The sequence below is a fragment of the Narcine bancroftii genome, chromosome 6, assembly GCF_036971445.1.
Source record: "Narcine bancroftii isolate sNarBan1 chromosome 6, sNarBan1.hap1, whole genome shotgun sequence".
Taxonomy (NCBI): Eukaryota; Metazoa; Chordata; class Chondrichthyes; order Torpediniformes; family Narcinidae; genus Narcine; species Narcine bancroftii.
Window position 1 is genome coordinate 243,026,938 of NC_091474.1, and position 1,138,556 is coordinate 244,165,493.

Consider the following 1,138,556-nt stretch of genomic DNA (forward strand, 5'->3'; position numbering starts at 1 on the left):
TCAGGTTTAAAAGATATTTAGACAGTCATGGTTTTGACCAGGTATTCTCAACGGGACCCTACGCTCACCCTCTTCCCCTCCAGGTTGGGGGGCCAAGGTACTTTGAAGTAAAAGCCTTGTTTTCACCTCATGCAATGTAAATATTTTTTAATGTTTCTTTTTCGTGTAGTTAGTAGAATTACGGAAGAAACCAAAACTTGACTGCTTCACACGAAAGGGGGCTGTAATAAGCTTCAAGCAGAGTTCTGGGGTGGGGGAAGCACAGCCAAGAAAGAGATGTGGGCCAAATGTAGTTCGGCAACTTGGGTCAGCCCAAAGGAATTGGGCCAAAGGGCCTCTCTCCGTGCTTTAAAACTCCACGCCTCCAGTCACTGGCTGCTCGTGAGCCTGCCCTGTTCAAGGACACCCCCCCCCCCCCAACCCCTTCACACTTCCATTCTGTTCAAAAGGGTGGTTTTCCCAGGAGGATTCCATCTGCCACGTTCCTGTCCCTTGCCCCCAACCCCCCCCCATTACCCCCCCATCCGCCCTTTGGACGTCTGGTGCGTGACGGCTGGCGCGGACTCAGGGGAGGACATGGCAGGTTTATACCAGTACGTTTGAATGTGTAGTCATCTAGACGCCGCTGACTTGCCTGATACTCTTAGCAGCAGAACGGTGAGAGACCCAGTGGCTTTGGGACCCTCACACATTGTGGCAAACATACAGGCTGCTGGAGATAAGCTCATGGGAACCAGGTATCGGAACCGGAATCCGACAGGGCACTGAGGGCAAGAAGGGGCTCCCGAAGGTGGCTCGGGCACTGAAGGGTTCCTGGTCATGTCGGAGGTTTGGATCTGGAGCCCGGGTGTCCGATGGATGCAGAGTCTGCGGTGGCGCTGGAGACGAATCCGCGGACACTCCGTCTCTGAAGGGACCCTCTTTTGCTTCTCTTTCTCCTATTGTTAGGGGCGCTGGGCAATGCTCCTGGCAACTTGTTAGCCTTACGGCAGACAAAATATATCATGTATATTACATTTTTAATGAATTATTATGTAACAATAAAAGGATCCTTGAACCTGTTGGGAGAGAGTGATTGGCCTGTGACTGTATCTATCCCCTTAGTAAAAACTCCCAGCAAACAGATATCGAAGGCATCCCCACATCAACATCCAGACCCGACTCCTCCCTGAATTGTATGTGGAAACCTCCTGCCCCCTGACACCACCGGTTAGGCCAGAGGTAAGCGCCCCTTACTCAAGTAACATCTGAGCTGGGTTGTCCCCTGAGACAGCCACAGGAGTGGGCTTGGGGGAGTCAACATACAAGGCCAGACCCATGACAAGTGTTTCGTGCGCTGGATGGATTTGAAGATAAATCTGCTCATTTTCCTCTTCCACGTCACCCGATGGGAGCTTCCTGTTTCCAGATTCACTTAATTTACTCGGGTTTAAATCCTCCCAGACACTGGTGAGATTTGGTCTCGTGGCTCTGGAGGGAATGGTCCCAATTCGGCCGCGTGAGATGCCAGGCAAAGTTGGAGGCCCCTGTTAATCCCCACTCCCGGGGTAAGAAGGATTTTGGGAATGAAAGGGTTTCACGTGAGCAACGTTTGATGACTTTTGGCCTGTACTCATTGGAATTTAGAATGGGGGGGCAGAGGTCTTGTTGAAACATTTTGAATGTTGAAAAGCGTGGACAGAGTAGATGGAGGAAGGTTGTTTCCTGTGGTGGGAGAGTCCAGGACATGAGAGCACAACTTCAGGATTGAAGGGTGACTACTTAGAACAGAGATGCGGAGGAATTTATTCATCCAGAGGGTGGTAATCTGTGGAATTTCTTGTCACAGGTTGTCGTGGAGGCCGGGTCATTGGGGGGGGAATTTAAGGCAGAGATTGAGAGGTTCTGGATTAGCCAGGGCATCAAAGGTTATGGGGAGAGGGCCGGGCAATGGGGCTGAGTGGGAAAATGGATCAGCTCATGATTGAATGGCAGGGTAGATTCGATGGGCTGAATGGCCTGTTTCTTCTCCTGTTTTATGGTCTTGTGGATATGCCCCTAGATGGGTCACTTCAGTTGCTCGACGCTAATATACCTGGGGTCTGGGACGGGACGGGGGGGAAGGGAGGCTGTGCGGACCTAGCGACTGGTTCCAGTTGAAGACCTGGTGTCACAGGGACCAGATTAAGGCAAGGATTCAAGGAATAGTGCAGCAGGAAGAGTCGCAGTGTTATGGTGCCAGAGACCAAGGTTTGATCCCCACCTCAGCCACTGACTGTGCGGAGTCTGCACATCCACCCCATGACAGAGTATGATCCCCACCTCCCCACCCCCTGCTGAATCCCCCCACCTTCTGAAATGTGCAAGTTGTGTGTCAACTGTCCCCCTGTCCCAGTGTGGGTGATGTGGGGGTGATTAGTGCAGATGGGTGGGTGATGGTCAGCACAGACTGCAAGGGCCACAGGGCCCTCCCTGCTTGCATTTGGGGCCTGGGAGTGGCAATGGACAGAGGTTGTACAGGAGAGGTTGAGAACCCCAACCCAACTGAGAGTTTCCCTTTTTACTGCAGAAAGAATGTTTTTTTGAAAAGTGGGCTTCAATATCCACTTGGTTAGGTATTTCTCCCTCTGCCCCTGCTCTTTCCCCTGTCATGGTGTGGGATTAGAGCCTAGCCTGTGGGATTAGGTCCTGGCCTGTGGAATTAGGGCCTGGTCTGTGGGAAAAGGACCTGGCCTGTGGGAATAGGGCCTGGCTTGTGGGAATAGGACCTGGCCTGTGGGAATAGGGCCTGGCCTGTGGGAATAGGGCATGGCCTGTGGGAATAGGGCATGGCCTGTGGGAATAGGGCCTGGCTTATAGGATTAGGCCCTGGCCTGTTGCATTAGGGCCTGGCTTGTTGGAATAGGGCCTGGACTGTGGAATTAGGGAACAGTCTGTGGGAGTAGGGTCCAGCCTGTGGAAATGGGGTCTGTGCGGTGAACCCTTGGGAATAGTGAGGGACCAAACCTCCAGAACATTCTCCAGCTCATGGTGGACAGATGTAACTTTGAGTCAAGACCCACTGCTGCTGGCAACCTGAGGTGCCACGGTGTGTGGCTGTCGTGGCCTCTCATTCATCCTTCCCTCCATCCTCCCACACCCGATACCAACACCCCCCCGGCCATCAACCGTCGTGGGATCTTCCTGTGCAGGCCCGCTCCCAGCGTCCTCGTGCAGTGTGGATGAGACAGATGGGATAACCGTTCCCACTCATCCCGGTGCTCTCGGTAATGGCGTTGAGGCACTGAACATCTGGAATGTTCTGTAGTGCGGGAAGAGCAGCTGGGTCAGTTCCCCAGTTGCAACATCTCGGACAGGATGGAAATGAGGTTGTCCAGGCCCCAGAGATAGCCGTCTTCCCTGTTGCCCTCCACCCAGGGCTGGCGATGGGTCAACACCTGGCCCCCGGGCAGGGGCATCGTCTTTCCAAAGTCAATCATCCACACCTTGGCCTGCTCCTGGTGGTCGTGAACAAAGAGCAGGGAGCTCCCAATCACCTGGAGTGGGGGGGGCGAGGAAGGGAAAAGGGAGGAGGGGAGAGAAGAGGGGAGAGAGGGAGGGAGAGGGTGATAAGATGGTGAAAGGGAGGGTGGGTGGGGAGAGGGAGGGGTAAAGGGTCAAGGGGGAAAGAGTGTAGAGAGGGTGAGAGGGGGCGTGAGAGGGGAGAGGGAGTGAGGGAGAGGGTGATGAGGGGGGAGGGGAGAGAGAGGAGGAGGAGAGGAGATGGAGGGGATAAGGGAGGGGGAGAGGGGGAGAGGAAGTGAAGGAGAGGGGATGAGATGGGGAGAGCGCGGAGAGGAGAAAGAATGGGAGAGAGAGAAGAAGGGGAGGAGAGGGAGGGAGAGAAGGGGATAAGGGAGGGGGAGAGGGTGGGAAAGGTGGAAAGGGGTACGAGAGGGTGTGAGAGGGAAGGAGAATTAGTGGAGAGGTGGATGACATGAGGGAGGGAGGGAGAGGGGGGAGAGGGTGGGAGAGGGGGCATGAGAGGGAAGGAGAGGTAGTGAGGGAAAGGGTGATGAGATGGGGAGGAAGGGGGAGATGAGGAGGGGAAGTAGGGGAGGAGAGAGATGGGGAGGAGAGGGGGAGAGAGCGAGGGGGAAAGAAAGAGGCGGGGGAGAGATGGGAACGGAATTGGAGGATGAGAAGGAGAGAACAGGGAGAGGGGAGGGGGCCAGAGGAGGAGAGGGGGAAGACAGGAACAGAGGAGAGAGATGCGGGGGAGGGGAGGGGAGAGGGGAGGAGAGCGAGAGGGTGAGGAAGAGGTGGGAGAAGAAGAGGGAGATGGGAATAGGGGGGAGACGGACAGAGGGGAAGGGAGGGGAGGTGAAGGGGAAGGGAGGGACAGAAGAGGCATGGAGAAGGGTTAAGAAGGGGAGATGGGGAGAAGAGACAAGGGAATAGAGGGGGAGCAGGAGGTGGATGATAGGGGATAGAAAAAGAGGGGAGCGAGGTCAGATACGTATGTGCAGAAAATTACGTGTGTCTGTGTGTGCAGAACTCCATGTGGGATACCGTATGTGTAACTGCATGTGTACACGTGTGGCTTTTAAAAATTAAATTTCAACATACAGTACAGTAACAGGCCCTGCCAGACCACACGGCACATGTTAACATCCGTGTTTACCCACACATGACTCCTTGGATAATATTCTGTGTGCATCCAGAGCTGTGACTGTGTGTTCACACCTGAGTCGCTGTGGGGAACTGTGCGTGTAGCATGGCGTTTGTCCGTGAGGGAGACTTTCTGCGTGTACGTGCATATCACGAGCATGGACGTATGTGAGACCCAATCAGACTGGCCGGGGGTTGGGGTGTGGGATTGGGGGAGAAGAGCTGGTGGGCTGGCCAAGACAGCGACACCCTGACTCACCTCATGGCTCTGGAAGAAGGGAGAGACCTCCAGCGTGTCCCGGATCAGCTTCAGGCGGTCGAGGTATTTCATCTGGAACAGAGCAAAGCAGGCCATCACCGGGGCTACAGGGAGAGAGTCCAGGCATGGGAGGAGGGGGTCTGGGCAGATAGGTAGGGCAAGGGGCTGGTTGGGCACGGACTGTTTGGTTGGTGAGGAAGGCTATGGAACGAGCGCAGGTAAACCAACAGCCACTCGAGTGTCAGCAGGGCAGAGAGGGCCGAAGGGTCTGTTTCTGCTGGATGACTCCCTGGATTATTGGGTGGGGTGTGTGCAGCACAGGATAGGTGGAGGCACGGGGTCAGAGTGTGGGCATGGGTACAGGGTATGGGCACGGAGTCAGGGTGAGGGCACGGGGTCAGTATGTGGGTACGGGGTCAGGGTGTGGGCATGGGGTAAGTGTGTGAGCACAGAGTTAGTGTTTGGGCATGGGGTCAGGGTGTGGGCACAGGGTCAATGTGTGGGCACAGGGTCAGTGTATGGTATGGGCACAGGATCAGTTTTTGGGCACAGGGTCAGTTTTTGGGCACAGGGTCAGTGTGTGTGGGCATGGGGGTCAGGGTGTGGGCATGGGGTCAGGGTGTGGGCATGGGGTCAGGGTGTGGGCATTGGGGTCAGGGGGTGGACATGGGGTAAGTGTGTGAGCACAGGGTTAGGGTGTGGGCATGGGGTCAGTGTGTGGGCACAGGGTCAGTGTGTGGGCATGGGGTCAGTGTGTGGGCACGGGGTCAATGTGTGTGGGCTCGGGGTCAGTGTGTGTGAGCACGGGGTCAATGTGTGTGGGCACGGGGTCAGTGTGTGTGAGCACGGGGTCAGTTTGTAAGCACTGGGTCAGGGTGTGGGCACTGGGCCAGGGTGTGGGCACTGGGCCAGGGTGTGGGCACAGGGTCAGTGTGTGGGTACAGGGTGATTGTTGTGGGTACTGGAAGCCTGGCACATCCTTGTCTGGGTACAGCAGTCTTGTAGAGGAGCAGTACCTGTCTGTAGCTGCCCAGTGAAATGGCCCCCACACCCCTGGGGAATGCCTACTCACCAGCACGGCTCGGTTCCCCTTGGTGAACTCGCAGAATGACACAGTCACCTGCTCTTTAGTTCTGGTTTTCTTAAAGTCCTGGTTCACTCTTCCGTCCTCCTTCTGTCAGGGATAAACCGTCAGGGATAAACCGCTCAGGAGATGCTGTGTCCCAGCCAGACTTAGCCCCACACACACATTCCGCTTTCCCCCCCACCCCACACACACACACACACACCCTGCATCCCTCTCACACACGCACACACACTGCATTCCTCTCCCCCCCCTCCCCACACATACACATACACCCTGCATCCCTCTCTCTCTCTCTCACACACACACTCACACACACACACACACACACACACACACACACAAAGCGACAGTCGACATTTCGGCCAAAAATCCATTTGCCAGGAACAGCAAGAACTGAGCTAAAGGCCCAATAAAAGAGTGAAAGGTGGGGTGGGGGGAGAGGGGGAGGGGCAGAGGCTTACAGGTGAATACAGGGGCCAGGGGAAGAAATGGGAATCATAGCAGGTGATGGGGGGCAGAGGGTTGAGGAAAATACTCTCTGATAGGAGGATGGAGGGGAAGGGGTTGGGGATTCTGGAGGAAGGAGGGTTGGGGTACGGGGCAGGGGAAGGAAGGAAGGGTGCCAGAGAGATAAAGAGATTGCAGTTCCTTGGTGACAATACGGGAGGGACTCTCTTTTGCTTCTCTTTCTCTTGTACTGTAAGGGTGGGCAGGGGCCGGGCAACACGAAAGGCCCTGCAGCAAGCAGAAGGCAATTTTGTGTAGTAACACAAGTTCTGTCCTATTGCACGAATCCAGCATACTCCAACACAAGGTGGCGCAGGATGTTAACCACTGGATTGGGATCTCAGAGTTTAGACACAGACGTGTCAAAGGAACTCAGCAGGTCTCACAGTGTCTATTGGAAGTAAAGATGTACGTACGGCTGACGTTTCAGGCCTGAGGCCTTCTTCAAAGTTGAAGGTTTACCTCCTGTGAGGTTGGCTGAGTTCCTCCAGCATTTCTGTGAGTTTTCACTACAATCACGGAGCCTGCAGATTTCTCCGTTTCACTCAGTAACCCTGGATTTAATGATCCACAAACAGTACAAACCTTGGCAAAGCTGGATCTTCATTTAACTTCACCTTAGTAATTACAAAGTAACCTCCCCTTCCCCCATTTATGTCCCAGTTCCTACCCTGCCCTGTCCCGTTCTCATCCTTTTGCCACCCCTTAGATATCCCCCCTCCCATCCCCTCATTCGTGTTCCATCTTTGCTTCTCATTTCCCCACCCCTTCCTTGTCGATCGGTTTACCAGCATCACGTGGAGGCTGTCAGTTTTATTTACAGCTCGGTAGAACCCATGCTGCCCAATGACACCCAGATTACATCCCGTACAATTTTGGAGGGTGGCATGAAATTGGGGCACCTGGAGGAAACCAATGCAGACACGGGAAGACCATACAACGTCCTTACAGACAGCGTGGGATACGAACCCCAGTCACTGGGACTGCACTTACTGGAATTCAGAATCTGATAGAAACATATAAAATTATGAAAGGCATAGACAAGATAGAGGAAGGTAACCAGATGATGGTGAATCTGTGGAATTCGCTGCTTGTTGAAGCAGTGGAGATGACCTCAGTAAAATATAGGGGAATGGCGAAAAGGCAGGCCGGTGGAGATGAGCCCAATGTCCAATCATTGAATGGTGGAGCAGGCTCGACGGGCTGGATGGCCTCCTCCTGCTCCTATTTCGTGCTCTCAACACACGTCCCCTCCCCACCACCCTGGATGACCCACCTTCCTCCATCTGACCCCCATGCATCTTTCACTCCCTTTATCTGGCACCACCCCTTCCCTGGCCCACATCACTGTGGATTCTGTCCAACCTGCCCACCCTATCTGTCACCCTTCACCCTTCCCTGGCCCACCAATCACTCTGGACCCAATCCAATCCCACCCACCCTGTCCGTCAACCTTCACCCTTCCCTGGCTCACCAATCACTGTGGACCCTGTCAACCCCACACACCTTGTCCTCATTACACTGAACATCCCCCGCCACCCCCGCACTCTCAGAGTGAAGGAAACACCTTCCGTTCTTTCCCTCCCACAGATGCTGCTCGACCTGCTGAGTTCCTCCAGCAGGTTGTGCTCTAACCTCAGTAACGATGGATATGGGGACAAGGTGCATAGAAGAGAAGGCTTTTTAAATGAGGGAAAGGTTAAAGAGGCAAGAGTTCAGGAAGGTTTATATTGTTAAAAACATAGAACATTTTATCGAGTATAAACCCTTTAGCCCACAATGTTGTGCTGGCCTATATAAACCTACTCAACAATCCAACCCCCCCCCCCCCCCCCCCACCAACTCACACCCATGGCCCTCTATTTTTCTTGCATTCATGCACTGGTCTAACAGTCTTTTAAATGTCCCCATTGTTCCAGACCCCACCACTACCCCTGGCAATGCATTCGAGGTACCCACTACTCTCAATGTAAAAAAAAACTACCCCTGACGTCTCCCTGAAACTTACCTCGCCTCACCTTGTACAGATATCCAATGGTATTTGCTGCCTGTCCACCTTATCGATGCCTCTCATAATCTTGTAGACCTCTATCAAGTCTCCTCTCATCCTTCGTTGCTCCAAAAAGACCCACCTCTGCTAACCTTGCCTCATTCTCCAATCCAGGCAACATCCTGGTATATCTATGCACCCTCTCCATAGCTTCCACATCCTTCCTGTAGTAGGTGACCAGAAATGAACACAATACTCCAAGTGTGGACTCACCAGAGATTTGTAGAGTTACATCATGACCTCTTGAGTCTTGAACTCAATCCCCCAACTAATGAAGGCCGGCATCCCATACACCTTCTTAACTAACCTATCAATCTGCACAGCAACTTTGAGGGATGTATGGATTTGAACCTCAAGGTTCCTCTATTCAGCCACACCATTAAGAATCCTACCTTTAACCCTGTCCTCAGCCTTCAAGTTTGACCTTCCAAAGTGCATCACCTCACACTTATCCGGTTGAACTCCATCTGCCATTTTACCGCCGAACTCTGCATCCTGTCCACATCCTGTTACCTACAACGACCTTCTACACAGTCTACTCCTCCTATCTTCATGTCATCCGCAAACCTATTGGCCCATCCCTCCACTTCTTCATCCAGGTCATTCACAAAAATAACAAAGAGCATGGATCCCAGAACAGATCCCTGCAGAGCGCCACCAGTCACTGACCTCCGTCCACTATGACCCTCTGTTTTCTGCAGTGAGCCAATTTTGAATCTACACAGCCGTGGATCCCATCCCTCATGACCTTCTGAATGAGACTACCATGGTGGGCCTCGTCAAATGCCTTAATGAAATCCATATCCACCACATCTACTACCAACTTACCTTCATCAATTTCTTTTGTCACTTCCACAAAAACACTCATTAGGATCCTGAGGCATGGCTATCCCCTCATAATCCACGCTGACTATCCCTGAGAAGTCTATATTTCCCTAAATTCTCTTAAATCCTGTCCTGGAGAATCCTCTCCAACAGTTTGCACACTGCTGCCATAACAGCCACTGGCCTAAAATTCTCATGATTTTCCCTGTTACATTTTTTAAACAATTGGACGACATTTGCCACTCTCCAATCCTCCGGTACCTGCCCTGTGGCCAGGGAGGGTGCAAAGATCATCACCAACCCCCCAGCAATCTCTTCTTTCACTTCCTGTAGTAACCCGGGGGTTACATCTGATCCCAGGGACTTATCAACCTGAATGTTTTTTTTATGAAGATCTCGCACTTCCTCTTTCTTAGTTCTGCACATTAGCCTGTTCAATCCTAACCTCACATTGACCAAGGTCCCTCTCTCTGGTGAACACTGAAACAAAGGAGTTCCCCAACCTCCTCCTCCTCCCCCTCTTCCTTTATCCTTAAACGGCCCCACCTTCACTCTCATCATCCTTCTGTTCCTCATGTATGCACGGAATGCCTGAGGGCTTTCCTTAATCCTACTTGCCAAGCCCCTCTCATGTCCCCTTCTAGCTCGCCTAAATTCCTTCCTACCGTACAATTCTCATGAGCCCTTCATGACCTTTGCTTTCCTGAATCCTCTGCATGCATAAGGTTGTGGAGTAGGCTTACATAGGTCAGCACCACCTTGTGGGCCGTAGGGCCTGCATTGGGCTGCAATGCTCTATGCTCTAAGATCTGCAGATGCTGGAGCATCGAGTGATCGCAGAGGAGCTGGAGGGACTCAGCAGGCCAGGCAGCATCCATGGGGAGAGACAGTCAGCCAACGTTTCAGCTCAAGATCCCTTTTTGCACATTAATTGAGTCTCAATGAAGATCCCGACCTGAAATTGTTGACTGACCATCTCTCTCCGTGGACGCTGCCTGACACGCTGAGTCCGTCCAGCTCCTCTGCGTTCATTCAGAAATTGGATGGGGCTTGGGTAACAATATACACCAGAGGTGAGTGGCCAGCAGAACTGGGTAGCCAAGATATGTAAGGGTGAAAGGTCAGCAGGGCTGTGAGCCATCAGTCCACAGAGTGATGGGGGTGGGGTGGGATGTGAACAGGGAAGCAAATGATTGGCAAGGGTGAGAACTCAGCAGATCTAGGGAGCCAATGACTGGACAAGGGTGGATGACTATAATCAGGGCATCACAACACACACACACACACACACACACACGATCGCGCACACACATACACACAGACACACAGACACACACACACACACACATGATCGCGCACGCACGTGTACACACACACACGATCGCGCACGCACGTACACTCACGATTGCGCACGCAGGTACACACACACACACACACACACGATCGCGCACGCACGTACACACACACACACAATGATCGCACACGCACGTACACACACCCCCTCCCCTCCATCGACCCCATCACACATCCCCTCCCCTCCATCGACTCCATCAAACCCCCTCTCCTCCATCACACATCCCCTCTCCTCCATCGACTCCATCAAACCCCCTCTCCTCCATCGACTCCATCACACACCCCCTCCCCTCCATCGACTCCATCACATCCCCTCTCCTCCACTGACCCCATCATACACCCCCTCCCCTCCATCAACCCCATTACACACACCCTCCTCCATCAACCCCATCACACACACCCCCTCCCCTCCATCGACTCCATCACGTCCCCACTCCTCCATCAACCCCATCACACACCCCCTCCCCTCCATCGACCCCATCATACACCCTCTCCCCTCCATCGATCCCATCACACACACATCCCTCCCTTCCCCTCATCGACAATGCCTTGGAAAAGCAGCCAACCACACTCTCTTCAACCCCTCCCTCATGTTGCAAGGATGAGATGACACACACCCCGGATTCAGGGACAGTTTCTTTCCTGTTGTTATCAGACTCCTGAACGAACCCCACACCAGTAAAACGACGTTGTCCCTTGCTCCCTATAAACTGCTGTGTCTGTATTCTATACTGTGTCTTACGTACGAGATGACTAAGTGATCTGCTCTGCCACCGATTAGAAGAGCTGACCATGAACTTGAGCAGTTTGGGAGAGAGCTGAGCTGAGTCTCTCCAATGGATTGTGGTTTAATCTAAGTAGTGACCGTGGAGATCTGCGCTGTGGCTCTGAGCCAGCAAGTTACACCTTCTCCAGCATCTCTTATCTCAGGGAGGGTCTACAAGCAAAGATCCACCTTCATTAAATACCACCAGGGCCAGACTGTGATAAGAACCTGACTTTTATTGATTGAGCAGATGTAAACTCTCCTCTCCTATCTCGGAACAAGGGCCAACTATCAGAAAGTTTACATTTAAGGAGTCTGCTCAGCTCCTGCTATCCTGGAGGTACCAACATCCTTATCTCACCCCAGAGCTGAATCACATGCCGTTTAACCCTTAGAGCACCTCTTTCTGAGGGGAAGGGATAGATAGGTTCTGATAACCTCTTGGGAGAGAGGGAGGGAGAGAAGAGAGAGAGTGTGTGTGTGAGAGAGGGGTGGGTGAAAAAAGAGAGAGGGGAGAGTAAAGGAGAGGGAAAAAGGGAAGAGAAAGATGGAGAGGGTGGGGAGTGAGAGAGGGGAGAGAAAGGGGGGAGAGGTCATGAGAAGGGGAAAGACAGCAGGGAAAAGTGGGGGAGCTAGGGGAGAGAGAAATGTAGATGAGAGTGGGAGGAAGAGAGGAAAGAGGATGGAGTGAAAGAGAAAAGGGGAAAGGGAGAGAGGAGAGAGAAAGAGGGTGGAGGAGAGAAGGGAGATAAAGCCAAGGGATGAGAGGATAAGAACAAGGTTGCACGAGAGAAGGGTTTGGGAGAGAAAACAGATGGGGAAGTGGTGGAAGGAGAGAGGCAGGAACGAGTGGGAAGGCAAGAGAGGGAGCGAGAGTGCAGAGGGATAGAGGGAAAGGCTGCAGAGAGAGTGGGTGGGGCCAGAGAGGGAGAGAGAAGCAGATAGGGTAGGTGGGTCAGAGAAAGGGACAGAGTGGGTGGGTCAGAGGGGAGAGAGGGGCAGAGATAGGGCAGGGGGTCAGAGAGGGACAGAGATAGAGTGGGTGGGGTCAGAGAGGGGGAGAAGGGGTCAGAGGGACGGTGGGTGGGTCAGGGGGGGCAGAGGAAGGGTGGGTGGGGTCAGAAAGGGGGAGAGGGGCAGAGGTAGGTGGGTAGGTCAGAGAGGGGAGAAGGGCAGAGGTAGCTGGGTAGGTCAGAGAGGGGGTAGATGGGGCAGAGGTAAGGGTGGGTGGGGACAGAGAGGGAGAGGGGAGCATATAGGGTGGGAGGTCAGAGAGGGAGAGGAACAGAGGTAGGTGGGTGGGTCAGAGAGGGGGAGAGAGGGGCAGAGATAGAGGGGTGAGGTCAGAGAAAGGGAAGGAGAGCACACACACCTCTCATTCTCCTTTCCTTGAGAGGACACGGAATCGCTGGCCTTGTCCCCGACCCCAGGAGAGGTTGAGCTCCCTCTCCCACCCTCATCTTGACACCTTCGACTGCTGGAGAGGCTTGGGCTCCCCCTCCCACCCTCACCTTGACACCTTCGATGCGGAACCCCAGCGTGGCGGTGGAGCTGATGGTCTCCCTCCACTGCATGTAGCGAGGTTTGATGACAGCCCTCTGGGCGTGTTCCTCCTGTGTCGGGGCCTCGGGATCCACCTCCACCATCTTTAGGTACATGTCCCTCCTGGGATTTCTCCGAGCATTGCTCAGCTCCTCCTCCAGGTAGGTTCTGTGAAGACCATCAGCCCCTGGCTGTGAGTTGTCGACTGGCGGGAAAGGCCCTTCCTCCCATCATCGGGCAAACCCACCCGACCATCCTGGGGTAGGGAGGGGAAAGGGCACTGGTGTGGGGGGCAGGGGCTGTGTGAGGAGGATATGGGGGTGGGGTGGGAGTGTAAGGTTGAGAGAAAGGAGGGGGGGAGAACTGCGGGAGGGGCTGATGGAATCAGGAGGGTCAGTGGTGAGCATTTGGAATGGGCAGGGGTCATTGGGGCAAGGGGGTGGGAGACAGTGGGCCTGAGAGCAGAGGCAGAGGGGCAGGAGTCAGGGCTCAGTGGGGCGAAGGCAGAGTCAGGGGTTAGTGGGACGGGGTGGGAGAGCAGGGGAAGGAGTCAATAAGGCAGGTCATCAATGGGTTTTGAGTCTGGGCTGGGGTCAGAGTTGTTGGGCCTAGTGTGAGGGGCAGAGTCAATGGGGCAGAGTGGGGGAGCAGGGTTAGAAGCCAGTGGAGCAGGGTGGTGGGGAAGCAGGGTAGATGTCAGTGAGGTGGGGTGCTCAGGGACCAGGGTCAGGGGCAATGGGGCTTGGGCATGAGGACAAGGGTCAGTGGGGCAGAGGAGCAGGGTTGGGGTCAGTAGGGCAGGGGACAGTGGGTCTTGGGGATGGGATCAGGGATCCATGGGCCTTGGAACGAGGTCAGTCAGTTTGGGAGGGGGGTAGGGTAGCTGGGTCAGCCAGTAGGGCATGAGTCAGTAGGTCAGGGATCTGTGGGCTTTGGGGACATCAGGGGTCTTTGGGGCGAGGGGGGTGGAGAGAACGGTCAGAGATTCATGGGCCTTGGAGACAAGGTCAGGGGTCAGTGGTGCACAGGGAGTGGGGGAGCTGGATCAGGGGTCAGTAGAACAGGGGTCTGTGGGCCTTGAGGCTGAGGTCAAGGGTCAATGGGCCTTGGGGCCGAGGTCAGGAGTCAGTGGGCCTTGGGGCTGATGTAGGGAACATGAGTCAATGAGCCTTGGGGCTGAGGTCAGGAGTCAGTGGGCCTTGGGGCTGATGTAGGGAACATGAGTCAATGGGCCTTGGGGCCGATGTCAGGGGCCAGTGGGGTGGGAACTTAGCAGGGGTCACCTCACCTGACTCCCATCTTGCAATCCATCACGCAGGGCAGGTCGAAGTCGGCCAGAAGGTCGTCCATCTGGTTGTACCTCTCACCGTCCTGCTCCAACGTGCCATGGTAGGTGGGCACAAAGGGGCGCAGCACATCCTGCATCAGCCAGCTCAGGCAGCGCTGTTCACACTCACAGTACTTTTTCAGGATCATCCCGTTAGTGCCCGGCTTGAAACTGCCTGTGGGGAGGGTAGACGAGGGCAGCTTCAGCAGGGAGCTGGGACCCAGTCTCACCCACCCCCCACCCTTCCCGATAGCGCGACCGGAATTGGACACAACACTCCAACTGTAGTGCAACCAGAGGTTTATATCACTGCAACATTACCTTCTCAGTCTCACTCAATGAAGCCAAGCATTCTCTCTGCCTTCTTCACTGAATGGCCTGATGCCGTGCTGTCTGACTAACGCAGTCCCCACCAACACTACCCTCACCTCCAACCCAATTTCGCCTGGGCAAACCCAGCCAACCAGCAACCTTTCGACAAGGACTTCATCACCAGCTCGGGAACCTGTGCCCCGTCTCTCCCGCAATGGTTAGCCAGGGGAATCTCACCAGACGGAACCTAACACACAGACGTACAGCACGGATACAGGCTCCTCGAGTCCCTGCTAAGCATCAACCACCAAAGAACAAGAGAACACTGTCGAGGAAGTTGGTGAGGTCGCTGGAGCAACAGAACAAAGTGCTCCTGGCCGAACTGGAGCAAGTGAAGGGTAAGCGCCCGTCCAGAATAGGGGACATGTACGAAGAGGAGCACAAGCAGGAGAACAAAGGAAACTGGAAAATAAAGACACTGAGAAGTTTACCTGATAAAACTTGCGTTCGATGTTTTATTAACCACATTTCGGGCCACAAATGTGACAAACACCACAGGACCTTCGGCCCTTCAAGTCTGTGCCGAACTATTTTCCTACCTAGTCCCACTGACCTGCACCCGGCCCCTACTCCTCCCACCCAACGTACCTGTCCAAATTTTTCTTAAATGTTAAAATTGAGGCCTCATTCACCATTTCAGTGGGCAGCTCGTTCCACACTCCCACCGCTCTCTGTGTGTGAAGATGTTCCCCCCTCAACTTTTCCCCTTTCCCCCCTTAACCTCCCTACCCTCTGGTTTGTATCTCTTCTAACCAATTTACACTAATCCCACACGAACACACTTTATTCTTCCCCACACACCCTTCAGCTCTGTCACCCACCCTCCCACGCAGTAGGCCCAATGCATATCTGTGTCACCACCATCCGGCCCACGTGGGAGGAAGGGGGTGGTGGGGAGAGGGGGGGTGAAGGCTGGAACAACATGGGCATTTAAATGGAGGAGCAATAGGAGGGTCATGGATGTGAGGGAAGGGAGTAGGTTTATATAGGTCAGCACAATATTGTGGGCTGAAGGGCGGTGAAAGAATAATGCTTAACAAAGGGTGACTGGGTTAAGTCTGAAAGTACAGTTGCTACCTACAAGATTGTGGGAACTTAATTGCTGTGCCAAAGTGAGATAGATAGTATCGTATCCACCAGAACATCAATATGCCTTGGGATAGAGACACAGTGACTTTCCCAAACAGTTATAGACATTACAGGGTAACATGAAATGTCTAACACCGAATGAAGCTGCGCGTGTAGCTCGTGAGAAGCCTGTGAGGGTCTCATGCAGACCCCTGCCCAAAAAGTGTGTAAATGGACAGTGGACACTCCGTGTAGAGTGTAGAGAATGAGTCACTGAGCTCTTTCTTCAACCCCCTCACTCCCACTAGCATTCCAAAGAGTTATTGAAGAAGCTGTTGTACGTCTATTTGGTTCTGCTGCGGTTTCTGCTGCCTGTTTTTTCCTACAGCGCTGGCTGATTTCGGCAGGGCCTGTAAATGTTTAACACACAGATGTTGAAATCTGGACTGAGGTGCTGGCAAAAGCAGGAACAATGTCTAGGAGGGATCTGAACAGGTAAACATAATAGAGCATCATAACAGGCCCTTCCGGCCCAATACCTCAGTTAACCTACATCCCCTGTACGTTTTGAAACCAGAGTTCCCAGGGGAAACCCATGCAGAAATCGTATAATGGCGACGATTCGAACATTGGCCACTGGTGGTGTAATAGCCGGCCTACTTGAATGAACAGGGCATGGAGGCATGTGGAATGAATGCAGGCAAATGAGATTGGCATAGGTGGTCAACAAGAAGACAGTGGGCCGAGAGGCCTGCTTCTACGTAGCACAGCTCTGTGAGACAAACCCCTCCATGATCCCACAGCAGGACATGGGGTCGTTGAAGAGACGGATGGTTGGAGGTTGCCCCCTGGGTAACATACAGGGGATAGCACTAACTCAGGTGGGTGTGTTGCAGCGTAAGATTGTGGGATGCTGTGCATTCAACACACCCGTAGCCCCTTGCTCACCCATGATCTGATGGGTTCTCTCTGCAGCAGATGGTGAATGATATTTGCATTGTTATCCTGTGTGTGAGGGTGTGATCATTACACTAGCAGAAATTGTTGGGCCAAGGAGGGATACGAAGGTGATGAGACATTATTTACTCAAAGCACGCACAGCCCTCTGTGTGCAGACATTACACTCTGGAGTCTTTCTTCATCAGCCTGGGTTGTATTTGGGCCAGTGCCCTGGAGATTTTACAGGCTGGCACTGTACAGGGGTCCAGCTCCTGACATAGGGTTCTGGATTGGCCTTGCAGGTGTCCAGCTCCTGATTTGGGCTGCCGGATTGGTCGTGCAGTGATCTAGCTCCTGACACCGAACAGTGGATAGACCATACAGAGGTCCAGTTCATTAGTCCATAAGACATAGGAGCAGAAATAGGACATTCAGCTCATCGAGTCTGCCCTGCCATTCAATCATGAGCTGATCCATTTTGCCTCTCTGCCGCCCCTGCCCGGCCTTCTCCCCATAACCTGTGATGTCTTGGCTAATCAAGAACCTCTCAATCTCTTCCTTAAATACACCCAATGACCTGCCCACAACTTAGCAACAAATTCCACAGATTCACCTCCCTCTGGCTGAAGAAATTCTTCCGAATCTCTGTTCTAAGCGGATACCCTTCAATCCTGAAGTTGTGCCCTCTTGTCCTAGACTCTCCCACCATGGGAAACAACCTTTCTACATCTACTCTATCCATGCCTTTCAACGTTCAATGAGATTTCTTCCCCCCCCCCCCACCCCCACCATTCTCCTAAATTCAACGAGTACAGGCCAAGAGCCGTCAAACGCTCCTCTTATAATAACCCTTTCATTCCCAGGATCATCCTTGTGAACCTTCTTTGAACCCTCTCTAACATCAGCACATCCTTTCTTAAATGAGGTGCCCAAAGCTGTTCACAATACTCCGAGAGATCTCACCAGAATTTCCACTGCCTACAACATGATCCCACTCCTAGACACACCTTCCCCTCTCCTCCCACCTCTGCCTTCCTTTGGGACACCTCTGTGACTCCCGCAAGCACTCATCCCTTCCCCTGGCATCTTCCCCTGTGGCCACAGGAAGAATCACTGTTGTGCCCACACCTCCTCCCTCACTACCATTCAGGACTTCAAACAGGCTTTTCAAGTGAAGTAATGTATCCATGGGAGTTATCTACTGCTCCCTTTGTGGCCTTCTCTACATTGGAATGCGACAGAGTATATAGAGGTGCTTGTGAGATAAATTGGAAAAGATTTGTTAGAGCAGGTCACACACAAACATTTTAAAACACAGAATTTTTGCAGGAGCTTTTGCAAGATGCTCAGAGTCTCATGATGGACTGTCATTTGGAAAAGGCAACAACTCTAACAACAGCCAGTAGCAGCTTTGTCAGGAAAACAGCGTCTGGAAGGTCATGTGATCTTTGCACAAAAAACAGGCTTTGCTCTAAGAGAGGAGGGAGTGAGAGTGAGAGTGAGAGTGAGAGAGAGAGAGACATACATCGGTTCCAGAGGGACAAGTTGGCAAGCTTTGGAAGACGGCCTGGTCAAAGGAGAGGACTGGTTGTCCTGTATTTCCCTTGGAATAGGAGAAACAGAAAGGAACCCTGTGATGACCTAAAAGAAAGAGGTTGTCATCTGGAGAACCCTGAGGGGAGCAAGTTTCATCAGTAAGATGCTGGAGAGGCTGATTAAAAAAGGAATCAGGTGTGGATGTCCTGGAACAAGAAAAACTCTCTCTGAAAACCAACAAGAACCCTTCTGAGTGGCAACCATTTATCTGTTAAGCACCAAAGCCTAGTGAATGTTATTAATGTTAACTTCTGTGCACAGTACAAGAATTGCCTGCAACCAGTAAGATTGGAGTGTGAACCAAAGAACTTTGCTGAACTTTCACACACATTATACACATGTGCGTTTAGAATTAGAAGAGGGTTAAGTAGGTTGAGTGAGTCAATAGAGATAAGTTAAAGTTTGATTCTATTTCTATGTTCAAAGATAATTAAGAGCAACTTTTGTTTAAGTAACCCTTTGTCATGGTGTATATCTATTGCTGCTGGGTTTTGGGGTCCTCTGGTTCATAACAGGAGAGACTGAGCACAGACTGGGAGATCACTTCACTGAGCACCTTTGCTCTGTCCACATCAGTGGCCAACCATTTCAATTCCGCGGCCCACTCCCATACTTACATGTCTGTCCATGGCTTCGTGTACTATCCCACCAAGACCACCTGTATATTGGAGGCACAACACTTGATTTTCCATCTGGGCCCTCTCCAATCAGACAACATTAACGTCGAATTCTCCGGTTTTAAATTTAAAATTTATACACACACAGGCCATTTTGACCCACAAGTCTATGTCACCCAATTTACACCGCATTAACCTACACCTCAGGCACGCTTCGAAAGGTGAGAGGAAACCAGAGCCCCCGGAGAAAACCCATGCAGACACAGGGAGAGCGTACAAACCCCTTATAGACAGCGCAGGATTCGAACCCCAGTCCCGATTGCTGGCGCTGTAAAGACATGGCGCTGACCGCTACGCCAAACCGTGCTCACCTACTCTCCATTCTCCTTCCCTTCCCTTTCCCCTTGTCTTCTTTCCTCTAGCCTTCCACCCCTTTCCCTCTCCATTCACAGAGACCCCCCCCCTCCCCTGTTTGCTGGGTGTACTCCCTCCCTTATCCACCTGTCTTGGGGACTGTGCTACTCCCTCTGTTCCTTCCCCCACCATTTTGTTTGGGCCCCTTCTGACATTTTTCCATGCCTTGATGAAGGGCTCAAGCCTAAAACGTCGGTAATGTCTCTTTATCTTTGCTAAATAAAGGACACTCTTTGACCTGCTGAGTTTCTCCAGCATCATATTTTTACTTCAACTGTGGTGTCTGCAGACTCTCATGTTTTACTTGAGGTCTCCCCATCAACGTCACATTCCCTGCTCTTATATTCTATTCCTCTTGAAATGAAGGCCAGCATTGCATTTGCCTTCTTTACCCCCAACTCAACCTGCAAGTTTCCCTTCAGTCTCTCCTGTACGAGGACGCCCAGGACCCTTTGCATCTGGGAATTTTCAATTTTCTCTCCATTCAGAAAATAGTTTATTTCTTCTACCAAAGATGATGTGCATTCCGACAATATATTACATTTGCCACTTCCCTGCCCATTCTCCTGATCAGCGCATTCTGCAACCTCCCTATTTCCTCCACCTACCTTCCTACCATCTGGAAACTTGGCCACAAGGCCATTCTGGCACAAAGCCATCATGAGATTGGCCATACAGGAGCCTAGTCCTGACACAGGGCATGGGATTGGCCATACAGGGGCCCAGGCCTGATATGCGCCACGGGATTGGCCATACGGGGGCCCAGACCTGATAGGGGCCATGGGATTGGCCATATGGGGGCCCAGTCCTGATACGGGCCACGGGATTGGCCATACGGTGGCCCAGTCCTGCTACGGGCCTTGGGATTTGCCATACGGGTGCCCAGTCCTGATACGGGCCATGGGATTGGCCATACGGGGGCCCAGACCAAGTACGATCCATGGAATTGGCCATACAGGGGCCCAGTCTGATACGGGCCATGGGAATGGCCATCAATCACCTTCTTCCTCTCCTCAGGAAGCATTGCAGGGACCATGCGGTGCAGGCTGCATGGGGACAGAACATTCCCAGCACGCCCCACCCACCCCCCCACCCCCCACAGCACCAAGAGAGATATTCACCGGTCCTCCACCGGGTCCTAGTGTCCCCCACATTTCCACTGCAAGAAATGATACCCACCTACGTGTCCTGCCAACTGTATCCATGGATACCGTTTCTTGAAGGGCATTATAAACGGAGACCAGTGCACCATGTTTTTGATCTTTCTCCAGGATTTACTCTGGATCAGGGAGAGAGAGAGAGAGAGGGAGGTAAATCAGACATTCATACAATCAGAAAATAGAAGTAGGGTAAGGCCATTCAGCCCTTTGATCCTGCACCACCATTCAATACCATTGTGGCTGATCATACAACCTCAGTACCCTATTCCTGCTCTCTTTCCAAGCCCCTTAGATCCTTTAGCCCAGTGGTTTTCAACCTTTTCTTTCCACTTACATCCCACTTTAAGCAATCCCTCTGCCATTGGGGCTCTGTGATGAAGGGATTGCTTAAGGTGGCGCAGCAAGATCACCACAGAAGCCTGTGCAGCTGAAGTCAGGTGCATCATTGAGGCACAACGAAAGCGTGCTGTGCGCAAGGACCAAGCAGCATCAACTACCATAACAGCACCCACCCACTTGTGTCCCACATGTGGGCGAGCCTTCAGGGCCCGGATTGGCTTCACCAGTCACCTCTGGACCCACAGCCACCAATCTCCCATTTGACTTTGAAGCCATGGTCATCTTTGAAAGACGAACAACGAAGAGGTGGGATGTGGGTGGGAAGGTTGAGAATCACTGCTCAAGACCCAAAGGTGACTGAAATATTTTGCTTGAGAAAAATTGTCATTGGCCCATTTCCTTTGGAGTTCTGAAACCGTGCACATAACGAGTCAATTAGGTACGATTAAAACAGTGTTTTTCAAACTTTTTCTTCCTACCCACAACCCACCTTAAGCAATCCCTGACTAATCACAGAGCACCAATGGCAGAGGGATTACTTAAAGTGGGATGTGAATGGGAAGAAAAAGGTAGAGAACCCCTACGAATAGGGTCACTTCAAACTCCCTGTTGAATAGGAAAATAATGAGTTTATTGTTATATACATTGTACCGGGGAACCAGTTGCATCACTGCCTGGTCCGGAGGTGCCAACGCACAGGACAGGAAAAGGCTACAGAGGGTTGTGAACCCGGCCAGTGACATCATGGGCTCCATTAAGGAATTCTTTCAGAGGTGGTGTCTCAAGAAAGCAGCCTCTTTCATCCAGGACCTTCACTGCCCAGGCCAGACCCTCTTCACTTTGCTACCATCGGGAAGGAAGTTTAGGAGCCTGAACACAAGGACTCAGCGGAACAAGGATAGCTTCTTACCCTCCGCCATCGGATTCCTGAACAGACAACAAAGCTATGGGCTCAACCTCACATTTTCTCCTTTTTGCACAATTTTATAAAAAAAATCTGGTTGTAATTTAAATTTTGCACCCTGTTCTGCACCATACCGCTGCTGCAAAGCAACGAATTTCATGACACATTTAATGTATATATGCACTTAAATTCCAACTGCAACATAGTAGGTACTTTGTAAATAAATCCTAGTGCAAAAAAAGTGGCTGCATTAGTGCACAGAGGCCTTTATAGTTCTGTTTAGTTTATTTATGGAGCACATTTAAAACAACTCACGTTGACCAAAGTGCTGTACAGATCAAAATTACTTACAACATTGTAACAATCAACAATCCCCTCAAAACGCTTGTGAGTGAAAATCAGCCTGGATTTGAAAGCATTAAAGGAAGGAGCTGATTTGATGGAGGGAGGAATGTGTTTCCAGAGTTTGGGGGTTGCTATCGCAAAGGCACCATCTCCCCCGAGTTTGCGATTTAAGCGTGGAACACTCAAGCCCCTAAATTGGCTGATCTGAGGGGTCCTGAATGGAATCGGGCATTAGGAGATCGGTGATATAGGAAGGGGCTCGTCCATTAATGGCTTTGTAGACAAACGGGAGAGCTTTAAGATCTATCCTGAGTCGTACTGCAGCCAGTGGAGGGAGGCGAGAATAGGGGTCACATGGTCCCTCTTCTTGCTTCCTGTCAGAGCCTTGATGCCACATTCTGCACCAGTTGCAGGTGGGATAATGATGACTGACTAATTCCTGAATATAGAGAGTTAGAGTTGTCTAAACGGGAGAAAATGAGGGCGTGTACAACTTTCTCAAGGACTTTCAGTGACAGGAATGATTTGATTTTGGCAATAGTGCGGAGCTGAAAAGAGCATCGACTTGTTTGTCAAACTTGAAGGTGGAATCGAATATCACACCAAGAGATTTGACGTGTGGTTTAATGAGGGTGGAGAAGTTACCAAGGGTACAGGAGATAATTTTGGTGGAGTTGGGGGGGCCAAATTGGATTTGCCTTCATTTGGCTGCAGGAAGTTTTGAGCCATCCAGCACTTTATGTCCTCAAGACAGTTGTTGAGGCTGGTTCTCTTTGCTTGGTCTTTGGGCTTCAGGGGGAGATAGAGCTGGGTCTCAGCAGCGTAGCAGTGAGAGGAGATGCCGTGTTTTTGAATGATATGGCCGAGGGGAAGCATGAGGAGAAGAGAATGGAGGCCAGAATGGCATCCTGTGCTAGGGAGTTCCACAACTCTGAGTGAAGAGGTCTCCTCATCTCAATCCCAAACAGCCTTTCCCCTACTTTGTCCCCTTGTACTGATTATGGATAACTGGCCAGATCCTGTGATGACCTGACTGGGATGAAGCACTCCAGGGCAGAAACACACTGGGTGGTAAGAAGCAGGTCGACTCGTAATAGGGACATGAGAAGCTGCACACCTGAACCTCAACACACTCAGCTGGTCGAGCAGTGTTTGTGGGAGAGAAGGGATGTTCAACACTTTGGGTCAGGACTGCTGGAGGAACTCATCGGGTCGAGCGGGAGGGAAGAGGGATCATTGAGGCTTCAGGCTGATACACCCTACCTGGGACACATGGCCCACACCTCCAGCATTGTGGCTGATTCCCTGGCCCCCACACTGCCTGTACCAGGAATGGCCATCCACCTCCAACCCCCAGCAGGAAGGGGCCTTAAACAGAGCTCACCCTGAACAACTCTTTTGTCTCTTCTCATGCCCTGTGAATCAAAGGTTAAGGGAAACATCCTTGTTCCAATTCTTCTCCACCTTCCAACTCCTGCTCTATGGATGGTGAAGGGTTTCAATGCCAACGATCCCTTCACCCCATTTGTTATGGTCAACAGAACACTGTGGGCTGAGGGCCTGAACTGTGCTCTAGATTTCTCTATCCTATGTAAATGGATGGCTGATTGTCAGCATAGACTCCATGGGCTGAACAGCCTGTTGCTGTGCTACACCTCTCGAAGGTACACACTCACACACATACATACATACAGATACACACTCTTAAACGCAAAAACAAACGCGCACACTCAAATGCACACACTCAGACACAAACACACTTTCTCTCTCTCCCCCTCTCTCTCTCAAACACACACCCACACACACACACACACACACACACACACACATTTACGAGAGACCAACATCCTTGGATGGAGAGTAATGGTTGCGAGGCATACCTGTTCAGTGGGAGGAGTGTGGAAAGCATCAATTGTACGGTGTTGGGTACCTGTGACACGGTCCCTGCCTACTCTGCCTTCATAAACAAAGAGGGAGTTGGAGGGAGGGAAGGTGAGAAGGGTCCAGGGTGGATGGGAGATGGAATATATGGCACTAACATTGAGGAGCTGTGATACTGGTTCACCTGGTTGAAGTTGTCACCCAGTAGGCAAAGACTGAACATCATCATCAGGTTAGTGGGCACAGCTTGAAAGTCTGGTGGAGATGTTTCCATGAGAAGTTCCAACATGGAGTTGGTATTGAAGGGTCTGAAGGGCAGTGCTTATATTCAGGGGCTTTGTCAAAGGGACAGCAAAGAGAAAGATGGGCCAAATGGTCCAGAGGTTACATGTGCTTGAGGTATCAGTCTACAGTCCAGTGATCAGGTATAGGCGTGCTGGGACAGGAGATCCTGAGAGCAGGCCGTCCAGCTTCACACTATCCACTCTGAGGGGGTCAGTGAGAGTTGGGTCTGGGGTCAGTGAGGGTCAGGTCTGGGGTCAGTGAGAGTGGGGACTGGGGTCAGTGGGGGTGGGAACTGGGGTCAGTGAGGGTGGGAAATGGGGTTAATGAGGGTGGGTCTTGGGTCAGTGAGGGTGGAGTCTGGAGTCAGTGAGGGTGGAGCCTGGGGTCAGTGAGGGTGGGAACTGAGGTCAGTGAGGGTGGGGTCTGGGGTCAGTGAGGGTGGGGTCTAGGGTCAGTGAGGGTAGGAACAGGTCAGTGAGGGTGGGGGATGGGGTCAGTGAGGGTGGGGAATGGGGTCAGTGAGGGTGAGGGTGGGGTCTGGGGTCAGTGAGGGTGGGGACTGGGGTCAGTGAGGGTCAGGAATATGATGTGAGGGTGGGGTCTGGGGTCAGTGAGGGTGGAAACTGAGGTCAGTGAGGGTGGAGTCTGGGGTCAGTGAGGATGGGGTCTGGGGTCAGTGAGGGTGGGAACAGGTCAGTGAGGGTGGAGTCTGGGGTCAGTGAGGGTGGGGTCTGGGGTCAGTGAAGGTGGGAACGGGTCAATGAGAGTGGAGGGTGGGGTCAGTGAGGGTCAGGAATATGGTCAGTGAGGGTGGAGTCTGGGGTCAGTGAGGGTGGGAACAGGTCAGTGAGGGTGGAGAGTGGGGTCAGTGAGGGTCAGGAATATGGTCAGTGAGGGTGGAGTCTGGGGTCAGTGAGGGTGGGAACAGGTCAGTGAGGGTGGAGAGTGGGGTCAGTGAGGGTCAGGAATATGGTCAGTGAGGGTGGAGTCTGGGGTCAGTGAGGGTGGGAACGGGTCAGTGAGGGTCAGGAATATGATCAGTGAGGGTGGGGTCTTGGGTTAGTGAGGGTGGGGAACTGGGGTCAGTGTGGGTGGAGAATGGGGTCAGTGAGGGTGGGGTCTGGGGTCAGTGAGGGTGGAGTCTAGAGTCAGTGAGGGTGGAGTCTGGGGTCAGTGAGGCTGGGGAATGGGGTCAGTGAGGGTGGGGCCTCGGGTCAGTGAGGGTGGAGTCTGGGGTCAGTGAGAGTGGGGACTGGGGTCTGAGTGCGCTTTGTATTCCAACCCAGCCTTTCTTGCCTGAATTCCTGACATTCCTTTGAATGTCCCCCCCACCCCCGAATCCAGAGCTAACTGCAGATAGTGATCGCCTGCACTTGCAGCTGAGTGATCCAGCCCAGGCCCCTGGAGGAGATGGGGCAGGTGGCGATGGGAGCAAAGACCCCATGCCACCAGCATCAGCAGGGCTGGGGGCTCAGTCACTCCTAGGTGCCTGATGTCTGGGGCATTCTGTGTGAGAGGAGCAACCCCCACCCCACCTCACCCCGCCCTTCTTCGCTCTCCCTCTGACCCCGGTTGACTGACGTCACTTTTTCCACTGCCTTGCCTGCTGTGGTTTGTGAGCCTCACTGAACTGATCACACTGAACCTCGACACAACGCATTAACCCCGTTCTCATTAGAGAGGTGTAATTAGATCTGCCTTCATTGTCCAAAGCAGAGCATTGCTTCTTGTATGAGTGTGTGTGTGTGTGTGTGTGTGTGTGTGTGTGTGTGTGTGTGTGTGTGTGTGTGTGTGTGTGTGCCCGCGTGCTTGTGCGAGTGTGAAAAAAACACACAAATGCTGGAGAAACTCAGCAGGCCGAACAGTGCCTTCATGCAGCAAACAAAGGTGAAGATACATCACCCACGCGTCACACCTTGATGAAGGGCTCAAGCCCGAAACGTGGGTGATGTATCTTCACCTTTGTTACATGAAGGCACTGTTCGGCCTGCTGAGTTTCTCCAGCATTTGTGTGTTTTTTCACTTCACCACGGTGCCAACAGAATCCTGTGTTTTACCTATGTGAGAGTGTGTGGGTGTGTATATATGTGTGCACGTACATGTGTGCAAGTGTATGTATGTCAGAGGTGTGTGCGTTTGTCTGCGTGTGTGTATGTATGTGAGAGTCTGTCTGTCTGTGTGTGTGTTTTTGTGTGTTTGTGTGTGCGTGCACGTGTGCGTGGACACAGGAGAGAAGGCTGCAGTCAATGGGGCCTCTGCTTCCAGTCCAGCTGTCCAGGACAGCCTCACTGTGCCAGGGCAGGTCTCTACAGCCTCTCTGAAACTGGGGCTGGGAGATCGAATCTTCCAAAACAAGCTGCAGGAAAGCAGCTCGTTAAAGATCGGGCAAGACCCAACAGGTTCCAGAACTTGACATCACAGGGACAGAATCTCAAACAGACCATGCAAGAAATCAAAACAAACACTGAGCAGACCAGAAGGCACCTGCAGAGGCAGAGCTAGCATGTGGAGGGGTAAGGAGAAGTAATACTGTGAGGCCACGGATGGACCCCTTCCTTACGTCAGGATGTTCATGCATTAAGAGCAATTCTCAACAGGTTTATTATCTGGAATCACCTGAGGAGAGACCATAAGACCACATGATATGAGCAGAAGTGGGCCATTGAGTCCACTCTGCCATTCCATCATGAGCTGATCCACTCTCCCACTCAGCCTCATTCCCTGCCCTCTCCTCATAACCTTTGATACCTGACTATTCAGAAACGCATCAATCCCTGCTTTAAATACACCCAACAATTTGGCCTCCACAGCTGCCCTTTGCAGCAAAGGTTAATCACTCTCTGGCTAAAGAATTCCTCCATATCTCAACCCTGAGGTTGTCCCTTCTTGTCCTCGAATCCCCTACCATGGGAAACAACTTTGCCACATCTACTCTGTCCAGGCCTTTCAATATTCAAAATGCTTCTATGAGTTCCCCCTTCATTCTTCTGAGTACAGTCCAAGAGGTGTCAAAAGTTCCTGATATCCAGGGCATGGGGCGCAAGCGACGGTACCACAGAAGCAGCCACGATCTCCTGATGGGACCCTATATATGGTCAAACAGGAGCCAGCACAATGAAGGACCCAATGCACCCCGGATACAATCTCCCGTCAGAGAGAAAACTCAAGGGTGTGCCATCACCCACCAACAGGCTTGAAGACAGTTTCTTCCCCACAGCCATCGGGGTCGTGAATGAACCCCACAACAGTGTTATCACACTGCCCTTGCTTTGTACCGACTGATCTTATTTTGACATTGTATCTATAATTGTGCTCTTGCCCTTTGACTTTATCTGGTTCGAGTTGACCTGTAAGGCTGCTTGCAGAAGAACCCTGCTTCTGCACCAGGTAAAAGGAGTCAGGCAAGCTTATACAAAGCCATGGTGATGCACCGTCAGCCCGTGACCCTGCCAGAGGCAACTCGACAAGGCCAGAAATGGGTGGGAGCTGCTGAGCATGCAGGACACTGGCAATTATTCCATTGCCCAGCAATCTCAGGGCCACCAAACCTTCTCCACAGTAGTCCCTGTTGTGTTGGGGAATGTTTTATCTGGTATCATAACTGAGGCCTCCAGTGGTTCAGGTTCAAGTTGGGCTACATCTCTGTGCTGGACGGTAGCTGCAAAGCATTGGACCGGAAGTCAATGCAGAAGATCATCTAAACAGCCGAGAAGATCACTGGGGTCTCCCTTTCCTCTACTGAAGACAAACACTGTGGGACTGTCGCTTATTTAGGCTCAAAGAATCATTAAGAACCCTTTCCATCCATCACACAGTATCTTTGGCTTATCAGGAAGGAGGGACCAAATCAGGACTGCCAGGTTGGGAAATAGCTTCCCACAGACTGTGAGATGGTCAGTAGCTCAGTAAATCCTCCCAAAATATTTATGCATATTTATTTTAAATGATATCAGTATGTATATATGCGCTGTGTATGTGTGTGCCCTGTGGTCCAGAGAAATGCTGCTTCACCTGGTTGGAGGTGCAGTCAGATGATTATAAACTTAAAATATGTAGCAGAGAGAAAGTTTGCTTTTGCGAGCAGTCCATCTAGTTAAGCCGTACACAGTTCAGTAGTGAAAGCGCCGAACAGGGAGGGGAGTTACAGCGAGAGATCGGTTATTTGACTGATGTGGAGTTCATTCAGGGGGCTGATAACAGGGTGTTCCAAAGACCATAAACTCAACAAGATCATCCACATAACGACTGAGGCTGTGGGGGGAAGTGGCACACCTCCTGATACCCTGCAGCCCCCACGGTCATGAGCGTGGAGGAATCCTCTCCACCTGCCTGAATGAGTCCAACAGGGCAGCACAGTTAGTGCAATGCTACTACAGCACCGGCGACTGGGTTCGAATCCCGTGCTGTCTGTAAGGTGTTTGTATGTTCTCCCCTGTGTCTGCGTGGGGTTACTCCACGTGCTCTGGTTTCCTCCCACCCTTCAAAATCGTTGATGGTTAATTGGTATTTTGTGCGACACGGGTTTGAAATAGATACTGGTGCATGTGATTCATTCTGGTTTTTGAGTGAAAGGATAACCAGTAAAATGATGAGAAGGGCCTGTGACCGTGCTGTTTGGCTAAATTAAATTAAATTATACATAGACCTCAAGGGAAAACAGGAACTTGATCAACACCCACTCCCCCATCCCCCCCATCTCCTTGAACACTCCCCCTCCCCCACCGGCAGCCCACAGTGCACCATTTACAGAATTCACTGCAGTTCCTCATCCGGGCTACTCCCACAGCACCTCCCAAACCGTGACCTTCCACCAATGACAGGGTGCAGGAGAACAGGGTGCGGAGGAGATTTACAAGGATGATGCTGCTTGGATTAGGCAGCATGCCTTACGAAGACAGTTGAGTGAACTCGGCCTTTTCTCCTTGGAACGACGGAGGGTGAGAGGTGACCTGATAGAGGTGTATAAGATGATGAGAGGCATTGATCGTGTGGATAGTCAGAGGCTTTTTCCCAGGGCTGAAATGGTTGCCACAAGAGGACGCGGGTTTAAGGTGTTGGGGAGATGTCAGGGGTAAGTTTTTTACGCAGAGAGTGGTGGGTACGTGGAACGGATACAATAGGGTCCTTTAGAGACTTTTGTTTAGGTACGTGGAGCTGAGAAAGATAGAGTACTATGGGAAAGCCTAGTGCTGTCTAAAGTAGGGGCATGTTCGACACAACTTTGTTTCTATTTTCTAACACTACTGTCCACAGGTTCCCCTCTGAGTTCCACCACCCTGACAGATAGCACAATGCAGTTCAATGCCAGTGGCCCAGGTCTGAATCCACATGCTATCTATAAGGAGCTTGTACATCTTTCCAGTGACCTGCATGAGTTTCCTCCGGATGCTCTGGTTTCCTACCATCCTCCAAAAACATACCGGGGTTGGTAGGTTAATTGGATTTAATTGAGTGGCATGGGTTCAATGGTCAGAATTGGCTTCTACCATGTGGTAAATAAATTTTAAATTTAAATGTAAACCTATCAACATCACTGGGTGTGAGTCCTGGAACATCACCACTTTCACTAGAAGGATTGCAGCAGCTCAAGGAGATGCTTCATTTTACCCCCCACCCCCTCCAACTTTGCGGGGCAATTAGGGATGGGGAATAAATTCTGGCTTTAATATCTCATGGAGGTAGAAAACATAGTTAGTCCATCACAGGCTCCGACTTCCCATGGCGCTGCCTCAAGAAGGCAGCCAGGATCATAAAGGACCCGCAGCACCGTGATCACAAACTCTTCTCACTGCTCCCTTTGGGCAGAAGATGCAGAAAGCTGAATTCCAACACCTTTCCAACAGCTATCAGGGTCTTGAACGTCCCCCATTACACTAATCGGGGACTGCTCCAACACCATAATGTAAAACCTTTAAGACTATAAGACATAGATTATTCAGCCTATCGGGTCTGCCCTGTCATTTAATAATTTCCCCAAAACCCGGCCATCTCCCCATCACCTTTGATGCCCTCGCTAATGAAGAACCTATCAGTCTCTGCCTTAAATACACCCAATGACCCGGCCTCCACAACTGCCTGTGGTAACGAATCCCACAGATTCACCACCCTCTGGCTGAAAAATTTCCTCCGCATCTCTATACCAAGTGGATGCCCTTCAATCCTGAAGTTGTGCCCTCTTGTCCTTGACTCTCCCACCCTGGAAAACAACCTTTCTACTCTGCCCACGTCTTTCAACATCCAAAATGTTTCAGTGAGTTCTCAACCTCATTCTCCTAAATTCCAAAGAGTACAGGCCAGAAAGGACATTTAAAAGACTCTTGGTCAGGCACATGGGTGCAAGAAAAATAGAGGGTTATGGGAGTGAGTAGGGAAGGGTTAGTTTGTCGAGTAGTTTATATGGATTGGCACGAACATCATGGGCCAAAGGGGCTGTACTGTGCTGTAAAGGTCCATCTGCACTCTATTGCAATCAGTTATTTTCCCAAAAGGATAACTGAATATTTATTATTGATTTTCTGTAATTATTGTCTCTTTTTAATTCAATTAAGTGCACCATGGTATTTGAGTTTTTTTGTACTGAAATAGATACTGGTGCATGTGATTCATTCTGGTTTTTGAGTGAAAGGATAACCAGTAAAATAATGAGAGCTGAACTGAAAGCAATTCTCACCATTCAGAAATGTGACCAAGCTCCATGTTAAATATCACGCTAAATTCCAACTCAGTGTTAAAGGCGGGCTCAGTTTTAACACTTAAGAGGGATTGGGTCAGGTACCTGAATGGGGGAGGTACGGAGGACTTTGGACTGGGTCCAGGTAAGTGGGACTAGGCAGAAAAAAAATTGGTTCGGCACAGACTAGAAGGGGGCTGTTTCTGTACTGCAATGTTCTCTCCCTGGAATTCCAAGTAAGAATTCTGTGCATTTGCACCTGGCCATAAACTGCATCTTGACCGTGAACATCAGCTGAGGATTATACGCATGATTCTCTGCCCAAGGAAGCAGTGGAGGCTGCCATTAAGTATTCTTGGGACACAGCTCAATAGATTTTTGCATTGTATAGGGAGTTAAGGGTTGTGGGGTAAAGGAGTGTAAGTGGAATTGAGTCCATGGTTGGATCAGCCAGGATCTCATTGAAGGGGGGAGCAGGCTTGATGGCCCAAATGGTAGGTGGTCGCTCCTATCTCTTACCTTCATATTCTAGGTTCCTTTTATTGTCATGTAAATAAGACATACTTCCAACATTTGCCTAGCATGAGACAAACAATGAGTCACCAGGAGCACTGCCCCTAACAATAGGAAAAAGAAAGAGGGTCCCTTCAGACACACTTGAGTGTCCGTGGATTCGCCTCCAGTGCCCCCGCAGCCTCTGCAGCCACATTCGGTGCCCATGGTTCCTGAGCTTCCGTGTGTAACCTATCCAGCAGAACCCGTCCCTCATCTCGTGGGACCTCCCCAACACCACACTGGCGCACCAGCCAATAATGCGTGGCACGGTAGCAAAGCGAGTAGAGTCACAGTGCCAGGAGCCCAGGTTCAGTCTTGACCTCGGATATTGTCCATGTGGGGTTGGAACATCCTCCATGAGGGTGTTCTACCCCTCCCTGTGACAGAGTATATAGATATATTATTGGGAGATAAATTGGGAAAGGTTTGTTAGAGAAGATCACATAAAAACAGGACAAGCTGGAAAGCTTGTGGAAAACCCAATTTTGGAAGATGGGTTGAGTGCTCAGTTCAACCTGGTCAAAGCCCTTGTGATTCATGCAAGAGGAGAGGATTGGTTGTCTAATGTTTCACTTGGAAGAAGAGAAACAAAAAGGAACTCTGTGGTGACCTGAAAGAAAGAGGTTATCATCTGGAGAACCCTGAAGGGGCAAGTTCCGTCAGCAAGACACTGGAGTGGCTGATGGAAGTACATCAGTTGTGGCTGTCCTGGAACAACAAATCTCTCTCTGAAAACTGACAAGAACCCTCCTAAGTGGTAACCATTTACCTTTCAAGCACCAAAGCCTGGTGAACTTTATAAATGTTAAAATTCTGTGCACAATATAAGAATTGGCTGCAACCAGTGAACTTGGAGGAATGAGAAGTGAGATTGGACTGTGACCCAAAAAACTTTTCTGAATTTACTCACACATTACATACACGTGCGCTTAGAATTAGAAGGGGGTTAAGTAAATCAATAGAGATAAGTTAAAGTTTGATTCTATTTTCATGTTTAAAGATAATTAAAAGAAACCTTTGTTTAAGTAACCATTTGTCTTGGTGAATATCTATTGCTGTTGGGTTTTGGGGTCCTCTGGGGTCATAACACTCCCTCTCTCCCTGGTTGCTTTGGTTTCCTCCCACATCCCGAAGGTGAGCGGGTCGGTGAGTCAATTGGCCATTGTTAATTACCCCCTCACCCACCCAACCCAGCATTTGGGTGAGTGGTCGTGACCAGGGGGAGCCAAGTGGAATGAAGGTTGAATAAACATGGGTTAGTGTCAATGGTTAGCATGGATCAGTGGGCCAAAAGGTCTGCCTCTGTGCTCCAAGCTTCTGGAGTGGGCTCAGAAACCCAAAACCCTCCAGGCAAGAGGCAGGGCTACTCACACAATCCTTAAACGGGTAGACAGGGAGGAACAGGAGGCTTGAAAATACTCAGGGAAATGTCTTCCTCTGGGTCTGCACGTGGTAACAGCCTCTCAAGGCAACACCGTCCTGCCCCAGCACAACCTCCCCAGTATTAGTACACTACGCAAGCTGCACTCAGTCAGTACTGGGGGACCAGCCCGACTCTATTCCAGAAGCTGCAGTCTGAAGGAACCCCCTCCTCGCCCCAAATCTCTGGCAGGATTTCTGTCTGAAACCTTCCCTCATTCTCCAGGGTTTCTGTTTCCCTTCTGGTCTTTGATAAATTGCCCGCCAAGACTGTTGTCCACAGATATGTATCCCTGGCCTCTCCCCACCCCTGCTTGAGAGTTACCTTCCTCTCAACATCTCGAGGTAAAATGTAAGGGGGGGGCAGATATAGTGAAGGGACAGAGGGATCTGGGGCCCATACCTACAGCCCATTAATGTATAGAGGGATCTGGGGATCATCACACAGTTTGTGAAGAGTTTGTGTCTGCGTGGACTTCCTCCAGGTGCTCCAGTTTCCTCCCACCCTCCAAAGTATATAGGGGCTGAAGGTTAATTGGGGTATCTGGGCGGTGTGAACTCAGGCCAGGAGACCTGTTACCGTGCTGAATGTCAAACGTTTAAATTATTCATCCATGAATCGGAAGCATGCACGCAGGCACTGCAGAGCGGTGGAAAGGGGTAAGGGGGTCACCACCGCCCCCCCCCCCCCCAAGTCCACCCATCCCGTTAGCCACCTCTTGTCCCATCTGTGGATTCACCCCCCCACCTCCCCCCATCTGCCCACCTCAGACCCCGCAGAACTGGAGAGGAACCAAGACATGTTCCATCTCCCGGGTTGGCCAGAGGGCAAGAGACGAAGACTTTCCCGCTCCCAGGCCCTCAAGAGGGCTGCCCACAGATGACTCCCACGCCAACTGTGCTGACAACAGGGAGCGGTTCCTTAAATTGGGAGGCTTGCTGTGACTCTGAGCTGACATTGAGTGACAAACAGGAGGCTTGAGAAGATTCAAGCGCGGGACTTCCTCTGTGTTAGTGAGTGTAAATAGTGATCACGTGGCAGCAACATTGCACTGAGTTACATGCTTGGGTGAACAGGAAGCTCCCTTGCAAGGTCCGGAAATGCTGGTGATTCTCTGTGCTGGCGTTTATTTTGAGTCACAGAGTGTGTCCCCTCCTACTCACAGAGGATCCTGGTGCCTTGCATTCGACCAAGGCTGGGCAAGCAGAGAGAGAGAGAGAGAGAGAGAGAGAGAGAGAGAGAGAGAGAGAGAGAGAGAGAGAGAGAGAGAGAGAGAGAAAGAGAGAAAGAGAGAGAGAGATTGAACCCTTCCAGCTCCCAAGTGGAGAGGGGGTCTCTAGTCCTCTGGGTGCAGAAGTATGGGTGAACACCTTCCCCTCCCTCTCTCCTCACCCACCCAATGTCTAGTCTCCCTGCCTGTCACAATGTTTAATTTTTAATATGGAGATAAGAGGCCCTTCCGGCTCACGAGCCCAAACGCACCCATGTGACCAATTAATTCCGTAACCCTGCATGTTGTTGGAATGCAGCTCAGAATATCATGCAAACTTCCCTCCCCGCAATGGACTCCGTCTACATCTCCCACTGCCTTCGAAAGGTAGCCAATTCACCGACCCGTCACACCCCGGACACCTCCCTCCTCCTGAGAGCGCAGAAGCACGCAATGACAGACTATTTCTTCCCTGCAGCCTTCAGGCTTCTGTTACGACCCCAAAGGATCCCAAAACCCAGCAGCAATAGATATTCACCAAGCCAAATGTTTACTTAAACAAAACTTGCTTTCAATTATCTTTAAACATGAAAACAAAATTACACTTTAACTTATCACTACTGACTTACTAACCTAACTTAACCCCCTTCTAATTCCAAGCGCACATGTATGTAATGTGTGTGTAAGTTCAGAAAAGTTCTTTGATTCACAGTCCAATCTCACTTCTCATTCCTCCAAGTTCACTGGTTGCAGGCAATTCTTATACTGTGCACAGAATTGAACATTTATAAAGTTCACCAGGCTTTGGTGCTTGAAAGATAAATGGTTACCGCTCAGGAAGGTTCTTGTCGGTTTTCAGAGAGAGAATTGTTGTTCGCTGGACACCCACAACCGATTCCTTGTAACCAGCCACTTCAGTGTCTTGCTGAAGAAACTTGCCTCCTCAGGGTTCTCCAGATGATAACCTCTTTCTTTCAGGTCACCACAGAGTTCCTTTTTGTTTCTCTTATTCCAAGTGAAACATTAGACAACCAGTTCTCTCCTCTTGCATGAACCACAAGGGCTTTGACCAGGCTGAACTGAGCACTCAACCCATCTTCCAAAATGGGGTTTCCACAAGCTTTCCAGCTTGTCCTGTTCCAGTCCCAGCTGTTGTTGCTGACTGTCAAACTGCAGAACTGAATTCCCTCTCTCTCCCTCAGAGAGAAAACTTGTTTGACTCTCTCTGCTTGCAAAACCACATGACCCTCTTAGAACAGCAAGTTCCATTCCAGACAGTCTACGGCTCTGACAAGTTCTTTCATCTTGTGCCTTTTTGTAAACAACAATCCGTTAGTGATGTCTCTTGGGCACTCTCCAAAGCTTTTGCGAAGGCCTCCAGGAGCCGTCCTGTCTGGCTTGAGCAGAGCTCCAGTATTTTAAATAAGATGTGTTTTAAAGTGTTTGTATCTGACCTACACTAAAAAAAATTCCCCAATTTATATCCCAGAAACATACAATACAAACACAACATAATCTATCACACTCGTGAATGAACCCCACAGCAGTGCCCTCATGCTGCCCTTGCTTCATGCTCATGGATGTTAAACAAGAAAGCAGATGGTGGGATCCAATGCAATAACAAAAGCGCTAGATAAACTCAGCCGGTCACACAGCATCCACTGGAAATAAAGGGCAACAACGAATGACCCAGGACCGAATCATTGGTTTACCCTTTTACTTCCTATGGATACTTCGAGACCTGCTAACTTTCTCCAACACATTTGTACAGTGCTCACTGTACTTCCTCTTCATTGCAATCCTATGCTCTGTAAATTGTGCTCTTTACACAGTTCTGTGAATATTAGAGAGAGCCTGCTGGACTGCTTGCAGAACAACCCTTCACGCTGCACTTATATTTTGTGAGAAACAAATTTAAACTTGTTACGATGGAGAATGGATGTTCCAAAAGGTTGTCAGAAACCATAAACTTCAAAGTCGGATTACAAAGGAAGGATTTACAGCCCAACAGATTTAGAGCAGAGGCCATGGAGCTACTTGGGATGGCTTTCAAAGGGCTGGCACCTGCACTGTGGGCTGAATGGGTTCCCTCTATGTTATGTCAGCTGGTAGACTCAGAAAAATGCTCAATCTGCAAACTGGTGGGAGAGGAGGTGGTGCGGAGGATGGAGCCTCTGCCTTGGTACAATCCTGACCTCAGGCGTTGTCTGTGCAGAGTTTGCATGTTCTCCCTGTGACTGCATGGATTTCCTGCTTGGATCCTCCAGTTTCTTCCCACATCCCAAAGACACCCATGTGTTGGGTGGATTAACTGGCCTCCGTGAATTTCTTCCAGTGCTTGGGTGAGCGGGAGAACCCAGTGGGGAGTTGACAGGAAGGTGTAGTGTGGATTGTGGAGGATCACGTGATCTATGACTGGAACCTAGTTGGAAGTCAACTCACCTACCAATCAATATGCCCACCTGTGAGGCTGATGTGTGATTGGCCCTGGCAGCTGATGTGTGATTGGTCACCCAGGTACCCATCAATGGTTAGATCTCCCCACAGGTGAGGCTGACACACGACTGGTCCTCAATGGTTAGATCTCCCCACAGGTGAGGCTGACACACGACTGGTCCTCACAGGTCACATGTCACCTGACTTGAACAAGGCCAGCATGTGGAGTCTTGCTCTTTCTTATCTTGCTGCTGCATGCAGACCATCACTGAATTTCAGGCTGCAGCAGGCTACAGGCAACTCCGGAGGGCTGAATGCAACGGGTCTGTGCCGGGTCCCGAGCTGTGGGTGATGCTGGAGACCAGGTTCATTTGATTAACTTGTTAGTTGCAATTAATTTACTGTTTGTTAGTGAGCTGTGCCTGCTAGAGATAGAGAGGGGTGGTGGGAATTGTGTGTTTAACCTTTGTATTCCCAATGGGGAATGTGAAATCATGTCAATAGGGAGATGAGAATGTTTGGCAGTGATTTATTTACACCCAATGTGTAGTTATTTGTGTACAATTCCAAGTTAGTCTGTGAGTGTGTTCCCTCTTGTAAGTTCCCCTGTGTGTACATAAAGATCGTGTTATATGGCGAGCTCTCCACTGGCCACCGTGACAGAGGTGCACCAAAGAAAAGGTACAAGGACTGCCTAAAGAAATCTCTTGGTGCCTGCCACATTGACCACCGCCAGTGGGCTGATATCACCTCCAACCGTGCATCTTGGCATCTCACAGTTTGGCGGGCAGCAACCTCCTTTGAAGAAGACCGCAGAGCCCACCTCACTGACAAAAGACAAAAAAGGAAAAACCCAACACCCAACCCCCAACCAACCAATTTTCCCCTGCAACCGCTGCAACCGTGTCTGCCTGTCCCGCATCGGACTTGTCAGTCACCAACGAGCCTGCAACAGACGTGGACATACCCCTCCATAAATCTTCATCTGCGAAGCCAAGCCAAAGAAAGAAACATAAAGACCACTGTTTGTTTATAACGTGTCCAGTCTTGATCATGTATAAACCCATTGAACCTATCCTGAACACCAGAGGAGGAGGTGAGAATAAAATTGGATTGGAGCAATGGGCAATTGAACCAAGCAAACCCAACCCCAAACATCATGACCTTGGACTGAGCACCACTCTCCAATCCCACAGGCCAGAATCAGTGATGTATGGAGACAACACCTCCTCCACATGGGCTCCAAAAGGCTGCGTACACCCTATACCTTTATACACCCAAGAATGCATGGCTTGACCCCACTCCAACTCCATCTATACATTCACAGAAGGCACCACTGGTTTAGGAAGGATCTCCACAACAATGAGTCAGATACCAAAGAGAGATAGATGATGGATATAGATAGAGGGGTAGAGATAAAGTGTCCTGTCAGGGTGTATCACTGTGTCGGCCAGGAACTGCTCCACCCAAGACTGCAGAGGGTTGTGAACATGGCTCAGACCCTCAATCCTCTTCCTTCTATCACACAGCCCCTCCTCACCATCATACATAGCCCCTTCACTCCATTGACTCCATCACACACACCCTCCCTTCCATTGACTCCATCACACACCCCCTCCCCTCCATCGACATCATCACACACTCCCTCCCCTGCATCGACAACATCACACACTCCCTCCCCTCCATCGACTCCATCACACACCCCCTCCCCTCCATCGACCCCATCACACATCCCCTCCCCACCATCACACACCCACCTCCCCTCCATCAACCCTGTCTATATCTCCCGTTGCCTCCGAAATAAGTAACCCATCCCACCCCGGCCACACAGTCTTCATGCTCCTCCCGCCATGAAGAAATTCGTGAGTGTGAGATCATGCAATGCCAGATTCAAGAACAGTTTCTCTCCTACTGTTATCGGTCTCCTGAATGAACCCCACCCAGCAAAAGTTTGCTGCCTTTGTTCCGTAACAAACTCTGCAATGTTTTTGTGTGTCTTTCGAGTTGCACTACATATGAAATGTTTACTGGACTGCTCGCAAAACAACCTCTATCACTGCATCTTGATACAGCTGAATATAAACTTAAATGATGGTGGGCGCACACTCTGTGAGCTGAAGGGCCATATTTCTCAATACCTTTGACATAGCCATAGACTCATAATGCACAGAAATAGGCCCTTTGCCCACAAAGTCTATGCCTGCTGCCTCATTACCCCCCCCCCCACAATTCTGATCTCATTTACCCTTACTAATGAAGGGGATAGACAGAGTAAATACAACTTGGCTTTTTCCACTGAGGGTAGGTGAGATACAAACCAGGGGACATAGGTTAAGAGTGAAAGGGGAGAAGTTGAGGGGGGACTTCACCGCAGAGAGCGGTGGGAGTGTGGAACGAGCCGCCAGCTGAGGTGGTGAACACGGACTTATTTGAACATTTAAGAACAATTTGGACAGGTGCATGGATGGGAGGGGAACAGACTTAGCACAGGTCAGTGGGACTAGGCAGAATAACTTGGTGCACAGGGCTGTTTTCTGTGCTGTAACGTGCTCTGGTCTGAGGGCCTTCTGGATCTTGTCCAGATACCGGGTTGGGGAACTGCATCAAAAACCTAGCAGCTCGATTGGCTGCAGATCTGGTCTCTGGCAGTGGCGGCTCGAACCCTGCCAAAGGGCCCTGGAGCGCAACCTCCCGCCGTTACTTGTTCACTGGGAATGGGTGTCAGCGAAACCTCTGCGAACTGCCTCCAGCACAATTGTGAAAGGCAGCCAGTGTTGCAATGTGGTTATTCCACAGAACATTTGTTTTCAAGACAGACGACCGTGGCTTTTTAAAAAAAATCAGAGACACTTATGTCTTTTCACTTTGTCCTCGGCCAGGGCGTTTTTGTTGTCTGTGGCCGGGAAATGTAAGTGGACTTCTTTTTGCCCACTTTGCAGTCATGCAAATAGAGGGCCTGGCCTTTTCCACTGTTAGCTGCCACTTCATCTGTCCACAGAGCAGAGACTGGGTCTCAGTTTAGGCCAGGGAGGATATGTTGAGCTGCTTGATAAGACAGAGCACATTACAGTTCCTCAGTCTGTGCTATCGCAAGATTCTACTGCTCCAACTTGTATTTCTCCTCTCCTGGGCTTGTAGAGTTAGAGCCATAAAGTTTTACAGAAGCAGGCCCTTCAGCCCAACGTCCACACTGACCTACTTACTGAAGTTTATATCCCTCTAAACCATTTTTAAAACATCTTGAAACCACAGAGGTGTGATAGTACCGATTCTATCACCATTGTGTATATGTACAGATTGTAGTGTAGGATGACTGTGATTGGCTGAGAGTGTAGCCACATCTACTGGCAGGTCTTAAAGGATTGCTCCTAGCCAGACCAGGTCATTCTGGACTGGTCGACCTACTTGTGATATGCTCCAGTCTTTTAGTTAATAAAATTGTAGAGCGCGTCGAAAGAACCAAAGACTTGTTGATATCGCCTTGACATCGACCCACAGTCAGCTACAGCCTTGGTTTGGATCAACAAGTCTTTGGTTCTTTCAATGTGCTCTACAAGAGGTTTGTGCCCAAAATCACGGGCGTCCATGTTTGGCAGATGACCACGAGTGGTTGCGGGCTCCGGGGGGAGCAGTGGACCAGTGCAGGGGACCAAAATGGGAAGGAGAACACCATTCCCCCCACCACCCCAAGAGAGTTGCAGGACCAGTGCAGGGGACCAGAATTGGAGGGAGAACACCGTTCGACCCACCCCCAAGCCCTCCCCACCACCCTGAGAGGATTGTAGGACCAGTGCAGGGGACCAGAATGGGAGGGAGATCACCATTCGCCCCACCTCCAAACCCTTCCCACGACCACGAGAGGGTTGCAGGTTCTGGGGGAAGCAGTGGACCAGTGCAGGGCCCCAACTCCAACCCCCCCACCACTGAGAGGGAGAAGCCCTTGGAGAAGAGCCTACAGGGAAGGTGACCACAGCAGTAGACCAGCGAGGGATCACACAAGCTGCTGGAGACCGGTGGATGACGGTCTCCTACTGGGCCATGGGCTGCTAGACCAGGTCATGGGGGACCGGGGATCAAGACCAAGATTTCCGGACCAGGATTCCAAGAGGGACCTTGGGGGCTGATGGCTTCCCTGATCATATCGGCAGTCAGGAACCGGGAGTTCTGGGTCACCGCCGGAATGGACAGGGAGCCGTGCGTCTGCAGAGTGTGTGGGAGCAGAGCGCAGGAGGCGAATCCATGGACACTCGGTGTCTCTGGAGGGACTCTCTGTTACTCCTCTTTCTCCTATTGTGTGAAGTGTTGCATTTTGGAGGGACAAACCAGGATAGGATGGACATAGTAAATGTTAGGGCTCTGAGGAGTGCAGAGGAACAAAGGAATCTGGGAATACAGATACATTGTTCCCTGAAGGTAGTGTCACAGATGGACAGAGTTGGAAAGAAAGCTTTTGGCAGCTTGGACTGCATAAATCAAAGTATTGAGTACAGGAGTTGGGATGTTATGGTGAGGTTGTATAAGTCATTGGTGAGGCCAAATCTGGAGTATCGTGCACAGTTCTGGTTGCCAAACTACAGGAAGGATATCAGTAGATTGAAAGAATGCGGAGAATATTTACTAGGATGTTGCTGGGTCTTCAGGAGTTGAGTTACAGGGAAAGATTTAACAGGTTAGGACTTTATTCCTTGGAGTGAAGAAGAACAAGAGGTGATTTGATAGAGGTTTACAAAACTATGAGAGGGGTAGACAGAGTAAATGCAAGCAGGGTCTTTCCACTTAGATGGGGAGAGATAAATACAAGAGGACATGGCTTTAGGGTGAAAGCGGAAAGGTTTAGGGGAACATTAGGGGAAAGTTCTTCACCCAGAGAGTGGTGGGAGCGTGGAATGAGCTTCCATCTGACATGGTAAATGCGGGCTCACTTTTAAGTTTAAGAATAAATTGGATAGATATATGGATGGGAGAGATCTGAGGGTTATGGACTGGGTGCAGGTTGATGGGACTAGCAGAATGTTATTTTGGCACAGATTAGAAGGGTCAAATGGCCTGTTTTCTGTGCTATAGTGTTCTAGGGTTCCATGTTCTACTGGTGGGCTGGCCCGAGTGGGGTCACTTTGTGTCTTTAGGCAAGTACAATTTTGCACAGTTTACGTATTATTACATGTGTGTTAGTCTGTGAAAATAACAGAATCTTGAATCCATGTATCTGCCTGGCTGTCTTTTAAACGTTACATTGCCCCGCCTCCATTACTTCCTCTAGCAGCTCGTTCCACACACCCACCACGCTCTGTGAAGAAAGTGCCTTTCAACTCCCTTTTAAATCTTCCCCCCTTACTGTTAATTTACACCCTCTTGTCTTAGACTTCCCTACCCTGGGGAAAAGACTGTGACTGTCCCTAACCTCTGTTAGTTACACCTCAGCCTACTACACTCCATGGAGAGGTGTGTGTGTGTGAATTGAAGCAGGAGTGTGTGTCTGAATTAGAGTGCATATGGATTGGTGTGTGTGAGCGTACAGGCTGTATCACTGTGTCAGTGTGTGTTTGAATAGCTGAGCATAGATGGATGAGTGAGTGAGAGTGTGTGTATCAGTGTGTGAGTGAGTGTACATGCTGTACCACACTGCATCTGGACCACCGTACTTGTGAGGACTCGGTGACAGGTGCTGTGTGTGGTGTAGATGTGGGCTATAGTTTCCATCACCCTTTCACACGGGGTGACTTTCCATCAGTCACTCAATCCGTTTCCTCCCAGACCTTCGCTCCATCGTGGCTGACCTTGGGCCCTGTCAGTCCCACCCCTCCCCCAGTTCCTGCCCAATCAGCTATGATCTGTCACACGCCAACCGCTTGTTCACAGAGGGGTTCAACAAGACAATCTACAGACGCTGGGGTCAAGGGCAACACACAAAGGTGCTGGAGAAATTCAGCAGGCCATGCAGCGTCCATGGGATGTAAAAGGGTACCTTTTTGGGCCTGGGCCCTTCGTCAGGAATCAGGAAAACAGGAAAATACCTGCATAAAAAGGTGGGGGGGGGGGGGAAGGAAGGGGCAGGGAGAGCACAAGCCAACAGGTAAGAAAGAGGTAAATGGTGGATACAGGTGGGAGGGTAGAAGCTGAGGTGATGGGGGAAGAGGGTAGCTCTGATAGGAGAAGGAAGGGAAGGGAGTGAGTGGGGAGCTGGAGGGAGGGAAACAGAGGGATTTGGAAAGAGAGAGACTCAGGGAGGGTGCTAATGGAACTGTAAATATATATCAAAAATATGGCATTTCTACTCAGAACAATGTGTGGAACATACCATCACTTGCGTGTAGGGCAGAAGGGTGGACACCTGCCCGTCAGCTGATACCAGTTGTTCTAATCACATATCATGTTAAGTAATCTCTTACTAACCACAGATGCCAGAAGTGCTCCAGACTAACGACTGGATATCTCACATGTACATGATAGATGTACTCCCCAAAATGGGTTTAGGCCAGGGCATCTGAAATCGGATTAAACTGCTCTACACAGATATATGCAGTGCAGTCCTAATCAATGGGTGGGAAACTGATAGCTTCCCCATCAAGTCTGGAGTCAGGCAGGGATGCCTGCTCTCTCCTGTCTTGTTTGTGTCCTGAATGGAGCCCTTTGCTGAATCCATCAGGAAGGACGAGGGCAGAAGAGGGGTGATGCTACCAGGTCAAGGCCCCCTTGTGCATGGACAATGTTGCTGTCCTCTGTTTGGACACTTGGTCAGTCCACAGACTGATCAGCATCTGCAGCCATTTTGAGTCTGCATTGGGCATAAACTGGAAGGAGAGCGAGGCAATGTTTTTGGGTAACTGGTCAGACCTGTCCACCATCCCCCTTCACAGTTAGACCTGACTAGCTGAAGGATTTGGGGATCTGGATTGGGAGGGGGGGGGGGCGTCGAGGCATGCAATAAGAGTTAGTCGGAGTAGATAGCAAAGGTCCACCAGAAATTGGGTCTGTGGGCACTGCGCTATTACAGGAAAGACCTGGTCATCGGGTATGAGGAGCTCTCAGTACTTCAGATATGGCCCAACCCCCACTCCTCCGCCCTGATGGTCACCAAAGCAGTCTTCCACTTCATATGGGAATCCGAGATGGGAAGGGTCCAAAGGGTTGCTGTTTGGAAGTCGCCAGACAACAGGAGCAAGAGCATCCCCAACGTGGCCCTCATTCTGATGACCTCCTTCATGTGTGGCTGCATCATGCTGTGCGTGGTACAAAAGTACAAGGGCACCAAGTGGTGCTATGTGCTGAAGTTCCACCTGTCCCAGGTGTTCAAAGGATGGGCTTGACCCGTTGCCGCACAGTGTCCCAATCAGCCACACCACCTTTGTGGAAAAGTTTTTCCAGACAAACAGCTTTGACCACAAGGCCATCAGGCAGTGGTCAGCACGGGACATCCTGCAGACACTGAGAGACAGGACTTGATGAACATGGTGGGGTTGTTCCCGGAGCTGACTGTACAGATCTGGTGGAACGGCTCATCACCAATGCTCACCAACAAGCACCAGGACTTGGTCTGGCCGGCGGTGAGAGAATCTCTCCCAGTCAAATCCTTCCTGAACAACAGAAATATCACCCACAACGCACGTTGTACCCAAGATGACTGTGGTGGAGTGGAGACAGTCTTTGCCAAATGCGTGGAGAAAGATGCAAAGACCCTTGTCATAGTTCACCCACACCCTGCAGTAGCGTGATGGATGACTCTCTGATGTACGGGCTGTACCTGGGGACACACACACTGAGTCTGACATCCAGAACTGCTGGAAGACCATCAACTCAGTGAAAAACGCTTCCTTGGTTTGTCTGAACGCTGTTGGTCTTTCAACGCAGGGAGATCTCAATAAGGGAATGATGCTGACAGGCACACTCCGGGCTACGAGTGCATGCTGAGGGACACACTGAGGCTTGGCGCAGCCAACTCAAGCATGCCATGGGGATGGACCACTGCCCAGAGTCCTTCTGCTACTGAGCATTGAGGGGCTGAGACCGACGGGAAATCCCTCAAACAACAGACAGAAGAGTGATAACAAGTTGCCACAGTGGTGGTAATGGTGTAAATAGAGAACGTTTGGAACACCGATGGAAATGAACGGATATGACACTAAGGAAGTGAAAAGACTTTGAACTGTTTTCTTTTTCGTAATTAATTTATAATCTATAAAGTCTATTTTTAAACCAACACTTCACAAGTCAAGTCACCTTTATTTATCGTTCATACCATTGCTCGCACAGTAAAGACGAGATAGCATATGTTAGAATAGAAGTTAAAATATTAAAATGTATACAGTAAAAGTCCACACTATTCACATCTGTCCTGGGAATTCAGGAGCCTGTTGGATTGGAGGTAAAAAAGCTGTTGCCCAATCTGGACGTCAGGGCCCAAGTGCTACGGTACCTCCGACCGATGGCAGAAGGGAGAACAGTTTACATGAGGGGGGTGTGGAGTCCTTCACAATGTTTATTGCCTTTCGCCTGCATCGAGTGCTGTAGATGTCCTTCACGGTAGGAAAAGAGCCCCCCGGTGATCTTTTCTGCTGACTTCACTATCCTCTGCAGGGTCTTGCAGTCCAAGGTGGTGCAGCTTCCAAACCCAGTGGTGATGCAGTTGCACAGGATGCTCTTGATACATCCTCTGTAGAACGTAGTGAGGATGGAGGGTAGGAGATGGACTTTCCTCAGCCTTCGCAGGGAGTAGAGGTACCACTGGGCTTTTCTTGACTATGGAGCTGGTGTTAAGGGACCAGGTGAGATTCCCTGTCAAAGGAACCACTTCAACAATCTAACACTTTCCTTCCTCACACAACCCTCCAAAGGTTCCATTATCGTCCTGCAATACATTTCACAATTTTACCTTGCCTACCATAAGGAAGACGGAGAGTCACTACTTTGTCCAGCACCCCTCACAAAAATGAGCCCCCATTCAGGAACGAACTTGCGACTCCTGGTTTTACAAGACCAGGGCTCTAACCACTGAAATATCAGAGCCTAAGACCCTATCGGACCAGCCTTCTCCACAACCCCCCTCACCCCCCAGCAATGCATTCCAGGCACCCACCATCACTCTCTGTGTGGAAAAACGTACCTCTCCACGAAACTGTCCTCCTCTCACCTTGTACAGATGTCCCCTGGTGTTTGCTACTCTCACCCTGGGGAAAAGGTGCTGGCTGTCCACCCGTCCCAAGCCCCTCATTCTCTTTTTGTATTGGGGTAATTTAATATATACTGTTGTTGTCGGGGTATCTTACGTGGTTGGTGACACACAAAAGAGACTGCAGACACCGGAATCTGGAGCCAAACACTATCTGCTGGAGGTCAAACAGCTTCCGTGGTCGGAGCCCTTCGTCAAGTCTTGATGAAGGGTTTCTGCCTGAAACGCTGACTGTTCTCTTTCTCCCCTGGATGCTGCTTGATCCACCGAGCTCCTCCAGCAGATTGCGTCTGGCTGACGTACCTACGTGGATGCTGCAGGTAAGAATTTCCATGCAGCTGTGCATTGTACTGGTAGGTATGAGAATAAACTCACGATTACGATTAGCCTCTCACTTCATGTGGATGGGGACCCCTCTACTCTCTGTCACTTCCCCCTTCCACCCTGCCAGGAGAGCTACAATTCCACTCACTAGACTAGCCGCCCGTTTCTGCCCCACCTCCTCCCCCAGCTCTTTGCCCTGCCATGGGCATGAGAGCTATTCAGCTGTGGAGGCATCGGGCCTCACACGGCTGGAGGGTGACAGAGAGCTGCCAGTGGAAAATATTGAGCCCTCGAGAAAGGGGGCCGGAAATCTGGAGGAAGGGTTACAGCTGCACATTGAGCAGCAGTTCAGGGAGAGGTTACTTGAAGTGCTTTCAAATTGGGTTTGACAAGCAAACAAAAAAAAATAATGTGCATAACCAAGGGAAACAAGTTGCTGTCAAGAGGTCCAAAGACAGCACCTTTTATTGCAATCGTTAACTTCTGGGGTGGGATAGTTCCACCAGCCAGCTCCACTGTCTAAACCCCGGGGGGATGGGGGGGTGGGAGGGCGGCACACATTGCTTAGAAAGTAAGAGACAAGTAGGATAGAAATGTAGGAGGTAGGAACAGGCACAAGGGTCAAATAGCCTAATTCTACTTCTATTTTATAGAGCAGGAGGCCATTTGGCCCTTTGCCTGCTACCCCATTCAATATTGACCCTTGATGCTATCTCTCCATATATACTGAGATGTCTAAAATAATCTATCAACCTTTTTCTTAAATGTAGAGTCATAGAGCATGGAATACAGGCCCTTTGGCCCATTGAAATTGTGCTGACCATTTACGCAGATCCCACTGTATTCTGCCCACATTCCTATCAGCGCTCTATTTAAGTATATAGCCCGGTAACCGACCCTTCCGGCCCATTAGCCCATCCCACCCAAGTACACCGATTGACCTTCAACCCTCATATGTTTTTTTTAAGGAAACCGGAGCAAAGCCAGGCAGACAGAGGAAATACGAACAACCCCTTATAGACAGTGCCGAATTCAATCCTGGGTCGCAGACCACCACACAATGACAGTGTCACCCTTATTTAAACGATACAACACGGCAGAAGGCCCTTCTGTCACGTGAAACCTGTGGACAACATTCACCCTATTAATGAAATAGGGTTCAAAGAATTATTGAGAATCTTTTCCATCCGGCACCCCATATCATTGAGACCCACTGCCATCAGGAAGGAGGTGCAGGGCTGCCAGGCTGGGAAATAGCTTCTTCCCACCAGCTGTGAGACTGACGAACAGTATCCTGTAACCAAGTAAATCATCCCAAAATAGTTTTATATTTATTTTAAATCATATCTTTAGGTACATGTGATTACTATGTGCTGTTTATCGCGTGTGTAGTGTGTGCACTGGGGTCCGGAGAAACACTGGGGTTGTACATGTACAGTCCGATGATATTTAAGAAAGGATGTGCTGACGTTAGAGAGGGGTCAGAGGAGGTTCACAGGATCATTTCAGGAATGAGGAATGTTTGACAGCTCTTGATCTGTACTCATTGGAATTTAGGAGAATTAATGGAAATCTCATTGAAACATTTCGAAAGTTGAAAGCTGTAGACGCAGTAGATGTAGGAAGGTTGTTTCCCAGGGTGGGAGAGTCTAGGACAAGAGGGCACAACTTCAGGATTGAAAGGCGTCTACTTAGAACTGAGATACGGATGAATTTCTTTCAACAGAGGGTAGTAAATCTGTGGAATTTGCGGATGTGGAGGTCGGGTCATTGGGTGTATTTAAGGCAGAAATTGACAGGTTCTTGATTAGCCAGGGCAGGTTATGGGGAGACGGCCAGGCAATGGGGCTGAGTGGGGAAATGGACCAGCTCATGATTAAATAGCGGGGCAGATTCAATGGGCTGAATAGCCTATTTCTGCTCTTATGTCTGGATAATAAACTTGAATTCTCCCCAGACTCAACCCCCTCACCCACTTATTTAAGGGGGCAATTTACAGCAGATGATTAACCAACCCACCAATTTGAATAAGGAGCACTCAGGAGATGTGGGGGGGGGGGGGGGGGGGGGGGAATGGGGGCACGGGGAAACCAATACAGTCACAGGAGAACAGGCAAACTCCATGTAGGCAGTGCCGGATCAAACTCAGGTCTCTGGGGGAGTGAGACAACAGCTCCACTCGCTAGTCCACCATGTTGCCAGGATATACTGTTCCCTCTGCTCTCTGTGGCAGAGAATTCTGGGAGGAGGGATCTGCTCCAGGCTTACAGGGTCTGGGGGATCTACTCCAGGGAGACTGGGGTGGAGTGATTTTCTCCTGGGTTACTAGGGATGAGGGAACTAATCCTGGTGACTGGCAATGAGGGATCTGCTCCAGGGTGACTGGCAATGAGGGATCTGCCCCATGCTCAGAACACTGCCTGCTTTTTACACCATGTGGATGCTGTGTGACCTGCTAAGTTCCTCACCACCATCCCCAGCCTCTCCCAACCTTGAGCAGAGCAGCTCCCACTCCTCGCTGCAGTGAGCCTGCATCTTACTTGTATGCTCTACAGACAGGATGGCTGACCAGACTACTCATAAAACAAACTTTCCCACAGCACCTTCATGCCGACAAAAAAGCTTGAACTTGAAGTACTTCTGGACCGACACGGAGATGATATCATTCGGGTTCACCGCTGGGGTACGGGCCACAGCTGTGTTTATAGATGCAAATGAATGACAAGCTCCTCAGCCAAATGAGCTGACAACACAGATGTTTGGCTCACCATGGAGGAAGCCACTTTGCATTTGACACAGTTACAAATGTTCGGAATATCCTCGGGATGTATAAACACCTTCCATAAAAGTGCTCTGTGCCCTGGAGCGCCCTTGAGGTAGATGGCTGGGCAAGGGCCTGTCCCTTCAAGCAACCATTCTCTAGCAAGCCCCTACAACTCCCATGCAGGCTACAGCACATTGAATTAAAGTAAAAACACAACGCTGGAGAAATTCAGCAGATCACACAGTGTCTTTATATAGCAAAGGTAAAAATACTTAACTGATGTTTTGGGCTTGAGCCCTTCGTCAAGGTGACACTTACCTTGATAGCTTCATAGCTGAATAGATGGTCGAGAATGGCTGCCTTAAAGGCCTTTCTAACCCTTCTGTTGCAGGGTAATCATGGAGCAGGGGGTAGAAGGAGGTAAAGATGGAAGGCTTGATTTTTCCATTGTACCTTGTGCAGAGGGGACGGGGGGGGGCGGGGGGACACGGAAGTGTAACACCCCCAACCTCTGACAACGCGGACGTTGGCTTGTTATCCCCACCTGGTCGAATGTCTCACCATCCATAACCTGGAGTGGGGCAGTCGCTGAGGGCCGGGGCTGAAGGGGGGCCTCCGGCAAATGATCACACGACCCAGGATTTGTCACATAACCATGGTCTGGCCCCAGGCCTCAATCACATGACCCAGGGTCAGCTCCAGGATTCGATCACATGACCCAGGGGCTTGGCACATGACCCAAGCCCAGCACCAGGCCTCGATCACATGAACCTGGCCCGGCCCCAGGTCTCAATCGCACGACCCAGTCCTGCTCCAAGCCTTGATCAATAACCCTAACAAAGGCCCAACACTTGTTGTGGGTGCGGGAGACCTGTAGATTCCAGTGACTGGAATTATAGCACAACTACACATCAAACCAACTGATGTATACAACAAGAATCTCCAAGACTTTTACTATGAACACAGGTTTGGCTTGGAGCCAAGAACCAGCTTCAAAAATAGAAAATTTCTTCAATCAAAGGCAGCTTTTAATAGCCCTCTGGCCGAGGTTTGTGTTGGGAAGAACACAGCTGCCTGTGCATCTGGGTTGTATCTCCTTGGAGTTCCCTCACATTCCAGGCTGAGAGTAGCCCAGCACCAGCTCTTCCTGCATTCCAGGCAGCAGCTGCAAACCCAAAACTGGGAGAACCGGCATTCTCCAACTCTGCCCCAGTGGCGCAACTGGGGGAGGCACTGCCTCATGGTACCAGAGACCTGGGTTTGATCCCTGCCTCAGGTGTGGAGTGAGCAGTTTTTAAATTGCATGAATTACTATTTGGTAGAAACTGATTTGGGCCATTTAAACCTGTGCTATCCATTACACCTGAATCAATCACCGTCTCTGGAGCACACAGAGGAAACTCATTCAAACACGGTAAGAACAGTGCCAGATTTGAACCAGGGTCAATGGCACTGTAACAGCATTGCTCTCACCGCTTCCCCATGCTGAAGGAAATTAACAGGAATGGGGAGGGGGAAAGGGGAAGAAGATATTACGGGGAAAACTAGTGGAGGAACGGGTTTGCTCTGGCATAGTCCTGATGGGCAGAATGGCCTCCCAGTTTGTAATGAGAAGTGGCCGTGTGAAGACAAGTCTCAGGGAGAAGCTGTGGTCAGAGAGGCGATCAAATCAGGTATGGAACACAACCATGCAAAGTGAGAGATGGCGATAGACAGAGAAAGCCAGAGAATACCCTTGGGCAACACACACTTTCCCTGGTTAATACACAGGGACGCTGGAGGAACTCAGCAAGTGTTGCAGTGTCCACAGGAGGTAAAGATATATTACCGACATTTCGGGCCAGAGCCCTTCTTCAAGGTACGAGTAAACAAAATAAATCCTCATTCACAAATCTCCTTTCACCTGCTTGAGAAAAAATGCATCACGTTCCTCCTGGACCCAACAGAATGTTCACTAATTAGGTCAACCCCACTCCCATCTGGTTCCACCTCTTCTTTACCAACTGTGCTTATTTTTCTTGACCTTCTCCTCCATCACACCCCCCCCCCCACCCCGCCCACCACACCTCCACCCAGGGGTCTCTCCACCTCTCCCACCTCCTGTCCATCACCTCTTAACCGCTCCCCTTCTCGCTCCTCTCTCCTTTCTTCCCCAGGGTAGATGGTTCTAGAACAAGAGGGCGGAGGTTTAAAAGAGGGGGAGAGGTTTAAGAGGGATCTGAAGAGCAACATTTTTACCCAGAGGACAGTCTGTAACTGGGACGTGCTGCCAGAAGAAACTGCAGAAGTGAGTACAACTGCAGTGAGTGTCAAAATACATTTAGACAGATAGATTTACAGGAAGGGTTAAGTAGGATATGGATTTACAAATGCAGGTGCCTTGGACGTCCAGAATGCCAACTTTGCCAGAAAGAACAAGTTAGGCTGAAGGGCCTATTCTGTGCTGTATGACTCCAGGACCAGAGGTCGGTAGGGGATAGGAGGGAAGATGACAAGGGGAGGGAAGAAAGGGAGGAGAGAGAGAAAGAGGAGGTGGATATGAGGAGGGGTAAGATGCGGAGGGAAGGAAGGATGGGAGATGGAGAGGAGGGCAACATCGCCAGGGGGAGCAGAAATAGGAAGGGGAGGAGTGAACGGGAGGGTGGGTAGATGGAGAGGGGAGAAATGAGAAGGAAGGGGTAGATGGGGAGGGAGGGGAGATATAGGACGAGGAAGGGAACAATAGAGAAACAAGACAGAACCAGAGGAAAGTAAATAGATGGAAAAGGCCTCTCCCCTGTCCCGGGGAACACAGTGACTGAAGGACTCTCCCCTGTCCTGGGGAACACTGTGACTGAAGGACTATCAGTGAGTGAACATCTCTTCCATCCCCCAGGGAACATAGTGAGTGAAGGTCCCTCCCCTGTCCCGAGGTACAGAGTAAGACTCCAGACTCTTCTGAAAAGAGCTCCGATGGCTCTAACTTCAAGGCCATCTCCCTGTCCTCCTCTCTCTCTTTCTCTCTCTCTCTCTACACACACTCTCTCTGTCTCAGACACACACCCCTCCCCAGATGATGAGATGATTTCCATCTCTGAAGGGAAACAGAGTTATCTGGGTCATGGGACTGTGTAAGTGAGCAGAATTTCCAAATTGAGCTGACAGAATGTCTCACCATGTCTTTCCTGCCAAAACCACATTATTAGAGTTGTCTTTTCAAAAGGAAACAATCTTGTCAGCTGTTGTTGCCTGACAACGCAGCTCCCATCAGCAAGCCCCGCCTAATAGAGGCCTAGAGCTAGAGAGCACAGGAATAGGCCCTTCGGCCCATCTCACCTATGCTGACCAAGACCCTTCCTGAGCACACCCCTTTGCCTGCATTTGATCCATATCTCCCCAAACCTGCCCTATCCATCCACCTACCTACCTCTTTTATCCTCTGGCAGCTCATTCCATGTCGCCAACACTCTCAGGAGACCCATATGTACCTTTGAACCTCTGGCCTCGAGATTTAAACCACCACCTCCCCCCCACAAAATTTGGGAAGTGGACTGTGACCTTATCTAAGCTCCTCGTGGTTTTATAAACCTCTTAAAGATCCCCCCTCACCCTCCTACATTCCAGGGGGACAAATCCCACCCTCTCCAGTCCGTCCAACTGAGGTTAGATGTGATAAAAACTAGAGGACATGGGTTTTGGGTGAAAGGTGAGATCATTAGGGGAATTTTCTTCACACAGAGAGTGGTGAGGGTGTGGAACGAGCTGCCAGCTGAAGTGGTGTGCAGACTCAATTTTAACATTTAAGAAAAATTTGGACAGGTACACGTAAGGAGGTATATGATCAGTGAGACGAGGCAGAATATAATAGTATTGGCACAGACTAGAAAGACCAAAGGGCCTGTTTCTGTGCTGTAGTGGTCTATGGTTCCAACTCCTTGTGAATCTATTTTGCACCATCTCTAGTTTAATCGCATCCTGCCTATGGACCAGAACTGTACACAACAATTCCAGGTATAGTGTCCCCTATGCCCCTGTGCAGCGGTAACCTGAGGGAACAGTCTGCCCCTCAAATGGTTTCCTGGGGCATAGTGGTGAGCACATTCTGGGTCAAGTCTGGCTCCAAGGGTGGCACGATTAGCGCACACTATTACGGCGCCAGTGACCCGGTGAATGTAACGAGTTTGCACATTCTCCCCGTGCCTGCGGGGGTTTCTTTCGGGTGTTCCAGTGTCAAAACATAATGGGGTTGTAAGTTAATTGGGGTATTTGGGGTTCACGGACTTGAAAGCCAGAAGGGCCTGTTACCACCCTTGCACGTTTAAATTAAAAATTTACATCCATGGGGAGACTTTTGCCAGGCTCTCTCCAATCAACCCACAGGCCCCAGGATCTATCCAGGGCTTGTTGTCTGGAAAGAGTGGGAGAAGGAAGAGGAGGAATCTCAAAAGGTCCACAGACTCCACTCTCCCTAAGACCATGACATAGGAGCAGAAAATAGGCTATTCAGCCCATCAAGTCTATCCCGCCATTCAATCATGAGCTGCATAGCCCCATTCCCCGGCCTTCTCTCCATTACCCTTTGAAGCCCTGGCTGGTCAAGAGCCTATCAATCTCTGCCTTAAATACACCCAATGACCCGGCCTTCACAATGGCCTTTGGCAACAAATTCCACAGATTCACCACCCTCTGGCTGAAGAAATTCCTCTACATCTCCATTCTAAGCAGATGTCCTTCAATCCTGAAGTTGTGCTAGACTTTCCCACTATGGGAAACAACCTTTCAACATCTGCATCTACAGCTTTCAACTTTCAAAATGTTTCAATGAGATTTCCATTCATTCTCCTAAATTCCAATGAATACAGGCCAAGAGTCATCAAACGTTCCTTGTAATAACACTATTGTTCCCAGAATCAGCCTTGGGAGCCTCCTCTGAACCCTCTCCAAGAACAGTACAACCTTTCTTAAACAAGGAGCCCAGAACTGCTCACAATACTCCATGTGAGGTCTCGCCAGTGCCTTAATCAGCCTCAACATCACTTCCCTGCTCTTATATTCTATTCCTCTTGAAATGAACGCCAGCATTGCACTTGCCTTCTTCACCCCCAACTCAACCTGTAAGTTTCCCTTCAGGCTCTCCTGTGCGAGAACGCCCAGGTGGGAGGAAACTGGAGCACCCGGAGGAAACCCCCGCAGACACGGGGAGAACATGCAAGCTCCTTACAGACAGCGTGGGATTCGAACCTGGGTCGCTTGCGCCGTAATAGTGTGCGCTAATCGTGCCGACCCTTGGAGCCAGACTTGACCCAGAATGTGCTCACCACTATGCCCCAGGAAATCATTTGAGAGGCAGACTGCTTCCTCAGGTTACCGCGCACAGGTCGTTGGGGACACAACACCTGGAATTGTTGTGTACAGTTCTGGTTCGTAGCCAGGACGCGATTAAACTAGAGACGGTACAAAATAGATTCACAAGGAGATGGAACCATGGGTATTTTATATTGTCTCCCCTTTTAAAAAATAATCTGCCCATTTATTTTTTTCTGCTCAAGTGCACGACCGAGCACTTTCCGACATGGGACGTCACTGGCCACTTCTTGACCCATTCACCTGATCTGCCCATTGTCCTGCTGTAGCTTCCCTACCTGGGAAAGCCATGGTTTCTCATTGATCAGCTCCCTGCTGCATCTCCATCCCTGATCATGGTAGAACTCCAGGCCTCCCCACCCCCAGCTCTAGTCCTGATCTCAGTCCCCAATCATCCTGACCTTTGGCCTTGGCTCCAGCCCAGACCATCAACCCTAAGCCCGGTCCGCAGCCCAGTGATTGAGGGAAGGCAGAGCAGGACTCGGCTTGCTGGGAGAATGTGGTCAGTCGAGAGCACTTCCTGAAGAAAAACAAAAGCCTCATGAACAGACAAAAAAACTGCTGGAGGTACTTGGCGCTATTACAATACCAGTGGCCTGGGTTTGAATCTGACGCTGTCTGTAAGGAGATTGTATGTTCCCGCCATATCTGCGTGAGTTTTCCCTCGGTGCTCTGGTTCCCACCCACCCTTCAAAATGTACGGGGTTGTAGGTTAATTTAAGTGTTATTGGGTTTAAATGGGCTGGAATCGGCTTCTACCTTAAAGTAAATAAATTTAAATTTTATAAAAAATTGAAATTCAGTGAGTGAAATAGCATCCATGGCTAGAAATGGTCAGTCAATGTTTCAGGTCGGAACCCTTTGTCAAAACCAAGATGAAAAGGTGAAGTTACATATATTTATTGGGCGGCAAAGTTGGCAACACACCTTCACAGTACCAGCGATCGGGACTTGGGTTCGAATCCCGCACTGTCTGCAAGATGTTCATATGTTCTCTCCGTGTCTGCGTGGGTTTTCCCGGAGGCTCCAGTTTCCTCCCTCCGTTCATGCCGGGGGTGTAATTGGGTGGCGTATGTGTACATTTTTTTTAAAATTAAATATAAAGTGGGATTGAAGCTGGGGGTGGGGCCCAGAGGTGATGGACAGAAGATGTGAGAAGCAGAGGGAGGAAGCATTACATAGAGGGGGAAGAAAAGTTAAAGAATTAAGTTCAGGAGTAGATAAAGAAATGGAAACAGTGGAGTCAGATGGGGGGGGGAGTGGGGGTATTATCTAAAATTAGAACAATCGATGTTCATACCGTTGGATTTAAGGCTGTTCTAGGAGGAATATAAAGTGCGGGTCCTCAACTCTATGTTCATCCTCAGCCTGACAATGGCTGAGGTGGAGGACAAACGTGCTCCGGCAGGAATGTTGGAGGAGTTGAAGGGGTCAGCTACAGGGAGCTCAGGTTGTGGCGGTGTTCAACCGGAAACATTAATTTTGTTTCTCTCCTCACCATTCTGCCTAGCAGACAGAATGTTTCTATTAATGTCTGTTTTTATTTCAGCTTTCCGGCACCAGCGTACTTTTGATTTTCTTTTGACAAAGAAAGAATGGGTGGAACATTTGGTGCCATGGTTTGCACACAGTTGTTACAGCGATCGAGACCGGGATTCAAAACCCGCGCTGCCGGTAAGGAGTTTGTATGTTCTCCCCGTGTCTGCGTGGGTTTTCCCAGGGGTCTCTGGTTTCCTCCAATACTTCAAAATATACGGGGGGGTGTAGGTTAATTTGGGATATTTAGACAGCACGGGCTCGTCCACCGGAAGGGCCTGTTACCGTGCTGTATTGTCTAAATTTAAAATGTAAATATATACAGGTTGCACAGTCAGGACCCAAACAGGACATTGATGAGAAATTACTTAATGAATGATTCCAATCCAAAATCTGATGCAGCTTTCAGAAGTTTCCCCAACACATTTTAATCCCAGCATTAGATGCACCTGACTTTGGTCAACAATAGTCTAATACACAGTATGCAGCTCAAGTGAAATTTTCACTCAGTTATGTTTTTACACAGCCGCTGTGAAACACATGCTGTGTGAAAAGGTCGGAATGGGAATGACGGGGCCATTCGCATTCTGACATTTTACCTTCTAGATGCCTTGTCAATTTCCCAGAACACCTGCAGTCTAAAGTGAACTGCAGGCATCCCGTTAACAACAGGTGAATGAAAAGGACAGCGGGCGCAGTGGCGTTGCAAGCCCTGCATCTTTAATTACTGCACTCCCGGTACACTGTCTAAACTCACATAAAGAAACAGAGATTTGGTTGTTCCTGTGTGAACAACCAATGCTGAGATGTCAGACATTCTTCAGACCGGTAACATCACACAAAGTCTATCTAAAAAACATAATTCGTTGGAAGTCACTGGTTTTAGTTTCTCTCACAGAACCTGTTTTACTCATCCTGGTTCCACTGAAACTGGGCTGTTTAAAGGGACGACACTCCTTGTCCTCACTAGTAATCCTATTAAATCTCACTTTTGCTTCTGCTCTCACATTCACAGATTTCCCACTGAATGAGGAGACCATTCCACCCATCAAATCTGTGTCTGCTCAGTGTAATTCCACGCATCCGCTCATTTCCCTTGTCACCCGTTCCTTCTTGGATCATACGACCACAAGATAGAGGAGCAGAAGTGGGCCATTTGGCCTATCATGTTTGTTCTGACATTCCAACATGAGGTGATCCATTCTCCCACTCAGCCCCACTTCCCTTCCTTCTTCCCATAACTCTCGATACCCTGACTATTCAGATACCTATCAATCTCTGCCTTAAAAACACACACTTAAATTTCTTTAGCCACCTGTCGTAGCGAATTCCAGAGGTTCACCACTCATTGGCTAAAGAAATTCCTCCACACCTCTGTTTGAAATGTGTGCCCTCCAACATGGATGCCTGCCAATATCCACCCCTCTCTCCCGGTTCTCCTGCTGTCCACCTGTACTCGGGTAATTTACACCAGCCAGTTGACCGACCAACCAACCAACCAGTCAGCAGTTTTTGGGAGATGCCAATACTGGAATCTTAAGCAGACAAAAAGAAGATGGAGGGATTCAGTGGGTCAGTCGGCATCCACAGTGAGAAATGGACTGTCAACATTTAGGGTTGAGACTCTTTGTGGAGACTCCTCTGCCTTTGAGATGCAGGAGGAAACTGAAGCTCCTGTGGAGGGAAACATGCAAATTCCATGCAATGAGAGGCAAGAGGTCAGTGTTGAATGGGGGTTTTCTGGAGCATTGAGGCAGATCTACCAGCTCTTGCAGCTTCTGGATCACTGGATCCATGCAGCTGATCTCCCCCATGTTTGCTGCTCAACGTAGCTGAGGGAGGCCAATCAAGCTTCCTCCTCAAGGACTTCATTGACAGTTCCTGCGGCCCATCCCACAGGAACACAGAGAACAGGGTTGAGAACTGGGCTCTGAGGCAGCCCACAATGTCCTGCATTCGGCCCTGACCATTTCTTGTGGCCCCAAGGGTTTCTGTATTCCCCCTGGACCCGTAGGCACTGTTCTTTACCAGCCTGACCCCATTGTTTCTCCCCACTGCTCTCCCACACCGTGGATCTCATCATTCTGGCATCCGATCATTCGGAAGCACACTCCCCAGGAGCTGGAAGAGTGCAAATTTGTTCTGTGGCTCATTCCTTTAAGAGCTAGTTACAAGGAAGGCCCCAGCTAGATTAATTGCTGACAGCTTCAAGAACTTGAAGCACGTCCGTAGGGTTGGCATGGGCGAGAATCAACACTGTCACTTGAGGGTGTGATGCCACAGGAGAAGCCGGCCACATTGCTTGGTTCACTCACATGAAGCCCACTCTCCTTATCTATTCACAGTATTGACAGATCCCTTTGATTTATCTCTCACTGACCACCTTCACCAATAGTTTCACCAACAATTTACATCTGGTTTTCTCCATCCCTAGGATGATGGTTCCCTTCAGTTAGTTTGGGGGGGGGCTTTGATATGTGCATCCTGGAGTGGCTGTACAGGATGATCCTTGACGTGTACTGCTTGCCACATATTTGGCAGGTGGGGCCTGGAGGGGCAGCAGGGGCAGAGGCTCTGTTGCCTCTTTGAGCTTGTTCTCAGCAGTGTCCACACCTTCTCTGATGGCGTCCCCCCACTGCGAGCGATCTTGAGCCAGATCCTCCCATGTTGACGGGGTGATGTCAGCTTTATTGAGGCTCCTGTGCAGAACATCCTTGAACCGCAGTCGTTGGCCTCCTCGTTTTCAGTGCCACTGGACAGTTATGTGCTTGGGCAGTCTTCCGTCAGGCATTCTGACAACATGTCCTGCCCAGTGCATTTGGGCTGACATCACCAAGGTTGAAACTGCTGGTGTTCTGGTTCAAGAAAGGACCTCGATATTGGAGACCTTGTTTTGCCAGGCGATCTTCATCAGAGAACGTAGGTGACGCTGCTGTTGTTGGTCAAGCTACGTGACTCTGATGTGGACACCCGGTCTCACATCCATATAGCAAGGCTGATATGACAATGGCCCTGTCCACCTTGCACTTGGTAGCCATCCTGATGTTCTGTGACCCAACCCGATCTTTCAGCCGACCAAAGCCAAAGCAGGATTTTCTGGTTCTTGACTCAATCTCTCCATCTCTAGAAGCTGAGGATGTTATTGTGCTGTCCAGGGAGCAAAACATTGGCAGCTTTGGAGAACAATTTAATGCCCATTGCAATCTTAAGACCATCGGGATGGTCTTAACAATGTCTCCTCCTCACTGACAATCAACACATGCACACCTCAAGGATATGTGTTTAGCCCACTGCTCTACTCGCTCTACACCCATGATCATGTGCCCAGGCAATATTCAGTTGTCGGCAGAATCGCAGATGGCATCGAGGAAATGATCAGGAGGAGAATGGATCAGCTGGTTGAATGGCATCACAACAACCTCCTTGCACTCAACGTTAGCAAACTAAGGAACAGATTGTGGACTTCAGGAAGGGGAAACCAGGAGAACACAAACAAGTCCTCACCGAGCGGTAGTGAGGGTAAAAGACTTCAAAGAACTTCAAAGTTCTGAACGTCAACATCTCCAAAGTCTATCCTGGGTCTATCATGAAGAACGCCTATATTTCGTTAGATCTTTGAGAAGATCTAATAATGTCACCACAGACTTCTACAGGTGTACTGGTTGCATCAATGTCTGGTGTGGAGATGCCAATGCATAGGACAGGAAAAGGCTACAGAGGGTTGTAAACTCTGCCAGCGCCATAATGGGCATCAATCTTCACCCTATTATGGACATCTTTAAGATGCGGTGTCTCAAGGAAGCAGCCTCTATCATCGATGACCCTCACCACCCAAGCCATGTCCTCTTCTCACTGCTACCCTGAAGGAGAAGGTACAGGAGCCTGAAGACAAACTCCCAATGGTACAGAAACAGCTTCTTCCCCTCCACCATCAGATTTCAACAAATGGACAAGGAACCGCAGACTTTGCCTCGCATTTTTCTCTTCTTTTGGATTAATTATTTATTTTTAAATAGTGTATATAAAAAAATATATAATTTATAGAAACCTTTCCAGCTGTAATGTACAATCCTGCTGCTGCAAAACAACCAATTTCATGACACATGTTCATGACAGCAAAGCTGAGACTGAGACTCTTAGTCCTACCCATCCCTGCCTTACCCTCTCTGCACTTACCATTAACTTTCCTGTTTCCCAGGTCCAATGAAGTGTCTTTGACTTGAACAACAACTTGTTCCTCTTTCCATGGACGCTGCCCAACCTGCTGAGCATTTCCTGAATGTTCTCTCTTTCCTCCTCACTTTGGGAGGTACGGGGTAATCTGGCATTGACAGTAGTTTGGTGAAAGATGACTGCATTGATTCCCGAGTTAAAGGAATAGAGATTCGAGGAACGCAAGAACTACAGAGACTGGAATCTCGAGTAAGCAAAGAGAAGCTGGAGTGACTCAGTGGGTCAGCAGTGTCAGTGGAGAGAAGTGACCAGTCAGTGATTCAGGCACGTCAAGCTACTGAAGTGGGAAGGGAAGAAACTGGGTATAAAGGGAGGGGGAATATGATAGGATGCTAAATAAATGAAGATTGACAGAGCTTTTCACTTTGCAGTGATGATGGATGAGAGGTGAACCAATAGAGGTCTACAAGATTACGAAGTGCTTAGATTGGGTGAACAGCCAGGACCTTTTTCACATGGTGACAGTAGCAAACACCAGAGGACATCTTTTTAAGGTGAGTGGCCTGGTGGCAGACTAAAGGCAATTTCATGTAATGTGACATTCCTGTTCTATCACAAGACAATAAATAGTATCTGATCTGATTGTTATTAATATTGCACCTCCTACATTATTCTGCAAGTGTACCTTTGACTTGCTGGATGCATCTCTGTTGCAAACCTGAGGAAGCTGCAGGAAATAGTGTTGCAGCTCCCAACAGCGGGCAACCTTCTGTCCCCCTCCACGAACTCCATCTCCTGCTGCCTGGGAGAGGCAGCCAACACACTGCAGGACCCATCCCTCCACGATCAACCTCTATTCTCCCTCCTCCTCTCAGGAAAAGGTTAGAGTGTGATTTTGCAGGTTTGAGGAAACCTTAGTCTCCGCAGCCATCAGACTCCTGAATGAGCCTCACGTCGTGATCTCAAGCTGCCCTTGCTATGCACTAATTGACCTTTCTCCGCAACTCAATACTCTTATGTACTGCGGTATGAATATTAGAGTTGACTCGCTAGACTGCTCTCAGAAGAACCCTCCATAAAACCATAGAACAGACACCACAAAACAAGAGCAGGCCCTTCACTTCACACTGGATTCTAGTCCAGTGGTTTTCAAACCTTTTCTTTCCACTCACATACCATCTTAAGTAATCCCTGTGCCACTGATGCTCTGTGATTAGTACAGAATTAGGTTAGATTTGATTCAACTTCATTTTCGTTGTGCCAGTAAAACACAAAGCCAGTGAAATACAATTAGCATCCGACCAGAAGTTAAAACACAGCACTCTACACACATAACTACGTGGAAATTAAAACAAGCGCATTCAGCAAGCAAACAATTCTAAAAGTACTGACAATGTGGGAGAGTCCAGGGCAAGAGGGCACAACCTCAGGGTTGAAGGGTATCCTCTTGGAACAGAGTTGTGGAGGAATTTCTTTTGCCGAAGAGTATTGAATTTGTTGCCACAGGCGGCTGTGGAGGCCAGGTCATTGGATGTATTTAAGGCAGAGATTGATAGGTTCTTGATTAGCCTGGTTATGGGGAGAAGGCCAGGGAGTGGGGCTGAGTGGGAGAATGGATCAGCTCATTATTGAATGGGGGGACAGACTCGATGGGCTGAATAGCCTATTTCTGCCTCTATGCCTCCTGGAGGTTTGAAGGCTATGGAATCTGCTGCTTTGGAAAGATGCTTCACTTGGTCAATTTTCATGAGGTCTTCCTTTAAGGAAGGATAGAAAGGTCTCAAGCTCTGGTCCCACCATCCTCCCAATTCATTCTCGCTACGTGGATAGCGTTTTCCGCCAAATTCCCAGCACAGTCTGATGCGCAGCTTTTGCTGTGAGACAGCTGGCTGCAGAGAAGGGTAAGATCCCATAGCACCAGTTTTCCCTGGCATCCTGGACAGCACTCATCATCTCTCTCTCTCTCCACAGATGCTGCCTGATCTGCTGACTGCAACATTTACCAGTTTTTACCTTGTGTTTGCAGCATCTGCTTTAAGTTGGATTTTCAATGAAAGCACCTTGCCCAACATCATGAGAGATCACTATCCAAGAGTTGCACGCCAAAATTACTTCACTGTTGACATCTATGTGAGGCGCTGCGTCAAGAAGGCAGTCAACATTATAAAGGACCCTCATCAGCCTGGTCACACTCTCTTCTCACTGCTCCCTTCGGGCAGTAGGTACAGTAGCCTGAAGACCAGCTCCTCCAGGTTCAAGAGCAAAGAGCTGACAGGCTCCAAAACCTCCCCTTGCTGCACTAACCATGGACTATTCCAACACCACAAAAAGGACAGTCAGCACCAGCACCCTGGAACACTGAAGCACAGAAATAGGCCCTTCAGCCCATCCAGTCTGTGCTGATCCACTGGCCTGCACCCAGACCTTGGCTCTCCATACCCCACCCATCCACGTACCTGCCCAAATTTTTTTGAATGCCAAAACCATGCCCACATTCACCACTAAGTTCCCCTTAATGTTCCTTCAAACATTTCACCTTTCTGCCTGATATTTTAAAAACCTTTTTCCCCCTTGTACTTTAATAACTGTATATTAATTCCCTATCTTTTGGATTTATGATCTCTTCTTGATTTAGTTTAATGTGTAGCATACAATTTTTTTTTTTTTTTTTTTTTTACAATGTACCTGTTCATCTCCAGAATTTAAGAGCATGTGCATTCTGTATATGGCAATAACCTAATTATTATTAGCCAAGACAATCTGTTGAAGGAATTCAGCAGGCTGACCAGGATATTATAGCAGTTCAGAACATCCTGAGGTTGTGATTTACAGCAACATCTCAGTATCTGCTCTTGATCCTGAGATACGTTCATGGGTTATTTCAAGTTCAGGTTCAAATTCATTGTCAGAGTACATCCATGACATTGCATACAACCCTGAGGTTCTCTTTCCTGTGGGCCAGGCAGAATTTCTACTTATCGGTGGTGTGCAATGTACTCCAGAAAAGGATACAAAAGAGAGAAATGTTAACAAAGAACAAAGTGCAAACAAACGGACTGTACAAATACAGTTTAAAAAAATTCAGTCATAAATAATGTGCAAAGCAAGAATCCTTAAACGAATCTGATTAAATCCATAGTTTTGGTGTTGATAGGGAGGGGTATAGGGAGGGGTATAGGGAGGGGTATAGACACCATGTTGCTAAAAGTGAGTGACCATATCAATTAATTTGCTGGCTGCATTACTTCATTCAGTCCTGACTTTCTACGATCTGATATGGCTTTGCCGTAGTCACTGGGCTTTGTCACAATACCTATGATTCATTACCTGAGAGTACGCTTTTTCTGCTCGGAGAACCTGACCCACAATTTTTTTGTTTACCAAACAGTAAAAGCTGTCTCTGGCCATCTAAACCCGTGCCGCCCAATTGCACCCAAGTGAACCTATAACCCCGTACGTTGTGGATGGAGGGAGGAAGTCAGAGCACCGGGGGAAAACCCACACAGACTCGGGGAGAAGGTACAAACTCCTTACAGACAGCACCGGGTTCGAACCCGGGTTGCTGCCGTTATAATAGCATCGCGTTAACCACTACGCTAACTGTACTGTCCTAGTTGAGACCTTGTCGAAATCCACATGGCTGTCCTCCCATTTCACGCTCTGTAAGACAAGCCCATCAATTATTCGGCAGGACTTTGGTCTCTTAACCCATTCTTTCCAAACGCATGGCATCCCGTCCGATCATGTCATTGACAAACGTTTTATCGGCAAAGTGGTGAGCAACAAAGTGAAAAGGCCTACATTCCTGTGGAGCCCTTCCTAACCTCAAGCTGCCCTAGGACTCCTTACAGGCAGTGAAATACAGATGAAGTGCAAATCCTGCCATGATGTGGGACGCTAGGCACCCAACCTGCACTGTGAAGGCTTCCGCTGACAGGAAGGTGGATTGTGGGCAAATGGAACCTCATGGGACCTCTTGCATGCAGTCTAGTGGTGGAGTTGTGTAAAGGTGGCCCGTTGAACAGAAGGTCAACTGGACCAACCATTGACAAACACCAGAACTGTACAGCAGGTCAGAGGTTGTCCATCCAGTGACTCACTTGATACTCCAAATCCTCTGCAAGTCAGGGGTATGCGTGACAGAGGACTTGCTGCGTTAGGGGCTGCTCACCCAGAGGCACACAGAGCCAGACATCGAGAACTGCTGAAAGACCACCAACTCGGTAAAAGATACTTTTTGTTCCGCCTGAAACCTGTTGGTCTTACAGCAGGGAGGGAATGATGGTGACTGGCACATTCTGGGCTGCAGGAGTATGTGGGCTGAGGGACACCCTGAGGCTTGGCACAGCCAACACGAGGGCACTGCGGGGAAAGACTGCAGTCTCGAGCCCTCCTGCTACCAGGTATTGAGAGGGTGAGATCGACGACAGAGGGGGAGTAACAACAAGGTGCCACGGCGAGGACAATGGTGTAAAGAGAAATTAATGTTAAAATGTACAGTTTTGGAAGTGTATGGATAGAACACTAAGGGTGGGAAGGGTCTTTGAACAGTGTAAATAATTTATTGTTATTAAAGTCCATTTTTGGATTTAAAAAACCCACTGTACACTTGCCAGGATAAAGGTGCAGCACCAACAGGCTCATAGGAATTGTTACAACATCCAGGTGAAAGCCTAAACACTACTGTTTTATCACACTGAAACCCACTCCCCCCCACCAAGCAGCCCACATTGACTGTACTGTGCATCATCTACACCAGTGGTTTTCAAACTGCCCCCCTAAACTATGTCTTCTTCTCTTTCTTCTTTGGCTTGGCTTCGCGGACGAAGATTTATGGAGGGGGTAAAAAGTCCACGTCAGCTGCAGGCTCGTTTGTGGCTGACCAGTCCGATGCGGGACAGGCAGACACGATTGCAGCGGTTGCAAGGGAAAATTGGTTGGTTGGGGTTGGGTGTTGGGTTTTTCCTCCTTTGCCTTTTGTCAGTGAGGTGGGCTCTGCGGTCTTCTTCAAAGGAGGCTGCTGCCCGCCAAACTGTGAGGCGCCAAGATGCACGGTTTGAGGCGTTATCAGCCCACTGGCGGTGGTCAATGTGGCAGGCACCAAGAGATTTCTTTAGGCAGTCCTTGTACCTTTTCTTTGGTGCACCTCTGTCACGGTGGCCAGTGGAGAGCTCGCCATATAATACGATCTTGGGAAGGCGATGGTCCTCCATTCTGGAGACGTGACCCATCCAGCGCAGCTGGATCTTCAGCAGCGTGGACTCGATGCTGTCGACCTCTGCCATCTCGAGTACCTCGACGTTAGGGGTGTGAGCGCTCCAATGGATGTTGAGGATGGAGCGGAGACAACGCTGGTGGAAGCGTTCTAGGAGCCGTAGGTGGTGCCGGTAGAGGACCCATGATTCGGAGCCGAACAGGAGTGTGGGTATGACAACGGCTCTGTATACGCTTATCTTTGTGAGGTTTTTCAGTTGGTTGTTTTTCCAGACTCTTTTGTGTAGTCTTCCAAAGGCGCTATTTGCCTTGGCGAGTCTGTTGTCTATCTCATTGTCGATCCTTGCATCTGATGAAATGGTGCAGCCGAGATAGGTAAACTGGTTGACCGTTTTGAGTTTTGTGTGCCCGATGGAGATGTGGGGGGGCTGGTAGTCATGGTGGGGAGCTGGCTGATGGAGGACCTCAGTTTTCTTCAGGCTGACTTCCAGGCCAAACATTTTGGCAGTTTCCGCAAAGCAGGACGTCAAGCGCTGAAGAGCTGGCTCTGAATGGGCAACTAAAGCGGCATCATCTGCAAAGAGTAGTTCACGGACAAGTTTCTCTTGTGTCTTGGTGTGAGCTTGCAGGCGCCTCAGATTGAAGAGACTGCCATCCGTGCGGTACCGGATGTAAACAGCGTCTTCATTGTTGGGGTCTTTCATGGCTTGGTTCAGCATCATGCTGAAGAAGATTGAACTATGTACCACTTTAAGTAATCCCTATGCCATAAGTGCCATGAGTGGGAAGGGAAGGTTGAGAACCACTGCTCCAGACCCAATTGTGATTGAAATATTTTGCTTGAGAAAATTTGTCAATGGCCCATTTCCTTTGGAGTTCTGAAACCGTGCACATGACGAGTCAACGAGGTACAATTCAAACAGTGGTTTTCAAACCTTTTCTTGCACCCACATCCCACCTTAAGCAATCCCAGAGCATTTATGGCACAGGGAATACTTAAGGTGGAATGTGAGCTTAGGGGGGGCAGTTTAAAAACCACTAATCTGCAGAATGCAGTGTGGTTCCTCCTCCTGGCTACCCCCACAACATCTCCCAAATCCTTGCCCTCAAGGGCAGTTGATGCAGGAGGACATCACCTCTCCAAACCTGAAATAAATCACCCTCCTCTGTCCCATCTAATGCCCCCTCTCCAACTCTCAGTCCTGATGCAGGGTTTCAACCAGAAACATTTTCCTCTTTCGCTCCAGACCCCAGCCCCCTCTGGGAAACTGATCGCCATTCCTTTGCTGCAGCCAGATCCAAATTCTGGGGTGTCACTGTGGGAGCCCCTTTGCCAGAAGGACTGTGATGGTTCAAGAGTGGGGCCTCACCTCCACTGGCATGGTTAGTACAACGTTATTACAGAGCTAGCGACCCGAGTTTGAATCTGGCGCCATCTGTAAGGAGTTTATACGTGCTTCCTGTGGCCTGTGTTGGGTTTTTTCTGGATGCTCCGGTTTCCTCCCACCCTTTAAAGGGTTGTAGGTTAATTTGGGTGTAATTGGGCGGCACGGAATTAAATGGCCGGAATTGGCTTTAACCGTGCTGTAAATAAAATTTTAAATTTCAGCTTAAAGTAAGAGACGGGTGGATTCTGAAGTCTGGTTCAGCTGCACTTGGAATACAGTGCGCACTTCCATTGCAGGGAGTATGAGGAGGCTTTGGGAAGGGTACAGAAGGGGGTCACCAGGATTAGAGAGGATGGGGTAGAAGGAGAGGTTGGACCAACTGTGGTTGCTTTCTCTGGAGTGTCAGAGGCTGAAAGAAGGCTTGATGGAAAACTCTGAGAGGCATGGAGAAGATAGGCAGTCAGAATCATTCTCCTGGAGTTGGGGGGCGGGGGGAGGGGGAATGTCAAACACTAGGGTGCTGTGAAACAAGGAAGTCTACAGACGCTCTGATTGTAGTAAATGCTCTAAAGCGCTGAAGGAACTCAGGAGGGCAAAGATCTATCTAACACCTCGACCTTGATAAAGGGTTCAGCCTGAAATGTTGGTTATATATTGTCTAAATTTAAAGAAAACAATACCTTTTCCTCCTATGAATGCTGTGAGACCTGCTGAATTTCACCAGCATTTTTGTGTATCAAACACTAGTGGACAAGTGAGGGGAAGGGGGAGAGGTTAAAGGAGATGTGTGGGGCAAGTTTCTTTTTATACAGAGTGTGGTGGGTGGTGCCTGGAATGGACTGCCAGGTGGAAGCAGATATGATGGAAGGAGGCTTCTTGGTAGACTTATGAATATGAAGGGAAGGGACGGAGGGATATGGAACACGTGAAGGCAGCAGTTTCAGTTTTGGGCAACAGTTGGGCACAGATATTGTGGGATGAAAGGCCTGTTCCTGGGGCTGCACCATTCTATGTTCCAAGTACCCTCTCCGTCGGTCTGGAGGCAGAGATTAGGAGTAGACGGTTTATCAGCTGCGGAAACCCAAGCCATGGGAGGTAAGTTCCCACTTCTTCAAGTTCATTTCATGGTACCTCCTGAGGGGGAGGGGAGGGTAAATGTTCACCAGGCACTGCTAATGCACGATAATGTAATCTGCTATCGATTGGAAAGTCACTTAAAGAAACAAGTAATTTTCCATTCAGTGCAAACAGTTTGAATCAAAGATACGCAGAGGGAGGCAACAGAGGAGGAAAGGACATGATGTGATCAAGTCCATATCATGTCGTCTCACCCTAACCTGGGCAAAAATTCCCTTCTCTTTCCATCCTGGATCTCTGACCAGCTTCCACTGTACATGAAATAGAGAGAGAGAGAGAAAAGGAGTGAGGGGGAGAGAGAGAGAGAGAGAGAGAGAGAGAGAGAGAGAGAGAGAGAGAGAGAGAGAGAGAGAGAGAAAGGAGAGAGAGATACATAATGGAGAAAGGGGGAGAGATGAAGATGGGGAAAGAAAGGGGATGAAAAGAAAGAGAGATGCCACACACACAGATACACGAGTGCGTGCACGCACATACATACATGCAGTTCCGAATGCCAGACAACATACAGGCATTTATGCACACAGAACACACATGCATAATACATACACACCTTGAAGAATGTCTCAGCCCCCGAAACGTCGGTAATATATCTTTAATATATCTATGGACACTCTGAGACCTGCTGAGTTTCTCAAGCATTTTCTATGCTTTTACAAAGAAACACACACACCAAATGTCCACCCACACATGCGCACAGAGTTGGGTGCGCTATGAGCTCTCCCAGGCTGAGATAGGACTCCCCTGATCTGAACCATCACAGTGGGAAAGACAGCTCAACCCCCAGCCCCATTACCCTGTGGCTGCCTGCTGGGATTGACCAGCCACAGTCACAGAGTTGGACAGCTCGGCATGTCCACTTCCACCGACACCTCTGGAACTGGGGAGAGTCCCCCTGGCTCAACCTCCTCCGACCCCTGACCCACCCTCCTTGTCCCCTGTTCACTCCTGCCCTCTGGTGCTCAGCCCACCTTCTCCCACCTGCCCGCAGTTCATTCCCAATGTCCAGCTCTCCCACACCAGTGACAACATTGCCCTCAGCTCAGACCGCTCCCACCTTTACCCTGCCCCTCCATGCTCCCCACCTTTACCCTTCCCCCTCCAAGCTGTTGAGAGGCTGCCCCCACCCTCTGTCTTAGGTTACTCCAGTGCGAGACCCAGGAGCTCCCAGCAGCTCCCTGACTCACCTACAGTGACTTCCTGTTTCACCTCCCACATTATTGACCTCTCCAACCAAAATCACAACTTCCCCAAAACTGCCCTGTGTTCAGACCCTTCCTTGTAGAGACCTGGCTCAGAACCTGCAGGGAGGCTTGGGTGTCAGTGAGGGACTGACCTCAGAGTAATATCATCCTTCCTGAAACACTCACTTTAATCGCCAGTCCTTTCCCACTCCCCAGATCCCACTCTCTCAGATCCACTCTCCCCTCTTCCCAGGCCCCCCCCTCTTCCCAGGCCCCCCCCTCTTCCCAGGCCCCCCCCTCTTCCCAGGCCCCCCCCTCTTCCCAGGCCCCCCCCTCTTCCCAGGCCCCCCCCTCTTCCCAGGCCCCCCCCTCTTCCCAGGCCCCCCCCTCTTCCCAGGCCCCCCCCTCTTCCCAGGCCCCCCCCTCTTCCCAGGCCCCCCCCCTCTTCCCAGGCCCCCCCCCTCTTCCCAGGCCCCCCCTCTTCCCAGGCCCCCCCCTCTTCCCAGGCCCCCCCCTCTTCCCAGGCCCCCCCCTCTTCCCAGGCCCCCCCCTCTTCCCAGGCCCCCCCCTCTTCCCAGGCCCCCCCCTCTTCCCAGGCCCCCCCTCTTCCCAGGCCCCCCCCTCTTCCCAGGCCCCCCCCTCTTCCCAGGCCCCCCCCTCTTCCCAGGCCCCCCCCTCTTCCCAGGCCCCCCCCTCTTCCCAGGCCCCCCCTCTTCCCAGGCCCCCCCTCTTCCCAGGCCCCCCCCTCTTCCCAGGCCCCCCCTCTTCCCAGGCCCCCCCTCTTCCCAGGCCCCCCCCTCTTCCCAGGCCCCCCCCTCTTCCCAGGCCCCCCCCTCTTCCCAGGCCCCCCCCTCTTCCCAGGCCCCCCCCTCTTCCCAGGCCCCCCCTCTTCCCAGGCCCCCCCTCTTCCCAGGCCCCCCCCTCTTCCCAGGCCCCCCCTCTTCCCAGGCCCCCCGCTCTTCCCAGGCCCCCCCCTCTTCCCAGGCCCCCCCCTCTTCCCAGGCCCCCCCCTCTTCCCAGGCTATTAAGTTGAGTACACAAAATCTACATTCTTCCACAGATCTCATCCAAACTTACAACATTCTTACAGAGCTGCATCTGACAGAGCGGAAAATAAATGTCTTCACCCGGTTGGAATCTATGGAATTCTCTCCCCATCTGGGCCGTTCCGACTCAGCATCTTAAGGACAGAGAGAGAAGAGGAGGGTGCAGGCACTGGAATTTGAAGAAACAAAAAGCTGGAAGAACAAAGTAGCAACCGTGGAGGGAAAGGCAGGGTCCATCAGCACCTCTGCCTCCAGAGAAACTGCCTGGCCTGTGGAGTTCCTCAACAGCTTGTTTTGTTTTACGTACGCAAGACTAGATGGACGGAATTTGGGAAGAAGGGAATTAAGGGACATGTGGTTAATCCAGGAATGTGATGTAATGGAGGATAGGCCTGATCTTATTGAACAGAGGAGCATAGAACATTACAGCACCGTTCAGGCCCTTCAGCCAGGACATTGAGCTGACCTATATTTCAACCTCAACTTTTCTTACATCATGTGCCTGTCTTTTGAATGTCCCTATTGTTCCAGCCTTCACCACCACCCCTGGCAATGTATCCCAGGCACCCACCACGATGTGTAAAAAAAAGGTTACTCCTGACATCTCCCCTAAGCTTTCCTCTCCTCACCTTGCACAGGCTTCCTCTGGTGTTTGCTACTGTCAGCCCAGGAAAAGAGTGCTGGCTTCCACCCATCCTATATCCACCTCTCATCATCGTGTAGAGTTCTATTAAGTCACCTCTCATCCTTCTTCGCTCCTTAGAGAAAAGCCCCAGCTCTGTTCACCTTGCCTCATAAGACCTGTTCTCCAATCTGGTAAACCTCTCCAAAGCTTCCACAATCTTCCGGTAATGAGATGACCAGAAGTGAGCACAATATTCCAAGTGTCGTCTCACCAGAGTTTTACTTCACAGCTCTTGAACTCAATCCTCCGACTAATGAAGGCCAGCTTCCTTAACTATCCTATTAACCTGTGTGGCAACCTTGAGAGATCTATGGATTTGGACCTGAAGCTTCCTTTGTTCTGCCATTAACCATGTACTCCACCTTTAAGTTCAACCTTCTAAAATGCATCATTTCGTACGTATCCGGATTGAACTCCATCTGCCACTTCTCCACCCAATTTTGCACCCTGGCTCTATCCTGTTGTAACAGGATATAGGTTCAAGGGGCTTGAACATCCTCATTCTCCTCTTGCATTGTAAACAGCATGACATCCTGGCTTGGTGGCTGACTGACATCTGATCACAGTCACCACCTCTCACCCAACCCTGGCAGGTCTGCACACCCTCCCTTGTGTCCTGCCTCCGCGCAAACCCACCCCCCTCACCATGCCGTTCCAACAACAACTTGTTTTTACGGAATGCCCTCCATGTAACAAGACCTCCCATGTTACCAAAGCAAGCCAGAGGCACTCATGACGTGAGGGAGAGGGAGCAGGGAGTAGGGGGCAGTCCAGAGGGAGAGGGATAATTCCAGTGTCAGTGCAGTGATTCCAAACCGGTTCATCTCAAGGGGGTGGGAAATACCTGCCACATCCCCTGGATCTCACAAAGCACCCGCAGACCATCCAAAATTTATCCTGCATTGTACTAAGCAAAACACATTCCAGGGTAGGGGTGGAAGGAGTACATTTGTCACAAGGTGTCCCAGGGAATCTCAGGGGTGGGAGGGGGATGAGTGCGGTCTTCTTGGGTTTCAGGGAGGGGGAGGGGTATGATTGTCTTAGGGATGGGAGAGATGGGGAGGGGTACAAACCTCACTGGTGTCAAGGAGGGGGAGAGGTATGATGGTCTTGGGGGTGGGAGAGAGGTACAGTCATCATGGGGTCACAGGGAGGGGGAGGGTACAATTGTTGCAGGCTGTCAGGGAGGGGTATAGTCATCGCGGGATGTTCTGAGTGTTCTGTGGCACAGTTACTATGGGGTGTCACTGGAGGAACATAGAGCCAGATGTATAGTCAGACTCACCACTCGTGGCATGGATTGCTGGTCTGCTGCCTGTAGGAACTCCGTGCCAACCTCGGTCATCCTGTCAGGGTCGCTGGATATGTCGTCCTCCGATTCATCCCAGGACGAGAAGCCCGCTGATGATGCGGAAGATGAGGAGAGTTTGCGGGGTGGGGGCCAGTTACCGGACGGCTTGCAGTCCTCCGCCGTCTCCTGGCAACCATCGCCGCTGCAGTGCTCAGTGACGATAACATGGGGGATCTCCACCGTTCCGGTTGAGAGGGTCGGGCCTGCCTGTGGGGGAGTGGGAAGTGCAGGGGAGGGGGTCCAGTCCTTGGGTCTGCTCCCATCTCCAGTGGTGCAGTGCTGGATGAATCCTTGGCACATTGCCCCTTCCGGCTGGCAGCTTGAACAGTTCACTGGCAGCTTCCAGCCTCTTCCACCTTGCTCTGCCTCCTCCAGGCTTGCCCAGTTGGAGCCTGCATCCCGACTTCCCAGTTCCTGCACGGATTGGGATAGTTGTATTCTCCTCCTATCCGCTGCCCTGCTCTCCCCCTCCTGCCCGGCTAGCTCCCCGCCCTGCTGGCTTCTCCGGCACTGTCTCCCTGAAGCTCCAACCTCTGGCTCAGATCCGGCTGGGGTCTGGCAGGGACCCTCGGAGGGGACTCCCAGGCGCACATGACAGCGGGAGACGTGCCTCTCGGACACTTTCAGCACAGATCTCCCGTCGCTCTTGCTGTCGTTGCTCATCACTCCCAGAGTGCTCAAGGTGCAAGTTGCCATAGCACCGGGAGCCGGTGCAGAGGGCAAAGGAGGGGGCGGGGCAAGGACGAAGCTCGCCGTACCCTTCCCCCCCTCTATCCTAACACACCCTCCCGTTCATTGCAGGAAGCCACCTGTCAAAGGTAACTTGGAGTGGCGGAGGAGATGCACCAATCCGTCCCCGTCTGCTGTGCCTTCCCTACAAGGTGGCGCGGAGACTTTGGAAGTGTGAGCGGCAGCTGGGAAATTGAGGGACGGAGGCTGCTCGGCGTGTCATCGTCCTCCCCACTCCTCCCGCGCTCCGGTGTCCAGCAGATGATCCCAGTCCGTGGCTCCTACTGGGTCTGTTGCAGCTCCTTCACTCTGGGGACACGCGTGGCCAGAGGGTAGAGTCTCCAACGTCAAATGCAACCGCACCCACACGTTCATACACTTGCTGCTTTCTCCACCGTGTGCTGGAGTCCAGTGGAAACAGTGTTAGCAGTTGCAATGCAATCCCAATGCCACAGAAGTTGGTGTGTGTGTGTGTGTGTGGGCGTGTGTGTTTATTTTTGAATGTGTGCTTGTCTGTCTTTATGTCTGTTGGTGTGTATCTGTCTGTCTTGTGTCAGTATCTGCCTGTGTGTTTCTCTATTTGCCTAGTGTGTTGAAGTGTGCCTGTCTGTGTTTGCCTTGTGTGAGAGGGTCTGCAGCAGTCACTTGTGTGTGTGTGCGCGCGTGTGTGTGTGCGTGTGGTGAGGAGGGGGGAGGTGTAGGGGGTGTGTGTGTGTGTGTGGTGAGGAGGGGGAGGTGTAGGGTGGGTGTGTGTGTGTGGTGAGGAGGGGGAGGTGTAGGGTGTGTGTGTGGTGAGGAGGGGGAGGTGTAGGGTGTGTGTGTGGTGAGGAGGGGGAGGGGGGAGGTGTAGGGTGTGTGTGTGTGTGTGGTGAGGAGGGGGAGGTGTAGGGTGTGTGTGTGTGGTGAGGAGGGGGAGGTGTAGGGTGTGTGTGTGTGGTGAGGAGGGGGGAGGTGTAGGGTGTGTGTGTGTGTGTGTGTGGTGAGGAGGGGGAGGTGTAGGGTGTGTGTGTGTGTGTGTGTGTGGTGAGGAGGGGGAGGTGTAGGGTGGGTGTGTGTGGTGAGGAGGGGGGAGGTGTAGGGTGGGTGTGTGTGTGTGTGTGTGGTGAGGAGGGGGAGGTGTAGGGTGTGTGTGTGTGTGTGGGGGTAGGTGCGGTGTGGAACCCCCGAAGCTCCAGGTGTTTGTCACAAGGAGCAAATCTGAAACGTAGCTTCTGATATCTCAGTCGAAAAGCGCATCAAGTCCTCACTGCACAGCCCGGCGAACACCCCATCGAGCTCCCTGCCTTCGGTCTCTCCAGCGATCGGAAGACCCGTTGATTCTCGCTGCCTCGGCTGCGACGGGACGGGGATGCCTCTGGTCCACGGCTCCGGCTCCCTCGGGTCTGCGGGCTCTGCCGGCCGTCTCCCTCCTTCTCTCCTCACCCACACTCCCTCTGGTTATCAGCTGAAAGTGTGTCTCTGAGCAGGAAGGAAGTGAGTTTGTCTCTGCAGAGAATGAGCCCGGCTCCCAAGACTCCCACAACTCGCGAAACTCTCGGGCTGTTTAGCCACCCCGTCCCCGCACTAATGGCTCGACGCTGATGTTTGGCAGCGGCCGCTCCGTCTCCGAATGGCTTTTGTTTTCAAGGGGAAGCGGTTCCGGGGTGTATCTTAACAGAAAGAGCCAGGCTGTCCTGGGCGGGCGGGGTCGGTCCCCATTGGGTGGAGGTGGGGGGGGGGATCCGATCCCCTTGGGGTGGGGCGGGAGAGGGTTGGTGGTCGGTCCCCATGGGGTGGGTCAGTCACCTGTGGGAAGGGGTCAGTCTCCATTGGGGGCAATTTGTTCCCGTGAGGGAGGGGCAGCAGTTTTTTTTGCCCAGAGGGAGGGGCAGTCCCCTTTGGGGGGGGGGGGGATAGGATTACACACACACACACACACACACACACACAGCCAGAGATCAGGATGGAACCTGGCTCTCTGGCTCAATGTGCCACACTGTATAGGTCAGATGGGCCGATCGTCCCCTCTTGCTTTTTTCAGATTTTATAGAATCACAGTGTGTCACTGGCCCTTCAGCCCAACTCCTGCATGCTGACCAAGCTGTCTACCCAAACTTGTCCCGTTATAAAGTTCAAAGATCATTTGGCCCCACAGCTTCCTCCCCATTCTGTCCGTCCTGCTCTGAAACCAGTCACTCACAAATTGTTACATCCATACAAGACACCAAGTCCCGAGGCTTTCACAGTTTTTTCCGTCAGGTTGGATTAACTTGTTTTAAAAAGGCTTTTATTTATTTTAAGTATGTCTAATCTCGGCTTCTGATATTACGTCCTCCCCACTAAACATCGAAGTAAAATAATTATTCCAGGCCTTTGGCGGACTCCTTGAGATTTCAACATCGTGTGCTGCTATTCCCCACCGGTATTTCTTTTTACACGTGTGGCCAGCGGATATTTTCCTCTTGTGTTCCCTGATCATTTAATTTGATTGGTCCTCACAGCTTAACAAAAGTTTGGTCCGGCTCCTCTTGGAGTATTCAGATGATGGAAATCACAGAAGTAAACAAGAAAATGCTGGGGACTCCAATATTTATGAGAAGAGAAGGTGGGCGTGGGGTGGCAGGACAAAGGGAATATCTGTGAGGCCAGGGAAATGGGTTAATAGCACCAGAAAGTGGATAATACCACAGATAATGTAAGGTGGTGCAAAGTGTCTGGCAGGTTTAACAACAATTTACTGGCTATGTAAGACACACCACAAATAATGCAAGACAGAAAGAGATAATAAATTCCAAATGATAGATAAATATTGACAAATTAATATTTTTTTAAAGTTTGTGTGTGTATATATATAGATATATATATCTATATATATAGATATATATAAAAATATATACACGTGTAGGGGGGGTCTTTGGTAATGTGTTAGAATATTTGTAGATGTATTTGAGAGATATATTGGTAAAATTAGAGTAGGTTACATTTTAAAACACATCTTATTTGAAATACTGAAGAACTCATATTCAGTGACAACTGAAACTATGGAGAATGCTATGCACATTTCACAAGTAGGTGCTAATTGAAATGATGTCATGAAATGAATGGACTGGAGACACTAGCTGTTGAAAGATCGTTGCAAGGGATTTGACAGAGTGCACAGAAAGGTCACTCTGTGTTCTTGTTTACCTAAAACAATAGATGGGAGCAGAAGACTAACTCCTATTGTTTGCTGGAGAAGGAAGGGGGTTTTGCAAGTGAGAAGTCTTTCTAGCTGTTGGTATCTCAGGAGAGAGAGAGAGAGAGAGAGAGAGAGAGTCACAGCTGAAACAAGCTGTTGGTTGGAACTGAAACAAACTCCAAAGCAGTGGATGGCTGGAAGTGCTATCTGTCCGATGTTTCTCTTGGAATAAGTGGAATAGAAAGGTACTCTGTGGTAGCCTGAAAGAAAGAGGTGATCATCTGGAGAACCCTGATGGGGCAAGTTTCATCAGCAAGACATTGAGGTGACTAAGGGTGGTACCTCAGTTCTGGAAATCTTGGAACAACAATCTTTCTCTGCAAACCCTACGAGAACCTTCCTGAGCAGTAAACATTTACCTTTCGAGCACCAAAGCCTGGTGAACTTTATACATGTTAAATTCTTTGCACAGTATAAGAATTGCCTGCAATCAGGGAACTTGGAAGAATGAGAAGTGAGATTGAACTGTGAACCAAAGAACTTTTCTTAAATTTACACACACATTATATACACGTGTGCTTAGAATTAGAAGGGGGTTAAGTTGGGTTAGTTAAGTTAATAGAGATAAATTAAAGTTTGATTCTGTTTTCATGTTTAAAGATAATTAAAAACAACTTTTGTTTAAATAACTACTTTATTGGTGAATTTCTATTGCTGCTGGGTTTTGGGGTCCTTTGGGCTCGTAACAGTAGTTTATGGTTAAAGTGAGAGACGCACAGGAAGATTGAAGAGCTGTGTGCCTAATTTTCCCCTTTAACATTTCACCTTAACACATGTTCTCCAGTTCTTCTCTCACCCAAGTTCAGTGGATAAAAAAAAGTTACAGCACAATGCTACAGAAACTCAGCAGGTCAAACAGAGTACTTCTTCAAGGAAGAAGGGCTCAGGCCCGAAACATCAGTTATATACTCGCTGAGTTCCTCCAGTGTTTCTTGATTTATTAAGGTCAATGTGCCATTAGCTTTCTTTACAACCCTATCTACCTCTGTATTCCTAGAACCCTCTGTTTTGCCGCACTCTGTAGTTTCCTACCATTCACCTTTGAAGCCCACCCCTAATTCATTCTTCAAAAGTACACCTCACATGTATGTCTGCATTAAATTTCATCTGCTATTTTACAGCCCATTTCTCCAACTGGTCCAGATACTGCTGCAACCATGGAGAACCTTACTTGCTGTCCACTACACCCCCAATCTTTGTGTCATCTGCAAATTTACTGATCCAATTTACCATATTATCATCCTGAAAGTTGATATATAAACAAACAACAATGGTCCTAGCACTGATTCCTGAGGAACACCACTAGTCAGAGGCCTCTAGTCTGATAAACAATCATCCACCATCACTCTCTGGTTTCTCCCACAAAGCCAGTGTCCAATCCATTTACTACCTCATCCTGGATATCGAGCCTCTGAACCTTCCTGACTAACCTCCCACATGGGACCTTGTTAAGGTCTATGTAGACAACATCCACTGCCTTCATCAACTTTCCTGGTAACTTCCTCGATAAACTATTGCTTTCAGAATTGACAATAAAATTGTTATATTGTCACTGAGGTACAGTTGAAAAGCTTTGTTTTGGATGCTATCTCAGAAAGTCAACTCATACAAATAAGTAAGACAACAGATCAGGGAATAGGAAATAGGCGATGCATCACCTGCGGTCATGTAAGATGGGGGGACAGTAGGGATGGAAGACCAGGGAGTTGGAAAGGGAATGATCCCTTCAGATCCCTGAAGGTGGTGGAATTATCTTTTAAAGCACAGGAACAGGCCCTTCCGGCCCATGAGCCCGTGCTGCCCAAATTAACCTACAAATCCAGTGCATTTTTGGAACGTGGGAGGAAACCAGAGCACTTGGATGAATCCTCCCCCCCCCCATTGACCGCAGGTCACTGGGAGAGCTCCTTACAGACAGCGCTGGATTCGAACCCGATCGCTGGAGCAGCATTGCGCTCATCACTACAGTAACCATGTCGCCGCAGAGGAATTGTGAAAGAATAACGTGTCGACTGCTGAGGATGGTGGAGTGTAAGGTGAGGTCCAGGGCATCTGTCCTGTAGCAAGAGATGAAATAGGCATCATGGTAAAGGGGAAGTCACAGTTCAATAAACCATAGAAAAGTACAGCACAGGAACAGACCTTTTTGCCTACTATGTCTGCGTTGAACACAAATGTCCAAATCAAGTTAAATCTCTTCTGTCTGAATGTGATCCAGATTCTTCTATTCCCCATATATTCATCAGTCTATCTCAAAATCTCTTAATCGTCACTATCATATCTGGTTCCACCACATTTTTAACCAAAAATAGACTTTATTCACAATAAATTATTTACAAAAGGAAAACTGTTCCAAGTCTCTTCCCACCCTTAATGTCGTATCCATACATTTACATCACTGTACATTGCTACATTCATTTCTCTTTATACCATTACCCGCGCTGAGGCACCTTGTCGTTACACCCCCCCCCCCACCGTTGTTTGAGGGGCTTCCCCTCGATCGCTGCCCCTCAATGCCCGGTAATGGGAGAGCTCTAGACTGTGGTCCTTCCCCACAGCACCCTCTCGTTGGCTGATCCAAGTCTCAGTGTGTCCCTTAGCATGTACTCCTGCAACCTGGAATGTGTCAGTCGGAAGCACCAACATCTTCGTGTGCTGAAAGATCAAATCTAAATCTACTTCCACCGCTATCCTTGACAGCCCATTCCAGACTCCCACCACATTCTATGTCAAACATTTGCTTCAGATTTCAGATTTATTGTCGGAGTACATTCATGGCATCACATAGAACCCTGAGATTCCTTTTTCCTGCGGGCGCAGCAGAATTACCTCTAATTGGTCATGCAAAAAATAAACTGTACACAGTGTAAACATGTAAACAAAGAACTGTAAACAGATAATGAATGTAGACAAACTGCAATACAGAGAGAGAAAAGAAAATCGATAAATGCACAAGTAAGTGTCCCTTTAATGAGGCCTGATTGAGTTTGTCGTTGAGGAGTCTGATGGTGGAGGGCGAGCAGCTGTTCCTGAACCTAGTGGTACAGGTCATGTTTGTTGGGCGCTATCAGTTGGTCCAATAATCACGGTGACAAAGACTGAGGGGAACGATAGGCTTTATTATACAAGAGGCTGCTGGCCCGTGTCCAGGCTAGGGAAAATAAGGAGAGGGAGAGGGGGACTCGACCTTTATGGCCTGGGTCACATGGGAGGAGATCAGGGAGGAGTCAAGGAGAGGATGTCATCAGGAGGGCGGGCCAGCCTGTACACACAACCCTATCACTACAAGGTGACTCCTAGATCTTTCTTGATGGCAGCAGCGAGAACTGGGGGTTTGCTGAGTGGTGAAGGTTTTTGATGATTCACACATCTCTTTTTAGCCCCCACCTTAAACACATGGGGGAAAAGATACTGACTGTCTACCCTATCAATGCCTCTCATAAAAGTATAAACCATTCAGGTCTCCCCTCAGCCTCTCAGCAGCCATTATCAACAGGGGCTCTATTGCCACCTAACCCCTCTCTCTCACCCCCCCCCCCAGGGGGGGGGGGGGCACAGCACATTGAAGTAAAAGCCTTGTTTTCACCTTCCATGACAGAAATATTAGTCAGTAGGAGAAAAGAACAGAAGAAGCCAACTGAACTTGACTGTTTCATTGGGAAGGAGGCCCATAAACTCTGAGCAGCATTCTAAAGGGGGTCCATAGCCAAAAAAGGGGCTGAGAGTGGCTGCTGCAGAGAAAACAACTCAAGTTTGTCCAATTTATAGCTCAGGAAGAAGGAAGCTATTTCAGAAGCACCCATAACTCAATGTAAAAAGTGCGTATGATGTTCTCCAGACTGACATCCCTCACTATAACAGCACCGAATTAGGAGTCAACATTTCCCAAAATAAGTTGAGAGGAGCAACTTAGCCGTGCTGTGCTTTGCACAACTCAGGTCCAGAGGGACATGGGCCAATGTGATCGTCTAATAAAACATTTTATGGCAATGAAATCTCCAACCAGTATGGAAAAAGTTCATAACTGCCAGCTTTTGCAAAACATCTTTAAATCTTCGGTGAAACAGTTGGGACATAGGCACTTTCTCCAGGAGTGTCCCGGTCCACCGTGCCTGTCAGGTCTCCCTGCTTCTCAGGAATCTGCACCTTTGACCTACCCTGGAAGATGTTTTTGATCTCTCTACCCTGACCGACACCCTCTGCACAGCAAGCACAGGGTCACAAGAAAACCAACGCCAACCTGATGTTTGTAAGTCGGGGGCCAGGTGAAATTCCCCACACAACAGCATCCATGTCCTTCTGACCATTTCTGTCCTCCCATCCATCACCTCATGCCTGTTGGCCTGTGCTCCTCCCCCCTGCCCTTTCTTTCGTTCTCCCACAGCCTTTTGATTTAGGTGCCTGTCTGCTTTTTACTCAAACAAATTCATCAGCTATATACATCTTTACCTCCAGTGAACACTAAGTTCTGCCAGTATTTTTATGTTTTTACCGCAAACTGAACAACAGTTTTCTGATTACCTGTAAATATTCGTGTATAATGCAACCCCCCTCCCTCATTTTTCAGGGGAAAAAGGGAGAAAAATTTTACCCCGTATATAATACAACCCCCCCTCCCCATGCCCGCCCAATTTCCGCTGGCGTCTGTCCTCCCACCCCCCCCCCCCCAGTTGCGCTGGCGCCAATGTAGGCAGATGCTAATAATCTTACATCATTAAACCTGGCAGAAAAAATTGTTAAAATAATAGCCTCGTGTATTATGCGACCCCCCCCCCCCCCATATTGAGTTTGAATTTCGGTACAAAATTTTTCGCATTATACATACATATTTACGGTATATGCAGTACAAGGACTGTGTCGGAGTCTGGAACACACACTCTGACATATTGCTTCTGTGGAGTCACATCCTGGCATCACACTAATCTTGTCCTGTTTAAATGCAGTTACTATTACAGGAAAAAGGCTGGAGGGTATTTTATTGATGTGTTGAAACTTCCCATCAAATACTTCTTTACCCTTTGGATTCCAGTGGATGTAGGTAGTGTGGGCAACATTCTGGTAAAGCTGCCCACTGTACCCTCCTTCCAAAGGTCCAGTAGCCATAATTACACCAGGCTCGTGCCCACTGGGGACAAACCTTCCACCACGTGTCTGGTATCCCCCTGTTTTGGATCCAATGGAGCTCAGTATACTGAGGTAAACCCTCCCCAGTCTGGTAGCCATGGTGCTCCCCCATTGTGTCTCTCTTACTGCCGCTGTCTCTCCTACCAGCATTGGGAGAGACCTCCTGCCCCCTATAGGTACTATACCCATAGTACCCCTCCCCGTCGTGCACCCAGCAGGGCTATGTGGAACAGGGGTGAGCCCCCTCCCCGTCCTGTACCCACCTCAGTGTCTGACTGAGGTGAACCCCCTCCCCCCTGGGTCTGGTCCCCACACCCCCTCCCAATCCTGTACCCACCAGGGTTGTGTGTAACTGGGGGATGAACTCCCTCCCCTAGGTCTGGTACCCACCCCCCTCCCTGTCCTGCATTCACAGGGCTGTGTGTAACTGGGGTGAACCCCCCACTCCCCTGGGTCTTGTTCCCATCCCCCTCCCTCTTCTGCATCCACCAGGGCTATGTGTAACTGGGGGTGAATCCCCTCCCTGACCTGTACCAACCAGGGCTGAGTCTAACTGGGGTGAACCCCCCCTCCCCTGGGTTTTGTTCCCATCCCCCTCCCTTTTCTGCATCCACCAGGGCTGTGTGTAACTGGGGGTGAACCCCCTCCCTGTCCTGTACCCACCAGGGCTGTGTGTAACTGGGGCAACCTCCTGCCCTCAGGGAGCGCAGTGCTAAGAACAGCTTCTTATAAACTACATTTGGTGTCGTTGTCACCAGGGTCCTGGGAACCACATTACAAAGGGTCTCAACATGACTTCAAACTAAACAGTAACAGGTTGGCTTCAACAGATTGCAGAAGCATGAATCAAGGTCAAGGGAAGGAGAGTGCAGGAGAGGTTATTGACGTCTCAAGAATAAAAGATACGACAGAGCATTTTGAAAAGGATAAAAATTTAAATTCAGACAACAGGGTGACAAATGTGAGAAGGGTGGAGATGGGGCTGAAGGTGTTGTAAATATGTAAACGCACATAGGGTAGAAAGCAAGGTAGCTGAGCTAAAAGTGCAATTGGAAATTTGGCTGAATGAAGATCATGACTGGCATCTGACCATCCAAGGAGGGTAGAAAAACTAGAGATCTTGGGGTTCATGTCCACAGGACACTTAAAGCTGCTGCACAAGTTGATTGTTGTCATGGCTACCCCTCGTAGTTGAGGATGGTGGCCTTTGTTCTGTTGATCCACCGAGCGAAGACGCCTGCGTGTGGATTTGTTTAATGTGTACTCCAAGAAGCTCATGGTACTTCACAAATCAACCAACTCATTCCAGTGGGGTGAAAACCATAATGACGGGAGCTCATGGACTTGTTGCAGCCTTCGTTCGTCTTCACAGCCGTTGAGTTCAGAGTAATTTCTTCCGCCTGTTCCACTGTTGAGGACTTGATTGGATTGGACCTCCCCCTCGACCCGACCGCCAGATGGCATCATTCTCGGGATCACATGACCACACAAGGCTCCCCACCACGACAAGGTGACAATCCACAGAGAAGTTGATAGTGTTGTTAAGAAGGCGATTGGTGCATTGACCTTCGTTAACTGAGGGATCATTCAAGAACCGTGAGGTAATGTTGCAGCTTTACAAGACATTAGTTAGACCTCACTTGGTATACTACATTCAGTTCTGGCCACCTCATTACAGGAAGGATGCGGGTGCTATAGAGAGGGTGCAGAGGAGATTTACAAGGACACTGCCTGGATTGAAAAGGCAGCCTTTTGAGGATAAGCTAAGTGAACCTCGTCTTTTCTCCAAAGAGTGACAGAGGGTGAGGGGTGATCTGATAGAGATGTGTAAGATGATGAGAGGCATTAGCCTCTTTCAAACTACAGCACCTGGGTAGCCCTCCTGGGACCCGGGTGCGATTTCTGGGGCAAAGGAACTGGAAGCACCTTTTAAATTTCAGGGGGATTGAACCATAAAATCACCAACCCGGTGATTTAAGGGGGATCCCGCCCCCACAATAAAGTGTCACATACTCACCGCAAGTACTGCCGGATGTTTGGATGCTGACTGCCTGGTGGCGCACGCACACAAGCACTGACATCACCGGAATAAGCAGGTCAGCCATTTTAATTTTCAAATCTCTTGTGGTTGCGACCTACGTAAGTTTGACTGGGTTCCCTGACTACCTCTGAGATAGGTCAGGGACCCGGTTGGATTCCGACGGGGTTGACCAGGTCAGACCCTTTCAAACTGCTGCGTAACTGGGACGCAAAACCGGGCAAATTGCCTGGTTAACCCCATTTCACATGGCAGTTTGAAAAGGCCTACTGATTACATGGATGGCCAGAGGCATTTTCCCAGGGCTGTAATGACTAACATGAGGGAGCATAGTTTTAAGGTTTCTGGGAGGAAGTACAGGGGGGATGGAACAGTTAAGTTTTTCACACAGAGTGCTAGGGGCATGGAATGTCCTCCCGGTAACGGTGGTGGACACAGATACAACAGGATCTTTTAAGAGTCTCTTAGAGAAATGCAGGGAACTATGAAAATTGGAGGGTTATGCAGTGGGGAAATTCTAGACGGCTGTTAGAGAAGGTTATTAGGTCAGCACAACACTGTGGGCCGAAGGGCCTGTCCTGTGCTGTCGACTTCTATGATACACATCCTATCGAAAAACAGGCAGGTGAGCAGATGGGATGGGATGGGTCTGTTGGTAAAAATCAAACCCTCTGAAAGGACATAGGATGTAGAATTCTTGTGGATAGTTGACAAACTGCAAAGTTAATGGGGGTAACAAAAGACATCCAGGACGTGGGGTGCAAATTACAACAGGAATTAGAGAAGGCATGTAAAAAAAATACAATGTTATGGAGGTTATGGGTGACTTGGATATGAGGATAGACTGGGAAATCAGGTTGGGGCTGGATCGTAAGAGAAGGAATTTATGGAATGCCGAGGCAATGGCTTTTTAGAGCAGGTTGTGGTGGAGGCCACTGGGGTAAAGGTAATTCTGGATTTGGTGCTGTGCAATGAACCAGAGTTGATTATGGAGATTAATGTAAAGGAACTCTCAGGAGTCCGTTCCCACACTAAGACAGAATTCACTGCAGTTTTAGAGGGAGAAGTAAAATTATAAGTGTCAGGGTAACGGCTGAGTAAAGGTAACAACAGAGGCAGACAGAGGAGCTGCCCAAAGTTGATGGGAAGGGGGCCCTCGCAGGGAAGGCAGGAGAGCAGCAATCGCAGGAGATTCTGGGAATAATTGGAAAGATGCAGCATCGTTTCATCCTCAAGAAAAAACAATCTAAAGGGGGAATGAGGCAACCGTGGCTGATGTGGGAAGTCAAAGACAGCATAACAGAGGGCATACAGTCCAGGTGCTTGTCCTTTTATCCGAGATCCTTGGGACCGGACACTTCTTGGTATTTGGATTATTCTGGATTATGGAATTAAAATGGTGGCGGTACACATACGTGCAAAACATTGACACTGCATTGAAGCCAGGTCACCAAGCAATGGCCATCTTCGTTTCCCAGAGTGGTTCCAGCTGCGTGGGGAATTATGGGTAACAAAGACGGCCATTGATCCCACATTAAAACAAAAAGAGGCTCATCCCGCCAGGCTCCACCATGCTCTTGTCTGTCAACTTCTGGCCCGGCTCATTTGCCATTGGGCTGCTTACCGTCATCTGGCCCCTCTGCACTGAGTCAGCTGCCGGGGTGGGGGGTGGGGGGGTGTGAGAGATGAGTAAAACTAATATGAAAATATGAAAGATGAAGAAAACTAGTATGGATATATGTGTAATGAAAAAAGCCAGTATGAATAGGATAAGGATAGATAATAGAATGTAGGAAGTAAATAGAATAAGATAAGGGTCTTCTCACCTTTTCAGAATCAGCAAGTTCCGCAGATGTAATTAGTAAGCCTGAGACAGAATTAGCAATGAGTAAGTCCTGAGGGTCGGGAAGGTGTGAATAAGGACAATAAGGACAATGACATGATGGGACACCGACAGGATACCCCCTGGTCCTCCTTCTATACTGAAATCAACTGTATAAAAGTTGGGTGAGCCCCAGTGCGTGTGTGTGTGTGTGTGTGTGTGTGTGTGTGTGTGTGTGTGTGTGTGTGTGTGTGTGTATTCCCAGGTAAGGGGAAGCTCCCAACTTTGCATTGTTGTATAATAAATGTTCTTTGTTCTCAATTTTTGTCTGGAGCAAATTCTGTGAAGGTACTTCTGTTTCTCACAGGGGTGAGGGGGGTGGAGGGGGGGAGGAGGAGGGGGAGGGAAGGGGGAGGGGGGGCTTCCTATCACCTGCTCCTCCCTCAGGCTCAGCTCTTTCTGCTGCTCAGGCTCGGCTGCTCCCTGACGTCCCCTCGGCTTCTCTCCCTCTTTTCCTTAGCGCCGGCTCGCTTCTCTCCTCCTTCCTCCCGGGCCGTGCAACTCAGCACCCGAATCCCTTCGCCCTCTGGCCCCGGCGACTTGGCATGCTCTGACTCTCCTTTCCCCCGATGCACCTCCAAGTGTTGGAATCTAGGGGTTAAAACAGTATGAAATAAATGATTAATTAATAAGTGTATATTTACTGCATGGTTCAGGGAAAAAGGAATGTGATTAAGTGGCAATCACAGCATGGAGCAAAGTTAGCTGAGCAAAATTGTCTGCTCCAAAATACAGGGAGAGGAAATGCATAAAACGATTTAGGAGGAATGCTCAAACTAAAGGAGGTGGTGAGTAGCACAGGAGACACAGGCCAGATCAGAACAAAGAATGGCCTGCAAGAAACAAAGGGAATGGAAAACCAGTCTAGGAGGAAGATTAAGGCAGGAGGAGGTGTTAAAGAGAACAGCAGAAATTGGCCAGACAAGAACAGAATGGTGATTAGAAATATCTGGGGATGAATTAATTTCTGATCAACACAACAGGATAGTCTGGCCTGGAGGATTAAGATGGGAGTGCTACACCCCAGATATCTGCAAAACAGGAGATGACTTGTGATAACCCTTATGCAAAAAGATCTAGCAAAGGAAGACAACTTTTGTTCTGTATGATAATGAAATCTAGCAAAGGAAGCCAACTTTTGTTCTGTATGATAAGGTTGACCTATATAAACTGAACCAACTGGACAATAGGGGTCAGTCTTGGGGAGTAGCTCACTGTGCAGGTGACCTATGAACTAATGAGTGACCCAGAGCTCTGTTAAGTTTTATTCTTGTGCTGTGTAATAAATTGACTGTTGAACCGAATACCTTCTCCTATCACTTCATTCAAAGAACACGCTGGACTCAGACTACACATAGACTAAATTAAGAGTAAGGTAAAGCCAGAGTCCGACAATTTGGTGACCCCGACGTGATGAAGATGGAGAAGTGACGGAAGAAAAAGATACGAAACACCGGTCGATTGTGGTGTGGTGATAACAACAAGTGACCATCCTACAAAGGGAGGTAAGCAGACGCCTGTTTTAACGAAGTTCTGCTATTGGCAAAGATAAATTGTGTGTTGTCACTACTCTGCAAAAGCCCTCGTTAAAGCCAAAGAATAAAACAAAAGGGTGTTGGAGTCCCCCTAGTAGAACAGGGTTGGAGTCCCCTGTAGTAGAAGGGGGTTGGAGTCCTCCTAGTAGAACGGGGTTGGAGTCCCCTGTAGTAAAAAGGGGGTTGGAGTCCTCCTAGTAGAAAGGGGGTTGGAGTCCCCTGTAGTAGAAGGGGGTTGGAGTCCTCCTAGTAGAACAGGGTTGGAGTCCCCTGTAGTAGAAGGGGGTTGGAGTCCTCCTAGTAGAACGGGGTTGGAGTCCCCTGTAGTAAAAAGGGGGTTGGAGTCCCCCTAGTAGAACGGGGTTGGAGTCCCCTGTAGTAGAAGGGGGTTGGAGTCCTCCTAGTAGAACAGGGTTGGAGTCCCCTGTAGTAGAAGGGGGTTGGAGTCCTCCTAGTAGAACGGGGTTGGAGTCCCCTGTAGTAGAAGGGGGTTGGAGTCCTCCTAGTAGAACAGGGTTGGAGTCCCCTGTAGTAGAAGGGGGTTGGAGTCCTCCTAGTAGAACAGGGTTGGAGTCCCCTGTAGTAAAAAGGGGGTTGGAGTCCTCCTAGTAGAAAGGGGGTTGGAGTCCTCCTAGTAGAACGGGGTTGGAGTCCCCTCGTAGCGATCTCGAGAGATAGCTTTAGACACTTGGCCAATTAGAATAAGGTGTATGGTGATGGTTATTTGCTTCTATAGTGTGTAATAAGTATTTGATTAAGGATCGTATACCATAGTAGTGTATAATCAGTATCTGTATAAGGTGTATTGTTTTATAGTTATTTGCTTCTATAGTGGATAAGTATCTGTTTAGGAATCGTCTAGTGTATCATAATAGTTTATAATAAGTATTTGTTTAAGGATCATAATAACGTGGGAAGGGACGAAGTAGATTGCAGGGTGTCAAAATCCTACCAGGAGAGAGACCTAGTGAATCACGAAGTCTAAAGGGTTAAAGATCAGAACGGAGATGGAAGGAGTAAATAGGGATGTAGGGCAAGAGCTCGGGGGAGACAGAGGGGTTCCCCCATCTGTAATCCGACAGTGGGAGAAAACAAGGAATCAATTATTGGGAGGATTACCGAAGGGAGAGGAGGTACAAGCTATGAAACGGTATGAACAGATATGGAAAGAGCTGCAGAGTCAGGGGAAGGTACCGCTAGGGTTTGAAAAGATCCGGCTTGTAATGTACTTGGGAGAAGCCGAGAGGGAAGCGGCAAAGGAGGTACAGGAACAAGAGGCAAAGGGACAAGGATCTATCTGGAATAGAAGAAGGCTTAAACAGCAGAAGGAAGCGAAGGAACAGAGAAGGGCAGATTTACATAATATGACATTGGCTTGCATGGCTGTGGAAGCGAACCTTCAGCATGCTACTAAAAAGGCATCCCCTATCACAAAGGAGAAAACAGGGGAGAAGATGACGGGGGAGGTTAAGCCGTCAGCCCCGCTATATCCAAAGTTACCAGAGACATTGCCACCATCTTATCCGATTCCCCAGATGCCAACGATGCAGATAAGTGAGAGAATAGCAAGTCCAGAACTCCAGGAGGCGAAGGAGAGACTTAAGAGCGTTGTGCAGGAGAGAGAGGAGGAAACAAAGGAATTGATGAATGAAATACAGAACGATATATGTGCAGTTAGGGAAACTAGTAGGTGCCTGGGAAAAACAGATGAGAGAGAACAGGGACAAGAAGAGGAGAATAGGAGGGGAAGTGACCCAGTGAGTGTCAGATGGGAGCGGGAAAGAGGGCAGGACGAGGAAAATGAGATAGCTAGTGTGAGTGTGGAGAGTGAGGATGAGGAACAGCCAGTCACGATCAGGGGAAGAATGGTCACACACAGAAGACAGGGTCAGGAAAACCCTCGCTCCCCTTTGGGATACGCGTTGCGAGACAGGGAGGAAGTACGGCTTCCAGAAAGGCCGTTAATTTATAAGGGTCCGCAAATTGGGGAAAGGGATTCACCCTTCTCATTCACTGACATGAATTGTATTTTGGACAAAATGCCACCTCCGACTGAGGGAGGTGGAGCGTGGATGGGAAAGTTCTGCCAATATACGATGGGACATAAAATAGCCATAGGGGATTGGAGAGCATTATTAGGGAAACAGCTTGGGCTATGGGAGATACAGCAGGTGGAAATGGTCGCAGGAATCACTAGGTGCCCCGATGCCGAGCCATTTGCCAAACATGCTACGGCAATAGGAGGGGCAATGCGGGATAAGTTTCCCGTTCCCCCCGGGGTCATGCAGTCCCTAACCTTTTCCATAAAGGAGGATGAGGAGATCTCGACTTTTTTGAGTCAGTGTAAGGAGAGTTGGACAGATATAGCAGGAGTACACCCAGCCACAGATCCCTTGCAGACTACACTCTTTAGGTCTGCAGTAATGAGCGGGCTGCCAGCTGTAGTTAGGGAGGCATTAGAGAATAACCCTGACATTCCTGGTTGCTCGAATGAGCAATGGGAAAAACATTTGACCCATCACATGAAGCGTTACAGGGCTAAGCAAAAGGAGGACAAACAAAGTACGGAGTCGGCACAAGTGCAACTCCTTAAGCTTCAATTGGAAGAAGCTAGGAAAAAGGTAAACGAGGCAAAAAAGAATTCCTCAAAGGGTGCGAACCAGATGATTCAGCAGCCACCGCAGCCACCACAAGGGAATAATATGAATTGGCCCCCGGCCCCAAATTGGGCACCGGGTCCCACCTATGGGGGCAGAATTGGAGGTCCAATGGGGGGATTCCGAGAAAGAGGGAGAGGTCGGGGTGTTCCACGAATGCCGCCAGCCGTATGTTTCAGATGTGGTCAACCAGGACACTGGAAGAGAGATTGCCCCCTAGTATGGGGTCCTCAGGACACTGGGAGAAGGGGATATGGACCACCACAATATGAGCCTTGGGTCCAGCCCCAGAGATCGTCAGTGCCACCCCCGAGACATCAGGCACCCCATGCGGCTCTCGCTCCAAAGGGACAATTCCCATCGCTGACGGAGGAGGAGCCATATTACCAGCAGTGACGGGGCCGAGCACCCAAGAGCAGGTTAGGTTGGCAGACCCCTTCCTGCAGATTAACGTAATGGACATGGAAGTATCCTTTTTAGTGGATACTGGAGCCAGATTTTCAACACTCATTGGCGCTGAGTTTCAAGCTAAAACATCATCCTCTAGCGTCCAGCTGATAGGGTTCTCGGGTACACCAGAAAATCTGCCGTTTTCTACACCGCTAGTCACTTCGCTGGCGGGACAGACTTTCACACATCAATACATTTTGTCAGCCAGGTGCCCTACTAATCTTTTGGGCAGAGACCTGCTGGTCAGGTGCAGAGCATCGATCCTTTGCGGACCCAGCGGAACAGAGATCACCTTTCCAAATGGATATTCTATGAACTGTTCATTAACTACACTTCATTCCGGTTCTCAGATGTTGTTGGCAGCCGCTGGAGGATCCGCGTCTGAGGGACTATGGGCTGACATTTACTGGGGGCTGCTGGAACCAGAGGACCCACAGAAGGGAGGGCTGCTAAAGCTTTATAATCAATGGAAGCCGTGGATCCAGACGTCACACCCGTATACCCCTCCCTCAGACCCCCTCCATGTTACCCTCTTTTACGATAGAGATGGGGATGAAATTTATCAGCATGCCTTTTATGAAGAGGTAGAGGGCATACAATGGGAGATTAATTCGGACTACATAGAGGTAGGAAAGGAGGGAGTGGCCGCTACGGTAGCACTGACATCTGAACAGCTGGAGTGGTATGTGATGGCAGGTGAGGCCGTTCCGCATGTCACCCTTGCAATTGGCACTACTCACCAGGCAAAAGATGTGGGACCGATGTGTCGGAACTTGATGGCCTTAAGGGATTGGTCCGATACCCAAATGCCGACAGTGCAGTTCTCCTCATCTGGTCAGGCGTACAGGATTTTGTACCCGACAAATGATCGAGTCCTCCTTGAGCATAGACAGATTGAACGCTTTCATGGTAGAGAGAAGATTGTCACCCCGACTCGGCCCCTATGCTAGATTCTCTCCCTGAGAACCTGTGGTCAGTGGGATTAGCAGATGTGGGTTTTTGTCAGCAGGCTGATCCCATAACCTTCGAACTGTCAGATTATATTCCAATTTGGCAGACACAGTATCCCCACAAACCTGAAGCTGAGGTGGGTCTGGCAAAGGCCATTGAGGGCTTAATGGATTCAGGGGTGTTGGAGCATTCGTGCTCAAATTGGAATACACCCATCTTACCTGTTCCGAAACAGGAGATGGGCAAATATCAGATGGCCCATGATTTAAGACGCATCAATGGTATTGTGCGAACACCCACAGTTCCAGTACCGAACCCATATACTGCCATGACTGCTTTAACCCCTGACCACAAGTGGTTCTCTTGCATAGATTTAGCAAATGCTTTCTTTTGTTTGCCGCTGGCAGAACAATTAAGAGATGTGTTTTCTTTCACGTATAGAGGTAGAAAGCTACGTTATACTAGACTTCCGCAGGGCTTTATCTTATCCCCAGGGATTTTCAATCAGGTTTTGAAAGAACAGCTGGGGTGGCTAGTACTGCCATGTGGGGTAGTTCTGATCCAGTACGTAGATGATATCTTATTGGCAGCACCTGAGCCTGTCTCCTGTTTGGAGGCCACAAAACTCCTGCTAGTGCAGCTGTTCAAGGCAGGTTTTAAAGTCTCTCGTTTAAAGTTGCAATGTTGTAGACAAGTGGTCTCCTTTTTAGGTAGAATGGTCTCAGCGATTTCCCCTGCACATCGAACAGCGATACTACATCATCCAAAACCAAAGACAGTTAAGGAAATGCTTTCGTTTTTGGGTTTGACAGGTTATAGTAGGCAGTTTATCCCATCGTATGGTGAGTTGACACATCCACTGCGAACTTTAGTGAATGAGCAGGGGATGAGGAATCTGGGAGCTACACTTGATTGGACTGCACAGGCTGAGATGAGTTTTATTCTACTGAAGCAAGCTCTTACAACAGCTATAGATTTGGCGATTCCAAATTATAAACAACCTTTCTTTTTGGATGATTCTGAAAAAGCACACACAATTAATGGTGTTCTTTTTCAGAAAAAAGGGGGTGGAAGATGTGTGCTCATGTATGTGAGTATCACACTAGACCCAACGGAAGACAGACACCCACCATGTACGAGACATGCAGCGGGAGTAGCAAAGATTTTACAAAAGGTGGCACACATAGTAATGGGACATGGCCTGACGGTATTAACAACACATAGCATTGTAGCATTTGTGAGCTCGACAGCATTTACAATGACTTCACTAAGGCAGACGAGACTAGAAAAGATCCTGAATGCTCCAAATGTTACATTTACCCATGAAGGCATTAACATGGCAGACAATATGGGAGAGGGAGAACCACACTGTTGTGAGAAGAGGGTAGTGAAGGATATTAAAATAAGACCTGACTTACAGGCTACACCCTTAAGAGAACCAGATGAAACCTTGTTTACAGATGGGTGTTGTTACAGACACCCCACAGATGGATTGAAAGCTGCCTATGCGGTGGTACGAAAAACTACAGGAGGATTTGAAGAAATCATTACAGGGACAGTGAGAGGAAAGGAGTCAGCACAACTGGCAGATCTACAGAGAATGATAGCAGCATTAGAATGGGCAGAAGGGAAGGAGGTCAATATATATACAGACTCGGCATATGTGGTAGGGACAATACAGGTCGAACTTAGTCAATGGATTAGAAGTGGGTTTTTAACAGCAGCAAGGACCCCAATTAAACACGAGAAGGATGTTAGGAAACTGGCTGAGGCCCTCCTGATACCAAGGGCATTAGCAGTTCTTAAATGTAAAGGACATGATAGAACAGATACGATGGTGGCTCGGGGAAATCAGGAAGCAGACATGGCCGCTAAAAGGGCAGCAGGATACGGCCCTCAGTTTATTATGATACAGGCAGACAGAACAGCACATGACTTATTACCACCGTGTAGGGTAGAAGTAATAGTACAGGAACAAGCAAAGGCATCACCTCAGGAAAGGATGGTATGGGAGGAAAGGGGGGCAACCAAGGATCAAGGATTATGGAGATCGATAGACGGGAGGCCAGTCTTACCATCTGGACTCATGAAACCCCTCCTCGAGGAGGCGCATGGGCTAACACACTGTGGAAAGAAGCAGATGATAAGGTACTTGATACATTGGTGGCACCCCTTCCTGCCGGCGATGGTGGAGAACCATATTAGAGAGTGTGAGGTATGTATAGCTTTCAATGTAAAGGCGACTGTAAAGCCACATGAAGGCCAGTTCCCGCTACCTAAGTTACCAGGGCAGGAAATCGTACTTGATTATACGGACATGATTGAGAGGGTAAGTGGCTATCGATACCTCTTAGTAGCAGTAGATGTGTTCACAGGGTGGCCGGAGGCAATCCCTGCCAAAAGAGAAGATGCAAGGACGGTATGTAAATTCCTGATCAACCAGTATATTCCAAGACACGGATTTCCTAGAAAAATTAGGTCTGATAATGGAAGTCATTTTAAGAATAATGATCTACAGGAGGTAGAAGCAATGTTGGGATTGAAACATGCCTTTGGAACGGTGTACCATCCGCAATCCCAAGGGAAAGTGGAGAGGATGAACCAAACAATAAAAGGTAAGATCGGGAAAGTACAGGCACAGACCAAACTAAATTGGGTGGATGCATTGCCCCTGGAATTAATGTCAATAAGGAGTTCGGTAAGTTCTGTGACAGGATTTACTCCATATGAACTACAAACAGGGCACCAGTTTCCAGGACCGGGAGCCGGAATTCAGACTACGAAGAATGAGGTAAGCTCAATGGGAAGCAAGCTTTATTATGAAAAACTAACGGCTCTGGTGTCAGATTTTTCACAACAGGTCACAAGTCCCAACAGAGAAGGGGAAACACCGATACCTTCAGTCGCGGAGTGGGTTCTGCTAAAGGTCATCAAAAGAAAGTGGTCGGAGCCCAGGTGGACAGGACCCTACAGAGTGGTGGAGAGGACGTCCCACGCGGTTCAACTACAAGGAAAAGACGAGATGTGGTATCATTGGAGTCAGTGTGCAGCAACGGATCCACCGACACGGACACTGGAACAGATTCGAACGGAGGTGACTGAGAACCTGTGAAGCAACCACGGACTAAGAACACTTAACGTCCCTTTTTTAAAGAGACTATTGGACTACGGTGACTGTGTATCAGTGGTTGACGGCATAATCAATTTATTGGCATCAAAACAATGAAAGGAGCTGGGATGAATACTATGTGGGGACTATGGGTACAGGTATTCCGAGCCCTTGAAGGGGCTGGAGTAGAAAACCACTGTACAAAGTGTGTGCACTCAGCCTGGGGGTCGCACAACGAAAAAGAACAGTACTTTGCTGATTGGACTAACTTTCCTGAACACTGTGTGGGGACTCACACGGGACATAAGTGTGTGCATAATGGACAAGTGTATGATGTTAAATTCAATAAGGGCTCTTTACAGTTCACGCCAAATCGAGACCGCTGTCCCCAAGGAGTAACATGGTTTTGTGCCCCGGAGGGAGACCAAGATAAGGAGAAAGGGGGCTCAATTCCTATTCAGAGGATACAGTGGGACCCCATGTGGCAAAAGGGAAAACAACCATACGTATGGGACAGAGATAAGGGGGATATCTATGCCAACGCTAAACGCCAGGCTGCCACTCACAGAGTAGGGGACAATAGATGGGTAGACCTTTGCCAAACTACGGCAGAACTCTTGGGGGTTAAAAACTGTTGGGTATGTGGGGGACCCACAAGAGATGGATCATGGCCATGGAGCGGGGAGCCCCTGGAAGTGTGGGAGTTGATGAGTTTTCACGGATCGGCAGATGAAACGCGCCCCCGCCAGACATGGCATCTAACTAATCACCCATTAGGAGAGGAATGTATCAGGAAGGAGCAAGGCAAACATTATAAAGGAGATTCGAGGTGCACAAGGGTTAAGATCTTGGGGAAGTTCCCTCGATGGCATCCTCAGCGACCCCAGTGGTTCCTATCCCCACAGAAGGTAACACATTGCAGACCTATAACAGATAACTCCCGTGGGAAAGGGGTATGGAATTGCACGGGCGTTAATGCATATGAAGGGGTTCCCTCACTCAGACAATTTTGGGCTCATCCCTATCCACACGGATTTGCCCCAGAGGGTTTATATTGGATTTGTGGGAATACGGCTTACACTTTTTTGGAGCCAGACTGGAGGGGAATGTGCTGTATAGGTATCATTCAACCACAATTTGTGCTGTTACCACAGAACGACTCCCATCAGTTAGCAGCGCGTGTATATCAGGGGCTCCGCCAGAAGAGGGATTTAAAGATCGGTGAGTGGGGAGAGGACTGGCCTCCAGAGCGCATTATTTCTTATTATGGACCTGCCACTTGGGCCCAGGATGGGTCCTGGGGATATCGAACCCCAATTTACATGTTAAACCGTCTGATTCGTTTACAAGCTATTTTGGAAATTATCACCAATGACACCGCCGCAGCCCTTGATCTGTTGGCAGAAGAGCAGCAACAGATTAGGGCCACGGTGTTTCAGAACCGCTTAGCTTTAGACTACTTGTTAGCCACTGAAGGGGGAGTGTGTGGGAAATTGAATCTCACTAATTGTTGTTTAAAAATCGATGACAATGGGCAAGCAGTAAAAGAGATTTCATCTGGCATTCGCAAATTAGCTCATGTCCCGGTTCAGACCTGGCGACCCTGGGGCAGCTCATGGCTGGGAAACTTGTTCTCTGGAGCCTGGGGATGGATACAGACTGCAGTGCTAGTTACTGGAGTTGTGGTGTTGGCATTGGTCCTGATCCCATGCATCCTTCCCTGCCTCCAGTGCCTGATTCAACGAGCGTTGTCACAGAGAGACATCCCCAGACCCCAAGGCATGTATTTGTCACTACTGCCCTCCCAAGAGTATAGTGACTACAAGAAGTCAGAGATGCCGGCCCTTGCAATAACTCCTGAGGTCTCGGTCTAATAAGGTAATAGGTGGTTGGTCTCATTTTCATGAGACCAAAAGGGGGACTGTTGGAATCTAGGGGTTAAAACAGTATGAAATAAATGATTAATTAATAAGTGTATATTTACTGCATGGTTCAGGGAAAAAGGAATGTGATTAAGTGGCAATCACAGCATGGAGCAAAGTTGGCTGAGCAAAATTGTCTGCTCCAAAATACAGGGAGAGGAAATGCATAAAACGATTTAGGAGGAATGCTCAAACTAAAGGAGGTGGTGAGTAGCACAGGAGACACAGGCCAGATCAGAACAAAGAATGGCCTGCAAGAAACAAAGGGAATGGAAAACCAGTCTAGGAGGAAGATTAAGGCAGGAGGAGGTGTTAAAGAGAACAGCAGAAATTGGCCAGACAAGAACAGAATGGTGATTAGAAATATCTGGGGATGAATTAATTTCTGATCAACACAACAGGATAGTCTGGCCTGGAGGATTAAGATGGGAGTGCTACACCCCGGATATCTGCAAAACAGGAGATGACTTGTGATAACCCTTATGCAAAAAGATCTAGCAAAGGAAGACAACTTTTGTTCTGTATGATAATGAAATCTAGCAAAGGAAGCCAACTTTTGTTCTGTATGATAAGGTTGACCTATATAAACTGAACCAACTGGACAATAGGGGTCAGTCTTGGGGAGTAGCTCACTGTGCAGGTGACCTATGAACTAATGAGTGACCCAGAGCTCTGTTAAGTTTTATTCTTGTGCTGTGTAATAAATTGACTGTTGAACCGAATACCTTCTCCTATCACTTCATTCAAAGAACACGCTGGACTCAGACTACACATAGACTAAATTAAGAGTAAGGTAAAGCCAGAGTCCGACACAAGCCACATTCTCTCTTCGCTCTCTCCTCACTCGCCCGAGTTGCGCAGCTGCTCTCTCTCTGTTCACCCACCCAACTTGTGCTTTCTCCTTGCTCTCTCCCCGTTTGCTGCATTCTCCCCTCGTTCACCCCCCAAGCCACGATCTTGCGCCGCGTTCTCGCTCTCTCTAGAACACCCGAAAATATACTGTACAAGCAGTTTTAAAAAATGTTCGGTTTTCAGAGGTTTTTGGTTTTCAGAATCACAGATAAAGGGAAAAGGACCTGTTTTGCAAAAATTAACAGGAGGAAGGAAGATTGGGTAACTTTTAAAAACTAGCAAAAAGCAACAAAAGAAGAAATAAAGGGAGAAAATATGAAATGTGAATTAAACTAGCCAATGACATAAAGGACAGCAATTTTTTTTTTGAGATGTTTAAAAAGAGAGACAAGTGTGGACGTCGGAGCGCTGGGAAATGGCGCTGGAGAAGTGGTAATGGGAAACAGAGAAGGCAGATGAACTGAATAGGTATTATGTATAATTTTCACAGTGACGTGTTTGAAATTCGAGAGGGTTGAGGGTAGAAGTGAGCATAGTCTCTATAACTAAGGAGAGGGTGCTTGGCAAGCACCTGGACCAGACAGACCAGGGTTCCGAAAAGGCTAGAATCGAGAATGGTTTCAGACAACTGGAGAATTGTAACGGCCACTCCACTCTTTGAGAGTAGAAATAAGGCAGGAAATGGTAGGCTGGTTAGCCTAATTTCAGTAGTGGGCAAGATTTGAGAGTCGATTCTTAAGGATGAGGTTTCAGGCTAGTTGAAAGCATGAGATAAAATCAGCCGCAGTCAGCATGGTTTCCTTGAGGGGAGATCTTGCCTGAAAAATATGTTGGCGTTCTTTGAGTAAGTCAAGAGCAGGACAGATAAAGGAGAGTCACTGGATGCCTGTGCCTCCTGTGAATGACACCAACCTGTGTGGCAGCCATAGGTGGACACTGAGTTCCCTGCAACAGGGAGCTAGTATAAGCAGCTTCCTCTGTGCACCCTATTACAGCAACCCAAGTTTGAACCATACACTGTCAGTAATGAGCTTGTACGTTCTCCCTATGTCTGCATGGGTTTCTTCTGGGTGCTTCAGTTTCCTCCTCAGCCTCCAAAGCATACAGGGTTGCAAATTAATTGGGGTATTTGGTCAACATGGGCTCATGGGCCGGAAGGGGCTGTATGTCTACATTTTAAAAAAAAATCCTCTCAGGAAACCAATCTGGGAGATATACTCCAGGTCAGGGTTTGTAGCCAACCGGCAGTGGACTTGGAAGGTTTTGCATACTATTTTATGTTTGTAAGATTCTCCAAACAGTAATTTGCACAGACACAATAAATAAATCTAATTCAAATTGTTTTTTGTCGCTGCTAATGTTTCCATCCACAATAAAATAAACATCCGACTTCACGTTACCTCCCTCAACATTTGCATCACCTCTGCTTGTTTCACAGCCTAGATTGGGACCTCAAGTTCCCCTTATCCTCACCTACCACCCCACCAGCCTCCACATCAAACAAAATAATCCTCTGTAATTTTTGCCATCTACAACATGACCCCACTACCAGACACATCTTCCCCTCTCCTCCCATCTCTGCTTTCTGTAGGGACTGCTCCCCCTGTGATTCTCACCCCACCAATCCCCCCCCCCCCATCCTAGCACCTTCCTCTGTGGCTGCAGGAGGTGCCACATTTGCACCCTCACCAACTCCTCCCTCACCACCATTCGGAGCCCCAAACAGTCATTTCAAGTGAAGCAACACTTCACTTGTGTATCCACAGGAGTGATCTGCATCTGGGGCTCCCTTTGTGGCCTTTTCTACATCGGAGAGACTGGGCACAAACTGGAAGATCGCTTCACTGAGCACCTTCGCTCTACATCAATGACAGGGAATCACCCAGTGGCTGACCACTTCAATCTGCACCCCATTTCCATGCTCACGTGTCCGTCCATGGCCTCATGTACTGTCCCACCAAGACCACCTGTAAATAGGAAGAACAACACTTGATTTTGATCTGGGCCCTCTCCAACAGGATGGCATTAACATCGACTTCCCCGGTTTCTGCTAACCTAGTCTCCATTCTCCCTCCCTTCTTTGTCTTCTGTCCTCCAGCTCCCCCTTCTCTCTCTATTCATCCCCCCTCCCCCTGTTTGCTGCTGTGCTCTCCTTCTGTTCTCCACCTATTATCTCCTGCCTTTGGGATCATGCTCCTCCCCCCAACCATTTTGTTCGGATGCCTGCTGACATGTTTCCATGCCTTGATGAAGGGCTCAGGCCCGAAACGTTGGTTCTGTATCTTTATCTTTGCTATATAAAATGCACTGTTTGACTGCTGAGTTTCTCCAGCATCATGTTTGTACTTGATGTGAAGCCCCAGTTCAACACTTGAACCTCTGGAATTCTCTGCCTCTGGCTGTGGAGGCCAGGTCGTTGGGTGTCTTTAAGGCAGAGATTGCTAGGTATCTGAATAGTCAGAATATCAAAGGTTGTGGGGAAAAGGCAGGGGAGAATGGATCAGCTCGTGATGGATTGGTGGAGTGGACTCGATGGGCTGAATGGCCTACCTCTGCTCCTCCATCATGGTTTAAACATCACAAAAGATCCCCATCCATCTGATCATAAACAAATTGTTCACACTACTACCTTCGGGCAGCACAGAAACAGGTTTTTGGTCCGATTCATAGCTGACTCAAGCTAGTGCCATTTACCTGAGTTTGGCCCATATCACTCTTAACCTCTCCTATCCATGAACCTGTTCAAATGTCTGAAAAATTGTACCTGCCTCTAGTTTATTCCACCTACCCACCACCCTCTGTGTTAAAAAAGTTGTCCTTCAGATCTCCCTTAAATCTTTCTCCTCTCATGCCCTCTACACTTCCCTATCCTGAGAAAAAGAATCCCACCATCCATTTTATCTGTGCCCCTCATGATTTTTTAAAACTGCTATAAGGTCATCACTCATCCTCCTACACTCCAGGGAAGAGAGTTCTCTCCTTATTACTCAAGCCCTCCAGCCCCAGCAGCATCCTATGTGTCCTTTCTGTACCCTCTCAAGCTTAATCACATCACGAACGGTGACCCAGAATTGCACACAATATTCCCAGTGCTGCTGTAACACAATTCTTGCATGAAATGCCTCATACAATGAAGGCAAATGCTTGTGTGGCTATCTTCATGGAATTTTCCTGAGCCTCTCTGCTCTACAATACTTCCTTAGGGCCTGTTATTCACTGAGCAAGTCCTGCCCTGGCTCAACATCACAAGCAGTTGTTTAAGTTAACGTCCATTTGCCATACCTTGCCCGATTTTCCCAGTTGACCTAGAATCTGTTACGATCTTCGTCGACAAACCTCTTCACTGGTCTCTGGGGCACAGGCCTGCAATTTGACATGATTCCTACCACCAAGTCATGTTTAATTCTAATTGACGAGTTCATCGTGGATCCCATGTGATCTAATCTTTCAGATCAGTCTATCATGTGGGCCTTGCTAAAGTCCACATAGTCAATGTCTACCACCATGAATCCTCTTGGTCCTTCACCAAATTAAAAATAAATGAACTTTGTGATTCACAATTGCTTACACACTGACTGTCCCTAAGCAGTCCTTGCCTAACCCTGTCTCCCAGAATTCCCTCCAGGGGCCACCACCTGACGGACCTTGTATATATAAGCCAATCAGAATCCTAGATTCTGACCTAGGCTTGCACAGTGGCAAGACCTAGCTGAATATATTAGTCTATTAAAACTAGTGTTTAACTTGCACTCTGTCTCGTGTGATTGATGCTAGTCGCCATCAACTATCCCATCACTGTTACAAGGCTCACTGGCCTGTTGTACCTGGCTTGTTCATGCAGCCCTTAGCAACCCTCCAGTCTTCTGGTTCCTTACTCATGGTTATGGAAGATATAAAAATCAGTGCCGGGGCCCCAGTAATTTCTTTTCTTGCTTGCTACTTCGTGAGATCCTGGGGATTTATTCAGCTGTATGGACCTTATACGAGTCAATATGTGAGAGTTAGAGTGTGTGTGTGTGTGTGTGTGTGTGTGTGTGTGTGTGTGTGTGTGTGTGTGTGTGTGTGTGTGTGTGTGTGTGTGTGTGTGTGTGTGTGTGTGTGTGTGTGTGTGTGTGTGTGTGTGTGTGTGTGTGAGAGAGAGAGAGGAAGTGGGGAGAGAGGGAGAGAAAATGAACACAGGGGACCAAGAGTTTATTATGCTTAGGTCTGTGGAATTGAAGTTGACAAACATGGCCCAGTCCACCACAGGCTTTGACCTCCCTTCAAGAAGGCAGCCAACATTATAAAGGATCCCCATTTCCCCAGTCACGACCTCTCCTCATTGCTACCTTCAAAGTCTGAATACCAGTACCTCTAGGTTCAAGAACAGTTTTTTCCAACAGCTTGACTCTTGAACCTTCCCTTGCTTCACCTATGAGAGACTGCCCTGACACCACAAAAGGACTGGCTGTACTATTGCAAAGTCCTTTTTTTTTGTACGAGGAGAACTGTGAATATTTATTATCCATCTTATCAATTCATTTTCTCTTTTAATATAAGTTTACTGTTAGAGCTTTTCTTTACAAGTATCTGTTTGCCTGCAAAAGAAAGAATTTTGGCGCATATGTACATTTTACACTGTATATGACAATAAAGTTAGATTTCCATGTTAATAGTGCAGGACTTGGAGGGGAACCTGTGGGTGGTTGTGTTCTCCTGCACTTTCTGCTCTTATATTTCTTGATGTAGAGAGGACAGATTTGGGAGGGGCTGTGGGAATAGACTGGGTGAGTAACTGCAAATAAAACATAAGACCATAAGATAGAGGAGGATTGAAATATGGACAAAACTGGGAAAAAACTGGGAAAGAACAAAGTAACCGTAACCAAATTTATAATTAAATCGATGGAAGAAATGCAACTTTTGGATATATGGAGGAAACAACACCCAAAGGAAAAGGAATATTCATATTATTCGGGTAGACATAAAACATACTCAAGAATAGACCTATTTTTGTTATCAGCTCGTATGCAAGATAGAGTAAGAAAAACAGAATATAAAGCTAGAATATTATCGGACCATTCACCCTTGATATTGACAATAGAGTTAGAGGACATCCCTCCAAGAATGTATAGATGGAGATTAAACTCCATGCTACTTAAAAGGCAGGATTTTAGAGAATTAATTGAAAGACAAATTAAAATGTATTTTGAAATAAATACGGAATCAGTGAAAGATAAGTTTATACTATGGGATGCAATGAAAGCGTTCATTAGAGGGCAAATAATAAGTTATGTAACTAAGATGAAGAAGGACTACAATCGGGAAACAGAACAGTTGGAAAGGGAAATATAGAAAAAGAATTAGCAATGAAGGAAGATACAACTAAAAGAAGAGAATTGGCAGATAAAAAAATAAAATATGAAACACTACAAACATATAAGGTGGAGAAGAATATAATGAAGACAAAACAGAAATATTATGAACTAGGGGAAAAACGCACAAAATTCTAGCATGGCAGCTTAAGACAGAACAAGCTAAGAAAATGGTATTGGCATCAAGGAAAAAAGACAAACTAATCACATATAATCCAACAGAGATCAAGGAAAACTTTGGAGAATTCTATGAACAATTATACCAAACTGAAAACGAAGGGAAAGAAGGCAAAATAGATGAATTTTTAACTAAAATTGAACTACCAAAATTACAAATAGAGGAACAAAATAAATTAATAGAACCATTTGAAATAGTAGAAATACAAGAGATAATAAAAAAATTACCAAATAATAAAACACCAGGAGAGGATGGATTCCCAATAGAATTCTATAAAACATTTAAAGATTTATTAATTCCTCCCCTCCTGGAAGTAATCAACCAGACTGATAAAACACAAAGCTTACCAGATTCATGTAAAACAGCAATAATTACAGTAATACTAAAGCAAGGGAAAGATCCACTCGCACCAGCATCTTATAGACAAATATCATTACTTAACACAGATTATAAGATAATAGCTAAGCTATTAGCAAACAGATTAGCAGAGTATGTACCTAAAATGGTAAATCTAGACCAAACTGGATTTATTAAAAAAAGACGCACAACAGACAATATTTGTAAATTTATTAACTTAATTCATGCAGTAGAAGGGAGTAAAGCGCCAACAGTAGCAGTTACTTTAGACGCAGAGAAGGCCTTTGACAGAGTAGAATGGAATTATTTATTCAAAGTATTGCAAAAATTCAGTTTACCAGAGAAGTATATTAATTGGATTAAAGCATTATATAAGGGGCCATTGGCGAAAGTGACAGTAAATGGATATATATCAAAGCAATTTAACTTAAGCAGGTCAACACGGCAGGGATGCCCACTATCACCCTTATTGTTCGTGTTAGCTATAGAACCACTAGCAGAATTGATAAGAACAGAAAATAATATAAAAGGGACAAAAATAAAAGACAAGGAATATAAAATCAGTTTATTTGCAGATGATGTTATAGGATGTCCCCAAAGTTCCTCAACATGATTATCCAACTGCACGAAAACCAACAAGGTCAGGTCAGATACAGCAATGAGCTCTCTGAACCCTTCTCCATTAACAATGGCGTGAAGCAAGGCTGTGTTCTCGCACCAACCCTCTTTTCAATCTTCTTCAGCATGATGCTGAACCAAGCCATGAAAGACCCCAACAATGAAGACGCTGTTACGCTGTTTACATCCGGTACCGCACGGATGGCAGTCTCTTCAATCTGAGGCGCCTGCAAGCTCACACCAAGACACAAGAGAAACTTGTCCGTGAACTACTCTTTGCAGATGATGCCGCTTTAGTTGCCCATTCAGAGCCAGCTCTTCAGCGCTTGACGTCCTGCTTTGCGGAAACTGCCAAAATGTTTGGCCTGGAAGTCAGCCTGAAGAAAACTGAGGTCCTCCATCAGCCAGCTCCCCACCATGACTACCAGCCCCCCCACATCTCCATCGGGCACACAAAACTCAAAACGGTCAACCAGTTTACCTATCTCGGCTGCACCATTTCATCAGATGCAAGGATCGACAATGAGATAGACAACAGACTCGCCAAGGCAAATAGCGCCTTTGGAAGACTACACAAAAGAGTCTGGAAAAACAACCAACTGAAAAACCTCACAAAGATAAGCGTATACAGAGCCGTTGTCATACCCACACTCCTGTTCGGCTCCGAATCATGGGTCCTCTACCGGCACCACCTACGGCTCCTAGAACGCTTCCACCAGCGTTGTCTCCGCTCCATCCTCAACATCCATTGGAGTGCTCACACCGCTAACGTCGAGGTACTCGAGATGGCAGAGGTCGACAGCATCGAGTCCACGCTGCTGAAGATCCAGCTGCGCTGGATGGGTCACGTCTCCAGAATGGAGGACCATTGCCTTCCCAAGATCGTATTATATGGCGAGCTCTCCACTGGCCACCGTGACAGAGGTGCACCAAAGAAAAGGTACAAGGACTGCCTAAAGAAATCTCTTGGTGCCTGCCACATTGACCACCGCCAGTGGGCTGATAACGCCTCAAACCGTGCATCTTGGCGCCTCACAGTTTGGCGGGCAGCAGCCTCCTTTGAAGAAGACCGCAGAGCCCACCTCACTGACAAAAGGCAAAGGAGGAAAAACCCAACACCCAACCCCAACCAACCAATTTTCCCTTGCAACCGCTGCAATCGTGTCTGCCTGTCCCGCATCGGACTGGTCAGCCACAAACGAGCCTGCAGCTGACGTGGACTTTTTACCCCCTCCATAAATCTTCGTCCGCGAAGCCAAGCCAAAGAAAAAAGAAAGATGTTATAGTATACTTAACAGAACCAGAACTATCAATAAAAGAATTTTTTTAGAAATTGAAGGAATATGGAGAAGTGTCAGGTTACAAGATTAACGTAAATAAAAGTGAAGCAATGCCAATGAATAATGCAGATTTCTCAAAATTTAAGAAGGAATCACCATTCAGATGGCAAATGCAAGCAATAAGATACCTAGGTATACAAATAAGTAAAAATCTCGGCCATCTATATAAACTCAATTATTATCCACTAATGAAAAAATTACAGGGCGATTTAGAGCATTGGAAAGATTTACCATTAACACTAATAGGAAGGATAAACTGTATTAAAATGAACCTTTTCCCAAGGATATTATACCTATTTCAGGCATTGCCAATACACTTGACAGAGAAATTCTTCAAGGAGTTAAAGAAAATAATAAGGAAATTTTTATGGAAAGGGGGGAAACCAAGGATAGCACTAGATAAATTAACAGAATGGTATAAACAAGGAGGCTTACAACTGCCAAACTTTAAAAATTATTATAGAGCCGCACAATTAAGATACCTATCAGATTTTTACCAAACAAGGGAAAAGCCAGATTGGACTAGATTAGAACTAGATAAAATAGGGGAAAAGATACCTGAACACATATTATATAAATGGGATGAAAAATTGGTACAACGTAGGAGTTCTCCAGTATTATATCATCTACTCAATATTTGGAAGAAGATTCATGTAGAAAGGAATAAAACAAATTACCAATTACCAAAACTAATGTTGACGCAAAATCAGTTACTCCCTTTTACAATAGATAACCTTTCCTTTAGAGAATGGGAGAAAAAAGGGATCAAAAGAATAGAAAATTGTTTTTCAGGAAATAGATTATTATCCTTTGAACAAATGAAAGATAAATACAATATAACTTAAGATACAGTGCTGGCATATTACCAATTGAGATCCTACTTGAAGGACAAATTAGGAAGCAGTCTGAGGTTACCAGAGGGAAGTAACTTTGAATATGTGATTACAGATACAATGATAATCAAAAGATTTATAACAAATATGTATATTAAACTGCAAGAAAAGGAGAATGAGGAAACAAATGGTAAAACTAAACAAAATGGGAACAAGATTTAAATATAAAAAAGGAAACATGGGAGAAGTTATGTTCTGGAACGATGAGAAATACAATAAATATGAGGTTACGTATGATACAATATAACTGGATACACAGGCTATACATTACACCTCAAAAGTTAAATAAATGGTACCCAACAGTATCTGACAGATGTTTTCGATGTAAAAAAGAAATGGGAACAACAATTCATGCAATCTGGGCATGTGAGAAAGTAGAAAAATTTTGGGAAGATCTAAACCAGATATTAAATAAAATTACAGAAAACAATATACCAAAAAATCCAGAGATCTTCCTCCTAAGTAACATAAAAAGCAAAGAATTTGGAATTGATTTGGATGGTGCACAAAAAAGATTTGTTAAGATAGCTCTAGCCGTAGCAAAAAAATGTATGATGTCAACCTGGAAATTGGAAGATAATTTGAAAATACAACAATGGTATATAGAAATGAATAAATGTATTCCATTAGAAAAAATAACATATAGTTTAAGAAATAATATTGAAATATTTGAACAAATATGGGAGCCTTACATGAAACACAATAGAGAAAACCTACCGGGGACATTCACTACCTAAATTAACGAAAGGAGAAGGAAATGAAAAGAATTGACTCAGTGGAATTTCTTGTTTATTTTTATTGAATGACAACATTGTTTGACTGGTTTAATGTATCTTAGATTTTGTACTTTAAATGGATGGGGGGGAGGTAGGGAGGGTGGGATGGGAGGAGGGAGGAGGGTGGAGAAAATGACACTGTATATATTTGAAAAGGAAAATGTATGTATCATGGTCAATGTGGTTTATGGTGTGAAAAATAAAAAAAATTAAAAAAAGATAGAGGAGAAGTAGATCATTCAGCCCATTAGTCTGCTCCGCTTTTCCATCATGAGCTGATCCATTCTACCACTCAGCCCCACTCCCCATGCCTTCTCCTCATAACCTTTGATACCCTGACTATTCAGATATTGTGGTGGTACACCACCGGCCTACTGCAAGGGGCAACCTCTGTACCTGCAGGAGTGTAAGGGGACAGGACAACACCTGGCCGGCTGTCACTCACCTTCCGGGATATAAGCCTGTGCCGGCCTCCTGAGGCCTCACTCAGAGTTGCTGCAGCCACAGCCAACCTGGCTCTGTGGAAGTCTTTGTGGATTAAAGGCTGTTGTACAGTCTTTATCTCTGTGTGTGTCAGATTCTGGCTAACAGTGCACCACAGATATCTTCCAATTTTTGCCATAAATACGCCCAACGACCTGGCCTCCTCAGCCGCCCAAGGTAGCAAATTCCAGAGGTTAACCACTCTCTGGTTAAAGAAATTCCTCTATGTCTCTGTTTTAAATGGGTGCCCTTCAATCTTGAAGTTGTGCTGTCTCGTCGTAATCTACCTGACCTTGGAGAACACTTTGTTACATCTATTCTGTCTAGCCCTTTCAACATTCAAAATGCTTCTATGAGGTTTTCCCCCTCATTTAAATTTTTTAAAAATTTGGTAACAGGTAACAGGCCATTTCGGCCCTTGTCTCCATGCCGCCCAATTTACACCCCATTAACCTTTACCCCCAGTACATTTTTGAACAGTAGGAGGACATCGGAGCCCCTGGAGAAAACCCATACAGACACGGAGAACATACAAAATCCTTACAGAGAGCGGGGGACTCAAAGCCCGATCCAGTTCCGATCACTGACGCTGTGAAGGTGTTGCACTAACCGCTACGCCAACCGTGCCTCACTGTTCTTCTGAACGCCAAGGAGTACAGTCCAAAAGCGATCTATTCGTGCACAGATCACACTGAACCGGAGCAGGGGATGCCATTCGGCCCCTCCATCTTGCTCTGTTCATGCCCTCAGTACCACATTCCGGCTGAACCCATCGACCAGCATACCCCTCATTCTCCTCCCACTCCAAGGTGGAGAGTTTAAACATTGCATGACCCTACTTTTTTTGTCACAAGCACTGAAGTACAGTGAGAAGTTTTGTTTGGCATGCTAACAATTTCGAGTTTATTTGTCATCCATTATACAAGTACAACCTGACAAAACAGCATTCTCCGATCCTCGGTGAAACACTCTGCAAATCGCATGTACTGATATAACACACATACAGACCACCAATACATATGCACATTATGTATGTTCAATATCGTTAAGTAAATAGTAGGGAAATGGAGGGATACCATGCAGGTCAGTGGGAAAAGGCAGAATAATACTGTGACACAGACTAGACCAGTGGGTTTCAAACTTTTTCTTTCCACTCACATACCATCTTAAGTAATTCCCGTGCCACAGGTGCGTTCCAGCAGGTGGTAAAAACTGCCCGGCGGGTTATCAGCATCCAATTGCCCACCATTGAGAACATCGATCAGGAGTACTGGCTGGGCAGGGCGAGGGACATCATCAAGGATGCAGCACACCCGAACTCTGGGCTTTTTACTCTCCTCCCATCTGGTAGGTGGTACAGGAGCCTTCACTCCCGAACCAGCAGGCTCAGGAAGAACTTTAACCCCCCGAGGCTGTAACCCTGCTGAACCTTAAATCCCAGCGCTGAGTGGTCCTGGACTGTCAGTACTTTTAGAATTGTTTGCTTGCTGAATGCGCTTGTTTTAATTTCCACGTAGTTATGTGTGTAGAGCGTTGTGTTTTAACTTCTGGTCGGATGCTAATTGTATTTCACTGGCTTTGTGTGTTTTACTGAAACAATGACAATGAAGTTGAATCGAATCTAACCTAATTCTGTACTAATCACAGAGCATCAATGGCACAGGGATTACTTAAGATGGTATGTGAGTGGAAAGAAAAGGTTTGAAAACCACTGGACTAGAATCCAGTGTGAAGCGAAGGGCCTGCTCTTGTTTTATGGTGTCTGTTCTACGGTTTTATGGAGGGTTCTTCTGAGAGCAGTCTAGCGAGTCAACTCTAATATTCATACCGCAGTACATAAGAGTATTGTGTTGCAGAGAAAAGTCAATTAGTGCATAGCAAGGGCAGCTTGAGATCACGACGTGAGGCTCATTCAGGAGTCTGATGGCTGTGGAGACTAAGGTTTCCTCAAACCTGCAAAATCACACTCTAACCTTTTCCTGAGAGGAGGAGGGAGAATAGAGGTTGATCGTGGAGGGATGGGTCCTGCAGTGTGTTGGCTGCCTCTCCCAGGCAGCAGGAGATGGAGTTCGTGGAGGGGGATGGATGGTTGCCCGCTGTTGGGAGCTGCTACACTATTTCCTGCAGCTTCCTCAGGTTTGCAACAGAGATGCATCCAGCAAGTCAAAGGTACACTTGCAGAATAATGTAGGAGGTGCAATATTAATAACAATCAGATCAGATACTATTTATTGTCTTGTGATAGAACAGGAATGTCACATTACATGAAATTGCCTTTAGTCTGCCACCAGGCCACTCACCTTAAAAAGATGTCCTCTGGTGTTTGCTACTGTCACCATGTGAAAAAGGTCCTGGCTGTTCACCCAATCTAAGCACTTCGTAATCTTGTAGACCTCTATTGGTTCACCTCTCATCCATCATCACTGCAAAGTGAAAAGCTCTGTCAATCTTCATTTATTTAGCATCCTATCATATTCCCCCTCCCTTTATACCCAGTTTCTTCCCTTCCCACTTCAGAGGCTTGACGTGCCTGAATCACTGACTGGTCACTTCTCTCCACTGACACTGCTGACCCACTGAGTCACTCCAGCTTCTCATTGCTTGCTCGAGATTCCAGTCTCTGCAGTTCTTGCGTTCCTCGAATCTCTATTCCTTTAACTCGGGAATCAATGCAGTCATATTTCACCAAACTACTGGCAATGCCAGATTACCCCGTACCTCCCAAAGTGAGGAGGAAAGAGAGAACATTCAGGAAATGCTCAGCAGGTTGGGCAATGTCCATGGAAAGAGGAACAAGTTGTTGTTCAAGTCAAAGACACTTCATCGGACCTGGGAAACAGGAAAGTTAATGGTAAGAGCAGAGAGGGTAAGGCAGGGATGGGTAGGACTAAGAGTCTCAGTCTCAGCTTTGCTGTCATGAACATGTGTCATGAAATTGGTTGTTTTGCAGCAGCAGGATTGTACATTGCAGCTGGAAAAGTTTCTATAAATTATATTTCCTTAAATACACTATTTAAAAATAAATAATTAATCCAAAAGAAGAGAAAAATGCGAGGCAGTGTCTGCGTTTCCTTGTCCATTTGTTGAAATCTGATGGTGGACGGGAAGAAGCTGTTTCTGTACCATTGGGTGTTTGTCTTCAGGCTCCTGTACCTTCTCCTTCAGGGTAGCAGTGAGAAGAGGACATGGTCTGGGTGGTGAGGATCCTCGATGATAGAGGCTGCTTCCTTGAGAAACCTCCTCTTAAAGATGTCCATAATGGAGTGAAGATTGATGCCCATGATGGCGCTGGCAGATTTTACAACCCTCTGTAGCCTTTTCCTGTTCCTTGCATTGGCATCTCCACATCAGACATTGATGCAACCAGTACACCTGTAGAAGTCAGCAAGAGTCTGACAGTACCAGATCTTCTCAAAGATCTAACAAAATATAAGCGTTCTTTATGATAGACCCAGGATAGACTTTGGAGATGTTGACTTTCAGGACTTTGAAGTTCTTTACCCCTTTTTTGAAAACTTTATTTATAGTCAATAATAGATAATACATACACCTCCCTCCCCCATCCCTATCCCTCCCACCCCACCCCACCCCCTTACTAGTCTACCTTGCAAAAAAAAGAAAGGAAAGATGGAGGAGAATAATTAAAACAATACATTTAGATATGTGTCGTGGTTTGGGACTACACCACCCATGTACGGGCTCCAAACTTTAACAAAAAAGGATAATTATTTCAAAAATTATATGTTACTTTCTCTAAAGCAATGCATGACCTTATCTCCGCATGCCATCGTTGAATATTCAATTGAATCTCATTCTTCCATGCAAGACATTTCCTAGCTACTGCTAAAGCCAACCTCAAAAAAGCAATTTGGGATTTATCTAATATCAGCTCTTAACACAATGATTTCATGTTACCCAATAAAAATATCATAGGATCTAATGTAATTTAAAATTTAAACATAACTTCCAAAAATTCTTTAATTTTATTATAAAAGGGTTTAACTGTCTCACATAGCTAAACCGAATGTTGCTACTTCCTTATGACATTTAAAACATGAATCTGAAGTGATATATTTTAATATCTTTAATTTCTCAGGAGTTAAATATAAATGATGAATAAAATTATAATGAACCAATTTATACCTCACATTCACAATCTTAGTCATACTATCTTCACATATCGGCATCCACTCTTCCAGGGGGATAGGTATCCCAAAGCCTTTCTCCCATTTCACTCTAGTCTTATCTACATCTGGTTTGGGAGTTTTAGCCTGCAATAAGTTATACATCTTTGATATAAAACCCTTCCTAGTAGCATCAGTAATTAAACTCTCAAATTTAGATCTTCTCAGAAGACACAAGGTACGTCCAAAGTTTTCTAACTATAAAGCTTCAACTTGATAATAAGTTTTAAAAAAAGTACTCCCAGAAACATAATATTTCTCTCTCATTCTTTGAAAAGAAATAAATACTCCTGCCTCATAACAATCTTCTACCAATTTCACTCCTTTTTGTTCCTATAACTTCAATAATTGATTTTAACCGTAAATGGTAAAAGTTTATTTTGAAATAAAGGCGGCTTAGCTGAGACTTTACTTTCTGTGCCTAACTGTTCCATTTTTATTTATCCATAACCCAAGCAAATGGTTCAATACTAGTAAGTTATAACTATGTGATAACTGAGAATTCCATCAATAAATAAATAGACCCATCCTCTTTTCACCAATCTGAGATAATTCAATAGTGGCCCAAACCAAAGGAAACATTCTATTTATAAATTTTAATTGAGCCAATTCATAGTGGTGCTGAAGGTTAGGTAGTTGTAGACTATTTCCATATTTCCATGTTAATTTTTGTAATGAAACTCTCGCCATTTTGTCTTTCCACAAAACTTTCTTATCAAGGAGTTAATATCCTTAAAAAATGTATAAGTTATCTTATATGGAATTGAAACAAATATTGAATTTGAGGAAAAAAGATTAATCTTGATACAATTAACGTTATTGGTGAGTCCTTCCACCTATTTAAATCATCCTTAATTCTAGTCAATAATGGTAAATAATTCAATGTAAATAAATAATTATCATTATTATCGAAAATAATACCCAAATATTTAATACAATCAAACCATCTAAACTTCACAATCTGTCAACATGATGAATAATCCATCTCCGCCAAAGGCATAATTTCACTCTTCTCCCAATTTACCTTGTGATCAGATAACACTCCTTACTGTTGCAAACATTCATGTAAGGTCTCCAAAGACCGAAAAGGATGAGTTAAATATATCAACACATCATCTGCAAACAAATTTATCTTATATTCATTAGAATTCACCTTAATACCTGTTATCGCATTATCTTGCCTAATTATCTGTGCCAAAGGTTCAATAACCAATGCAAACAGAGCTGCTGACAAAGGACAACCCTGTCTAGTTGATCTAGTTAATATAAAATGTGAAGATATCTGTCACCATTCTCGCAGAAGGACTTTTATATAAAGCCTTAACCCAACCAATAAAAAGAGGCCCAAATTTAAGCTTTTCCAGAACCTTAAACAAAAATCCCCATTCAACTCTATCAAAGGCCTTTTCAGCATCCAAAAAAAATTACCATCGGTAGGTCGGGTTGCTGCTGTGAAGTATTAATCAAAGAAATCAATTTTACCACATTATCCGCTGAATTACAGTCCTTAATAAAACTTGCCTGATCCACATGAACTAAATCGGGTATGCATTTTGCTAGTCTATTAGCCAGAACCTTGGCTACTATCTTATAATCCACATTTAACAAAGAAATAGGTCTATATGATCCCACATTCAAGGGATCCCTATCTTTCTTAGGAATCACAGTAATAACAAAGGAACTAAAAAAAATTCTAAAGTAAATCCATTGTCACCAGGGGATTTCCCACTTGGAATATTTCGAAGTGCCCCCATTAATTCATTAACAGTAATACCAGTATCTATATCCTTTACATCCCTATCATTTAAAGTAGGCAAAGTTAAACAAGATAAAAAATCATCAAAAGCTACCTCATCCTGCCCTAATTCAGATGTAAATGACTTCTCATAAAACCTGCGAAACTCATCATTAATTTTCTGAGATTTATTTAATTTTTGACTGATATTGAATAGCTTTTATTGTCCTAGATGCCTGTTTTGTTTTCAACTGTCATGCTAAGACCTTATGTGCTCTCTCCCCTAACTCATAATACCATTGCTTAGCCCTCTGTAATAGCCTTTCAAATGTATGTTTGTAACAAATTATACTGCAATTTTAAATTTACCAATTGTATATTTTTATCCATTGTAAATCTTTCTCCAGAACTTCAATCTCCTTCTCCAACTTGTCAACTTCAGCCATTTGCTGCTTCTTAACTTTAGCCATATAACTAATAATTTGTCCCTGTAAGTAAGCTTTCAAAGTGTCCCACAAGACAAATTTAGAATCAACTGAGCCCACATTTATCTTCAAAAAATGTTGAATATGATCCCATATGAATTTACAAAATCCCAGATCTTTAAGTAAGAAGGAATTAAAATGCCACTGATTATCACATTCTCCATCCTGTTTGAAGCACCAGAAGTAATTAATAACAAAGAATGATCAGACAAAATCTTCAGTTTGTACATAGCTTCCATAATTTGACCTTGCAAGTGCATTGATACTAAAATCAAATCTATTCTTGAAAAAGAATCATATCAAAATGACTAAAATGAAAAATCTTTTTCTTTAGGATTTAATTTCCTCCTAATATCTACTAATTTCAACTCCTTCATTAAAACCATCTTAATTCTAGTTATAGTTTTAGGAGATTTAACCAGTAAAGATTCTTAACAACAATTAAAATCACCTCCTATCATAATTTTATCATAAGCCTGATTCAAATTAAGAAAATAATCCACCATAAATTTTTCATCATCATTATTTGGAGCATAAACATTCATTAAAGTCCAGATTCTGAAAAAATTGTACAATTAACAAATCAAAAGACTACCAGCCACTTCAAAAACTGATTCCAATTTAATTCTATCATTTTAGGGGGTGGAGGTCCGCAGTAGGCCCTCTCTGTTACATTCCATGTACGGTTCCCAAATTTGTTCAAATAATGTGACTTTATTTTTTTAATTATATGCTATTTTTTCCAATGGAATACATTTATTCATTTCTATATACCATTGCTGTATTCTCAGGCTCTCTTCTGATTTCCAAGTTGACATTATACATTTTTTTGCTACTGCTAAGGCTATCATAATAAATCTTTTTTTGTGCTTCATCCAGTTTGAGGCCTAATTCTTTACTACTTGTATTACTTAGAAGAAAGATCTCTGGATTTTCTGGTATGTTGCTTTTTGTGATTTTATTTAATATCTGATTTAGATCTTCCCAAAACTTTTCCACTTTCTCACATGCCCAAATTGTATGTACTGTTGTTCCCGTTTCCTTCTTACAGCGAAAACATCTGTCTGATACTGTTGGGTCCCATTTATTTAACTTTTGGGGCATGATATATAGCCTGTGTAACCAGTTATATTGTACCATGTGTAACCTTGTGTTTATTATATTCTTCATTATTCCAGAGCATAACTTTTTCCCATGTTTCATTTTTTATCTTTATGTTTAAATTCTTTTCCCGCTTTTGTTTGGGTTTATAGCTTATTTCATCATTTTTCTTCTCTTGCAGCTTGATGTACATGTTTGTTATAAATCTTTTAATTATCATTGTGTCTGTAATCACATATTCAAAGCTGCTTCCTTCTGGTAATCTCAGTCTGCTTCCCAATTTGTCCTTTAAATAGGCTTTCAGTTGATGGTATGCAAACATTGTACCGTGAGTTATTCCATATTTGTACTTCATTTGTTCAAATGTTAATAATTTATTTCCCAAAAAACAATTTTCTATTCTTTTAATTCCTTTTCTCTCCCATTCTCTAAAGGAAAGGTTATCTATTGTAAAAGGGATTAGCTGATTTTGCGTCAAAATTAAATACCTACCGGGGACAAACATTACCTAAGTTGATGGAAGGAGAAGGAAAGAAAAGAATGGACTCTGTAGAATTTCTGGTGTATTTTTGTTGAATGACAACATTGTCTGACTGGTTTAATGCAACCTAGATTGTATACCTTAAATGGATGAGAGGGGGGTGGGGGGGGGGGGTAGCTTGGGAGGAGGGGGGGGGGGGAGAAAAAGTCACTGTAAATGTGTGAAAAAGAAAAAGTGTATATCATGGCTAATGTGATTTATGGTGTGAAAAATAAAAAATTTAATAAAAATAATTTTGGTAGTTGGTAATTTGTTTTTTTCCTTTCTAAGTTAATGAATCTTCTTCCATCTATTGAGTAAATGATGGAGTACTGGTGAGCTTTTATATCATACCAGCTTTTCAACCCACTTATAAAGTATATGTTCCGGTACCTTCTCCCCTATTTTATCTAGTTCTATCTTAGTCCAATCTGGTTTTTCCCTTGTCTGATAAAAATCTGATAAATACCTTAATTGAGCATCTCTATAATAATTTTAAAAGTTTGGTAACTGCAAACCATCTTGGTTGTACCTCTCTGTTAATTTAACTAACGGTATCCTCGGTTTCCCCCCCTTTCCATAAAAATTTCTTTATTATTCTCTTTAGTTCATTTAAGAATTTCTCTGTTAAGGGAATTGTTAACAATTGAAATAAATATTGTATCCTTGGGAACACATTCATTTTAATGCAATTTATCCTCCCTATCAACATTAGCGGTAATTCTTTCCAATGTTCTAAGTCATCCTGTAATTTCTTCATTAATGGCTGATAATTTAATTTGTACAAGTGGCTTAAATTTTTATCTGACCTAATACCTAGGTATCAGATTGCTTGTGTTTGCCATTTAAATGGTGATTCTTTCTTAGACTCTGTGTAATCCGCGTTACTCATTGGCATCACTTCACTTTTATTTGCGTTGATCTTGTACCCTGATATTTCTCCATATTCCTTCAATTTCCTATGTAGTTCTTTTATTGATATTTCTGGTTCTGTTAAGTATACAATGATGTCACCTGCAAATAAACTGATTTTTACTCCTCCTTTATTTTTATCGCTTTTATTTTATTTTCTGTTCTTATCAGTTCTGCCAATGGTTCTATTGCTAAAGCGAACAGTGAGGGAGATAATGGACATTCCTGCATAGTTGACCTACTTAATTTAAATTGGTTTGATACATATCCATTTACTGTTACCTTCGCCAATGGTCCATTATATAATGCTTTAATCCAATTAGTATATTTTTCTGGTAGATTGAACCTCCGTAATACTTTGAATAAATAATTCCATTCTACCCTGTCAATTAGCCATTTAAAAATTCTTCACTCCCCCCACCGTAAATGGTGGAAGTGCCTCCCCACGACAACAATACACAAAAAATTAAACTGCTCCTTGAAAAGAAACAGAAAGAAAAGAATAAACTCATAATAATTTAAAAAAGTATATTAAAAAAATACCCAATGATATTAACTTCCTCAATCAGTGGTAGTGACAAATGCAACAAAGTGGACGACAGTTGGACCACCTCCACGAGCAGAGCAACCAAAAATAATACATATATTCATCTCAAGTATGAAACTCTTCTTCCAAATCACGATTCACTTGACCATCATCAATACCAACATCAATCAACTGGTGAGATTCTATCTCATTTAGCATTTCTCCACTTGGGAGTAACAACATTGCTGGGAATATTTATTTAAATTCTGACCCTGCCTCCAAAGAACAGCTTTAGCCTAATTCAATTCTTTACGACGTTTAATCACCTTTTGACTCAAATCAGCATAAAAAAAAGTCCCTGTTATTCTTAACAAGCAAAGGTCCCTGATTATTTCTCGCATTTTGTACTGCAAGTCTCAAAATCAATTCTCTGTCCTGATAACACAAACAACGTATCAAAATAAACCGCAGTGGTTGTCCAGGAAATGGCTTCCTCCATATCACTCTCTGAGCTCTATCCAGTTCCAGTCCATTTGGGAAATATGTTGATCCCAAGACCTCCAGAATCCATTTTTGAAAAAAACTTAACTCGGTCCGGTCCCTCAAAGTACTCTGGAAGACCAACTATCTTAACATTATTTCTCCGACTCTGGTTCTCCAAAGCATCAATCTTCTTCAACAAATCAAGTCTTTTGTATCGCCCAACTAGTAAACGAATCTTCCATCTGTTCCACCTTCTCTTTACAGAAATCAACATCATCTTTACAGTTAATAAACTCTTCTTCAATCTTTTAAAATTTATCTTTATCTACAGCTTTCAAACATTTAGCTACATCCATTTTAATAGTGGATATCTCCCCTTTCATCTCCACAAGTTGCTCCTTCACAATAGAAAAACCTTGGCTTATTTGTAAAGCCAGATCAGCATTGGATGGTGAATATAATTGGGGGGAGCCAGACTCTAACTTAGCAGTCTGGCTCACCCTAGGCCCATCCCGAAATCCTGCAGTCTCTTCCTCCGTTAAAAACTGCTTCTCGTCCTCCAATTCAACGATGTCCTCTTCTTCCTCCATTGGGAAATTGGCTTATGGGCCACGACCACACACGGACACTCCCCCCAGGTTCATTTGTCCGGTGGAGGTCAGGTCCCCCCGTGGCCTGGGCCTTCTCAAATGTTGCGTGCATGCACAAAGGTTTGTGCACACGTAATTGATCATCTTGACCCGAGATTGATCGGCACCAATCACCGACGCCATCTTGCACATCGGGACGCGGAGTCGGTGCTGGCTTTGAAAAGGTTTACCCAAGGACTGCCGCTGAGGTCAGGACTTTGAATAAATTGAGTCCCCAGGCTTTGATGTTAAGGTAGGCCAAGTTTCTTATGACATTCCTAATGATTTAGTAGTCGTTTTTTTAGTTGATTGAGTTTTCATTTTTCTCATTGTTGATAGTCTACTACTTCAACTATATTACCTATAATTTTTAGAGTAATTTAATCACTTTAATATGGGTTTTTAAAAGTTCTGCAGGAGGGGGTGTTTTCCACGTCTTCTTCTTACACCATCACGCCACGCCCCCCCAAGTTCTTTACCCTTGCCTCCGCTTGGTGAAGACTGGTTCATGTCTCCTCTTCCTGAAGTCCATAATCAGTTCCTCAGTTTGCTAACGTTGAGTGCAAGGTGGTTGTTGTGACACCACTCAACCAGCTGATCTATTGCCCTCCTGATAATTTCCTTGATGCCATCTGCGATTCTGCCGACAATTGTACTTGAATATTGCCTGGCCACACAGTCATGGGTGTAGAGCGAGTAGAGCAGTGGGCTAAGCACATATCCTTGAGGTGTGCATGTTGATTGTCAGTGAGGAGGAGACATTGTTAAGACCATCCGATGGTCTTAAGGTTACCATGGGCATTAAATTGTTCTCCAAAGCTGCCAACGTTTTGCTCCCTGGACAGTACAATAACCTTCTCAGCTTCTCTAGATGAGGAGATTGAGTCAAGAACCAGAAAGGCCTGCATTGGCTTTGGTCGGCTGAAAGATCGGGTTGGGTCACAGAACATCAGGTTGGCTACCAAGTGCAAGGTGGACAGGGCCATTGTCATATCAGCCTTGCTATATGGATGTGAGACCGGGTGTCCACATCAGAGTCACGTAGCTTGACCAACAACAGCAGCGTCACCTACATTCTCTGATGAAGATCACCTGGCGAGACAAGGTCTCCAATATCGAAGTCCTTTCTTGAACCAGAACACCAGCAGTTTCAACCTTGGTGATGTCAGCCCAAATGCACTGGGCAGGACATGTTGTCAGAATGCCTGATGGAAGACTGCCCAAGCACATAGCTATCCAGTGGCACCGAAAACAAGGAGGCCAACGACTGTGGTTCAAGGATGTTCTGCACAGGAGCCTCAATAAAGCTGACATCGCCCCGTCAACATGGGAGGACCTGGCTCAAGATCGCTCGCAGTGGGGGGATGCCATCAGAGAAGGTGTGGACACTGCTGAGAACAAGCTCAAAGAGGCAACAGAGTCTCTGGCCCTGTTGCCCCTCTAGGCCCCACCTGCCAAGTATGTGGCAAGCAGTGCCCGTCAAGGATTATCCTGTACAGCCACTCCAGGATGCACATATCAAACTGACTGAAGGGAATCATCATCCTAAGGATGGAGAAAACCAGATGTAAGTTGTTGGTGAAACTATTGGTGAAGGTGGTTAGTGAGAGATAAATCAAAGGGATCTGTCAATACTGTGAATAGATAAGGAGAGTGGGCTTCATGTGAGTGAACCAAGCAATGTGGCCAGCTTCTCCTGTGGCATCACACCCTCAAGTGACAGTGTTGATTCTCGCCCATGCCAACCCTACGGATGTGTTTCAAGTTCTTGAAGCTGTCAGCAATTAATCTAGCTGGGGCCTTCCTTGTAACTAGCTCTTAAAGGAATGAGCCACAGAACAAATCTGCACTCTTCCAGCTCCTGGGGAGTGTGCTTCCGAATGATCGGATGCCAGAATGATGAGATCCACGGTGTGGGAAAGCAGTGGGGAGAAACAATGGGGTCAGGCTGGTAAAGAACAGTGCCTACGGGTCCAGGGGGAATACAGAAACCCTTGGGGCCACAAGAAATGGTCAGGGCTGAATGCAGGACATTGTGGGCTGCCTCAGAGCCCAGTTCTCAACCCTGTTCTCTGTGTTCCTGTGGGATGGGCCGCAGGAACTGTCAATGAAGTCCTTGAGGAGGAAGCTTGATTGGCCTCCTCAGCTACGTTGAGCAGCAAACATGGGGGAGATCAGCTGCATGGATCCAGTGATCCAGAAGCCGCAAGAGCTGGTAGACCTGCCTCAATGCTCCAGAAAACCCCCATTCAACACTGACCTCTTGCCTCTCATTGCATGCAGTTTGCACGTTTCCCTCCACAGGAGCTTCAGTTTCCTCCTGCACCTCAAAGACAGAGGAGTCTCCACAAAGAGTCTCAACGCTAGACGTTGACAGTCCATTTCTCACCGTGGATGCCGACTGACCCACTGAATCCCTCCATCTTCTTTTTGTCTGCTCAAGATTCCAGTATCGGCATCTCCCAGAAATTGCTGACTGGTTGGTTGGTCAACTGGCTGGTGTAAATTATCCCAGTACAGGTGGATGGCAGGAGAACCGGGAGAGAGGGGTGGATATTGGCAGGCATTCATGTTGGAGGGCACCCATTTCAAACAGAGCTGTAGAGGAATTTCTTTAGCCAATGAGTGGTGAACCTCTGGAATTTGCTACGACAGGTGGCTGTGGAGGCCAAGTATTTGTGTGTTCTTAAGGCAGAGATTGATAAGTATCTGAATAGTCAGGGTATCGAGAGTTATGGGAAGAAGGAAGGGAAGTGGGACTGAGTGGGAGAATTGATCACCTCATGTAAGAATGTCAGAACAAACATGATAGGCCAAATGGCCCACTTCTTCTCCTCTATCTTGTGGCCGTATGATCCAAGAAGGAACGGGTGACAAGGGAAATGAGCGGATGCGTGGAATTACACTGAGCAGACACAGATTTGATGGGTGGAATGGTCTCCTCATTCAGTGGGAAATCTGTGAATGTGAGAGCAGAAGCAGAAGTGAGATTTAATAGGATTTCTGGCAAGGACAAGGAGTGTCGTCACTTTAAATAGCCCAGTTTCAGTGGAACCAGGATGAGTAAAACAGGTTCTGTGAGAAACTAAAACCAGTGACTTCCAACCAATTATGTTTTTTAGATAGACTTTGTGTGATGTTACCAGTCTGAAGAATGTCTGACATCTCAGCATTGGTCGTTCACACAGGAACGACCAAAGCTCCAAATCTCTGTTTCTTTATGCGAGTTTAGACAGTGTACCGGGAGTGCAGTAATTAAAGATGCAGGGCTTGCAACGCCACTGCGCCCACTGTCCTTTTCATTCACCTGTTGTTCACGGGATGCCTGCAGTTCACTTTAGACAGCAGGAGTTCTGGGAAATTGACAAGGCGCCTAGAAGGTAAAATGTCAGAACGCGAATGGCCCCTGTCATTCCCATTCCGACCTTTTTACACAGCATGTGTTCAGGGAAAATGGGTATAATTTCCTGGAGCACAGCGGCTGTGTAAAAACATAATTGAGTGAAAATTTCACTTGAGCTGCATACTGTGTATTAGTCTATTGTTGACCAAAGTCAGGTGCATCTAATGCTGGGATTAAAATGTGTTGGGGAAACTTCTGAAAGCTGCATCAGATTTTGGATTGGAATCATTCATTAAGTAATTTCTCATCAATGTCCTGACTGTTTGGGTCCCGACTGTGCAACCTGTATATATTTACATTTTAAATTTAGACAATACAGCACGGTAACAGGCCCTTCTGGTGGTCGAGCCCGTGCTGTCTAAATATCCCAAATTAACCTACACCCCCCATATATTTTGAAGTATTGGAGGAAACCGGAGACCCCGAGGAAATCCCATGCAGACACGGGGAGATCATACAAACTCCTTACGGACAGCACGGGTTTCGAATCCCGGTCTTGATCGCTGTGACAACGGTGTACTAACTATGGCGCCGAACGTTCCGCCCATTCTTTCTTTGTCAAAAGAAAATCAAAAGTCTGCAGGTGCCGGAAATCTGAAATAAAAACAGACATTAATAGAAACATTCTGTCTGCTAGGCAGAATGGTGGGGAGAGAAACAAAATTAATGTTTCCAGTTAAACACCGCCACAAGCTGAGCTCCCTGTAGCTGACCCCTTCAACTCCCCCACCATTCCTGCTGGAGCACATCTGTCCTCCACCTCAGCCATTGTCAGGCTGAGGACAAACGCAAAGTTGAGACCCCTACTTTATATTCCTACTGGAACTGTATGAACATAGAGTGATCTAATTTTAGGTAACACCCCCCCACCCCCTCACCCACCCCCCCCCCCCCACCACCAGCCCTCCATCTGACTCCACCGTTTCCATTTCCTGAATTGAACTCTTTAATTTTTCTTCCCCCTCTACGTAATAGTTTCTCCCTCTACCTCTCACACCTTCTGTCCATCACCTCTGGGCCCCTCCCCCAGCTTCTATCCCACTTTATATTTAATTTTAATTTAACAAAATAATTTACACATACAGCATAGTAGCAGGCCATTTCAACCCACAAGACACTTTGGTAGAAAATAAATAAACAGGCAGGCCAATTTTTAAATGGGGGTAGAATTGAAAATGCCCAGATGCAAAGGGACCTGGGAGTCCTTGTATAGGACATCCTGAAGGAAAATTTGCAGGTTGAGTTGGGGTGAAAAAGATAAATGTAATGCTGGTGTTCATTTCAAGAGGAATGGAATAGAAGAGCAGGGATGTGATGTTGAGGCTTTATCAGGCACTGGTGATACCTCACGTGGAGTATTGTGAGCAATTCTGGGCTCCTCATTTAAGAAAGGATGTGCTGATGTTGGAGAGGGTTCAGAGGAGGATCGCCAGGATGATTCTGGGAATGAAAGGGTTATCATATGAGGAGTGATTGACAGCTCTTGGCCTGCATTCGTTGGAACCTAGGAGAATGAGGGATGATCTTATAAAAACTTTTTGAATGTTGAAAGGTGTGACAGAGTAGATGTAGAAAGGTTGTTTCCCAACAGTGGGAGAGTCTAGGACAAGAGGGCACAACTTCAGGATTGAAGGCATCGACTTAGAACAGAGATGCACAGGAATTTCTTCAGCCAGTGGGTGATAAATCTGTGGAATTTATTGCCATAAGTGGTTGTGGAGACCACGTCATTGGGGGAATTTAATGCAGAGATTGAAAGGTTCTTGATTTGCCAGGGCTTGGAAGATTGCGGGGAGAAGGCCAAGCAATGGGGGTGAGTGGGGAAAATGGATCAGCTCATGATTGAATGGCAGAGCAGACTCGAAGGGCTGAATAACCTATTTCTGCTCCTATTGGCCTATGATAGAGGTGAGGGGGAGAGGGAACAGGCAGGGGCAGTTAATGACTGGTAGATTAAGGAGAGGCAACGTATGATGGGCCGATGGAGCTGGAGGAGGGAGGAAAGGGTGAAGGGGAAGACAGAAGATGAGGTGACCAGGAGGAGAAGGGGTCAAAAATGGGTGATGGGGATTTGGAAATGAAAATTGGAGGTCTGGAGGTGAATGAGGAGAGAGATAGATGGGAACAGATAGGGGAGATAAAGGTTACCTGAAAGATTCAATCGAACTTAAATTAGGGAAGGATATTTGTGATTTATACCTGGTCTCTAAGGTGAAGGTAACTGATCCTGAGGCAGTGCAGTGAACTGGGATTCACTGGGAGAGTGCCCCGCCTCCTGGCTCCACCACTGTTTATCCACATATAACCCTGATTTCCCACCTAAACCCAGAACCCCTCTGAAGCCTACTAGTGAACCCTGCCCATTGCTGAAAGCTAATAAAAGTATTTGTTCTCCTTCCAGTCGAGTGTGAGCTTTTATCTACACTACAATTTTATTTTTAGCTTTCAAATCAAGGATGGAGGTGTTACTCAAGCCCAGTAGGCTGCTAATAGACCTCCAGTCCCCTGACACAGCATATTGGCTAGACTGCTTCCAGGCCTACTTGAACACATCCAGGGACGTCTTCCACATAGATGAACTTTGGAGATTGGCACTCATCTCCAGGGTAGGAATGAAGGGGTATGCAGTCGTCAGAGACTGCCAGACATACGAAGCTGCCATTGAGGCGCTGAAGACTCACTACATGAAGGCCCCGAACGAGGTCCTAGAGAGGCACCGGCTCACTCTACATCACCAACGTCCCAAAGAGTCGATTGACGATTACGTGCTGGATCTGTGGACCCTTGCTAAGAAGTGCAGGTATGAAGCAGCATCGGGCCGTGTCCGAGAAGATGAGCAGATCCGGGACACTCTGGTCGCAGGAGTCTGCTCAAGGTATGTGAGGACTTCACGAGTCATGTCGAGCTGGCCAAATCACTGGAACAGGCCAGGCTCAAAAATGACGACCTCGAAGCCAACGAACTCATGCTCTCAGGGGAGCACCTCCAAGGACTGGCTGCTCCTGCCACGGCGGCCCCTGCTCTAATGGCTGCCACTTCCCATACTAGGGAGTGCTTTTTCTGCGGAAAAGGTCAGCACCCCTGAGCCCGTGGCCCCGCTAAAGACTCAGCATGAGGGCCTGCTGTGCAAAGGGTGGTCTGGGGAAGTCCATGGCCTGCACCGCTCCTGGTTCCAATTCCACCCTCAAGCCACCTGCTTCAAACTGGCCCGAGATCGTCTGCTGTGTAACCCACCGCCTTCAGGAACAGGTTGAAAAGGCTCAGCACCAATCTTGCTGTTGCCCAAATTCAAATTCTGCGCCATCATCATCAGAGGAGGGAGTCCATCTTGCCGTGCCACGAGATCGACGCCATCTTATCTGCACAGGTCGACTCAGGATGGAGGGGGCCACTCGAGCAAGGAACAAGGCATCTCCGGCAAACTGGCATCACTGGTCCTCGACTAGAACAGACCTCAGTAACTCTATGGTAATGGTGAAGATAAATGGATGTTCTACCAAGTGTCTAATCGACACGGGCTCCACGGAATGTTTTATAGACTCACGGACTGTACGAAAGTATAACTTAAAAATGTATCCTTTGTGACAGAATATAATATGTTTTTGGGAGATAAATTGGGGCAGGTATTTTAATGTAGGTCACACACAAACACTTTAAATAAGATTTAATTTAAAATACTGGAGTTCTGCTCATGCTAGACAGGCCGGGGCCAAAAGCCTTTGCAAAAGCTTTAGAGAGTGCCCAAGAGACTTCACTAATGGATTGTTGTTTACAAAAAGGCAATAGATGAAAGAGCTTGTTGGAGCTGCAGATTGTCTGGAGTGGAATTTGCTGTTCTAAGAGGGTCATGTGGTTTTGCAAGCAGAGAGAGTCAAACAGGCTTTCTTTCAGTGAGGACCATGAATCTTCTACCAGCCAGGTAGTGCCTTCAGTACCTTATGGCTTCTCCAATGGCTTGAGCCTCCTTTTCCATTGACAGGTTCTGGAGCTCGTGGCCTTGAAGCATCCGTGAGAAAAAGGCAACCTGCCTACCCGCTTGATTGAAGATAGCGGCCAGGGCCAAGCCTGAAGTGTCACTTTTCATTTGGAAAAGTATATTCTCGTCCACCATGTGCATGGCGGCTTTCACAATGTGGCTTCGGAGGTAATTGGAAGCCGTCTAGGCTTCTCCCCCCAGTAATGGTTCAGAATGTAGGGCCCTCAAAATCAGGATCCACTTGCAGCCTCTCCACACTCCCACTTCTATTCCCAAACCTGTCTGCCAACTGTAAGTCCATTGCCACCAAGATCAGGGGGTACAGTGCAGCATAAAGATGGAGACTCAGCGCCTGCTGGAGCAGGGGATCATAGAACCCAGCACCAGTCCTTGGAGAGTGCAAGTACTGGTTGTAAAGGGGGAAAACAAGTTCAGGCTAGTAATTGACTATAGCACTACTGGATGCATAGCCCCTCCCTTGCATTTCAGATATGGTGAATGTTATCGCGCAGTATCAGGTCTATTAGATCATCGACTTGAAAGCTGCCTATCACCAGCTGCCAATCCATTCTGAGGACCGCCCATACATGACACTTGAGGCTAACGGTCAATTCTATCAGTTCTCTTTCGGCATTACCAATGAGTTGTCTATCTTCCAGCGGCAGATGGACAGAATGGTGGATGAGAATGGGTTGAAGTCTACCTTCCCCTTACCTCGATAATGTCACCATCTGTGGCCACCCCGCGGAAGACCATGTCGCCAATCTCCAGAGCTTTCTCGATGCGACAAGAAGCCTGAATCTCACATAATTCTGACAAGTGTGTGTTCACTACTAAGTGGCTGGCTATTCTTGGCTACATGGTGGAGAATGGCGTCATTGGCCCTGATCCCAATAGGATGTGCCCCCTGTTAGAGCTCCCCATCCCCAGGACCACAAAGGCTTTGAGGAGATGCCTGGGGTTTTTCTCATATTACACCCATTGGGTCCTTCAATACGCCGACAAGGTTCACCCACTCTTAAAGGCCACTACTCTCCCCATCTCGGCTGAAGCCTAGACGGCTTCCAATTACCTCCGAAGCCACATTGTGAAAGCCGCCATGCACATGGTGGACAAGAATATACTTTTCCAAATGAAAAGTGACACATCAGGCTTAGCCCTGGCCGCTATCTTCAATCAAGCGGGTAGGCAGGTTGCCTTTTTCTCACGGATGCTTCAAGGCCATGAGCTCCAGAACCCGTCAGTGGAAAAGGAGGCTCAAGCCATTGGAGAAGCCATAAGGTACTGAAGGCACTACCTGGCTGGTAGAAGATTCACGGTCCTCACTGACCAGCGCTCGGTCGCATTCGTGTTCAGCAACGTCAAGAGGGGAAAAATCAAGAATGACAAAATTGCCCGATAGAGGATCAAACTCTCCACCTACAATTATGACATTGCCTATCGGCCAGGAGTCCTTAATGACCCTCCAGGTGCCTTGTCCAGGGGATGCTGTGCCAATCGCAGACCATACATAATGAGCTCTGCCATCCAGGAGTCACCAGCATGGCTCATTTTGTCAAATCCCACAATTTTCCCTACTCAATAGAAGACATCAGGGAGATGACCAAGTCATGCCAGGTCGGCGCTGAGTGCAAGCTGCACTTTTATTACCCTGCAAAGGCACACCTCATCAAGTCATCCAGGCCCTTTGAACGGCTCAGCGTTGATTTTAAGGGATCTCGCCCCTCCCCGAATGGGAACATCTTCTTTTTCTCAGTCATTGTTGAGTACACCCGCTTCCCATTCGCCATCCTATGCCCAGATACGTCTGCCTCATTGGTTATGAAGGCCCTAGACTCCATTTTCACCCTGTTTGGATATCCCAGCTATATTCATAGCGACCGGAGCTCAGCCTTCATGAGCGACGAGCTGCATCAGTACCTGCTGGTGAGGGGCATCATGTCCTGCAGGACTACCAGCTACAACCCCAGGGGAATGGGCAGATTGAAAAAGAGAATGCCACGATCTGGAAGGCTGTCAAACTTGCCCTGAAACAAAAAGGTCTTCCAGACTCGCACTGGCAGGATGTCCTTCCCATCGCGCTCCACTCAATTCGGTCGCTAATCTGCACTACTCCTCATGAGCTTGTGTTCATATTCGACAGAAGGTCAGCATCGGGGACTACACTCCCAACCTGGTTCACTACTCTTGGTCTGATCCTTCTTAAGAAGTACGAGAGGAGAAGCAAGACCAACCCAAGAGGGTGAAACTGCTTCATGCCAATCTCATGTATGCCTACGTGGAGTACCTGGATGGCATCAGGGACCTGGCACCCGCTGGAAGAGAGGGTCCATTGCCTCAGGTGCCCCAAGAGCTACTGACCTCTTTCTCTCCATCCCCACTCAGGGCCTCAGGGGATCCAGTTCAGGAGGAGAGTGAACCCCCCTCCATCATCAAGCCAGACCCCCAGCCTACTACTCCTCTATCACAGGGGGTTCAGGAGACCCAAGGAGCCCAAGGACCCCCGGTGCTAAGGCGCTCCACCAGGATCTCCAGACCCCCAGACTGCCTAAATCTGTGAATAGTGTATGTACTGCATATTCTCTTTTTTTTCCTGTCTTCTGCCAGCTTCTGATCCCATGTTCTCTGCATCCACAGACCGTTAATTCTGCAAGGGGTGAATGCAGTGAACTGGGATTCACTGGGAGAGTGCTGTATTGATGACAGGCACCACCCCCGTTTACCCATATATAATTCTGGTTTTCCCCATAAACCCAGAACCCTACCCATTGTTGAAAGCGAATAAAAGTGTTTGTTCTCCCTCCAGTGGTGTGAGAGCTTTTATCTATGCTACAGGCAGCAGCGCCCTTAACTGGTAGAGGGTGGTATTTCAGCAGAGGCCTTGGGGAGACGAATAGGATTGTCTACCTTCACACCTGAATGAAGGCACTGTGGGTCCGGGGAAGTGCACACGCCAGATTTCTGCTAGCCCTGCTGATGACGGAGTTAGGTGATTGGATGATGGGGTGGGTACTGGACGAGCTCAGTCTGGGATAAAAGCTCTGCACTCCTCCTGCCTATTGATCATCGCTGAGGTAAGAATTTAAGAAATAGGAACAGGAGCAGGCCATTCAGCCCATTGTCTGATATAGCATTCAGCAAGATCATAATCATAAACTTTCACAGCATGCAAACAGACCCTTCAGCCCAACTTGTCCATGCTGACCAACCTGAGCTAGTCCCATCTGCCCATGTTTAAGAACATAAAGAATAGGAGCAGGAGTCGGGAATCCGGCCCATCGATCATGGCTGATCTATTGATGGGCTCATTGCCACCTACCTGCCTTTTCCCCACACCTACTATGGAAAAAATCCATTCAACTTTGTCTTAAATATACTTACTGAGTCGCCTCTCCGCTGCTTTAATGGGCAACTGGCCCAGACTCCTCTAAACCGTTCCTATCCAAGTACTTGTCCAAATGTTTTTAAACTGCTGTATTGGACTTACCTCTACCACTTCTTCTGGCACCACTCTACAGAAAGAAATTGCCCCTCTGGTCCCCTTTTAAGTTTTTCCCCTCAAACCTATGCCCTCTTAGTTCCTGCTATCCCGGGAAAAAGGCTGTCACTATTCACCTTATCTACATCCTTCATGATTTTACAAACCTCTATAAGGTCCCTCAGCCTCCAACACCCCAGGGAGAGGTTTAGATCATGGGTGAACTTCCACCACTTTCCTCCCATATCCTTTGACAGCCGTAACATTCTGAGATCCTTTGGTATCTGGTTTTGAATGAATTCTGCGACTGGGTCTCCACAACCACTGGGGTCTGAGTTCCAAACACCTACCACCCTCAGGGGAAAGACATTGCTCCTCATCTCAGTCCTAAACAGCTACGCCCTTGTCCTGAGATTGCGGGCCTTGGTTCTAGTCTGCTCAGCCGGAGGAAACATCCTCCCTGCATGTTCTCCAATCCAGGCCACATTCTGGTAAATCTCCTCTGCACTATTTCCAGAGCTTCCACATCCTTCCTGAAATGAGGTGACCAGAACTTCATGGTCTCAGCTTTCGAATCATACCAGAAGTTTAGAGCCAGGTGCATGGGGCCACCGCTGGAATGATAGGAAGCCGTGTGGCTACAGAGGTTGCAGGCAGTGCAGGCGGCGAAATCACAGATGCTCACTGTCTCTGAAGGGACTCTCTTTTGTTTCTCTTTCTCCTATTGGTGGGTCGCTGGGGTACTGGTGCCTTTACAGCAAACAAATTTTGACAAGTTTTGTGTATTATCTGCATGACAATAAAGAAATCTTGAATCAGTTTTTCCCAAATCTCTCACAATTTAACACATACTTCGCCCTTCAAAATCAAAGTTCAACTCTGAGATTCCTTTTCCTGCGGGTTATGAAATGAGTCCCTGATGGAGTTTGTCACTGAGGAGTCTGATGGTGGAGGGGTAGCAGCTGTTCCTGAACCTGGTAGTGTGAGTCTTGTGGCACCTAGACCTGTTTTCTGATGACAGCAGTGGGAACAGAGTGTGTGCTAGGTGGTGCGGATCCTGGATGATTACTGCTGCTCAGTGACGGGCAGCATTCCCCTGTAGATGTTCTCGAGAATGGGGTGAGTTTTCCCTGTGATGTCCTGGGCTGTGACCACTGCCTTTTGCAGGGCTTTTTGCTCAAATAAAGAATACACTCACTCGTTTCTTCCAGCACACCATGGAACCGACTTCCTTTTAATTTTTGTAGACACAACATTGCATTCTTCAACTCCCCAAAGCACTACCCAGCTAAACTCCTCTGACATTCTCACTGGCCCACTGCCACACGGGAGATCCTGATGCTCAACCTCTCCTCCTCCTGCGTTCAACATCCATTGCCCATATACTGATGTCTAACACACCCGCGCATCACATCGCTTACATCATCAGCGGTGGCCAGTACTGCTCCCGACGCACGACCGTGACTGTGCCCCCAGACCAGCCTGTGACTTCACACTGAACTGAATCCTTCACTGGCCATCTCTGTAGGCCCAACTCTGGAAATTCCCTCCCTCAACCTCAGAAGCTTCCTCTTCTTTGAGACATTTCTTTGGACCATGCCATTCGATCGGCCCCCAAGATCATGCACCTACAGCACAGAAATGGCCCTTCATCCCACCAGGTCCATGCTGACCCTCAACCACTTGTCGGTACCAAAGCAACCAAAATAAAAGAAACCACCAGAAGAACCCAGCAGGTCAGGCAGCATCTGTAGAGGCAAAGGAATGGTTGACATCTCAGGTAGAGATCCTACATCAGGTAGAGACCCTACGTTCTCCTTCAGTTCCTCTTTAAATCTTTCCCTTTTCATCTTAAACACATACCCTCCAGCTTTAACTCTCCTACCCTGGGAAAATGTGTGACCATGTGCCTTACCCACGTCCCTCATGATTTTATAAACCTCCATGAGGTTCGCAGGAGCACTGGAGGCAAATCCACAGAGACTTGGTGTCTCTGAAGGGGCTCTCTTTTGCTTCCTTTTCTCCTATTGTTTGGTGGGGGGGGGGGGGGGGCCAATGCTCATGGCCACTCTTTCTTTGACTTTTAGCAGGCAGAAGTTGAAGTATATCATCTACAGTGTATTGCAGTTTTTAGAATCAGAATCAGGATTTATTGCCATGAACAAGTTTTGAAATACGGTGTTGTCTCCTTAATTCTACATGCCAAGGCTTTCTCATTCCCCCTTTGAGCTCTCTAAGTGCTTTCTTAAGCTCCTTCCTGGCACGAGCCCTTCCTGTTTCCTATATCGAATGTATGCTTCCTTCTTCCTCTTGGCACCCTCCGGATCCGATGGAGGCGGGGAAACTGGTGCTGTAGTGCCACCTGTTTTCCCAGAACAGTTCCAGCTGCGTGGGAGATTATGGGAAGGGAAGACGGCCATTGCTCTGCCACGTTTTGAGCCGCAGAGAGTGGCCCAGTGAGGTGCTGTCGCAGCCCCCTGAGGGCTCCCGCTGCCCTGTCGGCTCCCACCGAGTCCCACTGCCTGACGGCTCCTGTCTGCCCTGACAGCTCTCACCAGCCCCCGCTGCCTGACAGCTCCCACCTGCCTTGAGGGGGTCATGAAGGGAGAGGGGTGAGTGGAGAGATGGGTTGCAGATTGTTGGTGTCATCAGCCGGCCCCTAACTAGCCGCTTGCAGCAGCTGTGTATTCAAACCAGGCAACAGAACACAGCGCTCCGCCGATGATCCTTCTTGAGAAGGGTTGGATTCGGCACCTCGGAGCCAGCCACGGAGCATTCAGAAAGGTATGTCTCTAGGCACAAGGCTGGAGAACCTTTGCCTTTACAGTCAGGCATTTTCCTTGGTTGAAAGACAATGTGCAGGGTCCAGAGTAAAGTACGGTTAGAATAGAGCAAAGGCATAATCTTTTGTCAGTGTAAGATCCATTTAAGGGTCTGATATCAACTGTTCTTGAAGCTTCATGTTTTCAAGCTTATGCATCTTCTGCCTGATGGAAGTGGGGTGGGAGGGGTGGAAGGGTCTGTGACAGGGATGGGATGGGTCCTTTAATATGTTGGCCATTCTCCTGAATCATCAGGAGATTGCCTGAATGGCATTCACAACTCATGATTAAAATCTCAAACCTCAAATAAAAATACAAACTGCAGGAAATACCCATCGGTTCAAGCAGCATCTGTGGAGAGAGGTTGGCAAGGGGTGGGGTTTCTTGCGTAGAAAAAAAATGTTTCCAAATATTGGTTACCTCTCACAATACTCCAACAATGGCTGTGGGATGAGAGTATTTGCCAGGGAGTCTCTGGTGGGGCAGCACCCGAAGGTGTATCAAAAGTTATGGGGACAAGGCAGTGGGGTGGGGCTGAGTGGGAGAATGAATCAGCTCATGATGGAATGGTGGAGCAGACTCTTATGGTCTAATGGAGGCACCTGGCCCATTTAACCCGTGGAGAACCTGTCTGCAGAGTGATCCAATGAAATAATTGCACACACCATGGGGGTAATTTCAGTATCTGTACAGCAAGTGGCAGCACCTCCCTTACTGTGGATGAGAGTGAAATGCTCTAATAATGTTCCTCTCACATTCTCCAATGAAGAGGACATGAGGGATGTTCTAGGGCAGATTCATATTAGAATTAAAATCAGAATTTATTGTCATGAACATGTGTCATGAAATTGTGTTTTGATCAGCATTACAGGTGTACAATTGCTATAAATTATATTAAAAAAATGAAGAAATTTGTGCAAAAGAAGAGAAAACTGAGGTAGTATCTGTGGTTCATTGTATTCAATACTCTGATTTATGAAAGTCAAAATCCCAAAAGCTCTCTTTACAACCCCATCCACTTTCAGGGAATTACGTATCTGTATTCCCAGATCCCCCTGTCCTACTGCACTCCTCAGTGCCGACTGTTTACCGTGTTTGTCCTTTCTTGGTTTGTCCTTCCAAAATGCAAAACCTCACACTTGTCTACATTAAATTCCATCTGCCATTTCTCAGCCCATTTTTCCAACTGCCAGATCCCTCTGTAAATTTTGAAAACCTTCCGAACCACAACGTCTCCAAAATCTTAGTGTCATCTGCAAACTTGATGATCCAATTTACCACAGTATCAACCAGATTATTGATATAGATGACAAACAACAATGGTCCCAGCACACCACTAGTCACAGCCCTCCAGTCTGAGAAGCAATCATCTGGGCTTCTCCTGTCCAGCCACTGTCGAATCCAGTTTACTACTTCACTATGAATCTACAAATTTGCTGACGATACCACGGTAATGGGTTGGATTAAGGATGGGGGTGAGTCAGCGAACAGGATGAAGACTGAAAACTTGGCTGAATGATGCACCAACAACAACCTTGCACTCAATATCACCATAACTAAGAAGTTGATTGTGACTTCAGGAAGGAAAACCAGAGGTATACAATTCAGTGATCACTGAGGGATCAGAGGTTTAAGTTCTTGGGAGTCACGAGCTCAGAGGATCTTTCCTGGACCCTACACACCAATGGCATCATGAACAAAGCACGTCAACGCCTCTACTTCCTCAGGAGTATATGGAGGTTTGCTATGACACCAGAAACCCTGGCAAATTTCTAGACAGATGTGGCGGAAAGTGCGCTGACCGGCTGGATCACGGTCTGGTATGGAAACACTAATGCCCCTGAGCATAAAGCCCTCCAAAAAGTAGTGGATGTAGCCCAGGGCATCACAGGCAAAACCGTCCCCACTATCGAGAACATCTACAGGGAACGCTGCCATTAGAGAGCAGCAGCAATCATCAAGGTTCCACACCATCCAGTACTCCCTCTTTTCTCACTGCTGCCATCAGGAAAGAGGTGTAGGTGTCACAAGACTCGCACCATCAGGTTCAGGAACAGCTGCTACCCCTCCACCATCAGACTCCTCAACCACAAACTCAATTAGGGACTCATTTAAGGTCTCTTACTTTGCACTTTATTGATTTTTTATATTCTCTCTGTATTGCACAGTTTATTTATATTTGTTATCTGTTTACAGTTACTGCTTTTATTTGTTTGCATGTATAGGCTGTGTACAGTTCATTTTTTTTCACTACCAATTAGTGGTAATTCTGCCTCACCAGTAGGAAAAGGAATCTCAGGGTTGTATGTGATGTCACATAAGTACTCTGACAATAAATCTGAAATCTGAATCTTCCTGACTAACTTCCCATGTGGGACCTTGTCAAAGGTCTTACTAAAGTCCATGTAGACAACATCCACAGCCTTTCCTTCGTCAACTCGCCTGGTAACCTCCTCAAAAAATCCTAAAAGATTAGTTAAACACAACCTACCATACACAAAGCTATGTTGATGATTCCCTAATCAGTCCCTGGCTGTCTAAATAATTGTATATCTGATCTCATAGAACACCTCCCAATAATTTAGCTCACTGGCCTATCATTTCCAGGGTTACTTTTGGAGCCTTCTTTAAACAACAGAACAACATGACCTATCCTCCAATCCTGCAATACCCCACCAGTGGCTAAGGACATTTTAAATATTTCTGCCAGAGCCCCTGCAATTTCTACACTTGCCTCCCTCAAGGTCTGAGGGAATATTTTGTCAGGACAAAATATCCATCATTTTTTGCTTTAAGACAGCAACCACTTTATAGGTTCCATTACCTCAATAATGGGCTTTCTTTGCTTCCCTCGACTCTGTGCCTGTTTCCTGGGTGAATACTGCTGAAAAAAATTTTAAGATCTTCCCCATCACTTTTGGCCCCATACAAAGACAACCACTCTGATCTTCTTTTTTTTTTTTTTTTTACACCATAAATCACAATAGCCATGATATACACTTTTTCTTTTCCACACATTTACAGTGACTTTTTCTCCCTCCCCCCTCCCTCCTCCCAAGCCACCCCCCCATCCCCCCCCCCCCTCTCATCCATTTTAGTTATACAATCTAGGTTGCATTAATTCAGTTAGACAATGTTGTCATTCAACAAAAATACACCAGAAATTCTACTGAGTCCATTCTTTTCTTCTCTTCTCCTTCCATCAACTTAGGTAATGTTTGTTCCCGGTAGGTTTTCGCTATTGTATTTAATGTAAGGCTCCCATACTTGTTCGAATATTTCAATATTATTTCTTAAACTATATGTTATTTTTTCTAATGGAATACATTTATTCATTTCTATATACCATTGTTGTATTTTCAAATTATCTTCCAATTTCCAGGTTGACATAATACATTTTTTTGCTACAGCTAGGGCTATCTTAACAAATCTTTTTTGTGCATCCTCCAAGTCAATTCCAAATTCTTTATTTTTTATGTTACTTAGGAGAAAGATCTCTGGATTCTTTGGTATATTGTTTTCTGTTATTTTATTTAATATCTGATTGAGATCATCCCAAAATTTTTCTACTCTCTCACATGTCCAGATTGCATGAATTGTTGTTCCCCTTTCTTTTTTACATCGAAAACATCTATCAGATACTGTTGGGTCCCATTTATTTAACTTTTGCGGTGTAATGTATAGTCTGTGTAACCAATTATATTGTATCATACGCAGCCTCGTATTTATTGTATTTCTCATCGTTCCAGAGCATAACTTCTCCCATGTTTCCTTTTTTATCTTTATATTTAAATCTTGTTCCCATTTTTGTTTAGTTTTACCATTTGTTTCCTCATTTTCCTTTTCTTGCAGTTTAATATACATATTTTTTATAAATCTTTTGATTAACATTGTATCTGTAATCACATATTCAAGGTTACTTCCCTCTGGTAAACTCAAGTTGCTTCCTAATTTATCTTTCAAGTAGGATCTCAGTTGGTAATATGCCAGCGCTGTATCTCCCGTTATATTGTACTTATCTCTCATTTGTTCAAAGGATAAGAATCTACTTCCTGAAAAACAATTTTCTATTCTTTTAATCCCTTTTTTTTCCCATTTTCTAAAGGCAAGGTTGTCTATTGTAAAAGGGAGTAGCTTATTTTGCGTCAATATTAGTTTTGGTATTTGGTAATTTATTTTATTTCTTTCTACATGAATCTTCTTCCATATATTGAGGAGATGGTGTAATACTGGAGAAGTTCTATGTTGTACCAATTTTTCGTCCCATTTATATAATATGTGTTCAGGTATCTTTTCCCCTATTTTATCTAATTCTAGTCTCGTCCAGTCTGGTTTTTCCCTTGTTTGATAAAAATCTGATAGGTACCTTAATTGTGCGGCTCGATAATAATTTTTGAAGTTTGGCAATTGTAAGCCTCCTTGTTTATACCATTCTGTTAATTTGTCTAGTGCTATCCTCGGTTTCCCCCCTCTCCATAAAAATCTCCTTATTATTTTCTTTAACTCTTTGAAGAATTTTTCTGTCAGTTGTATTGGCAATGCCTGAAATAAGTATAGTATCCTTGGAAAAATGTTCATTTTAATACAGTTTATCCTTCCTATCAGTGTTAGTGGTAGCTCTTTCCAATGCTCTAAATCGTCCTGTAATTTTTTCATTAGTGGATTGTAATTGAGTTTATATAATTGGCCTAGATTTTTGTTTATTTGCACACCTAGGTATCTTATTGCCTGCGTTTGCCATCTGAATGGGGATTCCTGCTTAAATTTTGAGAAATCCGCGTTATTCATAGGCATTGCTTCACTTTTATTTACGTTTATCTTGTATCCCGACACTTCTCCATATTCCTTCAATTTCTTATATAGTTCTTTTATTGCTAGTTCTGGTTCTGTTAAGTACACTATCACATCATCTGCAAACAGACTGATTTTATATTCCCTGTCTTTTATTTTTATTCCTTTTATATTATTATCTCTTCTTATCGATTCTGCTAGTGGTTCTATAGCTAGCGCAAACAATAATGGTGATAGTGGGCATCCCTGCCGCGTTGACCTGCTTAAGTTAAATTGCTTTGATACATGTCCATTTACTGTCACTTTCGCTAACGGTCCCTTATATAATGCTTTAATCCAATTAATATACTTCTCTGGTAAACTGAATTTTTGCAATACTTTGAACAAGTAATTCCATTCTACTCTGTCGAAGGCCTTCTCTGCGTCTAGAGCAACTGCTACTGCCGGTGCTTTATTTCCTTCTACTGCATGAATTAAGTTAATAAATTTACAAATATTGTCTGTTGTGCGTCTTTTTTTGATAAATCCAGTTTGGTCTAAATTTACCATTTTCGGTACCTGTTCTGCTAATCTGTTCGCTAATAGTTTAGCTATTATCTTATAATCTGTGTTTAGCAAAGATATTGGTCTATATGACGCTGGTGAGAGTGGATCTTTCCCTTGTTTTAGTATCACTGTAATTATTGCTGTTTTACATGAATCTGGTAAGTTTTGTGTCTCATCAATCTGGTTGATTACATCCAGGAGGGGCGGTATTATTAGGTCTTTAAATGTTTTGTAGAATTCTATTGGGAGTCCATCCTCTCCTGGTGTCTTATTATTTGGTAAATTTTTTATTATCTCTTGTATTTCTACTGTTCCAAATGGTTCTGTTAATTTATTTTGTTCCTCTATTTGTAGTTTTGGTAGTTCAATTTTAGTCAAAAATTCATCTATTTTCCCTTCTTTCCCTTCGTTTTCGGTTCGGTATAATTGTTCATAGAATTCTCTGAAGTTTTCCTTAATTTCTTTTGGATTATATGTAATTTGTTTGTCTTTTTTCCTTGTTGCCAATACCATTTTCTTAGTTTGCTCTGTCTTAAGCTGCCATGCTAGGATTTTGTGTGTTTTTTCCCCTAGTTCATAATATTTCTGTTTTGTCTTCATTATATTCTTCTCCACCTTATATGTTTGTAATGTTTCATATTTTATTTTTTTATCCGCCAATTCTCTTCTTTTGGTTGTATCTTCCTTTATTGCTAATTTTTTTTCTATGTTTATTATTTCCCTTTCCAACTGCTCTGTTTCCTGATTATAGTCCTTCTTCATCTTGGTTGCATAACTTATTATTTGCCCTCTAATGAATGCTTTCATTGCGTCCCATAGTATAAACTTATCTTCCACTGATTCCGTATTTACTTCAAAGTACATTTTTAATTGTTTTTCAATAAATTCTCTAAAATCCTGTCTTTTAAGTAGCATGGGGTTTAATCTCCATCTATACATTCTTGGAGGGATGTCTTCTAGCTCTATTGCCAATAACAGGGGTGAGTGGTCCGATAATAGTCTAGCTTTATATTCCGTTTTCCTAACTCTCCCTTGTATGTGGGCTGATAACAGGAATAGGTCTATCCTTGAGTATGTTTTATGTCTAGTCGAGTAGTATGAGTATTCCTTTTCTTTTGGGTTTTGTTTCCTCCATATGTCCACAAGTTTCATTTCTTGCATTGATTTATTTATAAATTTGGTTACTTTGTTCTTCCTGTTAATTTTTTTCCCCGTTTTATCCATATTTGGATCCAAATTCAGGTTGAAATCCCCTCCTATTAGTATGTTCCCTTGCGTATTAGCTACCTTCAAAAAGATATCTTGCATAAACTTTTGATCTTCTTCGTTAGGTGAATATATATTAAGTAGATTCCAAAGCTCTGAATATATCTGACATTTTATCATAACATATCTCCCTGCTGGATCTATTATTTCCTCTTCTATTTTAAATGGCACATTTTTGCTAATTAATATAGCCACTCCTCTTGCTTTTGAATTATACGATGCTGCTGTTACATGTCCTACCCAATCTCTCTTTAATTTCTTGTGCTCCAATTCAGTTAAATGTGTTTCTTGGACAAATGCTATATCTATTTTTTCCTTTTTCAGTAAATTTAGTAGTTTCTTCCTTTTAATTTGGTTATGTATTCCATTAATATTTAGAGTCATATAGTTCAGCGTAGCCATTTTATATTTTGTTTATCTTCTCTTTCCGTTTTTCCATCATTACCTTTCCTCCTTTTCCATTTCTGTTTTCTTATTTTCAACTCTTTACCAGACAACATTCCTACAACATCCAACATTTTCCTTATTCTCCTATTTCTATCTTCTTTATCCCCAATCTCCCCTTCCCCTCCTGAGTTGCCCTTTATCCCTTGTCGGACAACCACATCTCCCCTCTCCATTTGGATTTGCGAATCCACTCGCAAGCGTCAACTGATTTTGCAGTGACCGCTCTTTTCCCCCCACCCAGCCCCCCCCAGAAAAGATTTCGTTTTTTATATGTCACAAAGGTCACTCTTTTAGTTCCCTCCTTATTCTCTCTATTCCATTACCTTCCCTTGTTAATTCTTGTCTATACTTTCTATGTTTTCCTCTAATTACAGATACTTTCACATATGCCCATTGTCTCTATTCACTCTTATACCTCTTTACCCGCATACATATCAATCGTGGTCATTTTTACCCTCCTTACCCGTCTTCATCCCTCAGTCTATTTTTGTCTTTACCCACATACATATCAATCGTGATAATTTTTGCTCTCATTACCCGTCTTCATCCCTCAGTCTATTTTTGTAATTGTTCTGCAAATTTTCGTGCTTCTTCTGGATCCGAGAATAGTCTGTTTTGTTGTCCTGGGATAAATATTTTCAATACCGCAGGATGCTTCAGTGTAAATTTATATCCTTTCTTCCATAAAATCGCTTTTGCTGCATTGAACTCTTTTCTCTTCTTTAGGAGTTCAAAGCTTATATCTGGATAAATGAAGATTTTTTGCCCTTTATACTCCAGTGGTTTGTTGCCCTCTCTTACTTTTTCCATTGTCTTCTCCAGTACCTTTTCTCTTGTAGTATATCTTAGGAATTTTACTACAATAGATCTTGGTTTTTGTTGTGGTTGTGGTTTAGGGGCCAATGCTCTATGTGCCCTTTCTATTTCCATTTCTTGCTGTAGTTCTGGACATCCTAGGGCCTTAGGGATCCATTCTTTTATAAACTCCCTCATATTCTTGCCTTCTACATCTTCCTTGAGGCCCACTATCTTTATGTTATTTCTTCTGTTATAATTTTCCATTATATCTATTTTTTGGGCTAGTAATTCTTGTGTCTCTTTAGTTTTTTTATTAGATTCCTCCAATTTCTTTTTTAAGTCTTCTACCTCCATTTCTGCTGCTATTGCCCGTTCTTCCATCTTGTCCATTTTTTTCCCCATTTCTGTTAAGGTCATATCCATTTTATTTATTTTCTTTTCTGTGTTGTTTATTCTTCTTCTTAAATCATTGAATTCCTGTGTTTGCCATTCTTTAAATGACTCCATGTATCCTCTAACAAGAGCAAGTACCTCCTTTACCTTGCCTATCTTTTCTTCTTCTATTTCCCTGTACTCTTCCTCTTCCTCTTCTTCTTCCTCTAGGTTGACCATCTGTTGTTTCTTTGCTGCCCTTTCCTCCTCTTCTTTCTTGTTTCTATTGTCTTCTGTGGTCTCTTCTTGCTGCAGGTGTTCTGCAGCTGTCGTTGCCGGCTGTGGAGATCGACTCCCCAGCTGGTCCCCCCTCCCGTCGGTGTGTTTTTTTGTATGCGCATCGCGCATGCGCGAGGAGTCGCGCATGCGCGGTTGCGCATTTTTACTCGGCTCTGTGAGCCATTGTTGTAGTTCTCTTTCTACCGACCTGAGGTAGTGGGGTCTTCTCTCCACAGCGGGCTTCTTCGGACAGGTAAGGCCTTCACCTTTTTCCTCCGTTGTCTTCTCTTCCTCTCTTCTTTCCGTTGATTTTGATTTTTCTCCTTTTGTCTCCATCTTCTTTCCACCTTTATACTCACTTTTCTTTAACTTGTATTTCTGTGCCTTTGTATTTTCTCTTGTTTTTCCCGACTTTTCTGGAGAGGGCTGGAGTTCACCGTCCGGCCACTACTCCATCACGTGACTCCTCCAACCACTCTGATCTTTGAGGGGACCAAATTTGTCCCGTACTATCCTTTTGCTCTTAATACACCTGTAGAAACATTTATGATTTTCCTTCACATTGTCGGCCAAAGCAACCTCATATCTTCTTTTAGCCTTCCTGATTTCTTTCTTGAGATTTTTCTTCATTTTTTGTACTCCTCTCTCTACACCTTCTAAACCAGATCCCCAATATCCCTCAAAAACCAAGTTCCCTATGGCTGTTAATTTTGCCTTTAATCTTGGCAGCAACATACAAACTCTGTACTCTCAAAAGTTCAACTTTGAAGGTTCTCCAGTTCCCTCACAAGGTGTTGTTTCTCCAATTTGCATGTGCCTTCAATTTGGCAGCACTTGATGCCATGGATAGACACGTCGGTGTGGGAATGGGCATGGAACTGAAGTGGTTGGTGATTGGGAGGTCCTTGCTGTGTTAGCAAGAGAGTAGATGGGGTCTTTTTTTAGCCCAGGGTAGAAATATCAAATGTTATCAGGGCATAGCTTGAAGATGAGGGGAGGAAGGTTTAAAATGTTTACACAGCAAGTGGTAACTGCCTGGAACACACTGCTGGGGAGGTGGTGGAAGCAAATACAATATCTCTTGGCAGGTATATGAACAGGGATGTAATGTTGAGACTCTATGAAACACTTGAAGTACTGTGGGCAGTTTTATTTGAGAAAAGACTTGCAGGCATTGGAGCGGGTTCAGAGAAGATTCACTAGAATGGTATCAGGAATGAAAGGGTTAGTACATGAGGAATGATTCTCAGCTCTTGGACTGTACTCATGCTGAAAGGCTTGGGCAGAGTAAATGTGGCAAGGATGTTTCCATGGTAGGGGATTCTCATACAAGAGAGCATAATTGAGATAAAAGGGTTTAAAATATTTAAAATAGAGATGCAGAAAAAATTTCTTTAGTCAGAGGGTCTGTGGAACTTGTTGCCATGGGCAGCTATGAAAGGGAGGTCACTGGGTATACTTAAGGCAGAGATAGACAGATATTTGGTTAGTCAGAAAATCAAGGCTTACAGGGAGAAGGCCAGGGAGTGGGTGGATGAATCAGCTCATGATTAGGGAGGAGTCACGTGATGGAGTAGTGGCCGGTCAGGGAATTCCAGCCCTCTTCGGAAAAGTTTTAAAAAACCGCACAAAACACAAAGGTACAAGATTAAAATTTAAAACAAAGTAAAAATAAAGGTGAGAAGAAAATGGCAGCGAAGAGAGAAAACTTGAAAACAACGGGAAGAAGAGAAGATGAAAGAACGTCGGAAGAAGAAGGTGAAGGCCTTACCTGTCCGAGGAGGCCCGCCGTGGGGAGAGAAGCCCGCTCCCTCAGGTCAGTGGAAGTCCCAGGCTCGGGACTACAAAAATGGCTCACAGAGCCGAGTAAAAGTGCGCAACTGCGCATGCGCGAGGAGTCGCGCATGCAGGATACGCATGAAAAAAAACCACACTGACGGGAGGGGGGAACAGCTGCGGAGTCGATCTCCACAGCTGAGAGAGACACCTGCAGAACAGCAGCAGGTGCAGAACACAGACAATAACGACAACAAGAAAGAAGAGGGTAAAAAGAAAACAAGGAAACAACAGATGGTCAATCCAGAGGAAAAAGAAGAAGAAGAACAGAAAGAAGTGGAAGAAGAAGAGAAAAGCAAGACAATGGATGTATCTTTTTTAAAGAATATATGGAATCAGTGAAAGAATGGCAATTACAAGAATTTAATGAGATAAAAAGAAGAATTAAGAATGCAGAAGGAAGAATGAATAAAATGGAAATGGCCATATCAGAATTGGCAAAAAGAGTGGAAAATATGGAAAAACGAGAAACATTTGTAGATATGGAAGTAGAAGACTTAAAAGAGAAATTAGAAGAATTTAATAAAAAAGTTAAAGAGGCACATGAGCTGTTAGCTCAGAAGATAGATATAATAGAAAACTATAATAGAAGAAATAATATAAAGACAGTGGGCCTTAAGGAAGATGAAGAAGGCAAGAATATGAGAGAATTTATAAAAGATTGGATTCCCAGGGTCCTAGGAAGACCAGAATTACAGGAAGAAATGGAAATAGAGAGGGCACATAGAACTTTAGCCCCGAAACCACAACCGCAGCAAAAACCAAGATCCGTTTTAGTAACATTTTTAAGATATACAACAAGAGAAAATATATTGGAGAAAGCAATGAAGAAAATAAGAGAAGACAAAAAGCCACTGGAATACAAAGGTCAAAAAAATTTTTTCTATCCAGACATAAGCTTTGAACTCCTGAAGAAGAGGAAGGAGTTCAATACAGCAAAAACGATCTTATGGAAAAAAGGATATAAATTTATGTTAAAGTATCCAGCGGTACTTAAAATAGTTATTCCAGGGCAACAAAACAGACTATTCTCGCATCCAGAGGAAGCACGAAAATTTGCAGAACAACTACAAAACAAGCAGAGAGATGAAGACATGTAATGAGAGTAAAAATGACCACGAACTATATGTATGTGTGTGTGTGGGTATATATATATATATATATATATATATGTGGATGTGTATGTATGTGTGTGTATACATGAATGTATCCATATTTAAAGGAAAATATATAGAGTATTTCTTTTTCTTTGGCTTGGCTTCGCGGACGAAGATTTATGGAGGGGGTAAAAAGTCCACGTCAGCTGCAGGCTCGTTTGTGGCTGACAAGTCCGATGCGGGACAGGCAGACACGGTTGCAGCGGTTGCAGGGGAAAATTGGTTGGTTGGGGTTGGGTGTTGGGTTTTTCCTCCTTTGCCTTTTGTCAGTGAGGTGGGCTCTGCGGTCTTCTTCAAAGGAGGTTGCTGCCCGCCAAACTGTGAGGCGCCAAGATGCACGGTTTGAGGCGTTATCAGCCCACTGGCGGTGGTCAATGTGGCAGGCACCAAGAGATTTCTTTAGGCAGTCCTTGTACCTTTTCTTTGGTGCACCTCTGTCACGGTGGCCAGTGGAGAGCTCGCCATATAACACGATCTTGGGAAGGCGATGGTCTTCCATTCTGGAGACGTGACCCATCCAGCGCAGCTGGATCTTCAGCAGCGTGGACTCGATGCTGTCGACCTCTGCCATCTCGAGTACTTCGACGTTAGGGATGAAAGCGCTCCAATGGATGTTGAGGATGGAGCGGAGACAACGCTGGTGGAAGCGTTCTAGGAGCCGTAGGTGGTGCCGGTAGAGGACCCATGATTCGGAGCCGAAGAGGAGTGTGGGTATGACAACGGCTCTGTATACGCTTATCTTTGTGAGGTTTTTCAGTTGGTTGTTTTTCCAGACTCTTTTGTGTAGTCTTCCAAAGGCGCTATTTGCCTTGGCGAATAGAGTATAGATAAGAATTAATAAGGGAATGAAAGGGAATAGAGGGAATAAGGAGGGAATTAAAAGAGTGACCTTTGTTACATATGAAAATTGAAATCTTTTCCGGGGGGGGGGGGCGGGGTGGGGAGGAGTTACAGTCACTGCAAAATCAGTTGACGTTTGCGAGTGAATTCGCAAATCCAAATGGAGAGGGGAGATGTGGTTGCCCGACAAGGGATAAAGGGCAACTCAGGAGGGGGAGGGGAGAATGGGGGTTAAAGAAGTTTTAAATAGGAGAATAAGGAAAATGTTTGATGTTTTAGAAATGTTGTCTTATAAAGTGTTCAAAACAAGAAAGCAGAAATGGATAAGAAGGAAAGGTGATGATGGAGAAACGGAAAGGGAAGATAAACAAAGTATGAAATGGCTACATTGAACTATATGACTTTAAATATTAATGGAATACATAACCAAATCAAAATGAAGAAACCGCTAAATTTACTGAAAAAAAAGAAAAAATTGATATAGCATTTGTGCAAGAAACATATTTAACTGAATTGGAGCACAAGAAATTAAAGAGAGATTGGGTAGGACATGTAACAGCAGCGTCGTATAATTATCCAGCAGGGAGATATGTAATGATAAAATGTCAGATATATTCGGAGTTTTGGAATCTACTCAATGTATATTCACCTAACGAAGAAGATCAAAAGTTTATGCAAGATATTTTTTTGAAGATAGCAGATACGCAAGGGAACATATAAATAGGAGGGGATTTCAACCTGAATTTGGATTCAAATATGGATAAAACTGGGAAAAAAATTAACAGAAAAAATAAAGTAACCAAATTTATAATTCAATCGATGCAAGAAATGCAACTTTTGGATATATGGAGGAAACAACACCCAAAGGAAAAGGAATATTCATATTATTCGGGTAGACATAAAACATACTCAAGAATAGACCTATTTCTGTTATCAGCTCGTATGCAAGATAGAGTAAGAAAAACAGAATATAAAGCTAGAATATTATCGGACCATTCACCCTTGATATTGACAGTAAAGTTAGAGGACATCCCTTCAAGAATGTATAGATGGAGATTAAACTCCATGCTACTTAAAAGACAGGATTTTAGAGAATTTATTGAACGACAAATTAAAATGTACTTTGAAATAAATACGGAATAGTGAAAGATAAGTTTATACTATAGGATGAAAGCGTTCATTAGAGGGTAAATAATAAGTTATGTAACCAAGATGAAGAAGGACTATAATCAGGGAATTGGCGTTTTTTTAAAACTTTTCCGAAGAGGGCTGGAATTCCCTGACTATAATCAGGAAACAGAGCAGGGACTATAATCAGGAAACAGAGCAGTTGGAAAGGGAAATAATAAATATAAAAAAGAATTAGCAATGAAGGAAGAAGAGAATTGGCAGATAAAAGAAGAGAATTGGCAGATAAAAAAATAAAATATGAAACACTACAAACATATAAGGTGGAGAAGAATATAATGAAGACAAAACAGAAATATTATGAACTAGGTGAAAAAACGCACAAAATTCTAGCATGGCAACTTAAGACAAAGCAAGCTAAGAAAATGGTATTGGCATCAAGGAAAAAAGACAAACAAATCACATATAATCCAACGGAGATCAATGAAAACTTTAGAGAATTCTATGAACAATTATACCAAACTGAAAACGAAGGGAAAGAGGGCAAAATAGATGAATTTTTAACTAAAATTGAACTACCAAAATTACAAATAGAGGAACAAAATAAATTAACAGAACCATTTGAAATAGTAGAAATACAAGAGATAATTAAAAAAACTACCAAAAAATAAAACACCAGGAGAGGATGGATTCCCAATAGAATTCTATAAAACATTTAAAGATTTATTAATTCCTCCCCTCCTGGAAGTAATCAACCAGATTGACAAAACACAAAGCTTACCAGATTCATGTAAAACAGCAATAATTACAGTAATACCAAAGCAAGAGAAAGATCCACTCGCACCAGCGTCTTATAGACCAATATCATTACTTAACACAGATTATAAGATAATAGCTAAACTATTACCAAACAGATTAGCAGATTATGTACCTAAAATGGTAAATCTAGACCAAACTGGATTTATTTAAAAAAGACGCACAACAGACAATATTTGTAAATTTATTAACTTAATTCATGCAGTAGAAGGTAATAAAGCACCTACAGTAGCAGTTGCTTTAGACGCAGAGAAGGCCTTTGACAGAGAAGAATGGAATTATTTATTCAAAGTATTGCAAAAATTCAGTTTACCAGAGAAGTATATTAATTGGATTAAAGCATTATATAAGGGGCCATTGGCGAAAGTGACAGTAAATGGATATATATCAAAGCAATTTAACTTAAGCAGATCAACAAGGCAGGGATGCCCACTATCACCCTTACTGTTCGCGTTAGCTATAGAACCACTAGCAGAATTGATAAGAACAGAAAATAATATAAAAGAGATAAAAATAAAAGACAAGGAATATCTTTGGCTTGGCTTCGCGGACGAAGATTTATGGAGGGGGTAAAAAGTCCACGTCAGCTGCAGGCTCGTTTGTGGCTGACAAGTCCGATGCGGGACAGGCAGACACGGTTGCAGCGGTTGCAGGGGAAAATTGGTTGGTTGGGGTTGGGTGTTGGGTTTTTCCTCCTTTGCCTTTTGTCAGTGAGGTGGGCTCTGCGGTCTTCTTCAAAGGAGGTTGCTGCCCGCCAAACTGTGAGGCGCCAAGATGCACGGTTTGAGGCGTTATCAGCCCACTGGCGGTGGTCAATGTGGCAGGCACCAAGAGATTTCTTTAGGCAGTCCTTGTACCTTTTCTTTGGTGCACCTCTGTCACGGTGGCCAGTGGAGAGCTCGCCATAAAACACGATCTTGGGAAGGCGATGGTCCTCCATTCTGGAGACGTGACCCATCCAGCGCAGCTGGATCTTCAGCAGCGTGGATTCGATGCTGTCGACCTCTGCCATCTCGAGTACTTCGACGTTAGGGATGTAAGCGCTCCAATGGATGTTGAGGATGGAGCGGAGACAACGCTGGTGGAAGCGTTCTAGGAGCCGTAGGTGGTGCCGGTAGAGGACCCATGATTCGGAGCCGAAGAGGAGTGTGGGTATGACAACGGCTCTGTATACGCTTATCTTTGTGAGGTTTTTCAGTTGGTTGTTTTTCCAGACTCTTTTGTGTAGTCTTCCAAAGGCGCTATTTGCCTTGGCGAGTCTGTTGTCTATCTCATTGTCGATCCTTGCATCTGATGAAATGGTGCAGCCGAGATAGGTAAACTGGTTGACCGTTTTGAGTTTTGTGTGCCCGATGGAGATGTGGGGGGGCTGGTAGTCATGGTGGGGAGCTGGCTGATGGAGGACCTCAGTTTTCTTCAGGCTGACTTCCAGGCCAAACATTTTGGCAGTTTCCGCAAAGCAGGACGTCAAGCGCTGAAGAGCTGGCTCTGAATGGACAACTAAAGCAGCATCGTCTGCAAAGAGTAGTTCACGGACAAGTTTCTCTTGTGTCTTGGTGTGAGCTTGCAGGCGCCTCAGATTGAAGAGACTGCCATCCGTGCGGTACCGGATGTAAACAGCGTCTTCATTGTTGGGGTCTTTCATGGCTTGGTTCAGCATCATGCTGAAGAAGATTGAAAAGAGGGTTGGTGCGAGAACACAGCCTTGCTTCACGCCATTGTTAATGGAGAAGGGTTCAGAGAGCTCATTGCTGTATCTGACCCGACCTTGTTGGTTTTCGTGCAGTTAGATAATCATGTTGAGGAACTTTGGGGGACATCCGATGCGCTCTAGTATTTGCCAAAGCCCTTTCCTGCTCACGGTGTCGAAGGCTTTGGTGAGGTCAACAAAGGTGATGTAGAGTCCTTTGTTTTGTCTCTGCACTTTTCTTGGAGCTATCTGAGGGCAAAGACCATGTCAGTGGTTCCTCTGTTTGCGCGAAAGCCGCACTGTGATTCTGGGAGAATATTCTCGGCGACACTAGGTATTATTCTATTTAGGAGAATCCTAGCGAAGATTTTGCCTGCAATGGAGAGCAGCGTGATTCCCCTGTAGTTTGAGCAGTCTGATTTCTCGCCTTTGTTTTTGTACAGGGTGATGATGGTGGCATCACGAAGATCCTGAGGCAGTTTTCCTTGGTCCCAACAAAGCTTGAAAAACTCATGCAGTTTGGCATGCAGAGTTTTGCCGCCAGCCTTCCAGACCTCTGGGGGGATTCCATCCATACCTGCTGCTTTACCACTTTTCAGTTGTTCGATTGCCTTATATGTCTCATCCAGGGTGAGAACCTCATCCAGCTCTAGCCTTAGGGGCTGTTGAGGGAGCTGGAGCAGGGCGGAATCTTGGACTGAGCGGTTGGCACTGAAAAGAGATTGGAAGTGTTCTGACCATCGGTTGAGGATGGAGATCTTGTCGCTGAGGAGGACTTTGCCGTCTGAGCTGCGCAGCGGGCTTTGGACTTGGGGTGAGGGGCCGTACACAGCCTTTAGAGCGTCGTAGAAACCCCTGAAGTCGCCAATGTCCGCGCTGAGCTGGGTTCGTTTGGCGAGGCTAGTCCACCACTCATTTTGGATCTCCCGGAGTTTGCGCTGAAGATGGCTGCATGCGCAACGGAAGGCTTGTTTCTTCTCTGGACAGGACGGCTTTGTAAGGTGAGCCTGGTGGGCAGCTCGCTTCTTTGCCAGCAGCTCCTGGATTTCCTGGCTGTTTTCGTCAAAAAATACCTTTTCATTTGGCTTTTAAGCTGCCCTCCATGCGGAGGCTGATTATGAAAAAGCCTTCTGTCTCTTTCCCTCACTGTCTCCCTGATGAACCAGCTCTCATAAAACAACTCCTTCCTCACTCTCTCTCTAGCCTTTCAAATTGCAGCAGCTGGGTAGCCCTCCTGGGACCCAGGTGCAATTTCTGGGGCAAAGGTGCTGGAGGCACCTTTTAAATTGTAGGGGAGATCTACCCATTAATTCACCAACCCAGTGATTTAAGGGGGATCCCGCCCCTGCAGTGACATGTCACATACTCACCACCGGATGTTCAGATGCTGGCTGGCCGGTGGCGCACACATGCAAGCGCTGACATCATGGGTCGGCCATTTTCATTTTCAAATCAGCCATGGACGAGATCTAGGTAAGTTCAACTGGGTTCCCTGACCACTGAGTGGGCAAATGCATCAGCTCATGATTGAATGGTGGGGCGGACTCGATGGGCTGAATGGTCTGTTTCTGCTCCTATTTCTTTTGGTCTTAAACTTGAGGAAATTTGGCATGTCCCTGAGGTGCGCCGTAGAAAGTTTTCCAGGGACACAAAAAACTGCAGATGCTAGCATCTTGAATGAGCAAAGAGAAGCTAGACCACCTCATTAAATGACATAGAAGGACAGAGGTACTTCCTTGAGTTCCTGACTAAGGAGTTCCAATATATGCTCCCATGTAATATTTTAGTTAGGCCATACTTGATGTATTCTCTGAAATTTTGGTTGCCCTATTACAGGACAGATGTTCAGGCTTTGGAAAAGTATACTCTTCAGGTGCATTTCAGCTTGGAACAGGAATGGCGCTGCCCAAGACCACAAGAAGCTATAGGGAGCTGTGAACTCAGCTCAGGTCACCGCACAAACCAATTTCTCCTCCATTGACTCTGTCTATGCCTCCCACCATTTCAGGGCTCATCCTTACCTCTCTTATCTCCCATTCCATTGGGCAGGTTATCCATGGGTTTGAAATCATGAACCTCCAGATTCAGCAGTTCAACGGGTAGTGCTACAGCACCAATCCATCGGCTCCGGAGGGCGCTATGAGGCACCTCTTGACATGAATAGGATGCTGGAGCAGCCTTTTAGGGCTGCTGTCTGAAAGGTGAGTCTTAAGTTTCAAATCTGCTTTTGTAGCCGGCCTCCAGGCAGAGGCCTGACCTGAAATGGCCTAGAGTAATCTGGTGTCTGAAATATTTTGTCAGAATGAAAATGCACAAGATCGACTTAAAGATACGATTCACTGGGATATCCGATGCATGAAGAAAACACCGGAAATGGTAAAAGAAATTATATTGGTAGACAAAACAAAAGACTGAGTGAATATATAATTGGACAAGCGGTCATGGCTTTTTTGTTAAAGCCAAGATTGTTAAACATTTGGCCAGGACTGATTCGGGAGATCTATTTCAACTTGTAACTGATACTTGTTGCTAGGTTCTCTGGGTTAATCATTTCCCCACTTGTTTACGCACTGTGTGGAGAGTTCACTGAGTGGCAGCAGCCGACGTACTGAGGACATTCTCAAGAGTCGATGCCTCAAGGAAGCAGCCTCTATCATCAAGGACATCACCACCCAGGTCCTACCATCAGAGAGGAGGTACAGGAGTAAAACACGAAAATCTGCAGACACCGTGGTTGAAGTAAAACAATGCTGGAGAAACGGTGTACTTTATATAGGAAAGATAAAGATACATAAAAAAATTTCTGCCTTGAGCCCCACATCAAGGTACGACAAGATGTAAACAGATGTCCGAACAAAATAGTGGGGGTGAGAGGGGCAGCGAGAGGAGCACACAGTCCCACAGGCAGGAGGTAATGGGTGGATAAGGGTGGGAGGGGGCACCAGCAAACAAGAGGAGGAGGGGATGGCTCTGTGAATGGAGAAGGAAAGGGGTGGAGAGCTGGAGGAAAGGAGACAGAGGGAATGGAAAGGGAGGGAGAACAGAGAGAAGGCAGGCAGAAACCGGAGAAGTCAATGTTAATGCCATCCAGTTGGAGAATGGCCTGATGGAAATGTAGGTGTTGCCCTTCCAATTTAAGGGTGGTCTTGGGTTTGACAGAACATGAGGCCACAGCAGACGTGTCAGTATGGGAGTAGGCCACAGAATTGAAATGGTTGGCCACACTCAACATTATAAAAACAGCTTTATCATCTTCTGCCATCAGATTTTTGAACAGATAATGAGGCTCTGAACACTCTCATTTTTTTTCTTTTTTTTGCATTAATTTAAAAAAGAATCATATTTAGGAATTGTATTTTATAGCAATTTCCCCTATAATGCGTAAACTACTGCCCCAAAACAACAAATGTTGTGACACATTCATGGCAATAAATCTGATTCTGATGTGGTAGTTGCTTTCAAGATATACCAACATGACCCGTTGTCATGACCAGTAGGTAGCAAATACCTCCTCCTAACACTCTCTTTCAATGCTCCGTATCCTGCCCTTCCCGTCGCTTCCTCAACTCCTCCATCATCCACTCCCCCCACCTCATCCACTCCCCCCACCTCATCCACTCCCCCCACCTCATCCACTCCCCCCACCTCATTCTCCAAACTTGGAGGGGATTAGCCCAGCAGAACTTAACCCCCCTCTCAGATAATGCATCCCTCTGCCACACAAAGGTGATATCCACTGATAGAGAGTGTGTTGGTTTGTTGGAAACTTAGAATACAGGTTTAATTCAAGTAACCAAATAAAAGCCCTTTGAGGGGGAGGGAGATGGAGAGAGAGGAGAGTGCAGTGAACTGGAATTCACTGTCTATGTAGTGTTCAGAAGGCTGGCTCCTCCCCTGGCTCCACCCTCACCTACCCCAATATAAACCCTGATTTTCCTGCCTTACCTCAGATTCACCTGAGGACTATTGTGTCTACTGGCCATTGATTATAAGTTATTAAAAGCATGTTTGTACCTCTCATTTGTCTCTGAGTGCAATCAGTCATGTTACAATTTTAACAGCTTAACTTTGAAATGGGATGGAAGCCCTGTGAAGCCAGGCATGCTCCAGATCAACCCTCTGTCCCCTGAGGCCCCAGAGGAATTCATTTGCTGACTGGGGTGCTTCCAGTCCTACCTGACGGCCACACAGACGTCCCAACTCAGATGGTCTCTGGAGATCTGCACTTCTCTCTCAAGTCAGCACCAAGGGGTTCGTTGACATCAGAGACTGTGCTACGTACGAGTCGGCCATAGAAGGCTTGAAGACCCGCTATATGAGGCCCCAGAACGATGTGCTGGAGAAGCACCAACTCTCTCAAGGTCAGCAGCATCCAGGTGAGTTGCTGGACGACTATGTTCTTGAACTGTGGGCTCTGACCTGAAAATGCCACTATGAAGCGGCCTCGGCCCAGGTGAGAGAGGGGGAACAAATCTGGGACACCCTCACGGCAAGAGTGAGGTCGAGATACGTGAGGAAGAAAGTTTTGTCTAGCACCCTGGAGCTGGCAAAAGCACTTGAGCAAGTCCAACTGGGAGCTGATGACCTCACAGGCGAAAACCGTAGCTTTTCAGAGGACCAGGTCATCAGTGGCACCTGCAGCCCCAGCACCAACCACAGCGGCCATAAGCGAACAAGGTTGCTACTGCTGTGGACAGGCACAGCATCCCCATGCCCAATGCCCCACAAAGGACTGTGTGCACAGGATGCGGTAAGTGAGGGCACTGGGTGAAGGTCTGCTGGGCTAAAGGAAGCCCAAAGAGTGTGAACACGTGTACAACCCCTGAATCATCACTTGACCCATGCCTGAGTCCCGGTGCTGGCCTCCGCCGCTCCGTGCTGTTCGCCGCCAGCGTCTTGCTGTGCCTCATGCTGGGACCTGCCACCAGAAGTAAAGCATTGTGGGAAGCCATGGTGGCCATCTTGCTGTGCCTCGAGGTTGGTGCCACCGAGTCCTTCATCGGACCAAGGTGGAGGGCGGCCATCTTGCCGCGCCTCATGGTCGACACCATCTTGTCTGGCTGCGGGCCAAGAGGAGAGTCGACATCAGCATGGGGAGTAACGGGGTTTCTGGAGCATTGGCGTTGGTCGTCCTGGATCAGGCAATACCTCACCAATTGAATAATTCAATGATGGAGGTGAGGGTAAATAGACACTAAACTCTGCGACTGCTCTGCAGTCCAACTTAAGAGTGTACCTGATGGACTATCTTATTTTCCTAGCTTCACACTCGCACTCTGCGATGATCCAGGGATATTGTATAGTACATCTAACTGTAAAAGGGGGGGGGGGGGTAATTCTGTAAGTTCTGATTGTATGTATTGAAGGATTTGTGTGCTCCTGCGTTGTTGGGGCTGGACTTCCTGTGTCACTTTAAAAGCGTGACCATGAAGTACTCTGGTCCACTTCCTCCAATCACAGTGCGGAACGGAAGTTCCCAAAAGCCAGATGCCACTTGCGGTCTCTCAACCCTAAATTTTGATATCCCCCCCCACCACTGTTTCCGAACCTGACTCCTGATTGCAAACCAATAGCTACAAAGAGCAGGTGATTCAATGAGTGGGATCGGGAATTTATTAGAGCTGAGACATAGCGGCTGCTCAAGGAAAACATCATTGAGCCTGGCAACAACCCATGGAGAGCCCAGGTGGTAGTCAAGAAAGGGGAAGAAAAGTCCAGGCTAGTGATTGACTATAGCCAAACAATTAATTGTTTCACACTCCTGGACACTTACCCCCTCCCTCGAATTTCAGACATGGTAAACGAAATTGCGCAGTACCGGGACTTTTCAACCATCGACCTGAAAGCTGCTTACCATCAGTAACTGATCTGTTCTGAGAACTGCCCCTACACTGCATTTGAGGCAGATGGACGGCTCTATCAGTTCCGGAGGGTCCTTTTTGATATCACCAATGGGCCTCGGTCTTCCCGAGACAGATGGACAAAATGATCAATGAGCACGGGTTAAAGGTCACCTTCTCTTACCTCGACAACATCACCATTTGTGGACACTCTCTGGAAGACCATGATGCCAACCTCCTTAGGTTTCTCCACATGGTCAAGGCCCTGAACCTCACGTACAACTCCAGTAAGTGTGTGGTGTTCCAGATGAAACGTCTGGCGATCCTGGGCTATGTGGTGGAGAATGGCGTCATTGGCCCTGACCCCGATCAAATATGCCCTGTGTTAGACCTCCCAATCCTGAGGAACATGAAAGCCTTAAGTTGGTGCCTGGGCTTCTTCTCCTACTATGCCCATTCGATCCCTCATTACATGGATAAGGTCCGCCCCCTCTCAAAGTCCACCCCTTTCCCATTATCGGCTTTCAACTACATCGCAAAAGCCACCATGTATGCAGTAGACAAGAACGCATCCTTTCAGGCGGAAAGCGATGCCTCTGACATAGTTCTGGCCACTACCCTTAACCAGGTGGGCAGGCCAGTTGCCTTTTTCTCCCGCACTCTACAAGGCCACGAACTTCGGAACCAATCTGTGGAGAAAGAGGCTCAAGCCATTGTAGAAGCCATCAGGCACTGAAGACATTACATGGCTGGCAGAAACTTTACACTGCTCAACAACCAGCGATCAATGGCATTTATGTTTAATAATGAAAAAAGGGGAAAAATAAAGAATGTTAAGATCGCTAGGTGGAGGATTGAACTCTCTACCTATAATTTCGACATAGCATACAGGCCAGGTACTCTCAATGAGTCTCCAGATGCCTTTTCAAGAGAAAGCTGTGCCTCTGCACACACCGGCCAGTTGTGGTCACTGCACAATGAGCTTTGCCATCCAGGCATCACCAGCATGGCTCATTTCACCAAGTAAGCAACCTGCCCTACTCCATTGAGGACATTAGGGAAATGATCAGGTCCTACCAGGTCTGCGCGGAGTGTAAGCCACACTTCTACCACTCCGACAAAGCGTGCCTGATGAAGGCATCCTGCCCCTTCAAATGACTCTGTCAATTTCAAGGGTCTCCTCCCTTCCACCAATGATTACGTGTACTTTCTCTATGTCATCGACCAGCATTCATGTTTTCCGTTCGCCATCCCTTGCCCAGACATGACCACCACCACGGTCATCAGGGCCTTACACTCTATTTTCACCCTGTTCGAGTAACCCAGCTATATGCATAGCGACCGGGGCTCATCATTTATGTGCGAAGAGCTACAACAGTACCTGCTCGTAAGGGGCATTGCCTCAAGCAGGACAACTAACTACAATCCCTGGGGGAATGGACAAGTTGAAAAAGAGAACGCAACTATATGAAAGGCCGTGAAATTGGCTCTCCCTTCCAAAGGCTTTCCAGACTCAAGCTGACAAGAATTCCTACCCATAGTGTTCCACTCCATAAAGTCACTCCTCTGCACGGCGACCATGCAACTCCTCACGAGCTTATGTTTACATTCCAGAGAAAATCCAAGCCTGGGACTACTCTCCTGGCTTGGTTAATGGCACCACGGCCAGTCCTGTGGAGAAAGCACGTGAGGAGGAACAAGTCAGAACCCCTGATCAAGAGGGTTCACCTGCTGCCTGCCAACCCAATGTATGCCTATGAGGCATACCCTGATGGCAGAGAGGACCTGGACACCCACTGGAATTGAGGATCCGATGCCTCAAGTGTGCCAGAAACTACCTAGTACCCCACTCAGGGTCCTGGAGGACACTGCTCGGGAAGTAGACCAATCCACCCCACAACCTGAGCTGGAGCCCTCGAGACCCACTGACCCCGTACTACAGGGGGTCCAGGAGGCCCAAAGTCCTCCAGTACTGCGGTGTTCGACCAGAATTACCAAACCTCCTGACAGACTTAATGTAAATATTTGTAAAGTATTTGTTTTTTTTGAATGAATGTTTTTCACCCACAGGCTCAATTCTGAAGGAAGGGTTGAATGCAGTGATCTGGAATTCACGGTCTATGTGGTGTTCAGATGACTGGGTCCACCCCCAACTTCCCCAATATAAACCCTGGTTTTCCCTCCTTACCTCAGATTCATCTGAGGATTATTGTGTCAACCGGCCGTTGATTGTAAACTATTAAAAGCCTGTTTGTACTCTTCACTTGTGTCTAAGGAGTGGATTCAGTCATGTTACAGAGAGGAGGAGGAGAAGGGGAAGGGGAGGGAGAGGTAGATGTGGAGGGGGAGGGAGAAAGGGAGTAAGGAGGAGAGAGGGGTAGGAGACGAGGAGGGGAGAGGGACAATGTGATAGATTGTCAGACAGAAGCAAGTCGGGGAGAGTATTTGTTTGGGAGGAGGTTTTATCAGAGAAGGAAGGTTCAGTTTATTAAGGAATGTGAGTGGACTGATCAACAAAAAGAGAATGTGGCAGAGGGTGTCATTAATCAAGGAGAGAGAGGGGCAGACTGTTTATTACAAGTGTGGAGATGGGGAAATGAATATCAGAGCAAGAATGTGAAGGGCAAGGACAGTTTTTCTCGGGGGGGGAGGCTGTTCATTTGATGGACATTGCAACAGAAAGAGGGAGAGCGCAAAGGGAATCTTTGTTTATCGGAAAGAGTGAGTGTGGAGGAAACGATTTAGGAGTGAGAGTACGGGAAGAGTACTTCTCGAGAGAACACACAAAAATGTGAGAAACAAAAGCTGCAAAAGCTATTTGTCTCTCATAACTGTTCCTCCAAACAATAAGATTATGGCTGATCTTTTCTGCAACTAACACCAGAACCCTGGATTCCCTTAATAGCTAAACATCTGTTGATCTGCCTTGAACACACTCAGTGGCTGAGCATTCACAGGTGGAGAATTTCAGTTGACAGTAGTGACCTTGAACTTACAGTCCACTGCCACTTTAAATATCCATCCCGGTATCACTCAGATTGCGATCTCCAACACTAATACCGAGGCCCAATGTGAGCTGGAGGAACAACACATCTTTCCTCTAAGCACATGGCAGCTCATGCCACTCAACATTAAATGTAACCATTTCAGATCATTTGCTTTTCCTGCATGTGTCAGAACTGTCCAGTGTTGTTGCAAGTTCCAGTTTATTGTGATACGTATTGAGGAGCAGTGAGAACGCTTGATTTATATGTAGTCCAGGTGTACAGCAATAAGAACACAGTGCAGAGTTACAGAGATCAGAGCAAAGGCAACATCATTTTACTAATGTGAGGCTCTTTCAGGAGTCTGATAGTGTCAGGAAATAAACTGTCCTTGAATCTGGTGGTGTGTGAACTTGTCTTCATGAATCCTCTTCACAAGGAGCTGATAGTGATTTTAGAAGAAGAAGCCAAGAAACAACGCACCTGATACACAATTCTGCAAGTTTGGGCTCACCAATGTCTTATACAACTTTAACATAACATCTCAACACCTGTGCTAAATACTTCAATTTATGAAGGCCAATGTTCCAAAAGCTCTGTTTATAACCCTACCTCCCTATGAAACCATTTTCAAGGGATTATGCCTCTATCTTCACACATCTCTCTGTTCTGCTGCACCCCACAGTTCCCTACCATTTACTGTGCATGTCCTATTCTGCTTCACCAACTCCTCACAGATGTCCCCATTAAGTTCCATCTGTCATTTTACAGACCATTTTTCCAGCTGGTCCAGATATTATTGAGAGCCTTCCTGGCTGTTCACTACATCCCCCAATCTTAGTGTCATCTGCAAATTTGCTGATCCAATTTACCGCACTTTCATTACCATTATCAGATTGCTGTTATTACAGAGCCAGCGACCCAGGTTTGAATATGGCGATGTCTGTATGGAGTTTGTATGATCTCCCCATGTCCGCGTGGGTTTCCTCTGGGTGCTCTAGTTTCCTCCCAAATTCCAAAGACGTATGGTGTTAATGGATCACCTGGGTGTATTTGGGTGGCATGGAAGGGTCTCTTACATATATCTCCAAATTAAAAATTAAATATAGATGAAAAACAACGGGAAGCATGTTTGGTGTAGCGGTTAGCACCATCTTTATAGCGCCAGGGTTTGAATCCCAGGCGGTCTGTCAGGAGTTTGTACGTTCTCACCATGTAATGGACCCAACACTGATCCCTGAGGCCCACCACTAGTCACAGGCCTCCAGTTAGAGAGGCAGTCCTCTACCACCATTTCTGGCTTCTCCCACAAAACCAGTGTTTAATCCAATTTACTACCTCATCCTGGATGCCAAGTGATCTTGACCAACCTCCCATGTGGGACCTTGTCGAATATATTTTAAGAGATATAAATGCAAAACATTTCAAGTCAATATTTTCATAGTGAGTAATATTATTCCAGCTCTTAACATGAACTCATCTTCAGTTATCATCCATCTGTAAATAGCTCATGCGGTTTCAACACAAATAGAGGAATGAAGTCATGATTCTGGAGAGGAGGCAAAAAAGATTTAGGAGGGTGCTTCTATGTTGGTGTATTTGAGTTATTAAAAGAAAATGGATAGGCTGGGACTTTTCTCCCTGGAGTGTAGAAGGCTGAGTGGTGACCTTATATAAATCACGAGGGGTATTGCTTAGGTCAATGGTTTTAAAACTGCCCCCCTAAACTCACATTCCACGCCTTCGGTGCTCTGTTATTAGTAAGGGATTGCTTAAGGTAGATTGTGAGTGGGAAAGTAAGGTTGAGAATCACTGCTCTAGACCCAGTTGTTACTGAAATATTTTGCTTGAGAAAATTGGTCCATTTCCTTTGGAGTTATGAAACTGTGGACATAAGTCAATGAGGTACGATTAAAACAGTGGTTTTCAAACTTTTTTTCTTTCCACTCACATCCCAAGTCTTTGGCTTGGCTTCGCAGACGAAGATTTATGGAGGGGGTAAAAGTCCACGTCAGCTGCAGGCTCGTTTGTGGCTGACCAGTCCGATGCGGGACAGGCAGACACGGTTGCAGCGGCTGCAGGGGAAAATTGGTTGGTTGGGGTTGGGTGTTGGGTTTTTCCTCCTTTGCCTTTTGTCAGTGAGGTGGGCTCTGCGGTCTTCTTCAAAGGAGGTTGCTGCCCGCCAAATTGTGAGGCGCCAAGATGCATGGTTTGAGGCGATATCAGCCCATTGGCGGTGGTCAATGTGGCAGGCACCAAGAGATTTCTTTAGGCAGTCCTTGTACCTTTTCTTTGGTGCACCTCTGTCACGGTGGCCAGTGGAGAGCTCGCCATATAACACGATCTTGGGAAGGCGATGGTCCTCCATTCTGGAGACGTGACCCACCCAGCTCAGCTGGATCTTCAGCAGCGTGGACTCGATGCTGTTGACCTCTGCCATCTCGAGTACTTCGACGTTAGGGATGAAAGCGCTCCAATGGATGTTGAGGATGGAGCGGAGACAACGCTGGTGGAAGCGTTCTAGGAGCCGTAGGTGATGCCGGTAGAGGACCCATGATTCGGAGCCGAACAGGAGTGTGGGTATGACAACGGCTCTGTATATGCTTATCTTTGTGAGGTTTTTCAGTTGGTTGTTTTTCCAGACTCTTTTGTGTAGTCTTCCAAAGGTGCTATTTGCCTTGGCGAGTCTGTTGTCTATCTCATTGTCGATCCTTGCATCTGATGAAATGGTGCAGCCGAGATAGGTAAACTGGTTGACCGTTTTGAGTTTTGTGTGCCCGATGGAGATGTGGGGGGGCTGGTAGTCATGGTGGGGAGCTGGCTGATGGAGGACCTCAGTTTTCTTCAGGCTGACTTCCAGGCCAAACATTTTGGCAGTTTCCGCAAAGCAGGACGTCAAGCGCTGAAGAGCTGGCTCTGAATGGGCAACTAAAGCGGCATCGTCTGCAAAGAGTAGTTCATCCCAAGTAATCCCTCACTAATCACAGAGCATGTATGGCATAGGGAATACTTAAGGTGGAATATGAGTTTAGGGGGGAAGTTTGAAAACCATTGGCTAGGTGGATGGTCAGACTTTTGCCACCCCCTCCCCTGAGGGTACAGGATTCTACATCTCGAGGACATTGGTTTAAGGTGACGAGGGAAAGATTTAGAAGGGATCTGTGGGGCACCTCTTTCCTCATACACAGGTTGGTGGGTATGTGGTATCAGCTGCCAGAGGAAGCAATAAAGACAAGTACTATTAAGGTATTTGTGGTAAACCACTGTTATTCTGTGATTGGCTACTGCTGGCTGGACTCACCTCCTGAGACCGATCCTACCTATTACCCCTTTACACGCTCCTCAGTCTTCCTGCCATGACCAGTCAATAAGGTTGGTTGGTGATCCAGTCTATCAGTTTTACAACCTCAGTCTTTTATGGTAATTGATGGTGCATCAATTTTATTGACTATATTTTTCAACATAGATTCTTGTTCCTTTGAGCCCCAAATGCATTCAAACTCTGGCTAAGTTGCTAAGTTGCTTTGAGGACTTCCTGATGGTGACCATGAATGTCGTTAACACGGACAAGGTCAGACTGAAGCTCCTCTTCTCATAAATTGGACCCCTGGTCTTCCCAATGATCAATGATGCCAAACCATATGCGGAGGCCATGGGTACACTGAAGGTCCAGTATCGCAGAAGGCTGAACAAGGTCTATGGTAGGCACCTTCTAGCCACCAAGAAGCAGCAACCTGGTGAGTTGACTGCCGAGTACCTACAGGCCCTCAAGGACGTGCAACTGTAAGGCCGTGATGGCTGCGTAGAATGCAGAGGAACTCATCCAGGACGTATATGTGGCCGGCACCTGCACTGCATACATAAGACAGTGATTCCTGGAGCAGAAGGTACTTGACTTGCAAGAGGTGGTTGAATTAACAGAGATGCTGGAGGTGGCCCTCCAAAGCTTGGATGACTATTCAGCTGCCTCTTGGCTGCCGCAGGTGCCGATATCGTGGGACAGGGGACTGTCTCGAACTGTGAACGAATGGTTGCAGGCATCATCGCAATCCTCTAGCAACCTGACCATGGCTGCTGTGACAGGCGATCACCCCAAATGCTACTTCTGCGGGCAGGGTAAGCACCCATGAAAACACTGCCCTGTCATGGACATCCATGGACCTGAAAGGTTTTAACTAATTTGCTCTGGCTACACTACTTGGTGCTTCCCTTCTGTTTTTTTTGATAAAGGCAAATAAATTAACAGGCAATTCGGTTGTCAAAAAATTGTTACCAATTTGGTTTCAATTCAGGCACTGTTTTGAACTGATAAATTCTTCTTTATCTGTTCTGATGATGAATAATTTCTTTTGCCTTGATTGTGTTTTTCATAAATGGACAAAAAAGGCCATCACTTCATTTTTTTGATTTATTTGTAGTCAGCTGTTTTATGACTTTTGAGCATTTGTCACATAATCTCCCTAAATTCCATTTAAAAAAAAATATTTACAGGTTAGAGATTTTCTGAGAAACCAAGTGACTACTTTTCCGATCTCCCATAAATGTAATTGTATTGACTTATTTTTTTCGGTTAAATAGGATTAATTTTTAAAATGCATTGCTTTTCTATGAATAAAATTAAGAGTGCTTGGGAGAGCGACTCACCAACTATTCTTTCCAAGAATATATGGACCAAGCATTCAAAATGGGTTCCTTCCTCTTCCATTTGTGCACGCCATTCACTTGCTCAATTCAAGGTAGTATAGAGAGCACATCTATCCAAAGATCAATTAGCTACGATTTTTCCTACCATCAACCCTGTATGTGACAGATGTCAAAATAGGGTTCCTTATTTCATGAGTTTTGGTCCTGTTCATTATTACATCACTATTGGAAGGAAATTTTAATGCATTTTCCGGTATTTTCTCGGTTACTATTCAACTCCATCCCATTACACCTTTATTTGGTGCGATGATAGAGAACAGTCGATGATCGGGAGCGGATTGCCATGTGATAGCTTTTGCCATTTTAATGGCTAGAAGATGTATTTGCTAAGGTGGAAGGACTCGATCCTTCACAGTTACGCTCAATGGATGACACAAACCTTATCGTACTTGAACTGCAAGATGATTAGATGTAATGTTTTGAAAACTTAAGTTAAGTTTAATAAAATGTGGCACAGTTTTCTGGAATAGTTTAATGTTTAATGAATAGTGGTTGACTGTTTTGTATGTTACATACAAAACGTTTGTAGTCTCTTCCTGACTTTACTTATTTACATATAAGGCAATTTACTATCTTTTATGGTTTAAGGCTTTGTCTTTTTTCAAGTTTAGGATTAGTTAGTTACAGTCTTTTTTCCTTGTTTTTTCCTGCAGGAACAAGAGATAGAATATTGAATTCCTCATGAACGTATGTTTGCCTTCCCTATGAATTCTACACTAGGGACTACGCTGCCTGCCTGGCTGACCTCCCCAGGAGTGGTCCTGCTTCGGAAGCATGCCAGGTAATCTAAGACTGACCCAGTGGTTGAGAGGGTCCACCTCCTCCACACAAACCCCAATCCGTCTACATGGGTGTGAGGACATGGTCTCCATTTGGAATTTGGCACAATTAGACACCCCTTCGACCTGCAGTTGACCACCCACAGACACTCTCCCCCACTGCCACCTTGGGGGTCCCTGAACCTTCTGCTGACCACACTCCACCCCCAGCAACTGTTGTCACCTATGATGCATCAGCATCCCACTCCCTCCGATGAACTGTAACTGGTGATGAAAGACCAGCCACGCAAGGTGCCCAGGGAACCAAGGTGGTGCCCCAACCATTACCACATCATTGACTGTGGTAGAGGAGACCTCTGAACAGAATTGACCTATAAAATATGTATATGTGTATATATTTGCTCTGTTATTTTCTCTAACCCCACAGGACTCTTTTTAAAAAGGAGAGGTGAATGTGGCAAACCACTGTTATACTGTGATTGGCTACTGCTAATTGGACACATCACCAAAGACCAATCCTACCCACAATTCCTTGCAAGTTCCCCAGTCTTCCTCCCATGATCAGTCGATGAGGTTGGTTGTTGCTCCAGTCAATAGTCAATAAAAGCCTATTGGTTTCATAACCTTAGTCTTTTTTGGTAATTGATGGAGCATCAGCATTTAAAAGACATTAGTACAGATACATGGATAGGGAAGGTTCAGATGGGCATGGGCCAAACATAAGCAAATGGGATAGCTCCAGGAGTCGGGCTGAAAGATTTATGTCTGTCTAAAAAGGTCAGTGGTTCCTGAACTGTGGCCCACCCCCAGAACTTTTTAACCTATTAATTTAAAATGCTTGCCTCATTTTCAGATTAAAATGAAGTCTTTGCTGTGAGAAGGTACTGAAAGGACTGTAGAGAGCCAGGCAGCACTCCACGGAAACCCAGAGATTGCATATCCTCGGAAGATGGGTGAGCAGCCAGCTGTGATGGGCCCTTTGCTTACTTCCAACAGACTGAGGTTGAGCATACACTTCCAGCTGAACAGTACAACTACGTGGCAAGAACAAATAATACAGTACTCGGTTCTACGCTGCATGGGTTGTGGGAATCAGCAAGAAGATGGAACTGAGGCCAAAATAAGATCTGCCACAACCTTATGGTGGCTGATAGGTCAATACCATCTTTTTAAGTTCTGACTTGGATCTTTCTTGATGAATCAAGGTGAGGAATATTAGCTAACATACACCAAAAGTATCATACAGGACCATGTGCTCCCTAGGGGATTGTCATTGCAGTTTGAAAGCTCTGGTTTGCTGTTGCTAGGGCTGAGTGCTGGGTGGTGTGATCAGTGCCAGTAATCAGGGATTAGGTGATCATCCATGTCATCAGCTGTTGGATACTAGTGTAATTCAGGATCAGCAAAGATTTGGGACGCTAAATTTGTCACAAGATGTCTGAAGGCTTTTAGATGAAGATTCCCTGACTGGGGAGGGCCCCACAGCAGTCATGTCCTTAACCCTCAGAGATGTGGAACTTTAGAGGAAGTCACAGGTCGATGTTGGTGAAGAAGGTATTAGGCACACTTGTCTTCATCGGTAAAGGCATTGAGGGTAGGTGCTGGGATTTCATGTTACAACTGTACAATATGTTGGTGAGACTACACTTGGAGTACTGTGTGCAGTTCAAGTCATCCAGCTTTCAGAAAGATTTGCAAGAGTGTTACTGGGTCTGGCGGGCTTGTGTTATTGTGGTGAACCCACTATTGTACATATTCATTATATGTAAATTCCATGACCTTTCCTGGTTGACCCTGCTCTCACTGGCCAGCTCATGGCTCCTCCCCTTCCCCCCCCCCCCCCCCCCACTATAAAGGCTGTCATGCCACAAGCCTGCCCCCAGTTCGAGTCCGGGTCAATGCGAGTGACCAACACAGGGCTGCTGCCCATCTCTTGCAAATAAAAGCCTCCAGTTTCAGTAACTTCAGTCTTTGTGCAATTGATCATGCCGTGCATCAATTATGGGAAGCTTCTCTCTGGGGTATGGGAGGCTGAGGGTTATAAAATCATAAGGGGCATAGATAAGGTCACGAGAGATGGTATTTCTTCCGAGGACAGGGGAGTCTAAAACTAGAGGGCAGAGTTTTAAGGTCAGAAAGGCAAGGCTTAAAGCAGCTGAAGGGCAACCTTTTTCACACAGTGAAAATAAGCTGCCAGAGCAAGTGGTAGAGAAGGGACTATGAATGAACAAAGAGAAGGTGAAATGACTCAACAATTAAGGCAGCATGCATGGAGACAGGGCCGGAACAACGTAGTGGCGAAAGTAGCGTATGCTACGGGCCCCACATTTTAAAGGGGCTATGAATTATGATCTTAAACATTTTCGTTCTCATCTTTGGGCAGCAGCTACGAGCTATCACACTGATAGTCTGTGTTAATAACTCTGATTAAAGGTGATAATTGGCTATGAAGGAAGGATTGAATCAGAACGCAACAGATTGGAAAATGAAGAAATCATTGAATAACTTCAATATAGTGCCAGACTGAAAACCCAATGGAGATATTTGAATTTGTGATGATTACAATGTCACCATTAATAAAGCTCTGCAAATTACAGAACACCCCATGCCCAGAGTGGAGGGGTTAAATGGCAGGAAAAAGTTCACAAAACTGGATTTATCACAGTGTATCAGCAAATCAAATTGGATAAGGCATCAAAAAAGAATGTAGCAATCAATACTCATTTGGGGTTATTCACGTATACTCGAATGCCATACAGCAGCTCCTGCAACATTTCAAGCAGTCATGGACAAATTGCTGCGCAGAATAAATGTGGGTTTCTACCTGGAGGACATCGTTATTACAGGACGGGACGATGCAGAGTATCCATCGAACCTAGAAAAAGTCCTAACCCGATTACATCAAGCAGACATCCAGCTACACCAAGACAAAAGTGTTTATATTTATGGTATCCTCAGTAACAAATTTAGGGTTTATAATTAAAAATCCGAATAGATATGGCAGAGTACCCTGCCCATGGTTTAGTCAGCCATTATCGGAAGCACATCCCAAACATGCCCACGCTGTGGAACCCACTGAACCAGTTATTAAAAAAAAAAGAGGTTCTGGAACACAAAAACTAATGACACGTTCAATCGTTTAAAAGAGCTGTGGACCACAAGCAGTAAGGCGCTCATTCCCTACGACCCAGACAAAGAAGTGACTCTAGCGGCTGATGCTTCGCCAATAGTTTGGGAGCAGTATTATCACAGGTCACAGATAAAAAGAAAGCAACCAATGGCTTATGCATCCTGCTCATTGATGGCTTGTGAATGTAGTTATGGACAACTGGAGAAAGAAGGACTGGCCATAATATTTGGAATCAAAAGATTTCACTAAGATTTGTATGGTAGGAAATTCACCTTAGTAACTGACAGCAAATCACTGAGTTTGATCTTGGGTCCTAAAAAAGGGCATTCCAGTGCTAGCGGCGACAAGAATTCAAAGATGGGCCATGATGCTCACCACTTATGATTATGACTTGTAACATAAACAGGAAAAACAAAATGGTCATGTTGATATTTATCTCGCTTGTCCCTCCCAGAAACTGAACAGACAGAAGAGATAATTAACTGGACAGCAGTAGCAATAACTATTAACCAAGGTGTAGAGCTCGTCGAAAGAACCAAAGACTTGTTGATCCAAACCAAGGCTTTTATTAGCAAAAGACAGGAGCTCTTCACAGGTGGCCGACCAGTCCGGAATGACCCGACCTGGCTAGGGACACAACCCTTTAAGGCCCAGACAATAGGCGTGGCTTAGCTCTCAGCCAATCGCTGTAAGCACAGTCTAGATAAAGTAACTATATACACTATGTACACTGGTGATAGATCTGTACTATCACACAAGGGCAACTTCATCACCTACTGATTGCAGCAAAAAACTTCAGCAAAGAAGAAAGAAATGAACCAACACTATCAAAAGTCCTATATAAGGTCCTAATAGAGATTTCTTTAGCCAGATACAGCTGTGGAGACTCCGATCATTGGGGAGTTTAAGGAGGAGATTGATAGATATCTGAATAGTCAGGGTATCAAGGGTGGAATTTGGAACTAAATGTGAGAACAGTTTAGCTCAGGGTGGAGCAGAGTCGATGGGCCGAATGACCCAGAATAGCAGAGTTTTTTTCTACCCTGATTTGAGTCAAGAGGTCATTCAACGTCGACGTCAATTTAATCCAGTTAAAGAAGTTTTGTGGCGTAAAGGTTATAAGTCTACTTTTCGCTATCCGGCAGTGCTGAAGGTGTTTCATGGAGACTATCAATTTCGGATTTTTGAGAATGATCGTGAAGCAATGATTTTTGCTGATTCATTGCCAGATATAAGAGGACAAAGACGCAGTCCACCATTGTCTCTTAAAGAAAAATCTGGTATTTCTTGAAACGGAAGAAATGTCAGAAATGGGAAAAACGGGAATGGAAAGAGTCCAACTTCTTTTGAAATGGGATCTCTGAGTTTGGAACTTCTTGGATGAATAGAAGAATCTTCTTATTCTTATTTTACTTTTTGATATTTTGAGATTATTTTTTGTTCAGCTGGGGAGGGAGAGATTTGTTCTAGGTTCAATTAGTCATCAGCCACTGGTGGGTGATCCACACACAAATTTTGTTTAGGGATTACTACCTTTTGGCAGTTTTTTTTTGGGGGGGTTGTTAATTTTTTTTTAATTTTTATTTTATCTAGCTTTTAATTTGTGATTTTTTTTCTCCTATTGGAGGGCCTATATATGTTGATTTGAGTTTTCATATAAAGATATTATTGTTCTTTAGTAATATTAGTAGATGTCAAAGTTGAGGTTTGCTACTTTTAATGTTCGAGGTTTAAACAGTCTGATTAAGCGTAAAGATGAGGGACAGCTATGGTATTGATAAGAACTCTTTGTTTCTTTATTATTAAATTCGAACTTTGGTAAAACATGTGTTTGGTAGAGATATGATTTTTCCTGAAATGACTAAATTTGAGACTTTTCTTATGAAGGTACCAGAGAAGGGTTATATTTCATTTATGTACTAAATATTACAGGATGGTACGGATAAAAAGGGTTGGGATAAATCCAAAGGTAAATGGGAAGTGGATATTGGTTTTATTTTTTCCACAGATGATTGGTTAGATATTTGTTATGATAGTGTAATTAGACTGATCAATGCACGCTACGCAATGATTAATTATAATTTTTTATATTAACTATACTTAACACCTGAGAAACTAAAAAAGTATGGTTTTCGTGATTCAGATTTGTGTTTCAGATGTGGTAATTCTGATGGAACTTTTTTCATGCTGTTTGGTCATGTATACATATACAATCTTTTTGGAAGAAAATTCAATTGTTTTTAGGATACCTGTATAAGATTAAAATACCTTTAGATCTGATAGTATCTTTATTGGGCAGTTTGCAACCTCTGAAAGGTTTGGGATTAGATAAATTTCAATTTGCTTTTGTATATTTAGCATTATTTGTAGCAAAAAATGTATTGCTAGTACGTGGAAAGATACAAATATGATTGATATTAATAGATGGCATAATGAGATGAAATATTGTTTAATAATGGAAAAAATTACATATGTTTCTCGTGATAATGATAGTTTTTTTATTAAGTGGTTGTTATATTCAGAATATTTACATCTTGGTTTATGTTGATTAGCTCTTAATATGTATGTTTAATTTTTCCTTAATATTTTTTTTCCTTTCTTTATGGCTCTCCTTAGGAGAACTGGCTGAAGGGGGGCGGGGGTTCTTTTCTTTTCTTTTCTTTTTTTTCTATAAAATATAACATTCATGTTTCTGGTTCATTGTTGTATATGTTATTTACTATCTGTATTTTGAACGAATAAATAAAGTTTAAAAAAAACATAACTTGGAATCACAAAATCACAGATCTTTTCATACCATACAGAAATACACCTCACTCAACAACAAAAAGAACACCTGCAGAATTGATGTTTGGGTGCAATTTAAGGACTTGACTCTCTGCAGTACACCTGGACATCGGCTTTCGTATCGAACAATCCACTTCTCCAAGGAAACCAACTAGATCTCTGGAGGTGGGAGAGTAAGTGCTTGCGAGAGATTACAGAGACAATAAAGAGACTTGGATAAAAGGCATCATCCTTAAGAAATTAAGTCGCTGTTCGTATTGTATACAAGTGAGAACTAACATATGGAAGTGGCACATCGACCAATTGAGAGCAGTAGATGATCCAATCATGAATACAGACGATTCCCAAAAAAAAAATACAGACGATTCCCGAATCTTTCCATCTGGGCTAATGACAACATTCCTGAGATACCATCAAGGGATGAGACACCATCAACATCAGCTGCTCAGGAGAGCCGTGGAAGCAGTACAGCCCAAATTCCGAATAGTACTCACCAAAAACCAAGCTCCCAGTCCGTACAACCCAAGGAGGAGAAGGAGAAGGAGGTCTTTCCTGACAAGGCAAAGAGTCCTGAGAAGCTGCCAAGTATCCTGACAGACTACTAGGGATTTTGTCCTTTTCCACATTTATCACTTTGGACAGCTGTTTGTTGTATCTTGGTTTCTGATTTTTTCTCTCCCTTTTGACTTATTTTCTTTTCTCCTTGACATCTGGACTTGATGTGTCCTTCTTTGTCACATAGATGGCATTTGGTCTTTCTGAAGTAACAGTTATCAGGAAGCAATCTTGTCGGTTTAATTTTGCCACTGACCCCACTGCAGATGGCTCTCCTTGTGTGATATCCACATTTTCGCTGGCCATTTCGAAACTCAACGCTGTAGCATACGCAGACTTAATGTCTAAATCTTTCTTACTTAGCAATTGTTGTTGGGCATTACAGTCAGCCAAACTCATGACCAATCTGTCCCTTAATGCTTCATTCAAGAACTCTCCAAACTCACAACTTTCTGACAGTCTATGTAATTCAGTCAAATATGCACTTACGGATTCATCTACCTTTTGCTTTCTGGAATAAAATTTGTGTCGTTCTGCAATTATTATTGGTTTGGGGAATAGGCGTTCCCCTATTACCATACAACTCCTCATAAGACCTAGCACTTGGTTTTGCAGGTGCCAAAAGGGACTTCATCAGTTTAAATATCTTGCTCCCCACTTCACAAAAACAGTGCTTGTTTCTTTTTTAAATGCAGTGTATTGTGGGCAAGACAGTACATATTGAATCTTTCAATGTAGTCATCCCAGTTTTCTGAGTCTTTGTAACTCCCCAAAACATCCTTCTGCCATTTTGAGTCTTTTTCCCGGTGTCTTTTCCTTTCCCTTTGTTCTGTGTTTGAGCCTGTGGGGCTCACTGCCATGGTAGCCTTTTTTTTGAATAATTTATTTATTTTCCATAAATACATTCACACAATCTTTAAACTTTTATACACCAAATATATTAAATGTCTACAAAATTCAAAATGTCTCCCCTTCCCACAAAATCAAAAATATATCTTCTCGAACTATCAGAGCTCTCACTTTTCATAATTCTTTTTCAGGGATATCAGATCGTTACATATGGTTGCCATAATGAATGTGTCATATTTATTCTTTAAGTTATGTAATCTTCTCCATGGGTATACAACTACGTGACTCCGAGGCCCATCGAAGGGGAGAGTACTTTTCGTGGCCACAGCCAGAGCTACTTTAACAAAGCAAATTTGAAATGTAGTCAGTTTATAGCTCACGTCCATAAGGTTGCACAGAAGGTACAGCTCTTGGTCACATAGGAAAGTCACTTCTGTTACTCTTGTTAGTGTTTCAGCGATATCATACCAGAATGGTCTTACACGACCAGGTAGAATGTAAAAAGGACCTCTCTGGTGCTCTTGCGTTTCCTCTTTAAATCTTCTCTCCGATGTTCATAGCATAGCGGAAATTTGTTTAGATCCTCGTTGCCAATCTGTTGCATATTCTAGGTATAGAAATTCATTGGCACACAGAGACATGGGGCTTCATTCATTCATTATTACAAATCTAAAATGGTTTCCCACACCACACAATATATATGTGTTATCGTGCCTTCATGTATCCACAACAATCTATGCTTCTTATAATCTTGTGGACTTCTATTAGTAGCCTCTCAGGCTTCTTTGCTCCAAGAAGAAAAGCCTTAGCTCTGCTAACCTTGCCTCATAAGACATATTTTCCAATCCAGGCAACATCTGGTCAATCTCCTTTGCACCCTCTCCTTAGCCTCCACATCCTTCCTGCAATGAGGAGACCAGAACTTTGGGGTCTAACCAAAGTGTCATGAGAACTTTTAAAGGTCTTACTGGGCTGAATAGGCTCAATGCAAAGAGAATGTATCCCCTAGCTCAGGACTGGAGTCTAGGGTCAAGGTCACAATTTCAGAATAAGAGGAGTTTTTAAAACCGAGGTGAGGAAAATAAGACATAGGTGCAGAAATAGGCTATTCAGCCATCAAGTCCACCCCACCATTCAATTATGTGCTGATCCATTTTTCCACTCAGCCCCCACCCCCAGGTCTCCCCATAACTTTTGATGCCCTGGCTAATCAAGAACCTATCAGTCTCAACACCCAACGACCCGGCCTCCACAACGGCCTTTAGCAACAAATTCCACAGATTCACTACCCTCTGGCTGATGAAATTCCTCTGCATCTCTGTTCTAAATGGACATCCTTCAATCCTGAAATTATGCCCTCTCGTCCTAGACTCTCCCACCATGGGAAACAACCATGTGCTCTGTCCATGGAGCGAAGGAGGATGATTTTTAATTAAATTTAGACCTACAGTATGGCAACAAGCCATTTCGGACCACAAGCCCATTTTGCCCAATTATACCCAATTAAACAACAACCTCCGGTACATTTTGGACGGTGGGAGGAAACCAGAGCCCCCCCCCTGGGGAAAACCCATGCAGACATGGGGAAAACATACCAATTCCTTACAGAGAGCGCAGGACTGAATCCCGGTCCCGATCAGTGGCGGATTAACTACCACCCGGGCCCCAGTCTGAGCTTTAGTAAGGCTCCTCCTGACCTTTCTCCCCTGCCCCATGGCCCCCACCTTTCATCTGACACTGTGACTATGGTAAAACACAGAAACTGGAGGAACTCAGCCGGTCTCGTAGCGTCCACTGTAGGTAAAGATACCTTGAAGAAGGGCTCAGGCCTGAAACGTCGATAATACATCTTTACCTCCTACGGACATTGCAAGATCGGCTGAGTTCCTCAAGCATTGAAATTTTACAACTCAATTTACAAACGCAAGTTTGGCTTCTCCTCTGGCATGTTTGTGTATTGCACTTGATCCTTACTGCAGACTTTCTTGTTTAACACTTTTAACATTCAGAATGGGTTGCACTATTTGTACGTCATGGTGTTAGAATGACTGGCCTGGATTAATATGGATAATATGGATTACAAGCTGTGATTTAACTAGCTGTCATTTCACTGGCAAGAGGAATTTGCTATAAAGAATGTAGTAAATAGCTATCTCAGTTCATTGTTATTTCCAAGGTCTTGGTCTACAACTACGTAAAGTTCAGTGCTTATTCCAGTCCCAACTCAGCGCCCTCAAAGAATGGAAACATAATCTCTATTCTCTATGTGACTGCAAGATTGTGCCCCGGAGTTGTAACCTATTCTGTCCTTCTCCTGCCTGGGCCTCTCAACATTCTGTACAAACATTGAATTAAAAAGAAAATGTTGGAAACACCCAGCACGCTTGAAAACACCTGTAAAGAGAGGGTGGGGGGGTGGAAGAGGGGGAGAAAGTTGACATTTGCTTGGAACTCACCTTCTGCACTTCGATCACACTCCTGCTTTGATACTTCTCTTTATCAACAGACACTGCAATACCACAAATTCCAAGGTTCGGGTGTCTCTTCAACTTCTGCACAAAGATTGCTTCTCCTCCTCTCGCCCTTGACCCGGTGGACAGAGAGGTTGCATCCCCTGTCCTGCTGGGCAGGGAGAAATTGTTGACCCTACCCCATTGAGCAGGGAGAAGTCACCATCCCCATCCTGCTGGGCAGAGAGAGGTCGAGTCCCCCACCCCCGTCCCACTGGGCAGGGAGAGGTCATGCCCCCATCCCTGTCCCACTGGGCAGAGAGATCCCCGTCCTGCTGTGCAGGGAAAGGTTGCTGATCCCACCCCCAATCATCCCCCACCTTCCCACCAAACCATTCGATTTTTAACGTTTCCGATGGAACTGGACGTTAAAAAAATCGAATAGTTTGGTGGGAAGGTGGAGGATCGCACTCGCCACTATCCAAATTCACCGCCGTACCCATCACCCCAGAAACAGCTCGACGGCCACTCACCGCCGGCTTCGCCCGCACAGGCACAGTAAGTAGAGACCTTGCGCCTACCCTTTACGGAGTAGGTGCTGAAGCCTAGCGGCTCTGATCCCCTTGCCCTCCAGGCCCCCAAGCCTAATGGTTAATCCGCCACTGGTCCCAATCGCTGGCGCTGCAATAGCGTTGCTCTAACTGTGACCAAATCTAACCGCATCTACTATATTCTGAGAGGCATAGGTAGGGTGGACAGCCTTTTTTCCAGGGCAGGAATAGAGTGAATGGAGGGTAATTTAGGGGGGAACTTCAGGGGTAAGTTTTTTTTTACACAGCTGTGGGTGCCTGCAATGGTGGTGGGGGCTGGTCCATTAGGGGCACATGGATAGAGGGTAACAGGGTTAAGGAGGGCCGAAGGGCCTGTGCTGTAGTGTTCCATAATGCAGGGTGGCTAAGGTTGGTTGATCCAGGATTTTGATGAAGGTCCAGCCTCCAACTGTTCCCGCTCACACGTCAACACGCTCCCCGCCACCCGATTGGCTGCTGCCGCATTGTTCCCCCGCCCCCTGTTTCCAGCCTCGTCGTTCCCCGCCGCTGATTGGCCACGTTGGAGGGAGCACGCGGGCTGACACGCGTCTCTCCCGATTGCCGCCAACAGATCAGCGAACGACCCCCCCCCCCCCCGCCGCCCCCTCCAACCCAATCACCGTCGCGAGTTCAAGCTTACGCGAGCCTCGCGCCTGACTGACGGCTCTGTTAGGCAATCGACTGAGGGCAGCGGGGTGGGGCACAGAGCCTCGGCGATCGTCGTTGGTTGGGGGGCGGGGAGGGGAGGGAGCGGCCAATGACGGTCTGTCCAGGGAGGAAGGCGGGCGGGCCGCCGAGCACGGCTGCTCTGTGCTGGCGCTCCGAGTGGGAGTTACCGTACGGGGGTGGGGACGGGGGCGGGGGAGTCAGGCCGCGGAGACGCCGAGCTTCAGCTCTCTCTCTCTGTGAGTGGGGCTTCTTTTCCCCTGTGACGGGCCCCGGGTTGGGGAGAGAGGAGGAGGCGGTTGGGCTGGGCTGGGCTGGGGGGTCGCGCCTCTGGCCCAGGGAGCGAGTCCGAGTGGGCAGCTGCGGGTATTTGCGGGTCTTCTTTCTCCAGAGAATTGTGCAAAAGTTCCTGACCGCTGGTTTTAGTTGGGAGATCGAGGAACTTGCTGGAAAAACCCGAACCGGGGCACGTTACTCACGCTGTGGGCTGTCCCTGCAGTTGGTGGTAAACATAACCAGCGTCATGTCCAGCGTCATGACAGGGAGGTGGGGGAGATGAGATGCAGATGTGCAATGGGGGGGGGGGAGAGATGAGATGCAGATGTGCAATGGGGGGGTAAAGATGAGATGCAGATGTGCAATGGGGGTAAAGATGAGATGCAGATGTGCAATGGGGGTAAAGATGAGATGCAGATGTGCAATGGGGGTAAAGATGAGATGCAGATGTGCAATGGGGGTACAGATGAGGTGCAGATGTGCAATGGGGGTAAAGATGAGATGCAGATGTGCAATGGGGGTAAAGATGAGATGCAGATGTGCAATGGGGGTAAAGATGAGATGCAGATGTGCAATGGGGGGTAAAGATGAGGTGCAGATGTGCAATGGGGGGTAAAGATGAGATGCAGATGTGCAATGGGGGGTAAAGATGAGATGCAGATGTGCAATGGGGGTAAAGATGAGATGCAGATGTGCAATGGGGGTAAAGATGAGATGCAGATGTGCAATGGGGGGTAAAGATGAGATGCAGATGTGCAATGGGGGTAAAGATGAGATGCAGATGTGCAATGGGGGTAAAGATGAGATGCAGATGTGCAATGGGGGTAAAGATGAGATGCAGATGTGCAATGGGGGTAAAGATGAGGTGCAGATGTGCAATGGGGGTAAAGATGAGATGCAGATGTGCAATGGGGGTAAAGATGAGGTGCAGATGTGCAATGGGGGGGTAAAGATGAGATGCAGATGTGCAATGGGGAGATGAGATGCAGATGTGCAATGGGGAGATGAGATGCAGATGTGCAATGGGGGAGATGAGATGCAGATGTGCAATGGGGAGATGAGATGCTGATGTGCAATGGGGGAGATGAGATGCAGATGTGCAATGGGGGAGATGAGATGCAGACGTGCAATGGGGGAGATGAGATGCAGACGTGCAATGGGGGAGATGAGATGCAGACGTGCAATGGGGGAGATGAGATGCAGACGTGCAATGGGGGGAGATGAGATGCAGACGTGCAACAAGGGATGGGGAGATGAGATGCAGATGTGCAATGGGGAGAGATGAGATGCAGATGTGCAACAAGGGATAGGGGGAAGATTAGTTGCAGATGTGCAACAAGGGATGGGGAGATGAGATGCAGATGTGCAACACGGGATGGAGGAAGATGAGATGCAGATATGCAACAAGGGATGGGGAGATGAGATGCAGATGTGCAACAGGGGATGGGGAGATGAGATGCAGATGTGCAACAAGAGATGGGGAAGATGAGTTGCAGATGTGCAACAAGGGGTTGCTCTCTTCCCAAGATATCAGGCGTTTGCAAAAGCGATGTGCTAAAAACGCAAAGCAGATCGATCTGCTGCTGCAGTTCGTGGTAAATAATGCTGGAGAAGCAGAAGTTTTGTGGAAGAGAACGTTTCGGGTCCAGTGACCCATTGCAGATTAATCGAGGCAAAGGATAGGGTCTGGTCCTCGAGTGGTTGAGGGGGAGGGAGGGAGGGAAGGCCAATTTTGTGGAAATGAGAAAAAGAGATCTGGGAAGAGCGGATGGGGATATGTTGTTTTCTGGTAAGGCGTCCAAAGGTGCAGAGTTTGCATGTTCCTGTCAGGACTAAAGGAACAGGGAACCCTGGCTTTTCAAGGGATATTGGCAATAAGAGGAGAGTGGTGTTTAGCAGGTATAGGCAACAAGGAGCAAATGAGGCACTAGAAGTGTGAATTACTTCATTTTGGAAGGATTAATTAAAATGACGTGCGTAGTAAATGGTAGAGCATTGAGGAATGCAGTAGAGCAGAATGATCTAGGAATAACGGTGCATTGTTCCCTGAAGGTAGAATCTCATGTAGATAGGATGGTGAAGAAGGCTTTTAGTATGCTGGCCTTTATAAATCAAAGCATAGAGTACAGGAATTGGGAGGTGATGTTAAGACTGTTCAAGGCATTGATGAGGCAAAATTTAGAACACTGTGTGCAGTTCTGGTCCCCAAATTTTAGGAAGGATATCAATAAGGTAAGAGAGAGTGCAGAGAAGATTTACGAAAATGTTACCTGGGTTTCACCATCTAGATTACAAAGAAAGATTGCGCAAATAAGGTCTTCATTCTTTGGAGCGCAGAAGGTTGAGGGGGGATTTGATAGAGGCATTTAAGATTATGAATAGATAGAGTTGATGTGGATAGGGTTTTTCCATAGGATAGTAGGAGAGATTGAAACAAGAGGTTAAGAGTTAAGGGGCAAAAGTTTGGAAGTCACATGAGGGAGAACTTCTTTACTCAGAGAATGGTGGCTATGTGGAATGAGCTTCCGGGAGGAGTAGTGGTGACAGGGTCAATTTTGTCATTTAAGGAAATATTGGATAGGTATAGAGATGGGAGGAGAATGGAGGGTTATGGGCAGAGTGCAAGAAGGTGGGACTAGAGGAGAGTACTTAGTTTGGTGTGGACGAGAAGGGCCAAAATGGCCTGTTTCCATGATATAATTGTTATATGGTTATAGAAAATGTAAGAAAATATTCAAGAAGGAATCAGGAAGGCAAAAAGAATACACGAGGTTGCTTTGGCAGATCATGTGAAGGTAAATCCAAAGGGTTTCTACAAGTATGTTAAGAGTAAAAGGATAGTAAGGGGCAAAATTGGTCCTCTAGAAGACCAGAGTGGTTGTCTATGTGTGGAGCTTCACAAGATTGGGGAGATCTTACAGTTTTTTTTTCTTGCATCAGTATTTGCACGGGAAACTGCCATAGTGTATAAGGAAGGAAGGGAAACAAGTAGTAATGGGATGGAGCATATAGAAATTAATGAGGAGGAGGTATTTGTTGTCTTGCAGTGAATAAAGGTAGATAATTCCCTAGACCTGACATGATATACTCTTGGAACTTGAGGGAGATGACTGTAGAAATTGCAGGGGCCCCTGGCAGAAATATTTAAAGCACCCTTAACCATGGGTGAGATGCTGGAGGGTTGGAGAGTATTCATGTCGTTCCGTTGTTTTAAGAAAAGCTCCAAAAGTAAACCAGGAAATTATAGCTGTGAGCCTGACGTCAATAGTAGGTAAATTATTGGAGGGTATTTGGACAGCCAAGGGCTGATAAGGACAGTCAGCAAGGCTTTGCGCGTGGTAGGTCACGTTTAATGAATCTTGTAGAGTTTTTCCGTGGAGGTTACCAAGTAGATGAAGTAAAGGCTATGGATGTTGTCTACGTGGACTTTGACAAGGTTCCAAATGGGAGGCTAGTTCAGAAGGTTCAGACACGAGGTATCCATGGAGAGATTGTAAAATAGATTTGAAATTGGCTGAATGGGAGAAGTCAGACAGTGGTAGTGGATAATTGCTCCTTAGATTGGAGGCCTGTGATTAGTGATGTGCCTCAGGGATCAGTGCTGGGACCATTGTTGGTTGTGGTCTATTTCAATGACCTGGATGATAATGTAGAAAATTGGATCAGTAAGTTTGCTGATATCATTACGATTGGAGGCATTGTGGACAGTGAGGAAGACTTTTAAAACTTACAAAGGGATCTGGACCAACTGGAAAAATGGACCAGGAAGTAGCAGATGAATTTAATGCAGAAAAGTGTGAGGTGTTGCATTTTAGGAGGACAAACCAAGTTAGGGCACTGAGGAGTGTGAGAAACAACTCTTTGTTCTGGGAATACAGAGATTTAATTCCCTGAAAATGGTGTCACAGGTAGACAGGGTTGTGAAGAAAGCTTTTGGCATCTCAACCTTCATAAATCAAAATATTGAGTGCAGGAGTTGGGATGTTATGATGAGGTTGTATGACATTGGTGAGACTAAATTTGGAGTATTGTGTGGAATTCTGGTTCCTGAACTACAGGAAAGATATCAGGAAGATTGAAAGAGTGCAGAGAAGATTTACTAGGATGTTGCCGGGTCTTCAGGAGTTGAGTTACAGGGAAGATTAAACAGGTTATATTTTGATGTACAAGTTGACCCCTATTTTTCAGCCTTTAAGGGTTTTATGGTATATCTGGTGTACAAGTCCTCCCCCATTTACTTGCTGCCTGAGTTGGCCCGTTGACTGGTGTATACGTCGACCCCCAAAATCGCACTGATTGATTTGCTGGGTGTTGGCTGGAGGTGATTGCAATCATGGAGGGTCCATTGACACAATGCAGCATGTGACGAAAATATGAAGTGAGTTTTAAGTTGAAAATGATATAAATGGCCAAGAAAACAAATAACTGGACTGCTGCAACAAAATTTGATGTGCATGCCAAGTTGGTAAGAGATTGCAGGAAGAAAGAAGAGACCTTAAGAAAAATACCAAAAAGCCAATGTTTGTTGAGAAAAGGAATCACTCATTGGCCAGAATTGGAAAATCATGTTGCAGAATGGATATGTGAACAGGGGCAAGATTGCTACCTAGTCATCTGAAAGTGGGTAAAGTTGCACACAGACCTCAGTAAAGATTTTGAAGCTACAGTAGCCTGGTGCAACCATTTCATTTGGTATTACACCAAAAAATAAAAATTTCTCAAACTACCAGAAGTTCCTTGATCTTAAAGTTGTAAGTTTTCACCCTTGTATTATACATAACTGGCAGAAACACCAGTTTGGAAACATGGACAAAACCCCCATGAATTTTGACATGATAGACAATAGAACAGTGGAATGGAAAGGTGTTAAAACTGTGCACACAAGTACAGGCCATGAAAGAACCAGATTTACCATGGTGTTATCGTGCATGGCCGATGAGACAAAGTTAAGACCCATGGTAATCTTCATACGCAAAAGTAAACCGAAAATAAAATTCCCTGCAGGTATTTTTGTACATTTTCATGAAAATGGTATAAAACTATGGATATACAATATGTGGAACAGGCGGCCAGGCGATTTACACAAAGAATGGAGTTTGCTGGTCAGGGTTATATTTCGTAGCCACTGAACTGAAGACTAAGAGTAGATTAACACTACATAATACCTATCCTGGGTGGTTTGACATCTTTATTGCAACCTTTTGATGCCTGCCTGAATAAGCCATTCAAAGACCATGTGCGTGAGGAATGGAATACATGGATTTCAAGTGCAGAAAATTGTTTACAGAAGGCGGGGCAATGTGTGCTGCATCACTTGACTGTGTGACTTCGTGCTCAAGGCATCGGACAAAGTTTAAAAAGTGTGGTATCTCTTGTGCAATTGATGGCATGGAAGATGATTTATTGAGGGACACTGACGACAAAGCTGAAACAGCCTTATTAGATACAGACTGGGACCCATATGATGACTGTTTAAACAGTGAGAATATGGATGTACAGGTATACGATCCTTTATCCGGACATCTAAAATCTGGAAAGCTCCAAAATCTGGCAAGTGGGGACCAGCAGTTGGGAAGTAGGGGGAGACTGCCGGGCGGCCGAGGGACGGCAGTCGGGGGAGACTGCCGGGGGAAGGCAGGCCGGGCGACTGGAAGGGGGAGGGGGTGGATACTGCAGCACAATTTGGGTGGGCATTCCGAAATTCGGAACACACTGTCCCCCAAGGATTCCGGATAAAAAAGGGTTGTGTACCTGTTCTTACCACCATCTTTGCTTCAGACATTGATAACGAGTGATTTTGAGGGGTTCTAATTGTGTTGTTTTCAATGAAAATCTGTTACAGTTGAGTTTCTTTTGATTTTTCAAGGGTTGACTTGTATGGTAGATTGGCAGGGATTGGATTTTGAGCTAAATTTAAGGTCTTGTATCTAGCATACAAGTCAACCCAATTTTTGAGAGATTTTTTTGGGTTTTACAACTCTTTGTATGGCGAAATATACAGTAATTCCTTGGATGAAGGGAAATTTGATAGAGGTTTACAAAATTATGAGAGGTATAGACAGCGTAAATGCGAGCAGGCTCTTTCCACTGAGATTAGGAGAGATACATACGAGAGGACATGAATTTAGGATGAAAGGGGAAAGGTTTAAGGGGAATATTAGGGGGAAATTTTTCACTCAGAGTGGTGGGAGTGTGGAATGAGTTGCCATCTGATGTGGTAAATGTGGGCTCACTCTTCAGTTTTAAAAATAAACTGGATAGATACATAGATGGGAGAGGTCAGGAGGGTTATGGAATGTGTACAGGTCAGTGGGACTAGTGGTATGATGTTTTCAGCACAGACTAGTGGGGCTGAATGGCCAGTTTTCTGTGCTGTAGCTTTCTATGTTTTTATGTGAAGCTCAGTAGGTCAGTGTATTTCATGTACAGAGATAAAGATTACATACCCAACATTTCAGGCTTGAGCCCTTTATCAAGACATGAGGTAGATGCCACACACCTGCCTGTTTTGCTCATAATTTGATGAAGGGCTTCAGCCTGAAATGTTGGTTATGTACTTTATCTTTGCTATACACTCTTTGACCTCCTGAGTTTCTCCGGAATTATTTTTTAAGCCATCACTAAGGGTCATTGCATTTGAAGGAGGTTTAAAAGACAGAGCAAAGGAAGAAATCAGAGAAACTTGAAGTGTTTTATGGGTGCTTCATATTAAGTGATGCTTGCTTTGTGTGTTAGTGAAAGTTATTGCAAGTTTTGTGGCACCTCAACTTCACAGGGGACAGAAAGAGGAACACCAGCCAGGAGTGTATTGAATTGCCAATTCAGAGAGTATTTGAATCTAAGTCAAGAATAACACTCAGGATGTAAAAATACTTTGAACTGTTTTCTTTTTTGTAAATAATTTATTCTGATTAAAGTTTATTTTTGAGTGCAAAAAATATTATTTAGAATATGAATTATGGATATGATTTACAATTTATGTACGTTAGTGTTATACGGAATGTCTTATTTAGTTTGTAACTGTCCATTATCATATTGAATTGTACCTTTTGTTTGTACATTCTTCATTAAAATCAATAAAAATATATAAAGTGAGGGCTTTGGGTCATAGTCCTTCTGTTGCTGGGCATTGAGAGGAAGCCCCTCAAACAACAGAGGGGGGGGGGGGTGCCACAATGGTGCTAAATAGAGAATGAAGGTAACAATGTACCGTGATGGAAATGTGTTGATATGACACAAAGCACGTGAAAAGACTTTGAATGGTTTACGTGGACGCAGAGGTGAGGGGGAGGGTGCCAAAGGTTCAGATGAGGCACTAGGCCCTGAGGCTTCCACTCCATACCATCCTCCTGGCCAATGTACAATCCTTGGAGAACAAAGTTGATGAACTCAAAGCCAGACTTCAACATCAGGGAGTGTTGTGTGATATTTTACAGAAACATGGATAAATGTGGACATTCTGGGCATGGCAACTATAGCCTGTGGACTACACCCTCCACTGTGCTGACTGAATGGTGGCGTCTGGAAAAACCTGGGGAGGTGGCATTGGTCATTATCAATTCATCGTGGTGCACAGACATGACAGCCATGTAACAGTCCTGGTCCCTCAACATGGAATATCTGGCGATTAAAGTGCCGCCCTTTCTACCTGCCAAGGTAGAAAGTCACCATCAATCTGGTTGCAGCATATATTCCACCCCAGGCTAACGTCAGGCTGGCACTGAAGGAACTGAGCACTGTGATTAACAGACATGAGACAGCACATCCTGATGTCTTCGTGATCATTGAAGGGGACTTCAATCACGTCAACATGAAGAAGTCTCTGACAAACTACCACCAACACGTCACATGTGAGTCCAAGGGAGCCAACGCACTCGATCTCTGCTACACCACCATGATAAACACATATTGAGCCATACCACGACCACACTTAGGCAAGTCTGATCACCTGGCTGTACTTCTACTCTCAGTGTTCAAGCAGAGACTGAAGCCCACAGGACTAATACTGAAGTATGGATGAAGGTGGTGGAGGAGCGTCTGCAGGATTGCTTGGAATTGGTGGACTGGAATATGCAGTTGTACACCTCTTAACATCCGTTCAGGCAATGTCTGACCGCATATATGTCTGTGATCCCATAATTATTCAGTTACCGCAAGAAAGTCCACAGCAATTTTGAAAAAGTGATCGCTAGCTATAGGAAATTGTAAACTGTATACCCAAACTGATCTGACTGCCCCGCTCTCACCCCACACCCCACGTCAATCCCCATACTGATCCCACTGCCCCGCTCTCTGTCCACAGTCCCGTATCAATCCCCATACTGGTCCCACTGCCCCGCGCTCTGTCCACAGTCCCGTGTCAGTCCCCACACTGATTCCCTACTTAAAAATAAAAGTTTACAGGTACACTGCAGTATCCCATATAGCTTTGCTAAGTATAAATTATGGTGTTCACATAACGTCCAATTTCATAAAACATATCATGGACGTTAAATGACGCGTGACTGTATTCAAGAACTTATCGGTAAACTTGAATGAATATGCAACAGATGTCATTGACTTCATCAAGACCTATGTGGGCGAGCGGGTGCCCAAGTGCACATACTGGGTGTTTTCCAACCAGAATAGATGGATGATTCAGAGGATTTGCAACCTGCTGAAGGTGAGATCAAGGATCTAGATATCTACAAGATGTGATGGTACAACCTGTGGAAGTCCATCTCTGAAGCAAAGTGGCAATTCTGGAGGAAGCTAGAGACAGATACACGCCAACTATGGCAGATGGTGCAGGCCTACCAAGCGAGGGTGAACACCATAGATGGCTGTGATGCTTCATTACCTGATGAGCTGAACCCCTTCTAATCCCCCTTTGAGAAGGAGAGCCAAACAGTGCCTACTAGAATCCCTGCAAAGGCTGAGGACCCTGTGATATCTGTCTCTGAGGACGACGTCAGAACATCATTCAAGAGGGTGAACCCTTCTAAGGCGTCAGGCCGGTGTACCTGGTAGGGTACTGAAAATCAGTGCCAATCAACTAGCTGGAGTATTCATGGACATTTTCATCCTCTTGTTGCTGCAGTCAGAGCTTCCCACCTGCTTCAAAAGGGCATCAGTCATCCTGGTGCCCAACTGCCTCAGTGGCTATCACCTAACTCCTACTGTGACGAAATGCTTTGAAAGGATGGTCATGGCCAGAATTAACATGTATCTAAGCAAAGATCTGGAGCCACTGCAATACGCCCATCGTCACAATCGCTCCACAGCTGAGGCAATATTGTCAGCTCTGGATCAGCTCAAAAGCAGCAACTCGTATATTTGGCTGCTCTTCATCGAGTACAGCTCAGCCTTCAACACCATCATTCCCTCAGTGCTGGTCAAGAAGCTACAAACCCTGGGCCTCTGCACCCCCCCCCCCCCCCCCACCACTTTGTGAGTAATTTATTGTGAATAAGGTTTAGTTTTGGGGGAAAAAACTGGGAGCTTGTGATGATTGCAAATGATTTGCAATTTTTGGAAGGTCTGAAGTCAGGATGGGCATTTGAAATCGCAGTGACAGTGAAGTGGATGAGACTCAGGGTGGGAATGATAGTACGGAGCTGGATGATCCTTTGTGGTATACACTGCTCTATGTGTGTAGAATGACTGTGATGAGTTTTGGGTGTTTTTAAGTTCTAAACTTGAGTATAGTTATACTCTGGGTCTAATTTTTCCTGTCTGTACCTGTGAAAGATCAGTGACTAACCCAAAGCTGATGACTTCACTGCAAGTTTGTTTTGTTGCCAGCTGGTGTACTTAACTTTTTTTCCCCTCAGTATATAATTCTGCCAATAATATACTGTCCCATTGTGTAAATAGCCCTGGAGGTGGAGCCCCTGAAACTTCATGTTGTATTTGTTAGGACCTTTTCTACTGTAAATTGCACAATAGAATGAGCCCTCAATATTTTGGGGTTATATTTGTCCAGTGAGATCCACTTATGCTTTGAGTTGAATGCCTGTCTGTGAATGAAAAGAAAATATATTCTTTATGCAAGGTTATGGGCTGTGAGGGAGGGAAGGGTGAGATTGATGAGGAGTACGTTTGTTTGGGTTGAAACAACCTTGTGCATTGCTCAGTCATTGCCACAAGTGGGCCATGGCAAGTCGGGTGGCCCTTAGGCTGAAAAAGGTTGAGAACCACTGCATGAGCAATAGGCTGTCTGACCCCTGCACTGTATCAAGTTGAGTGTTGTTGCATTACACAGGTAGCATAGTATTAGGCCACTCTGTCCAACTAGTCCTTGTTGGTTTTGATGTTCCATGTAAGCACCTTCCACCCTTCCCTCCCTCTACCCCATACTTGATCTAATTTTCCTCTTTAAATCTTTCATTTCTGCTTAAGCCAAGTAGACACCTTGTGCAAGTGAGTTCCACATTCTCACCACTGGGGAGGTTTCTCCCAAATTTCGTCAGATTTATTAGCGACTGTTTAAAAACCTTTTTCTGATCTCTGCACAAGAAGTCTACCTCCATGACCTGCAGAACTCCGGTATGAGTTTAAAGACTTCACTCTGCTCCAGAGAAGACCGCCAACCATTTAACTTGCTGGGTGCATGTTGATCCTGATCCTAATCTCCCTGGTTTTTCTGCTCTATTTTGAATTGTAAACTTTGAATTCAGGCCAAAGTTGTCCCAGTACTTGATGCTAGGATCCCTGTTTGCTGTGTAAATAACAGACTTTACAAACTTCTAGCCTGCTCTGGCAATCTCTGGTAATACCATCTTGTTTTGAGTCAGTGGCAAAATTCCTGAGCTGGTGAAGAATTCTCAGAGTTTGTGTGAGAGCATTGGTGCTCATCAAATCTAAGTGGTGCACTCGCCATGTATTTTGGGCACTGTGGATTTGTAAAATGTTCCAAATTAATCTGTGGCAGTTGTTGTCAAGAAGTAGCAGGTAAGAGGAAGGTGATCCAGAGGTTAGGAAAAGGTGTGGACATTTAAACAGAGGTTCAGAGGGTGCATTAAAAAAAAGAGTTGTCCACCAGATTCCTTGTACTTGCACCACCATTCAACATGATCAGGGCTAATCCGAGCAGGCCTCCACTCCCCTTCTGTGCCAGTTCCCCATCATCCTTGATCATACTAGTCGAATTAGCCCTCATCTGTTTTGTTTACTCAGCTCGTCATCCTGGTTTATAGATTTCCCTACTGTCTTGCTCAGGATCACCCTAATACTCCCTGAAAGGGAACTCGAGCAAGACAGACTGAGATATTGTACAACTCTCTCTGTGTCGTTTCCAAGTTCTGTTTAAATCTCCCCTCCCCATGCCTCTCTCTCTCTCTCCATTCCTCCAACCCCTTCCCTCCCTTCAGAGAGCTTCCCTCCTCCCCTTCACTTCTCAGCTTCTTTCCCTTCATTCCTCCCACCTGTATCCATCCATTGTTTGTGCTCTCCCCCCCCCCCCCCCCCGCCTTTTTATTCGAAGGTCCCAGGCCAATTGGTTACCCTTTGCTTCCTCAGAATGCTGCATAACCTGCTGAGTTTCTCCAGCATGTTTTTGTCTTGTAGTTGATCCCAGTGTCTGCAGACTAGTTTACTTGTTTCACTTTTCTCTAACCCATTTCCTTGGCCTTCCCTGCCACCACCCCCCCACCCCCCACCATCCCCTTTCCTTGCCTGTTCTTGTTCCTCATTTCTCTCTGTGCTCTTATCTTTCAACGTCAGACCTTTCTGTGCATGAGTCTCTGTTGCTTCATTTTCTAATTGGGCCCCTGTGGTTCAAGCCTGTATGCTGCAGAGACCCTGCTCTGGTGCAAGTATTTATTCCTGCTGTTGCCTGTGAGCCAAGCCTAATCGGCTAGTCATTCTCTGACCCCTCCCCCTTCTCTCGTCATTGTCTCCTCTCACTCTCTTCTCCTCTTGCACTATCTTTATCCCAACTTTTCCTTTTTGCCTCCCCTCCCCCTCCACTCCTATTCCCTACCTCTCTTGCATTCCAACAGTGAACAGGATTTAAAACATTCCCATTGGCTGGGAGACGAGCAGGGAGGTCGCATTCAGAGTTCTATAAATACAAGTGTTTGTCTTTGCTGCCCAGCTCCTAGAGCTGCTGTACGTTGGCCAGCTGGAGAACTGAGCATTTCTCCTTTAAGGAGTCCTGACATTGGCTCACAGTCAGTGAGTTGCTCAAAGCTTGTCACTCAACCGCTTTCTTGAAGGAAGGAAGTGATTCCAGAGGGACCGTTCTCACTCTACGGGTAAGGCTTAACATGAATTTGTTGCAATTGGGGTCCTTTAGTCTCTTTACTACCCACACCCCCATCCTAAAATAGGAGCAGGCAGGAATAATTAAAAAAAATGGTTTTCCTATTGTGCTTTTCCATAAGTGTCTTGCAAATCTTCCAGCTGAGTCAAACCTTTTGGAGGTTAGGCATTTGTAAAATTCCTGGAAACGGATATGAGGGAAATCTGTGTTGGCTGAGATATAATCTGAAGCTTGCATCCAGGAGGGTGGTGGAAACTAGACCAGTCAGAACTTTGGAAAGGGACTTGGGTAGGAACTTGAGGGCAACAGGGAACAGAGTGGGGAGGGGAGAAATCAAATGGGTGCGGGAGCTGGCAGAATAGTAGTCTCCTGTGGTACTGGTTCTTTGATGATACTAGTGGCAACCAATTTGTGCATTAGAAGCTCCCACAAACAATAACATGATCACGAACAGCGGGGCCACAAGCTCTTTGGCTCAAATGCCCATTTACGCTAATCTTGCTTTTCTCTGCCTCCAGATTCTGCCACTTACCCCTACAGTGGGGGAGCAACTTACAGCAACCAATTGAATGGAGAGAGGAACCAGATTGTTAACATTAATGAAGGAGAGGGGGTAGAAAAAGTGGATGGTAATCAAAGGAGTGAATGTGGTGGATATTTTCTAAAGTGTATATATTTCAATGCAAGGAGCATGTTAAGGTGGATGAGCTAAGAGCATGCATTGAAATGGAAATTTGATACTGTAGCCATCAGTGAAACTTGGTTGCAGGAGGGGCATGATTGGCAGCTAAATATTCCATAATTCCGTTGTTTTAGGTATGATAGAACAGGGGGAATAAAAGGTGGAGGAGTTGCATTGCTTGTTGAAGAAAACATTACGGCGATGGATTGGAGGGCTCATCCAGTGAGGCTATTTGGGTGGAGTTGAGGAATGGGAAGGGCATGAAAACACTGGGATTGATATAGGCCCTCTAATGGGCAGAGGGAATTAGAGGAGCATATTTGTAAGGAGATAACGTGCATGTGTGGTAAACGTAAGGTGGTGATTGTTGGAGATTTTAACTTTCCACACATTGACTGGGACGCCCATACTGTAAAAGGGCTGGATGGGTTGGAGTTTGTCAAATGTGTTCAGAAAAGGTTTCTAAATCAATACACAGAACTGACTAAAGAGGGGCAGTATTGGATCTCCTGTTTTGGAACAAGATAGATCAGGTGACAGAGTTTACCTACCCCAGCTGCACCATTTCATCTGATGCAAGGATCGACAAAGAGATAGACAACAGACTCGCCAAGGCAAATAGCGACTTTGGAAGACTACACAAAAGAGTCTGGAAAAACAACCATCTGAAGAAACACACAAAGATCAGCGTGTACAGAGCCGTTGTCATACCCACGCTCCTGTTCGGCTCCAAATCATGGGTCCTCTACCGGCATCACCTACGGCTACTGGAACGCTTCCATCAGCGCTGTCTCCGCTCCATCCTCAACATTCATTGGAATGACTTCATCACCAACATCGAAGTACCCGAGCTGGCAGAGTCCGGAAGCATCGAATCCACGCTGCTGAAGACCCAACTGCGCTGGGTGGGTCACGTCTCCAGAATGGAGGACCATCGCCCTCCCAAGATCGTGTTCTATGGCGAGCTCTCCACTGGCCACTGAGTCAGAGGTGCACCAAAGAAGAGGTACAAGGACTGCTTAAAGAAATCTCTTGGTTTCTGCCACATTGACCACCGCCAGTGAGCTGATCTCGCCTCCAACCGTGCATCTTGGCGCCTCACAGTTCGGCGGGAGGCAACCTCCTTTGAAGAAGACCGCAGAGCCCACCTCACTGACAAAAGACAAAGGAGGAAAAACCCAACACCCAACCCCAACCCACCAATTTTCCCTTGCAACCACTGCAACCGTGCCTGCCTGTCCCGCATCGGACTTGTCAGTCACCAACGAGCCTGCAGCAGACGTGGACATACCCCTCCATAAATCTTCGTCCGCGAAGCCAAGCCAAAGAAGAAAGATTTGTATTGGGGGACACTTTGGGTCCAGTGATCATCATACTATTAGTTTAATGGAGAAGGATAGGGCTGGGCCTAAGGTTGAGATTCTTGATTGGAACAAGACTAATTTCAAGGAGATGTGAAAGGATTTAGAAGGTGTGGATTGGGATCATTTATTTTCTGGGAAGGATGTAAGAGATGAATGGAGGATATTCAAAGGGGAAATTTTGAGAGTACAGAATCAGTATGTCCCTGTGAAGATTAAAGGATTAAAATAGAGGGAACCTTAGCTTTCAAGGGATATTGGGAATTTGTTTCAGAGGATGTGCACGATAGTTGTAGACAGTAGGGAATAAATGAGGTGCTTGAGGAGTAGGAGGAGTGCAAAAAAAATCTTCAGAAAGGCTCAAATAGATATGAGGCTGCTTTGGCAGGCAAGGTAAAAATAGATCCATAGGGTTTCTGGAGGTACAAAGGATAGTGGGGGATAAAATTTGGCCCCTTAAGGATCAGAGGGGTAGGTAATGTGAGGAGTCAGTAGAGAGGAGGGAAATTTTAAATGATTTTTATTTCTTCAGTATTCACTAAGGAAAGGAATATTGAGTCGGGTGAAGTCAGGAAAACTGGTAGTGAGGTCATGGAAAATGCACAAATTAATGAGGAGGTAGTGCTGGCTATTTTAAAGAGAATAAAGGTGGATACATCTCTAAGTCCTAACAAGATATTCCCATGGACCTTGAGGGAGGTTAGTGTACAAATGGTGGGGACTCTGACAGAAATATTTAAAATATCATTAGCTATGAGGGAGGTGCCGGAGGACTGGAGGGTGGCTTATGTTGTTCCACTCTTTTTTTAAAAAAAAAGCTCCAAAAGTAAACTTGTGAGTCTGACTTCGATGGTAGTGTTCTTAGAGATGGTATGTACAATTATTTGGATAGACAGGGATTGATTAGGTGTAGTCAACATGGTTTTGTTTGTGGTAGGTCATGTTTAACAAATCATAGAGTTTTTCAAGGAGGCTACTAAGGTTGACGAGGGGAAGGCTCTGGATATTGTCTATATGGACTTTAGTAAGGTCTTTGATGAGGTTCTGCGTAAGAGGTTAGTTAGGAGGGTTCAAGCATTAGGTGTTAATGTTGAAGTAGTGAAATGGATTCAACAATGAATGGTTGGATGGGAGATGCCAAATTTGTTTGTCAAATTGGTGACTAGTGAAGTGGCTCAGGGATCACTACTGGGTCTATTGTTTGTCATATATATTAATGATCTGCATGATAGCATGGTAAATTGGATAAGTAAGTATTGGTGGTGTTGAGGATAGAGTTGAATGTTTTCAAAGCTAGTAGTGGGATATGAGCCAGTTAGAAGAGTGGGCTAAAAGATGGCAGGTGGAGTTTAATACTGATAAGTGTGAGGAGCTACATTTTGGTAGGACAAAACAGGAAAGGTCATACACTTTGGTAGACAATTGAGGAGTGTAGTAGAACTCAAGGATTTAGGAATTCTGGTACATAATTCCCTGAAAGTGGAGTCACATGTAGATAGGTGAAAAAAACTTTTGGTATGTTAGCCTTCATAATAAATCAGAAATCAGAGTATTGAGTACAGGAGTTTGGATGTCATGTTGAAGTTGTATAAGGCTTTGGTAAGGTCAAATTTGTAATATTGTGTGCTGTTTTGGTCGCCGAATTATAGGAAGGATGTCAAACCAAATAGAGTGCAGAAAAGGTTTACAAGAATGTTGCCTGGATTTCAGGGTTTGAGTTACAGGGAAAGTTTAAACAGGCTGGGACTTTGTTCCCTGGAGCTTAGAAAATTGAAGAGTGATTTGATAGAGGTACTTAAAATTATGAGGGGGACAGATAGAGTCAATGTGGATAGGCTTTTTCCACTGAGAGTGGGGGAGATTCAAACAAGAGAACATGGATTGAGATTGCAGGGGGGAAAGTTTAGGGTAAACATGAGGGGGAATTTCTTCAATCAAGAGGGTGGAATGAGCTTCTGGCCAAAGTGGTAGATGCAGGCTCGATTTTAATGTTTAAGGAAAAGTTGGATAGGTGTATGGATGAGAGAAGTATGGAAGGTTATGGGCTGGGTGCGGGTCCAGGGGACCATGTGGGAGAAGGTGTTCGGCATGGACTAGAAGGACCAAACTGGGCTGCTCTGTGTTGTAATTGTTGTATGGACTGATAGGACGCAAGTGGAAGAGTTGTTCATCTCATCGGCAGTGATCTGAGATTAGTGGGAAGTGATTCCTTTCTGATCATCAGGAAAAGCTAATAATTGAACCTGGTGAGGCAGTTGTAGTGTCCACAGACAGTCTGCCCATGCCTCACTGGCTGCAGAAGTTGGAGGAAGAGGTTGCCTCTGTGCATTTTGGGATGGAGTGTACTTGAGGGTGTGTGACAACAGAGGGGAAGCTATGGGTGGTGTGATGCCAGTAGAACCAGGGAGGTTGAAGTTGATAACCCTGATTGTGGGGTGAGCTCCTCCTTGGAGAGTCCCAGACTGTAAGGGTCTGGAGGAAGGGGTCATAACATTGGTGCTAAAGACAGTGTTGCTCCAGCAGGGGAGGTGACAAGATGGTAAGTGGAAGTGATGGGGTCCCAACCCTGGTCTGGAGTGAGATGTGCTGAGGGATAGTGTGAGCGAAGAATGCGGTGGGGTTTTGCTAATGGGTTGGTGAGGAAGAGCGGTGTTGGATGAGAGGGATTGTACAAGACCCCTGACAAGACGAGGGAGTGCCCTAAGGATTTGGACATTTCTCCCACTGCACTCCCCTCAGCCCCTATCAGTTCAGGGACTCCAGGCTTGGAGATCTTGACCCCAGCTTGCATGTAACCAACAGCTGCTAAGAAAAGATGTTGATTCTGGAATGTCAGAGGCAGAAGGGAGAGGAGGGTCTCTGTTTGGACATTGAGTGGGTTGGTGAGAGTGACCTGAAATACTGTGATTAAACTGGAGAGCGTGCAGGGACTCTTTGGAAGAAAGGAGACTGTGGGATGATCTGGGAGAGGTTTACAAGACCATGAGGAGCGCAGGTCACGTGAATGCTCAGTCTTTTCCCGGGTTAGGGCAGTCTTTGAATAAAGGCCAATAGTTTAAGGAGAGAGAGAGAAACAAAAGTGGTAGAGACGGGTACAATTATAATGTTTCACAGATATTTTTATAGGTACTGTACATGGATCTTAACTAAAGGCAGGCAAACAGATCTAGCTCAGGTCGGTTATCATGTTTATTACATTTTTAATGTGCTATTGTATGACAATAAAAAGAACCTTAACCTTGTGGAAGGAAAGTATTCTTCCTGGAGCTTTGTGATTTTTATAAATGACCTTGTTGAAGAGGTGGAAGGATGGGTCATTAAGTTTGTGGATGACAGGAAGGAGTTGTGGATTGAGCTGAAGGTTATTGAAGGTTACAGAGGATATAAACACGATGCAAAGTTGGGCAGAAAAGTGGCAGATGGGGTTCAATCTGGATGTGTGAGGTGATGCATTTTGGACGGACAAACCAGAAGGCTGAGTACAGGGATAATGGTCAGTTACTTAAGAGTGTGGATGAACAGAGTGGTGTTCAAATCCATACATCCCTCAAGGTCGCCGCATAGGTTGATAGGATAGTTAAGAAGGCCTATGGGATGCTGGGATTCATTAATAGGGGGATTGAATTCAGGAGTCGAGAGTAGATTTGCAACTCTATAAATCTCTGTTAAGATCATACTTGAGGTATTATGTTCAGTTCTGGTCACCTCATTATAGGAAGGAGATGGAAAGGGTGCAGAGATTTACCAGGATGTTGCCTGGATTAGAAAATAAGTCTTAGGAGGTAAGGTTAGCAGAGCTGGGACTTTTATCTTTGCAGCATAGAAGGATGAGGGGAGAATTGATAGAAGTGTACAAGATTATGAAAGGCATAGGGTGGACAGCCAGTGCCTGTTTCCCAGGGCAGGATCAGCAAACCCCAGAGGACGTAAGTACAAAGTTAAGGGAGGGAAGTTTAGGGGAGACATCAGGGTAAGTTTTTTTTTACATAGAGTTGTGGGTGCCTGGAATGCCTGGCCAAGGATGGTAATGGAGGTTGAAACGGGGATTTAAGAGACGCCTAGATGAAAGAAAAATGGAGAGTTATGGGCTATGGAGGGTCTGGTACTTTTTTTTTGTGGAAGGATTATGTAGGGTTGGCTCAACATGCTCTGTAATCTTGGTCAGCATGAGTGAGTTGAGCAGAAGACCCTGTTTTTGTGCTGGATGTCTATGATTGAGTAAGTGAGAATGGGGAATAAGCTGAAGGGGTTGAGTGAGTGAGGGCAGTATTGTGCCTGCTGCCCTCCCTTCATTGTGGATAAAGGGCTTGCTGTCCCTGGCTGGGTGAGGTGTGATGCTGGGGTGGCCTCTGCTTTGACTGCTTTCTTTGGGTCTTTTGCGCAGCTGAAGGTTGAAGAGAAGGCCGAAGATGGCAGGTGACGTTGCCATGTTGGTCAGGGGCCTGGCCAAGCTGAGCCAGGCCATTGTGGAGACCCGTACCACGCAGATGCGCGCCACAGTGTCAAGCAGCGAGGCAATGGCGGTGGCCAGAGATTTGCAGGCATCTGCTGAGGATTTCGTCAACGCAGCAGTGGGCAAGGCAGAGGTATGAACACTTGTGGCCTACAGGGATCACTGGTGCATTTGGCATTTGTTGCCCGTACCTTGCTGCCCTCGACAAGGTGTGGCTGAGTTTCCTCCTTGGACCTAGTGCTTCTGGCAAATGTGCTGTCACAGTGCCATCTGGGAGACTGTTCCAGGATATGGGCTGTAAAGGAACTGGGTAGATTGGTGTGGGACGCAGGTGACTCTGCATTGCAGGCAAGGATATTCCCAATGAGACACGCGAGCAAAATTAGGCCATTCAGCCTGTTAAATCTGCCCCGCCATTCTATCACGACTATTCTTTTCAACCCCATTCTCCTGCCTTCTCACCGTAACCCTTGATTCCCTTCATAATCAAGCACACCTATCTTAACTATACCCAATGACTTGGTCTCAACTGCTGTCCATGGCAACAAATTCTACAGATTCACCATCTTCTGGGTAAAAAAATTCCTCATCTCTGTTCGAAAGGGAGATTTTTGTATTCTGAGGCTTGTTTTCAGTCTCCCCTGGCATAGGAAACATCCTCTCCACGTCTACTTCATCCAGTTGTCTCACATTTCAATGGATTTCAATGAGATCCTCCACCCTCATTCTTCTAAACTCCAGCGTATACAGTTCCAGAGTTATCAAACGCCCCTCGTATAACTTTTTCATTCCAGGACTTATTCTTGTGAATGTTTGCTGGATCCTTCTCTAATGCCAACACATCCTTCCTTAGATAAGGACCAAAAACTGCTCCCAATCCTCCGAATGGCCTGACCAATGCCTTGCAAATCCTCAGTGTTACATCTCAGCTTTGTATTCCCTCCCGCTCAAAATGAATGCCTGGCATTGCATTTGTCTTCCTTACCATTGACTCCACTTGCAGGTTGACCTTTAGGGAACCTGGTGTGAGGACTCCCAAGTCCCTCTCCACCTTTCATTGGCCTCTTAGAAAATAGTCTCCACCTTGTACCTACTGCCCTTGTCTCTTGGTGGTGGAGGTCATTGGTTTTGGTGGATAACTGCAGCTGGGATGCATTGTCTGCCAGTGGTGGATGGAAGGAATGCTTGGGATGGTTGGTAAGGTGCCAGTTATCTGGGCAACTTTGTCCTGGGTGGTATTGGAGCTACACTCATCTGAGTGGCAGACATTTTGTTGTGGATGATCCCCAGATTACTGCTGACTGTGAGGGATACCCTTTGCACCTCAGATGTGCGTGTTAAATAAATAAATGTATGTCTGCCTGCTTGCAGTTGCTTGCTAATCTGTTGATGTGACTTCTGTCCCAGGAATTTAGGTTGCACCAGGAAGGCATCATTGAAACTGAGGAGGATTCCTCTTTGAAGTCCGATTCCTCTGGCCAGCCCTTGGACTCGAAGACGGCAGAGGTGGCTTCCAGTGACCCTGCAACCTTTGACATCCTGTCCCCCAGGAAGGAGGGTGTGCACTTTGGGCAGCCGAGCCCACCCTTCCCATCTGTGGCTCAGAGGCGGTTCTTTCATCAAGACCACCGCTCCGTCAGTGGGCTGACGGCGGAGGACATTGATAAGGCTCGAGAGGCCAAAGTGAGCCCAGCGGACAAGCCCTACAGGCAGATGGTGAGTTAAATTTCTCCCATCCTTTCTCATGCCCTCCTCCCCCCAAACTGTTAGCTGATCTGGTGCCATTACTGCAGGCTTCTGGGCGTTCCTTGCCAGCATTGGGGTTGCTGTTTAAAGAAACGTGATGTTTGTGTTCCATGGCTGTCTTTGGGATGACGTGGAGGGTGTAATTCTAGAGCTGGACGCTGCTATGACTCTGCACGGTGTGACCAATGCAGCAGCTGCTGTGATGTGAAGAAAACAACCTGCTGGAGGAACTCGGCGAGTTGAGCAGTATCAGTGGGAGAAAAAGGATGGTTGATATTTTGGGCTGGAGCCTTCTGTAAGGAGGGGTCCCACTTTCTTCCCCCCACTGACCCACTGAGTTCCTTTAGCAGGTTGTTCTTTGCTTTGGATTCCAGCATCTCCTTCTTTCAGTGGCCATCTATTTTAATTCCACAAACCATTGCCACACCGATATGTCTGTCCACGGCCTCATGCACTGCCAAACTGAGGCCACCTGCAAATTGGAGAAACAACACCATCTGGGCACTCTCCAACCAGATAGCATTAACATTGACCTCCAATTTCCATTAACCCCCTCTCTCAAGTCTCTCTATTTCCCCTACCTTTTTATTCAGGTGCTGGCTGATTTTTGCTTCTACCTTATGAAGGGCTCAGGTCTGAAACATTGGTTACCTTTTACTTTGTGTGAATGCTGCGTGACCTGTTGAATTTCTCCACCACACTTGAATGTGTAGTCTCTTGTGTGCCCCAGTTGTTATTCATGTACCTCCTTTGCTGTAGTGATGTGTTATGGCCTTTATCAATGGTGAGAGATTCCAAGTAGTGTGCCATCCATGTCAAGTGTGTGTAATGTGCATGCGGCATGGAAACATCCTTTGTGCAGACATCAAACCGAAGCACGTGTTCTTCTTCCTGTGTTCCTGTCAACTCCCTCCAGCGTCTGCCATTTGCCCACACACTGGGAACAATTTACAGCATCCAATTAATCCACCACCAACCCACACACCTTTGGATTGTGGGAGAGGGTACAGAGATTTACCAGTATGTTGCTTTGATTGGAGAAGGTATTTTATGAAGCAAGGTTGACAGAGCTAGGGCTTTTCTCTTTGGAGAACATTAGATGAGAGGTAACTTGATAAGATTATGAGAGGCTGAGATCTGGTGGGCAACTAGCACTTTATTCGTGGGATGGTTTGAGTCTGTGAGGAGTTTGTACATTTTTCCCATGACTGTGTGGGTTTCCTCCAGGTGTTTTGGTTTCTCCACATCCTTCAAAACATACAGGTTTGTAATTGGGTGGCAGGGGTTCATGGGCAGAAAGGGCCTGTAACTGTGCTTTGTTTAAATTTAAAATTTAAATATCAGAGGATATCTGTTTAAGATGAGGGGAGAAAAGTTTAGAGGAGTCATCAAGGGTGATTTTTTATGAAAAGTGTGGTAGGTGCCTGGAATGCATTGCAGAGGATAGTGGTGGAGATTGGTACAATAGGGACATTCAAAAGACTGAGGCGGCAGGCACATGGATGCAAGAAAAAATAAGGGTTAATGGTGTGAGGTAGAGAAATGTTAGATTGATGGTGGAATAGGTTTATATAGGTTGGCACAACGTAATGGGCTGAAGGACCTGGATTATGCTGTGATGTTCTGTGTTCAACTGGGGGTGGGGTCGGAACCCATCTAATCACAGGGATAATGTGACAAACAGCACCGGAGGTCGGGATCGAACCTACATCTCTGGGGCTGTAATCATTGGACCACTGTGCTGGGCATGTACAGGGTATTGCCTAGGTGTGTGTGAGGAGCTGTAGGGAAGGCTCAATGCGTTTGGTGGCAATGGTGTGAATTTGCAGATGTTTAATGACCGAAGCCAGCTAGTATCCTTCCTTCTGCCCTGTAGGTTTCTTGCTTAACTAGTTCTTTCTGGTGCTGAATGGATTTGGTGACCTGGATTTGGCAGTGAGTGTAGACATTCACTGGATCCCTGCCTCTCTTGACCTGTATCTGGTGTGTAGTTGACAAACCATTGCATGGTGGTGTCTGCCCCATCGCCTGGTCACTTTAGCTCAGGATCAACTTAAATACTTGAGGCTGCCTTAAATTGGGTGAGCTGATAGTTGTTGACGCATCACGGCCTTGGCACATAACTCCAATTTGGGAGAAATTATTTTTTGGTGACTGCCAACAACTGAGTCAAATCCCATTTTGACTTATGGAATTAATTTTAATTTTGCCAGTAGCTTTTGTGAAAGCTGTGGAGAAGGTAGTGATGGAAGAAGGTTCAGAAAGAGTAATGAAAATTAATGCTGTAAGTAAGGTGACAAAGACTCTGATTTTGTGACGTGAGATGTGACGTAAAAGTTTATTGTCATTACATAAGTACTCTGCACAGACACATCAAAATTCATGGCTGCAGCTGTACAGGAACGTAATATAGTGTGAAGGTTTGATGAGGGAGAGAGTTGATTTGATCTGGAATGCCATCTATATGGACAGTGGAATCTTTTAAAAATCTGCTTGGTTAATGGTTTATAAGAGAACATTTTTTTTACAAGGTTCTGGAACACAGCCAAGGAACGAGGTGGCAACACCTAGTACAGACATCCAGGGTCGAACAACCTCTCTTTGTGCTATAATGTTGGTATGCTACTCCCAAATGTACACCCTACTGTCTGAGATGGACCGGGTTGCGATAGAGATTGTGGTCTGGGGTCCTTCTCAGTCCAGTCTGGCGTGCATGGACCCTCCCCCGGATACAATAGCTGGGAAGGAGGAAGTCCATTGGTCTCAGCAGCAAGGATCCAGCCAGTGCCAGGCTGATAATTCTGAGGGCTGGGATGATTGAGTTCAGAGTTAAAAACTCTGCGTCAACAACTATCAGCTCACCCAGACTCTTGTTGCAACAAGGTTGAGAGAACATTTGCAACTGGGGAACAGGAGGTAGAGTAGGTGGAATTTGTTCTGATCTCCTCTCACAAACCAAAGATGTGTGGGTTGGCAGGTTAATTGGACACTTCAAATAGTGCCTAGTGTGGCTGAGTGGCAGATTATGGAAAGGGTAGAAGGAAATGCCAGAGGGAATAAATTGAAGGGGCACTGGGACTAAAGGGATTACACTCTTCTGGGAGTGGAGTGGATGCAGTAGATTTGTATTGTGATCAGTAGTCCCAATTAGTCATCAGTATAAATAGGCAAATTGTGATGAGAAGTCTGAGGTCATCTCCTGTACTGTTTGTGGAACTGAAGCAGTCCATGATTGGAGAGACAACTGTTCATGGAGAAGTGTGTCTCTGCTTGTGTCAGCTGTGTTCGGGAGTTGGGGGGGGGGGGGGGAAGCACTGGGGCCTTTCTAGAGAAGACATTGCATAAAGGACAAACGAACACTTTGTCAGCAGGCGGGATTCTGGAATGCCTTGAATTTACTTGGGCACTGTCCTCCTCACGGCATGGGGATTGCTGGACAATGAAGTGTGCAAGAATGGAAGAGGATGAGAAAATAGGAGCAGGCGTAGGCTACCCAGCCCCCCCAAGCATTGAATGGGAGAGCAAGCGTTTCACAGAACATGGAACATTACAGCACAGTTCAAGACCTTTGGTCCACAAGGTTGTGCTGACCTAAAAATACCTGCTTCCCAACAATCTAATCCTTCCCAATCTCAGACCTCTATTTTTCTTGCATCCATGTGCCCATCTCAGTCTTTTAAATGTCCCTATTGTACCAGCCTCCACCACCAACCCCCAGTAATGTATTCCAGGCACCCACCACTCTGTAGAAAACCTACCTCTGATGTCTCCTCAGAATGTTCCTGCTCTTCAACTGATGTCCTCTGGATGTTGGTGGTCACTCTACCCCAATCTTCTTTGATCCAGATTCCCATAGACCTCGATTTCATCATCTCAAAAACTGATCTACCTCCACTTTAAATAGTTTTAATGATCTGGCCTCCATGACTGCCAAAGAGTTCCTGAGATTTAACCTTGGTTTTAAGTGATCAGCCCTTGTCTTAAATCTGTATCCTCATTCAAGAACTCTCCCATCAGGGAAGGCATTCCAGTCTTTCCTAATGGTGGACCTTTGGATCTTTTTCAGTGAGATCACCCCTCATCTAAAGTCCAAAGAATATAAATGTTACCTTTAAGCCTACCTTGAGAGGGCAATCCCCTAGTGTCTGGAACTTGCAACTCTACAAATCTGTAGTGAGACCACACTTAAAATATTATGTTCAATACTTGTCCCTCATTATGGCAAGGATGTAGAAGCCATGGAAAAGGTGCAAAGGAGATTTACCAGGATGTTGACTGGATTGGAAAATGTCTTGTGAAGCAAAGTTAGCAGAGCTGGGACTTTTCTCTCCGGAGCGCAGAAGGATGAGATGAGACTTAATAGAGGTCTACAAGATTCTGATGCATAGATAAGGTGGACAGCCAGTGCCTGTTTCCCAGAGCAGGAATAGCAAACATTGGGGAACTTCTCGACAAAGTGAAAGGAGGAGAGATATCAGGTGTAAGTTTTTTTCAAGAGTTATGGGTACCTGGAATGCCTTGCTGGGGGTGGTTCTTAGACAGGTACAGGGATGAAAGAAAAACTGTTATGAGGTAGGAAGAGTTTAGTACTTTTTGGTGGGAATATATAGGTTGGCACAACATCGAAGGCTGAAAGACCAATATTGTGCTGTAATGTTCTTTGTTCTGCTTCCAATGCTGACATGTCCTCCCTAGGGTGTAGTCAGGTGTAGTGTTGGAGCCCAGGCAATCTGGTTGTGCACTGCAAACACCAGATTGAAAATGACCCAGATTAATGGTTTAGTAGGAGGAAATTGGAGGAAATCTGTGAGCCGAGCAGCATTCATGGAAGAAAATGCCCAAGACTAGTTGAAGAGCTCTGGCCTGAAACGATGACTATTTTTTTTTCTCTCAGTGATGCTGCTTCTCCAGCAGGTTGTGTTTTGCCAGGATTTGAATCCTGCACAGTCAGCAAGGAGTTTGTACATTCTCCCTGTGTCTGTGTGGGTTTCTTTGGGTGCTCCAGTTGGAAAAAAATAATTTCAGTTTTATTTTCAACCACACCAAAGTTCTGTGTGAAAGTTTTGTTTTGCCTGCAGTCCAGCTAAACATTCCATACATAGCACAGCAGGTGAGACACAGTGCAGAAGCAGAGTTACTGAGAGAAATCGGTTGATACAGGGCAAAGGCAACCTCATTTTACTGGTGTGAAGTTCATTCAGGAGTCTGATAATGGCTTTTAATTTGCTGAATGACTGCGCTCATGTGAATCTTGATTTTTTTGGGGGGGGGTTGGATGAGTCTTTTAATCTGCTGAATGACTGCGCTCATGTGAATCCTGATTTTTTTTTTGGGGGGGTGGGGGTTGGATGAGTCTTTTAATCTGCTGGCTGCTTTTCTGATATAAGTGGAAGGGGAAGGAGGTTTTGCATGATGGTCTAAGCCATGTTTGCAACTTTCCCCTGCTCCCTTCGAGCAAAAGCAAGGGTGTTCTTCCCCTTAATTTACATCTAGTAAATTAGATGTAGGAGTAGAATTAGGCCATTTGGCCCATTGACTCTGCTCTGCCATTCAAATCACACTGACACATTTTTCCTCTCAACTCCATTCTCCTTCCTTCTCCCCATAACTTTTGACATCATTAATCAAAAACCTGTTGACCTCCGCTTAAATTTACCCAATAACTTGGCCTCCACAGCTGTCTGTGGCAACAGATTCCTTAGATTCACCACCCTCTGGTTAAAGAAACCTTTTCATCTCTATTCTAAAGAGTCATCCCCTTTATTCTGAGGCTGTGCCCTCTGGTCCATACTCTCCCACTGATGAAAACATCACTCCACATCCACTCTGTCCAGCCCTTTCAATATTCAGTATGTTCTGCTGAGATCGTCTTCATCCTTCTCAACTCCAGTGAGTACAGGCACAGATTTATTGCCCTCTGGCAGAAGAAATTCCTCCATCTCTGTTCTGAAGGGATGTCCTTTTAATTTGAGGCTGTGTTCTCTGGCCTTCAATTCTTCCACATCTACTCGATCCAAAACTCTCCACCAATGCCTCAGAACCAGTCAGTAGCGAATGGGAGCTCGCTGCACGCACGTCGGCTGCTGCCTTTCCCAGGTTGCAGCGGGGACTGATCTTTACTGCCTGATGTGCCGAGGTTGTGGTGGAGTCCTGTGCAAGGGGAGACTCCAGACCCCCAGCTCTACTCACCATCTGTTTTGTTTCCCCAGCTGAGTGAGCGGGCACGGGAGCGAAAGGTTCCATCCACCAGGATTGGTCGGCTGGCCACATTTGGAGGTAAAGCTTTTCATTCCTTTCTTCATCTGGCATGCTGTTTTGCTGTTTTATTCTCTGCCCACTGCCAATCAATCAACCCTGCAGTCAGTCAGAATTTAGTTGTAGTTGGGCCAAAGGGGAATGGTAGGTGTTTGTAAAATCCTCGATCCGATCTGGGGCCAGAATTAAAATAGAATGAAATGGCCATCCTTTGAGTTTTTTTAATCTTCGACACCTGTGGTGTCATTGAGTCACCCAGCCCAGGAGCACACCCTTCTGCCCATCATATCCTCTGTCTCTGCTAAAGCAGGAAATGACCTGCTGGAGCAGCTCAATGGCTCAAGCAGGAGGAGGAAATGGTCAACATTTTGGGGAATTCCTCTCCCATTCACTGATGCTGTTTGACCTGCTGAGTTCATCCAGCGGGTTGTTGTTCCTCACTGCGATATCTGTCGACTCCTGTTTCCACTGTATCCATCCACACCCTCCTTCAGTGCCTCTTCTATCTCCTCATGCCTCAGTAACTGCTGCTTCGTCTGAATCCTTCTCCAATGTTGTGGGAGTATCCTCCTGCAGCCCTCCCCAGGCAGTGCATTCCAGATTCCATCACCCTCGTATCCCTTCCGAATCCTTTACTCTGGCTCTAGATGCTTATGCTGAGTGTCTTGTTACTGTCTCTTGTACCTCGTATTCCTCTGCTCCAACGAAACAGACCCACCTCGCTCCATCCAAGGCAAGATGCTAGTCCATCTTCTCCAGTGTAACCATTCCCTCCTTATTCTAGATTCATTTTATTCCCATGTAATAATATAGACAAGGATGTAGTATTATGCACTTTGCCTGCTTTTAGGCAGATAAAGTTGCTGTGAGCATTGTCTTGCAGTGAGAGAAGGAGAAGCAAAGAGAATCCCTTCAGAGACTGAGTGTCAGTGGACTTGCCTCCAGCATTCCTGGAGCCCCTGCAGCTGAATAGACCCATTTGATCCATTGGCAACCCAAGCTCCAGATCCAAATTTTGAGCAGACAGCCTTCAACACCTGAGGCTCTTCTTCCCCTCAGCACCCACTCGAATGCTGGTCCTGATATCTGGTTTCCAGAGCCAGTCTCCAGCAGCCTGTGTATGTGTCCTACAGCCATAAGTGACCAGCAGCCTGACTAGGCCCTTCTGCCAATGAGCCCCTCCAATTCGTGGGAGTTGGTCGCGAGCATCCCTGGGTGACAGACCTGCCCCACTCCCTCCCCGTCAGTAGAGTCCAGGTTGACACACGCTAGTGACTCTCCTCCAGCCTCAGCTGCGTCATTAGCTTACGTCAAGCGTCAGCGATGCTTGATGCAATAAAAAGAGTGCCCTCGTGTCCCATGTCGGAGGGGTGGACAATGTTAATGACAGCAGCCCCCCCCCCCCTGGCTGAACGAGCCCCCTGTAACTCATTAATATCCCCCTCTAACATGCGTTCTGACCCTGAGCTCCTCGTTGGTCTACTGCCGTGGTTGTCGCCCTATATGGTTGTCTCCTATGCTCCTCCTTCTCAACAGGGGGGTGTTCTGGTTTCTGGTGCTCTGTGCTGGTCTGCAGCCCCTCATAGCATTGCTTCCTTCAATGGGCCATTTAAAGCCTGTCGGGAGCTATTGACAGTAGGACTGGGTGGTTGCTCCCTGCAGTGCAGCACTGTGCCACCACTCCCAACACTTCCGGGTCTGCGGCAGAGCTGCTGTTACAGCATCTCCAGTAGAGCCTTTTTTGATTGGAGTTATAAACTAGAACTATACACAGTGCTCCAGCTATGGCCTAGCTAGTGTTGTAAGGCAATGCTATCACCTCTATTATTTTATGCACTGATTAATGAAGGCATATATCCTGTATGTACGTAATTGGCTTGTTCCCAGTTCAAGACCCTACTTTCCAGCTTGTCATTCTCCTACTGATATTCCAACTATTTTCCTGGCAACACTCCTTGAGGTCCTGTGTAGCCTATTTGCTAACAGGACTATCTACATATTGGCTCAACAGCTCTTTTGGCTACATGTTTAAAAGTTCCACCCCGATTAGTCCTTTCATACTGCGGTGATTTCAGTTAATATGGGGCATATTTAAATCTTGGGCTCCTAGGACTGTTTCTTGTACCTTTCCTGAATGAACTCCTCAGAGTGAAAACTATGCTGTCTTTGCTCTGTCCTAATTGATCTCTAACTCTGCACTGCCTTAGTACTATGTATGAGGTGTCTTCTGGTCTGCTTGCAAAACAACCTCTATAAACATGACAAAAAACTGAACCTAACTGCTTCTCTATCTCCCAATGACTTTTAGAAGGCCTGTAGTATATCCGCAGCGAAGTGTTCTCCCCCCTCCCCACTGTATGTTTAAGCTCCAGGCACACGGGCTCCACACGGGAGTGACTGTGTGACATGGGGAGGTGTGGAAGTAAACGTGTCTCAGCTGATGCTAACAGGGAGAGTGGGAGCATTCTTGAGAGGGGTGTGACTTAGTCAACTGAGCAAGTTCAGGCCTGGTGTCTTCAAACCTGGTCTAAATCTGGTGCCACCCACTATGGGCAGTTCTATGGTAACCATGGTTAAGCATCCAATGTTGGAACAGTGTGGCACAGGAACAGGCCCTTCAGCCTGTGTCTGTGCTGAGCATGAGGTCCAAATCAAACTGAAACCTCTGCTGCTTGCCAACCTTCCATCCCTTTCATGTTTTTATCTGGAAGCCACTCAAATGCCATTAATACACAGAAGTGCTGGAAAACTCAGCAGGTTTCACAGCATTCACAGGAAGAAAAGATGTTTAACCATCATTTCAGGCCTGATCCCTAGCAAGGGTACCTTGATGAAGGGCTCAGGCCAAATCATTGGTTAGACATCTTTGGCTCCATGGATACTGCAAAACCTGCTGAGTTTCTTCAGCACTTCTGTGTATTTTCTTTTACTATCACAACATCTGGAAACTTTCTTGTTTCACTCCACTTAAATGCCACTTTTGCTTGAACCACTACTCCTGACAGTCTGATCCAGTCACCCACCACTCTGTAAATGTTAAGGAAAATTGTTCCCTAAAAGCTTCCTCCCCTCTTCCTTAAATGCATATCCTCTAGTGTGTGACTATTTTACCATGGGGAAAATTATTCTGTCTGTCCACCCTATTCAAAGTCTCATGGTTTTATAAACTTCTATCAAGTCTCCCTCAGCCTCCTACATTCTAGAGAAAGAAACCTGAGTTTGTTAAATCTTATAACTCCCCCCCCCCCCCCCCCCCCCATAGCTTAGAGTCTCGTGTGTCTGTGGCCCCTGACCTTGGTGTTCAAGGTCCTGGCTTGGAGGTTCTTTGGGAGAGACCTGGATGAAGAGCTGCAGTACATTCTGAAGGTGGTGCATTTGACAGTCACTGTGGGCTGGTGGTGGAGAGAGGGAGTGTTAAAATGATGGAGGCTGCTTTGCACAGGATGTTGCCGAGTTTTTGGAGAGCAGGTAGAGATACACTCAGCCTGGCACGTGAAGAGTGTTCCACTGCCCTTCTGATTAATGGTGTTGCCACATCTTCCCCCCACCTCCCCCCCCCCCCCCCCCCCCCCCCAACTCCACCCCACTGGATGTTAGTTGTGAGGGACGGTGCTACTGAATGCGAGCTGAGGCTTTCTCTCTTCTGGCGAATGTGAGCATTGGTCGGGCACTTGTGTGAAGCAAGTGTTCCTTGCCCAGTAAAGGAATCTGAGAAATCATGGATGCATCTGAGGGAACCATTCATTTAACACTTGTACTAGAGCATATTAAAAGGGAAAAAAAAGTTTGAGAGATGAAAACTGTTGAACAAGGAAGTCTACAGACGCTAGGGTCTAGTGTAGTACGCAAAATTGCAGGAGAAACTAAAAAAGGCATACAGCATCCACAGCAAGTTGACATTTCACAAGATATGAGTAAAGTAGGCCGATCAGCCTGTCAGATCTGCTCTACCATTTAATCCTTAATCACTCTGCCCCACTCCCCAGCCTTCTCTCCATAGCCCATGATGCCCTGACTAATCAAATACCTGTCAATTTCTGTCTTAAATACACCCAGTGACCTTGCATCCACTGCTGTCCGTGGCAACAAGTTCCACAGACTCGCGATCCTCTGGCTAAAGACACTTCTCTGCATTTGTTTTAAATTGAGGCTCTTTCATCCTGAAATTGTGGCCTCTGGTCATCAACTCTCCTACCATTGGCCCGAGCCCTTCGTCAGTAAGAAGTGAACTGTTGGATCAGTTTTATTCACATAGTAAAACAGAATACCAGGAAAGAACAGCTAGACACTAATACAGACTGTTTGTTCAGGGAATTGCCACTGGATGGAGAACCACTGGCAGGTGTGAGGAAGGAGATCAGGATGGGTGAGAATGGGTTTGAACCTTTCTTGCAGTTTCAATAATTGGGAGTATGCTCTGAGTAAAAGAGGGGAGTGTCCTGTCAAGGGCATACTCCTCTGCAGTAGGGGAGAGGCAGTAGCCAGACTGCCTGTGCTGCATTGGTTAATGTCAGATATAATTTAATTGGGCTGGACCTGCTGGAGGTTGCTGTGAGCTGTTGGTTCCCCCTGCAGTACCTCATTGAGATACAAGGGAGAGCTGCTGCTGGAGATTTGAGGGTGGGATGGGTTGATGAGGGTGGGCTACCTTGCTGTGTTCTCAATTCTCTCTTCCTCTTCCCCACCCCCCAAAAAATCCCCGAACAGGTCTGGCTGTTGGACTTGGGATTGGTGCTCTGGCGGAGGTTGCCAAGAAGAGCTGGAAGCATGAAATGAGAGAGGGTAAGTGATGGGGAGAGGTGATGAAGGCATGCTGCCCTAATTGTGGCTGCTTCGATGGGCTGGTCCTAAAACAGCTTGGCGCAGTGAATGACCACTTGTGAGGTCACAGGCCATGGAAGTCTGTGTTGTCCATGAAGCACACTTGCACCCTTCCTGCACTGATCCCATTTTATGCCTCCCACACTTCTACCTACTTCCCAAGACTATTCCCTCAGAGTGTAAGTGAGTGGTGACTAATGTACCAATCCCTGAGAAGTGAGAGGAAATGCACGCAGTCTCTGAGAGCATGCAGACTCCACACAGAGTGCTGTGGCTGAGATTGACCCCAGCTCTGTAATTATTGAGGTAGAGGCTGTACCTGCTGTTCCCTAAGTGATCAGTTGATACACAGCCAGATCCTCCCCCCACACATGACGAGTTATAATGTACAAGAGGAATAGATTGAGTGAGTGCAGGCAGTCTTTTGCCCAGAGTAGGGGAATTGGTAACTAGAGGACAGATTTTAAAAATGGGATGGGGGGGGATGGGGGGGGGGGGAGGTGAAATCAACAAGTTTTCTTTTACACTTCGGGTGGTGGGTGTATGGGACAGAATGCCATGGAAAATGGTTGAGGCTGGTAATATTGCACTATTAAAGAAAATATTGAACAGATGCGTAGATCAGATGCATATAGAGAGATATGAGCCAAATGCAGGAAGATGGGACTGAGACATTTTGGTTGGCATGGGCAAATGGGGCTGAAGGTCTTGTTTCCATGCCTTCTGACTATACAATATTAAGTTTGTTGGTCACATTACAATGAGAAGGGTTCTTCTGTGAGCAGTTTAAAGTTTAGATTTCGTCATACAGTACAGTAGCAGGCCATTTTGGCCCAGGAGTCCATGCCGCCCAATTTACACCCCATTAACCTATACTCCTAGTATGTTTTGAACAGTGGGAAAAAACGAGCCCCTGGAGAAACCTCACGCAGACATGGGGAGAACATATAAACTCCTTACAGAAAGCGGTGGATTCAAACCCCGATCCTGATGCTGGCCCTGAAACAGCATTGTGCTTTACCGCTACGCCATCCGTGCTGCCACAGCTTTTAATGTTGTCTCTAACAGCCGTGGGATGAGCACAAGTTATTATAAAAAAGGTCAGGGGCAGCATGAGAGCCTCTTGTGAGATGCATTCGTTCTCCTGTTGGCTGCGAGGGGGGGGGAAATGAACTGTCTTTAAGCCTGTTGGTGTGTGCTCTCTCACTCTTGAATCTTTACCCCAATGGGAGGAGGGACAAGTGAGTATGTCTGGGGTGTCCGTCAGTATGCAAGTTGGCTCTCATTAGCATTGGGAGATGGAAGCTGGAGATAGTTTTGGAGTGGCGGTTTCTCCCTGATTCTTCTGAAAAATATATCTGTTCATCCCTGCACTGGGGAATAAGGTTGGATATCTGTGCTCGATCTTCTGGAATTGCCCTTGAACTCTGAGCCCTAGTTGACTGTATTATCTGATGCCTCTCCCGTCTGTCCTCCCCTTTGTAAGTCTCATTGCGTACATTGAGGGACCTGATTCTCTCCCATCTCGCCCACTGGAATTGACAAGTTCCGGCATGTCTAGCTCGAACCAACCGTCCCCCCCCCACCTTCCCACAACCAAACAGGTCCCTGTAGTTTCTTGCCTTGCTCCCGAGAGTGTCTGTGAGCCGTCAGCATGCCTTGTGTATAGAACAAAGCCTAAGAAAAGGATGTGTCTACCTTTAAATTGTGGCAGGTGCAAGGAGTGGTTTATCATGACAGACCTGTAGAAGCATGTAGGCCAGTGCCACTGAACACAATGCAGGAGAGCTCAATTTAGACCCTGAGCCACCTACTTTAAACAGCAGTAATGGACGTTGTGAGAGCGACCCAGAAAATAGGTTGTTTGCATGCAGGGAGCAGAGTGCCAAGTTACCTCTGAGGTTATGGTATGATCTATGTTAACCCTCTCTCTTCCCCCACCATCTCCTAAGCTCCCCTGCCACCTGTTGTTTCTTCCTTGAGATGGTTCATCAAATACAGGATTGTAGAAGTGCCATACTGTCCTGCAGGCTCATGAAGTGAGGTTGATAGAGCTAAGGCTTTTGTCTTTGGAGCGATGAAGGATGAGAGGTGACTTAATCAAGGTAACCCTTGTCCTGGGGCAACAATAGCAAATGCACCTGTTTGAGGTGAGTGGAGGAAAGTTTAGGAGAGACATTGAAGGTAAGTTTTTGCACAGAAAGTAGTGGGTGTCTGGAATGTATTGCTTGGGGTGGTGGTGGAGGCTGGTACAATCAAGACATTTAAAAGACTCAGGTGTAGGCACATGGATGGAAAAATAAGGGGAAGTTATGGGTGTGAGATAGGGAGGGTTAGATTGTTGAGTAGGTTGGTACCGCATCATGGGCCGAATGGATTATACTGTAATGCTCTATAAATGAGGTGTCTTTCTGTTCCCTTGAATTGAAAAATGGAATGCTCCTGTGCCAATATTTTGAAGAGAGCGGGGAGTGATTCCCAGGATCTTGGCTAATAGTTATCCCTCAGTGAGCATTTCCTAAAGAAAGTTAGTAGCCAATCCCACTGGCTCCTGCTCCAACCCAGCGGTATCTGTTATCTAGTGCAGTGAGCAGGTTCTGTGAGCAGACTACAGGTTGCATCTATACAGCTGTATAAAGAGCACAATTTGCAGAATACAGGATTGCAATGCAAAGATCAATTTAGCACCAAGCAAGGGCAGCATGAGATCACTCTTGTGGGGTTTATCTTCCAACGCTGCCTTCTGTTCTTCTAGTTCTTCAGCCTCTGTCAGAGGACACGTCCCACAGCCTTCCAGTTCCCTTGTCCCAGAGTTAAGACTGTCAAATCCAATTTCACTTGCCTTTCCTCTCACTGGTTCTCCTGCGAGCAGGAAGCTTTCTCACAGATGATGAACACGGAACTGTGCAGCATGGGATCAGGCCCTTCAGCCCAGATATCTGTGCCGAACATGATACCCAAATTAAACAGGACACACAGGAGACTGCAGGCACTGGAATCTAAAGCCAAGCACAATCTGCTGGAGAACTTAGTGGGTCGAGCAGAGTTGGGGGGAGAAAAAGAATGGGTCAGAAATGTTCATCGACCAGAAACTTCAACCATTCTTTCTCTCCAACTGATGCTGCATGACCTGTTGCTTTCCTCCAGCAGATTGATTTTTTAAAATAATTTTTTATTTTTCACACTGTGAACCACATCAACCAAAATACATACAAACATTTCCCTCTTAAATATACACAGTGGCATTTTCTTCCCTTTTTTCCCCCCTACCTTCTCTCCCCCCTTCCCACCCCCCTCCAAACCCATTAAACGTTCAACATGTACAATACAATAAACCCATTAAACAATGTCATCACACAATGAAAATAAACAAGAAAAATGTGTCATCTACTTTTACACACTGGATCAAGTCATTTTGTCTTCTTATCATTTTAGGGGGTGGAGGTCCGAGGCAAGTCCTCTCTGTTATGTTCCATGTACGGTTCCCAAATTTTTTCAAATAATGTGACTTTATTTTTTAAATTATGTTATTTTTTTCCAATGGAATACATTTATTCATTTCCATGTACCATTGATGTATTCTCAGGCTCTCTTCTGATTTCCAAGTTGACATTATACATTTTTTTACTACAGCTAAGGCTATCATAATAAATCTTTTTTGCGCTTCATCCAGTTTGAGGCCTAATTCCTTACTACTTGTATTACTTAGAAGAAAGATCTCTGTACTTTTTGGTATGTTGTTTTTTTGTGATTTTATTTAATATCTGATTTAGATCTTCCCAAAACTTTTCCACTTTCTCACATGTCCAAATTGTATGTACTCTTGTTCCCGTTTCCTTCTTACAGCAAAAACATCTATCTGATAATGTTGGGTCCCATTTATTTAACTTTTGGGGTGTGATATATAACCTGTGTAACCAATTATACTGCATCATGCGTAACATAAATTTTCCCATGTTTCATTTTTTATCTTTATGTTTAAATCCTTTCCCCACTTTTGTTTGGGTTTATAGCTTATTTCATCATTTTTCTTCTCTTGCAACTTGATGTACATGTTTGTTATAAATCTTTTAATTATCATTGTGTCTGTAATCACAAATTCAAAGCTGCTTCCTTCTGGTAATCTCAATCTGCTTCCCAATTTGTCCTTTAAGTAGGCTTTCAGTTGATGGTATGCAAACATTTTACCATGAGTTATTCCATATTTGTACTTCATTTGTTCAAATGTTAATAATTTATTTCCCAAAAAACAATTTTCTATTCTTTTAATTCCTTTTCTCTCCCATTCTCTAAAGGAAAGAATATCTATTGTAAAAGGGATTAGCTGATTTTGCATCAATAATAATTTTGGTAGTTGGTAATTTGTTTTTTTCCTTTCTAAGTTAATGAATCTTCTTCCATCTATTGAGTAAATGATGGAGTACTGGTGAGCTTTTATATCATACCAGTTTTTCATCCCACTTATAAAGTATATGTTCCGGTACCTTCTCCCCTATTTTACCTAGCTCTATCTTAGTCTAATCTGGTTTTTCCCTTGTCTGCTAAAAATCTGATAAATACCTTAATTGTGCTGCTCTATAATAATTTTTAAAGTTTGATAACTGCAAACCACCTTGGTTGTACCTCTCTGTTAATTTATCTAACACTATCCTCGGTTTCCCCACCTTTCCATAAAAAATTCCTTATTATTCTCTTTAGTTCATTAAAGAATTTCTCTGTTAAGGGAATTGGTAACGATTGAAATAAGTATTGTATCCTTGGGAACACATTCATTTTAATGCAATTTACCCTCCCTATCAACATTAGCGGTAATTCTTTCCAATTTTCTAAGTCTTCCTACAATTTCTTTATTAGTGGCTGATAATTTAATTTGTACAAGTGGCTTAAATTATTATCTAACATAATACCTAGGTATCAGATTGCTTGTGTTTGCCATTTAAATGATGATTCATTTTTAAATTCTGTATAATCCGCATTATTCATTGGCATCACTTCACTTTTATTTGCGTTAATCTTGTACCCCGATATTTCTCCGTACTCCTTCAATTTCTTATGTAGTTCTTTTATTGATATTTCTGGTTCTGTTATGTATACCATGATATCATCTGCAAATAGACTGATTTTATACTCTTACTTCTTTATTTTTATCCCTTTTATTTTATTTTCTGTTCTTATCAATTCTGCCAATGGTTCTATTGCTAAAGCGGACAGTGAGGGAGATAATGGACATCCCTGCCTAGTTGACCGACTTAATTTAAATTTGTTCAAAACATATCCATTTACTGTTACCTTCGCCAATGGTCCATTATATAATGCTTTAATCCAATTAATATATTTTTCTGGTAGATTGAACCTCTGTAATACTTCGAATGAATAATTCCATTCTACCCTGTCAAAGGCTTTTTCTGCGTCTAAAGCAACCGCCACTGTTGGTATCTTATTTCTTTGAACTGCATGAATTAAATTAATAAATTTACAGACATTATCCGCTGTTCGTTTTTTCTTAATAAATCCTGTTTGATCTTGTTTTACTATTTTTGGTACACAGTCGGCCAATCTGTTTGCTAATAGTTTTGCTATTATTTTATAATCTGAATTAAGTAGAGATATTGGTCTATATGATGCTGGTGTTAGTGGATCCTTCCCCGTCTTTGGTATTACTGTAATTATTGCTGTCTTACATGAGTCTGGCAAGTTTTGTGTTTCTTCTAACTAGTTCATTACTTCCAGGAGAGGAGGAATTAATAACTCTTTAAATGTTTTATAGAATTCTATTGGGAATCCATTCTCTTCAGGCGTTTTATTGTTGGTCATCTTTTTTACTATATCCTGTACTTCCTCTATTTCAAATGGTTTTATCAGATTGCTTTGTTCCTCTTCTTGCAATTTTGGCAGTTCAATTTTAGCTAAAAACTCTTCTATTTTATGATCTTTCCCCTCATTCTCAGTTTGGTATAATTGTTCAAAAAATTCCTTAAATTTCTCATTAATCTCCATTGGATTATATGTAATTTGTTTGTCCTTTTTCCTTGATGCCAATACAGTTCTTTTAGCTTGTTCTGTTTTAAGTTGCCAGGCTAATATTCGGTGTGTTTTTTCTCCTAGCTCATAATACTTTTGCTTTAATTTCATTATGTTCTTCTCCACCTTATACGTTTGTAATATTTTGTGTTTTTTTTTGTCCGCCAATTCTCTTTTTGTTGTATCATCCCTTGTTGCTTGTTCCTTTTCTGTACTTACTAACTCCCTTTCCAACTGTTCTATTTCCTGATTGTAGTCCTTTTTCATCTTAGTTACAGAACTTATTATCTGCCCTCTAATGAAGGCTTTCATTGCATCCCATAATATAAATTTATCTTTCACTGATTCTGTATTTATTTCAAAGTTCGTTTTAATTTGGCATTCAATAAACTCTCTAAATTCCTGCCTTTTAAGTAGCATGGAGTTTAACCTCCATCTATATGTTCTCAGTGGGATGTCCTCCAGTTCTATTGCTAAATACAGGGGTGAATGATCTGATAGTAGCCTAGCTTTATACTCAGTTTTCCTAACTCTCCCTTGAATATGGGCCGACAACAAAAACATATCAATCCTTGAGTATGTTTTATGCCTACTTGAATAATATGAGTATTCCTTCTCTCTTGGGTGCTGCCTCCTCCATATATCCATAAATTTCATTTCCTTTATTGATTTAACCATAAATTTGGCCACTTTATTCTTTTTGCTTGTCTTTTGTCCAGTTTTATCCAACATTGGATCCAAATTAAGGTTAAAATCCCCTATCAATATAATCCCTTGCGTATCTACAATCTTCAAAAAAATATCTTGCATAAACTTTTGATCCTCTTCATTAGGTGCATATATATTGAGCAAATTCCAAAATTCTGAATATATCTGGCACTTTATCATTACATACCTCCCTGCTGGATCTATTATTTCCTCCTCAATTTTGATTGGTACCTTTTTATTGATTAATATAGCTACACCTCTAGCTTTTGAATTATATGACGCTGCCGTTACGTGCCCTACCCAGTCCCTCTTTAATTTGTTATGTTCCACTTCAGTTGAGATGCATTTCCTGCACAAATGCTATATCTATTTTTTTTCAGTAAATTTAATGGCTTCTTCCATTTAATTTGGTTATGTATTCCGTTAATATTTATAGTCATATAGTTCAACGTGGCCATCTCATTCCCTGTTTACACCTCATTTCCGCTTCCTCACCACCACCATCCCTCTTTTCCCCATTTTCATTTCTCAGTTTTCCCTTGTTGAACTCAATGTAGAACAACACATTTAAATCATAAAATACTTCAACAACTCCCACATCCAATATTCCCTTATCCTCAAATGTCTTCCCCCCCCCCCCCCACCCTCTGAGTTGCCCCTTATCCCTTATGCCGAGCAACCACAACTCCCCTCTCCATTTGGATTGCGAACCTGCTCGCAAGCGTCAACTGATTTCGCAGTGACGGTTATTCTCTCCCTCTCAACCCCCCCCCAGAAAAGACTTTTACACATATAACAAAGTTCACCCTCTTTTTATTCCCCCTTCCTTTCTTCCCTTCTCTTTCCCTTCTTTAGTTATTACATATACATTATTTTTACATCTTTATATATATTTTATTACCATTCTTCATTCTTGTTATAACTCTTCATTTCTCCTTCTGACCTGCAGGCGTTCTGCAAATTTTCGTGCTTCCTCCGGATCCGAGAACAGTCTATTTTGCTGCCCCGGGATAACTATTTTAAGCACCGCTGGATATCTTAACAAAAATTTATAACCTTTTTTTCCATAGGAACGATTTTGCTGCATTAAACTCCTTCCTCTTCTTTAAGAGTTCAAAACTTGTGTCTGGGTAAAAAAATGGTTTTTTTGTCTTCTCTAATTTTTTTCCTTGCCCTCTCCAATATATTTTCTCTTGTTGTACATTTCAGAAATTTTACTAAGATGGATCTTGGTTTTTGATGTGTCTGTGGTTTCGGAGCTAGTGTTCTGTGTGCCCTTTCTATTTCCATTCCTTCCTGTATTTCTGTCATTCCCAGGCCCTTCGGGATCTATCCTTTTATAAATTCTTTCATATCTGTGCCTTCTTCATCTTCCTTCAGGCTCACTATTTTTATGTTGTTTCGCCTACTATAATTTTCCAAAATATCAATTTTCTGAGCTAACAACTCCTGTGACTCTTTAACTTTTTAATCACTTTCTTCCAATTTTCTTCTTGTCATTCACTTCCATTTCTATAGCCGTTTCTCGTTCTTCCACATTTTCTACTCTTTTCCCTATTTCTGTTATGATCATCTCTATTCTACTCACTTTTTCTTCTGTACTTTTCATTTTTCTTTTCATTTCACTAAATTCTAATGTCAACCATTCTTTTAATGCTCTCATTTGTTCTTGGAAAAAAAACTTTATCTATATTCTGTCCATCTGTTTTACCTTCTATTTCTCTGTGCAGATCTTGGTCGTCTTCCTCTTCTTCTGTGTCTGTACCTGTGTTTGTGTCTTCTTCTTCTCTTCCTTGTACCTGTGTCTCTTCTGACTTTCCTGATGAGTTGCTTGTCTCACTTTGCTGGTCTTCTTGCTGCTGGTCTTCTTCTTGCTGCTGGGCTTCATCTTGCTGCTGGGCTTCATCTTGCTGCTGGGCTTCATCTTGCTGCTGGGCTTCATCTTGCTGCTGGGCTTCATCTTGCTGCTGGGCTTCATCTTGCTGCTGGGCTTCATCTTGCTGCTGGGCTTCATCTTGCTGCTGGGCTTCATCTTGCTGCTGGGCTTCTTCTTGCTGCTGGGCTTCTTCTTGCTGCTGGGCTTCTTCTTGCTGCTGGGCTTCTTCTTGCTGCTGGGCTTCTTCTTGCTGCTGGGCTTCTTCTTGCTGCCGGGCTTCTTCTTGCTGCCGGGCTTGAGCCCTTCATCAAGATATAAATAAAAAGCAGGCAGGTGCCTGAATGAAAGAAATGGTGGGGGAGGAGTACAGAGCAACAGATAAACGGTTAATTGGACATGAGGAAGAGGCCAGGAGAGAGGAAGGTGAGTGTCGGCTTCGTGAATGCAGAGCTGGGGTAAAGGAGACAGGGAAAATGGAAGAGAGAGAGAGAGAGAGAGAGACACATTTACAGGAAAGGAGACAAAGGTAAAGGGCAAAGGTTCTGTTATTGTCACATAATGTGACATTTGGAATGTAACACGCATGAAATTCGCCACTTTGTCAAGAGCCCATCACAGAAATGACGCCCCATTGAGGAATGAACTTGTGATCCCTGGTTTACAAGACCAGTGCTCTAACCATTGAGATATTGGAGCCATAGGGAAAGATGGGGGGAGGGGGTGGAAGCTAATGGGAACAGGAGGAGCCAATGTTAATGCCATCTGGTTAGAGGGTGCTCAGACAGAATATGAGGTGTGTTCCTCCAATTTGCAGGTGATCTCAGTCTGGCAGTGCATGAGACCTCTTAAGGATACTACGAGACCTACTGAGTTCCTCCAGCATTTCTGTTTTACTACAATCACATTGTCTGCAGGACTTGTAAACATTTTTACCCTCCGAAAAAGACCATCTTCACCAGCCATTTTCATCTTAATTTGGCTATGGTCCCCTAAGGATTCTGCTCAAAGTTTATGAGCCCCTTATCCTTGAAACAGTTAAGTTTTGGTTTCTTGTGTAAAACACAAAAATCGCAGACACTGTGGTTGAAGTAAAAACACAAAAAGCTGGAGAAACTCAGCAGGTCAAACAGGGTAAAAATACGTAACTGACATTTTTTCCATACCTTGATGAATGGCTCAAGCCCGAAACGTCGGTTATATATTTTTGCCTTTGCTATATAAAGAACTGTGGCAGGTGATGAAGCAACAAAGAACACAAGAGACTCTATGAGCTAATGAGCTGACTAGTTTAATGGCGTTCTTACAGTCGTTTAAAATATCTTTGATTCGCGTGGTCCCCAAATCGTGTGACTCACGGAAATGATGTGGCTTCCAGAAGCCTTAGCGTCATTAGTCTCCGGGGAACTCTTGGGAGGTTCCACGGAGATCTGCAACTCCGAAACTCTGGTGAGGTAAGTAGTGGCACGGTCTGCCACATGACACCCCCCCCCCCCATCCCAAAGAACCTGAGTGAGGAGTTGATGGCCCAATCCTGTTATGAGTAGCGCTGTACGGTGGGTGCCCCCTGCGCCGGGGGCATTGCCATCTGTACCGGGTTGATCTGGATCCACATGTGCTGGCTTTAGGTGATCTACCAAAACCGTTTCTTGCCTGCCACTAATGTCTATAACAAACATGGAGCCGTCATTCCATAGCACCTTGAAAGGATCTTGATATGGCCATTGGAATAGCGCCCTGTGCAGGAACACACAAACGGAGCCCTTGAAGCGGAATGTATGAAGTCATAGACCCAAGCCGGGTGGCTGGGATAGGTGCCAGTGTTCCCACCTTCTCTCTCAAGAATTGAAGTTCAGGATTCCTTCGTGTTGCTGAAATCTCCCGGGACCATTGGGAGAGGCTCCATACACCATTTCTGCAGAGGACATAGCCAGATCCTCCTTCAGTATGGTATGGATACCTAAAAGTACCCAAGGCAGTTCATCTATCCAATCTGGTCGCTTAAGACATGCTATGAGAGCTGTTATATGATGGTAAAAACTTTCTACTAAGCCATTGGACTGGGAATGATAGGCTGATGACCAATGCAGTTGCATGCCTAGCAACTCTATGATTGTGGACCTAAACCTGGACGTAAACTGAGCTCCTCTGTCAGAGGAGATACTCATGGGTAGTCCGAAACTCACTATCCATGTGCATTGGGGATGCCCAAGGGCTGTTGGAGTGCCAAACAATCCCAATTTCCTCCATGTGTTGGAATTCGACTTTAGCGAACTGCAGTTCATCCGGAGGCAGCCTGCACGCTCGTGCATGAAGGGGATGTTCCATCAGTCGTATGGTGGTGCTGTACTCCATGTTTTGATTGGGCTGTTGTGAACTGTGGAGTAATAATGCTGGGGAATTCGGCTAGGATTCTGGTGTATTCATTGACCAAGAGCGTCACCGAGTTGGGGTGAGGTGCGGGCAATGCTGCAGGGCGGAGGGCGAGGGAACCGAAGGTTCGAATTAACTAGGTGGCGACCTTTGAAATCTACTAGAAGACAATGTGCTCGCTAAAAATCAGCTCTCAGAAGCCACTGTGATACATCAGCAACAATGAAAGACCACCTGAACTGTGACGAGCTAAAATTGAGTTGAATTGTCCGTGACCTGTACACTCGGATGCTGTTGTCAGCCATGAGGAGAGGGCCCCTCTTTCCTGAACATGTAACTGGGGAGCACTCTAACCTCAGCCCCAGTGTCGACCATGCACCCAACCAAAAGTCCTCCATGCTGATTAGCGTGCCACAACACATCAGCATGGGCTGCTAGAGGATGGGGGTTGCTAAAGTCGTCATCTGCAAGCAGAAAATGGATGTATTCTGGCATTTGCTCAAGAAAAAGCTGCTTGAAATGCGCAGACAGGTCCAGCATCTTGTTCATTCATTTGGCGTCCATGTGGCGAAGTTATGCTGCCCTGTTGCATTGGGAAAGGCAGAAAGTACGTGTGAGCATGTCTTTGACTTCATATCTGTCATTGGCTGGAGGCTGGTGTAAGAAATCGACAATACACCCTGAGGTGTCTTGGTCCACCGATGCAACAATATAGTACTTGGTTGTGTTAGCAGTAATCTGGCACAGATGGAACTGGGCCTCAGCCTGCTCGAACCAGACCTGTGGCTGTGAGGTTCAAAATACTGGAGGTTTGAGCCCAACAGCGTTCTGCACATCCATAATGAGGCCCAAAATGTTGTTTGAACCATTGGGGTCACCACTGTTGTGGGAGGAGAAGCCACAAAGGACATGATACGACTAGTTTAATGGCGTTCTTATAGTCATTTAAAATATCCAAGATTCGTGCGTACCCACATCACGTGACTCCTGGAAAGGATGCGGCTCCCAGAAGCCTTAGCATCATTAGTTCCCGGGAACTCCCGGGTCCGCAGAGACCTGCCACTCCAAAGCTCTGATGAAGCAAGAAGTGGCGCAGTCTGCTGAAAGTTTATGGGCCCCTTCCCTGTGAAACAGTCAAGTTTTGGTTTCTTGCAAAAATCTGTCGACACTATGGTTGAAGTAAAAACATCCAAAGCTGGAGAAACTCAGCAGGTCAAACAGTGTCATTTATATAGCAAAGGGAAAGATACATAACCAATGTTTTTCCACACCTTGATGAAGGGCTCAAACCCAAAACGTCGGTTATGTATTTTTACCCTTGCTATATAAAGACACTTTTCCATGCTGAGTTTCTCCAGCTTTGTGTATTTTCACTTTGATTCCTTGTGTACTTGTCTCCTCAAGTCAAGTCACCTTGATTTACCATTGCTCGCATGGTAAAGAGGAGATGGAGTTTCTCCAGGACCACAGAGCAGATTTACATAAACAAGTTAGAATAGAAGTTAAACACACAGAAATATTAAGACATATATTAAGACGTATCCTACTGACTGCATAAAAAAAATTGCTACGTGAGGTGAAAACAAGGTCTTTTGCTTAAAGATTCTGTGGTCCCCGTTTTTGGGGAGAGGGGTGGGAGGAGGTGGGTGGGTATTGGGTGTAGGGCCCTGTTCAGAATGGTATCATAATTTTATAAGCTTCTATCAGGTCTACCCTCAGCTTCTGACGCTCCAGAGAAATATTGTTTGACCAATCTCCCTTCAGTGGTCATACCCTCTAATCTGGAGGCTCTTCCAAAAGCCTCTACATCCTTGCTGTAATGGGGTGACCAGAATTGCATGTAATGTTTCAAATGCAGCCCAAGCACAGTTTTATAAACCTGACCTTGAATTCTTCTCAGTGAAATAATGATAGCAGTATTTCTGGTGATGTTGGATAAGAGGGTAACACTATTGTAATGTAACGGAGGATCCGTCAGGAGAAACCGGCAACATGTCTGGTGCCACCTTGAAAGGATAGTGATCTCATTGACCTTGTTCCAGCCCCTGGCTCTCGTGTGTCTGTATACCCTTTCCAGCATTCTCCATCCTGTAAATATTGTTGACTGGCCATCCCTGGGAGATTCCTGGTGCTGGGCTGCTTGCAACCTTCAGTAACCTTGCAGCTTTGGCAGGCATTCCCCTTCTGAAGGTCTTGGAGTTTGTTGATTGCAGTTTATGCTGCATTCTCAGTTACTTCATGGTAGATTCTATTATGGCTTTCTCTCTCTCTAGGCCATTTCATGCCAAGCCTCCACCTGGAGGCTGGCTACAAGTGTGGAGGGAAAACTTAAAACTTAACTTTCATAGAGCAGCCCCAAAAGGCTGCTCCTCCATTGCATTCATGTTGAGCGGCGCCTCGTAGCACCCTCCGGATCTGATGGAAATGGGGCGACTGGTGCCGTAGAGCCAGCCGTCATAAATATGTGGCAGAGCAATGGCCGTCTTCCCTACCCATAATCCCCCATGCAGCTGTTTCCAGCTGCATGGGGGATTATGGGTAGGAAAGACGGCCATTGCCCTGGCGCGTTTTGAGCCGCAGAGAGCAGCCCCGAAGGCCGAAGTGGCCCGGTAAGGCTGTTATAGCCCGCCAGCTCCTGCTGCCCTGATGGCCCCTGCCATGAGGGAGTCATGGAGGGAGAGGGGTGAGCCCCTAACCAGCCGCTTGCAGCAGCTGTGTATTCAAACCAGGTGGCGGAGCGCAGCACTCCACCAATTATCCTTCCCCAAGAAGGGTTGGATTTGGTGCCTTGGAGCCCGACATGGCTCATTCAGAAAGGTACGTCTCTAGGCGTAAGGGATGAGAACCTCTGCCTTTACAGTCGGGCATTTTCCTTGCTTGGAAGGGCCTCCTTTTTCCTCTCTCTCCCCTTTTTCTCGCTCCTCTTTTTCTCGCTCGCTCCTCTTTCTCTTGCTGGCTCCTCTTTCTCTCGCTCGCTCCTCTCGCGCGCGCTGCTCTCTCGCGCGCGCTGCTCTCTCGCGCGCGCTGCTCTCTCGCGCGCGCTGCTCTCTCGCGCGTGCTGCTCTCTCGCGCGCGCTGCTCTCTCGCGCGCGCTGCTCTCTCGCTCGCTCGCTCGCCTGGTCCCACTGACCTGCACCCAGTCCATAACCCTGACCAAATTTTTCTTAAATGTTAAAATTGAGCCCACATTCACCACTTCAGCTGGCAGCTCATTCCATATTCCCACTATTCTCTGTGTGAAGAAGATCCCCTTGTGTTTCTCCTAAACTTTCTCCCTTTCACCCTTAACCCACGTCCTCTGGTTTGTGTCTCACATACCCTCAGAGGGGGGGAAAAAGCCCACCTACATTTACTCTCTGTCCCCCTCATAATTTTAAATACCTCCATCAGATTTCCCTTAATTCTTCTACACTCCAGGGAATAAAGTCCTAACCTGTTTAAACTTACCCTATAACTCAGTACCTGAAGTCTGGGCAACATTCTGGTATATCTTCTCTGCACTCTTTCTATATTATTGATATCTTTCCTGTAGTTAAGTGGCCAAAAAATACACACAATACTCCAAATTTGGCCTCACCAATACTTTATACAAATTTACCATAACGTCCCAACTCCTATACTCATTACTTTGATTTATGAAGGCCAATATGTCAACCCCATCTTTCCAACCCTATCTACCTGTGATGCCACATTAAGGGAATTGTGTATCTGTATTCCCAGATCCCTCTGTTCTACCACACTCCTCAATGCCCGACCATTTACAGTGTACGTCCTTTCTTGGTCTGTCCTTCCAAAATGCAATCCTTGTCTGCACTGAATTCCATCTGCCATTTTGCCCCATTTTTCCAGCTGGTCCAGATCCCTCTACAACCTTTGAAAATCATCTTCACTGTCCACAACGCCTCCAATCTTAGTGTCGTCTGCAAACTTGCTGATCCAATTTGCCATATTGTCATCCAGATCATTGATATAGATGACAAACAACAATGGTCCCAGCACTGATTCCTGAGGCAAACCACTAGTTACAGGTCTCCAATCTGAGAAGCAAAAGTCCACCACTGCTCTCTGGCTTTTCCCGTCTGGCCATTGTCGAATCCAGTTCACTACCTCACCATGAATACCCAGCGTCTGAATCTTCCTGACTAACCTTCCATGTGGGACCTTGTCAAAGTTGTTACTAAAGTCCACAGCCTTTCCCTTGTCAACTTTCCTGGTAACTTCGAAAATCTCAAACGCGATCAACACAGACAAAGCCATTTTGACAATCCCTAATCAGTTTCTGGCTATCTAAATAATTGTATATCTGATCTCAGAACACCTTCCAATAATTTACTTACTACTGATGCCAAGTTCACTGGTCTATAATTTCCAGGGTTATTTTTGGAGCCCTTTTTAAACAACAGAACCGTGGCTAAGGACATTTTAAATGTCCCTGCAATTTCTACACTCTCCTCCCTGAAGGTCTGAGGGAATATCTTGTCAGGCCCTGGGGTTTTATCCACCCTTATTTGCTTTAAGACAGCAAACACTTCCTCCTCTTTAATCTCTATAGGTTCCATGACCTCACTGGTTGTTTTCCTTGCTTCCCACAACTCCGTGCCCGTTTCCTGAGTGAATACGGAGGGAGGAAAAGAACATTTAAGATTTTCCCCATCTCCTTTGGCTCGAAACAAAGCTGCCACTCTGATCTTCGAAGGGACCAATTTTGTCCCTTGCTATCATTTTACTCTTGATATACCTGTAGAAACCCTTAGGATTTCCCTTCCCATTGTCTGCCAAAGCAACCTTGTCTTCTGTTAGCCTTCCTGATACCTTTCCTGAGTTTTTCTTGAATTTTTCATACTCCTCAAGTATCTCGTTTGCTCCATGTTGCCTATATTTCTCTCTTCTTCCGAACCAAATCCCCAATACCCCTTGAAAACCAAGGTTCCCTAAGCCTGCTGACCTTGCCTTTAATCCTGATAGGAATATACAAACTCCATATTCTCAAAAGATCACTTAAAAAAAAAATTGTTTGCATCATTACAGGGGGGAAAATGAATAAAATATTCATCAAATATCCATAGCCAAATGATTACAAAAGTAAGAAAGGAAACACCTACCATTTAATATACAATAATATTAGCATAGACTAGGTGGCTGCTACAAGCTACGGCTCTGCAGAGCCTAAAGCACAGGAGAAGTTATAGCTGTATGCAGGTTAGCTCAGAAAGAACACGCTGTTCCCAGAAAGAATGACACAAACCCAGTTGAGTATTGTTAACACTAACATTTATTAGGCTCACAGCCCTGCTTTTATTCTCAAGCTGAGGGGGGCATGGTCAAAACCCTCTCAGCGCTGATTGGTGTGTTTGTGATCTGTTTTCCCTGATAGGCCAGTTAAGCTCTTTTGGTTGTGGCCAATTGGAGGGCAGCGCTGTGGGCCTCGTGCAGCCTGCTGGATCATCTCGTTTGACTTTCATTTTGTGAGGCCCCTTGGGGGAGCTGCGAAGGGCCGCCACACGACCCCCCCCCCCCCCCCCGAACCCAGAACCGGCGATCAGAATGTTGTTATTCTTGGAAGGCTGGCCTCTTTTGCAGGGGGGTGGGGGAGGGTCGTCAGTCGGCTGTGTAATGTCCAAATGGGCTTGTTTTAACGTTCCCCAGGAATGTGCAGGGGGAGAGACTTCGACGGGCCTCTGCACTCCCCTGCTGATGATAATGACAGGATTGCTCACTGGGGGGTGTCTGTTATCCTCTGGGCTGGTTGGTCGGTGCTTGGGGCTTTGTTGCTGTTGCCTGCCCATGTGCTGAAGTGCTGGCATAGGATCGTGCGTGGACGTCTCATGGAGTGCAAAGGCTGTTTCCCTCTCGGCCGGCAGGGAGTGCACTTTCTCTGGGCGATTTTCTGGAACCACACTTTGTGCTGCCTTCTCCTGATTATTTTCTTTCTTACTGGAACTATCTATTTTGAGTACAGGTACTCCCCAACATAGGTCCATGTTCCGTTCTGGATAACAGGTTATATCTCAGAATGGACTTGTGTCAGAATTGCCCTACCTGTGATACTGAAGAGTAAAACGTTCAATTTCCTTCCATTCTCTGTCTCTGAATTCTTCTCATTCTCTCTGTTGCTGTGCCCTGCGGAGTGTACTGGCTTTTTAAACTGTCTGACCGTCAGAATATTGAGCAACAGAATCAGAAAAAAACGGGACGCAATGAGTTCAAATGTGATGAAATATCTTAACATGGTGGATACCAAGGCCAGCTCTCGCAAGAAGTTGGCCACCACCCAACAAAAGCCTGATTTATTTTTCACAGTAATTGTGCAAGTTTTCGTATTTAAAAAAATTTTTTGGTTGTATGTGCGGATGGATGCAAGTCGGGGAGTACCTGTATTCTAAAAGAGAGTTGAATGTCACCAGCTCTACCTCAGTTGACTAATCCTTGCACCTAATTTGCTTGCTCACTTCAGCGAACACTGTATTCCCATGTTTCTACTTGTTTTGCGTCTTGGGCCCATTTCTCTAGCCTTCAAACAGGATGTAAAATTCAATATTATGATCGATACTACCTTGGGGCTCCCTTGTGAGATTGGTAATTAATCTTTCAATGTTTTAATTTAGTTTAATTTACATTTTAATTTTTTTAAAATTGTATAACATTGTAGAAGCCAATTCCAGCCATTTAAACCTGAGCCGCCCCATTAACAGCCTCTGTACACTTTGAAGTGAAAGAGGAAGCCACAGCACATTTTGAAGGGTGGGAGCATCTGGGGAAAACCCACGCAGATGTGGGGAGAATGTACAAACTCATTACAGACAGCACTGGATTCTAACCCGGGTCGCTGGTGCTGTAATACCATCGCGCTAACTGTGCTACCTAATCTTGGGTCTGTATCACCTGCCCATTTGGTTCTACCAAGAAACTAGACCAAAACCCCTCTGAACTTATCACCTTGCCATTGCTTCTTTTCTCCTCGTCTAAATAGGGATTAAAATCTCTTGACTATTTTCAGTACCTTTCTGACAAAAGTCCCATTGTTTCTTGAGGCGCTACCTATTCCTTTGAAGCATATTGTAAATGCATTGTGTGTGTATATGGTTATTATTTTAATCTATTAAAGTTTCTGAATGGTGATAAGATACTGGCATGGAGAGAACCTGGTTGTAGTCGTGATGTGTGGGAGTTTGGGAAGGGGTGGGAGATGTGGTCATTGGTTTCCTGCACTTGGGAGGGAGAGTAGGCAGGGGGATGGGAGTGGGAGGTATTGTTGGTGCATGCTGCCTTGCCCTTGGAAGGGGAAGCGTGGTTGATGTACTGCCAAGGTCACTTTGTTGTAATCTCCTGGGCAAGCTGCCAACAGGATGCCCTTTCAGGCATGGAGGTCTAGGAATGAGAACAACCTTCATTGCCAAGTTCATTATCACCTGTCATAAACAACCAGATTAAACAGTGTTTCTCCAGACCATGGTGTACACCCGTATTGTAGACACAATACAAAGTACATAATGATACAAATTAAAATAAATATTTTGGAATGATTTACTCTCTTATAGGATACCTTCAACAATCTCACAGCCTGCAGGAAGAAGCTATTTCCTAGCCTGGCATCCTGATTTTGATACTCCTGTACCTCCTCCCTGATGGTAGTGGGTCAGTGATACTGTTTGCTGGATGGAAAGAGGAGTCCTCAATAATTCTTTGCGTTCTATTTAAATGGTGCTCCCAGTGAACATTTTCAATAGAGGAAAGGAAGAACCCAGTGATCTTGGCAGTTTTAATGATCCTCTGTATTGACTAGGACCGATCGTTGCAGCCTGTGCTGTTTCTGTTCGATTTAGACATACAGGCACAGTAACAGGCACTTCCACCCTACAAACCAAATACCCCAATTAACCTACAACCTCTGAACAGTTTGAAGGGATGGAGGAAACCCATGTAGACATTGGGAGAACATACAAACTTCAAATTGACAGCGTTGGATTAAAAACCCAGGTCACTGGCCCTGTAATAATATTGTGCTAGCTGAGTCATCCAATGGTACCTCTTCAGAAACACAGCAAAGTCTGTTTCTTCAAATGTTTTATTAACTGGAGATAGTAAATATTTTAAATCACTGGAGACCAGGATCCTCACCATCAATAATGACCTATAGTCACCGTGGCATAGATTGCCTGGGGGAATGGCGGCACAATCCACCCTCCACATCTCAGAGTCCTTTCTCAGTTCCCGTCTCAAGCTTTTCTAATCTTTTAATGTATTCAGTGGTTTTATTGCTCACCCTGTTTGCCCTTGACCTTGTGCTGAGAGGTTTGCAAGGTTAGTTGGAATCAGTGACTGGAAATGCAACCACCAGAGTTTGGTGGGGGAGGCGGAGAATGCGAGCCAGGGAGGGGTTGAAGGCAAGGCAGGAGAGGAGTGATGCAAGTACAGGACAGGAAAGTGGTGATTAAAGTGCATTTACTGTTTTGCTGTAAGCTAATCTCAGCAGTTGTAAGGATATGGGGTTGATGAGGAAAGAGGCACCTGAGGTGAAAGATCAATCAAGATCTTGTTGAATGGCAACAGGCAGGGATGGGCTGAAAGGCCTTCTGCTCTACTATCTTCATGACTTGCTGTTGCCTGAAATAACAATCCAAGGATTCATGGTCAAGGTCTAGAGAGAGAGAAGGATTAGAAAGCATCCCAGGTTGGCAGGGAGTCAAGGGAGTGGAACAGTGGGAGTGGACAGCATTTAGTAGGTGAGGGGGGTGATGCATCAAAGCTGTTGGGATTCAGGGAAAATGTGTGGGTGTTCTTGGAGTATGAGGAGAGAAGGGCAGAGAGAGAGAAGACAAAGTTGATTGGAGACTTGGGGAGGATAAAGGTCAACTACTATACATTACACATCAATGGCTCCATCAGAAAAAGCACCAAGTTCCAGGTATGCATAAAATGGATGACTTATCCTAGACCCACAGTCAGGAAGGTGCGGCAGCATCTACACTTCCTTGGGAGGGCAAAGCGACCGGCTCCCATGTTGACAACTTTTTAAGAGGAGCACAGTTGTCAGGCTGCATCATTCTGTGGGATGGTAGCTGCAAAATATTGGACTGGAAGCCAATACAGAGGGTCATCAAAATGGCCAATAAGATCACTGGGGTCTCCCTTTCCTCTATTGACAACATTCGAGAGGAGTATTGCTTAAATAGAGTTCAAAGAATTATTCAGGATCCTTTCTATCCAACACACAGAATCTTTGACCTACTGCCATCAAGAAGGTACATTGAACATTACAGCACAATCCAGTCCTTTGGCCCATGATGTGTTGACCTATATATACTGGAACCCGCCCCCCCCTCAAAAAAAAACCAAAACCCTCCCTACCTCATAACCCTTTTTTTCCTTCTTCCCTGTGTCTCTTAAATGCCCCTATTGTTCCAGCCTCCACTACCATCCCTGGAAATGATTCCAGCACCCACAATTCTCAATTCTGTATTTAAAACAAAACACATGCCTACCCCTGATGTCTTCTTAAAACTTTCCTCCCTTCACTTTGTACAGATTTCCTCTGGTGTTTGTTGATCCTGCCCTGGGAAACAGGTGCTGGATGACCACCCTATCTATACCTCTCATAATCGTGTAGACCTCGATCAAGTCTCCTCTTATCCTTCGACACTCCAAAGAGAAAAGTCCCAACTCGGCTAACCTTACCTCAAGACTTGTTGCCCAATCCAGGCAGCATCCTGGTAAATCTCCTCTGCGCTCTCTCTGTAGCTTCCACATCCTTCCTCTAATGAAGTGAGCAGAATTGGACGCAATAAATCTAAATGTGGTCTCACTAGAGATTTACAGAGCTGCAAAACATGACCTCATGAACTCAATCCCCTGACTAATGAAGTTCAACCTCTCATGGAGCTTTATTTTTTGAAAAATGTATTTTTATTTAAAAAAAAATATACATAATAAAATCTTGATTATCATAATATATTAAACTTTTTGTTCCAAACAACAAGTCATTCCCTCCATTACTTTCACCCCCCTCCCCCTTTTATCACCCTGGGGTTTGTATAATAGTAACACATAGTCTTTTTATTACTGTATCTGGGCCCTTATGTTGTTCATATACGGCTGCCAGACCTTTACAAAAGTGTCACATTTATTCTTTGTTATATGGGTTTTTTCCATAGGTATACAGCTGTTCATTTCTGCAGTCCATCGTGCTATAAGTAGAGGGGAGTCGGTCTTCCAAGTGATCGTGATACATTTTTTTGTTACAGCCGGTGTTATTTTTATAAATGAGATTTTATATTTAGTCAATTTGTTGCTTATTTCCATGAAATGACCTTGTAGATACAGCTCTGGGCCATTAGTGAAGGCCACTTCTGTTATCCTGGTTAATTTTTCTGTGATGTCTTTCCAAAATGGCCTCAATTCACGCCCGACCACATGGCATGCAGAAAAGTTCCTGTCTCAACCCCACATCTGAAAGTAGTCTCTGAAATTTCTGCTTTTGATCTATGTAAATTCTGTAGGGCAAGATGTAATTAGTGTAAAAAAAAATATCTTGCATTTATATTTGATGTCACCGATCTGACCAGCTTCTTTCTGGAATCACCACATCCAAGTCCGACTCCCATCTTTCCTTTGACCTCTGCAACCCTGTTTTTGCACTTTCGCTCTGGATGGGGAATACATCCAAATTTATAACAATTTGGATGTATTCCCTATCCAGACTATTCATTCAGTTTCACTAATTTCAGGTGGGGTCAACGTTGGTCCCCATATTTCTCTTAAGAATAATCTAAGCTGGAGAAACAGAAGGAGGCCTCATTGTTCATTGTCCAAGTTGTTCGAGGGACATAAGAGTTCCTTCCATCTAGCAGTCTTTAATATGTCTTAGGTCTTTGTCATACCCCAAATTTATTATTGCCTATTGCAATAGCACATTTTTACTTAATGGTGCTTTTATTGATATCCCTACTTTTTTTTCCTACCATGTCTGTCATTTGTATTAGTATGTGATTGTGTCTTTCTTCATCTAGAGATTTGACACTACATTTATAGATAAAATCCTTTTCTTCCCCCTTCCCCCATTGAGAACGTTCCCATTTGAATCTAAGGGTAGAGGGCTGTCTTTCACAAAGAAGGCTGCGAGAAATCTAGCCGTGCAGCTAGCTAATATTTTTTGAAATCTGGAAGTCTTAAGTCTTCCCAGCCTGTAGTCCCACGTCAGTTTTTCCAGTGCGATTCTCCCCATTCTGCTTTCAACATGCATGCCAATTTTGAGAGATCTATGGATTTGGACCCCAAGCTCCCTCTGTTCATCCACACTGTTAACTATCATTAATCATGAACTCTGCCTTTAATTTTGACCATCCTAAATGCATCACCTCACATTTAATCCATATTGAACTCTATCTGCCATTTTTATGCCCAATTCTATATCTTGTTCAAGTCAAGTTTATTGTCATCTGATTGCACAAGTACAACTTGACGAAATAGCATCCTCCAGTCCTTGGTGCAAAACACGCAGACACACAACCAGACATAACCCACATACAAATAATACTTATGCAGGACAAATATTCATATGTACAAATAAATATTGTTTTGAAATTATGAGTCTTGGGTGGTCAGTGTGAGCAGTTCCTTTAGTTGTTCAGCGTTCTCCCTGCCTGTGGGAAGAAGTTGTTCCTCAGCCTGTTGGTGCTGGCTCTGATCCTCTTGGATCTCTTCCCCGATGGGAACAGCTGAAAGATATTGCAGGGTGGGAGGATCCTCAATGATTTTGCGCGCCCTCTTCAGATAACGATCCCGGTAGATCACGCCAGTGGAGGAAGGGAGACTCAGTGATCCTCTCTGCCACTCTTCTGGCCCTGTGGATTGACCGCTGATCCATTTCTCTGCAGCAGCCGTACTACACTGTGATGCAGCCGGAAAAGATGCTCTTGATAGAGCTCCTGTAGAAGGTTGGCCTTGCCTGCTTTAATGTTCTCAGGAAGTACAGTTACTGTGTGCCTTCCTGACACGTGACGAGATGTTGAGTGTCCATGATAGGTCACTAGTTAAATGAATGCCAAGGAACTTGGTGCTCTCTACTCTCTCTATTACAGATGTTGATGTGTAGTGGAAGATGGTCGTTCTTGGTCCTTCTGAAGTTCACGATCATTTCCTTTATTTTGTCCACATTGAGACTGAGGTTGTTATTCTCAAACCATTTCACGAGATTTTCCACCACCTCTTTTTGTAGTGCAACTCATTGTTGTTGCTGACGAGGCCAATGACTGTTGTGTCATCTGCATACTTGATAACACGTTGGATCTGGTGATGCAGTCGTAGGTCAGTAATGTGAACAAATGCGAACAGAGCACACAGCCCTGAGGCGTGCCAGTGCTCAATGTTCTGATACTGACCTGGAAAGACTATGGTCTTTCCGTTAGGAAGTCAAGAATCTAGTTACAGTGAAGAATGTTGAGTCCTGCTAAGACGGCTTCTCCATCAGCCTCTGGGAAATGATCATATTAAGTGGTAAGCTAAAGTCGATAAACAGCAGCCTGGTGTTCTCTAGTTGGATCAGGACAGAGTGAAGGGATGAGGCTATAGCATCGTCAAATGTAACCTTCAACACTACCCACTACCTTCGTATCATCTGCAAACTTAATGACCTATCCATCTTTTTTGTCCAGGTCATTTATAAAAATCAAAAAGATCAGGTATTGATGGCACTTTCCAAGTTCTAATATTTCCCAATTTAAAAACGTGTCATCTTCAAGGAAACGTGAGCAACGATATTCCGATTTGCCATCTTATTAATACAATAAATCAAACTTCAGAGTTGCAGCTGGAAGTAGCTTTAATTCATTGATAAAATGGATAAACATTTTGCATAACTTCTTACTGAGATTTTCATAACGGTGAGTAAATAAAGCATATACTGTTTAATATGACACCATTTAACTTTAAACAGATATAAGAAGAAATAGACCAAATAAGACAAATTCAAAGAGAAGTATCTCGAGCTTGTGACATCATAGTCACTATGGTAACACTACAAACAACAATTTCTTAAAAGGATAGACACAGAATTAACTAAGAAATAAGGTTTTATTTAACCTTTACGTTCCTTTGTTATAATAGACATTAATGACTAATATAATAATTACTGTTTCAGATATAAAAGTATAAGATTAGAAATCAAAACTTTCTGCTTGTAAAAGACCGATTTTCGTAATAGGTTGATTTAGTAACTAGTCTTGGTTTTAATCCGCACTTACCGAATGAAACCTTTTTTTTGCCTTGAACTGTTTCCACGATTTTCCTCAGTAACCACGAATTTCTTGGTGCAGAATTGTCCAGGATAATTACATTGTCTTCACATACAAAATTGCGTTTAGCTTTAGACCATTTTTGTATTTCTTGTAATAAATGAAAGATATTCCTTAATCCATCTTTTCCAAAATAAATCTGCAATAAACTGCTCTTGTCTCCATCTGTATCTCACATAAATATCTTCTTTCTGAAAATGTTACCTGGGTTTCAGAATGTAGGTTACAAAGAAAGATTGAGCAAACTAAGTCTTTATTCTTTGGAGTGTATAAGGTTGAGAGGGGATTCGATAGAGGTATTTAAGATTATGAGAGGGCTAGATAGAGTTTATATGGATGGGCTTTTTCCATTGAGAGTAGGAGAGATTGAAACAAGAGGTCATGAGTTAAGAGTTAAAAGGGCAAAAGTTTAGAAGTAACATGAGGGGGAACTTCTTCACTCAGAGAGTGATGGCTTTGTGGAATGAGCTTCTGGGAAAAATAGTGGCGGCAGGGTCAATTTTGTCATTTAAGGAAAATTGGATAGGTATATGGATGGGAGGGGAATGGAAGGTTACTGGCAAAATGCAGGTAGGTGGAGCTAGAGGAGGGGACGTAATTCGGTGCAGACTAGAAGGGTCAAAATGCCTGTGTCGATGCTGTAATTGTTATATGAATTTGACTCCAATTTCGAATTGCTTTTCTTAACTCTAGCTGAGCTCTTTTAAAGTTAGATCCATTATCAGAATGTAATTCTTTCATTTGACCACGGCTGGCAATAAACGTCGAAGAACGATAAAAGAGTCGTATCAAGCAGTGATGCTACTTCGATATGAATTACTCTCATTGTCAAACAAATAAAAATAGCTCTATCGTTTTTCAACACTTCTTCCTCGTTTTACATGCAAAGGACCAAAATAATCAACTCCCACGTATGTAAATGGGGGTTCATCAGGTAAAACTCTGTCTTGTGGCAAATCTGCCATCTGTTGTTGTCCAGGTTTAGCATTTGCTCATCGACAATGAACTCATTTAATATAATTTTGATTAATGTCGAAGCATCAAGTATCAAATATTTCTGGCGTAATCCTGATAACTCGTGATTACAACCACCAGAACTCATGTATATGTCGAACATTCAATTCAGAAATAGGAAATTCATCAGCTAAGATAATTGGATGTTTCACTTCTTCTGGTGTTATTGCTTTTTCCAATCTTCGTCCTACTCTCAATACATCATTTACAAGAATAGGATTTTGCTTGTAAACACAACTTGCTTTTGTAACATTCAGATTCTTCTTCAATTTTGATATCTCATTATCCAACACCTTTTTCTGACAAAAACAAATTATCTCCAATTCCGCATTCGCCAATTCATCAACTGTTAGGAAACAGCTCTTTTTGAGACTTCAGATTCTCTTTTTTTAATACCATGTAAAAACATAGTTTTCAATCTAAGAATGATTGCTCCTGCCCTTTTCAATCAAAACCATGAAGAATGATAGGAAATTAATTCAATAATCAGATCATTCTCTTCAGATATTTGAATAGTATTCACATTCAGTGTTTTGGATTTCTGGATCCTCCATTGAAAATTCTTTTAACTCTTCTGGATTTTGAGTCTTCTTGAGATTGCGAAAGAAATTGAAGCCCAAACACCCAAGTTTTGGCTCTTTTCAGAAACTATTGAACCTTTGATCCTTGTAAAGCTATATCAAAAGGATTATCCACTTTTTAAACATATCTCCATTGATTAACATTTGAAATCTTCTCGATCTCATTTATTTTATCAGGCACAAAGGTATGAAACCTCATGGTTTTGTTATTAATGCATTTAAGTACTGATGTACTATCAGTCCAAAACATAGAGTCTGCTAACTCCATCTGTAATTCTCTTCTTAATAAATTATCCATTTTGTTCACCCTAGTAGCGGCAGTCAATTCCATTTGAGGTATGGTGACTGCTTTAATGGACCCACTCTGGCTTTTCCTATTACAAATCCACAATCTATTCGCTCTTGATTATTTCGCAGTACTAAATAACTGACAGGACCAAAACCACCTTCGCTTGCATCAGCAAAGTGGTGCAACTGAGCAAATGTGGCAATTCCAAAGTCTGTAGGTTTAAAACATCTGTTGACTTCAAAACTTTCTAACATTTCATGACTCAATCTAATTCATCCAATCTTGTTTGATGGAATCTGCTCTAGTTTCATCCCATCCAAATGTTCTTCTGCACAATTCTTGCAGAATTTTCTTGGTTATTAACACTACCGGTGCCAATATTCCCAAAGGATCATATATTGAGTTTACGGTCGAAAGAATACCTCTTCTTGTCAAAGGTCATTCTTTCAAAACAATTTTGAATTTGTATATGTCAGATTGAACACACCATTGCACCCCTAGAATTCTTTCAACAGGTACAAGGTCACAATCGAAATCAAGGTGTTTTGTCTCCTTTGCTCTTTCTGCCTCAGGAATAACAGCCAACACATCGCGACTGTGCTAATCCATTTCGTAAGGAAGAAACCTCCTTTATTACAGATCTCCATTAACTGGTGATAAAGATCTATTGATTCTTTTTCTGAAACTATTGAAGTGAGACAATCATCAATATAGAAATTATTTCTGATGATGTTTATAGCTGAGAACAAAATTGTTCTCCATTATCTTCAGCACATTTCCTGAGAGGTAATGTTATATAGTAATGACCATCAACGTGTTTAACAGAAGTTGAAACTAAATCCAGAAACTGCTTGTCCTCCTTAGACAGTTCTTGAATATCTGTGAGACATTCAGGGAAATTGATTTTAAACTGTTGTTCCCACAGATCATTAAATGCTGTTAACAATTACATTCGACGACTCTGATCATTATTCATTCTTCCTCCATTAATTGTCCATCCAAGCAGCGTTCTCACAGCATAAGGTCTGTCATTTTGACTTCTTATTAATTCTAGAGGTTTGAGAGCTTTTGGTACATCTAATCCGATTAACATCTCTATTTTAGGATCAATCTTAGGTAAGCAAATGTTTTTTAGATGATCCCACTGTTTGATATCATCCTGATAAGGAATATTCTCTTTATTCACAGGCATAGTCTTCTGAGTATGTACATTTGGAAGATTTCAAAATTCATTGCTATTCAATCCAGCAATCTGTAAACTGGAAACTATATTAGTTTCAATGTTCTTTTTATCATTCATTGTCTTCAAGCTTTGTGATCTTTTACCATGAAGATTAAGTTTATTCATTAATTCAACAGTACAAAATGATGCGGTACTTCCTGCATCAAGAAATGTGTAAGTCTTCAGTATGAAGCTCTTTTTTTTTTAGCTTTAACCTGCACAGGAACTATTGAGAGGGCTTTGTCACCGCCCCCAGTAAGAGTTTGTCTGAACTGAAGCTGAATTATTCTCTTTGACTGTGTCTTTCGTCTTGGATTCAGATTGTTTGACTTCCTTCTCAACTTTACTTCGTTGAATATGCAGTAACTGGGATGCTTTAAACTGCATACATCACAACTGAGTCGCTTATTACAAGTTTTAATGATGTGTCCTTTACACAAACAGCCAAAACATAATTCATTCTTCTTTAATAAGGTTAATATCTTGTCATATAACTTTTTCTCCAATGGTGAACATTTTTCTAAAGCATGCTCATCTTTGCAATAGAAACAGTTTTCCTGATCAGTCTGATCTTCCTTTTCCTTTGTTTCCTTGTTCTTTCTTGTGCTTGTATTTGACACAGCAAGAACAAAGGTTCTTCCCTTTGATTTCTGTTGAGATGATTATTTAGACTTCTTTACATCTGTAGGAACTATTGAAGTATCCTTAATATTTCCAAATCCAGCTATGGTGTTAACATGCTCATGCCATTCCTAGAATTGTACAACATCCCCAAAAGTGACATCCTTTCCAGGAATCATTTTAAGCTCTGTAACTTTGGTTTCCAGAATTCCCTCAGCTTATAAGGCAATCTGTTTATAATAATCGACAAATTAGCAAGCAAATTAAGCTCTTGCAAATGTGCGCTACTTCCCATTACATTTCTACATCCTCTCAGAAAGTGTGCATATGCTAGTAAAGCCTTTTGTCTTCTCATTTTATTGCTGGCCAAGAAAGAATCTTGTCCATGTGGGGCCCTTGCGATTTTATGTTCATTCCCATAATGATGATGCAATAATTCCTCTGCCCTTTTTAAATTTTTTTAAAACTTTATTTAAGATTTTATAACATGAATAACATATAGGATTACATTAAAAAAAATTAAGAATAAAATAATAAAATTACAATACAATATCAGTAATCTAAATAAACTATACCCTCCCCAATAATTATTACACATTAATAACCCAACTCAAATTAGTCCAACCCCCCTTTCCCCCAAAATAAAGAGTGAAGAATTAATAAAGTTAATAATATATGTGAGAAAAAAACCCACTTACAAAAAAAACCAAAAACATAACCGATTAAAATACTAACAAAAAGAAAAGTAATTAATACTAAGATATCAGACTTAAAAAACTTATTTAAATTAAACTTAAATGCATATATTTAACAAACGGAGTTAAGATGAAACATATATTTAACTCAAACTTAATATAAAAAATAAGTAAAGTTAGTAACATTATCTATCAAAAATTCTTAAACAATAATCAATTCTTAAAAAAAATTGTAGCATGAAAAAAAAACTTTCTCTATAGAGATAAACCTTCACCAAATATCAACTAACTTCACATCTATCATCATATTAGTCACATAAACCACCATCTTAAAACAAAATTCCAACTTCATTAAGCATTGTACAATTCAATTTTAGTACTCTTCCACCATTTTTCCCTTTTACTCTTGAATAGTTATCCAATAAAAGCTCCAATACCACATTTAAATATCCCCAATCATTACGTTAAAATTCAGATATCCAAATAATAAAAACACATCTACAACGATATCTATATTTTCAACAAATGGAGCATAAACCACAAACAAAATTCAAGCCTCATTAAGAATTGTACAATTCAATTTATAACTTTCACCATTATTCCCTTCGTTCTATAACTAAAATAGCAAAATAATATACACCAGAATTACCACTCCTTTCACCTTAAAGTTAAAGAAAAAATATTAAAAAAACTTATCCATCCCATTCACATTTAAATTTCAGATATTCCTTATCTACTGAATCCACATCAATTTTTAGTTTTTTAAACAATCAAATACTTTCTTATGCTTTTTTTTATTAAACAAAAAAAAAACCCCTTCACTCTTTAATCTAATAATACAAAAAAAAGGAAAAAAAACGGGTAGGAGGTTAAAAATACCCCCTCCCGTCTTAACCACGCAATGCGGTAACTCCCAAAAAAAATGGGTGTGAGATAACTCACACGTAGCAGATGACTTTCAGGAAATAGTGCCTATCCAGTTCTCTCCCCCAACTCTCACTTCATCTTAAACTAACATCCTCATTATTTAATATCCCTTTTTTTTAAAAAAAAACATTAAAAAAAAGGACAACTCTTCTTTTAATCAGCTCCAACTGCCGAGTCACCATTACAACCATTCCTTCTTGGAGCACGGCTCTTTTCTTCCATCTCTTGTCTCCTTAGAGATCGCGGCGGACTATGTCTCTGTTGAAACTGTTGTAGAATCAAAGAACTTTGGTTGGCAACCATCTTGAAAAACCTTCAAAACAGCTGGATATCTAAAGGTTGCCTTGTAACCTTTCTTCCACAACAACTCTTTAGCAGGATTGAATTCCCGTCGTTGGAACATAACTTCTTGACTCAAATCCATATAGAAGAAAACTCGATTATTTTGAATCATCAAGGGTGATTTTCTCTGTTGTGCATTTCTAATAGCCACTCGTAAAATTATTTCTCTGTCGTAATAATTCAAGCAACGAACCAAAACAGGTCTTGGACTTTGACCTGAAATAGGTCTTCTACCCAAGGCTCTGTGAGCACGTTTCAGTATTATACCTTCCGGAAAATGTTCTTGACCCAACACCTGCGGAATCCATTCAGTAAAAAATTTTCTTGGGTCTGGTCCCTCCATATCTTCCGGCAAACCAATAATCTTTATATTGTTCCGTCTGGATTGGTTTTCCAAATAATCAATCTTTTTCACCAAATTTTTATTTTGAGTTTGTAAGTCTTCGACCATTTTGGTCACATCAAAAACTTGATCCCGTATTTCGTCTATATCTTCTTCACACAAATTAAATTTATCTCTCACTTCAAGCTTAAAAGCTCCAAACTCAGCCATCTGTTGAGAATGTATTTTCACCAAAGTATTAAACCTAGTACCAAGTTCAGTCATAATCTTGGATAATCCCTGCATTGTATAAGATAATTTAGATTCAAGATTCACAAAAATCTTTTCAATTGGAAGAGATTTTGGCTCAACAGATTCCTGCTTCTTCTCCAAAGGATCTTCTATTCCTTCCTTCATTCTGGTTGCCTTCCTTGTAGTATGACTGCGTGTGGAAACCCCAGCCACAGTCTCTCCAGCAATGACTGGAGGACGCTGGCCGGGGTTTTCCCCAGTCCATAATGTATTAAATTCTCCCAGTACATCAAGTTGTATAGGTTCTTGTATCTCAAGAGATGCAGTTTGCAGCGCCACCTCTACAGTTGACAAATGCCTTTGAGTAACTCTTTGTTCTAAAGGCTGTTTGGTGCCCTCTTTAGGGTTTTATTATTTTATTCTTAATTTTTTTTAATGTAATCCTATATGTTATTCATGTTATAAAATCTTAAATAAAGTTTTAAAAAAATTTAAAAAGGGCAGAGGAATTATTGCGTCATCATTATGGGAATGTTACCGATGTAACATGTAACAGCTCTACATCTGAACACGGTACCTCTCTCCTGGGATCCATTTCACGCTGAGTCCCGGTGTCTTTCCTGTAGGTAGGCTTCAAAACTTGAACTTTTGGAAAATGTAGTTTTTTGATGATCTGTTGTCGTTTTTTTTTGCTCTTTTCCACCAATTGTACCATCATAAGTTAAATTAACAGCACTGAAATTATCTAAACTTTTAAAGAATTTTAACGGGCATTTCTAGACAAAACAATAAGAAGACTGGAAGGCACGTCTGATCCTTACGCCATCTTGCCACGCTCCCTCCTCTGCCCTTTTAAACCTTGTCCTGGATTCATACATTGGCAACTTTTGACTAACTCCTTCCCCTGTCCTCCAGTAAACTGTTCCAGGTAATACAGTCGATCTTTGGTGTTTTTAGGATTACTTTCAATGTGATGTTCAAAGGAATTCATGAGCGTCAGATATTGGAATGGATCTCCATTAAAAACTGGAATTTCCTTCTTGGTTAAACCATATGAACCTTGTTGCTGTGCTAACATAGTAGAAATTTCATTTTGTTTTGCGATGAGTGGTATATTGTCTTCTTGTTAATGGAGCATATGGAACTTGAATTGGTGCCAAAGGTGTTGGACCTTGAGTTGTAAGTGATGGGAATCCTTGGTATGTAAGTGATGGCATTGGTGGGGATCCTTGACTTGTCACTGGTTCTCCAGCAACATAAAGAGACATCAATGGTTGAGTATGATCAATTTGCATGGTTAACTTTTTTGAAATACCCTCCTTTTGGGAAGATTCATATATTGTGCACTCTGAAGAGATTGAATGTCACTAGCTCTTTCCACAGGATTGGTCATTGTCATTTGAGCATTAGCAGCGACACCCGTGGCTCCTTGATCGAGTTTCTTGTGGCTGTGGTACCCATTGATCTGCTGGAATGTTAAGTGCTAGTCCTTTGGGTATTTCACTTTGAGTGATAGATCTTGCAGATGCCTGAGCTAATGCTTTTACTTTGGCCAAATTCAAAGCAAGTTGTTCCTCAAGATCTAGTATTTTTCTTTTCTCTCTTCCATAATCTTTTTCATTCTTCTTACTGAATCTTCATTTCATCTTCCATATCTTCTAGAGCACGTCTTTTCTCCAACCACTCACATTATGTATAGACAGTAGCCAAGTCTGCATGTGCCTTAGCATGTATAGCTGATAGGCTTGAATTGTGCAAGGCTGTACTTGCTCTGGATGCCTTTGAAGACTTTGAAGATCTTCCTGTGCTCATAACCTTGGAAATACTATCAACAGGATTTACATCTGAACTTTCAGATTCTGCTGACTGAATCTCTGTCTTCTGCATTTCACCCGGTAAAATTTGTCTGGGGATTTGCACCAGTGGGGATTTGCAACATATATTCATCTGTTTCAGTTCCACTAACCTTAAGTCAGTTAACAAGCCCTGCAGTGCTTTATCTGAGCCCTTGGTAGTTGAACCTGCTTCTTCAATGGTTGCTGGCTTCAATTTCCCGCCAAGCGTTGTCGGTCCACCTTGCTGGCTTAACTCACAACCAAACAGTTCTTTGAGAGGAGCTGTTTGCTTGAGTTCTTTAGCCCGATGAGACTTCTTCTCCATCTTGGATTCTTCACACTGCAGCCTGTCTTCTCCTCTTGGTTCCTGGGAACTGTAAACAAATTGGTATCTTGCTTGGTTCCTTTAAGAGGACTTCTCCAGCTCTACTGTATTGGATCTATGGTACTTCACACAATCTGGCATATCAGATGTTTTTAGAACACATACCTCTGGGCTCCCTGCCAGATTCTGCAAACCAGAGTGGTATTTAAAATAACATTTCTGGCCTTCCTGCCAGGTTCTGACTGGTAGCAGTAGCTTATCTCTCCAAGGTCACAGGTGTCCTTTCAGTTTTAAACTGCGCATTTGGAAGACCTCATAGACATATTCTAACAGAAAACTGAACTTCCCGTTAAAGCTTCAATGCTTCAAACAAGTTGAGTTCTTTCAGACAAATTTTACAAGCCTTTCCTCCAAAGTTCACAATTAATACTTTTCTTTGAATCTAATTGTCGATGGCACTTTCCAAGTTCTAATATTTCCCAATTTCAAAATGTGTCATCTTCAATGAAACATAAATGACAATATTCTGATTTACTATCTTATTAATACAATAAATAAAAGTAGCTTTAATTCATTGATAAAACAGATAAACATTTTGCATAACTTCTTACTGAGATTTTCATAACAGTGAGTAAATAAAGCATATACTGTTTAATATGACAACATTTAACTGTAAACAGATATAAGAAATAGTCAAAATAAGACAAATTAAGATAAATTCAAAGAGAAGTATCTTGAGCTTGTCTCCTTCATAATTCTTCAAAGAATGAGATGCAAACCCTCTGCCTGCCTGGATATTACAACATAAGGCATCATAGTAACTATGGTAACACTACAAACAACAATTTCTTAAAGGGATAGGCATATAACTAAGAAGTAAAAAAAAAACAAGGTTTTAACCTTTGCACAGCAGTCCCAGAAAAGGAGTATTAAGATTGCCAAGCTGGAAAATAGCTTCCCACAGGCTGTGAGATGGAACAGTCTACTTAACAGTGTGGAGGAACATAGGCATCAAATCCATAAATCTCTTAAGGTTGCTGCACAGGTTACTAGGATAGTTAAGAAGGTCTATCGGATGCTGGGCTTCATTAGTCAGGAGATTGAGTTCAAGTTCGAGAGGACATGTTGCAACTCTACAATTCTCTGGTAAAACCACACTTAGAGTATTGTGTCCAGTTCTGGTCACTTCATTATAGGAAGGATGTGGAAACTACGGAGAGGGTGCAGAGGAGATTTACCAGGGGAGGAAAAACCCAACACCCAACCCCAACCAACCAATTTTCCCTTGCAACCGCTGCAACCGTCTCTGCCTGTCCCGCATCGGACTTGTCAGCCACAAACGAGCCTGCAGCTGACGTGGACATTTACCCCCTCCATAAATCTTCGTCCGCGAAGCCAAGCCAAAGAAAGAAACCTGGATTTGAAAATAAGTCTAATGAGGGAATGTTAGCAGAGCTGGGACTTTTCTCTTTGGAGCGTAGAAGGAGGAGAGGGGATTTATAGAGGGCTACAAAATTCTGAGAGGCATAGATAAGGTGAACAGCCAGCGCCTTTTTCTCATGGTGGGAGTACAGAGGACGTCTGTAAAAAGTGAAGGGAGGAAAGTTTGGGGGATACATCAGGGGTAAGTTTTTTTTTCACACTGAGTGTTGTGGGTGCCTGAAATGCCTTGCCAGGGGTGTGGTGGAGGCTGAAACATTGGGGGCATTTAAGACTTAGTCAGGCACGTGGATGAATGAAAACTAGGAGGTTATGGGGTAGGAATGGTTTAGTATTTTTTGGTAGGAATACATACTGGAGGTCAGCAATACCTCAAGGGCCTGTACTGTGCGGTAATGTTCTGTGTTCCAATATCAGAGTAGATAATTCCAATATATTTATTTATTTTGTATCTATATGATGATTATGTACTGTGTATGTGTATGCACTATGGACTGGAGAAACACTGTTGTCTGGTTGTACATGTACAGGCAGATGAGAGGGAGAAATGGAGAGGAGGAGGAATGGAGTGGGAGAGACAGAAGGAGCGAGGGTGAAGAAGATTTCAGTCCTAATGAAGGGGTGGAACTTGATGGCATTCTGACCCCTCCCCGGCCGGTCACACTAAAGGGGGAGTGAGCAGCTCCAGTCCTCTTGCCTGTAACTGTTGGCAGTGTGTCCTATGCCGTGAACTTGGCTGCCTTCTCTTGGACTTGCCTGGTTTGATATCTTGCACCTTTTGTGCCCAAAGGTGGGAGAGCCATGATGGACAGAAGCCCCTTCCTCTCGGAGGCGAATGCTGAAAGGATCGTCAACACCCTCTGCAAGGTGCGAGGTGCCGCTCTCAAACTGGGCCAGATGCTCAGCATTCAAGGTAAGAGGCACTAGCTCGGCTCCCAACCTCTCAGCCCACCACCAACCTCCCCACCCCCCATGTTGCAAACAGGGAGCCCGCACTAAACGCAAGGTTGTTGTCTCGGCACATCACTCCCAGCCATGGACTGAAAGTCTCCAGCACTGATGGAGTCCTGTTGGTCAGATGGTAAACACAGGTGCTTAACCCCAGTGAAGTGTTTCAAGGATGATCATAAGACATAGGTAGGAGACCATTCAGCCCATCGAGTTCAGTCTCCCATTCCATCATGTGCTGATCCATTCTCTCTCTCAGCCCCACTTCCTGCCTCCTCCCTGTAACCTTTGATACCCTGAGTATTCAGATACCTTTCAATCTCTTCCTTAAATACACCCAATGACCTGGCCTCCACAGCCGCCTGAGGTAACAAATTTTAGAGGTTCACCACTCTCTGGTTAAAGCAATTCCTCTGCATCCCGGTTTTAAATGTGCGCCTTTCAATCCTGAAGTTGTGCCCTCTTGACCTCGACTCCCCCATCATGGGAATCAACTTTGCTACATCTACTCTGTCTTGGCCTTTCAAACTGCTTCTCTGAGGTCCCTCCCTCATTCTTCTCAACTCCAAGGAGTATAGTCCAAGTGATGGGGGTCCTTTGATGTTGGCTGCCTCCCTGACTTTCTTGGTTTGGTGAAGTTTGAACTCCATCATGAAGCGTGGGAATTGGTGGGGGAGGGGAGGTAGTTGGGGGAAGGATAACTGAGGATCTCAAATCCTTGCTGGTGTTGGGGGGGGGGCGGGGTTGTTCCTAAGGCAGTGAGGGTATTTAAGCGAAGTGGGAAACAGTCTCGGCAAGATGCTCAGCCGTTCGAAGTGGGAGGTGCTGGCTCAGGCCCTTCCACCCCCCCCCCCCACCCCTTAATCAAGCACCTAAACCAACCTCCCAGGCAGGAGGAGCAATAGTGCAACAAGGCTCAGTCCTGACATAGCTGGTTGTGTCAGCTCTGTATTCTCCCCCTGCCCCTCAGCCACTCTTGCTGGACAAGAGCCAGACCTGAGGGGTCCACACTCTCTGGTGAGCATTAAACCCAGCCCTGCGTCGTGATCCGAGTTCCTCAGCACAGAAACGAGCCCTTTGGCCCAACTTATCCATGCTGTCCAAGCTCATCACGGTTCCCTGCATTCACCGCATATCCTTCAACCCTTCTCCATGGACCCAGCTTTTAAATGTTGGTTCTGATGGATGTATACCTGCTGAGTTTCTCCAGTATGTTTGCATATTGATTTTAAATGTTACAACTGTTCCTCTCTCCACCTCTGGCAGCTCGTTCCACACACCCACCATCCTTTGTGGACAGAAGGTGCCCCTTGGGTCTATTTTAAATCTTTTCCCCACCCAGGGAAAAAGGGCCCCTCATGATTTTGTCCTGCCCTTGGCCTCCTATGCTCCAGGGAGTAAAGTTCCAACCTTTCATGGATCTCAAGCCCTCCAGTCAAGCTGATGTCCTGGTGAATCTTTCCTGCCAGGTTTCCATCTTAGTGCCATCTCTCCGAGTCCAAAAGTGGCGTTCACCTGAGGCACTGCTCTTTCGGAGGCTGGAACGGTGCCAGGGTCCCGGCTTTTTGGCGAGACCGGGTATCTGGACCTCTGAGTCGAGCAAGTGGGACTAGCCCAGCTTGCCGATAAGGGGGATTGATAGAGTAGAGGTGAATAGGCTCTTCCCCTCGCCAGTAGGTGAGATTAGATCGAGGGGTCATGAGTTTAAAGCTTAGGGGGGAAAAGTTTAGAAGTAACATGAGAGGGAGCTTCTTCACTCAGAGAGTGTTGGCTGAGTGGAATGACCTTCTGGAAGAGGTGTTGCAGCAGGGTTAATTTTGTCATTTAAGAGGAGGTTGGATGAGTACAAGGATGTGAGGGACTGGAGGGTTATAGACAGGGAGCCGTCAAATGAGACTAGAGGAGATCACCTAAATAGGTGCAGACAAGAGGGGCCAAGATGGCCTGCTTCCATACTGGAAGCATGGATGAGTTGGACTAAAGGGCCTGTACCATACTGTATGGGGAAGGTGTTCAGAATCAGGGCAAGAGGTGGAATCTTAGTAACTGTGGGACACAGCTTTAATGCAGAGGATGTAATGAGGGGATTTTCTTCGTGCTCAATACTGAGACGATTAAAAAAATATATTTGTAGCACAGTAGAAGCCAATTCCAGCCATTTAAACCCATGCTGCCAGATTACACCCAAATGATCGTACAATACCTGTATGTTCAACGTTGGAGGGGAAGGAAAGTGGAAAACCCAGGGAAAACCCACACAGACACGGAGAGAACATACAAAATCCTTACAGACAGCGCCGGATTCAAACCCCACCACTGGACTGTAAAAAAAACGTTGCCCTAACCGCTACACTTACCGTGTCACCCTGCAGTGGGACTCCGTGTTCCTGTTCTGTCATCTCGGAGATGTACCCGGAGAAAGGTCAGGAAGCTGTACCTGTGATCTCACTCCACAGGCGATAAGGGGGAAGGAGGTGAATTTCCCAGGGCTGCAGGGGGGGAATCAGAGGGAGTGGGGCTAAGCCATCGAGCCATTCCTCTGAGCGTCGGTGGTGTTGGATTGGAGCGATGGCTGTAACCAGCTCTCTGCACCTACTCTCTGGTGGAGTGTGGTTGACCTCTGGTATTAGGAGAGGGTTAGTGACAGGCTGTTGAGTGTTTTGGGGGGTGGGGGGTGGAGGTTTCTGCATCTTCACCCCCTAATCCCACCTACACATAAGATCTTGGTGAAATCAAGCTAATGAGCTTGCCACTAGTGAGGGATGTCTGTGTCTGAGAGTTATTCACACCTGTGCGATAGATGCTCTGTGGTTAGTCAGGGCTTACTCAAGATGGTACGTAAGTGAGGAAAAAATGGTTGAGAACTGCTGCCTTAAATTAACACCCTCTAGTTTTGTACACCCCACAATGAAAGGGTTTGCTAGCAAAATACTGTTGACCCTGGCTGTGTCGCTCATTATTTAACATCAGTATTTTAGGGTGGTACAGTTAGCACGACGCTGTTACAGCGTCAGGCTCAAATCTCGCACTCTTTGTAAAGAGTTTGTATGTTCTCCCTGTGTCTGCATGGGTTTTATCAGGGGTCTCTGGTTTTCTCCCACCCTTCAAACAAACCAGGGGTTGTAGGTCAATTGGGGTATTTAGGTAGCATGGTCTTGTGGGCCAGAAGGGCCTGTTACCATGCTGTAAAATTTTAAAAATTAATCTTTTAATATTTAAACTTTGATAAGGTCACCCTCAGTCTCCAACATTTCTGTGTGAATAATCTAATCTCCGCTCACATATCACCTTGAGTAATCCCTGACTAACCAGAGCACCTACAGCATCCTGTGCCACAGGTGCTCTAGTTAGTCAGGGATTACTCAAGGTGGTATGTGAGTGGACCAAAGTTGTTGAAAACCGCTCATCTAATGTCTTTGTAAGTAGAGTCCTCACTTACGGTCAACACCCAGATGAACCTCTTGTTAGCTGTTTCTAAAGCTACCACATCCTTTGCATAGTGCCCAGTATTCCCAAGGGCGGCAATCCAAGAGGTTTTGTACAGCTGTAACATTCTCAGCTCTTGTTGTGAAGGCCATCACGCTGAATATTTTCACTCTCAGAATCAAACTGTCCCACCTGCCTGCATCCCTCTAAACACATCCTATCCATGTCTCCCTCCAGTTTTTTCTTAAACATTGCAACAGGACCTGCTTTAGCTGCCACCTCCCATTTTATGCACTTACCACCCTCTGTGTAAACAAAGAAAAGTTACCCCTCCAGTTCCTGTTAAATCTCTCTCCTTCACCTAGAACCTTCTCTGGTTACTGATTCTCTGCGTTCACCTGATTTTGCACACCTCTATGAGATCGCCCCTCATCCTCCTGTGCTCCATGGAATAAAGCCCCGGGCCTGCTCGAGTCGAGTGCAGCAGGAAACTCTGAAGATGCTGGGGTCGAGTGCAGAACACAAACGTGTTGGGGAAACTCAGCAGGTCACATAGCGTCTGTGGGAAGGAAGGGGTAACCAGCGTTTCAGACCTCCCAGCCTGCTCAACATCTCCCTGTAGCTCAGGCCCCCGATTCCTGGCAACACCCTCATAAATCCTCCCTGCACCCCTCATGCTTGACAACATCTTTCCTGCAACATAGTGACCAACAGTGAACACAATACTCTAGATGGGGTCTCCCCAATGCCTAGTACAACTTCTACACTCAGTCCTCTGATGAAGGCCAATGTGCCGAAGCCCTTTTTTAACCACCCAATCTACCTGTCACACCACTTTTAAGGTACTATGTACCTGTACTCCCACAACACTCCCCAGATGTTCCAGGAATGGGAAGGACCATCAGGGGTGTTCCTCAGGACACAACTTGCACTGTGTGCCAAGCTCCTCTTGGGAGATGGATCTCTCCACCTATCTCCCCCAGGATAGGTGGCCGTGGGCACCCAGAAACACATGGCAAGATCCTGTGTACATGGCAAATGCTGGTTGGAAGGTGGGTGACATTGTGGAGGTCTGATTGGGTGACTATTCTCCCCCAATTCCCCACAGACGACAGCTTCATCAACCCCCAGCTGCAGAAGATCTTTGAGCGAGTGCGACAGAGTGCTGATTTCATGCCCAGCAAGCAGATGATGGTGAGAGGGCCGGACACTGACCCTGTCCCTCTACCCCACCACATGGGATCCGTCACATTCCCCCCCACCGCCTCGCCGGACCCGTCCCCCTCCCCCCCCCACACCGCCTCGCGCGACCCATCCCCCTCCCCCCACACCGCCTCGCGCGACCCATCCCCCTCCCCCCACACCGCCTCGCGCGACCCATCCCCCTCCCCCCACACCGCCTCGCGCGACCCATCCCCCTCCCCCCACACCGCCTCGCGCGACCCATCCCCCTCCCCCCACACCGCCTCGCGCGACCCATCCCCCTCCCCCCACACCGCCTCGCGCGACCCATCCCCCTCCCCCCACACCGCCTCGCGCGACCCATCCCCACAGCCTCGCAGGACTTGACCCCATCCACTTTTCCTCCCCCTCTACCTCATGGGAGTCATCCCTCTCCGCCTCCTCAACCCCTTCCCCCATTGCCTCATGGGACTTCTCCCCCTCCCTCATCACCTTGCAGGTTCCCTCCCCTGGGCTATCATTGTACCTGTCACCATTTCTATCACCCTCCCCTTCCCTCCCACCAAGGCCCCAGACTAACCCTGTCTCCTGGCCCCCGGGTCTCCCCGCCCCCACCCCCTGGGCAACTCTTTGCTCCCAGTCATCTCCAGGGCAACTCTTTGCTCCCAGTCATCCCCAGGGCAACTCTTGGCCCTGCCCCTCTGTTCCCCCCGTCCACAGACAGTGACCCCCTCCCCCCAACCAACAGAAGGTGCTGCAGAGCGACCTGGGCCCAGACTGGAGGGAGCGACTGAAGAGTTTCGAGGACCGTCCATTTGCTGCGGCCTCCATCGGACAGGTGCACCTGGCTTCGCTGATGGATGGGCGTCAGGTGGCCATGAAGATCCAGGTACTTCGTCTCCCTCTCCCTTCCCCCCTCCTCCCTCTCCCCACCCTTCACCGTGCTCCTCCCCAGGACCAGCCCCTCCCCTTCATTGAACTGGCCTCTACTTTTACCTTACCCCCTCCCTCCCCTCGGTGTAGGTGTCATGGGGGGGGGGGGGTGGGCTGTTTTCCCCTTGGTCAGTGGATGGTGAGGTGAGGGATTTGCCAACGATGAGTGTGGTGTTAACTGGGTCAAGGCTCGCGTTGCTGGGTGTGGGTGCACGCTCCAGTCCCGTGTGGCTGAGTGTGTGGGTGTGTGCTCTGGTCCCGCGTTGCTGAATGTGTAGGTGCGCGCTCCAGTCTCGCGTTGCTGGGTGTGTGGGTGCGCGCTCCCATCCCACGTTGCGAGTGTATGGGTGCAACCTCTGGCCCCACGTTGCTGGGAGTGTGGGTGCACGCTCCGGTCCCGTGTTGCTGAGTAAGTGGGTGCGTGCGCGCTCCGGTCCCGCGTTGCTAATGCTGTTCCTCTCCTCAGTATCCTGGTGTGGCTCAGAGCATCTCCAGCGACGTGGACAACCTGATTTCTGTGCTCAACATGAGTAACACACTCCCCGAGGGTGAGTGGAGACCCCATCCCCCGGCCTGCTGCACCTGGTCAGCAGGGATCTCCCTGGGGGTGAGGGGGTGGAGGGGGGTTTGTGGGGAGGGGTTGTGTAGGAACCTGCCTGCTGACTTGTCTGATGCTCAGGTGGATAATTGGGGAGGGGCAGCGGCAGGAGGAGGAGTGGGGCTGCTGAGGGGGTGAAGATGCCAGTGGGGGTGGGGAGGGGCCAGCAGGGTAAGGGAGGGGACGTGTGCCGTTGTCTCCAGCTCTGTCACAGTGGGAGTGGGATCCCTCCTCACAGTGGTCTATGTAGCCGGACCCTTGGAACCTATCCTGCACTCTGGTTGACAGGTCTCTTCCCCGAACACATGATCGAGGTGATGAGGAGGGAGCTGTCACTGGAGTGCGACTATGAGAGGGAGGCAGCCTGCTACAAGCGTTTCAGGTGAGGGGGAGGTGATGGGGACAGGAGGGGAGGGAATGGGGGGGGGTGGGAGGTGAATGGAAAGGGAGGTGGGGCGCAGCCATTCTCTACTGGAGGGTCCGATTTCCTCCAGGGGTGCTGGGGCTTCACTATTTGAGGTGGTGGGGGAGGAGGCGCATAAGGAGAGGTAGTGTGTGGGGAAATGGGATGCAACCACTCCCCTCTGGAGGGTCCAATTATCCCCATGTCCCGGGGGGGGCTTTACTGTGTTTCAGTGACTGTGGGGTCTCTTGTAATCCCCTCCCACGCCCAGTGGAGCTCTCCACTTTCCTACCCCCCCCTTCCCACCTATTGTTCTTGGAATGTTCCTGGGAGCATCGCCCGATATTTCTGGGGATGGGGTGAAGGAACGAAGTGGGTCATCAGGTTGAGGGTCCCTTCACACTGGCCTCCCCCTTGGGGTCCATGTCCCGCCTTCTAACACCTCCCATTCCCCTCCTCCCACAGGGAGCTGGTGAAGGATGACCCCTTCTTCTACGTGCCCCCCGTGATTGACGACCTCAGCAGCAAGCACGTCCTCACCACCGAGCTGGTGCTGGGGTACCCGCTCGACAAGGCCGAGGAGCTGAGCCAAGACATCCGCAACCAGGTGACGTGGAGCTTGCTTGGTCTATGTGGCTGAGTGGGGTCCACGGCCCGGTTAGCCCCAGGGACAGGGCGCAGAGTTTTACTGTCTGCCCGTTACAGCATGGGGTATCTTCTGTGAGACAGTAAACGCTCGGATCGAGAGCTTACATTGAGACTGATGGAAAGGGGAGAGGTCCAGCAGGAAGTTTTAAACCGGAAAATCTGCAGAAGTTGGGTCCAGTGCGCTACACAAAGGTGCTGGGGAAATTCAGCAGGTCACGCAGCGTCCAGGTGAAGTCAAGGGGCCACCAACGTTCTGGGACTGGGCCCTTCGTCAAGAATAAAAACAAAAGGAAACTAAATCAGGCAGATGGTTAAATAATAGATGGGGAAGGGGTTGGGGGACGGGAGAGGAGCCACGTGGGAGGGTAGGATAAAGAAGCTGAAATGTAACCCCGTCCCTTCCTTCTCCGATCAGAACTCCAACTCCCCATCGCTTCTTAGCCTCTCTCTCTTCCACCCTCCCCTGTGCCCATCACCCTGTGTTCCTCCTCTACTCCATGTCCCCATAGGGCCCGAAATGTTGGCGACCCTTCCAGCAGATGTGTAATCTGCTGAATTTCTCCACAGTTGTTGAAATAGGTGGGGGGTGATGTGATGGGTGGATCCAGAAGGGGAGAGATAGCCGGGGGAGAGAGAGACAGAGGCTGGGAACAGACGAGTGGAGACTTCAATGGGCTGCAGATAATGGAGTCTGATAGAAAGGGAGGTGATGAGAGTCTGCAGATCAGGGAGGGGTGGAGAGTAGGGGTCCCAGTGGGATGTGGGCAATGGAGAGATGGAATGGGGGGGGGGGGAGTGTGTGGGACAACTTCTGGATAAGAGTGGAAGGGAGGAGAGGGCAAGGTTCTCCAAAATCTGGCTGATGGTGGGCAGAGCATGGACATCGGACAGGGAGGGCGCTGGGTGGGGGGAGGGTGCCAGGTGGAGCAGGTGCTGGGTGGGAGGGCGTTGGTGGAGTGGACGTTGGGTGGGTAGGGGTGCTGGTGGAGTGGGCGCTTGGTGAATGGTTGCTGGATGGGGGGGCATTGGTGGAGCGGGCACTAGGTGGGGGCGTTGGAGTGGACACTGGGTCGACAGGTGCTTGATGGGGATCATTGGTGGAACGGACGCTGGGTGTATGTGCACTGGATGGGGGGGGAGAGTTGCTGGTGCAGCAAGTGCTGGGTGAAGCAGTCTCTCAGTCACTGCTTGGTCCTGCACTGTGGGCCGTTGGATTCTTTGCATGTGGTCTGGGAGACCTTGGTGAGTGAAGGTTGGAGGGGGTAAATGTGTCAGTGGGCGGAGCTGTTGGTGCAGACTGGGTGGGGGGGAGCAGTCTAATTCGCAAGTTGGGGTCTGACGGTTCCCTTCCTGCTCCCCCACAGATCAGTGAGAACATCCTGCGGCTGTGCCTGAGGGAGCTTTTCGAGTTCCGATTCATGCAGACTGACCCCAACTGGTCCAACTTCTTCTACAACCCGGACACGGGCAAGGTGGGGGCAGTGGAGCAAAATTGAGGGGGGGCTTAGAGAGGATGGGAACCGGGGGTGGGGTGGTTGGAGGAGGGGGGTTTGATAGAGCCATGCTGTGGGGTCGGCTGGACTGAGATGTAAAGGGGATGGTGTTGTCTGAGCTTCCTGAGGGGCTTCTCACCGTCATTCTCTCCCACCACACACCCAACCCCTTCCTCTTTATCCCCCTTCCTCCTCCCCCTCCATCCCTCCTCCCCCTACTCTTTCATCCCATTCTTCCACCTCCCCTCCAGGTGGCCCTGTTGGATTTTGGAGCCACACGATCATTTGAGGAGGACTTTACCGACACCTACATTGAGGTGAGGCCCTGACTGGAGGCTGATGGGAGAGCAGTTCGTGAGTTTCCCCCCTTCCCTTCCTCTTTCCATCCCCCACTCCCTCCCCAATTCCAGCTCAGCTCCTGGTGCTGCACTTGGTCTATATGGTAAACATGGGGAATCCTGGGGGGGTGGGTGGGGGCCCCCATCCTGTGTGTGGAGGGGGGGGCAGGGTTCCTTTGCCCTGTGTGTGAGGAGGGGGGGTAGAGGGTACCTCTGCCCTATGTGAGGGGGGTGTGGGCTGGGTTCCTTTGCCCTCTGTGAAGGGGGGAGTGGGCTGGGGTTCCCCTGCCCCATGTGAGGGGGGGGGGCCTGGGTTCTTCCTGTTCCTCCCCACTGAGCCCACTTATTGTTTGGACAGATTGTGCGTGCTGCGGCAGTTGCTGACAGGGAGGTGGTGTTGAACAAGTCCATCGACCTGAAGTTCCTCACAGGGTACGAGACCAAGGTGGGTGAAGTGTTCATAATGTCCGGCAGGGAGCTGGACCAGGTCCTCACGTCATCTCTGACGATGCACGAGGTGTCCAGGTCTCACCTTTAATTTGCATTAAGTGCTCACTTTTCTGGAGGCAGCTCAGGGTGTTCAGAAACAAGGGTGGGAGGGAGGATTGGTTTCTGGTCACCTTGTACCTGGTGACTTGAGGGGGACACACAGGAGACTGCAAAGCATGGTCTTCTAGAGGAATTCAGCAGGCCGTGCAGTGTGTGGTTGATGTTTTGGGCCACATCCTTTCATCGAGACTTGGTAGCGAGCATCTGACATAGAGCCAAGCAAGATAAAACAGGATGTTTTTAAAGGGATCTGAGGGTTATGTATTTGGAATGAGTGGTTGTCATCTGGAACTCGCTGCCAGTAGAGGTCTGCAGTCAGGTCCAGTCACTGTTCTGGAGACATTCGAATAGGTAAGAGAGAGGATATGCCTCTAGTGGGGAGGTTAGTAGGGCCAATGTGGATGGACAAACTGGTAGGCCCAAGCCCTGTGTCTGTGCTGCATCTCTGACATTTGTTCGACTGGAGGCTACAGACTGTTCAACAAAAGGTGAGGGGAGTTTAGGGATTTTTTTTTAACACAGAGTGCGGGGTGCCTGGAATGCATTGCCAGGGGTGATGGAGGCTGGTACAATAGACATTCAAGACTTAGACAGACACATGGGGGCAAAAGGGCCTGTACTGTGCTATAAGTTGACAAAGGAAGGGCCGTAGATGTTGTTTACATGGACTTTAGTAAGGCCTTTGACAAGGTCCCACATGGGAGGTTAGTCAGGAAGGTTCAGTCACTGGGTGAGGTTGTGAACTGGATTCGACAATAGCTGGACGGGAGAAGCCAGAGTAGTGGTGGATGATGCTTCTCAGACTGGAGGCCTGTGACTAGTGATGTGCCTCAGGGATTGGTGCTGGGACCATTATTGTTTGTCATCTATATCAATGATCTGGATGATAATGTGGTCAATTGGATCAGCAGGTGTGAGATGTTGCATTTTGGAAGGACAAACCAAGGTAGGACAGAGGAATCTGGGAATCTAGATACATAATTCCCTGAAAGTGGCATCACAGGTAAATAGGGTTGTGCAGAGAGCTTTTGGCAAATTGACCTGCATAAATCAAAAGTATTGAGTACAGGAGTTGGGATGTTATGGTAATTTGTACAAGACTGGTGAGACCAAATTTGGAGCATTGTGTGCAGTTTTGGTCACTTTAACTGCAGGAGAGATATCAATTAGACAGAGTGCAGAGATTTACTAGGATGTTGCTTTTTCCACTGAGGAAAGGTGAGATACAAACCAGATGGGTTAAGGGGAAAAGTTTTGGGGGAACATTTGGGGAATTTCTTCACACAGAGAGCGGTGGGAGTGTGGAATGAGCTGCCAGCTGAATTGGTGAATGCAGGATTAATTTTGACACAAGAAAAATTTGGACAGGCACGTGGATAGGAGGGGTATGTACTGGGTGCAGGTCAGAATAAAAGTTCGGCACAGAGTAGAAAGGTCAAGGGCCTGGTTCCGTGTTGTAATGTTCTCTGTAACCTTCTCATTGTCAGGAGATGCAAAATGCTCATGTTGATGCAGTGATGATCCTGGGTGAAGCCTTCTCTTCAACGGAATCCTTCAACTTTGGCAGTCAGGAGACTACCAAGAGAATCCACAGCCTGATCCCCATTATGTTACGACACAGACTGATCCCCCCTCCAGAGGAGACTTACTCCCTTCACCGCAAGATGGCTGGCTCCTTCCTCATCTGTAGCAAGCTCAATGCACAGATTCCCTGCAAACACTTGTTTGAAGAAGCTTACCAGAGGTACTGGGGCAGGAAGTTCAAGCTGGGAGATCCCAGCCCCTAACAGGGAAGGTCCGTCTGGGTGTGTGGTTGGTGAAGAGGGAGGCACAGGAGTCGGAGGTAATGCTGATGAACTAACTGGAACTGTGTGATCTGTTTTTATACAAAAATAATTCCTCATTTCCTGTTGAAAGGAATACTGGTTTTGAAGAGAGACCGAGGATTACACTGTAGTGTAGTCTTTGACAGAAAACACGAATTAGGGGAAGGATTATATTTCCCCCTAAGGAGGGGCATTTGAGAGATTTTTACATTTGATTTAATTGCAATAATTTGTACCATTGGAAATAATGAACTTTTGAATGTGTAGATGTGATCAATGGGCAGTTTTGTACACCTGACACAGTTGATTCAATTAAAGAAATCGTGCTTGAAGTCCCTGTCTTGTTCTTGAGCAGGGGAGATGTGGTCAGTTCAGCCCAAGCTCACATATTCTAACCTTACCTCACTTATTTTCCAATCCAGGCAACATCCTGGTAAATCTCCACAACCTTCCTATATGAGGTGACCAGAACTGAACACAATACTCTTTAAGTGTTTGTCTCACCATATTACTTCACAACTCCTGAACTCAATCCCCCGACTAATGAAACCCAGCATCCCACAGCCCTTCTTAACTGTCCTAGCAACCTACAAATCAAGTGCAAATGGGTTTAGAGGGAATAACAGTTCAGCACAGACTGGCTGGGCTGAGAAGCCTGGTTCCACACTGCATGACCCAATCTACATCCAGCATTTAATTGACCAGCCATTTGTGAAGTTGAGGCCCCTGAACACAAAACTGAGGATGTGCTCCAGCCCTGCAGGCATGGCCCCTCCCTGAGGGAGACTAAATGTCCTCTGTGAAGGTGGTTAACTTGATACAAAGCTTGCTAGCCTGGAGGGATCTATAGAAGGAAGAGGCAACATTTCCTCACAGATGTGGGGTGTACTTATTTTGAGAACAGAGGGACCATAGAACACTACAGCACAGAAACAGACCCTTCAGCCCATCTAGTCTGTGCCAAACTATTACAGTATTCTGCCTAGTCCCATTGACCTGCACCTGAACCATAATCCCTCCGTACTCTTCCTTTATATATCCAAATTGATCCCGCGTTCACCACTTCAGCTGGCAGATCGTTCCACCTGTGCACACTCTTGGTGAGAAGTTCTCCCTAACATTCCCTTTAAAGGTGAATATAAATTTTAAATTTAAATGTTACATTTAGACAAGCAGCTCTGTTACAGGCCCTATCAGCTGATGAACCCAATTATATCCATTTGGCCTGGTAAATGGGGTCGGTATCCACAGAGAGAATGGTTGGCAATGGGCGAATGGCCTTCAGTGATGTATGAATGGCACCATTATGATTAGAGCAGGGGAATTAGACAGAGAGATAACATTAACTAGCTGAACTTGCTAGTTAATATACCCCTCCAACAAAAGCACCAGGAGCTCAGAGGTCTGCCTCTGTCCACACTCCAGTGTCACTTGACTCAAAGGGAAGAAAGATACAAAACCAATTACATTTGTAACAGTTCCCCGTTTTATTGAAATACATCAAAGTCTTGGTTAATATTTACTGTGTGTCACCAACATAAAATAATGGGGTCTGGTCTTCAACAGTCCGACTGCCACCTTATATATTCTTGTGTCAAAGAACCTGCGGTCAGCAGAATCTCTCTGACTAATTAAGGGGCAAAGAAAGGAGTGATAAAAGCCAAGCAATTAATTTACTGAAGTCAGCCTTTAATCGGCACCAAAGAAAATTTTAAAAAACTGATTACATCTATGACATGCAAAACTGTACAATAATCTTACAAAAGGGGAACCCTAAAATTCGAAAATAAATGATATGAAACTGCTGTGGATAATGGCAGCTCAGTGCCCACTGAACCCTGGGATAAATGTACCGCCCCCCCTCACAGAGAGACCCCCACTGAATCCTGGGATAATTGTACCCCTACTCAGAGTGCACACAATGAACCCCAGGATAAATGTACCCCCCCCCCCACCCTCAAAAACGGAGCTCCAGGCTCACCCCTTCCCCCAGAACTGGGATGAAACTCAGGTTTTCCACACTGAACCCTGGGATAAATTCCACTGGCCCACAGAGAGCCCCCAGCCCCTCCCAGAATCCTGAGATGAATGTACTCCCCTCACAGAGAGCCCTCCCTCTGAATCCTGGGATAAATTTCTTCTGTCCCAAAGAGAGCCCCCTAAAGACCCCTGGGATAAATGTATACCTCCCTCCCACACTGGGGGCTCCCAGTCTCCAATGCCAACAACATTCTGGTACCCCCTCCTCTACCAACTCGACCGATGCAGGGACATATCTGCTGGAAGCAAAGGTCCAGGACAGTGGAAACGGCCGGGAGTGGGAGGGAGGGGAAAGGGGGAAACCTGACACTTGGAAATCAGATGATGTGGATTGGAAATGACTTCACTAAAACCAAGTGTTTAGTGAGTTGGAGTTTGAGTGAGTCAGAGGGGCTCATAAATGGCTGTTGAATGGTTATCAGAGAGATGGGAGGGGAGTCAGGTGTTTGGGGGGGTGGTTCAGAGGACAGTCATGGGTGGGATGGGGTCAGAGGTCAGCCAGGCTTGGCTGGTGGGTCAGAGGATGGTCGACGGTGGGATGGGGTCAGAGGGCAAATTTGGTTAACTTCCTTTGATGTTCTGTCTGGAGAGGGCTGGTCCCAGCCACCAACAGAACTTGGCCCCTGGAGTAAACTTCTGCTCCCGAGCACAGAACGCAATAGAAACATAGAAACATAGAAGATAGGAGCAGGAGTAGGTCCTTCGAGCCTGCTCCGCCATTCAACGAGATCATGGCTGATCTTAAAGTTCAGTACCCCGAAAGTACTGGAAAGTAGTGAGGGTGACTGGAGAGGGGGCTTGAAGGGACTGGAGGAATTGTTAATGTGTGATATTGGGCAGGGGTTGGCATGGTGGAAAGGACCCCTGTGGCCTGTTCATTAGCAAGATCTGGGTATGTTCAGTGCAGCTGCAGTGACCAGACACCTGGTCAAATACCGGAATGATGACAAATGGGGCCTTTATTTTCACCAATCCGGATCAATGGAACTGACTCTCAAACCAGTGCAGCAGACATCAGTCATTTTCTTTCTATATTGGATTTTATTTTCTAACATACAGATGCCCTCAGGACTTCCCATCACAGCTTCCAATCTGCAGTCCCCACTCACTCTTCAGCTTCGCCTTGGATCACGACGCTGAGGAACTTTGTATCAGAATCTACCAGCAGTCTGTGACAGCACACGCACAGTAACCTTCCTCCTGCCAAGGGTTCCACAAGTAAAACTATACACAACTTTATATATATATACTTTATATATATTCTATATCACAAAAGAATTTTTTGTGTGTTTTTTCTTTTAGTAAAATAAGGTTTGGTGATTTGTTTGCAGATGTACACACATCATTATTGCAAAATAACATAATAATCAAAAGAATGATCACATTACTACAAGGAAAAGGCCGCGGACACTGTACCTGGAACAGACTGAAGTGGTGAATGAAATCCGAGCCTGCATCCCCACCACCCCCCAACCCTATTATTCTCTGAGGACCTATGTGGTTAGTGAGGCTGTAATGAGAAACAACATCTTAAACATCAGTTACACCACTTAACCAGAGTCCATTCTTATTAAGAAATATGGGACATTTCATCCCCAAAGACGTGAGAATGTCACTGTGTGAAAGGGAACCAAATTGAGGAGGTGGTGGGGAGAAAAGGGAGACAATGAGAGAAAGAGGGAGTTGGAGGGAGAGGAGAGAGCAAAGAGACGGAGGGCAAGAGGGAGGAGAGGAGAGAGAAAGGGAGAGACAAAGAGAATATGTGTGTGTGAGAGAGAGGTAAGTGGTCAGCAGTTTAAAAGCTCCCAGTGTATGTGAGAGATTCATGTATATGGCCCCTGCCCAGCTCTAATTATGTTTCTTCAGCAGATCTGCAGTATCAACCCAGCGGCAACCAGGGGAAGGAGTTGGGATGGGTGCAGCGAGGGCCAGTACGTTGGGATTTCTCTCTGCCGCCACTGGTCTCATGTTTCCCAGCTCACGTGCTCTGTGTTTTCCAGCAAAATAGCCTGTGGTTTGTGGGGAGAGATCGGGCTGGGTGGGCTACTCAGGTTGGAGCTGTTCGAGGCTGTGGAGTGTCTTGGGGAATCAGAATCCTGAAAGAGAAAACATAGGCCATAGCTGCATTTCACCGAAAACATTCTTTAACCGAAATGTGAACTCAGACTCTAGTCACATGCTGCCCAACCTCCTGAGCTTTATCTTGGGAGCTTTATCTCTGTTCATTTCAGTTCCAGCACCTGTAGTTTATTGGGTTGAATCTAACTTTAATTTTCCTCTTGGTCCCCTCCCCACTGAGCAGACCCACCTTTCTGTGGGATGGCAGGCAAGCAACCAGGGGTAGTGCCAAGGCAGGGGGACATGGCAGTGCCAAGCTCGGCTGCTCTGTGCCATGCTTGCTGTATGGGCTTCGGGCATGTGAATAGCATTGTGCTCTATGACTTCAGGAGGACCAGGAATGACCACCCTCCATTACACATTAATAACTTGGTGGTAGAGAGAGTGGAGAGGACCAAGTTCCTTGGAGTTCACTTAACTAATGACCTGTTGTGGACACTCAGCATCTCCTCATTTGTCAGGAAGGCGCAACAGTGAGTGGACTTGCTGAGAAGACTGAAGCTGGCAAAGGCCACCGGCCATTGAGAGCACCCTGGCCAGCTGCATCGCGATGTGGTACAGTTACTGCAGAGAAATGGATGGAGGTCAATCCACAGACCATAAGAATGGCAGAGAAGATCACTTGAGTTTCTTCCCCCCCCCACCCCCCCACACCTCTGACTTGATCTAGTGGGATTGTTGGCATGTAAAATGTGTAAGACCCTTACTATCACATATGTAGTAACTTCCAGCTACTCTGCCGGCAAAGAGATAGCGAAGTATCAGAGCCATCACCAGGCTGTGGAACAGCTTCCATCCATGAACGGCTGTTAAACTGCTAAAACAATCTGACAGTGTGGTCCTCATGGTGAGCCTATATGATGCAACTCTGGGTCTACCTCACCTCAAGGACCATGAGCCTGTGAAACTCCCTACAACAGGCATCGGATCTATTTAAAAGGGAGCTGCATGTGGCCCAAGGGGACTGGAGAAAGAAGGAACAGGGCCCTGAGGCTGTATGATCGGCCATGATCGTGTTGGATGGGGGAGCAGGGTGGAGGTATGAATGGCTTGCTGCTCCTATTTGCTATGATTCTGTGTCCACCGAGGACAGGGAGAGGGACCGGGGTGAAGCCAGGAGCAGGCGGATCAATCAGATGACATCGGTGGGGGAGCTCACCATTCCACAATCCTGTGTTCCTGCATTAATGGGCTCACATTAGAAACTGGGACATGGGGTAAAGTTTAAAACAGAAATTACGTCTCGCTCGAACTCTCTTGTTGGCACATCGCTTCCAGGATCCATCCCGCCGGAGGACAGGGAGCCATCGGATGGAGATGTCATTGGTTGACGCTTGCTGATGTAATTACCCCCCGAGAATTCCCGGCGAAGGGCACTGCCGTTCTGTGCCGATGACCCTGTGTGAAGACCAACACGTGAAGCACACGCTAACGAGTATATTTCCAGAGCAAGGGCATTGGTCTCAGGTTCCCCATTGCACCAGAGAGATTGACGTTGGCAAAACCCGAAGAGAGAACTGCAGCATGAAGTGCCCATGATGTTGTTAACAATATACAAAGCACATTACAACAAACTCTGCCCAAACTTCACCGAAGAAATTCACCACAAAGACATACTCATTGTGTAGACATACAGTGCCAGCGATTGGGGTTCAAATCTGGCACAGTCTGTAAAGAGTTTGCACGTTCTCCCTGTGACTGTGTGGGTTGTGGGTTAATTGGGCAACACAGGTTTAAATGGCTGGAAATGACTTCTACAATGTTGGAAATAAAATTTTTAAAATTAAAAAAAGATTTTTTTTCAACCCTGACACATAATCAGTTAGGTGATAGGGTGAGAGATCTATTTAAGACAGGTTGAGGAGAGACCACTGGGAGGGGCGTAAAGGACTGAGAACAGTCCTTAGGAGATAGAGATGGAAACTGGAACCAGGTGGAGGTGGGTGTTTTAAGAAAAAAAATGAGAGAAATAAATCGGGAGAAGGTAGAGTATTTTGCTCAGAGTAGGGGAATCAGTAACCAGAGGACATGGGTTTAAGGTGAAGGGGGAGAGATTTAACAGGGACCTGAGAAACTGGATCAGCAAGTTTGCAGACGACACAAAGATTGGAGGTGTGGTAGACAGCAAGGAAAGCTTGCAGAGGAATCTGGACCAGTGCAAAATGGCAGATGGCATTTAATTCAGACAAGTGTGAGGTGTTGCATTTTGGAAGGACAAACCAAGAAAAGACATACACAGTATATGGTCGGGCACTGAGGAGTGTGGGATGACAGAGGGATCTGGGAATACAGATGCATAATTCCCTAAAAGTGGTTGCAAAGAGAACTTTTGGCACAGGAGTTGGGATGTTATGGAAAAGTTGCATAAGGCATTGGTGAGGCCGAATTTGGAATATTGTGTGCAGTTTTGGTGACCTAACTACAGGAAATAAATAAATAAAACCAAAAGAGCGCAGAGAAGATTTACTAGGATGTTGCTGGGACTTTGCAGAACTGGATTACAGGGAAAGGTTAAACAGGTTAGGATTTTGTTCCCTGAAGCGTAGAAGAATGAAGGGAGATTTGATAGTGGTTTGGAAAATTAGTCTAGATATAGACAGTTAATGCAAGTTGGCTTTTTTCCACTGAGGGTGGGTTAAGAGTGAAAGGGGAAAAATTTAACGTGGGGGGGGGGGGGGGAGACAGGGGACGGGGACGACGGACTTCACGCAGAGAGTAGTGAAAGTGTTGAATGAGCTGCCAGCTGAAGTGGTGAATGTGGGCTCAATTTTAACATTTAAGAAGAATATGGACAGGTACATGGATGGGAGAGGTTTAGAGGGGTATGGACTAGCTGCAGTTCAGTGGGACCAGGCAGAATAATAGTCTGGCACAGACTAGAAGGGTCAAAAGGCCTGTTTCTGTTCTGTAGTTCTATGAAAGGAAAATTAAATAAATATTCTCACTTGGCCGGTATTGCAAGAAAAGGTATGTGCTGTATCAAGGATGCAGTCTGATCTTTGGTGGTTGTGTGTATTTCAGTTTGTGTCCATGTACCTTTTGTGTGGATACATATGTGTTTTGTGCATATGTCTGTGTGCATGTGTATTCTATGTATCTGTGTGCGTATCCATGGATGTGTTTGTGTGTATTCTATGTATCTCTGTGTGTGAGTGCACACATTTATTTCCAGGAAGCCCTTTAGCCAACAGATAGAAGGGAGGTGGAGAGAGGAGGGAGAGGGTACTCTGGTTGATCGCAAGGGTTGTGTGGCTCGGGGTGAATTGGTCTGACTGACCGTCCTTACTCGATCCATCTTGTGACGTTGGTTGAGACCTTTCACTTAACAACACAGCATGAGCCTATTCACTGTTAGAACAATGAGCTCCCTGATCCCACCTCCAGTTCCTACAAGGATGTGAAGTAGGCGTAGCACCATCAGCTGCAGGAAGCAGCTTGTAAACAGGTCCATCACCCACAGCCTCCCCAGTTCCTTCAGCAAGTCAACCCAGTGCAAGAGCCTTACTTGACGAGAGGCCACTGCTAGCACTCATGGAGCGGCCTGGCTCTGTGCATGGTCGTGCAATGGCAGGGATGCTGACCGAAGCGCTGAACATGGTCCGACTCTTCTCATCCTGTGACCGCAGATTCTACACACCGCCGAGGGAGAGAAAGAGAGACTCAGAATCAGGTTCATCCCTGGTCAGCCTCATTCACAGCAGAGAGCTCAGCCCCCTCCTCCACCATTGCAGCAATCTCTGCTCAGACAGCTGCCTCCTCTGGCCACCAAGCCCCAGCAGGTGGCTTTCCAAGTGTGGCCGTCGCAGCATAGTTGCCCCTCCCTTCCTCGCTCGCAGGCAGGACATCCGCTGCTCCCTCTGGTGCTTCTAAATCTGTCTCTGCAGCTGGGGACTTGTACAGCACGACAAAGACCTCTGTTTGTTTCAGTGACCAAGAAACAGGGTCCAGCCTGCAGGTAATAGCACCGCCATTTCTAATGAACATTTTCAGCAAATTCTCCGAAGTCCAACAAATGCAGGTAGCTCTCTGCCTGCAGGGTAATGGACTGTGACCACGTACAGTGACAGGACAGCCTGTACACTCTGCAAGGTATCAGACATGATCAGTGCACAAATGCTTAATCAGAATTACCCCCACTGCAAGGATGTTATTCCAACTGATTTCTTTTATGAGTCAATTTAAAGATTCGTCTGGGGAGCTGGCTTCCAAGGAGAGGATTAACATTTCAGAGCAGTTGAAAGAATTGTTCATCCCTCCTCTGATGCTGCCTGGCTTGCTGCACTGCCGGCATCTCCTGTTTTTATTTTGCATTTCGTCATTTAATGTTGGATGGTTTAAGCAGCATTTTCTTATGTTGATCCTGAATCAGGATCATGTTAAAACAGCAAGCAAAACAGGTTAAATTGAGCAGCAGAAAAAGCTTTACAAAATGTTAAAGAAGTTTCATCTCGGGGTCATGTGTCAGGGGTAAAAACACAAAGCTGGAGAAACTCAGCAGGTCAAAGAGTGTCCTTTATATAGCAAAGGTATGAGTTTCAAGCCCGAAATGTTGGTTATGTATCTTGTCCTTTGACAACACTATTTGACCTGCTGAGTTTCTCCAGCTTTGTGTTTTTAACTTCAACCATGGAGTGAAGGTGGGGACGGGGTACTGAACTTTAAGATCAGCCATGATCTCGTTGAATGGCGGAGCAGGCTCGAAAGGTCGAATGACCTACTCCTGCTCCTATCTTCTATGTTTCTATGAGTGTTTTACTTTTCACCTGTCAAGGTGTTTGTCTTCCTTGGAGACCTGACCACGTTATCCAGGGCAGTCAGGAGGCCATGCAGTCTCAGGGCAGTTTGACCTCATGCTTCTTTTAAGAACTCCCTGACTTACCAAAGGTCTGCCCGATATACGTCCCTCTCCCCACATCGACGGAGCACCCTTAAAATGGTGCTGGGTGAGGGAGATTGCTGTGCACAAATCACCTGTTGGGAATGCAGTTCCTTGGATTTGCTTCATCATTCAATGCACCCCCTGTCAAGTCCCCTCAACCTTAACTCTTCTGTCCATTCCCTATAATTCTCAACTCCCCCAAAATCACCCCATCCCCAGTAATATTTAATGGCCCCATAGCTTTCTTGGGTACAGAATTTGAAAGACTCACAACCCTCGCAGAAGAATTTAATCGGGCACCCCTTATTCTGAAAATGCAGTTTCAGATCATCCCAGCTTGTTCTGCATTCTCTAAGAAGCCCTTTGACATCTTGTGTTTCAGTGAAATCATGGCCCCCTTCGACTTTCTCAACTTTAGAGAGCTTCATTCATTGGGCAGTGCAGATAGCATGGGGGTTAGCTCAGCAAACCGGCTTCGAATCCTGCGCTGTCTGTAAGGACTTTGTACGTTGTCCCGTGGCTGCTTGGGTTTCTTTTGGGTGCTCTTGTTTTCTCTCACCCTTCAAAATGTACGGGGTTGTAGATTAATTGGGCTCGTGGGCCGGAAAGGTGTGCTGTATCTCTAAATTTTAAAAAAATTAAATTTTCTTTGAAGCACTTTGGTGTGTCCAAGGGTCAGAATTGGTTCAATAGATGCATTGTCTGTCTCGAGATAATTTACTCTGATTAGGAACTGTTTGTACACGAATGTTTCTGCTATCTGCTGTCAGACCATTCTCCCTCTCCCTCAATGATTGCGGTCAGAAACCCACCCAAATTTGGGGGACTTTGAACCAAGTACCCAGAAGTTTAGAGCGCCCAGAAAGAAGCTTCTATCTGGAGCTTGTTAAGGACTGGAGCAAGGTTAGTGCACACACACACTCACAGGCACCGTATGATGTGGTTAATGAGATGCTCACCACACACCCACACAGCATACCCTCGGTGTCATGGAATGTGGCAAGCTGGAGGCAGAACTCAGTGCAGGGGAGCAGCTGGGCACTGTGGAATCGTGGTTCAGGAAAGTCTCAGCAGAGTGTGCAGTCATGTGGTAGACATGCTCGAAGTTGGTTGGAGTGGAGATCAGGTTGAAGTGATGAGTGGGGGATGGATGGGAGGTGCCTGGCTATTGAAGGAGAACAGGAGAGCAGCAAAATAAGAGAGGAGAGAAAAGCAAAATCAATTGGAGGATCTCAGTTCCAGGTACGAAGAAGGTGGGCACAGATTAAAGCCAAGACAAAGTCATTTGGACATTTAAATTATTAATAAAGGGGAAGCTTACAAACAATAAATGAACTCTGCAGTTTGTAATTCAATGTCAATGCTGAGTTTAGGAGTGAAGCCTCATGACAAAGGGACTTGAATAAGTGGAAGGACATTGCACAAGGTCATTAAAGACATGGCCTGAACAGGTATCCTTAGCTAACTTACCATTGGAAGGTCCTTCAAAATCTGTATGCCATCACCTGGCCCCATGTGTACAATATGGTTGAAGTTAGTTGGGTTTGAGATTAATTTGGACCTCATTTCTGGATCGCGAAGCATCTCCCTGAAATAGAACATCAAACCAAGGTTTTCTCACATCCAAATTAATTTTGAAAAGAAATCATTTTGCTCCTCCTTTTCCACAGAACACTACAGCATAGAGAACAGGCCATTTGGCCCTTCTAGTCTCATTGACCTGCACCTAGTCTATAACCCTCCAGACCTCTCCCATCCGTGTATCTATCCAATTTATTCTTAAAACATAAGAGTGAGCCCACATTTACCACGAGATGGCAGCTTGTTCCACACTTCCACCACTCTCTGGGTGAAGAAGTTTCCCCCTAAACCTTTCCCCTAAAGCCATGTCCTCTCATATTTTTCTCTCCTAATCTAAGTGGAAAGAGCCTTCTCACATTTACCTTGGCTCTTTATTCTTGTTTTGACTTCCTCTTGTTCTGGTGCACTGGCACCAGCTGTCTCTGTCTCTCATGGTTAGCATAGCGGTTAGCGCAACGCTATGACAGCGCCAGTGGCCCAGATTAGAACCCCCGCTGTCTAAGAAGTTTGTACATTCTCCCATTCACCTGTGGGGGTTTCCTCTGGGTGCTCCGCTTTCCTTCCATCCTTCAAAGCTGAGGAGTTAACTAACACAGCGCGACCAGCTGAGGGATGCCCGACACCAGGGCTCTCAGCTGGAAGAAGAGGAAAGGGAGTGATAGGAAAGAAGAGCAGCAGCAGGAGGCCCAACAGATGAGTAGCCCAGAAGAAGAGGACCAACAGCAAGAAGCCAAGCAAGAAGAAGCCCAGCAAAGTGAGACAAGCAACTCATCAGGAAAGTCAGAAGAGACACAGATACAAGGAAGAGAAGAAGAAGACACAAACACAGGTACAGACACAGAAGAAGAGGAAGAAGAAGACCAAGATCTTCACAGAGAAATAGAAGGTAAAACAGATGGACAGAATATAGATAAAGTTTTTTTTCCAAGAACAAATGAGAGCAGTAAAAGAATGGTTGACATTAGAATTTAGTGAAATTAAAAGAAAAATGAAAAATACAGAAGAAAAAGTGAGTAGAATAGAGCAGGTCATGACAGAAATAGGGAAAAGAGTAGAAAATGTGGAAGAACGAGAAACAGCTGTAGAAATGGAAGTGAATGACAAGAAGAAAATTGGAAGAAAGTGATTAAAAAGTTAAAGAATCACAGGAGTTGTTAGCTCAGAAAATTGATATTTTGGAAAATTATAGTAGGCGAAACAACATAAAAATAGTGAGCCTGAAGGAAGATGAAGAAGGCACAGATATGAAAGAATTTATAAAAGAATGGATCCCAAAGGTCCTGGGAATGAGAGAAATACAGGAAGGAATGGAAATAGAAAGGGCACAAAGAACACAGCAAAAACCAAGATCCGTTTTAGTAGAATTTCTGAGATACACGACAAGAGAAAATATACTGGAGCGGGCAAGGAATAAAATTAGAGAAGACAAAAAAAAACCATTGGAATACAAGGGTCAAAAGATATTTTTTTACCCAGACATTTTTGAACTCTTAAAGACGAGGAAGGAGTTTAATACAGCAAAATTGATCCTATGGAAAAAAGGCTATAAATTTATGTTAAGATATCCAGCGGTGCTTAAAATATTTATCCCGGAGGAGCAAAACAGACTGTTCTCGGATCCGGAGGAAGCATGGGAATTTGCAGAACGCCTGCAGGACTGAAGAAGAGATGAAGAGATGTAACAAGAATGAAGAACGATGACAAACTACATATAAAGATGTAAATATAATGTATAAGTAAGAACTAAAGAAGGGAAAGAAAAGGGAAGAAAGGAAGTAAGGGGGGGGGGGAAAGAGGGTGAGCTTTGTTATATGTAAAGATTAAAAATCCTTTCTGGAGGGGATTGGGTGGGAGATCACTGTGAAATCAGTTGACACTTGCGAGCGGGTTCGCAATCCAAATGGAGAGGGGAGTTGTGGTTGCCCGGCAAGGGACAAGGGGAAACTCAGAGAGGGGGGGGGACATTTGAGGTTAAGGGAATTTTAGATGTGGAAGTTTTTTATGTTTTAAAAGTGTTGTCTTACATTCAGTTCAAAAAGGGAAAACTGAGAGATGAAAATGGGGAAAAGGGGGATGGTGGTAGTAAGGAAGTGGAAATGAGGTGTAAACAGAATATGAGATGGCCACATTGAACTATATGACTATAAATATTAATGGAATACATAACCAAATTAAACAAAAAAGGCTATTAAATTTCCTGAAAAAAGAAAAAAATAGACAGCATTTGTGCAGGAAACGCATCTAACTGAAGTGGAACATAGTAAATTAAAGAGAGACTGGGTAGGACACATAACTGCAGCATCATATAACTCAAAAGCCAGAGGAGTAGCTATATTAATCAATAAAAATGTACCAATCAAAATAGAGGAGGAAATAATAGATCCAGCAGGGAGGTATGTAATGATAAAGTGCCAGATATATTCAGAATTCTGGAATTTACTCAATATATATGCACCTATTGAAGAGGATCAAAAGTTTATGTAAGATATTTTTTTGAAGATTGTAGATACGCAGGGGAATATACTGATAGGAGGGGATTTTAACCTTTATTTGGACCCAAAGTTGGATAAAACTGGACAAAAGACGAGCAAGAATAAAGTGGCCAAATATATGGTTAAATCAATGCAGGAAATGAAACTTATGGATATATGGAGGAGGCAGCACCCAAGGGAGAAGGAATACTCATATTATTCGAGTAGACATAAAACATTCTCAAGGGAGAGTTAGAAAAACTGAATATAAAGCTAGATTGTTATCGGATCACTCACCCCTGTTATTAGCAATAGAACTGGAGGACATCCCACTGAGAACATATAGATGGAGGTTAAACTCCATGCTACTTAAAAGGCAGGAATTTAGAGAGTTTATTGAATGCCAAATTAAAATGTACTTTGAAATAAATACGGAATCAGTGAAAGACAAATTTATATTATGGGATGCAATGAAAGCCTTCATTAGAGGGCAGATAATAAGTTCTGTAACTAAGATGAAAAAGGATTACAATCAGGAAATAGAACAGTTGGAAAGGGAGATAGTAAGTACAGAAAAGGAACTAGCAACAAGGGATGATACAACAAAAAGAGAATTGGTGGACAAAAAAAATGAAACATTACAAACGTACAAGGTGGAGAAGATCATAATGAAAATAAAGCAAAAGTATTATGAGCTAGGAGAAAAAACACAGAATATTAGCCTGGCAACTTAAAACAGAACAAGCTAAAAGAACTGTATTGGCATCAAGGACAAAGGACAAACAAATTACAATGGAGATTAATGAGAACTTGAAGGAATTCTATGAACAATTATACCAAACTGAGAATGAGGGGAAAGAAGACAAAATAGAAGAATTTTTAGGTAAAATTGAACTGCCAAAATTGCAAGAGGATAAATCTGATAAAACCATTTGAAATAGAGGAAATACAGGATATATTAAAAAAGCTGCCGAACAATAAAACGCCTGGAGAGGATGGACTCCCAATAGAATTCTATAAAATATTTAAAGAGTTATTAATTCCTCCTCTCCTGGAAGTAATGAACCAGATAGAAGAAACACAAAACTTGCCAGATTTATATAAGACAGCAATAATTACAGTAATACCAAAGACTGGGAAGGATCCACTTACACCAGCATCATATAGACCAATATCTCTACTTAATTTAGATTATAAGATAATAGCAAAATTATTAGCAAAGAGATTGGCCGACTGTGTACCAAAAATAGTAAAACAAGATCAAACTGGATTTATTAAGAAAAGAGGAACAGCGGATAATGTCTGAAAATTTATTAATTTAATTCATGCAGTTTAAGGAAATAAGATACCAACAGTGGCTGTTGCTTCAGACGGAGAAAAAACCTCTGACAGGGTAGAATGGAATTATTTATTCAAAGTATTACAGAGGTTCAACCTACCAGAAAAATATATTAATTGGATTAAAGCATTATATAATGGACCATTGGCGAAGGTAACAGTAAATGGATATGTACTGAACAAATTTAAATTGTCTGTCAACTAGGCAGCGATGTCCATTATCTCCCTCACTGTTCGCTTTAGCAATAGAACCCTTGGCAGAACTGATACGAACAGAAAATAAAATAAAAGGGATAAAAATAAAGGAGAAGGAGTACAAAATCAGTTTATTTGCAGATGACATCATGGTATACATAACAGAACCAGAAATATCAATAAAAGAACTACATAAGAAATTGAAGGAGTACGGAGAAATATCGGGGTACAAGATTAACGCAAATAAAAGTGAAGCGATGCCAATGAATAATGCGGATTACACAGAGTTTAAAAAAGAATCACCATTTAAATGGCAAACACAAGCAATCTGATACCTAGGATTTAGATTAGATAATAATTTAAGATACCTGTACAAATTAAATTATCAGCCATTAATGAAGAAATTATAGGAAGACTTAGAACATTGGAAAGAATTGCCGCTAACACTGATAGAAAGGGTAAATTGCATTAAAATGAACGTGTTCCCAAGAATACAATACCTATTTCAATCGTTACCAATTCCCTTAACAGAGAAATTCTTCAATGAACTAAAGACAATAATAAGGAAATTCTTATGGAAAGGGGGGAAACCGAGGATAGTGTTAGATAAATGAACAGAGTAGAACAAACAAGATGGTTTGCAGCTACTAAACTTTAAAAATTATAGAGCAGCACAATTAAGATATTTATCGGATTTTTATCAGACAAGGGAAAAACCAGATTGGACTAAGATAGATAAACTAGAACTAGATAAAATAGGGGAGAAGGTACCGGAACATATACTTTATAAGTGGGATGAAAAGCTGGTATGATATAAAAGCTCAATAGATGGAAGAAGATTCACTTAGAAAGGAAAAAAACAAATCACCAACTACCAAAATTATTATTATTGACACAAAATCAACTAATCCCTTTCACAATAGATAACCTTTCCTTTAGAGAATGGGAAAGAAAAGGAATTAAAAGAATAGAAAATTGTTTTTTTGGGAAATAATTTATTAACATTTGAACAAATGAAGTACAAATATGGAATAACTCACGGTACAATGTCTGCATACCATCAACTGAAAACCTACTTAAAGGACAAATTGGGAAGCAGACTGAGGTTACCAGAAGGAAGCAGCTTTGAATATGAGATTACAGACACAATGATAATTAAAAGATTTATAACAAACATGTACATCAAGCTGCAAGAAAAGAAAAATGATGAAATAAGCTGTAAACCCAAACAAAAGTGGGAAAAAGATTTAAACATAAAGATAAAAAATGAAACATGGGAAAAGTTATGCTCTGGAACTATGAAGAATATAATAAATACAAGGTTACATATGATACATTGGTTACACAGGCTATATATTACGCCCCAAAAGTTAAATAAATGGGACCCAACAGTATCAGACAGATGTTTTCGATGTAAGAAGGAAACGGGAACAACAGTACATGCAATTTGGGCATGTGAGAAAGTGGAAAAGTTTTAGGAAGATCTAAATCAGGTATTAAATAAAATCACAAAAAGCAACAAACCAAAAAAATCCAGAGATCTTTCTTCTAAGTAATATAAGAAATAAAGAATTAGGCCTCAATCTGGATGAAGCGCATAAAGGATTTATTATGATAGCCTTAGCTGTAGCAAAAAAATGTATAATGTCCACCTGGAAATCAGAAGAGAGCCTGAGAGTACAGCAATTTTACATGGAAATAAATAAATGTATCCCACTGGAAAAAATAACATATAATTAAAAATAAAGTCACATTATTTGAACAAATTTGGGAACCGTACATGGAACATAACAGAGAGGACTTGCCTCGGACCTCCACCCCCTAAAGAAGACAAAATGACTTGATCCAGTGTGTAAAAGTAGATGACACATTTTTCTTGTTTATTTTTCATTGTGTGGTGACATTGTTTAATGGGTTTATTGTATTGTATATGTTGAACGTTTAATGGGTTTGGAGGGGGGTGGGAAGGGAGGGGGGGAAAGGGGAGAATATAACACTGTGTATATCTAAGAGGGAAATGTTTGTGGTATTTTGATTGATATGGTTCACAGTGTGAAAAATAAAAATTTTTTTGAAAAAGTATATGGGGAGTGTAGGTTAATCGGGGAATTTGGGCAGTACAGGTTCAGGGGAGGAAGGGCCTGTTTCCAAGTTCTATGTCTATATTAAAAAAAATTAAAATGTAAAGTTTATCTGCAGTCCCCTTCAGACATGGCGTCAGCAGTGAGTGATGGGCTTTGTTCTTCGTCGATTGCGCCTAGTTTGTCACACAATGTTTTCTTTTATTAACCACACTGAAAGAATCCAGCATCTGCTGGTGGTTCTAACAGTAGATCCAAACCTTCACCGTCACTGCTTTAATCTTTACATTCCTTATCACTTCTGGTTTCTGTTTCGAGGAGGGGGCAGATTTAGACGACTGGGACGTACTATATATATATATGTGTGTGTGTGTGTGTGTGTGTGAGAGTAATAGCCAATCCCATGTCACCCTCACCCCACTTTTTGGTCCAAAACTAATGGACTTTCCATATATTCCATGTAAAAGGCAACCCTCCTATTTTTGGCCCCGACCCACCCCTCCGAACACCTAACGCTCCAACTGCAAACTCTCACTTCGATCACCTGCCCATTCAAGCTCCCGGCCACCCATCCACCAGAAGTCCCTCTGCCCTGAACATAGTCTTACCACCTGGCCCCAGCCATCCGAGCTCCTGACACCTTGAACGATCCAGGTACTTAGGTGAAAAGTAGTATCTGCGTAAAAGTCAACCTCCCCCAAACTTTGACCCAAAAAATTGGTCTCCAAAACTCAACTATTACATTCGGTAATGTTGACAGAGGGGTTCTGAGGTGTTGGCAAGATCTGGAGGAGAGAGGGACAGGATCCAGAGGAGTGGGGTTGAAGGGGATGGGTGTCAGAGCAGGAGGGGCACAGGGTTTGTGGATGCTGGAATGGAGAATCTGCTCACCTCCTCTGTTGAAGCCGCTCCTCTTCAGGGACTCGGAAGGAATATCTCCTCTTGCTTCGGGTCCGCACCATCTGTTTGCGACTGTTGTCAGATGTTTCAGGAACAACAAGCTCATCTCCTTCTGTGGGAGTGAAGGAAACAGATCAAGGGAATTAGTTCTGAGAAAATCAGTACAATGGTTCCCCCTCCTCATCTGCGGTTTCACTTTCCTGCAGTCCCATGGTCCAAAAATATTAAATGGTGAGAGAAGGAGGGAGAGCACATTCACATAACTTTTATTGTTATAATTGTTCTATTTTATTATTAATTATTGTTGTTAATCTCTTATTGTCCCTAATTTATAAATTAAAATTTATCACAGGTGTGTAAGTATAGGAAAACAAACATAGGGTTCAGTGCTATCCATGGCTTCAGGCATCTGGTGGGGGACATTAGTGTACACAAAAATTATTGGAAGGACATCAACAAAATAGAGAGGGCAGAGAAGATTTACAAGAACGTTGCCTGGTTTCAGGGTTTGAGTTACAAGGAAAGGTGAAGACTTTATTTCCTGGAGCATAGAAAATTGAGGGGTGATTTGATAGAAGTATTTAAAATTATGAGGGGGACAGATAGAGTCAATGTGGATAGGCTTTTTCCACTAAGAGTGGGGGAGATTCAAACAAGAGAACATGGATTGAGATTGAAGGGGAAAATGTTTAGGGGAAACATGAGGGAGAATTTCTTCACTCACAGGGTGGTGGGAGTGTGGAATGAGCTTCCGCCCAAAGTGGTAGATGAGGACTCGATTTTAATATTTAAGGAAAAGTTGGATAGGTATATGGACGAGAGGGATATGGAAGGTTAGGGGCTGGGTGCGGGTCCATGGGACAAGGTGGGAGAAGGTGTTCAGCATGGCCTGTTTCTGTGCTGTAATTGTTATATGATTATAAGTGCTGGAGAAACTCAGAAAAACATGCAGCGTTCCATGTATAGCAAAGATGTTACCAGTTTCGAGCCTGAGCCCTTCTTCAAGGTACCTTGTTACATAAGGAACGCTTTGCGGGACCTGCTGAACTTCTCCAGCACTCTTATGTCTTGAACTACAATCACAGTGTCTGCAGATTTTCTTGTTGAACTCTAGTTCTGAGAGATGAAGGTTGAATATCAGCCACTAATCTGGCCAGTTCACCATAAACTTGTTCACATGCTGAGATCAACACCAGCTGATGAGGGTATCTGCTGCCTGAGTGGCAGCTCTCTCCATGGGAAAAAGCTGGTGTTAGTGAAAGGTCAAGAAAAAACAGCTGGATATTTGTACATCTGAACAAGTCAATTTTTGGTAATGTTTTACATGAAGAACAGAGCAAGCAGATAGAGCAACAATTCTAAGGGAAAGCAGTCACATAAAGGGCTGTGGGTCAGAATGGGCACAGGACGTCAGAGGTCACATGTTGGACATGCTCATCTGAGCCTGAAAATTCTGGCCAACACCTCTTCAGCCTAATTTTTTTCAAGCTCAGAAACACTTGCTGCATTCAGCCATCCCTGAATGACGGTAATGACATTTTACATCAACACAAAATCCACTCACTGGACATACCTGCCATCTTATTTTTGAAATAGATTAACCTGATGGTCTCAAGGCCAAGCAGGTTGAGTGATCCCTCTGTATTAAGTGGCCGAACCTGTAACGAGAGGAGCTCATTGAAACAAGCCTCACGAGGCATTGCTGAAGCAGAATGCTATTCAAGTTCTTCTTAAATCTGGCGAACATGACTCCCAAAAAGCACTTTTCCTATTTGTGTCCTGATGTTCCCACTCAAAGCTCAGCTGTAACTGAGTGGGTTGCCCTATTGTCAAATATGGTATCCAATGTGATTAAAACAATTCAGCCAGAAAGATAAAGCCAGAACGACAAAAAAATGATATGCAATGAGATCCTATTTAGTAAAACTCTGGCAGGTGGATAAATAAACTTCTAATCACATACAAATTGCCACATTCAACTTACAAAGGCGAAATATGTTATACAGAGCTAATGTGATGTGGAAATTACACAAAAGAAGGGTAAGAATCTCATTCAGATTATTAATTTAGAAACCGAGTGCTGTGCGCAGGTTTGGTCTTCCACTTTACAAAGGTAAAAACACAGAAGTGCTGGAGAAACAGAGCAGGCCTGGCGGTGTCTGTATGAGGTAAAGATATATCACCAATGTTTTGGGCCTGAGGCTTTCTTCAAGGTTGAGTAAAATGCAGACAGGCTCCTGAATATTACTCATAGCTTGAAGAAGGACTCAGGCCTGAAATGCCGGTTATATACCATTACCTCCTTTTGGCGCTGCCGGACCTGCTGTGTTGCTCCAGCACCTCTGTGTTTTGACTGCAATCACAGCATCTGCAGACTTCACTCACTTTACAAAGATGCACAGATTTTGGAGCTAAGCAGGAGGATACTGGGGATGGCCTGGGTTGTGGTAACGCACTGGAAGAAAGCAAGATATAAAGGAATGGAAAAAAAAAGCCCTTAAAAGTGAAACAGTTGAAGAAATAACTCACCTTCTTTAGTGCAACTGTCTGAATCCATTCCATTGTGTTCACATCAAATACATCTACAGCATTCTCACTATACACAGACAGATATGGAGCATTGTAACCTGCAGAAATATAATGCAAACCGTCAATGTCAGAGCCAGGTCTGTTGTCGGTGTTCTTCACAATCTTTCACATGGCTTGCAACAGCAATTAACTGCATGGTTTCATCTGATCACTGCTCCTAGTCTTGAACTTCCAAGGTGGTTACCTCATGATTACTCTCCCTGCTACATGCTAGTATGGCAAGAAATAGGAAGGTAGTGCAGTCAAATCAGAAGCTGGAGGGAGAGAGCAGGTGGTTCCTGTATAAGGATGGCTGCTTCTAAACTGGGGTGGGGTGGGTGGGGGGGGGGGGGGGTGCCAATATCCTTGCAGTGATGTTTGCTAATGCTGCTTGGTAGGTTTGAACTAGTGTGGCAGGGCTGGGAACCAGAACAGTGGGTCAGCAAGTGTAGGGATCAAGGAGAAGGTGAAGGTTAGACCTTTGATAGGAAGGACAGGCAGGGCCAGGTTAATGAACAAGGTGAGACTGATGAGCTGTGTTTACTTCGATGCAAGGAGTATTATGGGTAAGGCAGATGAAGGTTCTGAATTAGTGCGTGGAGCTAATTTTATCTGCGATGACCATAAAATGTAGGAACAGAATTAGGCCATTCAGCCTATTGACTCTGCTCCACCATTCAATTCATAGCTCATATTTTTCCTCTCAATCCATCTTCCTGCAACCTTTGATGCCCTTACTAATTGAGAACCTATCAACCTCCAATTTACCCATGATGGCCTCCTCAGCCATCTGTGGCAATGGATTCCACAGAGTCACCACTCGAGCTGAAGAAATTTCTCATTACTAAAGGATCATCCTTTTAACCCAAGGCTGTGCCCTCTGGTCCTAGACACTCCCAGTAGTGGAAACGTCTCCACATCCAGTCCATCCAGCCCTTTCACCATTTGGTTGATTTCAACGAGAACCCACATCCCTTATCCTTCTAAACTCCAGTGAGTACAGGCCCAGAGCCATTAAATGGTCCTCATACTTCAATAGTCTCATCTCCAGGATTTTTCTCTGAACCTCCTCTGGACCCTCTCTACAGAGATTTGGTTGAGAGAACGGCAGGACTGGCAGCTCAACATTCTCGGGTTTTGATGGTTTAGACATGATAGAGAGGGATGTGAAAGGTGGGGGAGTTGCATTCCAGATCATGGAGAATGCCACAGTTGTACTGAGATTAAAGGATTATATTATTGGCCTCCTAACAGGCAGCAGGACAAAGAGAAAGAGATGGGTAGGTAGATGTCAAAGCAACAGGATTGCTGTAGTGGGTGACTGCAAACCTCACCATTAGCTGGGGCTACCTTCGAGCAAAATGGGGCCGAATTTGTTTGATGCATCCAAGAGGGTTTCTTGAAACAGTATGTTGGGTCCATACTAGACCTTGTATTGAGAAATGAGCATGGCCAGGTGATTGGGCTATCAATGGGAGAACATTCTGGGAACGGTGATCAAAACTGCTTAAGTTATGAGATAATTACAGATAAGGCCCATGTTATGTAAACCTACTCCACAACAATCTAACCTTTCCCTATTTCACAAACATAATCCTCTATTTATCTTGCATCTGTGTGCCAATCTAAGTCTCCACCACCATTCCAGGTACCCACCACTCTCTGTGTAAAAAACTTGCTTCTGACATCTCCCCTAAACTTTCCTCACCTTAACCAGATGACCTCTGGTGTTTGCTATTGTCACCCCAGGAAAAATGTGCTTGCTGACTGTCCACCCTATCTGTGCCCCCATAATCTTGTAGACCTCTAAGAAGTCACCTCTCATCCTTTGATGCTCCAAAGAGTAAAGGCCTAGCTTGGTCATCCTTCCTTCATATGTCATGTTCTCCAATCCAGGCAACATCCTGTAAATCTCCTCTCTAAAACTTCACATCCTTCCTGTAATAAGGTGACCAGAACTGAACGCAATATTTAAAGTGTGGTCTTACAAGAGTTTTATAGAGCTGCAGCTTTACTTCATAGCTCTTGAACTTAATTATCCAACTAATGAGGTCAGCACAGCATATTCCTTCACCACTCTATCAACTTGTGCAGCAACCTTGAAGGATTATGGACCTTGACCTTAAGATCCCTCTGTTCCTCCACACCGTTAAGAGTCCTGCCATTAACCACGTATTTCATCTTCAAGTTTGATTTTCCAAAATGCATCACTTCACACTTATCTGGATTGAACTCCATCTGCCACTTCTCTGCCCAACTCTGTATCTTGTCTATATCCTGTTGTAATCAATGATACTACGACAATCTTCCACAATTATTCCCAATAAACTCACATGATCCTAACTTTGCTAATATGCCATTTAAAATTGTTAGAGTTAAAAATCACTAGGAATTTAAAAGATTCTTTTATAACCATATAACAATTACAGTACGGAAACAGGCCATCTCGGCCCCTCTAGTCTGCACCGATTTAAGTGATCTCCTCTAGTCCAACCTACCTGCTCCCTGTCCATAACCCTCCATTCCCCTCACATCCAACCTTCTGTTGCAGCCACCTCTTCCAGAAGGTCATTCCACTCAGTCACCACTCTCTGAGTGAAGAAGTTCCCTCACATGTTACTTCTAAATTTTTGCCCTCTAACCCTTAACTTATGACTCCTCGTTCCAGTCTCACCTACCCTCAAAGGGGAAGAATCTATTCACATCTACTCCATCTAACCCCCTCATAATTTTATATACCTCTATCAAATCCCCCCTCAACCTTCTACGTTCCAATGAATAAAGACCCAGTCTAATCAATCTTTATTTGTATTCTTGACACTGCAATCCAGGCAACATTTTAGTAAATCTTCTCTGCAGCCCCTCCACCTTATTGATATCCTTCCTATAATTTAGGGACTAGAATTCCAAATTTGGCTTCACCAATGCCTTGAACAGTCTCACCATCACCTCCCAGCTCCTATAATCTATGCTTTGATTTATAAAGGCCAGCATACCAAAAGCCTTCTTCACAACCCTATCTACATGAGAATCCACTTTCAAAGAACGATGAACCATTATTCCAAGATCTCTCTGTTCCTCTGCATTCCTCAACGCCCTCCCCTTCACCGTATACATCCTGTTTTGATTATTCTTCCCAAAATGAACTTCACATTTATCTACAATAAAATCCATCTGCCACCTTTCAGCCCACTCTTCTAAACAGTCCAAATCCTTATGCAGTCCCTGAAAACCATCCTCACTATCCACAGCTCCCCTTATTTTTGTATCGTCTGCATATTTACTAACCCAATTTACCACTCTGTCATCCAAAGCAAATTAATTTTCCTTTATTAGAATATGTGAAACAATCTTTTACTAGATGGTCCCCAATGACTTTGTCTTTGGTTGGTTGTATTAATGCTGTTCAGATGACAACACTCTGCCCTCAGCTCTGAAAAAACATTTGCTGTCACATAAACCTGGGCCAAGTGTGAGGGACTCATCAAGCCAAAATTCACCAGAAAAGGCAAAAAAAAAGGGCAAATGTTGAAAATATGAAATAAAAACAGAACACTGGAAATATTGAGGTCGGGGAGCCTCTGAGGAGAAACAGAGATGACATTTCAGATTGGTGGATTAGGAAATCTAATGGAGCCAATCTCAGCAGGGCCATATAATAGCTGTGGGGGCTGCAGTACATGTAAGGGGAGACTGAAATCATAGAATGTTTTTTAAGTAGTCAGTCGGAGAGAAGAGCAGAAGAAACCAACTATACTTGACTGCTCCACAGGGAAGGGGCCCCATAAACTTTGAGCAGAGTCCTGTGGGGGCCACAGCCAAAAAAAGATTGAGAATGTCTGCTTTAACAGACAATTGCTGTCTGTCCTAATACTGGCACATTCTCAATTTATCTGAGCTCTTATACTCTAGATTACTTTTATTAATTGAAAGACAAGCAACAAAACTGCTACAAAAGAGGCCATCCCTTCTGTTTCCATAGCATAATCCTTAAATTATTAGCTCATTGATTTCCAAATATTTTAAAGATAGATTATTTTAATATTTTGCTGTTATATCAGATAAGAACATTTTTAATGAACATTTTACATATTTCACCTCACTAAATAATGAATGAAATCACCTGAACATTAAACTATTTAATCTAGCCACTGACTCAGTGTCTGGTAGGGATCCATTGCATGGAACAGGGGCGCCACCTACAGACTAGTCCATCATTCACCTATAATACCTTGTCATTTTCTGGTTGGTGGAAAGCCCTAATTTATTTTTTAAAATTTAGACATGTAGCACTGTTACAGGCCCTCTTGACCCACAATCTCGTGCCGTCCAATTACATCCAACTGAGCTACAGTGCCCTTAATGGAACGAATCTTAGACCATAAGACCCAGGAGTAGCAGAAGGCCCATCGAGTCCCTTCAGCACTGATCCATTCTCCCACTCAGTACAAATCGTATCTCACCCTTAACATTGAAATTAGAAATTGTTGGATTTAATCAGTAAATATCACAGAAAGATCATGATTATGTATTTATACTCCTCCTGATAGTTTCAATTATGACCTGAGTATTGTTCACACAGAATTCAATATTCCTCACAAAAGATACTAATGTTATTTATTTTTCTTTGGCTTGGCTTCGCGGACGAAGATTTATGGAGGGGGTAAAAAGTCCACGTCAGCTGCAGGCTTGTTTGTGGCTGACAAGTCCGATGCGGGACAGGCAGACACGATTGCAGCGGTTGCAGGGGAAAATTGGTTGGTTGGGGTTGGGTGTTGGGTTTTTCCTCCTTTGCCTTTTGTCAGTGAGGTGGGCTCTGCGGTCTTCTTCAAAGGAGGTTGCTGCCCGCCAAACTGTGAGGCGCCAAGATGCACGGTTTGAGGCGTTATCAGCCCACTGGCGGTGGTCAATGTGGCAGGCACCAAGAGATTTCTTTAGGCAGTCCTTGTACCTTTTCTTTGGTGCACCTCTGTCACGGTGGCCAGTGGAGAGCTCGCCATATAACACGATCTTGGGAAGGCGATGGTCCTCCATTCTGGAGACGTGACCCATCCAGCGCAGCTGGATCTTCAGCAGCGTGGACTCGATGCTGTCGACCTCTGCCATCTCGAGTACTTCGACGTTAGGGATGTAAGCGCTCCAATGGATGTTGAGGATGGAGCGGAGACAACGCTGGTGGAAGCGTTCTAGGAGCCGTAGGTGGTGCCGGTAGAGGACCCATGATTCGGAGCCGAACAGGAGTGTAGGTATGACAACGGCTCTGTATACGCTTATCTTTGTGAGGTTTTTCAGTTGGTTGTTTTTCCAGACTCTTTTGTGTAGTCTTCCAAAGGCGCTATTTGCCTTGGCGAGTCTGTTGTCTATCTCATTGTCGATCCTTGCATCTGATGAAATGGTGCAGCCGAGATAGGTAAACTGGTTGACCGTTTTGAGTTTTGTGTGCCCGATGGAGATGTGGGGGGGCTGGTAGTCATGGTGGGGAGCTGGCTGATGGAGGACCTCAGTTTTCTTCAGGCTGACTTCCAGGCCAAACATTTTGGCAGTTTCCGCAAAGCAGGACGTCAAGCGCTGAAGAGCTGGGTCTGAATGGGCAACTAAAGCGGCATCGTCTGCAAAGAGTAGTTCACGGACAAGTTTCTCTTGTGTCTTGGTGTGAGCTTGCAGGCGCCTCAGATTGAAGAGACTGCCATCCGTGCGGCACCGGATGTAAACAGCGTCTTCATTGTTGGGGTCTTTCATGGCTTGGTTCAGCATCATGCTGAAGAAGATTGAAAAGAGGGTTGGTGCGAGAATGCAGCCTTGCTTCACGCCATTGTTAATGGAGAAGGGTTCAGAGAGCTCATTGCTGTATCTGACCCGACCTTGTTGGTTTTCGTGCAGTTGGATAATCATGTTGAGGAACTTTGGGGGACATCCGATCCGATGTTATTTATATTTCCTAATTAAATACCGAACCTGAATACCAACTTTTACAAGTATGTGGACACCCTGATCCCTCTGCATCTTAAATCTCTCACCATTGAAGTAATGCTTTATTTTTCCTGTCAAAAATGGACTATTACATGTATGGATCTCTGGCCGCATGCAGCATCTGTCTACATCCTTATACCTCCTTATGACCTCTCCATAATTTATTTTCCAAATTATCTTTGTGTCATCGGGAAATTTGGTAAATATACCTTCCATTCCTTCATCTAAATCACTTACCTAAATTATTAATTGTTGAGATCCCAGCACCGAATCCTGTGATATTATAGCTTGGTGATGAAGAAGAGATCCATTAATGATCATTTTGTGCTTCCTGTTAGCCAGCTGTTCTATCCACTGACTAATGCCATAAGATGGGCTCAGATAAATTTTGTCCATCCGTGCATCAAATTCCGACTAACAAACAGGATACACAGCACATAGGAACACCACCACCCTGCATGTTCACGGCAAATCCACATCATGACTGCTTGGAAATATATTATTGCTCTTTGGTCACTGATGGGTCTAGATGCTGAACAGCCCTGTGACAGTATGTTCATAAGCTAGGCATGGGGTAGAAACCAGAGTATTTGGTCAGATAATGGAGCAGTTGGTGAAAGGATAGATGCTATGTGCAGTGAGACTATGAGGAAGGACTGGCAATGGATGGAACACTAATACAGTCAGTAGGATGGGTTGAAAAGTATGTACTTTAATGCAGGAGTATTAGGAATAGAGGAGATGAAGTCATTGCGTGGGTCAATATGTCGAACTATGACAATGTGGCCAATACAGAGACTGGGCTGTTTCAGGCGAAGGAATGGCTGCTAAATATGCCGACAGGAAGAGGTGGGAATTGCTAATCAGGGATACTATCACGGCTGCAGAAAAGAGGGAAGTAGTGGAGGGATTGTCGACTGAATCAGTGGAGGTGGATGTCAGGAACAGCAAGGGGAAATAACCCTACTGGGTGTATATCATAGTCCCTACCAATAGCAATATAAAGTCTTCAAAGAGCAGAAAGGGAGGCAGATTCTTGAAATGTACTAAAATAATAGTTGTAGCGACAGATGATTTTATCTTTCCTAATACTGATTGGCACCTTGTTAGAGTGAAAGGTTTGGATGGAGTGGAATTTGTGCAGTGTGTTCAGGAAGGTTTCATGATACAATATGCAGATAGGCCAATGAGAGGAGAGACTAAACTTGACCTGGTAATGGGAAATGGACCAGGTCAGGTATTAGATCACTCAGTCGGTGAACATTTTGGAGAAAGTGATCACAACTCCCTCTTCCTTTTCCATAGCACTGGAGAAGGACAGGAATAGATAATTTGGGGAAATATTTAATCGGGATAAGGGAAAATATAATGCTATTAGGCAGGAGCTTGGGAGCATAAATTGGGAGCAGATGTACTCAGGGAAAAGTGCGGCAGAAATATGGCAAATGTTCAGAGAACATTGCATGGTGCTCTGCACAAGTATATTCCACGGAGGCAGGGAGGGATGGGAAGGAGAAAGAACCATGGTGTAGAAATCTAATTAAGAAGAACCCCCTGTACCGCCACTCTGCTAAGAATCCTGTCATTAACCTTGACCCATCTTCAAGTTCAATCTTAAAAAGTGCATCACTTCACACTTTGAAATCCACCTGCCGCTTCTCTGCCCAACTCTGTATCCTGCCTATATCCTGTTGTAAGCTACAACCAGCTACTAACCACAATTCCTCCAACCTTCGCGTCATCTGCAAATTTACTAATCCACCCCACCACCTCTTCATCCAAATCATTTATAAAAGTCACAAAGGGCAAAGGGTCCTAGAACAGATCCGCGTGGAACACCACTAATCACTGTCTTCCAGGGAGAACTCTCCATCTATCTCCCTCTGCTTTCTGTGGGCACGAACATTCATGCATCCAGGTTTCCTTAGATCCCATGCCTCATGACTTTGTGGATGAGCCTCCCTTGGGGAACTTTGTCAAATGCCTTACTAAAATCTATATATACCACATCCACTGTTCTACCTTCATCAATCTGCTTTGTCACCTCCTCAAAAAACTTGCTTGTGAGGCATGACCTGCATCTCACGAATCTATGCTGACTATCCTTGAGAAGACTATGCCTCCCCAAATCCTCGTACGTCCTGTCCCTAGATATCTTCTCCAATAGTTTGCCCACCAATGATGTAAGATTCATTGGCCTGTAATTCCCAGGATTTTCTCTATTTCCTTTATTGAAAGAGAACTTTTGCCAACCTCAAATCCTCTAGTACCACTTCTGTGACAAGAAGGATACTTCTTTCTCGCAGTACCCTGGGGTATATTCCATCTGGCCCTGTGGACCTATCTATCCTATTATTTTTCAGAAGCTCCAACACTACCTTTTTCTTTATCTCGACATGTGATGTTGCATTAACTTGACCTATGCAAACATCATATTCGTCAAGGTCCCTCCTACAGTGAACAGCAAAGTAAAATATTCATTAAGGTCATCACCTATCTCCTCCACCTCGAGGCATACCTTATCACTTTTATCATCTGAAACCCAATGAGTCTGGCTCTTTTATTCACTGGCCCTTTGGATTTAGTATGCTCTTGTTATCCTCTCTCAACGTACTGCTGCCTTTCCCTTTCCTAGATCTCATGTACAGAACAGCGTAAGGGAGAAAATGGACACATTGCCTCACTGGTTACAATTTAAACCTGGCTTTCAGTGTTTAAAGAGATGGCCAGCAGAGGTGAAAACTTCCTGTTACAAAATAACTTGTAATAGAAGTTGGATCAAAGCTAATACTTTCATTATTAAAAATTAAACTGCAAAATAATCATCTTGGCATAAAGCACTTCCATTTCTGGTTTTCCTTGGAGTTGGGGGAAGGGCAGAGAAAATCTAAGTACATATTGATGAATACTTAATTTTTTTATATTAACAGCATAGTGGAAGCCGATTCCAGTCATTTAAACCCGAGCAGCCCAATTACACCCAATTAACCTACAACCCCATACGTTCTTGAGGATGGGAGGAAACTGGAGCAACCTGGGAAAACCCACACAGACAAAGTAAAAAATTCCTAACAAACAGCGCTGGATACGAACTTGGTTTTATGGCGCTGTAATAATGTCGCACTAACCACTACATTAACAGTTAACATTTTAAATTCTCTGTCCAGCTCAGTAACAAGCCCTTCCGGCCCATGAACCTATTCCACCCAAATACACCAATCAACCTTCAGCCCCTGTACGTTTTGAAGGGTAGGAGGAAACCAAAGGACACGGAGGAAACTCTCAGACACAACAACGCTAGATTTGTACCTGGGTCACTGGCACTGTAAAAGGGTCAAGTTTACCACTATGCCAACCAGACTTAAATCTAAACTTAAAAGATCATTTGGGCAGGATACGTACTTCCTTTGTGCTGAAGGGTTGCCTGCATCAAATCTTATATTCACCATGTTCAATATGCATCATAATTTTAAGGCTAAAAATTAACTGGTTGTTGTTCTGGTTTTGCCCACCTGTTCGCCTCTGCACAGATGCCACTCCATTCGCACATTAGAACTCCTCAAGCATTGATCTTGTAATAATCACTAATTCAACAATGAAGTTGGTTGGACTTTTTGAAGCTTTGCTGGGTATTAGATACATCTGCCAATTAGTTACCTGAACTATTCCCCAGGCTACAGGTAGAAGAATCAAAGCAACTCACAGCATGTCGTGGGAATAGCTGGCCACATCAGCTCCTGCTGCCTCGACCTTCGCCCCTGGCAGTCAACATAAATGCCCACAGTACTGAAACACAATAAATACTCCTTGCTTGAAATTTCCACGGCGCAAATGGCATCGTTGGGCTGCTGAGCGATGAAGGAGAGTGTGTGGTCATCAGGATGCAGTAGGCTGACAGGCCCCCCATCTCCCTGTAGCAGGTACTTGGCAAAGCCTGACTGATAGCCAACAAGCAAACGTTCGCTGAAGATGGCCATCCACTGCACGGTCCCTGGCACTTGGATCTCCTTGAACTTCTTATGTCGGGTTTTGCTCTGGTTAAGTTCGTAGCACTGCACTTGGCGCTTCATGGCCACACACAGGCACGTGGCAGAACCATGGCGCATCAGTCCTGACACCAGTGTTTGGCAGCCCTTCGTCTCCACCAGTTTGAAGAAGTCACCTTCGCGCCCATCAAGAGCTGTTGTGGGGAAGAGGCGGACGTGGCGGTTTCTCCCTGATATAACGGCGATCAGCTGCTCTCCTGGGATGAGCTCAATCTGGTGGACCTTCTTGTTATCACCAACACGAATGATCTCTGTCAAAGAGGAAAAAAAGAAGCTTTCATTCTGCTGACATGTGATTACATAGTGCCTACCATAATCTTAGAGCCTCTCAAAGCAGTTCACAGGAACGAGGTACCGACTCAGCAGCAATGTGGGAACCTGACTGCCAACCAGCACACAACCAGCAATGCAGGCAATTCCCAGCTCATTTCAAAGCCAATTTCTTAAATCCACGAGAACTTCCAACAGATGGTACAATGAATACAGCCCAGGAATGAGGGGGAAGCTTATGAGGAATTATTGAGTAGTCTGAATAGCCTGATAACTCATTGGGTTTAAGAACAGTGAAGAAGGATTTTAGAGAGACATATAAAATATGAAAGGAACAGATAAGACAGAAGCAGGGAAGTTGTTTCCACTGGTAGGTGAGACTAGAACTATGGGGACATTGATTCAAGATATGGGAGAGTAGATTTTAACAGAAATGAGGAGGAAATGCTTCTCCCAGAGAGAAGTGACTGTGGAATTCTCTGCCTAAGGAAGCAGTAGAGGCAGCCTCACTGAATGTATTTAAGATACAGATGGATAGTTTCGAAGGGTAGGGGAATGAAAGGTTATGGGGGACAGGTGGATAAAACGCATGATTGTATTGAATGGTGAAGAGGACACAAAGGGCCAGATGGCTGACTCCTGCTCCTAATTGTAATGCTCTTACCTTATGTGATTCAGCTACTTCTGCCATTTGCCTCCTTCCCCACCCCAAAGTTTCCTTCAAGATTTTTGCTGCCCTTTATCTCCCCTAGACATCCTCTGAGGTCTCCTTCTCTTTACATCTTCCACACAACTCATCCCCTTGTTTCTTGACTATTGGTCACTAAATTGTTCATTAGCCAACTTCCCTTCCAGGATACCAACGGACTTAACAGTTTTAGCCCCCTGATCCTGTCCCCATGAAATTTGTTGCCATATCCCTCCTCAAAATTAGACCCTGTCCTCCTTCCATGCGAACCACAGCTCTATTTGTCCTATCTCCTTCCTCTCCAAGTTAATTCCCATCTTTGGCCTGAATCCCTCCACACCCCCTCATTAGTTTCAACCCTGTCACTGCACTGAACATCTCTGATCAAAGTCACTGATGACATATGGATAATTGTGAAAAGGATAGTGACAGAACTGTCCCCACCAGTACTGTACCCCAGGTTACTCAGTGACAGACCCGTCTCCACAAATAGCCAATTAACTACATTAATTACTAAAATCCTGCTTCCTTTTTTTTTTACCATTCCAGTTCCAGTCTGAGAATCATGAAGTGGGTTCTCTTCCCAGGAAGGACTGCTCCCTTTCACCTACTTGCTCAGTGCAGTTTCAGTGACATCAATAACAATGTCCATAAACCCAGTTTATTCAATGAAAATGCCCAGTTCTAATTCACTGCCAGCGCTCTCGACTCCCCTCCGTCAAAACCGTCATACTGCTTATCCATTCTGCAATAGTTTTCTTCCAACTGAAAGATGACAAGACTGGTCACAAACAAGAATGACTGCAGTCTGAAATCAAACTAGACTGTTTGAAACTTTAGTCTTGTGCCAAAGTTGACCCAACCATATCAAAACGACCCACTTCACTTCCTCGGCATCAACTAACCCTCTCTCAACTCATCCTGTGGTAATACCATCAACCGTACATAAACTTACTATCTATTGAAACTCAGTTGGTACAATTGCATTAATTTGAGAGGCTTGATGTTTTCTGATTGGCGACTGTGTAGGGTAACATATATGGAAGGACCCATATCTTTATGCAGGAATCTGTATTTCTATTCAACCACTAGAAGCCACGCTGGACAGTCCCACTGCCTATTCCAGCCTTAAGTCGTGTATCTCTTTTTAAATTAAAAAAAATGTAGACATACTGTAACAGGCCATTTTGGCCCATGAGCCCGTGCCACCCTATTACACCCAAATGACCTACAATCCCTGGTACGTTTTGAAGGGTGAGAGGAAACTGGAGCCCCCAGGGAAAACCCACGCAGACAAGGGGAGAACGTACAGACGGTGTAGGATTCGAACCCTGGTCCCAATCGCTAGTGCTGTAGCAGCATTGCACTAACTGCTACGCTAGCCATTTCCCGCAGTAAGATTTCACAGAAAGGAAGGGAAGATTTACAATTAAAGAACAAGGTTAGCACACAAACCTATGGGCACCAAACATTAAATTCATTTTCTGATGATGTTCATAAGGAGAATGAGTTACAAATCTGAAAATCTACCACATGCTGTTCAGTAAAGGTATGTGATTAGCAAGACTCACCGTCTCTGGTAACGTGCACTACAAACAAACCCTCTTCATTTCCCAGAGCTATTCTTTCATGATCTGTAAAGTAAAATCAGTTTGTTTTAAGTCATGGAGTCAGACAGCACAGAATCAGGCCTTTTGACCAATCAAAGCAATAAAATGACGACACTAATTTCGTTTTATTTTCCCCACACTCCCACCAACTTTCCATGGATTCTACAACTCACAGACCCACTAGGGGCAATATCTGATGGCTAAATTAACTGTCATTCTGCATGTTTCTGAGGTGTGGGAGCATCCAGAGGCTATCCACCTGGTCCAAGAGAGAATGTGCAATCTCCAAGCAGACAACACTAAACGTCAGGATTGAACCTTTGTCAGGGGAGCTGTGAGGGAGCGGGTCCATAGTCTGTGCCTTTCTGTAAGGGCTGAGGTATCAGTCAAGCAGACTCAGTGGAAGTCAGCCCAGTGATTTCCCACGCATAAATGGATTCAACAGTACATTTCTGCTCCAACCACAGTGACTATTACACATCAGTGCAAATTAATTCCAGAGTTTCCCTGATTTTAGCTGACAAATGAATGGAAAATGAATGACCAGAACGTGCAGCTTCTGGAAACTGGGACGGCAACAATTGCTTACAATTAACAATGAACATTTCTACCTGGAGACATGCTGGATTCCAGACTTCAGGAGATTAATGTGTTCCCTGAACAGTCAGATTCTGTCAAATCTCCTTAGGCATCATGCATTTCACTCTTTAGCTACTTGCCTTGCAGGTGGGGCTTGAAGCTACAGCTTTTCATTCTTTAAGATCACAATTAGGCCCAATTATTTTGTCCATGTTTTGTTCTGAAGAAGAGCAATAAAGATAATCCAGCAAATTATTGGGCGTTAGTGGGAGGGAAGCTTTTGGAGACAATGTTTCTGGATGGGATTTACTCGTATTTGGAAAAACATGAGCTTGTTAAAGGTGGTGAACACAAAGTGCTGGAGAAAATCAGCAGGTCATGCAGCATCGATAGGACATTTTGGGTCTAAGTCCCTCCTCATTAATGCTGAAAATCAGGAAGGTGCCTGAATATAAAGATGCTGTGGGGGGAGGAAGGGAAAGGGGAGGAGCACAGGTCATAGATGAATACAGGTGGCAGGGTAGAAGAGAAAGAAGCTGGAAAGTGTTAGGGATAGAGGGCCGAGGGCTAAGGATAGCTGTCTGATAGGAGAGGAAGGGAAGGGGGTGGGAAGCTAGTGGAAGGGGAAGAGAGATGAGAGAAACGGAGAGACTGGGGGACGAGTTCAATGGAAAATGGAGGTCAATATTGATGCCGTCTGGTTGGAGAATGCCCAGCTGTTGTTCCTCCAATTTGTGGGTGGCCTTGATTTGGCAGTGCATAAGACCATGGAGAGATAGGCCAGTGTGACAATAATGTGTGGAATTGAAATGGTTGGCCACTGGGAGGTCCTTGCTGTGGCAGTAGACAGAGCAAGGGTGTTTAATGAAGTGATCTCCCAGTCTGTGTCCAGTTTCCCAGATGCAGAGGAGGCCAGATAGTTGCTTCACTCGAAAGGACTGTTCAGGGTCCCAAATGATAGTGAGGGAGGAGGTGTAAGTGCAAGTACAGCACTTTTTGCAGACAAAGGGATAAGTACCAAGGGGGTGATTGGTGGGAAGGGATGAGTGGAAGAGGAAGGGACAGAGGGAGTGATCCCAATGGAAAGTAGAATCGGGAGGGGATAGGAAAATGTTAAAAAAAAAGGATGAGCAGATGTATCCGGTAGTGCAATCCTGTTTGTAGGTGAATGTGGTGGCTGGAGAAGTGTTGAAGGAAACCCTGTATTTGTTGCACCTGTGAGGGGAAGGGACCAGGGCAAATGTGCAGGAAAGGGAGGAGATGTGGGTGACGGCTGAATTAATGGCAGTACAGAGGAAGCTTCGTTTTCAGAAGGAGAAATCTCAGATGCACTGAGGATGGGAAAATGCTGTTTCCTCAGGTTGTACTTGTGCATTCTGATGATCGATAAACTTGAACTTCAATTTGGAAGTCCTCATTGTGGGATCTGATACGAAGGAGATGGGGAACTGAAAGAAAGGAATAGAATACTTACGGAAGACAGGGTGGGAGATGGTGCAGTCAAGGTAACTGTGATAGTTATGAGTTTATAAAATGAAGTCTGTAGGTGGCTGACTCCCAAAATGGAAGCAGAGAGACTGAGAAAGGGGAGAGTGATACTAGAGATGGACCAAATGAATTTGAGGACAGGGTGGAAGTTGGCAGCAAAGTGGATAAAGTTGATGAGTTCTTCATGGGTTCAGGAGGCAGTGCCAGTGTAATCATCAATGTATTGGAGAAAAAGTTGAGGAGCCTTGCCAGTGTAGGCTTGCAGCATGGATTGCTCCAAATATCCAGCGATAAGACAGGCAGAGCTGGGGCCCATTTGAGTACCCATGACTAAACCCTTGAATTGAAGAAAGTGGGAATGAGTGAATTGAAAAGTTATTGAGGGTGAGTACAAGTTCTGCCAGGCAGAGGAGAGGGACTGGTTGGGTCTGTTATTAAGGAAGAACCAGAACCTTCAGATCTTTTTGAAGGGTAGAGGTGTGCAGGGACTGGACATCCATGGTGAAAATAAGGTGGCCAAAAAACTAAAAGAAGTTGAAAGCATGTGAGGGGTCCTGGATATAGTTGGGAAATTAACCAAGGAGAAAAAAATGGAGTCAAGGTATGATGATACCAGTTCAGTGGGGCAGAAGCACACATAGACAATGGATCTACTGGGGCAATTGGATCTTGGGTAGGAGATAGAACCAAGCAGTGTGGGTTTGGGAAACAACAAGTATTTATTGTAAACAAGGTCATGGTAGGGAATTTAGGGAAGAGAATAGTGATGAGTTGAAACATCTACACATTACAATGCTAGCAAGTCAAACAAGAATTAGAGAACATGGGTTAAGAGTGAAAGATGAAATGTTTAAAGGGAACAACTTCATGTAGAGAGTGTGGAACAAGATTCCAGCTGAAGTGGTGATTGCAGGCTTGATTTGACATTAAGAAAAATTTGGATAGGCACATGGATAGGAGGGGTATGGAGAGATATGGTCTAGGTGCAGGTCAGTGAGTCTAAGCAAAATAATAGTTTGGCACAAACTAGATGGGCTGAAGGTCCTGTTCGGTGTGGTAGTGTTCTATAGTTCCTAAAGCTCAAGGAGGTAGATAAATTGTTCTAAGGCCTGACCAAGAACATACTAGAACTTGTGGGGATCAGAGAAGAAATTCCAGGGACTCAGGCAAAGTCAGTTGTACCATCACTAGTCACAGGTGAAGTACTGGAAGACAGGATGGTGGCCAGTTTTGCATCTTTACTTAAGAAGGGCTGCAATAAATGCCAGGATGTACAGACCCTAAATGGTGGGAGAGTTATTGTCATGGATTCTGGGAGACAGGACTATCTGCATTTGGAAAGATAAGGACTGATTAGGGATAGTTAGTACTTTTTTTGTTTGAGAAATCACATCTCACAAATTTAAATGAGTTTTTGGAAGAGGTGGCCAAGAGGATTGATGAGGCAGGGTGGTCGACATTGTCCACGTGGACTTTAGCAAGACCTTTCCATGTGGAAAGCTGGACTGGAATGTTAGATCACATGAGGTCCAGTGTGAGACAGCCAACTGGATTAAAATTGGCATGGGGATTATTCACATTGGAGGCCTATGATAAGTGTCAAATTCTGGTTCCACTGCTGTACGTCATCAAAATAACAATTTGGATGAGAATGCAATTGGTCAGTTGGTCAGTTTACAGATGACACTGGTGCAGAAGGTTATCTGAGATTACAATAGAGATGTAGTCTGAGAAAGTGGGTCAAACAATGGCAGGTAGAACAACATGAACAAGTGGAAGGTGTTGCATTTTGGTCCATTAAACTCAGGACAGGCCTTTCATAGTAAACGGCAGGGCCCTGAGAGTGTTGTAGAACAGAGACCTGTGGGCAGAAGCACATTGTTCCCTGAAAGTAGCAACACAGAGAAAATGGCTCCAGCACATTGAGGATATCATATTACAACAGTACAAGATTAATCCAAGGATTAATTACAGTGTCCTGATAAATGCTGGCCTAACCTCTTTAATTTCCCTGTAACTCAACTCCTGAAGACCAGCAACATCCTAGTAAATCTCTGCACTCTTTCTATCTTATTGATGTCCTTCCTGTAGTTTGGCGACCACAACTGCACACAATTTTCCAAATTTGGGCCTCGCCAATGTCTTAAATAACTTCAACGTAACATCCTGTACTTAATACTTTGATTTATAAAGGCTAAGATGCTAAAAGCTTTCTTTACAAACCTGTCCACCTGCGACGCTACCTTCAAGGAACAATTTATATGTATCCCAGGTCTCTTTGCTTCTCCACACTCCTCAGTGCCCTACCATTTACAGTGTACATCCTTCCTTGATTTGCTCTTCCAAAATGGAATATCTCACACTTGTCTGCATTAAACTCCACCATCCATTTACTGGCCTATTCTCCCAGTTGGTCCAGATCCCTCTGCAAGCTTTGAAAATCTTCCTCACTGTCCACTACACTTCCTGTCTTTGTGTTATCAGCAAACTTGCTGATCCAATTTACCACATTATCATCCAGATCATTGATGTAGACAATAAACAACAATGGTCCCAGCACCGATCCCTGAGGAATACCTCTCGTCACAGGCCTCCAGTCTGAGAAGCAACCATCCACTACCACTCTCTGTTTTCTCCCACATAGCCAAGTTCGAATCCAGTTTACAACCCCTCTATGTATACCTAGTGCCTTAACCTTCTAAACTAACCTCCCATGTGGGACCTATGTAGACAACATTCACAGCCTTTCCTTCATCTACCTTCTTGGTAAATTACTCGAAAAATTCTACAAGATTTGTTAAACACGACCTACCATGCACAAAGCCATACTGACTGTCCTTAATCAGCCCATGGCTGTCCAAATACTTATATATCCTACCTCTTAGAACTCCTTCCAATAATTTACCAACTACTGACGTCAGACTCACTGGCCTATAGTTACCTGGTTCACTTCTGGAGATTTGATAGAGGTTTACAAAATTATGAGGGGTATAGAGTAAATGCGAGCAGGCACTTTCCACTTAGATGAGGAGAGATAAATACAAGAAAACATGGCTTTAGGATGAAAGGGGAAAGGTTTAGGTGGAACATTAGGGGGAACTTATTCACTCACAGAGTGGTAGGAGTATGGAAATGCGCTGCCATCTGATGTGGTGGGTGTAGACTTGATCTTGAGTTTTAAGAATAAATTGGATAGATGGGAGATGACTGGAGGGTTATGGAATGGGAGCAGGTTATTGGGACTAGCTGAACATTGGCCAGCAGACCAGAAGGGCTGAATGGCCTGTTTTCTGTGTGCTGTAGCATTCTATGGTTCTAATTCTGCACTTCTAGTCTACTCTCGTGGAGATTTGGTTAAATGCCTGTACAAAACGTAGGTCATTTCTTCATTACAAGTGTCATCCTAGAAGTGGGCCAGAATTATTGACAACAACACTTCAAAATCTGCTGACTGAATGATTTTTACAAGTTGTACTAAAGTGTTGGCAAGAATACGGTTGTGAACTTTAGAATAATTGGGCACACTATTTTTTTAAATAGGGAGAAAATAGAAAATACCCAGATGCAAATGGACCTCGTGCAAGATAGCCTGAAGGTAAACGTGCAGGTTGTGTCGGGGCTGAAGAAGGCAAGTGCAGTGCTGGCGTTCATTTCACAAGGAATAGAAGAGCAGAGATGTGATGTTGAGGCTTTATAAGGCCTTTATAAGTATCCAGTGATACTTTGGAGTTGTGAGCAGTTTTAGGCTCCTCATTTAAGAAAATATGGGCTGAAGTTGGACAGGGTTCAAAGGAAGTTCACAAGGATGATTCCAGGAATGAAAGAGTTATCATATGAGGAGCGTTTGACAGCTCTTGGCCTGTATTTGTTGGAATTTAGGAGAATGAGGGGGGATCTCATCGAAACATTTTGAATGCTGAAGGGCATGGACAGAGTAGATGTAGAAAGGTTGTTTCCTATGTTGGGAGTCTAGGACAAGGGGGCACAAATTTAGGATTGAAGGGTGGCAAGGTTAGCGTACTGGATAGTATGAAGCCAGTTATGCAGGTTCAAATCCAGTGCTGTTTGTAAGGTGTTTGTATGTTCTCCCCTTGACCTGCTAAGTTTTCCTAGTTGGTCCAGTTTCCTCCCACCCACCAAAAATGAACAAGGTTGTAGGGTAATTGGTTGGCACGGGACTGAATGGCCCCAAATGGCTCTACCGTGTTGTAAATTAAATTTTACGGTGGCACAGTTAGCGCAATGCTGTTACAGCACCAGCGATTGGGACCTGGGTGCAAATACTGCGCTCTCTGTAAGGAGATTGTACATTCTCCCCATGTCTACGTTGGTTTACCCTAGGGGCTCTGGTTTCCTCCCACCCTTCAAAATGTTTTGGGGGTTGTAGGTCAATTGGGTGTAATTAGCCAGCATGGGCTTGTGGGCTGAAAAGGGCCTGTTATTGTGCTGTATGTCTAAATTAAATAAATAAATAGATAGATAAAGATTTTTAGGTGATCACTTAGAAGATTGATGCAGAGAATTTCTTCAGCCAATGGGTGGTAAATCTGTGGAATTTGTTGCCACAGGTGATTGTGGAGGCCAGGTCATTGAGTGTATTGAAGACAGAGATTGATAGTTCCTTGATTAGCCAGGGCATCAAAGATTATGGGGAGAACATTGGACAGTAGGGCTGAGTAGGAAAATAGATCAGCTCATGATTAAATGGTTGTGCAGACTTAATGGGCTGTATAGCTTATTTCTGCTCCTATGTCTTATGGTCATATAAGAGTTTATTTATGAAGTCATCTCAAAATGTCCCATAGCACCATACAAACAATGAACTACTGTGGTGGGTAGACAGGACAGTGATTGGTCTCTAAGTATGGTGACAAAAGACAGCAGTTTCAGTGACAAAGCTCCCACCTACCTATGATAGCGGCTGACTGTGTTGTCTTGATCAGTGGCAAGGCACTGTCATATGCTTCTTTAGGAACAAAAACTGAACGGTCCTTCAGTTTGTTCTTCTTCAGGATCCGATGCAGTTCATTCAGCAGCCCCACCCACTTATTCTTCTCATTCTCACTGTCAGCCAGTATCAGGATTGAACATTTGTTGTTGGATGTTGACATCTGGGAGGCTGTAACCTACAAAGAACAGACACGTTTAGAATTAAAGTCACTGTTTGCAGCTTAAAACAGTTTACCTCAGCTGATGCTTGATTTGAATAGTTAAAACCACCAATGAAATTCACTGACTGGATGGAGATGGTTAAATAAAAAACCTTTTTTTTCTGCTCAATTCTTGGATTGCCCAGTTGATGACTTACTTGTACTGATGCAGTTTATATCCTGTCTTTTGCCATGTGATTTTGCAGACCAGAACTGACCAATATAGGCATAAAACATGGAAAACCTGTAAAATTTTGACAATGCACGGCCAACGGCAATGCAATGCTGACAAATGATGCTCACATTTACTATGGGCACCCAGTATTATGAACAACTTCCACTACCAAGAGAACTAATTACAAAGAGCAACTACAACCAGCAAAGATCTCCATTTCTAACCTTGCTTTCAGGAAAGGTCAACAGAAGATGGATGAGACGAGAACTCCGTCCTGATGAACAGGTGCAGTCATGCCCTGGGACTGAGATGATTAACCTCAAATCAATCTTTGTACAAGGTACAATGAAGAGATTTTTCTTATGGATTTCAATTTTAAATCATGGATTTCAATTTTATCTTATGAATTTCAATTCTGTTATTGTCTAATCTCTGAATTTCAGCTCTTTTGTCCATTTCTGTATGAACAATTATGATGTAGCAGAAGGTACTGGTCAACTAATGGCATTGTTGTCAAAACCATTCATGTTTTTTTTTGATCATTGCATAGAGGACAATGAAGTGGTAATTGGCCAAACAGATTAGTCCTCCTATGAGGGAGGAATATCTGGGTAAATGCCACTGTTAATCTTGGCTAGTTCTGTCTAGAGCACAGGAGACTGCAGATGCTGCAATCTGAAACTAAGTACGATCTGCTGGAGGACAGTCTCTCAAGTGCATGTATTTTAATGCAAGGAGCATAGTAAATAAGGAGGATGAGCTTAAAGCATGGATGGTCGCATGGGAATACGATATTGCGGCCATCAGTGAAACTTGGTTGCAGGAAGGGCATGATTGGCAGCTAAATATTCCAGGATTCCGATGTTTCAGGCATGATAGAATTGGGGGGGGCGGGGGGGAATAAAAGATGGAGGAGTTGCATTGCTTATTAGAGAGAGCATTACAGCAGTGCTGTGGCAGGATGGTTTGGTGGGATCATCCAGCAAGGCTATTTAGGTGGAATTGAGGAATGGCAGAGGCATGAATACATTAATGGAAGTGTATTATAGACCACCAAATGGGCTGAGGGAATTAGAGGAGCAAATTTGTAAGGAGACTGCATATATATGTAATAAACGTAAGGTATTAATTGTCGGAGATTTCAACTTTCTGAACATTAACTGGGACACCCATACAGTAAGGGGCTGGATGGGCTAGAATTTGTTAAGTGTGTACAGGAAAGTTTTATGAATCAATACGTAGAAGAAACGACTCGAGAAGGGGTAGTATTGGATCTCTTATTAGGGAACGAGATAGGTCAGGTGACAGAGGTTTGTTTTGGGGGAACACTTTGGGTCTAGTGATCACAATACTATTAGTTTTAGGCTAGCAATGGAAAAGAATAGAGATGGGCTAAAGGTTGAGATTCTTGATTGGAAGAAAGCAAAGTGGATGGTGTGGATTGGTTAAGTTATTTTCAGGGAAGAATGTAGCTGATAAATGGAGGATATTCAAAGGAGAAGTTATGAAAACAGAGTTGGTCTGTCCCCGTGAGGATTAAAGGAAAGGTTAGAAACTGTAGGGAGCCTGGTTTCCAAAAGATATTGGGAACTTGGTTTGGAGGAAGAGGGATGTTTACAACAGGTATAAACAATAAGGAAGGGATGAACTGCTTGAGGAATATAAGGAGTGTAAAAAAAAATCTTAAGAAGGAAATTAGACCGGCTAAAAGGAGAAATGAAGCTGCTTTGGCAGGAAAAGTAAAAATAAATCCAAAAGATTTCTATGGGTTCATTAAAGGTAAAAGAATAGTGAGGGATAAAATTGGACCCCTTGGAGATGGGGGGGGGGGGGGGGGGGTGGTGGTGGTGGGGTGAATCTGTGAAGAGATGGGTGAAATTTTAAATGAAAAGCATATTGAGCCAGATGAAGTGAAGAAGGTCATGGATAATATAAGAATTAATGAGGAAGCTATATTGAAAAAAGATCAAGGTGGATAAATCTTCAGGCCCTGACAAAATATTCCCTCGGACCCTGAGGGAGGTTAGTGAACAAATAGTGGGGGCGTTAACAGAAATATTTAAAATGTCACTGGCCACGGGGGAAGTGCCAGAGAACTGGAGGGTGGTTCAGGTTATTCAGCTGTTCAAAAAAGGATCCAAAAGTAGACCTGGTAATTATAGGCCTGTAAGTCTGACGTCGATGGTGGGTAAATTAATGGAAAGTGTTCTTAGAGATGGGATATACAATTATTTGGAAAGGCAGGGATTGATTTGGAGCAGTCAGCATGGTTTTGTATGTGGTAGATCATATCTAACAAATCTTGTAGAGTTTTTAGAGGAGGTTACTAAAAAGTTTGATGAGGGGAAGGTGGTGGATGTTGTTTATTAGGATTTTAGTAAGGCTTTTAATAAGGTTCCCCATAAGAGGTTAGTAAGGAAGGTGGAAGCATTAGGGATTAATGATGAAGTAGTGAAATGGATTCAACAATGGTTGGATGGGAGATGCCAGAGAGTAATGGTGGAAAATTGTTTATCGAATTGGAGGCCGGTGTTGAGTGGAGTGTCTCATGGATCGGTACTGGGTCCACTGCTGTTTGTCATGTATATTAACGGTTTAGATGATAGGGTAGCAAATTGGATTAGTAAATTTGCAGATGATACAAAAGTTGGCGGTGTTGTGAACAATGAGGAAGATTATCAAAACTTACAGGGTGATATAGGACAGTTAGAAGAGTGGGCTGAAAGATGGCAGATGGAGTTTAATACTGATAAATGTGATGTGCTACATTTTGGTAGGTGTAATCAAAATAGAGCATACACGTTAAATGGTAGACAATTATGGAGTGCAGTGGAACAAAGGGTTTTAGAAGTCATGGTATATAATATTCTGAAAGGTGAATCACATGTCGATAGGGTGGTGAAGAAGGCATTTAGTATGTCGGCTTTCATAAATCAGAGTAAAGAACACAGGAGTTGGGATGTTATGTTGAAATTGTATAAGGTATTGGTGAGGCCAAATTTGGAATATTGTGTGCAGTTTTGGTCACCGAATTACAGGAAGGATATAAACAGTATAGAGAGAGGGCAGAGGAGGTTTACAAGAATGTTGCTGGGGGTTTCAGGGTTTGAGTTATAGGGTGAAACTTTACTCTCTGGAGCGTAGAAGGTTGAGGGGTGATTTGATAGAGGTATTCAAAATTATAAGGGGGACGGATAGAGTCAATGTGGATAGGCTTTTTCCACTGAGAGTGAGGGAGATTCAAACAAGAAGGCATGGATTGAGAGTATAAGGGGAAAGGTTTAAGGGAAGCATAAGTGGGAATTTCTTCACAGAGGGTGGTGTGGGTATTGGATGAATTTCCAGCAGTGGTGGCAGAAGCAAGATCACTGTTAATATTCAAGGTACGGTTGGATAGGTATATGGACGGGAGAGGTGTGGAGGGTTATGGGCCAAATGTGGGTCAGTGGGACTAGGTGGGAGATGAAGTTCGGCACAGACTAGTAGGGCCAAACTGGCCTGCTTCTGTGCTGTAAATGTTTATATGGTTAACTCGGCGGGTTGTAAAGCATCAGGGGGAGAAAAAGAATGGTTGACATTTCGAGCCCTTGATAAAGGATTTCAGTCAGAAACATTGACCATTATTTTTCTCCCACTGATGCCATACGACTTGCTGAGTTCCTCCAGCAGATCGTGTTTAGTCATAGAGCACATTCCTTCAAGACTACTGATAGGATAGGGTCAGGTCTATTCACTCTGTGGCAACCCTTGACTTCAGCCATTCCTCAATTGTATGGAATGAATGAAGTTAGGAGGAACGGTGGCTTCTATGATGGAAGTGCAATGCCCCCAGGACACTTGACAGCTACAGTGGATAGAGCAAAATATAGCATAACATAACATAACAATTACAGCACGGAAACAGGCCATTAGGCCCTTCTAGTCCGCACCGAACCAAACACCCCTCTCTAGTCCCACCTCCCTGCAAAATGCCCATAACCCTCCATCTTCTTCTCATCCATAGACCTGTCCAACCTTTTCTTAAATAATACAATTGACTCCGCCGCCACTATTTCTCCCGGAAGATCATTCCACACGGCTACCACTCTCTGAGTAAAGAAGTTCCCCCTCATGTTACCTCTAAACCTCTGCCCCTTAATTCTTAATTTCTGATAAAATTATAAAAATTGGTCATTTCTAGACTATTACACTTGGTAACTGCTAGGCTACCATGGAAAGATTAACTATTTCATCTCCAAGCATGACCTTTAGCTTCCAAGAAAAAAAATAAAAGCAATACACAAAAGTGGTGGAGTAGTTCTGCAGGTCACGCAGCATCTATAGGAAGTCAACGGATATAACCAATGTTTCGGGCCTGAGCCCTTCATCAAAGAAACAAACCATTCTTTTGATGTTCAAATCATGAAGTGCTATTGCAGCTCAATGATGTTATCTGTTTTCAGCTTGGGCCACAGAAAAACTGCTGGCTGGGACACCACAGAAAAATCCTTGACTCATCTCCAAAATGATGCCAATGGATCCACCAGTCACAACAGAAAGGATTGCCCCTTCAGTCATGGAAGAATGCAATCAAATGGGCATATTACTTTATGCATTACTTATCCCACAGAATGCTTTATTTAATTTTCTCCAGGGTGCATCTTCTATTTTTAATCATCCTCAGTAATGATTATGACCCAGTGGGTTCGTCTTACAAAGGAGTCATGAGCATTTTGACTCTGGCTAGGCTAATATTCACCTTCTTCTACAAACTGTAGAAAATCAAGGCATATCTCAACCAGCAGATGTCTGGCAAACGTCAGGTATCAGGCCTTACAAGTAACTTTGCACCCACATCACTCCACCTGACCATAAATGGTCATAAGATGTTACATGAGCATTTAAAGCTTATGAAACTAAAATCACATTTTCACACTTATACCACTGCTACACAACAACAATCACATGGTTTAGCAATTAGTACATGGAACATACAATGCAAGCACTGCACTTTATTTAGCACATAAAAGATGGATGGAACAGTTTATTTCTGTGCTATAATTACTACATTTCTATCATACTTCATGGAGGTTGCAATTGCAGTGAAATAAATTGATCAAATCTTTTTAAAGAGGGTCAGTCAAGACCACTGTGTCCTGCCAGGATCGCTGAAATTTCTCTTGCAGAACAGTTTGACAAGGCTCATTGGTATATATTTCATGCTATGACTTGACACAAAGCTTTCAGATCAGTAATGCCCTGTACTGGCTAAAGATTATTCTTTATTTCCGACAGGACACTGAGGGGGTGAAAAAAAACACAAAAGTTAGAATGGTCACGGTGAGGTAAACAAGAAAGTCTGTAGATGATGGGGTCAAGTGCAGTGTATAAAAGTGCTGGAGAAACTCAGTAGGTCATGCAGCATCCAGAGAAAGGAAAAGGCAGTTGAGGAAGGGTGAAAGGTGATTTATATAAGATTATGAGGGACAGCCAGCACCTTTTCCCCAGGGTGACAATAGCAAATATAGAGGACATCTGTTTAAGATAAGTGGAGAAAAATAGTGGAGATGTCAAAGGAATTTTTTTTTTTTTACAGAGGTAGTTTGTTACACAGAGAGGGGTGGGTGCCTGAAATGTATTGCCGGGGTGATGGTGGACGCTGGTACAATAGGGACATATAGAAGATTGTTAGAAAGGAACATGGATGTAAGAAAAATGGAAGGTTATGAACTATGTTGGAGAGGCAAGTTAGAATGATCATGAAGTATGTTTACATGGGTCAGCACAACATTGTGGGCTAAGGGTTACACTCTTCTATGTTCTACGACATTTTGGGCTTGAGCCCTTTTTCAGGGAGTCAGTCAATATCACCGTCAATTGAAGGAGCAAACCTTCAAAAAAAATTTAACTTAATAAACAACGAATTTGTCATCCGTACACAATTTGGAAATCGTGGTTAGGAAATTGGTTGCTAAGAAATCGAGAGTGAGTCTCTGATAGATGTGGGCTTCAATGGCCTGACCTCTTGCAATGTCCCCACCAGGTGGCCTCAGAAGTGACTTGGGCCTTCTCCTCCAACAACGTAGCTCAATGTGTAATGGTGACTCCACCTTGGACATGGTGTTGGAAAATCCTTAATTCTTTATTGAAGAAACTGTCTATGCCAAGTAGTTTTAACTGCTCACTGACGGGAATTGTTGATCACTGATCTTTCCTCTGCTTGTGATGGCACTTTGCAATGGCTGTGGCTCCATTCAAATGAGAATTTTAGTCACTGATAACTTCCCAGATCCTTGGATAGATAAACACTTAAAAGCTTTGCTGCTCATGCATTTGGCAGTCACAGTGGGCCCACAGAGAGAGAGGATGTTAAAAAGGAAGAAAATCAGACGTCCATGAAGTATTTCAGGAAGAACATAGATATTTAAGTGCATGCTGGGTAAAAACAGGAGATGCATTATATTTAGGCAAGATCACTGGTTAAGTAGTCCTTGGAGGGTCTACAGCATCAAGGAGCACCTACCAAGAGATTCTGAAGAAATGGAAGCATAATCTCCATGAGGAAGGACCGGTATCAATTGTACAAAGAGTTAAAAAAATACCTTAATATGAGTTGCAGTTTTACGATCGCGCGTGGAATGGAGTTTCGGGGTCTGTTTAATGGGCCCAACCCACCTACCCGGTTCTGCTGTTAGCGGAACCTAAGGCAGAGAAGAGAAAATCTATATCAGAGGTCAGGTGGGGCTTAAAGGTATAAAGTGAAAGAATAATGAATTCAGAAATGGCTCTAAAACAGTGAAAATCAACTTTCATGCAGGTTATTTAATTCCTCGTACAAGTGAGGCGGGTAATATGACAAAGAAAGGTTGCGTTTTAACAGATGAGTACCTCAGGTACTCCCTCAAACTGATGTCTGATCACTTAACTGACGATCTCTAAAGAAGGTCAAGCACACAGTGTTGGAACAGGCAAATATTTCACATGTGCAACTCTGGAGTAGGAGGCAAAAACCAAGTGACAGAAGCACTTCATCTAGGAATAGAATCAAGGCTGTTTACCAAAAGACTCATGCTCTCATACTTTGCTCCACTGTATATGGACTTTCAGAATACAGACCACAAGATATAGGAGCAGATGTAGGCCACTCGGCCCATCGAGTCCTCTCCGCCATTCCATCATGAGATGATCCATTCTTTCACTCACCTTCATTACCCTATCCTCTTCGCATAAACTCCGATCATTATGCCAATTTATTAGCTTTGCTAGTTTTTAACACCATCCCTGTGCGATATGCCCCAAATTTCTTGCCTCTTCGCACTGAACTCAGATCAGATCCATTGACTCAACCTTTTTGATAATTATTTTATGCTGCATTAAGATATTTACTCCCCTCAGGCCAGTAATGTTGTAGAAACTTTACTCATCAAAAACACTGCCAATCCATGACATTTTGATGACCTAGAACAATATAATCTGTTTCTTTAGAAATTTGTATTAGGGTAAAACTCCATTAATCTGGCATGCTCAAGACTTTGGTAATGCTGGACGAGCAATCTCCTGTTCTATAGGATGCTATATTATTAATGGTCAAAACACTTTTAATTCACATTTTTAAAAAAAGATGTTTTACAGTAGAATCATTTTCCAATGCACTTAAAGGGAACATAGGAAACAAAACCAGGTAAGTATCAAAGGAAGACGGAAACTGGGACCCTGATGACATAAAAAGGCATAGGAACTGGGGTTGGTGAATGGGGAAGGGAACATTGGATCTAGGACAGCAGTGGGTGGATGAGGAGTGAGAGAATCACAGCCCCAATGAGTTGGGAGGGGGGGGGAAGAGGGTGTGTGGGAACACTGAGCATCACTATGTCAGCCAGATGCTAAAGCATTGGGATTTCTGAACAGCCGAATTGTTGAATATTGGATGGGCTAGGTTAGCTGTCATTTGCTGTTTGCTACAAAGTTACCTTCCCTGAAGGTGACAGTGCAGGTAGATAGGTTGGTGAAGGATGTGCAGGTAGATAGGATGGTGAAGAATGTGCAGGTAGACAGGTTGGTGAAGAATGTGCAGGTAGACAGGTTGGTGAAGGATGTGCAGGAAGACAGGTTGGTGAAGTATGTGCAAGTAAACAGGTTGGTGAAGAATGTGCAGGTAGACAGGTTAGTGAAGAATGTGCAGGTAAACAGGTTGGTGAAGAATGTGCAGGTAGACGGATTAGTGAAGAATGTGCAGGTAGACAGGTTGGTGAAGAATGGACAGGTAGACAGGTTGGTGAAGAATGTGCAGGTACACAGGTTGGTGAAGAATGTACAGGTAGACAGGTTGATGAAGAATGTGCAGGTACACAGGTTGGTGAAGAATGTACAGGTAGACAGGTTGATGAAGGATGTGCAGGTAGACAGGGTTGGTGAAAAATGTGCAGGTAGACAGGTTGGTGAAGAATGTGCAGGTAGACAGGTTGGTGAAGAATGTACAGGTAGACAGGTTGGTGAAAAATGTGCAGCTAGACAGGTTGGTGAAGAATGTGCAGGTGGACAGGTTGGTGAAGAATGTGCAGGTAGACAGGTTGGTGAAGAATGTGCAGGTAGACAGGTTGGTGAAGAATGTGCAGATAGACAGGTTGGTGAAAAATGTACAGGTAGACAGGTTGGTGAAGAATGTACAGGTAGACAGGTTGGTGAAAAATGTGCAGCTAGACAGGTTGGTGAAGAATGTGCAGGTGGACAGGTTGGTGAAGAATGTGCAGGTGGACAGGTTGGTGAAGAATGTACAGATAGACAGGTTGGTGAAAAATGTACAGGTAGACAGGTTGGTGAAGAATGTGCAGGTAGACAGGTTGGTGAAAAATGTGCAGCTTGACAGGTTGGTGAAGAATGTACAGGTGGACAGTTGGTGAAGAATGTGCAGATAGGAAGGTTGGTGAAGAATGTGCAGGTAGACAGGTTGGTGAAGAATGTACAGGTAGACAGGTTGGTGAAAAATGTGCAGGTAGACAGGTTGGTGAAGAATGTGCAGGTGGACAGGTTGGTGAAGAATGTGCAGCTTGACAGGTTGGTGAAGAATGTACAGGTAGACAGGTTGGTGAAAAATGTGCAGGTAGACAGGTTGGTGAAGAATGTGCAGATAGACAGGGTTGGTGAAAAATGTGCAGGTAGACAGGTTGGTGAAGAATGTGCAGGTAGACAGATTGGTGAAGGATGTGCAGGTAGACGGATTAGTGAAGAATGTGCAGGTAGACAGGTTGGTGAAGAATGTACAGGTAGACAGGTTGGTGAAAAATGTGCAGGTAGACAGGTTGGTGAAGAATGTGCAGGTGGACAGGTTGGTGAAGAATGTGCAGCTTAACAGGTTGGTGAAGAATGTACAGGTAGACAGGTTGGTGAAAAATGTGCAGGTAGACAGGTTGGTGAAGAATGTGCAGATAGACAGGGTTGGTGAAAAATGTGCAGGTAGACAGGTTGGTGAAGAATGTGCAGGTGGACAGGTTGGTGAAGAATGGTTGCCTTCTTTGGGTGGGTACTGAGCACAAAAATTGGGAATTTATGATACATCTGTAGAAGGTATTGATGAGAACATATTTGGTGTACCAGATGCAGTTCTTGTCGCCCAGGTCTCGGAAGGGGATTAAGATGAAAGGGATGCAGAGGAAATTCACCTGGAAGTTTCTAGGACCAGACAGCTTGAATTCCAGGGAGAGGTTGGAAAGGCTGGGTCTTTATTCCCTTGGGAGACTGAGGGGTGACCTTACAGAGTTTTATATAAAATCATGATTAAAGTGAATCTTCGCAGTCCTTTTCCCAGGGTAGAGCATTCTAGAAGTAGAGAGCATAGGTTTAAGGTAGAGATAGGTGAAAAATGAAGTGTCCTGAGGGGCAACTGTTTTGTTTAAACTGTAGAAGTAGGTGCCATGATGTTTTAAAGACATGGATGGATGATTATGGTCCAACGCAGGCAAATGGAATGCCCTGAATGCCATCTTAGAGGCATGGAAGTGGCTGTTGCACTTTGTATCTCTCTATGTCAACCTTCCCAACTCATACTGAATGGTTGACCCTCTTCTCTTTGGGAATGAGAAGCAGCGTAAAGGATTTTATGTAATTATTAAAGGAATGGAGGGGTATATAACATTGGCTCTATAATGAGGTAATAACTGATTGTCACAGATCAGTGTTGTAGTAGAGGGATGAACAGGTAGAAAGGATGCTGGAGGAATTATACGGAATCATTTCTGGAGAATAGCAAAACATTCATCAACGAACTCAAAATCAAGAAACGCACCAATGCCTCTACTTTCTTAGAAGACAAAGGAAGTTGATGATGTCCCCCCTTTGTCCCTCAACAACTTCTACAGGTGTACCATGAAAGGCAGATTTGCTGATGCATCACAGCATGGGATGGGAGCTGGTCTGTTCAACATAAAAACAAACTACAGTGAATGTAGCTCAGAACATCATATGCAAAATTCCCTTCCTTCCGTTCACCATCTACATATCTCACTGCCTAGGAGAAGCAGCCAACACATTGAAGGACCTGTCACACCCCATCAGCGAGAAGGGTCAAGAGTGTGAAAGTGCACACCAACTGGCAAAAAGACAGTTCCTTCCCTGCAGTCATCAGGCTCCTGAATGAATCCTACAACAGTGCTCTCATGTAGCCCTTGGTTGGCTCTAACATTCTCAGTGAATTCTCCTCATGAGGTATTTTGTGACAAACTTAAACTGAAAAAAGTGGATATCATGGTCCCAAATCCAGCATCCAAGCAGAATGAAGCAACCAAATAATTTGGGCACTATTTTATAGAAATACCCGTATCTGGAGGACAGCCAACATAATACCTCAAACGGATAAAACCATTCAGTTTGTCACTCTTCACATTTTCTTTTGACAGAAGAGACATTTGCCCATCAGCAACCCTGGCCATCGGATCAAGGTCTTCCCTTTGTCCTATCCATTTCCCTCGACCTTCTCTGCAACATAACATTTCCTCTTTATTTTAATCTGATAGAACATTAACTCTGTTTTCCTCTCCACAATTATTGTCTGACTTACTGAGTGTTTCCAGCATAAAGCAGAACCTTTTGCCTCCAAAATGCCTCCTAGAGCCATCAAGAGTTAACACCATCCTGATAAGAACTACACTGAAATAAGTACATAAAGCAAGTAAATGGAGTACAGGCATGTGTGCTTTTAAGCTGTGACCTAATGTGAAGGATTGGCCCATTCTTGATCCCACAAATGGGGTGGCAGGGTGTTTAGCGTGACCCCATTACAGTGCCAGAGACCCAGGTTTGAATCCAGTGCTGTCTGTAAGGAGTTTGTATGTTCTCCCTGTGTCTGCATGGGTTTCTTCTGGGTGCCTCAGTTTCCTCTAACCCTCTCAAAAATGTACAGAGTTTGTAGTTTGGGGTATTTAGGCAGCACAGATTGCTGGGCCGGAAGGGCTTTTTACCGTGCTCTATAGAAGAAAAGTTATTTCAGTTTGCTTTTCTTTTAATTTATCCGCTGTAATAATTCTGGAAAAAAAAGTGGAAAATATCATTCAGAGACATGCTCTGCATCCTTTGGCCGGATGTCTGTTTTACTGCACAACTGCCCACTGACAGGTGAAAAGCTTCCCTTTCCTCTACTGGCCCCAGTTTTGAAGGTTCTACCTCATGTAACGTTTCTCAGGATTGGGGCAAAGCCCAATGAAAAACTGGAAGACAACTAGCAGCTGTTCTTGGATGGAAACTCAGGTTCCCTCCTCTTGAGCAGATAGTTTTGTTAAGTAATGAGAAACTATAAACTGGGGCAGAAATTCCTCGGGCAGCAATGACAAAAACCTGGAAGAAGTTTACCTACCCCTCCCTTCCTCATGGTGAGAAACACGCAGAGCATCAAAAGGGCACACAATATCACACTGCTGACATGTTGGAAGGCTTGATTTGTCAAATATTAACACGACATATGTTAAGCAGACAAGACAAGAACTTTACAAATCATAGTGCTTCAGTTAACAGGCACTTGTACTCAGGCTGAAGACAGAAAGTGCTCCTCAGTGATTCTTTGCTGAAACATTGTGCAAAATACAGAGATGTTGAACACAACACAAACTGCAGAAGAAAAAGTTATTTTCAACTAGCTTCAATCATTTAATAAGGATCAACTTGCATTCTTTAAGTAGTCTTTTGTACCATGACAGAATAAAGCTCTATTGTATAGCACACGATTCCAATAAGATGCACCTAATATCTGTCTCTCAGGAGGTCTTGCTCACCAGCAGGTCCAATTGGTAACGTGAAGCTGAGGTGGTATTACCTGCATTTGAGGCTGGATGTGAACATCAAGTTGGCCTTTCCCTCCTGAGTTTTATTTTGTGATTAATGCAGATTATCAAGACGAAAGCAGAGGGAATGCCTGTAGTAAGGGGGTTGGGTGTGGTGGAGGTGAGGGAAAGGAAAAAGACCACAAGAACAAACAAGGCATCATGGCAGACTGGATGTGGCTTGTGTCATGTGTGAGGGGCAGGGGGTAATGGTCCACTGCAATATTTTTTCTCCCAATTTTGTGGATGATTAATTAATTAATTTGTGATAACATTAATGGCAATTATTTGACAGCCCAAAAACTATATTCCATTGTCCGGAAGGAAAATTAGTTGAGTTAACTACTCTCTGAGATTCCTACAATCTGATGGGGAAAAAGAGTGGCAGCAGATTGGGGCAGAGAACAGTGTGAGGGAGTGTGAGGCAAAAGATGAAGAGAGTGAATTTGGAAAACTTGAGGTCTAAGTAGAGAGAGGGAAGAAAAAGAAAAAAAGATTGAGAGGGAAAACAAGCTGGAAAAACAGACAATAGGATGCAATCACATCTGAAAAGTGATCACAGGCAGAGATAGAGGTGGGAGGAGAGAGAGAGAGGGGGGGAGAGAGACAGACAGCAAAGGGGAGGGAGATACATATACAACATGATGGACACATAAAAGCAACAAAAAATGAGATGATAGAGGCAAATAAATGACAGAGAAAATGATAGAAGGAAAACAAATAGGGAAAGTTAGAGTGGTGAATAATGGCAGTAGGGCAATAATTGCATAGAAATAGGTCTCTGAGGCATTCTTGTTGTGTGAAAAGCAGAATAGGAAAGTATCCATTGAAAAAGAGGAAAATAAACATTTTTAACTGAAACAGAACCTGACCTGTGCTCTCAAAGAAAGCTGCACCTTTATTTAGCATAACACATATACAAGGTTTTGAATATATCACAGTCTAAATATGCCAATGTGAGAATAGAGCCAAAGTTTATGGCATTTTAATGACAGGGTTTCAACATAATCTCACTGGTTACTGTTGCTCCCCAATTCCCTCAGGTGAGAACATCTTCACCACTTACCCTGAAGATGCAAGGAACATCCTTTCTGTTGGCATGGATAACATCAGAGGCTAGCACAGAACTTACTGAAAACTCTTCATCCCTGGAGGAAATTAAAATAAGAACACATTTTCAATTGGAAACTGCATGACATTGTGTTCAGAGTAAATTCCCACTGCTCTGTTGACAAAGTGTGTCTGTTTTGGGTATTCAAAAGTAAAATGAGCAAATGCTAATACTTGGTTTTACCTCTCAGTGCACATTGCTCTGCTTCTTTCATTTCAGAAGTTTGGTAAAATATCATATCGGGTTCAAAATGTATTAATTGTAATATGACCCATCATGTCATCTTACTTCATCATGAACTTTTTCTTTGCTATTTTAAATGATACTTCCTTGTGGTGGAATCCAAAACCAAAGGTCATAAATAACTGACGCAGGAATAAGGGGAAAAACTCTTTCCCCTGAGTATGGTTAGAATATGGAATTTACCACAGCCACAGCCATGATACACTTATGAGAAAGTTAAGTCATAGAAAAGTCAAGCAAAGAAACAGGCCCTTTGGCCTATCGCGGCTATGCTGATCATTAAACTTACGTCGACGCCAATCCCATTTTCTATTTGTTTCACTTGCATTTTGCCAGCCACTTCCCTTGTCACTGATATTCCTGCACCACTTGCAGGAGGGTTAAGAAGAGGAGACAATTAACAAACCAGCACATCCTTGGCTTGAAAAAGTCAAGGGAAATCCATGCAGTAATAGGGAGGGTGCAAATTCCACACAGACGAGAAACACTATGTCATACAAAGCTAAAGGACAAATAGGCAATTTATGAACTCCTTTCTTTACTATGTCCTGAAAAGTGTCAAAAAGGTTGGATACAACTTTCAAGAAAAGAATATTCTTCCAGTATTTTTACTGTCAGTTGCCAGTCTGCATGCATGGACATGATGCATTGGTTTACAGTTTGACCAGGGGATATGGTCATCAAAACTGATTACAGTTACACCCTTCCCATATGTTACTCCAAGAGAATGGTGTCAGATTTTCTAGACTATTACACTTGGTAACTGCTAGGCTACCATGGAAAGATTAACTATTTCATCTCCAAGCATGACCTTTAGCTTCCAAGAAAAAAAATAAAAGCAATACACAAAAGTGGTGGAGTAGTTCTGCAGGTCACGCAGCATCTATAGGAAGTCAACGGATATAACCAATGTTTCGGGCCTGAGCCCTTCGTTAAAGAAACAAACCATTCTTTTGATGTTCAAATCATGAAGTGCTATTGCAGCTAGATTTTGAGGGTTTTCACAAATGCAAACATTTTCACAGTTCAGAAGTAAAACATGAAAGTCTGCAGACACAGTGGTTGAAGTTAAAAACACAATGCTGGAGAAACTCAGCAGGTCAAACAATGTCCTTTATGTAGCAAAGATGAAGATACATAACCAACGTTTTAGGCTTTAGCCCTTGATAAGGGTATTAACAAATGTTGAGCCGTTTCTGCATTATTGGCTAGAAGAGCTATTTTATTTAAATGGAAAGATTCTAATCCACCTACAGTACTTTGACTCAGTGGCTCTCTCAAATTATGTCATGTTTAAGATAAGAGAAAGTTAGGAGTTGTACATTTAAAACTTCTGTTAAATTTGAAGAGATTTGGCAACCTTTTATAAATTAATTCTACACGACTTAGTTAGAAATAATTATTTTCCCTTCAGACTATATTTATTTTCTCTTTGTTGGTTAAAACCAGATGATTAATTTTTATTAATGAATTCTCAGGATAGGTTTTATTTTCTTTCTTAGATTAGATGGGGGTTAAAGAATTAAAAAAAAAGATTGGGAAGTGCCAGACCTTGGCTGTGTGGATAAAAAAATTGGCTTGCATGTAGAAATCAGAGAGTAGTAGTGGAAGGAAAGTTTTCTGCCTGGAGGTCAGTGACTAGTGGAGTACTGCAAAGATCTGTTCTAGAATCCCTGCTCTTTGTGATTTTTATAAGAGACGGAAGGGTGGGTTAGTAAGTTTACAGATGACATGGAGGTTGGAGGAGTTGTGGATGGAGCTAAAGGTTGTTATAAGTTACAATAGGATATAGACAGGATGCAGAGTTGGGCAGAGAAGTGGCAGATGGAGTTCAATTTGGATAAGTGTGAGGTGATGCATTTTGAAAGGACAAACCATAAGGCTGAGTACAGGGTTAATGGTTGGATATGGATGACGAGAGGGATCTGGGGCTCAAATCCATATATCCCTTAAGGTCACTGAACAGGTTGATAGGATAGAGAAGAAGGCCTATGGAATGTTGGGCTTCATTAATAGGTGGATTGAATTCAGGAATTTCTGGTAAGATCATGCTTAGAGTATTGTGTTCAGTTCTGGTCATCTCAATATAGGAAGGATGTGGAAACTCTAGAGAGGGTGCAGAGGATGTTGCCTGGATTGAAAAATAAGTCTTATGAGGCAAGGTTAGCAGAGCTGGGAGTTTTCTCTTTGGAGCCAAGAAGTATGAAAGGAGACTTAATAGTGGACTACAAGTTTTGGAGAGGGAGGGGAACCAGAGTGATAAAGCAGATAGTGAGGTGGAGGTCAGTAAGAGTCATGCCAAGACTGCATGTACATGATAGAGTAGCTGTGGTCAAATACACTTGCATACACAGAAAGGACAGTTGGGAAATCCAGAATTTGACTGATAGGTAAAGATGGCAGGTTGGGGGGGGGGGGGGGTAGAAGAATATAATTGCCTGGAGTCCCTTTGCCCACACAACATGCAGGATACCACACAAAAGAGGAAACACTTCCACAAACCTCATATCAATAACTTGGCTAACCACCACACTCGGCTGAGATGTCTTGCCTTCTGCTATGTCGTACAAGAAGAGTTTGAAATCACAAACCACAGCCAGTGCCCTCTGCCAACCTTTCTTCACCCCAGCTGGTTTGGGTACCTAGGAATGAAGCAGTCATGTCATTTTGGCAGATGGGAATGAGGATGCATGTATAAGGGCTTCACACACCCAGAAAGATGCCCCACCATGATGAGTGAAGCATCTAGGCTAAATATTTCCATCCACCCTTCAGCCTGCTCTTCTATCCCTAGTTTCGACTTCAGCAACAATGCAATCTCCTTGGTGAAACAAATTACTAAGAAGTTTTAATACATTGTCTTCGATCAAAGTAGGTGCCATTTATTCTGGGCTTAGGCACTTACAACTGAGTCATCAGATGAGCCCTGGCAAGATCCCCAAAGTGCACTCAGAAATGAACTAACACAAGAGTTAAAAAGTAGAGAGTAAAGCTATGGATCCAAGCTGTTGAAGCCTGAAGGCCAAATAATTGGTTAATTCATTTAAACATAACTACTTCAACTTTTTATTTATCTTTTTAATTTAATTTTTAAAAATTTTAATTTGGAGATACATCATGGTAACAGGCCCTATCAATCCATAAGCCCATGCCATACAAAATATATCTTGAGGTTTCAGGACTGATTTAAATATATCTTGATTGCTTTACATTTTAGCAATCTCTTGCTTGCCAAGTTGATTGCTTAGGAGAGGATTTAACTTTGTTTCTAAGTAGCAGAGAGAAAAACAGAGTTGTAGCATTTTCAATGTCCGTCCAAATAGTCAGAAAGGACCTTTGTAATGGACTTTCTTTGAATGATGAGCCCTCAAATAAAAGACCAATATGGTCCACCAGAACTGCATTAATGTTGTACCTTCACTTCTTAATGTCTGTCAGTGGCTAAAACCTGAACTTGAACACAATAGATTATAGCACACATCAATAGATGATAGTGAATAAATCTTTTGGCCAACTTTTTCCCCTCCTGAAATTTTAAGCGACTCTGTTTATGACAATACAAAAGCACACCCTTGTACTGATTCTTTCTTACCCGAACATGGCCCTCGTAGGCAGTTCCAATTCCTCTTTGTGGGTCTATCCCCAGTGGACCCTTTGTTTGATCGGGTGGGATGGGGCACACAGCTGGTGCTTTGTCTGCGCAGGTCACGTGGCATGAGAAACCACACACTAAAAATAAAATGATACTAAAAATAAAATGATAATTAACCTCACAATCCCATGACCAAGTAAAGTGCTCATGCATAGCTCCACAATGGTTCATAGAAATGATTAACAGAAACTCTTAAGAAAATATTGGCCGAAGAGGTTTAAGAAAACCCTTAAAACCTAAATGTTTGGACATACTGAGTTGGGGAGTGCAGAGAACATATTACCGTAAGACTTAGGAGCAGAAGTAGGCCATTCGGCCCATTGAGTCAGCTCCACCATTCCATAATGAGCTGATCCATTCTCCCATAGCCCCACTTCCCTGTCTTCTCCCCATAACCTTTGATAACCTGCGGCAATCATGTCAAAGTTAGTTATTCCGGGAAATAACTTTGCCACAGCAACTTAGGCCATGTCTTTCAACATTCATTCTTCTGAGCTCTAAGGAGGGCAGTCTAAGAACTGTCAAATGTACCTCATACGCTAATTCCTTCATTCTTATGAATCTTTTCTGAACCCTCTCCAATGCCAGGACATTCTTTCTTAAATAAGGAGCCAAAACTATACCCCGTACTCCAAAGGAGGCCTCAACAACACATCCCTGCTCTTATATCCTATTCCTCTAGATATGAAAGCCACCACCTTCTCCACCACCGACTCAACCTGGAGCACCTAAGATTGTCTGATCTTGGAAGCCAAGGAGGCTCAGGACAGGTCAGTACTTGAAGGGGAGACCGCCTAGGAATACCAGGTGCTGTAGGTTTCTGTGACAGGTGTTAGAAAGTGGTGACTCTGTCTGCCTTATGGTAGACAAAAGTTAAAAAATTTCATGTATGCTACATTCTAAATGTAGTATTACGTGACAATAATGGAACCTTTACCTTTAACTTTTAGAGTATCCTGCACAAGGGCTCCAAGTCCTTTGCACCTCTGAATTTTGAATTTTCTCCCCATCCAAATAATAGTCTGCCCTTTTATTCCTTCGCCCAATGTGCATGGACTCTCATCTTGCTAAGCAGCCGCATGTTTAGCACCTTGTGAAAAGTCTTTTGAAAATCCAAATGTACAACATCCATTGCATGTCCTTTATCTAGCCTACCCGTGGTTTACTCAAAAAATCTTAATAGGTTTGCGAGGCAAGATTTTCCCTTCAGGAAATCATGTTGACTTTGGTCGACCTTGTTAGGCACCTCCAGGTACAATCAACTCCAACATCTTCCCAACCACTGATGTCAGGCTAACTGGTCTATAATTTATTTTCTGGTTCCTCCCTCCCTTTTTAAATAGCAGAGTGATCTTTTACTTTTTAAAATATTTTATCCAGTTTATATATACACTTCTCACTTCTGGAAAAAGGCACTGGCTGTCCACCCTATCTATGTTTCTTCTAATCTTGTAGACCTCTCATCCTTCTATGCTATAAAGAGAAAAGCCCTAGCTCTGTTAACTTTGCTTCATATGACACATTCTCCAATCCACGCAACATCCTGTTAAATCTCCCCTGCACCCTCTCCTATCTGCAATAAGGTAACCAGAACTGAACCCAATATTCCAAGTGTAGTCTATCCAGAGTTTTAGAGAGCTGAAACATTACTGCACACCTCGAACTCAATCCCAGAGTAATGAAGGGATACATAAGACAACAGGAACAGCGACACTGAGTGTAGTGTAAAGGATGCAGATTCTAGTGTATATTTTCATGGTTGGGCGGCATGGTTGGTGTAGGGGGTAGCACAATGAATTTACACATCAGCGATCGGATCCAGACCAGACTGGGGTTCGAGGCCTGCGTTGTCTGTAAGGAGCTTGTACGTTCTCCTTGTCTCTGTGTGGGTTTTCTGCGGGGGCTATGATTTCCTCCCACCATTCAAAAACATACTGTGGATGTAGATTAATGAGGTGTAAATTGAGCAGCATGGACTTGTGGGCCAAAATGGTCTGTTACTGTGCTGTATATTTAATTTTTTTTAAATTTAAAAATGTCCTATTCTGTCCTAATTTCTCTCTGAGCAGTAACTGCCATTTAAGTTGATTGGAGTGAACCAACTAACAATCCATCAATAAACAAAGATAGATGGCAGAGACGACAAAACTTTTCTCCACTGGCATATTTGAATCACCTGGTCTTTGCAAAGTGTTTTGTGGTCAATCAATTATTTCTGAAGTGTAAACGAAGAGAAGCTGGAGGGACTCAGCGGGCCAGACAACATCCTTGAAGAGAAATGGGCAGTCATCGTTCTGTGTTGGGAATTTTTGTTGAGTGAATTCATTTTTTTGTTGATAGGTCTTAAAATGAGTATCCTCACCTTCACATGTGCAACCCTGGCGTACGAGGCCGACCATCAGAGATGTACACTGATTGCATTTTGTTGGTGTATTAAAAGACTTCACAACAAACTGATGAGCTTTGGGCTAAAAAAATGGAAAAAATTAAAGAAGAAACATTCATAAGGTACCAAGTGGTGGTCACACTCTGAACAGCATTTAATGTTCAATGAAGACTGGTGTATAACAGAGAAAGATGGTTAACAAATAATTTCATCCTGCAATAATCTGTTTGGTTTTACGAAACCTCTCTGATTCCTAATACAGGACCATTGAAGGAATAACAACTGGGGTGTAGTTGGGGGGAGGAGGGGGAGGGGTTCATTACCAATAGCTTCTAAATTTCAGAATGAGGTCAGTTTGAAGAATATCAAGGCCAGGAAATATTAGTGACTGAACAAAATCAGATGCAATTCCTTTGATCTACAGCAGCATTTTAGACTTGAAAATGCTGTTCAGATTGCTGTTAAGGTCAGCATGACATCAATTATAAATGCAAGATATGGACTTGTTCAGTATAATTTTTTTACACCAATTATATTTTACCCCACAAAAGTTACACAGATCAAAAGCCAAAATTTCAGATGTTTTAGATGTGGGACTGAGACAGCAACTTTTTTTTACATGCCACATGGTTGTGTGTGAAAGTGAGACAATTTTGGCAAGAAATTGCAGAAAAATTAACCAGGATAAGAGGAGTGGCCTTCACGGGGGACCTGGAGCTATATCTATTAGATAATTTAATGGAAATAAATGACAAATGGACCAAATATCAAATCTCATTTATCAAAATAGCCCTGGTGGTAGCAAAAAAAAAATCATGATCATTTGGGCCAGAAAATGTTTTGCAAACGAGACTCTTGGAGTTTGCCAAGGTGGAATAACGAAAGAATTCAGCCACTGAAGTTGGAATTCGAGGGCCAAACCCATCGGGACCATTGCCTGAAGAGGGCGCACAAAATCAGTGACCCGGTGCAGACTCGAAAGGCCAACATGGCCCGTTTCCGCTCCGTAAATGGTTATATGGTTATAAGGTTTGGATTAAAATCTATTCAATTTTCATTGCATAGTCTTTGCTTGGTAGAATTTCTAAGAATAATAAAACCCTTATTATCTGGAATTCAAGCAAGCGACAGCCTCAAGCAACAGGCAAAAAAGTTGCAGAAAATAAATAGGTAAAAAATATGGAAGTTTAAAATTGGTTCGCCCATCACCCAACGACATGCAATCTCAAGCAACCAGGAAATTCACTTATCCAGCATCTTACCAATCCCCATAGGTGTCCGATACCAGGGTTTTACTGTACAAAGGTTGCACTTGAATTAAACTTTGAGAGCAAATGAGTCGAAACCATAATATAACTGCCATGAGAATTTTAGCATGTCCCAAATGACCTAGTCAAGATCAGTCTTGAGGGAAATGGAACCTAATGCACAGAAAGCCTACAGTGCAGTTGTCAGCTCTGGAGTCTGAATTGTTGAGGTAGATGAATAAAGCTGCAATGGACATTACCTTTGGGTTTGAGACAGTAGAACCACTGAACGAAGTCCTGGTAGTTGGTGTCAATACTGGACGAGGAGGATGATCTATTCCCTAATAAAATACAAACACAGGGATCAGCAACAGTGATTAGAACATGGGTGAAACATTCTCCTTCAATTGCTTGTACTTTCCAATTGGTGAAATCAATTGTTAATAACCATCAATCAAAACCATTCATCCATCTGTAGTAAACTTGGCTTCTAAAAGTGGACAAAATACTCCCACTGAATCTTCAGATTTAGACGTACAGCGTTTTTTCAGGTTAAAAATGACCTGAAAAGGAAATTTGACTTCACATAAATTTTCCCATACATTTTAAAGCAGGAGTCCCCAAACTTTTTAGACCGTTGACCCCTTCATCAGGGACTACATGGTCCCTCATCGACCTTCAGGCATGGAATCCCAGTGCTGGATGGGGTGTGGTGGTGAATGCTGAAGGGTGGCGCTGTTGTATGGTTGTATGGGGGTGGTGGCGGCACCGGATAAGGGTGGTGGCGGTGTTGGGACGGGGAGTGCTGGCAATGCTCGGCGTAACTCACACCTCTTTCTGTCCTCCCATTCCCTCTCAACTACAGTGTACATCGAAGACAAATACACATGACAGCCACCAAGCTCCTCTGTCGTGAGAGCTTGGCTGACACTGTCGAACCTCCCCCACATCATGCGTTATTTCAACCCACTGACTCTTTGGATAGTCCCATCAACCACTTTGGAGAACACTATTTTAAAGCTTATTTCACGTTATTAATAGCAATAATAAATTGTTTCATGGTAGTTAGCACTGAATACAGAATAGGTGACCTCCATGTTATGGAGGGCTTGCCTTCCAGGTAAGTAGTCTGAATCATTCAATTTCCTTTCAATCCCATATTATAAGTGGAGATGTGTTCCTACGGGATAATTTTCTCTCAATAGTCATAGTTACTGCAGCCGCTCATTCATGGAAGGGAACCACTGAAGACGTTGCCGAGTCAATTTCCAAAGCAATATATCTTAAATGTCCAGCAGCTACACATGGAGTCTCAAGTAACTGCAGATGCTGCATTAGCCGTTGTGTAAAGATTTTCTCCAGCATCATTCCTTTGTAATATATTGTTTTATATCCAGTGATATTCCATTTTGTGGCTATTTTGGTTTGTAACTTGTATTAGGGCGGCACAAATAGCCTAGAGGTTAGCACAATGTTGTTATAGCACCAGGCCATCGGGGCCGGGGTTTGATGAGTTTGTATGTTCTCCCTGTGTCTGTGTAGTTTTTCTCCAGGGGCCCCAGTTTCATCCCACCGTTCAAAAACATACAGTGGGTTGTAGGTTAATTGGGTGTAATTGGGCAGCATGGCTCGTAAGTTGTGCAGTAGGTCTAAAATTTAAAATTTAAACTTGCTGGCCCTGTTTCAGGCATCAAGAGGGCAAATAATCATATAATACAAAATTGCTATACAGCAAAATGAATCCAAAATAGTAATAAAAAGCCACATCCTGTGAAGTTGCCTCAAGAAATGAACATTGAGAAAAATTCACACAATTTGTTGTTTATTTTGCATTTGTAATTTACTATTCACCCACATGGATTCTGTAAGGGGTGAGAAGTTGATTTGTGAATTCTGTAACGATAAATTTGCTGTTTAATTTTGGGTGTTAGATGAATGAAATAAAATAAAATATATGGAATTAAATGATATAGGCAGCTGTGATATACAGAAAAAATAGTTAATAAAGTTCTCAGGAGCAGAACACAGGGATCAATTAGATCCTAGTAAATGGTTAGTGTAAAAAAAATTGCAAATTCAAATCTTTACATTTAGATATAGAGCTCAGTAACAGGCTCTTCTGGCCCATGAGCCTGTGCCGCCCAATGCCCCAATTAACCTACAACCCCCGTACATTTTCAAGGGTGAGAGGAAACCCACGCAGATACAGCAAGAACATTCAAACTCCTTACAGACAGCATTGGATTCGAACCCGGGTCGCTGGCGCTGTACAAGCATTGTGCTAAGGTAACAAAACATTCTATAAACTTACTATTGCAGCAAATTATATTTCAATTACAAAGGAATTTAAAAAGATTATACCTGCAACTTGAAATTTGTTTTTCCAATTGATCTTAGTAGTCCCCTAGATTTTTAATTGCCAGAAAAGGACTGAACATCAGAAGTTCGCACCTTCTGAAAATTGAAGAAGGTCTTCCAGACTTTAACAAAGATTAACCTGTGAGGTGACTAAGAACCATAGCTACAGGCTGGAATGTAGGTGGGAAAGTGTAGCAGAGCCGACAGCATAGACCTGGAAACTGGGATTTAAAAGTTCATCAACAATATAAGATTGAAAATCTGATGGAGGCATGGTAGTCCCAATGCAAAAGTTTGCATCAGGACACAATGGTGCTGACATAGTTTTCAAAACTGTGTGCTTTCTAATACAACTCACCGAGGGAGAATAAAAAAAAAAGTCAAAATTCCCTCAATTAGATGGTAGACGGAAAAGAGAAAAGGTAATGAGTTTTTTTTTTTCTCTATCCCAGAGGCTCTAGTTGCCTTCTACCTGTGAAGAACAGTGGCTGAGGGCTGGAAATCAAGTTGCATGCCTTCCCATTCTCAGCTAAAATAGCTGGTCATCCCCAATTAAAACTAATGCAGCAGAAAATAGGTAAGTGACCCTTTTTAAAAAAAACAGGCAACATTCCATACACTGACCTCCAACGGTTCAACATCACTGGCCGTCGAAGGTGATCGAGAGTGAGAATGTACCTGTGATTTCACCTCTTCGCCAGAAGGAGAATTGGAAAGGTTGAAATTCTCAATGGAATCAATCTATGAAAAGAAATCCTATTAATCCAGATATATGCTGATGACCCCCTAGCATTCATTTCTCAAGCTTATTGCTGCATGCAGAGATATGAAATGATTTCCTTTCTCCTCATTATTTGTTATTCAGTGTCCTTGCTCAGAGGCCTCCTGCCCTGTCCTCAATGACATTCCTGACTCCATCCCTCTCAATTGAGTCTGAGAGGCTACCATGCCCTTGTCTTTCACTTTTAGGCCACACAGGCTCATTCAGAACAGGGTGAAAACATTCAGAGTAAGTCACTTGGTCCTGAATCTTTTAGTTATTAGAATGACCTCTCTCACAAGTGGGCATCTTCAATAAAGCAATGAGTCTTCAACCAGCCACAAGTCTGTTTCTCCATCCAGAGGTGCTCTCTGATCTGTTAACAATTTTCACCATTTTCTATTTTTATTTCAGTATTTTTTTATTTGCAATGTGTTATAAAATCTTGCTTTGCACCTTTCTACATTGCTATATTACACAATTGGCTGCAATCAGAGCCTCGTGTAGCACAGTTTACCTCAACTTAATGCAATGAACTTGAATGACCAGTTAACATCAATTTTAAAAAAGGCCAAGCCATCTCTTCATTTGCAAATTCTTTTTGCTGCTATGAAGGTGGTGGGGAGATGCCTCTTGAATCATTCCTGGTCTAGTAGAGTATGGGGAGTAGGTACTAGGAAATAATGAATTACAACCATGATGAAGTGTGATGAATTAACATCAGTAAAGTACAAATATTAAATCTGAGATTTCAGAAATGATGGAACACATCATCTCAGGACATCACATACGAATAACTTTTGCTATAACACAAAAGTATTGTTAATCTGAAGATTCTGCCACTATTTGTGTAATTATTTAGACATACAGAAGGGTAACGAACCCTTTCAGCCCACAAGCCCATGCTGCCCAATTACACCCATTTGACCTACAACCCCCTGTACATTTTAAAGGGTGGGAGGAAATCGGAGCAGGCACAGGGAGAATGTATAAACTCCTTAGAGACAGTGCAGGATTTGAATCTGTAACAGCATGGCGTTAACCGCTATGCTAACCGTACCATCAGTTGCATCTTGTGGAATCATCGAATCGTTCAGCCCTTTAGATCTGTGCCAGCCATGAAGGACCATTTTCAGTAATTCCATTTTCCCTCCACCATCAGACTCCTCAATAACAAATTCAATCAGGGGCTCATTTGAGTATTCTTACTTTTGCACTTTATTGTCTTTTTTCCATCTGTGTATTGCAGAGTCAGTTTGTTTACAATTTTTATTGTTTATGGATTGAGTACAGTTGAGTACAGATTGAGAATGTCAGATTTATATGTGTTGCCATGTATGCACTTTGACAATAAATCTGAATCTTATTCTCCCTGAATTCCTGTCAATTACCCTCAGGTTCTGCCCCTCACCTCCAACTTCAAGAGCAAGTCAAAGTAGCCAACTAACCTCCCTAACTTGCCCATCTTTACAATGTTGTTGGAAACCAGGAGGAAGCTATGTAGGAAAAACATGCAAACTTCACACAGACAGCACTGGAGACCAGGACTGAACTGGGATCATTGGAGCTGTGACACAGCAGCTCCATTGTACTGCCTTATCTCTCCCAAAAACGGTACTAATTGTTGCTGGGCTGATGTTTCTCTGGCACCAATGAATCCAGTGGCCATTCAGTATGTTTAAGTTTATTCAGCCAGAGGCTCTGAAAAACGTGAATATTGATCCAATAGCTCTTATATTTTAAAGGCCACACTGCATCTATAGGAAGTAAAGGGTAACTAATGTTTTGTGCCTGAGCACCTCAAGGTATGAAGAAGTGGTCTGAATATGTCATGCTGAGTTTCTCAGACACATTTTTTACTGCATTCAACCTCAGCGACTGCAGACTTTCTTGTTTAGTGACAATTTTAATTATTATGGAAATTTACCTCTGCACTAAAATATTTATCAAGAACCTGGATTTTTAAAGTGCAGAGATGAAAAGTGACCCGCTGCAGTTTTTTGTCAAGCAAGGTAGCACTGGATGGGTGCAGTTCTCCCCTCTTCCCCAGCTCTCCACCCACTGGCCCCACATGCCATCCCTCTGCCCGAGCTCGTCACCACTTTCCCCACATGCCACCCCTCTGCCCCAGCTTCCATTCAAGTGCCACATGCAGAGGTTCGACTTCAGCTTTACCAGGCCCAGCTCCTCCGAATTACATAGCACCCCAAAGACCACTGTTACATTCTCAAACAGCGGCCCGACATTCTGTAAAGAGAAGCCATAGTTGACAGCGGGAGTGAAACAGCAAGGGAGAATGGCCATCAACAGCCGAAAATAAATGATGAAAAGTTTAACTGATCCCAAAACCTCAAGGTTAGTACTTCTAATGTGCAGTTGAATGACAGGTGACAAGAACTTTATAGTGGGCAATGAATGAGTCAAAATTCTGCTGTATGTCAGGGTGAGGCCAAGTAAGTGGCAAAATAGCAGATGTCAACAGATGCTCAGAGATCCTGTAAGAACACAAACCAGACATTTAGATAAGCTGCATCACAGGAACACTGAGACACTCCCTCACAGGAATTCTGATATCCTTGGACACTCCCTTACAGGAACTCTGATATCCTGGGAAACAACATCACAGGAACTCTGGTATCATGGGACACAGTGTCACAGAAAAACTCTGATATCCTGGGACACTCCCTCACAGGAACAATGATATCCTGGGACACAGCACCACAGGAACTTGGATATCCTGGAACACTCCTTCACAGGAACAATGATATCCTGGGACACAGCACCATAGGAACTCTGATATCCTGGGACATTCCCTCACAGAAACTCTGATATCCTGGGACACAATGTCACAGAAACTCTGGTATCATGGGACACTCCCTCACAGGAACTCTGACATCCTGGGACACAGCATCACAGGAACTCGGATATCCTGGGACACAGCATCACAGGAACTTGGATATCCTGGAACACTCCTTCACAGGAACAATGATATCCTGGGACACAGCATCACAGGAACTCTGATATCCTGGGACACAGTGTCACAGGAACTCTGATATCCTGGGACACAGCATTACAGAAACTCTGATATCCTGGGACACTCCCTCACAGGAACTCTGATATCCTGGGACATTCCCTCACAGAAACTCTGATATCCTGGGACACAATGTCACAGAAACTCTGGTATCATGGGACACTCCCTCACAGGAACTTGGAATCCTGGGATACTCACTCACAGAAACTCTGATATCCTGGGACTCAGCGTAACAGGAACTTGGATATCCTGGGACATTCGCTCACAGAAACTCTGATATCCTGGGACACAGCACCATAGGAACTCTGATATCCTGGGACATTCCCTCACAGAAACTCTGATATCCTGGGACACAATGTCACAGAAACTCTGGTATCATGGGACACTCCCTCACAGGAACTCTGACATCCTGGGACACAGCATCACAGGAACTCGGATATCCTGGGACACAGCATCACAGGAACTTGGATATCCTGGAACACTCCTTCACAGGAACAATGATATCCTGGGACACAGCATCACAGGAACTCTGATATCCTGGGACACTCCCTCACAGGAACTCTGATATCCTGGGACATTCCCTCACAGAAACTCTGATATCCTGGGACACAATGTCACAGAAACTCTGGTATCATGGGACACTCCCTCACAGGAACTTGGAATCCTGGGATACTCACTCACAGAAACTCTGATATCCTGGGACTCAGCGTAACAGGAACTTGGATATCCTGGGACATTCGCTCACAGAAACTCTGATATCCTGGGACACAGCATCACAAATGTTGTTTAAGAAAAGCAGAACTTTGACTTCAAATCTATTATGTGCTTCTTTTGAGTTTCTCTGATACCTAATCCATCCATGTTCATTTGAACACTCTATCTACTCAAACTGAATCTAGACCTCAAAGAAGGATCAATTGCATGTTAACTCCTTTCAGATGGTGTCTTGAATACTGAATAATCTTAGCAACATCTGCTTTTACTTTATGTATAAAAATAAAAATTGTGAAATAAATATTTTCCTTTCTCAGGATGGGTGAGTCACAAATACAATCTCTTCACGAACAATATGACAGTCCAAATGTATTGCATGAAAATGAACAACAAATGCTTTGGTTTCGAGATGAAGTAGAACACAATACGAAGAGTAATTGGGCAATGACAGCATTGCCCTAATTTTGCAAAAAGTAAATGATTTTTACTCGAGGTTAAGAGCGTTTAACAACATGGCCACTATAGCTTCCTGATTGGAGCAACAGAGCACAAGCAATTCGGAATAAAAAGATGGAACATGCAAACTGCAGAAGCACAAAGAGAGAGAGGGTGGGGGGGGGGGGGTGGGAAAGAGGGAGAGAGAGGAAAGGGTGAGGGGGAGAGAAAAAGAGAGAGAAACATTGAGGGAAGAGAGGACAGTGGAGAAATAGCTGTCGCAACTCCAAAAACAAGCATCAGGGACCGTAGCAGTGCGCACACATAAAAATGCCTATTACATGGACACGCAGCAAAATGAACTAAGTCAGCATCTTACACGTCTGCCTTTGCTAGCTGGAACACAGGTACGAGAATGCTTCAATAGAGAAAGGAAACACAAGTTAACTATGAATGGAAGATGGAACCATCCCCTTAGATCTTGCATCTTTTTTCTGCCCTCTCCCCCTTTCTTACACTGTAAATTTAAAGATGTCACATTTGGACAAAAACTTTTCCGTCAAACACTTGATGACTTATTACTTCTCCTCAGCCTCCAATGTCCACATTATTTATACATTTTAGAAAATCTATTCACTGTTCCTTTTTATTTCACTATGTCTCTCCAACTCCTGTCTTCCCTTCTATAGCCCACAAACAACCCATCCACACCCTCCAGATAGTTCAAAAGTCTAGTCTGTCAAATATCTTTTAAATATCATAAATGTACCTGCCTCTACCACTTCTTCTGGCAGCTCATTCCATACCATCCTCTGAGTGAAAAGTTGACTCTCAAATCCCTTTCAAATCTTTCCCCCTCAGCTTAAACGTCTGGTCTTTAGTTTAAGACACTCCTTCCCTGGGAAAATTAATTAATTTGTCAATTAAAACCATGGTACACTACAGCACTGAAAATAGCCCCTTCATGCTGCCTAGTCTCATCGACCTGCACTCAGACCACACCTCCATAACCCTCCCAGCCAGCTACCTGACTTAAATGTTGAAGTCGAGCTTGTATTTAATATGCCCTCTGGCAGCTTGTTCCACTCTCACCACCCTCTAAATGAAGAAGTTCTCCTGAAACATTTCATCTTTCACCCTCCTGTGTCCTTATCCATGCCGTTTATGGAACACAGAACATAGTACACTGAAGCACAGCATAGGCCCTTCAGCCCTCGACATTGTGCTAACCCATAAATTCCTTTAAAAAAGAACAAAAACCTTTCATCCATGTGCTTGTCTAAGAATCTCTTAAATGCCCCCATGTTTCAACCTCCATTACCATCCCCAGCAAGGCATTTGAGGCACCCACAACCCTCTGTGTAAAAAACTTCCCCCTGATGTCTTCCTTAAACTTCCCTCCCTTCACTTTCTACATATGTCCTCTGGTGTTTGCTGATCCTGCCCTGGGAGACAGGTGATGGCTGTCCACCCTATCTATGCTTCTCTTACTCTGTACATCTCTATCAAGACTCCTTTTATCCTTCTATGCACCAAAGAAAAAAGTCCCAGCTCTACTAACCTTGCCACATAAGACTTGTTTTTCAATCCAGGCAACATCCTGGTAAATCTCCTCTCCCCGCTCTTCATAGCTTCCACATCTTTCCTATAATGAGGCGACCAGACCTGGACACAAGTGTGGTCTTACCAGAGATTTGTACAGCTGCAACATAACCTCTTGACTCTTGAACTCAATCCCCCTATTAATGAAGCCCAGCATCCCACAGGCCTTCTTAACTATCCTATCAACCTGTGTGGCGATCTTGAGGGATGTATGGATTTGGACCCCAAAGGTCCCTCTGTTAACCCTGTACTCAGCCTTCTGGTTTGTCCTTCCAAAATGCATCACCTCACACTTATCTGGATTGAAATCCATCTGCCACTTTTCTGCCCAGCTCTGCATCCTGTCTGCATCCTCTTGTAACCTTCAACAACCTTCAGCTCCATCCATAACTCCTCCAACCTTTGTGTCATCCACAAACTTACTAACTCATCCTTCCGCCTCTTCATCCAGGTCATTTATAAAAATCACAAAGAGCAGGGGTCCAAGAACAGATCCTTGAGGTACTCTTCTAGTCACCAACCTCCAGGCAGAATACCTTCCTTCCACTACCACTCTCTGCTTTCTTCCTACAAGCCAATTTTTTAATCCACACGCCCAATGATTTTATGAATCTCTTTAGGGTCAACTTCTTACATCCCAGAGTAAAAAGCATCCAGCCTTGCAATGATAGTGATGTCATTAAACCTGAAAAGGTGTAAAAAAGATTCAGGTTTAGTGACATCTCTCTCATAGCAAGGCAACCAGAGCTGATCTCACCAACGTCTTGTCCATCTGCAACCCTCTGCCCCAACTCCTGTATTGAACCCTCTGTCTGATGATTGAAAGTGTGCCAAACACCTTTGTCACTACCCTGTCAACCTGCGGCATCCCTTTCAGTGAACCAGGTTCCGGCACATCAGTGTGCAACCTGCCATTTCTGTAACCACAGGTACTTAATTTCTTTATCCAGGATTCCAAACACTGGCAACCTCCAAAAATTGGTGCACATAAGTAATGTTAATTTCCCGTAATAAATTCTCCGTTTTCAGAGGGAGACCCACCCAGTCCCCATCGTCCCTAGTCCAGCTCCTGTGGGCACCCTATCTTACCTTCAGTGGAAAGTTGACTCTCAGCCCCAACATCTGGTCGAGGAGAGAAGCAAATGGCGGCTGGCTCAATGTGGGAGCAAAGGTCATCTTCCTTACCCATAATCACCCACACAGCTGGAACTGCTCTGGCATTGGAAGAATGGTTCCAGCTGCGTGGGGATTATGGGTAAGGAAGATGGCCATTGCTCCCGCATTGAGCCATCGCCACAGTCTGGTGTGGCATTCTTTAAACTCTGGGCTTGGCAGGATGGTGCTGCGCTGCCAGGGTGTGTCTGAGGGATGCTCTGATGAGCGCCTGAAAGCCGCTGGTGCTCGGCTCCACCACCCAGATGGTCCAGTCCTCCTGTGCAGCTCTGTACTCATGCACTGGCCGCCTTTTTGGCCAATATCCCGGGCCACCCCGTCGCCTCCGACAACCTGGAGGGTCGGACAGCGGGGGCTAGGAGTGAGGGATTTGCTTAAAGGGACCAAAATCAAAATGATTCCGAAATTCGGAAGATTCCGATGATCCTTGATAAAAGGTTAGACACATGTATTTCAGATGTCAATATTCAGAGAACTCTGCATTTATCACTTCAGTTTTCTGATCCACTCGCATAATCTATCTGTCCTTTATTTTATTGTGTTACAATAATGGTGGGCATACTCTGCACACAACATTTTCAGAAAATGATGCAGTCACATCTGTAGGGCGGTCTTTAGCTTCTTATTTGCCACATGAACTTCCTCCCCCCTGCACCATCATCCCTTTGTCAGCTAATCTCTTGCATCCCACCTTTCCACGGTTCTTTGAAACCAGTTTTCCCTTCCCTCCTTCTTGATAATTTAAAATACTCTCTCATTTTTCCATATGATGAAAAGATTTGACCAAAGAGTAACTGCTTTTCCTTCCAATTTGTCTGCCTGATTTGATAATAACCAGCACTGTGTTGGTTCTAACACAAACTTGAAGCTTAAGCCAGCGGTGAATGTCTTGGGAGAGTGAGAGTTGCATAATTCAGGAGGGGCAAGAGTACAGAAGGCAATTAAATGCATTTCTGATGAGAGAAAGATATTCTCATGAAATGGGAGGTTTGTAGCTGACCTATATATTAAAAAAGTTCCTCAACATGATTATCCAACTGCACGAAAACCAACAAGGTGGGGTCAGATACAGCAATGAGCTCTCTGAACCCTTCTCCATTAACAATGGCGTGAAGCAAGGCTGTGTTCTTGCACCAACCCTCTTTTCAATATTCTTCAGCATGATGCTGAACCAAGCCATGAAAGACCCCAACAATGAAGACGCTGTTTACATCCGGAACCGCACGGATGGCAGTCTCTTCAATCTGAGGCACCTGCAAGCTCACACCAAGACACAAGAGAAACTTGTCCGTGAACTACTCTTTGCAGACGATGCCGCTTTAGTTGCCCATTCAGAGCCAGCTCTTCAGCGCTTGACGTCCTGCTTTGCGGAAACTGCCAAAATGTTTGGCCTGGAAGTCAGCCTGAAGAAAACTGAGGTCCTCCATCAGCCAGCTCCCCACCATGACTACCAGCCCCCCCACATCTCCATCGGGCACACAAAACTCAAAACGGTCAACCAGTTTACCTATCTCGGCTGCACCATTTCATCAGATGCAAGGATCGACAATGAGATAGACAACAGACTCGCCAAGGCAAATAGCGCCTTTGGAAGACTACACAAAAGAGTCTGGAAAAACAACCAACTGAAAAACCTCACAAAGATAAGTGTATACAGAGCCGTTGTCATACCCACACTCCTGTTCGGCTCCGAATCATGGGTCCTCTACCGGCATCACCTACGGCTCCTAGAACGCTTCCACCAGCGTTGTCTCCGCTCCATCCTCAACATCCATTGGAGCGCTTTCATCCCTAACGTCGAAGTACTCGAGATGGTAGAGGTCGACAGCATCGAGTCCACGCTGCTGAAGATCCAGCTGCGCTGGGTGGGTCACGTCTCCAGAATGGAGGACCATCGCCTTCCCAAGATCGTGTTATATGGCGAGCTCTCCACTGGCCACCGTGACAGAGGTGAACCAAAGAAAAGGTACAAGGACTGCCTAAAGAAATCTCTTGGTGCCTGCCACATTGACCACCGCCAGTGGGCTGATATCGCCTCAAACCGTGCATCTTGGCGCCTCACAGTTTGGCGGGCAGCAACCTCCTTTGAAGAAGACCGCAGAGCCCATCTCACTGACAAAAGGCAAAGGAGGAAAAACCCAACACCCAACCCCAACCAACCAATTTTCCCCTGCAACCACTGCAACCATGTCTGCCTGTCCCGCATCGGACTTGTCAGCCACAAACCTGCCTGCAGCTGACGTGGACATTTACCCCCTCCATAAATCTTCGTCCGCGAAGCCAAGCCAAAGAAAGAAGAATATATTAAAAAAATGTATTTGTTGGACTCAAAATACCCAGTATTCTTATTAAGATAAAATTTTTTAGTTTATTTGCCAGAACAAAGTGAAGGGAGGAAAGATTGGGGGAGACATCACGGGTGCCTGGAATGCATTGCCTGGGGTGATGGTGGATGCTTGTACAATAGGGGGATTTAAGAATCTCTTAGACAGCACAAGGATTAAAGAAAAATAGAGGGCTATGAGGTAGGGTTTAATTTTTTTTCTTTTTTTGGTTAAGTATATGTGGGTCAGAACAACATTGTGGGCTGAAGGGCTCTGCTGTAATGTTCTATGTTAATGTTAACACTTTAATTGATACCCTTTGATTGACAAATCTGTGAATATCTTTGGGGCAGAATTTGCTACAGGCAGTCTGCAAAAGCCACAGTGCATTTCTGCATCCTCCCCACATCCTCTGTACAATTTGCATTTCAGTCCATTCCCTCTGGAACATCAAAAGAGCTGATATAAAGGCATGTTTATGTCTCAAAGATCAGTGCATTCTCCTCTTCACCAGCACTTCTCATGTGAACATAAGGACATAAGGAATAGGAGCACGAGTTGCCAGCCTGCTCTGCCATTCAATAAGATCATGGCTGATCTGATCAGTGACTAAACTCCACCTACCTGCCTTTTCAACATATCCCTTAATTCCTTTTCTATGTAAAAATCTATCTAATTGAACCTTAAATATGTTTAATGAAGTCACCTCAACTGCTTCCCTAGGCAGAGAATTCCACAGATTCATGACTTTCTGGGAAAAACAGTTTTTCCTCATCTCCATCTTAAACCTACTCCCCTGAATCTTGAGGCTGAGTCCCTAGTTCTGGTCTCTCCCACCAGTGAAAACAATTTTCCTGCCTCTATCTTATTGATCCCTTTCAGAATTTTAAATGTTTCTATATTTTCTGAATTCAAGTACAATCCCAGGCGATTTAGTCTTTCCTCATAGGTCAACCTGGTGAACATCTTCTGGACGGCCTCCAAGTCTAGTATATCCTTCCTCAAGTATGGAGACCAGAATTTGCCTTACCAGTACATTGTATATTTGCAGCATGACCTCCCTGCTCTTGATTTCAATTCCATGAGCAATGAAGGCCAACATTCCATTTGCCTTAATAACCTGTTGTACCTGCAACCCAACTTTTTGCGATTTATGCACAAGCCCTCCCAAGTCCTTCTGCACTACAGGATGCTGCAGTTTTTCACCATTTAAATGATAATCTGCTCTTCTATTTTTCCTGCCAAAGTGGATGACCTTGTATTTACTAACATTGTACTCCATCTGCCAGACCTTTGCCACTCACCTAACTTAACTAGATCCTTCTGCAGCCTCCCCACATCGTCTGTACAATTTGCTTTTCCACTCAATTTAGTATCATCCTCAAACTTGTCTACGTGACACTCTGACCCCTCTTCCAAATCATCTCTCTAAATGGTAAATAGCTGCGGGCCCAGGACCGACCCCTGGGGCCCCCTCTTACCACTGTCTGCCAATCAAAAAAACACCCATTTATCCCAACTCTGGCTTCTGTTCATTAACCAATCCTCAATCCATGCCAATATACTTCTGACTCCATTCCTCTGTATCTTATTGGTAAGTCTCCTGTGCGGCACCTTATCAAACGCCTTCTGGAAATCAAAATATACAACATCAACCTGTTTTCCTCTATCTACCGCACCCATTATATCCTCAAAGAACTCCAGCAAGTTTGTCAAACAAGACCTGCTCTTTCGGAATCCATGCTGCGTCTGCCTGAGGAACCCCTTTGTTCTAAATGTCTCACTATTTCATCCTTAATGAATACAGACGTTAAGCTAACTGGTTGATAGTTACCCGTCTTCTGCCTCCATCCTTTTTAAAAAGTGACGTGACATTTGCTGTAATCCAATCTGCCGGGTCCTGCCCAGAATTTAGAGAATTTTGGTAAATGACTACCACTCCTGCCATTTCCTTCAGTACCCTGGGATGCATCCCATCAGGACCAGGGGATTTGTCTGCTTTCAGTCCCATTAGTTTGCTCATCACTCTCTCTTTTGTGACAATTATTTTATCGAGGCCCTCACCTCCCTTCGCATCCCTATCACCACTCTCTGGCATGCTTGACATGTCTTCCACCATGAAGACTGACACAAAAGGCCTCAGCCATTTCCTCATTAATCGATATCAATGATCCTTTCTCATCTTCCAAGGAACCTATGTTGACTCCCCCTTTTCTGTTCTATATATTTATAAATTTTTTTGCTATCTGTTTTTATATTTTGTGCTAATTTATCCTCATAATCCTTCTTCCCTTTCCCTTATTTCCCGTTTAATTGTCCTTTGTTGCCCTTTTAAAGTTTTCCCAATCCTTCAGTTCCCAACTACTCTTGGCTACTTTGTGCACGAGCTTTTAACATAACATAACAATTACAGCACGGAAACAGGCCATTAGGCCCTTCTAGTCTGCACCGAACCAAACACCCCTTTCTAGTCCCACCTCCCTGCACAATGCCCATCACCCTCCATCTTCTTCTCATCCATAGACCTGTCCAACCTTTTCTTAAATAATACAATTGACTCCACCGCCACTATTTCTCAAGTATTTTATACTTTCCTTTATTTCCTTAGTTAACCAAGGCTGGCTCTTCCCTCTCTCACTGCCCTTATTTTTAATGGGAATATACTGTTGTTGAGCACTGTGAAAAATCTCTCTGAAAGTCTTCCACTGCTCCTCAACTGTGCTTGTGTGTTGAGACACAAGATGGGAAACACTGGCATTGCTCTACAGTGAAATCTACAGTTTGCTTGAAGTTACTGTTCATTGTTGAAACAAGATTTCATTCAAGGCTGGGACCAGCTTTTCAATCATCAGTATCTGCCATTGTGATGCCATGGATGCTCACAGTACAGGGGCCCCTTTATAGTGCTGCAGGGCACCTCACTGATGTTATCCACTGGCAGGGAGACCAGATGCAGACAAGAACACAGAAAGGTACTGTACAGGAACAACCCTATCGGCTCACGATGTCTGCGCTGATAATGAAGCCAAATTAAACTAAATCTCTTCTGACTGCCATATCCCTCCATTCCCTGCTTATTCGCAAGTCAATCTAAACATTTTAAATCCTACTATCATATCTGCTTCTACCACCACACCTGCCAGCCCGTCCCAGGCACCTATCACTCAGCGTAAAATATCAGCTTCACACATTTCCCTTAAATTTTCCTCCTTTCATCTTAAATGCATGTCATCTAGAAAAGAAAGATTCTGACCATTATCTTATGCCTCTCAAAACTTTTTAAACCTCTATCTGGTCTCCCATCAGTCTTCATGGCTTTTCATCCATCACAATGTTCCTATAGGGTAAACTCATTTCTCATATTAGTTAAAAAAAAGCCCAAATTTGTTCAACCTCCTCATTCTTCTGATCCAGGCAACATTCTGGTACTATCACGGTTTCCAACATTCTAGAGCCCCAACATCTTTCTGGGATGACTAGAGTTTCACACAAAACCCCAAGTGCAGTCTAACCAAAGCTTTATATAGCTACAACATGACCTCCTTTCTCTTATACGAATTGCTCCAACCAATGAGTCCACATACCATGGATCTTCTTAATCACCCCATCGACTGGTGTGGAGTTATGGACCTGGACCCCTTGGTCCCTCTGTACATCAATGCTTTTCACAGTCCTTCCATTAACTGCATCAGTTCCCCTTATAGTTGATCTCCCTTATATTTGATTTGCCTCAACTCACCCTTTGTCCAGGTTAAGCTCCATCTTCCATTTCTCCACTCATACCTCTAACCAATTAATTTCCAGTTCTATTCTGTGATAATGCTCTATACTGTCCACAACTCCACCAATCTTTGGGTCATCTGCAAACTTACTTATCTACCTACCCATCTTTTCATCTAAATAATTTATATATCAAAAACAACAGGGGTCCCAACACCAATACCTATGGAACACCACTGGTCACAAACCTCAAGCCAGAATAACCCCTGATCAGAACTACTCTCTGCCTTTTATGGACTAATTCCGAATCCAAACTATCAATTCACCATGAATCCCATGCATCTATATCGTTTGGAACAGCCTACCACGAAGGACCTTGTCAATTCCTTGAACGAGTCCATGTAGACCAGTCATGCTCAACTTTTTTTCAGCTATTGCCCCGCCCCCCTAGGATTCTGCTCAAAGTTTATGGTCCCCCTTCCCTGTGAAGGAGTCAAGTTTTGGTTTCTTCCATACATCTCTCCTGCTGACTACATAAAAAAATATTTGTTATGTGAAGTGAAAAGAAAACAAGGCTTTTACTTAAATGTGCCCTGCCACCCACCCCCCCAGGCCCCCATTGAAAATGGCTGGTGTAGACAACATCAACTGCCCTACCTCAACAACCACCTTTGTTTTCCTCCTCAAAAACAATTAAATTTCAAATTGCTTGTGCTCTTTCCTGCAAACTTTATATTCCTTGAGAGCACTGCCTAATTTTAGCTTCCTAAACCTTACATATGTTTCCTTTTCCTTTATGTCTAAAATCACGACCTCTCTCATCAACCTTACTGGCACATACCAGTCCTGGGCCTTTGATGGTCCTTAAACAATTCGAACACGTCAGGTGTGGAATTGTCCAGTAACAACTACTCCTAATTCACTCCCTCCAGGTCTTTCCCTGATTTTGTACTTACAGTCTTAACCTTATTCATAACTATTTTTAAAATAAGGAATTATAATCACTGTTCCCAAAGTACTTCCCCACTCACTGTCAACTGGCCAGGTTCATTTCCCAGTATAAGGACTAATATAGCCCCTTTTCCTTGTCGGACTATCCACATATTGCTTCAAGAAACCCTTCTGGATGCACTTAACAAATTCTGCCCCATCTGATCATCCGGCACTAAGGAAGTCCTAGTCAATAATGGGGAAATTAAAGGAGTGAATGCAACTCAAAACATAATACAAACTTTCCTCCCTATATCTCCTGCTGCTTAGGAAGTACCCATCTGAGGTATACTCTCTTCTCCCTCCTCCCAACAAGGCTTAAGAGTGTGAAAGCATGTATCCACATACTTAAAGATAGTTTCACCACTGCAGCCATCAGGTTCCTGAATGAACCCCATAACAGTGCTACAATGCTGCTCATTCTTGGTGTTAATTCTATACTCTATAATTTTGTTCCTTACATCGTTATATGAATATTGCAGAAAATCCATCTCACTGTAGCAGATATTCTGCAACAAATAAACTGAAACTCAAGTTTTCTGACGATGACAAATTTGTTGCTTTACATTCTCCAAAATCCTTCGACATACGTGTTGCTCTATCTCTCGATGGCTCTTGGGAGGCCTCTTGAATAACCCTATCAGAGTGGTTGCAGCTTTCTTATTTTTGATCTCTATTTCTATTCCAGACTGAATGAGCCCACCATTACATCTTCTCTGAGTGCAGCTGTGACACTCTTCCTAATCATTTTTTTATCATCCTATTGCTCAAGTACAACCCAACAAAATACAAATCCTCCACCTCTTTCACTTTCTATCCCTTCTAAAACGTCAAATCCCAAGAACACTGAGCTGCCAGTTCCGTTACTCTTACAGCCTAGTCTCTGTCATGGCCACATCATGATCTGATCCATGCTCTAAGTTCGCCTTCCTGACCTTGCATTAAAGTAAAACATTTCAGCCCATCAGACTCTTTGTGTTCCTTTCCCCATCCCGCTCTGTCCTTCCTTTCAGACTTGCTTGCATAACATCAACTGTGCTTTAAACTCCTTCATTTGCTGCCCTGCCACTCAGATTCCCACCACCCCCCACCCATCCTGCCACTCATTTTAAACCCTTCCCATTAACATCAATGAACCTTCCAATTGAGGTGGAGGGAAACTAATATCCCTCTCATACCTTGCCCAGGTCCCAATGATCCGACTATCTGAATCCCTGCCTCCTCCATCAGCTTCTTAGCCATGTATTAAACTGCACCATCTTCCTATATCTTGCCTCACAAGAATATGGCACGGGTAGAGTAATCCTGTGATAACAAACTGGAAGTCCTGATTTATAATTTTCTACCTAGTTCCTTAAAATCATTTTGCAGGACCCCATCTTCATGCCTATGTCATTAGCAGGACAATATTCCAGATATTGATTTGCCAATGCCCATATAATTAGAGCAAGATATTCTTCTTGCATACAAATCTACATCACAATACAGGCCCTTCAGCCCACAGTGATATGCCATCCTAATGATAGTTTACACATAATTGCTGGAGAAACTCAGCAAGTCACAGTGTTCTTTATGTGCCAAAGATAAAGATACTGTGACAGTATATAGATATGTTTTTGGGAGATAAATCGGGGCAGGATTTTTAGTGTACGTCACATACAAACACTTTAAAACAGATCTTATTTAAAATACTGGAGCTCTGTTAATGCTACTAGACATGTTGGCCCCAGAGCCTTTGCAAGTTTTGGAGAATGCCCAAGAGACTTCACTAATGGATTGTTGTTTACAAAAGGCAACAGATGAAAGAAATTGTCAGAGCCACAGATTGTCTGAGGTGGAACTTGCTGTTCTAGGAGGGTCATGTAGTTTTGCAAGCAGAGAGAGTCAAACAGGATTTTTTTAAATCTCAGAGATAGAGAGAGAGAGAGAGAGAGACAGACAGACAGACAGACAGAGACAGACAGAGATCAGTTCTACAGTTTTACAGTGAGCAGCAGCAGCTGGGACTGGAACAGGACAAGCTGGCAAGCTTGTGGAAAACCCTATTTGGAAGACTGGTTGTGAGTGCTTAGTTCAGCCTGGTCAAATCCCTTGTGGTTCATGCAAGAGGAAAGGACTGGCTGTATAATGTTTCACTTGTGATGACCTGAAAGAAAAAGGATATCATCTGGAGAACCCTGAGGGGGCAAGTTTCATCAACAAGACACTCAAGTGGCTGATTAAAAAGGAATCAGTTGTGGGTGTCCAGTGTACAACAAATCTCTCTCTGAAAACAGACAAGAACCTTCTTGAGCAGTAACGATTTACTTTTCAAGCACCAAAGCCTGGTGAACTTTATAAATGTTAAATTCTGTGCACAGTATAAGAATGGCCTGCAACCAGTGAACTTGGAGGAATGAGAAGTGAGATTGGACTGTGAACCAAAGAACTTTTCTGAACTTACACACATACACGTGCGCTTAGAATTAGAAGGGGGTTAAGTTAGGATAGTTAAGTCAATGTGATAAGTTAAAGTGTGATTCTGTTTTCATGTTTAAAGATAATTAAAAGCAACTTTTGATTAAGTAACCATTTGTCTTGACAAATACCTATTGCTACTGGGTCTTGGGGTTCTCTGGGCTCGTAACAATACATAATCAATGTTTCAGGCCTGAGCCTATAATCAAGGTATGAGCAAATGTAAGCAGGTGTCTGAATAAAATGGTGGACGGAGGGGCATGGGGAGCAGCACAGGGTCAAAGGCAAGAGGTAATAGGTAGCTATGGGAGGGCACAGAAAAAGATGAGAAGTGATGGGGAGGAGATAACTCTCTGAATGGAGAAGGAAGGGGGTGAAGAGCTGAAGGAAAGGAGTCAGAAGGATAGCGAAGAGAGGAAGAACAGGGAGTGGTTTAGCAAAACATGGAGAAGTCAATGTTAATGCCATCCGGTTGGTAAGTGCCCAGATGGAATATTAGGTGTTGCTTCTCCACTTTACAGGTGACCTTGGTTTGAACATTGAACACTACAGCACAGTAGAGAACCATCAGCCATCAATGTTAGGCCGAGCTATATATTCCTTAAAATAATACTAAGCCCTCCCTTCCATGTAACCCTTTATTTTCCTTCCATCCATGTGCATGTCTAAGAGTCTCCTAACTGCCCCTAATGTTTCACCCTCCACCATCATTCAGGCACCCACAACTCTCTGTGTAAAAAACTTACTGCCGATGTCTCCCTTCACTTTGTACACGTGTCCTCTGGTGTTTGCTATTCCTGCCCTGGGAAAAAGGCGCTGGCCTCTCATGAGAGGCCATGTTGGTGCGGGAGTAGGACACAGAATTGAAATGAATTGTAATGAAGGGCTCAGGCCCCCAACATTGGTTATCTATCTTTATCTTTGCTACAAAAAGAACACTGTGAGACCTGCTGAGTTTCTCCAGCAATTTTATGTAAATTACAATCACAGTGTCCACAGACTTTGTTGTTCAACTCCAACCTACTGTAACATCTGTCTAAAATTTCTCTACTACATAACCCTTCATTTTTCTCAGTTCCATCTCTTAAAAGATCCTGTTGTACCTGCCTTCCATCACCATTGCCTGCAGCACATTCCATGCACCTCTATGTGAAAAACTTACCTCTGTACTTACTCCCAAGCCCCCTCACGTTAGCTATTTCAGCCCTGGGGAAAAGCCATCCACACGATCAATGTCTCTCATCATCTTGTACAATATTATCAGGTCAACCCTCCTCCTCTTCCGCTCCAAAGTTCACTCAACCTATCCTCACAAGGTATGCTCTCCAATCCAGGCAACATCCTTGTAAATCTCCTCTGCACCCTCTCTTGCATCCACATCTTTCCTGTAATGAAGTGACCAGAACTGAACACAATATTCTAAGTGGGGTTGAACCAAGGTCTTGTATAGCTGCAACATTACCTCACAACTCTTGAACTCGATCCCAAATTAATGAAGGCCAACGCACCATACACCTTCTTAACAACACTATCAAATCATCTTTTAGTAAAGGCTAACATAACTTGTTGTACCTACGTGTCAAGTACATTTATGAACAAAGGCACCCAAGTCCCTTTAAACACTAAAATCTTTCAATCTTTCAACATTTAAAAAATACTCCATCTACTACTCCCATCTGCCATTCCCCATTCACGTAGTTTTTTTTTAACCCCCAAAGGTCCTTTGCATTGCCCGCGAGCACTGTATCAGCAGCGGTCTTGAATTCCCTCTTTCAAATAATTGTCCAAGATTGTGAACAGCGAATCCTGACAATCCCTGTTCACCATGTTAATTACATCCTCCCAACCAGAAAAGAACTTCCATCCCTTTAATTCTACTTTTTCTTTGCATAACTGCACGTTAATTGTTTCATTAGTACATTATGAAAAAAATAATTATTCCTACCCTGCGGGAGTCTATTAAGAGCTACCAAACACTGAACAGCAAAAGACACAATTAAAACACCACAGAAAGGGTACTTTCAAAGTACTTAATAATACAATACAGTCAATTTCACTTAGCATGCAAATTTATATTTGAAATTGTATTGAATTGCTGTGAGTTTCTTTTTTGCTATAATATTTTTTTCTGTTACGTTAATTCAGGATAATCTGCAGTCTGGCACATATCAAGGGTGATATTCTAGTTGGCCTCTTTATGCTTGCACAACAGTACTTCTCAAGTAGATCCATTTAAGTGCCTGTGTTACATTGGGAAGGAAGATTTGATGATTAAGAAATAAGTTATTGTCTTGAAAAAGAATACGTGAAAAGGTAAGCAGCAAATGAAGACTAAGTAGAATTCGGAAACCAAGATAGAGGGATAATGTGTGGATGATTTTAACCTTCATTTAGACTGGGTGCCTTTGTTCATAAATGTACTTGACACGTAGGTACAACAAGTTATGTTAGCCTTTACTAAAAGATGATTTGATAGTGTTGTTAAGAAGGTGTATGTTGCGTTGGCCTTCATTAATTTGGGATCGAGTTCAAGAGTTGTGAGGTAATGTTGCAGCTATACAAGACCTTGGTTCAACCCCACTTAGAATATTGTGTTCAGTTCTGGTCACTTCATTACAAATTATCCCATATTCAGGGTATTTCTCTTGAACAGTTTGTCCTACATTGACAAAGGGCACATCATATTAGACTGAGCAATGAGCCAGATTTAGTTAACATCTTAACACTGTCCTGGAACAAATGTAATATTCTCGAGTTCACTGTACTGCTCGAAACAAAAAAGCACAAAATAGTTGCTAAGATTTGTGATTTGGATAAGATTGCTTTCCAAGTGATGCCAGTGGCAGTCCCACAGAAAACTGGGCAAATCTGCAGCAATGGAGGGAGGATGCTCGCCAAAAACAATTATATTTTTCAATAGTAAAATTAGTTTATACCCCTAAGAGGCTTGAATTTCATTCCCCCCCATCCCCCACCTTCTCATAAACCTCCCTTTAAAAACTAAGACGTACTGAAAAACAAATATTAGCACAGATCTTTGTAAATGGGCATGAGAAAATAAAACCTTGACAAATAAGGAATAGAGGATGAGTCAGAAAGAACTTCCATCCAGGTTGGAAGGTTTCTTGAAACACAGAGTAGTTATTGAATATATAAATTGAATGTGGATTGGAATTTTTAAATGCAACTGAGATTTTTTGCTAACTAGAAATATTTGAGACATGGAACCTAACTCCATATAGCTGCTTTGGCCCAGGAAATTATGATTGCCACAAATTAAGGAATAGTTTCAATGAGTTGTAAAATGCAAAAGGAGATTTGTGTTTCCTGGAGTTCAAAAGAATGAAATGTGATATCATTCAAATTAGAGAAACACAAAAGCTGCAGACGTTGGAATCTTGAGCAGATGAAAAACTGCTGGAGAAACGCAGCAGGTCAGACAGCTTCCATGAGTATAAATGGCCAATCAATGTTTTGAGTTGAAACCCTTTATCACAACTAAAATAAAGAGGTTGAATTATATATACTGCATACACTTGTGTAATAGTCAATTCCATGTAAGCCCCCTTTTTTGGGCCAAAAATCATGCGTTTTCCATATGACCCATGGCCCCGACTGCCCGCCCATCTGATCTCCTAACACTCCAACCGCAGATCCTTGCCCCATCTGAGCTCCTGATGCCCTGCCCACCAGAGCTCCCGATGCCTCAGCCATAAATTCTCTCCTAGGCCCTGGCCGCCTGCCCATCTGAGCTCCGCTCCCGATGCCCTGGCAGCAAATCTTCGTCTTAGCTGCCCAGCCAACTGAGCTCCTGACGCCTCGAACACGGACTTACCACCTGGTCCTGACCATCCGGGCTGCTTGATGCCTTGAATGACGCAGGTTAACGCAGAAAAAAAATATAACTTGTCTAAAAATCGACCCGAAAAATTGGTCCAAAAACTTGACTATTACACGAGTATATACAGTGTGTAAAGGGGAAAGAAGCTGGGGTAGGGGCCCAGAGGTGATAGGGCAGAAGGTGTAAGAGGTGAAAGGAGGGGAGGGAGGAAAAGTTGGAGAAAAAGAAATTGAGTATAGGAGTCAGTGCATAGATGTAAACCGTGGAATCAGCAGGGATGGAGGTTACCTAAAGTTAGAAAAGTCATTGTTCATGCTGTTAGGTTTAAGGCTGTCCAGGAGAAATATGATATGGTCTTCTTCAAATTTACCTTTAGCCTCACCTGACAACAGATGATGTCAAGGGCAGACAGGTCATTGTAGGAAAGGGTGGGGGAGACCAAATGCAGATTGGGTGACCTCTTTGCCAAACACCTACAGTCCATGAATCTAAACAGGCTTCCTGCAGCCAACAAATTTAACTCCTCCAAATATTCTTACAGTCTGTACTCAGCCTCATCCATTGTCAGGGTGAGGCTAAATATAAACATGAGGAACAACAGATCATATTCCTCTTGGCAGCTTTACACCTATTGGCATGAACAGTGAGGTAAACAAGAAAGTCTGCAGAAACTCAGCAAGTCACAAAGCATCTATAGGAAGTAAAGGGAAACAAACATTTCAGGTCTGAGCCCTTCGTCAAGGTATGAGCAAAAAGCAGCCTGAATAAGAAGTTTGGGGAGGGAAGGGGCAGGAGGAGGAGCACAGGCTAACAGGAAAAAAGTCATAGGTGGATACAGGTGGGATGGTAGAAGGGAAAAAAGCTGAGGTGATACTGGAAGGGGTAGCTCTGGAGAAAAAAAGGGACGGGAAGCTGGAGGAAAGAAAATCAAGAGATAGAGAAAGAAAAAGACTCAATGGAGCAATTTAACAGAAATTGGAGGTGGATGTTAATGCCATCTGATTGAGAGTGCCATGTCAGTATATTAGGTGTTGTTCCTTAGTTTGGCATGCATGAGGCCATCCACAGACACGTTGGTGCGGGAATGCGTGTGGAATTAAAATGGTTGATCATTGAGAGGTCCTCATTATTGTAGCAGACAGAGCGAAGGTGCTCATCGAAATGATCTTCCAGTCTGCGTCCAGTCTCTCCGATGTAGAGGAGGTTGCATCAAGAGCACCAGATGCAGTGAGCATTGAATTTTCTAATTTTATGTAACCCCCAATCCCATCTGACTCTTCTGTTTCCATCTCCTCTTACCTACACCTGAACTCATTTTTTTCTCTCTCCAACTTTTCTTCCCCTTCCCTTCTTCATGGTTTCTCCATCTAACTACCTGTCTCCACCTCTCACATCTTCTATCCTATCATCTCTGAGCCCCTTCCCCATTTTTATGTGTGTAATTCTACCTACTTATCTCAGTCTCGATAAAGGATTTCAACTCAAAACACTGATTGCTCTCTGAACTTGCTGAGTTCCTCCAGCGATTCATTATCTGACTCATTGGCTTGACAGCTGTGAGTCTATTTCCCCTGAGCAGTTAATGTAAAACTTCAGGTAAAATTCCAGGATGAGGGGATAGTCATTTATGGGGAGAAACTTCTTTGTTTAAAGAATTGTAAATGTTTCAAAAGTTCTAACCCAGATGATTGAGGAGAGTACGTTGAAATGTATGGACAGCTATTCTTGCTGCTATTTCCCCTGTTCTTACACCCAGATTTCTCTCCAGTTGTCAAGTTTATAGCTGATCGATCTGAGTAGCTTCAACATTGACAATCGTGTGACTCTGAAGCTAATCTCTGTATCATTCACAGGTCCCAATACAACCAGAAAAACCTGCTGTTCCCAGATAGGTAATGAAATACTGTCTAGAAACGTCAATGTTCCGACATCAAACATTCATCTTGCACTGGGAGTAGGGGTATGCAGATGAACATTAACAAATTTCTGTGAATGACTGTATTTTTTTGGTTGCTGTTCCAACCAATGAAACAGACCCCTCTGAGGGGTACAATTCATTGGTTGGAATCTTCTGAACTTACATCATTCCATAAGTTTATCAATGAAGATGAAGAAGAGGACGACAAAGTATCCTATCCCAATAGTCAAAGAGTACCACACATGGAGTGTGAGAGGGAGAGGGGAGGGAAGGAAGAAATTCAATTAAAAACCATGTAAAAACATTTCAGAACAAACCTATCAACAAAAGTCACTAACTCACATCCAGGAACACAGCTAGAATAAGTAATCTAGAAAGTATCCTAAGGATCACTAAATCGTCATAGAATTGTGACCTGCATATTTTGAGATACTTACTTCAAATTGATCCAAAGGAGAGGCAGGTGTATTCAAAAATGCCAAGAAAGAATTCTGTGAATCTTGGTGCTTTACACCTAGAAAAATAGCAGCAATTTGTTTTTAAACTCTAAGTAATATTGAGCTTGTGCTTTCTCTGGGAGATCATTTCCAGCTGGCACAAGGATGGCCAGAGGTGCTGATGTACCTTGGTGTTTTGGAGAATTTCTTTTAATTAAAGGAAATTGCTTTAAACTTAAACAGCGGTTGTCCTTCCATAACAAAACTCCATTTGAAAATACAAACAAAACAATGAAGCTAAAAACAAACAGCATCATTTGTGAGAAGACATTAATTACATGCACTATTCTTTTATGGATTATTAACTTATCAAAACACTGAGCTAGAACTTGTACAACCGACCCTAACCAACCAATTTATTTATTTTTATTTTTTACACTATGAACCAAATTAATCAAAGTACACACAAACATTTCCTTCTTGAATATACACAGTGTCATTTTCTCCCCTTTTCCCCCCTCCCTCCCCTCCCTCCTTCCCACCCCCCTCCCCACCCACTCAACGTTCAACCTACACAATACACCAATTTATTAATGCAAAGAATGAGAAGCCATGTAGCTCAAGGAGAAAGCTATAGGATTCAAGGATACATTACTGAGTAAACTACAAACTATAATCCTATAAATAAATCAACTTCGATGAAACACAGCAGGGGACGGAGGAAAACTAATACGAAGGTATACATTTCAGAGCCTACACTTATCAGAGCGAGATTATGTTCATGCTCAGACTGTCAAAGAAGCTTTGATGCCAAATAACAATATTAGAATTTATTTGCATGTCAACCAGAAGCATTAGAATTTCTGAACCTGGGGATCATTTTATTTGTGAATTTTATTAAAAACACAGAAAATTACTGCCACATATTCAAGTCAGCAACTATTAGGCAACTCAACCAAACAGTCAGCATCAATTCAACCAGCTTTATCAACCTGTTATCATCAATCCAGGTCACCAATCTTAAAACTATGTCAATTTTCATTGTATGATCAATGATTTTTAGCTTCTAGCCTACTCCTTTAGCTCTACTGACTGATTTGTTTAATATTAATGATGCAAAAGGAATACCGGTTTCCGTTATTCTCAAGAGAAGCAAACTGAAGTACAGGTTAAGGTCTATGTAGCAACTGCGCCGTGCGCCCATACCCTTTTCTGCTTTTATTTCCTCCATTTCCTTCTTGAGTTTCTCAATTTCAGTTAGCAGCTCCAGGTTTCTCTTCTCACCATCTTGCAATTTGCTGGAACAAAATTAAAAAAAAAAGTTTAGATTTAGGGAATCGAAAATAGAATGCAATGCACAAAAGCAGTCGAGAAACTCAACAGGTCAATTAGCATCTGTAGGAAGTAAAGGGTAACCAACATTTCGGGTCTGAGCCCTTTGTCAAGGTATGAGCAAGCCGGACAGAGTCCTGAAGAAAAAGGTGGGTGTGAAGAGAAGAGGAGAGGGGGGAAGGAAGGGGCAGGGATGGAGCACAGGCAAACAGTTAGTGTAGGACCAGTGAATGTGGTGGTGTCTGTAATGAGTTTCTATGTTCTTCCTCTATCTGCGTGTGTTTCTTCTGGGCACTCCGGTGTCCTCCCGGGAGTTGTAGGTTAATTGGAGGTTTTGGGCGGCACAGGCTCATGGGCCAGAAAGGCCTGCTACCGTGCTGTAAGACTAAATTTAAATTTAAAAGTAAGGGGTCACAGGGAGATACAGGTGGGAGGGTAGAAGAGAAAAAAAAGATCTGCTGAGGTGATGGGGGTGGGTGGGGGCAGGGGCAGGAGAACTGGAGCTGGAGGAAAGGATAGGGAGAGGGAGAGAGACTCGGGGAGGGGTTTAACAGAAATTGGAGAAGTTGATGCTAATATCACTGATGCGCCCAGACGGAATACAAAGTGTTGTTCTCAAGGCCGACCAAGCCAGACCAGCCATTAGGATTAACACTAGGAGAGTTAAGTACAAGAAAAGGTCATTCAACCCAGGTACAACCCGATTCCCCTCCAACTCCACATCAATCTGTCCCATGGCTGAACTCAATGTTCTTACCTCTTTTTTTCCACTTGATGAATTAGGCTGAGCATTTATTTTTCTGTTTTGCCCATTTTTTATAATAAGCTGAGCTTGGTTATCCACCCCAATTGAGGGAGGGAGGGAGGGTGGGTGTATGTCGTAGATGGTAGGATGTACGATTGATTGGCCTCGTGTTGTGCAGGGTAATGGATAAAGATATGTGTGTGTGCACATATTCACTCAATACTCAAGCAGCATTCCCCTTTAAATACTGGGACATGAGAAATCCAGCTCAGTCTATGAGTGCCACTAGTTTTTCTGAATTACATTAATGGTTTGAATTTGAAATCACTGATCCAAAGAATATCTTTGGCATGGAGCAGAATTTTAAAACACAGAGGAGTACAAAACAGGAACAGGCCCTTTGGCTGTGCTGACCATAATGCTAGCCAAACTAATCCCAACAGCCTGCATGTTGTGTATGCCCCTCCCCAATTTCCTTGCCTCTTTATCTATTCCCATCGTATCTGCTACATCTACTGCATCACTGACAGTGCATCCCACTTAATAAACTTCAGCAATGATCTTTTCTCTGTGATGGAAGTGAGGTTGTTTTCTGGCGATTACACAGTCCTGTTCTAATAACAAATTTTCAGCTAATGAAGTAATGTGCAAATCCTTGCAGCAAGCCCTGGACAACATTTATGCACTGGCCAATTAAATCCAGTCAACAGCCATCCCCAACCGAGACACACAGAAACTGCAAATGATGGAATCCTGGTGAACGAGCTGGAGGAACTCAGCAGGTCAGGCAGTGTTGCACCATCTTGATGAAGGGTCCCAACCCAAAACCTTTCTCTCCATGGATGCTTCCTGACCTGCTGAGTCTCTTCAGCTTCTCTCTGTTCACTCAGCAATTTTCAAAATTCAAATCACCTATCAGTGACAGAAAATGGCACAACCATCTTTGACTGCCCACAGAACCACCTACTGCACTAGATGTGCCCAAGCTAATCCACAGCACCTCATCAACTACAATGTCTACAACATAACGCACAGAATCATACACCATTCTTTCACCCACCAGATGGCATTAACATCAACTTCTCTGGTTTCCTTTAGGCCAATCCCCCGACTCCTGCTCTTCCCCTTTCCTCCAGCATTCCACTGCCTTCCCTCTCTATACCCACCCGTGGGGTCTGTTCTCCCCCTCAATTTTATTCAGACGCCTGCCTGCTTTTTGCTCATATCACGATGAAGGGCTCAGGCTTAAAACTTTGGCTAGATAGCTTTGCTATGTAAAGAACGGTGTGTGCCTTGTTAAGTTTCTCCAGCTTTTTTGTGTAACCTTCACTATTCTTCCTATGGGTTCTGAGCACATTATTCACAGTGCTGTGCCTAGCCTGCTTGATAAAGGCTGTCTTACTGTTAATTTTATAAACCTGGGAATATTTCTTTAAAAAGATTTCTTGGTTTTAGTAAATCTGGAGCAAAAACATTGATCTCCAGTGAATAGTAATTTCAGAGAATAAAATCTATGAAAAGGTCATTTTACTTTTGATCATAAATGTCATTCACCACAGACATTTCTTGAAGCACATCAAAGTTTTCAGAGTTTTCAACCATCATTACATCTGTCCACGCATCTCCAGTCCATGACGACATAAGACTCTAAGATATAGGAGCAGAAGTAGGCTATTTGGCCCATCCAGTTTCCTCCACAATTCTATCATTAGCTGATCCATTCTCCTACTCAGCCCCACTCACCTGCCTTCTCTCCATAATCTATGCCTATCAATCTCTGCCTTAAATGCACCCAATAACTTGGCCTCCACAGCCGCCAGTGGTAGCAAATTCCAGAGATTCACCATTCTCTGGCTAAAGAAATTCCTCCACATCTGTTTTAAACGGGCACCCTTCAATCCTAAAGCTGTGCCCTCTTTGGGAAACAATGGGATACAACTTTGCCACATTTATTCTATCCAAGCTTTTCAACATATGAAAAACTTTTATGAGGTCCCCCCTCATTCTTCTGAACTCCCAGGAGAGCAGTCAAATGCTCCTCATTTGCTAATCTCTTCTTCCCAGGAATCATTCTTGTGATTCTTCTCTGAACCCTCTCCAATGCCAGCACATCTTTTATTAAATAAGAAGTCCACAACTGCATCCTGTATGTGAACTGATCACAGCAAAGGCTCCACCTGATTGATAGTGAATCACTTTGGGACTTCTTGAAGGGCGTGAAATGTTTCTATGAAATGGAAGATTTTTTTCTAGTAGATCCATGTTGTGATTATTCTCAGCTGCCTTCGCCCCAGTCCAAGCAGTGATGAGAAAATGGTTAGCATCGAATCCAAGCTGTTGAAGATCCAACTGCGCTGGGTAGGTCACGTCTCCAGAATGGAGGACCATCGCCTTCCCAAGACCGTGTTCTATGGCGAGCTCTCCACTGGCCACCGAGACAGAGGTGCACCAAAGAAGAGGTACAAGGACTGCCTAAAGAAATCTCTTGGTGCCTGCCACATTGACCACCGCCAGTGGGCTGATATTGCCTCAAACCGTGCATCTTGGCGCCTCACAGTTCGGCGGGTAGCAACCTCCTTTGAAGAAGACCGCAGAGCCCACCTCACTGACAAAAGACAAAGGAGGAAAAACCCAACACCCAACCCCAACCAACAGATTTTCCCCTGCAACCACTGCAACCGTGTCTGCCTGTCCCGCATCGGACTTGTCAGCCACAAACGAGCCTGCAGCTGACGTGGACATTTACCCCTCCATAAATCTTCGTCCGTGAAGCCAAGCCAAAGAAGAAGAAGACAGTGTGATCAGCAATAATCAACAATTGAGATCCAGAACATGAGACTGAAGATCAGGGCTCTAGATGTGTGACCTAATTAATTAATTAGGTTAAATCCAGCTCCATACATGACAACATCACGAGTGTGATGGATTGGGTTTTACCTCTTTTTTGATCATCCTGGGAAAATTTTGTAAATCCCTCAATGGAAATTGATTGAAAAAGAAAGGAATCCAAATAATTTTAAACTGGTTCTTCCAAGTTATAGTTGTGGTTTATTTATCTTACGGATTTCTTCCTTGCAGGCAAGCTGCCACATTTTTATGATGGTGAGCTGGATCTGGTTCAGGCCTCACTGACGGCTTGTAATAAAACTGGAGCAGGACTGGTCACAGACTGTAAAAGGCAGTTTCCTTCAGGGTGGAAAACATCTCAGAATGTAAATATTCCTCTGCCTTACCAATACACAAGATTTCTCTACTCCTCCAACTATGGTCTCTTGAGCGTTCCTGAATTTAATTGCTCGATCTTACTTCATCTGCCAAGGCTGAGGCTCCAGAATGTTCCCCATAAACTTCTCATTCTTAAAAAAAACACGTCTAAATCTACCTCTTCCACCAAGTTTTTGAATATCTGCCTAATGTCTCCTTAAGTGGGTCAGCATCAAATTTTATTTGATAAACTATTTTTATTTCAAAAGCAATTTCATCTGATTTCTTCAACAACAATTCTCAAAGCACTGCAGCTCGGCTAACATCTGAATCAAAATCTTGGAAATAAAGGTGCATTTGATAGGATAGTTACAAAAGTCTATGGGATGCTGGCCTTCATTAGTCGGGGGATTGAGTTCAGGAGTTGTGAGGTGATGTTGCAGCTCTTTAAATCACAAGTGAGACCACACTTCAAATATTGTGTTCAGTCTGGTCACCTTATAACAGGAAGGATGTGGAAGCTATGGAGAGGGTGTAGAGATTTATCAGGATGTTGCCCAGATTGGAAAATATGTCTTATGAAGTAAGATTAGCAGACCTGAGGATTTTCTCTTTTGAGTGAAGAAGGGTGAGAGGTGACTTAATAGAGGTCTACAAGATTCTGAGAGCCATAGATAAGTTACACAGCCAGCGCCTTTTTCTCAGGGTGAGAGTCGTAGATACTAGAGGACATCCGTACAAAGTTAAGGGAGGAAAGTTTAGGGGAGGCATCAGGAGTAACTTTTTTTCCACACAGAGTGTTGTGGGTGCCAGGAATGCATTGCCTTGGCTGGTGGTGGAAGCTGGAACATTTACGAGATTCCTAAGACAGGCATAAAGAAAAATAGAGGGTTATGAAGTAGGGAAGGTTTAGGTTTTTTTTGGGTAGTATATATAGGTTGGCACAACATTGTGGGCTGAAGGGCCTGTACTGTGCTGTAATATTCTATGTCCTAAATGCATATTTGTGTGATGTATGAGCCTTGGTTCTATTTCCAGACCCAGAGTTGTTTCACCACTTCAGAAGGGAAGCATTAGCTAACTGAGATACTTACTAAGGCAATCCTTAGAGGTGAAGAGGAAATAAGCAATGATTTTCCCCTCATTTGGTTACATAACAAACTGTAATTATCTTGTGGATGAGAGCCTCCCTGTATAATGGAAGGATGGGATTAATTGGATGTGGAGAGGATGTTTCCTATGGTGGGAGAGCCTGGAACCAGATGGCATAGCCTCAGAAGGCATAAACATCCCTTTAGAACAGAAATGAGAAGGAATTTCTTTATCCAGAGGGTGGTTAATCTGTGGAATTTGTTACCACAGATGGCTGTGGAGGCCAAGTCATTTGGTATGCTTAAGATAGGGATAGATAAATTCTTGTTTAGGAAGAGAATCAAGGGTTACATAGAAAAGGCAAGAGAATGGAGTAGAAAATCAACTGAATAGTGGGGTGATCAAAGGGCCAATTGGTCTAATTCTTCTCCCACATGGTCAATGGACAAAAATGACTGCAATACATGTGGTGCTTGGATCCAATCCAATTTATCACAGGATCCTGAAAAAGACTCCATTCCCTCCTCTCTCACCTAATTCCACCTCTTTGGTAATGAAGCCAATCCCCTGTTTTAGGGATTGATAATGACAAGGTGCCCTCACACTGCCATTGGAGATTTGAAACACATTTCCACAACACTTATCCTCATCCCATCAAAATAAACTAACTGCAACTGAAGTTTTAACCTGATATTAATAAGAACCCAAGAAGATGATTTATTTTCAATTAAAAGTACCTGTAGTCCTCGCCTAACAATTTAACTTGAATTTAAGAAAAACATTCACAGTGATAGGAGCCCTGCTTGAACGTCCACAGCTACCAAGGCCATCGCTAGGAAAATGAGCTGAGGTCAGGATAACTTTCCATTTAACATACTATGTTGGATTATTTGTGATGTACTGATAAATTGTCTACTGGTGAATGTAGATCCAATGTAACCTTATTGAGGCATAAAATCCTCTTCAATGAAGATAAAATTGTGCCATTTATTTCATTCCTTGAGACAAACATAGAATATTACAGCACAGAACAGGGTCTTCAGCTCACGATGTTGTGCCAACCTATTTCACAATGAATTTCACCCTTCTCTCTAGCACACACATCACCCTTTATTTTTCTTATATTCATGTGCTGGTTTTAAAGTTTTTTATATGTCTCTATTGTATCAGCCTCCAACATTTCTTGTATTCTGGGCACTAGTCTCTGTAGAAACCCTACTTCTGACATCTCCCCTCAACTTTCCTCCACTCGCCTTAAACAGAGACCTGGTAGTGACCATGATCATCCTGGGAAAAAGGTGGTGGCTGCCCACCCTATTTAAGAACCTCATAATCTTATCCACTTCAATTACATCACTGCTCATCCTTTACCACTCCAAAGAGAAAAGCCCTAGCTTGCTCAACCTTTCCTCATAAGACATGTTTTCCAATCCAGGTAACATCCTGGTCAATCTACTCTGCACGTTCTCCAAATCCTTCCAATAAGGAGGTGACCAGAACTGCACACAATAATTTAAGTGTGGTCACCTCCTTATAGCGTTGTAATATTACCTTGTGGCTCTTGAACTCAATTCCTGCTTAAAGAAGATAGCATACCATATGCTTTCTTCACCACCCTAACAACTGTGCAGCAACTTTGACGAATCTATGGACTTGGACCCCAAGATCCCTTTGACCCTTCACACCACTAAGAATTCTACCATTAACCTTGCACTCTGCCTTCAGGTTTGATCTTCCAAAGTGATTCTCTGGATCAAACTTCATCTGCTACTTCTCCACCCAACTCTGCATCCTGTTGTAACTTGTGACAACCTTCTACACTATCCATAACACCTCCAACCTCTGTATCATCTACTAACTTTCTGACCCATCCCTTCACTTTCTTATCCAAGTCATTTATAAAGATCTCAAAGAGCAGAGGTCTCAGAACAGATGTGTAACATCTCAAGTCAGTCACAAATGTTTCATGGCTCTGATCACAGTGACAATGTTTAAAAGTGTGTGCATCTCGGGGGGGGGGGGGGGGGGGCAGAGACATACAGGGTGTCAAAATGGTTCTACAAGTCCACCATCTGACTGTCTCTTAAGATCCTTATGTCTCTGTGCAAGACGAGACCATGAGCCAAGATCTCAGAGAAGGACGGAACACAATCTATGCTGGACTCGTTCGGAAGAGGAGCAGATGGACAACGATTTCCTATAAAAACCCTACATCCTTCCTATTAAAGATTTATAATCATCAATCCAAAGAGTTCTTTTCACTTAATGTAAACCACTAGAAACAGACATGTGAAATATGGTCTCAAGTTGGTAATATACTCGTGTATTTATTTCTGTATATATACATCACATGAATATTTATTTTCTTCCTCTTCCTTTTATATCTAATACTGTATATGCAGTCAAATAGGATGATCTCGAAATTTAAAAATTTCACGTTAAATTCAGGTGCAGTCCAATATGCCAGGTCTAAAACCTGTACCTTGATGGTGAAGTCTCAGCACCACTGCCATCTTTCCGCTGGCTCTGATACAATCTCAAGTGTTTCTGTTAGCTGTCTGCCAAGTCTCAGCACTCCTCTGCGGAGCCCATCTGCCCAGTCTGACTGCCGTCGGCTCAGTACAGGTTTTAAATGACCTGTTACTGGAGCCGACAGTGGTTTATTTTGAAATATCCAAATAAAATTGAAACATTTACATGGTAATTTGTTATTAAAATATTGTGATTTGCATGTTATAGCAATACATTTCTTTGAAACAGCTAAAGGAATTCATAAAAATTCTATTTGATACATAGTTAATCCCTATGTAGATTTAGTGTTAGAGGGATGGCGTACGGAATTACGTTCTCATGTATTCCACTTGAAAAAATTATAATTTATGCAATAAGTTTCATTTCTTTTTGAAAATAAGGAGCCCATATACAAAAAGTGTTGGTTTAAAAATTTAAAGATCTCTCTATATCTGGTCCAATGGGTGAACCTGTGCTCCACAATTGAGAACAATTTATATTTAGATTTATATTTTTAGATTGACATTCTATATATATATGGAGAGAGAGAGAGAGAGAGAGAGAGAGAGAGAGAGATAGATTATATAACATATAGATTATTTATATCTTTCTTATTTATTCTTTGATTTTATTATTATTAGATTAGAAGATTAGAAAGGGGAGGGTTAGGGAGGGAAGTTGGGAGGATTGAAAATATTCACATGTAATTTGATATCAATACACATGTAATTTGATATCAATACATCTCTATATATGTATTTTTCAAGGTGATTAAAATTTTTAAATAAAATATTTTAAAAATTGTGATTTGCTTTTAACAGCATTCACTGGTCAGTGTGACAGTATATAGATATGTTTTGGGGAGATAAATTGGGGCAGGTTTGTTAGTGTAGGTCACATACAAACACCTTACTTAAAATACTGGAGCTCTGCTAATGCTAGACATATCAGCCCCAGAGCTTTTGCAGAAGCTTTTAAGACTTCACTAATGGATTATTGTTTACAAAAAGGGAACAGATGAAATAACTTGTCAGAGCCGCAGACTGTCTGAAATGGAACTTGCTGTTCTAAGAGGGTCATGTGGTTTTGCAAGCAGAGAGAGTCAAACAGGATTTTTTTAATCTCAGAGAGAGAGAGAGAGAGAGAGAGAGAGACAGACAGACAGACAGACAGACAGAGACAGAGACAGAGACAGACAGAGATCAGTTCTACAGTTTTACAGTCAGCAGCAGCAACTGGGACTGGAACAGGACAAGCTGGCAAGCTTGTGGAAAACCCCATTTGGAAGATGGGTTGTGAGTGCTTAGTTCAGTTTGGTCAAAGCCCTTGTGGTTCATCCAAGAGGAAAGGACTGGCTGTCTAATGTTTCATTTGAAATAAGGGAAACAAAAAGGAACTCTGTGGTGACCTGAAAGAAAGAGGTTATCATCTGGAGAACCCTGAGGGGGAAAGTTTCATCAACAAGACACTGAAGTGGCTGATTAGAAAAGGGATCAGTTGTGGGTGTCAGTGTACAATGAATCTCTCTTTGAAAACCGACAAGAACCTTCCTGAGCGGTAACCATTTACCTTTCAAGCACCAAAGTCTGATGAACTTTATAAATGTTAAATTCTGTGCACAGTATAAGAATTGTCTGCAACCAATGAACTTGGAGGAATGAGAAGTGATATTGGACTGTTAATCAAAGAACTTTTCTGAACTTACACACACATTACATACATGTGTGCTTAGAATTAGAAGGGAGTTAGGTTAGTTAAGTCAATAGTGATAAGTTAAAGTGTGATTCTGTTTGCATGTTTAAAGATAATTAAAAGCAACTTTTGATTAAGTAACCATTTCTCTTGCTGAATATCTATTGCTGTTGGGTTTTGGGGTCCTCTGGGCTCATAACAATAGCCAGACATGTAATTTTGATTAAATGGAAAGACAATACTCCACCTACACATACACAATGGTCAAATGATATTAGGTCTTGTTTAAGTTTAGAAAAAATTAGTTATGCCATTCAAGATTCAGATACTAATTTCCTAAAGACATGGATCCTTTTATGGACCATTACCACAATCTAAAGTTTAAGGGTTGTTTTAAACTTCAATGCTGATCATAATGCCAATTTAGTGAATCAATTCAATCATAGAACCATAGAACATTACAGCACAGAAGCAGGGCCTTCGGCCCTTCTAGCCTGTGCCAAACTATTATTCTACCTAATCCCACTGACTTGCACCTAGATAATAGAATCATACACTCTTTCCATGAAGGAATATCCAACTTTAACACATATTACAGTATTTGCAAGTTCTATTTTAACTCAATAAAGCTGAATATAAAAGTACAGCTCAGATTAGTATGGAGAACTCAACTCCTTAGATTGAGCATCTACATAATGACAGGCAAATTAATGATGGATATAGCACAGTGTGCGACAGGAGATTGGAAGCTGCAGAAAGTAGTAAATGCAACTCAGAACATCACACAAATGTTCCATCCTTCCATGGACTCCATCCACATATCCCACTTGCAGGGAAAGGCAGCCAACATACTGAAGGACTGATCACACACCAAACACACTCTTATCTCCCTCCTCCCTTCTCCCGTTGGGTGAAGGTTCAAAAGTATGAAAGCGTGCATCAACAGCCAGTTTTCCCCCCACAGCCATCTGGTTCTTGAATGAGCCCCACAATGGCTGCCTTTGCTTGGTACAAATTGAACTTTTTTCCTCTCTTTGTAGCTCTACACTCTGTAATTTAGCTCTTTTATATGGCTTTATGTATGTTAAGTTAACTTGTTGGACTGCTCACTGAAGACCCATCCTCTCTGTACTAGGTATAATGTGGCAAATTAACTTAAACTTCATTTGTAAGTTTTTGAGAAACTTTTTCTTCTGTAAGTCTAATACTTCCTCCAGAGGCATGTGATATGAAGCAAGCTTAACAGAGCTAGGGGCTTTCATTTTGGAGCAAATAAGGATGAGAGGTGATTTAATAGAGGTCTACAGATTGTAAGGAGCATAGATAGGGAGGAAAACCAACACTGCTTTCCTAGGGGGACAATAACAAATACCAGACGACCTTTGTTTAAGGTGAGTGGAGGAAAGTTTAGGGGAGATTTCAGAGCTTTTTTTTTACTCAGAGAGTGGTGGGTTCCTGAAATTCAATGACCTATGTAAAACTACTCCACAACAATCTAACCGAATGTTTCTCAACCTTTTTCTTTCCACTGACATCCCACTTTAAGTATTCCCTATGTCATAGGTGCTCTATGATTATGTAAGGGATTGTTTAAGGTGGAATGTGGATGGAAAGAAAACATATGAAAACCATTGTTTGAATTGTACCTCATTGACATGCTATGTGCACGGTTTCAAAACTCCAAAGGAAATGGGCCAATGACAATTTTTCTCGAGCAAAATATTTCAATAACAATTGGGACTAGAGCAGTGATTCTCAACCTTCCCTTCCCACTCACGAACCACTTTAAGGACCTTATTAATCACAGAGCACCGATGTGGTATGTAAGTGGAAAGAAAAAGGTTGGTACCACTGATCTAACCGTTCCCTATGCCTCCACCACAATACAGTAGGGGCATTCAGAAGGCTCTTAGATAGGCACATGGATATAAGGAAAATAATGGGTTATGTGTGTGAGGTAGGGAAAGGTTAGATTGTGGTGGAGTAGTTTTACATAGGTGGGCACATTGTGCTGTAATGGTTCATTTAATACATTTAAGAAAAAGTACCTGAAAGTTAATTCTGTGATTAAAGTTTTTAAAATAACCCTTCAATAATTTCTGCATCTTAATGCTATGGTTCATTATTTAGTATTTAGTTAAGCTTTTGTCTGGTATTTCCTGTCAAAAGTTAGAACCTAACATAATTTATAGTCCATAAGTGGAAAAATATGGTGATTTTTCATTTTGTTTATTGCTGTATCATGGTACAAATCTCTTCAGTTGGGACATTAACTCTGGAAACCACCCTCTAGTTCTAAATACAGGGTATAAAAAACTCAGAAAGTTTAAACACAACTAAGGCAAGCAGGTCGCTCTTCAAATTAATTTTTAAGCATTTCTCTTTACTCACCATTCAGTGGATATGCTGGCAGCTTTGACCTTATTGAGTTCATCCTGGATTGCCTGTTTTGCTCGGATTTCTGCATCTAGTGCTGACTGTAGCTCCAAACGAGCTGACATGTCCACTTTCTGCGACCGCCGCATCTTCCAAGGCATATCCTGAGAGAAGTGACAGAGAGTGAGAGGGAAGCATAAACAAGAGGTGGAGAGAGAGGAGGGGGGGGTGATGGCAGACAGAGGTGGAGGGGATAGAAAGTGGGAGGGCAAGATAGGGGCAGAAAGAGTGGGAAGGAGGCATAAAAAGAGGGATAAAGTGGCAAAGAGAGGGAGGAGGTACAGAGAATGACAGAGTGAGAAGGGGAGGCAGGGAGGGTCAGAGACAAAGGGGCAGAAGGGCAGAGAGAGGAAGAAGCAGAGTAACAGAGGGGTTGGCAGCGAAAGAGAGTGTGGGGGTCCCAGAAAGACAGAGGGAGCAGAGAGAGGGAGAGGAATGACAGAGAGGGAAGGGGAGACAGGGAGGGTCAGAGAAAGAGGCAGCAGAGAAAGAGGGTGAGGTTACAAAGAGGGGTTGACAGAGAGATGGAAGGATAGAGAGAGGGAGAGGAAGTGAGGGGCAGCAAAGAGGGAGTAAATTAAATTAATTGTAGTTTAATTTATACCATTCTTTTTGGTGCTTCTTATGAATAGAAGCCTCCGTAATGTTTAGGACAGATACTTTTTTCCTTTATTTGCCCCTATGCTTCACAATTTTAAATTTGTAATAAACAATTCACATGTAATTAAAGTGCACATTCCAGATAGGTCAACAAGAGCTATAGTAAGAACAAAATCAGCCAAAGCTAAATTGTCATTGATGAAAGATTTAAATTTGGTAGATGCTTGGAGAAGACTTCATCCAAGAGAAAGAGACTGTTCTTTTTATTCCAGTAGACATGATTCTTATTCTAGAATTGATTTATTTTTAATATCTGCACAACTTCAAGGTAGAATACAGCAAGCAGAGTATAAGGCAAGAATTTTATCCCACCATTCTCCTTTGTGGTTCGCAATAACAATGATAGACAGAAAAGAATATTAATAGAAGGAGGTTTAACTCTATGTTATTAAAAAGGAAAGACTTTTGTGAATTTATCAGAGACAGAGAAGAATATTTTTTGAAATTAATTCAGTTTCAAATAAATTTATCTTATGGGATGCAATGAAGGCATATATGGGTGGTCAAATAATGTTATACCTCTAAAATTAAGAAGGCTTTTATGAAAGAATTAGAACAATTGGAGATAGAGATAACAAATTTAGAAAAAGAGGCAAGTAAATGAGGATAAATGAAAATCTCATAAATAAAAAGCTTCAATACTTTACAAACATACAGAACAGAGAAAGATATAATGAGAACTAAACAGAGGTATTATAAATTAAGTGAAGTAGCGTATAAGGTTCTTGCACAGTAATTAAAGACAGAACAAGCATTGAGAACGATTATTGCAACTAAGAATGACTCGAATTTAATTTCTTATAAACCTCAAGAAATTAATGATAATTTAAAACAAAGTTGTATCAATCAGATTCTTTAAAAGATGACAATAAAATAGATAATTTTTTAATCTCAAAATTAATTTACCTAAATTAAATTTGGATAACCAAAGAGAGTTGGATGCTACTTTCACATTAATAGAGGTTAGAGAGGCACTGAGTTCTTCACAAAGTTATAAGTTTCTGGGAGAGGATAGTTTCCCTCCTGAATTTTATAATGAATTGCATTTATGGAATTCCTCCATTTATGGAAGCATTAAACCAGGTGGATGAAACATATATATCCTTTAAGACAGCAATAATAACAGTGATTCCAAAAAATAGATAGAGATCCTTTGAAGCTATCTTCATATACACCTATATCTTTGTTTAATGCAGATTATAAAATAGTAGCAAAAATGTTAGCAAATAGGTTGGCAAAATAAATATGGATCAAACTGGATTTGTTAAATAAAAGTAAGTTAGCAGATAATGTATCCAGATTGATGAGTATAATATATTTGGCACATAAAAGAGGAGATACAAGTGTATCAGTGGCTTTAGATGCAGAAAAAGCATTTGATAAATTAGAATGGGACTTTTTATTTAAAGTACTTGAAAAGTTTAGACTGGGACAAACATTTATTAATTGGATTAAAGCCCTGTATAATGGACCAAACAGACAAGTCTTTGACTTTTTTTAATTAACTAGATCCAGTAGACAAGGATATTCATTGCCACCAGCTTTATTTATTTTAGGAATAGAACCAATGGCAGAATTGATTAGGTCTGATTCTGATATAACCATATAACAATTACAGCACGGAAACAAGCCATCTCGGCCCTTCTAGTCTGCACCAAACTAAGTCCTCTTCTCTAGTCCCACCTACATGCATCTTGCCCATAACCCTCCATTCCCATCCCATCCAGATACCTTAAATTTTTCCTTAAATGACAAAATTGACCCTGTCACCACTACTTTTCCCAGAAGCTCATTCCATACGGCTACCATTCACTGAGTGAAGAGGTTCCCCCTCATGTTACCTCTAAACTTTTGCCCCTTATCTCTTAACTCATGACCTCTTGTTTCAATCTTTCCTATCCTCAACGGAAAAAGCCTATCCACATCAACTCTATCCCTCCCTATCATAATCTTAAATATCAAATCCCCTCTCAACCTTCTACATTCCAAGGAATAAAGACCTAAGATCATTCTCAATATTTCTTTGTAATTAGATGCTGAAACCGAGGTGACATTTTTGTAAATCTTCTCTGCACTCTCTCTCTACCTTGTTGATATCCTTCCTATAACTCGGTGACCAGAACTGCACACAGTATTCCAAATTTGGCCTCAACAATGCCTTGAACAGTCTCAACATCACCTCACAACTCCTGAATTCTATGCTTTGATTTATAAAGGCCAGCATACTAAAAGCCTTCTTCACCACCCTATCCACATGAGATTCTACCTTTAGGGAACGATGAACCATTATTCCTAGATCTTTCTGCTCCACTACATCCTGCAATGCTCTCCCATTTACTACACATGTCCTGTTTCGATTATTCCTTCGAAGATGAAGTACTTTACCCTTCACAGCATTAAACTCCATCTGCCATCTTTCAGTCCAATCTTCTAAGCAGTCCAAATCCTCCTGCAATCTTTGAAAACCTTCTTCATTATCCATAATTTCACCTATTTACTAAACCAATTTACCACCCCATCATCAAGATCTATATTGTAACAAAAATAGACTGAGGGATGAAGAAGGGTAAGGAGGGTAAAAATGACCACGATTGATATGTATGCGGGTAAAGAGGTATAAGAGTGAATAGAGACAATGGGCATATGTGAAAGTATCTGTAATTAGAGGAAAACATAGAGAGTATAGACAAGAATTAATAAGAGAAGGTAATGGAATAGAGAGAATAAGGAGGGAATTAAAAGAGTGACCTTTGTGACATATAAAAAGCGAAATCTTTTCTGGGGGGGGGCTGGGTGGGGGAAAAGAGCGGTCACTGCAAAATCAGTTGACGCTTGCGAGTGGATTCGCAAATCCAAATGGAGAGGGGAGATGTGGTTGTCCGACAAGGGATAAAGGGCAACTCAGGAGGGGAAGGGGAGACTGGGGATAAAGAAGATAGAAATAGGAGAATAAGGAAAATGTTGGATGTTGTAGGAATGTTGTCTGGTAAAGAGTTGAAAATAAGAAAACAGAAATGGAAAAGGAGGAAAGGTAATGATGGAAAAACGGAAAGAGAAGATAAACAAAATATAAAATGGCTACGCTGAACTATATGACTCTAAATATTAATGGAATACATAACCAAATTAAAAGGAAGAAACTACTAAATTTACTGAAAAAGGAAAAAATAGATATAGCATTTGTCCAAGAAACACACTTAACTGAATTGGAGCACAAGAAATTAAAGAGAGATTGGGTAGGACATGTAACAGCAGCATCGTATAATTCAAAAGCAAGAGGAGTGGCTATATTAATTAGCAAAAATGTGCCATTTAAAATAGAAGAGGAAATAATAGATCCAGCAGGGAGATATGTTATGATAAAATGTCAGATATATTCAGAGCTTTGGAATCTACTTAATATATATTCACCTAACGAAGAAGATCAAAAGTTTATGCAAGATATCTTTTTGAAGGTAGCTAATACGCAAGGGAACATACTAATAGGAGGGGATTTCAATCTGAATTTGGATCCAAATATGGATAAAACGGGGAAAAAAATTAACAGGAAGAACAAAGTAACCAAATTTATAATTAAATCAATGCAAGAAATGAAACTTGTGGACATATGGAGGAAACAAAACCCAAAAGAAAAGGAATACTCATACTACTCGACTAGACATAAAACATACTCAAGGATAGACCTATTCCTGTTATCAGCCCACATTCAAGGGAGAGTTAGGAAAACGGAATATAAAGCTAGACTATTATCGGACCACTCACCCCTGTTATTGGCAATAGAGCTAGAGGACATCCCTCCAAGAATGTATAGATGGAGATTAAACCCCATGCTACTTAAAAGACAGGATTTTAGAGAATTTATTGAAAAACAATTAAAAATGTACTTTGAAGTAAATACGGAATCAGTGGAAGATAAGTTTATACTATGGGACGCAATGAAAGCATTCATTAGAGGGCAAATAATAAGTTATGCAACCAAGATGAAGAAGGACTATAACCAGGAAACAGAGCAGTTGGAAAGGGAAATAATAAACATAGAAAAAAAATTAGCAATAAAGGAAGATACAACCAAAAGAAGAGAATTGGCGGATAAAAAAATAAAATATGAAACATTACAAACATATAAGGTGGAGAAGAATATAATGAAGACAAAACAGAAATATTATGAACTAGGTGAAAAAACACACAAAATCTTAGCATGGCAGCTTAAGACAGAGCAAACTAAGAAAATGGTATTGGCAACAAGGAAAAAAGACAAACAAATTACATATAATCCAAAAGAAATTAAGGAAAACTTCAGAGAATTCTATGAACAATTATACCGAACCGAAAACGAAGGGAAAGAAGGGAAAATAGATGAATTTTTGACTAAAATTGAACTACCAAAACTACAAATAGAGGAACAAAATAAATTAACAGAACCATTTGGAACAGTAGAAATACAAGAGATAATAAAAAATTTACCAAATAATAAGACACCAGGAGAGGATGGACTCCCAATAGAATTCTACAAAACATTTAAAGACCTAATAATACCGCCCCTCCTGGATGTAATCAACCAGATTGATGAGACACAAAACTTACCAGATTCATGTAAAACAGCAATAATTACAGTGATACTAAAACAAGGGAAAGATCCACTCTCACCAGCGTCATATAGACCAATATCTCTGCTAAACACAGATTATAAGATAATAGCTAAACTATTAGCGAACAGATTAGCAGAACAGGTACCGAAAATGGTAAATTTAGACCAAACTGGATTTATCAAAAAAAGACGCACAACAGACAATATTTGTAAATTTATTAACTTAATTCATGCAGTAGAAGGAAATAAAGCACCGGCAGTAGCAGTTGCTTTAGACGCAGAGAAGGCCTTCGACAGAGTAGAATGGAATTACTTGTTCAAAGTATTGCAAAAATTCAGTTTACCGGAGAAGTATATTAATTGGATTAAAGCATTATATAAGGGACCGTTAGCGAAAGTGACAGTAAATGGACATGTATCAAAGCAATTTAACTTAAGCAGGTCAACGCGGCAGGGATGCCCACTATCACCATTATTGTTTGCGCTAGCTATAGAACCACTAGCAGAATCGATAAGAAGAGATAATAATATAAAAGGAATAAAAATAAAAGACAGGGAATATAAAATCAGTCTGTTTGCGGATGATGTGATAGTGTACTTAACAGAACCAGAACTATCAATAAAAGAACTATATAAGAAATTGAAGGAATATGGAGAAGTGTCGGGATACAAGATAAACATAAATAAAAGTGAAGCAATGCCTATGAATAACGCGGATTTCTCAAAATTTAAGGAGGAATCCCCATTCAGATGGCAAACGCAGGCAATAAGATACCTAGGTGTGCAAATAAACAAAAATCTAGGCCAATTATATAAACTCAATTACAATCCACTAATGAAAAAATTACAGGACGATTTAGAGCATTGGAAAGAGCTACCACTAACACTGATAGGAAGGATAAACTGTATTAAAATGAACATTTTTCCAAGGATACTATACTTATTTCAGGCATTGCCAATACAACTGACAGAAAAATTCTTCAAAGAGTTAAAGAAAATAATAAGGAGATTTTTATGGAGAGGGGGGAAACCGAGGATAGCACTAGATAAATTAACAGAATGGTATAAACAAGGAGGCTTACAATTGCCAAACTTCAAAAATTATTATAGAGCCGCACAATTAAGGTACCTATCAGATTTTTATCAAACAAGGGAAAAACCAGACTGGACGAGACTAGAATTAGATAAAATAGGGGAAAAGATACCTGAACACATATTATATAAATGGGACGAAAAATTGGTACAACATAGAACTTCTCCAGTATTACACCATCTCCTCAATATATGGAAGAAGATTCATGTAGAAAGAAATAAAATAAATTACCAAATACCAAAACTAATATTGACGCAAAATAAGCTACTCCCTTTTACAATAGACAACCTTGCCTTTAGAAAATGGGAAAAAAAAGGGATTAAAAGAATAGAAAATTGTTTTTCAGGAAGTAGATTCTTATCCTTTGAACAAATGAGAGATAAGTACAATATAACTGGAGATACAGCGCTGGCATATTACCAACTGAGATCCTACTTGAAAGATAAATTAGGAAGCAACTTGAGTTTACCAGAGGGAAGTAACCTTGAATATGTGATTACAGATACAATGTTAATCAAAAGATTTATAAAAAATATGTATATTAAACTGCAAGAAAAGGAGAATGAGGAAACAAATGGTAAAACTAAACAAAAATGGGAACAAGATTTAAATATAAAGATAAAAAAGGAAACATGGGAGAAGTTATGCTCTGGAACGATGAGAAATACAATAAATACGAGGCTGCGTATGATACAATATAATTGGTTACACAGACTATACATTACACCGCAAAAGTTAAATAAATGGGACCCAACAGTATCTGATAGATGTTTTCGATGTAAAAAAGAAAGGGGAACAACAATTCATGCAATCTGGACATGTGAGAGAGTAGAAAAATTTTGGGATGATCTCAATCAGATATTAAATAAAATAACAGAAAACAATATACCAAAGAATCCAGAGATCTTTCTCCTAAGTAACATAAAAAATAAAGAATTTGGAATTGACTTGGAAGATGCACAAAAAAGATTTGTCAAGATAGCCCTAGCCGTAGCAAAAAAATGTATTATGTCAACCTGGAAAATGGAAGATAATTTGAAAATACAACAATGGTATATAGAAATGAATAAATGTATTCCATTAGAAAAAATAACATATAGTTTAAGAAATAATATTGAAATATTCGAACAAGTATGGGAGCCTTACATTAAATACAATAGCGAAAACCTACCGGGAACAAACATTACCTAAGTTGATGGAAGGAGAAGAAAAGAAAAGAATGGACTCAGTAGAATTTCTGGTGTATTTTTGTTGAATGACAACATTGTCTAACTGAATTAATGCAACCTAGATTGTATACCTAAAATGGATGAGAGGGGGGGGGTGGGGGGGTGGCTTGGGAGGAGGGAGGGGGGAGGGAGAAAAAGTCACTGTAAATGTGTGGAAAAGAAAAAGTGTATATCATGGCTATTGTGATTTATGGTGTGAAAAATAAAAAAATTAAAAAAAAAAAAAAAAAAGATCTATATTGTAAATGACAAACAGTAAGGGACCCAATACAGAACCCTCAGGCACACCGCTTGTTACCTGCCTCCAGCCTGACAAACAGTTGGTAGAGAGGAACATAAGGTTAGTTTATTTGCAGATGATGTAATAATTTATTTGATAGAACAGGGAACCTCATGACGTAAATTATATTCAAGATTAAAAGACTAGGGAAGAGTATCTAGTTACAAAGTATATTGGAACAAAAGTGAGGTGATGTCTCTTACAAAGGGTGATTATACACAGTGTAAAAGAGATACCCAATTTAAATGGCCAGTGAATGGAATAAAATACTTCGGGATACAAATAGATAATAATGAAAAAAAACATTTAAATTGAATTATAACCCCTTACATAAGATTTAAAAAATGGATGGAACAACCTATAATTTTATTGAGAAGATTTAATTGCATAAAAAATAAATATTTTTCCTGGGTTACAATATCTTTTTCAAACATTTATTCCACAGAGATTTTTTTCAGGAATTGAATAAATATGTAAGAAAGTTTATTTGGAAGGGCAAAATGTCGAGTCTTGTTAGAAAAATTAACTTGGAAATTTGAAATGGGAGGTTTACAACATCAAGATTTGAAATATTATTATAAAGCAGCACAAATGAGATTCCTATCTTCCCTCTTTGAAGAGGGAGAGAAACCAGCGTGGAATAAGATAAAGAAGGATAAAATAGGGGAGATGATACCTGAAGATTTTATATATAAATGGGATACGAGATTAATAATTGGAGGTAGTGATACTCCATTGTTGAAACATTTGATTAATATTTGGTTCAAGGTAAATATTGAAATGGGAATGAGGAATTATGAGATAGCTAAAATGCCATTGACTCAAAATAGACATTCCCTTTACAATGAACCGACTTTTTATTACTTGGTCTAGCAAAGGAATTGGAAGAATAGTGGTTTGTTTTGAAGGGAGAAGTTTAATGTAATTTGATCAATTGAAAAGTAAATATGGTATACAAAATAAGACAATATTTTGTTATTATCAAATAAAGGCGCATTTGTGGGATAAATTGGGCCCAACAATGTTATTGCCTGAAAGGAGTGAAATAGAAAGTTGATTTGTAATAAACCTATTAAGAAGTTTATTTCAGTTATGTATACACTATTGCAAAATGGAATGCAAAAACAAAGAATCCATAGATCTAGGCAAAAATGGGAAACTGATTTAACTATTAGTATTGGGGAGAAAAATTGGTTGGAATTGTGTATTGATAGTGTGACGGCCCGCTACCTGAGAGGTGACCCAATACACAAAATAATGGGTGAACACGCTGTGTGGGCTAATAGCCTTTCTTCCTCACCAACAGCCCGCATGGTGGGGAACAGCGAACATTAGCGGGAACGCCGACTGATCAGCAGCCAGTGCACCGATGATGTGACTTTCACTGACAACAGCGGGAAAACCGGGACCGGTGGTGGGAAGCTGGGACTATATAAGCAAGGGCAGGGAGAACAATAAAAGCAGTCTTGACTACAGTTACATTGAGTGAGTGTTGTTTTTCCGCTCTCTGCTGTAGCACTTGCTACATTGGTGATCCCAACTGGTCCAAACAGCATTGGGGCCCAAAGATGACAAAAACTCCATGCAGTTTCCTTGAAGCTGCCAATGTTCTGGACATTGCAGCCACTGATGTGGTTTGAACAGGCTGAAGCCCAGTTCCAGCTCCAATAGATCTCCACCAATGCCATGAAGTATTACTATGCGGTGATCTCACTCGACCAGGATACAGCAGCAAGGGACGTTGATTTTCTGCGGCAGCCTCCAGAACAGGGCAAATACGATGCTCTCAAAGTGCTTTTAACCCACACTTTCAGGCTTTTATGGTGCAAGTGTGCTGCCTGACTACTGCACATGGACAACCTGGGACACTAGGACCCATCCATCCTCATGAGCAACATGCTGGCTTTGGCTGAGGGGCACAAACCGTGCCTGCTCTTCGAGCATGTTTTTCTGGAACAGCTGACCGAGGATATCAGACTGCTGCTTGCCGACAAGGATTTCAGTGGCCCCAGGAGAGTCGCAGCCTGGGTGGACGTGCTCTGGAAAGCGAAAAGGACAGCAAAGCCATGGTGGAACAAGTCGCTAGGCCCTGCATGCAGCAAACGACAAGGCTGCAACAATCGACAGAAAGGCAAGTGCTCTCTCCCATCAACTAGTATTGTTTTTATCATCAGCGATAGGGTACAGAGGCCCACCAACACTGCCCCCACTGCACATTTCAGGGGAAACATCGTTGCCAGCCATGGCTAATGGCTATGGCAGTTGGCCAATGAGACAGCCTCCTCCACGTCTGGGATTTCCTCTCAGGACAATGCTTTCTTGTCAACACGGGTGCTGAGGTTAGTATCCTTCCCACCCCCCTCCCCCTCTCAGCTTACAATACCCGGAATGGTAAGCCGGGCACGGCCCCGAGGGCAGCGAACAGTAGCAGTATAAGGATATTCGGCACCAGCACCATCCTACTTCACTTTGGCAACAGCTGCTTCATGTGGACCTCCACACTGGTGGTAGTGGCACAGCCACTCAGGGAGCAGACTTCCTCCGAACCCACTGTCTGCTAGTGGACCTCAAAGTGCGGCGGTTGGTGCACGTCAGGACCTTCCAGACCTTTTCCCTGGGTGAAGCTAAGTTACTGGGCCCCCACCTCAACTCCATCATGGTATCTAATAATGAATTCACATGCATCCTGGTGGAGTTTCCTTCCATCACGGTGCCACAGTTTACCTCGGCCAAGCCTAAGCATGGAGGTACGGCACCACATCCTGACAGAGGGTGCCCCACTCCATGCCAGGGCATGCTGCCTTCTTCCTGAGAAACTTAACCTCACGAAGGAGGAGTTTAAAAAGATGGAGGAACTATCAGGATGTCGTCCAGGTAAATGAACGTGTTCGGACAGTCCCTGGACCTCCCCTCTGCACATGGTACCGGGGGCAACAGGAGGGTGGAGGCCATGTGGAGACTACCACCGCTTCAGTGAGGCCACCACACCAGAAAGGTATCCTGTGCCACATATACAGGATTTCACCGCGAACCTACAGGGGGCCCAGACCTTATCTGGGACTATTATCAGATCCCAGTCCACCCCTGATGCCATCCCGAAAACTGCTATCGTCACCCCCTTTGGGGTGTTCGAGTTCCTAAGAATGCCTTTGAGTCCCAAAAATGAAACTCAGACCTTCCAGAGGGTGAGGGACATGGTGCTGGGACCTCAGGTTTGCATTCATTTACCTGGACCACATCCTGATAGCCAGCCGCAATCGCAAGGAACATGCGACTCATCTAAGACAATTGTGCACTTGCCTGAGTGACTTTGGCCTAACAATCAATTTGGCCAAATGTCAGTTCGAGCTAGAGACAACAGACTTCCTGGGCCAAAGAATTAACAAACACAGGGTGACACCACTGCCCAAAAAGATAGAGGCTGTCAGGCACTTCACCAAACCCCACACTATGAAGGGCCTCCAGGGATTCGTCGGTATGATCAATTTCTACCACCACTTTAGCCCGCATCATGCACTAATGGTGGGGAAGATAAAAGAGGTCACTTGGGACAAGGAAGCATTGGAGACGTTTCAGAAGGCAAAGGGCGCACTAGCCAACGCCACGCTTCTGGTACACCCCAGTACAGATGCCCCAACCGTCCTCACAGTAGACATTTCCAACACAGCGGACGGGGGCGTACTCAAACAGTTGATCAAGGGCTAGTGGCAGCCCCTAGCTTTCTTTAGCAGTCACCTCCGGCCACCTCAACTTCAATACAGCACCTTTGACCGCAAACTCTTGGCACTGTACCTTGCGGTCTGACACTTCAGGGACTTTTTGGAGGGGAGGCAATTTAAGGTTTTCACAGACCACAAGCAATTAACTTTGCCTTCAATAAAGTGTCGGATCCATGGTCGACCAGGCAGTAGAGGCATCTGTCCTGTGTCTAGGTTTACCACACACACTGAACATATCACCAGGAGAGCCAACTTAATGGCCAATGCGCTGTCACAGCCAGCGATCCAATCCATCCAGACCTTGTCCCAGAGGATAGATTACACAGCCTGGCCAAGGCACAGCAGGCAGACCCCGAGATTCCTGCGTACAGGACGGCAGTTTCAGAGCTTAGGCTAGAGGTCATCACCATCGGCCCAGGTACCCAGATGCTATTTTGTAATGTATTCACCTGCAAACCCTGCCCCATCATACCTGCAGCCTGGAGACAGCAGGTTTTTGATGCGTAGCACCTGGCCATTAGGACCACCACCAAGATGGTAGCCAGCAGGTTCATCTAGCATGGCCTCCAAAAGCAGGTCAGTCAATGGGCTAAGACTTGCACACTCTGCCAGGTGTCGAAGGTACAGACGTACATCAAGACACCCCCCTTAAACCTTTGAGCCAGCACAACAAAGGATCAGCCACATCCACATGGACATTGTAGGTCCTCTGCTGGTCTCCTGGGGAGCAAGCTATCTTTTGAGAATTGTCAATCGCTTCACGAGATGGCCAGAAGTGGTCCCACTGGCAGAGACAATGAATGAGGCCTGCACCACAGCCTTGATCAACCCCTAGGTGGCAAAGTTTGGAGTCCCAGAACACATGACCAGATAGAGGTGTGCAATTCACTTCAGGGCTCTGGATAGTACTGGCTAATTTTCTGGGAACCCAACTCCACCACACCATAGCTTATCACCCCCAGGCCAATGGGCTGGTGGAGCAGTTCCACATACATCTGAAGGCGGCTCTGATGGCTCGGATCAAGGGACCGCATTGGACGGATGAACTACAATGGGTCCTCCTGAGGATCCACATGGCACTAAAAGTGGACTTTACTGCTTCAGTGGCAGAAATGGTATATGGCACGTCCTTATTTATCCCAGGGGAGTTCTTAGCCGCTGCCAAGACACATAAGAACCAACAGCAGCCACATTGGAAAAACTGAGGGAACGACTAGGCCCTGACACTCTTCACCACACAGCCAACCCAAAGATCTAAAGACATGCAAATACCTCTTTGTGAGACGGGGAGCACTCCGCACATCTCTGCAACGACCGTACTGGGGGGGAGGTCGTGTAGTGGCCCGCTACCCAAGAGGCGACCAATACACAAAATGGCAGATTAACACGGAGATCTCACAAAGCCCATGCAGGCTAATGACCTTTCTCCTCAGCCAACAGTCCGTGTGGCGGGAAACAGTGAACATTAACGGAAACAACAACCAATCAGCAGCTGGCACACCATTGACATCACTTCTGCTGACAATAGCGGGAAAACTGGGACTATATAAGCAAGGGCAGGGAGAGCAATATAAGCAGTCTTGACTAGTCACATCGAGCGTGTGACGTTCTTCCGCTCTCTGCTGTACCACTCGCTACAGTATGACAAATACAATAAACATTAGATATAGATTGGTTCAATATAACTTTTTACATCAATTGTATCTTGCCCCACAGAAATTAAATAGACTGCAATCAGATTTATCAGATAAATGTTTTAAGTGTAATCGAGAGATAGGTACTTTTTTAACACTCCACTTAGTCATGTCCAAATCGGAGACCTTTTTGGACAGAATTAGGAGCATTTTTAGAATGGATCACTAAAGTTAAATATCCTCAAGATCCAATACTTCTCATATTTGATAATATATCTGGGACAAGGCCAAAACTGAAACTTAATATGTTTCAAAAGGAATGTGTGAAAATTGCATTAGCATTTGCAAGAAAATATATAGCAGTAACTTGGAAATCAAATTCGTATTTAGGAATGGATAGACAGGATGCTAAAATACATAGTTGTATACCTCTTGAGAAAATTAAATATAATTGAAGAAATAAATATAATTTAAAAAAAATATTGGTGCCCATATTGACATATTGTAGGCATTATATTATGAACACTATCCCCTAAACCTCAAGAACCTTATCAACTTCTTAGAATTTGTCTATGTTTAATAATTAAAGGCAAAATTTTATTGAATGTATTAGAATTTTAGCAACCAGATGTGTTTCTTTCCTTTACTTTTCTTGTATATTTTGCTCTCTTTTTATTATTTTTTTCTTTTTATGTTCTTTGGGGCTATTATTATTTGAGGGAAAGAGATGGGTGGAGTTGGGGGGGGTTTAATAATACTATGTATTACTGATTTTAGATGAATGAGGGATTTTTCCTGTATCTAGATATTAATGCATGTTTGGAAATTTAAATAAAATTAAAAAAAAAATACTTCTGCAAGGATTGAAGAAAATACACAGACCCAGATTTGTGAACTCACTATGAAGGTAGTAGCTATACGAACAATGGCTCTGCAGAATCAGATGTCCCTTGATCTGGTGTTGGCAGAAAAAAGGTGGCACATGTGCAGTAGTGGGGCAGGAATGCTGCACCTACATACCTGATGCCTTTGAAAATATGACCCATTTGGTGAACCACATAAGAGAACGAATATGCAATTTCAACCCACCAGTACCATCTTGGTAGCCTTTCAAAGGATGGTGGAAGACATTCATTCAAGATCTGTGTATTCTGGCTATTATTTTGTTAGATGTGTTGATCGTGCAACTCTTGAATGACCCAGTTATGTTTAAAGACCAAACTACTCTGAAGACCAAATAAGCTATCATGACTGACAAAAGGAGGGAATGATCGATTGCAGCATAGATTGTATGGATTTGCTTTATTTGCTTCTTTTCTTTCTATAACTTTCAGCAGTAAGAAAAGGCTTCAAAAGAATATTTTATGGGAAAATACTACAGTCTGTTAAAGAAATTGTTTTCTTTTATTAGCGCAGCTGCAAGTCATGAGGACCAGGGCCGTGCTGATCTCGAAACTCATGCTACTTGTTTTGCTGAAGTTTGCATATTGAAGGTCATGTGAATAGTCGCGAACAGGCTGTAAAATGGGAAGTCAGACCATATAAAAAGGCTTGTGCCCATCTTTGAAGCTTTTGATCACCTTTTCTACTTAAAGGAACAAAGTTGTGCCAATGTACGACAAAAAAGCCAAGGCTGACAAACTCTGGCCCTCAAGTAGAAAAATGGCAACTATACACTCCAAAGGTGATCAAAAGCTTTGAGGCACAGCTAGCATTCTTATACCTACACCAATGAAGCAATTAAACATATCTGAGCACTCACAAGCACCCGTTACGTGAAATATCCTGAACATTATGGTGCTGTGAAATGAGGGGTCTATGTATAAAAAGTGCTTTAATTTCTACATGGTCAAACCAAAACGTATACAAATTACCTTGAATAAAATCTGGAATGTTCACTTTAATTACGTGTGAATTGTCTGATTACAAATTTAAAACTGTGGAGCAGAGGGGCAAATAAAGGAAAAAGGTGCCTTTGTCCCAAACATTATGGAGGGCAATGCACCTGTGTGGCTGCAGCAAGGGAGATTTGTATACATCTGTACACTGTATTATGTAACTCTAATAAACTTGTTTACATAAGCTGGTAAAGCAGTCTGGAATAAAATGACCAATAGGTCCTTAACAGCAGAGATTTGAAGAATAAAGATCCTTACCATTGCTCGTGCTCCCAAGCTGGAATTTCTCAAGGACTCTAATTCCTCAGTCATCTTGGTTGCCAGTGCTTGAAGGTAGCCTCGGGCATCTTTCTCATCACTCACCCTGAAAACAGTTAAGTACATGTGTGTCACAGCAATGCACTGAAGGATCTCCACTCAGAGGGAGGCTGAATACCTCCTGATAATGGCACTTGTGACTGAGGTACGAAATAAAGTGGGTACATTGTTTAATAATATATTTAACCAAGTGCCACTGAAAAAATGAATAAAATTGATGAGGTAAAATTTATTATAAATTCTAGATATGTTTAGACATTACAAGATCGTACTTCGGCAGCTGTGTACCCCAACTCTGTGCTTCCAGTTTAGGGGAGAGAGACAGGGAAGATTTTTCTTTTGTTCATTCCAAAAGATGTGGGATTTACAGGCTGCCAGTATTTAATTGCCTGTCCCCAACCGTGTTTGAGAAGGTGGTGGTGAGCTGCCTATCAGGATATCAGAGCCAGCACCACCAGGCTGAGGAACAGTTTCTTCCCACGGGCAGAGAAAATGCTGAATGACCAAAGGAACTGCTCATATCCACCATCAGAGACTCTCATATTCACCAAACAACATTATATTTGTATATATGAATACATGTCCTGGATATGTATTGTTTATCTGTATGTGCGTTAACTCGGCCAATGACATCATGGGCACCAGACTTCACTCCATCGAGGACATCTACATGAGGCGGCGTCTTAAGAAAGCAGACTATCCTCAAAGACCCCAACCACCCAGGCCAGACCCTCTTCACTCTGATATCATCAGGAAAAAGCAACAGGAGCCTTAAGACAAGCACTGAGTGGCACAAGGACAGCTTCTTCCCCTCTGCCATCAGATTCCTGAATGATCAATGAACCAAAGACACTGTCTTATTTGACTTTTCATGCACTATTTTTATTTATTGTTGTAAGGTGGTTTATAAGAATATTTCCCCTGTGATGCTGCAGCAAAATAAACAATTTCGTGACTTGTTCATGAAAATAAATTCTGATTATGTCTGGTTGTGTGGCTGCGTGTTTTGCACCGAGGACCAGAGAACATATTCCATATTGTACTTGTACAATCATATAACAATAAACTTGATTTGACTTGAACTGCTGCAGAGCTTGAGGTGAAGGTCAACCCACAATGGTGTTAAAGAGGGAGCTCCAGGATTCTGACCCAGAGACAGTGAAGAAAAGGTGATATATTTCTCACTCAGGATAGTGTGTGGTTCAGATGACAACTTCCAGAAGGTGGCTTTCCTCATGTGGCTCTTGTCCTTGTCATGCTAGCAGGTAGAGGTGGTGTGCTAGACTTTGGTTATGGAGTGAGTGACTAGTTGTGGATGAATGCCCAGCAAACAGATTGTGATGTCCTGTAATGCTCATCGAGTCATACACCACAGAGCAAGCCCACAATGGTGTTGGCATTCTGTACTAGTCCCATTTCCCTGCATTTAGTCCACATCTTTTCAAATCCTTCTTCTATCCATACATTGATCCAAATGAATTTTGGAAGTCAAAATTGTGCCCGCTACACATTTCCTCTGGCAGCTTGTTCCATATACCACCCCTTCTGAGTGAAATAGTTGCCCCTCTAAAATCTCACCTCCCTCACCTAAACCTATGGCCTCTAGTTCTAGAGTCATCTTACCTGGGAAAATGACTGTGGCATTCACTTCATCCAGGCTTTTCATGATTTTATAAACCACTGCAAGTCATCTCTCAACCTCCTCGTGTTAAGGAATAACGATCCAGCCTACCTAATCAACCTGTTAGAGGAGATGACTGTGATTTTATAAACCGCTGCAAGTCATCTCTCAACCTCCTCGTGTTAAGGAATAACGATCCAGCCTACCTAATCAACCTGTTAGAGGAGATGACTGTGATTTTATAAACCGCTGCAAGTCATCTCTCAACCTCCTCGTGTTAAGGAATAACGATCCAGCCTACCTAATCAACCTGTTAGAGGAGATGACTGTGATTTTATAAACCGCTGCAAGTCATCTCTCAACCTCCTCGTGTTAAGGAATAACGATCCAGCCTACCTAATCAACCTGTTAGAGGAGATGACTGTGATTTTATAAACCGCTGCAAGTCATCTCTCAACCTCCTCGTGTTAAGGAATAACGATCCAGCCTACCTAATCAACCTGTTAGAGGAGATGACTGTGATTTTATAAACCACTGCAAATTATATCTCAACCTCCTTGTGTTAAGGAATAACGATCAGCCTACCTAATCAACCTGTTAGAGGAGATGACTGTGATTTTATAAACCACTGCATGTCATCTCTCAACCTCCTCGTGTTAAGGAATAACGATCCAGCCTACCTAATCAACCTGTTAGAGGAGATGACTGTGATTTTATAAACCGCTGCAAGTCATCTCTCAACCTCCTCGTGTTAAGGAATAACGATCCAGCCTACCTAATCAACCTGTTAGAGGAGATGACTGTGATTTTATAAACCACTGCAAATTATATCTCAACCTCCTTGTGTTAAGGAATAACGATCAGCCTACCTAATCAACCTGTTAGAGGAGATGACTGTGATTTTATAAACCACTGCATGTCATCTCTCAACCTCCTTGTGTTAAGGAATAACGATCCAGCCTACCTAATCAACCTGTTAGAGGAGATGACTGTGTTTTTTTTAAAAACATCCTGTGCTCAAGATGGCAGTACCTATGCTGGGCAACGTACCACAAGGGGTTGCAGGAACACCGCAGGTCACCAGAAACAGGGGAACATTGTTGAGGAGAAGCCTGGGAGACGACTTAGCAAGACATTGACCAGAGTAACAGACCAGCGAAGGGCTCAGCAGCTGTAGGACCCACGATTCAAGAAAGTGTTGAGAGCAAGAAGGGCTCCCAAAGAGCCTTGGGCACTGAAAGCTTCCTGATTGTATTGGAGGTTTTGATCTAGAGCTTGAGTTGCCAATGGTCTGTGAGGTTGCTGAGTCTGCAGGAGCACTGGAGATAAATCCACAGACACTCAGTGTTTCTGAGGGGACTCTCTTTTGCTTTTATTTCTCTTTGATTGGGGATATTGGGTAATGTTCCTGGCGACTCTGTTTACTTTTATGGTGGGCAAAAGTTGAAATATATCATGTATATTACCTCTTTTGTATTATTTATGACAATAAACGGAACCTTTGAACCTGTATCTTGTACCCATGTTGTCAAACCTGCACCAACTGTTGCTAGCCCCATCACTCAAGCCACGGTGCAGTATTCTGCCATGGAAATGGAAGCTGCTGTATCTGCCAGTTACCTCTCCCAGTTACTAGGCTATTCAGCAAAATTTTTGACTGCAGTTTTGAGTGTTGTACCTTTATTCTTCTCCTAAAGTGTATGATGCCAGCAAGGCTGTGTTTGTTTACTCTGACCCCCATTCGGTCCTGTTGAGTACTCTGTCCAGAAAGTAGTTCACCACACGTCTCACAGCATCTACATGGTCCTTGCTCTTCCTCATTCCCCATCCCACACCCAGTATTCTTGCAACAAATTAATTCTTGCTACATTCAATCCCTCTCCAATGAGGAAATTCTGCTTGAGATCATTCTCCAGAAGTTCCTTTTACCTTGTCCCTATTTCTATTGACCTTGAAGGGCTCAGACCCAAAACATTAGTTATACAGTATATCTTTACCTCCTATGGACACTACATACCCTGTTGAATTACTCCAGCACTTTTGTGTTTTTACTCATTTTTACTGCCTATGTTCAGTACATGATAGGCTTCTCCAGCTCTGTTTAGTCTTACATCTGCAGCTGTTTCCCTCGACAGCTACATTCCTTCAAGACTGCAAGGCCCAAAACCACAGGCATTTGCTTTGATTACTGCTGAACAACAAATTAAAAGTGAATGTTTTTGAACTTTTGTTTAACATTCTATATTTCCCAACCGTTTTCAGTCAACTTTCAGTCAACATAGGATTTGTAGCTGAGCCCCGTGACCACAAGATGGCATGAGGTGCCGAAGTTTCAAAGCTGTTCGTATCAGTGAACAGATTAGACACTAAATCAGCCTCAAACTGTCCAACACAGTTTATACATCTATAAAAGAGAAGATATGAAGAGTTTATTACAACTTTTATTGGATTAAATTTCCTGGGCTTTTGTATTGCAAATGGGGATAAAATCAGCTTAAAATATCAATCATTCTAAGCTATTGCAAATATGTACATGTAGAATTTATGCTGCCATTCATCATCTGTCCCAATTAAACACACACCAGTTGCTCTTTATTTCGGAGTGAGGGGATTTGATTGAATGTGAGAAGTGATTCAGCAGGACCGGCAAAATCAGTGCCTCACGGTATTCCTTTCTTTCTCAATTGCAGAGTTCTTATTAAAGTATTTGGTGCTTGCTTACTCAGACCACCTTGGTCATTGGAATGATATAAATAATATCATTCCTGGCGAAGTTTGGCCACACTTCATCATGCTAAATAAAACCCTGAGAACGTGGTATTAATACAGGAATTCTGAGTGTTACAGTTTTAGCTAACAGTGCATGCTCTGTTTATTTGGGCCAGCCTTCTGTTCCAATATTTAGGACTTACAAAGAAGCCTTTCCATTTATATAATACTTTAGCACATTGAAAGATGTTTTATGCACAATAAATTACTATAAAGTGCAGTCAGTATTGTTGATGTTGGATCAGGTGCATTAATCTCACATCACACAGCAAGATCCTTCAAAGGCAATAAAATGATAAAGCAGTTAACTTAAAAACACAATGCTGGAGAAACTCAGCAGGTCAAACTGTGTATATAGTAACGGTAATGATGCAGAACCAAGCCCAAAATGTTGGTTACATAGATATGTTTGACCTGCTGAGTCTCTCCAGCATTACTTCAACCATGCTATTTGTGTTTTATCAGTTAACATGCTTCTTCTATTGGGGAGAATGGTTGCTCAGTGGCTAGGACGGGTGGAAGAGCCCCTTTTGCTGCTTCTTTCTGAAACATGCCAGGAGCAGTTTCAACATCCAACTACACCAATGTGAAGCCTGGGCTCCTCTCCTTCTTTAAACCCTAAACATGGCACCACAGTATCAGTCTAAACTAGAGGATCAATCCATGGACCAAATCGCTAGTTCCAGGGTAATTATTGTCATATGTACCAAGATACAGTGGAAAACTGGAAAAGATATACAAGGTTAAATATAAAATATAATTATTTCCAGAATTAAAGAAACAACAGAACATTGCAGCATAGAAAAGATCATCAGCCCATCTAATCCATGCTGAACTATTATTCTACCACGTCCCACTGACCTGTACCAGGAGCATCCCTCACATCCATGTCTATCCAAATACTTGTGTATCTGATCTTAGAATACCTTCCCGTAACTTACCCACCACTAACATACTTCTGTAATTCTGGAAATAACTGCATTTAACAAATTTGATTATTAAATATAAAGGAACTTTTCAAGGGTTTAATTAATTTAAAAAAAGCATCCAATCAGAAAAGAACCAGGGAAACTCAACTCAGTGTGGCCCTGACAGAGATCAATATCGTACTGGGAATTTTTCAACAAGTGAGGAGCTCAATGAAATGGTTTTCACTGAGGCAATCTGAATTAATTTGAAAATCCACAAGAGGATTGAGATCATACTTGCAAGAATTACAGGTTGACAGAGGTGAACTCATCTGTTTACTTTTCATGGTAAAACCTTAAAAACAGTGCGTATCAGAATGAAGCCTGCATCGCCAAACCTGCAGCTGGGCTAACATCTGTTCCCATTTTTCTCCTGAATCAGATCCAGTTATGCCACATTAGGATAATTCCCCTTTGCAAAGGTGCACATCATATGTGGTAAGAAACAGAACAAACACACATTGCTAAAAAGCTAAGCTCATTTCCTCAACCACTGTCAATGAATTACTTACCAAGCCAGCTTGAACAGTGTTAAAATATAACGTAGGCCTTGATATTTCTTTGCATATTAAACTAAAATTCAACCTGAGTTAATAAAAATGAGGAGTGCAACATAATGAAAATTTTTTTTTAAAATTCTGCAACTTTTAAATTTTTTTTTCATTTTTAACTTTCACAGATTCTCAGATTTGCTGATATATTTCAGTTGTGTTGGTATATTTAAGTTTTATAGATCACCAGATTGTTCTAGTTACTGAACAAGGGACAGGAATGTGGATACAGGGAGGAGGGTTATAGCCTAGCCTTGTATTTCTTCTATTTCCCATTAGCTCATTTGTTCATCTACCTTGGACCAGTTCCACTTGTCATATGCTACCTGGCAAATTTATTCTGCTAAACTATTAATGGTAATTACAGATGCTAATCATGAAGGGGAATTGAAGTGAATGAAGACCTTACATTCACACCCAATTAATCTTCTTAGCATTTAGTGCAATTCCTTTAACCAGTTTATTTGCACTTCATGCTTAAATAATGTGTCCTTCCACCTACCAATCTGAATTTTACAGAAAAAAAGATAAGGCCAAAAGAGAAAGGAGCAGATGTAGATTATTCGGCTCATTGAGTTCACTCATGAGCATATCAGTGATGCAATCAAAATTGTGGAGGCATTTCAGAATTTAGCAATGGATCCCAGTCACAAGGATGTGGGTTCAAATCTTACCCATGGTTAATATATCTAATGCGAATTATTGTCATGTGTACCAAAATGGAAAGAAAAGCTTTGTTTTGTGTGCTATTCAGGCAGTCAACTTGTACACTGAACAACAGGAGGTGCAAGATGTCAAGCGTTATTTGTATAATAGCTTGTGACATCAGATGTCATGTATAAAACGTATCCCTAACAACATTACTTGGGTGTAGTCCTCCTCCCCCATCTCCACACTGTTATGTAACTGAACCAAAGCTCAATATACCATCAATATGGCAAATAGCGCCTTTGGAAGACTACACAAAAGAGTCTGGAAAAACAACCACCTGAAGAAACACACAAAGATTAGCGTATACAGAGCCGTTGTCATACCTACGCTCCTGTTCGGCTCCGAATCATGGGTCCTCTACCGGCATCACCTACGGCTCCTAGAACGCTTCCATCAGCGCTGTCTCCGCTCCATCCTCAACATTCATTGAAATGACTTCATCACCAACATCGAAGTACTCGAGCTGGCAGGGTCCGCAAGCATCGAATCCATGCTGCTGAAGACCCAACTGCGCTGGGTGGGTCACGTCTCCAGAATGGAGGACCATCACCTTCCCAAGATCGTGTTCTATGGCGAGCTCTCCACTGGCCACCGAGACAGAGGTGCTCCAAAGAAGAGGTACAAGGACTGCTTAAAGAAATCTCTTGGTGCCTGCCCCATTGACCACCTCCAGTGGGCTGATCTCGCTTCCAACCGTGCATCTTGGCGCCTCACAGTTCGGCGGGCAGCAACCTCCTTTGAAGAAGACCGCAGAGCCCACCTCACTGACAAAAGGCAAAGGAGGAAAAACCCAACACCCAACCCCAACCAACTAATTTTCCCTTGCAACCGCTGCAACCGTGCCTGCCTGTCCCGCATTGGACTTGTCAGTCACCAACGAGCCTGCAGCAGACGTGGACATACCCCTCCATAAATCTTCGTCCGCGAAGCCAAGCCAAAGAAATTGACTGCAATGTTTCCTCCAATGGAGCAGGGCCAATACTTCAACAACTTCACTGCTGTGATGAGGTTTGGGATGTCCAATTGTTATGAAATATTTTGTCTAAACTTTCTCTCCAAATTTAGTTTTCCTCCCTCGACTCCTGAACATGATCTTGAATGTGACACAGTCACATCAAGAAGCGGTTATGTTTGTGAAGAATACACCTAACATGTCACAGCAAACCTTAATTTGTTTACAATCCACTAAATAATTTCATGAAGTGGCTGAAGAGGTAGCATAACAGTTAGCGCGACGCTGCTACAGTGCCAGTGCAGTGCCTGGATTCAAGTCCAGTGCTGTCTGTAAGGAGTTTGTACGTTCTCCCCGTGTCTGTGTGGGATTCCTCCAGATGCTCTGGTTTCCTCCCAAAATGTACAGGTGTTGTAGATTGATTAGGGTCCTGGGCTCATGGGCCAGAAGAGCCTGATACTGTGCTGTATATCTAAAAAAAATTATAATTAAACTATTCGCAAAGAATTCACTTATAAGCTAGAGTGAAACATGTGGGAGGAAAAAGATTATCACTGTCTGATAATGGGAAGCAATTCTGCACTGTGTAGTGTAGAAAACTACTTCAGTGTAAAATGGTGTAGCTAGGCAAAGATACACTGGCATGGTGGAGACTGGAAAATTTAGAATCAGCAAGTTTCACTTGGTGTTAAGGACAAATTCAAGTGAGCTGAGTTGGATAACAGATTCACTTAACAGTCAGGAATCAGTTAACAGCTGGCTGGAATGAAAGATATCAAGAAACAGCTGAAATATTGGTAAGGATTTGTACTCCAGAACTAACTGCAACTCTACTTCCAAAAGTTCAAGTGGAACTCAGAAAGATCCAATAAAGAATCTTCTGCATTTTATTTCAGATTATAGCAGGTTTATAATTTTCCCGAGTGCCTACAGTTGTTCAATCAATGACCTTGCTCCCACTGCAAACTAACATTTCAGGCCTGGGTCCTTCATCAGGTATGGAAAAATATTGGCAGGCATCTGAACAAAAGAGTAGGGAGAAGGTGTGGTCGCAAAGGCAGGAGGTGATCGGTGGAGAAGGGAGGGAGGGGACAGCAGCGATCAAGGGGAGGAGGTATAGCTAAGTGAAGGAAGGGGGAAGGGAGAAGACAGGGGAATGGAAGGGGGAGGGGAAGAAGAGACAACGTTAGCAGAAACTGGAAAAGTCTATGTTAATGCCATTCCACCTGGAGTGCCCAGATGGACAATCAAATTATGTTCCTCCAATTTGCGGGTGGTCTTGGTGAGATAGTACATAAGGCCATGGACGGACATGTGAGTGTGGGAGTGGTACACAGAACTAAAATGGTTGGATACTGGGAGGTCTCTATCACTGGTGCGGATGGAACGAAGATGCTCAGCAAAGCGATCTCCCAATCTGTGCCCAGTCTTTCTGATGTAGAGAAGGTCACAAAGGGAGCACTAGATGCAGTAAATCAGTTCTGTGGATACACAAGTGAAGTGTTGCTTCACTTGAAAGGCCTCTTTGGGATCCCGGACCATGGTGAGGGAGCATGTGTGGGTGCAGGTGTGCACCTCTTGTGGCCACAGGGGAAGGTCGGGGGGTGGGGGGGGAAATTGGTGGGGAGGGATAAGTGAATGCGGGAGTCACAGAGGGAGAGATCCCCACAGAAGGCAGAGAGGGGAAGATGTGTCTGGTAGTGGGATTCCATTGTAAGTGCCAGAAATTCCGGAGGATGATATGTTGGATGTGGAGGCTGGTGGGGTGGTAGGTGAGGATAAAGGGGATGTTTGCTGCATCTGGGGGCAGGGGGAGGAGGAAATGGAGGAGATGTGGGTGAGCACTGAGTTGATGGTGATGAAGGGGAAACCATGTTGTGGAAGAAGGCAGACATTTTGGAAGATCTGGACTGAAAGATCTCATCTTGGGAACAGATGCGGTGGAGACGGAGAAATTGAGAATATTTTGCGAACAGAAGTGGAGATGTCTGCTGATAATGTACAGTGTCTAGCCCATGCACGCTGGAGGAACATTCACACTGGGCTTCTATGTGGCAAATCAACATCTACAACTCAAGATTTAGCCAACTTCACGTTCAAACGCATTATCATCTTTGAGTCCCTCTGCATCAACATCTTGGAGGCAACCAATGACCTGAAATGTAACCAGACCAATCAATAAAAAATGTTTCTGTGAGAGTAGACTGACGGCTGGGAATTTTGGAATGAATTCTTCATTTCACGATTCCCTAGAACATTGCCACTACTTACAAGCACAACTCAGGAGTGTGATGAGATCCTCTTCACTTGCCTAGATAATTACAGCTTCAACTGTATTCAGGAACTCAACACCACATATGGCAAAACAGCCCACGATTGGCACTCCATTCACACTCATCATTCCTTCCACCATCTGTGTATTGTGGCAACACTGTATACTTTTACAAACACATTGCAGTTACTAATCAAGAGTAGTTCAACAGGATCTTCTAGAGCCATGAACTCTATGATGGAGAATGAGAAAGGCAGCAGATATTTAGAGACACTGTCACCTGCAGATACCCTCCCAATCTTCCCTCCAATATGCTTGTCACAATTCCTTCATTGTTGTTAAACAGGAAAGACTGCAGATGCTGTGACTGTTGTCCAATGCACAAAAGTGCTGAAGAAACTCAGCAGGTCAGGCAGCATCCATAGAAGTAAAGGGTAACTAATGCTTCAAGCCTTTGTCAAGGCGTGAGCAAAAAGCAGGCAAGCTCTTTAGAGCTGGAAAAAAGGAGATAGAGACACAAAAAGAGAGATAGGGGAGGGATCTTTTGGACGCTGGAAGTCATTATCAATGCTGTTTGGTTGGGGAGTGTCCAGGTGGAGTCTAAATGCTGGAATTCTCTGCTCACCACTATGAGAGCATCTTCACAAGGAGGACTTCACTGATTCAAACTGGCTGATACCACTACCTTTCCAAAGGGAATTAGGGACAGCTGTGGATGAGTGTCTCCCCACCAAATCACTCAGAGTTTTCCCCAACCAGAATCGCTGGATGAACAATGAAATCTGGAACCTGCTGAGAACATGATTGCAGGCATTTAAGTCTGGAGATCCAGATCAGTATAGCAGGAGCAGGTATGACATGTGGAAGGCAAGGTCCCAGGCAAAGTGGAGATTCTAGATAAAAATGGAAACAACAAGGGTCACCCGACAGCTGTGGCAGGGCCTGAATGCCATATCCTGTTACAAACCCAAATCCGGTAAAGCTTCTCTCCCAGAGGAACTCAACACCTTCTACACCCAATTTGATGACATTAACAGCGAAGAACCACCCCTCCACACTCCCACGCCCCACACAATCCTACCCTGTCTGTATCTGAGGATAACGTGCGTGCTGCCTTGAGGAGAGTGAATCCGAGGAAAGCATCCAGCCTGAATGGAGTTCCTGGCCAAGTACTGTGCTGATCAAATGACAAAGTTATTCAAGGATATGCTAAAAATCTCACTACAGTAGAGCATGGTAGCCACCTGTTTCAACAGGTGTCAATCATACTGATAACCTGCCTTAATTACTATCAACCAGTAGCATTAACATCAACAGTGATTAAGTGTTTTGAAAGACTGGTGATGAAGCAGATCAGCTCCTGTCTGAGTGTTGACATGGATCTATTCCAGTTTGCCTCTCGGGGCAACAGGTCTATGGTAGATGCCATCTCACTGGCCCTACACAAAACCCTGGAACATCTGGATACCAAAGATGCCTACGTCAGGATGCTCTTTATCGACTACAGTTTGGCATTTAACAGCATCATCCCCTCAAAACTGATCAGCAATCTCCAAGACTTGGGAGTTAACATGCCACTGCATAATTGGATCATGGATTTCCTTGCCTCCAGACCACAGTGAAGATTGGTAAGAACCTCAATAATCTCCATCAGGACTGTGATCTTAGCCCCCTGCTCTACTCACTCAGAGGATCTTTCCTGGACCCAACAGACCAATGGCATTGTGAAGAAAGCACATCAGCGCCTCTATTTCCTCAGGAGTTTATGGAGGTTTGGTATGACATCAGAAACCCTGACAAATTTCTACAGATGTGTGGTGGAAAGTGTGATAGCTGGCTGAATCACGGTCTGGTATGGGAACAATGGCGTGAAGCAAGGCTGTGTTCTCGCACCAACCCTCTTTGCAATCTTCTTCAGCATGATGCTGAACCAAGCCATGAAAGACCTCAACAGTGAAGACGCTGTTTACATCCGGTACCGCACGGATGGCAGTCTCTTCAATCTGAGGCGCCTGCAAGCTCACACCAAGACACAAGAGAAACTTGTCCGTGAACTACTCTTTGCAGACGATGCCGCTTTAGTTGCCCATTCAGAGCCAGCCCTTCAGCGCTTGACGTCCTGCTTTGCGGAAACTGCCAAAATGTTTGGCCTGGAAGTCAGCCTGAAGAAAACTGAGGTCCTCCATCAGCCAGCTCCCCACCATGACTACCAGCCCCCCCACATCTCCATCGGGCACACAAAACTCAAAACGGTCAACCAGTTTACCTATCTCGGCTGCACCATTTCATCAGATGCAAGGATCGACAATGAGATAGACAACAGACTCGCCAAGGCAAATAGCGCCTTTGGAAGACTACACAAAAGAGTCTGGAAAAACAACCAACTGAAAAACCTCACAAAGATAAGCGTATACAGAGCCGTTGTCATACCCACACTCCTGTTCGGCTCCGAATCATGGGTCCTCTACCGGCATCACCTACGGCTCCTAGAACGCTTCCACCAGCGTTGTCTCCGCTCCATCCTCAACATCCATTGGAGCGCTTTCATCCCTAACGTCGAAGTACTCGAGATGGCAGAGGTCGACAGCATCGAGTCCACGCTGCTGAAGATCCAGCTGAGCTGGGTGGGTCACGTCTCCAGAATGGAGGACCATCGCCTTCCCAAGATCGTGTTATATGGCGAGCTCTCCACTGGCCACCGTGACAGAGGTGCACCAAAGAAAAGGTACAAGGACTGCCTAAAGAAATCTCTTGGTGCCTGCCACATTGACCACCGCCAGTGGGCTGATATCGCCTCAAACCGTGCATCTTGGCGCCTCACAGTTTGGCGGGCAGCAACCTCCTTTGAAGAAGACCGCAGAGCCCACCTCACTGACGAAAGGCAAAGGAGGAAAAACCCAACACCCAACCAATTTTCCCTGCAGCCGCTGCAACCGTGTCTGCCTGTCCCGCATCGGACTTGTCAGCCACAAACGAGCCTGCAGCTGACGTGGACTTTTACCCCCTCCATAAATCTTCGTCCGCGAAGCCAAGCCAAAGATGGGAACACCAATATCTCTGAGCATAAAGCCTTCCAAAAGATAGTGGAGACAGCCCAGGATATTACAGGCAAAACCCTCCCCACTATGGAGTACATCTACAGGGAGTGCTGCTGTTGGGAGGGCAGCAGCAATTATTAAAGACCTACACCACACAGCACATGTTCTGTTCTCACTGCTGCCATCAGGAAAGAGGTCTAGGTGTCACAAGACTTGCACCATCAGGTTCAGGAACAGCTGCTACCTCTCCACCTTCAGACTCCTCAACAACAAACTCAATCAGGGACTGATTTAAGGACTCTTACTTGTGCACTTTGTTGATTTTCTTTGCTCTTCCTGTATTACACAGTCAGTTTCTTTACACTCATTATCTGTTTACAATTCTTTTGATTGTTTACATGTTCACACTGTGTACAGTTTATTTTTACACTACCAATTAGTAGTAATTCTGCTGTGCCCACAGGGAAAAGGAATCTCAGGGTTGTATGTGATGCCATATATGTACTCTGACAATAAATCTGAAATCTGAAGGGATTTAGCCACATAGAACCATAGAACAATACAGCAAAGAAACAGGCCCTTTAGTCCTTCTAGTCTGTGCCAAACTATTATTCTGCCTGGTCCCACTAACTTGCTCTCATTCCATATCCTTCCATACCCCTCCCATCCATGGACCTGTCCAAATTCTTCTAAAAATTAAAATTGAGCCCAGATTCACCACTTCAGCTGGCAGCTCATTCCTCACTCCCACCACTCTCTGTGTGAAGAAGTTCCCCCTAATATTCCCTTTAAACCTTTCCCCTTTCACCCTAAACCCATGTCCTCTGGTTTGTATCTCACACCCTCAGTGGAAAAAGCCTACCTATATTTACTCTGTCAATCTCCCTCATAATTTTAAATACCTCTACTAAATCTCCTCCCATACTTCTACGCTCCAGGGGATAAAGTTCTAACATGTTTAACCTTTCCCTGTAACTCAGTCTGGGTAACATCCTAGTTAATCTTCTCTGCATGCTCTCAATATTTTTGATATCTTTCCTGCAGTTAGGTATCCCAAACTGCACACAATACTTCAAAATTTGGCCTCACCAATGTCTTATACAATTTTACCATAACATCCCAACTCCTATCTTCAATACTTTGATATACAACTCGACCTGTGACATCACTTTCCGAGAATTACGTATCTGCTCTCCCAGATCTCTCTGTTCTACCACACTCCTTCATGCCCTAACATTTACCATGTACGTCCTTTCTTGGTTTGTCCTTCCAAAATCCAACATCTCACTCTTATCTGAATTAAATTCCATCTACCATTTCTCAGCCCATTTTTCCAGCTGGTCCAGATCCCTCTGCAAGCTTTGAAAACCTTCCTCGCTGTCCGTAACACCTTCAATCTTTGTGTCATCTGCAAATTCGCTGATCCAATTGACCACATTATCATCCAGATCATTGATATAGATGACAAACAACAATGGTCCCAGCACCGAACCCTGAGGCACACCACGAGTCGCAGGTCTTCAGTCTGAGAAGCAATTATCTACACCCCTTAAAAATAACATGATAAAGTTGTGGGATTCGGCCATTGGCTGCTTTGTACTGACTGTACTGCAGATTAAAATCTCTCAGAAAGAACAGAGCCAAAAAAAATCAGCCTCCCAGTGTGCGACTGATCCTTTCTTATCAGAGCTTCACTAACTAACAAGTTACTGACCATTGGATGATCTCTGTGATCTGGGCCTCCCAGTGTGCGACTGATTCTTTCTTATCAGCTAGATCCCGTAACTCTTCCTCCATTTGTTTGTTGCTTGCAGTCAGCTTCTCAAACATCCCTGTGAGCTGCTCAGAGGTAAGAGCAGAGATTACATTATTTATACATAACTCACCCAGGTAAAATTTCCAGTTCTTATTTTCAGCAGTTTTGAAAAGTCTTTCAATAACAATATTTGAATTTATGGAGAGATGAACCATTAGCCAGAGCAAAACACAAGAACATGAATGTTAGAAGATGGAAAGACTCACCTGAGTGGATGCCCAGCCTGAGGATCAAAGTTCAAAACAAAGGCAACCCAGTTTTACCTGGCCTTACATTTCGTGAGCACTATTTGAAGAGCATAGTGTTTTGCTGCGTAACACAGCATCAAGAGCAGTTAGTATCAGAATGTAAGAAACAGCAAATCAACAGGACGTGCATATCATTTTTATTCGTCACTCCACTGTGAAGGTACTTCACATATCCTCTATCCAGTAATTCATTCCAAGAATTCCTGCAGCACCGATCATTGTAATTAAGCTTTGTTTCAGGATAACCCGAAATGGAGAACCTAGAGGAAGTTCATAGTGAGAAGTAACAAAAGAGCTCACAAGTATCAGCCTGAAACCCATGTGGTTGGATAGCTCAAGGGGTTGTCATAATACCACCAGTCAGCAGAGACCTGAACCACAACCTCAAGGGAATTCCAATGAGAAAGAGTGACATACAAAGCTACATTTTGAAAAAAAGATATGTGCATATGTGACTTTTGAACTATATGTATAGATAAACAGATTTATTTGTATTTTGTGGTTACTTGGCAAGTGCTGAGGCACATTCAGAAGTTTAAGGACGTAAACAAGAATATCTGCAGATGCTGGGGCCTGGTGCAGTACCCAAAAGTACTGCAGAAACTCGTCAGGGCACGCAGCATCCATAGGAAGTAAAAAGCAGCCAATGTTTCAAGCCCGAACCGTTCTTCAGGAGTGCTGAAAATCCTATCATTTCTCAGCTTCCTTTCCTTTTACTCTCCCACCTGTATTCACCTATTACCTCTTATGAGTTGGCCTGTGATCCCCTTCCCACTTCTCTTAGTTTTTTATTCAGGCATCTGCGTGACCTGCTGAGTTTCTCCAGCTGAAGAGTACATTTTGGTATTCAGGTGATAATGTACAGGTAAATCTCATCCCACACTATTTGGTACACTCTAAATTGTCTTCAGGCATCAAAGGATAGATAATTATGCCTTTCTAGTGTAGCACACATCATTGGTTACATATAATTAAAGGACGATATGGATTAAGTTAATGGCTAATCCAAAAAATTCTTATGGCATTAGAGAAATGTTAAGCAGGATCTAGAGAATCATTCTGTTCTTTTTTAAATGATGTCACCAGATACTTGGAACAAATTATTTTTTCCTCGGTAGCACATCCCTAAAACTAAACACATTAATTGTAATTTTTCCGGACTCTCAATACGTATTGGCAGTAGACTTTGTAATTTGTTAAACAATGTTTATCACCAAAAGTTATCCTTTAATAACTCAACAACTCAAGTTTGAAATTCTGATTGCAAAATCCATTTAAATGAGTTTTTTTTATATTTTAATGCAAAAATAATGAAGCTACATATATTTAGTATAATCTTAATTGGATGTAAATTTGAATTTCCTTGGCTTTCATAAAGAGGAAATGCAAATGTTTCATTAGGGCCTTTGAGAAATAAGCAAGAATTTTACAACTGGTTCATTGTTTTAAAATTGATTTGATAGAGGTGTTTAAGATAATGAGAGGGATAGATAGAGTTGATATGGAAAAGCTTTTCCCATTGAGAGTAGGAGAGATGGATCCAAGGGGTCATGGGTTGAGAGTTGACAGGCAAAGGTTTAGGAGTAACATGAGGGGGATCTTCTTTACTCAGAGAGTGGTTACTGTGTGCAATGGGCTTCCGGGAAAGGTGGTGGAGGCAGGGTCAATTTTGTCATTTAAGAAAGAGATGGATAAGTATATGGCTGGGAGGGGGATGGAGGGATATGGGCAGAGTGCTGGTAAGTGGGATTAGAGGAGGGTACTTGGATCTAGAAGGGCCAAATTGGCCTGTTTCCGTGCTGTAATTGTTATATGGCTTTATGACCACAATTCAAATGCAGGAATATAAAAGGCAGCTATATATATGCCATGTTTCAATCAGTCTCTCCAGAATGATATCTTGAAGTGTGTTCTGGTGAACAATCTTCTCAACTGAAAAGCATCACATAATGTAAATCAGCCACTAAGGACCAATTATTTCACATTTAAAACAGCATGAAAAGCAAGAGGGTGCAGAAAAGTGCAGCTAGATATTCAAAACGTCCATATGTTCACAGCTGCAGGCCCAGATCAGTTCTAACAAACCTTCAAACTGGGGAAACACAAAGCCTTCCCATCCAAAGATGAACTAGTCCATGGAATCTGCTCAACACACACATACAACATGGCATGCAGAACAGAAAGGGAGCCTCCCTCACCTTATCAAGTTCATTTGACAGCTTCTTGTTGTCTTCACTCAGCATAATCCTCTCCCGCTCATATTTCAGCTTAAATTCGCCTTCAAACTCTTCCCTTTCATTTTGACTGTAATTAACAAATATATTTAGATATAAATGCACAATTCAAATCCACAAAACTGGCCGTAAATTGAGTTACATTTAACCAAGTAGCATCATTTTGTTTACGTGGAAGATGTATTATCATCAAGAATGCATGTATTCCATTGGAAAAAAATAACATATAATTTAAAAAATAATGCCAAAGTATTCGAACAAATTTGGGAACCGTACACCTCCACCGCCTAAAATGGCAGAAGGAGAAGAAGACAAAATGAATTGGCCCAGTATGTAAAAGTAGAAGACACAAATTTCTTGTTTATTTTCATTGTGTGATGACATTGTTTAATGGGTTTAATGTATCGTATAGGTTGAACGTTGAGTGGGTGGGGAGGGGGGAGTGAAGGAGGGAGGGAAGGGAGGGGGGGAAAAGGGGAGAAAATGACACTGTGTATATTCAAGAGGGAAATGTTTATGTGTATTTTGATCAATATGGTTCATAGTGTGAAAAATAAAAAAAAATTTTTAAAATGCATTCTTGGCATGTAAATGCCAGAATGTGGCTGCAATGCAATATGTCCAGCTTGTATAAGTTTAAAGGAACATGTCGTCTAAATACTTCAATATTTATACAAATCTAATTTCCTTGTTTTCAAGCTTCAGCTGTAACACTGAATGTTTGTTGCAGTCATTGGAAAATCTGAAATGTTCTCCTGCTCCTCTCCAGAATCCATTAGCACAAGATTTTGCATAGTCCTACTGATTACCATATAAATTGGCATATAAGAAGACCCTATATAATCAACCCTAGAATTTCCACTTAAAATGTAGGATATTGGCTATACCTACTGTATAAGACAACCCTAAGATTTACTACCCCAATAGTCCTTTACCAACCATCCCACTGACCAGTGGAGTGATGCTGTCATAATATTTTAAAAGTAAATTACCCAGTAAAGGTTTACATTTTATTAGGATATTTTAAAACAGTGGTTCTCGACCTTTTTCTTTCCTCTCACAAACCACTTTAAGTAATCCCTATGCCATTAGTGCTCTGTGATTAGTAAGGGATTGCTTCATGTGGTGAGGGGGAAGGGAAGGTTGAGAATTACTGCTCTAGACCCAGTTGTTACTGAAATATTTTGCTTGAGAAAAATTGTCATTGGTCCATTTACTTTGGAGTGCTGAAACCGTGCACATAATGAGTCAATGAGGTACGAATAAAACAGTGGTTTCAACCTTTTTCTATCCACCCACATACCACCTTAGGCAATACCTTATTAACCAGAGAGCATCGATGGCATAGGGAATACTTAAAGTGGAATGTAAAAGGAAAGAAAAAGGTTGAGAACCACTGTTTTAAAATAAACCACCGTAAGCTCCTTTCTTTCTTTTCTTTCTTTGGCTTGGCTTCGCGGACGAAGATTTATGGAGGGGGTAAATGTCCACGTCTGCTGCAGACTCGTTGGTGACTGACAAGTCCGATGTGGGACAGGCAGACACGGTTGCAGCGGTTGCAAGGGAAAATTGGTGGGTTGGGGTTGGGTGTTGGGTTTTTCCTCCTTTGACTTTTGTCAGTGAGGTGGGCTCTGCGGTCTTCTTCAAAGGAGGTTGCTGCCCGCCGAACTGTGAGGCGCCAAGATGCACGGTTTGAGGCGAGATCAGCCCACTGGTGGGGGTCAATGTGGCAGGCACCAAGAGATTTCTTTAGGCAGTCCTTGTACCTCTTCTTTGGTGCACCTCTGTCACGGTGGCCAGTGGAGAGCTCGCCATATAACACGATCTTGGGAAGGCGATGGTCCTCCATTCTGGAGATGTGACCCACCCAGCGCAGTTGGGTCTTCAGCAGCATGGATTCGATGCTTGCAGACTCTGCCAGCTCGAGTACTTCGATGTTGGTGATGATGTCATTCCAATGAATGTTGAGGATGGAGCGGAGACAGCGCTGATGGAAGCGTTCTAGGATCCGTAGGTGATGCCGGTAGAGGACCCATGATTTGGAGCCGAACAGGAGCGTGGGTATGACAATGGCTCTGTACACGCTGATCTTTGTGTGTTTCTTCAGCTGGATGCATCCCCGATCCAAACACTGGCACCTCCTGGACTACGTTCTGGTGCGAGGAAGAGACAAATGAGATGTGCTCCATACCAGGGTCATGCCCAGCACGGAATGCCACACTGACCACCGGCTTGTTCACTGCAAGCTCAACCTTCACTTCAAGCCAAAGTTCAAGAACAGTGGAGCCCCCAGAAAGAGGTTCAATGTTGGAAACTTGCAGTCAGACGTAGTGAGAGGAAACTTCCAGGCAAACCTCCAAGCAAAGCTCGAGGATGCAAACTGCCTCACGGACACGTCTCCTGAAACCCTCTGGGATCAGCTGAAAACGGCCATACTGCAATCCACTGAAGAGGTACTGGGTTTCTTCTCCAGGAAAAACAAGGACTGGTTTGACGAAAACAACCAGGAAATCCAGGAGCTGCTGGCAAAGAAGCGATCTGCTCACCAGGCTCACCTTGCAAAGCCTTCCTGGCCAGAGAAAAAACGAGCCTTCCGTCTCGCATGCAGCCATCTTCAGCGCAAACTCTAGGAGATCAAAAATGAGTGGTGGACTAGCCTCACCAAACGAACCCAGCTTAGCGCCGACATTGGTGACTTCAGGGGTTTTTTTGAGACACTAAAGGCGGTGTACGGCCCCTCACCCTAAGTCCAAAGCCCTCTGAGCAGCTCAGATGGCGAAGTCCTCCTCAGCGACAAGCTCCTTTAACAGGCTGTTTAAAGCCCGAACAGAGTCGATGGCAGTCGGACTAGGCAGATGGAATCCACGGGGGAGTGCAAAGACTTTATTGTTAGGGATCAGATTTTCTACTTGTCACGGGAAAGTACTGAGACTTCCCTGTTAAGGTTCGGATTTTCTACTTGTCGCAGGGGAGCACTGAGACTTTCCTGTAAAGGTTCATATTATATATTTGGCGTGAGGGAGCGCTGAGACTTGCCCGTTAACGTTCGGATTTTATACTTGGCATGGGGGAGCACTGAGACTTCACTGTCAAGGTTCGTACTTTATACTTGTCGCTGGGGAGCACTGAGACTTCACTGTTAAGGTTCGGATTTTATACTTGGCGCGGTAGAGCGCTGAGACTTGCCTGCTATTGTTCGGATTTTATACTTGGCGCGGGGAGCACTGAGACTTCGTTATTAAGGTTCGGATTTTATACATGGTGCGGGGGAGCAATGAGACTTCACTGTCAAGGTTTGGATTTTATACTTGGCGCGGGGGAGCACTGAGACTTCGCTGTTAAGGTTCGTATTTTATACATGGCGCAGAGGAACGCTGAGGCTTCACTGTCAAGGTTCGTACTTTATACTTGTTGTTGGGGAGCACTGATACTTCACTGTCAAGGTTCAGATTTTATACTTAGTGCAGGGGAGTGCTGAGACTTTGCTGTTAAGATTCATATTTTATACTTGTCGCGGGGGAGTGCTGAGACTTGCCTGTTATAGTTCGGATTTTATACTTGGTGCAGGGGAGCACCTAGACTTCGCTATCGAGGTTAGTATTTTATATCTGGCGCGGGGAACACTGAGACTTCGTTATTAAGGTTCGGATTTTATACATGGTGCGGGGGAGCACTGAGACTTCGCTGTTAAGGTTTGGATTTTATACTTGGCTCGGGGGAGCACTGAGACTTCGCTATTAAGGTTCGTATTTTATACTTGGCACGGAGGAGCGCTGAGACTTCGCTGTTAAGGTTCATATTTTATACATGGCATGGAGGAGCACTGAGACTTCGCTGTTAAGGTTCGTATTTTATACCTGGTGCAGGAGAGCGCTGAAACTTCGCTGTTAAGGTTCAGATTTTATACTTGGTGTGGGGGAGCGCTGAGACTTGCCTGTTAAGGTTCGGATTTTATACTTGGCTATAAGATGATTCCTGGTTTTGGGATGACATTTTTAAGATTCAACTATCAACTTATAAGCCGACATATATAGTGGATACTCCATGACAAATATGAAATCCAAAAATTCATCATGTTTTTCATTCCCAGTTGTATATAATTTCTGCTTTTGGTAGTGGAATCCATTTATAAACATTGTACAGGTTGAACCTCTTTCATCCAGCAATGTTGGGATCTGGCCATTGCCAGACCAAAGAAAATGCTGGAAAACAAATATTGACCCCTAAGGGAACCATGATGACATCCTAAAGGGCTAAAATACAGTGGAATATAAGAAATTAACAGGACTGTATCACCAAAACACTCGGCTGAAGCGTAAGCAGATTTTGGCACATTCGTGCTACTAAAAGCGCCAGCTTGGTGGCAGATTCAAAACATGCTGGATCATAGGAGTTGCCAGACCATAGTATGCTGGATTAGAGAGGTACAACTTGTACCTGTACAACCTGTACTGTGCAAAGTTAAAATGCAAGGATTCCTTTTTACACCCTAATGGAATGTGGATGTTTAAAACATCAAAACCATCATTTGACAATAGTTGCCTGATGAAAGCATAGTAAACATAAATCTAAATTAGTGCACAAGTAGGTTCCTGATTAGCCAGGGTATCAAAGGTTATGGGGAGAAGACCAGGCAGTGCAGCTAAGTAGGAAAATGGATCAGCTCATGATTGAATGGTGGGGAAGACTCGATGGGCTGAACAGCCTATTTCTGCTCTATGTCTTATGAAGGGTCTCATTCCTCTGTCAACAACAACAACCTTTTTAAATAAATTGCTAAGTTGAGTAACATTTAAATATCCAACTGCATTTAATCATATGATAACCTTACTAGATGTCTATCCTTGGAGTGACCTAACATGGTAGATCCTCCTCGGCCCAAGAAGGGAATGCAAAACAGGATGGACTTTGATAGTTTATAAATATCGGTGTTTTCAATGAAACTGTCCGCGAGTTAACTGTGAGAACACTTGTAAAGCACAGTCTGTTTCAGGTCGACTGTGAAGATAGATGTTTTGGAAGATTCCATCTATATATGAAGACTAAACATCCCATGATCTACCAGCCCCCCAGCACTCATTCAAAATCTGATTTTAATATTACATTTCACCCTTTTAGTACTGCTAACTTCTCATCTGGAACAAAACTGTTCCAGTGCAACAAGTTCATTCTGAAATCATTAGGTGTTACTGTCTTTTTCCAAAAGCCCTGATCGAACCAGGGATCCAATATACCAATGTGGTTCAACAGAAGGGAGAAAAATTGAAGATAATTTTAAATTAGACATACAACACCTTTTGGTCCACGAGCTGTACCGGCCAATTACATCCAATTGACCTACAAGCTCTGGTTTGTTTTTGAAGGGTGGGAACCAGAGTTCCCGGAGGAGAAAGTCCAAAAACCTTACAGGATTCGAACCCTGGTCATTGGTGCTGTAACACCATTGCCCTATGCACTTCATTAACTGTCAGTTAGGGATATTGGCTGAAAAGTGCTGTGCTGTCTTCAAGTAGCAGAAATAGTCATGGTCACATCATAATGCAGTGCTAGGACCAGATGTAGGATAACATCACAGCAAGTGGCTGACTTCTCCAAACTGGAGAGATCCAAAATAAATGGAAACAGATATGCCAGACATTTAATCTGCCCAAAGCTTTAAAATTAGTATTACTGAAAAGAGGTGACATTTCAAGACAACGACCTCAGGTTATCCCAAATCAAATTATGGTTGCTATTTTTAAATAGATAAGCAGACTAATCTATTTAAAGCACTGCAAGAATTCATACACTGTGTGACATAGATGACGAATAAAGTTTTTTTGTTCAGTATATCAGGTACCTTAGAGAACTCAATTCTGCTAAAAGGGCCCCAAAACAGGAACTCAGTTCTCTCTCTACTCACACACTCTCTCTAATTTTTGCATTTCCGATTTTCCAGAAGTGCACTACTTTGCATTTTGTTGTTTCCTAAGGTCAGGACACCAGTGGAACTCCCAGCTTCTTCCAAAACTCCATTCATTCCTTTACATCTGCCGAGCAATGGTAGAACCAGGCATCAATATCTAAGGTAAAACTTGTTTCGTAATAGATCAAGAAATCAGAATCAGAATTTATTGTCATGAAATTCGGTGTTCTGTGGCAGCGTCACGGTGCAAACGTTCTTATTATAACCATTTCACAACCTCACTACAAAACAATAAGAAGAATAGCAATAATCGTGCACAGAAAGTCAGGCCGTGTCTTTGGTTCATTGATTATTCAGGAATCTGATGGCGGAGGGGAAGAAGCTGTCCTTGTGCCGCTGAGGGCTCGTCTTTAGGCTCCCTGATGGTGGTAGAGTGAAGAGGGCCTGGCTTTTTTAGGACATCACCTCATGCAGATGTCCTTGATGGAGTGGAGTCTGGTGCCTGTGGTGTCACAGGCTGAGTCAACAACCCTCTGGAGTTTATTCTTGTCCTGAGAGTTGATGCCTCCATCCCAGGCAGTGATGGAACGAGCCAGGATGCTCTCCACAGTCCACCTGTAGTAGAAGTTTACAAGAGTCTTCAGTGACATACCAAATCTCCTCAGGCACCTCACAAAGTATGGCTGCTGGCGAGCCTTCTTCATGATTGCATCAACAGAGACTCCAGGACAAATCTTTGCAGATGTTGACACCCAGGAATTTGAAATTCTTGACCCTCTTCACTCCTGAGACCTTGATGAGCAATATTGACTAAATGATGTGATTCTAACAGGTATATAGGGACAGTGAATAAAACATAAAAGTCTGTAGATGCTCTGATTGTAGTAAAAACACAAAAATATTGGAGAACTCAGCAGGTTTCTCAGCATTCATAGGAGGTAAAGGTAGAGAAACCGACATTTTGGGTCTGAGCCTTCTTCAAGGTATTCCTTGGCAATGACCTTGATGAAGGCCTTAGGCCCGAAATGTCAGTTATATTTCTTTACCTCCTATGGACGCTGCAAGACCTGCTGAGTTCCTCTGTCATTTCTGCATTTTTATAAGGACTGAGAGCCCTGAGGGTAAGTATATAAATCTTTAGAAATGGTTGGTCAAGCTGATAGAATGGTTACTCAATGGTCCTGGGAGGGACATGGAGCTAAAAAATAGGGCAGTTATGTTGAAAATGTCTAAAACCCTTCTTCTTACATTGCCCCTACACCCAATTCTGGTCACTTCATTTCCGGAAGATGTCAAGGTTTGAGAGTATTCGCAGAAAAGATTTATATGTTCCAGAGTTGAGGGATCTCACTCGAAAAACAAGGGCATACTGACTAGAACACAGGTACTTGAGAGGAGATTTGATCCAGATGTACAACTTCATGATTGGTTTAGGTAGGATGAATGCCGGGAAATTGTTAACATTAATGAGTGGTTTAAGGATCAGGAAGCATAATGATAGAGTTATGGGCTAAGACAGATAGCAAAGGTTTTACGTAGATCATCTGGAACTTACAACCTCTTAGGTTGGCGGAAATACACAACTAAGGCTTTCAAATGAGCAATGGATAAGCAGTTGAGAGAAAATAATTTGTAGACATATTAAATTTAGACATACACCATGGTAGCAGGTATTTTGGCCCACAAGTCAGCGCCTCCCAATTTACCTACACCCCCCCCCCCCCCACCCCCTGTACACTTTGAATGTTGAGAGGAAACTGGAGCCCCTGGGGAAAATCCAGACATGGGGAGAACATTCAAACTCCTTACAGACAGCACAGGATTCAAACCCACGTCCCAATCACTGATGCTGTAAAGGCATTGCGCTGACCATTATACCAATCATGCCTCTGGGGAAAGTGCATGGAAATGAGACTAATGGCATTATTCTAACAGTAGCAAGATACCTTTCTGAATTATAATGATTCTGATTCTGTTTCCATGTGATTTTAAAATCACTTCCTAGTCAAAAGAGTATCTGGCTCATTGCCCCTGTGTCCTTCCTTTGGCTTGGCTTCGCGGGCGAACATTTATGGAGGGGTAATATCCACGTCAGCTGCAGGCTCGTTTGTGGCTGACAAGTCCGATGCGGGACAGGCAGACACGGTTGCAGTGGTTGCAAGGGAAAATTGGTTGGTTGGGGTTGGGTGTTGGGTTTTTCCTCCTTTGTCTTTTGTCAGTGAGGTGGGCTCTGCGGTCTTCTTCAAAAGAGGTTGCTGCCCGCTGAACTGTGAGGCGCCAAGATGCACGGTTTAAGGCGATATCAGCCCACTGGCGGTGGTCAATGTGGCAGGCACCAAGAGATTTCTTTAGGCAGTCCTTGTACCTCTTCTTTGGTGTACCTCTGTCTTGGTGGCCAGTGGAGAACTCACCATATAACACGATCTTGGGAAGGCGATGGTCCTCCATTCTGGAGACGTGACCTACCCAGTGCAGTAGGTCACGCCCCTGTGTAATGATTCAAAAGATGCTCACCAAATTTGAAGAATATTCCACTGACCTGTGAGGTAGGTAATTGTTAGCATGAGCGCATCTCCAGTCTCCATATACTGTCTAGCAATCTTGTATTTCCTCAGACAACACACACTAAGATTTCAAACAAGCCTTATTTAAAACTAGTTCACATAAAAATGCTGGAGAAACTCAGCAATTCATGCAGCATCTTTATGTAGCAAAGATAAGGATATATTAGTAATGTTTTGGGCCTGAGACCTTCATCAAGATATGAACTAAAAGCAGGCAGCTGTCTGTATAAAATGGTGGGGAGTGGGAGGGGCAGGGAGAAGAACACAGGGCCACAGGCAAAAGGTCCATGGTGGTGGAGTGCACAAGAGAAAAAAAGCTGAGGTCAAAGAGGGTGGAGGTAACTGCAGTAGAAGAGGTTAGCGAGGGATGTGGAGGGTAGGGGGGTCAGAAGGGAGCAGGGAGAGATGAGAAGGTCTGAGGTTAAGGGGGATGGGAAGAAAGGGGAAACTCTGGGAGACTTGGGGTGAGATGAAGGTGTCTGAGGGCTAGGGGGAGTGTGAAGAAAAGAGAAGATGGGGGTTAAGTAGAAAGAAGTGTGAGGGGATGAGGCAGTGGGATCCAGCAGTGGAGGAATCCAAGGTGTCAGCCTTACGGAGGTTGAGGTTGATGTAGGAACTGGCGATGGAGTCCACATGGACACCAGAACAAAGGTGGTCAGGACCAGAGTAAGTATCCCCGTCAGCAGAGATCCAAGGGGCTACAGCATGCCAGCAGTTAGGGCCACCAGTGGAGGCGACGGTGGCTCCAGAACTTGGGTGGCCAGGACAAGGGTCAGCAGTGGAGCCATGTATAATTGCTTAATTAAGTTAAGCTGTTGGTTCTTTAACAATGAGCTTTGATTGATTAAATGAGTTGGGTAGTTATGACAACAGTGCAACTGTACATGAATCAGTTGAAAGAACGGTTCCCACTACTTTTTTTCCATTTGGTTTCCTATTCAACTGCACTGATACACATGGAATTTATCGGTATGAAAAGGTTAAGAATTAGATGAAAGACAGGTGCTCCAACTCTGATGGATTGCCAGGGGAAAGATCACATTGAATTAACCTCTTTCTGCTCTCTCCACCTCAGTCCTTTAAAATAATAACTTGCACAATTTATAACTGGGTCTTTCAAAGAAAAATTGGTCAGATCTCCCATCAAGAACTGCCACCAGATAAGCTCGCCACTGAGCTATTCCTTAACATAGGCAGAGGTACAGCCTTCCATTCTTCAGGCTTTGCGACCTCCTCACCAAATTGGTAACCCATCTCACATTTTATTCCCAGCAAACAGTTAAGTGCCACAGAATGACTTGGAGAAAGGTACCAACTCTCCGTGTTATCATTATTCTGCTTTCCCTTAGCCACTACATTGTCTATGCAAATTATCCTGAGAATGCAAAAGGTGCCTCGTTATTGTATGTAATAAATATTCTTCCTGCCTTTATTCTCAGGTCCCCAGCCATTTCAGTCAGCACCAAGTAAAGTTCTGCAGTTGATTCAGGAGTAAAGCTCTTGTGCCTGAGAACTTGTCATCGTTATTGTATGTAATAAATATTCTTCCTGCCTTTATTCTCAGGTCCCCAGCCATTTCAGTCAGCACCAAGTAAAGTTCTGCAGTTGATTCAGGAGTAAAGCTCTTGTGCCTGAGAACTTGTCATTGTGGGTGTTGGTTAAGCCAACCTGGCACAACCTATTTGTGTATTTTGGCATAATGTGATAATTTACACTGTGGGATCTGGTGGATCTTATGTACTGTGTGGCTGCAGTAAGAATCTGTGCATTGTACACATTGCCATCTCACACTTACCTTTCTCTCCTGGTTTTTTCTAACTTGTCTTTCAAAACCATTATTTCCTTCTTGAGGGTGAGATGTTGTCCTTCTGCATCTCGAATCTCCTTCTTTAAGTTCCGGATCTCGGTAGCATGCAGGGTTTCCCGCTTTGCCAGCTCCTCCTCGTAGAAGACGGTCTTCTTCTCCAAATCGGCTTTAAGCTTTGCCACTTCCTGCTGATGTTCTGTACTGCTCACACCAGGGGATCGTCCAACATGCTTCTGCTGTTAACAGAAAATACTTGTAATAATATAACCATAAAAATGCCACCAGCTCAGCCCAATTAAGCCATTGAATCAGGTCATGGTCATTGAACTGATTATATGACTGAATTGGCCTTGACCCCGTTTTTCTACTTTTTCACTTTGTAGGTTATGTGTTATGAAAGAATTTACATTCCTTCCAACATTCACCAAACAATGAAAGTTTATTCAGCAATTTAATGGAACATAGAACATTACAACAGTACAGGCCCTTCAGCCCACAATGTTGTGCCAACCTATGTACATCTACTCAGCTCCAATCTAACCCCACCATACCCAATACCCATAATCTTACATCCATGTGCCTGTCTAAGAGTGTTTTGAACCAGCCTCCACCACCATGCCCAGCAATGCATTCCTTTTTTTGAATATTTTGTTTATGATTTTCCAAACTTAAACTCAACATTAACAACATGATTAGTGTCAATGTTAACTGTATCAGCATTGACTACAATTTACAATTGTCAATTCTATACAAAGTTCTCTGCAGAGTTCAAGCTCTTTCTGCCCCCTCCCTTTCCCCCCCCCCTCAACACCCTCAACATTTAAAACTTAACAAACCACAGTGACACACATTGATGACACTCCCAACAAAGGTGTGAAACATATATCAGAGGTTTGTGGGTTTGTCATGGCATGGTGACCAGAGCTCAGGCTGCTTTCTTTTCTTGACTTTACCTGGTTAGAATGGGATGCCCCTCCCCCTCCCATGACTGAGGAGTAGAAGGGGAAGGTAGGGCAGTGAGGCATGATGGTCCACACTATAGTGTGCTCCTATGGAATTGAAGTATGGTTGCCAAATTTTTTTATAAATGTCATATTTTTTTCTTAAGTTGTAAATAATTTTCTCCAGGGGAACACAGCTTTGCATTTCTGTGTTCCAGCACACAATGCTCAGGCAGGAGTCAGATTTCCAGGTAACCGTTATACACTTCCTGGCCACTGCCAATGTGATCATTACGAATTGGATTTGGAATTTGGACAGAATTATTGTAATTTTTATGTCCATTATGTTTCCCAACAGGAACAACTCGGGATCCTGCGGGAATTCTTTGCCTATAATTTTTCCTAGGACTTGACTGAGTTCCTCACCGTGGTACATGTCCAGGTTGCATGCACAAAGGTTCCTGTCTCAATGCCCCATCTGAAGCATTGGTCTGATAATTCTGGTTTGTATCTGTTCAATTTTTGTGGCATCAGGTACTGCTGGTGCAGAAAGTTGTTTTGTACCAACCTGTACCGCACTTTAATGATTGCAGTCATGCTGGTCTGACACAGGTCGGACCAGCACCGCTCATCAATCGTAATTCCTAAGTCCAACTCCCACCTCTGCCTTGATTTGTGAAGGCCTGGTTTAGGTCCTTCCACTTGGAGCAAGATGAGCCGAGATGAACTTCTGTGTATTCCTCATTTGAATAATGACCTCTATGTCACTACACGTTGGTAGGGCCATAGTTGGATCTAATTTGTCCTTCAGAAAAGATCTTATCTGGAGGTAGCAGTGGAATGTCTTATTTGATAAATCATATTTATGTCTGAGTTGTTCAAACGACATTAGCTGTCCCTGCTTGTCACAGTCCTCTACGCACCTGACGTCGTTATGATGCCGGGTGCCCAGGATCTTGTTACCTACCACCAATGGTTTTAATCTCTTTGGAGTCAGGGGCGTTTTTGGGGACAGCCCCACTTTGATTCCCAGATATTGGTTAATTTTATTCCAAATTAAGACAATTTGTTTTAGAATAGGCCTTCCTGTTTTCCCAGATAACAATTTAGCATTCCATTAATAAATAAAGTCCTCTGCTACCTTCTCACCTACCCCGTGCAGATCAATTTGTGCCCAGGATGGTACATCTTCCCCTTCAAAGAGTGAGGTGATGTATCTTGACTGGGCTGCCCAATAGTATTTCTTGAAGTCTGGCATTTGTAATCTGCCCAGACTGTAATCCCAGGTCAATTTTTCCATAGAGACCTTGGCTACCTTTCCATTCCATAGAAATGTTCTTACTTGTGAGAGCAAATTTTGGAAGAATTCCAGGGCAATACCACAGGCAGAGTCTGGAAGAGGTACTGGAGCCTTGGCAACACATTCATTTTAATAGAGTTGATCCTTCCCAATAAGGTTATGGGCAGGGTCATCCACCTATTTAAGTCCTCCTCAATTCTCTCAAGCAAGGCAGCATAATTTAGTTTATATAACTTATTCAAGTTATTGTCTATTCCGACACCTAGATATTTGATCCCATTTTGTGACCACTTTAAATAACTGTTTTCTTGACATTGACTGTAATCCCCCTTAGTAAGTGCATGATTTTGCTCTTGTTCCAATTAACCTTGTAGCTGAAGATCTCCCCATAGTCCCAGCAATGAATTCCTGGCACCTACCTCTCTGTGATACCTTTGACATCTTCCCTGCACTTTCCTCCACTCACCTTAAACAGATGGTGTACAGGTACACAATCCTTTATCTGGAACCCTTGGGGTTCCGAATTTCGGATTTTTCCAGATTTCGGAAAGCCCACCCAAATTGTGCTGCCGTATCCACTCCCATCCCCTTCCAGTCGCCCTGCCGTCTCCCCCAACCCCCCCTCTTGCGCCTGACTCGCGCTGCCGCCTCTCCCCACTTGCAGATTTTGGAGCTTTCTGGATTTTAGGTGTCCAGATAAAGGATCGTGTACCTGTATTACATCTGATATTTGTGTTGGCACCCATGGGAAAAGATGCTGGCTGTTCACCCTATCTAAGCCTATCATGAATGTATTCATTTCTCACCCTTCGTCGGTCTGAACACCTAGTCTTCCTTTATGAGACATATTCTTTAATTCAGGCAATGTCCTGGTAAATCTCCTCTGCACCTTCACTAAAGCATCTACATCCTTCCTGGTGACCAGAACTAAATGCAGTACTCCTGGTGTGGTTTTATAGAGCTGCAACATTACCTCACTGCTCTTGAACTCACTGCCCAACTAATGAAGGCCAGCCATATTATACACCTGTTTAATCACCCCATCAACGTATGAGGGACATATGGACCTGGTTCGCAAGATCTATCTGTTCCTCCACACTTTCAGTCCTGGACTGTCAGAACCTTAACCATCAGACTCCTGAACAAAAGACTCATTCAGAGCCATGTAAGGGCTGAAGAATATTTATACTTCTGTAATTGCACAGTTTGTTTGCAGTTCTTACTTTCTTTCTTTGAGTACATCTTACAGTTACTGGTAATTAGAATTCTGCCTGACCCACAGGATAAATAATCTGAAGGTGGGTTGTATGTGATGTTATGAACTTTGTAAAGAAATCTGCCATTAACCACATACTCTGCTTTCAAGTATCACTTCACACTTATCTGGATTAAAATCCATATTCGGATTGAACTCCAAAAGGTGACTCTTGTAGATGTCTCCATAAGTTTCATCAGTATTATACTTTTAGTGTTCACATGGTGAATGCAGTAGCATTCAATGGACAATGGGGTGATTTATTTGGTGATGACAACCTGCTCACCAGTCATATCACAGAATCTTTTACATCATAACATTTGGTTGAACAGTACAGCAGTACAGAGCTAAATACAAATGCCACAGATGCTGGAACTTTGAGCAAACAAAGAACTGATGGAAGAACTCAGCCGGTCAGAAATGACAGCAATACATGATAAAGGGCCTTGACCCAAAACATTTCTCTCTGCGGATTCTATCTGAGCTGCTGAGATCCTTTGGCAATTCTTTGTTTGCAACAGTATAGAGTTAGCCTAGTTTATACAGTGCCCCTCCATAATGTTTGGGACAAATACATTTTTTTCTTTATTTGCCCCTGTGCTTCAGTTTTAAATTGGTAATCAAACAATTCACATATGATTAAAATACACATTTATTCCAGATTTTATTTAAGGTTATTTGTATACATTTTGTTTTGGCCATGGAAAAATTACTGCACTTTTTATACATAGTCCCATCATTTCAGGGGACCATAATATTTGGGACCTAGCAATTAAAGTAGCCATGTTTAGTACTTTGTTGCATATCAGAATCAGGATTTATTGTCATGAACAAGTCATGAAAAAATTTGGTGTTTTGCGGCAGCGTCACAGAGCAAACGTTCACATTATAACCATCTTACAACATTCCTATAAAAAATAAAGTAACAATAACAAGGCCCGAAAAGTCAGGCAGTGCCTTTGTTCATTGATCATTCAGGAATCTGATGGCAGTGGGGAAGAAGCTGTCCTTGTGCCGCTGAGGGCTCATCTTTAGGCTCCTGTACCTTTTCCCTGATGGTAGCAGAGTGAAGGGGGCATGGCCTGGGTGGTGGAGGTCTTTGAGGATAAGACACCGCCTCGTAGATGTCCTCGATGGAATTACATCTGTTGCTTGTGATGTTGATGGCTGAGTAAACAACCCTCTGTAGTTTATTCTTAACCTAAGAGTTGGTGCCTCCATACCAGGCAGTGATGCAACCAGCCAGAATGCTCTCCACGGTACAGCTGAGGAAGTTTACCAGAGTCTTCGGTGCCGTACTGAATCTCCTTAAACACCTCACAAAGTATAGACGCCGGCAAGCCTTCTTCATGATTGCATCAACACAGAGACTTCAAGACAGATCGATGGAGATGTTCACACCCAGAAATTTGAAGTTCTTGATCCTTTCCACTACCGAGCCCTTGATGAGCACTGGGTTTGTGTTCCCCTAACTTCCTTCTGATGTCCACAATCATCTCCTTATTTTTGCTGATATTGAGCACAAGATTGCTGTTGATACATCATTCAACGAGCTGGTCCATCTCCCTCCTGTACGCTTCCTCATTGCCATCTGTGATTCTGCTGACGACTGTGGTGTCATCGGCAAACTTGCAGATGGCATTGAAATTGTGCCTGGACACAGTCATGGGTGTATAATGAGTAGAGCAGTGGGCTAAGCATGCATTCTTGGAGTGTGCTTGTGTTATGGGTTACATTATATTTTATATTATATATAAATATGTTTTTAAAGAGGTAGATTATGGGGGGGCGGTTTAGTGTACGTCACTTCACAAACAGACATTAAAATTTCACAAAAGATATCTCATTTGAAATGCAAGAGCTATGCATAAGCAGAGACTCCACGTCCACAGTAACTTTACAGAAATTTTGAAGAAGGCCTATGGAGACTTCACAAGTAGGTGTTAATTGGACTGAAGTTGTGGAATAAATGAACTATTGTCTTTAAAGCAACAGATGACCAGCAATCTGTCTGGTGCAGTTTGCTGTTCTAAGAGGGGCCATGTGGTTTTGCAAACAGAGAGAGAGAAAAAAGATGTGATTCTTTGGAGAGAGGAGGTAGAAGGCAGCATGGCAACATGACAAACTGGCAGGCTTGTTGAAAACCCCATTTTGAAGACGGGTTGTGAGTTCTGAGTTCAGCCTGTTCAAAACTCTTGTAGTCCTTACAAGAGGAAATGGCTGGCTAGAATGTTTCTCCTGAAATAAGTTCCAGAGGAACTCTGTGGAGACCTGGAAGAAGATGTTGTCATTTGGAAAACCCATGATGGCGCAAGTTTCCTCAGCAAGACACTGAAGTTCTGATTGGAGGAAATCAGTTTGTGTGTGTCCAATGAGCAACGAATCTCTCTCTGAAACCAACTAGAACCTTCCTGAGCGGTAACCATTTAGCTTCAAGCACCAGAGCCTGGTGAAAATTCATAACTGTTAAATTCTGTGCACGGTATAAGAATTGCCTGATACCGGTGAACTTGGAGAAGTGACAAGCGAATGATTGGAATATTAAAGCAAAGAACTTTCCTGAATATATACATATTAAATACACGTGAACTTAGAATTAGAAGGGGGTTAAGTTAGGTTAAGTTAATAGTAATAAGTTAAAGTTTGATCTTGTTTTTATGTTTAAAGAAAATTAAAAGCAAGTTTTGTTTAAGTAACCATTTGTCTTGGTGAGTTTCTAATGCGACTGGGTTTTGGGGTCCTCTGGACTCGTATCAGCCTGGTGTTGATGATCAGTATGGAGGAGATGTTGTTTCCAATTGTACTGACTGTGGTCTTCCACTGAGAAAACCAAGAATCCAGTTGCAGAGTGGAGTACAGAAACCTAAAGTTTGTAGCTTCTTGACCAGCACTGAGGGAATAGTGGTATTGAAGGCTGAGCTGTAGTCAGTGAAGAGCAGCCATATACTCTTTTCGAGGTGATCCAGAGATGAGTGGAGAGCCAGCGATATTGCATCTACTGTGGAGCAATTGTAACGATAGGCGTATTGCAGTGGGTCCAGAATCACATCTTTAGGTATGTGTTAATTTTGGCCATGACCAATTTCTCAAAGCATTTCATCACAGTAGAAGTTAGTGCTACTGTGCAGTAGTCATTGAGGCAGCCCACACTACTCTTCTTTGGTACCCGGATAATTGAGGCCTTTTTGAAGATGATGAGAACTTCTGGCTGCCATAATGAGAGGATGAAAACCGGCTGGTTGGTTGGTATAGATTTACAGTACCCTGTCAGATACATTGTCAGGGCCTGATGCCTTGTGAGGGTTCACCCTCTTAAATGATGTTCTGATATCACCCTTAGAGACAGATATTACAGGGTCCTCAGCCTTTTCAGAGATTCTAATAGGCATTGTTCCTTGCATACAAATGATTGCTTGAAGTTTCATAGACATCACCAGATGCTGAGTATCTTCTCTGGTGATGCTCCACCAGGCCTCTACTGCAGCCATCTTCAGGTCTTGCTTGTTTCGGGGCTTGTCCCATTATATTTTCTCTTCAGCATATGGAAGGCATACTCAATTGAATTTAGATTGGGTGACTGACTTGGATATTCAAGAATTTTCTAGTGTTTAGCTTTGAAAAACTCCTTTGTTGCTTAGCAGTATGGTTGGGATCATTGTCTTGCTATAGGATGAAGTGCCATCCAATGAGTTTGGAAGCATATGCTCAAACTTGAGCATGTAGCAGGGTCGCTACGCTTATAGCTCAAGGTTGAAAGAATACTCCAAGGGAGTATAATCCCTGCAGCTTTGCCTTTTATCGGCAACTTGCCGTGTCACCAGCGGGGCATGGTTTGAGCGAGGCTGGCTGCTGATTGATTGTCCTGGATGCACAGGCCCAGATTGGACCCTCTGCGATCCACTGGTGTGATTGGCCGATTCAACCGCTATTCCTGCGGCCTATGTGAGCAGGCATCTCATTCTGCGTGCTGTCTACCTGATCGTCGTGTTCAACGACTGTTTTCTCTGTCGGCCCATAGAGTGGGTCATGGGCTGCAACACAACCCTCTCCCCAAGAACCGGTGATCGAGACACTGACTTTTGTTGGCTGACCCCTGCACCATGGAGTCAGGTGAGTAACTAGCTGGTTAACATCCAAATGGGCTGTTTTCAGCTGGTCAAGCATGAAGGTCTCCTCCTTGCTGCCAATGTCCAACATGCAGGTAAAGCCATTGTGTCTGACGATGCAATATGGCCCTCATAGGGGCGTTGAAGTGGTGGCTGGTGGACCCCGCATCAGATGAAAACGTAGTGACAGTCTGCAAAGATTTTTGGGGTAAACGTGCTGGCTTGCCCGTAAGCTCTAGGCTTAATTGGGGCTAGTGAGTCCAGGCACTTGCCCAGTCGAGACAATCTAGCCACCGGTAGCTCCCCCATGTCCTCAGAAGCCGCCAAGAATCCGGGATAACCAGGGACACGCCATAGACCATCTTGGCAGAGAATGCATTGAGATCCCCTTTCGGGGTGGTGCGGATGGTTAGCAGGACCCAAGGGAGTATGTTGGCCCAGTTCGGTCCGGTGAGTTGAGCCATCAGAGCTGTCTTCAGATGCCTGTGGAACCTCTTCACCAGCCCATTGACCTGCGGGTGGTATGCTGTGGTGTGGTAGAGTTGAGTCCCCAGGGCACTTGCTAAGGTGGTCCACAGGCTGGAAGTGAATTGGGCCCCCCGTCAGATGTAAAGTGTTTGGGGACCCTGAAACATGCCACCCAGGTGTTCAGTAATGCCCGTAAATTTCTCTCTGGAAATTTCAGGTAGCAGCACCACTTCTGGCCACCTAGTCATCGGTCGACCTTGGTCAATAAAAAACGTGCACATCTGGATACAGGTAGGGGCCCCACAATGTCTATGTGCATGTGGCTGAAATAGCAGCGTACTGTTTCAAAAGGATGTGGATGGGTTTAATGTGGACCTTGGATGCCTGGCACTGAGTGCATATTTTGGCCCACTGAGTGACCTCTTTATAGAGGCCGTGCTAGACATTCCTGTTGGCTACCATTCTAATAACAGGGTGAGCCAAATTGTGGACCAAATCGAAAACTCGCCTCCTCCATGTGGCCGAAATGACGGGCCACAGTTGCCAGTCGAGGTGTTGCAGAGCAGTGTGCGGTTACCTGGGGCGATCTGGATGTCCTCCAGTAGCAGGCCGTTAAGTGCTGTCCGGTATGCTGGTACATCAGGGTCAGCTTGCTGCGCATCTGCCAGGGCCGCATAGTCAATACCTGGGATGGGGTCATGCACTGCTAGGATATCCGGATGGCATAGGGCATCGGCTACCACATTGGACTTGCCAGCGATATAGTCAATGTCCGTCGAAAATTCAGATATGTAGGACAGGTGCTGCTATTGCATGGCTGACCACGGGTCTGACACCATGTTGAAAACAGAGATAAGTGGTTTGTGGTCTGTGTAAATTTTGAACTTCCTGCCCTCCAGGAAGTAACGGAAATGCTGAATTGCCACGTATAATGCTAACAGCTCCCTATCAAAAGCACTGTACTTGAGCTCTGATGGCCTGCCGCTGTCCGTTAACCAGTTGTTCAAGTACACCTCTGTGCTGGAGGCATCTACCATGAGGGCGGTCAGGGCATCTGTTCTGGGATGCACGAGGTTGGCTTTGGCCAGGGCATCTTTGGTTGCTTGGAAAGTCTCAGTTGCCTGCAGTGTCCATTGAATGTCTTTCCTGGGCCCTACCACGAGGGGGAATAAAGGGCTCATGATGTGGGCTGCTGTAGGTATAAAGCGATGATAAAAATTTACCATACCTGCAAACTCTTGCAGGTCCTTCATGGTCATTGCTCTGGGGAAAGAATGAATAGCATTTGGTGGGTAACAGCCTGGCCCAATGTTGGTTAATGCAATAGCCCAGGAAATCAATGGTCTCTCGACCAAACTGGCACTTGGCTGGATTGATGGTTAAACCAAACTCACTTAGCATCGAGAACAATGGTCTTAGTGAGTGGCTTACTTTGTGCGGGTGTGGCTGGCTATTAAAATGTCATTGAGATAGATGAAGGCAAACTGCGTCCATCAACCTTTGGAAAGTCTGAGCCACATTTTTCAGTCTGAATGGCATGCGGAGGAATTCAAATCCAAAGGGGGTTATGATGGCAGGTTTGGGAATGTCATTGGGATGGACTGGGATCTGATGATAACCCCTGATGTGGTCTACCTTAGAGAATATCCGTGCCCCTTGCAGATTAGCGGTGAAGTCCTCGATATGGGGCACGGGATATCTGTCGGGCGTGGTGGCCTCGTTAAGACAGTGATAGTCCCCGCATGGCCACCAACCTCCAGCTGCTTTAGGTACCAGATGGAGGGGGGAGGCCCATGGGCTATTGGAGTGCTGTACAATGCCGAGTTCTCTAGCCAGATTGAGTTTCTCGTGGGGGGGGGTGGGGGGGAGAAGATGTTTGGGTTCTGCCGAGTTGAAATGGAGCGTAGTGATAGAGGGGAATTCTGCTAAGACTTGAGCGAATTCTTTCTTGGTAGTACTCACCGAGTGTAGATGGGGTTAGTAAGTTCAGTGCCATCAAGTGTGAGTGTCTGAAATGTCCAGGTGCATACTAGCCGACGCCTCTTAATGTCCACCAGTAGCGAGTTGGCTCTCAGGAAATCAGCATCAGTAATGGTTGTTGTACGGCCGCCACTGTAAGCTTCCAGGCGAACTGTCTGCCCCCAAAGCAGAGGGGAATTGTACGGGTGCCAAATGTCCAAATATTGGAGCCATTTGCTACTCAAAGCTGCAGCTTCTAGGTTGGATGGGGGAAGAACGCTGTACTGTGCCTCGGTGTCCATCAAGAAACGTCGGCCCGACAGGGAGTCTTGGATGTGGAGGAAGCTATGCAGTTGGCCTGTTGCTGCGGCCATCAATGAGGGCCAGCCTCGGCATTTCCCTGGAATGTGCAGGGGGAGTGGCATCGACGGGCCTTGGTACCCCACCGTTGATGACAGAAACAGTACCTCCGCTATGGGATGTGTCATTTGGTCAGATGGTTGGTCAACGAGCTTCCTGCCTGTGCGGTGCTGACGAGGTGCCATCACCTGTTCAAGTGAAATGTAGGTGTCCTTCTTCACCGCCCCCAGCACGTCTACTCGGGCAGCCACCCTCCTGGGGTCATTGAAGTCTTCCTCTACGATGAGCAGCCAGATGTCTTCAGGCAGGTGCTCCAGAAAGATCTGTTAGAACAGCGGGAAAGAGGTGTGGCCATTGTTAAGAGTGAGCATGTCGCTCATGAGGGTGAAATGGGGCCCTGACCCCAAACTGTTGATGTTCAAAGGTCGGCCGTGTGCTTGCACTTTGAGAGCCCGAAAGTGCGATTTAATAGCTCCTTGATGGCCACAGACTTCCCTTGCACTGTAGGCTGCTGGAGGAAGTCGATGATGCAGGCTGCAATATTTTGATTGTTGGCACTGACCACATGATAGTAGCATATGTCATCTGCGAGGATCTGACAAATGGCGAACTGTGTCTTGGCCTAATGGAACCACACCCATGGTCGTGACATCCAGAAGCCCAGCAGCTTCAACGCTATGACATTGATTGTAGGCTGTTCTTCCATCATTGGGTCCAAAGCGCCGTTTGGACCAGTCAGGGTCACCACTGTAGAGGGGTCGCTTTGGTTATAGCTTGGGTTGAAAGAAGACTCATACACTAAGGGAGAGTAATCGACACTGACTTTATTGGGCTGCAGCTCTGCCTTTTATAGGCAGCCGGCTATGTAACCACCGGGGCGTGGCTTGAGTGAGGCCGGCTGTTGATTGGTTGTCCTGGATGCTCGGACCCAGATTGGACCCCCATGATCTGCTGCCTGTGATTGGCCGATTTGACCACTATTCCTGCGGCCTTTGGGAGCATGCTTCTCATCCTGCCCGATCGTCGTGTTCGACGACTGTTTGCTGTGACAGCCCGTGGAGTGGGCCGTGGGCTGCTCCAAGCAGATAAAATGTTTCTATACACCTCAGAATAAATTTTGCTACAGCCTTCAGCAGTTACTTCATCAATGAAGACAAGTGCACCAGTACTTGTGGCAGCCATACATGCCTAGGCACCCCTACCACCATGTTTCACAGATAAGGTTGTATGGTTTGGATCTTGGGCAGTTCCTTTAAGCCTCCAGACCTTGCTCTTTCCATCACTCTGTTACAGGTTAATGTTGATCTCATCTAACCACAAGACCTTTTTCCAGAATTCTGCAGGCCACCCTGTTTCAGTGGCCAACCAGTGATCTACATCTTGCAGTGCAGCCTCTGTATTTCTGTTCATGAAGTCTTCTGCAGACAAAAGTCATCGACACATCCACACCTCCCTCCTCAAGAGTGTTTCTGATCTGTCGGACAGGCATTTGGGGATTTTCTTTAATATGATGAGAATTCTTCTGTCATCAGGCAGTGGAGATCATCCTTGGAAAATACCAGTCCATTTGCGATTACTGAGCTCACCAGGACGCTCTTTCTTCTCAATGATGTTCCAAACAGTTGATTTTGATAATCCCAAGGGTTGGGCAATGTCTCTTGCTGGTTTATTCTTGTTTTTCAGCCTTGGCTTCTTTCACTTTCATTGGTACAACTCTGGTCCTCGTGTAGAAAAATGCAACCACAGACTCCAAAGATAATCAAAAGATTAGAAGCAAGCCTAGCTCTCTTCTACCTGCACCAATGAAGCAATTAAACATACCGGAGTAATCACAAACACCCGTGAAGCCCAATGTCCCAAACATTATGGTGCCCTGAAATGAGGGGACCATGTATCTGTACATGGTCAAACCAAATTGTATACAAATACCATGAATAAAATCTGGAATGTGAATTGTTTGATTACAAATTTAAAACTGTGAAGCACAGGGGCAAATAAAGAAGAATAAAAAAAGTATTTTTTCCCAAACATTATGGAGCGCCCTGTACTTTCAAAACAGGAGTTTCAGTGTACCTACAGGTTTTATCAAATAAATCATAATATTGCTGAGGGATAACACTGAATTTGAATTCTATACTGTATATCTGGAAACTAATGAGAAATAAAAAGAACTCTAAATAATAACAATAACAATCATCAGGTCAGGCAGTATCCACAGAAAGAAATAGAGTCACCCTTTCAAATCTTCACAAAAACAGATGAAAGTTCATTGACCTGTTTCTCTTTTTACAAATGCTGCCTGACCTTGTAAATATATTAATTTTTATTTCACATTTATAGCATCTGCAATCTTTTTTTGGTTATGATAGGATAGTTTTCAAACAAGAGGCTGGTCAAACATTATCTTGCATGAATATAGAACATTACAGCACAATACAGGCCCTTCAGCCCACAATGTTGTGCCGACCTATATAAACTTACTCCACATAAATCTAATCTTTCCCTCCCTCACAGCCCATAACTGACTGACCAAGACTAAACTGCCCTATTTCATTGCCCAGGTCTCTGGGGAGCACAGAGTTGATGCTGTGCCTTACCTTTCATCTCATTAGAAGCAGGAGGAAATCAAACATGTCTCCTAATTTCTCTGTCAGCCAGTCTCACCTTGAGCCCCTCAAGTTCATCCTCCAGTTGCTTTGTGTACTTTTCGCTCCGCTCTCGCAGCTTCCGCTCCTTTGTCGCCTCTGCAGCAGATTGTTCCGTTAGCACATCCAGCTGGTTGGAGGAAAATAGCGATACTGAGTAATTAAGGTACACAAAAACCACTGTTATAAGCAGGTTAAATCAAGAAGTGTGCAGATGACAAAGAACTGGTAAAACTCAGCAGGAAAAGCCTCTGTTTTAATTATCCCTCATTGACCATACCCGCGAACTCCTGTAGCCCCTTGAGGTTATCTGGGCATAGGAACTCCTTGATTGCAGCGACCTTTGTAGTGGCAGGTGTGGCTCCTTCGGCCGTGATGGTTTGGCCCAGGGACTGCATGGACTCTTTCCTGAACTGACACTTGGCCGGATTGATCGTTAGGCCAAAGTCGGCCAGTCGGGAGAAGAGGGTGTGCAGGTGAGACTTGTGTTGTGCCCAGTCTCTGCTGGCAACAAGGATGCCGTCCAGGTAAATGAATACAAAATTAAAATCCCTGCCCACTGTGTCCATAAGGCGCTAGAAGGTCTGGGCGGCGTTCTTGACTCCGAACGGCATACGTAGGAACTCGAACAAGCCAAAGGGGGTGATGATGGCCGTTTTGGGTATGTCCTCGGGGTGCACCGGGATTTGGTGATACCCACACACCAGGTTGACCTTGGAGAATTCCCTTGTGCCATGCATGTTGGCTGTAAAGTCCTGAACGTGAGGGATCGGGTAACTGTCAGGTACTGTCGCGTCGTTAAGCCGTCGATAATCTCTGTAGGGGCGCTAGCCGCCAGAGGCTTTTAGGACCAGGTGGAGTGGTGAGGCCCAAGGACTGTTGGAGCATTGAATGATCCCCAGCTCCTGCAGATGCGAGAACTCTTCCTTTGCTATCTGGAGCTTATTCGGCGGGAGCCGGCGTGCCTTGGCATGGACCAGCAGGCCTTGGGTGGAGATGTAATGAAACATCCCGTGGCGTGGTGAGGCGGCGGAGAACTGCGGCTTGAGGAGGGACGGGAACTCGTCCAGGATACGCTGAAACTCGTCCTTGGGCATGCTGACCATGGCCATCTGCAGCTACTCTGTGCGGGAAGCATTGAGGCGAATGGATTGCAAGGTGCGGGCATCTACCAGTTATCTACCTCGAATGTCGACCAGGAGTCTGTGGGCGAGGAGCAAGTCGACACCCAGGATGGCGGTTTGAAGAGACAAAACAGTGAACCTCCATGAGAACATCCACTGGCTGATCTGGAAGTGGACGGTCTTGTCTCCATACGTTCAGATCTCTGTTGAATTGGCTGCACGGAGGGGAGATTTGGAGGCCAGTTCCGGGACTTGATGGCTGTGGCCGGGATGACGACACTTCCGAGCCATGGCTCCCCAGCACTGGTGGAAGAAGCAGAGGCCTGAAGTGGATGACTTGCTTCTGGCTATGCTCTTTGAGGTCCCTGCAGAGGCCGGGTGTTCCACCGCAGCGCTCGAGGAAGGCTTGGCGTGGTCATGCCCGTGACTCGTAACCTGCTGGACTGCTGAGCCCTCCAAAAATCGTTCAAGCCATAGCTCCTGAGCCTTTTGTGTGACCTTCCTAGGGTCGACGAAGCTCTCCTGGGACAGTAACGGCAGGATGTCTTCAGGCAGATGGTCAAGGAAGATGCGCTCGAAGAGTGGGCAGTTGGTGTGATCGCCCTTGAGCGCGAGCATCTCATCCATCAACTTGTTTGGAGTTCTGTCCCCCAAGGCGTGGAGGCGCAGCATTCAAGCAGCATCCGAGGGAGCCGGTGAGCACCCGCTTGATGATCCCGTACTTACCTTCCGCGGGAGGGTGCTGAACTAGGTGCAGCACTCGTTTGGCGGTGGCCTGGTCCAGGGCAGTGACCACATGGTAAAATTTGGTCAAATCCGACGAAATCTGGCGGAGATGAAACTGAGCCTCTGCGTGGCTGAACCAGATCTCCAGCTCCTGAACCCAGAAGTCAGGAAGCTTGATGGCTATAGCATTGATTGAAGAGTCGTTCATGTTGGGTTCAAAGATGTTTGAACCTGTGGGAGTCATCAGTTGTAGCGGCGGCTACACTGCTAACTAAAGGATCGCACAATCAGATGGGTTGGGTTCAATGAGCAAAAACTGATTTATTGCAGGCTGCCTGGCTGGTCTTATACTCCCAGCCCAGACCTGGCTGAGAACCGTGCTGGGGGGGCCCCAACGTAACTGGGGCATCATGTGGGTCCTCAAGCGCAGGCTTCTGAGCCCGGTTCCGAGCTCAGGAGGAAACCCCCAAAGGTGCCATTTTGGCCGGCTGCCCCGCCGTGTGCGTGACAAGCGGGGCCGGTTCGCCTGCCTAATGGCATACTGCTACAAACAAATGATTATTTCCACTGAGTTGACTGACAGTAGATATCCTGAATGAAATTATGAAATCATAGTATGTCAAAATTGAGACAGACCAATTAGAATAAATGCAGCACTTGCACAAGACAGCAAGCCTCCTTCAAATCTAAGCCATTTAAAATTATAATTGATTACCATTATCAGCGGAGATACCTTCACTAAATGGATGGCACCAGTGTAGATGGTGGACCATCATCATTTTCTGCGGAGCAACTGGAGATGGGTTATAAATGCAAGTGTTATCAGTGTTAAAAATGAACAGATTGTAGTAAAAGGTTAAATCATTGAAATAGGGTGAATAGACTCAAAATGGATTCCAATCAATAAAAATCTATAAATCCAGAAGATATAAAACAAATCAGAAATATTGCAATCTGGCAGCTTGATTGATGTAAAGGCATCCATTTCTGGATCCATTCTGTAACTGCATTCACCATGTCTAGCATGCATTCAAACTGCAATGTTCGTGCATCATAACCAGGTTCTACATGGAGCATTTGGCCTTCTTTTCATTCCCTTTAGTCAAGTGCAGTGACGGAAACATGCTGGAGAGGTGTGGGAGGAAACGTCAAGCAAGAATTAAAAAATAGTGCAGAACAGAATAAAGTTTAGAAATTTATTTAAAATAAAGTTCAGCGTGTAACATCGGCAATATAACCTCAAGATCATAAGATATAAGAGCAGAAGTAGGCCATTCAGCCCATTGAGACCAATCTGCCATGCCATCAGGAGCTGATCCATTCTCCCATTCAGCCCCACTCTCTTGCCTTCTCCCCATAACCTATAATACCCTGTCTAATCAGATACTCTTTGCACATTTAAAAAAAATAAACTTTTTAGCATTTGGCCAGTTTCAACCTATGAAAGAGCACATGTTTTCATCACTGATGCAGTTCCTAATGTAAACATAATTGCACAATGGAGCATCCAGATAAGTAAAGACTCATTCCTATCTTGCTTGGCTTTGAACTTCCAACAATACTGAGCAAAGGTGGGCTGTGCATTAGGCAGCCGACACCTTCATGATCGATCAAAGTCAAGCTGTTTACCTTTACAACATCGGACAGAAAACAGGGCCACAACAAAACAACATATTAATACTTAGACTTTAGAAGTGTTCTTGGTTTTCTACATAATATGTTTTATGAGCTGTCTGCATTTTCCTTACATATTATTTTCTGAAGATGGACGAATACAGAGAAGCAATAAAAGATTAAGTGAACAAGATTCCAGTTTGGAACATGCAATGGAATGGTATGCTGTGATATCTGACAGTGGTATGCGTAGGAGTGTTTATATTACATTAGTGGTTTAAGTTGCTGAAGCTCTGTGTGAACAAGATATCAATGGACCTCAGCTCTGGACAGCTTCATCAACCACAGCATGTAATTGTATTTGTTTTTCCTCTTTGACTCTTGATCACAGGACTTTCATTCAAGTAAGGGCCTAATTTAAAATACATAAGTTTTTCTTATTAATATAGATATTGCCAGGAAGAAGAGCACTCATTCCTCACTGTCTTACATGATGCATTGGACCATTTTTGCGAATTGGAAAAAAATCAACTTCATTGCTGATGTTTTGGTGTCACATTTAGGCTAGACTGGTTAAGAATGGCAGACTTAGCCCCTGAAGGATATGAGTGAACTGAATAGGTTTTAAATCATGCCTATCAACCTCATAATCAGATGGAATTTTCTTAATAGTGCATTTCCAATTACTTGAATATCACAGCTGCATTCTGGATAATCATCTATTAACTTAACCTTTGTGTTGCTGTAAGCAAGAAATAACATATCATGACTTCCACAATATTGTGTCCAACTGAAAATATAATGAAGAAATTGACCGTGTTATTGATTCCTTCACCATATAACACAAAATATATTCTTCAATTGAAGACGTGAAAGAAAATTCAAGGTCCCTGCGGTATGAGAGAAAAATGAATGCAAGAGTGGAAAAGGATTCCCCATTGAAAAAGTGCATCTGTGAAGTCCACTCCTCCACCTTGTTACTCTGCCGACATCTCTGCTAACCTGATATTGGAGTAAATAACCACCATGTCTTCCACTGCAGGAAGGGGAATGGTAAACTGGGACTGGAGAGGAGAGGAAAGGGAAGGGGACAAAAGAGACAGGGAGGAGACGGACCCCTGATATTAATTTGTCTGAAATCCCAACGCAAAGAGAAAAATCAAACCCACCTCTTTCTTGGCCCGTTCCACTCTCCGCAGATCTTGTCGTAAACTCTCAGTTTTCTGCATCATGGCTTCCATTTCTTCCTCTTTGTCCCTGAGTTGACGAGAAAGCTTCTGCTTTTGGGAGCGTAGATCTGTAACTCTTTCATTCATCTCTGAGAACTCTTGCATCGCCAGTTTACGCTGACTGTGGGCATCTTTCAGCTCTTTGGTTTGCACTTTCAGCCTTTCACTGGATTCAATTATTTCCTGGGAGGGTACAATTAAAAAAATTATAGGCCATTTTAGATTCATTATGAACAAATTACTCAAACTGGAAAGCAGAACAATAAGTGGAGTGGAGGTGATGAGAATTAACAGTTTCGCTGTGCAGAGACCATCTGCAACTTGCTGGAGTTAAAATAAAAATTCATTCCTAATTGGGTAAATATGGGGAATATAGAGATTACAAAAGGTGTAGTTTTAAGGCTTTTGAAGAATATAAAGGTGGATGAGTCTCCGGGACCAGACAGGATCTTCCCCAGGACATTGAGAGAAGTGAGGGAGGAAATAGCAGAGGCTCTGGCGGTAATTTTCCAAATATCATTAGATATGGGGATAGTGCCGGAGGATTGGCGCATTGCGCATGTGGTTCCGTTATTTAAAAAGGGTTCAAGGAGAAAGCCTGGCAACTATCGGCCTGTAAGTTTGACGTCTGTGGTAGGTAAATTAATGGAGAAAATTCTTAGAGATAGTACTTATAAACATCTGGATAGACAGGGTCTGATCAGGAGCACTCAACATGGATTTGTGGGAGGAAGGTCATGTTTGACCAATCTGATTGAATTTTTTGAAGAGGTGACTAGGAATGTGGATGAGGGTAGCGTAGTGGATGTTGTCTATATGGACTTCAGTAAGGCCTTCGATAAGGTACCACATGGAAGGTTAGTTAGGAAGGTGCAGTCTTTAGGTATAAATTTTGAGATAGTCAAATGGATTGAACATTGGCTGAAAGGGAGAGGCCAGAGTGTGGTAGTGGATAATTGTCTGTCAGGTTGGAGGCCGGTGACCAGTGGTGTGCCTCAAGGATCTTTATTGGGCCCATTGTTGTTCGTTATATACATTAATGATCTAGATGATGGGGTGGTGAATTGGATTAGTAAATATGCAGACGATACTAAGATAGGTGGAATAGTGGATAATGAAGAAGGTTTTCAAGGATTGCAGAGGGATTTGGGCTGCTTAGAAAAGTGGGCTGAAAAATGGCAGATGGAATTTAATGCTGATAAGTGTGAGGTGCTTCATTTTGGTAAGAAGAATCAGAATAGGACATACGTGGTAAATGGGAGAGCATTGAGGAATACAGAAGAGCAGAAAGATTTAGGAGTAACGGTACATCGTTCCCTGAAGGTAGAAACTCACGTGAATAGGGTGGTGAAGAAGGCTTTTAGTATGCTGGCCTTTATCAATCATTGCATGGAATATAGGAGTTGGGAGGTGATGTTGAGATTGTATAAGACGTTGGTGCGGCCTCATTTGGAGTTCTGTGTGCAGTTCTGGTCGTCTAATTATAGGAAGGATATAAACAGAGTGGAGAGAGTGCAGAGAAGGTTGACCAGAATGTTACCTGGGTTTAAGCATCTAGAGTATAGGGAGAGATTGGACAGATTAGGTCTTTATTCTTTGGAGCGTAGAAGGTTGAGAGGGGATTTGATAGAAGTATTTAAGATTATGAAAGGGATAGACAGAGTGGATGTGGATAGACTATTTCCGTTAAGAGGAGGAAAGATTAAAACAAGAGGACATGAGTTAAGAATTAAGGGGCAGAGGTTTAGAGGTAACATGAGGGGGAACTTCTTTACTCAGAGAGTGGTAGACGTGTGGAATGAGCTTCCGGGAGAAATAGTGGCGGCGGAGTCAATTGTATTATTTAAGAAAAGGTTGGACAGGTCTATGGATGAGAAGAAGATGGAGGGTGATGGGCATTGTGCAGGGAGGTAGGACTAGAGAGGGGTGTTTGGTTCGGGGCGGACTAGAAGGGCCTAATGGCCTGTTTCCGTGCTGTAATTGTTATGTTATGTTATGTTATTGTTTCTAATTTCACTACAGTTAAACTTCCCCGTGCTTGACTCATATTTACAGTTAAATCTCATAGAACAATATTGTATTAAATACATTATACTTTAACAACAAAAAGGAGTTGTTTGATAAGTGCTATAAAGCAGAAACAGATACCTGTACACATATTTATCAGAGATACGGATGATAGAGAGCATGAAACATTTCCCCATGGCAGAGGTATTTTCAATATAATGTTAAGTATTAAGCTCAGAGAGGATCTGAGAATGAAATGTACCAACCAGAGTATGACTGGAATCAGAAACTGCCCAAAGGGGTCGTGGAGCAGCAGCAATCATCAAGGACCACCCAGCACATGCTCTGTTCTCGCTGCTTCCATCAGAAAAGAGGTATTGGTGCCACAAGACTCTCACCACCAAGTTCAGGAATAGCTGCCACCCTCCACCATCAGACTCTTCAACAACAAACTCAATCAGGGACTCATTTAAGGCTCTTACCTTTGTACTTTATTTTTTTAAATTCTCTCTGTATTGCAGTCAATTTGCTTACATTCGTTATCTGTTTACAGTTCATTTGTTTATATGTGTACATTGTGTCGTTTTTCTTTGCACTACCAATAAGTGTTAATTCTGCCTTGCCAGCAGGAAAAAGAATCTCAGGGTTGTAGTTGTATCATGTATGTACTCTAACAATAAATCTGAATCTAAATCTGATCTGAAGGTCCTCTCACAATATGGGCGAGCAACTGAATTGCTAAGGCATTACCAGATGAAATGCTGGTAATAAATAATTGGCATGGACATGGTGGGATTAAAGGCAGTGCTGTATGACTTTATAAATTGATAAACTTGAAACATACATTGTTCCTCTAACCACAACTGCTAGTGAGTAATTCCAATGTTTTTTCAAACGCTTATTGTACGTTCCATGATGACGCTTTTACAAATAAAACCTAAAAGTTATTATTTTTTAATTCCAGCTTATATTGAGCTATGAAAGGCAAAACATGAAGAAGAAGGGAGCTTATGGCTGTCACATTAAACACGTGAATTCATATGACAAACAGAAACTCTGCAGTTGGTTGTATCTTGAGCAAACGAAGAACTGCTGAAGGAACTCAGCAGGTCAGACAGCATCCATGGGTAAAATGGTCAGCGGGTCAGCGTTTTCCGTTAGGATAAAATTACTTCATACACAAACATAAAGGGGGAAAAAAGAAGCTGTGGGAGGGATCTAGAGTATAGGACAAATGGCTTGAGAGGTAGAGGAAAAAGCCATTACAGAAGGGAGAGTGGAAGTGGTAAATTAGAGAGAGAAAATAAATAAGTGCAGGAGAAGATAAAAGAGATGGAAATCATATTAGGGGGTGGGTTGACCTAAAATTAGAAAAATCAATGTTCACGCTGTGAAGTTTAAGGCTGTCCAGGAAGAATACAAGGCATTGCTCCTCAAGTTTATGTGTTGCCTCACCCCGATCATGGTTAAAGCCGTGGACAACATGCCACTGTAGGAATGTTTGGGGGAGTTGAAATGGATACAGAAGTCTAGGTTTAGACCCAGACACAGAGCAGAGGTGTTCAATGATGTGGTCATCTGTTTGGTGCAAATTGTTTGAATTTTTAAAAAGTTTGATTTGATAAAGAGTATTTGTTCAGACTGTGAGGCACAGTGCTCGTTAGAAACACTGTGAACAGGATGATTTCTTCTCCAGTTGATAAGACAGGGATGATATTGTTACAGGTTATATTATACATAAATATGTCTTTAAAGGAGATAGATTGTGGAGGTTTAGTGTCAGTCAATAGCAGAAGGTAGGCGGCGGTGGCCCCGATCTGGGCAAAAGCGAGGGGGAGGCGGCGGCCCCGGCCTCGGTAGAGATGCAGAGATAGCAATAATTACTATTACACCTTATTTCATTTATGCCACAATAATGTTCTTCTGGGAAAGATTAATAAATTATAACGAATTACAATTTTCTCATTAATACCTCATGCAGCTCCACCTGGCCTTCAGTGGTCATCAGACTGAGAAAAAGCATTGGGCTGCACGGTTTGAGGCAATATCGGCCCACTGGCGGTGGTCAATGTGGCAGGCACCAAGAGATTTCTTTAGGCAGTCCTTGTACCTCTTCTTTGGTGCACCTCTGTCGCGGTGGCCAGTGGAGAGCTCGCCATATATCATGATCTTGGGAAGGCGATGGTCCTCCATTCTGGAGACGTGACCTTCCAGCGCAGTTTGATCTTCAGCAGCGTGGATTCGATGCTGTCGGCCTCTGCCATCTCGAGTACTTCGATGTTGGAGATGAAGTCGACAGTTCGGCGGGCAGCAACCTCCTTTGAAGAAGACCGCAGAGCCCACCTCACTGACAAAAGACAAAGGAGGGAAAACCCAACACGCAACCCCAACCAACCAATTTTCCCTTGCAACCGCTGCAACCGTGTCTGCCTGTCCCATATCGGACTTGTCAGCCACTAACGAGCCTTCCAATGAATGTTGAGGATGGAGCGGAGACAACGCAGGTGGAAGTGTTCTAGGAGCCGTAGGTGATGCCGGTAGAGGACCCATGATTCGGAGCCGAACAGGAGTGTGGGTATGACAACGGCTCTGTATACGCTAATCTTTGTGAGGTTTTTCAGTTGGTTGTTTTTCCAGACTCTTTTGTGTAGTCTTCCAAAGGCGCTATTTGCCTTGGCAAGTCTGTTGTCTATCTTGTTGAAATGATGCAGCCGAGATAGGTAAACTGGTTGACCGTTTTGAGTTTTGTGTGCCCGATGGAGATGTGGGAGGGCTGGTAGTCATGGTGGGGAGCTGGCTGATGGAGGACCTCAGTTTTCTTCAGGCTGACTTCCAGGCCAAACATTTTGGTAGTTTCCGCAAAACAGGACGTCAAGCGCTGGAGAGCTGGCTCTGAATGGGCAACTAAAGCGGCATCGTCTGCAAAAAGTAGTTCACGGACAAGTTGCTCTTGTGTCTACAAGTTGCTCTTGTGTCTTGGTGTGAGCTTGCAGGCGCCTCAGATTGAAGAGACTGCCATCCGTGCGGTACCAGATGTAAACAGCATCTTCATTGTTGAGGTCTTTCATGGCTTGTTTCAGCATCATGCTGAAGAAGATTGAAAAGAGGGTTGGTGCGAGAACGCAGCTTGCTTCACGCCATTGTTAATGGAGAAGGGTTCAGAGAGCTCATTGCTGTATCTGACCCGACCTTGTTGGTTTTCGTGCAGTTGGATAACCATGTTGAGGAACTTTGGGGGGCATCCGAGGCGCTCTAGTATTTGCCAAAGCCCTTTCCTACTCACGGTGTCAAAGGCTTTGGTGAGGTCAACAAAGATGATGTAGAGTCCTTTGTTTTGTTCTCTGCACTTTTCTTGAAGCTGTCTGAGGGCAAAGACCATGTCAGTAGTCCCTCTGTTTGCGTGAAAGCTGCACTGTGATTCTGGGAGAACATAATCTTCGTCCGCGAAGCCAAGCCAAAGAGTGTAGGTCACTTCACAAACCGATACTTACACTTCACATCTCATTTGAAGTGCAAGAGTTTTGCACTTGCACTTGAATGTCTGAAGCCAGACATTCAAGCAACAGTGATTTTGCAGAGACAATGGAACTGCTTTGGAAAGAACTTCAAAAGAAGGTGCAAATGGATAATGTCACGCTCAGAGGCGGATAAGATTTTTCAAGGATTGGAATTGGAGCCTTGGGAGGGGTTCTAGTTTTTATAATCAAGAGAGAGAGGAAAGAAAACAGGATTCTTCTGTTAGAGAGAGCAGTCAGTTCTGCAGTAGCTTTTTGAGGCTGCAACATGGCAAGCTGGCAGGCTTGTTGAAAACCCCATTTTGAAGATGGGTTGTGAGTTCTGAGTTCAGCCTGTTCAAAGCCCCTGTAGTCCTTACAGGCTGGCTAGAGTGTTCTCCTGAAATAAGGGAAACAAGAGGAACTCTGTGGTGACCTGGAAGAAGATATTATCATTTAGAAAACCCATGGTGGGGCAAGTTTCTTCGGCAAGACATTGAAGTGACTGATTGGAGGAAATCTGTTTGTATGTGTCCAACGAGCAACAAATATCTCTCTGAAACCAACAAGAATCTTCCTGAGCAGTAACCATTTAACTTTAAAGAAAATTAAAGCAAGTTTTGTTTAAGTAACCATTTGTCCGCTTCCCATTTATTTCTAGATCTATCCCAACCCTTTTTATCCATATCATCCTGTAATATTTGATACATAAATGAAATATAACCCTTCTCTGGTACCTTCATAAGAAAAGTCTCAAATTTAGTCATTTTAGGTAAAATCATCTCTCTACCAAACATACATTTTACCAAAGATCGAATTTGATAATAAAGAAATAAAGAATTCTTATCAATACCAAAATCTTCCCTCATCTGATTAAAAGATAAAAACTTACCCTCTTTAAAACAATCTCCCAAATTTTTCACACCTTTAAATCTCCAATGCAATAAACTCTGATTATGTATTGAAAAACAAATAAGTTGATTATTATACAACGGAATCAAAGCCAATAATTTACCCCTAGAACCTATCATTTTATTTTTCTTTATCCATAACTTCATTAAATGTTTTAGTATAGGCACATTATATTGTTGCAACAAATCTATATTCCACCTAAACAAAAATTGATGTATTTCAAATTCAGAAATTCTTGCCATCTCAAATATGATTGATATTAATAGATGGCATAATGAGATGAAATATTATTTAATAATGAAAAAAATTACATGTGTTGCGCAAGATAATTAGAATTTTTTTATCAATAAATGGCTGTTATACTCAGAATATTTACATTTCAATTTATATTGATTAGATTTTAATATGTACAACTTTTTAAAAAATATTCTTTCTTTTTTTGTTTTTTATGGCTCTCCTGAGGAGAGTTGGCTGAAGGGGGGGGGTTAGGGTATAGAAAAAAAATGTTCATGTTCATGTTTAATTGCTGTATATGTCGTATATTATTTGTTTTTTGAACGAATAAATAAAGTTTTTTTTTAAAAAGTAACCATTTGTCTTGGTGAATTTCTATTGCTGCTGGGTTTTGGGTTCCTCTGGGCTCGTAACAATATGTTTCAATAAAATAAGCTACAATTATAAGACCATTAGGATCCTTTACACAATGTATATTGAATGTAGCTAAAAAAATGAAGACGAAGACAAATCTAATGAGATTTGAGAAATTACTCCTGTGGAACAGTAAGAAAACATGAATTCCACAAATAAAAGATTTAATACCAAGCAGCCATTATTCAACAAGTTGTAACAAATCCGACATATGCATTTCTGTGCATAAACACCAGAATTCCCTGCTACAAAACTGCTGGAGAATATTGTGCAGGTACAATAAAAGCAAGTTAATTACATCTTCAAATATTCCAACAACACATAGAAGTGGCAGCGTATTAAATAACAATGAGACAAAATACAGGGAGACATTGAAAGTCTCTCCCTGTGAGATGTGGGATGGTTCCAAGATAACAACCTCTTTCTCAATATCAGTAAGACGAAGAAGATCATCACTGAGTTCAGGAGAGGGAGCAGAGTTCACACCCCTGCTAGATAGCTTCAACTTCTCAGGAATAAATATCCAAATAACCTAATTTGGGACAAGCATAGATATATAATAATCAAGAAAGTATCTCTACTTTATGAGAATACTAATGAAGTTCTGCATGTTCCCTTTATCTGTCAACAACATCTACAGCTGCACCAATGGCAGCATATTTCTTGGTTGCATCATAGCGTGGGACAGGAGCTATTCTGCTCAAGGTTGGAAGAGCAGCTGAAAGAAATGAATGCAGCTCAGACCATCACGAAAACTTCCCTTCCCTCCATGAGATCCATCTACTCCTGCTGTCACTGAGAGGCAGCTGTGGTTCAGTAAGACTGAAAGATCCATCACAACCTGGATGCATTCTCTTCTCCCTCCTCCTATCGGGCAGAAGGCTTAAGAGTGCTAAAACACAATGGGCTTATGGATAGTTGCTTCCCTGCTGCCATCAGGCTCCTGAATGAACCCCACAACAGTGGTCTCATGCTGCCCTTGCTCAATGCTAATTGACCTTCCTTTTCACTGTAATCTATATTCTGTAACTTGTGTTCTATACAAGGCTGTATGTAATGTTAGATATTATCTGATAGCCTGTTCGTAGAAGAACCCTTTTCACTGTATGAAGCATTTTGGGACAAATAAAAAAGCTGAAAGATGCAGTTTTGCAGCTGGTATTTGGACTAACTCTTTCCTGGACTGTTGCAGGATTTTGTTTTTATCCTCTTTTACTGCACATCACTGATATGAGATGGAAATTGTGCTGACTGGCTTCATCACGGTTTGGTTGGGGACATTAATGCTCCTGAACGAAAAGCCCTGCAAAAGGTAGTGGACACAGCCCAGGACATCAAGGGTAAAACCCTCCCTATCATCGAGAACATCTACAGGGATTGCTGATGTTGGAGAGCAGTAGCAATCATCAAGGATCCACACCATCCAGCACATGCACCGTTCTCACTGCTATCACCAGGAAAGAGGTATAGGTGCCACAAGACTCACACCATCAGGTTCAATAACAGCTGCTACCCCTCCACCGTCAGACTCCTTAACAATCTCAATCAGGACTTATTTAAGGACCCTTACTTTTGCACTTTATTGATTTTTTTTCTCTGTATTGCACAGTCAGTTTGTTTGCAGTTGCATGTTGAGTCAGCTTTTTTTTTGCGCTGCCAATAAGTGGAAATTCTGCCTTGCCCACAGGTAAAAGAATCTCAGGGTTGTGTGATGTTATGTATTTACTCTGACAATAAATATGAATCTGAAGATTACAAATCATCTTGACAACAAATCTCCTCAGCTTTCAGCCATCAAGAAGCTTGCATGAACCATTTTTATATATTCATGTCCTATGGGCATGTTTGGAGTGGCCAACATTAATCCCTAAATGTCTTCAAGAAATATGTGGTGGTGGTGAACTTTGTGAACTTCTCACGGAGCTGTTTGGTTGAGAATATCAGGGCTTAAAAATCCAAATTTTTCACAAGTAAGTACCATGGTCTTTGTTTGATCTAATTGCTACAAATTTCATTAACCACTCACCTCAGACTCTCAATGACAATTTTGAATTGATGACCAAGGATAATTGATTTTCTTGGCCAAATCACTGGGTGTATTTAAGGCAGAGATTGAGAGGTTCTTGATTAGCCAGGGCATCAATGGCTATGAGGAGAAGGCCATTCAGTGAGGCTGAGTGGGAGAATGGATCAGACTTGATGGGCTGAATAGTCTATTTCTGCTCATCTTTTCATAATCATCATCCACAAATATAAGCTTGTGAGTCACTTAGCTTTCTCCAGTGGGAATGGTTCTTGTGTTTGGGCTCATCTCATTAAACTATTTTTTGTATTGTTTGGTCTCTGTGTCTGTATAATGCACACTGTAACCTGACCACTGCCTTGTATTATTTTATTACTATCTCTTTATTCTTATATTCTTGTCTCCTTCAGACAACTGAGCTATCGTTTGTATTTCATTAATTTATTTGGACTTTTTGCAATTATTTCTTGAGATGGTTCTTTTGTTATAAGCAGAGATGGAAGGTCACATATCCATCAGGTTTCCTGTCATTGTCAAGTTATAGCTGCCCTTGTGCATATTTTCTAAGATACAGGAGATGACTGAGAACTTTGGGAGGATGAAGTTCGGACCACTCTCCATTACACAATAACGGTTCCACCACGGAGAGAGTGGAGAGCAAAGAGTTCCTTGGTGTGCATATAAAGAAAGACCTATCTTGGACCCACAACACTTCCTCAATAGTCAGGAAGGCGCAGCAGTGCCTACACTTCCTAAAGAGGTTGAGGATAGAAAGGCTAGTCACTCATCTTGACAATATTTTACAGAGCATAATTAAGTATCCTGTCTGGCTGTGCCCTTGTGTGGGATGGTAGCTGCAAAGTATCAGACTGGAAGTCAATATAGAGGATCATCCAAACAGCCGAGAAAATTTCTGGGGGTTCCCTTTCCTCTATAGATGAATTGTTCAGATGCCTTTCCATCCACCACATAGTATCTTTGATCTACTACCATCAGGAAGGAGTGTAGGAACATCAAAATCAGGACTGAGAAATAGCTTTCTCATGAAGGCTATGATTGACAGTAACTTACAACTGAGTAAATTGTTCCAAAGTATTTATATTTATTTTAAATTATATCTGTATGTGATTATTATGTGTTGTGTATAGTGTTGGTGGTCTGGTTGTATGTGCCCAGTCAGATGATAATAAACTTGAACATGATAATTGCAATAAATTCAGTTTAACCATGGGTGAATATTTCAAAAAGCTGTTGGCACCACTCTAACCTTCTCATCCTTTCTATGGCTCAGAGAGAGCCAGAGCCCTTGAATGTGCAATTACCTTCTGAAGATCCTCTTTTTCTTGCTTTGAACTTTTAATTTGTTTCTCAAGTATTTTAATTTGCCTGCAACCCTCTTCAAAATCTCGCCTGATGAGGCTTGCTTCTTCGAGTTGCTGCTCCAGGTGACCAGAATCTGGAAGTAAGTGCAAGGGAGAATTGATTATTCACATTGTATGGAGCCAGAGAGGTTTACAACTAACTTTTCCATGCCAACCAAGACACGAACCTGAGCTCATCCCATTTCCTTGCATTTCGCCCATATTCCTCTAAATCTTTTCTATCCACGTACCTGTCCAAATGACTTTTAAATGTATTTGCCTCTATCACTTCCTCTGGCACCCTCTGTGTGAAAACATTGCCCCTCAAGTTCCTTTAATAGATTGGTTGGGTTGAGCGAGAGAAGAATTGGAGGGCATGGGTTAAGTGTGCAAAGTGACATGGTTTTCAAACTGCCTCCCTAAACTCAATTTCCACTTTAATTAATCCCTATGCTGTAATGGGATGGCTTAAGGTGGGATGTGGCTGGGAAGGTGAAGAATCACTGCTCCAGACCCAATTGTTACTGAAATATTTTGGTTGAGAAAAATTGTCATTGGCCCATTTCCTTTGGAGTTCTGAAATTGTGCACATAACGAGTCAATGAGGGACGATTAAAACGGTGGTTTTCAAACTTTTTTCTTTCCACTCACATCCCATCTCAGGCAATCCCTTACTAATCACAGAGCACTTATGGCATAGGGATTGCTTAAGGTAGAATGTGAGTTTAGAGGGGCAGTTTGAAAACCACTGGTTTAAGGGAACATTAGGAGGAACCTATTCAAGCAGAGAATGATGAACACGTGGAATAAGCGAGCAGCAGAAGTGGTGAATGCCAGCTGAATTTCGATATTTAAGAAAATTTGGACAGATACATAGATGGGAGGGATATGGAATAGGTGCAAGTCAGTGGGACTAGGAAGAATTATAGTTTGGCATGGACTAGATGGACTGAAGGGCCTGTTTTCTATGGTAAAACTATCCCCTTTCACCTTAGGTTTATGCACTCTTCTACCCTGAAAAAAGACTATCAACCTTATCCATGTCTAGCTTGCTTGTATTTTAAACTTCCTCTTTAGTAAAACATTATTAAAAGGAGAACCTAATGTGACATAAAAAATATTAAGGAGCCTTTATGTTGCTTTAAGAGTAAACAAGGCTGCTGAGTCCTGAATCAGGGATACGGTGGAAACCTGAACCTAATTATACTAGGTTTTTTGAGGTTCACAACGACTTCATTAAAACAAGATGGATTTTCCCAACATGCAGGCAAATGGTCGCCACCACCTGCCCCAATAACTTCAGAGCCAATGTAAAATACGTATCTGCACCAGCACTCGCCCAACCCAATATAAATCAGTATCTCTGGTAACTCACTAACAGATAAAAACTTTAATCACCTAAAGCACTGACCATACAATGTCACAAATAGTTAACTGCATGATACTGTTCTGAATGTAACCACCACCTCAAAGTAAAGCCCACATCAAGTTTCTCAGGATATCCAATGTAAAAAAATCCAACATCCTACAACCGAATCCAAAATAATCCTCTGTCAGAAGAAACATAGAATTTTTGATAATAATTACAAATGTCATTGATTGCCTTGCAAAATAGGCCTTATGGATCTGGGTTCAGGAGGCTGTGATGAGTGGAGGCAAAGGTAAGGTCTCTTCCTTACTTATTGCACAGATAGAGCAGAGAGATTGGGAGTCAGGGCACTGGTATTCTCTTCTTGCAGAATGTGGGAAGTCAGGGAGACCACCAATGTCCCAGCTGGCTTCATCTGAAGTACATCCAAATGCAACTCCTTACAGACCATATTAACGAAATGGAACTGGAGCTGGATGAACTCTGAATCATTTCAGAAACAGTGGGATTGATAGACAAGGTTTATAGGGAGGCATTCAGATCCAGGATATAGGTGGCTGGGATCAGAAGCAGGAAAGGGGATAGGCATTCAATGCAGAGTTCCCCTATGGCCATGGGAGTCACGCAGATAAGCTGAAAAGCTCTCGGAGAGTTCCAGTAAAGTCAGTTGGTTGGTTCAACTCACTCACAGCTTCTGTGTGGTTTTTCTTTCATTTGCTGCACAACTATTGACCACAGTGTTAGGAAATTTTTATGGAAAGGGAAAATAGCAAGAAAAAATTAATGTGGAAATATGATTTAGGAGATTTGAGCTCCCCAATTATATGAACTCTTATAAAGCAGCCCTGTTGCATTTTATTCATTTAATGTATTACTTAGATAAAATACCAGCTTGGGTAAATATAGAATTTAGTAAAATAGGGGAAACAAACCCACAAGATTTATTTATAAATGGAATTCAAGATTGTTAACAGCAAATAGAGAAACTTTTATATTGAAACATTTAATTGAGCTTTAGAATAAGGTTGATAAAGTTATTGGAGGAGGAAGGTTGATGTCAAGAAGAACACCCTTATTTCAAAATATACTTATTCCATTTTCTATGGGAAATCAATTTCTAAAGATTTGGAAAGGTCATGGTATTAAGAAGATTGTGGATTATTTTGAAACAGGGAAATATACTACTTTTAGTAAAATGAAGGAGAAGTTTAAGGTATCTGAAAGTACCAGATTTTGTTATTATCAGGTTATGAGATTCTTAAATGAAAATTTTAGACAAGTTCCATTATTGCCGGCAGGGAAAGAAGTGGAGTCATTGTTGTGTAACAGTGATATAAAGAATTATATTTCAGTAATGCATAGGTTGTTTCAAAAAAACTCAAAAAGTAGAGGTTCATAATTCAAGACAAAGATGGGAAGTAGATTTGAATAAACAAATAGATGGGAAGTGAGAGAAGAGATAGCTGGGGCAGTAGCTATGATCCTTGAATCCTCTTTGGCCACAGGAGAGGTGCCGGAGGATTGGAGAATGGCAAATATAGTCCCTTTGTTTAAATAAAGTAACAGGGTGAACCCTGTGAATTATAGACAGGTGAATTTTATGTCAGTGGTATATAAAGTAATGGAGAGGATTCTTAAGGATAGGAGCTATGAGCATTTGGAGAAGTCCAGTCTACTCAAGGATAGTCAGCATGGCTTTGTGAAGGGAAAGCCGGGTGTCACAAGTCTAAAATTGAGTTTTTTGAGGAGGTAACAAAAGAAATCGATGAGGGTAGGGCAGTAGATGTGGACTACATGGATTTTAGCAAGACATCCGACAAGGTCCCCCGTGAGAGACTCATCCAGAAATTCATGAGTCAAGGGATCATTCAAAAATTAGCTCTATGGATAAAAATTGGCTTGTAGGAAGAAAGCAGAGTGTAGTAGTCGAAGTAAAGTATTCTGCTTGGAGATCGGTGACTAGTTAGGTGCTGCAGGGATCTATTCTGGGACCTGTTCTTTATGATTTTTATAAATGACCTGGATGAAGAGGCAGATGGATGAGTTAGTAAGTTTGCGGATGACACAAAGGTTTGAGGAGTCGTGGTTGGAACTGAAGGTTGTTGAAGGTTACAAGATGATATAGACAGGATGCAGAATTGGGCAGAAAAGTGGGAGATGGATTTCAATCTGGATAAGTGTGAGGTGATGCTGAGGACAGGGTTAATGGTCAGTTACTTAAGAGTGTGGATGAACAAAGGGACCTTGGGGTTCAAATCCATACATCCCTCAAGGTCGCCACACAGGTTGATTGGATAGTTAAGAAGGCCTATGGGAAGCTGGAATTCATTAATGGGGGATTGAATTTGGGAGTTGATAGGTCACGTTATAACTCTATAAATCTTTGGTAAAACCACACTGAGAGTATTGTGTTCAGTCTGGTCACCTCATTATAGGAAAGATGTGGAAGCTATGGAGAGCGTGCAGAGGAGATTCACCAGGATGTTGCCTGGATTGCGAAACAAGTCTTATGAGGCAAGGTTAGCAGAGCTGGGACTTTTCTCTTTCAAGTGTAAAAGGATGAGAGGAGACTTGATAGAGGTCTACAAGATTATGAGAGGCACAGACACCTGTTTCCCAAGGCAGGATCATCAAACACTTGAGGACATATGTACAAAGTTAAGGGAGAGAAGTTTAGGGGAGACATCAGGGGTAAGTTTTTTTACACAGACAGTTGCGGGTGCCTGGAATGCCTTTCCTGGAATGGTGGTGGAAGCTAAAACGTTGGGGGCATTTAAGAGACTCTTAGAGAGACACATGGATAAAAGAAAAATAGTACTTTTTTTTAGGAAGGGATATAATGGTCAGCATAACATTGAGGGCTGAAGGGCCAGTACTGTGTTCTATTGTTTCTATGTTCTATGCCATTCAGAAATTTACTGGGGTTGCTGGTCAATTGAGTGTAATTGGGTGGTACAGGCTTGTGGGTCAAAAGGGCCTGTTATTGTGCTGTATGTCTAAATTTTAAAAAAAAATTTAAAAACTGGAGCAGCTGGAGGAAACACACACAGACAAGGTGAGAACATACGAACTCCTTACAGACAGCACTGGATTCAAACCCAGGGCTCTGGCACTGTAATAGGGTTGAGTTAAACACCAAATTTTCCACAGTTAATTGATCTAAAATTTGCCAAAAAAAAAAGACAATGCTCCACACCTGCATCCAGCACTTTTAAAAAATCTCTCAAATTTTTCTCATATGTATTTTTTTAAACATATATAGTATATATACAGAGAGAGAGAGAGAGAGAGAGAGAGAGAGAGAGAGAAGGAGTTAGAGGGAGAAGGAGAGAGAGGGAGAGAAAGAAAGAAAACAAGAATGATATCAGGCTTTTCCAGCCCATGAACCCATGCTGCCCAAATCCACCAATTAACTAACAAACCCGTAGGTTTTTAGGATCTGTTCTTTAACTTCTCTCAGTTCTGATGGAAGGTTACACTGGACAACAAAGATTTTGCTTCTTGAACACTTTGGGGTCCATTTTATTTTTTATTTTTAATTTTTATTTTTTTTAAATTGGGGTCCATTTTATTGATGTCGGGCTGCTGATTACAAAAATCATCTTAACATTTTCCTATCGCATAACGTTTTCAGATATAACCTAATTTTGTGATTTCCTGTCATGAGTATATTGTCCACAAAGCAAGCTGTTTTGGTCAGTCCAAGCACACCTGGGCATGCAGTCAATGTAGGTGCTGTGCAAATGTTGTCTAGGCATACTTAGCCAGGATAGATGCAGACAGGCTATATAAGCAGCTTACATATACAGAAGCTGTGCATGCATTACATTGAGATAGATTGAATGCATGTTGATGCACATGTTCTTCAGGCCATACCATTGTGAGTGTACTTAACAATAGCATTTATTGTCTTCAGGAAGATTCAATACTGCAAAAATGTCTCGTCTATGTCACAATAGCTGAATGCATTCGGTTACATTTATATGGGAAGTATACACTTAAGGCTCAAAGACACAGCATGATGGGGGCATGGTGTGACAGTGTGAGTAAAGGATGTGGGAATACACCTCTCCGGGAAAGTTAATAACTGAACAAAAAGGTTAAAAATGAAATTTTCAGTAGCCAAAATTTAGTGTGGAACCTGCCTACAGTTTTAACTATGGCTGCAAGAAAAGAAAAGCCTCCAACAACTAGAAAGTAGGTGTTAAAAGAAATCACAACGTTTGAAAGAATTGGGCCTACCTCAACATTAGAGCCTCGGGCAGCAGCTGCACGAGTACAAATAACCCTGGCACCATTTCTCCAAGGAGCTAGAGAAGATGGCGCCTGTGTCCAGAACAAGATTGTTGAACTACAAAATTTTCAAGAGTAAGTGCACATGCACAAACCTTGTGCATGCGCAAAACGGATCAAGGAGAACTACAGTGGGAAACTGATAAATCAGCTCTCACCAGCACTGAGGTACAAGATCTGCCTCCTTTGTATTTGGAGGCAGAGCAAGAGGCAATTTTTTCATCTATGAGCGATGTGGAGATGGAAGAAGGCGACCAAGGAAAGCAAGTGAAGGAGGAAATAGAAGAACAATATCAACAGGCTCATTTGCAGGATGAAACTGTGAAAATAAAGGCACCTGAATTTGAGGGGCAAGGTTTAGGCAATTGATAACCAGTTGTAAGTAATGAATCAGAAAATGAACTTACAATATGGGTCTATTAGATGTGATGTTAATGCTCAATTTCAATATGTTAAAGGAGAAATGAAGATAATTAAGGAAGAAATGAAGAGATATGTTAAAGTGATTGATAAAGTTAAAACAAGTTCCAAAGGTTGAAGACAATTTTCAAGAATATCATTATGAAGTGGATCAGTGTAAAGATGTGGTCAATAAGTTGGAAGATTCAGTTATGAGAAAAAATAACTTTTACAAAAAATTGATACATTGAAGAATCATAGTCGAAGAAATAACGTGAAGATTGTTGGATTGCCAGAAGGTTTTGAAGGTCCCAATTCAGTGCAATTTTTTCAAAAATGGATTCCAGAGATTTTGGGGCCTGAAAATTTTCCAAATGGACTTGAATTGGATAGGGGTATTTAGAAAGAAACCCTTACTGTGCTCAGTTTTGATTAGATATCTTTGTTACCATGACAAGGAGACTATTTTGAGAGTAATTGCAAGGAAAGTGGATTATAAGTCTAGAATTTTAACTGATTAATTCGCCACTCTTAATGACATTTGTTTTTGGAAAAGGAAAAAATGGTTTATAAATGGCAATTAAATTCTACATTATTAAAAAGTACAGATTTCTGTGAGTTTATAAGAAAGCATATTCAGGAGTTTTTAGAATCAAATTCTAATTCAGTTGTTAATAAATTTATTGTGTGGGATGCATTAAAGGCATATTTGAGAGGACAAATTATGTTTTATTAGATAAGATCCTTAGATTAAAGGAATTTAGTTGAACCAGGAAAAATATAAAATTAATTTGTTGATGATATTTTGGTTTATTTAAATTATCCTATAAATTCTTGGTCCCAATTACTGGTTATGTTGGAAGAATATGGGGAAGTTTCTGGATATAAAGTCAATTGGGAAAAAAGTGAGATTATGCCTTTAGCTATGGGTGATTGCACAGATTGTAAAATAGTTACTAAATTCAGATGGCCAGATATTAAATATTTAGGTATTCGAATTGATAATGATTTTAAAAATTTATATAAATTAAATTATTTACACTTGTTTAATAGAATTGTTGGAGATTTAGAGAAGTGGAATACTCTACCTATTACTTAGTTGGTAGAATAAATTGTGTTAAAATAAATGTTTTTCCTAGAATTCAATATCGTTTTCAGTCGATCCCTATCCCAATTCCTTCAAACTTTTAAAAGGATTTAAATACGGCGGTTAGGAAATTTTTATGGAAAGATAAAATGTCACGGGTTACTTTGTAAAAATTGTCCAGAAAGTATGAATTACGGAGCTTAAGACTTCCTCATTTTAAGAATTATTATAAAGCAGTTCAATTGAAATTTATAAATCTATTATTTAGATAATATTCTAGCTTGGGTTTTTATAGAGTTTAAGGCAATAAGGGATATGAATCCCCAGGATTTTATTTATAAATGGAATTCTAAAGTGTTAGTCGAAAATAGGAAACACTTAATTTGAAACTTTTGATTGAGTTGTGGAAATAATATTGGTATGACAGGTTTAAAATCTTGAAAAATGCCTCTATGTCAAAATAAGCATTCCATTTTCAATGGATAACCAATATTTGAGGATTTGAAGACAGATAGGTGTTAAGAAGATTGAGGACTGCTTTGAGAATGGAAAATTTATAAAATTTGAATGAATGAAGGAAAAATGTAATGTACCTAATAATAATTTATTTTGTTATTATCAGGTCAAAGCTTTTTTATCTGTAAAATAGGTCCCTGTTTGATGTTATCTAATCAAAGTGAATTGGAATTACTGATTTGTAATAATAGTGTAAATAAATTTATTTTTGTAATATATAATTTACTTCAAATGAAAGCTCCCAAAATTGGGGCTGCATAAATCAAGACTAAGATGGGAAGTGGATTTACAGACACAAATAAATGAAAAGGATTGAATGGAGTTATGTAAGAGTAATGTGACTAAAATTATAAATGTAAGATATAAGTTGGTCCAACACAATTTTTTACAGCAATTATATTTGACTCCACAAAAATTCAATAGATTAAATTCAGCCATAGCAGATTTATGTTTTAGGTGTAGATCTGAGATTAGAACTTTTTTTTGCATTCAACTTGGCAATGTCCTACAGTTAGACATTTTTGGTTAGCGGTAGGTAATTTTTTGGAATGAATTATGGGGGTCAAATTCCCGCAGGATGTTATGTTATTTTTATTGAATAATATTAAGGTTATAAGTCCAAAATTAAAATTAAATATCTACCGAATTGGATTTGTGCAGATTATAACCATATATAACCATATAACAGTTTACAGCGCGGAAGCAGGCCACGTCGGCCCTTCTAGTCCGCGCCGGTTCACTTGAACAACTCCACTAGCTCCCCCCTCCCGCTCTCCACCCATAACCCTCCAACCCCTTCACATCCATGTACAGATCCAACCTTCTCTTAAATGACAGAAGGGACCCTGCTGCAACTGTCTCATTTGGAAGATCATTCCACTCTGCCACACTTTTAGCAGTTTCTCTTAAATGTATAGCAATATCATGGAAGTCAGATATAGATTTATATATGGAAAGGTGGCATGCAGAACTTTGTAGTTGCGAGATTAATATCATGCGTTATGGAAAATATGGCTTGGTAACCTCCAATATAGACTTTATGGTCTAAATGTTTTATTCCCTTGGGATTCTCCAGTTTTTCTTTTTTTTTTGTTTTTTTTCTTCTTTAGGGGTTTGGGGGGGTGGGTGGGGAGGTGGGATTATATACCCCATGTATAACTTGGTATAATAATTTTTGAATTGAAGTTATGTAATTATTACTGCGGTTTAAAATTTGAAAATAAAATAATAAAAAAGACCCAGCACGACTGCACTTACTAAGAAAGCCTATGGGCTCTACTCCATTTTGTAAAATTGGTGCCCAAGATAAACCCTCACATTTGTTGTGCAATATGTGGAGTCAGCCTGAGAGCTTGGCTTAGATGTACTCAGAAGTCAATGCCATTTGCAGTCTCAATGATATGGCGAGAACAGAGGGATTACGTGGCGGACTGTTACTTGTGTGTGACTGTAATATCTGGTTTTACTGCTGAAAGTATGAAATCTATTGAATACCCCAATTTGCCTTCAGCCATGAGACCAGTGTTGCCAGTTCTAGAGCCACCAAAGACACGGAGGCTAGACGATGCAGATGAAGATGCATGAACCTGATGTGGAAAATTACACTGATCCAGATGTTGAATTGTTTGTGTGTAGTTATCCTCATCTGATAAACCAGCCAAAATTAAATGGCATGTTAGGGACATTTGAAAAGTAAAAGCTACGTGGTTCAAGACCAAGGGTGGTGTTTGCTGTCACCAAGTGCGAAAATTTCTGTCTTCAAAATTTTTTTAAAGCAACGAACAAGAAAAGTAATGGATTTTGCAGTTTGAGACAGATGTTCCAATTTCTTTATTTGCATTCTGCATTTCTCAAATTCATCTTCTGCATTTGCACTTCCCTGCTGATCTTGGTCCAGTCAGTGACAAACATGGTGAAAGGTTTCACCAGGACATTGCGACCATGGAAAAGCGTTATCAGGGCAATTAGGACGCTGGCCAACTATTGTTGGACACTGACACGGAGGCATCAGATGCCGAGTACAAACGAAAATAAGCAGCAAAACATTTTTAGGTCGGTCGAACTAACGCAACGTGTCAGTATCGTTACATCATTAAAAATGCTACATTCAATAAAAGTTAATTTACTGTTTCTCCAACTTTCTACGTGATACAGCAATTCTGAAATTCTCTGTGTTCAGCTTGAAGTTGTCTATCATAATCCCCAATTATTTTCAGGAAGCAAACCTTTTGAAAAAAATTGTTGTCCAGTGTATCTACCTGAAAGGTTTCTCTTTCCACAAGAGGTGCAACAATTTTTTCCTGCTTTCACTCCTTTCATAACATCTCATGCAGTTCAGTGTACACGAAATACTTACAGGATCACATTCCCTCTGCAAACACAGTCAGAAAGCACTCAACTAACTTCAACCATAACCTGAAGCATGAACACCTAACTGCAAAGTTTTTTAAATTTATTACTAGATCCAATAAGGCAGTTCCAAGTAGCTTTCCTAAATTGAGCAATTATCTACAGTAAATCATTAATTTCAAGAGAACAAAATATAAGAGCAGGAATGTAATGTTGAGACTTTATTAGGCACTGGTGTGACCTCACATGCGAGGTATTTTAGGCTCCTCATTTGACAGCTCTTGGCCTGTACTTGTTGGAATTTCGGAGAATGAGGGGGAATCACACTGAAGCATTTCGAATGTTGAAAGGTGTGGACAGAGTAGATGTAGAAAGGTTGTTTCCCATGGTGGGAGAGTCTGAGACAAGAGGGCACAACTTCAGGATTTAAGGTCATCTGCTAAGAACAGAGATGCAGAGGAATTTCTTCAGCCAGAGGGTGGATTTGTTGCCATAGGCTGTTGAGGAGGCCAGGTCTTTGGGTGTATTTAAGGCAGAGATTGATTAGCCAGGGCATCAAAGGTTATGGGGAGAAGGCTGGGCAATGGGGAAAATGAATCAGCTCATAATTAATTGGCAGGCAGACTCGATGGGCTCAGTAGCTTATTTCTGCTCCTATGTTTTATGGTCTTGTCAGATGGATGATGGCCAAACTATAACAATCTTTATTAACTATAGCAACCTTAGCAACAAACAGAGACAAGAAACTTGCCTAAATATGGGATCTTTTGTCTTTTTAGAATTTATAGATGCATCCTTCCAAACACAGAAGGCTGAAACATTACTTTGGTTTGATTTGCCACATAAAATCCTTTAAAGATCTGTAAAACCATTGAAGATCATCAACAGAAAAGCAAATGAAACTGGCAAACTTCCTTTACCCTTTCTCACTTCCTGAGAGGAATTTCTCAGTGCAAAAGATTGAACTTTTATGTGCAGAAACTTGGCTTGGGTAAATCGGATTCAAAGATTGGCAAGCAAAGGTATAATTGAACCATGCATAGCTCTTAACAAAAAGTTAGCTATGATATAGGTTAGTACATTCCCCCAGGGGAGGAAAATGGAGCAATGAAAGCCAGAAGTTCTTGGAAGACCAAAAAGACAGATAGCAAAGTAAAGCAGAAAAGAGCACATGAGGTGTCCAGGTTGCTCACTCTAGAGAGAACCAGGCTGATTGTAGAAGAAAAAAATGAAGTAAATGATGTGGTGGGCAAGGATGGATTGACAACAAACATATAAGTGACCAAAAATCTTTATCTTTATACTATATTCAGTACATGCAAACAGTAAACAGCTGGTAAGGTGAGTGAGAGAGAGAAAGAGAGATAGAGATGCAGCTGATCAGGGCCCAGAAGGATCAACTCATGGAGGCTGAGGGTATGGCTAAAGATAAAAATAGATGTGCCCACACGTCCTCCCTCACCACCATTCGGAGCCTCAAACTGTCCTTTCAAGTGAAGCAATATTTTACTTGTGAATCTGCAGGGGTCATCTACTGCATTCAGTGCTCCCGTTATGGTCTCCTCTATATTGGAGAGACTGGACACAGACTGAGAGATCACTTTGTTGAGCACCTCAGCTCTGACAACTGCAACAGAGGGTATCTCCCACTGACTACCCATTTCAATTCCCCATGCCATTCCCTTTCTGACATGTCTGTCCATGGTCTCATGCACTGCCAGACTGAGACTACCCACAAATTGGAGGAACAACACCGTATCTTCCATTTGGGCACCCTCCAAAAGGATGGCATTAACATTGACCTCTTGCTTCTGTTAAACCACCCCCAACACCCCCTGCTTCTTCTTCCCCCTACTGCCTTTCTCCTAGCTGTCTCCCTTTTCCTTTTGTCTCCTTTCATGCAGCCAAAATCAATTCTCACTTCTTCTCTTATCATATCCAATTAACACCTTTTGTTGGTCTGGACTCTTCCCTGGATCAGCCTTTATTCTCATACCTTCCTGTTTTTTGCTTATTCCTTGAAGAAGGGCTCAGGCCCAAACCATCGGTAATATATCTTTATCTCCTATGGATGCCATTCCTCCAGAATTTATGTGTGATTTTACACTGGCCTAAATTATAAATAGACTCATAGGGCATAGAACAGGCCCTTCAGCCTAACTAGTCCATGTCAACCAATATGGTATATTGGGCTAATCCCATTTGCCTGCACTTGGTCCAAATCCCTCCAAGTCCCTCATGTCCATAAATTTGTCTTTTGAATCTTGGTATTGTGCTGTCTTCCACTATTTCCTCTGGAAGTATAATAAAAGTATTTTATATCAGTCTTTACCAAGATGAAAGGTACCCCTGGAGTCTCAGCAAGGGAGATAGCAGATGATCTAAAAATTGACAAAGTAACCACAAATTCTGGCTGTAATTCAAGTGGATAAATCACCTAGTTCAGAATGGAAGCAAATCAGGCTGCGATGGAAAACTCTCAATGATACTGGGCACAACTTACCCAAACATCTGCAGGTAGAGAGGGCAGGTGAGGGTGTGAGATGTGCAGATGTTTCACCTTTGTTCAGTGACCACAGATTTGCCAGTTTAACATCAATGGTGAGGCATCTTTCAAGAACGATAATCAGGGATTAAATTAGCAATAATTTGGATGTGTGGATTAATTAGGAAAAGCCAGCATGGAAGTAATAAAAGCAAATTATGTGTATGTAATTGGATGAAATCTTTTTTACAAAGCAACAATCCCTTGACAAAAAGTAAAAACACAATACCAGAGAAACTCAGCAGGTCAATAGCAAAGATAAAGATACAGAACCAATGTTTCGGGCTTATGCCTTGATGAAGCCTGAAATGTTGGTTCTGTATCTTTATCCTTACTATATAAAGGACACTGTTTGACCTGTTGAGTTTCTCTAGCATCGTGTTTTTACTTCAACCATGATGCCTGCAGACTTTTCTGTTTTAATCCCTTTATAAACTAATAAAGGTCACTGAAGGAAATGCAGTTGACACCTTCCAAAACACATTTAAGGTATTGCATGATAAGTTTGCTATCAAGATTAAATCTCACTGATTAAAAGCCATTGGAGCAGCATGGATACGAATGTGACAGAGACAGGAAACAGAAGAATGTTATATTTTGGGTTGGAGTGAAGAGTTTGCTGGTGTTCAGAGACTGGTAGGAGGACAGCTACTTATATTATCTATGGTAATCACTTGGATGTACAGAGCATAATTCCAAATCTGCACATGAAACAAAAATTGGAGGTGAAGCATGGTCAACTGCAAGGAGAACACTGGTAGACTTTGAGAGGAGATAGATACAGTGAAATAAGTGGACATGTGGTAAGTAGAATCTAATGCAAAAACACAGAAAGAAAGATATTTAAGGAAGGATCTAGGTATGTTGGAAACAGTTCACAGATGTCCAAGAATGAGCAGGTTGTCTTATGAGATCAGATTGGATGCCAAGGCTTGCTGCAGAGTTTAGATGAAATTCACATCAGCCATGGCCTTATTATTAAATAAATAGTGGAGTAGGCTCGGTAGGCAGAATGGCCTATAGTATTCCTGCACCCAAATTGCACGTTCGTTCAATTAACAGCACTAAGGATAGCCATTTCAATTTAAATGTAAACTTCAACATTTTTCTGATTAAATTTCTAGCCTGACACTCTGGCAGAGAAATGAATCCTTAACTGAAGACCAAATTTTCTTGATCCTAACAGATGTGAAAAACCAAATGAAAAATCTGCTCCTTTATTCATTCCTTATACATTTATTACTGTCTTGAATATGAAGAGTTTATTTCTCTCTTCGTGTTTCTTGTGTGTCTACATAAATTGCTGTTAGTGTGTTTTATACACATGGAAGAGGCAATGAAGAACTTTCATTGTACTTGTGTAAGAACTTTCTTTGTACTTGTGTAAGAACTTTTATTCAATGTAAGAAGAACTTTCATTGTGCCTTGTGCGCTGTATTTAATGATATGACGATAAAGTCTTCATCATTCATGCAAAGTTTATTTCATTGTAGGAATCTCCTGTCCGAGAGCAGCAATCCGAGAAATTGAACTCTTATCAAATTCTCCAACTTCAGCGAGCTCATTCATCTGCATCAGAACTCAGTTGGTGCTTCTCATATAATCTGGCATGTTCCACAGTCTTACTATTCGCATCACAATACACAGGCAAAGAAGCATAACTTATGATAGATATTCATTTTGTTCCATTAGTCTTTCCTTTATCTTCTTAAAAACTAACGTATTTCTTTCCGAGATCTGGGGAAGGGTCCTGGATGTGCAATGTTAAATGTTTCATTTTTCTGCAGGTGGTACCTGACCTGCACTTATGTTTGTCTTTCTATCACTCCAGAGTAGGGAGTGCTTTTGTCAACCCTCAATCTCTTTTGACAATTACTCATTGGTTTTTGAAGAGTTTATGAAGAACTAGTGCAGCAAGAATTGTTAAGGCAGCGAAGGTTACGGACCAAGTGCTGGCAATTGGGTTTTTAGTGGGCATGGTCAGCTGAAGGACCGGTTTTTGTGCTGTACTACTCTCGAACATTATTCAAAGAGAAATGATGTAGGTAACGCAGTGGATATGGTGTACATGGATTTTTGTAAAGCGTTTGACTAGGTCCCCCATGGTAGGCTCATTCAGAAAATCATGAAGCAAGGGATCCAAGAAACCTGGACTACATAAATTTGCAATGAGATTGCCTGCACAAAACAGAGGGTATTAGTAGATGGAATGCATTTTGCCTGGAGGTCAGTGACTACAGGAGTTCTGCAGGGATCTTTTCTGGGACCCTGCTCATTGTAATTTTTAGAAATAACTTAGATGAAGAAGTAGAGGAGTGGGTCAGTACATTTGCAGATGACATGAAGGTTGAGGTGCTGTGGATAGTGTAGAAGGTTGAAGGTTACAACAGGTTCTCACTGCTGCCATCGGAAAAAAGGTATAGGTGCCACAAGATGCACACCACCAGGAACAACTGCTACCCCTCTACCATCAGAATCCTCAATGACAAACTTAATCAAGGACTCATTTAAGGACTCTTTATTGATTTTTCTTTTCTCTCTCTGTATTGCACAGCTAGTTGTGTACATTCATTATCTGTTTACAGTTCTTTTGATTGTTTACATATTTATGCTATGTACAGTTTACTTTTTGCATTGCCAATTAGTGGAGATTCTGCTGCACCCACAGGAAAAAGGAATCTCAGGGTTGTATGTGATGCCATTTATGTACTTTGACAATAAATCTGAAATCTGATTTAAAAAAGATGAAGAGTTAGGCGGGGAAGTGGTAGATGGAACTCAATCTGGATAACTGTGAAGAGATGTACTTTGAAAGGTCGAACTTGAAGGCAGAGTACATGGTTAATGGTAGGATTCTTAACAGCGTGCAAGTTGATAGGGTGTTAAGAAGATGCTGGCCTTCATTAGCCAGAGGTTTGAATTTAAGAGCCATGAGATAATGTTGCAACTCTATAAAACTGTGGTTAAACCATACTTGGAGTACTGCATGCAGGTTTGGTTGCCTCATTACAGGAAGGATATATGAGCTTTTGGAGAGGGTACAGAGGAAATTCACCACGATGTTGCCTGGATTGGAAAACACATCATATGAAGCAAGATTAGCAGACCTAGGACTTGTCTCTTTAAAGTCACAAGGGATGAGAGATGACTTAAGATGAGGAGCTTAGATAGGGTGGTCAGCCAGCTCCTTTCTCCCAGGGCAAACATAGCAAATCCCAGATGACATCTGTTTAAGGCGAGTGGAGGAAAGTTTAGGGGAGTTGTCAGAGGTAAGTTTTTATTTACACAGAAATAGATGGGTGCCTGGAATGCATTGCCAGGGATGGTGGAGGAGGCTGGCACAATGGGGACATTCAAAAGACTCTTCGGCACCTTGATGCAAGAAAAAGAGAGTTATGGGTGTGAGGTAGGGAAGGTTTAGATTGTTGTGGAGTGACTTACATAGGTCAGCACCATATCCTGGGCCGAAAGGCCTGTACCGTACTCAAAGAATATGTACACTGCAGTGAAAGAGGGTCAATCTGGCCAAACTTCGATGTTCTGGATCTTTTTGAGACAGCAACTCAGTTGGTACAACTCTGATCTATTCCACATTTTAGTGCCCAGTTCAGTTATTTATCCAATTCCCATTTAACCTATTGCCCTTCTGGGCAGTGCAAAAACCACAATTCTGCCACAAATTTCTATATTTGTTGCAGCATCTTCAGAATATTCACTGCTTTTATAAACACATATTGACTAAAACAACAAATAGCTGTACATTTGAAATTTGGAACTGAATACATACCTAATACTTGCTGTTTCAATTTTTCTACTTCTTCTTTCAAATTTTTAATTTCCAATTCTCTACTCGCTGTTAGTGGACCATCCACAGTTGAATACTGAAGAGCCTGGACAGTCTGTGTAGATTCTATCAAATAAAATCAAATGAAACTTTGTGAATTCTCTAAAAATTCTGTGAATGTACAAAGGACAATGCAGAGAGATTAACAATTATTTAAAAATATCAAACCCAGTCTCTATTCTGGAAAGACTATAGTTGAGGACCAATGCTGTTAAACATATAAGTATGCAAGTAACTTGGTCAACATGGACTAGATGGGCAGAAGGGCCAGTTTCCACATTATATAATTATAACTCTGACTACTGCATTAAGCCAGGCTTTTAGACAGATATAACCATATAACCATATAACAGTTTACGGCGCGGAAAACAGGCCATGCTGGCCCTTTGAATCCGCACCTGTTCACTTGAACAACTCCACCATCTCCCCCCTCCCGCTCTCCGCCCATAACCCTCCAACCCTCTCAACTCCATGTACACATCCAACCTTCTCTTAAACGATAGAAGGGACCCTGCCACAACTATCTCTGCTGGAAGATTCTTTTTTTAAACTTTATTTATTCGTTCAAAAAACAAATAATATATGACATATACAGCAATTAAACATTAACTTTTTTTTACATATGAATAAGAAAAGAAAAAAAAATTCCCCCCCTCTTCAGCCAACTCTAAGGAGAGCCATAAAAAAGAAAAAAGGATATTAAAAAAAAGTTAAATATACATATTAAAATCTAAACAATATAAATTGAAATGTAAATATTCTGAGTATAACAGCCACTTATTAATAAAAAAATTATAATTATCATGTGAAACATATGTAATTTTTTCCATTATTAAACAATATTTCATCTCATTATGGCATCTATTAATATCAATCATATTTGTATCTTTCCACATACTAGCAATACATTTTTTCACTACAGATAAAGCTAAATATACAAAAGCAAGCTAAAACTTATCTAATCCCAAGCCTTTCAGAGGTTGCAAACTACCCAATAAAAATACTGTTGGATCTAAAACTATTTTAATCTTATACAGATATTCTAAAAACGATTGAATTTTCTTCCAAAAAAGATTGTATATGTATACATGACCAAACAGCATGAAAAAAAGTTCCAACCGTATCACCACATCAAAAACACAAATCTGATTCATTAAAACCATATTTTTAAAAAATTTCAGGTGTCAAATATAATTGACGTAAAAAATTGTAATTAATCATTGCAAAACGTGCACTTATCAATCTCGTTACACTATCATAACAGATATCTAACCAATACTCTTCAGAAAAAATAAAACCAATATCCGCTTCCCATTTAATTTTAGATCTATCCCAACCCTTTTTATCCATACCATCCTGTAATATTTGATACATAAATGAAATATAACCCTTCTCTGGTATCTTCATAAGAAAAGTCTCAAATTTAGTCATTTTAGGTAAAATTTTTGGTAGAGAGATCTCTACCAAACATACATTTTACCAAAGATCGAATTTGATAATAAAGAAATAAAGAATTCTTATCAATACCAAAATCTTCCCTCATTTGATTAAAAGATAAAAACTTACCCTCTTTAAAACAATCTCCCAAATTTTTCACACCTTTAAATCTCCAATGCAATAAACTTTGATTATGTATTGAAAAAGAAATAAATTTGATTATTATACAATGGAGTCAAAGCCAATAATTTACCCCTAGAACCTATCATTTTGTTTTTCTTTATCCATAATGTTTTAGTTATAGGCACATTATATTGTTGTAACAAATTCATATTCCACCTAAACAAAAATTGATGTATTGCAAATTCAGAAATACTTGACATCTCAATTTTAGCCCAACTAGGAGGCTGTACCAAATCCATCAATAAACTAATAAATTTAAGTTGGGCTGCCTCATAATAATTTTGAAAATGTGGTAAACGTAATCCCCCTAATTCATATTTCCAAGGTAACTTATTCAAAGCTACTCTCAAAAATTTACCCCTCCATAAAAACTCCCTAACCATTTTATTTAAATCTCGAAAAAAAAATTAATCAAGTAAATACGGAATAGATTGAAACAAATATTGTATACGCAGAAAGATATTCATCTTAATTGTATTTATCCTTCCCATTAAATTAATAGGTGAATCTTTCCATTTAATCAAATCAGTTTTAATTTTTTTCATTAACGGAGCATAATTTAATTTATATAAAGATTGATAATTAACATTCAAAATTATACCCAGATATTTAATTCGATCAGTCCACTTCAAATTAATAATATTCTTATAAACTGAATAATCTCCTTCACTTACCGGTAATATTTCACTTTTTTCCCAATTAACTTTATAACATAACAATTACAGCACGGAAACAGGCCATTAGGCCCTTCTAGTCCGCACCGAACCAAACACCCCTTTCTAGTCCTACCTCCCTGCACAATGCCCATAACCCTCCATCTTCTTCTCATCCATATACCTGTCCAACCTTTTCTTAATTTATATATCTACTAAATTAAGATCTTTCATCAACACTTGGACCTGGATTGCCATCTTGGATTTTTTAACTTTCTTTGGAGATTTATCTAATAAAGGTTCCAAAACACAATTAAAATCACCACCAACTAAAATATTACCATTAGCTTGACCCAAACATAAAAATGCATCCAAAATAAATACTTCATCATCTGCATTTGGAGCATAAATATTAAGTAAAGTCCAAAATTCACTAAAACTCTTACAATTCAATTTAAGAATACATCCTGCCTTTTCCTCCATTGATTGTAATTCAAAAGATACATTTTTATGTATCAAAATTCCTACACCTTTAGCTCTAGAATTAAATGAAGAAGAATATACATGCCCAACCCAATCCCTTTTTAATTTCACGCTTTCTTTCACATTCAAATGTGTTTCTTGTAAAAAGGCAACATCAATTTTCATTTTCTTAACATACGCCAAGACTCGCTTACGTTTAATCGTACTATTTAATCCTCGAACATTAAAAGTAGCAAACCTCAACTTTGACATATCTACTTATTACTAAATACCAATAATATATTGATATAAAAACTCAAATCAACGTATACAGGCCCTCCAATAAAAAAAATCACAAATTAAAAACTAAGAAAAAAAGTAAAAATGTTAAAATTAAAAAAAATAAAGAACCCCCCCCCCCAAAAAAAAAACTACCGGAAGATAGTAATCCCCGAAACAAAAATTGGGTGTGGATCACCCACCAGTGGCTGATGACTAATAAAGGACAGTGCAAATTTCTCCCTCCCCAGTCAAACAATCAGTAACATCAAAATATCATAATAACAAGAGACAAAATAAAATAAGAAACCATATAACCACTTACAGCACAGAACAGGCCAGTTCGGCCCTACTAGTCCATGCTGTTACAAATCCCCACCCTCCTAGTCCCACTGACCAGCACCCGGTCCATACCCCTCTAGTCCCCTCCTATCCATGTAACTATCCAGTCTTTCCTTAAATGTAACCAATGATCCCGCCTCGACCATGTCTGTCGGAAGCTCATTCCACATCCCCACCACCCTTTGCGTAAAGAAATTTCCCCTCATGTTCCCCTTATAATTTTCCCCCTTCAATCTTAAACCATGCCCTCTAGTTTGAATCTCCCCCATTCTTAATTGAAAAAGCCTATCCACATTTACTCTGTCTGTCCCTTTTAAAATCTTAAACACCTCTATCAAGTCCCCTCTCAATCTTCGACGCTCCAGAGAAAAATGCCCCAGTCTGCACGACCTTTCCCTGTAACTCAAACCTTGAAATCCTGTCAACATTCTCGTGAACCTTTAAAAGTCTGGCCAGAGAGGTCGACATTGCATGTCTAGACTCTACGCCATCTTGCCACGCCTCCCCTCTGCTGGAAGATTCTGATGAAAAGCCAAACTAATAGCTCAAGTTAGAATCTTTATTCTTGACAATCTATGATTTCCTTGAACTTAAATATCTAGATTTAGGATAGAATTGCCTTCCACTTAAAACATTTGGTGGCTGAGACCAACATTTTTTTTTACAGAAACATAGCAGCCAATAGAATGTAAATAACAAATGGAAGGAAATGAGCTAATTCCATACAAGCAACTGCTAAAAAGTGAAGAGACCTCAGATGCTGGAATCAAAAGCAAAACAATGATTCCATCAACTTCCAGAGGAACTCAGTGGGGTTCAGGCAAGATTAATGTCAATGATCCTGACACGTGACGCTGACCATCCATTTCTACTCATGGATACTCTCTGACTCATTGAGTTCCCCCAGCTTGTAGTTGTTTACTCAAGATTCCAACATCTTCAGTTCTTGTGGTCTTTCCTTCACTAGTTCACTGTTTGTTTGCTGCTCTAACATTTACCAGTGCAAGACCACGTGAGGTAACTCAGATCTGTTGTGAAGTTATGCAATGATTCTGTTCTATAATAGAACCATAGAACAGTACAGCACAGAAACACGCCCTTCTAGTCCATGCCAAAAAAATCATACCGCTAGACCCACTGACCTGCACCCATTCCATTCCATAACTCTCCAGACCACTCCTATCCATGAATTCATCCTTTATTTTTAAACTTTAAAACTTAAGAGTGAGTCTGCATTTATCACATCAGATTTCAACTCATTCCAAACTCCCACCACTCTGAGTGGAAGAAGAATTCACTAATGTTCCCCCTAAACCTTTCCCCTTTCACCCTAAAGCACTGTCCTCTTGTATTTATCTCTTCTATTCTGTCTATACCCCTCATAATTTTGTAAACCTCTATCAAATCTCTCCTCATTCTTCTCCACTCCAAGGGATAAACTCCTAACCTGTATAATCTTTCCCTGTAACTCAACTCCCAAAGACCTGGCAATATCCTAGTAAATCTTCTCTGCACTCTATCAATCTTACTGATATCCTTCCTGTAGTTTGGCGACGAGAACTGCACATAATTCTCCAAATACGGCCTCACCAATGTCTTATACAACCTCATCATAACATCCCAACTCCTGGACTCAATACTTTGATTTATGGAGACCAAGATGACAAAAGCTTTTTTCACAACCTTGTCAACCTGTGACAACACTTTCCGGGAATTATGTATCTGAATTCCAAGATCCCTTTGTTCATCTGGACTCCTCAGTGCCCGACCATTTACTGTGTATGTCCTACCTTGGTTTGTCCTTCCAAAAGGCAACACCTCACACTTTTCTGCATTAAATTCCATCTGCCACTTTCTGTCCCATTTTTCCAGTTGGTCCAGATCCCTCTGCAAGCTTTGAAAGCCTTTCTCACTGTCCACACGCCTCCAATCTTAATGTCATCAGCAAACCTGCTGATCCAATTTACTACATTATCATCCAGATCATTGATATAGACAACAAACAACAATGGTCCCAGCACCAATTCCTGAGGCACACCACTAATCACAGCCTGCAGTCTGAGGAGCAATCATCCACTACCACTCTGCCTTCTCCCACTCGGCCAATTTCATATCCAATTTACAATATCCCCATGGATACCTAGTGTCTGAACCTTCTGAACTTGCCTCCCATTTGGAACCTTGTCAAAGGCCTTATTAAAATCCACATGGACAACATCCACAGCCTTTCCTTCATCTAGTTTCTTGGTAATCTCTTCTAAAAATTATAGAGCATTCGTTAGACATGACCTACCACGCATAAAGCCTTGTCAACTATCCTTAATCAGCCCTTGGCTCTCCAAATACGTGTATACCCAATCTCTCAGAATACCCTCTAATAATACTACTGACTTCAGGCTTACTGGCCTGTAATTTCCAGGGTTACTTTTGGAACCTTTTTAAATAATGGAACAACATGAGGTACCCTCCAATCCTCCAGCACCTCACCTGTGGATAAGGATGTTTTAAATATTTCTGCCAGGGGCCCAAGCAATTTCTACACATCTCCCTCATGAATATCATGTCACACATGAGGGATTTATCTACCTTTATTCGCTGTAAGACAGTGAGCACATCCTCGTCTTTAATCTCTATATGTTCCATGCCACTACTGATTGTTTCCCTTCCTTCCTTATAAACGATGCCAGTTTCCACCAGCGTTGTCTCCGCTCCATCCTCAACATTCATTGGAGCGACTTCATCCCTAACATCGAAGTACTCGAGATGGCAGAGGCTGACAGCATCGAATCCACGCTGCTGAAGATTCAACTGCGCTGGGTAGGTCACGTCTCCAGAATGGAGGACCATCGCCTTCCCAAGATCGTGTTATATGGCGAGCTCTCCACTGGCCACCGAGACAGAGGTGCACCAAATAAGAGGTACAAGGACTGCCTAAAGAAATCTCTTGGTGCCTTCCACATTGACCACCGCCAGTGGGCCGATATCGCCTCAAACCGTGCATCTTGGCGCCTCTCAGTTTGGCAGGGAGCAACCTCCTTTGAAGAAGACCGCAGAGCCCACCTCACTGACAAAAGACAAAGAAGGAAAAACCCAACACCCAACCCCAACCAACCAATTTTCCCCTGCAACCGTGTCTGCCTGTCCCGCATCAGACTTGTCAGCCACAAACGAGCCTGCAGCTGACGTGGTCATTTACCCCCTCCATAAATCTTCGTCCGCGAAGCCAAGCCAAAGAAGAAGAAGACTGATGCAAAAAAAACTGTTTGAGATCTCATGAGGCTCCACACATAGACAACCACTCTGATCTACTAGGGGACCAATTTTGTCCCTTACTATCCTTTTACTCTTAACATACTGTAGAAACCCTTCTGGTTTACCCTCACATGATCTGCCAAAGCACTTTTATGTCTTCTTTATGCCTTCCTGATTTCCTTCTTGAGTATTTTCTTACATTTTCTATACTCTTCTAATGCCTCATTTTCTCCTTGTTGCCTCTACCTGCTGTACACCTCCCTCTTCTTCTTAACAAAATGTCCAATATCCCTTGAAAACCAAGGTTCCCTCTGCCTGTTAACTTTGCCTTTAATCCTGACAGGAACTCTCAAAATTTCACCTTTGAAAACCTTCCACTTACTGAACAGATCCTTGCCAGAAAACAACTTATCCCAATCCACTCTTCTTAGATCTTTTCTCATTTCCACAAAATTGGTCTTTCTCCAATTTAGAATCTCAACTTGAGGACCAGAGCTATTAACTTGAAACCAATGACATTATGGTCAGTGGACTTCTGCCATCTGACCTGTCTTGGTCCCCTAGTAGGAGATCAAGCATTGCATTCTCTCATTGGTATCTCTATATATTAATTTAGAAAACTTTCCTGAACACGTGACAAACTCCAAGCCATCCAACCCTTTAACAGTATGGGAGTCCCAATCATTCCATTTCTTACATGGGTCTGCTATCTCTCTAAAGATTTGCTCCTCCAATTCTCTTTGACTATTGGGCGATTTATAATACAACCAGTGTGGTCACACCGTTCTTGTTCTTCAGCTCCATCCACACGGCTGCTGTTGACAAGCCCTCTGGGCTGCCCTGTCGAAGGACAACTCTGATATTTTCTCTGACGAGCAATGTCACTCCTTCTCCTTTTCATCCTTCCCCCTCTATCATGTCTGAAACAACGGAACCCAGGAACACTGAGCTGTCAGTCCTGCACCTCCTGCAACCAAGGCTCACTAATAACAATAATGTCATAATCCCATGCACCAATCCATGCTCTAAGCTTGTTTGCCTTTCCGACAATACTCCTTGCATTGTTCTTTGAGCTAATGTAAGGAATGCCACTTTGCTCAGGCACCTTTTAGTAAAATGTTTAATGTACTCACCTATAAAAGAAATTTTAATTCTTAATAAAATTAAATTCCTGTCTCTTACTTTTTCATGACTGTCCTTTACCAAAATAAAAAAAATATTCAATTCAAAATGTAATTTTTTTTTAACAAATATAGTATGGTATAAGGCCCCTCCAGCCCTACTGCCCAATTACATTCAATTAAACTGCATTTTGGAGGGTGGGAGGAAACTGAGCACCTGGAAAAAACCCACGCAGGTCAATGGGAGAACATACAAACTCTTTACAGACAGCGGAGGATTCGAACCTGGGTCGCTGGAACTGTAGCAGCAGTGCTCGGACTGCTCTGCTAACCATGGTGCCTATTTTAAGTCACCAACAGTAAGTATCTTTACTTTTGCTAAATAAAGTACATTGTTTGACCTGCTGAGTTTCTCCTGCATGCATTTTTACTTAAATCACCCAGCAATGGGTGCAGCATAAAGCATATAAAATATTTGTCCAGATGGAGACAACTACATTATGAGAAGTAGCTGGAGATGGAAGGATGAGATCAAATGACACAAGCTCATAAATTCAACAATATCATTTCATTTCCCATACAGCGGGAATATTACTTCAAATTTGAACCAAATTGGTGAGGTACCTTGTCAGTTGAACTCTCACCTTGAAGTTTTCTACTTAGTTCAAGCTTCTCTTGTTCTAAACGTCGTATCCTTCTCTCATAAGCCTCTGTGGCCAAGCTGTCCTCTAAAGTCCTCTGAACGTTGATATCAATGACTGTCGAGGATGATCCAGCAGCATCTCTCAGACTACTTCTGTCAGATAGTATACTGAAAGAAAGCCAATACATTAAAAAATAAGCTCTGCATAATGCTGGTGTGAAGCAATACAGGATATCTGAAACTGAATATTAGAATTCGAAACTCCACAGAGGTAACATCTATGAAAAATAAGGATAAATCCTGAAAACTAAATGGATGGTATCTATAATTAGCATTGATGTCTGAAAGGTAACCAACACAAATAACTAGATATCTGAAACGCTGTCTACTTTCTCACTGCAACTGTTAACAAACAGTTGATCATGGACCAAACACTTTTGAGTGGGTTAGTTTTCAAAATATCTCAAAGAATATGTAGACGTGCACAAAGTGAGGGAAGTTTAGGGGATACATCAGAAGTAAGTTTTTTACACAGAGAGTTATGGATGCCTGGAATGTTTTGCCAGGGATGGTGATGGAGGCTGAAACATTAGTGGCATTTAAGAGACTCTTAGACAGGCACATGGATGAAAGAAAAATATGGAGAATTATGAGGCGGGAAGGGTTTAGTTTTTTTTTTGGTAGGAATATATAGGTCAGCACAACATTAAGGGCTGAAGCGCCTGTATTGTGCAGTAGTATTCTAATACAAGAGACCAGCCACCTGATGCCACCATGCTCAGAATGGTTCCAATTGCATTGTTTTAAAGTTTTAGTTTTAAAGCTGCATTCTCAACTACTGTAAAGTCATGAATACTGATGAACCCTAAATGGTACTTTCTAAATCTGGAGAATGGGTTGGCTTATTTTGGACACAAACATTTGCAATTTCAGTATGCTGGGATTTACAGTAAAGGAGACATGGGTAGCTTTTGAGGAAGCTCAGCTCCCACCTTACAACCATTTGGGTAATGGAAATTCACCCTGACAGAAGTAAATAAATAAATGACATTTTTTCAACTCGCATTCCTCAATGAAAATTATGACATTTTTAATTAAATATCATTATTAAATTTTGATACAACTATTTCCTAAGATCGCAAATCCTTCCCCATATCACAGGGTTGACTGCTTTGCAAGTAGTTCTTCAGATATTTATTTTATTGTTCTAATTATGCAGGTCAAATGCAAGAGTTAATTTTACTTCCTAGAATAAATACAGCTTTATAAATGGCAGGACCATTATCAACACTGATGTATAGCAGGATCTTGGGGTGCAAAATCGTAGCTTGTCTAAAGTGGCAACGTAAGTAGATAGGTAGTTTAAAAAAGTGTGCAGCATGCTTGCCTTCACCAGTCTGGCCACTGAGTATTTAAATTGGGAAGTCCTATTGCAGCTGTATAAAACTTTGGTTAAATCACATTTGGAGTGTTGTTTCAGTTCTGGTCACCACACAATAGCACGGATAAGGAGGTTATGGAAAGGGTGCTGGGGAAGTTCAGCAAAACGTTTTCTAGATGGGAGTGTACAAACTATAAGAAGAAATTGGGTAAACTTGTTTTGTCTGGAGTGTTGGAGGTTGAGGAGCATATAAAATTCTGAGAGGCATAAATAGGATAGAGTCTTCTATCTAACACGAGAGGGCATAGCTTTAAGGTGAGAGTGAGCAAGTTTAAAGGAGATTTGTGAAGCAGGCTTTTTTTAAACAAAGAGGGTAGTAGGTGCCAGGGATAGGTGGTAGAAGCAGATACAATAGCAACATTTAAGAAGTATTTAGATAAACTCATGAACAGGCAAGGAACAGATGGATGTGGACCATGGAATTAACATTGTGGTTAGTGCAAAGCTGGTAAACTAAAGGGCCTGTCTTGTGCTGCACATGCTCTAGCTACATGCCCAAATGCTTTGAAGGGCCATGAAATCAAACAAAAAAGAAACAAAAATAAGTGCCACTTTCATGAATAGATAAAATAAACAGTCATTGTCTTTTTCCTGGGGTAGGGCAATTTAAAACTTAGAAGGCAGAGATTGGTGAGGGGGCAAAGATTTAAAAGGGACATGAAGGGCACCTTTTTCACACAGAAGGTGGTTGATGCATGGAAAGTGCTGCCATAGGAAGTGATAGAGGTGGGGACAATTGAAATGTTTAAAAGACATTTGGACAGGTACATGGATAGGAAAGGATCAGAGAGATCAAGCAAATGGGCAAATTGGGCCGAAGGGCCTGTTTCCATGCTGTAGAAATTTATGACTCCACGGCATATAAAATAGTTGAGATTGTGCAAAAATCTGTGGAATTTCTTTGGCTCTCACACCCTTGGAAAAAAATCTGAAAGGCTTGGGTGGTGAATCTTTGACTGTTCCAAGACATGCACTCTAAGTTTGAGTTAGAGTAGGTCTGAGACACAGGAAGACCATTGGACGAGGAGTGAGGACACTATGCACCGTTGCGTGCCTTATTTCAATATTGGCAAACTATTGCAGATGTTCACAATCTGAACCAAAAGTCAACAAAAATTTCCTCAGAGCTGCTGCCCAGATAATCTTCCCATATCTGGGGCAGTTCTCTTCCCAGCACACTAAACTGGAGCATTGGCTAAGTTTTTGCTCCCATTCTACAGCTATCGGATGCAGTCTGATTGCCATGTCTAAATTCAAATTACACAGAATAAAGCTGCTTCTATCCTAGTCCCAAGATTTCCTGCATTAGTGTGAACTTTTGCACATCTCCCACTGTTCATCACCTTGACTGAAATTGCCAATTAAATGCCAGAAGCATCTGAGTGTGTGCAGTGGGTCACCAGTGAGTGCGAATTTGCTCTGCAGGATCCAGGAGATGCTGCAACTTTCAGGGCATCTGCTCAGAGCAGATTTGTTATTAAATTGCACAAGCGAGCAACAACAAGTTTTTCCCAGCAGAAAACATTTAATCATGGTGAGTAATGAAGGTGTAATAGAAATACATCAAATCAGCTTGGAGCATAAGAAACTGATTAACAGATTTTCATTATCCAGATGGAAACAATGGCCTAAAACCGCATGATGTGATCTTTCCTACAGAAGGAAATTGAGTTTTTAATCTGCACTTTTATGTAAAAAACAGTCCAGCATCACAGTATTAGATTAGATGTTGAAAGGTGATAATCAGCATTGCTAATTTCACAGTCCATTCTATGCACTTACCAGTTAGTGGTGTATGTGAATCCTACAAAGGGAAGATGGTGCCCAGAGAAAGCAGTGTGTGTAGGTGGAGGCATCGTCTCCTAAAACAGAAGAAAAGCCAAGTTTAAACTGTCTGACATTTTATGCTCTTGTGAAAAATGGTAAACTGATAATGACTTCAAGCTCTTTTTCTTACTGATAATGTAGGTTGTTATTTGTTATCAGCCTCTACTCATATGATAATTTTGTTCCCAATGGAAAAATTTGAATCCAATACCTTTGCTTGCAATATTAGGATTGTTAAAAAACTCTTTGTATTATTTTCTTAAAATTTAGACAAACAGTACAGTAACAAGCCCTTTCAGCTCACGAGCGTGTGCCACCCAAATAACCTGCAACCCTCATATGTTTTGAAGGGTGGGAAGAAACTGAAGCCCCCCCCAGGTAAAACCCATGCAGACAAGGAGAGAATGTATAAACTTTTTACAGATGGTGCCAGATTCGAACCTGGGTTGCTGGCATTGTAACAGCGGAGTGGTAACTGCTACGCTAACTGTGTTGCTCTTTTCCTACCTTTTTGCCTGAATTGACTGACTCTTTATTGATAAAATATTTCATCATAAAATATTTTATGGAAAAGTCATAATTTGCAAGAGCAGTTAAATATATGACATGCTAAATGTATAAACCTGCGCCTCTGGTCTGCCTTTACCCTATTTAAATGGAACAGGGAGATTCAAGGAAAGCCTTGAGGAACCAGATATGGCAGATCTGAATATCAGATCTGAATTTTGCTGAGTTGACATGAGATATTGAGGAAAGTGGAAAGATAGGACAAAAATTAACAAATTTTGTCCAAACTGCTACAATAATTGTACTTTAACAACGAACTTCACAGTTGATTTTAAAACAAATGAGTACAGCATATGCACAGGGTGTTTTTTGTTCAAGAAAGTAGTGTTTGTGAGTTTTTAGGACAATTATTTGGTAATTTGCAAAAGAACAAAAGAAATAGGAGGAGGAGGATGTCAACTGGCCCTTTAAATCTGCATCACCATTTTAACGAGATCATGGCTTTTTCTCTATCCTTTGATCTTTGGTTTGATTGCAATAACTGAGCTACAAAAGGAGTCTGCAATAGAAAATGATTCACAATGGGTGAAGAAATCTCCCTTCACCTCAGTTGTAAATAGCCTAACACTTACTTTGAGACATCAATTTCTGTCTAAAGAATTAGCCGCTCATTCTTGTGAACCCTAGAGAATTCAAGCTTTCACCGATTTGTATGATGATCTGCCATCACTGGAACAACTTAGACAAATCTTACCTGTGCTCCCTCTGTTGTAACCATATCCTTCCTTACGAAAGGAGACCAAATGCTCCAAGTGCTGTCTCAGCTAGGCTCTTACATAAAGAGTATAAGAACTAGAAGGAGGAGTTGGTCATTTGGCTTGTCGAGGCTGCTCTGCCATTTAATAGATCATGGCTGATCTGGCCGTAGAGTCAGCTTCACCTACCTGCCTGTTCCTCATAACCCTTTGTTCCCCATGTCTTCAAAAATCCATTCATCTATGTCTTTAATACATTTAATAAAGCAGCTTCTATTGAGCATAAATTACCTACTCTCTGAAAAAAGCAGTTCCTCCTTATCTGTCCTAAATCTACTCCCCTGAACTTTGAAACTGTGTCCCCTAGCTCAAGTCTCATCTACCGGTGGAAACAATGTTCCTGCTTCTATCTTAACTATTCCTTCCATAATTTTCTATGCTTCTATACGATCCTTTGCCCCTCATCCTTCTAAATTCCAATGAGTATTGTACCAGGCTCTTCAAACTCCCTTCATTTCTGGAACTAACCTGGTAAACCTCCTCTGCACCCCTTCAAAGCCAGTGTATCCTTTCTCAGGTAAGGAGTCCAGAACTGTACACAGTACTTCTGGTATAGCCTCACCAGTACCCTGTACAGTTGCAGCAGAACCTCCTTGCTCTTTTATTTCAATCCCTCCAGCCATGAAACCAATGTTCCATCCGCCTTCTTGATTATCTACTACACTTGTAATCTCAAGCCCAGAACATTGGTTATGTATCTTTACTTTTGCTATATAAAGGACACTGTTTGAGCTTCTCCAGCTTTTTGTGTTTGTACTGCTACATTTGTAAACTATCCTTTTGGGATTCATGTACAAGCAGTCCCAGACCAACCTACACAACAGTGTACTCCAATCTTTCACCATTTAAATAATAATCAAATTTACTATTTTTCCTTCCAAAGTAGATGACCTCACATTTACCAACATTGTACTCCCTCTGACAGACTCTTGCCCACTCATTTTATCGACCTCTATCTTTGCAGACTATCTGTGGCCTCAATACAATTGATTTTTTTACTCAATTTAGCATCATTAGTAAACTTGGTCCTCTCCTCCAACACATTTATGTATATTTGTGACTCTTGTACTCAAAACCTCATGCAGTCCCTCCCTGCTGCACTTGTACATTGCAATGACCTGTCTGAAGGGTACATCGGTACCTCTGAATATAAACTTTCCCAATATCTCATCAAGAGTACATAATATTCATATTTTTCTTGTTTGAGGTGCATACCCTCACATTTCTCCCACATTGTATTCCATCCGATAAGTTGTTATTCCCTCATTTTCCCTTGAAGCCTCTTTGTCCCCTCACATTCTCACTTAGGTTCAACAAAACTTTCCCAATATCTCATCAAGAGTACATAATATTCATATTTTTCTTGTTTGAGGTGCATACCCTCACATTTCTCCCACAATGTATTCCATCCGATAAGTTGTTATTCCCTCATTTTCCCTTGAAGCCTCTTTGTCCCCTCACATTCTCACTTAGGTTCAACAAAACTTTCCCAATATCTCATCAAGAGTACATAATATTCATATTTTTCTTGTTTGAGGTGCATACCCTCACATTTCTCCCACAATGTATTCCATCCGATAAGTTGTTATTCCCTCATTTTCCCTTGAAGCCTCTTTGTCCCCTCACATTCTCACTTAGGTTCAACAAAACTTTCCCAATATCTCATCAAGAGTACATAATATTCATATTTTTCTTGTTTGAGGTGCATACCCTCACATTTCTCCCACAATGTATTCCATCCGATAAGTTGTTATTCCCTCATTTTCCCTTGAAGCCTCTTTGTCCCCTCACATTCTCACTTAGGTTCAACAAAACTTTCCCAATATCTCATCAAGAGTACATAATATTCATATTTTTCTTGTTTGAGGTGCATACCCTCACATTTCTCCCACAATGTATTCCATCCGATAAGTTGTTATTCCCTCATTTTCCCTTGAAGCCTCTTTGTCCCCTCACATTCTCACTTAGGTTCAACAAAACTTTCCCAATATCTCATCAAGAGTACATAATATTCATATTTTTCTTGTTTGAGGTGCATACCCTCACATTTCTCCCACAATGTATTCCATCCGATAAGTTGTTATTCCCTCATTTTCCCTTGAAGCCTCTTTGTCCCCTCACATTCTCACTTAGGTTCAACAAAACTTTCCCAATATCTCATCAAGAGTACATAATATTCATATTTTTCTTGTTTGAGGTGCATACCCTCACATTTCTCCCACAATGTATTCCATCCGATAAGTTGTTATTCCCTCATTTTCCCTTGAAGCCTCTTTGTCCCCTCACATTCTCACTTAGGTTCAACAAAACTTTCCCAATATCTCATCAAGAGTACATAATATTCATATTTTTCTTGTTTGAGGTGCATACCCTCACATTTCTCCCACAATGTATTCCATCCGATAAGTTGTTATTCCCTCATTTTCCCTTGAAGCCTCTTTGTCCCCTCACATTCTCACTTAGGTTCAACAAAACTTTCCCAATATCTCATCAAGAGTACATAATATTCATATTTTTCTTGTTTGAGGTGCATACCCTCACATTTCTCCCACAATGTATTCCATCCGATAAGTTGTTATTCCCTCATTTTCCCTTGAAGCCTCTTTGTCCCCTCACATTCTCACTTAGGTTCAACAAAACTTTCCCAATATCTCATCAAGAGTACATAATATTCATATTTTTCTTGTTTGAGGTGCATACCCTCACATTTCTCCCACAATGTATTCCATCCGATAAGTTGTTATTCCCTCATTTTCCCTTGAAGCCTCTTTGTCCCCTCACATTCTCACTTAGGTTCAACAAAACTTTCCCAATATCTCATCAAGAGTACATAATATTCATATTTTTCTTGTTTGAGGTGCATACCCTCACATTTCTCCCACAATGTATTCCATCCGATAAGTTGTTATTCCCTCATTTTCCCTTGAAGCCTCTTTGTCCCCTCACATTCTCACTTAGGTTCAACAAAACTCACAGAATTCTTTAAGCAGTCATCATCCACATCAAAATTCGATGTGTCGGTGGGACTGCTGACTTCAGGAATGTACGGTGCTTCACAGTTTCTGATGTTGTCCCAGTCAATGCAAGCAAAGAATGAGTGTTTCTTGAAGTCTTCAATCCCATTTTGGCCCAGCCGATGCTCCCTGCTGCAGATAAGCCTCCGGATGAGGTCCTTGGCGTTTTCAGAGACATCAGTGATTTGGACCGGAAACTGGAATCGCTCCTGGTTATGCAAGTGTTAAATCCAAAAGTTAGTAACATAATCTACAGCAGGATTTGCTCAATGTCAATAAATAAAAAATCAGGTTTTCAAGCCCATTCCTGATATTAACATGATACCTGTCAGTTCTAATCATGGATGCTGTCTGACCTGCTGAGTTCCTCTAGCAGGGTTTGTAAATACCTGTTGTGAATGAAGGTAAAAGTTCAAATCCAAACTAAAAGGACCATTAGTCGGACCATTCATCCTCCCTTTACAAAGATCTCCAAGACATAAGCAGCTCCAAGTACAGCAAGCTTTTGATAATCTGCTATTCCATTATTTGGAATCTCAATAATTCAGTGTCTAACTCAACAGGTAATGTTTGTCATGCTTTCTTTACACTCACCAGGTCCTAATTCCTAGTCTTCCTTTCCCTCTCTGAGGTCCAAGTTCCTGCATTCCATATTCCAGGCACAGGGGTCGAATTCCAGAATTCTGTTCCACTCACTGAGTCCCCCTGTTTCTGCACTCCCTTTCAACTTTCACTTAAAATTTATCATACCATTTTAACATCTAAAGATCTTTAATTAAAAAGTACTGAGGCATTAATAAGGGCCAATCGGGTACTAAGACACGAGTATGCTGGATTCATCGTCATTCAGGTGCCTTGCCGTTTGGTGGGGACGATCATGTCTCTCCATCCGTTACGATCTCTGACCCTCCGAATTGTAGATGTTGCCTCCCTGTTTTTCTTCAGCGAAGGCTCCATCTTTGAGCTGAGACTGTAGTCGACATTGAGTTCATGATTATACAAGGGAAAAATATTGAAGTGGTTTCCCACTGCCTTCTTCAGTGTCCAAAATGGACGAGTCACCCTGTCCATTGATCCACAGATTCATCTGTCCAGAGTTTTTAGTTTTACAACCATAAATTCCAATTTGTAGAAACTGTTTGTAAAAAACCATCTACCGTCTGCAATCCATGGCTTCATGTAACCTTGATTGGGATGCTGGATTACTAGAATTTTATTGTAATGATTTCTGAAAACATCTGAGCAAGAAGATCATTTTGATGCAAATAAATCAATATATTCTCTCTCATAACACCTACCATCATATCTCACACACGTGACAGAGATGTACAAAGTTGAACATACCGAGGAACATTACAGCACAATAAACAGGTCCTTCGGCCCTTCTAGTCTATGCTGAACTATTATTCTTTCTGATCCCACTGACCTCCACCAAATCCATATCCCTCCATACCTCTCCTATCCATGTACCTGTACAATTTTTTTCTTAAATGTTAAAATTGAGCCCACATTCAGCACTTCAACTGACAGCTCGTTTCACACTCACCACTCTGTGTGTAGAAGTTCCCCTAATGTTTCCCCTAAATGTCTCCCCTTTCACCCTGAACCCATGTTCTCTGGCTTGTATCTCACCCAACCTCAACTGTAAAAGCCCACTGCATTTACATTGCATTTAGTTACACCCCTCATAATTTTATCTACCTCTATCAAATCTCCCCTCATTCTCCAATACTCCAAGGAATAAAGTACCAACCAATTTAACCTTTCTCTGTAACTCAGTTCCTGAAGTCCTGGCAACATCCTCATAAATAATTTTTCTATCTTATTGATACCTTTCCTGTAATTAGGTGACCAAAACAGCACACAATACTCCAAATTTGGCCTCGCCAACGTCTTATACATCTTCACCATAACATCCCAACTCTTATATAATACTTTGATTTATGAAGGGAATATGTATCTGTATTTAAGTTTCTTTCGGTTTTTTCTTAAGTTCCCTTAAGGGTTTGTGACTTCACTGATATTTGGTTTTTTGTATTTGTTTAATTTAAATAATCTTTCCTTTGTTGTATTAGGGTATGGGAGGGAGGAGAGAGGAGTAGGGGAAAAAAAGACTCTTTATGTTAAACCTATTGTTGAAAGAGATTGTGTTGTTTGTTTGGATTTATATGTCTTTGAAAATAAAAAATAAAATATTATCTGTATTCCCAGATCTCTTGTTCTACCTCAGTGCCCTACCTTGGTTTGTCCTTCCAAAATACAACACCTCACACTTGTCAGCATTACATTTCATCTGCCATTTTCTAGCCCATTTTTGTCCAGAGCTTTTAAAGCGTTCCTTGCTGTCCACTACACCTCCAATCTTAGGATCATCTGTAAACTTTGCTAATCCAATACAGACTCACAGTCATATGTACAGCTTCAATTTGACAATGTATCTATCAGAATCATTCAAAGACTTTGTTGAAGCCTAAATAAGAGGGAATGGTGAGACTTGAGGAAGTGGATGCAATAAAAAACAGAGGATGGCAAACCAAGAACTGGGCATGAGGACAGTGAGGTGATCAGAAGGGAATGTTTGAGCAAGGTGATAGCAGCAATGTTTTTCATTTTATTGTTTTGGGATATAGTTGTCACTGTAAGGTCCATATATTTTGCCCATTTAATTGATAAAGTGGTGAAGAGTAGGGTTTTGAATGGCTGAAGACCTCCTGTGAAGGTACTCCCACAGTGCTATTGGGTATGAAATTCCAACCTTGATCAATGACGAAGAAGAAATGGTGATATATTTCCATGGTAGGATTGAGAGAATTACTGAAAGTGATCCTGCTTCCATGCATCTCTATTCTCAGTCTTCCTCGGTGTTAAGAGGGTATAGGTTTGGGAGATGCTGTCAGAATAGCCAAGGCAAGTAGCAGGGCTTCTTGATCACAAAGACTGCAGAGCTGGAAAGTCTTGATAAAGGGTTTTAACCTAAGGCATCAACCATTCTTTTCCACCTACTGATGTTGCTCGACTTGCTGAGTTCAGTCAGCTGATTGTTTTTTTAGTTCTTCAGTTGCTTTGATAACGGTGATCACTCTCACATCACTTCTGAAATTCAGCTCTTTAGTTCCAAGTTTGAACCAAGTTTTAAAAAGGCTGGAATGAGTCGCCCTGTTGAAACCCATCCTTGGCATCATTGAGCATAGTTTTTTTAAAATTTTAATTAATTTTTTGCATCATTACAGGGAAAAAATGAATAAAATATTATTCAAATATCCACAACCAATGATACAAAGAAAACTTTTATATATTTTCTCCCCATCCCCCCTCCCCCCCAAATGTAAGAAAAGGAAAGTAAAGAAAGGAAACACCTTCTATTTAATGTGCAATAATATTAGCAGAGACAATCATTAATTGTTATTAAAAATTACTAATTAAGAGGAGTGGATAAGATAGAAGAGGCGTACAAAAAATCATCCATAAAATCCATATATGGTTTTCAAACGCTATAAAAATTTTCAACTTGATTCCTTAAACTATACGTAATTTTTTCCAAAGGTATACAATTTTGCATCTCATTATACCATCCACTTATTAACTCTTCTCCATCATCTTTCCATGATATCACTAGACATTTCTTTGCATTTGCTAATGCAATACTTAAAAAAAAATTCTTGGTATTTGTCCAATTTCAATTTTATATCCTTTTCATAAATATCTCCAAGTAAAAATATTCTTGGATCCTTTGGTATCTTTATCTTCAGAATTTGCCCTAATAATAAACTCAGTTCATTCCAAAATCTTTCCACTTTTTCGCAAGACCACAATGAATGCAAAAAAAGTCCCTATTTCTTTCACACATCAAAAACACTTAATTGAATAATTAGGATTAAATCCTTTTAACTTATGTGGAGTATAATACAATTGATAAAGAAAATTATATTGAACAATTTGATATCTAACATTTACTGTATTTGTAACACTTTCACAACATAATTTTGACCAAATCTCCTTCTGAATTTGTATATTTAAATCTTTCTCCCATCAGATTTTTGATTTATATAAATCTTTTTTCTTTACAGTCTCTCATAATTTTATATACATATTAGTAATAAACTTCTAAACAACAAATATATCTGCTATTATATCTTCGAATTGACTTTGTTTAGGGAGTCTCAAATCTGCTCCCAGACTATTTTTCAATTACATTTTTAATTGATAATATGCAAAAATTGTAGTATTATGTATATTGTATTTATATTTTAATTGATCAAAAGTTAAGAAAAAAGATCCTAAGAAACAATCTTTTATTCTCTGTATAGCTTTACTAGACCAATTATCAAATAAATAATTATTCAAAGTTAAAGGAAGAAGTTGATTTTGTCTTAACAACATTTTAAGTAATTGATCATTTTTAATTGCTCTCTCAATATGAATTCTATTCCATATGCTTAAAATATGTTTCAATACAGAAAAATCTTTGGTTCCTTTAAACGACTCACTATTCCATTTATACAAAATTAACTCTGGAATAATTTCACCAATTTTATTCATTTCTATTTGAATCCAAGCTGGTTTTGACCCCTTTGATAACAGGAGGACAAAAACCTCAATTGAGCTGGTTAAAATAATTCTTAAAATTTGGTAGTCTAAGTACACCCTGATCAAATTTCCACATAAATTTTTCTAAACCAATTCTTGACATCTTGCCTTTCCAAACAAATTCACATATTATTTTATTCAAATTTTGCAAGAAACATTCTGGTACTTGAAAGGACAATGATTGAAACAAATATTGTATTCTTGGAAAAATATTCATTTTAATATAATTCACTCATCCTATTAACATTATTGGTAAATCTTCCCATCTTTTCAAATCCTCTTCCAATTTTTTTAACAATGGCAAATAATTTAGTTTAAACAAATTCCTTATATTTCCACTAATTTTAATTCCGAAGTATTTAATTGCTTCACTTTTCCATTTAAATGTTGTCAATCTTTTACATTGAGAGTAATCCTTGCTTCATTTTTATCAACATTCACTTTATATCCCGATACTAACCCATACTCTTTTAATCTCTCATTCAACTTATTTAAAGATATTTCTGTTCTCATTAAATTTACTATAACATCAACAGCAAATAAACTAATTTTATGTTCTTTATCACCTACTTCAAATCCTTTAATTTCATTATCAGTTCTAATTCTGCCAATGGATCAATCGCTAATGCAAACAAAAAGGGTGATAATGGACAACCCTGTCTAGAGGACCTTTCAAGCAAAAAGGGTTGTGAGATTTGCTTATTCGTAATCACTTTTGCTTTTGGTTGATCATACTATGCCTTTATCCAGTTCACAAAAGTATTTGGAATGCCAAAAGCATTAAGTGTCTCAAATAAAAAATCCCATTCCAATTGATAAAATGCTTTCTCTGCATCTAATCCTACTACTACTGCAGGAATCTTCCTATTTTGTGCTATATTTAACTATATCTGCTGCTTTTCTACTTTTAATCAAACCAGTTTGATCTAAATTTATTAATTTTGACAAAAATTCAACTAGCCTATTAGCTAACAATTTTGATACAATTTTATAGTCTGTAATCAATAATGATATTGATCTATATGAACAAGCCTGTAAACAATCTTACCCTTTTTTTGAAATTACAGTTATTAATGCTGTTTTAAAAGATTCAGGTAGATAATAACTTATTTCACTTGATCTAATACCTCCATCAATACAGGTATTAATAGCTCCTTAAACTTTATAAAATTCTGGTGGGAAACCATCTTCACCTGGCGCCAGGAACATTATTTACATTTAAGGAAAGACTGGATAATTACATGGAGGGGAGAGGATTGGAGGGGTATGGACCAAGTGCTGGTCAGTGGGACTAGGAGGGTGGGGATTTGTTCCGGCATGGACTAGTAGGGCCAAACTGGACTGTTCTGTGCTGTATGGTTAAAATCTCAAAAACTTATTTTTCTGAAAAATTCTCAGACTTATCTTTTTGTCCTCCTTTAACACCAGTAATTTAATTTGTCTCAAATAATCTCTTATTTTAGTTTACCATAAAAGTCTTTAATATTATTAATATTTATTTCCTGCATTTTTTGTTATCTTTCCTGATAATTTTTTAGTTGCAATTATTGTTCTAGAAATCTGTTCTGTTTTTAATTGCCATGCTAAAACTTTATGGTCCCTTTCACCCAGCTCATTATATTTTTGTCGTGTTCTCATTATATCTCTCTCCACTCTATAAGTCTGCAGAGCATTAAATCTTAATTTTCTCAACTTTAACTATTTTCTATTCTCCTCATCTTTATGTTCTAGAATTTCCTTCTCCAATTTCATTATTTCTTTATCTAATTGAGTTATTTCTTTCATATATTCTTTCTTTATGTTTGAAGTATAACTTATTATTTGACCTCTCAAATATGCCTTCATTGAATCCCATAATACAAATTTACTCGCCACGGAATCCTTTTTAGTATTTAGAAAAATTTTTATCTGTTGCCTCATCAAATCACAAAATTCCCTTTTCTTCAACAAAATAGCATTTAACTTCCATCTATAACCTATCTTTTGTTCTTCTTCCAATGAAATAGACAAAATTAAAGGTGAATGATCTGATAAAACCCGCACTTGATATTCCATTCTTTGCACTCTATATTGAAGTTGTGCAGAAATTAAAAACATATCTCTCCGTGAATATATTTTAAATCAAAAAGAATAATCTCTTTCATTTTGGTGGGTTTTTCTCCATATATCCACTAAATTCTCAAATCTGTTATAATTTTTGCTACCTTATTTTTCATCACTCTATCTCCCGATCTATCTAATGTAGGGTCTAAAGCAAAATTAAATCCCCTCCCAATATAACTTTTCCCTTGGCATTTGATAAATTCATAAAGACATCTTGTATAAATTTGCCATCATCTACATTTGTTGCATATACATTCATTAAGGTCCACTGTTCCGAATAAATCTGACAATTCACCGTAACATATCTCCCCACTACATCTAAATTAATATCCAATATTTTAACTGGTAAATTTTTATGAATTAATATTGTTGTACCTCTAGCCTTAGAATTAAAAGATGATGCCATTACTGTTCCTACCCAATCTCTTTTTAATTTTTGATGTTCTTTTTCCATCAAATATGTTTCCTGTAAACAATCTATGTCTGTTTTTATATAAATTAATATTTTTTCTGCTTTATATGATTCTGAATGCCTTTAATATTAATACTAATAAAATTCAATTTATCAGCCATCTAAACTCATAAAATCCAATAACCGTCCAACTTTCCATCTCCACTCCTTCCTACATCCAAAATACTAAATATTTTATAATACAATTATTAAATTTAGGTATATTAAGAGAAAAAAGAAAGAAAACAAAGAAAAGAACAGAAACCCTCACCCCGCCCCCAAAGGCGCACATTATTAACAGTGCGTCTTTATACCCCTGATCTAGAGGAGTTGTGATCGAAAACCACACCCGTCCACTAGATTTCAAGGAGGCCAGGCTCATACACTCAGCCGACTCCCCCGAAATTACACTATCTCTTATGCATCATATCTACTCAAATCAATTATTTTTTAAATACAGATCTATTGGGTAAAAAGTGTCCTCTCTCCTCCTAAAACTTGTATCATTTCATTATACATCCCCAACTGTAATCTTTCCACTTCCTCTCTCTCTTCAAATATTTCCCAGTTCTCGTCTCATTTTCTCAGGCAACAAATCTGCAAACACTTTTGCTTCATTGGGTTCCATAAAATAGCTATTTTTACCCTCAGGAACAAAAACTTTTAACACTGCTGAGTACCCTAAAACAAAAACAAAAATGTAACGTTTTTCTCATAGCACAGTTTTAAAAGCATTAAATTCTTTTCTTGTTTTCAACAAATCAAAAACATATCAGGGTAAAAGAAAATTTTATTATCAGCTCCAAGACCTTCTCCCTCACTTCATATCGAAGCAACTTGACCAGAATTGAACGTGGCTTCTGATCTGGCTGTGATGAGCTCGATGAGCTCTTTCAATCTCAATGATCTCCTTGAAATTCAGTTACCTCCAAAGTTTGTGGAATCCAACGTTGTAAAAATCTCTTCATACCTTGCCCTTCATTGCCTTCCTTAAGTCCAACAATTTTTATATTATTTTGTTACAAGCCCAGAGGACCCCAAGACCCAGCAGCAATAGATATTCACCAAGACAAGTGGTTACTTAAACAAAAGTTGCTTTTAATTATCTTTAAACATGAAACTAGAATCACACTTTAACTTATCACTATTGACTTACTTAACCTAACTTAACCCCCTTCTAATTCTAAGTGCATGTGTATGAAAACCATCTCTTTATGGAGAAGATATCCGACCTACTGAATATTTCCAGCAGCTGCTGTTTTTTATGTTTTGATTGATGTGGTTACATTATTGATCCTTTTCCCTTACTGAAGTACCACAAGCAGAAGAAAAGATAAGGAATAAAATCATGAATGGACAAAACATTACACAATACTCACTTTGTGATTCATGATTTTCCCATAGGTCTCCACTAAAGATTCTGCATAGAAAGGAGTTTCCCCGAAAAGCATTTCATACATGCAAACACCGAGGGACCACCAGTCACATTCTGGCCCGTACTTTCCTTTGCCATCTTCCATGGCCTGAAGAATTTCTGGAGAAATGTAGTCAGGGGTCCCCACTGCCACAGAAGACTGGACCTGCATTAGAAGCATAAGATATTTGATCCCATGCATTTATACTAAAACTGGATCACAAACAGATATTTTTTAAACCTTCAACAAAGCCAAACCTTGATGTTCTAAAGCATCCGTTCAATTTGTTCAAGGGTTCTTTGAGAAGCATTTTTCATGTATAAATTTAAATTTAAAATTTTTAAATTAAATTTAGACATACAGCGTAACAGACCTTTCCTACCCATGAGCCCATGCCACCTAAATACCCCAATTAATCCCCGTATGTTTTGAAGGATGGGGGAAACAGGAGCACCCAGAGGAATCCCAAACAGATACAGGGAGAACGTACAAACTCCTTACAGACATTGCCGGATTTGAATCCAGGTACCTTGCACTGTAATAGCACTATACTAACCATCCCACCCCTACACCTAGATGTGAGAAACGTGGAACACAAGCTTTGTCAAATCCAGAGTCTATACTCTTAATGCAGGACTAACTGACCAAATTGAAACATTAGCTTTCTCTTCCACTGGATGCCTTAGCTACTTAATATCCACAACATTTTCAGTTGTTATTACATCAGTAGCATCTCAGAAATAAATCCCACAGCATTTACACTCTTTCCATCTCCCATCCTCATCCACACCAACCAGCTGACTGGATAGCTACATCCAAGATCAACAGTTGACCCAATGAAGAGTCTGGCTTTACTTAATGCTCGCTCAACAATTTCATTTGACCATAACACATAGGAGCAGAATTATGCCTTTCAGCCATTGAATCTGTTCTGCCACTTGGATGAGGGCTAGTATATTTTCCCTCTCCACTGTATTCTCCTGCTTTTCCCCATGGTACCCTTATTCTCTATCTTCCAATTTTCAACTTAATCCAATGTGATAATCAAATTTGGCATTTCAGAACCAATGTCAGGAATGAAAACTAGAAGAAAAATATATATGATGAACATGTTAATGGTGTGCATGCATTGCAGGATGAAAAACAAGACCTGTCAGAGGATAGACAAGCACTCTTGATGGCTCTTGATGGTCAATGGCCATCTAGCAAACATGGGCCACGAAGCACAGAAAGGGCATCCCTAGCATCGTAGCTTGGTCTGGCCATTCACTGCAACAGAACTTCCCCCAGCCATCTTGGATCTCACCATGCCGCTGGATCCAAGAGGGGATGTCGAGAGGGTGGGTCTGGACCCGTGCAACCCCCTACTCACCTAAAATCCATTCACATACATGCTGTTCCTTTCTCATATCAAACCCCACAAACTGACTGAAAGGAATAATCATCATCCTATGGGATGGATAGCCAACAGAATCAAAGTCATTCAGAGTGAATGGGCCCTTCAGCCTACTTATTTCTCATCCACAATAACCGAATTTGCCAGCATTAGGTCCATATCTTTCTTTGCCTTGCCTATTTAAGCACCGGTCTAAATGTTTCTTAATGATTACATTGGACTTCACCACCTCCTCTGGCAGTGAGTTTCACATATCAATTTAACTACATAAATTTGATTGTTACTATTTAATACCAAGGATTCGTGCAGTTACACATTTCTTAGTAGGCCTTATACCATTTCTTTTGGAGAGACTGGGGAAATATGCACAGACAACATGGTTCAGGTCTGTCATACCATCACATAAATGGTGTGCGGGGCACATCACCTTCAATGAATGAAAGTCACACCTCTCTAAGTCATTTCAACGCTATAGCTTGAACTTTTCAGCAAATAAGAGTGTCCCAGCCATGGACCAAATGTGATTCAATTCATTGAAACTTTCCCCAACCACAAGACATTTCAGCGATCAGAAATGCCATGCCATGGTATCATCTATTGCCAGAAACACATGGTGCAGACTAACCCAAAAGGTTTAGATAGCAAAAGATAGGAAAAGTTTATGAGGATTATATGGTAGCCAGGAAGGAACTTAAAGGACTTAAGGCCTTGGCAAGTAGGATTAAGGAAAACCCTAAGGTGTTCCATACATACTGTATGTGAAGAATAGAAGGATGACTAGAACGAAGACAGGGCTGCTTAAGGAGGCAATGTGCTTAAGGAGGCAGGTAGGGGAGGTCCTAAATGGATACTTTGCTTCAGTGTTCACCAGAGAGAGAGGGACCTTGGTCAACATGAGGTCAGAATAGAACAAGCATGTTGGGGTTAAGAGAAAGAAAATGCTGGATCTTTTTAAAAACATTAGGATTGATCAATTCCTGGAATCAGACAAGATATACCCCAGGTTACACTAGGAAGCAAGGGAAGAGATTGCCAGGGTGTTGGCAATGATCCTTGAAGCCTCCATGGAGAGGTACTGGAGGATTGGAGAATGGTAAATGTGGTCCCCTTCTTTAAAAAAGGTAAAAGGAAGAATCCTGGGAATTATAGACCAGTGAGTTGTATGTCAGTGAGTCTAACTATTGGAGAGGATACTTCAGGGGAGGGTTTACAAGGACTTAGAGAAGTATTGCCTTCTCAGGTAGTCAGCATGGGTTGTGAGGAGTAGGTCATGCCTCAAGAGCCTAATTTAGTTTTCTGAGCAAGTAACAAAAGAGATTGATGAACGTAGGGTGGTAGATGCAATGTTCATGGATTTTAGAAGGTATTTTACAATGAAAGTCTTGAGGCCTAGAACCTTGTGCTTTCAGAATTGGTTTTCCTGCAGAAAGCAGAGGGCAGTAATAGATGGAACACATTCTTTCTGGAGGTCAGTGACTCGTGGAATTTCGTGGGGATCTGTTCTGGTACCCCTACTGTTGGCGATTTTTATAAATTACCTGGACGAGAAAGAAGAGGGATGGGTCAGTAATTTTGCAGCTGACATGAAGATTAACTAGAACACTATTAGCTAGAAGAACCATTTTACTTAAATGAAAACATTCTGATCTCCTACATTATTTCAATGGCTTTCTCATGTTATGTATTTCTTAAATCTAGAAGAAATCAGAAGGCGTACTTTAGATTCAACTACTAAATTTGAAGAAAGATGGAAACCATTTATTGATTACTTTCATGGGATATAACTGGTGTTATTCTATGAATTAACTCTTCCTTTCCAGAAATAATATAATTTTTGCTGTTTTTGTCATCTGTAGGTATGGACCGGAGCGATGTTTTAAACTATTCCACTGATCCTCGGGATAGGCCGCTCATTTTTTTAGTAGATTAGTTGGCTTTTTATAATACACATTAAAATTAATTATTAATCTCTGTTTTCTTTGTTAGGATAATTATCTCTGATATGTCACATTTTCACTCTGAATTTATATATAATAATTATACTACGTAGACTTGGGCAGACCATTTTAATTGTGTTGTAGAGGGTGCATAGGAAGTTTGCCAGGACACTGTCTGGATTAGAGAACATCTCATCAGGGAAGATTAACAGAGCTAGGGCTTTTCTCTTTGGAGCGAAGAAGGATGAGAGATGACTTAATAGAGGTTTATAAGATCATGGGAGGCATAGATAAGGTGAGAGGAGGAAAGTTTAGGGGTGGCATTAGGGTAACTTTTTTTTTTTTTACACAGAGAGTGGTGGGTGTCTGGAATGCATTACCGAAGGTGGAGGTGGAAGCAGGTACAATAGGGGCATTTAAAAGACTTAGACAGGCACATGGGTGCAAGAAAAATAGAGGGTTATGGGTGTCAAGCAGGGAAGGTTTCGTTTATATAGGTTGGCACAACATTGAGGGTGGAGGGCCTGAACTGTGCTAGAATATTCTGTTTTATGGATTCACTAACATAATCAAACTTCAGAGTTTGTTCCACATGATTACATCATGATGAAAAACATTGCATTTGTACTGATTTATTAAATACACCTAACATGAAAAGATGGCTTCACTGTTGGGATGCAGAGTAATAAACTTAATCAGTCAGGTATTCAATGCATGACAACCAATAAAATGATTCTCAACAGGTAAGTTTATCATGCAGGCATCACAGCAAAGCTCAGCCCTAATCCTCAACAGGAATAGTCTCATTGGAGCAAGTGACAAATTGAACATGATATTTTTTTGCTCAAAAAACAACTATGCAAATATGCTTGGCCAATAAAAGAAGTTTTGTAAATTTTAAATAGAAGAAATGGAGAGGTAAGAGGTAAAGGCATTTCGGAAGGGAATTTCGCTGAAGCTTTGTGGATCGTCAAGTAAACTGGCAGCTAATTTCATACTTGGAGAGTATCGTTGCAGGAGGAAGTGGAAGGATGAGTACAAAGGTGATGGGGGCTAGAGAGCAGTGACAGAGAAAGTGTAGGTTTGACGGACAGATTTTTGCAAGGGGCTAAGTTTCAAGGTTATTATGCAGAATGCAAATGGTGTGATGTGGAAGAGGTTCCAATCCATTGTGAACAGACTGGCATTTCCACATCAACTTCAGAACCTCGTCATTCCATAGGACTCTACAGCTAATGATGTCTGAAGTACACATGATATTGTAAACAATAGCTAATTTTTACACAGCAAATTCATACATACAGAAATTAGATATTAATGGATGATCTGCCAGTTAGATGACTGAAGAATAAATATTGGTTAAGACATTACAAAGATGTCCCCAGTTCTTTGCTGAAATATAGAGATAGGATTAATTTTGAATGCTTAAGAAAGTATTAGTATAACATATCTATTCATTCCTTGTACAAATCTTGACCTTTAAGGCAGAACATTATTGATTGAAATCTCACTCTGGAACTTGAGTTCATAATCCAGGCACACTTCAAGACAGCCCTTCTGGAATGGTGCACTATTAAATTTTATCCACAGGTGAAACATGACTCCCAAGTGCATCTGTCTGTTAAAGTGAAAGTCAAGTGAAAAAAAACCTTGGCATTATGAGGAACACAAAGCAAGTCTTCTCAGTGTATGGTGGAACAATCTTCCCTCAAAATGCACTAGCTAAGGACTGATACTAAATTTAAACTGGCCGTCTAACTTAGCTACCATACTATGTCTGTAACTTGGACTTTAACATCCCTTACAGTAGCTGCCTCCGAACAACTGGCCGTCTAACTTAGCTACCATACTATGTCTGCAACTTGGACTTTAACATCCCTTACAGTAGCTGCCTCTGGACAACTGGCCGTCTAACTTAGCTACCATACTATGTCTGCAACTTGGACTTTAACACCCCTGACAGTAGCTGCCTCTGGACAACTGGCAGTCTAACTTAGCTACCATACTATGTCTGCAACTTGGACTTTAACACCCCTGACAGTAGCTGCCTCTGGACAACTGGCTGTCTAACTTAGCTACCATACTATGTCTGCAACTTGGACTTTAACATCCCTGACAGTAGCTGCCTCTGGACAACTGGCCGTCTAACTTAGCTACCATACTATGTCTGTAACTTGGACTTTAACATCCCTGACAGTAGCTGCCTCTGGACATCTGGCCGTCTAACTTAGCTACCATACTATGTCTGTAACTTGGACTTTAACATCCCTTACAGTAGCTGCCTCTGGACAAGTGGCCGTCTAACTTAGCTACCATACTATATCTGCAACTTGGACTTTAACACCCCTTACAGTAGCTGCCTCTGGACAACTGGCCGTCTAACTTAGCTACCATACTATGTCTACAACTTGGACTTTAACATCCCTTACAGTAGCTGTCTCTGGACAACTGGCCGTCTAACTTAGCTACCATACTATGTCTGCAACTTGGACTTTAACATCCCTTACAGTAGCTGCCTCTGGACAACTGGCCGTCTAACTTAGCTACCATACTATATCTGCAACTTGGACTTTAACACCCCTTACAGTAGCTGCCTCTGGACAACTGGCCGTCTAACTTAGCTACCATACTATGTCTGCAACTTGGACTTTAACATCCCTTACAGTAGCTGCCTCTGGACAACTGGCCGTCTAACCTAGCTACCATACTATGTCTGCAACTTGGACTTTAACATCCCTTACAGTAGCTGCCTCTGGACAACTGGCCGTCTAACTTAGCTACCATACTAGGTCTGTAACTTGGACTTTAACATCCCTGACAGTAGCTGCCTCTGGACAATGGCCGTCTAACTTAGCTACCATACTATGTCTGTAACTTGGACTTTAACATCCCTGACAGTAGCTGCCTCTGGACAACTGGCCGTCTAACTTAGCTACCATACTATGTCTGTAACTTGGACTTTAACATCCCTGACAGTAGCTGCCTCTGGACAACTGGCCGTCTAACTTAGCTACCATACTAGGTCTGTAACTTGGACTTTAACATCCCTGACAGTAGCTGCCTCTGGACAATGGCCGTCTAACTTAGCTACCATACTATGTCTGTAACTTGGACTTTAACATCCCTGACAGTAGCTGCCTCTGGACAACTGGCCGTCTAACTTAGCTACCATACGATGTCTGTAACTTGGACTTTAACATCCCTTACAGTAGCTGCCTCTGGACAAGTGGCCGTCTAACTTAGCTACCATACTATGTCTGCAACTTGGACTTTAACATCCCTGACAGTAGCTGCCTCTGGACAACTGGCCGTCTAACTTAGCTACCATACTATGTCTGTAACTTGGACTTTAACATCCCTGACAGTAGCTGCCTCTGGACAACTGGCCGTCTAACTTAGCTACCATACTAGGTCTGTAACTTGGACTTTAACATCCCTGACAGTAGCTGCCTCTGGACAAGTGGCCGTCTAACTTAGCTACCATATTATGTCTGCAACTTGGACTTTAACATCCCTGACAGTAGCTGCCTCTGGACAACTGGCAGTCTAACTTAGCTATCATACTATGTCTGTAACTTGGACTTTAACATCCCTGACAGTAGCTGCCTCTGGACAAGTGGCCGTCTAAATTAGCTACCATATTATGTCTGCAACTTGGACTTTTACATCCCTGACAGTAGCTGCCTCTGGACAACTGGCAGTCTAACTTAGCTATCATACTATGTCTGTAACTTGGACTTTAACATCCCTGACAGTAGCTGCCTCTGGACAACTGGCCATTTAACTTAGCTACCATACTATGTCTGTAATTTGGACTTTAACATCCCTGACAGTAGCTGCCTCTGGACAACTGGCCGTCTAACTTAGCTGCCATACTAGGTCTGTAACTTGGACTTTAACATCCCTGACAGTAGCTGCCTCTGGACAACTGGCCGTCTAACTTAGCTACCATACTAGGTCTGTAACTTGGACTTTAACATCCCTGACAGTAGCTGCCTCTGGACAATGGCCGTCTAACTTAGCTACCATACTATGTCTGTAACTTGGACTTTAACATCCCTGACAGTAGCTGCCTCTGGACAACTGGCCGTCTAACTTAGCTACCATACTATGTCTGTAACTTGGACTTTAACATCCCTGACAGTAGCTGCCTCTGGACAACTGGCCGTCTAACTTAGCTACCATACTAGGTCTGTAACTTGGACTTTAACATCCCTGACAGTAGCTGCCTCTGGACAATGGCCGTCTAACTTAGCTACCATACTATGTCTGTAACTTGGACTTTAACATCCCTGACAGTAGCTGCCTCTGGACAACTGGCCGTCTAACTTAGCTACCATACGATGTCTGTAACTTGGACTTTAACATCCTTTACAGTAGCTGCCTCTGGACAAGTTGCCGTCTAACTTAGCTACCATACTATGTCTGTGTAATGGAGGATTAAAACCATGTACTCAGATGCTTTTTGCTTATGTGGAACTGACGACACTGGGTCCACACGCAGGTCACCTTACTTTCAGAACTAGCAGATGTAATTAAACTCAGCCATGGGGACTTATCTGAAGATACACTTTGAAATGGAATTCCACCGTGAGGCCCAGGGAAAGCAGTTGTCAAATACGACACTCTGAAATTGACGTATTGGTCACAACCTGTCTTGCTCAAGAAGTTTTAATGAGTCCTTGTATCTACGAGATAAACCAGGATATCATAGCATCCTGCTCCATAATAATTAATCTTCTAAATTGTAGAATAGTATGCTCAGCTTTGATTTTGACTGACAAATGTTAGAGGGAGTGGGTGCATGATTAATTGTTTTTGGGGTATAAAAGTCTGTGGTCCTGCTGCTGAAGTTTAGACTCTCCGAGGGGTGGGAACACCCCTTGTCAAGAAGGAAGAACAGCCAGAGTCCAAGCAACGTCCCGGTCGGGGGAGGTGGAGAAGCTGCTACCAGCGCCCTGACAACCTACTACAAGTGTGCAGTTGTTGCCTCGCTTCGGCAGTTGGGACCAGTCCAAGCGTTGATAAGTATAGTTGGGAAGGGCTTGCATATTGTAGTGTGAAATCAGCTTTTGAATTAGTAATAAACATTTGTATAAACTGAACTGCTCTCGGTGTGTGTGTCTATTTTCTTTCGGTAGCTAAAACACTGTGACCAATCTAAAATGAACAAAATGAGAGGTATAAGTTTACCCAAGACAATTGGCGCTGCGAGCAGGGTTGGTCTCAAGATGTTTCGCCGAAAGAAAGAGGTGAGCCCTGAGCAGTTCTTGATTCCTGGATGGACTTCCAAAGACGATGGGTTTGGCATGTTGGCCAATACCCTGTCTTTGTTGGGACCACCCATTAGTTGGGATGAGAAGTTAGACTCATCAAGTGCACCTCTGGGAGAGCGGGTTGCCACTCTCCTTCGAGAAAGTAAATTTCCTGATAAAAAGGGAATGCTGACGAATGGTTTTTGGTTGCTGGCCACAGCATTACGCCACTCCGTTCAGCGTGAAGCAGAATTAATTCAAAGAGAAGTAGAATCTCAGTGCAAAAGAAAGCAATTAGAGGAGGAGCTAGAAGTCCTGCGACAATGCTGTTCCATGATGAGCGAGATTGTTCGTACCAGTCAGGACAGAGTCAAAGAATGGGAAGATAAGCATGTCCAAATGATTTGCCGTAATATTAAACTCCGGCAGCAGCTCTGTGCAGATAAGGAAAGGCATGGAGTAGAACCCGATCCATATCGTATTCATGCCATGATAAGGAATGGTGACGATCCTGATGTAATTGAGGATTGGGATGGGAATATCTGGAATGACAATGGTAATAATGCAGATACTCCTCAGCATGTGTCTAACATACTACCCTCTCCATCTGCTGTTCATGCCCGCCCTATAAGGCAGCAGATTTCCCAAACAGACAGAAGGGGGGATGATGTAAGGGTAGAGATGGAAGGGATAGATACCCCGGTTTCCCATGTGGACCCAGGGGAAAATACCCAAACCCCTGCTTATGCTCTATGGCCTACTCCCTCTGTTGGATGGCCTCCACCTCCTCCCCTAGACTGGGTGGAGGACCCTGTGAGCCAAAGTGGGAACAGGGGTCGGAAGGAGTCAATGATCCGTGATTTCTCTGTAAAAGAGCTGGCTGCCATTGGAGATCGATTTAGGCAAAAAGCAGGGGAACATCATCCCCAGCTGCTGAGTCCTCCTGGCCCAGCTGTGCTTTCTGCTCCCACTGCTGCTTCTATCGAGCTGGCTTCTCCTGCTCCAGTTACTCATGATGAGGTAAAACAATGGGTTAAACAGGCTCTTAAAGATAACAATAGCATGTGGTCCTGGAAGCCCCCGAACCCTTCTGAAGCCTGAAGGTGTGGGCAGGATTCCCGTGTCTACTCCATCGAGACACGGCGCACACACGGGGATCCGCGGCCCTACATACCGTTAACAATCCACTGGGGTGGGGGTAATGATCGCCAATACTTGGCTTTGGTCGACACCGGTGCAGAGCACTCGGTGATTCCTGGTAATCCAGACCTCTGGACTGGACCGGCCTTTCGAATAGAGGGGTTGGGAGGAGCGGTCATCCTGGCAAAGGAAATAAAAGTCTGTGCCATGGTGGGTGATAGCCCTTCCCCTGTCTGGTTACATGCCCTGGTGGCTGCTACTGACGAGTGTATCCTGGGTATTAATATGTTGGCCGGTATGGCCCTTAATACTAGCCAAGGGGGATTTGAATTTGGAATTCGAACTATTACAAAAAAACTAGTAGTGGGTCAGGCTAAGTGGGATCCTGTGATGGTGCCAGCCCCCATGAAACCAGTGTGCATTCCACAATATCATCTCCCTGGGGGGCAGGAAGAGATTACTGCCACCATCGATGCTCTGCAAGAAGAAGGGGTAGTGAGGCCCGCAACGTCGCCCTTTAATAGCCCTGTTTGGCCGGTCCAGAAGCCGGACGGCTCCTGGAGAATGACAGTTGATTATCGTTTTTTGAACAAACATACCCCACCACTTGCTTCAGCAGTTCCGGACATTGTCACTCTTATTGAAAACATTGCTACTGGGAACTCAGGAACATGGTATGCTGTCATTGATCTTGCTAACGCCTTCTTCAGTATTCTTATAGCTGAGGACTCACAGGATCAGTTCGCCTTTACCTGGAAGGGGCACCAGTATACCTTCACCCACCTTCCAGTATCGCCTTCCCTCTCAATTCACCATTATATTGATGATGTGGCCTCCTGGAGCCTCTGGCAGAAACAAGAGGGTCGCCGAGTCCCACTGGGATTCTGGTCACGTACCATGCCTGAGGCTGCCACTCGTTATTCTGTTTTTGAACAACAGTTACTAGCCTGTTACTGGGCCCTGCTAGAGACTGAAAGAATGACAGGTGATGCAGATGTTCAATTGCGACCTGCACTTCCTATAATGAATTGGGTCCTGGCTAATGATGCTAATCTAAAGATCCGGCGGGCTCAGCAGTCTTCTATTGTTAAATGGAAGTGGTATATTCAGAGTCGTGCGACCAGAGGGCCTGAAGGGGTGGGCCGCATACACGAACAGGTGGCTTACCATCCCAGGTCAGGAACTCAGTTATCGGAGGAGGGGGATGGTGGCTCCAGTCAGTATGCTGAGTTGAAGGCAGTCACTTTACCACTAGATCCCCATGATCACCCTCTTCGCCTGTTTACTGATTCCTGGGCTTTGGCTAATGGACTTGTGGTATGGATGCCTGATTTGCAAAAGAACAACTGGATGATACATGACCGCCCAGTATGGGGCAAAGAGTTGTGGCAGCTGTTGTGGGATGCTTCCCACCATCGTGAGATAACCGTTTATCACGTTGATGCCCATACCAATATGGCGACTAACATGGCTCAACATAATGCAGTAGCAGATCAGCTTGCCACTATCAGCTGTGCTGATACCGTCCCCCTGGCTCGATGGGCACATGAACAGAGTGGTCATTTGGGGGAGAAGGGATCAGCTATGTGGTCCCGTACACATGCTTTATCCATCCATAAGGATGATGTCCGCATGGTCATATGTACATGCCCAGAATGTCAGCTTGTGAAGTTCCATACCGTTCCACCTGGTCCGCATGGCCGAATAAAACGGGGTGCTCACTCAGCTGCGGTCTGGCAAATTGATTACATAGGCCCCATGCTAGACTGCATGGGTAAATATTACGTCCTAGTAATGGTTGACACCTTTTCGGGCCTGGTTTTTACTTTTCCCACCAAGACGGCTGACCAAGCTAGCACTATCCAAGGACAAAACCATTTGATTTATCGTTATGATGTTCCAGAGGAGATTCACTCTGATAATGGCTCGCACTTCTCCGGGAAAGCAATCTGTGATTGGGCAAATGACAACGGTATTTTATGGGTCCACCATATTCCTTATTACCCGCAGGCTGCCGGGTTAGTTGAACAAATGAACAGCTTACTGAAGGAACAAATTCATTTGTTAACATCACTGGGGACCCAGAAGGGATGGTGCCATGTGCTGCAGCAGGCAGTCGACAATTTGAATCATCGCCCTTTAAAAGGAGGTACTCCTTTCCACCGACTTCTTCATGCTCCTGAATTACAGCCTATTCCAGAGGAAAAACAGTCATTGCCCCCCATTCCCGAACTAGAGAATGTTGGACAAAAGGTATGGGTGGCACCACCAGGTAGTGGCCCTCCTGTAAAAGGGGAAATAGTGACACCTGCCCAGGGTAACACTCGGTGGGTAGCTAATGAGGGACAGGATGATTTAGTCTGTTTAAACACTGAACGCTTATGGTATCGTGAGTGACATGTGTCAGGCTTCTTTGTTCCAGGTTCTCCATTTTACACTCCTGGTGATCTGGCTTAACAGCTGCTTTGATGCCAGCAATTGGATTTGTAATGTCGAGGACGTTCCAAGGGAGTTCCCCGTGGGAAACACGGTCCGATGCATTACACCAAGGAAGTCCTCAGTCACCAGCCTCAAGTGCAGCTTATATAAATATGTTATTGTTCAGCATGTTTCAAAATCTGTTCGTGAGCTCCAGTACCTGGGTATTGTGGCCAACAAGGATAATTTGAGCCTTGGTTGGAATCCTTTCTCATGGCTAACTGCTACATTTGGGGGAGTGGGCCACACTATCCTCCGTTGGTTGCTCGCGTCATTGCTTATCTTTGTAATTGTTGTTTTGATTTCTCTTTTTTCGCTCCCTCTGTACTCAAATACTGGTTAGGCCTCGCAAATGACAGATTGTGACCAAGGGGTGGAATGTAATGGAGGATTAAAACCATGTACTCAGATGCTTTTTGCTTATGTGGAACTGACGACACTGGGTCCACACGCAGGTCACCTTACTTTCAGAACTAGCAGATGTAATTAAACTCAGCCATGGGGACTTATCTGAAGATACACTTTGAAATGGAATTCCACCGTGAGGCCCAGGGAAAGCAGTTGTCAAATACGACACTCTGAAATTGACGTATTGGTCACAACCTGTCTTGCTCAAGAAGTTTTAATGAGTCCTTGTATCTACGAGATAAACCAGGATATCATAGCATCCTGCTCCATAATAATTAATCTTCTAAATTGTAGAATAGTATGCTCAGCTTTGATTTTGACTGACAAATGTTAGAGGGAGTGGGTGCATGATTAATTGTTTTTGGGGTATAAAAGTCTGTGGTCCTGCTGCTGAAGTTTAGACTCTCCGAGGGGTGGGAACACCCCTTGTCAAGAAGGAAGAACAGCCAGAGTCCAAGCAACGTCCCGGTCGGGGGAGGTGGAGAAGCTGCTACCAGCGCCCTGACAACCTACTACAAGTGTGCAGTTGTTGCCTCGCTTCGGCAGTTGGGACCAGTCCAAGCGTTGATAAGTATAGTTGGGAAGGGCTTGCATATTGTAGTGTGAAATCAGCTTTTGAATTAGTAATAAACATTTGTATAAACTGAACTGCTCTCGGTGTGTGTGTCTATTTTCTTTCGGTAGCTAAAACACTGTGACCAATCTAAAATGAACAAAATGAGAGGTATAAGTTTACCCAAGACAGTCTGCAACTTGGACTTTAACATCCCTGACAGTAGCTGCCTCTGGACAAGTGGCCGTCTAACTTAGCTACCATATTATGTCTGCAACTTGGACTTTAACATCCCTGACAGTAGCTGCCTCTGGACAACTGGCAGTCTAACTTAGCTATCATACTATGTCTGTAATTTGGACTTTAACATCCCTGACAGTAGCTGCCTCTGGACAACTGGCAGTCTAACTTAGCTATCATACTATGTCTGTAACTTGGACTTTAACATCCCTGACAGTAGCTGCCTCTGGACAACTGGCCGTCTAACTTAGCTACCATACTATGTCTGTAATTTGGACTTTAACATCCCTGACAGTAGCTGCCTCTGGACAACTGGCCGTCTAACTTAGCTACCATACTAGGTCTGTAACTTGGACTTTAACATCCCTGACAGTAGCTGCCTCTGGACAATGGCCGTCTAACTTAGCTACCATACTATGTCTGTAACTTGGACTTTAACATCCCTGACAGTAGCTGCCTCTGGACAACTGGCCGTCTAACTTAGCTACCATACTATGTCTGAAACTTGGACTTTAACATCCCTGACAGTAGCTGCCTCTGGACAACTGGCCGTCTAACTTAGCTACCATACTAGGTCTGTAACTTGGACTTTAACATCCCTGACAGTAGCTGCCTCTGGACAATGGCCGTCTAACTTAGCTACCATACTAGGTCTGTAACTTGGACTTTAACATCCCTGACAGTAGCTGCCTCTGGACAATGGCCGTCTAACTTAGCTACCATACTATGTCTGCAACTTGGACTTTAACATCCCTGACAGTAGCTGCCTCCGGACAAGTGGCCGTCTAACTTAGCTACCATATTATGTCTGCAACTTGGACTTTAACATCCCTGACAGTAGCTGCCTCTGGACAACTGGCAGTCTAACTTAGCTATCATACTATGTCTGTAACTTGGACTTTAACATCCATGACAGTAGCTGCCTCTGGACAAGTGGCCGTCTAACTTAGCTACCATATTATGTCTGCAACTTGGACATTTACATCCCTGACAGTAGCTGCCTCTGGACAACTGGCAGTCTAACTTAGCTATCATACTATGTCTGTAACTTGGACTTTAACATCCCTGACAGTAGCTGCCTCTGGACAACTGGCCATTTAACTTAGCTACCATACTATGTCTGTAATTTGGACTTTAACATCCCTGACAGTAGCTGCCTCTGGACAACTGGCCGTCTAACTTAGCTACCATACTAGGTCTGTAACTTGGACTTTAACATCCCTGACAGTAGCTGCCTCTGGACAATGGCCGTCTAACTTAGCTACCATACTATGTCTGTAACTTGGACTTTAACATCCCTGACAGTAGCTGCCTCTGGACAACTGGCCGTCTAACTTAGCTACCATACGATGTCTGTAACTTGGACTTTAACATCCCTTACAGTAGCTGCCTCTGGACAACTGGCCGTCTAACTTAGCTACCATACTATGTCTGCAACTTGGACTTTAACATCCCTTACAGTAGCTGCCTCTGGACAAGTGGCCGTCTAACTTAGCTACCATACTATATCTGCAACTTGGACTTTAACACCCCTTACAGTAGCTGCCTCTGGACAACTGGCCGTCTAACTTAGCTACCATACGATGTCTGTAACTTGGACTTTAACATCCCTTACAGTAGCTGCCTCTGGACAAGTTGCCGTCTAACTTAGCTACTATACTATGTCTGCAACTTGGACTTTAACATCCCTGACAGTAGCTGCCTCTGGACAAGTGGCCGTCTAACTTAGCTACCATATTATGTCTGCAACTTGGACTTTAACATCCCTGACAGTAGCTGCCTCTGGACAACTGGCAGTCTAACTTAGCTATCATACTATGTCTGTAATTTGGACTTTAACATCCCTGACAGTAGCTGCCTCTGGACAACTGGCAGTCTAACTTAGCTATCATACTATGTCTGTAACTTGGACTTTAACATCCCTGACAGTAGCTGCCTCTGGACAACTGGCCATTTAACTTAGCTACCATACTATGTCTGTAATTTGGACTTTAACATCCCTGACAGTAGCTGCCTCTGGACAACTGGCCGTCTAACTTAGCTACCATACTAGGTCTGTAACTTGGACTTTAACATCCCTGACAGTAGCTGCCTCTGGACAATGGCCGTCTAACTTAGCTACCATACTATGTCTGTAACTTGGACTTTAACATCCCTGACAGTAGCTGCCTCTGGACAACTGGCCGTCTAACTTAGCTACCATACTATGTCTGTAACTTGGACTTTAACATCCCTGACAGTAGCTGCCTCTGGACAACTGGCCGTCTAACTTAGCTACCATACTAGGTCTGTAACTTGGACTTTAACATCCCTGACAGTAGCTGCCTCTGGACAATGGCCGTCTAACTTAGCTACCATACTAGGTCTGTAACTTGGACTTTAACATCCCTGACAGTAGCTGCCTCTGGACAATGGCCGTCTAACTTAGCTACCATATTATGTCTGCAACTTGGACTTTAACATCCCTGACAGTAGCTGCCTCTGGACAACTGGCAGTCTAACTTAGCTATCATACTATGTCTGTAACTTGGACTTTAACATCCATGACAGTAGCTGCCTCTGGACAAGTGGCCGTCTAACTTAGCTACCATATTATGTCTGCAACTTGGACTTTTACATCCCTGACAGTAGCTGCCTCTGGACAACTGGCAGTCTAACTTAGCTATCATACTATGTCTGTAACTTGGACTTTAACATCCCTGACAGTAGCTGCCTCTGGACAACTGGCCATTTAACTTAGCTACCATACTATGTCTGTAATTTGGACTTTAACATCCCTGACAGTAGCTGCCTCTGGACAACTGGCCGTCTAACTTAGCTACCATACTAGGTCTGTAACTTGGACTTTAACATCCCTGACAGTAGCTGCCTCTGGACAATGGCCGTCTAACTTAGCTACCATACTATGTCTGTAATTTGGACTTTAACATCCCTGACAGTAGCTGCCTCTGGACAACTGGCCGTCTAACTTAGCTACCATACGATGTCTGTAACTTGGACTTTAACATCCCTTACAGTAGCTGCCTCTGGACAACTGGCCGTCTAACTTAGCTACCATACTATGTCTGCAACTTGGACTTTAACATCCCTTACAGTAGCTGCCTCTGGACAAGTGGCCGTCTAACTTAGCTACCATACTATATCTGCAACTTGGACTTTAACACCCCTTACAGTAGCTGCCTCTGGACAAGTGGCCGTCTAACTTAGCTACCATATTATGTCTGCAACTTGGACTTTAACATCCCTGACAGTAGCTGCCTCTGGACAACTGGCAGTCTAACTTAGCTATCATACTATGTCTGTAACTTGGACTTTAACATCCATGACAGTAGCTGCCTCTGGACAAGTGGCCGTCTAACTTAGCTACCATATTATGTCTGCAACTTGGACTTTTACATCCCTGACAGTAGCTGCCTCTGGACAACTGGCAGTCTAACTTAGCTATCATACTATGTCTGTAACTTGGACTTTAACATCCCTGACAGTAGCTGCCTCTGGACAACTGGCCATTTAACTTAGCTACCATACTATGTCTGTAATTTGGACTTTAACATCCCTGACAGTAGCTGCCTCTGGACAACTGGCCGTCTAACTTAGCTACCATACTAGGTCTGTAACTTGGACTTTAACATCCCTGACAGTAGCTGCCTCTGGACAATGGCCGTCTAACTTAGCTACCATACTATGTCTGTAACTTGGACTTTAACATCCCTGACAGTAGCTGCCTCTGGACAACTGGCCGCCTAACTTAGCTACCATACGATGTCTGTAACTTGGACTTTAACATCCCTTACAGTAGCTGCCTCTGGACAACTGGCCGTCTAACTTAGCTACCATACTATGTCTGCAACTTGGACTTTAACATCCCTTACAGTAGCTGCCTCTGGACAAGTGGCCGTCTAACTTAGCTACCATACTATATCTGCAACTTGGACTTTAACACCCCTTACAGTAGCTGCCTCTGGACAACTGGCCGTCTAACTTAGCTACCATACGATGTCTGTAACTTGGACTTTAACATCCCTTACAGTAGCTGCCTCTGGACAAGTTGCCGTCTAACTTAGCTACTATACTATGTCTGCAACTTGGACTTTAACATCCCTGACAGTAGCTGCCTCTGGACAAGTGGCCGTCTAACTTAGCTACCATATTATGTCTGCAACTTGGACTTTAACATCCCTGACAGTAGCTGCCTCTGGACAACTGGCAGTCTAACTTAGCTATCATACTATGTCTGTAATTTGGACTTTAACATCCCTGACAGTAGCTGCCTCTGGACAACTGGCAGTCTAACTTAGCTATCATACTATGTCTGTAACTTGGACTTTAACATCCCTGACAGTAGCTGCCTCTGGACAACTGGCCATTTAACTTAGCTACCATACTATGTCTGTAATTTGGACTTTAACATCCCTGACAGTAGCTGCCTCTGGACAACTGGCCGTCTAACTTAGCTACCATACTAGGTCTGTAACTTGGACTTTAACATCCCTGACAGTAGCTGCCTCTGGACAATGGCCGTCTAACTTAGCTACCATACTATGTCTGTAACTTGGACTTTAACATCCCTGACAGTAGCTGCCTCTGGACAACTGGCCGTCTAACTTAGCTACCATACTATGTCTGTAACTTGGACTTTAACATCCCTGACAGTAGCTGCCTCTGGACAACTGGCCGTCTAACTTAGCTACCATACTAGGTCTGTAACTTGGACTTTAACATCCCTGACAGTAGCTGCCTCTGGACAATGGCCGTCTAACTTAGCTACCATACTAGGTCTGTAACTTGGACTTTAACATCCCTGACAGTAGCTGCCTCTGGACAATGGCCGTCTAACTTAGCTACCATATTATGTCTGCAACTTGGACTTTAACATCCCTGACAGTAGCTGCCTCTGGACAACTGGCAGTCTAACTTAGCTATCATACTATGTCTGTAACTTGGACTTTAACATCCATGACAGTAGCTGCCTCTGGACAAGTGGCCGTCTAACTTAGCTACCATATTATGTCTGCAACTTGGACTTTTACATCCCTGACAGTAGCTGCCTCTGGACAACTGGCAGTCTAACTTAGCTATCATACTATGTCTGTAACTTGGACTTTAACATCCCTGACAGTAGCTGCCTCTGGACAACTGGCCATTTAACTTAGCTACCATACTATGTCTGTAATTTGGACTTTAACATCCCTGACAGTAGCTGCCTCTGGACAACTGGCCGTCTAACTTAGCTACCATACTAGGTCTGTAACTTGGACTTTAACATCCCTGACAGTAGCTGCCTCTGGACAATGGCCGTCTAACTTAGCTACCATACTATGTCTGTAATTTGGACTTTAACATCCCTGACAGTAGCTGCCTCTGGACAACTGGCCGTCTAACTTAGCTACCATACGATGTCTGTAACTTGGACTTTAACATCCCTTACAGTAGCTGCCTCTGGACAACTGGCCGTCTAACTTAGCTACCATACTATGTCTGCAACTTGGACTTTAACATCCCTTACAGTAGCTGCCTCTGGACAAGTGGCCGTCTAACTTAGCTACCATACTATATCTGCAACTTGGACTTTAACACCCCTTACAGTAGCTGCCTCTGGACAACTGGCCGTCTAACTTAGCTACCATACTATGTCTGCAACTTGGACTTTAACATCCCTTACAGTAGCTGCCTCTGGACAACTGGCCGTCTAACCTAGCTACCATACTATGTCTGCAACTTGGACTTTAACATCCCTTACAGTAGCTGCCTCTGGACAACTGGCCGTCTAACTTAGCTACCATACGATGTCTGTAACTTGGACTTTAACATTCCTTACAGTAGCTGCCTGTGGACAAGTGGCCGTCTAACTTAGCTACCATACTATGTCTGCAACTTGGACTTTAACATCCCTGACAGTAGCTGCCTCTGGACAAGTGGCCGTCTAACTTAGCTACCATATTATGTCTGCAACTTGGACTTTAACATCCCTGACAGTAGCTGCCTCTGGACAACTGGCAGTCTAACTTAGCTATCATACTATGTCTGTAACTTGGACTTTAACATCCCTGACAGTAGCTGCCTCTGGACAACTGGCCATTTAACTTAGCTACCATACTATGTCTGTAACTTGGACTTTAACATCCCTGACAGTAGCTGCCTCTGGACAACTGGCCGTCTAACTTAGCTACCAAACTAGGTCTGTAACTTGGACTTTAACATCCCTGACAGTAGCTGCCTCTGGACAATGGCCGTCTAACTTAGCTACCATACTATGTCTGTAACTTGGACTTTAACATCCCTGACAGTAGCTGCCTCTGGACAACTGGCCGTCTAACTTAGCTACCATACGATGTCTGTAACTTGGACTTTAACATCCCTTACAGTAGCTGTCTCTGGACAACTGGCCGTCTAACTTAGCTACCATACTATGTCTGCAACTTGGACTTTAACATCCCTTACAGTAGCTGCCTCTGGACAAGTGGCCGTCTAACTTAGCTACCATACTATATCTGCAACTTGGACTTTAACACCCCTTACAGTAGCTGCCTCTGGACAACTGGCCGTCTAACTTAGCTACCATACGATGTCTGTAACTTGGACTTTAACATCCCTTACAGTAGCTGCCTCTGGACAAGTTGCCGTCTAACTTAGCTACTATACTATGTCTGCAACTTGGACTTTAACATCCCTGACAGTAGCTGCCTCTGGACAAGTGGCCGTCTAACTTAGCTACCATATTATATCTGCAACTTGGACTTTAACATCCCTGACAGTAGCTGCCTCTGGACAACTGGCAGTCTAACTTAGCTATCATACTATGTCTGTAATTTGGACTTTAACATCCCTGACAGTAGCTGCCTCTGGACAACTGGCAGTCTAACTTAGCTATCATACTATGTCTGTAACTTGGACTTTAACATCCCTGACAGTAGCTGCCTCTGGACAACTGGCCATTTAACTTAGCTACCATACTATGTCTGTAATTTGGACTTTAACATCCCTGACAGTAGCTGCCTCTGGACAACTGGCCGTCTAACTTAGCTACCATACTAGGTCTGTAACTTGGACTTTAACATCCCTGACAGTAGCTGCCTCTGGACAATGGCCGTCTAACTTAGCTACCATACTATGTCTGTAACTTGGACTTTAACATCCCTGACAGTAGCTGCCTCTGGACAACTGGCCGTCTAACTTAGCTACCATACTATGTCTGTAACTTGGACTTTAACATCCCTGACAGTAGCTGCCTCTGGACAACTGGCCGTCTAACTTAGCTACCATACTAGGTCTGTAACTTGGACTTTAACATCCCTGACAGTAGCTGCCTCTGGACAATGGCCGTCTAACTTAGCTACCATACTAGGTCTGTAACTTGGACTTTAACATCCCTGACAGTAGCTGCCTCTGGACAATGGCCGTCTAACTTAGCTACCATATTATGTCTGCAACTTGGACTTTAACATCCCTGACAGTAGCTGCCTCTGGACAACTGGCAGTCTAACTTAGCTATCATACTATGTCTGTAACTTGGACTTTAACATCCATGACAGTAGCTGCCTCTGGACAAGTGGCCGTCTAACTTAGCTACCATATTATGTCTGCAACTTGGACTTTTACATCCCTGACAGTAGCTGCCTCTGGACAACTGGCAGTCTAACTTAGCTATCATACTATGTCTGTAACTTGGACTTTAACATCCCTGACAGTAGCTGCCTCTGGACAACTGGCCATTTAACTTAGCTACCATACTATGTCTGTAATTTGGACTTTAACATCCCTGACAGTAGCTGCCTCTGGACAACTGGCCGTCTAACTTAGCTACCATACTAGGTCTGTAACTTGGACTTTAACATCCCTGACAGTAGCTGCCTCTGGACAATGGCCGTCTAACTTAGCTACCATACTATGTCTGTAATTTGGACTTTAACATCCCTGACAGTAGCTGCCTCTGGACAACTGGCCGTCTAACTTAGCTACCATACGATGTCTGTAACTTGGACTTTAACATCCCTTACAGTAGCTGCCTCTGGACAACTGGCCGTCTAACTTAGCTACCATACTATGTCTGCAACTTGGACTTTAACATCCCTTACAGTAGCTGCCTCTGGACAAGTGGCCGTCTAACTTAGCTACCATACTATATCTGCAACTTGGACTTTAACACCCCTTACAGTAGCTGCCTCTGGACAACTGGCCGTCTAACTTAGCTACCATACTATGTCTGCAACTTGGACTTTAACATCCCTTACAGTAGCTGCCTCTGGACAACTGGCCGTCTAACCTAGCTACCATACTATGTCTGCAACTTGGACTTTAACATCCCTTACAGTAGCTACCTCTGGACAACTGGCCGTCTAACTTAGCTACCATACGATGTCTGTAACTTGGACTTTAACATCCCTTACAGTAGCTGCCTCTGGACAAGTGGCCGTCTAACTTAGCTACCATACTATGTCTGCAACTTGGACTTTAACATCCCTGACAGTAGCTGCCTCTGGACAAGTGGCCGTCTAACTTAGCTACCATATTATGTCTGCAACTTGGACTTTAACATCCCTGACAGTAGCTGCCTCTGGACAACTGGCAGTCTAACTTAGCTATCATACTATGTCTGTAACTTGGACTTTAACATCCCTGACAGTAGCTGCCTCTGGACAACTGGCCATTTAACTTAGCTACCATACTATGTCTGTAACTTGGACTTTAACATCCCTGACAGTAGCTGCCTCTGGACAACTGGCCGTCTAACTTAGCTACCATACTAGGTCTGTAACTTGGACTTTAACATCCCTGACAGTAGCTGCCTCTGGACAATGGCCGTCTAACTTAGCTACCATACTATGTCTGTAACTTGGACTTTAACATCCCTGACAGTAGCTGCCTCTGGACAACTGGCCGTCTAACTTAGCTACCATACTATGTCTGTAACTTGGACTTTAACATCCCTGACAGTAGCTGCCTCTGGACAACTGGCCGTCTAACTTAGCTACCATACTAGGTCTGTAACTTGGACTTTAACATCCCTGACAGTAGCTGCCTCTGGACAATGGCCGTCTAACTTAGCTACCATACTATGTCTGTAACTTGGACTTTAACATCCCTGACAGTAGCTGCCTCTGGACAACTGGCCGTCTAACTTAGCTACCATACGATGTCTGTAACTTGGACTTTAACATCCCTTACAGTAGCTGCCTCTGGACAAGTGGCCGTTTAACTTAGCTACCATACTATGTCTGCAACTTGGACTTTAACATCCCTGACAGCAGCTGCCTTTGGACAAGTGGCCGTCTAACTTAGCTACCATATTATGTCTGCAACTTGGACTTTAACATCCCTGACAGTAGCTGCCTCTGGACAACTGGCAGTCTAACTTAGCTATCATACTATGTCTGTAACTTGGACTTTAACATCCCTGACAGTAGCTGCCTCTGGACAAGTGGCCGTCTAAATTAGCTACCATATTATGTCTGCAACTTGGACTTTTACATCCCTGACAGTAGCTGCCTCTGGACAATGGCCGTCTAACTTAGCTACCATATTATGTCTGCAACTTGGACTTTAACATCCCTGACAGTAGCTGCCTCTGGACAACTGGCAGTCTAACTTAGCTATCATACTATGTCTGTAACTTGGACTTTAACATCCATGACAGTAGCTGCCTCTGGACAAGTGGCCGTCTAACTTAGCTACCATATTATGTCTGCAACTTGGACTTTTACATCCCTGACAGTAGCTGCCTCTGGACAACTGGCAGTCTAACTTAGCTATCATACTATGTCTGTAACTTGGACTTTAACATCCCTGACAGTAGCTGCCTCTGGACAACTGGCCATTTAACTTAGCTACCATACTATGTCTGTAATTTGGACTTTAACATCCCTGACAGTAGCTGCCTCTGGACAACTGGCCGTCTAACTTAGCTACCATACTAGGTCTGTAACTTGGACTTTAACATCCCTGACAGTAGCTGCCTCTGGACAATGGCCGTCTAACTTAGCTACCATACTATGTCTGTAATTTGGACTTTAACATCCCTGACAGTAGCTGCCTCTGGACAACTGGCCGTCTAACTTAGCTACCATACGATGTCTGTAACTTGGACTTTAACATCCCTTACAGTAGCTGCCTCTGGACAACTGGCCGTCTAACTTAGCTACCATACTATGTCTGCAACTTGGACTTTAACATCCCTTACAGTAGCTGCCTCTGGACAAGTGGCCGTCTAACTTAGCTACCATACTATATCTGCAACTTGGACTTTAACACCCCTTACAGTAGCTGCCTCTGGACAACTGGCCGTCTAACTTAGCTACCATACTATGTCTGCAACTTGGACTTTAACATCCCTTACAGTAGCTGCCTCTGGACAACTGGCCGTCTAACCTAGCTACCATACTATGTCTGCAACTTGGACTTTAACATCCCTTACAGTAGCTGCCTCTGGACAACTGGCCGTCTAACTTAGCTACCATACGATGTCTGTAACTTGGACTTTAACATCCCTTACAGTAGCTGCCTCTGGACAAGTGGCCGTCTAACTTAGCTACCATACTATGTCTGCAACTTGGACTTTAACATCCCTGACAGTAGCTGCCTCTGGACAAGTGGCCGTCTAACTTAGCTACCATATTATGTCTGCAACTTGGACTTTAACATCCCTGACAGTAGCTGCCTCTGGACAACTGGCAGTCTAACTTAGCTATCATACTATGTCTGTAACTTGGACTTTAACATCCCTGACAGTAGCTGCCTCTGGACAACTGGCCATTTAACTTAGCTACCATACTATGTCTGTAACTTGGACTTTAACATCCCTGACAGTAGCTGCCTCTGGACAACTGGCCGTCTAACTTAGCTACCATACTAGGTCTGTAACTTGGACTTTAACATCCCTGACAGTAGCTGCCTCTGGACAATGGCCGTCTAACTTAGCTACCATACTATGTCTGTAACTTGGACTTTAACATCCCTGACAGTAGCTGCCTCTGGACAACTGGCCGTCTAACTTAGCTACCATACGATGTCTGTAACTTGGACTTTAACATCCCTTACAGTAGCTGCCTCTGGACAACTGGCCGTCTAACTTAGCTACCATACTATGTCTGCAACTTGGACTTTAACATCCCTTACAGTAGCTGCCTCTGGACAAGTGGCCGTCTAACTTAGCTACCATACTATATCTGCAACTTGGACTTTAACACCCCTTACAGTAGCTGCCTCTGGACAACTGGCCGTCTAACTTAGCTACCATACGATGTCTGTAACTTGGACTTTAACATCCCTTACAGTAGCTGCCTCTGGACAAGTTGCCGTCTAACTTAGCTACTATACTATGTCTGCAACTTGGACTTTAACATCCCTGACAGTAGCTGCCTCTGGACAAGTGGCCGTCTAACTTAGCTACCATATTATGTCTGCAACTTGGACTTTAACATCCCTGACAGTAGCTGCCTCTGGACAACTGGCAGTCTAACTTAGCTATCATACTATGTCTGTAATTTGGACTTTAACATCCCTGACAGTAGCTGCCTCTGGACAACTGGCAGTCTAACTTAGCTATCATACTATGTCTGTAACTTGGACTTTAACATCCCTGACAGTAGCTGCCTCTGGACAACTGGCCATTTAACTTAGCTACCATACTATGTCTGTAATTTGGACTTTAACATCCCTGACAGTAGCTGCCTCTGGACAACTGGCCGTCTAACTTAGCTACCATACTAGGTCTGTAACTTGGACTTTAACATCCCTGACAGTAGCTGCCTCTGGACAATGGCCGTCTAACTTAGCTACCATACTATGTCTGTAACTTGGACTTTAACATCCCTGACAGTAGCTGCCTCTGGACAACTGGCCGTCTAACTTAGCTACCATACTATGTCTGTAACTTGGACTTTAACATCCCTGACAGTAGCTGCCTCTGGACAACTGGCCATTTAACTTAGCTACCATACTATGTCTGTAACTTGGACTTTAACATCCCTGACAGTAGCTGCCTCTGGACAACTGGCCGTCTAACTTAGCTACCATACTAGGTCTGTAACTTGGACTTTAACATCCCTGACAGTAGCTGCCTCTGGACAATGGCCGTCTAACTTAGCTACCATACTATGTCTGTAACTTGGACTTTAACATCCCTGACAGTAGCTGCCTCTGGACAACTGGCCGTCTAACTTAGCTACCATACTATGTCTGTAACTTGGACTTTAACATCCCTGACAGTAGCTGCCTCTGGACAACTGGCCGTCTAACTTAGCTACCATACTAGGTCTGTAACTTGGACTTTAACATCCCTGACAGTAGCTGCCTCTGGACAATGGCCGTCTAACTTAGCTACCATACTATGTCTGTAACTTGGACTTTAACATCCCTGACAGTAGCTGCCTCTGGACAACTGGCCGTCTAACTTAGCTACCATACGATGTCTGTAACTTGGACTTTAACATCCCTTACAGTAGCTGCCTCTGGACAAGTGGCCGTTTAACTTAGCTACCATACTATGTCTGCAACTTGGACTTTAACATCCCTGACAGTAGCTGCCTTTGGACAAGTGGCCGTCTAACTTAGCTACCATATTATGTCTGCAACTTGGACTTTAACATCCCTGACAGTAGCTGCCTCTGGACAACTGGCAGTCTAACTTAGCTATCATACTATGTCTGTAACTTGGACTTTAACATCCCTGACAGTAGCTGCCTCTGGACAAGTGGCCGTCTAAATTAGCTACCATATTATGTCTGCAACTTGGACTTTTACATCCCTGACAGTAGCTGCCTCTGGACAATGGCCGTCTAACTTAGCTACCATATTATGTCTGCAACTTGGACTTTAACATCCCTGACAGTAGCTGCCTCTGGACAACTGGCAGTCTAACTTAGCTATCATACTATGTCTGTAACTTGGACTTTAACATCCATGACAGTAGCTGCCTCTGGACAAGTGGCCGTCTAACTTAGCTACCATATTATGTCTGCAACTTGGACTTTTACATCCCTGACAGTAGCTGCCTCTGGACAACTGGCAGTCTAACTTAGCTATCATACTATGTCTGTAACTTGGACTTTAACATCCCTGACAGTAGCTGCCTCTGGACAACTGGCCATTTAACTTAGCTACCATACTATGTCTGTAATTTGGACTTTAACATCCCTGACAGTAGCTGCCTCTGGACAACTGGCCGTCTAACTTAGCTACCATACTAGGTCTGTAACTTGGACTTTAACATCCCTGACAGTAGCTGCCTCTGGACAATGGCCGTCTAACTTAGCTACCATACTATGTCTGTAATTTGGACTTTAACATCCCTGACAGTAGCTGCCTCTGGACAACTGGCCGTCTAACTTAGCTACCATACGATGTCTGTAACTTGGACTTTAACATCCCTTACAGTAGCTGCCTCTGGACAACTGGCCGTCTAACTTAGCTACCATACTATGTCTGCAACTTGGACTTTAACATCCCTTACAGTAGCTGCCTCTGGACAAGTGGCCGTCTAACTTAGCTACCATACTATATCTGCAACTTGGACTTTAACACCCCTTACAGTAGCTGCCTCTGGACAACTGGCCGTCTAACTTAGCTACCATACTATGTCTGCAACTTGGACTTTAACATCCCTTACAGTAGCTGCCTCTGGACAACTGGCCGTCTAACCTAGCTACCATACTATGTCTGCAACTTGGACTTTAACATCCCTTACAGTAGCTGCCTCTGGACAACTGGCCGTCTAACTTAGCTACCATACGATGTCTGTAACTTGGACTTTAACATCCCTTACAGTAGCTGCCTCTGGACAAGTGGCCGTCTAACTTAGCTACCATACTATGTCTGCAACTTGGACTTTAACATCCCTGACAGTAGCTGCCTCTGGACAAGTGGCCGTCTAACTTAGCTACCATATTATGTCTGCAACTTGGACTTTAACATCCCTGACAGTAGCTGCCTCTGGACAACTGGCAGTCTAACTTAGCTATCATACTATGTCTGTAACTTGGACTTTAACATCCCTGACAGTAGCTGCCTCTGGACAACTGGCCATTTAACTTAGCTACCATACTATGTCTGTAACTTGGACTTTAACATCCCTGACAGTAGCTGCCTCTGGACAACTGGCCGTCTAACTTAGCTACCATACTAGGTCTGTAACTTGGACTTTAACATCCCTGACAGTAGCTGCCTCTGGACAATGGCCGTCTAACTTAGCTACCATACTATGTCTGTAACTTGGACTTTAACATCCCTGACAGTAGCTGCCTCTGGACAACTGGCCGTCTAACTTAGCTACCATACGATGTCTGTAACTTGGACTTTAACATCCCTTACAGTAGCTGCCTCTGGACAACTGGCCGTCTAACTTAGCTACCATACTATGTCTGCAACTTGGACTTTAACATCCCTTACAGTAGCTGCCTCTGGACAAGTGGCCGTCTAACTTAGCTACCATACTATATCTGCAACTTGGACTTTAACACCCCTTACAGTAGCTGCCTCTGGACAACTGGCCGTCTAACTTAGCTACCATACGATGTCTGTAACTTGGACTTTAACATCCCTTACAGTAGCTGCCTCTGGACAAGTTGCCGTCTAACTTAGCTACTATACTATGTCTGCAACTTGGACTTTAACATCCCTGACAGTAGCTGCCTCTGGACAAGTGGCCGTCTAACTTAGCTACCATATTATGTCTGCAACTTGGACTTTAACATCCCTGACAGTAGCTGCCTCTGGACAACTGGCAGTCTAACTTAGCTATCATACTATGTCTGTAATTTGGACTTTAACATCCCTGACAGTAGCTGCCTCTGGACAACTGGCAGTCTAACTTAGCTATCATACTATGTCTGTAACTTGGACTTTAACATCCCTGACAGTAGCTGCCTCTGGACAACTGGCCATTTAACTTAGCTACCATACTATGTCTGTAATTTGGACTTTAACATCCCTGACAGTAGCTGCCTCTGGACAACTGGCCGTCTAACTTAGCTACCATACTAGGTCTGTAACTTGGACTTTAACATCCCTGACAGTAGCTGCCTCTGGACAATGGCCGTCTAACTTAGCTACCATACTATGTCTGTAACTTGGACTTTAACATCCCTGACAGTAGCTGCCTCTGGACAACTGGCCGTCTAACTTAGCTACCATACTATGTCTGTAACTTGGACTTTAACATCCCTGACAGTAGCTGCCTCTGGACAACTGGCCATTTAACTTAGCTACCATACTATGTCTGTAATTTGGACTTTAACATCCCTGACAGTAGCTGCCTCTGGACAACTGGCTGTCTAACTTAGCTACCATACTAGGTCTGTAACTTGGACTTTAACATCCCTGACAGTAGCTGCCTCTGGACAATGGCCGTCTAACTTAGCTACCATACTATGTCTGTAATTTGGACTTTAACATCCCTGACAGTAGCTGCCTCTGGACAACTGGCCGTCTAACTTAGCTACCATACGATGTCTGTAACTTGGACTTTAACATCCCTTACAGTAGCTGCCTCTGGACAACTGGCCGTCTAACTTAGCTACCATACTATGTCTGCAACTTGGACTTTAACATCCCTTACAGTAGCTGCCTCTGGACAAGTGGCCGTCTAACTTAGCTACCATACTATATCTGCAACTTGGACTTTAACACCCCTTACAGTAGCTGCCTCTGGACAACTGGCCGTCTAACTTAGCTACCATACTATGTCTGCAACTTGGACTTTAACATCCCTTACAGTAGCTGCCTCTGGACAACTGGCCGTCTAACCTAGCTACCATACTATGTCTGCAACTTGGACTTTAACATCCCTTACAGTAGCTGCCTCTGGACAATGGCCGTCTAACTTAGCTACCATACTAGGTCTGTAACTTGGACTTTAACATCCCTGACAGTAGCTGCCTCTGGACAATGGCCGTCTAACTTAGCTACCATATTATGTCTGCAACTTGGACTTTAACATCCCTGACAGTAGCTGCCTCTGGACAACTGGCAGTCTAACTTAGCTATCATACTATGTCTGTAACTTGGACTTTAACATCCATGACAGTAGCTGCCTCTGGACAAGTGGCCGTCTAACTTAGCTACCATATTATGTCTGCAACTTGGACTTTTACATCCCTGACAGTAGCTGCCTCTGGACAACTGGCAGTCTAACTTAGCTATCATACTATGTCTGTAACTTGGACTTTAAAATCCCTGACAGTAGCTGCCTCTGGACAACTGGCCATTTAACTTAGCTACCATACTATGTCTGTAATTTGGACTTTAACATCCCTGACAGTAGCTGCCTCTGGACAACTGGCCGTCTAACTTAGCTACCATACTAGGTCTGTAACTTGGACTTTAACATCCCTGACAGTAGCTGCCTCTGGACAATGGCCGTCTAACTTAGCTACCATACTATGTCTGTAATTTGGACTTTAACATCCCTGACAGTAGCTGCCTCTGGACAACTGGCCGTCTAACTTAGCTACCATACGATGTCTGTAACTTGGACTTTAACATCCCTTACAGTAGCTGCCTCTGGACAACTGGCCGTCTAACTTAGCTACCATACTATGTCTGCAACTTGGACTTTAACATCCCTTACAGTAGCTGCCTCTGGACAAGTGGCCGTCTAACTTAGCTACCATACTATATCTGCAACTTGGACTTTAACACCCCTTACAGTAGCTGCCTCTGGACAACTGGCCGTCTAACTTAGCTACCATACTATGTCTGCAACTTGGACTTTAACATCCCTTACAGTAGCTGCCTCTGGACAACTGGCCGTCTAACCTAGCTACCATACTATGTCTGCAACTTGGACTTTAACATCCCTTACAGTAGCTGCCTCTGGACAACTGGCCGTCTAACTTAGCTACCATACGATGTCTGTAACTTGGACTTTAACATCCCTTACAGTAGCTGCCTCTGGACAAGTGGCCGTCTAACTTAGCTACCATACTATGTCTGCAACTTGGACTTTAACATCCCTGACAGTAGCTGCCTCTGGACAACTGGCCATTTAACTTAGCTACCATACTATGTCTGTAACTTGGACTTTAACATCCCTGACAGTAGCTGCCTCTGGACAACTGGCCGTCTAACTTAGCTACCATACTAGGTCTGTAACTTGGACTTTAACATCCCTGACAGTAGCTGCCTCTGGACAATGGCCGTCTAACTTAGCTACCATACTATGTCTGTAACTTGGACTTTAACATCCCTGACAGTAGCTGCCTCTGGACAACTGGCCGTCTAACTTAGCTACCATACTATGTCTGTAACTTGGACTTTAACATCCCTGACAGTAGCTGCCTCTGGACAACTGGCCGTCTAACTTAGCTACCATACTAGGTCTGTAACTTGGACTTTAACATCCCTGACAGTAGCTGCCTCTGGACAACTGGCAGTCTAACTTAGCTATCATACTATGTCTGTAACTTGGACTTTAACATCCATGACAGTAGCTGCCTCTGGACAAGTGGCCGTCTAACTTAGCTACCATATTATGTCTGCAACTTGGACTTTTACATCCCTGACAGTAGCTGCCTCTGGACAACTGGCAGTCTAACTTAGCTATCATACTATGTCTGTAACTTGGACTTTAACATCCCTGACAGTAGCTGCCTCTGGACAACTGGCCATTTAACTTAGCTACCATACTATGTCTGTAATTTGGACTTTAACATCCCTGACAGTAGCTGCCTCTGGACAACTGGCCGTCTAACTTAGCTACCATACTAGGTCTGTAACTTGGACTTTAACATCCCTGACAGTAGCTGCCTCTGGACAACTGGCCGTCTAACTTAGCTACCATACGATGTCTGTAACTTGGACTTTAACATCCCTTACAGTAGCTGCCTCTGGACAAGTGGCCGTCTAACTTCGCTACCATACTATGTCTGCAACTTGGACTTTAACATCCCTGACAGTAGCTGCCTTTGGACAAGTGGCCGTCTAACTTAGCTACCATATTATGTCTGCAACTTGGACTTTAACATCCCTGACAGTAGCTGCCTCTGGACAACTGGCAGTCTAACTTAGCTATCATACTATGTCTGTAACTTGGACTTTAACATCCCTGACAGTAGCTGCCTCTGGACAAGTGGCCGTCTAAATTAGCTACCATATTATGTCTGCAACTTGGACTTTTACATCCCTGACAGTAGCTGCCTCTGGACAATGGCCGTCTAACTTAGCTACCATATTATGTCTGCAACTTGGACTTTAACATCCCTGACAGTAGCTGCCTCTGGACAACTGGCAGTCTAACTTAGCTATCATACTATGTCTGTAACTTGGACTTTAACATCCATGACAGTAGCTGCCTCTGGACAAGTGGCCGTCTAACTTAGCTACCATATTATGTCTGCAACTTGGACTTTTACATCCCTGACAGTAGCTGCCTCTGGACAACTGGCAGTCTAACTTAGCTATCATACTATGTCTGTAACTTGGACTTTAACATCCCTGACAGTAGCTGCCTCTGGACAACTGGCCATTTAACTTAGCTACCATACTATGTCTGTAATTTGGACTTTAACATCCCTGACAGTAGCTGCCTCTGGACAACTGGCCGTCTAACTTAGCTACCATACTAGGTCTGTAACTTGGACTTTAACATCCCTGACAGTAGCTGCCTCTGGACAATGGCCGTCTAACTTAGCTACCATACTATGTCTGTAATTTGGACTTTAACATCCCTGACAGTAGCTGCCTCTGGACAACTGGCCGTCTAACTTAGCTACCATACGATGTCTGTAACTTGGACTTTAACATCCCTTACAGTAGCTGCCTCTGGACAACTGGCCGTCTAACTTAGCTACCATACTATGTCTGCAACTTGGACTTTAACATCCCTTACAGTAGCTGCCTCTGGACAAGTGGCCGTCTAACTTAGCTACCATACTATATCTGCAACTTGGACTTTAACACCCCTTACAGTAGCTGCCTCTGGACAACTGGCCGTCTAACTTAGCTACCATACTATGTCTGCAACTTGGACTTTAACATCCCTTACAGTAGCTGCCTCTGGACAACTGGCCGTCTAACCTAGCTACCATACTATGTCTGCAACTTGGACTTTAACATCCCTTACAGTAGCTGCCTCTGGACAACTGGCCGTCTAACTTAGCTACCATACGATGTCTGTAACTTGGACTTTAACATCCCTTACAGTAGCTGCCTCTGGACAAGTGGCCGTCTAACTTAGCTACCATACTATGTCTGCAACTTGGACTTTAACATCCCTGACAGTAGCTGCCTCTGGACAAGTGGCCGTCTAACTTAGCTACCATATTATGTCTGCAACTTGGACTTTAACATCCCTGACAGTAGCTGCCTCTGGACAACTGGCAGTCTAACTTAGCTATCATACTATGTCTGTAACTTGGACTTTAACATCCCTGACAGTAGCTGCCTCTGGACAACTGGCCATTTAACTTAGCTACCATACTATGTCTGTAACTTGGACTTTAACATCCCTGACAGTAGCTGCCTCTGGACAACTGGCCGTCTAACTTAGCTACCATACTAGGTCTGTAACTTGGACTTTAACATCCCTGACAGTAGCTGCCTCTGGACAATGGCCGTCTAACTTAGCTACCATACTATGTCTGTAACTTGGACTTTAACATCCCTTACAGTAGCTGCCTCTGGACAAGTGGCCGTCTAACTTAGCTACCATACTATATCTGCAACTTGGACTTTAACACCCCTTACAGTAGCTGCCTCTGGACAACTGGCCGTCTAACTTAGCTACCATACGATGTCTGTAACTTGGACTTTAACATCCCTTACAGTAGCTGCCTCTGGACAAGTTGCCGTCTAACTTAGCTACTATACTATGTCTGCAACTTGGACTTTAACATCCCTGACAGTAGCTGCCTCTGGACAAGTGGCCGTCTAACTTAGCTACCATATTATGTCTGCAACTTGGACTTTAACATCCCTGACAGTAGCTGCCTCTGGACAACTGGCAGTCTAACTTAGCTATCATACTATGTCTGTAATTTGGACTTTAACATCCCTGACAGTAGCTGCCTCTGGACAACTGGCAGTCTAACTTAGCTATCATACTATGTCTGTAACTTGGACTTTAACATCCCTGACAGTAGCTGCCTCTGGACAACTGGCCATTTAACTTAGCTACCATACTATGTCTGTAATTTGGACTTTAACATCCCTGACAGTAGCTGCCTCTGGACAACTGGCCGTCTAACTTAGCTACCATACTAGGTCTGTAACTTGGACTTTAACATCCCTGACAGTAGCTGCCTCTGGACAATGGCCGTCTAACTTAGCTACCATACTATGTCTGTAACTTGGACTTTAACATCCCTGACAGTAGCTGCCTCTGGACAACTGGCAGTCTAACTTAGCTACCATACTATGTCTGTAACTTGGACTTTAACATCCCTGACAGTAGCTGCCTCTGGACAACTGGCCGTCTAACTTAGCTACCATACTAGGTCTGTAACTTGGACTTTAACATCCCTGACAGTAGCTGCCTCTGGACAATGGCCGTCTAACTTAGCTACCATACTAGGTCTGTAACTTGGACTTTAACATCCCTGACAGTAGCTGCCTCTGGACAATGGCCGTCTAACTTAGCTACCATATTATGTCTGCAACTTGGACTTTAACATCCCTGACAGTAGCTGCCTCTGGACAACTGGCAGTCTAACTTAGCTATCATACTATGTCTGTAACTTGGACTTTAACATCCATGACAGTAGCTGCCTCTGGACAAGTGGCCGTCTAACTTAGCTACCATATTATGTCTGCAACTTGGACTTTTACATCCCTGACAGTAGCTGCCTCTGGACAACTGGCAGTCTAACTTAGCTATCATACTATGTCTGTAACTTGGACTTTAACATCCCTGACAGTAGCTGCCTCTGGACAACTGGCCATTTAACTTAGCTACCATACTATGTCTGTAATTTGGACTTTAACATCCCTGACAGTAGCTGCCTCTGGACAACTGGCCGTCTAACTTAGCTACCATACTAGGTCTGTAACTTGGACTTTAACATCCCTGACAGTAGCTGCCTCTGGACAATGGCCGTCTAACTTAGCTACCATACTATGTCTGTAATTTGGACTTTAACATCCCTGACAGTAGCTGCCTCTGGACAACTGGCCGTCTAACTTAGCTACCATACGATGTCTGTAACTTGGACTTTAACATCCCTTACAGTAGCTGCCTCTGGACAACTGGCCGTCTAACTTAGCTACCATACTATGTCTGCAACTTGGACTTTAACATCCCTTACAGTAGCTGCCTCTGGACAAGTGGCCGTCTAACTTAGCTACCATACTATATCTGCAACTTGGACTTTAACACCCCTTACAGTAGCTGCCTCTGGACAACTGGCCGTCTAACTTAGCTACCATACTATGTCTGCAACTTGGACTTTAACATCCCTTACAGTAGCTGCCTCTGGACAACTGGCCGTCTAACCTAGCTACCATACTATGTCTGCAACTTGGACTTTAACATCCCTTACAGTAGCTGCCTCTGGACAACTGGCCGTCTAACTTAGCTACCATACGATGTCTGTAACTTGGACTTTAACATCCCTTACAGTAGCTGCCTCTGGACAAGTGGCCGTCTAACTTAGCTACCATACTATGTCTGCAACTTGGACTTTAACATCCCTGACAGTAGCTGCCTCTGGACAAGTGGCCGTCTAACTTAGCTACCATATTATGTCTGCAACTTGGACTTTAACATCCCTGACAGTAGCTGCCTCTGGACAACTGGCAGTCTAACTTAGCTATCATACTATGTCTGTAACTTGGACTTTAACATCCCTGACAGTAGCTGCCTCTGGACAACTGGCCATTTAACTTAGCTACCATACTATGTCTGTAACTTGGACTTTAACATCCCTGACAGTAGCTGCCTCTGGACAACTGGCCGTCTAACTTAGCTACCATACTAGGTCTGTAACTTGGACTTTAACATCCCTGACAGTAGCTGCCTCTGGACAATGGCCGTCTAACTTAGCTACCATACTATGTCTGTAACTTGGACTTTAACATCCCTGACAGTAGCTGCCTCTGGACAACTGGCCGTCTAACTTAGCTACCATACTATGTCTGTAACTTGGACTTTAACATCCCTGACAGTAGCTGCCTCTGGACAACTGGCCGTCTAACTTAGCTACCATACTAGGTCTGTAACTTGGACTTTAACATCCCTGACAGTAGCTGCCTCTGGACAATGGCCGTCTAACTTAGCTACCATACTATGTCTGTAACTTGGACTTTAACATCCCTGACAGTAGCTGCCTCTGGACAACTGGCCGTCTAACTTAGCTACCATACGATGTCTGTAACTTGGACTTTAACATCCCTTACAGTAGCTGCCTCTGGACAAGTGGCCGTCTAACCTAGCTACCATACTATGTCTGCAACTTGGACTTTAACATCCCTGACAGTAGCTGCCTTTGGACAAGTGGCCGTCTAACTTAGCTACCATATTATGTCTGCAACTTGGACTTTAACATCCCTGACAGTAGCTGCCTCTGGACAACTGGCAGTCTAACTTAGCTATCATACTATGTCTGTAACTTGGACTTTAACATCCCTGACAGTAGCTGCCTCTGGACAAGTGGCCGTCTAAATTAGCTACCATATTATGTCTGCAACTTGGACTTTTACATCCCTGACAGTAGCTGCCTCTGGACAACTGGCAGTCTAACTTAGCTATCATACTATGTCTGTAACTTGGACTTTTACATCCCTGACAGTAGCTGCCTCTGGACAACTGGCAGTCTAACTTAGCTACCATACTATGTCTGTAATTTGGACTTTAACATCCCTGACAGTAGCTGCCTCTGGACAACTGGCCGTCTAACTTAGCTGCCATACTAGGTCTGTAACTTGGACTTTAACATCCCTGACAGTAGCTGCCTCTGGACAATGGCCGTCTAACTTAGCTACCATACTAGGTCTGTAACTTGGACTTTAACATCCCTGACAGTAGCTGCCTCTGGACAATGGCCGTCTAACTTAGCTACCATACTATGTCTGTAACTTGGACTTTAACATCCCTGACAGTAGCTGCCTCTGGACAACTGGCCGTCTAACTTAGCTACCATACTATGTCTGTAACTTGGACTTTAACATCCCTGACAGTAGCTGCCTCTGGACAACTGGCCGTCTAACTTAGCTACCATACTAGGTCTGTAACTTGGACTTTAACATCCCTGACAGTAGCTGCCTCTGGTCAATGGCCGTCTAACTTAGCTACCATACTATGTCTGTAACTTGGACTTTAACATCCCTGACAGTAGCTGCCTCTGGACAACTGGCCGTCTAACTTAGCTACCATACGATGTCTGTAACTTGGACTTTAACATCCCTTACAGTAGCTGCCTCTGGACAAGTGGCCGTCTAACTTAGCTACCATACTATGTCTGCAACTTGGACTTTAACATCCCTGACAGTAGCTGCCTCTGGACAAGTGGCCGTCTAACTTAGCTACCATATTATGTCTGCAACTTGGACTTTAACATCCCTGACAGTAGCTGCCTCTGGACAACTGGCAGTCTAACTTAGCTATCATACTATGTCTGTAATTTGGACTTTAACATCCCTGACAGTAGCTGCCTCTGGACAACTGGCAGTCTAACTTAGCTATCATACTATGTCTGTAACTTGGACTTTAACATCCCTGACAGTAGCTGCCTCTGGACAACTGGCCATTTAACTTAGCTACCATACTATGTCTGTAATTTGGACTTTAACATCCCTGACAGTAGCTGCCTCTGGACAACTGGCCGTCTAACTTAGCTACCATACTAGGTCTGTAACTTGGACTTTAACATCCCTGACAGTAGCTGCCTCTGGACAATGGCCGTCTAACTTAGCTACCATACTATGTCTGTAACTTGGACTTTAACATCCCTGACAGTAGCTGCCTCTGGACAACTGGCCGTCTAACTTAGCTACCATACTATGTCTGTAACTTGGACTTTAACATCCCTGACAGTAGCTGCCTCTGGACAACTGGCCGTCTAACTTAGCTACCATACTAGGTCTGTAACTTGGACTTTAACATCCCTGACAGTAGCTGCCTCTGGACAATGGCCGTCTAACTTAGCTACCATACTAGGTCTGTAACTTGGACTTTAACATCCCTGACAGTAGCTGCCTCTGGACAATGGCCGTCTAACTTAGCTACCATACTATGTCTGCAACTTGGACTTTAACATCCCTGACAGTAGCTGCCTCTGGACAACTGGCAGTCTAACTTAGCTATCATACTATGTCTGTAACTTGGACTTTAACATCCCTGACAGTAGCTGCCTCTGGACAAGTGGCCGTCTAACTTAGCTACCATATTATGTCTGCAACTTGGACTTTTACATCCCTGACAGTAGCTGCCTCTGGACAACTGGCAGTCTAACTTAGCTATCATACTATGTCTGTAACTTGGACTTTAACATCCCTGACAGTAGCTGCCTCTGGACAACTGCCCATTTAACTTAGCTACCATACTATGTCTGTAATTTGGACTTTAACATCCCTGACAGTAGCTGCCTCTGGACAACTGGCCGTCTAACTTAGCTACCATACTAGGTCTGTAACTTGGACTTTAACATCCCTGACAGTAGCTGCCTCTGGACAATGGCCGTCTAACTTAGCTACCATACTATGTCTGTAACTTGGACTTTAACATCCCTGACAGTAGCTGCCTCTGGACAACTGGCCGTCTAACTTAGCTACCATACTATGTCTGTAACTTGGACTTTAACATCCCTGACAGTAGCTGCCTCTGGACAACTGGCCGTCTAACTTAGCTACCATACTATGTCTGTAACTTGGACTTTAACATCCCTGACAGTAGCTGCCTCTGGACAACTGGCCGTCTAACTTAGCTACCATACTATGTCTGTAACTTGGACTTTAACATCCCTGACAGTAGCTGCCTCTGGACAACTGGCAGTCTAACTTAGCTATCATACTATGTCTGTAACTTGGACTTTAACATCCCTGACAGTAGCTGCCTCTGGACAACTGGCAGTCTAACTTAGCTATCATACTATGTCTGTAATTTGGACTTTAACATCCCTGACAGTAGCTGCCTCTGGACAACTGGCCGTCTAACTTAGCTACCATACTAGGTCTGTAACTTGGACTTTAACATCCCTTACAGTAGCTGCCTCTGGACAACTGGCAGTCTAACTTAGCTATCATACTATGTCTGTAATTTGGACTTTAACATCCTTGACAGTAGCTGCCTCTGGACAACTGGCCGTCTAACTTAGCTACCATACTAGGTCTGTAACTTGGACTTTAACATCCCTGACAGTAGCTGCCTCTGGACAACTGGCCGTCTAACTTAGCTACCATACTAGGTCTATAACTTGGACTTTAACATCCCTTACAGTAGCTGCCTCTGGACAACTGCTGAAAGTCGGTTTAGGCCTGTCGTGCCATTTAGTAGCAATTATTGCTAGATTATTTATTTCTCACAGCTTCAGATCAGACCATCTTAAAAATAACAGATTTTCCTTTTGTGACAAACAACACTATAATGTAGAATGAAAGTTTCCATGTTATAATGAAGTAATAAACATTATTGTATAAATATACAGTATTAATAATTTTTCGGAATATAGAACATGTAATGGATCAGTAACATCATTCTTCACAGCACATGGGTAACATTAACATTTATTGACCCTCTCAATTTGAGACGGTGGTGGTGACTGGTGGTGCCTTGGACCTCTTTGTGACCTCTTGGTGAGGATAGTCTTGTTTTCAGAAAATTCCAGATCTTGGTGCCAGCGATGAAGAAAAGACAAATATAAATTTCCAGGTCAGGAAGGTTTGTGCCTGGGAGGAAATCTTAAAAATCTATGGTACTCTCAAAGAAGCCTTGGTCATTAAAATGACTACATTCAAAATTTTACCCCAAAGAAAATAATCAGCTTCACCATTCGCCACATAAAATGCATAGAAAATATCAACTACTGTCTCTTCTGTTTGTGAGAAAAGTATCCAGTAGTCATTGTGAAACTTGGTAGAATATCTTTCCCTACTTCCCCTCAACTGACAGAGAGGATCATCTCATTGCAACAAGCACTCGAAGCAAAAATAACTCAGCAAAGCCACCTTGAAACAAGCAAAAACATGCAACTTTATGCCATGGAAAATTCCCCTCATCATTTTGTAAACCTCTATTAAATCTCCCCTCATTCTTCTACGCTCCAGGGAATAAAGGCCCAACCTGCATAACCTTTCCTTGTCATTCACTTTCTCAAGACCCAACCTAATAAACCTTCTCTGTACTCTTACCAATTTTATTGGTAACATTCCTGCAGTTAAGAGACCAAAACTGCACACAATACTCCAAATTTGGCCTCTCCAATGTCTTGTACATTTATTTTCCTTCAAAATTCAATGAAGGAAACCTGAACAGCATAGGTCAGCTGCAAGAGTTGATCACTATGAAATAAATACTTGCATGTACAAGTATATGGGAACTGTGACATTGTATCCATTAATAATATAATTCATAATACGAATGGATACAATGTCACAATTCCCATATACTTGTACATGCAAGTGTGTGTATATATTACACACACACACGCATATTTATATACAGAACCTGTTTTCAATGATATATTAGAAAAATACACAGAAGATTTAATTGAGAATTTAGTAAGTGAATAATTATACAAATGGTGAGTAGCAATTATATACTGTGTTGGCAAAATATAGCTTGTGGATCCAACAGTGGCAGCGCAGTGTAACTGTCTATGCTTATGCACGCACGTGAGTAAATGAACACCTATAGCTAAAGGTATATATAATTAAGCATTCATGCAGGGTGTGCCTCAGGAGGGCTGTACCAACAAACCATAATATGTCTTGTAGGATCATGGAGATTTAAAATGGTGACATGCAAAATTTACCTGTGTGTCTGAATAGGCTGTAGAATATCAAGTCTGACTTTCTGTATGTGTATATTTAATCTTGTTAAAAGAATAGATGAGTAGTGAGGTATCAATGGTAAAGGGATGGTCAACAAGGAGTTTATTCAAGGTAGAGGCTAGGTGAGTGAGGTTTTATGATGGTATAGGGCTGGATTTAGGAAGTATCTACTCCTAGTAAAGGAATGGGTGAATGAGGTATTTATGTGAGACCATGGCTGAATAGCATTTAAAGTGTGAAAATATGGGCAAAGGTCTATGTATGTTATGTTCCGTCCTTAGTAAAAAGGGGGCTATGTTGACTGTGGTGGTTGTGCATTCTTGCCCTATGTTTGGTTTGTGGTGTAGGTAAGGTGCAGCATGGTCCCCAGTGCTCAAACCGGTGGACAGAGCGTGAGACACACAATCGTGCTGCCTGCCTGGGTTACCTGATCCTTGCTGAGTAGAGTAATCGTTCGCTGAAATAAAAAGGAACGTGACATGAGCACATCATAGAAATAAGAACAGATGTGGGACGTCATTTGGCTCATCTTACTAAATGTAGCCTTCTCGTTGCCATAAACATTAATTTAAATTCCACAACAAATTTAAATCTATAACTCAGATACAAATAATTGTTGGATTGTAGACCATTTACAAGTCCAAATTTAACAATAACGGAGTGCACTGTTACATACAAGATTAGTTTAAAGCAATTACCAGTCAGGTATTTGGAATAAGAGGCACTTTACTGCGACAATATCCAGCTGGCTGACTTTTTGACCTGGTGCTTCATAGAACATTTTACTCCCTGGATGTTTTAGTGAAGTATGTTAGGGACTCATTTTAATTGGGTGGAATTTTTATTTGCTCACTTAATCAATAAGGCTCAAATTATAATGGACCCATAGTTTTTGGAGCTGCTTTGAGACCTGGGTCTTCAAAGAACAAATCAAAGTGACAGGGACACTTGATTTAAGAAACAGCAAATGCGGCATTGAGGGAGAATGCATAAGGGAGATTAGCATGAATACATGTCATGAGTAGAGCATCAGTCTGCATTCTGAACACACAATTTAGAAATAACAACAATGTAACATGTCTCATTCAAAGTTTGACTAAGTATAAATGCAGTGCCATTTTTTTTTCCTCTTAACTTACTGTCCCATCTTCCATGAGCTTGAGACAGGAGCCAAAGTCTGCCAGTCGGATGTGCCCATTTACATCTAGAAGAATGTTGTCCGGTTTGATGTCCCTGTACAAACAGAAGAACAGATTTTGAAAGTTCCACTACTGCTATTAAAACAAGCTTATTTTTTTAAATTTCAGATTTTCAGTGCAGAGTTGTGGGTGCCTGGAATACCTTGCTAGGGATGATAGTGGAGGTTGAAACATTAGGGGTATTTAAGAGACTCTTAGACAGGAACATGGATGGAAGAAAAATAGAGGGTTAAGGGGTAGGAAGGGTTTAGTAATTTTTAAAGGAATATTTGGGTTGGCATAACATCAAGGGCCAAATGGCCTGTAATGTTCTATGTCTCTGGATTCGGACTTTGGTAATCCAAAACTGATGAAAAGTTAATGTTTTGTAACATTAACTCTATTTCTCTCGCACAGATGCTGCCTGACCTGCTGTGAATTTCGGCAATTTGTTTTTATTTACTCAGTACTACTGATCCAGTAACTTAACAATTGCACCATGAAGCTCCTTGGGACATTTTCCCATATTGACGTTATCTTTACAAGGCATTATTGCATTGTTACCCCTTCATAAGGAAAAAAGGAAGATTATTTGTTACTATCAACCATAAAAGTTAAACATTTATTCTGAAACAAAGGCGTATATCTAGATAATTCACCTTGAATCCCAATATTTTACTTACCTCTTCCCAAATCCTCTTCAAATGAGATAAAATAGGAGAATTATAACCACTAATTAATTTACTGTTCCATTTATAAGTAAAATAATCTTTTCTATCCTCTCCAATTTTATATCTAGCCAGGTTACAGGACTATCTAAATCAAACATTCTAATTTTAATTTTCAGTTGAGCAGCACTGTAATCATTTTTTTTAAATTTGGAAGTTGCTTTGAATTGAGCTGTTTTTTTAATCATTTGAAGGGTTGAAGGAAAAATATCAAATCCCTAATTATACACTTTTTTGTTATTATCAACTTAAATCAATGTTTATTGATTATTTTGAGAGATGTTTACCTAAAGAATCAAAACTTGAAATGTTGGTCCGTGATGGAGGGAAGAAGGGTTTTATTTCAGAAATGTATAAATTCTTCTTTTTTTCTTTGGCTTGGCTTCGCAGACGAAGATTTATGGAGGGGGTAAATGTCCACGTCAGCTGCAGGCTCGTTTGTGGCTGACAAGTCCGATGCGGGACAGGCAGACACGGTTGCAGCGGTTGCAAGGGAAAATTGGTTGGTTGGGGTTGGGTGTTGGGTTTTTCCTCCTTTGCCTTTTGTCAGTGAGGTGGGCTCTGCGGTCTTCTTCAAAGGAGGTTGCTGCCCGCCAAACTGTGAGGCGCCAAGATGCACGGTTTGAGGCGATATCAGCCCACTGGCGGTGGTCAATGTGGCAGGCACCAAGAGATTTCTTTAGGCAGTCCTTGTACCTTTTCTTTGGTGCACCTCTGTCATGGTGGCCAGTGGAGAGCTCGCCATATCTTGGGAAAGCGATGGTCCTCCATTCTGGAGACGTGACCCACCCAGCGCAGCTGGATCTTCAGCAGCGTGGACTCGATGCTGTCGACCTCTGCCATCTCGAGTACTTCGACGTTAGGGATGAAAGCGCTCCAATGAATGTTGAGGATGGAGTGGAGACAACGCTGGTGGAAGCGTTCTAGGAGCCGTAGGTGATGCCGGTAGAGGACCCATGATTCGGAGCCGAACAGGAGTGTGGGTATGACAACGGCTCTGTATACACTTATCTTTGTGAGGTTTTTCAGTTGGTTGTTTTTCCAGACTCTTTTGTGTAGTCTTCCAAAGGCGCTATTTGCCTTGGCGAGTCTGTTGTCTTTCTCGTTGTCGATGCTTGCATCAGATGAAATGGTGCAGCCGAGGTAGGTAAACTGGTTGACCGCTTTGAGTTCAATGTGCCCGATGGAGATGTGGGGGTGCTGGTGATCATGGTGGGGAGCTGGCTGATGGAGGACCTCAGTTTTCTTCAGGCTGACTTCCAGGCCAAACATTTTGGCAGTTTCCGCAAAACAGGGCGTCATGCGCTGGAGAGCTGGCTTTGAATGGGCAACTAAAGCGGCATCATCTGCAAAGAGTAGTTCACGGACAAGTTGCTCTTGTGTCTTGGTGTGAGCTTGCACGTGTCTCAGATTGAAGGGACTGCCATCCGTGCGGTACCGGATGTAAACACCGTCTTCATTGTTGAGGTCTTTATTGGCTTGATTCAGCATCATGCTGAAGAAGATTGAAAACAGGGTTGGTGCGAGAACGCAGCCTTGCTTCATGCCATTGTTAATGGAGAAGGGTTCAGAGAGCTCATTGCTGTATCTGACCCGACCTTGTTGGTTTTTGTGCAGTTGGATAACCATGTTGAGGAACTTGGGGGGGCATCCGAGGTGCTCTAGTATTTGCCAAAGCCCTTTCCTGCTCATGGTGTTGAAGGCTTTGGTGAGGTCAACAAAGGTGATGTAGAGTCCTTTGTTTTGTTCTCTGCACTTTTCTTGGAGCTGTCTGAGGGCAAAGACCATGTCAGTAGTTCCTCTGTTTGCGCGAAAGCCACATTGTGATTCTGGGAGGACATTTTCTGCGACTCTAGGTATTAGTCTAGACTGTGTGAAAAAAAGTTGCCCCTCACGTCCCCTCTAAATCTTTCCCTCTTCATCTTAAATCTATGCCCTCTACTTTTAAACTCCCCTAGCCTGGGAAAAAAATCTGACCATTTACATGATGAAGTGCAGCTGAAACCACCAGATAAATGAGAGGTCACAACCGTTTCTCCAACTTCCTCCCACTGGTAAGTTAATCACCGTATCTCTGGCAATATTAATCAACTTCTCTCCCACTCCTGGACTGAGTTATAATTCCCCAAAGCCAGTTTTTCCCTTGAGGTCATTATAAAAAAAATGCTCATGTACCAAAAATCCAAAGATCACATCTTAAATCATTTTATTCCTTTTAGAAAGGCAATTAAAGTTGGTAATATTAAAGACAAATTATATTTGGTTTGCTTTCCTTCCGGAGTATATAACAAGGAAAAATAGCAAATAGAGTATCAAATTTCAATCCCGTGAACATAGAGAAGCTGATGTGTATTGGGGTGTATGGAATTACCTCAAAAAATAGCTCCTTGTATACACAATGCAAGTTCAAGAAGGCAAGGCCACTGGTGTCTAACAAAAGCTAAAGTTAGTTTTAATCAAAGTAAGAGGGCTCTTAATGACTGAATCATCGCACAGAAACAGGCCCTTCGGCCTATCTAGTCATGCCAAGCTACTTATTCTGCCTAAATTCATGGACGTGCACCCAGACCAAAGCCCTCCATTTCCCTCCTATGTCTCTTAAATGTTGAAACTGAACCCACATTGAACACTTCTGCTGGTAGTTTATTCCATACTCTCATCACACTGAGTGAAGTTCCCCCTAATGTTCCCCTTAACATTTCTCCTTTCACCTTAACCCATGTGCTCTAGTTCTTGTCTCACCCAACCTCAGGAAAAACAGCTTGCTTGTATTTACCCTATCTACACCCCTCATAATTTTGTATATATACATATATACATATATTAAATTGTACAAGGCATTGGTGAGGCCAAATTTGGAGTACTGTATATATACCTCTATCAAATCTCCCCTGCTTCTCTGCTGCTCCAGGGAATAAAGTCCTAACCTAGTCAACCTTTTCCTATAACTCAAGTTCTGGCAACATCCTTCTACATTTTTTCAACATTTTTTCAGCCTTATTGATAACTTTTCTGTGGGAAAGTCACCAAAACTGCACACAATACTCAAAATTTGGCTTCACCAACAGTTTTTTGGCCTCACAAATGTCTTATACAAACAACTTCAACATACCTGTTAGGCTTACCTTTAATTCTGTCAGGAACATGCAAACTCTGTACTTTCAAAATGTCTCTTTTGAAGACTCCAACTTATTAATCACACCTTTACGAGAAAACAAGCTGACCTAATTCACACTTATTCAATCCTTTCTGATACCATCAAAACTGACCTTTCTCCAAATTTTGGAATTTTAACCCAAAGACCAGAACTATCTTTTTTCTATAATTATCTGGAAACTAATGGCATTATGATCATTAGATCCAAACTGTTCCTTTACAAGCATTTCAAACTTTTTTTCCCCTAATAGTAGATCCAGTATTTTACTCTCTCTAGTTAGGGTCCTCAATATATTGATTTAGGAAACCTTTCTGAACGCATGTGACAAACTCTGACACAAACATTATTAGGATTTATGGCAAATCTATTAGAAAAAGCAACTGGGAAGACACACACTATAGTTTTTATTGTATGAGGACACTACTATAAAAGTGAAGATGTCTTACTTTTAATTATATAGGACCCTGAAGAGATCATATAGAGAATGTAAATATGTCAGGTCCTTCTAAGACTACACCTGGAATAAAGTAATGTAAGCCTGGGGCAGGTGGAAGGGGGTGAGGGTTGCCCTATGAAAAGAGATTAAGTAGTATATGCTCATACTCTCTCAAGCTTAGAAGGATCTCAGTGAAATATACAAAATCTTTACTGGGTTTGAGAAGGTATTCAGGGATGATATTTCCCTTGGCTGGGATGTCTAGAACCAGATGCTGGAGACTCAAAATATGGAGATCATTTGTGAGAGAAGGTATTTCCTCACCCAGAGAGCAGTATAGCCTTTACCTGACCAAAAACTGAACTGGACCAGCCATGTAAATGCCATAGTTGTAAGAGCAAGTCAGAGTCTGGGTATCTTCTCTGCGAGGGATTCAGCCCCCTGCCACTTCAAAACTTTTCCATCCACCTTCTACAAGGCACATCAGGAGTAATCTCCACTTCAGGGAAACATAGGAAAATCCAGGAAAGTGGTGTTAAGTGATGAGATGGCTCATGATGACATCAATCATCAAGCAAGCTTGAAAACAAAAATAAAATAGTAGGCCACTCAGCTCCTCAAGCCTGCCATGCCATTCAATATCATCACAGCTGATCTCTGCTAGCCTCAATCCTTCTGTGCCAGTCCCCATAAATCTTTTAAACATTTCTGTCTCCACCTTACATATCTAAAGATCTGGCATCCATTGCCCTCATGAGGCAAAGGATTCAGAAAATTCCCTAACCTCTGTGAAAAGAAATTTCTATACCATTTAGTTCTAATGACAGACCCTTTATTTTGTCACTACGTTCCCTTGTTCGATATTCTCCCACTAATGAAAATCTACCCAATAAGCTCCCTTACAATATTTGAATAAGGTTATCCTCGTTCTTCTAAACTCCAAGGAACAGAAATCCAAATTGCTTTGCCCTTCGAAAAATGTCTTTCCCATTTCTAGTCCTTCTGTTCTATACCAAAGCGAACAACGTTCGATTATAGTTAAATCAGGTCAGATGGGTGATTGACTGTGTGGATCAATACTGCAAGAAGACGAGTTGAACAAAGTAATTACTCTTTATTCATATTAAGTTAAAAAGGTGTAACACAAAGAAATGTTTTAAAAGAATGCTTGGTGTTTACAAATGTTTGCCGATGAATGAAAATGCTCTGATGGCCGAGGAGAAAATGCTCATGAGGGTTCACTGGCTTTTCAAGCCCTCAGTCCATGCCACATATCTGATAGGTAATCTTTAAAGAAAATTTCAGCTTTACATTTTCCAATTTGGCTTTTATACCAACATTTGGTTAAGACTTAAAACATGGAGGAACATAATAAAGTCTAAACACACAAGTTCTAATTATTTTCATGGGATAGGCAGGAGCTATTTTGCTTCAAGAACCAACAAATGAGAAACTCCTTAAATAGTAGCATACTAAATGCGAACAGCTCAAGCAATTCAATAAATAGAAATGAGTCCCTACAGACCACATAATTATGCTGACTTACATTTGTCATCAATAGAGCAGAATGTTATGCATTAACTGATGGCAATGAGAATTCTCAGCATTCTGATTGCATTTCCCATGGTTTGTTAGTACATGTACCCTGTACCAGAAAGTTTCTTGAAATTGTATAAAGGAGTATTTTCCCCTTCACATACATTCTTAAAGGATTCTTTACTAAGGTTACTTCGAATATTGAATATTGACAGAGGTGTCTATTGACAGGTGCCTGCTGACCCACTTGAGTTGTTCCCCTAGCTTATTGTTTTTTACTGACCCAGATGGCTGAAGCCAGGGTCCAATCAGTTGAGCCTAATGACTGCATGACTGTATGTGGCCTGCAGCAGAGACTGCTCATAAAATAGGGTCAAACTAAATGCTGGACTGCAATCTAGTAAATTTAACAGCAGTGAACAAAATGAGCAACAGAGAACTATTGAGCATGGCACATTTGATAATCGACACTGCCCACTTGCTATGAAGTTGAGTTGAAATTCTCTCCAGGTGGAAAGCTTGGGAACCAGACGCACAGAGATCTTGAGTGACAGAAAGGGATTAAACGGAGAAGCATCAGGAAAAGAAAGAAAATAATCATTGGTTCTTTTTGATCAATTATATTTAGGGATTCTTTGGAGAATAACAATGGCGAAGCTTGCTTCTGAATGAGACAACAGGTACAATCAACATACCATAAAGCTCACAATATGAGGGAAATTATAGAAAGAGGTATGGTCAAATTCAGTGAACAGCAAAACGTTAGGGAGAATATCAAAAACTGCTGCAGGAGCAATGCTGGAATTATCAAAGGAGCAATGCATCAACTGAATGTAAACCAAAACCAATCTCTGATGCCATCCCACATGGACTGTGGAACTGACTTATAAAGGGTGTCTGCTGAACATTCTGAGAAAACAACAAACAGCAAAGAGAAGATTGAAGGTTGGAAAATTTGATGATTTAAATATTTGAATCAGTCAGAAGAAAATGACAGAGGCTGGGAGAGTGAAAAGTAAAGACGAGAAGAACTCTATTTGGAGGCTCCAAGAAAAGGAGGAAATGTGAGAGATGGTTGTATTGATCACAGTGGAGGGAAGGCAACGATCTCTAAAAAGGGACATTTCAGATGTCTTGAGAGCAGATGAGGCAAAGGCGAAGAAACTGTAAGAAAGGGGTGGCAACCTTGCGTGAGACAGGGTGGGAGGAGGTGTTGTCCAGCTCGCCCTGTGAGTCAGAGGGTTTCTCAGAAATTTCAGAATATAGCTTGTCTCCCGAAATGGAGACAGAGAAATCTTCAAAGGGGAGAGAAGTGTCAAAAATTGTCGAAGTAAATTTGAGGGGTGAAGGTTTATAATATTGACTAGTTCTGCTTGGGAGGTTTCATTGCCAACATGGAACAATCCATATTGCAAGCAATGCTTCCCACCTCTTTTTTTGTTACATTGGTGATTACATTGGTGGTGCATCCTGTACGCAAGATGAGCTCATACATTTTATCAATTTCACCGCCAACTTCCACTTTTCCCTCAAATTTACCTGGTTCACCTCTGGTTCCCCTCTCCCCTTTGTCTGCATTTCATGAGACTCTCTACTGACATCTTTTACAAACCCGCCGACTCCCACAGTTACCTTGACTACACCTCTTCCCACTCAGTCTCCTGTAAGAATGCTATTCCTTTCTCTCAGTTCATCCATCTCTATCACATCTACTCCTAGGACATCCAAGATGTCCTTCTTCAGTAAACTTCACATACCCAATGCAGCCCTCACCCACATCGCCTCCACTTCCCACACATCTGCCCTCGGCCCACTCCCCCACCAATATCACAGGGATGTGGTCCCCTTTGTCTTCACCTACCACCCCACTAGCAACATATTATTCTCAGTGATTTTTGTAATCTATTATGGGATCTCATCACCAGACATCTTCTGTTCCCCTCCCTTTGCTACTTTCCATATAACCATATAACCAGTTCTCTCTGCAACTCCCTTGTGCACTCATCCCTTCCTACTAATCAAAAAATTCTAAACTTGCACTTCTAAACCTCTGCCTTCGCCACCATTCAAGGCCAAAAACAGTCCTTACAAGTGAAGCAATGCTTCACCTTGAATTTGTTGGGGTTATTTGCTGCATCCACAGCTCCTGATTGGGCCTCCACTGCATCGGGGAAACTGGACGCAGACTGGGGGATTGTTTTGTTGAGCATCTTCACCATCTCTAACACCAAGGATCTCCCAGTGGCCAGCCACTTCAATTCCACTAAGCATTCCCACACTAATATGTCTGTTCATAACCTCAAGTACTGCTAGGTGAGGCCACGCAATTAGTTCAGAAATCGAATATGCAGAGGAACTTGGGAGTCCTCATACAAATTATCTGAAGGTTAACTTGCATGTAGAAGTAGGTGGTAAGGAAGGCAAATGGAATGCTAGTTTTAATTTCAAGAGGAATAGAATATAAAAGCAAGGATGTAATGTTGAGGCTTTATCAGAATCAGGTTTATCGTCATGAACATGTCTCATGATAAACCCCCCCCCCCCACCCCCCACTATTTTGTTTGGATGCTTGCCCACATTTTGATCATACCTTAATGAAGGGCTCAAGCCAGAAACATTGGTTTTGTATAAAGTGTGGCGGCTCACCACTAGGCAGGCGAACGGGCCCTGCTTGTAAGCCACGCAGCGGGGCAGGCGGCCAAAATGGAGCCGTTGGGGGTGTATCCTTCCTCCCAGCACGGGGCTCAGAAGCCCACGCTGGGGGACCATGTGATGCCCAGGTCACATCAGCGCCCTCCAGCAGGGTTCTCAGCCAGGTCCGGGCTGGGAGTATAAGTACAGCCCAGCAGCCTGCAATAAACCAGTCTGCTCACTGAGCTCAACCCGTCTGGTTGTTTGTATGTGTTATTGCAGGAGCACTGTAGCTTCTGTAAGTACACTTTCTGACCTGCTAAGTTTCTCCAGAATTGTGTTTTTACCTGTCTAAACATCTTTTAAATTTTCTAATCATCCCCACCTCAACCATTTCCATCTAGCAGCTCGTCTCATACACCCCCACCCTACGTCAGAAAAATGTGCCCATCTCTTTTAGAGCTTTCCCTTCTGCACTTAAATCTATGCTCTCTAGTTTTAGATTCTCCTACCCCAGATTAGAGTTGATATTCACCTTGGTGCCACACCTGTGCCCACAGCTCCTCCCTCACCACCATTCTGGGCCCAAAACAGTTCTTTCAAGTGAGGCAACACTTCACTTGTGTATTCACAGGAGTGATCTACTACATCCAGTATCCTGTTCCATGTCAGAGAGACTGGACGCAGACTGGGAGTACTTTCACTCTGTCCGCATCAGTGAAGGGATCTCCCAGTGACCAACCATTTCATTTCTGCTGCCTACTCCCACGCTGACATGTATGTTAATGGCCTTGTGTACTGTCAAACCCAAACCACCTATAAATTGGAGATGCAACATCTAATTTTCTGTCTGGGCACTCTCCAGCCAATGGCATTAACATCGACTTCTCCGGTTTCTGCTAACCTACTCTCCATTCTGCTTCCCCTTCCTCAAGCTCTCTACCCCCTTCCCTCTCTATTCACAGAGCCATCCCTCCTGTTTGTCGGTGTGCCCTCCTTCCCTTATCCACCTGTTATCTCCTGCCTGTGGGACTGTGCTCCTCTCCCTGGCCCTCTATGCCTACCATTTTGTTTGGGCATCTGCCTAGATTTTTCTCAAACCTTGATGAAGGGCTCAAGCCCAAAAAGTTGGTTATGCAGCTTTATCTTTGTAACATAAAATACACTGTTTGACCAGCTGAGTTTCCCCAGCATTGTGTTCTTACTTCAATCACGGTGTCTGCATTGAGTTTTACTCGCAATATTTATTGTTTTGCAGCAGAAGTATTATTAATTACAGGTCCGTAAAAATAATTATTAATTATTAATTACAGATGCAAAATCGCTATAAATTACAGTTCCGTAAATAGAATATTTAAAAATAATTAATGCAAAAGGGAGGAAAAAAAGTGAGGTAGTGTCTATATGTTCATTGTCCATTCATAAATCTGACAGTGGAGGGGAAGAAATTGCTTTTGTTACGATGGGTGTGTGCTATCAGGTTCCTGCTCCTCCTTTCTGATAGTAGGCAGTGAGAAAAAGGGCATGGCCTTGGTGTGAGGGTCCTTGATGATAGAGGCTGCTCTCTTGAGACACCGCCTCTTAAAGATGTCCTTAATGGAGTGAAGACTAATGCCCATGACATTAATGGCATTGGTCAGAATGAGCTGTGCGGGCATTGGAGATGGTCCAGAGCAAGTTCACAAGAATGATGTCTGGAATGAAAGAGCTATCACATGAGGAGTGTTTGATAGCCGTGGGACGGCACCCCCTGGAGTTTAAAAGAATGAGGGTGGACCTCTGAAATCTATTGAATACTGAAAGGCCTAGACAGTGAGGACGTGGAATGTATGCTTCCAATGGAGAGAACAGAGGGCACAGCCTTAGAATACGAAAATGCCTCTTTAGAGAAGAGATGGAGGAATTTCTTTCCCAGAGGATGGTGAATCAGAGAAATTCATTAGCTGTGGAGGACGTCATTGGGCATATTTAAGATGGAGGTAGATGGGTTCTTGATTAGGAAGGAAATCAAGGGTTTTAGAGAAAAGGCAGAAGAATGAGGTTGAAAAGAATAGTAAGTGTGTCCAGATGGAATGCGGGGTGGAATTGATAGGCCAAATTGCAAAATATCTTTTGGTAAATTGGAGGAACAACATCTTGGCAGTCTTCAATGAGACAGCATCAATTTCAATCTCCAATTTCCAGTAACCCCCTTTAAACTAGCACACCCCCCTCCCCCCACCCATTCCCTTCTGTCTCTGGACCCATTCCTCTCCTCCTTCTCTTTTCCTAAATTAAAAAAAAATTCCTTTCTTTTTTCCCCTCCCCCACCTTCCCTACCTCTCTGATATCTACACCTTCCTTCTTCTAGTTCCCCCACTCTCTTCCCTTCCTCCTACCAGAGTGCATCTTTTGCTGCTCTCTGCACCATCCATATCACCTCTTAGCTCTTTTCTTCCTCTTCCCATTTGTATTCACATCTGCACTCCCATACCCCACCTATTTATCTGGGTGTCTAACAGGGTTCTAATTAAGGTTTTTGGCCCAAAATGTCAACTGTTTATTTCCATGGATGATGAGTTCCTCCAGCACTTTCTTTGTGTGTTTCTTTAGCACTGCACAGGTTCAGCAAGCAGTCCCAATGCAATCACTGAAAGAGGTGTCAGGGCAGGGGGAGAAGAGATCAATGTCATGGTGGGCCTGGAATTAATTGAAGTACATACGCGGAGACACAAAGGTGAGGCCTCTGCTGAGGACAGAATTCCATTATTTCCACTGTACTTAAGTACAAAGAGCAATAATTGTCTTGGGATTCTGCCTCAAAGACTGAACACCTCATTTCTACACTGAAAAGCACAGAGAAGTACAGGCTGTCCCTGGTTACAATTGCCCAACTTATGGACATCTTCACGTATGAACGGATGCCCTATGATATTATTAAATTCAAAATTCTCTCCTATCTGCACACATTTGTTCCTGATTTTCTTTCTCTCTCGCTCGCTCTCTCTCTCTCCCCCACACACATGCACACAAACTCCCCCCTCTCTATTTTTAGTAACTTCTTTATGATCAGTCTTATGTGCTTTTGATATCATTCATTGTAATAACTATGAAGGAAAATTTACCATATTGAGAGATTTTTGTGCATTTGACAGGGAACAAAATCGACTTGTAGCATCTGTAAAAACAGAATGAGTTTGTTACCCAGGGACAACATTTCAGCAAAGAAAAAGGTCCTTCAGCCAATGATTTCTGCGCAAAATACAATGACTTACCCCATGTGGTCCTCATTCCTCTAATGCCCACCTGTTTAGGTGTCTATGCAAATGCCTCTTAAAACATATCTCTTCTACCACCTCTCCTGGCAGCTTATTCTTGGCACTTACCACTCTCGGTGGAAACAAATGGCCTTGCAAATCTCCATTCAACCCTCCCCCTCACCTGGAACCAATGTCCTATAGTATTTGACATTTTAACCATGGGACAAAGACTGACATAAATATCAAGTTTAGCCACAGCCTCTGCCACTCCGGAGAACACAGTTCAAGTTTGTCCAATCTTTCCTTCTGGAAAAATCCTGACAAACTTTTTTTGCATTCTCTCCAAAGCCTTCCTATACTGGGTGAACGTCATATAAACCAATAGAAATGAAATCCTGTAAGTGATATTTAATATTGAAAAGGTCATGTTATCAGCAATGGGTTTTTAGTTCTTTTTTTACCGTTCAAAATTGTTCAAAACCACCTCCTCTTCCTTTCTAAAAAGAGTGTACAACATTCAACAAAACTCCCTGTCACCATCACCAACATGCTGATGAACTACACATAAAACAGAACTTAGCTAGGCCGTGAAGTGGATGACCTGCCTGTACACCATAACTCTTAATTACCCCACTATTCAAAATTAAGACTGCATGAAATTTACAGAGTGCATCTGACCATCACGAAAACCAACCTCTCCTCCACTGTCTTTTGGGGAGTGGATGAGGAAAAAATGTAGCCACTGTTCACAGCCACAGGATTGAGGAGATGCAAGTCAAGCACCCCTTACCTGAAGATCCAAAAACAGAAAAAACATTAGTGCCAACATGACATCATGTGGTAAAAAAAATTCAACACCTGACTTGCCCGTGTGGGGCTCTGATGCTCTGTTGACATCAGTTTGATTACAGTAACAGTAAAAAAAAGGAAATCTTTGGTGCCGACCAGGAAGATGCCAAATGGAGCTGGGACCAAGTCTTCAGCAACAGCTTGAGCCGGAGTTGGCGACTTCATTCTCAACATAGGGTGCGGTGCCGCCGCATCGAAGAAGACGCCTTGGGCTCCCGGGCAGGAGCGGGGATCGTAGTTAGAGACTGGTTGCGGCAGCAGTGGGGAGGTGTCATGAATGGTGGGGAGGTGTCAGGTGGTGGTCTACTTTTGTAAGCAGAGATCAAATATTTTCTTGGTTAGCAATAAACATTATTTCATGCTAATTTTCCACTTGTGGCGTCATATCGGTGCTCAAAAAGCCTCCCGTTGTTTGTTGTTACGTTTAACCGCTGATACAACTTTTTAACCACTGATACAAGTATTTAACCACTGACACAGGTATTTAACCGCTGATACCAATATTTAACCGCTGACACCGGTATTTAACCGCTGACACCGGTATTTAACCGCTGACGCTGGTACTTAACCGCTGATGCAGGTACTATACCGCTGACGCAGGTACTTAACCGCTGACGCAGGTATTTAACAGCTGACACATGTATCTAACCGCTGATACAGGTATTTAACTGCTGATACAGGTATTTAACCGCTGATACAGGTATTTAACCGCTCACACAGGTATTTAACCGCTGATACAGGTATTTAACCGCTGATACAGGTATTTAACCGCTGATACAGGTATTTAACTGCTGATACAGGTATTTAACCGCTGATACAGGTATTTAACCGCTGATACAGGTATTTAACTGCTGATACAGGTATTTAACCGCTGATACAGGTATTTAACCGCTGATACAGGTATTTAACCGCTGACACAGGTATTTAACAGCTGATACAGGTATTTAACCGCTGATACAGGTATTTAACCGCTGATACAGGTATTTAACCGCTGATACAGGTATTTAACCGCTGACACAGGTATTTAACCGCTGACGCTGGTACTTAACCGCTGATGCAGGTACTATACCGCTGACGCAGGTACTTAACCGCTGACGCAGGTATTTAACAGCTGACACATGTATCTAACCGCTGATACAGGTATTTAACTGCTGATACAGGTATTTAACCGCTGATACAGGTATTTAACCGCTCACACAGGTATTTAACCGCTGATACAGGTATTTAACCGCTGATACAGGTATTTAACCGCTGATACAGGTATTTAACTGCTGATACAGGTATTTAACCGCTGATACAGGTATTTAACCGCTGATACAGGTATTTAACCGCTGATACAGGTATTTAACCGCTGATACAGGTATTTAACCGCTGATACAGGTATTTAACCGCTGACACAGGTATTTAACAGCTGATACAGGTATTTAACCGCTGATACAGGTATTTAACCGCTGATACAGGTATTTAACCGCTGATACAGGTATTTAACCGCTGATACATGTATTTAACTGCTGATACAGGTATTTAACCGCTGATACAGGTATTTAACCTCTGATACAGGTATTTAACCGCTGATACAAGTATTTATCTGCTGATACAGATATTTAACCGCTGACACAGGTATTTAACCGCTGATACAGGTATTTAACCGCTGACACAGGTATTTAACCGCTGATACAGGTATTTAACTGCTGACACAGGTATTTAACCTCTGATACAGGTATTTAACCGCTGATACAAGTATTTATCTGCTGATACAGATATTTAACTGCTGACACAGGTATTTAACCACTGATACAGGTATTTAACCGCTGTCACAGGTATTTAACCGCTGATACAGGTATTTAACTGCTGACACAGGTATTTAACCTCTGATACAGGTATTTAACCGCTGATACAAGTATTTATCTGCTGATACAGATATTTAACTGCTGACACAGGTATTTAACCGCTGATACAGGTATTTAACCGCTGACACAGGTATTTAACCGCTGATACAGGTATTTAACCGCTGACACAGGTATTTAACCGCTGATACAGGTATTTAATTGCTGATACAGGTATTTAATCGCTGATACAGGTATTTAACTTTTGATACAGGTATTTAACTGCTGATACAGGTATTTAACTGTTGATACTGTTGATACAGGTATTTAACTACTGATACAGGTATTTAACTGTTGATACTGTTGATACAGGTATTTAACCGCTGATACAGGTATTTAACTGTTGATACTGTTGATACAGGTATTTAACCGCTGATACAGGAATTTAACTGCTAATACAGGTATTTAACCGCTGATACAGGTATTTAACTGCTGATACAGGTATTTAACTGTTGATACAGGTATTTAACCGCTGATACAGGTATTTAACCGCTGATACAGGTATTTAATCGCTGATACAGGTATTTAATCGCTGATACAGGTATTTAACTTTTGATACAGGTATTTAACTGCTGATACAGGTATTTAACTGTTGATACTGTTGATACAGGTATTTAACTACTGATACAGGTATTTAACTGTTGATACTGTTGATACAGGTATTTAACTGCTGATACATGCATTTAACTGTTGATACTGTTGATACAGGTATTTAACCGCTGATACAGTTATTTAACCGCTGACACAGGTATTTAACCGTTGATACAGGTATTTAACTGTTGTTACTGTTGATACAGGTATTTAACCGCTGATACAGGTATTTAACTGCTGACACAGGTATTTAACTGTTGTTACTGTTGATACAGGTATTTAACCGCTGATACAGGTATTTAACTGCTGACACAGGTATTTAACTGTTGTTACTGTTGATACAGGTATTTAACCGCTGATACAGGTATTTAACTGCTGACACAGGTATTTAACTGCTGATACAGGTATTTAACTGCTGACACAGGTATTTAACTGCTGATACAGGTATTTAACTGTTGATACAGGTATTTAACCGCTGATACAGGTATTTAATCGCTGATACAGGTATTTAATCGCTGATACAGGTATTTAACTTTTGATACAGGTATTTAACTGCTGATACAGGTATTTAACTGTTGATACTGTTGATACAGGTATTTAACTACTGATACAGGTATTTAACTGTTGATACTGTTGATACAGGTATTTAACCGCTGATACAGGTATTTAACTGTTGATACTGTTGATACAGGTATTTAACCGCTGATACAGGAATTTAACTGCTAATACAGGTATTTAACCGCTGATACAGGTATTTAACTGCTGATACAGGTATTTAACTGTTGATACAGGTATTTAACCGCTGATACAGGTATTTAATCGCTGATACAGGTATTTAATCGCTGATACAGGTATTTAACTTTTGATACAGGTATTTAACTGCTGATACAGGTATTTAACTGTTGATACTGTTGATACAGGTATTTAACTACTGATACAGGTATTTAACTGTTGATACTGTTGATACAGGTATTTAACCACTGATACAGGTATTTAACTGTTGATACTGTTGATACAGGTATTTAACCGCTGATACAGGAATTTAACTGCTAATACAGGTATTTAACCGCTGATACAGGTATTTAACTGCTGATACAGGTATTTAACTGTTGATACAGGTATTTAACCGCTGATACAGGTATTTAACTTTTGATACAGGTATTTAACTGCTGATACAGGTATTTAACTGTTGATACTGTTGATACAGGTATTTAACCGCTGATACAGTTATTTAACCGCTGACACAGGTATTTAACCGTTGATACAGGTATTTAACTGTTGTTACTGTTGATACAGGTATTTAACCGCTGATACAGGTATTTAACTGCTGACACAGGTATTTAACTGTTGTTACTGTTGATACAGGTATTTAACCGCTGATACAGGTATTTAACTGCTGACACAGGTATTTAACTGTTGTTACTGTTGATACAGGTATTTAATCGCTGATACAGGTATTTAACTGCTGATACATATATTTAACTTTTATTTAACTGCTGATACAGGTATTTAACTGTTGATACTTTTGATACAGGTATTTATCCGCTGACACAGGTATTTAACCGCTGACACAGGTATTTAACCGCTGACAGGTATTTAACTGCTGATACAGGTATTTAACCGCTGACGCAGGTATTTAACCGCTGACGCAGGTATTTAACCACTGATACAGGTATTTAACCGCTGATACAGGTATTTAACCGCTGACACAGGTATTTAACCGCTGATACAGGTATTTAACTCCTGACACAGGTATTTAACCGCTGATACAGATATTTAACCGCTGATGCTACTGTGCTGCTTTCTTCCATTTTTCCAAAATTTGGAAAAAACCTAAAAACCAAAAAAACATCTGGTCCAAAGGATTTTGGATAAGGAGTACTCAATCTGTAGCTATAAACAATTGTAGAGAATAAAATCCACTACAGTATCCACCAATTGTGGCAAGGTAATCTTGCCATCTTGGGTGACCAATGATAAGCTTGATACATTCTCTACTCACTTTAAACAGAAGGTCTTGATGTCACCTTCAGCAGCCTCGTGTCATAGGAGGCAATGTCAGATCGGCCTTCATGAGGTTAAATTGTGAACATTGACCAATCTGCTTGGAATTCCTTACCCATCCTGATAACCTGCGCAAACTAACTGATGGGACTACTTAATGACATCTGTAACTCTTCCTCGCTACATATGAAGTTTCTCGTGCTTTAAAAAATCCACTACTGTCCTGGCTCTAAAGGTTGTCACAGCCGAAGGGTAGGAGTTCATGGCGTATGTATCAAACAGCCTCTGACAACCAAACCCAACTCTTGGCCTTAACATGTGGTATAGTTCTTATGACTGGCAAAGTTGTTCTCACTGACAAGAGAAAGGGAAAAAGGGGGGCCACTGGCGCCTTGAAACCAGATGCTTCGGGCAGATGGGGCCCGTTAACCATGGATGGTAACTCATCTAGGAGAGGGAAAACTCTGATATCAAACCTCCACTGCCTTGTGGCTATACCTGGTCATGGGAAAGGCTTTGGGAGTAAACCCCAAGGCAAAATCCTGAATCAGAGTCGCAAAGACGCTACCCAGTACCAGCACGCAACTCCTGCAATGCTGCTGGCACTAAACTTTATCAACTTTTGTCATTCCTTTGGACCTGTCATCGGCATGGAGAGGGATTTCCTTCTGTATGGGCAATAGATGGATCACCATATCAACTCTGCCCTGCCTTGCGCCCCGGAGAGGCCTCTAGTTTCGCTTTAGATACAGTACCCATGGTTGACTACAACTGGTGGAGGCCACACACTGTCCTGAGAAAAGCAAGTCAATGGCCTCAATGATTACTACCCTGTGGCTCAGACATCCACCATTACAAAGTGTTTTGAAGGTTGATCATGGCCTATATTAACTCCAGCTAGCCTGCTAAACTTTGATCCACTATAATTTAGATATCATATTAGGTCCATGGAAGATGTCATCTCCCTGGCCCTTCACTCCCTTCCCCGAAACAGCTGGACCACATAGGCACCCATATCTGACTCATTTATTAACTACAGCTCTGCCTTCAAAACCATAGAACCAAACTACTGTGTGCCCAAAGTCTTTTAACAATTTTTATTTATGCACCATGGTAAATATCCTACTAGTCTGTGCCGCCCAACTTACACCCAATTAACCTACACCCCCCAGTACATTTCAAACAGTGGGAGGGAACCAAATTGTTATGGGCCCAGAGGACCCCAAAACACAGCAACAATAGAAATTCACCAAGACAAATGGTTACTTAAACAAAAGTTACTTTTAATTTTCTTTAAACATAAAAACAGGATCAAACTTTATTACTAATAACTTAACAAACCCTTCTAATTTTAAGCACACGTGTATGTAATGTGTATAAGTTCACAAAAGATTTATTGATTCACAGTCCAATCTCACTTCTCACTCCAAGTTCACCTGTAGCAGGAAATTCTTATACGGTGCACAGAATTTAACATTTATGAATTTTCACCAAGCTCTGGTGCTTAAATGGTTACCACTCAGTAAGGTTCTTGTCAGTTTCAGAGAGAGATACGTTGCTCGTTGGAGACACACAAACTGATTTCCTCCGATCAGTCATTTTGGTGTCTTGTCAAAGAAACTTGCCCCAACAGGATTTTCCAAATGATGACCTCTTCTTCCAGGCCACAACAGAGTTCCACTTGTTTCCCTTATTTCAGGTGAAACACTCTAGCCACCCATTTCCTCTTGTATGGACCACAAGGGTTTTCAACAGGCTGAAGTCAGAACTCACAATCTGTATTCAAAATGGGGTTTCAACAAGCTGCATGTTTGCCATGACTGCAGAAACCAGTTCTCCTTCTCTCTTTGTGAAAGCCTGTTTAGTCTCCTCTCTCTCTGTCTCTCTCTCTCTCTCTCTCTGCTTGCAAAACCACATGGCCTTCTCAGGACAGCAAACTGCAACCAGACAAGATTGCGGAACTGGACCCCAAACTTCTGAGCCTGTTCATCTGTTGCTTTTAAAACAATAATCCATTAGCATATCCAATTAACACCTACTTGTGAAGTCTCTTGAACTCTTCTATTTGCGTCTCCTTATGAAAACCTCTAGCAAAGCAATTTTTATTGTCTTTACAAAGGCACTGGGCACGGAGTGTCTCGTTTGAGCAAAGCTCTTGCATTTTAAATAAGATGTGTTTTGAGAAGTGTTTGTGACCTATACTACCCCCACAATCTATCTACTTCAAAAACATATCTATATATAATATACAATATGATATAATCTGTCACAGTATTTTTCTGCTTTGGGAAGACTGCCAATATATGAATGGACTCCTCCCAGTCACACTCTCTTCTCCCTCCTTCTGTCAGGCTTGAACACACATACCTCCATATTTATGGATAGTGTATTTTTCAGTATCAAAAAAAATTTGAATGATCTCACATTGGTAAAAGATGCTGCCCTTACACTATACTTATTCCCTGAACAATTTGGCTGCTGTTAACACTGCTCTTCTGCACTTGTATATATGTTATTATTGCATCACCTGCAATAATAAAAAAATGAGTTGGATTGCCTGGAGTGCAGACAAAACAAAGCTTTTCACTGCATTCTTGGTACACGTGACAAATAATAAAAATCAATACTTATTTTGTAGTAAAAATGAATGCTCATAAATTCCCAAATCTCATAGGAGATTTATATTTTTTATTAATGATATTGAATTCCTCCCCTACCCAACTTTGGGTCTTTCTGTTTATTATGCAAATTCCTGCAGGTTAGATTTGCTGGGACAATCAACCCACCAGAGACTTCAGATTCTGGAATAAGGAGCAAAAAATAAACATGGATCACACAGCATCTTTAGGAAGTAAAGGGTAACCAATGTTTTGGACCCTCCATCAAGGTATGAGAAAACAGCAGGCAGGCACCTGAGTAAAAAGGTTGGGGGAGTAGAAGCTACAAGTAAAAGGTCATAGTTGGATACAGCTCAAAGAGTAAGGAAAAAAGCAGAGAAATAATGGGAAGGAGGTAGCCCTCTGAATGAAAAGGGAAGGGAAAGGGGTGGGAGCTGGTGGAAAGGAGACAGATGGATGAGGGAAAGAGAGAGACTTAGGGGAGGGGTCTTCGGTGGCTCAAGCAGCATCAGGTGGAGAAAAAGGAACATTGGCCATTCTTTTTCTCCCATTGATGCTGCTCAACCACTGAGTTCTTCCCACAGATTCAGTTTTACACCAGAGGGCGTTCCCTACTAACTGACAAGACAATGCCACAGACAGCTCTGATTTGCTCCTCATGTGAGAAGTCACGACACCCTAAATGGCCTCGTTTCGCTTGTATTCTAACATTCCAGACATTCCAAAAATGAATTAAGTGTATGAATAATAATGATTGTGCAATGTTAGAATATATATCCCCTTAATGCATTTTAAGAAAACTCAGCAGATGGGGTGAGCAGATTTGAGGAAATCAAATATACGTGCTTTTTTAAATTACTAAGGTGAGAAATGGCGTTTTGGAGTTCTCTAGGCAACTGCAAGCCTGGCTCACTTAATCCCAATCCACAATATACCATATGGAGGCTTCAACGAGCTTTAGAACTGTTATGATGTCTCTCTGTCCATCACTGCAGCAATCAACCTAAAGCTTGGATGATAAAAATGTCATAGCTAATTTTAGCCATAATGCTGGCACAGTTACCATGGAATGCTGCAGACATTTATGTGTCAGCTGTTGGCATGCTTGTTTCAAGCCATTCTCTGGGAGCTTGAGAAAATAAATCTGGACTGAAATTTCAGTGTTATTGGTAGGTAATCTGCTTTGGGGGTGAAATGCTAACCAAGACTGTCTTTTCTCCCAAAGGAACACAAAAAATCCATCTCTTCTACCAAAAACCCACATGCTTTTCTTTCTTTCCTAGTACTGATGAAGCTCTGTGGACCTGAAAGATTAACCATTTCTCTTGCCACAGATGCAGCCTCAACCTCCTGATTGAAGCTTAGAACCGAAATGAGTAGAAATTTCTTCAGCCCGGGATGTTAAATCTGTTGACTTTGTTGTCACAGGTAATTGTGGAGGTTAGATCATTGGGGAAGGGTGGGAAAATGGATCAGCTCATGAGTGAATGGCAGGGCAGATTTGATGTGCCAAATAGCCTATTTTTGCTCCTATGTCATTGTCTTGTAAAAGATCCCTTCCTGCTATTAAAATTAATAAGCTGTTCTCACTTTCCCAGTTCTGATGAAGATCCTTGGACCTGAAAGATTAACCATTTTTTTTGCCAAAGATGTAGCCTCACCTCTTGATTGTTTCTAGAATTTTCTGCTTTTATTATAGAAGATTCTTTGGCAGTAATTGAAAAAAGAGCAGAGGATGAATCCCAATGTCATTAACAATATTCATCCCTCAAATCAAAAGCTTTCAAGTTCAATGTCTCATTGTACCTGGTATAAAAAGAGTTCTTTGAACATGCCAACTTTAAGATGCAGTCAAAGAATGGTAACTCAACACATTACACAGTCTGAAAATCAATTAGTACATAGCAAGGGTTATGTGGTGAGATTTATTCAGGAGCCTGATGGCTACAGGCAAAGAACTGTCTTTCAACCTGTTGCTGTGCGATTTCACACTCTTGAACATTCTCCTCGAAGGGAGGAGGGAGAAGAGAGTGTGTCCAGGTGGGATGACACCAATGAAGGTTTAATAAAATACCCAATTATTCAATAAACTCTGCATTTATTATTGTAGGTGGCATAAAATTCTGAAATTTATAGACTGGGTTCTTTGAGACAAACTGTTCCAACTGTCAGAGTGCACAAGAACTCAAGGACATTGAATGAAGGTCTTTGGCCAAAGAAAATGGGTAGAAAAACAATACTCAGCAAGTAATTAGTGTCTCGAATGTATTTTTAGGAATAATAGTGAAGGCAGATTCAATTACAATGCTGAACTGGAAGCGAATTAAGTACCTGAAAGAAAAGAATTTTCAGGGTTTTGAGAGGGTTGAGGAGTGTAATTGGCAGGATTGCTCCGATATAGATCTGACAGGCCGAATGGCCTTCTTCCATTCTATAATTCTGCTGTTGCAAGAGCCTCTAGTCACAAGCAGGCTGCCACCCGGATTTTATTTGGGACATTCTTTTCTTTACAATGTTCTTTTTGTCTTACTTCACACTGTACCTATCAAAGGTAAAGGTTCCATTATTGTCACATAATACTACATATAGAACATAACAGACATGAAATTCTTTAACTTTTGTCTACCATAAGGCAGACGGAGAATCACTACTTTGTTCAGTGCCCCTCACAGAAACCTCCAGCACGTGGTGTTCCTACGCAGCCTCCCCTCCAAGTACTGACCAAGCCTGTGCCTGCTTAGCTTCTGAGATAACCTCATGCGTATTCTGGCTATTAGACTAAGAGAATATTTGATTTCTTGGAGAATTGAATGAAGTCAACCTTCTTCCTTTTTCCATGGCAAATGTCATTTGTTCCTTCATATAGACATACAAGATCCCAAAAGACTATTTCAAAGAATAGGGAAATTCTGCATGTCCCTTTCAAAATGATCTCTTACCCAGTACTCAAAGATAACTGACCAAACTGGATGCATAGCATGAAAGCTAAATTTCTGGAGCAGTGAGTCCTGGACAATTGATCTGGAGACATGCATCTGAATTCTTCCGCAATTTAAATTGCGGTCATGAAATGAATTGTGGAATAAAAGATCAGTATCCAAGACTCTGATATGTCCCAGATAATCTTCAATATCTCATCTCTGTTTTTTTTTAATCAGTAGCTCTCAGTTTATACCATACATTAACTTTTCACATATGTCCATATATGTGATACTTCAGCTACATTTTCCAAGAACCCAAATATATTACACACAATGTTTATTATTCAAATTTTATTTCCTTTGTTTGCATCTCGATAATTTCTAAAAGAAACAGATTAAATTAGTCAAATATGGACTTCCTTTGGCAAATCCAGGTTTAATCTCTCTGATTAGAACTATCTATAAAAAGAAAGCTTATTTCTTCATAATATCACAAAGCCCTTTACAACCATGGCAAACTACATTCAGGAAAGAAACAGGGCAGATGAAAATTAAAATAAAATATTAAAAAAAGAAACAGGGCAGACAATTCACATGCACAAGTTCTAAAAAAAAAGTGAAAGCTATAACTAAACAAACTATTCTGGCAGTACTGGGCAAAAGATAAAAATTTTCCATGATAAAGACAAACATTTCACAGTTCGTTCCTGAATAACACAAAATGAAAATTCATCACAAAATGAGAAGGCAGGCAGAAGCCTCCATTTTAACAACTCATTCAATGGGCAATGCTTCTATAATGCAGTCTGTCAATCGTTCAATGCCAACATAAGCTGAGATTGCATGCTCCATTCTTCAGACACAACCTTCTAACTAAGAGAGACTGTTACCTCCTGAGGTATGACTAGCACTTGTTTCCCATAGTAGTTTTCTTAGTCCCAACAGGGGGATGAGGTCTATACCTAAATAAAAACAGAAATGCTGAGGACAGTCAGCCACCATTATGTTGACACAACAGTCAAGTGAGTATAAAAACGCCTCTATGTACTACACCCCCCCCACCCCGCCCCATAAGCATGTTTGCTGAATGCATCACAGCATGGTATAGGAGCTGCTCTGCTCAAGATCAGAAGAAACTACAGAAGGTAATGAATGCAGTTCAGAAGCTCCCCAGCCCCTTTATGAAATCCATTACATCTTCTGGTGCCTGGGAAAGGCTATCAGCATACTGAAGGGCCCATCACACCCTTGTCACACTCGCTTCTTTCCCCTCCCATCGGGGAGAAGGCTTAATAATTTGAAGGCACACGCCAACAGTTTTAAGACAGTTTCTTTCCTACAGTCATCAGGCTCCTGAATGAACCACATAACAATGCTGCCCTTTCTTGGTGCTAATTGAACTTTCACTTCATTATAATCCTCTGCTCTGTAGATTGTGCTCTTTCCTCGGCTGTATGAATGTTAGAGATAACCTGTTAGTTTTCCCTTCTTACTGTGCTAGGCACTTTGTGACAAATAATCTTAAACCATGTGCCACAGGCATCCAATCACAAAAAGAATCTTTACCATCAGCCTGCCTCCTGTAACCAATCCAATTTTCGACGTAATTTACCAACCTATCCAGGATCTAGTAGGTATTGAACTAATAACATGCTAATTTTAAAAATAATCCTCAGTACTTTCTGATTAATTGTTCTTTATTTTGATCTCACTCAGTCAGCCTCCATCAAGATAATAACAGTGTTAATATTCTCAATATTCTCATTACTTCCATTATCATTTTACACTTCCTACATTTGCTAAACTTTTACAGCAATTCAAAGAGGCTATTTTCACAAATGTGATAAATTCTGGCCTTATGCCCCAATCCCCTGAATCCCAAAATATTATAAATAGATGCTCAGGCTTTAACATACAATAAACATTTTCAAACATTGATTTTTCTGTTGTTGGACCACTCTGAGCTTCTTCTGCAACTACATCTCAATAAGAAATAACGGTATACATTGTTTTTAAGAACATAAAGAGAAAGGAGCAGGAATGATCATCCATTTCTTGGAGATTGTTCCACTATTAAGATCATAGCTGATCTTTGATTGAAACAGCATTTTCCTACACTATCCCTGGTTCTCTTAAATAGAGAAATTTATTGATCACTGCTCTGGGATAGAACATTCCAAAGATTTACCACTCATGTCCTTTCATTCTTATTCTCCTTCTATTTTGGTCAGTCTACTTACTGACAATGAGAAAGGCAAAGGACTGACCCAAGTTCTTCCAGGTGCCCATTCTAGACATTTACAGCAAGTCTATCTGCTACAACACCCCATGGGATTGAAGAGCACACAAAGGCATCTCATAAGACAGCTGCAGAGCCTAATGGGACACATGACTACTTCAGATAGGAAACCAAAACCATTTCATTAAGGTTGGAGGCCTCAGTTGCTTGCTCACTGCCACACCCCACCCCTCATTCAATTTGCTCGGGGCGGCTGAGTGCGTTGAACCGGATCACCGAGGCCCAGCACTCCCCTCAAAGCAAGTGATCGACCGTCTGCTCCCTGGGCTGGTGGGCCCTGCCTGTTGCCCTGGTGACCAGCTTCTCTCCCTCCCGCCCTCATAATCCCGCAAGTCCCAATGCCTATCCATCAATTGGCATTTGCACAGCGGAAGGGAAGCAGCCTGAGCCTCAGTGGGGCAGGACATGTTGTGCCTGTTGCTCATGTACAAGGAGGCTTCAGCATCTCAGCTATGCAAGGCTGGAGAGGTGAGTGAAGGCACACACACACGGGCGTTATCTACAAGGGGCCTTGCAGGAGGAACCCGTTCGCCAACTTTCTGGGTATCCATAAATAAAATAAAACAAAATTTCACAGTAAAAATGATGTGGGGAGGGGGCGGGTGCTTGTTATGCCAGTGGGCCCTATATGCCATCAAATACGGTAATAGCAAGACGCTTTTAAAGTACTTGGCTCAAATAGAAAAGAAAGCTGAAAAATTTTCCTTTGCGATAATAGAAAGATTTCAGTAATCAGTTAACAAGTGCTAGGAAAAAAACATTTTAAATTGGGTTAAGACTTTAGTTGCTCTGGGCAGTCTCTCCTAGTGAACATTTCACAATGACCCAGTTTATTCAGTAAGGATCCTTCACTAAAGTATAAAAATGATACATTCATTAAACTGAGGTGGCACCACAACTTAATTTTAATAGTCCTGAAAATTAAACATCTTAATACATACAGTATATACTTCGACAATAAGTCTGAACTTTGAAATCATAATACTGAGATTGGGTTAATGAACATCAGTTAATGAACAGTACAGCACAGAAACAGGTCCTTTGGGCCACGTGGCTGTGTTGAACACGATGCGAATATGAAACTTAAGGGTTTCCTGCACATGATCCATATCCCTTTCTTCACTGCAAATATATCTTTCTATCTCGAAGCCTCTTAAATGCTTTTATTATATCTTCTGTCAGCCTGTTCCAGGCCCCACCACTCTCTATGTAAAAAACTTGTCTGCATCGCCTTTAAACATTTCCCCTCTCATCTTACATGGGTGTCCTCTAATGGGTGACATTTTTGCACTGGGAAAAAGATTCTGACTGCCACCCTCATATAATTCTATAAACTTCTCTTGGGTCTCTCAATTGTCTCTGATGGTCCAAAGAAAATAATCCAAACTCTCCTCATAGCTCTAATCTAGGCAACATCCTGGAAAATTTCTTCTGCATCTTTTCCAAAGACTCCACATCCTTCCTCTAACGGAGTGACCAGAATTGCAATATATTCATGGACTGACAGTGAATGTTGATGGACAGAGTCAGCGTAGGAGAGTGAGCACAAAGTGAAAATTAACAGGTGGGTGCAGATCTATGTGAATTGGAATTCAGGCAAGTTCTGAATCAGCTTAGAGTCAGAAAGAGTCCTTTTGGCCCACTAATGAGTACCCATTTATATTAATCCTTTTTTATTCTCCCCACATTCCCATCAACTCTCTCCACATTCTATCATTTAACTTCACACCAAGCACAATATACCGTGCATACCCAATATCAACTGCATGTCTTTGGGGTTGATAATGCCATAGACATGGACCACTGTATTATACCAATACAGGGCTTTTATTAACAGACTAGAACCACCTCTAAACTGGCCAAAGGGAAAGCATCTCCATCTGTTATACCAGTAGGGTGGAGTATCTCTACAGCCATAGCCAATAGCAAGCAGTCAGTATAATACACCTCCCCGCCCCCCCCCCCCGCCCCCCACCCTGGGGTATTGCTCCTCAAGCATTTCTCATGATGGGGAGGTTAAAGAAGGAGTCAGGTCAGTGGAAGGGCTAGCAGGCTGCAGACCAGGTGGGAAACAATGTCCTTTCTTCCATCAAGAAAAATAACACGAGCATACTGCGGATTAGCATGAAGCAGTTGCAGACGCTCCACGAGCGGGTCAGCCTTGATGGGTCTAATATGTTTTCTTAACAAAACTTCTCCAGATTTACATAGCCAAGTCGGCAAGGTTGACCCAGTTTTCGCTTTTCTAGGGAAAAGAAAAAGACTTTGGTGGGGAGTTTCATTGGTAGCTATACAAAGCAAAGTATGGATAGAATACAAAGCTTCCAGCAGCACCTCTTGGCACCGGTTGGTGGGGAAACATTTAGATTTTAGTGCGAGAGTGATAGCTTTCCAGATTGTACCATTACTGCTCTCCACTTGACCATTACCCTATGGGTTATAGCTTGTTAGCTATCCCCCTACCACGAAGGTATTGCTAACTTCAGAACTCATGAAAGCTGACCCTCGGTCAATATGAATGGTTAGGATGACCGAAAATACTGAAAATCATATTAAGACATTTAATAACAGAATTAGCAGAAACATCAGCACATGGTTTAGCAAAGGGGAAGTGAGAGAATTCATCAATGATGCTAAGGAAATAGGTATACTTATTATTTGAGGGTAGTGGTCCTTTAAAATCTACACTGAGGTGTTCAAATGATCTAGATGCCTTAATCAATGTGGATATGGAAGGTTTATAATAGTGTGGTTTACACTCTGCACAAACAGGACACTCGTTCGCTAGTTTCCTGATGTCTTCTAGTGAGTTCGGCAAATTGAAGGACTTCACATAATGATAAAATCTAGTGACCCCGGGTGACATAATTCATCATGAAGAAATTTTAAACGGTCTAGCTGCAGACTTGCACCAGTCATGCGAGAAAGTGCGCCTGGAAGGTCATTGAATTTTCCTGGATGATAGAATATGTCGTAATCATAAGTAGAAAACTCAATTCGCCAACGCAAGATCTTTTCGTTTTTGATCTTGCTCCTCAATTTAATGTTGAACATGTAGGCGACAGATTTTTGATCAGTGAGCAATGTGAATTTCCTTCCAGCTAAAAGTGTCTCCAATAGCGAATGGATTCTACAATAGCTTGCGCTTCCTTTTCTTAACTCTGGCCCGTGTAATGTCCAAGAGAAAAAGGCCACAGGTTTGCCAGCTTGATTTAGTGTAGCTGCTAAGGCCCAATCTGACGCATCAGATTCTACTTGGAATGGTAAATCCTCATCAATAGCTGACACTGTTGCTTAGGCTATATCCTGTTTGATGTTTTCAAAAGCACGGAGGACTTCTTCAGACAGGGGAAAACTAGTAGTTTTAAACAGTGGCTGTGATTTATCTGCATAGTTGGGCACCCAGTGAGCATAATAGGAGAAAAACCCCAGGCAATGCTTGAGGGACTTTTGTGTCGCAAGTGGAGGTAGATCCATGAGTGGTCTCATCCTCTTTGGGTCAGGGCTGATCTCCCCTTTACTCACGACGTAGCCTAGTATAGCCAGACGTTTAGTGCAGTATACACACTTGTCGTTGTTAAGGGTTAAGTGCAGATACTTGGCCACCTGGAGAAATTTTTGTAAGTTCCAATCATGATCATTTTAGTCTTCGCCACATATAGTGATGTTGTCCAGGTAAGGGTAGGTGGCTTGCAAGTTATGAGCATCTACTAGTTTATCCATCTCCCTTTGGAAGACGGATACACCGTTGGTATCTCCAAAAGGGATTCTTTTAAACCGGAAAAGTTTGCCATCTGCCTCAAAAATGGTAAACTGCCTTTCATTCTTGTGAATAGGCACCTGATGATCAGCTGATTTCAGATCAATTGTGGAATATATTTTGTACTGAGCAACCTGGTTTACCATGTCTGAGATACGAGGCAGGGGATAAGCATCTTGTTGCGTAACACTGTTTATAGTTTGACTGTAGTCCACGACCATTCTAGGTTTTGCGCCACTTTTGACCACGACAAATTGTGCACACCAAGGACTTGTACTGGGTTTGATGATTTTCTCTTTCAATAAATGCCTAACCTCATCCTTAATAAAGAGTCTGTCCTCTTTGCTATAAAGCCTACTCTTAGTAGTTATAGGCTTACAATCTGGGGTTAGATTGGTAAAAAGACGTGGAGGTTTAATCTTTAGAGTTGATAACCCGCAAACAGCCTCTTGAGGTACCATGATCGATGGCAATGGGCCGTTAAACACCAATATGATACTTTTCATTTGGCACTGGAAATCTAATCCTAAAAGTCTGTATATTCATTTCCTTGTACCTTCAGGGTTATTTTACAACAACTTGTAGCATCTTGTTTTAGTCCAGAACTAGCCATTGAAATTCTGCACTTAGACAGATGTAAGGTAAGATTCAGGGCGCGAGTGGTCGTAGGGTGAATATAGCTATCAGTACTGCCCGAATCAAACAAACAGTCAATAGGCTCCCCATTTACCTCCACCTTCATCGTGGAATGCTTCATCCTGATTAATCATCATTGACGCTAGAATAGGGTCTCCCCGTAGTGGCGATTTGTCGGAATTTGCCCCGTCACTGGCAGTTCCACTTCAGATTTCAGATGAAGTAGAAGGAGAAGAGGGAGAAGAGCTAGATGATCGTTGGCTCTCCAGGTCAACACAGCGGTGTTGTGGCGGCGCCCCGGCTTAGTAGTAGTAGTCGAGCACTTCTTCTTCTTACTCTTCAGCTCATGGCATGAGCTAAGCGAAGCCTCTCGTGCACGGCAGGCTCTGGCCCAGTGCCCTTGCTTCTCGCAGTTGGCACAATTGGCTTGTCACATGGGGCACTGAGAGCGAACATGTAGCACCAAACCGGAGAAGTAGCATCTTCTGCAGCGGCTTTTATGCTGCGGTTTAGTGGCCCTCAACAGTGGATCATCACTGCCGCCGGGCCTTGGGGGGGCCACTTCAGCACCTCTCTCTTTCTCTTTTTTTAAAATTTTTTTATTTTTCACACCATAAACCACATTGACCATGATACATACATTTTCCTTTTCAAATATATACAGTGCCATTTTCTCCCCCCCTCCCTCCTCCCATCCCACCCTCCCTACCTCCCCCCCATCCATTTAAAGTACAAAATCTAAGATACATTAAACCAGTCAAACAATGTTGTCATTCAATAAAAATTAACAAGAAATTCCACTGAGTCAATTCTTTTCATTTCCTTCTCCTTTCGTTAATTTAGGTAGTGAATGTCCCCGGTAGGTTTTCTCTATTGTCTTTCATGTAAGGCTCCCATATTTGTTCAAATATTTCAATATTATTTCTTAACCTATATTTTATTTTTTCTAATGGAATATATTTATTCATTTCTATATACCATTGTTGTATTTTCAAATTATCTTCCAATTTCCAGGTTGACATAATACATTTTTTTGCTACGGCTAGAGCTATCCTAACAAATCTTTTTTGTGCACCATCCAAATCAATTACAAATTCTTTGTTATTTATGTTACTGAGGAAGAAGATCTCTGGATTTTTTGGTATATTGTTTTCTGTAATTTTATTTAATATTTGGTTTAGATCTTCCCAAAATTTTTCTACTTTCTCACATGTCCAGATTGCATGAATTGTTGTTCCCATTTCTTTTTTACATCGAAAACATCTGTCAGATACTGTTGGGTCCCATTTATTTAACTTTTGAGGTGTAATGTATAGCCTGTGTATCCAGTTATATTGTATCATACGTAACCTCGTATTTATTGTATTTCCCATCGTTCCAGAACATAACTTCTCCCATGTTTCCTTTTTTATCTTTATATTTAAATCTTTTTCCCATTTTTGTTTAGTTTTCCATTTGTTTCCTCATTCTCCTTTTCTTGCAGTTTAATATACATATTTGTTATAAATCTTTTGATTATCATTGTATCTGTAATCACATATTCAAAGTTACTTCCCTCTGGTAACCTCAGACTGCTTCCTAATTTGTCCTTCAAGTAGGATCTCAATTGGTAATATGCCAGCACTGTATCTTGAGTTATATTGTATTTATCTTTCATTTGTTCAAAGGATAATAATCTATTTCCTGAAAAACAATTTTCTATTCTTTTGATCCTTTTTTCTCCCATTCTCTAAAGGAAAGGTTATCTATTGTAAAAGGGAGTAACTTATTTTGCGTCAATATTAGTTTTGGTAATTGGTAATTTGTTTTATTCCTTTCTACATGAATCTTTTTCCAAATATTGAGTAGATGATGTAATACTGGAGAACTCCTACGTTGTACCAATTTTTCATCCCATTTATATAATATGTGTTCAGGTATCTTTTCCCCTATTTTATCTAATTCTAATCTAGTCCAATCCGGCTTTTCCCTTGTTTGATAAAAATCTGATAGGTATCTTAATTGTGCGGCTCTATAATAATTTTTAAAGTTTGGCAGTTGTAAGCCTCCTTGTTTATACCATTCTGTTAATTTATCTAGTGCTATCCTCGGTTTCCCCCCTTTCCATAAAAATTTCCTTATTATTTTCTTTAACTCCTTGAAGAATTTCTCTGTCAAGTGTATTGGCAATGCCTGAAATAGGTATAATATCCTTGGGAAAATGTTCATTTTAATACAGTTTATCCTTCCTATTAGTGTTAATGGTAAATCTTTCCAATGCTCTAAATCATCCTGTAATTTTTTCATTAGTGGATAATAATTGAGTTTATATAGATGGCCGAGATTTTTATTTATTTGAAAACCTAGGTATCTTATTGCTTGCATTTGCCATCTGAATGGTGATTCCTTCTTAAATTTTGAGAAATCCGCATTATTCATTGGCATTGCTTCACTTTTATTTGCGTTAATCTTGTAACCCGACACTTCTCCATATTCCTTCAATTTCTTATATAATTCTTTTATTGATAGTTCTGGTTCTGTTAAGTATACTATAACATCATCCGCAAATAAACTGATTTTATATTCCTTGTCTTTTACTTTTATCCCTTTTATATTATTTTCTGTTCTTATCAATTCTGCCAGTGGTTCTATAGCTAACGCGAACAATAAGGGTGATAGTGGGCATCCCTGCCTTGTTGATCTGCTTAAATTAAATTGCTTTGATATATATCCATTTACTGTCACTTTCGCCAATGGCCCCTTATATAATGCTTTAATCCAATTAATATACTTCTCTGGTAAACTGAATTTTTGCAATACTTTGAATAAATAATTCCATTCTACTCTGTCAAAGGCCTTCTCTGCGTCTAAAGCAACTGCTACTGTTGGCGCTTTACTCTCTTCTATTGCATGAATTAAGTTAATAAATTTACAAATATTGTCTGTTGTGCGTCTTTTTTTAATAAATCCAGTTTGGTCCAGATTAACCATTTTAGGTACATACTCTGCTAATCTGTTTGCTAATAGTTTAGCTATTATCTTATAATCTGTGTTAAGTAATGATATTGGTCTATATGACGCTGGTGCGAGTGGATCTTTCCCTTGCTTTAGTATTACTGTAATTATTGCTGTTTTACATGAATTTGGTAAGCTTTGTGTTTTATCAATCTGGTTGATTACTTCCAGGAGGGGAGGAATTAATAAATCTTTAAATGTTTTATAGAATTCTATTGGGAATCCATCCTCTCCTGGTGTTTTATTATTTGGTAATTTTTTTATTATCTCTTGTATTTCTACTATTTCAAATGGTTCTGTTAATTTATTTTGTTCCTCCATTTGTAATTTTGGTAATTCTATTTTAGTTAAAAATTCATCTATTTTCCCTTCTTTCCCTTTGTTTTCAGTTTGGTATAATTGTTCATAGAATTCTCTAAAGTTTTCCTTGATCTCCGTTGGATTATATGTGATTTGTTTGTCTTTTTTCCTTGATGCCAATACCATTTTCTTAGCTTGTTCTGTCTTAAGCTGCCATGCTAGAATTTTGTGCGTTTTTTTTCCCCTAGTTCATAATATTTCTGTTTTGTCTTCATTATGTTCTTCTCCACCTTATATGTTTGTAGTGTTTCATATTTTATTTTTTTATCTGCCAATTCTCTTCTTTTAGTTGTATCTTCCTTCATTGCTAATTCTTTTTCTATATTTACTATTTCCCTTTCCAACTGCTCTGTTTCCTGATTATAGTCCTTCTTCATCTTGGTTACATAACTTATTATTTGCCCTCTAATGAACGCTTTCATTGCATCCCATAGTATAAACTTATCTTTCATTGATTCCGTATTTATTTCAAAATACATTTTAATTTATCTTTCAATGAATTCTCTAAAATCCTGCCTTTTAAGTAGCATGGAGTTTAATCTCCATCTATACATTCTTGGAGGGATGTCCTCTAACTCTATTGTCAATATCAAGGGTGAATGGTCCGATAATATTCTAGCTTTATATTCTGTTTTTCTTACTCTATCTTGCATACGAGCTGATAACAAAAATAGGTCTATTCTTGAGTATGTTTTATGTCTACCCGAGTAATATGAATATTCCTTTTCATTTGGGTGTTGTTTCCTCCATATATCCAAAAGTTGCATTTCTTCCATCGATTTAATTATAAATTTGTTACTTTGTTCTTTCTGTTAATTTTTTTCCCAGTTTTGTCCATATTTGAATCCAAATTCAAGTTGAAATCCCCTCCTATTAATATGTTCCCTTGCGTATCTGCTATCTTCAAAAAAATATCTTGCATAAACTTTTGATCTTCTTCGTTAGGTGAATATACATGGAGTAGATTCCAAAACTCCGAATATATCTGACATTTTATCATTACATATCTCCCTGCTGGATCTATTATTTCCTCTTCTATTTTAATTGGCACATTTTTACTAATTAATATAGCTACTCCTCTTGCTTTTGAATTATACAACGCTGCTGTTACATGTCCTACCCAATCTCTCTTTAATTTCTTGTGCTCCAATTCAGTTAAATGTGTTTCTTGCACAAATGCTATATCAATTTTTTCTTTTTTCAGTAAATTTAGCAGTTTCTTCCTTTTAATTTGGTTATGTATTCCGTTAATATTAAAGTCATATAGTTCAGCGTAGCCATTTCATACTTTGTTTATCTTCCCTTTCCGTTTCTCAATCATCACCTTTCCGTCTTATCCATTTCTGCTTTCTTGTTTTGAACACTCTATAAGACAACATTTCTAAAACATCAAACATTTTCCTTATTCTCCTATTTAAAACTTCTTTAACCCCATTCTCCCCTCCCCCTCCTGAGTTGCCCTTTATCCCTTGTCGGGCAACCACATCTCCCCTCTCCATTTGGATTTCCGAATTCACTCGCAAACGTCAACTGATTTTATAGTGTCCATAACTCCTCCCCACCTAGCCCCCCCCAGAAAAGATTTCAATTTTCACATGTAACAAAGGTCACTCTTTTAATTCCCTCCTTATTCCTTCTATTCCCTTTCCCTTCCTTATTAATTCTTGTCTATACTCTATATATTTTCCTCTAAATACAGATACATTCATGTATACACACTATATATATACACACATATACCCCTTTACACACATACATATAGATCGTGGTCATTTTTACTCTTATTACATGTCTTCATCTCTCTGCTTGTTTTGTAGTTGTTCTGCAAATTTCCTTGCTTCCTCTGGATCCGAGAATAGTTTTTTTCCATAAGATCGTTTTCGCTGTATTGAACACCTTCCTCTTCTTCAGGAGTTCAAAACTTATGTCTGGATAGAAAAAAATTTTTGACCTTTATATTCCAGTGGCTTTTTGTCTTCTCTTACTTTCTTCATTGCTTTCTCCAATATATTTTCTCTTGTTGTATATCTTAAGAATTTTACTAAAATGGATCTTGGTTTTTGCTGCGGTTGTGGTTTCGGGGCTAAAGTTCTATGTGCCCTCTCTATTTCCATTTCTTCCTGTAATTCTGGTCTTCCTCGGACCCTGGGGATCCAATCTTTTATAAATTCTCTCATATTCTTGACTTCTTCATCTTCCTTAAGGCCCACTATCTTTATATTATTTCTTCTATTATAGTTTTCTATTATATCTATCTTCTGAGATAACAGCTCATGTGCCTCTTTAACTTTTTTATTAGATTCTTCTAATTTCTCTTTTAAGTCTTCTACTTCCATTTCTACAATTGTTTCTCGTTCTTCCATATTTTCCACTCTTTTTCCTATCTCTGATATGGCCATTTCCATTTTATTCATTCTTTCTTCTGCATTCTTAATTCTTCTTTTTATCTCATCAAATTCTTGTAATTGCCATTCTTTCACTGATTCCATATATTCTTTAAAAAAAGATACATCCATTGTCTTGCTTTTCTCTTCATCTTCCACTTCTTTCTGTTCTTCTTCTTCTTCTTCCTCTGGGTTGACCATCTGTTGTTTCCTTGTTTTCTTTTTACCCTCTTCTTTCTTGTTGTCGTTATTGTCTGTGTTCTGCACCTGCTGCTGTTCTGCAGGTGTCTCTCTCAGCTGTGGAGATCGACTCCGCAGCTGTTCCCCCCTCCCGTCAGTGTGTTTTTTTTCACGCGCGGTTGCGCACTTTTACTCGGCTCTGCGAGCCATTTTTGTAGTCCCGAGCCCGGGACTTCCACTGACCTGAAGGAGCGGGCTTCTCTCTCCGCGGCGGGCCTCTTTGGACAGATAAGGCCTTCACCTTCTTCTTCCTCCGACATTCTTTCTTCCTCTTTTCTTCCCGTTGTTTTCGACTTTTCTCTCTTTGCTGCCATTTTCTTCTCACCTTTATTTTTACTTTATTATAAATTTTAATCTTGTACCTTTGTGCTTTGTGTGTTTTTTTTTTAACTTTTCGGGAGAGGGCTGGAATTCCCTGATCGGCCACTACTCTATCACGTGACTCCTCGCCACCTCTCTCTTTCTCAAGGGCTTTAGCACTTTGTAGTGCAGACTTAAGGATCTTCGCTTGTTGTAGAGCAGCATTAAAGGACAGGTGCGGGGTCTCCAGTAAACGTTGCCTGATGTACCCCGACTCCAATCCACTTATGAATGCATTCAGCATCAAGGATTCTCGATGGGCTTCAGCCGTGACAGCAGCGCAAGCACAGGCTCTGGATAGCCCTTTTAGTGCAAACACAAAAGCACCTTCGCTCTCTCCAGCTTGTTGTTTTCAAGTGTGAAGCTGATGTCTTGTGAACAAAGTGTTTTGTGGCAGATCATAATCGGTTCGGAGGAGATTCAGTGCATTCTGGAAGACAGCTGTTTCCCTAACCACGGAGTACGGGACTTCTCCGAGGAAGCCACAAGATGGTCACTGCATCTTGCACAACATAGTTCTCTCGCAGGTTTGCTTCAGAACACTGGAGCCAGTGGTGAAAAATTTCTCCAACTCAGTTGGCATCTTGATCTATTTCGAGTCTTCAGGGTTTCAGGGAAGTATCGGTGATTCAGAGTCTGTTAATAAAATTGATATGCCGTAGACATGGACCAGACAAGTATTATACTTGTTTATTATATTAACAGACTAGAACCACCTCTAAACTGGCCAGTGTGAAAGTATTTTCATCTGTTATACCAGTAGGGTGGAGTATCTCTACAGCCATAACCAATAGCAAGCAGTCAGTATAATACACTCCCCCCCCCCCCATTACATCATCACAGGTGGGAAGCCTGAGCATCAAGAGGAAGCCCAATCACAAGAAGTGATGCTGAGCTTGGGAAGATTTTTCTCAGGAGACAGTAGACGTTGGAATCTAGGCCAAAAAAAAATCTGCTGGAACAACTCAGCATGTAGACCAGCATCAGTGGTCCTATTACCTGTTCCAAATGTGAACGGCTCTGTACAGATTTTAAACAGCTTATTAAAGAGCTGACAGTGTTTTCTTTAAAATCCTGAAACCTCAAGGTCTGTGGCTAAGATGGCAATGTCTGTACTGGGCAGCTTACCATGAGGTATTGATCCAAGGGAGCAGCGGACTGGTACAGGGCACCAGAAATGGGGAGAACACCTCCTGTTGAGAAGGAAAAGCATAGGAGATGACCCAACAGGAAGGGTGACCATGGCAACAGACCAGCGAGGGGCTCAGTGGCTGAAGGACCCTGACAGGCTGCGGGCTGTTGGCAACTTGTGGTTGAAGGACCTACACAGGCTGCGAACTGCTGGAGACTGGCTCATGGGAACCAGGTATAGGAACCAGCCTTCGTGAGGGTGCTGAGGCCAAGAAGTGCTCCTGTAAGGCCTCAGGTGCTGAAGGCTTCCTGGTGGTATCGGAGATATGGATTTTGAGCTCAGGTTTAAAATAGATTCTGTGCGAGTGCAGAAGCTGCACGAGTGCTAGAGGTGAATCCATGAAGACTCAGTTAGGGGGTGCCATGCAATGCTCATGGCATCTCTTTGTTTGCCTTACAGCAGACAAAAGTTGAGGTATATCATATATATTTTTAATGTATTATGTGACAATAAAAGGAGACTTTGAACCTTCGTCTGTTTTTTTCTCAGGACAGAAGTGGAGAGAGAAATGATGAAAGTAATTACAGATATCCTAATGATGATGAGAATGGAAAAGCAACATCAGGTGCAAAGTTGAATACACTTCAAAAGGACATTTTACAGCTAGAACAACCATTATGACAATGTAGATCAGTGCAGTGTAAGAGAATTCTTCATGATATCATTACTGCTGTGAGGCGCAGTGGTTTTTAAATCAAAATCTACCACGTGGAACAAAGCAATTTCCTGATGTAAATTGAATGCGACTCCTTGCCGTTGACTCATTAGAGAGAGATAATTAATGATTAGCAGTTTTCTGTTTGTAGATTAACTATAATCTTAACAAGCATACACCATCCCAGTGACTTGCATTGCCCGCCCTCTACGGCACTTTATCCCATGGAATTCTGTGAAAACCTTTCTGGCATTTGAACGGAATCTCTTTGTTTTATGATGGCAACAATTCCAAATTTGGCTGTGTATAAAGATCATGTGTGAACTTATATTGCAGCAATGCACAGAAAGCAACACAGAAAGTAATGGGAACAATTAAATATTTCTATTTTCTCCTCTTGCGCAGATACTTACTTAGGCTGCCATTAATTGATTTCCAACCACCTTATCTAGGCAAGTTCCAAATATGTGTCAGAAGACTGCTTAATTGTAAGAAAGGGGCAGTTAATGGCATCCTGGCCTTACATGATCTTGGCACAGCTACATTTACTAGGAAGAGGATGGGGCTTCTGGTCAGTGACAGAAGAACCATTTGCACACTGCAGTCACGTAATAGGCAAAAGATTAATTTAATCCCAATGCTATGCAATATTTTTCACAAAAAAGGAAGCGATTCCCTCACCTCTAATTAGTGGCCTTATTTTCCAGTCCCCCCTTCTGAGTCTGGTTCCAAAACCACTGGCATCTGAGCTATTGCTAATCTTGCTTCACACAATTTACAGTATGCATACAAGCTTTTCAGTCCAATACCAATGTTTTCTACTGGAGCTCTATATAACCAATGAACAAATTCTTCCACATGCCAAAAGGTGTTTCTAAACCACCCCCCCTATGCTAATTTTTGACTCATTTCCAAAGGTTTTCAGGCGGCATGGTGAGCATGAGGTGTTAGTGCAACCCCTATTACAGTGCCTGCGACCCAGTAAGAAGTTGGTACATTCTCCCTGTGTCTGTGTGGGTTTCCTCCAGTGGCTCCTGCTTCAAAATATTCGGAGGTTGTAAGATAACTGGGGCGTTTGGACGCCACAGGCTCGTGGGTCTTAAGGGCCTGTTACTGTGCTGTGCCTACAAATTTAAAATATTATTTTTAGAATGCATTTCTCACTCACTCCTCCAATAATATTTCCACTCTCTCTCTCTCTCTCACACACACACACACTCTCTTTCTCTCTCTCTCTCTCAATGTCAGTGTTTCATTTTCTTTCTTCTACATTTTCTGAACCCAAATGAGCTTTAGTCAATACCTACCACAAATATTTCACTGTTTTCTCTACTCTTGATCTCAAACGTTAAATGTTCCTCTCCACTCTTAGTCTGCTTGACCTGCTGAATGCTTCCATTATTCTCAGTGTGTAAGGAAAAGGGAGATAATGGGAAAAGTGGAGTTGAAATGAAAGATTAGTCATGGTTTTATTGAATGGAGGAACAAACTCAAAGGTCAAAATAGTTTTCATTTACTCCTACTTTGCCATAAGTAAGCCAAGCTGTACCTCAAGCCGATCTGACTGACCCAAGACAATGAGTTCAAACTACACTTCAGAAATTTCAGGACATCTTCAAGACCAGCCATTCCCAAAGTGGACAGTGCCCCACCCAGGAGGTGGTGGATCCAAGGGGGAAGTGAGGAAAAAGGGGTGGTCAAGGGCAGTGAGGAAAAAAGGATAGTCCAAACATTTGTTTGTATCTTGGTGACATGGCCTGGACAGGAGACATGCCACACGCCAGTCAGATCAGATAGCAGATTCTGCGGTGACTGGTCATTGCATTGTCACGTCTGCAAGGGCCAAGGCTCTAGGTTTGTAAGCATTGCAAGTTATCTTCAGCCGGGGATGGTGACTGGCCGGGTCAGGACCGCTCGGGACAGGACCACATGGGACAGCAACCACTTGAGATGGCAATCAACCGCCCAGTACAGTGACTGCTCGGGACGGTGACCGACCTTCCAGGATGGTGGCCGACCATGTTATATCGAAACCCACCCTGTTCCAAACTGTGTTATACAAGGTATACCCATATTTACGTCTAACTGTAACTTCTAATGTGAAGTAGTTACTAAGTATTTGATTTTTTAGTGTCACATCCGTACTTGTATTATTGTGTCATGTAACTTTTCCTCGTCATCACGTTGCTGTTATATTTATTGTTTCTTCTGCTGCGTTTTGTTGTGATGACATGATTTTTACAAAGATCTTCTATTTTTGATGCAGAATAAAATATGGCCACAGCACAGCAAACAAAGAAGTAATGTAGGCAACCAAGTGTGGAAACGGTGAAGACAATGAATACAGGTGGGATGTAAATTTACCCTTTCATATTGCTAAATAAATTGGTTTATTTGTGAAATACATACGCTTGTTATTTTAAATTTGCAGTAGATCCAATACCAAGAAAGAGATGTGTGCAAGTGTGTGCATAGATGCGCACGTGGGGAGGGGGGGGTGAGGGAGGGCGCGCTTGGAATATGGAGCCAAGGGGGCGGCAGTCCGAAAAGGTTTGAGAACCACCGATCTAGACCACCACCCTGTTAATCCTCTTGCATTGAGATGAAGATTTCCAGAGAACTATTCTGAAACACAGTAGAAATATTTTCCCCATATTTACACACACAAACAAAAAGAGAGTATATAATATTATACTATTTTTGGACCTTTCTGTGAATAAATGACCAGACTTCAAAAATATTTCAATGACGACAAATCAATTTAGATAAACCACTTTGAAAAACAGCATCTCGAAAAATGCTGAATTCTTCTGATAACGTATTAGTGCCAGAGCCAACATTTTGGAATAGAACATGATGGATAATACAGCAAATTGCTGCTTCTCTTTTCCCCACAGTTCTCTGGTTTCAATTATGGATTTAATTTTTTTTCTTCTCATGTTTGAAGTTTTACATCCTTGTAAACTTCCACATTCTTCTAAGTTTTAGCTTGATAAGTAATAAGTAGAAACCATACAGTTGAGATCAACATTTTTTGTCTCCTGATTGTGACTGGTGTGTGCTGGACAGAGAAAAATGCTTTAAAAGGTTTGTAATAAAACAGTGGGAGGTCATAAAGGCAGTAGGAAAAAAGCAACCTCACCTTTACTGAACTAATTAAAATGCACAGCTGCATGAAACCATTACCTTCGCAAGTTACAATGGCTCCAGCTAAATTGGGCTTGAAATTTCAGGTTGGAAACTGTGAAATCTGCCACTTGTGGGAAAGAAAATATTAAAAATCCAAGCGAGACTTCACTAGAAAGCAGAATGGATACTTGTGACCTGTCCAATTACCAATAGGGAATCAACAAGCAGCTGATGGTAAGGATAAGATTGTCTCTTTTAAGAATTTTATGATTCTAATTATTATAATGAAGACAAAAGATCTTGATACACTGGATTGTGTTTTACATTTCCCAGACTAAATTCAGTGCAGGCAGATGCAAATGTGTCGCACAATGCTTGCCGCTCTGGCAGCATCATCTGCATAGAGCAGTTCTCGAATCATAACTCTTCTGATTTTGGTCTTGTCCTGGAGCCAAAACAGATTAAAAAGTTTTCCGGAGCTCCTTGTGTGTAGGGCTATGCCTGAAGCCTCTGGAAAGGCACGGTGCAGAAGAGCAGAGAAGAAAATGCCAAACAGAACTGGAGTGAGGACACAGCCCTGTTTTACGTTGCAGCGGATTGGGAACTCTTCTGATGTCAAACCGTCGAATTGGACAATGGCCTGCATATTGTTGTGGAACTGGACGATGATGGACAGTAGTGTATCAGGGCAGCCATGACATTTTAAGACATGGCTTGAGCGACTAACATAGTCATAGGCCTTGGTGAGGTCGATGAAGTACATATAAAAAGGTTTGCATTGTTCGATGCATCTCTCTTGCAGTTGGCAGAAGGTGAAGACCATATCAAAAGTTGATCGAGATGGTTGAAAGCCACAGTGGCTTTCAGGCAGTTTTCTGTTGGCAATGGTTTGCAGGCGGGGGAGGATTGCACGACAGAGTATCTTGTCTACAAGGCTGAGCAGTGAGATGTTGTTGCAGTCTTGGCGGTCACCTTTGTTCTTGTAGAGGGTCACAATGTTTGCATCCTGCAGATCTTTGGGGATGCAGCGGTGAAGCCAGCAGATTTTGAATAGTGTGAGCTCGGAGATGAGCGCTTCACTGCCGAGCTTCAAGATCTCAGAGGGGCTACCATCGATTCCAGGTGATTTGTTATTTTTCATACAGTGGACTGTTTTTCTGATGTCGGTGATGGTAAATTCAGCATCTAGCTCTGCTATCTGTGGCAGGGTGTTGTTGATGATGTCAGGGTCCACATCGACTGGTGTTGCGTAGAGAGAGCTGTAATGTTCAACCTAGCGGTGTAGTTGCGAGTCAAAGTCTGTGAGGAGATACACATCGAGAGTGCGGAGTGGAGCAGTTTTCTTAGGTACTGGACCTAGAGCTTCTTTGATTCCGCTCTTCATCCCTCTGATGTTGCCGCGATTCACGCTGTTCTCGATGCGCACGCTGAGATCTCTCCAGTATTCCTGCATCGCAGTCCTGGTGGCTCTTTGAACTTTCTGTTTAGCAGACTGGTAAGCTGCCAGCGTTGAGGCAGATTTGTCCTGCTGTAGTGCTTAGCGGGCTGCTCTTTTCTCGGACAGTATTGAAACAAACTTGTCCGCACTTGCACAAAACCAGTCAGGCTGGTTTTGTTTCTGGATTCCGAAAGCGGTTTTTGCACGAGCAGAAACAGAGCTTTTCAGTCTCGTCCAGTTGTTGTCGGGGGGTTCATCAACTGTGAACAGTGCAGGATGGCTGTGGAGGAGCTCCCTGAACTTCTCCGAGCCAGTAGAGTCTTTAAAGGCAGTGGGGTTGAGTCGGGGCTGTGGTTTTGAGGTGCCCCTGTGGAATTTTTTGGGTTGCAGCTAATTCTGCATTGTACAAGGGCGTGGTCAGTGTTGCAGTCAGCTGAGTGCATGCTGCGACAGTGGGTGACAGCACCTAGTTGCCTCCTTCTGACAATGATGTGGTCAAGCTGGTGCCAGTGGTGTGAACATGGATGCATCCACATGGCCTTGGAGATGGGGGGTCCAGCAAAGAATGTGGAGCGGAAGCATAGATCGAAGCTGGCAAAGAGCTGAAGAAGGAAGCACATATTAGATATAGAAGCAGAAACTGGAAGGGCTCATGAGAAATATATGGTAGCCAGGAAGGACTTAGGAGAGCTCCAATGGGGGCACGAGAAGGCCTTGGCATGTAGGATTAAGAAGAATCCCAAGGCATTCTATGAGTATGTGAAGAACAGAAGGATGACGAGAATGAAAGTGGAGCCACTAAAGGATAAAGGACGCAACATGTGCCTGGAAGCGGAGGTTGTTGGTGAGGTCCTAACTGAACACTATGTTTCAGTATTCACAAGAGAAAAGGACCTTGCTCAGAGTGAGGTAGGAATAGAACAGGCCTGTGTGCTGAATAATGTTGAGATTAAGGAAGAGGAAGTGTTGGATCTTCTTAAAAACATCAAGATTGCTGTCCCCAAGGCAGGATGCTATATACTCCAGGTTGCTGGAGGAAGAGATAGCTGAGGCAATGGCTATGATCTTTAAGTCCTTTTTGACCACAGGGAAGGTGCTGGAGGATTGGAGAATGGAAAATCTGGTACCTTTGTTTAAAAAAAAGGTAATAGGGAGAGTCCTGGGAATTATAGACCAGTGAGTCTTTCGTCAATGGTTTGCAAACTATTGGAGAGGATTCTTAAGGAAGGATTTATGAGGATTTGGAGAAGTCCATCTACTCAAGAATAGTCAGTGTGGCTTTGTGAAGGGAAGGCCATGCCTCACGAGTCTAATTGAGTTTTTTGAGGAGGTAACAAAAGTAATTGATGAGGGTAGTGCAGTAGATGTGGTTTATACGGATTTTAATAAGACATTTGACAAGGTCTCCATTGAGAGACTCATTCAGAAAATCATGCATCATGGTACCTCGGCTTGTGTGGATAAAATTTTCACTTGCATGTGGAAAGTAGTAGTGGAAGGAAAGTATTCTGCTTGGAGGTTCATGATAAGTGGAGTTCCACAGGGTTCTGTTCTGGGACCCCTGCTCTCTATGATTTTTAGAAATAATCTAGATGAAGAGGCAGAAGGATTGGTCAGTACGTTTGAGGATAATATGAAGGTTGTCATAGGTTACAAAAGGATATAGACAGAATACAGAGTTGGGCAGAAAAGTGGCAAATAGAGTTCAATCTGGATAATTGTGAGGCGATGCATTTTGGAAGGACAAACCAGAAGGTTAATGGTCAGTTACTTAAGAGTGTGGATGAACAGAAGGGCCTTGGGGTCCAAATCCATACATCTCTTGAGGTTGCTGGGCAGGTTGTTAGAATAGTTAATAGGGAAATGGAGTTCAAGAGTCAAGAGATCATGTTGTAGCTGTTCAAATCTCTAGTAAGACCACAGTTAGATTATAGTTTTCAGTTCTGGGCACCTCATTATAGGAAGGATGTGGAAGCTATGGAGAAGTGCAGAGGAGATTTACCAGGATGTTGCCTGGTGTGACGGGTTATATTATATTTTATATTGTATATAAAGGGATAGATTGTGGGGGGTTTAGTATAGGTCACCACAAACACAGTAACAATTAAAATGCAAGAGTTTTGCTGAAAGTGAGACAATAAGGCCTTTGCAAAGACAATAAAAACTATTTTGGAAATGCTTTGCTAAGGAATTTCAAAAGCAGGTGCAAATGAAACTGTCCATGCTCAGAGACTGATAAGATCTTTCAGAGATTGGGTCTGGAGCCCTGCAATGTGGTTTTGCAAGCAGAGAGAGAGAAAATTGACCAAACAGGCTTTCTCGAAGAGAGAGGGAGAATTCAGTTCTGCAGTGGCTTTTGAGTCTGTAACAAGACATGCTTTGGAAGCTTGTTTGAAACCCCATTTTGAAGATGGGTTGTGAGTTCTGAGTTCAGCCTGTTGAAAAACCCTTGTGGTCCTTACAAGAGGAAATGGCTTGTTAGAGTGTTCCGCCTGAAATAAGAGAAACAAGAGGAACTCGGTGGTGACCTGGAAAAATAGGTTATCATTTGGAAAACCCTGATGGAGCAAGTTTTTGGCAAGGCACTGATGGAAGTAAATCAGTTTGTATGTGTCGAAAAAGCATCAAATCTCTCTCTGAAACCAACATGAACCTTCCTGACTGGTAACTGTTTTATTTTAAGCACCAGAGCCTGGTGAAAATTCATACATGTTGAATTCTGTGCACGGTTTAAGAGTTGCCTTTTACCAGTGAATTTAGAGAAGTGAGAAATGAGATTGGACTGTAAATCAAAGAACTTTCCTGAACATATACACATTACATACAAGTGCACTTAGAATTAGAAGGGGTTAAGTTAGGTTAAGCTAAATTAATAGTAATAAGTTAAACTTTGATCCTGTTTTTATGTTTAAAGAAAATTAAAAGGAAGTTTTGTTTCAGTAACCATTTGTCTTGGTGAATTTCTATTGCTGCTGGGTTTTGGGGTCCTAAGGGCCCGTAACACCTGGATTGGAACACAAGTCTTGAGACAAGGTTAGCATAGTTAGGACTTTTCTCTTTGGAGCACAGAAGGATGAGAGGAGACTTAATAGAGGTCTACAAGATTATGAGAGGCATAGATAGGGTGGACGGCCAACACCATTCCCCAGGGCAGGATCAGCAAACACCCGAAGACTGCACAAAATGAAGGGAAGGAAGTTCAGGGGAGACATTAGAGGTTTTTTTACGCAGAGATTTGTGAGCACCTGGAATGCCAAGGATGGTGGTGGAGGCTGTAAAATTTAAGAGACTCCTAGACAGGCACATGGATGGAAGAAAAATAGAAAGTTATGAGGTAGGGAGGTTTTAATATTCTTTTTAAAGGAATATATAGGTCAGCAGAACATCAAGGGCCGAAGAGCCTGTACTGTAGAACCATAGAACGTTACAGCACAAAAAAAACAGGCTATTCAATCCTTCTGGTATGTGCCAACCAATAAAATTAGCTAGTTCTACTGATCTTCTCTCATTCCATAACTCTCCAGTCCTCTTCTATCCATATAATCATCCATGGTGAAGACTATATCCACTTTACAAAAGAACAAAATTAACATTATGACCGTCGAAGAAGCTGTTCGGCCACTGGAAGCAAGCAATTAGAGGATCATTTTATAACTTTCCATTTAACTTTCCTGATGATTGTAGGACAGCACAGTGGGCAGATTTGATGGGATGAATGACCCCTCCTACATTGTCAGGAAATTTGAATTAAAATATTAATTTACGATCTTGCTGATGGCTAAGATTAAGGCATCTCTGAGATCCTCTCTTTCCAGATGAGTGAGATATGATGATGAGCTTCCATAATACTTCACCATATTTGAGTATTTCAGCAGGTATTTGTTTGTTCCTAGTGAATCGAGGCGAGAACATGTCAAAGACAAAATCTCCACTGAGGGGATTTTCTATGTGCTTGATAAGCTCTTTGCCATTTGGATCCTTGGGCATTTGGGTCATAGATAGTCTTGACAGTGTTGAAGAAATCAATGCATGTTGCAATTATCCATTAGTTACTAGATTTCCTGTGCCCTCTCCATCAACTATCTGCCCCTTATTTTGCAAGGACCTCAACCAACAGGTATTTCCAATGAACTTATCACTTGCATTTATGATTACAAGTTCCTGGATCTCAAGATCATTCTCATCAAGTCAATCTTATGTTTTCTGGTAGGCCAGAAAGACGGCCTGTGGTTCATGCAAGAGGAGAGGACCGGCTGTTTAATGTTTCACTTGGAATAAGGGAAACAAAAAGGAACTCTGTGGTGACCTGAAAGAAAATGGTTATCATCTGGAGAACCCTGAAGGGACATGTTTCGTCAGCAAGATACTGGAGTGACTGATGGAAGTACATCAGTTGTGGATGTCCTGGAATAACAAATCTCTCTCTGAAAACTGAGAAGAACCCTCCTGAGCGGTAACCATTTAACTTTCAAGCACCAAAGCCTGGTGAACTTTATACATGTTCAATTCTGTGCAATGTATACGAATGGCCTGCAATCAGTGAACTTGGAGGATTGAGAAGTGAGATTGGACTGTGAACCAAAGAACTTTTCTGAACTTACACACACATTACAGACACGTGCGCTTAGAATTAGAAGAGGGGTAAGTTAGATTAGTTAAGTCAATAGCAATAAGATAAAGTGTGATTCTGTTTTCATGTTTAAAACTAATTAAAAGCAACTTTTGTTTACGTAATCATTTGTCTTGGTGAATATCTATTGCTGCTGGGTTTATGGGTCCTCTGGGCTCGTAACCGTCAAAGCATTTGGATTCCTGAGTTACAATTAGTAAAATAACTTTTGCTGGTAGAATGATGCATGAGTGGCCTGATATTCTAGGCATAAGCCTTTAATCTGAGTCGAAAACACTTCTGCATTATTTTATCAACATAGATTGGTTCTCGTACACCAGTAACCACTTGGGTTTGGCAATTTCAAAGCAGTATCACATCAACTTACAAGAACTCTCTTCACACCCTCCCTATCCCTTTGACACACACTTTCCTCCTCACTTTCTCTCACCATCACAAGCAGCACTTTATCTCTCTCTTCCTCACACACTCATTCTACTCTTCCTTCTCACAAGACAAAGAATGGCATTTAGGTGCACAGGAATTTTTTTCTAGACGGGGTGAATTTTTTTACCCTGACGGTTGTGGAAATTAGATCATTGGGGTATTTAGAGAGAAAGTAGATGGCACTGAGGCAGCGATATTAGACAGCTTTAAATTCCGAGTAAATATCTCCAACCACAAATGGCAACTTTATCAAGGGAGAAACTGATGAAAGGCTCACAGTTGGTAAATACTGGTAAGTACCCTGGGACAGAAAGTTGTACTGGTAGTTAACATAATTATACTTCCAAATACCTGTATTGTCAATCATAGTTTTCTGAAGATATCAAGAAGACTTGTTTCCAGAACAATGTTTCTCAGCTTGGTGAGAAACTAGGACATCCTCTTTCAAAGATCTTTATCTTGTCTTCTATCACTCTGTCTCCATTTTCTTATCCGAATTTTTAATTATGGGTGTCGCGTTTTGTTCCAAAGGTTTTATAAACTGTAAGTTTTATAAAATGTTTCTCTGATGCAATTTTAATTTAGACACTGTTAAGTGTATAAAGAAACTGTAAATATAAATTGGCGGTGCTGTCGGAGCTGTTGTAACAGTTGCACAGCTTCTAGTGCTGACCTGAGAGAGTAGGGAGCAGAGACATAGTGTTGCTCAGCAGGGTTCTACAGCCTGGTTGTGATGCCATTGGCTCCATACTGCCTTTAAACAGCCTGTTAGAGAAACCAAAGTTGTTTTCTTTAACAACCTGCAACCACAGATGTCTGTGCCCAAGATGGCATCACCTGTTCTGGGCAGGGTTACAATGAGGGATTTCAGACTCTGGGGGAGCAGCAGACAAAGATGGGGGGGAGCAAACTCCATTGAGAAGGAGAAGCCTGGGAAATAACCCTACAGGGAAGGTGACCACAGCAGCAGACCTGTGAGGTGCTCAGTAGCAGTTCAGACGCAGTCGAAGGATTCACACAGGTTGCGAGCTGCTGGCAACTTGGAGTCGATGGACATGCACTAGGCTGTGGGCTGCTGGAGACTGGTTCATGGGAACCAGGAATCTAAAGGGTGCCGAGGGCAAGAAGGGCTTCAAGCGCTGAATGCTTCCTGATCGTATCAGAGGTTTGGATCTGGAGCTCAGGTTGATCAGGAGTCTGTGAGACTGCAGAGGCTGCAAGAGTACTGGAGGAGAATCCATTCTGTGTCTCTGTAAGGAGTCTCTTTTGCTTCTCTTTCTCTTATTATTGGGGGCACTGGGCAACATTAATGGTGACTCTTTGCCTTTACAGGAAGCAAAAGTTGAAGCATATCATGTATATTTATTACATTTTTGTATTATAACATGGCAATAAAAAGGAACGTTGAACCTCAAAGTACTGAAATGTACTTTCAATTCTATTACATATGCTATAGTGGATCTCATAACAAGAGAGACCCTGGCAGTTAATGGAAAGGGAAAGTACCATTGAAAGTGGACACTGCAGATTTACTGAAATATTCAGTTTCAATCCATGAGTCAGGATATTTTACAAGTAACTTGGCCCCATGCAGATGTGTGTGCATCCTCCCAGACTTAACGCAGTAGCAATAATTATTTTATCACCAAAAACCATACATCAGTTACAGGAAAGTGACAGAAATCATAAAAATATTTTCAACTCTCACAAAATTGGTGAAAAGCAAAATTCTCATGCTTTTTGACAAGCACTCTCTCAAACAAAACAATGCACACAAGAAAATAAATGACCAAGAATGACAAAAATACATTTTGTTGGAAGAAAGGGCTACTGCAAAGACATCAAAACTTCTTTTGATTCACAAGAGGGATAAAAGGATTCTAGAATCCATCCATTTCCAAAGGAATCCAGTCTCATTAGTTCCTTAGCCAATTTGAAGTTACATATTTCAGCCATTCTACAACCTCCAAAAATAAGCTTAGAATCTCATACTGTCTACACAGGTTTCATCTCATTGTCCATTAATACTGTCCATTAGCTAAACATTGTGAACTACAGTTAACAACATTCTGCAATACAAAGCAAAAAATCTCTAAGTGAGGACTTTTTAAAAACTTGTATCACTAGTACCAATGATAAGACTAAAATTAATTATAAGCCCATGGACTCCAGCTTTCTTGAGTACATCTAATACAATACTACTGTGATTAAAAACTCCATTCTTTTCTTCCAGTCTTTGTATGCCAGCCGACATAGGCATGGCTCCTTAACTCTTCCATAAGAATTGGAGCAGGAGTAGGCCATCCAACCCATCAAGCCTACTCTGGCATTCAATTAGATTATGGCTGATCTGATGATCGGATCATCTCCATCTACCTGTCTTTCCCCCAAATCCCTTAATTCCCCTATAATGTAAAAATCTTTCCAACCTTGTCTTAAATATCTTTACTGAGGTAGCTACCACTACTTCCATAGGCAGCTAAGTCCATAGATTCATCACCCTCTGGGAAAACCAGTATCACTTCATCTCCATCCTAAATCTACTACCCTGATTCTTAAGGCTATGTCCCCTAGTTCTGGTGCATTCTTCCACTACAGTGACAACTACATTAGTGTTGCCTCATGCACCCATGATAAGTTTGTCAACTTTATCCTCTTTGCTGCCAACTTCCACCCAGTCCTCAAAATAAATTGGTACATCTCTAGCAAAACCCTCTCCTTTCTAGATCTCTCATCTTGGGAGACAAACTCTCGAGAGACTTTATTACAAATCCACCATCTCCCAGTTACCTCAACTACATCACTTCACACCCTGTCCCCTGGAACAATTCTATTCCTTTCTCATAATTCCTCCATTTCTGTCGCATCTGCTCCCAAGACAAGGTCTTTCATGTGAGATTATCCTCTATTTCCTCTTTCTTTTAAAAACATGACTTTCTCTCTACTACAATCAACTCAGCCCTCACCTGCATGTCCTCTATTTCCCGACCATCTGCTGTGGCCCCATCCACTCCCAGGCGCAACAAGGAGAGGATTCCCATTGTCCTCACAAAAATATATTTTGCTCTCCAGAGTGAAAATGCAAAACCAGGTTCACAGAGGTTAAGGGAGAGATGGGAGTCAGATTTAGGTGTTATAATATCAGAAAGGTGTTGGTCAGATTGGTGTTTTGATAGTGTAGCATCAATTATAAATGCAAGATATGGATAATTCAGTATTACTTCTTATACCAATTATATCTTGTGTCACAAAAGCTACAAAGGTCAAAATCTGAAAATCAGAGATGTATAGATGTGGGATTGAAACAGGAACATTTTTATATGCTATGTGGTCGTGTGTGAAGGTGAGGCCTTTTTGGCAGGATATTGCAGAAATATTAACACAAGGGTGGCCTCTGCAGATGATCCAGAGCTTTATCTTTTGGGTAATTTTATTTCAAATAAGTAATAAATTAACTAAATTTCAAATTTCTTTTGTCAAAGCAGCTTTAGCAGTGGCTAAGAAGTGTTTTTCTATTACTTGGAAGTCCGACACTCCCTTACTCATGGTACAATGGACTGCAGAGATGAATAGTTGTATCTCTATGGAGAAAATTACATGCAATCTGAAAAACAAGAATGACACATTTGTCAAGATACGGCAGGCAGATTTGGACCATATAGGGGCCTAATTATGTTTGTTGTTCATCCTCCATAGTTGAAGATGACCATGACTTCCAATTATAATAAAGATGATAATAAAAGATGCTGTTACAATATACAGTTCCCCATATAGACTTTTTTTATGGATAATATAAGTGTGAGCTCTGACAGAGTGTGCTTCTATATTTTGTAGGAATGGGGGAAGGGTTTTTTCTTTTTTGTATGAAAAAGTTTAATAAATTGTGATACTGACGGTTTTACTATGTATATTTATTTAAAAAAAAATAAAAAATAAAATATTGAAAAAAGGCTGAAATAAAACAGATTTTGTACTGTGGGAAGTCATGTACTAAGAAGATTGGACAGTAAATAGTAAGGTATTTTAAAATCAGATCAGACTTTATGACAGAATCAGAGAATGCATGGTTTTGAAATTACTAACCATCTTCCCACTGAATGCTACATTTGTTTTCTTTCTAATTTATTTGACTTTCTTTAGCCTAAGTCAGAAGTGTATCTTTTATTCTGTACTGTTGCAAAAAGTAGCTCCCCATTCTTGTGATGGCAGATCATTTGCTTTGTGCTCAATGTGTTTTCAGGCTTATACTGTTGTGTCCAATTAGTTTTCCATTGAAATTTCAGTCAGTCAAGATTTCTAGCAAACTAGTTAAAATAGGTCATGTGAATAACATCTGTTGAGGGAAGGGGTGAATTAAAAACAGTTTTGAGTGTAGGAATGGACAGCAAAAATGACACCTCAAGGCAATTATAGCTTCAAATTTCCACCAACTTATAATTTCATTAATTACGTTTACTCCTTTTGACTTTCTATTCATCACAAAATAGACAATAGACAATAGGAGCTGGAGTAGGCCCTTCGGCCCATCGAGCCAGCACCGCCATTTTACAGATCATGGCTGATCACTACCATCAGTACCCCTTTCCAGCCTTATCCCCATAACCCTTAACTCCTTTGCGCACTAGAGTCTTATCTAACTCTCTTTTGAACATAATCAGCGAATCTGCCTCTACCACCCTCTGTGGCAGAGCATTCCACAGATTCACACTTCTCTGGGTAAAAAAATGTTTTCTCATCTCCGTCCTAAAGGGCCTACCCTGTATTCTTAAACTATGCCCTCTAGTCCTCGTCTCCCCTATCATTGGGAACAAGTAATCCGACTTCACCTTGTCTATCCCCCTGATGATTTTATATACCTCAATCATGTCCCCCCTCATCCTTCTAAACTCCATCGGATACAAGTCCAGTTTTTCTAGCCTTTCAGCATATGTCAACCCCGCCATCCCTGGAACTAACCTTGTAAATCTGCGCTGCACACCCTCTATAGCTAGTATGTCCTTCCTCAAAATTGGAGACCAGAACTGGACGCAATATTCCAGGTGGGGTCTCACCAGGGCCCTGTACAACTGCAGAAGGGCGTCTCTGTTCCTATACTCCAATCCCCTCTTTATGAAAGCCAACATGCTATTAGCCTCTTCACAGCTTTCTGAACCTGCATGCTAGTCTTCAGTGACCGGTGAACAAGTACACCCAGATCCATTTGCTCCTCCCCACTCCCTAGCTTGTCTCCATTTAAATAATACTCAGCTTTCCTATTATTGCCCCCAAAATGGATAACCTCACACTTGCTTACATTGAACGTCATCTTCCATTCAGCACCCCACTCCCCCAACCTGTCCAAGTCCCTCTGCATTTTCCTGACATCCTCCTCACACCCCACACCGCCACCCAGTTTCGTGTCATCTGCAAATTTGCTCAAATTATTAATAATCCCCTCATCCAAATCATTTACATAAAATACAAACAACTGAGGACCCAATACCGATCCCTGCGGCACTCCACTCGTCACATCCTGCCATCCTGAAAAAGACCCGCTTACCCCAACCCTTTGTTTCCTATTTCTTAACCAATTTCCTATCCATGTCAGCACCTTACCTCCAATACCATGCTCCCTGATCTTGCCCACTAGACTCCCGTGCGGTACCTTATCAAAGGCCTTCCGGAAGTCCAAATACACCACATCCACTGGCTCTCCCAAGTCCACCCTCTTTGTCACATCCTCAAAAAATTCCAGGTTAGTCAAGCATGACTTACCCTTAAGGAATCCATGCTGACTAGCCCTTATACTATTATTTCTGACCAAGTGTTCTGCTATTACTCCTTTTATGATAGACTCCAATATCTTCCCCACCACTGACGTCAGGCTGACCGGTCTATAATTTCCCGTTTTCTCCCTCCCTCCCTTCTTAAAAATCGGCACCACATCAGCCACTCTCCAACCCTCAGGGACCTCCCCCGAATCTATGGAACTTTGGAAAATGTCGACCAGTGCCTCCACAATTTCCATCGCAACTTCTTTAAGCACCCTGAGATGCAGCCCATCAGGCCCTGGGGATTTATTAGCCCTCAGTCCCAACAATTTACTCATGTCATGTTAATTCTTATACCACATACTTAGTTTGTGATTCAATGTCTCTAGGTAACATCAACGATCCCTGTCTCTGCCCCACTGTAAATTGATGTAACCTTAAAATATAATAATATAATTAAGTGCAGAAATCATGTTGAACTAAGCCCTATAATACACTTTATATGTGAAATATTGAGTTGATGTACTTACTATTCCAAATAAAAAGCATCTGACCCTATGTCAAATTTTTATCTGCTTTTTGGATTATGTGTTGAATTGTCTAGTTTTTCAATACCTGTACATCATACAGTGATGTCACTAATAGTACAGTCATGAGATGAAGTTGGACATTGTTCCAGAGATGCTTATCTTTTCACTTCATGTATAAAATGGCACTTGAAGCAGGTGAGACAGGCTCCTTCACTAATGGTTACCCAGTCATCTCCAGCTCCACTGTCCTCTGTTTAACCACTCCAGAGAAAACAATGAGATTTCCCTCATTGGACACCCTTTAATCAAACTAAATCACAGCTGTGGAATCAGAATTAGAATTATTGTCATGAGCATGTGTCACAAAATTTGTTGTTGTGCATTTCAGGTTCAAAAATTTCTATATGTTACATTTAAAAAAAAAGTAAATTAGTGCAAAAGAAGAGAAAATGTGAAATGGTGTCTGTGGTTCATTGCCTATTCAGGAATCTGATGGCAAAGGGGAAGAGGCTGTCTTTGTGCTGCTGTACCTTTCTCCTGATGGTAGCAGTGAGAGGAGGGCATGGTGTGGGTCCTTGAGGATAGAGGCTGCTTTCTTGAGACACCAAGTCTTGTAGATGTCCTTAATGGAGTGAAGACTAATGCTCATTTTGGTGCTGGCTGAGTTCACAATTCTCTGTAGTCTTTTCCTGTCCTGCGCACAGCACCGCCATAACATACAGTGAGGCAACCAGTCAGAATGCTCTCCACGATACACCTGTAGGAATTTGCAAGAGTTTTTGATGACATACCAAATCTCCTCAGACTCCTAATTAAGAATAGCCACTGGTGAGCCTTTGTCATGATGACATCACATGGAGGTCATAGGGTAGATCTTCAGAGATTTTGACACCCAGGAATACCCTTTCCACTGCTGACACTTCTCAATAAGAACTGATCAACATTTTCTTTTCCTCACCCTGCACAATTATTTCTCATTTTACATACACACTGACTCAAAGCGACATCGACTGCAGATACTAAAGCCCCTTTCATACTGGCACTTTGTCCCAGTAATTGACGGCCAATTTACCAGTTAAGGGCCCAGTGTGAAAGCTCAGGGATGATATGTAGGTAGCATAATCCCCAGTGTCTGATGACACCTGCATGCTGATTAGCCCAGTGTGAAAGTGACATAGGCTATCCTGGGATAACGTAGTAACATGTTGATTAGGTTTTTTGCAGGAGTGCAGGAATGTGAAGGAAACAAAGGATTAAAAAGGAAGGACTTTGCTGTCCTATATAAACCTTTATAAATGTCTAAAGGACCATGGGAAAGTTGCAGCAGGAGAGAGAGGTGGTGGATCTGCCATCCCAGAATTCCATGTGGCAGAGAAACCCCTCCGTGAGTGCTCCGCAAGTGCTCCGTGCAGACAGCCCTTTCTCTACTGCATGGAATTCTGGGAGGGCAGGTCTGCCATCGTTCTTTCCTACGGTCTTTATAATTTGTGCACTATTTCCGCTATTGCTGCTAGGATTTTCCAAATGTGCAGCTATGTGTTTTCTACAACTTTCCCATGATCTTTTATACATTTATAAAGGTTTATAGAGGTCGGCACAACAACAGGGGCTCATACTGAGCTGTACATAATGCTTAATTATGTTATAATTAGGCATGATTAATTTTGTTTAAATACAAGATCACAATATATTTATTGGGATTTAGGACAGGCCCACCATCGCTCAATGCATCACTCAGATGTCACTGGTGGAGGATAGAATCCCCTATCCCCAAGGATGCCTTGTAATGAGTGTGAAAGAATACAGAGAACCGGTAAACAGTGATCCAGTGTGAAAGGCAAAAGCAGCTTCTTTAACCAATTCACTGAACGGCCAATTTACTGGTTAGCCAGTGTGAAATGGGCTTATATCAGATGACACCAAGCACCTATCAAACCTCTGAGCAATAATAGCAGCAGCAATAAATTCCAAAAATATCACAAGGATACTATCAATTATTGCTCTTCAAAAAATACCATGGGAATAATTAAATGCTTCATCAAAAAGCAGGATCTTGAGGAGAGTCTTCAAGGAAAAGAGAGGCAGTAGGAATTGGAGAACCTTTGGAGGAAAATTAGAGCTCAATCAGGAATCAATCCCCAAGATGCAGTTAAACAGGAAGGCAAGCTTCAAACATTAAATACATTAGTGTATCCAATCTGTCTAATAACCTCAATGTAGCTTCTGAATCAAATTAATCCCAACACAGCCTTGAACTGAGACATGGCAGCGCTGTTGCTTTACGCAAATGCTGCAGTTGGCTCTCTTTCTGATGATAAGATTTGTAAACGTAGCATCTCCAGTGTCCCATCTAACACAAAAAACATGAACTCTTTATTTATTACTGTTTGTGGTTTTCAAGATGGCTACTAAATCTACCGAAATAACTTAATGCACTTCAAAACTGATTTAATCAATGTTTTAAACGTGGAATATGAGTTACAGATCTTGTAAATTGAGCCCCACAATTCAGTTTGCCATTCAAGTCGATCAGAATCAGAATTTATTATCATGAAACATGTCACGAAATTCTTCGTTTGCAGCAGGATCTCAGGTACAAAAATTGCTAGAAATCATATTTTATAAATTTAAAAAATGGTGCTAAAAAGGAGAATGTGAGGTTGTGTCTGTGGTTCACTGTCCATTCAGGAATCTGATGGCAGAGGGGAAGAAGCTGTTTCTGTGCTACCGTATGGTGTTCCTCTTCAGGATTGATGGTAAAAACACTGCTCAGGAAATGATGCTAGAGGAACTCAGCTGGTCTTACTGTGCCTGTAGGAGGTAATTTAGCAGCTGTGTTCCTCAAGGATCTCTGTTTTTACGACAAACATAGCATCTGCTTCACTCCTTCCTGATGGTAAAAGGGAGAAAAGGGCATGACCTGGGTGGTGCAGATCATATCTGATCTGCATTTCAATATTTTATCCATGTACCTATTGCACAAGAATGTGCAAAAATGAACAAAACAAAGAAGCAAAACAGAAAACATTGGAATTGCAAATGCAAATTCTTTGAAGTACAAATGTGAGTCTTTTCTAAACTTCTGGGCTTCAGATCAATAGATCGAAAGTAGCCACACAAGCAAATAGATGGGGAGAGGGGGGGGGGATGTTGGGTAGGGAGGTGGGGGATAAAAAAGGCATATGGTATGCTCGACTTCATTGGGTAGAGACACTGAGTATAAGAGAATGGATATCACTTTGCAGCTATATAAAACAATGGATAGGGTGTATTAGAATATTGTGTGCAATTCTTGTTGACCCATTACAGAAAAGATGTGGAAGCTCTGGAAAAAACGAGATTTATCTGGATGTTGCCTGTGTTAAGAGAGAATGAGCAATAATGAGAGTTATTTTCTCTAGAGTGTCAGAGGCTGAGGGGTGAATTGAAAAAAGTAATAAAATATGAGAGAAATGAGTGGACAGTCCGTCTCTTTCCTTCCCCCACCCCCCCACCCCCATCCCAGGTAAAAGAGTCACATACTAGAAGACACAAGATGAGGTCTTCCAGCCCTTCCAAAAACATTGCTTCCCCTTCGCCTCCATCAACGCAGTCCTTACCCACATCTCCTCTATTTCCCACTCATCTGCCCTGGCTCTCGCTGTCCTCATACACAACAAGAACAGGATTCCCTTTGTCCTCACCTACCACCCCATCAGCCTTCGCATCCCACACATTATCCTGTGTAATTTCCGTTACCCACAACATGATCCCAGCACCAGACACATCTTCCCTCTCCGCCTTCAGTAGGTTCCATTCCCTCCATTACTCCCTCGTCCATTCATCCCTTCCCATTAATCGCCCCCTTGGTACCTTTCTCTGCGTCTGCAAGAAATTCCACATCTCCTTCCTCACCACCATTCAGGGCCCTAAACAGTCCTTCCAAGTGAAGCAAAACTTCACTTGTAAATCTGTGGGAGTCATCTATTGCATCCAGTGCTCCCATTATGGCCTTCAGAGTGACTCAGAGTGGGAGATCGCTTTGCTGAGCACCTTTGCTCTGTCCGCATCAATGACAGGAATCTCCCAGCCAATCATTTCAATTCTGCACCCAACTCCTGCGCTGACATGTCTGTCCATGACCTTGTACCGTCAAACCAAGGCCAGCTGTAAATTGGAGGACCAACACTTAATATTCCATCTGGGCACTCTCCAACCTGCTAGCGTACTCCCCATTCTCCCCCATTCCTCTGTCTTCTTTCCTCCAGCTCACCACCGCTTTCCCTCTGCATTCACTGATCCATCTCCTTTCCTGCTTGCTGTTGTGCCCTCCCTCCCTCATTCACCAATTGCCTCCTGCCTGTGGGCCTGTGCTCCTCCCTTGTCACCATTTTGTTCAGGCACCTGCCTACATTTTGCTCATACCTTGATAAAGGGCTCAAGCCCAAACAATGGTTATGCAACTTTATCTTTGGTATATAAGGTGCACTGTTTGACCTGCTGAGTTTCTCTAGAAATGTGTTTTTACTTCAATCACAGTATCTGCAGACTTTCAGATTTACTCACCTACTGGAAGATGTGTTTAAACTGGGGGAGGAGGGAATTTGAGGGAGATTTGTGGGTCAAGTTTGATTTTACACACATTGTGGTAGGTACCTGGAAAGGTTTGCAGGAGTAGTGGTGGAAGATTCAACTGTTGCATTTAAGAGACTTATAGATAGATAGGTGAAGGCAATATAGGGATACATATCACTTATAAACAATAAAGTTTTAGTTTAAATTAGAGAAATTGTTGAGGCTGAAAGAAATAAATACTAAGAATTGATGGCATACATCCCAGAATTTTGGAAGAATTGGTAATTGAGATAGAGCCATTGTTATACAGCATGGTGTAACAGGCTATATTATTTATATTTTATATAGATTTTTTTTCCCAAGAGATAGATTATGGGGGTTTAGTGTAGGTCATTTCACAAACACAGTAACACTTCACATCTCATTTAAAATGCAAGAGCTTTGCTGAAAGTGAGACATTGAGGCTCCAGTTGGCTTTGAAGAAGACAATGGAATTGCTTTGAAAAGAATTTCAAAAGCAGGTGCAAATGGAGAAGACCAGGCTCAAGTGCTGATAAGATCTTTCAAGGATTGGATTTGGGACCCTTGGAAGCCTGGCAGGCTTATTGAAAAACCCCATTTTGAAAACTGTTGTGAGTTCTGAGTTCAGCCTGTTCAAAACCCTTGTAGTCCTTACAAGAGGAAATGGCTGGCTGGAGTGTTTCTCCTGAAATAAGGGAAACAAGAGGAGCTCTGTGATGACCTAAAAGAAAGAGGTTATCATTTGGAAAACCTATGATGGGGCAGGTTTATTCATCAAGACACTGAAATCAGTTTGTGTGCGTCCAACAAGTAACAAATATCTCTCTGAAACCAACAAGAAGCTTCCTGAGCAGTAGCCATTTAACTTTCAGCACCAGAACTTGGTCAAGAATCATATATGTTAAATTCTGTGCATGGTATTTGAACTGCCTGATACGGGTGAACTTGGAGAAGGGAAAAGTGAATGATTGGACTGTGAAACAAAGAACTTTCCTGAACATATACACATTACATACACGTACGCTGACCTCCCTTAAGGACTTGAGAAAAATCCCATCAGGACCAGGAGACTTATCTACCTTTATACACCCCAGAAGTTCTAAACTCTCCTCTTTACTAATCCCTATCTTTTCCATAACTAACCCTTCTGCCTCACTTATCCTACACAATTCAAGATTTCTTTCCTTCGTGAACACCAACGAGAAGAAGGTATTCAATATCTTCCCCCATTTCATATGGTTCCTCATATATACCTTTGCCCTGATTTTCCAGTGGGCCTATTCTATCCTTAACTTTCCTTTTACTCTTCACATATTTGTAAAAACCCTTCGGATTTGCTTTCACCTTATTTGCTATAGCCCCCTCATACCTTCTATTTTCCTTTCTAATTTCCCTCTTAAGGTTCTTTCTACAATCTATTTATCGTCCATACATCTCATCAATCCTTTGCTTCTTGTATTTAAAATAGGCCTCACTTTTATCCCGAACCAACTTCTTAATCTCTCTAAAAACCATGGCTCCCTTGAACATTTGGCCTTGCCTTTTGTCCTGACAGGAACATAAAGATTCTGCACTCTCAAAATCTCACCTTTAAAAGCTCCCCAATTCTCCTCAATGTTCTTTCCAGAAAAAAAATCATCCCAAACTACTCCCTGAAAATCCCTTCTTATCTCTTCAAATCTGGCTTTCTCCCACTCAAAGCCCTTCATCTTAAGACCAGATCTATCCCTTTCCATAATTAAGCTGAAACTAATGCTGAAACTAATCGGATCACTGGATCCGAAGTGCTCCTCAACACACACCTCCATCGCTTGCCCTATTTCATTCCCCAACAATAGATCTAACACTGCCCCCTCTCTAGTGGATACCTCAACATATCGATGCAAAAAGCAATCCTGCGCACATTTTGCAAGCTTTAAGCCACCCAGCCCACTCACTGACTGCATCTCCTAATCTATGTTAGGAAAATTGAAATCCCAACTAACACCACCCTGTGCTTGCAGCACATCTGAGCTATTTCCCTACATATTTGCTCTTCTAGTTCCCTCTGCCCATTTGGTGATCTATAATACACCTCTATAAGCATAACCTCACCTCTTTTATTTTTTAATTCCATCCACACCGCCTCCCTTGACAAGCCCTCCAATCTATCACGCCTCAGTACCGCTGTAATATCTTCCTTGACAAGTAATGCCATCCCCCTCCCCTTACCCCGCCAATTCTATCATACCTAAAGCAGCAAAATCCTGGAATATTTAACTGCCAGTCACAACCCTTCTTCAACCACGTCTCACTAATCGCCACCACACCATACTGCCAAGTGTCTATCCACACCTTCAGCTCGTCCACCTTCCTTACAACACTCCTTACACAGAGGGTGGTTAATCTTTTGAAGTTTCCTCTCCAGAGGGTCATGGAAACTCAGATATTGTTATTTCACTACAGAGATCAATAAATTTCTGAATATTAAATGAATCAAGGAATATGGCGACGGTGCAGGAAAATGGCAGGTCATGATTTTGATGAATAACAGGGCAGGTTAACCACCTTCCATTCCTAAATCTAATGGCAGAAAACAAGAAAGTAAAAATAAATGAGTAATTTTTAGGTTTGGAGGCCATGACCTTGATAACATTACAGAAAGTAAAAATACGCAGTTTTGCAAATGAAGGGGAAGAAGCAGCATATCCATAATAACGCAGTTAGCAAAGCTAGTCATTTTGCAGATGACACCAAAATTGGTGGGAGGTTGCACAGTGAAGAAGGTGACCTAGGATTGCAATCGGATCTAGATCAGCCATCCTCAAGGGGGGGTAATAAAGCCCCACTAGGGACCACAGCGCATTTAAGAGGGGCCAAGGACTGAATTTTTTTTTGTAGTGGGTTTGAGAGAATTATGGATGACTGCTTCATGTGGAAGGCAGTCCATAAACTTTGAGCAGAGTCCTAAACATTCAAAAAAAGGTTGAGATTGAATGACTAGATCATCTGGGAAAATGGGACGAAGAATGGAATTTAACTCAGGCAAGTGTGGTGTGTGGCACTTTGGTAGGTCAAACTAGGGCAGGACTTATACAGTGAATGGTAGGGCCTTATAGAGAGTTGTAGAACTAAAGGTCTTGGAGATACAGGTACACCCAGCTATGGGAAAGATATCATTAAGCTGGAAAAGGGACAGAAAAAATTCACAAGAATGTTACTGGCACCTGTGGGTTTGAATAAGCAGATAAGCAGAGCTTTTCTCCCTGAAGCATTGGAAGCTGAGCTTGGGGTCTTATAGAGGTTTATAAAATAATATGGTAAATAGCCATTGTCTTTTTCCTTGGGTAGCAAAATCTAAGCCTGAAGGGTATAAATGTAAGGTGAGAGGGGAAAGTTTTAAATTTTAAATTTAGACATACAGCATGGTTACAGGCCCTTCCAGCCCACGTGTCCATGACTCCTAAATACACTCGCCATGTGTCTTTGAAGGTTAGAAGGAAACCCACACAGACATGGAGTGAACAGACAAATTCCTTGACAGTGCCAGATTCCATTGCAAGTTGCTGGCGTTGTAATAGCATTGAAGGTGCCACCCTCAGTTAAAGGGACTAGCGTACATACAGAGGGTGGTAGGTACATGGAAAGAGCTGCCAGAGAACGTGGTAGAGGAAGGGAAAACTATAACATTTAAAAGACATTTGGTCAGGGAGATGGAGAGGAAACGTTGAGAGGGACATGGGGCAAATGCAGGAAAATGGGACTGGCTTGGCTGGCATTGACATGTTGTACTGAAGAGCCTCTTTCTAAGCTGTAGAACCCTGTGACTATCCTTTAAAAGAACAAAATTTATGGAAATATCTGGGAAGGATGTACAGAACTGGCTAAAATTTGAAATAATTCAAGAAACCTAATTCACGATTATGGAATTCAAAGGTTTCTCTTCTTCTCAATGGATATAGTACAATGAGACATATAATAATAAATTACACATGTATCACACTTCAATGAATCCCTAGTCACAAATGTCACATGGATAAACTAATATATGATTATGAAACTTGATTATCCATTTCAAACAGGGCATTTACAAATTAACACAGAATTATGCTTCTGCACTTGACCACAGCATCTGCAAACTTTCTTATTTAACTCCATTCAGCTGTTCCACAGCAAAGTCTACGTAAAAACACCTTCAAAGCATCCCATACAGTAAAATTACTCTGAACTGTATTCCTATTCAAATCTAAAAAGGAAACAATTTGATCCTTAGTGAATTTTACAAATTCTGTTTTTTTTGAATAACATAGCATTAAACCTCCACCGAAAGATTGATTGAATAACTTCCGGTCCAACACAAGAAATGAATAGCAATGAATGATCAGAAATTATTCTACTCTTATATTCAGCTTGAATAAAACGTGATTGCAAATGCGCTGATACCAAAAAAAGTCAATCCTTGAAAATGAGTCATGGCGCGAGGAATAAAATGAAAAATCTTTCTCAGTAGGATTTAACCTTCTCCAAACCTCTATCAAGTTTAAGTCTTTCATCAAAGAAACCAATGGGACCGCTGCTTTTGATTTTTTCATGATTTTCGGAGATTTATCTAATAGTGGATCTAATACACAATTAAAATCACCCCCAATCAAAATGTTTTCTTTAGCTTGACTTAGGGTTAAAAAAGCTTCAGACATAAATTGTTCACCATTGACGTTAAGTGCATACACATTCAACAAAGACCATGACTCAACAAAGAGTTTATAATTAATCATTAAAGTTCGGCCAGCTGATTCCACCAAAGATTCAAGTTCAAATGGTATTTTCTCCACTCCTCTTGCTTTCAAATTAAAAGATGAAAATACATAACTGACCCAATCCCTCTTCAATTTCAAATGTTCTCTTTCAATTAAATGAGTTTCCTACAAAAAAGCAATATCAACTTTCATCTTTTTTTATATAAGCTAAAACACATTTTTGTTTAATTGGGTTATTTAAACCCTGAACATTAAATGTTGCAAAGTTCAAACTAGACATTGTTATCAGAATAAAATAAAAACAAAATTTAAAAAACCCTCTTTCTATTCCTTCTATCCATACCATAAAACCCTTCTCCAGTAAAAAATTTGAAGCTCCCCTTGCTGTAATTTAAATTAAACAAACACTAAACCCCTCTCTAAACAAAGTAAAACTTACACAAATAAAAAGGTTTTTTTTAGAAAAGGAAACTACGAAGGTAGTAACTCAACTGGGTGTGGAAAGAAATAAAATCCCTCCCACAGGTGGCGGACGACTTCCGAAAGCTTCAGCGACCTCCATCCCCCCAACCAGACATAAAATTGTCTAAATCAGCTCACAGCCCCAATGAATTCAATCCCAAAGCTTGTTCCGGATCATCAATATCAATCATAAATCCATGGTCAATCTGAGTAGACATTTGTGTTGACATATTACCCATTTGATGAGCTATAGATTCCAAAATTGTAAAAACAGCATCAAAAGTAGTATCACTAGTCTCTCCACGAGGCCTACCTTCTTTCCCTTCAGAAACGTTTTTCCTTGTTGTTCGTTTTATTCTGCCATTTTTATCACCTTGCTTCTGGTCTGCAGACCCAGACCCGACATCTTCAGATTGTTGTCGGCTGACTTCGCTGACAGCCCAGACCCTGTCCGAAAGATCAAGTACTCAAGACGCACCGCGTATTCCCGGTATCGTGCGTCGGGCCCGACACTATTGACTCCGGAAATTCGACATTGTGCCCGACATTATGGGCGCGCTGATCAAGATAAGAGGAAAAATTGGAACCCTGGCGCCATCTTGTGAGGGAAATACTTAAACGAGCTGCAGTGCGTTGCTGATCAGGTGGCTGTCCAATCGATTCTGTGGATTCCATTTGGTAAGTAGGCCTCATTTCTTCTGTACTTTTAAAAGGAAGTTTCTTCTGAATCTGTGCTTTCAATTTCTTTGTATTAGCAGCCATTATAGTCTTTTAGCATTCAGATAACTTAAGAGTAAACTTTCAAGACTTTTAAGTATTTTAATTCGGATATTTATTAGTCCAACTGGGGAAGACGGAATTACACTTCTTCTTCCTTCGCCATCAGGCCACAACCCCCCCCCCCCACCCCCTCCACAGCAAAGTCGCTTCGAAGCACGCTTACTCTGAAGCAATTATCTGAAGGGAGTTCTCTGACAGTCTCTCACACTGCTCCCCCTCTGTAATTCCTGCTGCTCACTAGCTCAACGAAGGGCCCAGGCCCAAAACAATGGTTACCCTTTACCTCCTATAGATATTGTGTGACCTGCTGAATTTGTCCAGCATGTTTGTGTATTGCAGTGTGTTTTTGCGTGTTACCCAAATACCTCTGGCAGCTGAGGAGTTAACAAGCAGCAATGGCAATGTCTTCAACAATATAGCCTTATTACATGTTACGGTCACTGACCCAAGTGAATGAATAAGACTCTCATATCTGTTGCAGAATATCAGAATTTAAAATCAGAATCTATTGTCATGAACAAGTCAAAAAATTCAGTGTTTTGTGGCAGATCTGACTGAAAAGAACTTTAAAAAAGCAAATGCATCTATGAGGGGGGAAGATATGTCAACCATTTGAAAAATACATAAAATATAAAAATTATCCCTCAAATAGCTCAACTTAATTATCTGGTTTTGAATACACAAATGCTTGCTTCATATGTTTGAATAGCCCTTATAGTTATGATGGGAAAATGAATTAATAAGACTTTCTTCACTAGGTTTCAGATGTTTTTAAAATTATAGATAATAGAATAGATTGCCAGTGAAGGCAATGAGAGGATGCAAGCAATAATGTGGGAAATTATTAAAAGCCCAAAATTAGTAGATAGAATCAGATAGATGTTGAATGAAAAAGACCTAGGATTAGCAGCTATGTGCTTTTCTCATTCTTGAATGAATAGTCTTCCAACACATCATGCCTGAAGACAGTCAACTGGACAAACACTTGAGCCCACAATACAAATACCAGCACTTCCATTTTATCAGATCAGAAATGGGAATTTTAAAACATCACAGCACTATGTTCATACTGAACTTATGAGCGGTGGCTCAGTTGCAGCACTTCTATCTCTCAGTCAGTTGCCTTAGTCCAAACATCTGTGCAAGGTCAAAACTGAAGGAATGTTGCGCAGTCAAGTGATAGCAGTTTTTCTGATGAGTTGTTAAACCATGGCTCTATTAAGTGGATATATTATGGATCCCACTGCACTAGTTCAATAGAATTCCTACTGATGACCTGCTGACTACTTACAATAGTAAATCGATTTTATAATCATACCCGCAGTCCTGTTGTTTGAGCTTGTGTACAAATTGGCTGTCATACCTCAACATTCCAAGAGTAATTGTTATGGGGTACGGAGGATCCCAAAAAACCAGCAGGAACAGATATGCATCACAACAAAGGGCTACTAAAACAAAAGTAGTTTTTAATTATATTTGAACAAGAAAACAGAATTAAACTTTAACTTATTACTTAACCTTTTCTTTTCTTTTTCTTTTTTTCTTTGGCTTGGATTCGCGGACGAAGATTTATGGAGGGGTATGTCCACGTCTGCTGCAGGCTCGTTGGTGACTGACAAGTCCGATGCGGGACAGGCAGGCATGGTTGCAGCGGCTGCAGGGGAAAATTGGTGGGTTGGGGTTGGGTGTTGGGTTTTTTCTCCTTTGTCTTTTTTCAGTGAGGTGGGCTCTGCGGTCTTCTTCAAAGGAGGTTGCTGCCCGCCGAACTGTGAGGCGCCAAGATGCACGGTTGGAGGCGAGATAAGCCCACTGGCGGTGGTCAATGTGGCAGGCACCAAGAGATTTCTTCAAGCAGTCCTTGTACCTCTTCTTTGGTGCACCTCTGTCACGGTGGCCAGTGGAGAGCTTGCCATAGAACACGATCTTGGGAAGGCGATGGTCCTCCATTCTGGAGATGTGACCCACCCAGCGCAGTTGGGTCTTCAGCAGCATGGATTCGATGCTTGCGGACTCTGTCAGCTCGAGTACTTCGATGTTGGTGATGATGTCATTCCAATGAATGTTGAGGATGGAGCGGAGACAGCGCTGATGGAAGCATTCTAAGAGCCGTAAGTGATGCCGGTAGAGGAACCATGATTCGGAGCTGAACAGGAGTATGGGTATGACAACAGCCCTGTACACGCTGATCTTTGTGTGTTTCTTCAGGTGGTTGTTTTTCCAGACTCTTTTGTGTAATCTTCCAAAGGCGCTATTTGCCTTGGGGAGTCTGTTGTCTATCTCTTTGTTGATCCTTGCATCCGATGAAATGGTGCAGCCGAGATAGGTAAACTGGTTGACCGTTTTGAGTTCTGTGTGCCCGATGGAGATGTGGGGGGGCTGGTGGTCATGGTGGGGAGCTGGCTGATGGAGGACCTCAGTTTTCTTCAGGCTGACTTCCAGACCAAACATTTTGGCAGTTTCCGCAAAACAGGAAGTCATGCGCTGGAGAGCTGGCTCTGAATGGGCAACTAAAGCGGCATCATCTGCAAAGAGTAGTTCACGGACAAGTTGCTCTTGTGTCTTGGTGTGAGCTTGCAGGTGCCTCAGATTGAAGAGATTGCCATCCGTGCGGTACCGGATGTAAACAGCGTCTTCATTGTTGAGGTCTTTCATGGCTTGGTTCAGCATCATGCTGAAGAAGATTGAAAAGAGGGTTGGTGCGAGAACGCAGCCTTGCTTCATGCCATTGTTAATGGAGAAGGGTTCAGAGAGCTCATTGCTGTATCTGACCCGACCTTGTTGGTTTTCGTGCAGTTGGATAACCATGTTGAGGAACTTGGGGGGGCATCCGAGGTGCTCTAGTATTTGCCAAAGCCCTTTCCTGCTCACAGTGTCGAAGGCTTTGGTGAGGTCAACAAAGGTGATGTAGAGTCCTTTGTTTTGTTCTCTGCACTTTTCTTGGAGCTGTCTGAGGGCAAAGACCATGTCAGTAGATCCTCTGTTTGCGCGAAAGCCACACTGTGATTCTGGGAAGACATTTTCGGCGACACTAGGTATTAGTCTATTAAGGAGAATCCTAGATTTTGCCTGCAATGGAGTGCAGCGTGAATCCCCTGTAGTTTGAGCAGTCTGATTTCTCGCCTTTGTTTTGGTACAGGGTGATGATGATGGCATCACGAAGGTCCTGAGGCAGCTTTCCTTGGTCCCAGCAGAGCATGAAAAACTCATGCAGTTTGGTATGCAGAGCTTTGCCGCCAGCTTCCAGACCTCTGGGGGGGGATTCCATCCATACCTGCTGCTTTTCCACTTTTCAGTTATTCAATTGCCTTATATGTCTCTTCCCGGGTCAGGAGCTCATCCAGGTCTAGCCTCAAGGGTTGGAGGGAGCTGGAGCAGGGCGGATTCTTGGACTGAGCGGTTGGCACTGAAAAGGGATTGGAAGTGTTCTGACCATCGATTGAGTGGTGCCCCCAGAAAGAGGTTCAATGTTGGAAACTTACAGTCAGACGTAGTGAGAGGAAACTTCCAGGCAAACCTCCAAGCAAGGATCGAGGATGCAAACTGCCTCACAGACACGTCTCCTGTAACCCTCTGGGATCAGCTGAAAATGGCCATACTGCCATCCACTGAAGAGGTACTGGGCTTCTATTCCAGGAAAAACAAGGACTGATTTGACGAAAAAAACCAGGAAATCCAGGAGCTGCTGGCAAAGAAGCGATCTGCCCAACAGGCTCACCTTGCAAAGCCTTCCTGGCCAGAGAAAAAAATGAGCCTTCCGTCTCGCATGCAGCCACCTTCAGCGCAAACTCCGGGAGATCCAAAATGAGTGGTGGACTAGCCTCGCCAAACGAACCCAGCTTAGCGCCGACATTGGCGACTTCAGGGGTTTTTATGCGGTGTACGGCCCCTCACCCCCAAGTCCAAAGCCCTCTGCACAGCTCAGATGTCGAAGTCCTCCTAGGCGACAAGATCTCCATCCTCAATCAATTACTTAACCTACCTAACTACTTAATCCCCCCCTCTAATACTAAGCGCAGGTGTGCGTAATGTATATTTAAGAGAGGAAAAGTTATTTGGATCACAGTCCAATCTCACTGGTTGCAGGCAATTCTTGTACTGTGCACAGAAGTTAGCATTAACAAAGTTCACCAGTCTTTGGTACTTAACAGGCAAATGGTTACCACTCAGTAGGGTTCTTGCTGGTTTTCAGAGAGAGATTCCTTTTCCAGGACATCCGCAACTGACTCCTTCTCAATCAGTCTTGCTGACGAAACTTGCCCCCTTCAGGGTTCTCCAGATGATCCTCTTTCTTTCAGGTCATCTTTCACACCGCCAGTCTTCTCCTTTGACCAGGCAGCCTTCCTAAGTTTGCCGGCTTGTCCCTCTGGAATGGATTTCTGTCTCTCTCCTCTCTGTTTCACACCCTCCCTCTCTGAGAACAAAACTCTTCCCCTCTGCCTGCAAAGATCACATGCTCTCCCAGGCAAGCTGCTGTCAATACTTTGTTGCCGCCTGCAAAAAGCATTCTGCAAAAGTCCTGTAAATATTCTGTGTTTTAAAATGTGTGTGTGCAAGTTGCTCTAACAATTCCTCCCAAACCACCTCTGTCACACAATCACATTTTAAAGGTAATTTATTGGATGGAAAGTGCTCTAAAAAAGTTAATTTCTATATCCAGGTCTTCCTTTTCATTTTTTGGTCTGTTTGGATATGAATGTATTAAGTGCGAAAATGGAGCATCCTCACAGCATCTTTTATAAAAAGGAAGCGAGAAGATTTGACCAAAAGAATGAAATCTAATGCACAAGTTATGCTTGTGCAAAGTGCCATAAAAACCTCCTGCAAACTCCTTGGCTTACATTTTATCTCATAACTATGCTTTTGAAATTGTAAAACTAATAATGAACCTTTTTATTCAGAAATGATATTACAGCCCAAATAAATCCCATAGAGCTCAATGCAGTCATCTTCCTTAATGAACAAACATCTCAACACAAGCCAGAACAGGTCAATTTCTGCATCTGTCATCAAACATTAAAAGTACTCTATGATTTAGTTGCCTTGGCATCATGCTAATCTAAATAATACCAAACAACCCGAATGCATTTAAAGCAGTCTTGGCTTTCACCTCTCTTCTCAAAGATCTACAAGAATTCCTCACTAAAGGGATGTGTAATGCATACCTCGTGTGGGTGCAGCCTCACTGGAAAAGCAATATCACTTCACCAGCTGTCCTTGTTATATTATCACTTTCCAGTAAATTGAAGAAAGATGCCAAGGAGCCTTAACAGGAAACTTGACACGGCTGGGATGCAAAATTGCCTTTCCCATCTGAATCCTGCACACAATCCATCAGTCTTAACAACGAATAGAGAGCTAAACAGTTCCCATATTTAAAGTAATCTTTATAAAATTAAACCATGCAGTCACAATATGGCTAGTGAGGAAGGAAACCAATACTTTCAGAGAGGCAAAAATCATTGCCAACTGCCTCATCACTGAAGTAAGAGAAAGAAAACGCACACTCGCCTCTGCGTCTTCTTAGTGCAAATAGACAAAACTGATCCTAATCCTGCCAAAATCTGTAACTTGGCAATTACGAGGGAAAATTGCAAACATGAAAGAAAAGTCAGGAAGAATTTTGTGAAATTCTTCTTAAGTTACCATGAAGGGTCATTGGAGCAATCTATTTATGAGGACAAAAGCTGTTAAATTATTTCAGAAAGATTGGACTGAGTGAGAGTGGGAAGAGGTCATATATGACGTCAAAAAATGTCTCATTGTGTTTCTGAAAAAAAAATGATCATATACTTTTTTGCTGTTTAGTTCACTCATTTGAATGAGCTGTACCTCCATAAATCTGAGCTATTTATTCACTGTATTCATGAATACCTCCAGCAACACCTATCAGAAACAAAAGGATTTGTCTTTCTCTGCTCTAGCATTTCAGAAGAATACATTTAATGATTCAATGAACTATAGCTCCCACCCCCCCCCCCCCACCACCGCCACAACTTCTTTATTCGTTTCAAAAGCCAGCCGTCACTGGCAAGACCAGCAAGGCGGTGATGAGCCATCTTTTTGAACCGCCGCAATGCCTCTGGTGGAAGAAACCGCAAAGTGTTGTTAGGGAAGGAGTTCTAAGATTTACACCAGAAATGATGAAAGACTGGCATATACTTCCAAGTCAAGGCAGTGTACAGTGTAAACTACAATAATTCAGTATACTTTGTGGTGTCGGATTGGCAGGCTTTCCCGAACATGAGGTGGATTTCAGATGATCAACTTTTTAATGTTACAGAGTATTATAATAATAATCAACAAGGAAGTTGAAAGGTACAATGGGAACCAGGGCCCCAGTGAGAAAACAAGGCATGGTGTGTCAAATGGAGCACGTGAACTGGGGCAAGGTATGTAACAGGGAGCATGTGAACCAGGGTGCGGTGTGTAACAGAGAACATGTGAACCAGGGCGAAGCGTGTAACAGGGAGCATGGGAACCAGGATGCAGTGTGTAACAGGAAGCACGTGAACCAGAGTGCAGTGTGTAACAGGAAGTGTGGGACCAGGGTGTGGTTTGTAATAGGGAATACAGGAGCCAGGGTGTGGTGTGTAACAGGGAGTGGGGGAACCATGGTGCAGTGTGTAACAGGGAGCATGGGAATCAGGGTGTGGGGTGTAATAGGGATTAGGAGAACCAGGGTGAGGTGTGTAACAAAGAGCATTGGAACTAGGGCAAGGTGAGTGGAAAGGACACACGGCAAACATTACCTGGTAAGTCACATGCCAGACCATCAGGATTTGTGAACAGCTAGAGAGAAGATTAATGGAATTCACTTATCATACTTGGACTTTCAGAAAACTTTTATTAAGAGTCCATACTAAAGATTAAGCAAAATTAGAGTAACGTGAATTGAGGCTGTGTTAATGCGTGCAAAAATGTAATCAAGAATCAGGGATGTTACTGGTGGGATGCCACAGGAATTGGTGATGGTCTCGTTGGGGGAATTGTGCAGTAAACTGTATGTGAGGTGATATTAATACTAAGCTGATTGGCAATTTTGTTTATAAGAAGAATTCAAAGAGGCTTCACCAGATGAAAGATTGGCTACATAAATGGTTAAAGGCAATATAATGTGCAAAATACAGAAAAGTGGAATACATTTTGAATGGAAAAGGGGTGAAAGATCTTGATGTTGTCAGGGACCTAAGTGCTCTTTAACACAGATCACAGGAAGTAACAGCTACAGCAAACTATTAGAAGGACAAATAGTAATGTTTGCCTTTATAGCAAGGATACAAATAAATGAATAAATATGTTTGTAAGAAAAATGGTGACCAAAGCTCGCTAAGTGTATACTACTAATCTATATTTGAAAAGTTAGTATTCTTTTAAAGGCACAGAATACAATCAATAATTCTGAAATTGCCAGAATTCAAAATAAATCCATTAAAGTTAGGTTTACACAATAATGAGACCATTGTTTGCAAAATAGGAAAATTACGATTGGTCCTTGAAATTGTGACAAAGATTCAGTCTCAATATAACAAATCCCACGAACAATCAAGCCACTATCTTACCTGTGCACATAATGTAACTGGTGAACTGAATCGATGGCAAGCACCATTTCTGCCAAGTAGAACTTTGCCATATCTTCTGGTAATCGGTCTTCAAATTTACTGAGTAATGTTAAGAGGTCTCCGCCCACATAGTAGTCCATCACAAGATACTGGAATTAAGAAGGAGAACAACAGTGAGAGAGAAGGTTTCTTTCTTATTGTTGAGTTGCCCTTTATGGGACTGCACATTCCAATCTAGCTGCAGCTTCTTTTACTTGTCAATGATGTCTGATAAATATAAAGCTCAAATCCCACCTGACTAGAACAATCAAAGCTAAACTTGATTGTGAACTCATAAAAACTCAAAGGTGGAGAAACTCAACAGGTCAAACAGTGCACTTTATGTATCAAATATAAAGATACATAACTGGGAGCCCGAACCTCTGCCTACATTTTGCTCATACCTTGATGTAGGGCTCAAGTCCAAAATGATGGCTACGTATCTTTATCTTTGCTACATAATGTACACTGTTTCACCTGCTGAGTTTCTCCAGCATTGAGTTTTTACACTGTTTGACCTGCTGAGTTTCTCCAGCATTGAGTTTTTACACTGTTTGACCTGCTGAGGTCCACAGCATTGAATTTTTACACTGTTCACTTTATTTTCCACATCATTTAGTTTTTACACTTTTTTACCGACTGAGTTTCTCCAGCATTGAGTTTTTAAACTGTTCGACCTGATGAGTTTCCTCATGTTTGAGATTTTACACTGTTCACTTCCTGTTTCCCCAGCATTGGGTCTTTGCACTGTTTTACCTGCTGAGTTTCTCCGGCATTGAGTTTTTACACTGTTTGACCTGCTGAGTTTCTCCAGCATTGAGTTTTTACGCTGTTTGACCTGCTGAGTTTTTCCAGCATTGTTTTTAGTTCAACCACAGTGTCTGGACTTCTGTATTTTACCTCTTGATTGTAAGCTCATGCTGCTTCACTCGAGAATCAGAACAAGAGCCAGATGGGTTAGGGTGCTGGGTTTTATATCATAAGGGATTAACTTTTATTTTAACATAATTATGTAAATATGCTCCGTGGTCCTGGAGAAAGGCTATCTTGTCTTTATTGTGCGAGCATGGTATGAACACTAAATAAAGATGACTTGGCTTGACTTGATATCTGACTGCTAGACAACCAGATCAACATGAAATAGTGATGGAACAGTTTGTTTCTTCCCAACAAGAAAATATCAATGTGAATACATTAAACTATTTGAAAGAGAGTGATTGCTGAAGTACTGTACCAAGTTTAACATAATGTGCACCTACCAAGACTGGCTGAATTGCTCATGTGTAAATTATGATAGAAAGCCCTATGAATTTCCATGTTGGTGAAAACAGTCAACTTCTTGGACATAAAATGGTCCTGAACTTGTGAACAATTAGTCTGTCAAGTGCATCCCAGGCATGCACCTGCTACTCGTATTATAAATGTGCTACAGAGCAGTAGAGTTTTAAAAGGAACATTTGTAAAACCTTAATTTTCCACGATCTTATTAAATACTTTAGAATAAAATAAACTGGTGCAGCGGCCATGTAATCATTGGTGCGGTTCTTCGGCAGGCGTGTGGAGCCACAGGACAGACAGCTGGGTCACCCATTTAATGGATCGCACGCGCATTGGTTTGCTGAGTCTCCTGTCAGAAGGCGCGGGACTCTCACTGTGCTTAATTTAAACCCGCCAGTCCCATGGATCGGCGGCAAACTCATAATGATGTCCCACCCCGTCCTGTGGAGCCCACAACATGAGGTATATAAAACAAGCCTGTAAATAAATAAAACAGTCGTGTTGACTAACCTGGTGTATGTGTATTGCTTCAGTAGCTCTACCGAAGTAGCCACTACACTACTTATAATTTTTTGTTTTATTTCCTATCTAGATTTGAAACTTGGCCAAAGCAACTATTTAACACTTTAGTTTTCAGTCACTCATCTTGTCATTCTCCAATAAACTTAAATTTAATATAGAACAGAAATACTTGTACAAAATACATTTCCTGGCTTGTCTCTGATCCAAAATCATTGCCTCTATCTGTATAACATCAGGTTATATTTACAGAAGATTTTTAGTACAAGTAGATAAAAGTAAAAAAAGTTCATCTGTATGCAGCCAAAAAAGCGACCCACAGGTAAAAAGCGGCAATCGCACAAGGCTCATGCAGGCTAATGGCCTTTCTCTTTGGCTGATTGCCTGTGCAGCAGGAACATCGACCAATCAGCGGCCGGAATGCTGTTGATGTCACTTCTGCTGACAACAGCGGCGGGTAACGGCCTATATGAGCAGGGGCAGAGAGAGCAATATATCAGTCTTGTCTATAACCATATCGAGTGTGTGACGTTCTTTCATTTTCTGCTGTAGCAACCGGTCCAAACAGTACCTGAACACAAAAATAACCAACCAGTCAACTCTACACACAATTTCCTTGAAACTGCGAACATTCTGGACAGCGCAGTCACTGGTGAGGTTCGAGCAGGCCAAAGGCCGTTTCCAGCTCCGACAGATCTCTGCCAACACCACTAAGTACTACTACACGGTGATCTCGCTCGATCAGGATACAGCAGCACAAGTTGTCAATTTCCTGCGGCAGCCTCCAGAACAAGGCTAATATGAGGCCCTTAATGAGCCTTTAACCCAAACTTTTGGGTTCTCGTGGCGTGAGTGCTGCCCAACTGTTGCACATGGATGGCCTGGGAACAGTGCCCAATCTGTCCTCATGAGTGACATGCTGGCCTTGGCCTAGCGGCACAAGCCTTGCCTGCTTTTTGAGCAGGTTTTTCTGAACAGCTGCCCGAGGATATCCGACTGCTGCTCATCATCAACAACTTCAGTGACCCCAGGAAAGTCACCACTCAAACAGACGTGCTCTGGAGAGCAAAAAGGGATGACAGCTCTGTGGTGGAACAGGTCGCTAGGCCACATACACATACAACTATCAGAAAGGCAAGTGGACTCCCCCATCAATTAGAGATAGAGTATGGAGGCCCGTCGATGCCACTCCCCCATGCTTCAGGGAAATGCCGTGGTCAACCATCGCTAATGGCTACAGCAGTTGGCCAACAAGTCAGTCTCTTCCACATCTGGGACTTCCTCTCGGGATGGCGTTTCCTGGTCAACACGCGTGCCGAGATTAGCATCCTTCCACCCTCAGCCTATGACACCCGGAAAAGGAAACCAGTACAGACGACACTTTCCAGGTTCTAGTATTTTCTAATTTCAAACTGTTTCATTTTCAAGGAGACATGAGGACGATAGAGATTCTGAATGACTATCTTATTAATCCAATAAACCAAACGTTGTAGATGAAGCTTTATGAAGCTTTAATTCGTTGATAAACAGATAAACATTTTGAATAACTTTGCTTTAAGATTTTCCTAATGATGAATAAACAAAGCATATACTGTATTTAAAGATATAACGACATTCAACTTTAAAGAGATATACAAGAAGAAATAAGACAAATTCAAAGAAAATTATCTCGAGCTCACGCTCTCTTCATAGTTCATCCAAGAATGAGATGCAAGCTTTTAGTCTGCACAGATATTACAACATATTACATCATAGTCGCTATGGTAACATTACAAACAATAGTCTTTCCGAAAGAGACAAGCACAAAATTAACTAAGAATCAAAAACACACGGTTTTAACCTTTACATTCCGGCCCCTAATAGGCATTAATAGGCATTAATGACTAATATATAATAATTATTTTTACAGAGGGAGGTTGGAATAAGAGGCCATGAGTTAAGGGTAAGGGGGCAACACTTTAGGAGAAAGGTTAGAGGTAGTTTTTTCACTCAGTGAGTGGTGGCAGAACGGAATGAACTTCCAAATGAGATAGTTGTGGCAGGGTCCCTTCTGTCATTTAAGAGAAGGTTGGATGTGTACATGGAGGTGAGGGAGTTGGAGGGTAATTGGCGGTGAGCGGGAGGTTTGAGCTAGTCGAGTTGTTCTAGTGAACCGGTACGGACTCGAAAAGCCGACATGGCCTGTTTCCGCACCAAAAATGGTTATATGGTTATATAAAAGTAAATATAAGTATAAGATTAGAAATCAAAAATTTCTGCTTCTTGTAAAAGACAAGATTTTAGTAATAGATCTATTTAAGTAACCAGTCTTGGTTTTAATCTGCACTTGCCAAATGAAACCTTTCTTATCCGAAATTGTATCCACAATTTCACCCAGCAACCAAGAATCTCTTGGTGCAGAATCGTCCATAATAATTACAATGTCTCCGCATACAAAATTGCATTTAGCTTTAGATCATTTTTGTCTTTCTTGTAAAAATGAAAGATATTCTTTAATCCATCTTTTCCAAAATAAATCCACAATAAATTGCACTTGTTTCCATCTGCATCTTCTTCCTAAAATTGACCCGGAGTCATTAAATGTTTAGATTTAAGAAATAAGAGATGATTTGGCTTAAGTGCCTCGATGTCATTTAAATCGACATAAATTTTAGTTATTGGACGACTATAGCTTCCATTTTGCACAATACTGTTTCAAGATTGTCATAATTGAGTATTTGACTATTCAAAATGGAACTAAGAATTTTCTTGATTGATCTAAACATTCTTTCCCACACTTTCATGATCTGATCGGGGGAGGGGGGAGTGGGCAGAACTAGCACTAACAGCTTTAAACATGATAGCTACACACAACAGCCTCCTATCCACTGGCAACTAGCCACTACAACCACGAGGCATAGTGACTCAGCAGCACCCGTAGGTCTACGGAGAAGCCCTGGCCTACTCAACATGAATGTCATGAAGTAATACATACTCCAGATGTCATGATGCCAGGTCACATGTTGTTTGTCTATATCAAGCCTGATAACATGACAATAAATGCTTTTGCTCTTCTCTAGCTGAAACCTGAGTGTGGTCTCGTTACTCATCCTATTTCAATATGATAGCATATTTCCATAACTTACATCTGCCACATTGGAGACCCCGACATTGCCAGTAGATAGAAACCTGTTGTGTCTAGCCATCATGAGTTTAGAGCTATTAGTGCTAGTTCTGCCCACTCCCCCCTAGCATACCACTACAGTATCATGAATTTCATGTTGATTCCAATTTGCTTTTCATAACTCTAGTTGAGCTCCTGTAAAGTTAGATCCATTATCAGAACATATTTCCTTTACTTGATCATGTCTGGTGATAAAAAGTCGAAGAACATTGAAAAAAGAGTCTGTATCAAGCGATGACACTACATCAATATGAATTGCTCTCATAGTCAAACAGGTAAAAATAGCTCCCTATCATTTTTCAACACTTCTTCCTCGTTTTACTTGCAAAGGACCAAAATTATCAACTCCCACATATGTAAATGGGGGTTCATCAGGTGAAAATCTGTCTTGTGGCAAATCCGCCATATGTAGTCCAGGTTTAGCAATGGCACATTGACAATTAACACATTTTGATATAATACTTTTGATCAATGTTGAAGCACCTATCCAATAATTCTAGCATAATTCTGTTAATCACAAAGGTATGAAACCTCATGATTTTGTTATTAATGAGATAGGCAACAGACTCGCCAAGGCAAATAGCGCCTTTGGAAGACTACACAAAAGAGTCTGGAAAAACAACCAACTGAAAAACCTCACAAAGATAAGCGTATACAGAGCCGTTGTCATACCCACACTCCTGTTCGGCTCCGAATCATGGGTCCTCTACCGGCATCACCTACGGCTCCTAGAACGCTTCCACCAGCGTTGTCTCCGCTCCATCCTCAACATTCATTGGCGTGCTTTCATCCCTAACGTCGAAGTACTCGAGATGGCAGAGGTCGACAGCATCGAGTCCACGCTGCTGAAGATCCAGCTGCGCTGGGTGGGTCACGTCTCCAGAATGGAGGACCATCGCCTTCCCAAGATCGTGTTATATGGCGAGCTCTCCACTGGCCACCGTGACAGAGGTGCACCAAAGAAGAGGTACAAGGACTGCCTAAAGAAATCTCTTGGTGCCTGCCACATTGACCACCGCCAGTGGGCTGATATTGCCTCAAACCGTGCATCTTGGCGCCTCACAGTTTGGCGGGCAGCAACCTCCTTTGAAGAAGACCGCAGAGCCCACCTCACTGACAAAGGAGGAAAAACCCAACACCCAACCCCAACCAACCAATTTTCCCCTGCAACCGCTGCAACCGTGTCTGCCTGTCCCGCAACGGACTTGTCAGCCACAAATGAGCCTGCAGCTGACGTGGACATTTACCCCCTCCATAAATCTTCGTCCGCGAAGCCAAGCCAAAGAAAAAAAAACTAACAGTCCAAAATATAATGCCTGCTAACTTCATCTGTAATTCTCTTCTTAGTGTCCATTTTGCTCGACATAGTAGCAGCAGTCACTTTGGAGCCACTTTGGCTTTTCCCATTACAAATCCACAATCTATTCATTCTTGGTTATTTTGCAGTACTAAATAAATGACAGTACCAAAATCACTTTTGCTTGAATCAGCAAATGTGGCAATTCCAAAGTCTGTTGGTTTAAAACATCTGTTGATTTCAAAACTTTCTAACATTTTAAGACTCCTAATCCAATTCATCCAATCTTGTGCGAAGGAATCTGGTTTCATCCCATCCAAATTTTCTTCTGCAAAATTCTTGCAGAGTTTTCTTGGCTATTAAATACTACTGGTGCCAATTTTCCCAAAGGATCATATATTGAGCTTACGATCTGAATTTGTGAAGGGAAAGTTATGTTTGATGAACCTTGTTGAGTTTTTTGAGGAGGTGACAAAAAAAGCAGTTGATGTGATCTATTTGGATTTTAGTAAGGCTTTGGATAAGGTTCCACATGTAAGGATAATAAGGAAGGTTCAGTCACTTGGGATTAATAGAGAGATAGTGACATGGGTTCAGAGATGGCTGGAAGATAGACAGCAGAGAGTCATGGTGGACAACTGTCTGTCAGGTTGGAAGCCTGTGACAAGCGGGGTGCCTCAGGGATCGGTGCTGGGTCCCTTGTTGTTTATCATTTATATTAATGATTTGGAGGAGGGTGTGGTTAACTAGGTAAGCAAATATGCAAATGATATGAAAATAGGGGGAGTAGTGAATAGTGGGAAGGTTTTCTTGGATTCCAGAAGGATTTGGTTTGTTTGGAAGAGTGGGCTGAAAGATGGCAGATGGAATTTAATGTAGACAAATGCAAGGTGCTGCATTACGGAAAAATTAACCAATAGGACATATGCAGTTAAGGGGAGGGCATTAAAGTACGCAGAGGAACAGAGGGACCTGGAGGTTATGGTACAGAGTTCATTGAAGGTGGATTCCCATGTAGACAGGGTGTAAGAAGGCATATAGTATGTTGGCCTTCATAAATCATAGTATAGAGAATAGGAGCTGGAAAATGATGCTGCAGCTGTTTAAGCCACTGGTGAGGCCAGGTTTGGAGTACTGTGTTCAGGTCTGGTCTCCAAATTATAGAAAGGATATAGATAAGGTGGTGGAAAGGGTGCAGAAAAGATTTACAAGGATGTTGCCTGGCTTACAGCATGTAGAGTACGGAGAAACATTAAGGAGACTGGGACTTTATTCAATGGTATGTAGACGGCTGAGAGGGGATTTGATAGAGGTATTTAAAATTATGAAGGGAATAGATTGACTAGACATAAATAGTCTTTCCCCTGAGTGCAGGGGAGGTTGGAACAAGAGGGCATAAGTTAAGGGTAAGGGGGCAAAACTTGAAATGTTAGAGGATGCTTTTTCACTCAGAGAGTGGTGGCAGAATGGAATGATCTTCCAGCAGAGATAGTTGCGGCAGGGTCCCTTCTGTCATTTAAGAGAAGGTTGGATGATGTAAATGGATGTGAGGGGGCTGGAGGGTTATGGGCGGAGAGCGGGAGGTGGGAGTTAGTGAAGTTGTTCAAGTGAACCGGTGCGGACTCGAAGGGCCGACATGGCCTGTTTCCACGATGTAAACGGTTATATATGGTTAAAACAATTTTGAATTTGAAAATATCATATTGAACACACCATTGCACCCCTAGAATTCTTTCAATAGGTAGAATGTCACAATCTAAATCAAGATGTTTTAATCTCCAAAAGAGATGTTAGAGCAGGTCACACACAAACACTTTAAAACATAGAATTTTTGCAGGAGCTTTTGCAAGTGCTCAGACTCATGATGGACTGTCATTTGCAAATGGCAACAAATGTAACAACAGACAGTAGCAGCTTTGTCAGGAAAAGAGCATTTACTGTCTGGAAGGTCATGAGATCTTTGCAGGCAGAGAGCAAAGAAAAAAAACAGGCTTTGCTCTCAGGGAGAGGAGAGAGTGAGAAAGAGAGAGAGGAGAGACACAGACATTGGTTTCAAAGGGATAAGATGCCAAACTTTGGAAGACAGCCTGGTCAAAGGAGAGGACTGGCTGTCTGGTGTTTCCCTTGGAATAGAAGAAACAGAAAGGAACTCTGTGGTGACCTGAAACAAGAAAAATTCTCTCTCTGAAAACCAACAAGAACCCTTCTGAGTGGTAACCATTTATTTATCTGTTAAGCACCAAAGCCTGATGAACTTTATTAATGTTAACTTCTGTGCACAGTACAAGAATTGCCTGTAACCAGTGAGATTGGACTGTGAATCAAAGAACTTTGCTGAACTTACACACACATTACACACATGACCTCAACACCAATGGGAGTTCCACAAGCAGGCGGTGTCCAAAGTGGAGGAACAGTCCCGAGTGACAATGAAGGCGGTAAAAGCCTTGGAATAGGTGAATGGGAGTGAGGGAGGACAGCTGCCTCTCCCTCGCAGCTCACAAGTTCATGCGCCAAGCAGCAGTCTCCCCAACGGCCGGGCTCCGCTAGCGGTGCGTCAAGTCGGGGGACGGCAGGCTTGAGTGGAGGCAGTGTGAGGTCAGGACTAATGAGCTCTAACGAAGATGAGGTCAACTGGGAGAGCGATCGCAGCAATCGCAAGGGCTGTCGAGTCGGAGAAGAGAGTCAGCTGGGTGACAGTTATAATGGCGACGGTTGAGGGTACGAAAGACTCAGCCATGAAGCCAGGAGAAGCTGGAAGGCCGGGCTGCTACAGAAAAGGGAGGAGGAGGGTCTGGAGCCCTCCTTAAGAGACATTTTACAGACTCTGGCCCAAATGGAAAATAGGTTGGAGAAGGAAGTGGACAAAAGGGCCAGAGATATGTCAGAAAAATTAGATAGAATGGAGGGAGCCCTGGTGAATATAATAGGTGGGGTGGCAGAGGTAGAAGAGAGATTGCAGGCAAGGGAGGATAGATTTGCCACAATGGAAAAAGAAATTAAAGGTCTCCTCAAAGAAAGAGATGAGGTATGAGGGAAGTTGGACTTCCTGGGGGAGTAGCAATGCTTGTGGGCAAGAGTGTTCCAGTGCAGATGCAGAGGGTGATTACAGACAAAATGGGAAGATTCATTATGGCGCATTGTCAGATATATTCAGAATCCTGGACCCTAGTGAATGTCTCCACCCCCAATTATGATGAGGAAAAATTTATACGGGACATTTCCCTACGATTGGCAAAGGCAAATGAAAATATTCAAAATTGGGGGGGGGGGGGGTGACTTTAATCTATGTCTGTATCTGGTGCTGGATAAATCCACAAAACAAATAACTAGGATTAGAGCGGCGAAAGCCACCATTGACTGAAAGAGAACTGAATTTAATAGATGCGTGGTGGAAAAAGTATCCAAGAGAGAGGGATTACTTGTTTTACTCAAAGCAACATGAAACATGACTCCTACTCTAGAATAGAGTTTTTTCTGTCTTCAGCCCATATAGTGGGTAGGATAACGGAAGCTTAGTAGGGACAAGGCTTCTCTCGGACCATTCCACCCTGGTTTTGCCTATAGAAATGCCAGATAAGCAGGACACAGCATACAAGTGGCGTCTTAACACTTGTTGAAAAAGCCGGAGTTTTGTAGTTTCATAAATAGCCCTGTTTTGTGAGGCCAACTGCCTTTCTACTCCAGATAAATTCCTTCTGTGGGACATGCTTAAGGCATACTTGAGGGGTCAGATAATTGGGTATATAAAGACGGTCCAGAAAAATTATATGAGGAAAGTGGAGGAATTGGAAAAGTTCATTACCCAATTAGAGAAAGATTTTCAGAAATCAAGCTCAAAGGACCATTACAGAGCTCTAACAAACAAGCAATTGAAATATAATACACTTCAGACGTATAATATGGAGAAGACCCTTACAAGGTCAAAGCAAAAGTATTATGAGTTAATACACAGATTGCCTGGAGCTGTTCTAAGAGGGAAAGATCTCACAAGGTCCTCGCTTGGCAGCTAAGGCCAGAACAAGTCTCTAAAACAATCAATGCAATACAAACAGGAATGGCCAGATCTTGTATATTCCAAAGGAAATTAATGAGACCTTCAGAGAATTTTATGAAGGACTGTATAAATCTGAATTGACTGGGGACTCTAATCAAACAGACAAGTTTCTGGCTAGATTAGATCTCCTAAATATAAGCCCGGAGGAGCAGGAGGGATAGACCTTCCTTTTACAGAGGAAGAGCTGGGGAAAGCATTGAGAGTGTTACAAGCTGGCAAGTCTCCGGGGGAAGGAAAGATTCCCACCTGAGTTCTATTGAGAATATAAGGATTTACTAATGCCTCTGTATATGGAGGTGATAGACCAGGCAAGGGAGACATGGACTCTCCCGGAATCTTTCACAATGGCAATTGTTATGGCGATCTTAAAGAAGGATGAAGATCCTTTTTTGCCTTCTTCTTATAGACCAATATCCATGCTGAATACTGATAATGTCCTTGCTAAGGCCATGGCAAACAGATTGGCATTGCATTTACGAAATTAATAAATAAATAAAGACCATGCAGGCTTTGAGCAGGAGAGACAAGCAGTGGATAACATTGGCAGACCGTTGAGTGTAATGCATCTGGCACAAATCAGAAATGAGAGAGGATTGGCTGTTTTCCTGGATGCAGAGAAGGCTTTTGATAGCCTGGAGTGGGAATTTTTATTTAAAGTGCTGAAGAAGGTGGGGTTAAGGCCAACTTTTTGAAATTGGATTATGGGTCTATACCATGCCCCTATGGCAAAGGTTGAGACCAATGGACAAATCTCTTCAGCTTTCCAACTTACCAGATCTAATAGACAAGGATGCCTGCTATGCTATCATTAGTTATCTGTGCTAGCAATAGAACTACTGGCTGAGGCTATTCGCCATGTTATAGAGTGGGCCAAGAGGAGCACAAAATCAATGTATTTGCTGATGACTGCTAATATATCTAACAGACCCTGCAACTTCTTTGCTCCAAGTGCACATGGTATTGGAGGTCTATGGGAAAATCTCCGCGTATATGATCAATTGGGGAAAAAGTGAGGTGATGCCACTCACTAAAGGGAATTATAGCCAATTTAAAGAAAATAGCTATTTAAAATGGCCACAGGAGGGGATCAAATACATAGGAGTTAATATTGATGGCAACTTGAATAATTTATTCAAGTTCAATTACGCTCCCTTGCTGGAGAGAGTCAAGGAGGATTTAAATAGATGGATATGCCTGCCCATAACTTTAGTGGGCAGGGTTAACAGCATAAAAATGAATGTGTTCCCAAGATTCCTGTATCTTTTTCAGACATTGCCTGTGCCGTTGCCCTGGGGCTTCTTCAAACAGCTGCTACACAAGGATAAATTAACATGTGACTACAGTCTAGGCAGATTGAGGATGCCAGACTTTAAAAAATATTTTTGGGCAGCTCAGTCAAGATACATTGCCTCTCTCTTCCAGGTAGGAGGTGTACCATCCTGGGCACAAATTGATCTGCACCTCGTGGACGAGAGGATAGCTGAGGACTTTATTTATAAATGGGACGCTAAATTGTTGTCAGGAAAGAAAGGCAGCCCCATATTAAAACAAGTGATTAATATCTGGAACAAAATTAACCAATATTTGAACATCAAAGTGTGGCTGTCCCCAAAAACGCCCTGACTCCTAATAAATTAATACCATTAATGGTAGGTAACAAGATCCTGGACACCTGACGCCATAATGGCATCAGGTGCCTCGAGGACTATTATGAGCAAGGTCAATTAATATTGTCTGAGCAACTAAAAAATAAATATGATTTGCCAAATAAGACATTCCACTGCTCTCTTCAAATAAGATCTTTTTTATGGGATGTATTGGGTCCAAGTATGGCCCTATCTCAGTGCAGTGCCACAGTGACCATGATTTGAAGAGGGATGGAAAGAAATTCATTTCTTCAATGTATTTCCTGCTCCAGTCAGATGGACCCAAGCTGGGAGTCCATAGATCGAAAGAAAGATGGGAGTCAGACTCGGATATTGTAATTGATGAGGGATGCTGGTCCAACTTATGCCAGGACAGCATGACCACGGTCATCAATGCAAGGTACAGGTTGGTGCAATATGATTTCTTGCACCAACTTTATCTAATGCCGCAGGAAATAAAGAGGTCAAAACCAGAACACTTGGACCAATACTTCAGATATGGCATGGCAACTGGAACATTCGTGGACGCAACCTGGTCATGTGCCAAGGCGCGGCCCTTTAGGGTAAAACTAGGCCAAGTCCTAGAGAAAATCATAGGTAAACGATTCACGCACGACTCAGAGTTGTTCCTGTTGGGAAACATAATGGACATAAGGCTTACAATGAAGCTGTCCAAATTTCAAATCCAATTTGTGTTAATCTCATTGGCAGTGATCAGGAAGTGCATTGCGAGTACCTGGAAGTCCGACTCCAGTCTTAGAATCGAACGATGGAATATGGAAATGCAGAGCTGTGATAACCTGGAGAAAATAACTATAATTTGAGAAACAAATATGACACTTTTCGAAGGATTTGGCAGCCGTACATGCGCCAAAAAGGCATATGGCGGTGACTGATTTCCCCATTCCCTGCTGTGGCGTCGTCTCTCCTGCACTAATCCCAATCGAGGAAAGTCAGGAATATATATCGACCTGTTGATCTCCCATTAGGCAGCGACAATCCCTGTTCCCTAATTATTATTTATTATCCTGATGTAAAGATTTTTTGTTGTTGGTCAAAGTGTGAAAGAGCTGTCCTGTGTTAGATGTGGAGGGGACTGGAAAGACATGAGCTTGTGTATGCAATCAATAATGAGAATGGAGTGTATATAAATTTGAATACAAGCTGCTAGGATGGCACTAACAATGTATATGGCTGTACAAACTTGTGAGAAAATATAAATAAAATATTTTTTAAAAAACAAATACTACACGTACTTTCTCCTTTTATGGATGAGGTTAATACCATTTTCTACCATCTTTACGATCCAAGATAACTTCTGTTAACTTTTCTATATAACCCTCGGTTATCATGTCCAATATTACATTGGTATATTCCAAATGAAAGGAAGAATTTCTTTTGAATTTTCTCATCAAATTCTGCAAAAGCTGTTCTGCAATTATTATCTGGCAAACAAATTTCTCTTCTCTTCAAAGGTAATGCTATACTCAAAGTTCAGTTTCTCTATCTTCTAACACCCTACGTTTCTCTCCTTCCTCTTCCATCCTCAGTTTCTTCAACTCCAACTGCAATTCAACAGATCTATCCTCTGGAAAATTTTCTGTATTTCTCAACAAATTTTCTTTCCCTATATAATATTTCACAATAATCCTCTGTATTTGAATTTTCCTCATCTAATGCTTGACTTCAATCCATTTTAATGCCTTAGAAATAACCATCACTTGCTCTGCAGTTCTGCAGGTGATGGTTGTGACAAAAAAATGTATCATCATCCATCGCTGCTGTTTTTCCACACACAAGCTTTAAATTAGCTTGTTAAAAAAAAACCAATTAGGAAATAAATCACAAAAACAATTTTCAATCCGAACAGACAAGCTCCCATAAAACCTAGAAAACCCCAAAACCCAGCAGCAATAGATATTCACCAAGACAAATGGTTACTTAAACAAAAGTTACTTTTAATTATCCTTAAACATGAAAACAGAATCACACTTTAACTTATCACTATTGATTTAACTAACCTAACTTAATCCCCTTCTAATTCTACACGCATGTGTATGTAATGTGTGTGTAAGTTCAGAAAAGTTCTTTAATTCACAGTCCAATCTCACTCTCCAAGTTCACTGGTTGCAGTCAATTCTTATACTGTGCACAGAATTTAACATTTATAAAGTTCAATAGGCTTTGATGCTTGAAAAGTAAATGGTTACCACTTAGGAAGGTTCTGGTCAGTTTTCAGAGAGAGAGATTTGTTAAGCATTTACTTCCATCAGCCACTTCAGTGTCTTGCCAAAGAAACCTGCCCCCTCAGGGTTCTCCAGATGATAACCTCTTTCTTTCAGGTCATCACAGAGTGCCTTTTCTGTTTCTCTTATTCCAAGTGAAACATTAGACAGCCAGTCCTCTCCTCTTGCATGAACCACAAGGGCTTTGACCTGGCTGAACTAAGCACTCACAATCTGTCTTCCAAATGGAGTTTTCCACAAGCTTGCCCCTTTGTCCTGTTCCAGTCCCAGCTGCTGTTGCTGGGTGTAACACTGTAGAACTGATCTCTGTCTCTCTCTCTCTGAGAGAAAAAGCCTGTTTGACTCTCTCATCTTGCAAAACCACATGACCCTCTTAGAACAGCTCCAGGCAATCTGTGGCTATGATGAGATCATTCATTTGTTGCCTTTTTGTAAATAACTATCCATTTGTGGTCTCTTCAGCACTCTCCAAAGCTCTTGCAAAGACTGTGGGGCCAATATATCTAGCATTAGCAGAGCTCCAGTATTTCAAAAAGATCTGTTTTAAAGTGTTTGTTTGTAACCTACTCTAACAAACCTTTCCCAATTTATCTCCCAAAAACATATCTATATACTCTGTCACAATACTATGAGGTTGCCTAGTCAAATTTTGAAATTTTAATTACAGACAGACAGTAGGAAAAATAGATTTATATCAGAAATGCATTATAACAGAATAAAATCTTTAAGCATGGTTTACAAAAATCTAGGTTAAAATGGGAAAAATATTTAGGAATACAAATTACTCAGGAGGATTAGAGAAATTTGTGTAAAGATGGTATGACAAAAATAGTGAATGTAAGATATAGATTAATTCATTATAATTTTATACACCAATTATATTTAACTCCTGAGAAATTAATGAGATATAATTTACTTTCAATGGATTTATGTTTTAGATGCCAGAAAGAAAAAGGAACGTTTTTACTTCAACATGGTTTTGTGAAAAGGTTTCAGTTTTTTGGATGCGGTTTAAGGAACTTTTACTAAATATTTTTAAAGTTAAATTCCCAATGGGCGCATCAATATTTTTGTTAAGTCATATTTAAAAAATTGTTTGGAATTAAGATTAAATACATTTAAAATAGTATTTTTGAGATTAGCATTAGCAGTTGCAAGAAAAAGTATTGCGATTACTTGGAAAAATTATATAGAGTTGAATTTACTTTGATGGCATACAGAATTAAGATCTTGTATACCATTAGAAAAAAATAACCTATAATTTACAAGATAATTAATTTTTCTATCCGAAAGTTTGGAGCCCTTATTTAGACGAGATGGGTTTAAAAATTTGAATACTTCTGCCTTGGTGTGATGAAATGCCTCAATCCACGATATTTATCTATGTAATTATAGTTTAAATCTTTTTTTTTCTTTTTAGAAGGGGCAGTTAGGGGTGGTTTTAGGTAAAGGGTATACAAAAGGGGAGGGTTTTTTGAGTAAGGGGGGGGTTAAAAGGGTTTTTCTATTATATGCCATGAATACATTAATATTTTATATTTTGTTTATTACTTTATTAACTTTATATTTTGATTATTAACTTTATGTATCATAGTTTTAAATAAAGTATCCAAAAAAATTTACTTCATTGAGTACACAGTAACTTGGAATGTTTTAAACTGCATATATCACAACTGAGTCACCTATTACAAGTGTTGCTGATGTATCCTTTACACAACCAACCAAAACATATTCCATTCTTTTTTAAAAAGGTTAATTTCTCGTCATACAACTTTTTCTCCAATCATGGACATTTTTCTAAAGCATGTTTATCTTTGCAATACAAACGGGTTTCCTGAACAGTCTCATCTTCTTTTTCCTTTGTTTCCTTGTCCCTTCTTGTGCTTGTATCTGACACAGCAGTAACAAAGATACTTTCCTTTGGTTTCTGTTGAGACGATGATTTCCAAGTGCTGGTAATGGTATAAACATATACATGCCATTCTAAGAATTATACAACATCCTCAAAAGTGCTTCTGGGAAGCATCTTAAGTTCGGCAACTTTGGTTCTCCATAAGTCCTTCAGCTTATAAGGCAATTTGTTTACAAAAACCGACAAATTACCAAGCAAATTCAGCTATTGCAAATGTATACTATTTCCCATTGTGTTACTACATCCTTTCAGAAAGAGTGTATATGCTTGAAAAGCTTTGTGTCCTCTGATTTTATTGCTAACTAAGAAAGAATCTTGTCTATGTGGGCCCTTGCAACTTTATGCTCATTGCCATTGTTACGAACCCAGCAGCAATAGATATTCACCACAACAAATGGTTTCTTAAACAAAAGTTGTTTTTAATTATCTTTAAACATGAAAACAGAATCAAACTTTAACTTATCTCTATTAACTTAACCCCCTTCTAATTCTAAGCACACGTTTATGTAATGTGTGTGTGTAAATTTAAGAAAAGTTATTTGGTTCACAGTTCAATCTCACTTCTCATTCTTCCAAGTTCTCTGGTTGCAGGCAATTTGTATACTGTGCACAGAATTTAACATGTATAAAGTTCACCAGGCTTTGGTGCTCGAAAGGTAAACGTTTACTGCTCAGGAAGGTTCTTTATAGGTTTCCAGAGAGAGATGTGTTATTCCAGGATTTCCACAACTGAGGTACCACCATTAGTCACCTCAATGTCTTGCTGATGAAACTTGCCCCATCAGGGTTCTCCAGATGATCACATCTTTCTTTCAGGCTATCACAGAGTTCCTTTCTGTTCCTCTTATTCCAAGAGAAATGTCAGACAGAGAGCACTTCCAGCCATCCGCCACTCTGGAGTTTGTTTCAGTTCCAACAAGCTTCTCCTGCTTGTTTCAGCTGTGACTGTTCACACTCTCTCTTTCTCTCTCTCTCTCTCTCTCTCTCTCTCCATCTCAGATTCCAACTGCCAGCCACACCCTTCTCTCTCTCTCACTTGCCAAAACCACTTCCTTCTCCACCAAACAATAGGAGTTAGTCTTCTGCTCCCATTTGTTGTTTTTAGGTAAATAAACCTCTCAATGACCTTCAAGGAAGCACTTTGCAGAAAGGTCAGAAGTCATGTAAAAATATTCAGCACAGTCAACCTGTCTCCAGTCCATTCATTTCATGACATCATTTCAATTAGCACCTTCTTGTGAAATGTGCATAGCATTTTCCATCGTTTCTGTAAAGTCAGTGAATATGAATTCTTCAGTATTTCAAATAAGATCTGTTTTAAAATATGTGTGTATAGATGTAACCAATTTATCTCCAAAATATATCTACAAATATTACATCACACCATAATGGTGATGTAATAATTCTTTTGCCCTTTTAAAATTTTGGTCTGGATTCATATATTGGTAATGTTTGACTAACTCCTTCACCTGTCCTCCAGTATACCGTTCCAGGTAATCTTTGGTGTTTTTAGTATTAGTTTCAATGAGATGTTCAAAGGATTCCATGAACGTCAGATATTATAATGGATCTCCATTATAAAACTGGAATTTTCTTCTTAGGTAAACCATATGAATCTTGTTGCTGTGCTAACATCGTAGAAATTTCATTTTGTTTTGCTGTGAGTGATATATCATATTGTCTTGTCCACCATGGATTGCGACTGGTTGTCTTGATGTAGTTAAAGAAAACAGATCTTGAGCTGGTGCCATAAATGTAGGACCTTGAGATGTAAGTGATGCCATTGGTGGAGATCCTTGGTATGTAAGTGATGGCAATGGTGGAGATCCTTGACTTGTCACTGGTTCTTCAGCAACACAAAGAGACATCAATGGTTGAGTATGATCAACTCGCATGGTTAACTTTTTTGAAATACCCCACCTTTTGGGAAGATTCATATATTGTGCACTCTGAAGAGATTGAATGTCACTAGCTCTTTCCACAGGATTGGTCATTGTCATTTGAGCATTAGCAGCGACACCCGTGGCTCCTTGATCGAGTTTCTTGTGGCTGTGGTACCCATTGATCTGCTGAAATATTAGGTGCTAGCTCTTGGGTATTTCACTTTGAGTGATAAATTTTGGAGAAGCCTGAGCTAATGCTTTTACTTTGGCCAAATTCATAGCAAGTTGTTCCTCAAGCTCTAGTCTTTTCTTTTCTCTATTCAATAATCTATTTTGTTCTTCTTGCTGAATCTTCGTTTCAGCTTCCATATCTTCTAAAGCATATCTTTTCTTTGACAACTGTTGTTCTGCATAGATTTAGAAGCCAAGTCTGCTTGCGCCTTAGCATACATAGCTGATATGCTTGATGCACGCAAAGCTGTATTTGCTCTAGATGCCTTTGAAGACTTTGAAGATCTTCCTATCCTCATAACCTTGGAAATACTATCAACAGGATTTACATCTGAACTTTCAGATACCGCTGCTTGAGTGTCTGTCTTCTGCATTTCACCCGGTACTTTGCAACGTACATTCATCTGTTCTAGTTCCACTAACTTTTAAGTTAGCTAATGAGGCCTGCAGTGCCTTGTGTGAAGTCTTTGTCTTGTTTGGTAGTTGAAGCTGCATCTTCTTTGGTGGCTGGTTTCAACCTCCTGCCAAGCATTGTCGTTCCACCTTGCTGGCTGAACTCACAATCAAACAGTTCTTTGAGAGGAGCTGTTTGCTCGAAGTCTTTAGCCCAACGAGACTTTTCCTTCTCCATCATGGGCTCTTCACACTGCAACCTGGTTTCTCCTGGTTCCTGTAAACAAATTTGTAGCTTGCGTGATCCCTTTAAGAGAATTTCTCTGAATTGTCTTGAATTTGTAGATATGCACACAAGCTTTGTTATCTTATGTTTATAACTTTTAAAAACACATTTTTTGGGGTTTCCTGCCAGATTCTGGAAACCAGAGCTATATCTTATCTTTCCAAGGTCACAGGTGTCTTCCAAGACTTTAGCTCAATTTTAAACTGCGCAATTCACAAACATGGTCTCATAGAGGCTTCTGGAATATTCTATTATTACAGCATAGATGATTGGCTTTAAATTAAGTTGTAATTCTTTTAGACAAATTTTACGAGCCTTTCTTCCAAAAAAAGTTCACAATTAAAATTTTCTTTGAATTAAAATATAGACAATACTTTCCAGGTTCTAATATTTCCTAATTTCAAACTGTTTCATCTTCAAGAAAACATGGGCTATGATATTCTGAATTACTATCTTGCTAATCCAATAAACCAAACTTTGTAGATGCAGCTTTATGAAGCTTTAATTCATTGATAAAACAGATAAACATTTTGCATAACTTCGCATTAAGAGTTTCATAACGATGAATAAACAAAGCATATACTGTATTTAAAGATATAACTTTTGTGTATGCACTCACACAATTAAGATTCGGAGACATGATGCTTTCTCATCCTCTACTTCGATCAGACTAACATGGCTAATGACACCCAGGGTTATAAAAATGGAAGGGTGACATTCAACTTTAAAGAGATATACAAGAAGAAATAAGACTAATTCATAGAAAATTATCTTGAGCTCATGTTCTCTTCATAGTTCTTCGAAGAATGAGATGTAAGCTCTTAGTCTGCGCAGATATTATTACATATTACGTCATAGTCATGGTAACACTTTAAACAATAGTCTTTCTTAAAGAGACAAGCACAAAACACAAGAATTTATAACCAGGCTAAGCCCTAACGGCAGAAAACAGTAGCAGCCTAAGGACCTTTGGCACCTGCACCATCCCACTCCATATTGGCAATAGCCGATTCATGTGGACGTACACTGGTGGCGGTGGCACAACCACTCCTGAGAGCAGATTTCCTCGGAGCCCATTGTCTGCTAGTGGATCACAAAGGGCAGCGTTTGGTGCATGCCAGGACTTTTCAAACTTTCTCCCTGCGTGAGGCCAGACTACCGGCCCCCATCTCGACTCTGTTACAGTGTCCAAATACGAGTTCACATGCATCCTGGGCGAATTCTCCTCCATCGTAACACCCCAGTTTACCTTGGCCAAACTCAAGCACAGAATATGACACCACATCCTGACAGTGAGACCTCCACTCCACTCCAGGGCGCACACCCTTCCTCCCAAGAAACTCAACCTCGCAAAAGAGGATATCCCTAAAACTGCAATCATCACTCCCTTTGGACTGTTCGAGTTCCTAAGGTTGCTCTTAGAGCTCAAGAATGCAACTTAGGACTTCCAGAGACTCATGGACATGGTAGGCCGGGGCCTCAGGTTTGTGTCCACTTACTGGACAATATCCTGATAGCCAGCCACAATCGCAAAGAGCATGTGGCCCACCTAAGGCAACAGTGCATTTGCCTGAGCGACTTCAGCCTTTCAATCAACCCAGCCAAATGTCAGTTCGGGCTAGAGACAATGGACTTCCTGGGCTACAGAATCAAGTCACGGGGTGACACCTCTGCCCAAAAAAGTAGAGGCCATCAGACATTTCACCAAACCCCACACAGTGAAGGGCCTCCAGGAATTTGCCAGTATGATCAATTTTTACCACCATTTCATACCGGCACCAGCCCACATCATGCACCCTCTATTCACACTCATGGCAGAGAAACAAAAAGAGGTAACCTGGGTGAAGGAAGCAACAGAGGGATTCCAAAAAGCAAAAGGCACCCTTGCCAATGCTATGCTTCTAGTACACCCAAGGACAGATGCCTCACAGTAGATGCCTCCAACACAGCAGTCAGCGGCGGGCTTGAATAGTTGATTAAAGGACATTGGTTACCCCTGGCATTTTTTGCAGTGACCTCCGGCCAATTGAATTCAAATTCCACGCCTTCAATCACAAACTCTTGGCACTATGGCTGGCGGTCTGACACATCAGATACATTTTGGAGGGGAGGCAATTCAAGGTCTTCACAGACCACAAACTGCTAATCTTCACTTCAACAAAGTATCAGACCCATGGTCAGCCATACATAACCGAGTTTACCACAGACATAGAACACATCGGCAGTAAAACCAATGTAGTGGCCAACGCACTGTCACGACCGGAGATCCCGGCCATCCAGATCATGTCCCAGGAATGCACTACGCAGTCCTGGCCAAACCACAACAGACAGACCCCAAGATTCCCACTTACAAGACAGTGATTTCATGGCTCAGGCAAAAGGACATCACCTATCGGCCCAGGCAACCAGACATTCCTTTGCGACGTGTCCACTGGCAAGCTCTTCCCCATCATACCAGCATCCTGGAGACAGCAGGTTTTCGAAGCAGTGCACAACCTGGTGCACCCGATCATCCGAACTACCAACAAGATGGTAGCCAGCAGGTTCATCAGGCACGGCCTCCATAAGCAGGTCAGTCAATGGGCCAAGACCTGCACAATCGGTCAGGCATCAAAGGTGAAAGCGCACACCAAAGCACCTCCCCAAACCAGCACAACGAAGGTTCAGTCATGTCCACATTGACATTGTAGGACTGCTGTCGGTCTCCCGGGGGACAAAGTACCTTTTTACAATGGTCGACTGCTCCATAAGGTGGCCAGAAGCAATTTCACTGGTGGAAACAACTACCAAATCCTGCGCCAGAGCTTTCATTGATCAATACCTGAGTGGCAAGGTTTTGAGTAACAGAGCATATGATTGATTGACAAGGCCCAACAGGGTCCACATGCATGCTGGACATCAGCAGTAAGGAAGAGACTTTCATTATAGACAGTCTCATGCCAGCACACACAGACACCAGCCAGCTGGTCACTACGCAGGCCCCGCGACGCAGGGGCAGACTGCGAAGGTCAGAGAATACTCAGATCGCCAGTTCTTGGGGGGGGGAGGGGGGGGGCTGGAGGGTGGTCGTGCAGTGGCCCACTACCTGGGAGGCAGCCTGACACACAAAATGGCAGTCGAACGCAGTGATCGCAACAATGACCTTTCTCCTCACCTGACTGCCCGCATGGCAGGAACATTAACCAAACAACGACCAGAATGTTGCCAACAACAGTGAGAAAACCAGGCCCAGTGGAGGAAACTGGGCCTATATAAGCAGGGGGAGAGAGTGCAATAAATCAGTCTTATCTATCACTCCATCGAGTGTGTGTCGTTCTTCTACTGTCTGCAGTAGCAACTCGCTTCAGAACAATAATTTCAATTTTTAGCACCAAAAGCTGAGGTTGCCCTCTACCCTCTTTCACAAGGAGAAGAGCACTGCTTTTGCTTTACTGTTTAAGGGATGTAATGCAAATCTAATCACATCATCATTAAAAATTCTGAGATTTGCGTTAAAACTACTTTAGGAAGATGATAAAATAGTTGGAAAATTCTGGACTCCAAATTATATGGCTTTGCAGGAATTTCATGGAATCATGGGAAAATTTGTAACACTTCAGGAGATGTGGAAGAAATAAATTATCTATAGAGTAATTTCATCAACAGGAGCCATTTAGTCTATCATGTATGTGTTGGCCAAAAAGAGCCTATTACCATCTTTACAGCAATACACAAACTCAGCAGGTCACTTAGCATCTATAGGAAGTAAAAGGCAATGAACAGTTTGGGCCTGAGCCTTTTGTCAAAAATCTGCATTTTTTTTTGTTCAGCACCATCTTTACAACACTGGGCACACGGGCTTGCAACACAAGTTCATGTAAGTTCGAAACATATGGGAGTTGTAAGCTAATTGGGGTATTTGAGTGGCATGGGCTCACTCATGGGCTGGAAGGGTTTGTTACCATGCTGTATGTTTACATTTTAAAATTCCAAATTTCTGCCCACACTTGATGACAATATTTGTTCAGGATCCCTACTAATCCTTCAACAAAATTATTTAAATCTATGCTTGCAAGTTTTTGACTTCTCTGCTAAAAGAAAAAGGTTCCTCATAATTTGATACACAATTAAGCCCACACTCAGCCTCCTGAGTTCCAAAGAAAACAACCTCAGCATAGTCAACCATATCTATGTTTCTCCAGTCCGAGCATTATCTTGGAGAAGTCATTACTGTAAATGTGGTGACCAAAATTGTATGTAGCACTCAAGCTGTAGCCTACCTAATATGGTATCAAGCTCTAGCATAACCGTTCTGCTCTTAAAATCTCTGTTTCAGCTCAGCTTTTTAAATAGTTCACTGACCTGGCCCATTGCCTTTAAGAATCTGTGAACATTCACTCCAAGATCTGTTTTTTTCACAGCATGGTATGTCCTCTCATTTATTACTCATTCGCTTACCTTGTTCCAAATAATTACCTCAAACTGATTAAATTCTAATTTTTAATTTAAAAACAATTGGCAACACTATATCTTCTTGTAGTCTAAAGTGTTCTTCTGCATCTCCGATTTTAGCGTCACCTGCAAACCTCTTGATAAAGAGATGATCTAAATCATCTCTTTATATTACAAAAAACAAGAAACCAAATAATAAATCATAAGGAAATCTGCTGGTAACAATCCTCAATAACAAAATACTTAACATTCATCTTACTTCAATATTTTTAAAGCATATAAGTATACAAATTAGGAAAAAGTATAGGCCACTTATTAGCTCAGGCCTGCTCACCTTTTAATAGGATCATGGCTAATCTGACTGCAACCTCAAATCCATATTCCCGTCTACCTGTGGTAACCTTTCACTTATCAACATGGACACACATAAACAGAACAATACAGCACAGGTACAGGCAAGTCTCTGTGTAAAAATATGCCCCACACATCATGCTAAAATTTCATCCCCGTAACCCCCATCTTAAATCCATGTCCTCTTCTCTGTGAATGTGATGCTTTGCCCTGGTAAAAAAGATTGTTAATGTCTACCCTATTAATGCCTTTATAAACTTCCATTAGGTCATCCAAGATTTGCAGGGGAGTGTGAACCAAAATGAAGAGGTCGAGGAAGGAGCAGTTGTCGCACAGGTAGCTGGAAGAGAGTTTAGGTTAAATGCACGCAGCCTCAGGAATAAAGTGGATGACCTTGCAGTACAGCTTTACATTGGCAGATCTGGTGTTGTGGTCATCATGGTCGTAGCTAAAGGATGGACGTCATTGGGAGCTAAATATCCAAGAATACACAGGGTATCAAAAGGATAGGCAGGTAAGCAGAGAGGGTGGCATGGCTCTGTTAGGAAGGAATAACATTGTACAAGGCATTGGTGAGGTCAAATTTGGAGTACTGTATACAGTTTTGGTCACCAAATTATAGGAAAGAAATAAACAAAATAGAGAGAGTGCAGAGAAGGTTCACGAGAATGTTGACAGGATTTCAGGGTCTGAGTTACAGGGAAAGGTTGTGCAGACTGGGGCTTTTTTCTCTGGAGCGTAGAAGATTGAGAGGGGACTTGATAGAGGTGTTTAAGATTTTAAAAGGGACAGATAGAGTAAATGTGGATAGGCTTTTTCAATTAAGAAAGGGGGAGATTCAAACTAGAGGACATGGTTTAAGATTGAAGGGGGAAAATTATAAGGGGAACATGAGGGGAAATTTCTTTACGCAGAGGGTGGTGGGGATGTGGAATGAGCTTCCGGCAGACGTGGTCGAGGTGGGATCATTGGTTACATTTAAGGAAAGACTGGATCGTTACATGGATAGGAGGGGACTAGAGGGGTATGGACCGGGTGCTGGTCAGTGGGACTAGGAGGGTGGGGATTTGCTACGGCATGGACTAGTAGGGCCGAACTGGCCTGTTCTGTGCTGTAAGTGGTTATATGGTTAAAATCATTAGAAAGAGATATAGGATCAGAAGATATAGAATAATTATGGGTTGAACTAAGAAATGCTAAGGGTAAAAGGACACTGTTAGCTGTTATATACAAATCACCAAACAGTAGCCAAGATATGGACAACAGATTACAATAGCAAATTGAAAAGGCGGGTGAGAGGGAAGGCCAATGTGATGGTAGTCATGGGGGATTTTAACATGCAAGTACATTGGGAAAGGCAGGTTGGGACTGGATTTCAAGAGAGAACATTTGTAAGATGGCTTTTTAGAACATCTTGTTGTTGAGCCCACCAGGGGTTTGTTTGGCTGTACTTGTTTGGGTGTTGATGATCAGTACTGGTCAAAGGTGATTAGAGAGCTGAAGGTAAAGGAACCATTAGGGGACAGTGATCACAATATGATTGAGTGCAATTTGAGATTTTATAAAGAGAAACTAAAGTCAGACGTGTCGATATTTCAGTGATGTGAAGAGAATCTCAGAGCCATAAGAGAGGAACTGGCCAAAATGGATTGGAAGGAGCACTAGTCAGGAGGACGGCAGAGCAACAATGGATGAAGTTTCTGTGATAAATGAGGAAGGTGCAGGATAAATACATATTATGGTGCGGCACAGTTAGCACAATGCCTTTACAGTGCCAGCAATTGGGACCTTGGTTCGAATCCCATGCTGTCTGTAAGGAATTTGTACGTTCTCCCCGTGTCTGCATGGGTTTTCCCCAGGAGCTCCGGTTTCCTCCCACCATTCGAAACACATTGGGGCTGTAGGTTAATTGGGTGGCACAAACTCGTGGGCCAAAATGGCATGTTACCGTGCTGAATGTTTAAATTAAGTTTTAAAAGTGTCACAACTGTGGCTGATAAGTGAAGTCAAAGCCAACATAAAAGCATACAAGGAAGGAAAAATTAGAGGGAAGATAGAGGATTGGTAAGCTTTTAAAAACTTGCAGAAGGCAACTAAAACATTTATAAAAAGGGAAAGAATGAAGTAAGAAAGCAGGCTAGCAAATAATATTAAAGAGTATACAAAATAATTCTTCAAGTATATAAAAAGTAACAGAGAGGTTAGTCGATATAGGACCACTAGGAAATGACGCTGGAGAAATAATAATGGGAGAGAAGGAGATGGCAGAGGAGCTCAATGAGTATTTTCCATCAGTTCATTGTGGAAGGCATGAGCATTGTGCAGGATGTCCAAGGGTATCAGGGAAGGGAAGTGAGTGCAATTACTATTACAAGGGAGAAGGTACTCAGAAAGCTAAATGGTCTAAAGAAGGGGAGGCTAAACTTGCTTCAGGCAAGAGGCATATATGATAAACGTCAGATGTTTGAGAGGCGCAAACACGTGATGGTAAGCCACACCCACTAACTCTACCAATGATAGCACTGGTTCATATGATTCCTGTCTGTGGAAGGAGACACACTGATGTGCTTTCTTGGCCATTGCATTGATGTGGGTGGACCAACAGGACACTAGAGATAATTATCCCTTGGAACTTAAGTGTCTACCATCTCCACCTCAGTACCATTGATGTTGACTTGGACAATGAATCCTCCACTCCTCTGGAAGTTATAACCAGATCTTTGGTCTTGCTAATGTTGAAGAGAGAGATTGTGGTCCTGTCAGAAGTAAATCACAAAATTCTGTAGACACTGTGGTTGAAGTGAAAAAAACACACAATGCTGGATAAGCTCAGCAGGTCAAAGAGTGTCTTTCATGTAGCGAAAGTAAAGATACATAACAGACATTTTGGGCTTGAGCCTTTTGAGGGGATGGCAAATGCAGCAGATGATAGGTGGAGAGAGGAAGGAGAGGACAGCAGCAATGACGGGGAGGAGGGATGGCTGAGTAGGTGGAAGACAGGAAAGGGGGAGGGGAAAGAAAAGGCGAGCAGGTTTAATGGAAAGCAGTAAAGTCAATGTTCATGCCATCTGGCTGGAGGGAGCCCAGACAGAAAATCTGCAGGTGGTCAGGTGGGATAGTACACAAGGCCATGGACAGACATGTGAGCACAGAATTGTGACTTGGAATTGAAATGATTGGCCATTGGGAGGTCACTGTGGTTGCAAACGAAACAGAGGTGCTGAGCGTAGCGATCTCCCAGTCTGCGACCAGTCTCTCCGATGTAGAGAATGCCACAAAGGAAGCACTGGATGCAATAAATAAGTCCTCTAGATGTACAAGTGAAGTGTTGCTTCACTTCACTTGAAAGGCCTGTTTGGGGCCCTTGACAGCGGTGAGGAAGGAGGTGTGGGCTCAAATGTTGCACCTCCTGCAGGCACAGATGAAGGTGCTGGAGGTACAATAGGTGGGGAGGGATGAGTGCATAAAGGAATCATGGAGAAGGCAGTTCCTGTGGAAGGTCAAGAGGGAAGAAAAAGGAAAAATATGATTGGTGGTGGGATCCTTTATTAAGTGCTTCAAATTCTGGCAGATAATGTGCTGCAGGCAGAAGCTGGTGAGGATGAGGGGGATTCAATGCTTGTTGTGTCTGGGGCAGAGGGGGCCAAGGCGGATGAGCGGGAGATGTCAGTAGGGGCTGAGAATGATGGTGCTGAGAGGAAGCCACATTTGTGGAAGAAGGCAGACATTTTGGAAGACCTCATCTTGGGAATAGATGTGGTGGAGATGGAGAAATTGAGAGACGGGGATTGAATCCTTGGAGGGGACAGGGTGTGAGGAAGTGTAGTTCAGATAGTTGTGGGAGTGGAAGGTTTGTAGTACATGTCAGTGGCCAGCTTGTCTCCCAAGATGGAGACAGAGATCCAGGAAGGGGAGAGCGTTGACAGAGATGGACTGGGTGAGTTTGAGATCAGGGTGGAAGTTATCCGTGAAGTGGAAGAAGTTGATAAGTTCGTCATGGGTGCATAAGGCAGCCCCGATGTAGTCGTCGATATAGCGGAGGAAGAGTTGAGGGGTCTTGCTTGTGTAGGCTTGCAGCATGGATTGCTCCACAAAGCACACAACCAGGCAGGCATAGCTGGGTCCCATGCGGGTACATCAGCCATGATAAAAATGTCAGTCTTATAACCATATAACAGTTTATGGCTTGGAAACAGGCCATCTTGTCCCTACAAGTCCACACCGGTTTACTCAAACAACTCCACTAGCTCCCCCCGCCTATTCTCCACCCATAATCCTCCAACCCCCTCTTATCCATTTATATATCCAGCCTCCTCTTAAATGAAAGAATTGACTCTGCCTCAACTATTTCCTCCGGAAGATTATTCCATTCGGCCACCACTCTCTGAATGAAGAAACATCCTCTAATGTTTCTCCTAAAATTTTGCCCCCTTACCCTCAACTTGTGTCCTCTTGTTTCCACCTCCCCTGCTCTCAGGGGGAAGAGTCTACTTGCATCTAATCTATCTATTCCCTTCATAATTTTAAACACCTCTATCAAATCCCCTCTCAACTGTCTACGTTCCAATGAATAATGTCCTAACCTCTTCAATCTTTCTCTGTTCTCTAGGTATTTTAAGCCAGGCAACATCCTAGTAAATCTTCTCTGTACCCTCTCCACCTTATCTATATCCTTCCTATAATTTGGAAGGGGGGGGGGGTACTGCACTCTCAGGAAAAGCCACCTTTTAGGCAAATTATCAAGTGCGTATTACGCATTCTGCTTGCTGGAAAAAAAATAACGGTGTCTTGGCGAACATTATCCCCTCAACCAGCATCTTCATTGGCCATTTTTCTCATTTATTATTTTATTGGACCTGTTAAGAGTATATTTGCTGTATCATTTCCTTCATTATAACAGTGAACATCTTTCACTGGTTGTACAGTATTCTGTGACATCCTGTGGTTATGAAAGGCACTTATAAATACAAATATCCCCCTTCATTTTCCATGTCTGTTGCAGTTTGATTTAAATTCAGACACCATATTTGTTCTAGAATAATGACTTAACTGTAGAATCCCATTATTTCCTTCAGTTTTCACTTTATAAACTTTTTAAACTGGAACTTTAATGTATAAGCCATTTTGACCCATGGCTGGCAGCTCCTAATCACCAACTAATTCTATTTTATTTGGGTGTAAAATAAATCAACATGCCGGCATGTTCTGAACTAACCTGGTAGTGTACCCATTCTCTAATGCAATTCTTTAATTTAGAAACGCATTCTTTCCCTTATCTATAAATAAAACATTCCAGTTCCTTCAGCCTACTATCAGAGAATGTCACAACATGTTGTGGAACTATGGTATAAAATGCTAAAGCTCCAACTTAGCAAGAACATGCCTTGGAAGACTGGTCAACACACACAAATAAATATATACATTAGATATATAAACACAGAAAGTTATGATCATTCTAAATTTTAAACCACTTTTAAAGAAGTTTACACAGAATCACCCCTTTATAGGCAAATTTATACATAAAAACATAACATTAAGACCTGACTTTAATATATTAATTTAGACATACAGCACGGTAACAGGCACTTCCAGCCCATGAGCCCGTGCTCCCCAAATACACCAATTAACCGGAGGAAACTGGTGCACCCAGAGGAAACCCATACAGACATGGGGAGAGCATACAAACTCCTTACAGACAGCATCAGATTTGAACTCAGGTCGCTAGTGCTGCACTAACCGCTATGCTAACCATGGCACCCTATTCAGTTGTTGGAATCTCAACCAAAATAAACAGCTGGTGGGATTGAGTGTTTGAGCAGGGAGAAGGAATGAAATCAATGAGGAAAAAAATAAAATAAAATCCTTGACGAAAAAGGACACAGGATCAGAGGATATAGAATCCTTGTGGGTAGAGTTGAGAAATTGCAAAAGTAAAAAGACCGATGTGAGTTACATGGTTTAGATACAAATTACTATAGGAGTTAGAGAGGGCTTATAAAAAAGGCATGGGAGACTTCAATATGCAGATAGGATCCTTTTGATTCCATCATCTTGTATCGCAAGCCTATCCAGTCACTCCTTATAACTCAAAACCTCTTGTCCCTACAACATTCTTGTGAACTTTTTCTATTCCTCTTTAGCTTAATTACATTCTTCTTACAGCATGGTAACCGTAACTACAGACTACACTCTATCTTGGATAGACCCATGAACATGGCTCCTATTTACAGTTAGAAATGTTCCAAAGGAAACAAGCATGCATGACATTCTACATGTTGTAAGTTCATACTAACACAACCTCTTCTTCTCCCATTGGATTCTGAGCTACTGATAATTTGGTATAGATACCATCTTAACGACATCCTTTCTATAGTTATGGTGACCAATTGCACACAATACTCCAAGTGGAGTCTCACATGTATCTTGAACAGTTGGGACATGACATCCCAAATCTTGTACTCAATCCACCGACTGACAAAGGAAACATACCAAATAGCTCCTTCACCACCATGCCTACCTATGTTGCCAGTTTCAGGGAACAATGGACTTATACTCTTAAGTCTCTCTGATCTACAACACTTTCCAGGGCCATGTCATATGCATTTCGCACTGGCCGCATTAAATTCCCATCTGCCAATCCTCGCCCCACTTCCCGGTAGATCTGGATTTAAATCCTGTTCTCATCTCAGGTCATCTTTATTTTCTTCTTTATCACCAATTTTGGTGCCATTTGTAAAATTGACCAACGATGCCAACTTTAATCTTATCCCAATCATCGAAATAGTGACAAACAACAATGGACCCTGCAGCACACCACTGGCCGTAGGTCTCCAATATGAATAGAAACTCTCCATTTATCACACTGACTTCCACCACCAAACCAGTTAGGAATCCAATTGCATAGCTCACCCTGGATCCTTCATGATCTAACCTTCTGGACCAGCCTACCTCATCAAAGCCTCTGCTAAAGTCCATGTTGACACTGCCTACTGTCTTGGCTCATCAATCCTCTTGATTTTCTCTTCAAAAAAACAATTGAATTTGTGAGACATCATTTCCCTTGACTTATCCTTAATCAGTCCTTGCCTTTCCATATGCAGATAGATCCTGTCCCTTAGAATCCCTTCCATTAACAGTTCCACTTCTGATGTTCAACTCATATCCTGTGGTTCCCTGGCTTATCCTTGTCCTTAAATAAAAGGACAACATTAGCTACCCTTCAAACTTCTGGTAGTTCACCCAAGGCTAATAACGAAGCAACTATTTCTGCAAGCACCCAGCGTTTTCTCCCCTAGCTTCACACTAAGGCCCTAGGACACACTTGATCGGCACCCAGGGATTTATCCACCTTGGAGTGGTTTACGATCACTAGCTCCTTCTCTTTTGTAATGTTTCAAAACATTTTCCTTCTCTTCCCTTGCCTTCCACAACTTTCTCCACTGATGATAGTAGAAGCCAAATGCTATTCTCAGCGTCAGGAATCAGAGCGTGTACAGTATAGCTAAACAGGGATGACAATTAACATTATAGTACAAATTTAAACCAAATAAAAATCTTAGACACTCCAGATTTTAACTTACCAAATAATTTTCATCCTGAAAAGCATAGTGCAATGTGGTAATCCACTGGTTATCTCCATTAACCAGCACATCTCGCTCTTCTCGAAAGCAGGCGGTCTGGTTTTTAAAAAAATCCAGAATCAGATTACACCACGAACAGCAATAGGTCATGTACAATCAAAGAAATTGCAATAATATTTAATAGAGCACAGAAACAGGTCCTGCCCGACCCCTCTCTTGTCCATGCTGAACATCAAGTATCTATCAATACCAATCCAATTTACCAACCCTTGGCCCACAGGCTTGCATGCATTGGCAATTCAAGTACTTGCCTAATACTGCCTGCAGTGTATTCCAGATTCCAACCTTCTTGGGTGAAAAAGCTCTTCCTTCACCGCTTACATATAGTCCACACCCTCTAATTTTAGATATCTGTGGTACTAACTACTCTGTGTTCTTCAGAATTTTGTTTTAAGATTTAAGACGCTGCTTTCAAGTGAAGGTGCAGTATTAAATATTTAGTAAGCCCCTTGATACAAAAAAAAGGGGGCATTTCAAAAATTAGGCTAAATCATGATGGGGTGTTTTTTATATAAAAAAATGAAGCTCAAACATAGCTCATAGCTAAGCTTAGTCTCAAGATTGAAGGCACTTAAGTTGTTGCCTCACAACAATCTACCAATTCCTCTCAGATTCTTAGTTCGACACAAACAGAAGCAGAAGAAAACTATTCAACCCCTCATGACCACTTGCCATTCAATGAAATGTGGGCACTTCCTCACATTCATCCAAGATTTTTTGATTGCTTTAATATCAAAAAAATCTATCTCAGAATATAACAGCAGGACATCCTTAGGTTGTTAACAAAAATTCACATGCTTACTTCAGGGCCATGATGTAAGAAACAAATGGCTGTGGGGCGAAGAATGTTCTACAAGATACAGTATTAAATACTATATAACATTCGTCTAATTAAGTATGATAACATGACAGAGGTCCTCATGACACATGAAAGTCAAAAGCATCGAACAACTAGTAAGTCTGTAGATTTGGATTATGTTGATTTGAAGGCAAGGGGGGAAAAAAAACATTAAAAACAGGCAAATCTGTCAGAAGGGGTTGCATCAAAAGGGAATTTAATGAGAGCCGGTTTAGGTTTAAAAAGGAGACAAATGATGTGGACAACAAGGTAGGTGAGGTTAGAACTAAAAGAAGCAGCAAATAAAAATGTAAAAAAATTTAAAAATCTTGGTGACTGGGATTGATTTACGATAATAACATTCAACAACAATGGAGCTTAGAAGATCTACAAAATTAGTGAATATAAAGAAACAAGCAGAGGATGACAAAAACAACACAAAAGCCATAAATACAAAAAAAAGGTTGTCAAAAATAATGGAAGAAAAGAAAAATGAAAGGCATGTCAGATGACACCACGGTGGTGGGGTTGATCACAGGGGGAGATGAGTCTGCCTACAGGAATGAAATCCTGAATCTGACCGAGTGGTGCCGGGCTCGTAACCTGATCCTAAACACCACAAAAACAAAGGAAATCATTCTGGAAGCACAGGTCTGACCCGCTCCCCCTCTACATAGATGGTGACTGTGTGACGAGGGTCCACAGCCTCACCCTCCTGGGCATCAATATCTCAGACGACCTCTCCTGGACAGTAAACACTTCAGCAGTCATCAAAAAGGCCCAGAGGCGCCTGTACTTCCTGAGAATGCTCAAAAAGAGCAAGGTGGGTCAGAAGCTGCTGGATACCTTCTACAGTTCCACCAGACAGAGCATCCTGCTGTACTGCAGCACAGTATGGTTCTCCCATTGCACTGAAGAAGAGCGGCAAAGACTTCAACGGGTGGTGAGGGCAGCAGAAAAGATCATTGGATGTCCCCTACCCTCCCTGAAGGATCTCAACACCTCTCGTTGCCTCAGTAGAGCACAAGCAATAATAAAGGATCCCACCCACCCTGCCCTGCATCTGTTTGACCTACTACCCTCTGGCAGACGCTACAGGTCAATCAAGACAAGAACAAACAGACTCAGAAACAGCTTTTTCCCCCAGGCTGTCACTACACTGAACACACATATCCACAAATTCCCCTCTCTGTCCTCCACATCTATTATACATACAGCCGACACCCCCCCCCCCCTCCATTCACATAAAGGACATATATGGCACTGTAAATTAAATTTTTTATTTAACTTCTGTGGTGCTGCCTGTGGTTGCGTCGCTGCATTGGTAACCTTGTACTGCTGTCATAAATCTCGTTGTATAACTTGTACAATGACAATAAAAAGCTATTTGATTTTGATTTGATTTGATCTGTGTTATAGGAGACCACTGAATGCCATTTCCAATCTTTCCATCCAACCCTAGCCATTCAATAGTATAGGAATCACCAGGTGTTTACCAATATAAATATCCTGAAAATCACGGGGGCACACCACATAAACCCTGTGGCATTGTGAGCAGGTTGGAGGCTTGTTTATTGCACTTTCTGAATCCTCAAACCTTTTCCACAGTCTGCAGGGCACATCAGAAGTATAATGGAATGTTTTACAATAGTTTACACTTGCTTGAATGAGTGCAGATTTCACAGCACCATGCTGGACTGAGTAAACCATTTAAAATGCATCTAATTAATATAATATTGGCATTCATATCTAGAGGAATAGAATACAAGCGCAGGGATGTGATGCTGAGGCTTTATAAGGCACTGGTAAGGCCTCACTTGGAGCACAGGAACGACACGCCTCATATTGCGAATGTTGAAAGAGTGACGGAATTATGATTAATCTTTAGATATTATATATGTTGTCTTAGTAAAGTTAGTGTGGGTTGGATTCAGGGGCACACTTACACAGAAGGCAAGCCATTTGCAGAGACAAAACCTGCTAATTCTGCAGCTGAAGCAAAAAGATGAAAAGCTTTATGATGGTTCTTGAGCTACTGATAACAATAAAGTGTTTGCTTCATTAAAAACTGAAGTATTTGCGTGCTCAAGAAGAACTACTGGTCGAAAGGCAGGCCAACTGTTGATTACACACAAGTTCAGAAATTAAATTTCAAACGGAGCAGCCATTTTGATTCTGGGTCTAAAGGACGAGGTCATTTGCTTTTTGCATATAGAAGTGAATTAACTTTGAAAGACAAGCTCAGAATCTGTTGGCTTTATGATTCATACTTTTGAAGAAGCCATTACAAACTTCAAAGACAGAAATGATGTCTCATGTCGTGTGATGAGACATTTAGGAGAAACATATTACTAAACGAAAGGCATTTTGAAACCAGAAGATGCCTGGCCATCCTGTTGGTAACACAAGATTGAAGGGGCTTGACCATTCTGTAAGTAAGACAGGATCAAAATACAGTAACCATAAAAGGTACTGTTACATGTTTCTCCTGGTCAAAGAAGAACACAGGATAAATGGCTTTTCAAGGAGGAAGACACCTTCTGACTGTCTCTTTCAGATAAAGAGGGCAGTTGGGAAAAATTAGGATCGTCTATGACCCTGCCTAGATCTAGTAATGTAAAGATTCTAATTCGACAAGGGAATATGTATAAATTTATTTCTCAAATGTATTACATATTCCAAAGTGAGGATCCAAAGCTGGGCTTATACAGGTCAAGGGAGAGATGGGAGTCAGACTTGGGCACAACGATCAATGAAGAGTGGTGGTAAGACCTGTGTCTGGACAGTGTGACTGGGGTCATTAATACCAGATGCCAGGTTTTTTGTGCAATCCAACTTCTTGCATCAGCTGAACCTCACACCGCAATACTTCCATCAATCAAAGCCGTAAATTTCAGAAATGTGCATTAAGTGTAGTGTAGCGATTGGAATTTTTGTCCATTTGACCTGGCTATGTACAAAGGTGACAGAAAGATGGTTTCTGTCATCAAGCATCTGGTAGCATTACCATCACTGCCAGGGAGGTGCCAAATCTCAGGACAAGAAAAAAACTCCAGAGGATTGTTAACTCGCCCTGCGACATCACAGGCACCAGACTTCACTCCATCGAAGACACAAAGGGCCCAACACCAAGGCTTCACTCTGCTACCGTCGGGGAAAAGGTACAGGAGCCTAAAGATGAGCACTCAACAGGACAAGGACAGCTTCCTCCCCGCTGCCATCAGATTCCTGAATAATCAATGAATAAAGACACTGGCAGTTTTCATGCACTATTTAATTTTTTTATATTTTTTGTTGTAAGATGGTTCATAATATGAACGTTTGCACCGTGATGCTGCCACAAAACACCAAAATTTCATGACTTGTTCATTCCAATAAATTCTGATTCTATTTCACATTAGGTTGCATACTATGAAAATACCATGCTCCCAAAACAAATACAGTACTTCATGGATTAGTGAAATAACATTATATACATAAAATGAAGTAATCAAAAGTATCTAAGAAGTCTTTTAAGATGGACAGTGAAAGGGAAAACAACAGCCCTTGGAAGAAAAGAAATGCTTGCTATCCTGTAACAATTAAAATCAGAGTAAAATTGTATTTTTTTAAAAATTTTGATATACAGCATGGTAACAGGTACACATTCAACTCACAAGTCTGAACAGATGGGAAGAGGCAGGAAAGATGAGGGCAGAGGGGAGTGAGGGGCAAGCCAAGGCAAGTGAGGCAGACTACAACGTGAGTGGAAACCAGGTTGAAGGTTGAATCTAAGCCATTCACCAGGATCCTAGCATCAAGGGTTTTACAGCAGGCCAGGAAGAACATGAAATCAATTTATTTGCCGATGAAGTATTAATATATCTGATAAATCCAGCAAAGGTTGTCCAAACTGCGCTCTACTCTGGAGGACTATGGGGATATTTCCGGCTACAAGGCTAATTGGGACAAGAGCGAAACCATGCTACTAAAACTAAGGGGAACTACAGTCAACATGAAGAAAATAGTTTTTTTAAAGTTGTCACAAAACAGGATCAAATATCTAGGAGTCAAAATAGACAATAACTTGAATAATTTATATAAATTAAATTATACCCTCTTGCTTGAAAGAATTGAGGAGGACTTAAATAGGTGGATGTCACTGCCCATAACCTTAGTGGGCAGGGTCAACTGTGTTAAAATGAATGTGCTGCCGAGACTGCAGAACATCTTCAAGACACTGCCCTAGGGATTATTACAAAATTTGCTCTCACGAATTAGAATATTTCTATGGAATGGAAAGGTAGCCAGGATCTCTATGGAAAAATTGACCTGGGCAGATTATGAATGCTAGACTTCAAGAAGTACTACTGGGCAGCCCAGTCGAGATACATTGCCTCACTCTTTCGGGGAGGGGGGAGTGTATCATCCTGAGCACAAATTGATCTACATAGGGTAGGTGAGAAGGCAGCAGAGGACTTTATTTATAAATGGAATGCTAAATTGTTATCTGGGAAAACAGACAGCCCTATACTAAAACAAATTATCCACATTTGGAATAACAGGTGGAACTAGCTCAAGTCCTAGGAAAAATTATAGGCAAAGAATTCCCACAGGATCCCGAGTTGTTCCTGTTGGGAAACATAATGGACATAAAAATTACAATGAAACTGTCCAAATTCCAAATCCAATTCGTAATGATCACATCGGCAGTGGTCAGGAAGTGTATAACGGTTACCTGGAAATCTGACTCCTGCCTGAGCATTGTGTGCTGGAACACAGAAATGCAAAGCTGTGTTCCCCTGGAGAAAATTACTTACAACTTAAGAAAAAAATATGACATTTATAAAAAAATTTGGCAACCATTCTTCAATTCCATAGGAGCACACTATAGTGTGGACCATCATGCCTCACTGCCCTACCTTCCCCTTCTACTCCTCAGTCGGTTGAGGGGATATATGGGAAAAGGTTGTCACTGTCATGTGACAGCACTGCCCCCTATCTAGTTGGAGGACACACCAGCTGCCAATCAAGGTTTGGTTCCGCCCAACCCATTAATGAACATCTTGCTGTTGGTCACGTATAAATTATCTGGACTGCACTGCCCAGCCTGCCTGTACTTGGCCTTGGGCCAATGGCTGTTGCATTTAGATTAACCCTCCTGCCACTAAGCTATTGGCCCCCTAGTAAATGATGTGGGCTTGTCCCTCCAGCATTATAAAGGTGCCATGTGCTCTTTGTTCTCCCTCTTTGCCAGCTTGGGACCACCCTGCTTTACTCCAGGCCTAGAAATGTGGAAGGGTGCTGGAGAAACTGTTGGTAAGATGTGAACCGTTAAAAGGGCTGGGAGCATTTAATTAGTGTCCCTTGTAGCATAGAGCTGAGCCTGCACTGAGTCAAGCCTGCACTGAGTTGAGGGGGAGGGGGAGGGGGAGGGGGGGGTGGGGCATCGTAGTGATTTTTCCCTGATCATTGTATGGACCAGTTCATTGTGTGTGTGTGTGTGTGTGTGTGTGTGTGTGTGTGTGTGTGTGTGTGTGTGTGTGTGTGTGTGTGTGTGTGTGTGTGTGTGTGTGTGTGTGTGTGTGTGTGTTTGCGCCGCTTGTGCTCTGCATCAGTTGCCATTTTCCCACACTTGCCTTCTGTAAATAAAATCCTTCCCTACATCAAAACTAAGTTCAGAGTCCTTGCCTTTGAGACCTACCAAACCTGTTTCCTCACTCACAACAGGGGGGGGGGATCCCATCCCATCCCATCCCATCCCAACCAAGTAAAGTCAATAAAAGAAAGCAGATTGTACTTTGGCCGCCACGCCAACCCACAAAACTCTGTTGTGAGGGATGGGGACAGAAAGAGCTTGAACTCTGCAGAAAACTTTGTATAGAATTGATTATTGTAAATTTCAAGTGTTAACTTTGACACTGACAATGTTGATAATTGAGTTTAAGTTTGGAAAATTATTAATAAAATATTTAAAAAGGTTGAATCTAAGACTGAGGACAGCTGAAGACCAAGGATTGAGTGGAGGCCAAGGGAGTAGGCAAGATGGAAGTTGAGGAGAGGTGGAGGTGGCGAATGATGGCAAATGAGACCCAGGGAGAGTGGAGGTGGTTGGAGACCAATAGATAAGGACACAGAAGGCCAATGCATTAGCACATAGGGAAGTTTATGAAAGAGGATGAAAGGAGGCAAAAAGGGGGAATATATGGGAGCACATTGCAAGAGTGGGCAGGGGAGGAAATTAGATGAGCAAGCACTTAGGGTTGGGGAGGAAAGGAGGGAAAGAAGGAAAAGGGTGGAAGACAACAGTATGGGAAGAAGACAAATCACCTTTTAGTTATATCTGATTTTTTTTCTGTTTTATGGAAAATAACTTAATGACTCGTAGCATGTCACATCAGAACAAATTGGTTAGAGCATGTCTGGAGTGTGTTTATTTCCTTTTTCATACTTTTTGATGAAGTGACTGCAATTTTTAATTGATGATAAATTGATGCCCGGGTAATGTGAAAGATTCCCCCAAATTTTAAATAATTACAGAGTAATGTAATGAAGTTTCAAGATAGCACGATTAACTGATAAGTAAATCCATTTCTGTTGGTTGGTAAATCCCAGAGTAGGAGATGTGGTACACAAGCCAGAAGTGAATAATGTACACAAAAGTTAGAGAAATTTTTCTCAAGTGGCAAATAACCATGAAGTCAACTGTGCTATTTATGTCTGAGATGGATTTTCCATTCATTAATGACATCCAAAGTTATGGAGAGACTTTTAGATACCACTTTACCTAGAGTGTACCAGAAATTTGGAATTCACTTTCTGAGGGGATGATGGAGGGAGGTCCTCTCGCAACATGGCATAAACGTGTACACCATATGGAAATAAATAGGATTAGTAAAGAGCAAACAAAAATGATGGACAAATTCAGAAGACCAGACAGAATCCATGAAGGAAAATAGACTGTTGATATTTTAGATCAAAACTCTGGTTCTGAATAGTATTTTATGTTTAGAAACTTACATTTTTGAAAAAAAAATACTACTTTATAGCCATTGCATCACTACACTGGGCTGGTGAAGACATTGAAGATTTATGGAGTATAATGTTGCTTGTTTTTATCTTGTCAATGAAAAGTAAAACTGCCTCAGAAGTACATTCATCCTTTCTATCGAATAACTGAATGGAAATTGAACTTTAAACTGCAACATCTTCTGCCAGCACCCAGTGTAATTATATATTTTATTTCAGCTTGGAAAGTATGTTTAAAATTGGGGCACAAATGGCAATGAAATTGGATTCCAAAACCTTTTCTTTGAATGTACCTCTGCTCGTTTCAGCATCTCCCATTTGTTGAGTATCTTCATGGCAAAAACCTTTTCAGCATTTTTTAACTTCACCACAGCAACCTGAAATACATATTAAAAAATAAGATGGTTACAAATTGCCAATATAATTGGAAATAGATTACCTAATTAAACAAATTTATAAATAGCATCTTTCAGGCTATATTCAGATCCAATCTAGTTAGCATAAAATTATTATCGACTTCTAATAAATGCTTACAACTCATTTCCTTTTGATGGAAGAAAGACAGATCAATTTATGTAGCATTTAGGGCCTTATAATGTCTGCAGGATATTTTTAAAAAACTACACAAGCCACAAATTATTTTAAAAGTTAATTTACTATTATGAACATAAGAAAGAAGAGCAGGAGTGCCATGTGGCTATTTGAGCCAACTCCACTGTTCATCATGACCATGGCTGATGTTCTACAATCATGATTCCTTGCTGTAGACATTTTCATTTCTGTAATAACTTGAAATCCACTTATCTCCACTATGAATGAGTTCAATGACAGCCTCTAGAACTCATTCCTCTTCCTCCACCTGAGGAAATTTCTTCTCATTTCAATTTTCAATGATCTACCACTTATTCTGAGGCAGTAGCCCTTATTCTATCTAGGCCCTAAAGACAGGGGAAATATCCTCTTTGCATTCAGAAGGACGAGACCTGTAAGATATTTCCAAGTTTCAACGAGCTCTTATTTTTCTAAAGTCCAATAAATATTGCCAGTCTACACAATCTTTCCTCACATAGCAAATCCAATATCCCAGGAAACCGTCTGATGAATCTGGTGTGCCATCATTATGGTAAATATATCCTTTTCCAACTAAGGAGAAATGAACAATACACAATCGTCCATAATACAATATCATCAAGACCTTGTTGTGTGTAGGAGTCACATGATGAAGTAGTGGTCGGTCGGAAAGAGTCAGCCCTCTCCAGAGAAAAGAATAAAAGTTGGGAAAAACCAAAGTTCAGCAAATAAAAAGTACAAGCAGGATAAAACAACCAAGAAGGACCAGGAGATGGCGCCGAAAAAAGAAAAAGCCAGAACGACCGATGAAGAAGAAGAGCAAAAAATACCAGAGAAGGAAGAAGACAGCCTTGCCTGTACACGGGAGCAGGGAGCCCCCGTGAAGAAGATCGTCCGGCCCCTGAAGCTGGTAAGTGCCCAGCAGGGCACCAACCTCCCTAGAGGCAGACTACAGAAATGGCTCTCGGAGCCTAATAAAGATGTGCAGTGCGCACATAAGAGAAGATGCCAACAGAAGGGGGGCCCCAGTGTCGGGACATCCATTAACGAGGCGCCCAGCGACAGGATGAACAAAAACGGGCGACAAGCAGCAGGACAACCGGCAACGGGACAGAATTGGCTTATCTGAAAGAGCTGAAGAGGAAACAGTGAGGAAAGAAGAGACACAGAGAAGAGGGAGAGAAGAGACACAGAAAAGGAAGAAGACCAAGATCTACATGGGAAGGAAGAAGGTAAAAGAGATAAACAGACTATAGACAGATACTTTTTTGAGGACCATATAAGGTCATTAAATGGAAAAAGCAGAAGACAAAATGTAGAGGGTTGTTAACTCGTCCTGCGACATCGCAGAGATAGGAAAAAGTAGAAGATCTGGAGGAACGAGAAACTGCTGTAGAAATGGAAATAAATAAACTAAGAGGAAAATTGAAAGAAAGAGACAGAGAAATCAAGGAGACACAAGATTTGTTATCACAGAAAATCGATATGCTGGAAAACTACAGTAGACGCAATAATATAAAAATAGTGGGCGTGAAAGAAGGCAAAGAAGGGACAAACATAAAGGAAATTATAAAAGATGGATTCTGAAGGTTTTAAGAGCGCCAGAATTACAAGAAGGAATAGAAATAGAAAGAGCACACAGAGCACTGGTACCAAAGCCACAACCGCACCAAAAGCCGAGATCCATTTTAATAAAACTATAAAGATACACAAGAGAAGAAATATTGGAGTGGGCAAAGAACAAAGTAAAAGAAAATAAACAGCCATTGGAATATAAGGAATAAAAAATATTTTTTTACCCAGACTTTTAAAGAAGCGGAAGGAGTTTAATACGGCAAAAACAACATAGTGGAAGAAAGGCTACAATTTTGTGCTGCAACATCCAGCAGAACTTAAGATTTTCATCCCTGGGGAACAGAATAGATTGTTCTCAGGCCCAAAGGTGGCCCAAGGTGCCGGTCAGGAAACGAGATGCAGAGGAGTATTAAAAAAGACTGATAAGCATATGTATAAAAATAAGTAGTAAAAAAAAAAAGACAATGTAAATACAGAGGTTTAAAGTGGAAAAAGAGAAGGGAAAGGGAGGAAAAAAAAGGAAGAGCTTTGTTATATGTATAGAAAATGAATAGTGTTTCTCTGGGAGGGGGGCTGGGGAGGGGGGAAAACTGTCACTGTGAAATCTGTTGATACTTGCGATTATTATCGCAAACCAAATGGAAATGGGAGTTGTGGTTGTCCAGCAAGGCATTAAGGACAATCCAAAACAGGGGGGCTTAATGTTATTTTGGTTAAAAGTATATTTTGTGTCATTTGTTGGGGGATTTTAGGGTTATTTTATGTTCTAATCAAGTTGTCGTGCACTGAAAAAAGCAAGGAAAATTTAAAGAATAATAATGGAAGAAAGGAGATGGAGGGGCCGAGGAGGCAAGAGAGAAAACAAAGGTATAAGATGTTATTAACATTAACATTATAAACATTAATGGAATGCACGACCAAATTAAAAGAAAAAGGCGACTAACATTACTCAAAAAGAACAGAATAGATATAGCATTTGTGCAAGAAACGCATCTAACCGAGGCAGAGCGTCGCACAAAGGAATAAAAGGCCAATCAATGGTGGCGGTTATGCTAGATGCAGAAAAAGCCTTTGACAGGGTAGAGTGGAACTACTTATTCAATGTATCACAGAAATTTAAACTCCGGGAAAATATATTAATTGGATCATGGCATTATATAACAGGCAGTTGGCAAATGTAGTGGTAAATGGATATGTATCAAATCATTTTAAATTGAGCAGATCAACTAGGCAGGGATGCCCACTGTCCCCCTCATTGTTCGCTTTGGGAATAGAACCATTGGCAGAGCTGAAAAGAAAGGAAAATAAAATAAAAGGGATAAAAATAAAGGAGGAAGAATACAAAATTAGCCTATTTGCGGACGACATCATAGTTTATTTAACAGAGATCAATAAAAGAGCTAGACATGAAACTGAAGGAGTATGGAGAAATATCTGGGTATAAGGTTAACACAAAAAAAAGCGAAGTGATGCCAATGAGTAATATGGATTATAGAGAACTCAAAAAAGAATCTCCATTTAAATGGCAATCACAAGCGATATGCTACCTTGGTATCAGGATAAACAATAACCTAAATCATTTGTACATATTATATTATCAGCCATTAGTAAGGAAAATACAAGAAGATTTGGAAAATTGTAAAGAGTTGCCATTAACGTTGATAGGGAGGGTGAACTGCATTAAAATGAACATATTTCCACGGATACAACACTTACTTCAAAGATTACCAATTCCCTTCACAGAGAAATTCTTTGTAGGACTAAGGAGAATAATAAGGAAGTTCTTATGGAAGGAGAAAAAAATCAAGAGTAGCGCTAGATAAACTAACAGAGAGATATAAGCAGGCAGGGTTACAGTTACCAAACTTTAAAAACTATTACAGAGCAGCACAGTTAAGGTATTTATCAGATTTTTATCAGATGGGAGGAAAACGGGATTAGACTAGGATACAACTAGATTAATTAGGAGAAAAGGTACTGGAGATTATAATTTACAAATGGGATGAAAAGCTGGTGCAATACAATAATTCACCAGTACTGCATCACATACTTAAAATATGAAAAAAATTATCAAATACCAAAAATGCTATTGACACAAAACCCACTAATCCCTTTTACAATATATAACTTATTTTTTAGAGAATAGGAGAGAAAAGGAATCAAGATAATAGAAAATTGCTTTTTGGGAAATAATTTATTAACATTTGAACAATTGAACAATTGAAAGACAAATACGGAATAACACACGGTACAATGTTCGCATATTATCAGTTGAAAGCTTATTTAAAGCACAAATTGGGAAACAGCTTGACAATACCAGAAGGAAGCACTATGAATATATAATTACAGATACAATGATAATAAAAAAATTTATAACAAACATATACATTAAATTGCAATGCAAAGAAGTGGACGAAACAAGGTATAAACCTAAGCAAAGCTTGGAAAAAGATTTAAACATAAAGATAGAAAATGAAACAAGGGAAGAGCTATGTACAGGAACTATGAGGAATACAATAAATACAAGATTACGCATGATACAATATAATTGGTTACACAGACTATATATCACCCCTCAGAAATGGAAAGAGTGGAACCCAACAATATCAGATAGATGCTTTTGCTGTAAACAAGAAATTGGAACAACAATACATGCAATTTGGGCATATATTGAAGTGAAAACTTTCTGGGAAGAACTAACTCAGATCTTAAGCAAAATTACAAAGAATAACATATCCAAAAAAACCAGAAATTATTCTGTTAAATAATATAAGAGACAAAGAATTAGGTCTCAAATTAGATCAAGCCCAAAATAGATTTATTATGATAGCCCTAGCAGTAGCAAAAAAGTGCATAATGACAACCTGGAAAATGGAAGAGAACCTCAAAATACAACAATGGTATATAGAAATGAATAAGTGTATTCCTGATGGAATAAATGCTTAAAGAAATCTCTTGGTGCCTGCCACATTGACCACCGCCAGTGGGCTGATATCGCCTCCAACCGTGCATCTTGCCACCTCACAGTTCGGCGGGCAGCAACCTCCTTTGAAGGAGACCGCAGAGCCCACCTCACTGACAAAAGACAAAGGAGGAAAAATCCAACACCCAACCCCAACCAACCAATTTTCCCTTGCAACCGTGTCTGCCTATCCCGCATCGGACTTGTCAGTCACCAATGAGCCTGCAGCTGACGTGGACATTACCCGTCCATAAATCTTCGTCCACGAAGCAAAGCCAAAGAAAGAAGTGTATTCCATTATTTTAAAAATTATGTATAACCTAAAAGACATTGTTTTTTTTAAAGCTTCACACTGTTTATTTTTTATTTTTATTTTTCACACTATAAACCACATTGATCAAGATACATACATTTTTCTTTTCAAATATATACAATGTCGTTTTCTCCCCCCCCTCCTTCTTCCCATCCCACCCTCCCTACCTCCCCTCTCATTCATTTAAAGTTCAGAATCTAAGATACATTAAACCCGTCAAACAATCTTGTCACTCAATAAAAATAAACAAGAAATTCCACTGAGTCAATTCTATTCGTTTCCTTCTCCTTCTGTCCTTTTAGGTGGTAGATGTCCCCGGTAGGTTTTCTCTATTGTGTTTCATGTATGGCTCCCATATTTGTTCAAATATTCTAAGATTATTTCTTAAATTATGTTATTTTTTCTAATGGAATACATTTATTCATTTCTATATACCATTGTTGTATTCTCAAGTTATCTTCTAATTTCCAGGCTGACATAATACATTTTTTTGATACAGCTATGGCTATCTTAACAAATCTTTTTTGTGCACAATCCAAATCAAGTCCAAATTCTTTGTTTTTTATATTACTTAGGAGGAAGATCTTTGGGTTTTTTGGTATATTGCTTTTTGTGATTTTATTTAGTATCTGGTTTAGATCTTCCCAAAAATTTTTCACTTTCTCACATGTCCAGATTGCATGAATTGTTGTTCCCATTTCCTTTTTACAGCGAAAACATCTGTCATATACTGTTGGGTACCATTTATTTAACTTTTGAGGTGTAATGTATAGCCTGCGTATCCAGTTATATTGTATCATACGTAACCTCGTGTTTATTGTATTTCTCATAGTTCCAGAACATAACTTCTCCCATGTTTCCTTCTTTATCTTTATGTTTAAATCTTGTTCCCATTTTTGTTTAGTTTTACCATTTGTTTCCTCAATCTCCTTTTCTTGCAGTTTAATATACATATTTGTTATAAATTTTTTGATTATCATTGTGTCTGTAATTACATAATCAAAATTACTTCCCTCTGGTAACCTCAGACTGCTTCCCAATTTGTCCTTCAAGTAGGATTTCAGTTGATAGTATGCCAACACTGTATCGTGAGTTATATTATATTTATCCTTCATTTGTTCAAAGGATAATAATTTATTTCCTGAAAAGCAATTTTCTATTCTTTTGATCCCTTTTCTCTCCCATTCTCTAAAGGAAGGGTTATCTATTGTAAAAGGGATTAACTGATTTTGCGTCAGTATTAGTTTTGGTAATTTGTTTTATTCCTTTCTACATGAATCTTCTTCCAAATATTGAGCAGATGATGTAATACTGGAGAATTCCTATGTTGTACCAATTTTTCATCCCACTTGTATAATATATGTTCAGGTATCTTCTCCCCTATTTTATCTAGTACTAATCTAGTCCAATCTGGCTTTTCCCTTGTTTGATAAAAATCTGATAGGTATCTTAATTGTGCGGCTCTATAATAATTTTTAAAGTTTGGCAGTTGTAAGCCTTCTTGTTTATACCATTCTGTTAATTTATCTAGTGCTATCCTCGGTTTCCTCCCCTTTCCATAAAAATTTCCTTATTATTTTCTTTAACTCCTTGAAGAATTTCTCCGTCAAGTGTATTGGCAATGCCTGAAATAGGTATTGTATCCTTGGGAAAATATTCATTTTAATACAGTTTATCCTTCCTATTAGTGTTAGTGGTAAGTCTTTCCAATGCTCTAAGTTGTCCTGTAATTTTTTCATTAGTGGATAATAATTGAGTTTATATAGATGGCTGAGGTTTTTATTTATTTGTATACCTAGGTATCGTATTGCTTGCATTTGCCATCTGAATGGTGATTCTTCCTTAAATTTTGAGAAATCCGCATTATTCATTGGCATTGCTTCACTTTTATTTACGTTAATCTTGTATCCCGACACTTCTCCATATTCCTTCAATTTCTTATGTAATTCTTTTATTGATATTTCTGGTTCTGTTAAGTATATTATAACGTCATCTGCAAATAAACTGATTTTATATTCCTTGTCTTTTATTTTTATCCCTTTTATTTTATTTTCTGTTCTTATCAATTCTGCTAACGCGAACAATAAAGGCGATAGTGGGCATCCCTGCCTTGTTGATCTGCTTAAGTTAAATTGCTTTGATATATATCCATGTACTGTCACTTTCGCCAATGGCCCCTTATATAATGCTTTAATCCAATTAATATATTTCTCTGGTAAACTGATTTTTTGTAGTACTTTGAATAGTTGCTTAAATGAAATAATAATCGAGTACCGTTTAATGTTTCCCCTGTTTGTTTTCCATGTGTTAATAAAAGTTACTTGTGATAGTAATACTTGTGTCCAGAATCATCTCTCTGTGAACCTGACACTCTTCTCAACACAACAGGGCCAATATGAAGAATTAAGATAATTTTTCTGCTATAGTCTAATCCTTTCATATGAAAGACCATTTGCCTCCCAACTGATTTCCATGCTACCACATTGGCTTCAGTTTATGTACAGAAGGATACCCACTATCTCACCACTTAAAAGATACTCCGCAGTTTTATTTACATACATCAAAGTGAATAGCCACATTTTTCCACATTACATTCCACCTGTCATGTTCTTGTCCAATCACTCAGGCAGAACGTAGCAAACATAGCCATAATAGGCTCTGAACTCCCATTTATTGCAGACATTTACATCATCAAGGACCCCCATCACCCTGGTCACACCCACTTCTCACTGCTGCCTTCAGGTAGAAGGTACAGAAGCCTGAAGACTAGCACCTCTAGGTTTAAAAACAGTTTCTTTCTATGGCATGAAGGGTCTTGAACCTTCCTAATCATGGACTGCTCCAACATTACAAGGACTGCCCAACTGTATTGCCCCATTTTTCTTGAACTTTGTAACTGTGGATAATTATTATTATCTATCGGTCCTTGTATTTATTATCTCTTAACTTATCGTGCTTGTTTTTTTCCCCTTTATGAAGTACCTGTTTGGCTGCAGTAGGTAAGAATTTTAGAACACACGTGCAATGTACAATGTTTACGAAAAGAAGCTCATTATTATTGTCATTACCATCCAATTCACAGCAACAACTCAAAATCTAAAGAATTTGGAAGGAGATCATCAAAGCACTTTTTTCAAAGCTTTAGGATTTTCACCAAAATAATATCTCATTAACTTCTCCAAGCACAATAGAACATAGATCAGAAGAGGACAGGAACAGTCCATTTGGTACACATGTCTGTGCCAAACATGATGTCCAAATCAAACTAAAATTCTGATGCTTCCATTTGATAGATATACATCCATCGCCTTTATAATTGTGTCCAATTGGATGGATTTTAAATACTACTATTATATCTTCTTCCACCACTACTCCTGGCACCCCACTCCAGGTATACACTACTCTCCCTTAAACTTCCACTTCTCTCCCACCTTCAATGAATGTCCTCTAGCATTTGTATGGAGACAAGATTCTGTCTACCCTATCAATGCCTCTTATTTTATAAATCCCTCAACCTCCAAAATGCTTATCCAACTATTCCTCTTAGTTTACACCTTCTAAATTTGGCAACGTCCCAGTAAACCTCTTGGGTATTCTTTCCAAAGCCTTCATATCCTTCCAACCAGAATTCCACATGGTGTTCCAAGTGCAGCCTCATCCAAAGTTTGATTCGGTTGCAAAGTGATTTACTTGCTTTTGTACTTTGTCCCCTCCAATGAAGGCAAGCAGACTATATGCCTTCTTTACCTCCTTATCTACTTGTGATGCCACATTCAATGAGCCCCAGGTCCCTCTGCAAGTCAATGCTTTTAAGATACCTGCCATTGACTACATATCTTCCCCTTGCATTTGACTTCCCAAATTACAAAACCTCGCCTTGTCTAGATTAAAGTCTATCTGTCATTTCTCTGGCCATATCAGTAACTCATCTACATCCTGTTGTATTCTTTGATAAACCTCTACACCACTAGTCATGGACCTCCGGCCAAAATAACACATTTCAAACACTACCTTCCATCTTCTATGGACCAGCTAATTCTATATCCAAACTATCAATTCACTGTGGAATCCAAGCATCTATTCATTCTGAATCAGCCTACCATGAGGAACCTTATTGCTTCATAGAAGATGGAAATGCGTTATTTTGGCTGGAAGTCCATCTAAAACTCAATCAAATTGCTATGACATGACCTCCTGCTCACAAAGCCATGGTGCCTGTCCCTAATCTGACCATTACTTTCCAAATCTGTGTCAATCCTATGATAATACGAGCCCAGAGGACCCCAAAACCGAATGGCAATAGATATTCACCAAGACAAATGGTTACTTAAACAAAGTTTGTTTTTAATTATATTTAAACATGAAAATAGAATCACACTTTAACTTATCACTATTGATTCAACTAACCTAACTTAACTCCCTTCTAATTCTAAGTGCACGTGTATGCAATGTGTGTGTAAGTTCAGAAAAGTTCTTTGGTTCACAGTCCAATCTCATTCCTCCAAGTTCACTGGTTGCAGGAAATTCTTATACTGTGCACATAATTTAACATTTATAAGCTTTGGTGCTTGAACGGTAAATGGTTACTGCTCAGGAAAGCTCTTGTCAGTTTTCAGAGAGAGATTTGTTATACATTTACTTCCATCAGCCACTTCAGTGTATTGCCGAAGAAACTTACCCCATCAGGGTTCTCCAGATGATAACCTCTTTCTTTCAGGTCACCACAGAGTTCCTTCTTGTTTCTCTTATTTCAATGAAACATTAGACAGCCAGTCCTTTCCTCCTGCATGAACCACAAGGGCTTTGAACAGGCTGCACTAACTCACAACCCATCTTCTAAATGGGGTTTTCCACAAGCTTGCCAGCTTGTTCCAGTTCCAGCTGCTGTTGCTGACTGTAAGAACTGATCTGTGTGTGTGTGTGTGTGTGTGTGTGTGTGTGTGTGTGTGTGTGTGTCTCTCTCTCTCTCTCTCTCTCTCTCACACACACACACACACACAGAAACCTTGTTTTACTCTCTGTTTGCAAAACCAGATGACCCTCTTAAAACAGCAAGCTCCCTTCCAGACTGTCTGCGACTCCAACAAGCTCTTTCATCTGCTGCCTTTTTGTAAACAACAATCCATTAGTGAAGTCTCTTAGGCACTCTCCAAAGCTCTTGCTTCCAGAGAAATGTCCTTTCATACGAATAGTTGTCATAACTCCCCCCTTCTTTGCGAAGGGAAAACGGAACTTGCGATTTCCATTATGCTTCCAAAATTCAGGCATGTTTCAGTCGAAATGACCATCACAATGGTCACAATTCAATAAAATAATTCACCTGCTTCCTTTACCCAGATATAGGTCAATCAAAATGACCATTACAATGGTTAAAGTGGTTCAATAACTCCCCTGACAAGGAGAATCAGCAGAAATGTCCATTTCCTCACAGTCATTCCACCTCTGTATTTTCCGATGATTGGCTGATCAATACTGAAATACTGTTTCTTCAATTGTCCCAATCACATGAATCATAATCACATGACTCTTTGTAAGTGTCCCATTCGTTTTCCCAGATAAACAACCATTGTTCTTTTGTTCTTAGTTGAGACCATCATTGTTGTTTATAGTTTGGACTGGATGGTGCCATGCTGTCTGTGAAATGTTGTGAAAATATTTGCAGCCTGCACCCACCCCACCCCCCTCCCCCCCCACCAAAGTGACACTCACTTCATAAAACAAGAACTTAATCCACCAAAAAAAACTAAATCCTTCCTACCTCATAACCTTCTATTTTTCTTTCATACATATGTCTGTCTCAAATGCCCTTATTGTTCCAGTTTCCACCATCTCTCTTGGCAATGTATTCCAGGCACCCACAACTCTCCATATAAATAAAACTTACCCCTGATGTCACCCCTAAATTTTCCTCCCTTCACTTTATACAGATGTCCTCTGGTGTTGGCTACTCTCACCCTGGGAAAAAAATGTTGACTGTCTACCTTATCTATGCCTCTCATAATCCTGGAGACCACTAATAAGACCCCTCCAAAGAGAAAAGCCTTGGCTCATAAGACATATTTTCCAATATCCCTGAACAAATCTTGCGTGACTTGAAATCAGGGCACTGAATTCTGCAACTTTTGCATCCATGCAATGAGCAACTATCCAAACCATACCTCTGTTTTAATCAGACGGAAAGAAGAGCAAAGAAAATGGCAAAATACCTCTTTAGGAAACTAGAGGTTAGCTGAATTTGCTGATCTATCGAAGAGCCAAGAGAGGTAAACACTGACCATTTTGGCATTGGCAATTTGGACAAATACAGTTTATGAAAGGAAAATCATTCAATGAGAGGAGAGAGAGAATGGGGGTTAAGTTGATCTTTCAGAGATTAGTGTATAATTTTCAAGCAGAAGACTATTAATTTTCAGGTAGAAGACTATTAATCAAACAACGGTAACAGATTTAGAATGACATGCAATTATATGAAATCTATAATCCTATTCTAGATCCAAGACATAACTATGCAAACAAAAAGTACGCACATCATGAGAAGGCAAATGATAAACTTGTTCACTAAATATTTCTCTAAAATTTTCCAATTGTGAAAAAAGCTCCAATCCATTAAAGGCTATCCATTTTGTTACTAAAAAGGTGCAGTATTTTCCAGTGAAATTTAAATGGCAGCAGTCTGGCACTTTGTTTGGAATTTATATGATTGCCAAATTCGGTGAGAAAATAAATGTGCTCACTGAGCAGCAATGCTCTAACGACTCCATTAGACTGGACATATGAGTCTGGATTTCAAGATCAGATCTGGAAATAATGACTAATAATTTAAAAAATCATCCAACAACACAGTGGAGTTTCCCCAAAATCTATTACTGATGGACAAAGGAATAAATGAACTCTTCCAAAGGCTTTCCTTGCTTAAATTCACGTTCATGTTTCAAACAGAATTGAACTGTTTTTTTTTTGTCATGTCTACTGAGAAGCAGTAAAAATTATTTTGGCATGCTATCTGGGCAAGTCAACTCACAACTCTCTCCAAAGGGAATTCTGTGCGAATCTTGCTCACTGCACCCCATCAATATATGTTTTTACTACAATCAATGTGTTCTACAGACTTTCATGTTTCATCTCAAGTCAACTCACACAGCAGTAGCAAACGAACGAACGAATGAATAAATAAAGAATTACACGGGGCAATATAAGGAGCAGTGTAGTATTGGGTATTGAGAAAAGTACAATTAAGCCAGTAAAAATGATAAGATTGAAGAAACCTTCAGGAATACACACAAATATGCAGGGTGCGAGGAAGAAATTCTGCATAGACAGAAGAGATTTTCTTTAATTTGGCATTGTGTTCACCAAAGATATCTGCACCGTACTATTCAAGAAGGACCCCAGACTCAGTGAATCTCACTTCAGTCTGTTCCACACCATCATCTATCACAAGAAGCTTGTTATCATTCCCTCCTCCAAACCAGGCAGCAAGTGGGAAAAGTAATAATGCAGGAATGACATCACTTCCACATTCCCCATCATCATGTGATCTCAGTGATTGCCAACCAACTGAGCTTTGTATCTTTTGCTCACAAGCAAACCAACTCCCTCACCACGCCTTTTCTTCTTCAAGATTCCTTTATTGTTATGTACATTAATTCACAAAACTTGTCAACTTTTGCTTGCAGTAAAGGGACACAATGAGGGGCCACTAGTGAGAGAAAAGGAGCTCCACCAATAAGAGAAAAGGACAGTACCTTCAGAGTCACTGACTGCCGTGGATTCACATCCTATATTTGTGCAGCGTCTGAAGCCGCACCACCGCTTGTCCAATCCAGTGATCCAGCTCCTGGTCCAAAATCTTCGATACGATTGGGAAACTGCTAACACCCAATGCTTTTCAAGAGCCCTTCTTGCCATCTGCACCCTCATGAATCCTGGTTCCCACAAGCCAGTCTACAGCAGCCCATGTGTGATTCTTTCTGCCGCTGAGCCCCATGCTATGTCTGTAGCTGTGGTCACCTTCCCTTTAGGGTCTACTCCCAGGGTTATGTTTCTCAGTGTAAGGGGAGGGGAGGGGGATTTTTCCTGAGCCAGTCCTCTAATTCCCCAGAGTTCACAACCCTTGTGGTCTGCTGCCAATCTTGGGTGTCACCATCTTGAACACGGGCCTCCATTATTTTGTCAATGTTTGTTCTTCTACAGGCCGTTTAAATTTCAGAGCATCTATACATTGTATTTATATATATGAGAATAAACTTTGTTATTCATACCATCCAACATCTGTGAACCTTCAATTCTGATTTCCTGAACAGGCTCAAGTTTAATCTCTCTGCAACTGGCAGCCCTTTCTTGATTTGTTTACATGTATATGCTGTGTAGATTTTTTACACGACCAATAAGTGGTAATTCATGAATCTCAATATTGTACATGATGTCAGATATGTACTCTGACAATAAATCTGAATCTACTAAGCATCCAATACAGAATTCCCACACAAATCATCTTCACTTTTCTGTCTTTCTGTAATATGACTTTGAACCTCACCTTTCACCAAACATCTTGCCATCCACTGAATATCTGCTATTGCAGGTCAATTTCAAAATTTGATTGTTACATTTTCTTTAAAGCACCGAGGTACTTTGTTGCTTATTGGTGGGGATTGGTGGAGGCTTGGTGGCTTCTCACACCTTTTTGCAGGAGCTTCGAAGAGTGCTCAGAGAGGTCACTGATGGGTTCTTGTTTATCTAAAAGCAACAGATAAACAAGAAGGCTGGCTCCCTTTGTTTGCGGGAGAAAGTCATGGGGTTTTACAAGCAGAGAGAGTAAAACAGGCTGTCTCAGTCTCAGAGTGTGTGTGAGAGAGAGAGAGACAGAAGTGTCAAGCAGCAGAAGTTGCTGGAACTGAAACAGAAGTTCCAATGTGGAAGATGGCCTAGTCATAGCCCTTATGGTTCATGCAAGAGGAGAGGACTGGCTGTCTAATGTTTCACTTGGATTAAGGGAAACAGAAAGGAACTCTGTGGTGACCTGAAGAACCCTGATGGGGCAAGTTTTGTCAGCAAGACACTGGGGAGACTGATGGAAGTACCTCAGATGTGAATATCCTGAAACAACACATATCACTCTCTGAAAAGTAACAAGAATTGCCTGCAACCAGTAAACTTGGAGGAATGAGAAGTGAGAGTGGTCTGTGAACCAAAGAATTTTTCTGAACTTACACACTTAGAATTAGAAGGAGGTTAAGTTAGGTTAGTTAAGTTATTTCATGTTTAAAGATAATTAAAAGCAACTTTTACTTAAGTAACCATTTGTCTTGGTGAATATCTATTGCTGCTGGGTTTTGGGGTCCTTTGGGCTCATAACACTGTACACCTATGTTTGTGTTGCTCAGTACGACAACACCATCTACAAATTCGCTGATGACTTGAAAGTATTGGGTTATATAAAAAGGTACTAAGAGTCATCATACAGGAGGAAGATTGAAAATTTGGTTGAATGGTGCACCATCAATAATGTCACCAAAACCAAGCAGTGGGAGGTCAAATGATGAAGAGCGAGTAGCAGGACGTTGACCCTTAGAGCTCCCAAACTAGGAGATTCAAAAACAGTTTAAAAAGAAAAAAATAAACATCAAAAATAATAAAAACGAGCAAATAAAGATTCCTACCTGGAAATTATCGGAAAGAAAAGCATTTTTGTTCATTTTTCTTTCTCCTTTTTTAATTGCGGATCTGGCCTTTCTCCAAGAAACACATTTAATGGAGCGGGAAAACTAAAAACTATGGGCTATGTAATATTCTACTTGTTCAGCTCAAATGCAAGGGGTGGGCAATTTTGATAGGGAAGAGTGTTCCAGTGAAAGCGCAATATGTGACCACATGAGGAACAGGAAGATTTGTAATGGTACATTGTTAGATATATTCAAAGTCCTGGATCTTAGTAAATGTGTACACCCCCAACTTTGATGACCAAGTTCGGACAGGACATTTTCCTAAGATTGGCAGAGGGAAAAGAGAACATTCTGATTGGGGGAAGATTTTAATTTTTGTCTGGATCCTGTCTTAAATAAGTCAACAAATAAAATAAATAAAACAAAGGCTGCGAGGGCTACCATTCACTGTATGAAGGAGCTATATTTGATAGACATGAGGAGCCGAAAACATCCGAGGGAGAGGAATTATTCCTTCTACTCAAAATAACATGACTCCTACTCTAGAATAGACTTTTTCTTGGCTTCAGCACATGTAGAGGGTAGGATCATGGAGAATGAATGCAGAATGAGACGTCTCTCAGTTCATTCACCCCTGACATTAACAGTAGAAATGCCAATTGCTGCTAAAGAAGCCAGAGTTTTGTAGTTTTATAAGAATGCTGTCAGACATGTTCTGTGAGGCCAACTGTACCTCTACTCCAGATTAATTCCTCCTATGGGACACCCTCAAAGTGTATTTGAGAGGTCAAATAATTGGATATACCAAAACAGTTAAAAACTAATTTGAGGTTGGTGGATGAATTGGAACAGGAAATTACTCATCTAGAAAAGGATTTCCAAAAATCAGGTTCAAAGGGCCATTGTAGGGATCTAACAAATTAAAAAACTGAAATACAATACACTCCAAACGTATAGAATGGAAAAGGCCATAATGCGGTCTGAACAAAAATACTATGAACTGGGAGAGAGAGCCCATAATGTCTTCTCTTGGCAGTTGGAGACAAGAGGGGGCCTCAAGAACAATCAATGCAATACAGACTGGGAATGGCAGGATCATGCATAAACCAAGAGAGATCAATGAGACCTTCAGGGAAATCTATGAGGGTTTATATAAATCAGAGTTAACAGGGAGATCCAATAAAGCCAGTGGGTTCTTGTCTAAATTAGAGTTACCAAATTTAGACCCAGAAGAACAGGAAGGACTAGATCTTCCCTTCACAGAGGAAGAGATAGTGAAAGCATTGAACTCGCTGCAGACTAGGGGAGGATGGGTTTCCACTGAGTTTTATAATAAATAAAAAATTTTACTGATGCCTCTCTATATGGAGGTGGAAGACCAGGCAATGGAGACCCATACCCTCCCAGAATCTTTTTCGACAGCAATCATTATGACAATACTTAAAAAAAGACAAAGATCCACTAATGTCATTTTATAATCCTATTTCATTGCTAAACAATGATTATAAGATAATTGCCAAACCCCTGGTGAAACATTTGCCAAAACTAATTAAAAAAAGACAGGCAGCGGATAACATTGGTAGACTGTTGAGTATAGTACTTCTAACACAAACCAGAAACAAAAGGGTTCTGGCTGTGGCCCTGGATGCAGAAAAGGCATTTGACAGATTGGAGTGAGATTTTCTATTTAAAAATGCTGAAAAAATTGGGGTTAGGGATAACTTTTATAAACCGGATAAGGGCACAGAACCAAGGCTAAAGTTGTGACCAACAGACAAATTTCTCCAGCTTTCCCACTGACAAAATCAAGCAGATACAGGTGCTTGTTATCTCCAGCCCTGTTCATAGCCAAAGCCATTCGCCGGGATCCAGACATCAAGGGTTTTAGAGCAGGCCAGGAAGACCAACCTATTTGCTGATGACGTACTTATATATCTGACAGGCCCAGCAAATCCATTGTCCAAACTGCATTCTACTCTGGAGGACTATGTAGAGATATCCAGCTACAAGGTTAATTGTCACAAGACCAAAATCATGCCACTCATCAAGGGGGATTACAGTCAAAGATTATTTAAAGTGGCCACAAAACAGGATTAAATATCTGGGAGTCAGAATAGACAATAACTTGAATCATTTATCTAAACTAAATTATGTCCCATTGCTTGAGAGAATTGAGGAGGACTTAAATAGGTGGTTGTTCCTCCCCATAACCTTAGTGGGCAGGGCCAAATGTATTAACATGAACGTGCTGCCGAGGCTCCAGTACCTCTTCCAGACACTGCCCGTGACGTCGACCCAGGTATTCTTCCAAAATTTGCTCTCATGATAAGAACATTTCCATGGAATGGCAAGGTAGCCAGGATCTCTATGGAAAAATTGATCTGGGATTACAGTTTGGTCAGATTACGAATGCTAGACTTTAAGAAATACTATTGGGCAGCCCAGCCGAGATACATTGCCTCACTCTTTGAAGGGGGAGGTGTATCATCCTGGGCACAAATTGACCTGCATGATGTGGGGAAGAAGATAGCAGAGGACTTTATTTATAAATAAGATGCCAAATTGTTATCTGGGAAAACAGATAACTAAAACAAACGATTATCTGGAATAAAATCAACCAATATTTAGGTATCAAAGTGGGCTGTCCCCAGAACACCCCTGAGTCCAAATAGGCTGATACTATTAACAGTAGTTAACAAGATTCTAGAGGCCTTGTGTCGTAATGGCATCAGTCACATAGAGGACTGTTATGAGCAGAGGCAACTAAATTCATTTGAACAACTCAGACATAAGTATGATTTATCAAATAAGAAGTTCCACTCCTACCTCCAGATAAGATCTTTTCTGCAGGACAAATTAGGTCCAACTATGTGCCTACCAGAGTGCAGTGACATAGAGGCCATGATACGAAGGGGGACACACGGAAGTTCATCTCGGCAATTTATTTCATGCTCCAAGCAAAAGGACCCAAACCAGGCCTTCACAAATCAAGGGAGAGGAGAGAGTCAGACTTAAGAATAGCGATGGATGAGCGGTGCTGGTCTGACCTGTGCCAAACCAGCATGACTGCAATCATTAATGCGCGGTACATGCTGGCGTCATATAATTTTCTGCACCAGCTGTACTTGACGCCACAAAAATTGAAGAGATCCAAACCAGAACGATCAAACTAATGGTTTAGATGCGGCATTGAGACAAGAACCTTTGTGCATGCAACCTGGCCATGTACCAAGGTGAGGCCCTTTTGGGTGGAATTAGGTCAAGTCCTAGTAAAAATTATAGGGAAAGAATTCCCGCAGGATCCAGAGATGTTCTTGTTGAGAAACATAATGGACATAAGAATTACAATGAAACTGTCCAAATTCCAACTTCAATTCGTAATGATCGCATTGGCAGTGGCCAGGAAGTGCATAGCAATTACCTGGAAATCTGACACCTGCCTGAGTATTGTGCACTGGAACACGGAAATGCAAAGCTGTGTTCCCCTGGAGAAAATTACTTACAACTTAAGAAAAAAGTATGATACTTTTTTAAAAATTTGGCAACCGTACTTCAATTCCATAGGAGCACGACTATTGTGTGGTCCCATGCCTCACCGCCATACCTTCCCCATTACTCCTCAATTGGTGGGGGTGGGGGGGAGAAGGTGGGGAAGGCGTGGGTCCATCCAATGCCAACCAGGTAAAGTCAAGAAAACAAAGCAGCCTGAGCTCTGGCCGCCATGCTGTGACAAACCCACAGAACCCTGATATATGTTTCACACCTTTGTTGTGAGTGTTTTCAATATTGTGTGTAACTGTGGTTACTTAAGTGTTCAGTGTTAAATGTTGAGGGAGGGGTCAGTGGGTGGGCCGGGGGGTGGGGGGGGGGGGGGAAGGGATGGGACGGAAAGAGCTTGAATGCTGCAGAGAACTTTGTATAGAATTGATAACTGTGAACTATAGTCAATGCTGATATTGTTAACATTGGCATTGATAATGAGTTCAAGTTTTGAAAATCATAAATAAAATATTCAACAAAAAACAAAATGCTGACTGCAGACTTCAGGAAGGGAAAACCAGATGTGTATGATCCAGTGATCATTGGGGGATCTAAAGCAGCGAGGGTTCTTGTGAGTCACTATCTTGGAGGACCTTTCTTGGACCCAGTACATAGTTTCTTTCTTTGGCTTGGCTTCGCGGATGAAGATTTATGGAGGGTTATGTCCACGTCAGCTGCAGGCTCGTTTGTGGCTGACAAGTCCAATGCGGGACAGGCAGACATGGTTGCAGCGGTTGCAAGGGAAAATTGGTTGGTTGGGGTTGGGTGTTGGGTTTTTCCTTTTTGTCAGTGAGGTGGGCTCTGCGGTCTTCTTCAAAGGAGGTTGCTGCCCGCCGAACTGTGAGGCGCCAAGATGCATGGCTTGAGGCGATATCACCCCACTGGCGGTAGTCAATGTGGTAGGCGTCAAGAGATTTCTTTAGGCAGTCCTTGTCCCTCTTCTTTGGTGCACCTCTGTCTCGGTGGCCAGTGGAGAGCTCGCCATATAACACGATCTTGGGAAGGCGATGGTCCTCCATTCTGGAGTCGTGACCTAACCAGCACAGTTGGATCTTCAGCAGCGTGGATTCGATGCTGTCGACCTCTGCCATCTCGAGTTCTTCGACGTTGGAGATGAAGTCGCTGCAATGAATGTTGGGGATGGTGCGGAGACAACGCTGGTGGAAGCGTTCTAGGAGCCGTAGGTGATGCCGGTAGAGGACCCATGATTTGGAGCCGAACAGGAGTGTGGGTATGACAACGGCTCTGTATATGCTCATCTTTGTGAGGTTTTTCAGTTGGTTGTTTTTCCAGACTCTTTTGTGTAGTCTTCCAAAGGCGCTATTTGCCTTGGCGAGTCTATTGTCTCTCGTTGTTTAACCTTTATACATTCCCATACTGAATGTAAGAAAAAAAATCTCTCTACAGATTTGCTCCTCCAATCCTCGTTGACTATTGGACAGTCTATAATAGAACCCCATGAGTGTGGTCATACCTTTCCTGTTCCTCAGCTCCACCCATATACAGGTGCTCCCCTACTTACAATGGTCTCACTTAAGATTTTTCAAACTTACAATGGTACGATAGCGTGACTTTTGTTATTTATTTTCATGCAATACATTATAACCATGTAACAATTACAGCACAGAAACAGGCCAGTTCAGCCCTTCTAGTCCATGCCGAACACCTTCTCCCATCTAGTCCCATTGACCTGCACCTGGTTCATAACCCTCCACACCTCTCATCCATATACCTATCCAAATGTTCCTTAAATGTTAAAATCCAACCCACATATACTACTTCGGTCGGAAGCTCATGCCACACTCCCATCACTATCTGAATGAAGACATTTCCCCCTCATGTTTCCCCCAAATATTTCCCCCTTCAATCTCAATCCAATTATTAATCGCAAGCAATGTTAATTTTTCCAATAAACATTGATATTTCCTCTAAGGTGAATTCTTAGGAGCCTCCTTGGTCAATCACTTTTTTTTAGTTCAGACCGAAAGCTTACTGGGGCTGATACAGCGCTGTCAGGAGAGAGTGGTGCAGCAGGATCAATGTGAGGACCGATACAGCGCTGTTGGAAGAGAGCGGGGCAGCAGGATCAGTGTGGGGACTGATACAGCACTGTTGGGGGAGAGCGGAGCAGTGGGATCAGTGTGGGGACTGATACAACACTGTTGGGGGAGAGCAGGGCAGCAGGATCAGTGTGGGGACTGATATAGCACTGTTGGGGGATAGCGGGGCAGTAGGATCTGTGTTGGGATTGAAACAGCACTGTGGGGAGTGAGAGGAGCAGTAGGATCATTGTGGGGACTGATACAACGCTGTCGGTGTTGTACAGGTTTATCTGTATTCTTTTCGACTTACGATTTTTTTGACTTACATTGGATTTGCTGGAAATGCAACCCCATTGTAAGCTGAGGAGCACCTGTAGCGTCAGTAGACGAGTCCTCTTCTCTGTCCTGCCTGAGCACAGCTGTGATATTTTCCCCTACGAGCAATGCCACTCCTCCACCTTTCATCCCCCCCACCCCCCCCCCCCACACCCAACCCCTGTTTTATCACATCTAAAGCAACAGAAGCCTGGATCATTGAGCTGCTAGTCCTGCCCCTTCTGCAACCAAGTTTCACTAATGGCCACAATGTCATAATTCCATGTGTAAATCCAAGCTCGAAGCTGCCTTTCCTACAATACTTATTGCATTGAAATAGATGTACCTGAGAAACATTTCCACCATGTTCAATCTGTTGACTTCTAATGGTGCATGCAATTTTAACATCAATATTTCTCTCATCCATTCCTCTATCTGCTCTGGCACTCTAGTTCCCATTTACCTGCAAATCTAGTTTAAACCCACCAGAGCAGCACTAGCAAACCTTCCTGCAAAAATATTAGTCCCCCTTCCAGTTCAGATGCAAACTGTCCCTTTGAAACAGGTCCCACCTTCCCTGGAAGAGAGCCCAATGATCCAGAAACCTGAAGCCCTCCCTCCTGCTCCACGTCTTTAGCCACATGTTAAGCTGCTTTATCCTCCTATTTCTAACCTCACTAGCACATGGCACGGGTAGCAATCCTGAGATCATTACCCTACAGGTCCTGTCCTTCAACCTATCGCCTAGCTCCCTGGACTCTCTTTACAGGACCTTCTTACCCACATCATTGGTCACGATATGGACCACAACATCTGACTGCTCACCCTCCCTCCTGAGAATGCCATGAACTCAATCTGAGATATCTCGGATCCTGGTACCAGGGAGGCAACATACCATCCGGGGTACTGGATCTCTTCCACAGAACCTCTTATCTATCCTCAACTATGGAATCCCCTGGCACTACAGCCATCCTCTTCTCCTCCCTTCCCTTCTTCGCTACAGGACCAGACTCTGTGGCTTTTCTCTGGTAGGTTGTTCCTCCAAAAGTATCCAAAATGGTTTATTTCTTATTGAGGGGCAGGCCTGTCTGTTTCTTTACCCTCTCCTGACTGTTACACATCTACCCTCCTCCTGCCTCCTAGGTGTTATAGTGTCCCTGTAACTCCAGTCTATCACCCCCTCTGCTTCCCAAATGATTGGGAGTTTACCGACTCCAGCTCCAATTCCTTAACTTGGCTTGTCAGGAGCTGAAGCTGGATGCACTTCTTGCACATGACATTGTCAGGGATACTAATGGCTTCTCTGACAACCCCATATATGGCAAAAGGAGCATTCCCCTGCCTTGGCTGCCATTCCCACCATCTATGATTAGATGAACAAAATGTACTATCTAAAAAAACCTGACCTTACCCGTGCTTACCTGCTGAATCCTTTTTTTTCCCTCGAATAGGGTGGCCGTTTCTGACTTTGTCCGACTATTCCTTGCCTCTTATCTGTTCTTGCCGAAGCCCGTTGAGCCAAAGCCTTATCACACTGAGTCAGTCTACTCCAACGATGAATGCTCCGCTACATAGTCCCTCATATTTATAGGGATACTCAGCTTCTTCCTTCAATCTGTTTCTTGCAGCTGCCTCAACACTTTTAAAAATTCTAACTACTGCTGCTCCTTAAGTCACCTGACCTCTCTTGCTCCAATCAGCTTCCTGCTCCAATCAGCTTCCTGCTCCAATCAGCTTCCTGCTCCAATCAGCTTCCTGCTCCAATCAGCTTCCTGCTCCAATCAGCTTCCTGCTCCAATCAGCTTCCTGCTCCAACCAGCTTCCTGCTCCAATCAGCTTCCTGCTCCAACCAGCTTCCTGCTCCAACCAGCTTCCTGCTCCAATCAGCTTCCTGCTCCAACCAGCTTCCTGCTCCAACCAGCTTCCTGCTCCAATCAGCTTCCTGCTCCAACCAGCTTCCTGCTCCAACCAGCTTCCTGCTCCAACCAGCTTCCTGCTCCAATCAGCTTCCTGCTCCAACCAGCTTCCTGCTCCAACCAGCTTCCTGCTCCAACCAGCTTCCTGCTCCAACCAGCTTCCAGCTCCAACCAGCTTCCTGCTCCAATCAGCTTCCTGCTCCAATCAGCTTCCTGCTCCAATCAGCTTCCTGCTCCAATCAGCTTCCTGCTCCAACCAGCTTCCTGCTCCAACCAGCTTCCTGCTCCAATCAGCTTCCTGCTCCAATCAGCTTCCTGCTCCAACCAGCTTCTTCCTCCAATCTTTATTGTTTACATTTGTACGTTGAGTCAGTATCTTTTAACACTGCCAATAAGTGGTAATTCTGTCTCGCCTGCAGGAAAAAGAATCTTAGGGCTGTATGTGATATCATGGATGTACTCCCACAACTTTTACGGGTGTACCATCGAAAGCAGACTTGGAGGATGCATTGCCGTGTGGCACAGAAGCAGCTCTGCTTGAGATCAGAAGCCACAGAAGGTGGTGAATATAGCTTGGAACATCAAACTTCCCTCCTCTCCGTGGACTCCATCTAGACCTCCAATTACATAGGAAAGGCTGCCAACATATTAAGGATGACATTCTGTTATTTTTTTGTACACAGAAATTTCACGATATTTCCATAATGAAGACTCGCCATTAAGCCAGCTTTGGTTATTTACAATGAAACGAGCATAGCCTACAATTTTCTGGGACAGTGTAGCTTTTTACACAGCAAGCCAATATTAGAGGAACAAGAGAGGTGGGACGTGTAACTCCACTGCGTCAACACCTACTGTGATGTATAACATACTCATCTGATATATTCTTCAAAACAAAAATGGCAGTAGATCTTGATGTGCCTATAATTTCCTGTGCATAATACAGGACTTCATGATGCTCCGATGGATGCAGAATCTGTGCGAGTGACACATTCAGAAATACATTGGAGGGTTTGAAGAGTAGCAGGGAGCAGTTTGAGGAAGAAACGTGCACGGACCTTAGACACCATCGATGGAGACGTTTCCTTCTTGTGAGTCAAATTGCGCTGCTGTCAGACAAAAAATTATGGAGGAGAGAGACCCCACACGGGCCTGTGTTCTGGTCTAATGTCCTAAACAATTTTGATGAAGATGAGTGGTGGGTCATATCTGTATGTCTCAGGACACTTTTGACTTTGTATTGGAACTCGTTGAGCCACATCTGAGAAGCAAGACAACAAACTGTCGACAGCCTCTGGAACCTTGGCTTAGACTTGCCGTTCCTTTGTGATGATCTGCTACCCCACGTGATTATTCACCAGTAAATGGTATTTTTGGTGTTGGTGTGGCCACTGTATGATGTTGGTATGCCAAGTTACTACAGCATTGGAGAGGGCGCTATTTAAACGTTTTGTTGACCTGTTGAGTGGTGCACTTCAGGAGACAATGGATGAATTTGCAGAACAGGGGGATCCAATATGTGGCATGCCATTGATGGCACACATTTTCCCATCAGAGCCTCTCATGAGGACCCACTAGCCTACTACAATCAGAAAGGCTGGCACTCCATTGTTCTTCAGACTGTTGTAGACCACACCTACTGGTATGGATCATGCCCTGAGTTACAATTATTGTTATTTATCAATTAATGAGTTTCATATGTCTATCTAAACACAGACTCTTTGTTGTTCCAGCATCATAGATGCGTACGTGGGTTGGCCTCGTCACTTTAACCAACTAGCCATCTACAAAAAGGCTGAGAATCAAGGTGGGTGGGTACCTCTTACCACATGAAGTAAGTTAATATACCTCCCATACAGTAATTGATGTGCCATTCAATCAGTCTAATGTGTGTTTGTCACACAACCATATAGGATACAATGACAGTGAAACGTTTATGTGTCTAAACTCAATGAATGGACGACTGAATCTACTTCAAATGAGACTCACGACAAGTTGAAGGGTCAGCTTTAATCCTGTTAATGCCAAATGGCCACTAGAAAACATTAGTGAACTGGTTGTGCTCTCAGGGGTTGCATAAGGCACTTATGCATCTACATTGTTCTGCCCTCAAAAATCCAGAACTAAATTCCCTCAGGAAGTGGTTCACCATGAACTCGATCAACGGCAGCAAAGCTTTAACTTCCATTTAAGCTTGGCAAGGATGGTGGTGGAAAATGTTTTTTTGTCATCTCAAAAGTCGCTGGAGGTGCTTGGCCAAGCAACTTGATATTTGTACCAGACATTGTTGTTGCCTGTTGTGTTCTACACAATGTATGTGAGATCATCAAGGAATAGTGGAACACTGATCTACCCAAGTTCCCTAATTGGGTTACTTATCAGGGTGAACAAGCACACAGTCACCAGGCAGTCCATGAGCCAATTATGTCCCTTCTGTAAGCAATTCAAGCTAGTAAATGACAGCTTTTAGTAAATGTCAGGGCATTGTAATGAACAGGAGACATGTAAATGAAAAACTTCTAATTCAACTGTGTTTAATTATTTACAATTGTGCAAATAAAGATTTCATTCAACTGCATTCAATTATTTACAAGTGTGCAAAAAAAACCAAACATCAATAACCATTTGCAAAAGTCACAACACTCCAGCAACCGGAGGAAGGAGGTCAAAGGTGGTTGAAATGACTCCAATGCCTCGTCTGAGTGTTGCATTAAGTCATTCTGCTGTGGTGCCTGAGAAAACTACTGGCTGTGGGGTTGATGAGTGTGGTACTGTTGTAAGGGAGTTTGATGCAGTGCAGCAAGAACTTAATGATGTTGAGGAGAGGATGATGTTAGAGTAATCGTCTCCATCATGAGTGAGGCCTGGCTCTGCATTTCCTGTTGGAAGTCTTCAACTAATAGCTGATTACCATAAACTTTCTGTAATCCAACATTGATTCTAGAAAGCTATGACAAGAAAATGCACCCACAATGGTAAAAAGTAGTTTAGTCTCGTGTGTCCAAGTCACGCTCAAGTTTTTCGAGAATAGTTTTATCATAACTGGAATAAAGGCTTTCCTATTGATCTGAATGGGTAAAACTTGGTGATAATGGGGTTTCTTGCAAAGATTAGGGACCCTTCTTAGCAAATTTGGTACACAACTGCTGTTCGGAACCCCACTCACATGCTGTTAGGTGGCCTTAAATTAGTAGTTGGATTCTCATAATCAAATCAGTCCAGCATCGGATGTCTCCATTCAAGTTCTTCTTTAGCACTCCATGTAACAGAAACTACTCAGTGAAACATTCCGTTTTTCCTAGTTTTTAAATTTGAATTGAAGCCTCTTTAGGGAGGTTAGGGGAGGGGGGCAGGGTGGAAGTTGTTAAGTTTTTGGAGTCAATCAACCAATCAGCCGGCACCTCTACAAAAATGAAAAGATATCCGAGGCAGGGTTCTTCAAGCAACTTCCAACAATTACAGTGTTTACTGTTTGTCCAACATTATTGCGAGAATTCCAAAAATTTAGCTCCTCTTATCTTCATGCTGAACTTCATAATACAGGTGCTCCTCAACTTACAATGAGGTCATATTCCGGCAAACCCATCGTAAGTCGAAAAAGAGTGCCACACCTACCATTTTTTCTAATTAAGTTTTGAATACATTTATTCCACACTGAAAAAAGAAGCATTACTACAGAGGCTGCAAGCATGGGTGAATCACCCTCACAAGAGAGTGAGCTGTATGATACTCTCGTGCAACGCTGCCATTGCCCAGCAGCGTGAAAGAGTAGCATATCTCATATCGCAGGAGTGGGAACAGATCGGAATTCAACATTGAAAGTACAGATTCAAAGCATCGTAACTTCAAAAAATTGTAAGTCAGGCCATCGTAAGTTAGGAGCGTCTATATTTAGAACCTTCACCGGCCAAAATGGAAGAAGAGGAGGAGGAGGAAAGTAGCCCTGCTAATAAAGGTTAAGTTAAAAACAGCAGAGAGGAAGAATCTCAGCTCAGAAAAAGAGTATTTATTTGAATGGAGCTAAGAAACAACAAGATACAGAAGGCATTAGTGGGAAATGTCCTAAACACTAGATAACGTTTGGGTATAGTGTAAGTCAAGAAATGAGAGATGCAAGTCAAAACACCAAATTTCAAGGCAATAAATTCTGATTCTCGAGTACTCGGAGACCTCAACGTACAAATAAACTGGGCAAGCCCAGTTAGCAACAATAGTGAGATGCATAAAAAGTAATTTTCAAGATCACATTGAAATGGCAAACATTTTAAATCTAGTACTGTGCAGAGAAAATAGGTTAATTAATAATATGTTAAACAGGAAAGTCTTCAGATCTTATGATTGTAATGCAATACACAAAAGTGCTGTAACAGGAGAAAACCAGCAGGTCATCCAACATCTATTGGAAGGATGGAGATATAACAACATTTCGGGCCTGAGTCCTTAGGCAAGGAATGAGCCTAAAAGCAGGAAGGCACCTGAATAAAAAAAGTGAGGGGAGAAAAAGGAGGGAAGAAGAGGCAAGGAGAAGAGCACAGGCCAACTGGCAAGAGGTCATAGGTAGATATATGTGGGGTGGCATAAAAGCTAAGTAATGACATGGTAGCTCTCTGAATGAAGAGGGAAGGGGATGAGGAGCTAGAAGAAATGAAGCAGATAGAGAGAGATAGAGACACACAGGGGAAAATTCGAACAGAATTTGAAGATGCTAATGCCATCTGGTTGGAAGTGTAAAGTGGATAAAGTTGATGGACAGCTGAAGGCAGCACCAATATAATCGCTAATATAGTGGGGGAAGAATTGAGAAGCCTTGCCTGTGCAGGCTTGTCACATGGATTGCTCAACATACCCAACAAAAAGCCAGGCATAGCTAGGACCTATGCAGGTATCCATAGGCACTTTTAAGCTGCAGCACCTGGGTAGCCCTCCTGGGACCCAGGTGCGATTACTGGGGCAAAGGTGTTTCCAGTACCTTTTAAGCTGCAGAGGAATTGACCCATTAAGAGGGATCCTACCCCCGCAATGAATGAAATGGTAAGTGACGTGCCAAGCACTCACGGGAACTATCGTTAAGTGCCCCCTCCCCCCCCGTTAGCCACTCTCTCCCCCCATCAATCGCAACCTCCACCATCAATCAATGCCCACCCCATTAATGGTGTCCTCCCAGCAACGTCCCACTACCATGAACGTTGAGCTGTCACAACCAGAGTGGCATTCGTAGCAATGGAAGTTCATGACCACCTACTCAAATTTATGAGGCCAGATGAGGGCTTACGCCTTCAAAAGGACCCCACCATTAAAAAAAGATCAAGCCACTGTCTCACGCACCATCTCTGACCACAGCCTCTAATCTTATTGTTTCCCAACCCAACCAGTTCCGCTCCACCACCACCCACCTCCATTTTCTACCTCACCCCTCTCCCCCCTCCCTGCTCCCCCCCCCCCCCCCCCCCCCCCCGTGGCAGTGACTGTGGGGAATCTCTGCTAAGCTGCCTGTCTCCCCTCTGGCAAGCCTTGCTGAACTAACATTGGCTGTGCATTATCTCTACCGTTAAAGACACTCCCCTTGGGTATAACTCTGTATGCAGCCATTGTCTCTCATTATTGTACCATAAGTTTCTGCTAATAAAAGCCATGAATATTGTCTGACCTCATCGTCTTTGTCAACTTCATCAACTGGCACTTCAATTTTATATAGTGAAGTACACTTTGTATTGCACTATCTGATTAATCATTTCATTGATGCGTGGCGGGGGGAGACAGGCAGCTTAGCAGAGATTCACCAAAGTGACCCCATCCCTCTTCCCCCGCAGCAGCGACTTCTTTCCCCTCCCTGTGGCACCGACCCCACCCCTCTTCCCCTGTGGCAGCGACCTCTCTCCACTCTCCTCGGCAGTGACCTCTCTCCCCTCCTCCCCCGCAGCAGCGACCTCACTTCCCCCCCCCACCTAACGCGGCAGTGACATCTTCCCCCCTCCTCCCCCCATGGCAGCAGCCTCACTTCCCCCCGATTGTGGCCACCCCTCTACCCTGGCCCCATGGCAGCCACCTCTTCCCCCTCCTCCCCCCCATGGCAGCAGCCTCACTTCACCCCGATTGTGCCCCCTCCTCCACCCCAGCCCCTTGGCAGTGACATCTCACTTTCCCCCGATTGTGCACCCCCTACACCCGGTCCTGTGGCAGCGACCACTCTCTCCCCCCCAATCGTGGCAGGCACTTCAGCCATGGGTTTCTCTAACATCACAGGAGTAACCAGGTCAGTCATTTTCCTGTTTAAGCCACCAGTAGACATGACCTAGTTAAGTTTAACTCCATTCCCTGACTACCTCTGAAGTAGGTCAGGAACCTGGTTGGATTTGGACTACGCTGACCGGGTCTGACCGTTTCAGACTGCCCCCAGAGTGGGGTGCTAATGGGGCAAATTACACAGTTAAACCTATTTTACATGCCAGCCTAAAATGGCCTCGTGTCTACCTGTTATGGGTTCAGAGGACCCCAAAATCCAGCAGCAATAGAAATTCACCAAGACAAATGGTTACTTTAACAAAAGTTATTTTTAATTTTCTTTAAATGCAAAAACAGGATCAAACTTTAACTTATTACTATTAACAACTCTCTTTTAATTCTAAGCGCATGTGTATGTAATGAGGGTATAAGTTCAGAAAAGTTCTTTAATTCACAGTCCAATCTCACTTCTCACTCCTCCAAGTTCACTGGTTGCAGGCAATTCTTATATGGTGCACAGAATTTAACATTTATAAAGTTCACCAAGCTTTGGTGCTTGAAAGGTAAATGGTTAACACTCAGGAAGGTTCTTGTCGGTTTTCTGAGAGAAATTTGTTGCTCGTTGGACACAAACTGATTCCATCAGTGTATTGCCGAAGAAACTTGCCTCATCAGGATTTTCCAGGGTTTTCAGCTCACCTCAGAGTTCTTTTTCTGTTTCCCTTATTTCAAATGAAATATTATACAGTCGGCCATCTCCTCTTGTATGGAGCACAAGGGCTTTGAACAAGCACAACTAAGAACTCATAACCTGTCTTAAAAATGGTATTTTTCCACAAGTTTGCCAGCTTGTCCTGTTCCAGTCCCAGATGCTGCTGCTGAACTGTAGAAATGAATTTTTTCTCACTCTCTCTCAGAGAAAACCACATGATCTTAGAACAGCAAACTGCACTCAGACTGCAGCACCGGACCCAATCTTCTGAGTTCGTTCATCTGCTGCTTTCCAAAACAAAATCCATTACTCCACAGCATGTCCAATTAACATCTACTTGCGAATTCCTTTTAGGCATTCTTCAAAGTTTTTGCAAAGGCACTCGGAGCCTGGACTGTCTGGCTTGAGCAGAGCTCTGGCAATTTAAATGAGATCTGTTTTGAAGTGTTTGTATCTGTATGTGACCTTTCTAAAAACCAGATAATTTATCTTCCAAAATCATATCTATATAAAATATAACATAAACTGTCACACTACCTTTGACTTGGAGAAAGTGGGATGTCAAAGTTGAAGTTACTGAAGGTGAGAACAAGTTCTGCCAAGTGGAGGGGGTGGTGGTGAAGGAGAGCTGTTGGGTCTCTTGTTCGGAAAGAAGCAGAGGCTTCTTTGAGGTCTTCAGTGTAGAAAATGGAGGTGGGTGGTGGTGGAGCGGAACTGGTTGGGTTGGGAAACAATAAGATTAGAGGCTGTGGTCAGAGATGGTGCGTGAGACAGTGGCTTGATCTTTTTTTAATGGTGGGGTCCTTTTGAAGGCGTAAGCCCTCATCTGGCCTCATAAATTTGAGAATATTGAGTAAAATTTATTATTATAATTAAAGTTATTGTAACCAAAGTCTTAAATCTAATAAAGAAAAGCAGAAAGGTCAGAGGCCTGAATTGGTCATGTAAGATTTTGAATCTACATTAAAAGCTACAATGGTAAATATTCGCTGACCTTTAATTAATTAATATGAAATTAAGGACATATGTTCACTTGAGAGAATATATACGCAAGAAGAAAAGTGACCCAGCTATGACTAACACAAACTAAAGAAAGTAGATCCAGGAAAAAGATTATAATGTATCAAAAAGAGCAATTTTGATGAAAGGTCAGCAACTTAAAATGATAATACCACTTATCTCTCGACAGACATTGCATGACCCACTGAACATTTCTGGCCCTTTGACTATATTTGAAATTTATTGCATCATAATTTTCTGCTTTTGGTGAAGCATGGTAAAATCTTGTGAACTGCTCGTAGATCCTTACTTTGTGTAAAATACAACTGTTCTACGCTACCCCATATTCTGTAAATTGTGCTCTTCTATTTTATGAAACTTTATAAACGTAAGAGATTATCTGTGAGGCTGCTTGCAGCAGAATTCAACGTATAATATGACAAATAAACCCAAGATCTTGGAAAATTTCAGATCAGCAAAAGAGAACTAAGAAATTGCTCAGCAAAAATTGCTCATAAAAATAGAATGTAAAAGAAACTATAGAAATGTAAAAAGGAAGCAATTAGCTAAAAATGTGGGGCCCATACAGATTGAAGCAGATAAATTATATTGAGAAATAAGGAGTTGGTAAAGAAATTAAATATTTTATTGCTGTCTTCATGGAAGGCAATAAACTTAGAGCCAAACGCTGACCGGTAAAAAGACAAAAGCTGAAATTAGGAAGGCCTGTAAATTGATAGTTGTCTAATTGCAGTCAACTGCCCATTGGAGGCTGAAAATGAACTAGATCTGCCAAGCTGCTAAAACTCCACTGCACTGATTTCACTTTGCACCTCTTTCAAAGTTAAACAGGGTCAATACTCACAAATTCTTTTTGAAGTTACCACAGAGAGTGCTGCCCTACAACTCACAAGTCATATATTTTAGTCATTACAAAACCTGAAGAGAACTGGTGATTATTAGTTGCACCTACAATTGTGGGGAATGGAACCACAAGATCAATTTGATTCTGGGGCAAAACTTCCAAGCAAAGGGTCACCAGCATTGTAACAACAGACTAGGTGGGAAAGAAGCACAATTATGGATCAGATCCTATAGTCGTTATCAAAATCTACTCACTGTCAGTAAGCAAACATATTTGTGTCCAAAGCTACAATTTGCCACACCCTCATATCCATTATTTGTGACTCATGATTTTTAGTTTCTAATTTTCACTCTTTAGTTTATCTTCTAAAATTAAAATACTCTCTTGAAGAAAATGCTGGATATACACAGTAGGTACAGACAAGAATAATCATTGTTTCAAATGGTAAGAAGAAGGTTGAAAGTCACAGGGCCAAGCAATCTGTCGGCACTTCATAGTTTAAGAAATGTATACAACAGCGTGATCCTAAAATCTATTTTGATACCACAGCATTCTCAGTACTGCATTGCTGACATTCTTTCCTCTGAACTGCATCCAGTCAGTGTATGATCTGTAACTACACAGGATACGTGTGTTATAATCTACTTCCAAGGATAAGCAATGGCTCTCTTTGTTCGAAAGGAGTGTGTGAAATTAATATTGGGCCATTTCCTGCTAGAAAAATAACATATTTATGACATACCTCCTTGCTAGTCAACAAATTAGCCATAAATTGAGGGATTAGATAATCAATTTCCCAGTTGATTTACACCATTTATTTGCTTAGTACAAATAACATCTCTATCATTAACATCACTGTTACTGTTGAGAAAGTTGTCTTTATAACACCATGATAAATGTTACTAATGCCAATTCATCTAATGGCCCAGAAATTTAAAACAATAAACTATGGTGATTTATTCTTGCATGTTTTATCCAAGTATATATTAAATATTTAGATTTTAATTCCTTTCTCTTCTTCTAATCTAAATTTATACTCCCTCCCTTTATTCATCTTTCCATTCTTAATCTGATTTTAACTTGCACTTTTTCTCTATTGTTCATTTCCCTGTTTCCAATCTCAAATCATAAATCTCAACTATTTAGGGAATAAAGTGCTGAGCAAAGATCCCTGATGTACATCTCTCTACCCTATGCCAACATCAGCTCACGCTTCCAGCGAGTTACAGGACAAAACATTTTGAGACTGTAGAATAAGAATTAATGAAAAAAGCATGCAACCAGATAACCAATGCACAGGGCCCGAACCAGAAATGGGCAAATCAACTTGTTGGAACCCCTAGAGCACTGCTGTTCTTTTATACCGTATACTTAATGAGCTGCAAGGCCAGCTTCATGGAGCAATGGAGAGTAATTATACTGCCTTACCAAGGAAGGACTCCATCATACTGGAGGTAGGAGACAGGGTTAGGGGAAGAAAAGGATAAGATTTCTTTCTAAAGCATCCTTATGAATGTTAAATGGCCCACTGCCTAATGACTGAATAAATAGCATTAATTCCCATATATCAAGTGTAAACTAGGCAACAGTTTTGCAGAACAACTGTCCTTTGTCCGAAAAGATCATCTTGAGCTTCCCACTGAATGTCACTTAAAATCCCACACTGACCGAGAACATATCTGCACCTCGCATAATTTTATAAATTTCTATCAGGTCCTCCCTCGGCCCATGACGCTTTAGAGAAAACAATGCCAGTTACAGCCTAACAGGTAAAGCAGATGAACACGGCATAGATTGGCTGGAGACTGGGATATATTAGCCATAACAGAAGCAGGGCTGACAGAAGGGCAAGACTGGCACATCATTGCCCTGGGATGCAAATTTCACTGGTGTGATAGAACAGCAAATAAGGGGGGAGGGGTTGTCTTTTTGATAAGAGAAGACATACCCACAGAGTTTAGTGAGGACATTCTTGGAAGAGTAAGAGGGAAATCATTAGGGCAAAGAGAGGACATGAGTTGAGGCTGGCAATAGGCAGGATAAAAGAAAATCCCAATATTCAATTATTATATTAAGAGAAAGATGGTAGCTGGGAGAGAATTGGTCCCATTAAAGATTAACAGGTCTGTTTTTATGGAGGTAATAGGAAATGGGTGGGTTTTTAAATAAATATTTCTTATCAGCCTTTACTGTGGAGAGACCGTGGAAACCAATTAACTGAAGGAAATGAGGGGCTAGTCCATTATAGAAGTACCAGGGAGGAAGTTTTGGCAGCCTTGGAGCTTATTAAAGCGGAAAAACCCCACTCCTCCTCGCATCTTGTGAGAAATTAAAGAAGAAATTAAGGAGGCCCTTGCTGAGATATTTTCATCATCGTTGGCCTCAAGTGAAGTGCGAGAAGACTGGAGGGTGGTTAATGTAATGCTGTTAATGAGCTTCCAGCCGAAGTGGTGAATTTGGGCTCAATTTTTAACATTTAAGAGGAATTTGGATAGGTGCAAGAATGGGAGAGGTATGGAGGGCTATGGTCTGGGTGCAGGTCAGTGGGACTAGGCATAAAGAAATGGTTGGGCACTGACTAGAAGGGCTGAAGAGGCCTATTTCTGTACCCTAATGTTCTAAGAAACTCATTTAATTGAAGCAATATCCTGATGAACTTCCCTCTCCAAGTCTCCACATCCTTCCTATAATGATGAGAACTATAATCAATACTCCAAACATGGCCTAATCTACATTTTCTATATAGCCACCACATCACTTTCTGACTTTTATCCACTCCAGCCAAACAACTGAAGGGAAAGCTGTATGCTTTCTCTACCGCCCTATTCATTTGCATTGCCACTTTCAAGGTGATATGAACTTCCATTCCCCAAAATCAATCATCCAGAAGGTCCTACCATTTACTATATACTTCAGCATTTTCTTCTTTAAATGTAGCATCTCACACTTTTTAAATTCCATCCGTCACTGCTCTGCCCATATTTCTACATGATGTATATCCTACTGAATCATTTGGCAACCTTCTTCACTACCCACAAGGCTGCCAATCTTTGTCATTTGCAAGATTACTAATGAACTCATCTACATTTTTGTCTAAATCATTCACATAAAGAAATAGTGCTTCACCCGCTATTTCTGACTCCCTCTGTTGCACATGAGTGGTCCTGTCCTCTCCCTAGTCATTCTCTTGCTTTTGGTGTAAGTATAAAACACTTTGGAAGTTTGATTAATCCTACTCGCCAGGGATTATACTTATTTCACCAAATTTCTCATGGGCTTGGAAGGAGGCCATTCATCATCCCTCCCATAAGTCTCATTCTTTCCCTGTAACCTATTTCTAAGGCCCCTAACCTGAGCCCTGCTCGAGTTTTTTAATATTCCTCCAAGCTCCTGCCTAATTGTAGCTTCTCAACCTTACACGTCTCCTTTTCCTTCTTGACTAAGTTCTTGACCTCTCTCCTTAACATACCTTTGCACTGGAACATGCCAGTCTTGGACTTTAATTCCTTTTCTTTCTTTTTCTTTCTTCATTCTTCTTAACTCCCATATCTTAGTTGCCGGCCTGCCCATAACAGTAGCTCAGTTTACTCCCCCAGCTCCTGTCTAATCCAAATTTAGTACTTTCCTTTATTGTCTAAGAAACTCCACAACTATCTTGAAACAAGAAAGAGCTTAATGCCCAAAAGGTTCGCACCCTTAAACTCCAATTACTTGGCTGGCTCATTGGCCAGTTCAAGGTCTAATATGTTCCCTTCATTTTGGGCTATCCACATTCTACTTCAAAAAATCCTCCTGGGTGCATTTAACAAATTCTGCCCTTCTGAGTCTCTGGGACTAAGGACATCCCAGTCAATAATTGGGAAATTAAATTCTTCCACAAAGACAACTCTGCTCCTTTTGCAACTTTCCATAATTTGTCGCCATATCTGTTTCTCCACCTCTTGGGAGACTTATAGAAGAGACCTATCAGAGAGATTGCACTTTTCCTATTTCTGATCTCTGCCCACTCTGCCTCAATAGTTGACCCCACCATTATGTCCTCTTTGAGGTAATTCAACAGTAAATTGCCTCCAGTGCAGGTGGGAGGTAAGGGAATCGATAGGGATTTGAGAGTGAATAGGTTACAGAGAAGAATTAAATTTATGGGAGATGCCATTCGCTAAATGGCCTTCTTCCATGTCCATGAGAAATTATGAGAAATAAATAATGTATATCAATAATTTTTTTTTTCTCCCCCAATCCCAAATGTTCATTGCCTTTTACTTCCTATGGCTGTTCTGTGAGTTCCTCCAGTACTTAGACCCCAGCATCTGCAGATTTTCATTCATCTTTATCACGACCAATCCTATTTTATATGGGACTTTTTCTGAGGCCCCAAGGCAAATCCAAAGATATCAATTACCCTGGTCTCTATCAAAAGCTTTTTCAGCATCTAATGCAACTACCATTGGTAGGTTGGGTTGGGTTGCTGATGTGAAACGTTGATCAATGAAGAAATCGCTCTAAGAATATTATCAGAAGCAAACCTATTTTTAATAAAACCAGCCTGATCAGCATGTACCAATAGTGGTAAATAATTAGCAAGTCTATTTGCCAATAATTTCGCTATTATTTTATAATCTACATTTAATAAAGAAATTGGTCGATACGAAGCTACTTTCAAAGGGTCTCTGTCTTTTTTTGGCATAACTTCTTATTGCACTTAAACACAAATCTGGTAAAGCTTGTTCCTGGGTTACCTGATGAAGAACGTCCATAAATAAAGAGGACAGATCATCTTAAAAAACTTTATAAAATTCAACAGTAAACCCACCTTCATCTCCTGGAGACTTCCCATTAGGCATTTGTTGAATAACATCTTTTATTTATAAATCTGTAAAATCCAGTTTCCTCGCATCATCTTCCCCTAATATTTGCAAGTTTAATTCTGACAAAAAAGATTCAATGTAACCATCTTCTCGAACTCCCTCAGAAGCATATATAACATAACAATTTACAGCACGGAAACAGGCCATTAGGCCCTTCTAGTCCGCACCGAACCAAACACCCCTCTCTAGTCCCACCTCCCTGCACAATGCCCATAACCCTCCATCTTCTTCTCATCCATATACCTGTCCAACCTTTTCTTAAATAATACAATTGACTCCGCCGCCACTATTTCTCCCGGAAGCTCATTCCACACGTCTACTACTCTCTGAGTAAAGAAGTTCCCCCTCATGTTACCTCTAAACCTCTGCCCTTTAATTCTTAATTTCTGATAAAATTATAAAAATTGGTCATTGATTTCCTGAGGTTTAAAAGTAACTGAGTTATCTTTCCTCACAGTATTAATAGTTCTTGATGCTTGTTCTGTTTTCAATTGCCAGGCCAAAACTTTATGGGCTCTGTCCCCTAACTCATAATAACCTTGTTTAGATCTTTGAATCAAACATTCAAATTGATATGTTTGTAATGTATTATATCGTAACTTCAATTTAGTCAAAACTGCCTTATTATCCTCCGTTCAATTGCACTGAAATTCTTTTTCCAAATCAGCTATCTGTTTTTCCAATGGCCGAGTCTCTGCCAAAAATTTCTTTTCTTTTGATGCATAACTAATAATTTGACCACGTAAAAATGCCTTCAAAGCATCCCAAACAGTAAAATCACTCTGAACTGTATTCCTATTCAAATCTAAAAAGGAAACAATTTGATCCTTAATGAATTTTACAAATTCCATTTTTTTCAGTAACATTACATTAAACCTCCACCAAAAGGTTAACTGAATAACTTCCGGCCCAACACAAGAAATGAATAACAATGAATGATCAGAAATTATTCTACTCTTATATTCAGCTAATAATACAGAATAAAACATGATTGCACATATGCTGATACCAAAAAAAAAGTAAATCCTTGAAAATGAATCATGGCGCGAGGAATAAAATGAAAAATCTTTCTCAGTAGGGTTTAACCTTCTCCAAACCTCTATCAAATTTAAATCTTTCATCAAAGAAACCAATTGGACCACTGCTTTTGATTTTTTCACAATTTTCAGAGATTTATCCAATAATGGATCTAATACACAATTAAAATCTCCCCCAATCGAATGGAATTTTTTATTTAAAGTCTTGGAGAAATACAATTTTTGACCCTTTTTTATTGGTTGGGTGAAGGCATTATATAATAATCTTGTAGCTAGGGTGGTGACAAATGGTCAAACCTCTTCTTTCTTTAAATTATTGCGTTCAACTCGTCAAGGTTGTTCTCTGTCGCCAGCTCTATTTGTGTTGGTCATCAAACCATTAGCTCAAGCTATTAGGCAGAATGAGAATATTAGAGGTATAAGGATAGTAGATGATGAATATATAAGATTAATCTATTTGCTGAAGATATTTTGATATATTTAACTAATCCGGAACGATCTTTAGTTTACTTGCAAGAATGTTTAGAACAATATGGAAAATTATCAGGATATAAAGTGAACTGGGATAAAAGTGAAATATTACCAATTTCTGAAGGAAACTATGACCAGTGTAGACAAATTACTAAATTCCGTTGGACTGATATTTAGGGATAATGATTAATGTAAATATTCAATCATTGTATAATTTAAATTATTTTACTATTAATGAAAAAGAAAGATTAAAGCTGATTTGATTAAATGGAAGGATTTACCTTTGTCATTAATAGGTCGAGTAAACTGTATTAATATGAATATTTTTCCACAAATTCAGTATCTTTTTCAATCGATTCCTTGTTCTCTTTCGAAATCTTTTTTTCAAGACTTAAATAAAGTAGTTCGAGAATTTCTATGGAAGGGAAAATCAGCTAGAGTAGCGATGCATAAATTGACTTGGAAATATGCTTTGGGAGGTTTGCAATTATGCAATTTTCAAAATTATTATGAAGCAGCTCAATTAATTGTATGTTAGATATTTCGTGCCCCCCTAGTTGGGCTAGGACAGAATTGGCTGGTATATTGGAACCTTGTCCACATCAATTTGTATTTAAATGGAATTCTGTTTTATTACAGATTTTGAAACATTTGTTAGGGATTTGGACCAAAAGGTATTTATTAATAGGCTCAAATGGTAAAATATCGGTTCAGTCCCCAATATATCAAAATAAATTGATTCCTTTTTCATTGAATAACAGATTTTTAGGAAATTGGCAGATTAAAGGAATAAACTTATTGCAAGATTGTTTTGAAGAGGGTAAATGTTTATCATTTAATCAACTTAGAGAAAAAATTGGGATTTCAGTGAATTCTTTGTTTATTTATTATCAAATTAGAGCGTGAGTGAAAGATAATTTCAGAAGAGAAATGAAAATTCCTAAGTTAACAAAATTTGAGTTTATGATTTCTCATTTTTCAGATAAGGGTTTTATTTCAGAGATGTATGGATTGTTACAAGATACTGTGGATAAAATACATTTAGATAAATCCAGGATTAAATGGGAAAATTATTTAATTTGTGATATTAATCAGGCCGACTGGGAGATTATGTGTTTTGATGGTGTGAATAAATTGTTTAATGTAAGATATAGTATGATTAATTATAATTTTTTGCATCAGTTATATTTAACCCCTGATAAATTGAGAAAATATGGATTTAGTAATTCAGAATCGTGTTTTAGATGTGGATCATGTGTTGGAACATTTTTACATTCTGTTTGGCTTTGTAATAAAGTTCAATCATTTTGGTTTAAAATTAGGGATTTTCTCCAAAATTTGTTTAAAATTCAATTTTTATTAGAACCTAAAAAATTTTGTTGGGATATATTGTTCCATTTATGGACTTGGGGTAAGATAAGTTTCAGACAGCATTTTTACATTTAGCATTGGGGGTAGCGCGTAAATGTTTTGAGACTTCTTGGAAAGATAAAGTTGAGAAATATAAATCGTTGACATAATGAGTTGAGGTCCTGTATTTATATGGAGAAAATAACATATAATTTGCATGATAATTATGATTTTTTTTTGGTTAAGATGTTGTCGCCTTATTTGAAATGTATGAATTTAGTAAAATCTTAAATTATTGTATGTATTTTTTTCTATTTTTTTAATGCTTCCCTTGTGGGGTCTGTTGAGGATGGGGGAAAGGGTGGGATAGTTGTAGTTCTCATTTTTATATTATGGATTTTGGAAAAAGTTTTTGTTTTGAAGATATTAAAAAGAGGAAAAAGTTACCCTGGTCTCACTTTATACTACATCCTAAACACCTGCAGGAGGTTTATCAAACATTATGTCCTGTTGATAAATTCAGGTTGATAGTTTCTTGGTAGCTTGTATCTGATCTTTCATAATTAGCTCTAAAAATGTGCGTACTATTGTTTGGCTAACCATTCTGCAGTTTCTTCAATAGTGGGATTATATTTGCCACCATTCTGCAGAAACCATTCCAAGATCTGTACAATTCTGGAAAACAGTAATCAATGTTTCCATGGCTATCTCCTTTAGTACTCTGAGATGTGGATCATAGGTTCCCAGAGATTTATCATTGTTCAATCACATTCATCTCTCAAACACTGTTTTCCCTAATAATAATTTCCTTTAATTTCTCCTAAACCTCTAAACTAAAGAAATTGCTGTGTAATTTATGGGCTAATTTTTTTCATGCTCACGAAAATTTGCATCATGCAAAATTCACATTTTCTCTGCTTCAAACATGTGCATCACTTAAACTAATTAATAAGAGCTACAAAGTTTACTGCTGATGCTCCTGTCCTGTGACATGCATGTTAAAACATTCAGAGTACTAGGATTCATCCACAGTCAATCATTACCAGTGTAGATTTCCATTTATTTTCCACCAGGTTTCTATATTTTTGTGTTCTTTCTAAAAACCTATACTTTCAATCACATTCATCAAACAATGCAGTTTTAAAACTTATAGAGTTAAACACACTGTCAAAGCGGCGAGTTAGCGGAGTTGCCCATTCAGAGCCAGCTCTTCAGCGCTTGACGTCCTGCTTTGCGGAAACTGCCAAAATGTTTGGCCTGGAAGTCAGCCTGAAGAAAACTGAGGTCCTCCATCAGCCAGCTCCCCACCATGACTACCAGCCCCCCCACATCTCCATCGGGCACACAAAACTCAAAACGGTCAACCAGTTTACCTATCTCGGCTGCACCATTTCATCAGATGCAAGGATCGACAATGAGATAGACAACAGACTCGCCAAGGCAAATAGCGCCTTTGGAAGACTACACAAAAGAGTCTGGAAAAACAACCAACTGAAAAACCTCACAAAGATAAGCGTATACAGAGCCGTTGTCATACCCACACTCCTGTTCGGCTCCGAATCATGGGTCCTCTACCGGCACCACCTACGGCTCCTAGAACGCTTCCACCAGCGTTGTCTCCGCTCCATCCTCAACATTCATTGGAGTGACTTCATCTCCAACATCGAAGAACTCAAGATGGCAGAGGCCGACAGCATCGAATCCACGCTGCTGAAGATCAAACTGCGCTGGTTAGGTCACATCTCCAGAATGGAGGACCATCGCCTTCCTAAGATCGTATTATATGGCGAGCTCTCCACTGGCCACCGTGACAGAGGTGCACCAAAGAAGAGGTACAAGGACTGCCTAAAGAAAGCTTTTGGTGCCTGCCACATTGACCACCGCCAGTGGGCTGATACCGCCTCAAACCGTGCATCTTGGCGCCTCACAGTTTGGCGGGCAGCAACCTCCTTTGAAGAAGACCGCAGAGCCCACCTCACTGACAAAAGACAAAGGCGGAAAAACCCAACACCCAACCCCAACCAACCAATTTTCCTTTGCAACCGCTGCAACCGTGTCTGCCTGTCCCACATCGGACTCGTTAGCACAAACGAGCCTGCAGCTGACGTGGACATTACCCCTCCATAAATCTTCATCCGCGAAGCCAAGCCAAAGATCCCTCATAATTCTGTATACCTTGATAAAATTTCCCTTTATTCTCTGATGCTTTATCTGTGGGTCTGCCATTTCCAGAAGAAAGGCCTACGTATTCAACCTTTCCCTACAAATCAGCTACTCAAGTCTCAGCAACATCCTTGAAAATTGAAAGTCTACACTCTTTCAATCTTATTGATGTCTTTCCTGTAGCTAGGTGACCGAAACTGCACACAGTACTCCAAATTAGGCTTCACCAATGTCTCGTACAATTTCAACATAACATTCCATCTCCTGTACTCAATATCTCAATGTCAATGTGGCAAAAGGTCTCTTTACAACCCTATCTATCTGATTCTACCTTCAAGGAATTATGTATCTGTATTCTTAATCCTTCTATTCTGCCTCACTCCGCAGAGCCCTACCATTTACCACGCAATTCTTTCCCGAGTTGGTCCTCCTAAAGTACATCACCTTACACTTGTCCACGTGGTTGCAAATCTACATTTTTATGACAAAATATGATCCCCAAATCATTGACTTAACCAAATCTGATTGTTCAAATGCAATAACCTATGGCAAATTTGTATGGATTCCAGGAATCTTCAGCTGATCCCTGACGTACACATGCATGCAGTAATCTCCTTTAACTATCCGTCAACACACTCACAGCCACAAGTAGCGAGCTTTCAGGGGAACTAGTATCACAATGTACTTGATGACCAAAGCAGAAGTAAATATGCCAGATTCCAGATACAACACAGCAGGTTCTGCTGCTGGATGATTAAGTGATGAAGTGAATGTCAGAATCCAAGCCCCTGTTAATTATAGCCATTATCAGTAATATTATCGAAGTATAATTGAAGGCAAATTCAAATTTACATTTACTTTTCCAACATGAATCGTGGAGGGAAATGATCACTAAGGCCACTAACCCATCACCCAGCACAGCATGGAAAAGAAATGTCTAAATATTACAGAAGTTGAAAGGTATGAGTGCCTGGTTTTGCTTTACATGAGGCAAATCTTTAATCAAAACTTTTATGAAATATCATTATTATTATTTCAGTATGAATCCCCAGCAGTCTGCTTTGGACAACTAGTAGGACATTTAAAATGAACAAAAATATATTATTCCATGCCATTGTACTTTTTGCAAGGAGTTTGATGGGATGGGATGCATTAGCCACTGGGGAATAAAAACAGACAGGTGGGCATCCTACTTATTCAGATGAATAATTAACAACACGATGGAAAACATCTTGTAAATAGTACAGCACGTTTCCCCTTATCCGAAAAGCTTGGGAGTGGGTGTTTTTCCATAAACTGGATTTTTTGGATAACCAAATAATGGCTTTAAGCAGCCCAGGATACTTGATTCAGGGGTTAAACGACAACAAAAAACAGAAGGCTTTTCAAGCATGAAATAATGTTTAATTCTTACCCAAAAACAAAGTGATCCCTGCTTATTGAATAAGATAAATACAGCACATCTTTAACATTTCTCCTTCCTTTTCTTTTCACTGACACTGAAAGCCCTATCTGCAGATCTTGTTGCCATTGTATAATACACGAGAGCTCCGTTGGATTCAAAATGGTGCTAATGGTGCATTAGATCCCACCTGAACACATTGGCTAAAAAAAATTTCAACTTGTGACGTCATGTCGCCACCGAAATTAAGTTCAGATGCTTCAGTTAACTGAATTTCGGATATGGGGAAAACGTACTGTACAAACAAAAGACAGTGCTATAGTTAGCACTGTGAAGGTTTTCTCTCATACTGTTCTCATTCATTGGGCTTTATTAAAATGGACTGAATGAAGAGAAGTACTTGTTTAAAGCAATAGTTAGAATGTTTCTGATGTTGTGGTCCTATGACATACACATTGAAAAACCCAAGTGAAAGCATGTTCAGAGACCCACAGTTGAGCATTCCCGGTTTTTTCTTGCATTTATTTTCCAACAACTCCACATATTTTTGTGCAGAACAAGTAAGAAACCAAGTAAATATTTTACGTCATGGATTTATATGTGGATCTGATATTTCAAAGGTAACAGCTCACCTCAACGTGAAACATAGCATTCAAAAACACCTAATCAATCAAGCTTTTATGTCAAGGGACAAAGAAGTGCATTCTCAATATTAGTTAGTGCTCAGGAGCAGGCTCGTAGTATTCTAACTATTGCTTTAAACAAGTACCTCTCCCTTCAGTCCATTTTAATAAAGCCCAATGAAAGAGGATTTTGTGTATTCTTAGCAAGATACAAAACCTTCACAGTGCTAAGGACTGCTCTGGCTTTTGGTTATATTATTAATAGTTCACATGTTTTCATATGACCCAGGTAAAAGTCAACCCCCACTCATTTTTGGCTCCAGCTGCCCACTTATCCAAGCTCCTGATGCCCCAATCGCAGATCCTTGCTCAGGCCACCTGCCCACCGGAGCTCCTGACGTCCCAACAGCAGATCCTCGCCTCATCTGCCCGCCCATCTGAGTGCCCAAATAACCCACCCCAGTCCTGGCCATTCCAGCTGCTGACGCCTTGAACAACACAGGTACATACCGCGGTCAAAAGTATGATCCATTTAAAAGTCGACCTCACATATTTGACCCGAAAAATTGGTCAAAAAATTTAATAATTACATGGGTATAGATGGTATTCATCTGAATAAGTAGGATGTCCAAATTTATTTCAACAGTTAATGTACCCCAAAAAACTTCTTACAAAGTACAATGGCATAGAATAGTACATAACTGGATAGTTCTGCTATTGTACAAAAAAATCTGGTGTGAATTTATCTCATTATTTCAAAACTGCAAGATATCTAAATAGGAATAGGAGAATTGAATTTAACTTATTTACGCCATGGATTTAACTGCAGAATAATTCATCAATAGAATGAGTGGGCAGTCACCGACTCGCACAGGATGCATTCGAAAGCAATACACAAATCTCAACAGGTCACACAGCGTCTATCGAAAGTAAAAGGGAATCAACATTTTGGAGTGAAGCAAAGAAATGCACATATGCTGTCATTGCACTTACTGCACGAAAGTGCTGGAGAGAGAGGAAAAATATAGAAACAGAAAACCTACAGGCCCTTCAGCCCACAAAGTTGAGCCCAACATGTTCCTACCTTAGTAATTACTAGCCTTACCCATAGCACTCTATTTTTCTAAGCTCCATGTACCTAGCCAAAAGTCTCTTAAAAGGCCCTATTGTATCTGACTCCACCACCATTGCCAGCAGCAAATTCCACACAGCCACCAATCTTTGCATTAAAAAATTTACCTCTGTACCTACTCCCCAGCACCTTAAACCCGTGTCCTCTTGTGACAACTATTTTAGCCCCGGGATAAAGCCTCTATCTACACAATCAATGCCTCTCATCATCTTAAACACCTCTATCAGGTCACTTCTCATCTTCCATCGCTCCAACCTGTTTTCATAAGGCATGCCCCCTAATCTAGGCAACATCCTTGTAAATCTCCTCTGCACTCTTTCTATGGCTTCCACATCCTCGTGGTAGTGAGGCAACCAGAACTGAGCACAGTATTCCAGGTGGGGTCTGACCAGGTTCCTATATAGGTGCAACATTACCTCTCAGCTCCTAAATTCAATTTCATGATTAATGAAGGCCAATGCACAATCTGCCTTCTTAACCACAGAATCAACCTGCACAGCTACTTTGAGTGTCCTATGGACTCTGACCCCAAGATTCCTCTGATCCTCCAGACAGCCAATAGTCTTACCATTAATACTATATTCTGTCATCATATTTGACTTAACAAAATGAACCCACCACTCTTATCTGGGTTGAATTCCATCTGTCTCTTCTCATCCCAGTTTTGCGTCCTATCCATTTGACAGCTCTCCACACTCTCCACAACATCCCCAGCCTTTGTGTCATCAGCAAACTTACTAACCCATCCCTCCACTTCCTCATCAAGGTCATTTATATTAAAAAAAATCACAAAATGTAAGGATCCCAGAACAGATCCCTGATGAACACCACTGGTCACCAACCTCCATGCAGAATATGTCCCATCTATAACCACTCTTTGCCTTCTGTAGGCAAGCCAGTTTTTGATCCACAAAGCAATAAGCCTTGCATGGAGTACCTTACCAAATGTCTTGCTGAAATTCAAAGATATTTCATCTATTGCTCTTCCTTCATCCATGCGTTCAGTGACATCCTCAAAACATTCAATCAGGCTCGTAATGCACGACCTGCCCTTGACAAAGCCATGCTGACTATTCCTAATCATATTGCACCTCTCCAAATATTCATCAATCCTGCCTCTCAGGATCTTCTCCATCAACTGACCAAGCACTGAAGTAAGACTCACTGGTCTATAATTTCTTGGGCCATCTCTTCTCCCTTTCTCGAATAAAGGAACAACATCTGCAACCCTCCAATCCTCAGGAACCTCCCCATCGTCATTGATGATTCAAAGATCATCTCCAGAGACTCAACAATCTCCTCCCTTGCCTCCCACAGCAGCCTGGGGTACGTCTCATCCAATCCTGGTGACTTATCCAATTAATACTTTCCAAAAGCTCCAGCACATCCTCTCTCTTAAGATTTACGTTCAAGCTTTTCAATCGTGATTACTGATGTAAAGTATTCACTAAGTATCTCTGCTATTTCCTCTGGTTCCATACACACTTTCCCACAATAACATTTGACAGGTTCTATTCTTTCATCTCTTATCCTCTTGCTCTTCGCATACTTGTAGAATGCCTTGGGGTTTTCCTTAATTCTGCCCTCCAAGGCCTTCTCATGGCCCCTTCTGGCTCTCCTAATTTCCTTTTTTAAGCTCTTTCCTATTGGCCTTATAATCTTCTAGATCATTAACATTACCTGGCTCTCTGAAACTTTTGTAAGCTTTTCTTCTTGACTAGATTTCATACAGCCTTTGTACACCATGGTTCCTGTACCCTACCATAACTTCCCTGTCTCATTGCAGAACCTATGCAGAACTCTACACAAATATTCCCTGAACATTTACCATATTTCTTCCATATTTTTCCCTGAGAATATCACTTCCCAATTTAAGCTTCCAGTTTCTTGCCTGATAGCCTCATAATTCCCCTTACTCAAATTAAATGCTTTTCTAACTTGTCTGTTCCTATCTCTCTCCAATGCTATTGTAAAGTAGAATTATGATAATTATTTCCAAAATGCTCTCCCACTGAGAGATCAGACACTTGACCAGGTTAATTTCCCAACACCAAATCAAATACAGACTCTCCTCTTGTAGGCGTATCTACATATTGTGCCAAGAAACTTTCCTGAATGCACTCAACGAACTCCACCCTATCTAAACCCCTTGCTCTAGGGAGATGCCAATTGATATTTGGGAAACCAAAATTTGTCCTGACCAACTTACCATTTAACTTTGTAACAATGTCACCTACGGCTCCGAGAACGCTTCCACCAGCATTGTCTCCGCTCCATCCTCAACATTCATTGGAGCGACTTCATCCCTAACATCGAAGTACTCGAGATGGCAGAGGCCGACAGCATCGAATCCACACTGTTGAAGATCCAACTGCGCTGGTTAGGTCACTTCTCCAAAATGGAGGACCATCGCCTTCCCAAGATCGTGTTATACGGCGAGCTCTCCACTGGCCATCGTGTCAGAGGTGCACCAAAGAAGAGGTACAAGGACTGCCTAAAGAAATCTCTTGGTGCCTGCCACATTGACCACCAGCAGTGGGCTGATATCGCCTCAAACCGTGCATCTTGGCGCCTCACAGTTCGGCGGGCAGCAACCTCCTTTGAAGAAGACCGCAGAGCCCACCTCACTGACAAAAGGCAAAGGAGGTAAAACCCAACACCCAACCCCAACCAACCAATTTTCCCCTGGAACCGCTGCAACCGTGTCTGCCTGTCCCGCATCGGACTTGTCAGCCACAAACGAGCCTGCAGCTGACGTGGACATTTACCCCTCCATAAATCTTCGTCCGCGAAGCCAAGCCAAAGAAAGAAAAGAAGAAAGAATGTCACTTAACAATGTATTCATGGACATCTTCAATAGCTCTCTCCAGCAGGGCGTGGTACCCACCTGTTTCAAACAGACGTCAATCATACTAGTGCCCAAGAAGAGTGGCATCTTGTCTCAATAACTATCGACCAGTAGCACTATCATCAACAGTGATGAAGTGTTTTAAAAGACTGGTGATGAAGCCGACCAGCTCCTGTCTGAGCGGTGACATGGATACATTCCAGTTCACATATCGTAGTAACAGGTCTACAGAGGATGCCATCTCACTGCCTCTGCCTCTACACAAAGCCCTGGAACACCTGGACACCAAAGATGCACACATCAAGATGGTCTTTATCGACTAAGTTTGGCATTTAATACCATCATCCCCTCAAAACTGATCAGCAAACTCCAAGACCTGGGACTGAACATCCCCCTGTATAATTGGATCATGGATTTCCTCACCTCCAGTCCACAATAATCAGTGAAGATTATTAAGAACTTCTCCACAATTTCCATCAGTACCAGAGCTGTGTTCTACTCATTTTACACCTACAACTGGTTTGGTACAACAATAACATCATCTATAAATTTACTGACGATCCCACAGTAGTGGGTTGTATAAAGAAAGGGGATAAGTCAGCGTACAGGATGGAGATTGAAAACTTGGCTGAATTGTGCTAGTACTCAATGTCTAAACTAAGCAGCTGATTGTTAACTTTAGAAATGGAAAACCAGAAGTATACAAACCACTGATCATTGGTGGATCAGAGGTGGAGAGGGTGAGCAAATTTAAGCTCTGGGGAGTCACTATCTCACACACCAATGGCATCATAAAGAAAGCACGTCAGCGCCTCCACTTCGTCAGGAGTTTGCAGAGGTTTGGTATGACATCAGAAATCCTGGCAAATTTCTACAGAAGTGTGGTGGAAAGTGTACTGACTCGCTGCATCGCAGCCTGGTATGGTGACACCAATACCCATGAGCGTGAAGCCCTCCAAAAGGTAGTGGACACAGCCCAGAACATCATAGGCAAAATCCACCCCACTATTGAGTACACCTACAGGGAACGTTTGCAACCTCGAGACCAACGTGGCAAGAGGAGGAGTGAAGAGCTCAGGAGCATGGTGATTACAGGGAACCAGCTGAGGTGAGTGTGTTTTAAAAAGAGCATGAGTTGTGACTGAGGGGTGGGTGGGTGGGTGGGGGGGAGCACAACACCCACGAGGCCAGAGGTGGACATGGTTATGGCCTCAGCCCTGCTTGGGAAAGTGTGAATTCGGAAGATCAGGTTTTTGGCCTACATTACCGTCTGTAATTTTGTGGAGCATCTTGACATGTTATCCTTGGTTTAAGTCTATTGTCCAACTGTTGGATAGAAGTAGGCCTCCTATTCCTGATGCTAGATCAAAAGCAGTAAATTGAATTTATATAATAAATTGAATTCAAGAGTAGGGAGGTTATGATGAAATTGTACAAGGCATTGGTGAGGCCAAATTTGGAGTACTATATACAGTTTTGGTCACCAAATTATAGGAAAGATATAAACAAAATAGAGAGAGTGCAGAGAAGGTTCATGAGAATGTTGACAGGATTTCAAGGTCTGAGTTACAGGGAAAGGTTGTGCAGACTAGGGCTTTTTTCTCTGGAGCATAGAAGATTGAGAGGGGACTTGATAGAGGTGTTTAAGATTTTAAAAAGGACAGAGAGTAAACGTGGATAGGCTTTTTCAATTAAGAGTGGGGGAGATTCAAACTAGAGGACATGGTTTAAGATTGAAGGGAGAAAATTATAAGGCGAACATGAGGGGAAATTTCTTTACGCAGAGGGTGGTGGGGATGTGGAATGAGCTTCCGGCAGACGTGGTCGAGGCGGGATCATTGGTTACATTTAAGGAAAGACTGGATCGTTACATGGATAGGAGGGGACTAGAGGGGTATGGACCGGGTGCTGGTCAGTGGGACTAGGAGGGTGGGGATTTGCTACGGCATGGACTAGTAGGGCCGAATTGGCCTGTTCTGTGCTGTAAGTGGTTATATGGTTAAATCAACTGAGCACAAGGAAATATTTAGAAATCGTTGGCTCACGTGCCTAGTATATGAAAGGTCCAATGATAACTTGGAGCTCACTCAGAATGGACACACTTGCAAACTGAGGAGATCTTAGTTCCACAGTGAAGGATGAACAATTTCCCATTTGTTTTGTTGATTAATGGAATGGTTCTGAGGATACTCAGAGGAATCATTAACTGCCTATTTCATGGCAGATATCAATAACAAAGTTCACAATTGAAGTTTTCCCATATGTCTCAGAGAAACTCAACCATCTTCACCCCACTGAAAAGCGTTCAATGGTCAACAATCCAAAACAAGTCCCAGCTCATGGTTTACAAGACGCATCCTGGAGTAAGCATTTCAAAATATTTCTACCATTAACACCACAAAATCTTCTAAATTCTTTGGCAAGATAGACAAAGCAACATCAGCATCTTCTCCCATCAATATTCTAATGAAGTTTAAGGAGCTCGTGGTTAGGCCTAGAGGTCCACAAGTCTGTCACCAGACTGTTCTCTTTGAGGAACACTATGTAGATTTGCCATTGTGAACGAACAAGCATGCCGCCTATAACAAAATAACACAAAGTACAGCCTGGTTTCTAATCTATGCCTAAAGGCTACCAAAAATATTCACCCAAAGCCGGTCACAATCTCAACGTGATGCAACCAGGGACTCATTGCTAATTTTCCTTCCAGACTTCCTGTCACTTATCAATATGGTGGTTTCTGAGGGACAACAATAAGGCTTCTTTACAGCTGCTTCATATAACCATATAACCATCTACGGAGCGGAAACAGGCCATGTTGGCCTTTACAGTAATTCCCTGGAGCCCAATGAGATGGATGTTCCACTGATATTGTGTAAAGCTGAAATAACACAATGTGTCTCAGTGGAGCCCCACAGTGAATGAAGACTGAGTTTACATTTGTCACTTCCATTCTGAACCCCATTGAAATGTCCATAAAACTTTAGTTAAATGCTAGGCGACAATACAAACAAATGTTAAAGGAAAAAAGTCTTTTCTGGCAAAGCTTTCCAATTAATTGAACCCAACACTAATTCTCCATCCCAACTGATTGCCAATTCAGGATCTGAACAAAGCTCCCACAGAAAGACAAACCATGGAAAAGATTGACCTCAACATCAACAACATAAGTTGCGATTAAAATAAAATGCTGGAAATATTCAGTCAACCAGTATCTGTAGGAGGTTAAACAAGAGCTAATATTTCAGGTTGATCACTTTCCATTCATGACGGGGTTGACATTTAGCTTTAGCCCATGCTCAGTGTCTACTGATGCAGTCATGGCAGAAACTGCCACTTTTAAGCCCCTCATAAATAAGAAGATTCAAGGATGCTCCACCTCAGAACAAATCTTCCTCCTTAAGCTCAGATCGCCATCTTACCAATGGTGCATTGGCAGTCTGAATATATTCGGAACTCCTGAATGCTATGGAGAGCAACATCCTTCCCTTCTCCTGCAAATCTGCATGTGACCTGAGTCTTTTCAATCTTGTCATCAGACTAGAATCTGAACATCATTATTCTGAGCAGGGTATTCATTAGTTCCCAGGCTTGGCTTCCAGTCTCAGGTTCAGTATGCATGGAGTATGCAGACCTAGGTTTTATTTCACCTGTGCGATGACAGTAAGGAATTTGAAGAATGGGTATAAGGGTATTTGCAAGCCCAAAGGGAGAAAACCGGTCACTTGGGAAAAAATAAGTGTACAAAGATAAAATAAGATCTTGGACCCAATAGTGATTGTTAAAGATGTTGTATGTATACAAAGCCAGGAACATCTGCCAATTAGAGGCAACTGGAATTCATTGAGAAGATTAAGTGAGTGGGCTGAAAGGTGACAGGTGAAATGGGATAATGCAAGATTATTCATGTTGGAAGGAAGAATTAAAAAGCAAATTATTATTTAAATGCTGTGAGATTGTTAAGGTATAAAAGGATCTGGCATTTCTCGACAACGAAATAATAAACTTTATACATGTACATGTTCATATTTAGCTTGACTTTTGAAGTGTGAGCTTCTTTTGAAGAGGGCAAGGAAAATAAAAATGTGGGAGTGTTTGGTACATCATGACAATACTTGGAATGCTGCATATAGTTTTCGTCATTTTGTTGATACTAATTACTTAGATGATGACACCAAAGGTATGGATCCTCAGCTCGGTGATAACACAAAGATAAATATTAAAATAGGAAGGATGGCCTGATGCACTGGAGGCCATCTCTGTGAGCTGCGTCCGGGGATATGGAAAGAAGTTCGTTTTCCAAGGTCTTCTTGTAGATCTTTATTGATGGGTGTCATATTGTGCCGTGCAGCCGTATTGGTAGAGGATATTTGGAGATGTTTACTGCTGGTTCATTCTCTTGTGTGTTTCAGTTTAAGATAGTCTATAGCTTGACTTCAAAACACAAGCATCATCTATGAAATGCAGCTTCATAAATAAAACTGGAATGGTTCTGGAATGGGACAACATAGGTTAGAGTTTTTCAATTGGGAAATTTATTAGAAGGAAGGTTCAAAATTACCATGGAGTTGTACAAATCACTGCCCTTCAATCTAAAAAATAACCTTCCACAGTGAGTGCTGAGAAAGATTGAGAATAAATATCATATCCTTACCTTATACCCAAAGTGCTCCAGCATGGATCTGTAGAGGACTAATTGGTTTGAATCACAAGACACATGGCATCATACAGCATGTGAGGAATGAAAATGAAAAGATACTCCATAGCTTCTTGACTCACTGTCAAATGCTTTTCAAGATCAAAAAAGGGCAACATCAAGGTCTTAATGCTGCTCCATGCCCAAAGAAATAACATACAACATCAAAGTTATGCTAAACTACATTATATTTTAATTTATTCACTTTTCAAGATCTGGAACTCATTAGCAAGGCCAGTATTTAGTGCCCATACCCAAGTGCCCTTGAAGTGACAGTGGTAAACTACCTTCTTGGTGAAAGTGCTTCGACAGGTTCTGCTGGCCAGGGAGCTGCAGAATTTCAACTCAATTATAATAAAGAACCAGCATCTTCTGCTAAAAGTCAGGATGATGTGCAACTTGTAGGGATATCCTGCAGGGGTGATGGTATTTGTAATATCTGCATGCTAGTAGAGGCCATGAACTTGGGAGATATTTTCATAATATCCTAAGCATGTAAATATAGTGGGTTTTTTTGTTGAAGGCAGCACACACTGCTGCCACTATATTGGCAGTGGACAGAATGGTTGATGCAGTGCACATCAAGCAGGCTATTTTTATTGTTGATAGTATAGAGTCTCTTAAGATGTGTCTGGAGAGTGCCCTTGGTTCTCCCAAATTATACTTTGAAGAAAATTGAATGCAAGAAAGGCTTTGGGAGGCTCAGAGGTGAGTCACTCACAGGAGATAACCAGTCTCCAAACTGCTCTTGCAACCAAAGTATGTTTATGGCCAGTCCATTTGAACGTCTTGTTATGGAGTCCGGAGGACCCCAAAAACCAGCAGAAATAGATATGCACCACAACACAGGGCTACTTAAACAAAAGATGTTTTTAATTATATTTGAAAAAGAAAACATAATTGAACTTTAACTTATTACTTAACCTACCTAACTACTTAATCTCCCCACCCCCCCTCTAATTCTAATTCTAAGCGCAGGTGTGTGTAGTGTATACTTAAGATTAGAAAAGTTCTTTGGATCACAGTCCAATCTCATGGGTTGCAGGCAATTCTTGTACTGTGCACAGAAGTTAGCATTAACAAAGTTCACCAGTCTTTGGTGCTTAAAAGGCAAATGGTTACCACTCAGGAGGGTTCTTGCTGGTTTTCAGAGAGAGATTCCTTTTCCAGGACATCCGCAACTGACTCCTTCTCAATCAGTCTTGCTGACGAAACTTGCCCCCTTCAGGGTTCTCCAGATGATCCTCTTTCTTTCAGGTCACCTTTCACACCGCCAGTCTTGTCCTTTGACCAGGCAGCCTTCCAAAGTTTGTCAGCTTGTCCCTCTGGAACAGATTTCTGTCTCTCTCCTCTCTGTTTCACACCCTCCCTCTGAGAGCAAAACTCTTCCCCTCTGCCTACAAAGATCACATGCTCTCCCAGTCAAGCTGCTGTCGATACTTTGCTGCCTCCTGCAAAAAGCATTCTGCAAAAGTCCTGCAAATATTCTCTATTTTAAAATGTGTGTGTGCAAGCTGCTCTAACAATTCCTCCCAAACCACCTCTAAATACTCTGTCACAGTCTGGTTAATAGTAACTTCCCAGTATGTTGATGATGGTAGACTCAGAAGTGGTAACATTATTTAATGTCAAAAATAGGTGGTTAAACTATTTCTTGTCAATAATCTGGGACTTTTGTGGCACAAATGTAATTTGCCAGTTGTCAGCGCATACTGTTTCATTTGTTCAGGAGTTGCCAATACAACTGAACAATGTGCAATCATCAACACATATTGCCACTTCTGACATGATGAAGGGAACAAATTGGCTATATTGTTGACGAGAGGGAAACCTCAACATTGCAGAAAGATATAGATGGGCTGGTCAGTTGGGTTGAAGAATGCTAAATAGAGTTTAATCCAGAGAAATGTGAGTTAATGAGCTGGGCAAGGCAAAGGAAGGCAAAATAAATGTATGACGGTTTTCTTTGGAACAGAGGAGGTTGAGTAGAGATCAGTGAAATATATAAAATTCTGAGGGGCCTTGGCAATGGGAAGAACCTCAGCAGATCAGGGGATGGGGCAATGATTAGATGCAATTGGTCAACGGATTTTAAGCCCCTTTTCCACTGGCATCCCAGTTAATTAGCCGTGCAGTTTCCCAGGATAGTGAGGCAGGCGGAGGCCCCGGTCCGGACAGGGAGTGGGAGGCGGCGGCCCCAGTCCAGGCACAGGGAGAGCAGCAGCGGCCCCGGCCCCGGTCCGGGCGAAGGGTAGACGGCGGCGGCCCCGATACGGGCAGGAGCAAGGGGGAGACGGCGGCCCCAGTCCGGGCACAGGGAGAGCAGCAGCGGCCCCGGCCCCGGTCCGGGCGAAGGGTAGACGGCGGCGGCCCCGATACGGGCAGGAGCAAGGGGGAGACGGCGGCCCCGGCCTCGGTCGAGTGAGGCAGGCGGAGGCCCCGGTCCGGACAGGGAGTGGGAGGCGGCGGCCCCAGTCCAGGCACAGGGAGAACAGCAGCGGCCCCGGCCCCGGTCCGGGCGAAGGGTAGACGGCGGCGGCCCCGATACGGGCAGGAGCAAGGGGGAGACGGCGGCCCCGGCCTCGGTCGAGTGAGGCAGGCGGAGGCCCCGGTCCGGACAGGGAGTGGGAGGCGGCGGCCCCAGTCCAGGCACAGGGAGAGCAGCAGCGGCCCCGGCCCCGGTCCGGGCGAAGGGTAGACGGCGGCGGCCTCGATCCGGGCAGGAGCAAGGGGGAGACGGCGGCCCCGGCCTCGGTCGAGTGGGGCAGGGGGAGGCCCCGATCCGGGCAGAGAGTGGGAGGCGGCGGCCCCAGTCCAGGCACAGGGTGAGCTGCGGCGGCCTCGGCCCCGGTCCGGGCAGTATGGATCGACCTAGGAGGGGAGGCAGGCCCCTCCAGCCCGGGTAAGAAACCTGCATAGGAGAAGGCCACTCCGAAATAAAACCTACGACCCAAGGACCTCGCTGCCACGTCCCAGCTTGCTTGGCCACGGCACACGAACCATGGGTGTAAAGGGTGGGGCCAGTACTGCGCGCACTGCACTCCACCTAAAAGCTCCTTTGCGCAGGCCCGAGGACAGGTCCACGTCCTCCCCCTCCACGTCCTCCCCCTCCACGTCCTCCCCCTCCACGTCCTCTCCCTCCACGCCTTCCCCCTCAAAAGATGCTCACAAACTCAAGCTAGCATGCTGGAACATCAGAACCATGCTAGACAAGGCTGACAGCCACCGACCTGAACGTCGGTCTGCCCTCATTGCACATGAACTCCTCAGACTTGACATCGACATAGCCGCTCTCAGTGAAGTCCGCCTGGCAGATGTAGGCAGCCTCCAAGAACGCGGCGCGGGCTACACATTCTACTGGTCTGGCAAGCCTTCGGATGAACGACGCCTATCTGGTGTAGGCTTCATGGTCAAGAGCTTCATTGCCTCCAAACTCGAAAACCTTCCGACAGGCCTCTCGGACCGAATCATGTCCATGCGACTCCCCCTTCAGAACAAGCGTCACATCACCCTCATCAGTGTCTATGCTCCAACCCTCCAGGCGGAACCAGCAGAAAAGGACAAGTTCTACACCGACCTGCGCAACCTCATCCAACGCACCCCTACAGCCGACAAGGTTGTCATCCTGGGCGACTTCAACGCTCGTGTCGGCAAAGACTCAGAAACCTGGCCAGGAATCCTGGGCAAGCATGGCGTCGGCAAGTGCAACGACAATGGGCGCCTCCTGTTGGAGCTCTGCGCAGAACAGCGGCTTGTCATTACAAACACCCTTTTTCAGCAGAGGGACAGCCTTAAGACCACCTGGATGCATCCCCGATCCAAACACTGGCACCTCCTGGACTACATCCTGGTGCGAGAAAGTGACAAACGAGATGTGCTCCACACCAGGGTCATGCCTAGCGCGGAATGCCACACTGACCACCGGCTGGTTCGCTGCAAGCTCAACCTTCACTTCAAACCAAAGCCCAGGAACAATAAAGCCCCCAGAAAGAGGTTCAATGTTGGAAACCTGCAGTCAGACGAAGCGAGAAGAAACTTCCAGGCAAACCTCAAAGCAAAGCTCGACGATGCAATCCGCCTCACGGACCCGTCCCCTGAAACCCTCTGGGATCAGTTGAAGACTACCATACTGCAATCCACTGAAAAGGTACTGGGCTTCTCCTCCAGGAAAAACAAGGACTGGTTTGACGAAAACAGCCAGGAAATCCAGGAGCTGCTGGCAAAGAAGCGAGCTGCCCACCAGGCTCACCTTACAAAGCCGTCCTGTCCAGAGAAGAAACAAGCCTTCCGTCGCGCATGCAGCCATCTTCAGCGCAAACTCCGGGAGATCCAAAATGAGTGGTGGACTAGCCTCGCCAAACGAACCCAGCTCAGCGCGGACATTGGCGACTTCAGGGGTTTCTACAAGGCTCTAAAGGCTGTGTACGGCCCCTCACCCCAAGCCCAAAGCCCGCTGCGCAGCTCAGACGGCAAAGTCCTCCTCAGCGACAAGATCTCCATCCTCAACCGATGGTCAGAACACTTCCAATCTCTTTTCAGTGCCAACCGCTCAGTCCAAGATTCCGCCCTGCTCCAGCTCCCTCAACAGCCCCTAAGGCTAGAGCTGGATGAGGTTCCCACCCTGGATGAGACATATAAGGCAATCGAACAACTGAAAAGTGGCAAAGCAGCAGGTATGGATGGAATCCCCCCAGAAGTCTGGAAGGCTGGCGGCAAAACTCTGCATGCCAAACTGCATGAGTTTTTCAAGCTTTGTTGGGACCAAGGTAAACTGCCTCAGGATCTTCGTGATGCCACCATCATCACCCTGTACAAAAACAAAGGCGAGAAATCAGACTGCTCAAACTACAGGGGAATCACGTTGCTCTCCATTGCAGGCAAAATCTTCGCTAGGATTCTACTAAATAGAATAATACCTAGTGTCGCCGAGAATATTCTCCCAGAATCACAGTGCGGCTTTCGCGCAAACAGAGGAACTACTGACATGGTCTTTGCCCTCAGACAGCTCCAAGAAAAATGCAGAGAACAAAACAAAGGACTCTACATCACCTTTGTTGACCTCACCAAAGCCTTCGACACCGTGAGCAGGAAAGGGCTTTGGCAAATACTAGAGCGCATCGGATGTCCCCCAAAGTTCCTCAACATGATTATCCAACTGCACGAAAACCAACAAGGTCGGGTCAGATACAGCAATGAGCTCTCTGAACCCTTCTCCATTAACAATGGCGTGAAGCAAGGCTGTGTTCTGGCACCAACCCTCTTTTCAATCTTCTTCAGCATGATGCTGAACCAAGCCATGATAGACCCCAACAATGAAGACGCTGTTTACATCCGGTACCGCACGGATGGCAGTCTCTTCAATCTGAGGCGCCTGCAAGCTCACACCAAGACACAAGAGAAACTTGTCCGTGAACTACTCTTTGCAGACGATGCCGCTTTAGTTGCCCATTCAGAGCCAGCTCTTCAGCGCTTGACGTCCTGCTTTGCGGAAACTGCCAAAATGTTTGGCCTGGAAGTCAGCCTGAAGAAAACTGAGGTCCTCCATCAGCCAGCTCCCCACCATGATTACCAGCCCCCCCACATCTCCATCGGGCACACAAAACTCAAAACGGTCAACCAGTTTACCTATCTCGGCTGCACCATTTCATCAGATGCAAGGATCGACAATGAGATAGACAACAGACTCGCCAAGGCAAATAGCGCCTTTGGAAGACTACACAAAAGAGTCTGGAAAAACAACCAACTGAAAAACCTCACAAAGATAAGCGTATACAGAGCCGTTGTCATACCCACACTCCTGTTCGGCTCCGAATCATGGGTCCTCTACCGGCACCACCTACGGCTCCTAGAACGCTTCCACCAGCGTTGTCTCCGCTCCATCCTCAACATCCATTGGAGCGCTTACATCCCTAACGTCGAAGTACTCGAGATGGCAGAGGTCGACAGCATCGAGTCCACGCTGCTGAAGATCCAGCTGCGCTGGATGGGTCACGTCTCCAGAATGGAGGACCATCGCCTTCCCAAGATCGTGTTATATGGCAAGCTCTCCACTGGCCACCGTGACAGAGGTGCACCAAAGAAAAGGTACAAGGACTGCCTAAAGAAATCTCTTGGTGCCTGCCACATTGACCACCACCAGTGGGCTGATATCGCCTCAAACCGTGCATCTTGGCGCCTCACAGTTTGGCGGGCAGCAACCTCCTTTGAAGAAGACCGCAGAGCCTACCTCACTGACAAAAGGCAAAGGAGGAAAAACCCAACACCCAACCCCAACCCACCAATTTTCCCCTGCAACCGCTGCAATCGTGTCTGCCTGTCCCGCATCGGACTTGTCAGCCACAAACGAGCCTGCAGCTGACGTGGACTTTTTACCCCCTCCATAAATCTTCGTCCGCGAAGCCAAGCCAAAGATCCCAGGATAGGAAGCCCTTTGTTCCTTTCCACTGGGGCACTAATTGCTTTTCCACTGGTTTTATCAGCACGCCGGCATCAGCAAAAGCCGAGAATATGAGTAGGGGTAGAGGTGGTTAATCCCCGGCGTGAAATGACATCATTTGATGCCAGCGTTCGGACAATGTTCCTTTTCCACTGGGCCCCAGTAAACTCCCAGTTAATTCCTGGGACAGGGTGCCAGTGGAAAAGGGGGTAGAGTGAGATAGGTTTATTTTACTCACAGGGGTGATGGGCATCTGGAGCTCACCAACCCTCATAACATTCACAGAATTAATAATGTACATTTGAATTATGATTGGTGGTCTACAAAATCAAGTACTGGAAACTGGAATTAGACTGGGTAGCTCTTTTCAAAAACAAAGCCCCTTTAAGTTCAAAGTTATTGTCAGAGTACATAAATGTCATCACAAACAACCCTGAGATTCCTTTTCCTGTGGGCCAGGAGGAATTACTAATTGTAAATTAGAAATTTCTAACTGTAAACTCAGGAAGAAAGAAATGTAAACAACCTGACTGAGCAAACACAGAAAAATAAATAGTAAGGAATAAATAATATGCAGAGTCCTTAAATGAGTCTCTGAATGAGTTTATTGTTTAGTACTCTGATGGTGAAGGGGTAGTAACCATTCCTTAAGTTGTAGCACCTGTAACTTTTTGCCTGATAGCAACAAGTGAGAACAGAGCATGTTCTGGGTGGTGTGGATCCTTGACGATTACTGTTGCTCAGCAATGGCAGTATTCCATGTAGATCAGTGGTTCTCAACCTTTTTCTTTCCACTCACATTCCACTATAAGTATTCCCTATGCCAGAGGTGCTCTGTGATTAGTAAGGGATTGCTTAAGGTGGTACTGAGTGGAAAGAAGAAGGTTGAAAACTCTGTTTTAATCGTCCCTAATTGACTCTTTATGTCCACGGTTTCAGAACTCCAAAGAAAATGGGCCAATGACAATTTTTCTCAAGCAAAATATTTCAGTAACAATTGGGTCTAGAGCAGTGGTTTTCAACCTTCCCTTCCCACTCACATCCCACCTTAAGCAATCCCTTACTAATCACAGAGCACCAATGGCAGAGGGATTACTTAAAGTGGGATGTGAGTGGAAAGAAAAAGGTTGAGAACCCCGGATGTAGATGTTCTCAATTGCCTGTGAGATACTGGACCATGTCCACTACCTTTTGCAAGGTTTTATGCTCAGTGGTATTGGTGTCCACATACCAGATTGTGATGTAGCAGTCAGCACACTTTTCACAACACATCTGTAGAAGTTTGCCAAGGTTTTCGATGAGAGAAAGTAGAGGCGCTGACGTGCTTTCTTCACATGACATTCGTGTGTTGGGTACAGGAAAGATCCTCCAAGATAGTGATTCCCAGGAATTCAAATTTGCTCACCCTCTCCACCTCTGATCCCTCCTTGGTCTTGGTGACATTGAGTGAGAGGTTGTTGTTAATACACCATTCAGCCAAGTTTTCAATCTCCCTCCTGTACGCTGATTAATCACACCTTTATATACCACCCACTGCAGTGGTATTGTTCGCAAACAGGTAGATGGTGTTGTTTTCGTACCATGTCACACAGTCATTGGAGAATAGAGCAGGTGGTATGCAACCCTGTGGTGCTCCAGAGCTGATGAAGATTGTGGAGATATTCTTACTAATCCTCGCTGATTTTGCTCTGGAGGAAAGGAAATCCAGGATCCCATCACACAGTCAAATATTGAGGACCAGATCTTGGAGTTTTCTAATTAGCTTTGAGGTGATGATGGTCAGAATCAGAATTTAATGTCATTGTTTTGCTGCAGCATCATAGAGCAAACATTCATTTAAACCATCTTTCAACAATTAAAAATTAGTGCACGAAAAGTCAAAGTACATCAGGGTCTTTGGTTCAATGATCATTCAGGAATCTGATGGCAGCAGGGAAGAAGCTGTCCTTGTGCCACTGAGTGCTCATCTTCAGGGTCTTATACTTTTTCCCCCCCACTGGTAGCAGAGGGAAGAGGCTGGATCCTGTGATGTCACAGACTGAACTGTGGTCAATAAAGAGCATTTTGGTATTTGCATCTTTGGCCACCAGGTATTCTAGGGTTTTGTGTCGAGCCAGTGAGATGGCATCTGGCATAGACCTGTTCCTGCGGTAGGTGAACTGGAATGTATCCATGTCACCGTTCAAAGCGCTTCAACACCAGCCTTTCAAAACACTTCATCTCTGTTGATGTGAGTGCCAGTAGTCACTTAGGCAGGTTCTTGGATACCGGTACGATTGAAGTCTGTTTCAAACAGAGAGATGCCACGCTCCATCGGAGTGATGTTGAAAATATCTGTGAATTCACTAGCCAGCTGGTCAGCAGTTTTCATGGGAAAATTCCTGGGAATCAGCCGGTATTCTGTTCAGACCTGATGCTTTCCTTAGATTCGCATTCTTGAAAGCAGTCCTCATGTCATCTTCGGATATTGACAATGGAGAATGATCAGAGGATTTGGGGGGCGTGCGTGGTGGTTCTTCCTTGTTCTGGTGGTCAACTCAGGCATAGAAAGCATTGAACTCATCTGAGAGAGAAGCTTTCCTGACTCTTCTTTTTATGGTAGCACATTTGTGTATGCTTTGCTGTTTCCACTCTCATCCGGAATCTCCACTATGCCCGGGAGATGGCTTCCTGGTCGATATATCTGTGTCCTTTGTAGTGTTCTGAATCTCTGGACTTAAATCTCTATGATCTGGCTCCAGATTTCATTATTCATCCAGGGCTTCTGGTTGTGGAAAACCCCAAACGATTTGGTGGGGACAAACTCATCCACACCTGTTTTCATAAAGTCCATATCGGCCCTGGTGTAATCATTCAGATCTTCAGCTGAGTTCTTAACACTGCCCAATTCACTGACTCAAGGCAATCCTATAACCGTTCTTCAGCTCCCATGACCACCTTTTGAATGTCCTGATTTCTGAAGCCTCTCTTTTTAGGCTCTGTCTGTATAAAGATAGAAGGATGACCACCAAGTGGTCCAACTTGCCAAAATGCATTCTTGGGAAAAAAAACTTTAAGTCTTCCTCATCTTAGTACAGCAGTGATCAAATGTGCTGGGTCCTCTAATTAGGCAGGGTTTAAGACGGCCTGATTAAAGTCATTGACTATAATTTGTACTGCGTTGGGATGGACATATCTTGTTTACTGACTACATTATGCAGCTCCATAAATGCCTGTTTATAATGGCATCAGAGGGGATATAAACACCATCTGTGCTACCCTTCAGTATTTCAACCAATGGACCAAATGGCCTCCTGTGCGGTTGTAAATTTTCCTTTTCTTTAATGATTTCAAAAATACTGCTTGGATTCTGATGCAATATGCAAGGTTTGATGACCCATTTTCCAAAATTGCTTAATGCAGCGTATAAATTTTTTTAAATGGGACGCAGTGAAGAGCAAGAAATTAAGGGTTCAATCACTGCAGTAAAACTACATCAATGCTATTTGGCGAGAATAATTTCTATGCTATAAAAATTGGGCCAGTTAAAAATGGAACATTATAAAATGACAATTCATACATAGTGCAAGATTCCTCTAATCGCAACTGCAGGAGGTAACTATGGGATAGTCTTCAAACAAGAGGGTCAATTAACAGCTCTTCATACTGCATCAATGTTGCAGATTATCCATGGTTTTTCCCAACTCACCTGCTCTCCAATAGAAATAATCCCTACTCTGCCAGCATTTGCTCAGAGGATCTCAAACTCCAACATTACAACATCCTCTGAAGGGAAATTATATGAATCCAACACATACTTACAAATCTTCGGAGCACACAGCAAGGGTTTAGCTCCAGCAGGCTGAGAAAATTTGACAGTCACAAAGACACTGCACTTATATTTTCTCAAGCACCACTGAACAATATGGTAATAATAGTAAACGGCATTAAAAATGGCAGGTTTTCAACAATTGGGCAAAGACTGAGATGCAAAGTTAAATGCTAGAAAATTATAAGAAGGGGAAAGATTACTTCAGAAACATTGGTACTCCTTGCTTTACTACAGTGAAAATAGTGCACAGAATCCTAGTATCTCTACGAGAGGGGTATGGGCCAAGTGCAAACAAATGTAGGTAGGTCAGGTAGGCAACTTGATGGGCAGGGACACGTTACTCTGCTCCTAGCATGTTGTGTTTTTATTTTGTGTGCACATCTTTTCACATTAAGGTCAATGATATGGATGTCAGAGTTAATGGCTTCGTGGCTAAGTTGGCGGATGATCTAAAGATAGGAAGAGTGGCAGGTAGTGTTGAGGAAGCACTGAGTCTACAGAAGGTCTTAGATGGGCAAGGAATTAGCAGATGGAATACAGGGTAGAGAAGTGTATGTTTGTGCACTTCGATGAAAAAAATAAAAGGTGCAGGCTATTTTATAAATGGGCAATGAGTTCAGAAATCAGAGGAGCAGAGGGACAAGGGAGTCCTCGTACAAGAGTCACTAATGGTTAACTTGCAGGTATAGTCAGTGGTAAGGAAGTCAAATACAATGCTATCATTCATTTTGAGATGGATAGAATATAAAAGCAGAGATGTAACAACATTGGTGTTACATTGGCATTGGTCAGATTGAAATGGAATACGGTCAGCTGTTTTGGCCTCCTTATCTAAGGACGCGTCACCATTAAGAGAGGGTCCAAAGGAAGTTCACAAGGATAACCCCTGGAATGAAATGGCTATAATATGAGGAGTGTTTGATGGTTCTGGGACTATACTTGTTGGAATTTAGCGGAATGAGGGGGGGAGGGAGGATCTCAATGAAACATCGAATACTGAAAGGACTGGATAGAGTGGGCGTGGAACGGATGTTTCCTCTAGGGCTGTCAGAATACAAAAACATCCATTCAGAACAGAGATGAGGAGAAATATCTTTACATAGAGGATGGTAATCTATGTAATTCATTGGCTGTGGAGACCAAGTCTAGGTATATTTAAGACAGAGATAGATAAGTTCTTGATTAGCAAGGGAATCAAGGGTTATGGAGAGAAGGCAGGAGAATGGGGTTGAAATGGAGAGTAAATCAGCCATGATGGAATGGTGGGGAGAACTCAATGAGCTGATTGGCCTAATTGCACTCCATGTGTTAATGTCTAACCAAGTTTTTTTTTTCAAACTTTATTTAAAGATAGAAAAAAATATAACATACAGTCCAATAATCATCAAAAATTAATTTTACAAGGATATATATATATATATATATATATATATATATATAAAAACCAAAAACAAAACAAAAAGACAGAAAAATAAAATAAAAATTTTTAAAAACCCAAACCCATCCTCCCACGCCTTCAGCCAGCTCCCTTAAGGTGAGCCAAAAATATAAATTATATATAAAAAAAATTATAAATGTTAATAACAATTCAAAGTATATCTAAATTCATATATTCCAAATACAGAGACCATTTGCTAACAAAAAAAGAATAATTATCATGTAAATTATAAGTAATTTTTTCCATAACAATACGTTTTCAATTCATTTTGCCAACGTAGTATATTAATCTCTGTCTTGTCTTTCCAAGTACTCGTAACACATTTACACGCTACTGATAACACCAAACGTACAAAAGCAATTTGAATTTTATCCAAACCTAATCCCCTCGACGAAATCAAATTACCCAACAAAAAAAATCGTTGGTCTAATGGTAATGTAAGGTTATACAATTTTTCCAAAACTACTTTTAATTCCTTGCCAGAATGGTTGAACTTTAACACAAGTCCAAACAGTATATAAAAAAAGTTCCAATACATGATTCATATCTAAAATACAAGACTGAATTACTAAATCCATATTTTTTCAGTTTCTCCAGAGTCAAATATAATTGATGTAAAAAATTATAATTAACCATTTCACATCTTATATTAGTCAATTTGATTATATTGCCCTGACACATATCCACCCAATCATCTTCAAGAAAAATAAACACTAAATCACTCTCCCATTTAAGTTTAGATTTATCCCAATCCAGTTTATCCATATTATCTTGTAACTAATTGTACATAACTGAAATATAACCCTTCTCTGGTACAGAGGAAATCAAAGACTCAAATCTCGGCAAAGTAGGTAAATTCATCTCTCTACCAGAAACTTACCAAGGCTCTAAGTTGGTAATACACAAACAAAGAATTTACAGATATATCAAATCTCTCTCTCAATTGATTATGAGAAAGAAATTGTCCCTCTTCTAAACAATCCCGTATTGTCTTTATACCCTTAAAATCCCAACTCTTTAAATAATTACTAAACATTGAAAAAGAAATAAGCTGGAGTTAAAATTGATAATTAATCTTTTGATCCCAAAACCCTATTTTTAAAAAATCCAAATCTTTAACAAATGTTTCAATACTGGCATATTATATTCCTGTAACAAATTCAAGTTCCAACGAAATATAAATTCATGTACCTCAACCTCAGAAATACACGTCATTTCCACCTTAGCCCAGCTAGGAGGTTGATCTAGATCCATCAACCTGCTAATAAACTTCGACTGGGCTGCTTCATAATAATTTTGAAAATGTGGTAACTGAAGTCCACCTAACGTGTACTTCCATGTAAGTTTATACAATGCCACTCAAGCTAATTTACCTTTCCATAAAAACTGCTGCACTACCTTATTTAAATCCGGAAAAAAAATTCTTTTGAAAGTAAACAAGGTAGTGACTGAAATAAATATTGAATTCGGGGGGGGGGGGGGGGGGTGGGGTTGTGAATATTCATTTTAATACAATTGACCCTACCAATCATAAGTCAATGAAAGATCTTTCCACTTAATCAAATCTACTTTAATCCGTTTTAACATAGGCACATAATTTAACTGATACGATGACTGATAATTAACATCTACAAACACACCTAAATATTTAATTTTATTTGTCCATCTTAATTTTGTATTAATTTCAAATTCTGAATAATCTCCTATTCCAACGGGTAAAATTTCACTTTTAATCCAACTAACTTTATATCCTTACAGTTCTCCAAATTTCGAAAAACACTCTTGTAACTGCTTCAATGACCATTCCGGTTCCGTCAAATATATCAATACATCATCTGCAAATAAATTAATCTTATATTCTTCATTCATAGCCTTCATCCCTCTAATTTCATCATTTTGCCTAATAGTCTGAGCTAATGGTTCAATAGCCAATGCAAATAAGGCTGGTGACAATGGACAGCCCTGCCGAGTTAAACGAGTCAACCTAAATGGTAAAGAGATCTGACCATCTGTCACCACCCTAGCATTCAGGTTTAACCCAACCAATAAAAAAAGGGCCGAATTTAAACTTTTCTAATAACTTAAATAAAAAATCCCACTCAACCCTATCAAAAGCTTTTTTCTACATCTAGTGCAAGCACCATAGGATGGTTCAGCTGCTTTCGATATGCAATGACCAAAGTAATTAATCGAAGAATATTATCTTATGTATTTTTGTTCTTAATAAAACCTGTTTGATCAGTATGTATTAACTTAGGTAAGTATGTAGCAAGTCTATTAGTTAATACCTTGGGTATAATTTTATAATCTACATTTAATAAAGAAATGGGTCTATATGAAGACATTTTTAATGGTTCTCTATCTTTTTTTTGGAATAACAGTTATTGAAGCACTTGAACAAGATTCCAGCAGCTTCTGTTCTTCAGTAACTTCTTTTAACATATCTCCAAATACATTAGATAAATCATCATTAAAAAATTTATAAAATTCCACAGGAAATCCATCATCCCCTGGGGACTTTCCATTTGGCATATCCTGTATAGCTTCCTTAATTTCAAAATCTGCAAATGGAGATTCCAATTCCTGAATATCTTTCTCATCTAGTACCGGTAACCTTAATTTAGATAAATAAAATCCAATAGGACCATTATCCTGCATCCCCTCAGAAGTATATAATTTTTGATAGAATTAATAAAACTGGTCATTAATTTCCTGAGGCTTATAGGTAATTATTGAATTCTTTTTAATGGCATTAATAGTCCGAGATGCCTGTTCAGCTTTCAATTGCCAAGCAAGTATCTTATGTGCTCTTTATCCCAACTCATAATAACGTTGTTTAATTCAATTAATTAAACGCTCAAACTGGTAAGTTTGTAAAGTATTATAGCGTAATTTCAATTTCGCTAATGCAGCTTTTTTATCTTCGGTCACATCTTTCTGAAAATCTTTCTCTAATTCAGCAATCTGATTTTCCAACATTAAACTTTCTGCCCTATGTTGTTTCTTAACTTTCGTAGAATAACTAATAACCTGTCCCCTCAAATAAGCTTTTAACACATCGCATACTACAAAATGACTATCCACAGAATTAATATTCTCAGTCAAAAATAAAGAGATATGCTCTTTAACAAAAGTAACAAACTCTGGTTCTTTTCAGTAACATTGCATTAAACCTCCATCTATATGTCTAACATACCACTTCTGAACTTTCACAGGAAAAAAGTAATAATGAATGGTCTGACAGAACTCTCCTTTTATATTCAGCTTGCAGTGCTCTACCCTGTAGGTGTGCTGATACCAAAAGAAAATCAATCCTAGAAAACGAATCATGTCGTGATGAATAAAAAGAAAAATCTTTTCTCTGTAGGATTAACCTTCCTCCAAATCTACCAAATTTAAACCTTTCATCAACACTATAATCTCTATTGCCGTCTTTGATTTCTTTATACTCTTCATGTTTCTGTCCAATAAAGGTTCCAAAACACAATTAAAATCTCCCCAACTAAAATATTTTCATTAGCTTGAGTTAACAATAAAAAAAGCTTCTGAAATAAACAGCTCATCATCTATATTAGGTGCATAAAGATTAAGTAAAGTCCAAGATTCAGCAAAAATTTTACAATTCAACCATAAAACTCTACCTACATTTCCCTCTAAAGATTCCAATTCAAGTGATAAATTTTTATGAATCAAAATCACCACCCCTCTTGCCTTAGAATTAAAAGAAGAAAAAAACATATGTCCAACCCAATCTCTTTTCAATTTCAAATGTTCCTTTTCGGTCAAATGTGTTTCTTGTGAAAAGGCAATATCAATTTTCACTTTTTTTATATAAGCCATTACTCTCTTTCGCTTAATTGAATTATTTAATCCCTGAACATTAAAAGTTGCAAAATTAAAAGTAGAAATTTTTACTAACTACTAATATATTTACACTCTATAAAATAACGCTCCCCTTTATAATTCTTCAAAAACACAAAAAACCCACCCCTCATAAAACAAATTTTTTTAAACCCCCCAAAAAAATATTAAAAAACCACTCAAAGGTAGTAACTCCTTAAAAATCAATTTCGGTGACCATAGGTAAATGAAGATACATTTCTCTTGATTTAATAGACTGGAAGGAAGGATCACATGTAAAAAGACTGAATAATATTAGTCTGAACTCATTTAAGCTAAAAACAATGAATGGGAATCTCATTGACATGTACAAAAAGCTAATTAACAGGGTAGATGTTGAGAGGCTGCTTTGAATAACTGGATTTTGGATCGAAAAAGCAGAATCTCAGGATATGGAACTTGCTCCTTAGGAGTGAAATGAGGAAAAATGTCTTTGGACAGAGGGTTTTTTAAATGCTTGGAATCCTCTAATTCAAGATGGTTGTAAATACATGGCCATTTAGCATATTCAAGGCTCAGATTAGTTGATTTTTGGATGAAAATATAAGAGTAGGAGATCAAAGTGGATTGTACTGAGGCATACAATAATTCATTTCTTTTGGAACATTAGGGCCAGGCCTAAAGGACTATAGCTGACAGCTGCTACTAATGAGGCAGAACGGATCCATGTTCAAAACCAACATTACTAAAATAGTTCCCATCATTTACTGTTTTCTACAGTATTCAAGCTGGCTAGGACGTTTGTCAACTTTGTAATGGTGATTTTTGCAACTTCTCTACAGAGCCAAAATTAGGTATTCACTTTGTTTGGGTAATATGATACCATTTCCGTTAAATTGATAATCACATCATGGCTTTTCAAAAGATGGAGGAGTGTTTTCATGTCTTAAATATGCTGAATAGAAATGTACTAAATGCTGTTACTAAATGCATCACAAAACCACAATATTCAGCAAATCTTGACTTTGGGATACATAAGGCTAATTTTTCAAAAGTGTACATTTTAATATTTCTGTTGTGAACACCATATAACAACCATATAACAGTTTATGGCATAGAAACAGGCCATCTCGGCCGCTAGCTACCCCCGCCTATTCTCTGCCCAAAACCCTCCAACCCCCTCTTATCCATGTATATATCCTGGCTCCTCTTAAATGAAAGAATTGACTCTGCCTCAACTATTTCCTCTGGAAGATTATTCCATTCAGCCCCCTCTCTCTGAGTGAAGAAATATCCTCTAATGTTTCTCCTAAAATTTTGTCCCCTTACCCTCAACTTGTGTCCTCTTGTTTCAACCTCCCCTGCTCTCAGGGGGAAGAGTCTACTTGCATCTAGTCTATCTATTCCCTTCATAATTTTAAACACCTCTATCAAATCCCCTCTCAACCATCTACGTTCCAATGAATAAAGTCCTAACCTCTTCAATCTTTCTCTGTACTCTAGGTATTTTAAGCCAGCCTTGTAAATCTTCTCTGCACCCTCTCCACCTTATCTATATCCTTCCTATAATTTGGAGACCAGAACTGAACACAATAATCCAAACCTGGCCTCACCAACACTTTAAACAGTCACAGCATCACTTCCCAGCTCCTATACTCTATGCTATGATTTATGAAGGCTAACATACCAAATGCCTTCTTAACCACCCTGTCACATGGGAATCCACATTCAAGGAACAATGCACCATAACTCCAAGATCTCTTTGTCTTGTCCTTTCCCCAATGTCCTCCCCTTTACTACACATGTCCTATTTTGATTATTTTTACCGAAATGAAGCACCTCACACTTCTCTACATTAAATTCCATCTGCCATCTTTCAGCTCAACTCTCCAAACAAACCAAGTCCCTCTGTAATCCCTGGAAACCTTCCTCACTATCCACCACTCCCTCTATTTTCATATCGTCCGCATATTTACTTACCCAGTTAACCACCCTATCATCCAAATCATTAATATAAATTATGAACAACAGGGGACCTAGCACCGATCCTTGAGCGACTCCGCTTGTCACAGGCTTCCATCCTAACAGACAGTTGTCCACCATGACCCTCTGCTGTCTCTCCTCCAGCCACCTCTGATCCCATCTTACTGCGACTGAACCTTCCTTACTAACCTTTCATGTGGAACCTTTCAAAAGCTTTGCTAAAATCCAGATAGACTACATCAACTGCCCTACCTTCTTCCACCTTTCTTGTCACTTCTTCGAAAAACTCAACAAGGTTTGTCAAACATGACCACCCCTTCATAAACCCATGCTGGGTGCTCCTGATCAATCCCTGCTTATCTAGATAAGAATACCCTCCATAACTTTCCCTACGACTGAAGTCAAGCTTACAGGCCTCTAATTACTTGGCCGACGCCTCGTGCCCTTTTTAAACAATGGAACTACATTAGCAACCCTCGAATCCCGCGGCACCACATCCTCCTCCAGTGATTGTTCAAAAATCACTGACAGTGCCTCCGCTATTTGCTCCCTGACCTCCCTTAACATCCTGGGTAAAATCCCATCAAGACCAGGAGGCTTATCCACTTTTACTGACCCTAGAAGCTCCAAAACCCTCTCTTTACTAATCCCTATCTTTTCCATAACTAAGCCATTTCCCTCACTTATCTCACATAGTCCAATGTCCTTTTCCTTCGTGAACACAGATGAGAAAAAAATTGTTTATATCTCTCCCATCTGATACCGTTCCTCGCACAGTTCACCGCTCTCATTTTCCAGCGGTCCTATTCTATGCTTAACCCTCCTTTTACTATTCACCTATCTGTAAAAACGCTTAGGATTCACTTTTACCTTATCAGCTATTGACACCTCATACCTTCTTTTTGCCTCTCTAATTTCCTTCTTCAGGTTTTTTCTGCAATCTATATAATAATCACACTTCTTATCCATTTTTTGCTTCTTAAATTTAGTAAATGCTCCCCTCTTAGCCCAAACCAACTTTATTTTTCCAGAAAACCATGGTTCCCTTAGGCTTCTGGCCTTGCCTTTTGTTCTGACTGGCACGTAAAAATCCTGTACTCTCAATATCTCCTCTTTAAATACCCTCTACATAATCAGAGTTATACAAACTGGTCCTGCAATATATAATCCATGATATTTTTGATATCGAGCCTTGATAACTGGATACAGTTTCTTTCAATTAGCAATTAAATTATCAAACACCCTCACAGCCAATATTCCAGCACCAAACTGTAATACAGAAAGAACCACACCATTGCTCCAAATCATTCATGAATGACATGACTGACCAAAGTGAAGCCAGATGCAAGTTGAACAGCACAGCCCTTCTCTGTTGATGACACCAAGCTGGAGAATGCTTACCTCGCCAAATGCACCTCTGCCAATAACTTTCAGGATTTCAAAGTCTTCCTTGTGGAGCCGCATCTGCTTCACTTTAACAGTGAACGGTTTGGCTGAAACAGAGAAAAGCACAAGTATTACTTCACCTTAAAGGAATGCCAAGAAAGGTATTGGGACAGGTTTCTGACAAAAATGATCAGAGTTAACGTTTCACTCCAATGCTTGTACCAATTCACATTAAATCTTGGCAAGAATGTGATCTGAGTTAAATCACTAAGGAACTTCATTTTGTTTCATATTTTCTCATACTTTCTTGATACAGGAGAGAGAAAATTGCCTACTGAGTCAATGCCAGTCCTAAGAGCAATCCCATCAAACCCATTCCACCCATCATGTGAGTGAACTCGTTTCCCACCACTACCAAATGGCAACCCACTAATGCCTGCTTAAACCACAAAAGAGTGTAAATTAACTTTAATGCAATTTAAGTTACTTTTATCCTAAAATAAAACAACTTGAGCTTAAGTATCTGAGTGTATAATGGTGCCCCAACAAGCAACATTTGAACATTTTGCTGGCCAGGTGATATTCAAAGGTAAGCGATGCTGAATTGGTCCACGTCTGAGTAACGATGGTACAAATTGTTACTTGCAATGTACTTGAATAAAACAAAGTTAAAAACATGTATTCAGGTGCCAATTTGTAGGAATATTTTGGGGATTGGAGAAGATAGAGCAGAGAAAGGGGATGCTCACTACAATAGTATTGCACGGTATTTTTCACTAGTGGGAGAGCCATGAACAAGGGGACTGCTGCAAAGTAAGGGGCAGTCATTAAAAGTGAGATTTGTCCATATTTCTTCTCTCAGAGAGAAAAGAATTTTGGGAATTCTCTGATGGTGGTGGAAATCAAATTGCTATGTAATATTTAAGGTGGGGAGAGATAAATTTTTGAAATATCATGGAAGTCAGGTTGATGAGAGACTAGTAGCCATAGAAGAAAGATCAGTCTCGATCATATTGAATAGCGGGGCAATTTTGATGGACCTAGTGATCTACACTTGCTCCTATTTTCTAGCTGGGATAAAGAGGTTCTATAGTTGGGAGATGAAGATGGAGAATGCTACAGTATCTACAGATAGATTAATGCTACAGTATCTACAGATAGATTAATGCTACAGTATCTACAGTTAGATTAATGCTACAGTATCTACAGATAGATTAATGCTACAGTATCTACAGATAGATTAATGCTACAGTATCTACAGATAGATTAATGCTACAGTATCTACAGATAGATTAATGCTACAGTGTCTACAGATAGATTAATGCTACAGTGTCTACAGATAGATTAATGCTACAGTGTCTACAGATAGATTAATGCTACAGTATCTACAGATAGATTAATCCTACAGTATCTACAGACAGATTAATGCTACAGTATCTACAGATAGATTAATGCTACAGTATCTACAGATAGATTAATGCTACAGTATCTACAGATAGATTAATGCTACAGTATCTACAGATAGATTAATGCTACAGTATCTACAGTTAGATTAATGCTACAGTATCTACAGATAGATTAATGCTACAGTATCTACAGATAGATTAATGCTACAGTATCTACAGATAGATTAATGCTACAGTATCTACAGATAGATTAATGCTACAGTATCTACAGATAGATTAATGCTACAGTATCTACAGATAGATTAATGCTACAGTATCTACAGATAGATTAATGCTACAGTGTCTACAGATAGATTAATGCTAGTGTCTACAGATAGATTAATGCTACAGTGTCTACAGATAGATTAATGCTACAGTATCTACAGATAGATTAATCCTACAGTATCTACAGACAGATTAATGCTACAGTATCTACAGATAGATTAATGCTACAGTATCTACAGCATGATGCTGAACCAAGCCATGAAAGACCCCAACAATGAAGACGCTGTTTACATCCGGTACCGCACGGATGGCAGTCTCTTCAATCTGAGGCGCCTGCAAGCTCACACCAAGACACAAGAGAAACTTGTCCGTGAACTACTCTTTGCAGATGATGCCGCTTTAGTTGCCCATTCAGAGCCAGCTCTTCAGCGCTTGACGTCCTGCTTTGCGGAAACTGCCAAAATGTTTGGCCTGGAAGTCAGCCTGAAGAAAACTGAGGTCCTCCATCAGCCAGCTCCCCACCATGACTACCAGCCCCCCCACATCTCCATCGGGCACACAAAACTCAAAACGGTCAACCAGTTTACCTATCTCGGCTGCACCATTTCATCAGATGCAAGGATCGACAATGAGATAGACAACAGACTCGCCAAGGCAAATAGCGCCTTTGGAAGACTACACAAAAGAGTCTGGAAAAACAACCAACTGAAAAACCTCACAAAGATAAGCGTATACAGAGCCGTTGTCATACCCACACTCCTGTTCGGCTCCGAATCATGGGTCCTCTACCGGCACCACCTACGGCTCCTAGAACGCTTCCACCAGCGTTGTCTCCGCTCCATCCTCAACATCCATTGGAGCGCTCACACCCCTAACGTCGAGGTACTCGAGATGGCAGAGGTCGACAGCATCGAGTCCACGCTGCTGAAGATTCAGCTGCGCTGGATGGGTCACGTCTCCAGAATGGAGGACCATCGCCTTCCCAAGATCGTATTATATGGCGAGCTCTCCACTGGCCACCGTGACAGAGGTGCACCAAAGAAAAGGTACAAGGACTGCCTAAAGAAATCTCTTGGTGCCTGCCACATTGACCACCGCCAGTGGGCTGATAACGCCTCAAACCGTGCATCTTGGCGCCTCACAGTTTGGCGGGCAGCAGCCTCCTTTGAAGAAGACCGCAGAGCCTACCTCACTGACAAAAGGCAAAGGAGGAAAAACCCAACACCCAACCCCAACCAACCAATTTTCCCTTGCAACCGCTGCAATCGTGTCTGCCTGTCCCGCATCGGACTGGTCAGCCACAAACGAGCCTGCAGCTGACGTGGACTTTTTACCCCCTCCATAAATCTTCGTCCGCGAAGCCAAGCCAAAGAGATCTACAGATAGATTAATGCTACAGTGTCTACAGATAGATTAATGCTACAGTGTCTACAGATAGATTAATGCTACAGTGTCTACAAATAGATTAATGCTACAGTATCTACAGATAGATTAATCCTACAGTATCTACAGACAGATTAATGCTACAGTATCTACAGATAGATTAATGCTACAGTATCTACAGATAGATTAATGTACACGTCACATTGATATTTAATTTTTAATTGAACAAACTTTAATTGCCATTTCAAAGTAGTTCTACCCAGTAAAATGAATCTTTTTTAACGTGACTATCTAAATATTAAAAACAGAAATGCCAGATTGTCAAGGAATGTACTACCAGTGGAACCATTTTCTAAAGGTACAATAATATCCTTACATCACAAAATATATTTCTATATGGGCAAATAAACATTCCCATAGACAATTTAAAATCTTGACAAATGCTTTTATTTAATTGGATATGGCCAGGGAATTTGATGGATTTGCTGGGGAGGGAGCAGTGGAAAGATTTGCACCTTTAATTTTCCAGCAATAATGTTTAGAAAATCATCACATAGTTTTCTTTTCAGTTACATCAATACAATGAATGGAATCCTTTTTGCTCACATTAAATACTTATCCTGAATAACATGGGAGCATAACTCCTAACCAAGGTTCCACCCCATCTACGGAGTGGAACCACACAAGTCACTCGACACATCTTTAGTAAACTCTGGGAGGTGCTCTAAAAATAGACAAATATTGATTGCCAAGGAGTTAAAATGCACTGCTATCTATGAAACCCTTTACAACCTTGTTTTCATTGTTTATGAGTTCAAGCTTACATTGCTAATCAAAAAGTTGCTGGTTTAAGTCACATTCCAAATAATTCATAAAATTTTAGGCATTCTTTTACAATAGTAAGGAAATATTGCACCTTTCAGATAAGGTGCTAAACTGAGATTTTTTTATAAAACAGAAAATGCTGGAAATACTCAGATCAGACCACATCTGTTTAGTTTATTTGGAGTATTTTTTTTAAATTTTTTATTTTTCACACTATGAATCATACTGACCAAAATACATAGACATTTTTCTCTTGAATATATAGTGTCATTTTCTCCCCTTTCCCCCCTCCCTCTCTCTCCTCCCCTTCCCATTTATTCAAAGTTCAATCTATGATACATTAAACCCATTAAACAATGTCGTCACTTAATAAAATAAACTAGAAATTTTTATCTTTTACTTTTATATACTGAGTCAGTTCATTTTGTTGTCTTCTTCTTCTGTCATTTTAGGTGGTGGAGGTCCGCGGTAGGATTTCTCTATTGTATTTATTATGATAGCCCTAGCTGTAGCAAAAAATTTTATTACGTCAACCTGGAAATTAGAAGATAGCCTGAGAATACATCAATGGTACATAGAAATGAATAAATGTATTCCATTGGAAAAAATAACATATAATTTAAGAAATAACATCACAATATTCGAACAAATTTGGGAACCGTACATGGAACACAACAGAGAAGTCCTACCGCGGAACTCCACCGCCTAAAATGACAGAAGGAGAAGAAGACGAAATGAACTGACCCAATATGTAAAAGTAGAAGACACAAATTTCTTGTTTATTTTCATTGTGTGAGGACATTGTTTAATGGGTTTAATGTATCATGTAGTTTGAACGTTGAGTGGGTGGGGAGGAGGGGGGTGAAGGAGGGAGGGAAGGGAGGGGGAAAAAGGGGAGAAAATGTCACTGTGTATATTCAAGAGATAAATGTTTGTGTGTATTTTGGTCAATATGGTTCATAGTGTGAAAAAAAAATTAAAAAAAAGGTTATGGAGAGAAGACAAGAAAATGGAGTTGATTCAAATGGTGGAGCAGAATGGCCTGATTCTGGTTAAAGGTTCAAAGTTTCTTTTATTATCACATAATAATACATTAAAAATGTTATAAACATTATGCCATAAGGCAGAGTCAGCAAGAGCATTGCACATCGCCCCTAACAATAGCAGAAAAAGAAGAAAAATGAATCCATTCAGAGACAATAGCCCCTTTCACACAGGCACTTGAACCCAGTAATTAACCATCAATTTATGGGTTCACCTGCCAGTGTGAATGCTCCCGAACCAGTAGGAGGGCCAAATCAATCTGCAAATTAACCATCTAGGGAGGTAGTATCATTGCCTATCCTTTTTAAATCAGCATTCTGGACACCCATTGTGAATGGGTCACCCAGAATGCCAGGTCCAAATAGTGACGCGTTGATGACGTTCCTGCATGTATGCAGGAGTGTGAAAAGAAACAAAAGATATTCTTCCAAATAACAACACTGATTTAAAAAGGTATAAACTTTGTATTCAATTTACTAAATTCATAATCCTGATCAATGTATTAAGTACAGTGCAGTACGAGTCCTCAGCTCTGCTGTTGTGCCGACCTATAGAAGCCTACTCCAGTAAAGAAAATCGTTGAAGAAATAGTTATTCTTTCATTCCTTGGAACATAACGGAACCCAGGTTCACACCTAGATTCAGATTTGTCAGCGTACATGCACGATTTCACATACAGCCAAGATTCCTTTTTCTTGTGGGTGCGGCAGAATTACCACTAATCGGTAGTAAAAAAAACTATACACATCGTAACCATGTAAACAAATAAAAGAACTGTAAACATAACAAATATAAACAAACTGCAGTACAGAGAGAACAAAAGAAAATCAATAAACTGCACAAGAGTCCTTAAATGAGTCTCTGATTGAGTTGGTTGTTGAGGAGTCTGATGGTGATGGGGGGAAACAGCTGTTCCTGAATCTGGTGGTGTGAGCCTTGTGCCTAATGCATAATTTAATTAAATTATTACTTACCATGTTTTATATACACACATACAAATTGCTGTCATCTCATTTAATTACTTTTAAATTCCTAACTTAAAATGAATGTGGCTTCCAATAAGGTTATTCATCTTCTCAAATAAACACAGAAACACAGGTGCAGGAGTCGGCCATTTAGCCCGTCAAGCCTACACCACCTTCACTATCATCATGGCTGATCAGTACCCAGTTCCTGCCTTCTCCCCATACCCCCTAATCCCCTTAGCCACATGGGCCACATCTAACCCACTCTTAAATATTGACAAGGAACCGGCCTCAACTACTTCCTGTGGCAAAGAATTCCACAGATCTACCACCCTCTGAGAGAAGAATCTTTCCTCATCTCAGTCCTAAAAAACTTCTCCCTTACCCTTAAACTGCGCCCCCTGGTTCTAGTTTTTCCCAGCATTGGAAACAACCTTCCTGCATCTAATCTGTCTAAACCCTTAAGAATTTTATATGTTTCTATAAGATCTCCCCTAAAATCTTACTTGTCCAACTGAATCTGTATTTCATAAAATAATTTATATTTCACTTCTTGGTTTGCAGACTGAGAATGCTTCAATGCAACTGGGTGTTCGAAATGTTTGAAAACACCATTGTATCCATAGAAGTTATCTAAAAAACAAAGGGGCTGCATGGGCCATTCAGCTCTGCTCCAGCATTCAGTATGATCATGGCTGATTAACTGTCTCACACACCATTTCTGGATGACAAAAATTAGAACAACTGACAATGGAAAACTCATATTTTGATAAAGTCATACAACACAGGAACATAAACTTCAATCCACCGAGATCACACTAATCATTAAACGTCCATTTATACGATCGCCATTATTCACTACCATTCCTCTCAATTCACCTACAATTTAGAGTGACCAATCAGCTTACATGCCAGGTCAGCTTTAATGATCTATTCCAATTACTTCTTGGTCAGTTAGGACTTCTGCAGTCTTTCTTCTAACCTCAAAATTTGAAAATTCTATTGGATAGGGACCCCCCTCTACCTTCATCATCATTTGGGACCCCAAACAATCCTTCCAAGTGAAACAACACTTCATTAGTGAATCTGCAGGGATCATCTACTGCATCCAAAGCTCCCGTTGTGGTCTCCCCTCCATCAGAGAGACCGGACGCAGAGATTGCTTTGTTGGACATCTCAGCTCCGTCCGCTGCTGCAATAGTGGGATCTCACAGAAGCCACCAATTTTCCCATGCCATTCCCTTGCAAACACGTCTGACCATGAATTAATGCACTACTGGACTGAGACCACCCGCAAATTGGAGGAATAACTCCTCATATTCCGTCCAGGCACCTTCCATGAATAGCGACTTCTCCAAGAACCCAATGTCTTTCCCCATGCCTCCTTTCCTATAGCTCTGTCTTGCTCTCTTCACTTTTCCCACTGTCTCTTTTACCCCAGCTCTTTATTCACAGAGCCCAAGCCCCTCCTCGCCCACTCAATTCTCAGCTTTCCTCTCTCCTGGCCTCTTCTCTGTATCCAATTAACACTTTTTGTCTGTTGGTCTGTTCCCTTCTCCTGCCATTTCTTTTATTCAGGCATCTGCCTGCTTTTTGCTCACACCTGAAAGAAGGCTCAAGCCCAAGATGTCAGTAATATATCTTTACCTCCTATGGATGCTGCAAGACCTACTGAGTTCCTCAAGCATCTCTGTGTTCTTACTACAAATCAGTGTCTGCAGACTTTAGTGTTTCACTCAGTTCCATGATTCATATCCAACCAATAAACTTGGGGATTCCCAGCTAGAGTAAAATGAAAGCAATTAATTGCCTCAATTTTATAATGAATAATTATTTTCTAGGAATTTGAACCAGCAATAGACTGAAAACAATTTAATATTTATGCTTTCTTGATATATCAAAATTGCTACATATTTATTTTCTCCATCATTACCCAGTAGTTTCTTCCCTCTACCAAAACCTTGTTCCACAGCATTATATTTAGCATTATCAGTGACTTTTCACTTTCCTTCTTGAACTACAATTAATCTGAAACACTTTAAATGATATTTCATTTTGCAAGTGACAGGCACAAACTCTGTTTTACATATGACAGGCACAAACTCTGTTTTACATATGACAGGCACAAATTCTGTAGACATCTGTTCCAACATAATGAACATGGTGCTGAGGGAATGCAGGTGTTAATAAAAAATAAAATACCATTAGTTTTGTCAAAGTAGATCTAGGATCAAGTTTGAGTTTATGGTCATCTGATTGTACACATGCAACCCAACAAAAACAGCGCATCTCCAGACGATAAAGAACATACACAGTGCACCCTACGCACAAACGACATAAAGATACGTAACGATCTAAAATAAATACGTAACGACAATTTGCGGGTGTATAGGGTTGTTCAACAGTCTAACCATTTGCAGGAAGAAGTTGTTTCCCAGCCTGGCAGCCCTGGTTTTTATGCTATTGTACCTCTTCCTTGAAGGTAGTTTCTCAAAAATACAACAAGCTGGATGGTAAGTGCCTTTAATTATTCTCTGAGCCCTCCTTTAAGGAAAAGGAGATCTTCAGTGATCTTCTCAGCAGTTTTAATCACCCTCCGTGCTGATCTCCAACCTGATGCTTTGCAGGTACCATATGATGCTGCCAGCCACAGAACTCTCTATTGTGTTCCTGTAAAACATTGTTAGGATGATGCCCAGTAGCCTTGTCCTCCTCAACCTCCTTGGGAAGTGTAGGCGCTGCTGCACCTTCCTGACTAATGAGATTGTGTTGTGGATCCAGGAAAGGCCACCGTTTAAATGGACACCAAGAAACTTTTTGCTCCCCACTCTCTCTCTCTCTCTCTACGATGGAGCCATTGATATGTATTGAAGACTGGTCCTTCATCTTCCTGAAGTCCACAATCATCTCCTTTGTCTTGTCCACATTGAGACTTGGGTTGTTGTTCTTGCACCGCTGTACAAGTCTTTCAACCTCTCTGTAAGCCGATAAGACCAATCTCTGTTGTGTCATCCACAAATTTGATGTTTCTTTTGGAGGTTAACCTGGCAGTACAGTCATAAGTTAGCAGCGTGAACAGTAAAAGGCTGAGCATGTAGCCCTAAGGTGTGCCAGTGTTCAGTGTGATGAGCCTTGAGGTTTTGCTGCCAACCCGGACAGACTGTGCTCTTTCTGTTGAGAAGTGGAGGATTCAGTTGTAGAAGTATGTGCTAAGTCCCAACAAGGACATTTTACCCACCAGCTTCTGAGGTATGATGGTGTTGAACACTGACCTGAAGTCAATGAACAGCAGCCTGATATATCGTACTCTAGCTGAGTCAGGATGGAATGGAGGGTCAAGGCTATGGCATCTTCTGTGGATCGGTTTGGCCAATAGGCAAACTGGAATGGATACATTCGCTTTGATGAATCCCATCAGCAGTTGTTCAAAGCACTTTATGATGGTGGAGGTCAGTGCCACTGGACATTAGTCATTTAGTCCAGCTCCCATCACACTCTTGGGACTGGGATGATGGTGGCTACCTTGAATCCTGTGGGGACAATGAACTACTAGAGTGAGAAACTGAAGACGTCCGTTAGGACCTCAGTCAGTTGGTCCACACAATTCCTCAGCACACAACCAGGTATGAATAAATTCAAAATCACCAAATTATATCAGACAGTAAATGGCAACTGTGAAAAAAATGAACATGTTCATAAAACAAGAACAGAAGGTGACATAACTGGAGGTGTAAGAGTAGGGAATGAAACAATTTGAGGAGGATAGAGTTCTGCTGTTGGGACAGAAAAGGTGAACTAATGGACAGAGGGAGAAATAGTAGTTAAGAATCATGCAAAATTTAAAAAGTGTGCATGTTGTAATTTGAAATAGGGATTCATAGAGTGGTATAGCACAGAATAAGCCCTTCAGGCTGATTTGTCCATGCCAATCCCATCCATTTGCCTTAATTTGGTCCCTATCCTTCTAAATCCTCCTATCTATATATCTGTCCAAATGTCTTTTAATTTTTGTCATCGTACCTGCTTCTAGTTTCCTCTCATAGTTCTTTTCAGATATAACCATCCTCTGAATATATTATCCCTCCTTCAATTCTCCCCTTTTCTCCTTAAACCTATGCCTTCTAGTTCTAAAATAGTCTCCCCTGGTAGAACAACAGAAAATGCTGGAAACAGATCATGATAACCAAGTTGTTGATAGAGGGCAACAATCCACAATCAATGAAATTATGAGGCTCAAAAGATGGAAGTCAGACCACAGAGATTCAGGCATGTTCAAGGGACCATTGTCATAGAATGGCATACAGAACATTAAGTGGTAATTAGAAAGAATAGCTTCAGGTACATTAAAATTAAAGAAAGATGACAATTTTGAAAGAAGCGTGCTTCTGGGTGTATAGACAGTGATAATGGAGACAAACACAAAGGGAAAAATCAGGTCACCAAGGAAATTAAAGATTCAGAAACTCTCGGATAACTTTGTCAAGCATAGAACTCAAACTACTTAATAGAATTCAGTAATTTTGTATTCATTCGATGTAGGCCTAGAATAGAGTCTCAAGGAGCCCAAGTAAAACTTGGGCCTGCTGTTCTTTTTTCAAATAGGCACCAAAAAAATTTAACAATTTCACTGTAAACATTTTGTCTGTTAATTCATCGTGTCACATCTCATGTCATCACTCCTGCCTATCTTCCCAGCATACACCATATATTAATTCCTCATTCGCCCTGTTATCTGCACTTGTTTTGGTAAAAATACCCAACAAAAGGACTATTTAGACACTTTCAGGTGGCCAAAATCCCCGATTGTAAAGCCACACATTATGCTATCGGGAGCCCACTTGAAAGTGCAGGAGGCGCCTGCGAGGTGAACTTTGTAACCCTCCTGCGGGAGGGATAATCGCCAGAGCAATGAGGTCCCCCCAGCACATGAATGCAGCCATCTGAAAGTAGCTGCTATGGGGATGAGAGTTAGCTGGCAAGTGCCTGACAGCTTCCCTCCCAGTTGCCCCTGCCTCCTGGCGCTGGACGTCAGGGCAGGGGCAGCCGGCTTGGGCTGTCGGCGCGGGGACGCCTCCACACTGATACCACTGCCCCACTCTCCCAACAGCTCGATACGAGTTCCCACACTGTGAGGCAGCCAGTGTGGACTGTCAGTGTGGGGACAGCCCGTGCCAGCTGTCCCACTGTCCAACTCTCACAGCCAGCCATCCTAAAGGGACAGGAGCCAGAGTGCATTCAGAGGCGCATCTGGTGCAGCTGTCCCTTCAGGTGGCCAGCGCTGTGCTTTTAGAGCTGCCACCTGAACGGCAATTCAAAAAGCCGTTTCCACTTCTGCAGGAGGAGCATTCTTGACAGAGAATGCACCTGAAGAAGCCTTTTCTCTGTTCCAATAACAGTTCCTCAGTAATTTGCAAAATTTTCTCTTTATACTTGTTTCTACTAGATTTGCAGGAGGATGGGAACCAGGGTGCAAGAGCAGACAGAGAAGTGGAGGAGGAAAAAGATTATGTGAAAATTGCATGTAACTTTAGAAGTCAACGGATTGTACATGGTGGAAATGTTCTCAGATGCATCTATTTCAATGCAAGGAATAAAGACCGCATAATAGTCAACTAGAATTAGCGGACCAAATCTGTTGGGAGATAGCAGACAACTGCAGGAAACATTAGGTTGTGATAGGAGATTTTAACTTTCCACATATTGACTGGGACTTCCATACTGTAAAAGGGCTGGATGGCTTGGAGTTTGTCAAATGTGCGCAGAAAAGTGTTTCTAAATCAATATATAAAAGGTACCAACTAGAGAGAGTGCATTACTAGATTTCCTATTAGGGAATGACCACAAGTCAGGTGAAAGTATGTGTAGGGAAACATTTTGGGTCCAGTGATAATAATGCCATCAGTTTCAAGTTAATTATGGAGAAGGATAGCTCTGGGTCTCAGGTTGATACTCTAAATTGGAGAAAGGCCAATTTTTAGGAAATGAAAAAGGATCTAGAATGTGTGGATTGGAATAAGTTGTTGACTGGCAAGGATATACAAGGTAAGTGGGAGACCTTCAAGGGTGAAATTTTGAGAGTAGAGAGTTTGTATGTTCCTGTCAGAATGAAAGGCAAGTTAGCAGGCACGGAGAACCTTGGTTTTCAAAGGATACTGGTGATTTGGTTGGGAAAAAGAGGGGTGTATAACAGGTGTAGGCAACATGGAGTAAATGAGGTACTTGAGGAGTATAAAAAAATGGAAGAAAAACCTCAAGAAAGAAATCAGGAGGCTAAAATAAGACATGAGATTGCTACAGGTATATTAAGAGCAGAAGGATAGTAAGAGACAAAATTGATCCTCTCGAAGATCAGAGTGGTCGGATGTGCATGGAGCCATATTAATCATATTATAGGTAAATAACACGAGGAAAATAGGAGTACATAATCAAAAAGGGGAAAAAAATCATTATACGACATCACATGAAATATTGCATCACACCATAATTAATATGTCCTCGTCTGCTCAAACTGAAATCTTCAAAGAAGAAAAAATATATCTATAAAACCCCACCTAATCTAAAAAATAGACTGGGCAGACTATCCTGAGAATTTATTAAGAAAAATTAATTGCCTGGTCTTCACCAACAAAGAGAAAATAAAATATAGACCGGAAAGGAAAATAATTAAACGAAGTCATGTAGAAATAATTTACAAAAGGACACCAAGTGTCTTCAAATTTAACAGAGGTATCAAATATACTACTCCTAACATTCTCTAAACTTAAACATGAATAATTTGAGAGAGCCACTGAGTCAAAGCAGGTGGATTAGAATCTTGGAAACAAGATAGCTCTTCTATGTATAAAAGGCTATAACACTTCTGGAAATGTAATCCCAAAAAGAGCAGTCGCTGGATTACGTTGCAAACTGATATCCAGTATAGCTGACAAAGTCTTTAAAAAATCTATCCAATACCTCTCCAACATAGGGCATGGCCAAAACATAAGAGTTAGAGAAGCCACTTCTGATTTACGTCTATCACAAATAGGACTAACATTAGAAAAAAATATGGCTAATTTGTCTTTCAACATATGAGCACAATGTACTACTTTAAACTGAATCAAAGAATGACGACCACATATTGAAGCAGTATTAACCAATCCAAAAATTGCCTCTCATAATTCCTCTGGAAGATGTAACTGAAGTTCCTTTTCCCAGACCCTTTTAGTTTTGTCATTAGAATTTGATTGCAATCTTGATAACATTATAAATGTCACCTATTAAACCCTTATAGGAATGGTTCAAATGAAAAAAAATCAAATAAATTCGGTTGGTTCAATGTTGGAAAGTTAGGCAGTAAAGTATTCAGAAAATTTCTAATTTGAAAATATCTTTAAAAATGTGACTTAGATATATTATATTTATTAGATAAATTGTTCAAAACCACCATCTATAAATAAATTTGAAAAAGAAACCATTCATTTAACTTTCCAAAAAAAAAGGCTTGATCATTTATAGTCAGTTGAAAAAAATAATTAAGAAAATGGTGCTAAATAAAATAAAATTTTTCAAGTCAAAGAACTTCCGAAATTGAAACCAAATCCAAATCCATATGTTTAAGTATTAGTTTGAAGTTATGTCTATTAATCTTAGATGGTGTAAAAAGGGAGCTGCCCCTAATAAAGAGGCTACTGAATACCTCTGCACGGAATTGAGTTCCAAATCAGAATTTACTGTCACAAACAAGTCATGAAATTCAGTATTTCGCGGCAGCATTATACTGTAAATGTTCATATTAGAACCATCTTACAACATTACTTTCAAAAAAAATAATAGTGCACAAAAAGTAAGGCAGTGTCTACAGTTCAGGAATCTGATGGCAATGGGGAAGAAGCTGTCCTTGTGTTAGTGAGTGCTCGTCTTTGGGCTCCTGTACCTTTTTCCTGATGGTAGCAAGTGAAGAGGGCATGGCCTGGGTAGTGGGGTGTCTTTGAGGATAGAGGCTGCTTTTTTAAGACATCACCTCATGTAGATGTCCTCAAGTCTGGTGCCTGTGATGTCATATGCCAAATTAACAACCCTCTGGAGTTTATTCTTGTCCTGAGAGTTCATGCCTACATACAAGGCAGTGATGCTGCCAGCCAGGATGCTCTCCACAGTACACCTATAGAAGTTTACGAGAGTCTACAGTGACATACCGACACTCCTCAGTCACCTCACAAAGTATAGCTGCTGGTGAGCCTTCTTTGTGACTGCATCAACGTGGAGGCTCCAGGACAATAGGTACTGGTGTAGGCCATTCATTTAGATCAAGACTGATCTTCCACAGATCCTCAAATATGTTCACACCCAGGAATTTGAAGTTCTTGACTCTCTCCACTCTAGAGCCCTGATGAGGACTGGGTTGTGTTTTCTTGACTTTCTCCTGAAGTTCGCAAACATTTTCTTGGTTTTGCTGACGTTGAGTGCAAAGTTGTTGTCGTTACACCATTCAACGAGCTGCTCTATCTCCCTCCTGTAGGCTTCCTCATTGCCATTTATGATTCTGTCGACAACTGTGGTGCCATCAGCAAACTTGTAGATGGCATTGGAATTCTGCCTGGGTAAATAATGAGTAGAGCAGTGGGCTAAGCATGCATCCTTGGGATGCGTCTGTGTTGATAATCAGTGAGGAGGAGACGTTATTTTCCAATTCGTACTGTGGTCTTCTGATGAGAAAGTCAAGGATCCAGTTGCAAAGGTGGGGTACAGAGGCCTATCAACCAAGTAAAGGCATTCAAATTTATCAGAAGAGTAGATCTAGCAAATAATATAATGAATGCTAACTCTCCAATAATAGAATCAAAGATTAGGTAAAGATATACCACCATCTTTGATTTCTGCAAATGGAATTTACTAGATCTGGGATTCTTTTTATGCCAAATACAAGATATTTTAGAGTCAATATTATCAAAAAAGGATTGTGGAATAAAAAACTGGGACTGCTTGAAATAAATACCAAAATTTATGTAAGATTATAATTTTTTTCATCAGTATTCACTCATGAAACTAGCACAGAGTCATAGAAAACAAGAAAAACAAGCTGTGACATCATGGAACATAAACAGATTAAAGACGCCCTCCCACCACACTTCCTCCACCACACTCCTTCTCCACACTCCTCCCCACAATACCTTTCCCCAGAAGCCCTCCCACCACACTCCTTCTCCCACACGGCTTCCCACTACATTCCTTTGCACCACACGCCCTCCCACGACATGCCTTCCCACCACAAACCCTTCACCAAACTCCTTCTCACTCACAACCTCGTACCAGACGCCCTCCCACCACACACCCTCCCACCATACACCCTCCCACCACACGCCCTAAAACCAAACTCCCTTCACCACATTCCTACTCCCAAACTCCCTAGCACCACATTGTCTTAAAGCAAATAAGGATAAATAAATCCCAGGCACCTGGCAAAATATTCCTTCGGACCTAGTGGGAGGTTGATGTAGAAATTGCAGGGGCTCTGGCAGAAATATTTAAAATGTCCTTAGCAATGGATGTGGTGCCAGAGGATTGGGAGGGTAGCTCACATTGTTCTGTAGTTTAAAAAAGAGGTCAAGGACATTTTGGTGCCAGGCATTTTGGCCCTCACAGTTTGGCACCCACAATTTAGCGCTGGTCATTTTGAGGTTGGACATTTTGGCCTGTGGCCCCATTCACTGTCTACTGCCTTGTGATAGCCCCACCGGCCGCCCTGTGCCGCTTTTACTGGGGGAAGCAGTTTCCTGGGGGGGGGGGGGGGAAGGGGAGAGGGTGGAGGTAGTTTCTGCAAAGCAGGGGGTTCAGGCAGTAGTTTTTGAAACACCGGAGGTTCAGACAGCGGTTTCAGGCAGTGCTACAACACTGCGGGGAGCTGGTCCAGCACCAAACATGAACCTAAATATAACAATAAATCCCGAAATGTTTCTGAAACACCGCAACACCGGGGGTTGCTAGGCCAGCGCCAAACTGTGGGCACCAAAATATCCTAAGGGCTACCTACAAAAGTCTTTTTTTTTGGCCAAAATATCCAGTGCTAAAATGTCCAGCACCAAAATGTGGGCACTAAGATATCTGATTCCACCAAAAGTAACCTGGAAATTATATGCCAGTGTGGTAAATTATGGAAGGTGTTGTAAGAGATTGGATATACAATTATTTAGATAGCCAGGGACTGATTAGGGATAATCAATATGGCTTTGTGCATGTTAGGTCATGTTTAACCAATCTTATAGAGTTTTTCGAGAAGGTTACCAGCAAGATTGATGAAGGAAAGGCTGTGAATTTTGTCTCATGAACTTTAGTAAGGCTTCTAAGATCCCCCTGTGGGAGATTAGTTAGTCAGAAAGGTTCAGACGCTGGGTGTTCATGGTGAAGTTGTGCACTGGATTTGACAATGGCTGGACAGGAGAAGCTAGAGAGTCGTGGTGGATGATTGCTTCTTAGATTGGAGACCTGTGACTCGTGGTGTGCCTCAGGGATCGGTGCTGAGTCCATTGTTGTTTGTCATCTATAATCAATGATCTGGATAATAATGTATGAAATTGGATCAGAAAATTTGCAGTTAACATTAAGATTGGAGGGATTGTGGACAGCGAATAAAGTCTTCAGAGCTTGCAGAGGGTTATGGACCAGATGGAATTTAATGCAGACAAGTGTGATTTTGGAAGGACAAGCCAAGAAAGGACATACAAGGTAAGGCCCTGAAATGTACGGTAGAACAGAGGGCTCTGGGAACACAGATACATAATTCCCTAAGAGTAGAATCACAGGTGGATAGGTGGTGAACAGAGTTTTTGGCATATTGACCTTCAGAGTATTGAGTATATGATTTGGGATGTTATGGCAAAGTTGTATAAGACATTGGTGGGGCCAAATTTGGAGTATTGTGCGCAGTTTTGGTCAACTAAAGCTGTATACATCTTTACAGGAAAGATGTACAAAAAATTGAAAGTGCAGAGAAGATTTACTAGGATGTTGCCCAGACTTCAGGAACTGAGATACAGGGCAAAGTTAAACAGGTGAAGACTTTATTCCCTTGAGTGTAGAAGAAATAGGGGAGATTTGATTTAAAATTATGAGGGGGACAGACAAAGTAAATATAGATAAGTTTTTTTTTCCACAGAAGATAGGTGAGATATAAACCAGAAGACATGGGTTAGGGGTGAAAGTGGAAAAGTTTAGGGTGAACATGAGGGGGAACTTCTTCACACAGAGAGTAGTGGGATTGTGGAACGAGCTGTCAGCTGAAGTGGTGAATGTGTGGGCTCAATTTTAACATTTATGAGGAATTTGGACAGGTTCATAGATGGGAGACATATGGAGAGCTAATGGACTGGGTTCAGATCAGTGCGGGCCCATCACAGTCAGCCCTCCAAAGCTGCCCATTGCTTGCAGCCTGGAGCTCAGCTGCGGTCACACCTAACAAATACATGCATATGGACTTGAGTCCAGTGTCACTGCTGCTCAGGATCTGGGACAGGCTCATCACAATTGGCCCTCTAGAGCTGCCCATGGCTTGCAGCCTGGAGTTCAGCAAGGTTCTTCAGGGAACAGCAAAAAAAAAGCCCCATATCTGTGCTTTTTCAAAGCAGGGCCTTTCCATGTGACCTGCAAGTACCAATCATATGTCAGTCTCACCTGTGGGCAGATCTAACAATTGACTGGCAATTGGAGAACAAATCGTGCCTCAGCTGAAGGCAGATCTAACCATTGATTGACAGATGAAGTCACTTCTGATTTCTTCCTCACTGGCATGTCACGTGACCCTCCCACTACATCTATATCCTGTTGTATTCTACAGTGTCCTCTACACTGTCCACGATCAATCTTAGCATCGTGTGCGTGCATCTCTCTCTCTCTGTCTTCTATAGGCCAGTTCTGAATCCAGGCTATTCTTTCACTGTGCATCTCATGCGTTAGTGTACCCTGAGGGACCATGTCAAATGCAAGCATAGCTTTGTTTCAATTGTGAACACTGAGGTAAATATTGGTCCTAATATTCCTGACCCAATAAATGTTTGAAGGAAGAAGGAGAAAGAACATAAAGTGGCATCAGATATACCTTCTGAATCATGTTTCAACTCAAGGAAAAATGTCACCCATTAATCTATAAAATATAAAATGTGTGCAGAAGGGCCATTATGATTGGATTCTGTTTCATGAAGAGCAGTTTATATGCTCACCCAACCTACTGTAAATAATTCAAGAAATTCACAGAGCAAGCCAGCTATCTAACCAAATACAAATCATAAAATATGCGAGAGTGATAGAAGACCAAATGTGGGCAAGCTGAAATCCTCAATAAATGGATTCTGTAATACAGGCCAAACACATTCTTTCTCTCCATGCAACAATGTACAAATAAGGAGAGGAGAGTTATATTCACTGCCAAAAAGTTTAAAATCATTGTATTTCTCCACAAGCAAATTTTGGTTGAATACTAAAAAAATTCACTGCATCTTTCTCGATAAAAATCATATTCCTTTAAATGTTGAAGACTATTAAGCCTTATTATTCTTACCATTAAGATCACTGAGCAATTTAATACAAAATTTTAGGTTGCAGCTGGGACTGCAGGTGCCATTAACTGTCTATTTAATGTGAAACAAAATCTTATTTTCGCACCTCCTCTTGTAAAGATGCGTCATTAACATGCACCAATTAACACCAACTAAATGGGGATTCTTAATCAGAATTAATCTGTTGCTTTGCAGAAGCATCACAGTACAAACATTTATATAAACCATCTGACCAAATAAATAAAAATAAATGAAAGAAAAAGAAAAAAAGTACGGTAGTGTCTATGGTTCATTGTTCATTCAGGAATCTGATGTCAGAGGGGAAGAAGCTGTCCTTGTGCCATTGAATGCTCGTCTTCAGGCTCCTGTATCTTTTTCCCCCGATAGTAGCAAGGTGAAGAGGGCCTGGCCTGGGTGGTGGGGGTCCTCGAGGATAGAGGTTGCTTTGATCTGAGATCATATTGCTAATTAGTAACTTAAACTTGGGTGTAAACTGGAGCCATACACAAAGTGCTGGCAGATCTCAGTGGGTCAGGCAGCATACATGGAAAACAATAGACAGTTGATATTTCAGGCCAAAAGCCCTTCCGGAATGGCAAGATACCTAAATAAAAGGGTGGGGATGAGCCTAGGCTGGCAGGTGATAAGTGAATACAGGTGGGGGGCCAAAGAAAAGTAAGAAGCTGAGAATTTTAAAGGAAATGGGGAGCGGGTTGAGAGACACTTTGATCAGAGGAAGGAAAGTAAGAGGTGGGTGACTGGAGAAAGGACAGTCTCTTCTTTCCCCTCTTAGCTGTATTCACCTATCACCTGTCAGCCTCGTCCTTTTAAACAGGTGTCCACCTGGTTCTTGTTATTCCTGGTGAAGGGTTTTCAGCCCAAAACGTCAATTGCCTATTGTTTTCCATAGATGCTACCTGACCTGCTGAGTTTCTCCAGCACTTTGGGGGTTCCTCCACTTGAACTTGAACTTACACTCTGAGGTACAACAAATTCAGATGCTGGAATCTGGAGGAAAAGAAAACAACCTGCTGGAGAAAGTAACCAGGTAAGCAGCATGTGTGAAGAGAACAAGACAGTGAACGTTTCAGGTTGAGACTTTTTTTTCTAATTTGGTTTAGCGAAACTCTCAGATTAAATAAAGTAATGGCAGAGGTGCTAAAATGTTAGCATTTAAATGCTGTAAAATTACAGTTACATCTATTGTCTTCCACTGAGGTGCAGAGGGAAGTAATGTCTACAAAAACAGAACAAAAGTACAACGTAGGCACAGACCTTTTGACTCACAGTGTCTGAACCGAACACTAAATTCTTTCTGCTGCTCAAAAATGTTACCGAGTCCAGAGGACCCCAAAAACCAGCAGAAATAGATATGCACTACAACACAGGATTATTTAAACAAAAGTAGTTTTTATTTATATTTGAACAAGATAACAGAATTAAACTTTAACTTATTACTTAACATACCTAGCCCACCTAATTCCCCCCCCCCCATACTATGCGCAGGTGCGTGTAATGTATATTTAAGAGAGGAAAAGTTCTTTGGATCACAGTCCAATCTCACGGGTTGCAGGCAATTCTTGTACTGTGCACAGAAGTTAGCATTAACAAAGTTCACCAGTCTTTGGTGTTTAACAGGCAAATGGTTACCACTCAGGAGGGTTCTTGCTGGTTTTCAGAGAGAGATTCCTTTTCCAGGACATCCGCAACTAATTCCTTCTCAATCAGTCTTGCTGACGAAACTTGCCTCCTTCAGGGTTCTCCAGATGATCCTCTTTCTTTCAGGTCACCTTTCAGACCACCAGTCTTCTCCTTTGACCAGGCAGCCTTCCAAACTTTGCCAGCTTGTCCCTCTGGAACTGATTTCTGTGACTCTTTCTCTCTCTGTTTCACACCCTCCCTCTCTGAGAGCAAAACTGTTCTCTCTCTGCCTGCAAAAATCACATGCTCTCCCAGGCAAACTGTATTCTGCAACTGTGTTGCTCTCTTTGCAAAAAGCACTCTGCAAAAGTCCTGCAAATATTCTGTGCTTTAAAATGTTTGTGTGCAACCTGCTCTAACAATTCCTCCCAAACCACCTCTAAATACTCTGTTGCACAATCCATTCCCTGCATACTCACTTATCTATCAAGAAGTCTCTTGAACACTTTATCATTTGTGCTTATCCCGGCTGCCCATTCCAGGCACCAAGCACTCTCCATGTAAAAAACATGCCCCGCACATCTCCTTTAAACTTTACTCCTCACCTTAAATGCATGCCCTCTTGCATTTGACATTTTTACCCTGTGAAATAGATTTTTACTGTGAATATCAAGGAAGGGCATTAGGAAAACCAACGAAGATTGCCGATATAAGTCTTGTAGGTTTTTATATGTTACACAAAAAAAAGCAGAAGCAACAACAAAAAGTAGTAACTTTATTTTCATTCCTAAATTTAGTTTACCATCCAGGAAACAAAGAGCCTCATATTTAATATACAAAAAAGTCTGCAGAATCTGGGATTGATTGTAATGCACAAACATGCTGGAGAAACTCAGCAGATCATACAGCTGCCATAGAAAGTAAAAGGTGACCAACTTTTCAAGCCTGGTATAAGCAACAAGAAATAAAAAGGTTGGGGAGAGGGTGGAGGAGGAAAGGAGGGAGGAAAAGACACAGCACATACTGAAAGATCAGAGATGGATACAGATGAAAGGGTAGAAGAGAAAAAAAGCTGAGGTAATGGGGAGAGGATAACTCTGTTAGGAGAAGGAAGGAGTAGAGAACTGGAGGAAAGGAAACAAGAGGGATAGATAGAGAGAGAGAGAGAGAGACTCAGGGAGGGAGTTAACTGAAATTGGAGGCTGATGTTAATACCTCCTGGTTGGAGAGTGTCCAGATGGAATACAAGGTATTGTTCTTCTAATTTGCACACACCCTCGGTTTGGCAGTGCATGAGGCCTTGGACAGACAGCCTCATATTTAGGAATAACGTGGAACACAGGGACTTGCAAATTTAAAGCCAGTAGCACAGAGTTCCAAGTTTAGGGACTGGACAGAAGTCAGAGGTATGACTTTAAGGAGGCCCTTGAGTTTATTAAATATAAGACAGAGGTCCCTGAGTTTAGGATGTATACTGAGAATCTAGTATACGGAGCATGAAGGAGGCAGATGCTCAAGTACAGTGCTTGAGGCAACACAGAAGAGAGATTAGACCTCCTTGCAATTGGACCACAATCGCACTTTGTCAAACATTGGGGTAGCTGGTATAGAACAGCTGTTCCACATTATAGAGGAATAAAAAGTCAGTCTTAAAGAGAGTCTAAAACTAGAGGGCAAAGATTTAAGATGAGAAGAAAAAGATTCAAAAGGGACCCAAGGGGCACATGTTTCACACAGAGAGTGGTAGATATGCCAGAGGAAGTGGTAGAGTTAGGTGCAATTGCAACATTCAAACAACATGGATGGGAAAGGTTCAGAGGGATGTGGCTCAAACTCATACATATGGAACTAGTTTATGTTGACAACTTGGTCATAATGGACAAGATGAGCCAGAACATCTATTTCCATGTCGTAAAACTCTATGCCTCTGTTAAAAATAATTCATGCACAGCACAGACAAAATTTAAATATTGCATATATGGAAATCTAAACATAAAAAAACACCTGAAATACTCATCAGTCAAACAATGCCTGATGAAAAAGTCTTGAACTCACCCTTTTTTATTTTTCACACTATAAACCATATTGACCAAGATACATACAGGCATTTTTTCTCTTGAATATATACAGTGTTGTTTTCTCCCCCTTTCCCCCCCTCCCTTCCCTCCCTCCCTCACTCCCTTCTCCATTTATTTAAAGTTCAATCTATAAGATACATTAAACCCGTTAAACAATGTTGTCACTTAATAAAAATAAACAAGAAATTTTACTGAGTCGGTTCATTTCGTTATCTTCTCCTTCTGTCATTTTAGGTGGTGGAAGTCCATGGTAGGGTTTCTCTATTGTGTTTCATGTATGGCTTTTAAGGGCTATTAACCTCAAACTTTCAGATGCCTTCTCCATAGCTGGACTCTGACCTGTTATCTCACATTTTCCTTCAGATCACCCAGTTTGTTCGTGACTCAGGGCAACAAGTTGGGAAAGGATATTATTTTACATCTTAAAGAACATGTTTTATGTTTCATTATATCAATGTGACCTTCAGCTTTCTTTTTCAACACAAACATTTTGACATAGCTATGAAACTTAATTTAGCAGACACCAAATCTGATAACAGGTATTTAATTTTTAAGAGTGTCAAAAGTTGGATTAAAATTCTACATGTCCTACTCCAAAAATAGTTTTAGTATCCACCTCCCCACAGCAACCTCCTCACAAAAAACACTTCAGGACCCTTAACCAATCCTAAATGTGCCATGTCAATCCAAGTCACTATTGTTAAGAAAATAGTGTGGGGGTTGGAAAAAAGGATAAATGAGACAACCTATTTAAAAGAAAGAGCCAACAGCAAAGAGGAGATGGGGAATTCCAGTGGATATAAACATATAATTCTGAAGATTCAACAATCACTTGCTTTTACTCATGCAAGAGTTTAAGCAGAGAATAAAGAGACAACGCATAAAGGGATACATGATTTATTCACTTCACAAATACTAAGTGACTTGCAGAGTGCTTTGAAAATTTCCTATTTCAAAGTTCCTGTATTTCCATCTTATTTGCATTTTATTTAACCAGGGAAATAGTTGTATGTAATGATATAGTACAAGTTGATTCATGACTGATTTAAACAAGTCATTCTTTACTAACCCCTTCTACTATCAGACCATTTTCTTTCTGTACTTCTGCTGATGTTTTATTTTCATGGGCTTCAGCTTTACCAACCTCTCTGTGAGGCCACATAAAACATTTTCTGAAAATCCACTTTAGCAATATTTACTCCTTTTTTCAAATTTCTCCTCTACCTAATCAAAAGATTCATGCCTGTTTCTCAAAACTCATTTGTCATTCACAAATCCTTGTTGGTTTTCGTTTATTAATCTTACCAAAGTGTTTTCCCAGCTAAAAATAAAACATCTACCATAGGGTTAGGGTATTAGCGAGGCTCTCAGAATGCACCCAGATGGTGGTTAAAATCTGAATCACACTGCCAGTGTGTGTAATGGAGGCAAGTATTTTCATTACATTTAAGAAGCATCAAAACAAGCATTTGAATTTTAATGGCATTGAATGTTATGGACGAATGCCAGATGAATGGAATTACTAGACCAGGACTTGATAGTCAGCATGAACAAAGGGCCCATTTCAGTGATAAATGATTCTATGACATCAAGATTAAGCTTCCATGGCTCTGTGGCATGGCCTTGCAGCTGTGGATATATTTAAGACTGGGGTAAGGAAGGAAATCAAGGGTTATGGGGAGAAGGCAGGAACATGGGGTTGAAAAGGATAGAATGGCAGGCAGTCTCAATGGGCCAAATGGCCTATGTCTTATGATCTTATGGATTGTAGGGAAAGAATGTCAAATAAAGTGAGTTCCAAAATTACACACTTAAATTACAGAAGGCCACTTCTGAAGCTCTTCAATAAAGATCTACATTATCTAAAATAGAAAACATAGGACACCACTCGTATCAAAAGCATTTTATTAATGTCATTCCATCAGTGCACTGTGCCAGATCTAATTTTCTGTACAAACAGTTCCTGATCCCAGCAATGCAGGAGCACTCAGATGCAGATAGCAGTTGGAGAGGACTTTAAATCAAGAACGTAGAGCGTTCTTCATGTCAAAAGCTTGCAATTATGCAAGACATTTCAAAAAGTGTCCATTCTCACAAAGCTGTAATTGTCTGTATCAAAGCAGTCTATGTGCTCAAGATTTCAACACTTTCTGTGAAAGGTTAACCTCAGGCATGCTGGTTAGGACATTTACTGTCTTGCAGATCATTTTAGTCAACTTTGTGAGGGGAAGGTCTTAAAAAAAAGTGGGAAAGGAATGTCTTGGTGATTTAGGTCCCATGCTGCTCTGGTTGAAGTTACTCTTTGTTAAAACAAAGGTTGAATCTTACACTGGCCATCAAAGATTTAGAACAAACAATTCAAAGTTGCTAAGTTTACTGCTTGCATCTATTACATGTTACTGGGTAGTCAGTACAGGTTTGTTATGGAGCCTGCTAAAGAGTTTCTAAATTATTTACTGCAAATGGTAAAGGAGTTGCTACATTTGCTGAATACAATATCTAATCGTCACAATCTCTACATCTGATTGCTTGATCTACGAGTCTACTTTTATGGTCATTCTATCTTCTCCCCCAATTCTCAGTGCACTGTGAACTTCAATCATTCTATTTCCTGTTCTAAATTTGTTTAAATTAAAAGCCAAAGATAAGAAGCTGATCTAGATCACAAAACTCAATACTGATCTAATTCTAACTCAATGAACTTCCATCACCATTCTCCATTCAGGAAACAAGATCTTGGAAAATCAGTTCTCTTAATTTTCATTAAGAACATCAAAATAAGAAGGAAATACAAATACAAACAGAAAATGCAAAAAACATGATCATCCATTACAATGTCTTGTCATTCTTTGCAGCTACCGTTTGACCCATTTATTCCTCACTGCTATTTTAAAACCTTGGTTCAATCAGAAAACAACCAACTTGAATGTTAGGTACCTGTTTAGATTGATATTTACAAATGCAACAAAACAAACCCTGAATGACGCAACCAACAACTTTTCCTTTCTCAAACTGTCTTCATCCTCTTGTTCCAGAAATACCAAATAAAATTCTCATAGCTACCTCACAGGGAGACTTAAATTGAGGATTCTTGCTTGCCCTAGTAACGCCTAACCCAAGAGAAGGCCTGAAACATTGGTTATCTTTAATTTGTGAATTGCACTCACTCCAGTATCTGCAGAACAATAACTGCTCAGCTGTTCAAATGCTGAAGTAAAAATTTTGTGGTGGTATACTAAAATCTCTGTAATCCTTTTTTTAAATCTTTTAATCATAACTAAATATTGAAAACTTAACTTTAAATTCTATTCAGCATTAAAAGGAACTATACGTTGTGATTGCAAAAAGTAGTCACCTCACTCCTACAAACATTATGTTATTTGGCAAACTGTTAAAGTACAATTTACTTGCAACAAACACATAGGTAGGTGATACATCACAACAATAAAGTGCCACAGTATGCCGTGACACAGAAAAAGGGATAATAGATATAAAATAATAAAGAGGCATACGAGATTGCAATCAAGATCAAAAAGATCTGCTGGAGGAAGTCAGCTGCTCAGACAGCAGCTGTGCAGGTAAAGACAGAGCCTAAAGGTGATAAGTGGAAGCACAAGAGCCTGCAGATTCTGTAATCTGATTAGCAAGGACATTGATGTTGATTCAGATAAGTGAAGAGTGGTGGAAACCATTTAATGGAAATGACATGAGCCAAAAGGTTTTGTGTGAGTGTGATAAGAGATTGATGGATCCGTAGAGGTGGGGAATACAGCTAGATGACATCTGCTGAGGAGGAGATTTTAAAAAAAGCAGTGAAGGAACCTGGGTGGATCAGAATGAGAGAAAGGAACATTTCCTACCACTCTCTAGCTCTGATCAACCCAGGTTTTTCACACTGACACCCATCTCAACTGCTACCTTTTATTAAAAAAACTGCTACCTTAAGAAAAAAGGCAGAGTTGCCCAAACTGCTGGGGTGGGTATGGACCTGTAGAGAGCGATGAGAGGAGACAGCATTTCTCCTCAGGGTTCTACCACCCAGTCCTACTATCGATGTCTCTGTACAGGCTTTAAACAGCCTGTTAAAGGAAATGGCAATGGTTTATTTTAAAATCCTGTGACTGCAGGGCCTGGGCCCAAGATGGCAATGCCTACTATCTGCAGTACCCTCAAGGAGTTGCAGACTCAAGGCGAGGAATACAGGCAAGCTGCGGGCTGCTGGTGACTGCTGTCAAAGGACTCACACCAGGCTGGAGTGTGGCTCTAGATTAGCTGAAGGAGTACCACGTATCAGAAGCAGGATGCAAGAGAGTGCAGAGGGCACTGAAGGGTTCCTAATGGTATCAGAGGTTCAGATCTGGAGCTTGGGTGGCTGATAGTTTGGACTGGACTTTGTGTGGCTGCGGAAGCTGCAGAAGTGCTGGAGGAGAATCCATAGACACATGGTGACTCTGGAGGGACTCTCTTTTGCTTCTCTTTCTATAACAGAGTATTTAAAGGTGTTTGGGAGATAAATTGGGAAAGGCTTGTTAGAGCAGGTTACACACAAACATTTTAAAACACAATTTTTGCAGGAGCTTTTGGAAGAGTGCTCAGAGACTTATGGTGGACTGTTGTTTGCATAAGGCAACAAATGTAACAGGCAGTAGCAGCTTTGTCTGGAAAAGAGCATTTACTGTCTGGAAAGTCATGTGATCTATGCAGGCAGAGAGCAGAAAAAAAAGAGGCTTTGCTCAGAGTTGGTGGGAGAGAGAGAGAGAGAGAGAGAGAGACATCATTTCCAGAGGGACAAGCTGGCAAGCTTTGGAGGACGGCCTGGTGTTTCCTTTGGAATAGGGGAAACTCTGTGGGGACCTGAAAGAAAGAGCTCATCATCCGGAGAACTCTGAAGCAGGCAAGTTTCGTCAGCAAGACACTGGAGTGGCTGATGGAAGTACATCAGTTGTGGCTGTCTTGGAACAACAAATCTCTCTCTGAAAACTGACAAGAACCTTCCCGAGTGGTTATCATTTACCTTTCAAGCACCAAAGCCTGGTGAACTTTACAAATGTTAAATTCTGTGCCCAGTATAAGAATTGTTTGTAACCAGTGAGACTGGACTGTGAACCAAAGAACTTTGCTGAACTTACACACACACATTACATAAACCTGCACTTAGAATTAGAGGGGTGCTAAGTAGGTGAAGTGGGTCAGTAGAAACAAGTTTAATTTGATTCTATTTTCATGTTCAAAGATAATTAAAAGCAACTTTTGTTTAAGTAACCCTTTGTCGTGGTGCATATCTATTGCTGCTGGGTTTTGGGGTCCTCTGGGCTCTTAACACTTTCTCTGACTATAAGAGTCACCCAGCAATTTCTGCTGATGGCAAACTCTGCTTTAAGGGAGAGTAGAACAAATTTTGTGTAATATTACTCCTGTTTTATTAAGTCACAATAATATTGAATCTTGACTATTTCTCTTACTTGACTCTATCATTAGTTGCTTTCTCCAATATCTGCCTTCCCCCCAATCCCGACTTTGATAAGGTCCGTCATAGATTAGTGGGAAAAATTAGAGCACTTGGTATTGGGGGTAGGGTACTGACATCAATAAAAAATTGGTTGGCAGACAGGAAACAAAGAGTAGGAATTAGCGGGTCCCTTTCAGAATGGCAGGCAGTGACTAGTGGGGTATGTTGGAATCTAGGGGTTAAAACAGTATGAAATAAATGATTAATCAATAAGTTTATTTGGACTGCATGAGTCAGGGAAAGAGGAATGTGGCTAAGTGGCTGTCACAGCATGGAGCAAAGTTGGCTGAACAAAATTGGCTGCTCCCAAGATACAGGGAGAGGATATGCATAAAACGATTTAGGAGGAATGCTTAACTGAAGGAGGTGGGAAGTAGCACAGGAGACACAGGCCAGATCAGAACAAAGAATGGCCCGCAAGAATCAAAGGGAATGGAAAACCAGTCTAGGAGGAAGATTAAGGCACGAGGAGGTGTTAAAGAGAACAGCAGAAATTGGCCAGACAGGGACCGAATGGTGATTAGAAATATCTGGGGATGAATTAATTTCAGATCTAAACAACAGGATAGTCTGGCCTGGAGGATTAACATGGGAATGCTACACCCCAGAAATCTGCAAAACAGGAGATGACTTGTGATAACCCTTTTGCAAAAAGATCTAGCAGGGAAAACAACTTTTGTTCTGTGTGATAAGATTGACCTATATAAACTGTGCCAACTGGACAATAGGGGTCAGTCTCGGGGAGTAGCTCACTGGCAGGTGACCTATGAACTAACAGACTGACCCAGAGCTCTGTTAAGTTTTATTCTTGTGCTGTGTAATAAATTGACTGTTGAACCGAATACCTTCTCCTATCACTTCATTCAAAGAACGCGCTGGACTCAGACTACACATAGACTAAATTAAGAGTAAGTTAAAGCCAGAGTCCAACAGGTACCACAAGGCTTGGTGCTGGGACCGCAGCTATTTACGATAAACATTAATGATTTAGAGGAAGGGATTCAAAGTAACATTCGCGAATTTGTAGATGACACAAAGCTGGGTGGCAGTGTGAAATGTGAGGAGGATGTTATGAGAATGTAGGGTGACTTGGGCAGGTTCTGCAAGTGGGCAGATGCATGGGAGATCCAGATTAATGTGGATAAATGTGAGGTTATCTATTTTGGTAGCAAGAACAGGAAGGCAGATTACTATCTGAATGGTGTCAGGTTAGGTAAAGGGGAAGTACAACGAGATCTAGGTGCCCTTGTTCATCAGTCACCGAAAATAAGAGTGCAGGTACAGCAAGCAGTGAAGAAAGCTAATAGCATGTTGGCCTTCATGGCAAGGAGAGTTGAGTTTAGGAGCAAAGAGGTCCTTCAGCAGTTGTACAGGGCCCTGGTGAGACCACACCTAGAGTATTGTGTGCAGTTTTGGCTCCAAGTTTGAGGAAGGTGTAATGATTATAATATTTTGGGGAATTTGTAAGATTTAGAGTAGGTTACATACATACACACATTTTAAAACAGATCTTATTTGAAAGACTGAAGAATTCACATTGCAGGATCTCTGGAAAATGTTATGCACATTTCACAAGTAGGTGTTAATGGAAATGTCTCTTCAAATGCTTGACCATTGTCTTGCTGGAGTCAGGCTGTCTATAAGTATCCTTTCTGCAAAGTGCTCACAGAAAGGTCACTCCTGGGTTTTGTTTATACTTAAGATAACAACTTGAGCAGAAGAACTCTGTTGTTTGCTGGAGAAGGTGGGGATTTTGCAAGTCACATGAGTCACATGCTTTTCACTGGAGTTTCAGTTGGAGACAGAGAGAAAGAAAGAGAGAGGTCACAAGCTCTCTCAGTCAGTGTGTGTGGGACATTGAACAGTGCATTCCAGGAAGAACTGATGAGAAGTTCCGAAGCAGTGGATGGCTGGAAGTGCTATCTGACTGATGTTTCTCTTGGAATAAGTGGAACAAAGTGGAGCTCTGTGGTGGCCTAGAGGAAGAGGTTACCATCTGGAAAACCCTGATGGGGAAAGTTTCATCAGCAAGATCTTGAGGTGACTAATGGTGGTACCTCAGTTCTGGAAATCCTGGAACAACAAATATTTCTCTCTGCAAACCCTACAAGAACCTTCCTGGGCGGTAAACTTTTTGGGCACCAAAGCCTGATGAACTTCATGCATGTTAAATTCTGTGCAAAGTATAAGAATTCATCCAGAGAACTGGGAAGAAGAAGTGAGATTGAAATGTGAACCAAAGAACTTTTCTTAAATTTACACACACATTACATACACGTGCGCTTTGAATTAGAAGGGGGTTAATTTGGGTTAGTATAAGTATAGAGATAAGTTAAAGTTTGATTCTATTTTCATGTTTGAAGTTGATTAAAAATAACTTTTGTTTTAAAAACCACGTCTTGGTGAATGTCTACTGCTGCTGGGCTTTGGGGTCCTTTGGGCTCATCACAAAGGACATTCTTGCTATTGAAAAAGTGCAGCATTGGTTCATGAGGTTAATTCCCAAGATGATGGGACTATCACATGTTGAAAGACTGGAGCAACTGGGCTTGTAATAAACTGGAATTTAGAAGGAGGAGAGGGGATCTGATTGAAACATAAGATTATTAAAGGATTAGACACACAAGAGGCAGAAAACATGTTCCCAATTTTGGAAGAGTCCAGAACCAGAGACTACTTTTAATAAGGAGTAGGCCATTTAGAACGGAATTAAGGAAATATTTTTCACCCAGAGACTTGTGCATCTCTTGAATGCTCTGCCTCAGAAGGCAGTGGAGACCAATTCTCCGGATGCTTTCAAGACAGAGTTAGATAGAGTATAGAGTTCTTAAAGATATCAGACAAGATATATGGGGAGAAGGCAGGAACGGGGTCCTGATTATGGATGATCTGCCATGATCACAGAGAATGGCAGTGCTGGCTTGAAGGGCCAAATGGCCTACTCCTGCACCTATTGTCTACTGACTCCAAGGACCTATCATCCCTTCCTCATATTACTGTACCACTCCCCCATTACATCTTATTGGTGATCTTTAAGCCCCTGGATAAGTATATCTAAGACTTTGTGGGAAAACCATGGGAGAAATTGCTGAGGCCCTGCCAAAGATATGCTTGACTGTCATAATCTTAGTCTAATATTTTTCAATATGAAAACAAATATGCACTTATTCAAATGCATTCAGAAAGAAAGTATCACCAAAATCAATTATGGTAATTGAGTTGGCACGGTTAGCACAGCGATTAGTGCATAACTATTACAGCACCAGCGACCCAGGTTCGAATCCGATGCTGACTGTAAGAAGTTTCTACGTTCTCCTATATCTGCATTGGTTTCCTTCGGGTGCTCTGGTTTCTTCCCATTCTCCTAAAAGTTTCAGGAATTGTATATTAATTGAGGTATTTTGGTGCCAATGGCCCATGGGCAGGAAAGGCCTGTTTCTCATTGTAAGCCTAAATTTATATATTGGTGCCATTACTCTAATCACATAAATATCATCCTTAATCTCAAGAGCTGACTCCCTTGATTTTCTGTAACTTATTGGAATGCAAGTCATTAACCTCTTCAAACACGGAACACTGTAAGAAAGTGGATGGGTATTTTAGTAGTTTCCTATACAGTTGCAAATAATGTGGACATTTCAGAAACGACATCAGTGAACAGCAGAGGAACAAAAACTGTTAAAGAATGGAGCAAGGTCACAAAGGGTAAATGAAAAACACAAAATGCTGGAGGAACTCGGCAGGTCTCGCAACATCCAAAAGTGGTAAAGATGTACAGGTGCCTCAGCTTTTATCCAGGATTCTGAACCCTGGCAACCTCCAAAAACTGGCACTTTTTTGGGTTATGAAAACGCTCGACCACCTAGCTCCTCACGCTCCATCTCCCCACCCCAATCTAACTCCAGATGAGGCAGCAGGGGTACGGTGCTGCCAAGCCCAGAGCTTAATTGCAGCAGCTCAATATGGGAGCGATTGCCTTCTTCCTTACTCATAATCCCCCACGCAGCTGGAACCACCACTTGGGGCCGAGTCACCTTTCCAGGTAAGAGAGGACGGGGGCGGTGGCGGGGATGAGGGTCTTAACCAGTTATATCACACCACACCCTCTATTTTGTGTGATTTTTAAACATCACATTTCCTTAAAGGGACCACCATTTTAAAATGATTCTGAAATCCGGAAGATTCCAAATAACAGCAGGTATCCGGTCCCAACGATCCCAGATAAAAGGTTAGGCGCCTGTATTACCAGAGTAGAGAGCCTAAGCCCTTCCTCTATATATGAGTAAAAAAATAGATGAATGTCTGTAAAAAGGTGAAAAGGGAAGAATGGCAGGGGCTGCAGAACAGACCAACACACAATTGGATATGATAAAAGAAGAAAGTTGAGAATTGAGTGTGGGAGAGGGGTTGTTTTGACTGTGAAAAAATATGGGGAGAGAGAGAGATAGGAGTGGGGCTAACAAAAACCTGACAAATCAATGAGGGTGCCCAGTCAGAATATGAGGAATTTGCACATGGTCTGAGCAGTGACATGGATTCATTCCAGGTCGTCTTTCATAGTGATAGGTCTATGGCAGATGCCATCACACTGACTCAACACAAAGCTCTGGAACACCTGGTCAGCAGAGATGCCTACATCAAGATGCTCTTTATCGACAACAATTCAGCATTTAACACCATCACCCTCACAAAATCAGCCATCTCCAAGACCTGGGAATTAACAGCCCACTGTGTAATTAGATCCTGGATTTCCTCACCTCCAAACCACAATCTGTGGTTAGTAAGAATTTCTCCTCCACAATCTCCATTCGTACTGGAGCACCACAGGGCTGCGTTCTTAGTCCCCTGTTCTACTCACTTTATACCTACAACTGTGTAGCTCAGTACAATAACATCTACAAATTGGCCAACGACAACATGGTAATGAGTTGTATAAAGGAAAACAATAAGTCAGCGTACAGGACGAAGATTGAAAAACTGGCTGAATCATGCACCAACAACAACCTTGCATTCAATGTCACCAAAATGAAGCAGCTAATTGTGGACTTCGGGAAAGGAAAGCCAGAGGTATACAATCCAGTGCCATTGGGAGATCAGAGGTGGAGAGGGGGAACAAATTTAAGCTCCTGCAAGTCTTTATCTCAGAGGATCTTTCTTGGACCCAAATCACAAATGGCATTGTGAAGAAAGCACATCAGCGCCTTTACTTCCTCAGGAGTTTGCGGAGGTTTGGTAAGACCCTTGAAACCCTCATAATTTCTACAGAGGTGTAATGGAAAGTTTGACCAGCTGAATCACGGTCTGGTACAGAACACCAATACTCCTGAGCATAAAGCCCTCCAAAAGGTAGTTGGCACAGCCCAAAACCCTCCCCAATATTGAGTACATCTACAGGGAATGCTGCCTTCGGAGGTCAGCAACAATCATCAGACTTACACCACTCAGCACACACTCTGTTCTCACTGCTGACATCAGGAAAGAGGTGTAGGTGCCACAAGAATCACACCACCAGGTTCAGGAACAGCTGCTACCCCTCTACCATCAGACTCAATCAGAGAGTCATTAAGGACTCCTACTTGTGCACTTTATTGATTTTCTTTTTGTTCTCTCTGTATTGCAGTCACTTTGTTTACATTCGTTTTCGGATTACAGTTCTTTATTTGTTTACATGTTTATGTTGTGTACAGTTTATGTACTACCAATTAGTAGTAATTCTGCCTCACCTGTAGGATAAACCAATAAATTAAATCTAAATCTAAAATCTTAATCTGGCAGTGCATGAGACCATGGCAGACCTGTTGGCAAGGGAACTGGGTGGGTAACTGAAATGGGTGGTCACTGGGAGATCCACGCTATTACGGCAGAGAACACCAAAGTACTCAGGAAACGATCTCCAAGTCTGTGTCCAATCTCTATGATGCAGAGGAGACCACAAATGGAGCACCAGATGATCCCTGCAGATTCACAAGTGTTGCTTCAGTTGGAAGGACTGTTTGGGGCTCCAAATGGTGGTGAGGGAGGGGTGGGCACATGAAGCACCTCCTGCAGTTACAGGACTAGGTGCCAAGGGGAAAGGAGGAATAGACGAGAGACTCATGGAAGGCACAGACCTGTGGAAGGCAGAGTAGGGAATAGATGTCTGGTGGTAGGATCATGCTGTAGGTGGTGGAAACAGCAGAGGAGGATTTTCGCTGCAGAGGATGGTGGGGTGGTAAGTGAGGAGAAGGAGAATTCCGTCCCTTTTTTCGCTTGGGGCAGAGTCGGTTAGGGCATTCGCACAGGTAATGAAGGACAGACAGGCAAGGGCCGAGTTGATGTATAGCTCCAATCTGACATGCATTTATTTTTTTTAATTTTTTATTTTTCACACCATAAATCACATTAACCATGGTACACACTTTTTCCTTTTCATACATATACAGTGCCATTTTCTCCACCCCCCCCTTCGCTCCTCCCATCCCACCCTCCCTACCTCCCCCCTCCCGTCCATTTAAGGTATAAAATCTAGGTTACATTAAACCAGTCAGACAATGTTGTCATTCAATAAAAATACACCAGAAATTCTACTGAGTCCATTCTTTTCATTTCCTTTTCCTTCCGTTAACTTAGGTAATGATTGTCCCCGGTAGGTTTTCGCTATTGTATTTAATGTAAGGCTCCCATATTTGTTTGAATATTTCAACATTATTTCTTAAACTATATGTTATTTTTTCTAATGGAACACATTTATTCATTTCTATATACCATTGTTGTATTTTCAAATTATCTTCCAATTTCCAGGTTGACATAATACATTTTTTTGCTACGGCTAGAGCTATCTTAACAAATCTTTTTTGTGCATCCTCCAAATCAATTCCAAATTCTTTGTTTTTTATGTTACTTAGGAGAAAGATCTCTGGATTCTTTGGTATATTGTTTTCTGTTATTTTATTTAATATCTGATTGAGATCTTCCCAAAATTTTTCTACTTTCTCACATGTCCAGATTGCATGAATTGTTGTTCCCATTTCTTTTTTACATCGAAAACATCTATCAGATACTGTTGGGTCCCATTTATTTAACTTTTGAGGTGTAATGTATAGCCTGTGTATCCAGTTATATTGTATCATACGTAACCTCGTATTTATTGTATTTCTCATCGTTCCGGAGCATAACTTCTCCCACGTTTCCTTTTTTATCTTTATATTTAAATCTTGTTCCCATTTTTGTTTAGTTTTACCATTTGTTTCCTCATTCTCCTTTTCTTGCAGTTTAATATACATATTTGTTATAAATCTTTTGATTATCATTGTATCTGTAATCACATATTCAAGGTTACTTGCCTCTGGCAAACTCAAACTGCTTCCTAATTTATCCTTCAAGTAGGATCTCAATAGGTAATATGCCAGCGCTGTATCTTGAGTTATATTGTACTTATCTTTCATTTGTTCAAAGGATAAGAATCTATTTCCTGAAAAACAATTTTCTATTCTTTTAATCCCTTTTTTTTCCCATTCTCTAAAGGAAAGGTTATCTATTGTAAAAGGGAGTAACTTGTTTTGCGTCAATATTAGTTTTGGTAATTGATAATTTGTTTTATTTCTTTCTACATGAATCTTCTTCCAAATATTGAGGAGATGATGTAATACTGGAGAACTTCTATGTTGTACCAATTTTTTATCCCATTTATATAATATGTGTTCAGGTATCTTTTCCCCTATTTTATCTAATTCTAATCTCGTCCAATCTGGCTTTTCCCTTGTTTGATAAAAATCTGATAGGTATCTTAATTGTGCGGCTCTATAATAATTTTTAAAGTTTGGCAGTTGTAAGCCTCCTTGTTTATACCATTCTGTTAATTTATCTAGTGCTATCCTCGGTTTCCCCCCTCTCCATAAAAATTTCCTTATTATTGTATTGGCAATGCCTGAAATAAGTATAATATCCTTGGAAAAATGTTCATTTTAATACAGTTTATCCTTCCTATTAGTGTTAGTGGTAAATCTTTCCAATGCTCTAAATCGTCCTGTAATTTTTTCATTAGTGGATAATAATTGAGTTTATATAGTTGGCCGAGATTTTTGTTTATTTGTACACCTAGGTATCTTATTGCTTGCATTTGCCATCTAAATGGTGATTCCTTCTTAAATTTTGAGAAATCCGCATTATTCATAGGCATTGCTTCACTTTTATTTACGTTTATCTTGTAACCCAACACTTCTCCATATTCCTTCAATTTCTTATATAATTCTTTTATTGATAGTTCTGTTTCTGTTAAGTACACTATAACATAATCCGCAAATAAACTGATTTTATATTCCTTGTCTTTTATTTTTATTTCTTTTATATTATTTTCTGTTCTTATCAATTCTGCTAGTGGTTCTATAGCTAACGCAAACAATAAAGGTGATAGTGGGCATCCCTGCCGTGTTGACCTGCTTAAGTTAAATTGCTTTGATACATGTCCATTCACTTTCGCTAACGGTCCCTTATATAATGCTTTAATCCAATTAATATACTTCTCCGGTAAACTGAATTTTTGCAATACTTTGAAGAAATAATTCCATTCTACTCTGTCAAAGGCCTTCTCTGCGTCTAAAGCAACTGCTACTGTAGGTGCTTTATTCCCTTCTACTGCATGAATTAAGTTAATAAATTTACAAATATTGTCTGTTGTGCGTCTTTTTTTGATAAATCCAGTTTGGTCTAAATTTACCATTTTCGGTACATACTCTGCTAATCTGTTTGCTAATAGTTTAGCTATTATCTTATAATCTGTGTTAAGTAAAGATATTGGTCTATATGACGCTGGTGTGAGTGTATCTTTCCCTTGCTTTAGTATTACTGTAATTATTGCTGTTTTACATGAATCTGGTAAGCTTTGTGTTTTATAAATCTGGTTGATTACTTCCAGGAGGGGCGGAATTAATAAGTCTTTAAATGTTTTGTAAAATTCTATTGGGAATCCATCCTCTCCTGGTGTCTTATTATTTGGTAATTTTTTTATTATCTCTTGTATTTCTACTATTCCAAATGGCTCTGTTAATTTATTTTGTTCCTCTATTTGTAGTTTTGGTAGTTCAATTTTAGTCAGAAATTCATCTATTTTCCCTTCTTTCCCTTTGTTTTCAGTTCGGTATAATTGTTCATAGAATTCTCTAAAGTTTTCCTTAATTTCTTTGTCTTTTTTCCTTGATGCCAATACCATTTTCTTAGCTTGTTCTGTCTTAAGCTGCCATGCTCGGATTTTGTGCGTTTTTTCACCTAGTTCATAATATTTCTGTTTTGTCTTCATTATATTCTTCTCCACCTTATATGTTTGTAGTGTTTCATATTTTATTTTTTTATCCGCCAGTTCTCTTCTTTTAGTTGTATCTTCCTTCATTGCTAATTCTTTTTCTATATTTACTATTTTCCTTTCCAACTGCTCTTTCCTGATTATAGTCCTTCTTCATCTTCGTTACATAACTTATTATTTGCCCTCTAATGAATGCTTTCATTGCATCCCATAGTATAAACTTATCTTCCACTGATTCCGTATTTATTTCAAAATACATTTTTATTTGTTTTTCAATAAATTCTCTAAAATCCTGCCTTTTAAGTAACATGGGGTTTAATCTCCATCTATACATTCTTGGAGGGATGTCCTCTAACTTTACTGTCAATATTAAGGGTGAATGGTCCAATAGTATTCTAGCTTTATATTCTGTTTATCTTGCATACGAGCTGATAACAAAAATAGGTCTATTCTTAATATAGCTACTCCTCTTGCTTTTGAATTATACGATGCTGCTGTTACGTGTCCTACCCAATCTCTCTTTAATTTCTTGTGCTCCAATTCAGTTAAATGTGTTTCTTGCACAAATGCTATATCAATTTTTTCTTTTTTCAGTAAATTTAGCAGTTTCTTCCTTTTAATTTGGTTATGTATTCCATTAATATTTAAAGTCATATAGTTCAACGTAGCCATTTTATACTTTGTTTATCTTCCCTTTCCGTTTCGCTATCATTACCTTTCCTTCTTATCCATTTCTGTTTTCTTGTTTTGAACCCTTTATAAGACAACATTCCTAAAACATCAAACATTTTCCTTATTCTCCTATTTAAAACTTCTTTAGCCCCAATCTCCCCTTCCCCTCCTGAGTTGTCCTTTATCCCTTGTCGGACAACCACATCTCCCCTCTCCATTTGGATTTGCGAATTCACTCGCAAGCGTCAGCTGATTTTGCAGTGACCGCAACTCCTCCCCACCCAGCCCCCCCCAGAAAAGATTCCACTTTTCATATGTAACAAAGGTCACTCTTTTAGTTCCCTCCTTATTCCCTCTATTCCATTTCCTTCCCTTATTAATTCTTGTCTATACTATCTATATTTTCCTCTAAATACGGATACATTCATGTATGCACATTATATATATACACACATATACCTCTTTACCCACATACATATAAATCGTGGTCATTTTTACTCTTATTACATATCTTCATCTCTCTGGTTGTTTTGTAGTTGTTCTGCAAATTTCCTTGCTTCCTCTGGATCCGAGAATAGTTTTTTTTCCATAAGATCGTTTTCGATGTATTGAACTCCTTTCTATTCTTCAGAAGTTCAAAACTTATGTGTCTTTTTAGTTCTCAGTCTTTTGTACTCTCGTTACACGTCTTCATCCCTCAGTCTATTTTGTAATTGTTCTGCAAATTTTCGTGCTTCCTCTGGATCCGAGAATAGTCTGTTTTGTTGTCCTGGAATAAATATTTTCAATACCGCTGGATGCTTTAGTATAAATTTATACCCTTTCTTCCATAAAATCGCCTTTGCTGTATTGAACTCCTTTCTCTTCTTCAGGAGTTCAAAACTTATATCTGGATAAATTAAGATTTTTTGCCCTTTGTACTCCAGTGGCTTGTTGCCCTCTCTTACTTTTTCCATTGTCTTCTCCAGTACCTTTTCTCTTGTAGTATATCTTAGGAATTTTACTAAAATAGATCTTGGCTTTTGCTGTGGTTGTGGTTTAAAGGCCACTGCTCTATGTGCCCTTTCTATTTCCATTTCTTGCTGTAGTTCTGGACATCCTAGGATCCTGGGGATCCAATCTTTTATAAACTCTCTCATATTCTTGCCTTCTTCATCTTCCTTAAGGCCCACTATCTTTATGTTATTTCTTCTGTTATAATTTTCCATTATATCTATTTTCTGAGCTAACAGTTCTTGTGTCTCTATAACTTTTTTATTAGATTCCTCTAATTTCTTTTTTAAGTCCTCTACCTCCATTTCTACTGCTGCTTCCCGCTCTTCCATCTTGTCCATTCTCTTTCCCATTTCTGTTAAGGTCATATCTATTTTATTCATTTTCTCTTCTGTATTGTTTATTCTTCTTCTTAAATCATCAAATTCTTGCGCTTGCCATTCTTTAAATGACTCCATGTATTCTTTAAAAAGAGAAAGTATATCCTTTATCTTGCCTTTCCCTTCTTCTTCTATTTCACTGTACTCTTCCTCTTCTTCTTCCTCTGGGTTGGCCATCTGTTGTTTCTTTGTTGCCCTTTTCTTCTCTTCTTTCTTGTTTTCGTTGTCTTCTATGTTCTCCTCTTGCTGCAGGTGTTCTGCAGCTGTCATTGCCGGCTGTGGAGATCGACTCCCCAGCTGGTCACCCCTCCCGTCGGTGTGTTTTTGCGCATGTGCGGTTGCGCACTTTTACTCGGCTCAGCGAGCCATTTTTGTAGTCCACTTTCTACCGACCTGAGGGAGCGGGTTTCTCTCTCTACCGCGGGCCTCTTCGAACAGGTAAGGCCTTCTCCTTCTTCTTCCATTGTCTTCTCTTCCTCTCTTCTTACCGTTGATTTCGATTTTTCTTTTTTCGTCGCCATCTTCTTTCCACCTTTATACTCACTTTTCTTTAATTTTTATTTTTGTGCCTTTGTGTTTTCCTTTGTTTTTTCCGACTTTTCTGGAGAGGGCTGGAGTTCACCGTCCGGCCACTACTCCATCACGTGACTCCCCCCCAATCTGACATGCTTGTGGAAAACTATTTGTCATCTTATTTTGTGGAATTAGAAGGACTTCCTGTTAAAAGGTCCCAGAGGACAAATATCTTCTATGTAAAGAGACTACTTAATAATTTACAGAGTAATCTGGTTCAGTGAATAACTCACTACTATCAATTTATTAGCCAGATGCAAATACAGTTAAGTGATCCATACCACGAGTAACTGCTTAAAAATCTAATTTTGTGACTCGTTCTGAAAGAACCAATGATTTGTTACATTATCAAATTAATTTCCTGTTCTGTTATTTTCTATTACAGATCACAAAATTATTAAAGCAGGATAATAAGCATATATGAAAATGTACATTATAGTTTGCTGGCCTTCATTAGTTGAGGATTGAGTTCAAGAGTCGAGAGGTAATGTTGCAGCTCTATTTCTTTCTTCTTTGGTTTGGCTTCGCGGACGAAGATTTATGGAGGGGTAAATGTCCACGTCAGCTGCAGGCTGGTTTGTGGCTGACAAGTCCGATGCGGGACAGGCAGGCACGGTTGCAGCGGTTGCAAGGGAAAATTGGTTGGTTGGGTTTTTCCTCCTTTGTCTTTTGTCAGTGAGGTGGGATCTGCGGTCTTCTTCAAAGGAGGTTGCTGCCTGCCGAACTGTGAGGCGCCAAGATGCACAGTTTGAGGCGATATCAGTCCACTGGCGATGGTCAATGTGGCAGGCACCAAGAGCTTTCTTTAGGCAGTCCTTGTACCTCTTCTTTGGTTCACCTCTGTCTCGGTGGCCAGTGAAGAGCTCCCCATATAACACGATCTTGGGGAGGCAATGGTCCTCCATTCTGGAGACGTGACCTAACCAGAGCAGTTGGATCTTCAACAGCGTGGATTCGATGCTGTCGGCCTCTGCCATCTCGAGTACTTCGATGTTAGGGATGAAGTCGCTCCAATGAATGTTGAGGATGGAGCGGAGACAACGCTGGTTGAAGCGTTCTAGGAGCCGTAGGTGATGCCGGTAAAGGACTCATGATTCAGAGCCGAACAGGAGTGTGGGTATGACAACGGCTCAGTATACGCTAATTTTTATGAGGTTTTTCAGTTAGTTGTTTTTCCACTCTTTTGTGTAGTCTTCCAAAGGCGCTATTTGCCTTGGTGAGTCTGTTGTCTATCTCGTTATCGATCCTTGCATCCAATGAAATGGTGCAGACAATGCCGCTTTAGTTGCCCATTCAGAGCCTGCTCTTCAGCGCTTGACATCCTGTTTTGCGGAAACTGCCAAAATGTTTGGCCTGGAAGTCAGCCTGAAGAAAACTGAGGTCCTCCATCAGCTCTATAAAACTCTGGTTAAACCACGCTTGGAATATTGTGTTCAATTCTGGTCAACTCAATACAGGAAGGATAGGGAAGCTATGGAGAGGATGCAGAGGAGATTTACAAAGATGTTTCCTGGATTGGAGAATATATCTAATGAGGCAAGGTTAACAGAGCTAGGGCTTTTCTCTTTGGAGGGAAGGATGAGAAGTCTATAAGATCATGAGAAGTCTATAAGATCATGAGAGGAATAGATAGGATGGACAGCCAGCACCTTTTTTCCTCAGGGCAACAGTAGCAAATACCAGAGGTCATCTGTATAAAGAAAGGGGACGTCAGTGCTAGTGATTTTTTTTATACACAAACAGTAGTGGGTACCTGGAATACATTGCCAGGTATGGTGGAGGAGCCACATGGATACAAGAAAAATAAGAGGGTTATGAGTGTGAGGAAGGGAAGGGCTAAACTGTTGAGTAGGTTTATATAGGTCAGCACAACATGGAGGGCCGAAGAGCCTATACTGTGGTGTAATGTTCTAAAAAAAAAATACAATTCATGTTTCAAGTGCAGAATCCTTCATCCGAACTGGAAAAGAGAAAATAAGAGATTGTAGATGCTGGAATCTGGAATAATTAAAACAAACTGCTGAGGGAACTCACCATATCGAGTTGCATCCTGAAAAAGAAATTGGTGACATTTCTGGTCAAACCGTTCATCAAGACTTTTCAGGTCAAAACCCTTCATAAAATGCTGAGTACATACAGGTTTTGCACAAGAAGCATAAGGGAGCAGAACACCTCACAAATCACCCACCTTCTGTTTATCTGTGGCAGAGTCTGTGATTCCCACACTTGCATCCAGCCACCTCAGAAACCACTCTGAAATGGAAGCAAGTCATCTTTGATTTCAGAGAACTGCCTATGAAGATGTTAAACTTAACTTCTCTCACATCCTTTGATTTAAATTCCTTGATATTCTTACCCAACAAGAACCAATCAATCATGGATTTGAAAAATTCCATTAATCAAAGCACCTCCAGCTTTCAAAAGAAGTGTCAAAGTTTTGAAAAATAGCAATCTTTTGAGACTTTGACAATAGAGGTGCAACTAATAGATCAATTCACTAATGTAAAAACATGAACAAAAATCTCTGAAATCAGAAAAGTGCTGCACATATTTTTTCATTTGATGCATGATCCAAATTAACTGTCATTTATATATTAACACATTAATAATTTTACCAGAGAGAGGAACAATATCGCACTGCTTTTATCATTTATCTATCCAAATGATGTGGATTAATTATTCAGTTATTTCTTCATTATTTAATGTTAACATTTTATCATAAACCTTTTTTTCCCCACACCACTTTCCCCATTCATGATTAGCATAGTAATTAGCGCAATAATATTACGGCGCCAGTTATCCAGGTTCAAAACTGGAGTTGTATGCTCTCTCCTTTTCTACGTGGGCTTCCTTTCCTCCAGTTTCCTCCCACCCTTCAAAACGTAGAGGGGTTGTAGACTAATTGGTGTATTTTGGCAACATGGGCTTGTGGGCTGGAAGGGTCTGTTACTGTGTGATACAGCATGTCTAAATTTTTTTTTAATTTAAAACACAGAAACTCCTCCCCCATGCAATGGGACAATCTAAGGACACTCTGGAACTGATTTGCTGCAGAGGTTGACTTTAATTCAAATAAATAGGTATAAATTACATGTCTTAACAATGAAAATCTACCATTAGTTACATGATCAAAAAATACACTTTAAAGTAGACCACAATTGCATAGACATCAATTCTCCAATGCCAGGTGATCTCATTCAATTTAAAGGCTGATGAAGTTTCATCAGGGTAGCAGGCCAAAATGTGCAAAAGAAAACTGAAAACTAGTGGTGAAACATTAATCAAATTTTAGTGATGCAGTAATTTTAGTACTTTCAGTTTGTTTCCCCATACTGTTACTATAATGTTTATCCAACAGAATTTTAATGAAATAATGTAAAACTTCATTTAGTTTTGAACATTTATATTATTTAGACAAGACATACAACAACCTAACAGACCCTTCCAGCCCACAAACCCATGCCACCCAATTAACCTACAAGCCTGTATATTGTGGGAGACTGGAGCCAGAGAGAAAACCCACACAGACACGGAGAGAAAGTACAAACTCCTTACTGACACCACCGGGTTCAAACCCGGATCACTGATTGCAAAAGCATTGCGCTAACCGCGTTGCCAGATTTTAGGGTACTTGAAAGCACAAGATAAAATAGGCTGAAGTTAGCATGGTTTCCTTCAGGGGAGATCTTGCCTGGAATTCTTTGAGAAAGTAATGAACAGGACAGATAAAGAGTCAATAGATGTTGTTTATTTGGATTTTCAGAAGTCCTTTAACAAGTTGCCGCGCATGGGGCTGCTAAATAAGATGGGAGCCATTGGTATTGAAGGAAAATGATTAGTGTAGATGGAAGCTTGGCTGAACAAAGAGTGGGGATATAGGGGGCATTTTATGGTTGGATGCCAGTGACTAGTGGTGTTCCGCAGGGGCTGGTGTCATTTCTGCTGAACAAAGAGTGGGGATAGAGGGGGCATTTTATGGCTGGATGCCAGTGACTAGTGGTGTTCCGCAGGGGCTGGTGTCACGTCTGCTGACCAGAGTGGGGATAGAGGGGGCATTTTATGGCTGGATGCCAGTGACTAGCGGTGTTCCGCAGGGGCTGGTGTCACGTCTGCTGACCAGAGTGGGGATAGAGGGGGCATTTTATGGCTGGATGCCAGTGACTAGTGGTGTTCCGCAGGGGCTGGTGTCACGTCTGCTGACCAGAGTGGGGATAGAGGGGGCATTTTATGGCTGGATGCCAGTGACTAGTGGTGTTCCGCAGGGGCTGGTGTCATTTCTGCTGACCAGAGTGGGGATAGAGGGGGCATTTTATGGTTGGATGCCAGTGACTAGCGGTGTTCCGCAGGGGCTGGTGTCACGTCTGCTGACCAGAGTGGGGATAGAGGGGGCATTTTATGGCTGGATGCCAGTGACTAGCGGTGTTCCGCAGGGGCTGGTGTCACGTCTGCTGACCAGAGTGGGGATAGAGGGGGCATTTTATGGCTGGATGCCAGTGACTAGTGGTGTTCCGCAGGGGCTGGTGTCATTTCTGCTGACCAGAGTGGGGATAGAGGGGGCATTTTATGGCTGGATGCCAGTGACTAGTGGTGTTCCGCAGGGGCTGGTGTCATTTCTACTGAAGATAGAGTGGGGATAGAGGGGGCATTTTATGGCTGATGCTTAAAACACAAATAATTTCTTAGATTGTCAACTGAATTTCTATAATCATTATATTTATAATACGTATTATAATTATAAGTATTATATCTGAATATTTGTTAATTAATTTTCTTGGGAAGTTGTCTCATGTTTAAGATTTTGATCTGCTGTTTGAAGGATTATCATTGGGAAATAATCCATTTATAATCTTTGGCTTGGCGGACGAAGATTTATGGAGGGGTAAATGTCCACGTCAGCATTGGAGGGGGAGGACGTGGACTGTCCTCGGGCCTGCACAAAGGAGCTTTTAGGTGGAGTGCAGTGCGCGCAGTACTGGCCCCACCCTTTACACCCATGGTTCGTGTGCCGTGGCCAAGCAAGCTGGGACGTGGCAGCGAGGTCCTTGGGTTGTAGGTTTTATATCGGAGTGGCCTTCTCCTATGCAGGTTTCTTACCCGGGCTTAGAACAGGAAAATGTTACTTCAATCAATTTTTTCTGTCACATGCAATATATAATTTGCTAGGTTCGCCAATTTTTTCCACCAATCGCCTTTGATCCAAGCATTAGAACAGCTCAAATTCCTTAAATCAAGTTTATGAAGACAAAATCTATGTTTTTATTCATTCTTTCTGAGTGAAAGTGAAAGTTAGGCAAGGTTGGTCAAGAAAGCTGCCAAAGTAGCAAGCTGATAATTCATTGCATAATTGATTATCCCACAAACATCCAATCACTTCATTTAAAAGTTATGAAATTTCTGATAATGATGCACTGAAACATGAATGAGTTCAAGCACAAATTATAGGAATATTGTTCCAGACATCATCAAAATTAACTTGACTAAATTGGAAGTAATTGGCATTTCTGCTTCCCATCTAAAGGTGAAAGGAAGAAATAGAACGGTCAGCCAAATACCTGATGTTTGCAGAACCTGTTACTGTTTAAATGTACCAAAACACAACAACTGAGATAACCTCATGGTAAGTGTAGAGCTCTGAAGGCAAACTATAGGCCCTTTCAGGTGAACCCTCACCTTGAGGCCGGCAACAGGAGCAGATTTAAAACAGCTAACTCATCTTTCAGATGGCTGCTACAGCGTTGTCTGGTCCACCTGAAAGGGCCTATTCATATCCAGAGGTGCCTCATAGCGCCCTCTGGATCTGATGGAGTCAGGGCGACTGGTGCCGCAGCACCACCCATCATAAATATGTGGCATAGCAATGGCCGTCTTCCGTACCCATAATCCCGCATGGAAGTGGAACCGCTCTGTGTTTCCCACAACAGTTCCAACTGCGATTTGAGGCACAGAGAGCTGCCCCGAACACTGAAGTGCCCAGTGTATAGAGGAGTGGCCAGCCGGGCTGTCACAGCCCACACCGGCCGCTCCCTGACATCCCCCGCCAGCCACCCCTGCCCCAACAGGCCTCCCCTGCATATGAATAAAGAGAAACAGTTCCCACTCGAATAAGGCCTTCAAGAACCAGAAGGTATAAATTTTATTCAAAAGCAAAACAAATCAGATGCTGAAAAATTAAACTAGAAAAGAAGATACTGGAAATAATTAGCATGTCAGCCAGTATCCGAAGGGAAATAAACAGCCCACGTTTCAGGCTGGTGACCTTTCAAAAGAATAGGGGAAAAGGGGCAAATAAAAGATGAAGCATAAAAAAAGGAGCAGGAGTCAGCCATGCAGCCTGTCAAGAGTGCTCTGCCATTGACTAAGATAATGGTCGATCTGGCCATGGACTCAGGTCCACCTACCTGCCTTTTCCCCATAACTCTAAATTCCCCTGCTCTGCAAAAATTTTTACCTAACTGAATTTAATAAGGGAACTTCTGCTGTTTCCTTTGGCATAAAATTCCACTGGGAGAAGCAATTCCTCCTTATCTTTGCCCAAATCCTACTCCCCCAAATCTTGAGACTATTTCCCCTAGTTCTAGCAGAGTAGGGGGAAGGGGGCAGAGAAGGGGAAAATCTGTGATTGGGTGAAAAATAGGAGAGATTGAGAGATAAAAATTGTGACAAGGTAACTGAAAGAGGATGCCAAAGACATAAATAATTATTGATTAATCTAGTTGACAGCATGTCATGCAGGTGTAATTGAAGGTCAAAGCCAATGAGGTCTAAAATTAATCAGAGAGGGAAAAAAATATTGGAAATGTGAGATTCAAGACTGGAATTGTAAAATGTCAATTATTCAATTAGGAAGACTATAATGTTCCTAGTTGATAGATGAGATGCAGTTCCTTGAGCTTATGTTGGGCTTCATTTCCTGTTATTTCCTTGATCATTTCCCTTACTTGAATAAACTTTTGGAACTTATCAAGTTTATATAATGACCCACGAGTGCGTTGCCAGATCCAACTCCAACAGTGTCATCAAGTTTGCAGATGACATAATAGTCGTCGGCCTCATCAGCATCAACGATGAGTTACATCACAGAGGTGAAAAATCTTGTGACATGGTGCAAGAGTAACAACCTGAGCCTCAATGTGGACAAGACAAAGGAGATGATCATGGATTTCAGGAGGACCAGGAATAACCACCTTCCACTACAACTCTGTAGCAGAGAGAGTGGAGCGGTCCATGTTCCTTGAAGTTCACTTAATAGTGACCTATCGTGGACACTCAACATCTCACTTGTCAGGAAGGTAAAGGTTCCATTATCGTCATGCAAAACCACATTTAGAATGGCACAAACATGAAATTCTTTCTATCGTAAGGCAGTCAGAGAGCCGTCACTTTGTCCCACACCCCTCACAGAAACCTACAGCACCTGGTGTTCCTAGACAGTCTCCCCTCCAAGTACCAACCAGACCTGCTTAGCTTCTGAATCTTATGGATATTCAGGCTATTAGGCTTCAAGGAAGGCGCAACAGCAACTTCACTTCCTGAGAAGACTGAAGCAGGCAAGGCCATTGTCAACCTTCTACCGGAGCTCTATTGAGAGCTTCCTGGCCAGCTGCATCACAGTGTGATACAGTGGCTGCAGTGAAATGGATTGGAGGTCAATCCATAGGACCATAAGAGTGGCAGAGAAGATCTCTGTAGACTCCCTCCCCCCATCGATGTGATCTACCAGGATCATTTGGTGTGTAAAATCATTGAGGACCCCTTCCAACCTGTACAAAGAATATTTCAGCTGCTTCCATCAAAGAGATGCAGGAGGATCAGAGCCAGCATCACCAGGCTGAGGAACAGCTTCTTCCCACGGGCAGTGAGAACACTCAACAACCAAAGGAACTGCTCCCACTAACAATCAAGACTCTCGTTTGTACAAACAAGATTTATTTATTTATTTTTATGGATAAAATATTTGACCGACATGTGTATTATTTGTATGTGTGAGAGTTATGTCTGGTTGTGTGTCTGCACATTTTGCACCAAGGACCAGAGAACACTTTCATGAGGCTGTACTTGTACAATCGGATGACAATAAACCTGAACACATGAAAACAGTAAGGATGAATCAACTCTAACCATATAACAGTTACAGCACAGAAACAGGCCAGTTCAACCCTTCTAGTCCATGCCAAACACCTACTCTCACCTAGTTCCATAACCTTTCACTCCTCTCTCATCCATAACCATATAACCATTTACGGAGTGGAAACAGGCCATGTTGGCCTTTCGAGTCCGCACCGGTTCACTGATTTTGTGCGCCCTCTTCAGGCATTGGTGATCCATATGCCTATCCAACTTTTCCTTAAATATTTACTACTTTGGTCAGAAGCTCATTCCACACTCCCACCCTCCTCTGTGAAGAAATTCCCCCTCATGTTTCCCCTTTCAATCTCAATCCATGTCCTCTTGTTTGAATCTCCCCCCCACTCTCAAATGGAAAAAGCCTGTCCACCTTGACTCTATCTGTCCACATCATAATTTTAAATACCTGAAATCATCTTTCAATTTTATATGCTCCAGGAAATAAAGTCCCAACCTACTCAATCTTTCCCTGTAACTCAAACCCTGAAACCCAGGCAGTATTCTTGTAAATCTCTTCTGCACTTTCTTTACTCTGTTTATATACTTTGGCAACCAAAACTGCACACAATATTCCAAATTTGGCCTCACCAATGCCTTATACAATTTCAACATGCTGTGATGAATTTGGATTTTCAGTTTTCAATAATATAATTGGAGGTCAAGTTATTTGGATGCATACAGGTAACTTTTGAATTGGGAAGCTATGCTTAGCAGGGTACAGTACAGCAGGATCAGTGTCAGGATCTCAACTGTGCACAACCAATGTTAACAATTTGTAGATGGGATTTAAGTTTAACGTATCCAAATGAGTTGGCAATATGAGCTGTGAAGAGGATACAGAAAAGCTAGAGGCTGTTTGAATGAGCAAACACATGGAGATGGAAATAATGTGGAAAAATACGCAGATATTCACTGTGGTGGAAAAAAAAGCTAATAGTGAGTGATTGATTGACAGGCATTGGTATTCACAGGAAAGTGGATATCCATGTGAACCAATGACTGAAAGTTATTGTCCAGAATGCCAAGTAATTAGAAAGGCAAAGTGTGTTGGTCTTTATTTATTGCAAGAAGATTTGGATTGAATAGCAATGCATGGTCCAAGAACAGAGACTTTTGATTAAATCACACCTGGAATAATGTGGCCAAGTCAGGATTCGTAACCCAAGGAATGAATCACCCAATTGATTCCTGGTTTAGTGAGTTTATTATAGAATGAGAGATTAAACAGAAAAGTGTGAGATGATCTCATTAAAATAAACACACTTCCTAAGGAACTTAAAAGGGCAGATTTAGTTAATATTTCCCTGAACCAGGGTGTACGGAAGCAATTTATTATCACAAAATAAGTGGTCAGTCTTTAGAACTGAAATGAGAGGAAATTCTATTATCATGCAGTATAGGAAATTTTTGCAACTCTCTAACCAGGAGGGCTGTGGAGGCCAGTATATTCAAGAAAGGGGTTGACAGAGTTTTGGATATTAAAGGATTTTAGTGACATGGGTCGGTTTAGGAAAAAGTTGTTGCAATTTGTAGATGGAATAAAGACCTGCCAATGCAAATTTGCCACTTCCTGATACGACACAGAAAACTGCTCAGCGTCAACAATCAGAGTTCCACATGTTGCCAGATAGGAAGCTCTCCCAATATCTATGGTGCAGATTCATAAATAAATCAACTTCATTTTTTACTGTAGCAGAAATAGTCAATAGAATAGTGACACTAGCCATGAGACATTTTGAAACACAATGAGGATGTACAAAATAATATATAAATGTAAATTATTTGTCTATTTAGAGATAAAACATGGTAATAGGCCCTACGGCCCACAAGCCGATGCCACCCAAATACATCCATGTGACCAATTTATCAACTAGCACCATATGTCTTTTGGAAAGTAGGAAGAAACTAGAGCTCTCAGTGGAAATCATACGGACACAGAGAGAATGTACTAACTCATTGAAGACAGTGCTGGATTCAAACCCCGTTGCTGGCAACACTAACCTGTTGATTCCAACAGAATTGTTCTTTGACAAGCTTTCCTCTTAATGTGGTAAAAGAAAGCAACGTAACCACTCAGGATGATACCACACCAAACATTGCTAAATATCAAAGATATCATGAAGCAGATCTTGAGTTTTAAGGAAATTTATTTTACAAGTTGAAATCCAAAACAAATTGACTTGATCCAAGTAGAAGTTCAGCAATGTTATTTTGCATTTTTTAATTTCCCCAGGCTTGCAAGTGATGTGCAAATCTTCCCAAAAACCTGATGCAGCTGTTCTAAATTAACGGTAAGCATTAACCCCCCCACCAAAATCATACCAGATGCCAACATTCTGGAGCATTCATGTTTATTGTCATAACAGTGAACAATTTTCCATTTTTAGTTATTCAGAACAAATCTAGTGGACAAGATGCAAGGATTATGGCAATGGGAACTGGCACTTCCATCAAAGATTCCTGATAATGTGAAAACACAATGCTGAAGAAACTCACCAGGTCAAACAATATACTTTATAAAGAAAAAAAATACATAACCAACATTTCGGGCTTGAGCCCTTCATCAAGGTATGAGCAAATTAAACACAGGTGGTTGAATGAAATGATGTGGGGGGGGGGGGGAAGAGGAAGAGCAGAGGCCCATAAGCAGGAGATAAAAGGTTGTTAAGAGAGGGAGGGCCTAAGTGAAAATAGAGTGAAGGGGGTATAGCTCTGTGAATGGAGAAGGGGGTGGAGATCAGAAGGAACAGAGACAGGGAGATAGGGAAGGGAAGGAAAAAGGGGAGTAGTCTGGCAGAAACCAGATAAGTTGATGTTGATGCCATCTGGTTGGTGTGTGCCCTGAAGGAATATTAGGTTTTGCTCCTCCAGTTAACAAGTGGCCCTGGTTTGGCAGTGCATGAGGCTGTGGATACACATGTTGGCGGGGGAGTGGGGCAGAGAATTTAAATGGTTGGCCACTGAGAGATCCTTATCACTGATGCGGAGCGCAAAGCTGCTCAGTGAAGTGGCCTCGCAGTCTACATCCAGTCTAACCGACGTACAGGCCACAAAAGGAGCACTGGATGCAGTAGAGGACTCCCACAGATTCACAAGTGAAGCGTTGCTTTACTTGGAAGGACTGTTTGGGTCTCCAAATGGTGGTAAGGGAGGGGGAGTGGGCACAAGTGTGGCACTTCCTGCAGTCACAGGGGAAGGCGTCAAGGGGACAATTCGTGGGAAAAGAATGTGTGGACAAAGCAATCATGGGGGCAGAGAGGGGAAGATGTGTATGGTAGTGGGATCATGTTGTAAGTGATGGAAATTGCAGAGAAAAGTATGTTGGATGCAAAGGCTGATGGGGCAGGAGGTGACAACAAGGGGAATCCTGTCCTTGTTGCATCTATGGGTAGATAAGGCCAGGGCAAATGTGCAGGAAATGGAGAAGATGCTGGTAAGGGCTGAGTGGAAGGCACGCTTTTTTGAAGGAGTATACCTCAGATGATCTGGAACAGAAGACCTCATCTTGGGAGCAGATGCCATGGAGACAGGAATTGAGAGAAAGGAATAGAATCCTTACAGGGGACTGGGTGTGAAGAAGTGTAGTCAAGATCATTGTTGGAGATAGGAGGTTTTAGAAAATGTCTGAAGAAAAATTGTCAACTGAGATGGAGAGTGAGAAATCAAGAAAGGACCCTAATAATGTGAAACTGCTCTGATCAAACAAAATTACAGTATCAATCTGTCATCAGTACTTTCAACTTTACTCAATGAACAATACACAGAAGTCTTTGATCTATGCACTCCAAAACCATACATTTCAGATCCTATACTCCTGCACAGTCCTTCATATTATCATTTATATTTATACACACCTTCTTCAGGAGCTACTGGACACAGAGACTGGCCCAAAGCCCAACAAATGGGTGAAAAGGATATTTTGAGGTAAATACTAAATTAAATTTGTACAAAATAAATATACAGCATTCCTTTGACTACCCACCCTATTGTGTGGCTTCTCCTCTTCAAATAATACATCAGAGTATTTGCAAATATTACCAGGCATTTTAAGAAAGTAAGCAGGTTTGATTACTTTACCCAACCAGTACTTTAGCTTGCACCACAGCCAGGAATGTATCCCAATTTTTAAAAAAATCATATATTCAGCTATTTTCAATAAAAGGAATATTAAGAAAGTAAATAAATATAATGAGAAGTGGCAATAATTATGGGTATAGAAACTATTCAAAATTCATAAATACAAGCCAGTGTACTTCTATAAAATTTTGTCAGTGTTACTTGGAATAACATTTTAAAACTATAAGTTCCATTGCTAAATAGCTGTTAACAAGAAACTGAACAGGTCACTCTGCATCCATAGAAGAAAAAGGCAGTTGACTTTTTGGGCCTGAGCTCCGCTTCAGGGGTGCTGAAAATCAGGCCACCATCTGAATAAAAAGGTGGAATAGGGAAGGGGAAGGAATTTGATGTAGAGGGGGACCTTGGCGAGCAGATCCCTGAAAATAGCAGGAGAGGCATTTAGCTTGGCTTACAATGGTAATTCTGTAATAGAGTTAAGACATCTTGTTGTAACTGTATAAACAGGATCTTGCAACCTTGCGTCTCCTAAATATTCTGAAATATTCCAAAATATTTAGACATTTATTTTGTATTATCTTCTTTGGCTTGGCTTCGCGGATGAAGATTTATGGAGGGGGTAAATGTCCACGTCAGCTGCAGGCTCGTTTGTGGCTGACAAGTCCGATGCGGGACAGGCAGACACGGTTGCAGCGGTTGCAGGGGAAAATTGGTGGGTTGGGGTTGGGTGTTGGGTTTTTCCTCCTTTGCCTTTTGTCAGTGAGGTGGGCTCTGCGGTCTTCTTCAAAGGAGGTTGCTGCCCGCCAAACTGTGAGGCGCCAAGATGCACGGTTTGAGGCGATATCAGCCCACTGGCGGTGGTCAATGTGGCAGGCACCAAGAGATTTCTTTAGGCAGTCCTTGTACCTTTTCTTTGGTGCACCTCTGTCACGGTGGCCAGTGGAGAGCTCGCCATAGAACACGATCTTGGGAAGGCGATGGTCCTCCATTCTGGAGACGTGACCCACCCAGCGCTGCTGGATCTTTAGCAGCGTGGACTTGATGTTTATATTTTGTGTATATATGTCATTATTATGCACTGTGTATTGTGTGTGGTCCAGAGAACCGCTGTTTCATATGTAGAGTCAGATGTTAATAAACTTAAACTGTAGAAGATATCGGATAGACCACAAATTAGAATATTTATGAGCAGAAAGGATGTGGTGGCACAAGCAAGAGTACAGAAGCGATTCATCAGGAAGGCCGCATCAGAGAAACTGAATCATTGGATCTCAGGATCAAAAAAGATCAGCAGCGCACAGTCTTTGCAGAGGTAAAGTAGCACCTTCACACTGATGACACCCATCAATATAAAAGGGCTACGCTGAACTATATGACTTTAAATATTAATGGAATACATAACCAAATTAAAAGGAAGAAACTACTAAATTTAAATGAATAAATGGATTCCATTAGAAAAAATAACATATAGGTTAAGAAATAATACTGAAATATTCGAACAAGTATTGGAGCCTTACATTAAATACAATAGCGAAAACCTACCGGGGACAAACATTACCTAAGTTGATGGAAGGACAAGGAAAGAAAAGAATGGACTCAGTAGAATTTCTGGTGTATTTTTGTTGAATGACAACATTGTCTGACTGGCTTAATGCAACCTAGATTGTATACCTAAAATGGATGAGAGGGGGGGTTGGGGGGGTGGCTTGGGAGGAGGGAGGGGGGGGGGGAGAAAAAGTCACTGTATATGTGTGAAAAAGAAATAGTGTATATCATGGCTAATGTGATTTATGGTGTGAAAAATAAAAAATTTAAAAAAAAAATGTTGTGAGCAATGCAATTATACTAAATGGGATAGACACAAGACAGATGTTGCCGTTTAAAACCGAGATTGTGGATTGTCGCACACCACAGCCACCTGTAACCTCATACCCTATCATATCCTTCACTCGATCATATCCAGTGTGAGGGATACTGGAATGTTAGGAGTCCAGAGATACTGGAAGCAAGTGCCAATTAAGAATAAAGTATTATGGGTTAACTTAAGGTGAAGGGATACTGGAATGTTAGGAGTCAAGCAAGTGCCAATTAAGAATAAAGTATTATGGGTTAACTTAAGGTGAAGGGATACTGGAATGTGAGGAGTCAAGCAAGTGCTCATTAGAGATTAAGTATTATGGGTTAAATCAGGGTGAAGGGATCCTGGAATGAGAGGAAGGGTTGTAAAAGTGTAATAAACTAAGGATCTTCAAAACAGGATAACAAGTAGATAGCTTTAGCAAGTCTTAGGGATTGATTAATGAGTGAAGAACAAAGACATGATACTTCTCTGGCTAACAAGTTTGCAGGAAGACACATAAACTGATAAGAAGTTAGAATCCACGTGGGCAGAATTACCTAATGCTAAACCAATCCAGGAGGCAGAAGAACGTTGGGGGGAAGGTATCTCCGTACTGAAATGTATAAAAGTTGGGTCAGCCCCAGTATCTGTGTGTATTCCCAGGGTAAGGGGAAGCACCCAACTTTGCATTGTTGTAATAGTATAATAAAAGTTCTTTGTTCTCAATTTTTGTCTCGAGCAAATTCTGTGAAGGTACTTCTGTTTCTCACATCCAGCCAGTGCAGAAAGATATCCTGGGGGTAGCACCTGCCACCCTGTACAATGGGGGAATCTGGTGAAACTGCAACCCTGAACGTTATGAGGCCTAAATGGCATTCTAAAGCAACTTTACAAGAAGGGATTAGATTGTTTGCTGCAATGCACAAAAGAGCTGGAGAAACTCTGTAGGACACACAGCCTAACTCCCATCAGATTGTAGCTGTAAATCTGGTTTGAACAAATTAGGTAAACAGCAATGGCGGAGATGGCGCAATGAACATTCCCATCCACAAGAATGACAGCGGGGGGGGGGGGGGGGGGGGGGGGGGGGGGGTGAACAGGAGAGGGGAGAAATTTCTGCCCTTGTCTTCAAAGCAATAAATGTAGCATATAAAGGGCATCAAGGAAAAAGACTCTAATAAAAGGAGTCATACCTCGCACAAAAGAAGATGATGGTCCTTCATTTGGTGAGGATAGGGAATGATTGAAATGTGGGTCTTTGCATTAGTTGGAACAAATATAATGGTGTTCTGAATAACATTGTTTAAGATGATAACCAAGGTCAAGAAAAATGCATATTTGTGGAATGATAAAATATAAATTAGGTTTCAATGTCAGGAGGGGGCAGGGACAAAAATGAAATCAAAATTAAAAAAATCTTGGTGATAGAATAAAATGGAGAAGGAAATTGTTTTTAAGATGGCAAATTAGCGATGTGCTGCCTGGGTCTTTAAATTCTTTTCACCCAGATCAGATTAGCAAACTGTTATTTTGCTTCAGATACAAGTATACAGTTGACCATCACTGCAAAATACTTTTTAATCAAGTAAAATTCTGGAGGAAACAAATACTCCTTAATTGGGCCACAAGTTGTGTGGCAAAGCTGATCCACTACTTGCAAACAATGCTGGAAGCTCAAATAGTTTAATTTGGACAAAAATAAAACCCAAAAGCATTTAGGAGTACTGTGTTCTTGCAATAAAATTAAGTGATTCACAAGTTCAGAGATGCAGGATGTGTGCTTTAAACTATAAATGAACTGTAGCTGAGAGGAAATATATTTTTTGTCTGCAGGAACTGATTTGTATTGTTACAGGCCAGCTCATTTTGTCCTCGGAACTGAATCGCTGGGTCACAGTTGAGTGGCATCCCAGTTAGCTAAAATAATTAAGATACAGTCAGGCGAATGCAACCATTAGGTGGAGAGAACAATGTTACTCCACCTTGCATCGACTACAATCCTCAATTTGATCACAACAGAAAGACATGAGTGCAGCATACTATGAAAAAAGTCTCAAAACAAAACCTGGAATCATTAATATATTGATTCAGGGAGCAATATAAAAAGATTGAAAATGTTTGGCAAATATTACACATTGCTGCTTGACATCTTATAGCTTCACAAAAGTTGATCCCACTGAATCAGCAATATGTAAATCATTCCAGAGGAAGCTGGTAAAGGTTGGCAGGAACCGGGAAGATGAGAGATGTGATACAGGTCAAGACATGGACTGCACATGAGAAAACCCTAAAACATTACAGCACAGAAACAGGTCTCTTTGGCCTTTCTATTCTGTTTCAAACCATTATTTTGCCAAGTCCCACTGGCCTGCACCCATCCATAGCCCTCCATATCTCTCCCATCCATGTACCTGTCCAAATTCTTATTAAATGTTAAAATTGAGCCTGCATTCACCCCTACTGAAATCTTGAAATTGTACATTAAACAGGGTCAGTTTGCAACATGATTGAGGTCAGCACTTCAAGAATAATACAGGTACACTGTACCCATCTTACAAATACTCGCATTAGGACAATTCGCTTTTATGAAGAAACCTGTGTTTACTATCCAAAAGAATTTTGAATGGGTTTTCACATTTTATGTAAATAATCTTCAATAATAGTAAATGGATCTTCGCTTTATGCCATTTCAGCTTACGAAAGGTTTCATAGGAACGCTCTAGTTTCAGACCTGTATCAGAAACTAACTGCATAACCGACCTGCTCTTTCAGCCATATCAACTGACAGAGAAGTCCTTGAACACTGATCAATGGGCATCAACATCACAATATGAAATTTTCAATTGTTACACATGAAACATCTCTTGAATTTGACCTGCAAACACTGTTGAGCGTAGTAGTTAGCACAATGTTGTTACAGCACCAGCGATCTGGACCGGGGTTCGAATCCTGCACTATCTGTGAGGAGTTTGTATGTTCTCCCTGTGTCTGTGTGGGTTTTCCCCAGGGGCTCTAGTTTCCTCCTGCTGTTCAAAACATACTGGGGGTTGTCAGTTAATTGGGTGGTATGGGCTCATGGGTTGAAAAGGCCTGTTACCGAGATCTGTCTAACTTATTTTTTTTAAACTGCAAGTTTCTGGAATTCCATTTCTTGCTTGTCACAATGCAATAAAACACTTTTCTGAATTTGGATTTCCCAGACATCTGCTTACAATGGTCATCTCAAATGGTTTCTGCATCAACTTCAGTTTACCACCCACTGGTTGGAAGCATGCATTCCGAAACAAGTTGGTGTAACCAGTGAACTTCTAATGTTCCTGAGCATTTCTCAGGCCAGCTAAATCTGCAAGTTCTTAGCTATCACAATTCCTTGTTGTCCTCTTGTCAGGACTTCACAAAGAAGTAAAGGGGGAATGGTGGGGGTGGAGAAGAAGACAAGAATCAAGAGAAAGTGAGTCTGGATTTTTGTAAGGGAAATCATGATTGATTATTCCACCGGAGATTTTTTTGAGGATGTGGTAAATAAAGATTTTTAAAAGGCTTTCAATTCAGTGCCACTCAAGAGGTGGATAAGGTTACAGCAGATGGAAACGATGGTAATATATTGGCATTGGTTAAGAGTCAGAAAGCAAAAAGTGAAAAGCACTACCCCCTCAGATTGACAGGCTATACTACAGAGTTCAGTGCTTATGCCCCACTATTCACAAATTATACAGGTTGTACCTCTCTTATCTGGAACTCTGTGGTCCGGCACATTTGAATCTGCCACTATTAGTACAAACTCCTTATAGACAGTATGGAATTCGAACCACGGTCCCGATCACTGGTGTTGCAAGAGTTGAATCTGCTGTGATCGGCACTGGCGTTGGAGTCCTGCGCTGTCTGTAAGGAGTTTGTACTAACATCCCAATCACTGGCGCTGTAAAGGCGCTACACTAACCACTAAGCTAACTGTGCCGCCCCACAGTATTAAGCTTTGTTCTACCATGAGGGGGTCAATTTCTGTTTTCCGACATTTTCCGTGGTACAACAATGGCCAGGGTCCAATGTCGTCAGATTAAAGAGTACAACCTGCATTGAAGATTTGGCTGAGATTATCGAATATCACATTTCCGAGAATGCTGATGACGCTGAGCTGGGTGGAATTTGAATATTATGTAAAAAAAAAGCTTCAAAAGAATAGACAAGTTGAATGAGCAACAGTGGAGGAAATGGAATATATTGTGGATAAATAAGTCATCCACATTACTACATGAAAAAGAAAAAGAGAATATTTTAATACAGTGATTGGGAAATGTTAGAAATGATGCAGCAAGGAATTAGGAAGGAAAATCATACTCCTTTTCATTTCAAGAAAATTTGACTGCAGGAGTTAAGACTTCTTACAGCAATTATATCTTCTGAGGCAGTCCCTCAGGATCGATTCCACTATGGTTCTGTGGGTTTTGTAGTGAGTGCTGAGGCCAGTGTGGAAACCACACACACTTCTACAGATAGGACAGGAAGTATTTGACAGGGCAGGCAGGTTGGTAGTTTACACTGCACTTCTAATGTGCACTCAATTTGTAGTCTAGTGGTTTGCAACATCAACTGAAGTACTCCTGCTCCTTTTTGAAGAGTCATGGCCCATGGATTCCCAGGAGTCAGTGGATTTATTCATGGTGGCTCTGAGCACATTCTCAATCTTCTAAATTTTAAATTTATACATATGAACCGGTGCGGACTCGAAAGGCCAACATGGCCTGTTTCCGCTCCGTAAATGGTTATATGGTTACAGCACACAGCCTGTCATTCTGGTAATCTCTTCCTATGACAGAGTTCAGAATAAGTTGCCTATTTCAAATGTCTGAACTCAACAAGGCAAAAGTCAAGAATTGCTCAACAGAGTCAACCGAGTGTAATAAGGGCCTTAATGTGCTGGGTTATGAACCTGGAAGATGTAATCCAATTCCCAGAAACAAGGAGGTGATACATTTTTGTATCATCTTTGAGGTGTTGAGCTTTAAACACTTTTCAAATATGGAAAATATGAGAAACTGCTTCCAATGGCAAAAGGATTAGTCCATACATTGCAGATTTAAGGTGACTGGTGAAGACAAAATGTGGAACTTTCTTACACTACAAGTTGTGATTTAGATTGAATGTCTAAAAACATGATGGAATCAAGTTCAACTGTCATGGTTTGGGGTGAAATTAAATGAATGAAAGAACATGAAAAAATGGGGAAAGAGCTAGGGAGTGAGGCTACTTCAATAGTTTCATGAAACAGCCAGCAGATTCTGTTTCTTTCTATAATTCTGAAACCAGTATTTTATCACTATTAAAATGTTTTAGAATACCTCTGATAGAATAAACATCAGCAAGCATGAATTAACTGGACAGAATGGCCTGTTTCCACGCTTCATTTTCATACATTTCAAAGTGAAAATGATAAATACTGTTCTTAAAGTAAATTCTGCAGTTATCACCAAGGTGAATCATTTAATTTAATCAAAAAACTTTCGACTTTGAGTGAAGGAATGGGTTCATTAACCTTTCAAAATTCTTTGGTTTAAAGTAATTGAGTAATGTTTAGATGAAAAGCTTCAATTATCTTTTATTTGCACAGTTGATTTACATCATTCCTAATCATCACATTTAATTTTACATAACCATAAATCTTTGACTTTTCAAAGTGGACTATCATTTTCTGATTATTCTTGCTATAATTAGTATCTTTCTTTGGCTTGGCTTCGCGGACGAAGATTTATGGAGGGGGTAAAAAAGTCCACGTCAGCTGCAGGCTCGTTTGTGGCTGACAAGTCCGATGCGGGACAGGCAGACACGATTGCAGCGGTTGCAAGGGAAAATTGGTTGGTTGGGGTTGGGTGTTGGGTTTTTCCTCCTTTGCCTTTTGTCAGTGAGGTGGTATAATCCATTCCTATCAATAGATGTGGCCAGAATTTAGGTAACTTAAGACAGGTTTCCAGCAAACAACAAATAAATGCTAATTAACATTCACATTAATCAACTGCAGGGCAACAACTTTCTCCAACAGAAAATCTGTCCAACTCCTCCTGATGACAGTCACAGACATTATCAACCAATTTCCTTATTATAAAGTGGTGAAGGGGGCCTGGCAGCGGGCTTGAAGACATCAATAGGTCCTCTTATAGAGTTTTTAAAAATGCAACTGTAAAGGTGGAGATTCTCCACCCTCATGTCGCTGACACTCCCTTTATAAAAGCTCTGGAAGTGGCTCCAGGACACCAACTCCGTATCTTCCAGGGGGTAGTCCCAGCGGTGGAGTGGAGCACTCCACCATGCTTCATAAATGTACAGCCACTGTTGATGACATTGCGATGACACCATCAGCCTGTGACCCAGGACCTAACAAAGCTGTTTTGTGAATCTGCGCTAAACAGTTTGTGTCAGGTAGAACCCTGGTTAATTCCTGCAGACATTTGTCCAATAAGCCTCCCTTGAGGTTGCTGCTCCTACCTGTGCTAGTTCTCCCCCCTTGAACCACCCCTCCCCCCATCCGTACGCACGAGGGAGATCACCTCCTCTCGGAGATGCATGGCTGGATACCAGTTTTGAGCTGACTTCATACCACAATCCTGGTCTCTAAAAATCTCCTTCCTCCCCACCCCCAACCCCCATTCTCTCCCTCACCCACCAGTCACTCCAAGAGCGAACTCTCCAGTCAAGGGTCGGAGGAAGAAATGGAAAGCATGACTGAGGAGGAGCACCCTGTCAGCTTCACACACTGGAGAGGTGGTGCTGAGAGGGTGCACCAGACACAGGCAGGTGCTCTGCTCTCCTGCTCTGGCTGGTGGTGGATGAACTATGAATCTGCTTCCCCCTCCCTCCAACTTAAATCATAGGATCAGGATTTATCACCTCCATCAGCAAAATTTCACTTGTCATGGGAGGTGGGGTGAGGTAAACAGCCTTCCTTCGTGCCATGGGTGAATCTGCTCTCCTCCCACTCCAACCAACCTAAATCTTGTTGTGGGTGCCTCCCTCCATCCCCCACCAATCACCCCATCCCCAAGAGAGCTCTGCAGTTAGGGATCGATGAGAGGTGCGCTAGTTCGCCGATCCTGCGGTCCTGATCTCTAATGACCCCTTCCTCCTATTCCCTGCCAGAGATTTGGTTGGGCAGAAAAATAATCAATGGCCAACTTCATCCATAATCCCACATGCAGCTGGAACCGCTTTGCGTTTCACAGAGCTGTTCCAGCTGCATAGGTGGATTATGGGTAACAAACACAGGCAATGCCCGTCGCATATTTATACCGTGTTGATGGGTGATGCCACAGCAACAGTTGCCCAGCCTACAACGGCTCTGGAGGATGCACCAAGGCGCCACTCCGCATAAAAGCGCCACTGGAGCAACCTTTTAGGGCTGCTCTATAAAAGGGTTATTTCAGAATTTTCTCCATGAATGGAGCTGGCCTCAAGGTGGAGGCCCTCCACAAAAACACTTAATAACAGGAATTCGAGGGGGGTGTTGGGGGCTAGGAGGGCTCCCGAAGGCCCCCGAGCACTGAAGGCTTCCTCATCATGTTGGAGGTTTGCCAATGGTTTGAACTGAACTGGAGTCTTGTGTAGCTGCAAAGGCACTCAGATAAATCCACAGACCCTTAGGTGACTCTGATGGTAGTGGTAGGGAGGGAGTGGGGGGGGGGGGCTCTTTGTGCTTCTCTTTCTTTGACAGTGGGCAATGCTAATAGCGAATTTTTGTCTTCCTCATGGCAGACTAAAGGAAATTTGATGTCATATTACATTTCTGTGTTATTACATGACAATAAATAGTATCTGATCTTTTGTCCTTGTGATGCTTGATCCAAAAGAAAGCATCATAATAAAGCACATACATGCACAATATGAAAGAGCATGGGAAAAACGTGCACAATTTAATAAGACACACGTACACAATGTATAAAGGAGCATGGGAATAATGCTTTGTGATTGCCATCACAATCTGGCAGACCTAGTGTCAAATCTAGGGTTAAGGTTAGTTAGTCAATATGCAGACAGCCTCCTGTATTTACTGGTCTGGTCTCTCTATAGTGACACAGAACCTCTAAGACTGCCACTTTTGGTTGGCCCATGCTTTCATTACCCCGTGTCTGTTTTCATTTGTTCATTTTGATATGCCCTGGGGTAAGTTTATTGTCTGCATAGTGGGTGATCTTATATTCACACCTTAGGGTTAGGGTTAGGTGTGGGATTTGGGATAGGGTTAGCTCTATGGTTGGGGTTCTGGTTAGGGTTAGGCTTAGTGGCCCACAGCAACAGAAAGCAGGCAGCGGACTGCTGGGACAGAGCACGACAGCAGGCCACGGGAGAGAGCGGGCAGCAGACCTGGACAGAATGGGAGAGCAGGCCACAGAAGAGAACAGGCAGCAGAATGCCAGGCTATGAGCTGAGGACCGCTAGGACAGCGGGCTGTGGGAGAGTAAAGGCAGCAGACAGCCAGGACAGAACAGGACAGTGGGCAGCAGGAGAGAGCAGGCAGCAGTAAAAGAAAATTATGAATATACTAAGAATATGAAGGTACACAATACATTTTGACCAGAGTTGGTTCCAGAATGCCTAACGTTCACATTAGACTGCAGATATTCTGAGAAATTGACAAGGGATCTAGGAGGTAAAATGTCAGAAAGGAAATGGCATCTTCATTCCCATTCCAAGCTTTTTACACAGCACGTGTTCCAGGAAAATGGGAATAATTTTCTGGAATGCAGTGGCTGTGTAAAAACATAAATGACAACTCATAAATCTCAGCCTGGTCTCCTGCAATTTCTTGCATGTTCATGACAATAAACCAGATTCTAGTTTCCCATAGTGTGCTTGGACACATCTCATTAAATCCAGGAACTTAATATGCATCAGGACCATCAGTAATTACTCAACATTATAGTCTTTGAATGCCCCACATTTTCCGGTCTTCATGTCCTTCTCCACGGTAAAAAGTGGTACTCTCATTGTATGCATGCCAAACATTTTAGATCGTGATTTGTGCAGCCTTTAGTGATAAAAAAAGTTCCACATTTTGCCTTCACCAGTCACCTTAAATCTGCAATATATGGACTAATATTTTGCCATTGGAAGCAGTTTCTCTTAATCTACCATATCAAAGGTCTTCGTGATTTAAAAAGTGTTTAAAGCTCATCATCTCAAAAATAATACAAGATGTATCATCTCTTTGTTTCTGGGAAATGGATTACATCTTCCAGGTTCATAACTCAGCACATTAAGGCCCTAATTACACTCGGTTGACTCTGTTGAGCAATTCTCGACTTTTGCCTTCTTGACTTCAGACATCTAAAATAGGCAACTTATTCTGAACTCTGTCACAGGAAGAGATTACCAGGATGACAGGATACATGCTCAGAGCCACCATGAATAAATCCACTTACTTAAGAGGACTCCTTCCACCCTGCACACAGCATCTTTCCACTGGTCCTGACAGGAAAGAAATAGAGGAGCATCACAGCCAGCACCACACAGGCTAGGTTTTGACATTTAAGAAAAATTTGGATGGGTAAATGGATGGGATGGGTATGGAGGAATATGATCCAAGTAAGTACAGGTTAGTGGGACTAGACAGAATAATAGTTTGGCGCACTGTAAAAGAGCCATAGAGCCTGTTTTTGTGCTGTAGCATTCTATGGTTTATCATCTATTTCAAGTTGTCTTTATTCCAGAGATGGAGTTACTGTTTATGACAACTAATGCAGTTATTGAAGAAATTTACATACTAATAATTTTCACAATTTTAATGCATGAAACACCAGCATTCTTCAAAAGGGTGGGAATGAAAATAAATCATGGAAGGGAGAGCAACGGAGATGAAAAATGATTATGAGCAAAAATTCAGATCTTCGAAATGAGACAGAGTTCTCTCCCAAAGGAGTTAATTTTTTCCAAAATTAAAAAGCTCCTGGACCTGATCAGATATATCCAAAGACACTGTGGAAAGCTAGAGAAGAAATTAGGTTCCCTGGCTGAGATTAATGAGTCATCATTAAGTAAAGGTGAGGTACCAGAAGTCTGGATGCACTTAGATGGACAATGGTCAAATTTGGGATAGTCAGCGAGATTTTCTAAAAAGGCCATGTCTCACAAATCTGAATTCTTTGAGGATGTTACCAAAACGGTTAATGATAGCATCTGGAAGATTGAAAATGGGTTGGACTAGCACAGTGAATGGTCGGGATCTGGGTAGTGTTGTAGAGCAGAGGGATCTGGAAGTACAGGTACCTGGAAAGTGGCATTACAGATATATAGGGCAGTCAAAACAGCTTCTGGCACAATGCCATTCATCTGTGAGGATATTGAATCTATAAATTGTGAGGTCACGTTGCAGTTTCAGAAGACATTGGTGAGGCTCCATTTGGAGCATCGTGTTCAGTTTTGGTCACAATGCTGCAGGAAAGATGTGGTCAAATTGCAGAGAGTACAGAGAAGATTAAAGGTACTGCTAGAACTTGTGGGCCTTAACCATAGTGAGAGATTGAGCAGGCTTGGGATTTGTCTCTTGGAGCACAAAAAGGATGAGGGTTGATCTTAAGGAGATGTACAAATTCATGAGAGTATTAGATCGGGTGAAAACAGAGACCATTTTGGTTAGAGTAAGGTCATTGGTAATCAGAGGATTATAAGGTTCAAGTGCAGAGTATGCGAGGGGGGATTGTGGGAAGAGATTTAATAGGAACCTGAGATACAACTTGCTTTTACATATAGGATAATGAATGTATGGAATGGGCTGCTGGAGCCACAACAAAAACCAAGATCCATTTAAGTAAAATTCCTAAGATATACAACAAGAGAAAATATATTGGAGAAAGCAATGAAGAAAATAAGAGAAGACAAAAAGCCACTGGAATACAAAGGTCAAAAAAAATTTTTCCATCCAGACATAAGTTTTGAACTCCTGAAGAAGAGAAAGGAGTTTAATACAGCAAAAGCGATCCTATGGAAAAAAGGATATAAATTTATGCTAAAGTACCCAACGGTACTTAAAATAGTTATTCCAGGGCAGCAAAACAGACTATTCTCGGATCCGGAGGAAACACGAAAATTTGCAGAACAACTACAAGACAGACAGAGAGATGAAGACATGTAACGAGAGCAAAAATGATCACGAACTATATGTGTGTGTGTATATGGGTATATATATATATATGTGTGTGTGTGTGTGTGTACATGAGTGTATGCGTATTAAAAGGAAAATATATAGACTAGACAAAAGAGTCTGGAAAAACAACCAACTGAAAAACCTCACAAAGATAAGCGTATACAGAGCCGTTGTCATACCCACACTCCTGTTCGGCTCCGAATCATGGGTCCTCTACCGGCACCACCTACGGCTCCTAGAACGCTTCCACCAGCGTTGTCTCCGCTCCATCCTCAACATTCATTGGAGCGACTTCATCCCTAACGTCGAAGTACTCGAGATGGCACAGGTCGACAGCATCGAGTCCACGCTGCTGAAGATCGAGCTGCGCTGGGTGGGTCACGTCTCCAGAATGGAGGACCATCGCCTTCCCAAGATCGTGTTATATGGCGAGCTCTCCACTGGCCACCGTGACAGAGGTGCACCAAAGAAAAGGTACAAGGACTGCCTAAAGATATCTCCTGGTGCCTGCCACATTGACCACCGCCAGTGGGCTGATATCGCCTCAAACCATGCATCTTGGCGCATCTCAGTTTGGCGGGCAGCAACCTCCTTTGAAGAAGACCGCAGAGCCCACCTCACTGACAAAAGGCAAAGGAGGAAAAACCCAACACCCAACCCCAACCCACCAATTTTCCCCTGCAGCCGCTGCAACTGTGTCTGCCTGTCCCGCATCGGACTTGTCAGCCACAAACGAGCCTGCAGCTGACGTGGACTTTTACCCCCTCCATAAATCTTCGTCCGCGAAGCCAAGCCAAAGTAGATTATAGATAAGAATTAATAAGGGAAAGAAAGGGAAGAGAGGAAGTAAGGAGGGAATTAAGAGAGTGACCTTTGTTGCATATGAAAATTAGAATCTTTTCTGGGGGGGGCTGGGTGGGGAGGAGTTACGGTCACTGCGAAATCAGTTGACGCTTGCGAGTGAATTCGCAAATCCAAATGGAGAGGGGAGATGTGGTTGCCCGCCAAGGGATAAAGGGCAACACAGGAAGGGGAGGGGATAGTGGGGTTAAAGAAATTTTAGATAGGAAAATAAGGGAAATGTTTGATGTTTTAGAAATGTTGTCTTATAAAGTGTTCAAAACAAGAAAGCTGAAATGGATAAGAAGGAAAGGTGATGATGAGGAAACGGAAAGGAAAGATAAACAAAGTATGAAATGGCTATGTTGAACTATATGACTTTAAACATTAACGGAATACATAACCAAATCAAAAGGAAGAAACTGCTAAATTTACTGAAAAAAGAAAAAATTGATATAGCATTCGTGCAAGAAACACACTTAACTGAAATGGAGCACAAGAAATTAAAGAGAGATTGGATAGGACATGTAACAGCAGCGTCATATAACTCAAAAGCTAGAGGTGTAGCTATATTAATCAGTAAAAATGTACCAATTAAAATAGAAGAGGAAATAATAGATCCAGCAGGGAGATATGTAATGATAAAATGTCAGATATATTCGGAGTTTTAGAATTTACTCAATGTATATTCCCCTAACGAAGATCAAAAATTTATGCAAGATATTTTTTTGAAGATAGCAGACACGCAAGATAACATACTAATAGGAGGGGATTTCAACCTTAATTTGGATTCAAACATGGATAAAACTGGGAAAAAAATTAACAGAAAGAACAAAGTAACCAAATTTATAATTAAATCGATGCAAGAAATGCAACTTTTCGATATATGGAGGAAACAACACCCAAAGGAAAAGGAATATTCATACTATTCGGGTAGACATAAAACATACTCAAGAATAGACCTATTCCTGTTATCAGCTCGCATGAAAGACAGAGTTAAAAAAACAGAATATAAAGCTAGAATATTATCGGACCACTCACCCTTGATATTGACAATAGAGTTAGAGGACATCCCTCCAAGAATGTATAGATGGAGATTAAACTCCATGCTACTTAAAAGGCAGGATTTTAGAGAATTCATTGAAAGACAAATTAAAATGTACTTTGAAATAAATACGGAATCAGTGAAAGATAAGTTTATACTATGGGACGCAATGAAAGCGTTCATCAGAGGGCAAATAATAAGTTATGTAACCAAGATGAAGAAGGACTACAATCGGGAAACAGAGCAGTTGGAAAGGGAAATAGCAAATATAGAAAAGGAATTAGCAATGAAGGAAGACACAACTAAAAGAAGAGAATTGGCAGATAAAAAAATAAAATATGAAACACTACAAACATATAAGGTGGAGAAGAACATAATGAAGACAAAACAGAAATATTATGAACTAGGAGAAAAAATGCACAAAATTCTAGCATGGCAGCTTAAGACAGAACAAACTAAGAGAATGGTATTGGCATCAAGGAAAAAAGACAAACAAATCACATATAATCCAACGGAGATTAATGAAAACTTCAGAGAATTCTACGAACAATTATAGCAAACTGAAAACGAAGGGAAAGAAGACAAAATAGACGAATATTTAACTAAAATTGAACTACCAAAATTACAAATAGAGGAACAAAATAAATTAATAGAACCATTTGAAATAGAAGAAATACAAGAGATAATAAAAAAACTACCGAATAATAAAACACCAGGAGAGGATGGATTCCCAATAGAATTCTATAAAACATTTAAAGACTTATTAATTCCTCCCCTCCTGGAAGTTATCAACCAGATTGATAAAACACAAAACATACCAGATTCATGCAAAACAGCAATAATTACAGTAATACCAAAGACAGGGAAAGATCCACTTGCACCAGCGTCATATAGACCAATATCTCTACTTAACACAGATTATAAGATAATAGCTAAACTATTAGCCAACAGATTGGTCGACTATGTACCAAAAATAGTAAATCTAGACCAAACTGGATTTTTTAAAAAAAGACGAACAACAGACAATTTTTGTAAATTTATTAACTTAATTCGTGCAGTAGGAAATAAAGCTCCAACAGTAGTGGTGGCTTTAGACGCAGAGAAGGCCTTCGACAGAGTAGAATGGAATTATTTATTCAAAGTACTACAAAAATTCAGTTTACCAGAGAAATATATTAATTGGATTAAAGCATTATATAAGGGGTCATTGGCGAAAGTGACAGTAAATGGATATATATCAAAACAATTTAAATTAAGCAGATCAAAAAGGCAGGGATGCCCACTATCGCCCTTATTGTTCGCGTTAGCCATAGAACCATTAGCAGAACTGATAAGAACAGAAAATAATATAAAAGGGATAAAAATAAAAGACAAGGAATATAAAATCAGTTTATTTGCAGATGACGTTATAGTATACTTAACAGAACCAGAAATATCAATAAAAGAATTACATAGAAATTGAAGGAATATGGAGAAGTGTCGGGTTACAAGATTAACGCAAATAAAAGTGAAGCAATGCGGATTTCTCAAAATTTAAGAAAGAATCACTATTCAGATGGCAAATGCAAGCAATACGATACCTAGGTATACAAATAAATAAAAATCTCGGCCATCTATATAAACTCATTTATTATCCACTAATGAAAAAATTACAGGACGACTTGGAGCATTGGAAAGACTTACCACTAACACTAATAGGAAGGATAAACTGTATTAAAATGAACATTTTCCCAAGGATACAATAACTATTTCAAGCATTGCCAATACACTTGACAGAGAAATTCTTCAAGGAGTTAAAGAAAATAATAAGGAAATTTTTATGGAAAGGGGGGAAACCGAGGATAGCACTAGATAAATTAACAGAATGGTATAAACAAGGAGGCTTACAACTGCCAAACTTTAAAAATTATTATAGAGCCGCACAATTAAGATACCTATCAGATTTTTATCAAACAAGGGAAAAGCCAGATTGGACTAGATTAGAACTAGATAAAATAGGGGAGAAGATACCCGAACATATATTATATAAATGGGATGAAAAATTGGTACAACGTAGGAATTCTCCAGTATTACATCTTCTGCTCAATATTTGGAAGAAGATTCATGTAGAAAGGAATAAAACAAATTACCAACTACCAAAACTAATACTGACGCAAAATCAACTAATCCCTTTTACATTAGATAACCTTTCCTTTAGAGAATGGGAGAACGGATCAAAAGAATAGAAAAGTGCTTTTCAGGAAATAAATTATTATCCTTTGAACAAATGAAGGATAAATATAATATAACTCACGATACAGTGTTGGCATACTACCAACTGAAATCCTACTTGAAGGACAAATTGGGAAGCAGTCTGAGGTTACCAGAGGGAAGTAATTTTGAATATGTGATTACAGACACAATGATAATCAAAAAATTTATAACAAACATGTATATTAAGCTACAAGAAAAGAAGAACGAGGAAACAAATAGTAAAACTAAACAAAAATGGAAACAAGATCTAAACATAAAGAATGAAACATGGGAGAAGTTATGCTCAGGAACTATGAGAAATACAATAAATACGAGGTTACGTATGATACAATATAACTGGATACACAGGCTATATATTGCACCTCAAAAGTTAAATAAATGGGACCCAACAGTATCTGACAGATGTTTTCGCTGTAAAAAGGAAATGGGAACAACAATTCATGCAATCTGGACATGTAAGAAAGTGAAAAAATTTTGGGAAGATCTAAACCAGATATTAAATAAAATCACAAAAAGTAATATACCAAAAAACCCAGAGATCTTCCTCCCAAGTAACATAAAAAACAAAGAATTTGGATTTGATTTGGATGGTGCACAAAAAAGATTTGTTAAGATAGCCCTAGCTGTAGCAAAAAAATGTATTATGTCAACCTGGAAATTAGAAGATAACTTGAGAATACAACAATGGTATATAGAAATTAATAAATGTATTCCATTAGAAAAATTAACATATAATTTAAGAAATAATCTTACAATATTTGGACAAATATGAGAGCCATACATGAAACACAATAGAGAAAACCTACCGGGGACATCTACCACCTAAAATGACAGAAGAAGGGAATGAAAAGAATTGACTCAGTGGAAATTCTTGTTTGTTTTTATTGAGTGACAACATTGCTTGACGGGTTTAATGTATCTTAGATTCTGAACTTTAAATGAATGGGAGGGGAGGTAGGGAGGGTGGGATGGGAAGAGGGGGGGGGAGAAAACGACACTATATATTTGAAAAGGAAAATGTATGTATCTTGATCAATGTGGTTTATAGTGTGAAAAATAAAAAATTTAAAAAAAAGAATGGGCAGCTGGAGGAGGTAGTTGAGCAGAGACTAGTGTGACGTTCAAGAAAAAAAATGGACAGATACAGGAGGTCTTTTCAAACTGCTACGTGAAATGGGGTTAATTGGGAATTTGCCCAGTTAGTGCCCCAGTTACGCGGCAGTTAGAAAGGGTCAGACCCAGTCAACCCTGTAAGAATCCAACCGGGTCCCAGGCCAACCTCAGAGGTAGTCATGGAACCCATGTTAAACTTACCTAGGTCACACTCACAGGTGATTTGAACAGAAAAATGGCCAACTTGCTTATTCCAGTGACGTCAGTGATTGCATGCATGCGTCACTAGGCAGCCAGCTTCTGAACATCCAGCAGTACTTCCGGTGAGTACATGTCGCGTCATTGCAGTTCAGGATCCCCTTAAATCGCCAGGTTGGTGATTTAATGGGTTGATCCCCCTGCGATTTGAAAGGAACTTCCAGCAACTTTGCCCCAGTAATCGCACCCAGTTCCCATGAGGGCTACCCAGATGATGCAGTTTTAAAAAGGGCTAGTATATGGACAAAGTAGGTTTATAGGGACACTGGCCATAAGGGGACACTGGCCATAAGGGGACACTGGCCATAAGGGGACACTGGCCATAAGGGGACACTGGCCATAAGGGGACACTGGCCATAAGGGGACACTGGCCATAAGGGGACACTGGCCATAAGGGGACACTGGCCATAAGGGGACACTGGCCATAAGGGGACACTGGCCATAAGGGGACACTGGCCATAAGGGGACACTGGCCATAAGGGGACACTGGCCATAAGGGGACACTGGCCATAAGGGGACACTGGCCATAAGGGGACACTGGCCATAAGGGGACACTGGCCATAAGGGGACACTGGCCATAAGGGGACACTGGCCATAAGGGGACACTGGCCATAAGGGGACACTGGCCATAAGGGGACACTGGCCATAAGGGGACACTGGCCATAAGGGGACACTGGCCATAAGGGGACACTGGCCATAAGGGGACACTGGCCATAAGGGGACACTGGCCATAAGGGGACACTGGCCATAAGGGGACACTGGCCATAAGGGGACACTGGCCATAAGGGGACACTGGCCATAAGGGGACACTGGCCATAAGGGGACACTGGCCATAAGGGGACACTGGCCATAAGGGGACACTGGCCATAAGGGGACACTGGCCATAAGGGGACACTGGCCATAAGGGGACACTGGCCATAAGGGGACACTGGCCATAAGGGGACACTGGCCATAAGGGGACACTGGCCATAAGGGGACACTGGCCATAAGGGGACACTGGCCATAAGGGGACACTGGCCATAAGGGGACACTGGCCATAAGGGGACACTGGCCATAAGGGGACACTGGCCATAAGGGGACACTGGCCATAAGGGGACACTGGCCATAAGGGGACACTGGCCATAAGGGGACACTGGCCATAAGGGGACACTGGCCATAAGGGGACACTGGCCATAAGGGGACACTGGCCATAAGGGGACACTGGCCATAAGGGGACACTGGCCAGCATGGGCAAGTTGGATTGAAGGTCCTGTTACTATGCTGCATGACTTTATGACTGTATGACTCGACAGACTTGATTATGTGTATTTATTCAGAAGACAAAGGCACCATTGCTCAAAAACAAAAATAATGGACATGCAACAGTTGCTCTGCATATTTGTCAATCTGACTTAACTGGCAGTTGAAAGGTTAATTACCACATATATAATCTTTTCTTTATTGTCCATCTAATATCAACATGAAACCAAACAATCAATTATAATCAAACCTTGGATTTACTATAAGAAATTTGAACAAACCACATTAAAAAGCCAATAAATGTAGAGAGGAAAAAGATCAACTAATATTCAAATAGTGAACATTCATTGGGGTTGTAAATGAAACTTGCCAGTTGCTTGAATAAAATTGCTTCACTGAGATGGGAGATTCAAACAAAGGGAAAAGATAACATTTAAAGGCATCAGATTTGCCAGCTCCATGTACCATTAGATGTATTATACGGCAGTGATTAATGCAGTTCATGGTTTTATTAGATCTTAAAGACAGAAGAGACGAAAAGCTGTTTTAATGATGTATAAAGATAATTCTCTTCAAGAAGTGATATTCCTTGAGAGAACAAATATGGAATGAAGTAATTGAATAACGTGAAATCTCATGAAAAATATTCATCCCATGGAGCTGGAATTCAAAACAGATAGATGGGCAGAATGTGTCCAAATGATTTGTTCTGAAGCTGCATTACTGGGCCAGCTGAATAGACCGACAACATTGGATCAGTGTTCTTCCAGCTGCTGGAATAAAAATAGTGCCAGGATTAAGAAAGTGAAGGAAAACACTAGTGATGATTGATAAATAGTGATACATCCATCTTGGCAATAATTTCCAATGGGTTTGTGAAGTGATTGGCATCATTCCCCCCAAAAAAAAGGCTCGGCAACAAAATTGCACAATATATGATGACATGACAAAGTATAGACCTATCTTGTCCATCAGAAGACTAGAGAGGAGATACAATTAAATGGCTTAACAACACTGGTTCAGCATTATGTTTATATCTCCGATTTTTAACGTTTAACGTGACATGATCCTCTTCAGGACTGGGTCATTTGGAGGTGGGATACTGGGCCGTTAGTTGACTGAGATAATGTTCCTGCAGTTAATAGTTCCTTTTCCTGTTTTCTGAAAAAAAAACTTGTTTGTGAGCTTATGAACCATACCATGGTTATCACTTAGATTGTCTCCACATTTGACTCTTGACAATGAATTCCTTTGTTCTGAGCATTGCTCATCTTCCTGGTTCTAGTGAAAGATCTAAACCACAATATCAACTTACTTCCTCTGTATAAACTACAATGTGCACCTCACATTTCCTTCACTTGAATGCTTCAGATAAACAAAGGAAGTGTCCCAAATTGTCTTGTTCTTACACAGCCAGGGTGTCATTATTGCCAGTGCTAAAGTTTGTCATTGATGCTGCTGGGATAGATTATGAATAATTGACTGCCAAACTTAGAGGCTGTCTTACAAGCTGATCACTGTTCAGCTTGAACCCCAAAATGTTGGCTACTGTACTGGAAAAAAAAAGGGAACTATGACCTGTTGCCCAAGAGTCAGAAAAGGCTCCAGTGCAAAATCCAGGCGGAGACTCAGGAAATGGTTGCCTACATTAGAAAAGCTGGGAATTACCCTCAAATGTGAATATAGTTTCAATATGGACATTAAATAAGAGGTCATGGATTCCCTTGACATCCAACCTAACATCACCCTTCAATCAACATCACCAGCCACAGCTCTTCAATGTTCATGGAACTTTGCAAGGATCCTATGCAGGGATTTAAATGGAGGAGGCTAGGATATTTAATTTAATATTTTATTGACTTTATACTGAGTCACTGATAAAAATATCCATCTTTTAATCTTGGACAAAAATACTTTGCATCCAACATTTGCAGTTTATTTATGTCATTAGCCAGTTGTCTAACTATAAAAGGCACAGCAAAATTAAAAACTTCCACACAGCGTTAAAAATATCTAAATAATTTATCACTGATGTCAAAGCCATAAATGACAATCAGGAATAAGAATGGAAAAACACTCAAATTATACCAATGTATATGAAATGGTAATGAACTATTTTGGTTTGTGGACCAACATTAAACAGCAAATTCCACAGTGGTGAGTCTTCCCTTCAACAGTTCTCCTGCTATAAATGGCCTATCCTTGAATATTAATGGCTATTTAGTGTCGTGAACAGATCTGTCCTTAGCAGGAGGTAAAGCTTTGAAAGTGCATGCATGTTTTACCCAAAATGGACAATGAAATATTTCTGGTGCCTCAGTTGAGACTGTAGGCCTTTTAAGCAAGGAAAATTCCCGAATGTAAAGGCAGAGGTTCTCCATCCTTGCGCCCACAGACTTACCTTTCTGAATGCGCCATGGCTGGCTCGGAGGCGCCAAATCCAACCCTTTTCCTGGTAGGATAGTCGACGGACTCTGTCACCTGACCCATCTCCCCACTCCCTCCATGTCCCCCTCAAGGCAGGGATGATGGGCGGGAGCATCAGGGTAGTGGAGGTCAGTGGGATCTGTCGGGGGCCACTCTGTGGCTCAAAACACGGCAGAGCAATGGCAGTCTTCCCAACCCATAATCCCCCACGCAGCTGGAACCATTCTGGGAAACAGAGTGGTTCCAGCTGGGTGGGGGATTATGGGCAGGAAAGACGGCCATTGTTCTGCTGCGTATTTATGATGGGATCTGGAGGGCACTATGAGGCGCCGCTCAATACGAATGCAATGCAGGAGCAGGCTTTTAGGGCTGCTCTATGAAAGGTACATTTTAAGTTTTCCCTCCGCGCTTGTAGTCAGCCTCCAGACGGAGGCCTGGCATGAAATGGCCTAGTGTCAGGTCCTTCCATGGCATTTTTACATTCGCTATCCCTGGACATTTCAACTTTTTAAGGGAATAATGATAAAACTGTTGTAGTGTGTCAATTAAATAATAACATAAGCCCATTTTATGCTGAACCCCTGCATTATAGCAGGCTCAAGTTTTTTTTTTAAAAAGGCAAATTTTCCTTTTATGGTGACGACCTATAATGCGGGCCCTCTTGTTTACACAGAGCTGAATCCTGAGCTGAAAGAGGCAGGGCAAGTGGTGTAGTTTGGCGCACCCCCCCTCCTCTCCCCCCCCCCCCCACCATCATGAGCTCAAACATGCGCACCGAGAAGGGAAAGTGGCCTATACTCGAAAATGGCGACCGAAGAGCAGGTAAGAGTGCTAGTGGAGATGTGTGCAAGCAGTCTTAGGACTTAGGCAGATCTCTCGCAAAACAATAATAGCATCTATTAACCTATGGATTTTTTTTTAATGTCATCGCGACATCATCTCCCCTCCCCTTTGGAGCCACATTCAGCACCATTCCTTTCATGGAGGACGTGCAGCGACTTCACTCCACCTCTGAGTTTACCCCCCTAGGCGGATGAAAGATGGAGCAAGTTCAACCAGTCAATCCTCCTTTGGACCTTTCATGGAGGTAAGTGAAGTGATTTAAAGACAGAGAATATCTGTCTTTACAATCACTTTCTTTTTCCCCAACTATAAAAATGCCTTGTAGATTCTTCCAATGTTCCTATATTCGCTTCAGTTGCACCAGGAGTTCACAAGCTTAGATCAGAATTTATTGTCATGAACATGTCTCGAAATTTATTGTTTTGCGGCACCTTCCAAAATAAATTTAAAAAGTGCAAGAAAATGTCAAAGTAAGGCATGGTCTGTGGTTCATTGTTCATTCAGGAATCTGATGGCAGCAGGAAAGAAGCTCTAAATGTGCCGCTAAATGCTCGTCTTCAGGTTCCTGTACCTTTCTTCCCCCGATGATAACAGAGTGAAGAGGGCATGGCCTAGTGTCTTGTAGATATCCTCAATGGAGGTGTCTGTGAAGTTGTAGGCTGAGTTGACAACCCTCTGGAGTATTTTCTTGTCCTAAGCATTGGCACCTCCGTACCAGACAGTGATGCAACCACTCAGAATGCTCTTCACGGTACACCTGTGACTCTCAAACTCCTCACAAAGTAATAGCTGCTGGCTCTTTCCAAATCATGTATCCTACTAATGTAGTTGGGTTACAAAACAAGACCACTTTTTTCTCTCAGTTCTCGACATTTACCCTACTTTAAACAGAACTTCCTTTTCATTGCAATCCTACACTCTGTAAATTGTGCTTTTTACACAGCTGTATGAATGTTGGAGATAAACTATTAATTAGTCTGCTTGCAGAAGAACCCTTCTCACTAGTCTAGATATTATATGACAAACTTAAACCAAGAATGGTAGATGCTGAAATTTCAAAGCAAAAATACAACAGAATCCTGAAAACACTCCTTGCAGAGCTGCTTTGTGCTTCCAGAAATTCAGAATTGAGTATAAAGGCCTTGATCGGAGATACTAATAACTCTGCTCCTCCTTCCTAGCCTACTGAATGTTTCAATATCAACTCTTTAAATTGCTTTGGTTCACTTGAATTAAAATATATGGCCCATTTCCTTTGGAGTTATGAAATCGTGCACATAATGAGTCAATTAGGTACAATTAAAACAGTGGTTCTCAACCTTTTTTTTCCACTCATATACCATTTTAAGTATTCTCTATGCTATAGGTGCTCTATGATTAGTAAGGAATTACTTAAGGTGGTATGTGGGTGGAAAGAAAAAGGTTGAGAACCACTGTTTTAATTGTACCTAATTGACTTGTTATGTGCACGGTTTCAGAACTCCAAAGGAAATGGGCCAATGACAATTTTTTCTCAAGCAAAATATTTCAGTATCAATTAGGTCTAGTACAGTGATTCTCAACCTTTTCTTCCCACTCACATATCACCTTAAGCAATCCCTTACTACCGATTGCATAGAGATTACTTAAAGTGGTACATGAGTGGAAAGAAAATGGTTGAGAACCACTGACTTAAACCATGAAAAAATTATACCTTCTATTTTTCAATTCTGAAAACGTCCTTCATTCGACAGAAGGAAATATACATGTTTAAAATTTAGAAGTTATTTCAAAAGCAATCCAAAACCTGATTAAATTAATGTACATTGTTTCGAAGTGCCTGCAGGATAACATCTGGTTCGGCCATTCACTGTTTACGGTTAAACAGGCCAACATATATAACCATATAATCGTTTACAGCATGGAAACAGGGCATGTCGGCCCTTCGAGTCCGTACCAGTTCACTTGAACAACTCCACTAGCTCAACCCTCCCGGTCTCTGCCTATAACCCTCCAACCCCCTCACATCCAACCGTCTCTTAAATGACAGAAGCGACCCTGCTGCAACTATCTCTTTTGGAAGATCATTCCATTCTGCCACCACTCACTGAGTGAATGAACAACATTTTTATTTCAGGTTGAATGAGTTCACTGCTCTGAGTAGTCAGTCCCAGTGTTCACGTACAGCTCGAAACCACAAGAAATTTAAGCATGCCAAATGTGCATGTTCAATAGGCTGATATTTAGAATTTGATAAAAAGCACTTGTAAGTAGAAATAATTCAATGAGTATATCTTTATTTCATTGGTGGTCAATAAAAAACAAAATATTCACTTGTAGCCACTGAAAACAGTGGTGGGTGATGAATGCAAAATAACTACACACAGTTGCAGGTAAATCAGAACTCATTTACTCGAGTCGTGTGCGTATTTTTTTAAAACATTGGACCACGCAAACCATGTCATGATATCCCGTGCCAGTTCGGTAGACTTCTAGGAGTTGTAGCCTATCTATAGGGCTGCTACACGGCACCTTCTTCCCCCCCCACCCCCGAACCGGCACTATCACCTGGAAGATTGTTGGGAAGCCGACCCCTGCATCGGACTATTGAATAGCGGCAGTTTTGTCAACATGGGCAGGTTTGAGGCTGCCCGGCAATGTCAAAGATGCAGTTTGACCTCATTCATCTTATCATCCTGTATGCTCCCTCATATGCAAGGGCTGACCATGTGTTCCTCTACGTATGAACACGTATTGACAATCCAAAAACAATTCTAGAACTATATTATTTTAGTGTAAAGGAACATAACAATGCAGCCTGAATCACGCTCAATCAATAAAGCAAACCTTCAGAGCATATGATTCGTTCATAAAATAATCTGGGAAATTATGGAAATCACAGGTTCAAAGTTGGTAGGAGGCAACTCAGCCTGTCAATTTGGCCAAAATTTGGATTAATTGTGTTAATGCACTTCATTAATCTGATACCATAGCCCTGGAGTAGACAGATAACTTTGTTTGGAATGATGACTGAATTCAACGAGGAATTGACAGAGAAGAGACTATTCCAGAGGCAGATCTACTTTGCTCATACTGAATGGGAGAGTAGCACTGAGGGGCCATATGGTCTAATCCTGCTCTAAAGTATCGGGAACTATGCAATTAGATTACACAAAAGTCATGAAACAAAGAATAGTACACAGTGAGCTCATTGTCTGGCTAAATCAGCAAGTGCATTAAAGACATCACTACGATCAAATGCTTCACAACCTGGGCTAACCAGAGTTACAAGCCCAGAGGACCCCAAAATCCAGCAGCAATAGATATTCACTAAGACAAATGGTTACTTAAACTAAAGTTGCTTTTAATTATCTTTAAACATGAAAACAGAATCACACTTTAACTTATCACTATCGACTTAACTTAACCCCCTTCTAATTCTAAACACATGTGTATGTAATGTGTGTGTAAGTTCAGAAAAGTTCTTGATTCAGAGTCCAATCTCATTTCTCATTCTTCCAAGCTCACTGGTTGCAGGCAAAAGAAACTTGCCCCCTCAGGGTTCTCCAGATGATAACCTCTTTTTTTCAGGTCACCACAGAGTTCCTTTTTGTTTCTCTCATTTCAAGTGAAACATTAGGCAGCCGGTCCTCTCCTCTTGTATTAACCAGAAGGGCTTTGACCAGGCTGAACTAAGCACTCACAACCTGTCTTTCAAATGGGGTTTTCCACAAGCTTGCCAGCTTGTTCTGTTCCAGTCCCAGCTGCTGCTGCAGAACTGAATTCTCATTCTCTCTCTCTCTCTCTCTCTCTCTCTCTCTCTGAGAGAAACCCTGTTTTACTCTCTCTGCTTGCAAAACCACGACCCACTTAGTTCCACTCCAGACAATCTGCAGCTCCAACAAGTTCTTTCAACTGTTGGCTTTTTATAAACAATCCAACAATCCATTAGTGAAGTCTCTTGGGCACTCTCCAAAGCTTTTGTAAAGACTCTTGATGCCGATATGTCTAGCATTAGCAAAGCTCCAGTGTTTTAAATAAGATCAGTTTTAAAGTTTTTGTATGTGACCTACACTAATAAATCTGCCCCAATTTATCTCCCAAAAACATATCTATATACAATACAAACACATCATAATCTGTCACATCAGAAACCATGGTTGAATGCGGAGGTCCGGTCCCTTCACAGAGCTCATGATGCTGCCTTCAGGACAGAGTATAGGATGCCACTAAGATCAGCCAAGGCTGAACTCTCCCATGCAATCTGGAAGGCACAGCGTGGATACGTATAGCGTGGATACGTACAGCTGTGCGACACTGAAGACACGAGGCACATGTGGCAAGGGATCAAGACTCTAATGGATCGTAAGTCAACCTTGCAAATTAAGGACATCGATGCCTCCCTCCCGGACAGACTGAACACCTTCTATGCACTGTTTGATGAAAAGAACAGGATAATACCAAATAATACCAAATACCAGATACCAGATGTGTACATCTGATGAACTGATGCCCTGCATAGCCACAACCAAGGCAAGGAGAAACCTATCCAAGGTGAGCCCACACAAGGCAACAGGACCAGACAACATACTTGATCGGGTACTGAAGGACTGTGCATACCAATTGACGGAGCTTTTCACGGACATCTTCAACACCTTACTGCAGCAGTCCATCGTTTCCAACGGGTTCAAGACAGCCACCATCATCCCTGTACCCAAGAGAGTGACAATAACAGGCCTCAATGAGTACTGCCTTGTAGCATTTCTCAGTTCTTGAGCCTCTGGACACTGTTCAAATATGCTGGTCCATTAACACCTACTTTTGAAACTTGACAAGCACTTCTCATTGCCTCTGCAAAGCCAAATGCAGATAAAGTCCTGCATTTGTATTATTTGTCTGTATGTGTATTATGTCTGACTCTGTGTCTTCATGTTTTACACTGAGGACCGACCGGAGAGCGCTGTTTTGTCAGGACATACTTATATAATCACTTAACATTAAACTTGACTTGAAGATCTAATAAAGTATTCAAAACATGCATGTCAAATAGACCAAGTAAAGATATCAAAGCTCATATATTTATCATAATTAAATAATAATTGGTCAAAATCTCACAAAGTCTTCTCTAAGAAATAAGTTGTGGAATCCAATACCGCAGGAATTAAAAGATCATTTGTTGAGGCAATAACAATGGGACAGGAGCAAACAGTTTACTCCTTTTTATAACCATATAACAATTACAGCACGGAAACAGGCCAATTTGGCCCTTCAAGTCTGCACTGATCCAATGACCCTCCTCTAATCCCACTTACCAACACTGACCATATCCCTCTATTCCCCTCCCATCCATATACTTATCCAACTCTTTCTTAAATGACAAAATTGACCCTGCCTCCACCACCTTTCCCGGAAGCCCATTTCACACAGTAACCACTCTCTGAGTAAAGAAGATCCCCCTCATGTTACTCCTAAACCTTTGCCCGTCAACTCTCAACCCATGACCTCTTGGATCCATCTCTCCAACTCTCAATGGGAAAAGCCTTTCCACTCAACTCTATCTATCCCTCTCATTATCTTAAACACCTCTATCAAATCCCCTCTCAGCCTTCTACGTTTCAAGGAATAAAGGCCTAATTTGCTCAATCTTTCCTTGTATTCCAGATGTTGAAACCCAGGCAACATTTTTGTAAATCTTCTCTACACTCTCCCTATCTTGTTAATATCCTTCCTATAAATCGGTGACCAGAACTGCACACAGTTCTCTAAATTTGGCCTCACCAATGCCTTATACAGTTTCATCATTACTTCCCAACTCCTATATTCTATGCACTGATTTATATAGGCAAGCATACTAAAGGCCTTCTTCACCACCCTATCCACATGCGCTCCTACCTTCAGGAAACAATGCACCGTTATTCCTAGATCTTTCTGCTCCACTGCATTCTTCAATGCCCTCCCATTTACCACATAGGTCTTGCTTTAATTATTCTTTCCAAAATGAAGCACCTCATACTTATCAGCATTAAACTCCATCTGCCATCTTTCTGCCCACTCCTCTAAGCAGTTTAAATCCCTCTGCAATCTTTGAAAACCCTCTTCATCATCCACAATTCCCCTATTTTAGTATCATCTGCATATTTACTAATCCAATTTACTGCCCCATCCTCCAGATCATTAATATATACAACAAACAGCAACGGTCCCAATACCGAACCCTGAGGTATACCGCTCGTCACTGGCCTCCATCCTGACAAACAATTATCTACTACTACTCTCTGGCACCTTCCTTCCAGCCACTGTTGAATCCATTTGACTCTCTCCAAATTAATACCCAAGGACTTAGCCTTCCTAACTAACCTCCCATGCAGAACCTTATCGAAGGCCTTACTGAAGTCCATATAGACAACATCCACTGCTCTACCCTCATCAACATTCCTAGTCACCTCTTCAAAAAATTCAATAAGATTGGTCAAACACGACCTTCCACGCACAAATCCGTGTTGAGTATCCCTGATCAGACCCTGTCCCTCCATATACTTATATATACTATTTCTAAGAACGGTTTCCATCAATTTTCCTACCACAGACATCAAACTTACAGGCTGATAATTGCTTGGCTTGCTCCTCGAACCCTTTTTAAACAAAGGAACCACATGTACAACAAGCCAATCCTCCTGCACTATACCCGTCTCTAATGACATTTGAAAAATCACTGCCAGAGCCTCCGCTATTTTCTCACTAACTTCTCTCAAGGTCCTGGGGAAAATCCTGTCAGGACCTGGAGGCTTATCCACCTTTATATGTTTCAAAAGCTCCAGTACTACCTCTTTCTTAAACACTATAGTCTCCATATATACCCCCTTTGCTTCCTTTACCCTGAATATTTCAATATCCTTCTCCTCAGTAAATACTGAGGAAAAGAAATTGTTCAAGATCTTCCCCCATCTCTTTTGGCTCCACACACATTTGTTCTTTCTGATTCTCTATTAGACCAATTTTATCTCTCACTTTCCTTTTTGCTATTTACATATTTGTAGAAACTCTTTGGATTTATTTTCACCCTGCTTGCTATAGCCACCTCATACCTTCTTTAAGCTTTTTTAATTTCTTTCTTAAGATTCTTTTTACATTCAGTATAGTACCCAAACATCTTTTTTCCCTGTTTCTTATATTTATTGTAGTACTCCCTCTTTTTTTTGAACCAATTTTCCAATATCCCTTGAGAACCATGGCTCTCTCAAACTTTTGACCTTGCCTTTCAACCTAACAGGTACATAAAGATTTTATACTCTTAAAATCTCTCCTTTAAAAGACCTCCATTTCTCTATTACATCCTTCCCAGAAAACAAATGGTCCCAATCCACCCCTTGTAAATCTTTTTGCATCTCCTCAAAACCTAGCTTTTCCCCACTGGAAAAACTTCAACTCTGGGTCCAGACCTATCCTTTTCCATAATTACCTTGAAGCTAAATTATCTTGAAGTTTCTTCAAGTCAAAGCAACTGACAAAAATATAAATAGCAATTTACAAACAATAGAGGTAAATGTATTTCATATGAACATCTTTACAACCACTGCCAACAGATTCCTGAATGATCAGATCCAAAGATACTGCCTCACTTTGACTTTTCGTGCACTATTTTTATTTACTGTTGTGAGGTGATTTAAATGAATGCTTGCAGTGTGATACTGCCACAGAACAACAGATTTTGTGACTCACTCATGACAATAAATTCTGACCTGAAGTATCTACCAACTATTCAGAACTTTAATTAAAATAACGGTCAACTTCTGTTCATCTCATTACTTTCACAAAAACAAACTTTGAAGTATACATATATATGCTATTTGAATAAATATTTTCAGCCACAATGTTATACCCATATTTACTCATACTGGAGAAACACAGAACAGCACACAGCATCCATAGGAAGTAATAGACAGTCGACATATCGGGAATGAGCCTTTTCTGGAACATGGCTGAATAAAAAGTGGTGGTGGAGAAGAGGGAAGAGCACTACCCTCCCACCTGCAAACCCCCACCCCAGTCTCTCTTTTTCTCTCATCCCTGACTCCCTTCCTCCAGCTCCTCACCCCTTCTCTTCCAACTCCTATCAGAGCTATCTTTCTGAGCCCTCGACATTCTCTGTCATTTCTCAGCTTTTTTCCGCTACTACCCTCCAACCTGTAAATCTTCCTCCTTCTCCATCCCTCCCCCCATTTTTTAGTCAACCGTCTGTCTGACGTTCAGCAGTCCTGAGGAAGGGCTCAGGCCCCAAATGTCGACTGTCTTTTACTCCCTCTGGGAGCACTTCTATATACTGGACTAGACTCCTGCATCTGCTGCTTTTCTTGTATATTTCCACCCAATGGGCTGATGCTCAGGGCATCTTTACAGAATCAAAGAGATTGGCAAAAACCAACATTCCAACGTCACACTGCATCACACAGATATTCTTTCTTCACTACTGATGGGGTTGTCCTTGTTCCTTCACTATATCCCAAACCTTTTCATTTACAAATATGAACTATTAATGAAATATAAAGATATCTCTCATGGCCCAAAGCCAAAATCAACTCTGTTCAACCTCTTTTGTTAGATAATTTGGTATAGATTCCAGCAGTTTTCACATGTAGTTATTTTTTTAAAAAAAACAAATCTTTATGAACTACAAATCGTATGTATTTAGGTATCTATCCAAGATCATAAAACATCTGCTGCATCCACTACCAACATGCATCTTGCTATAGGTTCCTACACTCTCCAATTCCATGCATGCTCCAGATGATTTACAAGCTGTCCTCACCATTCCTATTGGTGTGATCAGCTGTTTATCACTGCAAGGTACTGACAGCAGCAAAATGCCAGGCCCTGGTAGAATTACCTGCACCTTTAATGACCTGGACCAAGACTCCAAACTATAATTTGACACAGCAAATCTCAGTAACCTGAATCACAAGAATATAATCATGTAATATTGCAGGCTCATCAGTTTTCCCATTTTGTTTCCTGAATACTTCGATAAAAGCCAATGGAGTTGACATTTTGAAGTTTTCATCAGAAACTAGCACATAAGGAGCATATTAAATCCAATTAAGCACTCTTGCAGCTGGGATGCCCTTTTAAAAAAGCACTCCCCAAAAATTATCTACGATGACTAGCAAGTATTTCTTCTACAATTTCACTTCTTCCCCTATCTGTGTCAATGACTGTTAAATGGTTAACCTCAAAATTTGCTGCTAAGCCCACTATTATTGCAAACCACCAAATGCCAAATTAATGGAAGTGTTTGAGGAAATGCTATATTCTATTCGAGAAAACAACAAAAAGGACCAAATGCCATTGTGCAGGATATTATCGTGATCAAAACTTTAAGAAAGGCATTAAACATGGATTTTAGTCACGTCAAGGAAAGTTTATTGTCCTATACAATGCACAGATGCACCAAAATTCGTACTTCCTGTAGTCAGGTATGTAAGATAAAACAACTACAATATTTTACATTAAATGACCACAATATGCCAAGACAGGAAAAGTAGTATAGTACATCGCCGTTTATCCAAAATCAGATTCCCCGAAGTCCTCATTTATCCGAAAAAAACTTACATTTGGATAAATGAGGATATCAAAAACAAATCAGAAATTCTCATTTACCCGAATTTTTTTTTCAGAGCCAAAATGACTTCACGGGTTGAAAAAATATTCACTCAACATGAAATCAGAACAATGATTGTCCTTGTTTCAGTTAACTCCGCTCTCTCTTTCCATTTCTTCTTTACCTTCCCCTATTGACTTTTCTCTCCAACTCTCCCTCTCAAACTACGTCCCACTAACTCCTAGCCCCAAGTGATTGGAAGAATCCCCTATCCCAGCATCATCAAGGAGAGCAGCCTTCTGGGCAGAGCAGGGCCTTGGGTCCAGTGGCATTACCTCCCTCCCTCCTCTCCACTTCCCTTCCTCCCCTTCCCTCCCTCCTCAACACAACAGAGTTCCCGACACTGAACCCTCCCCTCAGCCTACTACCACACACACTCCCCAGTGTGCGTAAGCATTAGGCTGAGAGGAGGGTTCAGATTCGGGACTCAGGAGCTCCAGTGACCGGGGACTCAGGAGTCCGCTGACTCACCATTGAGTGTTCCAATGGCCCAGGAAGCCTCTCTGGGGATCAGTGGCAGCCAGCATTTTTTTGGTGAGAATTAAACATTACTTTGATGTTTAAAAAGCCTTCCCAAATTGCTTGTTGTTGTTCAAACCTTGGTTCAAGTGATTTGCTGTTGCTACTGGGTGGGCTGTTTTTTTTTAAAATTATCAGTTCTCCGAAAAAAAGTTTATCCAACATAGGCCCAGCTCCGACCATTTTGGATAATTGGAGTTGTACTGTAATATCAAAAGACAGTTAAATATGCACAGTTGCATTTTGGAAAAAGGCAACAGGACGCATCTGGTAGGGGAAGGGCGGGGGGGGGGGGGTGGGAGAATATTTAAAGATGTTCTCCAAAACCAACCTTGATTTCAGAATGCAAAATTGTAATTTGATCAAAATTAAAAGCTGGGAGCATGAAATTCAACTTTTGTTTGGAGGGGAGGGGGGGTGAAGAACCAGAACCAGATCAGCAAATATCTTTCTCTCTGTTTATACCATTACTTCAGAAAACTTGCATGAAATTGGCTATAAAACTAGAAAACAGAATGAGTGTTTCAGTAGGAACCTGGCCAATCTTTTATGCTTGCACCATTTTCCTGCACTAAAGCTATCCCAGGGATTTTCCTTTTGCATACTCAGCAGCTTAACTTCCACAGCCCTCTCCACTGAAAAATTCCAGAGATTCATCAGCCTCTGGATAAATAAAATTATTCTCCTTGCAGCCATAAATAGCCAAACTCTTATTCCCAACCGGAGAAAACAATATCCCTGCACCTGTCAAGCCTCATTTCTCTCTCCTCCACTAAGAATCAATGTTGTAAACCTCCCTGCATTTCCTATATCACACATACATATTTCCTTAGGTAGAGACTAGGCTTTACACAGTACTTCAGCACATAACAGTAATTGTGCAAAAAGATGTTGTTAGGACTGCAGACAAAGATAGAAATAGGAAGGTGGAAATAACTGCATCTATTTTAAAGCAGAGAGTATTGTAGGAATGGCAGTTAAGCATGCAGAATGGATCAGCAGATGGAGTTATGACATTGGGGCCATTACTGAGTCTTAGTTACAGAAGGGACAGGACTGGTAGTTCAATGTTCTGGATACCATTGTTTTTGATGTGATAGAGCGGGAGGGATGAAAGGGAGTGGGGTGGAATAGTATCGCGTCAAGAAAAATGTCACGGCAGTGCTCAGAGAGCACATCTACTGAGTCTTTATGGGTGGAATTGAGGAATGACACAGGGATGGCCATGTTAATGGCATTATATTTGTAGAACTCCCAATAGTAAGTGGGAATTAGAGGAGTAAATTTGATACAGCAGATAGTTGGAAGAAACCAAGATTGTGATAGCAGGAGATTTTAACTTTTCACATATTGACTGGGACTCCCATACCGTAAAAAGGCTAGAGTTTGATGGGTTACAGTTTGCCAAATGTGTTCAGAAAAGTTTCCTTAATCAAGAGGTCCCAACTACAGAGAGTGGATCTCCTCCGGGAACAAGACAGGGCAGCTAACAGAAAGGTGTGCAAGGGAACACTGGATCTAGTGATTATCATGTCCTTAGTTTCAAGAATACATCTGGTCCTCAGGTTGAGATGAGATTCTAAATTGGAGAAAGGTCAATTTTGATGGAATCAGAAAGGATCTGGCATGTGTGGATTGTGAAGTTCTTTTAGGAAAGGTGTGATTGGTAAGTGGGAAGCCTTCAAAGGTGACATTTTGAGAGTAGAGTTTGTATGATCCTGTCAGAATTAAAGGCAAGGTTAGGAACCTTGATGTTTGAAAAAAATATTGAGGCACTAGTTTAGAAGGAATGCTTAAAGGGGTCAAGGACGAAACAAAATAATTGAGGAGTACAAGAAGTGCAAGACAACACTTAACAGGAAATCAGCAGGGCTAAAAGGCAGCAATGAGATTGCTCTGGCAGACAAGATGAAGAAAAATCCCAAGGGCTTCTATAGATATATTAAGAGCAAAAGGATAGCAAGGAACAAAATTGATCCTCTTGAAGATCAAAGTGGTCATCTATGTCTGAAGTCAAAAGTTAGGAGATATCTTGAAACTGTATTTTAGCCTTACCAATGTCTTGTACAATTTCACCATTACATCACAAATCCTATACTCAGAAGTCTGATTTATGAAGTCCAATGAGACAAAAGCTCTCTTTAAGATCCTATCTATCCATGATGTCGCTTTCAGGGAATTGTGTATCTGTATTCACAGATCCCACTGTTCTATTGCACTCCTTGGTCCTTACTGTTTATTGTGTATATCCTACCTTGGTTAGTCTTCCCACAGTGCAACACCTCATACTTGTTCATATTAAATTTCATCTGCCACTTTACATCCTAATTTTACAGCTGGTGTGGCTTTCGTGCAAACAGAGGAACTACTGACATGGTCTTTGCCCTCAGACAGCTCCAAGAAAAGTGCAGAGAACAAAACAAAGGACTCTACATCACCTTTGTTCACCTCACCAAAGCCTTTGATACCATGAGCAGGAAAGGGCTTTGGCAAATACTAGAGCGCCTCGGATGCCACCCCCCCCCCCCCCCCCAGTTCCTCAGCATGGTTATCCAACTGCACGAAAACCAACAAGGTCGGGTCAGATACAGCAATGAGCTCTGCGAACCCTTCTCCATTGACAACGGCGTGAAGCAAGGCTGTGTTCTCGCACCAACCCTCTTTTCAATCTTCTTCAGCACGATGCTGAAACAAGCCAATAAAGACCTCAACAATGAAGACGCTGTTTACATCCAGTACCGCACGGATGGCAGTCTCTTCAATCTGAGGCGCCTGCAAGCTCACACCAAGACACAAGAGCAACTTGTCCGTGAACTACTCTTTGCAGACGATGCCGCTTTAGTTGCCCATTCAGAGCCAGCTCTTAAGCGCTTGACGTCCTGTTTTGCGGAAACTGCCAAATCCCCCCACATCTCCATTGGGCACACTGAACTCAAAACGGTCAACCAGTTTACCTATCTCGGCTGCACCATTTCATCGGATGCAAGGATCGAAAACGAGATAGACAACAGACTCGCCAAGGCAAACAGCGCCTTTGGAAGACTACACAAAAGAGTCTGGAAAAACAACCAACTGAAAAACCTCACAAAGATTAGCGTATACAGAGCCGTTGTCATACCCACACTCCTGTTCTTGTTAACTTATCACTATTAACTTAACTAACCCAACTTAACCCCCTTCTAATTCTAAGTGCACATGTATGTGTGTGTAAATTTAAGAAAGTTCTTTGGTTCACAGTCCAATCTCACTTCTCATTCTTCCAAGTTCTCTGGTTGCAGGCAATCATTATACTGTGCACAGAATTTAATAGGTGTAAAGTTCACCACAGGCTTTGGTGCTCGAAATGTAAATGGTTACGGCTCAGGAAGGTTCTTGTAGGTTTGCAGAGAGAGGTGTGTGGTTCCAGGATTTCCACAACTGAGGTACCACTATTAGTCAACTCAGTGTCTTGCTGATGAAACTTGCCCCATCAGGGTTCTCCAAATGATCACCTCTTTCTTTTAGGTTACCACAGAGTTCCTTTCTATTCCACTTATTCCAAGAGAAACACTAGACAGCTCATTTTCTCCTCCTGCATGACACACAATTGTTGGCCATCCTACACTGTGGAGCTTCTGTTTCAGTTCCAACAAGCTTCTCTTGGCTGACACTGTTCAGTCTCTCCCTCTCTCTCCCTCACTCTCTCTGAGACACTCACAGACTGCTTGCAAAAACACCTGACCTTCTCCATCAAACAATAGAAGTCAGTCTTCTGGTTCATTTGTTGTTTTTAGGAAAACAAGAACCCATCAGTGACCTTTCTGTGCACTCTTCAAAAGCCTTGCAAAAAGTATCAAGAGACAGTATGTCTCTTGCTGTTGCTTGAAAGACAATAGTCTATTCATTATAACGGCAATTCAATTAACACCAACTTGTGAAATCTCCTTCGGCATTCTTCACAACTTCTGCAAAGTCACTGTGGATATGAATTCTTCAGTATTTCAAATAAGAGGTGTTTTGAAGTATGTGTATGTATGTAACCTATTCTATTTTTCCCAATTTACCTCCGAAAAATATTTCTATATATTCAGTCACAATAGCATTATGTTTCTTGTGCTGTTGGAGCTGCAATCAAGGCAAATGGACAGTATCCCATTACACTTATCATACTGTGCCTTGTAGATGGTGTAATGACCCTTGCTTGTTAGGAGGTGAGTGACTTATTGCTTAGTCAATCTTAAACCGTACCACGTGGGAGCAAAATGAGACCATACGATACAAGATCAAAAGTAGAATATTAGGTCCATTGAATCTACTCCACCATTAAAATCATGGCTGGTATTCTTCCTCTCAGCCCCATTTTTCAGCATTCACCCATAACCTGTGATACCCTAATCAAGAACCTTTAACCTCTTCTGTAAATATAACCAATGATTTGGCCTCATCTGCCACCTATGGCAACAAAATTCAGACTCACCACCCTCTGCCTGAACAAATTTCTCCTCACCTCTACTTGGAGGCTGTACTTTCTGGTTCTCGGCTCTCCCAGTACCGGAAACCTCCTGAAAACCTTCTCCAACTGAAGATACAAGGCTCAAAACTGCTCACAATATTCCAAATGTGATCTGACCAATACCTTATAGAAACTTTGCATTACATCCTTGCCGTTTTCTGAATTTTATCCCTATTTAGAAAATACTCTGTGCCTTTATTCCTTCTGGCAAATTGCATGATCAAACACTTTCCAACATCTGCAACTTCTTTGTCAATTCTCCAATCAGTCCAACTATCTTTGCAGAATCCCCGCTTCCTCAGCACGACTTACTTCTCCACCTCTTCATATCATCCGCAAACTTGATAACAGCCATTCCTTCATCTAAATAATTTTAACATGCGTATAATGTGAAAAGTATCAGACCGAACACCAATCTCTATAAAACATGAGTTACTGACAGTTATTACGAGCCCAGAGGACCCCAAAAACCCAGCAGCAATAGATATTCACCAAGACAAATGGTTACTTAAGCAAAAGTTGCTTTTAATTATCTTTAAACATGAAAACAGGATCACACTATCTTATCACTATTAACCAATCTAACTTAACCACCTTCTAATTCTACACAAAATTTCTTTGATTCACAATCCAATTCCTCCAAGTTCACTGGTTGCAGGCAATTTTTATACTGTGCACAGAATTTAACATTTATGAAGTTCACCAGGCTTTGATGCTTGAAAGATGAATGGTTACCACTAAGGAAGACTCTTTATGGTTTTCAGAGAGATTTGTTTTTCCTGGAAACAAAATGATCCCTTCTAATCAGCCATGTCAGTGTCTTGCCGAAGAAACTTGCCCCCTCAAGGTTCTCCAGATGATCATTTCTATCGTTCAGGTCACCACAGAGTTCCTTTTTGTTTTTCTTATTTCAAGTGAAACATTAGGCAGCCAGTCCTCTTCCCTTGTATGGACCACAAGGACTTTGACCAGGCTGAACTAAGCACTCACAACCCATCTTCAAAATGGGGTTTTTCCACAAGCTCGCCAGCTTGTCCTGTTCCAGTCCCAGCTGCTGCTTCTGACTGTAAAACTGTAGAACTGATCTCTCTCTCCTTGCAAAAAACACATGACCCTCTTAGAACAGCAACCTGAACTCCTAGACAGCCTACGGCTCTGAACTACTCCTCCGATCTCTTTCATCTACTGCTCTTGGGCACTCCTCAAAGTGCCATTGAGATAACTCTCTTAAAGTGTCTCCTTATCCCTGATTAGCATGCTTTAGAGTTTATATATTCATGCAAGTAGTTTGTTCAGCGCAAGTATAGTATCTTTGTCTTTTAATGCAGATGTATTAGTTTTGGACTGAAAGAACAAATCTCAAGCAACCAGAAAGTGGCAATATACAGATGGCGGAGACCAGGGGTTTTACTGTAGATACCAATGGACGCAGTCCTTCAATTTGCTAATGACTAGGATGAAATAAAGACAGAAGATGCTGGAAAATTATCTCTAAAGAGAAATATAGTTAATGTTTCTGATCACAGATTTTCATCAAAACTGGAAAAGTGAGAGTGGACTGATTAGGCAATAGCCAGATTATATGTTTCCTGTTTTCTTTTTGCTAACAGGACATTCTGGCACTTTTCCCCACATTAGGTTGAAATTATACTGGAATGGATTAACTTGAGTTTGGCCATATCTGGAGTACACATTTTATCTGATTCCATAGCTTTTGCTGAATCTAGTGCTTTCACCCATGTCTTGATATCACATGGAATGGATCAAATTGGATGTGGAATGGCTTCTATGATGGTGGGCTTGGTACTTCTAGTTAACCAATATCTATCATTTTGACTGTGGTCCAGCTGCGCTGGGTGGGTCACGTCTCCAGAATGGAGGTCCATCGCCTTCCCAAGATCGTGTTATATGGCGAGCTCTCCACTGGCCACCGTGTCAGAGGTGCACCAAAGAAGAGGTACAAGGACTGCCTAAAGAAATCTCTTGGTGCCTGCCACATTGACCACCGCCAGTGGGCTGATATCGCCTCAAACCGTGCATCTTGGCGCCTCACAGTTCGGCGGGCAGCAACCTCCTTTGAAGAAGACCGCAGAGCCCACTTCACTGACAAAAGACAAAGGAGGAAAAACCCAACACCCAACCCCAACCCACCAATTTTCCCCTGCAACCGTGTCTGCCTGTCCCACATCGGACTTGTCAGCCACAAACGAGCCTGCAGCTGACATGGACTTTTACCCCCTCCATAAATCTTCGTCCGCGAAGCCAAGCCAAAGAAGAAGAAGAAGACTTTGTAACATGGCAGATGGACATCTAAAAGAGCTCCGGCAAACTTCCTCATGAAAGTGTTAGAAACAGAATTACCTTTAAAGAAATTGCTCGAGACAAAAATTGAGAACAAAGAACATTTATTAAACAACAATGCAAAGTTGGGTGCTTCCCCTTGCCATGGGAATACACACATACACTGGGGCTCACCCAACTTTTATACAGTAAATTTCAGTATCAGAATACCCTCCCCCTTACATTCTTCTGCCCCCTGGATGGGTTTGGCAGAGGCAATCCTTCCTGCCTACATGCAGTTTCAGTGGACTTGGAGGACCAGGGAGTATCCTGTCTGTGTCCCTTCATGTTATTGTCCTTATTCACACCTTCCTGATTCTTGGAGCTACAGTCTCTTGGTATGTAGAGTTGGCTCATCCTGTCTAGGGTTGGCTAATTTAATATGTATAACTTTGTAAATCTGTGTAAGGTTAACTAATTAGATATGTAGAACTTGGCACTTCTGTCTATCCAGACTACCTCAACTTCCTACATTCTATTGTTCCTTACCGCTCCTTATCTTATTCTTATGGTGGCTCATTGATCTTGTCACAAAGACTAGAAGATTCTTATGTTAATCGTGCTGACTCTGCTTTCCTGCATCCTAATTCCCAAGCTCATCCTGTTTGTACTGGTTACAGCCATTAACTGATGTATGAATTTTAGTTTCCTTCATGTTCATAATTTTAGATCAGTTTTCCCATCTCTCACAAAAGTTTGCAGTCACAGGCTATCATTAAAAAGTTGTGATCAAATCTAAAATATGATTGTAGCCAAAATAGAGGAAGCAGTGGGTACCTGTTCTTAATGAATGCATTACCTAACAACTGGAATAATGAATGAACTATCAAATGATACCTTGCACTGTGACTCCTATTCCTTATTTTTTTTGCATGAATGAGCTTGAATATAATGAAATATTGGAAGTGTGAAGATGGGAAGCAGAGTTAAACTAGACCTACACACGGAATTTGATAAAATATGTAACTAGGCAGAGAAGTAGCATGTAAAATTCAACACTAGTATTAATGGAAGATATTGTATCACAGGAAAAATAGGTTGCATATAAAAGTAGCTGAAGAGATCAGGAGTCATAAGTTGTCTCAGCACTTTACATGACAAAACATTATTTTGACAGCTAACAAAGCAACAAAATAAAAATGACCAATACTAGCATTCCATATAACCATATAACCATTTACAGAGTGGAAACAGGCCATGTCGGGCTTTCGAGTCCACACCGGTTCACTAGAACAACTCCACTAGCTCAATCCTCCCGCTCTCCGCCAATATCCTCCAAACCCCTCACTTCCATGTACACATCCAACCTTTTCTTAAATGACAGAATGGACCCTGCCACAACTATCTCATTTGGAAGATCATTCCATTTTGCTACCACTCTCTGAGTGATCTTCCAACAGTACTGTCCAAAGGCACTAACAACACAACTGACCCCCACCTGAGCTGCATCTTCCAAAAGTACACGAGAGCTCCGCTGATTCAGTGAACTATTAACCAGAAAAGTTCATGCTTGAACTGTAGACCGACTACACTGAACATTGCATTCAGTTTCTGTCACTAAGATGCAAAGAAAGTTTTGAGCTCTGTCAGCTGCTGTCAGGCAGCTCCCATTATTCACAAATTGGACCAACTTCCTAATTCAAAACAGCTAAAAGTGCCCACAAAAATATACAAGATGTTAAATAGTATAACATCTTCAGGAGAGCAATTAGTTACAAAGATAGAACAAATAAACGTCAACAGATAGGTCCAGGGCATTCTCCCAGATTACAATGGCAAACTTGAGAATTTCTCTCCAAACACTGGGTCAATGACCCAGTACTTCTCCACAGACTACAATGTTTTTTTTGGCAGCCTGTTCAAACATTTCACGAAAAAATCATGGGACAACAAAAAAAAAATCAAGCACAGCAAAATCCCCATTATCTGGAATTCAAGCAATCGGCAAAAAAAATTGCGGAAAATAAACAATACGAAACTTTAAAATTGGTGACCCTAAAAAATTGCGGAAAATAAACAATACGAAACTTTAAAATTGGTGACCCTAGCAATCATTCGCCAATCCTAGCAACACACAATCTCAAGTACCAGAAAATTCACTTATCCAGCAACTACCAATCCCCCAAGATGCTAGATACCAGGGGTTTTATTGTATTTATGAAATAATCTCACTCAAAATATGCTGAAATGTTATGTTTTGCTACATGAGATGCAACTGAAATTTTATTTGCATTACTATTCATATATGGCATTGTGACGGCGCACACATTTGTAGGGGCGAACCACCCCTGCTTGTCACATGCAGTCAGCGGGGCAGCCGCAGCAAAGATGGCATCACGGGACCATCTCTTCTGGTCCAGACTGGAAGGGTGTGTGCACACTTGTGTGATGCAGTGCCAGAATGCGGGAGTGGGACTGGAGACAGGCTCAAAGACTGCAGTGTGTAATTCAAAGCAAAACAGTTGTGTTACTCGAGCTCTCATCCTGCTGTCTCAGTCTTTTTGCTGCACTCGTGCACAACTCGCTCCAGTGTATTTTATGGTGAAATAAAATCCATCACATTTCAAAATATAGTTGTATTTTAGAATAGATTTTTTTAAATACTTTTGATATTTCTTTTAGCTTCTGCATCTTTTATGCATGTTTTAATCTTTTTCAAGGTCAGCTAAAAGTATCATTTTTAGCCTACATCAACATCTCCAGGCCAACATCTCAAAATCAATCATGATCGCCAAGGTTTAAATTGCTGAAGAGTCATTTCAAAACCAAAGTGCTAAATTACTGACCTTATGTTACATCTAATATTATTCAAGAGTCTTTGACCATGGCTATGTTAGAAAAAAAATGGATTTGCTCTATAATGGGAATAGAAATTATGTTAAACTTATGCTTGTGTTATATGCCTTGCGTGACAGCAGATTTATCAGTGATGACTAGAATGTGCAAAATTAGAAAGATAATTAAGGAATGAAGGTGGGAAAATTGGAGATGTGATGTAAGAGAGTTAGGTGCATGTAAGAATGAGAAGTAGATTTAGTTTATTTTGTTATTATTTTTATGTATTGTTTTTATGTAATTTGAAAATCTTAAATAAAGTTTTTTTTTAAAAAGAATGAGAAGTAGATGATACTGCAACCCAAATCACTACAGCTCAGGATTACAACTGATGTTTATTTGAAATCAATGGAATAAATTCATTTTTAAGTTCTCCATGTATTTTAGTTATATAAGGGAGTGAAAGACTCCTGCAACCTTGCCAATGAGGTTCTAAATCCAAAAAATAATGGGATAATGCAAAATAATGCAGCTGCTGTGCAAAAAATTAACTTTGTTTTGCTTACTTTAATATGAATAAACAAACTTTCTACCCAAAGGACACTTTTGAGTCGAGCATTATAAAAAGCAGAAACTTTTTTTAAACTTTGGTTTCAAAGATGTACTGGAGTAAAGGGATCAAAATTTTCTATTGCAATAATGCTGGGAAATGGGAATTTTATTTTTTGAATAATACAATTGAACATGAAGAGCACGATTAAATCAGGCATTACTTCAAATCTGTTATGCCATTCAGATTGAGGATAACTTTGCTATCCTGAACTAACCACTAACTTACTTAGTATACACAAATGCACAAATTTCTTTCTTAAATATACTCCCAGAGCACCCAAAGCTGTTTAGGGTAGAGTATTTCAAAGATTCATGATTTTCTGGCTAAAGAATTTCTGTTCACTTTGGCCTGAAGTTGATGACCATTAATTCTGAGACTTTCTGGCCAAGGAAAATATCCATCCAGCAGCTGGGTTGAAATATAGAGTTCATAAGGGCTTCACAATGAGATCACATATTTTAAAAATTCATATAGCTTTTGCTTTCATGTTTTTTTTTGTATTTGAAAAAGGGGTGGGGGCACCCAACATTTCAGTCTTATCTTTTTAAAACATTTCCCTGATTTTCCAACAAAATACTCACAATTCTTATTTTCACCTGCCATGCTCTTATCTATTTGCTTAACTATCTCCCTTTTGTACACTCAATCAAACTTTATATTTAGCGAACACATTACTCTCAATTTCTCCATCAAGGTAATTAATAGACATTATAAATACCTGAAATACAAATGATACAAGAGGCAACCCTATTGGTTACAGCCTGCTCATCCAAAAATTGGCTTTTTATTTCTCTTCCAATTAACCAATCCTATGATAAATTTAATATACTGCACCAACATCCATTCCTTCAGCATGAAGTGGATGCTTTCAGAAAATTCAAACATAATACCAATAACAATTTCCCTATTCCAAACATTGTCATTGCAAAATATTTCGAGGTGAACAGAGGAAATGATTCAAGAATGCTCTCAAAAGCTCCTTGAAAATGTACATCACATGAACATGTGGGAGCACTGAGCCCATGATCAATGAAAATGGATAATTTCCGATAGCATAAAGAACCCAAAATCCATGCATTATTACACACATAGCCCAGTTTAAATGCAGACATATCATCATTCCACGAGCACTTATCCACTTTTTCCCATCACTGACCACTTCCTGTTTTATTCGTTGTTCTCAATTTTGCCTCATCAGTCAACCTCAAAACCCAGAGTTACAGTGTAATCTGGAACACAAGAAAATAGAAGCAGGAATAGGTCACCAAGCCTCTCAGATCTGCCCCACCATTTGACATCATAGGTGATCTATGCAAGTTTAGCTCTTTTGTGTGAAATCTGTATAACCCCTTATCCTTCAATCTCCTCCTTAAATACATCCAATATGCTAGCCTCCACCACCTTCAGGTACAGAGAATTCCAGATATTCCCTTATCTACGAGAGCTTTCTGTGCACCCCTGATTTAAATGCCTAATTGTACTTCCTATAGACCAATATCGTTGCTGAATGTTGATTCCAAAATTCTTTCTAAAATTTTAGCTTTCAATTTGGAAAATATTCTTCCTCAAATCATTTCTACGGACAAAACATGATTTATAAAGAATTATTATTCACATTCTAATATCCATAGGTTAATTAATTTTTTTTCTCTCCATGGACTTAAAATTCCAGAATATTGTTACATGCAGAAAAAGTATTTGATAGAGTGGAATGGAAATACCTGTTTGAAATTATGGTAAGATTTAATTTCAGTCCTGGTTTTATTTCATGGATTAATTTGATACATCATGCTCCTGTTGATTCAGTATTAATCAGAAAATCTGTTTCGAGGAACTAGACAGGGTTGTCTATTAAGTCTTTTATTATTTAACCTAACCTTGGAACCTTCAGCAATAGCACTTTGTGACTCCAGTGATATTCAGGATATTAAGAGAGCAGATGTAATTCATACAGTTTCTTTATACGCAATGATCTTTTCGTATACATTTCATATCCTGAGAAATCTATTCCTTCAATGCTGTCTTTGCTTTTCCAATTCAGTATTTTTTCAGGATATAAATTGAATCTCCACAAGAGTCAACTACTTCCAATAAACATGCATGTACTTTTTAGAGTGGTTAAAAAACACTACATATCTTAGGGTTATGATCGCTAAAAAATTGAAAGATTTATACAAATTTAATTTTATCCTTTGACTATGTGAAACAATCACTTTCTAAATGGTCTCCATTGGCCATAACTTTAAATAGGTCGCATAAACACGAGCAAGATTATAATTTTATCCAAATTTTTGTATATATTTCAAGCAGCTCCATTTTTTATTCTTAAACCATTTTTGACAATATTAACTCTAAAATTTCTTATATATGGAGTAATAAAAATGCTAGCTTGAGAAAATTTCATTTGCATGCAGAAATTAAAGAAAGATGGTGGTCTAGCTTTCCCTAATCTTAGATTTTATTATTGGGAAATTAATATTTGATATATTATTTTCTGGGTATATTGTTCTGACAAACCTGAACACCCTTATTGGACAGATTTAACATAACAATTACAGCACGGAAACAGGCCATTAGGCCATTCTAGTCCGCACCGAACTAAACACCCCTTTCTAGTCCCACCTCCCTGCACAATGCCCATAACCCTCCATCTTCTTCTCATCCATATACCTGTCCAACCTTTTCTTAAATAATACTATTGACTCCGCCGCCACTATTTCTCCTGGAAGCTCATTCCACACAGCTACCACTCTCTGAGTAAAGAAGTTCCCCCTCATGTTACAGATTTGGAAGTGAAATCTGTGCAGAGGTATTCATTAGCTTTATTTGGAGCTGCTCTTCCTTTTACAATTTCTAAGATTAGTAGACATACCTTTAATCGAATACTTAGACATTACGGATTTGATTTCAATTTCGCAAATTTTGATATAAAAAATTTAGTTTATCTGGAATTATTTATCTCAACTATTTTTTCATCGTCTATAATGGATCAAGCTTTTTCTTCTTGGAAAAGCAAAGGAATTGCCTATTTTTCGGATGTTTATAGGTGGATGATTAATGTCTTTTGATATATCTAACAAATGTAATATACTTAAGTCACATTTTTTAGATATTTCCAAGTTAGAATTTTTTTGGTTGATACTCTTTCATTTGAATCCTTCCCTTAAGGGTTTAATAGGTAATATTTACAATAATGTATTAAAATTGCAATAAAGGAGTTTAGAAATTGGAACTTCAGTCACTTCTCCCAAAGGAACTTTGGGAAAAGATTTTTGGAATGGTTAATTATGCACTTGACAGTTTAAAGTGGTACATTGGCTTCATATGTCAAAAGACAAATTGGCCCATATCTTTCCTAATGTTAGTCCTATGTGTGATAGATGTAAATCACAAGTGGGCAAACTAATGCATATGTTTTAGTCTTGCTCTGCATTGGAGAAGTATTGGACAGATATTTTCAAAACTCTGTCAAGTATACTGGGTATTAGATTGCAACCTAATCCATTCACTGCTATTTTTGAAATTATAGTTCCAGAAGTGGGTCGAGTTCCCACTTCCGCATATTGGGTTGAGCCTTTACTACACTGTTGGCCAGAAGAGCCATTTTATTTAAATGGAAAGGTCCTAATTCATCTACTTTGATGCAATGGTTCTCTCAAGTTATAGCATGTTTAAGTTTAGAAAAAAATTAGAAGTTGCACTTTTGATATCTCTGTTAAGTTTGAAAAGACTTGGCATCCTTTTATAAACTATTTTCTTACGAATTAATTTGCATTTTGACTTTATTGGCAAGGACCAGATAAATAGTTTCTACTGATCTGTTGTTGTGAACTCTCAGTTTATGCTGCCCAGCCATTTTTTTTATCGTTGCTGGGAGGTTTCTTTTTTGTTTTATTTTGGCAGGTTAGATGGGTTTTTGGTTATAATTTTTTCTCTTTTTTTGAATATTCCAATTTGAGGAGAAAGGGATAATATTGTTCAAATATGTTATAATGTTATCCATTGTATTATGTATTGCAATATATTGATGTTTATGTTTTTTTACATTTCAATTCTGTATTCTATTCTCGTGTATTATTAACATAATGTTTAATAAAAGGATTGAAAAAGAAAGAAAAACAAGGTATTAGATGTCTTAAAAGTCAATAAATCACCAGGGCCTGATAAGATGTATTATAGACAATGGGTGGAGTAGGCCATTCAGCCCTTCAAACCAGCGCTGCCATTCACTGAGATCCTAGCTGATCATCCACAAACAGTATCCCATTCCTGCCTTCTCCCATATCCCTCGACTCTGCTATTGTTAAGAGCTCTATCTAACTTTCTTGAAAGCATCCAGAGAATTGGTCTCCACTACCTTCTGAGGCAGAGCATTCAAGAGATCCACAAATCTCTGAGTGAAAAAGTCTTTCCTCAACTCTGTTCTAAATGTCCTACCCCTTATTCTTAAACTGTGGCCTCTAGTTCTGGACTCCCCCAACATCAGGAATATGTTTCCTGCCTCTAGTGTGTCCAATCCCTTAATAATCTCATATGTTTTCATCAGAACCCCTCTCAGTCCTTTTAAATTCCAGTGCATACAAGCCCAATCGCTCCAATCTTTCAACATGTGACAGTCTCGCCATCCTGGGAATCAACCTCATGAACCTACGCTGCACTCTGTCAATAGCAAGAATGTCCTTCCTCAAACTTGGAGATACCAAAACTGCACACAATACTCCAGGTGTGGTCTCCACAATAGTCCATGGCCCTGTACAACTGCCGAAGGACCTCGTTGCTCCTCTACTCAACTCCCCTTGCTACAAAGGCCATCATGCTATTAGCTTTCTTCACTGCCTGCTGTATCTACACGCTTATTTTTAGTGATTGATGAACAAGGACACCTAGATCTCATTGTACTTCTCTTTTTCCTAACTTGATACCATTCAGATAGTAATCTGCCTTCCTGTTCTTGCCACCAAAGTAGGTAACCTCACATTTATCCACATTAAACTGCATCTGCCCCCTCACCCTACATTCTCATAACATCCTCCTCACATTTCACACTGCCACCCAGATTTGTGTCATCTACAAATTTGCTAATGTTACTTTGAATCCCTTCCTGTAAATCATTAATGCATATTATAAATAGCTGCAGTCCCAGCATTGAGCCTTACAGTACCCCACTAGTTAACGTCTGCCATTCTGAAAGGGACCTGCTAATCCCTACTCTGTTTCATGTCTGCCAACCAACTTTCTATCCATGTCGGTACCCTACCCCCCAATAATATATGTCCTAATTTTTCCCACCAATTTCTGACATGGGACCTTATCAAAGGTTTCTGAAAGTCCAGGTACACTACATCCACTGGCTCTCTCTTGTCCACTTTCATAGTTACATCCTTAAAAAATTCCAGAAGATTAGACTCCAACATCTTCCCCCATCACTGATGTCAGGGTAACTGACCTATAATTCCCTGTTTTTTCTCTCCCTCCTTTCTTATTACTGAGAACCTGATGATTAATGATTGAAGTGCAGATAACATAGTCTATGTGAACGTTAATGAGCCCTTTGACAATGTCTTGTATGCAAGATTGATCCAAAAGGTTAGAGCTCATGGGATCAAAGGCAAGTCGGCAAATCATCCAAAAATATCTTGGTAAAAGTAGGCAAAAGCAATGATGCATCATTATTTTAATAACTGGAAGCTTGAGTCAAGCAGTGATCAGGATTACCTTCAAATCTATTAGTAGGGTAAGAGAAGCAATGTCAGCATACTTTCCTAGGTTATGACAAGATTCTGATCATGGTTAACCAGCTCCTTTGGAAGAGCTCATCTTCATGTCAAGATTCTCCTTCCAGCTCTCTCATTACAAGAGATGTCCACGAGGACAAAGAAAATTGAGGACATCAAGAAGAATGCAACTCAGAATCACTGCCCCTTAACCATTCAAAATGGAGAGACAGCATTCAGGAAGGCACCAAAAATCTCAAGTCTCCATAACCGATATAAATGGAGTATAGTCATTTACCTTTACTGCACAGAAACTGCCTGTCCCGCATTGGACTTGTCAGCCACAAACGAGCCTGCAGCTGACGTGGAATTTACCCCTCCATAAATCTTCGTCCGCGAAGCCAAGTCAAAGAAGAGCAGAAACTAGGCCTTCAATCCAACTTGCTGACCAAGTTGACCAATCAAGCTCATCTCATATCCTTCTAAACATTTCCTATCCATGTAACTTTCTAAGCCCAAGCAAATGAAGGAGGACACATCTCAAACAACTCACCCACTTACTCAGCTGTGGCAGAATCTGTCGATCAGTCACCAATAAACTGGAACAGACTTCACTCTCAATACCAAGGGACCGTCTAAGAAAAAGAAAGCAAGATCCACAAAACGCACAGCACAAGGGGGAAAAGGAATACCCTACACTTACCCAAATACATAACTTTCAACAACTCTCTAGAATAGGGCTTCCCAAACTTAGCTCATGGAACCTTTTTGGGGAGCACTTGGAAATCGCAGAAACCCAATCGTCAATTACAGCTTAAAAATCCTGGTATATACACAAGCATAGTAAGAAAGTAAATAAACTTACCATTTTCCACGTTGAAATCATTTGTTACCTCTAATTTACATTTAATGGGATGAATGAATGAAATGGTTTCTTGTCCTCACAGATCTTCTTAACGTTCGGCACAATATTCAATAGCTGTATCCTTATGCCAGGGGTGGCATCAAGTCGGTTTCTATATTTTGTTTTAGTTGCTGCATAATATGAAAATTGTGCATTAGATGCCTCTTTCTTCCTGGCTGAGGTGAATCCAAGCAACAAATAATTTTCACAATACCTTCATTTCTTTATAATACTTTAATTTTCCGATATAGGCGTAATCAAAGAATCGTCAAGAAAAAATGGCAGCACCTCGGTACTTTCTTCAGATGAATTATTCTGTTTCCTAGTTTCTTTTTCAGTCCAACGATTATGGTTCTTAATGTTGCACACGTGGAATATCTTTAAAATATGGCTTGCTTCGTGCCACAAGAAATTGAATTCTGATTGGTTAAAAATGAAGTGTAGGCCTGACATCTGCACTGCTCTCGTCAGGCCTCACGACGCCATTTTGTTTTCTTAGGGTGGGGTGCACTGTTTGCTACCATCCCAGAAAAAAATGTAATTAAAGACAGAGGAATAAGTGATTTAAAGAAAACTGTAGATCGTTATTACTCCACCATTACAACCTGCTCTAGAAGCTTCATACTGTCCAAAACATCTCACTCAATTGGCATGCCACCCATCACCCTGAGCATTCACTTGCTCCAACTCCAGCAGTTATTAGCTAAGCTACTATTCTACTATGAGAACATCCCCGAAATGCCACAGAGAAGGACAAGGGCACGCCAAGAACACATTTCCATCAATCCAACATACTCTAATTGCTACAATGGTATAGTAATTTAGCTAATGGGTTTTAGGCAAGATTCAAATCTCAGAAAGAAATTTAAACTCAAGTAATAAATAAATAAATAAATCCAGCTTTTTTTAATTTAAATATACAGCATGGCAACAGCCCACAAGTCCATGCCACCCAATTTACACCCAATTAACTTACACCCCCAGTACATTTTGAATGACGGGAGGAACCAGGAGCCACTGTGGATAACCCACAATGAAAAACAATGGATTGTTGAAAATATCCATCTGTTTTACAAAAACCATAAGAAAATAAGAGCAGAGGTAGGCCATCTGGCCCGCTGAGCCTGCTCTACCATTCAATGAGATAATGGCTGGCTTGATAATAGGCTCATCTCCACCTACCTGCCTTTTTACTATATCCCTTAATTCCCCTAATATCCTTCACGGAGGAACTTGCTGTTCACACCTTGTCCAGGTCCAGCCCCATCAATGTGCCTCCTTAAATCAGGGATAATTAAGGCCAACAATAAATGCTGCCGGCATTGTCAATGGTGTTCACATCTTGCAAAAGAATAAATTAAAAAAACATCCATCACCCTGCCTTGGAAATGAACCATTCCTGGATCTGAAATGTTTAAATCCCAGAATTTCTACCCAAGTGTTCAAAGTGTACCTCACCAAAAGGGACTGCAGTTCAAATTCTCAAGGACAGTTAACAAAAAGCAGTACATACTTGGTAAATGTAGCGTGGTTCTCCTACAGTTTAAGTGTGCTACTTAATTGTGCTGCAAAAGTACTCATTAGTTAAATGAGCACATTAAAAAGCACAGCTGGTGAGGGAGTATCTTGCATCCGATCATTATTATTGCCTTGTCAGGGTCATAGTAAATATAGGTTACAGAATAGTGATTAATTTTTCATCATTTTGACATTCAGATATACAAGGCCAATGAGGATCATTCATCAAAGATCTCCATCAAACATGTTCTAGTTAAATTGGTAATGGTATATAACAATGAAGTGTACAATAATGAGTTCATTGTCATACATATTGTACAATATACAGAAGCACCAAAATTCTTATCTGCTGCGCCAAACAGGTATGTAAAAACTATAATAATAAACTAATTGAATTAAAGTGAAAGACTGTAAATACACATGGGAAACAGACAATAAATATTCCCAGAACTAAAGTAGAGAGTTTTAATTTATTAGGAGTAAATGTGGCCAACAATCTGTCATGATTCAACCACATCAGTCTACAACCAAGGAAATGTACCAACGCTCTACCTTCTCATGAACCCAAGGAAATTCAGCGTGTCCCCAAGGACGATTTTCACAGATAAACCATTGAAAGTGTCATGTCTGGATGAATCACATCTTGGTATGGAAGCTGCTCTGCCTTAGACTTCCAAAACAACTCCAGAGTTGTGAACACTGATCAAGCCATTGTGCAAACTAAACTCCCTCCATCAACTGTCTATAGCTTCCACTGTCTTGGGAAAGCTGTAAGGACCTCAGGTCAGAAGATACACAAGCTTGAAAACACAAACCTCCAGATTCAAGGACAATTTCTTTCCTGCTATGACCAAGCTCTTAAATGGACCTCTCATTGTAAAAGACAATGTTCTTCCTTGAATTTTTTGATTCACTGTAACTCTACACCCTGCACTGATGTTTTATTATTGCACAAGATGACCTGACAAAAATGTATGAAAACAAAACTTATCACCATATCTCAATGCACAAGATATTACACAATGCTATTCAAGACCATCTATATTTTTTGCGCCTCTATCATGTCTCCCTTCCGATGTTTTGCAGAAAACAAAGTTTATCCAACAGATCTCTAATTTCAGCAATATTCTGGTGAACCACTTCTGCACCCTCCCGAAGCCTCTACATCTTGCCTGTAATGCATCAGATTTGCACACAATACTCCAAATGCTCCCTAACCAAAGTTTTATACAGATGCAACACATGACTTCCCAACTTTTATACTCAATCCACCCCAATGAATTAAATGGTTTAAAATAACTAGACGAAGTCTGAAAGGAAAGACAGATAAGGCCAGATTAATGAATACAATGGGACAAATGAGCTGAAGTTCATTTATTTCAATGAAAAGTCCTAAAGATAAATCAGATGAACTTAGAGGCTGGATTAGTGCATGGAATTATGATGTTGTGGTCATCACAAAAGTCTTGGTTAAGAGAAAGGTAGGACTGCCAGCTCAACATGTAAAGTTTATTGTCAGTTGATTTATGACAGGGTATTTAGAGGTGTTTGGGAGATAAATTGGGAAAGGTTTGTTAGAGCAGGTCACACAAACACTTTAAAACACAGAATTTTTGCAGGAGCTTTTGCAAGATGCTTAGAGACTTATGGTGGACTGTTGTTGGCAGAAGGCAACAAATGTAACAACAGGCAGTAGCAGCTTTGTCTGGAAAAGAGCATTTACTGTCTCGAAGGTCATGTGATCTTTGCAGGCAGAGAGCAGAGAAAAAACAGGTTTTGCTCTCAGTGTTGGAGGGAGTGAGAGAGAGAGAGAGACACACACACACACACACACACACACACACACACACAGAGGCATTGGTTCCAGAGGGTCAAGCTGGCAAGCTTTGGAAGACAGCCTGGTCAAAGGAGAGGACTGGCTCTCCGGTGTTTCCCTTGGAATAGAAGAAACAGAAAGGAACTCTATAGTGACCTGAAACAAGAAAATCTCTCTCTGAAAACCAACAAGAACCCTTCTGAGTGGTAACCATTTACCTGGTGAACTTTATTAATGTTAACTTCTGTGCACAGTACAAGAATTGCCTGCATCCAGTGAGATTGGACTGTGAACCAAAGAACTTTGCTGATCTTACACACACATTGCACACTTGTGATTATAATTAGAAGGAGGTTAAGTAGGTGAAGTGAGTCAATAGAGATAAGTTAAAGTTTGATTCTATTTTCATGTTCAAAGATAATTAAAAGCAATTTTTGTTTAAGTAACCTTTTGTCGTGGTACATATCAATTGCTGCTGGGTTTTGGGGATCCTCTGGACTTGTAAAAGATTGAACAAGTAAAACCCAATGAAAGAGCATTCTCTGGTCCTTGGTGCAAAGCATGCAGATACACCAGACGCAAACACACATACAGACAAACAATGGATATGCACGACAAATAATTCATCTATACAAATAAATATTGTTTTGTACATATGAGAGTCTCAGATGGTTAGAACATTCCTTACTTGCTGCAGCAAACAGGTACTTTTGTAAAAAAAATTAAATTACCCTAGTATGGAAAGATCACTCCCAGTAAGTGGGATGAAGAGGTGGGAAAGTTGCATGATGCCACAGATGCAAGAGAGGTCATCCTGGAGCACATATCTAAATCGGCAACATGAATATTCAGCAACAAGAAAAGTGCAATCACTAAGATGGTATTATACTAAGGGCTCCTAACAGGCAGTGGGAGATACAAAAAGAGATTGAAAAGCATTTTGTATCGTCAGAGACTTTCCCTACATTGACTGGGACATTCCAAGTACCAGAGGTTCAGATGGGGCAAAATCTGTTTGGTGCATTCAAGTTTTTTTGAAACAGTAGATTCAACATTCCCTTTATTGTCATAAAAAAATAGAAATATTACACAAAATGTCCTTCTGCCTGCTGTCAGGCAAACAGAGTTTCCATTAGCATTACCCAGTCCCCCTTAACAGTCAGAGACTTACTTTTTTAGGGCTGCTCTTGCGGCACATTTAGAGTGTGCGTCCTCTGGAGCCAATGGAGGTGATGCAACTGGTGCCGCAGCGCCACCCACTGAGTTAACGTCATGCACATATGCCCAGTGTAGAAGGAGCCCTAGAGTGGAGAATGGCGACCCCAGAACAGGTAGGAAAGTAGATTGCGATGATTGCAGCCAGTCTTAAGTGTCCAGGCAGAAATCCTGTGCGCTGTCAGCATTTTAAAAATCCTACTCCTGTGTCTCATGCTGATGTCACCACAGCAGCAGTACATTCATGATGCATGGCGGAGTGGTGCACTCCATTGCTGACACTAGGTCAAAGAGGGATTAGAGTCGGCGCCTCAGAGCCGGTCAGAGAGCATTTATGAGGGCAAGTTCTGCGAACTAAAGGCAGAGAATTTGCACCTTTAGTTCGCATTTTTTTTAAACTCTAAGTGCCTACTGAGTGTCTGTTGATTCACCTCAGTGCTCCTGCAGCCACACAGACCCCAGTTCAATCATTTGGCAACCCAAGCACCAGGTCCTTACATCCAATACAATCAAGAAGCTTTCAGCGCCCACGGCCCTTTCCCTCAACACCCTCTCAAATCCCATGGCATAGACATTCCCATGAACCAGTCTGCAGCTGCCCTTAGCCTGTGTGGGTCCTTCATCTGCTAATTCCTCACTGGTCCACTGCTGGGTTTTTATTAAAACATTCCAATGGAGGCCTATAACCAATGGTGTTCTGCAGTGATGAGACCTCTTGCATGTGGTGGATAGTGAGGAAGATTGTCAAATGATACAGAAGGATATAGATCAGTTCGAAATATAGGCTGATAAATGGAAGATGGCATTTATTCTGGACAAATGTCAAGTGTTGCACTTTAGCAGGTCAAATGAAAAATATATACAGGATCCTTGGGAGGAATAAGGTACAAAGGGAACTTGGGTTCAATTCATAGCTTCGTGAAAGTAACAGTACAAGATAATAGGGTTGTAAAGAAGGGGTTCAACATTGAGCATTGAGGATAAAATTAGGCCTGCCAGGGCCAAGCTGAAGAAACACTGTGGCAGCCTCAAACAATTCCACAAGGGTGACATGGAGGCCAAGTGGCTTAACACAGGCTACAGCTTGGGCTCAGTAGCTAAAGGCATTCCCATCAGGTCAAAACAATAATAGCTGCAGCTGAATATGTCACTGTCTGCAGACTCACCCAACCCCTGGACAACATGAGAAGAGCAGAAATAAGAAGCAGTGGATAAAGCTGCAGCGGCTACGGGAGGCTTAGAGTCGACTGCATGGGAGGAAGCAAGCATGATCCTCGACCATTCACTGATACAAGGGACTTTTTCTTTCCTTTATCTCCTTTCATTTCTGAAAAGTGTCTCAGAACATGGGTGACTCTAAGTAAGCACACAAAAGAACATTTTTCCACTAAATCTTGTTACAGATGCAAACAATAAATAAATCTAAAAGTCATGATGTAACAGTGTAAAGTTTTGGGCCCTATATGGAATATTGTGTACCGTGTTAGTCACTGAATTACTTTAAGGTTGCAGAGGCTTTGGAGATGATGCAAAGAAAATTCACCATGATAATGCCTGGATTAGAGAGTATTAGTGAGAAGGACGGGTTGGACAAATTTGGATTATTTTCTATTGTGTATTGGAGACAGAGGAGCTACCTGAAAGAATACAATTATGTAGAAAGTCAGTATTTTGCACAAAATGTAACCTTTTAATACTAGAAGGCTTAGATTTAAACTGAGATGGCTAAAGTTTGAAGGTGGTTGGCAACACAAACTTTTCTTTTATACACAGAGAGCGGTAGGAGTCTGGAATGTGCTGTCAGGGCCAGTAGAGGAAGCAAATAAGATAACAACATTCAAGAGGCATTTAGATAGACACATGAATAAATGGATTGGAGTGATATAGTTCAAATGCAGGCAGATGAGATTAGTTTAAAGTGGCATCATGGTCAGTGCAGACGTCATTAGTTGAAGGGTTCGTTCCTGTACATACTGTTCTATTCTAGGTTCTGAATGAAGGATAAATAATAGAAACCACAACATTAAATTCGTAAGATGGGAATTATTGGCTCCTGGAAATTTTGGGGTTGCTCCGCAGTCAGAGATTAAAATAAATTGAAAAGAGCCCATAAATTAACTTCTGGAAGGCATGGTTCCCATGGATGAATGGCTTTTAGTCCAAGTCAAATTCTTAGAACTCATGATGGAAAGCGGTTGACACAATTAGTACATGAATAATAAGCTTTAGGCAGGCCTTCCATTGTCTCTATTCAACAACAACTCCACGAAGGTTACAGAACAAATTAAAAGCTAAAATTTATATCAAAAACAGAATCACTTAAAACTAGAAAATGCAGATTTAACTCAGGCTTAACTTCAATGCAAAAGCTATGGGGGGGGGGGGTGAGGGCAATGGTCTAAATTGTTCTCCCTATGCTTTATAATGCATGCCAACCATATTTGCAGAGCAGCTGCTCCAAATTCTTGTCTTCCCAGGAATAGAACAAGCAGCAATGTCAATGGAGATGGCTTCAGTAAACAGACACCAGATTGGCCAAACAAAATTACCCCATACAACAGCCTTTTGAAGTCTACTCTTGGTTTTTGAAAAACAGGACAAGAACACTTCAGACATGTTTATTTTGGTCCCTGTTTTGCTGTTGTAATCACATTACAAGAAAGGAATTGGAGTAGAAGTTTGTGTGTGCAACTGATAAAACATACATTGACAAATTGCAAATTCAGAGAAACATGTTAAGTTTGATTCAGATTTAGATTTTTCTTTTAAATACTGTAGCTACAAGTCTGTACATTAAAAATAAAGAACTTTCATGTATAGTTTCTTTGTTCCGTCTATTTGCACTTTTAATGTCCCAAAGTCATATGTATGCAAATACTGAATGTGAAGTAAGGAATTTTGAAAAGCATCAAGTCTGTAACAATTCAAAAATACATAAACTCTGTAATTTTCCTCTTTTCAGCTGTCAACAGCCATCCAATGCGAACAAGCACAAGTAATGCCACATGCTAGAAGTCAGAGTCAATAGATCAGCTGAGCTAAAAAAAATTAAATTCTCCAACTTGGAAGGACTTGTCATTTCTTAATTAAGTACAAAGGATTTCAATATTCATATTCAATCTTCAGTAAAATTTAACACTGTTAGAGGTACAAATATACTGTTTTATTTGCTACCCAGTATGTGTTCCTTACAAATCTATTTTTCCACATTTTTATGCAATTATTTAATAACCAGCACGTAAACCCACTTATTAACTCATCAACATAAAATCTCCACTTAATACTATAATGGTATTTCTCCCTCAACATATAAAGAGAAACCTTCTCAAATAAGATAAATTCACTATCTAGTTTTGCTCCATTACAAGCTAGAAAGGTCCCTAGTTCAATGTTTTGGCATCACAGAATTTATTTCAAGCAGATTACTTATATAACCATATAACCACTTACAGCACAGAACAGGTCAATTCGGCCCTACTAGTCCATGCCGTAGCAAATCCCCACCCTCCTAGACCCACTGACCAGCACCCGGTCCATACCCCTCTAGTCCCCTCCTATCCATGTAACGATCCAGTCTTTCCTTAAATGTAACCAATGATCCCGCCTCGACCACGTCTGCCGGAAGCTCATTCCACATCCCCACCACCCTCTGCGTAAAGAAATTTCCCCTCATGTTCCCCTTATAATTTTCTCCCTTCAATCTTAAACCATGTCCTCTAGTTTGAATCTCCCCCTTTCTTAATTGAAAAAGCCTATCCACATTTACTCTGTCTGTCCTTTTTAAAATCTTAAACACCTCTATCAAGTCCCCTCTCAATCTTTACGCTCCAGAGAAAAAAGCCCCAGTCTGCACAACCTTTCCCTGTAACTCAGACCTTGAAATCCTGTCAACATTCTCATGAACCTTCTCTGCCCTCTCTATTTTGTTTATATCTTTCCTATAATTTGGTGACCAAAACTGTACACAATACACCAAATTTGGCCTCACCAATGCCTTGTACAATTTCATCATAACCTCCCTACTCTTGAATTCAATACTTCGATTTATGAAGGCCAACATTCCAAATGCCTTCTTCACCACACCATCTACCTGAGTATCAGCCTTGAGGGTACTATTTACCATAACTCCTAAATCCCTTTGTTGCTCTGCACTCCTCAATTGTCTACCATTCAATGTATATGACCTATTTAAATTTGCCTTTCCAAAATGTAGCACCTCATATTTATCTCTATTAAATTCCATCAGCCATTTCTCAGCCCACACCTCCAGCCTTCCTAAATCACCTTTTAATCTACGGTAATCTACCTCACTGTCCACAACACCACCAATCTTTGTCATCCGCAAACTTGCTTATCCAATTCTCCACCCCTACTTCCAGATCATTAATATATATAACAAACAATAGAGGACCCAGGACCGATCCCTGAGGAACTCCACTAGTCACCGGCCTCCAATTGGACAAACAATTTTCCACCACTACTCTCTGACACCTCCCATCCAACCATTGTTGAATCCATTTCACTACCTCTTTATTTATACCTAATGCCTCCACCTTTGGGGAACTTTGTCAAAAGCTTTACTAAAGTAAAGCTATTGCAGGTCTGATTTAACAATAGCAAACTGCATTTTTATGGCACCTTTAAAATGTTAAAAAGCAAATGAAGGCTCCAAACAGAAGCATTATACATGAAAATATAACAAATCAGTTAGTGACTTCCTTAATTTTACTCTGAATAGGTAGGTTTCATTTGATCCTTAATTTAATAATTACAGGTGTCCAAAAGTAAAGCATTCCTATGAAAAGCCAAAATGGCATAAAGCAAAGAAGCAATTACCATTAATTTACATGGGGAAAATTTTTGAATGTTCCCAGACTCAAAAAATAACCTACCAAATAAGACACAAAACCTAATGCAGTAAATTACTTAATGTATAAAATCTAATCTCTCTTTCTCTGTAAATAGTATGAATGGTGGACACAAGCCAATTCAACGCACACACAATGTCTTTATTTTGTTCAGCACGATAGAAACACTTAATTACAAACAGATTTACGCTAAGCATAACACCCTTACAAGCTGTCTTAGGCTTTTGTGATACCTTAGGACTCATCTTACTAACGGATGGACAAAATAAATCAAGATAAACCACAAGAACTTTAAAGCAGGGAAAACACACGTCTGTAAAGGCAGAGGTTCTTCACCCTAACGCCTCTGAATGCGTCGTGGCCGGCTCCAAGGCGTCGATTCCAACCCTTCTTGGGGAAGGATAGTTGGCAGAGCACAGTGTTCCGCTGCCTGACCTGAATGTACAACCATTGCAAGCAGCTAGTTAGGGGCAGCAGGTTGATGATGCCGTCAGCCTGCGAACCATCTCCCCACTCACCCTCTCCCGCAATGACCCCCTGAAGACAGGGGTAGTGGGTGGGATTCTTTGGGGCGGGGGGGGGGGTGCTGGCCGGAGCCATCAGGGGGCAGCTGGTGCAGGCTGTGACAGCATCACTGGGACTCTTTGGCCTTTGGGGCCGCTCTCTGCGGCTCAAAATGTGGCAGAGCAATAGCTGTCTTCCCTACCCATAATCCCCCATGCAGCTGAAATTGTTCTAGGAAAAACAGAGCAGTTCCAGCTGCATGGGGGATTATGGGTAGGAAAGACAGCCATTGCTCTGACGCATATTTATGATGGGTTGTGCTACGGCACAAGTTGCCCGCCTCCATCGGATCCAGACGGCACTACGAGGCACCTCTCCATATGAATGTGACGATGGAGCAGCCTTTTAGGGCTGTCTATGAAAGGTAAGTGTTACGAGCCCAGAGGACTCCAAAACCCAGCAGCAATAGATATTCACCAAGACAAATGGTTACTTAAACAAAAGTTGCTTTTAATTACCTTTAAACATGAAAATAGAATCAAACGTTAACTTACCACTATTGACTTAATTAACCTAACTTAACCCCCTTCTAATTCTAAATGCACGTGTATATAATGTGTGAGTAAGTTCAGAAAAGTTCTTGGATTCACAGTCCAATCTCACTTCTCATTCCTCCAAGTTCACTGCCTGCAGGCAATTCTGATACTGTGCACAGAATTTAACATTTATAAAGTTCACCATCCTTTGGTGCTTGAAAGGTAAATGGCTACTGCTCAAGAAGGTTCTTGTCGGTTTTCAGAGAGAGATTTGTTGTATGCTGGACACATATAACTGATTCCTTTCTAATCAGCTACTTCAGTGTTTTGCCAAAGAAACTTGCGGCTTCAGGGTTCTCCAGATGATAACCTCTTTCTTTCAGGTCACCACAGAGTTCCATTTTGTTTCTCCTATTTCAAGTGAAACATTAGACAGCCAGTCCTCTCTTCTTTCATGAACCACAATGGCTTTGATCAGGCTGAACTAAGTACTCACAACCTGTCTTCCAAATGGGGTTTTCCACAGGTTTTCCAGCTTGTCCTGTTCCAGTTGCTGTTGCTGCCTGTAAAACTGTAGAACTGATCTCTCTCTCTCTCTCCCCCAGAGAGAAAAAGCCTGTTCGACACTCTCTGCTTGCAAAACCACATGGCCCTCCTAGAACAGCAAGTTCCACTCCAGACAGAATGCAGCTCTGACAGGTTCTTTCACCTGTTGCCTTTTTGTAAGCAACAATCCATTAGTAAAGTCTCTTGGGCACTCTCCAAAGCTTCTGCAAAGGTTCTGATGCTGACATGTCTAGCATTAGCAGAGCTCCAGTATTTCAAATAAAATCTGTTTTAAAGTGTTTGTATGAGACCTACACTAAAATACCTGCCCCAATTTATCTTCCAAAAACATATCTATATTCTGTCACGTGAGTTTTAAGTTTTCAATCCGCTCTTGAAGCCAGGCTCCAGGCGGAGGCCTGGCATGAAATAGCCTACAGATACTCAGACACAGTTCAAAGCTACGGCGGCTTGATGCTGAGGGTAGTGCCCAGGGAAGAAGCTTGGCGACACTACTCTTGCTACTCGGGGTGTACACTGCCTCTATAATGGCTCGCTGCAAAACAAAAATTGAATGTTATTTCTGCTTTTCGCCTATTTTCGTAAAGCGAAAATCATCCCGATTTCTTTTGGTTAGCAAAAACGGTTACTAATGTAGGTCTTTCGTAAAGACGAAGTGGTGTAAAACGAACTTTCTAGAAGTGGGAATACCTGTGTCATGATATGGAAGTGTGCAAAATATTTCTGAGAAATATTTTGCAAGTTAAATTGTCCAATCATCAGCACCAAGTGCGTATTTTTTTAACCTCTTCATGTCCTTATCAAACACTCTTATGTACTTTAACCACCTGATTCTGGTTTCACTCACTGAATGTGAAGCCTGATTCTCATTGGCTACCAGCACTTAGTTTTATTTATCCTATAGTTGACTCATTTTAAATAGCATCAATAGCAACTTTAAGTCTCAAGTATTGAGCAGAATTCTATAGTTTTCCATTAGACCCATAAAAAGTGTTTATGGGCTTAATTTTATAACCTGCAATTAACCAATAATTTGGAGTCTTATTGTATCAAAATTACTGCCAGGCCCCTGTCACTCTCTCCACCCTTTTATCACCCACCTGGATCCATCTAACCCTCCTCACCTTGATCCACCAATCACTCCCCGCCATCTCTTTATATTGCTGATCCCCTTTTACACTCTCAGCCCAATACACTTTCAACTAAAATGTCAACCACCCCTTTGTCTCCTGATCTGTTGAGTTCTTCCAGCAATTTGATCCTTGTTCAAGTCAGTCGAGTTTACTGTCATCTGACTGTACAAGTGAACCTGACCAAATAGTGTTCTCTGGTCCTTGGTGCAAAAGACACAGACACACAACCAGATCGAACAAACATACAAACAATACATAAGCAGGACAAGATTTATCTACACAAATAAATATGAGAGTCTCAGATGGTTAATGTGAGCTGTTCCTTTGGTTGTTCATCATTCTCACTACCTGTGGGAAGAAGCTGTTCCTCAGTCTGGTGGTGCTGGCTCTGATCCTCCTGGATCTCTTCCCCATGGGAGCAGCTGAAAGATGCTGTATGCAAGGTGGAAGGGACCCGCAACGATTTTGTGAGCCCTCTTCACAGACAATGATCCCAGTAGATCACATTGATGGGGGGGGGGGGGGAGACTCCCGTGATTCTTTCTGGCATTCTTATGGTCCTGTGGATTGACCTCCAATCCATTTCTCTGCAGCAACTGTACCATACTGTGATGCAGCCTGCCAGGACACTCTCGACAAAGCTCCTGTAGAAGGTTGACATAATAGTGACCAGTAGCCTTACACGCTTCAGTCTTCTCAGGAAGTGCAGTTGCTGTTGCGCCTTCCTGACAAGTGAGGAGATACGAGTGTACATGATAGGTCACTCGTTAAGTGAACTCCAAGAAACTGTAGAGACGGGTGGTTGTTCCTGGTCCTCCTGAAGTCCACGGTTATTTCCTTAATCTTGTCCTTTGAGATTCAGGTTGTTACTCTTGCAGCATTTTCATGAGATTTTACATCTCTTCTCTGTAGTGCAACTCATCATTGTTACTGATGAAGTCAAATACTGTTCCAGATTCCAGCATCTGAAATTTTTCACGTCTCCATTAAGTGAAATGTAGCAGTCTTGCTCATAGTACAGATGTGAAGATTTAAGCCTGTTACGGTCAAACAAGTTAGAAAAACTCGGCAGTCACTGACAACACTTGGAATCCAAACCAACATTAGGCAACTATACTTAGTGTTCATTGTCAGTCTGGAAAGGCCCATAGGAACCAGTATCAGAATGATTGGAAGCCATTCCTTCTCAAAGGTGAATTGGGTCAAGTGCTCATGGAGAGCACCTACAAATATTAGCATTTTGGCTCAATCTATGTATCCTACTTCAACTCCAAATCCCGGTCAAGGAATCACCATCATTAACCTGGAAACTAGATCCAACCTACTGGTTTGCTTCACAAAAAGAGATCCAATGTTCAGCTTTCTGGAATATCAAAGGTGAAAATTAAGCCATTTCATCAATCAGATCACTAGTGCTTTTGTTACAAGAGCTACCTAGCCTAATATCGCACTAGCTTTCTTCCAATAACTCCAAAATAATTTTTCCAATTCCCTTTTAAACAATTTACTAAATTAGTTTCACCAAAGCAACAAAACAAAGAAAATGAAACACCAAATTTATTTAAAAAAGGGCTTAGCTAAGCACATTTCTATTTAATTTTAAAAATATACTGAACCTAAAACCACAATTCAGCATTAACCTACATTCTAAATGTAACGCTGTCCTGATTCTCCTGGTTCAAACAACATCTCTCCAATACACATACACCAAACATACAAAGCAGATGGAACTCTCCAGGAACTTTGGTAAACACAAGAATGTCATGGTGAGGACTGGCAATGGTCCAAATACCAACTGATCATGGTGTTTCACACTTAAAAATACCACTTTTGCCTGCTTATAATTTTTGCTAGAATTTGCCAGGTAAAACATTATTCTTCACATGCACACTTTTCACATGTTAAATTCTTTTTTGACCGGTATAATCAAGCTCCACCATTCCCGTTGTCATCAAAAGATTTCAAGGTTGTCTTATAATACTCCACTCTACTGAATAAATCTTTCAAGCTTCTACTTCAGGCTATCTTCTGCATCTCCCTGCATCAGGACAGATCCTGGATCCTTGTTCCATATTAGGGCAATACACAAAATAGCTGGAGAAACTCAGCAAATCGTGCAGCATCTATAGGAAATAAAGGGTAGCCAAAGGTTTGGCATCATTAGAGACTGATTATTTGGGGGTATGAGCCCCCAAATAATTTTAATAATGATGATTACTTTTATACATGCAGCACAATGTACATATGCATTAAAATTCTTACTTGCTGCAGACAAACTCGTACTTTCGTTTTAAAAACAAAATAATTCATTAAATTACCCCAATAAGAGAAAATAAATACAAAGAGATAGTTGATACATATTCATAGTTTTAGAATCACTTTATCATCGCCAGTGATGTCCTCACAAAGACTCTATTAAGGGAAAAACATCTAACAGAGCTGTAAATATAGAAAATTACGAAATCAAAGAAATCTATCCAAAGTCAACTGCCTCTGACTGTTGGTGAACTGAGAAACATTGGACATAGAACTTCCCTGTCCTTCAAATAGAGAAGGATTTTTACATGCATCTCAGGGTGTAAAGAAGACCTCAGTTTGAAGGTCCATTGTATTTAGACAGACTTAAATAACTATTCAAGCTAGTTACAGACAGGCTTTATGGGATAATAGAAAATTCTGACAGAAAATATTTAAGCAATGTGCAAGGCTTAATTTTGGAGCTCATTGCGCACATCTGTTTTATAATTCTAATGAAAGGTTACTGCAAAAGTACTAACCTAAATCCTTCAGATGTTGATTGGCATGCTAAGCATTTCCTGTTTTTGTCTCCTTTTTCTTAAGGACAATAACTCTTTCTTGCTGCACTATTAATAGTCATACAGAAGTTCAAGGGATGTGTGCTTTGGTTAATTTAATTTTTTAAAGTTAGACATGCAGCATAATATCAGCCTCTTTCAATCCACAAGTCCGTGCTGCCCATTTACACCCAATTGACCTACAATCTCTGGTACACTTTCAACAATGGAAGGAAACAGCAGCCCCCAGAGAAAACCCACAATGACACAGGAAGAACGCGCAAACTCCTTACAGACAGCACAGTATTCAAACTCCAGTCCTGATTACTTGCACTGTAACAGCATTGCGCTAACTGCTACACTAACCATGTCACCCCAGCATTTTTGAATGGAACACAAACTTTTCAAATATCTATTTTGACAAGTATGGATTTACAGAAAACTCTTAGAATACACATAACAGCACCTATTCTGGCTACTGTAATTCAACCCTATCTTTCACAAGGTTCAAATTACTGTGTGTGTCACAGAGGGTCTTAACTTCTGAACTGATCCAAAAATGTCTGTCTGAATTTGACAATACATTTTTCCAAATCCCTCATGGCCCACGTATGCAACATCATTTCTGTCTTTGAAGTTCATAATGCCTTTTCATGCAGACGTGCTAAAAGCATCAAAGTCCACTTATACCTCTGTCCATATGGACATAAAATGGCTGTGCATTTACGCAGATGCTTCTGAGACAACACCTACTATTTTCAGTATTTCAAGAACCATCAAATCTTTTCATCTCTTGACTTCAACTTCAATCAGCAGCCATTCCATCTCTGCAAATGGTTCTCCATCTTCCATCTCAAAGAACCATGTGTGTTTAAAATGATACTGTGTTATCTTTGTGCTGAAGCCAGCTAACACCTGCAAAAAACCATGTGTCTATGGAAGGTAAATGAGCCCTGTACACCCAAAACTAACTTTTACTAATATAGCTAGATAGCTAGCTAGCTAGCGCGATTGATCGATCGATCGATCGCTCTCTCTCTCTCTCTCTCTCTATCTATTTATACATAGTTTTAACATGAGACTAAAACTTAATCATAGCACATTCATCGCAGCAGGTTATCCCAAAGTTTTCTCAGACAATGAAGCATTTTTGGAGTGTATTCACTGGCAGGTAGTTGAGTACGAAGTCCTACAAAAGTTGTGAGATACATGACCAATTATTCTGTTTAGTACTGTTTGTTGATTGATTAAATGATTGCTTGGACATTGGGAGGGCTGTTTTATTCTTTTCCAATAGGTATCATGGGTTCATATGAACTTAATATCTCATCCAAAAGGTATCAGTTACTTCGATACACTGGCTCCAGGAGAGGTCCTCCAATGTGTGGACTTCCAGTAAGATGACAGAACTAACACTCCCCGCCACCATCCCATAAATGAAGACAAGTGTGTAGTTCATAAATAAAGAGAGATGTATCGTTCCTCTGTCTCTCCTTTCTCCTTGGTCTTGGTGACATTGATAACATGTTTGTTGGTCTGACTCCACCCAAATCAATTTAATTCATCATTTCACGTTATTCATGAAACAACAGTGGTGCGTTAAAGTGGACCCCTTTTTTTGATTATATACAATTTAAATAAGTTTGAATTAATCTTTTTTTTTCTTTAAAAAAACTTTTTTTTATTATATATTTTTTCTATATATATATATATTTTCTTTTTTTTTTAGTTTTTTTTATTATTAGTTGGTTTTTTTTGTTTAAGTTCTTTTTGTTTTTGTTTTTTCATATATATTCTAAAATGATTTAAAACATTTTGATTAATAATTAATACTTAATTAATTTTTTTTGGGTTTTTTTATATATAATCGATCTTTTTTTTTAATATATATATTTTTTAATTATTATACTAATAGTATTAATTCTTCACTCTTTATCGTGGGGATGGGGAGGGGGGGTTTAAGGGTTAAAAATAGTTTTTTTTTAGTCTTAGTTTTTAGTTGTTAGGGGGAGATGCCGAGATTGGTATTGTATTAACTATGTTACTTTGTACTTGTATTACTTTATTTTGTATTTTTTCTGTTCGTGAATTACTTACTTTCTTCATATGTTAAAATTAATAAATAAAGTTTCGAGAAAAAAAACAACAGTGGTGCCGCCTGTGCATTTATATATTGTGTTGGGAGCCAAATTTAGTAATACAATTTAACACAATCCAGATGAAGGGCTAACAAGATAACTATTAACCTGTTCTGAAGGTAGGTGAACTGAAGTGGGTCCAGGTCCTTCTTGAGCCAAGAGTTGAATTGCTTAATGACCAATCTCACCAGAGCAGATGCAACTAGTCATTGAAGCACACCATCTTGGGCACCAGCATGACAGATGCCCTTTTGAAGTAAGTGGTGTTGGGTGACTATACAACAATGTATTCCACCCCTCAGGCTAATTGTCTAGTGCGAACATCACAGTCACATTATACCATTCTTCTAAGCCACAGGATTTCCTTAGGTTATATCAATTACCACACTCCCCATTTGAAGGAATCCACAATATCCTCTATGACACACAGCGGAAGTACTGAGAAACCCATGATTAAGTCAACAGGAACCACATGGAGAAACCAAGCTGCAACAATTATTAAGCTAGTTTTAGTGTTTCCACTTCCTGCACTCACAAATAGAACTAAAGTCTGTTAAATGTCCTCATTTTTCCACTATCGATAAAGTTCAATAATATAGAAAAAGTGCAAATAGGGAATATATTGAATGGATTTACAGTTCATTAGAATCAGATCTATATTTAAGAAGTAAAACCAAACCAAGAAGATGTTTCACAAAATATTACAATGTCAAAGAAGACAACAGCTCAAGAATAAAATAGAACACAAATCATCCAAAATAGGTTGTGGCTTTGGTCTACTCTCCTTTTAACAGTCAGACACAGTAGAATCCTCCATAAAGAGTAAATTTTACAACAATGAAGAATGGAAGAGTGCATCTACCAAATCTTTTCTTTCCTTATTCAATGTTATAAAAGTTACCATCTTTTTCAACACAAATGCACAACACTAAATTGTCAACTTATAGTCTTAAAACATTGAACGTGCGCATCAACAGAGGGATAATGGGAGTGAGCAATGAGAAAGGTAAATTTTATGCAATGTACCAGCTAAGATGAAGGAAATAAGAACCAGCCAGGATTACAAGTGAGCTATGAAAGTTGTCAAAATGTTTTCATCTGCAATTCATAATCTACTAGAAGAACTCAGTGGGTCGATCAGAAACATACAGAGATTGTGATAGAAGCAGATACAATTAAGACAGATACATGGATAGAAAGGGATTGATGTTGGCCAAAGGCAGGCAAATAGGACCACCCCAGAATAACAAATTGGTTGGCATGGACAAGTTGGGCTGAAGGACTGTTTCATGCTCTGATTTGAATCCGCAGGTCAAGCAGCATCATGGAGATGAATGGTCAGTCAACATTTCAAGTCATAACCCTTTTTGAATGGATGGGAGAGTGGTTTGTGTGATGACTTGAGTTTCTTGCAGTCTGGGGCAGAGTAGTTCTCATATTAAGCTGTTATGCATCCAGAGGGGATATTTTCCCATGGTTCATCTGGAAAAATCAGTAAGGGGAAAATTTCCTCATGTTTCCAAGTAGAGGAATTGCACCAGGACAGGTTATTGGTGAAACTCCTAAAAGTTCAAAGCTCTCACCATCTCCATTTCAGCACTGTTAAGACAGATGGGGTGGGCTTCCCTCCACTTCCAGAAGTCAATGAAGAACTCCTTCATTTTGCTGACGCTGAAGGAGATGTAGTTATCTTGACAGCATCCCACCAGATTCTCTAGCTCCTTCCTGTACACCACCACATCAATATTGATATCTGTCCTATTTACCCAAATTGTTTAATGAATTTAAATAGAGTACAAAGTCATTTCATTCTTACTTCAGATTTTAATATCCCAAGGCATACAACTGTTTCACTCTCAGAACCACCTCCATTAATATGAGGTAATCCTTCAGCAACTAAACAAAAAGGAGAAATGAAATGTGATGGGGAAATGCATGTAACCAAAGAGAAAACAAAGATTACATTGGAGATAAATAATTAGAAATAATCAGAAAATACAGCTCTACAGCATAAAACAGACCCTTTGACCAATCAAGCTCAAGTAAAACAATTTCTGAAATTTATAATATGCTTTATCTGAACACTAACCCATCTTTAAAAAGTGAATTCAATTTTTGATAAAAACATCTTCTCATTTGTTTCATCCATTTCAAAATCTTAAAACCATTACGTATGATTTGTAACAAAATCACTGCTCCATTATTTGTGAGTGCAATATGTGACCTACTGGTATTCAAAATACATTTCCTAATATATAATTAGCTCAACTGCACGGCTGCAATTGATCTTGCAAAGATAAATATGGAGCAGATTTTGCCCAACTCCAACAATCAAAATAGCTCTGCAAGAACCAAATGTTCAACTTTTAAAATATCGCCAAGAACTCAATCATTTGTATAGACTGCTTCACAAGCAAAATGAGCAACGGCAAACTTGCAGACCCTTGTCAGTTTTTGCAGACAAACTTTTGGGGACCAGTTTCAGACACTTCATCATAATTCCCCCAATACAGTGGTTAATAATAACAGCGACACACTGGCACTGTCTGCAAGGAGTTTGGATGCTCTCCCCATGACCTACATGGATTTTCTCTGGGAGCTCTGGTTTACTCCCACTCTCCAAAACATATAGGATTAGAAGATTAATTGGGAGTGTAATTTGGCTGAACGAATTTCATGGGACAGAAGAACCTTCTGCAGTGCTGTATTGTTCAACAAGAAGTCATCCTTGAAATATTCAACTTTCCCAACCCTCCCCTCCCTCCCTTAGACCCTTTCTCCCCTCCACTTCCTGATCCACCCCTTTATCCTTCCCCCCCCCTCAACTTAAAGTGGCGGTGGAATCACTCGACTAGCCCATTGGCCTGTGGGTGATAGGCCATGGTGTGATTTAGCTCGATCCCCAGCCTAATGGCGAGCAGTGCCCAGAGTGCAGAGGTGGTTCGAAATGCCGAACCGGGTAAGCCAACCGTTCAAAAGCGCTCAGGAACAGGGGTCCATGGAGGCATCTGGCATCGAGATCGCCTCGGGCCAACGAGTGGTGCAGTCTACCACTGTGAAAAGGTAACGGTTACCTCAGGAAATGGGTAAGGGTTCGGCAATGCACATGTACGTGGCTGAACCTTTCCCGGATGTGTTTAAAATCTTGTATGGGCAGTCTGATGTGCCTGTGTACCTTGGAAAGCTGGGAATGGGTGCAGGTTCTGGCCCAGTCCACAATCTGTTTCCGAAGCCCATGCCAGACGAAATGTTCTGCCACCATACAGACCATGGACATGATGGAAGGGTGGGAAAGGTCATGGATATGGTGGAAGACTTGCCTGCATCACTGATGGGGAACCACTGGTCGCGGGGTGCCCATGGAGACATCGCACAGGACGGTGCGCTCATCGGGAGGTCCTGGAACCACAGGCCCGTGATGGCAGTCCTTAAGGCCTGCGTCTCCTCGTCGGATTTTTGGTCCCGGGCAAGCTGGTCAAAGTCGAGGCTGGGTGTCAGCAAGCAAATGGATGGTTACGAGAGTGCGTCGGCAACCACATTATCTTTCCCCGCCTTGTGCCGAATGTCGGTGGTGAACTCCAACAAGAAGGAGAGATGACTCTGTTGGCGGGCCAACCAGGGATCTCTTATCATAGCAAGCACCTGAGTGAGGGGTTTGTGGTCGTTAAAAATGGTGAAAGGCCTCCCCCTCCAAGAAATAGCGGAAATGACACACTGCCAGGTACATGCCCAGCAACTCACGATCGAAAGCGCTATTCTTCCGCTCTAACGGGCGAAGAAGTCGGCTAAAGAATGCCAGTGGTTTCCACTGTCCATTCACCTGCTGCTCCATGACAGCGCCGACGGCTGTGGTAGAGGCATCGACAGAGAGTGCCATATGCAGGTCGGTGCGTGGGTGGACGAGCAGGGTAGTTTTCGCGAGGGCATCTTTCGTGGCTTCGAATGCCCTGCTGGCCTCTGGAGTGCAGGCGAGTGTCTTGTCTTTGGCCGCGATGAGGGCAAAAAGCTGCTGTATGATGCGCGCAGTGTCTGGAATGAAGCAGTTATAGAAATTGACCATACTCGCCAACTCCTGTAGCCCCTTGAGGTTGTCCTGGCATGGGAACTCCCTGATTGCAGCGACCTTCGTAGAGGCAAGTGTGGCTCCTTCGGCTGTGATGGTATGGCCCAGGAACTGCATGGACTCTTTCCCGAAATGGCACTTGGCCAGATTGATCGTTAGGCTGAAGTCGGCCAGTCGGAAGAAGAGAGTGCGCAGGTGAGACTTGTGTTGTGCCCAGTCTCTGCTGGCGACAAGGATGTCATCCAGGTCAATGAATAGAAAATTCAAATCCCTGCCCACTGTGTCCATAAGACGCTGGAAGGTCTGGGCGGCGTTCTTGAGCCCGAATGGCATGTGTAGGAACTCGAACAAGCCGAAGGGTGTGATGATGGCCGTTTTGGGTATGTCCTCGGGGTACACCAGGATTTGGTGATACCTGCGCACCAGGTCAACTTTGGAGGATACCATGCAGGTTGGCCATAAAATCCTGGATGTGAGGGATCAGGCGACAGTCAGGTACTGTTGCATTGTTAAGCCGTTGATAATCTCTGCAGGGGCGCCAGCCGCCGGAGGCTTTCGGATCCAGGTGGAGTGGTGAGGCCCAAGAACTGTCGAGCGTCGAATGATCTCCAGCTCCTGCAGATGCAAGAACTCTTCTTTCACTATCTGGAGCTTATCTGGCGGGAGCCGGTGTGCCTTGAGGTGGACCAGTGGGCCTTGGGTGGGGATGCAATGAAACAACCCGTGGCGTGGTGAGGCGGTGGAGAACTGTGGCTTCAGGAGAGATGGGACTCATCCAGGATACGCTGAAACTCGTCCTTGGGCGTGCTGACCGTGGCCATCTGTGGCTGCTCTGTGCAGGAGGCGTTGAGGCAATGGATTGGAAGGTACGGGCATCTACCAGTCGCCTACTTCGAATGTCAACTAGGAGTCCGTGGGCGAGGAGGAAGTCGACACCCAGGATGACAGTTGTAAGGGACGAAACGATGAACCTCCATGAGAACTTCCGCTGGCCGATCTGGAAGTGGACGGTCTTGTCTCCATACATTCGGATCTCCATCGAAATGGCTGCACGGAAGGGAGGTTTTCGAGGCCAGTTCCGGGACTCGAAGGCTGTGGCCAGGATGACGCTGATCTGGGCCCCAGTGTCGACGGGGAAGTGTCGGCCACTGACTGAATCCCACAGGCAAAGAAGGCTGTGTTCTTGGCCAGCTGCCGCAGCCATTAGCAGCAGCCGGCCTGCTCGTTTACCTGGACAAGCAGGGCTGATGACACTTCTGAGCCGTGGCTCCCCAGTGCTGGTGTAAGAAGCAGAGGCCTGAAGTGGATGACTTGCTTCTGGCTGTGCTCTTTGAGGCCCCTGCAGGGGCTGGGTGTTCCACCGCAGTGCTAGAGGAAGGCTTGGCGTGGTCATGCCCATGGCTCGTAACCTGCTGGACTGCTGAGCCCTCCAAGAATCGTTCAAGCCATAGCTACTGAGCCTTTTGAGCGACCTTCCTAGGGTCGACGAAGCTCTCCTGGGACAGTAATGGCCGGATATCTTCAGGCAGATGGTCAAGGAAGATGGGCTCGAAGAGTGGGTAGTTAGTGTGATCGCCCATGAGCACGAGCATATCGTCCATCAACTCAATTGGAGTTCTGCCCTCAAGACGTCGAGGCACAGCATCCAAGCGGCATACTGGCGCCTGGAGAGGCCGAGAGAGTCGGTGAGCACCCGCTTGATGGTGCCATACTTATCTTCCACGGATAGGTGCTGAACGAGGGGCAGCACTCGTTTGGCAATGGCCTAGTCCAGGGCGGTGACCACATGGTAAACTTGGTTGAATCCGACGAAATCTGGCGGAGGTGAAACTGAGCTTCTGCGTGGCTGAACCAGGTCTCCAGCTCGTGAACCCAGAAGTCAGGAAGCTTGATGGCTATAGCATTGATCGAAGGGTCGTTCATGTTGGAGTCACCAATTGTAGCAGCGGCTGCACTGCTAACTGAAGGATCACACAACCAGACGGGTTGAGTTCAATGAGCAAAAACTGATTTATTGCAGGCTGCCTGGCTGGTCTTATACTCCCAGCCCGGACCTGACTGAGAACTGCGCTGTGGGGCCCTGGCGTCACCGGGGCGTCACATGGGTCCCCAAGCGTGGGCTTCTGAGCCCGGTGCTGAGGTCGGGAGGATACCCCCTCCCCCCCGACAGCACCATTTTGGCCGGCTGCCCCACCGCATGCGTGACAAGCAGGGCCGGTTCGCCTGCCTAATGGCATACCACCACACTATAACACTTGGTTGATGATTGAAAGTAGCAAGGACATAGAATGTAATATGGTGTTCAACATCAACACGCATCAGCAAGCGTTGCTTGGAAGCAGCTGTACTGTCAAAACTGGCCGAGTTTTCAAGGATACTTATGCCAATCTGGATCTTAGCGCACCTGATCAAGCCAGGGATTGATCCTAGTTCAAGGAGGACTGCAGAAGGGCAAGTACAGAAGAGTAGCTCCAAGCATAATGAAATATCAAATGTTACAATGCAACAATGGATTTCATTAACACTGATGGTAAAGAAAAATCATGTAGGTGAAAGAGCTACACAACTAATGACTCAGATAAAAACTATGTAGCCTTATCATAATTAGTCATGAATAATGCCCATAGAAATGGAAGTGGTTGGCTATTGATAGTTCTGCTTTGATCCCCCAGTCAGAACTCAAGATGCTCTACAAAAAGATCACCCAATCTGCATTTGGTCTCCCTGATGTGGAGGAAGCCATGCAGAGTATAATGCAATAAATCAAGTTAGATAATGTGCATGCAAAGTTCTGCCTCAGCTGGATAGTCTGTTTGTGGCATCTCCACCTCTCCGAACTATTACCTCTTAGCCCTGCCCCAGATTCTTTCTTTTTTTTACATTTTCCCACTTAATATCACCATTTCCCACTTTAGTCTTAATAAACGTCCCAATCGAAAAATTTTCACTGACCATGGATGCTGCCTGAACTGCTGAGGTCCTCCAGCTTCTGTTAGCTCCAAGAAATGTCCTTCCTTATATAAATGAGCAGTAAAAGCAAGGCTCAAGCATTTTTTTTACACTTTATTTATTCATTCAAAATACAGATAGTAAATAACATATACAACAATAAACCAAAAACATGAACGTTATATTTTATAGAAAAAAATCGAAAAAGGGTAAAAAAAAACCCCTCCCCTCTTCAGCCAGCTCTCCTAAGGAGAGTCATTAAGGAAAAAAAAATATTAAGGAAAAATTAAACATACATATTAAAATCTAATCAACATAAATTGAAATGTAAATATTCTGAATATAACAACCACTTACTAAAAAGCTATAGTTATCACGCAAAACATACGTAATTTTTTCCATTATTAAACAGTATGTCCTCTCATTATGCCCTCTATTAATATCAATCATATTTGTATCTTTCCACGTACTAGCAATACATTTTTTCTCTACAAATAATGCTAAATATACAAAAGCAAGTTGAAATTTATCTAAACCCAAACCTTTCAGAGGTTGCAAACTGCCCAATAAAGATACTATCAGATCTAAAGGTATTTTAATCTTATACAAATTTGGATTTATCCCAACCCTTTTTATCCGTACCATCCTATAATATTTAATACATAAATGAAATATAACCCTTCTCTGGTACCTTCATAAGAAGTCTCAAATTTAATCATTTCAGATAAAATCATATCTCTACCAAACACGTTTTACCAAAGATCAAATTTAAAAATAAAGAAACAAAGAATTCTTATCAATACCATAGCTGTCCCTCATCATTACGCTTAATCGGACTGTTTAAACCTCGAACATTAAAAGTAGCAAACCTCAACTTTAACATATCTACTAATATTACTAAAAACCAACAATATCTTTATATAAAAACTCAAATCATCGTATATAGGCCCTCCAATAGGAGAAAAAAAATCACAAAGTAAAAGCTAGATAAAATAAAAATAATTTAAAAAAATTAACAAAATCCCCCCTCCCCCCTCCCCAAAACAAAAACTACCAAAAGGTAGTAATCCCTAAACAAAATTTGGGTGTGGATCACCCACCAGTGGCTGATGACTAATAGAACCTAGAACAAATCTCATCCTCCCCAGCCGAACAAAAAATAATCTCAAAATATCATAATAACATAAAAAGTAAAATAAGAATAAGAAGATTCTTCTATTCATCCAAGAAATTCCAAACTCGATGATCACATTTCAAAAGAAGTTGGACTCTTTCCATTCCTGTTTTTCCCATTTCTACCATTTCTAGAACAACCAGATTTTTCTTTAGGAGACAATGGTGGACTGCGTCTTTGTCCTCTTACATCTGGCAATGAATCAGCAAAAATCATTGCTTCATGATCATCCTCAAAAAAACGAAATTGATAGTCTCCATGAAACACCTTCAACACTGCCGGATAGCGAAAAGTAGACTTTAACTTTTACGCGACAAAACTTCTTTAATTGGATTAAATCGACGTCAACGTTGAATGATCTCTTGACTCAAATCAGAGTAGAAAAAAACTCTGCTATTCTGAATCAATAACGGAGTTTGTCGTTTTCTCGCATTTTGTACCGCCAGTCGAAGTATTACTTCTCTATCCAAATAATTCAAACATCGAATTATTACAGGTCTCGGTGGTTGACCAGGTAAAGGTGATCTCCTTAAAGCTCTATGAGCCCTTTCCAATACCAAGCCTTCAGAAAAAAATTCTTGCCCTAGTACTTGTGGGATACAATATGTAAAAAAACAAAGAGGATCTCGTCCTTCCATACCTTCTGGCAAACCAACAATTTTCACATTATTCCTTCTGCTTTGATTCTCCAAATAGTCTATTTTCTTCTCTAACTCCTTCTCACGTTTTCGCAATTCAAGAACAGATTTTTCAACCTTCAACAACCACTTGTTGTTGACATTCCAAAAAGACAGACTGAAATTTTTTAAAATCTTCACAAGATGCCTCTACACGTGTTTTAACTGTATTCAATTCTGAACATCCTTTGAGCCATCTCATTCATTATAGGCTGAATGACAGCATTTTAATTCGGAAAAGCTCAGCCCTGCTTTCTCTAATGTAGTGGAAGAACCAGGTAACTGCAGCTCCTGCCGCAACTCAACAACAGGCAGTTTAACAGTCTTACTGCGGGTCTGGACTCCCAGTGACGGCACCCCGACTTCCTCGGCATTTTTTTTTTAAATCACGAAAAAGGTCGAAATCTTCAGGTTGGAGTACTTCCTGAAGCATTTCAAGCAATGGAGTCGTCTTCCTGCGTGCTCCCTCCGTTAAAATCGGCAGGCTGCCAGAATCGGGATCCACTACATGGGAACACGCACCTTCTTCCAGAGAACGGGTAATTCCAGCGTTGTCCTTCACTTGGTGAGTAGTAGACAGTTTTTTTTTCAGCTCCCATAGGCAGTCTTTGTAGTTTAGGCACTGAAGAAATTAAACCTGAGGATGTAGCAAGTTGTTTAGGCCCCCAATCTTCAGTACTTCGAAAATGTAACTTCTTCTGCACTTGAGGTTTAATCTTTTTACCATTAATGGCCATAATAATTCCTTAGTACTTTAAACTAAAATTTAAGAAGTTTAAACTTGAAAACAAAGGGTTAAAAAACGGGTACTTAAAAGTCCGGCCAGAGAGGTCAAAATTACACGTCTAGACTCTACGCCATCTTGCCACGCCCCGGCTCAAGCATTTTTCAGTGAAATGTAAAGTCTGCAGACACTGTGACTGTTGTAAAAGCACCCAAGTGCAGGAGGAACTCAGCAGCGTCATTGGAGGTAAAGGTGAATAACATTTTGGGCCTTCTTCAAATACGAGTAAAAACAACCAAGTGCCTGGATTAAAAGGCTGGGGGAGGAAGGAAGATGGGGCAGGGAGAGGAACACAGACCAACAGACAAAAGGTGATAAGTGGACATTGATAGCAGGACAGGAGAAGAAAGATGAGAATTGATGTGAATGCAGAGGGAATGGAGACAAGGAAAAAAAAGAGGAAAGAGGCTAACGGAACCGGATAAGTTGATGTCAATGCTATCTGGTTGGAGGGTGCCCAGATGGAATGTGACATGTTGTTCCTCCAACTTGCTTGTGGGTGGTTTCAGTGCACGAGACCATAGAGTGACATGTCAGCATGGGAATGGGGTGGGGAATTGAACTAGGTTATCACTGGGAAATCCCCACGATTGCAGTAGATTGAGCGATCTGCCAGTCTGCATCCAGTCTCTCTGATGTAGAGAACACAAAGGGAGCACTGGATTTTTAAAAAAATTTAATTTTGACAGACAGGACAGTAACAGGCCATTTCAGTTCACAACTACATCCCCAGTAATTTTGGACGGTGGGAGGAAACCAAAGACCCTGGAGAAAACTCGCGCAAACACGGGAAGAACATACAAACTCCTTACAGGCAGCGTGGGATTCGAACCCTAGTCCTGTCCCAATTGCTGGCACTGTAAAGGCATTGCACTGACTGCTACGCCAACTGTGCTTCTGTAGAAGAGCAAAATTGATTTTAATCTAAGATATCCACCAACAGAAAAGCAAGTTTTTAGCCAGTATGATACACTCCAGGATATAAAAAAATGGCAAAGAACACTGGATGCAGCAAAGTCTGAGGAACTACACAGTATCTCATCAATAATACTAACAAACTATGCTAGAGTACAGGCTGTGCCTCAAGCCAATTCTTTGCAAAACAGGCATTACCTGATACTGGAAAATGTACATTGTAAACATGTTCACAAAACACATCACTCAACTACCCTAAACATTTATTCCCTCCACCTGCAGCAGGTGAAAAATCCCGACTCTAAAGGCGGAGACTCTCCGCCCTTACGTCAGGAGACTTTCCTCTATGAATGCGCCGTGGCTGATTCCAAGATGCCGACTGCAATCCCTCTGGGGGAATGATCATTGGAACCATTGTGCTCCGCTGCCTCACATGAATGGAATGCCACTACAAGTGGGTGGCTAGGGATCGGCTGATGACATCGTGATGATGCCAGCGACCCGTCTCCCCTTTCTCTCCCACCCACTCACCCCTCTCTCCCTCCATGATCCCCTCAGGGCAGGGGTGGCCGGTGGGAGCCGTCAGGGCAGGGGTGGCCGGCGGGAGCCGTCAGGGCAGGGGTGGCCGGCGGGAGCCGTCAGGGCAGGGGTGGCCGGCGGGAGCCGTCAGGGCAGGGGTGGCCGGCGGGAGCCGTCAGGGCAGGGGTGGCCGGCGGGAGCCGTCAGGGCAGGGGTGGCCAGCGGGAGCCGTCAGGGCAGGGGTGGCCGGCGGGAGCCGTCAGGGCAGGGGTGGCCGGCGGGAGCCGTCAGGGCAGGGGTGGCCGGCGGGAGCCGTCAGGGCAGGGGTGGCCGGCGGGAGCCGTCAGGGCAGGGGTGGCCGGCGGGAGCCGTCAGGGCAGGGGTGGCCGGCGGGAGCCGTCAGGGGGTGGCCGGTGGGAGCTGTCAGGGGGTGGCCGGTGTGGGCTGTGACAGGCCCACCAGCTGCTCTGGCACCTCAACAGGCCGCTTTGGCCTTTGAGGGCGCTCATCAGTGGCTCAAAACAAAGCAGAGTAATGGCTGTCTTCCGTACCCATGATCCCCAATGCAGCTGGAACTGTTCTGGGAAAAATTATGATGGGTTGGCTCACATAGCCTTCTTATTGGAAGTTAAGAATGGTAAAATAAATGCTTGCCTCGCCAGTGATGCACAGACAGACAGAAAATTCTATATCATTTGTCACATCCTCAAAGCAGTCCAAAACACTTAAATTAGTTGTACGAGTCTTTATTTTCATGTCTCATGCTGCCTTTAGTTCTATTTCATTCAATATACATCATTTCATAACAGATTTGTGCCAATATTTAAATTACAAATCTTTTCATTAATGCTGCAACCCAGAAAATATTTTTATGACACTCAATTTGCCCAGAATGAACTGAGGTTACACAAGCAATCCAAGAATTCTAAAATTAATGACTTTATGGGTTGGGAGAGGAAGGAAAGAAATGAATACTGTTCAAGTTATTAATCATTTTGAACCTTGCATCGTTTCTAAAATTTGTACATTTCAAAAAGTCTTTGGGGACATTTTATTCATCTTAAATGTTTACTGAAGGAAATACTTGCTTCACATATAGGTTTTTAAACCCCCTGTAGCAGCAGCATTCTAGATCAATGATCATCGATTATTTGCATAGAGGTTCCTATAAAAACTTCCTCTGTGGACTTAAAACATCACCACCCCTTGCACAAAGCTGCAAAAGCCATGCACAGCCATCACTAATGGAAGAACCTTTGTGCAAATAATTGCTATTTGGGAAGTTCATATTAACGGACTCCATGGAACAAGGCTTTTTTTTTTAAACTCAAGTACCCAACACTAATTACAGCAAAGAAAGCCAAAATATGCTCTCTTGTTATAGAAAAGGGAAGGACCCTTCCACTGCTTAAATATCAAACACTGTGGTGGATTGTTTGCACTTAACACAAGAATACAATCAAAATAAATGCATCGATGTTTTTTAGCCCTGTCTATTGTCGAATCATTAATTTTAGTGTTTGAAAACATAGAAAGTCCAACCAAATCTCACTTCCCCACACATTCCCAATTTTTGCAATAATGCAAAATCTAGTGTCATAATGAGAAGTAGTTTGAAAACAGCAAGGGCCACAATGAGGCAGGGTTTTGTGAGATGAAGAGCTTTTACTTTTGAGAAATCTGTTCAAGGCTATAAGAGTGGAAAAGACAATTCTCTAGAATCTGATGGCGTTGAAGCAGCATCACACAGGGTCCTTTAATAGGCTGACTGGTTTTCTGAAGCAACAACAAGTACAGGCAGATCTGGTCTATGGAGGGGAGCTGTGTTCACAAAAATAAATAGGAGCCTTTCTACCTATTGCAAAGGATCAGTTTTTAATGTTCACAGAGAATAGAGCAACTTTACCAAATATTAATTCCACTTTTCTGACACAACTCAAGATTGTTTTCCTTTATTGGCATGTAAGAATAATGTAAAATTTAGTAATACACAAAATTTGTCCTTTTGCCTGCCATAAAGGCACCCGAAAAGGTTCCCAATAACAATAAGAGAAAGAGAAGCAAAAGAAAGTCCCTTCAGAGAAACCAAGGGAACGTGGATTCTCCTCCAGTGCTCCCACAGCTCCCTGTCCATTCCATTGGCCAACCCAAGCTCCTAGTTCCGAACCTCCAATACGATCAGGAAATGTTCAGCGCCCGAGGCCCTTTGGGAGCTCTTCTTGTCATTGGTCACCTCAATTCCTGGTCCCAATACCTGGTTCCCTCAAGGCAGTCTTCCAGCAGCCTGCAGCCTCGGGGGTGGGGGTAAGGGAGAGACTTTCACCATTCAACCTGCAGTCTGGTAGGAGTCCTTTAGCCACCAGTCTCCAGCAGCCCATACGTAGCCTATGTGGATCTTTCAGCTTCTGACTCCCTCACCTTCTCTGTGGGGCCACCTCCCAGTTTCTTCTCAGTAGGGGGTAGAGGATTCTCCCACTTCTGCTGCCCTGTGCCAGTCTGCTAATTGACGGAGACAAACCCCATCATGGTTTGCCACCAAGCATGGGTGGGCCATCTTGTGCACAAACCCCTCTGGTATCATATTTTTTTGAAATCACTGTCAGTACTTTTAATAGATTGTACAGGGTCATCAGCATCATGGCTAGGCAGAAGAACCCCACAGAAGAGCTCTGTGTTTCTTCGCTGCTCTCCTGGCTCTGTACCAGTAGCAGTACTGGCATTACAGCAGCACCATTGTTTTAGCCCAATCCCACCCTCTGACATTTGAGCTTGCCGTTTTACAGTTAATTTCCCTCTTTTGGATTCCCTACTCAAACCCTCCCTCTCAATTTTTTTCCAACAGGTCAGTGCAACACTATTAGTGCCAGTTGCCAGGGTTTGAATCCCGTACTGCTAAAGAGTTTATATGTTCTCCCCATGTCAGTGTGGGTTTCCTCCTGACACTCCAGTTTCCTCCCACCCTTCAAAAACGTCAATGTGGATATTTGGGTGGGCATAGGCTAGGGGGCCAGAAGGGTCTGTTATCGTGCTGTATGTCTAAATTAAAACGGTGAGTCCATCCTCTTATAGCAATTCTGTTTATGATTATTAAATATATAAAATACACATGATGCAGAACATCATAGCCTTGTAGAGAAACAAAGCAGAGAAACATGCCCCTTGGCCCAACTCATCAATGCCGACCCGGTCATCCATCTAAACAAGTACCATTTGTTTGGGTTTGGCCCATATCCCTCCAAACCTTTCCTGTCCACATATCTCAACGCCTTTTAAAAGTCTCAATTGTATCTTCTTAGGTCTCTTAAATCTCTTCTCTTACTTTCAACCTACATCTCGTTTTGAACTCCCTTACCCTGGGAAAAAGGCTGACCTTTCACTTCATCTATGGCCCTAGTGATTTTATATACCTTGATAAGTTGCAAAAAACCAATTGCTGGGTTTTTTTTTGATGGAAAACAAGGATTAGAAACACATATGAAACTAGGAACACGATGATGTATCATAAATAAACAATAATGAATTGACTATTAGAAAGTACTGTGTATTTACAGCTTTTCCTTCCTTGGCAACCTTCACATTTTATTTTACATGTTAAAGACAATACAAATATCTTAAGACCCTCAAATATAATCTTAAACTGGCAAACAAACTTCAACTTGCAAAATTCTCCAAAGAACAAATTAACTCTCATTACTCTGAGGCGCATAATTCTTATACAATGTACGAGGTGAAAAAAATGGTTGATAAGATTAGGGCAGTGGATGTTGTCTACATGGACTTAAATAAGGCATTTGACAAGGTCCCTCATGGAGCTGAATGAGAAAGTAAGATGCACAGAATCCACGATGAATTTATACTTTGGATTTGGAACTGGCTGGCTCAAAGTAGCCAGAGGGTAGTGGTGGAAGGGTGTTATTCTGGCTAGTGGTCCGTGACCAGTGGTTCCACAGGGATTAGAGTTAGGACTCCTATTGTTTGTGAGCTGTTTAAATGATTTGGATGGAAAAAAATGGTGGGTTAGTAAGTTTGGAAATGACACAAAGATATGTGGAGTTAGGGGCAGTGAAGAAAATCATCAAAATATAGAATAGGATATAGATTAGTTTCAGATATTGGCATAGAAATGGCAGATGGAGTCTTGTATGAACAAGTATATTGTGAACTTTGGAAGGTCAAATATCAGGGGAAGTATACAGTTACTGGCAGGACTCTTAAAGGCATTGACATACAGAGAGATCTGAGGGTTCAGATCCATAGCGCCTTAGTCATGCAAGTAGATAGTGTGATAAAGAAGGAATTATGGTATGTGCTCTGCCTTCATTGTGTGAGGCATAGAGAATAAAAGTCATATTGGTTAAGCCAAATTTGGGAGTATTGCGTGCACCCCATTACAGGAAGTCTTTGAAAAGGATACAGGAGATTTACCAGGATGTTGGCTATATATGCAAGTATGAGCTATGGGGAGAGTTTGGATAAAATTGTATTGTTTTTTCTCGAGCACAAAAGGTAAATAAAATTCCAACCTGCCTAACTGTAGTTAATGTTTCAGTTCCAAAGGAAAACCATCTTGAATGAAGGACCTTTGACATAAATGTTGAATTTGATGGATTGTGCCTATACAGCTGAATATATCCAGCATTGTTTTCAATCTCCTTTATCAGCAAAACAATGTATTGTCACCAAAAATGCTGGAATAATATAAAGCAACGTTTCAACTGACCCATCATGAAAATGTCACACACATGAAAAGTGGTCATTTCAGTCTTCATGTCCAGACTGGCATCTTGCACCAAAAATCCAGCTGGTTACATTTCCGTGCCCACTTCAACCATCTTTTCTTTCCAGTGACGACCTTTATTTCAATCTTAAGAATGTGACATTTTGCTCACCATTTATTTACTGCAAGAACTGCCAACTTTACAGAAAATTGTATATACAAATGCAAAACCACACATTTACCTTCCAGCAAGTTCTAAAGACATTTGTTCCAGCTTCTGTTTCCAAGAATAATCAGCCACCAATGTAATCAGATCTATACTACAAACCAAATAAATGTATAGCGAACCAAGCTCCACATCCTGGCCTCAGCACAGAATTCCATCTGGTTTCACTTGAGAAAACACATGAAAGAATTGTTCTTAAACAATCATAAAGGGAGCTTATACAGAGTCATACTCAAACAAATCTGGGACTGCATATTTAGGAAAATATATCTTAATCTAACTGAACTCTAACATAATCACTAATTTAACCATGACAATTGTAGCGGCATCCAGGGGGTGGGGGGGGGGGGGGAGCTTCGCGTTCGAATCGTCCTTGTAATGCCAGCCAACCACGAGTCCCGGGGACCCGTGCTGAGATGGCTCTGGACCCCATCCACCTCAGGCTAAGAAACGCGTCGGGAGTGTAATGACGTCACTTCGGTTTCGGAAGGGCCAAACTGGAAGTGACTTAAAAAGTGGTCTAAGGAGAGTGTTACAAGCCCAGAGGACCCCAATGCCCAGCAGCAATAGATATTCACCAAGACAAATGGTTACTTAAACAAAAGTTGCTTTTAATTATCTTGAAACATGAAAACAATCACACTTTAACTTATCACTATTGACTTAATTGGCCTAACGTGTATGCAATGTGTGCAAGTTCAGAAAAGTTCTTGGATTCATAGTCCAATCTCACTTTTCATTCCTCCAAGTTCACTAGTTGCAGGCAATTCTTATACTGTGCACAAAATTTAACATTTATAAAGTTCACCAGGCTTTGGTGCTTGAAAGGTAAATGGTTACCACTCAGGGAGGTCCTTGTCGGTTTTCAGAGAGAGATTTGTTAAACGCTGGACACCCACGACTGATTCCTTTTTAATTAGCTACTTCAGTGTCTTGCTGAAGAAACTTGCCCCCTCAGGATTTTCCAGATGATAACCTCTTTCTTTCAGGTCACTGTTTCTCCTATTTCAAGTGAAACATTAGACAGCCAGTCCTCTCCTCTTGCATGAACCACAAGGGCTTTGACCAGGCTGAACTAAGCATTCACAACCCATTTTCCAAATGGGGTTTTCCACAAGCTTGCCAGCTTGTCCTGTTCCAGTCCCAGCTGCTACGCTGCCTGTAAAACTGCAGAACTGATCTCTGTGTGTGTGTCTCTCTCACACAGAGTAAAAACCTGCTTGACTCTCTCTGCTTGCAAAACCACATGACCCTCTTAGAACAGCAAGTTCCACTCCAGACAGTCTGCGGCTCTGACAAGTTATTTCATCTGTTCCCTTTTTGTAAACAACAATCCATCAGTGAAGTCTCTTGGGCACTCTCCAAAGCTTTTGCAAAGGCTCTGGGGCCGACATGTCTAGCATGAGCAGAGCTCCAGTATTTTAAATAAGATCTGTTTTAAAGTGTTTGTATGTGACTTACACTAAAATACCTGCCCCAATTTATCTCCCAAAAACTTATCTATAATCAAAACAAACACAACATAATCTGTCACAAGAGATTAAAACAGATCTTTGCTGGTTACAATTTGAGTCAACGTTTTCCTTTGTAGCTCTGCCTTAAAAGACATCACAAAAAATGTCATTTAAATAGGAGAAAGGGATAGACCAAATAACTAAAGGCTCATCAGTGGCAGGCAAATAACAGGAATAAATTTTGTATGACAAACATCGTGAAGAGAAGAGCCAATTGTTAAGGGAAATAGAGAGTGGGGAAATTGGAGCTAATTATATTATTTTTAAAATATTTTTGACAAGGGACAAATGGCCTTCTGTAGTGTCAAAGTTCTACAATTCTTTGACTAGACAACCATGCTCAAATTATTTTACAAACCCGTGAATTGCAGATGGTTTCTGCGGAATTGAATACAGTAACATTTGAAAAACTTCTAATCGATTCTCCAAATAGATATTATCTAACTCCCACAGGTGCTCTTTGACATAGAGAGTCACAGAGTTACACCAGGATGATTCTCAGAACGAGGAGCATGACAGATCTTGGTCTGCATTCGATGGAATTTAGGAGAATGAGAGGGGATCTCATTGAAACATTTAGAATGTTCACACAACACACACACACACACACACACACACACACCTCGTCTTTCAGGTCCCCTTGTATCTTTTCCCTCTCATCTCAGTTTTAGACCACCATATCCTGGGAGAAAAAAAAAACATTCATTTTACATGCCTCAATAAGGTCAGTCTTCAGCCAACTACACTCCAGGAAAAGATCCCAGTGTATCCATTCTCTCTCTCCTTATAGCTCAGCCCTCCAGCTCATATAACAACCATGTGAATCTTTTCTGCATCTTTTCCAGCACAACTTTCCTACAGCTAGGTGACCAGAATTGTACTCAAAGTGTAGCCTGCCAACCTTGTGACATGATGTCCCAACTATTTTACTCAAGGCCCTTATTGATGAAGGCAAGTGTACCAAGTATCTTCTTCACTTGTACACGTGTCTCCACTTTCAGGGAACTAGGTACAGTACCCTTGGGTCTTCCATTCTACACTACACTAGATCCTGCTATTACTATGCCCTACCCTGATTTAACTTACCAAAATGCAGCACTTCACACATTTCTATCTGCCATTCCTTGGCCACTTTCCCAGTTCACCTAATCTTGAATTTTAGTGTCATCTGTAAACTTACTAAAAAAACTAACCATATTCTCATCCAAATCGACAATATAGACAATGAACAACAGTAGACCTAAGATCGTTCAAAAATGTACCAGGGATGTAGGTCAATCAGGCATAATTGGGCAACACAGGCTCGTGGGCTGAAATGACCTGTTACTGTGCTGTATGTTTAAAAAAAACTTTTTTTTTAATTGAACCCTGCAGCACTCCAAACTGGGGGGGAAAAAAATCTCTATTACTAACATCCAATTCCACTGCTATGCCAATTTTGTATTCAAGTGACATGAAATTCATATTCTATAATTTTGCAAAATATGTAAGCGAATGGCATTACAACAAATTTGAATTATTCCAAATGTTAGTTATCCGGATGGTTCTCCACGCTTGCTAACTATCAAAATGAAATTAAAAACTTCTTCATAAAATATTATTTCAGCCATAACTGGAGTATTGTGTTCAGCTCTGGCAGCACAATTTAGAAAGGCAATGGGTGTAGAAAGGATTTGCCAAAATAATTCCAGGATGAGTGACTTTAGTTATGTGAATAAACTAGAGAAGCTGGGATTGCTTTCCTTTGAACAGAGATGGTTGCAAGCTGATCTGACAGTTGTCTGAAACTGCTTCTATTGGGAGAGGAATCAAGGTATTAGTTTTCAAAAATAATTATTCACATCTGCTTCTGCAGCACTTTCAGGCTGTTAATCAGATCATATTTGCTTGCATGCGCTCCTCCACCTTCGCCTTCCCACCTTCTTATTGGGCACTTGCCTATTTTTGCCATTCCTGATGAATGGCACCATCCCAAAATATTGATTGCCTATTGCTTTCCATGGAATATTGAACTGATGAGATTTTCTAGCACTTTTGTGCATTGTACTAAAATATTTTCTTGTGGCCACTGGAATCACAGTGGACACGATGAAATAACCACAAGGCGTTTCTTCAGTGAATCAAACAAATTTACTGTTCAGAACACGCGCAACCTTTTAAAAGCCCAAATCACGTGCCCAACATGTTCTGAAGTCATCACTCACTGACATCACTTAGCCAGTTCGATGCCTTCAGGGAGTTGTAGTCCCACCATAGCACTGCTACACCCTTTTTTGCTGATCATTAAGCCAATTACCATAAATCTGTAAACTCTGGTTATTGACTAGACTATCAGACTAAACTTTCACTATTTACTGGCACCTATTCAAATAAAAGCAGAAAACTCCAAACAAAATGTGGTAGAGGTTGAAGAATTAATTAATTGCCTCCAAGTCCTGGATCTATTACTACAAGAAAGCGTGCAATTATGGCAGACCTCTATTTGTCTAGGCACAAGCAATACATATGCTCTGTTGTAAAATCCATGATAAATTATATCTTTTAATACTATCATGGGATTACTAAATTGGCATGTGACGTAGCTTTAATGTTACCATGAAGAGAATAATGCAGATCAAAAGTTCTGCAAATTAATTGAACTAAAGACATGATTTTTGAGAAATATCTAAGCATCTTTCATTCTTACCAGTATCCTGTTCCCCAAGGGGGCTCCAGAATCACAAGTGGTCACTGGATATCATTCTACAAGGTATCATATTATGGAATGAGAGCCAAACTAAACTTTGGCATGCAAAATTAAATTATAGCAAATTGAGCAAAACTAAAAGACAAAAAAAGGTAGTTAATCATAAAAGGTTACATCAATAATTGTATGGATGGATGGATGTTGAAAAGTTAAACAGCATTTAATGCAGTATAAATTCCATCAAACAGCCAGCATTTGCTCTGGTAATTCACTGTGACTAATGTTGCAATGCTAATATATAGTTCCGAAAAACAAGAATGTAAGCTGAAGAGGGAATCTTCCTTAATAATAAATAATTTTCTCTCCTAGTGCACAAAAATTTAAGAGAATATACAGCAGCTCTTCAACTTACAATGGGCCAAGTCCAATAAACCCATCATAAGTGGGAAAATTCTAGGTTGAAAAAGAATACTGCACCTACCGAACATCATAGCCTAACTTACCTTAAATGTGATCAGTCACTTACCACAGCTTACAAGTGGGCAAAATAATAAAGTGTTAAGTTGTACTGGTACTCACCATTAACGTACACAGCTGAAGAATGTTTGAAGCATTGAACTAAAATTAATTGGTGGATGGGTTTAGTAGACATGATGGGAAGCGAAAACACAAAATTAAAAACTTTCAACACAGTATCAGCTCAGCATTGCTAGAGAGTAGCCGACTACATATCACAAGCGCGGGAACAAATCAAAATCCAAAGTATGGATTCTGTAACGAGCCCAGAGGACCCCAAAACCCAGCAGCAATAAATATTCATTAAAACAAATGGTTACTTAAACAAAAGTTGCTTTTAATTATCTTTAAACATTAAAACAGAATCACACTTTAACTTATCACTATTGACTTAACTAACCTAACTTAATCCCTTTCTAATTCTAAGCGCACGTGTATGTAATGTGTGTATAAGTTCAGAAAAGTTCTTGGATTCATAGTCCAATCTCACTTTTCATTCTCCCAAGTTCACTAGTTGCAGGCAATTATTATACTGTGCACAAAATTTAACATTTATAAAGTTCACCAGGCTTTGGTGCTTGAAAGGTAAATGGTTACCACTCAGGGAGGTTCTTGTCAGTTTTCAGAGAGAGATTTGTTGTTCGCTGTACACCCACAACTGATTCCATGTAACCAGCCACTTCAGTGTCTTGCTGAAGAAACTTGCCACCTTAGGATTTTCCAGATGATAACCTCTTTCTTTCAGGTCACCACAGAGTTCCTTATTGTTTCTCTTATTTCAAGTGAAACATTAGACAGCCAGTCCTCTCCTCTTGCATGAACCACAAGGGCTTTGATCAGGCTGAACAAAGCACTCACAACCCGTCTTCCTAAACTGGGGGTTTTCCACAAGCTTGCCAGCTTGTTCTGTTCCAGTCCCAGCTGCTGACTGTAAAACTGCAGAACTGATCTCTGGGTCTCTCTCTCTCTCTCTCTCTCTCTCTCTGTAAAACCACATGACCCTCTTAGAACAGTAAGTTCCACTCCAGACAGTCTGCGGCTCTGACAATTTCTTTCATCTGTTGCCTTTTTGTAAACACAATCCATAAGTGAAGTCTTTTAGGCACTCTCCAAAGCTTTTGCAAAGGCTCTTGGCACTGACGTCTAACATTAGCAGATCTCCAGTATTTTAAATAAGATCTGTTTTAAAGTGTTTGTATGTGGCCTACACTAAAAAACCTGCCCCAATTTATCTCCCAAAAACATATCCATATACAATACAAACACAACATAATCTGTCACAATTCTACTGAATGTGTATCACTGTAACTTCGAAAAATCGCAAGTCGAACCATCGTAAGTAAAGGAGCATCTGTAATGCAAGGCTGAATCAATTAAAAGCAAATCAAACAAACATGCTGAGACACAAAAGTGGTTAACATATTGAAACAACAGGCTCTGGTTGTGAAAGACAATGTACTCAGACTGATGGAATAACTCAATCATTGCCTCCAAAGATATGAGACTGAATAACTTCAGAAAGTCTCGAATTAAAGGACTTAGTATAATAAATTCCATGGCACAAGGTGCCAGTAAGTTATCAACCATTAAGTTTCTATCAGTCAAACTATATAGAACTGATGTACAAATCAGAAACATTATAATTGCTCATTAAGAGTAAGCTGAAATGTAGTAATTAAGACCTGGGCTTTAGTATCGCAGAGTGCCAACCGTACCCAGACACTCAAGTTAGTCCTATCCCAAAATCTTTTCCCAGAGCCCTGTAAATTATTTTTATTCAGTTACTTATCGAACTTTCCTTTGAACTGTAAATTGAATCGGTCTCCAGCTCTTGGTAAGGCATTCCTGACCCACATGTTGTGTTAAAAGTTTTCCTCCTGTCGATATTGATTTTTTTTACCTCGTCAAAAACTTTCAAATAATGTCCTCTACTTCTTGACACCTCTGGCAATCTTTCTATACCTTTTATAATTTTAAATACCCTCATGAGATTTTCTTGCATTATTCAGCTTCACCAAGATCCACTTATTTTTAGATACATGCATTCTTGCCATACTCTCCTACACGTTTCACTGAAATAACAGACAGAAATGACAAAACGAGGAGTAATGCAGGTCGTAAAGATACAGATTAAGACAGCATTAAATAGTTTGTAGTGTTGCATCTACATAGTGTGGCTGACCTATGCAGCAAGCGAGCCAGCCCCAGCAGTCATGGACAGGAAAACAACCAAAGGCATCAGGATTTTAGATGTGGGGCAAGCCTCGCACCAGAAGCCCATGTCATTTCCGCCCTACTGGACGCAGAGGTAAAAGAGAAAGGGCATGGGCAGTCAACCAAAAAACAGCAGGCCAAATACTCAATTTTCTACAGCAACCTCCAGAAAACAACAGGTATGAAGCACTCAAGGCCCTGCTAGACATATTCGGCCCATCACACTGCGAACAGGCCACGCATTTACTACGTGTGGATGCTCTAGGTGACCAGGCACCGTCGGCATGGATAGGTGGTATTTTGGCACCAGCAGGCAGCCATAGACAATGTCTACTTTTTGAACAAATCTTTCTACAGCAGATGCCCGAAGATGTCCACCTCCTCCTATTGGAGGAGATCTTCACAGATCCATGAAGGGTAGCCACATACGCAGATGTTCTTTAGCGCGCAAAGCAACATGACGCAGCTAGTGCTGAAATTCGTACTGTGACTCGACCAAGGATACAACTTAAACGCACCCCAGCAACAAGACCAGCAGTGCCAACGACCAGTGACAGCAACAATTCCGAGTGGTATTTCTACTACTGGAGGTGGGGATCCGGGGTCCGCAGATGCCAACCCCCGTGCTCGTTTCCAAGAAGAGAACGGGCCAGCTGTCTCTAATGGATATGGCGGCTTGCTACCGGGATAGCCTTCTGCATGTCTGGGACAGACACTCTGGGTACACATTCCTAGAAGACACGGGTGTAGAGGTCATGATACTAGGATAAAAATGGGTGGACCATACTTCAAGGCAGACAACAACAGAACCATCTGGACCCATGATATGTGAACCATCCTGTTACAATTTGATGCCAACCGTTTCAAATGGAAATTTACCATGACCGTGGTATCTGAACCATTGCTGGGTGCGGATTGTCTCTGTGCTCATGGTTTGTTAGTGAACCTTAAAGGATGACGGCTGGTCAATGCCTAAACTTTTCAGACTTTCTCCTTCAGAAATGACAAAATTGCCAGCTCCACATGTGGACTCTGTAATGTACTCTAGTAACGAATTTGCCAGAGTATTATCAGAATTTCCTTCCATCATCACACCGCCATTTTCAACGGCAAAACCCAAACATAGTGTGATGCATTTCATCCCCTAAGCGCCCAGGCCCGCAAGCTACCCCCGGACATGCAAAGGACGAGTTTCAAAGGATGGAGAAAATGGGGATTATACAGAGGTCAGGCAGCCTGTGGGCCTCTCCACTCCATCTGGGAGGATATAGACCATGCAGGGACTACAGGAGGTTGAATGATGCAACCTCTTCTGATAGATGCACATACAAGATTTCACAGTGAACTTACAAGGAACACTTATATTCTGGAAAATTTATCTGGTCAGAGGATATCATCAGGTACTTGGTTAACCCAGCAGTTATTCCAAAGACACCCATCATCACCCCATTTGGCTTCGGAGTTCCTTCAATGCCTTTTAAAAATTCAGCACAAACTTTCCAGCACCTCATGGATGTGGTAGGCGCAGCTTGGATTTTCTATTCATCTATTTAGATGATATCCTGGTAGCCAACTGCTCCCACCAAGAACACCTAGCACACCTGTGTATTCTCTACTGCCGTCTCAACGATTTTAGACTCACAATCAACCCAGCGAAGTGTCAATTTGGGCTGTCAACTATCGATTTTCTAGGACATCGTATTAACCGCCACGGTGCCATACCACTACCTTCTAAAGTGGAAGCCATCCGACAATTCGCTAGGCCTAACACAGTTAAAGGACTATAGGAATTTGCCACTATGGATAATTTCTATCACCGGTTTATTCCATCTGCAGGCCGGATCATGCAATCTACTTTTTTCCCTGATGTCTACCAAATCCAGAGGTCGTGGTCAGACGAGACAATGAAGGCTTTCAATGAAACCAAAAATGCCGTAGCCAAAGCTGCGCTCCTCGTCCACCCACAAGTAGGTGTCCTGTTGTGTTGAGATTCGTTTGCGGTTCAGAAAGGAAACTAATCCAGAATCAGGGAATGGATAACTCAAGGATTTATTAATACAGAAACAAACAGGTTGGCTACCCCAACAACACAGCAGCAGATCAGGATCAATTAACAGCACAAAGCAAAGTAATTAGCAATTTACAAGCAGTTGGAACCTAAACCCAGCAGCATGTAATCAGAGCAGTTCCAGGAGAGAGGAACACAACCGGCTTCCGACCACAGAATGAGCCCGTACAAAAAGGGGATTCCGACTACAGAGGGTACCCTACACATGGGCTACATGCTTCCGTACCCCCAATAATTGGGAGCTCGGTTACAATACCAGTATCAGCTTTGTCTACAGCCATACCTAGTTAGCTTAAGGGGTTGCTAGTCCCTTACCTGCAACCACGTGGCAAAGAGAAAGTGAAATTGAGGTGCTGCAGTTTATAACTTCAGCTGCTCACCAGGGGCTGTGAGGTACGGGGCAGGCTGGAGAGATTGGGTGGTGCCTTGATTTTAATGGACCGCTGGATATTGGCTTCAGACATAACAGGCGATGGTTACTGTCTATATAACACATCCTTACGGCCCTCACAGTGGATGCCTCCAAAGGGGCCATAGGCGATGTTCTGAAGCAGTTGACTGATGGACAATGAAAGCCACTAGCCTTTTTCAGCCAGCACCTGTGACCCACGGAGATGAAATACGGTGTGTTTGACAGGGGGTTGCTGGCGCTGTACCTGGCATTTTCTTAAGGATAGGGAGTTCATGATCTGGATGGGTCACAAACTCCTGAGCTTCGCGTTTGCTAAAGTACCAAATCCATGGTCTGCTCACCAGCAACTTCACCTGTCATAAATATTTAAACTCTCCACTACAATCACATCTCGGGGGGGAAAAAGCAACATGGTCGCTAACGCACTTTCATGGACTGCAACCCAGTCAGTGTGCTCCTTGTCACCGAGAGTGGATTTTACCACTTGAGCAAAGTCACAACGACAGAACAAGGAGAACCTACTTGGGACGCTTCTTAAATAACTTAGAGATGCAAGATTCAAATAACAGAAGAAAGTTTACTTACTGATGCCTTCCACCATCTCTGGAAACTGTTCACACACTCACATATACATACACCCCAGAGTGGTGCACTACATTTACTACAGTGAGAAAGGTGTAGTCTTACGCAGTTATAAAATAGTTCACATTATCCTGACTATATAGCATCCCTCCTTCTCAAGTTAAAGAAAAATTTAGCTTTTTTTTCCCCCCTTTTTTTCCAGTGCTACTTAAGTAACTGAACTTGTGCACTAATTTATTTACACAACTATTTTTTAAACAGATATCACACCAAGTATGTTCCTTCGCCATCTTGTGGATTTGGCTGCAACCATTGGGCTCTGTGTTGTTGGTCCACGTGGAGGTGATGGAGCTCATTGTGCTTCACCTGACAACTGCTGTGTTGATGTTTCTGTGTTAGTGGTTGTGGTCTCTTCACTTGATATTGGTGTTGCAGACTTTGCTGGTATTAAAGTTTTCTGCTTCATCACATCTTAGGTCAGCCGGATGTGAATTCTGTTCCTCCTTAGCTAATTGCCAGAGAATGTCTCGACAATGTATGATCTTGGTGTCTCAGCTTCTCTGATTACCTTTGCTGGGGTCCATGTTTTCAACATATTTGTTATAATGCTGGCGTCTTCTTTTGGTTTCCTCCTGGTCTTCTGGAGGGTGTATTTTGTTTGGCAGAGTTGTTTTATACCTCCTGCCATTTAGAAGTTCTGCCAGGGACTTTATATTAGCCCTTAAAGGAGTTGCTTGTTGTGATAGAAGAGCTAGTATGGGTCTTCTTTTGTTTTGTGACACTTAACTAGTGTGGATTTCACAGTTTGCACTTGTCTTTCAATGAACACATGATCTTTGGGGTAGTATAGGGATGATGTAGTGATAACAAACCCATACTCTGCAGCCAGCTTTCTTAATTCTAGTGACATGAACTGTGTTCCATTGTCACATATTACTTGCTCGGGTATTCCTTGTTCAGCAAGGAGCAGTCTCATTTCTGAGGTGATAGTTAATGCTCTCAGGTCTTTCACCTTTTTGACGAAAGGAAACTTAAGAGTAGTAACAGGCTACTATTAAATGCCACTCTTGATTCTCGGTGAACAAGTCTGCTCCCACTGTGTGCCATGGTCTGGCAGGTACTTCTGTGTAAATCATTTCTTCTTTTTGTTGTGTTTCTGTACTTTTGGCATATTTGACATGTAGCCAGCATATTTTCAATGTCTTTGTATATACCAGTCCAGTACATGGCTGACTTCACTCTATGAGTTTGCATTTCTCCATTCCCATGTGACCTTCATGTATTTTCTGGAGAATCTCTTTCTGCATTGTTTCAGGTATAATCAGTCTTGATCCAGGCAGAAGAACACCATTCAATGATATGTCATCTCTGATAGACCAATATTGACGCACTGAAGGCTGTACCTGATTTATCCTCTCTGGCCATTCTTATATTACTTGTTGAGAAAATATTTGCAACACATCATTTTTACTGGTCTCTTCTCAGATCTGACTTAATTTATTACTGGTCACACTGACTAGATGATATATCTTGATCCCCATGTTTTCCATTTCATATTTTTCATTCAGGGAAAGTCGTGACAAGGTATAGCAAGGACCATCTCTTTGCCTGGTATGTATTTTAAGTCGAAGTCATAGCATTGTAGTCATAGAAGTAATGTCTGCAGTCTAGCTGGTGCCTTGTTTAGATTCTTTCTCTGGATGTGTTCCAGTGGGCGATGATCACTTTCCACTATAAACTTTCTTCCATACAAAAGCTTGTGAAACTTCTCACATCCGTATACAACCGCCAACAGCTCTCTCTCAATATTGGCATATCTGGTCTCAGCTGTTGTTAGTGCTTTAGAGGCAAAAGCTATTGGTTTTCCTTCTTATATTAATGCTGCATCAAGACCTCTGTTAGATGCATCTACTTGCAGAGTGAGGGCCTTTTCTCTATCATAGTATCTCAATTCCACTTCTCTGCATATTATTTCTTTGAGCTGGCCAAAACTTCTCTAATGTGATGGTGACCACTGAAATTCCACGTCTTCCTTCATCAACTCTATGATGTTTGCCTTGTAGTATGACATATGTGGTATGAAGGAACTCGTGTATTGGACCAAACCAAGGGAACTTCTAAGTTTCTTTTTGTCCTTTGGGTGCTCCATCTCAGCAATGGCTTTAACCTTCTCTGGGCTTAGCTTTACCCTATCAAGAGTGTATACCATTCCGAAGAACTGGCATTCTTTCTCTTCTATAATGCATTGTCTCCATGAAGTTTAATTCCAGCTCCTCTTATTTTCATGAGCTTTTACATCTCTGCCAAAAACCTGGATCTTGTCTGTGATTCCAACAGCACCTTTACACCCTCTGTAGGTTTTATCAATCATCTGTTGGAGCACGTCCTCACTCACCTTTAGGCCGAAAGGTAGTTGCAGGAATTTGTAACAACCAAATGCAGTATTGAACGTTGATTCCTCATCTAGTTTCACATTCCAGTATCCATTCTTGCTAAAGATTTTGGATCCTGTTAGTTCCACTGTGATGTATTCTAGTGTTGGTGTTGGGTAGTTGCCCTTTTTATTGCTTAATTTAAGTCTTTAGGGTCCAGACATATTCTCAAGCAGCCATTTGGTTTCTCTTTGACCACTGTGAGATTACTCAGTCACTTTGGCTATGACTTGCATCCTTTCCATGGACGACTTCTTCAGCTCTAGTAGGACTTTCCTTGGAGCATGGATGACTGGGTTGTAGTTTGGATCTATGGTGATGTGATATTCAAAGTCTCCAAAGCATCCAACTGAATCATAAAAGCATTCCGGGTACATGTCATGAACTCTGCATTGTTTGTGACTGGAGGTCAGTTCTCCAATGGAGTGTCTCTTGATCCTTTTGGATATCTTCTTCATCTGGATCTCATAAAAGACAGAGATTAATTCCAACCCCTGGCAACTCTATCCAGACATGGAATTGCTGGTCCATCTGCATCTACCTCATAGAGCGTACAGAGGACATTCTTTCCCTTATGGCAGCCATTGATCTTAGCTCTCCCTAGCTGCTTGATCATGGATCCACCATAGGCCGTTAATGTGACATTTGCTGTTTCCAATGCACTGTCTTTTGGATACCCTTTACTGGGAACATCTAGCGGTAGAATCAGAGTGGAAGGATGTTGCTTTGTGATCCAGTATCCAACTTCACCTTTAGGTTAAATATCAAAGGTTTGTTCTGAATTGTCCTCTGTATATGGATCCTTGTGTGCAACTTATTTCCTTCTTTCATCTCACCCAACATCTTGTGAAGGTGTATGTCCAGTATCTGGGTATCGGAGTCCTCACTGCTGTTTCCTTTTACATGGTGGGTTTCTGCTTGTCTTTTTTCTTCACTGGTATTACTGTTACTTTCGTACCAGGCTTGCACATCTTCACCCAGTGGGTTTGCTTTACCACAGGCTCGACATTCAGAACCGTATGCGGGGCATTAATTTCGGTCATCAAAGGGGTGTTGTCTGCTGCACTTCCTGCGGGTCTTCAGGGTTTCCAATTCTCTGATTGTGTTCTTAATAGCATCAACCCTTCCTTCTCTTTGCTGTGAGTGGGTCTGCATAGATAGGGATTTCATTTGTGTCCTCGTGGCTTCGAAGGTTCTGGCTGTGTCTATAGCTTCAGCCAACTTCAAGCTATCCTTCCCTATAAGAGACTTTTGCATTTTGGGATGGGCACTCCCCCATATTAGTTGATCAACTAATCTTTCCTCCATATTCTTAAATCTGTATCTTGCAGCAACAATTTTGAGTCTAGTGAGGAAGTTATTAACAGTTTCATCAGTCCCTTGCATTAAACCTTGAAATTTATAGCGTTTAATTCTATGATTAGACCTGGGTTCAAGGTGAGAAGCAAACTTTGTGGGGGGAGGGCATGGCGAGATGGCATAGGAAGAAGACGTGTGAAACCACCACTCCCCAGCTGAATAATTAATGCCTGAAAAATAAAGACATTTAAAACATCTAAAATTTTTGTCTGAGAAAGTTTAAGAGTTAAGTACAGCAATAATAAAGGGAACAAAAGCACAACCTGGGAAGAAATCGTACTAAAAAAGAGCTGAAAGTGCAGAAGAACTGAGGCCTACCTGTCAGAAGGATCCACGAGCCTCGATTTCTGAAGCCCCAGAGGACCACTCAGGCCAGGATCTCGGTTACACCGGCGCCCTCCTTGCGTTCGGAACCGCAAGATGGCGCTGGCACAGTAAGCTCAGTTTCAGAGTGGGGGAGTGCAAGCGCGATGTTGGACATGTGCCCGAGGAGGTTGGGGAGCGCAGGGACAAGCATTCCATCCACAATCGCAAGTGCGACTGCGTCGGTGCAACTGGTGATGTGGTAACCGCTGGCATAGGGTCAGAAAACTTACGTCTCCGAGTCTTGACTGAATTGGGCGTGCACGGCTCACCACGCATGCACTCTGCTCCCGACCGGGCCCAGGCTGCGGGGACACCAGCCTCCGTCGGTTTGGGGTGGGGAGGGGTTCAGACCCGCAGCCAAGTGGCATGGGCAGAGCATTGCTGTTGGTTATGAAGAGGAAGAAGAAACATTGGCAATGATAGAGGAGGAAGAAGAAGAAGCCGCAGGTATTATTGAAGGTAGGCCTCAGAGATTTAAATCTCCGACTGTACAAACTTTTAAAGCCTTAACTGTGGAAGGGGATGATACTGCTACTGTATCTTTATCTGAATGGATAATATGGCAATACAAATTATGTAGGGATTTCTGGACAATAAGACTCAATTAACTGAATTGAGAGGGGAAATGGCCAATATTTATGAAGTGTCTCCAATTAAAAAAGATGTAAATAAATGTCTAAGAGCAGTAGACACTGTGCAAGATTAATTTAAAGAAATAAAGCAAATGTTCCGTGATTGTAATGACAAAGTGGACAGATATACGGAAAGGATGGATTATGTGGAACGCGCAAAAGTGAGAATTTTTGAAGAAAATTGACTCATTGGAGAATCAAAGTCGGCGCAGTAACGTCAAGATAGAAGGATTGCCGGAGGATGTACAAGGAACAGACCCAGTGAAGTTTTTCCGGAAATGGATATCTGAGACATTGGGAAAGGATGCGTTTCCAGAAGGGTTGGACCTGGATAGAGCAATAAGGCGAAAATCTTTTCTAGACCAACCTCCACGAGCGGTTCTTATTCAATGCTTGTGGTATAGAAACGTAGAAGATAGGAGCAGGAGTAGGCCATTCGACCCTTCGAGCCTGCTCCGCCATTCAACGAGATCATGGCTGACCACACCTGGTTAATAGAGGGGGGTATCACTTAAGTGGTTTTTTTGTTTAGGAGTTTTTTTCATTTTACATATGTTTTTTTTCCCTTTTTTATATATTATCGGTAGTTTTAGGAGTTTTTTTTAAAGGAGCTCAAATTTTGTGTAAGGGTTTGTTGTGTTGGATGCCATTTGGAAGGGAATAATGAGTAACTTGAATTTTGCGATATTTAATGTTAAAGGGTTTAATCATCCAATAAAAAGGAAACGTGAGTTGGACGTATATCAAGAAGATGAACGTGGACATTGCATTTTTACAAGAGACACATTTGACTGAGAAAGAACATTTGAAGTTGAAATTGATTGGGTTGGGCATGTGATAGCATCTTCTTTTGATTCCAAAGCTAGAGGAGTAGCAATTTTGAAACATTCAAAAGGTGCCTTTTATTTTGAAGTCTTTTTCAGCTAATGCAGGTAGAGTTTTGAAGGTTAAATGTAAAATATTTTCAGAAGCATGGACTTTGATGAATTTAAATGCACAGAATGAAAATGATGTAGAATTTGTTACTGATGCTTTTTTTTTTATTTGAATGAATCAAATGATAGGAGGGGATTTTAATTGTTGCTTGGATCCATTGTTGGATAAATCTCAAAAATTATCAAAAAAACAAAAATGGCGAAAAGAATATCTGAGTTGATGGGGGTTTTAAATTTCGTGGAAATATGGAGAAGGATGAAACTGACCGAAAAAGATTCTTCTTTTTATTCTGCTCATCATGATTAGTTTTCAAGAATAGATTTTTTTTTGGTATCAGCACATTTACAGGGTAGAATTGGACAGGCTGAATATAAGAGTAGGATCTTGTCACTCATTATTGTTAATTTCATGTAATGCTGCTGAAATGGTAGGAATTAATTATCGTTGGAGATTTAATGAAATGTTTAAAAAAAACCTGAATTTATTAAGTTCGTAAGAGATCAAATTAGTTTCTTTTAAGAAACGAATGAAGGTTCAGTTCAGAGTAAGTTTACTTTATGGGATACTTTAAAAGCATATTTGTGGGGTCCGATTATCAGTTATACATCAAAAGTGAAGAAGTAATATATGGCAGAAAGTCAGAATTCAGAAAAAGAAATTGCAGTATTAGAGAAGAAATTTCAGGAAAATTCAACAGAGAATAATAAAGTACAGTTGTTGAAATTTAAGGTTCGATATTATACAATGCAAACATACTTATGAAAAAATTATTTATCGATCGAAACAGCGTTATTATGAGTGAAAGAGCTCACAAAGTTTTAGCTTGGCAGTTGAAAACTGAGTAAGTTTCTAGGAAGATTAATGCAGTTAGGAGAATTTCAGGGATAACATAAACTATGGGATATTAATGATGAATTTCGTATATTTTAATTGGGATTTATATACATTTGAAGGGACTTCGGATATGGAACAAATTGATTCTTTTTTGGCTAATTTAAATTTACATTTATTAGAGGAAGATAATATTAAAGTATTGGATGGTTCATTTATTGATTTGGAACTTAAAGAGGCATTACAGTCTATGTCGAGTGGAAAATCACCTGGAGAAGACAGATTCATAGTGGAATTTTATTAAGAATTTTATGATTTGTTATTTCCTGTATATATAGAGGTCCTCCATCAGCCAGCTCCCCACCATGACTACCAGCCCCCCCACATCTCCATCGGGCACACAAAACTCAAAACGGTCAACCAGTTTACCTATCTCGGCTGCACCATTTCATCAGATGCAAGGATCGACAATGAGATAGACAACAGACTCGCCAAGGCAAATAGCGCCTTTGGAAGACTACACAAAAGAGTCTGGAAAAACAACCAACTGAAAAACCTCACAAAGATAAGCGTATACAGAGCCGTTGTCATACCCACACTCCTGTTCGGCTCCGAATCATGGGTCCTCTACCGGCACCACCTACGGCTCCTAGAACGCTTCCACCAGCGTTGTCTCCGCTCCATCCTCAACATCCATTGGAGCGCTCACACCCCTAACGTCGAGGTACTCGAGATGGCAGAGGTCGACAGCATCGAGTCCACGCTGCTGAAGATCCAGCTGCGCTGGATGGGTCACGTCTCCAGAATGGAGGACCATCGCCTTCCCAAGATCGTATTATATGGCGAGCTCTCCACTGGCCACCGTGACAGAGGTGCACCAAAGAAAAGGTACAAGGACTGCCTAAAGAAATCTCTTGGTGCCTGCCACATTGACCACCGCCAGTGGGCTGATAACGCCTCAAACCGTGCATCTTGGCGCCTCACAGTTTGGCGGGCAGCAGCCTCCTTTGAAGAAGACCGCAGAGCCCACCTCACTGACAAAAGGCAAAGGAGGAAAAACCCAACACCCAACCCCAACCAACCAATTTTCCCTTGCAACCGCTGCAATCGTGTCTGCCTGTCCCGCATCGGACTGGTCAGCCACAAACGAGCCTGCAGCTGACGTGGACTTTTTACCCCCTCCATAAATCTTCGTCCGCGAAGCCAAGCCAAAGAAAGAAAGAAGATGTACTTAAACAAGCCACTGATACAGGTTTATTTCCAGAGTAGTTTTCAAGGGCATTAATAACAATTATACCAAAGAAAGACAGACCTGTTAAAAGTAGCCTCATATAGACCAATATCTTTATTGAATGTAGATTACAAGATTATTGCAAAGATATTAGCAAACAGATTGGCAAATTAGTACATGTGGATCAAGCAAGATTTATCAAAAATAGGTATTCAGTTGATAATATTACTAAATTAATCACAATAATTAATGCTTTTTAATGCTTCAAGACAGCAACTCAACCAACCAATGATACTCGCGTTAGATGCAGAAAGGGCTTTTGATCGTGTGGAGTGGAATTTTCTGTTGAAAGTGTTAGAAAGATTTAAATTTGGACCACTCTTTATAAGTTGGGTTACGGCATTATATATTATCCATCGGACAAATTTTGCCGGTATTTAATTTGTTTAGATCACGAGACAGCTGTCCATTGTCACCAGCCTTAGTTGCATTAGTTATAGAACCTTTGGCCCAAGCAATTAGGCAAGAAATTAATATTAAGGGAATTACAATTGGTGGGCAAGAGTATAAAATTAATCTGTTTCCAGATAATGTATTGTCATCCTAAAAGTTCTTTAGAACTATATGAAACTATATGGGGTAATTTTGGGTTATAAAGTAAATTGGGATAAAAGTGAGATATTACCAATATTGGATGAAGATTATTCAGATTGTAAGCAATTTACAAAGTTTAGACGGTCTGATAAAATTAAGTATTTGGATGTAATAGAGGATAAAGAATATCAAAATTTATATAATTTAAATTAAATGCCATTATTAAATAAGATTAAATTTGATTTAAATAGATGGAAGGAGTTACCTTTAACATTGATTTGATGAGTAAATTGTATCAAAATGAATATATAATCCTCATATTCAGTATTTATTTCAAACTATTCTGAGTGCTGTACCAGGAAATTTTTTTAAGGAATTAAATAAAGCAGTTCATTTGTTTTTATGGAAAGGCAAGTTGTCCAGAGTCTCCATGCAGAAGGTGACGCGGAGGTATGACTTAGGAAGTCTTCAATTACCACATTTTTAGAATTATTATGAAGCAGCACAGTTAAAGTTCATTAATAGATTGATTGATATTGACCAACCTCCTGTATGGGTGAAGGTGGAGATGGATCAAATTCAGGAAAGAAATATACATCATTTTATATATAAATGAAATCTATTGCTTTTACAACAGTATAAATTGCCAGTGTTGAAACATTTGATATGGTATAAATGGAGCCAACTTACAGGATCGAAAGGTAAAAATTCAATTAAGACATCACTATATCAGAATCAGATAATTCCATTTTCTATGAATAATCCCTATTTGAAAAAATGGGAATTAAAAGGTGTGTTATCAGTGGAGAATTGTTTTGAAGAAGGTTCATTTCTCTATTTTAATAGACTAAGAGAAAAGTTTGCTCTATCACAAAATACTTTATTTGCTTATTATCAAGTAAGAGACCTATTCTTAGAATGTTTTGTTAGAGAGTTAATATTACCTACTCAAACAAAATTTGAGAGATTAATTGATGTCAAGGAGAAAAATGGATTTGTTTCAGAAATGTATATGTTATTACAGGAAAAGATGAAGAAAGTGGATGCACTTAAAATAAAAGATAAATGGGAGAAGGATTTATCTATCCCTATATCTGTAGAGGAATGGTCTGATAGGTGTCTTGATAGTGTTACGAAGTTAATTAATGTACGATATAGTTTGGCTAATTATAATTTTTTGCATCAGTTATATTTAACTCCTGAAAAAATTTTAAAATATGGATTCAGTCTATCAGATTTATGTTTTCGGTGTGGTGAGCAGACTGGTACTTTTTCTTACATTCAGTATGGGAATGTATAAAGGTTAAACAACGAGAGACAATAGACTCGCCAAGGCAAATAGCGCCTTTGGAAGACTACACAAAAGAGTCTGGAAAAACAACCAACTGAAAAACCTCACAAAGATTAGCGTATACAGAGCCGTTGTCATACCCACACTCCTGTTCGGCTCCGAATCATGGGTCCTTTACCGGCATCACCTACAGCTCCTAGAACGCTTCCACCAGTGTTGTCTCCACTCCATCCTCAACATTCATTGGAGCGACTTCATCACCAACATCGAAGTACTCGAGATGGCAGAGGCCAACAGCATTGAATCCACGCTGCTGAAGATCCAACTGCGCTGGGTAGGTCACGTCTCCAGAATGGAGGACCATCGCCTTCCCAAGATCGTGTTCTATGGCGAGCTCTCCACTGGCCACCGAGACAGAGGTGCACCAAAGAAGAGGTACAAGGACTGCCTAAAGAAATCGCTTGGTGCCTGCCACATTGACCACCGCCAGTGGGCTGATATCGCCTCCAACCGTGCATCTTGGCGCCTCACGGTTCGGTGGGCAGCAACCTCCTTTGAAGAAGACCGCAGAGCCCACCTCACTGACAAAAGAGGAAAAACCCAACACCCAACCCCAACCAACCAATTTTCCCTTGCAATCGCTGCAACCGTGTCTGCCCGTCCCGCATCGGACTTGTCAGCCACAAACGAGCCTGCAGCTGACGTGAACATTACCCCTCCATAAATCTTCGTCCGCGAAGCCAAGCCAAAGGAAGAACGAGGAAACCCTTTTGGGAAAAAGTAATTAAATTTTTGCAAGATTTATTCAAAATAGAATTATACGTTGATCCATGAGTATGTCTATTGAGATACATGAATACAATTACGACAGGTTTGCAATTGGAGAAACCTCAAATTGCATTTATACGTTTCAGATTGGCTGTAGCTAGAAAATATATAGCTGTTACTTGGAAAAATGATATTGAACTAAGTATACAAAGATGGCACAACGAAATTCAATCATGTATTTATTTGGAAAAGATAACGTACACTTTGCAGAATAATTTTTTTTTTGGTTAAAATGTGGAATTTGTATTTGGAATGTATGGGTCTGGATGTTAAGTAATTTTTTTAACTTGTGGTGAAATATGTAAAGGATGGCACACCATGCAACAACCTGTTATTACCTGATATTATTGTATTTTTTTTTAAATAAGCTCTGTGGGGGGAAGGATATAGGGGGTAGTTTTGGATTACACTTCATTTTTTTTCATTTTGTAAAATTTTTTAAATAAAATTTTCCAAAAAAAAAGCAAACTTTGCAAATATCTGTTCTAGATCATTTTTCTCCACCCCTGTAAGATCCCAGCTATTAAATAATTCAAGGCCTCACTCCCATGTCCAGAGAAGTATATAAACTGACCTCCCCTGCTGTTGCATTTTTAAAATAGCTTTTGAATCCTGATTTGTATTTCTGTTGCTCCAGCCATTTTTTTTCAGCAATGTTTTTTCTCTTCCCCTTCATATTTCAGTGACTTAAGATCAATTGCATGGCTTTATTCTTGTTCTCTTATACTGCTGTCACCATGTTATATCTCTGTATTACATGGGAGACTTCTTAAATAACTTGGAGATACAAAATATTTATATGTACACACACACACACACACACACACACACACACACACACACACACACACACACACACACACACACACACACACACACACACACACACAGTGGAGTACTGGTTACCACAGTGTATTCTTACACAGTTACAAAATAGTTCACATTATCCTGACTACATAACCTACGTACTACACTGCGATCACTGGACTCCATTTAGAGGACATGCCAATCGGACCATGGGGCTTTAAGTTCTGTGTGACATTTATAGTGATTGTACAAAAACAGGATCTTCAGCAGCGTGGACTCGATGCTGAAGATCCAGCTGCGCTGGGTGGGTCACGTCTCCAGAATGGAGGACTATCGCCTTCCCAAGATCGTGTTATATGGAGAGCTCTCCACCGGCCACCGTGACAGAGGTGCACCAAAGAAAAGGTACAAGGACTGCCTAAAGAAATCTCTTGGTGCCTGCCACATTGACCACCGCCAGTGGGCTGATATCGCCTCAAACCGTGCATCTTGGCGCCTCACAGTTTGGCGGGCAGCAACCTCCTTTGAAGAAGACCGCAGAGCCCACCTCACTGACAAAAGGCAAAGGAGGAAAAACCCAACACCCAACCAACCAATTTTCCCCTGCAGCCGCTGCAACCACGTCTGCCTGTCCCACATCGGACTTGTCAGCCACAAACGAGCCTGCAGCTGACGTGGACTTTTATCCCCTCCATAAATCTTCATCCGCGAAGCCAAGCCAAAGAAAAAGAAGAAGAAGAACAAAAACAGGAGCTCATAATAAGTGATAATATAGACAGGAGGGACTGAATGGTCACAGTTAACATTTAACATCTCACACAGGCAAAACACAAGTCACAGCCAAGCAATAAATCAGTACATTGGAAGAAATTAGGGGTTTGTCGCAGTCTGTTCCAGAATTCAATACATTTGCAAAGACAACGATTTTGCAAAGGGAAAATCATTCTGACTGCTGAAGAGAAAACAGCTATTGTGGCCAGCCATTTTTGTGGAATTCAGAGCTTTGTGAATGATTGGACCTTTTCTATGGATTGACCTGTGCCAGGTGGGTATTTTTGGGAAGCAAAGTGCTTCATTTTGATTGTGACTAACAGTGGAGGTCACTTGGAGAGATTGCTTCATTTTACGTGAGACTGGCAGTGAAGTTACTTGGAGAGACCGGTGCCAGGGTCTTGGGTGCTTTGTGGAGGCCGCCCAGTTCGAGTCTTACCCACAAAAGGACCAGAGTGTTATGACCAGAGCTCATGTGGATGGACATTTCCTCAAAGTCAATGCAAGAAGAATTCGTGAGTTTGTAGGAGCCACAACTCCAGTCTTCCCATCAGTTCAACACTAATCCTGCGCATTAAATTTCAAAGGCCTCACTTCAACACTGAATTTAAAAGACTGAACTTTGAAGTAATTTTTTTGATTTTGGCCTGGACTGTAATGGTTTAGGTAATAACACACTCACACAAACACCTGCGCATAAATGGGGATAGATTTAGTATTAAGGATAGTTTAAGAGTTAGAAATAAAATTAGTATTTTAAAATTAAACACGCTGGTTCATTGTCTATTGCTGCTCGTTATGCACAGTTCATAACACGTTTCAACAGGACAACCCAATTCCATCATTCCTGTTGCCTGGAGATGCCAAGCTTTCAACATCTTGCACGGTTAGCCCACCCTTCAATCCAGGCAATTGTTAAAATAATTTCCAGTCACTTTACGTGGACCAGACTCCACAAACAGGGGGGGGCACTGGGCCAAAACATGCTCATACTGCCAAAGCTCCAAGATACAAAGGCAGGTAAAGGGACCACTACAGCCTTTTAAGCCAACATATAGGTTTGAGCATGGGCATATAGACATAATTGGCCCACTACCAGTGTCCAGAGGATTAAACAACCTATTTATGATGGTGGACAGATTTACCAGGTGGCCTGAGGCAGTTATCATAGCACACATGACAGCAGAGATGTGTGCCAGAATGCCCATTGCAACCTGAGATGCGCGATTCAGCATCCCTGCCCACATTACTTTGGACAGGGGAGGTCAGTTCACATCAACCCTATGGTCTGCGGTATAAGACTTGGAATTGACTGAAACAAATACTGATTACGAGGATATACATTCATTTTAATGCAATTTACTTGACCCATCAATGTTAATGGTAAATCTTTCCAGTGTGGCGGAATGCCATTAGGCAGGCGGACTGGTCCCACTTGATACGCACGCGGTGGAGCAGCAGCCCAAAATGGCAACGTCGTGGGTTTCCTCCCAACCTCGGTACCGAGCTCAGAAGCTCACTCTTGGGGACCCACATGACGCCCCGGTGACATCGGGGCCACCAGCGCGGTTCTCAGCCAGGTGCAGGCTGGGAATATAAGACCAGCCAGGCAGCCTGCGATAAATCAGTTTTGCTCACTGAACTCAACCTGTCTGGTTGTGCGATCCTTCAGTTAGCAATGTAGCTGCCGCTACAATTGGTGACCCCAACAGGTTCAAACATCTTTGAACCCAACATGAACGACCCTTCAATCAACGCTATAGCCATCAAGCTTCCTGACTTCTAGGTTCAGGAGCTGGACACCTGGTTCAGCCACGCAGAGGCTCAGTTTCACCTTCACCAGATTTCGTTGGATTCAACCAAGTTTTACCATGTGGTCGCCGCCCTGGACCAGGCCACCGCCAAAAAAGTGCTGCACCTTGTTCAGCACCCACCCACTGAAGTATGGGACCATCAAGTGGGTGCTCACCGGCTCCCTCAGCCTCTCCAGCAGGCACCTCAATGCCTTGAGGGACAGAACTCCAATCGAGTTGATGGACGAGATGCTCACACTCATGGGTGATCACACCAACTCCCCACTCTTCGAGAGCATCTTCCTCGACCATCTGCCTGAAGACATCCAGCCATTACTGTCCCAGGAGAGCTTCGTCAACGCTAGGAAGGTCGCTCAAAAGGTTCAGGAGCTATGGCTCGAATGATTCCCAGAGGACTCAGCAGTCCAGCAGGTTACGAATCACGGGCATGACCACGCCAAGCCTTCCTCGAGCGCTGCGGTGGAACACCCAGCCCCTGCAGGGGCCTCAAAGAGCATAACCAGAAGCAAGCCATCCACTTCAGGCCTCTGCTTCTTCCACCAACTCTGGGGAGCCAAGGCTCAAAAGTGTCGACAGCTCTGCTCGTTCCAGGGAAACGAGCAGGCCGGCCACAGTTAATGCCTGCGGCAGCTGGCCAAGAACACAGTCTTCTCTACCTGCGGGATTCAGTCAGCAGCCGACGCTTCCTCATCAACACCGGGGCTCAGATCAGTGTCATCCCAGCCACAGCCATCGAATCCCAGAACCGGCCTCAAGGACCTCCCCTCCGTGCAGCCAATTCGACAGAGATCCGAATGTATGGAAACAAGACTGTCCACTTCCAGATCGGCCAGCAGAAGTTCTCGTGGAGGTTTGCCATTTCGTCCCTTCCTACCGTCATCCTGGGTGTCGACTTCCTCCTCACCCACGGACTCCTGGTCGACATTCGAGGTAGGCAACTGGTCCCTTCCAATCTGTTCGCCTCAATGCCTCCTGCACAGAGCAGCCGCAAATGGGCACAGTCAACACGCCCAAGGACGAGTTTCAGCGTATCCTGGACGAGTTTCAGCGTATCCTGGACGAGTTTCAGCGTATCCTGGACGAGTTTCAGCGTATCCTGGACGAGTTTCAGCGTATCCTGGACGAGTTTCAGCGTATCCTGGACGAGTTTCAGCGTATCCTGGACGAGTTTCAGCGTATCCTGGACGAGTTTCAGCGTATCCTGGACGAGTTTCAGCGTATCCTGGACGAGTTTCAGCGTATCCTGGACGAGTTTCAGCGTATCCTGGACGAGTTTCAGCGTATCCTGGACGAGTTTCAGCGTATCCTGGACGAGTTTCAGCGTATCCTGGACGAGTTTCAGCGTATCCTGGACGAGTTTCAGCGTATCCTGGACGAGTTTCAGCGTATCCTGGACGAGTTTCAGCGTATCCTGGACGGGTTTCAGCGTATCCTGGACGGGTTTCAGCGTATCCTGGACGGGTTTCAGCGTATCCTGGACGGGTTTCAGCGTATCCTGGACGAGTTTCAGCGTATCCTGGACGAGTTTCAGCGTATCCTGGACGAGTTTCAGCGTATCCTGGACGAGTTTCAGCGTATCCTGGACGAGTTTCAGCGTATCCTGGACGAGTTTCAGCGTATCCTGGACGAGTTTCAGCGTATCCTGGACGAGTTTCAGCGTATCCTGGACGAGTTTCAGTCCCTCCTCAAGCCGCAGTTCTCCGCCGCCTCACCACGCCACGGGGTGTTTCATTATATCCCCACCCAAGGCCTGCCGGTCCACCCCAAGGCACACCGGCTCCCACCGGATCAGCTCCAGATAGCGAAGTAAGAGTTCTCGCATCTGCAGGAGCTGGGGACCATTCGATGCTCGACAGTCCTTGGGCCTCACCACTCCACCTGGATCCGAAAGCCTCCGGTAGCTGGCGCCCCTGCGGAGATTATCAACAGCTTAACAATGCAACAGTACCTGACTGTCGCCTGATCCCTCACATCCAGGACTTTACAGCCAACCAGCATGGCGCAAGGGTATTCTCCAAGGTTGACCTGGTGCGCAGGAATCACCAAATTCCAGTGCACCCCGAGGACATACCAAAATGGCCATCATCACACCCGTCGGCTTGTTAGAGTTCCTACACATGCCATTCGGGCTCAAGAACGCCGCCCAGACCTTCCAGCGCCTTATGGACACAGTGGGCAGGGATTTGAAATTTGTATTCATTTACCTGGACGACATCCTTGTCGCCAGCAAAGACCGGGCACAACACAAGTCTCACTTGCGCACCCTCTTCTCCCGATTTGCCGACTTCAGCCTAACGATCAATCCGGCCAAGTGCCAGTTTGGGAAAGAGTCCATGCAGTTCCTGAGCCAAACCACCATGGCCGAAGGAGCCACACTTGCCACTACGAAGGTCGCTGCAACCAGGGAGTTCTCACGCCTGGACAACTTCAAGGGGCTACAGGAGTTCGCGGGTATGGTCAATTTCTATAACTGCTTCATTTCAGGCACTGAGCCCATCATGCAGCCGCTCTTCGCCCTCATCGCAGCCAAAGACACTCGCCTGGACTCCAGAGGCCAGCGTCCACCCATGCCCCGACCTGCATATGGTGCTCTCTGTCGATGCCTTTGCCATAGCCGTCGGCGCCGTCCTGGAGCAGCAGGTGAATGGACAGTGGAATTTTTGACATTCTGCTATTGAGCTCTATGTTGTGTATTGCCTATGTGTTGTGTGGTTTTATGTTAAAAAGTGACAGTTTGCCTTAGAGAGCCACGGTGAAGGTGGACTGCTGAGAGAGTGGGAGATGGACTGAGTATGTGCAGAAAATGAAAATAATTTCTGGACTTGGACGATAAACCACTACTGGGTGGTGCTGTGGAGTGGAAGGCGGCCCAGAGCATGAGTCATGGTCTAGAGGACAGTTTAGAATGTTGGGATTTCAAAAAGGATGAAGATTCCAAAGGCAGCCAGAAGAATCTGGACCAAGCCAGTGGATCCTCTCTCTGCAAGCAACATAAGAAGACAACTTTGAATTTTGTGCTCTCTCTCTCTCTCTCTCTCTCAAAGATCTTTTGACTTCAGTTTACCAAACAAATTGAATTTTGTTTATGATCTTTGCTTCAGTTGAGATCAAAGTTTTGTGAGTCTTGTGTGTTTTGTGTTTGTTTTGTGTCTAATTTTTTCTGTGGGCTGGTTGGAAATATAATTTAGACTTTAATTACATATGTTATATTTAGGCTGGGGAATTTATTAGTTTTACACTGTTATAGAGATTTACATAGTAAGCAGTGGACATTGTTATAAAAGGGGAGATTTTGAATTAATGTTTGAAGGTGTTGTTAATAAAGTAATTGTTCATCTTTACCCCCGTGTAATATGCCTTCTTTGTGGTTGCTGGTTTGATCTTGTAACAATTCTATATCCACAATTACACCCAAATATTTAATCTTATCCGACCATTTAAATTTCGTAAGTTGCCTACAATCTGAATAATCCCCATCAGATATTGATAATATCTCACTCTTATCCCAGTTCACCTTATAACCAGACATCAATCCATAAAATTTTAATAAATCCTTTAAAGGTTCTAAAGAATTTTTAGGTTGAGACAATATATCAACACATCATCAGCAAATAGATTAATCTTATACTCCCGTTGCCCTACCTTAATTTCTATAATTATTTTGTCTAATTGCCTGAGCTAATGATTCGATAACCAATGCAAATAAGGATGGTGACATGGGCAGCCCTGTCTAGTTGATCTAAACAAATTAAATACCTGAGAAACCTGACCATTCGTCACCATCTGTGCAGAGGGATTAGTATATAATGCCTTAACCCAACCAATAAAGAGTGGACAAAATTTAAATCTCTCCAGCACTTTAAATAAAAATTTCCACTCCACACGATCGAAGGCCTTTTCAGCGTCTAGTGCAAGTACCATTGGTTGGTTAGGTTGTTGTCTTGACACATTGATTATTGTAAACAATTTAGTAATATTATCTGCAAAATATCTATTCTTAATAAACCCTGCTTGATCTATATGTACCAATTTTTGTAAAATATTAGCTAATCTATTTGCTAAAACTTTTGCTACAATTTTATAATCTACATTTAACAAAGATATAGGCCTATACAACACCATTTTTAATGGATCTCCGTCTTTTTTTTGTATAACTGTTATCAATGCTCTTGAAAATTACTCAGGGAATAAACCTGTATCTGTAGCCTGTTTAAGTACATCTATATACACCGGCATCAACAAATCTCAAAATTCTTTATAGAACTCTGTCGTAAACCCATCTTCCCCAGGTGACTTCCCACTTGACATAGATTGTAATGCCTCTGAGTTCAAAATCCGTAAATGGATTACCTAATAATTTTATATCATTCTCATCCAATAAGAGTAAATTTAACTCAGACAAAAATGAATCAATTTGCTCAACATCTACATTCCCTTCAGATAGATACAAGTCCCGATAAAAAGCTCGGAATTCCTCATTCATCTCTTGTGGTTTATAAGTAACACCTGAATTTCTTTGTATTGCATTAATTGTTCTAGAGACTTGTTCAGTCTTCAATTGCCATGTCAATACCTTATGAGCCCTTTCCCCTAACTCATAATAATGCTGTTTTGATCTCAAAATCAATCTCTCATAATTATAGGTTTGCTTTGTATTGTAACGAAGCTTCAAATTACAGAATTGTATCTTATTCTCTTCCATTGCAATTTCCTGAAACTTTTTCTCCTCAGTTGTAATTTCTTTTTCTAAAAGTTCTACTTTATATTGTTTTTTCACTCTAGCTGTTTTACTAATAATTTGACCTCTCAAATAAGCTTTCAAAGCATCCAACAGTGTAAATTTACTATCTACCGAACCCTCATTCGTCTCTAAAAATAATTTAACCTGGTTTCTCAAATATGAAACAAATTCAGGTCTTTTTAACAACATCTCATTAAACCTCCAACGATAAGATGTTTCCACCTTCTCACCAACCTCAAGTCCTATACCAGGGAGATTTTTAAAGGAATTAAATAAAGCGATACGTTTCTTTTTGTGAAGAGGTAAATTAGTTCGGGTATCGATGCAGAAATTGACATGGAAGTATGATTTGGGAGGCCTTCAATTACCACATTTTCAGAATTATTATCAGGCAGCACAGTTGAAATTTATTAGTAGGTTGTTTGATCTTGATCAACCACCGATGTGGGCTTACGTGGAAATGGATCAGATATAGGAGAGAGCAATACATCACTTCACATATATATATAAATGGAATTCTTTGTTGTTACAAACATACAAGTTACCTGTATTAAATCATTTGTTGAAAGTTTGGAGTAAATGGAATCAATCTATAGGTTCGAAAGATATATGTCCAATTAAAACACCATTATATCAGAATCAATTAATTCCTTTTTCTATATATAATCCTTATTTGAAAGATTGGGACTTTAAAGGTTTGGTATTAGTAGCAGGTTCATTTCTTTCATTTGACAGACTTATGGAGAAGTTTGGTATATCACAGAATATTATATTTGTATATTATCAAGTAGGTGATTTTTTAAGGGAGTCAGTCATACGGTAGGGAAATAATATTGCCAAGTCAATCAAAGTTTGAATCGTTACTAATGGCTAAGGGAAAGAAGGGGTTTGTTTCGGAAATATATTTGCTGTTGCAGGCAAAAGTAAAGAAGATAGGCGTATTGAGATTGAAAGATAAATGGGAACAGGACTTATCTACTTTTATTTCTGAGGAAGAATGGTCAGGTTTATGTTTGAACAGTGTGAAAAAATTAGTTAATGTACATTATAGTTCAGTGAATTATAATTTTTTTTACATCAGTTATATTAAACTCCTGAAGAATTAAAGAGATATGGTTTTAGTGATTCAGATAGGTGTTTTAGATGTGGCGATCAGATAGGTACTTTTGTTCATTCAGTGTGGGATTGTGTTAACGTTAAACTTTTTGGGGAAAAGGTCATTGAATTTTTGCGAGATTTATTTCAAATAAATATATGTGGATCCATGATTGTGTTTATTGGGTCACGTGAATCCTTTAACAGCGCGTTTAGATAAATTTCAAATTGCATTTATTCGATTAAGTTTGGCTGTTGCTAGAAAATGGATAGCAGTAACATGGAAAAATGATGTGGAGTTAAATATACAAAGATGGCATAATGAAATTCAATTAAGTTTGTGCTTAGAGAAAATTACATATAATTTACAAAATAATTACTCTTTCTTTGAGAAAATGTGGACTCCGTATTTGGAATGCATGAATTTAGATGTTAGGTAATTTTTGTTAGATTTTGGGGAAGTGGTATATTGTAATTCAACCCACATTCATTTTGTATTTTTTTTATATATGTAATTTGAGCTCCAAGGAAGGGGAGGGTTATTAGGGGAGGGATGGGAGGGAGGCGTGGGGGGGCTGTTAAATTTTGTTTACTTTATGTTTGATGCTTGTATTTTGTAAAATTTTAAATAAAGTTTACAAAAAAAAAAACCATATGGTCTGCGGTGGTGCAGCTGCTAGGAACTCTGTTCCACAGGTCGATGGTGTACCATCCACAGTCAAATTGGCTGGTGTAATGGTTCCACAGGCATTTAAAATCAGTTCTGATGGCACACCTCTGAGGACCAGACTTGGTGGACGTACTCCCCTGGGTCCTTTTGGGCATCCACACGGCACCAAAAGAGGATTTGGCAGCATCTTCAGCTGAACTGGTCTATGGCACTGTGCTTACGGTATCAGGAGAATTCGTTTGAGCATCACGCAAGAGGATGCACCAATAGAGATCCTTGCAAAACTCAGGGAGAGGCTGGGGAATTTAGCCCCAATACCCACATCACACCATGTAATAGTACCATCATATGTACCTGATGACCTGCAACGGGGTGGTTTTGTGTTTGTCACAGAGAAACACACAGAACAACCCTGCAACAGGCACATGAAGGGCCTTATAAAATAATTCAGCACATAGGAACAACCTGCATCTTTGTCATTGGGGGCCAGGAAAAAACTTTCATGATGGATCGCCTCAAGCCGGCACACCTTGATGTTGAACAGCCAGTTATGAATCCGACCACTCGCAAACAAGGCAAACCTTGTAAAAAGGGCCTTTGATGACCACTGACACCAATAATGCCGTCATGTAGCATCGTACACCTACGCAGCGAGTGAACCGGCCCCAGCAGTCACGGACAGGAAAGCCACAGACAGCATCTAGTGGGATTTTAGATGCGGGGCGAGCCTCACACTGGAAGCCCATGTCACTCCTGCCCCGCCGGACATGGGGGTTAAAGGGAAAGAGTGCAGGTGTTTGAATCACGGGTTTTGTTTTTGAGTAAAGGGATTCATACTGAGACATCGCCGGACTCAGCTTGTCTCTTTTACCTTCTCCCTCAACACAGCCAACCTCCGAGAGGAGTCACGTGATGGAGTAGTGGCCGGACGGTGAAATCCAGCCCTCTCCAGAAAAGTCGGGAAAAACAAAGGAAAACACAAAGGCACAGAAATAAAAGTTACAGAAAAGTGAGTATAAAGGTGGAAAGAAGATGGCGACAAAAAAAAGAAAAATCAAAACCAACGGTAAGAAGGGAGGAAGAGAAGACAAAGGAGGAAAAAGGTGAAGGCCTTACCTGTCTGAAGAGGCCCGCTGCGGAGAGAGAAACCCGCTCCCTCAGGTCGGTAAATAATGGACTACAAAAATGGCTCGCTGAGCCGAGTAAAAGTGCGCAACCGCGCATGCGCGATGCGAATGAAAAAAAACACACCGACGGGAGGGAGGACCAGCTGGGGAGTCGATCTCCACAGCCGGCAACGACAGCTGCAGAACACCTGCAGCAAGAAGAGACCACAGAAGACAATAGAAACAAGAAAGAAGAGAAGGAAAGGGCACCAAAGAAACAACAGATGGCCAACCCAGAGGAAGAAGAAGAGGAAGAGGAAGAGTACAGTGAAATAGAAGAAGAGAAAGGCAAGATAAAGAAGGTACTTTCTCTTATTAAAGGATACATGGAGTCATTTAAAGAATGGCAAACACAGGAATTTAAGGATTTAAGAAAAAGAATAAATAACACAGAAGAGAAAGTGAATAAAATAGATATGACCTTAACAGAAATGGGAAAGAAAATGGACAAGATGGAAGAGCGGGCAGTAGCAGCAGAAATGTAGGTAGAAGACTTAAAAAAGAAATTAGAGGAATCTAATAAAAAAGTTATAGAGACACAAGAACTACTAGCTCAAAAAATAGATACAATGGAAAATTTTAACAGAAGAAATAACATAAAGATAGTGGGCCTTAAGGTAGATGAAGAAGGCAAGAATATGAGGGAGTTTATAAAAGAGTGGATCCCTAAGACCCTAGGATGTCCAGAACTACAGCAAGAAATGGAAATAGAAAGGGCACATAGAGTATTGGCCTCTAAACCACAACCACAACAAAAACCAAGATCTATTGTAGTAAAATTCCTAAGATATACTACAAGAGAAAAGGTACTGGAGAAGACAATGGAAAAAGTAAGAGAGGGCAACAAACCACTGGAGTATAAAGGGCAAAAAATCTTCATTTATCCAGATATAAGTTTTGAACTCCTAAAGAAGAGAAAAGAGTTCAATACAGCAAAGGCGATTTTATGGAAGAAAGGGTATAAATTTATACTAAAGCATCCAGCGGTATTGAAAATATTTATTCCAGGACAACAAAACAGACTATTCTCGGATCCAGAAGAAGCACGAAAATTTGCAGAACAATTACAAAAATAGACTGAGGGAGGAAGACGGGTAATGAGAGTAAAAATGATCACGATTGATATGTATGTGGGTAAAGACAAAAATAGACTGAGGGATGAAGACGGGTAATAAGAGTAAAAATGATCACGATTGATATGTATGCGGGTAAAGAGGTATAAGAGTGAATAGAGACAATGTGCATATGTGAATGTATCTGTACTTAGAGGAAAATATAGATAGTATAGACAAGAATTAATAAGGGAAGGTAATGGAATAGAGAGAATAAGGAGGGAATTAAAAGAGTGACCTTTGTGACATATGAAAAGTGAAATCTTTTCTGGGGGGGCTGGGTGGGGGAAAATAGCGGTCACTGCAAAATCAGTTGACGCTTGCGAGTGGATTCGCAAATCCAAATGGAGAGGGGAGATGTGGTTGTCCAACAAGGGATAAAGGACAACTCAGGAGGGGAAGGGGAGATTGGGGATAAATAAGATAGAAATAGGAGAATAAGGAAAATGTTGGATGTTGTAGGAATGTTGTCTTATAAAGAGTTGAAAATAAGAAAACAGAAATGGAAAAGGAGGAAAGGTAATGATGGAAAAACGGAAAGAGAAGATAAGCAAAATATAAAAGGGCTACGCTGAACTATATGACTTTAAATATTAATGGAATACATAACCAAATTAAAAGGAAGAAACTACTAAATTTAAATGAATAAATGTATTCCATTAGAAAAAATAACATATAGGTTAAGAAATAATATTGAAATATTCGAACAAGTATAGGAGCCTTACATTAAATACAATAGCGAAAACCTACCGGGGACAAACATTACCCAAGTTGATGGAAGGACAAGGAAAGAAAAGAATGGACTCAGTAGAATTTCTGGTGTATTTTTGTTGAATGACAACATTGTCTGACTGGCTTAATGCAACCTAGATTGTATACCTAAAATGGATGAGAGGGGGGGGGGGGGTGGCTTGGGAGGAGGGAGGGAGGGGGGAGAAAAAGTCACTGTATATGTGTGAAAATGAAATAGTGTATATCATGGCTAATGTGATTTATGGTGTGAAAAATAAAAAATTTTAAAAAAAAACACAGCCAACCTCCATTGCTCATTGTGACATACTGCCATAAGTTCATATTTATGAGTTATCCAGGCTACTACAATTCAACTTTCAAGTACATTAACCCTAAAAGATCAATTTTATTAAATACAGACAGCCCACCTAATGCAGACTAGCAGTATATTATCACCACCAGGACAAGCAGACATCCAAACTGTCTATTTTGTACTAGTTTTGAAGACAGCAATTCATTTTGGACTTGTGGACATATTTGATAATAATTAGAGAAAATACTTTAGGCTCTGGGGAGATGCAACAATGATCTCCTGTAGGTGTAACATTTTAAACTTTGAATAGTTTTGTTTATATCACCTGCTCTTAAGCTACAATAATCCATTGACCCATCGCTTTTATAATTTTCTATTCAAACTGGTAATTGGGCATTTATAATATGAAATAGATTTGAGATAATAGTTAAACATTCTGATATAACACAGGATTCACAAAACATCTAACTTGAAAATATGCATCAACAAAACCAGCTCATTTAATAGTATTATTTTTTCTAAGTCTTTCATGAAAAGTATGTGAAGATCAATGCTGCAGATGTCGTGATTTCTAAATGAATGGATAGTCAAGCTTACAACTGTTCAAATTGCCCAGTGTTCTAACTTAGATCTGAAACTTGATCAGCTCAGGTCAAGAATAATATTCTGGTGCACAAGAAAATCTGCTTCCAAGATCCATTAAAAAGCAAGTTCTGATGAAAGGTCATCATCAATTTGAAACAGTGACTTTGCATCAGTTCTCACATTAGTGACCTGCTAAATAGTCTAATGTTATGGGCCCAGAGGACCCCAAAATCCAGCAGTTAAAGATATTCACCATGACAAATGGTTACTTAAACAAAAGTTGCTTTTAATTATCTTTAAACATGAAAACAGAATCACACTTTAACTTATCACTATTGACTTAACTAACCTAACTTAACCCCCTTCTAATTCTAAACACACGTGTATGTAATGTGTGTGTTAGTTCAGAAAAGTTCTTTGATTCACAGTCCCATCTCACTTCTCATTCCTCCAAGTTCACTGGTTGCAGGCAATTCACTACTGCTCAGGAAAGTTCTTGTCAGTTTTCAGAGAGAGATTTCTTGTTCCAGGACACCCACAACTGATTCCTCTTTAATCAGCCACGTCAGTGTCTTGCCAAAGAAACTTGCCCCATCAGAGTTCTCCAGATGATAACCTCTTTCTTCAGGTCACCACAGAGTTCCTTCTTGTTTCTCTTATTTCAAGTGAAACATTAGACAGCCAGTCCTCTCCTCTTGCATGAACCACAAGGGCTTTGACCAGGCTCACAACCCGATTCCAAATGGGGTTTTCCACAAGCTTGCCAGCTTGTCCTGCTCCAGTCCCAGCTGCTGCTGCTGACTGTAAAACTGCAGAACTGACGTCTCTCTCTCTCTCTCTCTCTGAGTAAAACCTGTTTTACTCTCTCTCTCTCTCTCTGGTTGCAAAACCACATGACCCTCTTAGAACAGCAAGTTCCACTCCATAAAATCTGCGGCTCCAACAAGTTCTTTCATCTGTTGCCGTTTTGTAAACAATAATCCATTAGTGAAGTCTCAATAATCCATTAGTGAAGTTTCTGAGCCACTCTCCAAACCTCTTGACGCCAAGATGTCTAGCGTGAGCAGAGCTCCAGTATTTTAAATAAGATCTGTTTTAAAGTATTTGTATGTGACCTACACTAAAAAACCCGCCACAATTTATCTCCAAAAAACATATCTATATACAATACAAACACAAAATAATCTGTCACACTAAGAATGTTCTGTTTGTTATTCAAAAACATTTGCTTTCCTAATTAGTAGGGGATGCATCATACTTATTACCATGAATAGAAGATTGGCTAGCTAACAAGAAACAATAGACACAAATCAGATCTACTAATTAGCTAAATGCACAAGTGTTGTGACACAGGGAACAGTGACAGGACTCAAAATCTTTGCAACCTTTTCAAATTATTTAGATATGGGCTCTGAAAGTTTGGCTGCTCAGTTCACTGATAACAAAGATAGGCAGGGAAGTAGATAGTGAAGCTTCAAAGTGTTCTTGGAGGGTTTTATTGGTAGAATAGATAAAGTGGGGAAACCAGAGAATGCTGTGTACATAGATTTTCAGAAGGACATCAACACGTTCTTTCCACACCACAAGTGTAGCCAATGTATTAAGACTCATTCCCACCTGGCTACACTCTCTTTATCCCCCCCCCCCTTCAAAGATTCACAATTGTGACATCACACACCATCAGATTCAAGGACAGTTTATTTCTGGCTGTTATCAGATTCCTGAACAAGTCCAGAATGGCAAAATTATGTTGCCTTTACTCCATACAAACTGGTATCTTTTTGTAACACTGCACTTTTGTACCGTGTCTGACTGATTGAATCACGGTCTGCTTTGGTAATTAGAGCGCCCAGGAATACAGAGGTTGCAGAAAATAGCAAAGGGCCTCCACTGCTGAGGACAGAAGAATTCTCATCATAACGAAGAAAAATCCCCAAATTCCTGTTAGACCAATCAGAAACATTCTTCTAGAGGCAGGTGTGGATGTGTCAATAACTGATGTCCACAGAAGACTTCACGAACAGAAATGCAGAGGCTACACTGCCAAGATGCAATCCACTAGTTAGCCACAGAAACAGAGTGGCCAGATTACAATTTGCTAAGTATTTGAAAGTCCCTGCAGAATTCTGGAAAAATAATTTGTGGACAACATTAACCTGTATCAGAGGGATGGCATGGAGACATAAAGGAACTGCCCAAGATCCAAAGCATACCACCTCATCTGTGAAACATGGTGGTTGGGGTGTTATGGCCTGGATATGTATGGCTGCCACAGGTACCGATGCACTGATCTTCACTGATGATATAACTGTTGATGGCAATATCAAAATAAATTGAGATGTACAGACACATCTCATCTGCTCGGGTTCAAGCAAATCCCTCCAAACTCATTTGCAGTGCTTCATCCTGCAGCTAAACAATGATCCCAAACACACTGCTAATAGCATCAAAGGAGATTTTCAAAACTAAAATAAGGAAAATTCTTGAGTAGTCAAATCAGTCACCCAATCCAAATCCAATTGAGCATACCTTCCATATGCCAAAGAGAAAACCAGCAGGAGCTGAAGATGACTACAGTAGAGGCCTGGAAGAGCATCGCCAGAGAAGATACTCAGCACCTGGTGATGTCAATGAATAAGACTTCAAGCAGTCATTGCATCCAAGGGATATGCAACAAATTAGTGAACATGACTATTTTAATATAAATATCATTGCTCTGTCCCAAATATTATGGTGCCCTGAAATGAGTGAACTATGTATAAAAAGTTTTGTAATTTCTACATGGTCAAACCAAAAAGTATACAAATTACCTTGAATAAAATCTGTAATGTGCACTTTAATCACATGTGAATTGCTTGATCACCAATTTAAAATTATGGAGCACAGGGGAAAATGAAGGAAAAAAGTCTTTGTCCCAAACATTATGTTAATGCTTCTGGTTCTTATAAAGATTTAACATTTAATGCTGGTGGTTTTTGAAACCTACCATTGACTCGAGGGAAAATAACTGGCCAGTAACATGCATAATAATTGTAGCAAATGCAAGAAAACCATGCACAAATGCCCATTTTCCATTTCTTCCTAATGTTATGAGATACGAATATACTCACAATTGCTTCCCCTGCTACAGTATTTTAGCAACAGTTATAGTCACCTGGATATAGCAGCTTTGGTAAATGTCCCCATATTGAAAGCCTTGAGCACTGGTCTTGAAAGTCAGAATTGGAGTTCAAAGGGCAAGACATCACAGCTGTGATTCAGATCATGGGCAATCCAATTTAAAATCCATAATTGTTGCTGTTATCAAATTCCATAAGTCTTAGGAGAATGACTGGCCTACAATCTAGGTCGGAGTTATAGTAAATCAGGGGTGGCTAAATTTAGATATACAGCACAATAACAGGCCATTTTGCCCCCCCCCCCCCCAAGTACGTACAGGGGGTGTCAGTTAATTGGGTGGCATGGCACTGTATGTCTACATTAAAAATTAAAAGATTTTCCACCCCTGTAATAAATGGTTGAGAGCCTTGTGATTCAGGTGCAAGAGCTCTAAATAGTGAGCCAATTTTAAAATACACAAGATAGTAACAAACCTGCTCTTTCAGAGTTTCCTAAAGGCATAATTTATTTCACCACCCATTCAGCCTCTATCTCTACCTGTAACATACACAATGAGCCTCTAGAATTTGCAGACTTTAGCAGGATATGTGTGATTCTTATATTTGTGACAACCATCATTAAGTAAACATGCTTTAGTTTATTGTGTAGAAGGTAGCCTGATTGGGAACATGGTCGAGTATCAATTTTAACAGGCCATTTTGATTGAATTGATGGATTTTTTTTTAGTTTTTTATTTTTCACACCATAAATCACATTAACCATGATACACACTTTTTCCTTTTCACACATATACAGTGCCATTTTCTCCCCCCCCCTCCTCCCATCCCACCCTCCCTACCTCCCCCCTCCCGTCCATTTAGTGAAAAACTTTCTTTTGCCTGCTATCCAGACAAGTATAGTAGGTAGTGCAATAAAACAAAAGTGCAGGTATAGTGTTACAGTTGGTCAAAGACTGCAGGGAATAGTGTTACAAAGATAAAGTATATAGTATAGAGAAAAGTATAATTAAAAGCATTGCAAACCCATTTTCTTAACCAATAAAAGGAACATTGCAAATAAAAATAACTCCCATAATACATTTCATTTCCTTCAGATGATACTACATAGATAATAAAGAATTTCTGGACAATGGACTAACTGCAATGTTCTCATTGGTTAAACACAATGGCTAAGTGAAAAAAACACACATATGCTGGATTTGTGAAGATACATCAAGCCGGAAACATTAGTGATGTATCTTCACTATTGCTACACAAAGGCACTGTTTGACCTGCTGATTTTCTCCAGCATTTGTGTTTTTTCACAATATTCTCATTAATCTTGTACAGCAATTGTCATTCACAATTAATGCACAAATTTGTTGTCAGTGCGGTCATTAGATGTGCCCTTAGAGCCTGAATGCAATGTTCAGAAATTCTAATGATGAAACTTTATTCAAAATAATTATAAACAATATGCTGGAAGGGTTAAATGGAGTATAGATTAACAAGTGCATAGATTAACTGCAATATGTTTCCTCAAGCATAGAAGATTATGATGTGCTTAGATGACTGAATAGTGATAAGGCAAGATAAAAGAAAACTAGTTCCTCTGGATGGAGGGTCCAGACAGAGATAGGAAAAATTAAATGAGCTGGCCCTTCAGGGATTGTGTCAGGAACAACTCCTTGAAGGGAGCAGAACCCTGAAAGTTGTATCAAAACAGAGTTTGGGAGGGAAATTAAATTTTCAAGACCAAAATGGAGTTGGAGTTATGAAAAGAAAAAGGGTACCAAAATGAAGAAAGCCATAGTCCAATTGAATCCTAGAACTGCTTCAAGGAATCCTGTATCTCTGCAACACTCAAACCTTGTAAATCCATCAAATCAAACATTTCATATCTAATATGAAAAACATCACATTTTCACCACAATTATTAGCTTGAAAAAAGTGAGTACAAATTTTAAAAAATTGTTAACCAAACCAGAATGGGCCAAAGTTAATTTGTCAGTTCCTACAAGGGGCATAAAATAAAGGAATAAATTCAGACATACTTCATGGAAATGTAATCATTATAATCAACAGGAATCAAACAAACAATAGAACCTCAAGCGACCATTTACACAGGTACGCCCTCAGCTACACCATCACTTGGTCCATTAATGATGACTGCAACATCTTCGATTCCATTCACAAGTCCTCTGCCAATAAAGCAGTTCATGCCTGAATGCAGCAAGACCTTGACAACTTTGCAGCACAGACTGGTAAGTAGTAAATAACATTTTCACTAAAATGCCAAGCAACAGAGAATGCAACCAACTGCTCTTGGCACTCGGTCATTACCTCTGCCAAGTCCTGCACCATATTCTGGTACTCACCGTACAGCATTTGACACACTCCAATCTGATGGGACATCATTTCTGAATCGCAACCAATTCACACAGTTTCTAGGGCTACTTCTTTTTGTACACCAGGAAATGGAAAGAAAAAAAGTACTGCACAAAGCATGTCCACACAATCTTTTATATTGCAAAGAAATCGAACTCCAAGTTGATGATTTCAAGCAAGATGGCTCCTTAAAACAGAAAGGAAGGGTGTGTATTTCCTTAGTTGGCCCAAATAGGATTTAAAATAATAAGGTGTGCAGATGCAAGTACATTGATATTCTGTCAGAGGCCGTACGTGATTCTTTTTCATCATCATTTCATGAAATATAACCTACAATTAGACCTTGGCTATGGGGAAAAAAAAACAAGAACATAACAAATTCTAAATTGCAAAATACAATGGCAATCATTTTTCTAGGGAATGTGAAATGCACAAAGCTAATTATCGTAAAATCGGAAGGAAAAACCCAAATTTTTTTCAACTGTTAAAGCATTCTTTTCCTCAAGGAAAATTGAAATTACTTTGACAAAAAATTAATTTATCACAAGAATGTGAAGGCTAAAATTTACACGTGGGAAATATCTTCAGACAGGAAGTACTGTTCAGATAAATTCACTACCAATACAAAATTAAATTAGCATTCTCCATGAACAAGTTAGAAGTCCCAAAACTAAAAGAACAATTATATGCTAACTCCAAAGAGAATACCAATCAGTGCTAACAGTACAGCTATAAAAATCTCAGTGACACATCAAAAATGCAGAGAAAACCCAAGCATCCTAAAGGATGTTAATTATGCAGACATCTCGGTTGAAGCAGAACCCTGACTTGTATACAAACTGTGTTCACCAGGTTTCAATTACAATATATTGCACACGGATAATTCTCATTATTCTACTTTTAAAATAAAGGGATAAGCCCGTGAATACAATTATCAGCGAACTTTCCTACTTCTGACCTTGGTCAACGATGAAGCACATAAAGAACATCACCCAAATACATCATCCGAGAACCAAAGAACCTCATTCTATGAACAGCATAGAAACGTGCCCATCCAGTCTGTGCCGAACTATTTATTCCACTTCGTCTCACCAATCTGCACGTGGGCCTAGCTCTCTGTACTTCTCCCTTTCATGTACCTAACCAATCTTAACTTAAATGTCTAAATCGAATCTGCATCCACCATTTCCACTGGCAAATCACTCCACACTCTTACCACCCTCTGAGTGAGGTAGCTCCCCTTAATATTCCCTTTAAACATTTCACCCTTAACCCATGTCCTCTCATACTTGTCTAAACCAACCTCAGTGGAAAAAGCCTGTTTGCATTCACCCTCTCTATATACTGTGACAGAGAATATAGATATATGCGGATAGGTTTCTGGGAGATCATTGGGAAAGGTTTGTTAGAGGGAGTCACTCGCAAAGACTAAAACAAATCTTGAGAGATAGGACTGAAACAGGACAAGCTGGCAAGCTTTTGGAAGACAGCCTGGTCCATGCAAGAGGAGATGACTGGCTATCTAGTGTTTCACTTGGAATGAGAGAGACGGAGGGGAGGGGTGGGGGGACGACCTCTGTGATGACCTGAATGAAGGAGGTTGTCATCTGGGGAACCCTGAGGGGGAAAATTTGTCAGCAAGACACTGGAGTGGAGTAGTGATTGTCCTTAAACACAAATCCCTCTCTGAAAACCGACAAGAACCTTCCTGAGCAGTAACCATTTACCTTTCGAGCACCGAAACCTGGTGAACTTTATACATGTTAAATTCTGTGCACAGTATAAGAATTGTCTGCAATCAGTGAACTTGGAGGAATGAGAAGTGAGATTGGACTGTGAACCAAAGAACATTTCTGAACTTACATGCACATTTCATACACGTGTGTTTAGAATTAGAAAGGGGTTGTTAGGTTAATCAAGTTAAAGTGTGATTCTGTTTTCATGTTTAAAGATAATTAAAAGCAACTTTTATTTAAGTAACCATTTGTCTTTGTGAATATCTATTGCTACTGGGTTTTGGGTCCTCTGGGCTCGTAACAATACCCTTCATAATTTTGTATTGCTTGTAGCAAGCAAGCTAAATGAACAAACTAGGCCAGCAGTCAGTGGGCTCGTCAGAACTCATGAACTTTCTTATGGCTAGCGTACTACCATTTTAAGGCATTCCAAGCTCCTGCCCCCCCCCCCCCCCCCACACACACACCAGAAACCACGTCATGCGCACATGCGGACCCCGAGCATCTGACGGAAAAGGACCACACGGTGCCATCTTTTATGCAGCTGCTCCGCTGACACGTGAGTTACACATGGACCTGGTTCGCCTGTCCATCAACTATGTGTGTCGCAACATCCTCTAACAAATCTCCCTTCATTCTCCGATGCTCCGGGAAACAAAGTCCTCACCTATATCAACTTTTCTCACAAACTTAAGCGCTTCAACATAAATTTTCTCTGCACTCTTTCAAACTTATTGATATATTAAATCCAAGCTGATGATCAAAACTGCACATAATACTCTAAATTTGGCCTCAACAATGTACAACAACAAAAACATCCCAACTCCTATACTCAATCCTTTGATTTATTTCTGACCCTATCTACCTGTGACACCACTTTCAAAGAATTATGTGGCTATATTCTCACATCCTGGTGTTCTCCCTCAGTCCTCAATTCCCTTTCGTTTATCATGCAAGTCCCTATCCTGATTTGTCTTCCCAAAGTTCAACACTCACACGTCTGCATTAAATTCCATTTGCCATTTTGTAGACCATTTTTCCAGTTGGTCCAGATCCCTCTTCAAGCTTTGATCGCCTTCCTCACAGTTCACTACATCTCCAATCTTAGTTGTCATCATCTACAAACTTGCTGATCCAATTTATCACATTATCACCCAGATCACTGATAAGGATGACCAACAACAATGGACCCAGCAATGATCCCTTAGGCATATTGCTCATCACAGGACTCCAGTTAGAGAGGTAATTCTCTTCTACCACCCTCTGGCTTCTCCCACCATATCTGATCCAATTTACTACCTCACCCTGGATGCCAAGCAACTGAATCTTCCTGAACAACCTTCCATGCAGGACCCTATCAAAATCTGAAAACGCTAGAAACTATCAGAAGAAGGTCAGGTCTTTAATTATGTAAAGTTCACTTTAATCAATTAATTCCCATAACTTACAAGATTTAAATTCAAACTCTGGTCACTGGCGCTGTAATTTTTCTTTCTTTCTTTGGCTTGACTTCGCGGACAAAGATTTATGGAGGGGTATGTCCACGTCTGCTGCTGTAATAGTTTTGCACTACCACGCTGCCATCATAATTTACCCCCTCCCCAAAGTTTACAGATAAAGCCTTAATAATATACCTCATACTAATAAAGATTCTTACTAGGCAGAGATAGGGAGACACCTTGAGAGAGTCACCCCTCAGCGCAATCCAGCTCACCTCCATGCCAGTGTCCCAATCAGACCCTTGGCACAACCCAACTCACCTCCACACCAGTGTCCTGGTCAGGCCCTCAGTGAATCTTGCTTTAAATTTAAACACTGGTCACTAGCACTGTAACAGCGTCGCGCTAACCGCTACGCCCCAGATAAAGCCTTGCTAATATATTTAATAATATACTAATAAAGATAAAGACTCTTTCTGCCAGGCAGAGACTTTGGGGAAGTTGTCCCAATGGCAAGTGGTACTGGGCAGTTCTTCATCCTAGGCAATGCCATTTTATTCAAATACAATAATATTGAAACTTTATTCAAACAGCTGCTGTGAGCAGGGAATGACTGGGGCACCCCACTGGCTGAATGTTAGCTCCTAAGGGGTTGTGTTCTGCTTCGGAGAACATTTACAATTGTAAACTTTTATTTAAAACTATTTATTTTTCAATTTGTTTATTTATTTGCTAGTTTTTGCCAGTTATTTGAGTTTCTAGTTGATTGAATGCTGGATAATGGAGATTTTACTTTATTTCCAAATGTTTTTGTTTTTCATTTGCATAATACTGGCTGAAGTAAACTAAACATTGAAACTACATCCCTCCTAAGCACACAAAACAAAATTGTTCCTGGTTAATGCATACTAAGTGTCTATCATAACCTAGGGAGATGCTGGGACTATGCTCAGCTCCACAGAATTATTGAGGAAAAACTGACATCTTTTAGAAGGAAATCAGTATTGATTTGCAGAGGGAGAAATTGACCTTCCACTACATACAAAGCACCATCTGCCAGGATATGAATTAAAGTTGCTCACCCCGACTATACCTACAGCAGTTCCCAACCACAACTTCTACCACCAAGGGCAGAACACCTTCATCTACAGGTACCCCTACAAAACCACACACCATCCCAACTTGAAAATCAAACAAGGCTAGATCTAAATCCTAGCATTTACCACTGGTATTGTGGCAGAGGTACCACTGCAGTTCAAGGCAGTTGTTCATACTTTCTCATAATTAATTGGAGATAGGCAATAAATGCTAGCTTTGCTATCAGCTTCCATATCTCAAATAAATTACAGCTCCAAATTCATCATCATCAAGGATTTTATTGAGAAATTAAAACAAAAAAAACTCTAGCAACTACTGAAATTAATCCACATATATTTCATGAAACATTAAAGTTACAAATTGAGCTTTGAAAAAACTTGAAAATCTTGGAGAAAATATTCCAGCTGGACAATTTTAGTTACATAGATTGCTTATTCACATTTCTTGCAGCTCAATGAACTGGAACACCCTTTGCCAAAGGGAATCTGAAATGTCTGTCAAAAATAACTTCAGTTTTTAGCCTTATTGCCAATTGGCTGCAGTGTGCAACACAAAGTCATGGCAGACTACATGCACAATTTTTGATGGACATGTAAACAAAGTCTAAATGATCATTAATATAATATCAAAAGCTGCCAAAATATTTGTTAATGTAACCAAGTTGTCGTTGAGGCAGGATGTGCCAATTTACCCAAAGGAATAAGTTGGAACTTTCATTTAAATTTTTTTTTAAGTAACCATGATTACACCAATAATACAAATATATCCTTAAATTAACATGGCTTTTATATACAAAAAGAACAAAAAAAAAAACCCTCAAACCACACCTAACCCCCCCCCCCCATCTCCACCCCACAAGTCCCAATTAACCCCTAAAAGAAAAAAGGAGGAGAAAACCCAAAATAAAAATTAATACATCATGGAATGAGGAAACCCCACTACATCTAGATCAAAATCTTTAAATTTTCCAATTAAAATAATCCAAGTATGGGCTCCAAATCTTCCTAAAATATTTATCCCTCAAATTATACCTTATTTTTCCAATGAAATACAGGACCTTAATTCTGAATGCCATCTTGGTAAACTAAATTCTCTCTGATCTTTCCACGAACTTGCTATACATTTCCTCGCCACTGCTAATGCCAGTCTCAGAAAAGCTATTTAAAATTTATCCAATTTATATACCAAACAAAGTCCACTTTTGTCACCAATTTTAAAAATTTTTGAATCTATAGAAAATTTTATTTTAAAAATATACTGTAAACAATCCTTAACACGAAACCCAAAAGGTATCACAAGACCATACTGAACATAAAAACATACCTTTCTGACCATTACATCGAAAACACAAATCAGAAAGAATCAAATAATACTTTTTTAAACACTCCGGAGTTAAAATAATTGATGTATAAAATTATAAATTACAAGTCTATACCAGACATTTATAATTTTTGTCGTTCTGTCGTTACAAATAATCTTCCAATGATCTCTCTCCAAATCAACTCCCAAATCTTTCACCCATTTAAGTCTTGATTTATGTAAATCAATGAGACATTTTCTATTGCAATAATTTATAATTTCAGAAACAAATCCTTTCTTCCTCCATCACGAACCATCATTTCAAATTTCGATTCTTTTGGAAGAAACAAATTCTTCCCAAAGAAATCGTACAAAATCGATTTAATTTGATAATAACAAAAGAAGGAGTCTTAATTGGTATTTAATATCTTTCTTTCAGTCTTTCAAATGAAAGAAATCAAACTAAATTCATAGCAGTTATTTACTATTTTAATCTCTTTCTGATCCCAAATCTTAAGGTAATTATTAACCATAAAAGGAAAAAGTTTATTTTTTTTTTATTTTTCACACCATAAACCACATTGACCATGATACATACATTTTCCTTTTCAAATATATAGCGTCATTTTCTCCCACCCCCTCCATCCCACCCTCCCTACCTCCCCCCCATCCATTTAAAGTACAAAATCTAAGATACATTAAACCAGTCAAACAATGTTGTCATTCAATAAAAATAAACAAGAAATTCCACTGAGTCAATTCTTTTCATTTCTTTCTCGTTTCGTTAATTTAGGTAATGATTGTCCCCGGTAGGTTTTCTCTATTGTGTTTCATGTAAGGCTCCCATATTTGTTCGAATATTTCAATATTATTTATTAAACTATATGTTATTTTTTCTAATGGAATACATTTATTCATTTCTATATACCATTGTTGTATTTTCAAATTATCTTCCAATTTCCAGGTTGACATAATACATTTTTTTTGCTACGGCTAGAGCTATCTTAACAAATCTTTTTTGGGCACCATCCAAATCAATTCCAAATTCTTTGTTTTTTATGTTACTTAGGAGGATCTCTGGATTTTTTGGTATATTGTTTTCTGTAATTTTATTTAATATCTGGTTTAGATCTTCCCAAAATTTTTCTACTTTCTCACATGTCCAGATTGCATGAATTGTTGTTCCCATTTCTTTTTTACATCGAAAACATCTGTCAGATACTGTTGGGTCCCATTTATTTAATTTTGGAGGTGTAATGTATAGCCTGTGTATCCAGTTATATTGTATCATACGTAACCTCGTATTTATTGTATTTCTCATCGTTCCAGAACACAACTTCTCCCATGTTTCCTTTTTTATCTTTATATTTAAATCTTGTTCCCATTTTTGTTTAGTTTGACCATTTGTTTCCTCATTCTCCTTTTCTTGCAGTTTAATATACATATTTGTTATAAATCTTTTGATTATCATTGTATCTGTAATCACATATTCAAAGTTACTTCCCTTTGGTAACCTCAGACTGCTTCCTAATTTGTCCTTCAAGTAGGATCTCAATTGGTAATATGCCAGCGCTGTATCTTGAGTTATATTGTATTTATCTTTCATTTGTTCAAAGGATAATAATCTATTTCCTGAAAAACAATTTTCTATTCTTTTGATCCCTTTTTTTTCCCATTCTCTAAAGGAAAGGTTATCTATTGTAAAAGGGAGTAACTTATTTTGCATCAATATTAGTTTTGGTAATTGGTAATTTGTTTTATTCCTTTTTACATGAATCTTTTTCCAAATATTGAGTAGATGATGTAATACTGGAGAACTCCTACGTTGTACCAATTTTTCATCCCATTTATATATGTGTTCAGGTATCTTCTCCCCTGTTTTATCTAGTTCTAATCTAGTCCAATCTGGCTTTTCCTTTGTTTGATAAAAATCTGATAGGTATCTTAATTGTGCGGCTCTATAATAATTTTTAAAGTTTGGCAGTTGTAAGCCTCCTTATTTATACCATTCTGTTAATTTATCTAGTGCCATCCTCGGTTTCCCCCCTTTCCATAAAAATTTCCTTATTATTTTCTTTAACTCCTTGAAGAATTTCTCTGTCAAGTGTATTGGCAATGCCTGAAATAGGTATAATATCCTTGGGAGAATGTTCATTTTAATACAGTTCATCCTTCCTATTGGTGTTAATGGTAAATCTTTCCAATGCTCTTAATCGTCCTGTAATTTTTTCATTAGTGGATAATAATTGAGTTTATATAGATGGCCTAGATTTTTATTTATTTGTATACCTAGGTATCTTATTGCTTGCATTTGCCATCTGAATGGTGATTCCTTCTTAAATTTTGAGAAATCCGCATTATTCATTGGCATTGCTTCTTTGCCAGCAGCTCCTGGATTTCCTGGTTGTTTTCGTCGAACCAGTCCTTGTTTTGCCTGGAGGAGAAGCCCAGTATCTCTTCAGTGGATTGCAGTATGGCAGTCTTCAGCTGATCCCAGAGGGTTTCAGGGGATGAGTCCGTGAGGCGGATTGCATCCTCGAGCTTTGCTTTGAGGTTTGCCTGGAAGTTTCCTCTCACTTCGTCTGACTGCAAGTTTCCAACATTGAACCTCTTTCTGGGGGCTTTACTGTTCCTGGACTTTGGCTTGAAGGTTGAGCTTGCAGCGAACAAGCCGGTGGTCAGTGTGGCATTCCGCGCTGGGCATGACCCTGGTGTGGAGCATATCTCGTTTGTCTCTTTCTCGCACCAGGACATAGTCCAGGAGGTGCCAATGTTTGGATCGGGGATACATCCAGGTAGTCTTCAGGCTGTCCCTCTGCTGAAAAAGGGTGTTTGTAATGACAAGCCGCTGTTCTGCGCAGAGCTCCAACAGGAGGCTCCCGTTGTCGTTGCACTTGCCGACACCATGCTTGGTCAGGATTCCTGGCCAGGTTTCTGAGTCTTTGCCGACGCGAGCGTTGAAGTCGCCGAGGATGACAACCTTGTCGGCTGTAGGGGTGCGTTGAATGAGGTTGCGCAGATCAGTGTAGAACTTGTCCTTTTCTGCTGGTTCCGCCCGGAGGGTTGGAGCATAGACACTGATGAGGGTGATGTGACGCTTGTTCTGAAGGGGGAGTCGCATGGACATGATCTGGTCCAAGTGGCCTGTCGGGATGTTTTCGAGTTTGGAAGCAATGGAGTTCTTGACCATGAAGCCTACACCAGATAGGCGTCATTCATCCATAGGCTTGCCAGACTAGTAGGGTGTGTAGCCCGTGCCGCATTCTTGGAGGCTGCCTACATTTGCAAGGCGGACTTAACTGAGAGCGGCTATGTCGATGTCAAGTCTGAGGAGTTCATGTGCGATGAGGGCAGACCGACGTTCAGGTCCGTGGCTGTCAGCCTTGTCTAGCATGGTTCTGATGTTCCAGCATGCTAGCTTGAGTTTGTGAGCATCTTTTGAGGGGGAGGACATGGAGGGGGAGGACGTGGACATGTCCTCGGGCCTACGCAAAGGAGCTTTTACGTGGAGTGCAGTGTGCGCAGTACTGGCCCCACCCTTTACACCCATGGTCTGTGTGATGGTTTTTTCATCATAATTCCCATAACAAGATATTCTACAGCTAGTGTTCCACACAGTTCACCAAATGGGGGTATTTGTGTGTTCTGTGTGTTTCAAGTGAATTCGAGACGGGGACCACTCGGGATGGGCTGCTCCTGAGGGAGTGAGTGATTCGTTTCCACACTGAGGGCCAGCTTCTACCCGCCGCCGCCTACCCTCTGCCCGGACCGAGGCCGCCGCTGCCTTCCCTGTAGCCGGACTGGGGCCACTGCCTCCTTCTTTCTGCCGAGGCCGGGGCCACCACCTCCCCCTCGCTTCTGCCCAGATCGGTGCCACCGCCACCTACCTTCTGCTCGGACTGTGGCCGGGGCCGCCACCACCTACACTCTGCCCGGACCTGGGCCGCCGCTGCCTTCCTTGTGCCCGGACCAGGGCCGCCACCTCCTTCTTTCTGCCCAGACCAGGGCCTCCGCCTGCTTCACTCTACCGAGGCCGGGGCCACTGCCTCCCCCTCGCTTTTGCCCGGATCGGGGCCGCCGCCGTCTACCTTCCGCTCAGACTGGGGCCAGGGCCGCTGCCGCCTACCCTCTACCCGGACCGGGGCCAGGGCCGCCGCTCAATGAGGCAGCATAGCTACTAGACAAATCATGATATATATAGTGTTATTAATTATGCACAGCTTCTGCGCGCCGATCCTCCTAGGCCTTGACTTTCAGAGTCAGTTTAGGAGCGTGATTATGGCGTTCGGAGGCCCCAACCACCATTGACAGGTTGGATTGCGACCAGGTATGGTCCGACCTAGGAGGGGAGGCAGGCCCCTCCAGCCCGGGTAAGAAACCTGCATAGGAGAAGACCACTCTGATATAAAACCTACGACCCAAGGACCTCGCTGTCACGTCCCAGTTTGCTTGGCCACGGCACATGAACTTTAAAGCATAAATGATTTATATGTCTATCTATTTTAATACCTAAATATTTAATTTGATAAGTCCATTTAAAACATGATACTCCTTTACAAACAGAATAATCAGCTTCAGACAATGGCATAAGTTCACTTTTATTCCAATTCATTTTATACCCTGATAATTCTCCATACTGTATTAACTTTTCCTGTAAAACTTTCAATGACTCTTGTGGTTCCACTAAATAAATCAACATAACATCTGCAAACAAACTAATCTTAAATTCATCCAAACCTGTTTTAATACTTTTTATATCCCTTTCCCTTATTTATTGTGCTAAAGGTTCAATCACCAATGCAAATAATGCTGGTGACAGAGGGAAACCTTATCTAGTAGATCTCTCAAAATTAAAAGATTCAGATAAAAGACGATTTGTCGTAACTCTTGCTTTTGGTTGTTTATATACTGCCTCAATCCAACTTATAAACATCGGTCCAAACCAAAATTTTTCCAACATTTTTATTGAAAAATCAATACCCATGCCTATGATTTGGTAGCTATCACAGAAACATGGCTACAAGGTGACCCTAAATGGAAATTAAACTTTCAAGGGTATCAGTTGGTGCAAAGAGATAGACAGGATGGTAAGGGAGGTGGAGTTGCACTCTTAATCAAAGATGAGGTCCAGGCAGTAGTGAGGGATGATATAAGATCTAAAGAGCATAATGTTGAGTCCATTTGGGTAGAGATAAAGAATAACAAAGGGAAAACTGGTAGCAAAAAATGAGGAAATGGCCGAGGCATTAAACAAATATTTTGTGTCAGTCTTCACGGTGGAAGACACGTCCAGCATGCCCAAGTGCGGAGTTAAGGATGCGAATGTTGGGGAGGGCCTTGATAAAATAGTTGTTCCAAAGGAAGTAGTGATGGAGAAACTAATGGGACTAAAGCCAGACAAATCACCTGGTCTTGATGATATGCATCCAAGGGTTCTGAAGGAAATGGCAGAAGTTATAGTTGATGCATTGGTGGTCATATACCATAATTCCTTGGATTCTGGGCAGGTCCCGGTAGACTGGAAGACAGCAAATGTCACACCACTTTTTAAGAAGGGATGTAGGCAGAAGACTGGAAATTATCGGCCAATTAGCTTGACGTCTGTAGTTGGAAAAATGCTTGAAGCCGTCATTGAAGATGAAATAGTGAAACTTTTGGAACGTAAGGGTTCAATCAGGCAGACGCAGCATGGTTTTAGAAAGGGAAGATCTTGTTTGACAAACTTGTTAGGATTCTTTGAGGATATAATGGCTGCGGTGGATAGAGGGGAACAGGTTCATGTTGTATATTTGGATTTCCAGAAAGCGTTTGATAAGGTGCCGCACAAGAGATTTATCAGTAAGTTACAGGAAAGTGGAGTCCGGGGAAGTATATTGGCCTGGATTGAAAATTGGTTGTCTGACAGGAGGCAGAGAGTCAGGATAAATGGGAGTTTTTCAGGTTGGCAGAGAGTGGTAAGTGGGGTGCCGCAGGGGTCAGTGTTAGGCCCACAACTGTTCATCATTTACATTGATGACTTGGAGGAGGGGACAAAATGTGGTGTAGCCAAGTTTGCAGATGACACCAAATTGAGTGGAAGAACAAATTGTAATGAGGATGCGGAGAGTCTGCAGAGGGATATAGTTAAGCTGGATGAGTGGGCAAAGGTCTGGCAGATGGAGTACAATGTTAGTAAGGGTGAGGTTATCCACTTTGGCAAGAAAAATAAAAGAGCTGAATATTATTTAAAGGGTGAAAAACTACAGCATGCTGTTGTGCAGAGGGACTTGGGAGTGCTTGTCCGTGAATCGCAAAAAGTTAGGTTGCAGGTGCAGCAGGTTATTAAGAAGGCAAATGGAATGTTGGCCTTCATCGCTAGAGGAATTGAATTCAGGAGTAGGGAGGTCATGTTGCAACTGTATAAGGTACTGGTGAGACCGCACCTGGAGTACTGTGTCCAGTTCTGGTCTCCATATTTGAGGAAGGATATACTGGCTTTGGAGACGGTCCAGAGGAGGTTTACTAGGTTGATCCCTGGAATGAAGGGGTTGACTTATGATGAAAGATTAAATCTTCTAGGATTGTATTCGCTCGAGTTCAGAAGAATGAGGAGATCTTATAGAAACATATAGGATTATGAAGGGTATGGACAGGATAGATATAGGAAGGTTTTTTGAGCTGACCGGGGAAACTAAAACGAGAGGACACAGTCTCAAGATTCTGGGGAGTAGGTTCTGGACAGAGATGAAGAAAAATAGTTTTTCCCAGAGAGTAGTGAATGTTTGGAATTCTCTAACCAGGGAAGTGGTTGAGGCTGCCTCATTAAATATATTTAAAATTCGGTTAGATAAATTTTTTACATGATAGAAGAATTAGGGGATATGGGGAGAAGGCAGGTAGGTGGAGTTAGGTCATAAATTAGATCAGCCATGATCGTATTGAATGGCGGAGCAGGCTCGATGGGCCATTTTTGGCCTACTCCTGTTCCTACTTCCTATGTTCCTATGTTCCTAAAAAACACCATTCCACCCAATCAAATGCCTTTTCAGTATCTAATGACAAGACTATTGGTAAGTTGGATTTCTCCGTGAAATATTAATTAAACTAATTAATTTAGTTACGTTATCAGCAGAATAATTACCCTTAATAAAACCAGTTTGATCAACATGAATCAACTTTGGTAAAAATTATTAGCCAAAATCTTAGTCAAAAGCTTATAATCAACATTTAATAATGAAATTGGTCTACAAGACCCAGGATTCAAAGGGTCCTTTTCTTTTATTAATAATTTCTGTATAATAGCTTGTGAAAAAGATTCTGGTAAAGATTGTGTATTTTTAGCCTGCTGCAAAACTTCAACAAACAACGGTAGTAATAATTTTTGAAATTTCTTATAAAATTCCACAGTAAAACCATCCTCTCCTAGAAATTTGCCATTTGGCATTGAATTAAGAACTAACAATCTCTTTAGAATCTATTGACTTCTCCAATTGTTCCTTAATCCAATCATTCAAAATAGGTGAATGTAACTTATTTTAAAATCTATTTTACTTTGACCTTACTGCACTTCTGAAGCATACAATTTCTTATAAAATTCCTTAAGCTGCTCATTAGTAACCTGAGATTTATAAGAAATTTTCCATTTTTTTCTAACTGCCTTTATTGTTCTAGATACTTGCTCAGATTTCAATTGCCATGCCAAAACTTTGTGTGTCTTTTCCCCAAATTCATAATATTTTTGTTTAGATCTTTGCAATAAACATTCAACTCTCTAAGTTTGTAATGTATTATTTCTTAGAATCTAATTGTGTTTATTTCTCTTTATCAAATGGATTCCTCTGGTAACTCTTTTTCCAAAACATTTATATCTTTCTCTAACAAATCAACCTCAACTAAACATTGCTTCTTAAGTCTAACTGTAAAACTAATAATATGATCTCTTAAAAATGCTTTTAAAGCATCCCATAATACAAACTTACTATTCACAGAATTTCTATTTATATCCAAAAACTGTTGTATTTGTTTGTTAATATATTTACAAAATTTTTCATTTTTAAAATAAATTAAACCTCCAATGATATGTAGAAACCATTTTTCTGTTACTGCATGTCAATAATACAAGTGAATGATCCAACAAAATTCTAGACATATTCAGTCAATACTACTGATATTAAAAAAAAAATCAATTCTAGAATAAGTATCATACTGAGCAGAATAAAAATAGTTCCTCTCTTTTAGGTTTAATTTCCTCCATATATCAATCAAATTAAGTTCCTTCATCAAAAAAATAATAATTTTTAGCCATCTTTGTTCCAGGCATCAGCTTACCAGATTTATCCACTAAAGGATCCAAATAACAATTAAAATCACCCCTATCATAATTTGATCATGAGAAGATGATAAATTAAGTAAAATATCCTGAAAAAACAACTCATCATCCACATTTGGTGCATAAATATTCTCTAAAGTCCAAGATTCAGAATAAATTTTACAATTTACTAACAAAAGTTTGATTCTGTTTCCATGTTTGAAGATAATTAAAATCAACTTTTGTTTAAGTAACTACTTGTCTTGGTGAATGTCTATTGCTGCTCGCTAGGTTTCGGGGTCCTTTGGGCTTGTAACACTTGCAAAAATGCAATATCAACTTTTAATTTTTTTTAAATAATTTAACACTCTCTTATGTTTAATTGGATTATTGAATCCATTCACATTAAATGTAGCAAATTTTAAATTAGTCATCTAATTTCATAAAGATCCCAGTGTGTGCTGCAGGGTCTCCATCCACATAGAAATTATAAAATTAATCAAAATCTCCTCAAAGGAATAAAAGAAAGAAAAAAAGACAAAGACATACCCAAAATATATTTTTAAAAAACCTCTCCCCCCTTCCACCTTTAAGTACTAAAGTACTACTCCCCTTTGCAACACGGGTAGCGGCCTAAACTACTAAGTGAGTGATGGTGTCGGTAGAGCTACAATGAGATTTTGCATCTCTCCTGAACAAAAATATCAAGTATATATAAACAAAAAATTCAGGTATGATAAGCTTCTTTCAAGTCTCTATTCACTTGTTCATCAACAATCAAAATCTCTTCAGAATCACTAGAGTCTTTTTTTGCATCTCCTCCAATTGATCTTTCTGTATTTTCTTCTGAACTCCATTACCATTCTTCTTAACAACTCCATTCGGTTTTTGCACTTGAGAGGACGAAGACTGACCTTTTTTTAAGATCGGGCAAAGAATGAGCAAAAATCATTGCATCACCGTCATCTTTTAAAAAAAAACTGAGATTCATATTCCCCATAAAAAAAATTTCAGAACAGCAGGAAATCTCAAAGCAAATTTGTAAATCTGCCAGAGGTCTGTTTTTGCCAAGTTGAAATCTTTACGTCTTTTAATAATATTTTGACTAAGATCCGCATTAAAAAAAAAACTGTTCTGTTCTGAACCATCAATGGGCCTCAATGTTTTCGTACATTTTGAACTGCCAATCTTAAAATCAGTTCTCTATCCTGATATCGTAAACACCTGATCAAAACAGAGCAAGGTGGTTGACCAGGCAGTGGTTTCGTTCTGAGTGCTCTATGGGCCTATCCAATTCCAATCCATTCAGAAACAAATCTGAACCTAAGACATCAGGCTTCCATTTTTTTTTTTTTTAATTTTACTGGTTCAGAGCCTTCAAAATCTTCTGGCAAACCCCCTATCTTCACATTATTCCTCCAGCTCTGATTCTCCAATGAATCAATTTTCTTCAACAAATCACTTTTCTCTATCCTCCATCCAGTAAAAAAAATCAAAAGTATTCAATTTCTGTTGACACCGATCAATATCACAAACACAATCCTCCATCTCGTCTTCCATCTTAACCTTCTCTTGTACTTTATCCCCAACCTTTGCATATTTTTCAACATCAGCTTTCACAGTTGCAATGCCCTCCATAACATTTGAAAGCTTATTATTAACAGATGTAAAACCCAAAGAAATCTGCTGAGACATTGATTGAAATTGTTGCTCAAAATAGTCTTTACATTTACGTAAATGCCTACAATAGGTTTTTCTTGCATTTCTTCTTGTTCACTAAATTGAAGTTCTTCTTCTGAACTTGGCTCTTCAAATTCTTCCATTGCTCCTGCTTCCAGTTCTTCTGCCTCCACCACCATTTTTTTTTTTTTTACTTCCCCCTTCTCGGGTCTTAAGACCGATCCAGACTCACTGGATCAGCAAGCACCAACCTTCCCCCCCCCCCCACCCAGGAGAAAAATACTAGGAATAGTGAGCATGAGCACAGAAGTGCTCGAGTGCAAAGACTCCAACTTCTGTGGAAGAACGTCACTTCGCGTCAGCGCCATCTTGCCCAGGACTCCGCGGCGCCAGGATTATCCTCGGAGTAGCCAGCTGTCATTGCTGGGAGTGAAGAGGAACTTCACTCTAAGGTAGCCCTCACCTCTTTCAAGCTGAACGATTACTTTAAAATCAGTTATTTTCATTGTTTAAGCCCTAGTTTTTTTTTAATTATTTCAGGTTGTTCCAATAGTACTCTATTAAAATTTGTATATTTAAAAGGGCATTTCAAAATGGGTTTCTCACAAATCCATCGGGAGAGATGACCACCCATATCTCTCTCCTACGCCATCACACCATGCCCCCCAAGTTGGAACTTTCTTGCATCTTTTGCAATTGACCTTATTTAAGCTATTTCACCCCAAAACCAAAGTCATATGATTTAATTTATTTGACAAGTTATGAGTCCTTAAACATTTTAATGATTTAGAGGATGAAAGTGCCCAGTGGTTCCTGTGGGCCCTAATTTTCCTTCAGAAAGTGATGACCTGACTTCTTGAACAATTCCACTCCATGTATTGGCATTTCCACCAGTGACCAAGGTTAGGTATTTTTGATACCAAAGTCAACAATACCTTCCATCCCAAAGTGACAATCATTCACTGGACAGGTTTTGTCCTGTGCTTTGTGGACAAGACATGCATGAAATTTTCCATATTGTTTAGTAAATATCAGGACTGTTTCTGTACCTGAACAGCTTGGCTAAAGTTGCTGTTAGTTTTCCAGTTCAAGTTGAGATGTCTGTTTCATAGGCTAAGCTGAATCCTGTACTCTCAGCCACTTCTTGATATCACAAGCTGGAAACAATCAGCTGATGACTTGCTTCTGTGATAGTCGGAGCCTCAGAAGCAAGTCAGAATGAATCATCCACTTGGCACTTGCCTGGAGCGGTCTCCAGGCGTCAACCTCATATCAGAGATCATATGGCTTTTGGAATCCTTAAACAAATTCTAATTATTTGGAGGATGTGGGTTCCACTGGCATGCCCAGTGGTCATTGTATATCCCTAATTTCCCTGAAGAAAGTTGTGAGCTGCCTTCTTGAAACATCAACAAAGCTGGGTTGTTCTAGATAAGGTGCCTTCTCTAATTCTCCACACAGAACTGCAGATTCATTTAGTGGAGTTTGGTGTATGCTACATTTGTTGCTTAGCATACTTGAGGCTTATGTTGCTGGGATCCCTTTTTCTTTCTCCCCCCCCCCCACCCCAACCCCATCAGATACTGGACATCCCAGTATATCCTCCTTCACTTTTGGAACCACGGATGACCTCCTGGTGTGATAGTGATGAATCACAATGATCTCATTTTAAAATGCTAGGTACATTGTGAATTAGCATGATGTTCGTATTATTCAACACGAGTTAGGACACTTTTTTTCCACTCTATAAACCATATTGACCAAGATACATACAGACATTTTTCTTCTTAAATATATAGTGTTGTTTTCTCCCCCTTTTTCCCCCCTCCCTCACTCCCTTTCCCATTTATTTAAAGTTCAATCTATAAGATACATTAAACCCGTTAAACAATGTTGTCACTTAATAAAAATAAACAAGAAATTTTACTGAGTCGGTTCTTTTCATTATCTTCTCCTTCTGTCATTTTAGGTGGTGGATGTCCATGGTAGGATTTCTCTATTGTGTTTCATGTACGGCTCCCATATTTGTTTGAATATTGTAATGTTATTTCTTAAATTATATGTTATTTTTTCTAATGGAATACATTTTTTCATTTCTATATACCATTGTTGTATTCTCAAGTTATCTTCTAATTTCCAGGTTGACATAATACATTTTTTTGCTACAGCTAGGGCTATCCTAACAAATCTTTTTTGTGCTCCATCCAAATCGAGTCCAAATTATTTGTTTCTTATATTACTTAGGAGGTAGAGCTCTGGGTTTTTTTGGTATATTGCTTTTTGTGATTTTATTTAATATCTGGTTTAGATCGTCCCAAAATTTTTCCACTTTCTCACATGTCCAAATTGCATGAATTGTTGTTCCCGTTTCCTTTTTACAGCGAAAACATCTATCAGATACTGTTGGGTCCCATTTATTTAACTTTTGAGGTGTGATGTATAGCCTGTGTATCCAGTTATATTGTATCATGCGTAACCTCGTGTTTATTGTTTATTCCGGAGCATAGCTTCTCCCATGTTTCATTCTTTATCTTTATGTTTAGATCTTGTTCTCATTTTTGTTTAGGTTTACCATTTGTTTCCTCATTCTCCTTTTCTTGCAGTTTGATGTACATGTTTGTTACAAATTTTTTGATTATCATTGTGTCTGTAATCACATATTCAAAATTGCTTCCTTCTGGTAACCTCAGCCTGTTTCCCAATTTGTCCTTCAAGTAGGTTTTCAGTTGGTAGTATGCAAACATTGTATCGTGAGTTATATTTATCCTTCATTTGTTCAAAGGATAATAATTTATTTCCTGAAAAAAAAATTTCTATTCTTTTGATCCCTTTTCTCTCCCATTCTCTAAAGGAAAGGTTATCTATTGTAAAAGGGATTAGCTGATTTTGCGTCAATATTAGTTTTGGTAGTTGGTAATTTGTTTTACTCCTTTCTACATGAATCTTCTTGAGTTAGGTCACTTTTGATGAAAATTGGCTCACATACTTGCCAAAGACCCATTCTGGCATCTATGAATTGACAATTTGATCAGGTTAGTTGTGCTACTACCAGATAATTTTTAGTGATAGTCATTTAAGCTTATGTGCCACATTTCTGTTCAATGCTTTTTACAAGTATTGACTAATACGGATGATCACCAATTCAGCATATGATTGGAGGTGAATAGTAGATGGTTTCCTGCCCATCAGTGAGATATCAAACCAAAGGCCATAGGGTTATGCTGGAGGGATCTGGGGCATTGACTTAGTGTATCATCCAAGAAGGATGCTCATGCCAGAATGTTGCTCATCAATTCTGATGAGCCTTTTCCCCCAATTCTGACAATTCCTTTGTTATTTATGATAATTTTTTTTTAAATATTTTATTTTCAAAAACTCATGGAAGAGCAGATAAACAATACAAAACTTTTTCTTGCTACGCAATAGGATTTACAGAGTCCAGTATTTTCCTTCCCCTTATTCCCTTCTTTCCTCTTCCCTCAACTTAAATAAACACACAGTAACACAAGAAAAATAGTCTAGTATCAACAGGATCTATGACCTTCTTCAAAGCTCAAGAACCCCATGTGTTAAATAAACCATAAAGGATAAAAGATAAATAATAAACTATAACACACTGTCTATGCTGCAACCCCAATTCACTCTCTATTTACCTGGTGGGACAGCTTGTTTCTTACCTCATTACTCAAGGGTGGGGGGGGGGTGGATATCGATCATAAATGCGCACGGATGTGCTTCAGATACGGCTACCATATTTTAATGAATGCATCATACTTCTTTCTCAAATTAGAAGTAATATTCTCCAGGGGAATGCAACTCTGTATTTCCGTATTAATTTTGATTGACCTCTGGGTTTTGAAAGCATCGTGGAAGTCTGAATTTTGTTTCCCCCGCACAAGGAAAAGGGGAAGAGTTGTGAAAATCATTCATATTAAAGAATATTTCTCTGGAAGAAACTCGGCGAGGATTCATGAGTTTTTGGCAGTCCGGTCACTCAGTCTCTCCCACCTCTTTCGAGATTACTTCTGTGCATCAATTTAAGTCTTCGTTTTGACTATGAATTTCGAAGATGGAACTTTGGAATTACTTTCCAGAATCCCACACACACACACACACGAGTAAATTCGTTTGATTTGACTAACGTGTTCTATTGTTAGTAGTTATCAATAAATAGCATTTTAAAAGAAAAAATATAACACTGCTTTAATGAATTTCCATTGCTGTTGATCTTCAACGTAACAATACTAACACTTCGACTTGTTACCATCACACCCTGTACATCTTTGGAATGTGAAACCCACACAAGCACGGGGGAAAAATGCATACATTCCTTACAGCCAGTGTCAGCTTAAACCCAGGTCATTGGCACTCTAAGAAGTAAAACACGAAAATCTGTAGACACCATGCTTGAAATAAAAACACTCAATACTGGAGAAACTCAACAGATCAAACAGTGTCCTTTATATAGCAAAGGTAAAAAATACATAACCGATGTTTCAGGCTTGAGCCCCTTCAAGGTATAGAAAAATGTCAGCAGGCATCTGAGCAAAAGAGTAAGGGGGGGAATGAAGGTGTGGTCGCAAAGGCAGGAAGTGATAGGTGGAGAAGGGAGGGAGGGGACAGAAGAGATCAAGGGAATAACTAGGTGAAGGGAGGGAGGAGAACTGGAAAAGGGAAAGAGGAAGTTGGGAGGTGAAAGAGGAGAGAAGGTTAGCAGAAACCATAAAGATCAATCTTAATGCCATCTGGTTGGAATGCCAGATGGAAAATCATGTGTTGTTCCTCCGGGATGGCCTTGACCTTGGTGGGATAGTATACAAGGCCATGGACAATATGTGAGTATGGGAGTGTGACACAGAACTGAAATAGTTGGCTACTGGGAGGTCTCTGCCACTATAGCAGAGCAAAGGAGATCAGCAAAGCGATCTCCCAATCTGCACCCAGTCTCTCTGATGTAGAGTCTGCACTGTAACATTGTTGTGCTAACCACGACGTTACTATTGATTTATTTTTAGTGTTTTAAATGCAACTTTTAATTGGTTTAACGATATTTACATTTACTGATATTGTCCAAAAACAGTCAGTTATGTTCAGTTATTTACTATTTTTCTCCTCACACAAATTCCACAAGAAACTGTATCTCAACTTTTGGATAATGGTTTGAGTTCTGCAACAGAGAATGGCTGTAATGCAGGCAGATGGCAAAGGTCACTTGCAGTCAATCGCCAGTCTTATTTTTATTTTAAAAGTATTATCCTGTCTCTGAATATTTGCCAATCACGAATTATTAATAAAAACAGAAGCAATTATAAGAAAGTTCCCAAAGCAACTTCTTGACAGAGGGAAATGAGGGAACACTTACCCCATCAATCTGTTCCAGCATTCAATGAGAATGAAGCTAACCTTACCTTCACCTATCCACTCATGTCTTTGAAAAGGGTTTCCAGATTTCTACTATAGGTACTTTCTGCAAGAGGAAGTTCTTTCAAATATTACCCACTTTCCTGGCTCCAATTCTCCTCTGAACCTAACCATGAGAGGCAATTATTTTTCTCATCTTAATTTGTCAATTCCATTAATTGCTTTAATACCCCAATTCAACCATACAATGTTTCTATACTCAAGGGAATGCACAGCCATGCTCTGCAGACAGTCCTAATTTAGTTCTTTCTGCCACAATAATATGCAAGTCAATCGATTTATTACTCTTTTTGAGCATAATGTAATCTTCCTGAAGCAATGCCCCAAAACCAATGCAGCACACCAGTGTATTGGGTTTGGGACACTGCACCACCATAATATAAATTACTGAATGGCCTAGGTTTTGAGATGGGGCCACTCAATCTCAACTTCCTGATATAGGAGCTGCTCTGCTCAAGATTGTAAGGTGCAGAAGGTGGTAAAAGAGCTGCTGAAAACTTAATGCCAACGTCCCTCCTCTTTACAGACTCCATCTACAACTCTCACTGCCCAGAAAAGGCAATCAACTTGAAGAATTCATCACACCCCAGATTCACTCACATCTTCCTCCTCCCATCAGTGAGAAGGCTCAAGAGTGTGAAAGCACTCTTTCAATAAGTTTAAAGACAGTTCCTTCCTTGCAGCTACCTGGCTCCTGAATAAACAGCTCATTAGTGCTATCATGTTGCCCTTGCTTGGTAGTGATTGATTTTTTCTTTACAGTTTCACATTATACTGTGTAATTTGTGCTCTTTATACGTCAGTATGAATGTTAGAAATAGTCTCTTAGAATGCTCACAGAAGAACTTCTCATTATGCGAGGTATAATGTGACAAACTTAAAGTACTCATTACCACTAATCCAATACTAGTCTTATTTTACACGCCCCACATTTCCATCAACTGCTCTATCACAAATTCTATCGCTTCTGAGCCCTTCCCCCAGTTTCTTTCCATCTTTATACATGCAAATTTTACATTTTAACCTTCTGTCCCACGAGCCCATACCACCCAAAAACCCCAATTACCCTACACTCCCTGTATATTCTGAAGGGTGGGAAGAAACTGGAACACCCAGGGAAAACCCATGTAGACATGATGAGAACATACAAACTCCTTACGGACAGCACCAGATGTAACTTAATCTTCTTAATCTTGATAATGGGTCCAGGCCCAAAATATTGCCTGACCATTTCTAGCCATATCCAACCTGCAGAATTTCTCCAGCAATTCTTTGTTTACTCTTTGCTTGAGGGGTTCCTGTCTTGCTTTTGTAACTGTATAATAATAAAAACCAAAAAGTAAACTCTTCTGCCAAATAAATTCTTAACTGCTGCACAATTCAACTTGAAGAGCTACTTCACTAACATTAGATACATGGCATGTTAAGATTCAAAGTTGTATTCCTTTAGAAAAAAAAATCATAATTTGAGGGGTAAACATTTTTTATTCCTGCAAATTTGGAGCCCATATGCTAGAACTATAATTTACTTAATTTTTTTTAATTCTCTTGTCCAGTGAAGTTTTCCCTGAATGAATAATAATTTTGTTATTTGGGTTCCTTGAGTGTCATCTGATGCAATCCAAATCGATTATTATGTAGTTATAGGTATTATGTATTTTAGTTATGGGATTAGATTAGGTTTGGGGGTGGGAAGGTAAGAAGGGGTTTTTAATTACTGGTTATTAGTTTTAGCTTTAGTTTTTTTACTTTTTCTGTACATCTTCAGCATGTAATTTGTTAATATTGTATTATGGCTAATTATCAATTTTACCTTCTACATGTTGATTGAATAAAATATTCCAAAAAAACATGAAGATAGGTTAAATAGTTTCAGCTTCTCTTTTCATTAGTCACCCAGCATAATACATCATATTCTTATTCCTCTTTTCTTTAAATTATTTTATTAATTTTAATAAAAAGAACTTGTAAAAAAAATACAATTCAATAAAATGATATGGATAGTTACACAAACTTAAAACATTCAGTAGATACAAAGCATACATAAATTGTAAATAATAGCCATAATTCATATTTTTAAAACTAATAACAAAATGATAAAAAGAAAAAAATATAGGAGAAAAATTCAAAACCCCTGCCTAACAACAATGCCAGATGCGATACATGATTAATATTAAAATAAAAATGAAGGTATTAAAGAATGTGGAAAAGATACAAGTCAGACAATTTAATTACATTGAAGTAAAATTATAAAGTAAGATAGTGAGTCATAAATGACCCCCCATAATGTCTGAAATCTTACATCTGAATTATTAACCGAATAATGAATCTTCTCCATATTCCAACAGGACACGATGTCACGCAACCATTGATCATGAGTAGGAAGGGCAGCATCCTTCCATTTAAGGAAAATCGCACACCTTGCCAAAAGAGAGAGCATGACTCTGAACCAGAGACAAAGAAGAATCATTCCCTCCAATTATACCAACGAGGGCCACCAAAGGATTTGGTACAGATACATGATCCTTTATCCGGACATCTAAAATCCGGAAAGCTCCAAAATCCGGCAAATGGGGAGAGAGGCGGCAGCGCGAGTCAGTCAGGCAGGCAAGGGACGGTGGGGGGAGAAGGCAGGGCGACTGGAAGGGGGTGGGGGTGGACACGGCAGCACAATTCGGCTGGGCTTACATCTGGCTTTCCGAAATCTGGAAAAATCCAAAATTCAGAACACACTTCCCCCAAGGGTTCCGGATAAAGAATTATGTACCTGTATTAAATCTATATTAAAAATGTTTGATAAAGTATGGAAAACCTCTCTCCAATATTTTGCCAGACTAAGACAAGTCCAGAACATATGAATTAATGACGCTTCTCCACTCTTACAGCAAGAACTCGTATCAAAATAAAAACGAGACAATTTAGCTTTACGCATATGACCTCTGGGTACCATTTTAAATTGTAATAAACAATGGCGAGCACATAATGAAGAGCTATTAACCAATCCACATCTGTTATAGTTAAATTTAAATCCTGTTCCCAACCATTTTTTTATTTTAACTAACAAAGTCTGATTTAAACATAACAATTTCTCATAAATTATAGATATTAAACCTTTACAAAAAAGCATTAAACTAAAAAACTCATCGACAAAATTTGGTTCAGATGCTACAGAAAAATCATAATTGTAATTCAAGAAAATGCTGGCCTTGCAAATATTTTTTTAAAAAAGGAATTTGGGCAGGTTAAATTTAGCAGAAAGCTGCTCAAATGATACAAAATATCCATCAATGAACACATCCTTAAAACTTTGATTAACCCCAATATACCAGCTATGAAAAATAGCAACATGTAAAGAAGGATGAAAAAAAGTGATTGGATCAGATAGGGCTTGAAAGAGAGAAATTATGAAATGCAAAATGTTTTCTAAACTATCCCCAAATAATGTTCTTATTACTCTCAACTCCACAAATCTAACATGACAGATATTATTCAACTTCTTCACTCACCCATAGGTTCATGAGCATTTTAAAGGTTCCCATGTCCAGAACAATGGAATAGCCAGATCCTATTCAGAATGGCTGCCTGTAGCAAGTGGTGTTCTGCAGAGGTCAGTCTTGGGGCCACTGCTGTTTATATTAATGATTGGGATTGTGGACTAAATAGTTTTGTGGCCAAATTTGCAGATGATAGGTGGTGGAGCAGGAACTATTGAAGAAACCGTAAAATTGCAGAGAGATATAGACAGATTGGGCAAATATATGGCAGGAAGTACAATGTTGAAAAGTGTTCGGTTCTACCTTTTGGCAGTGGAAATAAACAGGCAGGGTACTATCTGAATTGGGAAAAAATTCTATCATCGGAGGTGCAAAGAAACCCTGGTGGCCTTGTGCAGAGTAATCTAAAAGTTAATGCCCAGGTAGGATTGGTAGTGAAAAAGGCAAATGCTATGCTAACATTCATTTTGAGAGGTATTGTGCTTAAGAATAGAGAGGTATTAATGAGGTTCTATGGGCCACTGGTGAGATCCCATTTGGAGAACTGTGTACAGTTTTGGGCTGCCTATCTTAGAAAAGATTGATGTTGTTGGAAAGGGTGCATCGGAGATTTACCAGGATGATTCCTGGAATGCAGGGGCTGGAGTATGGGGAATGTTTGGCAGCTCGAGGATTGTACTCATTGAAATATAGGAAAGTGAGGGGGGATCTCAGAGAGACATTTCGAAATATTGAAAGGTTTTGACAGAGTGAATGTGGATGTTCCCCTTATGGGAGAGTCAAGTACAAGAGGTCATAGTCTTAAAATTAGAATATCTATTACTGTTGGGTTTTGGACTCATAACAATCTAATTTCAATATAATGGCAGACTATGCTTATTTTCTTGACACTGGATGTCCATTTTAATTAACAGTTTCAGAGAGAACCTTTCATAAGCCCATTTATTTACACCCTGTCAATAGGGTCGTGATGAAGTAGCCAGCTCTGCTGATCATCAGTGGAGAAGTCTAGATATATGCATTTAAAACTCAGCCGTGACAAGTGATCATATTGATGTTAGGAAAGATTTGAGGAAGAAAACGTCAAGGAAATCTAAACAAAAAGCTTAGAAGCAGAATCACCAACTTATGTGTCAACTTACCCAGAAAACATTAGAACCAAGGCCTAGAAACAGAACCTATCTCCACTTTTATTCTAGAGGGAATCTTTTGTGATTGTAACTGAGAGTAATTTTCAAAAGTATTAAATTCTGAGTATCTTCAATAGAAAAATCAAAACATAACCAACATTTCTCCCAGCTTTAGCTAATCAAATGTGTTTCAGACCAGTATTTAAATAATGTTCCAAGTGATACTGCAGTCTATCAAATCATTATTCATTGCTAGATTAGTTAATAAGTCAAGTTTTGAAAACCTCAGCAGCTGCTCTCTGCAAAAACAATTTTTCTTTTGAAAAGAGATACAGCACGGTAACAGGCCCTTCCAGCCCACGAGCCTGTGATGCCCAAATACACCAATTAACCTACAAACCCCATATGGTATTGGAGGATGGACAGAAAGTGGAGCACCTGGAATAAACCCGCACAGGCACAGGGAGAATGTACAAATTCTTTACAGACAGCACCAGATTCAAACCCAGGTCATTGGCGCTATGACAGTGTTGCTCTAACTACTATGCTAACCATGGTGTCTGAAATTCCCCTAGAAAATACCAGAAATCCAAAAAAAACTTACTCCTTTAGTTCTCCTTGCCAAAGCATTATTTCTTTTATATACAAAGCTCCAAACGTTATCTGCTCACATTCAGATTTATCAGCAAGCACTAGCCTGATAACAGCTAGTTTAAAATCCATGCATTTCCTATATTTCAGCTTTGCCTAAAGCAGCATTTTAATGGCATAAATCAATTCTCAGAAGAATCACCTTATTAAAAACACCACTGATATACTATAGGACTATTCGCTAGATCTTTCCCATAGTAGCCCTTTCGCCCAACCCCAAAGGAAAACACAATCCCAGTGATAAAGCGTCACTTTAGAAATAAATGACCTTGTCAAGACTATCTGAATACCGTTTCCTAAAGGACACTCTCACAACTTCAAAAGTTTTTTTGTACTTCAAAATAAAATTTACTCCCAATAAAAAATATACATGTACAGTGCAAGGTCTTTTCACATACATAGCGTCATATTCATTTGCACAATGTTACTGTGAAGGGATGCACAGTTAGCATAGCTGTGAGCTCAATGTTATGATGCCAGCAACCAGGGTTTGAATCCGGCGCTGTCTATAAGGAGCTTGTATGTTTTCCCCGTGTCTGTGTGGGTTTCCACCAGGTGCTCTGGCTTCATCCCACCATTCAAAAAAACTAACTGGGCTTGTAAGTCAATTGCACAGGCTTGTGGGTCAAAAGGGCCTGTTACTGTGCTGTTTGACTAAATTTTTTTTTAATTTTAAAATTGTTGCATTAACTATTTATAGCACCAGTGGCACCAATATGCCCACCCCACCACCTCCATGGATACCCCCCCCCCCCCTTCAGCTGTTTGAGCAGCTTCCCTAACAATTGTAGCCCATCAACAGTCGGTAGCAGAAGGACGCTAGACTGTGGTCCTTCTCCACAGACCCAGTGTTGCTATACCAAACCTCATTGCATCCATCAGCATGGATTCCAGCAGCTGGAATGTGCCAGTTGGCAGCATTCGTTCACCAACTTCTCATTGTGGTGAAAGGCCAGCTTCAGACACATCTTTCAGGCAGACCAAAGAGCATCTTTCACCATTGATGATCTTCCAGTAGCTCTGGATGACTCTCTGAGTGGGTATCCAGGAGTAGCCCATAAATCAGATAGCCTTTGATTACAACGTAGCTGAGAATAAAACCTTGAAAAGGACTCTTGCATCCTTCTTCACACACTCTTAGCAAATCCACAGTCTGCAAAGAGGTAGGAACCGACACCTCCCCATCAGTCATCCAAAGGGCAATGTGGGTTAGGGATGATAGTCCATCATCAAATGAAGGATATGACCAGGAGGCCTCACCAAGATTTAATAACAAACCTACCTTGGAAACATCTCCCACCACAAGGAGGATATGATTTGGTCTAATCACAGCATACATCGAAACTAGACAAAAAAATGTTTCCAACTGTAAATTTAAATTTAAAAATACAGATGCTGCAATTCTGCGATATCAGAAATTGGTCAGGCAGCATCTTTGAAAAGAAAAATGCTTCCTGTCCGAGAGCCTTCATCAGAACTCTTTCCAAGAACTGCAGTTAAAAATAAATTTTGACAAAACATTTTCTATCAGCCAAGTATGCTGCATTGAAAATATGCTATTCAAATGAAGGAATTAAAATTTTACAGTTTATGCAAGTGGGGGAAGTGCTTAGCAATGAAACAGTACAGATACAAGAGATTTTCAGTACTGACATGGGTTCATGCACAGGTTCCAATCTCATCCATGTTTATTACAAGGCACATCTCCATGGGGAGACTATCCTTGAAGACTGATATCCTGCAAGAAATCCAACAGGAGAGAGAGCAATCGATGATAAATAATGGTGATAGCATAGAAACAGGCCCACAGACCCAGCTTGCCTATGCCCAACAATGTGCCCTCCCACTTTCATCCAAGTTTTCCAAACAAGGCCATAACTCTTCAAGCCCCTCCAAGCCATGTAATTAGCCAACATTTCTGCCTCTACCACTTTGTCTGGTAGCTTGTACCATATGCCCACCACTGAGTGAAGAAATGCCTTCATTTCTCTGCTAAATCCAACCAACCCCCCCCCCCCCCCCCATATCTTTATAGAGCATTACAGCACAGTACAGGCCCTCTAGCCCACAATGTTGTACCTACTCTACATGTATACCTACTCCACAACAACCTAATCCAGGAGTGGCCAAACTGCTGCTCACAAGCCATGTGTGGCTCTTTGACAGGAATGTGTGGCTGTGTAGAGTTAGTAAAAATGGCTTGCAATTGCTTGATTGTGGTGCATGTAGCTGTAGCACTGGCAGTGAAATTGGCAGAGCGCGTCTGATCCAGGCTTCTCATCCTCCGGAGCACCTGATTCCCCGGCCACCCTCCCATCCGAGCACGGGCCCTGACCGAGGCCATCGTCCCATCCAAGTTCCCGACGCCCGTCACCTGCCCATCCGAGCTCCAGGTGCCACAACCGGGGACTCTCACCAGGCCGCCCTCCCATTCAAGCTCGCAACGCCCCCAACCACCATCTCTCGCCTAGGCCCCAGCCGCCCGCCCATCCGAGCTCACGATACCCCGAGCGACACAGGAACTTACTGCAATCAAAAGTAGTTTGCGTTTAGTAGTGGACCTCTAAATTGTATCCTTAAAATTACTCCACAAAATTCAACTATTACACACGTATACTTTCTGATGATTGAAACTAATACAAATTTAGTCCTGCTGCTGTGAGCGGGATCTGGTGACCTGTCCCAAAGGTGTCACCCTTTCTTGCTTAGACCACCATAGAATGTAAGCACAGGCCGCGACTCTCCATGGGTCACTGAAATCCTCATCAGCATGTGGATATCTTCTAGCAATTGCTCCAAGAAAGTCTGCTCGATCATGAGGCAGGGCCAATGTCCTTCTGCTAATGCTGACATTTCATTCATGAGCGCAGAAGGGGTCCTGTCGCCCAAGCCATCCAGGTGAAGTAAACGGGCCACTTGCTCACATCTTGAGAGGTCAAAGGTATGGATTCCAGCAGCTGGAATGTGATCAGACTCTTGAGCACCTTATACTTTCCCTCTTCCAGAGACTGCTCCAGAAAAATCAGAAACTCAGCGTGCCGTCTCTTGATCCAGGGCACTTAGTACCATGTGGAATCAGATGTTATCTGCCTCATTTGGAATTGGGCTTTTGCTTGATCAAACCAAAGTCCAAAATATTTGCGAAGACCAAAATGTTGGCAGTTTCAGAGCCTCGGCATGCATCAAAGAAATATTTTCCATGTTGGTGTCCAAATATCATTTAGACCGTCAGGGGTCACCATGTAGCTAAGTATTCTAAACTGAGCTACTATAGACATCGGTTTACACATTGTAGAATCACTGTACACATTGTCAAGTGGATCTATACACTGAGAAACCAATGTACACCCTGTGGAGCCTAATGCAAGACTAACACCTCCAGGCTTGCATGATGGGCTTATATACATCACTGCTTTTGTCACATGGATCGGAAGTGACATTATTGGTGACATCAGCCCAGATTTAAAAAATCTATGCTGGAGGCAGGTCAATTTCCCATATTTTCCACAGCACGTTTGCCATTTTGGGAGCCAGCTCACTTGCTGGTTAGTGGGTCACCACTTTTGTATAACTACATATATATTGTATTCTCTGTAATACTTATTTTTATACTGATTGGGGATAAGAAGGAGGAGAGGGTAGGTAGGGGGGGGGGGTTAATACCATGTAATTTCTGAAAGTTTCAAATTTTATTAAGTATTGATTCTGTATAATTACATGGATGAAATTTTAAAATAAAATATACAAAAAAAACATGGCTTTGTGCATGTTAGGTTGTGTATGACCAATCTTACAATGTTTTTTGAGGAGGTTACTAGGAAAGTTGACGAAGGCTGTGGATGTTGTCTACGTGGACTTTAATAAGGCCTTTGACAACATCCCAAATGGGAGGTTAGTTAGTCATGAAAGTTCAGATACTCAGTATCCATGGTGAAGTAGTAAACTAGATTTGACAATGGCCGGACAGGAGAAACCAGAGAATAGTGGTGGATGATTGCTTCTCAGATTGGAGGATGGTGACTAGTGGTGGGCCTCAGGGACTGATGCTGGGACCATTGTTGTCATCTACATCAATGATGTGGCAAATTGGATCAGCGAGGTTGCAGATGATACTAAAATTAGAAGTGTTGTAGACAGCAAAGGTTTTCAAAGCTGGCAGAGTGATCTGGACCAGCTAGAAAAATGGGCTGAAAAATGTCAATAGATTTTAATGAAGACAAGTGTGAGATGTTGCATTTTGGAAAGACAAACCAAGAAAGGACAATACAGTAAGTAAGTAAGTAAAAATTTCACGAGGTTTGTCAGACATTCTAAGTGTGGTCTCACAAGTAATTTATAGAATTGGAACATGACCTCTCTACTCTTTCCCTAGTAATGAAGTCCAGCATCCCAAAGACCTTCTTAACTCTTCCATTAACTTGTGGGGCAACCTAAAGAGATCTATGGATTTGGACCCACGCTGTTAAGAATACTGTACTACCATTCACGATGTACTCCACCTTCAAGTTTGACCTTCCAAAATGCATCATCTCAGACTTAACCAAATTGAACTCCATCTGACACACTTCTGCCCAACTCTGCATCCTGTCATATATATCAAAGCAATTTAACTTAAGCAGATCAACAAGGCAGGGATGCCCATTATCATCCTTATTGTTCGCGTTAGCTATAGAACCACTAGCAGAATTGATAAGAACAGAAAATAAAATAAAAGGGATAAAAATAAAAGACAAGGAATATAAAATCAGTTTATTTGCAGATGACGTTATAGAATACTTAACAGAACCAGAAATATCATTAAAAGAATTATATAAGAAATTGAAGGAATATGGAGAAGTATCGGGGTACAAGATCAACGCAAATAAACGTGAAGCAATGCCAATGAATAATGCGGATTTCTCAAATTTTAAGAAAGAATCACCATCCAGATGGCAAATGCAAGCAATACGATACCTAGGTATACAAATAAATAAAAACCTCGGCCATCTATATAAACTCAATTATTATCCACTAATGAAAAAATTACAGGACGACTTAGAGCATTGGAAAGACTTACCACTAACACTAATAGGAAGGATAAACTGTATTAAAATGAACATTTTCCCAAGGATACAATACCTATTTCAGGCATTGCCAATACACTTGACAGAGAAATTCTTCAAGGAGTTAAAGAAAATAATAAGGAACTTTTTATGGAAAGGGGGGGAAACCGAGGATAGCACTAGATAAATTAACAGAATGGTATAAACAAGGAGGCTTACAACTGCCAAACTTTAAAAATTATTATAGAGCCACACAATTAAGATACCTATCAGATTTTTATCAAACAAGGGAAAAGCCAGATTGGACGAGGTTAGAACTAGATAAAATAGGGGAGAAGATACCTGAACATATATTATATAAATGGGATGAAAAATTGGTACAACGTAGGAATTCTCCAGTATTACATCATCTGCTCAATATTTGGAAGAAGATTCATGTAGAAAGGAATAAAACAAATTACCAACTACCAAAACTAATACTGACGCAAAATCAACTAATCCCTTTTACAATAGATAACCTTTCCTTTAGAGAATGGGAGAAAAAAGGGATCAAAAGAATAGAAAATTGCTTTTCAGGAAATAAATTACTATCCTTTGAACAAATGAAGGATAAATATAATATAACTCAAGATACAGTGTTGGCATACTACCAACTGAAATCCTACTTGAAGGACAAATTGGGAAGCAGTCTGAGGTTACCAGAGGGAAGTAATTTTGAATATGTGATTACAGACACAATGATAATCAAAAAATTTATAACAAATATGTATATTAAACTGCAAGAAAAGGAGAATGAGGAAACAAATGGTAAAACTAAACAAAAATGGGAACAAGATTTAAATATAAAGATAAAAAAGGAAACGTGGGAGAAGTTATGCTCCGGAACGATGAGAAATACAATAAATACGAGGTTACGTATGATACAATATAACTGGATACACAGGCTATACATTACACCTCAAAAGTTAAATAAATGGGACCCAATAGTATCTGACAGATGTTTTCGTTGTAAAAAGAAAACGGGAACAACAATTCATGCAATCTGGACGTGTGAGAAAGTGAAAAAATTTTGGGAAGATCTAAACCAGATATTAAATAAAATCACAGAAAGCAATATACCAAAAAACCCAGAGATCTTCCTCCTAAGTAACATAAAAAACAAAGAATTTGGACTTGATTTGGATGGTGCACAATAAAGATTTGTTAGGATAGCCCTAGCTGTAGCAAAAAAATGTATTATGTCAGCCTGGAAATTAGAAGATAACTTGAGAAAACAACAATGGTATATAGAAATGAATAAATGTATTCCATTAGAAAAAATAACATATAGTTTAAGAAATAATATTGAAATATTTGAACAAATATGGGAGCCTTACATGAAACACAATAGAGAAAACCTACCGGGGACATTCACTACCTAAATTAACGAAAGGAGAAGGAAATGAAAAGAATTGACTCAGTGGAATTTCTTGTTTATTTTTATTGAATGACAACATTGTTTGACGGGTTTAATGTATCTTAGATTCTGAACTTTAAATGAATGGGAGGGGAGGTAGGGAGGGTGGGATGGGAGGGGGAAGGGGGGGAGAAAATGACACTATATATTTGAAAAGGAAAAGGTATGTATCTTGGTCAATGTGGTTTATGGTGTGAAAAATAAAAATTTTTAAAAACTCTGCATCCTGTCTATATGCTATTGTGAGTTAACCTTCCCCACTGTCCACAACATTTCCAACCTTCATATAATTAGCAAATTTATTGACCAATCCTCCGTCCAGGTCATTTATTAATAAATTTTTAATCACAAGAGCACGGATTCCCAGAACAGATCCTTGAGGAACTCCACTAGTCAATGACCTCCAACCAGAAAATCTTCTATCCACTACTATTCTCTGCTTTCGATAGCCAAGCCAATTCTGAATCCACACAAAGTTCCATGGAACCCATGCCTCATGACTTGCTGAATGAATCTCCCAAGGGGGCCCTTGTCAAATGCCATGTAACTAAAATCCATGTAACCCTCATCAATTTCTTTGTTACCTCCTCAAAATTAGCCTCATGAGGCACAACCTTCCCCTCGCAAAGCCATGCGGTCACTGAGAAGACATTTTTCTAAATGCTAGTAAATCCTGTCCTTCAGCATCCTTCCAATAGTTTGCCCACCACAGACACAAGACTCACTAGCCTATCATTCCCAAGATTCTCCCTATTACCTTTTCTAAACAAGAGAACCACATTTGCCATTCTCCAATCCTCTGTGGCCAAGGAGGATGCAAAGATTATTGCTAACTCCTTAGCAATCTCTTTTGATATTGTTAGGATATTATTAAATGGCGGACAGTCTTGACGAGCCAGATGGCCTACTCCTGCTCCCATTTCTCACGTTCTTAGGTTAAAAATTGTTCCAGAAGCTCTCCACAATACAAGTACACAAACAAAGCAGTCAAGTATAGTACTGAATTAGTGCTGCACTGTGAACAGTAGAACCAACTACATACTAAACAGAGACTGTTCTGCCTGTTCAAGTGAACACAAAAGATCCCTTAGTTTTATTTCAACGCAAGAGACTTCTCCCACTGTTTTGATCAACATTCATCCTTCAACCAACACCACCAAAAACAAATATTCCATTCTGCTGCTGGAATACATCTTGTTATACATAGATATTAAAATCATTTCCAAAGTAATGAAAAAAGCAACCTCAGACGGCTTTAAGAAGATGAACTGTGCAGTGTGTCTGTGAAATACCTGAAGAATCACAACCTCAAAAATAAGAGTATAAAATCAGTCTACTTGCAGATGACGTCATAGTATACTTAACAGAGCAAGAAATATCAATAAAAGAATTACATAAGAAGTTGAAGGAATATGGAGAAGTATCGGGGTACAAGATCAACGCTAATAAAAGTGAAGCAATGCCAATGAATAATGCAGATTTCACAAAGTTTAAGAAAGAATCACCATTTAAATGGCAAACACAAGCAATCCGATACCTAGGTATTAGACTAGATAATAATCTAGGCTATCTATACAAATTAAATTATCAGCCATTAATGAAGAAATTACAAGATGATTTAGAACATTGGGAAGATTTACCACTAACACTGATAGGAAGGGCAAATCGCATTAAAATGAATATCTTCCCAAGGATACAATACCTATTTCAATCGTTACCAATTCTCTTAACAGAGAAATTCTTCAATGAGCTAAAGAACATAATAAGGAAATTCTTATGGAAAGGAGGGGAAACTGAGGATAGCGCTAAATAAATTAACAGAATGGTACAAACAAGGGAGCTTACAGCTACCAAACTTTAAGAATTATTATAGAGCAGCACAATTAAGATATCTATCAGATTTTTATCAAACAAGGGAAAAACACAGATTGGACCAGGATAGAGCTAGATAAAATAGGGGAGAAGGTACCAGAACATATACTTTATAAGTGGGATGAAAAATTGGTGCAACATAGAAGTTCACCAGTACTGCACCATCTGCTCAACATTTGGAAGAAGATTCACATAGAAAGGAAAAAAACAAATTACCAACTACCAAAATTATTATTGACACAAAATCAACTAATCCCTTTCACAATAGATAATCTTTCCTTTAGAGAATGGGAGAGAAAAGGAACCAAAAGAATAGAAAACAGTTTTTTGGGAAATAATTTATTATTTTTTGAACAAGTGAAGTACAAATATGGTATAACTCATGGTACAATGTTTGCATACCACCAACTGAAAACCTACTTAAAGGACAAATTGGGAAGCAGGCTGAGGTTACCAGAAGGAAGCAGCTTTGAATACGTGATTACAGACACAATGATAATTAAAAGATTTATAACAAACATGTACATTAAGCTGCAAGAGAAAAAGAACGAGGAAATAAGCTGTAAACCCAAACAAAAGTGGGAACAAGATCTAAACATAAAGATAAAAAATGAAAAATGGGAAAAGCTATGATCCGGAACTATGAGAAATACAATAAACACAAAGTTATGCATGATACAATACAAGTGGTTACACAGGACCCAAAAGTTAAATAAATGGGACCCAACAGTATCAGACAGATGTTTTCGCTGTAAGAAGGAAACGGGAACAACAGTACATGCAATTTGGGCATGTGAGAAAGTGGAAAAGTTTTGGGAAGATCTAAATCAGGTATTAAATAAAATCACAAAAAGCAACATACCAAAAAATCCAGAGATCTTTCTTCTAAGTAATATAAGAAGTAAAAAATTACGCCTCAAATTGGATGAAGCACAAAAAAGATTTATTATGATAGCCTTAGCTGTAGCAAAAATATGTATAATGTCAACCTGGAAATCAGAAGAGAGCCTGAGAATACAGCAATGGTACATAGAAATGAATAAATGTATTCCATTGGAAAAAAATAACATATAATTTAAAAAATAAAATCACAGTATTGAAACAAATTTGGGAACCGTACATGGAACACAACAGAGAGGGCCTACTGCGGACCTCCACCTCCAAAAATGATAAAAAGAGAAGACGAAATGAACTGACCCAGTGTGTAAAAGTAAATGACACAATTTTCTTGTTTATTTTCATTGTGTGATGACATTGTTTAATGGGTTTATTAATGGGCGAGAAATCAGACTGCTCAAACTACAGGGGAATCACGTTGCTCTCCATTGCAGGCAAAATCTTCGCTAGGATTCTACTAAATAGAATAATACCTAGTGTCGCCGAGAATATTCTCCCAGAATCACAGTGCGGCTTTCGCGCAAACAGAGGAACCACTGACATGGTCTTTGCCCTCAGACAGCTCCAAGAAAAGTGCAGAGAACAAAACAAAGGACTCTACATCACCTTTGTTGACCTCACCAAAGCCTTCGACACCGTGAGCAGGAAAGGGCTTTGGCAAATACTAGAGCGCATCGGATGTCCCCCAAAGTTCCTCAACATGATTATCCAACTGCACGAAAACCAACAAGGTCGGGTCAGATACAGCAATGAGCTCTCTGAACCCTTCTCCATTAACAATGGCGTGAAGCAAGGCTGTGTTCTGGCACCAACCCTCTTTTCAATCTTCTTCAGCATGATGCTGAACCAAGCCATGAAAGACCCCAACAATGAAGACGCTGTTTACATCCGGTACCGCACGGATGGCAGTCTCTTCAATCTGAGGCGCCTGCAAGCTCACACCAAGACACAAGAGAAACTTGTCCGTGAACTACTCTTTGCAGATGATGCCGCTTTAGTTGCCCATTCAGAGCCAGCTCTTCAGCGCTTGACGTCCTGCTTTGCGGAAACTGCCAAAATGTTTGGCCTGGAAGTCAGCCTGAAGAAAACTGAGGTCCTCCATCAGCCAGCTCCCCACCATGACTACCAGCCCCCCCACATCTCCATCGGGCACACAAAACTCAAAACGGTCAACCAGTTTACCTATCTCGGCTGCACCATTTCATCAGATGCAAGGATCGACAATGAGATAGACAACAGACTCGCCAAGGCAAATAGCGCCTTTGGAAGACTACACAAAAGAGTCTGGAAAAACAACCAACTGAAAAACCTCACAAAGATAAGCGTATACAGAGCCGTTGTCATACCCACACTCCTGTTCGGCTCCGAATCATGGGTCCTCTACCGGCACCACCTACGGCTCCTAGAACGCTTCCACCAGCGTTGTCTCCGCTCCATCCTCAACATCCATTGGAGCGCTCACACCCCTAACGTCGAGGTACTCGAGATGGCAGAGGTCGACAGCATCGAGTCCACGCTGCTGAAGATCCAGCTGCGCTGGGTGGGTCACGTCTCCAGAATGGAGGACCATCGCCTTCCCAAGATCGTGTTATATGGCGAGCTCTCCACTGGCCACCGTGACAGAGGTGCACCAAAGAAAAGGTACAAGGACTGCCTAAAGAAATCTCTTGGTGCCTGCCACATTGACCACCGCCAGTGGGCTGACAACGCCTCAAACCGTGCATCTTGGCGCCTCACAGTTTGGCGGGCAGCAACCTCCTTTGAAGAAGACCGCAGAGCCCACCTCACTGACAAAAGGCAAAGGAGGAAAAACCCAACACCCAACCCCAACCAACCAATTTTCCCTTGCAACCGCTGCAATCGTGTCTGCCTGTCCCGCATCGGACTTGTCAGCCACAAACGAGCCTGCAGCTGACGTGGACTTTTTACCCCCTCCATAAATCTTCGTCCGCGAAGCCAAGCCAAAGAAGTATTGTACATGTTGAACATTAGTGGGTAGGGAGGGGGGTGGGAAGGGAGGGGTGAAAAAGGGGGAGAAAATGACACTGTGCATCTTCAAGAGGGAAATGTTTGTGTGCATTTTGGTTAATATGCTTCATAGTGTGAAAATTTTTTTTTTTAATTTTAAAAAAGAATCACAACCTCAATAATTCTAACAAGCCAATTGATAACTCTATATCAATATGGTTGAGAATTTTGGAATATTCCAATGTAACAAAGTAAAATAAATCCTCATGTCACTATTCAGTAACTACTTAAAATTCCATGCATCTATTAAAATATAAGAATATGATAGATACATCAAATGGATAATCATGACAGCAGCAGTGAAGCCCAATGAGCAGAATATCATGGCAATAATTACCATGATTCCTAAAAAGATAGAGATGCTCTAAAACCTTAATTTTATAGACTTCATTATTAAATGTGGATTATAAAATAGTAGCAAATAACTTGTCACCCAAATTAATTAACATGGATCAGACAGGATTTATCAATTGAAATTTGTTAAATTAGCATTAGCAAGGAAATGTATTGCAATTACTTAGAAATCGGATACATCTTTAAATATGCCAAGGAGGCAAGCTGAAATTCAAATCTGTATTGTTAGAAAAAAATAATTTCGGAAATAAATACTCTTATGTTTTTACAAATTTGGCACCCATACACTTAAATAATGGAATTGAATTTGTAGCGATATCCTTCTTATCCCTCCAGTCCTGTGGGATTTTCCTCTGTTTGTTTATATTAGAACAAATAAGTTGTCTCTTTTTTTTTAAATACCTATAAAGTTGGGTTTTTTTTTCAATTTTATACTGTTTCTTTGAGGGGGTGGTTGGGTGGAAGGAGGGATTTTTGGGGTAGGGTAAAAAACCATCATGTTCTTTTTTTGAAATCTGTAGCATTATAATAATTAGTTATTGCATGTATGGAATATTAAATAAAATATACAAAAAAAACTGTGTGACATTAGCACCAGGCTGAGTGGTTTCTTCAGCCCCTTTCACACTTGCCAGTGATCCCAGGAATCAAATGCCAATCGGCCTTTAAAGTGGCAAGTGCAAAAGCAAAATCTTCTCAATGCCAGCACCAGATGACGTCATCTCACACCGGGGATTGCCAGCTTCAACCCCTTGTACAATCCCCGGCGCCTGCAGGCATCAACATTGAGATCAGGCAAGTGTGAAACGGGCAATTGCATTGCAGGCACTTCCTATTAAAGGTGGAGCAGACAAACACCAGGGATAAACCCTTGCAAGTGTGAAAGCGTTCAGTGTCCTGGTTAGGAGTGGTCTAGTGTGAAAGGCCAAACCCCCATTCCTATCCCAGAACAATTTCCTAGGATCCAAGTGTGAAAGGGGCTTTCCTGTGCTATAAATTTCTGTTGTTCTGCATAGTTAAAACTCATCCAGAAGATTCATTATACCAGCAAAGCTAAAGCTAGACAACCTGAATTATGTTCATTCAGTTCACACAGAGTGAAACACTATAGAAAGATACTTTGAAGTTAATTTGTTTCAAAACTGAAGTAACAGAATATAACAACTTGAGTTTTGCTTTCATCTTTGTATTACATAACCTCAGTTCCTCAGGTTGTACACTGGGGAAGATATCCAGGTTATCATGCAAAGGGAGATGCTATTTACCAGCAACATCCAGTGAAATAAATCCTTCAGAATTACAGTTAAATTACTTGCTTTGGCTTCTCTCACACAAAATAAATGTGACAGCTGTAAAGCATTGTGATACATTCTGGGGCATGAAAGGAACAAAGTAAATGCAATAAAACAATGCTTGAGAAACTCAGCAGGTCAAATAACGTGCTTTATATAGCAAAGATACATAACCAACATTTCGGGCTTGAGCCTTTCAGCCAAAATTACGATAGAAGAAATCATCTCTTAAATCTAACTTACATTACAAGACAGTAGAAATAAACATGTCAAAGTCAAAACAATATTAAAATACTCTTAGTAGCATACATCATAAACTCCCACATCATTTCCTTGTTATACACTGCAGCTTTTGTGCTGAATATAGCTGACACACCTTCCACGGAAAACAATGGCAGTTAGAAACTGCAGGAAAAATGCTTCCAGCTCCAGGCAGGAAACTCTCACAGTTTTTCACAGTGACATCATATCAAATTTTAAGCATCTCAGACCTTAAACCAACCAGTTCAAGTAAAAACAGAACTTTAAAATATTTATATTTATAACTATAGCTTACTTACTAAAACAGGAAACTATTCTAAAGACACTAATCAGAAAAATTTCCAGACTTCAGACAGAATTTGAAAGGAACTTGCTGCACCAGTTAAAACTGCATTTCTAACCACCGTCTTTGCTCCCAATATACCATTTTGAAGTGCAAAAGATTTAATAGTCCGTCACTTTGCAGATTTATCTTTAGCATTAATTGCAGATCATGGGTACAATCAAAAATAGTTCTATAACTGAAGAAAACATTTAGAACTTACTCTTCCACGGAAAAAAGATTTTTTTTTTAAAAAGATTATGCAACTCTAAGTTCTAAACAAAGTTAAAAACAGCTTGAAATTTAATAAATAGCAATGTTTCCACACCATTTTTAAACATTGAAACTAAATTATTATTCTGTTGATTTAAGTATGAATTCAGAGCATACGATTTAATTACCATGTGGATATTCTCAATAGAAAGCTCTGACAAACTTGGATTGCTTTCTCAAAGATGAGACCGAGAGGAGATCTGACTGAAGTTTATTTTAAAAGATTATGCTTTTCCAAGGGTGGAAATGTCAACTATTGAAAGGCAATAAGAGAATTTAAAGGGGATGTGCAAGGCAATTTTTTTTAAAACACAAAATATAGAACAAGATGTCAGGAGTGAGGTTGCAAGCAACTACAATAGTGATGTTTAAGAGACATTTAGACAGGCATGTGAACATGTCAGGCAATAGAGATATGGATCATGTGCAAGTTGAGATTTGTTTAATTTGCCAGTGGTTGACACAGACATCGTGGGCCAAAGGGCTTGTTCCTTTTGTCATAAGAAGTTATAACAATCATTGCAGTATTTACTCAATCACATCCAGCTGACTGAATATTCTGACATCAGAATTATGAATGTCCCATATAAAACATAGGTGGAATCCGGAAGGGGTAAACATAACTGCAGAAAAAGGAGCAGAAACATCCATAATTGCCTCTCATTTGCAATATACACATAACAGAAACACTTTGTCCTACAAAGAAAAATTGTATTTCATCCACCCTACAATTAAAGTTTAGCTGCCCTTTGAGAGACCAACTGCTAATTCCCACTCACACAGAAATCTTATCACCACATAATTTACAATGTGGTTCCTCTCACCACATTCAAGAGTTAAAATTCCAATAATGGCTGCATTACTAACTTCAGCAGCAAAGATTTTAAAAGAATTAACTGCCACCTTAGACATTAGTCCCTGAAGAACTGACTGAACATTTACTTCAATATGCCTATATATGGGCATTGATTTATTGCAAGTTGAATCTCAGTCCTTGGATTGCACATGAACTATTTTGAATCTTGTGTAAAATTATTCATCTCCATCATCTCTGAAAACGGCACTTCATATACATACATACTACCCAAGAGAAGATGCAAAATGATAACTGAGCAGAACATATCTGCAGCTTTGCTGATCTGGACTAATTGAATTCCTCACTAGAAACACTTAAAATGATTTGAATTAGGCAACAAACATGAGCATCACACATTCCGAGGTTAGTACATCCACTGCTAAATTATGTCAGTGCTTCTTGTGCACCCACTACTAATCTGTATGAAATGTTGACTACAATTATGTAAAAGCATGGCAGAGAAGCTGTAATGCAGCAAAAAGCTTAAATGTCCAGCCACAAATGGAGTTTGTTAATGTCTCATAAAAAGACATGAAACCAAGTTTAAAATACATTTAACATTAACTGAGGGAATAGGGGAGGAATGCAAAATATGTTCATATGATGAATGGACATTTTTTTATTTCCAGTGCTGCATATAATGACAGAGATTAACTAATGTATTCACATTACTTCAATTCCATGTTTCGGATAATGTATTGAAGATTGTATGATAACCAAATCATTATCCCAAATATAGTCAATTTTCAATGTGTTTTGACGATTTTCTTTCCAAATCAGAATGATCTTAAACATAATCTAATTTGGATACTTATCTTATAATAGCACATACAGACATTAATCTAATCATCACAGAGGTTATTTAAAAGTGTTAAAAATTTATCAGGGCGCTAAACCGATTTTCTCAACTGTTTACTGTTTCACAGCCCATTGAGGACATTTTAACAAAAATATTCATTGCCCATTTTATCAATAACATTCCTAATCAAATCCCTTGTCATGTTAGAAGAAGCACAGGCTCATTGTATTCTGGAACGCAGCTAGAGCTATCACCAAGAACAATTAAGTGATACGGTCATATTAACTAGAACTAAACAAGCCAAGAATGTAGACAGCAGTCTAAAGTCAATCTTAATGTTATAAAGACAGCAAGTTTATGATCATATTTTGTTACTTTTTCTAATACTTCAAGAGGGAAATTGTTAAGTGGTATTCTTATAGTTACAATCTGCTATCTCAGAAAAAGGATTCTCTGGGGTTTGGAAAAGCATCCATGTCAATAACCAACCATTAGAACAAGGCAAATCTCAATGTGATCAAAAGCTAATTATTACAAATATCTCCAAAAGGACGACCGTCAACCGACCTGTTCCATTTCTTTATCAAGTATTTTTTGCTGGTTTACCTAACTCTATAACAATAGGACAGAATTGTACATAATGTTTGCACACTGACCATAAATTTGAAATCTAATCAGAATGACCAAGAGTAGAAGGTGGTATACTAAATTGCTTTTCCATGACACAAAAAGCAAAATATTTAAATAATTGACTGATCCATTCTTCTAACATTATCTTGACACGTTCACAATCAAATTATGCCAATATGAAGATAAGTTAAAACATAGAGGGACGAGCCTGCTCCACCATGACTGATCCTCCAACTTGTCTAATTTCCTACACAGATTTATTATCAGAGTACATACATGAATAATTCCATTAAACATTAACAACCCAGTCTTAAACCTATTCAACATCCATGTCCTTCAGGAGTTAAAAATCCCAAAGGATCTTTTTTTCATTACTGATTTTTTTATCCCCCCTGAATGGCTCACTCTGGAAAAGTGTGCCCTTGATTCTGAGCTGTCAAACCCACTGAATGCCTCAATGGTGATGGGGTGGTTAGCTTTGTTCAAATGCCTCAACCGGGGTGGGGGGGTTCATCTATGCCCAATGCTTGAAAAGGGAGCTTGTCCACGCTGCACACCTTGGGGGGAGGGGGGAGTTTGCCTCTGTGGAATGCCTCAAAGGGGGGGGGGTTCGCCTCCGTGGAATGCCTCAAAGGGGGGGGGGGTTCGCCTCCGTGGAATGCCTCAAAGGGGGGGGGTTCGACTCCGTGGAATGCCTCAAGGGGGGGTTCGCCTCCGTGGAATGCCTCAAGGGGGGGTTCGCCTCCGTGGAATGCCTCAAGGGGGGGTTCGCCTCCATGGAATGCCTCAAGGGGGGGTTCGCCTCCGTGGAATGCCTCAAGGGGGGGTTCGCCTCCGTGGAATGCCTCAAGGGGGGGGTTCGCCTCCGTGGAATGCCTCAAGGGGGGGGTTCGCCTCCGTGGAATGCCTCAAGGGGGGGTTCGCCTCCGTGGAATGCCTCAAGGGGGGGGTTCGCCTCCGTGGAATGCCTCAAGGGGGGGTTCGCCTCCGTGGAATGCCTCAAAGGGGGGGGTGGGGACGGTGGGGGGGGGTGGGGACGGTGGGGGGGGGTGGGGACGGTGGGGGGGGTGGGGACGGTGGGGGGGGTGGGGACGGTGGGGGGGGGGTGGGGACGGTGGGGGGGGTGGGGACGGTGGGGGGGGTGGGGACGGTGGGGGGGGGTGGGGACGGTGGGGGGGTGGGGACGGTGGGGGGGGTGGGGACGGTGGGGGGGGGTGGGGACGGTGGGGGGGGTGGGGACGGTGGGGGGGGGTGGGGACGGTGGGGGGGGTGGGGACGGTGGGGGGGGGTGGGGACGGTGGGGGGGGGTGGGGACGGTGGGGGGGGGGGGTGGGGGACGGTGGGGGGGGTGGGGACGGTGGGGGGGGTGGGGACGGTGGGGGGGGTGGGGACGGTGGGGGGGGGGTGGGGACGGTGGGGGGGTGGGGACGGTGGGGGGGGTGGGGACGGTGGGGGGGGGTGGGGACGGTGGGGGGGTGTGGGGACGGTGGGGGGGGGGGTGGGGACGGTGGGGGGGTGGGGACGGTGGGGGGGGGTGGGGACGGTGGGGGGGGGGGGTGGGGACGGTGGGGGGGGGGGGGGACGGTGGGGGGGGGGGTGGGGACGGTGGGGGGGGGTGGGGACGGTGGGGGGGGGGGGTGGGGACGGTGGGGGGGGGGTGGGGACGGTGGGGGGGGGTGGGGACGGTGGGGGGGGGTGGGGACGGTGGGGGGGGGGTGGGGACGGTGGGGGGGGGTGGGGACGGTGGGGGGGGTGGGGACGGTGGGGGGGGTGGGGACGGTGGGGGGGGTGGGGACGGTGGGGGGGGTGGGGACGGTGGTGGGGGAGGGACGGTGGGGGGGGGGTGGGGACGGTGGGGGGGGTGGGGACGGTGGGGGGGTGGGGACGGTGGGGGGGTGGGGACGGTGGGGGGGGTGGGGACGGTGGTGGGGGGGGACGGTGGTGGGGGGGGACGGTGGTGGGGGGGGACGGTGGTGGGGGGGGACGGTGGTGGGGGGGACGGTGGTGGGGGGGGACGGTGGTGGGGGGGGACGGTGGTGGGGGGGGACGGTGGTGGGGGGGACGGTGGTGGGGGGGGACGGTGGTGGGGGGGGACGGTGGGGGGGGGGACGGTGGGGGGGGGGACGGTGGGGGGGGGACGGTGGGGGGGGGGGGATGGTGGTGGGGGGGATGGTGGTGGGGGGGGGATGGGGACGGTGGGGGGGGGGATGGGGACGGTGGGGGGGGATGGGGACGGTGGGGGGGGATGGGGACGGTGGGGGGGGGATGGGGACGGTGGGGGGGGGATGGGGACGGTGGGGGGGGGATGGGGACGGTGGGGGGGGGATGGGGAAGGTGGGGGGGGGATGGGGACGGTGGGGGGGGGATGGGGACGGTGGGGGGGGTGGGGGGGGTGGGGGGGGGATGGGGACGGTGGGGGGGATGGGGACGGTGGGGGGGATGGGGACGGTGGGGGGGATGGGGACGGTGGGGGGGGGATGGGGACGGTGGGGGGGGGATGGGGACGGTGGGGGGGGGATGGGGACGGTGGGGGGGGGATGGGGACGGTGGGGGGGGATGTGGACGGTGGGGGGGGATGGGGACGGTGGGGGGGGATGGGGACGGTGGGGGGGATGGGGACGGTGGGGGGGGATGGGGACGGTGGGGGGGGATGGGGACGGTGGGGGGGGATGGGGACGGTGGGGGGGGATGGGGACGGTGGGGGGGGATGGGGACGGTGGGGGGGGGATGGGGACGGTGGGGGGGGATGGGGACGGTGGGGGGGGGATGGGGACGGTGGGGGGGGGATGGGGACGGTGGGGGGGGGATGGGGACGGTGGGGGGGGGATGGGGACGGTGGGGGGGGATGGGGACGGTGGGGGGGGATGGGGACGGTGGGGGGGGGGATGGGGAGGATGGTGGGGGGGGATGGGGAGGATGGTGGGGGGGGGGATGGGGAGGATGGTGGGGGGGGGGATGGGGAGGATGGTGGGGGGGGGATGGGGAGGATGGTGGGGGGGGGGATGGGGAGGATGGCGGGGGGGGGGGGGATGGGGAGGATGGTGGGGGGGGGGGATGGGAACCTGGACCGGTTAGGGACTGTCAGCTCTCCTTTCTCCAGACGAAGCCATCGCCGCCCGGTTTCCAAGGACACTCACCCCAGTCGAGGAAGTCGGAGACGTTCTTCTCCCTCCGGAGCGGCGAGTTGGCGCACTCGTCGTACAGGCACACGACGATGTCGAGCAGCGTCTCCAGGCTGAGCGCCAGCCCGTTCCTCCTCGGCCCGTCCACCACCATCTCCTCCAGCCTCTTCAGGCGCACCTCGGCCGACATGACGGCCGCGGGGTCCGGCGGCCAGCGGCCGCTCGCTGCCTCCAGCGCGAGGAGGGGAGGAGTTGGGGGGGGGGGCGTCTCCTCGCCGGCTCCGGGTGACGGGTTACTCAGAGGGCACGGAGAGATGGGGGGGGGGGTTATTTACAACCAACTGGATGGAGGAGCAGCGGTGAAGACATCCGCGGGGGCTCAGCGGCCTGAGCACCACCTCACCTCAGCCCCGCCACCACCGCCACCGTCCCGCAACCCGGCCTCGGCCATCCCGGCTCCCTGGGCTTGGCTTGATGTCGGGGTTGGGAGAGGGAGGTCCTGACAGGGGAAGGGGGGGGGGACTGTTGTTATCGCTCAGCGAACCCGCCGCCTCATCCCATCCGAGAGAAAGACGGGGTCGGCGAGACCTTCAGCATCGGCCTTGTTATAGTTTGCTGAGGTGGGTGGGTGGGTATTTATCCTTTCCCGCACCCCCCCCCCCCCTCTCTCTCTCTCTCTCTCTCTCTCTGCCGGCTTCACCAAAGCCGCCTGCCGTCTCCTTCCTCGCACTCCAGCCGCCGCTGAGGTAAAATGAAACCCAACATGGCGGCCGTTCCCTGCGGACTGACGGACAGCGGGGAGGCGACTGCGCGCCCAGCCGGCCGCTCCAGCCCGCGGCACGCCGGGATACTGGAGGAGCCGGAGGCTGGGAAGACCCCGGTGTGTTGTCATCTCAGGGGACAAGGTACCAACCTGGGTTTCTACTGGGAAGAGTCGAGAATGGGGGATGGTGGGGGGTGGGGGGTGGGGGGTGGGGGGGGGGGGTCGGGTCACAACTTTCGGTGGCAACGTTTTGGTATCTCTGCATGTGGGGGGGGGGGGGGGGAGGAAGTGAGGTTAGAAGGAGGTCAAGATGCCAGTTGTTTTACATTTTTTTCACAAGTGAAATGGGGTAAGTGCCCCATCACATGGTGGATCTCCCAGTGACCACCCATTTCAATTCCCCATCACATTCTGGATCTCCCAGTGACCACCCATTTCACCCAGTGATCACCCATTTCAATTCCCCATCACATGGTGGACCTCCCAGTGACCACCCATTTCACCCAGTGATCACCCATTTCAATTCCCCATCACATTGTGGATCTCCCAGTGCACCCATTTCACTCAGTGACCACCCATTTGAATTCCCCAGTACATCATGGATCTCCTAGTGACCACCCATTTCAATTCCCAACCACATTGTGGATCTCCCAGTGCACCCATTTCACTCAGTGACCACCCATTTGAATTCCCCAGTCCATCATGGATCTCCTAGTGACCACCCATTTCAATTCCCACCACGTCGTGGATCTCCCAGTGATCCCCCATTTCATTTCCCCATCCCATTCCCTTGCTGACATGTCTGTACATGTTCTCATGTACTGCCAGACAGAAACCACCTGCAAATTGGAGGAACAATGCCTCACCTTCCGACTGGGCACCCTCCAACTGGATGGCATCAACATTGACCTCAGGTTTTTGTTAACCTCTTCCCACCACTTCTTCTCCCAGCTCTGTCTCTCTCTCTCTCCCCCTTTTCGCTGTCTGCATTTACACAGACAAAATCAATTCTCACCTCCCCCCTGAACTGTTTTGTGGGGTCTAGACTCCTCCTCCTGCCAGCATTGTCTGAATTCTGAGATTTCCTTTTCTTTTGCTTATTCTTTACCTATTCCTTGAAGAAAGGCTCAGGCCCAAAATATCAGCAATATATCATTATCTCATGGATGTTGAAAGGCTGTCTGAGTTCCTCCAGCATTTCGGTGTGTTTTTACTATAATTGCAGCATCTACAGACTTCCGTGTTTCACCCGGGATACTGAAGGAGCCAGAGGCATGAAGAAGAAGCTGGGAAGATCCCACTCACCTGTTCTATCACCTCAGAGAGCAATATATCAGCAAGGGTTTCTCCTGTGAAGAGTCAGGATGAGGGAGTTGTGTTGGTCAAATCTTTCATTGGTAGCGTTTTTGTATCCCTGCTAAGTGAAGGTAAAAGGAGGACAAGTCAACCGAGGTCAAGTGTGGGGAAATAACCAGCTTCCATCTGGGGAGTAAAAACACATTGCTGGAGAAACTCAGCAGGTCAAGAGATGTACTTTATACACCAAAGATAAAGATACATAACCTCTGTTTCAGGCTTGAGCACTTCATTGCTTGTAGGGCTCAAACCCGAAACATTAGTGATGTGTCTCCATCTGCTCTGTAAACTGCACTGTTTGACCTTCCCTTCTCCTCACGAGCCTCCACATCCAACACTTTATCCTCCGCAATTTCCACCACCCACAAAATGATCCCACCACCAAAAACATCTTCCCTTCTCCTCTTTCCATATGGACCGCTCCTTCCGTTACTCTCTTTCCAATTCATCCCTTCCCACCAATCACCCCTTGACACCTTCCCCTACGACTGCAGGAAGTGCCACACTTGTGCCCACACTTCCTCCCTCACCACTATTTGGGGCCCTAAGCAGTCCTTTCAAGAGAAGCAACATTTCTCCACACCAGAGAGAATGGATGCAGACTGGGAAATCACTTCACTGAGCACATTCACTCTGTCCGAATCAGTGACAGCCATTTCAATTCTGCTCCCCACTCCTGCACTGTCCATGGCTTCATGCACTGCCAAACCTGTAAATTGGAGGAGCAGCACCTAATTTTCAGTCTGGGTATTCTTCAAACAGATGACATTAACATTGACTTGTTTCTGCTTGCTTACTCTCTGTTCGCCCTCTCTTGCCCATCCCTCTGTCTTCTTTCCCTTAGATCTCCATCCCCTTCCCTCTCCATTCACAGAGCCATCCACCCTCCCCCCTGTTTGCTGTTGTCCCCTCCCTCCCTTATCCACCTATTACCTCCTGCCTTTGGGACTGTGCTCCTCCCCCTGCCCTTCATCTCCAACATTTTGTTCAGCCACATGCCAACATTTTTTCATCCCTTGATGAAGGGCTCAAGCCCGAAACATTGGTTATGTATCTCCAACTGCTCTATCAAGTACACTGTTCGACTTCCCCATCCTTATCTACCAGCCTCCACATCTAATACATTATCATCTGGAATTTCTGCCTTCTATGACGTGATCAGATTCAGATTTATTGTCAGAGTACAAAAATGACAACTCATACAACCCTGAAGTTCTTTTCCCTGCAGGTGAGGCAGAATTACCACTCATTGGTAGAGCGAAAAAACCTGACATGTAAACAAATTAATAAATGTAAACAAATTGACTGTGCAACACAGAGAGAAAAAAAAATCGATAAAGTGCAAAAGTAAGAGTTCTTAAATGAGTCCCTGATTGAGTTTGTTGTTGAAGAGTCTGATGGTGGAGGGGTGGCAACTGTTCCTGAACCTGGTGGCATGAGCTTTGTGGCACCTACACCTCTTCCCTGATGGCAGCAACGAGAACAGAGCTTATGCTGGGTGGTGAGAATCTGCTCTCCCATGGCAGCGTTGCCCGTAGATGTTCTCAATGGTGGGGAGAGTTTTACCCGTGATGTTCTGGGCTGTCTCCACTACCTTTTGGAGGGCTTTCTTCTTTCTTTGGCTTGGCTTCGCGGATGAAGATTTATGGAGGGGGTGAAAAGTCCACGTCAGCTGCAGGCTCGTTTGTGGCTGACAAGTCCGATGCGGGACAGGCAGACACGATTGCAGTGGTTGCAGGGGAAAATTGGTTGGTTGGGGTTGGGTGTTGGGTTTTTCCTCCTTTGCCTTTTGTCAGTGAGGTGGGCTTTACACTCAGGGATATTGGTGTTCCCATACCAGACTGTGATGCAGCTGGTCAGCAAACTTTCCATTACAACTCTGTAGAAATTTGTGAAGGTTTGAAGTATCATACCAAATCTCCACAAACTCCTGAGGAAGTAGAGGTGCTGATGTGCTTTCTTCACGATGCCATTAGTGTGTTGGCTCCAGGAAAGATCCTCTGAGACAGTGATTCCCAAAAATTTAAATTTACTCCCTCTGTCCACCTCTGGTCACTGGATCATATACCTCTGTTTTTCTTTCCTTAAGTCAACAATCAGCTCCTTGGTTTGGGTGACCCTGAATGTGAGGTGGTTGTTGGTGCACCATTCAACTAAGTTTACAATCTTCCTCCTGCATGCTGACTCATCACCTTTCTTTATACAACGAACCTGACATGGTGATGCTGTCATACTGAGCCACACAGTTGTCGGTGTAAAGTGTGTAGAGCAGGGGGCTAATAATGCAGCCCTGTAATGCTCCGGTTCTGAAGGAGATTGTGGAGGAGATATTCTTACCAACCTCACTGATAGTGGTCTGGAGGTGAGGAAATCCACCATCCAATCCCACCACCAGGTACATCTTCCCCTCGCCACCTTTCGTAGGGTCCTCGTCCTCTGTGACTCCCTTGTCCACTCATCCCTCCCTACCAATCACCTCCTTGGCGTCTTCCCCTGCAACTGCAGGAAGTGCCACACCTATGCCCACACCACCATTCGGGCCCCAAATACTCCTTTGAAGTGAGGCAACGCTTTACTTGTGAATCTGTGGGAATCTACTGCATCCGGTGCTCCCACTGTGGCCTTCTCTATCTCAGAGAGACTGGATGCAGACTGGGAGATGGCTTCACTGAACACCTTCGCTCTGTCCACATCAATGACAGAGATCTCCCAGTGGCCAACCACTTCAATTCAGTGCCCCACTCCCACGTTGACATGTCTGTCCATGGCCTCATGTACTGCCAAGCCGAGACCACCCGTAAATTGGAGGAGCAACACCTAATTTTCTCCATTTAGATGGCATTAACATCGACTTATTCAGTTTCTGTTAGCCCACACTCCATTCTCCCTCCCTTCCCTTTCCCCTGTCTCCTTTCCTTCAACTCTCCCAACCCTTCCCTCCCCATTCACAGAGCCATCCTCCCTCCCTTATCCACTTATTACCTCCTGTCCTCCTCCCCCTGATCCTCTCCCACTACCGTTTTGTTCGGGTGCCTGCCTATATTTTGTCAGTCTTGATGAAGGGCTCAAGCCCAAAACATTGCTTATATATCTTTATGTTTGCTCTACAAGTTTATCCCACTTTACAAATACTCAAATTATGAATATTTGCTTAGACAAAGAAAGCCATGTTTGCTTTTGCGAAAGGATTTGAAAAGGATTTTGCTTTTACAAGAATAGCCTCCGATAGTAGTGAATGGGACTTCACTTTATGCCATTTCAGTTTATGAAAGGTTTCATAGGAACAGTCTAGTTTTGTAAAGCAGGGTATACCCATATAAAGTACACCGTTTGACCTGCTGAGTTTCTCCAGCATTGAGTTTTTACACCGTTTGACCTGCTGAGTTTCTCCTGCATTGAGTTTTTACACCGTTTGACCGGCTGAGTTTCTCCTGCATTGAGATTTTATACCGTTTGACCTGCTGAGTTTCTCCTGCATTGAGTTTTTACACCGTTTGACCTGCTGAGTTTCTCCAGCATTGAGTTTTTACACCATTTGACCTGCTAAGTTTCTCCTGCATTGAGTTTTTACACAGTTTGACCTGCTGAGTTTCTCCAGCATTGAGTTTTTACACCATTTGACCTGCTAAGTTTCTCCTGCATTGAGTTTTTACACAGTTTGACCTGCTGAGTTTCTCCAGCATTGAGTTTTTACACCGTTTGACCTGCTGAGTTTCTCCTGCATTGAATTTTTACACCGTTTGACCTGCTGAGTTTCTCCTGCATTGAGTTTTTACACCGTTTGACCTGCTGAGTTTCTCCTGCATTGAGTTTTTACACCGTTTGACCTGCTGAGTTTCTCCTGCATTGAGTTTTTACACCATTTGACCTGCTGAGTTTCTCCTGCATTGAGTTTTTACACCGTTTGACCTGCTGAGTTTTTCCAGCACTGAGTTTTTACACCGTTTGACCTGCTGAGTGTCTCCTGCATTGAGTTTTTATACAGTTTGACCTGCTGAGTTTCTCCTGCATTGAGTTTTTACACCGTTTGACCGGCTGAGTTTCTCCTGCATTGAGATTTTACACCGTTTGACCTGCTGAGTTTCTCCTGCATTGAGTTTTTACACAGTTTGACCTGCTGAGTTTCTCCTGCATTGAGTTTTTACACAGTTTGACCTGCTGAGTTTCTCCAGCATTGAGTTTTTACACAGTTTGACCTGCTGAGTTTCTCCAGCATTGAGTTTTTACACTGTTTGACCTGCTGAGTTTCTCCTGCATTGAGTTTTTACACCGTTTGACCTGCTGAGTTTCTCCTGCATTGAGTTTTTACACAGTTTGACCTGCTGAGTTTCTCCTGCATTGAGTTTTTACACAGTTTGACCTGCTGAGTTTCTCCAGCATTGAGTTTTTACACCATTTGACCTGCTAAGTTTCTCCTGCATTGAGTTTTTACACAGTTTGACCTGCTGAGTTTTTCCAGCATTGAGTTTTTACACAGTTTGACCTGCTGAGTTTCTCCAGCATTGAGTTTTTACACTGTTTGACCTGCTGAGTTTCTCCTGCATTGAGTTTTTACACCGTTTGACCTGCTGAGTTTCTCCTGCATTGAGTTTTTACACAGTTTGACCTGCTGAGTTTCTCCAGCATTGAGTTTTTACACAGTTTGACCTGCTGAGTTTCTCCAGCATTGAGTTTTTACACCGTTTGACCTGCTGAGTTTCTCCTGCATTGAGTTTTTACACCGTTTGACCGGCTGAGTTTCTCCTGCATTGAGATTTTATACCGTTTGACCTGCTGAGTTTCTCCTGCATTGAGTTTTTACACCGTTTGACCTGCTGAGTTTCTCCTGCATTGAGTTTTTACACAGTTTGACCTGCTGAGTTTCTCCTGCATTGAGTTTTTACACAGTTTGACCTGCTGAGTTTCTCCAGCATTGAGTTTTTACACAGTTTGACCTGCTGAGTTTCTCCAGCATTGAGTTTTTACACTGTTTGACCTGCTGAGTTTCTCCTGCATTGAGTTTTTACACCGTTTGACCTGCTGAGTTTCTCCTGCATTGAGTTTTTACACAGTTTGACCTGCTGAGTTTCTCCTGCATTGAGTTTTTACACAGTTTGACCTGCTGAGTTTCTCCTGCATTGAGTTTTTACACAGTTTGACCTGCTGAGTTTCTCCAGCATTGAGTTTTTACACCGTTTGACCGGCTGAGTTTCTCCTGCATTGAGATTTTATACCGTTTGACCTGCTGAGTTTCTCCTGCATTGAGTTTTTACACCGTTTGACCTGCTGAGTTTCTCCTGCATTGAGTTTTTACACCGTTTGACCGGCTGAGTTTCTCCTGCATTGAGATTTTATACCGTTTGACCTGCTGAGTTTCTCCTGCATTGAGTTTTTACACTGTTTGACCTGCTGAGTTTCTCCTGCATTGAGTTTTTACACTGTTTGACCTGCTGAGTTTCTCCAGCATTGAGTTTTTACACTGTTTGACCTGCTGAGTTTCTCCTGCATTGAGTTTTTACACAGTTTGACCTGCTGAGTTTCTCCTGCATTGAGTTTTTACACAGTTTGACCTGCTGAGTTTCTCCAGCATTGAGTTTTTACACAGTTTGACCTGCTGAGTTTCTCCAGCATTGAGTTTTTACACTGTTTGACCTGCTGAGTTTCTCCTGCATTGAGTTTTTACACCGTTTGACCTGCTGAGTTCTCCTGCATTGAGTTTTTACACAGTTTGACCTGCTGAGTTTCTCCAGCATTGAGTTTTTACACAGTTTGACCTGCTGAGTTTCTCCAGCATTGAGTTTTTACACCGTTTGACCTGCTGAGTTTCTCCTGCATTGAGTTTTTACACCGTTTGACCGGCTGAGTTTCTCCTGCATTGAGATTTTATACCGTTTGACCTGCTGAGTTTCTCCTGCATTGAGTTTTTACACCGTTTGACCTGCTGAATTTCTCCTGCATTGAGTTTTTACACAGTTTGACCTGCTGAGTTTCTCCTGCATTGAGTTTTTACACAGTTTGACCTGCTGAGTTTCTCCAGCATTGAGTTTTTACACAGTTTGACCTGCTGAGTTTCTCCAGCATTGAGTTTTTACACTGTTTGACCTGCTGAGTTTCTCCTGCATTGAGTTTTTACACCGTTTGACCTGCTGAGTTTCTCCTGCATTGAGTTTTTACACAGTTTGACCTGCTGAGTTTCTCCTGCATTGAGTTTTTACACAGTTTGACCTGCTGAGTTTCTCCAGCATTGAGTTTTTACACCATTTGACCTGCTAAGTTTCTCCTGCATTGAGTTTTTACACAGTTTGACCTGCTGAGTTTTTCCAGCATTGAGTTTTTACACAGTTTGACCTGCTGTGTTTCTCCAGCATTGAGTTTTTACACCGTTTGACCTGCTGAGTTTCTCCTGCATTGAGTTTTTACACCGTTTGACCTGCTGAGTTTCTCCTGCATTGAGTTTTTACACAGTTTGACCTGCTGAGTTTCTCCTGCATTGAGTTTTTACACAGTTTGACCTGCTGAGTTTCTCCAGCATTGAGTTTTTACACAGTTTGACCTGCTGAGTTTCTCCAGCATTGAGTTTTTACACCGTTTGACCTGCTGAGTTTCTCCTGCATTGAGTTTTTACACCGTTTGACCTGCTGAGTTTCCCCAGCATTGAGTTTTCACACCGTTTGACCTGCTGAGTTTCTCCTGCATTGAGTTTTTACACCGTTTGACCTGCTGAGTTTCTCCAGCATTGAGTTTTTACACCGTTTGACCTGCTGAGTTTCTCCTGCATTGAGTTTTTACACCGTTTGACCTGCTGAGCTTCTCCTGCATTGAGTTTTTACACCGTTTGACCTGCTGAGTTTCTCCTGCATTGAGTTTTTACACCGTTTGACCTGCTGAGTGTTTCCAGCATTCAGTTTTTACACTGTTTGACCTGCTGAGTTTCTCCAGCATTGAGATTTTACACCGTTTGACCTGCTGAGTTTCTCCTGCATTGAGTTTTTACACCGTTTGACCTGCTGAGTTTCTCCTGCATTGAGTTTTTACACCGTTTGACCTGCTAAGTTTCTCCATCATTGAGATTTTACACTGTTTGACCTGCTGTGTTTCCCCAGCATTGAGATTTTACACTGTTTGACCTGCTGTGTTTCCCCAGCATTGAGTTTTTACACCGTTTCACCTGCTGAGTTTCCCCAGCATTGAGTTTTCACACCGTTTGACCTGCTGAGTTTCTCCTCCATTGAGTTTTTACACCGTTTGACCTGCTGAGTTTCTCCTGCATTGAGTTTTTACACCGTTTGACCTGCTGTGTTTCTCCTGCATTGAGTTTTTACACCGTTTGACCTGCTGAGTTTTTCCAGCATTGAGTTTTTACACTGTTTGACCTGCTGAGTTTCTCCAGCATTGAGATTTTACACTGTTTGACCTGCTGTGTTTCCCCAGCATTGAGATTTTACACTGTTTGACCTGCTGTGTTTCCCCAGCATTGAGTTTTTACACCGTTTGACCTGCTGAGTTTCTCCAGCATTGAGTTTTTACATTGTTTGACCTGCTGAGTTTCTCCTGCATTGAGTTTTTGCACCGTTTGACCTGCTGAGTTTCTCCAGCATTGAGTTTTTACACAGTTTGACCTGCTGAGTTTCTCCAGCATTGAGTTTTTACACTGTTTGACCTGCTGAGTTTCTCCAGCATTGAGTTTTTACACCGTTTGACCTGCTGAGTTTCTCCAGCATTGAGTTTTTACACCGTTTGACCTGCTGAGTTTCTCCTGCATTGAGTTTTTACACCGTTTGACCTGCTGAGTTTCCCCAGCATTGAGTTTTCACACCGTTTGACCTGCTGAGTTTCTCCTGCATTGAGTTTTTACACCGTTTGACCTGCTGAGTTTCTCCAGCATTGAGTTTTTACACCGTTTGACCTGCTGAGTTTCTCCTGCATTGAGTTTTTACACCGTTTGACCTGCTGAGCTTCTCCTGCATTGAGTTTTTACACCGTTTGACCTGCTGAGTTTCTCCTGCATTGAGTTTTTACACCGTTTGACCTGCTGAGTGTTTCCAGCATTCAGTTTTTACACTGTTTGACCTGCTGAGTTTCTCCAGCATTGAGATTTTACACCGTTTGACCTGCTGAGTTTCTCCTGCATTGAGTTTTTACACCGTTTGACCTGCTGAGTTTCTCCTGCATTGAGTTTTTACACCGTTTGACCTGCTAAGTTTCTCCATCATTGAGATTTTACACTGTTTGACCTGCTGTGTTTCCCCAGCATTGAGATTTTACACTGTTTGACCTGCTGTGTTTCCCCAGCATTGAGTTTTTACACCGTTTCACCTGCTGAGTTTCCCCAGCATTGAGTTTTCACACCGTTTGACCTGCTGAGTTTCTCCTCCATTGAGTTTTTACACCGTTTGACCTGCTGAGTTTCTCCTGCATTGAGTTTTTACACCGTTTGACCTGCTGTGTTTCTCCTGCATTGAGTTTTTACACCGTTTGACCTGCTGAGTTTTTCCAGCATTGAGTTTTTACACTGTTTGACCTGCTGAGTTTCTCCAGCATTGAGATTTTACACTGTTTGACCTGCTGTGTTTCCCCAGCATTGAGATTTTACACTGTTTGACCTGCTGTGTTTCCCCAGCATTGAGTTTTTACACCGTTTGACCTGCTGAGTTTCTCCAGCATTGAGTTTTTACATTGTTTGACCTGCTGAGTTTCTCCTGCATTGAGTTTTTGCACCGTTTGACCTGCTGAGTTTCTCCAGCATTGAGTTTTTACACAGTTTGACCTGCTGAGTTTCTCCAGCATTGAGTTTTTACACTGTTTGACCTGCTGAGTTTCTCCTGCATTGAGTTTTTACACCGTTTGACCTGCTGAGTTTCTCCAGCATTGAGATTTTACACTGTTTGACCTGCTGAGTTTCTCCAGCATTGAGATTTTACACTGTTTGACCTGCTGTGTTTCTCCAGCATTGAGTTTTTACACCGTTTGACCTGCTGAGTTTCTCCTGCATTGAGTTTTTACACCGTTTGACCTGCTAAGTTTCTCCTGCATTGAGTTTTTACACCGTTTAACCGGCTGAGTTTCTCCTGCATTGAGATTTTATACCGTTTGACCTGCTGAGTTTCTCCTGCATTGAGTTTTTACACTGTTTGACCTGCTGAGTTTCTCCTGCATTGAGTTTTTACACTGTTTGACCTGCTGAGTTTCTCCTGCATTGAGTTTTTACACCGTTTGACCTGCTGAGTTTCTCCTGCATTGAGTTTTTACACAGTTTGACCTGCTGAGTTTCTCCTGCATTGAGTTTTTACACAGTTTGACCTGCTGAGTTTCTCCTGCATTGAGTTTTTACACAGTTTGACCTGCTGAGTTTCTCCAGCATTGAGTTTTTACACCATTTGACCTGCTAAGTTTCTCCTGCATTGAGTTTTTACACAGTTTGACCTGCTGAGTTTTTCCAGCATTGAGTTTTTACACAGTTTGACCTGCTGTGTTTCTCCAGCATTGAGTTTTTACACCGTTTGACCTGCTGAGTTTCTCCTGCATTGAGTTTTTACACCGTTTGACCTGCTGAGTTTCTCCTGCATTGAGTTTTTACACAGTTTGACCTGCTGAGTTTCTCCAGCATTGAGTTTTTACACAGTTTGACCTGCTGAGTTTCTCCAGCATTGAGTTTTTACACTGTTTGACCTGCTGAGTTTCTCCTGCATTGAGTTTTTACACCGTTTGACCTGCTGAGTTTCTCCTGCATTGAGTTTTTACACAGTTTGACCTGCTGAGTTTCTCCTGCATTGAGTTTTTACACAGTTTGACCTGCTGAGTTTCTCCAGCATTGAGTTTTTACACCATTTGACCTGCTAAGTTTCTCCTGCATTGAGTTTTTACACAGTTTGACCTGCTGAGTTTTTCCAGCATTGAGTTTTTACACAGTTTGACCTGCTGAGTTTCTCCAGCATTGTGTTTTTACACAGGTTGACATGCTGAGTTTCTCCAGCATTGAGTTTTTACACAGTTTGACCTGCTGAGTTTCTCCTGCATTGAGTTTTTACACCGTTTGACCTGCTGAGTTTCTCCTGCATTGAGTTTTTACACAGTTTGACCTGCTGAGTTTCTCCTGCATTGAGTTTTTACACAGTTTGACCTGCTGAGTTTCTCCTGCATTGAGTTTTTACACAGTTTGACCTGCTGAGTTTCTCCAGCATTGAGTTTTTACACCATTTGACCTGCTAAGTTTCTCCTGCATTGAGTTTTTACACAGTTTGACCTGCTGAGTTTTTCCAGCATTGAGTTTTTACACAGTTTGACCTGCTGTGTTTCTCCAGCATTGAGTTTTTACACCGTTTGACCTGCTGAGTTTCTCCTGCATTGAGTTTTTACACCGTTTGACCTGCTGAGTTTCTCCTGCATTGAGTTTTTACACAGTTTGACCTGCTGAGTTTCTCCAGCATTGAGTTTTTACACAGTTTGACCTGCTGAGTTTCTCCAGCATTGAGTTTTTACACTGTTTGACCTGCTGAGTTTCTCCTGCATTGAGTTTTTACACCGTTTGACCTGCTGAGTTTCTCCTGCATTGAGTTTTTACACAGTTTGACCTGCTGAGTTTCTCCTGCATTGAGTTTTTACACAGTTTGACCTGCTGAGTTTCTCCAGCATTGAGTTTTTACACCATTTGACCTGCTAAGTTTCTCCTGCATTGAGTTTTTACACAGTTTGACCTGCTGAGTTTTTCCAGCATTGAGTTTTTACACAGTTTGACCTGCTGAGTTTCTCCAGCATTGTGTTTTTACACAGGTTGACATGCTGAGTTTCTCCAGCATTGAGTTTTTACACCATTTGACCTGCTAAGTTTCTCCTGCATTGAGTTTTTACACAGTTTGACCTGCTGAGTTTCTCCAGCATTGAATTTTTACACCATTTGACCTGCTAAGTTTCTCCTGCATTGTGTTTTTACACAGTTTGAACTGCTGAGTTTCTCCAGCATTGAGTTTTTACACAGTTTGACCTGCTGAGTTTCTCCAGCATTGAGTTTTTACACTGTTTGACCTGCTGAGTTTCTCCTGCATTGAGTTTTTACACCGTTTGACCTGCTGAGTTTCTCCTGCATTGAGTTTTTACACAGTTTGACCTGCTGAGTTTCTCCTGCATTGAGTTTTTACACAGTTTGACCTGCTGAGTTTCTCCAGCATTGAGTTTTTACACAGTTTGACCTGCTGAGTTTCTCCAGCATTGAGTTTTTACACTGTTTGACCTGCTGAGTTTCTCCTGCATTGAGTTTTTACACCGTTTGACCTGCTGAGTTTCTCCTGCATTGAGTTTTTACACAGTTTGACCTGCTGAGTTTCTCCTGCATTGAGTTTTTACACAGTTTGACCTGCTGAGTTTCTCCAGGATTGAGTTTTTACACCATTTGACCTGCTAAGTTTCTCCTGCATTGAGTTTTTACACAGTTTGACCTGCTGAGTTTTTCCAGCATTGAGTTTTTACACAGTTTGACCTGCTGAGTTTCTCCAGCATTGTGTTTTTACACAGGTTGACATGCTGAGTTTCTCCAGCATTGAGTTTTTACACCATTTGACCTGCTAAGTTTCTCCTGCATTGAGTTTTTACACAGTTTGACCTGCTGAGTTTCTCCAGCATTGAATTTTTACACCATTTGACCTGCTAAGTTTCTCCTGCATTGTGTTTTTACACAGTTTGAACTGCTGAGTTTCTCCAGCATTGAGTTTTTACACCATTTGACCTGCTAAGTTTCTCCTGCATTGAGTTTTTACACAGTTTGACCTGCTGAGTTTTTCCAGCATTGAGTTTTTACACCGTTTGACCTGCTGAGTTTCTCCTGCATTGAGTTTTTACACCGTTTGACCTGCTGAGTTTCTCCTGCATTGAGTTTTTACACCGTTTGACCTGCTGAGTTTCTCCAGCATTGAGTTTTTACACAGTTTGACCTGCTGAGTTTCTCCAGCATTGAGTTTTTACACTGTTTGACCTGCTGAGTTTCTCCTGCATTGAGGTTTTACACCGTTTGACCTGCTGAGTTTCTCCTGCATTGAGTTTTTACACAGTTTGACCTGCTGAGTTTCTCCTGCATTGAGTTTTTACACAGTTTGACCTGCTGAGTTTCTCCAGCATTGAGTTTTTACACCATTTGACCTGCTAAGTTTCTCCTGCATTGAGTTTTTACACAGTTTGACCTGCTGAGTTTTTCCAGCATTGAGTTTTTACACAGTTTGACCTGCTGTGTTTCTCCAGCATTGAGTTTTTACACCGTTTGACCTGCTGAGTTTCTCCTGCATTGAGTTTTTACACCGTTTGACCTGCTGAGTTTCTCCTGCATTGAATTTTTACACCATTTGACCTGCTAAGTTTTTCCAGCATTGAGTTTTTACACCATTTGACCTGCTAAGTTTCTCCTGCATTGAGTTTTTACACAGTTTGACCTGCTGAGTTTCTCCAGCATTGAATTTTTACACCATTTGACCTGCTAAGTTTCTCCTGCATTGTGTTTTTACACAGTTTGAACTGCTGAGTTTCTCCAGCATTGAGTTTTTACACCATTTGACCTGCTAAGTTTCTCCTGCATTGAGTTTTTACACAGTTTGACCTGCTGAGTTTTTCCAGCATTGAGTTTTTACACCGTTTGACCTGCTGAGTTTCTCCTGCATTGAGTTTTTACACCGTTTGACCTGCTGAGTTTCTCCTGCATTGAGTTTTTACACAGTTTGACCTGCTGAGTTTCTCCAGCATTGAGTTTTTACACAGTTTGACCTGCTGAGTTTCTCCAGCATTGAGTTTTTACACTGTTTGACCTGCTGAGTTTCTCCTGCATTGAGGTTTTACACCGTTTGACCTGCTGAGTTTCTCCTGCATTGAGTTTTTACACAGTTTGACCTGCTGAGTTTCTCCTGCATTGAGTTTTTACACAGTTTGACCTGCTGAGTTTCTCCAGCATTGAGTTTTTACACCATTTGACCTGCTAAGTTTCTCCTGCATTGAGTTTTTACACAGTTTGACCTGCTGAGTTTTTCCAGCATTGAGTTTTTACACAGTTTGACCTGCTGTGTTTCTCCAGCATTGAGTTTTTACACCGTTTGACCTGCTGAGTTTCTCCTGCATTGAGTTTTTACACCGTTTGACCTGCTGAGTTTCTCCTGCATTGAGTTTTTACACAGTTTGACCTGCTGAGTTTCTCCAGCATTGAGTTTTTACACAGTTTGACCTGCTGAGTTTCTCCAGCATTGAGTTTTTACACTGTTTGACCTGCTGAGTTTCTCCTGCATTGAGTTTTTACACCGTTTGACCTGCTGAGTTTCTCCTGCATTGAGTTTTTACACAGTTTGACCTGCTGAGTTTCTCCTGCATTGAGTTTTTACACAGTTTGACCTGCTGAGTTTCTCCAGCATTGAGTTTTTACACCATTTGACCTGCTAAGTTTCTCCTGCATTGAGTTTTTACACAGTTTGACCTGCTGAGTTTTTCCAGCATTGAGTTTTTACACAGTTTGACCTGCTGAGTTTCTCCAGCATTGTGTTTTTACACAGGTTGACATGCTGAGTTTCTCCAGCATTGAGTTTTTACACCATTTGACCTGCTAAGTTTCTCCTGCATTGAGTTTTTACACAGTTTGACCTGCTGAGTTTCTCCAGCATTGAATTTTTACACCGTTTGACCTGCTGAGTTTCTCCTGCATTGAGTTTTTACACAGTTTGACCTGCTGAGTTTCTCCAGCATTGAGTTTTTACACAGTTTGACCTGCTGAGTTTCTCCAGCATTGAGTTTTTACACTGTTTGACCTGCTGAGTTTCTCCTGCATTGAGTTTTTACACCGTTTGACCTGCTGAGTTTCTCCTGCATTGAGTTTTTACACAGTTTGACCTGCTGAGTTTCTCCTGCATTGAGTTTTTACACAGTTTGACCTGCTGAGTTTCTCCAGCATTGAGTTTTTACACAGTTTGACCTGCTGAGTTTCTCCAGCATTGAGTTTTTACACTGTTTGACCTGCTGAGTTTCTCCTGCATTGAGTTTTTACACCGTTTGACCTGCTGAGTTTCTCCTGCATTGAGTTTTTACACAGTTTGACCTGCTGAGTTTCTCCTGCATTGAGTTTTTACACAGTTTGACCTGCTGAGTTTCTCCAGCATTGAGTTTTTACACCATTTGACCTGCTAAGTTTCTCCTGCATTGAGTTTTTACACAGTTTGACCTGCTGAGTTTTTCCAGCATTGAGTTTTTACACAGTTTGACCTGCTGAGTTTCTCCAGCATTGTGTTTTTACACAGGTTGACATGCTGAGTTTCTCCAGCATTGAGTTTTTACACCATTTGACCTGCTAAGTTTCTCCTGCATTGAGTTTTTACACAGTTTGACCTGCTGAGTTTCTCCAGCATTGAATTTTTACACCATTTGACCTGCTAAGTTTCTCCTGCATTGTGTTTTTACACAGTTTGAACTGCTGAGTTTCTCCAGCATTGAGTTTTTACACCATTTGACCTGCTAAGTTTCTCCTGCATTGAGTTTTTACACAGTTTGACCTGCTGAGTTTTTCCAGCATTGAGTTTTTACACCGTTTGACCTGCTGAGTTTCTCCTGCATTGAGTTTTTACACCGTTTGACCTGCTGAGTTTCTCCTGCATTGAGTTTTTACACCGTTTGACCTGCTGAGTTTCTCCTGCATTGAGTTTTTACACCGTTTGACCTGCTGAGTTTTTCCAGCATTGAGTTTTTACACCGTTTGACCTGCTGAGTTTCTCCTGCATTGAGTTTTTACACCGTTTGACCTGCTGAGTTTCTCCAGCATTGAGTTTTTACACCGTTTGACCTGCTGAGTTTCTCCTGCATTGAGTTTTTACACCGTTTGACCTGCTGAGTTTCCCCAGCATTGAGTTTTCACACCGTTTGACCTGCTGAGTTTCTCCTGCATTGAGTTTTTACACCGTTTGACCTGCTGAGTTTCTCCAGCATTGAGTTTTTACACCGTTTGACCTGCTGAGTTTCTCCTGCATTGAGTTTTTACACCGTTTGACCTGCTGAGTTTCTCCTGCATTGAGTTTTTACACCGTTTGACCTGCTGAGTTTCTCCTGCATTGAGTTTTTACACCGTTTGACCTGCTGAGTGTTTCCAGCATTCAGTTTTTACACTGTTTGACCTGCTGAGTTTCTCCAGCATTGAGATTTTACACTGTTTGACCTGCTGTGTTTCCCCAGCATTGAGATTTTACACTGTTTGACCTGCTGTGTTTCCCCAGCATTGAGTTTTTACACTGTTTGACCTGCTAAGTTTCTCCATCATTGAGATTTTACACTGTTTGACCTGCTGTGTTTCCCCAGCATTGAGATTTTACACTGTTTGACCTGCTGTGTTTCCCCAGCATTGAGTTTTTACACCGTTTGACCTGCTGAGTTTCCCCAGCATTGAGTTTTCACACCGTTTGACCTGCTGAGTTTCTCCTCCATTGAGTTTTTACACCGTTTGACCTGCTGAGTTTCTCCTGCATTGAGTTTTTACACCGTTTGACCTGCTGTGTTTCTCCTGCATTGAGTTTTTACACCGTTTGACCTGCTGAGTTTTTCCAGCATTGAGTTTTTACACTGTTTGACCTGCTGAGTTTCTCCAGCATTGAGATTTTACACTGTTTGACCTGCTGTGTTTCCCCAGCATTGAGATTTTACACTGTTTGACCTGCTGTGTTTCCCCAGCATTGAGTTTTTACACCGTTTGACCTGCTGAGTTTCCCCAGCATTGAGTTTTCACACCGTTTGACCTGCTGAGTTTCTCCTCCATTGAGTTTTTACACCGTTTGACCTGCTGAGTTTCTCCTGCATTGAGTTTTTACACCGTTTGACCTGCTGTGTTTCTCCTGCATTGAGTTTTTACACCGTTTGACCTGCTGAGTTTCTCCAGCATTGAGTTTTTACATTGTTTGACCTGCTGAGTTTCTCCTGCATTGAGTTTTTACACCGTTTGACCTGCTGAGTTTCCCCAGCATTGAGTTTTTACATTGTTTGACCTGCTGAGTTTCTCCTGCATTGAGTTTTTACACTGTTTGACCTGCTGAGTTTCTCCAGCATTGAGTTTTTACACCGTTTGACCTGCTGAGTTTCTCCAGCATTGAGATTTTACACCGTTTGACCTGCTGAGTTTCTCCAGCATTGAGTTTTTACACTGTTTGACCTGCTGTGTTTCCCCAGCATTGAGTTTTTACACTGTTTGACCTGCTGTGTTTCCGCAGCATTGAGTTTTTACACAGTTTGACCTGCTGAGTTTCCCCAGCATTGAGTTTTTACACTGTTTACCCTTCTGAGTTTCCCCAGCATTGAGTTTTTACACTGTTTGACCTGCTGTGTTTCCCGAGCATTGAGTTTTTACACTGTTTGACCTGCTAAGTTTCCGCAGCATTGAGTTTTTACACAGTTTGACCTGCTGTGTTTCCCCAGCATTGAGTTTGTACACTGTTTGACCTGCTGTGTTTCCACAGCATTGAGTTTTTACACAGTTTGACCTGCTGTGTTTCCCCAGCATTGAGTTTTTACACAGTTTGACCTGCTGAGTTTCCCCAGCATTGAGTTTTTACACAGTTTGACCTGCTGAGTTTCTCCAGCATTGAGTTTTTACACTGTTTGACCTGCTGAGTTTCCGCAGCATTGAGTTTTTACACAGTTTGACCTGCTGAGTTTCTCCAGCATTGAGTTTTTACACAGTTTGACCTGCTGAGTTTCTCCAGCATTGAGTTTTTACACTGTTTGACCTGCTGAGTTTCTGCTGCATTGAGTTTTTACACAGTTTGACCTGCTGAGTTTCTCCAGCATTGAGTTTTTACACAGTTTGACCTGCTGAGTTTATCCAGCATTGAGTTTTTACACTGTTTGACCTGCTGTGTTTCCGCAGCATTGAGTTTTTACACAGTTTGACCTGCTGTGTTTCCCCAGCATTGAGTTTTTACACAGTTTGACCTGCTGAGTTTCCCCAGCATTGAGTTTTTACACAGTTTGACCTGCTGAGTTTCTCCAGCATTGAGTTTTTACACCGTTTGACCTGCTGAGTTTCTCCAGCATTGAGTTTTTACACCGTTTGACCGGCTGAGTTTCTCCAGCATTGAGTTTTTACACCGTTTGACCTGCTGAGTTTCTCCAGCATTGAGTTTTTACACCGTTTGACCTGCTGAGTTTCTCCAGCATTGAGTTTTTACACCGTTTGACCGGCTGAGTTTCTCCTGCATTGAGATTTTATACCGTTTGACCTGCTGAGTTTCTCCTGCATTGAGTTTTTACACTGTTTGACCTGCTGAGTTTCTCCTGCATTGAGTTTTTACACCGTTTGATCTGCTGAGTTTCTCCTGCATTGAGTTTTTACACCGTTTGACCGGCTGAGTTTCTCCTGCATTGAGATTTTATACCGTTTGACCTGCTGAGTTTCTCCTGCATTGAGTTTTTACACCGTTTGACCTGCTGAGTTTCTCCAGCATTGAGTTTTTACACCGTTTGACCTGCTGAGTTTCTCCAGCATTGAGTTTTTACACCGTTTGACCGGCTGAGTTTCTCCTGCATTGAGATTTTATACCGTTTGACCTGCTGAGTTTCTCCTGCATTGAGTTTTTACACTGTTTGACCTGCTGAGTTTCTCCTGCATTGAGTTTTTACACCGTTTGATCTGCTGAGTTTCTCCTGCATTGAGTTTTTACACCGTTTGACCGGCTGAGTTTCTCCTGCATTGAGTTTTTACACTGTTTGACCTGCTGAGTTTCTCCTGCATTGAGTTTTTACACTGTTTGACCTGCTGAGTTTCTCCTGCATTGAGTTTTTACACAGTTTGACCTGCTGAGTTTCTCCAGCATTGAGTTTTTACACTGTTTGACCTGCTGAGTTTCTCCTGCATTGAGTTTTTACACCGTTTGACCTGCTGAGTTTCTCCAGCATTGAGTTTTTACACAGTTTGACCTGCTGAGTTTCTCCAGCATTGAGTTTTTACACCGTTTGACCTGCTGACTTTCTCCTGCATTGAGTATTTACACCGTTTGACCTGCTGAGTTTCTCCTGCATTGAATTTTTACACAGTTTGACCTGCTGAGTTTCTCCAGCATTGAGTTTTTACACCGTTTGCCCTGCTGAGTTTCTCCAGCATTGAGTTTTTACACAGTTTGACCTGCTGAGTTTCTCCAGCATTGAGTTTTTACACTGTTTGACCTGCTGAGTTTCTCCTGCATTGAGTTTTTACACCGTTTGCCCTGCTGAGTTTCTCCTGCATTGAGTTTTTACACAGTTTGACCTGCTGAGTTTCTCCAGCATTGAGTTTTTACACAGTTTGACCTGCTGAGTTTCTCCAGCATTGAGTTTTTACAGTTTGACCTGCTGAGTTTCTCCAGCATTGAGTTTTTACACTGTTTGACCTGCTGAGTTTCTCCAGCATTGAGTTTTTACACAGTTTGACCTGCTGAGTTTCTCCAGCATTGAGTTTTTACACCATTTGACCTGCTAAGTTTCTCCTGCATTGAGTTTTTACACAGTTTGACCTGCTGAGTTTCTCCAGCATTGAGTTTTTAAACCATTTGACCTGCTAAGTTTCTCCTGCATTGAGTTTTTACACAGTTTGACCTGCTGAGTTTCTCCAGCATTGAGTTTTTACACCATTTGACCTGCTAAGTTTCTCCTGCATTGAGTTTTTACACAGTTTGACCTGCTGAGTTTCTCCAGCATTGAGTTTTTACACCGTTTGACCTGCTGAGTTTCTCCTGCATTGAGTTTTTACACCGTTTGACCTGCTGAGTTTCTCCTGCATTGAATTTTTACACCGTTTGACCTGCTGAGTTTCTCCAGCATTGAGTTTTTACACAGTTTGACCTGCTGAGTTTCTCCAGCATTGAGTTTTTACACAGTTTGACCTGCTGAGTTTCTCCAGCATTGGGTTTTTACACCGTTCGACCTGCTGAGTTTCTCCTGCATTGAGTTTTTACACCGTTTGACCTGCTGAGTTTCTCCAGCATTGAGTTTTTACACCGTTTGACCTGCTGAGTTTCTCCAGCATTGAGTTTTTACACAGTTTGACCTGCTGAGTTTCTCCAGCATTGAGTTTTTACACACTTTGACCTGCTGAGTTTCTCCAGCATTGAGTTTTTACACAGTTTGACCTGCTGAGTTTCTCCAGCATTGAGTTTTTACACTGTTTGACCTGCTAAGTTTCTCCAGCATTGAGTTTTTACACCGTTTGACCTGCTAAGTTTCTCCAGCATTGAGTTTTTACACCGTTTGACCTGCTGTGTTTCTCCAGCATTGAGTTTTTACACTGTTTGACCTGCTAAGTTTCTCCAGCATTGAGTTTTTACACAGTTTGACCTGCTAGGTTTCTGCAGCATTGAGTTTTTACACAGTTTGACCTGCTGAGTTTCCCCAGCATTGAGTTTTTACACCGTTTGACCTGCTGTGCTTATCCAGCATTGAGTTTTTACACTGTTTGACCTGCTGAGTTTCTCCAGCATTGAGTTTTTACACTGTTTGACCTGCTAAGTTTCTCCAGCATTGAGTTTTTACACCGTTTGACCTGCTAAGTTTCTCCAGCATTGAGTTTTTACACCGTTTGACCTGCTGTGTTTCTCCAGCATTGAGTTTTTACACAGTTTGACCTGCTAAGTTTCTCCAGCATTGAGTTTTTACACTGTTTGACCTGCTAAGTTTCTCCAGCATTGAGTTTTTACACAGTTTGACCTGCTAGGTTTCTGCAGCATTGAGTTTTTACACAGTTTGACCTGCTGAGTTTCCCCAGCATTGAGTTTTTACACCGTTTGACCTGCTGTGCTTATCCAGCATTGAGTTTTTACACTGTTTGACCTGCTGAGTTTCTCCAGCATTGAGTTTTTACACTGTTTGACCTGCTAAGTTTCTCCAGCATTGAGTTTTTACACCGTTTGACCTGCTAAGTTTCTCCAGCATTGAGTTTTTACACCATTTGACCTGCTAAGTTTCTCCTGCATTGAGTTTTTACACAGTTTGACCTGCTGAGTTTCTCCAGCATTGAGTTTTTACACCGTTTGACCTGCTGAGTTTCTCCTGCATTGAGTATTTACACCGTTTGACCTGCTGAGTTTCTCCTGCATTGAATTTTTACACCGTTTGACCTGCTGAGTTTCTCCAGCATTGAGTTTTTACACAGTTTGACCTGCTGAGTTTCTCCAGCATTGAGTTTTTACACAGTTTGACCTGCTGAGTTTCTCCAGCATTGGGTTTTTACACCGTTTGACCTGCTGAGTTTCTCCTGCATTGAGTTTTTACACCGTTTGACCTGCTGAGTTTCTCCAGCATTGAGTTTTTACACCGTTTGACCTGCTGAGTTTCTCCAGCATTGAGTTTTTACACAGTTTGACCTGCTGAGTTTCTCCTGCATTGAGTTTTTACACCGTTTGACCTGCTGAGTTTCTCCAGCATTGAGTTTTTACACAGTTTGACCTGCTGAGTTTCTCCAGCATTGAGTTTTTACACTGTTTGACCTGCTGAGTTTATCCTGCATTGAGTTTTTACACCGTTTGACCTGCTGAGTTTCTCCTGCATTGAGTTTTTACACAGTTTGACCTGCTGAGTTTCTCCAGCATTGAGTTTTTACACCATTTGACCTGCTAAGTTTCTCCTGCATTGAGTTTTTACACAGTTTGACCTGCTGAGTTTCTCCAGCATTGAGTTTTTACACCGTTTGACCTGCTGACTTTCTCCTGCATTGAGTATTTACACCGTTTGACCTGCTGAGTTTCTCCTGCATTGAATTTTTACACAGTTTGACCTGCTGAGTTTCTCCAGCATTGAGTTTTTACACAGTTTGACCTGCTGAGTTTCTCCAGCATTGAGTTTTTACAGTTTGACCTGCTGAGTTTCTCCAGCATTGAGTTTTTACACTGTTTGACCTGCTGAGTTTCTCCAGCATTGAGTTTTTACACAGTTTGACCTGCTGAGTTTCTCCAGCATTGAGTTTTTACACCATTTGACCTGCTAAGTTTCTCCTGCATTGAGTTTTTACACAGTTTGACCTGCTGAGTTTCTCCAGCATTGAGTTTTTAAACCATTTGACCTGCTAAGTTTCTCCTGCATTGAGTTTTTACACAGTTTGACCTGCTGAGTTTCTCCAGCATTGAGTTTTTACACCATTTGACCTGCTAAGTTTCTCCTGCATTGAGTTTTTACACAGTTTGACCTGCTGAGTTTCTCCAGCATTGAGTTTTTACACCGTTTGACCTGCTGAGTTTCTCCTGCATTGAGTATTTACACCGTTTGACCTGCTGAGTTTCTCCTGCATTGAATTTTTACACCGTTTGACCTGCTGAGTTTCTCCAGCATTGAGTTTTTACACAGTTTGACCTGCTGAGTTTCTCCAGCATTGAGTTTTTACACAGTTTGACCTGCTGAGTTTCTCCAGCATTGGGTTTTTACACCGTTTGACCTGCTGAGTTTCTCCTGCATTGAGTTTTTACACCGTTTGACCTGCTGAGTTTCTCCAGCATTGAGTTTTTACACCGTTTGACCTGCTGAGTTTCTCCAGCATTGAGTTTTTACACAGTTTGACCTGCTGAGTTTCTCCAGCATTGAGTTTTTACACTCTTTGACCTGCTGAGTTTCTCCAGCATTGAGTTTTTACACAGTTTGACCTGCTGAGTTTCTCCAGCATTGAGTTTTTACACTGTTTGACCTGCTAAGTTTCTCCAGCATTGAGTTTTTACACCGTTTGACCTGCTAAGTTTCTCCAGCATTGAGTTTTTACACCGTTTGACCTGCTGTGTTTCTCCAGCATTGAGTTTTTACACTGTTTGACCTGCTGAGTTTCTCCAGCATTGAGTTTTTACACCGTTTGACCTGCTGAGTTTCTCCAGCATTGAGTTTTTACACTGTTTGACCTGCTAAGTTTCTCCAGCATTGAGTTTTTACACAGTTTGACCTGCTAAGTTTCTCCAGCATTGAGTTTTTACACAGTTTGACCTGCTAGGTTTCTGCAGCATTGAGTTTTTACACAGTTTGACCTGCTGAGTTTCCCCAGCATTGAGTTTTTACACCGTTTGACCTGCTGTGCTTATCCAGCATTGAGTTTTTACACTGTTTGACCTGCTGAGTTTCTCCAGCATTGAGTTTTTACACTGTTTGACCTGCTAAGTTTCTCCAGCATTGAGTTTTTACACTGTTTGACCTGCTAAGTTTCTCCAGCATTGAGTTTTTACACTGTTTGACCTGCTAAGTTTCTCCAGCATTGAGTTTTTACACAGTTTGACCTGCTGAGTTTCCCCAGCATTGAGTTTTTACACAGTTTGACATGCTGAGTTTCCCCAGCATTGAGTTTTTACACTGTTTGACCTGCTAAGTTTCTCCAGCATTGAGCTTTTACACAGTTTGACCTGCTAGGTTTCCCCAGCATTGAGTTTTTACACTGTTTGACCTGCTGAGTTTCCCCAGCATTGAGTTTTTACACAGTTTGACCTGCTGAGTTTCCCCAGCATTGAGTTTTTACACAGTTTGACCTGCTGAGTTTTTCCAACATTGAGTTTTTACACTGTTTGACCTGCTCAGTTTTTCCAGCATTGAGTTTTTACACTGTTTGACCTGCTAAGTTTCTCCAGCATTGAGTTTTTACACAGTTTGACCTGCTGAGTTTTTCCAGCATTGAGTTTTTACACTGTTTGACCTGCTGAGTTTCTCCAGCATTGAGTTTTTACACTGTTTGACCTGCTGTGTTTCTCCAGCATTGAGTTTTTACACCGTTTGACCTGCTGAGTTTCTCCAGCATTGTGTTTTTACACCGTTTGACCTGCTGAGTTTCTCCAGCATTGAGTTTTTACACAGTTTGACCTGCTGAGTTTTTCCAGCATTGAGTTTTTACACCGTTTGACCTGCTAAGTTTCTCCAGCATTGAGATTTTACACTGTTTGACCTGCTGTGTTTCCCCAGCATTGAGTTTTTACACCGTTTGACCTGCTGAGTTTCCCCAGCATTGAGTTTTCACACCGTTTGACCTGCTGAGTTTCTCCTCCATTGAGTTTTTACACCGTTTGACCTGCTAAGTTTCTCCTGCATTGAGTTTTTACACAGTTTGACCTGCTGAGTTTCTCCTGCATTGAGTTTTTACACCGTTTGACCTGCTGAGTTTCTCCTGCATTGAGTTTTTACACAGTTTGACCTGCTGAGTTTCTCCAGCATTGAGTTTTTACACAGTTTGACCTGCTGAGTTTCTCCAGCATTGAGTTTTTACACTGTTTGACCTGCTGAGTTTCTCCTGCATTGAGGTTTTACACCGTTTGACCTGCTGAGTTTCTCCTGCATTGAGTTTTTACACAGTTTGACCTGCTGAGTTTCTCCTGCATTGAGTTTTTACACAGTTTGACCTGCTGAGTTTCTCCAGCATTGAGTTTTTACACCATTTGACCTGCTAAGTTTCTCCTGCATTGAGTTTTTACACAGTTTGACCTGCTGAGTTTTTCCAGCATTGAGTTTTTACACAGTTTGACCTGCTGTGTTTCTCCAGCATTGAGTTTTTACACCGTTTGACCTGCTGAGTTTCTCCTGCATTGAGTTTTTACACCGTTTGACCTGCTGAGTTTCTCCTGCATTGAGTTTTTACACAGTTTGACCTGCTGAGTTTCTCCAGCATTGAGTTTTTACACAGTTTGACCTGCTGAGTTTCTCCAGCATTGAGTTTTTACACTGTTTGACCTGCTGAGTTTCTCCTGCATTGAGTTTTTACACCGTTTGACCTGCTGAGTTTCTCCTGCATTGAGTTTTTACACAGTTTGACCTGCTGAGTTTCTCCTGCATTGAGTTTTTACACAGTTTGACCTGCTGAGTTTCTCCAGCATTGAGTTTTTACACCATTTGACCTGCTAAGTTTCTCCTGCATTGAGTTTTTACACAGTTTGACCTGCTGAGTTTTTCCAGCATTGAGTTTTTACACAGTTTGACCTGCTGAGTTTCTCCAGCATTGTGTTTTTACACAGGTTGACATGCTGAGTTTCTCCAGCATTGAGTTTTTACACCATTTGACCTGCTAAGTTTCTCCTGCATTGAGTTTTTACACAGTTTGACCTGCTGAGTTTCTCCAGCATTGAATTTTTACACCGTTTGACCTGCTGAGTTTCTCCTGCATTGAGTTTTTACACAGTTTGACCTGCTGAGTTTCTCCAGCATTGAGTTTTTACACAGTTTGACCTGCTGAGTTTCTCCAGCATTGAGTTTTTACACTGTTTGACCTGCTGAGTTTCTCCTGCATTGAGTTTTTACACCGTTTGACCTGCTGAGTTTCTCCTGCATTGAGTTTTTACACAGTTTGACCTGCTGAGTTTCTCCTGCATTGAGTTTTTACACAGTTTGACCTGCTGAGTTTCTCCAGCATTGAGTTTTTACACAGTTTGACCTGCTGAGTTTCTCCAGCATTGAGTTTTTACACTGTTTGACCTGCTGAGTTTCTCCTGCATTGAGTTTTTACACCGTTTGACCTGCTGAGTTTCTCCTGCATTGAGTTTTTACACAGTTTGACCTGCTGAGTTTCTCCTGCATTGAGTTTTTACACAGTTTGACCTGCTGAGTTTCTCCAGCATTGAGTTTTTACACCATTTGACCTGCTAAGTTTCTCCTGCATTGAGTTTTTACACAGTTTGACCTGCTGAGTTTTTCCAGCATTGAGTTTTTACACAGTTTGACCTGCTGAGTTTCTCCAGCATTGTGTTTTTACACAGGTTGACATGCTGAGTTTCTCCAGCATTGAGTTTTTACACCATTTGACCTGCTAAGTTTCTCCTGCATTGAGTTTTTACACAGTTTGACCTGCTGAGTTTCTCCAGCATTGAATTTTTACACCATTTGACCTGCTAAGTTTCTCCTGCATTGTGTTTTTACACAGTTTGAACTGCTGAGTTTCTCCAGCATTGAGTTTTTACACCATTTGACCTGCTAAGTTTCTCCTGCATTGAGTTTTTACACAGTTTGACCTGCTGAGTTTTTCCAGCATTGAGTTTTTACACCGTTTGACCTGCTGAGTTTCTCCTGCATTGAGTTTTTACACCGTTTGACCTGCTGAGTTTCTCCTGCATTGAGTTTTTACACCGTTTGACCTGCTGAGTTTCTCCTGCATTGAGTTTTTACACCGTTTGACCTGCTGAGTTTTTCCAGCATTGAGTTTTTACACCGTTTGACCTGCTGAGTTTCTCCTGCATTGAGTTTTTACACCGTTTGACCTGCTGAGTTTCTCCAGCATTGAGTTTTTACACCGTTTGACCTGCTGAGTTTCTCCTGCATTGAGTTTTTACACCGTTTGACCTGCTGAGTTTCCCCAGCATTGAGTTTTCACACCGTTTGACCTGCTGAGTTTCTCCTGCATTGAGTTTTTACACCGTTTGACCTGCTGAGTTTCTCCAGCATTGAGTTTTTACACCGTTTGACCTGCTGAGTTTCTCCTGCATTGAGTTTTTACACCGTTTGACCTGCTGAGTTTCTCCTGCATTGAGTTTTTACACCGTTTGACCTGCTGAGTTTCTCCTGCATTGAGTTTTTACACCGTTTGACCTGCTGAGTGTTTCCAGCATTCAGTTTTTACACTGTTTGACCTGCTGAGTTTCTCCAGCATTGAGATTTTACACTGTTTGACCTGCTGTGTTTCCCCAGCATTGAGATTTTACACTGTTTGACCTGCTGTGTTTCCCCAGCATTGAGTTTTTACACTGTTTGACCTGCTAAGTTTCTCCATCATTGAGATTTTACACTGTTTGACCTGCTGTGTTTCCCCAGCATTGAGATTTTACACTGTTTGACCTGCTGTGTTTCCCCAGCATTGAGTTTTTACACCGTTTGACCTGCTGAGTTTCCCCAGCATTGAGTTTTCACACCGTTTGACCTGCTGAGTTTCTCCTCCATTGAGTTTTTACACCGTTTGACCTGCTGAGTTTCTCCTGCATTGAGTTTTTACACCGTTTGACCTGCTGTGTTTCTCCTGCATTGAGTTTTTACACCGTTTGACCTGCTGAGTTTTTCCAGCATTGAGTTTTTACACTGTTTGACCTGCTGAGTTTCTCCAGCATTGAGATTTTACACTGTTTGACCTGCTGTGTTTCCCCAGCATTGAGATTTTACACTGTTTGACCTGCTGTGTTTCCCCAGCATTGAGTTTTTACACCGTTTGACCTGCTGAGTTTCCCCAGCATTGAGTTTTCACACCGTTTGACCTGCTGAGTTTCTCCTCCATTGAGTTTTTACACCGTTTGACCTGCTGAGTTTCTCCTGCATTGAGTTTTTACACCGTTTGACCTGCTGTGTTTCTCCTGCATTGAGTTTTTACACCGTTTGACCTGCTGAGTTTCTCCAGCATTGAGTTTTTACATTGTTTGACCTGCTGAGTTTCTCCTGCATTGAGTTTTTACACCGTTTGACCTGCTGAGTTTCCCCAGCATTGAGTTTTTACATTGTTTGACCTGCTGAGTTTCTCCTGCATTGAGTTTTTACACTGTTTGACCTGCTGAGTTTCTCCAGCATTGAGTTTTTACACCGTTTGACCTGCTGAGTTTCTCCAGCATTGAGATTTTACACCGTTTGACCTGCTGAGTTTCTCCAGCATTGAGTTTTTACACTGTTTGACCTGCTGTGTTTCCCCAGCATTGAGTTTTTACACTGTTTGACCTGCTGTGTTTCCGCAGCATTGAGTTTTTACACAGTTTGACCTGCTGAGTTTCCCCAGCATTGAGTTTTTACACTGTTTACCCTTCTGAGTTTCCCCAGCATTGAGTTTTTACACTGTTTGACCTGCTGTGTTTCCCGAGCATTGAGTTTTTACACTGTTTGACCTGCTAAGTTTCCGCAGCATTGAGTTTTTACACAGTTTGACCTGCTGTGTTTCCCCAGCATTGAGTTTGTACACTGTTTGACCTGCTGTGTTTCCACAGCATTGAGTTTTTACACAGTTTGACCTGCTGTGTTTCCCCAGCATTGAGTTTTTACACAGTTTGACCTGCTGAGTTTCCCCAGCATTGAGTTTTTACACAGTTTGACCTGCTGAGTTTCTCCAGCATTGAGTTTTTACACTGTTTGACCTGCTGAGTTTCCGCAGCATTGAGTTTTTACACAGTTTGACCTGCTGAGTTTCTCCAGCATTGAGTTTTTACACAGTTTGACCTGCTGAGTTTCTCCAGCATTGAGTTTTTACACTGTTTGACCTGCTGAGTTTCTGCTGCATTGAGTTTTTACACAGTTTGACCTGCTGAGTTTCTCCAGCATTGAGTTTTTACACAGTTTGACCTGCTGAGTTTATCCAGCATTGAGTTTTTACACTGTTTGACCTGCTGTGTTTCCGCAGCATTGAGTTTTTACACAGTTTGACCTGCTGTGTTTCCCCAGCATTGAGTTTTTACACAGTTTGACCTGCTGAGTTTCCCCAGCATTGAGTTTTTACACAGTTTGACCTGCTGAGTTTCTCCAGCATTGAGTTTTTACACCGTTTGACCTGCTGAGTTTCTCCAGCATTGAGTTTTTACACCGTTTGACCGGCTGAGTTTCTCCAGCATTGAGTTTTTACACCGTTTGACCTGCTGAGTTTCTCCAGCATTGAGTTTTTACACCGTTTGACCTGCTGAGTTTCTCCAGCATTGAGTTTTTACACCGTTTGACCGGCTGAGTTTCTCCTGCATTGAGATTTTATACCGTTTGACCTGCTGAGTTTCTCCTGCATTGAGTTTTTACACTGTTTGACCTGCTGAGTTTCTCCTGCATTGAGTTTTTACACCGTTTGATCTGCTGAGTTTCTCCTGCATTGAGTTTTTACACCGTTTGACCGGCTGAGTTTCTCCTGCATTGAGATTTTATACCGTTTGACCTGCTGAGTTTCTCCTGCATTGAGTTTTTACACCGTTTGACCTGCTGAGTTTCTCCAGCATTGAGTTTTTACACCGTTTGACCTGCTGAGTTTCTCCAGCATTGAGTTTTTACACCGTTTGACCGGCTGAGTTTCTCCTGCATTGAGATTTTATACCGTTTGACCTGCTGAGTTTCTCCTGCATTGAGTTTTTACACTGTTTGACCTGCTGAGTTTCTCCTGCATTGAGTTTTTACACCGTTTGATCTGCTGAGTTTCTCCTGCATTGAGTTTTTACACCGTTTGACCGGCTGAGTTTCTCCTGCATTGAGTTTTTACACTGTTTGACCTGCTGAGTTTCTCCTGCATTGAGTTTTTACACTGTTTGACCTGCTGAGTTTCTCCTGCATTGAGTTTTTACACAGTTTGACCTGCTGAGTTTCTCCAGCATTGAGTTTTTACACTGTTTGACCTGCTGAGTTTCTCCTGCATTGAGTTTTTACACCGTTTGACCTGCTGAGTTTCTCCAGCATTGAGTTTTTACACAGTTTGACCTGCTGAGTTTCTCCAGCATTGAGTTTTTACACCGTTTGACCTGCTGACTTTCTCCTGCATTGAGTATTTACACCGTTTGACCTGCTGAGTTTCTCCTGCATTGAATTTTTACACAGTTTGACCTGCTGAGTTTCTCCAGCATTGAGTTTTTACACCGTTTGCCCTGCTGAGTTTCTCCAGCATTGAGTTTTTACACAGTTTGACCTGCTGAGTTTCTCCAGCATTGAGTTTTTACACTGTTTGACCTGCTGAGTTTCTCCTGCATTGAGTTTTTACACCGTTTGCCCTGCTGAGTTTCTCCTGCATTGAGTTTTTACACAGTTTGACCTGCTGAGTTTCTCCAGCATTGAGTTTTTACACAGTTTGACCTGCTGAGTTTCTCCAGCATTGAGTTTTTACAGTTTGACCTGCTGAGTTTCTCCAGCATTGAGTTTTTACACTGTTTGACCTGCTGAGTTTCTCCAGCATTGAGTTTTTACACAGTTTGACCTGCTGAGTTTCTCCAGCATTGAGTTTTTACACCATTTGACCTGCTAAGTTTCTCCTGCATTGAGTTTTTACACAGTTTGACCTGCTGAGTTTCTCCAGCATTGAGTTTTTAAACCATTTGACCTGCTAAGTTTCTCCTGCATTGAGTTTTTACACAGTTTGACCTGCTGAGTTTCTCCAGCATTGAGTTTTTACACCATTTGACCTGCTAAGTTTCTCCTGCATTGAGTTTTTACACAGTTTGACCTGCTGAGTTTCTCCAGCATTGAGTTTTTACACCGTTTGACCTGCTGAGTTTCTCCTGCATTGAGTTTTTACACCGTTTGACCTGCTGAGTTTCTCCTGCATTGAATTTTTACACCGTTTGACCTGCTGAGTTTCTCCAGCATTGAGTTTTTACACAGTTTGACCTGCTGAGTTTCTCCAGCATTGAGTTTTTACACAGTTTGACCTGCTGAGTTTCTCCAGCATTGGGTTTTTACACCGTTCGACCTGCTGAGTTTCTCCTGCATTGAGTTTTTACACCGTTTGACCTGCTGAGTTTCTCCAGCATTGAGTTTTTACACCGTTTGACCTGCTGAGTTTCTCCAGCATTGAGTTTTTACACAGTTTGACCTGCTGAGTTTCTCCAGCATTGAGTTTTTACACACTTTGACCTGCTGAGTTTCTCCAGCATTGAGTTTTTACACAGTTTGACCTGCTGAGTTTCTCCAGCATTGAGTTTTTACACTGTTTGACCTGCTAAGTTTCTCCAGCATTGAGTTTTTACACCGTTTGACCTGCTAAGTTTCTCCAGCATTGAGTTTTTACACCGTTTGACCTGCTGTGTTTCTCCAGCATTGAGTTTTTACACTGTTTGACCTGCTAAGTTTCTCCAGCATTGAGTTTTTACACAGTTTGACCTGCTAGGTTTCTGCAGCATTGAGTTTTTACACAGTTTGACCTGCTGAGTTTCCCCAGCATTGAGTTTTTACACCGTTTGACCTGCTGTGCTTATCCAGCATTGAGTTTTTACACTGTTTGACCTGCTGAGTTTCTCCAGCATTGAGTTTTTACACTGTTTGACCTGCTAAGTTTCTCCAGCATTGAGTTTTTACACCGTTTGACCTGCTAAGTTTCTCCAGCATTGAGTTTTTACACCGTTTGACCTGCTGTGTTTCTCCAGCATTGAGTTTTTACACAGTTTGACCTGCTAAGTTTCTCCAGCATTGAGTTTTTACACTGTTTGACCTGCTAAGTTTCTCCAGCATTGAGTTTTTACACAGTTTGACCTGCTAGGTTTCTGCAGCATTGAGTTTTTACACAGTTTGACCTGCTGAGTTTCCCCAGCATTGAGTTTTTACACCGTTTGACCTGCTGTGCTTATCCAGCATTGAGTTTTTACACTGTTTGACCTGCTGAGTTTCTCCAGCATTGAGTTTTTACACTGTTTGACCTGCTAAGTTTCTCCAGCATTGAGTTTTTACACCGTTTGACCTGCTAAGTTTCTCCAGCATTGAGTTTTTACACCATTTGACCTGCTAAGTTTCTCCTGCATTGAGTTTTTACACAGTTTGACCTGCTGAGTTTCTCCAGCATTGAGTTTTTACACCGTTTGACCTGCTGAGTTTCTCCTGCATTGAGTATTTACACCGTTTGACCTGCTGAGTTTCTCCTGCATTGAATTTTTACACCGTTTGACCTGCTGAGTTTCTCCAGCATTGAGTTTTTACACAGTTTGACCTGCTGAGTTTCTCCAGCATTGAGTTTTTACACAGTTTGACCTGCTGAGTTTCTCCAGCATTGGGTTTTTACACCGTTTGACCTGCTGAGTTTCTCCTGCATTGAGTTTTTACACCGTTTGACCTGCTGAGTTTCTCCAGCATTGAGTTTTTACACCGTTTGACCTGCTGAGTTTCTCCAGCATTGAGTTTTTACACAGTTTGACCTGCTGAGTTTCTCCTGCATTGAGTTTTTACACCGTTTGACCTGCTGAGTTTCTCCAGCATTGAGTTTTTACACAGTTTGACCTGCTGAGTTTCTCCAGCATTGAGTTTTTACACTGTTTGACCTGCTGAGTTTATCCTGCATTGAGTTTTTACACCGTTTGACCTGCTGAGTTTCTCCTGCATTGAGTTTTTACACAGTTTGACCTGCTGAGTTTCTCCAGCATTGAGTTTTTACACCATTTGACCTGCTAAGTTTCTCCTGCATTGAGTTTTTACACAGTTTGACCTGCTGAGTTTCTCCAGCATTGAGTTTTTACACCGTTTGACCTGCTGACTTTCTCCTGCATTGAGTATTTACACCGTTTGACCTGCTGAGTTTCTCCTGCATTGAATTTTTACACAGTTTGACCTGCTGAGTTTCTCCAGCATTGAGTTTTTACACAGTTTGACCTGCTGAGTTTCTCCAGCATTGAGTTTTTACAGTTTGACCTGCTGAGTTTCTCCAGCATTGAGTTTTTACACTGTTTGACCTGCTGAGTTTCTCCAGCATTGAGTTTTTACACAGTTTGACCTGCTGAGTTTCTCCAGCATTGAGTTTTTACACCATTTGACCTGCTAAGTTTCTCCTGCATTGAGTTTTTACACAGTTTGACCTGCTGAGTTTCTCCAGCATTGAGTTTTTAAACCATTTGACCTGCTAAGTTTCTCCTGCATTGAGTTTTTACACAGTTTGACCTGCTGAGTTTCTCCAGCATTGAGTTTTTACACCATTTGACCTGCTAAGTTTCTCCTGCATTGAGTTTTTACACAGTTTGACCTGCTGAGTTTCTCCAGCATTGAGTTTTTACACCGTTTGACCTGCTGAGTTTCTCCTGCATTGAGTATTTACACCGTTTGACCTGCTGAGTTTCTCCTGCATTGAATTTTTACACCGTTTGACCTGCTGAGTTTCTCCAGCATTGAGTTTTTACACAGTTTGACCTGCTGAGTTTCTCCAGCATTGAGTTTTTACACAGTTTGACCTGCTGAGTTTCTCCAGCATTGGGTTTTTACACCGTTTGACCTGCTGAGTTTCTCCTGCATTGAGTTTTTACACCGTTTGACCTGCTGAGTTTCTCCAGCATTGAGTTTTTACACCGTTTGACCTGCTGAGTTTCTCCAGCATTGAGTTTTTACACAGTTTGACCTGCTGAGTTTCTCCAGCATTGAGTTTTTACACTCTTTGACCTGCTGAGTTTCTCCAGCATTGAGTTTTTACACAGTTTGACCTGCTGAGTTTCTCCAGCATTGAGTTTTTACACTGTTTGACCTGCTAAGTTTCTCCAGCATTGAGTTTTTACACCGTTTGACCTGCTAAGTTTCTCCAGCATTGAGTTTTTACACCGTTTGACCTGCTGTGTTTCTCCAGCATTGAGTTTTTACACTGTTTGACCTGCTGAGTTTCTCCAGCATTGAGTTTTTACACCGTTTGACCTGCTGAGTTTCTCCAGCATTGAGTTTTTACACTGTTTGACCTGCTAAGTTTCTCCAGCATTGAGTTTTTACACAGTTTGACCTGCTAAGTTTCTCCAGCATTGAGTTTTTACACAGTTTGACCTGCTAGGTTTCTGCAGCATTGAGTTTTTACACAGTTTGACCTGCTGAGTTTCCCCAGCATTGAGTTTTTACACCGTTTGACCTGCTGTGCTTATCCAGCATTGAGTTTTTACACTGTTTGACCTGCTGAGTTTCTCCAGCATTGAGTTTTTACACTGTTTGACCTGCTAAGTTTCTCCAGCATTGAGTTTTTACACTGTTTGACCTGCTAAGTTTCTCCAGCATTGAGTTTTTACACTGTTTGACCTGCTAAGTTTCTCCAGCATTGAGTTTTTACACAGTTTGACCTGCTGAGTTTCCCCAGCATTGAGTTTTTACACAGTTTGACATGCTGAGTTTCCCCAGCATTGAGTTTTTACACTGTTTGACCTGCTAAGTTTCTCCAGCATTGAGCTTTTACACAGTTTGACCTGCTAGGTTTCCCCAGCATTGAGTTTTTACACTGTTTGACCTGCTGAGTTTCCCCAGCATTGAGTTTTTACACAGTTTGACCTGCTGAGTTTCCCCAGCATTGAGTTTTTACACAGTTTGACCTGCTGAGTTTTTCCAACATTGAGTTTTTACACTGTTTGACCTGCTCAGTTTTTCCAGCATTGAGTTTTTACACTGTTTGACCTGCTAAGTTTCTCCAGCATTGAGTTTTTACACAGTTTGACCTGCTGAGTTTTTCCAGCATTGAGTTTTTACACTGTTTGACCTGCTGAGTTTCTCCAGCATTGAGTTTTTACACTGTTTGACCTGCTGTGTTTCTCCAGCATTGAGTTTTTACACCGTTTGACCTGCTGAGTTTCTCCAGCATTGTGTTTTTACACCGTTTGACCTGCTGAGTTTCTCCAGCATTGAGTTTTTACACAGTTTGACCTGCTGAGTTTTTCCAGCATTGAGTTTTTACACCGTTTGACCTGCTAAGTTTCTCCAGCATTGAGATTTTACACTGTTTGACCTGCTGTGTTTCCCCAGCATTGAGTTTTTACACCGTTTGACCTGCTGAGTTTCCCCAGCATTGAGTTTTCACACCGTTTGACCTGCTGAGTTTCTCCTCCATTGAGTTTTTACACCGTTTGACCTGCTGAGTTTCTCCTGCATTGAGTTTTTACACCGTTTGACCTGCTGTGTTTCTCCTGCATTGAGTTTTTACACCGTTTGACCTGCTGAGTTTTTCCAGCATTGAGTTTTTACACTGTTTGACCTGCTGAGTTTCTCCAGCATTGAGATTTTACACTGTTTGACCTGCTGTGTTTCCCCAGCATTGAGATTTTACACTGTTTGACCTGCTGTGTTTCCCCAGCATTGAGTTTTTACACCGTTTGTCCTGCTGAGTTTCCCCAGCATTGAGTTTTCACACCGTTTGACCTGCTGAGTTTCTCCTCCATTGAGTTTTTACACCGTTTGACCTGCTGAGTTTCTCCTGCATTGAGTTTTTACACCATTTGACCTGCTGTGTTTCTCCTGCATTGAGTTTTTACACCGTTTGACCTGCTGAGTTTTTCCAGCATTGAGTTTTTACACTGTTTGACCTGCTGAGTTTCTCCAGCATTGAGATTTTACACTGTTTGACCTGCTGTGTTTCCCCAGCATTGAGATTTTACACTGTTTGACCTGCTGAGTTTCTCCAGCATTGAGTTTTTACATTGTTTGACCTGCTGAGTTTCTCCTGCATTGAGTTTTTACACCGTTTGACCTGCTGAGTTTCCCCAGCATTGAGTTTTTACATTGTTTGACCTGCTGAGTTTCTCCTGCATTGAGTTTTTACACTGTTTGACCTGCTGAGTTTCTCCAGCATTGAGTTTTTACACCGTTTGACCTGCTGAGTTTCTCCAGCATTGAGATTTTACACCGTTTGACCTGCTGAGTTTCTCCAGCATTGAGTTTTTACACTGTTTGACCTGCTGTGTTTCCCCAGCATTGAGTTTTTACACTGTTTGACCTGCTGTGTTTCCGCAGCATTGAGTTTTTACACAGTTTGACCTGCTGAGTTTCCCCAGCATTGAGTTTTTACACTGTTTACCCTTCTGAGTTTCCCCAGCATTGAGTTTTTACACTGTTTGACCTGCTGTGTTTCCCGAGCATTGAGTTTTTACACTGTTTGACCTGCTAAGTTTCCGCAGCATTGAGTTTTTACACAGTTTGACCTGCTGTGTTTCCCCAGCATTGAGTTTTTACACAGTTTGACATGCTGAGTTTCTCCAGCATTGAGTTTTTACACTGTTTGACCTGCTGAGTTTCTCCTGCATTGAGTTTTTACACCGTTTGCCCTGCTGAGTTTCTCCTGCATTGAGTTTTTACACAGTTTGACCTGCTGAGTTTCTCCTGCATTGAGTTTTTACACTGTTTGACCTGCTGAGTTTCTCCAGCATTGAGTTTTTACAGTTTGACCTGCTGAGTTTCTCCAGCATTGAGTTTTTACACTGTTTGACCTGCTGAGTTTCTCCAGCATTGAGTTTTTACACAGTTTGACCTGCTGAGTTTCTCCAGCATTGAGTTTTTACACCATTTGACCTGCTAAGTTTCTCCTGCATTGAGTTTTTACACAGTTTGACCTGCTGAGTTTCTCCAGCATTGAGTTTTTAAACCATTTGACCTGCTAAGTTTCTCCTGCATTGAGTTTTTACACAGTTTGACCTGCTGAGTTTCTCCAGCATTGAGTTTTTACACCATTTGACCTGCTAAGTTTCTCCTGCATTGAGTTTTTACACAGTTTGACCTGCTGAGTTTCTCCAGCATTGAGTTTTTACACCGTTTGACCTGCTGAGTTTCTCCTGCATTGAGTATTTACACCGTTTGACCTGCTGAGTTTCTCCTGCATTGAATTTTTACACCGTTTGACCTGCTGAGTTTCTCCAGCATTGAGTTTTTACACAGTTTGACCTGCTGAGTTTCTCCAGCATTGAGTTTTTACACAGTTTGACCTGCTGAGTTTCTCCAGCATTGGGTTTTTACACCGTTTGACCTGCTGAGTTTCTCCTGCATTGAGTTTTTACACCGTTTGACCTGCTGAGTTTCTCCAGCATTGAGTTTTTACAACGTTTGACCTGCTGAGTTTCTCCAGCATTGAGTTTTTACACAGTTTGACCTGCTGAGTTTCTCCAGCATTGAGTTTTTACACTCTTTGACCTGCTGAGTTTCTCCAGCATTGAGTTTTTACACAGTTTGACCTGCTGAGTTTCTCCAGCATTGAGTTTTTACACTGTTTGACCTGCTAAGTTTCTCCAGCATTGAGTTTTTACACCGTTTGACCTGCTAAGTTTCTCCAGCATTGAGTTTTTACACCGTTTGACCTGCTGTGTTTCTCCAGCATTGAGTTTTTACACTGTTTGACCTGCTGAGTTTCTCCAGCATTGAGTTTTTACACCGTTTGACCTGCTGAGTTTCTCCAGCATTGAGTTTTTACACTGTTTGACCTGCTAAGTTTCTCCAGCATTGAGTTTTTACACAGTTTGACCTGCTAAGTTTCTCCAGCATTGAGTTTTTACACAGTTTGACCTGCTAGGTTTCTCCAGCATTGAGTTTTTACACAGTTTGACCTGCTGAGTTTCCCCAGCATTGAGTTTTTACACCGTTTGACCTGCTGTGCTTATCCAGCATTGAGTTTTTACACTGTTTGACCTGCTGAGTTTCTCCAGCATTGAGTTTTTACACTGTTTGACCTGCTAAGTTTCTCCAGCATTGAGTTTTTACACTGTTTGACCTGCTGAGTTTCCCCAGCATTGAGTTTTTACACTGTTTGACCTGCTAAGTTTCTCCAGCATTGAGTTTTTACACTGTTTGACCTGCTAAGTTTCTCCAGCATTGAGTTTTTACACAGTTTGACCTGCTGAGTTTCCCCAGCATTGAGTTTTTACACAGTTTGACATGCTGAGTTTCCCCAGCATTGAGTTTTTACACTGTTTGACCTGCTAAGTTTCTCCAGCATTGAACTTTTACACAGTTTGACCTGCTAGGTTTCCCCAGCATTGAGTTTTTACACTGTTTGACCTGCTGAGTTTCCCCAGCATTGAGTTTTTACACAGTTTGACCTGCTGAGTTTCCCCAGCATTGAGTTTTTACACAGTTTGACCTGCTGAGTTTTTCCAACATTGAGTTTTTACACTGTTTGACCTGCTCAGTTTTTCCAGCATTGAGTTTTTACACTGTTTGACCTGCTAAGTTTCTCCAGCATTGAGTTTTTACACAGTTTGACCTGCTGAGTTTTTCCAGCATTGAGTTTTTACACTGTTTGACCTGCTGAGTTTCTCCAGCATTGAGTTTTTACACTGTTTGACCTGCTGTGTTTCTCCAGCATTGAGTTTTTACACCGTTTGACCTGCTGAGTTTCTCCAGCATTGTGTTTTTACACCGTTTGACCTGCTGAGTTTCTCCAGCATTGAGTTTTTACACAGTTTGACCTGCTGAGTTTTTCCAGCATTGAGTTTTTACACCGTTTGACCTGCTAAGTTTCTCCAGCATTGAGATTTTACACTGTTTGACCTGCTGTGTTTCCCCAGCATTGAGTTTTTACACCGTTTGACCTGCTGAGTTTCCCCAGCATTGAGTTTTCACACCGTTTGACCTGCTGAGTTTCTCCTCCATTGAGTTTTTACACCGTTTGACCTGCTGAGTTTCTCCTGCATTGAGTTTTTACACCGTTTGACCTGCTGTGTTTCTCCTGCATTGAGTTTTTACACCGTTTGACCTGCTGAGTTTTTCCAGCATTGAGTTTTTACACTGTTTGACCTGCTGAATTTCTCCAGCATTGAGATTTTACACTGTTTGACCTGCTGTGTTTCCCCAGCATTGAGATTTTACACTGTTTGACCTGCTGTGTTTCCCCAGCATTGAGTTTTTACACCGTTTGACCTGCTGAGTTTCCCCAGCATTGAGTTTTCACACCGTTTGACCTGCTGAGTTTCTCCTCCATTGAGTTTTTACACCGTTTGACCTGCTGAGTTTCTCCTGCATTGAGTTTTTACACCGTTTGACCTGCTGTGTTTCTCCTGCATTGAGTTTTTACACCGTTTGACCTGCTGAGTTTTTCCAGCATTGAGTTTTTACACTGTTTGACCTGCTGAGTTTCTCCAGCATTGAGATTTTACACTGTTTGACCTGCTGTGTTTCCCCAGCATTGAGATTTTACACAGTTTGACCTGCTGAGTTTCTCCAGCATTGAGTTTTTACATTGTTTGACCTGCAGAGTTTCTCCTGCATTGAGTTTTTACACCGTTTGACCTGCTGAGTTTCCCCAGCATTGAGTTTTTACATTGTTTGACCTGCTGAGTTTCTCCTGCATTGAGTTTTTACACTGTTTGACCTGCTGAGTTTCTCCAGCATTGAGTTTTTACACCGTTTGACCTGCTGAGTTTCTCCAGCATTGAGATTTTACACCGTTTGACCTGCTGAGTTTCTCCAGCATTGAGTTTTTACACTGTTTGACCTGCTGTGTTTCCCCAGCATTGAGTTTTTACACTGTTTGACCTGCTGTGTTTCCGCAGCATTGAGTTTTTACACAGTTTGACCTGCTGAGTTTCCCCAGCATTGAGTTTTTACACTGTTTACCCTTCTGAGTTTCCCCAGCATTGAGTTTTTACACTGTTTGACCTGCTGTGTTTCCCGAGCATTGAGTTTTTACACTGTTTGACCTGCTAAGTTTCCGCAGCATTGAGTTTTTACACAGTTTGACCTGCTGTGTTTCCCCAGCATTGAGTTTGTACACTGTTTGACCTGCTGTGTTTCCACAGCATTGAGTTTTTACACAGTTTGACCTGCTGTGTTTCCCCAGCATTGAGTTTTTACACAGTTTGACCTGCTGAGTTTCCCCAGCATTGAGTTTTTACACAGTTTGACCTGCTGAGTTTCTCCAGCATTGAGTTTTTACACTGTTTGACCTGCTGAGTTTCCGCAGCATTGAGTTTTTACACAGTTTGACCTGCTGAGTTTCTCCAGCATTGAGTTTTTACACAGTTTGACCTGCTGAGTTTCTCCAGCATTGAGTTTTTACACTGTTTGACCTGCTGAGTTTCTGCTGCATTGAGTTTTTACACAGTTTGACCTGCTGAGTTTCTCCAGCATTGAGATTTTACACCGTTTGACCTGCTGAGTTTCTCCAGCATTGAGTTTTTACACAGTTTGACCTGCTGTGTTTCCCCAGCATTGAGTTTTTACACAGTTTGACCTGCTGAGTTTCCCCAGCATTGAGTTTTTACACAGTTTGACCTGCTGAGTTTCTCCAGCATTGAGTTTTTACACCGTTTGACCTGCTGAGTTTCTCCAGCATTGAGTTTTTACACCGTTTGACCGGCTGAGTTTCTCCAGCATTGAGTTTTTACACCGTTTGACCTGCTGAGTTTCTCCAGCATTGAGTTTTTACACCGTTTGACCTGCTGAGTTTCTCCAGCATTGAGTTTTTACACCGTTTGACCGGCTGAGTTTCTCCTGCATTGAGATTTTATACCGTTTGACCTGCTGAGTTTCTCCTGCATTGAGTTTTTACACTGTTTGACCTGCTGAGTTTCTCCTGCATTGAGTTTTTACACCGTTTGATCTGCTGAGTTTCTCCTGCATTGAGTTTTTACACCGTTTGACCGGCTGAGTTTCTCCTGCATTGAGATTTTATACCGTTTGACCTGCTGAGTTTCTCCTGCATTGAGTTTTTACACCGTTTGACCTGCTGAGTTTCTCCAGCATTGAGTTTTTACACCGTTTGACCTGCTGAGTTTCTCCAGCATTGAGTTTTTACACCGTTTGACCGGCTGAGTTTCTCCTGCATTGAGATTTTATACCGTTTGACCTGCTGAGTTTCTCCTGCATTGAGTTTTTACACTGTTTGACCTGCTGAGTTTCTCCTGCATTGAGTTTTTACACCGTTTGATCTGCTGAGTTTCTCCTGCATTGAGTTTTTACACCGTTTGACCGGCTGAGTTTCTCCTGCATTGAGATTTTATACCGTTTGACCTGCTGAGTTTCTCCTGCATTGAGTTTTTACACTGTTTGACCTGCTGAGTTTCTCCTGCATTGAGTTTTTACACTGTTTGACCTGCTGAGTTTCTCCTGCATTGAGTTTTTACACTGTTTGACCTGCTGAGTTTCTCCTGCATTGAGTTTTTACACAGTTTGACCTGCTGAGTTTCTCCAGCATTGAGTTTTTACACTGTTTGACCTGCTGAGTTTCTCCTGCATTGAGTTTTTACACCGTTTGACCTGCTGAGTTTCTCCAGCATTGAGTTTTTACACAGTTTGACCTGCTGAGTTTCTCCAGCATTGAGTTTTTACACTGTTTGACCTGCTGAGTTTATCCTGCATTGAGTTTTTACACCGTTTGACCTGCTGAGTTTCTCCTGCATTGAGTTTTTACACAGTTTGACCTGCTGAGTTTCTCCAGCATTGAGTTTTTACACCATTTGACCTGCTAAGTTTCTCCTGCATTGAGTTTTTACACAGTTTGACCTGCTGAGTTTCTCCAGCATTGAGTTTTTACACCGTTTGACCTGCTGACTTTCTCCTGCATTGAGTATTTACACCGTTTGACCTGCTGAGTTTCTCCTGCATTGAATTTTTACACAGTTTGACCTGCTGAGTTTCTCCAGCATTGAGTTTTTACACAATTTGACCTGCTGAGTTTCTCCAGCATTGAGTTTTTACACAGTTTGACCTGCTGAGTTTCTCCAGCATTGAGTTTTTACACTGTTTGACCTGCTGAGTTTCTCCTGCATTGAGTTTTTACACCGTTTGCCCTGCTGAGTTTCTCCTGCATTGAGTTTTTACACAGTTTGACCTGCTGAGTTTCTCCTGCATTGAGTTTTTACACAGTTTGACCTGCTGAGTTTCTCCAGCATTGAGTTTTTACAGTTTGACCTGCTGAGTTTCTCCAGCATTGAGTTTTTACACTGTTTGACCTGCTGAGTTTCTCCAGCATTGAGTTTTTACACAGTTTGACCTGCTGAGTTTCTCCAGCATTGAGTTTTTACACCATTTGACCTGCTAAGTTTCTCCTGCATTGAGTTTTTACACAGTTTGACCTGCTGAGTTTCTCCAGCATTGAGTTTTTAAACCATTTGACCTGCTAAGTTTCTCCTGCATTGAGTTTTTACACAGTTTGACCTGCTGAGTTTCTCCAGCATTGAGTTTTTACACCATTTGACCTGCTAAGTTTCTCCTGCATTGAGTTTTTACACAGTTTGACCTGCTGAGTTTCTCCAGCATTGAGTTTTTACACCGTTTGACCTGCTGAGTTTCTCCTGCATTGAGTATTTACACCGTTTGACCTGCTGAGTTTCTCCTGCATTGAATTTTTACACCGTTTGACCTGCTGAGTTTCTCCAGCATTGAGTTTTTACACAGTTTGACCTGCTGAGTTTCTCCAGCATTGAGTTTTTACACAGTTTGACCTGCTGAGTTTCTCCAGCATTGGGTTTTTACACCGTTTGACCTGCTGAGTTTCTCCTGCATTGAGTTTTTACACCGTTTGACCTGCTGAGTTTCTCCAGCATTGAGTTTTTACACAGTTTGACCTGCTGAGTTTCTCCAGCATTGGGTTTTTACACCGTTTGACCTGCTGAGTTTCTCCTGCATTGAGTTTTTACACCGTTTGACCTGCTGAGTTTCTCCAGCATTGAGTTTTTACACAGTTTGACCTGCTGAGTTTCCCCAGCATTGAGTTTTTACACAGTTTGACATGCTGAGTTTCCCCAGCATTGAGTTTTTACACAGTTTGACATGCTGAGTTTCCCCAGCATTGAGTTTTTACACTGTTTGACCTGCTAAGTTTCTCCAGCATTGAACTTTTACACAGTTTGACCTGCTAGGTTTCCCCAGCATTGAGTTTTTACACTGTTTGACCTGCTGAGTTTCCCCAGCATTGAGTTTTTACACAGTTTGACCTGCTGAGTTTCCCCAGCATTGAGTTTTTACACAGTTTGACCTGCTGAGTTTTTCCAACATTGAGTTTTTACACTGTTTGACCTGCTCAGTTTTTCCAGCATTGAGTTTTTACACTGTTTGACCTGCTAAGTTTCTCCAGCATTGAGTTTTTACACAGTTTGACCTGCTGAGTTTTTCCAGCATTGAGTTTTTACACTGTTTGACCTGCTGAGTTTCTCCAGCATTGAGTTTTTACACTGTTTGACCTGCTGTGTTTCTCCAGCATTGAGTTTTTACACCGTTTGACCTGCTGAGTTTCTCCAGCATTGTGTTTTTACACCGTTTGACCTGCTGAGTTTCTCCAGCATTGAGTTTTTACACAGTTTGACCTGCTGAGTTTTTCCAGCATTGAGTTTTTACACCGTTTGACCTGCTAAGTTTCTCCAGCATTGAGATTTTACACTGTTTGACCTGCTGTGTTTCCCCAGCATTGAGTTTTTACACCGTTTGACCTGCTGAGTTTCCCCAGCATTGAGTTTTCACACCGTTTGACCTGCTGAGTTTCTCCTCCATTGAGTTTTTACACCGTTTGACCTGCTGAGTTTCTCCTGCATTGAGTTTTTACACCGTTTGACCTGCTGTGTTTCTCCTGCATTGAGTTTTTACACCGTTTGACCTGCTGAGTTTTTCCAGCATTGAGTTTTTACACTGTTTGACCTGCTGAATTTCTCCAGCATTGAGATTTTACACTGTTTGACCTGCTGTGTTTCCCCAGCATTGAGATTTTACACTGTTTGACCTGCTGTGTTTCCCCAGCATTGAGTTTTTACACCGTTTGACCTGCTGAGTTTCCCCAGCATTGAGTTTTCACACCGTTTGACCTGCTGAGTTTCTCCTCCATTGAGTTTTTACACCGTTTGACCTGCTGAGTTTCTCCTGCATTGAGTTTTTACACCGTTTGACCTGCTGTGTTTCTCCTGCATTGAGTTTTTACACCGTTTGACCTGCTGAGTTTTTCCAGCATTGAGTTTTTACACTGTTTGACCTGCTGAGTTTCTCCAGCATTGAGATTTTACACTGTTTGACCTGCTGTGTTTCCCCAGCATTGAGATTTTACACAGTTTGACCTGCTGAGTTTCTCCAGCATTGAGTTTTTACATTGTTTGACCTGCTGAGTTTCTCCTGCATTGAGTTTTTACACCGTTTGACCTGCTGAGTTTCCCCAGCATTGAGTTTTTACATTGTTTGACCTGCTGAGTTTCTCCTGCATTGAGTTTTTACACTGTTTGACCTGCTGAGTTTCTCCAGCATTGAGTTTTTACACCGTTTGACCTGCTGAGTTTCTCCAGCATTGAGATTTTACACCGTTTGACCTGCTGAGTTTCTCCAGCATTGAGTTTTTACACTGTTTGACCTGCTGTGTTTCCCCAGCATTGAGTTTTTACACTGTTTGACCTGCTGTGTTTCCGCAGCATTGAGTTTTTACACAGTTTGACCTGCTGAGTTTCCCCAGCATTGAGTTTTTACACTGTTTACCCTTCTGAGTTTCCCCAGCATTGAGTTTTTACACTGTTTGACCTGCTGTGTTTCCCGAGCATTGAGTTTTTACACTGTTTGACCTGCTAAGTTTCCGCAGCATTGAGTTTTTACACAGTTTGACCTGCTGTGTTTCCCCAGCATTGAGTTTGTACACTGTTTGACCTGCTGTGTTTCCACAGCATTGAGTTTTTACACAGTTTGACCTGCTGTGTTTCCCCAGCATTGAGTTTTTACACAGTTTGACCTGCTGAGTTTCCCCAGCATTGAGTTTTTACACAGTTTGACCTGCTGAGTTTCTCCAGCATTGAGTTTTTACACTGTTTGACCTGCTGAGTTTCCGCAGCATTGAGTTTTTACACAGTTTGACCTGCTGAGTTTCTCCAGCATTGAGTTTTTACACAGTTTGACCTGCTGAGTTTCTCCAGCATTGAGTTTTTACACTGTTTGACCTGCTGAGTTTCTGCTGCATTGAGTTTTTACACAGTTTGACCTGCTGAGTTTCTCCAGCATTGAGATTTTACACCGTTTGACCTGCTGAGTTTCTCCAGCATTGAGTTTTTACACAGTTTGACCTGCTGTGTTTCCCCAGCATTGAGTTTTTACACAGTTTGACCTGCTGAGTTTCCCCAGCATTGAGTTTTTACACAGTTTGACCTGCTGAGTTTCTCCAGCATTGAGTTTTTACACCGTTTGACCTGCTGAGTTTCTCCAGCATTGAGTTTTTACACCGTTTGACCGGCTGAGTTTCTCCAGCATTGAGTTTTTACACCGTTTGACCTGCTGAGTTTCTCCAGCATTGAGTTTTTACACCGTTTGACCTGCTGAGTTTCTCCAGCATTGAGTTTTTACACCGTTTGACCGGCTGAGTTTCTCCTGCATTGAGATTTTATACCGTTTGACCTGCTGAGTTTCTCCTGCATTGAGTTTTTACACTGTTTGACCTGCTGAGTTTCTCCTGCATTGAGTTTTTACACCGTTTGATCTGCTGAGTTTCTCCTGCATTGAGTTTTTACACCGTTTGACCGGCTGAGTTTCTCCTGCATTGAGATTTTATACCGTTTGACCTGCTGAGTTTCTCCTGCATTGAGTTTTTACACCGTTTGACCTGCTGAGTTTCTCCAGCATTGAGTTTTTACACCGTTTGACCTGCTGAGTTTCTCCAGCATTGAGTTTTTACACCGTTTGACCGGCTGAGTTTCTCCTGCATTGAGATTTTATACCGTTTGACCTGCTGAGTTTCTCCTGCATTGAGTTTTTACACTGTTTGACCTGCTGAGTTTCTCCTGCATTGAGTTTTTACACCGTTTGATCTGCTGAGTTTCTCCTGCATTGAGTTTTTACACCGTTTGACCGGCTGAGTTTCTCCTGCATTGAGATTTTATACCGTTTGACCTGCTGAGTTTCTCCTGCATTGAGTTTTTACACTGTTTGACCTGCTGAGTTTCTCCTGCATTGAGTTTTTACACTGTTTGACCTGCTGAGTTTCTCCTGCATTGAGTTTTTACACTGTTTGACCTGCTGAGTTTCTCCTGCATTGAGTTTTTACACAGTTTGACCTGCTGAGTTTCTCCAGCATTGAGTTTTTACACTGTTTGACCTGCTGAGTTTCTCCTGCATTGAGTTTTTACACCGTTTGACCTGCTGAGTTTCTCCAGCATTGAGTTTTTACACAGTTTGACCTGCTGAGTTTCTCCAGCATTGAGTTTTTACACTGTTTGACCTGCTGAGTTTATCCTGCATTGAGTTTTTACACCGTTTGACCTGCTGAGTTTCTCCTGCATTGAGTTTTTACACAGTTTGACCTGCTGAGTTTCTCCAGCATTGAGTTTTTACACCATTTGACCTGCTAAGTTTCTCCTGCATTGAGTTTTTACACAGTTTGACCTGCTGAGTTTCTCCAGCATTGAGTTTTTACACCGTTTGACCTGCTGACTTTCTCCTGCATTGAGTATTTACACCGTTTGACCTGCTGAGTTTCTCCTGCATTGAATTTTTACACAGTTTGACCTGCTGAGTTTCTCCAGCATTGAGTTTTTACACAATTTGACCTGCTGAGTTTCTCCAGCATTGAGTTTTTACACAGTTTGACCTGCTGAGTTTCTCCAGCATTGAGTTTTTACACTGTTTGACCTGCTGAGTTTCTCCTGCATTGAGTTTTTACACCGTTTGCCCTGCTGAGTTTCTCCTGCATTGAGTTTTTACACAGTTTGACCTGCTGAGTTTCTCCTGCATTGAGTTTTTACACAGTTTGACCTGCTGAGTTTCTCCAGCATTGAGTTTTTACAGTTTGACCTGCTGAGTTTCTCCAGCATTGAGTTTTTACACTGTTTGACCTGCTGAGTTTCTCCAGCATTGAGTTTTTACACAGTTTGACCTGCTGAGTTTCTCCAGCATTGAGTTTTTACACCATTTGACCTGCTAAGTTTCTCCTGCATTGAGTTTTTACACAGTTTGACCTGCTGAGTTTCTCCAGCATTGAGTTTTTAAACCATTTGACCTGCTAAGTTTCTCCTGCATTGAGTTTTTACACAGTTTGACCTGCTGAGTTTCTCCAGCATTGAGTTTTTACACCATTTGACCTGCTAAGTTTCTCCTGCATTGAGTTTTTACACAGTTTGACCTGCTGAGTTTCTCCAGCATTGAGTTTTTACACCGTTTGACCTGCTGAGTTTCTCCTGCATTGAGTATTTACACCGTTTGACCTGCTGAGTTTCTCCTGCATTGAATTTTTACACCGTTTGACCTGCTGAGTTTCTCCAGCATTGAGTTTTTACACAGTTTGACCTGCTGAGTTTCTCCAGCATTGAGTTTTTACACAGTTTGACCTGCTGAGTTTCTCCAGCATTGGGTTTTTACACCGTTTGACCTGCTGAGTTTCTCCTGCATTGAGTTTTTACACCGTTTGACCTGCTGAGTTTCTCCAGCATTGAGTTTTTACACAGTTTGACCTGCTGAGTTTCTCCAGCATTGGGTTTTTACACCGTTTGACCTGCTGAGTTTCTCCTGCATTGAGTTTTTACACCGTTTGACCTGCTGAGTTTCTCCAGCATTGAGTTTTTACACCGTTTGACCTGCTGAGTTTCTCCAGCATTGAGTTTTTACACAGTTTGACCTGCTGAGTTTCTCCAGCATTGAGTTTTTACACTCTTTGACCTGCTGAGTTTCTCCAGCATTGAGTTTTTACACAGTTTGACCTGCTGAGTTTCTCCAGCATTGAGTTTTTACACTGTTTGACCTGCTAAGTTTCTCCAGCATTGAGTTTTTACACCGTTTGACCTGCTAAGTTTCTCCAGCATTGAGTTTTTACACCGTTTGACCTGCTGTGTTTCTCCAGCATTGAGTTTTTACACTGTTTGACCTGCTGAGTTTCTCCAGCATTGAGTTTTTACACCGTTTGACCTGCTGAGTTTCTCCAGCATTGAGTTTTTACACTGTTTGACCTGCTAAGTTTCTCCAGCATTGAGTTTTTACACAGTTTGACCTGCTAAGTTTCTCCAGCATTGAGTTTTTACACAGTTTGACCTGCTAGGTTTCTGCAGCATTGAGTTTTTACACAGTTTGACCTGCTGAGTTTCCCCAGCATTGAGTTTTTACACCGTTTGACCTGCTGTGCTTATCCAGCATTGAGTTTTTACACTGTTTGACCTGCTGAGTTTCTCCAGCATTGAGTTTTTACACTGTTTGACCTGCTAAGTTTCTCCAGCATTGAGTTTTTACACTGTTTGACCTGCTGAGTTTCCCCAGCATTGAGTTTTTACACTGTTTGACCTGCTAAGTTTCTCCAGCATTGAGTTTTTACACTGTTTGACCTGCTAAGTTTCTCCAGCATTGAGTTTTTACACAGTTTGACCTGCTGAGTTTCCCCAGCATTGAGTTTTTACACAGTTTGACATGCTGAGTTTCCCCAGCATTGAGTTTTTACACTGTTTGACCTGCTAAGTTTCTCCAGCATTGAGCTTTTACACACTTTGACCTGCTAGGTTTCCCCAGCATTGAGTTTTTACACTGTTTGACCTGCTGAGTTTCCCCAGCATTGAGTTTTTACACAGTTTGACCTGCTGAGTTTCCCCAGCATTGAGTTTTTACACAGTTTGACCTGCTGAGTTTTTCCAACATTGAGTTTTTACACTGTTTGACCTGCTCAGTTTTTCCAGCATTGAGTTTTTACACTGTTTGACCTGCTAAGTTTCTCCAGCATTGAGTTTTTACACAGTTTGACCTGCTGAGTTTTTCCAGCATTGAGTTTTTACACTGTTTGACCTGCTGAGTTTCTCCAGCATTGAGTTTTTACACTGTTTGACCTGCTGTGTTTCTCCAGCATTGAGTTTTTACACCGTTTGACCTGCTGAGTTTCTCCAGCATTGTGTTTTTACACCGTTTGACCTGCTGAGTTTCTCCAGCATTGAGTTTTTACACAGTTTGACCTGCTGAGTTTTTCCAGCATTGAGTTTTTACACCGTTTGACCTGCTAAGTTTCTCCAGCATTGAGTTTTTATACAGTTTGACCTGCTGAGTTTTTCCTGCATTGAGTTTTTACACTGTTTGACCTGCTAAGTTTCTCCAGCATTGAGTTTTTACACAGTTTGACCTGCTGAGTTTTTCCAGCATTGAGTTTTTCCACTGTTTGACCTGCTGAGTTTTTCCAGCATTGAGTTTTTACACAGTTTGACCTGCTGAGTTTCCCCAGCATTGAGTTTTTACACTGTTTGATCTGCTAAGTTTCTCCAGCATTGAGTTTTTACACAGTTTGACCTGCTGAGTTTTTCCAGCATTGAGTTTTTACACTGTTTGACCTGCTGAGTTTCTCCAGCATTGAGTTTTTACACAGTTTGACCTGCTGAGTTTTTCCAGCATTGAGTTTTTACACTGTTTGACCTGCTGAGTTTCTCCAGCATTGAGTTTTTACACCGTTTGACCTGCTGAGTTTCTCCAGCATTGAGTTTTTACACCGTTTGACCTGCTGAGTTTCTCCAGCATTGAGTTTTTACACCGTTTGACCTGCTGAGTTTCTCCAGCATTGAGTTTTTACACCGTTTGACCTGCTGAGTTTCTCCAGCATTGAGTTTTTACACCGTTTGACCTGCTGAGTTTCTCCAGCATTGAGTTTTTACACTGTTTGACCTGCTGAGTTTCTCCAGCATTGAGTTTTTACACTGTTAGACCTGCTAAGTTTCTCCAGCATTGTGTTTTTACACTGTTTGACCTGCTAAGTTTCTCCAGCATTGAGTTTTTACACAGTTTGACATGCTGAGTTTCCCCAGCATTGAGTTTTTACACTGTTTGACCTGCTAAGTTTCTCCAGCATTGAGCTTTTACACAGTTTGACCTGCTGAGTTTTTCCAACATTGAGTTTTTACACTGTTTGACCTGCTCAGTTTTTCCAGCATTGAGTTTTTACACTGTTTGACCTGCTAAGTTTCTCCAGCATTGAGTTTTTACACAGTTTGACCTGATGAGTTTTTCCAGCATTGAGTTTTTACACTGTTTGACCTGCTGAGTTTCTCCAGCATTGAGTTTTTACACTGTTTGACCTGCTGTGTTTCTCCAGCATTGAGTTTTTACACCGTTTGACCTGCTGAGTTTCTCCAGCATTGTGTTTTTACACCGTTTGACCTGCTGAGTTTCTCCAGCATTGAGTTTTTACACAGTTTGACCTGCTGAGTTTTTCCAGCATTGAGTTTTTACACCGTTTGACCTGCTAAGTTTCTCCAGCATTGAGTTTTTATACAGTTTGACCTGCTGAGTTTTTCCTGCATTGAGTTTTTACACTGTTTGACCTGCTAAGTTTCTCCAGCATTGAGTTTTTACACAGTTTGACCTGCTGAGTTTTTCCAGCATTGAGTTTTTCCACTGTTTGACCTGCTGAGTTTTTCCAGCATTGAGTTTTTACACAGTTTGACCTGCTGAGTTTCCCCAGCATTGAGTTTTTACACTGTTTGACCTGCTGAGTTTCTCCAGCATTGAGTTTTTACACAGTTTGACCTGCTGAGTTTTTCCAGCATTGAGTTTTTACACTGTTTGACCTGCTGAGTTTCTCCAGCATTGAGTTTTTACACAGTTTGACCTGCTGAGTTTTTCCAGCATTGAGTTTTTACACTGTTTGACCTGCTGAGTTTCTCCAGCATTGAGTTTTTACACTGTTTGACCTGCTGTGTTTCTCCAGCATTGAGTTTTTACACCGTTTGACCTGCTGAGTTTCTCCAGCATTGAGTTTTTACACCGTTTGACCTGCTGAGTTTCTCCAGCATTGAGTTTTTACACCGTTTGACCTGCTGAGTTTCTCCAGCATTGAGTTTTTACACCGTTTGACCTGCTGAGTTTCTCCAGCATTGAGTTTTTACACCGTTTGACCTGCTGAGTTTCGCCAGCATTGAGTTTTTACACTGTTTGACCTGCTAAGTTTCTCCAGCATTGAGTTTTTACACCGTTTGACCTGCTGAGTTTCCCCAGCATTGAGATTTTCCACTGTTTGACCTGCTGTGTTTCCCCAGCATTGAGATTTTCCACTGTTTGACCTGCTGACTTTCTCCAGCATTCTGTGTTTTACTGTGTAAAAACTCAATGCTGGGGAAACTCAGCAGGTCAAACGGTGTAAAAACTCAATGCTGGGGAAACTCAGCAGGTCTGCAGACTTCACCGTTTGACCCCCTTTCATCTTGGGAGGAGTGGCCTGGACCGATCCGAATGTGCGGACGGGATATTGGAGGACCCGTTCTTCGGCCGACTCGATCCGCGCTTGCGTAGAGGCGGCTGCCGGACCTGCAGACGATACATTGATGAGTGGGAACAGACGAGGAAAGATGAATGAACGAGCCATCCCGCTCATCACCGAAGCGCTGCACGGCGTCAGATGCGCGTCCACCCCTGCATCTTTGTCCTTTCTTCAAGGATACTTGGACAGATTTTTTTTTGCAAGTAACGCCGGGGGTTGGCAAAAATAATGGATGAAAGCGATGACAAAAGGTTTTAAGCAAGGATTGCAAACAATGCATTATCGCCAGCCCCATCAAGGAGCGCGGCACATCGAGAACTGACACCTTTTGCTATACATTTCTTTTTTTGCAAAGTGTTCCGTTTTAGCCAGTTGGTGTCACCTTGAGGCGCTGAATCAATGCAGAGCATCGTTTCCTCCGCTCAATACGAAGCCATCTCGTATATCTGTGGTTTCCACGGCATCCTCCTGGTTTGGTGATTCACTGTCGCTCTGGGTTAGATTTGAAGAGGTTCTTTCACAAAAATCAATCGTTCATTTTTTTTATTGACCCGTTCTTTTGATGAATAATCTCAACGAAAATTCCAGCTTTGCAAAGTTGTATTTCAAAAATGTATTTATTCAAAATACACCCCGCTATAAACAAAACAGTGTTGACACTCTTTACAATTTGACTTGTATTGTACCTGAATGATCAAGATTCAATTTATTATCACAGTAATAAAACATTACATGAAATTTCTTTTTGCCTGCCGCAAGGCAGACAGATTCGCCACCGCCAGGAATTGCCTAAGTACCTCTTACTGTCAAAGAGACGGAAAGAAAAGAGGGTTCCACCCCCCCCCCCCCCAAAGTGCCTGTCGATTTGCCCTCAGCGCTCCCGCAGCCGGCGACCCTAGCTCCAGATCTGAACCTCCGACATGGCCAGGAACCCTTCAGCGCCCCCAGCATCTCCTGGCATCCCGGTTCCGCTACCTGGTACCCCTCCAGCAGTTTGAGCCAGTCCGCAGCCTCGCCTCGAGTCCCCACCAACCCCACCCCCCGCAAGCTCTGGCCCCTCAGCCGCAGAGCCCCCTCACTGTTCTGCCGCAGAGCCCCCTCACTGTTCTGCCACCGTGGTCTCCGACCCCTCGGGTCGTCTCCTCTGCTTCTCCCTCTCAGATGGTGCGTGATCTTCCAGTCCTCTGGTGCCCTGCTCCAGCCCTCCACTTCCCCAGACTCTGCAGCCCCTCTGGCCTGCTGCCGATTAATAGGCGCCATCATCTTGGGCGCAGACCACGCGGATGTGGCATCTGAAATAAAACCAGTAGGTTGTTCAAAGCCCATGCGGTCGACTGGGCAGCGAGACCCCGTGAGAGCGCTGCTTCTCCGCTCCCCGCGGGTCCGCACTGCAGCTACAGATGAAAATGGATGGAGCGAATGAAACTGATAATGTTAACAGCCTCAGCACTGTTTTCTCAGGTCAAGTTTATTGTCATCTGATTCCACAAGTTCAACCTGACTAAAGAACAGCGTTTTCCAGTCCTCGGTGCAAAACACGCCGACACACAACCAAGACACATACAACACACACAAATCAATATGGCTTCATATGAAAGTCTCAGATGTATATTTTCCTTTTGTATCATGGTGAATAAATATATTTTCAAACTATGTTTTTAAAGTTAAAGGCCTGTTAGAGAGGCTGAATGGTGTTTTTAAACCGACGTCCTGCAACCACAGGTCTGTGCTGGGCAGCGGCCTCGAGGGGTTGCAGACTCCGATGGGAGTCAAAAAACAGGGAGAACACCCTCCCCCATTGAGAAGGAGAGTCATCAGAGGTGATGAGTCTACAGCCCAGTGTCCATGGCTGTGGACCAGCAAGGGGATCAGGGGCTGAGAGACTTACACAGGCTGCGGGTGACTGGCTCATGGAGGAGCTGAAGGGCTCCCGATCGTGTCTGAGATTCGGATCTGGCGCTTGGGTTACCGATGCCTCAAATGGGGGTCTGTGTGGCTGCAGGAGTGCTGGAGTCGAATTGACAGACATTCAGAGTCTCTGAAGGGACTCTCTTTTGCTTCTCTTTCTTTCGCACTATAAGGAGCACCAGGCAACACTAATGGCAACTCTTTGTCTTACGGCAGGCAGAAGGCAATTTCATGTAATATGCATATTCTGTATAATGACATAACCATAAAGGAACCTGGAATCATGTGTGATTCAAATGCAGTCAGTTTGACCTTTAGTCTGAGTGATGCAAAAGACTCACAAACAATGAGTTGCTGGAGGGACTCAGTGGGTCGGGGGATAGACATGTGTGGATCTGGTCAGTCAACATTTTGGGATGGAACCCTTTATTCTTGATGGATGATTTCTACCCAAGGATTTCCCCCCCCCCCCAAACCCATTAAATCCCTCCAGTAACGCATTGTTCATTCAAAATTCCAGCTTCTGCAACTTTTGTGTTCCTCAATATCACTGCGCGGGGTTTCATTTCAAATTTATTGTCATCTGATTGTACAAGTACAACCCGAGGAAACAGCATTCTTTGGTCCTCGGTGCAAAACATGCAGACACACAACCAAGCATAACACACATACAGACAAATAATGCATACACAGGACAAGTATTTCATCAACACAAATAAATAAATAAATTATGTTTTATAGAAATGAGAGTCTCGGGTGGTTAGTGTGACAGTTCCTTTGGTCGTTCAGCATTCTCCCTGCCCATGGGAAGAAGCTGTTCCTCAGTCTGGTGGTGCTGGCTCTGATCCTCCTGGATCTCTTCCCTGATAGGAGCAGCTGAAAGATCCAGTGTGCAGGGTAGAAAGGGACCTCAATGATTTTGGATGCCCTCTTCAGTCAATGATCCCGGTAGAGCACGTTGATGGGGATGGGGGAGGGAGACTCCAGTAATCCTCTCTGCCACTTATGGTCCTGTGGATTGACTTCCGATCCATTTCTCTGCAGCAGCTGATCCATACTGTGATGCAGGGGCCAGGACGCTGTCTATAGAGCTCCTGTATAAGGTTGACATAGTGGTGGTCGGTGGCCTTGCCCATTTCAGTCTTCTCAGGGAGTGCAGTTGCGTTGGGCCTTCCTGACAAGTGAGGAGATGTTGAGTGTCCATGATAGGTCTCTAGTTAAGTGAACTCCAAGGAACTTAGTGCTCTCCACTCTCTCTACTACAGAGTTGTTGATGTGTAGTGGAGGATGGTCATTCCTGGTCCTCATGATCATCTCCTATGCCTTGTCCACGTTGAGACTCAGGTTGTTCCTCTCTCAATATTTCACGAGATTTTCCACCATTTCTCTGTAGTGCAACTCATCGATGAGGCCACCGACTGTTGTGTCGTCTACAAACTTGATGACACTGTTGGAGATGGATCTGGCGATGCAGTCGTGGGTCAGTAGTGTGAGTGGAGTGGGCTGAGCACACAGCCCTGAGGTGCGGCAGTGCCCACCATGACGATGCTTGATATTCTGCTACCGATCCGACGTACTGTGGCCTTTTCTTCAGGAGGTCCAAGATCCAGTTACAGAGTGGGGTGTTGAGTCTCAATGAGGACAGCTTCTCTACCAGCCTCTGGGGAATGATTGTATTAAATGCTGAGCTGAAGTCATTGCACTACAGCCTGGCGTATGAGGCATAATTCTCCAGATGGGTCAGGATGGAGTGAAGTGACAAGGCTATAGCATCATCGGTGGAATGGTTTCTTCCACAGATGAACTGAAATGGATCCAGCATCCCTGGGAGGTGTGCTTTGATGTGTCCTATCACCAGATGCTTGATTCATTTTATATTGGTGGAGGTCAGTACCACAGGGCAGTAGTCGTTGAGGCTTCTTGGGTACGAGGATGATGGTGGCTGCAGGAATGATGATCAGCTGCAATGAGGTGTTGAAGATGTCTGTGAAGACTTCTGTTAGTTGATCTGCGCAGTCCTTCAGAACCTGACCAGTGTTCAACGCTGGCACTGTCTGTAAGGGCTTTGTACATTCTCCCCACGTCTGTGTGGGTTTTCCCTGGGTGGTTCCGGTTTCCTCCCACCCTTCAAAATGAACCGGGAATCGTAGGTTAATTGGGTGGCACAGGCTCATGGGCTGGAAGGGCCTGTCTAAATTTATTTTTTTTTAATTAAAGTCAGTAGAAATGGGATACAGAGAAATTAGAGTCTGCCAATTCTGGAATCTGGGGCAAACAATGTTTTGCCAGAGAGACTCAGTAGGACTGAGAGTAGCACATTGGTAGGTTAATTGGGGACTGGGTAGCACTGGTCTCATGGGCCGAAGGCCCTTCCATCGTGTGTCACCATTAAAATTAAAACAAATAAAGGGATGGGATTTGGACACTCTTCTGAAATTTATGGGATTGGTGGGATGTTGTGTGTGCTTGATTTTGGGTTGCCTTCTGTTCTTTGAGGGGAAAATCACATGGTGGACACTGCCTGGGGCAGGAGACTCGTGAGTGGAGCTGTTGTTGGAGGGGTTCTTTCCATTGCAGCCTCTGGCTGGTGTGATTGGGTGACCTCTGCTGGTGTGAAACTGCAGAAAATGCTGGAGGAACTCGGCAGTTCCTGCATGGACCAGAGGAGATATAGATGTATTACTAACATTTCGGGCCTTTATCAAGTATGCACGAAATGCAGGCAGGCGCCTGACAGTTAAATGAAAAGGGTGGGGCAAAGGGAGGGGGAGGAGTGCAGACAGACAAAAGGTGTTAATTGGATGTGATAAGAGGACAGGAAAGGTGAGAATTGATTGGGGGCTGGTGAAACAGGACACTAAAAGTGGAATGCAGCAGAAGGCAGATCATAGAGTGAAACACGAATGTCTGCAGACGATGTGATTGTAGTTGAAAACATAGAGATGCTGGAGGAACTCGGTGTCTATAGGAGGTATGGATATATTACCAACGTTTAGACCAGTGCAGCACAGGAATAGACCTCTCAGCCCTTGTGTCTGTACCGAATACGATGCTAAATTAAACAAAACCTCTGCTGCCTGTACATGGTCCCTATCCCTCCATTGCCTGCATGTTCATGGGTCAACCTCAAAGCGTCTTAACTGGTACCATCACTTCTGCAATTGGCATGTTGGCCTTTATTGCGAGAGACGTTGAACATAGAAGTTGGGAGGTCCTACTGCACAGAAACGCTGGAGAAACTCGGCAGGTCCCACTGCAGCCAGAGGAGGCAAAGGTATTTCAGGCCAGAGCCCTTCATCCAGATATGAGTATGCTGGGCACTATCAGTGGCCCCAATAATTGCAATGACAAACACTTGAGGGGAACGATAGGCTTTATTACCCAGAAGGCTTGTTTCTTCTCTGTACAGGACGGCTTTGTAAGGTGAGCCTGGTGTGCAGCTCCCTTCTTTGCCAGCAGCTCCTGGATTTCAATCTGAGGCGCCTGCAAGCTCACACCAAGACACAAGAGAAACTTGTCCGTGAACTACTCTTTGCAGATGATGCCGCTTTAGTTGCCCATTCAGAGCCAGCTCTTCAGCGCTTGACGTCCTGTTTTGCGGAAACTGCCAAAATGTTTGGCCTAGAAGTCAGCCTGAAGAAAACGGAGGTCCTCCATCAGCCAGCTCCCCACCATGACTACCAGACCCCCACATCTCCATCGGGCACACAAAACTCAAAACAGTCAACCAGTTTACCTATCTCGGCTGCACCATTTCATCAGATGCAAGGATCAACAACGAGATAGATAACAGACTCGCCAAGGCAAATAGCGCCTTTGGAAGACTACACAAAAGAGTCTGGAAAAACAACCAACTGAAAAACCTCACAAAGATAAGCGTATACAGAGCCGTTGTCATATCCACACTCCAGTTTGGCTCCGAATCATGGGTCCTCTACCGGCATCACCTACAGCTCCTAGAACGCTTCCACCAGCATTGTCTCCGCTCCATCCTCAACTTCATCCCTAACATCGAAGTATTCGAGATGGCAGAGGCCGACAGCATCGAGTCCACGCTGCTGAAGATCCAGCTGCACTGGGTGGGTCACATCTCCAGAATGGAGGACCATCGCCTTCCCAAGATCGTGTTATATGGCGAGCTCTCCACTGGCCACCTTGTCAGAGGTGCACCAAAGAAGAGTTACAAGGACTGCCTAAAGAAATCTCTTGGTGCGTGCCACATAGACCACCACCAGTGGGCTGATATCGCCTCAAACCGTGCATCTTGGCGCCTCACAGTTCGGCGGGCAACAATCTCCTTTGAAGAAGACCGCAGAGCCCACCTCACTGACAAAAGACAAAGGAGGAAAAACCCAACACCCAACCCCAACCAACCAATTTTCCCCTGCAACCGCTGCAACCGTGTCTGCCTGTCCCGCATCGGACTTGTCAGCCACAATCGAGCCTGCAGCTGACGTGGACATTTACCCCCTGGGAGCCGAACAGGAGAGTGGGTATGACAATGGCTCTGTATACGCTTATCTTTGTGAGGTTTTTCAATTGGTTGTTTCTCCAGCCTCTTTTGTGTAGTCTTCCAAAGGTGCTATTTGCCTTGGCGAGTCTATTGTCTATCTCGTTGTGGATCCTTGCATCTAATAAAATGGTGCAGCCGAGATAGGTAAACTGGTTGACCGTTTTGAGTTTTGTGTGCCCGATGGAGATGTGGGGGGGCTGGTAGTCATGGTGGGGAGCTGGCTGATGGAGGACCTCCGTTTTCTTCAGGCTCACTTCCAGGCCAAACATTTTGGCAGTTTCCGCAAAGCAGGACGTCAAGCGCTGAAGAGCTGGCTCTGAATGGGCAACTAAAGCGGCATCGTCTGCAAAGAGTAGTTCACGGACAAGTTTCTCTTGTGTCTTGGTGTGAGCTTGAGGGCGCCTCAGATTGAAGAGACTGCCATCCGTGCGGTACCGGATATAAACAGCGTCTCCATTGTTGAGGTCTTTCATGGCTTGGTTCAGCATCATGCTGAAGAAGATTGAAAAGAGGGTTGGTGCGAGAACACAGCCTTGCTTCACACCATTGTTAATGGAGAAGGGTTCAGAGAGCTCATTGCTGTATCTGACCCGACCTTGTTGGTTTTCGTGCAGTTGGATAACCATGTTGAGGAACTTTGGGGGGCATCCGATGCGCTCTAGTATTTGCCAAAGCCCTTTTCTGCTCACGGTGTCGAAGGCTTTGGTGAGGTCAACAAAGGTGATGTAGAGTCCTTTGTTTTGTTCTCTGCACTTTTCTTGGAGCTGTCTGAGGGCAAAGACCATGTCAGTAGTGCCTCTGTTTGCGCGAAAGCCGCACTGTGATTCTGGGAGAATATTCTCGGCGACTCTAGGTATTATTCTATTTAGGAGAATCCTAGCGAAGATTGTGCCTGCAATGGAGAGCAACGTGATTCCCCTGTAGTTAGAGCAGTCTGATTTCTCGCCTTTGTTTTTGTAAAGGGTGATGATGATGGCGTCACGAAGGTCCTGAGGCAGCTTCCCTTGGTCCCAACAAAGCTTGAAAAACTCATGCAGTTTGCCGCGAGCCTTCCAGACCTCTGGGGGGATTCCATCCATACCTGCTGCTTTGCCACTTTTCATTTGATCAATTGCCTTATATGTCTCATCCTGGGTGAGGACCTCATCCAGCACTAGCCTTAGGGGCTGTTTTTTTTTTAATTTTTTATTTTTCACACCATAAACCACATTGACCATGATACATACATTTTCCTTTTCAAATATATACAGTGCCATTTTCTCCCCCCCTCCTCCCATCCCACCCTCCCTACCTCCCCCCCCCCATCCATTTAATGTACAAAATCTAAGATACATTAAACCAGTCAAACAATGTTGTCATTCAATAAAAATAAACAAAAAATTCCACTGAGTCAATTCTTTTCATTTCCTTCTCCTTTCGTTAATTTAGGTAATGATTGTCCCCGGTAGGTTTTCGCTATTGTACTTAATGTAAGGCTCCCATATTTGTTCGAATATTTCAATATTATTTCTTAAACTATATGTTATTTTTTCTAATGGAATACATTTATTCATCTCTATATACCATTGTTGTATTTTCAAATTATCTTCCAATTTCCAGGTTGACATAATACATTTTTTTGCTATGGCTAGAGCTATCTTAAATCTTTTTTGTGCATCCTCCAGATCAATTCCAAATTCTTTGTTTTTTATGTTACTTAGGAGGAAGATCTCTGGATTTTTTGGTATATTGTTTTCTGTAATTTTATTTAATATTTGGTTTAGATCTTCCCAAAATTTTTCTACTTTCTCACATGTCCAGATTGCATGAATTGTTGTTCCCATTTCTTTTTTACATCGAAAACATCTGTCAGATACGGTTGGGTCCCATTTATTTAACTTTTGAGGTGTAATGTATAGCCTGTGTATCCAGTTATATTGTATCATACGTAACCTCATATTTATTGTATTTCTCATCGTTCCAGAACATAACTTCTCGCATGTTTCCTTTTTTATCTTTATATTTAAATCTTGTTCCCATTTTTGTTTACTTTTGCCATTTGTTTCCTCATTCTCCTTTTCTTGCAGTTTAATATACATATTTGTTATAAATCTTTTGATTATCATTTGTTCAAAGGATAATAATCTATTTCCTGAAAAACAATTTTCTATTCTTTTGATCCCTTTTTTCTCCCATTCTCTAATTGAAAGGTTATCTATTGTAAAAGGGAGTAACTTATTTTGCATCAATATTAGTTTTGGTAATTGGTAATTTGTTTTATTCCTTTCTACATGAATCTTTTTCCAAATATTGAGAAGATGATGTAATACTGGAGAACTCCTACGTTGTACCAATTTTTCATCCCATTTATATAATATATGTTCACGTATCTTTTCCCCTATTTTATCTAATTCTAATCTAGTCCAATCTGGCTTTTCCCTTGTTTGGTAAAAATCTGATAAGTATCTTAATTGTGCGGCTCTATAATAATTTTTAAAGTTTGGCAGTTGTAAGCCTCCTTGTTTATACCATTCTGTTAATTTATCTAGTGCTATCCTCGGTTTCCCCCCTTTCCATAAAAATTTCCTTATTATTTTCTTTAACTCCTTGAAGAATTTCTCTGTCAAGTGTATTGGCAATGCCTGAAATAGGTATAATATCTTTGGGAAAATGTTCATTTTAATACAGTTTATCCTTCCTATTAGTGTTAGTGGTAAATCTTTCCAATGCTGTAAATCATCCTGTAATTTTTTCATTAGTGGATAATAATTGAGTTTATATAGATGGCCGAGATTTTTATTTATTTGTATACCTAGGTATCTTATTGCTTGCATTTGCCATCTGAATGGTGATTCCTTCTTAAATTTTGAGAAATCCGCATTATTCATTGGCATTGCTTCACTTTTATTTACGTTAATCTTGTAACCTGACACTTCTCCATATTCCTTCAATTTCTTATATAATTCTTTTATTGATAGTTTTGGTTCTGTTAAGTATACTATAACATCATCCGCAAATAAACTGATTTTATATTCCGTGTCTTTTATTTTTATCCCTTTTATTTTATTTTCTGTTCTTATCAATTCTGCTAGTGGTTCAATAGCTAACGCGAACAATAAGGGTGATAGTGGGCATCCCTGCCGTGTTGACCTGCTTAAGTTAAATTGCTTTGATATATATCCATTTACTGTCACTTTCGCCAATGGCCCCTTATATAATGCTTTAATCCAATTAATATACTTCTCTGGTAAACTGAATTTTTGCAATACTTTGAATAAATAATTCCATTCTACTCTGTCAAAGGCCTTCTCTGCGTTTAAAGCAACTGCTACTGTTGGCGCTTTACCCCATTCTACTGCATGAATTAAGTTAATAAATTTACAAATATTGTCTGTTGTGCGTCTTTTTTTAATAAATCCAGTTTGGTCTCGATTTACCATTTTAGGTACATACTCTGCTAATCTGTTTGCTAATAGTTTAGCTATTATCTTATAATCTGTGTTAAGTAATGATATTGGTCTATATGACGCTGGTGCGAGTGGGTCTTTCCCTTGCTTTAGTATTACTGTAATTATTGCTGTTTTACATGAATCCGGTAAGTTTTGTGTTTTATCAATCTGGTTGATTACTTCCAGGAGGGGAGGAATTAATAAATCTTTAAATGTTTTATAGAATTCTATTGGGAATCCATCCTCTCCTGGTGTTTTATTATTTGGTAATTTTTTTATTATCTCTTATATTTCTACTATTTCAAATGGTTCTATTAATTTATTTTGTTCCTCTATTTGTAATTTTGGTAGTTCAATTTTAGTTAAAAATTCACCTATTTTCCCTTCTTTCCCTTCGTTTTCAGTTTGGTATAATTGTTCATAGTATTCTCTAAAGTTTTCCTTGATCTCCGTTGGATTATATGTAATTTGTTTGTCTTTTTTCCTTGATGCCAATACCATTTTCTTAGCTTGTTCTGTCTTAAGCTGCCATGCTAGGATTTTGTGCGTTTTTTCACCCAGTTCATAATATTTCTGTTTTGTCTTCATTATATTCTTCTCCACCTTATATGTTTGTAGTGTTTCATATTTTATTTTTTTATCTGCCAATTCTCTTCTTTTAGTTGTATCTTCCTTCATTGCTAATTCTTTTTCTATATTTACTATTTCCCTTTCCAACTGCTCTGTTTCCCGATTGTAGTCCTTCTTCATCTTGGTTACATAACTTATTATTTGCCCTCTGATGAACGCTTTCATTGCATCCCATAGTATAAACTTATCTTTCACTGATTCCGTATTTATTTCAAAATACATTTTAATTTGTCTTTCAATTAATTCTCTAAAATCCTGCCTTTGAAGTAGCTTGGAGTTTAATCTCCATCTATACATTCTTGGAGGGATGTCCTCTAACTCTATTGTCAATATCAAGGGTGAATGGTCCGATAATATTCAAGCTTTATATTCTATTTTTCTTACTCTATCTTGCATACAAGCTGATAACAAAAATAGGCCTATTCTTGAGTATGTTTTATGTCTACCCGAGTAATATGAATATTCCTTTTCATTTGAGTGTTGTTTCCTCCATATATCCAAAAGTTGCATTTCTTCCATCGATTTAATTATAAATTTGTTACTTTGTTCTTTCTGTTAATTTTTTCCCAGTTTTGTCCATATTTGAATCCAAATTCAGGTTGAAATCCCCTCCTATTAATATGTTCCCTTGCGTATCTGCTATCTTCAAAAAAATATCTTGGATAAACTTTTGATCTTCTTCATTAGGTGAATATACATTGAGTAGATTCCAAAACTCCGAATATATCTGACATTTTATCATTACATATCTCCCTGCTGGATCTATTATTTCCTCTTCTATTTTATTTGGCACATTTTTACTAATTAATATAGCTACTCCTCTTGCTTTTGAATTATACGACGCTGCTGTTACATGTCCTACCCAATCTCTCTTTAATTTCTTGTGCTCCAATTCAGTTAAATGTGTTTCTTTCACAAATGCTATATCAATTTTTTCTTTTTTCAGTAAATTTAGCATTTCTTCCTTTTAATTTGGTTATGTATTCCGTTAATATTTAAAGTCATATAGTTCAGCGTAGCCATTTCATACTTTGTTTATCTTCCCTTTCCGTTTCTCCATCATCACCTTTCCTTCTTATCCATTTCTGCTTTCTTGTTTTGAACACTCTATAAGACAACATTTCTAAAACATCAAACATTTTCCTTATTCTCCTACTTAAAACTTCTTTAACCCCATTCTCCCCTCCCCCTCCTGAGTTGCCCTTTATCCCTTGTCGGGCAACCACATCTCCCCTCTCCATTTGGATTTGCGAATTCACTCGCAAACGTCAACTGATTTTGCAGTGACCGTAACTCCTCCCCACCCAGCCCCCCTAGAAAAGATTTCAATTTTCATTTGTAACAAAGGTCACTCTTTTAATTCCCTCCTTATTCCCTCTATTCCCTTTCCCTCCCTTATTAATTCTTGTCTATACTCTATATATTTTCCTCTAAATATGGATACATTCATGTATACACACTATATATATACACACATATACCCCTTTACACACATACCTATAGTTCGTGGTCATTTTTCCTCTCATTACATGTCTTCATCTCTCTGCTTGTTTTGTAGTTGTTCTGCAAATTTCCTTGCTTCCTCTGGATCTGAGAATAGTCTGTTTTGTTGCCCTGGAATAACTATTTTAAGTACCGCTGGGTACTTTAACATAAATTTATATCCTTTTTTCCATAAGATCGTTTTTGCTGTATTGAACTCCTTCCTCTTCTTCAGGAGTTCAAAACTTATGTCTGGATAGAAAAAAATTTTTTGACCTTTATATTCCAGTGGCTTTTTGTCTTCTCTTACTTTCTTCATTGCTTTCTCCAATATATTTTCTCTTGTTGTATATCTTAAGAATTTTACTAAAATGGATCTTGGTTTTTGCTGCGGTTGTGGTTTCGGGGCTAAAGTTCTATGTGCCCTCTCTATTTCCATTTCTTCTTGTAATTCTGGTCTTCCTAGGACCCTGGGGATCCAATCTTTTATAAATTCTCTCATATTCTTGACTTCTTCATCTTCCTTAAGGCCCACTATCTTTATATTATTTCTTCTATTATAGTTTTCTATCATATGTATCTTCTGAGCTAACAGCTCCTGTGCTTCTTTAGCTTTTTTATTAGATTCTTCTAATTTCTCTTTTAAGTCTTCTACTTCCATTTCTACAATTGTTTCTCGTTTTTCCATATTTTCCACTCTTTTTCCTATCTCTGATATGGCCATTTCCATTTTATTCATTTTTTCTTCTCCATTCTTAATTCTTCTTTTTATCTCATCAAATTCTTGTAATTGCCATTCTTTCACTGATTCCATATATTCTTTAAAAAAAGATACATCCATTGTCTTGCTTTTCTCTTCTTCTTCCACTTCTTTCTGTTCTTCTTCTTCTTCTTCCTCTGGGTTGACCATCTGTTGTTTCCTTGTTTTTTTTTTACCCTCTTCTTTCTTGTTGTCGTTATTGTCTCTGTTCTGCACCTGCTGCTGTTCTGCAGGTGTCTCTCTCAGCTGTGGAGATCGACTCCGCAGCTGTTCCCCCCTCCCGTCAGTGTGTTTTTTTTCCACGCGCAGTTGCGCACTTTTACTCGGCTCTGCGAGCCATTTTTGTAGTCCCGAGCCCGGGACTTCCATTGACCTGCGGGAGCGGGCTTCTCTCTGCGTGGCGGGCCTCTTCGGACAGGTAAGGCCTTCACCTTCTTCTTCCGACATTCTTTCTTCCTCTTTTCTTCCCGTTGTTTTCGACTTTTCTCTCTTCGCTGCCATTTTCTTCTCACCTTTATTTTTACTTTATTATAAATTTTAATCTTGTACCTTTGTGCTTTGTGTGTTTTTTTTTAACTTTTCGGGAGAGGGCTGGAATTCCCTGACCGGCCATTACTCCATCACGTGACTCCTCTTCCATCGTCACACTCCTGAACTGACTGGAAGTCGAGACCCAGGAGGATGGGCGCACAGAGCTGGGGCATGACCAACAATAAGAAGTCCTTATAACACTCCCCCCCTCCCCCACCATCAATGATGCCACACAGTACCCCCGGATACAAGTCCGCTAGTTTTTCGCCACCATCGACACGGACCCGGTCATCGGCCAAATGGGGATCGAGAGTCTACGGGCCACCTTGGGGTGGATAAAAGTTTCAGTACTGAGGTGGTGAATGCAGGCTCAATGTTAACATTTAAGAAAAATTTGGACAGGTACATGGATGGGAGGGGTATGGAGGGCTATGGTGTGGGTGCAGGTCAATGGGACTAGGCAGAATATTAGGTCAGCACAGACTAGAAGGGGCTGAAGGGCCTACTTTCTGTGCAGTAATGTTCTATGGTTCTAACCAAGTTTCACGAATGGCCACAACGTGGAATGTGTATGACAATAAACTCTCATCTTATCACCTTACTTCTGACTTCCAGCATCTGCGAGGTTTTGTGCTGTACATGAAACTCAGTAGGTCACCCAGCATCCGCAGAGAGTCAAAGGTGGTCGATGCTCCGGGCCTGGGGCCTTCATTGGGAATGTCGAAAAACAGGCAGACGCCAAATAAAAAAGTGGTGGGGGGGGAGAGGAGAGAGGAGGAGGAGGAGGGGGGAAGGGGATGGGGAAGGAGGATGGGGGGAACGGGTAAGAGGTAATAGGTGGGAGGTTAGAAAAATAAAATGAGACGTGATGGGGAGGGGGTAGCTCTCTGATTGGAGAAGGATAGGGAGCTGGAGAAAAGGAGACAGGAGGATCAGGAAGGAAAGAGATGAGGGAGTGGTTTAACGGAATTGGAGCAGTCGGTGTTAATGCTATCTGGTTGGAGAATGCCCACAGTGTTCTGCAGTTCTTCATTTGTAATTCAATTCTCAGAATGTCCATATGGGGGAGCACTAGTTACACTTCTACCCTGAGATGTCCCAGTGTTGGAGAGATGGGAACTTCGTCCAACTCAGTGGTTTTCAAACTGCCTCCCTAAACACACATTCCACTTTAAGTATTCCCTATGCCATCGGTGCTCTGTAATTAGTAAGGGATTGTTTAAGGTAGGATGTGAGTGGGAAGGGAAGGTTGAGAATCACTGCTCTAGACCCAATTATTACTAAAATATTTTGCTTGAGTAAAATTGTCATTGGCCCATTTCCTTTGGAGTTCTGAAACCCTGCACATAACAAGTCAATTAGGGACAATTAAAACAGTGGGGTCTTCAAACTTTTTCTTTCCACCCAGTTACCACTTACAGAGCACCTCTGGCATAGGGATTACTTAAAGTGGAATGTGAGTTTGGGGGCAGTTTGAAAACCACTGGTCTAAATGTAATGTCACTTGTCAGGAATGGGGGACACCACTCACAGAGACCGTTGAGAGGCAGGATCGATGCCCATCTGGAAAGGCAACATGGCTTTATGCGCGAGAAATCGTGTCTCACGAAAAAGAGGATTTTTTGAAGAGGTGACCTACCCTGGACCCACAACACCTCCTTATTAGACAGGAAGGTGCAGCAATGTCTACACTTCATCAAGATGCTGAAGAGAGGAGGGGAGTCACGTGATGGAGTAGTGGTCGAACGGTGAACTCCAGCCCTCTCCAGAAAAGTTGGAAAAAACAAAGGAAAACACAAAGGCACAAAAATAAAAATTAAAGAAAAGTGAATATAAAGGTGGAAAGAAGATGGCGACGAAAAAAGAAAAATCGAAATCAACGGTAAGAAGAGAGGAAGAGAAGACAACGGAAGAAGAAGGAGAAGGCCTTACCTGTTCGAAGAGGCCCGCGGTGGAGAGAGAAACCCGCTCCCTCAGGTCGGTAGAAAGTGGACTACAAAAATGGCTCGCTGAGCCGAGTAAAAGTGCGCAACCGCGCATGCGCGAGGAGTCGCGCATGCGTGATGCGCATGCAAAAAAACACACCGACGGGAGGGGTGACCAGCTGGGGAGTCGATCTCCACAGCCGGCAACGACAGCTGCAGAACACCTGCAGCAAGAGGAGAACATAGAAGACAACGAAAACAATAAAGAAGAGAAGAAAAGGTCAACAAAGAAACAACAGATGGCCAACCCAGAGGAAGAAGAAGAGGAAGAGGAAGAGTACAGTGAAATAGAAGAAGAAGGGAAAGGCAAGATAAAGGATTTACTTTCTCTTATTAAAGAATACATGGAGTCATTTAAAGAATGGTAAGCGCAAGAATTTAATGATTTAAGAAGAAGAATAAACAATACAGAAGAGAAAATGAATAAAATAGATATGACCTTAACAGAAATGGGAAAGAAAATGGACAAGATGGAAGAGCGGGAAGTAGCAGTAGAAATGGAGGTAGAGGACTTAAAAAAGAAATTAGAGGAATCTAATAAAAAAGTTATAGAGACACAAGAACTGTTAGCTCAGAAAATAGATATAATGGAAAATTATAACAGAAGAAATAACATAAAGATAGTGGGCCTTAAGGAAGATGAAGAAGGCAAGAATATGAGAGAGTTTATAAAAGATTGGATCCCCAGGATCCTAGGATGTCCAGAACTACAGCAAGATATGGAAATAGAAAGGGCACATAGAGTATTGGCCTTTAAACCACAACCACAACAAAGGCCAAGATCTATTGTAGTAAAATTCCTAAGATATACTACAAGAGAAAAGGTACTGGAGAAGACAATGGAAAAAGTAAGAGAGGGCAACAAACCACTGGAGTATAAAGGGCAAAAAATATTCATTTATCCAGATATAAGTTTTGAACTCCTGAAGAAGAGAAAGGAGTTCAATACAGCAAAGGCGATTTTATGGAAGAAAGGGTATAAATTTATACTAAAGCATCCAGCGGTATTGAAAATATTTATTCCAGGACAACAAAACAGACTATTCTCGGATCCAGAGGAAGCACGAAAATTTGCAGAACAATTATAAAATAGACTGAGGGATGAAGACGTGTAACGAGAGTACAAAAGACTGAGAACTAAAAAGACACATAAGTTTTGAACTCCTGAAGAAGAGAAAGGAGTTCAATACATCGAAAACGATCTTATGGGAAAAAAAAACTATTCTCGGATCTAGAGGAAGCAAGGAAATTTGCAGAACAACTACAAAACAACCAGAGAGATGAAGATATGTAATAAGAGTAAAAATGACCACGATTTATTTGTATGTGGGTAAAGAGGTATATGTGTGTATATGTATAATGTGCATACATGAATGTATCCGTATTTAGAGGAAAATATAGATAGTATAGACAAGAATTAATAAGGGAAGGAAATGGAATAGAGGGAATAAGGAGGGAACTAAAAGAGTGACCTTTGTTACATATGAAAAGTGAAATCTTTTCTGGGGGGGCTGGGTGGGGAGGAGTTGCGGTCACTGCAAAATCAGCTGACGCTTGCGAGTGAATTCGCAAATCCAAATGGAGAGGGGAGATGTGGTTGTCCGACAAGGGATAAAGGACAACTCAGGAGGGGAAGGGGAGATTGGGGCTAAATAAGTTTTAAATAGGAGAATAAGGAAAATGTTTGATGTTTTAGGAATGTTGTCTTATAAAGGGTTCAAAACAAGAAAACAGAAATGGATAAGAAGGAAAGGTAATGATGGAGAAACGGAAAGGGAAGATAAACAAAGTATAAAATGGCTACATTGAACTATATGACTTTAAATATTAATGGAATACATAAGCAAATTAAAAGGAATAAACTGCTAAATTTACTGAAAAAAGAAAAAATTGATATAGCACTTGTGCAAGAAACAAATTTAACTGAATTGGAGCACAAGAAATTAAAGAGAGATTGGTAGGACACGTAACAGCAGCATCGTATAATTCAAAAGCAAGAGGAGTAGCTATATTAATTAGTAAAAATGTGCCATTTAAAATAGAAGAGGAAATAATAGATCCAGCAGGGAGATATGTAATGATAAAATGTCAGATATATTCGGAGTTTTGGAATCTACTCAATGTATATTCACCTAACGAAGAAGATCAAAAGTTTATGCAAGATATCTTTTTGAAGGTAGCAGATACGCAAGGGAACATATTAATAGGAGGGGACTTCAACCTGAATTTGGATTCAAATATGGACAAAACTGGGAAAAAAATTAACAGAAAGAACAAAGTAACCAAATTTATAATTGAATCGATGGAAGAAATGCAACTTTTGGATATATGGAGGAAACAACACCCAAAGGAAAAGGAATATTCATATTACTCGGCTAGACATAAAACATACTCAAGAATAGACCTATTCCTGTTATCAGCTTTCATGCAAGACAGAGTAAGAAAAACAGAATATAAAGCTAGAATATTATCGGACCATTCACCCTTAATATTGACAGTAAAGCTAGAGGACATCCCTCCAAGAATGTATAGATGGAGATTAAACCCCATGTTACTTAAAAGGCAGGATTTTAGAGAATTAATTGAAAGACAAATTAAAATGTATTTTGAAATAAATACGGAATCAGTGGAAGATAAGTTTATACTATGGGATGCAATGAAAGCATTCATTAGAGGGCAAATAATAAGTTATGTAACCAAGATGAAGAAGGACTATAATCAGGAAACAGAGCAGTTGGAAAGGGAAATAGTAAATATAGAAAAAGAATTAGCAATGAAGGAAGATACAACTAAAAGAAGAGAACTGGCGGATAAAAAAATAAAATATGAATCAGTACAAACATATAAAGTGGAGAAGAATATAATGAAGACAAAACAGAAATATTATGAACTGGGTGAAAAAACGCACAAAATCCTAGCATGGCAGCTTAAGACAGAACAAGCTAAGAAAATGGTATTGGCATCAAGGAAAAAAGACAAACAAATTACATATAATCCAAAAGAAATTAAGGAAAACTTTAGAGAATTCTATGAACAATTATACCGAACTGAAAACAAAGGGAAAGAAGGGAAAATAGATGAATTTCTGACTAAAATTGAACTACCAAAACTACAAATAGAGGAACAAAATAAAATAACAGAGCCATTTGGAATAGTAGAAATACAAGAGATAATAAAAAAATTACCAAATAATAAGACACCAGGAGAGGATGGATTCCCAATAGAATTCTACAAAACATTTAAAGACTTATTAATTCCGCCCCTCCTGGAAGTAATCAACCAGATTGATAAAACACAAAGCTTACCAGATTCATGTAAAACAGCAATAATTACAGTAATACTAAAGCAAGGGAAAGATCCACTCTCACCAGCGTCATATAGACCAATATCTTTACTTAACACAGATTATAAGATAATAGCTAAACTATTATCAAACAGATTAGCAGAGTATGTACCGAAAATGGTAAATTTAGACCAAACTGGATTTATCAAAAAAAGACGCACAACAGACAATATTTGTAAATTTATTAACTAAATTCATGCAGTAGAAGGTAATAAAGCACCTACAGTAGCAGTTGCTTTAGACGCAGAGAAGGCCTTTGACAGAGTAGAATGGAATTATTTGTTCAAAGTATTGCAAAAATTCAGTTTACCGGAGAAGTATATTAATTGGATTAAAGCATTATATAAGGGACCGTTAGCGAAAGTGACAGTAAATGGACATGTATCAAAGCAATTTAACTTAAGCAGGTCAACACGGCAGGGATGCCCACTATCACCTTTATTGTTTGCGTTAGCTATAGAATCACTAGCAGAATTGATAAGAACAGATAATAATATAAAAGGAATAAAAATAAAAGACAAGGAATATAAAATCAGTTTATTTGCGGATGATGTTATAGTGTACTTAACAGAGAATAAAAGAATTATATAAGAAATTGAAGGAATATGGAGAAGTGTCGGGTTACAAGATAAATGTAAATAAAAGTGAAGCAATGCCTATGAATAATGCGGATTTCTCAAAATTTAAGAAGGAATCACCATTTAGATGGCAAATGCAAGCAATAAGATATCAAGGTGTACAAATAAACAAAAATCTCGGCCAACTATATAAGCTCAATTATTGTCCACTCATGAAAAAATTACAGGACGATTTACAGCATTGGAAAGATTTACCACTAACACTAATAGGAAGGATAAACTGTATTAAAATGAACATTTTTCCAAGGATATTATACTTGTTTCAGGCATTGCCAATACAACTGACAGAGAAATTCTTCAAGGAGTTAAAGAAAATAATAAGGAAATTTTTATGGAGAGGGGGGAAACCGAGGATAGCACTAGATAAATTAACAGAATGGTATAAACAAGGAGGCTTACAACTGCCAAACTTTAAAAATTATTATAGAGCCGCACAATTAAGATACCTATCAGATTTTTATCAAACAAGGGAAAAACCAGATTGGACGAGATTAGAATTAGATAAAATAGGGGAAAAGATACCTGAACACATATTATATAAATGGGATGAAAAATTGGTACAACATAGAAGTTCTCCAGTATTACATCATCTCCTCAATATTTGGAAGAAGATTCATGTAGAAAGAAATAAAACAAATTATCAATTACCAAAACTAATATTGACGCAAAACAAGTTATTCCCTTTTACAATAGATAACCTTTCCTTTAGAGAATGGGAAAAAAAGGGATTAAAAGATTAGAAAATTATTTTTCAGGAAATAGATTCTTATCCTTTGAACAAATGAAAGATAAGTACAATATCACTCAAGATACAGTGCTGGCATATTACTAATTGAGATCCTACTTGAAGGACAAATTAGGAAGCAGCTTGAGTTTGCCAGAGGGAAGTAACCTTGAATATGTGATTACAGATTCAATGATAATCAAATGATTTATAACAAATATGTATATTAAACTGCAAGAAAAGGAGAATGAGGAAACAAATGGTAAAACTAAACAAAAATGGGAACAAGATTTAAATATAAAGATAAAAAAGGAAACATGGGAGAAGTTATGCTCCGGAACGATGAGAAATACAATAAATACGAGGTTACGTATGATACAATATAACTGGATACACATGCTATACATTACACCTCAAAAGTTAAATAAATGGGACCCAACAGTATCTGATAGATGTTTTCGATGTAAAAAAGAAATGGGAACAACAATTCATGCAATCTGGACATGTGAGAAAGTAGAAAAATTTTGGGAAGATCTCAATCAGATATTAAATAAAATAACAGAAAACAATATACCAAAGAATCCAGAGATCTTTCTCCTAAGTAACATAAAAGACAAAGAATTTGGAATTGATTTGGAGGATGCACAAAAAAGATTTAAGATAGCTCTAGCCGTAGCAAAAAATGTATTATGTCAACCTGGAAATTGGAAGATAATTTGAAAATACAACAATGGTATATAGAAATGAATAAATGTGTTCCATTAGAAAAAATAACATATAGTTTAAGAAATAATGTTGAAATATTCGAACAAATATGGGAGCCTTACATTAAATACAATAGCGAAAACCTACCGGGGACAATCATTACCTAAGTTAACAGAAGGAAAAGGAAATGAAAAGAATGGACTCAGTAGAATTTCTGGTGTATTTTTATTGAATGACAACATTGTCTGACTGGTTTAATGTATCCTAGATTGTATACCTTAAATGGACGGGAGGGGGGAGGTAGGGAGGGTGGGATGGGAGGAGGGGGGGGGAGAAAAAGGCACTGTATATGTGTGAAAAGGAAAAACTGTGTACCATGGTTAATGTGATTTATGGTGTGAAAAATAAAAAAAATTTTAAAAAAAGATGCTGAAGAGAGCAAGGCTACCGGTCGCCATCTTGACAACTTTGTACAGGAGCGCAACTGAGAGCCTCCTGCCTGCCTGGATCATTGTGTGGTACAGTAGCATTGGACTGGAAGTTGATACAAAGGATTATCAAAATGGCAGAGAAGATCACTGGGGTCTCCCTTTCCTTGATTTACCAGGAATGTTGCATAAATAGGGCTCAAAAAGAATTAATAAGGACCATTTTCATCCAGCAAAAGAGTATCTTTGACCCACTACCATCAGGAAGGACGTGCAGGAGTATGCCGACAGGAAGGGTGGTAAAAGAGGTGGGGGTGTGGAATTGCTGATCAGGGATATTATCACGGCTGCAGAAAAGAGGGAAGTAGTGGAGGGATTGTCGACTGAGTCAGTGGAGGTGGATGTCAGGAACAGGAAGGGGCAACAACCCTACTCGGTGTATATCATAGACCCTACCAATAGCAATATAAAGTCTTCAAAGAGCAGAAAGGGAGGCAGATTCTTGAAATGTACTAAAACAATAGTTGTAGCGACAGATGATTTTAACTTTCCTAATACTGATTGGCACCTTGTTAGAGTGAAAGGTTTGGATGGAGTGGAATTTGTGCAGTGTGTTCAGGAAGGTTTCATGATACAATATGCAGATAGGCCAATGAGAGGAGAGACTAAACTTGACCTGGTAATGGGAAATGGACCAGGTCAGGTATTAGATCACTCAGTCGGTGAACATTTTGGAGAAAGTGATCACAACTCCCTCTTCCTTTTCCATAGCACTGGAGAAGGACAGGAATAGATAATTTGGGGAAATATTTAATCGGGATAAGGGAAAATATAATGCTATTAGGCAGGAGCTTGGGAGCATAAATTGGGAGCAGATGTACTCAGGGAAAAGTGCGGCAGAAATATGGCAAATGTTCAGAGAACATTGCATGGTGCTCTGCACAAGTATATTCCACGGAGGCAGGGAGAGATGGGAAGGTGAAAGAACCATGGTGTAGAAAATTGAGTTGTGAGAAAAGGAAAATTAATTAGAGGTTTAGCAAGATCAGAACTGACTGAGAATTACAAGATTGCCAGAAAAGAGTTTAAGAGAGGAGTTAGGAGACCTGGAAACGTGTTCATGGAGTTGGAGGAAGTAGCAGAGGTCCTTGCCTCAGTATTCACCAGAGGAAAGGACCTTGGCAATTGTGAGGATGATTGGGGATTGACTGAGGCATGAGAGCACAATGACATTAAGAAAGAGGATGTGTTGCAACATTTGAAAAACGAAAGTTAGATAAGTCGCCTGGACCAGACGAGATTTATCCCGGGCTACTGTGGGATGCAAGGGGGGAGATTGCTGAGCCACTGGTGATGATCTTCACACCATCAGTGGGGACAGGAGAAGTTCCAGAGGATTTCAAATCTTGTTCCCCTGTTCAAGAAAGGAAGTAGCGATAAACCTGGAAATTATAAACCAGTGGTGGGCAAGTTGTTGGAGACAATTTTGAGAGACAGGATTTACAAACTTTTAGAGAGGCATTATCTGATTAGGGATAATCAGCATGGCTTTGTCGGATGAAGGCCATGCCTCACAAGTCTGATTAAATTCATTGAATACATTGAAGGTAGAGCAGCGGATGTAGTGTATGTGGCATTGATAAGGTTCCCCATGTAAGACTCATTTAGAACATCAGGAGGCATGGGATCCAAGGAGGCCTTGCTTTGTGGATATTGAATTGGCTTGCCCAATGGAAGGTGGTTGTAGATGGTTCGATTTCTTCATGGAGGTCGGTGGGCAGTGGTCGTTCTAATAGATCTGTTCAGGGACCCCTCCTCTCTGTGATTTTTATAAATGACCCGGATTAGGAAGTAGAAGGGGCTGGACTATGCTGTCGATTTCTGTGCTCTTTTTTCTTTGTTCTATTGCTGGAATGATTGCAAAATGATTGTCATGTGCATAATGGAAAGGAATTTCATTGTGGCCCAAAATTCCTGGATGTAAATAGTGCACAGAACTATATAGAATTACAGACACGTACTGTGTATTCTCGTGCAATAGTCGAGTTTTTGGACCAACTTTTCAGGTCAAATTTGCGGGAGTCGATTTTTACATGTGTCATACTTTTCACTGTGGTAAGTGCCTACGTTCAAGGCATCAGGAGCTCAGACGGTTGGGACTGGGTGGTAAGTCCATATTTGTGGTATTGGGAGCACAGATGGGTGGGACTGCATGGTAAGTGTGCGTTCAAGGTTTCGGGAGCTCAGATGGGTGGGACGGCATGGTAAATCCACGTTAAGGGAGTCAGGAGCTCCAGTGGGCAGCTGGGGCCTAGGAGAGAGTCTGCAGCCATGTTGTTGGGAGGTCAATGGATGGGCGGCTGAGGTGAGGATATGTGTTCGGAGTATCAGGAGCTCAGGTGGGTGGGCAACCATGGTGAATGTCCATGGTCAGGGTGTCTAGTGCTCTAGTTGAGGGTGGCCAGCTTGAGGGTTCATGGTCAGGGGATCAAGTGCTTGGTGGGCGGCTGGCCTGGGGGAGGATCTATGGTTGGGGCGAGAGACCATGTTGGTGTGTCAGGAGCTCCAGTTGGCAGGCAGCTAGGGTGATAGTCCATGATGAGGGCATCTGGAGCTCCGGTGGGTAGGTGACCATGGTCGAGATGTCAGGAGCTCTGCTGGGTGGGCGGCCAGGGGAGAGTCCATGGATGAGGTGTCAGGAGCTCCAGTGGACAGCGGACCAAGGGAGGGTCCACGGCTGGGGCATTGAGAATTTGGATGGGTGGATGGCCAGGGTGTTGGGGGTTTGGATGTGTGGGTGGCTGGGGTTTCAGAGGTTCAGATGGACAGGTTGCCGGGGTGTCACGGGTTCGGATGGGCGGGTGGCCGGGGTGTCGGGGGTTCAGATGGGCGAATTGACATTAATCTGAGTTTTTTTTGGAGGATTTAAGGTCTCAAGAGTATATCTGGTGTATAAGTTGATCCCCCCCTTGAGAAATCTTTTAAGGGAAATATACAGTATATAACATTATCAATATTTCTTGATTTTTGTTTTCTTTTTTTGGAGATTTATTTCTAATATGTCACATTTTCACTCTTTGGACTTCATATCTGATACTTTTACTATGTAGATGTGGGGAGACCATTTTAATTTTGTTATTTCTGTTCTCCTTATGCTGTGTAGATTATGAATTGTTAAAATGAAAGAGAAAGCATGGATTAATTGGGCCAAAAAGATTGGATTCGGATCTATGAGTCGTTGGGAAATCAGAAACTCCTGATAAGCGTCAGTGGAGAATATGTTCAAAGCCTCCTGGGTGTGAACCCAGAGTCAGGAAAATAAAAAGCTGGAGAACTGAATGAGCCAAGAGAAAGCAGATGTTGGAAATCCTACTTGAGCAGGAGCTCTCAGCCAGCCAGTCAGCATCCATGGAGAGAAGTTGTGAAAGTCTCTGCCCCAGGACCTTGCATCAGTCCTGGTTTTAGTTGTAGCAAGCACGGAGTGGGGTGTGTGGCAGAAGGAGTGGGAGGGCTGACGTGAGGACATTCCTGGTAGAATTGGTGTCATGCATAACTGAAAGGAATTTAGAGTTCTAGCTACAAATTCCTGCCAGTAAATAGTGCACAGGACCATGTAGAATTACACACACATAAATCATAGAACATTACAGTACAGGCCTTTTGGCCCACTATATTACGCTGACCTATGTAAATATACTCAACTAACTAAACCTTCCGTCCCTCACACCCATAAACATGATCTACCACATTCATTGCTTGCAAAATTATCGAGGACCCCTTCCAACCTGCACACTGCATCTTCCAGCTGCTCCCGTTGGGGAAGAGATCCAGGAGGATCAGAGCAGCACCACCTGGGTGAGGAACAGCTTCATTCCACAGGCAGTGAGAATGCTTGTAAATATGTGTGCTCTGTCTGTATATGTGTTTGCATGTTTACACCGAGGAGTGAAGAACGCAGTTTTTTCCAGTTGTACTTGTAATTGTATGATTATAATAACATTATTATTCACAGATATCTTCAACACCTCAGTCCAGCAGATCATGTAACCACCTCTTTCAAACAGACATCAATCGTACCCGAGAGGAGTGTGGTAACCTGCCTAAATGACTATCGACCAGTGGTACTCGCATCAACAGTGATGAAGTGTTTTAAAAGGCTGGTGATGAAGCCGATCAGCTCCCGTCTGAGAAGCGACATGGATATGTTCCAGTTCACCTATCGTAGTAACAGGTCTACGATGGATGCCATCTCACTGGCTCTACACAAAGCCCTGGAACATCTGGACACCAAAGATGCCTACGTCAGGATGCTCTTTATTGACTAGTTTGGCATTTAACACCATCAGCCCCTCAAAACTGATCAATAAACTCCAATACTTGGGAGTTAACATGCCACTGTGTAATTGGATCATGGATTTCCTCACCTCCAGACCAAAATCAGTGAAGATTGGTAAGAACATTTCCACAACCTTCACCAGTACTAGAGCCCCCTGCTCTACTCATTTTGCACCTATGACTGTGTGGCTCGGTACAACAACAACACCATCTACAAATTCACTAATTATACCACAGTAAAAAGTGAATTGCATAGGAGGGAGATTGAAAACTTGTCGGAATGGTGCATCAACAACAATGTCACCAAAACTGAGGAGCTGATTGTTGACTTCAGGAAGGGAAAACCAGAGGTGTACAATCCAGTGATCACTGTGGGATCAGAGGTGGAGAGGGTGAGCAAATTCAAGTTCTTGGGAGTCACCGTCTTGGAAGATCTTTCCTGGACCAAACACACTAATGGCATCATGAAAAGAGTACGTCAATGCCTCTACTTCCTCAGGACTTTCCGGAGGTTTGATATGACACCGGAAACCCTGGCAAATTTCTACGGAGGTGTGGTGGAAAGTGGGCTGATCGCCTGCATCACAGTCTGGTTTGGGAACACAGCCCAGGACATCACAGACAAAGCTCTCCCCACTATCGAGAACATCTACGGGGAACGCTGTCGTCAGAGAGCAGCAGCAATCATCAAAGACCCACCACCACCCAGCTCTCACTCTATTCTCGCTGCTGCCATCAGGGAAGAGGTGTAGGTGCCACAAGGCTCGTGCCACCAGGTTCAGGAACAGCTGCTCCTCCTCCACCATCAGACTCCTCAATGACAAACTCAATCAGGGACTCATTTAATGCTCTGACTTTTATTGATTTCTCTCTCTCTGTATTGTAGTCAATTGATTTACATTTTTTTTGGCATGTGTATGTTAGTCATTTTTGTTGCAATGCCAGCAAATTGTAATTCTGCCTGGCCTACAGGAAGAGGAATCCCAGGCTTGTATGTGATGTCGTGTATGTTCTCTGACAAATCTAAAACAAATCAGATCGCTGCACTATTCAAACCACTTTTTTTTACTTGCACTATCTGCAAATGAGAAGTGCTCAGGCTTGAAATGTTAGCCCTGTAGATCCTGTAGATTAGGGGTCTCCAAAGTGGTCGATATTCGACCCCCAGTGATCGATGGAACCATCCAAAGGGTCAATAAATGCAAGGGGGTTGAAAGGGGAGGTCAATAACATCAGGGGGGTCCATTTAAAATTTTGCCCCCACACCCCCCCATGGGGATGGGGCAGGGGGAGGCTAACCTGCCATGATCCTTCGTGTGCCGCCATCACGCTTCCCCCCTCGTCGCACATGTGCCAGCTGCCACTTCGAGCATTGCCGTCACAGTTCTCCCTCATTGCACATGCACCAGCCGGCTGAGCATGGCCAGTGGTCCCCGGGATGCCACGTTTAACAGGGAAGTGCCCTTTCTGCCCCTTAATTTTTCCTCCATTTAGGGTTGTAGGGCCGACACCCCCAAATAGAGGACAAATTAACATATGTCTTAAGGTGGCGCTGGATGGAGGACAGAGGGCTCAAAAGCACGACTGTTCGGCCTAAAACCAGACAGAGCACCCCCCCCACTGTCCAGCCCCCCTTCAGTCCAGTGTCCCCCCCCACCATCCAGCACCAGAATTCCATGCCTGGGGGTCGATGAGGGAGCACATAGTCCCTGAAGGGGTCGACATTTTGGGAACCCCTGCTGTGGATGCTGTGTGACCTGCTGAGTTTCTCCAGTACGTTTGTGTGTTACCTACATTACTACTTATTCTTTCAAGCTTATTTGATTTTTTTCTGTCTTGGCATATTGTGTTAATTTAATGCATACTATTGTATTAGTTTATCTGTCCTATTTCTGTCTCATGATGCATTATGCGTAGTTGGTGAACCTTGTGTGGGTGCAGCAGTGAGAATTTCAGTGTGTCTGTACACCGTACTTATGTGTATGACAATAAACTCTTGGTCACCTTCCCCTGTGACCCCAAACCTGAGTATAGCCCCTCATTGCCTGGTGACAGCGGAAGTGGGTCATCTGGTCCAGACATCCTGGTCAATCTCAAGTCAACAGGCAACTATCCAGCTGCCTGGATATCAAGAGAACATTCCTTGCTTGTCTGGGTCAATCATGGCTCTGATCACACTCTGGGCAGTGTCCGCACCCCAACTGCCTTCAGTTCCTTCATCGATGACTTTCTTTTCATCAATGACTTTCCTTCCATCACTGGGTCAGAAGGGAGGTCCAGGGATTACACAGTAGTCTGCCCTGCCATGAAAGAGACTAATCATGTCCAAGAGTGGTATCATGCCAATTGGAACCATAGCACAGAAACAGGCCCTTTGGCCTATCTAGTCTGTGCCAAACTATTATTCTGTCTAGCCCCAATGACCTCCACCCTTCCATGTACCTACCTAAACTTTTCATATTCACTTCAGCTGGCAGCTCATTCCACATTCCACCACTCTCTGTGTGAAGAAGTTCCCCCTTAACTTCCCTTTAAACTGTTCTCCTTTCACTCTCAGCCGATGCCCTCTGGTTTGTATCTCACCTACCCTCAGTGGAAAAACCCTATCTACATTTACTCTATCAATGCCCCTCATAATTTTCTACACCTCAATCAAATCTCCCCTCATTCTTCTACACCCCAGGGAATACATTCCTAATCTGTTTAACCTTTCCCTGTAACTCAGACACCACATCATCAATGTCCCAAGAGCCACCACTGACCAGGGAGTCAACCCTAGGACTTTGTGGCTGCAAGAGGAGGGATTTTTGAACCAGGTGATGTGCGTCCAGATACACCAGGCCTGTACACATGTCTGGGGGGGGGGGGGGGGGGGGGCGAGGGGATTAGCTCCAATGATCCTTGAGAAGTTTGACACCATCCAAGACAAAGCAGCCCATTTGATTGTTAATTCACCGCACCCCCCCCACTCCCACCACCCAAAACAGCCCGCTGCAGTGTGGACAATCCACCAGAGATAGGTCAGTTACCTGACCAGGCTACTCTGAGTTTCCAACCTCCAACACTGGGAAGGTCGAGGGCAGAAGGGGCCTGGAAGCGCCATCACCCTCAGGTTCCTCTCGGACCACAGACTCATGGAAGGCAGGAGATGGTAGGGAGCTTCTGCTGGGAACTTATGGTCCAACTGTCCATTCTGCAACAGGAACTCCCGCCAGGCAAGGACTTGACTTCCTCAGAAGCCTGTCCCAGAGGGCTCTCTCCAACTTTTACAGGGGGTGGGGGTTTGCGGCAGATTGGGAGTGGATGTGGACTTGGATGGGAACCGGGACAGGGGCGGGTGTGAACTGTGTCGGGGACTGGGTTGGACCGGGATGATCCGGGTTGGACACCGGCCACTTCAGCAGCCGCACCCACGGGAGGGGCCGAGCTTGCCGCAGTTTCACCTGCGGTTTCCGGGAGATGGAGGTGCCGCGGGGACCCGCGGGGAGAGCGGGCTCCCGCTGCCATCCGCGCCCCTTCCGTGGCCAGAACTACCGGAGCCTGCTGCGGAGCTGCCTCCGGGCCGGCGTTCCCTTCCAGGACCAGGTCTTCCCGGCCAGCCCGGCCGCGTTAGGGGACGTCGCCCCACAAGTGGCTCACTGGAGGCGGCCGTATGTGAGTGCCCCCCAACCCCCCTCCTCCCCCCGGACGGACACTGTGTCGGGACCCGGGGGGGAAGAGCCCGGGACCTGGGACCCGGCGAGGAGGGGGTAGAGAGAGTCCGGAACACGAGGGGCGAGCACGAAACTGAGAGATGGTCTGGTATGAAAGTGGGAACAAGAGTCCAGCCATTTAGATGCTTGGGACGGAGCTCGGATCGCGGGGGACGGAGCTCGGATCGCGGGGGACGGAGCTCGGATCGCGGGGGACGGAGCTCGGATCGCGGGGGGACGGTGCTCGGATCGCGGGGGGACGGTGCTCGGATCGCGGGGGGACGGAGCTCGGATCGCGGGGGGACGGTGCTCGGATCGCGGGGGGACGGTGCTCGGATCGCGGGGGGACGGTGCTCGGATCGCGGGGGGACGGTGCTCGGATCGTGGGGGGACGGAGCTCGGATCGCGGGGGGACGGAGCTCGGATCGCGGGGGGACGGAGCTCGGATCGCGGGGGGACGGTGCTCGGATCGCGGGGGGACGGAGCTCGGATCGCGGGGGGACGGTGCTCGGATCGCGGGGGGACGGTGCTCGGATCGTGGGGGGACGGAGCTCGGATCGCGGGGGGACGGAGCTCGGATCGCGGGGGGACGGAGCTCGATCGCGGTGACGGTGCTCGGAAGGGGGTGTCAGAGCTCGGATCGCGGGGGGACAGTGCTCGGATCACAGGAGACTGAGCTCGGATCGGGAGGGAACTGATCTCGGATCGCATGGACGGAGCTCATATCGTGGGGGAACGGAGCTCATATCGTGGGGGAACGGAGCTCATATCGTGGGGGAACGGAGCTCATATCGTGGGGGAACGGAGCTCATATCGTGGGTAACGGAGCTCATATCGTGGGGGGACGGAGTTCGGACAGCGGGGCGACAGTGTTCGGTTTGGGGGGGACTGAGCTTGGATTGTGGGGTACGGAGCTCGGATCATGGGTGACGGTGCTCGGATGGGGGGGGACGGAGCTCATATCGCAGGAGACGGAGCTCAGATTGTGGGGGACGAAGCTCGGATCGCGGGGACAGTTCGTATCGTAGAGGGACGGAGCTCAGATCGTGGGGGATGGAGCTCGGATCACAGAGGATGGAGCTCGAAATGCGAAGGGACAGAGGTCATTAATGGGGCAGATGGAGTGGGGTGTGTGGGGTCAGCGTAAGTGGGTCATTAATGGGGAGACAGAGGGGGGTCTGTGGGGTTGGGGAGGAGTGGGTTTCCGCCCCTTGACACAGCGTTGTGACAATTTGTTGGACATTCCATCCTGATCTCCCCTTCCCTCCAGTAACTGAAACTCTCCTCTCGCCCCAGCAAATCCAGCAGAACCCCTGTTTCTTTGTAGAGAGAGCCAGTCGCTTTGATGTGTGTCAAGGGAATCTGGGTAAGGTCCAGTCAGAGGAGGGAATGGGCCAGTCACTGGCACCGAGCACCCCGGGGTGGTGGGGTGGGGAGGAGTGGTGGGGGGGGGGGGAGGAGGGAGTGGGGTGGTGAGGGGATGGGGCAGGTAGGCTGGGAAGGCGGAGGGGACAGTGGTGGTTGGGGAGGGGTGGGTGGTGAGGTTACGTGCAGGTGGGCTGGGGAGGTGGAGGGGACAATGGGGTGGTTGGGGAGGGGTGGGGTGGTGAGGTTACAGGGAGGGTGGGCTGGGGAAGTGGAGGGGTCGATGGGGTGGATAGGGGGGTGGGGTGGTGAGGAGATGGGGTGGGTGGGCTGGGGAGACAGAGGGGATGATGGGGTGGGTGAGGTTACAGGGTGGGTGGGCGGTGGAGGCAGAGGGGTGATGGGGTGTGGGGAGGGTAGGGTGGTGAGGAGATGGGGCGGGTGGGCTGGAGAGGTGGAGGGGCTGATGGGGGTGTGGTGGTGAGGCAAAGGGGCGGGTGGGCTGGGGAGGTGGAGGGGACATTGGGGTGGTTGGGGAGGGGTGGGGTGATGAGGTTACAGGGAGGGTGGGCTGGGGAAGTGGAGGGGTCGATGGGGTGGATAGGGGGGGTGGGATGGTGAGGAGATGGGGTGGGTGGGCTGGGGAGGCAGAGGGGATGATGGGATGGGTGGGGTGGGTGAGGTTACAGGAGGCAGAGGGGTGATGGGGTGTGGGGAGGGTGGGGTGGTGAGGAGATGGGGCAGGTGGGCTGGGGAGGTGGAGGGGATGATAGAGGGATGGGGAAGTGGGCAGGAATGGCACAGACTCCTCCTGTTCTGATGCTCGTCTCACCATGGGCCCACAGGAGACTGCTGGTTCTTGTCTGCCCTGACCTCGCTCACCATGCAGCCGGACCTCTTTGCCCACGTGGTTCCCCAGGGCCAGGACTTCCAGAGGGATTATTGTGGCATTTTCCACTTCCGGGTGAGCATCTCCATCGGGAATTGATGCAAGGTCTCTGTCGTGTGCACGAGTACCACACGTAGATGTGATCAAAGTCTTAGGGCACCTCCCATAAAACACAAAGGGAGTAGAATTAAAACCCCATGAAGAAGGTACATGAAGGGGAGAACATAAATTATGAGGAGGTTCACCGTGATCCAAAATAACTGCTGCCCCTTGAGGAGAGCGGTCTTTTGGTGGTCGTGTGGGGGCAACTATTCTCAACGGGGGCTCTACGGTCTCCCTGTGTGCTACAGACTGAAATCCGAAATCTTTTGTTATGATTTTTGTGTCATTGTTCGGAGGGAAGTACAGGTCCGGGAAAAATCCAAGGCTTGATTGCTTCACATGGAAGGGGGCCGATAAACTTTGGGCAAAGTCTGAAGGGGGCTGGAGCTGAATTTTAAATTTAGATGTACAGCGCAGTAACAGGCCCTTCTGGCCCTCGAGTCCGTGCTGCCCGATTACACCTGATTGACCTACAACCCCGATTAGTTTCGAACAGTGGAAGGAAACCAGAGCCCCCAGGGTAAACCCGCCCAGACACGGGGAGAATATACAAATTCCTTACAGACAGTGCGGGATTCGAACTCTGGTCCTGGTCGCTGGCGCTGTAACAGCATTCCGCTAACCCTTACACCAACTGTGCTGCCCCATGGTTGCGATGAAAGGTTAAGAATGGCTGGTTTAAGGGAGTACAGTGGGGTTCGCGAGCCTGATAGCTGCCGGATAAAATTTAAAGCACAAAGCTGGAGAAACTCAGCTGGTCAAACTGCATACTTCACTCTACCAATTCCCCTCATATCCATGTCATTCAGGTGCCTTGCTGTTTGGTGTTGGTGATCATGTCTTTCCATCTGTAACGATCTCTGGCCCTCCAAATTGTAGTTGTCGCCTCCCTTGTTCTCCTTCGCCGAGACCATCGTCAATGTTGAGGCCATGATTACACGAGGAAAAGTACTGAAGTGGTTTATTCCTTCAGCTACTGGATGGGTCACCCTGGCCACTGATCAGCTGATTCATCTGCCCAGCGTTTTTAGTTTTACAGCCATAAATTCCGATTTGTAGAATCTGCTTGTAACTGTCTGCAATCACGTAACCCTGATTGGGAGGCTAAGCTCGAGGCTGACCCATAGGCCACCGGACAGAAGGAGTGCCTCACTGAGCTGCTTTGCTGAGCACCAACACCCGCTTCCCCGACTTTGGGCAAAAGATTCGCCTGAACTAGGTCAGGGGACCAAACCCGGGCATGATGCTTCAGGGCTGACCTCATCAGCACTCATTTCAACTGCTACTTTTTCTCAGTCAAAATGGCCTTTCCCTTCCTCCCCACGTGGGCCGCCGCCTGCTAATGTTTTGTGATTCAGGCTCAGGAACGCTCAATAAAGAAATTGGCCGATATGAAGCTACATTCAAAGGGACTCTATCTTTTTTTAGTATAACCCAAACACGAATCTGGTAAAGCTTGTTCCTGCATCACTTGCTGAAGAATGTCCATAAATAGAGGAGACAAATCCTCATAAAAAGCTTTATAAAATTCAACAGTAAATCCATCATCTCCTGGAGACTTCCCATTGGACATTTGTTGAATAACATCCTTTATCTCTAAATCAGTAAAAGGAGAGTCCAATTTCCTCACATCTTCCCCTAATAAAAAAAAACTAACGCCTGGATCTGCCTGCACGTCGCTCCCCAGCACTTGAAAGGGGCCGGCTCTGAGGATCAAATCAGCCACATTCAACTGTTCCAAAGGTGACCGTGGGGAAATGGAAGATCTCGGCTTCCTGCTGCAAATGCAGCTCGGAGCGTCAGGCAAACTCCCCCCACCCCGCCTCTGCTCCTCTATGGACACCATGTACATCTCTTCCCCCATTGCCAGGGAAGGCAGCTGACACACTGAAGGACCCATCGCACCACCTTCAGACACCTTCCTCTCCCTTCCCCCACATAGGATGAAGGGGGAGGGGGGAATAGCGAGAGAAAGAAGTCCTTAAGCCCATCTCATCCATGCTGACCCATGTATGTCTGAACTAATTTTATATTTAAAGACACAGTACGGTAACAGGCCCTTCAGCAAACAGCCCACACCTTCTCCGGTTTCTGCTAGACCATTTCTCACACCCTTCCCCACCCCCCTGCCTCCTCCAGCTTTCCACCCCCTTCCCTCTCCATTCACAAAGCCTCCCCTCCCACTCCTCGTTTGCTGGTGTGCCCTCCTTCCCTTCTCCCCCGTGACCTTTTGTCTTTGGGCCTGTGCTCCTCCCCCTTCCCCCCTCCCCCATTCTATTCAGGAACCTGCCTCCTTTTTGCTCTGTCCCTAGTAAAGGGCTCAGGTCCGAAATATTTGCTGCATCAAGAACGCTGTGTGACCTCCTGAGTTTCTCCAGCCATTTGGTGTAAAATAGTGAAAGGCCCAATCCCACCCTCAGACACGCCCCCCCACCCCCCCCCCCCCACATCGAGAGTGTGAAAGCACGTTCCAACACTGCCAGAGCACACAAAAAAATGATCACATATCCTAATGTTATTAGTGGTATCCCCCACCCCCCGCCAGCCACCACCCCCCAAAATCCCATTACAGAGGGGAATTAGGGTAACCACGGGGAGGGGGTGGGCAACGGCATATCTACGCAAAGACCACCTATGGCAGGGGTGGCCAATGCATCAGAGTAAACAGTGACAAGGAGATCTGGGGAGACCCGGCTTTGATGGCTGCCATGTTGTATTTGCCGTTGTATAATTGAGCGTGGAAGGAGGATGAAACAGGTTCCTTGTATCTCCAGAACAGCGCTCAGTGGTGGGTGGGGGGGGGGGGTGGACTGTGACACCGACCCTGCCTGTGTTTAATACATGGCCGCTGTTAAACCCCCCCCCCCCCCCAGTTAAAATTCCCTGCTTGCTTATTTTGCCATTTTTTTAAATAGAGGTGACGGAATGGTGCTTTGGCACCACCTGACCCCTGAAGGCTTAAAGACGGTTCCTTATCTGGATCCTGAATGAACCCCCCCAGCAGTGCTCTCGAGCTGCCCCCATTCCCCCCCCCCCTTGCTGGGCGCTGATGGATCTTCCTTTTCATTGTAACTCTACCTTTGGGGAATTGTGCTCTTTGCCACTACTGTATGCATCAAGTTTCCTGTTAGTCTGCCCACACTGCACTAGGTACTTTTGTGTGGGAGATGTGTGCATCATGGGTAACCAGCAGAACAAGCTCCCATTGTAAAGGTTTCATGCCTTTCCGCCTTCAAATAAATCTGAAGACCCCACCATTATGAAGAGTGGGAGGTCCTTCACCTCTGCAGAGGATGAAGGAGCTTTCCAAATGGATGGATTTGCATGCCCCGCCACAATCTGACTTAACCAATCACAAAACAGACTTACATTTATAATAAATTTAAATGTAGACATACAGCAGGGTATCAGGCCCTCTAACCGTGCTACCCAATTACATACACTTGACCTACAACCCCCTCATTTTGAAGGGTGGGAGGAAACTAGAACCCCCAGGGAAAACCCATGCAGATATGGGGAGAAAGTACAAACTCCTGATGGACAGCGCGGGATTCAAACCCAAGCTCTGATCACTGGTGCTGTAGCAGTGTGGCACGAACCACAATGCTAACTGTGCTGCCCTCCCATTGTGAAAGTGGAACTGAGGTGGCTTGAAAGCAAACACGAACACAGCTGCTAAAATAGACCAATCACTTTGCAAAAAGTGAGAACTCTGTTACAGCAAGAAGCATTGCCACAAGCAGCTAGTCCCACTCCAAGAGAATCTCCTCCTGGCTTACAAAAAATGTATATCTATACTGTCAAAACCCTAAGTTTCTAGAAAATTCAAACAGAACTGCTCCATACATATTTCTTAGAATTCTCTTGGGATTTTTTAATTAGGATCGAGTCCCTTACCCAATGGCTAATCGTCCTTTACTACCTGACCAAATAAAGAAGTCGTTACTAGCTCTAGAAAGAATGGAATGCAGCCAGCTTCTCTTCCCATCTGCATTTTAAAACTTGCATTCTCATGATGTGACAAGCATTACCCTATCAGTATTAAGTTATACAATATTGATCCACAAATTGTGTCATTCCATAGCCCAATCGCAGAGGTTTATCTCTCCAACCCCCCCCCCCCCCCCCCACCCTGGGCATAGTACTTAGAAGTCGCATGATGTGGGGAACTCGAGACTAGTGGAAAGTTACCAGTGAGGTGATGGTTGCCAGGCCACACATGTCATGGGGCCCCCCACTTCTCTAAAGTATTTACAACCCTCTCAATATTCTTTCACAAACCAGCAAGGCACATGTGGGCATTGGTCTACAATGGGCAGACCCTTCCTTCTGCACCAGAGTGACGTCAGTGAATGGAGTGATGTTGATAGAGGTGGGGACATTGTACCCACACTTCCCATGGCAGTGCCCGCCATGGAGCAGGGTGGAAGGGAGGGAGAGGTCGGGGCTGTGAGGAGGGGCAGCCGCATGGGATGTACCGATGGTGCTGAACCTAGGTGACTTCTGCTCTGCTTTCAGTTCTGGTACTTCGGTGACTGGGTGGACGTTGTCATCGATGACTACCTTCCCACCAACCAGTGGAATCAGCTGATCTTTGTCAGGTCACGTGACAAGAACGAGTTTTGGTGTGCACTACTGGAGAAGGCCTATGCCAAGTAAGGGAATGCAGTGGGAGTGGGTCATGGAGAAGGGAGAGGGGTCTGGGGACACGGAGCGATCATGGGGCAGTGGGAGTGGGTCACAGAGCAGGGAGAAGGGCCTGGGGACACGGAGTGGTCAAGGGGTGGGAGTTCCTGGGGCAGGGGATGGGGGGGGGGGTTACAGAACAGGTGGAGGTGTCTGTGGGACAGAAGGAGGGAACTGGGGCTTGGGGGTCCTGGGGCAGGGGGGTCCTGGGACAGGGGAAGGGGTCGTGGGGATCACCGTCAAACTCCCCACACACAGTGCCGGACATGGATTGAACCCGTCTCCAGCCCCATGAGGTAGCGGCTGTACCTGCTGGGCCCCTGTGCCAAGGTCACCATGCCAACAACGATGTCACATTTTCAAAAGGGCATCCCGGTGGGCTTTCTCAATAACTACCGCACAGTAGCACTAACTTCTACTGTGATGAAATGTTTTGAGAGGCTGGTCATGGCCAGAATTAGCATGTATCTAAGTAAATATCTGGACTCGCTGCAATTTGCCTGTCGTCACAATCGTTCCACAGCAGATGCCATATTGCTGGCTCCTTGACTGTCTCATTGGAAGACCACAGTCAGTTTGAATTGGAAACAACGTCTCCTCCTCACTGATTATCAACACAGGCGTTCCCCAAGGATGCATGTTTAGCCCACTGCTCTACTCGTTATACACCCATTTCTGTGGCCAGGGACAATTCCAAAGTGAATGCCCATGATACCACAGTTGTCAGCAGAATCACAGATGATAATGAGGAAGCATACAGGAGGGAGATAGATCAACTCGTTGAGTGGTGTCATGCCAATAATCTTGCGCTCAACGTCAGCAAAACTAATGTGGACTTCAGGAGGAAGTTAGGGAACACAGCCCAATGCTCATTGAGGGCTCAGTAGTGGAGGGGGGGGTCAAGAACTTCAAATTCCTGGGTGTCAACATGTCCGAGGATCTGCCCCAGAGCCTCCACTTTGATCTAATCACAAAGAAGGCTCGCCAGCGGCTATACTTTGTGAAGTGTCTGAGGAAATTTGGGACGTCACCGACGACTCTTGAAAACTTCTACAGGTGTACCGTGGAGAGTATTCTGGCTGGTTGCATCATTGCCTGGTATGGAGTGACCAACTCTCAGGACAAGAAAAATCTCCAGAGGGTTGTTAACTCGGCCTGCAACATCACAGGTATCAGACTTCACCCCATTGAGGACATGTACATGAGGCAGTGTCTTAAAAAAGCAGCCTCTATCCTCAAAGACCCCCACCACCGAGGCCAGACCCTCTTCCACTCAGGCCAGACCCTCTTCATTCTGCTACCATTGGGGAAAAGGTACAGGAGCCTAAAGACGAGCACTCAGTGGCACAAGGACAGCTTTTTCCCCGCTGCCATCAGATTCCTGAATAATCTGACACTGCCTTACTTTTCGTGTACTATTATTTTTATCTTTTTATAGTAATGTTGTAAGATGGTTATAATATGAATGTTTACACTATGCTACTGTAAGACACCAAATTTCGTGACTTGTTCATAACGATAAATCCTGATTCTGACCATGTGCGCCAGGCTGTATGGTTCCTATGGCGACCTGCACATGGGGCGTATTGCAGAGGCCATGGTGGACTTCTCGGGTGGGATCAAGATGGAGATGCCCCTGTGGACCACACCGGCGGACCTGTGGACCACCCTGAGGAAGGCACTCGATCTTGGCTCCTTCGTGGGCTGCAGTACCTCCATCGTGGTGAGAAACACTGGCTGCTCCACCCCCTCCCATCTCTCACCCCCACCCAACCTCCCACCCCCACAGCCCCCATCACACCCCTCCCCCGCAACATACCCCCTCCCCTCCATCACACACACCCCCTTCCCTGCATCTCACACCCCCTCCCCTCCATCAAACCCCCTCCCCTCCATCAAACCCCCTCCCCTCCATCACACACACACACACACCCTCCCCTCCATCAACTCTGTCTATACCTCCCGTTGCCGTGGAAAAGCAGCCAACACATTAAAGACCCATCCCGTCCCGGCCACTCTCTCTTCACCCTCCTCCTGCCAGAAAGATACATGAGGGTGAGATCATGTTCTCTCCCCAACCCCACCCCCATGCTGCTGCGATTCAGTGGCAGTTTCTTTCCTGCTGTTATAAGATTCCTGTAAATTGTCTTTGCTCCATTCTGACTGATCACCCTCCACACACTGTGCTGCATTTCGCTGTTCTGCAGATAGTGTGTTTAGCTGGACTGCACGCAAAACAACCTTTCTCACTGCACCTTGGCGGGTGTGGCAATAAACGTGCTCCTGATCATTACTTGCCCTTGCATCTGAAGATAAGTAAGAGTGTTGTAAATGTGTCGAATGTTCATTCTTTGCTCGCGTTGTGTGGAATACAAGCTCAGTTAGAGCCAGCGAGAAACGACCCGACTCCAGTGTTTCCCAAATCCAAAGATCGAACCCTTTTTATTTACAATTAGAGACTAGTCATCGTATTTACATGCCCTTTGTCCCAAGGGGACTCTCGCGAGCCCTCTCACACACACATGACTGGATTAGTTGATTGATGGCTCAAGTCCCAAGAACCGCTAACGCCTACTCCTGGCGACGGTGGGGGTCGCTCTGTTTTTGCCATCCTAGCAGAGAGAGAGTTTATCGTGATATATATAAGTACAAATTCCATAGAATATCACAGCACAGAACAGGCCCTTCAGTCCTCAATGTTGTTCCAGCCAATATATACTAACCCAAAAACAAACTAAACCCCCCTCCCTACCTAATAGCTCTCTATTTTTCTTCCATCCATGTGCCTGTCTATGTCTCTTAAGTCCCCCTAATGTTTCAACCTCCATTACCACCCCTGGCCCGGCATTCCAGACACCCGCAACCCTCTGTAAATAACTTACCCCTGATGTCTCCCCTAAACCTCCCTCCCTTCACCTTGTACACACGTCCTCTGGTGTTTGCTGATCCTGCCCTGTGAAACAGGCGGTGGCCGTCCACCCTATCTATGCTTCTCATAATCTTGCAGACCTCTATCAAGTCTCCTCTCACCCTTCTGGGCTCCTCATTTATGAAAGGATGTGCTGGCATTGGAGAGGGTTCAGAGGAGGTTCACCAGGATGATTCTGGGAATGAAAGGGTTATCAAATGAGAATGTTGGACAGGTCTTGGCCTGCACACATTGGAATTTCAGAGAATGGGGTGGGGTCTCATTGAAACATTTTGAATGTTGAAAGGCGTGGATGGAGAAAGGTTGTTTCCCACGGTGGGAAAGTCAAGGACAAGAGGGCACAATTTCAGGATTGAAGGGTGTCAGAGAACAGAGATGCGGTGGAAATTCTTCAACCAGAGGGTGGTGAATCTGTGGGATTTGTGGCTACAAGTGGTCGTGGAGGACAGGTCATGTTGTGTATTTAAGGCAGAGATTGATAGATTCTTGATTAGCCAGGACATCAAAGGTTATGGGGAGAGGGCCGGGGCGTGGGGCTGAGTGGGAAAATGGATCAGCTCATGATTGCCAGTTCCACACTTTTGGTACCTCTTTTGAATCATTTCCCTGACCAGTATATTGCAGGATCACCTCCAGCTATCCAAAATCACTTCCAACTTTGAAAGCATGCAATTATGTAATACTCTTACTAGGTTTAAGTCGAGGAATGGAGTCTCAGCCTCACTTCCAAACCCCAACTTCACCCACCAAAGGAAGAAATCCACCATATTTTCTATTAGTCTACGTTCGTCTTATTGGCTAAAGCACCAGATGGACAAAAACTGGCAAAGGGAGTGGTAGATCTGCCCATCAAGGTATAGTTTAACTCAGCCAATTAAATGTTCATACTTGAGATCACTGGCAAGGTCAGTGTAGGGGGATACATGGTCCTGCATTAAGCTCCGATGTCTTCTAACCACAATAGTAAAAATTAAACCGCAGTCCTGATTGCTGGCGCTGTAACAGTGTTGCCCTAACCGCGACACCAACCGTGTAGTCCTCACAGGTCGTGTGAGACATTTCAAAGGGGCAGGGGCAGAGATGAGGGGGAAGGCAGAGGTTTGGAGTTCTGTGCCAGTCTGTTGGAACAGTCACACCAGGACCCTGTGTGGAGGGTGGGAGAGCCCCTCCGGGGGTGGGGGTATGATCTTGGTGTAATGGTGAATATTGGAAATTTGGTTAGGAGAAAAAAGGGAGGTGTACAAGAGGTATAAAGAGCAGGGAGCTGAGAAGTTGAAGGAGGACTACAAGGAGTGTAGAAGGAATCTTAAGAAAGAAATTAGAAAGGCCAAAAAAAGGCATGAAGAGGCTTTGGCTGACAGAGTAAAAATAAATCCAAAGGGTTTCTGTAAGTACATTAAAAGTAAAAGATTAGTGAGAGATAAAATTGGACCCCTTGTAGATAGCGAGGGTAGGCTGAGTGAGAAGTCTGAGGAAATGGGGGAAATTTTGAATGATTTCTTTGCCTCGGTATTCACTAGGGAAAAAAATGATGAACCAGTTGAAGTAAAGAAAAATAGTGGGGAGGTCATGAAGCATATAAGGATAACCGAGGAGGTAGTGATGGCTGTGTTGAAAAAGATAAAGGTGGATAAATCTCCCGGACCGGACAAAATATTCCCTAGGACACTCAGGGAGGCTAGTGGACAGTTATTGGGGCCATTGACAGAGATATTTAAGATGTCACTGGCCATGGGGGTGGTACCAAAGGATTGGAGGGTGGCGCATGTGGTTCCTCTGTTTAAGAAAGGGTCCAAATGCAAACCTGGGAATTATAGGCCTGTAAGTCTGATGTCTGTGGTGGCCAAGTTGATGGAAAGTGTTCTGAGGGATGCTATTTACAAATTTTTGGAGGTACAAGGATTGATAGGGAGTAATCAGCATGGTTTTGTCAGGGGTAGATCATGCTTGACAAACCTGATTGAGTTCTTCGAGGGGGTTACAAAAAAGGTTGATGAAGGGAAAGCTGTGGATGTTGTCTATTTGGACTTTAGTAAAGCTTTTGACAAAGTTCCCCACAGGAGGTTAGGAAAAAAGGTGGAAGCATTAGGTATAAATAAGGAGGTAGTGAAATGGATTCAGCAGTGGTTGGATGGAAGGTGTCAGAGAGTAGTGGTGGAAAATTGTTTGTCCAATTGGAGGCCGGTGACTAATGGAGTTCCTCAGGGTTCGGTCCTGGGTCCACTATTATTTGTTATATATATTAACGATCTGGATGTAGGGGTAGAAAATTGGATAAGGAAGTTTGCGGATGACACAAAGATTGGTGGTGTTGTGGACAGTGAGGTAGATTACCATAGATTAAAAGGTGATTTAGGAAGGCTGGAGGTGTGGGCTGAGAAATGGCTGATGGAATTTAATACAGATAAATGTGAGGTGCTGCATTTTGGAAAGGCAAATTTAAATAGGTCATATACATTGAATGGTAGACAATTGAGGAGTGCAGAGCAACAAAGGGATTTAGGAGTTATGGTAAATAGTACCCTCAAGGCTGATACTCAGGTAGATGGTGTGGTGAAGAAGGCATTTGGAATGTTGGCCTTCATAAATCGGAGTATTGAATTCAAGAGTAGGGAGGTTATGATGAAATTGTACAAGGCATTGGTGAGGCCAAATTTGGAGTACTGTGTACAGTTTTGGTCACCAAATTATAGGAAAGATATGAACAAAATAGAGAGAGTGCAGAGAAGGTTCACGAGAATGTTGACAGGATTTCAGGGTCTGAGTTACAGGGAAAGGTTGTGCAGATTGGGGCTTTTTTCTCTGGAGCATAGAAGATTGAGAGGGGACTTGATAGAGGTGTTTAAGATTTTAAAAGGGACAGACAGAGTAAATGTGGATAGGCTTTTTCAATTAAGAAAGGGGGAGATTCAAACTAGAGGACATGGTTTAAGATTGAAGGGAGAAAATTATAAGGCGAACATGAGGGGAAATTTCTTTACGCAGAGGGTGGTGGGGATGTGGAATGAGCTTCCGACAGACGTGGTCGAGGCAGGATCATTGGTTACATTTAAGGAAAGACTGGATCGTTACATGGATAGGAGGGGACTAGAGGGGTATGGACCGGGTGCTGGTCAGTGGGACTAGGAGGGTGGGGATTTGCTACGGCATGGACTAGTAGGGCCGAACTGGCCTGTTTTGTGCTGTAAGTGGTTATATGGTTATATATGGTTATATCCCGAAAAGGCCCCCATAACCATGGAGATGGACCCACAGATCTGTAGGCCATGGAACGAGGCGGTTACCAGGGTAAGGAAGCAGTGGTGACGTCTGGTGTCTTATCCACCCAGAGTGACGGGGAGCTGAGGACGGCAACAGGGCTGGTGATGACCCACGCCTACACGATCACAGGAGCTGAGCAGGTAACAGCGAGGTGGGGGTAGGGAGGGGGTTGGCTGTGGATAGGGGCAATAGGTGAGGTTGGGAGGGAGGAAGGGTGTGGGGAGAGGAGGGGGAGTGGGGGTTGGGGGAGAGTGGGGGGGGTGGGAGAGAGTGAGGGGTAGGGGGAGAGTGGAAGAAGGAGGTAGAGTGGGGTATTGTGGGAGAGAGTGAGAGTAGGGGTGGGGGGAGTGAGGGTGGGGGCTGGGGGATCAAGAGAGAGTGGGGGCATGGGAGAGAGTGGGGGGTGGGGGAAGTGAGGGGAGGGGTGGGGGGAGGGGTGCGGGTAGGGACAATGGATGAGAATGGGAGGGAGGAAGTGAGGGGGTCGGGGGAGAGAGGGGTGTGGGGGGAGAGTGGGAGGGGAGAGAAGGCACTGGACCTCTTTCCCAACACCCTCTGGACTTTGCCCCTTCCCTACCCCCACCCCACACCCTCCCCTTCCCCATCCCATTCCCACCCTCTCCCCTCCCCTTGTCTCTGCTCCTTTCCCTTCCCTCCCCTCTACTCCTTCCCCTCCCCTCCCCCCGTCTCTGCCCCTTCCCTCCACCTCCATCAACCATGCCCCTCCCCCCATCCACCCACCGTCCCCACCCCGGGACATCCTGTGTCAGTAACTTGCTGACCCAGTTCCTCTGCTCACGTTCAGGTCTCATACCAGAACCATCTGGAGGAGCTAGTGCGGGTGAGGAACCCCTGGGGCAATGAGGTGGAGTGGAACCGTGCTTGGAGCGACCGGTGAGTCCGCGGTCACCACGAAAGAGGCCGCTGCCCGCCTTGTAGTGCCGTGGCTGGCGGTGTGGTGAGACCAGCAGAATCCGATCCTCTCCTGCCAAACAATCCCATCAGAGAACATAAATCTAATGCCTGCAGCAAGGCTGAGAGCAATCGTCAGGATTGAAGGGCGTCCACTTAGAGCAGAGACGCAGAGGAAATTCTTCACCAGAGGATGGTGAATCTGTGGAACTTGTTGCCACGGGCAGCTGTGGAAACCAGGTCATCGGGAGTATTTAAGGTAGAGACTGACAGGTTCTGGATGAGCCAGACCATCGAAGGTTATGGGGACAGTTTCTTATCATCTCTTCCTGCTAAAACCAAACATCAGTGATAACAGATTGTGCAGGGTGGGGTGTGGGGTAGGGGTAGGGAAGGGGCAAAGTCCAGAGGGTGGAGTTGGGAAAGAGGATATGGTGTTACAATAAATGTGGGGTGTGGTGTTACGATCAGTGAGGGCTGTGGTGTTACGGTCAGTGGGGGGTTGGGTGTTATAGTCACTAGGGGGTGGGGTGTTATGGTGAGTGTGGGGTGGGTTGTTATGGTCAGTGGGGGGTGGGGTGCTATGGTCGGTGGAGAGTAGGGTGTTACGGTCGGTGGGGGGTACGGTGTTATGGTTGGAGTGGGGTGCGGTGTTACGGTCAGTGGGGGGGTGGGTGTTACAGTCACTGGGGGGTGGGGTGTTACAGTCAGTAGGGGGTGCGGTGTTATGGTGAGTGTGGGGTGGGTTGTTATGGTCAGTGGGGGGTGGGGTGTTACGGTCGGTGGAGGGTAGGGTGTTATGGTCGGTGAAGGGGTACGGTGTTACGGTTGGAGTGGGGTGCGGTGCTACGGTCGGTGGGGGGTGCGGTGTTACGGTCAGTGGGGAGTGGGGTGTTACGGTCAGTGGGGGATACGGTGTTATGGTTGGAGTGGGGTGGGGTGTTACGGTCAGTGGGGGGTGCGGTGTTACGGCCAGTGGGGGGTATGGTGTTACAGTCGATGTGGGGTGTGGTATTACAGTCAGGCTGTCGTGGGGGGGTGCAGTGTTATGCTCTGTGTGGGGTGCGGTATTATGGTCGGTGGGGTGTGTGATGTTTCAGTCACTGGGGGTGGGGTGTTACGGTCGGTGTTGGGTGGGGTGTTGCTGTCAGTGTGGGGTGCGGCTTTACGTTCGATGGGGAGTGTGGCATTATGGATGGTGGGGTGGGACGTTACGGTCGGTGGGGCGTAATGGTCAGTGGGGGGTGGGGCGTTATGGTTGGTGCAGCGTGTGGTGTTACAGTTGGTGGGGGTGGGGTGTTACAGTCGGTGGGGGCTGCGGCATTACAGTCGGTGGGGGGTGGGGTGTTACGGTCGGTGCGGGGGTGGGGCGTTACGGTCGCTGCGGTGTTATGATCAGTGAGGGTAGGGTGTTACAGTCGGTGGGGAGTGAGATGTTACAGTTGGTGGGGGGTGGGGCATCACTGTCAGTGGGGGTGGGGGGTGGGGGCGTTACGGTCGGCGGGGGCTGGGGCGTTGCAGTCGGCGGGGGGTGGAGCCTTGCAGTCGGCAGGGGGTGGATTGTTGTGGTTGGCCGTGGGTGTTGACTTATTACAGGAAGTTTGTGGAATCTATGGAGAGGGTCTGGAGATTTACCAGGATGTTGCCTGGATGGAGACCGTGTCTGATGTTACGGTCGGTGGGGGGTGGGGCACCCCACTGTCAGTGGAGGTGGGGGCGTTACAGTCGGCAGGGGGTGGAGTCTTGCAGTCGGCGGGGGGGTGGATTTTTGCGGTTGGCTGGGGGTGTTGACTTGTTACAGGAAGTTTGTGGAATCTATGGAGAGGGTCTGGAGATTTACCAGAATGTTGCCTGGATGGAGACCATGTCTGATGCAGGAAAATCGACACAATCCAGGTTTTCTATTTTTTCCCAAAATAGATTATATTCACAATAAATTATTTACAAAAGTGGAAACCATTCAGCGTCTTTTCTATGCTCAGTGACCTACCCAGACATTTCTGTCGCTGGACATTGTTACCTATGTTCTCTATTCAGCGCCATTGCCCCCAGCGTGGCTCCTTGTCATTGCTCTGTTGTATGGAGGACCTCCCTTCAATCTCAACCCTTCAATTCCTGGTAGCGGGAGGGCTCTAGACTGCAGTCTTTTCCCGCAGTGCCCTAGTGTTGGCTGCGCCAAGCCTCAGTGTGTCTCTCAGCCTACGTACTCCTGCAGCCCAGAATGTGCCAGTCAGCCGCGTTCCCTCACCAACACACAGCTCAGCGGTATTCCAGCACCAGCGAACCCAGTTCGAATCTGCCGCTGTCTATTGAGGGGTTTTATGTTCTTCCCCTGACCCAAGGGGGTTTCTTCAGGTTCTCTGGTTTTCTTCCTCATTCCAAAGACATACGTGGTTAGTTGGCCTAACTGGGGCTCTGCAAGCTCGTGGGGCAAAGGGCCGGTTCCCTGCTGTTTATTTAATTTAAATTGACATTATTTCTGGCTGCTGTCCAAACAGGTCCAGTCTGTGGAACAGGATTGACACCATGACCAGGGAGCGCCTTCTGTTGAATCAGGAAGACGGAGAGTTCTGGTATGACGGCAGCTTCCAGCAGCTCCTCGCTGCCTGCTTATGACGCACAGTGGGCAGTGAGGCTCGAGTCCCTACCCTCGCCATCGTCCACCATGTCCTCTCCCTGCTGCCCACTGCTGGGTACCCCCCCACTGCTCATGAGTCTCTGGGCAGAGGTGGTGGCCATTTTCACCCCCCCTCCCACCTCTTTCCAGCTGTCCATTTGGGGTGGGGGCTCCCGAAGCCAGCGGAGAGAGTGGGCTTCAAGCCCACAGAAGGGTTGGAACGCAAATCCGTGATACGGAGACCCTGATCCGAGGCAATCAGGAGGGGGGTATGCTTGGCTGGGAGAAGCAAGTGGGTCAGGATGTTGGACAACATTGTAGTGCAGCAGGTAGTCCTGCTCCCTCCCAGCTCCAGAATCCTGGATTCAATCCTGACCCTGGATGCTGCCTGTGTAGAGTTTGCATGTCCTCCCCGTACCCACATTCCCCCACCTCCCCACCATCACCCGCTTCCTCCCACATCCCAAAGACATGAGGGTTAGTGGGTTAATTGCCCACAGTCACTGAATCTGGGGGAGGGGGGAGTTGATGGGAATGCCAGGAGAAGTGGTGTCAGGGCAATGTAGAGGAGCTGGCATGAACACGAGGGGCTGAATATCCTCCCCCTGCATCAGTCACAGAATCTGACAGGGAGGAAACAGGCCCTTTGGCCCACAGTCTCTGCCGACCTACTTACAGACAGGGTGGTGAAGAAGGCATTGGGCACGCCAGCCTTTATTGACCAGGGCACGGAGAACAGGAGCGGAGACATCACATTGCAACTGCACAGGACCCTGGTGAGAGCCCATGGACCTGTTCTGGCTGCCCTGTATTGGACAGACGTCATTAAACTGGAAAAGATGCATTAAAAGGTGTAATTTGGGGCAGTATGGTTAGTACAACACCATTGCAGCGTAAGCGAGCAGGTCTGCCAGGACGCTGTTCTCCCCGTGTCTGTGTGGGTTTTCCCCGGGGGTTCTGGTTTTCCTCCCACCACTCAAAATGTAGCGGGGTGTGGGTTAATGGGGAGTACATTGGGCGGCACGGACTCATGGGACGAAAGGGTCTGTTATGGGGCTGGATGCCTAAATCTAAAATTTAAATTACAGAAAGATGTTCCCAGGACTGGAGGGTTTGGATTATAAGGAGAGGCCTGGGGCTTTTCTCCCTGATTGAAGGAAGACCTTACGGAGGTTTATAAAATCAGGAGGGGCATGGATAGTCACAGGGATGGGGACGCCAAAACTAGAGGGCGCGGGTTTAAGGAGTGAGGGGGAAGATTTAAAAGGGACCACCTTCACTCTGAGAGTGGTGGGCATGTGGACGGGATGACAGAAGAGGTGCGACAGGCGGGAACGATTGTAATGTTTCAGACATTTACAGAGGGACGTGGACGGGAAAGGTTTCAGTTGATTTGTCCTGTGTTACCTGGTACAGTGAGAAGGGGTCTCCGAGTGGTCTCACAGGTTATTGCTAACCACCTGCAAAGTGGATGAACCACCTCATCTTCTGTCTGGGCACCCTCCGGATGCCATCAACATCAACGCACCCCCCACCATCTTTTCTCCCGTCTACTTTCCTGTGGCTCTCTCTCTCTCTCTCTCTCTCCCTCTCTCTCCCTTTCTTCTTTCACAGAGTCAAACTCTCAACAGATACAAACCCACCATTTCCCGCAGCTACCTCGACTACCCCTCTTCCCACCCTATCCCCTGTAAGGATTCCATTCCATTCTCTCGATAACTCCGTCTCCGCTGCATCTGTACCCAGGTCGAGGACTCCCAACCCAGATCATCAGAGATGTCCTCCTTTTTCAAACAAAGTTGCTTCCCCTCCACCACTATCACCTCGGCCCTCACCCGCACATCCTTCATTACCCGAACATCTGCCCTGGACTCTCGCTCCCACGTGCAACTAGGGCAGGATTCCCCTGGTCCTCACCTACCACCTGACGAGCCTCCCTGTCCAACACATCTTCCTCCCCCATTTCCCCCATCTCTAACATTCAGACTGTGTAAACAGTAGGGTTATAATGAACAGGAAAATCGATTAGCGCCAAGTGAAGGCAGCAGAATAGCACTAGATGATCCGGCGTGGACTAGTTGAGCTGAAGGGCCTGTTATGACACACCCCCAATATCGTGTGGCTGGGAAGCACGGGTGAGGGAAGGGGGTGGGAGGAGGCTCGGAGGGAGAGAGATGTGAGGTGAGAGCAGGTACCACCAGGTTGGTGGGCTTGGCGAATGCTGCCACTCCTCCTTCTCCCCCATTGGGATCCAGGAAGGTGATGGGCACGTCCTTTACTCATCACAGGATGGCGGTGCAGGACTTCACAAAGCACTTCGCCCAGTTGGTTATCTGCAGCCAGATGCCAGAATTCCTGAAAGGGCCGAGCAGCCTGGAGTGGACCATGTCGCAACACCATGGCAGCTGGCTGCCTGGATACAGCGCAGGAGGAGCCCTGCACAGCGGTGGGTGATGGGGAGGCATGGAGCGTGGAAATGGGGGATTCTGTCCAGTCCCAACCTGTCTCCCACTCCCACCCCATCCCCCACTCCCACCCCATCCCCCTCTCCCACCCTATTTACCTCATCCCTCCTCTTCCACCCTTCCCCCTCTCCCACCCCGTCCCCTCTCAACAACCCATCCCCCTCTCTCACCCCATACCCTCCCAACCCCGTCTCCCCTCCCACCCCCATCTCTCCCACATTAGAGAGGGAGGGGGAGGAGAGGGGTGGATGGGAGGGAGGGAAGGAGAGGGAGGTGGTGCGGATTTGAAGGGGGGTGAGAAGGAGAGGGGGAGGAGGGAGTAGAGAGGGAGGTGGAGTGGGAGGGAGGGGGGAGTTTTTTAGGTCGGAAGGGTGTGGGAGGGGAGGGAGGGAGTGGATGGGGGGGAGGGTAGGGGATGGACTGGGGAAGGGAGTCGGGGGGAGGGTGGAGAAGAAGTCTGACAGGCCGTGTGTTTGTGTCTAGATCTGTACTGCAGCAATCCCCAGTACTGCGTTACACTGATGGAGGGGGATGTATACGGGGAGAGGGGAAGGGGGAGGGGGACCACCAGCCTCACCATGTGTCTGCTCCAGAAACCTCGGTCACTGCATCGCAAGGCTCTGCCTCCACTTGCCATCGCTTGCCATCTCTTCAAGGTGTGGGGAGAGGGGGAATGGAGGGGGAGTGGAATGGGGGGGAGGGGAAGGGGGTGGGAAGGGAGGAGGCAGTGGGGGGAGGGGAGGTTGTGGATGGAGGGTTTATTTTTAAATTTTATTTTTCACACTATGAACCATATTAATCAAAATACACACACATATTTTCCTCTTGAATATACACAGTTATTTTCTCCCCTTTCCCCCCCCTCCCTTCCCTTCCTCCTTCTCACCCCCCCTCCAAACCCATTAAACATTCAACATATACAATTCAATAAACCCATTAAACAATGTCAGTGGACGGAGGGTTGATGCGGGGATATGGGTGGAGGGGAGAATGTCAGGAGCACCCCCATCTCACCCCAATCAGAATCTCCTTCCCCCTAAGTGGGGGGAACCTGTTGAACCTCTCCTTCTACCCTCAGGCCTTCCCCCTCACACTGCTCCCCCAATCCACTCCCCACTGCCTCTCCTTCTCCCCTTCCCCCGTCCAGTCATGGATTTGGGTTGGGATCAGCTGGGCACTGGCTGCCGTCCCTCTGGAACCCCAGCACCACTCTCTCCTCGCCCTATCCCAGCTCCACAGTGACCCAGTTGATGTCCTGACCTTGACCCAACCCTCCACTCATGCCTGACATCCCACGGGATCTAACTTTGCTTGTTAACCTCTTGCCTGGGACTTTGTATGAATATTCAAGTACACCACAACAATTCCATAGTTATACAACTGGGAAGCAGGCCCTTCAGCCCATCTAGTCTGTGGTCAACTATTACTCTGCCTGGTCCCACTGACCTGCACCCAGATCACATCCCTCCCCATCGCTCCCATCGATATACGGTTCCAAACTTTTCTTAAATGTGAAAATTGAGCCCACATTCACCACCTCCGCTGGCAGCTCATTCCACATTCCCACCACTCTCTGTGTGAAGAAGTTCCCCCTAAAATGTTCCCTTTTCATTCTTAACCCATGCCCTCTGGTTTGTATCTCACCCACCCTCAGTGGAAAAAGCCCCCATCTACATTTACTCAGTCTACCCCCCTCATAATTTTAAATACCTTTATCAAATCTCCCCTCATTCTTCTACGCTTCAGGGATTAAAGTCCTAACTTGTTTAAACTTTCTCTGTAACTCAGTCCCTGAAGTCCGGGCAACACCCTAGTCAATCTTCTCTGCATTCTTTCTATCTTATTGATATCTTTCCTGTAGTTAGTTGACCAAAACTGTACACGATACTCCAAATTTGACCTCACCAATGTTTTATCCAACTTTACCATAACATCCAACTCCTTTACTCAATATTTTGATTTATGAAGGCCAACATGCCAAAAGCTCTCTTTACAACCTGTGACACCACTTTCAGGGAATTATGTACCTGTATTCCCAGATCCTCCTGTCTACTGCACTCCTCAGTGGTACATCTACCATGTACATCCTTTCTTGGTTTGACTTCCAAAATGCAACACCTCACATGTGTCTGCATTAAATTCCATCTGCCATTTTTCATCCCATTTTTTCAGCTTTGAAATCCTTCTTCACTGTCCACAACGCCTCCAATCTTAGTGTCATCTGCAAACCTGCTGATCCAATTTACCACATTATCATCCAGATCATTGATATAGATGACAAACAGCAATGGTCCCATCACCAATCCCTGAGGCATACCACTAGTCACAGGCCTCCAGACTGAGAAGCAATCATCCACCACTACTCTCTGGCTTCTCCCGTCCAGTCAATGTCAAATTCAGTTAACGACTTCACCAGGAATACCTAATGTCTGAACCTTCCTGACTAACCTCCCATGTGGGACCTTGTCAAAGGCCTTAACTAAGGTCCACGTAGACAATATCCGCAGCCTTCGTCAACTTTCCTGGTAACCACATCGAAAAACTCTTCAAGATTGGTTAAACACGAATTACCACGCACAAAGCCATGTTGACTGTCCCTAATCAGTCCCTGGCTGTCCAAATAATTGTATATCCGATCTCTTACAACACCTTCCATAATTTACCTATCACTGATGTCAGGTTCACCGGCCTATAATTTCTAGGGTTACTTTTGGAGCCTTTTTTAAACAACAGAACAATATGAGCTACCCTCCAAACCTCCGGCACACCACCTGTGACTAAGAACATTTTAAATATTTCTACCAGAGCCCCTGCAATTTATAAACTGGCCTCCCTCATGGTCCGAGGGAATATCAGGACCTGGGATTTATCCACCCTTATTCCTTTAAGACAGCAAGAACCTCCTCCTCTTTAATGTGTATGGGTTCCATGCTTGTTCTCTTTGAACTTCCCTCGACTCTGTGCCTGTTTCCTGGGTGAATACTGCTGAAAATGAAATTTAAGATCTCCTCCATCTCTTTTGGCCCCATACAAAGACGACCACTCTGATCTTTTGTCCCTTACTATCCTTTTGCTCTTGATACACCTGTAGAAACCCTTAGGATTTTCCTTCACATTGGTCGGCCAAGCAACCTCAAGTCTTCTTTTAGCCTTCCTGATTCCTTTCCTGAATTTTTCTTGCATTTTTTATACTCCTCAAGTACTTTGTTTGCTCCATGTTGTCTATACCTGTTATACACTTCTCTTCTTCCGAACCAAATCCCCAACACCCCTTGAAAACCAAGGTTCCCTATGCTTGCTAACCTTGCCTTTAATCCTGACAGGAACATACAAACTCTGTACTCTCAAAAGATCACCTTTTTAGGTCCTCCACTTACCTTGCACATCCTTACCGGAAATCAACTTATTCCAATCCACATATTCTAGATCCTTTCTCATTTCCTCAGTATTGGCCTTTCTCCAATTTAGAATCTCTCCCCAGTGCAGTAAAGCTCATTCGAGTCCATACCCAGGGACACACTCACTGTGAAACCAATGGAACTAGAGTAAGGTCCCCGACTGTCTCCATTGTGACAGTGGAAGTGAGGCTGCTTGAATCTGGGGCTCCATTTACACACTGTCATCTCTACATCCCCCTCTGCCTGTCACACCCAGACACACCCTTTCCTCCCTCCTTCCACTGGGAAAAGACAAGCACCAACAAGCCTAAAGACAGATTCTTCCTTGCAGCCATCAGGCTCGTTAATGAACCCCACAAAAGCCCCCTGTGCTGCCCCTACTTGCTGCTAAGATCTTCATTGTAACACAACCCTTTGTAAATTGTGCTCTTTACATGGCTGTATGAATGGTAGAGGTAGCCTGCCAGACTGCTCACAAAAGAACCTTTCTCACTAATAACTTGAAAATGAAAGGAGTTCCACAATACTTGACCAAGAGGCCAATGAGATCTCATAGGTGACCTCCAGCAGACAAAAGAGGGACGAAGGAATGAGTAATCACCACATTCGTTCTCATGAGAAACTGACCCTCCCTCTCTTCCCTCTCACAGGTGCCATCCACAGTGAGTACACGTATCCTTCCCTGTCTTCGGATGCAAACATTTGGACGATCCATTGAATGTTGTAATGTCAATGTCCACAAGCTCAGATTGTTCAGCAATGTTACTCTCGATGTACAGGAATGTGGACAGACCAATAGTCCAGTTAATATTACTCTCGATGCACAGGAACGTGGAGAGACCAATAGTCCAGTTAATATTACTCTCGATGCATAGGAACGTGGAGAGACCAATAGTCCAGTTAATATTACTCTCGATGCATAGGAACGTGGACAGACCAATAGTCCAGTTAATATTACTCTCGATGCACAGGAACGTGGAGAGACCAATAGTCCAGTTAATATTACTCTCGATGCATAGGAACGTGGAGAGACCGATAGTCCAGTTAATATTACTCTCGATGCATAGGAACGTGGAGAGACCAATAGTCCAGTTAATGTTACTCTCGATGTACAGGAACGTGGAGAGACCAATAGCCCAGTTAATGTTACTCTCGATGTACAGGAACGTGGAGAGACCAATAGCCCAGTTAATGTTACTCTCGATGTACAGGAACGTGGACAGACCAATAGTCCAGTTAATATTACTCTCGATGCATAGGAACGTGGAGAGACCAATAGTCCAGTTAATGTTACTCTCGATGTACAGGAACGTGGAGAGACCAATAGCCCAGTTAATGTTACTCTCGATGCATAGGAACGTGGAGAGACCAATAGTCCAGTTAATATTACTCTCGATGCATAGGAACGTGGAGAGACCAATAGTCCAGTTAATATTACTCTCGATGCATAGGAACGTGGAGAGACCAATAGTCCAGTTAATGTTACTCTCGATGTACAGGAACGTGGAGAGACCAATAGCCCAGTTAATGTTACTCTCGATGTACAGGAACGTGGAGAGACCAATAGCCCAGTTAATGTTACTCTCGATGTACAGGAACGTGGACAGACCAATAGTCCAGTTAATATTACTCTCGATGCATAGGAACGTGGAGAGACCAATAGTCCAGTTAATGTTACTCTCGATGTACAGGAACGTGGAGAGACCAATAGCCCAGTTAATGTTACTCTCGATGCATAGGAACGTGGAGAGACCAATAGTCCAGTTAATATTACTCTCGATGCATAGGAACGTGGAGAGACCAATAGTCCAGTTAATATTACTCTCGATGCATAGGAACGTGGAGAGACCAATAGTCGAGTTAATGTTACTCTCGATGTACAGGAACGTGGAGAGACCAATAGCCCAGTTAATGTTACTCTCGATGTACAGGAACGTGGAGAGACCAATAGCCCAGTTAATGTTACTCTCGATGTACAGGAACGTGGACAGACCAATAGTCCAGTTAATATTACTCTCGATGCATAGGAACGTGGAGAGACCAATAGTCCAGTTAATGTTACTCTCGATGTACAGGAACGTGGAGAGACCAATAGCCCAGTTAATGTTACTCTCGATGTACAGGAACGTGGACAGACCAATAGCCCAGTGAATGTTACTCTCGATGTACAGGAACATGGACAGACCAATATTCAGTAGCGCTCAATTAGTTCGTGGTCCAGAGTGGAGTTTCGCTCTTGTTTCTATCAGAAAGTTGATCGGGAACCCCTGAACATTCCTGTGGATGATGGGTTAATTGTCTCCATTTGTGACCAGAAGAAACATTGGAGATGATGTTTCAGGCTCTAGTCATTGCCTGAAAGGTTTATGGGACGCGAAGGGAGTCTGTCTGTCCTGTGGGATATTCCTATTCTCCGGTGGGGTAAGACAATGCCTGATCTGGTGACTCCTTCCTCAAGATATTTGAAGCAAATATCTTGTTGCCTATAAGATCTGAAATAACCAGTCTGTTGTACTGGGGGACCGGAGCACGATAATTTCTGTACCTTGTGGGCATGCGGGTCTGTAGTCCTGTTGCCTATATGCGGGCAGTTGAGCCCTTTGGAATAGTATTTGACAGCAGTTGGCAGAATCACTGTTTGCAGTGAAGTTGTCAGGGTCAGTTTCCTGTGTGTGGAGGGGAAATTCATATTTGAGTTTTGGTGGTGTGGGAGCCTCCAATTCTTTGTTGATGGGCCAAAAGGCAAGAACTGCACGTTGCTGTTGCTCCTGGGTGTTATCTGCCCAGTCAAGATTAGTTTTAATTAATGAGGCCATTTTGTCCAGCAGGCACTCCATTATAATGGCATTAAATTGCGGAGAGGTTCTCCCATTGGTGTAGGTCTGATCGCCCACATGTGTTCTGTAAATGGAGGTGAATCTGTCCCAAATGTCAGCGGCAGACTCTTTACCGTGTGATTTATATGCTAGTACTTTCCCCATATCGATAGGTCACTTCAGCGATTCAGCAAGCCCGTACAGCATGCAATGAAGTTGCCCCTGTTCAGTGTTATGTATTTGTACTAGCGTATTGAAGGATGTGATGGGGGCTGCTCCCCCACCCATTGCCTTTGTCCATTTTTCATTCTCATTAGTGCCTAATATAGCATGTTTGAGGGAGAAGAGATCGCGGGGTCCTGCTGCGTACATGGTCATTGTGGACCATATGTAGTTTACAAATTTCACTGGGTCCATTTTCCTGTTGAGTGCGTTGTGCGAAATAAGCATAATTTCTTGTGGCTTTCAGGAGGTGGATAATTTCATAGTGTCAGGCTGATTCCCTTGTCCTGCCCTGGGTGGGGGACTGTTCTGTTTAATAGGAGTCTGTGTGCCTTGTTAGTGTTCCCATTTAAAGGGACTTTCCCCGTTTGACCCCTTCCATTCTCCTCATCTCCCTTTTCATCAGTGGGTGTCCTGTCCCTGGGTCCTATGGTTTGGGTTGTGGGGATAAAGAGGCGTAAAGGTTGGGGTGGGTGGAACCCGTGAAGAATCTAGTGATTCCTCGTCCTCGTCGTCCTGGTTAAATAGGGTCGCTCTGCCTGACATAGGGGTACTTGTTACTTTATTAGTTACCGGGTGCTTGTTTTGATTTTTGTTACCCTTCCTCTGTTGTCTACCATGCCAGTCGCACTCTGACTGCAATACCTGCCATGTCTTATGTTGTCCCTATGGAGTGCAAACTGCTATGCCTGTTTTCCTCATCACACCAATGTAATAGTTTAGCCCTGTCAAGGTACAAGAAGTATGACCAAACCACACAGAGAATTTATTAGAGTCATGCTTGCGGGAATGAGCAGTAATTAGGGTTGGGTAGACAAGGTCATCTCCCTTATACTGTTGAACCTCGTTCAAAGTACAAGGTTACAGGGTACAACATTTAAGGCGTTTTTGCTGCATAAGATTAAGTGTCCATTCCTTTGAGGGGATTGTTACAAGCTGAGGTGTTATAGTCAAGTGTTTACTCATTTCTAAAGGCAGGAAAATGCTGATCATTGATTGGCTTTCTATATGTACATGAGATCATTAAAAGATATGGATTTGTGGCACATGATAACAGTAGTTCAAAAGGTCCTTTAAGACAGAGCAAAACTGTTAGCCTGGCTCTTGGCACATGTAAATGCTTGCTTCCCCAGGGATCTCCATATTCGTTATCTCTAACCGGGCTAGATGAATTCGAGAAACAGAAACAAAGCCATCGGCGCCCTTGGTCATTCTTCAGGCTTTTTAATTCTGCTTAACAAGCTTGTAGTGCCTTCAGCTGTTTTTGGGTGGGAACCCATTTATGAATGGGCTGTGTCTGACAGCTCGTTATGTGTAATAGCGTTATTGTGTACAGGGGACCAGGAGATGGATTTATGGAAGAGGTGATCATGGATCGTTGTCTGGAACATTGTTAGTTGCAGCTGACCTGTCTGGGTGGGGGTCCCAATATCCATTTCTTAGGGTAATTCACAGCAAACATTTAAAAGTCTACTCTACGTTTCATAATACGGTTATAATAATTGTTTCAAAGTATCCAACATCCTAACTCTTATACACAGCACGTTCAATTAATGACATTGTCAACCAATACCACAGGAGTGTTGACAGACAGTTAATGTTACTCTCGATGTACAGGAATGTGGACAGACCAATTGTCCAGTTAATGTTACTCGATGTACAGAAATGTGGACAGACCAATTGCCCAGTTAATGTTACTCGATGTACAGGAATGTGGACAGACCAATTGCCCAGTTAATGTTACTCAATGTACAGGAACGTGGACAGACCAATTGCCCAGTTAATGTTACTCAATGTACAGGAATGTGGACAGACCAATTGCCCAGTTAATGTTACTCGATGTACAAGAACGTGGACAGACCAATTGCCCAGTTAATGTTACTCGATGTACAAGAACGTGGACAGGCCAATTGCCCAGTTAATGTTACTCGATGTACAGGAATGTGGACAGACCAATTGCCCAGATAATGTTACTCAATGTACAAGAATGTGAACAGACCAATTGCCCAGTTAATGTTACTCGATGTACAGGAACGTGAACAGACCAATTGCCCAGTTAATGTTACTCGATGTACAGGAACATGGACAGACCACATGGACAGACGTACATCAGGAAATCCTGCCTCCTTAGAACTCCAGACTCTGAGATACCATTCCAACATCAGGTGCTGTCTGTGTGTAGATTTCATGCTCTCCCACACCCCCCCCCCCACCCCAGCCACAGTTCCTCCCACATCCCTGTGCCTTGGTGATGAGTTACACCTGTCATATATTGACCCTAGGGTGTCATTGAGGGGCAGTAGGTCAGAGAGGACTGGTGGGAAATGGTGAATGGCATGAGGGTGAAGGATGGATGGGAATGTTCTGCTAGGAACTGGAATGGACAGAGAGCTGTGGCTTCAACTCACAACGGACAGATGTCAAGTGTACGTCCCTTATGTCAGAGCCTTGTCCTGTGATGGGATGAATGGGAATTAATGTGATTCTGAGGTGAGGATGGAGAGGATAGATCAGACAGCCTCCCTATGCCATAGTGATGGGAAAGCGCCGAATAGACTCCCATCAGGTGCACCTTCTGACTCATTCCGTCCTGTCCCAGGTACAGGTGCAAAACCAGAAACTGCCGCAGACCTTCTTCAACATGCACCCACCGCTGATGCCAGGATTGAACTACATGGAGATCAGGGAGGTGAGCAACACCTACCAGCTGGGTGCTGGCACCTATATCATGGTTCCAAGCACAAAGTACCCCAACGAGCCTGGAGACTTCCTCCTCCGCGTCTACTACCAGAGGGCCAAACACCAGCGGTAAGGTGCTTCCTTCCCTTGGTGCGTGTGTGTGTGTGTGTGTGTGTCCCTTCCTCCAACTCACCTCTCCTCTCTCTCCCTTCCCGTCACTATCCCTCCCTCCCCTCTCCCTTCCTGTCACTATCCCTCCCTCCCCTCTCCCATCCCATCACTATCCCCCCCTCCCCTTTCCCATCCCATCACTATCCCTCCCTCCCCTCTCCCATCCTGTCACTATCCCTCCCTCCCCTCTCCCATCCTGTCACTATCCCTCCCTCCCCTCTCCCTTCCTGTCACTATCCCTCCCTCTCCTCTCCCATCCCGTCACTATCCCTCCCTCCTCTCTCCCATCCCGTTACTATTCCTCCCTCTCCTCTCCCATCCCGTCACTATTCCTCCCTCTCCTCTCCCATCCCATCACTATCCCGCCCTCCCCTCTCCCATCCTGTCACTATCCCTCCCTCCCCTCTCCCTTCCTGTCACTATCCCTCCCTCCCCTCACCCATCCCGTCACTATCCCTCCCTCTCCTCTCCCATCCCGTCACTATTCCTCCCTCTCCTCTCCCATCCCGTCACTATCCCTCCCTTCTCTCTCCCATCCCGTTACTATTCCTCCCTCTCCTCTCCCATCCTGTCACTATCCCTCCCTCCCCTCTCCCATCCCGTCACTATCCCTCCCTCCCCTCTCCCATCCTGTCACTATCCCCTCCCCTCCCCATCACTATCCCCTCCCCTCCTCGTCACTATCCCTCCCTCCCCTCTCTCCCTTCCTGTCCCTATCCCTCCCTCCATCACTATCCCTCCCTCCCCTCCCCATCACTATCCCCCTCCCCTCGTCACTATCCCTCCCTCTCCCTTCCTGTCACTATCCTTCCCTCCCCCTCTACCTTCCCATCACTATCCCTCCTTCCCCGCTCTCCCTTCCTGTCACTATCCCCTCCCCTCCCCATCACTATCCCCATCCCCTCCTTGTCACTATCCCTCCCTCCCCTCTCTCCCTTCCTGTCCCTATCCCTCCCTCCATCACTATCCCTCCCTCCCCATCACTATCCCCCTCCCCTCGTCACTATCCCTCCCTCTCCCTTCCTGTCACTATCCTTCCCTCCCCCTCTACCTTCCCATCACTATCCCTCCTTCCCCGCTCTCCCTTCCTGTCACTATCCCCTCCCCTCCCCATCACAATCCCCCTCCCCTCCTTGTCACTATCCCTCCCTCTCCTCTCTCCCTGCCTGTCACTATCCCTCCCTCCCCTCTACCTTCCCGTCACTATCCCGCCTTCCCCTCACTATCACTATCCCTCCCTCCTCTCTCCCTTCCTGTCACTATCCCTCTCTCCCTCCTCTCCTTATCCTCTCCTTCCCATTGTCTCTCTTCTTCTCTCTATCTTTCCCTCCTCTCCTTCCCCTCTCCCCCTTACCACTATCCCCCTCCTCTCTCCCTCCATTTACCATTATCCCCCTACTCTCCCTCCCCTCTCTTCCCCTTACCACTAGCCCCCTCCTGTCCCTCCCCTCTCTTCCCTTACCACTATCCCCCTACTCTCCCTCCCTTCTCTTCCCCTTACCACTATCCCTCCTCCTCTCCATCCACTCTCCATCCCCTCTCTTCCCATTCTCCCTTCCATTCTATCCCCTATCCATATCTCATAATTTTATTCGTCTGTCATGGCTCTCCTTCGCACACCCCTCCCACCACCCCCTCTGCTTTTACTCCAGGGAAACAAGTCCAGCCTGTCTAATTTCTCCCTGTAACTTAAGTCCTTCAATTCAAGCAATGTCAGGGTGAGTCTTATCTGAACTCTCTCCAACACAACCACAGCCTTCCGACGGCATGGTGACCAGAATGCTACCCAAATTCTTTTTTTTTATATAATTTTTTATTTTTCACACCATAAATCACATTAACCATGATACACATTTTTTCCTTTTCACACATATACAATGTCATTTTCTCCCCCCCACCTCCCTCCTCCCCTACCACCCTCCCCACCTCCCCCCTCCCGTCCATTTAAGGTATAAATCTAGGATACATTAAACTAGTCAGACAATGTTGTCATTCAATAAAAATACACCAGAAATTCCACTGAGTCCATTCTTTTCATTTCCTTTTCCTTCCATTAACTTAGGTAGTGATTGTCCCCGGTAGGTTTTCGCTATTGTGTTTAATGTAAGGCTCCCATATTTGTTCGAATATTTCAATATTATTTCTTAAACTATATGTTATTTTTTCTAATGGAATACATTTATTCATTTCTATATACCATTGTTGTATTTTCAAATTATCTTCCAATTTCCAGGTTGACATAATACATTTTTTTGCTACGGCTAGAGCTATCTTAACAAATCTTTTTTGTGCATCCTCCAAATCAATTCCAAATTCTTTGTTTTTTATGTTACTTAGGAGAAAGATCTCTGGATTCTTTGGTATATTGTTTTCTGTTATTTTATTTAATATCTGATTGAGATCTTCCCAAAATTTTTCTACTTTCTCACATGTCCAGATTGCATGAATTGTTGTTCCCATTTCTTTTTTACATCGAAAACATCTATCAGATACTGTTGGGTCCCATTTATTTAACTTTTGAGGTGTAATGTATAGCCTGTGTATCCAGTTATATTGTATCATACGTAACCTCGTATTTATTGTATTTCTCATCGTTCCAGAGCATAACTTCTCCCATGTTTCCTTTTTTATCTTTATATTTAAATCTTGTTCCCATTTTTGTTTAGTTTTACCATTTGTTTCCTCATTCTCCTTTTCTTGCAGTTTAATATACATATTTGTTATAAATCTTTTGATTATCATTGTATCTGTAATCACATATTCAAAGTTACTTCCCTCTGGCAAACTCAAACTGCTTCCTAATTTATCCTTCAAGTAGGATCTCAATTGGTAATATGCCAGCGCTGTATCTTGAGTTATATTGTATTTATCTTTCATTTGTTCAAAGGATAATAATCTATTTCCTGAAAAACAATTTTCTATTATTTTAATCCCTTTTTTCACCCATTCTCTAAAGGAAAGGTTATCTATTGTAAAAGGGAGTAACTTGTTTTGCGTCAATATTAGTTTTGGTAATTGATAATTTGTTTTATTTCTTTCTACATGAATCTTCTTCCAAATATTGTAATACTTGATGTAATACTGGAGAACTTCTATGTTGTACCAATTTTTCATCCCATTTATATAATATGTGTTCAGGTATCTTTTCCCCTATTTTATCTAATTCTAATCTAGTCCAATCTGGCTTTTCCCTTGTTTGATAAAAATCTGATAGGTATCTTAATTGTGCGGCTCTATAATAATTTTTAAAGTTTGGCAGTTGTAAGCCTCCTTGTTTATACCATTCTGTTAATTTATCTAGTGCTATCCTCGGTTTCCCCCCTTTCCATAAAAATTTCCTTATTATTTTCTTTAACTCCTTGAAGAATTTCTCTGTCAGTTGTATTGGCAATGCCTGAAATAGGTATAATATCCTTGGAAAAATGTTCATTTTAATACAGTTTATCCTTCCTATTAGTGTTAATGGTAAATCTTTCCAATGCTCTAAATCGTCCTGTAATTTTTTCATTAGTGGATAATAATTGAGTTTATATAATTGGCCGAGATTTTTGTTTATTTGTACACCTAGGTATCTTATTGCTTGCATTTGCCATCTAAATGGTGATTCCTTCTTAAATTTTGAGAAATCCGCATCATTCATAGGCATTGCTTCACTTTTATTTACGTTTATCTTTTAACCCGACACTTCTCCATATTCCTTCAATTTCTTATATAATTCTTTTATTGATAGTTCTGGTTCTGTTAAGTATACTATAACATCATCTGCAAATAAACTGATTTTATATTCCTTGTCTTTTATTTTTATTCCTTTTATATTATTTTCTGTTCTTATCAATTCTGCTAGTGGTTCTATAGTTAACGCAAACAATAAAGGTGATAGTGGGCATCCCTGTCGTGTTGACCTGCTTAAGTTAAATTGCTTTGATACATGTCCATTTACTGTCACTTTCGCTAATGGTCCCTTATATAATGCTTTAATCCAATTAATATACTTCTCCGGTAAACTGAATATTTGCAATACTTTAAACAAATAATTCCATTCTACTCTGTCAAAGGCCTTCTCTGCGTCTAAAGCAACTGCTACTGTTGGTGCTTTATTCCCTTCTACTGCATGAATTAAGTTAATAAATTTACAAATATTGTCTGTTGAATGCTACCCAAATTCTTGAAGCCCAGTCTGTCTAATCAGGGTTTTGTCAAGTTGTCGCAGTACAATCGAACTCTGAAATTCCAGGCCCCAACCTCCAAAGGCAAGCATGCCCATCTCCCTTCTTCACCGGAATACATTAGAGGCAGAGAAAAGCTGACATTTAAACTGCAACAGAGCCTGAATAAAATCATGGGGACGTTGGCAGGCAGGAGGGGGAAAGGAGGCAGAGGCCGAGGGCTGAGCAAGGTGTTCTCTGATAGGAGGGGAGGGAGGGAGGTGGGAGCTGGAGAGAGTGGGTGTGCTGATGGGAAGATGGAGAGTGTGGGGAGGGGAAGAGGTGGGGGCAGAGAGAGATAAAGGAAAGCTAGGGGGTGGGGTTGATTGGGAAAGCAAGGGGGAAGGTTATAGAAGGATGAGGGGGACCTCATAGAGGCATTTTGAATGCTGAAAGGCTGGACAGTCAATGTGGCAGGGGATTCTCAGACAAGAGGGCATAACTTCAGGATAAAAGGGTGTCAATTGAAAACGGAGATTTGGAAACATTTCTTTAGCCAGAGAGTCGTGAGTCTGTGGAACTTGTTGCCATGGGAAGTGAGGTCATTGGGTATATTTAAGACAGAGATTGACAGGTATTTGATTAGTCAGGGCATCAAGGGTTATGAGGAGAAGGCCAGGGAGTGGGGCCAAGTGGGGGAGCGGATCAGCTCATGATTAGAATGGCAGGGCAAACTCGATGGGCTGACTTCTGCTCCTCTATCTGGTAGAATTGTTACTGTAAATTAGAGTGGTCAGTGTTTACAGACATTTAAACTACATGAGCGACCACGGTTAAGGAAATGGGTGGGAAACTGGGGCTGAGGCCAGGTTTGGACCAGCCATTGTCTCACTGAATCAGGGCAGCAGGATGGAGGGCCTGAGTGGCCTGTTTTGGGTTGAGTGGGGAGTCCTTGTGATATGTAGGGACAGTGACGTGTCCGTCTGATGAACTGGATTGTTTAATGGGGTACCATGTTTTTCACGTCATCCAGGCAAGTCAACATTTGCAATACAAATGAAAAGGGGAACCCCCTTATCCAAATCAATGGTGCTGGTTGAAAGAGGGGATGGCCTCAGCCTTTTTAGAATAAATATCCTGACCTGGGTCAAACAGGTTGATGTGGGACGGGAACTGCTTGCTGGATGGGCCACTGCATGGGACGGGAGCTGCTTGCTGGATAAACCACTGCTTGGGACGGGATCTGTTTGCTGGATGAGCCACTGCGTGGGACGGGAGCTGCTTGCTGGATACACCACCGCTTGAGACAGGATCTGCTTGCTGGATGCGTCTCTGCTTGGGACAGGATCTGTTTGCTGGATGAGCCACTGCACGGGATGGGATCTGCTTGCTGGATGCGGCACTGCATGAGATAGGATCTGTTTGCTGGATGCGCCACTGCGTGGGACGGGATCTGCTCTGCTCAAGGTCAGAAGAAGCTGTGAAAGGTGGGGAAGGCAGCTAAGAACATCGCGCAAACATCCCTCCCCTCCACTGACTCCATCTACACCTTGCACTGCCCTGGAAAGGCAGCCAACATACTGAATGATCCGTCCCACCCTTGAAACACTCTCTTCTCCCTCCTCCTGTTGGAGAGAAGCCTCAAGAGTGTGGAATTGCACACCAACAAGCTTCGTTTCTTCCCCACAGCCACCAGACTCCTGAATGAACCCCACCTCAGTGCTGTCGTGCTGCCCTTGTTTGGTGCTGATTGATCTTCCTTTTCACTGTAATCATGGTCTATGAATGTAATGAGAACCCATCTTGCTGCGCTGGGTAATTTAAAAGTGACATTTAGAAACACAACGTGGTAACAGGCTCTTCCAGTCCATGAGCTTCTGCTGCCCAAATGCCCCTACCCTCCCTGTATTTTTTGGAGGGTGGAGGACACGGGGACAACATACAAACTCCTTGCAGACAGTGTTGGTTTTGAACCCGGGTCACTGGTATTAACCGTGCTACTCCTAACTACCTAACAAGAATAAAAGCAGTGTTACCATGAGACAAAATTCCAGTGTTAAGGAGTTAAACAGCGTAGGGGCACCATCTTGAATTACTGGGAAGACCATTCAAGACTCGGATAACAGCAGGGAACATTTCCATCATTTATATCCCACTGGGGTTACAGGGGATGTGTCTTGGTGTGGGGGATTGGGGTGGGGGTTCATACTGATGGTGAGTCCTTGTGTGGAGGATTCGCCTGTGGTCATGTGATCTCTCAGTCTCTGTCCACAGCTCGTCGCCAGAGCCGAGCCAGCATGACTACAGTGTGTGGGAGCAGATATTCGATCAGCATGCCCAGGTGAGTGTTAAACCGTTGCCTCTGGGTTATCGTTCAGAGGGGATCATGGAAAGCCGGCCCGCTCAGTAGATCCAGGTAGCAGGGCAAGGGCAGTGGGCGCCTTTACTGACGCCTCTGCCCTCCCACTTGCGCTGGGTGTAGCCCCATCTGTTAGGAAGTTGAAAACAGAGGTGGTAATGTCAGGATTGCTGCCTGTGCCATGGGCCAGAGAGGGTAGGAACAGGAAGTTGTGGCAGATGAATGCGTGGCTAAAGAGTTGGGGCAGGGGGAAGATTTGTGGATCATTGGGGTCTCTTCTGGGGAAGGTCCAACCTATACAAAAAGGATGGGCTGCACCTGAACTGGACCAATATCCTGGCAGGCAGGTTTGCTCGAGGTGTTGGGGAGAGTTTCAGAATCAGACTTTATTATCTTGATCAAGTCACAAAATTCAGTGTTTTGAAACAGCATCATATAAACCATCTTCCAACAATAAATAAAAATAATGCACGAAAAGTCAGTCAGGCAGTGCCTGTGGATCATTGATCATTCAGGAACCTGATGGCAGTGGTAGCTTGGCAGGGGGATGGAAATCAAAATGTGGAGGCAGAGAATAGGGCAGAGGATACACAAGCCGACACACTGTGTAGCGAGATTGTGAGGAAGGGATAGGCAGTCAATCAGGTAAAAGTGCAAGTATACAAGTAAGGATTTTAACAGGATGACATCGGAAATACTGGCAAATTTCAGTAGAGGTCTGGGGAAAGTTTGTTGATCGGCTGCATCACAGTCTGGTGTGGGAACACCAATGCCCCTGAGTGTAAAGGCCTGCAAAAGGTAGAGAACATCCCAGGACATCACAGGCAAAACCCTCCCCACTGTCAAGAACTTCTACAGGGAACGCTGCTGTCGGAGGGCAACAGCAATCATCAAGGATCCAACCAGCACATGCTCTGTTCTCGCTGTTGCCATCAGGAAAGAGGTGTAGGTGGCACAAGACTCACACCACCAGGATTAGGAGCAGCTGCTACCCCTCCACCATCAGACTCCTCGTCAACAAACTGTGGCGCACTGTTGAACAGAAGCAAACACACAAAACATAAAGTCTGTTCTACAGGCTTTATTCAACATAAACTTCCACAGGGCTGGCTGTGAGAGTAGCTGTGCTGGCTCTGAGACTGACCTCGAGGGGCCGGATGTAGCTTATATCCTGGAGGGTGATTGGCAGCTGACTGGGTGGGGCTTGGTCCATTCAGGTTGGCTGACTGACAGCCACCCAGGTGTTGCCTTGTCCTCCCGTGTTCTTCCTGCAGGTACACGGGTCGCTCCCTGCAGTCGGCTAGTGGTGTATCACCACATAAACTCAATCAAAGACTCATTTAAGGACTCTTGTGCATTTTATTAATTTTTTTTCTCTCTGTATTGCACAGCCAATTTGTTTCCATTTCTTTATTTGTTTACATGTATATGCTGTGTAAAGTTTTTTTTTGCACCTGCCAGTAAGTAGTAATTCTGCAGTAAAACATGAGTCTGCAGACACCATGGTTGAAGTAAACACACAAAGCTGTAGAAACTCAGCTGGTCAAACAGTGTCCTTTATGTAGCAAAGGTAAAGATACATCACCAACGTTTCAGGCTTAGGGTATGAACAAAATGTCAGCAGGCGTCCGAATAAAAAGGGTAAGGGGAGGGGCACAGTCCTAAAGGCAGGACGTAATAGGTGGAGAAGGGAGGGAGGGCACAGCAGCAAACAGGGGAAGTGGGGGTGGCTCTGTGAATGGAGAGGGAAGGGGGTGAAGAAGCTGGGAGAAGGAAAACCCCTGCCTCGCCCACATGAAAAAGAATCTCAGGGTTGTATGTATTCTGATAATAAATCTGAAATCTGGAAACAAAATTGAAAAGGGCGATGAATACAGCACTAAAGGCCTCATATTTAAATGGTCGCAGAATAAGAAATAAGGTTGATGATCTTGTAGTGAAGCTGGCAGGTTTGACATTGTGCCCGTCCCTGAGTTGTGGCTGAAAGATGACCACAGTTGGGAACTATACATAGTGTATCCGCACAAGAGACTTATCAATAAGATACAGATGTATGGAGTTAGGGGAAGTGCATTGGCATGGATTGAGGACTGGTTAACACACAGAAGGCAGAGAGTCGGGATAAATGGATGCTTTTCTGATTGGCTGATAGTGGTAAGTGGGGGGCCACAGGGGTCGGTGCTGGGCCCGCAGCTGTTCACCATTTAGAGAGATGATTTGGAAGAGGGGACAGAGTGTCATGTAGACAAGTTTGAGGATGATACTAAATTGAGTGGAAAAGCAAGTTGTTCAGAGGATGTGGGGAGGCTGCAAAAGGATCTAGTTAAGTTAGGTGAGTGGCCAAAGGTCTGGCAGGTGGAGTACAATGTTAGTAAATACGAGGTCATCCACTTTGGCAGGAAAAATAGAAGAGCAGATTATTATTTAAATGGTGAAAAAATGCAGCATCCTGTAGTGCAGAAGGACTTGGGAGGGCTTGTGCATAAATCGCAAAAAGTTGGGTTGCAGGAACAACAGGTTATTAAGTAGGCAAATGGAATGTTGGCCTTCATCGCTAGAGGAATTGAAATCAAGAGCAGGGAGGTCATGCTGCAACTGTACAAGGTCCTGGTGAGGCCGCACCTGGAGAACTGTGTGCAGTTCTGGTCGCCATAAATTGGCCTTGGAGGCCGGCCAGAGGGGGTTCCCCAGGTTAATCCCGGAGATGAGGGGGTTGACCTAAAAGGAGAGAATAAATCATCTGGGATTATACTCACTCGAATTCAGAAGAATGAGAGGAGATCTTATAGAAACATATAAAATTATGAAGGGGATTGATAAGACAGAGGCAGGAAAATTGTTTTCATGGTAGGTGAGACCAGAACTAGGGGACACAGTCTCAAGATTCAGGGGAGGAGATTTAAAATGGAGATGAGGAAAAACTTTTTCCCAGAGATGAGTGAATCTGTGGAATTCTCTGCCCAGGGAAGCAGTTGAGGTGACTTCATTAAACACATTTAAGGTTCAGTTGGATAGATTTTTACATTGTAGGGGGATTAAGGGATATGGTGAAAAGGCAGGTGGGTGGAGTTGAGTCACTGGTCAGATCAGCCATGATCTTATTGAACGGCAGAACAGGCTCGACGGGCAGGATGGCCGACTCCTGCTCCTATTTCTTGTGATCTTATGACACGACAGCATGCAGAGAGGGTGGAGTGAGGAGACATTGGATCAGAGGGTATAGAATCCCTGTGGGTAGAATTATGAAATTGTAATGGTAAAAAAAACTGATAGGTTTCCAGACCGTAGCCAGGATATGGTGTGCAAACTACAGAGGGGGATCGAGAAGGCATGCAAAAAGGGCAACGTGACAGTTGTCACAAGGGTTGTCAATATACAGGTTGATTGGGAAAACCAGGTTGGTGTTGAATCCCAAGAGAAGGAATTTATCGCATGGCCTTCAGGATGGCGTCTTGGAACAGCCTGTGGCTGAGTAGGCCAGGGAAATGAAAATTCTGGATTGGGTGTTGTGTGATGAACCAGCTGAAGGTCTGGGAACCTTTTGGAGGTAGTGATTGTAATATGACAGAATTCGTCCTGGAGAAATTAAAATCTGAGGTGTCGGTAATAGTGGAGGAACTAAGGGAGGGAACTGGCCAAAGTTGAAGGGAAAGGCACACTAGCAGGGAGGAGCCGCAGCAGCTGGAGTTTTTCTTCCAAAAAGAGAAGAAATATTTGAATGGAAAAATGGCACAAATGTGGCTGACAAGAGAAGTCAAAGCCAAAGGCAAAAGGAAGGGCAGACAAGGAAGCAAAAATTAGCGGGAAGATGGAGGTCCGGGAAGCTTTTAAAAGTGTTCAGAAGGTAAAAATGACGGTCATTAGGAAGGAAGAGATGAACTTTGAAACGAAGCCAACAAATAAAATCAAAAAGGAGACTAAAACCTTTTTTTAAGTATATTAAAAGTGAAAAAGAGACAAGAGTAGATATTGGACTGATACAAAAAGACTCGACGCTGGAGAAATTATAACGGGAGACAAGGAGATGGGAGGGGAACTGGATGAGTGTTTTGCATTAGTCTTCACTGTGGAAGACATTGAACTTTCAAGGGGGTCGGGGAAGAGAGGTGGGTGCAGTCACGCTCACCAGAGAGAAGGTGCTTGAGAAGCTAAACAGTCGAAGGGTAGGTAAGTCTCCTGGACCAGATGGAATGCACCCTCGGCCTCTGAAAGAAATAGCTATAGTGATTGTGAAGGCCCTGGTAATGATCTTCCAGGATTCTGGCATGGAGGACTGGAACATTGCAAAGGTCACTCTGCAGCAGTAAGGAAATTATAGACCTGTCGGTGGGAGGGAAGTTGTTAGAGTCGATTATCAAGGATGAGGTTACAGAGTACCTGGAGGTGCATGACAAGATAGGACAAAGTCAGCAGGATTTCCTCAAGGGAGAACCTTGCCTGACAAACCTGCTGCAAATTTTTTGAGGAAACCACAAGCAGGCTGGACAAAGGAGATGCAGTGGAGGTTGCATTTTCAAAAGGCCTTTGACAAGGAGGCTGCTCAACAAGATGAGAGCCCATGGAATGACAGGAAGGATACCAGCACAGGTAGAGCATTGGCTGGTCACATGGAAACTGAGGGTAGGGGTAACCGTGCCAGGTCAAGAAACATAAGAACAGACAAAGAAGAGGTAAATGAGATGCAACGTTGGATAATGCACGGTCGTGCACTTTGGTCAAAGGAAGAAAAGGACAGATTATTACTTGGATGGGGAGAAAGTTGAAAATCCGGAGGTGCCAAGGGACTTGGGAATCCTCGTGCAGGACACCCCTACAGGTTAAACTCCAGGTGGTGGCTCACCAGTACCTGAACAGTTGCAGCAGAACCTCCCTGCTCTCAAACTCAATCCCTCCAGCAATGAAGGACAATGTCCCATTTGATGACCCGTTGCCACCTGCAAAGCAACATTTTGCGATTCATGCACAGGCACTCCCAGGTCCCTCTGCACAACAGTGTGCTGCAGTCTGTCCATGGTTAAATAATAACCTGATCTTCCATGGACAGTGTGCATCCTGGGAGGAGGAGTGAGTGTGACAGACCTCCCATGGACTGGTGAGTGGGTTGGTTTTATCTGTTTCTAACTGATGTCACCTTTGCCCCTCAGGGTGCGGAACTGGATGTGACCGGATTACAGCAGGTGCTGAACAATATCTTCCTGTGCGGTGAGTGGTGGGGTGTAGTTCTTGGAGGGGGAGGGTTTACCTGCCTTGTTTACCTGCCTGACGCTCTGTGCCTCCCTGGCTGAGCCCCGTCTCCTCTCTCTGGGCAGGTGAAAGGGTGTCCGAGAACTTCAGTCTCCACCAGTGCCGAGCAATGGTGCTGCTCCTCACTGTATCCTTCAGGCCCTGGGTCAGCTACAGGTGTCGATGAGTGGGGGTGAGGGGAGGGGGAAGGGTGGAGGGGAATGGAGGGGAGGTGGAGGGGAGGAGAGGGAGGGTTAGAGGAAGGAGGAGAGGGAGAGTTGGAGGAAGGAGGGGATGAGGTAGGGAGATGGGTGGGGAAGGGTGGAGGGGGAGGATAGGGGAGGGAGGAAAGGGGATAAACTGAGGAGGGGTGTAGGTAGTGGCAGGGCAGGGCACAATGGGTGGGGGTTGGTGGTCAAGGATGTGTGTGAGAGGAGCATGGGACAGAGTGGGTGAGGGAATGGAGGGTGGAGGATGAGGGGAGGGTGGGGGAGTGGGTGAGGAGGTGGAGGATGGGGGGTGAGTGGAGGGTGGCTGAGGGAGTAGAAGATGGGAGGTTGAAGGGAGGGTGGGGGTTGGTGAGTGAGGGAGGGAGTGGGGAGTGGGTGAGGGAGTGGAGGGTGGAGGGCTGAAGGGAGGGTGCCAGACGAGGCCTGAGATTGAGAAGGCCAGTGTGACAGGACAGGACAGAGCCGGGGTGGGGGGGGGGGAGTAATGTATTGCAGGGCACCTTGTGTTGAGACCTAACCAACAGCCACAGTTCGACAGTCCAGGAAACCTTGACGGGTCAGGAAGACTCAACAAACTCTGTTTCAGAAACTTCTGGAAAAAGCTGGAGTCCCTGAAGGTGCGATCAGTGCAGGGAGGGAGGATTGTAATGTCATTCAGACACAGGAGGGGAGATCTCGCTGAACTGCAGGGTCAGTGCAAAGATGCAGCCCCCCCCTAGCAGGGAACATCTCATCCCAGCCAGACCCCCATCCCCATAGAACCACAGAAGCAGGCCCTTTTGCCCATCTAGTGTGGCCAGTGCCACAGATCTGCACCTGCACCATATCCCTCCATACCCCTCCCATCCATGTACTTGTCCAAATTTCACTTAAATGTTAAAATCGAACCCTTCATGTTCATTCCACATTCCCACCGCTCTCCGTGTGTGTAGAATTTCCCCCTAAGCCTTTCCCCGTTCATCCTTCATCCATATCCTCTGGTTTGTACCTCACCAACTCTCAGTGGAAAAAGCCTGTCTACATTTACTGTCTATCTCCCTCATAATTTTAAATACCTCTATCAAATCTCCCCTCAGTCTTCAACACTCCAGGGAATAAAGTCCTTACCTGTTTAACCTTTCCCTGTAACTCAGTCCCTGAAGTCCCGGCCACATCCTAGTAAATTTAGGCCCCCTCTCTATCTTATTCCCATGTCTGTCCATGCCCTCATTCACTGGCAAACAGAGGCCATCCAGAAATGAGAGGAACAACATCTAATATTCCGACCGGACGGCTTCAACATCGACTTCTCTGGGTTTCCATAAAACCCTTCTCTCCTTCCCCCTCCCTCTGCCTCCTTTCCTCTAGCTTCCCACCCCTTCCCTTCCCTCTCCATTCAGAAAGTGTCCACCTCCCCATCATCTCAGCCTTTCTTCTCTTCGACCCTGCCACCCATATCCACCTATGACCACTGACCTGTTGGCCTCTGCTCCTCCCCTCTCTCCCTTCCTCCTCCCCTCCCCCTACCCATTTTGTTCAGGAGCCTGCCTGTGTTTTGCACCTACCTTGGCCGAGGTCGCAGGTCCATATCGTTGGCGAGCCTCTACTTCCTGTGGACGCCCCGTGACCTGCCGCGTTTCTTCAGCCCTCTGCACTGTGCTCTGCTGTACTACACAGGGGTGGGCAGGTTGGATTGCCCGCAAGACAAACTTTCTCACCGCGCGGGGGTGCCCTTTAGAGTGAAACAGCATGGAGAGAGGCCCTTCAGCCCGTGCCATCCAAGCTGAGCTTCATGAGCTGGACCCATTTGCTGGCATTCGACCCCAAATCTCTCCTGTCCCAATCCAGGTTCCTGGGCAGATGTCCCATCCACGTGACAGTCCCCACTTCTAACTCTTCATCTTCTCCACACCCACCACCCTCTGTGTGCAGAAGGTGCCCCTCTGGGTCCCTTCTAAACCTTTACTCTCTGACCTTCAACCTGCACCCTCTGCCACCATTCACCTGATCACTGCCCCTCTATTCAACTGTCTCCTTGTACAGTAAAACCCTTGGTATCCGGCACCTATGTGGATTGCTAGATGCCGGATAAGTGTATTTTCTGGTTGCTTGAGATTATGTGCAGTGTGATTGGCAAACTGAGCAATGTTAAAATTTTGTACTTTTTAACTATTTATTTTCCTCAATTTTTGTTTGCTGGTTGCTTAAATTTCAGTTAATGGGGATTTTACTGTGTATAAAATCCTGAGAGGCATCAGTTTATTTCTGCACCCACCTACCTCCATCCCCAGATCCGATTGGTCGCTGGGTGCAGAAGGACTTGGTTGTGATTGGGTCAGAAAACCGGCCAGAATCGCCCACTGAGCTCTGCCTTCCTGTGCCTCAGGATCTCTTCCACCAGACGGATGTGGATGGCTTGGGGCTGCTGGATCTCACGGACTTGTACAGGTGTCTGCACAGCATGGGTGAGTGGTGGGCTCCCCACTGATCTCCACTGGGCTGGCTGGAACCCTGAGGTGGGCAAACACCAAGGCAAATTCCAGGGATCGGGCATGTGCCAGGAATTAGAGCCATGGAACCAGAGAGCACCACCACACAGATACAGGCTCCTCGGCCCATCAGGTCCATGCCGAACTATGTTGTGGTCTCCTCTCCATCAGAGAGACTGGGCCCAGACTGGGAGATCACATCTTTGAGCACCTCTGTCCAATGCAATAGCCTGGATCTCCCAGAGCCCACCCACTTCAAATCCTTATTCCATTCCCTTGGTAACATGCCTGTCCATGGTCTCATGTACTGCCAGACTGAGACCACCTGCAAATTAGAGGAGCAACACGGTATCTTCTGTCTGGGAACCCTCCAACCTGATGGCATTAATATAGATTTCTTGGCTTCTGTTAAAACCACCCCCTCCTCATCTTCTCTCTCTCTCCCTCCCCCACCTTTTCCTTCTGTCTCCTTTCTTGGACCCCGTCAATTCTCCCCTTTCCTCATGTCATATCCCATCAACACCTTTTATCTGTTGGCCTGGACTCCTCCCCTGTCCCATTCTTCCCCCTTTTTCTCCCCAGCCTTTAATTCAGACACCTGTCCTTTCTCACTCACACCTTGAGGAAGGGCTCAGGCCTGAAACTTTGGTTGTATATCTTTACCTCCTATGGACACAGCGAGACCAGCTGAGATTCTCTAGCATCTCTGTGTTTTGAGCTATTATTCTGCCGAGTCCCACTGACCTGCACCCAGTCCGTACCCCTCCATGAACCTGTTCAAATTGTTCTTAAATGTCATAATTGAACCCACATTCACCACTTCAGCTGGCAGCTCGTTCCACACTCCCACCACTCTCTGTGTGAAGAAGATCCCCCTCATGTTCCCCCTAAACCTTTCCCCTTTCACCCTTGACCCAGGTCCTCTGATTCTTGTCTCACCCAACCTCACTGGAACAACCCTGTTTGCATTTACTCAATACCCCTCATAATTTTAAAAACCTCTATCAAATCTCCCCTCATTTTTCTACGCTCTAGGGAATAAAGTCCCAACCTGTTTAACCTTTCCCTGTAACTCAGTTCCTGAAGTCCCGGCAACATCCTAGTAAATCTTCTCTGCACTCTTTCTATCTTATTGATATCTCTCCTGTAGTTCAGTGACCAAAACTGCACACAACATTCCACATTTGGCCTCACCATTGTCTTCTACAACTTTACCATAACATCCCAACTCAAATTGTTTGATTTCTGAAGGCCAATGTGCCAAAAGCTCTCCTTACAACCCTATCTACCTGTGGCACCTCTTTCAGGGAAGTATTCCCAGAATTGTGGAGATGCCAGAGTCTTGTGGCAGGGGGAGGGGGGAAGATGGAGGAAGAATCGCATTGGGGTCCAGAGTGAGGGGACGGGAAGCAAGGTAGAGGGTGACTCATTTCCTCCCTTAGCTAGCACACAGATTAAAGATGTTTGGTCCATCATATCCCTGCAGAGCACGCTAGACTCATTCCCACTCTCTTTATTTCAAGTTTATTATCGTCTGGCTGTACATATACAACCTGACAACACAGCGTTTCTCCGGATCGTAGGCCTCACACATGCACACACTATACACAGCACATACTAATTGTATATATACATACAGATGTAATTTAAAATAAACATACATAAATATTTTGGGGATGATTTGTTTGGCTTCATCAATCTCACAGCCGATGGGAAGAAGCTATTCCCCAGCCTGGCATCCTGATTTTGATGCTCCTGTACCTGGGCCAAAGATCCTGTGTCGCTGGATGGAAAGGGTCCTTGATAACCTTATTTAAACAATGTCCCCGGTGAATGTTGTTTTGTTGATCCTTCCTGTTGCCTTCCTGACTGATGCTTTTCAGTGACCGTCCCACACTATGAGCTTTATGGAGCTGGTGAACTCTCTGCCTGACACATTGCTCTCTTTCTCCCCCGTGAAGACTACCCAGTGAACAAGCAAGAGCAGAAACTCCTGGCCCTGCGGTTCGGTGACTCGTCCGGGAGGGTGAGCCTGGAGAGTTTCATCCACTGCGTCCTCCGCCTGGAGTTCACAACCAGTAAGTAGTGTTACAACGTAGAGTATATTTTATGTTATATATAAACATGGTTTTTAAAGAGATAAATTGTGGGGGTTTTAGTATGCAGGTCACTTCACAAAAGCACATCTCATTTAAAATGCAAGAGCTTTTCTGAAAGAGACTCTTCGTGTCCACAGTGACTTTACAGAAACTTTGAAGAGTGCCTGTGAAGACTTCACAAGTAGGTGTTAATTGGACTGAAGTTGTGGAATAAATGGACTATTGTCTTTAAAGCAACAAATTTCCAGACAAAAACAGATTCCAGTGCCAGCAATCTGTCTGGTTGCAGTTTGCTGTTCTAAGAAGGATCATGTGGTTTTGCAAACAGGGAGAGAGAGAGAGAGAGAGAGAGAGAGAGAGAGAGAGAGAAGTCAGTTCTACAGTGGCTTTTGAGGCTGCAACATGGCAAGCTGGCAGTTTGTTGAAAAACCCGATTTTGAAGATGGGTTGTTGGTTCTGAGTTCAGCCTGTTCAAAACCCTTGTGGTCCTTACAAGAGGAAATGGCTGGCTAGAGATTTTCTCCTGAAATAAGGGAAACAAGTGGAACTCTGTGGTGACCTGCAGAAGAAGAGGTTACCATTTGGAAAACCCTGATAGGGCAAGTTTCTTCTGCAAGACTGATTGGAAGAAATCAGTTGTGGGTGTCCAATAAGCAATGAATCTCTCTCTAAAACCAACAAGAACCTTTCTGAGTGGTAACCATTTACCTTTAAGCACCAGAGCCTGGTGAAGATTCATAAATGTTAAATTCTGTGCACAGATATTGGTAAACTTAAAGGAATGAAAAGCAAGATTGGACAGTGAATCAAAGAACTTTTCTAAACTTACACACACATTACTTATATGTGCAGTTAGAATTAAAAGGGGGTTAAGTTAAGTTAATAGTTGGGGATCCACTGAGCATAATACGAGAAGAGCCCCAGGCACCTTTGTAAAGCCTTGAGGTTCTGGGGTAGAGGTAATTCCAGAAGGGGCCACATGGCTCGGGTCAGGGGATCCATCATATAGCCCAGGATCGCGTGGTGCTAATACGCACGTTTTTCTGATTGTATGTGAGGATGAGAGATTTAGAGGTGACCAGGAACCCCTGCAGGTTCTCCTCGTGTTCCTCCTGGTTCCGGCCGCAGATGGTGACATTGTCCAGGTATGGATACGTAGCCTTTAGTTCATTGTCATCCTCCATGTGGTCCATCTCCCTTTGGAACACGGACACCCCATTCGTGAGGTCGAATGGGACCCATAGGATGTGATAGAGGTGGCCGTTTGGTTCAAACGCCATGTGTGGCAGGTCTTCCAGGTGAATTGGAATCTGGTGGTACGCCAAGTTGAGGTCTACGGTGGAGAAGACTCTGAACTGGGCGATCTCATTCACCATGTTGGCTATGTGCGGGAAAGAGGGTCAGTGTATAATAAGCTGAACCTGTTCATGGTCTGACTGTAATCGATGACCATCCAATATTGCTCCCCACTCTTCACCACCACCACGATGCCCTCACCCAACATTTTGATGAATTCCCTGCTCTTAGTGGCAACTGGTTTGCAGCCGAGATGAGGTTCTGGAAAGGGGAAGTGGATGCACTCAGAGGGTGGCCAGTCCGTAGATTGGGAGCCCGGCCTGGTGTTTGGCAAAGTGATTGGGCATGTTCTGGAGGACAGGCAGTACCTGCAGGAATTGGTTATTACTGGCAGTGGGGGGGGGGGGGGGCGAGATGTGGGGGGGGGGCCGTCAAACTGCATCAGTGCACCCTTAATCTGGCACTAGAAATCCAGCCCCATTATGATGGGTGCACAGAGATAGGGCATCTTCAACAGTCTGAAGCCCCCCACGATTAAGGTCATGGCACATCTCGCATGGATTTCTGCAGGGAGGCTAGTGCTACCTTGCACTTGTCTGGGTATACGGTTATGGAATAACGTTCAGGTGTATGAAGCTCTTGGTGCTTCCCATGTCGAACAGGCAGCCAGTGTTGTGACCATTTATCTCAATGTCCATCATCGATCATCCCAGTTGGTGTGGTCTGCTCTAGTCCAGGATGATGGAAGCCATCAGCAGCTCACTGTCCGAGTTGCTGCTGCTATGTCGTTGGGACGGCTGCCACCAAGATGGCTGCCCAAGAGATCATGAAGATGGCCACCTCCATGGATCGCACACAGTGGAGTCTAGAAGTGAAGCCAGACTTAAAACTCACGTGACAGAATATAGATATGTTTTTGGAAGATAAATTGGGGCAGGTATTTTAGTGTAGGTCTCATACAAACACTTTAAAACAGATCTTATTTGAAATACTGGAGCTCTGCTAATGCTAGACATGTCGGCATCAGAACCTTTGTAGAAGCTTTGGAGAGTGCCCAAGAGACTTCACTAATGGATTGTTGTTTACAAAAGGCAACAGATGAAAGAACTTGTCAGAACCGCATTCTGTCTGGAGTGGAACTTGCTGTTTTCAGAGGGTCATGTGGTTTTCCAAGCAGAGAGAGTCAAACAGGCTTTTTCTCTGAGAGAGGGAGAGGGGGGGGGGGGATTCAGTTCTGCAGTTTTACTGTCAGCAGCAGCAACTGGGACTGGAACAGGACAAGCTGGCAAGCTTCTGGAAAACCCCATTTTGGAAGACAGGTTGTGAGTGCTTAATTCAGCCTGGTCAAAAGCCCTTGTGGTTTATGCAAGAAGAGAGGACTAGCTATCTAATATTTCACTTGAAATAAGTGAAACAAAAAGGAACTCTGTGGTGACCTGAAAGAAAGAGGTTATCATGTGGAGAACCCTGAGGAGGCAAGTTTCTTCGGCAAGACACTGAAGTGGCTGATTAAAATGGAATCAGTTGTGGATGTCCTGGAACAACAAATCTCTCTCTGAAAACCGACAAGAACCTTCCTAAGCAGTAACCATTTCAAGCACCAAAGCCTGATGAACTTTATAAATGTTAAATTCTGTCCACAGTATAAGAATTTCCTCCAACCAGCGAACTTGGAGGAATGAGAAGTGAGATTGGACTGTGAATCCAAGAACTTTTCTGAACTTGCACACACATTAGATGTACGTGTGCTTAGAATTAGAAGGGGGTTGTTAGGTTAAGTTAATAGTGATAAGATAAAGTTTGATTCTGTTTTCATGTTTAAAGATAATTAAAAGCAACTTTTATTTAAGTAACCATCTGACTTGGTGAATATCTATTGCTGCTGGGTTTATGGGTCCTCTGGGCTCATACTTACAAAATCATCGATGTACTCTCCAGGGCCCTAGCATCGGGTGCCCAGTTGGTAGTGGGCATACACGGCATTCATTGGGGTTCTGTACTGCTGTCGCAGTAGGTCCATTGCCTCATCGTGCCCTTAACAGTCACGGATCACCTGGTGCACCCAGTGGCCCACTGCTCCAAGATCGTATCTATCACTATCTGCTGTGATCTCATGGCTCATGTAGGCCTAACCACATGTAGCCACAAATCAAACCTGACACAGGCCATGGTTCCTTAGGATTGGTTTCCAGCTTCTCCAGTCTAATTGCAAATAAAATCTGGTTAATAAATTGTGGTGCGATTAATGACCACGTGCAGACACGAAGTGGGCAGTCAAAGGCTTTATCAAGCAGCATGCCTCTACTTGCTGCTGGCTCGTGTCCAAGGCAGGTACGGAGGGTGAAGACAAGGGCTCTCTGCCTTTATTATAGGGATCTTACGGGGACGAGCTACAGGGATGGAGGACAAGCCAGCCTGCTCAGCCTAGCGAGGTCATGCCTGCCCAGCCCAGCGAGGTCATGCCCACAGTATTGCCAGGCCAACCTGCTCAGCCTAGCGAGGTCATGCCTGCCCAGCCCAGCGAGGTCATGCCCACAGTATTGCCAGGCCAACCTGCTCAGCCCAGCGAGGTCATGCCTGCCCAGCCCAGCGAGGTCATGCCCACAGTACCGCTGGGCCAGCCTGCCCAGCCCAGCGAGGTCATGCCCACAGTACCGCGTTCTACCACAGAGCATAGTGGGAGTGTGGAATGAGATTCTGGCTGGAGTGGTAGATGCAGGCTCAATTTTAATATTTCGTGAAAAGTTGGAAAGGTATATGGATGAGAGAGGTGTGGAAGGTTATGGGCAGGATGCAGGTCAATGGGACTAGGTGGGAGAAAATGGTCAGCATGGACGAGAAGGGCCGAACTGGCCTGTTTCTGTGCTGTAATAGCGATATGGTTTATAATTTCCCATCCATCATCAACCAGGCTCCAGTAGCCCTTCCTGTGCCTGCAGCCATTGGAACGTACTCAGGGACCACACCACTGGCTCAGGGGGTCCGTTGTGATTTGCCTTTTCAGAGATGTTCGTCCAGGTCAGCAGAGGAAGGCCACGGCTCAGTTTGAATGAAGAGGAGGTAAGGAAGACCAGCATTAACCCTTCTCCTCCCAGCCCAGGTGGTATCCTGCATTAACCCTTCCCCTCCCAGCCCAGGTGGTGTCCTGCATTAGCCCTTCCAGCCCGGGTGGTGTCCTGCATTAGCCCTTCCCCTCCCAGCCTGGGTGGTGTCCTGCATTAACCCTTCCCTTCCCAGCCTGGTGGTGTCTGCATTAATGGCCATCACTCTACTGCATTTTGAACCACTGGCACTTCTGAGTGGCCTTGAAGATTGAAGTGGCGCGGTGAGATGCTGGAGTGGCCGGCGGGATGTCACAGCCTCTGCTGGCTGCCCCTGCCCTGATGACCAGGTGGTGTCCCACATTAACCCTTCCCCTCCCAGCATGGGTCATGATCCCCATTATCCCTTCCCCTCCCAATCCATGTGGTGTCCTGCTCTAACCCTTCCCCCCAGCCCCTGCTGGTGTCCTACTCTAATCCTTCCCTAGCTCAGCTGGTGTCTCACTCTAACTCTTCCCCCAGTCCTGGTGTCCTGCTCTAACTCTTCCCCAGCTCAGCTGATGTCCTGATCTAATCTCCCACCTCCACCCACCCCACTAGGTCTGCTCAATTCCTGCTCTAACCCTTCCCCAGCCCTGCTGGTGTCCTGCTCTACCCCTTCACCAGCTCTGCTGGTGTCCTGCTCTAACCCTTCCCTGTTGCTCTGCTGGTGTCCTGCTCTAACCCTTCCCTGCCGCCCTGCTGGTGTCCTGCTCTAACCCTTCCCCAGCCCTGGTGGTGTTCTGCTCAAACCCTTCTACATCCCTGCTGGTGTCCTGCTCTAACCCTTCCCCATCCCCACTGGTGTCCTGCTCTAACCCTTCCCCAGCCCTGGTGGTGTCCTGCTCAAACCCTTCTACATCCCTGCTGGTGTCCTGCTCTAACCCTTCCCCAGCCCTGCTGGTGTTCTGCTCTAACCCTTCCCTGCCACCCTGCTGGTGTCCTGCTCTAACCCTTCCCCAGCCCTGCTGGTGTCCTGCTCAAACCCTTCTACATCCCTGCTGGTGTCCTGCTCTAACCCTTCCCCATCCCCACTGGTGTCCTGCTCTAACCCTTCCCCAGCCCTGGTGGTGTCCTGCTCAAACCCTTCTACATCCCTGCTGGTGTCCTGCTCTAACCCTTCCCCATCCCCGCTGGTGTCCTGCTCTAACCCTTCCCTGCCGCCCTGCTGGTGTCCTGCTCTAACCCTTCCCCAGCCCTGCTGGTGTCCTGCTCAAACCCTTCTACATCCCTGCTGGTGTCCTGCTCTAACCCTTCCCCATCCCCACTGGTGTCCTGCTCTAACCCTTCCCCAGCCCTGGTGGTGTCCTGCTCAAACCCTTCTACATCCCTGCTGGTGTCCTGCTCTAACCCTTCCCCATCCCCGCTGGTGTCCTGCTCTAACCCTTCCCTGCCGCCCTGCTGGTGTCCTGCTCTAACCCTTCCCCAGCCCTGCTGGTGTTCTGCTCTAACCCTTCCCTGCCGCCCTGCTGGTGTCCTGCTCTAACCCTTCCCCAGCCCTGCTGGTGTCCTGCTCAAACCCTTCTACATCCCTGCTGGTGCCCTGTTCTAACCCATCCCCATCTCCGCTGGTGTCCTGCTCTAACTCTTCCCCATCCCTGCTGGTGCCCTGTTCTAACCCTTTCCCATCTCTGCTGGTGTCCTGCTTAACCCTTCCACAGCCATGTTGGTGTCTGGCACTCTAATGCTTCCCCCAGCACCCTCCCTAATTGCTGGGCATCGAACCCTCTCACTGCCTCTTTTCCTCCACAGTGGATGTTCCTCACCACCTTTCTTTAAGGAAGTCAATCTTATGGCTCAGCGGCTGAACCCCTAAACTGGAGACGGTATCCAGGTCGGAAACTATTCCATTCCGATGCGCAATTATCCCACTGGGTCCAGAGGTCGGCTAGTCCATGCTTATGTGAGCTTCAATGGGAGATAAGGAGGGAGCCAGGTCCACCCCATGACCCCCCTCTCTGGCTGTTCTCTCCCCTTCCCCGGGCCCTCCCCTTCCACTGACACCTCCTACCCACTGGCCCCTCTCCCTCACCCTGGCCATACCATCCAGCCCACAGTCGCCCATAGCACCCAGCCTACAGTCACCCAACCCATCCAGCCTACTCAGCCTACAGTCACACATAGCACCCAGCCCACCCAGCCCATACCGCCCAGTCCACAGTCGCCCATTAGATATCAAGACTGCTCCTCCATTCCATCGTGACTGATTTATCACGCTTCTTCACTATAATCTCATGACTTTTCCCCATCCCAATTGATTCCCTTCCTGATCAGAAGTCTATCTACCTCTGTGGCCCAACTATTTCAATTCTGTGGCCCACTCCCATGCTCACGTGTCTGTGCATGGTCTCGTACTGTCCCACCAAGACCAGCCATACATTGGAGGAACAACACCTGATTTTCTGTCTGGATCCTCTCCAGCCGGTTGGTGTTAACATCAACCTCTCCGGTTTCTGCCAGCCCATTCCCCATTCTCCCTCCCTTCCCTTTCCCTGTCTCCTTTCCCCCAGCCTCTCTACCCCCTTCTCTCTCCATTCACAGAGCCATCCCCTCCCTTCCACTGTTTTCTGTTGGCCCTCCCTCCCTTATCCACCTATTACCTCCTGCCTGTGAGACCTTGCTCCTCCCCCACCTTTTAGTTCAGTCCCCTGCCGACATTCTCCACACCTCGATAAAGGGCTGAAGCCCGAAATGTCGGTTCTTTATCTTTACCTTTGCGACATAAAAGACACGGTTTGACCTGCTGAGTTTCCCCAACTTTGTGATTTTACTGTCGACCTGAACCCAATGACGGGGCCTCAACTGCCGTCCATGGCAACCAATTCCACAGATTCACCATCCTCTGGGTAAAGAAATTCCTCATCTCTGTTCTAAAGAGATATTTTTGTATTCTGAGGATTGGTCCCAGACTCCTCTGCATAGGAAACATCCTCTCCATGTCTACTCTATCCAGTCCTCTCACTATTCGATGGATTTCAGTGAGATCCTCCCCCCTCATTCTTCTAAACTCCAGCGTGTACAGTCCCAGAGTTATCAAACGCCCCTCGTATAACTTTTTCATTCCAGGACTCATTCTTGTGAACCTCTGCTGGATCCTTCTCTAATGCCAACACATCCTTCCTTAGATAAGGACCAAACACTGCTCCCAATCCTTCCCGAATGGCCTGACCAATGCCTTGCAAATCCTCAGTGTTACATCTCAGCTTTGTATTCCCTCCCTCTCAAAATGAATGCCTGACATTGTGTTTGTCTTCCTTACCACTGATTCCATTTGCAGGTTGACCTTCAGGGAACCTGGTGCAAGGTCTCCCAAGTCCCTCTCCACCTCTGATTTCTGAACCCGCTGCCTGTTTATAAAATAGCCAGCACCCTTATTCCTTCCACCAAAGTGCACAATCGTACACTTCTCTTCACTGGACTCCACCCGCCAGTTCCTTGCCCAATCCCCCAACCCATCTAAGACCTTCTACCTCCCCTCCACCGATATTTGCATTGTCCGCAAACTAGGCCACAGAGCCTTCAAATCCGTCCTTCAGATCATTATCAGACAGCGTGAAAATGCATGGGCCCGGCATCAAGACCTGTGGACACCACTGGTCACCGGCAGCACCGAGGCCTGTGGACATCACCAGTCACCGGCAGCACTGAGCCCTGTGGACACCACCGGTCACCGACAGCACCGAGCCCTGTGGACACCACCAGTCACCAGCAGCGCCAAGGCCTGTGGACACCACCAGTCACTGGCAACACCAAGGCCTGTGGAGACCACCGGTCACCGGCAGCTTCGAGGCCTGTGGACACCACTGTTCACCGGCAGCACCGATCCCTGTGGATGACACCAGTCACCGGCAGCACAAAGTCCTGTGGATAGTCAACCAGAAAAGGCCCCTTTTATCTCCACTCTCTGCTTCCTGCCAGTCACCCAGTGTATCCGCACTTCCTATCTTGTTCTGCTGTATCGTGTGTGACACCTTTTCAATACCATGTAAAAGGTCCCAACGCCTGGACCGCCTTGACCCCACAGACTTACCACCCGGTCCCGGCCAGTCATCCGAGCTCCTGATGCCCCAAATGACGCAGGTACTTACCTCAGTAGCATGGTATGTGTGTAATTGTTAACCCCCTAAATTTTACCCTAAAGATTGGTCCACAAAATTCGATGATTGTACTTGTACATACTAAACCCACTAATTCTCCTAAAGGGGTTTTTATCTAGAAAACCCATGTTATTGCCCAAATCACACTGTGTGAAAACGAGGTGGATTCAGTGGTTTATGCTGAGAGCCAGATGGCTTGGTCCTTTTACATCGCAGAGATTAGTGAGTGGGTTTCCCAAGGCAAAAGGGGCGGGATGTATCGTCCAGCAGCGCCGGCCTCTGCGTCAAATATAAAAAAAAGAGTTTTTAACTGTATTTATCTTATTTTGCTTCCCATTCAACAAATAAATCACAGTATTTAAACCTTTACTTTCTTACACACTCGGTATCCGAACGGGCAATGATTCTCCAGTGAACAGAAGCAAACTGTACCAGACTATAAATCTTGTTAAAATTATCTGTACTCATGGCTACAAATGTGAAATCCATAAACCTTTCTCTGTACCTCCTGAGATCAACCAATCCAGTAGCATAAAACAATATATATATTTGTGCACGTCTGTCTCTTCTCCATGCAAATCAATATGAAGCACTCTAGAAATCTCCAGCAGGGTTCACTTGGGGAAACATTTAATGCTGAATGTCATGACCACATTGAATTTAATCTTGAGCATCATATTGCAATGGTCCCCAGACAATTTTATTTTTGGATCAGGGCAGAACCTACAGGGGAGAGAAAGGATCATGCGCTGCTGTGAGGTGCTGAAACCCTCCTGGGGATGCTGGCAGCTGTCAAAAGCATGAGAGCCACATGCTGGAAGCTGTGGAGAGCGCGCCCACTGCTATCAACCTCTCTCCACCAATAGGGGGAGCTGAAAGCATGCGCTGGGGCCGTTGGAGAACCTGGCGTGCTGAGGTTTGGAACGGGTTGGCAGTTGGTCAGTCGGTTGGTTGGAGGGGAGTCAGTCAGACTGTCAGTGGGCTCACCCAGTGGGAGAAAGGAGACTGAGCTACTTTGCCCATGGGCGCCAGCACTGTTGTCCTGACAGCAGTTTGCACCACTCTGACACCCAGAGTGTGTATGTGACTGACTTGGGTTTCCTCAGTCCCCTTCCAAGAGGAGGACTTTAAGTGACAGGAGTCATGACAACCCAAGACATGGTGTTTGGGGGGAAGACCCAGGAATCAGAAGGTCACTTGTTAATCCTAAAGTGGGCTTTGTAGGTATGAACCTCGTGTAGTGACTAGGAGTCACTGGATGAAGATTCCCATGTGAAGAAATCAAAGGTGGTCGTTGCCACAATCAAACCTCAGGAAAGTCATAAGTCTCCAGTGATCATGTCTCCAGTGATCGTAAGTTTCCAGTGATCGTGTCTCCAGTGGATCATGTCTCCAGTGATCATGTCTCCTGTGATCATGTCTACACAGTGATTGTAAGTCTCCAGTGATCATAAGTTTCCAGTGATCATGTCTCCAGTGATTGTAAGTTTCCAGTGATCATGACTCCAGTGATCATAAGTCTCCTGTGATTGTGTCTCCAGTGATAGTAAGTCTATAATGGTCGTATGTTTCCAGTGATCATGTCTCCAATGGATCATGTCTCCAGTGATTGTAAGTCTCCAGAGATTGTAAGTCTACAATGGTCGTAAGTTTCCAGTGATCATGTCTCCAGTGATCGTAAGTTTCCAGTGATCGTGTCTCCAGTGGATTGAGTCTCCAGTGATCATAAGTCTACAATGATGGTAGATCATGTCTCCAGTGATCGTGTCTCCAGTGATTGTAAATCTCCAGTGATCATGGCCATCTATCTCCACGTCCAACTAAAAGACCAGCATGCAACCAAATCAAGAATTCCAAGCCTGGAGACCAGACGATGAGCTGTTCCTCTTTGACTGACAGGCTTGACATGACTGACTTGAGGTTTTGTTTTGGGAGTTTTCTTTTGGGGCTGGAATGTGATGGTCTGGGGGGTTTTTTCCCACATGCACCTTATAAACATCTGTTGTTAATGTTGAGTTGCCATAAAGGCTTATGTTGGGGGATTAAGTTTATTGAGGTAATTCTATTATTGTTAATTTGTTAATAAATTTGGTGTTAAACTTGGCCAATCTGTTTATTTGTCTCAGTTGCTGGTGAGGGTGGAACAACATGAAGTTCAAAAGTGTTTTTTGACCAGCCTGCACTGACTGAATTACTGTTTATTATACAAGTATTTACTTGCACTGACTGTTCACTAGAATTGTGGGAACATTTGATGCTGAATGTCATGGCCACATTGAATTTAAACTTTAAGGTCATATGACATTCAAAAAGATGGAACTTTCCCCAGGGCCACCTCAATGAGTTACAGGGCATCAACGTATATTCAGAAACCAAACTTAGTTCAATCTGGGCCCAAAAAAGTGAAGCAGCTTTGGCAGAAGCTCTTCTTCACAAGCCCATAGAGTTAGATAAAGGAGAACATGAGAAACATCAGTATCATCTCACTGTTGATACTTCCAGACGAACAAGGAGCAGGCAGCAGGAAACAGAACGGCAACACCAGGCCAAACTCAGGGCTCAGGCCTCCAGACGAACAAGGAGCAGGCAGTGGGAAACAGAATGGCAATACCAGGCCTACCTCAGGGCTCAGGCCTCCAGACGAACAAGGGGCAAGCAGCGGGAAAACAAAACAGGAACACCAGGCCCACCTCAAGCCTCCAGACGAACAACGGGCAGGCAGAGGGAAACAGAATGGCAACATCAAGCCCACCTCAGGGCTGATGCGACCAGGCATTCCATGAGCAGTTAACAAGAGTCTGCTGAGGAAGAACAAGTAAGACACCAAGCAAATGCCACCAAAAGGGCAGGGGGATTAAGACTCCTTCAGGCCACTGATCATTCACTTGGTCCATTTCAGTTAGTTACAAACTTAACAAAGTTTGACAAAAATATATCCAAGGAGAGGGTGTGTGATGGAGTCGATGGAGGGGAGGGGGGTATGTGATGGGGTCGATGGAGGGGAGGGGTGGGTGATGGGGTTGATGGAGGGGAGGGGTGGGTGATGGGGTCAATGGAGGGGAGGGGGTATGTGATGGGGTCGATGGAGGGGAGGGGTGGGTGATGGAGTTGATGGAGGGGAGGGGTGGGTGATGGAGTGGATGGAGGGGAGGGGTGGGTGATGGAGTGGATGGAGGGGAGGGGGTATGTGATGGGGTCGATGGAGGGGAGGGGTGGGTGATGGGGTTGATGGAGGGGAGGGGTAGGTGATGGGGTCAATGGAGGGGAGGGGTGTGATGTTGATGGAGGGGAGTGAGGTGTGTGCTGGAGTCGATGAAGGGGAGGGGTGGGTGATGGAGTGGATGGAGGGGAGGGTGTATGTGATGGGGTCAATGGAGGGGAGGGGTGGGTGATGGAGAAGAGGAAAGTGAGTGATGGAGTAGATGGAGGGGAGAGGGAATTGATGGCCTCTCCATGCAGTTCCCCACCCCACCGCTAGGGCGCCTCTCCCTGCAGTTCCCCACCCCGCCGCTGGGGCGCCTCTCCCTGCAGTTCCCCACCCCGCCGCTGGGGCGCCTCTCCCTGCAGTTCCCCACCCCGCCGCTGGGGCGCCTCTCCCTGTAGTTCCACACCCCGCCGCTGGGGCGCCTCTCCCTCCAGTTCCCCACCCCGCCACTGGGGCGCCTCTCCCTGCAGTTCCCCACCCCGCCGCTGGGGCGCCTCTCCCTGTAGTTCCCCACCCCGCCGCTGGGGCGCCTCTCCCTGCAGTCCCCCACCCCGCCGCTGGGGCGCCTCTCCCTGCAGTTCCCCACCCCGCCGCTGGGGCGCCTCTCCCTGCAGTTCCCCACCCCACCGCTGGGGCGCCTCTCCCTGTAGTTCCCCACCCCACCGCTGGGGCGCCTCTCCCTGTAGTTCCCCACCCCGCCGCTGGGGCGCCTCTCCCTCCAGTTCCCCACCCCGCCGCTGGGGCGCCTCTCCCTGCAGTCCCCCACCCCGCCGCTGGGGCGCCTCTCCCTGCAGTTCCCCACCCCGCCGCTGGGGCGCCTCTCCCTGCAGTTCCCCACCCCACCGCTGGGGCGCCTCTCCCTGTAGTTCCCCACCCCGCCGCTGGGGCGCCTCTCCCTGCAGTTCCCCACCCCGCCGCTGGGGCGCCTCTCCCTGCAGTTCCCCACCCCGCCGCTGGGGCGCCTCTCCCTGCAGTTCCCCACCCCGCCGCTGGGGCGCCTCTCCCTGCAGTTCCCCACCCCGCCGCTGGGGCGCCTCTCCCTGCAGTTCCCCACCCCGCCGCTGGGGCGCCTCTCCCTGCAGTTCCCCACCCCGCCGCTGGGGCGCCTCTCCATGTAGTTCCACATCCCGTCGCTGGGGGGCCTCTCCCTGCAGTTCCCCACCCCGCCGCTGGGGCGCCTCTCCCTGCAGTTCCCCACCCCGCCGCTGGGGCGCCTCTCCCTGCAGTTCCCCACCCCGCCGCTGGGGCGCCTCTCCATGTAGTTCCACATCCCGCCGCTGGGGGGCCGAGCCCAGGGACCGGGAGAAGTTGGGAAGTTGGAGCCGGGACGGTCATGGACGGGGCGCTGAGTATCATCCTGCTGTGCGTGGCCATGTTCGGGGGCTCCGTGCTTCTGGGACTCATCCCCTTGCTCATCCGGCTGCCCGAGGTGGGTCTGGGCTCGGGCGTCCGCAAGACGCTGCTTCCCGCTCCCGCCTCCCGTCAACGGTCCCTCTCACGTCCCCTCCACCCCCGTATCCCCACCCCCACCCCCACCCCATCCAGCTCACCCCGCCCACCCGCTCCTGTCCCTGTCTCACCCCTTGTCTCCTCCCCCCAATGCCCCGACCACGATCGCTGGTGGGGTCGGGTCCGTCACTGAATAACCCTGGGGTACAGCGCTGGTGGGGTCGGGTCTGTCACTAAATAACCCTGGGGTACAGCGCTGGTGGGGTCGGGTCCGTCACTGTATAACCCTGGGGTACAGCGCTGGTGGGGTCGGGTCTGTCACTAAATAACCCTGGGGTACAGCGCTGGTTGGGACGGGTCTGTCACTGAATAACCCTGGGGTACAGTGCTGGTGGGGTCGGGTCCGTCACTGAATAACCCTGGGGTACAGTGCTGGTGGGGTCGGGTCTGTCACTGAATAACCCTGGGGTACAACGCTGGTGGGGACGGGTCTGTCACTGAATAACCCTGGGGTACAGTGCTGGTGGGGACGGGTCTGTCACTGAATAACCCTGGGGTACAGCGCTGGTGGGGTCGGGTCTGTCACTGAATAACCCTGGGGTACAGCGCTGGTGGGGTCGGGTCTGTCACTGAATAACCCTGGGGTACAGCGCTGGTGGGGACGGGTCTGTCACTGAATAACCCTGGGGTACAGTGCTGGTGGGGACGGGTCCGTCACTGAATAACCCTGGGGTACAGCGCTGGTGGGGACGGGTCCGTCACTGAATAACCCTGGGGTACAGCGCTGGTGGGGTCGGGTCCGTCACTGAATAACCCTGGGGTACAGTGCTGGTGGGGTCGGGTCTGTCACTGAATAACCCTGGGGTACAGTGCTGGTGGGGACGGGTCCGTCACTGTATAACCCTGGGGTACAGCGCTGGTTGGGACGGGTCTGTCACTGAATAACCCTGGGGTACAGTGCTGGTGGGGTCGGGTCCGTCACTGAATAACCCTGGGGTACAGTGCTGGTGGGGTCGGGTCCGTCACTGAATAACCCTGGGGTACAGTGCTGGTGGGGTCGGGTCTGTCACTGAATAACCCTGGGGTACAACGCTGGTGGGGACGGGTCTGTCACTGAATAACCCTGGGGTACAGTGCTGGTGGGGACGGGTCTGTCACTGAATAACCCTGGGGTACAGCGCTGGTGGGGTCGGGTCTGTCACTGAATAACCCTGGGGTACAGCGCTGGTGGGGTCGGGTCTGTCACTGAATAACCCTGGGGTACAGCGCTGGTGGGGACGGGTCCGTCACTGAATAACCCTGGGGTACAGCGCTGGTGGGGACGGGTCCGTCACTGTATAACCCTGGGGTACAGCGCTGGTGGGGACGGGTCTGTCACTGAATAACCCTGGGGTACAACGCTGGTGGGGACGGGTCTGTCACTGAATAACCCTGGGGTACAGTGCTGGTGGGGACGGGTCTGTCACTGAATAACCCTGGGGTACAGCGCTGGTGGGGTCGGGTCTGTCACTGAATAACCCTGGGGTACAGCGCTGGTGGGGACGGGTCCGTCACTGTATAACCCTGGGGTACAGCGCTGGTGGGGACGGGTCTGTCACTGAATAACCCTGGGGTACAACGCTGGTGGGGACGGGTCTGTCACTGAATAACCCTGGGGTACAGCGCTGGTGGGGACGGGTCTGTCACTGAATAACCCTGGGGTACAGCGCTGGTGGGGACGGGTCCGTCACTGAATAACCCTGGGGTACAGCGCTGGTGGGGTCGGGTCCGTCACTGAATAACCCTGGGGTACAGCGCTGGTGGGGTCGGGTCCGTCACTGAATAACCCTGGGGTACAGCGCTGGTGGGGACGGGTCCGTCACTGTATAACCCTGGGGTACAGCGCTGGTGGGGACGGGTCTGTCACTGAATAACCCTGGGGTACAGCGCTGGTGGGGACGGGTCCGTCACTGAATAACCCTGGGGTACAGCGCTGGTGGGGTCGGGTCCGTCACTGAATAACCCTGGGGTACAGCGCTGGTGGGGACGGGTCTGTCACTGAATAACCCTGGGGTACAGCGCTGGTGGGGACGGGTCCGTCACTGAATAACCCTGGGGTACAGCGCCGGTGGGGTCGGGTCCGTCACTGAATAACCCTGGGGTACAGCGCCGGTGGGGATGGGTCTGTCACTGAATAACCCTGGGGTACAGCGCTGGTGGGGTCGGGTCCGTCACTGTATAACCCTGGGGTACAGCGCTGGTGGGGACGGGTCTGTCACTGAATAACCCTGGGGTACAGCGCTGGTGGGGACGGGTCTGTCACTGAATAACCCTGGGGTACAGCGCCGGTGGGGACGGGTCTGTCACTGAATAACCCTGGGGTACAGCGCCGGTGGGGATGGGTCTGTCACTGAATAACCCTGGGGTACAGCGCTGGTGGGGTCGGGTCCGTCACTGTATAACCCTGGGGTACAGCGCTGGTGGGGACGGGTCTGTCACTGAATAACCCTGGGGTACAGCGCCGGTGGGGATGGGTCTGTCACTGAATAACCCTGGGGTACAGCGCTGGTGGGGTCGGGTCCGTCACTGTATAACCCTGGGGTACAGCGCTGGTGGGGACGGGTCTGTCACTGAATAACCCTGGGGTACAGCGCTGGTGGGGACGGGTCTGTCACTGAATAACCCTGGGGTACAGCGCCGGTGGGGATGGGTCTGTCACTGAATAACCCTGGGGTACAGCGCTGGTGGGGTCGGGTCCGTCACTGTATAACCCTGGGGTACAGCGCTGGTGGGGACGGGTCTGTCACTGAATAACCCTGGGGTACAGCGCTGGTGGGGACGGGTCTGTCACTGAATAACCCTGGGGTACAGCGCCGGTGGGGATGGGTCTGTCACTGAATAACCCTGGGGTACAGCGCCGGTGGGGATGGGTCTGTCACTGAATAACCCTGGGGTACAGCGCTGGTGGGGTCGGGTCCGTCACTGTATAACCCTGGGGTACAGCGCTGGTGGGGACGGGTCTGTCACTGAATAACCCTGGGGTACAGCGCTGGTGGGGACGGGTCTGTCACTGAATAACCCTGGGGTACAGCGCCGGTGGGGATGGGTCTGTCACTGAATAACCCTGGGGTACAGCGCTGGTGGGGACGGGTCTGTCACCGAAATTGTGGGCTGCCTCCTTCCTCTTCTTCGCTGCCTCCTCCCTCTTCTTCTCTGCTCCTGCCTCCCTCCCCTTTTTATTCAGTGTTCTGCCTGATTTGTGACCCTCCTGACGAAGGGCTCAGGCCTGAAACGTTTTACTGCCCTGGATGTTGAGAGATCTGCTGAGTTTCTCTTGCCCTTTTATGTTTCTTGTGCTGGGATGGGGACAGTGGACTGTGGAGTGTTGGCTGGGCACGAAGGGTGAGTAGGGTGACATCCTTGCTTGCGTAATGGACAAGTGTGAGTTTTGACAATCTGCAGATGCTGAGTTTCTGCCAGGCACAGCCGTGCTGGAGAAGCTCAGCAGTTCCCGCTGCATCCAGACGAAGTAGAGTTGCCATCGTTTTGGGCCTGGGCTCTTCGTCTGGAAAAACAGGAAGGGGCTTGTGAGAAGCACAGGCTGACAGGTCACAGGTGGTTACAGTGGGTACGTAGGAGAGAAGGATGCTGAGGAGGGACAGGGAGCAGGTATCTTTCTGATTGAAGAGGGAAGGAGTGAGGATAGGGAAAGGGAGAGACTCCAGGTTGGAGGTCAATGTTAATACCCTCTGGTTGGGGAACCCCAGGTGGAATTGTTACCTCAATTTGCAGTTGGCCTCAGAGTGGCTGTGCATAAAGCATGGCTGGTCATGTTGGTGTGGAGTGTGGAATTAAAATGGTCGGCCACTGGAGGTCCTCACTGTTGCTGCTGACCGAGTGAAGGTGCTCAGCTAAGCAATCTCCCAGTTTGCGGCCAGTCTCTCTAACATATAGGAGACCACAACAGGAGCCCAGATGCAGCAGAAAATCCCTCCCCCCCCCTCCCCCCCAAGATTCACAAGTGAAGGGTTACTCCACTTGGAAGGACTGTTTAGGGCCCTGAATGGTGGTGAGGGAGGAGGTGTGGGTGCGAATGTGGCACTTCCTGTGGGGGGGGGGTGCAATTAGGTTGGAGGGGGGAGGGATGAGAGAACAAGGGAGTCATGGAGGGAGTGGTCTGTGGAAAGTGGAGAGGGGGAGGGGGGAAGAATGTGTCTGGTGGTAGGATCTGGTTGAACTGACAAGTGTGAGGTAAGTCAAACCAGGGAAAGACGGAATGTCAGGGTCCTGATGGGGTGTTGTGGAGTAGAGAGAGGTGGAAGGGGTGGGGGGCTTCGGTGTGCACCTCCTGCTCGTGGCTGAACCTGTACTTCAGGAGAACAGGTCGTGTGATGGGGCACAGACCCATGTCAGTTGCCAGCTCGACTGGATGAGGAAGAGCCACCTCCACAAAGGTGCAGGAGGATCCCCTCAGCGCGGCCCAGATCTGAGAGATGGCCTGCTGACCCATCCTGGAAATGGGCATGTCTGTGATTCTGGGGGTTGAATGGTTCCTTTTATTATCAAGTAATGCAGTAAAAACATCGTGTACATGATATACGTCAACCTTGGTCGGTCATAACGCCATAAGATATAGGAAGAAGTAGGCTGTTTGGCCCATCAAGTCCGCTCCATCAATCTATCATGAGCTGATCCATCTTCCCACTCAGCCCCACTCTCCATCAAGCAAATAAGGAGTTGCTATAAGCATTGCCCGCCCCAAACCATGGGAGGAAGGGAAGTCAAAGAGAGTCCCTTCAGAGACACTGAGTGTCCATGGATTCACCTCCATGGCTCCCGCAGCCTCTGCAGCCACAAACTCCCGTTCAGTTCAAACCATCGGCAATCTGAGCTCCAGGTCCTAACCTCTGTAACAATCAGGAGGCCTTCAGCATCAGAAGCCCTTCGGGAGCCCTTCTTGACCCTCGGCACCTCTTGAATCCTGGTTTCAAAAACTGGTTCCCATGAGCCAGCAGGCCAGCCTGTGTGGGTTCAACGACCACAGGTCTGCAGCAGCCCACAGCCTGTGTGGGTCCTTTGACCACAGGTCGCCAACAGCCAGTGTGGGCCCTTTGACCACTGGTCTCCAGCAGCTCAAAGCCAGTGTGGGTCCAGCGACCACAGGTCTCCAGCAGCCCACATCCTGTGTGGGCCCTTTGATCACAGGTCTCCAGCAGCCCACAGCCTGTGTGGGTCCTTTGATTGCCCATGATGTTGCAGGCCGTTAACAACCCTCTGGAGTATTTTCTTGTCCTGAGAGTTGGCATCTCCATACCAGGCAGTGATGCAACCAGCCAGAATGCTCTCCACAGTACATCTGTAGAAGTTTCTGAGAGTCTTCAGTGACAAACTGAATCTCCTCAAACACCTCACAGAGTATAGCCATTGGCGAGCCTTCTTCATGATTGTATCAACATGGAGGCTCCAGGACAGATCCTCGGAGATGTGGACACCCATGAATTTGAAGTTCTTGACCCTCTCCACTACTGAGCCCTCGATGAGGACTGGGTCATGTTCTGATGTTTGAACAGGGTCTGGACAGTAGTGTCTGTCCAGGTTATCTCTGGACTGAGGCTCGGAGCCAGGCTTCACTGCAGCCAACACCAAACAATCCCACGGCGAGTGCAGGAGAGCCAGAGATCTTGGTTCGATCCTCAACTCAGCTGCTGTCTGTGAGGAATTTGATCTCCCTATGACTGGTTGGGCCCCCCAAGTCCCACAGGCAGGCTGTCCTGAGTGTGTGTAAAGGGAAGCATCAGGGAGGAGATCAGTGTACATGATCAACAGAGACACAATGGGCTGAAGGGTCTATTCCTGTGTCAGAAACTGTCATGTTTGATGGATTTGGATAGAACTCACAGTCATTCATGTCCAACAGACTTCACTGTGGTATGTTGTGCAAAACCTGCCAAGGATGTGGCATGCACATGTATGAGGGTGTGATGTGTGTTTTAGTGTAAGAGATGGGCGCATGTGTGTATGTGAAGTGAGTGTGTGTGTGCATGTATGCGTATGTGTGTATGAGTGTGTAAGAGGGAATGTGTGCGTATGTGTGTGTGAGGGGCGTGTGTGTGTGTGAATTTGATGGTTCCCCACGTTCCCCTGCTACCTGTAGCCCTACCCTGTTAGCTGCTTTGGCCCACACTGTGAGAAACTGTCTGTTTGACCTGTGTGTAACACAAAAGGCTGCTTTGTGTGGGTGTGTGGACAAGGCCCAAGTCTTGGCTGCGACGCTGTTCCTTCAGTAACTGGCGAGGGAGAGGGCTAAACCTTTGCAGGGTGAAGGGTGACAGGGTGCTGGGTGAAGGGTAAGGCCTGCCTCCCCCAGCTCCTTCCACCCTTCCCCACCCTCACCAGCTCCATCACTTCATCACCCGCTCCTACGGTTGGAAGAAATGAGTGGACGCGGCCACTTTCCTCTCTCCACAGATGCTGCCTGACCGGCTGGGTATCTTGGCCAGGATAGGTGTTTATCTCGGGTTTCTGGTGCCTGCAAGGTTTCACCAAGTTGACCAGGAAGTGTCAGAACTCGCCTGCTGATGGGACGGGATGCCTGGCCTTCGGTGTGGCGCCCCCGCGGCAATTCGTGGAACAATGCTGCATACCCTCCAGTGCATCCCGCCCTCCAGATCCTGTGCTCTCCAGTGCAGTTCACCCTTTGGAGCCTGTCCCTTCCAGAGTAGCTCTGCTTCCAGGGCAGCACCCCTTTACACCCAATATCCCAAGAGCCATGCAGGTCATGGCGGAGGCCCACGAGAGGGGTCAGTGGGGTGGACATGAGGGAGGGGGTGGGGAATGTGGGTGAGGAGAGGGATGATGGGAATGTCTCTGGGTTCAGTTCCTTCACACCTTCTCCTTCTCTCTCACCTACCTCCCTCTCCCCTTTCCATTCTCCCATCCCTATCCAACCCCCTCTCCCCTTCCTCTTCATCCCCTCCCCCTTCTTCCCCACTCCCTCTTAACCTCCCCTTCTCCCCTCCCTATCCCCACTCCCCCTTACTTCCCACTCCCTCTCCCCTTCCCCCCCATCCAACCCCCTCCCCCTATCCAATCCCCCTCTCCCTCACCCACTCCCCTACCCCCCCTCCCTTCCCCTGCAGGAGAAGCTGAGGTTTGTCTCAGTGCTGGGTGCAGGATTGCTATGTGGGACGGCCCTGGCTATCATCATCCCCGAGGGCATGGAGCTGTTGGTGGGACATCTTGCAGGTAGGTGGGATTGAGGGGAGGCAGTGGGGTGGATCGTGGGGAGGGAGGTGAGGGAGATCGAGGGGTTGTGATGGGGATTGAGGGGGTTGGAGAGGGAGATTGAGGGCAGAGGTGAGGGAGATTGAGGGGATTGGAAAGGGGGATCGAGGGGGTAGGAGGGGATTCGAGGGGGTGGTGAGGGAAATGGAAGGGGTTGGAGAGGCAGTTCGAGGGGGTGGAGAAGAAGATTGAGGGGCCGATCAAGGGGTTGTGGTGGGGCGATCGAGAGGAGTGGAGAGGGAGACCGAAGGGGTGTGGTGGGGGATCGAGGAGGTGTTGTGGATATCGAGGTGGTGATGAGGGAGATCGATGGAGTGGTGTAAGGGATCGAGGGGGGTGGTAAGGGAGTTTGAGGCGGAGTTGTGGGGGGATCAAAGGGGGTGGGGGAATCGAGGGGATGTAGGGGGAATCAGGGAGGTAGTAAGGGGTACTGTGTGGATGGTGGTGGTATCAAGAAGGGTTGTGAGAGAGATTGAGGGGGTGGTGGGGGGATCAATGGGGTGGAGAGTGGGATCAAGGGGGGTGGTGAGGGGCATCGAGGGGAAGTGTTGGGCAGACTGAGGGAGGTGGTGAGGGGGAAGTCGAGGGTGATGAGGAATTGAGGGGGTGGGGGGATCGAGGGGAGGTGGTGAGGGGTATCAAGGGGGGTGGTGGGTGGATTGAGGGAGTGTGGTGAGTGGGGTTTCAAATGGAGTGGAGGGGAGGAGAGGGTGGCAGCTATTGTGCGTCGATTTGATTGGGGGTGGTTGTTGGGATGACAACTCTCGGGACCTTGGTCCTTGGCGGGAGTATGCTGGACCCTGGTGGGAGAGACCCTGGCGAGAGGGACCTTGGACCCTGGAAGGAGGGACCCTGGACCCTGGCGGGAGAGACCCTGGCGGAAGAGACCCTAGACCCTGGCATGAGTGACCCTTGTGTGAGAGACCCTGGACTGTGGCAGGAGGGTCCCTGGTGGGAGAAATCCTGGACCCTGGTGGGAGGGACCCTGGCAGGCAGTGCACTGAACCCTGGCGGGAGGGACACTGGACCATGGCAGGAAGGTCCCTGGACCGTGGCGGGAGGGTCCCTGGTGGAAGAGACCCTGGACCCTGGTGGGAGGGACCCTGAACTATGGAGGGAAGGACCCTGGGCACTGGTGGGAGGGATCCTGCTGGGTGGGACCCTGGCGGGAAGTGCACTGTACCCTGGCGGGAGAGACCCTGGACCATGCTGGGAAGGACCCTGGACATTGGCGGGAGGAATCCTGGAGGGCGGGACCCTGGCGGGAGAGATCCTGGACCGTGGCAGGAGGGTTCCTGGTGGGAGAGATCCTGGACCCTGGCAGGAGGGACCCTTACAGTAAATGCAATGAATCCTGGTGGGAGGGACCTTGGACCATGGCGGGGGTGAGCCTGGACCCTGGCAGGCCAGGACTAAGCTATCCAGCCAGAAGTTCTAGAATTTTAGTACCGTTTCTGTGGAAAGCTGATGAGATGATCTCCATCTGACCGTGCAGCTGAGCGGGAAAACATGTCGGAGAGCCACGATGCCCTGGAGCCGCAGCGGACAGTGGAGATGGAGGGGACACAGGCCAGAGTGACCCCACACTTCCTAGTTGGGGTCTCCCTGGTCACTGGGTTCCTGTTGATGTTCATTGTTGACCAGGTCACCAACTATATCGCCTGGCAGGGAGGTAGGTCCGGCCTCCAGCATCGTCCGACCGTCTGGGCCATTACAGCACAGTGCAGGCCCATGATGTTGTGCCGACCCGTGGAAACCCACAACCTTCCAGTCCTCCCCACCCTCTCCCCCACACCCATAACCTTCTGATAGCCTTACACACAAATGCCTGTCCAATGCTGCCCTCCCCCACACCCATCATTCAGATGCCTTGCTGTTTGGTATGGGTGATCATGTTTCTCCATCAGCGAAGGCTCCATCTTTGAGCTGAGACCATCGTCGATATTGAGGCCATGATTATACGAGGGAAGAAATACTGAAGTGGTTTCCCGTTGCCTCCTTCAGTTGTCGTGTCCGTACTGGACGGGTCGCCCTGGCCACTGATCAGCGTTTTCATCTGCCCAGCGTTTTCAGTTTTACAACTGCAGTAAACCTCTGTTGCACCGTGATTGGCTGCTATCGACTGGTCTTGCCTCCTGAGACCGATCCTACCCATAGCCCCTTGCAGGCCACACTTTTCCTTCTGCTCTGATTGGTCCAGGAGGTGGATGATTGTTTGATAGTGTTCTGGTCTTTAGCTATTAAAAGCCTGATTGTTTCACTACTCAGTCTTTTGTGAATTATAGAAGGTCCATCAACAACCATAAATTCCAATTTGTAGAGTCTGCTTGTAAAAACCATCCACCATCTGCAATCCCTGGCATTTCAGATCAACGACTTTTCATCAGGACTGGTGATGAAATGTATTTGATGGAATGGCGTCCAGTGGAGATGGAAAGGATTCTCTTTCTACAGCTGCTGAGCTGTGGTGAGATTCCTCTGCTCTGTGGTCAGGAGGGGTAGGTTTATTATCCATTAGATGGTTTGTTGATCAAACTATTAAGTTCTTCATCTATGCTCCTCCTCAGGTGAGCTGAATTACCTGAAATATTCTGAGTTTATAGTGTCGTTTACATGTTATAACTGCATTGATCCATTAAGAAGGCCAGTAGTGACACCACCACCCCCCCCCCCCCACCTTTATTCTTCTCCAGGTGGCAGGGACAGTCTAACCGCTGGTTAAAAGCCATGGCAGAGCTTTCAAATGGTGTGGGGGGTGGAGGTGGAGAATCTGAGGATGATGGACCCCAAAACACCAAGTACTTTTTAACTTCCTAATGCTGTATAATTCCCCTTTTAATTAAAATAAACAGACTGCTCAAGCTCCCCCGAATGCTACACAGGGAAATGTCAGTGAGGCTGAGGAGAGGTATGAGGGGAGATGGGGACAGGAAGAGGGTGAACTCCTGTTCTCCTACCCCTTCCTCCCTCTCCTTCCCTACCCCCTCCCTGCTCTCTCTCCCTCTCCTTCCCCCTCCCCCCACCCCGCTCCCTCCCTCTCCTTCCCCCTCCCCCACCCCAGTCCCTCCCTCTCCTTCCCCTCCCCTCTCTGCTCCCTTCCTCTCCTTACCCCTCCCCTTCCTCTCCCCTCTCCCTTCCTTCCCCTCTCCCCTCTTTCCCCCTTTCCTACTCACCCCCTCCCCCTCTCTCTCTATCCTTCTTTCCCTCCTTTCCCCCTCTTCTCCCTTCTTGCTCTCCCTCACCCCTCCTGTCCCATCTTCCCACATTCCCAACCTTTCCACTCCCTCCCCCTAACTCCCTCTTCCCCCTCCTATTTCCTGGCCTCCACTCCCTCTACATTCCCCCTCCCGTCTACCCACTCCATATCCCCCTTTCTACCTTCTCTGTCTCTCCCTCACCCTCTGTCCCCTCAATATACTCCGCCACTCTTTGCTAACCCTTCTATAAATATCTCTCCCCTCTATATTTCCCTCTACCCCCTACACCCCCTCTCCTCCCCCTCCGCTGTCTCCCCCATCTCTCCATGTCTTGGGCCTGCGTTGTGGGTTGCAGTGAGACCAACCCAGGACCCTGCAGAGGCCAGAGTAATGACTCAAATCCTTATTTCCACAGATAAGGCAGGAGGTCCAGGCCAGAGGAACCTCGGTGCCCGGCAGCCACCACACCCAGCAGGCAATGGCACAGGTACATCGGCACAGGGAGCTCACGGTCACCTAACCCAGCCCAAGGTGGGTCCACAGACCCCACCCTGCCCCATCACCCTGCCCCATCTGCCTTTGCTTCACCCGCCCCTTGCCCCACCCGCCCCTTCCCCCCGCCCCATCTCCCCCGTCTCAAACCTCCCCCCCCGTCCCACGCTCCCCTGCACTGGAGAGATTCATAATGTCCTCTCATCCCTCCTCTCCTCTCACCACTCCTCTCCTCCTCCTCCTCCCTCCTCTGAACTGCTTCCTCCCTTCTCTCCCTCCTCGCTACTCTGTTGTGGTGTGACCTGCTGAACTTGCTTCTCCTGAACAGAATTTCCGAGGGCAGATGACCTTGAGCTCCTTCCTCTGTTCGATGAGCTCCCTCCTGAACCAGGTGAGCTTCCTCCCAGGGTTCTGATTTAGAGGCTAGCTGGGGTGGAGTAACCATCAACCGGTCGGAGCAGGTTACGTCATACGAGGAACGTTGTCAGCTCTTGGACTTTACTCCTGGGGGGGGGGGGGGGGGGGCTCGTAGAAACATTTTGAATGAGGAAAGACCTGGACAGAGCAGATGTGATAAGGTTGTTTCCCATAGTAGGGGAGTCGAGGACAAGAAGGGACAACCTCAGGTTTGAAGGGTGCCCTTTTAAAACAGAGGTGTGGAGGAACTGCTTTAGCCAGAGAGTGGCGAACCTCTGGAATTTGCTACCACGGGCGGCTGTGGAGGCCAGGTCATTGGGTGTTTTTAAGGCAGATATTGATGGGTGTCTGAATAGTCAGGGTATCAAGAGTTATGGGGAGAAGGAAGGAGAGTGGAGCTGAGTGGGAAAATGGATCAACTCATGGAATGGGATTTGGCCCACTTCTGCTCCTATATCTTAGTTTTATGACGAGCCAGTAGTGCTGCAGTAGTGATCCAGTGGTGCTAATGTACTCCAGCGGTGATCCAGTGTCAATTTCGTGGTGATCCAGTGGTGCTGTTGTGTTAATTTCGTGGTGGCCCAGTGGCACTGCAGTGGTGATCCAGTGTTGATTTTGTGGGGCTGCAGGAGCGATCCAGTGTTGACATGGCTGTGGTGATCCAGTGATGCGGCAGTGTTGTTCCAGTGCCAATTTCACGATGCTACAGTGGAGATCCAGTGGCAATTTTGCAGTGCTATAGTGGTGATCCAGTTGCGCGACAGTGGCGATCCAGTGGTAAACCGTTCCAGGTGACCTAGCCACTGAATCCAAGTTTCTTTGACCTAGTGCCATCCTCAGCTCGTCCTCCTAGCAACAGGGGACACCTCAAGTGGTCTGCGCAGTTTCCTCGAAGATCTGTGCTCCCCCTTCCCTGTCTCTGAGCAGGGACGCTCCCAGACAAGACTGTTCCAGATGCAGATGATCTCTTTGCTCTCTCCTCCATGTTTCTGGCTCCACAAATTCCTTTTGTATTCTTTATTCATCCAAGAGGAGTGGGTAGAGCAGGCTCCTGACCCTCACTTCCCTTGAGGGGGTGGTGGAGAGCTGCCTTCAACCCCTTCAGTCCTTGAGGTCCAGGGTCCTGCCCGCACTGCTGTTGGGGTGGGCATTCCAGTGATGGGGAAGGAATGGGGGCGTATTTCCTGAGGTTGGATAGTGTGGACCCTGATCCTGCCCTCCCAGGGTCAGGCAGCATGGACCCTGATCCTGTGCCCTCCCAGGGTTGAACAATGCGGACCCCGATCCTGTGCTCTCCCAGGGTCAGACAGCACGGACCCTGATCCTGTGCTTACCCAGGGTTGGACAGTGCGGACCCTGATCCTGCGTTCTCTCAGGGTCGGACAGCATGGGTCCTGATCCTGCATTCTCTCAGGGTTGGACAGTGCGGACCCTGATCCTGCGCCCTCCCAGGGTCGGACTGCGCACCCTGATACTGCGTTCTCCCAGGGTCGGACAGTGCAGACACAATCCTGACACAGCACATAATTCGGCCCTTCTAGTCTGTGCCGAACCATTTTTTTGCTGTCCCACTGACCTCACCCAGTCCATAGCCCTCCATTCCTCTCCCATCTATGTACCTGTCCAAATTCTTCTTAAAGGTTAAAATTGAGCCCACATTCACCACTTCAGCAGTTTGTTCCATGCTCCCACCACTCTCAGTGTAAGGAGGTTCCCCCAAAACATTTCCCCTTCACCCTCAACCCATCCTCTGGTTTGTACCTCACCCATCCTCAGTAGAACAAGCCGATCTACATTTACTCTGTCGCCCACATAATTTTGCATTTTAATGTTGTGACTAAGTTGCCTTGTGATGTGCTGACCACTCCCTGGCGTGGTTTGTGTTCCCACCACAGAGCGGGGGAGAGGATCAGGGACAGGGTCGAGTCTGACTGCTACGCTGGGGCTGGTTATTCACGCAGCAGGTACAGAACGGGGAGGGGTGCATCCGGCACTCTGGGGATGGGGTATGGGAGGGTGGGGGAAGGGTGAGAGAGTCGAGTAGTGGGGGATGGGAGGGTAGAGGTGGAGGATGGGAGGGGAAGGAGAGGAGATGGTGTATTGAACACCGACCAAGAAACATTCCTACCAGCGGTGTGTTGTGGGAAGTGGGGGGAAATCTATGTGATCACAGCTTTATCAGTCACGGGGTGGAGGGGAGAGTCTGTGTGGGATCTTGCTGTGCAGCCCTATGGGGAAGGCCAAAAATGATTTGGTGGAGGGAGTGATAGGTGGTCCATAGCCTGGGGTGAGGAAGGGCAGCAAGAGAGGTGATACGGTCAGGGTCACAGTGGTGAGTCCCCCCCCCCCTCCATCCCTCCCTTGATCCCTCCTCCCCATCACTTCCCTCCCCCCTCTACCCTTCCCCACCCTCGATCTCTCGTTTAATCCCTCCCCATCTCTCTACCCCTCCCCTCCCTCTATTTCCCCTTCGCCCTCCCCATCCCTCCCCCTCCCTCTGTCCCACCCCCCTCCCTCTGTCCCTTGTCCCAACCCTTCCCCATTCTGTCTCTCCCCTCCCCGTCCCTCCCTCCCTCCCTCCATTCTTCCCTCACTCCCTCCTTCCATCCATTCTATGTATTTATTGTCATGTGCACAGATATAGTGTAAAGCTCTGTTTTCCACGCCATTCAGGCCAGTCACCCACACTGGAGTACATGACACTATGCACACTTGGGTCCAGCAGGTGGTGCAACGGGAGAGCAAGGGTGCAAGGGTTTGTATGTGGAGGGGTCCATTCAAGAGTCTGATAACAGCAGAGAAGAAGTTGTCCTTGAATCTGGTGGTGCGTGTATTGCACACCACGTCCCAGCATCTGACGGGAGTGTATAACGTGTCTCCTGACATCACTGTTCTGCCTGGGATGTGCAGCGACAGGGTCAGATTGATTCCCCTACTCTGTACCACGGCTGCCATGTGAGAACCTCTGAGAATCCTTTTGATGAAGCACAAAAGTCTGTAGATGCTGTGGTTGAAGTAAAAACACAAAGCTGGAGAAACTTAGTAGGTCAAACAGTGTCCTTTATGTAGCAAAGGTAAAGATACATAAGCCAATGTTTCAGGCTTCAGCCCTTCATCAGGGTGGGAGATGGTCTTCCTTGGGCCGTGTCCTGCTGACTAACCCGTGTCCCTCACTCTTGCAGTGGATGGTGTAGCGCTCGGAACTGCCGCTGGGTCTTCCCAGGTCTCCCTCCAGGTCATTGTGTTTTTTGCCGTTATCCTTCACAAGGTGAGCAGGCGGGGGTGTGGGGGGGAGGGGAGAGTCAAATTCTTTCCCTCTGACCAAAGTCTGTGCTTGTGTAAATGTAAACAAAATAGTTCCAAGATCATTTTGGCACAGCCAATCTCTCATGGCGAATAAAACTGTATTGGTACGTTTTAATATAAATCAAGTATGATTCTACGGTCACATATTATAACATTATATATAACTACAGTATTTTAGGTCGCTATCCTTTTGTGCACATGTTAATTTCCTTTGTGTGTTGGTTTCACAATGCGTGCACGCACAGCTTCGAGGGAATAGTGCCAGGTGGCCATGGGTGGGATGTTCTCTCCATGTTCTTGGTGCCTTGGCCAACGTCTCACCCTCCTGGGACCTGGTCACAGCTTCCACCCCACCACCCCAGCATCTCATTTCCTCCATGTGGTTCCAAGTCTCTGGCCGCTCATGCCCCCAGCGTCGGTGATGCATTGTGTTGGCTCCGGGATGTCACAGCACGGAGACGGGCTCTTTGGCCCTCCATGTCCACTCCTGACCTGGTCCCATACGCTGTGCTCAGCCCGCATACCTGTAAACCTGTCCATCTGCCTGACCGAATGCGGAGATCGTTCCCACCTCCACCACTTCCTGTGCCAGCTCGTTCCACACCCTCTGTATCCAAAACCTGCTCCTTCGTTCTCTCACCTTAAATCCCTGGCCTTGAATTCTGGACCACCCCACCCTGGGGGAAAGCTGTGGTTTTTCACCATATCGATGCCCCTCCGAGTTGTCCAGCCTTCAGCCCAACTTGCCCACATGAACCAAAATGTCCCACCCACACCAGTCTCACCTGCCTGTGCTTAACCCACCTCTCTTGAAACACATCCTGTTCAACTTTGTGTGTGGTAATCCCTGCCTCATCCACCCACTCTAGCAGCCCATTCCACACACCCACCATCCTCTGTGTAAGAAAAAAATTTACCCGCCCCTCCCCCACCTTAAGCCTGTGTCCTCTGGTTACCGATTCCCCTACTCTGCGCACATGATTCTCTGCATTCACCTGATCTACTCCTCTCCTGGTTTTGCACACCTCTATGAGATCACCCCTCATCTTCCTACACTCCAAGGAATAAAGCCTGGGCCTGCTCGAGTTGAGTGCAGCAGGAAACTCTGTAGATGCTGAGGTCGAGTGCAGTACATAAACGTAATGGGGAAACTCAGCAGGTCACACAGCCTCCATACAATGAACCATAAAATTCATTAAACCATACAATGAAAAACCATAAACCATACAATGAAAAAATACATCTTAAAAAAAGTAATACCCCCCACCCCCCTCTAAACTACCCCCAAAAAAGATAAAGGAATGAAAAAAAAGAGGAGATCACGTAACATAAAACTCATCAATCAGTTGCCATAGTTTGGAGCAACACCACTAATGTGTGGAAAGGAACTTAATAATTCAACCCCATAAATTTCAAATATGGGCTGCAGGTTTTAACAAAAAAAAGAATAATTATTACGTAAATTATATGTTATCTTTTCCAACGGAATGCAAGATCTCATCTCCAAATGCCATCTCCGAATACTCAAGTTAGTCTCATTTTTCCATGTAATTGCCAAACATTTCCCAGCCACAGTAAAACCCATCTCAAAAAAAGCAATTAGAAATTTATTTAATTTTAACTCCAAACTCAATCTCTTAATATAACCCAACTAAAAAAAAACTTAAGGATCAAGTGGAATTTTCAATTAAAAAATAGCTTCTAAAAAGTTCCTTAAATCTATTCTAAAAAGGTTTCACTGTCTCACATAGCCAAATAGAATGAAAGAAGGAGCCGACTTCCTTATGACATCAAAAACATAAATCTGAATAAACATATTTCCTTAATTTCTCCGGAGTCAAATGTAATTGAAATTGATGAAGAAAATTATCATGAACCAGTCTGTACCATACATTTACAATTTTAGTCATATTGTCATCCAACCATCCTGAGAAATAGATATGGACAAATCTTTTTCCCACTTTGATCTAGATTTATAAACATCCGGCTTAAGCATTTTATTCTGCAATAAAGCATACATCTCAGATATAAATCCTTTCTTGCCACCATCAGTAAGTAAAATTTCAAATGTGGATCGTCTCTTTCTTTGGCTTGGCTTCGCGGACGAAGATTTATGGAGGGGGTAAAAAGTCCACGTCAGCTGCAGGCTCGTTTGTGGCTGACAAGTCCGATGCGGGACAGGCAGACACGGTTGCAGCGGTTGCAGGGGAAAATTGGTTGGTTGGGGTTGGGTGTTGGGTTTTTCCTCCTTTGCCTTTTGTCAGTGAGTCTAGGTAACTAATATATGCCCAAAATTATCCAACAATAAAGCTTTAATCTGATGATAAGAAAAAAAAGAGTTCAAAAATATATCATATTTCCCTTTCATTCTTTGGAAGGAAATAAAATATCCTGCTTCATAACAACCTTCAACCAATTAAATGCCCTTTTGATCCCACAACTTCAAAAGTTGATTTTTAAGAGTAAAAGGAAAAAGCTTATTTTGAGACAGAGGTTTTACCTGAAATTTTACTTGAGTACCTATAATTCCATTTTTTTTTTACTCCATAAAGTGTTTCAACACAAGCAAATTACAATTACTTAATAACTGAGAATTCCATCTATAAATAAACAGTTCTCCTCAATTTGAGATAATTCAATATTATCCCAAATCAAAGGTTTATCCACCTCAAACATCCTGTTAATAAATTTCAACTGTGCTGATTCATAATAATTTTGAAAATTAGGGAGTTGCAAGCCTTCTAATTCATATTTACAAGTTAATTTCTGTAATGATACCCTTACCATTCTATCTTTCCATAAAAACTTCCTCACCAAAGCATTTAAGTCTTTAAAAATTTTTTGAGGAATCTTACAAAGAACAGACCGAAAAAGATATTAAATTCATGGAAAGATATTCATTTTAATACAATTAACGTGTCCTATTAATTCATGTCGATCAAGTGGGTTTTATTAAAAATCGACATTCAGCAGATAATATTGTAAAGTTGATTTCTTTAATTAATGCTTCTTGGGAGCAGTCTGACCAATCAATGGTTATTTCTCTCAATGCAGAGAAGGCCTTTGATAGAGTAGAATGGATTTTTTAAATTTAATGTTTTGGAGAAATTTAATTTTGGACGTTTTTTTTATTGGGGTTGGATTAAGGCTTTATATAGAAGTCCTACTGCTAGAGTTGTGACAAACGGACAGGTAACTTCACCTTTTACATTCACTAGATCGACTGGACAAGGCTGCCCTTTGTTATCAGCTCTATTTGCATTGGTTATTGAACCTTTGGCTCAGATGATTAGACAAGATAATGACATTAAAGCTATTAATATGAAATCTGGTGAATTTAAAATAAATTTGTTTGCAGATCTTGTTTTGATATATTTAACATAACCTTTGAGGAATCTGCATGACAGATTGGAGCGGTCTAGTTAAATATCAGGATATAAAATTAACTGGAAAAAGAGTGAGATTATGCCTTTAGCTGAAATGGATTATTCTTTGTGTAGGTATATTATGAAATTTAAATGGTCAGATCAGATTAACTATTTAGGTGTTAAGATAGATGGTAATTATAATCATTTATATGAATTGAATTACCTGCCTCTATTGTCTAAAATTAAATATGATTTGAATCGGTGGAAAGATTTACCTATTACATTAATAAAATGTGTTAATTGTCACCACTTTTAAGGTATGAGGTACTTGTACTCCCAGCACTCTCTGCTCTCCAACACTGCCCAGATCCGTACCATTCACTGTCTAGGTCCTACCCATGTTAGACTTCCAAAATACAACATCTCACATTTCTCTGTATTAAATCCCATCTGCTCACCTGCCCAACCAATCAAGATGCTGCTGGAAACTTTAGCAACCGTCTTCACCACCTACAATACCTTAGGGTTGAGATTTATAAACCTCTGAGGTCAAGTTCCTTTGGTCCAGGAAGAGAAGTCGCATTGTCCAGGGTGCTACAGGAAGAATCGGAACTGCCGGGTCTTTGTGTTCAGATGGGTAGTGGACCACACCTAGTGTCGACACAGAGTGGCAGATCTGGTGCTAGCAAAGATGGGAGTTGGGTGTTCAAGTTTATTGTCATATGATTGTACAAGTACAACCCGACAAAACAGCATTCTCCGGTCCTCAGTGCAAAACACGTAGACTCACAACCAGACATAACTCACATACAGACAAACAATACATATACAGGACACGCATTCATCTACACAAATAAATATTGTTTCATGAATATGAGAGCCTTGGACGGTTAGTGTGAGCAGTTCCTTTGGTCGTTCAGCATTCTTGCTGCCCATGGGAAGAAGCTGTTCCTCAGCCTGGTGGTGCTGGCTCTGATCCTCCTGCATCTCTTCCCCAACGGGAGCAGCTGAAAGATGCTGGGTCCACACCCCACCTCGTATATGGTTGGCACAGGGATCTAAAGACTCGGGAACAGCCACATTGCACCCCTTCCCTCACTGGACCCAGGCCGGAATGTTGAACAGCCGATCTGCATGTTTGTCTGCATGAGGGAAGTGGGAGAGGAGGGTACACAGTAACAATATTAGGGAACAGTAATCGGAGAATCTGGATCAGCTCAATTAGGAGGGAAACACCAAGGCATCAAGGGTACAGGCAATGAGGGGTCCAGGAGCAGGACAGGGAAGAAGCGCTGGTTCCATAGCCAGGTCCAAGCTGAGATCCTCGCTCCCTCTGCTGCCCAACCACACATGTGCTCCCCGACGTCCCTGGATACCCTGTGCATCCTCAGAGGAAGCCCCCACCCATGCAACCTGCTGTGTTGATGATTGCAGGCCCCGGCGTCATTTGGTTTGGTCTCGTACCTGCTGCATGCTGGGCTGGAGAAGAGGCACATTTATAGACATTTACTGGCCTTCTCTCTGGCCGCCCCACTGTTGGCGATCATGACCTTCTTCATCGTGCGCAAGGTAAGGGGTGCTCTTAGCACTGACCGGGCCCTGAGGGGGTCCCATCCGCCTCCACTAAACTGGCCCCATCCTAAACCCCACCCCTCACTAAACTGGTCCCCAAGTGTGTCCCATCTCCCCCCCCAACTAAAATGGGCCCCATGGGGGTCCGATCTAACCTATTAAACTGGTCCCATCCCAAACCCCCTCATTAAACTGGGCCCCAAGGGGGTCCCATCCGAAACCCCCCCCACCCCACTAAACTGGGCCCCAAATGTGTCCCATCTGCCCCCACTAAACCAGTCCAATCCCAAACCCCCTCCCACTAAACTGGGCCCCAAGGGGGTCCCATCTGAAACTCCCCCCCCTAATAAACTGGGCCGCAAGTGTGGCCCATCCACCCTCACTAAACCCGTCCAATCCCAACCCCCCCTCAACTAAACTGGGCCAAAAGTGTGTCCCAACTGCCCCACAACAGTCCTGTCCCAAATACCCCCCTCACTCAACTGGGTCACCCCACCCACTCTAAACTACAGGAGCACAGTTGGTGTTACAGCGCCAGCGATCCGAACCGGGGTTCGGATCCCGCGCTGTCTGTAAGGGGTTTGTATGTTCACCTCGTGTCTGAAGGGGCTCCATTTCCTCCTACCCTCCAAAACATCCTGGGGCTAGTAGGTTAATGAAGTGAAAATTGGGCAGCACGGTCTTGTGGGCCAAATGGCCTGCTACCATGCTGCATGTTGAAACAAAAACAAGACCCCCTCTCAACCTTCCCCACCCAGTGCCACACCCCCATCCAGTACCACATCCCCAACCCAGTACCACATCCACCACCCAGTATCACAGCCCCCCCCACCCAGTACCACACCCAGTACCATATGTCAACCCACCTTGAACCTGGGGTTTGTCCCAAAACCTCGCAGGATAAACCGGTACCTCATCCAAAACATTTACCTCAGCTTCATCTCAAAGACCACCTCTGGTCCCCCACGCTCCCCCACGGTGGGCAGCCACCATATCCCTTTTACATAACCTAGGATCTTCCTATATGTCCTGGTCAACAAGTTCTCTAACTGGTCCACAGGATTCCCTGTGACTAGTGCTACCCTGACTGGCCTCTGTCCCCCTCACCCGCCGGCCCCGTCTCCTGCCAGCTCAAGGACGAATCCCTGTGACCTGCTGCACAGGGTCTGTTGGTGGGACAGCTTCACTGGTGAACATTCATACAAGGCCTTTTTAGTCAGTATAATTGTTCAGTCAATGTACCATTGGCTATTAACGTGCCAACCTGCACGTCCTTGGGTTGGGAGGAAACCAAAGCACAGGGAGAATGTGCAAACTCCACACAGACAGTGTCCGAGGTCAGGATAAATTCTGGCTTACCAGTGCTGTGATTTTGAAGATGTTTCTCTTCTGTTCTTGGCAGAGCAGTCTGGAGTCGCTGCAGCAGACCAAGGCCACTGGCATTGGCCTACTCTTCTCGGCAGGCACCTTCCTCTACGTGGCGTCTGTGCACGTCCTCCCTGAGGTCAGCAACCTGCATCTCCACCAGGCCACCGGCGGCCAGGGCCCTAAAGGCCTGGGCTTCCTGAAGAGCCTGACTCTAATCGTGGGCTGCACCATTCCTGTGTTTCTCTCACTGGCATTCCACGAGGCCTGACCGGGACCCACTCCCCCTGCTTCAGCTGCATCACTGGCAGGAGCAGGGCAGGGGGCGACCTGAGGACCAGCCCTGGGACAGTCCCTGTTCCAGTTTTGGAGCCGGATGCTGCTGAAAGATCCGCACCTTGGTGAAGGATGTGCCGGGGAACCGGCGGGAGAACCGTTCCATCATGGGGTTATGTTCGTTTACTTGTCACATCTTACCTACTGCAGTGAGTGGGTTCTCCTGCGGACATACTAACAGGACATCTCTAACATTCGTACAGTTGTGTAAAGAGCAGAATTTACGGTGTGTGGGGTTACAATGAAAAGGTTAGCAAGGGCAGCACATCATGGGGTTCATTCAGGAGCCTGATGTCTGCGGTGAAGAAATGTCTTTAAACCTGTTGGTGTACATGTTCACACTCTCCCCAGTGAGAGGAGGGAGTGTGTCCAGGGGCGATGGGTCCTTAGAGAGGGCAGAAAGGGATTTGCCTTGTACCAGTCACTAAGTCATCGCCCAGTGCATGAGGATTTCTTCTTTCCCACATCCACACTCTCACACTCTCCTCCCTCACACTCTCCCCATCTCTCACTCTCTCCTCCATTTCTCACCCTCTCCCCATCTTTCACTCTCACCTCTATCTCTCACACTCCCCATCTCTCACACTCTCCCCATCTCTCACATTCTCCTCATCTCAAACACTCACCTCCATCTCACACTCTCCTCCATCTCTCACTCTCTCCTCCATCTCTCACTCTCTCCTCCATCTCCATCTCTCACTCTCTCCTCCATCTCTCACACTCTCCTCCATCTCTCACTCTCCGCATCTCTCACACTCTCCCCATCTCTCACATTCTCCTCATCTCAAACACTCACCTCCATCTCACACTCTCCCCATCTCTCATATTCTCCTCATCTCAAACACTCACCTCCATCTCACACTCTCCTCCATCTCTCACTCTCTCCTCCATCTCTCACTCTCTCCTCCATCTCTCACCCTCTCCTCCATCTCTCACCATCTCCTCCATCTCTCACCATCTCCTCCATCTCTCACTCTTTCCTCCATCTCTCACACTCCTCCATCTCTCACACTCCTCCATCTTTCACCCTCTCCTCCATCTCTCACCATCTCCTCCATCTCTCACCATCTCCTCCATCTCTCACCATCTCCTCCATCTCTCACTCTTTCCTCCATCTCTCACACTCCTCCATCTTTCACTCTCACCTCTATCTCTCACACTCTCCATCTCTCACTCTCCCCATCTCTCACACTCTCCCCATCTCTCACATTCTCCTCATCTCAAACACTCACCTCCATCTCACACTCTCCCCATCTCTCATATTCTCCTCATCTCAAACACTCACCTCCATCTCACACTCTCCTCCATCTCTCACTCTCTCCTCCATCTCTCACTTTCTCCTCCATCTCTCACCCTCTCCTCCATCTCTCACCCTCTCCACCATCTCTCACCCTCTCCACCATCTCTCACCCTCTCCTCCATCTCTCACCCTCCTCCATCTCTCTCACTCTCCTCCATCTCTCTCACTCTCCTCCATTTCTCACTCTCCTCCATCTCTCTCTCCTCCATCTCTCACACTCTCCTCCATCTCTCGCACTCTCCTCCATCTCTCACCATCTCCTCCATCTCTCACACTCTCCTACATCTCTCACACTCTCCCATCTCTCTCACTCTCCTCCATCTCTCTCACTCTCTTCCATCTCTCACACTCTCCTCCATCTCTCACACTCTCATCTCTCACCCTCTCCTCCATCCCTCACCCTCTCCTCCATCTCTCACTCTCCTCCATCTCTCACCCTCTCCTCCATCTCTCACACTCTCCCCGTCTCTCATGTGCTCTCCCTCAGCCTTACTCCTCTCCACTGGATGTTTGCATAACATTTATCATGTTCTTGCAATGCAATGAGCGATCAGGTCTCCGAGGTAGAGGCACTGAGAGTTCATTCATGGGGATATTGAGAAAGAAGAGAGTGAGTGAAGGGGCAGGGAGACAGGGCAGAGTCCATGAGTGGGGTGTTATTGATTGAGAGAGGGGTTTTGATGCCGAGGAAAAGGAACAGACAGTTGCACGGGTGATGCCTTGGGCATCTGGTCCAGCTGGTCTGCCGCAGCAGCTATCCTACGTTAGAAGAATTTACCAGCATCTGGCACTGTCCACACCTCAGGCGCTGCACGAACTGATGGTTTCATCCCAGATATATGGTTAGGTGAAACGATCGTGATCAAATGTGTGTGCGTGAGAGGTGCAGTCATCTGGCCACTCTTCCTGCTTCTCCTTTTAAGACACTATTTCTACAGGGTACTGCTTTATGCAAGAACACCGAATATTTTAATATCCCGATCCGATCAACAGCTGGTACAAGCCTCGACACATTTTTATTCACACTCTAATGAAGATTGAGCCTATGGTATATGAACTTCAGTTTAAAGTCTATGGTTAGAAAGCATATTGTTTTATTTTTTTATAGAGGATAAGTGGCCTGACCTGTTTAATCATGGGTTATAAAAAGAAAACGATTCATTTGGAAGACTTTGCTTTGAGAGAACCAAATCAGAATTTATTGTCATGAGCAAAATTTGTTATTTTGCGGCATTATTTTTTAAATTTTTTGCCCTACTGCACGGTATCAGGCCCTTTCCAGCCCAATTACAGCCAATTAAGCTGGTACGTTTCGTATGGTGGGAGGAAACAGGAACCCCTGGGGAAAACTTGCGAAGACACGGGGAGAGCGTACCAACTCTACCAACAACATGGGATTCCAACCCCGGTCCTGATCTCTGGAGTTGGCAAGGTGTTGCATGAATCGCATTACAGGTGTAAAACTTGGTATAAATTACATTTCTGTAAACACCCTATTTAAATAAATAAACAAAGGAAGATTAAAAACAGTGAGCTGATCTCCGCTTCGTTGTCCGTTCAGGAATCTGATGGCACCGGGGAAGAAGCTGTCCTTGTGCCGTTAATTGCTCTCCTTCAGGCTCCTGTACCTCTTCCCCGATGGGCCTGGCCAGGGTGGTCAGGGTCTTTGAGGATAGAGGCTGCTTTTTTAAGGCACCACCTCATGGAGATGCCCTTAATGGAGTGAAGTCTGGTGCCTGTGCTGTTGCTGGCCAAGTTTACAACTCTCTAATGCTCTCCACTGTTCACCTGCAGAAACTTGTAAGAGTCTTTGGTGATGTACCAGATCCCCTCAAAGTCCTGGCGAAATATAGCCGCTGGCAAGCCTTTGTGATTGCATCGACACGGAGGTTCCAGTATGTTGACACCCAGGAATTTGAAATTCTTGACCCCTCGGTGAGGGCTGGGTCGTGTTCTCCTGGCCTCTCTTCCTGAAGCCACAATTAGTTCCTTAATTTTACTGTTGTCATTACACCACTCAACGAGCTGATCTATCTCCCTCCTGTACACTTCCTCGTTGATGTCTGTGATTCTGCTGACAGCTGTGGTGTCATCGGCAAACTTGTAGATGGCACTTGAGTTGTGCCTGGCCACAGTCATGGGGATAAGATAATATAACCTTTATTGTCTTTGCACAAGTCCAACAGTTCACACGTACATCAAACAAATGAAATATAAAGACACAACACAATAAAACAGTATGAAATTCAATGTTTGACGGTGTTCAGTTCACGTCTGGGGTAAGAACTGTTTTTAAGTCTGTATGTGATTTAGTGGACCTAAAACGTCTACCAACGGGCAGCAGGTCGAACAGATGATGACCAGGGTGGTCAGGGTCCTTCAGGATGTTGGCTGCTCTACCAAGGCAGTGAGAACTGCATAAAGCCTCCAATGAGGGCAGGGCACAGCCGATCATTTGGGGCCGTACTGATGACCCTCTGAAGACCCTTCTCGTCTGTGGCTGAGCAGCTGGCAAACTATGTCGGAATGCAGTGGGCCAACGCACTCTCGATAGAAGGATGCCAGCAGTTTCTCCTGCAGGATCCTCAGGACATGGAGCTGTCGTCGTGCCTTTTTAACGACCGCGATGGTATTTTTCGTCAAAGAGAGACCCTCAGCAAAGTGCATACCCAGAAACCTGAAAGCAGTGGCCCTTTCCACACAGTCTGGAACTATACCATTCCTCCTGAAGTCTATTACAAGTTCTTTTGTTTTTGAGGAGTATATAGGGGCAGTGGGCTGAGCATCCTTGGGGGTGGACCTGCGTTGATGATCAGTCAGGAGGAGATGTACTGACTGTGGCCTCCCAATGAAGAAGTCAAGGATCCAGCCGCAGAGCTTGCTGACCAGCACTGAGGATGTGATAGTGTTGAATGCTAAGCTGTAATTATACATGTTGCTGTTGCCCAGGTGATGCAGGGCTGAGTGGAGAGCCAGTGGGATTGTAGCTACTGTGGAGTGATTGTGACCACAGGCAAATTGCAGCGGGTCCAGACCTTTGATTAGGAACGTGTTAATTCTGGCTGTGACCAACCTCTCAAAGCATTTCATCACAGTAGATGTTAGTGTGACTGGGCGATGGTCATTGAGGCCGCTCACCCTGCTCTCCTTGGCCACCAGGATGATTGATGCTCTTTTGAAGTGGGTGGGACCCAGTGCCTGCAGCACTGAGAGGTTGAAAATGTCCGTGAACACTCCGGCTAGTTGGTTGGGGCAGGTTTTCAGTCCCCTGCCAGGTACGCGGTCAGGGTCTGACACCTTGGGTGGGTTCACCCCCCTGAATGATCATCTGGACAGTGGTCTCAGAGACAGATACAATGGGGTTTCCAGCTTCTGCGCTGATTTTCATTGGTACTGTTGAACTCTTCAAAGTGAGCACAAAAGGTTCTATTTCCATCCCACTGTTACTGGGCACTGGTTCAATCTTTCATCCCATGTCTCTCTATTTAGATATCTGGTTAAGCCTTTGCATGGACAGAATGTCAGCGTAGCGGTTAGCACAACGCTGTTACAGCGCCAGTGTGACAGAATGGTGTTATTGTTAATCTTTAGTTAGAAAATATTTTAGTAAAGCTATTTTGTGAGGTGGATTCAGGGACACACAAAGGCACATCCCCACAAGCTTAGATCATTGTCCAGTGGATGCTGGAATGATTGTCCATTGAAATATTGAAGACAATGAACGTTTACGCAGAGAAACCCCTGTTTACACAAGAAAGCCATCTGTTGGTTAGCTGTGCAGACAGCCCAGAAGCATTTGCTCATAAACTTTTGGAAGAGAAGAACTTCAAATAAAATCAGCCGTGAGGTCATGTGATTAAAGACACTTCAAGGAGGCATCTTTAAAATTGAACTGACTTCATCTGAAATCAGAAAATGCAGGGATGTTCTGTGAGATGGACACGTTGTTTCTCCTTGTTCAGGGAGAGCAATGAAGCTGTGGCTATTGTCACAGCCACTTGTGACTGACCCAATTCTGGGTATAAGAAAGCAAGATCATTCTTGTGTCTGGATCATAACCAATGTGATGGGCTCTTCGTCTGACTCATGCCTGAGTCTGTGAAATCATTGAAACAGATACCGAAACCTCCACGCAAGAGAGGGGATTTGTGGAAAATCATTCGTGCAAGGAAACATTGCTCTGAAAACAAATCGACAAAGAATTTGTGAGTTGGAGAACTTTTGAACGATAGAGTTTCAACAAACATTTTCTAAGATTGAATTTTAAAATAATCTCTTCAGAATTGTGCCTGAACTGTAATGGTTTGGGATTTCACGCATGTAGATAATGGGGTTAAGTTTAGAGTTAAGTAAGATTTTGTATTGTTAATAGTTATTAATAAAAATTATTGTTTTGAAGATACCATTGTCTTGGTGAATTTCTATGGCTGCTGGTTGAGGTCATAACAGCCAGCGATCAGGACAGGGGTTCGAATCCTGCACTGTCTATAAGGAGTTTGCCTGTTCTCCCTGTATCTTTGTGGGTTTTCCCTGGGGCTCTGGTTTCCTTCCGTCATTTGAAACGTACCGGGCATGAAGGTTAATTGGGTATAAATTGGGCAGTACTGATTCTTGGGCCGAAATGGCTTGTTACCATGCTGTACGTCTAAATTTAAAAATTCCAACTCTTACAGAAAGCAAATCCACCAAGTTGCGAAGGCCAGTTTCAAGAAATTACCTTATTTGAAATGTCCTAAAACATGGTACAGAGGAGAGCGAAATCTTTGTGCAAATTACAAAATGGAACAATGGTGCAACTTCTTAGCTAGGCAGGCAGCTTTTGTGGAGCGGGGCACAGTTAACGTTTCAGGATGCTGGCTTGCTTTTGGCTGAATTAAAGCCAGCGAAGGGATCTGTACCAACCCACTGCTCTGTGTCTGGCAGCAATCATCCCTGCATTGTGTCGGAAGCAGCAGTGTGTCAGACCACTTTGTAACATAACTCATTCAGGAAAGATGAGGCATCTTTAAATGATGAACTCATTTACAAAGGAAAGTTGATCTCATAATGCTAAATCTCTTCGTTCACAACATTTAGGTCAAATGGACTCCGATTTCTGTTATAATGCAAAACGATTATAGCTAAGGGCATTTCCAACTCCATCTCAAATGACTGAAGTGGAGAATTGTTACTGTCTGTCAGTAACCTAAACCTCTCCCAGGGACAGACAGAGATACCTGCAGACATGATGACTTGGGGAGAGATGGTTCTGAGAATATAACTCGAAGGCCACACAACAGCTTGTATCTTTGGACCTGGTGCGATGGGGCCTTTATTGGATCAGCACCACCAACTTCAAACCTTGGTTAATCTAGTCCAGTGGTTCTCAATCCCAATGCCATCGGGGCTCTGTGATCAGTAAGGGATTGCTTAGGGTGGGTTGTGAGTGGGAAGGTTGAGAATCACTGCTCTAGACCCAATTGTTACTGAAATATTTTGCTTGAGAAAAATTGTCCATTTCCTTTGGAGTTTTGAAACCGTGCACATAACGAGTCAATGAGGTACGATTAAAACAGTGGTTTTCATAGTTTTTCTTCCCACCCACCTTACTAATCACAGAGCACCTCTGGCATAGGGAATACTTAAAGGGGAATGTGAATGGAAAGAAGAGAGTTGAGAACCGCTGCTCTAGTGAAACACAGAAGTCTGAGACCCTGTGACCAGTGAAAACGGACGTGCTGAAGGAAGTCAGCAGGTCTCGGCGTCCATGCGAGGTAACATTGTCAGATTTCTTGTCAGTGTACATACATGACATCACATACAACCCTGAGATTCTTTTTTTCTGTGGGTGCAAAAAAAAACTGGACACAGTGTGAACATTTAAATCAGTAAAGAAATTAAAGAAATAACTGCAATACAGAGAGGATTTTAAAAATCATTGAAGAAGGTGCACAAGTAAACGAGTCCCTGATTGAATTTGGCATCGAGGAGTCTGACGGTGAAGGGGGAGCAGCTGTTCCTGAACCTGGTGGTGCGAGTCTTGTGGCACCTACACCTCTTTCCTGATGGCAGCAGCGAGGACAGAGCGTGGCTGGATGGTGAGGATCTTTGATGATTGCCGCTGCCCTCCAGTGGCAGCGTTCCCTGTAAGATATATAACCAACATTTCAGGCTTGGGTATAAAGAAGACAGGTGTCTGAGTTAAAAGGCTGGGGAGAAGGGAAGAAAGAGCCAAAGGTGGGGGGAGGGAGGTGGGGGGTTGGAGTACAATCCAACAGACAGAAGGTGTTAATTGATATGGAGAGCAGGAGAGGTGAGAATTGATTGGGAGAGAAGGGATGTTTTTGGGCTCTGTGAGTGCGTAGATGAGGGAAAGGAGACAGAGGGAATTAGAGGAGAGGAAAGATGAAGGAGTGGGGGCTCATGGAAACTGGAGAAGTTGATATTAATCCGATCCATTTGGAAGGTGCCCAGTCAGAAGTTGAGGTGTTGTTCCTACAATTTGTGGGTGGTCTCTGTCTGGCAGTGCATGGGACCAAGGACAGACATGTCAGTAAGGGAATGGGGTGGGGAATTGAAATGGATGCCCCCCCCCGGAAAAAATCAGGGACAGCGTTAAAGATGTAAAGGTGAATTTTGACAAGACGCGAGCATGACCCATCATTTAAAGAACCAGGGTGCTTGGATGCTCCTGTGCTGCCCTGCCTGGTTTCCGAACGTCATCCTTCCTTTCCTGTGGATACCAGATATGAAGGTTAATCTTGTTTAGGGGGAGGGGAATTTATTAATGGGGGGGGTCCTTTTTTTTTTCTTTTAAGATATTTTGACAAAATGAGTTTGATTAAGAATTGTACACACAATTTATACTATGTATGATTAAGGTACTATTTGAGAAGTATAAATGATCTGTCTTTTATAATTCAGCCCATGTGGGTATGGTTTTTTTTTAAATTAAACTCAATAAAGATACTTTAAAAAGAAATAAGTGGCCACTGGGAGATCCCTTTCCTGTGGGGTTCCACAAGGACTCCATTCTGGGCCCCTTATACATGCCTCCCCTCAGCCATATCATTCAAAAACACAGCATCTCCTCCCACCGCTACGTTGCTGACACCCAGCTCTATCTCCCCCTGAAGCCCAAAGACCAAGGAAAGAGAACCAGCCTCAACAACTGTCTGGAGGACATAAAGTGCTGGATGGCTCAAAACTTCCTGCAGCCAAATGAAGGCAAATCCAATTTGGCTCCCCTCAACTCCACCAAAATTATCTCCTGTACCCTTGGTAACTTCTCCACCCTCATTAAACCACACATCAAATCCCTTGGTGTGATATTCAATTCCACCTTCAAGTTTGACAAACAAGTCTGCTTTTTCCAGTTCTACACTATTGCCAAAATCAAATAATTCCTGTCACTGAAAGTCCTCGAGAAAGTTCTCCACGCCCTCATTTTCTCCCGTTTAGACAACTCCACAGGAATTAGTCAGTTGTGATGGCGCACATCTCTTGTAGCGAACCGGTCCTGCTTGTATTGCCGCGCTGGCGGAGCAGCTGCAGGAAGATGGTGCTGTCGGGGCTCACTGATTACCTTGTGGCTTAGGCTGTAATAGTTTATCCCTGTCAAGGTACAAGAAGTACAACCAAACCACAAAGTACAGCACACAGAGAATTTATTAGAGTCACGCTAGCAGGAATGAGCAGTAATTAGGTTTGGGTAGACAAGGTCACCTCCCTAATACTGTTGAACCTCATTCGACCTCGCACTTGGTTTGGCAGGCAAAGGCGCAGTTTCATCTCAGACAGAACACCTCTGACTTCACAATGTTTTATCATGCGCCCTTGACGAAGAAACTGCGGCCACAGTGGACGACCTGATCCATGATCCACCAAGTATGTTGCCCTCAAAGCCCTCCTCCTCGGCACCTTCAGTCTTTCCTGTCGGCAGCACGCAGCCAGGCTGATGCATCTCAATGTCCTGGGGGACTGAGCCCGTCCACTCTAATGGATGAAATGCTCGCACTGGCAGAAGGCCATAAGCCCTGCCTGATGTTCAAGTAAACTTTCCTGGAACAAATGCCGGAATACATCCAGCTCCTACTGGCGGAGAAAGTTTTCTTGGACCCCTGGAAGGTCGCACCCTGCGCCAATGTGCTGTGGAGAACCAAACGGGAGAATGAGGCCACCATGGATCAGGTCACTCACCCTGGACCCAGCCGACTGCAGATCGCCCCCAGGCAGAAGCCGGAAGAGCACCAAACCACCTAGTGTTTCTACCACCAACACTGAGGAGCCCAAGCCTGCAAGTGCCAACAGCCCTGCTCATACCAGGGAAATGACCAGGCCAGCTGCCACTGATGGCTGCGATGGCTGGCCACACGATATTGGCAAGACCACCATTATCACCCCATTCAGCCTTTTCAAATTCCTGTAGGTGTCCTTTTGGTCTGAAGAACGTGGCCCAAACGTTCCAGCGGCTCATGGACACAGTGGGTAGAGACCTGGATTTTGTATTCATCTATCTCGACGATATTCGAGATCACTGTGAGCACAAAACCCATCTCCTTACACTGTTCACCTGCCTGGTGGAATTTGGCCTCACTGTCAACGTGGCCAAATGCCAGTTTGGGAAGGAGTCGTTTCAGTTTCTGGACCATACCATCACTGAGGATGGAGCAGCACCATCACAGGGCAAGGTCAAGGCCATACAGCAGTTCCCCAAGCTGGTCACCCTCAAGGGCCTGCTGGAGTTCACCGGGATGGTCAACTTCTACCACCGCTTCATCCCAGGGCCGCCCGCATAATGCGCCCTGATCTTAGCGAAACAAGACCCTTGGTAACATCACCCTACTGGCCCACCCATGGCCGCGACGCCCACACAGCACTCTCGGTGGACGCATCCGCCACGGCCATTGGGGGCGTCCTCGAGCAAGAGATCAACGGACAGTGGCGCCCACTACCATTCTTCAGCCGGCACCTCCGATATCCCGAACTGAAATACAGTGCCTTCGATAGGGAGCTGCTGGCCCTGTACCTTCCCATCAGGCGCCTCCGCTACTTTCTGGAAGGCAGGCCTTTCACTGCTTTCACGGACCATAAGTCACTCACTCAGGACCTGACCATGGCAAAGGACCCTTGATCGACGCGCCAGCAGCGGCACCTTTCATACAGCTCAGAGTTCACCACCGACATCTGACACCGGGCGGGTAAGGACAATGTCATTGCTGACGCTCTCTCCAGACCCACCATCCACAATTTATCCCCCAGCCTGAACTACGCCCAATTAGCTCAGGCCCAGAAAGGGGATGAAGAGATGCAGGCCTTCCGAACCGCCATCACTGGCCTGCGCCTTGAGGACCTGAAGCTACAACTACGACATGCTACTGTGTGACGTCTCAACCAGCTCACTATGCCTGGTAGTCCCCCCGCAATGGAGGCAAGAGACATTCCGAATGGTCCACGACCTGGCCGCCCACCCCCCATCAAAGCATTAGTAAGCATGGTGGTGGAACATTTCATCTGGCACAGATTAAAAAAAAACAAATGGCCCATGTGGCGAGGAATTGTACGTACTGCCAAGCCTCCAAAGCCCAGCATCGTGTCAAAGCCCCCATACAACATTTCAATCCACCAGCCAGAAGGTTCAACCATAACCCTAACCCTAACATTGACATAGTGGGCTCCCTACCGGTGTCCAGGGACACCTGCTACCTCCTGACTGTGGTCGACCAGACAACGAGATGGCTGGAAACTATCCCCATCAGGAACACTTCCGCTGAGTCCTGCGGCAGAGCCCTGCTCACGAACTGGGTTGCCTAATTCGGCGTCCCAGCTCATATGACTAGTGACAGGGGTCCCCATTTCACCTCCACCCTCTGGGCGCAACTGGCAAACTGCCGAGGGATCAAGCTCCACCACACCACACCTTATCATCCCTAGGCCAACAGACTTTTAAAAAAATTTTTTTATTTTTCACACTATAAACCATATTGATCAAGATACATACATTTTCCTTTTCAAATATATACAATGTCGTTTTCTCCCCCCCTTCCCTCCTCCCCTCCTTCCCTCCCTCACCTCCCCTCCCACTTATTTAAAGTTCAGAATCTAAGATACATTAAACCCGTTAAACAATGTTGTCACTCAATAAAAATAAGCAAGAAATTCCACTGAGTCAATTCTTTTCATTATCTTCTCCTTCTGTCATTTTAGGTGGTAGATGTCCCCGGTAGGTTTTCTCTATTGTGTTTCATCTATGGATCCCATATTTGTTCAAATATTGTAACGTTATTTCTTAAATTGTATGTTATTTTTTCTAATGGAATACATTTATTCATTTCTATATACCATTGTTGTATTCTCAAATTATCTTCTAATTTCCAGGTTGACATGATACATTTTTTTGCTACAGCTAGGGCTATCATAACAAATCTTTTTTGTGAACCATCCAAATCAAGTCCAAATTCTTTGTTTTTTATATTACTTAGGAGGAAGATCTCTGGGTTTTTTGGTATATTGCTTTTTGTGATTTTATTTAGTATCTGGTTTAGATCTTCCCAAAATTTTTTTCACTTTCTCACATTTCCAGATTGCATGAATTGTTGTTCCCGTTTCCTTTTTACAGTGAAAACATCTGTCTGACACTGTTGGGTCCCATTTATTTAACTTTGGAGGTGTAATGTATAGCCTGTGTATCCAGTTATATTGTATCATACGTAACCTTGTGTTTATTGTATTTCTCATGGTTCCGGAGCATAGTTTCTCCCATGTTTCATTCTTTATCTTTATGCTTAGATCTTGTTCCCATTTTTGTTTGGTTTTACCATTTTTTTCCTCATTCTCCTTTTCTTGTAGTTTAATATACATATTTGTTATAAATTTTTTGATTATCATTGTGTCTGTAATCACATATTCAAAATTACTTCCTTCTGGTAACCTCAGACTGTTTCCCAATTTGTCCTTCAAGTAGGATTTCAGTTGGTAGTATGCCAACCTTGTATCGTCAGTTATATTATATTTATTCTTCAATTGTTCAAAGGTTAATAGTTTATTTCCTGAAAAACAATTCTCTATTCTTTTGATCCCTTTTTTCTCCCATTCTCTAAAGGAAAGGTTATCTATTGTAAAAGGGATTAGCTGATTTTGCGTCAGTATTAGTTTTGGTAGTTGGTAATTTGTTTTATTCCTTTCTACATGAATCTTCCAAATGTTGAGCAGATGATGCAATACCGGAGAATTCCTACGTTGTACCAATTTTTCATCCCATTTATATAATATATGTTCAGGTATCTTCTCCCCTATTTTATCTAGTTCTAATCTAGTCCAATCTGGCTTTTCCCTTGTTTGATAAAAATCTGATAGGTATTTTAATTGTGCGGCTCTATAATAATTTTTAAAATTTGGCAGTTGTAAGCCTCCTTGTTTATACCATTCTGTTAATTTATCTAGTGCTATCCTCGGTTTCCCCCCTTTCCATAAAAATTTCCTTATTATTTTCTTTAAATCCTTGAAAAATTTCTTTGTTAATCGTATTGGTAATGTCTGAGATAAGTATTGTATCCTTGGGAAAATGTTCATTTTAATACAGTTTATCCTTCCTATCAGTGTTAGTGGTAAATCTTTCCAATGCTCTAAGTCGTCTTGTAATTTTTTCATTAGTGGATAATAATTGAGTTTATACAGATGGCTGAGGTTTTTATTTATTTGTATACCTAGATATTGCATTGTTTGCGTTTCCCATCTGAATGGTGATTCTTTCTCAAATTTTGAGAAATCCGCATTATTCATTGGCTTTGCTTCACTTTTATTTGCATTAATCTTGTACCCCGACACTTCTCTATATTCCTTCAATTTCCTATGTAATTCTTTTATTGATATTTCTGGTTCTACTAAGTATATTATAACGTCATCTGCAAATAGACTGATTTTATATTCCTTGTCTTTTATTTTTATCCCTTTTATTTTATTTTCTGTTCTTATCAGTTCTGCCAGTGGTTCTATGGCTAATGTGAACAGTAAAGGAGATAGTGGGCATCCCTGTCTTGTTGATCTGCTTAAGTTAAATTGTTTTGATATATATCCGTTTACTGTCACTTTCGCCAATGGCCCCTTATATAATGCTTTAATCCAATTAATATATTTCTCTGGTAAGCTGAATTTTTGTAGTACTTTGAATAAATAATTCCATTCTACTCTGTCAAAGGCCTTCTCTGCGTCTAAAGCAACCGCTACTGTTGGAGTTTTATTTCCTTCTACTTCATGAATTAAGTTAATAAATTTACAGATATTGTCTGTTGTTCATCTTTTTTTAATAAATCCAGTTTGGTCTAGATTTACTATTTTTGGTACATAGTCGGCTAATCTGTTTGCTAATAGTTTAGCTATTATCTTGTAATCTGTGTTAAGTAACGATATTGGTCTATATGACGCTGGTATAAGTGGATCTTTCCCTGTCTTTGGTATTACTGTAATTATTGCTGTTTTACATGACTCTGGTAAGCTTTGTGTTTTATCAATCTGGTTGATTACTTCCAGAAGGGGAGGAATTAATAAATCTTTAAATGTTTTATAGAATTCTTTTGGGAATCCATCCTCTCCTGGTGTTTTATTGTTTGGTAGTTTTTTTATTATCTCCTGTATTTCTTCTATTTCAAATGGTTTTGTTAATTTTTTTTGTTCCTCTGTTTGTAATTTTGGTAGTTCAATTTTAGTTAAAAATTCATCTATTTTATCTTCTTTCCCTTCGTTTTCAGTTTGATATAGTTGTTCGTAGAATTCTCTAAAGTTTTCATTAATCTCCATTGGATTATATGTAATTTGTTTGTCTTTTTTCCTTGATGCCAATACCATTTTCTTAGCTTGTTCTGTCTTAAGCTGCCATGCTAGAATTTTGTGCGTTTTTTCTCCTAGTTCATAATATTTCTGTTTTGTCTTCATTATGTTCTTCTCCACCTTATATGTTTGTAGTGTTTCATATTTTATTTTTTTATCCGCCAATTCTCTTCTTTTAGTTGTGTCATCCTTCATTGCTAATTCTTTTTCTATATTTACTATTTCCCTTTCCAACTGCTCTGTTTCCTGATTATAGTCCTTCTTCATCTTGGTTACATAACTTATTATTTGCCCTCTAATGAACGCTTTCATTGCGTCCCATAGTATAAACTTATCTTTCACTGATTCCATATTTATTTCGAAGTACATTTTAATTTGTCGTTCAATGAATTCTCTAAAATCCTGTCTTTTAAGTAGCATGGAGTTTAATCTCCATCTATACATTCTTGGTGGGATGTCCTCTAACTCTATTGTCAATAACAGGGGTGAGTGGTCCGATAATATTCTAGCTTTATATTCTGTTTTTCTAACTCTGTCTTGCATGTGAGCTGATAACAGGAATGGGTCTATTCTTGAGTATGTTTTATGTCTGCCTGAATAATATGAATATTCCTTTTCCTTTGGGTGTTGTTTCCTCCATATATCCAAAAGTTGCATTTCTTGCATCGATTTAATTATAAATTTGGTTTCTTTGTTCTATTAATTTTTTTTTTCCAGTTTTATCCATGTTTGAATCCAAATTAAGATTGAAATCCCCTCCTATTAGTATGTTCCCTTGCGTATCTGCTATCTTCAAAAAGATTGCATAAATTTTTGATCTTCTTCATTAGGTGAATATACATTGAGTAAATTCCAAAACTCCGAATATATCTGACATTTAGACCCTGCTGGATCTATTATTTCCTCTTCTATTTTGATTGGTACATTTTTACTGATTAATATAGCTACTCCTCTAGCTTTTGAATTATATGATGCTGCTGTTACATGTCCTATCCAATCTCTCTTTAATTTCTTGTGTTCCACTTCAGTTAAGTGTGTTTCTTGTACGAATGCTATATCAATTTTTTCTTTTTTCAATAAATTTAAGTTTCTTCCTTTTGATTTGGTTATGTATTCCATTAATATTTAAAGACATATAATTCAACATAGCCATCTTATACTTTGTTTATCTTTCCTTTCCATTTCCTCATCATCACCTTTCCTTCTTATCCATTTCTGTTTTCTTTTTTTAAGCACATTATAAGACAACATTTCTAAAACATATTTCCATTATTCTCCTATCTAAAAATCCTTTAACCCCAATAGTCCCTCCCCTTCCTGAGTTGCCCTTTGTCCCTTGTCGGGCAACCACATCTCCCCTCTCCATTTGGATTTGCGAAATCACTCGCAAACGTCAACTGATTTCGCAGTGACCGTAATTCTTCCCCACCCAGCCCCCCCCAGAAAAGATTTTAATTTTCATATATAACAAAGGTCATTCTCTTAATTCCCTCCTTACTTCCTCTCTTCCCTTACTTTCCCTTATTAATTCTTATCTATATATATTTTCTTTTAAATATACATACACACATGTACACACACACACACACACACACACACACACATATATATATATACATATATATATATATATATATATATATATATATATATAATAGACAATAGGAGTCGAGAACATTTTGCTTTGCTGCCCTGGAATAACTATTTTAAGTACTGCTGGGTACTTTAGCATAAATTTATATCCTTTTTTCCATAGGATCGCTTTTGCTGTATTAAACTCCTTTCTCTTCTTCAGGAGTTCAAAACTTATGTCTGGATAGAAAAAAATTTTTTGACCTTTGTATTCCAGTGGCTTTTTGTCTTCTCTTATTTTCTTCATTGCCTTCTCCAATATATTTTCTCTTGTTGTATATCTTAGGAATTTTACTAAAATGGATCTTGGTTTTTGTTGTAGTTGTGGTTTAGGGGCTAATGTTCTATGTGCCCTTTCTATTTCCATGTCTTCCTGTAATTCTGGTCTTCCTAGAACCCTGGGGATCCAATCTTTTATAAATTCTCTCATATTCTTGCCTTCTTCATCTTCCTTAAGGCCCACTATTTTTATATTATTTCTTCTATTATAATTTTCCATTATATCTATCTTCTGTGCCAACAGCTCTTGTGTCTCTTTAACTTTTTTATTAGATTCTTCTAATTTCTTTTTTAATTCACCTACTTCCATTTCTATGGCTGTTTCTCGTTCTTCCACCTTGTCCACTCTTTTTCCTATATCTGTCATGATCATCTCTAATCTATTCATTTTTTCTTCTGTACTTTTTATTCTTCTTTTTATTTCACTAAATTCTTGTGATTGCCATTCTTTTATTGATTCCATGTATTCTTTAAAAAAAATATATCCATGTACTTGCCCTTCCCTTCTTCCATTTCTCTGTTTTCTTCCTCTTCTTCCTCTGGGTTGGTCATCTGTTGTTTCTTTGGTTTCCTTTTACTCTCTTCTTTCTTGTTCTCATTGTTTTCTATGTTCTCCTCTTGCTGCTGTGTTGTGGCTGTCAATTTCAGCTGTGGAGATCGACTCCTCAGCTGGTCCTCCCTCCCGTCAGTGTTTTTTTTTGTCTTGCGCGGTTGCGCACTTTTGCTTGGCTCCGTGAGCCATTTTTGTAGTCCCGAGCTCGGGACTTCGACTGACCTGAGGGAGCAGGCTTCTCTCTCCACAGCGGGCCTCCTTGGACAGGTAAGGCCTTCACCTTCTTCTTCCGATGTCTTTTCTTCTTCTCTTCTTCCCGTTGCTTTAGACTTTTCTTTCTTCATTGCCATTTTCTTCCCACCTTTACTTTCACTTTATTTTAATTTTCGTGTTTGTGCCTTTGTGTTTTCTCTGTTTTTTTTAAACTTTTCCGGAGAGGGTTGGAGTTCCTCGACCGGCCACTACTCCATCACGTGACTCCTCCCCCTAGGCCAACAGACTTGAGGAGCGTATCCACCGGCATCTCAAGGCGGCTCTCATGATGTGGCTCAAAGGACCCAATTGGACAGACGAACTGCCTTGGGTCCTGCTTGGCATTCGAAAGGCCCCAAAGGAGGATCTCCAGGTTTCATCTGCAGAACTCATCTATGGTTCATCGTTGTCGCTGCCAGGAGAGTTCTTTGGAACAGGCAAAGAATCCGGAGGCGAGAACCCAATCCCCTCCCTCCTTCCCACCCCCTCCCTACCCACTAAACATTCAACATATACAATACATTAAACCCATTAAACAATGTCGTCACACAATGAAAATAAACAAGAAATTTGTGTCATCTACTTTTACACATGGGTCAGGTCATTTCGTCTTCTTCTCATTCTATCATTTTAGGGGGTGGAGGTCCGCAGTAGGACTTCTCTGTTGTGTTCCATGTACGGTTCCCAAATTTATTTGAATACTGTGATGTTATTTTTTAAAAATTATATGTTATTTTTTCCATTTATTCATTTCTATGTACCATTGCTGTATTCTCAGGCTATCTTCTAATTTCCAGGTTGACATAATACATTTTTTTGCTACAGCTACGGCTATCATAGTGAATCTTTTTTGTGCTCCATCCAAATCGAGTCCAAGTTCTTTACTTCTTATATTACTTAGAAGAAAGATCTCTGGACTTTTTGGTATGTTGCTTTTTGTGATTTTATTTAATACCTGATTTAGATCTTCCCAAAACTTTTCCATTTTCTCACATGCACAAATTTCATGTACTGTTGGAGAACAGGGAGGAGTTATTCATGATTGACAGACCGAAACCGGCACATGTGGACTTGGATCAACCTGTGAGGACAGCCTAACCTAAGCGAAGGGGTCAGCCGCCCAAGCGGCGAGATGCGCAAGCCGGTTCTGGGGGGGGGTGGTTGTGTGGTGGTGCACATCTCTTGTAGCGAACCAGCCCCACTTGTATCGCCGAACTGGCGGGGCAGCTGCAGGAAGATGGCGCCGTCGGGATTCACTGATTACCTTGCGGCTTAGGCTGTAATAGTTTAGCCCTGTCAAGGTACAAGAAGTACAACCAAACCACACAGAGAACTTATTAGAGTCATGCTAGCAGGAATGAGCAGTAATTAGGGTTGGGTAGACAAGGTCATCTCCCTTATACTGTTGAACCTCGTTCAAAGTACAAGGTTACAGGGTACAACATTTAAGGCGTTTTTGCTGCATAAGATTAAGTGTCCATTCCTTTGAGGGGATTGTTACAAGCTGAGGTGTTATAGTCAAGTGTTTACTCATTTCTAAAGGCAGGAAAATGCTGATCATTGATTGGCTTTCTATATGTACATGAGATCATTAAAAGATATGGATTTGTGGCACATGATAACAGTAGTTCAAAAGGTCCTTTAAGACAGAGCAAAACTGTTAGCCTGGCTCTTGGCACATGTAAATGCTTGCTTCCCCAGGGATCTCCACATTCGTTATCTCTAACCGGGCTAGATGAATTCGAGAAACGGAAACAAAGCCATCGGCGCCCTTGGTCATTCTTCAGGCTTTTTAATTCTGCTTGACAAGCTTGTAGTGCCTTCAGCTGTTTTTGGGTGGGAACCCATTTATGAATGGGCTGTGTCTGACAGCTCGTTATGTGTAATAGCGTTATTGTGTACAGGGGACCAGGAGATGGATTTATGGAAGAGGTGATCATGAATCGTTGTCTGGAACGTTGTTAGTTGCAGCTGACCTGTCTGGGTGGGGGTCCCAATATCCATTTCTTAGGGTAATTCACAGCAATCATTTAAAAGTCTACTCTACCTTTCATAATACGGTTATAATAATTGTTTCAAAGTATCCAACATCCTAACTCTTATACACAGCACGTTCAATTAATGACATTGTCAACCAATACCACATTTCCCCCTTTTGATTATGGAAATAATAACTAAATACTAAATAATGTGGTTGAACCCATACATTTTTAGACATTGGAGTCTGGAACATGTAATTTTAAGCAAAATTACGACAAGAATTACCAGGAGTACAATAGAACCGTAATGTAGGAATGCCCCCCCCACCCAAGAGTCCCCTAACCCATTGAAGGGCCACCACCCCAGAGCTTCCCTGACCTCTCTCATTTCTTATTGTGATTTTTCTATCTTGTCTGTTTCTTGGGAGAGGAAAATATATAAAGAACCACATTTTTCAGTTCACTCAAAATGTCCAGTGGGAGTAGCATTCTTCTTCTCCTCAGCAGTGGTGGTGATCCCCTTGCAGTCAGTTTGGTGGATCCATCTGGGATTTCCCTCGACTTTCAGTGGGGTCGGCGTGGAGAGAAGTACTTGGGCGGGTCCTTTCCACCAGGGTTCCAGCTTCTTACGGTCCCAGTTGCGAATGAGCACAAAGTCCTCTGGTTGGATGGTAGCATCGCCTTGTCCTTCGGGTACTGGCTTCTGGGTCGCAGTAACCTGTGATTGTAGAGCTGACAGCAAGTGGGTTAGTTTCTTTACGTACTCGATTATTCTCTCACCTAGGGCGTGTAGGTCGAGGGTCACCTGCACACTGGTCTCTGCTCCCCATGGGGTGTGCAGGGGTCGGCCATAGATGATCTCTGCTGGAGTCAAGCCGGTGGATGTGTATGGGGTTACCCTCATTTCAAATAGTGCCTGCGGCAGGACCTTGACCCATTGCAACCCTGTCTCCTCAGTCAGCTTTGCTAATTTGGTTTTTAAAGTACCGTTGGCTCTTTCCACCACACCTGCTGTCTGGGGGCGGAGGACACAGTGAAACTGCTGTTTAATTTGAAGGTGATCACATTTTTTTTGTTAAGTGCAGCTACGAAGTGTGGCCCATTGTCTGAACTGATGATATTTGGGAGTCCAAATCTGGGGAATATCTCTTGTACTAGGATTCCCACTGTTGTTTCTGCAGTAGCATTAGTGGTAGATATGGCTTCAATCCATCTGCTGAAAAGGTCAATTACCATTAAACAAATCATAATTCTGCACTCTAGGTAGGTCAATGAAATCTATCTGTATAGTATCATCGTGGCAATGGAATAACTCCCTTCATACATTGCAGTGCTTTCCCCAGGTTGTATCTTTTACATATAACACATTCTGATACCACCTTTAGGGCTTCTTAGTTGAACTTTTGGTGCCACCAAATTTGTTTGGCCATTTTTACCATTCCCTCCTTTCCGGAGTGTGTTAACGAGCGTATTATACGTTAGGAGTAATGGCAAGAAGGCATCAGGTACACTGATTTGTCCGATAGGGGTGAGCCCAAGACCAGTGGCATCATCTATTGTGCACCCCTTTCGTTTTCATTCGTCAAGTTGCTCTGCTTGGGCGTCCCCTTGCATTCTGATTATCTCTTCTATGTCTGGCATAGCCAGTCTACTTACCAGTTGTTTGTTGTTCCCCATGGGGATGAGGAGGTGCCGTTCTCGTGCTGCAGCTTTTGCCACTTTGTCCCCAAATGCATTACCCAGGGTGACAGGATCCTTACCACTAGTATGGGCGTCATATTTAACAAATTGGGAAGGGAAACAGCTTCTATTAAAGTTCAGGAGAAAGAGTGAGTTTTTGATCAGGGTGCCTGCAGTTGGGAGGAATACCCTGTGTTGCCATAGATCCCCAAAATCGTGTGCCACCCCAAAAGCATATCGGATGTCCGTGTTTATATTCAAAGACTGACCTTGTGCAAGGATACAGGCTCGTGTCAGGGCAAATAGTTCTGCATGCTGGGCAGAGGTGTGTGCCTGCTGGGCAGAGGTGTGTGCCTGGAAGACGGCTGCTTCCATGATTTTAGATGTCCCTTTAGCATATCCTGAATTTTTGAAACCAAGCTCGTTGATGAATGCTGAGCAGATGTCAGTTCCTGGTATTGGTGTGTCCTTTAAATCAGGTCTTTTGGACACTTTCCTTTCTGGGATTACATATCCCCAGTTGTGCAATGCCTTCAGTGGAGCGACGGTGTCTTCCTTGTTCTGGTCCTCTCCTGTGCTCGCAAGTAGTGGGTCGCCCATGTATTGAATAATTAGTAGTTATCCTTGGAGGTGACAGGTCCGACAGTTGTCCCTGTAAAACTTGTGAAAATAACGGTGAATGCATGAATCCTTGCGGTAAGCGGGACCATGTGTACTGGTGACCCTCATAGGAGGGTCCGAACACACAATTTGAAGTCTCATCCCCATCAATAAATGTCTTGTATCCCAATCCCTGGGTGATGGAGAAGGGAAGGCAATGTTTTGTGTTGCCATATGTGATGGTGAGGGGGTCCATCTTAACTCTGTTGCACTTATACACAGCACATTCATTTCATGACATTGTCAACCAATACCACAAGACCACAGCTCGCGCCCCGGGCAACGTGATGATGTCACCGCTGCAGGGGGCAGAACTCCCGTTGGCCTTAAAGGGGCGCGTGCGAAATTCAAATAGACAGTTCAACTGAAACCTCCACTGTGTCCTGTGGTGTGTTTCTGTGTGTGTAGCAGCTGCTACAGAGCCATCATTATCCCACCTGCAACTGGTGTAGAATGTGGCATCAAGGCTCTGACAGGAGCCAAGAAGAGGGACCATGTGACCCCTATTCTCACCTCCCTCCACTGGCTGCCAGTACGACTCAGGATAGATCTTAAAGTTTTCCAGTTTGTTTACAAAGCCATTAATGGACGAGGCCCTTCCTATGTCACCGATCTCCTAACGCCCGACTCCATTTCAGGACCCCTCAGATCGATTTAGGGGCTTAGTTGTTCCGCACTCAAATCACAAACTCGGGGGAAATGGCACCTTCGCAATAGCAGCCCCCAAACTCTGGAACCACATTCCTCCCTCCATCAAATCAGCCCCTTCCTTTAACTCTTTCAAATTCAGGCTGAAGTTGGATTTGAGGGGATTGTTGATTTTTACCATGTTGTATGTACAATTCTAAACCTCGGGGACCCATTTTATACTGCACTTTAAATAGCTACTTAAGTTGAGATGTAATTTTGAGCAGTATAGCACTTTGGTCAACGTGAGTGGTTTTAAATGTGCTACATAAATGAACTGAATTAAATCAGAGCAGACAGAGCCGATCTCCCAGTCTGTGTCTTGTCTCTCCAATGTAGTCAAGACCACAACAGGAGCCTCCGATGCAGTAGATCACTCCAGATTCACAAATGAGTGTGGCTTCGCTTGGAAGGACGGTTTGTGGCCCTGAATGGTGGTGAGGGTGTAGGTGCAGCATGTCCTGTAGTCACAGGGTCAATTGCACATTTGCATGAATACAAAGCAAATGGGAGAGGGCGATGCTTGATCTCGTGTGGGGAAATTGGGGAAGGATTCCTCCAAACCATCACTGTACACAGGACGCTGAAAAATGAATGCAAGATGATACCACCCCACCTTTAGAGCACCTCCACAAAATTCTCCAAATTCTTTGGAAGAATGTGGAAACTGACTGCTCTGAATATGCTCAACACAGAGACCTGACTCACACTCAGTTGGCAGGTTTGGTTTACCACATCATTTGCATGTCTGACCTCAGACTCCCAAGTCAATGACTTTTTCCACAGATGTCATGAGATGAGATAGACAGAGGAAATGATTAAAAGCTTCCTTGAAAAAAAATTCATCTCTTCGAACCTCTGAACTTTTCATAGGGAGCACAGATTCCTGTGTAAGTTGCTGGAGGAGTTAACCACCCATTTACCCAACCACCCACCCACCCCTCACCCTTCAGCCCAACCCATCAATACTGACCAAAATCACATCTTGGGCTAGTCCCATTTACCTGCAACTGGTCCATAACTTTATTCATTTCTCTATATTCCTGTGGCAGCTCATTCCACGCAAGGAACCCCCCCCCCACCCCGAGTGAAGACCTTATCCCTTAGTTCTCTCGTAAATCTCTCCCCTCTCACCTCAAATCTCTGCCCTCCAGCTCTGGAATCAAATATGCTAAGAGAACAAAGACTGAGCATTCATTATATCTAATGCCCTGCTTGGGTTTATAAACCTCTATAAAGATTCCCTCTTAGTCTCCGATGCTCAAGGGAATAAAGACCTCGCTTATATCTCCATAGCCCAACCCCTCGATCCTGGCCCTTCAAGTCGGTGCTGAATCATTTTTGTTTGCATGGTCCCACTGACCTGCATCCAGTCCATATTCCACCCCCATACCCCTCCCATCCATATACCTGCCCAAATTCTTCTTAAATGTTAAAATATTCACCACTTCAGCCGGCAGCTCGTTCCACACTCCCACCGCTTTGTGTGAAGAAGTTCCCCCTTGATAGAGATAGATTGAGATAGAGATAAGAGAGGTAAGATCTTTGAATTTATATTGGGAGGAATTAATGGAGTCACCAGCTAGGATAGTCGAGAGCACCAATTGTAGGGAAATCTGGGACAGCACAATTGTCCCTGATGATTACACCTGCATGAGGTGCATCCAGCTGCAGCTCCTGGGAGACTGTTAGGAAACTGGAGCTGGATGGATTCAGGGTTATTCAAGAGGCCAAGACGGTGATAGAGAGGAGCTTCAGGGAGACAGTCTCCCCTAAAAGTCAGGAGACAGGTAACTGGGTGACTGTTGGATACTGCTGGGAGGGGCATGACCTACCGGGGTCCAGTCATGGTGGTCACATCTCTGGTACAGGGGATAGCCCATCAGCTCAGAAGGGGGGAAGAACAGCTATTTGGGGACTCATTGGTGAGGAGAGCAGCTGCAAGGTTTGGTGGGTGAGATCAAGACTCCTGGGATGATACATTGCCTCCCAGGTGCCAGGGTCAGGTTTGTCTTGAATCGAGTTCACAGAATTCTGGAGGGGGAGGGCGAGCAGCCAGATGTCATGGTCCACGTGGGAAGAGGGAATATAGGGAGTTAGGAAATAAGTTAAAAGCAGGAGCTCCACTCTGTGACCAACATTGCTTAATACAATTCAAAGTTGTACATAATGTCCAAAGTTGGTGATCCCGTTTTTATCCTGTTGTTGATCCACTGGGTGACAAATGTAACATTTTCAAGGCTTCTCTGATTCATATGTTCTGGGAGTGACCAGAACTACAAGAATATTGGGAACAATTCTTTCAAACCATCACAAATTCTTCAGATTAAATTAGAACCGGGCCCTCTTATTGCTTAGTTTGGTTATTCTCTAGATGAGAGGATTCTCTTAAATTCAACTCAAAAGAATAGAAGCCTTTACTTCCTTGCTGGCCGGATGAGCAATTTGATCAGATGGGAAGACATCAGGCCACCAGCTCGTATGTACTGGGTTCAGGATGTTATGCCTTGCTGGAGTTTGGAGAAAATTATATCTAATGTTAACGAAATCAAGGTTGAATTTGACAAGATCTGGGGCCCATTCATGGAACATGATCATTATTTGATGGCTCTGGGTGGGGGGGGGGGGGGGGTTCTATCCGCTGTACAAGGCAGGAGGGCTCTGGGTAGGATTCTATCCACTGTCCAAGAGCCAATACTCTATTCTTTTCAATTTATTTGCTGGAGGGGCTATCCTTTTTTTTCTTTTGCTTTTATTTATGAAGAGATTGGTCTCTCTAAATAATCGCAATATTAGAATACGAGGTGAAACTGTCATGGATCCTCACCCTCCAGAGCTCCCAATCCCCCAACTGCAGATTCTCACCCTGGCTGCCCACCCACTGGAGTCCCGCAATGCCCCAACTGTGGGTTTTCACCTCGGAGGCCCAGCAATCTGAGCTCCCAGTGCCTTGAACGACACAGGTACTTATGGTAGTCAAAAGTGTGACCACCCCCCCAAATTTGACCCCAAAAATTTGATGGTTACACAAGTATATGATAATGACATCCTTCCTATAGCTGGGCAAGCAGAAATGTGCAAGTTCTCCAAGTGTGGTCATAATACCCCACCTTTAATGAAGCAAGTGCCTACTTCAACAGCCCGTCCACCTGAATCACAACCTTCAGGGACTGTATGGGTAGCTCTCTCAGTTCTACACACAGTCTACCATGTTCCACTGTCCCATCCTCATCAATTCCTTGGTCATCTCTTCCACATAACTCTCAGGTGTGTGAGACATGGACAAAGCCAGGATTAGTCCCTTCCTATTCAATTGTTGTTGTGTGTGGAGAAAACATGGCCTCCCTGCCTGTCTGGAATGTGTGTATTGTGGGTGGTCACGTGTACTCCCATCTGAAACTTATTCAGAAGTTACATCACCTGTCAATCAAAGTTGGACTCTGGTCACCCATTAGTGCACACCTTGCTGTTGGCTAATTTATTTCACCTAGGGTCATTTTGGCTAGAAGCGCAAATCGCACAGCATCTTCTTTCCCTCTGCCTCGTGGTTCAAGCCACGGACATCACTCCACACCAGGTTGCTACTGTGGACATTGCTGGGACTATAGTGGGTAGATCAATACTTATAAAGAGCTGCAACCCTGTTGGTCAGGGAACTGGGTGTGTGTAAGTCCCTGTTTGTAGTGTGTATACTCAAGTGTGTGAGTGGATGAAGTATAGGTTCACTATTGTCAGAGTCTAACCAAAGTCTGGGGTGAATGTCTACATCATTGCTTAAGTACTGTTTAACGTTCTCCTGTTTGTCTCCCATGTATTAAAGTTACGTGTGATTGTAACACTTGTCTCTCTGTGAACCCACCGAACCTGATACTCTTCCCACCATGACAAATGCTGGGAACTTGTGCCCTACTGAAAGCCGGCTCACCAGTTGCCCTTCTTAAACGGCCTTCTGGAAGGTCACTGATAGCTAAAGTCCTCCATAATTGCTTCCCTATGGAAGACTGCCCCTGTTGAAGCGCGTGAGTGTTTTGCACATAAGCTGACTCAGAACCCAGTCCGAGAGACACCAAACAACTGCATCCCATTCCTTAGCAAAAGGGACAATGAGAAGTCTAAAGTAATTTTTTTTTAAGAGATTCAATAAATCAGACAAAACCTTGAAGCGAAGCTGTTAGGACCAGGTCTGTAAGTAAGACTTTTGTTGAAGCATATTTTATTAACATTATTTTGTCAAACATTAATAAATGAAGCAAAACAATGGCAAACAATATTACAAGGATATATATATATATACACAGAGGCATCAGTCCTTGATAAAAATAAAACAGCTGCAAGGAAAGCCTCACTGTATTAAAAAAAACAATTAAATATATTGACATAGCAAATAGAGAGAGAGAGAGAGAGAGACTAAGTACATTCACAGTTCTAAGTACCTGATAACATAATAAAGGCCACCAATTCAGAGATAGAATTCTAGACAGCGATTCACAAGACACAAGGAATAAAACATTTTGTCACTATAAACTGATGCACCAGTTGTAAACTTGAAACTCACCAAAACACGGATATAATTATGCTACAAGAACAAAATTTTCATTAAATTCCTGTGATCTTCAAGTGGCTAATCAGTCCTACAAGTGTTCTGGCACATGATATATAAAAACAGGCACGACATTAAATTCAGACCAAAATTTGCTGCAGATTCTCATCTCTAATAAACTGCATCTGACTAAACATGACAATGTGCCACCTTGAAAATCTAAAAAAAGACTGCTATCTTGCATAGCTAAATATTCCAATATTCTCACACACCCCCTTCTTTTAAAAAAAGCACCGACACCTTTAAAAGTGTTTGACAAAAATATTTACATTGAAGTGCAATATTAAGAGGAAATGTAGCAGCTATTTGTCTGCAACAAGAACTCAGTATATGTAATGATCGACCTTTCGTACGTATCTGATGGTACAGACTGAGAGAAGGACAACCCCGCAGGTCAGCAGCTATACTCAAACCAGCTGGAATTCTGTGCAAAGAACACTTCCAAGAATGAAGCACTTTGCCAGTAAGGTTAGTAGAGTGTGGGCTCAAATGCCTGGTGGAGTCAAGCACACAACCATTTGGACTACTGATGGACACCGAGTCTGTGGATACTCTCGACCTGGAAATGCTGTTAATAAATCCCAGGAACTGTACAGGTCTAGCTTCCTGCAATGCACAGCTGCAGGCTTCCCATACCAGTGCCCTACACTGATCCGAGCACCGACTGTTTCCACCAGTAGATGTGTGAGTTTTCCATTGAGATCCATCAGTATTGTTACCACACATGGAAAACAAGGGAACACAATTCTTTGCTTCAGTTGTCAAGATGCTGAAATGTTCCATCGTCGGGGTGAGGCCAAAACATAAACCAGAGGAACAATACATCACATTCTTCCTGGATCCCCTTGTGAGAGATGGGAAAATTGACCTAAAATTATGAACATGGAAGAAACTAAAGTTCATCAGTAAAATGGCTGAAACCAGTTCAAACAGGATAAGTTTGGGGCTTAGGATGCAGGAAAGCAGAGTCAGCACGATTAACATAAGAATCTTCTATCCTTTGTGACAAGACCATAGGACTAAGATAAGGAATGGTAAGGTACAATAGAATGTAGGAAGTTGAGGTAGTCTGGATCAGATAAGGGTCTCCTAGCCCTGGACAGAAGTACCAAGTCATACATTTCTAATTAGCTAACCATACACAGATTTATACATATGAAATTAGCCAACCCTAGATAGAATGAGTCAACTCTGCATATCAAGAGACTGTAGCCCAGAGAATCAGGAAGGTGTGAATAAGGACAATGACATGAAGGGACACCGACAGGATACCCCCCTGGTCCTCCAAGTGTACTGAAACTGCACGTAGGCAGGAAGAATTACCTATGCCAAACCCATTCAGGGGGCAGAAGAATGTAAGGGGGAGGGCATTCTGATACTGAAATTGACTGTATAAAAGTTGGGTGAGCCCCAGTATGTGTGTGTATTCCCAGGGTAAGGGGAAGCACCCAACTTTGCATTGTTGTAGTAATAAATGTTCTTTGTTCTCAATTTTTGTCTCGAGCAATTTCTTTAAAGGTACTTTAATTCCTAACACCCTTAAACCTAACATCATGGACATTGATCTTTTTTTCTAATTTTAGGTAACCCCACCCTCATCTGGTTCCACTGTTTCCGTCTCTCCTTTACCTACTCCTGTACTTGATTCTTTTTTTACCTCTTTTACTTCTCCCCCTTTCCCACCCCCCCAAGGGTTACTCCCTCTACCTGTCTCTCCACCTCTATCACCTCTGGGCCCTCCCACATTCTTTCCCTCTTATCTACGTAGAACATAGAACCTGATAGCACAGTTCAGGCATCTTCGTCCACGATGTGTCGACCCATATATCCCTACCAAAATACCTCCCTACCCTGTAACCCTTTATTTTTCTGTCATCCATATGCCTAAGTGTGTTTTAAATGCTCCTTATGTTCCAGCCTCCACCACTACCCCAGGCAATGCATTCCAGACACCCACAACTCTCTATATAAAAAGAACTTACCCCTGATGTCTCCCCTAAACATCCCTCCCTTCGCTTCGTACAGATGTTTACATTTCGACATACAGCCGGTAACAGGCCCTTTCAGCCCATGAGCCTTTTACATCAATTACACCCAACGGACCTACAACCCAGTATGTTTTGAACAGTGGGAGGAAAACCAGAGCCCCCATGCAGACACGGGGAGAGCATACAAACTCCTTACAGACTGCATGGGATTGAAACCATGGTCCCGATTGCTGGAGTGGTAACAGCGTTGCGCTAACTCCTAGCTAACTGTTCTGCCCTGTGTCCTCTGGTGTTTGGTACTCCCGACCTGGGAAAAAGGTGCTGACTGACTACCTTTTATTGATGTAGTTTTAACTATTTTATCTTAGTCTTGATACAGGATTCAGAGCCAAAACACTGACCATTTCTACCCGTGGATGCTGCCTGACCTACTGAGTTTCTCTAGCAGTTCTTTGTCTGCTTTTTACACAAACTGCATGCTAGATCCAGCAAGACAGGATCACTGGAGCTCAAACAAAACTGTGTCACAGGATGGCAATTTACTAGATGCAACAAGTACACTGATCGATCAACATGCACGAAATTACCAAGGTCACCGAACGTATACAGCAAAAACATGCCATACCAGAAAATTCAACCCTTTACCTGGCATCACCACATACAAACCCACTGCGAGACAAAATAAAAGCAGTTCCTAGTCACCTTCCAGAGTTGTTCATGACACTAGCAGGTGGGAGTAAATAAAAAAAATAAAACTGCCTTGTGGCCGTCAGACAGAACGCTCATGATTTTGCAGCTTCCCAAAGGGAAAGTGATGAATCTGGGCCAAATCACCCTGATAAGCCGAGGCACCAAGCTGAAACTAGGTGCAGGCCTGCAGGAGGCAAGTGTAGATCATCAATGATCTTTGCCCCAAATCACTGACCCATACTCATTAGTAGAGAAGTTTCGAAGGTGATCAAGTTTATTTACCATCCGATTGTACAAGTCCAACCCAGCGAAACAGCATTCTCCAGTCCTCAGTGTATCACACTGCAAACAGTACATATGCACAGGACTTGTATACAAATGTTAAATAAATAAATATTATTATTATTAAATAAATAATTGAGTCACTGGTGGTTAGTGTGAGCAGTTCAGCGTTCTCTCTGCCCGTGGGAAGAACCTGTTTCTCAGCCTGATGGCGCTGGCTCTGATCCTCCTGGATCGCTTCCCCGATGGGAGCAGCTGAAAGATGCTGTGTACAGGGTGGAAGGGGCCCCCAACAATCACGTGCGCCTTCTTCAGACAACGATCCCTGTAGATCACATCGATGGGAGGGGGGGGGGGGGGGCGGGGCAGGGTGGGAAAAATCTAATTGACCTTCCTCATAGGGGAGAGTTTTCACTAATACTACAAATATTGCGATAAACCCAGAGATAAATATTTCCTGGGAAAATCTTGAACCGTTCCTTGCCAAGCAAGAAATTGTAATTCCTGTAAAGTTGCTGTGAAACAAGATTAAAAATGAGAGATGGGGCAACTTAGAGAATGGTTGCATATGCCACTGAGTGAAGAATTTGTTTGCATTAATGGAAAGAACTTTGTTGTTAACTTGATTACAACCCTCCCGACCATTCTATCGAGAGTGTATTTTAGATCCTGTGTTCCAGACACAGCCTAATTTGTGTCTTTGGGGTTAACCTGCTGATTCTTCCAGCTCCTCTCTTCCGCTGTAACCAACTGGACATATTCTGAACACATTACATGGCAAAGGTTAGGTAAACAAATATTTTTAAGAAGCCAGAATGAAGGCGGAAACAAATTACACCTAAAAGATGACCTCACAAAAATAAATGCTGTACAGTCCCTCAATGTTAGCCAGTGTCAGTGTACAGAGGAGGTCTGCACTACAGCCTGTGAATGTTGATAAGAACAGGCTAGGATTGTTGTGTTGAAGACTTGTGCATTTGATGGCTGATCCAGAAGGGTCTGGTACAGCTGGAGCAGTAGCAGCCAACAACTAATGCTGATAAAAATCTGTATTCACTGACTAATCACTGGAAGCTGTTCTTTCAGCACATGGTAAAGACTAAAGTTATTTAAACATTTGTCAAGGGTCCACATTCAAAATATTTCAGCCTTAGACCACAGAGACATGCTGACCAAGTTACCTATCTGAGCTGGTCCCATGTACCTGCATTCAGCCCACGTCCCTCTAAATATTTCCCTTCAGCCATCATGTTTATATTTTAAATTGAAAGTTTGACATGCAGCACAGTAACAGGCCCTTCTGGCCTTCAAGCCCATGCCACCCAAATACCCCAATGAACTTATAACCCCTGTACGTTTTTGAAGGGTGGGAGGAAACTGGATTCTAACCCAGGTTTGCTGGTACTGTAATAGGGTCATGCTAACTGCTATGCCAACCACCACGCCTGATCCCAGTCAATTCAGCCTAACCCCACCTTCCAGCATTAGGACTACAGCCCTGATGGTTACAGCTCTTCAAAGACCCACAGCACAGTGTTCCAACCTCTGCCCTGTCCGAGTAAAAAAAAATCTTCCATGTCTCCCCTCAACTCTTTCTACCAATTATTTTATAACCATATAACAATTACAGTACGGAAACAGGCCGTCTCGGCCCCTCTAGTCCGCACCGATTTAAGTGATCTCCTCTAGTGCAACCTACATGCTCCCTGTCCATAACCCTCCAATCCCCTCACATCCAACCTTCTGCAACAGCCACCTCTTCCAGAAGGTCATTCCACTCAGCCACCACTCTCTGAGTGAAGAAGCTCCCTCTCATGTTACTTCTAAACTTTTGCCCCCTAACCCTTAATTTATGACCCCTTGTTCCAATCTCACCTACCCTCAAGGGGAAGAGCATATTCACATCTATTTTATCTATCCCCCTCATAATCTTAAATACCTCTATCAAATCCCCCCCTCAACTATGCTCCAATGAATAAAGACCCAGTCTACTCAATTTTTTTTTGTATTCTAGATACTGCAAACCAGGCAACATTTTAGCAAATCTTCTCTGCACCTTCTCTAGCTTATTGATATCCTTCCTATAATTTGGGGACCAGAACTGCACACAATATTCCAAATTTGGCCTCATCAATGCCTTGAACAGTCTCAACATCATCTCCCAGCTCCTATATCCTATTCTTTGATTTATAAAGGCCAGCATTCCAAAAGCCTTCTTCACCACCCTATCTACATGAGAATCCACTTTCAAAGAACGATGAACCATTATTCTAAGATCCTTCTGTTCCTCCGCATTCCTCAACGCCCTCCCTTTCACCGTATATGTCCTGTTTTGATTATTCTTCCCAAAATGAAGCACTTCGTACTTATCAGTATTAAACTCTATCTGCCACCTTTCAGCCCACTCTTCTAAGCAGTCTAAATCCTTCTGCAGTCCCCGAAAACCATCCTCACTATCCACAATTCCCCCTATTTTTGAATCGTGCACATACTTACTCACCCAATTTACAACTCCATCATCCAAATCATTAATGTAAATGACAAACAACAAGGGACCCAACACCAATCCCTGAGGCACACCGCTTGTCACTGGCCTCCATCCTGCCAGACACTTATCCACCCTGACTCTCTGGCATTTACCTTCTAGCCACCATTGAGCCCATCTGACCATTAATACCTAGTGCCTGAAACTTCCTCACCAACATTCCATGTGGAACCTTATTGAAAGCCTTACTGAAATCCAGATAGACTACATCTACTGCTCTATTCTCATCAACCTTCCTTGTCACCTCCTCAAAAAATTCAACAAGATTTGTCAAACATGACTTTCCCGCACAAACCCATGTTGGGTGTCCCTGATCAGTCCCTGCCTCACTATATATTTATATATACTATCTCTAAGAATACTTCCCATTAGTTTACTAACCACTGACGTCAAACTTACTGGCCGATAATTGCTGGGCCTTTTTAAACAGAGGAACCACATTTGCAACACACTGCAAAAAAAAACACAATTTGCTGCACCATGCCCCCCTCCAGTGACTGTTGAAAAATCACTGTCAGAGCCTCTGCTATTTCCTCCCTGACTTCCCTCAAAGTCCTGGGGAAAATCCCTTTGGGACCCGGAGACTTATCCACCTTTATATGCCTCAGAAGTTCCAACACCCCCTCTTTCCTAAGCCCTACATTTTCCATAATTTCCCCTTTTGCTTCTCTTATCCTACACGATTCCACATTCTTTTCCCTGGTGAATACTAAAGAGAAGAACTCATTCAATATCTCCCCCATCTCATTTTGCTCTGCACACATTTATCTTTCACTCTCCTTTTGCTATTTACATTTTTGTAAAACCCTTTGGATTTCCCTTCACCCTGTTCACTATAGCCACCTCGTACCTTCTTTTTGCTTTACTAATTTATTTCTTTAGCCTCTTTCTACAGTCCATGTATTTTCCCAGCATATTGTCCATACCTTGCTTCCTGTATTTAATGTAGGCCCCCCCCACTTTTATATCGAACCAACTTTCTAATTTTCCTTGAAAACCACAGCTCTCTCGAACATTTGGCCCTGCCTTTTAACCTAATAGGAATATAAAGATTCATAAAAATCTCACCTTTAAATTACCTCAAACTCTCCTCCACCTCCTTCCCAAAAAAGAAATCAGCCCAAACCACTCCTTGCAAATCCCTTCTCATTTCATCAAATCTGGCTTCCCCCCACACAAAAACCTTCATCATCGAACCAGACCTATCCTTTTCCATAATTATATTGAAACTAATGGTACTATGATCACTGGATCCGAAGTGTTCCCCAACACACACCTCAGTCACCTGCCCTATCATATTCCCCAATAGTAGATCCATCACTGCCCCCTCTCTAGTCAGTACCTCAACATATTGTTGCAAAAAACTATCCTACACAGATTTTACAAATTCTAATCTATCCAGGCTCTTCACAGAATGTGTTTCCCAATCTATATTAGGAAAATTAAAATCCCCCACTAATACAACCCTGTGCTTATTACAAATCTCAGCTATTTCCTTACCCATTTGCTCCTCTATTTCTCGCGCCCCATGAGGTGGTCTATAATACACCCCTATAATTGTAACTTTTCCATTTTTTAATTCCACCCACACCGCCTCCCTTGACGAGCCCTCCAATCGATCTCGCATCAGCTCCACTGTAATATTTTCCCTGACAAGCAAAGCCACACTTCTCTCCCCCCCACCCCCTTACTCCTCCAATTCTCTCACACCTAAAGCAGCAAAATCCCGGAATATTTAGCTGCCAGTCACAACCCTCTTGCAACCACGTCTCACTAATTGCCACCACGTCATACTGCCAAGTGTCTATCCACACCTTCAGCTCGTCCACCTTCCTTACAACACTCCTAGCATTAAAGTAAAAGCATTTCAGAGATTTCCCACATCTTATCTTCTGCTTGTCCCCATCTTCAGAGACAACTATTATTTATTACCATCATCTCCCCTCCATCATGGTACCGATCCTTATCCTTCTCGATCACCTGCCTTTCCACCCCCAAACTTTGTCTACGAGCCTTCTCTATGCACGGACAAACCTGCTCTTTGCTGTTCTCCTTTTATATGGACCCCTTGCCCCAACTCCACTAGTTTAAAGCCTCCTTAGAGGCCCTAGCAAATGCCCCCACCAGGATCCTGGTCCTTCTGGAATTCGGATGTAACAGATTCGGTACAGGTCCCACCTCCCCCAAAATAGGTCCCAGTGATCCAAGAACTCGAATCCCTGCCCCTTTAGCCACACATTCATCCTCCACTTGATACTATTCTTGCCCTCACTATCGCGAGGCACAGGAAGTAATCCAGAGATCATCCCCTTTGCGGTCCTTTTTAGCTCCCTACCTAACTCCCTATATTCATATTTTAGGACCACCTCACTCTTCCTCCCTATGTCGTTGGTACCAACATGTACCACGACCTCTGGCTCATTACCCTCCCCCTTTAGGATGACATGGACACGAGAGGTTACATCCCAGTCCCTGGCACCAGGGAGGCAAATCACCATCTGGTTTTCTTTATCTTATCTACAGATCCCCTATCTGTCCTCCTGACCATTAAATCCCCTATAACAATTGCCCTCCTCTTCCTTTCCCTACCCTCTGGGCTACAGAGGCTGACCTTTTGCCAGAGGTAGAGCCAACTGCTGCCTTCCCCAGCCTCACTGTCCCCCCAACAGTACTCAAGAAGGAGTACCTAATGTTAAAGGCGACAGGCCAGGGGCCCTCTCTTGTGCCTGTATCTTCCATCTCCTAACTGTAACCCACTTTTAAAGGAACATCCCTATTTTTTTAACTAAATTTCCCAGTCCTAGTAATATCTGTGTGAATTTTCTCTGCACTCACTTCAAAGCAGTGGAAAGGTGCCCTACCAGTGCCTCAGCAAATTCATGTTGTTTTGGGGGGGGGAAATTAGCAAATTAATGGCAGCCTCCTCTCCCAAGCCATCATCTCCAATGTCGATGTCTTTGTTACGCTAGTTAGCTCTGTTGGGCAGACCACATAATTTGCATGCGCAGTACCAGACAGATACTGTGGGCCATTTTCCTTTGTGACACAAGTGCCTGGGTACTTGTGCTTGTACATGCCCGCATGCTTGTGAGAGAGTGGTGGGGAATGCCAAGCAGGAGAAGCAGCAATGCATGGACTGAAGGAGCAGTGAAGGAACAGTGAGGAGATAACGAACGAATGAAACACAAGACTAAAAGAGGGACTTGGAACCAGATGTATAGCAATGTACAAGCTTTGTGTTCTTAAAACAGTTTGACTAAGATCAGGTTTCTGCAAACCTAAATCTGTCTTTACCTTTCCTGCTTAGACCTTAGGCACAGAATTAGGCTATTCAGCCCATCAAGTCTGCCCTGCCATTCAATCTTGAGCTGATCCATTCTCCCACTCAGCCCTACTACCCAGCCTTCTCCCCATAACCCTTGATGCCTTGGCTAATCAAGACCCACAACGGCCGGTGACCAGAACTTTGAGAAAGCAAGCAAGCATTAGGTGAGTTTGTGGAGGGGGGGGGGGGGCAGGGGGATGGCAAAAAGTCTGCCCCAGAGGCACAGAGGAAAGATGGCATTCAATCTCTCCCATCTTTCAATATGAGGAACATCACAGGAGATCATACAACCATGGAACTTCTAGTCTGTGCCAAACCACTTCTCTGCCTGCACCCAGAACATATCCCTCCATACCTCTCCCATCCTTGTAACTGTCTAAATGTTTCTTAAATATTAAAACTGAGCCCGCATTCACCACCTCAGCTGGCAGCTCATTCCACACTCCCACCATTCTCTGCATGAAGAAGATTCTCCCCCACCACCCCTTGTGAGAAGTAGCTAAGTAGCTCAGGGATTTCAATATCTGTGTTAAGGGTGATTGTGAAATTGCTGAAGAGGGTCTGTTTGGGTCAAGAGATTGCATAAGAAACCTGTGTGGCTCAAAGGATTGCTGAGGCAGCATGACTTGCTCACAAGATTGCAAAAGAGCGGGAACATCTGTCAAAGCACCATACCAAATAAGGGTAAAAATAAATAGGGGTGGGGGTGGTGAAACAAGGGTAGTGGGAGAAGTAAATAAAGGCAGCCTTTAAGACAAGGGGAGGAATAGTTTTTGAATTAAATGAAAGGAAAAGCAGTTATTGACCCAAAGAAATGTATAAAAATGGTTGTTGAGTATCACTGGATGTGCCTGACACCCACTCTTGCAAGAACGTTAAATAAAAAGTGTTATATCGCTTCACCTATTGACTCTACAAAAATTATTTAATCAGTGAGCTGTGTTTCTCACACCCCTCAGGTTCCCCCTAAATCTTTCCCCTTTCACCGTTAACCCTTGTCCTCTGGTTTGTATCTCACCTACCCTCAGTGGGAAAAGCCTTCCTACATTTACTAGTAATTTTAATTACCTCTCTCAAATCTCCCCTCATGCTCCAATACTCCAGGGAATAAAGTCCTAACCTGTTTAACCTTTCCCTGCAACCTCAGTTCCTGAAGTCCCATCCTAGATGCACATGCACATAAAAATAGTTGATATCGTCTGACAATGACAAATGTTATGGATCATTCAAAGTTCACAGTTTTCACTTATTCCCTGAAAAACAACATGAGGACTTGTTCTGTGGACATGGTATCAAATCATTGTCAGGTAAAATGTTTAACAAGTGGTGATAATAGAACCAATATTTTCTACAGATTCACAACACTCATGTACAAATGTGGTCATGTAAATGCTTGAGGAATTTGTACTTAATTATCATCTTGCAACATGTCAGAATTAATGGCACACACCTTGAATGGACTGGGAGAATATTTAGCCTCCAAAAGAAAATGGATTACCCCCAGGGGCCACAATTAACCAATGCATAGGCATCCAGGTTTCTGCCTCTTCTAAGTGTATAAAATAATTTCTTCCCAATTCAAAGCCCTGACTGTCCCCTTTGCACTGGGGCATACCTAGAGGAAGCATTAGTATTCCAATTAATATTTACTTCTCCAATATTAATATGCCATCTTTTTCACCAAGCTTGCCCAAAGCTCGGCTTCCTTAGCCATCTGATCAAAGGAGCGACTGTTGATTTGCTCTCTCACCCGCTCCCTCATATGGAAGGCTGCCCTGGCTGCTTGACGAGACTCCTCAATAGTTGCTTCCTTCACTTTCAACATTTCCTCCATCCTCTTTTCTTTCTTCTCAATAGTTGCTTTCATTGCTTGCCGGTACACTTCATCCTCCTCCTCGACCCTTTTCTTGATGCGCTGGTGGATCTTCTCCTTCTCCGACCGGTTCCTCTGGGTCTGCTGGACTTTATTCTGGACACTCTTCAACAGTGTTTTCTGGGCTTGCTCCATTTTAAGGTCAGAGATTTCCGCCAGCGCTTCCTTGCGTTCCTTCTGCTCCTGCTCCAGTTTCCCAGCCTTCAGCTTAGCTTGAAGGATCTGGTTCTCCTCCCTAATGGCTTTCTCTTTCAGCATTCTCTTTCTCTCTTCCACCAGGTGTCTGTGGTTTTCCTTAAAGTTTAAAAACTTCTGCTCCAGTGACATCCTGACCATAAACTGCTCCGTTTTGGTCAGGTTGTCGATCTCATTTTTCAGCATCGAGTGCTTCATCTTCTCATGCTCGTTCTCCAGCCTGATCCTGTTCTGGTCGCTCATTTCCTTCAGGAGCCGTTTCTGGGCAGCATTTGACAGCTTTGCCTGTGACACCTGCACTTTCTGCTCCTTGGTATTTTGCTTGATGGCCTCTGTTTGCTTCCATAACTGCTTCTGCTGAGATTTACGGATTTCAGCTTCATACTTTGCTTGATCTAGCTTTTCCTTCTTCTTTAACTTCTGTTTCTCGGCTAACATTTGCCACTTGTTTTCTTGCAAAACCACGTCCTGCTCCTGAAGTTCGGCTGTCTGCCTTACTTCCTGCTGAATCTTGGACTGCCTCATTTCTCGTTCTTTTTTCCACCTGTGAATACGCACAAACCGTTTCACTGGAATTAATGAAAGTCTTCCAAACTACAGTAGAAGTCCAAAAATCCAGACTGCTCGGGGATTGGGTCTGTCTGGGTTCTTGGCCAGTCGTTTTAAAATTCAAATGTAAGGAGTAATAAAGGAGAGATGAACAGGGAAGTTTGATAACTTAACCATCAGCAAATGCAGCATGCTTCATTCATTAAAACAAGCCGCTGGGCATCTGTGGCGCTGATGCACGCACACAACACAAAAGCCTTTTGAGAGTTTTCGAAAAGTCTAGAGTTTTGAGTGGTCTGGATTTTTGGACTTCTGTATTTTTATTATAAAAGTGATTACAATTCAAAAGTGAATCTACAGCACAGTACAGGCCCTTCGGCCCACAGTTGTGTCAACCTTCTCGACCAACTGATTAGAATTGTCCTGCTGCGTAAACCTCCATTTTTCTCAGCTCCATGTACCTATCTGATCGTCTCTTAAAAGGTTCTATTGCACCTTCCACGCACCCACCACTCTCGTGTGAACAACTTGCCAAGTGTGAGGATGGACTTCATCAGGCTCTGGGGGTTTCTCCACTAAGACCGCCTGCCTGGTTGTTCGAATGTGGTTCAACATCTTACCACTTGTTTCCTTCAATCCCTTGGCATATATTATTTAAATTTAAATTAAATTTAGACATGTAGCATGGTACGTGAGTGGAAAGAATAAAGATTGAGAACCACTGGTACAGTGCAAGTGTGGGACTCACCAGACGATGTTCGTCAATGTGTGTCTCACCAGACCCTACAGAGAATGCTAGCCTGGGAATGGCTGTCGACATTGGCTCCACCTAAACCTGCCAATGGATTTGAATGATTTCTCAGAGGCAGCATTGCTGATTGAACAGTTTGAGGTCCCCAACATAAGTTGCCTGTGTCCACAATGCACATAGGAGGGCAAGGATCATTTGCTGCTCAGTAGTTCATAAGCACAGTGCGAGGTTTCTGATTGTGTTCTTTGGGTTTTATTCATTAGAGCAGAGGTCATGTTACTAAAAGATCAAAATGGATGGGGATCAATAGAGCAGATGTGACCCTAACAGACTTACCTAAAAGTAGGAGGCACACATTTCAGGAAAATAGGGGTCACCCATGTACAAGGCAGAGATGAGGAGGAATTTCTTCTCTCACTAGGTTTGGGTATCTAATGAAGTCTCCAGAGAGCTGAAGAGGCAGAGTCGGTGAATATATTCATGGTGGAGATTCTTTCTTTCTTTGGCTTGGCTTCGCGGACGAAGATTTATGGAAGGGCATTTAAATGACAAGGGAATCAATGGGTAATGGGGAAAATTGAAGGTGGGGTGGAGGCCAGGAATGGACCACAGTGAATGGCAGAGTAGGCTGAGGGAGCCGAACCTGATGATCAATACTGCTTGCCTGAGAAAGCCATCCATCTTGAGCAGCATATCCAGGTTGCTCAGTGTTTCCTATACTGATCAGAGTTGGGGTGGGTGTTTGACATTGTATGCCAGGGGCAGATTTATGTAGGAATTTTAAGATCATAAGACCATGAGACTGAAGCAAAAATAGGCCATTCAGCCTGTTGAGTCTGCTCCACCATTTAATCATGAGCTGAATCATTTCCCATTGAGCCCCACTGCCCAGCCTTCTCCCCGTTATGCCCCAGCTGATCAAATGTAGACATGGTATATACTCATGTAATCGTCAAATTTTTTCAATCTCTTTTTCAGGCCAAAAAAAGAGGTGGAGGGAGTCAGTTATTACACAGGTCCTTGTGAAGTACCTGCATCATTCAAGGCGTCAGGCGCTTTGATGGCCAGGAACGGGTGGCGAGTCCACGTTCATGGCATCGGGAATTCAGATGGGTGGGTGGCCAGGGCATTGGGAGATCAGATGGACGAGTGGCCGGAGCGTCGGGAGTTCGGATGGGTGGGCGGCCAGGATGTTGGGAGATCGGATGAGTGGGCAGTCGGGAGTTTGGATGGGCGGGTGGCCGGGGCATAAGGAACTTGGATGGGTGGGCGGCCAGGGTGTCGGGAGATCAGATGGGCGAGTGGTCGGAGCGTTGGGAGTTCGGATGGGTGGGCGGCCAGGGTGTTGGGAGATCAGATGGGCAGGCAGCCAAGGTGTCGGGAGATTGGATGGGTGGGCAACAGTAGATTGGATAGGTGGGTGGCTGGGGTGTCGGGAGTGGGAGATTGGATTAGGGCCAAAAAAGGGGAGGTTGACTTTTACATGGGTCATACAAAAACACCCAACAGTTTAATCCAAGGGCATTTTAAGGAAACAGCACTTAGAGAAGCATCTCTTTGAAGGGATACTGTGCTGAAGTGGCCTCATGTGGTAATAGACAATTTATCTGGCTTCTCTCTATAAGGAGATTAAGTATTGTTATGCCCCAAACCAACTGCAAAGGAAAACACTGTTTAATAGGTTAAATTTTAACTCTATTTATTAACAACAATTAATAATACTGTGTCTTCCCCAAATTAACCCACTTTAGTACAGAATTAAATATATTTTCAAACTCTGTGTGTGTGTGTGTGTGTGTGTGTGTGTGTGTGTGTGTGTGTGTGTGTGTGTGTGTGTGTGTGTGTGTGTGTGTGTGTGTGTGTGTGTGTGTAAAAACCCCAGACAATACTGTCTGTACCCAAACTACAAAGGAAAAACCCTGCAAAATCCAAAATGGTAGAGTCTTGCCAGGTAAGTCAGTCAAAGCAAAAAAAATCCACTGTCCTCAGAGTCCAAAGTTCATTTCTTTAACTGAGTAACAAACAGTACATCCAAACTTGAACACTGAAGATAACGGGAGGGTGTGGAGCCTCAGACTTACAACTCCTACACAGGCTTTTTCCAAACTAGCCTCTCCAAACAGCTCTTTAATCAGAAGATGTTAAATGACTTTCTTTGCCACACTCAAGTTCAGTCTGCCTGAACCTTTCTTAATTCAGAGAGAACCGTGTCTCTGAGTCTCTTGCTTTTAGAATGAGTTTTAACGAGTTTGTATTAACTTAAATTCAAGAGCAGCAGATACAGAAATGCCGACTGCAATATGTGAGCACATCAATAAACTACTGGAATGTCAACAGTTAAACTGTTCAGTGGTGTTTATCATGTATACAAATAAATAAATAAACATTGTTTCATACAAATTAGAGTCCTGTTGGTCGTTCATCATTCTCACTGCTCGTGAGGGGAAGCTGTTCCCCAGCCTGGTGGGGCTGGCTCTGATACTCTTGCCTTACGGGAGCAGCTGAAAGATGCCGTGTGTGGGGTGGAAGGGGACCTCAATGATTTTACATGCTCTCTTCAACAATCCTACTAGATCACGTTTTTGGGGAGGAGAGGGAGACTCCAGTGATCCCTTCTGCCATTCTCATTTTGATAGAAAATGAATTTTCAACGGCATCGGGGTTTTCTGGTCTAAAACTCTGTCTTACAGGCTGACTGATTGAAAACTGCCGAGCTAATACTCCTTATACTTGTGACCCACAACCATAAAAGTTTGGCCACCCCTGACATAGAGAGAGAACAGCAAATTTTGGAATTCTCCTCTCCAGAGAACTAGTGATGCTCATCTATTAAACACATTTCACGCTGAGAGTTTGGACTCTTAAGGAGTTAGGCCAATGGTTCTTGATCTTTATTCACCTACAGACCATCTTCAGCATTCTTTAACAACCGTAACCAAGGAGAGGGCGAGGAGGTGAAGGGGAGAAGTGCTATCGAGCACAAGCCCCTTCCCAGACCTCTGATGGGATTTTCTTTGAGAATATTTGCTTTTTTTGTCATTCAATTTACAACTGTGTTTTGTATATTGTTTATTATGTGAATCACTGACAACAAAATGCAGACCAGAGGTTGAGAAATACTGCCTGAAAGGATATTGGAAATATGGGCAGAAAGCTTGACAGAGCAGCGTTAGGCCAAATATGCTTCCATTCCTTTATTTTTCATACTGCAATGACAATGCAATTTCACCGTTCAGATAAATGTTACTGAGAGCAGATTAACACTTTTAAAAAGATAAAGGATGGATCCCTTTGAAAACAAACTATTTATCATGTTATGAATATCAAGGTTTACTTATTTCTGGCAACTACAGAGAAATCTACACGAATTTCAATCTCTTGCTCTGACATTAGAATACAAAAAAAAACTTCAAACGAGAACATTTTCCGAAGGAGTCACGTGATGGAGTAGTGGCCGGTAGGAGAACACCAGCCCTCTCCAGAAAAGAAGGAAAAAAGTAAAGAAAAAGCAAAGCCACAGACACACAAACCACAACAAATAAAAAATAAAGGTGTGGAGAAAATGGCACCAAAGAAAGAAAAGCCAAAAACAGGAAGAAAAGAAGAAGGAAAGACGCCGGAAGAAAAAGGTAAGGTCTTACCTGTACAAAGAAGCAGGGACCCGCCGTGGAGAGAGGAGCCCACTCCCTGAGGTCAGTGGAAACCCCAAAGGGTTGCGACCCACCGAATGCAGGACTACAAGGATAGCTCATGGATCCAAATAGAGATGCGCACGACAAAGACAACACCGACGCGAGGGGGGACCAGCTGTGGAGTGGAACTCAACAGCTTGAACAGCTGAGTAAGACCCGAAAGCAGGGCTCCCAGCGGGAAGATACAGAAAATAACGGGAACGGGAGGGAGGAGAATTAAAAAAGGAAATCGGAGACTCAACAGATGACCAGCCCAGAGGAAGAGGGTCAACATCAAGACACCATTAATAAAAACAAAACTACCCAGCAAACTGAGATAAACAGCCCAACAAGAAAGTCAGAAGAGACACAGATACAAGGAAGAGTGGTAGAGGACACAGGTTCTGGAGTGGATTCAGGGGAAGAGGAGGGAGAACATCAAGCTCTGCACAGAGAAATAGAAGATAAAGGGAATGGACTGTACATAGATAGGAAATTTTTTCAAGAATATATGGAAGCAATAAAAGAATGGCAGACACGAGGATTTAGTGAAATAAAAAGAAGAATAAAAGGTACAGAAGAAAAAGTGAGTAGATTAGAGCTGGTCATGACAGAAATAGGGAAAAGAGTAGACAAGGTGGAAGAACGAGAAACAGCCATAGAAATGGAAGTAGATGACTTAAAAAGGAAATTGGAAGAATCTGATAAAAAAGTTAAAGAAACACAGGAGCTGTTAGCTCAGAAGATAGATATAATGGAAAATTATAATAGAAGAAACAATATAAAGATAGTGGGCCTTAAGGAAGATGAAGAAGGCAAAAATATTAAAGAATTTATAAAAGAATGGATCCTCAGGGTCCTGAGAAGACCAGAATTACAGAAAGGAATGGAAATAGAAAGGCCACACAGAACATTAGCCCCTAAACCACAGCCACAACAAAAACCAAGATCCATTCTAGTAAATTCCTGAGATATATGACAAGAGAAAATATATTGGAGAAGGCAATGAAAAAATTAAGAGAAGACAAAAAGCCACTGGAATACAAAGGTCAAAAATTTTTTTCTATCCAGACATAAGTTTTGAGCTCCTGAAGAAGAGGAAGGAGTTTAATGCAGCAAAATCGATCCTATGGAAGAAAGGCTATAAATTTATGTTAAGATATCCAGCGGTGCTTAAAATAGTTATCCCGGGGCAGCAAAGCAGACTGTTCTCGGATCCGGAGAAAGCACAAGAATTTGCAGAACGTTCACAAAACAGACAGAGAGATGAAGAGATGTAACAAGAACAAGAATGACGACAAACTTTATATAAAGAAGAAGAAGAAAGTATAAATAAGAACTAAGGAGGGGAAGAAAGGAAGTAAGGGGGAAATTAAGAGAGTGAGCTTTGTTATATGTGAAGATAAAAGTCTTTTCTGGAGGGGGCTGGGTGGGAGAGAATAACAGTCACTGTGAAATTAGTTGACGCTTGCGAGCGGGTTCACAATCCAAATGGAGAGGGGAGATGTGGTTGCTCGACAAGGGGCAACTTGGAGGTGGGGGAGGACATTTGGGGTTAAGGGAATTTTAGATGTGGGAATAGTGTAAGTATTTTATGTTTTAGAAGTGTTGTCTTACAGTGTGTTCAAAAAAGGAAAACAGAAATGGATAAGGAGGGAAGGTGGTGATGAGGAAGCGGAAAGGAAAGGTAAACAAAGTATGAAATGGCCATGTTGAACTATATGACTTTAAATATTAATGGAATACATAACCAAATCAAAAGGAAGAAACTGTTAAATTTACTGAAGAAAGAAAAAATTGATATTGCATTCGTGCAAGAAACACAGCTAACTGAAGAGGAACATAATAAATTAAGGAGAGACTGGGTCGGGCACGTAACGGCAGCATCGTATAATTCAAAAGCCAGAGGAGTAGTTATATTAATCAATAAAAATGTACCAATTAAAATAGAAGAGGAAACAATAGATCCAGCAGGGAGGTATGTAATGATAAAGTGTCAGATATATTCAGAATTTTGGAATTTGCTCAATGTATATTCACCTAATGAAGAAGATCAAAAATTTACGCAAGATATCTTTTTGAAGATTGCAGATACGCAGGGGAATATACTGATAGGAGGGGACTTTAACCTTAATTTGGACTCAAAGATGGATAAAACTGGAAAAAAAGTCTAGCAGAAAGAATAAATTTACCAAATTTATGGTTAAATCGATGCAGGAAATGCAACTTTTGGATATATGGAGGAAACAACACCCAAAGGAGAAGGAATACTCATATTATTCGGGTAGACACAAAACATACTCAAGGATAGACCTGTTCCTGTTGTCAGCCCACATCCAAGGGAGAGTTAGGAAAACGGAATATAAAGCTAGATTGTTATCGGATCACTCACCCCTGTTATTGGCAATAGAGCTGGAGGACATCCCATCGAGAACATATAGATGGAGATTAAACTCCATGCTACTTAAAAGACAGGATTTTAGAGAATTCATGGAGAGACAAATTAAAATGTACTTTGAAATAAATACGGAATCAGTGAAAGATAAGTTTATACTATGGGATAATAAGTTATGTAACTAAGATGAAGAAGGACTACAATTGGGAAATTGGAAAGGGAAATAACAAGTGCAGAAAAAAAATTAGCAATAAAGGAAGATACAACAAAAAGAAGAGAATTGGCGGACAAAAAAAAATAAAACAGGAAACACTATAAACATATAAGGTGAAGAACACAATGAAGACAAAACAGAAGTATTATGAGCTAGGAGAAAAAACGCACAAAATACTAGCTTGGCAGCTTAAGACAGAACTAAAAGAACAGTATTGGCATCAAGGAAAAAGGACAAACAAATTACATATAACCCAACGGAGATCAATGAAAACGTCAAGGAATTCTATGAACAACTATATCGAACTGAGAACGAAGGGAAAGAAGACAAAATAGATGAATTTCTAGCTAAAATTGAACTACCGAAACTGCAAGGAGAGGAGCAAAATAAATTAATAAAACCATTTGAAATAGAGGAAATACAGGATATATTAAAAAAACTATCGAACAATAAAACGCCAGGAGAGGATGGACTCCCAGTAGAATTCTATAAAACATTTAAAGACTTATTAATTCCTCCTCTCCTGGAAGTAATGAACCAGACTGAAGAAATACAAAACATACCAGATTCATACAAAACAGCAATAATTACAGTAATACCAAAGACGGGAAAAGATCCACTAACACCAGCATCGTATAGACCAATATCTCTACTTAATACAGATTATAAGATAATAGCTAAACTATTAGCAAACAGATTGGTCGAAAATTGTGTACCAAAAATAGTATAACTAGATCAAACTGGATTTATTAAGAAAAAACGAACAACGGACAATATCTGTAAGTTCATTAACTTAATCCATGCAGTACAAGGAAACAAGACGCCAACAGTGGTGGTTGCTTTAGACGCAGAGAAAGCCTTTGACAGAGTAGAATGGAATTATTTATTCAAAGTAGTACAGAGGTTCCACCTACCAGAGAAATATATTAATTGGATTAAAGCATTATATAAAGGACCTTTGGTGAAGGTGACAGTAAATGGATATATATCAAACCAATTTAAATTAAGCAGATCAACTAGGCAGGGATGTCCACTATCTCCCTCACTGTTCGCGTTAGCTATAGAACCACTGGCAGAACTGATAAGAACAGAAAATAAAATAAGAGGGATAAAAATAAAAGAGAAGGAATATAAAATCAGTCTATTTGCAGATGATGTCATAGTATACTTAACAGAACCAGAAATATCAATAAAAGAATTACATAAGAAATTGAAGGAATATGGAGAACTATCAGGGTACAAGAACAACGCTAATAAAAGTGAAGCGATGCCGATGAATGATGCGGATTTTGCAAAGTTTAAGAAAGAATCACCATTTAAATGGCAAACACAAGCAAACCGATACCTAGATATTAGACTAGATAATAATCTAGGCCATCTATACAAATTAAATTATCAGCCATTAATGAAGAAATTACAAGACGACTTAGAACATTGGAAAGATTTACCACTAACACTGATAGGAAGGGTAAATTGCATTAAAATGAGCATCTTCCCAAGGATACAATACCTATTTCAATCATTACCAATTCCTTTAACAGAGAAATTCTTCAAGGAGCTAAAGAAAATAATAAGGAAATTCTTATGGAAAGGGGGGAAACCGAGGATAGCGGTAGATAAATGAACAGAATGGTACAAACAAGGGGGCTTACAGCTACCAAACTTTAAGAATTATTATAGAGCAGCACAATTAAGATACCTATCAGATTTTTATCAAACAAGGGAAAAACCAGATTAGAGCTCGATAAGATAGGGGAGAAGGTATCTGAACATATACTATATAAGTGGGATGAAAAGCTGGTGCAACATAGGAATTCACCAGTACTGCACCATCTGCTCAACATTTGGAAGAAGATTCATGTAGAAAGGAATAAAACAAATTATCAACTACCAAAATTAATATTGACGCAAAATCAACTAATCCCTTTCACAATAGATAACTTTTCCTTAAGAGAATGGGAGAGAAAAGGGATCAAAAGAATAGAAAATTGTTTTTTGGGAAATAAATTATTATCTTTTGAACAAATGAAGGACAAATATGGTATAACTCATGGTACAATGTTTGCACATCACCAACTGAAAACCTACTTAAAGGACAAATTGGGAAGCAGGCTGAGGTTACTAGAAGGAAGCAATTTTGAATATGTGATTACAGACACAATGATAATTAAAAGATTTATAACAAACATGTACATCAAACTGCAAGAAAAGGAGAACGAAGAAACAAGCTGTAAACCTAAACAAAAATGGGAACAAGATCTAAACATAAAGATAAAGAATGAAACATGGGAAAAGCTATGCTCCGGAACTATGAGAAATACAATAAACACGAGGTTACGCATGATACAATATAATTGGTTACACAGGCTATACACCACGCCCCAAAAGTTAAATAAAGGGGACCCAACAGTATCAGACAGATATTTTTGCTGTAAGAAGGAAATGGGAACAACAGTACATGCAATTTGGACATGTGAGAAAGTGGAAAAGTTTTGGGAAGATCTAAACCAGGTATTAAATAAAACCACAAAAAGCAACATACCAAAAAATCCAGAGATCTTTCTTCTAAGTAATATAAGAAGTAAAGAACTTGGACTCGATTTGGATGGAGCACAAAAAAGATTTATTATGATAGCCTTAGCTGTAGTAAAAAAAATGTATCATGTCAACCTGGAAATTAGAAGATAGCCTGAGAATACAGCAATGGTACATAGAAATGAATAAATGTATTCCATTGGAAAAAATAACATATAATTTAAGAAATAACATCACAGTATTCGAACAAATTTGGGAACCGTACATGGAACACAACAGAGAAGTCCTACCGCGGACCTCCACCGCCTAAAATGACAGAAGGAGAAGAGGACGAGGTGAGCTAACCCAGTATGTAAAAGTAGATGACACAAATTTCTTGTTTATTTTCATTGTGTGATGACATTGTTTAATGGGTTTAATGTATCATATAGGGAGGGGGGAAAAGGGGAGAAAATGACACTGTGTATATTCAAGAGGGAAATGTCTGTATGTATTTTTGGTCAGTATGGGTCATAGTGTGAAAAATTTAAAAAAAATTTAAAAAAGAGAACATTTTCCCTTCGATCCCTTCCATTAAACTTTCAAGTCATCTATAGCATCTATTCTGCAAAAACATGAGATTGGTTTCACTTTCTTACATAGAACCCATCACAGGAACAGGCCCTTTGGCCCATCACAAAGTGCTGTCCGTGATGGCAATTTAATCCCATCTGCCTGAAATATGATCTACATCATATTCAGACATGGAGCGGCATGGATGACATAGCAGTTAGAGCAATGGTGTTACAGCGCCAGCGATAGGGACTGGGGTTCGAATCCCGTGTGGACTGTAAGGAGTTTGTACGTTCTCCCCATGTCTGTATGGGTTTTCCCCGAGGGGTCCGATTTCCTCCGACCATTCGAAATCTACTGGGGGTGTTGGTTAATTGGGCGGCATAGACTCATGGGCCAAAATGACCTGTTACCGTGCTGTATGTCTAAATTAAAAAAAAAATGTATATCTCTCTATTCCTTGGATGTCATGTCTGTATAAATGCTTGTTAAATGTCACTTTTGTATCTGCTTTGATGAAAGTTTTCACATTTAAAATTCCTTTCTTCTCCACTGATGCTTTTTCACCCACTGAGTTCCTCCAGCAGATTGCGTCCAAATCATTTATGTATATCACAAATAAAAGAGGTCCCAGCAGCTTCTGTGGAAAACCAGTGGTCACAGACTTCCAGCCAGCCACTTCTCCCACTACTCTTTGTCTTTTGTCATCAGGCCAGTTTGAATTCAATCTACCAAGTCATCATGGATCCCATGTGTTTTAATCTTCTGCATCAGCCAATCACAAGGGACCTTGTCAAATGCTTTACTTAAGTCCCTACCCGACCCTCATTAATCATTTGTGTCCTCTTCTAAAAAAACTCAATTAAGTTCACAGGACATGAACAGCCCTGCACAGAGCATGCTATCTGTCCAGAGTAAACCCATACTTTTCCAAATGAGAGCAAATCCTCTCTAATAGCTGATGTAAGGCTCACTGGTCTCTAATTTGCTGGATTATCTCTCTAATCCTCTTATAAAAAGGAACAATGCTGACTACTCTCTAGACTTGCCTGAGGCCAGACAAAGATCTCCAAGGCCCCTCATATCTTCTACCTTGCTTCTCTCAATAAACTGGGACAGATCCCTTCAGGCAGACCTGGGGGTATCTTCACAAGACCCAATGCCAGCTCCTTGACATCAACATGCCCGTACTGATCTACCTTCCACATTTTTCTCCTCGGTGAATACTGATGCCAAGTAGTCATTCAACTCACCCACTCCCTTCTCTCCCTAGCTACCCTGTTTTTAATGTATGTATTTAAAAACCTTGGGATTCTCTTTAATCCTACTTGCCAGGGCCATGAAAGGCCCTTTTTTCCTTTCTGATTTCCATCCAAGTTTTTTTCCTGTTTTCTTTACATTCCTCAAGGGCCTCGTCTGATTTCAGCTTCTATGCTTGCTTTACATTTTTGACTAAATTTACATCTTTCAACATCGAAGGTTTCCAAATTTGTAAATCATTCCAAATCATTCTTCTTCTATCATTTAATCAACCAAACTACCAAGATCTCATGTCCTTTACAAGATTACATTTCTTAAAACTTTTCAAAACTAACTTTTCAAAGAAATAACATATTTTCACAAGAAAAGAAGTGTAAAAGATTCTCTGTTTCTTGGTTATTTCGGATTTTCAATTACAAAGTTAACCTTCCTATAAACCATATGTAATTTATCTTATACTGACATGAACACTGATGAAGATGTAAAGGACGGGTCAGTAAGTTTGTGGATGATATGAAGGTTGGAAGAGTTGTGGATAATGTTTAAGGTTGTCGTGAGCTAACAATGATATAGACAGGATGCAGAGTTGGGCGGAAAAGTGGCAGATGGAATTCAATCAGGGTAAGTATGAGGCCATGCATTTTGGAAGGTCAAACTTGAAAGCAGAGTACATGGTTAATGGCAGGATTCTTAACGTGTTGAAGAACAGAGGAACCTTGAGGTTCAAATCCAAGGTTGCTGTGCAGGTTGATAGGATAGTTACGTAAGAATGCTGGGCTTCATTAGTTGGGGGATTGAGTTCAGAAGTTGGAAGGTGATGCTGCAGTTGTATAAATCTCTGGTGAGACCACACTTGGAGTATGGGGTTCAGTTCTGGTCACCTCATTACAGGAAGAATGTGGAAGCTATGGAGAGGGCGCAAAGATTTACTAGGATGTTGCCTGGATTGGAAAATATGTCTTATGAGGCAAGGTTAGCAGAGCTGGGACTTTTCTCTTTGGAGCGAAGGATGAGAGGAGACTTGATAGAGGCCTACAAGATTACGAGAGGCATAGATAAGGTAGTCCACCTGCACCTTTTTTCCCTGGACGGGAGTAGCAAACACCAGAGGACATCTATACAAGGTCAGGGAGGAAATTTTCCCAGGGTTAAGTTTTTTTTTAATATACACAGAGTTGTGGTTGCCTGGAAAGCATTGCCAGGGAAGGTGATGGAGGCAGAAACAACAGGGGCATTTAAGAGACTCTTATGACAGACACATGAATGAAATAAAATTAGAGGGTTATGAGGTAGGGAGGGTTTAGTATTTTTCAAGTATGTATATGTGGGTTGGCACAACATTGTGGTCCAAAGGGCCTGTGCGGCAGAGGGTCGGTGTCAATGGCATGGCCCTGAAATGGTTTAAATCTTATCTCAAGACAACATGGGGAAATGTTCATCCTCCTCTGCTACCCTTTCCTGTGGGGTTCCACAAGGACTCCATTCTGGGCCCCATTCTCTTCTCCTCATGCTTCCCCTCAGCCATATAATCCAAAAACACGGCATCTCCTCTCACTGCTACGCTGCTGACACCCAGCTCTATCTCCCCCTGAAGCCCAAAGACCAAGCAAAGAGAACCAGCCTCAACAACTGTCTGGAGGACATAAAGTGCTGGATGGCTCAAAACTTCCTGCAGCCAAATGAAGGCAAATCCTATTTGGCTCCCCCCAACTCCACCAAAATTTTCTCTTGTACCCTTGGTAACTTCTCCACCCTCATTAAACCACACGTCAAATCCCTTGGTGTGATATTCGATTCCACCTTCAAGTTTGACAAACAAGTCAATGCTCTTTTCAGCTCCGCACTATTGCCAAAATCAAATCATTCCTGTCACTGAAAGTCCTTGAGAAAGTTGTACACATCCTCATTTTCTCCTGTTTAAGACAACTCTAACTCTCTATATTCAGGAATTAGTCAGTCATCATTATCCCACCTGCAACTGGTGCAGAATGTGGCATCAAGGCTCTGACAGGAGCCAAGAAGAGGGACCATGTGACCCCCTATTCTCGCCTCCCTCCACTGGCTGCCAGTACGGCTCAGGATAGATCTTAAAGTTTTCCAGTTTGTTTACAAAGCTATCAATGGACGAGCCCCTTCCTATATCACCGATCTCCTAACGCCCGACTCCACTTCGGGACCCCTCAGATCAGCCAATTTAGGGGCTTAATTGTTCCGCGGTCAAAACGCAAACTCGGGGGAGATGGCGTCTTCACGATAGCAGCCCCCAAACTGTGGAACCACATCCCTCCCCCCATCAAATCAGCTCCTTCCTTTAATGCTTTCAAATCCAGGCTGATTTTCATTCACAAGCGTTTTGAGGGGATTGTTGATTGTTACAATGTTGTAGGTATAGTCCTAAACCTCGGGGACCCGTTTTATACTGCACTTTAAATAGCTGCTCAAGTTGAGATGTAATTTTGATCTGTACAGCACTTTGGTCAACGTGAGTGGTTTTAAATGTGCTCCATAAATAAACTAAACTGAACTAATGTTCCGTCTTCTAATTTATTCTATTACTTTGCCTCTCTTCTTAGCTACTTGATTCTCATGCAATGATGTCGTTGAGTTACCAAAGCTGACCCAATAATAGCTGGCAAGTTAAAGTGCATTAATTGGAGTCCTGTGTGGGCTCCGTTGGAAACTCTGACTGAGGATGATTAAAACTCAGATTTCTCTTTTAATTAGATTATACACCTTGGTGTACGTGTTTCACAGTAAGTCGACCTGCCCCACAGGCCACAAATGAACAATGAGGAATACATCCTGTTTCATATCAAGTCGTCAGTTGATTTGACCTGCGACCCTCAAATACACAAAGCTTTCAATAGTTAGTGCAAGAGCTCTGAGTGGATAAGGAAAGCTATTCAATCCACCCAATTCACTCCTCCCAATAACTTTACCTGCCTTTTGAATCATGCCAGATGGCTTACTTTCACCATCCTGTCCAAAATAGGTTTCAAAAGAATAAACGTTTCAACTGGTTCCCAGCATTAGCTTTTACCCAAGTTACTAGCACCCATTCTTTATCTTGTAATAGCATTTCAATATGAAATAAAACTGCGCTGAAACACAGATCTGAGCAGAGAGAACAATAGTTTTCATGCAATCTTTGAGCAGAGGTAGTTTTTGTTTTCGTACATACAGACATAGAGCACAGTAACAGGCCCTTTCAGCCCTCAAGCCCATGCTGCACAATTACACCCAATTGACCTACAACCCGGTACATTTTGAAGGGTGGGAGAAAATTGGAGCACCGGAGGAAACCCACGCAGACACGGGGAGAATGAACAAACTCATTTACAGACAGCATGGGATTTGAACCCAGGTCGCAGGTGGCCGTAACAAGGCGGAGTCGGTTCGCCTGCATTCAGATGTGCACCACCACACAACCCCCCACCAAAACCAGTGCTAGTAATCCGTTAACTCTGAGCGCAGTGGGGCTGAACCTTTGGGAGGTGTTCCCCGGCACTTGGGTTGCGCTGGCACGACTGGCTGGCTGAGGTCAAGGTGTGTGGGCTTCAGCCAGTTGGCTGTGAACAGTTTCCCCCTACCCCCAATGTCCAGCATGAAAGTTTTGCCTGTGCTGCAGAGGACTTTGTACGGGCCATCATTGGGGTCATTGGAAGGGGGTGGAATGTGGTCCGCGGTGGACAAAAACGAAGCCTGTGGTTAATGTCCTGAAGAATGGACCCAGGCCAGCGTCCATGGTGTGAGGGTGGGAGGGGTGCGAAGGAGGCTAACCTGTCCTGTAGTTTCTGCAACACTGCTCTCCCCTCGGCGTCTGAATTTTGGGACGGTGTGAAGAATTCACCTGGCAAGATTAATGGAGCGCCATACATCATTTCCATGGAAGAGGTCTGTAGGTCCTCTTTGGGTACAGTTTGGATGCCCAGGAGGACCCAGGGGAGCTCATCCACCCAGCCGGGACCAGTTAAATGGGCCATGAGAGCTGGCTTCAGGCGGCGGTAGAAGCATTCACGAGGCTATTGGATTGCGGGTGGTAGGCAGCAGTGTGGTGCAGCTTAATGCCCAGGAGAGTTGCTAGCTGTGTCCACAGTGCCGATGTAAACTGTGCCCCCCTGTCAGTGGTAATGTGAGTTGGTATCCTGAACCTTGCAATCTAATGCGTGAGCAATGCCCTGGCACAGGAATCAGTGGAAGTGTCTTTTAGCGGGATGGCTTCTGGCTACCTTGTGGTGCGGTCTACTGCCGTTAGTGGATACTGGCATTCCTGGGAGTGAGGTAGCGGGCTCACGATGTCAAAGTGTATATGCTCAAACTGCCTTTTTGGAGGGTCAAACTGATGGACGGGGGTGTTGACATGTCAGTGGACCTTGGAGGTCTGACACTGGGTGCAATTGTGGGCCAACAAGTTGGGTGATCTGCTTCCTCAAGCCATGCCATACGAACTGCTCTGCCACCATGCGGGTTGTGTCTTTATGGATGGGTGGGCAAGGTTATGGACAGCATGGAAAACCTGGCGCTTACATTGCTGTGGCATGACTGGGTACAGTGAGCCAGTGGAAACATAGCACAGTAGTGTGTCAAAGCTTTCTGGCAGGCTGATGTCGTCAAAGCGGAGGCCGGTGATGGCTGTGTGGAAAGCCTGCATGTCCATGTCCTCCTTTTGGGCTCACGCCAGTGGGGAGTAGTCCAACCCGGGGGACAAGTTTCAGGTGGTGGGTCGAGAGAGGGTGTAGGCCACAACATTGTCCTTACCGGAGAGGTGCCGGATGGCGGTGGTGAACTCCAATATGTACAATAGGTGGTGTTGCTAGCATGCTGACCAGAGATCCTTGACCATAGAGAAGGCATACATGAGGGACTTGTGGTCGGTAAAACCATGAACAGCCTGCCCTAATGGCAAGGTAGAGTACCAGGAGCTCCCTATCAAACGGATTGTATTTAAGCTCCAGGGGCCATAGATGGCGGCTGAAAAAGGCCAACGGCTTTCACTGACCATCAACGGACTGTTCGAGGATGCCCCCAATATCTGTTGCTGATGCATCAACGGTGATGGCCGTGGACACATCTGATCTGGGGTGTACCAGCAAGGTGGAGTTGGCCAGGGTGTTTTTAGTTGAAGTGAAAGCCGCGTCGGCCTCCTTTGTCCAAGCTAGGATCTTGCATTTGGCCGACATCACGGTGAACAGGGGATGCATGATGCATCCTGGAGTGAAGCGGTTGTAGAAATTAACCATCCCAGTGAATTTCTAGAGGACTTTGAGGGTGTTAGGATGTGCAAACTGGTTTATGGCTGCGACTTTTTTCATCGATGGTATTGCCCCGTCTGCAGTGATAGTGTGGCCCAGGAATTGTATGGAGTCTTTCCCGAACTGGCACTTTGCTAAGTTGACGAAGCAGAAAACATACAGGTGTGTGTAGGGTCTGCGGAGATGATCTTTGTGGTCCTTGCTGGGGAGGAATATGTCATTCGAGTAGATGAACCCAAAGTCCAAGTCTCTGCCCACCGCGTCCATCAAGCGCTGGAAGGTTTGCGCCGCGTTCTTTAGGCCAAACAGCATGTGGAGGAATTCAAAGAGGGCCGTCTTCCCAATGTCGTCTGGGTGGATGGGGATCTGGTGATAACCATGCACTTGCTCGACCTTTAAGAAAACCTTCGCGCTGTGCAGGTTGGCCGTGACGTCTTGTATATGCGGAATTGGGTAGCAGTTGGACACGGTGGAGTCGTTTAGGCAGCAGTAATCTCCACAGGGTCGCCACTTGCCTGAGGACTTGGGGACCACGTGAAGTGGGGACGCACATGGACTGTCGGACCTGCAGATTATGCCCAACTCTTGCATCCAAGAAAATTCTTCTTTGGCCAGTTGCAGTTGATCTGGGGGAAGCCTTCTGGCTTTGGCATGACATGGGGGCACCTTGGGTTAGGATGTGGAGTTGTACCCCATGCTATGACATAGTGGAGGTAAACTGCGGCCTGAGGATGGATGGGAATTCATCCAAGATGCAACCGTACTCGTCTTTTGGGGTGCTCACCGTGGCCACGCTTGCGGTACAAGCATTGGTTGCTTTAAGCTGGACAGTTTGGAATGTCTGGGTATGGACCAGGCGTTTGGGCTTCACTTCCACCAGCAGGCTGTGAGCTCGTAGAAATTCTGCGCTGAGGAGTGATCTGTCCACGGCGGTGAGTGTGAAATTCCACCGGAAATGTTCTCTGCCGAGTTGTATTTGGACATTACACGTGCCAAAGGTCTTGACGGCTGTGTTGTTTGCCACCCGGAGGGTGGGACCTTGTGGGCGCATTCATGTCTCCAGGGTAGTTGGCAGGATGACACTGAGTTCGGCACCTGTGTCGACCAGGAACTGCCAGCCACTAGCCTTGTTGGTGATGTGCAATAGGCTATTGGTGTGGCCAGCCGTTGTAGCCATTAGCGGCGGCTGACCTGGGCATTTTCCAAAAATGAGCAGGGCTGCCTGCATTTTCGCACTTGTGCCCCCCAGAGTTGAGGGCAAAAACACCAGCTAGTATTCGGTGCCTCTGCTGGCTTGCTGGGGCGGCGGGGTTGTGCTCAGTTCAGGTGGGGTCCGTTCTGCTGACCCAGATGGGAACAAGCCAACTGGTCCACAGCGGACTTGTTTTCGCATTTTGTGCGCCACAGAACGTTTGCTCTGGCCGCGACCTTACATGGGTCTGAAAAATCTTCGTCTGCCAACAGCAGTTGTATGTCGTCTGGTACCAGTTCCAGGAAAGCCTGCTCAAACATGAGACACAATGTTGTTCGGGTTCGTGTGGGTCCTACAGATTAAGAACCAGACCAATGTTGAGGTAATAAAGCACACGCTTATTTTAGGGATGCAAACGGGACAACAGGGTCAATATGCACACACACACACACACACACACAATACGCAAGGGGTAAATATACACTTCTGATAACGAGGGAGGAACCAACAGAAGACTGGGGGAAATTACATGGACACACATATTCAAAAGTCAGGATCAAGGTGATACGTGCCCCCACCCCTTGACCGGTACGGACACGGCTCTTGCTACCTAATCTCAAGACACACCCCCAACCCAGTGTGAAAGGTGCTATTTATGTGCCACAAGGGGTCCAAAGAGGCAGAACAAAGGGGCACATAGTCCTTTATAATTGTGCAGGCAGTATTGGGGGGGGGGGGGCAATCACTTGGGGCAGGCTGGGCCCCGTTGGCTGCTGTGGCCAATGGCTCGAAGCCAAGTGCAGGGGCTCAGCAGGGGTCAGCTGAGGTGATTCACCTGGGTCAATTGGGTGAAGATCAGGGCTGAGTCTGGGCAGGCTGCCTGGGCCAATCGCAAGGATCACCTTGATGACTTGGGATGAGTCTTTGACCTTGATTGGCAGGTAGAGTGTCCTCCGAACAGGAGTGCAGCAGCGCCACCAGGTGGTGGACGTTGCCTGTCTATTACACACGGCTTGTGGCCCTCTGCTACTGCGAGCATCTTATCCATAAGGGTGGATGGTGCTCTGTCTCCTAAGCCGTCCAGTGCACGAGCCTGGCTGGTGTAGAGTCCAGAATCATCTGTAGTGGTAGCTACAAGGGGAAGTGAAATGAGGAAACTACACACTGCAAGTTGCTTGTACTTATAATGATTTATTTTTGAAAAGCCCATGCTGCGCTTTATAAGGCAGCCTGTTAATCCCGCCCACGCACAGGCGGTGACATCACGGCACAGCCAAGTGCGCGTGTGCAGCCTGCTTGATCGCGGAAGAAGACGCACCTGTTGGCGCCATCTTAGCCGCAGCCACAACTATGTGCCTGCGTTCAGATATGTGCCACCACAGTGTAATCTTTATCTCACTGAATAATCAACCATTTTGAACAAATGTGAAATTTGCACTCTGTGCAAAAGTGACTCCACACAGTTAGAAGGTAACCAACAGTAAAGCTATTACTGGATGACAGTCAAGATGCCACATCACATAAAGCACATGCGAGAGAATAAAGAAAATGTATGTGGGTGTTATCCAGAATTCAAGCAACTAGCAAAAAAAAATTATGGCAAAAATAAATAGTGGAAAATAAATAGGTTAAAATAGGACAGAGTGGATGTGGATAGACTATTTCCGTTAAGAGGAGGAAAGATTAAAACAAGAGGACATGAGTTAAGAATTAAGGGGCAGAGGTTTAGAGGTAACATGAGGGGGAACTTCTTTACTCAGAGAGTGGTAGCTGTGTGGAATGAGCTTCCGGGAGAAATAGTGGCGGCGGAGTCAATTGTATTATTTAAGAAAAGGTTGGACAGGTCTATGGATGAGAAGAAGATGGAGGGTTATGGGCATTGTGCAGGGAGGTGGGACTAGAGAGGGGTGTTTGATTCGGTGCGGACTAGAAGGGCCTAATGGCCTGTTTCCGTGCTGTAATTGTTATGTTATATGTTATGTTAAAAAATACATAAGTTTAAAATTAGCAGCCTCTAGTGGTCAATTTGCCAATCACACAACATGAAATCTCAGGCAACTGGAAAATTCACTTATCCAAAATCTACCGATCCCCATAGATGCCTGGTGTTAGTGCATGAAGAAACATAAACTGGTCCGGGGGCAGCAGGTCGTAGATTATATTGCAATGTGTTAAACATTAGAGAGTGAAACAGTATCTTTAGCAAGGAATCCCACAAGATTAAACGATGCTGGTTGAGGGATTAGATGTTAGTGAGAATCAGGAGCTCACTATAAGATTATGAATGTAGAAATCTTTGCCATATTTAAAAATCCTTCCACACATGCTTGTAATCCATCAAGGTTACAGAGCACGACGTGGGAAACGTCATTAGGCTGGCATACACACAGTGGATCAATTGGCCTCACCATGTGTTGGAAACTTCTTTATTTCTACAAATCTTTCCACTGTTGGTTCAGAAAATAATAATTGTCACCTCTGCTTGGAATCATGGAAATAAATCAGAAGGTATGAATTTTCATTGCAATTACTCACTAAGCTTTTTCAGACTCAAGTCTGCTCTCTGCTCTTGCTCTGAACTATGTGTAGCTTCAATACTCCTGATTTGGCCACAAGAACATAAGAAATAGGAGCAGGAGTCGGCCATCCGGCCCATCGAGCCTGCTCCGTCATTCAATGTGATCATGACTGATCTGACGCTCGGCTTGTCTCCACCTACCTGCCTTTTCCCCATAACCCTCAATTCCCTTACTATGCAGAAATCTATCCAACCTTGTCTTAAATATATTTACTGAGGTCCCCTCCATTGCTTCAATGGGCAGCGAATTCTACAGTTTCACGCCCCTCTGGGAAAAGCAATTCCTCCTCATCTCTGTCCTAAATTTACTACCTTGAATCATCAGGCTATGTCCCTAGTTCTGGTCTCCCCTACCATTGGAAACAAATTACCTACCTCTATCTGATCAATGCTTTCCATAATTTTATGTTTCTATAAGATCCCCTCTTGTTCTTCTAAATTCTGGCGAGTGTAGTCCTAGACTACTCAATCTCTCCTCATAGGCCAACCCCTATCACCCCTGGAAGTACCCTGGTGAACCTCCTCCAAAGCCAGTACATCCTTCCTCAAGTCAGGAGACCAGAAATGCATGCAGTACTCCAGATGCAGCCTCACCAGGACCTCGCACAGTGCATCCGGATGAACTGGCAGCTCCGGGGGGAGACAGCGGCAATAAATCTGACTGTATAATCTTTGGACTTCCTGAGTGGTGGAGAACTTGAAGATCAACTATGCAGTGGAGTTGGAAGCTCAGTCATAGTTAAAACATTGCAATTCTGTTGAACGATGAGCATTCTGGGATGAAAATTTCACCGTCACAGGTCTGCACTAAGGTTTCAGTACAATAAAATAGTGAAATCTTCAGACCAGAAACTTGAAATTCTGTCAGGAAATGAAAAATTGTTTTACTGTGACCTCAAACTAATCTTGGACATGATGAAACGTCACCCCTGAGGAATTGTTTAGGTGTCTCTCCCCACCAACACTGCCTGGGTTATTTCCAGCATAGTCTTTAATGTGAAATTTGGGTAGACTAAAGCAAGTAGACCACACTAACGTCAAGTTAAATAAGAAAGTTTGCAGACGGGTGTGATTGTAGTTCAATGCACAAAAGGGCTGGAGAAACTAAGCAGGTCACCTGACGTTCTTTATGTAGCAAAGATACATAACCAAAGTTTCGGGCCTTAGTCCTTCATCAAAGAAGGAGCAAAAAGCAGATAGACACCCGAATAAAATGGTGGAGGGAGGGACGGGGGAGAAGCACATGTCCAGAGACAAGAGGTCATGGGTGGATATGGGTGGGAGGGCAGAAAAAAAAACTGGGAAGTGATAGCCCTCTGGATGAAGAAGGAAGGAAAAACACTTGGGTAGGCATGTTTAGTGTAGCAGTTAGCACATCGCAGCTACAGCGCCAGCAACTGGGACAAGAGTTCAAATCCCATGCTGTCTGTAAGGAGTTCGTACGTTCTCCCCGTGTCTACATGGGTTTTCTCTGGGGGCTCCGGTTTCCTTCCACCGTGCAAAACGCACCGGGGATGTAGATCAATTGGGTGGATTTGGGTGGCCCTGGCTCGTCGGCCAAAAGGGCCTATTACCATGCTGTATGTCTAAAGTTAAAAATTAAAATTGTATTGCCTCTCACTGAGAATGGCAAACAGAAACAGCGAGAAATTTAAATGACCTGATGTGGGTTTTATCAGTTGTTGTGTGGGGTGCAGAGTGGCCCAAGAACTTGAATTTTGCCTCAGCAATTCCTGCCGCAAGGAAAACAAACACTAAGGTTGATTCCATGCACTAATTTACAGCATTGGAGAAGAATCTGCTGGCAAAAGAGTCGTACAGCTTGGAAGCAGGCCCTTCAATCTCTGCCCACCCTCAAGAACCTATCTATGCTAATCCCATTCACCTGCACTGAAAGACCTTGTTCCAACTCACATCATTCGATAGCAAAAGGAAATATTGAATGTGGTCACCTGTTAATACTTCTGATTAGGCTTTTCTGCCTTTCCATCTCCTCCTTCCTTTGTGCTAGTCTTTCCGCTCGCTTCAGCTTGTCCCAGAACTGTTGGGCATTGAGTCGTTGCTCCAGCCTTTCCTGTTCTTCCTGATGTTTAACCAGCATCAAAGCAGCAATCTTTCGATCACGTTCAGGGATGATTACATTGGACTCTCTCCGGATCTCACTGACCAGCATGTCCAGTTTCCTTGCTGTCGCGGGTGACTGCCTTAAATCTCCGAGGTTTGGATTATTTTGAAAATATCCAACCACGTTGGTGCCCTTTGAGCCTTTCCTCTTCAGTCGGGCAGATGCTTGTCTATCCCCTGGTTGCTTTCTTCCCTCTCTCGAATCGGATGATGTGCTCTTCTCATCTGCCAGAGCAACTTTAGAGGAACTTTGACCTTTGTCCAGAGTATCCAAAACATAGCTACTGGGGAAACCAGATGCATTTGTGGATCTCTGAGCATCAAAGTTTACAAACGTTGACATGGGTGTTCTTCTAGTCTTTTCCTCTTCTCTCTCCTCTCTGCACTCTGCAAATGTACCAAAAAATCACATTAGCGTCAACCTAGAGATCAGCTGGTTGGTGTTGTGCAACAGTAAACCCCAGAGCACGACAAAAACACAGCGCATTCAACAATCGAAACAATCTCTCCCCTTCTCCAGGGGTAAGCAAATCTTCTCCGGATGAGTGAACAAACAAACAGTTTGCACATGTCATGATTCTTTTGCTTTGTAGCCCATCAATACTTACAATGTTGACTCATGATGCAGTCTCCCAGCATCTTACATCTTCTTTCTTTGGCTTGGCTTCGTGGACGAAGATTTATGGAGGGGGTAAAAAGTCCACGTCTTACATACATCACCATTAAATATACGGGTAATTTGTTTATTGTATCAGTGGAGGATGTAAATTTGTCCAAAACACCACAAAAAATTTACAGATTACCAGAAATAAAAGCAACAGCAGGTCACTTGGTCCATTGAGCATCTAAACCAGCCATTCTCAACCTTTTTCTTGGTTATGCACCCCCAACCCAACCTTAGGACTCTGCTCAGTTTTTGGGCCCCCTCTCCCGTGAAGCAGTCAAGTTTTGGTTTCTTCTGTACTTCTCTCCAACTACATAAAAAATATTGATGTTACATGAAAAGAAAGCAAGGCTTTTACTTAATTGCGCTGCAGCCCCCGTTGAGAAAGGCTGATCTAGACTGTAGCTGATCTGCTACCACAACACCATTATCCTCAAATCCCACAGTGCCCTTCATATCTGAAAATCTGTGGCTCTATTTTAAATGAGTTGCCACAGCCCTCAAGAAGCCGGGAATTCCAAAGATTCACCACCTTCTACGTGAAGAAATCTCTCTCCATCTCAGTCCAATTTGGAGACTGTTATCCTCCTCAACAAAGGGAAGCAATCCTTACAGCGAAACTGTTCCACTGTTTTAAAAAAAACTCCAAAAGTAAACCAGGAAATCACAGGCTGGTGAGCCTGATGTCAGTTGTAGGTAAAATTATTGAAGGGTATTCTTGAACAGTCAAGGGCTGATTAAGGATTGTCAGCATGGCTTTGTGGATGGTAGGAAAGGCTGTGGATGTTGTCTACTTGGACTTTAGTAAGGTCTTTGACAAGGTCCCACATGAGAGGTTAATTCAGAAGGTTTAGTCACGAGGTGTCCACGGAGAGATTCAAAATTGGCTGAATGAGAGAAGACAGAGAGTGGTAGTGGATGATTTCTCCTCAGACTGCAGGCTATGATTAGTGATGTGCCTCAGGGATCAGTGCTGAGACCATTGTTGTTTGCTGTCTATATGAATAATCTGGATGATGTGGGAAATTGGATCAGCAAGTTTGCTGATGACACCAAGATTGGAGACGTCGTGTACAGCGAGGAAGGCTTTCAAAGTTTGCAGAGGGATCTGGACCAAGTGTAAAAATAGGCCAGAAAATGGCAGATGGAATTTAATGCAGACAAGTGTGAGGTATTGCATTTTGGAAGGACAAACCAAGGTAGGACATACATAGTAAATGGTAGGGCACCGAGGAGTGCAGAGGAACAAAGGGATCTGGAAAGACAGATACAGAATTCCCAGAAAGTGATGTCACATGTAAAGAAAGCTTTTGTCATTTTGGCCCTCATAAATCAAAGTACTAAGCACGAGTTCGAATGTTACGGTGAGGCCAAATTTGGAGAATTTTGTGTAGTTCTGGTTGACTACAGGAAGGATATCAGTAAGATCGAAAGAATGCAGAGAAGATTTACTAGGTGTTGCTGGGTCTTCAGCAGTTGAGTTACAGGGAAAATTTAAACAGATTGGGTCTTTATGCCTTAGAGAGTAGAAGAGGGGATATTTGATAAACCTTTACAAAATTATGAAGGGAATATACAGAGTAAATGTGAATAGGCTCTTTCCACTTAGATGGGGGGGGTGGGTAAATATGAGAGGACATGACTTTAGGGTGAAAGATGAAAGGTTTAGGGGGAACATCTTCACTCTGAGAGTGGTGGGAGTTTGGCATGAGCTGCCATCTAATGTAAATGCGAGCTCACTTAAATTTTAAGAATATATTGGATAGATACATGGATGGAAGTGATCTGGAGGGTTATAGAATGGGTGCAAGTCAGTGGGGCTAGCAGAATTATGTTTTGGAACAGACTAGAGGGGCTGAATGGCTTGTTCTCTGTCCTGCAGTTTTCTATGGTTCTAAAACCCACAAACCTTGGAACTCCACCAGTGAGCCTTCGCTGCATTCCCACCACAGCAATGTTTTCCAGTAAGGAGGCCAGGACTGTACCTGATATTCCAGCTGCAGTCTGACTAAGGCCCCATACCATTGCAATAAAATTTCCTTACTCCAGGCCATTTTAGATTGGGTATTTTGCAACGATAAGGGGCTAATCAGCAATCTTGTTGTGCGAGGCCCTTTGGGCAGGAGCGATCACAATATGATCGAATTCTCACTCGACATGGAGAGTGATGAAATTAAAACTGAGACTAAGGTCCTGAATTTAAATAAAGGGAATTATGATGGTATGAGACGGGAGTTGAGTAAGATTGATTGGGTGGTGTTTATGGGGGAGTTGAGTGTGGATAGACAATGGAAAGCATTCACAGATCTAATGGAGAAATTGCAAAAATCGTTTATACCGGTTTGGCATAAAAATAAACCGAAAAAGGTGACTCAACCGTGGATAACAAAGGAAATTAGAGACAGCATTGGGTCCAAAGAGAGAGCATATCAATTGGCCAAAAAAAGTACCACAACCGAAGACTGGGAGCAGTTCAAGATGCAGCAAAGGAGGACAAAGGGATTAATCAAGAGGGCAAAAATAAATTACGAAAGTAAGCTTGCGGCAAATATAAAAACCAACTGCAAAAGCTTTTATAAATATGTCAAGAGGAAAAGATTGGTGAAATCCAGAGTAGGTCCTTTGCAGTTGGAATCAGGGGAATATATAATGGGGAATAAGGAAATGGCAGACCAATTAAATTCTTACTTTAGTTCTGTTTTTACAAGAGAGGATACAAATAACCTCCCAAGGATGTTGGGAAACATAGAGACTAATGCAAGGGAGGAACCGAAAGAAATCAGTATCTCTAAGGACATGGTCTTGGGGAAATTGATGGGATTGAAGGCCGATAAATCCCAAGGGCCTGATAATCTACATCCTAGAGTACTCAAGGAAGTGGCCATTCAGATAGCAGATGCTTTAAGAATTATTTTCCAGAACTCGATAGACTCAGGATCAGTACCCATGGATTGGAGGGTAGCTAATGTTACCCCACTATTTAAAAAAGGGGGTAGAGAAAAAGCGGGGAATTATCGGCCGGTGAGCCTTACATCAGTAGTGGGCAAAATGATGGAATCCATTATTAAGGATGTAATAGCGGAGCATATGACTAGCAGAGAAGGGATCGGACGGAGTCAACATGGATTTACAAAAGGTAAATCGTGCTTGACAAATCTATTGGAATTCTTTGAGATGGTGACAGGTAAAATAGATGGGGGAGAGCCAGTGGATGTGGTGTACCTGGACTTCCAAAAGGCCTTCGATAAGGTCCCGTATCAACGACTGGCTTCCAACATCAAGGCTCATGGGATTGGGGGCAAAGTATTGATATGGATTGAGAACTGGCTGGCAGGTAGAAGACAGAGAGTTGGGATAAATGGCTCATTTTCTGAGTGGCAGGCGGTGACCAGTGGGGTGCCACAGGGATCTGTACTGGGACCCCAGCTGTTCACAATTTACATTAATGATCTGGATGAGGAGATTGGATGTAATATCTCCAAATTTGCAGATCACACTAAGCTAGGAGGGGTTATGTGCATGGAAGAGGGGGTCAGGAAGCTCCAGTGTGATTTGGATAAATTGAGGGACTGGGCAGATACATGGCAAATGCACTACAATGTGGATAAATGTGAGGTTATCCACTTTGGTAATACAAACCGGAGGGCAGATTACTATTTGAATGGCAATAGATTAAGAGATGGGGAAGTGCAGAGAGACCTAGGGGTACTTGTAGATCAGTCTCTGAAGGCGAGCATGCAGGTACAGCTGGCGGTTAAAAAGGCAAATGGTATGTTGGCCTTCATATCAAGAGGGTTTGAGTATAGGAACAAGGATACCTTACTGCAGCTGTACAGGGCCTTGGTGAGACTCCACCTGGAATACTATGTGTGTAGTTTTGGTCACCTTATCTAAGGAAGGATGTTCTTGCAATGGAGGGAGTGCAGAGGCGATTCACCAGGCTGATACCTGGAATGGCAGGAATGACTTATGAGGAAAGATTGCGCAAATTGGGATTGTACTCGCTGGAGTTTAGAAGATTGAGAGGGGATCTCATAGAGACCTATAAAATTCTGGCAGGACTGGACAGAATGGATGCAGATGGGATGTTTCCAATGGTGGGAAAATCCAGAACCCAGGGCCATGGTTTGAGGATAATAGGCAAACCATTTAGAACCGAGATGAGGAGGAATTTCTTGACCCAGAGGGTGGTGAATCTGTGGAATTCATTGCCACAGAGGGCAGTAGAGGCAGGTTCATTACATCTATTTAAGAGGGAATTAGATCTATTTCTTCAGTATAAGGGTATTAAAGGTTACGGAGAGAAGGTGGGGACGGGGTACTGAACTTTAAGATCAACCATGATCTCGTTGAATGGCGGAGCAGGCTCGAAGGGTCGAATGACCTACTCCTGCTCTTATCTTCTATGTTTCTATGTATTCTATTCATCCCATACCTTTCACTTTCAAGTCAAGTTTATTGCCATCTGATTACACAAGTACAATCCAATGAAACAGCATTCTCTGGTTCTCAGTGCAAAACATGCAGACACACAACCAGACATAACACACATACAGACAAACAATAGATATGCAGGACAAGTATTTTATCTTTGGTTGCTCAGCATTCTCTCTGCCCGTGGGAAGAAGCTGTTCCTTAGCCTAGTGGCAATGGCTCTGATACTCCTGTATCTCTTTCCCCTCAGGACCAGCTGAAAGATGCTGTGTGCAGGAAGGAAGGGGTCCTCAATGATTTTACATACCTTCTTCAGACAACAATCCCAGTAGTGGGGGTGATCCTCTCTACCACTCGTATATGGTCCTGTGGATTGACCTGCGATCCATTTCTCTGCAGCAGCCATACCACACTGTGATGCAGCCAGCCAGGACACTCTCTATAGAGCTCTTGTAGAAGATTGACATAATGGTGGCCAGTAGCCTTGCCCGTTTCAGTCTTCTCAGGAAGTGCAGCTGCTGTTGTGCCTTCCTGACAAGTGAGGAGATGTTGAGTGCGAATTGCTAATATAACAAGCATTTCTTAATTGTTTGTTATATCTGCATATTCGCTTTCAGTGAGACTAGATAGGATGGGATTGATTTCCCTGGAGAAAGGAAACTAAGGTTTATAAACTCATGAGCGGTACTGTTAAAGTGGATTGTTGATCTTTTTCCAGGGTAGAGGAATCTAAAACAGGAGGTTTAAGGTGAGGGGGTATTATATCAGGGATGGAGGTTATATTCACAGATACACACACTGCTCCTGTCGTCACAGCCCCATATCTCTCTTCTGACCTACACCCTGCCCCCTCTCTGTTCCTGCCCCTGCCATCATTGGCCCCAGCCCTCCCTCACAGACCTGTCCCACCCCCTCACTGGCCCTGCCCCGTCACTGACCACTCTCCGTCCCCTCTCTGGCCCTGCCCCTCTCTGGTCTACCCCATCCCCCCCCTCCTGACCCCACCCCATCCCCCTGACCTCACCCCCACCTCCTGACCCCACCCCATCCCCCCGACCCCACCCCCCCCGTCCCCACCCCATCCCCCCCTCCTGTCCCACCCCATCCCCCCCTCCTGTCCCACCCCATCCCCCCCCTCGTCCCACCCCATCCCCCCCCTCGTCCCACCCCATTCCCCCCCCTCCTGTCCCCCCCCTCCTGACCCCACCCTGTCCCTACCCTTGGCCCCAACACCATGCCCCGTCCCCTCTGCGGCCCTGCCCCCCATACCCCCTCCCTGACACGCCTCCCTCCTCCCTGGCCCCGCCCCGATCTGACATCAGCGCCGCTGAAGCATGCGCAGTAGCTCGTGCGGGCCTTCCCGCGCGCCCGCTTGCGCGCGCGCTCGCCCCCGGGGGAAGTGCGCGGGCGCGCTTCAACACCCCCGCACCGCCGGCGTCGGCCGCCGCGTGCACCTCAGAGTACTCACACGGAGGGAAGGTGGAGGGTCGTCCCGGTCACGCCGCTGCCGAGCTGGGAAGAGTGGTCCAGGTCACGCCGGTGCAGGGCGGGGAGGTGGTCCTGATCAGGCCGGTGTAGAACGGGGGTGGGGGGTGGTCCCGGTCACGCCGCTGCTCCTTTCCCCCGCCGCTGGAGACCCTTTCTGGTGACCATAGGCGACGGAGCGCGCCCTGGCGGTGCACCCGCTCTAGCGCCACCCTGCGGCTCGGAGGACTCCTCCCAGCCCCCAAAGTTAGTGTGGGAACATTTTTCAAAATAGATTTGAGTGTCATTGATTATTTGAATCATTGAAGTGTTTAATTATGATTGGTTATTAATGGGGACCATGGCTTTTATCGAATGAGTCAAGAAATGAATAATATTCACACACTGGTCAAGAAAACATTCATGTGTGACTGTATTATTGAGTGATGCAGGCCACATGTAATGATGCTTGAGGAATAATGAGCAGAGATTATAAATGACCCTGGAGCGATGTCTGGGTAACTTCCTTTCCATTGAGTGTGAGTTAAGCACCTCAGAACATAAGTATTAGGGTCAGGAGTTGGCCGTCCAGCCTGCTTCCCGATTCAGTGGGATCAGGCAGGGCTGATCTGGCCATCGACTCAACTCCACTACCCATGACCCGTAACTCCCTGATTCGGCAAAGCTCTATCTGTGCCTTAAATACCATTCATGAGGCAGCCCCTGCTCCTTCTTTGGGCAGAGAATTCCACAGGTCAGTACTCTCTAAGAGAAGCAGTTTGTTCCCAGCTTCGCCTTAAGTCTACTCCCCCAAATCTTGAGGCAATGTTCCCTTGTTCAGGAGGAAACAACCTCCTGGCTTCTATCTTATCTATTCCTTTCATAATTTGCAATAGGGACATTGGGAGCTCCAAAGGAGCAGAGTGGCTGTGGACATCCCTTAGGACAGTGGTTCTCAACCATTTTTTTCACCCCACTCACATACCACCTTAAATAATCCTTTACTAACCACGGGAGCATCTATGGCATCCTATGAATACTCCCAAGAGTATTGCCAAACAGAATGTAACCCATTTAGGTTTGTTTTAATTGGATTCTTAAAGGGAAAAAGTGAGTGGAGAGATGAAACGATTTAAGGAGGGAACTCTAGAGCAGGGGTGTCAAATTCACGGAGGGCCAAAATTAAAAACTTGGACTAAGTTGAGGGCCGAACTAAATATTTATTGAAAATTTTCAACAACATCTGCATGTTTTCTCTTCTTTCAACATATGTAATGTTAAACTTTTTCTTATTAAAATAAATGTTCAATAATAGTTTTGGATAAACTCTTTCCAGAAGCATTAACAAATGAGAAATAAAATATTCAATAAATAATATTTCTCTCTAGAGGATTTGTCAAATGTTGCTAGTGTGCTGTCGAATAGTAAAATCTGAGGGCTATTGAGAATGTGGGAGAATAACATGATTCCTGAAACAATCAAATGGGTGACTGATTGTGGGCATGAAGTCTAGCAGGGTTATTTGCAATGCCCTTTTTCCATTGGTACAGATATCCTTTGATTTACACACTTTTCAAGTTTTATGCCTAATGAGCTTGTATCCAGGTGCAGGACCATTTTTAACCAGGAAGTTATTTATCACTGTGACATGAAACTATTGGAAGATCGTTTTATCCTGAGATTAAAGTTCATAATACTTATCAGGCCTGTGTGCGGGAGGGCGGGGTTTGCGGGCGATCGGGTTGGACAACGACAGTGCGGGGGCATCGGCTCTCGCTGCAGGGCGGCATCTCGGCGGATCAGCGGCCCCGTCACCGTGAGTCGCGGGTCGGCCTGCGGCAGGGAGGGGGTGTGGGCAACGGTCCTGGCGAGGTCAGGCCCGAGGCCTCCGGTTCCGGGCGCTGGGAAGCGGCCTTGGCTTCCCCTGACACCGGCCAGGCCCCAAAACCAGAGTCCACGGTGAGACCTTGCAATGTGAACAGAAGAGGTGGGGGCGATTAGCGGGCTGATGCCAATGCATTCTGGGATTTGTTGTATTATTGTGCATGCGCTATACTGGCGCGGCGGCCAGCGGGCCACCTCTAATACATTTTTGAAATGATCTTGCGGGCCAAAGGGCCAGAGTTTGACATGTGTGCTCTAGAGCGTCAGACCTTGGCAGAAGACATGCGAACCCACGGTAGACCTTGCCAGGACCCTATTGTTGCACCCAAGTGCCTAATAGTAACCACAGCTGGAGTAACATGAGAACATACTGGATGACAGTGTTCAAATTCCTTTCTGTTACATTCCTGTTAATGGGCACCCTGTTGTACAATTGAAAGGCCATGATTCCATTTAGCCTGAAACTACAGAGTATTTCACATCTGCAATTAGACTGGCAATCTATGATCACTACGGCAACTGGCTGATTGTTTTAAAGAGGCCATTAATATTGTGTTAACACATGCCACCAGGTGGCTAAAATTCACTGTATTTTGCCAAGTTTCTTGCATTTTGTACTGGAATAATTAAAGCAAAATTTACTCTTGTTCCACATGTTGTTTCTAGTTCTGTTCTGATGGTTCATGAGTCCACAGAAAAATAAGTAGAAATGTTCCCAGCTCCACAACAGTTCTTCGTAACAGAGCAAGAGGAAGCAATGAGAATCTGGGGAGACTCAATGGGTCGGGCAGCATCCATGGAGAAAAATGGTCAGTCAACATTTCGGGGCAGGACCTGAGACACTCAGGATCCTAGCAGCTGCAGGTTTTGCGTTTTTCCATGAGGTGTCAGGAGCTCGGATTGGCCGGCGGCCAGGACCTAGGTGAGGATCCGTGGTCGGGGCATTGGGAGCTCAGGTGGGTGGGGCGGGTGGCCAGGATCGGGTAGTGATTCTGTGGTCAAGGTGTTGGGAGCTCAGATGGCCGGGACTGGGTGGTGAGTCTGTGGTCAGGATGTCAAGAGCTCAGATGGGCGGGTGGGTGGCAGGAACTGGGTGGTGAGTGTGGTAAGGGTATTGGGAGCTCGGATGGGCCGGCGGCTGGGGCCAAAAAGTGGGGGGGGGGGGGGGGCCAAATTTTACATATGATATATGGAAAATACCAGATTTTTGGGCCCAAACTGGGGAGATGACTTTTACACAGTATCGACTATTACACTGTATACACAGTGCGCTGTTTAATCAGCTCCAGGATTCGTGTTGGAGCTGATGATGTGTAGAGATCCCAAAAGTCCTCTGGTGCCAGTGGCTTCCCAACGCTCCAAGGATTCAGAACCAGGGATGGAGGTGGTGAAACCCAGATACGTTGAGCCACAGCTATGTGTAACGCAACTGAATGCACAAACACGCTTTTAATAGACACAATAGTCCTCAGGTGAATCTGAGGTAAGGCGGGAAAACCAGCGTTTATATTGGGGTAGGTGAGGGTGGAGCCAAGGGAGGAGCCTGCCATCTGAACAACACATAGACCGTGAATTCCAAATCACTGCATTCACCCCTTCCTTCAGAATTGAGTCTGTGGGTGAAAAACAGAGACCATTCATTCAAAAATACTAATACTTTACAAATATTTACGTTAAGTCTGTCAGGGGGTCTGGTAATTCTAGTTGAACGCGACAGTATTGGAGGACTTTGGGCTCCCTGAACCTCCTGGACCCTCATGGATCCTGTTTCGTCTCAGCTGCCTGCCAGATTCTGTCTCAATGATGCATGACCTTGGCGTCTAACAATCTTTGCTGGGCTCCAGGTTTTTATCTCTAGGTCTTGAACATGGACATGTTGCGCTCTGAAGAGTTCTGGTCGTGTTTGTGCATTTTATTATAATGTTGATGACTTCCCTCTTGTATGTTACTCAACTTTCTTCTTGTTTCCTCTTGGTCGTCTGGTGGATGGATTTTTCTTGGCAGGGTTGTCTTGTACTTTCTGCCATTCAGAAGCTCTACCAGGGATTCCATGTCAGCCCTCAAAGGCGTGGCTCTCAGTGACAGAAGAGCAAGAGGGTCTTCCTTTGTCTCTCGACACTTTGTGAGGGTGTGAGGATCTGTTCATGCCTCTCAATTAATCCATGACCCTTAGGGTAATGTGGTGATGATGTAGTGACGGTGAATCCATATTCTGCAGCTATTTCTCTGAATTCATGCGATGTGAATTGGGTCCCATTGTCACATATCACTTGTTCGGGTATCCCCTGTTCTGTGAAGAGCTCACATACTGCAGCAGTAATGGTTGGTGCTTTCAGGACTTTCACTTTCCCGATGAAGGGGAATTTGGAGTAGTAGCAGGACACAATCGGATACCATTCTTGGCTTTCTGTGAACAGGTCTGCTCCCACTGTGTTCCATGGCCTGGTGGGTATTTCTGTGGGTCTCATCTCTTCCTTTTGTTGTATATTTCTGTATTTCAGGCATGCCAAACGTAGCCACCATGTTTTCGATGTCCTTATGCATGCCTATCCATTAAACTGTTGACTTTGCTCTAAGTTTGCATTTCTCCTTTCCCATGTGGCCTTGGTGTATTTTCTGGAGAATTTAGTTTTTCATTGTCTCTGGTATTATCAGCCAAAACCCTGCCAGCAGTACACTGTTCTCCAGGGATATGTCGTCCCTGACAGACCGATACATATTGTAGGCTGTACTTGTTTTATCCTTTCTGGCCATCCCTGTATCACCTGTTGGGAGAGCAGCTGCAGCTCCTCATCCTTTGCAGTTTCTTCTTTAATCAGGTTTAGTTTGTTACTGGTTACCCTGACGGGGTGATGTATCTTGATTTCCATGTCTTTCATTTCGTATTTTTCATTTGGGGAAAGACGTGACAAAGGATCGGCAAGCACCATTTCCTTCCCTGGTAAAGTCGTAACATTGGAGCTGGAGGAGTTGCCTCTGTAGTCTGGCTGGTGCCTTGCTTAGGTTCTTTTTCTGGATGTGTTCCAGCAGGCGATGATCACTCTCTACCACAAACTGTCTCCCATAGAGGAATTTGTGGAATTTTTTGCATCCATATACGACTGCCAACAGCTCCCTTTCAATATTGACATATTGGGTCTCTGATGTTGTCAGGGCTTTTGAGGTAAAGGATATCAGTTTTCCTTCCTGCACCAATGGTGCCCCAAGGCCTCTGATGGAAGCGTCCACTTGTAATGTGACAGGTTTTTTTTTCTGTCATAGTAGCTCAGCTCTACTTCTCTGCAGACCACTTCCTTAAGCTTGTTGAAATCTCATTGATGCAGTGGTGACCACTGAAACTCCACATCCTCTTTCAGCGACACTCTGAGGTTGGCTATGTGGTCTGACATGTGTGGGGTGAAGGAACTCATATTATTGGACCAGGCCGAGGAAGCTTCTTCGTTCCTTTGGGTGTTCCATTTTACCAATGGCTGTTACCTTCTCTGGTCTTGGCCTGACCCCTTCAGGTGTGTACACCACTCCGAAGAACTGGCTCTCCTCTACCTTAATGATGCATTTGTCTGCATTGAGTTTGATGCCAGCCCCTCTTGTTCTGTCCATGGCCTCATGTAGGTGGAGATCATGGGTTTTCCCATCTCTGCCAAAAATATGGATGTCATCTGCGATGCAGACAATACCCTTGCATCCCCTAGAGGTCTCATCTATCTTTGCTGGAAGATGTCTTGGCTCACCTTTAGGCCAAAAGGTAGGTATAGGAACTTGTTGAATGTTGTGAGCAGTGTCGATTCTTCATCTAGCTTCACATTCCAATACCTATTTTTGGCATCTAGCTTACTGAAGATTTTGGATCCCGCTAGTTCAGAAGTGATGTCCTCCTGCATTGGTATTGGATAGTGCCCTCTTTTGATTGTTTGGTTTAAGTCTTTGTGGTCCAGACATATTCTTCATTCGGTTTTTCTTTTACTACTATAGAATTTACCCAGCCAGTTGGCTCTATTTTTGCTTTTATTCATTTTTCTGCTTTAGCCTTTGTTTCAGCTCTATTGGCACCTTATGTGGAGCATAAATTATTAGTTTATGTAATGGGTCTATAGTAATGTGGTATTCAAAGTTCCCAAAGCACCTGACTATGTCAGCAAAGCATTCAGGGTACAT

The 1,138,556-nt window shown here is 43.3% G+C and overlaps 7 protein-coding genes and 3 long non-coding RNA genes across 30 annotated transcripts; 6 read left to right on the forward strand and 4 right to left on the reverse strand.

Moving 5' to 3' along the window:
* Positions 1-1,002: 1,002 nt before the first annotated feature.
* Positions 1,003-74,221, reverse strand: LOC138737195 (inositol-trisphosphate 3-kinase B-like). Its single transcript, XM_069887835.1, has 7 exons — positions 71,799-74,221; positions 20,531-20,630; positions 14,307-14,520; positions 12,988-13,186; positions 5,961-6,062; positions 4,889-4,960; positions 1,003-3,515 (listed from the first exon to the last, which is right to left on the reverse strand). The coding sequence occupies exons 1-7, from the start codon at positions 72,558-72,560 to the stop codon at positions 3,306-3,308; spliced, it is 1,659 nt and encodes a 552-aa protein (XP_069743936.1). The 5' UTR covers positions 72,561-74,221; the 3' UTR covers positions 1,003-3,305.
* A 74,927-nt stretch (positions 74,222-149,148) lies between these two features.
* On the forward strand, positions 149,149-162,869 carry LOC138735570 (uncharacterized). The gene is made up of 3 exons (XR_011339781.1): positions 149,149-149,245; positions 160,731-160,858; positions 161,710-162,869. It is a non-coding gene; the product is annotated as an uncharacterized lncRNA (long non-coding RNA).
* A 9,160-nt stretch (positions 162,870-172,029) lies between these two features.
* LOC138737197 (atypical kinase COQ8A, mitochondrial-like) lies at positions 172,030-250,526 on the forward strand. 4 transcript variants are annotated; one of them, XM_069887852.1, is made up of 16 exons: positions 172,064-172,122; positions 184,922-185,032; positions 190,831-191,032; positions 192,307-192,615; positions 198,855-198,921; positions 203,608-203,682; positions 238,641-238,763; positions 243,333-243,418; positions 244,155-244,295; positions 244,806-244,887; positions 245,226-245,319; positions 245,806-245,947; positions 247,353-247,460; positions 247,733-247,798; positions 248,178-248,264; positions 249,856-250,526. In XM_069887852.1, exons 3-16 carry the CDS (start codon positions 190,856-190,858, stop codon positions 250,153-250,155), a joined length of 1,857 nt encoding a protein of 618 aa, XP_069743953.1. In that variant the 5' UTR covers positions 172,064-172,122; positions 184,922-185,032; positions 190,831-190,855; the 3' UTR covers positions 250,156-250,526. The 4 variants fall into 4 exon arrangements, with proteins under 4 accessions (XP_069743950.1, XP_069743953.1, XP_069743949.1 ...); XM_069887848.1 differs by lacking the exon at positions 172,064-172,122 and adding an exon at positions 184,236-184,395; XM_069887849.1 differs by lacking the exon at positions 184,922-185,032 and having other exon boundaries at positions 172,030-172,122.
* On the reverse strand, positions 211,292-221,540 carry LOC138736940 (uncharacterized). Its single transcript, XM_069887188.1, has 3 exons — positions 221,515-221,540; positions 220,736-220,845; positions 211,292-212,628 (listed from the first exon to the last, which is right to left on the reverse strand). The coding sequence occupies exons 1-3, from the start codon at positions 221,538-221,540 to the stop codon at positions 212,165-212,167; spliced, it is 600 nt and encodes a 199-aa protein (XP_069743289.1). The 3' UTR covers positions 211,292-212,164.
* A 2,729-nt stretch (positions 250,527-253,255) lies between the features above and the next one.
* Positions 253,256-906,269, reverse strand: LOC138737196 (serine/threonine-protein kinase MRCK alpha-like). Of its 11 annotated transcripts, none has more exons than XM_069887837.1 (39): positions 905,478-906,269; positions 685,420-685,511; positions 614,521-614,604; positions 606,322-606,417; positions 575,010-575,158; positions 503,480-503,573; positions 502,768-502,797; positions 461,985-462,185; positions 453,425-453,673; positions 449,084-449,163; positions 445,862-446,028; positions 437,432-437,554; positions 421,048-421,181; positions 410,582-410,824; positions 405,968-406,078; positions 392,903-393,147; positions 382,603-382,708; positions 380,055-380,179; positions 365,399-365,504; positions 349,995-350,143; positions 338,234-338,325; positions 337,028-337,104; positions 314,250-314,366; positions 311,528-311,608; positions 309,997-310,102; positions 307,575-307,711; positions 306,485-306,624; positions 303,695-303,776; positions 296,923-297,021; positions 289,926-290,142; positions 282,911-282,973; positions 280,039-280,632; positions 270,327-270,424; positions 269,371-269,455; positions 267,789-267,909; positions 260,702-260,819; positions 257,858-257,981; positions 255,593-255,750; positions 253,256-254,330 (listed from the first exon to the last, which is right to left on the reverse strand). In XM_069887837.1, exons 1-39 carry the CDS (start codon positions 905,650-905,652, stop codon positions 254,199-254,201), a joined length of 5,400 nt encoding a protein of 1,799 aa, XP_069743938.1. In that variant the 5' UTR covers positions 905,653-906,269; the 3' UTR covers positions 253,256-254,198. The 11 variants fall into 11 exon arrangements, with proteins under 11 accessions (XP_069743938.1, XP_069743942.1, XP_069743937.1 ...); XM_069887841.1 differs by having other exon boundaries at positions 314,304-314,366; positions 392,903-393,150; XM_069887836.1 differs by having other exon boundaries at positions 392,903-393,150.
* LOC138737198 (uncharacterized) lies at positions 326,560-419,588 on the forward strand. Of its 6 annotated transcripts, none has more exons than XR_011340827.1 (7): positions 326,560-326,636; positions 332,977-333,144; positions 336,526-336,564; positions 388,611-388,705; positions 394,214-394,362; positions 409,563-409,632; positions 413,613-413,690. It is a non-coding gene; the product is annotated as an uncharacterized lncRNA (long non-coding RNA). The 6 variants fall into 6 exon arrangements; XR_011340828.1 differs by having other exon boundaries at positions 394,214-394,358; XR_011340831.1 differs by lacking the exons at positions 394,214-394,362; positions 409,563-409,632; positions 413,613-413,690 and adding an exon at positions 419,487-419,588.
* LOC138735571 (uncharacterized) lies at positions 732,051-735,649 on the forward strand. Its single transcript, XR_011339782.1, has 3 exons — positions 732,051-732,233; positions 735,302-735,359; positions 735,435-735,649. It is a non-coding gene; the product is annotated as an uncharacterized lncRNA (long non-coding RNA).
* Positions 906,270-985,846: 79,577 nt separating the features above from the next.
* LOC138737199 (calpain-8-like) lies at positions 985,847-1,037,234 on the forward strand. Its single transcript, XM_069887853.1, has 19 exons — positions 985,847-986,041; positions 987,376-987,445; positions 988,290-988,408; positions 992,954-993,090; positions 994,670-994,844; positions 999,380-999,451; positions 1,000,117-1,000,205; positions 1,002,722-1,002,796; positions 1,005,129-1,005,286; positions 1,005,789-1,005,963; positions 1,008,856-1,008,865; positions 1,014,341-1,014,549; positions 1,021,011-1,021,077; positions 1,026,240-1,026,297; positions 1,026,405-1,026,466; positions 1,027,079-1,027,165; positions 1,028,914-1,028,992; positions 1,030,978-1,031,094; positions 1,035,416-1,037,234. The coding sequence occupies exons 1-19, from the start codon at positions 985,847-985,849 to the stop codon at positions 1,035,526-1,035,528; spliced, it is 2,067 nt and encodes a 688-aa protein (XP_069743954.1). The 3' UTR covers positions 1,035,529-1,037,234.
* Positions 1,037,235-1,044,070: 6,836 nt separating this feature from the next.
* LOC138737200 (zinc transporter ZIP9-like) lies at positions 1,044,071-1,068,387 on the forward strand. Of its 2 annotated transcripts, XM_069887854.1 has the most exons (9): positions 1,044,071-1,044,222; positions 1,051,361-1,051,466; positions 1,053,001-1,053,177; positions 1,055,118-1,055,189; positions 1,055,523-1,055,585; positions 1,057,507-1,057,575; positions 1,058,794-1,058,879; positions 1,063,720-1,063,854; positions 1,065,260-1,068,387. In XM_069887854.1, the coding sequence occupies exons 1-9, from the start codon at positions 1,044,127-1,044,129 to the stop codon at positions 1,065,491-1,065,493; spliced, it is 1,038 nt and encodes a 345-aa protein (XP_069743955.1). In that variant the 5' UTR covers positions 1,044,071-1,044,126; the 3' UTR covers positions 1,065,494-1,068,387. The 2 variants fall into 2 exon arrangements, with proteins under 2 accessions (XP_069743955.1, XP_069743956.1); XM_069887855.1 differs by lacking the exon at positions 1,053,001-1,053,177.
* Positions 1,068,388-1,093,689: 25,302 nt separating this feature from the next.
* Positions 1,093,690-1,132,725, reverse strand: LOC138737201 (coiled-coil domain-containing protein 177-like). Of its 2 annotated transcripts, none has more exons than XM_069887857.1 (4): positions 1,132,522-1,132,725; positions 1,125,784-1,126,342; positions 1,102,565-1,103,426; positions 1,093,690-1,095,269 (listed from the first exon to the last, which is right to left on the reverse strand). In XM_069887857.1, exons 2-4 carry the CDS (start codon positions 1,126,296-1,126,298, stop codon positions 1,095,000-1,095,002), a joined length of 1,647 nt encoding a protein of 548 aa, XP_069743958.1. In that variant the 5' UTR covers positions 1,126,299-1,126,342; positions 1,132,522-1,132,725; the 3' UTR covers positions 1,093,690-1,094,999. The 2 variants fall into 2 exon arrangements, with proteins under 2 accessions (XP_069743958.1, XP_069743959.1); XM_069887858.1 differs by lacking the exon at positions 1,132,522-1,132,725 and adding an exon at positions 1,131,361-1,131,875.
* Positions 1,132,726-1,138,556: the final 5,831 nt, after the last annotated feature.

Excerpts from the sequence above, each read along its gene's own strand:
- LOC138737197 (XM_069887849.1), top strand. The coding sequence starts at position 190,856 with ATGGCAGGTGACGTTGCCATGTTGGTCAGGGGCCTGGCCAAGCTGAGC. Across the intron at positions 203,683-238,640 it reads GAAGCATGAAATGAGAGAGG|GTGGGAGAGCCATGATGGAC; the intron begins GTAAGTGATGGG and ends TTGTGCCCAAAG. Across the intron at positions 244,296-244,805 it reads AGGTGGCCATGAAGATCCAG|TATCCTGGTGTGGCTCAGAG; the intron begins GTACTTCGTCTC and ends TCCTCTCCTCAG.
- LOC138736940 (XM_069887188.1), bottom strand. The coding sequence starts at position 221,540 with ATGGTATTACAGCACCAGCGACCCGG. Across the intron at positions 220,846-221,514 it reads TTACAGCACCAGCGACCCGG|ACAGTTTAAAAAGCCAGTAC; the intron begins GTTAGAATCCAG and ends TCTGACGGTCAG. Across the intron at positions 212,629-220,735 it reads TTTACTCTTCAGTATCACAG|GGCTCAAGCCCGGCAGCAAG; the intron begins GTAGGGCAATTC and ends ATCTTGATGAAG.
- LOC138737196 (XM_069887836.1), bottom strand. The coding sequence starts at position 905,652 with ATGTCGGCCGAGGTGCGCCTGAAGAGGCTGGAGGAGATGGTGGTGGAC. Across the intron at positions 446,029-449,083 it reads TTCACATACACCACTAACTG|TATACTATCTGACAGAAGTA; the intron begins GTAAGTGCATAG and ends GCTTTCTTTCAG. Across the intron at positions 338,326-349,994 it reads GCCAGCATATCCACTGAATG|CAAATTGCAAGATGGTGAGA; the intron begins GTGAGTAAAGAG and ends ATTTTGTTCCAG.
- LOC138737199 (XM_069887853.1), top strand. The coding sequence starts at position 985,847 with ATGGAGGTGCCGCGGGGACCCGCGGGGAGAGCGGGCTCCCGCTGCCAT. Across the intron at positions 1,002,797-1,005,128 it reads CAGGAAGACGGAGAGTTCTG|GATGGCGGTGCAGGACTTCA; the intron begins GTATGACGGCAG and ends TACTCATCACAG. Across the intron at positions 1,014,550-1,021,010 it reads CAGAGGGCCAAACACCAGCG|CTCGTCGCCAGAGCCGAGCC; the intron begins GTAAGGTGCTTC and ends CTCTGTCCACAG.
- LOC138737195 (XM_069887835.1), bottom strand. The coding sequence starts at position 72,560 with ATGGCAACTTGCACCTTGAGCACTCTGGGAGTGATGAGCAACGACAGC. Across the intron at positions 14,521-20,530 it reads ACAGTTGGCAGGACACGTAG|GCAGTTTCAAGCCGGGCACT; the intron begins GTGGGTATCATT and ends CCCTCCCCACAG. Across the intron at positions 13,187-14,306 it reads GATTGCAAGATGGGAGTCAG|AACCTACCTGGAGGAGGAGC; the intron begins GTGAGGTGACCC and ends TGGTCTTCACAG.
- LOC138737201 (XM_069887857.1), bottom strand. The coding sequence starts at position 1,126,298 with ATGTCAACGTTTGTAAACTTTGATGCTCAGAGATCCACAAATGCATCT. Across the intron at positions 1,103,427-1,125,783 it reads CTAATCAGAAGTATTAACAG|GTGGAAAAAAGAACGAGAAA; the intron begins GTGACCACATTC and ends GCGTATTCACAG. Across the intron at positions 1,095,270-1,102,564 it reads CCTTCCATATGAGGGAGCGG|GGATCGTTGTCTGAAGAAGG; the intron begins GTGAGAGAGCAA and ends TGTGATCTACAG.
- LOC138737200 (XM_069887854.1), top strand. The coding sequence starts at position 1,044,127 with ATGGACGGGGCGCTGAGTATCATCCTGCTGTGCGTGGCCATGTTCGGG. Across the intron at positions 1,051,467-1,053,000 it reads GTTGGTGGGACATCTTGCAG|CTGAGCGGGAAAACATGTCG; the intron begins GTAGGTGGGATT and ends CTGACCGTGCAG. Across the intron at positions 1,053,178-1,055,117 it reads CTATATCGCCTGGCAGGGAG|ATAAGGCAGGAGGTCCAGGC; the intron begins GTAGGTCCGGCC and ends TTATTTCCACAG.